At 45.9% G+C, this 1,143,839-nt stretch overlaps 1 protein-coding gene across 2 annotated transcripts; it reads left to right on the top strand.

Annotated features, from left to right (window-relative positions):
* The first annotated feature begins 311,706 nt into the window (after positions 1–311,706).
* On the top strand, positions 311,707–941,007 carry ARFGEF2 (ARF guanine nucleotide exchange factor 2). Of its 2 annotated transcripts, none has more exons than XM_085619427.1 (39): positions 311,707–312,007; positions 396,120–396,150; positions 407,319–407,442; positions 409,575–409,721; positions 439,852–440,031; positions 464,959–465,199; positions 476,317–476,406; positions 496,245–496,393; positions 511,081–511,211; positions 513,762–513,996; positions 518,818–518,917; positions 531,103–531,242; positions 545,255–545,363; positions 562,163–562,364; positions 573,046–573,157; positions 577,804–578,009; positions 585,147–585,231; positions 585,344–585,515; positions 610,668–610,819; positions 631,802–631,930; positions 636,153–636,311; positions 641,798–641,939; positions 643,121–643,220; positions 659,863–659,903; positions 660,005–660,174; positions 664,023–664,174; positions 664,353–664,525; positions 666,139–666,299; positions 693,542–693,672; positions 693,866–693,995; positions 735,758–735,893; positions 737,710–737,848; positions 753,997–754,051; positions 803,940–804,054; positions 824,727–824,866; positions 853,597–853,765; positions 879,023–879,161; positions 909,751–909,868; positions 939,284–941,007. In XM_085619427.1, exons 1-39 carry the CDS (start codon positions 311,881–311,883, stop codon positions 939,449–939,451), a joined length of 5,400 nt encoding a protein of 1,799 aa, XP_085475553.1. In that variant the 5' UTR covers positions 311,707–311,880; the 3' UTR covers positions 939,452–941,007. The 2 variants fall into 2 exon arrangements, with proteins under 2 accessions (XP_085475553.1, XP_085475554.1); XM_085619428.1 differs by having other exon boundaries at positions 311,738–312,007; positions 464,965–465,199.
* The last annotated feature ends 202,832 nt before the right edge of the window (positions 941,008–1,143,839 follow it).

Consider the following 1,143,839-nt stretch of genomic DNA (forward strand, 5'->3'; position numbering starts at 1 on the left):
TCGAAATGGCAAACACAGAGAATAAAAAAACGAAATGTGTATTTCTTAGAAGGTGGTTCAAAATGTGTTGTTGATGTACAGGATTACTAATGCTTCTATGGAGTGCGTTGGCTTTGATGATTTCGTTTAAAGTTACACTAGAAACAATAGGACATAGTGAGAATAAAACTAATGTAGAAAAGTTTCAGAAACTATATCCAATTAAAATAGATAGAAATTACTTACATAAAGATAGGTCCATAAATTATTTTTCTAACAATGTATTTTCAAAATTACTATACGAATATGTAAAGACGATGGACTGCTACGTCTGCATGCAGTTAGCTGCATCCGTGTCTGAGGGAGTGACCTATCAACACCTCCCAGTAACATATGGAATAACATGTAGTGTGATAGCAAGTTTGTTTAATAAAATAGGGAAATTAGAATTTTATTTTTCAGCTGTAGATAACGTATTTTCACAAATACCTGTAATTAACACATTAAATAAAGTAAAACCTGCAAAGGTGTTAGGTGAATTTTTCATAGAAACAAAAGAATTAACATTAGAGTCCATATTTAGAAATAATTTAACCTGCAGCTTAAAGATGGAGGAGAAAATGTTCTTGGATATGGTTGAAGAAAGGAGATTGAAAATGCAAAAGAAAGTACCTGAAGAAAAGGTGGAAAAGACAGTTTGGGATGTTGAAAGGGAAAAACATTTGAAAGGAGAAGCTAGTCCAAAAATGGTTTTATATTGGCCCCAGAAAGGAAAGTTGTGCATTAGAAGGAATCAAACTGCATTTGATAATTATTTGATAGGTGCAAGTGATTGCCATGATACATATCGGATCATGGGTGGATGGGTATTTAAAGGAGGGAATGATCCAGTTTTTCCTGGATTATATTTTATTTGTGGGAACAAAGCATATTATCGGTTACCAGAACAGTTTGGTATGGCACATGTTATGTAGGCCTGGTTTTCCCAAAGATATTCCATGTGGAAAGAGGAAGAGATGGTGTACATGAGCTAGGTAGACATCTAACACGTAGAAAAAGAGAATCTTGGTCAGAAATTGTAGGAGATATTTTTGGAGCACTAATACCAGCAGTGGGAATATCTCTGAATGCACATAAGATTAGAAAATTATCAACTGTAGTAGATTGTTTGTCAACAAGCACCACTGGAGGATTTTTATTGGTAAATACAGAAATGGTTGCCATGCGTGCCATGGTAATGCAAAATCGACTTGCCCTTGATATAATCTTAGCAAAAGAGGGTGGAGTTTGTGGAATGCTGAAAGTTCCACATTGTTGTACTTACATTCCTGACGAAAGTCAAGATCTAAAGACATACATTAAAAATATAACTGATTTGTATGAGGAAATTGCACCACTGGAAGTTGAAGGTGTTTGGGAAAAGATTATAAAGAAATTATTCTCTATTAAATATTTCCTATTAATATTAGGTAGTACATTTATAGGTAAGATCCTATTTCCATTAACCTGTGTGATTTTTCTAGTATTAATTTTAAGATTAGGATGTTTATATTACAAAAGAATGAAAATAAGGAAACATTTAAAAAGAGAAAGTTTGAAAAAGAGAGAAAACAAAAGACGAGAAAGAATTTGAAGAAGTAGAATTAGAAGAAATGAAAAATAGCATGTATAGAAAACCTTGAGAAGAAGAAATTGGGGAAACAGGAATGTGAACTAATAATAAATGAATTCATTTTCTTTTATAATAAATTTACAAACTTTTAGGTATTGTGGTGATAAAATCACCAAAGGGGGGATTGATGGAGCAGGTGGTGAAAAATGTTGTACACCTCCTCTATTCTTCTATGAAAATACTAATTATATAATCTATTAACTATAATATTGTTAAACGAGTGTTGCATGTATACTAATCAACATTATCAAAACTTAAACTATACATGGGATTTGCTATTTGCATGGCTAAAATAATTTGTATAACTAAAATCTGTACGCATATTAATGAATAGTACCTATGGTAATAGAATATTGCATGATATGTGTTGCTTTGTGACGTTGCATCATCGAGAAGGATCGAAAAGGTGAATATAATGGCTTTGAATGTCGCTATACGCTAGATAAATACAAGCACATAGAGGGATTAGCAAGGGGTTAACATTAGAATTACCATTTTTATGTATTAATTACTCTTTTGTGTTTGTTTCGCTTAAGTTGACATCTGGGCCGAAACTTAAAATGGCCGCTGACATCGCATGCAGAGTGAACTGCGCAAGTGCAGACAATATCCTGAATCTCCTACCGACCTTTGCATCATGTTCCGGTCAAGGATATAGAGTTGGAGAGTCGCCAGGATAGGGGAACAATCAACCCTACAGTAAACCGGAACAAGCCGACGCTTTGGCCAACAAGTGACCTCACCCCTCGAACTGTACTGTGAATCTTGAAATAAGAATCGGACGATCCCAACCAGCCAATCACCACTGTTCTTGGCATAAAAATGTATCATGTTAACCTGGGTCTTTATTATAAAAGATAGTAGAATAGAGAGTTTAGAGAGATTTTTTTGACATCATCATTTTATTTGCTCGCCTGTTCGTTTGTCCGCGACGCCTTTCATGATGATCTAGATGCTGCCCGACTGCTTGATGACTGCAAACCTTTCCAAAATCCGCGGGCTAAGATAGATGCTTGCACGATTTCTGGTCCTTTGATGAAATTGGGGACTGTAACGTGCTGAGCAGAGAACTTGGGACTTTGGCCTGCTTTAGTCGGACAATTTGCTACAGACTCGGTTATGCAGAGCCAATGAATTAGAGGATTTCAAATAGCCAGATTAGGTAAATATGATATTCTGAGATTTACTTGAATTGATAAAGAAATTCTGAACTTTTGACGAAACAAATGCAAACATAAATTATTAAGAAAATTTAGATAAACAAATATTGACAAATAAGAAATATGAGTTTGTGGTTTTTCATTAAGGGAAATAGGGATTCTGAGTCTTAAATGTGTTTTAGCTGGTTCTAAATCACCATCAACCAATCCAACTAATTGGTCCGTCGACCAAGTGGGAGGAGTGCCTTGATGTTTAGGATTAGGGATCTATAGGTGATGGATTTTAATATATAATTTATAAATTGACTTTTCTCTCCCTATAGGTTATAAGGTTCCCCCCCATATGTCCAGCGCTTAAAATTACCCATCCCTCCTGTGTGTGCAGACTCGTGAGGCGTGAGTGTTGGTGTTATGGGCCCCACCAATGACTGCGTGTGTGAATGAGCTAGTGTGACGTTGGGTCTGCGACGCAGGGAGGGCATTGGTAAACGTTATTCCCCATTCTTCCCGGTCTTGCGCTGGATCATCTTAAACTTACCATTAACTCAGAGTTTGTGAATAGCAAAAAAATTGTAAACTGACACAAAAGTTTAAATGTACCTTTGTGAATCAGGCCCTTAGTGATCTACTCTTCACAAAGAAAGTAAAAAACTCAATGCCCATATTCCGGTCAATACAAATATAAAGGGAGTTAACATTGAGTAGATACCATGATTTAGCTTGACTCCCAATGAAATGCATGCCTATTCCTTATGTAGTGTGTAGTGTCCCTATAGTATGATAGTAAATTCAACATATGTGGTGCCAAATAATGATCTAAGTATATTACTATGGTTTCTAGCAACCCATCAATTGGAAGATACTATACATCTACCAGGAAATATGGTGTACTTTTGGTCAAAAGTAGATGGTAATTTTTTTTGTTTTCTCGACCTTGAGAAAGTTGCCAACCATCTTGCTGCTGACCTGCAGGCTCCTCCTTCATCCAGTCCTAACCAGGAAGGGCACAGCACAGGAGCAGTGCAGGACAGGCGAGCACCACCTCAATCCCACCAGATAGGCTATTACATACTCTCCATGAGCCCGCTAGCATTTTCTATAGTAGAAAGATATCTGTGCCTAATTCAATGCCTGACTTATTCCTAAACACATGATGTGAGGATCTGGTTGCACTATATTATATGGATGTGGGGCTTTATCGTGGAGTACACTCACAGATACCATCTGAGGTCCAGTCAGTATAGTTTACTCAATCTTAGGTCAACTCTGGGTAGCTGTGGCTGTGAGCAGTAAGGCTTGGCAAAGGATCTGATGGCCTGATTACGATTTTGGCAGTCTGACTGCCGTACACTGCGGCGGCAGTAGGAAGAAGGCTGCCACGGCAGCGGTCTCCCGCCTGCTGAATTAAAATGTTTCCAATGGGCCGGTGGTCTTTTAGACGGTGATGAATTTTTTTCATATTTGCCAATGCATGTGTGTATATTTTGACTGCACAAGTGTTGAATATACACATATGCATGACACGTGAAAAAATACCTACGACACATTGCTGGAATCTTAACTATATGTGCCCCGTCCAGTCAATGCGTAAATAGTACAAAACGAACTTACCTTGATTTCGGCAACAAAAGGGTAATTTTCTTCGGGGTCAAGATGCTACTGTTAATGGGAGACCTGGAAAAAGGGTTCCACACCAGAGATTGAAGACAAGAAAAGGAAATGGGTGAATGTGCACCCCAAAACCTTTGATTCCACCGATTCAAAGCAGGTGGTCCCACCGCCACGGTTGGCTCATCAGAAAGCCAACTCGTAATTCGGACGGCAGTGAAACTTCTCTGTACCACCCTATGACAGCTGCTTTGCCCCGAATGCCGTGGAGGTGGTCTGCGAATGGCTGTCGTGTCGGAGGTGCTCTGGCGGTCTTTCACTCTGAAATCTGACATCGTAATGTAGCGGGTGGACTGCCTAGTCGGCGGCGGTGAATCTGACGCCGACGCCACAGTGGCCAAACTCTTAATCAGGCCCTTAGTGTGAAGCATTTAACAGCACCATACAACGAAAGAGGAAAATCATACACCAATAAAACGACATGACGTCAATTTATGAAAATACAGTGTAATTTATATGAATATGTAGAGACCTTGATCATTAAAATCAACCAGAAGGTTCTGGAGATACAGATTTGATATGTTTTTATCACATATAAATTCAACCACAAACAAGCACTGGTCACCAAAAAGTTTGTAAATTTTTCAAAAGTTTGGAAAAATTATTGCGGTTCTCCGGCCCGAGTTGAGCGACCAAATCCAACAGGGACAAGGTCTAGGGGGTCAGCATGGATGCTTGGACAGTTACCTGGCCACCAGAGTGTTTTTAGAGCAAGTTTCAAACTCTACAGCACAACTGCCGGTAAAGATGCTCAAAAGGTTGCTCCGGTTGTGCTGTGGTCAGCGGGGGTGTCTAAGTGGTGCTTCCTCGGACCACGGGTGTTGTGGGGTGACTTTGGCCATGGAGATCGGGGTCCCTTGAAGTTCTCTACATAGCAGTAGTCGGACACCCAATGCTGCACTACTGGTCTCACAGTACCACAATTGGATGCAGACTCTTTGGTGGGGGCTGGTGTCCCTTGGGTGCAAGGAATCCAGACTCTGACAGCACTCCTGGGTCCGGCAGACTCTGGTGCAAATTTTGGCTAACTTGGCTTGTCTTTTTGTGGTGCCCGGCGACCGGTAGCAACCAAATGTCTGCGTCGGCTACCTAATTGTCAGTTTGGGCTCTTTCATGTTTTATCGTCCTGGAACTGGTTCTTCAGAGTCACTAGGCCTGGTGAAGGCAGGAAATCGACTTTTGCTCCTTGTAGGAGCCACAGGCACAGTGCCAATCTCGCTAGCCCAAAAGTGCAGCAGGTGCAGTCTTCACGAAGGTGCAGCTGCTCTTTGTGCAGACAAAAGGCACTAGGGCAAATCTTCTTCAGTCCTCTTCTCTTCTTCAATGTGAACTGAGGGGCAGGGAGCCAGGGGTGCCCTACCTATCCCAGAAAAGTGTCCTGAGGGCACCATTCGGTAACTAACCAATGGGCTTCTGGGTCCCCTCCTCTCTAATGACAAAGTTCCTGTGATGTGGGGCATCTGGTTATCCCAAAGTGCCCCATTCTTGTCCCTTCAAGATGGCAAGACTCTTCCTTGGTCGTCGGGTGCAGGGTAGCCCATCCTAGAGGTGTGGCTACCAGTAGGCTACACGCCCATGGGAAAACTGACTTGGACACAGGTTTCCCTCCCTTAGCTCCGTCTCCTAATAGTCTGCAGGAACAAAAGACTCCCTGCTTAGTGATGTTGTCACAAGTGGCCCTTCAAGGTGGCTTTACCTTTGAAGCCTGCCTTTTGGGCTAGCACTCATAGTGGCGACCCTAGGGGATGAGCTACTGATCCTAAAACCTAGAAGATGGCTTTGGTCACCCCCATACTGAAAAAGCCCAATTTGGAACCTCTTACTTGGTCTAATTATGGACCTATATCTTTATATCCCATTTTTGCTAAGGTGTTGGAAAAACATGTGAACCAACAACTCACAGTGTACACAGAACTTAATGGTTTACTCAACCCTTCACATTCTGGGTTTCATGCAAGCCATAGCACCAAATTAGCTCTTCTCTGTGTCACTTACGTCCTGAGACACCAACTGGATTATAGTAGATCTGGTGCACTGATTCTATTACATCTCAGTGCAGCATTTGACACAGTAAATCACAGCACGCTTCAACGAAGAATAGAGGGTCTGGAAATAAAAGACGCAGCTTTAGCTTGGCAGAAATCTTTCTTGCATGACCATGACCATACTAATCAACACAGGTCAAAATCTTACCTGCTAGTCTCAGGTGTGACCCAGGGCTCTTCTTTGAGCCCATTGCTCTTTAACCTATATGTCAGATCAATGGCAGAAATAGTGGGAAATTGTGGACTTACACTTTTTTGTACACAGATGATATGCAACTTGTTGTATCTCTGTCAGTCAAAACGTGAAGGACCTTAATTCTTGCCTTACCCAAGTTTCATCATGAATGTGCACCAACTTCCTGAAGTTAAGCAGTGATAAGACCCAGGTTCTGCCGGTGGGAAATCCTCCTATCCCCTGGGGTTCCCACCTCTGGCCTTCGACCATGGGCAGTCCCCCCACCCGAGTGCCAGTCTTGAATAACCTGGGAGTGCGGCTTGATGACAAACTTACTATGAGTCATCAGATTAACAAGGTGGCCACTACTTGCTTGGAATCTTGAAATTTCTCAAGAAGATTCTCTTTTGTCTCCCTACCTCTGCCTAGAGTACCGTGGTCCAGGCCTTGGTCATTTCCAGACCGGACTATGGGAATGTGTTATATCTAGGGTCATCAAAAACATTAGTTAAAACCCTCCAGATCTTTCAAAATGCTGCTGCACGGCTTTTGCTCCACCCTTTTTAATTCACCTCCTCAGCCAGTATGTTATGGACCTTACATTGGCTACCTATCAAGTGTTGTGTACAAATGCCTTTCAAATACCGGACCTGTTTATCTTATAGACTTGGTGTCTCTCTATTCCCCGGCACGCTTATTGCACTCTAGTCATAGGAGGTTGGCCGTAATTCCTAAAATTAGGAAATCCCACCAAGGAGGTCGAGCATTCTTTTTCCTTGGACCTAGACTCTGGAACTTACCTCCAACACTGCGGGAGTGTCACTTACTCTCTCGGTTTCGCAAATCTTTAAAGACATGGCTGCTTCAATTTTCTAAATCTTCCTAAGTCTTCATTTTCTCTTGATAGCACTCTGGTCTGATCTATTTTCTGTATTTGAGCCTAGCGCTAGGAAACCTTTTTTAGGCAGCCATGCGCTTTACAAATTACGCATAATAATAATAAAAATAATGAGAGGTTACACCTTGCTCTGTGGCATATGCCTTTGCTCCCGGGCATGGGCGTCGTTCACATGTCTCGCCCAGGCGGTCAGAAACCTGTCTATGTGTCAGTGCGTTTTTGAGGCCACTGGACAACCTGGAGAGCAGAGTGGCAACTTTCAAAAAGTTGCTTATCTTCAATAGTGACTTGAAATCTGGCCAGGCCATCAGGTCGGATGTAATGTCACAATTAATTTACCTTACTTGACTCTGTTGGGGGGGTCCCATTCAGACGTTAGCCAGGCTGGGGTGCCATCAGGTAACCCTGTGTTAGACAACAGGGCTCCTAACCTATCCACAAAAAAAATGATAATTTTGAAGTGTTGCTGCTAAGACACATGGAAAATCATATGTCTTACTGAGTAATATGCAGCACCCTGCCAGAGGACTCTATAGGCCTTCCTTGGGGAGACTTACATATGTTACTTAAGGGAAGTGGTGGCTTCACCATTAGATGTAATAGCAAAGTCGAACTAGCAGTGTCACACACTGCCCTGTCAGTCTTCAATGGCAGACTGGGACCCATTTTGTCTATGTCACATGCAGGGTGGCACAAACAGCCCTGGGTGAATACTCTCTTACATGCCCTGGATACCTGGGGTACCATATACTTGGGGCTTATATTTAAGCCAGTTCTTGCCAATTGGGTGTTTCCAATTCAACATAACTTGGTAACAATATGTGATTGATCAACACAGGGGGGCAGAAGCATTACATATCAGATCAATGACCCCAGTGTGGTGCTCCGTGAATGGTAAAACGTTCCCATACATGAGATTAATCTGCTCCAGATTGAGAGTCAGCCATGGCTTGTTGCTGCAGGAATTGACGCAAAGGCTCCCATATGTCTTTGGGCTTGGACGATGTCGGGAGTTCCTCTGTATATAATTCCCTATCTTCTTTGCAGTATATCAAGGCTTTAAGCCAGTGTTCAGCCTTTGGTGCTGGTACGCCTTCCCACTTTATAGCAACTCGGCGTTTGGCCATCAGCAGCGCAATGCGTATGAATTTTCCCAGTGCCCCTTTCACATGAGGAACATAACACAGTAGACATCCCAGCGGTATACATTGCAGTTCTGACCCAGACATTTCCCGTATTTGTTGCACCACCTGCCTCCAAAACCACACCACCCTCTCACAATCCCAAGCGAGATGCATAAAATCAGCTTCCAATTGGCCACATCGCTTACAGACCCCCCGCATCGTTACTTTAAATGCCATGTCTGTTCAGCTATGCAAAGATTTGGTATTTTTTGGGGAGAGAATTTAGCCCTCTAATGTTACACGTCATGTATCTGTAACCATCACCCATGGTCCCCTGCAGCGCTGTTTATCACAAATGGAGCAGTCAACTGGTAATCATAGTACACCACGCTGAAAATGCACTCCCCATTCCTAGTGTCAATACAATCACAATAAACAAACCACTTATTTACAACATCGAGACATCTATTGTCTTAAAATGCAGTTAACCCCTTTATTCACCCCCTCCCACTACAACCTTCCAATCAAGTCGAGAATGTAAACCTCCCACCCTCCCGAGTTGTACCCTGAGCCCAATTTAGAATTCAAACAAATGGGGTATCCCCCTGTGGGGGGGGGAAGGAATAACAGCTAACACCTACCATGTGGCAGGGTGGCCAGGCTGATATAACATTAAACCCACACCAGCTCTTCAAAAGTTAAAGAATGAGTGTACCAACAGCTTAACATCGACATAGATATAGTATACCATCAGGATATTTCCCTTATCACACACGTGTAGCAAGTCCGTGGTTTCGTGTTTCTCACAACCATCTCTTGTGAGCACATAGGCGTTGTGTGTGTATAAGTGACATCAAAGTGTAACATAGCAGATAATCATTAGTCATTATTGCTTAGATTTGGCAATCTCGTGGAGATTTTGGAGGTGCCCTGAGGAGCTTTGCGAGGGCAAATGTGCTTCGTGAATTTCAAAGCAGACATGTGGTCTGTAAGAAAATGTGTCTGACCGTCATGAGTGATTTTCAATTTGGCAGGGTATAGCATGGCGTATGGAATAGAGGAAGACTGTAGAAGCCTTTTTACTGGTACAAATTCCCTGCGAGCAGCTTGCACAGCTGGGGTGTAATCCGGAAAGAAGGACAGGTTGTTACCCAGATGAGTGATGGGGCTCTTGGTCCTCGCCTCTCTAAGGATAGCGTCCCTACCCACATAGTTGAGGAGGCATGCAATGATCGGGCCCAGTGGTGCACCAGGCAACGGTCAGGGTTCAAGCGAGTGGTGCGCCCTCTCCTTGATCATGACCGGGGAAAGCACCGAACCAAACAGCTCACGCAAGAGGGTTTCAATGAAGGGCTCCATTTTCGAGATAGCTGTTGATTCCAGAAGGCCAAGAATTCTACGGTTGTTCCGTCAGGAGCGCGCTTCTAAGTCTTCGTTTTTCTCCTTGATTACCTCCAGCACCTTTTCCATACTCAAGATCTGCATTCTAGATTCAGCCTGCGAGTCTTGCGTATCAGATAGTCTGTTTTCCAGAACATCAAGACAGGTTTCATGAATTGCCACTTTTTTCTTGACAGCATCAAGGCTGGAAGTAAGTGCATCAATTTTACAATCAATGGTTTTGAGACTGGAGCGCACCTGCAGTAAAATGGACCGCATGTCTTCTTCAGAGTTATCTACAGCGTCAACTGGGCTTTGAGCAGCGCCCAACTCTGTTGATGAGTCCATAGTGCGTGTCTGGCGCTTACTCTCGAACGGAATCTTGGGTTGTTTGGGGTCTGCATTGCCCATGATCATGAAGTAGTAATGACATAAATTGTAGTGCCCACTCGTTTACTTTGTCCCACACACCAGTCCGTGTCGACGTACACCAGCCCGGTCCCAGGTCAGGCCTGCTGCCCCAGGACTATAAATCAAGTACACAGGTGCTCCGAAGTGTGTAGAACACCACACCCACTCTCCACAGAAGCAGGTGGCACAGTAGTGAGATCAGTACAGGTGTAGCTGTCCCCAGCACACTCCCACCATGTCATGTGGGGCAATTGGGAAATTTAGGAAGGCGGGTTCGGGGCACCACAACCAGAAGCAATGATGGCGCTGCACCCCTAGTTCCACTCAGTCAGCAGCCACCAACAACAGTAGAGGACACACAGTGTTTTATTCGCACCTGCGATCGACAGCTATTAAGGTCTGCCCCCACTTTTGTCAGGGAAGTGTCCGGTGTAGATATGCCTCATGAAGGTCCAGTGCAGCCTCAGCTTGCCCAGGGCGATGGAACTGGGGACCCCAACCAACCCGCGAAACGAGGGAAGGGGGACCCGGTAGGACCGCACATCGCCAGTGCCGTCCCCGCCTCAGTTGCAAGGGGAAAGCCAGGCGCTGCCCGCTGCCCACCTCAGATCATTCCCCCCCGCACCGATCGGCACCGCAAGGATCGCCCTGGGTGGAGGGAGCAGGAGAGGCGCAGAAGTCCAGCAGGAGGCAGCCAAGATTGAGCAGGCCTGCCATCCCGAACCACTGAAGATGTTGCCACGTCCGCATGCTGAAACCCCTTTCATTTACCTCACCAATTTTGAGGTGTTCTCTTATTATTTGTCATACTCTGGAAAAGGATTTTTTCTGTCATTTAAGAACTATGGGGCATATCATCAAACCAACGCCCTATCAGCAAGAGGGTGCTAACATGCGTATTCGCATGTTAGCACCCTTTTACACTACGCCTACCTTTGTATCTCTAATGAGATGCAAAGTGGGCGTTCCTGACATACAATACATGTCAGGAGAGCAATAACGCGTCTTTGCGCTATCAGCAAGGATGCCCTTGCATTTTAGCAGACATTAGTTTTTGGAGAAATCTGCTGTTTTCTCCAAAAACTAACGTCTGCTAAAATCCTGACTAAGCCACCCCTAACATTGGGGGTGGATTATGCTGATACGACCCTGTGGGTCGTATCAGCAAGGTTATTGCCCTTTTGCAGGGAACATCGCTGGGAAACCAGCGATGCTCCCTGCAAAACGGCAATAACATCACTCTCTCTGGAATTTTCATCGCCCTGGAGCAGCGCGTCGATGATAACGCGCTACCAGGGCGATAAAAAGCAGAGATAGCCAGCGATAAGAAAATTAGCGCTAATCACGACCAGCGATAATTATCACTGGCCATTGCTGATATGGCCCGAAATCTCTAGCCATATGCAGGCTAGGACTGTGAGTACCAAAAGCTTTTGCTATTTAAGGAGGCATTCCTACACTGAAACATCCGACAACCGCTCCTGGGAGTAGGTTTTCTCTTACCTAAGATTACACCAAATTGTTGTAATTCAGCAACTGTGATTTTACACTTGTAGGTGACAGTTATGGGGCACTTAATTTCAATGTAGGTGTGCAAACAGGATTCTGAACTGAGCCCAATATTAATATATTTTAATTTTTTTATGATATGTGAACTGTTTAACGGAAGCATTCACTTCATGTTCTGGCTATTAGTGAAAGGGTATGTAACGTATCATTACATGCATCGACACACCCATCCTACAGACCAATGAGGTGAATCCAATAAATCACAATAATTATTTGCCATTGGTCAAAATGTGCCATCTGGGAACTACAGTGTTGACCACTCAGCGCATTTTTTGGCTTTCTAGGTTCTTAACATGTCTTCCATTAACTGTATCCTCATTGCCCATGTTTTGTAACCATTTTTTAAACAAAGAGCCATATGTATGAAAAACTCCATTTGCGAATCTCTAATTGCGATTTTTTGCGAATCGTTATTTGAGAATCGCAAAATGCTATGTATGTAGGATTTGCAATAAATTTTGCGAATCCTTCATATTCCTTAATTGCGAATCTCACTCAAATTGCAATCCGCAATTAAGGAATACCTCCCCATTCATTCCTATGGGCCTAGAGGCCCATAGGAATGAATGGGAAGACATTCTCACTTTGCAATTAGCAATTAGCAATTAGAGAATCGCAAATTGAGAATGCAATTTCAAGGGTGCAAGAAAAAGGACACCCTGTTGCACCCCTGCAATAAGCATGGGTGCCCATGTGGCGCACATACATGCCCTAAGGCATGTATGTGCTTCACATTACACTTTGAAAAATGCAAAAAAGTGCATTTTTCAAAGAAATTGCAAATTACCACCAACTTGAAGTTGGTAGCAATTTGCAATTCCTTAAGGCCAAATTGCACTTTTTGGTGCTTCTTACATTGCATTTATGGAATCGCAAAATTTGCGATTCCTTAAATGCAATTGCAAAATAAGGAATCGCAAATTTTGCGATTCCTTATTTTGCACGCAGATTTGACTTCATATATACCACTTAGCAAAATTGCGATCGCAAACGCCGAAATTCTGCGAATTTTGGCGTTTGCGATCGCAATTTTGCTTGATACACATGGCCCAAAATGTATTATGCCTTTTTCACTGTTCCTTCACTTTGTCACGTGTTCACTTGCGCCGTCCACTTCCTGCACGAGCACTTTTGAGCACACTAATACTTAAATTACATCTACATACAATGTAATAGTGCTGATATAACAATTACAGTGTGTATCTGCAGTTCCTAATACAGACCGCTTTTTTTTCTAAAATAACTGTCGTTGTCTCCTTGTTTCAGTTTTTTCGCATTTGGCTTTTGCATCCTATGTAATCATCTAGAAATATTACCGGTTGAGTCGTTGTTTGTTACATAAAAGTCACCCAGGTCTCAACTGGGTTTATGGGTTACCTCCTGTGTTTTCTCTATCTGGTAACTACAGGGCACATCTGTTCGACCTGTACCTCAGCAACATTTTTGTTGAGTTTATGCAATGTTATCTTTCCACTTTTCTCTTAACCCTTTATTGATGACCTGTTACCGCCTACTAATGCTGGTTGCAGAAGAGGAAAAAAGACAATAAATAAAGTGATGCATTCATGAGTGAAAGCAAGTGAATGATTTCGACACCAACTATCAAAATGAGAAAGATGCTCGACTTCAGACTTTCTTTCCGTTCCTTGTGCTCCTTGATGCGATCAAGAAGCGACTATGTTGTCCCCGTCAGAGCTTTGAAAAGAGGGCTCTCATCCTAACTTAAGACGTGACACAAAATGGGTGACTCTCAGGAAATTAATTGTATCTCCCTGTGCCCCAGATCATAGCTATAGGCCATACAAAAAGCATTGTTCTTTTTTACCCCCCCATTATCACATCCTACTTTTTGTAATTGGTCTCATTTGCAACCTGCACACCATACTGTTCTTTGTGGCGCACCTCATTACGAGACATTTGGGAAAACTGATGAGGTAGTACCCTACACAGTTTATTGATACAAAAGAGTATGTTAACCACAGGTGCGGTGTTACTACACCTTGAATAGTTGGGTGTTGGGGTAGAGGTTAAATCCTACTCTAGAATATTGAAAGACATCATACCATAGAGGCAAAGCATAGCCAGGGCCACTGGAATTATGCAGCCGGAGAGAGCAAAATTATGCGGCAGGGTTGAGTAAATTATGCGGCAAGAAAGGCCAAATTATGCGGAGTGAAGAGGCACATTTTTTAATAGTATTACTTCCTTATGTTGTACGTTTTACACTTGTTAAAACTGTCTGGGTATTGGATGCACCTCATTTTTACCCGTTTAATACCCAAATATAGCAATAATCAACAGAAAGATGACCAGTCAACCTTTGTAAAAGGCCTTCCACTGCGTGGGAGCACGTGCCACTGCGGCTTTAGAAACCTTTGAACCGTTTGAGTCAGAAACTACCTTTTTTTTGGTTAAAATCTGCAGATTATGCAGCAGATGATGGATTGTGTGGCAAATACAGCAAATGTATAGTTATGCAGAAATCGCCTATAGCATAATTCCAGTGGTCCTGGGCAGAGCCATAGAAATCAGTGTTTCCACAACAGTTCAGGCAGGCAGACTTTCCTGTCAATACATAGACTTTTTGGACTCCGTTTCATAAACAAAGTGGCAGTTTTAAAGCAAATCTAATAATTCCACAACAGACAGAAACAACTGTTACTTCGCAAATCAGGATTATCACAAAACTCATAATGAAAGGTATGTTTGAGATGAACCTCCTACAATAAATCTCTTCTCTATAAATTTCAAAACTGCTCGTCACCGAAAATCAGTCGAAAGTTGTCGCCATTTTGGATGTGGGTCGGTGTTGCAGCAAGTGACACTTGTCTTGTAAACTGCAAAGCTTCCCTTATTTTCCAGTCACCTATCAGAAATGCTATTATTAACATTGTGAAACATTTTCTACTTGGAAATCGTGCCGGCGCTTCCTTTGGCAATGAAATCCAATACAAACCTGTTAAACAGATATTTTAAGTAGAGGGCACGTGTGTGCAGTCACCATCCTATGTTATGTGTCTCGTGTCATGTTACACAACCACAGGGGTGGTGTGCTGCAACTGAACTTGTTTGTGCTTGCATCGGCATAACTAAGGGTGTGAAATACACATTTTACAACATGCTTTCCCAGTGTGCAATGCCAGAGCCATGCCTACTTCAGGGGTAGGCGCGACTTGCCAAATTCGTGACAGGTTAAGTCTGTTTTCACATTTACTTTCCCATGGTTCAGCCTCATGGACAGACATATGTTTACTTATTCCCAATGCAGATTTTCCCATCACTTGAATTGTAATCGAACAAGTTTTTTCCTCCGAAGTGTGAAAAAAAGGACTGCACAACTGACATTAATTTGTAGATAGTAAGGGCCACATGTATTAAAAAAACATTTGTCGATTACCAAATAGTGATTTTTACCTTATCCCAAAATGCTATGTATGTGAGGAATCGCCAAAGATTTAGCGATCTCTTAATATCACCAAATAGCGATTTGGTAAATAGGTAATCGTTATTAGGTAATACTTCTCAATTCGTTCCTACAGGTGCAAATAGTTTTGCATTAGCTAATTTGCTGTTACCTAATTGGTAATCGCAAATCAGCTAATGCAAAGCAAGGGAGCCTGGGGGCCTAAGGCGCCCCTGAAGCACCCTAACGAAAATAAATGTGCACATGTAAACATGGCATTTCTCAAAATTTGCACATGGTTACCATCGACTTGAAGTCAATGGTGATAGCATTTTCATAAATGCACAGTTTGCATTTAGGAAATGCTTGGTACATGTGCTAAGGGAATCGCAATTTGCGATTCCCTATTTGTAGTCGCAATTTTACGTAATCACAATTTTTGGGATTATCTAAAATTGTGACTACAAAGCCTTTCATACAGCATGAAAGGCTGTTTTGCATTCGCAAACCGTCGAATTTTGCGATTCACACCGTTTGCGAATGCAAAATTGTTTCATACATGTGTAAGCCTTACAGCTGTCATCTTGAGCTCTCATCTTAATAAACTAGGGAGGATACTGGAAGGTCTTGTTCATTTTGGATCTATGGCAGGTCTGAAATCTTCCAAGAACATTCAGGTGGAAGCTGTACATCTGTACCATTCTCCATATTACTTCCAGGTCTGCACATTTTCTGCGTCACCGCAGCATAGCCACAAAGAGGTAGCGATGTATGAGTGCTGAGAAAAGGCAGTTTGGATCATGGTGCTGGATTTTTGGAGATATGGTCAGGTTCATATGCATTAAGCTATTTACTGCTTTATGAGCTCGTTCTAATATCCACCATTGTTTTTTTAAATATTTTAATTGACGTTTTCGAAAATAGCCTCACATGGACAAAAAAAGTCCACGAGGATACAGACATTTGCATGGTCTGCATGTACAAACCAATACCAATGTACTACCACAAACCCCACCTCCCCTCTCCCCCCACCCCCTGAACTCTGACAAGGCCTGGCAGTCGCATAATGATAAAAGAGCACATCAAACCACAAACAGATAAAATAGAGGACATAAACCCAATAGCTGTCTCTCCGCCCCCTTTCAATATATTGTTTCTTCTTCTAGTACCTCTTTGGGGGAGTAGTAAGAGATCCATTTATCCCACACTTTCCGAAACTTTCAGGGGCAACCTCTGCTGTAGCATATGACTTTCTCAGCCATCATATACATATGAATTCCTCTTTTCCACTCCTGTAACATGGGGCAGTCCCTTGATCCCCAGTGGCGAGCCACATCCCTCTTCGCCACCACTAAGCTGAAGCTACAGAGCAGTAAGTGGGCCCGAAGGAAGTCAACAGCATTGGGGATGGCCAAAATAAGGAACTTGGGGTCAAAAGGAAAGGATGTCAAGAATATGGCATTCATTTCTCTAATGATGGCCCTCCAGTAGTCCTGTATGCGGGTACAACTTCAGATTGTATGGAAGAAGGAACCCTCGAAATCACTGCATCTCAGTCAATTTGGTTAAGGGCTCTTTACAATTACATGGCGATGACACCTATCATAGTAGGCTCAATGAAGGATCTTAAACTGGACAAGCCTGAGTCATGACTTAATTGCGACCTTCCTGGGGTGCTTGGAAGCCACCTTTATAATTTGATACCAAATATCTATTTTAATGGCCTGTGGATCATTGACACAAAATAATTTATGAAATGTTTCTTAAGTTGCTGAAAGTAAAGCTGCACTCGTAACGCAAGGCTTGCTCAAGAACCACATTCAGACAGTACATGATGCTTGCTTAGCCACAAGTGCTTGGGCACACCATATTCGGAAGTGACACAGTCTACACTAGAACAGATGTTGCAAATCACTCCTGTAGAAGTTACAGTTACTGCTACATTCCATTAGCTTGGGCCGTCCCAAAATGTGACGAGCAGGGAACTCATAGGTAGCAACAGTCACACCTCCTCAAACCATGCAGGGAGCACGCAGTGTTAGCCTCTTCTGATTGGTCTAGTGTTCTATACTTGTGTAACATGCTGAGAATACTGATGGGCAGAAGCTGTCCCCTTTGCTGAATTTCTTAAGAAGTGTCATTATCCTGTACTTTTACTGAACATATTTGCATGAATAGTGACGCTTTTCCCTTGTGGTTGCACCAAAAAAAGCCTTTAGAAGCCTCCTCCTTGTTGGACATTCAGTCACTTTACTGTCTGTATCCGTGCTGCACGTACTATTGATTTGGATCTTGTCATGCGATAAATCCTCTCTTTGATCATATGTGCTTATAGACTGGTATTTCTTTTAGTAGACTTCGACAGGTGCATCAAGGCCGCATCCCAATCAATATCTTTAATGTCTCCCACATCAGGATCTGCTTATGGAGAATAAAACCATTTGTTGTGGATACCAATAGCATTTTACAAAGAGCTGGAAAAATGGTCAGCCTTAGATAAAAGAGTGCCAGAGGTGGAGCAGAGAATTAGTGATTCGTAGGATGTTACTACAAGAGTAAACACAATGAGTAAAAAAATAGAGCTCCTCAAGAAAAAGACAATGGATTTGGAAAACGGTGACAAGGGGACGATTTAAGGCTTTATGGCATTCTGGAAGGTTCTGAAAGTTCTGACATGATTAAAATTTTGAAACCTAATGTCTCAAAAATAGTGTGCTTGCCTGACAATTCAGGACGTAGGGTCGATTCACAAAGGGAAACTTACACTTTTGTGTAACTTTACTACTTTTCGGTATTCACAAAGGTAAACTGAGACCAAAAGTCTAACTTTACTACTTTTCAGTATTCACAAAGGTAAGGTACTACTAGTAAAGTAACTACAATGTTATCCCTTTGTTCTTATCCTGGCGTGGTAGGCTGACCATAACTAAAAAAAAAATCTTTCAGTTATAAACCTTTCTTTATCAGTAATAAGGAATGAAAAAATCTATATTTTATTCGGAAACATTTTTAAAAAATGGTTTCGATTGAATATAGCACTTATCATTTGACTTTTGATTTGGAACAAGTTTGGAACATTATTTGTATTATTCCTAGTACTACTGTAATTGGTTACTTTGTCCATATTAATACTTCTTATCTCATATTTTAAACATTTGAAACTCCTATAAAATAGAACTCTATCAATTTATTTTCTTTCTTCCCCCTTCTACTTCTTACTTTCTCTTCTTTCTTTTTCCCTCCAGCTTCCCAAGTTAAAGTTCATACATAAATGTTAAACAGCTGACTAAACACTGTTTACATATAAATAACCTGTTCCAGTATAAAATGATGAAGCGTATTATATAGGTTAGATTGGCAGTTGTATTATGCACTATACCGTTTGTTGATCTTCTATTTCTGTATTTTAAATTTCTTCACATATTTTTTAAACAGGCTACTACATTTTTCAATTTACATAAATAAATCTTATAAACTTAAAAAAGAAAAGACAGCCATCACAAAGCTCTGCTTACTCAGTCCCAGATTCTCCCTTGACTATTATTAATTTATATTGAAAGTGAAATCCAAACAATATCAGATGCCAAATTGTAAAAGGATCCCATTGTTCAACAATTGGAATATAAGAATTTAAACTCAGTCATGTTATGTCTATTCCATCCCAGATTATTTTGAGACAATGGATCAAATGTTTTCATCTCCTGTAAATTAAATTGAAAGCTTTACTTCAACTCTTTCACATTTTTTCCTTTCATCAGACAAAAATAACTTTTCGATATTTTCCCTAGGTAGCCTCTTCACTGTTGAAGGCAACAAAGAGGGACCTTATTTGGACAATGAAGGCAGACAATGAGCTGGTTTATCACCTTGAATTAGGTTCCTCTAGACGAACAGGAAAGGGATCAGGAATGCTGGGAGAAGGTACTATGCAAAAAAAAAAAACAGAGCAATGCAGGCCGCAAACAGCTTTCTGGATGTTCCTAGAGGGATTTGACAAAATGGGCTGGAATACATCATCTACAACATGGGTACTCAAAAAATGTACCCGTTAGCCAAAAAGCATGGTCTGTGGCATGACCGAAGGCCATATTGAGGCCTGCAGGGTGAAGGTCAGGGGTGGTGTAAGGTGGGCTTAGGGAAAGTGAAGCATGCACATGGTGTGGACAGGGAGTCGTGGAGTTATTTCGAGAGTCAAGTCACGTCCTTTGTATGCCTTTGTACCCTTAATCACCATAATGTGATAGAGATAGATGAGGCACAGAAGGCTAAAGCCAACTTTGAGCCAGGTGTCTAGCTATTGGCTGAACTTTAGGTTCTCTTGAATCCTTGAGCCCAAAAGCAAGCCTTCATGTGGTTTCTGTCTGCCACCGATGCTCTAACCTCATGCACCAAGGATTAAAGACAAAGCATTAACTTTTGATGTAAAACGTGAAAGGAAAAGAGATACCCATCAAGTGGCTGAATTGCCCAATGTGAAACCAGAAAACCTGGTATCAATCCTAGCTTCCCCACTTGAACAAATTATCTGATCCTTAGCAATTGTTTTATTTCACTTTCTTGCCTTTTTCTTCATTACCACATATGGGAACACCTCGAAATATGATGTAAGGATATGCACTGCACAAAACCTTCTCCTGTGTTGGATTTAATAAAGTATATAGTTGTTCCAACATTATGGGACACCCAGAGGGATGCACGTGACAAATGACTTGTCTTTTCATTCACTAATGACAATGTTGTCAAGGCGGGAGGGAGGCATGAATGTTTTGGAGTTCTTGTTTGAAAACGATAGTCAAGAATCTCACCTGGATTTTCCACGGGAATGAGCGGAGGTCACGATTTAAGGTCCCAACTTCCCAATCGAACGAGAAGGCCCAATGAAGTGAAAGCCAATCCTGACCGACGGGGAAGAGGGGAAAGGAAGAGAAGCTTATGATGTCCATGGAGGACTGTGCTGGAGGAGATGCTTCTATCAGAACCCTCCTACGTGTCTCTCCTTATAAAGAAAGGTAAACGACATATAATCAGATCAATACATATAAGTATACTCACTAGCTTCTTCCTAAGTGCATGTGGCAAAATGTTACTATAGGTACCTGTAAATTCCCCTCTCCCATCTAATGTGGTGTACGGAGGTTAAATGGCACTGCCACCTTATCTATGGGTGAAAGAAAGAATAATTGATGGATTGGGAATAGCCACTGAGAATAGTGGTGACTAACATATGCATATATATAACTGAGGCCTACCTTATACTATCTCTATGCTTCTTTTACATTAGGTTCATTACAGGATTGCACTGTAGAACAGAATTGAACAAAAAAAATACATACAAATAGAGTGCATTTCCTATGTCATGCAGTCCAAGTAACAAGCCATATAAAATTAGGCAAACACTGAGTTCTGTGATAAAAGGCTAAATGCCCAGTTCTTAGACTTAAACATTGCTGTCATATGTGTCCCCACAGATAAAAGAACATTCTAATGATTGCTTTGAAACAGAGGAGAGCTGCAGAAGTTGCACAAAAGTCATATAGGTAAATTAGGTCTCCTTCTAAAATATCCATATATATGTATAAGCGTGCACAGCGCGTTGCCCAACAAGGTTCATGTTCAGTTTCTTGTTCAGTTTTGTTGTTTTCTTCTTTGGACCACGAACGAGACAGCCAAAGCCTCCAGGAGACACCCGCCCTGACGGAAAATGCTCACTGGAGATAAGGAGGCTGCGAGGACACCTGAAAATCAGGTAAGAGTGCAGACCGAAAAGACTAGAACAGCAAGCAACTTCCTGTGGTGCAGCACGCTGCTTTATAGGCTGCACGCTGCACCCCCACAGCACACAAGAATCCACGTGCAAGCACAATATGTATCACTTTTAATAATTACCTCTCAATGTAGTGATATAATCTGATGTACTGAGGTGAAACAGTTTTACATGTTAATGAAATACACTTTTTGGAATTTTGACACTTGTTGCACAATGTTCCTAAAAATTAACCTGTTCCTAAATTAAGTGGTGCAGGACACTTAATTTGCTTCTTTCCCATTACTTGAGTTAATGTGTAACTAAATGCTTGCCCATTTAACTGCTTTCTGAATTTTAGTGCTCTGTCAAGTAAATAGTAGCCCAGTTCTGCTGTTCACCTAGGGGCCACATGGAAAGGCCAGGAGGGCCACAAGCAGTCCCTGGGTCATACTTTAGGGATCCCTGGTCCACAACAATGGTCACCGAACAAGAGTTCTGAGTAATAAAGCAGAAGAGGTTCCTGCAGCAGGTGCTGGAGCAGAGTTTTCTGTTGAAAATTGATTGGGTTTTAAGCTCCAGTTTTGTTTATATGTCGAGACTTAAAATACTAATTTGTAATCATTAATTATTTTGTTTCTGTTTGAAAATATTTACTAACCAACATGGTTAACCTGAGAAACTACACGTGGGAATGCATATATGTTGCTTAATAAAATGTGCAGGTTTAACTAAATGAATGTTGCTAAGTGCTGTTTGTTTAAAGCACAAAACGCTTTTGAAATAACGTGTATTAATGCTTTACTGTGTTGCAAAAGGCTAGATAATTACATACACATAAGGGTATTAGTGGGGTTAACACTGTTTAATCACTATGCTGTGGTAACGTTGTTTTTGTCTCTTTTAATTAAGATGGTCCGTTTTGGCCTGTGACAAAATGGCTGCCTTTTACAGCCTGCACTCGAGTGATCGAATTTTGATGAGAGGGCCTTGCAGAACATGGTTGACAGTCACCTGACCATGGCTTCTGGTGGAGTTTTGAAAGTTTCCGTGATGACAGTGACTCCAGGCAGGCGTCCAAATAACCTTGGAGGACAAGAGGGCCACAATGAACTTTGTGATTACAGTGGTGGTTCCGAGGAAATGTGTGCGCGAAAGTAACATTTGCAAAACTCGAGTTTCCTTCTTCCGTCTTTTTATTTTTGTGATTTTTCTGAGCGGAGATTTTCCAAATGTAGCGATGCTACATCCTTTCTTGCTCGCTCTGCTCAGTGGATTAACGGATATTCAGAACATTTTATGTTGCGTTATTTTTGTAAGATTTGCTATAAGTATTGTTAGCCTAGAGAGGGTCTAAGGCCACTTCTTCCCAAACCTGCGTTGGTGAGGATCGATGCTGTGAGGACGGCGACTCGGGAGACTTCTACTGAGAGACCTGTCCAGACCCATTTATGACATTTAGCTAGAATAGGTAACTATGAGAATAATGATTTTGCTAATGTTTGATTTCCATTTGAACTAATTTTAGATAAAGCACTATTATTTTAAATACAGTGTTGGTGGTTATTTCGTGTCGTTTAATGAGTACTCTATTTTGATTATTGTTGTTTAGATCATGACTCAGGACAGTATCAAACTGGTCGCATTGGCCTCACTGTAGATACAGGGTGTTTAGGAGTTTCTCTCATGTTCAGTGCTGTTAGAGTAATCGAGCGTATGCTAGTGAAATGGGCCCAAGCGTATGATGAGTGTATGTGCGTGTTATCTGTGAAATTACTCTATCCGTGGAAGTAGGGAGAATTTGTATGCCCTGATCTGCACCAATTTCCTGGTAGCAGAGGATGGTTTTGATTATTGTCTTGATCTGATTAGATTGCTTGTACATTGGCTTTTTGATTCATTGATTATTGATTGATGTTGGTATATGTACTAATACTATATGTTGGAGTCGTCGTATTGAGTTATATGTAGTGCTTCTGGAACTTGGGAGCTGGTAGCAGTTCCGTAGTAGGGCAGAGGAAAGTATATACTGCTCTCGGGAAAGACGGGATTGTTGGTCCTGTACGTATGCAGGAGAAACGTGTGACAATTGAAGTTGCGCGTCACATTGTCTGGGTTCGGAATCAGTGACATCGTCGTGTGTTACTATTAGGGACATATTTTCAGTATAAAAGGAGTGTGTATGGTAGTGAAGGTTATCTGTGAAACTCTGGTCTTAAGTCCTAGGGATCCGTAAGGTTCGCCGTTAAAGCTTATCGCGGGAGAAGTAATAGGTATTCTCTGAGCTTGTCTGAAGGACTGGGCAGAGGTAAACACTGCTTGGTTAACGTATGTTATAATTCTGTAGTAGGGCAGACTGTTTGCTGTTCTCGGAAAAAGCAGGATTCTGTGTGTATGGACTATATTTTCTTGAATGAATGTGCGTGAATGTATGAGCATTTAGTTGATTGTAAAACTCTTTGGAGCAGTCCTAGAGGAAACAGTTAATGGATGCATGTTAGAAGGGCAGAGTAGAGGGATATGCTACTGTGTCAACGAGAGTATTAATTCCGTAGTGGAGCAGAAGTGAGTGCTGTTTCAGGGAAAGACGGGATTCTTGTGAAATAGATTTTCTTTACTATTCTGTGGTTAGCGAAGCAGACAATGGAGATGTTTATATGTTGTAACTAATAGATTTTGTAAAATTTGACACGAAGTCTACTGAGGAGATTTTGTAAAGGAGGGGTAGACGAGTGACAGGAGACAGAGCAGAAGCTGCAGTCAGCGGCTGCTGACGTCATAGAGACCGCGCTCTGATTGGGTAGTGGATCAGAACAGGGTTCGCGCTGGGATTGGTGCGTTGGTGTGAGCCGCGCAGGGATTGGAAGGAGTACAGGGTGACGTAGGCGCTCCAGGATTGGTGCGTTGGTGTGAGTCGCACTGTTATTGGACAAAAGATTGTATCGTACAGTTGTATTACGGAAGGGATTAGAAAGTTTTGGTAAACGCTAAAATGTATTACCAAGAAGAGAAAAAGAAGAAATCCTTGTTCGGAAAAATTAAAAGATGGTTTGACAAGGATAGAGACATTAAAACAAGAGAAGGTGAATTGTTACCTCCAGCGAAAACGCATGCATCCTTCATGGTTGCAAAATATGGGTATCATACCTGTATATGGTTGGACAATTGGGTTAGGTACACTAGAGAGGATGGTGTTTTGGCTTTCCCGGAACATGGTTCATTTAATATGGCCGTGTTGAGAAATTTACGGGAAAAAATGTTGTGTCTTGACCCAAGACCAAGGCTGACACAGTTTGAGGCATTGGTGGAATGGGAGGATGAAGTACATGAGCGAGAAAAACAGAGGTCTGGAGGCAACTATAGGTACATGTTCGGGAGGAAATATGATCGTGAAACTCATCATGATCGAATGAGGAGATGGCGAGATGCTAGTATGTCAGAGGGATTATATCCTATGAGAACAGTTGACGAGAAGGAAGAAAGGAAGGGTACGGAAAGGGTTCCTGAGGCAGAAGTAAAAAGATATAGAGTTAATGATTATGAGGATGAGGTCTTGGATGACATGATTTACAAGAGACCACCTCCATATAGACCAGAACCTGAAGAGAGCACACCAGTTGTTTCTCCGATAAGAGATACATTGCGTATCATTGAGACAGAAGTTGTGACACCTGATTTAAGAAGTGGTAGTTCTTTCAGGGAAAAAGAAAAAGGATGTGGTGATGAGAATACGAGAGAATTAGCCAGAACTACATCAGAACTGACTGAAAAGATTAGAGAACTGACGAAGAATCTAGAAGCTGTTACGGTGCCTGTAACCATAGGTCCGGTTATGCCTATTTTTGATAAGCAGAGGACGGGTGAAAATGGTTTGGTGGTTCCACATGTTGGGAATAAGATAACAAGTTTGGCTGGTCCCTCAGGAGAGTCAGGAAAAAGGACAGAAAGTAGTGATGTGAGACAATCCAGACATGACACATGTAGTGGAGGATTAGAGGTACAGTCTAATTCGAGATTGGATACTAGTGATACTAGTTGTTCAGGGATGCCAATTTTAGAACCACAGAGGATGCCAGAAAAAGTGGTTCCAGTGAGAAAAACTACTGAAATAACAGCTGAAGATTTGAATGATTGGATGAGAGTCCTTCAGAAGAGGGATAAAGATTCACAGGCAATTGATGTGGCCAGGTTACGCATAGAATTAGAGGAGCTTGTTGTAGGGACAATTCCTACGGACATTCTAAAAAACCATCATGATGGAGAATATTATTCATGTGCAAAAACATCACCTGGAGAGCTAAAAATACACATGACAGGTTAAGAGCAATAGCGAATGAACAAGGAGTTGACATTGATAAGGTGAAAGCATTGCAGAGGTCTTACAGGATGGATTTCACGGACAAAGATATTGAAAATTTGAATGGTGCTGGTAGAACAGGACAGATTAAGGAAATGATTGCATTGTTGCGAAAATGGGGTGATGTAGAAAAATGGAAGGATAGGTGGTATAAGAAAAGGGAAGAATCAGTGGACAGGACTTATTCAGCATTTCCTGTGAGAGAAAAAGAGAAAACAGTGGATGCTTATCCTATGAGAGAAATACCTGGAGGAGGATATGTACATGTTCCATGGACCAGACAGGATATTTTATCATTTACGAATGATTTCCCTCGACTGAGAGAAAAGCCTGTCGAGTGGTATAGGCAGGTAGACAGGTTTGTGAAATTGTCAAAAGTGCTGTGGATTGACCTGAATAGTCTGTTTGATATAATTGTTCCAGCAGACGTGTGGGCTGAGTGCAAAATAGTTGTAAGTTGGCCTACTGAGGAATATCCAAGAGATCAGAGAACAGGAGCACCAGATCCAGAGGTAATGAGGAAGTATGATCAGGTGATTGTATACCTGAAAAGTAAAGTTCCTCCAAAAGAGACAGACTGGGTTAAGATAGATCGAACACATCAGGAAGTAAAAGAATCAGTTCATGCTTTTTATGAGAGGCTGATACTGGCTTTTAAACAATTCAGTGGGGATGAGCACCTGGGTGACAAGGATTTGAGTCATTTTGTATACAGATTTGTATATGGCCTGAGACCTGAGAATAGTGAGAGAATTCGTGAGCATACAGTGGACTGGCAGAGTAAGAAAATAGATGAGATTTTGAGACATGCAAAGTACTTCAGTGATGAAATTGAAGCAAAACAAAGAAAGCTGAAAGAAAAGGCAATGTGGGCACAAGTGAAGGTTGCGGAAAGACAAGAAGCACAGTTGGTGGAACAGGCAAATAATTCAGGGAATAGGCCCAGATATGCAGGGAAAGGAAAGGGGAATCTTGAGGAAGCAAAGAAAAAGTTCCCTTGTCACAACTGTGGCCAATTGGGACATTGGAGATCCGAGTGTACCAATCCACCATTAGCGAATAACGAGAGTAAACCCTTAAATCAACAGGTGCAGAACGAGGGGAATAATCAACAGCAGCAACAACAGAAGGTTGTGAGACAGCAGAGCCAAGAGCCAAAACCGCCCTTGCCGCAAAATAGAGGGTCACAAAAGTACAATCAGGATTCAGGATTCTACAATGATGAGCAGGTAAACAAACCAAGGCGTTCTAACCAGGTACAACAGTATTTGTTAAAGAATGAAGGGAGTGAGTCTGAAGGTGATTATTGACGGTGCCGAAGAGAGGAGGAAGAGTGCATACTTGGTGCAACTCTAGAAATAGACCAGGCAGGACCATTTGTAGATGGGAAAATAAATGAAGAAAGTGTTACTTTTTTAGTAGACACAGGTGCGACAAGATCAACTGTCAGGTCAGCAGATATTAGAAATCTTCCTCTCTCGGATGAAGCAATCCAAGTAGTGGGTGTAGCCAATACACAAATCAAGACACGTCTTACTGAACCAGTAAGGGTGAGAATAGGGAAATTTTCAGACATGCACAGATTTGTGGTCTGTGACACTAGTCCAGTGAACTTGTTAGGCAGGGACCTGCTATGCAAGATGAATTGTACAATTGTTTGTACACCGGATGGAATAGCTTTTGAAACACCAGATGAGGATGTTTTGTACCGAATGACTCTAGACAATAGAGAGAGTGAGATGGTTGGTGCATATGCTGTGTTTAATCCGGAGGATTTGCCTCAAGAGCTGAGAGACACAGTGAAAAGAACAGTTTGGGATTTTACTGGAGAAGATGTGGGATTGATGAATAATGTAGATCCTGTGAACATTTCAGTGAAAGAGGGTATTACTTATCCTAATATCCCTCAGTACAAAATGACACCAGAAATAATTGAGGGAATAACTCCTATTATTGAGAAAATGATTCAGCAAGGAGTCTTGAGAGAACTACTGAGTAGCCCGTGTAACTCACCGATCATGGGGTTAAAGAAGCCGAATGGGAAGTTCAGGATTGTACAAGATTTGAGAAAGATTAATAAAATTGTGGTGGCATGTTGTCCTATTGTGCCAAATCCGTCAGTGATTTTGTATCAGATTCCACATGATGCTGAGTGGTACACAGTGATTGATTTGTGTCATGCTTTTTTTTCAATTCCATTGCATCATGACAGCCAGCCGATTTTTGCATTTAGATTTGGCCAGCGTATTTTGGCATGGTGTCGAATCCCACAGGGGTATACAGAGAGTCCTTCGATATTCAATCAGCTGTTGAAAAAATCATTGGAGAGTTTGATCATGCCTGAGAACTCAGTACTAGTGCAGTATATTGATGACCTACTTGTGGCATCAAAAACACGTGAAGCTTGTGAAGTAGATACTATAGCTTTACTGAATCATCTGGCAGATGGAGGGTTAAAAGTATCTCCAGCCAAATTGCAATTTTGCAAGAAAGAGGTGCATTATCTTGGACACAATATTGAAAAGGGTCTGAGAAAGGTGACTGATGACAGGATCAATATTATCAGGGGAATGAAGGCCCCAAGGACCCAGAGGGAAGTGAGGATGTTTCTGTGGGTTATTGTCGTCAGTGGATTAGTAACTTCTCTCTGATAGCAAGACCACTGATTAAGCTGACAAAGAGTGAGGTAAAAGACCCATTGGAACTAGATGGAGAACAAATGGCAGCATTTGAGGAGTTGAAGAGCAGAATGTGTGAAGCCCCTGCTTTGGGTATGCCAGATTATGAAAAAGAGTTTGAGTTGTACTGCAGTGAGAGAAATGGATGTGCACTTTCAGTGTTAATCCAGAAGCATGGACAACTGAGGAGGCCTATTGCGTACTTCTCATCGACACTTGACCCTGTAGCTGTGGGTTTGCCAGGTTGTCTGAAATCAGTAGCTGCTACATGCAGAAGCTTGGAACAGAGTGAGGGTATAATAATGGGATATCCTGTAAGGGTATTCGTACCTCATAATGTGGCAATTCTTTTGACAAGAAGCAGAACTCAGTACATGTCACATAGTCGGCTGACTAAATATGAGAAAGTCATTCTGGGAGCATCAAATGTGACTCTTGAGAGATGTGTGAATGTGAATCCAGCAACATTATTGCCAGATACTGAAAGTGTGGGTATAAAAACAGAAGATGATCATAATTGTTTAGATGTGCTTGATTTCTGTACGAAACCGAGACCAGACATAAGAGATCTTCCATTGCCCGAGAGTGACCATGTGCTGTTTGTGGATGGATCATGTCTGAGGAATGATGAGGGTGTGCTGAGTGCAGCATATGCAGTGTGCAAGGTTTCAGAAGTTATGGAAGCATCACCATTGAAAGGAGTGAAATCTGCACAAGTTGCTGAATTGGTGGCATTGACGAAAGCTTGCAAAATTGGGAAAGATCTGAGAGTGACTGTGATGACTGATAGTCAGTATGGATTTGGAGTTGTGCATGATTTTGGCCAGCTTTGGCTACAGAGAGGTTTCTTGACGTCGAGTGGGACTCCAATAAAGAATGCTGAAGTGATTGGGAAATTACTTGAGGCGATACAGCTGCCTAAAGAATTAGCAGTTGTAAAATGTGCTGCTCATGGACAAGGAGATGATTTTGTTACCCTTGGGAATCGTTTCGCAAACGACATTGCACAGTATTGTGCTAAAAATAATCACTCGATTAACAGGGAACGAGAAGGGGAAATGTCTTTTTGTTCTGTGATGTTTACTAATGTCCTAGAAACGTGGGATGAAGTGAAACAGTTGCAGGATGAGGCAGGAAAGGAAGAAAAGAAAGACTGGATCAAGGCAGGTTGTGCCCCAAGAGAAACAGATCATGTTTGGGTTTATAGAGATGGTAGACCAGTCATGCCTAACTCTATGCTGTCGACAATGGCAAGGATGTATCATGGCCAGGGACATTTGGGAAGGGATGCGATGATCAGGTCTTTTAAACAGACTTGGTACAATGCAAAGTTCAGGATGATTGCAGAAAGCACCTGCCAAAGATGTTTGATTTGCCAGCAATTTAACACTGGGAAAAAGACAGTGGTGAGTCTGGGAACGATAGGCAGAGAAGGTGGTCCTTTTACGAGAATGCAGATTGATTTCATTGAAATGCCCCAAGTGAACAGATTGAGGTATGTTCTAGTGGTAGTCTGCTTGTTCTCGAGATGGGTGGAGGCCTATCCGACTAGGAGAAATGATGGAATAACAGTGGCAAAGTTACTGTTAAGAGAGTTGATTCCTAGGTACGGGTTTCCAGTAACGATTGAGTCTGATAGAGGTGGACACTTCTATAATGAGCTCATGAGTTTAATTTGTGAAGCATTGAGCATACAGCAGAAGCTACATTGTGCATACAGACCAGAGGCTTCTGGCGTGGTGGAGCAGATGAATGGCACAATCAAAAACCGGATTGGTAAAATGTGTTTAGCCACTGGAATGAAATGGCCTGATGTCTTGCCTCTAGTGCTAATGACTATTAGATCTACTCCAGATAGAACTACTGGTTTGAGTCCACATGAGATTTTGATGGGACGCGCAATGCGACATGCATTTGTGCCTGTCAATAAGTTGATGACAATAACTGATGACATGATTTTGGATTACTGTAAAGGCCTGGCTGACGCAGTTCATTCTGTGTTTCACCAGGTTGGAGAAGACGCTACGACACTTGAGAAGAAGCAAGCTCATGATCTGAGTCCAGGGGACTGGGTGAGGATTAAAGTGCACAGAAGAAGGAATTGCTTGGTGCCAAGGTTGGGAAGGCCAAGACAAGTTATTCTGACTACGACAACTGCAGTAAAGTGTGCTGGTGTGAAAAACTGGGTGCATGCAAGTCATACTCTGAGAGTTCCTAATCCAAAGGATGGGACTGGTAAGGAGTATTTTGAAGAGTCAGATTCCAGCGATGATGAAGAAACTGAGTCAGTGAGAAGAAATCAGAATTCTGGAAGAGAGTTAGAGGAGGCTTCAAGAGAACCATTGAGAGTCTCAGGAGAGAGATCAGATTCTGTGAGAGTGTCTGAAGTTCCAACGAGCAGTAGAGAAAACAGAAGAGAAAGGAACAACTCCACAGTGATTACGTCTGAATCAGAAGAAGAAATTGAGAATCCACTTGAGATTACACCTGAAGAAGCAGGGTCAGTAGAAGTTAGAGAGGGACAGTTTGCGGAAGACCCCCGAGGAGGTGTAGGGAACATTCCTGATAAGTTAGGTGAAGGGACAAGTAGACAGCAAGAAGATTGCGTGTCGGAGACCCGAGGAGGGAAAGAGTTAGGGAAATCTCAATCAGTGGTGGGAAAAACTGTGGAGCCAAAGAAAACTGCTGAAGAACAAGAGGCATTTGAAACAGAATCGGATGAAAGTGAGAATGAGAAATCAGAGGGTCGAGTTCTGAGAAAGAGGACTTGGATTGGAGAAAGGAATAATAAAGAAGTAAGACCGAAAAAGGTTGTGAGAGGAGATCTTTGGCCTAACAACAGGATAAAAAGGCTGAGATACAGACTGGTACGAGCAAATACATCAAAAGCAGAACAAGTGAACGAGGTGATGAGTCAGAATCAGGCGAAGGCTGTAAACCAAAAGATTACAAAAGAACCAGAGGGAATCAAAAGAATCAGAAAACCTAACCAGAAGTATAGGTCGCCGGAATGGACGTACGTGGCACTGTCTGAAGGTGAAGAGGCAGATAGTCAAGGAAATCCAGAGGAGACCGTACAGGAAGTGGTTGAGGAAGATACAGGTGAAATCCTGAAAGTTATCTTGACTGACATTGAAGAAAAGTCAGATACTGAGGATATTGTTGATGATCTGATACAATTCGATGTCGAAGAAGTTGAAGTGAAGAGTGATGAATATCCAAATTGAGTGAACTAAAGGAGTCACTTGGAGAAAAGTGAAGAAAAGAAAGTCTGAAATTAAGCTGTTTTGAAGTAATCCAAAGTTTTAGAAGTGCCAGTAGTGAAATAAAGAGGCTAAGTCAAAAGACACGGTCAAAGTAGTAAAATGGCTAACATAGAGAATAATTAAAGTAGATGTGCCTTCTTAAAAAGATGGTGTAGAATGTGCTGCTGCTGTACTCGATTATTAATGCTGTTATGGGGTGTTTTAGCTTTATTAGTTACCTTTAGGGTTACATTAGACGCTTTAGGAATACACACTGAGAATGTGACTAATGCAGAGAAGAGTTCGCATAAAGTAGTTCCAACTAGAATTAGCAACACTTACATACATAAAGATAGGTCAATTAATGATTTTTCTAGCAATGTTTTTTCAAAGTTGTTGTATGAATATGTGAAGACGATGGAAGTTAGGGATTGCTACGTATGTATGCAATTACCTGCATCCGTCTCAGAGGGTGTTACTAATCACCATTTACCAGCTACGTATGGAATTTCATGTAGTGTATTGAGTAGTGTTTTTTATTTGCTAGGGAAAATAGATTATGAGATGTCTAACAAAGATAACATTTTTGGGCAATTGCCAATGAATAAAAAGCTGAATCCAGCTAAAGAAGCTAACATTTTTGGTGAAATTTTTATTGAGAAAGAAGAATTACCATTAGATTACATTTTTAAGAACAATTTAACTTGCAGCTTGAAAGAAGAGGAGAAGGCTTTCCTAAACATGGTGGAGGAAAGGAGAATGAGCATGCATGAGAAGGCAGGGAAATATAAAATGAGTGAGACAATTTGGGACATTGAGATGGGAAAAGAGTTGAAGAATGGGGCTAGTCCAACTTTAGCTCTAGATGCACCACAGAAGGGCAAGCTATGCATTACAAGAAAGAGATCCCAATATGATACATATTTTGTTGGGACTAGTGAGTGTCATGATACATACTTCATTGCGACAGGATGGGGTTTCAAGGGAGGAGAGGATCCAGTTTTCCCAGGAGTGTATTATGTTTGTGGGAACAAGGCTTATTACAGGTTGCCTGACCATTGGTATGGCACGTGTTATGTGGGCCTGGTCTTTCCAAAGATCTTTCATATAGATAGAATAGAAGATGTAGAACATATTAATTTACTAACACGTTTTAAGAGAGACACTTGGTCAGAAATTGTAGGTGATATTTTTGGAGCTTTGATTCCAGCAGTGGGAATTTCTTTAAATGCACATGGGATTCGGAAACTGTCAACAGTGGTGGATCGCTTATCGACAAGTACTGCTGGAGGGTTTCTTTTGGTGAATACGGAGATGATTGCCGTACGTGCTATGTCTATGCAAAATCGACTTGCCCTTGATATTTTATTGGCCAAGGAGGGTGGAGTCTGTGGAATGCTGAAAGTTCAACACTGTTGCACTTACATTCCTGATGAAAGCAAAGACCTGAAGGTCTATATTAAAAATATTACTGATTTGCATGAAGAATTAAAACCACTGGAAGCTGAAAGTATCTGGACTAAATTAGCTAATAAAGTGATAGCTGTTAAGCGTTTCATTGCTGAAATAGGTAGTACTATTATAGGTAAGATATTGTTTCCTTTGACTTGTGTGATTGTTGCTTTATTGATACTAGGATTGGTGTATTTGTGTTGTAAAAACAGGGGAGGGAAAAAGAAATTAATCAAAAGAAATATTGAAAAGAGAAATAAAAGGTCAAAAAGAGAACCACAAGAAATAGAATTAGAAGAATCGAGGGAGAGTGTGTACTTGGAAACAAAGAGGGATGATGAAAGGGAGTCTGGTGTGTAGTGTTGTGAAAAGAGAAAAATACATTTTCAATTTCTCCTAAAATGGGACTAAATTTTTTTTTGGGTTGTTTATTTGGTGATAATATCACCAAAGGGGGGATTGCTGGAGCAGAGTTTTCTGTTGAAAATTGATTGGGTTTTAAGCTCCAGTTTTGTTTATATGTCGAGACTTAAAATACTAATTTGTAATCATTAATTATTTTGTTTCTGTGTGAAAATATTTACTGACCAACATGGTTAATCTGAGAAACTACACGTGGGAATGCATATATGTTGCTTAATAAAATGTGCAGGTTTAACTAAATGAATGTTGCTAAGTGCTGTTTGTTTAAAGCACAAAACGCTTTTGAAATAACGTGTATTAATGCTTTACTGTGTTGCAAAAGGCTAGATAATTACATACACATAAGGGTATTAGTGGGGTTAACACTGTTTAATCACTATGCTGTGGTAACGTTGTTTTTGTCTCTTTTAATTAAGATGGTCCGTTTTGGCCTGTGACAAAATGGCTGCCTTTTACAGCCTGCACTCGAGTGATCGAATTTTGATGAGAGGGCCTTGCTGAACATGGTTGACAGTCACCTGACCATGGCTTCTGCTGGAGTTTTGAAAGATTCCGTGATGACAGTGACTCCAGGCAAGCGTCCAAATAACCTTGGAGGACAAGAGGGCCACAATGAACTTTGTGATTACAGTGGTGGTTCCGAGGAAATGTGTGCGAGAAAGTAACATTTGCAAAACTCGAGTTTCCTTCTTCCGTCTTTTTATTTTTGTGATTTTTCTGAGCGGAGATTTTCCAAATGTAGCGATGCTACATCCTTTCCTGCTCGCTCTGCTCAGTGGATTAACGGATATTCAGAACATTTTATGTTGCGTTATTTTTGTAAGATTTGCTATAAGTATTGTTAGCCTAGAGAGGGTCTAAGGCCACTTCTTCCCAAACCTGCGTTGGTGAGGATCGATGCTGTGAGGACGGCGACTCGGGAGACTTCTACTGAGAGACCTGTCCAGACCCATTTATGACATTTAGCTAGAATAGGTAACTATGAGAATAATGATTTTGCTAATGTTTGATTTCCATTTGAACTAATTTTAGATAAAGCACTATTATTTTAAATACAGTGTTGGTGGTTATTTCGTGTCGTTTAATGAGTACTCTATTTTGATTATTGTTGTTTAGATCATGACTCAGGACAGTATCAAACTGGTCGCATTGGCCTCACTGTAGATACAGGGTGTTTAGGAGTATCTCTCATGTTCAGTGCTGTTAGAGTAATCGAGCGTATGCTAGTGAAATGGGCCCAAGCGTATGATGAGTGTATGTGCGTGTATCTGTGAAATCACTCTATCCGTGGAAGTAGGGAGAATTTGTATGCCCTGATCTGCACCACAGGCGCCTGCATCCATCAACACTACACAGTAAGGAGGCTGCAAGGAAGAGGAATCTGAAACAGAGTGTAGGGCAGGTGCTAGAAATTCGAGCATTAGAAGCGTTGTACCTTAAGATTTATACTTTTTATGGAGGGATGTCAAGGTTAGGAATATCTGCAGACAGTGAGGGCACCATAGATTGGGAAGAGGGTAGAAAGTGTGCTGGACTTGAAATTAGAAAATGCTTGTCAGTAACAAGTAGCCCACATACTTAGGGCCTGATTACGAACAGGGTCGTAAAGCCTCCGAGCCTCATCTCTGTTTCAGTTTCGACCGCCGCATTACAATGCAGGCGGTCAAAACTGAAACTGGCCAGTCATTCCGTCTGGATTCCAATGTGCTCAAGGAGCCTGTCAGCCAGTCGGAGACCGGCACGTAATCCCAATGGATTGAGTTTCTGCGGTTGGGATTACAATGTCGGTTTCCAACAGGCTTTCCATGTCGGGCTTTCCGACATGAAAAGTCTGTCGGAAAGCGACTTTGGAGGCCCCTAGCAGGGCTTCCTTAACCCTGCGGCCTCTAGTTGGGGGCCAGCTGCCCCCCTGTGAATCTCTGCACCGTGAGGCAGGCATTGGGAGGTGAGGTGCCTGCCACACGGTGCAAGGATTCACACAACCTCCCATTTCTGTATGGGAGATTGTACTACGGTGGTTTACGGACGCAGCACTAGCTCCCATAGGGAAATGGGAGTTTGTGTTCACACCATGTGCGGTCGCATTGTAATTAGGTATGTGGAACTGCCGAACCATGGTAGAGCAGTTCCCATACCAATAAAGTGTGCCCGCCCGACATTGTAATAAGGCCCTAAGTTTCAGTTTGCTCCCCACTTCCTGATTATGGTTAGCACTTCTGGAGTATAGGTGTTAGCTATAGGTGTTAGCACAAGTATTTAAGACACTTTCTGCAGAGAACAGGTGCTTGGCAAGTGTTCTGTTGTTGCTGAGATTCTTCCGCTTTCACTTAAATTCACATCTGTATTTTTTCCCTCACCTTTGTTTCTTTCCGTTCTTCTCAGTTTCCTTTGATTAAGACCTTTAGTTCCCTGGTTCTCATCTTCCTTGCACTTTGTAATGCCTCTAACTCTACTTCCTTCTCAGTGGTTACCTTTGTTTGCTCTGGTGTCCCGGGCTCTTTGAATGTTACCTGGTCTGTCAAACGCTCCTCATTGCACCATCCACCAGAGAAATAGTTAGCCTTTCTTCCATTAATCACTGCTTTATTCAACCTGCTTTCCCATTGTTACCCCTTCGTAACTGTTGCTCTCTTCTTCCCGTTAGTTGTTTTCCCCATTTCTCTTGTCACTCAAGGTATCTCGAGAAAGGGGGTTTGCTTGCAATACCGAGACAATTCTATCCCGTTTTCTCCTACCCATATTCCAGCTTCCCTTTCCTTGATGTCCCCTGATCTCTCTGATTGGCGTTGTTGTATTCCGTGTCGCCCTGACGAGAATTTGAGGGATGCCAGAGCAGTGCTTAATTTGAGGCGGTGGTTTCCGGTGCTCGACACAGTACATGCATGACCGTGCACTTTTGAGGAGGTACATCATGTTTCCCCCTCCTGCACCCCCATGCGGAGATTCGGCCAGTGGCCCTGTTGAGGGCCCCTTTGCATGCCTTTTCACCAAGCATTTCATGGCGGGGTTACCGCCATGAAATGCTTGGAGGAAAGGCAGGTCATAATCTGCACGTCGGGATCGGCATAGCCGCGGCAGACCGCTGCCTTCCCCCACTGGCGTAACAAAACTTGAAGGGGCCTCCCTGCAAGGTACGTGCAGGGCCCCCCTCCGGGCTCAATCAGGAGCTCTCCGGCCAGAGTGCTCTGCTGAGGGGGCCCCCTGGAGCTTCATTGAAATGCCCCAAGTGAACAGATTGAGGTATGTTCTAGTGGTAGTCTGCTTGTTCTCGAGATGGGTGGAGGCCTATCCGACTAGGAGAAATGATGGAATAACAGTGGCAAAGTTACTGTTAAGAGAGTTGATTCCTAGGTACGGGTTTCCAGTAACGATTGAGTCTGATAGAGGTGGACACTTCTATAATGAGCTCATGAGTTTAATTTGTGAAGCATTGAGCATACAGCAGAAGCTACATTGTGCATACAGACCAGAGGCTTCTGGCGTGGTGGAGCAGATGAATGGCACAATCAAAAACCGGATTGGTAAAATGTGTTTAGCCACTGGAATGAAATGGCCTGATGTCTTGCCTCTAGTGCTAATGACTATTAGATCTACTCCAGATAGAACTACTGGTTTGAGTCCACATGAGATTTTGATGGGACGCGCAATGCGACATGCATTTGTGCCTGTCAATAAGTTGATGACAATAACTGATGACATGATTTTGGATTACTGTAAAGGCCTGGCTGACGCAGTTCATTCTGTGTTTCACCAGGTTGGAGAAGACGCTACGACACTTGAGAAGAAGCAAGCTCATGATCTGAGTCCAGGGGACTGGGTGAGGATTAAAGTGCACAGAAGAAGGAATTGCTTGGTGCCAAGGTTGGGAAGGCCAAGACAAGTTATTCTGACTACGACAACTGCAGTAAAGTGTGCTGGTGTGAAAAACTGGGTGCATGCAAGTCATACTCTGAGAGTTCCTAATCCAAAGGATGGGACTGGTAAGGAGTATTTTGAAGAGTCAGATTCCAGCGATGATGAAGAAACTGAGTCAGTGAGAAGAAATCAGAATTCTGGAAGAGAGTTAGAGGAGGCTTCAAGAGAACCATTGAGAGTCTCAGGAGAGAGATCAGATTCTGTGAGAGTGTCTGAAGTTCCAACGAGCAGTAGAGAAAACAGAAGAGAAAGGAACAACTCCACAGTGATTACGTCTGAATCAGAAGAAGAAATTGAGAATCCACTTGAGATTACACCTGAAGAAGCAGGGTCAGTAGAAGTTAGAGAGGGACAGTTTGCGGAAGACCCCCGAGGAGGTGTAGGGAACATTCCTGATAAGTTAGGTGAAGGGACAAGTAGACAGCAAGAAGATTGCGTGTCGGAGACCCGAGGAGGGAAAGAGTTAGGGAAATCTCAATCAGTGGTGGGAAAAACTGTGGAGCCAAAGAAAACTGCTGAAGAACAAGAGGCATTTGAAACAGAATCGGATGAAAGTGAGAATGAGAAATCAGAGGGTCGAGTTCTGAGAAAGAGGACTTGGATTGGAGAAAGGAATAATAAAGAAGTAAGACCGAAAAAGGTTGTGAGAGGAGATCTTTGGCCTAACAACAGGATAAAAAGGCTGAGATACAGACTGGTACGAGCAAATACATCAAAAGCAGAACAAGTGAACGAGGTGATGAGTCAGAATCAGGCGAAGGCTGTAAACCAAAAGATTACAAAAGAACCAGAGGGAATCAAAAGAATCAGAAAACCTAACCAGAAGTATAGGTCGCCGGAATGGACGTACGTGGCACTGTCTGAAGGTGAAGAGGCAGATAGTCAAGGAAATCCAGAGGAGACCGTACAGGAAGTGGTTGAGGAAGATACAGGTGAAATCCTGAAAGTTATCTTGACTGACATTGAAGAAAAGTCAGATACTGAGGATATTGTTGATGATCTGATACAATTCGATGTCGAAGAAGTTGAAGTGAAGAGTGATGAATATCCAAATTGAGTGAACTAAAGGAGTCACTTGGAGAAAAGTGAAGAAAAGAAAGTCTGAAATTAAGCTGTTTTGAAGTAATCCAAAGTTTTAGAAGTGCCAGTAGTGAAATAAAGAGGCTAAGTCAAAAGACACGGTCAAAGTAGTAAAATGGCTAACATAGAGAATAATTAAAGTAGATGTGCCTTCTTAAAAAGATGGTGTAGAATGTGCTGCTGCTGTACTCGATTATTAATGCTGTTATGGGGTGTTTTAGCTTTATTAGTTACCTTTAGGGTTACATTAGACGCTTTAGGAATACACACTGAGAATGTGACTAATGCAGAGAAGAGTTCGCATAAAGTAGTTCCAACTAGAATTAGCAACACTTACATACATAAAGATAGGTCAATTAATGATTTTTCTAGCAATGTTTTTTCAAAGTTGTTGTATGAATATGTGAAGACGATGGAAGTTAGGGATTGCTACGTATGTATGCAATTACCTGCATCCGTCTCAGAGGGTGTTACTAATCACCATTTACCAGCTACGTATGGAATTTCATGTAGTGTATTGAGTAGTGTTTTTTATTTGCTAGGGAAAATAGATTATGAGATGTCTAACAAAGATAACATTTTTGGGCAATTGCCAATGAATAAAAAGCTGAATCCAGCTAAAGAAGCTAACATTTTTGGTGAAATTTTTATTGAGAAAGAAGAATTACCATTAGATTACATTTTTAAGAACAATTTAACTTGCAGCTTGAAAGAAGAGGAGAAGGCTTTCCTAAACATGGTGGAGGAAAGGAGAATGAGCATGCATGAGAAGGCAGGGAAATATAAAATGAGTGAGACAATTTGGGACATTGAGATGGGAAAAGAGTTGAAGAATGGGGCTAGTCCAACTTTAGCTCTAGATGCACCACAGAAGGGCAAGCTATGCATTACAAGAAAGAGATCCCAATATGATACATATTTTGTTGGGACTAGTGAGTGTCATGATACATACTTCATTGCGACAGGATGGGGTTTCAAGGGAGGAGAGGATCCAGTTTTCCCAGGAGTGTATTATGTTTGTGGGAACAAGGCTTATTACAGGTTGCCTGACCATTGGTATGGCACGTGTTATGTGGGCCTGGTCTTTCCAAAGATCTTTCATATAGATAGAATAGAAGATGTAGAACATATTAATTTACTAACACGTTTTAAGAGAGACACTTGGTCAGAAATTGTAGGTGATATTTTTGGAGCTTTGATTCCAGCAGTGGGAATTTCTTTAAATGCACATGGGATTCGGAAACTGTCAACAGTGGTGGATCGCTTATCGACAAGTACTGCTGGAGGGTTTCTTTTGGTGAATACGGAGATGATTGCCGTACGTGCTATGTCTATGCAAAATCGACTTGCCCTTGATATTTTATTGGCCAAGGAGGGTGGAGTCTGTGGAATGCTGAAAGTTCAACACTGTTGCACTTACATTCCTGATGAAAGCAAAGACCTGAAGGTCTATATTAAAAATATTACTGATTTGCATGAAGAATTAAAACCACTGGAAGCTGAAAGTATCTGGACTAAATTAGCTAATAAAGTGATAGCTGTTAAGCGTTTCATTGCTGAAATAGGTAGTACTATTATAGGTAAGATATTGTTTCCTTTGACTTGTGTGATTGTTGCTTTATTGATACTAGGATTGGTGTATTTGTGTTGTAAAAACAGGGGAGGGAAAAAGAAATTAATCAAAAGAAATATTGAAAAGAGAAATAAAAGGTCAAAAAGAGAACCACAAGAAATAGAATTAGAAGAATCGAGGGAGAGTGTGTACTTGGAAACAAAGAGGGATGATGAAAGGGAGTCTGGTGTGTAGTGTTGTGAAAAGAGAAAAATACATTTTCAATTTCTCCTAAAATGGGACTAAATTTTTTTTTTGGGTTGTTTATTTGGTGATAATATCACCAAAGGGGGGATTGCTGGAGCAGAGTTTTCTGTTGAAAATTGATTGGGTTTTAAGCTCCAGTTTTGTTTATATGTCGAGACTTAAAATACTAATTTGTAATCATTAATTATTTTGTTTCTGTGTGAAAATATTTACTGACCAACATGGTTAATCTGAGAAACTACACGTGGGAATGCATATATGTTGCTTAATAAAATGTGCAGGTTTAACTAAATGAATGTTGCTAAGTGCTGTTTGTTTAAAGCACAAAACGCTTTTGAAATAACGTGTATTAATGCTTTACTGTGTTGCAAAAGGCTAGATAATTACATACACATAAGGGTATTAGTGGGGTTAACACTGTTTAATCACTATGCTGTGGTAACGTTGTTTTTGTCTCTTTTAATTAAGATGGTCCGTTTTGGCCTGTGACAAAATGGCTGCCTTTTACAGCCTGCACTCGAGTGATCGAATTTTGATGAGAGGGCCTTGCTGAACATGGTTGACAGTCACCTGACCATGGCTTCTGCTGGAGTTTTGAAAGATTCCGTGATGACAGTGACTCCAGGCAAGCGTCCAAATAACCTTGGAGGACAAGAGGGCCACAATGAACTTTGTGATTACAGTGGTGGTTCCGAGGAAATGTGTGCGAGAAAGTAACATTTGCAAAACTTGAGTTTCCTTCTTCCGTCTTTTTATTTTTGTGATTTTTCTGAGCGGAGATTTTCCAAATGTAGCGATGCTACATCCTTTCCTGCTCGCTCTGCTCAGTGGATTAACGGATATTCAGAACATTTTATGTTGCGTTATTTTTGTAAGATTTGCTATAAGTATTGTTAGCCTAGAGAGGGTCTAAGGCCACTTCTTCCCAAACCTGCGTTGGTGAGGATCGATGCTGTGAGGACGGCGACTCGGGAGACTTCTACTGAGAGACCTGTCCAGACCCATTTATGACATTTAGCTAGAATAGGTAACTATGAGAATAATGATTTTGCTAATGTTTGATTTCCATTTGAACTAATTTTAGATAAAGCACTATTATTTTAAATACAGTGTTGGTGGTTATTTCGTGTCGTTTAATGAGTACTCTATTTTGATTATTGTTGTTTAGATCATGACTCAGGACAGTATCAAACTGGTCGCATTGGCCTCACTGTAGATACAGGGTGTTTAGGAGTATCTCTCATGTTCAGTGCTGTTAGAGTAATCGAGCGTATGCTAGTGAAATGGGCCCAAGCGTATGATGAGTGTATGTGCGTGTATCTGTGAAATCACTCTATCCGTGGAAGTAGGGAGAATTTGTATGCCCTGATCTGCACCACAGGCGCCTGCATCCATCAACACTACACAGTAAGGAGGCTGCAAGGAAGAGGAATCTGAAACAGAGTGTAGGGCAGGTGCTAGAAATTCGAGCATTAGAAGCGTTGTACCTTAAGATTTATACTTTTTATGGAGGGATGTCAAGGTTAGGAATATCTGCAGACAGTGAGGGCACCATAGATTGGGAAGAGGGTAGAAAGTGTGCTGGACTTGAAATTAGAAAATGCTTGTCAGTAACAAGTAGCCCACATACTTAGGGCCTGATTACGAACAGGGTCGTAAAGCCTCCGAGCCTCATCTCTGTTTCAGTTTCGACCGCCGCATTACAATGCAGGCGGTCAAAACTGAAACTGGCCAGTCATTCCGTCTGGATTCCAATGTGCTCAAGGAGCCTGTCAGCCAGTCGGAGACCGGCACGTAATCCCAATGGATTGAGTTTCTGCGGTTGGGATTACAATGTCGGTTTCCAACAGGCTTTCCATGTCGGGCTTTCCGACATGAAAAGTCTGTCGGAAAGCGACTTTGGAGGCCCCTAGCAGGGCTTCCTTAACCCTGCGGCCTCTAGTTGGGGGCCAGCTGCCCCCCTGTGAATCTCTGCACCGTGAGGCAGGCATTGGGAGGTGAGGTGCCTGCCACACGGTGCAAGGATTCACACAACCTCCCATTTCTGTATGGGAGATTGTACTACGGTGGTTTACGGACGCAGCACTAGCTCCCATAGGGAAATGGGAGTTTGTGTTCACACCATGTGCGGTCGCATTGTAATTAGGTATGTGGAACTGCCGAACCATGGTAGAGCAGTTCCCATACCAATAAAGTGTGCCCGCCCGACATTGTAATAAGGCCCTAAGTTTCAGTTTGCTCCCCACTTCCTGATTATGGTTAGCACTTCTGGAGTATAGGTGTTAGCTATAGGTGTTAGCACAAGTATTTAAGACACTTTCTGCAGAGAACAGGTGCTTGGCAAGTGTTCTGTTGTTGCTGAGATTCTTCCGCTTTCACTTAAATTCACATCTGTATTTTTTCCCTCACCTTTGTTTCTTTCCGTTCTTCTCAGTTTCCTTTGATTAAGACCTTTAGTTCCCTGGTTCTCATCTTCCTTGCACTTTGTAATGCCTCTAACTCTACTTCCTTCTCAGTGGTTACCTTTGTTTGCTCTGGTGTCCCGGGCTCTTTGAATGTTACCTGGTCTGTCAAACGCTCCTCATTGCACCATCCACCAGAGAAATAGTTAGCCTTTCTTCCATTAATCACTGCTTTATTCAACCTGCTTTCCCATTGTTACCCCTTCGTAACTGTTGCTCTCTTCTTCCCGTTAGTTGTTTTCCCCATTTCTCTTGTCACTCAAGGTATCTCGAGAAAGGGGGTTTGCTTGCAATACCGAGACAATTCTATCCCGTTTTCTCCTACCCATATTCCAGCTTCCCTTTCCTTGATGTCCCCTGATCTCTCTGATTGGCGTTGTTGTATTCCGTGTCGCCCTGACGAGAATTTGAGGGATGCCAGAGCAGTGCTTAATTTGAGGCGGTGGTTTCCGGTGCTCGACACAGTACATGCATGACCGTGCACTTTTGAGGAGGTACATCATGTTTCCCCCTCCTGCACCCCCATGCGGAGATTCGGCCAGTGGCCCTGTTGAGGGCCCCTTTGCATGCCTTTCCACCAAGCATTTCATGGCGGGGTTACCGCCATGAAATGCTTGGAGGAAAGGCAGGTCATAATCTGCACGTCGGGATCGGCATAGCCGCGGCAGACCGCTGCCTTCCCCCACTGGCGTAACAAAACTTGAAGGGGCCTCCCTGCAAGGTACGTGCAGGGCCCCCCTCCGGGCTCAATCAGGAGCTCTCCGGTCAGAGTGCTCTGCTGAGGGGGCCCCCTGGAGCTTGGGGCCCCCCCGCACCACAGGGGCTGCGGGGGCCCTGTTTTACGCCCCTGCCTTCCCCACCGCCTCCCTGTTGAGATCCAGTATACAGGTAGTGACGGTGGGCTTCTGTCGAGCTGCTGGCGGTCCCGCCGTCTCGATCATATTACGGCAGTCAGACCACCGGGGTGGCAGTGGTCGGACCGCCACCGTGATTATGGTGGACCCTGGACCGCCATACTCATAATAAGGCCCTAAATATCATGAACATTTGACTTTGATTCAACATCCCTAATTTATGCACTCTATAGAACAATTAGCAAAGTGGAAAGCAGCATAGGTAGACAGCTGAAATAAGCCACACTTTTGGGGTGGCCATGAGCGAAAAATGTAGGGGTGCGAGAGGCGTGCAGAACCCCGTGACAACCTTAGTTCAAAAGTGGAATGAACATTGAGGAGGCCTTTAAATGTTGTTTTTATCTTGTTGCATTTGCTGGGAGTTCAGGGACAAAGGTCCCTGTCATGCAATGTCTTCTGACAAACGGCTGCTTATGTATCATGGACATTGGTGTTAGCTATTCCTTTCTTTTCCTGCAATCGAGGGAATTTTGGAATATGAAGCAAGTGTCAAACTTGCTGGGGTACAGGAATTATGAAAGGAAAGGCTGCGGTATGTGAAATGTTTTCTAACCCACAAAAAAATGTAAATACTTGGAAATTAACTTTACTAATAATTTCAACTAAATCAGCAGCAAGAAAAGGTCAAGTGAGGCATGTTGTTGCCATCTAAGTTCAGAATTATAAAAAAAACAAAGATTTTAATAGGATCAAAACAAACCAAGACACTTCAGTACCGTGAAGCACAAAGGATGCACAAAGAATAAATATTCACAGAAATCCGATTTCCAAACTTTATTGTGAGTGCGCCACATAGTTTTAGCAGAAAAGCTGCATGACTCATGGACATTTTGAGGATATTCCAAGAGCCACTTCAATGGAAAACGCGCTCCCCGTAAAAAGCCACCATTATTAGGGCATACATTGGGGACAAGGTGCTACAAAATACAATCCTCGAACCACAATACTCGCCCACCGTTCTACTGACGCTCGGGTGTGCCTCATTTGCTACACTTTGTCTAACACTTGGATTTTTCACAACCCCTGAGACTTCACTGACACATTGATGGCAGCATCCCCAATCTGACATATGTTCCATCCCCACTGGGGGTGATTGAGACCTATGTGCTAATGCTAAAACAGGCCCAAACACAACTTGCCACCATTTTAGCACTAGTGCTTTTTAAAACTTTAGAGCAAATTGTGTTCCACGCTTTGTTTCTGTGGCCAGGTACCACCCGTGAAAAGATCTGACAGGAACCTGATGCTACTTGCTTGTGCAAACCACAGTGCAGAAGGTAGAAATGCACCATATTTGTGCGCAATTCTCATTTGAACGTGTTATTCCCTCATTTTTTACCACCACTCTTTACTTGGGTGCAAAACACCAGGCTGAGGGGCAAATTCTATTTGCACTAGGGTGTTTTTGCACTTGGATCAGCACTGACTGAAGCATTAGAATATGTAATCTTTTCAACAGACAAAAGTCTTTTGCCATCTATTTTCGGGTGGGGAGTGAAAGAAAGCCTACAACGGGTTTTATGGGCCGCCGAAGACCCCCTCTTTCATCTTTACTACCCGGAGGTTTGGAGAAACTCAGTCAAGAGTAGAGCTTCTGTATAATTTACCTAATTAAGGGGCATATCAGCAAGGCGAGGGGATAGAATTATCACCGCTTTTGCGGCCTAATGAGCAAGCTCAGGCTAACGCGTGAAAACTTGCGCTAGCGCAGGAATTCCTAACGCCCAGCTTTGCATCTCTAATGAGAAGTGGGCGTTCCTGACCTGACATGACAGGAGAAATGTCACTAAGCGACATTTCTTCTATCATCAAGCCCCACGCTATGAAACATAGCGGCAAGAAAAGTAGCGATAACCCCTGTTATCGCTACTTTCCTTACGCCTGCTTCAGGACTGACTTAGCCATGATATCCTATGGAAGGTGAATATCATGGCTAAGTTTGTGGGGCCCTATCAACAAGCTAACGCCACATTGCGTGAGATTATCGCTGGGTTTCCAGCGATAATCTCACGTTAGGCAGTTAGCGTGAGGATTTTTATCGCTTTTGAGATAAGCGTTGCTAATAGCATGCTATCTCAGCGATAAAAATCCACGCTAGCCGGCGATAATTATCCTAGCACTAAGTGCGCTTAGCGATCATTATCGCAGGTTGTTGCTGATATGCCCCTAAGTCCTTGAATATCGAGAAAAAACACAGCTTTGCAATTTTCTAAAACGATTGTTGTGCACAATTCAGAAGAGTTGACTTAAAAAGTATTGTGTTTTGTAGCTTTACGGGAAACAATATTCAAATTTAGTACATGATAATGGCAAAGACTGGTATTTGGCACAAATGGTATAATACAAAAGTGAAGCCAGGAGCAGAAGAAAGGAAAAATGCAATGATCAGATCGTGGTGAGTTCTGAATAGAGGTAAAATGCCAAGAAATACAATAAGGCAATCAAATGGCAATCAACTTGGAACTTTCAAAGCGTACACCGGCGCAGATATATAAATAAATGCGGAAGCCTTGGTTCCCATTCCGTTCGCCCTTTCACAAAATCGAGCTATAAGCAGCACATCATATATAATTTGACATGTTTAGTATGTTACCAAAATAGGACATTCATCCTTCTGAAAATGTTGATTTCAATGCTAAATGTATGACATTGTCAACAGGGAAATGTTATTTAATCTTGGGGGACTGCTATTTTAGAAATCGTGAAAGCAAATGTTTCCTTCCTGTAGACTCATGGGGAAACTGGAATGCCAGCAGAGCTGAAGAATGAACTCTTGTCCCAGGAAAAGTGTTTATGAAATGAATTTATTTGAATGTTTGAGGTCATAATAATAATTTAGGGCCTCATTTTGGCCCCTGGCTGGTAGACGTGACATCCTTAGTGTGGTATTCCCGTTTTACCTTCACTCCTCCTGTGTTTCAGAATTCATTTTTGTTGGTTTTAAGACTTTGTGCACTGTAGCAATGTTAACCCGTACAAAAGTACTTAGGCTCTCTCCTTAGAAACATGGTACAATTGGAAATATCTGATTGGTACATTAAATGTACTTGTTAGTCTTATACATGGTACTACATGTAACCATGGCCTGTAAATTAAATGCTACTAGTAGGCTCCAGTACTCATTAACCTTTCAAACGTCTCAGGGCTGCCATTGCAGCCTGCAGTGCAGCTTTCATGTGACATTTCGACCTTGCAAAATAAACCTTTTGCCAGGCCTAAACCTTCTGTTTTTAATACATACAAGTCACCCGTAAGGTAGGCCCTAAAGGCTGATAGGGCAGGGTGCATTGTATTCAAATAGTAGGACATGTGCTTTTAAGTTTTACATGCCCTAGCAGTGGAAACTCCTAAAGTAATGTTTCACTGTTGCCAGGCCTTTCTCTCCCAATGACTAACAATAAGTTACCTTATTACATTTAATAAGTGAAAAATATGGGTTGTGAGCTGGCGGAGACGTCATGTTTACACTCAAATGAATTGTAATTTAAAACCCTCTTTAATGGTGAAGTCAGATTTTAAGTCAGTATTCTGAAAATGCCACTTTTAGAGGGATGCAAAGGGGGCGTAGGTGTGGACAGGATAGGCTATACTGAAAGGATGACTGGAAATAGCGAGACGCAGCACCACTTGCACTTCAAAGGACCTTGTGTCACACACACACAGACACACACACACACACACAGGAATCTGAAACCAGGCCTGCCATGTTCTTTTTCTCCCCAGACAGGTAGGAGCCCTGGCAAGGAAAGGGAGTGAACGTTACAGAACCAGATGTGGGGGTAGGACAGGGTGCCCCCCATACACAAAGACTGGCACCAGGTATAAATATTGGACCTCTAGAGCCACTCTTCAGAACACATGTAGACATTAAAGAAGAAGGATGGGGGCGTGGCTAGCGGCCGATAGGAATGGTCGCTCCGTGAAACAGCTCCGCAGCCCTCGCCTAAAACATCCGGCAACTATCCGCTTACAGCACGACAGATTTCCCCTGTTCCAGGGGAATCGCTATCTGAACTGATCTGGAAGACAATAGCTGGATGAGGACATGATTCCTCGGCTGATTTACGGCAGAAACAACCTCCGGCGGAGCGACAGGGAGCCTCCCAAGATGGCGATCGGCTTCTACTAGACGGAGAAGATTGCTGCCTCCTCGCTGGTAAGGAAGCGTCGCCAGCTCATGGCCGCTGTGCGAGTACGGGGCCTCGCTGATCCGGCATTGAGCAGACGCCGATCTATCACCACCGGAGAAAGAGGTGAGAGCGACCGGGGCGGGCCGCGCGGGCACGGTGGAGAGCGGCTGCCCCGCGGCGCGAGATCCCGGACTCAGAGGCCCTCCCGCTGTAATGCCGGTATACCCCGGGAAAGCGGAAACTCTATAAAGGCCCCCCCAGGGTACGAACTGCATAACGCCCTCTTCGCTCCTAGCGGGGCGGAAAGAGACGCACTGCCTACCTTGCTGCCAGTGACTGCCTGCCTGAAGAGGTGCGGCCCTCTGCCAAATTGAGGCCCAGGCTCCAGGCCTACTCGGCTCACCACTGGGACGGCTGCCCTGCACACAGAAACTGTCACAAAGGGGCCTATGTCCACATCTCCCTGGCCATAAGAGACTCACCTGAGGCCCTATTGGAGAGCTGTGTGCTGTGTAGGTGGGCCTTGGACTGCAGTACTGACGGAGGAGGAAGGGGCCATCTCAACCTGCGAGTGCGAGCGGGGCGGTGGGGCCCACTGATATCTCTGCAATCTGGGCTGATGCTGACCTCGGGGGGGACACGGCTTGAATGCGTCCACAACACCCTACTTGCTGATCCACGGGGGCAGAGCTGGGTGCCGCTGCCACACCGAAACGCAAGCAATAAGCGGAGGATGGTCCTCGGTACACGGGGGTGCAACCCAACTTGTCTGGCTTCCCCCAACCACGGAGGGGTGTTATATGCTCTCGCCTCCCTCTGTAACTTAGGGGCCCACACCATACCATAACCCTCCCCGCGAAGGAGACAGTACCATCCCCCGGAGACGGTGGAGTGCACAGGGGTCTCCTGCTAGCTTACCGGATAAATCACCGCACGTCCCCCCCCCCCGGCGGACTTACCTGGAACCCTGACAGGGCGACGGGGGCTTGCTTTTCCCTCGTGCTGGTGGTGGATATTACAGGTGGGTCCGCATAACCTCCGCGAGCAACCTCAGGGGTTTCTGGACTCCCTTGTGTCCCCTCTACAACCATGCCTACGAATAGAGGACTTAAGTCTCATACGCAGAAGCAGCTTGCCAAGTTTGCCTGGTCTCGGCAGGAGGAGGAGACTGAAACTACGCCAGGCGAGGACCCCAAGACCCCGCAGCCCCGTTCCTCATCCAAGACTCCCACTCAAGAGGATGTCATGGAGGCCATCGCTGGTGTGCGCACTTCGGCGGAAACTCGCATTGACTCGGTGAACGTGGAAGTCACTCTCCTGCGTGCAGACCTGAAGAAAATGGACTCAAGAGTAAAAGATGTAGAAGTCACCACGAAAGCTCTGGTATCGGACACCTCCACTCTGCAGGGCCAGGTATCCCAGCTTCAGGACCAACAGAGGAAGATGGCAGAGCTCTTGGATGACTATGAAGGGAGGGCAAGGCGGAACAACATTCGTATTCTTGGGGTCCCGGAAAAATCAGAAGGGCTGGCTGTGGATCTCTATGTGGAGGACTTGGTGCTCAACAAACTCCAACCGAAGCGCCTCTCTAGTTATTACTCCATCGAGCGAGCCCATAGAGTCCCGGGCGGGCGCCCAAAACCTGCCCTCCCCCCCAGACCTATAATCGCGAGGGTCTTTAACTTTCGAGATAGAGACATCATCCTCCAGGCAGCGAGAACAGGCCCTCCGATAAAAGTTGACAATGCAACTATCACCTTCTTTCCGGACTTTACAGTTAAGGTTCACGTCCATAGACGCAGCTTAATGGCGGTGAAAAAAGCCCTCAGGGACAAAGAGATTAAGTACTCTTTGCTGTTCCCAGCCAAACTCAGGGTGGAATCCGAAGGGAAATCATGGTTCTTCTTTTCTCTGGACGAAGCCTGGGAATGGCTTGAGGGATGGCGACGAGTGGGGAGATCGCCGGACGGTAACAACAAAAAACATCCCAGACATTGTCAACGTGCCCCGCCGCTGTCCCAGGAACGAAGCCTGGGGAAAGACGCCGTGGGTTGACACTGACCCTTTGCACTGAACTCGTCTTCTCTTCAGCGGCTTTGGCTGGGGGCCCTCTTGTACCCTTGGATTGCATTCTCAGACTTATCTGTGGTCACTACATAATATTCTACTGTTAATAATGAGGTGATGTAATGGATCAAACTTGCAACCACGACATAGTGGTTGGGCTTATAACGCGTTTGTAATCTGTCTTCGTTCAAAAGTCTGTTGGGCTATAGATCGATTTAGTAAGTGAGGATCTAATACACGCTGAGAAACACATTATCTCGGGTAAGGCGAGGGGTGATGGCGGCTGGCCGGACACCCTCTCAAGGATGGGGCAGGTTACAGGCACTCTGCCTAGTTGGGGTGTGGAAAGTTGTAATTACCTGGGCAGGGGGGCAGGGAGGGGGTTAAGGGGAGGAGGAGGGATAGTGGGGTTGTTCGTTGTTGTGGTTATTTTACAACAGAGTACTCGGAGTTACAAGTGTCTGAAGGTGCCAGATTTAGTTCTATACACGTAGCCGGGATACACAATAGCTGGGGATGGGAACACAGATGTCTGCAGATGCAGGCCGCGCTACCCCTCTCAGTTCACTGTGCCATATATGGTGATATTATCCATTATGACATGGACGCGGCAAGGCCCTCAATAGATGGGGATACACGCTTCTAGTTCACGCAGGTTTCACATCAGGATCTAGAGGAACAGGTGTACTTATATTTAAGGGCCTCACCCTGACACCTACTAAGACGTGGAGTGACCCATTGGGTAGATTTGCGGTGCTCGAAGGGGTGTGGGAGGGCAGGCCGCTTAATGTAGTCTCAGTTTATCTCCCACCGCATTGGGGAAGGCTGCACTACAGGACCTTGGAAAAATGTTGGTAGATCTCCCCCAGGGTACTCTTGTTGATGGACGGTGACTTCAATATGGTGATGGATGAGGCAATAGACAGATGCCCCCACAGACAGCCCCCCAGACAAACCACATACATGGCCGAGCTCACCCAAGCACTGGGTCTCACAGACATTTGGCGTACGCTACACCCTAGTGCAAGCTACTTTACACACTACTCCAATGCGCATAAAAGCATGTCTCGCATTGACTATCTCTTTACCTCAGCTGCGGACATCGGCCTGTTTCAAAACCCTCGCGGCCTTCCGAGAGGCATATCTGATCACTGGCCCCTAGTAACTGACTTTACCTATTACCGCCAGAGAGAACGTGGCCCCATAATTATAAATCCGCGGCTCCTTACAATACCAGATATTAAGGATGACCTCCTCGAACATACAGAACATTATTTTAGCGAAAATGTTGGCTCTGTCAACTCAGCCAATGCCATCTGGGAAGCCTATAAGGCAGTGATCAAAGGGCGCACACTGACACAAAAAGTAGGATACATTAGAAACCAGAACATACAACTGACTCATTTAGAAGGTGAACTATTACAGCTCGAGACTGCACACACTTCCTCCCCCTCTGACCACACGCCCTTGCACTCCGCAATAAGCAGTTTGAATACAGATCTCTTGCCTGGGAAAAAGCCCAAGCTAGACTCCTCTATACACGCCATAGGGTGTATGAATTGGGCGAGCAAGCCGGTAAGATGCTGGCATGGCTCGAGCATCGGGATCAGGCGGCCAGATGGGTCCCAGAGCTGCTGCTTGATGATGGGCAGCTAGTTACAGATCCACAGGAGGTGGCAGATTCATTTGCTGACCATCTTGAGCTAATATATTCTTCGAAAACGGTTGCCTCTGCCAGCGACTCCCGTCAATTACTGGAAGAAATGACCCTCCCCAAAATCTCAGATAGCGACAGAGAGGCCTTATGCTGATATAACCTCAGAAGAAATCAGTAAGGCGATATTTGCTATTAAATCTGGGAAAGCTATGGGGCCCAATGGAATTCCAATTGAATTCCTCAATGGCATGGCCCCCAAAATAGCTCCACATTTAAAAAACATGTATGATGAAAGCTTGGAGCGAGGTCCTCTCCCCTTGGACCAAAGACTGGCGTAGATCGTCGTTATTCACAAACCCAGTAAGCCAGAAACAACTTGTAGTTCATACAGGCCCATTTCTTTAATTAGTTCGGAGGCCAAGGTCCTGGCCAAACTCCTTGCTTCACGCTTGCTGACGGTTCTCCCCTCCTTGGTCCATGAGGACCAGTCCGGATTTCTACCAAGCCGCAACACAGCCCTCAATATTCGCAAAGTCCATAAAGTCCTGGGCGGGCAACCATACTTGCAAGAAAATGCGGTAATACTCTCACTGGATGCCGCAATGGTGTTTGACTCGATTGAGTGGCCCTACCTATTCGAGGTCCTGACCAGTTTCGGATTCGGTCCTCGATTCCGACAATGGATCACGCTATCGTATTTCGCTCTACTGGCCCAGGTCCGAGTCAACAACTGCACCTCACGGGTGTTTGCACTGCAGAGGGGGACACAACTTGTTCGCATTTACTCTGGAGCCGCTTGCACACTGGATTCGTAAAGATGCTTCCATCCGTGGCCTGCGATGGAGTGAGGATGTAGAGGATAAAATATCATTGTACGCGGATGATATCTTAATTTATATGGCATCTCCACGGGCTTCACTTAATAGCCTATTCCATGTCATCACTAACTTTGGTAAATAGGCAGGATACACTATCAATTGGTCAAAGTCGGTACTATATGTTCTTCATGGCCCCCCGTCTCGGCTGCCACGCGGATATGATGTCGCCGTGGTCACCAACGGTTTTAAATATTTGGGGATTTATATTAAAACCGACCCCAAAACATTCTATGATCGTAATCTTGGCCCCCTTCGAAAGCTGCAGGGTGATGTGCAGCATTGGAGGTCGCTGCCCTTATCCCTCCTGGGAAGAGCAGCCTTATTTAAAATGCTCGCATTACCTAGATTTTTGCATGCCCCCCAGAACTGCCCTTTCCCCATAGTTGACTCATATTGTGCTGCCATAGAGGGAGAGATCCGGACTCTATTATGGGACGGCAGGGCACCTCGACTTGCCCTCCGCAAGCTGATGAAAGGGTGGTATGATGGGGGCATTGCTCTCTCTGACCTTTGCCTATATTATTGGGCCTCACAACTGGTGGCCACAAACCACTGGATTCACGGCTCCCCATCTAACCCAGCCTTTCATCTGGAGAGGTATCAGACGGGGAGGGAGGGCTATCTAGGCGCCCTGTATAGTAAGGCTCGGAGGGGCCGATATCTCAGACCCATGTCATTGACGGTGGCCGTCTTGCACCAAGCCTCCAAACGTCTAGGCTGGGCAGATAAGCTCACGAAATCTACACCGCTCTGGTCCACGCAGAAACTGGGGCTACTCTGCCACCATGCGGACTTTGATAAATGGGACATGATCGGTATCACAACTATTGGCGATTTGGTACATCGAGGGAAACTCCTCACATTTAGAGAACTGCAAACGAAACACGATCTTGCTCCAAGCGAGGTTTTTCGGTATCTACAAATTTGGCATGCCCTTCAGACTACTATCCCAGACTTGTCCTCTATATCAGATTCCTCTCCTCTGGAAGACCGCCTCCTCTCTGAACCGCTTTTTAAAAAGGCGGTATCTAGCACATATCACAAGCTTTGTAACAATTTACCCGACCCCTTCCAGACTCCGGGACCACTGGCAGGCACACATAGGGCCTATATCTGATGACGACTGGCAGACGGCGTTAATGTCCCCCAGGGAAACGGTGATAAATCACCGTTTCTGTCTCATTCAATTGAAAATCCTCCACCGCTCTTACTTTTCAGGTACACTTCTTGCTAAACTGGGCCGTAGGTCAGACACACTGTGCCTTAGAGGCTGTGGTCAGGTTGGTACGTTCTATCATGTTCTCTGGGCATGCCCCATGATACGCCCCCTCTGGGACAAGGCAAGCCATAAAATGAAAGACACGCTAGGGAAACAGATTGACCTGACGCCAGGGTTGGGGATCCTCAACATTTGGGAGGCCACAGATTTGACTGAAATAGAACAACAATGGGTGGCACTGGGGAATGTATTAGTGAAGAGAGCTATCGCAATGTCCTGGGGCTCCGCCACACGATCCCTAACGATTGGCTGGGTGGTGGAATTAGATCGCTGGATGATAGCAGAGAAGGAAGTTTATAAAATGCGGGGCTGCCCTAAGAAATGGGATCGAAAATGGAAACACTGGAATTCCTATAGGGGCGAGATTTGCACATCACCCGCGGATGATATGGCGATGCACCGAAGAGTTGAATTATGACGCCCTTACTGAATGTGTTAAGTGATACTTAGCTGTTACAACATTGTGTTTTCGAACTGATATGTCTCTGATCTGCACTGATGACTCTGTGATTTGATTCAATAAAAAGTTTATTAAAAAAAAAAAAAGAAGAAGGACTACCCTGCGTCTGAGGACTGCCTTGCTGTCTGAGAAGGAAGACTGGATCTGCTTACCTTCGTCCTAGGATAAACTGAGTGACTCCAAGGGTTAGTGGCTGACCTCCTGTTTGACCTACAGGGGCACAACAACCTCCAGAGGCCTCCTTGAACCTGCCTAGCTGACCTCTTGCAAATCGGCCTGCCTGGATTTGTAACTGGACCTGCCTGACCACTGCTGGCCTCTGCTGTAGTGAGTTCCTGATCCCCAAGAGGTGCCTCCCTAGGTCCTGGATCCTTGGCTGGCATCAGTTTGAGCTCCTCCAAAGAAGTAAAGGTGAAAAACTGAAGTTTGGGCTCTTCTCGATCGTGAACAGGTGCATTCAGGCAGAGACTCGGCCTTCCACGAGGGCTACAGATGTGAAACCTGCTCTTTGCCATACTGCAACCACCAGCGAAGACAACAATGTGAGATCTGCACTCATCTCTACAGCAACGACAGCCTGTGGTGAATGCCAAAGCCAAGCTAAAGCAACGACCGTCACGTTCCCAAACCAGCTGTTCAAGCTAAAGCAACGACAGCCCACGCTGCTCGGACTGCTCTTCACGCTACAACGACAACAATCCATGATGCTCTCCCTGATCTTTTCAGTCTGCTCCACCGAAAGCTGAACTTTTTGCACCGGACTTTAAGAAGGTAACTTTTTGAGCGTGCTAAACTAAACTAGTCTCTGTATCTGACCCGTGCTTCATCACAGTGACCCTGAATTTGTGACCTTTCCACAGTCTAGAAGAACCAGATGACTGAGTAGTGCTTTGTGCTTCTAGGCACTATTTTCACAAAAATCTTTAAAATTGCATATCTCTGGTTATACCAATTGGATGTTTGTCATTCTGGTATCATTTTATTTATTAAGATTTACTCAATTGTTCTAAATTACTTTGGGATTTTTCTTGTGTTGTGTTTTCACTTTATTACTGTTTGCGTGCTGCACAAATACTTTACACACTGCCTCTACGTTAAGCATGACTGCTTTAGTGCAGAGCTAGCAGAGGGTAAACCACTGGTTAATTTAGTGACTTTGTGGTTCACCCCGACAAGGACTGTGGTTGTTGCCTGAGTGGGGCTTCCACCCCCCTCAACCAATAATCCAATTTCTTACAGCGGTAATACAGCACCCAGATAATACAGATACCGCTGCTACCACACATTGATATGAGGAATAACACAATTATGCTACATTTTCTTTCATTCTGAGTTGCAAAACTCTGAATTTGCAGTATTTTACACACACAAATTCAACAGGGAAGAAGTGTGGTATTACCTTACAGCTGTAATCATATTGAGGCATGAACTCACATTGGCACTCAAATACGAGCAAGTTATTACAACTGTTAGTAATGAAGACCTAGGAAGGAATAACTGTGCTATTTTGCTCATGAGTTATATTACCCGTAGCTATAGTTCATCACCTACAGTAAGGTATGTTATTTAAAATGTTGCCTTTGGCTAAAGATAGGCTTGAGTTTGTAAATTATTCTGTTGGACATTATTGTCCAATTCTTTAAGACTATTAGAAGTCTGCACCTACGGGTTTTATACCTTTCAGGGGTGCAGAATACTGACTGTTAGGATTTCATGAAAGTTTTCAAGTTTCGGATGGAAAGATTTACCATCCACACCTTTCCAGGCCTATAAGTGAAAAATGTTTGCAACTTTCTTTTTCGCACATGATAATATAGAGCAAGCGAAAAAATAGAGCAATTGTAAATGGGCTTGCAAACTTTTATTTTGTTTTTTCTATACAGAAAATATTTACCCCACGGTGAATTCTCTTTCCATGTACCCCAACCGGTTTTGTGGGGTGTTTTCTTACTCACGAGACTCAAAAAAATGATTAACTCCTCCCCTTTGCAAGATGAAATCACCAATCATTACCTAAGCTGCGTATGGGCCAAAAAAGCGTTTTTGCATATCCACATACATCCAGGGCATTTCCATCTGGAAACGCCTAATCCCCACCCACAGGAGATTTACTCACTGGAAAATTATTTTACAAGTGCAAAAGAAACTTCTGTAAATTACAAAAGGTGTTTTGCTCTCTTATAAAATGCTATTTTCAAGCGAAAGTCAGACTTCCAAGGGTAAAAAGCTTTGTGCATGGGACTTTTGCCCTTCACTTATAACCGTAGAGGACTTACATTGAGGGAAATAGATTGAATTTCTTTTAAAAGGTGATTACATAAGGGTAGTATTGCAAGAACGCAAGCATTCACGTTTAGTAGGGTGTACTGTAAAGTAATATAATGTAGAGTAAATACCGCAGAAGGCAAGTGCTGCCATGACGTATAAAAAAACTAATTTTGGCCACAAATACTGTACTTTCTTTGGGAAAACAGTGTATTCAGCCACATAACACCAAGTTCCCAGCCCCCAATATGCTTCATGTAATCTACTAAGCACCTTGATCAGTATTCTGAGAATGAAGTTCAATAGTTAAAAGTATTGCTTCATAGATATTCTTGAAGGAGTATAAATTTGTATTTCCTTTCACATATTTGAATTCGTGAGGAATGAAAACTATTCTCAACTCCTTAAAGATTGTTGATAGTTTCATGACTCAGATATTGTATTTAAAGGTAGTGGTGTGAGCTTAGGAAAGTGCTCTATTGGGTATTAGTGCAAACTGTAGAATTCTGAATAATGTTCAATATATTGCAGTTTTAGAAACAACCTTGAATGTATTTAGAACCAGATAGAAGGCAAAAACAAATTGTACATACCTTTGTGAGAGAAAGGTGTGGGATTATGCCAATAACTAAATACCTTTGATTATATAGTTTTATTTGTGTTTAAGTTTCAAGAATTTTAGAGCTCCACTAAACCACAGAGTCTTTAACATAAAGATATTCTGAAGGTATGTCATTTATTGAAGTATGTGTCCGATGACTCCATAGAGTGATGATGTACAAAATATATTGATTTTAGATATTCCCTTTGAGCCAATAGAGTTGGCACAAAATTTCAAGAGATTTGTTTCCACACAGTTGCTACCAGGAGGTCGTTACAAGGCTAAGCAGTTAATGTGAAAAAGACCTGGCCTTCTTTGCTTGACTTCCTAAATTTAGTGGTGCTCATCAAATGCAGTGTGCTAAAGTGAAGATGGAAAGATGGCAGATACAGAGAGAAAACGGAAGCCATGTTGTTGTTTAGCAAAGAGTGTGTGGCTTTATGACAGAAGAATAAAGCTTTATAGACACAGCGTTCATGCTTGGGTAGCCAGTGAAGCGAATGAAGGTTGACAGAAATACTGCTGTTCAAGCTGAGACCTAGGGAGAGATGAGTGGCCACGTTCTGTTTCAATTGCAATTTATGAGAAAAGAAAGTGGGAAGCCCTACAAAGAGGGAATTGCAGTAGTCTAACCTGCTGATGAGAGACTGAACTAGTGTTTACTTAGAAGAACTAGGCAATATGGGAATTATTTCCCTAATGAACTTCATCCTAAAGAAGCATTCAGCAATTTGTGGATATGCTTCAATTTACTGTCAAAAATCACCTCTAAGTTGCATGTTTTAAAGGTGGGTGTTGGACAGATTCAGGCCACCTTTTTGGGGTCCAGATGGAAGAATTGCTGAACATTCAGTATTCAGTCTTCTCTGTGTTCAGCCTGAAAAAGATGACGTTCATCCAGCCTGCTACTAAACAGAGGCAACTTTACAGGTCCTGAATAAGACCATTCTCTTCTTCCAGTCTTAGGATGATTTGGGTATCATCCATATATGCATAGAACTAGTAAAATAGGATGAAATGAGATAAGCCAGGGGAGCCACACAGAGGTTGCAACCTGTGTGGCTCAACAATGAGCCTTGTGGGACCCAGCAATTTATAGTTTTAAAGGATGAGTGATATTGAGCCAAAGAGAATGCTTGGGTGTGTCACCACAAGAAAGGCAAACCGTCTGTGTACTGTACCCTGTAAACAAGCTTTGGAAAGGCGTGAGAATTCATGTAAAAACCTGTAGATAGATCAAGGATGATTAGGACTGTTGATCTCCAGTGCCTTTCTGATGTCATTGCTGGTGGCTATCAATTCTGTTTTTTTGCTCAGATTTTAAAGAAAATGTGACTGATTGAGGTTTAGAAGTAAATTGTCTTTGATAAGTTTTGACAATTGCTGATCAAGAGTCTTTTCTATGATTTAGCAATCAGCGGTAGCAGACAAATAGGACAGTAGTGGAACAAAACAACTAGATCAAGAGTGAGGTTTTTAGCAGAGGGATGACAAGGCCACAGCTGTTTTCCAAATGTCTGGCACCGTACCGGAAGACAGAGAGGCATCACGTGTGGATGCCATGAAGGGGGAATCGAAGAAACAATAGTCTCAGCAATCTTAGCAAGGAATCAATCTAGCAAACAGCCAGAGGAAATTTAATTGAACTGGGACAGAATATCATCCTAATTTACAGGAGTTATAACTCACCATTGAGTAAGAGGAGAATGAATGTAAGTGTGAAATATGATGGTTGAAAAACGTTTAGGAGCTGCATCATCTTGTTCTAGTAAAAAACATGAAAGATGAGAACATAACTTCTGCAATGAGACAGCTGAGATGATAATGGCCTCAGGATGGGCAAGGGAATTGTAAATGGTGAAAATGTCTTTAAACAATATGTACTAGAGTTGTTTTTATATGTGTGTAATTAACAGTTATAGGTTGATTTATCTACAGAATTGTAGGTGTGGTGCAAAGTCTTTCAAGTTTCTTGGATCATCTTTTCACCAAGGAGGAAATCTTCTGTTTACCAGGGAGCTGATGGAGATGCCCTACAAGGGTTCTGAACATTCAGTGGTAGAGTAGTGTCTAAGGCTGATTTGACCCAATTGTGAAAAAAATCAGAAGTGATGTTTATGTCCTCATGTGGCGTAGGGCAGGGGCCATCTAAGATGGAAACTTATTTAGGAAGGTTTCACTTGAATCAGGGGCAATACAATGATCTAAGGAACCGTTTGCGATTGACTGCAATGTGAATACGCTTGTTAATCACAAAGAAAATTGCCTTTGTGATCAGTCTTGTGACCTCTGATGATGAGAGAATCTGCTAAGCTTGTCGTGCAAAGATCTGATCAATAGTGGGACTGTCAGGTGAGAAGGCCTAGATAAAACAGATTGAATATGCTTTAGGAAGTTGAGAGGCCACCTTATCCTGCTCTTCATCAGCGTGAAGAGGAAAATCACCAAGAACAATTAAACTGTTGGCATTTAGTCAGAATATGGAAACAAATTCCTTAAAGAAGGTAAATATTTGATGTTAAGAAGCTGATTTATTGCTCAAATTGAGGCAGTACAAGACGATTTATAAATTACTACATCGCTGGGCCCTTAGCGCACTTAATTTAATAGGTCAGGTGGGATCACTAATGTAATGTTTGAGGCTAATTTCTCTTTGAGCCAGGTCTCACTATTAAAGGCTATATCTAAATTAAAATCAAGTAAGAGATTACTTATCGCAAAAGAGTATTTCACCATCGAACAAACATTGATGAAAACACATTTCAGATTACAGGTTTCCAGCGCAGTGTTGTAAATACTCTTACTTGGCCTAGAAGAGCACAGAGTAAAATATGGCATTCGCCTGCCCACTCTAAATCGGGCGGGTGGTCGAATGGACAAATCTCTGACAGCCTTTATTCCGTCGTGCTGCCGGAAGAGTAGATAACTCTGTCACTGACATGGGTCTGTATGTTTGTAAATCAGGCAGGTGGACCTTCAGCTTTGCAGAGAGAGTACTCCGTCGCTGTTGCGACAGAGTACCTCTCCTCCCAAACTCTAAATCAGCCCCATACATTTGGAGGAATATGAAGGGATGGGGGACAGTGCAAGGGAGGAAATGGAAAAATTGTCTATTCTACTTGAGTTGGCAGCAGCACTGTTCTTTCATTTATGCATTTTTGATACTCTAATCTATCTTAGTTATATTTTGCAATAAAAAAATGTAATAAAAGAGGTACCACCTGTTGGAAATCGGGTTACTGGTAGAGGGGAAGAAAGCCTACTCAAGCAGCAGCCACTATGTCTGTCAGCTTACCATCAGAAGCAAACCCCAAATTAACATGTGATTATCCCTGTGGTAGCTTGGCACAAAGCAGTCAGGCTTAAATTAGAGGCCATGTGTAAAGCATGCAGCACTTCAAACAGTAATGAAATGAAATTAAAAGACACTAGAAAAATCACTCACCAATTTAGAAAAAATAGAGTAAAATGTAATAAATTATTTGACACAAAAATCCACTTAGTAGAACAGGAGGTATGCATTTAAGGGAAGGTCAAGGTGCCAACTGTAGCTATCTGGCGACGCAGGGCAGGGACAAATTCACAAATTCAGGCTGACTGAGATGGAGCGAGGGCGGGATAACATGGACCAAGTTAGACCCGCTGGACAAAGAACTTTAAATTCTGGTTTACAGAGCATTGCGAGATCTCGCTTTGAAGGGGGATATGATGTGGAGTCCTGTGTCATCATCGATGACGCCATCGATGAGGGGCGTGTGATACTAAGTCCTGCATCAAAGTTGCATTGTGCACCGGCGTTTCCGAAGAAGCTGTGGGGACTGCAAAGCAGAGTCCTGCATTGTCGTCGAGGATGCCTAGGGCAAGGGGCTTACGATGTACAGGCCTGCCTCAAAGATGCATCACGCAGCAGCGGTTCAGCGGAGACTGCGGGCTGCGACACAAGGTCAGGCATCGGGCATGCATTGTACTGTGGCAGTTCTGAAGCAGTTGCGAGGTTATACATTGTGCTACGTCGGTTCTGCTTACAGGATCACCGATTGACTGGCAGAACACCTTCAGAACCCCTGCCAAGGTTCCTGGACTGGAGTCACACCACTTGGGGGTAGGACTCACAGCAGACAGTGCTGGGTTAAAGGTAGTTTGAGCCTTTTTTGTGCCTTAGACTGTGATCAGGAAGCCAATCCTTAGCGTCACTCTGGTGGTCCTAGGATCAAGATGCAGGTCCAGTGCTTCTTACTCAGACAGCAGGGCACCAGAGCAACAGAGTAGCAGCCTTTCGGGCAGAGCGGCACAGCAGTTTTTCTGAGTCTTCCACATTTCCAGAGGTGTACTGAAGAGTTGGGTATAAGCGTCCATTATTTATATCTGGTACCTACTTCGAAGTAGGGGAAGATTCTGAAGGTTTCAAACCGCAGAAGTGCTAGGAATTTCCTGCCTCCCTGCCTAGGCCCTAGCTTATCTGGGGTAACAAAAGACTAGTGTCAAAACCCTTTGTGAGTGTGCTGGGCAGAACTTTTGTGATGTTCAAGTGTGGTAGGTGACAAATCTTTCACCTCGTCAGGTCAGAGGTGGCCCACCCTGCCAGTTACTAGTCTCCTTTGTCTCACTGTCTGGGAGTAATGCACAAAGATCAGCTGTCAATTATTTCTAGTAAAGTGACCCAGGTTAAAGGTTGCAGGCACCAAATGGTTGGGAGATGAAAATGCCAACTTTCTAATAGTATTACCATAAGGGCTCACAACTAGTGAGCCCACCAGTTGCACTGCGAAATTAGGAATATTTCCTTTTGTTAGGCCACTTCCTCCTAAATTTTACCATATTTCAACCATTGTATATCAATCCTTTTTTCTAATCCATATTTCATCAATCTTTTTGCTCAAATGCATCACTCCGGAGACAGCTAGATTGCGCCTTAGGTCTTTATTCAAAATGTCAAATGCCTCCTGTGTGCCCGTCCAGGCCTTCACCAGTGACATGTAAAGGAACAATCGTATTACAGGATGAGCTCATTTCATTACACCCAATGCATTTCGAGTCACGAGACTCTTCGTCAGGGGTCACTGAAAACAAATAAAATTTAAAAAAATAGCGGCATTTTCAGAATTGTGACTTAAAATCTGACTTTACCATTAAAGAGGGTTTTAAATTACAATTCTTTGGGCACCAAACTCGATATTCCTACCTGCTGCCAATTGAAATATATCTCTTATTAGATGTAATGAGTGAGCCCAATGTTGTCCTATGGGAGAGGTAGGCTTTGCAGTAGTGAAAAACGAATTAAAGTAGTGAAAAACGAATAAAATAACCTTTTACTACCAGGACATGTAAATGTTAAAAGTACATGTCCAACTTTTTAAATACACTGCATCCTGCCCTATAGGGTGTTTAGGACCTATCCTTGCAGTGACTTATATGCATTAAAAATGAACATTTAGGCCTGTTAAAAGATTTACTTTGCCAGGCCACAACACAAACAGGCTGTAATGCCTCCGTGAGACATGTTTAAGGAGTTAGTTAAGTGGGTGGCACAATCAGTGCTGCAGGCCCCCTCATAGCATTTAAATTACAGGCCCTGCATACCTGTAGTACCACTCTACTGTGGACTTACAAGTAAATTAAATGTGCTAATTGGGTGTAAGCTAATTTCACCATGTTTGGAGGAGAAAGCACATGCACTTTAGCACTGGGTAACAGTGGTAAAGAGTCCTCAAACCAATAAAAACAAGATCAGCAAAAATGGAGGAGTAAGGCAAAACGTTTGGGGGAGGACTGAGAGTCTGTGCTTCATGCAGCAGTGGAGATCACAGAGCCACATGTGTCAGACTCAGAGACTAGTTCACCATTGGAAAAACGGTCTGGGGAATCGGATTCCGAGGGTTTGACGGTGGATGGTGGGGTGCTCCGGGAGGTGACCCCACAATTGGCAGATGACCTGATCTGATTTGCTGCACCTCAAATATGTTTGTTTACTGGGCTTGCCCCTCTTCTGTGCCTCACCCTTCTGGCACTGGGTTGTTGAAGGCCACAGACCTTATCACTTACACCATATTATTCATCTGGCTTCCCTGTCTGAAAGGAGATTATGGGGGTTGTAGAGAATGCTTTGGCTGATGTGTGCGAGACAACGGGGTGCAAGTTTCCCAGGTGGCCTCTTCTGGTCACAGTACATCCCTGGGTGGTATCTTATGTTGGTGCAGAAGCAAGACTGATGGAACTGGGCTGCTTGGACCTGCCCCTTCTTGGTCTCCACCGAAAATCTGGAGGAGTCATGCTTATGACAATGCTCTTCTATTATATGTTTGGATGGCCGGCTGTTGCTGTGCTGCTCTTGGGTTGGGGAGTTCAGAGTTGGGGTGTATATCGTTTCTCTCGGGGAGTAGGGTGTGGGTTGTGGCAGGGAGGTGCGATACGGGGTGAGTTTTGGTTCCAATGGGTGGGACACTTACACAGATTGACTAGATGGCTGCTCAATCCTCAGGCGTCACGTTCCTAATATGGAACATCCGGGGTAAGGGGTCTGCATCCAAATGTCAGGACATTCACAGATACATAAGTTGCAGGGGGGTACATAATGCTATGCTACAGGAGACACTCCTAAGGGGGTAGCAGTGTAGCACCTGCAGCGCCGATGGTGTGGCCTGTTATATCAGACCTCTTATTCTGCATATGCACAGAGGGCCTTAGTGTGGGTTAAAGCTGGGACCCCCTTCAAGCTGGAACACTCCTCCATAGATAAAGAAGGGAGGTATTTCTTGGTCAAGGGCAGGCTACTGGGTAAGGAAATTAGGGAGCATCGGTGCACTTAATCAGGAACAGGTAGTGTTCCTCCAATCCCTCTCAGCGCCACTGGGACACCTTGCGACCAGCAGTCTGCTCCTGGGGGATGGCTTTAATTGTGTCACGGATGTGTTACTGGACCACTCTACACCTCCCCTACCCGAGGCACAAGCAGATAGAATAGCAGAGGTATTCAGTGCATGGCTACAACATTGAGAATTAGCTGACATCTGGCGAACCAAGCATGGGGTGGAGCGGGATTACTCATACTATTCTCACATTTATACGCTAAACACTCAACTGTACAAATGTGTGTGCTCCAGCAGGCTGAGCTAATATTCTACCCACTTGGAATACCTTGGTCCCCCACTCTCTGCCCATAGCCATTGCTTCTGGGGTTCCAGCTGATCGACGATCACCCGATGATTCTTGTGCGGAAGCTTAACCCAACGACCTTCGAAGATGCCTACTATTAAGTCTCTCTACATGATGCCATCTCAGGGTATTTCGAGGTCAATCAGGGCTTGGCCTATAACCAACTTATGGAGTGCGAGCCATTTAAGGTAGTGGTCCTTGGCCACTGTTTGGGTTAGTTGGTGGGGGTCAAGAGGGAACGGGGTGGGAAGCTGCTAACTCTAGATGGCATGCTCCACACATTAGATACTGCCTTAGGGCAGACCCTGCGACCATAGGCTCATGGAAGTGAGGGAAGAATAGAACGCTGCTCTGGAGAATTTAAGATTTCATGATTATAAGAATTACATAGCCCGTGCCCACGAAGAAGAGGGACAACCATGATTGCTCCTGGTTTGGCTTATCCGACTTGAGACACGTGGGGCTTCCATCACCCAGGCCCGAGCAGCAGATGGCGCTAACCTTTACTCCCCTGGGGTCTTTAATGACATATTTCGGGACTTTTACGAGCAACTTCATCGCCGCCTGGAGCTGCTCCCAGAGAGGCAGCAGATGGGCTTCCTGGACCGGTTGCTGCTCCAGATGTTACCACGTGAGGCCAGAGACAACCTGGGTGGTCCAGCAACAGTCTAAGGGATTAGGCATGGCCACTGGCAAAACACCAGGCCCTGACGGACTCTCTGTGGAGTTTTACTCTACCGTTCAGGGACTCCTGGCCCGAGACTGGAGGCTCTCTACTCTGAGTCAATAGGGTTAGAAACCTTGCTTGAATCCACAAGAAATGTGGTTGTAGTCCCCCTTGCTATGACTAAAGTACTAGATGCACCTACATCCACATTTAGGCCCCTATTGATGCTAACATGGACTTCAAGATCCTTAGTAAGGTACTGGTCTCTCGATTACTACCACACATGCTGACCTTGGTCTTCAGGGATCAAAATGGCTTTATCCAGGCTCGCAGTACCTCACTTAATCTCAGACGTTTATATCATGTCCTTTATGACACTGCAGTGCAAACCCTGCCTCAAGCAATGCTCATGTTGGTGGACTTTGAAAAAGCTGTTGACATGGTTCGGTGGGATTTTTTTAATTGAGGTTATGCACTGAATAGGACTGGGAGAAAGCTGGATCAAATGGATCACACAGCTATACACTAGTCTGACCGCAAAGTTCAAGATGGGCAATACGATCTCTCGCCAATATGACATCTTTAGAGGCACGAGACAGGGTTGCCCATTATCGCCTCTCCTCTTGCCTTTGCCATCGAGCCCTTGGCAGAACTATTTTGCCTGGAAGGCAGAGGCAGTGGCATAGTTGTAGATGTCCTTGAACACATAATTCCTGTCTATGAAGATAACCTCCTGCTCTATCTGTCTGACTGCCCTACTGGTGCCCCGGGAGCGATCTCGCGGTTGGGGGAGTTTGGAACGCTTTATGGTATAAGGTTCAATAAGGCCAAAACTTGCCTTTTTCCGATAGTGCAGGGAACCTAACGGCCAAAAGACTTTTTCCCGGGTCTGACCTGGCCCCCCTCATCCTTTAGGTACCTGGGTGTTTAGGTGTACCATACCCTGGAGGACCTCCATGAGGGTAAGCTGTGTGCGACACTGTGATCTCTTGAATCTTGTGTCTCTTCCTGGCACTCCCTACGGCTGCCAATCAAGGCCCGAATACCCATTTCCAAGATGGTGATGCTTCCTCGCTTATATTTTTTCTCGAACCTTCCAGTTTGGGTTGCAGTTGCCTAGTTTAGACAATTGGATGTTCTGATTTGAAATTTGATCTGGGACGGAGGCCGTCCGAGAGTGACTTTAAATGTTCTGCGGCGCGCACCAGATGAGGGTTGACTGGGGGCTCCTGATTTTGAGCAGTACTTTTTGGCGACACAGCTGAGGTGGGTCTCCTGGTGGCTCAGTGGGAACACCCAGGATAATTTAAGCCTCAAGTGACTAGCAACTCATGAGGACCTGCTAATGCCCCGGCTCCTCAAACTGGCAATGGGTATTCCACAGCCCAGAGCGCTGTTGACAGTGGCCCTTAAGTAATGGTGACATTGCATGGCGAAGACTAGAAATGTGCCTCCTTATCCCCCAGCCCTGCCATTGGTGGGATTGCCTCATGGGGACCCTATTGCCTGCTATGCGGTTCAGCAGTTGTCGGACTAGACGGAGACTGGGCTTGTGTCGGTTAGGGACTGTTACCACCTGGGCACCCTCATGCCTTTGGAGGACCTGTCGACCCAACATGCTTTGCCCCTGGATAGTTCGTGATTTACGAGGCCCTGGTCCAGACTTTTGAGGGCCATTGGTACCGAGGCCATGAAGAACCAATAACCCACGCAGTACTGCTGTCTATGGGATCTGCTCGGCACATGGCAACATGGTTCTACAGGGCCCTAAATGGCATGGTGCAAACACACCTGGCAATACTCAGGAGCAGGTGGGGCAGAATCTTGGGACAAGATGTCCTGGACTCAGAATGGCAGAAGATATTGGCATACCCAAAGAGAGTCTCTAGAAACACAAGGCTGAAGGACATCCAATTCAATTACACTCTCATGATCTACCTGACGGCCCATAGACTTCAAGTCATTTATGGGGCTGAGCCCTGGGAGTGCCCCAGGTGTTCACATCCTGACACAGACTTTAGTCATATGACTTGGAGCTGCCCCACCCTGCAGCTGTTTTGGAATGCGGTAATACTACAACTGCACAATACCCTAGGCTGTACTCGCCCGTGCACGATCGAGACTTAGCTCATGGGGGGGTTCCCAGACCTAAACAGCGTAGAGTGGACACTAAATTCTTGGATTTAGCGCTCATATTAGCCATGAGATGAATTACAATGGCATGGAAGTTTGCGATGGGGCCAGTCCTGGAGACTTGGGTGAAAGACGTCACCATGTGAGCTAGAGTAGAGGAGAGGGTCTTGCTTAGAGAAGATGTGCGAGGGGTGCGGAGATGCTAAATTGCTGGTCTGTGGACAGAGGTGGAGACCTGGGAACACCCGGAGTGTGATGTGGGGTCAGAACCTGAAGAGTAAACTGAGTCGGCCAATAGCGACCTGGCTGCAGAATTGGGTACTGAAATAGAAACAAATGTACACTGATAGGCGCGAGCTCATTCATTTTCCCCTTCCGATCATATGCATTGCACACATGGCAACCCCCCATGGCTGACCCTGCGCCTCCCCCTTCCCACCGTCGATAAGGCAGAAACACATTGTACACACACAGGAGAACTTCTGTTAAACTGATGTCCGCGTGCCCACTCCTCCCCGCCACCCCAAACACACACACAGTTTAGATATCTTTTTTACTTACGTTCATTTCCATGTTTTCCCTCCTGACCCGGGGTCTGAAGCCAGCGGAGACCATAGCATTTCTATGCGACTGCAGTAGTTCTGCCTCGGCTGAGGTGGTGACCACACTGTGGGGTAATATTAGATCTGCCCGTTGCTTTGTTTGAGTTAAATAGAATATCTCTGACGCCCTCTGGGGCTGAACGTGAGTGACTATGTTTGATGCTTGATCAGTTATCGTGCCATATCTGTGTTTCACGTGTTCGTTTTCTGCATCCTAAACGGTCTTACTGGAAAGTGCTTCTGCATAATGTGTAGTTGCTCTCATAAAAAATGTCAATAAACATAATACCGAGCTGGTTAATCTGGTTCAGTCAAAATAAATCATGTATGCCAGTACACTGTCCCCATGGTGTTGTATGAGTCCAGCCCTTCAGCCAATTGAACGCAAATCTGAAAACACTCAAATTTAAGGAATGTCTGTGGTGTGGGCAGCTCAGGAAAATGTGTATGTTTGCCGTATTCGTGCATCTGGGAGATGCGTCACGTTGTAAAGCCCTGCGCCACATGTAGGCGTTCCAGGGCAGGTGGGGGCGTTCCGGCGCAGGAACGCCTCCTAAAAGTGGCTAAGTGAAATCTACAAGATTTCACTCAGTGGGACAGATTTATGTTGCACTTGCGCCACTTTTGCGCCGCCGTTGCGTCACTTTTGTGACGCAGCAGCGGCGCAAATCCTGCGCCATGGTGCGGGGTATTTACAACGTGACGCATCTGGGAGATGCGTCACGTTGTAAAGCCCTGCGCCACATGTAGGCGTTCCAGGGCAGGTGGGGGCGTTCCGGCGCAGGAACGCCTCCTAAAAGTGGCTGAGTGAAATCTACAAGATTTCACTCAGTCACTTTTAGGCCCATGCTGTGTCAAAACCCTGCGCCTGCTTGAAGCAGGCGTAAGGATTGACGCAGCATTGTACAGATAGGGCCCCCCAGAACATTGCTGGAGCTGTGTCGCGCTTGCGAGGCAACTCCAGCAATGCGCTACTTTTACGGCACAGATGCGTCACGCATCTGTGCCGTTTTTGCCCCATGGTGCGCCGCATTATAAATGCGGCGCATCCATGGTGGCGCAGCTGTGGCGCATAATAACTGGCGCATCCCTGCTGATATGCAGGGATGCGCCAGTTATCATAAATCTGCCCCTAAATACCCCTAACAGTGATAGGTGTGCTGTGTTTTGTATTTTTAATCTACCTATGTCCTAAGACCATTCTGCATGAATTTTAGTCATATATTTTTAAATATGAATGTTTTTATTAGGGTTTGTGTATGATTTTATCCGTGTGACTCTTTTATGGATATATTTTTTATCCGAATAAAGATGTGCTGCTGCTGATAAGAGAAGATGAAAGAGGGGTCAAAAATGTCATAACCAATATTTTTTAATTTTTCTCAGTAAGATTTCACTATAGGTGGTACTATACGTCGAAACACAGGAACATTCTTCTGCAGCTTCTTTCAAGGCATTTTAATTGACAAAACAAAGCAATGATTGATCTAAATAAATAGGTACATTTTGTAATTGATTTATTTACCTTTGTGATCTGTATTACTTTCTACCTGCATTCTAGCTGGTTTAGGCTTTCCTCCACCCACCAGTCCCATAGATGGTGGTGAAAAGTGGAAAGACACTAATCAATGACTATTGTCAAAGTTCAAAGACATGGATTTACCCTGGAAGGAAAGATCAACCACTGTTCAATATCCTAGTTTTACCTGCCCCAGATCTTTCTACCTGAGAGAGTTTTTCAAAAATAATTTCATGATTTCTTGTTATTTGCATTAAATATTCGGTTTTTCTGAAGATGTAACTCTGCCCGAAGAAAAGAAAAATGTACCACAAGGTTGCTTCAGGCTGGCTTCAGTCATGAAACATTTTCAGCTTCTCTCAGGGGTGTAGCATCGGGGTAGGGGTGGGATGTGACACCCACTAAATAAATGCATTCTTTGCTTGGTGGTGGGTCTGGCGACCTGAGTTTGTTGAGTCTGCTGAGTTTGTGTTGTTTTTTTTTTGTTACTTTCATTTCACTGACAGGTCTTAACTTCTTAATTTTTTGGCGTTGAAACTTAAATGAGAATATATAGTGACTGGTTTACCAAAAAAGTAGTAAATCTATACCCATAAAAGTAGTTATGGAATGGGTGCAAATTTAAAACTTTTTGGAATTCACAAACCTTTGCCTTATTAGGCTTGGAGAGCTACTCCATTCTTAGGTTTCTAGGCATACTCTTGAAAATTTGCCTCCCAAAAGGTGATGGAGAAAATGCTTGGATATCGTCTAACCACTGGCAATTGCTTGTGGTAGTATTCTAACTAGGCCTGGGTGAAATGTTGTATATAATAAGCCGGCCTAGTTTCGAAAATTTCACGTTACTCTTTTACCACTTCATTCTCCTCTTCATCCTCTCCTTTATAGTGCCAAGAAGTTTGGAGTCCCACAACAAGGAGTTAGTCTGCTGTCTTGAAGCTGCCAATCCATTCAGAATGTGTGTCTTGTATTTGTACATATGGAATATGTCTTTCAATTTCTTCATAATTAGTGTGATCAACTACTCATTGATTCAATAAACTTTCACCCCATACCCAACCTCCCATTTCTCGTAAACCTTCTCGAGACCTGTGTCACTAAGCAGCTAAAAATCACACTGAGAAAAACAGGCTCCTTGATGACTTCCAATATGGATTTAGGTCTGATGCAACACTGAGAGCAGTGCTACAAATAATGGATGATGCACTGCACATTTTAGATGAAGGTGGGTAATGACTACTCGTTCTTCAACTGTGAGCAGCAAAGGGACACCGTCAACCATGACTCACTCCTAAAAATCCTGGAAGACCAGATAGATATCAGTGGCACAGTCCTTTCATGGTTTGAATCCTATCTAATCAGTTGTTCTCAGCAGGTCAAACAATCTAACTATTGCTTTGACCCTTCACTTCTTAAATGAGAGTCCCCAAAGGATCAGTCTTCTCTTCAGCTCTTTCCAGTCTTTCCATGGAACCCTCTGCTCGCTCGTGGAACAGTCTACCATTTCCTTCCATTAGTTTGCAGATGGCACCCAGCTGCATGGCTAAGTTTCTTTTCCTAAAGACACAGGGACTGAATCACAAACTAAATGTTGTAGTACTGCTGCAGCGTCGAGACCAGAGGGAGAGAAAAAGCAGGGGAAAAACTATATTTACACAACTATCCTCCCTGCGTCGCAGACCCAACGTCACGCTAGCTCATCCACCCAAGCAGTCATTGGTGGGGCCCATAACACCAACACTCACACTTTACCACTCTCGAGTCTGCACACAGGAGGGATGATGGTCTCACGTTGGACATGTGGGGGGGGGGTACCTTATAACCTATAGGGAAGAAAAGTTATTTTACAGAATATACATTGACATTCGTCACCTATAGATTCCTAAACCCAAACATCAAGGCACTCCACCCACTTGGTCGACGGACCAAATAGTTGGATTGGTTGATGGTGATTTAGAACCAGCTAAAACACATTTAAGACTCAGAATCCTTTATTCTCTTTAGTGAAAAACCACAAACTCATAATTTCTATTAATCAATACTTGTTTATCTTGAATTTAATTGCAAAAATATTAGCGTTTGTTTCATCAAATGTTTAGAATTTTCTAGACAATTTATTTAAATCACAGAACATTATATTTAGCTATTCTGGCTATCTGAGGTTTCTCTAATTCATTGGCTCTGCATAACCGAATTTAGCCATTAATTGTCCAAATAAGCAGGCCAAAGCTTAAGGTCCAAGAGTTCTTTGCTCAGCACGTCACAGTCCCAAAGATCGTCAAAGGACCATAAGTCGTGCAAGCATCAGTCATCGCCTATGGGGTCAAAGAGGGTATGCAATTGCCGAATGTCATCTACTGCCTCCGAAAACCCTCTCGAGCCGAACGAACCAGCACGGGACGCCCCTCCTTATTCTACTACTCTTTTATAATAAATTTAGGGATAACATGAAACATTTTTGGGCGGAGATTGTCTTGTGATTGGCTAATTGAAAACGTTCGATTTTTGTCAGTCAGGTTTCACATGGATTTCGCTGAGTAGTCTCCGGAGATGACCTAATCTTTAATATTTCAAACTTTTTGTTTTTTATTTGTATGATCCAATTGTTCACTTAAACCAATTTTTTAACAGTTCGTGCTTTTGGCAGTCCACCAAGATCCTATCCTTGACCGGGGACAGTATGATAGAGGTTACGTGGAGATTCATGGAGCCATATGAGTCTGCGCAGTAGAGTTCGCGCTCACAAGACGGTGGCCACTTCTGAACTCCATGTCGGGTGCCATCTTTAGGTAGGCCCGAATGTCAACTTAAGCAAAACAAACACAAAAGAATAATTAATACAAAGAAATGAAGATTCTAATGTTATACCCTCACTAATCCCATTATATATTAGTCTTTTCCTAGCATATAGCAACATTTAAAGCAATTATATAAACCTTATGGTCCTCCAGGATGATGCAAACGTCAAAAAAGTAATATATAACATGCATTTGCTTATTGCCACATGTACTATAATTAATATGCGTACAGATTTTAGTTATCAGAGTTATTTTGCCATGCAAATAGCGGTTTCCCACGTGTAATTGGTGTATGTAAAGGTTGGTTTAGTTCCACACAGCATACTATTAGCGAAATTATAATTAGTAGATTATATGGTTAATCTTTATCATGTAAATAGAGGAGGTATACAAAAATGTTTTCTACCTGCTCCATCAATCCCTCCTTTGGTGATTTTTAACATCACCACACTACCTTTAAATTTGGAAAAATTTAGTAAGTAGAAATGAATTCAGGTCTCTTAATTTTGTTAGATTACATTATTGTTTCACCTATCGCGTCTTCTCTTGTTTTTCTATACATATTGTCTTTCCACTCCTCTACTTCTACTTCTTCAAATTCTCTTTCTTTTCTTTCTTTTCGTTTTTTCTTTACAATTTCTCTTTTAATATTATTTCGTGAATTTCTTCTTTTTCTACATAGACATCCTAATCTCAGAATTAATACTAAAATAATCATACATGTTACAGGAAATAATATTTTACCAATAAAGGTACTACCTAGTTTTAGTAAAAAGTCTTTAATGGTAGAAAACCTTTTCCCAATCTTTTCCCAAATACCTTCAGCCTCCAGTGGAACAATTTCCTCATGCAAATCAGTTATATTCTTAATATACATCTTCAAATCTTGACTTTTCTCTGGAATGTAAGTACAACAATGTTGAACTTTCAGCATTCCACAGACTCCACCCTCCTTTGCCAAAATGATATCAAGGGTAAGTCGATTTTGCATTACCATGGCACGTATGGCAACCATTTCAGTATTCACCAATAAAAATCCTCCAGCAGTGCTTGTTGACAAGCGATCCACTACCGTTGATAATTTTCTAATTTTGTGTGCATTCAGAGGTATTCCCACTGCTGGTATTAATGCTACGAAAATGTCTCCTACAATTTCTGACCAAGATTCTCTTTTTCTACGTATTAGTTGATTACTTAACTCATGTGCACCATCTTTACCTCTTCCCACATGGAATATCTTTGGGAAAACCAGACCTAGATAACATGTGCCATACCAGTGATCTGGCAACCGATAATATGCCTTGTTCCCGCAGATAAAATATAATCCAGGAAAAACCGGATCATTTCCTCCTTTAAATCCCCATCCACCCATGATTCTATAAGTATCATGGCAATCACTTGTGCCTACAAAATAATTATCATATGCTGTTTGATTCCTTCTAATACACAATTTCCCTTTCTGGGGCCAATCTAGAGCCATTGTTGGACTAGCTTCTCCTTTCAAATGTTTTTCTCTTTCAACATCCCAGACTGTCTTTTCTTCTTTTCCCTCAGGTACTTTTCTTTGCATTTTTTAATCTCCTTTCTTCTACCATATCTAGGAATATCTTCTCCTCCTTCTTTAAACTGCAAGTTACATTGTTTCTAAATATGGATTCTAATGTTAATTCATTCGTTTCTAAGAAAAATTCACCTAATACTTTACCAGGTTTTACTTTATTCAGCTTGTTAACTACAGGTACTTGTGAAAATATGTTATCTACATCTGAGAAGTAATATTCTAATTTCCCTATTTTATAAAACAGACTTGCTAATACACTACATGTTATTCCATATGTTACTGGAAGGTGATGGTAAGTCTCTCCTTCAGATACAGACGCAGGCAACTGTATGCATACGTAACAATCCCTCACATCCATCGTCTTCACATATTAGTATAGTAATTTCGAAAAAACATTGTTAGAGAAATCAGTTATGGACCTATCTTTATGTAAATAATTTCTATCTATTTTAGTCGGATACATCTTTTGAATCTTCTCTACATTAGTCTTATACCCGCTATGACCTTCTATTGTTTCTAATGTAATATTAAATGAAACCATTAAAGCTAACCCACTCCACAGAAGCATTAGTAATCCTGTACAACAACACATTTTAAACCATCTTCTAAGGAACACACATTTAGGATTTCTACTTTCTGTGTTTGCCATTTCTAAAATGATCTGTGTCTTTTGACTTAGCCTCTTCTACTTCACAACTAGTTTTGTCTAACCCAAGGCTCTAAGCACCTACTTGGTTCTTTCAGATGATGCCTTTTCCGGTAATTTATTGTTTCTCCCTTTTAGAACACTTTTGGTCTTCTCAGTTTGGCATTTGATCGTCTGTCACCTTTCCTTTACAATCTTGATACAGAACCTCCTGAACATCCGTCTCTTCTCCGATGTCGGACAAGAGAACTCTCAGGATTTCCGATTCTTCGTCTTCCTCAACCACTTTTGCTATAGTCACCTCTGGATCCCCTTGGCTATCTGCCTCCTCCTTTACTTCAGGCAATGCCACATATGACCATTCCGGCGACTTATACTTCTGGTTAGGCTTTCTCGTTCTTTTACTTTCTTCTGCTGGTGTTTGTTTCACGTCCTTTGATTTTTCTTGGCTAGACACTTCATTCACCTGTTCAGCTCTTGATGAATTTAATTGTGTCAATCTGTATCTTAATCTTTTTATCTTGTTTGGCAAAATCTCCTCTCTTGTTGGCCTTTTTAATTTACTTCCTTTTTCATTTCTCTCAGTTCTCCATGCTCTTTTCCTCAGGACTCGACCTTCTGGTATTTCTTCATCACTGTCCTCTGATTCAGTTCCAACTCATCCTTTACTTTCAATAGTCTTTCTTTCCACCACTTTCTTCTTTTTACCTACTTCTGTCCCTCCTCGTGGTTCTTCCACACAATCTTCCTGCTGACTAACTGTCCCTTCTTCTATCTGGATGTGTGATTTCCCTACAACTCCTCCCTCGGGGTTCTTCCGCCAAAATCTTTCCTTTACTCTCTGTATCTGGTACCTTATCATCTAATTTTGTTATTTCAGGTGGGATTTCTGTTGAATTTCCATTCGGGACTGTTTTATCAAAAATTTCTTTTACAGTCTCTTCACTGTTTCTGTTCTTGCTCTTGTAATTTTCTCCTTAGAGGAAGATTCTCTGGTGCAATTACTAGACTTGGTTCTAATCCCCCCTTTCAGGAGTTTGTCTTATTCTTAATTCTTCAGTATCTGATTCAGAACTTGTATCTGATTCTTCAAATTCTCCTTCCTTGTTAGCTACTGGATTTGGAATGCGCAAGGTGTGACTAGCATGTATCCAATTCTTTACTCCTGCACATTTTACAGCTGTAGTTGCGGTCAGAATCACCTGACGTGGTTTTCCCCAACGTGGGACCAAACAGTTTCTTCTTCTGTGCACTTTTATTCTCACCCAGTCACCTGGGCTCAGATCATGGGCTGGCTTCTTTTCAAGAGTGGTGGCATCCGATCCAACCTGATGGAACACAGAATGAACGGAATCAGCCAACCCCTTGCAATAATCCAACAACAAGTCATCAGATATAGGCAATAGCTTGTTGACTGGTATGAAAACATGTCGCATTGCTCTTCCCATGACAATTTCATGGGGACTCAGACCTGTGTTCCTATCTGGAATAGATCTAATAGTCATGAGTACCAGAGGCAAGACATCAGGCCATTTCAAACCTGTGACTAAACACATTTTCCCAGTCGGTTTTTAATGGTGCCATTTACTTGTTCCACCACACCAGAAGCCTCTGGACGATAGGCACAATGTTGTTTTTGTTGTACATTCAATGCTTCACAAATTAATTTCATGATTTCATTATGAAAATGTTTTCCTCTATCTGACTCAATTGTGACTGGAAAACCAAACCTAGGAATGAACTCCCTCAATAATAGCTTAGCTACTGTGATTCCATCACTTCTTCTTGTGGGATATGGTTCCACCCATCGAGAGAACAGACAAACCATCACTAGAACATACCTCAACCTGTTACAGGGAGGCATTTCAATGAAGTCAATCTGCATTCTGGTAAAAGGCGCTCCTTCTCGACCTATTGTTCCTAGACTTACCACTGTTTTTCTTCCAGGATTGAACTGCTGACATATAAGACATCTTTGACAAAGACTTTCAGCTACAAGTCTAAATTTTGCATTATACCATGTCTGTTTGAAAAGTCTGATCATAGCGTCTCTTCCTACATGTGCTTGTCCATGATACATCCTTGCCATGGCAAAAACCATGCTATCAGGCATAACTGGTCTTCCATCCCGATAAATCCACACATGATCTGTTTCCCGTGGTGCACATCCTGCTTTTACCCACTGTCTCATTTCCTCATCTCCTGCTTCTTCATGCAACTGCCTTACTTCTTCCCATGTATTCACAGTGTTAGTAAACAACAAGGGACATGAATTCATTTCTCTTTCCCTTCCTCGATTTATAGAATTCTGATTTTGTGCGCAATATTGAGCCATCTTATTGGCAAACTGATTGCCAGCTGATACGTAATCATTGGACTTCGTGTGAGCTGCACATTTCACAACTGCTAACTGTTTAGGCAGCTGTATCGCCTCAAGCAATTTTCCAACCACTTCAGCATTCCTAATAGGAGTTCCACTTGATGTAAAAAACCCTCTTTGGGACCAAATTTGCCCAAAGTCATGCACTACACCGAAGCCGTATTGACTATCGGTTATCACAGTCACTCTCACATTCTTTCCCAACTTACATGCTCTTGTCAAGGCAAATAGTTCAGCAACTTGGGCTGATTTTACTCGTTTTAGGCAGGATGCTTCCAGTACAGCTGCTACTGTACATACAGCATATGCTGCACTCAGAATTCCCTCATCTGTTCTCAAGCATGATCCATCCACAAACATCACATAGTCACTTTCTGTCAAGGGTACATCTTTTATATCAAGTCGTGGTTTGGTACATCAGTCAAGCACTTCCAAACAGTCATGATCCACATCATCTCTGACTTCCACAATTTTCAGCGTCAGGCAATAACATTGAAGGATTCACATTCAGACATCTCACAAGACTCACATTTGTTGCACCTAGGATGACTTTCTCATACTTAGTTAGACAACTATGCGTCATGAACTGAGTGCGGCTCCTTGTTAAAAGGATTGCCACATCATGAGGTACAAACACTCTCACAGGATAACCCATTACAATTCCTTCACTCTGTTACAAACATTTACAAGTGGCTGCTGCAGCTTTCAAACAACCAGGCAAGGCTACAGCTACAGGGTCTAATATAGCTGAAAAATATGCAATTGGTCTTCTCAGTTTTCCATGTTTTTGTATTAACACAGAAAGTGCACATCCATTTCTTTCACTGCAATAGAGTTCAAATTCTTACTCATAGTCAGGCATGCCAAGCGCTGGTGCTTCACACAAACTGTCTCTTAATTGTTTAAATGCCGCTAATTCTTCTTTATTTAATTCAATGGGGTCTTTTACATCACTTCTCATCAAGCGTACCAAAGGTTTTGCAATCAGGGAGAAATTACTTATCCACTGACAACAATATCCAACCATTCCAAGAAACATTCTCACTTCTCTTTGCCTCATTGGGGCTCTCATTCCTTCTATTATCTTGATTCTATCTGCAGTTATTTTTCTCAATCCTTTTTCAATTTTGTGCCCTAAATATTGTACTTCCTTTTGACAGAATTGCATTTTCGATGGGGATATTTTGAGTACTCCATCTGCCAAATGATTCAACAATGCAATGGTATCTACTACACAAGCTTCTCAAATTCTTGATGCCACAAGCAGATCATCTATGTATTGGACCAGAACTGAACTCTCAGGCATTTTAAAATCTTCTAGAGACGTTTTCAATATCTGATTAAATATTGAGGGACTCTCTGTGTACCCCTGTGGCATTCGGCACCATGGCAAAATACGTTCGCCAAAACGGAACACAAAAATCTGTTGGCTATCAGGGTGCAATGGAATAGATAAGAAAGCGTGACACAGATCAATCACTGTGTACCATTCTGCATCGTGAGGAATCTGATACAAAAGCACTGATGGATTCGGTACAATGGGACAACATGATACAACGATTTTATTTATTTTTCACAAATCTTGTACTATTCTAAATGTTTCATTGGGCTTTTTCAGACCCATAATTGGTGAATTACATGGGCTGCTCACTATTTCCTTCAGAATACCTTGTTCAATCATTTTGTCTATTATAGGAGTAACTCCTATAACAATTATCTCAGGTGATAATTTGTACTGTGGAATATTTGGGGAACTTACTCCTTCTTTTACAGCAACTTTTACGGGATCTACATTTTTCATTAATCCCACATCTTCTCCTGTGAAATCCCATACCTCCGTTTTTACTTTTTTTTTTAACTCTTGAGGCAGTTCATCGGGGTAAAATACAGCAAATGCCTCAGTAATCTCAGGTTCCATATTAGCCATAGTCATTTTATACAGTACATCCTCGTCTGGAGTCTCAAATGCTATACCATCTGGAGTACAAAATATGGTGCAATTCATTTTGCACAACAAATCTCTCCCTAACAAATTTACAGGGCTTGAATCGCACACGACAAAACGGTGCATTTCAGAAAATTTCCCTATGTTAACTTTAACTGGATCAGTGAGATACGTTTTTATCTGTCTGTTGGATACTCCAACTACTTGGATTGTCTCGTCCGAGAGAGGAAGATTTTTAACATCAGCTGACCTAACAGTTGAACGAGTAGCACCAGTATCTACTAGGAAAGTAATGTGTTCATCATTTGCCTTTCCATCTACAAATGCACCTGTCTGGTCTACTTCTAGAGTTGCGCCAAGTACACACTCTTCTTCCTCCCCTCGGCACCGTCAATAACCTTCTTCTGACTCACTCTCATCGCGTCGTAGCCAATACTGCGAAACAGCACTAGCACGTGGCAGCTTAGTCACCTGTTCTTCGTTGTAGAATCCTGTCTCATTACTGTATTTCTGTTAATTTACACTCTGTGGAAAAGGCGGTTTTGGCGCCTGATTCTGTTGGGGAACAACCTGCTGCTGTTGCTGCGGTTGACAACTCACCTCTTTCTGCACCTGTGAATTCAATGATGAATCATTACCATTAGTACTCGGGGGAAATTTACATTCTGATTTCCAATGCCCTATCCTTCCGCAATTATGACATGGCATTTCTTTTTAGCTTCATCTATATCAAATTGTCCTTTCCCTTTTCCAATATTAAATTTTGTTTTCATATCTGTACCATTTACCTGTTCAATCACTTGAGCTTCCTGTCTTTCTGCCACTTTTACTTGAGCCCACATGGCTTTTTCTTTTAATTTACGTTGCTTTGCTTCAATTTCATCACTAAAATATTTTGCATGTCTTAGTACTTCATCTATCTTTTTATTTTGCCAATCTACTGTATGCTGTTTAATCATTTCACTTACTTCAGGTCGCAAACCATACACAAATCTATATACGAAATGACTCAAATCCTTTTCACTCAAATTTTCATCACCACTATATTATTTAAAAGCAAGGATAAGCCTTTCATAGTAAGCATGAACTGATTCTTTCGATTCTTGATGAGTTCTATCAATCTTAACCCAATCAGTTTCTTTGGAAGGTACTTTATTTTTATTTATTTTTCAGAAAAGTAATTACTTGTTCATATTTTCTCATTACTTCTGGATCATGGGCACCTGTTTTTGGATCTCTAGGGTATTCTTGTGTAGGCCAGCTTATCATTACCTTACATTCTGTCCATAAATCTGCTGGTACTATTATGTCAAAAAGACTATTCAAATCAATCCATAGAACTTTTGATAATTTTACAAACCTGTCTACCTTCCTATACCACTCGACCGACTTTTCGCGAAGTCATGGAAAATCATTAGTAAACGACAGAATATCTTGTCTAGTCCAAGGGACATGTACATAGCCTCCACCTGGAATCTCTCTCATGGGACATTCAGTTATTACTTTTTCTTTTTCTCTTACTGGGTAAGCTGCAAATGTTTTATCCGTTGCATCATCTCGTTTTCGAAACTATCTACTTTTCCATTTGTCTACATCGCCCCATTTCCTCAGTAATATAATTAAATCTTTAATCTGAGTTGTTCGTCCAGTCGTATTCAAATTCTCAATGTCTTTTTCAGAAAAATCTACTCTATATGGTCTTTGTAATGACTTTACCTTTTCGAAGTCAATACCCATTTCATTTGCTACTTCTTCTAGTCTTTCATGTAAATTTCTGGCTCTCCATGTTATACTTTTGCATAGAAACATTAATTCCTCATCCTGATAGTTCTTTAATTTTTCCTTTGGAATAGTCCCTACTATTAATTCTTCTAACACTATTTTTAATTTGGACACATCTAAAGGTTTAGGCTCAGCATCCTTTTGCTGTAAACTTCTTAGCCATTCGCTTAATTCATCAGAAGTTGGACCTACAGAAATCATTTCATTTCGTGTCTGTTCTAAACTTTTTGGTGATCCTGGTACTGACTCTGTTGTCATTATTGCTCTATTTGCTAGGCTATGATTTACTGTCAAATTTTTAGGAGTACTTTGTTAGGAAATTCCTACCGCTTGTCCCCAAGAATTCTCTGTCGTATCTCTTCTTTGCATTTCATTTTCTCTGCTATTGTTATAAGGAATCATCAGACAATGCTCACTATCCTTTTGTTTATCAAAAATTGGCATTACAGGTCCTATTGTTACTGGAACAGTTACAGCTTCCATGTTTTTAGTCAATTCCCTAATCTTTTTGGTGAATTCTAAAGTAGTTCTAGCCAATTCAGCTGAATTTCGTTTGCTGTTTTACTAGTTTGAGTATTCTCTATTTCTCTGAAAGGATTATTTCTTACTACCTCATGCGGTACTGTTTCAAATTTTATATTCTGTGGTGATTCTTTGGGGCACTCGGTGTCAATGTGGAAGTTGATTGATACAGGGGTGGATTTTTATAAAACATGTCTTCGAGGACATCATCCTCCGACTCGTGTACACCATACTTATAGTTTTCTGATCCTGTATTATTTCTTTTTTCTGTACATTTTCTACTAGTAGTTTCTTCAACATTTCTCATGGGAAACAACCCATCAGTCATATTTGCACTCCGCCATCTCTTCATTCTATCATCATGATTTTCCTCTCCATATGATCTACCAAACATATATCTATACCTTCCGCCACTTCGTTGTCGTTCTCTGTCATACATCTCATCTTCCCATTCTGTCAATGCTCTAAACTGTGTAGGTCTAGGTCTCGGTTCTAATTTCATCATTCTTTCTCTCAAATTTCTCAAAACCGCTAAATTAAATGAACCATGTTCCGGAAATGCCAAAACTCCATCATCTTTTGTATACTTTGCCCAATTGTCTAACCAAATACATGTATGATAGCCATATTTCGCAACCATAAAAGATGCAGGTATTTTCGCTGGTGGAAGCAATTTTCCCTCTCTAGTCACAATCGATTTGTCCTTTTTAAATAGGTTCTTGATTTTACCGAACCAGGACTTTTTCTCCTTTTCTGGTGGATCGTAATACATAATTTTCTCTTTCCTGTATCACTAGATTTCTTCTACGACTATTTTGCTTGTTTTATTCAATCATAGCGCGATTCACACTAACGCACCAATCCGGGCGTCTATGTCACTTTTGCGATTCTCCAATCCCAGAACGACGCACACTAACGCACCAATCGGGATCGTCTTTGTCCCTTACTGACTAACCAATCCCAGCGCGGTGTTTCTGACATCAGCTTGTCTCTCTACTCCGGCTTCTGCTGATCCCTCCTTTACAAAACTTATTGGTAAACTTTTACATTCACTTTTTACTACATTTCTGTTAGTAACAACATAAAAACACCACCATTATCTGTTTCGCTAACAAAGAGATAGTCTTGACCTTTCCCACAAGAATTCCGTCTTTCCCGAGAGCAGCGCTTTCCTCTGCCCTACTACGGAATTGTTACTTCTGTTGATAAAGTAGCACTTCCCTCTACCTTACCCTTCTAACAAGCAATAGCTAACCGTTTCTCTAGAAATAAAACACCTGTTGGAGACCCAATGCTCCTGAGAATTAAAACCAGAGTTTCGCAATTAGCCTGAATGCTATTTCATTTACACACATTCATACGGAAAATGTAGTTCATTCACACAGAAACCTGTCTTTCCCGAGAGCAGCGCTTACCTCTGCCCTACTACAGAATAATTACATTTGTTAATAAAGTAGCACATCCCTCTACTTTACCCTTCTAGCCAGCTTAGCGAACACCTATTACCTTTCCAGTGATAAGCGTAATCAGAGTGCCTTCTGGACTCCTGGTACTTAAGACAAAAATTTCACAGGTGGCCTTCGCTACCATACACTTCTTTCGTGAAGAAAAATTCTCTAGCAGTAACACACGACGATGTTCCCAAATCGAACCAAGACAATGCGTCGTGCAACTTCAATCGTCACACGTTTTCCCCGTGTACTTACAGGGCACAATAATTCCGTCTTTCCCGAGAGCAGCGCTTACCTCTGCCCTACTACGGAATCATTACAAACTTCCGACTTCCTACATCCCAGAAGTCGTCAAAACAACATGGAACACGACTCAACATGAAGTGCTAATACATAGAACAATACTTATCCAACATCTATAATCAATAATCAATAGGAAAATCAATAAGCAATAATCAGTCTATAAGCAATAATCACCAAACCAAAACAATATAACCATCATTCTGCTACCAGAAAAACTGCTGCAGCGTCGAGACCAGAGGGAGAGAAAAAGCGGGGGAAAAACTATATTTACACAACTATCCTCCCTGCGTCGCAGAGCCAACGTCAAGCTAGCTCATCCACACAAGGAGTCATTGGTAAGGCCCATAACACCAGCACTCACACTTTACCACTCACGAATCTGCACACAGGAGGGATGATGGTCTCACGCTGGACATGTGGGGGGGTACCTTATAACCTATAGGGAAGAAAAGTTATTTTACAGAATATACATTGACATTCGTCACCTATAGATTCCTAATCCCAAACATCAAGGCACTCCACCCACTTGGTCGACGGACCAAATAGTTGGATTGGTTGATGGTGATTTAGAACCAGCTAAAACACATTTAAGACTCAGAATCCTTTATTCTCTTTAGTTAATAACCACAAACTCATAATTTCTATTAATCAATACTTGTTTATCTAGAATTTCATTGAAAAATATTAGCGTTTGTTTCACCAAAAGTTTAGAATTTTCTAGACAATTTATTTAAATCACAGAACATTATATTTACCTATTCTGGCTATCTGAGGTTTCTCTAATTCATTGGCTCTGCATAACCGAATTTAGCCGTTAATTGTCCAAATAAGCAGGCCAAAGCTTAAGGTCCAAGAGTTCTTTGCTCAGCACGTCACAGTCCCAAAGATCGTCAAAGGACCATAAGTCGTGCAAGCATCAGTCATCGCCTGTGGGGTCAAAGAGAGTATGCAATCGCCGAATGTCATCTACTGCCTCCGAAAACCCGAACGAACCGAACGAACCAGCAGAGGACGCCCCTCCCTATTCTACTACTGTTTTATAATAAATTTAGGGATAACATGAAACATTTTTGGGCGGAGATTGTCTTGTGATTGGCTAATTGAAAACGTTCGATTTTTGTCAGTCAGGTTTCACATGGATTTCGCTGAGTAGTCTCCGGAGATGACCTAATCTTTAATGTTTCAAACTTTTTGGTTTTTATTTGTATGATCCAATTGTTCACTTAAACCAATTTTTTAACAGTTCGTGCTTTTGGCAGTCCACCAAGATCCTATCCTTGACCGGGGACAGTATGATAGAGGTTACGTGGAGATTCACGGAGCCATCCGAGTCTGCGCAGTAGAGTTCGCGCTCACGAGACGGTGGCCACTTCTGAACTCCTTGTTGGGTGCCATCTTTAGGTAGGCCCGAATGTCAACTTAAGCAAAACAAACACAAAAGAATAATTAATACAAAGAAATTAAGATTCTAATGTTATACCCTCACTAATCCCATAATATATTAGTATTTTCCTAGCATATAGCAACATTTAAAGCAATTATATTTAACTTATGTTCCTCCACGATGACACAAACGTCACAAAAGCAACATATGACATGCATTTGCTTATTGCCACATGTACTATAATTAATATGCGTACAGATTTTAGTTATCAGAGTTATTTTGCCATGCAAATAGCGGTTTCCCACGTGTAATTGGTGTATGTAAAGGTTGGTTTAGTTCCACACAGCATACCATTAGCGAAATTATAATTAGTAGATTATATGGTTAATCTTTATCATGCAAATAGAGGAGGTATACAAAATGTTGTTCTACCTGCTCCATCAGTACTATGGTATTTTGTATTACTGCAATAGTAATACTTAATGCAAAATGCAATTTACAAACCTACAGGTGTAAATCTCTATCTCCACCTTTCCGATATTTTCTGAGCAGAGATGTCTGCAACTGCACTATTTGGGGGAAATAGGGGAACGTTGGAAAAATTGGGAAAATCTGTTACAAGAAGGAACTTTACATTTGTAAATTTGGCTCTATTGCACTGGCTTCACGGGGTGAAGACATAAGTTCATACTTTTCGGTTAATTTACACTCTGAAATGGTGACTAACCAAAAGTAGTAAATTTACTCCAAAATGTAAAAGTAAATGTACATGTGTAGATTTACTTACATGTAAATTTACCTTTTTAAATAGGTCCCGCACCTGAAGTGGCAAAAATCCTATGGGATATTCAGTAATAGATGTCATTTCAGGCAAGAACCTGAATCTTCACGTACAAATTGACCAAATAAACCAGATGATGAACTTTATTAAGGATTAAGTACAGCAAAGTTACAAAATTGCACCATGACAAAATAATATGCACTGCAACATGACATAAAATAGCGAAGAGTACGACATACATTTACAACAAAAGACAATATAAATTAAATGAATCGGGAAACACCAGAACAATAATTAGGAATCACGGTAAGAGGCACCATGGGAGAAAAAAGGGGGAGACACTGAGAGTCGGGGAAAAGGGGGAGCAGTGAGGAGGAGACTCATTGACCTCCACCGGCGGCTGCCGCGGGTAGAGCGCCGGCGGGGAGTGTGGGAGAGGTCGCCGGGAGCTGGAAATTGTGACTCTGGAGGTAGGAGATAAGCGGTCCCCAAATGTCAGGTGGGCGGGATCTGGCAGGCATTAAGTCCCAGAATTCGGACAGGAGAGTCTGGCAGCAGGAAGCATCCTCCAGCCAAAGGGCTGCCTTTGGTGCAGGCCTATGACCCCAACACATGGAGACCATGCGCCGCACGAGGACGAGTAACATAGCAATCAGTCTACGGGAGGCATCTGCACAGAATTTGATGAAGCCTAGAAGGCAAAGCAGAGGATCGGGTTGAACCAGAGAGGAAGTGATCTCAGATATTACAGCGCAGACGTCACACCAGTAAGCGGAGACCTTGGGGCACAGCCAGGCGAGATGGAAGAAGTCAGCCGCAGGCGCAGAGCAGCGCAGGCATCTGTCACTGGCAATGAGTCCCATCTTGTGCAGCTGCGCAGGGGTCCGATAGAGCCTGTGTAGGTACTTAAAGTGGATAAATCGCAAACGGTAGTTAGGGGAGAGGCGTTTAATCTGAGTGCAGCAATTCAGCCAAACGGCCTGGGAGATCCCGGTACCTAGGTCTTCCTCCCACGCCACGCGTGCCCTATCAGTGGATATGGAAGAAGCCACCGCTGTGTGAGCATAGATTTTTGTGACCAATTTCTTTGGGGAGGGGGACGTGTAGAGGAGATTGATAGTGGCCATCGAGGAGGGAGGTTGGGGGAATGAGGGGTGAAGCTTCTTACAGACCGCCCGGAGTTGATAATAAAGCAAAGTGTCCATGGGGCCAGAGTCAACAGCAAGTGTATAAAATGCGTTTCCAGGGTAGAGATCGGACACAGTGGAGAGTCCAAGAAGAGTGGCGTGTTTTACCATCCCTGAAGATTGAAGAGGAACAAAAGCAGGGTGGTGAGCGCTGGGCATCGCAGCCGCAGAAAGCATGTCTGAACCTAAGATTTTCCGGATCCCCTCCCAGGCCCAGCGCAGGGTCTCAACCGTATCGATCTCAGCATGCGGAGGCCTCGCCGGGACAAATAAAGCTGTAGTGAGCGGCCATAGAGCGGCCAGGTAAGCCTCAACCGCAACATGGGGCTGAAACAGAGTGGGGTGAAGCCAGAAGTGAAGAAAACTGGCCTGGGCACTGAGGGCATAGAGTTTAAGGTCGGGGGCACCAAGACCTCCGCATGTCATAGGAAGGGTCAAAATATTATAAGCAATCCTGGGTTGCCGGCCGGCCCAGATCAGAGTGATCACCAAAGAACGGAGTTTATGGAAAAAATGAGCGGTGAAAGGGCTCTGGACATTGATGAATAAATATAAAAACTTTTGAAGCTCCACCATCTTGGCAATGACTATGCGACTGGCGAGAGAGAGTAGCAATCAGTTCCAGCGGGGAATCTTGGACTCCAACCAGTCCACCGCGTGGCCAAAGTTGGCTCTCCAGAGTTCATCGACGTCCCTACTCAGCCAGATCCCAAGATACCTAGTGGGCTCAGTCGCCCACACAAAGGGATAATCTGGATCGAAGGGCATTGTCGCGTCAGTGAGAGGGAACAGCACAGACTTGTTCACCTGGATGCCGGAGTTGCCGCCAAAGCGTATCACCTCACGAACCAGAGGGCTGAGGCTCTCCTGAGGGTGGCGGATGTAGAGGGTGACATCGTCCGCGTACATAGAAACAAGTAGAGCACGAGCCGCAAAACCGATGCCCCTCTGGGTGTGATGCTGGCGCAGTCGGGCCGCAAGAGGCTCCATTGCAATGGCGAACAGCATTGGTGACAATGGACACCCTTGCAGTGTACTGCGCTCGATGGAGATAGGGTCGGAGATTTGACCGTTTAGCCGAAGACGGGCGGTGGGAAGTGTATAAAGGAGCAACACTTTACGTATAAAGGTCGGACTGAAGCCCAAGCGGGGGAGAAGATAAAACAGGAAGGGCCGCTCTAAGGTGTCGAAGGCTTTAGTGGCGTCTAGTCAGGTCGCCACTGCCGGGAGCGCTGGGGTTATTTGATGGAGAACGGAGAAGATGGTCCGAAGATTATGGGTGGTAGCACGGCCGGGGATAAAACCGGACTGATCCGGGCGGGCAATGAGCGGCATTAGGGGAAGAAGGCGCGAAGCGAGCAGTTTATCAAAAATGTTATTGTCCGTGTTTATAAGTGACAGGGGGCGATAAGAGTCCTGCAATTCAGGTGACTTGTCCGGCTTTAAGAGCAAAGTAAGTAAGGCCTCACGAAGCAATGGGGGGAGCTGTCCTGTCTTAAAGGACTCATTATACATGGCGGTTAGGTGAGGAACCAGAATGGGGGCACAGGCCTTGTAAAAGGAGGCCGTCCAGGCCAGGAGCATTGTCACTGGGCATACCATTAATCACAGCCAGTATCTCTTCTTTGGAGAAAGGCTCGTCAAGGAACTCCCGGTGGGGATTGCCGAGCCATAACAGTTGGAGGGTGTCAAAGTATTGATCAAGGATCTCTGACGAAGGCACTGAGCCGGCCGTGTAAAGTTGTGTATAAAAAGAAATGAAGGGAAACATCCTTTACCACGCAACCATTACAACGTGGTATGGTTACATCGTGGTTTTAACAACGCAAGTCGTTACACCGACTTGCACTGGAGGGCGCTGTAGGATAAGGAATAGTGTGAATTACTTTCCAACACCTTCCCTACTGTACGTAGACTGGAGTTGGAATAGTAATTCACACTATTCCTATGTCCAGCGCCCTCCAACGCAAGTCGATGTAACGACTTGCGTTGTTAAAACCGCGATGTAACATACCGCGTTGTAATGGTACGCGTTGTTACATCATACATCCGAAATGAAGCGCACTTTGATTTCTTCGGGTGAGGTTGTTCGATTAGGACCGCCATCACGGAGGGCACTAATATAGGATGCAGCCCGAGGCCGGCGAAGAAGGTTAGCCAGGGTTTTCCCAGGGCGATCACCCTCGCTGAAACATCGCGCCCGAGCCTCTCTGCCGAGAAAAGCAAGTTCTCTATTGGCCTTGTCGGCAAAATCAGTCAGTTTCCCCCGGATCTGAGCAAGCTTATCAGGGTTGGGGTCCCGGGCGTGTCAAGAATCGAGATCCTTGATCTCCCTTTCCAATTTGTCAAGAGTGCCGCGGATTCATCGAGGGACGGCGGACTGTTTAGAAATACACGAATATCAACTTTAAAGCTCTCCCAAAGCAGGGACGGGGAATCTACAGAGCCCTCGTTAAGGTCGAAGTAATTAGTGATTGCAGTCTGTATTCCATCGCAGAATACTGAGTCCCGAAGAGCATTAGAGGGGAGCCGCCAAGAGAAAGCACGGCAGGGGGAGTGTGGAAGGCGCAAGCATAAGCGAACAGGAGCATGGTCGGAAAGGGTGCGCGCCATGTGGTCAACGGAGGTGAGCCAGGCTAGAGCATCTGGGGAAGTAATCCAGAGGTCCAAGTGGGACCAGCAGCCAAGAGAACCAGCGACACAGTTACCCTCACACGTGTCGGAGCGAGTGTGACGCCATGCGTCATAAAAGGAGTTATCAGTGATTATGGAGCGAAGGAGAGCAGTGGCGCACGGGTGAAGGGTTGGGGGACCGGACCGATCAAAGTAAGCAGACATTGTTATATTAAAGTCCCCCCCAGAGAAGCGCAGCGGGCCCGAGAGCTGAAATGTGGTGCCAAACTTGTGCGAAGAAATCAGGGTCATCACAATTGGGCCCGTACAGAGCAGCAAGTATCAGGGGCTGTGCGTGAAGAGTACCGTGAAGAATCACAAAGCGTCCCCCAGGGTCGACAACCACCTGTGAAGTTTGCCAAGGGAGCCCCTTACGTAACAGGAGGGACACCCCCCGAGAGTAGCTAGAGTAGTAAGAGGAGTGAATTTCACCCCAGTGGCGAGAGAGAAGCCTAGAGGACGTGGCGGGCATGAAATGGGTTTCCTGCAGAAAACATATGTCCACCCTATGTCGAATAAGGTGGGCGTGGACCAGTCGCGCCTTAGGTGGTCGTTAAGCCCCCGGACGTTCCAGGTCCATAGGACAGTGTCCGTCATAGTGTCGTGTCGGGGAGGACAGAGAAACATAAGTCGATGCAAGAATAAGGTCGGTGCAGTAAGCGTAGGGGCGCAAAGTGGTAACATAATCCAAAATTCAAACTGAGCCTCACATGAGAGCGCCAATACAATCTTTGTGGCGCCCTCAGCTGAGAGGCATCAATTGAGGTGCAAATAGAAAGCATAACAATGAGACCATTGGGTGCATAAGACAGACATACAAAGTAAGAGTGGAGTGTCATGAAGAAGCGAAAGACATGAAATAGTGCAAAAATAAACAGCAAAGCCCCAATAGGAGGCAATAATCCCCAAAAAACCCCAGTCCAAACTCCCATCCCTCCCACCCCCAGAAGCAACCTCAGAAGAACCACCACCCCCACACCCACTCCAACCCCCCAAACAGGCTGAGATACCACACACACCCACCCCAGGAGCCCACAACTGGGAAGGGGAGAGACAATGTCAAGCAAGGGAATTATCCCGTGGAGGCATGGCGTCGCTCAGCATACACCCCTGCCGTGAAGTCAGGGTGGCCAAGCCTTTAAGCATGTCAGACAACAATCAAGAAATATCAAATAGCATATAATCAATAGCCCCTATACTTGGAGCTGAAACGGCATGTCCTGGGGGACCATAGCAACAGAGAGAGCCAGCGTGGAGCAGGCGACGAAACCACAGAAAGTGCAATTAGGCCTCAAATATTAGTGCACAGCCATTCAATCATTGTCACTAAGGTGGTCAGCTGCGGTGGCCTGAGAGTCAGCAGGTTGAGAGCGATGCGACATGTCAAGTTTCTTTGCAAAGGCAAGGGCTTCTTTAGGATCCGGGAAGACAAGCGTTTTAGAACCCTGCCGCACTCGCAGTTTCGCAGGATACGCCAGTGAATAGGAGACTTCGTGCTTTTGGAGGATTTGTTTCGCCTGGAGGAATTCGCGGTGAGATGCATGGACCGCGATGGTATAGTCAGGATAAAACGAGAGAGAGATGCCGTGATGGCGGATTTCGCCTTTTTCTCTGGCCGCCCACAGAATGGCATCGCGGTCTCTAAAGTTCAGGATTTTGGTGATGATGGGGCGAGCCAGCAGACCAGGGCCTGGACGAGGGCCGAGGGAGCGATGCGCCCGCTCAACAATGAAGACGGAGGAGAGGATGTCACCAAAGTGTTCTCTGATGAGCTGTTCCACAAAGTCCTCTATTCGGGAGATATTGGTGGATTCGGGCACTCCCGTGATGCGAAGGTTGCTCCTACGGGAGCGCGCTTCCAAGTCTTCAGTTTTATTCCGAATGAGGTCAAGTACTTTACCCATCTGTAACAGTTTTTGGCGATCTTGTGTGGCGGCATCTTCGGCATCAGAGACCCTGGTTTCGACATGCAGAAGACGTGCATCATGAGAGTCGACTCAGCCCTCGACTGAGTCCAGGCGGGCAGAAAGCTGAACAAGCTGGGACGCAATACCAGTGACCGTGGACTTGATGTCGAGCATAATTTGCCTTCAGGTCATCTTTACGTGCAGGGGCCGCCTCCATGATGGTAGCAGGGTCACCACCATCACAGCTTGCGCCATCCTGGTGCATCGGGCGACGCTGGTCGAAGGCGATCTTGGGCTGCTTAGGATCAGTTCTCCCCATGGCCGGCAGAAGCAGGTAGGAGACACGGCCAGAGAACAGGGGGGAGGCAACAGCCAAAGAAGCAGGCGACAGTCGCTACCACAGGCGAGCCACAGACAAACAGCAGCAAGGCCCACTGTGAGGGTGATGACGGGGTCACAAGAGGCACCCCCGATTCAGGCGGACAGGGGCGGGTGGTCACTGAGGACCGCAGGGGCAGCGGAGAAGTGGTGAGACTTGACGCAGGGTGTGCACACTGGACTGGCAGAATGGCGAAAGGCAGTCACTGTAGCATTGGCGGAGTCCCAAGGAGGCCACGCCACTCCAATTTAGAAATACAGCAAATGTCCAGGAAGTCCACGGAGCCACGTTGAAGGCAGCAGGAGAGGCGGCGTGATGCCACCACGAGGCCCGCGGAGGTGCGCCAGGGGCACAAGAGCCAGTCGGCAGCAAAAGCAGCAGGGCCACCTCAGGGAGTGGCCAGCATGATCGGATGGCACAATTGCGGGGCCAATGTCACGGGGGGCCAAGAGGGGCAGGCAGTCCCCAGCGAAGGGCCGACAATGCAGGCCAACCGGCCCAGAAGTGGCTGGGAATACCCCAGCAGAGGCGATAAGCAGAGAGGCCCCACTGTGCGGCAAGTGCACCCCCGGCTCCGCCGCAGAGACAGCAAGTGCCGCGGGGGAACAGGGTCAGATGTCCGGAGGGCACCAGGAGCAGTTTTGGCCGGAGGGTCCCGTGCAGGAGGATGTGCCAGCCGATGCAGGGTAAGCTGTGGGGTCAGAGCAACCGCAGGGCAAGGATCGTCGGGCCGGTGATTGTGGCGAGTTGGGCCCAGAGCCAAATAACCCAGTGGAGCAGGAGGCGATGTGGCCGCGTGGGGGCCAGGGCAATGTGGCGGAATCAGGCAGAAATCAGGCAGGAGGAGGGCACCAGGCAATACGAAAAGCCCTGCGAGGGGAGTCGGGAGGACGCGCCAACCAGGGGCAAGTGCGGCGGGAAGTTGCGGGGAGCATGCTGCCCCCGTCGCCCGACCCGGGCACAAAGAGCTGCCGCAGCGGGCGCCAGAGGCTGATGGAAATGGCGCCCGCACCGCGGGAAGGCCCGGGCCGGGCAGGGCAGCACACGCGCCCCCAATCCCGCCACACAGAACCCCAGAGGCAGCGGCACTTACCGAGTCCAGCAGTCCGGGGCCTCCAGCAGTCCGCCGGTCAACCCACAGGCACAGGAGGCCGCAGCAGCAAACGAAGTAGGGAGGGCCGGGCCTCGCCGTCCGCAGGGCTCAGGCTCGGCTTGTTGATCGAGCAGCAGATCCCAGCTCCTACGCGCTGCCGGGAGCCAGAAGTTGCACTGGATAACGCCCCAGGATGAGGTGCGACAGGATTGCAGGATATCAGGCAGGTTTGGGGCAGTTGTCTGCATGATTCTTGCGGATGTTTGGCTTGGCCAGCAGAGCGCATTTAAAGTGCGGCCATCTTGCAGCCGGCTAAGCCACGCCCCAACCAGATGATGACTTGAAGACTACAGTCCAATCCTCGGCCCACTCAGGGCTTGACTATAGCAAGTCACTACAGCATTTCTATAATCCATAATTCATGATGCAGTGCCTCTAGTCACAACCTCTAGAAGATCCAATCACATCTCACCAATCCTGATTTCTATAGATTGGCTTCCAACAAAGGCAAGAAGCCTATTCAATCACGCCTGTATTCACCCATAAAATCAGCTTAGTGGAAAAGCTACCGATTTGAAACAATAACCAACCATCTAAGGAGGTTCCCACAGCCTCGTGTTAGAAAGCACAAAGCTTGCAGTTCAGATCTAACTGCAGTGATGTATTCTTCCACACTTCTCCAAGTTCCACTGCCAAGCATATTCTGAATGACGGTAAACAGTCATACTATCGAATAAAAAATATCGACTGGACAGAATATCGAGTTTTAAATATAGAATGGACAGAATATCGAATTGCCAAAATATAGTGGTGAAGAATATCGAAAATCAGGTAAGAAATATCGATTTACATAATATAGAAGTAAGTAATATCAACAGTCATAATATAGTTGTTAAAAATATCGATTTTTTTTATAGTGTTTTAAGTGTTAGTATATGTGTTAAAAGTATGTATTAATTTTGGAATGTATTTTTGAATATTTTTAAAGTAATTAATTTTATGTTATTACATTTTTGTGTAATTTAATTCCGTAGCGGGTTGTGGGTTTATAGGGGATTAGGGTGGGGAGAAATTTAATTATGGTACATTAAATAATAATTTTTAGGAATTATTAATTATTTTTAATTTAATTTTGCGTTTTACTTCTGTAGCGGGTTGTGGGTTTATAGGGGAATAGGGTGGGAAGTAATTTAATTGTTATTAAGTAATTATTGATTGGTATTGAAAATTAATTGGTTGTTGATTAATTATTAATTGGTAAATAATTTGTATTAATTTGTATTAATTGTTCAATTGATAATTATGTTAATTGTATTCATTTATTATTTGTAGCGGGTTGTGGGTTTATAGGGGAATATGGTGGGAAGTAATTTAATTGTAAATAATTAATTATTGAAATCATTTTTGTATATTGATAATTAATTTAAGTGGAGAAGTGTGGCTCAATGGTTAGAGCGGCAGACCCTGATGCAGAGATCTGACCCGGACCAGGGTTCAATTCCCGCCTTGGCGGGTCTTGGGCTCAATTTCCCCGGACCCGATAATTCTCGCCTTGGTGCCTATTCTAATCATGGGTCCCACTCTGCAACTCTGGGCAATAGCTTGCTTAATCTCCACAATGGCCCCAAAAGCGCTAGGATGCCTGGCTTCACCTTGGGGATGCCCAGGAGTGGGCACTTCACAGGGAAGGGCCAGGAAGGGTTCCACAGCGGTGTGCACAGCGCTTCAGAGACCCTTTCGGGGGTGTGCGGAGCGCTATATAAATGCTTTACATTTATTATTAATTAATTATTAATAGGTATTATTTGCATTTATTAATTGTTGGTATTGAAATTTAATTGGTTGTTAATTATTAATAGGTAATTAATTTAAAAAAAATATTGGTATTTATAACTAATTAATTATTAAATATTGTGTGATTGGTAATTAATTTTATTACTTTTTTTGGTATTAATAATTAATTTAGTTTAAATAAAATATTAAATTATTATTTTCCCTACTATTGCACTCACTGGAGTGGGAATAGTAATTTTTACCCCTACGCTATCCAACGCTTTCCCTACTATTGCTCTCACTGGAGTGGGAATAATAATTTTTACCCGTACGCTATCCAACGCTTTCCCTACTGTTGCACTCTTTGGAGTGGGAATAATAATTTTTACCCCTACGCTATCCAACGCTTTCCCTACTGTTGCACTCTTTGGAGTGGGAATAGTAATTTTTACCCCTACGCTATCCAACACTTTCCTTACTGTTGCACTAACTGGAGTGGGAATAGTAAATTTTACCCTCCCGCTATCCAACGCTTTCCCTACTATTGCACTCTCTGGAGTGGGAATAGTAATTTTTACCCCTACGCTATCTAACGCTTTCCCTACTGTTGCACTCTTTGGAGTGGGAATAGTAATTTGTACCCCTACGCCGTCTGACGTTTTCCCTACTGTTGCACTCACTGGAGTGGGAATAGTAAATTTTTCCCTCCCGCTATCCAACGCTTTCCCTACTGTTGCACTCTCTGGAGTGGGAATAGTAATTTTTACCCCTACGCTATCCAACGCTTTCCCTACTGTTGCACTCTCTGGAGTGGGAATAGTAATTTTTACCCCTACGCTATCCAACGCTTTCCCTACTATTGCACTCTCTGGAGTGGGAATAGTAATTTTTACCCCTACTCTATCCAATGCTTTCCCTACTGTTGCACTCTTTGGAGTGGGAATAGTAATTTTTACCCCTACGCTATCCAACGCTTTCCCTACTGTTGCACTCACTGGAGTGGGAATAGTAAATTTTACCCTCCCGCTATCCAACGCTTTCCCTACTGTTGCACTCTCTGGAGTGGGAATAGTAATTTTTACCCCTACGCTATCCAGTGCTTTCCCTATTATTGCACTCTCTGGAGTGGGAATAGTAATTTGTATCCTCCCACTATCCAACGCTTTCCCTACTGTTGCACTCTCTGGAGTGGGAATAGTAATTTATACCCTCCCACTATCCAACACTTTCCCTACTATTGCACTTACTAGAGTGGTAATAGTAAATTTTACCCGCCCGCTATCCTACGCAAAAAATATTGAATATTTTTTATTAATATTACGTTAATATATATGTATTATTTGTTTTTTTTACTTACATTAATTATTTATGACTTTTAAAGTTTTAAAGTTATTTAAGTATTTTTAAATATGTTTTAGTTAATTATATGTATTATTCTATTAATTTTACATTACTTTTAAGACATTTAAAAAATTCGATATTTTGACCAACTATATTTTTTACAACGATATTTTGGATTCTATATTTTTGTACTTACCTGTTTGTAGATAGGGATTCGATATTTTGGCATTCTTTATTTTTTCCTCGATATTTTGGCAAGTCGATATTCTCCTTCTCGATATTTCGTTAGTGATCCCTGAATGACATGTCAGTGAGAGATACACCAAGGGAAATGGGAATGGAATAGTAGAGAAAACAGTGATACTGGTTATTTCCACTCTGCCTGGTCACACAGCTTGGCACCCTCTTCAACTTGAGAAGGGTTGATAGCTAAAGAAAATAGCATGTTTAGTGATTTTATTGATATTTCTATAGCACCTAAATTCTAACATTGCATATGATACACCTTTAAGCAATCTCCATGTTATAACTCTCTAAGGTTTGGTGAAATGCACTTTTTAACGGCCCAGCACTTGTGTTACCATATGATCTTCACATTTTAGATTTCTATCTTTAAAATTCGAAATAATTAATGCATATCAGGTAGAAATAGTAAGGACACTCGCAGCCGCCCATATATTTCTTTCGTAAAATTGAAACCACCCTCCAGAATGTTTACTGTATCATAAGAGACTATTGGGAACGTAAGGGGACACAGACCCGTGAGACCATCAATAACAAATGCTGTAAAAACTTCAATTGAGGAAGAACCTTCCACTGAGATCCCTATGGTATCAGTCCCAGCCCATCTGGACTGATTTAAATGATGTCCAAGATGAATGAGTGTCACCTTACTCCACATCACATTCAACCATCTTGCTCAACCTGGATTGCGTCATCGTCAGAAACGAAAATAGAGCCTCATCCAGTGGTAAGATGGACCCTACCTTCATAGTTGCCTTTCAATCTAGTTGAGTTGCACAGGAAAGCTCCACCTTTAGGGTCAGTCAGTGGTTCTTCATTCCATAGAATCTTTCCTAAGAAAGTTGAAGCCTGTCTTTTTGTCTAAAGGGATTCATGCATAAGTTATTATGAATGTTTCCTGCTAGTTGTAACTGATTGTCACTTTTTCTCTCTTCTGGACTTTTTCTTTCTTTTCCACACTTTTAACACTCAGATGTTTTTTTGGTGTACATTTGCGTTTAGAAGTAATCTGTATTCAATTACTCATTCAGCTTCTGCAGCTGTTATCCTCATAGTTAAACAGTTGTAATCGGCTAAAACTAGTTACCCGTTACCCATAAATAGGAGATGTATGACGGAACCACTCATGCTATTACCATGCATGCCTTTACAACCCCATCATTACAACGCATGCGTCTTTACCACGCAAGCCTTCACCACGAAAATGTTTACTCCGCATATGCCTTTACCACGTAAATATAAGTATTTTACAGGTAAGTATAAACCGTTTATATGTATATATATATATAAAGAGTTTATGCATACCTATAAAATACTTACATTTTCGTTAGAAAAGCATGCATGGTAAAGGGAAATGCGGTGTAAACTTTTCACAGGTAAGTATATATATATATATCCAAATAAAGACGTACTCCTGACGGAGATCGTAGCCCGTTGAGGGGTGGCACGATGCCTGTGGAGTATGCCAGTATTCAATATTTGCAGCAAACGGAGTTCCACTCGTGCACTCAGATCTCAGAAAGAACTCCACCAAGAACCAAGGATTCTTCAAAGGGGGTTTATTGACATCATAAACCCAACGTGACGCTTTTCACCCTCTGGGGTCTTGCTCACACACCGTTATGTCTATCGATCAACACTTACATACATTTCCGGTTTAAACATAGACATCAAAAGAGGACTTGCGAGTTCACCTGTGAGCGCCATATTGGAATGGTACATTTGTATGCAATTGTTGGCAAACAACATTCCCTGTGTTAAAATTTCATAACTCGATTACAACTATGTTCAATCCACAGGATGTAACAGTATGGTCATTGTACGTATTGCTTTCCTAACACAATATTTTTGATGTTAAAGATTGTCTCGTATTTAGACAAAGTCATCGATACCTCTCCCAATGTATGACAGTACCGAGATATATTGGGCTTGTTTTTTGACATTTGACACCATTTTAAGTCGACATTTTAGACCTTGTGCGTGACCGTATTTCGAAGCCTGGCCCATTTGATATTACTCACATAGTGGGTATAATCTCTGTCATTAATTCAGAAACTTATTTCAAGGGTCGTGATTTCTATTAGTCAACATTGGGGCACATAGTTAATTAAGTCTATGTCATCAAAATATTACCATAAGCCTATACTGGCACGTTCTCACCCATCCTCGAATTACGCATTGTGTCCTTCTGTTACATCCAATTAGTGGAAAAACAAAGTCCCATCTACTATTTTTATCGTGCTTGTGTGCTCATTGAACTCGCTCGCCATGACTTATGATGGTACAAGTCTGATCTGGTGGTACACCCTTTTAAACAAAATCCAAACATGTGCTTAAATAATATAATAACTTGTTTTAAAATTGAAAAAGATATTATCTGTTCACTGGAGAGCAGCTTGAAGAAAAGGGTAGGGATCCTGTGTCACGAGCCTGAGACATGGTCCCTTCCTTTCCTCCTGTAAAAGTAAAGCACAGCGCATCAGTTTTGTTTATTTTGCAAGAAAACACCATAGTTTCGAATACTCATTGTGTACCCAAGAAAGGGGATAGTAGGCATCTTCCTGCATTTGTATCTACGGGACACAAGAAAGAATATATATACAAATTACATCTAAGATTATTTTCACATTTTTTCATTTTTACATTTTCAGATATTCACTTCTAGGACCTATACCCCTACTGAATACGTGGTCAAAAGAGTCTGAACCGCGGGAGATAAACAGATACTGGATTAATCATTATGTAAATGTAAATGTGTGGCCATCTCCTCATCCATATTATGACCATTCGGATATTGTGTCCCCATCCCGATAATGTATCTTGACTCAGGTTGTCTTAATCTTAATGTACTGTTACCCCCTCTTTTGTAGTATACTACTTGCTCGATGACATAGTAAGACATAGTAAGACAGTTTGGTGTAATCTGAAAAATGTTTAGTCTCATAATGGCGAGCAATGGGATATTGTTGGTCCTTATTAGTAATTGCCCTCATATGTTCGAGGACCCTGTAAATGTAAATGTGCAGATATTTATATAGCGCAAATCACCAACCGGTCTCTAAGCGCTTGCTTAGGGAACCCGTCCTGGTATTCCCCTGTGAGATAACCCAGCAGGGCATCCACAAGGTGAAAGCCAGGCATCCCGCCGCGAGGGGCCATTGTGGAGATTAAGCAAGCTATTGCCCAGAGTCGCAGAGTGTGAACCCATGAATCAAGTATGCACTGGAGCGAGAATTATCGAGTCCATGGACAATTTATGGACTCAAGACCCAGCCGAGCTGGGAATTGAACCCTGGTCCCGGGCTGATCTCTGCTTCCAGGTCTGCAACTCTAACCAGTGAGCCACACTTCTCCACCCTTTTCTTTGCCATATGTGTTGTACTACCTACATATCTAAGTTTGCAGGGACATTCAAGTACATAGATCACATTGGTACTGCTACATGTAAGAAATTGTTTGATACTCATCATACTGTTGGTACTGCTGTTCCAAAATTCTTTCTGCATACGAATATTTCCACATGCCTTGCAATGGCCGCATGGAAAGAATCCTTGCAGATCTATGCTTCTTTTGATATTCCTATTTGGTAAATCACTGTGTACCAAAAGATCCTTAAAGTTACGTCCCCTCCTGTAACTTATTTTCGGGTATACTGGTAGCGAGTTTCCTATAATTGGATCCCCTCTGAGAAGGTTCCAGTTACGGGAAACTATTTTCTTAACTTGATCTGAGTGTCCATTGAAAGTAAATATCATACGAGTATCTGGATTGTCAATTTCATTCGTGAGGTTGATCTCGGGGAAGATCTCTAAGATCGTGTCTCTATTAACCATCTTCACCCTCTCCATGGCTTTTTTGAGTACTCAAGTAGGATATCCTCTATCCTTGAATCTCTGTACCATGATTGTTTGTTCCTTCAGAAAACCTTCCTCGGTACTACAGTTTCTTTTTGCTCTGAGCAATTCCCCATAGGGGATACTCCATTTGAGTGTGTTTGGGTGACTACTTAAGGCATGCAATAAAGTATTGCCTGCCGTTGTTTTGCGAAACAGAGTTGTTGTCACCTTATTATTTACAATTTCCACACAGGTGTCAAGATACTCTACCTTCTGTTTGCTGACAGTGCATGTAATGTTAAGTTAAGTGTGTTCTGGTTTAGTTTTGTGATGAAGTTTTGTACTCCTGTTTCCTGCCTTTCCAGACAATAAACAGGTTGTCAATGTACCGTAACCAGAGTTTGACCCTAGAGAAGTCATGCTGTAAACTTGCTTCCCTTCTGATGTCCTCTTCCCATGCTCCCATAAAAAGATTGGCAAAACTGGGTGCAAAGCTGGTTCCCATCGCATTACTGAGGGATTGTTTGAAAATCACATCATCAAACATAAAAAGGTTGTTCGCCAGACAATGTCTGATGATATCAAGTATCGTCTGTGTATGTTCCCTGTATCTTATGTGTCTTCCCATTCTAGATCATACATTTTTGCCAAAAAGTCTTTCGTATCTTTGACATATGAGGGTAAGGTAACTACAAACTCCCTCATGAAGTGATCAGCATAACGGGACAGGTTCTCCAGCACACATCCCCTGGAAGAGATAATGGGTCTCCCAGGGGGATTGTCTCTATTTTTGTGTATTTTGGGAAGTAAGTACATCACTGGGAGGATAGGAAAGTCTTTTTTAAGATAACAGTATTCCTCCCATTTTTTTTCCGGGTCAGTGCTACCAATCGGAGATGACGTTGTTGCGGAGTCGACGAGTCAGGGGACTGCCGGACTGCCGGTACCTGTGCGGTGCGATTTCCTGCCACCACCGTTGCCGTCACTATCAGATCCTGGTCTCCCTGCAATCGAGAGGAGCGACGCGAGGTGAGCGGAGGAGCGGCGACGGCGGCGGAGCAGAGCGGTGGAAAAGCCCCCGAGGGCTGCTGCTGTGGAAAAGCTGCCCGGACCCCGCCTGGGCCCACGTGAGTGTTTGGCAGAGCGAGTGTTCCTGCGGCAGGGGCAAGGGGCCACGAGAGCCACAGAAGTACGAGAGCTTCCCTACATTAGGGAGAGCGGGAGCCACTGTGTGCAGCTGGTCCCCACAATAGTCCCCACAACAGTGGGAATGGAGCTCGAGTGATGTTTGGGCCGCGCTAGACCACCCCGTTGTGGCAGGAGTCGCGTCTGCGACCAGTTCCTACCTTGCAGCTGGAGGAGCTGGGAGAGCTGAGAGAGCTTGTGTGTTGCCGGCCCAGCAGCACCTGCGACCCTTGACTGTGACCTGCTACAAGCAGAAAGGCTGTAAAAAGGAACTTGAAGTGGAAGCCGACCTGCAGGTAGGGGGGGTCCACGTTCCACCCACCCTCCTGCTACACCCTCCTGCCCACCCGGCCCATTCGAGATGAGATCTGGCAAAGTGAGGGCTCTGGTATTACAAAAGAAAAAGAAAAGCAGAGGGAAACAAACCACCGTCAACACAGACCTTGAGCCTGTATCCAATCTACTGTTGTGTGATTTGGAACCCACAACCGACTGTACAACTGACAGTATGCCCCAATCCACCTGTAAGGACCCTGACAGGATGGCTCGTAAATCCTTAAGCAAACAGCCCAAGATAACGTCTAAATTCACTTTTTTAAAGGATGCTGGTTCAGCGATCTTCTCAAGTAACATGAACATCGCTGGCCTCCCTACCCCCCTAAGTCCCCTAGTGACAGTCATCAAGGGAAGCTCAGTGGCTAATGTGGGGTCTAGGACACTGTGAAGCAGTTATACGTCACCCAGCGCCACTACTAATCACCCAGAGGAAGCACCTAAGTCCTCTTCAAATGAGCAACTCTATCAACATACCCTAACACCTCTTTACGCCACGAAACTCAATGCTGTACACAAGTCATCGGACCTACAAATAGAACTAACCGAAGAACGAGAAGACGAAGAGGAAGAAAACAAATCCTCTCCATTTAAGAAAGTGTCCCCACACAATCTATCACCCTTTCACGCTACCAGGCTCAATGTTACATACAAGTCACCGGACCGACAAGTAGAACAAAGGGTTGAAACAAAAAGCAACTTGGACGACTCAAATGAACCTAACTATACGCAAAACAAAGTTAACCTCACCATTTCGCGTAAGAAAAATGGCGAATCTCCAATCCACCTTAAAATGGCGAATCTCACGGCCTTGAGGACGGAGGGAGTATTGACCACCCCCGGGGACGGGGCAACAGACTTAGCCAAACGGGACCAACATAGAGAGAGGAAATTGGATCCCACCGGGATTACAGAGGATGGATTCGAGGTAGATGGCAGCACCAAAGAACTCTCTTACTTCGAGTCAAAAGAATGGGAAAATATGCTGCATTCATACGGGAACACCACCCTTGGAGACCCGATGCCACCAGTATCACCAAGGCAGGATAATTGCGCGGGCCCCTCACAAGAAAAGGCATGGGCTACCGCCCTTGACATCCTTCAAAAGTCAGCGGATGCCATGACTTACCAGGCGAACAAAATGGACATCCAAATCAGCCTCCTAAACACTCTAGCCGTATACATAGTCAAAATTGACGACAGGATCTCAAACCTAAACAGCCTGATAAGACGTGCTCAAGAAGCGGCAGACCGTCCGCAATTAGGCTGTGACTGCATACCAATAGTAGAGAAACTCAGCTCACTCCCAGGGATAATGGAAAAGCTAGTGGAAGACCTTAAAGAAATCACAAATGCCAAATCCACACCCGGACAAGGTAGTGATGCCGTCCTAGGAGACCCATGCGAAGACCCCAAAGCATCAGCAACTCCCAACTCAAGACTTAGTGGGGCTGAACGGCCCAACTTTCCCCAACCACTAGTCTCCCCCGGGCTCGCGAGCCGTGAGAGGGCCCAACAATCATCCCCGGTTGATAGCAAAGCAAATTCTTCCTGCCCCTCTTCAACAGAACAAGAGCAGGGAGCTCTATTGGGGAAGGGGAAAAAACAAAGGAAGCGGAAAGGACGAAATAAAATGAGTAGGGTGAAACAAGATCTAAGCCTCTACCCTATGTTCAAATCTCCTAGACGGCCGGTTGTCACAGGGGCTGACACTCCAAAACACCCTGCCACGCCATCACCTATAAGGGAAGAACAACCAATTCCGCCAGACAGTATAAAAAGGAAGAGGTGCACCGGTCCACCACCAACGGAAGAGGACCCTGTTAAGACATCCGCAGGAAAAAGGGCGCACAGTGGGACGGAAGAGCAACCAACAAACATCCACCCGGCACCCCCAAACACATCTACAAAGCAGCAATCCACGACACAAAGCAAAATAGCCTGCCCTACGACAAAATCTCCTGGTTACTTCATTTCCTCTAACCAAGTATTTACAATCAGCCAAGCTAACAACCAACAGGGTGCACTTCCAGCCAGCAGCAAAGGGTTTAACGGTCAACGGCCTAAAGTTAAGGTCGTGGGAGCGCCATACGGAGACCAAGCTATGGGCCCCCCGCGAAAAACAGATCACACGTCTTGTGCACAAAGCATAGAGGCAACCCCAAGGACGCTAACAACAGCAGAGAGGGGGGATGCATGCTTTACTTATTTCTACCCTGAATACCAGTCAAAAGGTAGCCATGACGTTCTAAATCGCGGCAACATCTTGAAGCTGATCCAAGCATCAGGTCTGTCAAACCAAATAACCACACACGACATAACATCAATAGAATTTATCGCACCGAGTCCGGGCCAAACAAATGAAACAACAAAGGTCACCTGGAGCTCAGCAGAGGTCACGAATAACATCTTAGGGCAAATGGATACCTTCAAGCACTGGGGCATACAGATAAAGCCTGGCAGGGTAACGGGTTATCCACATATCCTGCTGGCAAGCCACGGCGAGGAACACACACGCCCAGGGAGGGGCGTAGTATATTCGGTCCTCAGGGGTGCCCGTAACAAAACTCCCACCCTTGCTCACAATCAGAGGGAACAAAGAGATGACGGCTCCTCACCTTCTAGGGATCAGGAACAAAGAGAGGACGGTTCCTCATCATCCAGGGATTTGGAAGAGGTTTCAACATGGTCATGGTTGGCTGGCACACTGAACACAACTCGTCTTCTACGATGACAGACCAACACGGATCACCGCCGTGTTTCGCCCCCTCTAAGAATTTGTTCATGGAACATCAATGGACTAACAAGCAAACTTGATGACAACGCTACAATTTCCTACTTTCAGGAATTTGACATACTACTACTACAAGAGACATGGCTTTACGAACCGCACCATATAGAAGGTTTCAAAACTCACCACATTTCAGCCCAAAAATTGAACCGGCTGGGAAGAGGAAGCGGCGGCCTTGCAATTTACATATCAATAAAAAACACAGTTGACTCTTGGGATCTTCTGGGTTCATCACATGGTCTCCAATGTGTGGGAATTTCGTATTGCCCTAGAAATGGACAACGCCAGATCTTGATCTTAATGAACGCTTACGTCCGTCCAACAACAGCATCAAGGCACTCCTTCATTGACGAAGTGACTGCGAAAATAGTTAGAGTGAAAACAGGACCCTCCGACCCAGAAATCTTATTAACAGGTGACTTTAACATGTGGCTAATGTCAGATTTAGAGAAAAACGAGGTCACCAAATCGCACGATAGCATTTGGGAAATACCATCGTTGGTCTACCCAGGAAGGCATAAGAATGATCCAAAGGGACGATCCCTCCAAGGCTATCTCGAAAACTTGGGCCTCAGAACACTTAATGGTCGCTTTCCCTCAGACAAGCCTCCTCGCTTCTCCTATATATCGAGAAAAGGCACCTCACTAATAGACTATACATTCGCTTCTCTCTCTTTTCCAACAAATAACAGACTTCAGTCTAGGGAGCAGAACCGAAAGTGACCACTGTCCCCAAGTGATATCAATGAGGACCAGGGTCATGCAACTTGAAGAAGGAAGAGCACTGTCATCTGAGAGTTTTACCATCAACTTAAAACGAATCAAATGTTCCTTCAATAACCTACAACAAGTAGCAACAGACGCCAAAGGACTTATCGAGCACCATAATAGATGCCCGGATGACACAATCTCCAACTGGTCAACATTTGCAACTGACCTTTCTAAAAATCATGCTCAACCTGTGAAACCTGCGACCCAGAATGGGCTGAAGCAGACGCCCAACTCGAATCGCGAAATAAAAGCCGCAACAAGATCCATGAACCAAATCTGGCGAGCGCTAAAAAGCGATCCAACTGATCCAACAAAACTAACAAAACTGAGAGCGGCCCGCAGCCACTTAAAGAAAGCTAAAAGAGAGCTACGCAGTAACCAATGGAACTCGTTCTGGGTGAAATTGCAGCATGACATCAAAACGAACAATTCTGCAAGGTTTTGGAGGACAATTAACAACGCTTCCGGGCTTGCATCTAATGTTGCTTCATCAGGCATCTTAGAATCCGAATGGGCAGCGTTTCTCCACCTCCATTTTAACAACCAGGATGCCATCATCCTAAATCAGAGGCCGCAAATCAAACACAAAGCGGCAAATGAAGAAGCCGATTGGGCACACGCTTCGAACACAACCAACACGCAAATGAGAGTATGCCGGAATGACGAATCCAAAATGAAAACAACAAAAGAGAGCAGCCCGCCCCAAAGCGGCATAGAAACTACAACAATCGAGAAGGCAGTGATTGAAAAACTGATAAAAAAGGGCCGGAAGGATGGGGCTCCAGGACCAGGAGGCATCCCTCAAGCCCTGTTCAAGGACGACGTATCCTTCTGGGCTGGGAAGCTAAGTACTTTATTCAATGCAATTTGGCTGAATAACATCATACCGCCTTCCTGGCGGGGATCCATTCTTGTACCAATCTTTAAGGGTGGGGACAAACAATCACCAAGGAACTATCGCCTCATCGCCCTCATCGACAATGAAGCTAAGTACTTTGCGGGAGTTTTGCTCAATTCACTTAGGGACTGGGCGGATGACAATTTTGTTATCCCACCGAATCAGACTGGGTTTACAAAAAACACAGGTACACATCTGTCAATCTTATGACCCTCTCCTGTCTGATTGACCAAACAAAGTCCAGCTCCTGCTCACTGTTTATGGGTTTCATTGACTTTCAAGCGGCCTTTGACAACGTGAACAGATCAATGCTCTGGAAGAAGTTGTCCAGTCTCAACATTCCAGCCAACCTCCTAAGAGCCCTACAACTTTTACATCAGGACACATGGGTCAGGATTAAGGTCGGAGACGGCTCTAAACTATCCCGCCCAATTCCAACGGGAAAAGGATTAAAACAGGGCTGTGTCCTGGCCCCGACACTTTTCAATTTATTTTTATCCGATCTTCCAGAAGTCTTAAATAAGGTAAATTCCCACGCCCCTAAAGTAACCGGCCTCCTGTTGTCAAACCTTTTATATGCCGACGACGTGGTTCTGCTGAGCAAAACAAAGATCGGAATGCAAAGGCTCCTGGACGCCACTCTCGAATATTCAAAAAAGAACGATCTTGTGATCAACAACAAAAAGACCAAAATTCTGGTGGTTCGTCCAGGGAAAGCCAAGAACCAGTCCTGGACCCTGAACAGGGAAAGCATAGTCGAATCCAGCTGCCACAAGTACCTTGGAGTCACATTCAACAACAATGACAAATACAAATCTCAACTAGAAGAACAGAAAAAGAAGGGTGCTGCACTCGCCTTTGCAATTGGCTCAATTCAAAAGAAACTACGAGGTCCAACTCTTGCACCCACACTACAGGTCGCCCAGGCGAAAATCATTCCTACCCTAACCTATGGCAGCGAAGTCCTCAAAGAACTAGACTGCTGCCAACTGGAAAAAATAATCTCAAAGATCTACAGATTAGTGTTCACGTTACCTCCTCAAACATCTCCGGCACAAATCAGGCTTAAATTTGGAATCTGCCAGCAAACACTTGCAAGAGCTATGAGTTTCATCGTGTGCTGTCACAAGCTACGGTCATCTAAGGAGGGAAGTCTAGGCATCCACCTGTGGGCTAGTCTTGACACAGGTAAATGGCAAGCCGGATACAACTACCTGGCAAAAGGCCTAATCACCTTAGGTCTAAATGATCTCTGGAATATGCACATAACCCAGAAGGAATTTAAACGGCTAGCGAAAAAAAGCACAAAACATCTCTCAATAGTTGAAGACAAGGCTCGTCTAGCCAAAAGAAGTCACGGGTGGCTGACACTGCAATCATACGCCTTGTCGACCTCACAACAGTATCTAACCGTGCCCTTTTCTGTACGCACAAAATTAAGTTTCCTAAAATTGAGACTGGGAGTCATTAACTTGTTGGTGCATTTGCCTAAGTGGAAAAAAGAACGTGGAAGCGTTCTCTGCCGACTCTGTGGGGACGAAAAAGAAGACATTATACACATCATATGTCTATGCCCAAAACTACTGACCAATAGACGGTCCCTTCTCAAACATCACTGGAACACAAGAAAGATCAGAACTTGCAGAGAAGCAGTGTTGGCTTGCTTTGATCCCAAGAACATCAAACTAAACTGTGCCCTGGTAAGGTTCATGGCCTACGCTGAAAAAAAACTTTGTGAGTGATCCCCCGTTAGCAATCCTTTGTCGCCATAACGTCCTGGCAGGCATAACATTTTATCCCTCAGTTCACAGGACCAATTTAGTCTCTTTTAAATGAAAAATTTCTTGTCATTTTAATTTTGTACTTGCAATGGTTTTTTTCCAAATCACGCAATAAAGTATTATTATTATTGAGTGCGCGCCTTCCCATTCAATCAGACCCTTGTCCTTCCACTCACTCAATTTTTCCCAAATCTGCAATATGCTGTTGTTATAATCCAGCCTATTGGATTTAGTGTATGTATTAGTGTCGCTTAATTGTTTTGTTGCTTCTGTTATGTACATATCTCTAGATAAAATGACGATATTTCCCCCTTTATCAGCGGGTCGAATCACAATACTCTCGTCATTAGCTAGTTCTTGTACAGATTTTCTCTGTGAGAGAGTTAGGTTGTGTTTGAAATTTCTCATTTTCTTTGCCCAATTTTGTTGTCTAAACTTCAATAGATCCTGTCCCACCTGTTCTAGAAAGGTATCTATGTTGTCATGACTCATAGTTGGTAAAAAGGTTGACTTGGGTTTGAAACCTGAGACGGCAGATGCATCGCACCTAATTTCCATTTCATCCAAGATGCGATGAGCCTCAATGTTAGCATCTGGATTAACAATGTCATTTTGTAACTCATGTAGTGCCATTAACAGGTCAATATCACCTATTGTTAGCTCCTCATCTGACACTGATCTACCTACTTGTGTACTACCCCTATTTCTTGCAGGTTTAAGTTTGTGCCATTTTTTCAATTTCAATTTTCTGCAAAACTTAAAAACATCAATCTTATCATTAACATAATTCATGGGGGTTGCTGGACAGAATGAGAGTCCAAGGCAGAGAGTCCTTTTGTCTTTGTTACTAATGTTTTTTGTGGAGAGATTAATAATAGTCTGATTTACCATGCTCTCATCCATTACAGGTTGGTCTTGGAGCATGTTTGTTTTCTTCCCACTTGCTCCGATTCGTTCTCTTTTCTTTCTCCTCTGTTGGATCCTCTTCCGCCTTTTCCTCGTGGTCCTTTTGCTCTTCCTCTCCCCCTTCCTCTTCTTATTGGGGTATCCTCTCTCTGATTCACCTGGGGATTCATTTTCGATGTTTGGCGGCTCCGTCTCATGAGCCTGTACTCGTCTAAAAAAGCCGTTGGGCGATTTATGGTGTCACCCTCTGACAGTGATCCTTCTGATGTTGGTGTCTGTTCTGATCCTTCAGTATTGGTGTCACTAGAGTATGCAATCTCCTCTTCCTGTTCTGTTTGTGGTGTTGCATTTGTTAGCACGCTCTTCTTATTTTTCTCATATAGATGATCATATTTTCTACTATTAGTTAAAATTCTGCCTGACTCATAGTCACCACAATCTCGATGAAGTTTCCGTTGCTTTCTAGCGTTGATATCATCTTACACCATTCTTAATCGTTTTCTCATTTCCTGTTCTGGATGAGAGTTCAGTTCTTCCTTAATGCGTCCAATTTCTTTTTTAATATTATCCCTATCTGACCAGGCATATTTAACACGAATTTTCAACATGTTATTTGAACTGTTGGCGGAATTTGCCGACCACTCTTCTAATATATGTGGATCTGGCGAGTCGTAGGAGGGAGTAACATGAATCCTCAAGCCACGGGGAACCATTCCCTTATCCAGATAGTCTTGTAATGATGTCGCTTCCCACCACTTAGCCATCTCTTGTTTGTGTAGCTTCTCATATTTCCTAAGTGTATCCATAATAGTGGATTCAGTTCGTGTGGTGGTGATGGAAAGGTTACGCCCTACCCCTGGTGCTCTAGCAAACAATGCTTGTGCTGCTGCCCTACGTTCTTCTTCGTCCTCCATCTTGGAGTTCAGAAAGTTCTAGTGAACAGTTCCTTGGTTTTGGTGCAGTTAGATACTTGATCCCCCTGTCTATATACAGGGTTCCCCTTGCCACAATTGTTTACAAATGCCTCATTGATTCGTGATTTTTATAGTTCGTATTTTATTGTTATCTTACTCTCCCTTTATATCTTATTTCTTTGTTTATTGGATTCAGAACTAAACAATCCAAGAACGAGAATTCTGTGTCCCATATCAGTTCGTATTTCAACACATTCCTTTATGCAATTTTCTGCGTGTGTGCCGTTGGGGAAAATTATACATCGTCATATATAGTTCATATGAATCCGTAGTTAACCGGCTATATAATCGGCTCCGGTTGCTTTCCGTTAACACCGTTTATGATGTTTTTGATGTATATAATGTTTTTGTTTTTGTTGTTGGCAGTCTAATGCTTATGCCCACGCTGTTGATCAACAATGTACTGGGCTTGAGTTACTGACCGCTAACTCCTTTATGATCGTAACGTATGGCTTGAGCCCGTAATGTCGTGAAGTAATATCGGATGATCCTGCGTCACTGACGATTCCTTTTTCCCTTTTCCCCTTTGTAACAAATCTCAATGCACACATGCATTATTCGCGCTTATGTCCATAAAACCAAAAGGAAATATTAAAGATAAATGGAGGAAAGTAAGAGGCACTCGCGGCGAAGTCACAGCGTAATCCCAGAAAGATCCTCCCGCCTCTGACCCTGTATCCTTACCTTCACGGTATATCCCGCTTCTGGGATAGCGTGAAGCCGGGTCTTCCGGATGGGTACGGGATGTTCAGCAGCTTCTTCTCATTTGCGGCCGGCCGTCGCTCTCCCCAATATATATATATATATATATATATATATATATATATATATATATATATATATATATATATATATATATATATATATACTAAACTATTGTATATATATATATATATATACAATATATACAATAGTTTCCATCAGAGATTCAGACAAATTCTGTACAGACACTGGCCGATTGTAAGGTGTGATCCTGTTATAGGTCCTTCATGTGCCAAGTTCCCCCAGCTAACTTTCAGGAGAGCTAAGTCCATGAAACAGGAACTTGTTTCTAATGCTCCGGTATCTGAGAAAGGTACCAGCTGGCTAAAAACCCAAAAAGGATTTTTTAAATGTACAAAGTGCAAAGCCTGCCAATACGGAATCAATACCAAATCCATCGTGACCCCTCTTAGGAGAACTCCCATTGAGATCAGGGAGCACTTCACGTGCAAAACCGAATTTGCGGTGTACGTACTACGTTGCACATGCAATAAGATGTACGTCGGTAGCACTATTCACCCGGTACATGTCAGAATTCTGCAACATTTAAGGGCAATTAATAACAAAGACCCAACATATCCAGTGGCTCGACATATTAACAGAGTACACAATGGTAAAGCAGAAGATTTGGTATACTTTGTGGCTGACAGTATCAAGAAAAATGTTAGGGGTGGGAACAGACAACTTGCTCTGAGGAAATTGGAGTCACGATATATTATTCAATTAGATTGCAAGATTCCTAATGGTTTGAATGCCGACGAAGCGCTAAGTGTTCATCTATAAATTTCAAACTGCTTCTTCAGAAAATCCTTGTAAACAATCCTTTGAGTCGTGACCCAGTCTAGTCATTTTTGATTCAGCTGAATTGTTCATATGTGCTCAGTAAGTCCTCCGAGGTTAATACATGGCAACAACAGACTAATATTATGTGGCTGCATTGTCTTTTGGTCATCAATAGTAGATTTCTTATATTGTGCTTCACGAATGCCCACTTGGGCTGTACCTCCAAATGTTTATGCACCATGCACTGTTTTTTTGGGAATTTTTCCTGCATTTTTTACAAATAATGATGTACTGATATGCCCTTTCTTTCAAATACTTTGTATCGTTACATTTTTCGATTGACACTTGTCTGAGGAAAGACTTGTTTGACATAAGTATTTCTTTCTTGTAAATTGTTTGTTGATTGGTTGCCAAGTAATTGGGGGGTGTGTACTTTGTGCACATTACCAGCTTATAAGCAGTATATGTGAACTGGGTCAGACACAGTGAGCAAGGCGGACTCGTTCGCCGAAACGCGTCTGTGCCACAGCTTTTGAAATAAAGCATTTCTTTAAAATCATCCCACGGAGTTGGTGCCTGATTCGTATGCAAGGAACCCGGTTTGGAGCTAATATATATATATATATATATATATATATATATATATATATAAATATTATCTACTAGCGGTCGCCAGTAGATAGTTATAGTTAGCACCTAGTTTCCATAGGAAAATGCTGGCAATATCCTCATGCAGACGATAACAGATAGGACCACGGACACAAAATATGCTGTTGCCGATAGAGGGTGCTTTATTTTTTTAAGGAAAAGTGCAGTCTCAGACGCGTTTCGGACACGGACTGTGTCCTTGATCACTTGGCGACAAATTGAAAACCGGGAAATTTAAACATCATTGCACTTCCGGTTCACGTGATCGGCATAAACATGAAAGAAATACTCCACATTATGTTACTTGCTTAGAGGAAACCTCTCTGTAAGTACAGCAAATGGCTACAAATTAAATGCGAAAGATAGATGCACATTACTATTAATAATTGATTTGTAAAACAAAGCAATTTAGAGATCTAAAAAATAGAATCTAAACATTTCCGTTTTGTATCGAACGCAGAAATGCACATATGTCAGAACATTCTGTTTTGTACCTGCGCCCATCACTATGGCATCTAAATGAAATGTGCAAATATTCTAATGTAAACTTCTACAGGTGGAAAATTAATTTCTTATGCCTGAGCAACTTCATACGACATTTCTGTAATGTGCAAATATGCTAATGTAAAGTAATACAGGAGGTAGTGATGAATATTTGATCTATATTTAACATGTGCAAATACGCTTCAAAATACTACAGCATATAACAGATATAAATACAATATATCTAAAAAAACGAATTTTTAAATAAATAAAAAAGCTTATTGCTACCATATTTAAAATACATATTTGGTTGGAATTTTAGCAGCAGTATATCGTTATATCTCCTGTGAGCAAAACAAGATGGTATATGACTAAAATATCCTAACAGATGTGCAAATACGCAATATTAAAATTGATTAGCCAAAAGGAAAGAAATTTTCATGCCTACACGCTATCGAAAAAGTACTATTGGTGTGAGAGGTGCAAAATTAATAGTATATGTGCAAAACAGTGCTTAAAGATTAAAAACTAGTCCCAAAGTGGATTAAGCAGCGAATGTCATTATAGACTGGAAACTGCTACAATAAATGCAATATCAAATACTCCAGTACATACTATAAATAGCTATTCATAATAATGTCGCTCCAGTACGATTCTTTGCCATATGTGACCCAGATATAAAATAGATAAAAAGATCTATGTTGGGTTGGAGAAGACAATGTATGGCACAGTTAGCATAGGAACAGAGCATATCTATACTGTTGAGACCGTCATAATAAGAGCAAACAATACTTCTGAGGTGGGACTGAGATAGCCTAGCAAATACAGGTAACAAGATAGTTGCAGCCCCTCTTTATAGGAAGTTGTGTAGATCTTCCCCTGTGTTCAGTCCAGTCGGGAACTTGGTGTCTAACTCTATAATGTATTTAGATTCTAGTTGACGCAGCTGTTTTTCTCGATTCCCATCTCTCTTATTGAGGGGTACTACATCTATTACAAAATATTGTAGACATTTTAGGTTGTTCTCATACGCAGCTTTTAAGTGTCTTGCAACTGGATATGCTGGATCTGAATTTACAATCGCACGGAGGTGCTGCAATATATGCATATGTACCTGCAGTTTTGTACTTCCAACATAGCATAAGTCACAACTACATCTGAGTACATATACGGCATGGTCGGTCCCACATGTGTAGTGTTCCCTTAGTGAATACTCAAAGTCTGAAAAAGGTGTCTTATATGTAGAGGTATTGATACCAAATTTGCAGGCTCTACATGAGGTACCCCTTACAAAACCTTTTTTCGGAGTAAGCCAATTAATAGACTTTCTATTCTCTGGACTGTTTTTAACTAGATCGTTTCGCATAGAGTAAGCTTTTCGAAATGTTACAGTTGGACTGGGAGGGAGCACCTTTTTAAGGGTCAGATCTGTCATAACTATTGGCCATTCTTTTTTGATTATTGATGTAATCGCTTTGGCCTGTTTGCTGATGTGGTCACTAGTCTGAGCTCATCTCCCTCAACATGTGTTTTTCTGTCCATATCAGTGTTGGTAGTCTCTCTATTTTGATCTAGTAGAGTTGTCCTGTCATTCATATTGGCTTTTCTCCTGGCTATATCCAGCTTCTTAGAGACGTATCCTCTTACCTCTAACCGTTTCTTTGTTAGTTCCTGATGATAATCACGGGCTTCCTCTGTACTACAGGCTCTATGAGTCTGCAAAAATTCTCCATACGGAATGCTAGCTATTGTATGAGGGGGATGGAAACTCTTGGCATGTAGTACTGAGTTTCCTGATGTAGGCTTTCTATAGAGGCTAGTTTCTATTTTACCTTGTTTGGCTTGGACAGTAATGTCTAAGAAGTTGGCGCTGGTTTTAACAATATGGGCAGTAAACTGCAGATTCAAATCATTAATATTGATGGAATCGACACATTTCTGGGCCTGATCTTTGGTTCCCCTCCAAATTACAAAAATATCGTCGATATATCTCCACCATTTGATAATGTGCTCAGACCATTCTTTGGTGTGCCGGACCATGAGGAAATGCTCGTCCCACCAGCCCACATGAAAGCAAGCGTAGCTTGGGGAGAAGCATGCCCCCGTGGCCACACCCTGCATTTGTTGGAATACAGTGTTGGTAAACATAAATACATTGTTGAATAAACACCGCTTGGTCATACACAACAACATTTGATTGTGACAATACATTTGAATCGGTCTTTTGCCCAAATAGTATCCCACTGTCTTGAGTCCATCCTCATGGGCTATACTCGTATATAAGGCAGTGATGTCCGTAGTCAGAAAGAGGTATTCATCTGACCACTTTGTGTGTTGCTAAATTGGAATAAAAATTCCGTAGTATCTTTTATGAAGGTTGACAACTGTGTCACGAAGTCTAGAAGGTAGAAATCAATATACTTCGATGTATTTTCAAAAGTACTTTTTATAGATGAGACAATTGGTCTGCCTGGAACAGGCAGAGTCCCTTTATGTACTTTTGGTATAAAGTATACATTGGGCAGCACAGGGAAATCATTGTTTAAAAAAGAAAATTGGTCTTTGGAAATTAATCCTTCCCTTTTCCATTTGCTAAGGTCATCTTTATAGTTCTTCTGAATTTTTTTCACATTCATCAAAGTGCTTTTGCAATAGCAGGCAGCGTCATTCAGATGAGTATATGCTTCCTTGATATAATCTTTTTTTGTCCCATATAACTACATTACCTCCCCTGTCGTTGTTTTTCAATTTCTTCATAAGCTCAAAATATGTGTTGTTTTTGCGTGTTCTTAAATAGCTTTTTGAGTTCTTCTATCACTCGCTCATGGTAGATATCAATAGCGTCTTGTGGCATGTTAGGGACAAAAGTGGAGGTCGGTTTGAAAGGACTCCTGCCTGGTTTTGCAATGTCCACCCCTTCTATATTGGCTACTTCTTGTGTACTTATCGCTACAGGTGGCTGGTCACGTAATTGATGTAACGTATGCATTAAAGATGTCTTTAGCCTGCAATGTTGTCTTTTGCGTTGCGTCAAGATTTTCCTCTTTTCTATTTGTTATTTCCAGATTTTTCTTGATGGTAAAATACTTCCTCAATTTGATTTTCCTAATGAATTTGTACACATCGACGCGAGTATTGCAATAGCCAAAATTGCTCTCGGGACAGAACGAGAGTCCTAATGTGAGGAGTTGTTTTTCTGCCTGATCAAGATCTATGTTGGTGAGGTTGATCATAGTGTTGTCTTCCATTACTGAGCTTTTTTCCAGCGTTGATTCTGCATATATATATATATTATCTACTGGCGGTCACCAGTAGATAGTTATAGTTAGGACCTAGTTACCATAGGAACAGCGTTTTTTCTTTTCCCAATATATATACACACATATATATATATTCACTGAAAAAACCATAGGTTTCACACATGTTATAGTTAGCGGAAATTTTACTGATAAAAAACCAGTGAAATTCCCCCATTATAGTTAGTGCAGGCAACTATAACTCACGCGACCGCAATCCTCTGCTGATGCTAATACTGTACTTAGACACTTATTTGCCCATGTCTTCTTCCATACATTTTTAGCTATACATATATTACAAATATTTTTTTTTCATAAAGACACATATGTCATCAGCAGAAGATTGCGGTCGCGTGAGTTATAGTTGCCTGCACTAACTATAACGGGGGAATTTCACTGGTTTTTTATCAGTAAAATTTCCGCTAACTATAACATGTGTGAAACCTATGGTTTTTTCAGTGAATTTGCAAGGTTTTTTAAATGCTAATTCCTAACTATAACGTGTGTGAAACCTATGGTTTTTTCAGTGAATTTCTACGGTTTTTTAAATGCTAAGTTACTTTACGCCATTCGTGGCGTGCGTGCCCACTTAACGCAGTTCATTCCGTGCGCGCACGGTGCGCTTCGCGCACCGTGCGCGCACAGTAAGCACGCGGTGCGCTTTGCGCACCGCGCGCCCACTTTACGCAGTTATTGCCGTGCACGCACGGTGGGTACGCGGTGCGCTACGCGCACCGCGTGCCCACGTTACGCTAGATGGGCCATGTACGCACGATGCGCTTCGCGCACCGTGCGCACATGGAGGACATATGATGCACTTCGTTTTGAAAGGTAATATTTTAATTTTTCGTAATTTTTATAAGCCATGCACAAATGGTGCCCTTCGGGCACCATTTGCACACGGGGTGGAGAGAGTGTGGATAATTTTTTCTTTTATTATTTTTGTTTAAAATATTGTGGTTTTTCACACCTCTAATAAGCCCTGCACATTTGGTGGCCTGCGGCCAGCAAAAGCACAGGGGGTGGGGAGAGTATGGATAGTGTTTTTTTTATTATATTTTTTACCGTACGCGTACGGTAAGCGTAATTGGCGAAATTAGCGAAAAAATAAAAATTCAATTTTTGGCCTTGGGGGGTCTTTGGGGACTCCCTCAACATGGCTATGTGTGTGGGAGCTGTCTAAACAGCCCCTTTACATGTTTATTGGTTTTATTTAACAACCTAACTCTCAGTGCGAGAGAGAAAATGGCGGCCGCCGCTTCCTGGTTTCGGCCGATTCAAATGTTTACTAAGATCTAAGAGCCAATCAGAATCGCGCTCGCGCACACCACCGTACGCGTACGGTAAGCTTACGGTAAGCGTACCGTAAGCTGGCTCAGATATATATATTGATTTAAAGGCTATTTTCTCAAAATCTACTGAACAGATTTACACCAAACCTACAAAAGGCACTTCCTTGACCTGAGGACTACCTCTCTGCCAAATTTCTAGTAATTCTGTTCAGCCGTTCGGGCTGTAGCCCTGTCTAAAGGTCCTATGGAAAAATGCATGGGAAAAACGCGTTTTGGGACCCCCCTTTTATCTCAGCCCCCGCTTGACGAATCCCCCCGAGACTTTCAGGGTAGGAGCGGAGCGTAGCGCCCCACCTATTTTGAGAAATTCGCGAGGATTCGTCGACCGGCGCCAAAGTTATTCCAAATAGAATGTTGCGGTTTTCCTATGGAAAAGGGGTCCTAACTATAACTACCTACTGGCGACCGCCAGTAGGTAATATCCATAGGTATGTGTGTATAAAATACACATATATGTATACCCAGGCCCATACCCATCCTAAACCATAAAAACGCCCTTGCCACCTAAGAACCCATACCCACCCAAAACATACCCTTGCCACCCAAAAAGGCAAACCCACCCTAAACCCTAAAATTACCCTTGCCACCCAAAAACCCATACTTACCCTAAACCTTAAAATACCCTTGCCACCAAAAACCCATACCCACCATAAGACTCCCTAAAAATACCCTTGCCATGCAAAAACCTATATCCACCCCAAACCCTAAAAATACCCTTGCCACCACAAAAACAAAACCTACCCTAAACCCTAAAATTACCCTTGCCACTCAAAACCCACATCCACCCTAAACCCTAAAAATACCCTTGCCACCCAACAACCACACCCATCCTAAACCCCAAATATACCCTTGCCATCCAAAAACCCATACCGACCCTAACCCCTAAAAATACCCTTGCCGCCCAAAAACCCACACCCACCCCATAACCCCTAAAATACCCTTGCCACTTAAAAACCCACACCCACTCTAAGCCCTGGAAATACCCTTCACACCCACCCGAAACCCTAAAAATACCCTTGCCACACAAAAACCCACACCCACCCTAAACCCTAAAAACGCCCTTGCCGTAACACGTATATATAATTCACGGAAAAAAACAAAGGTTACAGGGACCTTATAGTTAGGCTGACATTTCACTCATACAAAACCAGAGAAAATTGGCTGTTATAGTTAGCTGAGCTAAGTATAACTCGCGCTCCTGCAGTGCACTGCTTATGACCTCACATATTACATCACTCATGACATCGTCAGTGATATCACTGATGACATCATCCAGTGACTGAGTGTTTTTTTAAAGTTAATGAGTCTTAAATATATATACCAAGGTGTATTTTTGAATCAGTGGACGTATGAGTGATCGTATGGATAACTCAGTGGGTGTGTGACTGACTGTATAAGTGAGTGATTAGGTGTCTCAGTGAATGTATGGGTGAGTGAATGGTGTGTGAATGTGAGTTTCTGTCTGTCAGTTGATGTCTAAGTGGGTGTATGAGTGTGTTAGTGGGTACATGAATGGCTATATGGGTGATTGATTGGTTGTCTGACTACGTCTATGGTTACCTGGGTGTCTGTGTTTGTGGGTGAGGAGGTGTGTGACTGCCTGTATGGGTTAGTGAGTGGTTGAGTCAGTGGCTGTATGGGGTCCTGTCGCATTTGTGAGAAGTTGTATGGGTGAGTGAGTGTCTGTATGACTCTGTCAGTGATTGAGTGCAAGTGTCAGTATGGGTGAGTAACTGAGTATGTGAAAGGCAGTATATGTGAGTGACGGGGTATATGAGTGACTGCATGAGTGAATGTAAGAGTGGATATATGGATGAATGTATGCTTCTGTCAGTGACTGTATAGCTGAGTGAGTATGTGTTACTATTTGTATGAGTAAGTAAGTGGGTGGTTGTGTAACTGGGTGAGTAAGTGGCTGTATGATTGACTGTATGGATGAGTGTCTAGGTGTGTGAGTAGGTATATGGGTGACTCACTCAGTGTGTGAGCGCCTGTATGGCTGTATAAGTGGATATGTCAATGACTGTATTAGTGAGTGAGTGGGTGTATGAGTGGCAGTATGGGTGAGCGAGTGGATGTGTGTGTAGATCAATAATCAGTGAGTGGGTGTGTAAGTACTGGTATGGCTCTGTGAATGACTTTGTGGATGGTTGTGTGAGAGTGGCAGTGGATGTATAAAATATTCTATAGGGGTGTGAGTGGGTGCATCAGAGATGCTGTGGAGGATATCATCAGTGATGTCATCATTGATGTAATTTGAGATGTCATCAGTGATGTCACTGACCATGTCATGAGCCATGTAATATGTAAGGTCAAAAGCAGTGCATTGCGGGGGCACAAGTTATAGTTAGCTCATCTAACTATAACAGCTGAATTTCTCTGGTTATGTATGAGTGAAATGTCAGCCTGACCTTAACGTCCCTGTAACCTTTGTTTTTTTCAGTGAATTTCTAAGGTTTTTTAAATACTAATTCCTAGCCATAACGTCCCTGAAACCTGTGCTTTTTCTGTGAATTTCTAAGGTTTTTTAAATGCTAATTCCTAACTATAATGTACCTGTAACCTTTGTTTTTTCTGTGAATTTCTTCGTTTTTTTAAGTAGTAGTCACATTTGCAGAGTGGTGGAGAAAGGGGGCTGGGCCTCCGGCCAGCTCTCAGGAATTCCGTTGCGTAAGACTTTTAGGAAGTACCATGAGGGCTTCTTGGCCCCCAAGATCCCTCAGAGGTAAAGTGGACTTCAGCCCCCAACCGCCAGGAGGTGCATTTGCAGAGTGGTGGAGAAAGGGGGGCGTGGCCTCAGAAGACCTCTTAGCTATCCCGATGTGTGGGACTTACCTGAGGTAACAAGAGGGGTAATTGGCCCCAAGGACGTCCTTGTAGGCCAACTATCCCTCCTTTTACCTCCAGTAAGTCTCACACAACAGGATTGCTGCGTTCTGATAGCAGGCCACGCCCCCTTTCTCCACCAGTCTGTAAATGCACCTCCTGGCGCGCACTTGGTTGGGGAATGAAGTTTCCTTCACTACTGGGGGTCCTTAGGGGCCAACTAGCCTACCTGTTATCGCCAGTAAGCCCCACATAGTGGGATTAATGAGAGGTGGTCGCAGGCCACGCCCCCTTTCTCCACCACTCTGCAAACTTGCCTCCTGGCGCTTTCTTGGTTGGGGAATGAAGTCCCCTTGCCTATCAAAGGTCCCTGGGGGCCAACCAGCCCTACAGTTACCACTGGTGAGCCCCATACAGCTGGATTGCTAAAAGGTGGTCAGAGGCCACGCTCCCTTTCGCCACTATTCTGCAAACGCGCTTTATGGCGCACAGCTGCTTGGGGGATGAAGCCTTCTTTTTTCCTGATGCCCTCAAGTGGCAAGGGGACCTCATCACTCCACCTGCAGTGCCCTGAGAGACACGTTTGCAGAGTGGTGGGAAAAGGGGCATTGACTCTGACCACCTCTCAGCAATTTTACTGTTTGGGGCTTACTGGAGGTAACCGGTGGGCTAGAAGGCCCCTAAGGACCCTCAGCAACGAAGGAGACTTCATCTTCAACCATGAACGTGGCAGGAGGCTCGTTTGCAGAGTAAGAAAGGGGGCGGGGCGGGGCCTCGGCGAGTTGCTGACTTCCTTTTTTTTTATTCTAGGAAGTCGGGGTTGTGTGGTCCCCCTTCCCTTGATGCTTTTGGGCCCCGGGGACCCCATCCCATGGGGCTGAGCCTTTGCTACTTCTTTTTTTTTTGTTAACTGGGTGGGGCCCCCCTCCCCAGGCCGATTACAGCCCTGGGGACTCCATCCCACAGGGCCCGGCCTTTTTTTTTTTTTTCTTTTTTTAAGGACGGTTGGCCATGTGGCCCCCTTCCCTGGGCCACTTTTGTCCTTGGGGAACCCATCCCACAGGGCCTGTCTTCTTCTTTTTTTTTTTTGTTGGAGGGGGGGGGCGACATGACCCCCCTCCAGGGCCATTATTGCCCTGGGGACACCATCCCCAGGGGCATGGCCACATGCTCTCTTTAAAAAAATGGGTGGGGGGGCTGCGTACCTGGGCTATTTTCGGCCCTGAGGACCCCATCTCCCGGGGCATGGCCGCATCATTGGGGACCGTGGGGGAACCTCAAGGCCTCCGCGACCCCTGCCGGCTCCCCGCCTCTTGCGGAGCCGGCATTGCTTTTGGACAGAGGGAGCTGCTAACATGCGGCTCCCTCTGCCCAAAAGCAATTCTGCTACGCGGAGGAATGGAGGCGAAAGCATTTTTTCTGCTCTCACTTCCATGAAGCACAGCAGGGTTTGCTATAGCTTGGCAGGAGCAGTGCTCCTGCCAAGCCATAGCAAACTGCAATGTCCCAGTTGTGGGCACCCCGGGGTATTGCTGGAGCCGGCCCTGGGGGGGTGGTTCCCAGGGCCCTTTACAGGTCCACAAGGGGTCAGCGCGGCACCCCTCCAACAGTGTTTTAGCTCCGAAACAAACAAACAAAAAAATTCTAAATCCTTCCCTTCTATCCCTCCACTATCCTTTTCAATCCAAATGACAAACTAACATGTCCACAGCTCAAATTAATTTCATATTTCACTATACTAATTTACCATTAACACTGTATGGGTTCCAGAGTGGCGTGCAACTGGCCAAAAAAAACACTTTAACCGCCCCATCAGGGGTAGCAAGCTCTGTATAAATGCAAACCTTTTTTCCCTTCTCTATATCTCCATTATGCTTCTCAATTCAAATAATCTGACTAACATATCCACTACTCAAATTGCTTTCATATTTTCACTATACTAATTCACCACTAATCCTTTATGGGTTCCGAAGTAGCGTGCTACTCCCCGAAAAAGCGCTTCAACAGCCCATCAGGGGTAGCAAGCGCTATATAAATGCGAACCTTTTCCCCTCTTCTATCCCTCCGCTATCCTTCTCAATCCAAATAACTGACTAACATGCCCACCACTCAAATTACTTTCATATTTTCACTAAAATAATTCACCACTAATCCTTTATGGGTTCCGGATTAGCGTGCTACTCGTCGAAAAAGCGCACTGACGCCTAGTCAGGGGTAGTAAGCGCTATATAAATGCAATTGTAATACAATACAATAGCCCCCTTCTACAGGAGTGCAAGTAAGCATTTTCATGAATCACCCCTCTGCCAAATCCAAGGCTTTGTTACACATCAAAGCAAAATGTAACAACTAGTGCAATAATGAAAACAATAAAATAAAAGACAGATTGAAAATGATAGCGAACGTTTTTCAAATGGAATTTTTCTGTGTCTGCTGCAAAACAACATTTGTCGCTGTGCATGATTCATCCGTTCTGTTATGGGCCACTCGTGTGTATGTTTTGAGGGCTCGCGATGTACTTACTTGAGCATAATGGACAGATTAGGAGTTTACAATGTGGCTGCGTGGGTTTGAAGGGCATGTATGTGTTTTTTTAGAGAACACCTGAAGTACACATTTGAAATACTTCAATTATTAATGGGTTCAGCCAAGTACGTCTTCAAGCGTGACTGACCCATAAAGGAGAAACGTGGATCTCGTGCGCCCTCTAGCGAGTTCAAGTGGGTTCAACAACTTAGCCAGCGTCCGCTTGTTTTTGTGTGCAACTGAAAGTGTTGGTCATTCCATGCAGAATTTATTTTAGTAGCTGAATAGCAGCGGTCTGCAAATTTAAAACATTCAGAAGTGGGAAGCTATCAAGCAAGATATATAAGATAACGTGTAGTTTGTAGGCGTACGTTCACCCAGAAGGGTATCTTGGCGCTGAATAACAGATGTTTGTTGGTTGCCAACGGTACTCGTTTTAACTACCACAGAAAGATGAAAGGTTGAGTGGACCCGTAGGGATTAGAACCTGTGATCTTGAAGTCAAACACAGATGACCCTACTGGGGGCGCATTAGTCCACTAAGCCACCATACTTCAGCTTAGATATAGTGTCCAAGTTTTTAGATTGCTTGTGTGTGACACTACCATGGTTTAAGTGTGCTTATGTGTGACGTCCCATGCCTTGAGTGTGAGAATATGAGTGGAACTAAGGCTCAGAATTCCCAATATTTCAAGCAACGCGGTGCACCAACAAAAATTGCTATGGCGCATTTTTGGCTGACGTGTCTCCAATGCACATTCCCCTGCGTCATAGTGCAAGGATGTATGTGCATTTGCGTTCTCTAAAGCCTAGCGGCATACTTAACAATCTTTAACGCAATGCAGGGCAGCGTGCAGAAAAATGCAAAGAAAACCAGACTGATGGGCACTGTTCATGTGTGGCACGTGGAGACTGAGGGGCTTATTTGTAAGCCCCTTGTGCCGCCGGTGCGTCACTTTTTGTGACATTTGTGGAGCAGGAGCCTGCTCCATATTTACCAGGCAGCACAAAGCCATTTTTTTCGCTTAATGCTGCCTTGTAAATATTGTTACCTTTAATGCAGTTTTCTGCATAAAAGGGCGTGCAATGGGTGATGCTGGGGGTGCTCCCAGCTACAGCCATTGCTTTTTGACACTTCCCTAGATTAACGAGAAATCGTAACTTTGAGGCAGTGCCAAAAACTTCTTTGCAAGCCAGCGCATGGGCCACTGGAGCTGGGTGGCTGCATAGTATAGCTCGTAATTGGGCGCCCCCAATCCTTCCTCAGATATAGGGTGATGAAGCTTTGAGAGTGCTACCCTCACCCTGGAGTTGCCCCATATCAGAGTTACTAAGAGTGAACGTTAGTTATCGAACAATTTCTGAGGCGGTCTGTAGGGGAGATCGGCAAAATAGTATAGAAGCCTAGGGAGAAGGAGCATTTTGGATATGGCAATCCGGCCCATGGGGGATAATGGGAGGGCAGTCCAAAATGGGAGACTCACCCTGGAACTGGCGATCGCTTTCCCCTAGGTTGCCGTCCATCAAATAAGACGGGGACTGGTAGACCTGGTCTCCCAGGTATTTAGATGAGTCATAAGCTCTGGTAAGTGGGGCATGGTGCTGCCGCTGCCTTTGCTTGACTTGGATGGGTGACATCGGGAATAAAAAGTACACTGAAAAAATGCACCTGCCTGGATTATGAAACAAAAGTGCCTAGTAAAAAGGTCCCTTAATATTCTATAACTACCTGGAGCTGAGCAATATAATTTCTCAAGCCAAGTAACCATAACCTAAATTGAAAAAATGTGTTTTCTTTTTCTTGACATAAGATTGCAACAAGTTAGACACGCATTGGCAATGCATAATAACAAGATAAAACACATAAACAAAATTCTTCAGTGTCCCACACATCACCACATTCATACTAACACACATCCAATCCACAACGACCTCAATATGAAGACTTGGTCAGGGTGGTGAAACTGCCAAGCGATGTTAAGCAGAAGGTTTGTTCGTGCATCATCCTGATGACAGATAGGAGAAGCATGGAAAGAGGTACGCAGTAAGTTCAAACGCCTACGCGCGTTTCGGTATAAGGCCCAGAACGGGGTCAAGCCTTCATCAGGGCGAAGACCTAAAGGTAATGGCGGGGACAACACTCCTGAAATTAAATCAAAAAACATAAATACAAATACTTGGTACACTTGTATACATAGTATCATGTGTGGTTTAGGCATTCAATAGATCAGCTCCAGTAGGAAATAAAGAAACCTTGACTACAGATGTAGATACTAGGTCCTCATTGATCCTGTGAATTTTTGGTTCAGTTTGTGGACTATAGGTAGAGTACTTTGATGTAGGCTGGAGCTTTTTTCACCCTGTTCCAATATTTCCACCTCTCTCAGACCAACAGTGTCCTTTTAACACTCCGTACCTTAGTCTGCTTTCTATTTCCATATGAAATTTAGTCTGTCCTCTCATGAGATTACGCGCTAATTAGCGACCCTTTAAGAAGGCGGAGCCTCGCTCGTAAACTTGCCTCCCGACCGGGTATCCCCCGTACTCCAAAACGCTGCTGATCATCTATTGCATGGTGGAATATTTTTGACTCATTTTAGATAAGAACACGCTTGTTGACACGAGTACCGGTGTCTATTTTTATTTCCGCGTAGTGCGCTTGAGCAGCGGGTTAGAAGATTGAAAGATTTTTTCAATTTTTCCATCATTGCTTATCGAGGGTCTACAGGTTAACTACCTGAGTCTCTTCCCCTTTCCCCTGTAGGGATATCATTGCAGTGCGGGTGCCCTCCCTAGTTTTTTGTTTTATTCTCGGTGAGGATGGGAGCCATTGGTTGCTTCATCTCTATGTCCTCGCTTTTATATATTTGACCGAAGGGGGCTATTTAACTTGACAAGTGCCCGCGTTTTTAGATTTTGCCTCAGTTGCATGACTTACTTTATATTGTAGACCTCTGGTAAAGTATTTGTGTCTATTTTGTTTTGATCTAGAATCCCTGACCTTTCTACCTGGGATTTCAAGCACCGCTACTCCGACCTTCAATTGGTTTTGTCGGACATTTCTCATTGTAACCCCTTCCGGCGGGACTTTATTAAGCATTGATTATCTAGCTTGGCTATGAATATCGGGTAGGTTCTATATTCTGTTTCCCCGATGAGAATATTTTTCAGTTATATGCACTGTAACTTTTCTTATTCTCTTTATTCTCTTTTTTCTACTTTACAGAATTATTGATGTTTTGCTTTGTTGCTTCAAGTGATTTGTCCAAGGACTTTTACTCTATATCCAGGTTTTGAAAACTTCCTTTGACCTGATTTTTAGTAGCCCTCATCGTGTAAATGTATCTTTTGCGGGTATGTCTTCAATCACATATAATTAATCCTCCCTAGGGCTCATTTTAAATAACATGGATTCTTGAATAGATGTTTTCTTGATTGATTTTTTGCAGATTATGTATCTACTTGGACGCATTTTTGAACAAATTTACAATCATCAAGTGAATCTATTCGATTTTATCCACCAGATAGACTTGAAGTATGTGTTTCAGGCGATTTCGTTTTTCTTATTTATCTTTGGTGGTGTTACCTTTGGTCGTTTTTCTTTATAGCACGGGTGATATATTCTTGATCTTGTAAATCACTGAACTACAAATGTCTCTTCTCTCATACACGGGTGTGTCTATTCTCCCTTATGAGCATTTCTCTTGAGTTCCTCTTGTTTGCACACATATATGACATTAACTGTGCCTCCTATATCTACATCTGTAATCAAGGTTTCTTTATTTCCTACTGCAGCTGATCTATTGAATGCCTAAACCACACATGATACTATGTATACAAGTGTACCAAGTATTTGTATTTATGTTATTTATGTTTTTTGATTTAATTTCAGGAGTGTTGTATTGTCCCCCCCATTACCTTTTGGTCTTCGCCCTGATGGAGGTGTGGCCCCGTTCTTGGCCTTACACTGAAACGCGCGTAGGATTCTTGGAATGCAGTGAGCAGCCAGGGAGCCAGCTGGGTAGAATAGGTATCATATAATTTCGTGGGCCAGCCATCCATAACAGGGGTTTTGCCTCTCGCTAGCTGCTAGATAGTGTCCGAGAGTTCAGTTACCGTGAGCGGAGCCTCTAGTTCAGAGTATTGGTCCTGCGTTACTTGTGTGAGGGCCGCCTGTTCTAGAAACTGCTACATTGCTTGTGGGTCACTTAAGTCTGGGGCCTTGTATGATGGCACGTAGTATTTATGAAAGGAGTCATTGATTTGGACTTGTGTATTAACTAGGGTACCATCCAGGGTGGATATTGCAGTGATAGGTGGTTGCGTGAGATTGCTTCTCAACAGCCATGCAAACGTCTTGCCTGCATTGTCACCCTCCGCGTGTCATCTAGCTGAGTATTGCTTATAATCTTATGCACACAATTTATTCAGTGCTTCCTTATGTGCTAATCTGGTTTTGGAGAGTATTGGTAATATGTGCGGGTCCATGGGGGCCGTGCGTTCCTGATGTAGTATGTCGGCTTCTAGTCCTTGGATTTCCCTAATTAGTGTCATGCAGGAACCGTACACTGCCTGTATAACCTGCCCACGGAGGACGATCTTCAGGTCATCCCATTCAATACAGGCATGTGTGGCCCTTCCTTCATTAGTCTGGAAGTATGTGGTTATGGACTGCGAGATGGTGGCATTCAAAGCCGGGTCGCGAAGTGCTTCCAGAGGGAGTCGCCAAGCGGTATGCTGGCGCACTGGACGCACCCCAAGTCAGTTGGACATGCAGGGGGCTATAGTTCGAGATCGTGTGAGCTACGTACTCAGCATGAGCTACATGTGTTAGCGCCATTTGCATGCGGTAAATGGTGTCGATATGTGTGTACAGGTCGTGGAGAGTGGAGTAGTGTAAGTATACCCGACCTAGAGGATGTTTTGCGTGCCAACCATCGAGCAATCGCACCTGCGTGGCCCAAGCCATCATAGTGTGTGGTAGCCCAACAGCTTGTGGTCCGCGGAGGGGAGGGCGGGAGTGACCGAGTGTTAGGTCGGGTACGCCATTATAGTCACCTCCCTAATAAGTGGGAGCCGATGGATTCCTGAGGAGAGAAGAGGTTAGTGTCTGAAGGAATGTGGATTGTCCTGAGTTGGGCGCGTAGAGTGATACCACAGACAGTACCGTATAACGGCCTTGAGGCTCAACATGAATGTGCATTATCTGTATTGGAGTACCTGGTGCCACCCAGATCAGGGCCCCCCTGGCGTAGCCTGAGTAAGATGTGCTTAATACGTGTCCCTCCATCATTTATTAAGTGACTGCAATGTTTGTTGTGTTAAATGAGTCTCTTGCTATGGCAATCTTGTGCCTACGTAAGTACTGGTACACTTTATGTCTCTTAAACACAACCAGCCAGGCCGCGCACTTTCCAAATCAACAATAAGTACTTATTCCCTTGCATTTACATCGGTAAGAGCTAAGTACAATAGATGTGCATTCCCCACATGCAACAGACAGTTCAGTAACCCGCATAAGGCAATTCTGCATTTTAGAGTGGCACACAGGTATATACTGTTAACTGACATCTTCTGGCATACTATAAACCAATCCCCCCGAATTGCCAATGGACAATGCCAGTGGATATGCACTTTTATGCAAACATAGTAAATTAGAAAAGTAAAGAATAAAAAACGGTAAATTACACAACTCAAGATAGGTCTGTAACAGGCACTTATTGTGTGTGGGATGTGTGGATACTCACTTGGTCTCGCCATCGTCTTCTGACCACCATAGTAGAATGTTCATGTGCTAGCCGCTCAAGGAATGACAAAGACTTACAATCAACAGTCTCCCCCTGCTTGTGTATAATGTTACATTAGTCTGTTTTACACAGCTCCGGTGAGTCATAATGCTGTAAGTAGCTAACCCAGTTTCTTCGGCAGTCTGAGGCGACAGGTTGGGGCCGTCGCCCAGCATCAACTGTTGCTGTGAGTCTGATAAGGAGTATTTTTGTTCCGGAGAGGCCTCCATGTCCGAGTCTGGACTGAGAGGCGAAGTGGCGGCTCTGTGCTTTTCGGCGTGTTTGAGAACTTGTTCCCTTTCCTGTGCTGCTTGGCCTTTGGTGGGGCGTGGCCCGCGAAGCTGGCCGCGGCATCCGTGGTGTGTAACCTTCTTCCATTGTTGGCGTGGGCCCCCCGTGGATTTCGGAGCTGCCGCCACTCCATTCTGTTCCACTCAGTTCCAGGCATCTTCAGGGGATTGACAGAAGACCGTGGTGCCTTTATGTAGTATGAGCAGTGTGGCCGGGGATTGTAGTGTGTATTTTATCTCATGTTCGCGGAGGCAGCGTTTAACGTCCATAAAGGATGCCCTGCTATTCTGTACTGCTAACGTGTAGTCCAGGTATATATGCACTTCTGCGTTCTCAATTACCCACGGACCCTTGTAGGATGTGGTCCCTATCCCTGTAGTTGAAGAGGCGTGTGACTACCGGTCTGGGAGGAGTGACTGGTTGATGAGGGCCTCCCGGGACTCTATGTGCTCGCACCACGGAGAAGAACTTGGAGTGCTTGCCCTGAAGTATGGTGGCCGAGAACCAGGTTTACAGGTATAGTTCCATGCTCTGTCCCTCAATGCGTTCCGGCAGGCCCACCAGGTGCACGCTGCTCAGGCGCGATCTACCTTCCTGGTCGTCGACACGATCTCTGAGGTAGGTCACCTCCTCTTGCAGTGTGTTGATTTGAGCTACCGTGGAGGACACGGAGGGCTTCACAGTTAAGAACCTGGATTGCACATCTGCCACCCTGTCTTTCAGCTTTTTATGGTCATCGCGCAGGAAGCTGTGCATAGCGTGTCGATTGTAGGGATCAGGGTGGATTTGACGTCCATGACCGTAGCCATGAGTTCATCGAGGCGGTGCGAGAGATCAGCCTGTGGCATTAGTTGAGCCGCTGATGACTGGTCGGCCCCTGCGTCACCGCATAATGGGCCCTGTGAATCAGTGGCCTGTGGCTGCTGCTTCTCTGGTTTTGTCTTGTCCATCCTGGTGGCGATGGTGCTCCATAGATTCCAGGGGGATGGGGTGGGTGGTAGAGGCGTGTTGAAGCCACTGCACGTGCCCCACTGCTGGATGACCCCCTGGGCAACGGGGGTAGTCATCGATCCTCGCCCCCCCGCAGGTGCAGCACCCGGACTGGTGCACTGAATGATGATGGTAATTGTGTTGTGCGGTTGGGCAAGAGAAAGAAGCGTTCTGGCCAGCCAGGGGGTGTCAGCACCAGAACAATGTGTGTAGGTGCGCAGCCTGCACCGTGGATCTTGGTGAGCCAGGAAGATCCGGAGGCCCCTGCTGATCAAAGCAGGGCTAGAGAGAGTCTGGGTATGGTTAGGCCTTGTGGACCTCACTGTGCCTGCAGGGTGCATATCAGTAAGGAGGCCCCATGCTACTGTAGAAATGACTGGTGAGTACATGTGTGTGGGGAAGGGGAAAGCCCACTGGTAATTGTCAGGCCCCCAAACGTCGCTGCCAGAGTGTACCACGAGGAACAGGGTACGCCCACTGGATGTAGAGCACGGGCGGCTTACCTGTGTCCCTAGCCGAGCCCGGCTCCGGTGTGTTGCAGTAGCGCTCCCTCGGCGACAGCAGCTATGCAGGGCGCTTAGCTGGACAGTGTTCTGTCGGGTCACACGACCCCAGTAAGCAAATCTCGGGCCTCCCCATTACCACTTGATAGGTCTGTGAATATGGAGGCGGGGGAGCCCAAAGAGGAATATTGAGCCCCCGGTCTACCCTGTTGGAGCGGGCCACAAGGTTCAAGGCAGGCCCAGGGAGAATAGAGCACAGGCAGCCTACCTGCATCTGTGGCCTTGCCCATCTCCAATGTGGCGCAGTGGTGCTTCCCTGGCGTTGGCTGCCGCGCAGGGGGGCTCAACTGAGCTGCGCTCCGTCCCGATGAGCCCCCGCCTCAGCCACGGGGCTCGCGTGTGCTGCACACTGTCGATGGGAAGGCCGCCGGGGGTGAACCAGGCTTCCGTGGGCGGGCGAGCATCCAGCAAGGGTCCGGTGGGGGAAGGGCCACGAGCGTGAGCCCAGGTCTCCGCCTTGGTGCACGGCTTCCCCGCAGTCCAAGTAACTGCAAACAGGCTTACATGAAGTCGCGGGACGCACACGAGGCGCCCCGCGGCAGGTCCGTGGGACATTGGCTGGACGTTGGCGGTCAGAGTCAGGATAGTTGGTGGTCGCGACGGAGCGAGTTGAAAAGTCATCTGCTCACGTCGCCATCTAGGACATGCCCCAACACATGCACACTTGTTAAATCTCAAAAAGGGTCATTAGGAGCTTGGATAATATATTACTTATATTCAGCAATTGGTTTCTGAAGTTAGATGGACCAATGAGGCTGCCACTGCCGCGGTGTTTTACAAGGGACTGAGAAATGGGCTGAAAGATGCATTTGCCTTGGTGGTGAACTTCAACTGCCTTAATAGACATGACACTATGGATCGAAGCTCAACAAAGGACCTGCAAAGTAAGGAAACAAAATTATAGTAATTGTAGCTGAGTTACCAGCTTATCTGAATTTACTGGTGTACAGACTAAGAAGAGCTGATGCAGAGCAGAGAAGCATGGAAAGTGTTGACAGTGGAAGAAAGCGAAAGAAGAAGAAAGGTGCCTCCAGTTGTCGAAAAATTGATTGGCTTACCCCTGACTAATGAACCAGTGCTAAGCAGAATTGTTACTGAGTAGCTCGTTATCAATAAGGCTCATTACTTTTTACAAATTCTGTTGACTAGCTCTGGATGTTAAATTAATGTCATGGTGTTAGTAGACTCGGATGCTTCAGGGGGCTTATTGATCTCAAGTTCTAGGCTGGAATTCAGATTCCTGTTAACAAGAAAGAGGCTGCCTTCAGAGAATCAAGGCATAGATGGATTACCATTGTCTTACGGCCAGCTATAGTAAAACAAAACAGTTGTTTATGGCAGCACTTATTGGCCATGTGTAATAGGTCCATTTTGCTTCAGTTGATGCTCCGGCTTTTCCCCTTGTCCTTGGAACAACCTGGCTCTGACACCATAACCCTCCCATTCATTGGAGAAGTCTGCCCAGTACACTTTCCTCAACATACTGCTTATGACGTTGCTTTTAACTTTCACCTATGGACAAAATGAAGGCAGAAATAAGAGAAAATAAATATTTGTTTCCAGTGCCTTACAGAGACCTCAAGGATGTCGTCACGAAAAAGGAAACACTCTTCCTCCTCACTGGGAATAAAATTGAGTTGTTGAGTGAATACCAGGGGAAGCCATTCCTCATGGAAAAATGTATTGTTTAACTGTCAAGGAGGATGAACTCCTACACCAATATCTGAAGGAAAACTTCCAGAAAGATTTTGTTAGGCACTTCCCCAGGTGCTTCTATTTTCTCCGTATTCAAGGCGAGTGAGGAGCAGAGACTATGTATCGATTACTGAATGTCATTACAATTAGGAACCAATATCCACTTTCTCTCTTCTAATCCTTGCTTGAGCAGGTCAAAATCAATAAAGTTCTAATTATCTTTTGCATGTTTATGTGGTGGTTTGGCTGGACGATATTTTGATATTTTCTGAGACCCTGGAACAATATTGTGATCACTATGAGAAATTCTAAGTTGACAGAGGAAACATTCATTATGTACTAAGATCGAGAAATGTTTCTTTTTGGTATCCAGAATATCCTTCTGGGCTTTGAAATCTTCAGACAATGAATCAGCATGGATTCTTTTAAAGTCAAAGAGGTGTTGGAATGGTCTGTTCCCGAACAGTTAAAGAAGTACCACAATTCATTGGATTAGACAATTTGTACAGGCATTGTTTTTAAGGGACTTTGCCTCCATCATCAAACCCATCATACATGTGGCCAAAAAGGCTCACCACTGTGCTGGAAAGAAAAACAAGATTAGGCATTTTATAGATTGAAGACAGCATTTCCTTTAGGACCCAGTGTGGGTCCACCCTCATAGCAGAAGATGATGCATTCATACACAACTACCGTTTCAGTGCAATTCCAAGACTTAAGCCCTGCATCCTGTAGGAAACCTTACACATGCTCTCTCCGAAACAGAAAGGAACAACACAATCTATGGTAGGGAACTGTTGTAAGTAAAGGAAGCCTCAGAACACTAGAGACATTACCTTGAAAGAGCTCATCACAAGATCCTGGCATGGACAGACCGTAAGAACTTACAATATCTCACCTCTATGAAATGTGCCAATGCTAGTTATACTTGACTGATTCTCTTTTTATCACTATTTACCTACTTAGTCACCTAGAGGCTGGAAAATAGGCTTGGAAAAGCAGGAGTTCTCTCATGGCAAAGCAAAATGGTTGGGACATCTACCACACCCCAGTGTAGTCTAACAGTGGTAACCAGTAGAGTAGGAGAACTGTAAAACGTTTTGGATAGCATTAAGAGACAACAAGCTTTTTATGTTCAAGAGAACAGGATAAAAGATCTGGTAAAAGAGACTTGTTGTATAGAGGAGATGCCTTACCCCCAACTAGGAGAAGAGATATGACAGAGCGTAATGAAGTTGGTCATGATTCTTCTGCAGCAGTGCACCTGGGCCAAAGGAACGTGCTCAAACTGGTCAGACAGTACATTTGCTGGCCTTATTTAAAGTGGAAATACAAGAATATAAAAGATACACAATATGCACACAAGCCAAATTGTTTTATGTACCTTTGCTTATTTGCTACAACATTTAACTACTCCAAACCAATTCTGAAAATAAGATCTCAGTGGACCTCATGCTAGAGTTAACATCTCCATGTGGAAATACAAAATTACTGGGAGTGGTGGGTTATTTCACTAAGGCAGAGCATTTCATTCTGCATTTCATTTCAAGCTACCTTCTACTGTAGAACTTGCTGGACTATTTTAGGCCCACATTTTAGTCTCCAGGGTCTACCAGCGATCCTAGTAAAGAGCAGAGGAACCCAGTGCACTGTTCCTTTTTGTAAAGAACTGATAAAAATGAATAGGACTAAACACTTTAAATCAACAAGCTCTCATCCCCAGACTGATGGGGCAGCTTAATCAGTTCAAAACCGTGTTGGCTGCTTCATTAGGGCATTGGGGCTACCGCCCTCCCATTTATGTCTTACAGGAGAGAGGAGAAAACAATCCTGACATTCCTAAACTGCTCAATGCGTGTTCCACAGTTTCAATACATTTTTTACATGCTGTTAACCCTATGCATATGAGAAGCGTTCACCTCTGTCAACCATCAATTATCTAGTGCACAACAGCAAAGGCGCCTCTTGACAAAATCTGTTAAACTGCAGGTTCACCCATTGCCACCAACTGTAACCCTCCCTGTGCCTCCAGAGTACACATTCAGGGCTGAATGAGAGGTCATTTAGTTGCATTGGCTCCTTTCACTTCTTTGATCCATCCCTTTCCTTTATGCTACAGGGTGAGTGTGGTTAGCAAAGCTCAGTAACCACGCCCAGCCTCTGTCATGTTAAGGAAATGAGGAAACGTTTCTCACTAACCTAGTCCTCCCCCTCCTGGAGATTGTACTTTTGCTTTCATTGGAAACAATGCATGCGGTGTGCATGTAACAGGGAATGGAGAACTGAAAGTCTCTATTTAATTTGGTGTTCTTTTTTACCCGCACATGGAGTTCAGTGGCTGCCTACAGTCCTCACCGAAACTAGCCAGCAGAGCAGCACACGGAAAGTGATCTAATTTAAAGGTAAGTGGTGATTGTGGGACAGCTTTGGTTGCAAGGAGTGAGTAAAGTATTCATTTTCATTTAGGATATAAATAAACAAGGAGGGTCTGCTGGCTCAGTGGACTAATGCACCTGCTGTAAGGCCCTGTGTTTGACCTTATAGTCACAGGTTCAAATCCCGGCTGGTCTGCTCAACTTTTCATTCATCAGAGATCGATAAAATGAGTACCATTGATTTTGGTAACAATAAACATCCATTATTCAGCGCCAAGATACCTATGGGTAAAATACACATTATGTATGTATTTTTGTGTGGTGTTACAGTTGCACTTTGGGATCTTCAACTGAGCACTTTGACTGAGACGAACAAAAGTCACAATGAGTGATTTACTGTAAAGAGTTGCATTGTTTCCGATGAAGAATTGGAGCCACCAGTATAGGAAATAAATAATGCAACATGTGATGCAAACCTCTTCATCTTTGGAAGAACAGGTCACTTTGGTAAACAAAAGCAATTAAATGTGTGACTCATACCTGCAAGCAATCTATTATATCTTGTATTTTGGTATTCTTTATTTCTAGGTGTTTCATATAATATGTGTACTGTGAAAACAAGAAAGCTGTCACGGGTAATGCACATGCTAAACATGCATGCAACAGTGAAACTTGCACTTATGCTGCCCTACGTAAACCCATTATATGTGTAAGTAAAGTTAGCTTTGCGGTTGCCTGTGCCATATGTATTTGGTTTAGGGAAGCTTGCACTGCTGCTATCAGACACTGAACTTCTGATATTTGAGGCACAAGTAGCACTCACCAAAACATCTAATACTGGTATTTGAATGAATAATTTGGGGGTTATTTCTATTCGCATGGGAAATGTATACTTGGTGTTTGAAAACAAAACAGCTTTTTTCTGAAAAATGTTTCTAACATGGCTGGAGTGGCTGCTATCAAATGCACAAAAGGTGATGGAAGGATTGATTGGAATTTGTCTAACCACCGGTAATTGCTAGGGATAGAGTCCCAACCTATTGTTCTTTTGCTCTCCATGCCCCCTCAGTTTGGACCCAGCCATAGGCAAATCACCCTTGATCCTGTTCCTCATGGGAACAGTCCAGCCTGAACTGCCAGGCCAGGTCTTCACCAGACCAGAACACAGACAGCCTAGGACCGGTTTTACACTGATAAGGGCTCACAAGCCAGGTATAATTTGGTTCTAGTGACACCGTGAGCACAGGACCCCTGTCTGGGTATACACTTGCCATTCAGGGCAGTAGAACAATCACACAAAAAGTGTTGGGAGGAATGTTTTCAAACCACTGGCAATCACTTTGGATAGCTTCCCAAGAAGTTAGCAAACCGTATCAGTCTCTGGATTTCATTAACAAATTCAGGTAGTGGCCACTGTATAACTAATGGCACCCTTGCTTTATTGGAAGTAGTATATGCTATAAGAAGTGACTGATGGGACTGGAATTCACATTTGGATGCCTTGGCATATAGTCTGTTTTGTCCTAAATCCAGTAAAACCTCTCTGACATGTTCTCCTTGTCTTACTAAATATCATCCAGGTAGACTACTACATATTGATCTAATAGGTCTCTCAAAACATAATTGATAAAGTGTTATAAAGCAGCTAGGGCATTACAAAGTCCAAATGGCCTCATCAATATTCATAGTACTCAATCTGCTGCCTTCCACTCCTTGGTGAACATGAACAAGATTGTACACCCCATGGAGATCTAATTGAGTGAAAACTTTTGCATTACATAGTCACCTAGAAGGACAGAGATAAGCTGTATAGGATGTCTGTTTCTTACAGTTTTGGCATTACATTTGCATGCATGGTCTGAGCTCATGGGGTTTTGCCACAAAGAATTTTGTGGCTCCTCCTGGAGAACTTGAATAGCCAAAAAAACACTTAGCCACATTCTCAAAAATACACTTCTTAAGTTCATTTTCTTCTTTTTATGGGATTTCATATGCCCGGCCATAAAGTATGGTAGCTCTGGGTACCCAGTCGATTGCACAGCCATGAGTTCTGTGTAGAGGAAATTGATCAATATCTTTTTCCCAGAAGACGTACTCAACCTCCTTGTATTATGTCAGTTAGACCAAAACCTTAGCTTCCTTTGTATTAATAAGTGCACAGGGTGAAGTAGGGAAACGTGTTTCTTGCCAAAAATGTAAGTTGACGAAGATAGTTCCTTGGGCGTGCCTTTAGGCTACTTATGATGGCCGCTTAGTGGAGAGTCTCCAACTTATCACAGACTTGTTGCAGGCCTTTCGGCATTCTTGGCACTGCTTCCCTAGAGAATTGGGAATGCAGAGGCAGAGGAACGATATTCAGTTTCCTGCACCCCGGTGGTTTCCTCAACAGTGGCTGCCATTTTCTGCTTGCTCTCTTGCTGCCGCGAGTTGGTAACACAATATGCGCTTTGGAAAATGTTTTCTACTATGCTGCCTTCATTGAGTGTTTTTTTCTTGCCAGCCCTAATGCTCTGAATATTTTTCTGTGGATGTGTTCTGCAGCTGCAGAGGATTTCCTCTTCGTTTTCTGGGGACTGCTTGGCATTCTTTTTGTTTTAAAAGTGCTTTATGCAATGATGCCTTACTTGTGATTTACAAAGCAGCTCTAATGTGATGAATAGTCCCCTGTGTCTGTTTTCTGGTGCTTCAGAGGATGTCATCTTCACTTTCTGGTTGTTGTAGGGAGTAGCATTCTATTGGATTTTCCTCTTATTATTAAATGCAGTACCTATGGCACTATAGTACTACAGCTGTCTTTTTGTTTGATATTACTGGTGTGCTGCATTTTTCTTTTCTATAGGAAAATTACGGAAGCCGCATTTTGTTTTTACTCCCAAGGTACACTCTTCGTCTGGTCTGAGTGCTGATTCTGCTGGCTCTGCTTCAAAGTTATTACAAACAGGCGACCTGGTTTAACTTGGAGAAATGGCTAAGTCTACTATGTCTCGTCCTGTCTCCTTACAGTCCACTTTAAGTAAGGTTCAATCCCCATCTTCTGTTTCTAAGCGGTTAAAGTAGGATCCTCCTTTGCCGGGAAGTCCATGTCCCCTATTTCTTTAGAGTTGCTGTTAGAGGAATTTTTAGCACTACGTCCTTTTGTTGAAGAGACCAATATCAGGATACAACATTTGGACGCAAAATGGTCAATGATGGAGGATTGTGTTTCTGTGGTGGAGAGGCAAATAGTGGATCTCCATGAGGAAACTAATAAAATTCATTGTTTGGAGAAGGAAGTTCTTCGGCTCAAACAACATACAGAAGATTTGGAAAACAGGAATAGTTGGAACTATCTCCGCATTTATGGCTATCCTGAGGTGTTGGAAGGGGATAACGCTGTCTCCTTTTACACCTCCTTCCTTCTAAAAGTGTTAGATATACCTTCCTCAACTTCGCTGAGTATTCAAAGGGCGCACAGGCTTGATCTTGGTTCTGCATTGTCGACATACCCTGCCAAACCAAGGGGTGTCATCATACTTTTCTTGAAGTTTACTGACTTGCTGACTGTTCTATCTGCGGCTAAGCGTCAAGTCACTTGGTTAGGTCACAGAATATTCCTTTATCAAGATGTTTTCAATGCCACTGCAGTCAGACGGAAGGAATTTCTTAATCTTCGTGCTGCTCTTCGTTGTCTTGGCACTAGATACAATCTTTTTCATCCCTGTCTCTTTAAGGTGACATTCCAGAATAATACTACATCATTTGAGGACCCAGCTGATCTAAAAAAGTTCATACAAACGCATACCTTGGTCACTGTGGATAGAGCTGGTCCCTCAACTGGTTGATATTCTTGCCTCCATGTTTTCGGATGGTCTAATATAGTTTCCTTGAAGTATTGCCTACGTTTCATATGTATTTTCTTTTGGTAATATTTTAATATGTTTTATTATTTGTTTTATGATGCTCTCCTTGTCTTTCTTTGCAGATTCATCTTATATGTTCTCAGGCAGGTCGCTCCCCACCCCGCACAGCACCACCTGTATGCCCGTGTCCCGCTCGCTGCTGCTGCCTTAAGTTCGAGACCCTCCTCCATCCGCAGGCTTCCACCTGCGCCTCGTCCCTGGTGGCCCAGTGGGGAGCCGTAAGTATCTGTGTGCCCCTGTGCTCCCTTTGCCTGTCTGCCTCTATTTTTATTTTCTGTATTTCGGTTTTCTGGTGTAATTCTTCTGTTTAGTGTAATCCTTTTCTGTACCCCCATGCCCCCTTCTGCCTGTCTGCCTCTGTTATTGCCTGTCTGCCTCTATTTTTATTTTCTGTATTTCGGTTTTCTGGTGTAATTCTTCTGTTGTAGCATTGTATTGTGCCTTGCATTTCCTGCCCGTTTCCGCTCTCCCTTTCCTGCCGCTGCGTCCCCTGCGGCACAACCCCCCCGCGTGCCCATTCATCCCGCCCCTGTCTCCCAGCTGCTCCTCCCTCCCACCTCCCCTTCTTATGGCGGCTGCTGCGTGGCCGCGCGCAGCGGGCGCACCTATGGCAAGCCCGTCTGCGCCCGTCCGCGCCTGGACCGCGCCCAGCGCCAGACCCCCTGGCCCTCGCAAATACCATGACACCCGACGCCGCTACGACGCCAGCAACCTCCACGCACTCAATACCGGCCGATCACACACCTGTTTCCGGGTCACACCGAAGCGCACCCATGGACCCTTCTCCTGCCGGAACTGCAGCTACACCAGCCTCCAAACCACCACCACGTCCACCGGTGTAGGACGCAACAGCCTCCGATGCATTCTACTCAACACCCGCTCTACCAGCAAGCACGCCATCGAACTCTGGGACCTACTTGACTCCTCATCCCCAGATGTCGCCTTCCTCACGGAGACCTGGATGAACCCCTCCTCGGCACCTGACATCTCCATAGCCATCCCTGATGGTTACAAGATCACCCACAGGGACCGCACCAATGGAACAGGGGGAGGAATCGCCATCGTCCACAGAAACACCCTCAGAATCTCGACCAGCACCAACGACACGCTTATCGCTGCCGAACACCTGCACTTCCAGATCCACACCGACCCCAAAACCACCCTCAGATGAACCCTCATCTACAGACCACCCGGCCCCCGGCCGCAGTTCAGCGACTCCATCGCCGACTTCGTCAACACGCACGCCCTTGCATCCACGGACTACATCCTCCTCGGAGACCTGAACTTCCACCTCGAGAACACCAACGACAGCAACTTCACCACCCTGCTGGACAACCTCACCAACCTCAGACTCAAACAGCTCGTCACGACTCCCACCCACTCCGCCAGACACGCTCGACCCCATCTTCTCCGTCAGCAACCACGTCACCTTCAGCCGCACCACCGAACTCCACTGGACTGACCACCGCTGCGTCCACTTCACCTTTGAGAAGCATACCACGCACCACCGCACACAACAGGCCCCCCACCGCAGCTGGAGCAAAGTCACCGAAGACCAGCTAGCCACCACCCTCGCCCGAAACCCACCAACGGACACTTCCGACACCGACTCTGCCGCCCTCAACCTCAGGCAATGGATCGACGACTGCGTCAACACTTTCACCCAATCAAGAAACCCTCGAACAGACGCACCGACAGAAAAGCCATCTGGTTCACCGCCGACCTCCAGGCATCCAAGCAGGCCTGCCGTAGGCTCAAGAAGAAGTGGCACCACGAACAGACACCGGACAGCAACACAGCCTACAAGAGCGCCATCCGCAGACACCACCAACTCATCCAAACCGCCAAAAGCACCTCCTTCAAAGAGCGCATTGACAACAACGCACACAACAGCAAAGAGCTCTTCAACATCGTGAAGGAACTCTCCAACCCCATCTCCAACTCCAACGACATCCAGCCATCACAAGACCTCTGCGAATCCCTAGCCACCTTCTTCCATGGGAAGATCGCAGACATCCATGACAGCTTCAACAACCAGACCCCCCCACAAGCACAGACACCTCAGACTCTCCGCCCTCCAGCCACATCGACCCCCTGCTCTCCTGAACCCACGTCAATGACGAACACACCATCAAAATCATGAACACCATCCACTTCGGCTCACCATCTGACCCCTGCCCGCACCACATCTTCAACAAAGCAAGCTCCACCATCGCACCCCATTTCCGCAAGATCATCAATAGCTTCTTTGAGACCGCCATCTTCCCGGAGAGCTGGAAGCACGCCGAGATCAACGCCCTACTCAAGAAACCCAAGGCAGACCCCAAGGACCTCAAGAACATCCGGCCCATCTCCCTCCTCCCGTAACCGGCGAAAGTCATCGAGAACATTGTTAACAGGCAACTGACCTCCTTCCTCGAAAAGAACAACATCCTGGACCCGTCCCAATCTGGATTCCGCAGCAACCACAGCACTGAAACAGCCCTCATCGCCACTACCGACGACATCAGGGCCATGCTGGACAACAGGGAAACCACGGACCTCATCCTCCTGGAACTCTCGGCCGCCTTCGACACCGTCTGCCACCACACCCTCCGCACACGCCTCCATGACGCAGGGATCCGTGACAAAGCACTGGACTGGACCACCTCCTTCCTCACCGGCAGAACCCAGAGTGTCCGCCTCCCCCATTCTGCTCTAAAGACACCAAGATCATCTGCGGCGTACCCCAAGGATCGTCCCTCAGCCCAACATCATTCGATCGCACGACCTCAACATCATCTCATACGCCGACGACACCCAGCTGATCCTCTCCCTCACCAAGGCTCCCACCACTGCCAAATTCAACCTCCATAAAGGGATGAAGGCCATCACCGAATGGATGATGAACAGCCGCCTGAAACTGAACTCGGACAAGACGGAGGTCCTCATCATCGGATCCACCCCCTCCGCGGGGGGCGACTCATGGTGGCCCGCCACACTGGGAGCTGCACCGATGCCCACTGACCACGCACGCAACCTGGGAGTCATCCTGGACTCCGCGTTGTCAATGACCCAGCAAGTTAACGCCGTCTCCTCCTCCTGCTTCAATACCCTCCGCATGCTCCGCAAGATCTACAGATGGATCCCCACCGGAACCAGAAGATCAGTCACCCAGGCCCTCATCAGCAGCAGACTGGACTACGGCAATGCTCTCTAAGCAGGAACCTCAGACAAACTCCAGAAACGACTACAACGCATACAGAACACATCTGCACGCCTCATCCTCGACATCCACCGCCACAGCCACAACACAGCCCACCTGAAAGACCTGCACTGGCTCCCCGTCAACAAGAGGATCACCTTCAAGCTCCTCACCAACACTCACAAAGCACTCCACAACACCGGACCAGCGTACCTCAACAAACGACTCACCTACTACACCCCTAACCGCCAGCTTCGCTCCGCTGACCTCACCCTCGCCTCCGTCCCCCGCATCCATCGAGCGACCGCTGGCGGCAGATCGTTCTCCCACCTCGCCGCAAAAACCTGGAACACTCTCCCCATCTGCCTATGACAGACCCAGGACCTGCTGGCCTTCAGGAGTCTCCTCAAGACCTAGCTGTTTGAGCAGTAGCAGCACACTGCCCCCCCCGTGCCTTGAGACCCTCACGGGTAAGTAGTGCACTCTACAAATGAACTGATTGATTGATTGATTGATTGATTGATATGTTGGCATTGTGTGGTCCTCCTGCTGCAGATCGGCGCATATAAATTCTCCCTACTTCCACGGACAGAGTAAATCTACAGTCGTACGCACATACACTCATCATACGCTAGGGCCCATCACACTAACATTCATTACTATTACTCTATCCACACTGTATATATGAGCGAAACCTATACCAATCTGCATCCAGTGCGAGGTCAATGTGACCATAGAGATATGTCCTGAGTCATGATTTTAAACACAGGGAATACATTCAGAACTCAATAAATGACAAAGAAATAACCACCCGACACTGATATTCAAACAAAGGTTATCTTTTATCTAAATTAGTTCAAATGAAAGTCAATCATTAGCAAGATCATTATTCTCATAGTTACCTATTCTAGCTAAATGGGTCAGGACAGGTCTCTCAGTAAAGTCTCCCGAGTCGTCGTCCTCTTGATCAGCATCGATCCTCACGAGCATAGGTTAAGGAAGAAGTGGCCTTAGACCCTCTCTAGTCTAACATTATTTATAACAAAACTAACGAAATAAAAGTAACAAACAAACTCTAAACGTCCGTTGAGCTGCTGAGCAGAGCGAGCAGGAAAGGATGCATACTCGCAACATTTGGAAAACCTCCGCTCACAAAAATCACAAAAATAAAAACACGGAAGAAGGAAACTCAAGTTAGGAAACGATACATTCATGAATGCTTTTCCTCGGAACCATAGCGTAGCCACCGCAAGTTATCAAAGTTCATTGTGGCTTTATTCTTTCCAAGGGCAATTGGCAGCAAGCCTGGAGCTGCTGTCCTCACGGAAACTTTTAATTCAGCCAGAAGCCATGGTCAGGTGACTTTCAACCATGTTCAGCAAGGCCTCTCGTCACATTTCAATCACTCGAGTGCAGGCTGTAAATAGCGGCCATCTTGGTTTAGGCCAAAACGGACCATCTTAATTAAAAGAAACACAAAACAACGTTACCACATCATAATGATTATACAGTGTTAATCCCCACTAATACCCCTATGTGTATGTAATTACCTAGCCATCTGCGACACAAAGAAGCATTAAAGCACGTTATTTTAAAAGCGTTTGCGCTTTAAACAAATAACAAAATAGCACATTAACCACACATATCTGATTAATTCGCTCACCAATTTAGTTCACATGTTAGTAAAGCAACATAAATGCATTCCCGCGTGTAATTCTCTCATTAGTAATGTTGGTTAATCAAGACTTTTAACAAAGTTAGTGATTAATGATTATTAATCAGTAATTTTAATCATAACATATAAACAAAACTGGAGCTTAAATCTCAATAAATTTTCAATAGAAAACTCTGCTCCAGCAATCCCCCCTTTGGTGATATATTATCACCACAAAAACCAACCCAAAAAAAAACAATTTAGTCCCAATTTTTACCAGACTCTCTCTCATCATCCCTTTTCGACTCTAAGTAAACACTCTCCCTCAATTCTTCTAATTCTATTTCTTGTGGGTCTCTTTTTGACCTCTTTTGTTTCTTTTCAGTATTTCCTCTAATTATTCTCTTTTTCCCTCCCCTGTTTTTACAACACAAACACCCCAATCTTAGTATCAATAAAGCAATAATTACACATGTCAATGGAAATAATATTTTACCAATAATGGTACTACCTATTTTAGCAATAAACCTCTTAACAGCAACTATCTTATTAGCTATTTTAGTCCAGATACTTTCAGCTTCCAGTGGTACTAATTCTTCATGCAAATCAGTAATATTTTTGATATAGACCTTTAGATCTTTGCTTTCGTCAGGAATGTAAGTGCAACAATGTTGAACTTTCAGCATTCCACAGACTCCACCCTCCTTGGCCAATAGAATATCAAGGGCAAGTCGATTTTGCATAGACATGGCACGTACGGCAATCATCTCCGTATTTACCAAAAGAAACCCTCCAGCGGTACGTGTTGATAAGCGATCCACCACTGTTGACAGTTTCCGAATTCCATATGCATTTAAAGAAATTCCCACTGCTGGAATTAAAGCTCCAAAAATATCACCTACAATTTCTGACCAAGTTTCTCTCTTAAAACGTGTTAGTAAATTAATGTGTTCTACATCTTCTATCCTATCTATATGAAAAATCTTTGGAAAGACCAGGCCCACATAACACGTGCCATACCAATGGTCAGGCAACCTGTAATAAGCCTTGTTCCCACAAACATAATACACTCCCGGGAAAACTGGATCTTCTCCTCCCTTGAAACCCCATCCTGTTGCAATGAAGTATGTATCATGACACTCACTAGTCCCAACAAAATACCTATCATATTGGGATTTCTTTCTGGTAATGCATAGTTTACCCTTCTGTGGTGCATCTAAAGCCAAGGTTGGACTGGCCCCATTTCTCAATTCCTTTCCCATCTCAATATCCCATATTGTCTCACTCACTTTATATTTCCCTGCCTTTTCATGCATGCTCATTCTCCTTTCCTCTACCATGTCTAGGAAAGCCTTTTCTTCTTCTTTCAAACTTTAAGTTAAATTGTTTCTAAACATGTAATCTAATGTTAATTCTTCTGTCTCAATAAAAATCTCACCAAAAATGTTAGCTTCTTTAGCTGGATTCAGCTTTTTATTCATAGGCAATTGGCCAAAAATGTTATCTTTGTTAGACATCTCATAATCTATTTTCCCTAACAAATAAAAAACACTACTTAACACACTACATGAAATCCCATACGTAGCTGGTAAATGGTGATAAGTAACACCTTCTGAAACGGATGCAGGTAATTGCATACAGACGTAGCAATCCCTAACTTCCATTGTCTTTACGTATTCGTACAACAACTTTGAAAAAACATTGCTAGAAAAATCATTAATTGACCTATCTTTATGTATGAAAATGTTACTAATTCTAGTTGGAACTACTTTCTGTGAACTCTTCTCTACATTGGTCACATTCTCAGTATGTATTCCAAAAGTATCTATTGTAACTCTAAAAGTAACTAGAAAAGCAAGTACACCCCATAATAGCATTAATAATCCAGTACAACAGCAGCACATTCTACACCATCTTTTCAAAAAGGCACATCTACTTTGATTATTCTCTGTGTTCGCCATTTTACTACTTTGGCAGTGTCTTTTGACTTAGCCTCTTCCACTCCACTACTGAAATTTAGATCTCTATATTATCTCAAACAGCTAATTTCAGACTTTCTTTTTTTTTCACTTTTCTCCAAGTGACTCCTTTAGTTCATTCAATTTGGATTTTCATCACTTTCACTTCTTCTTCAGCAACATCGAATTGTATCAGATCTTCAACAACATCCTGAGCATCCGACTCTTCTCCAATGTCAGTCAAGATAACTTTCAGGATTCCAACAGTTTTCTCCTCAACCACTTCTCGTACGGTCCCCTCTGGATTTCCTTGACTTTCTGCCTCTTCACCTTCAGACAGTGCCACGTACGTCCATTCCGGTGACCTATACTTCTGGTTAGGTTTTCTGATTCTCTTGATCTCTTCCGGTTCTTTTGTGACCTTTTGTTTATCACTCTTTGCTTGATTCTGACTAGACACCTCGTTCACCTGTTCAGCTTTCGATGAATTTGCTCGTGTCAGTCTGTACCTTAGCATCTTTATTCTATTAGGCCAAAGATCTCCTCGTACAACCCTCTTTGGTCTCACTTGTTTATTATTTCTTTCTCCGATCCAAGTTCTCTTTCTCAGAACTCGACCCTCTGATTTCTCATTTTCACTCTCATCTGATTCTGTCTCATTTGCCTCTTGTTCTTCAACAATTTTCTTTCGCTCCACAGTCTTTTCCACCACTGATTGAGATTTCCCTATTTCTGTCCCTCCTCGGGTCTCCGACACGCAATCTTCTTGCTGTCTACTTGTCCCTTCACCTAGCTTATCAGGAATGTTCCCTACACCTCCTCGGGTGTCTTCCGCAATCTGTCCCTCTCTAACTTCTTCTGACCCTGCTTCTTCAGGTGTAATCTCAAGTGGATTTTCAACCTCCTCATCTGATTCAGGTGTAGTCTCTGTGGAGTTGCTCTTTTCTCTTCTTTCTTCTCCACTGCTTGTTGGAACTTCAGGCACTCTTACAGAATCCGATCTCTCCTCTGAGACTCTCAATGTTTCTCTTGAATCCTCTCTTGGAAAGAAAAAAGAATCACCTGACTCTCTTTCTCCTTCCCCCCTTTCAGGATTCTTTTTTCTTCTCACTGGTTCAGTTTCTGCATCATCACTGGAATCTGACTCTTCAAAATACTCTTTACCAGTCCCATCCTTTGGATTTGGAACTCTCAGAGTATGACTTGCATGCACCCAGTTTTTCACACCAGCACACTTTACTGCAGTTGTTGTAGTCAGAATAACTTGTCTTGGCCTTCCCCACCTTGGAACCAAGCAATTTCTTCTTCTGTGTACTTTAATCCTCACCCAGTCCCCTGGACTCAGATCATGGGCTTGCTTCTTTTCAAGTGTAGTAGCATCTTCTCCAACCTGGTGAAACACAGAATGAACGGCGTCAGCCAGGCCTTTACAGTAATCCAAAATCATGTCATCAGTTATTGTCATCAACTTGTTGACAGGCACAAATGCACGTCTCATCGCACGTCCCATCAATATTTCATGTGGACTCAACCCTGTGGTTCTATCTGGAGTAGACCTAATAGTCATTAGCACTAGAGGCAAGACATCAGGCCATTTCATTCCAGTGGCTAAACACATCTTACCAATTCGGTTTTTGATTGTGCCATTCATCTGCTCAACAACACCAGAAGCCTCTGGTCTGTATGCACAATGTAGCTTCTGCTGTATGCTCAATGCTTCACAAATTAAACTCATGAGCTCATTGTAGAAGTGTCCACCTCTGTCTGACTCAATTGTCACTGGGAACCCGTACCTGGGAATCAACTCTCTTAACAGTAACTTTGCCACTGTTATTCCATCATTTCTCCTAGTCGGATAGGCCTCCACCCATCTTGAGAACAAACAGACTACCACTAGAACATACCTCAATCTGTTCACTTGGGGCATTTCAATGAAATCTATTTGCATTATGGTAAAAGGACCTCCTTCTCTGCCTATTGTTCCTAGACTCACCACTGTCTTTTTTCCAGTATTGAACTGCTGACAAATCAAACATCTCTGGCAGATGCTCTCTGCAATCAGCCTGAACTTTGCATTGTACCAGGTTTGTTTGAAGGACCTAATCATCGCATCCCCCCCCAGATGTCCCTGGCCATGATACATTCTTGCCATTGTCGACAACATGCTATTTGGCATGACTGGTCTTCCATCTCTATAGATCCAAACATGATCTGTCTCTCTTGGGGCACAACCTGCCTTAATCCAATCTCTCATTTCCTCATCTCCTGCTTCATCCTGCAACTGTTTCACTTCATCCCACGTTTCTAGGACATTAGTAAACATCACAGAACAAAAAGACATCTCCCTTTCTCGTCCCCTGTTTATCGAATGATTGTTCTTTGCACAATACTGTGCTATGTCATTAGCAAAACGATTACCAAGAGTAACAAAATCATCTCCTTGTCCATGAGCAGCACACTTTACAACTGCTAGTTCTTTAGGCAGCTGTATCGCCTCAAGCAACTTCCCAATCACTTCAGCATTCTTTATTGGAGTCCCACTCGACGTCAAGAAACCTCTCTGTAGCCAAAGTTGGCCAAAATCATGAACGACTCCAAATCCATACTGACTATCAGTCATCACAGTCACTCTCAGATTCTTCCCAATCTTGCAAGCTTTCGTCAATGCCACCAATTCAGCCACTTGACCAGATCTCACTCCTTTCAAAGGTGAAGCTTCCATAACTTCTGAAACCTTGCACACCGCATATGCTGCACTCAGCACACCATCATCAGTCCTTAGACATGATCCATCCACAAACAGCACATGATCACTCTCAGGCAGTGGCAGATCTCTTATGTCTGGTCTAGGTTTTGTACAGTAGTCAAGCACATCCAAACAATCATGATCAACATCATCTCCCACATTCACATTTTCAGCATCTGGCAACAGAGTTGCTGGATTCACATTTACACATCTCTCAAGGGTCACATTTGATGCTCCCAGAATGATTTTCTCATATTTAGTCAGCCGACTATGTGACCTGTACTGAGTTCTGCTTCTTGTCAAAAGAATCGCCACATCATGAGGTACGAATACCCTTACAGGATATCCCATTATTATACCCTCACTTTGTTCCAAGCTTCTGCATGTAGCAGCTACTGCTTTCAGGCAACCTGGCAAACCCACAGCTACGGGGTCAAGTGTTGATGAGAAGTACGCAATTGGCCTTCTCAGTTGTCCATGTTTCTGAATTAACACTGAAAGTGCACATCCATTTCTCTCACTGCAATACAATTCAAACTCTTTCTCATAGTCTGACATTCCCAAAGCAGGGGCTTCACACATTCTGCTCTTTAACTCTTCAAATGCTGCCATTTGTTCTCCATCCAATTCCAATGGGTCTCTCACCTCACTTTTAGTCAATTTAATCAATGGCTTTGCTATCAGGGAGAAATTACTTATCCACTGACGACAATAACCCACCATCCCCAGAAACATCCTCACTTCTCTCTGGGTCATCGGGGCTCTCATTCCTCTGATAATTTTAATCCTGTCATCGGTCACCTTTCTCAGACCCTTTTCAATATTGTGTCCAAGATAATGCACCTCTTTCTTGCAAAATTGCAATTTGGCTGGAGATACCTTTAACCCTCCATCTGCCAGATGATTCAGTAAAGCTATGGTATCTACTTCACAAGCTTCACGTGTCTTCGATGCCACAAGTAGGTCATCAATGTACTGCACTAGTACTGAGCTTTTAGGCATGTTCAAACTCTCCAATGATTTCTTCAGTAACTGATTGAATATCGACGGACTCTCTGTATACCCCTGTGGGATACGACACCATGCTAAAATACGCTGTCCAAACCGAAATGCAAAAATCGGCTGGCTGTCATGATGCAATGGAATTGAAAAGAAAGCATGACACAAATCAATCACCGTGTACCACTCAGCATCATGAGGAATCTGATACAAAATCACTGACGGATTTGGCACAATGGGACAACATGCAAACACAATTTTGTTAACTTTTCTCAAATCTTGCACAATCCTGAACTTTCCATTAGGTTTCTTTAGCCCCATTATCGGTGAATTACACGGGCTACTCAGTAACTCTCTCAAAACACCATGTTGATTCATCTTGTCAATTATAGTGGTTATTCCCTCAATTATCTCTGGTGTCAATCTGTACTGAGGAATATTAGGATAAACAATTCCCTCTCTCACTGAAATCTTCACTGGATCTACATTATTCATCAATCCCACATCTTCTCCAGAAAAATCCCAAACCGCTGTTTTTACTGTGTGTCTCAACTCCTGAGGCAAATCATCTGGATTAAACACTGCATATGTACCAACAATCTCACTCTCTCTATTATCTAGAGTCATCCTGTACAAAACATCCTCATCTGGTGTTTCAAAAGCTATTCCATCCGGAGTACAGAAAATTGTGCAGTTCATCTTACACAATAGGTCCCTACCTAACAAGTTCACTGGACTAGTGTCACAGACTACAAACCTGTGCATGTCTGAGAATTTCCCTATTCTTACCCTTACTGGTTCGGTAAGACGAGTCTTAATCTGTGTATTTGCTACACCAACCACTTGGATTGCTTCGTCCGAGAGAGGAAGATTTCTAATATCTGCTGACCTGACAGTTGATCTCGTCGCTCCTGTGTCTACCAAAAAAGTAACACTCTCCCCATTTATTTTCCCATCTACAAATGGTCCTGCCTGGTCTATTTCTAGAGTTGCACCAAGTATGCACTCTTCCTCCTCTCTTCGGCACCGTCAATAGTCCCCTTCAGACTCACTCCCCTAATTTTTTAACCAGTACTGCTGTACCGGGTTTGAACGTCTCGGTTTGTTTACCTGCTCATCATTGTAGAAACCCGAGTCCTGGTTATACTTTTGGGACCCTCTATTCTGCGGCAAGGGCGGTTTTGGCTCTTGACTCTGCTGTCTGACAACCTTCTGCTGTTGCTGCTGATGATTACACCCCTCGTTCTGCACCTGTTGATTCAAGGATTTATTCTCATTACTCACTAATGGTGGATTGGTACACTCGGATCTCCAATGCCCCAATTGTCCACAGTTGTGACAAGGGAACTTTTTCTTTGCTTCTTCTAGATTCCCCTTTCCCTTTCCTGCATATCTGGGCCTATTTCCTGGATTATTTGCCTGTTCCACCAACTGTGCTTCTTGTCTCTCTGCAACTTTCACCTGTGCCCACATTGCTTTTTCTTTCAGCTTTCTCTGTTTTGCCTCAATCTCATCACTGAAGTACTTTGCATGTCTCAAGATTTCATCAATCTTTTTACTCTGCCAATCAACTGTATGCTCACGTATTCTTTCACTTATTTCAGGTCTCAAGGCATATACAAATCTGTATACAAAATGACTCAAATCCTTATCACCCAGGTGTTCATCTCCACTGAACTGTTTAAAAGCCAGTATCAGCCTTTCATAAAAAGCATGAACTGATTATTTCGCTTCCTGATGTGTTCGATCTATCTTAACCCAGTCTGTCTCTTTCGGGGGTACTTTATTTTTCAGGAACACAATAACTTGGTCATACTTCTTCATAACCTCTGGATCTGGTGCTCCTGTTTTCGGATCTCTTGGATACTCCTTAGCAGGCCAATCTACAACTATTTTACACTCTGCCCACAAGTCTGCTGGAACAATTATATCAAACAGACTATTCAGGTCAATCCACAGCACTTTTGACAATTTCACAAACCTGTCTACCTGCCTATACCACTCGACGGGCTTTTCTCTCAGTCGAGGGAAATCATTCGTAAATGACAAAATATCCTGTCTAGTCCATGGGACATGTACATATCCTCCTCCAGGAATCTCTCTCATAGGATAAGCATCCACTGTTTTTTCCTTTTCTCTCATGGGAAAAGCTGAGTAAGTCCTGTCCACTGAATCTTCCCTTTTCTTGTACCACCTATCCTTCCACTTTTCCACATCACCCCATTTTCGCAATAAGGCAATCATTTCCTTAATCTGTCCTGTTCTGCCAGCACCATTTAGATTCTCAATATCCTTATCGGTAAAATCCACCCTGTAAGGCTTCTGTAAAGCTTTCACCTTATCCATGTCAACTCCTTGTTCACTCGCTATTGCTCTTAACCTGTCATGTGTACTCTTAGCTCTCCAGGTGATACTCTTGCACATGAATAACAACTCTCCATCATGATGATTTTTCAGTATATCTGTAGGAATTGTTCCTGCAATAAGCTCCTCCAATTCTATACGCAACCTGGCTACATCAATTGCCTGTGAATCTTTATCCTTCTTTTGAAGAACTTTCAACCAATCATTCAAATCCTCAGCTGTTATTTCTGTAGACTTTTTCACTGCACCCACTTGTTCTGCCATCCTCTGTGGTTCCAAAATCGTTCCTCCCAAACAACCAGTATTCAATCCTGAATTAGGCTGCACATCTGATCCTCCACTACATGTGTCATGTCTCGACTGTCTCAAATTATTTCCTCCCGTTCTCATTCCTGATTCCTCCAAAGAGCAAGTACCAACCAAACCATTTTCAACATAGGGAACTGTCAAACCATTTTCACCCATTCTTTGCTTATCAAAAATAGGAACAACCGGACCTATGGTTACAGGCACTGTAACAGCTTCCAGATTTTTCGTCAGCTCTCTAATTTTCTCAGTCAGCTCAGATGTGGTTCTGGCTAATTCTCTTGTTTTCTCGTCACTGACTCGATTCTCTCTCTCCCGCTCTCTCTCTCTTTCCCTTTCCGTGAAAGAGCTATCACTTTTCAGATCAGGTGTCATAACCTCAGTTTTCACAATTCGCAAAGTATCTCTTATTGGAGTAGCAACTGGCGTGCTCTCTTCTGGTTCTGGTCTATAGGGGGGTGGTCTCTTGTAAATCATGTCATCTAAGACATCATCCTCATAATCATTAGCCCCATACCTTCTCACTTCTGCATCAGGCACCCTATCTGTACCCTTCCTCTCTTCCTTCTCATCAACTGTCCTCATAGGATATAATCCCTCTGACATACTAGCATCTCGCCATCTCCTCATTCGATCATGATGAGTTTCACGATCATATTTTCTCCCGAACATATACCTATAATTGCCTCCACTCCTCTGCTTTTCTCGCTCATGCACCTCATCTTCCCATTCCACTAACGCCTCGAACTGTGTCGGCCTTGGTCTAGGCTCTAGACACATCATTTTTTCCCCTAAATTTCTCAACACGGCCAGATTAAATGAACCATGTTCCGGGAACGCTAAAACACCATCTTCTTTAGTGTACTTAGCCCAGTTATCTAACCATATACAGGTATGATACCCATATTTCGCAACCATGAAGGATGCAGGAGTTCTCGTCGGAGGTAGCAATTCACCTTCTCTAGTTATTATGTTTTTATCCTTGTCGAACCACCTTTTAATTTTACCGAACAAGGATTTCTTCTTCTTTTCCTCCGGTTGTTAATACATTTTAACGTTTACCACTATTCTCTAGTCCCTTCCACAACTGTACGATCTTTTGTCCAATAACAGCGCGACTCACACCAACGCACCAATCCTGGAGTGTCTACGTCACCCTGTACTCCTTCCAATCCCTGCGCGGCTCACACTAACGCACCAATCCCAGCGCGAGCACTGTTCTGATCCACTACCCAATCACAGCGCGGTCTGTCTCTGACGTCAGTGGTCGCTGCAGTCGCTTCTGCTCTGTCTCCTGTCACTCGTCTACCCCTCCTTTACAAAGCCTTTTCAGTAGACTTCGTCTCAGATTCTACAAAATTTATTAGTTACAACATATAAACATCTCCATTGTCTGCTTCGCTAACCACAGAATAGTAAAGAAAATTCTTTCTCACAAGAATCCCGCTTCTCTCTTAGAACAGCGCTTACCTCTGCTCCACTACGGAATTATTACTTTCGTTGACACAGTAGCACATCCCTCTACTCTGCCCTTCTAACATGCATCCATTAACTGTTTCCTCTAGGACTGCTCCAAAGAGTCTTACAATCAACTAAATGCTCATACATTCACGCACTTTCACACCAGAAAAATGTAGCACACCCACACAGAATCCTGCCTTTCCCGAGAACAGCGAACAGTCTGCCCCACTACAGAATTATAACACACGTTAACCAAGCAGCGCTTACCTCTGCCCAGTCCTTCAGACAAGCTCAGAGAATACCTATTACTTCTCCAGCGATAAGCTTTAACGGCGAACCTTACGGATCCCTGGGACTTAAGACCAGAGTTTCACAGATAACCTTCGCTACCATACGCACTCCTTTTATACTGAAAATATGTCTCTAGTAGTAACACACGACGATGTCACTGATTCCGAACCCAGACAATGTGACGCGCAACTTCAATTGTCACACGTTTTTCCCCGCATACGTACAGGACCAACAATTCTGTTTTTCCCGAGAGCAGCACTCACTTCCCTCTGCCCTACTACGGAACCGTCACCAGCTCCCCACGTTCCAGAAGCCGTACACACTACATAAAGCTCAACACGACGACTTCAACATATAGTATTAGTACATATACCAACATAAACCATAAATCAATGAATCAAAAAGCCGATGTACAAGCAATCTATCAGATCAAGACAATAATCTCTAACCATCATACTGCTACCAGGAAACTGCTGCAGATCGGCGCATATAAATTCTCCCTACTTCCACGGACAGAGTAAATCTACAGTCGTACGCACATACACTCATCATACGCTGGGGCCCATCACACTAACATTCATTACTATTACTCTATCCACACTGTATATATGAGCGAAACCTATACCAATCTGCATCCAGTGCGAGGTCAATGTGACCATAGAGATATGTCCTGAGTCATGATTTTAAACACAGGGAATACATTCAGAACTCAATAAATGACAAAGAAATAACCACCCGACACTGATATTCAAACAAAGGTTATCTTTTATCTAAATTAGTTCAAATGAAAGTCAATCATTAGCAAGATCATTATTCTCATAGTTACCTATTCTAGCTAAATGGGTCAGGACAGGTCTCTCAGTAAAGTCTCCCGAGTCGCCATCCTCTTGATCAGCATCGACCCTCACGAGCATAGGTTCAGGAAGAAGTGGCCTTAGACCCTCTCTAGTCTAACATTATTTATAACAAAACTAACGAAATAAAAGTAACAAGCAAACTCTAAACGTCCGTTGAGCTGCTGAGCGAGCAAGCAGGAAAGGATGCAGACTCGCAACATTTGGAAAACCTCCGCTCACAAAAATCACAAAAATAAAAACACGGAAGAAGGAAACTCAAGTTAGGAAACGATACATTCATGAATGCTTTTCCTCGGAACCATAGCGTAGCCACCGCAAGTTATCAAAGTTCATTGTGGCTTTATTCTTTTCCAAGGGCAATTGGCAGCAAGCCTGGAGCTGCTGTCCTCACGGAAACTTTTAATTCAGCCAGAAGCCATGGTCAGGTGACTTTCAACCAAGTTCAGCAAGGCCTCTCGTCACATTTCAATCACTCGAGTGCAGGCTGTAAATAGCGGCCATCTTGGTTTAGGCCAAAACGGACCATCTTAATTAAAAGAAACACAAAACAACGTTACCACATCATAATGATTATACAGTGTTAATCCCCACTAATACCCCTATGTGTATGTAATTACCTAGCCATCTGCGACACAAAGAAGCATTAAAGCACGTTATTTTAAAAGCGTTTGCGCTTTAAACAAATAACAAAATAGCACATTAACCACACATATCTAATTAATTCGCTCACCAATTTAGTTCACTTGTTAGTAAAGCAACATAAATGCATTCCCGCGTGTAATTCTCTCATTAGTAATGTTGGTTAATCAAGACTTTTAACAAAGTTAGTGATTAATGATTATTAATCAGTAATTTTAATCATAACATATAAACAAAACCTGAGCTTAAATCTCAATAAATTTTCAATAGCAAACTCTGCTCCAGCACTCCCTCTTAAGTGTATATGGTCCTGGTGTGACATGGATTCCTCCCCTTCTGGGTGTGTCATCGTTTCATGTGTCAACACCACCCCATTTCTTTTCCCTTTGTTATTTATTCAGGTATGTTTTTGCAGTCATCATTTTTGGATATGTACTGTCTTTTCTTCTTGCTTCTCATTTCTCCTTTTTACCTTCCCTTTTTGCCTTTCCTGATTTTCTTTATGTTCTACTTGTTAATCTTCTCCTTTGCTTATTCCTTTATTATCTTTTTCTTCTTTTCTTTTCTCATGCCCTTATTCTTCTTTTTCTGTCTCTCGATATTTATTTCATTATTTTTTCGCAGAGTTAACGTTCTCACGCCGTCTACTCCTTCTTTCATTTGTATAATTCGAGTAATATCATGGAATATTAAAGGGTCTCTTAATCCTGTTAAGTGACAGAGAGTATTATCGCATTTAGGTAAATCAAATCCTGACCGTGTTCTTCTGCAAGAAACTCATTTTACTCAATCTGAAGCATTGAAATTTAAAAGGAACTGGTTTGGTCATGTATTTGTTTCTCTGTCAGTGAATAATAAGAATGGGGTTGTGGTATTGTGTAAAACATCTCTTAATCTTAAAGCGATTTCCCAAGAAACAGATGCTGTGGGTAGATGGATTATTGTTAATATTCTTATTGATAGTGTCTCACTTACTCTGTTGAATGTTTATGCTCCTGCCCAACCTGATCATACTTTTTAGCCTGCCATTGAAAGAAAGTGTTTACAGTATCATGATGCATATTTTATTCTGGGTGGGGACTGTAATCAAATTCTGGATCCCTTTTTGGACAGGCAGTCGTCAGTTCAATTTTTGTCCATAAAATGCATAAGCAATTTCACTCTGCTATTTCTAAAGGTGCGCTGGTAGATTCTTGGAGGCTGTCTAATCGTACTGTCAGGAATTATACTTTTTATTCAGCTTCTCATGCTACACTTTTCTTATTGGACCATATATTTTCTCTAAATCTCTTCACATGCCTTATACAATCCCACATCACTCCAAATTGTACTTTCGGATCATACCATGGTTGGCACGGACTTGGATTTGGTTCCCCCCAGTTCTGATTCACATAGATGGAGATTCAATAATTCTATGTCAGGACCGGAGGCGGGGATTATGCTTTATCTTTCTTCACTTTAATGACAGCAGTCATTTTAAAGTCACCAAAACAAACAACTATTCCCATGAAACATAGGGAATACCACAAGAAAACAATAGAGTGTCCATGGACAGAGTGTCCCTTGCTCTCTGCACCAATCACAGGGCTCTGAGGTGATGGTACTCCTCTTTCACTGTCCAATCTCTCGCTTTCCTTGCTGCTTGCAGCCAGATAAGTCCTGTTTACTTTTCTCTCCTGATTTTATTAATATAGCGTTTACTGTGTTGAGATGTTCATTCTAACTTGACTGTATACTCAGTTTTGTCTTGAAATATTTGACTTGCCTGTTTCAAGGGTTTTTTTCTGCTTGGTTTTTCCCCTCAGGCGTGTTCTTTCTCAAACCTTCGCGCTCTGCTGTTTTGTGGATACGGCGCGCGCCGGCGGTTGATCGTCATGTGCCGTTTTATCTTGATTTATTGCTATTTTATTGCTTGCTTAGCGGATTGCCGCGTATTGTTCCTTGTGTGCTTTTCTGCGCGTTGTCAGGCGCGAGTCAGCCGCTGCTCGGCTGACTAATTTCCAGCCGCGGGAGTGTTCCTCCCTAGCGGCTGCGTACTTGGTGCAGCTCGCGGTGTGTTGTTTCACCGCTTGAGGGCGCTGTGTACGTCCTCCTCGCTGAGTGCGTTCCTGAGAGTCCGCACATTACGCGCGTTTTTGAATCTCAGAACACACTGCAGTGAGCGAGCCTCCGCCTGCCACTACACCGATTGCCGGTCTGTTTCTGCCATTAGGCAGCTGTTTGCTTGAACGCCCCCTGAACACCTTAATTAAGGTCGGTACACTTATATGTGAGGCTGCAAGCTGATGATTGTGCCCAGCCTCGGGGAGTCAGTAATTTTTAGACCTGATTTCACGCTCCTAGGAGTCTCTACTGCAGGTTGTGTCCTGTTGGGGCCCATTTGTTGGCAGGCTGTCCATTCATTCTAGCACCAGGGCTGTTGGGTCCCAGGGCTTGGTTCCCAAACGCGAGCTCTGCTTGCTAAAACGCCGGCTGACCCCCAGCCTCCCATATTGCTGGGTACCCCTCGGACTATCAACTCCCACTTACCTAGGTAGTGCATTTCTGGGCTCCTCATGGAGTCTTATCAAGATGAAACTTACCTGGATGACCAGTGTGAGGAAGACCCTGCTGGAGCAGAGTTTTCATTTAGAAAATTCAGGGGCTTTTGAAGCTCTAGTATGTCTATGCGTTTTATTAATTATTAATAAATAACAATTAATTATTTGTCTTGTGCAAGTGTGTTTTTATTAATCAATTCGTTTGTCTTAACATAAGAGAAAGTTACACGAGGGTTAGCATATGTGTGCTGTTTCTGTTTTCTAAAAAATAACGTGCAAGTTTTCATGTTTAAACGTTGCTGTGTGCTGTTTATTTTGAGCACAAAACGCTGTCTGAATTAATGCTTTTTATGTCGCGAGAGCTAGATAAATGCATACACATAAGGGTATTAGTGGGGTTAACATTGTTTAATCATTATGCTGTAGTAACGTTGTTTTTATTTCTTTTAATTGAGATGGTCTATTGTGGCCTATGGAGGCCTAGTCCATGATGGCTGATTTTGTGAGCCTGGCCTCGAGTGAATATGTGAAAACTGAGACGAGGGAGACCCCTGCTGGAAATGGTCTTGAAGCTAACTGACCATGGTCCATGTTGAGAAACTTTCCATGAGGACAGCAGCAGTTTTTGGGAGTTCTCCAAGAGAAGTGAAAGTGTCCTTGGCAATCTTGAAAAACAAAGGAGCCTTAGAGGGAAACTCTGAACTGTGGCTCGATAGCCGAGGAGAAGCCGGATTAATGTGATACATGTTTTATTTTCTTGGTTCCTGTTCAGTAGTTTCCGTCTTGTGACTTTTCCTGAGCGGAGATTTTCAGATGTAGCAATGTTACATTTCTTCCTTCTCGCTCTACTCAGTGATTCAGTGTATTTTGCAAACTTTATGTGTGTTTCCATTGTAATTTTTACTATAAAAAAATGTTAGCTTAGGGAGGGATTTGCCACTTGCCATTTTGCCTTTGCCGCGTGAATCTGCGTTGCTGAGGATCGATGCTGAGGGACTTCGTCTTGAGAGACTTTACCGAGAGACTTGTCCTGACCCGTTCTGACACTTAGTTAGAATAGGTAACTATGAGAAATGATTTATTCTGATTGATTTACTTTGACTAATTTTAGATAAAGCAATATAATTTTAAACATGGTGTTGAATTTTCTTTCTTGTCAATTATTGGGTTTATATTTCTGATCATTATTGTTTATGTTGTGTAGATTATGTTATTGATTAGGACAGTCACAAAACCAGATCTGATCGACCTGATATCGATGCAGGGTGTTTAGGTGTTTTCTTTCCACAGGTTTATTGCTGGTAGAGTATTTGGATGTGTGTTAGTGAAATGGGCCCTAACGTATGATGAATGTATGTGCGTGTAACTGTGTGATTACTCTATCCGTGGTAGTGGGCATATTTTAGATACCCTGATCTCTATCAATTTCCTGGTAGCAGAGGATGGTTTTGATGGTTGTCTTGATCTGATAAGATTGCTTGTACATTAGCTTATTGATTATTGATTTTTTTTTCATCGATATTGGTATATGTACTAATACTATATGTTGAAGTCGTCATGTTGAGTTATATGTAGTGCTTCTGGAACTTGGAAGCTGTGGTAGCAGTTCCGTAGTAGGGCAGAGGAAGGTATATGCTGCTCTCGGGAAAGACGGGATTGTAAGGAATAACGTGTGACAATTGAAGTTGCGCGTTCACATTGTCTGGGTTCGGAATCAGTGACATTGTTGTATGTTACTATTAGAATATATTTCTGGTATATAAGGAGTGTGTATCGTAGTGAAGGTTATCTGTGAAACTCTGGTCTTAAGTCCCAGGGATCCGTAAGGATTTTCGTTAAAGCTTATCGCGGGAGGAGTAATAGGTATTCTCTGAGCTTGTTTGAGGAACTGGGCAGAAGTTGCTTAGTTAATGTATATTATAATTCTGTAGTGGGACAGATTGTGCGCTGTTCTCGGGAAGCAGGATTCTGTGTGCATGTACTATATTTTTCTTGCATGAATGTGCGTGAATGTATATACATTTATTGATTGTAAGACTCTTTGGATAAGTCCTAGAGGAAACAGTTATGAGATGTATGAAAAATTGTTGACTCTTGAAAAATAGACTCTCTTTTACTATTCTGTGGTTAGCGAAGCAGACAATGGAGATGTTTTTATGTTGTAACTAATAGATTTTGTAGAAATCTTGACACGAAGTCTACTGAGAGATTTTGTAAAGGAGGGGTAGACGAGTGACAGAAGACAGGAGACAAGTGACTGCAGCGACTGTTGACGTCAGAAAGTCCGCGCTCTGATTGGATAGTGGATCAGAATAGGGTTCGCGCTAGGATTGGTGCGTTAGTGTGAGTCGCGCAGGGATTGGAAGAGCTGTTTAGTGACGTAGATGCTCCAGGATTGGTGCGTTAGTGTGAGTCGCGCTGCTATTGGTTGACAAGCTCGTATTGTATATTTATAATACGGAGAGAGTAGAGAGTTTTGGTAAGCGCTAAAATGTATTACCAAGAAGAGAAAAAGAAAAAAACATTCTTTGGGAAAGTTAAAAAGTGCTTTAGCAAGGATAAAGAGGTTAAAACGAGAGAGGGTGAGTTGCTACCTCCAGCGAAAACACCTGCATCCTTCATGGTTGCGAAATATGGATTACATACCTGTATATGGTTGCAGAATTGGGTTAGGTATACTAAAGAAGATGGTGTTCTAGCATTTCCAGAACATGGTTCATTTAATTTGGCCGTGTTGAGAAATTTACGGGAAAAGATGGTACGTCTGGACCCGAAGCCAAGACCTACACAGTTCGAGGCTTTAGTGGAATGGGAAGAGGAAGTTCATGAGCGAGAAAAGCAAAGATCTGGAGGGTATTACAGGAATATGTTTGGGAGGAGACATGATCGTGAAACACATCATGATCGGATGAAAAGGTGGCGAGATGTTAATATGTCAGAGGGATTATATCCTATGAGAACAATTGAAGAAGGAGCAGTTGGAGTTAATGAGTATGATGATGAAGTCTTAAATGACATGATTTACAAGAGACCACCTCCATATAGACCAGAACCAGATGAGAGTACACCAGTTGTTTCTCCGATAAGAGATACAGTCTGTATTATTGAGAAAGAAAAAGTGACACCTGAATCAAGAAGTAGTAGTTCTTTCAGGGAGAGAGAGAATCGAAGTAGTGAAGAAAATGCCAGAAAATTAGCAAAAACAACAAAAGAACTGACTGAGAAAATTAGGGAGTTAACGAAGAATCTGGAAGCTGTTACGGTGCCTGTAACAATAGGTCCAGTTATGCCTGTGTTTGACAAACAGAGAGCAGGTGAGAATGGACTGGTGATTCCATATGTTGGGAATAATCTGAACAATTCAGTTGGTCCTTCAGGAGATTCAGATAAAAGAACAGGGAAAAGTGACCAAACCAGACATGACACATGTAGTGAACTATTGGATGCTAGTGAACCTAGTTGTTCAGGGATGCCAATTTTAGAACCGCAGAAGAGAGTGGTTCCAGTGAGAAAAACTGCTGAAATAACAGTTGATGATTTGAATGATTGGATGAAGGTTCTTCAGAAAAAGGATAAGGATTCACAAGTTATTGATGTGGCTAGGTTACGTATAGAATTAGAAGAGCTTGTGACAGGAACAGTTCCAACAGAAATCCTGAAGAGTCATCATGATGGTGAGCTGTTGTTTATGTGTAAGAGTATTACCTGGAGAGCAAGGAATACTCATGACAGGCTGAGAACAATAGCAAATGAGCTGGGAGTTGACATTGATAAAGTAAAGGCTTTACAGAAAACTTACAGGATGGATTTTACAGAGAAGGACATTGAAAATTTGAATGCTTCTGGTAGAACAGGACAGATTAAAGAAATGGTGGCATTACTGCGAAGATGGGGTGATGTAGAAAAGTGAAAGGATAGGTGGTATAAGAAAAGAGAGGAATCTGTAGATAGAACAACTTATTCAGCATTTCCAGTAAGAGAAAAGGAGAAACCAGTGGATAATTATCCTATGAGAGAAATACCTGGAGGAGGATATGTACATGTTCCATGGACCAGACAGGATATTTTATCATTTACAAATGATTTTCCTCGATTGAGAGAAAAGCCCGTCGAGTGGTATAGGCAGGTAGATAGGTTTGTGAAATTGTCAAAAGTGCTGTGGGTTGACCTGAATAGTCTGTTTGATATAATTGTTCCAGCAGACTTGTGGACTGAGTGTAAAATAGTTGTGAGTTGGCCTACTGAGGAATATCCAAGAGACTCAAGAACAGGGGCACCAGATCCAGAGGTAATGAGGAAGTATGATCAGGTGATGGTATACCTGAAGAGTAAAGTTCCTCCAAAAGAGACAGACTGGGTTAAGATAGATCGAACACAACAGGAAGCAAAAGAATCAGTTCATGCTTTTTACGAGAGGCTGATACTGGCTTTTAAACAATTCAGTGGAGATGAACACCTGGGTGACAAAGATTTGAGTCACTTTGTATACAGATTTGTATATGGCCTTAGACCTGAAATTGGTGAGAGAATTCGTGAACACACAGTGGATTGGCAGAGTAAAAAAGTAGATGAGATTCTGAGACATGCAAAATACTTCAGTGATGAAATTGAAGCAAAACAAAGAAAGCTGAAAGAGAAAGCAATGTGGGCACAAGTGAAAGTTGCAGAAAGACAGGAAGCACAGTTAGTGGAACAGGCAAATAATCCAGGAAATAATGCAGGAAATAGACCCAGATATGCAGGGAAAGGAAAAGGAAGTCTTGAGGAAGCGAAGAAAAAGTTCCCTTGTCACAACTGTGGCCAACTGGGACATTGGAGATCTGAATGTCCTAATCCACCATTAGTGAGTAATGAGAGTAAACCTTTAAATCAACAGGTGCAGAACCAGAACGAAGGAAATAATCAACAACAGCAACAACAGAAAGTTGTGAGACAGCAGAGTCAAGAGCCAAAACCGCCCTTGCCGCAGAATAGAGGGTTACAAAAGTATAATCAGGATTCAGGATTCTACAATGATGAACAGGTAAACAAACCAAGACGTTCTAACAAAGTACAGCAGTACTTGTTAAAGAGTGAAGGGAGTGAGTCTGAGGGTGATTATTGACGGTGCCGAAGAGAGGAGGAAGAGTGCATACTTGGTGCAACTCTAGAAATAGACCAGGCAGGACCATTTGTGGATGGGAAAATAAATGAGGAGAGTGTTACTTTTTTGGTAGACACAGGTGCGACAAGATCAACTGTCAGGTCAACAGATGTTAGAAATCTTCCTCTCTCGGATGAAGCAATCCAAGTAGTTGGTGTAGCCAATACACAAATCAGAACACGTCTTACTGAACCAGTAAGAGTACAGATAGGGAAATTTTCAGACATGCACAGATTTATTGTCTGTGATACGAGTCCAGTGAACCTGTTAGGTAGGGACCTATTGTGTAAGATGAACTGCACAATTTTTTGTACACCAGATGGAATAGCTTTTGAGACACCAGATGATGATGTTTTCTACCGAATGACTCTAGAAAATAGAGAAAGTGAGTTAATTGGTGCATTTGCTGTGTTTAATCCGGAGGATTTGCCTCAAGAGCTGAGAGACACAGTGAAGAGAGCAGTTTGGGATTTTACAGGAGAGGATGTAGGATTGATGAATAATGTAGATCCAGTGAAAATTGCAGTGAAAGAGGGAATTACATATCCTAACATTCCTCAGTACAAAATGACACCAGAAATAATTGAAGGGATAACTCCTATAATTGAAAAAATGATTCAGCAAGGAGTTCTAAGAGAACTATTGAGTAGTCCGTGTAATTCACCGATAATGGGACTGAAAAAGCCCAATGGCAAATTTAGGATCGTGCAAGATCTGAGAAAAGTTAATCAAATTGTGGTGGCATGTTGTCCTATTGTGCCAAATCCATCAGTGATTCTGTATCAAATTCCACATGATGCTGAGTGGTATACAGTGATTGATTTGTGTCATGCGTTCTTTTCAATTCCATTGCATCATGACTGTCAGCCGATTTTTGCATTTAGGTTTGGCCAGCGTATTTTAGCATGGTGTCGTATCCCACAGGGGTATACGGAGAGTCCTTCGATATTCAATCAGTTATTGAAAAGATCATTGGAAAGTCTGATCATGCCTGAGAGTTCAGTGCTAGTACAATATATTGATGACCTATTGGTGGCATCAAAGACACGTGAAGCTTGTGAAGTGGATACCATAGCTTTACTGAATCATCTGGCAGATGGAGGGTTAAAGGTATCTCCAGCCAAATTGCAATTTTGCAAGAAAGAGGTGCATTATCTTGGACACAATATTGAAAAAGGTCTGAGAAAAGTGACTACTGACAGGATCAGAATAATCAGAGAAATGAAAGCTCCAAAAACCCAGAGAGAAGTGAGAATGTTCCTGGGTATGGTGGGATATTGTCGTCAGTGGATAATTAATTTTTCCCTGATAGCAAAGCCACTGATTAAGCTGACAAAAAGTGAAATGACAGATCCATTGGATTTGGATGCAGAACAATTAGCAGCATTTGAAGAGCTTAAAAGTAAAATGTGTGAGGCTCCAGCTTTGGGTATGCCTGACTATGAGAAAGAATTCGAGCTGTACTGCAGTGAGAGAAATGGATGTGCACTTTCAGTGTTAATCCAGAAACATGGACAATTGAGAAGGCCTATTGCGTACTTCTCATCAACACTTGACCCTGTAGCTGTGGGTTTACCAGGTTGTCTGAAATCTGTGGCTGCAACATGCAGGAGCCTGGAACAGAGTGAAGGAATCATAATGGGATATCCTGTAAGGGTATTCGTACCTCACAATGTGGCAATTCTTTTGACAAGAAGCAGAACTCAGTACATGTCACATAGTCGATTGACCAAATATGAAAAAGTGATACTGGGTGCATCAAATGTGACTCTCGAGAGATGTGTGAATGTGAATCCAGCGACACTTTTGCCAGACATTGAAAATGTGGGTGTGAAACTGGAAGATGATCATGATTGTTTGGATGTGCTTGAGTACTGTACAAAACCAAGACCAGACATAAGGGATATTCCCTTACCTGAGAATGACCATGTATTGTTTGTGGATGGATCATGCTTGAGGAATGATGATGGTGTGCTATGTGCAGCATATGCGGTGTGCAAAGTTTCAGAGGTCATGGAAGCATCACCATTGAAAGGAGTGAAATCTGCGCAAGTTGCTGAATTAATAGCATTGACAAAAGCTTGCGAAATTGGGAAAGATTTGAGGACGACTGTGTTGACTGATAGTCAGTATGGATTTGGAGTGGTGCATGATTTTGGCCAACTTTGGCTACAAAGAGGTTTCTTGACATCGAGTGGAACTCCAATAAAGAATGCTGAAATGATTGGAAAATTGCTTGAGGCGATACAGCTGCCTAAGGAGTTAGCAGTTGTAAAGTGTGCTGCCCATGGTCAGGGGGAAGACTTCATAACGATTGGAAATAGGTACGCCAATGATGTTGCGCAGTACTGTGCCAAGACAAATCAGTCCATTAATAGGGACAGAGAAGGGGAAATGTCTTTTCTTTCTGTGATGTTTACTAATGTCCTAGAGACCTGGGATGAAGTGAAGCAGTTACAAGATGAGGCAGGAGAGGAAGAGAAACAAGATTGGATTAAGGCAGGATGTGCTCCAAGAGAAACAGACCATGTTTGGGTCTACAGAGATGGCAGACCAGTGATGCCGAACTCAATCTTGTCGTCAATGGCAAGGATGTATCATGGCCAGGGACATTTGGGGAGAGACGCGATGGTTAGGTCGTTTAAACAAACCTGGTACAATGCAAAGTTCAGGACAATTGCAGAAAGCATCTGTCAGAGGTGTTTAGTTTGTCAGCAATTTAACACTGGGAAAAAGACAGTGGTGAGTCTGGGAACAATAGGCAGAGAAGGAGGTCCTTTTACAAGAATGCAGATTGATTTCATTGAGATGCCCCAAGTGAACAGACTGAGGTATGTTCTAGTGGTAGTTTGTTTGTTTTCAAGGTGGGTGGAAGCTTACCCGACTAGAAGAAATGATGGATTAACAGTGGCAAAGTTACTGTTGAGGGAGTTGAATCCTAGGTATGGGTTTCCAGTAACAGTTGAGTCTGATAGAGGTAGACACTTTCAAAATGAGCTCATGGGTTTGATTTGTGAAGCATTGAAAATACAGCAGAAGCTACATTGTGCATACCGACCAGAGGCTTCTGGTGTGGTTGAGCAGATTAATGGCACGATCAAGAATAGGATTGGAAAGATGTGCTTAGCCACTGGCATGAAATGGCCAGATGTTTTGCCTCTAGTTCTGATGACAATGAGATCTACTCCAGATAGAACTACTGGTTTGAGCCCGCATGAGATAATCATGGGACGTGCTATGCGCCATGCATTCGTGCCTGTCAATAAGTTGGTGACAATAACTGATGACATGATTTTGGATTACTGTAAAGGCCTGGCTGACGCAGTTCATTCTGTGTTTCACCAGGTTGGAGAAGAAGCTACCACACTTGAGAAGAAGCAAGCCCATGATCTGAGTCCAGGAGACTGGGTGAGGATTAAGGTGCACAGAAGAAGAAATTGCTTGATTCCAAGGTGGGGAAGGCCGAGACAAGTTATTCTGACTACGACGACTGCAGTAAAGTGTGCTGGAGTGAAGCACTGGGTACATGCAAGTCATACTCTGAAAGTTCCAAATCCAAAAGAAGGGACTGGTAAAGAGTATTTTGAAGAGTCAGATTCCAGTGATGGTGAAGATACTGAAGATACGGAATCAGTGAGAAAAGAAGCAGAGAGAGCTTCAAGAGAATCACTGCGAGTATCAGAGAGAAGATCAGATTCTGTAAAAGAGCCTGAAGTTTCAAACAGCAGTGAAGGAAAAAGAAAAGAAAAGAAAAATCACACAGAGACTACTCCTGAATCAGAAGAGGAGGAGATTGAAGAACCACTTGAGATTATACTTGAAGAAGTAGGGTCAGAAGAAGATAGAGAGGGACAGATTGCGGAAGACCCCCGAGGAGGTGTAGGGAACATTCTTGAGGAGCTAGGTGAAGGGACAAGTAGACAGCAAGAAGATTGCGTGTCGGAGACCCGAGGAGGGACAGGAGTAGGGAAGTCTAAAACAGTGGTGAAAAAATCTGTGGAGAAGAAGAAAGCTGCTGGAAAACGGAAACAAGAGGCACTTGAAACAGATGATGAAGATGAACAAACAGAGGGTCGAGTTCTGAGAAAGAGAACTTGGATTGGAGAAAGGAGTAATAAAGAAATAAAACCGAAAAAGGTGTTAAGAGGAGATCGTTGGCCTAACAACAGAGTTAAGAGGCTGAGATACAGAGTAATAAGAGCAAATTCATCAAAAGCTGAACAAGTGAATGAAGTTTCGAGTCAAAGTTCAAAAGCTGAAGGAGAAGAATCAAAGGAGTCAAACGAACCAGTGGAAATAAAAAGAGTAAGAAGACCCAACCAAAAGTACAGATCACCGGAATGGTCTTATGTGGCACTGTCTGAAGGAGGAAAAGAAGAAACAGTGACTCGAGATAATCCGGAAGTGGTCTTGAGAGAAGTGGTTGAGGAAGATACTGGTGAAATTCTGAAAGTACTCTTGACTGACATTGGAGAAGAGTCGAGTACTGAGGATCTTGATGTTGGAGATCTGATACAATTTGATGTTGAAGAAATTGAAGTGAAGAATGACAAGTATCCAAACTGAGTGAAAGAAAGATTCATTTGGGATCAAGTGAACGAAGAGATCATTTGGATAAACTGAAAGCTGAAGAATTGCTGAAGAATTGAAGAAGTTCAAACAGTAGTGGAGTAGTAGAGGCTAAACTAAAATGGCTAACATAGAGGATAATAGAAATAGATGTGCCTTCTTTAAGAGGTGGTGTAGAATGTGCTGCTGTTGTACTGGATTATTAATGCTTCTATGGGGTGTTTTAGTTTTATTAGTTACTTTTAAAGTAGAGTTTGGAATGCATATAGAAAATGTGACAAATGTAGAGAAGAATTCACAAAAAGTAGTTCCAATTAGAAGTAGTAATTACATACACAAAGATAGGTCAATTAATAACTTTTCTAGTAATGTTTTTTCTAAACTGTTATATGAATATGTGAAGACAATGGAAGTAAGGGATTGCTACGTTTGTATGCAATTACCTGCATCCGTTTCAGAGGGTGTTACTTATCATCATTTACCAGTTATTTGTTAGGGAAAGTAGATTATAAGATGTCTAACAGAGATAGTATTTTTGGGCACTTGCCAATGAACAAAGAGCTGAATCCAGCTAAAGAAGCTAACACTTTTGGTGAGATTTTTATTGAAGAAAAAGGATTAACATTAGATTACATTTTTAAGAATAATTTAACTTGTAGTTTGAAAGAAGAGGAGAAAGCTTTCCTGGAGAGAGTGAACATGCATGAGAAAGTGGGAAAATATGAAGTGAGTGAGACAATTTGGGACATTGAGATGGGAAAAGAGTTGAAGAATGGGGCTAGTCCAACTTTAGCTCTAGATGTACCACAGAAGGGTAAACTTTGCATTACAAGAAGGAAATCCCAATATGATACATATTTTGTGGGGACTAGTGAGTGCCATGATACATACTTCATTGCGACAGGTTGGGGTTTCAGAGGTGGAGAAGATACAATTTTTCCAGGAGTGTACTATGTTTGTGGGAACAAGGCTTATTACAAGTTGCCGGACCATTGGTATGGCACATGTTATGTGGGCCTGGTTTTTCCTAAGATTTTTCATACAGATAAAATAAGAGATGTAGAAGATATTAACTTATTAACACGTTTTAAGAGAGAAACTTGGTCTGAAATTGTGGGTGATATTTTTGGGGTTTTGATTCCAGCAGTGGGAATTTCTTTAAATGCTTATGGAATTCGGAAACTGTCCACAGTGGTTGATCGCTTATCGACAAATACCGCAGGAGGGTTTCTTTTGGTGAATACGGAATTAAGTGCCGTACGTGCCATGTCTATGCAAAATCGACTTGCCCTTGATATTCTCTTGGCCAAGGAGGGTGGAGTCTGTGGAATATTGAAAGTTCAACATTGTTGCACTTACATTCCTGACGAAAGTAAAGACCTGAAGGTCTATATCAGAAATATTACTGATTTGCATGAAGAATTAGTACCACTTGAAGCTGGGAATTTGTGGACTAAAATAGCTAATAAGATGATAGCTGTTAAGGATTTTATTGCAAAGATAGGTAGTACTATTATAGGTAGAATATTGTTTCCCTTGTCTTGTATAATTGTGGCTTTATTAATAATAAGATTGGTGTGTGTGTGTTGTAAAAACAGGGGAGGGAGAAAGAAATTGAATAAGGAAAAGAAAAACAAGAGGTTGAAGAGAGAACCTCAAGAAATTGAACTAGAAGAATTGAGGGAGAGTGTTTATTTAGAGACAAAAAGGGATGATGAAAGAGTGACTGGTGTTTAATGTTGTGTAAAGGGGAAAAGACATTTCTGATTTCTCCTAAAATGGGACTAAATTTTCACTAATTTTTTTTTTTTGGGTTTATTTGGTGATAAAATCACCAAAGGGGGGATTGCTGGAGCAGAGTTTTCATTTAGAAAATTCAGGGGCTTTTGAAGCTCTAGTATGTCTATGCGTTTTATTAATTATTAATAAATAACAATTAATTATTTGTCTTGTGCAAGTGTGTTTTTATTAATCAATTCGTTTGTCTTAACATAAGAGAAAGTTACACGAGGGTTAGCATATGTGTGCTGTTTCTGTTTTCTAAAAAATAACGTGCAAGTTTTCATGTTTAAACGTTGCTGTGTGCTGTTTATTTTGAGCACAAAACGCTGTCTGAATTAATGCTTTTTATGTCGCGAGAGCTAGATAAATGCATACACATAAGGGTATTAGTGGGGTTAACATTGTTTAATCATTATGCTGTAGTAACGTTGTTTTTATTTCTTTTAATTGAGATGGTCTATTGTGGCCTATGGAGGCCTAGTCCATGATGGCTGATTTTGTGAGCCTGGCCTCGAGTGAATATGTGAAAACTGAGACGAGGGAGACCCCTGCTGGAAATGGTCTTGAAGCTAACTGACCATGGTCCATGTTGAGAAACTTTCCATGAGGACAGCAGCAGTTTTTGGGAGTTCTCCAAGAGAAGTGAAAGTGTCCTTGGCAATCTTGAAAAACAAAGGAGCCTTAGAGGGAAACTCTGAACTGTGGCTCGATAGCCGAGGAGAAGCCGGATTAATGTGATACATGTTTTATTTTCTTGGTTCCTGTTCCGTAGTTTCCGTCTTGTGACTTTTCCTGAGCGGAGATTTTCAGATGTAGCAATGTTACATTTCTTCCTTCTCGCTCTACTCAGTGATTCAGTGTATTTTGCAAACTTTATGTGTGTTTCCATTGTAATTTTTACTATAAAAAATGTTAGCTTAGGGAGGGATTTGCCACTTGCCATTTTGCCTTTGCCGCGTGAATCTGCGTTGCTGAGGATCGATGCTGAGGGACTTCGTCTTGAGAGACTTTACCGAGAGACTTGTCCTGACCCGTTCTGACACTTAGTTAGAATAGGTAACTATGAGAAATGATTTATTCTGATTGATTTACTTTGACTAATTTTAGATAAAGCAATATAATTTTAAACATGGTGTTGAATTTTCTTTCTTGTCAATTATTGGGTTTATATTTCTGATCATTATTGTTTATGTTGTGTAGATTATGTTATTGATTAGGACAGTCACAAAACCAGATCTGATCGACCTGATATCGATGCAGGGTGTTTAGGTGTTTTCTTTCCACAGGTTTATTGCTGGTAGAGTATTTGGATGTGTGTTAGTGAAATGGGCCCTAGCGTATGATGAATGTATGTGCGTGTAACTGTGTGATTACTCTATCCGTGGTAGTGGGCATATTTTAGATACCCTGATCTCTATCAACCCATTCACAGCATTACAGTGGGATGAGGATTTCTACGACGCAGTAGATTCTTCCATACATAAAGCGGTGGAGCAGGCTATGGCCCCCTCAGAAGACCGCCTCTCCTGCAAAATTGAGCTAGCCTGCGATAAATTGGCCAGGGCAGATCAGGCCCTTCCGGCCTCTCTCCCTTCCAGCGTGTTAGACGGCGACCTCAGGGGAGCCCGGAAGGGGGTCCTGACTACCCTGAGTCCCACCCGTGTAGTATCGTAGCCGGGCACTGGCGGGAGATTTCCCAGGGGGAGGAATCTCGCAACTAGGATCGTACTTCTGGCACCACACGACACAGAGTGACCACACTGGGTATTCTCAGAAAACAAGCTTTATCAAATAGGTATCACTGCAAATATGTACAAGGTGAGCACGGGCTCAAGAGTCTCGGAAAGGTAGGGGGTAGCGGGACAGTCTCTGGTAACGGTTCAAAGCAGGGACGTATCCGGCGCACAGCTCACAATCCTCGAGCTGGGGGATACGTGGTCGGAGTCGGGGTCCGGCGGGACCGTGAGAGTCTGGGGGAGCCGCGAGTCACTCAGCGGGCTCAGGTACAGGTTCGGAGGTCTTACGATCTTCAAGGAGCCGCGAGTCACTCAGCAGGCTCAGGCACAGGTTCGGAGGTTTTACGATCTTCAAGGAGCCGCGAGTCACTCAGCAGGCTTCGGCACAAGTTCGGAGGTTTTACGATCTTCAAGGAGCCGCGAGTCACTCAGCAGGCTTCGGCACAAGTTCGGAGGTCTTACGATCTTCAAGGAGCCGCGAGTCACTCAGCAGGCCCAGGCATAAGTTCGGAGGTCTTACGATCTTCAGGAAGCCGCGAGTCACTCAGCAGGCTTAGGTTGGTTCAGTTCCCGGAGCCACGCACACGTCGGCAGGCTCTCGTTGTTCCAGCGTCGAATCTACCGGACAGTCTCAGAGCACCCCTTGTTATAGGTCGACCCCTCTTTGATGTCCGGAGTCTGTGCAGGCAGGGGTCTTGTCACCTGGGGGCCGCTCGTCGGGGTTTCCTGCTATTGTCTTTTGATCCTTTCAGGGCCGGGTCGGGAGGAGTCCCAGACACCCAGCAGGCACGGAGCCAGCCCGCAGGGAGGCCGGAGGGCCGGTCGAAACCCATCGTCCCAGGGGAGTTCAGAGGTGCGATAGAAACTGCTCCTCCCTCTCTCATCCCCTGGAAGCGTGATGTCCTCCAGCCGGAGTGGCGCCTCGTGGCCCGGGTCGCGCTGGGGCCGGGCGGCCATCTTGTTGCATGGAGTGGGCACGCGGGCCCGGGGTGGCCGAAAGGAGAGAGGCCATGGACGGGGATGTCCGGGGTTGGTGCGGGTGTCCTGGTGGGAAGGGTCGGCTGGGCCGTGTGCTTGGACTGCAGGTACCAGGTTTCGGTGGTGCGGGGGCACGGAGGGCCATTCTACGAGGCCGGGTCCAACACGCTTCCCCCCCAGCTGAAAGCCGGAGAGAACTGCCCATCACCTTGGGGGGTTCTCTTCGCTGAGGCGGAAGAACCGGGAGAGGCCGTCAGCGTTGGCGTGGTCCGTACCAGGGCGGTGTTCTACGGTGAAGTCCATTCCCTGGAGGGAGATTGACCACCGCAGTAGCTTGGGGTTTTCTCCTCGCATCTGCATGAGCCATCGCAAGAGCCGATGGTCAGTTTGGACTCTGAAATGAGTGTCGAACAGGTAGGGTCGTAGTTTTTTGAGTGCCCAGACCACGGCAAAGGCTTCGCGCTCTATGGTGCTCCACCTCTGTTCTCGGGGCAGCAGCCGCCGACTGAGGAAGGCGACGGGCTGGTCTAGGCCTTGATCATTCACTTGGGACAGGACGGCCCCAATGCCATGCTCGGAGGCATCGGTCTGGACTATGAACTCCTTGGTGTAGTCGGGAGCCTGGAGGACGGGGGCAGTGCACATGGCCTTTTTTAGAGCATCGAAAGCTTCCTGGCAGGCAGCCGTCCACTGCACCTTCTTTGGCTGTTTTTTAGACGTGAGTTCAGTGAGAGGGCCGACCAGGCTGCCATACCCCCGAATGAATCGGCGGTAGTAGCCCGTGAGTCCCAGAAAGGCTCGGACCTCCGTTTGGGTGATGGGTGGTTCCCATGCCAGGATGGCGTCGATCTTTGGCTGTAGAGGGGCGACCTGGCCACTCCCGACTTGGTGCCCCAGGTAGACTACGGATCCTTGCCCGATCTGGCACTTGCTGGCTTTTACGGTGAGGCCTGCCTGGCGCAGGGCGGTTAGCACTCTCCGGAGGTGCTGGAGGTGCTCACTCCACTCTGAACTGAAGACAGCGATGTCGTCCAGATAGGCCGCGCTGAACTGTTCTAGCCCGGCCAGGACCCTATTCACCAGTCTCTGGAAAGTGGCCGGGGCATTTTTCATCCCGAAGGGCATCACGCGGAAGCGGTAGTGCCCATCGGGGGTGGAGAAAGCAGACCGCTCCTTGGCCCCTTCGGTGAGCGCAATCTGCCAGTATCCGCAGGTGAGGTCGAAAGTGCAGAGGAACCGGGCGGCCCCTAGTCGGTCAATGAGTTCGTCGGCTCGTGGAATGGGGTGGGCATCGGCTCGGGTAATGTCATTGAGCCCCCGGTAATCCACGCAGAACCGGAGCTCGGGGGCGACACCGGGGGCCGCTGCCTTCGGAACCAGGACCACGGGGCTGGCCCAGGGACTGTCAGAGGGCTCGATCACCCCCAGGGTCAACATCTTCGAGACTTTGGCTTGAATGCAGGACCGGACCCGGTCAGGAACCCGGTAGGCTCGGTGTCTCACCGGCGGGCTGTCCCCGGTGTCCACATCGTGAACACACCAGTTGGTGACCCGGGGGGTCAGGGAGAAGAGGTCGGAAAATTGTCTGAGGAGCTGGCGGCAGTCCGTTTGTTGCTGGGCAGTGAGGGCTGGGGAGAGGTTCACTCCCTCCACGGAGCCATCCTGCTCCTTGACACACAGGAGGTCCGGGAGGGGATCCGACTCATCTTCGGCCCCGTCATCGGTGGCCAGCAGGAGGCTCAGTTCTGTCCGCACGAAGTGAGGCTTGAGGCGGTTCACGTGCAGGACCCGGAGGGGATCCCGAGGCGACTGGACGTCCACCAAGTAGGTGACTTGACTCTTCCTCTCAACCACTTTGTAGGGCCCAGTCCATCGGTCCTGGAGGGCGCCAGGCTTCACGGGGGCCATGACCCACACCTGCTGGCCCGGCTGGAACTCGACCAGAGTAGCATTCTGGTCGTACCAGCGCTTCATTTCTTCTTGACTCGCCTCCAGGTTGGCCTCGGCCAGTTCTCGGAACCTCCTGGTCTGGTTCCGGAGGGCCAGGACATATTGGAACACATCTCGGGGGGTGGTCTGGGGTGCTGCCTCCCACCCTTCCTTAACCAAACTGAGGGGACCTCGGACGGGGTGTCCATAGAGTAATTCAAACGGGCTGAACCCTAAGGACTTCTGGGGGACCTCCCGGTAAGCGAACAAGAGGCAGGGGAGCAGGATGTCCCACTTACGCCGGAGGGGCTCTTCTAGGCCAGCGATCATCCCTTTCAAAGTCCTATTAAACCTCTCTACTAGGCCGTTCCCTTGGGGATGGTACGGGGTGGTGAACTTATAGGACACCCCACATTGTTGCCACAGGGACGTCATATACCTTGATATAAAATTAGTTCCGCGATCGCTCACGACCTCGCGGGGGAAACCCACCCTGGAAAAGATCCCCATCAGGGCCCGGCCCACCACGGGGGCCGTAATGGTGCGTAGGGGAATAGCCTCCGGATAGCGGGTGGCGTGGTCTACTAGGACCAAGATGAAACGGTGACCTTGGGAGGTGGGGGGGTCCAGTGGCCCCACGATGTCGATTCCGACTCGTTCGAAGGGGGTACTGACGACCGGGAAGGGTTGGAGGGGAGCCTTGCGCTTCCCCCCACTCTTCCCACTGGCCTGGCACGTGGGGCAGGACTTGCAGTGTGCTTCTACCGCTGCTTTCATCTTAGGCCAATAAAAATGGGTCACGAGACGGCTGTAGGTCTTGTCCTGACCCAGGTGGCCGGCGAGGGGGACGTCGTGGGCTAAGCCCAGGAGGAAATCTCGGAAGCGGAGGGGTACCACCAGTACCCGTCCGGATCCCAGCTCCACCGACTTCTGCTCACTATACAGGATGTTATTCTCCCAATAGATTCGGTGCGTTCCGGTCTGGTCACCTGCGGCTTGGCCCTCGGCCTGGCGCCGCAGCCCGACCAGGGAAGGACAGGTGGCTTGCTCCCGGCAAAATTCTTCCCGGGTGGGCCCGCCCTCGTGGCGCCAATGGGCCAGCTCGGGCAGATCCCCCAACTCGGGGACCGGGGCGGGGTCGGATGGTGCGGGTTCGTCGCTGGCGACGGACCCTTCTGATGGGGGAACGGGAGGACCCTCGGCGGGGACGGTACTAGTTTCTTCGACCGGGGTGCTCTCGACTTCTCTCCGGGGAGTGAGTCGGGCTGTCATAGATCGGGTGGTGGCACACACCCACTCGGGGAGTCCCATCATTCCTAGGTGGGCCTTGCGCTCTACGTGCTTCCAGGGAGAACTCTCCAGGTCGTTCCCTAGGAGGCAGTCGACCGGCTGGGAGGTTCTTACGGCCACCTTGAGTTTACCTATCACCCCTCCCCACTCAAATGGCACCAGGGCTACCTGACACATACTTTCCCTATTGTCTGCGGATATTACGGGGCAAAAGACATTGGGGAGGATCTGCTCCTCGGGGACTAGGTGCCTGAGGACACCGGTGATACTGGCCCCGGTGTCCCGCAGGGCCTCTACCTGGTGGCCATTGATCTTGACGAGCTGCCCATATTTCTGTGTGTTGGAGGGTAGGAGGCTACCAGGGATCATTTCCCTATCTCCCAGGGATACTAGGGCCATCGCGGCGGGTTCCCACTCCTCGGCTTCCTCAACCTCCCCCCCAGGGCTACGTTGGCTATCTGTCTCGCAGGGGGGACTTGGGTGGCCATGGGACACTCTGGGTCATTGGCGTAGTGCCCGGGTTTCTGGCAACGGAAGCATGTGACGGTCACCCGGTGTCCCCGTCTCCCAGGGGGCCCGGTCACTGGTGGGGGGGCGCCGGGAAAGGTGGAGGTGGTGTCTTCGGGGGGCTAGGCTGGGACTCTCTCGGCCCTCCCTGGTTCCCTCCCCCTCTCTGGCGGGGTGGTCCCTGACTGGTTCGGGGGTACTCTCCTACCATGCCCCGGGAGACCCGGGTGTTGGTCCAGCGGTCGTCCTCCACAGCCAGCTTCCGGGGATCTGTGAGCTTGCTATCCAGCAGATGTTGACGTAGCTCTACGAAGCAGTTCGCAGCCAGATGTTCCCATAACATGAGATCAGTGAGTTCGGCAAGGGTGGTGACTTTGCTGCCCTTGACCCACCCATCGAAGGCCCGACTAAAAAAGTTTACATACTCCACCCAGGTGGTGCCCGGGATCTTCCTGCAGTCGCGGAACTGTTGGCGGTACATTTCTGGGGTGAGGCCGTATCTTGTGAGGAGAGCCTCTTTCATGTGGCTGTAGGAGGTCTGCAGGGAGAGGGGTAGGTCGAGCAGGGTGTCCCTTCCTTCACTCAGAAACCGCCCCCACAACCCCGCCCCCCAGTCCTTCTGTGGGATCCGATGGGAGGTCATGGCGACCTCGTAGGCCCGAAACCATTGCTGAATGTCATCGTTTTTATAATATTCCTTGACCACATCCTTGGGGATGTGGACCTTCTGTTCCGCTGGGGGGGCCGTCTCTCGGTTTCCCGAGGGCCTCCCGTCCTCATTTCGGGCCTTGAGCTCGAGTTCCTTTAAGCTGCGTTCGTGCTCCAGTTGGAGCTTCCTTCCTTCGTGCTCCCGTTGGAGCTTCTTTTCTTCCAGTTCGCCTTGTACGCGCATTTGCTCTACCGCTAGCTTTTTCTCCGCTAACTTCAATTCGCCCTCGATTTTGAGTTTGGCTAACTCGAGTTCATGACTGCGGCTTCTCTCTCTGTCCGCGAGTTCTTCCGGGGATAGGCCCCCGTCTGGTACGATGCCTCGCACCTGATTGCCGCTGCTTTCACTTGGGGGGGGTTCGGCTTCGTCGGGGCACTCCCCCGTGCCTTCCGGGCGGGAGGCCCCGGTCTCTACCCAAGTTTTCAGTGCTTTCTGCAAGTCTTCCTTAGTGTTGAGGCCAGTGGTAGCGATTTTCAGTTCTTTGCAAAATTGCTTTAGCTCTTTGTGTGTGTATTCTTCTAGATGCTCCAACTGGAACACTCTGTTGGCGTTGGTTTCTGCGGAGCTCATGGCGCTTCCTTCTGCCATCTTTGTTGGTCGTGCGTCCGTTGTTCACTGTACGATCTCTAGGTGATGGGCCCGAATCCCGTCGCTTGCCACCAATGTTAGACGGCGACCTCAGGGGAGCCCGGAAGGGGGTCCTGACTACCCTGAGTCCCACCCGTGTAGTATCGTAGCCAGGCACTGGCGGGAGATTTCCCAGGGGGAGGAATCTCGCAACTAGGATCGTACTTCTGGCACCACACGACACAGAGTGACCACACTGGGTATTCTCAGAAAACAAGCTTTATCAAATAGGTATCACTGCAAATATGTACAAGGTGAGCACGGGCTCAAGAGTCTCGGAAAGGTAGGGGGTAGCGGGACAGTCTCTGGTAACGGTTCAAAGCAGGGACGTATCCGGCGCACAGCTCACAATCCTCGAGCTGGGGGATACGTGGTCGGAGTCGGGGTCCGGCGGGACCGTGAGAGTCTGGGGGAGCCGCGAGTCACTCAGCGGGCTCAGGTACAGGTTCGGAGGTCTTACGATCTTCAAGGAGCCGCGAGTCACTCAGCAGGCTCAGGCACAGGTTCGGAGGTTTTACGATCTTCAAGGAGCCGCGAGTCACTCAGCAGGCTTCGGCACAAGTTCGGAGGTTTTACGATCTTCAAGGAGCCGCGAGTCACTCAGCAGGCTTCGGCACAAGTTCGGAGGTCTTACGATCTTCAAGGAGCCGCGAGTCACTCAGCAGGCCCAGGCATAAGTTCGGAGGTCTTACGATCTTCAGGAAGCCGCGAGTCACTCAGCAGGCTTAGGTTGGTTCAGTTCCCGGAGCCACGCACACGTCGGCAGGCTCTCGTTGTTCCAGCGTCGAATCTACCGGACAGTCTCAGAGCACCCCTTGTTATAGGTCGACCCCTCTTTGATGTCCGGAGTCTGTGCAGGCAGGGGTCTTGTCACCTGGGGGCCGCTCGTCGGGGTTTCCTGCTATTGTCTTTTGATCCTTTCAGGGCCGGGTCGGGAGGAGTCCCAGACACCCAGCAGGCACGGAGCCAGCCCGCAGGGAGGCCGGAGGGCCGGTCGAAACCCATCGTCCCAGGGGAGTTCAGAGGTGCGATAGAAACTGCTCCTCCCTCTCTCATCCCCTGGAAGCGTGATGTCCTCCAGCCGGAGTGGCGCCTCGAGGCCCAGGTCGCGCTGGGGCCGGGCGGCCATCTTGTTGCATGGAGTGGGCACGCGGGCCCGGGGTGGCCGAAAGGAGAGAGGCCATGGACGGGGATGTCCGGGGTTGGTGCGGGTGTCCTGGTGAGAAGGGTCGGCTGGGCCCTGTGCGTGGGCTGCAGGTACCAGGTTTCGGTGGTGCGGGGGCACGGAGGGCCATTCTACGAGGCCGGGTCCAACACAGCGATACCACCGCTGACCCTCAACCACCTCCCACCAAGCGTGGCAAAAACGTGGGGGTTGACACCAATGCCTTCTCTCGCCTCAGGCAGGCTTTCCGAGCTAGCAAACCCCCTCCTGCAACCACTCCTGGGGACTCTGCTCAAGGGGACGATGAGGAAGCTGGTCCTTCACGTCCCTGGCGTCCTTCGCAGCCAGCACCTGCCACAACAGTTCCTGGCGCAGATGAGCAGAATCTCTGCGCGGATATGCTAGATCCCGATTACATTTTGCACCCTAGATCCTCGGACTGGGCGCCCTGTGACAAGGTCTCCCAGTACATTGCCAGCCACATCCGCCGGCCGTTAGAGGCCTCAGTGCGTAACTGTCTTCGGGCGGAGTGTCCTCACCCCTCTTTAGAAGGTAAGGTGGCAGCAACCCCAGAAATTTACCCTCACATGGAGACGTTTTTACAAAAATTCGTAAAGGACCCCAAAAAGGGTATCGATAGGTCTTGGCGGGCTTGCCAATACAAGCTCCTCGACATTCTTGGGCCCATAACAAAAATACTCGATATGGCTGAAGAAGCCAAATCATCGGGCGCCCTGATCTCTCCGGAGAACCTCTCATCTTGTGCCCAGCGCGTGGTGGTATTTCTGGGGAATGCCAACTGCGACATATCGACAGAACGGTGAAGATCCCTCTTGATAAAAGTGGATCCCAAGCTTGGGGACCTGGCGGATTCAGAGGCGGGACCCGTTGCCCAAGGAGGCCTCTTTGGCTAGCCCTTTATGAAGGAACTGGGGCGCTTCGTGAACACATTCACGTCTTTGGACAGGGCGCAAACTTCTATACGAAAGGTCTTTCACCCGTGGGTTTTCCAAGGGGCCGGACGAGGCAGGGGCCGCTCGTCCGGCCGTCCTAGCCAGCAGAGAGGAGGCTTCAACCAAGCAGCTTACCAGGATCAAGCCAGATTCTGCAACTTCTACCCTACTAAAGGATGGCGAGGAAAGAACCGTGGTGGTAGAGGCAGAGGCACTCCAGTTCTTCCGGTGAGTGTTCTCTGTCACGGGCGACGTATGGGTACTCCAAACTGTCTGAGGATTTCATATAGAGTTTCTCGGGGAGTCCTTCCAGCCGGCTCCGCCGCGCCCTCTGGTGTTCTCGGCAGTGGACGACGCTTTGGTCGATCGGGAGGTCCAGTCTCTTTTACACATAGGGGCGGTCGTTCAAACTACTTCCCATGCTCGCGGCTTCATCAGCAATCTTTTTGTGGTGGACAAGGCGGACGGGGGCAAGAGGCCCATCATCAATTTGCGCGAGTTCAACAAGTGACTGGTTTACCGCCACTTCAAGATGGAGGGTATCCATCTTCTTCGCGATCTTCTCAGACCGGATGACTGGATGGCACGTCTAGACCTAAAAGACGCATATCTGACCATACCAATTTTTTCCCCTCATCGGAGGTTCCTGCAGTTTCTTTGGCGAGACAAGGTGTACAAATTCACCAAACTCTCTTTCGGGCTATCCTCCACTCCTTGGGGCTTTACCAAGGTACTGCGTCCGGTGATCGAACGTCTGCGTTCGTCCGGGATGTGACTCATAGTTTATTTGGACTGTATTTTACTCATGGCTCAATGTCCCAGGGCTCTGTCTCAACAGCTTCACACAGCGGTCAATCTGCTCCAAAGCCTGGGTTGTGTGATCAATGAGGCGAAATCCATGCTCGTTCCGTCTCAGAAAGTGGATTTCCTGGGGTACTCTCAGCCTTCCCTCCCGAAAGATGAAGAAAATCCGTCACGAGCTGCAGAGAGCTCTCACCCAGCACCAGCTCTCCCTCAGACAGATAGCCCGCATCGTAGGTCTTCTGTCAGCGTCCATTCAGGCTATTTTCCCAGGCCCCTTCCATTACAGGGCCTTGCAACGCCTCAAGGCCCAGCATCCTTTGCAAAGGCCTCTCCTACTCTCAGAAGGTGTCCCTCTCTGCGGAAGTTGGGGAGGAGATACAATGGTGGCTTTCCAACATGGAAGCCTGGAATGGACGTGCGATTTTCAGTTCCGCGCCAGATATCGTTATCGAGTCAGATGCCAGCAGATCAGGCTGGGGCGCACGATGTGGTGAGTTCACAACAAGAGATGTGTGGTCTCCTCTGGAGCAATGTTTGCACATCAACTGTCTGGAACTTTTAGCGGGGTCGTTTGTGATCCATTGTTGAACCAAAGACTCGGTACGATCTTGTGTCCTGCTCAAGATGGACAACATTTCAACCATCTTGGGGGCACGCGCTCGAGGGCTCTCTCGGACATGACAGCGAACTTTTGGAAGTATTGTCTGGATTATCATGTGTCCGTGACGGCGGAATACCTTCCGGGTCAGGACAACCAGATTGTGGACTTTCAGTCTCGCCATTTCCACGACGGCAGTCTTTGGAGATTGAACCCAGGGTTTTTTGCAGATCTCCAGTCTCTCTGGGGTCCGTTTTCCGGGGACCTCTTTGCCTCTCACTTGGATCACCAGCTGCCCAAGTTCTTCATTTGGAGACCGGATCCACTGGCGGCGGAGATGCATTTCTTCAGAATTGGCGGGACGAACAAGGCTATGCCTTTCCCCCGTTTTCCATGATCACGAGGGTCTCAGCCCAGGTGTGATGCCAGATTGCGGACGTGGTTCTCATTTCTCCAATATGGAGGTCTCAGTGTGGTTTTCTGAAACTTTCTTGGGATTTTCCAATCCCACTCCCCCACTTTCCGACTCTTCTTCTCAATCCGGACGGAGTCCCTCACCCATTGCTAGAACAGGGCTCTCTCGCCCTCAAGGCATGGAGGATTACAGGGGACGCTGGCCGGTCCCAGGCCTTTCGGGAGCGGCTGAAGAGTTCATGTCAAAGGCTTGGGCCGACAGCACCATCAAGCGCTACCGCTCTACCTGGAGAAGGTGTATCATTGGTGTGTGCGACGGAGTCTCAATCCCGTGGCAACGGATGTGACCTTTATTCTGAATTTTTGGGCCTCCCTGGCGGAGGAGGGCTTGGCTTATAGGACTATCAACACCTTCCGTTCTGCCATTTCGGCAGGTCATACCAGGGTTGACGGGTCCCCTGTGGGCGAACATCCCTTGGTCTGTCGTCTCCTTCGAGGCATCTGTCTCTCGCTTCCGCCTGAGCCTCGTTATTCTCAGCTTTGGGATGTTAACCAGGTGTTAAATTTGTTTCTGTCTTGGCAGCCGAATAGGTCCCTCTCTAGGAAGGAACTATCGGTGAAGTTGGCGATGCTTCTCTGCCTTATCTCATGAAGAAGGGTTTCGGATGTCAGAGTCCTTGATGTTACCAGTAGAATTGTTTCCCTCACGGGGGTCACTTTTACCATTCGCAGACGAACAAAGTGTGGAACAAGATCCATTTCTTATCCGGCGTTCCCGGACTCTCCAAAGCTGTGTGTGGTTGCTTGCCTTAAAGCATATGAGGAAATGTCAGGGGAGTTCCGTCCTCGGGTAGAGCAGCAATTACTCACTGCACTTAAAAAACCTCATAAGGCGGTTTCTTCCCCCACAATTGCCCGATGGGTAAGGTGGGTCATGCAAGAGGCCAGAATTGACCTTCGAGCCTTCGGCACTCACTCGGCCAGAGGAGCTATGGCCTCTAAGGCATTTACCCTGGGAGCTCGTCTGGAAGACATTCTGAATGCAACAGATTGGTCTTCAGACACTACTTTTAAGCGGTTTTACTTTAAGCCAATTATTGACATGGCTCACTTGGTGGTGAGCAAGCTTTAAACGAGCATAATCCTCGCCTCCGGTCCTGACATAGAATGAAACATTTCCTAGCTATCGTAACAGAAAGTTTCAATCCTATTAAGGACTCAAAGGCGAGGATTATCAAACCCAGGGTACAAAGTCTCTTTGATTCCTTCCCGCCCACGTACTGGAGTAAGTAGCATATTTTGATGGTTATGATATCACCTGGTGTTACTGTACTTTTTGCTCTGCTGTTTTCCTTGCAGGCTAACCCTTAGCCACAACTGTTGCTTATATTCTGTTTTGCATTTCAGGCGATTCTGGTAAACAAGATTCATGAATCCTCTGGACTGGCTGGCCTATAGCAACTAAAGAGGGAGATTGGACAGTGAAAGAGGACTACCATCACCTCAGAGCCCTGTGATTGGTGCAGAGAGCAAGGGACACTCTATCCATGGACACTCTATCGTTTTCTTGTGATATTCCCTATGTTTCATGGGAATAGTTGTTTGTTTTGGTGACTTTAACCCCTTCAGCGCTGCGCGGATTTCCGCGCAGTGCTGAAGGTTCTGAGCGCGGGCGGGGCCATGACGGAACGGTTCCGTCATAAGCACAGCCCAACCGACGTGCATGACGGAACCGTTCCGTCATAAGCGTCGAAGGGGTTAAAAGTGAAGAAAGATAAAGCATAATCCTCACCTCCGAGTCCTTAATAGAATTGAAACTTTCCGTTACGATAGCTAGGACATTTTTCATTCTTTATTACAGGATGCTCAGTTTTCTAGCTCCTTTATTTATTTTGCTTCGGAATTCTTCTCCTTTAATGATTTTTCTGATATTTCTCCTTCTCTATTATGGGACACGTTTAAAGCATTCGCATGTGAGTTTATTCTAAACTATGTTTCTAGGAAAAAGAAAAGTTGAACAAAAGAGCATACTGCATTGCTTTCGTTAATCAAATCTCTGGAAAATCAATATTTCTCTTATATATCATCTTCTGAGCTTTATAATTTGTTGCAGGCCAAACTGAAGTTCAATACTATTTCCACTGATGAAGCTAATTCTGTACTTCTTAAGACCAATGCACAGTATTATGGTGGGAAAAATAAATTTGGTAAATTGTTTGCAAATTACTTAAAGGTTAGGAAATAAAAACATTTAATTGACCCTGTATCATCTTTGCAAAGGCAGTCTGTTACTAACCATCAAGCTATTTTAAAAGAGTTTGCCAAATTTTATAAGTCCCTATATACCCAGAATTAGAGATACAATCTTCTACAAATGCAGAATACTTAAGTCAGACTTCACATCATGTCCCCCCTAACCGGGATTTTGACTCTTCAGAAGATGATCTTACTCTGATAAGATTTATGGAGCATTAAAATCTTTAAAATTAGGGAAAACCCCATGGCCCTGATGGTTTTACAGAGGAAATTTATCTTCATTTCTCTCATCTTCTCCTTCCCTATTTATATTGGTTGTTTAGTTATTTTATCACATCCTCCTCCACTACAGGTACTTTTCAAGAGGCAATTATTTGTCCGGTCCTCAAAGATGGTAAGGATCCCAAAGATTGTAAAAATTATAGACCCATCTCCTTATCAAATGTGGATTATAAAGTTTTTTCCAAACTTTTAGCTCATGTCTGGAGTCCTTCCTTCCACACCTTATTGGAAAAGAACAATCAAGATTTATTAAAGGGAGACATATCAGATAATGCTCATTTCTTAATGTTCTTAGTAATGCCCCTATATTTAAATTTTCCCTTGCAGCAATAACAATTGACACTGAGAAGGAGTTCGATAGAAAACACTGGGAGTTTATGCTTACATCGTTACAATGGCATGGTTTTGGTCCTAAACTTCTAGCTCTTATTTCCCTTCTTTATTGTGATCCTCGTGCATCAGTATTGGTCAATGGTAGAATCTCTTTCTATTTCTCTCCTCATAAGGGAGTTTGGCAGGGGTGTTCACTTTCTCCTTTATTATTTGTTTTAGCGCTTGAACTCTTTCTCGCCCGCATTCGCAAAAAATTCTTCTATTTCTGGTTTTCCTTATGGTGATCGTCATTTAAAAATTACAGCCTATGCAGATAATATTCTTTTATTAATTTCTTCTCCTTACCCACACTTTTGCAGGAAATTTCCTTTCCACTGTTTCTGGCTATAACATTACTAGGGAAAAAAACAGAAATTCTTTCACTTAATAAATATACATTTAATCATTTTTATTGTTTTACGGGGTATAAATGGTCTACTTGTGCTAGGATTAAATATTTAGTTCTTTGGTTCACCAATTCCATTTCAGATACCATTAAAATTAATTTTAAAGAATCCGGTGCCAAAAAAGAGAATCTTCTATCCTTTTGGAATCCTTTATTTTTGTCTTGGTGGGATCGCTTGGATTCTATTAAATTGATGATTTCCCCTCTTTGTTATATCTTCTCTCTATGTTACCAGTTCATATTCCAATTCATTTATTTATGAAGATTAATTCAATTCTACTCAAATTTCTGTGGCATAATAAAAACACAAGGGTAGCTTTAGTTACTTTACAAAAATCTAAATTGGCTGGAGGTGTGAATTTTCAGAATTTTTATGATTATCATAGGGATTTTGCTTTCTGTCAAGCTGCACTTTGGACCACTGAATTAACCTCATTCTTTTCTCCATTGTGGCTTGAGCTTGAAAAAGCCTTACTCTTTCCTTTCCCTTTCAAGGAGGTATTATCTTTCTCTGCTACAAAGTTTCTTCTCCATTCTCCTATTTTGAAAAAAACAACTTCATTGATCAAATCTATGTATCTCCGAATTAATGTGACTTCTTCTATATTCCTGACGATGCCGATATGGTACAATTCTCTGATTAAAATTTATAACAGACCTCTCTTTTGGCGTATTTGGTAGGATAGGGGTCTTATGTGGGTGTCTCAACTCTATTATATTAATTCTCCTATCTATTTTCCTCAGTTTTGTCTTGCTTATCATTGTCCCAAATCTTTTTATCCTAATTTTTTATCATTGATGAATGCTATTCTTGATGTTTATTTTTCATTGCAACATTCCACAATTTCAGTTTCTCTTTCTTCCGGTTTTACTGACTTCTTAAAAACTGGTCCTAAAACCTAATTTATTTATAAATCTATTCCTGTTCCGAATCCATCTCGAACCAAATCCAAGTCTGAGTTTTTATGGGAAAGGGATCTGGATATTGCTTGGGAGGTTTCTTTTTGGAATAAGATATGGGCACGAATCTATAGAATTTCTCAATCAGCTACTATCACTCAATCTCTATTTTTACTATATCATAGATTATATTTCACTCCCCTACACTGCTCCAGATTCTCTTCGGGTGTCTTTGATGGATGTTGGTCTTATGGTTTCCCTATGGAAGATCTAATGCATATGCTGTTTAGATGTCCCAATACACTTTCCTTCTGGCTTAAGGCTTGGCCCCAGATTAAGAAGAATTTTGGTTTGGATCATTATTATTCTTTATATTTTTCTAGGTTCCTTAACTAAATTACCTTGTATCGTCTTTCTCTTAGCATAAATTATTAGATATTTTACTAGCCATTGCTCTTCAGCAAATCATTTTAAATTGGAGGTCATCATCTAAGTTATCTTACAAGGTATGGTGGGATTCGGAATGTTCACATCATAAATTTGATACTGTGTACATTATTCAACTCTTCTCATATTGCTGAATTGCTTTGGTTATCTCTTACTACATTTCTTAACCAGGTTGGAAATGTTATGTTAAACACTATTCCTGTATTATCGGATCATCTTTATCCTCCATAAGTATTTTCTCTCTGTTCTTCTATTGTATTTGAATGTACAATGGCATTTCTCATTATACAGTACTTGTTTCATTTATGCATTTTAAGCTGTAGATGAGCACGGTGTTTTTTGGTTAATATCTTTATGTTAATGATAATTTTCTTTCTCTCCTTTTTGTTTTTCCTAACCCCCTTTCCCTTTCTCACCCTTGCAAAAGTATAAAGACTTTACTGTTTCTCTCAAGTACTTAATATAGTATGTACATTGGTGCTTATTTACTTATCATTGCACTTCATTTTTGTTTTACTATATTTATTGGTGCTAAATAAAGTCTTTCAAACACAAAAAGCAGATAGTTCCTACAGACAAGTCTATTTGTGTGCTATGATTTTGTAACTAGGTAGTTTCCATGATTGAATAGGTACATTTTGCAATGACATAAAGAAATCTCTTCACGATGGGCAGTTAAAAAGACCATTAGTAAAAGTTTATTCTCCTTTGTCACATCCCCACGTGTAAACTGTTTTCCATTAAATGACCTGGCAGGCTCTGCCTTTTCATTGCTAACCAATGATGTATCCATCTTCATGGCAAAAGAGTAATCCATGTGGGAACCTGAGGCTCCAGAGTCGACTAATGCTGCATCTGTTAGAGGGACTGTAGGTAAAAAAAGTCCATGACAAAAAGTATTGAACTATTAGCAGGAATTACTGGCATTGAGCTTGACCCAGACCCACGCCTCAAGGACGAGCTAGGGAGGTGACCAACACCTACAGACAATTTTTAGTGAAATGACCAGGCTGTCCACACACACACACAAGTGCTCCTTTCTTCTTTGTTCTCTCTCCTCATTAGATGTTTTCTTCCTAAATGATCCAATTTGAATCAGCTTTCAATTTCTTAGGAACTGGAATGGGGTATTGTAGGGGACCTGAACATCATTTCAGGTCATACCGTAATAAGTGTATTTTGTGTTCTCTCTTCCGACCCATTAATTGTTCAATGATTTGTATGGTTCAGTTCATTAACTCTACAGCAGTGGTGAACCAATTAGCAATGCTAAATAGCACATCCTTCAGTTTGCCATCTAATCCATGGTAAAAAGGCGACAGAGGCTGCTTCATCAGTCCAGGAGGCTTCAGATAATATTTGCTGGAACGGAGCAATATATGTCACAGTCTCCTCTGATCCTTGTTTCATGGTGAGAAGAGCCATATTAGCTTCCTGTTTTGTTTGGCTGCTCTCAGACACTGCTCAGAATCTATTTAGGCATGCCTCGAATTGAAAAAGACATGGGTCTCATCTAAAAACACGGGGGTGGCCCCAGTCCCTAATCTTAGTTGGTGGAGCCAACCAGAACTCTTTTTTGGGAGCTTGAACTTTATATCCTATCATCATAATTTGACCTAAAACAAGGGAAAAATGGAAGGAAAGGGAGAAGTAGAAGGAAGAGAAAGATGGAAAAATAGTGGCAAGGGGAGAAACCATGGAAAAAAAAGAACCTGCAAGAGTTAGACAAATGGACGGGGAGAGAATGTTGGTGGATGAAAGAGCCCTGACATCACATGAAGAGTAGGCATCCTTAATATTGAATAATCCTACATTTGGCAGCGAGGCCAGGAGCTTCTGAGAACAATTTGGGCCTGACTCTTACGATTTTACAAATTAAACACTGTGGGCCCAATTCACAAAAGTAAACTTAGGCCTGAAGTCTATGTTTAGACCTGAAATCTAAGTTTAGCCCTGAAGTCTAAGGGCCCAATTTACAATGGTAAACTAAGACCTGAAGTCTTGGTTTGCCTTTGTGACTTGGGACCTTAGACTTCAGGTTTAAACTTAGATTTGAGGTCTAAGGTCTAAAGTTAGGCTTCAGCTCTAAGTTTACCCTTGCGAATTAGGCCTTGCATGGGTCAGGCACCCTTGGTCAAATAAGACAGAATAAACTAAATCTTGGCTGTATCACTATTATAAAGTGATGATTAACTCATAAAATGCAATCAACACTGTGCTAAAAATGCAGGCAATGTTTTTGGGCCCCCCATATACTTGTCTGGACGGACTAGCCCATGACTTAGCCTAAATGGGTTATGTTATCTAATTTAATGTTAATCCATTATTTTGTGAGTTAAATTCAGACACTTGAGGTTGCAAGCATCCTGGTAAAACTGTAGCTTAAATATGCACTGATTGGGTCTAACAAGATATTTTGTTTGGCTTTTGCTGTTTCCACATTGTGGCTTGTACAAGCTAAGCAAACAAATCAGTGCCAGAATCCTCGTATGGCCTGGCAAATTATCAGGAGTTTGTATATGGATGCCGACGCCGTGACCCTGTGCCTCCACTGGAGTCTGAGTACAAGTATTTTCTTGTAGACAAGCACTATGCAAAAGACTCTGGGTGAAACAGGGAAGAAGGTCAGGAAATGGGGAAATATTGGAGCAGCCCTGCGGACTTTGGAGGACTCCACCGCTCTCTCTGTATTTACCCATTATAAGGTGAGACACAGCAGATGTTAGATACAGCAATGTCTGGAGCACAACAATATATATTGCGTTGCATGTGTTACTCACCACTGCAGGTTTTTGTTGTGGTGTGGCTGTCAGTGTTTGTAAACTCCCATGGCACACTCACAGGAGATTGTGAGGACGGCATACCAGTTACATGCAAGAAGGATTGGTGGTCGCAGGTTGCAGGAGTGTGATTGGGGAAAGACAAGTAGGAAGAACCTGAAGGGAACTGAAAGGAAACAACAAAACAATGAAGGTGCATAGGAAGGGAGAGTCAGTTGTGAATTGGTACAACAGTAGAGCAAGTCAAGAAAACATACAGTTGCCAGGCAAAGAGTTCTGAGTAGCACAGGGTTACATATTGTCCCTTTCCACCTTAACCTGGAAGTACTACCCTTCACCATCTTGGATTGGGGAAGGATACATACTCAGGTTAACCACAAGTTCCATGATGGAGTGGGAAGGATACCAACACTCTGATAGTACTTTTCAATTTCTTTTGTAATGCATTATGGCTTTCCATAGTCTCCATGTCGTTATCGTACATTGTCTGTATCTGGGTGACACAATGTTTTTCTGATGATGACAGAGTTAAATAGGGTATGTATCCCTTATATGTATCAACCCCTGATATTCAGAAGAAATGGCATCTATGGTTTAAAGATCACTTCCAAAGATCCTTGAAACAATAATTCTATAATAGGGCAACAATTCCTACTGCTTTGGTACAATATTATTAACACATTCCCTCACCATTATCCAACTTCATGAGTGTAGCTCAAATACTTATTTTTCCACACTTGAGCCCTCAGGAGCACTCACCACCACACTCTTTCACAATTGTTACCTTTCTCCTAACAGGGGCCATTACCCCAAGAAAACTACTTTAACCCCTCACCTCTCTACATCACACATTTGCATATCAGACACAAAAATATGTTATAAACAAGATTTAGAACCACCCCTCAGCTATCTATTTTGCTGCATCACAGAAAGCTATACAGATCCCTAATACACTGCCACTCATCCTGCCATCCAAACCGAACAAGCCACATTTACACATACACACGCCCACACAAACAGACTGGGGAGATGTTCCAGCCTCCTCACTTGCAAATCTATCACCACAATCCTGAACTCCCAGGTGAAACCCCTTCCACAAATAAATACATCTCCTTCATAATACTTCCGCATTTCCAAGCGGACATTGATGTGGTAGACTACCCACTTGGAAAACCTGGATTTGTTTAAAGAATCTCAAAGCCATGTCAAACTCTCTCTTATCACCCAACCCTCCCATGAGCCTTGCATCTCAATCTTAACCTCATAAAGAGTCAACATTAAATACCATTTGCACCACTTCTTTCTGAACACCTAATCCTTCATGATCAAATCACATGGAAACTCACTTTGCCTAATTCTTGTCTCCAAAAGACTCTCTCAGCCCCACCACCAGTTGACTCTCTCTCTCGCTCAGACCACACACTGACTGATAACATCATGCAGCCCCTCCATAATATCTACAACTTCTACACCTGTACATTAAGGGAACCCACACCAGACTCTATCTCTGAATAGCTGGATGAAATCCACGAGGCTTATCCCTACTAATTGACTCTACTTCCTATGACCTAATAAAAAACTGTCCAATCACTGCATTACTTTCTTATTCTACCCCTAAACCTGAAATCATCATTGTGAGAAGTTGGCCTGGTATATGCTGCTCACTAATTCTAGTGATCACCTTGTACCAGGCCAAACAACCCTTATGGTGGTGGTTGAAGTCAACCTTGATAGACCAGCTATCCTAGTGGTAGCGTGGACAGTGCAGTCTGCAGGCTAAACTCTTGAGGGCATGTGAAGCCAGCTGTTTTACCATATGTAACCTCCTTGAATACCAAATGAAAGGACACCACACAGATATATATTCAAAATATATATGTATTTATTTACTAAAAGTATCCCCTATACTCTTTATGAGCACAGAAGCACATTCGTTAAAACAAGGCAGTGTTTAAATATACAAAAGTTGCACAATTATGGATGGGCCAGGTGGCCAGCTAAACCATATACTAAAATAGTGGTATAAGAACCACAAATAGAAAGGAAGGAAGGCCTAGGGCCTTGGGAATCGCTGGGACAACAAGGAGCTAACTGTAGTTAGTGACCAGGAGGCCCACAGGATGCGTGTGCAGTGTGAAAAGTTACACGCGTGCACCTATTGATTTCAATGGGTGCGTAAAAGTCATAAAGTTAAAGGAAAGGGAGTCTTCCGGATGGACCAGAACCTAACAACTTGAAACCTAGACATTAGAGATGTTTCTCTACCCAGGAGCACCGGAGTGCCAGCGTTACCTCACCCACAGGAAGCGGGTGCATAGGGGTCAAAGTGCGTCGGGTTTCGTCGTGCAGGTCTATGGAGCCTGAAGATGAAGATGCTGCAGGCGGCCAGGCAAGAAGAGTTCCGGTGGATCCAAGGGTGGATCTGAAGAGCAGAGGACCTGAAAGCAGAGGGGACAATGTTCAAAGTCACTAGCCAGCGACCGGCGTGGAACCAGGAAGGAACCAGGCGATGTCGGGTGCCAACAGGTGAAGAAAGGAAGCTTGTCTCTGCAGCCACGTGGAAGTGAAGATGTCGATGATGTCCAGGAGTCACTCACGAGCTGTTCCACAAAGGCTCTAGCTGATGGCGGTGTCGGCTTCTTGATCGGAGCAAACAGGCCTTGGCTAATGCAGGCCACACAGGAATCGATGGAAGCTTGGTGCTCTAACCAGCAAGGTCAGAGGGGCTGCTCCTTTTCACAGGAGCAAGGGCCAGTCTGGAGAAACCAGACCAGCAGTGTTGATTGTATATTTCGTCGCCAAGATGGCCACTAGCCAACGGGCCAGTAGCCGGGATGACGCATCGAGTGGCAAAAAGCAAAAGGGCCCCACTCAGATCTCGTGGATGCTGGAGGGCTGGTCTTTGGTGCAAATGCTGCTCGGTGTTGGGGCTTCTCAGGGCCCAAAGCACAGCATTGAGGATGCCTCAGGTGCTGCGCAGTCAGCTCGTCGTGGACGTTGCAAGATGGCCGGTCCCACGTCTCTCGGTGCCTCCACGGGTCTCTTCTTTGCAGGGACTGTGGATCTGGCTCAGAGATGTCTGGGAATCTGGGTCTTGTCAGGCTCTGGGCTCGGTCTCCGGCGGGAGGCGGCGGCAAAGCAGTCATTGAGTTGCTGGATGGTGCCTGTATTCACAGGGTGGTCACTCCTTGGCCACAAGGGAGATTCTCTTCAGTCTTCTGTGCAGCAGAACGTCGAAGTCCAGTAGTTCTTCTTATTAAAGTCGAGTTTCAGGATGATCTGAAGTCTTGGGACACAGCTCCTACTCTTATTCCAAATCTAGGGGCCGGATTACCTGCTAGGTCCCGCCTCTGGGTGGGACCAGGAAGGGGGGTGGTTACACCCCCTTTCCTTTGTCCAGTTTCATGCCAGGACTGGGGCTGGAGTGCCCCAGCTCCGGTTTGAACTGGCATATGCGCAGTGACACCTTGTGTGCCCCAGGCATGTCTCAATCTATTCAGCCCTCCCTAACCCACTACACAAAATCCTGTCTGGGGTGGTGCAAGCACCTCCCCTGACAGGAAACCCTTTGTCCCCACCTCCCAAGCTGGAAGGACTCCCAGCAGCAGGAGGGCAGGCTTGTGTCTGTGGTGGCAGCATCCATTTTGTGATGCTGAGGCTCTGTCTAACTTTACCCGGGTTTCAGGTTAGGTACATGCCATGTCCCTCTAGAAGGGTGGAATGCTACCCCCGTCGCCAGAATTGGCGAGGGGGTAGTATTCCGAATCGTATGACACCTTACTCGACATGTTTTGATAAAGCCAAACCAAAGTTAGCATTTGACCGCGAGGTACATAATGCACTTAAGAGTATATGGTATGGCAATATCATGAAACAGCTAAAGGACGTTGTTCCGAAAGCTGCAGACAGGCTCAGCTCATGCCAGAGCACCATCTCACATGAAACCAAGCACTCTGCCTCCAGGATTGTTAAGGCCTGACATAGGAGTGACTGATAGGTTACCATGTGTCCATATAGGTTAGATATAGATATACTATATCTAAGTAAGAGGTGATTACACCAACTTACCCCAGCTGAGTGATCAGCCAGTTGGGTCAAATAGTGAGGCCAGGCCAGGGGCGGCATAATACATGCTGCAGCCCCTGGTAGGCCTTGGATACACCTATGCCCTGGGTACCTGGGGTACACTGTTACAGGGTCCAATAAGGTGAACCAGTTCCAATTGGTAATGCACCTAGCGTGCATTGGCGTTAATTTAGGGAGAGGGCAGCAGGGCTGTGGGTCTGATTAGCAGGCCCACAGCCACACTAAGTCATAAAACCAGTGAAGCAAAAGCAAAAATTTGGGGTGACCATAGGATAGCAGACCCTACTCTCCTACACAACCCCCCCCCCAAACGCAGGGACATTAGACTAACCTTGACCAGTTGTGTCTTCATGTTCTAAGTGGAAGTACCGGGAGAGACCATCTGCATTACCATGGTCAGTCCCTGGGCGGTGCTCCACTGTAAAGTCCATCCCCTGTAGGGAAATGGACCACCTGAGTAGTTTGCGGTTTTCACCCTTCATATGATTTAGCCATAAGAGGGGCTTATGGTCGGTCTGAATCTTGAAGTGAGTTCCAAACAAGTATGGTCTCAACTTCTTCAGGGCCCACACCACAGCAAAGGCCTCCCTCTCAATAGCTGACCAACGTTTCTCTCTAGGGGTCAGCCTTCTGCTAATAAAAGCAATGGGCTGGTCTTGACCATCTACATTAAGTTGTGAAAGCACAGCTCCCACCCCCAACTCAGAAGCATTTGTTTGGACAATAAACTCTTTGGAGTAGTCAGGACTCTTCAGGATAGGTATCGTATCGTATCGCGTTCTTATATAGCGCAACTGTCACCCTACGGGTATCCTGGCGCTAGGACTGAGATGGAAGAAGAAGCTTTTAGCCAACCCAGTGTCTACAGCTTACAGCAACGAGAAAGAAGAAAGAAAAGAAAAGACCGACCGAGAGTACAGGATTAGGAAGTCATATGCCCCTCCCTGGGAAAGAGCCAGGTTTTCAGACTCCGCCTAAAGTCCGTCAGGGAATTGGCCTGTCTGATATTCAGCGGGAGGTCATTCCAGCAGCGCGAGGCCACTGTACTAAATGCCCTGCCTCCCATCCTGGCCTTCTTAACTCTGCCTGTGATTAGCAGAGAGGCATTCGAGGAGCGTAAAGCTCTTTGTGGCTTATACCAGGAAAGTCTCTCCTGCATAGAGATTGGGCCCAGGCCATGTGCCGCTCTAAAAACAATGCATAAGGATTTAAACATGATTCTTTCCTTTATGGGGAGCCAGTGGAGCTCTTGTAACGCTAAGAGCAGCGTTTTCTATTCAGTGCTAATTTGGCTGCCATAGACTGGACTCTCTGCAAGCTCTGATAGATGTAAAGAGGAGCTCCCAAATATAGGGAATTGCAGTAGTCCAGCCTACTCAGGATAATGCTGCGTACCACCAAAGGTCTGTCTCCCACAGGCAAAAGAGGCAGAATCTGTCGTAGAGCTTTCAGAAGGGCAAAGCACACCCCAATTGTTTTTTTGGCATGGGAAGCCATTTGAAGATTATCATCCAACATGACCCCAGATTCCGCACCGTTGTCACAGGGATAATGGGCTCCGACTCTGGGGTCAGTTTAAGGTCAAATGGCATATGCCGCACTCCCGCCGAGGGACAGTAGATCACCTCTGTCTTTCCTCCATTAAATTGCAGGAAGTTTTCCCTGAGCCAGTCCGATGTCTGTCACATACACTTCTGAAACCTGTCCATAGTCAGTGCACCCTTTCCCTCCAGTGAGAACACCAGTTGGGTGTCGTCAGCATAGTTGACCAGGTCAATCCCATGCGACTTGATAATAGGGATTAAAGGCTGCAAGTAAATGTTGAAGAGGATGGGGCTAATGGCCGATCCCTGAGGGACCCCATGCTCCACCAAGGTCCTACCAGAGGTGAAAGGGGACAGGGTAACCAGAGCACATGGCCTTCTTCAGGTCATCAAATGCCTTTTGACAGTTTACTGTCCACTGCACCTTTTTGGGCATCTTCTTGGATGTCAGATCATTAAGAGGAGTCACTATGGACCCATAGTTCTTAACAAACTTCCTGTAGTACCCAGTTAGGCCCAAGAAAGCTCTGACCTGAGTCTGGGTAGTTGGAGGGGACCAGTCCTTGATGGTCTGGATCTTGCTCTCCAGTGGTTGAACCTGGCCTCCACCTACAAGGTGGCCCAAGTATACAGCTTTACTCTGCCCTATCTGGCACTTAGTGGCCTTGATAGTGAGGCCTGCCTTTTGCAGGGCCTCTAGTACTTTTGTCAGGTGGATCAGGTGATCCTCCCAGGTGGAGCTAAAGACAGCAATATCATCTAGATATGCTGCACAAAAGTCATCCAACCCAGTGAGGACTTGGTTCACCAACCTTTGAAAAGTGGCAGGTGCATTCTTCAGACCAAAGGGCATCACCACAAATTGGTAATGACCTCCTGGGGTTGAGAATGCTGTTTTGGCCTTAGACTCCTCAGCTAACCTGATTTGCCAATAGCCAGCTGTCAAATCAAATGTGCTCAAAAACTTGGCAGAAGCCAGTCTATCTATGAGCTCATCTGCCCTTGGAATTGGGTGTGCATCTGTCCTGGTGACAGCATTGAGTCCTCTGTAATCCACACAGAACCTCATCTCTCTCTTTCCATCTTGTGTGTGAGGTTTGGGGACCAGAACCACTGGGCTAGCCCAGGGGCTCTCTGAAGGCTCAATGACACCTAACTCCAGCATTTTCTGCACCTCAGTCTTTATACAGTCCCTGACATGGTCAGGTTGCCTGTCAATCTTGCTTTTCACAGGAAGACTGTCACCAGTGTCCACCACATGGGCACGCCAGTTAGTCTGACTGGGTGTCAAGGAGAACATATGTCTATATGACTGTAGAACTTGTCTGCAGTCATTTTGCTGATGTTCAGTGAGACTGCCACCTAAGGCCACACCATCAACTGAGCCATCTTCAGGGTTCTGAGACAACAGGTCTGGGAGAGGGTCACTCTCTTCCTCCTTCCCCTCATCTGTAGCCATGAGCAAGCTCATGTCTGCCCTGTCAACATATGCCTTGAGTCTGTTGACATGGAGCACCCTGTGGGGGCTCCTGGGAGTTCCTAGGTCCACCAAGTAGGTAACCTCTCCCTTCTTTTCAACAATTGTATGGGGTCCATACCATTTGTCTTGGAGTGCTGCTGGGGCCACTGGCTCCAACACCCATACCTTCTGTCCTGGCCGGTACTCAGTCAGAACAGCCTTTTGGTCATGCCAAGCTTTCTGTAATTCTTGGCTTGCCTCCAGGTTTTTAGATGCCTTCTCCATGTACTCAGCCATCCTGGAGCGGAGACCAAGTACATAGTCCACTATGTCTTGCTTAGGCTTTTTGAGAGGTAACTCCCATCCTTCCCTCACCAGACATAAGGGGCCTCTTGCAGGGTGCCCAAATAACAATTCAAAGGGGCTGTAGCCAACTCCTTTTTGTGGGACCTCTCTGTAAGCAAACAGAAGGCAGGGTAGAAGGATGTCCCATCTTCGCCTGAGCTTTTCAGGTAATCCTTTGATCATACCCTTTAGGGTCTTGTTGAATCTCTCAACAAGCCCATTGCATTGTGGATGGTAAGGAGTGGTGAACTTGTAGTTGACACCACATTCCTTCCACATAGCTGTCAAGTATCCTGACATGAAGTTGGCACCTCTGTCAGATACTACCTCCTTAGGAAACCCCACTCTGGAGAAAACTCCAAGTAAGGCCCTGGCCACAACAGGAGCTGTTGTGGTCCTAAGGGGAATTGCCTCTGGATACCTGGTGGCATGATCCACTACCACCAGTATAAATCTGTGCCCCGAGGCAGTGGGGGGATCCATGGGACCCACAATATCAATCCCCACTCTTTCAAAGGGAACCCCCACCACAGGTAGTGGTATTAGGGGGGCCTTTGTTGTGCCACCTGATTTGCCACTGGCTTGGCAGGTTACACAGGAGCGACAAAACTCCTTGGTATCATGTGAGGCCAGTGAAAGTGAGGGACAAGCCTGTCCCAAGTCTTCTTCTGGCCTAAGTGTCCTGCAAGAGGAATATCATAGGCCAAGGTAAGAAGGAAGCCCCTAAATTGCAGAGGTATAACCAACCTCCTGGTTGCACCAGGTTTTGGGTCTCTAGCCTCTGAATAAAGGAGCCCATCATCCCAATATACTTTATGAGTACCTTGAGCATTCCCAGCAGCCTCAGCAGCAGCCTGCTGTCTGAGGGGTTCAAGGGAAGAACAGTCTAACTGAGCCTGCCTTAAGTCAGCCCTAGAAGGTCCCCCTGCCACCAGGAACTCAACCTGGTCAGGTTCAAGCTCTTCAGGGGCAGTTCCTTCAGGGGTCTCAAAATCAGTTTCCTGAGAAGACTGATCTTCACTTTCAGGCAGGAGGGAAGGCACAGCCTTGACCCTTCTGTTATTCTTCTTGGTAGGTGCTTGGTCCATTGTTCCAGGCTTCAAGACCTGAGGTTCAGTGAGGCACTTTTTGGCCTGTGACCTGGTCACAGCAAGGACATGTGATGAAATCCCTAACATCTCTTCATGAGTCCTGTACTCCACTTCTGACCATAGAGAGGATTCTAGGTCATTGCCCAATAGACATTCAACTGGGAGGTCTGCACTTACCACAACCTTTTTGAGGCCAGTTACCCCTCCCCAGGAGAAATTAACATTTGCCACACTATGTGTAGTAGAGACATTGCTAGCGTTGGTCACTAGGTAATTATCACCTAGTATTATCTGTCCAGGGTCCACAAAGCCAGGTGTCACCATGGTGACACTGGCACAAGTGTCCCTGTATGCTTGAGCCACTTTATTGTTTATTAGAGGTGTCTGTCTGTACTTGCCTAGATTACTAGGACTCACAGTAGTGGACAAATCCATGTCCACCTCACAAATCAGAACAGCCTGTGTAGGAGTTCTGACTAGGCCTGAATCTCCTTCAGTACCCAAGGTTAACCCCACTACTCCCTTAGCCTGAGGACCAACACTGCCAACTGTACTAGGGGGTGCAGGTGCCTTAGGGGCTGCAGTGATGGGGGCTCCAGTTTTCTTACAATCACTGGTCCAGTGAGAGGTGTTTTTACAGACATTACACCATGGCTTTTTCTGACCTTCTTTCTTCTTCTTCTTGGAAGTTTGGGACCCACCCTCATTATTCTGTTGGGGGCCTGGTGAAGACTTCTGGTCTTTGGGTTTCTGTTCCCCACCCTTTTGGTCTGCCTTCTTCTGGTCACCACCCTGGTTCTGGTTCTGGTTCTTTTGCTTAACCCTGGTTCTAACCCATTTGTCTGCCTTCTTTCCCAATTCTTGGGGAGAGGTCAGATCTGAGTCAATCAGGTGTTGATGCAACTGCTGGTTCTGACAATTATTTAAGATTTGCTCTCTCATAATTAGATTATACAACCCTGTGTAATCTGCAAACTTACTTCCCAGCAACCAGCCCTCCAGAGCCTTAGTGGCTCACTCAACAAATTCAGACCAGTCCTGAGTCCGTGTCTTCTGGGTGTCTCTAAACATTAACCTGTACTGTTCAGTGGTTAAGCCTAACCCATCAATCAGAACACTCTTCAGGACCAGGTACTTTCTAGCATCCTCATCACTAACTGTGAGGAGCTTGTCTCTGCCTCTACCTTCAAAGGAGAGCCACAAGATTGCTGCCCACTGCTCCTGAGGGACATGCTATACTCTGCAGGCCCTCTCAAGGGCAGTTATCCACTTGTGGATGTCATCCCCAGTTTTGTAGGGGGGCACAATCTTACTCAGGTTTCTATGGTCATAGGACCTGTCTTTATCCTTAGGGATATTGCTGCCAACAGTGGAATCTAATCCACTCTCTCTAGACTGTCTTGCTCTAGCAAGTTTCTCCTTAGCTAAGGCAACTTCTAGTTCTTGCCTTTGAATCCTAAGTTCAGCCTCTCTCATCTTGGCTTCATGCTCTCTTCTCTGAGGGGAAGTCATCCTCCTCTGAGCGGGGGCATTGGGGCCTTTAGAGCCAGTGGAATGGTCAGATCCACTCGAACTGGATCTTCTATCCCTCTGTCTCTGGTTAAGCCTGCTTGGGGGTCTGTAGGGAGGTATCCCATTTCCAGTCCCATGTAAGCTTAAGTTAGCCTGGCTAAGTCTCCTGACTGGCACCTGGCTGTTTCTACCATCATCTGAATCTGCCTCCTCCTCATCTACATCATCTCCCTCTGGAGTGATAGGGGCATTAGTATTATCATCTTCAGATGGGTGGCCCCCATCTCCAGACCCTGTAGGGACCGAGTCAGGGGCACTTAGAGTATCAGAGTAATTTAATAGCTCTAGGAGTTGGGCTATAGTAGGGTTCTGACCCTGCTTAAGACCTCTGGTGTTACACAGCTGTCTTAACTCCTGATAGTTTAACATAGAATATTTGGATGGTGCCTTTTGAGGGTCACTCTCAACAGCTGGGAGCCCAGTGGCTCCTGCTGCTCCAGCCATTCTCTTAGTGAGGTGGATGTGTTGCAATCTACCTACACTGGTGTTTTCCTACTGTACCTTTTCTAGTTAGTTGTAGTCAGGGTGTGCTACTCCCTTTGCTCTACAACAACTAAGTTCAGTAGAACTTATGTATACTAGTCTTGTTTTTATATGTACCTAAAGGTACCTGTATGATCTTTCAAATGATATTTTCAAAGATTACAATTGGTAAAACAAAGCAAGCTCAAATCCCAACCGCTGCTCACCAATGTGAGAAGTTGGCCTGGTATATGCTGCTCACTAATTCTAGTGATCACCTTGTACCATGCCAAACAACCCTTATGGTGGTGGTTGAAGTCAACCTTGATAGACCAGCTATCCTAGTGGTAGCGTGGACAGTGCAGTCTACAGGCTAAACTCTTGAGGGCATGTGAAGCCAGCTGTTTTACCATATGTAACCTCCTTGAATACCAAATGAAAGGACACCACACAGATATATATTCAAAATATATATGTATTTATTTACTAAAAGTATCCCCTATACTCTTTATGAGCACAGAAGCACATTCGTTAAAACAAGGCAGTGTTTAAATATACAAAAGTTGCACAATTATGGATGGGCCAGGTGGCCAGCTAAACCATATACTAAAATAGTGGTATAAGAACCACAAATAGAAAGGAAGGAAGGCCTAGGGCCTTGGGAATCGCTGGGACGACAAGGAGCTAACTGTAGTTAGTGACCAGGAGGCCCACAGGATGCGTGTGCAGTGTGAAAAGTTACACGTGTGCACCTATTGATTTCAATGGGTGCGTAAAAGTCATAAAGTTAAAGGAAAGGGAGTCTTCCGGATGGACCAGAACCTAACAACTTGAAACCTAGACACTAGAGATGTTTCTCTACCCAGGAGAACCGGAGTGCCAGCGTTACCTCACCCACAGGAAGCGGGTGCATAGGGGTCAAAGTGCGTTGGGTTTCGTCGTGCAGGTCTATGGAGCCTGAGGGTGAAGATGCTGCAGGCGGCCAGGCAAGAAGAGTTCCGGTGGATCCAAGGGTGGATCTGAAGAGTAGAGGACCTGAAAGCAGAGGGGACAATGTTCAAAGTCACTAGCCAGTGACCGGTGTGGAACCAGGAAGGAACCAGGGGATGTCGGGTGCCAACAGGTAAAGAAAAGAAGCTTGTCTCTGCAGCCACGTGGAAGTGAAGATGTTGACAACATCCAGGAGTCACTCACGAGCTGTCCCACGAAGGCTCTAGCTGATGGCGGTGTTGGCTTCTTGATCGGAGCAAACAGGCCTTGGCTAATGCAAGACACGCAGGAATCGATGAAAGCTTCGTGCTCTAACCAGCAAGGTCAGAGGGGCTGCTCCTTTTCACAGGAGCAAGGGCCAGTCTGGAGCAACCAGACCAGCAGTGTTGATTGTAGATTTCGTCGCCAAGATGGCCACTAGCCAACGGGCCAGTAGCCGGGATGACGCGTTGAGTGGCAAAAAGCAAAAGGGCTCCACGCAGATCTCGTGGATGCTGGAGGGCTGGTCTTTGGTGCAAATGCTGCTCGGTGTTGGGGCTTCTCAGGGCCCAAAGCACAGCATTGAGGATGCCTCAGGTGCAGCGCAGTCAGCTCGTCATGGACGTTCTCAGATGGCCGGTCCCACGTCTCTCGGTGCTTCCACGGGTCTCTTCTTTGCAGGGACTGTGGATCTGGCTCAGAGATGTCTGGGAGTCTGGGTCTTGTCGGGTTCTGGGCTCGGTCTCAGGCGGGAAGCGGCGGCAAAGCAGTCATTGAGTTGCTGGATGGTGCCTGTATTCACAGGGTGGTCACTCCTTGGCCACAAGGGAGATTCTCTTCAGTCTTCTGTGCAGCAGAACATGGAAGTCCAGTAGTTCTTCTTATTAAAGTCGAGTTTTAGGATGATCTGAAGTCTTGGGACACAGCTCCTACTCTTATTCCAAATCTAGGGGACGGATTACCTGCTAGGTCCCTCCTCTGGGTGGGACCAGGAAGGGGGGTGGTTACACCCCCTTTCCTTTGTCCAGTTTCGCGCCAGGACTGGGGCTGGAGTGCCCCAGCTCCGGTTTGAACTGGCATATGCGCAGGGACACCTTGTGTGCTCCAGGCATGTCTCAATCTATTCAGCCCTCCCTAACCCACTACACAAAATCCTGTCTGGGGTGGTGCAAGCACCTCCCCTGACAGGAAACCCTTTGTCCCCACCTCCCAAGCTGGAAGGACTCCCAGCAGCAGGAGGGCAGGCTTGTGTCTGTGGTGGCAGCATCCATTTTGTGATGCTGAGGCTCTGTCTAACTTTACCCGGGTTTCAGGTTAGGTACATGCCGTGTCCCTCTAGAAGGGTGGAATGCTACCCCCGTCGCCAGAATTGGCGAGGGGGTAGTATTCCAAATCGTATGACACCTTACTCGACATGTTTTGATAAAGTCAAACCAAAGATAGCATTTGACCGCGAGGTACATAATGCACTTAAGAGTATATGGTATGGCAATATCATGAAACAGCTAAAGGACGTTGTTCCGAAAGCTGCAGACAGGCTCAGCTCATGCCAGAGCACCATCTCACATGAAACCAAGCACTGTGCCTCCAGGATTGTTAAGGCCTGCCATAGGAGTGACTGATAGGTTACCATGTGTCCATATAGGTTAGATATAGATATACTATATCTAAGTAAGAGGTGATTACACCAACTTACCCCAGCTGAGTGATCAGCCAGTTGGGTCAAATAGTGAGACCAGGCCAGGGGCGGCATAATACATGCTGCAGCCCCTGGTAGGCCTTGGATACACCTATGCCCTGGGTACCTGGGGTACACTGTTACAGGGTCCAATAAGGTGAACCAGTTCCAATTGGTAATGCACCTAGCGTGCATTGGCATTAATTTAGGGAGAGAGCAGCAGGGCTGTGGGTCTGATTAGCAGGCCCACAGCCACACTAAGTCATAAAACCAGTGAAGCAAAAGCAAAAATTTGGGGTGACCCTAGGATAGCAGACCCTACTCTCCTACAATCATCATCTGGACCTTGAATTTTACAGATGCACTCTCCAACCTGTAGGTGGAAAAACACATCCCAAGAACACAGCAATGATTGCAACCAAGTCATCACCATCTTTTATTAAACTAGCCAAGTTTCACTAGGAATATTAGAAAGAGTCTGGATCAATATATCAAAGCTTAAGTAGCCATTTCTCAATACTTGATTGATCCTGCTTCATACTCTAGATCTCGAGTTTATTTTAAGGAACAAGTAATTCCTCCAAGATCTTTTGCTGCAGTTGCTCTAGCATGATGATATTGGTCTCTAATTTGTTCAGTTGCAACTAGCTACCAATTAGCCAGATTATAATTTGGAAGAGCAGTGACTCAATTTTGTTGACTGCTATTATGTACCAGTCTCGGATGTGTAGAGGGTTGAGTCTGTACTTAATTGTTTGAATTAGTATTGTAATTTTGATGTCTAAAGTGCTGGAGGTGGTTACAACCCAAAATAAACCCTACAAATTGGACCCTAGAACTGTAGCTGCCAGTTTCCAATGTCCCATTGGTTATGATTGGTCAAGCGAATGTGAACAAATTTAGAGTCTTATGCCTTATGTTTCATACTAAGGAGAACTGTATCTTTTACTACTCTTGGGCGTCCAAATCGAAGGCAGCATGAAGGTGAAATAGCACAACATAATTTCCCGGCACCTGTTTGCTTCATCAAGCACATCATTTCAAGATTAGTAAATGAAGCATCTCCGAAAGCCTGGAATTCAGTTTGGAGAGGGTGTAATAGGAGATAACTATGATCGGTATAGGGCAAGGTAACAGTGGTGGAGTTTTCAGTCTGCAGGGAAAAGGGATTTCCTGAGAAGAGGTATAATGTAAACAAGAGAGTATCTGAAGGCTGGGAGGGAAGCAGGTCAGAAGCTGAGGAGTGAAGCAGGATGGAGCAGGCAGTGAATAGGGAACTGGGAAGTCTGTAGGGGGAAACAACGGAGATAACACAAGTGCAAACAACAGTAAAGGCAAACTATCATACACAATAGTTTGTGTGTTCCTTGGAATGGACCTCTCTGTGAGGGGAAAAAGATCTTACCACAAGGCAATGAGCAGATTATTCTCACAGAGATCAAGAAGAAATCCAGCAGCTCCTGTGGAAAAATCAGCACAAGGTGATACGCGGTAGCAGAGGAATAAGGCCTCAGAAAAAAAATAATTCTTTAGAACAGAACTGGAGAACATCAAGAATAGACCACGCAAGCTATTCGAACTGGTCAAACACCAATCTAACAAACTGGCTAAAACCTCCAAAGAAACCCCCAAAGCGCTAATATAATGCGAGGAATGTTCCTCCTTTTTCTATGACAAAATCTCTGCCCTAGGAAATGAACTTAAATCGGCAACGCACTCCCAAACCACATTGGCTCCACCTCTTTTCTCCGCGCTGCCTTCCCAGTCTTCACCCAAAAACCTAGCGCACTGGTCCAACTTCAAAGTTTACGACGAACATTCTGTCTCAAAAATTCTGTCTTCCTTAAACCCAAACAACCACTACAACGATCCTCTTTCCCCTAACTGCCTAGCCGCCGCATCTCAAGGTATCATCCCCTCTTGGACGGCAATAATCAACGCATCCCTCCAACAGGGAATGATACCTGACTTTCTTAAAGCCGCCCAAGTCGTCCCTATCTTAAAAAACCTATGCTGGATCTTGCATCCCCTGACAATTATAGGCCTATATCCAACATCCCACTCATAGCGAAAGTCCTTGAGAAATGCGTGCAGCAGCAGCTGAGCCAACACATCACCAACTTCCACTTACTAGATGACTTCCAATCCAGTTTCAGATCTGGTCACAACACTGAAACCACCATCCTACACATCGTGGATAATGCCCTACAAGCCATTGACCAAGGCAAAACATGTCTCCTAATCCTCCTTGACCTATCCTCGGCTTTCGATACGGTCAACCACGAAACACTCCTTTAACGCCTCAAACTCAGGATGGGATTGGATGGCACAGTTCTCTAATGGTTTACATCCTTCCTCCAGAATCGTTCACAGAGAGTCCTAATAAACGTTAACTTATCCTCTCCCACTTCGATCATGGTTGGAGTTCCCCAAGGATCAACCCTGTCCCCAACCCTCTTCATACTTTACCTTGAACCGCTCACAGAGGTGCTTCGTACCGCCAATATCGCATACCACATGTATGCCGACAACACTCAGATCTACATTAAAATCTCTTCACCTGAGGACATTCTCTCCCTGAATGAGGCCTTGAAGCTGACTGTGCACTGGCTCACCTCTAAGCAGCTCAAACGTAATGTAAAAAAAACCCTGAATTTCTCCTCATCTCCCCAAACAAAAACAACCCGGACATTCAAGAATGGATCAAGGCGATCACAGCGTTAAACTGCCCCCCTATCATCGTAGACTTGGCCAAAACTCTTGGAATAACCCCTGACGGCTGCTTGAATATGCGTGGCCATATCAATTTGATGGCCAAAACCGCCAGATATCACCTGAGCTACCTAAGAAACCTGAAACTCTTCCTCGACACTCCCGATCTAAAAAATGGCAATCCAGGCACTAGGCATTTCCAGACTAGAATATGGATGCTCCACCCTTGCAGGTCTACCCAGGAGCTCATTGGCCCCACTGAAAGCCTGCCTCAATGCTGCCGCCAGACTCCTAACAGGTTCAAAGAAATTCAACCACATCTCTCCCCACTTGAAAGCTCTAAAATGACTTCCTCTAGAGGCCAGGATCCAAAGTAAGCTGGCTTGCATCACTCACAAGGCTCTATACTCCAATTCCCCGGCATTCCTGGCCCAGAAACTTGTGATATCCAGAGGGGCCAGAAATTACCGATCTGCCAGAGACTTTTTGCTCCAACCGGCACGCCTGAAGAAACAAAAAACGTACAATCAAGACTTTTCTGGGGCCGCTCCAAGTATTTGGGACTCTCTTCCACTCGCCATCAGAAAACTTCCCTCTCTGACTCACTTAAAAAAAGAGGCCAAAACTTTCCTAATGGCCAAATTCCTCCTCTGAAATGAATGAAATGAAATGAAAAGATAATTTATAAAGCGCGATGGCTACCCTGGGGCGTCCCAGCGCTGAAGAGGTTGGTCTGGACGGAGTACGCTAGACTTAAACAATTTATTAAGAAAGATGATTTATTAAAAGGATGATTTATTAACGCTGACATTACATGCACCTCAGTGACCCTGTTCCACCCTCTCTTTTGGCATTATCCGCGGTCTTTCTGGATGATACCGACCCACACGGAGACTGTTGCTCTAAATATTTTCACCTGTTTTTTCCCACAGGTATCTTGGGATTGAAACCGCCTGCTTCTGTCTAATGTATCTCCCTTTTTTCATCCCAACTGTTTCCTCCCTTCCTAAGCCCTGTGTTTACCTCTTATCATTCCTGTAAAGCACTCTGAGACCCTCACGGGTCTGGTTCGCGCTCTATAAAACTCTAAATAAATAAATAGAAACACACTGGCACCCTTGAAACAATGATAATCAAGATTGTATTATAACACAAGAAAAACAAGCAGTAACAGAACAAGGAATACCAAAACAGAAAAGGGGTTCAGGCAAAAGCAGGACTGGAATCAAGGACAGGAGTGGAATACACAGAACAGTGAAAATTGGAAACAAGACTAAGAAAAATCTACACTCTAACAAGGCAAGAGGGAAATATGCAGGCAAACAGGAGCACAGAATACAAGGCGAGGAGTCTGTATATGACAGTGCAGATCACGAAGAGTACAGACAAGAGACTAGGAATAGTAGCTAACACTGGAACAGAGATGCAGGAAGCAAGAGACAGAAACAGATACTACGAAATAGCCAAAAAACAGGGAGATGGGTTCAAGAAACAACTGAAACTGAATCAAAGAACAACTGTGGCAAGACAGCAGAAAACAAGTTGAATCTACTGCAGCCATTTGCGAGCCACTGTACTCTGGGCTCATGGGACTGAAATAGCTTGAAGTTGTGCTTGGAGGAGCGCAGGTGCAGGGCGTGACCCAGGTCCAAAGAATAATCTAGGCGCAAGGTATTAATGAACCACCAAAGAAGGGAAGCCTGAACTGGGGCTTCTAAAAGGGAAGACCTGGAACACCAGGAGACACAAGACAGGAAAGTAAGGAACGGAGTGTGGATCAGAACCAAGAGAGAGAAAATTCCAGACTGCAGATATAAAGGCATCAGAATAACCACAGGATCCTGGAACCAAGCTAGTGAGCGGAAAAATACCACTAGGCCGTGATCTAGAAAGGGCTTAAAGACAGAGGGAACTACAAGGATGCACCATGCATCAGGGAAGTGGAAGGGAAACTCGACTGAAAGGTAAAGAGAAACAAAGTATGGTAAGTGTTGCTGTGTATACTATCCTATACAGATGTAAAGGCAAGTTTGCGAAGTGCTCTTGTGTGTGACACCTACTGGCAGGATGGAAGAATCCTGATAATAAATGTCCAGGAACATTTCTCCTAAATGTTTGCCGCTGTATGGGTCCATGAATTAGTCTTCTATAACAGGTAGGTAAAGCTTTATTCGATATAAAATATCATAAAAGCACAACATGCAATGATAAAAAAGAGGATCAAGTGTACATAAAAAACATCAGTAGTCGCGAACGTCTTAAAAAGTTATAAAAACAGTTAAAAACAACATATAAGAAACAGAGAATAAAGTTCTTGGTTATTTAGAGTTCGTTAAAATACATGGTAGCCGTCGATCTCATAAATGGGTCAGTGCAGTTGGGATGGAATGTTTTTCTTACGCAATAGCCACGCACACCCCAAGTACTTGGCAATGCCGCAGACAATAGTAAGGGACGAAGTATCCGTCTGCAGAATGCGTAGCGCAGTACAGTAGTCACGACATCCCAACGTTCTGCAGATCGGACGGAGCCATTTAGCTCTTGGCCTTCGATAATGATGGCAAGCAAATAGGAAGTGAGGAATAGACTCACTAGGTGCTGTGCAACTCGGACAACCAGCAGATGGCGGTGGGGATCCCTTCCAACCAGCAGTCACAGAATTAAGGGGGAGGGACCCTAATCTAAATCGTACATACAGGGATCTGTCCAGAGGGGACTGGATGAAGTCAAGATATGCCTCAAGTTTACAAACGGGCTTATGTTCTAAGAAAGCCACACTCAACTTCCCCAATTTGGGATTATTCAGATCTCTTGCATTTACCCAACTCCAATATGCTTCCTTAAGATCCTGTTTCTGAGGGGGTACCTGAGATACCCAGGAGTCTTCGTAGCCAATGGATTTCAGTGTTTGCTTTATGTGGGTAAACCATTTTAACCTCCGCCCAGTGTCTGCTAATAGGAGATCATCTAGACCTGCCGCATATTTAGCAAGTTCAGGGGTCCTCCGCAGTCTAGCCCAGAATAGTAAAGGGCGTAGGCGTGCAATGTCCTGGATTGAGTGTCTCCCCAGGTCATGCAACAAAGGTTTTAACGGGGATGAAACTGGGACGGAGATGAGGTTCCTCATAAAATTGTTCTCTGAGACTACCAAATCGTGAATGTTTTCGTAACCCCAAATTTCAGCCCCATACATGGAGCTAGACAATGCCTGGGCCTCATATACCACAAGAGCCGGTGCCACAGGTCGGCTAGTAGAGAGGTGTTGTTCTCTTATAATGGCACCGGAAACCCTCTTGTGGCACAGAAGCATCTTGGTCAAGTGAGCACTCCACTTCATCCCTTTTGCAATGCGTATCCCTAGATAATCAAAAGAATCTACAATGTCTAGGGAAGTGCCATCAAGGGTTAAAGTATAACTAAAACGTCTCGGAGGGTTTATAACCATTAATTTGGTTTTTTCAGTATTGATAATGAGCCCATAGGATTTGCAAAAGAGAGCAAATCTATCTAGATTTCTTTGTAGGCCAGCCGGGGATTTTGAAATCAGGAGAGTGTCGTCGGCGAACAGGAGGGTGGGGATCTTTTCACCAGCCAGGGCTGGCGCATCGGCAGGGACCTCTCTAAGGAAGTCCACCACCCCATTAATGTATAGAGAAAACAGGGTGGGAGCCAGAACACAGCCCTGGCGTACCCCCCTGTTCACCGCGACACTCCCTGTAAGCTGGCCTTGGTCCCCCCATCTGATATTGGCATGGTTATTTTCATGTAAAAGCTTTAAAAAGGCAAGAATCTCATGGGGAACACCTAGTTGAAATAAAACCTGCCACAAACGTTGGCGGGGAATTAGGTCGAAAGCCGACTTTAAATCAATAAAAGCTAAATATAGGGTTCCCTTGCCTAAGACTACCGTTTTCCAATATATCATAAAAAATCTAAAAACTTGATCCATGGTGCCTACCTTTTGTCTAAAACCTGCTTGAAAATGTGATAAAACATCCCCATTCCCAATCCAGCATCTCAGTCTCATTAGGAGAACCCTGCCAACTACCTTCTGTATTACATCAATTAGACTGATAGGTCTATAGTTAGCAGGGTCCTCCTTATTGCCCTTTTTAAAAATTGGCACAACCACCGCGGCTTTCCAGGACGCAGGTACTATGCAGCCCTTAGCTATGGCATTCATGACGACAACAATGAATGAGGCCCAGGGGATTGGATCATGTAGAAGAAGGTCACCTGGTATGCCGTCGGGCCCAGCCGCCTTACCTGGGGCAATACTTTTGATGGCCAAGATGGTTTCGTGGATCCCAAAATTGGTCTCCGCTGGGAACTCAACAATAGGTGGCGAATCCTCCGCCACCGGTGTGTCCGGGGCAGTCACCCCCTCATATATAGCAGAGAAATGGTCGAACCATTGCAGCTCCGCTATGTGATTAGGGATACTTATTGTTTTGGCCCTTTTGGCTTTATTCAAAATATCCCAGAAGGTTGTAGAATTCCGGTTTAAAGCCGCCTCCTTGAGTTCCTGCCAATGACTTTCTTCCCAATCCCGTTTGGCATCCTTCAATGATCTTGCATAGTCTTGTCTTGCCTTACTAATTAGGTTTCTGTCCTGTTTCCTTAAGGCTAGGGACAGTGTAGTTCTGGCCCTTCTGCAATCTTTGGAGTACCAAGGGTTCCCGCTCCTTGAGGAGTCCGCCTTGGGGCGAGCTTTCTCCCCCACAATAAAGAAGTCCCCTATTTTGCTGATGGTGTCATAATAGACAGAGGCTATTAGGTGGGGATCATCCATTTTAGTACTAGCTTCATGGAGTTCGGTAAGTTTCCTGGGTAGGAGCTCTTTGATCAGAGCAAGCTTCTCCTCATGTTGGGAGATCCCGTGCCATTTAAGGCGTCGACAGCACCCTGCCAGTGACACCTCCTTGGTTGCCATTAGTGGGGATTCGTTGGCCACATTGGGTGTTATCCTCCAAGGGTCTTTGGCTTGTAGACATAGTGGATTGTGGTCGCTATCTATTGTATTTTTGACGACCATATCTATAATGAGCCCCCATGAGTGGATATCGACAAGGATGTAATCGATGCGTGATGGCGAGGATAATCTGTTGAAGGTAAAGGCGCCACCCTTGTCAGATATAGATCTGCCATTCACTGCACATAGATTAAATTCTTGTGTAAGTGCGTTCAGTTGGATGGCCCTTTGTGACCATTTCTTATATAACAATTTTCTCCTAAACTCTTCCACTTTAAACCACATTCATTATTTATTTTTGCTGTTAGGCGAACAAGCCTGTGAGGCTGTCGAAAAATGAAGGGAAGATGATATTCTTTGCAGACAAGTCTGCTGAGGAGGCTACAAAATGTCCAGTGCCACAAGCATCTAACAGAAAACTACCAATCACCAATGTTGTGGCAGGTGAAAACATCAACTTTTATTTGGGTGAGGTGTGTGGCGACGTGTACTTTGTGCACCCAGTGCTGCACTTAGGAAGAATGGTGCCTCTGGTCAGTGGCACCAAGTCCTACTTATTGTGTGGAGGCCCAGGCCGCCCTGCACTGGACCCTTCCTGGCTGCAATTATTTCAGAAGCCACCTGTTCACAAGTTGTTTAAACACAGAGCTTGCCTGTGGCATGTGTGTTTACTTTTGGGGTGGAGGGGTGAGTTGAGCATACGGGAAAAATGGTGAAGAAATAGGTAAGGGATGAAAGAAATGGTGAGGTTTAAAGATAGATAGGGACAAGAGGAGGGGAAAAAGTGACAGAATTTGAGAAGAAGATAAGGATGAAAGGGGATGGAGATAGATGATTACGAGATGCAGGGAAAGAGGAAGATAAAAGGGCCAGCAGTAAAAACTGTCAGGGACTGAAAGAAGAAAGGAAGGTTGAGTGAGAGGCAAAAAAGAAGGAGGTAGAGGAATGGGTAAATACGAGAGTGAATGGGAGTAGGGAAGATAGATAGAGTGAGGAACTGAGGATACAGCTATCATCAGAGCAGCAGGTGCAGTGACCCAGGGCCCAGGGGTTTGAGGGGCCCTCTGAACCCCAATTCTGTATGCATTTCAATACTGACCCAAAAAAGCGCACAAAGGGCCTGGTTACAAGTTTGGTGGTCGGACCACCAGCCGCTGCGGCCTCTAGAAGACCAAAATGTTAGTTTTGTTGCCAAAGCAAAAAGGCAGGAACACAGTCTCTGCCGATGTATACAAATTCTTCTCCCTGCTTTATACATCGCCGGAGTTATTTGTGCATACCATCCACAAAAACGAAACAAAAGTTGAGTAGATTATGGAAATATGTTGCAAAAAGAGTGGCCATTTCAGGCTTTCTTACAAAGGTCAGAAATCAGTTCAACTAGAAAAGAGTACCAATTCCTTTCCAATAAATTCTCTCAAACAGGACATTTGGCCCCATGGAACTCTTCCCTCTACAAGCTTAGATTTTTATTCAGAAATGCAAAGCTGTAAATGAGGCCGAAAAAAAGGTACTAACTCACCCATATCTGTGTCTCCTCAGTAGTGGGGCTAATGGAGTGGATTAGCCAGATGTGCAGGACGTTTGTGTATGCCACACAGGCAGTGAGCCCTGACAGTGCTGTTATATGGGATGTTATCTCTCTGGTTCATGTGCTGAACAGGCAGATGCAGGGGGTTAAAAACGTATTTTAGTGTTTGAGTTTAGTTAGCAGCATAATCATTTCCTAGGAGTCAATTTCCAGGTGAACACAGTAGTATTCAACAATTACTTCTCCGCCATTATTTAAGATATGCCCTACAGAACTGCACTGTGTACTTCTATGCCCTGTTCAGAACATAATGTTGATAAGCACACAAGATGAATCCCAAAAAAAGGTCTGGGGCGTGAAACAAAAAAGGTAAAACCTCAAAAATGAAAAATGAAGAACTTTTTGAACTTTGCAGACAGCAGTGACAATATTGGTATAAGCATCACAGTTCCAGCACTTCAACAACTAACCAGTCAGTGTAGCTGTCTGGGCTGGAAGCCAGGGCAATAGCTCAACCTCATGCATATTCACTTTTGCGCACAAGTCAGTGTCTCCACATAAGTCCCACAGTTCAGGTTCAGCATTCAAAGCACAAACTACGCCTGGGGAAGTTTTACAAAATGTGGGCTCCTAGAAACCTCATAGCTGCAGCAAGCAAAAGAATCTCTAATGTCAAGAAGGCCAGTAGAGAAAATGGCACCGGAGTACTTTCAGAACAACCACTGGTGCACAAAAATAGAGAACTGGTCAAAACTAAGCACCCTGGCAACCAAGAATCTGTCATGTCCTGTCACCAGTAGGTTCTTGTAACACATTTTCAGTGCCATTGGGGCTGTCATCAAGGACAGAATGCAATATGTCAAATCAAAATGTGAAAAGACTAAACAATAAATAAACAGATGTTTGCTACCAAAGGAATATGATACACCGAAATGAGTACTGTAGGGCAGGGAGGTCTCGAATCTGGACACCGTTGCCCAAATAGCATGCAAGGTCTGGATGAGGATGAAGGGAACACTGTCTACAGAATTTTGCAACCTTGGCTATTCTCAGGACCAGCACTCAAATGCTGTATTATAACAGTAGTTGTCCACAACGTGATCACTGCACAAACAATACTTCCAACAATCGTCATTTATGATAATCCATTAAAAATGTATGCTGCTGATACACCAGCAGGCCCACACCCTGTTCTGTCTGCCGACATCCTCGTGCAAAGTTTTTACGCTTAGGCACATATTTTCAAAGGTTTAGCGTTGGGTTAGCTTTACTTTTTCAACACAAACCGAATGCTAAACTTGCAGGGTGAATCGCTGCTTTGCATTACTTTGCATCATGGGGGGCGTTATATGGGTGGTGCATGTGCGTTCCCATGTAACCACCCATGCTTTTTAATGCTAAACCCCATTCACTAATATCAGTCGACAGAGTTTAGCGCAAAAAATTAATGCCACTGGAAAGCAGGCGTTAAAAGGAGAAATGTTGTAATTTCTCCTTTTTTTCCTACTTTGCATGCGTGCTTCACTGTGCAGCACACATATAAAGTAGAAAACTGGTCTAGCCATAGTATTTTATACAGGAAGGGTACCCTTCCTGTACAAAACCTATGCTAGACTCAGGCACGCACCCTAGCACTATGGTGTTTAGGTGTGTGTCTGGTGCAGGGCAGCTGAAATCAGCGCAGGTGGTAGGGAGAGAGTAGGAGAGTGCCATGTCTCCATGAATTTGGCGTCCTCCTACTCTCTCCTTGTCCCGCAACGCAGCAGAGACTCTTTGGGGGCTGCGCTGCGTTGTATGACACCTTTCAGAATCTGGGCTTCGGTCTATAATTGCACCTGTGTATCAAATACACTCCCAAAAATGACTGAACATGAGACTGCTCACTTATTGTTATAAGCCTTGATGGAATATGCTAAGGACATGGCGAAGAGAGTGAGAAAATTCACAGTTTTATCCTATTTGCCATCAAAAGAGTAGAGTAGCTCTTCAATTGGGAAAATGACCAGTATCTATATTGGATTGGATAATTGGCTACAAGATATGATCTTTTGTAATGTGAATTCAGAAATATGTGCTCAAACTTTGCCTTTAACTTCACTACTGAGGGACATTTGGAACCCCCTCCAAAGATACTTGGAGAGCAAAACCCAAAAGGATAATGATGAGCAATTATATAGCAATGTGTTGCATAGAGAGAGACGAAACATGAGTTACACGTTGTAAGACACAGTTCTCATCAGAAATGAGAATTAATCCTCAAGACAACTTCCAGTGATTAGATCCTATCATTATAAATCTTATGAGACCATGTAGCTTATACAGTGATGAGTTAAATTAAATCCATCATTGGTCAATGATAACCTCCATTTTCAGGTTACGCCTGCACAGCGCTTGTGCTATCCTTGTGAAATCTCTTGTATTTATTGCATCTGTAAAGAAGGCTCTTATGAGTTCCCAATGCCGAATTATTGTGTTCATTCTTTTTTGTGTGGAACTTTTTTTTTGTTAATTTCCCCTGGCTGCACGCATTTACGATACGTCTACTAAAGCTGTTCACACTGTTTAAGACCCATTCACTGTCAAGATAAGCTCGCTTCCCACGGAAAATGCAGACAGCTTCTAACAGTATGCTGGAATGCTTGCTTTTTATTATTACTGGGTTGTATAAAGCAGATGCTTTAGCCTTAGAACATTTGTGGCATTTCCTATTCATGCCTCAGTACCTTTCTTTGCACTTTGTAGGCATTATCGGATTGATTTTTTCAACCTAATCCTTTGGTCTTTATGATCAAATTCTAAATGTTGTAATAAACATTGCTCATTAAAAATAAAGTTAATATTCAAAAGCTATGCTATATTTAACTACCAAACAGGCAGCCGCAGGTGCAGTTACCTTGCAGACAACAGGGTCATGATTTGAACAGTGCAGCAGGTGCAGAAGCACAGGGCACAAAAGATATCAGAACTCCTCTAAACACATACTATTTCTATATTTCACGACTAAACAGGCAGTCACAATTGCAGTTACCTTGCAGTTAAAAGGGACTTGATTTGAAAGGCGCGGCAGGGGGAGTGGCACTAGGGCCAAAAGCACTATGGACCCCGCTAAACCCAGGTTACTGCTAACATTTAAAACTAAACAGGCAGTCACACATGCAGTTACCTTTCAGGCACTAGGGTCATGATTTGAATGGCGCAGCAGGTGCAGTAGCACCAGGCCAAAATGTTGTTAGAACTCCTCTAAATACCTGATATTGCTATATTTTACTACTAATCAGGCAGTCACAGCTGCAGTTACCTTGCAGTTGAAAGGAGTTTCATTTTAATGGTGCAATAGATGCAGTGGCACCGGGGCGAATAGTTGTCATAACTCCACTAAACACTAAATATTGCTATCTTTTACTACTAAACAGGCAGTCACAAGTGCAATTATCTTGCAGGCAATAGGGTCATTATTTAAATGGTGCAGCAGGTGCAGTGGCACCAGGCCCAACGGTTGTCAGAACTCGTCTAAACACCTAATATAGCTATATTTTACAACTAAACAGGCAGTCATAAGCGCAGTTATCTAACAAGCACTAGGGTCAATATTTCAATAGTGCAAGGTGCCGTGGCACTGGGACCAAAAACTCCAGGCACCGCACTAAACACCTAATATTGCAATATTTTATTCCTAAACCGGCAACCACAAGCACAGTTACCTTGCAGAAAACAGGGTTATGATTTGAATGGTGCAACAGGTGCAGTGGCACCAGGCCCAACCGTTTTTAGAACTCCTCAAAACACATAATATTGCCATATTTAAATACTAAACAGACAGTCCAATTTTAGTTATCTTGCAGTTGAAGGGGAATTGATTTGAATGGTGCAGCAGGTACAGTGGCACTGGGGCCAAAAGCTCTAGGGACCCCACTAAACCCAAATTATTGCTACATTTTTCTACTAAACAAGACAGTCACAAGTGTATTTATCTAGCAGGCAATGGGGTCATGATTTGAATGGTGCAGAGGGTGCTGTAGCACCAGGGCCAAAAGCTTTGGGCAACCCACTAAACACCTACAATTGTTATATTTTACAACTGAGGGGCCGATTCCGATCCGGGTCGGAAAGCACTCTGACCGAGCCGGATCCGGAGTGTTTTCCGACCGAGCCGGAGTCCTGCAGTCCGACCGAGCGAGAACGATGCTGCCGTATGCTGTCGGACTCGGTTCGGTCGGACTCCCATAGAAGTCAATGGGGGCCAGTCGTATGACGCGTATATGGGCTCCCATTGACTGAATGGGTACGTCGCGGACAAGTGCGCCCCCTACAGTGAGTAGGCGTATGTGCCATCCGCACCATACATGCCTGTGTTGGGGAGACCCATGGGTCTCCCCCAGTGTCCGAGTCGTGGGGCTGCGGGTGACATGGGGTCCGACGCGGACCCCCAAAGGCAACCACCCAGGCGATTTGCGAGCCGGACACTCCGGCTTGCACAGGCTGTCCGACGCGTGCATCGTACTGGCTCGGTCGTGAATCGCATCCATTGCACGCCACGGTTAGCTTCCGACCGAGACGTACGGAGCAGTTCGGACCCGGAAACGAGTTGGTCGGTGAATGTCATATAGCACACATCGTACTTGCTCGCTCGTACAGCTGTACGAGCCGGGCGGAAAACACGTTTACAGCGTGTAATTTTTCCGTCCGGATCGCACTCGGTACCCTTCAACCCGGATCGGAATCGGCCCCTAAATAGGCAGTCACAAGTGCAGTTACCTTGCAGACAACAGGGTTATGATTTGAATGGTGCAACAGGTTCAGTAGCCCTGGGCCTAAAGTTGTCTGATCTCCTCTAAACACCTAATATTGCTATATTTTACTACCATACAGGCAGACACAATACCAGTTATCTTGCAGTTAAAAGGGTCTTGATTTGAATGGTGCAACAGGTGAAGTGACACTGGGGCCAAAAGCTCTAGGGACCTCACTAAACGCAGATTATTGCTAAATTTTACTACTAAAAAGGCAGTCACAAGTGCAGTCATCTTGCAAACACTAGGGCTATGATTTCAATGGTGCTGCAGGTGCAGTGGTACTGGGGCCAAAGTTGTCAGAACCCCTCTAAAAAACAAATATTGCTATATTTAACTACAACATAAGCAGAAACAAGTGCAGTTACCTTACAGGCAATAGGGTCAAAGTTGTCATAACTTCTCTAAACCCCAAGTATTGCTATATTCTACAACTAAACAGGCAGTCACAAATCCGTTATCTTGCAGGCACTAGGGGCATGATTTGAATGGTACAACAGGTATAGTAGCACCCGGCCCAAAAGTTTCAGAACTCCTCTAAACACATAATATTGCTATTACATCAATTCATTCAATTATTTTCCTCTTTCATTACATTTTTCAAAACGTTGCTATTACTTATCCACACTATACCACTAGTAACAGTACAATATATTCATGGTATTGTTTGTACATAAACAAGTCATAACACTTTAACCCCTTCAGCGTGGCGCGGATTTCCGCGCTGTGCTGAAGGTTCGGTGCGCGGGCGGGGCCATGACGGAGCGGTTCCGTCATGCGCACAGCGCAACCGACGCGCATGACGGAACCGCTCCGTTATGCGCATCGAAAGGGTTAACAGATTCTCTGTAACTTATTTCGTACATTACTCAGCAAGATACAACTTGCAACACAAAACAGCTTATTAATAATCATATAGGCGAAACCTAATGCATTTATCAGTGATTGTTATAGCTATAGGTAATACAAGATACAATTTGTCAAAGTGTATCTTAACTCAGATCACTGGTAAAAGACATATATTCAACTAAGAACTGGCATATGAGCATATTGTTCTGTACTTTATGACATTGACAGTGATGTAATTAAAATTAACAATTTAAACTGTAACATGATATCACATCTCTTGACTGTACACACAGAATTATATTATATGGTTCTGAAAAAAAGGAAAACAATAAAAAAAATACAGGTTACTGTAACATCCGAAATTTATTTCCAAGACTTTCCATCTCCCTGCTCGTGAAGAAACCATGAAAAAACACTGGGGCTGGATTGGTCACACCCTCTGCCAGCCTGCATCAAACACCACTTGGAACCCTCAAAGGAAAAGAGGAAGGCCAAGAAACATCTGGCACTGAGGCCTCAAAGCTGACTGCAAGGAGAAGGGTTACACCTGGAGTCAGATTGAAAGAGAAGCCCAGGACAGAGATGGCTGGAGAGTTCTGGTTGATGGCCCATACCTAGGGAGGGTAGTAGGCATAAGTAACTAAGTAAGTGGTCACGTTGTTGCTTTGGAGACCAAATGCATTACTGCTATCCTTCCCTTGGTGAATGTTATCCTCTATGTAAGCATGATAGTTTTGTTATTTCTAAAATACAAACTTAGCTAGCTAGCAGGGGAGCGCTCTATAGGGGGGCAAGCCCCAATGGAGATACATAGAGAGGGAAGGATTCCAGCGGTAGAAGGTAGATCTAATGAAAGGGGTGAGAAGTCAGCCTAGTGTTCCTTGACGAGGTGAGTTTCTAGTTTCTTCCTAAATTGTAGGAGGGTCGGTGCTGTTCTGATGGTGGAAGGACTGTTGTTTTGGGTGTGTGCTGAGAAGCTTGTTATCTTGCTTTCTCTTTCGTGCATTATTGCTACTCTAATATGGTGATGTCAGGACTCTTTGTCTAGCATTATCCTCCATTGGCCTGATTTGCAAAGTTAACTTACACTTTGAAGTAATTTACACTTTTGTGTAAGTTTAATACTTTTTGCTTATTCACAAAATCTGAGAGTAAGTTACTACTAAAAATAACAGTAGTAAATCCAGCATCACACATGGCCAACCACTGTTACTTCAAACCCCTCCATTAGAAAATATTAGAGAAAGGGAATTAAAACAAACCCCTATGAAATAATGTTAGATTAAAATAAACTATTTAAAATGGTTAAAAATATGAATAAATATAATGTATTGTTAAAAAATATAACCATAGAACATATTTATTACTTAATTATAACTTATTTTAATACCCTATTTTTAATTAAAATATTAATGTATATTAAAATATAATAACACTAATTTTAATACATTCTTTCACTTTTAATGATTATTAATGCATAATAAAAACATTGCAATTTCTCCTTTAGGTGGGAAAGTATTTTTAGTTTATTTAACTTGGAAAACTTTTAATTAAATATTAATATAGTTCCATTAATTAAGATTGATTTCGAAATTAAAGTAATAGTGCTGCAGCATTTTTATTTTCTTATACATTTAAAATACTTATAGAAAATTGATCTACATTAAAATGTAATATAAAAATAGTTTTAACGTTTATTTTTAAGTTAAATATATATTTTTTTATTTTCCCTATACTTTGCCATGGGTACGTTCCACAGTTGGTGCACAGCGAGATAGATAGTGTCTTGGTGTGCAGGTCCTTGAAAAGTGAGACAGCTGAACTTGAAGATGATCCAGGCTTGCAGGGGAAGACAGGATAGATTATTTAGTATGATGGTGATATGACTGGATTTCTTCAACCCATTTATAAGTCATGCTGCTGGATGTAGGATGTAGGATGCTTTTCATGGGTTTTAGGGTGTGCTCTGCAATAGCATTGAGCAGGGCATTATCTCTATCCAGGTTGGAGAAGACTAGGGCTCAAACTGTTGTTCTGAAGTCATTCTGAAGCCTTTTGCTGTGAGAAAAGGTTTCAGTTTGTTCAGGAGAGAACTGCACCCAGGTTGTGTTCTTTGAGTGAAAGGTTTGAATTAAGGATGAATCTGAGGGATATGGCCTGTTCTGTCAGTTCGGGAGTGAAGTTTTAGGATTGAGTCGGAGAGCCATGACTGTATCAGAGAATATTTGGCATTGTTGGCAAACAGGTGGAATTCGGTCTTCATGGGGTTGAGCATCAGGTAGTTTGTTGATATCCAGGTTTGGATGCGTTCGAGGCAGGCTTTATGTTTCTGTATGTCATTGTTTAGGAGATTTTGAGATAGAGTTGGGTGTTTTCTCCGTATTGGTGAACCTTGATGTTGCTGTCTGCAAGGATCACTCCAGGGGTTCCATGTAAAGGTTGAAAAAGATGAGTGACAGAATAGAGCCCTGGTGTACACCATTAGTGATGGGGAGAGTCTGGGATCTGATAGTTCCTATTTGAACAAGTTGCTGTTGGTTGCTGAAGTCGGAAGTGAACCATTGTAGAATTGTGCCACTGAAATTCATGTGAAAAGTCAGCATGTTTAGCAATGCTAGATGGTTTATGGTCTCAAAAGCTGTGGAGCTGTCCAGCAGGACCAAGAGGTAAGTGTTGCTTCTGTCTAGGCTTGGGCAGAGGTTGCGGAGTTCAACTACGAGGAACTCCGCAAAGTGACTAAAGAACGCGGAGTTCCGCAAGAACCAGAATGCATTAAGTTGCGCCGTTCGTGCTGATTTTTAGCACCAGGTGTTTGTCCCATGCTGGAAAATCAGCGCGAATGGCACCATGTGCAAGAGGGTGCTGCTTCTTTCTGCGCTTGAGTAGATGTTTTACTCGAGCGGCAGCTCCCTCAATGCGAACGGAAGGTTTCTCAACGCAAGCGGTGGATGCCATCCGCGCCCGCCCATGTTGAGAAATCTTGCCGGGAGGTGGTCTGGAGTCAGATTTTCCACTCTCTGCAACTTAACCCCTTCAGTGCCCATGACGAGATAGTCTCGTCATGGAACACGGTTGCGCTGTGCCCATGACGAGACTATCTCGTCATGAACCCCGCCCGCTAATTCAACGCCCGGCACAGGGCGGGGAAAGGGCGGGGCACTGAAGAGGTTAACATTGTTTTTCAGAACTCTGTGAGCTATGCGGTGCACGGCATGGGAAAAACTCTGCAAACTCCACAAGCGTAGCAGCATTTCATGCCCAGGCCTACTTCTGTCATTAAGGAAGAGGGTGTTGTGGACTACTTGGAGCATGGCTGTTTCATTACTGCAGCAGGTTCTGAACCCTGATTGATAGTCTTGAAGTAGGCTATGCCTGGTGATGTGAGCCAGTTCAATGCTGCTTGTCATCCTCAAAGATTAAACAAAGGTTGTCAGAAATATGGGTGTTTGTATCAAAATTAATTGCCATTTCGGCGATTTTTTCAAAGCTTAGAATCAGTTGAACTAGAAGAGAATGTGGGACTCTAGGGCAGGAAGAATTCAAATCTGGACAACATTGCTCTAAATGCAGGCATGGTCTATATGATAAGGAAGAGGATGTGTCTAAAAATATTACAATCTTAACTGTTCTCCAGATGAGCTGTTAAATGCTGTATCATAAAAAGAATTGGCCATAAAGTGTCCACGGTACAAAGTCTTTTCAATCATCAATTAGTATGTCCCTTTAAAATGTAGGTTATTGTAACATCTGCGTTTTAGTGCATTGCCACTTTGGAGACCAAATGCACTGCTGCAAACTTTTAATAAAAACTTTGACTTGGTGAACATTGCCCCCTGACTTAAGACAAAATAATGCTGGGCCAAAAATATAACGTACAATGAAAACGAATTGGAGTGATGATGGTGGCTAACACATACGTAACTTGGCTGTCATCTTCACGTCTTTGTCAACACAGAGGAAACTTCTTATTCAGTCAGACTCAGCTAAGTAGCTACTGACTACGTGAAACATTACCATTGACTCTACTTATTACTGGTTTAAATGGATAACAGGACACTCAAGATTTGATATTACATTTTTTATACAACTGGAGAAATTAATTTTATTAGCTCAATAGTCATCTCCATAACCAGTAACTACCCTGCACCAGGATCTTTTACTGCAACTAAGTAGCCTTGAAAATCTAAAAGACTCAACTTAGTACAGAACCAGATATCTTGCAGATATATGGACGCCTGCCAAGTGGATACTCTCTTAACTAGCATGATCCATTTTCGATTAGTTTAAGCTTTGTGATTACGCTACCTCACTTCTCAACAATGTTTGAGTTACGTGGGAGGCTGCAACTGGTCCCTTTCTAGAAAAGGAGTCGTCAGACTTCCTGAGACCATACATAATAGTTTAAAGTTCATTAACTTTTGTGCTTAGAGAATGCTCAAATCATGTAGGACAAAGATTTACATGTATTCTACTACTTTTTAGCAGCAGAAACACCCACCACAATTACTTGATTACAGGTAATCATCAATGGTTCTACAAGAAAGTCATTCTTAAAACAACTGATACTTGATAGTTTTGGAATGACATTTGTGAAACAGCAGGAAATTTTTGTTTTTGGCCAATTAGTATAAGATATTTCTGTTTTTACAGTTGAAGAATGATGTAGTCCTTAAACTGTAATGCCCCCTACACAGATTTTTAAACATTTACAATAAATACTAGAAAGCATACACCATGCCCTTTTGTAATCCGTGAATTACACATAGTGTTAACTACATTCTAGTGGAATATAGAGTATCTAATTTATTTGTATTATTCATCAATGCGGGATAAGGTGGCAGCTTGCATATCTAACCTCGAAAACAATTATTCTAGATAAGATGATGTGTCTATCCTGAGCAAGGAATTAAGAAAAGCATTTTCAAATGCAATCAATCATGTTAAATGGCAATTTAAGGCTAGAAAGCTATTTGTACATCTGTAGTATGTAACCCACACTTTGGGATATACCACGAGGCACATATTTGCAAAAATATGCTATTTCAGTTTTCCGAGAGGGGGTTCCAGCTAAATTAACCTAAAATACAATAGCGTTGTGAAATCTGTAAATTTAGAACTTGTTTGGCTTATAATGGATAATTTGCCCCTCCTCCCCCACCAATCCAATTAACTTTTTTATTAAGCTGAAAATGTGTTTTTCAATATCAACATATGTCAGAGTTAGTGACTTGTTTGGTTGTGTTAATGAGGTAAAATAAAATCCTCAATTTTAGATTGACTGACAGTAAAATACAGCAACACCTGTCAGAACTAAACAGAGTACTCCCTAGATGACATTGGTGCAAATGATGAGGAGGAAGCTAATGCTTTTTGTCAGGTAGCGGCTCCTCCGCTATGGCGGAGGAGCGTCACCCTACTGCTTTCGCGCAGTGCGAGAAGCAAAAACATAAAATGGTAATAACTTTTAGTTATTTCCATTTTATGATTCCTATGTAGGCGTGTGGGCGGGGCTACTCTGTTTACGAAGCAGGGCAGGGGAGGAGTGGTTTGCCCACTCCTGAGTGCGCAATACTGTTTGGTCGGCCCTCTCGGGCCGCCCAAACCAGTCATGCGCACTTTACCCTTCTCCATGCAGGCAGCATTGTAGCCTGCATGGAGAAAATGCCCACTCCTCCAGCCCTTGGCTGAGCACTGTGTCACGGCGCTCAGACCAATCACAACGCTGCATTGCAGCATTGTGATTAGCTATGGGGAGGGAGCCTAGCTGCCTGCTTCCTGGCCGAGTGGGAGGCAGGAGAGCAGGAGCAGAGAAAACGCAGGGCCCAGCCTCAAAGGAAGTTATTTTTATTTTTTATTATGACCCCCCGCACAACCACCCTGCGCTCGCCCCCCTCCCCACCCACTAGCCATGCCGACTGCAACTGAGGGCTGGAGGTACAGATTTCAACTAATTGTGGCGCATGTGCATCAATTTGGTACTCAAAATCTGCTTGCATTAAGTTCCTTTCAGAAAATGAAAGGCTTGTGGTGATCACAGAGTGATGGTGCTGTTTGCACTGAAGCTGCATGGAAGTTATGGTGTATGACAGCATGCTCACAAACAACTACGAACCTCGGCAGGCTGCGAATTCACGCTTGTCCCAGCGGTCATCTTGGATTATTTGGTACAACTCTCCTTGTGTGGTTCACGGTGCCTTTGCTAGGCAATCATGCTACAATGCTGCGGAAGCCAGAAACTCAGTACATGGATTTACAAACTTCCTTGCAAAGGCCAAGGATTGTTTAGAAGAGACAGTTGGATTATAGAGAAGGATCCTAAAGTAATGTCCCCAATAAAAACGAACTTTAAACTATTCGTTTGAACATTTATATGAACTGTTAAGACTAAAGTTACCTTATGAAGAAACAGTGAGGACTTTAGTAGATTACTGCATTTCTATCTACAGACGTCCAGCAGAAATGATAACTTAGCTTCCAGTAGACAAAGAGTAGCAGCAAAGCTTGAGTTTCCAGGAATTACCCATCCCATATCTAAGTACAGAGAATTGGTTACATGGAGATAATAATCATCAATACTCTAAACTAGTATCCTTGAAAAGCGCCACCATCATCCCGATATTTTGTCGAGTTTCTTAGGGTAATCCCTGGCTCTGTATATGGGCTCCTCGAGCTTAGCACACCAATCCATCACAGCATTCCACATCAAGATGCTAGGGTCCGCTTTAGTGTACCAGTGTCAAGCTATGTCTCTTTTGGCCAGGAGTGTGGCAATTCCCACCAGCATGCATTCCCACTGGGATCTGCCCAGATCCTACAAAATGCCCACCTTAGGGAAGAGCTCCACAGGCCTCTCCAAGACCCCTATCATTGTCATTTCTATGGCTTTCAGTATTTTACTATTACTGGGCATGTCTAGACTATGTGGAAGAAATCAGCATTTGGGGAGGAACATCGGAAGCATTCAGCTGAATCCTGTTTCCCCACCCTCCCCTGCCATTTGGGTGTAAGATAGGTTGTGTGTAAATAGTTAAGTTGGATAAGTCTTAGGCGGGCCGAGATGGCAGGTGTGCCGGGGCCATACAAGCATCATTCCAGTCTGCCTCTTCCAGAGCTCTAAACCAGGTTTCCCATTTCTGTTTGTGGGAGTCAAATGCGTTTGGGGAGTTAAGTATGAGTGTTCTGTATATCTGAGAGCTCCACCTTTTCCTAGTGAGCCTTGAAACAGTTTGGCCTCAAGTGCATTATATTCTGGCAGGTCAGTGGTGCTCACTCAGTAACAGGAGAGTGCATGTCTAAGTTGCAGGTATTTGTGGAATTGGGTGGATGAGAGGGAGAATTGGGATTAAAGATCCTGAAAGGATTTCATGGATGATTCGCACCAGACATCGCTCAGGAGGGTCACCCCTATTTTGCCCTATTTAGCAAATCCTTCCACTTGCGAAACTTGGCTAAGCCAGTTCCCCGTCCAAAGTGGAGTTTGTTGAGTAAGTCTCTTAACCAACCCATCATCCGCAGTGCGGTGTGCCACACCTGGACTACCACGCTGGTGGGTTCTGAAAGTCTTTTGGGTAGAGTCCCCATTTGTATAGTACATGCAGGACATAGCCAATTCCAGTATAATAGTAGGGTCTCCCCAGCCTCCAATAAGCCAGTTGTTAATTACTAGAAGTGGAAGGCCCAGCAATAAAGGCAAATGCCTGCAATGGCCTTGCCACCATCATATTTCTGTTGGTGACACTTATTAAAAGCTATGCGGGGGACGTCCCACCCACAGGAAGGTTCGAATCTCGGTAGGGAGGGTTCGGAACCAGGCAGCGGGAATTTCCATCTGGAAGTTTTGTAGGACTGTGTCTCTGTTTATCTCCTTCCCTGCTTTCGCCACTGGCCCTCATATTCTTGTACATGTGGTCACTGGTGGATGTGGTGAGAAAAAGAAAAGAGCATTGCTCCTTTAGGATCCTACACATGAGCTTAGTGCTGACACTTCCTACTTTTTAGAAATGTTTTCCTAATTTTCTGTAAAATGTGTTTGCCCTTTAAGCTTCTACTAGATGAAAAGTAAACCTAAAGCAGATCTGAGGAGTGAAAATGTCAACAGAATTTGGATGAAAGATCTTGCAATAATAAATAAGAAGATGTTAACCACAAGAATAGATAACAAGAACACTTCAGGTTCTCAGGTCTGTTTTAATTTGTCCTAGTAGCAGCATAATGGGCAAACATATTTTTTCCATGTGTTACAAAATCACATATAATTAAAAAAGCACCTTTTAGTTTTATCCTACTGTTCACTGCTCCTTGTTCAGCTAAGGAAGTAAGGAGTCTGTGTAATTCCAAATGTTATGCATTGTATAATGTTGTATTCAATTCCTTAAAAGTGAACGTTTATGTTAATTTTTGAGTGTCATCATTGTATGCAAATGGCAAAAATGTAATGGCCATTTGAAAGTAAACATTGTATATTTTGTTGCCTACTGGAGAATTCATTCAGAGAACACAAATATTGCAATTATAAGCAAGAAGCATAGTCTGGAAGAGGGAACCAAAATTCACCCCCACAGCAGGCCTTACTGCCCTAAGCCAGGGTGTCTTGTATTACATGTGAGGTCCTATCTGCATGAGCAGATATGCCCCTGTACTCATCAGGTCCATTATTGCTAGTACAAGTGATTAGGAAAGCCATTTTAACCCTTGTGCTGGACACTGGTGAAAACGAGTACCCTAGCTACATGATGGCTTCACTGAAAATAGGGATGTTTTGTATCAAACATCTCATATTCACAAACCCACCCTGATTCCAGCGGTAGGTTTTGGAATACATGCACACAGAGGGCACTTTAGAGGTGCACCCGGAAAACCTACCAGCCTCTGGTATGTTGGCTGACTGGTCTCCGACAGCCTGTCACCTGAGATAGATTTCTGACCTCCCAGGTTGAGGGCCTAGGCTCTCAAGAGGTGAGAAACAAAGTCTGCTGGGGAAAGGGTGTTTACACCCCCTACCCCATGATGACCTGCTGATTAGGATTCCAAGGCAGGGGGTCGATCCCAATTTGGAGAGAACGAGCAAGATGGCGCCGGTGTAGGATGAGGGCTCGTGTCGCTCTCCTCCCATGAGTCTCTCGTGGTCAGAGGAACCCCTGCATCAGAGTATGCAGTCCGGCTTCTGTGTTGGTGTCCGCGATTGCAGTTGCCAAGGCGTGGCCGGCTCAACAACGGGAGCTGGCAACGGTCGAGGCTGGCTGATCCAGGTTGCGGTTGGCGTGACCTCAAGCACGGCTTTGGTGCCCCTGTGGACCTACTGCTGCCTGCAACTGTTCAGGGCTATTCTGTTCAGGAAACGAGGAATGCCCGACCGCAGCACAAAGAAAACAGCCACGGCCAGCACAGGTGCGGTGATAGGACTTCCTCCCTCTGCTAGCTCTCTGCAAGTCCCTGGTAAGGAGATGAAGAGGGAAGAATCCTGAAGGAATTTTTGACAGGGGCAAATCCAAGCCAAATAGCTTACCCAGTGATACTTAGGGGTCTCAACCACTAATTACTGCTTTATTTACTGTCAGCAATAGAGCCCCGACCGTGGATTATGGAGGACTGAAGCAGGCACCTGGGTCTGGGAATAAAACAGATATCCCACTGGAAAAGGGGAAGGTGGCAGTACCCCCCGCTGTACAACTGAGTTAAGTGGAAGGCCTAAATAGTGGCGCTACGCCACATAGTGAAGTGTTACCCCAAAATGACGAGCTTAATCTAATGTTAAAGTTGAGGGAGGACATGTTATCGGGCTGTGCGTTGTCCTCAGCCATAGCTTGTGAAGGAGATACTGGTAATGTAAACAGCGATCACGGTCCTGAAAGTCAAAGACAGATGATTGAATCACACCCAGAATCTCAGTTGATGGGTCGATCAGTGATTATCGGTCACATGATGACGCAAGCAGCTGGAGCCACGGGGGGCGAACCCGAAACCCCTGTGATAAGATGTCAGAAAGGGAATCTTAATGGGAAGCAGCCAATAACCATGGTCAAATATTCTGATATTGGAGAGAAGTTTTTATCGCTCACTGATGATTCAGATCTTTCCAACATGGAGATTTCGTCATCTTCTTTAAGTGATGAACCGGTCTCCTATTCTACCTCCAGTGACGCTCTGGATAATGCTACCTGTTTACCTCAGTGCAAACTGTCAGGGAAGGGTGAGAGGGGGAAAAAAAAAAGAAAAGGAGGGGAGGCTGTGGTGAAGACACCGATAGGAGTAGGAAAGAGGCATCCATGGAGAATCTACGATGAGACTACTCTTCAACCCAGCTGTTATTCTCGACCGAGGAACCTGGGGGACCCCAAAAGAACTTAATGACATGATAGGGGGTATCTCCTCAGAACCATCTACAGGTGAAGACTCGCTGGCCGTAATTCCTCAAACGATAAAACAAGTGCAGGAAGAAGCCCGGAGCTCGAGCCACCGAGCTCGACTAGCTACAAAAAATTGCATGGAACTATCAAGAAAATAAATAAGACATGCTCAGATATTGCTGGCAAAATAACTATGGTAGAGGAACAGACGGAGTGTCTTGGGTCTGAGGTCAATGCTCTTAAAATACAGAAATTCTCACAGGAAGTCGCTATGGCCGATGTCCTCTGGAAGTTAGAGGACCAAGAAAATAGACAGAGACGATATAACCTGAGAGTTCTGGGGGGGCCTGAGGGAGTGGAAGGCTCGGATGTAAGAGCCTATATAGTTAAACTATTAAGGGGTGCCTTTCCGGAAAAAACAAAGTGGGATGGGAGGCAGAAATTCAACGTGCCCACAGATTCCCCCTAATGCTGAAGAAGACTTGGCCCAATGAATTTGAGAGACCCAGGGCTATTCTGGTCTATTTTGGGAATTTCTTGCTGCGTCAAGAACTATTTGAGCAAGCTCGCCCTAATTCGAAAAAGGAGTTTGAGGGTGTCACTTTTTTTGTTAGACCAGATTTTGCACATGCCACAGTAGAGAGGCGATGGTGGTTGCGACAACTCTTCAATCCGTTTCAGAAAATTGGGGCGGAAGCATACCTCCAAAATCCTGCCCACTTAAAAGTGGTTTATAAGGGGCACACCCGTAGTTTTACGTCCGAAATTGTAGCCCAGGAAATTAGTGGTGGGCTGGTTGTAGGTAAACAACTAGAGGTCGTAAAGGCACCCCAGGTAAAATTAGACTAGTTAATAGTTAGCTGAGTCAATTGAAAGGGCTACTGAGCCCAAAGTTTCAATTACACTTGGAGAAAGCTACCCGCTATGGTTATCCTTTGTTTTTTTCTGTTTTTTTAAAATTCCTTTTCTAGGGGTTACATGGCAGAGGGGCGACCGGGGAAGCATGCTTCCACGGGTGCTATCATTCGGGCATGTAACTGATTGCTCATATTGCTCATTTGGTGGTGGGGGGGTGTTGGTAGGGAGGGGGAAGGGGTTGTGTTGGTGGGTGAATGCTACACAAGTAATGCAACGGGTACAGAAACATAATAAGAAAACGGGAATGGTGAGTTTATTGGTTGACCAGCGTCGAGATACTATGTGTGATGTCTCCAAGGAGGAGTTAAAAAAGGGAGGAGATGAGTAAATTGAGAATTGCCTCTGAATATCTGTGGGCTCAAAGATGAAAAAAGAGGGCTAAAGTGGATATGGAATTACAAAGTTTTAGAGGCTGATATTATGTGCCTCCAGGAGACACATATTGAGGGATCTCAATGGTCACTATTTGACTCATTGGGGTTTAAACTGGTTGGCGGTACTCTTCAAGGTACACGGACGTGTGGGGTGGTAATTCTAGCCAGAAGCTCTTCACTCTTTTTTACACAAACGCGTGCAGATAGATATGGAAGATGGGTTATCATGGAGTTTTCCTCTGATGCAAGAAGCTTTACCTTGTGCTCTGTACATAGGTCCATTTTAGATGATCCCGGGTAGCTTGTCATGTCAGAAGCATTATAAGTATTGTGGAAGGAAACCAAAGGTATTTCAGTCTCTCAAAGGGCTCAGTAAAGATCATATGCTGATGGATGTTTGGCAGATAAAGAGACCTATGGAACACGGTTATACTTTATTTTCTTCTCCTCATCAGTCGTATGCTTGGTTCAATTTTTTCTTTGTATCACACTCTGTGATTCAAGACTGTAATATTGAAATCTACCCCTGGGTCATGTCCGATCATAATCCCCTTGTGTTGGTGTTAAAGAATGGGGGTTGTCCTAAGAAGGGCACTAATTGGAGTTTTGAGAGAGCGTTATTAATTGACAGTAAATATCTATGTCACGTGAGGAAATGGATACTGATATTCCTCAGGGAAAGCTTGGGTAGCGCATCTGTGGAAGTTGTTTGGGTCACTCTGAAAGCCGGGATTTGTGGGGAGAATTTGCAATTTACATTAAGCAGGAGAAAAAAGGGAAAATAGAGAATGCAGGAGCTCTATTCTACACTAGCTTTGGAAGAGAGGAAGCTAATAGTTGCTACTCAACTGAAAAACAACATTCAAGCGGCACAATTAGGGGTAACATTGGCAAAAGCCATTATTAATGAGATTACCTCTGCAAAACTTGCAGATAAGTACACAGTGTGGAGGGAGAAAAGCTATGAATGTAGTGAGCAAGTCGTTCATACTCTCGCCATCAGGGTGAGGGAGAAGGTTGGTTCTACAGGGTATTTGCGTCAGAATTGAGGGACTGTCTTACCATCCTGTTTACACATATCTTTAAAAGAAACAACCCTCCACATTCTTGGTCTCAGCCAAAGATTGTGGTCTTTCCGAAGAAGAACAAACCGTCAACGGAACTTGGGTCCTACAGACCGATCACCCTGACTAATGGTGACTCTAAGGTATATTCGAAAGTCCTTGCCTCTCGGTTGTCCCCAATTATCAGTAATGTAGTTTCCGGACGGCAACACAGGTTCATACTCAGGAGAAGCACTACGGATCATATCAGATGAGTAATCTTTTTGTTCGATGCTGCCCAAGTAGCGGGAGACCCTATGACTTTGATTCTGCTTGATGTGGAGAAAGCTTTTGATAAGGTATCCTGGCACTATCTGTGGACTGTGATGGAGAAGGTAAACATTGGGCCTGAATTCCTGTTAGCCATTAAGGCATTATACTTTTATCAAGAAGTCAGAGTGTTTGTTGCAAGGGAGCTCTCAGAGACCTTTGAGATCTCGAGGGGGGCTTGGTGGGGGTGTCCCTGTTCCCCGCTCTTGTTCGCCTTGTACATAGACCCATTTATACGTAAGCTTGAGCAAAATATTTGTATTCCCCTGATGGTTTTCAGTGGTTGGGATACCAAAACTCTAGCTTTTGCAGATGATATAGCCTTAGTTACACCGGAACCGTCCATAGCGCTCGCTGAGATAGAGAAAGGGGCGAGTGAGTTTGGGCTAATTTCGGGCTATTTGTTAAATAAGGAAAAAAACTGTGATTATGGTTAATAGTTGGATTTCCCTGGAGGACACTCATGTAGCCATAAGTGCGGTATATTTAGGAATTACCATTGCCCCCATTTGGATATTATCGTTAAAGAAAATCTTGAGCCCTTTATTGAAAAGTTGAAAAGAGACTTGTTTAGGTTAAATAACTTACACTTATCCTTGGCAAGGAGGTGTAACATTATTAAAATGATTCTTTTCCCCAAAATCCTCTATTTTTTCATGCTATCCCTTTAGAGATAGGAAATTTGTGGTTTAAGAAACTGGAAGAGTTGATGTCCCGATTTGTCTGGGCAGATGCTAAACCGAGAAGGGCCCTAAAATGTCTTACCCTCCCTAGATATAAAGACGGGTGGGGGTTTCCAAATCCAAAATTATTTTACTGGGCTACCATACTGCAAAATTCATTGGTTTTACTGCAAGAAAAATCACCCCCACAAGTAGGGGTTGAGTACTTCCCCTCTCCTTACAAGTTATTGAAAGGTGAAGGGGCCTGGGGAAATCTATGGAGGCAAATTGAACTTCATTATTTTAAGAGAGTCCGTTTTAAGATCTTATTGAATGCTTTTAAAGTTTGGTCAATGGCTCGTAAATTAATGGGATTAGGTAGACTTAATTTTTATACACCATTAAGTAATAATGGGAACCTTCCAGAGATCTTTGCTGATCAGTATATTCTATGCTGGGTAAAAGCTGGTTTAAATAAGGTTGGTCTTTTCTTCTCTCCTATGGGTGTCATGTTGTTTCAAGAGATTAGGAATACATTTGATATTAGCCAGAAAGACTTTTTAAGTACCTTCAGGTAAGGGATTTTTTTAAATCGTAAAGGAGGTGGCCCCGTGGGATTCCAAAGATGTGATCTGGTGTCTATATTGGTAGATGGGCGTAAACCCCCTATTGGAGTTATTTATACCCTCCTTAATAAACGGATGAAAGATGATGTTGATAAATTTTCTTTGAAATGGCAAGAGCAGTTGGCCATCCCTGAATCGACTTTTCTGGAATCTTTTTCTCTAGCTCAATCAGCTTTATTATCCTCGAAGCTGCAAGTACATTATTATAAAACGTATTTTAATCTTTACTATACTCCTAGTAGGATTATTAAATGGGGGAGGGTAAAGGTTCTCGATGCCTCAGATGCCAAATTAGGGGGTGCGGATAGTGTATATATTTTTGCTACCTGTCAAGCGTTAACAACTATTAAACCCAATATTACAGAGTTTTTTTAATGAAAAATTAAATACAAAGGTTTCCCTGATACCTGTTGTGATACTTTTGGGAGTGTCAGATGGGGAGAGACTGGTTGAGGGCAGAACGCTCCTATTTATTTTCATTACTATTTTCCGACTATGTATAGCTTCAGCATGGTTATATAATAACCCACCTGTCGTTCAACAATGGCTAGCCCAGGTGCTTGCAGTCTGTAATTTGGAAAAAGCTATTTATTCGAGGAAAGGGGTCCGGGGTAAATGGAAGGGCCTTCGGAGGTGGGCACCGATACTCGACTGGATAAAATCGAGGGGAGGAGACCCTGATGAAAAGTAGACCTGTTCGTGAAATATTTAGATAACATGATGAGAGGTGAAAGTTATGCACAATGCACTTTGGGTATGTGACTGGACCTTATTTATGGACTTTGGAACTGGTGTTCTGTTTTCCCCTTGTATTTAATTATTTATGAATTGATGATTTGCACTGTGGTGATTTAATGTGTAGCGGGGGATAGGGGTTTTTTGGGGGGAGGGGTAAAATGATGGCCTCATTGTATTACATGAATTATTGAAATGAAATTGATAATAACATTTTTTTTTAAAAAGTATTCCAAGGCAGGGGAGCTTTGAAAAAGCTACCGCCTTCGAAATGCGAGTCTGGCTCCTCTCAGAGCGGAGGAAGTCGGTCCCCTTTGTCCAGAGCCCTTCGGCACCTGGCCAGATGGGAAAATTAGCTAGCCAACCCTAGGCTAGCACCACAGCTAAGGTGGCCTAATCTGAGGTGGACATGACTTTTCAGAAGTAGCCATCTTTGTGATGGCAAACTAAGGAATTCTGGGACAGGGTTATGCCCACTTCCCACAGGAAGTGGTCATATAGGGGGCGTAGTGACGTCCAAGGGTGAGTAGCCCTTTGACTACTTCCCTACACTCCCCTAATGACCCTAATTTAAGCATTTAGGGGAGCCCCTGGCATCAGAAAATCAGATCCTGCCGACCTGAAAGAAGATGGATGTGAAGAGTCGCAACTGCAAGAACAAAATACCCAGCAACTGACTTGGCCCCAATCCTGCTGGCCTGCCTGCTGACTTCACCAATTGCACCAAAAGACAACTTGCCCTGCAGCTGATGAGTCCTCAAAGCCCAGGAGCCCTGCCATTCCTTCACCCAGGAACCAAGAGCTCCAGAGCAGTAGGGGACCTGAAAAAATCTAAAGACTTATGAGATATCTTCCAAAGACTCATGAGAGGTCTTTTTGACTGCAGAAACCCGACCCCTGAAGACACCACTGCACCCGTTACTCCAAGCCCGAGTTGAAGTGGGCCAACGGTGTCAATGTGGTCCTCCAGCCCTTCAGAGACTGAGTCCACCGTAGTTTTGCCCCAGTGAACTTTCCGACATCATTGTGGGTCATCTAGAATCGCTGGGGGGGAAACATTAAGGAAAAGGTGAGGACTTTAGTGGGGAGGGAAAAGAAGGGAGGAACAAAGTGAGCCGGCAACTAGGTCAGAGGATTTCATCCGCTGTCTGTGGCGTAACATCTGGCAGTGTGTTTGAGCTCCAAATAAGGAAGCAGGACGTTGACGAAGCACTGTGTCTCCTAGGTGAGCACTAGGGGCTGGTGTCAGAGTTTGTGGCCCTGTCGGCAGTGTGGAGGGATGCCACAGCCTCCAGAGCCCGTTTTTTGGCCACAAATTGACTGCTCCTTGTTAGGGGTTTATGGTGATTGTAGTCACTGGGAAGCCTCATGGTGGGTGCGCATGTGCAGCGCTTGTGAGGAACAGAGGCCCTGTTCGAGGCCCGTAGCGAAGAGGTCGCATCGCCGCTAGCATGTCTCTCTGCCCAGTCCCAGGCTACCTCCGGCTCAGTGAAGAAGAAGGATTTACTATAGTGGATTACCCGCAAGCGGGCAGGGAAGAGTAAACAGTAGTGGAGGTGAAGTTCCTGCAGCTTACGCTTGACATGTTGGATCATGGATCTTTGGCGCTGCACGACTAGCGTGTAGTGCGGAAACAGCATCACGCGGTGATTGCCCACCATCAGGGTGCCTGCTGCATGAGTCGCCCAGAGAATGGCATCTCTGTCCTTAAAATGTAAGGGCCCGATTCACAGAACTAACTTAAGACAAAATCCTAAACTTACTACCATTTTGGTATTCACAGAAGGCACTTACTCATTTCGGTATTCACAGAAGTTAGGAGTCCTAACTTTAGGACTCCTAAATGCCTTCTGTGAATACCGAAAGTCTTAAAGTTAGGATTTTTCTCAGTTTAGGAGTCCTAAAGTTAGGAGTCCTAACTTTACTACTCCTAAACTGAGAAAAATCCTAATTTTAAGGCTTTCGGCATTCACAGAAGGCATTTAGGAGTCCTAAAGTTAGGAGTCCTAACTTTACTACTACTAAATTGAAAAAAATCCAAATTTTAAGACTTTCGGTATTCACAGAAGGCATTTAGGAGTCCTAAAGTTAGGAGTCCTAACTATACTACTACTAAACTGAGAAAAATCCTAATTTTAAGACTTTCGGTATTCACAGAAGGCATTTAGGAGTCCTAAACATAGGACTCCTAACTTCTGTGAATACCGAAATGAGTAAGTGCTTTCTGTGAATACCAAAATGGTAGTACGTTTAGGATTTTGTCTTAAGTTAGTTCTGTGAATCGGCCCCTAAGAGCTTGAGGAACACAGAGCGTGGGAGGGAACCCGGTGGAGGGCGGCGAGCAGGCACCCTGCGTGCTTTCTCGATAGAAAAGAAAGGTGATAAAGCATTGGGGGCGTCAAGGATTGTAGCTAGTCTTCCAAATAGGACAATGCGTCTCAGCCCTCTGCAGGCTCAGGAAGGCCCTCATTGTGCAGATTGCTTCTCCATGAGTGACCCTCTGCATCGTTTGCTTGAGCTAACACGACCTTGTAGTACTTGCAAATTCTTGTGCATGGCTTCGGATGCAGGTTGAAGATCGGCCAGTTTGCTTTTGGCACCTTCCACTTTGTCTGCCAGTTTCCTGTGATCATCGCAGAGGATGCTGAAGTCCGCTGCCAGGGAGCTGATCTTGTTTTCCATAGAGACGCATGATCGCTCGTTTGCCGCCAACACTGTGTCCAGTATCTCTTTGAAATGTGGGTGCAATGTCTGTCTGCTCGCTACTGGTAGGGGCAGTTCTCGCCTCTCCAGTCACATGGTCTTTGGTGCGTGAAATCTGTGTGGTGCAGTGGATTGGAGACACACCATTGTAGAGTGTCTCAATGTCTCATAGGCAAGTGTAAGCAGGTGAAGTGGCCGAGGGTGGGGGTCAGTAGGTTTCCTGGCTGTCAAGCAAAGAACCCCCCTATTGTTTCAGGTAAGGGGATCTTTGCAAAGCAGTTGAAGTAGAAGGTTAAGAGCAGTGGCTGTTATAGCAAATCCACTTAGGGCCACTCCTCTCCCAAGCCCCAGCTGGATGCAAAAGTAAGTAGCGGACGATGAGAGATAAAAAGTCAAGTCTCCCTTGGTTAGGACTGCTCAGAGCGCAGGGGTCCTGGCATCCACAGGTGCCTTGGCGAGAGGCCCGCATTCAGTCCCTTTAGCTCTTCAGGCTGCGGGCAGGGCAGCATGATAGAAGTCAGATGGAATTGGGGGCCAAAGGGGGGAAAGGAGATGGTGGGCAGCCCCAAGTCTGCGTGCAGCTCCAGGGTCAGCCGACATGATGGGGCCCGCCCCCAATCCCCTGGTGCCATCTTGCTCGGTATCTTGGCTGTTGTGGATCTCCGGGCTGTCTTGAGCTCCCTCGGCTGTGGGTACATTCTCTCTGGCAGTAAACGCCACCTCTGAGCACTCCTCACTGCCGCCTCTGCTTTGCCTACCCCGTGGGCACCAGGGCGGGGAGGTAGGCCCTGGTATTGCAGGCAGAAGAGAGGAAGGGAAGGGAGGATGCAGCGGACGTATTGAGTAGGGGGCTCAGCAGGCGCGTGCAGCCACCTGTATCCTGTGGCTTGTGGGCCGCTGTTCACCGCTCATCTCATCTGCAGTGGCTGCTGTGGACCTCCAGGTGCCATTTTGTCCCCCTTCATGTAGTTCCGGTACACCTCTACCTAATTCCCTCAGGTGCCTCCTCTGCGGTCACCAAAGTGGGGGGGGGGGCGATCAGCCGTGTCTGCCCCGGGGCCTGCGCATCATCTGTACCACTGCACACCTCACCTGTGGCAGGGCACAAGGACAGTTTTCAGGTGAACGCCTCTCTCACTGCGGGCCCGGCGATGCATGCTGTGGGTCATGTGAGCAGGCTACAATTCAGGTCCTCCCCCTTGGCCCGCGGCTGGGTCGTGTTTGACCACTTATCTCTGCCACTGGTTCCCCTGCAGCGGCGTTTTGGCAAGGCAGGCTCCGCTGCACCTCCTCCGTCCTCAGTGCCAATTGGGAGAGGTAGATGCACCCAGTAGCTGACGGATGCTAATGGCAGATAACGAGGTCTCTGCCCAGACTTCGGAGCGTTTAGCCTGCCATCTTGGCTCGCAAGGCCAGGCCTCCACTTTCTGTGATCTTGTTACAAGCCAAGCTCCCATGATATAGTTTGCTACAGTCTTGTAAATTGCTTGACACTTCAATCTAAAACAAAGTGCTAGTGCATCTATACAAATTGTGGTCAGGAACTGCTTGAAACATGGTACAAGCCATTTAGTGCGTAAGGGCTTGGTTTTTGTGCAAAATAACAAAAAATGCATTACTTTCTCTCACCCACCAGTTTCTCAATCGCAGTGGTTGGAGTTAGAATATTTCTCTGCAAATTTGATAAGGTACGGTTTAACAAGTAAAGTACCTAGTTTAAATTTTAAATATAAATTGTGACGTGCATCAGGGATAATGTCATTCCGATATCGCCCCATGCCCAATGCAGGTGTGCCCATTTTTAGGTTTTTAAAATTGGTTATTTAAAAGAGGCCAATAATAAATTTGAGTGGTTTTAGTGAAGACGGTACACAAGGGTAAAATAAAGGTTTACTCTTCTCACCACACTTCAGAACTTGTCTCTCACCGCCTTCTACAATTAAAAGGCCTAAATAAGCCAAACTGTTCAACACTTGTAAACTTTGAAAAAGATATTTTTGCATTGGTGCATTTTGTGTACCTGATTCTTTCATCTTCCATAGGACCTGGTCACAAGAGTGACAAAAGTTTGTTAGCAAATGCCATTTTTTTGAAAGTGTATTTAAACATACATGACAAGCAAATATGTAGTGGTTTGTTAAAAGTTGTTCTCTGGACTCTCCGTCATTTCTATTGACCTTTCACTGCTTTTGAACAAACAGCTAATGCAGCGTGAAAAGAAAACCGATTAAAATGCTTCATAGTTTTCCATTATCTATGTGCTCTCTTCTGAGGTCTTGTGGTTGCAGCACCTATTTCCAGCATCAACACTGCCAAGTTTCCCAGATCCACGCGTGATGCTGTGCTCCAGGCGAGGTTTATTTTCTTTGAATTTTGGGACTTGTAGTCTTGCTTATTGCATTAACACAGGGCTACAAGACCCACAATTCAAAGAAAAAACCTGAACTGGAGCAGCACATCACACATGGACCTCAGAAACTTGGCAGCAATGCAACACCCTCAATCAGTCTTTCGATGGAAAAAAAAAGTCCTGGTCCCTTAAGATTAATACCAACCAGCGGCAAACACCAGCACAAATTAAACAACGGAGTATATTGTTAAGTTATCCAGTATGTGTATAGCCCACAACTGTGTGCTGCTCCAGTAGCGTAGCCACTGTGTATCATGGACCCTACTGCAAGGAAGGAAATAGGCCCCATAGCTACTGTTCGAAATATAAAATCTAGCAATAAGGGTTCATTGGACCCCTTGGGCCTGTGGGCCCGATGCCACTGCACCTGCTACACAAATAGAAGTGACACCCCTGTTCTGCTTTGTTCAGAGAGGCAATGAATGAACATTCCATGAAATTATAAACATCAAGGCACAGATATACTAACCTTTTACGAAACGCATCACAGCAAAGCAACTTGCTGTGCTGTGTTTCTTTAAAGGATGAGAGCACAGATGCGCCATATCTAAAAACACAAAAACAATCCTTAGAGACATATTCCTCTTTCTGTGTGCCCTGTAGAATGCAGCACATATGCAAAGAAAAAATGAGGTGAAGTGAAGATATGTCTCGTGGTTATGCCTCTCTCAGGTAGGTGTACCATTTTGGTGCAAACCCAGAGTTACTGACTTTTGTAAATCTGGATTTGTGTCAAAATACATGAGTGCACCCATGTAACGCCTATTCGGTGCAGTGTATCGCAATGCTGTGTTGCGTAACTTTTTTTTTTTCACTAATCCACGCAAGGCGACACAAACCGGCTTTTCCATGGCTTTGTAAATCTCGACTAGCATTTTGTGTCATGACTGCGCCAAAAAACTAGAACAGCCACGACACAAAATGTTAGTACAATTTAGGCCCCAGGGCAGAGACCCAGATTGCGGAGCCGCACTCACATCTCATCACAAAACCGACAATTGTTTTCCTCGTTGTCGCCATCTTGCCCCAGGTCAGGTTACCCGAGTAAACCTCCCTATCCATTTCCCAGCATAAAGGGTTCAATTAATGCATTCTGCTGAAAAGTAACCCGTACTGACGTGGCTCGCTTCACGGATCAGGCATTCCCTCACTCACAAAAGGACTGGCTCGCGCCTGCGGTCACCTATCGGGCTGTACGCAGGCTGATGTCGTCAACACGCATTAGACGTCGAGGTGCTTAAAGTAGTATCAATCCATCGAGTTCAGTCAGCCCTTGTTGACTACGGAATGAAGAAAGATATCTGTTAATCTCTTACAAGGCACTGCTAAGGGGCGTTGAGCACAAAGGGAACAAACAGAAGTGCAGCCAACCCTTCAGTTCTGTGATAAGTGTCACTATTTAAATTGTGTCTTTCCAGACAATTGGTTCTCGAGTGTTTGCACACTTACCAAAAGGGACAAACCAATGTACTTTCAGATCAGTTTAACAATAGTCTCTGGACTTAATGATACCGTCTACACAATGCTATTAGCATGGCTGTGCTGAGACCAAAACATAAGCAAAACCATTCTTTAGTTTTACAGAAATGAAATAAAAAATAAATAACAGATGACGTACTTTGTATTTATAAGCCAAAGAGTTAATTTTTGTATTATTTGACATACAAGTGAGATATCAACGAACTAGAAAAAGCTGTGGATAGATAAAACGTCTGTTGTGTTTTTTAAAGCAACTCTGGATTTTTAAGACTCCGCTTTAAAAAATAACTATGCTATAACATTTATATCGTGTGGGTGTTTATTTTGGTATTTTAATTAGACATGGGTAAATGTTTTTAAATTGTGTTTATCTTGTTATGGCACATGCTGAAACAACAATAAATGTAAAAAAAAATTCTCAGTACAGGTAGCATCTCTGTTTAAAACACTTCACTGAAAGTAACCCTAGTTTTACAATATTTGTATGTGTTTGATTTACGACTTTATTCAGATCAACTATCTTCTGTTAGTCACGTACCATCTTTCTGTATTTATTTTGAATAACAACTTAAAAAAATATTTATTTAAAAAAATACTAACCTATATTTAAATATTTATTTTAAAGAAACAAACACAAAACAATGGAAAGAAGCAATACATTTCTGGCAGATGCCTAAGGAATTGTTACCATAAACATTTTTTAAATATGGTGATTAATTGTAGACCTTTCACAATAAAACCTTAATGTCACGATATGCCCCCTGACTATCGAAGCTAGAATATAGAGGTATACAATTATCGAGGACAAAATATCAAATCCAAAAAATCGAAAGTTAAGTAAGTAAAGATTGTTTATACCTAACTCCGCATATATGTACCTATGCAATATATATAGCTTCAAGGTACTCAGATGTGAAGTTAGAATAGTAAATCATTATATGTTCTACACGCACTCCCTTTTAATATTTTAGTCTTCGATACTTTGTCTATGATATTCTGGTATCTTGATATTCTTAGCCTTGATATTCAGTAGTACGTCAATCTCACAATATCTCAAAGCCCATATGTGAGACCTCTGAGATGTTGATCCATTAAGCATCACCATCCCCATGCGATTTATGTGCTCCTCTGTGTGTCGTTGCTACTAATAGGTAGCAGTGATGTCCTCACACAGGTACACCCACACAAACTGCCCCCACCACCTCAGATGGTATGGTTGGGTGCGAATGGATGTCGTTGCGACAGAGGTATGAAAGGAAAGCCGTTTGAGGATTATTTCATGAAGTACTGTTGTTGGATTTGATTTTGCATCTGGAAGAGTACATTTATTGAGATGATGATACGTTAATAAGGTGATTTTTAATAGTAAGATGATGATATTTGATGTTGGATAAAAATATAGAAACTGAAATGCGGTTAGGTGTTTCAGATGGAGGAGAAGTTTAACACTGATGAGGAAAACCTGTGTGAGGAAAACCTGTGTGTGAATTTTTGATTGTCAGTAAAAATAGTCTTCATTAGGCAGACTGCTTTGATTGGTGGTTGCATTGGATGCACTTTAAACAGGTGCAGTTTCTATTGCCCGTACTTTTAAATCACTAGGAGAGGCGACTGAAATATTTTAGTAGCACGTTCCAACTATTGGCCCGCAGAACTGCCACTGCTTGATGCAGAACTGGTATTTTGCTAATTAATGTAGCTGTGAAGTGGCCAGATGAAAAGTTTCCCACAATTCTTGTCTAGGCAGTACAACTCAACATTATGGCATTATTAGCCCTACTGTACTAGTTTTGTACATGCATTTCTCACAAATGTGGTTGCAGCCTGCTTGCTGCTACTGCAGTAGCAGTGAGAGAGTGATGACTCACCTGACATAGAACTTTGCCAGAATATGAGAATGTATATTATCAGATCAGATATTACTGTACACCAATCCTTTTGGCATTCTTCAAACCAATGTATTAAACTCAAGCACCATATATGGAACAATAGATCTATGTGTTCTGGCTTTTGTTAATGATTTTTTTCTGCAAATATTTATGTTTTTTCCTGCAACTGCACATGAAAAATTGAGGCCTATGAAAATTAGCCAGCGGGCAACTTGTAAACTTAATCTGTGCTTACATTTATGTTTATAGAGTCATATATCGCCTGAAACCCAACATTAAGATATTAATGAGAAAGATACAGCAGATTGCCACAAATATGTATATTTTTACTGGCAAACAATTACAACTGAAGTTTTGTCAATGCCCATTTGGACTCACTCAGGCTTTTATGGTCAACCACTGTGCCCTTACAAGCCAGCCTCATGGACATGCTAGAGCCATGTGCGATCTTCATGGACCAAGGTGGGGCCATTTAGTTAGCCAAGTTGGATCCTGCACCAACTGTCCCAGCCCAGCCTGACTCCATGCTGAGCAGGCACAAGTGAAACATGCATGTGCATCAAGTATCTATCACTTATGCGTCCTCTCCTTATTGGCAGTGCTGGACTGACACTTCTTGTCTTGACTGTGCGGGCAATGTCCTTATCACAGATTGGCTTGTCCCTGGAGAAACTCTTTTGATAGAGCTTGTTGCTCTTTTGATCCTTGCTCATAGAGAAGAACATGTCAACAGTGGGCTACCTTTGTTTGTGCTTGTAGCCTGTCTTCCTTATGGGCACCTATGACTTGCACTTCTGAGAGCCTCTGCCAGCACCTTTGTTTACCCACTTGGCTTTCCCTTCTGGCTTCCTAGCTCATCGGTTAGAGCTTGAATCTACTGCACACAGGTACCCATTGGTCTTCAAAGTGTTTGGGAATGCTGATAGATGTACCCAATGGGGCTTCTGACATTTTCTTTTGATTTTACAGCCCATTATGTCTGAAATCACCCAAACCCTCTCCTCCCTGCGACACATATAACAATCCTATATGTCTTATGTCTGCTACAAGTAAAAGTGTGCATCAGCTGCTAAAACTCGTCCCTATGAATATTCCTCATCTGGAGTCCAGTATTGGGACCTGCTGTATACATATTCTCAGCTTTCAAATCACCTAGGCATTCATGTGAGTGCCTGGCAGATTACCAAGCCAGCTTTTAGATGGCTGGACCAATAGATGCATCACTATCCCCACCCATAGCAGGAGTGATCGGGACACCACACATAACTCAATCCCATCCGAATGAACCACCCCAAGCCTTTCAGTATTGCTTAGGTTATGCCATTCCATCATTGGAGTATTCCTATGGAAGTCCTTTTAGGCTTGCAGCACTACTGTACTTTATGGTGAAATATGCTCTTTTTCCTACTTCAAGACAAGGTGGTCTTTATCATTACCAATATGAACAGGGATGCTCAGTTTGTAATGTTTATGCCCCTAATATTAACAATCCCACATTATTCCTGTTCTTGCTTTTGGCACTTGTTTTATGCACCATACCTCATATATCCCATGGAGATATTAATTTACTATTAGCTGCAGCCAAAGGCTCTACAAGTAGTTCTAATAAGAGGCTGCTTCACTCTAGAGCTGCTGTCTTTCACATTCCTAACTCTTCAGGCTTGGTTAATGTATTTCATTAGTCACACCCTACTTGACAATATTTTTACTCTGCCCTGAATAAGCAACACTTTAGAACTGATATATTCTAAAGTATATTGAGTTCTCAAATGCTTTCTCCTAATATCTCTATGTAACCATATGGGAACCGTAGGGAGTCACTCTTCATTGTAAGGATTTGTATGTTTTAATTGAGCGTTGCTGACTCAGTTAGATTTAGACACCCTTTCCACTCTCTTGAGAAGAAGCATTTTCTTTGCTCCAGCACAAAGTTTTAGATTCCTGAGCAAATCCCTTCTCACTTACTTGACTGGGGGCCAGATGTAGGTAAAAGCAGTTTTGCGAGTCTTAATAGCGAATTTAAGGGAATCGCTATTAAGGACTTGCAAAATGCCATGTGGGTAGGAATCGCAATCAAGGAATATCTTCCTTGAATGGGAATTGCTCACGCAATTTGCGTGTACCCAATAGGTACTCGCAAATTGCGTGCGCAATTTCAAGGGTTCCAGAGGGACACCTGTTGCACCCCTGAAATGTGCATGTGTGCACATGTGGCGCACATACATGCCCTAAGGGCATGAATGTGTGCCTGGCACTTTTAAAAAAGCAAAAAAGTGCTTTTTTGATGGAAATCGCAAATTACCACCAACTTGAAGTTGGTGGTAATTTGCGATTCCTTAAGGCCAAATTGCACTTTCTTTTGTGCTTCTTACATTGCATTTAAGGAATCGCAATTTGCGATTCCTTAAATGCAATCGCAAGATAGGGAATCACAAATTTTGAGATTCCTTATTTTGCGAGGGGGTTTTTGTGTGCAACATTGCACACTGCTAATTTGCGATCGTAAACGCTGAAATTCTGCGAATTTCAGCGTTTGCGATCGCAAATTGGCTTCCTACATCTGGCCCTTAATCTTTATTTGATTCTACCTTTTCGAGGCTTTACAAGCGGATACCCCATTGCCTAACTTCTCTCATACATTTCCCTCTGTCTTAGTCTTTCAGGGATTTTCCTCCATGGGAAGTTGATTTTGCGTAATTTGCTTTATGACAACGTTAAGCAGCTTGTCTTTGTATTTAATGATTTTCATGATTTTAATTATTTTAATGATATACTCATGTATGACTGCAAATTTTTGACAACATCAAATGATTTGAGTTTGTAGCTTTGCTAATCTGCTAATACACCTTCACTGTTTGCAGATCTCTTCCTCTCTGTCATCATTGTGGAGCCTAATGTGCTTCACTGTCATTGATGTATTGTTGATTTGTTTACGCCACGCCTCTGTCCGGTACTTAAAGTCCATCCGCTTGAATGCAGCTTGTACTTGAGTTTGCACTGGGCAAATCTCATCCTGCTGCCACAACAATAACATTGTCCGGTTTCGTATATCCTGTTCAATTATACAAACATAAAATGAAGCAGCAGTTTTACATTGTGTTGTGATCACTATATTAACTGCCAGAATAGCAATTGTACCCATACAACTCTCCACAATAGCACAGAATTATCAATGTAATCATACCCATCAGCAGTTAATACTTCACTGTTAGCAAGGGAACAACTAATCAACCTACGGTGGAGATCTACGCCTACCCTTTAAGTATAAAACCTATTCTATACGCCTAGCGCAAACCATGTATTTGGGGAAGCATGGCAATGCACGGACAGACCAGAGTGAAGCCCACTGTAGTTGAAAATCAGGACTAGCAAAGGGAAAGTATATATAACTGTGTTTTCGGGTATCATTACCGTTCATATCTCGCATTTCAGCAAGTATCTGATTGAATTTACCTCAGAAGTGGGGTTAGTAACATCTTCTTTTAATACATTCAATAGTGTTTCCCATGCATTTGCAAATTCCAGTCTTCCCCTACCCTTTTTGGACTCCCTAAAAAGCAATACGCTTTCATAATCACACCTTTAGGTAGGTCTGCTTTCCAATTTACATAGCTCAGGCCAGCCGATGATTTTCTATTCATCACTATTTGCCTCTTGGCCAATAGTAAGTCCAGCTTTATAAATCTGATTTCATATAGTACTCTTTTTTATCAACTCACTATTGAAGTTATATGGTTTTAAGGTCCGAAAAGTCCCAGATCACTCTGTCCAATGCCTTTTGAGGGTTGCTTTTCCAAATCAACCACACCCCTACTGTACTGTTGCCGTCTTAACTGAAATAATACTTCAACTCCATTATTGCCTGCAAGAGCATAAGTAATGATCTAATTCATGCACCAAACTTACATAAAATGTATAGGCAAGCCAACCATAGTAAGTGCACAGACCTCTGCTACCTCTTACAGAGCCAAGGCAACTTGTTGAAATTTGTTAGCATGCATGAACCCTGATACCACAAGAACAGAATCACATGTTAATGAATAAATGCATTATATGTGCTAATTTTACTTTTTACCCCAGGGTGTCCTAATGTTGACCTAGCCTCTCTCACGGCAAACCAGTCAATGAAGAAAAAACAGGCTTAAGGGATTTCCTTAGTATGAGATAATCCTCTTGGAGGTGACGATTCAGAAACAAAGCTTGAGCGACAAGGAACGAGAAGGAGTGCCACCCACCTCCGCTCTTCTCAACCAGAGACAGTGTCAGATGCTGGAAATAACCAGATGAACAGAGCCTTATGGGTTGATAGGGCATGAATGTGCTTGAATATAAGCAGGATCTTTCTGATATACTGCTCAATGGCAAATACACTAATCCCAATCTTTCAGCTATCTAAAGCCAGTGGAAAGCAACCAGGTGTGACAACATTGATTCTATGAGATAATATCAAGTTCAAATAGATTGTGACACAAAAATGTCACACACAAAAAATCAAGGACAAAATTATCTAATTTTTATAGCTAGGTATCTATGTTTAAAACGCGATAACACCAAGAATAACAAAATATAAATTCACTTTAAAAAATATTTTTTTAAACACAATGAAGAAAAAGTTAGGAGAAATGTGAGCACTTAGAAACTTTTTAATAATATGTATTTTTGAAATAATAAAAAAAACCAATAAAAATATACCAATATTAATATGAAAATAAATGTTAGTTTAATAATTAAATAATCATAAACTAATAATAAATGTCATTTTATATGCACGTTTTATATAGTATTATATATGTAATTAATTATAAACAAAATGCATTATGCAATATAATTATTAAATTGGTTAACATAAATAAAATTAAAATAAAAGTATTTGTTACTAAAGCTAAAATACGTCAAACAACAAAACTCAAATATTAAAAATATGTAAAATATTAAATTAAAAGATGCTATACATAAAAATCAAATTACAAAACATCTACAAATACTAAAACAAATGAATTACAATAAACAGAATTCAAGCAAAGAATAATTAAAATAGTCACAGATACTACTATAATTATAATCTAACAGGCGTGGCTTGCGGAGCCAAGATGGTGGGCGCACTCTAAAAGTGCTCCTGGACACTTCCGCCATCCGCTGGTAATCCTTACCGTGAGCGAGTCATCCGAACCGGCAAACTGCTGCTACTACTTCACGGCACCTCCGGCTGCTCACTGGGAGTGCTGGACCCCGAGCCTCGTCTTCCTGCTGCGGTGTTCTGGCTGGCCGTGCCTCGCGGCCAAGATGGCAACTCCCACACCCTGACTGTGCATCGGGCTGCTCTCGGAGCCCGGCTTGCCGCTGATCGCTGCGATGCCTGGAGGAATCCGCTAAACTGAGGGGGCAACCGCCTTCCTCCTGGTCTGTTGGTCTCCCCGGCCAGCGCAGGCAGTGGCGTACCGGAGGTACGGAGTCCTGGCGGCCTGCTGTGGGGACAGCATTCTTCGCCTGCGTTCTGGCCTCCCCGGCGACGCTGCCGCTGCATCGGCTGTCGTGTCGGACAGCGGGGAGGCTGGAGGAGGGTGCTTGCGGGCTCTGAGGCGGCAACCACTCTTGCTGTCTCCTGAGTGCCCCCCCTGTTGGTGCTGGGAGGAGCGGCCCGGCGTTCTGGGGGGCTGCGACTCTCATCGACGTCTCCTTATCTCCCGGTGGAGTGGATGTGCCCTCGGCCGCCGTATCGGGTGGTGGGAGGGGGCTGGGGGACAGCACCTGTTGCCCCTTTGCGACCCACAAGCTACACACCTCAGGGGGTCTAGCGGATGATCGTTTGGATGGTGGAGGAGGCCCCAACCTGCGCACCGGCCTGGAAGGGTGTTGCCAGTCTGCGGCGGCACCTGCCCCACTCTCACCGCTTCCTGGTCCCTCATGTGGCCTACCCCATGATTTGGCCTCCACCTGTGCCCCGATCTTTTCTGGTGGTCTAGCTGTGCGGCCGGCTGTCGCGCTGGACGGTGGGGACTGCGGGATGGCGACTGAGGTAATTGAGGGCCCCGGGACTGTGGAGTGCCTGCAGGTGGGTGAGCTCGGCGACGGCAGGGGTCCTGGGACATATGCTGTGGTCGGCTGGTATGTAGAACGGCTTCGTGTGGCCCCATCCACCTTCAGTCCGGTCTGTGTCCTTCCTCCCGCTTCACCTGGACCGCGCAGGAGTGGACTCGGTCCCCCCCAGGCCCTGCGGCCATCTTGTGGGATGTTACATGGCATGCAGTGATCCTGGGCCAGGGGTGGTTCCGGGGACGACATCGCCCGCATAGATCGAGCGGTGGGGGGGCTCGGGCTGGGCCCATCATTCATTTGCTTGGCCCCTGGCCTGCCATCACTCTCTGAGCGCTGAACTTGGTGTGTGGAAGGGGTTCTCCTGGTCCCGCCCCTTGCTTCGCCGCTGTTCCGCCGCTGCCTGGGCCCACAACCCTGATTCATCTGTGCCCGGCTGTTGGCCTCTCTGCTCCTGCCCCATCCTGTACTTTGGAGCCGAGTCGAGCGGTGGCGGATTTGGCTGTGCCTCTCCTTCGTTCTGGCCACTTCTGTTATTTGACTTTGTTCTATTTGAAGGGGACTATCGCCCCCCCGGCGAGGAGGCTGGGAACCAGCGGCTCCAGGGGAGATCACCATGGGAAGAACCGACAGGTCGGTGAAGGGCCCGGCCATTCAAACTAAGATGACCACTTTACCACATCAGATGTCGGTGCGACTGGGGGCCCAGCTGAACAAGAGCCTCCACCGCCCGCGGATCTGTCCACCATATTACAGGCAATCCACGCCTTGCAAACTTCAGTGGAGGGCAAGATTGCAGAGGTGCTTGCGGCAGGACCTTCGGAATGCCACTGACCGGATCAAGGAGACTGAAACCCGAATCTCCACTGTGGAGGATGACGTCGAGCAACGCAAGGGGCAGATGGCCCGTCTCCAGTCGCACACCCAAGAATTACACCGCCGAGAGGAGGATGCGGAAAACAGGTCCCGGCGCAACAACCTCCACCTGGTGGGGTTTCCGGAGGGAGAGGAGCAGGGCTGCACAACGGACTTCCTGGACAAGTGGCTACCGTCATGGGTCCCCGAGGGCTCTCTCTCCCCATGGTTCATGATTGAGCGGGCCCACAGGTCCCTTGCCTCTAAACCACCACCGAGTGCTCCTCCTCGACCAGTCATAATGCAAATTCTCAATTTCAAAGATCGTGATGTCATCCTGGTTGAAGCCCGCAAACAGCAGCGGCTCCTCTACGAGAACCACGCAATTATGATCTTCCCGCACTATACCCGTGAGTTCCAGGGTCAACGTCAATCCTTTGGTGAGGTTAAGCAGAAACTGAGGGCGCTCAACATCCAATATCGCCTCCTTTTCCCGGCACGCCTGAGAGTGGTGTTCGCCAATAAAACCTTGTTTTTTGACTCTCCTACTGAGGCTTGGGCAACTGAAGAGCGCCCCATGCGGACTAGTGACCTGACTTTGTCCATCCCACACCTTTTGTCCCCCAGCCGCAGCACAACTGCCCCCGCAGGCGCCGAGGGCCGATATGGGCCCGGTCGGACTCCCCCCCCCGGGCCACTGCCAGCAATCAACGCTACTTTCCGAGGAGTCTTCGGCCGGGAGGCACTCTGGCTCCTCCGGCGGCCTGGAGTGTGGAGGTGCTTCATCCCGTCCTTCTCTTCTTGATCTTCCAGATACTGACCTCTCGTGTAGCCCGATGCTCCTGATCTCGTCCCTGCCTGCCGGGCTTAGCTCTGCAGCCGGAGACCACTTATGTTTTCTTTTCCTCCGATGATCTCGTTTATGTACATCCTGTCATGAGGAGAGGTCCTCCACGCTTCCCCAATCCCAAGCGTTTTAGTTTGGTTCTGTTTCACTTGTTTATTGTTGCGGCGACAGATGGTTCCATTCCCGAAGTGTAGGGTGGGGAGGGGGGGTGGGGACCGTTGTCCCGTGTGGTTTTTGTTTAGTTCTGTTTTCATTACTTTTTAATTTTGTTACACCAACATTCACACAGCACCCAGACTTGCACCCAACGGAGTATACAGACTTCCCTCTGGACACTGCACTATGCCCTCGTGTGCCCTTTCTTGATGTAGGCCCCCCCTCTGGGTCTCTCATGCCACGCCATCCCACCATGCCAACATGCCTGATGCACCTCTACTAAGCACTTCTCTATGCATCATGTCTTGGAATGTCAACGGCCTCCTGGACCGTTTCAAGCGGATGGCTGCCTTGCACTACATGCAACCCCTTGGGGTGGACATATTAATGCTACAGGAGACACACTTGCTGGGTAACCGTTGCCCCTTTCTAGCACTCTATGGATACGACAGGGCGTGGCACTTGGGGTTCACTCGGAGATCCCGAGGGGTGGCGATTCTGGTGACAACCCTCGATGCCCAGGGCACATTTGTGGCCCTCAGTGGTAAATTACACAGGAGCCCCATCAACCTTGTATCGCTCTATTCTCCTCCCTCAATGCAAACAGCGACACTAGCCAAATCTGCAGATCTCCTGGCGACCCTACCATTGGGTCCCACTTATCTTGGTGATGATTTCAATGCGGTCTACTCACCTGACCTCGATACGACCGGTCCCCCTTCCCTAAGTAGAATCGCACAGGCGAAGCAACTGAGGACCTGGTCCGAGTCCCTGGGTCTGTGCGATGCTTGCAGTATATGGCACCTACATTCTAAGCAGTTTACACACACTTCGGCAGCAAATCACACGCAGGCATGTATTGACGCCACGTTCGTCCCATCAACAGATTGCCTTATGGTGCAGGATTTTGCCATCCTTCCACGTGGTATCTCGGATAACTCCCCGGTAACAATTCGCGCGGGCCCTCCTCCCGCCTCCATGCGGCAGACATGGAAACTTAATGCCTGGCTCCTCCAAGACAGGGAGTTCCGGAAGATGGTGGGTCAGGAACACAAACAATACTTCCTTTCTAATGACAGATCCGTTTCCTCTCCGTGCGTTCTGTGGAAGGCGGGCAAGGCCACGATTAGGGGGATTGCTAAGGGCCAGCTTAAATGTTAGCAGCAAGCCCAAGTAGATCAAATTACCAGTCGGGAGGCGCAGGTTCTGCACCTCGAGCAAGCTTCTACTCAGCCTCCAGACACCCCTGAAGCCAGACTTCTTGCCCGGCTCCGGTCAGAAATCAAGCAGTTGTCGCTGGAGGCGACCAAACTCCTTTGGCGATCATCCGTGGCCAGGGTGTATGGTTGGGGAGACAAGAATGGTTTGCTCCTCCATCGCCTTGCCACATATCCCAGGGCAAACCGCAGAATTCCCGAGGTAATGGCACACAACGGCTCATTGTGCCTCCCCCCGTGCCCGTGTCTTGGTGAACGGGGTTCTGTCAGAGCCCTTCTCGGTTCGCTGGGGAACAAGACAGGGTTGTCCCCTATCCCCCCCTGCTTTTCGCCTTGGTGATGGAACCCTTGGCATCCATGATGCAGTTGTGCGGACATATGCAGGGATGGGGGTGGCCCAACACCGACCCAGACAAAATTGCACTCTATGCGGATGGCGTTCTCATCTACTTGGCAGATCCTGCCCGGTCAGGCCCCCATTGCCTCCGCATTCTGCGCCTCTTTGAACGGGCCTCCGGCTGAACCCTGATAAGTCGGCCCTGGTTCCCCTCCACCTGTCCCTGAAATGTTTTGACTGGCAATCCATCATTCCTCTTCGCCGTCAATCTTTCAAATATTTGGGGATATGGATGACCTTGCTGCCTGAGCTCAGCTGAGCCCTCAACGTTGCTCCCCTGGTGAAAAGGGTTAAGGCGGAGCTCCAGAAGTGGCAACCATTGCCCCTGAACCCCATGGGGAGGGTCGCCATATTTAAAATGATGGTGCTTCCCCGCTTCCTCTATGTATTACAAAACACCCCATGGGCTTTCCCAGGGCCTGGTTCCGTGAACTCGATTCATAGCCAGCAAGTTTTTATGGGGGAAAGGTAGGGCCCGATAACGTCTGTAGGAACCCCTCGCTCGATGAGGGCTTGGAAATGACCCATCTCTATTTATATCATTTGGCCACGCGGCTTCTCTCCATACATGATTGGTTCAACGGGGGTTGGTCAGACCCGGCTTACAGGCTCGAGGTCGGGGAATTGGGCTTTGTCAGGATTCAGGCAATGTTGTATGGGGCCCTTATTCCCTCACTCTTACCGGAGGTAACGCGCTCTGTGTTGCTGGCCTGGCGGGCTGCATTGCGGCATACCAAATGGACGCACACACTGACCCAATGTACACCTTTGTGGCGGGGGACCTGGCTCAAGGAAGTTAACACATTGCAGGGTTTCAGGGCCTAGGATCTCATAGGCATTTCGCAGCTAGGCGATGTGTGGGTGAGGGATCACATGCGGTCCTTCGGTGACCTTCAAAACAGATATTCTTTGCATCAGTCGCAATTCTATAGGTACTTGCAGTTGCACCACGCCCTCCACATCCACCTTGCGACAGGTACACGTCTTCCTGCCCACAGCCCGCCTGATGCCCAGATAATGTTCGGTGACCTGGGGAGGGGTGGCATCTCCCGCATTTATTGCACACTGATCAACAATGCCCCCACTTCCTTGGACCGACTGCGGACTCAATGGGAGGGTTGGATGAGGAGGATTGGCGTGACGATCTTATGGCTCCTAGGCTGGTCACTGCCTCTGCTAGATTGCGCTTGGTGCAGCTATATTATTTACATGCTGCATATCTCACCCCGATGCGCCTTCACTGAGCCGGACTCAGCCCAACTTCCACTTGTGCTAGATGTGGTCACGATCCCACAGACTTTTTCCATATGATATGGGTATGCCCCCGTTTGGAGCGGTTTTGGGGGGAGATTGAGGAGGAACTCACCGAAGTTTTGGGATGGGAGGTCCCCCATGACCCAAAGCACACGATCCTGGGCATCAGTGATGGGCTGGATGGGTCTCGGAACGAAAAGTTGTTTTACACTACAGCAATGGTGGTTGCCAAAAGAGATATTGCAGCCTCCTGGAAGCTCTCCGAACCTGCGAGCGTTGAACGATGGAGGACTGGGGTGGACTGGTGTGCCACACAGGAGAAGGTTATGTATGAGGCTCGTGGATGTCATAAGAAATACCATATGGTTTGGGGGAAATGGTTGCTGGATGTGGTTTAATCAAGAAGGGAATGTCCAACTTTATATTCATATGCTCTTAACAATGTTTGTAAACCAGGTGGTCCTAATTTCTTATCTTAGTCCTAGAATTTCATGGCGTAGGGCTGTATTGCTGGTATATTTCTTTTATTTTGTCAATCTAAATAAAAATGTGTTTATCAAAAAAATATATAATCCAACAAACAGTAAAAGGTGATGTAACTTAGATACAAACGAGAAATACTTACAATTCTCACCCCAATCTAATAAACATTAAAAATTACATATAGATAGAAAACCTTACGTTATAACTCAATTCAAACAATAATTAAAAAAACACATATGTCAAAGAAAATCAACTTTAGTATTCTCACTCCAGCTGGAGCAAGAGTAGTGAAAGTGTTGGGCTTTGGATGTGTCAGAATTCCTATTCCCACGCCAAACTGAGCAACATTAGGGAAAGTGCTGGACTTTGAATATGTTGGATTTACTCTTCTCTCTCCAACGTGAGCAACAGTAGGGAAATGTTCGACTTTGCAGAGGACAGATTTGCTATTCCCATCCATACATCCAACCATTAACATACAACCATAAACACACACATTTGGTTACCTATCAATATCAATAACCTTCACTAATAAAAAGGAAGACTTACTGGCTTTACTTCTTTGCTTCTGCTGTCCAGGGTGAATAGGGCCATGGCCATTTCTGGTTCTTCCCCTTCTTCCTGAGCACATGACCCCACTCAAAATGAAAAACAGGAAACAGGGAGCAGGAATGGAAAGGGGCAGCAGAGGAAATTAACAATGAACAGGATCAAGGGATGCTTGAGTTATGAAGGAATGGAACAAAAAGCATATATTTTGCAGGGTAAGTGATGCAAGAAGAGAGTTAGAGACCCTAAAGCAGGAGGGAAAATAAGTGTATGGGGTGCCAAGGGGGGCATGAGCCAAGGGGTAAGGTTGAAACACCACAAGGTGTGAGAAACAAAGGAGATACGTTAAAAAAAGCAGAGATCACAGGTCTGTCTACCATGGACATAAACAAATAAAATTAAAAAGTAAGCATTAAATAACAAAGTGCTCAGGGTAGAGTCACCACTTAGTTTCGTAACTGAATGGAAAGTTGAAAACAGATTGAAAACAGATTATAATTTAGAGTACATACATCAGAAGTTTGAACTATGTCGTGTACTATTTTTGCAGTGCTAAATTTTCCTGTGGCCTGTTGTCCTCTGGTTCAGATTCAATTTCTGATCATTACATTTCTGGTTATAAAAACATATCAAGATAGCTGTCGTCGTTTCATGATCACAATGTGTACACCTTTGATGCAAGCTTTAGAACCTGGCCAACTTGACATTTTATTATTATTTTTGTTATGAATATTGTTATGATTATTAAAATTGTTATTATTGTTTATAAAGTGCACTAACGCCACCCAGGTCTTTTGGCGCTAACAACTGACAGGGGAACAACAAACTAAAAAGGCAGCTGATTTCAGAATAAGCAGGGCCACTGGATTTATGCGGCATAATGTGGCACATTTCATAACAGTATTACTTCATTATTTTGTCCTTTTTAAATTTGGTAATACTTTCTGGGCATTGGCTGCAGTTTAACCCGAAATTATATCAATAAGCAAAAGAAATGTGAGTAGTCCATCTTTGCAAAGGGCCTGCCCCCGTGCAGCAACAAGTGCTGCTGCATTTTTTTGTAACTCTTGGCTTTTTTCGTTAAAATCTGCAGATTATGGTGCAGATGATGGATTATGTGGCAAATGTGGCAGATCTATAGTTATGCGAAACTCGCCACACAATCGCATAATTCCAGTCACTTTTTAGATCTTGTTTGAAGGCTAGGTGATCCAAATTCCTGATCTCTAGCAGGAGAGTTCCAAAGGTTTGGACTTTAGGTATCGAAAGGACCGGTTAATTAGATGAGATCTTTGCACCCGAAGCGCACTGAGCAAATATGGGGTGAAGATCTCAAAGGATATCTACAGGTGCAGGGCACAACAAAAGCCTTTAGTTCAACTCTCTGTAGGCCATAAACGATTTTGTGAGCTAAGCAAAGGACTGGTAGCCAGTGAAGGACCTGTTGGGTCTCCAAAACATGTATACATGTCCACAACCTGAAGCTAATCCACCCAGCTGGGTTCTGACTGCTGCAGTTTGCTGAAGAAGATAACTGGGAAGTTCCAAGCATGGGCTGTTACATTAGTCCAGCCCAATGAATACCAAGAGCAAACATGACAACAGGATATTTATCCACAGTCAGAAAAGGTACAAATCTTCCTTAATTCCAGCTAGGCCAGCAGAAAATATGAAGAAACCTCTGTGTTGATGAGCACAAATAAAGGGGAGTCTTGGTCAACTGAAACACCCAGAACCTTGGTTTTGGATGCTGCTGTGGGCTGGGTGCTTAGCTCTGAGTCCACAGGATACCATCTCGACGGGCTCGGTTATGGACTAAGAGCAGGAGTTTGGTTTTCTACGCATTACGTTTTAGAAAGTTGTGGCTCATCCACAGCTGTACCCCAATTAGACAATCCTCCAATCTCAAGAATTGTGAGAATGGCGGTTGTCTATTCTAAGAATTATTTGAGTATCAGCCCCACATGGCAAAGCTTTGAATCCAGAAGATTTAAAGAGCTATGAGAGGGGATTCACATAAATGTTAAAGAGCATCAGAGACAAAGATGAGCACTGAGGAACTGTACAAGGCATAGCAAAACATAGAGCTTTATCTCATGTGAACAGTGTAAAGCCTGAAGAAGGGTGCAGCTGTTCAAGAAAGATTTCAACCAGGTTTAGATCTACTGACAACGCTAGTGTACAATACCATTAATGTGACAAAAAACAGCAGTGATTTTTTTTTTAATAAAGAAAGATTTCCCCAGTTTCCCAATTGCAGCCAAATTGCTGACAAAAATATTGTGATCCACCATAAAAATGATGCCAAGAGTCTTACCAGGATCATTGCTGCAGGATCTGCTTTGCTTTGCTTCGAACCAAACAGGATGCTTTCATTGCTAGCATAAGAGTAGTTTTTGACCCCCGACCCAAGCAAAAGTCCAATTGCTACTGGTCGAGAGTGCTGGATTCTCCCAGAAACTTAGAAATTAACAAGGTCACATTTTTTAAAAGAGCAGAGACTAGCCCAACTTTCCAACCATTGGGTACATTGCCTGTTGCTAGACTGATGTTGAACACGTTAGTGAATAAACTATTCAGAAAGTTTGGAAATGTTTGTAAAACCTCCAGTGGGCACAGGTCAAGAGGAGATCCCGATTATCTTTCTTCCTGCAATAAAGGATGTATGTTTGGGTGTAAAATGTTACTACCATTCTGAGGAACACACCTATCATTTAACTCTGCCATGCCTGCTCCAAAACCCAGCTGTGAAAGGAGGAGGGTTATGCATGTCGCTAGCTGCCGCACCATGTTAAAAAAGTCCTAGCTACAGAAACGTCAACCAAAAGACATACTGGCCTTGGGGAGAGAGGAATCTTCTTCATGAAGAGCTATCATGCCTTGTGGTGGAAGCCAAAGATCCCTGGAAGCCACAAAGCCTATCCACTTGCTTCCAACTATCACTATCGGGATATGGAATGTGAGGACCCTGCAAGAGATAGACAAGAGTCAACGTGGCAGTGGAGATGAAAAAATACAACCTTACCCTCACTGGCATCAGCGAGACCAAATGGACACTGTCCAGACAGAAAAGAGTGGCTCCAGGAGGAATGCTGCTGTATTCTGGACACAAGGAAGAGAACACCCGACACACTCAGGAAGTAGCATCGATACTAGCACCAGCAGCCAACGGAGCTCTGTTTGGATGGGAAGCACAGAGTCCCAGAATCAACACAGCAATCTTCCGCACAAAGAAAAAGAGGATCAACATGTTCCTGGAATGTTATCCAGTGCTATGCATCAACAATTAACAGCAGAGAAAAGGGAAAGAGAAAAGTTTTACAACAGACTCCTGGAGAAATGCCCTGACAGAGACATCACTATACTGATGAGCACCTCAATAACAAGATTGGAACCGACAACACTGCATACGAAGAAGTCCTGGGCAGCCATGGCCTTAGCAACATGAATGAAAATGGTGAAAGGCTTCCAGAGCTCTGTGCCCTGAACACTCTGGTGATAGGTGGTAGTGTATTCCCACAAGAAAGAATACACAAGGCAACGTGTGTGCCACAGACCATTCAAAAAAGAATCAGATCGACCATGTCTGCATTGCCAAGATGTTCCGGAAGGCCCTACAGTATGTGAGAGTGATGAGAGTAGCGAACACGGCGTCAGACCATCACGTTGTCGTGGCCAGCCAAAAGCTAAAGCTGAAGAAAGCATGGACAGAACTGACAAACTAACGCCAGCGATATGATACCACCCTCCTCAAAGATGCACAGAAAAAGAGTGAATACTCAGTCACCATCAGTAACATGTTTTACGTCCTGAAAGAACTAGAGGACGACAGAGACCCAGTAGAACGTTAGTGGGAGAAGATCAAAGAAACAATTACATCAACCTGCCACAAGGTACTAGGTACAAAGAAACACCAGCATAAATAATGAATCTCCAATAGAGATGAAAATCCAAGAGAGAAAGGAAAAGAAAGCTGCTGTCAACACCAGTCAAACAAGAGCCGAAAAGGCGAAAGCTCAAAGCAAATACACCAAAGCCAACACGGAAGCAAAGAGAAGCTTAAGAGCAGACAAGTGAAGATTCACCAATGGTCTTGCCACAGAAGCCCAGGAAGCAGCAAGCAATAGAAATTAGAAAGAACTCTACGACATAACAAGGAAACTCTCTGGAAGACACAGCAAGCCACAGAGACCTGTTAGAGACAACATTTGGAAGAAAATCATGGGTAACGAAGGCCAAGTATGGAGATGGGTGGAGCACTTTGAAGAACTGCTGAAACAGCCTCTACAAGGGAAACAGCCTATGCCACAGTCTTCACAGCTGAAAAGGAATTGCCAATCGACTGCAGCAAACCAACCAAGGAAGAAATACAGCACCTGCGCAAGCGCCGCCAGGTCCTAGGTTATCTGGACCGCCACTGCATACATATAGCGTTATTGCAGGAAACCCACACTGACCCCCATAGGGCGCCTACATTCGCGTCACGGTGGGCTGCATACAGTCTCTTTTCTTCCTACTCCACGTACTCCAGGGGAGTGGCCATCCTTGTCAAAAAACACACCCCGTTTGTTCACCTGGGGGATAGACTCGATCCCGAAGGCCGTTTCTGTGTGGTGTGGGGACGGATGGGCAATGCTACTGTTACACTAGTCTCCTCCTACGGGCATAACGTGGATGGTCCTGCACACTTCATTGCCTTATGGGAAGTCATTTTGGAGATAGGCTCCACACACCTGATTTGGGGAGGGGACCTTAATGTCACACTTGATCCTGCCCTGGACCGTTCTAATGCGGGCGCGGCGCATCATCCTCGCTCCCAGGCTTACGTTCTAGACCTCATGGCGCAGCACTCGTTGCTCGATGCATGGCGATACATGCACCCAGGTGCTAGGGAGGGCACGCACTGGTCGATGTTGCACTCCACTTGGGCTCGGTTGGATTACATGCTCCTGTCGAGGACACTGGGGACCTCTCTCTTGGGGGCGAGACACTTACCTCGCACCTACTCCGATCACGCGCCTGTGCTCCTTACCCTGGCCCGGTCCGGCCTGGTGGGGGATCCGCCTCCGTGGCGCATGCAGCCTCACATCCTATTGGATGAACTGTTTAAATTTGAGATGGGCCAGGTGATCACAGAGTTCATCGACCGTAATCGGGGGACGGTGGATAGCGTGGCGACAGTATGGGAGGCCTTTAAGGCCACCATGCGGGGTGTGTGTATTTCTAAGGGCTCGGGCGTGCTACGCTCGCTTCGCGCGGAGCTGACGGCCTTGGAACGAGCTTTGCAGACGCTGGAAACTGACCCTGCCTTCATGCGAGATCCCGCGATCCAATTAGACTACCGCACTAAGCTGACCAAGTTCAAGACTGCGGCTGAGAGGGAGGTGCGTTTCCGCGGTAAGCACTTTAAGGCGCGCACGTATGGGGAGGGGGAGCGCCCTGGCAGGTTCTTGGCGGGGGCGGTTCGTCCCCCCCGCGGCACTAATCACATATTGGAGGTCAGGGCCCTGGATGGCACCCTGCAGCGCGACACACCCTCCATACTGTCTACCTTTGTGTCTCATTATTCCGCCCTGTATACATCTCAACGGGTAGCGCCCCTGGAGATGACCGAATACCTGTCTGAGCTCACCCTCGGATGGTTGTCGAATGCCCAGCGTGAGTTACTGGCGGCTCCTATAGGCTTGGATGAGATCAAAGAAGCCATCATGCAGACTGCGTCGGGAAAATCCCCAGGCCTGGACGGCTTCCCAATTGAATACTATAAAACTTTCATTGACCCGCTCGCGGCGGTTCTGCGGGAGGTGTTTGAAGAAGCTAACGAGACTGGCTCCCTCCCGCCCAGCATGTCGGAGACGCTCATCGTCTCTCTCCTTAAACCGGGAAAGCCCCCGGATAGCTGTGACTCGTACAGACCTCTCTCTCTCATTAACAGTGATGTGAAGGTCCTGGCCAAGGTACTGGCGAACCGGGTAAACCTTCTGGTCGGGGGGTTGATACTGCCGGATCAGGCGGGTTTCATTCCGGGCCGCTCCACCTCCCACAATTTGCGGACGCTTTTCTCGGTACTGAATAAAGCGGACTCCTCTCTAGCTTTGGTGGCGGTTTTCCTGGACGCCACCAAAGCGTTCGATTCGGTCGAGTGGGATTACCTCCACTTGATCCTTCAAAATATGGGTATGCCTGTGGCGTTTTCTAGATGGATTCAGATACTATACTGTAGCCCCAAGGCGAGGGTTCTTATCAATGGCCGAGTCTCAGCTCCATTCCGGGTGACTAGGGGTACTCGACAGGGATGCCCGCTGTCGCCTCTTCTTTTTGCGCTGGCGATGGAGCCCCTGGCGTCCCGTCTCCGGCAGAACTATCTCGCGGCCTCCCTGCGATGCCAGCAATGGCAGGTCCTGCTGTCGCTCTATGCAGATGACCTCACACTTTACGTTAAGCATCCGCGGGAGAATCTGAACCCCATCCTTCGAGAGTTTGTCCATTTTGCGCTCTACTCGGGAATTCACATCAATTGGGGCAAATCCACGGTCTTCCCCCTCACAAATGGTATAGAGAAAATTCCACTTGATTATCCGCTGGAGTGGTGCGACGAGAGCGTGAAATACCTGGGAGTATGGGTCTCCAGGGACCGGCAGGAGGTGCTGCGTATGAACTACGGCAGGGCGCTCAAGGCCATACGCTCGCATGTAGCTCGGTGGTTGACCCTACCCCTAACCATGGCTGGTCGGGTTTCCCTTATAAAGATGGTCGTGCTCCCCAAGCTGCTCTACCTCTTCCTCAATATTCCGTTTCACCCGGGCGGCTGCTTTTTCCGGGAATTAAGATCGGAGCTTATCCTATTGGTGTGGGGGGGGAAAAGACCTCGGCTTAGGTGGTCGGTCCTTACTCGGCCCTATGGGCAGGGCGGCTTCGATATACCGGACTTTACACTTTATTATCACTGTGCTCAGGCGCACTATGCGTACTACTGGTATCGACCTTCGCCCTTCATGCCGCAGACGGCGGTGGAACACTGGTTGGCGGATCCGGTGCCGCTTGAGGGGGCAGTCCTCGCTGAGGTGCCATCGTCCCGTGCGGATCGCAACCCTGTGCAGGCCACGGCGCACGCTTGGGGCGCGATCGCGGATCGTCTGGGGTCGTCGTTTCTCTACTCCCCACTGATGCCCCTGGTGTACCATCCGGTTCTTCCGCTCTTAGGAGAAGAAATGTTCCGGAGAATAAAACTGAAGATGGGGTTTGCGAACTGGGGTGACCTCTTTCATGCAGGTAGATTTTGCGATCTCCCGCTCCTCTACGGGGACGTTGTCCCTACCCCCCTGGAAACTTTTGCCTTTATTCGCCTCCGAAGTGGGCTACAGAAAGTGTTACCGGCATATCCGAGTGAACCTCCAGTTCTGGAGCCGTTTCATAATATGTTTTCTTCTCCTTCGCCTTCATATATGATCTCTGCACTGTATCGGGGGATATATGACCGGGATGGGGGCCTGGTGCTGCGGTCCCGTGCGGGCTGGGAGGCCGAGATTGGCACTGAGCTCACGGATGAGCAGTGGGGGTTCTGCTGTTCGCAGACTGAAATGATCTCGTCTAGTAGTAGGTTCCGCATCATCCACTACAAGTTTCTCCACCGCCTCTACTGTACTCCGGCCCAGATGCATAGATTCCGTCTACGTGATGACGATCGCTGCGACAGGTGTCATTCTCCTGGAGCGGACTTCTTGCACCTGGCCTGGACTTGCCCCAGCATAGACGAATATTGGGATCAGGTGTATGAGGCCTTGGGGGAGATGCTGGGATCCCCGCTGCCGCCCTCTCCCATACAGGCTCTTCTGGGGTACACTCGGGATGTGCCGAAGCCGGATCGCCGTTTCGTTACCTGCGCACTGCTGCTTGCCAAGCGCCGCATAGCGTGCCGATGGGGGCGGGGGAGACGGCCCAAATTTAAGGAATGGCTGCGGGATATGGTTACTTGTCAGGAGAATGTTCTGTTGTATTCAGAGTTGCTCCCACCCAAGTCTCGTCCCCCCGACATCTGGGGACCTCTGTCACAGTACCTGGCAGCGAACTGCGCCCAGCGATCGCCGTCTGCACCCGTGGGGGGGGACTCACCGGCGGGTGGCTCTGGCTAGGGGGGATGCATGTGGTGCGGTTTCCTCTGGGGAGGGTCGTCCAATCTGCGGAGGGGAGGGGTGGACGCTGCTGGCTCTGGGGGTCCCCCTGACGGCTGCCTTGCGATCTTGCTCCCCTGCGACGTGCCGGTATACTGCCGCTATGGCCCGTATGGGCACTTCGCGAGTGGGGATGGGGCGGCACGACTATGTGTCTGCAGGGGTGCTCTGTACGGCTGGGGCGGGTATGCAAGTACGCGCTGAGGGGTAGTGGCTCTCCGCAGAATAGGAGGGAAAATTGGAGGAGGCTCTGGAAAGGATGGTGATGGGCGGCCGCTTGTAAGTGATTGGAATGTAAAATGTGCTATGATTTGTTACTGACGCCTTTTCCATTTGCCCATATTGCCAATATCCGGATAAGTGTGTAATGCTGATGCACTGTATGACATGAAAAATTAAATAAAGAGTTAAAAAGTAAAAAAAAAAAAAGGAAGAAATACAGCAAGCCATCAAGCATCTGAGAAATAGGAAGGTGGCAGGACTTGACAGCATTCCTGCATAGGCACTGAAGGCAGACATTGAAACATCAGCAGCCATGCTGTACCCCATGTTTGGAAGGATCTGGGAAGAGGAAAAGGTGCCATCAGACTGGAGGGAGATATATCTCATCGAGAGCTCAGAGACAGATTAAATGAATAACTGCACAAGAGGGATAACTCTTCTATCTACCGCAGGCAAAGTGTTCAACAGAGTCATTCTGAACAGAATGAAGGAACAAGTTGATGCTCAGTTGCGAGAACAGCAGCTGGCTTCAGCAAAGATAGATCCTGCACAGACCAGATTGCAATATTGTGAATCATCATTGAGCAGTTAATGGTTTGGAACTTGACCTTTTTGATGTTAACTACATTGAGTATGAGAAGGTATTTGACAGTGTGGACAGAGAGGCCCGTTGCAAACTCCTCAGCCACAACGGTGTCCCAGATAAAGTCATAAGAGTCACCAGGAACTCTTACAAGGTAATGATATGCAAGATAGTCCATGGAGGACAAGTCACAGAAGCCTTCCATTTGAGGACCAGAGTCTGCCAGGGTAGTTTGCATTCGCCTTTTCTCTTCCTGTTGGCCATAGAGTGGATCATGGAGACATCCAGAGCACGGAGAAGAAATAGGATCCAATGGACACCTTAGACACAGTTCGATGACCTAGACCTTGCATACGACCTGGCCTTTCTCCCCCATATCCATCTGCAAAATGGAAGAAAAGACTGACAATGTGGCAGCCACACCAGCACAACTTAGCCTCCCCATCCACAGGGGAAATCCCAAGATTCTGAAGGCTAACACAACTACAGTCACTCTTGCAGGCAATGTACTAGATGAGGTTGAGGCATTCACCTACCTGGGCAGTGTCATAGAAAACAGGGTGGCACAGACATCGATGTCAAGGCAAGAATTGGAAAGCAAGGGCTGACTTCAATCAGCTAAAGAAGTTGTGGAAATCCAAGGACCTAACACTGAAAACCATGATCAGGCTTTTTAACACCAACGTAACATCAGTCCTTCTGTATGGAGCAGAAACTTGAAGGACAACAGTGACCACCACCAACAAAATCCAGGCCTTCATCAACCTGCCTGAGAAAACTCCTCCAAAACCGCTGGCCAAACACCATCAGGCACAGTTACCTATGGTAGAAGGCCTTCCAACTCCCTGTTCATGAAGAAATCCTGAAAAGTTGCTGAGGCTGGATAGGTCATACACTCTCCAAATCTGTATCAAACACCAGTAGGCATGCCCTGCCCTGGAATCATCAAGGGAAAAGGAAAAGAGGAAGGCCAAGAAACACCTGGTGCGGAGGCCTTGAGGCTGACTGCAAGAAGATGGGTTACACCTGGAGTCAGATTGAAAGAAAAGCCCAGGATAGAGGTGGCTGTAAAGTCCTGGTTGTTGGCCTATACCCCAGAAGGGGGTAGTACGCATAAGTAAGTAAGTACACCAATCATTAATCAGTCAGGCTTGGAACCTTGGCCGATCGGTTGCCCCACACATATGCTGAAGTAGTCCGAAGAAGGATGGAAGATGTAAACTGCACCTCTGTTGCATTGCAGTTTGTAGGTCTGGCACAACTATTGATACACTTGAACGTTTCTGCACACAAAGTGACAGGTAAGAACACAGGCTCCTGTTTTTGATTAATGCACTTGTTGAGAAGAGCCTTCCCATTCCTCCCATACACACAGCGAGGAAAACATTGGTCAGGCTCTTGTTATTAGCCGACTAGACTATGGGAATGCCCTACTGGCCTCTGCAAATGAGACGTTGTTATCAAAACTACAAGTTGTGCATAACACAGCAGCCCACCTCATTTGCAATCTTCCATCATGGTCTGCTCCCCTCCTGTGTTCCCTGCATTGGCTACCAGTCCAAAAGAGAATTATATTTGAGATTTGCTGCCTCACTCCCAATGCCCTGACAGGAAAAGCCCCCACTTAGCTAGCTTCGAAGCGGACTTACTGCCGCCCTTTCAAACTCCTCAAATCCAGTGATATAGCTCTGATAACTGTTCCACGAGTCAGAAAGTCCCAATCTGGGGCAGGTCATTCTCTTACCTAGCCCCTCTCTATTGGAACGAGCTGTTGCTTCATATTTGAACATGCTCTGATCACTTTTTCAGGAAAGCATTTAAGACAATACTGTTCTAACTTAGCTACCTTCTCTTGCCAATGACCTGTTGCTGCGCTGAGATACACCTCAGGGTGAATTGTGACCATTATAAATTATAATAACAGAATAAAAGTCTGTGTAGTCTTGGAGCCAATCAGGGTACATAGAGAGCACGGGCTCCCTCATAAACGCAACACACCACAGATTTGTAGTATATTTCCTGCATGGTGTTTTTGGCCAAGGAGCCTCATGCAATGGCTCTGCTCATGGCAATATAGGCACTACCATTACCAGATTCCTCTGAGTAATGCAGCAATCAGTGAGCATGTAGTAACCAGATCTAACCTGAGGGCTGGGTCCAACTCCCTGCCTCATTGGTCTCAAGCTTCAAAAGGGATGCAGAACCGAGTGGCTCAGCAAATCCAAAAGATAAGCAAGGAGTTACAGGATGAAATCACTAATGGGATCATCCCGACACAGGCACAAATTTGTGAGATAATTATGCATCCGCAATTTGTGACACCACAGGTTATCAAAGTGAAGTTGATGGCTGCGACTATAAAAAGGAGAGGGATGGACGGCTGTTTCTCTGGTAGCATGCAAGGATATTTACTATCATTGGTGTAAAAAGCGGAGACCTCGATAGGGAATTGTATTGTCATTTTGAAGGAAAATTCTGCTAAAGATTACAAGATTGCCCATTCTGTCTGAGTTGTGGACATAAAACAATGTAGGTGTTGCTCAAGTATTTGTTCTATCCATTCAATTTGATCATGATTTTGCGAGTGGAAAATGGCGGAGTAACATACTTGAACACCCATGTGTTTGGATAATTTTTTGAGTTGATGTGCAATTTTCTAGATGGTGAAGTAGTTTATCTGTTCCCTGCCATGTGTCTGTTTTTCTACAATAACAGGTGCAATGTGTTAGCTTTATTGAGTTACATAGGCATCCTTACTACCTGTTCAAAGGCTCTTATCAATTTATTCTATTTTCACTAGGTGTCAAGAAATTCACGTTAGTATATGGCTGTGATCTGGCAATAAGTGGAAGCAGCAGTCATTGTGTCAATGTGGAGGTAGGTCTTTTTCTTGTGCTGGGGGTGAGAGTTGCGTGTTGCTGGCGTCCGAAAGGTTGTTGATGTCGTTTGCGTGGATGACTTTGGGCAGAGAGATCATGTATGCATTAAAGAGGATGGGGCTAAGTGATGAACCTTGAGGATCTCAACAGATGAGTTTTCAGACTTCCGAGGATTACGTTGTCAGCCTTCCAACTTGTGTTCTAGCCATTATAAAGGAGCAGATTCAGTGGAGAGTGGGTCCTTGGATTCCATTCTCATACAGGTGACTGATGAGGTTGGGGTGTGAGGCCGTGTCAGATGCTGAAGAGAGGCACGTTGTGTCTTCTTTGGAAAGGATCATGTGGATGTCATCTGTGGCAGCGATGAGTGCTGTTTCTCTACTGTGGGTAGGCCTAAATCTGGACTGTATAGTGTTGAGGAGCCGGTGGTTGTTGTGGTGGTCAGTGAGGTGTCAGTTGATTAGTTTCTCTAAGACCTTGTCGGGTATGGTTGGAGAGAGATGGTTCTGTAGTTAGAGAGTTGGCTTTTCTGAAATAACAGCTGTAGTGAGTTAGCTTTGTTGAGTTACCTAGGTATCCTTGCCACCTGTTCAAAAGGATCTTATCAATGTATTATATTTTCACTAGGTGACAAGGAATTCAGGTTAGTATATGGCTGTGATCTGGCAGTAAGTTGATGCAGCATTCATTGGATCGATGTGGCGGAAGGCTTTTGGACTCAACTGAGCTTCTTGTTCTTGTGCTGGGGTCTTGTCCATGAGGGAGAGTATGAGTTGCATCTCATCAGTGCAGGTGAGGATGTTGATCTCATGTGCACAAATTACTTTGGCCCACAGTGATCATGTATGCACTGAAGAGGGTGGGGCTGAGCAATGAACCTTGGGGCTGTACCCAGATGAGTTTGCAGGATTTCGAGAAATACATTGCCAGGCTGACAGGTTGTGTTCTATCAGTAAAGAAGGAGCAGATTGAGTGGAGAGTGGATTCTTCGATGCCAGTCTTGTGCAAGCGACTGATGAGGATGGTTTGTGAGGGCATGTCAGATGATGCAGAGAGGTCTTGGAGATTGAGAGCTGCTGTCTCTCCTTTGTCAAGGATCATGCGGATGTCGTCTGTGACAACAATGAGTGACTTTCTGTACTGTGCTTGGACTGCATAGTGTCAAGGAGCTGGCGGTTGCTGAGGTGGTCAGTGAGGCATTGGTCGATTAGTTTCTGTAAGACCTTTCCTGGTATGGTTGGAGGGAGATGGGTCTATAGTTGTAGATAGTGGCTGGGTTAACGGATGGTTTATTGATCAGGGGCGTGGCAGTGTCATGTTTCCACATGTCCAAAATGTGGCTGAGGTGATGAAGCCTTTAGGATGGATATTAGTACTTTGCTAATTGGTAGGATGCCTTTTATGATGGCGTATTTGAAGCAAGGGTCAGATGGGACCTTCAATTGGATGGTCTTCATGGTAATGACAGTTTTGACGGTGGTGACCGGGGACCAGGAGGTCAGGGTTACTTCTTCGGCAGTCATGGAAAGATGAGTTGTGACAGTGACAGGGTTCGATTGAGGGTTGTAGTTGCCATATATGTAGGTGATATTGTTGCAGAAGAATTCTGAGAGGTTGTTGCAAGGTCTTGTTAGGTGGTGATCTTGCTGAAGGTGGCAGGATGTGTGGTGAAATCTTTGATGTTGGCAAAGATTTCCTTGCTGGCTACTCCAATTGTTTGGTAGTAGTGGATTTCCGTATGCATTTTGATAATTCAGGGTGCATGCCAGCATTAGCCCTGCTTACAGATTTAGCTTACAACTGTCTCAGTTTTTTTTTCTCCACCCATAGACTGACGCATATGTTAGACCCCATTTTCTCAAACATGACCCAGTTGGTGCCCAGCCCTCTTATGCCACTCGTTTGGTCAGACCATCTGGCTATCCCGTTTTCAGTCTTTTGTCCGAAACCAATTGTGAGTCAGCCTCTTAGCCAGACAGCCCAAGCACATCAGTGGGGCAAAGTAACCAAGGCTAGTTTCACCAAAGCATTGAATGATAGCTGACCTAACTTGTCAGGTTATTTTGAAGGCGATAATCTCCTTCTGGAACATTTGATCTCTAGTCCCTTGAATCAAATAGCCCCTCTGACTCCTCCCCCCATCTTTTCAATGACAGAAGCCATCCGCTGAATGGTTCAGCGATGAACTCAGAGGGATGAAAAAGAAGTGCAAGAGCCTTGAGCGTCTTTGGTGTAGGGAATTTGATCTCAACAGCAAAAGTAACTATTTGGCTGCGCTCAAACAGTATCATGAACGCATCTTGTATGTCTGCCGGGACTACTACTCCAATAAAACGTTTGCTATTTTAAAGTCTCTTACCTCTTTGTCCCAAGTCTCAGCATCCTCCGTACCTTCTGAGCTGGTCTGTAATATTCTGGCCCAGTTCATCTCTGACAAGGTGGCAAAGATCTAGGGGCCAGATGTACAACACCTCCGTTTTGCGGGTTGCAAATTGCGATTCCTTGCGACTTTGCAATTTGTGATTCACAAAACAGAATGTACTAATGTGGCTCAGACACATTTAGCGATGTCTAATGGGGTCGCAAATGACCTGCCTCATCAATATTCATGAGACAGGTCGCAATTTGCAACCCATTGGGAATGGTCTACTATCACAGGGATGGTGGCCTACTGGGGATAGCAGACCACAATGTCTGTGTTTGCTTTTTAAATAAAGCAAAACATTTTTCGAATGCAGCCCATTTTCCTTAAAGGAAAATGGAATGTGTTTAAGAGAAAAAAATGCAAAATTTTCTTTTCATTTTTTAAGGACAGGCAGTGGTCCATGGGACCACTGCCTGCTCACAAAAAATATTTTTGCATCATTCACAAAGGGGACCCCTTCCCATATGCGACTGGCTTACCACCTAATTAAAGTAGGTGGTAAAATGTGATTGTTTCGCGACTGAATTTGCATCCCAAAACAATCGTACATCCCCCCTGCGACTCGCTATTTGGAAGGGGTGCCCTTGGCACGTCCCTTCCTAATAGCGACTCGCAAACCCGATTTTGCGAGTCAGTAATATGTTACCGCTTGACAAAATAGAGTTTGTACATACTTCAACCCTTTTTTAATGGTCGCAAGCAGCCCGATGTTCCATTTGCGACCGCTAAAAACGGTCGTACATCTGGCCTTATGACTCTTTTTCTGAGGAGTCTAGAGAATCTATATGCCTGAATTCATGGTTTGAATCTAAGGAAGATAGCTCAGTGCCGCAACATTTCAAACATATACAGGCTCAGAAGATGTCTGCCTTGCTTATGTGTTTCAAGTCAGGCTCTCCTCTTGATCCAGTTTCGCCTGCTTTTTTAGAACGAGGTGTAGAAGCTGTGCTGCATTTGGTCCATGAGCTACTTAATAGTTCTTTGACAGTGGGCCAGGTTCAAAAGAAATGGAAGCATGCAATGGTAGTTCCTCTGCTCTAAAAGCCGCTGTTGGATGCCAGAAATCCGGAAAATTACCGTTCCTGTTTCATTGCTGCCATTGCTGGCTAAAGTCATGGAGAAACCTGTAAATCAACAGCTTTCTCAGTTTATCAAGACAAATGATCTTCTTCATAGGATGCAGTAGGATTTCAACGCATCCCATAGCACAGAGTGAGCACTGCTGTTAGCTTCAGAATCCATATGCCAAATTTTGGATGCAGGAGACACTGCCATTCCCTTGATGTTAGATTTCAGTGCGAATTTCAATACCGTATCGCACAATCAGCTCATTGAGTGTTTGTGTAGAATGTGTCGGCCACATGGCTTTATGTTAGGTGGCTTCCTTCCTTCCAGATGTGTCAGAAAACATACCACTCTAAAGTGTTTAATCTCCACCAGGGAGTACCTTAGGGCTCCTCCCTGAGTCCAACCTTATTTAATACATGCATGCTCCCCCTCGCTAAAAACATTGAACATCATGGGTTCACAGTAATCACCTATGCTGATGATACTCAGCTGATCATCACCCTCTCCCAAGATGTGGTAACAACAGCTTTGTAACAAAGGTCGTGTCTGGAGGAGGTCGCCATGAAGATGGAGGTACTGATTCTAGGCAAAACACCTAACCTCTGGTCGACCTCCTGGTAGCTTCAAACTCTTGGTCCGTTACCCAGCACCAAGCCCAAAGTTAAAAACCTGGGCATTTGGTTTGCTCAGAAGTTGTCCTTCGACAGCCAAATTACAGCATTGGATGGGAAATGTTTTGGAATCTTAGAGACCCTGAAAAAGAGCCTGGATTTACTGCTAGAAAATGCGAGGAAAGCTGTGGTCCAGGCCTTAGTTATCTCGAGGCTGTATTACTGTAACATGTGTTGTACCTGTGAGTGTCACCGTCTCGTATGATGAGATTCCAGCGACTGCAGAACGCAGTGGCTCATCTGCTACTCAATCTCCCAAAACGTGTCTCCATGGGATTATCATTAGCTAAGTTACATTGGCTTCCTGTGAAGCAAAGAATCTTCTTTAGGGTGCTGTGCTGCGGTAATAAAGCCTTGACAAACAGTGGCCCTCAGTACATACAGCCACTCATTTAATCCTATAGTCTTTTGAGGAATCTGAGATCCTTGAGGGCTAGCACGGCTTGCATTCCGAAAGTGAGAAGAGTACGCTTTGGTGGCAGCTTTTTTTAGGTTCCTGAATTGAAACTGTGGAATTTGATGCCCCTGTCTGTCTGTCAGACCCCTTCAGAACTTCTTTTTAGAAAATAATGTAAAACTTGGCTGTTCAGATAAATTTGATCTGTTACTTTCTGCGAGTGGGCAGCACATGGGATCTTGGACCACAGTGCTGGAACACTTCTTCCAAAGTAGCTATGCACTTTACATGCCTTATTATTATTTTTATGATTAATATTATTATTACCAGTGAAATTAGTATGGGTCCTGCTGGTCCGTATACGAGGGATCCACCCAGGGAGAAGTTGGATGTGATGTGTATTTTGAACATGGAGTGTTCCATGTAGCTGGTGGGGGTGTTCATGTAGGTGGTGCAGTTGATGCTGTCTTTGAATATGATGGCGATTCCACTCTGGCTTGTGCTTACAGTCTTTCCTGGCGATCATGTGGCAATCTTGTGGCTGTCAGAGATGGCTGTAGCAATGTCCGGTGCAGAGGTTGTATTTAGCCATACCTCCGTGAGGAAGGTCTGGAGTGTGGTTTGGGGAAGGTCCCATATCTCAGTGGCATGTTTGGTGAGCAGATGGGTGTGGAAGAGCATGCATGCAAGTCTAGTGTGTTGCATGGTAGGTAGTTGGTCTTTGTGAGTGTGAGCGGGTGGCTGGTTTTTGTGAGTGTGAGCGAGTGGGTGCTGTTGGTACAGAAGTGGTGGGTGTAGTGCGTGGGAGAGTGCATGAGAACTTGCAGGATGCACATGTAAACACTCTCTCTATTTGTTATTTGGTGCTGTGTGGGAGCAGTGCGGTGAAGTGTGGCAGAGTAGCAGTGGGTAGGGGCAATGAGGGTTCCAGTCGATGAGCACGATCCAGGAGCGGATGGGTGTAGATGGGCACTTCCGTGCTGCAGCTGCCATTAAGTAGGTTCTGGGAGAAGGGAAGAGCACAGGGGCCTTTGGGCGGTGGGAGATGGATGATGGAAAACGACAAATGGAAAATATGGGAGTAATGTGAGAGGGTGAATGTGGATGTTGTGAATGGATGAATGGGTGAGTGAGCCGTATCATGAATGGATGAAAGTGTGAGTGCTTACCCATTTCGGCCTATCTATGAGCTCACTCACCCATTCATCCATCTATACACTCAATTACATTTATTAATGTGTTCATCATCTGCTTTTCACACAGTATCTAGTGGTTGAAACAAAAAGACTTGAAACAAATGAAGACAAAAGAAAAAGAAACTTGAAAAAAAGAAGACAGGATACCAATGGCAAGTGTTTTGGCCAGTAATTCCCTTTAAACTATTAGAAGTATTTGGAGGTGCAGGGGATTTTTAGGGTTGTAACTGTTCGCAGTCATGCTTATAATTAGGCCCAATGTCTTTAACTACTAAGGAAGCAGACTCTCAGGTGAAATTTCAGGTCCAGTCGATGAGGAAAATGATTTGGCCACAGGTTCCCATTCTACGTGGGCCGGCTGCATCATTCGCCTTTCAGTCCATTCTCCAGCTTGCACAATGGACAGCAAGGACGATACAGTCACCTATTCATCAAACCATCTGTTCATGCATTCACTCACCATTTCCTCCCTCTATACATATATGCATCCATTAATCCATCCATCATGCACCCAATCATCGTCCATCAATTTACTCACTCATCCATGCACTCATCTACTAGTTGCATTTGAAAGAATCCCCCTTTACTGTTCCCTTAGACCCATCGATTCCCAAACCCTTCTTCAATCACCTTGCCCCCTTAAACTCCCTCCTGCCTTCCTCACACCAGTCTACTGAAGTAAATTGCATTCATTTATTTTTGCTTATCTGTATCAATGTTCATCCTCAGTTTCATTTACAAAAGTCCATTGGCCAAAAATGTAAATAATGTTTTTCGCTTTCTGCCATTCTTCCTAGCGCCTTTTTCCAAGATTATCTTTGTGCACTAGATTTAAAAACCTGGGTGAGTGTCAAGATTCCACAAGAGAGAGGTTGTATGAGAAAACATGAGTAATGGTTGCCAGAGGAGTTTTCTATGGTGACCAGAAACTAGCGACTTGAAGCAGTAACTGGCAGGATCCGACTGTGAGTCAGCGAAAGAAATTGAATTCTGTGTGTTTCTGACATTCTGGAAGTAAGGAGGCATGTCCATGCCAATATTTAGAAAAATACAGGATTGGGAAAAGAATATTTGACCTTGGACTTCGATTTACGTTTTGGACTTGGGGGTAATAAAATTCCATGCTAAATAATATATGTTTCTTATGTTTGGATCTCTTGAAATTTCCATTCTTTAAAAAATTGCCTTCCATTGCAACAAATAAGTGAGTAAATATTTAGTAGAGTTGCCAAACAAAAGCCTTCTGCCTTCTGTTTTTCTTGTCTGAGGAAATAACGGCAGGCAGAGGAGATAATTGGTTTGTGAGAGAACCAACAAGGGAAGAAAAGCAGCCAGAGGTACTTATAGAGATGTTCAAGGGGAACAAATGACTGTAAGATAGTTTTTAACACTTCTTGTGAAGCACCACAGCTGCAACCAATGTTTCAACCACATTGGCATGTTTGGAAATATTTTCTTCCCTTGGGAATTCTCATCATCATCATCATAAACTTTATTTCGGCCACTAGGGCCATAAAAGTGACAACATTTTACAGACAGTATTAATAATAAAAGAAGATCACATCAAGATCAGATAAAACTGGCAAAATCAGATAAATAAATAAAATTAAGCTGAAGCCAATTAATTAATAGTTAGTGCAGAATTTCCTACGTTTCAGCCACATTGCATTTAAAAAACGTGAAACTGCAAAAACAATTGGGGGGTGGGTGTCATATTTCAAGACTCGCAGGGCTTTAGCACACTCTCTAAAACCAAGGTTTCTGCAGATGGGTTTTACCCAGCGTTTCCTTTGCAGATGATACGTTGGGCAAAAAAAGAAAACATGATTTTCATCCTCCATTTTATAGCCACATGCGGGACACTTAATGTTTTTGTCAGGGTCCCATCTTGAAGTGAAGGACCTAAGCGGTAGAGTGCCCATTCTCAGCTGAAAATACAGCTTCCTAGCAGCAGGGGGGAAGATCAGATCTAGAAATAACTCCCTCCCGTAATTCGGTTTGATCTGGAGAAACTGGGCGGTCAACCTGCCAACATTTGGATTTGTATGCAAGCGCAAAAGGTGAAAGTATCTAAACTGTTCTACCAGACTGGCTTTAGAAACAGTCAAACATGAGCTTTCCGGGGTACCCCATAGTTCAGGAAAGCCAATCTTGGCACAAGTGTCCCGGACATACATTAACCAAGGGATGTTCTTGTTTTTAATTGTAGGCCAAACCCCCATAAATTCATCTCTATAGGATTCCAAGTCCGGGTTAGACCAGAGTCTCTTCCAGTAATACACAGGCCGCACGGCCACCACCTCTTCCATAGGGAGTAGACCCAAGTCAAACCTGATAGGGACCAACGGGGAGCTAGATGGTAAACTCAACAAGTTCCTTATAAAGGAATTTTCAATCCTTGATAAACTGTCTGTTTTAAAGTGGCCCCAAAGTTCTGCTCCATAGGTAGTAGCAGCTCTTGCTTGTGATTTAAAAATTTCAATTACTGGTGCAGCTGGTTTAAAGACTGATCCTTTGAACAATCTAGCCATTCCTCCTGTGATTTGGGTCAACTTTAAAGTGGAGTTAGCAACTTGACCCCCCCATCCTAGATCTTCTTGGAGTGTGATCCCCAGGTATCCAAACGTCTTTACCCGTTCGAGGAGGATACCATTTAATGCTGGATTCGGGCGTGTATGTTTGGGAGGATTAAGGATCATAAATTTCGTTTTTGATAAATTAATCTCAAGACCCCTTTCCCCACAGAAGTCTACAAAACCATCTAATATTCGCTGGATTCCCATAGGGGTGCGCGACAACAACAGGGTATCGTCAGCGAACATTAGAGCTGGTACCTTACCCGATGCTAATCTAGGGATGTCAGTATCCTTTATGCCTTCGAGATGTTTTATAAGCCCATTGATATATAAGCAGAACAGCATGGGCGCTAGTACACATCCTTGGCGGACTCCTCGATTAACAGGAAAGCGTTCAGATAATTCTCCATATTTCCCGCATCTGACCTGTGCGAAATTACCCGTGTGGAGGCTCTTCAAGACGTCCAAAAGATAAGTGGGGACATTAAGTTTTCGAATAACTCTCCACAGGTTTTCGCGAGGAACCAGATCAAATGCTGATCATAGGTCGACGAAAATGAGGTAGAGGCTGCCACCCTCCACACTCACAGTCTTCCAATATAAAACCTGGAGACGGAAGATCTGATCAAGGGTTGAAATACTCTTTCTGAAGCCCGCCTGTAGGGTACTTAAAATATTGTTTTCTGCCTCCCACATCTGCAATCTATCCAGGACTATGCGCCCAAATAAATTTTGGGTCGTGTCAATTAAGCTAATCGGCCTATAGTTAGTATAGGGCTGGAGTGGGCAGCCTTTTTTGTGTATTGGCACAATCTCAGCACCTCGCCAGGTTTCTGGTGGATCTGCGCCAAGTAAGATGGAGTTAAACAAAACACACAGATACGGGGCCCATACCTTGGGTTCCGATCTAAAAAGGTCTCCTGGAATTTTGTCCAGACCCGGCGCTTTATTGGGTATGTGCATATGGATGGAATTTTCAACCTCCTTGATCGTGATTGTCGGGATGTCCTCGGCTCGGCAATCTATGTTGGGAGGGGAAGCAGTTAAAGAGGGTGTATTATAGATTGTATCTGAATATAAACCCCCAAAATGTTCTTCCCAGGCTGCAGGGGCTATGTTAGAACAAGTAATAGTGTCAGGTTCTTTCTTACCATTGCTAACAATAGCCCAGAAGATTTTAAAGTCTTTATTCTGCAGAGCTAGTCTTAACTCCTCCCACTTATCATCTTCCCATGACTTCCTTGCCCTTTGGATCATTAGCTTGTACTGTGCTCGTAGTAATTTAATCCTGGTTTTATCCTTGGCTTTAATTGCCAGGATCAATTCACTCTTTAATTTCCTGCACTCAGGAGTATACCATATTTGTCTATTAGCCGAGTGGACCCTCCTAATCCCGACCCGAGAGAAGACATCCAAAAGTTGAGTTACTAACTGGCTATGGATTTTAACAGGCCTAGATGTTCTCTGAATAGAGATGCAGTTAAACGCCGCTTCAGCCATGTCATTAAGACAGGGCAGAGCCAGTCTGTAAGTTTCTGCCAGTTTGTTCGGGCAAGCAAAGATACAGGGCCACCTAACTCTGCGTCTATTATTATGCAGAATTAGGGGTTGAGGAGGTGTAGACACCACGATGTCATAGCTTGTAAATCCCCAACTTCGTTATTTTAGTTTCATAGTAAGAGCATTATGATCACTATCTTCTCGAACTATCACCCTAAAGTCAAGAACCTTGTCCCAGGATCTTATTTCAATGAGGATGTAATCTAAAATCGACATTTGTCCCACTCTATTAAAGGTGGCTTGTCCATGACGGTCAGATTTAAATCTGCCGTTGCAAGCCCTCAAAGATAGAGAAAGAGTGAGAGCGAGGATTTGTAACACTAGTGGGGTCCAAGCTTTAACCATGGGAATCAAGGGCTCAGGGATATTCCACTGTGTATCTTCCGATGCTGGGTCTTCCGAATCCAGCAAACTTAGTGGCTCATATTGGCAGTTGAAGTCGCCACCCACTATCACAGAGTATTCGGGATTCAAAGTCAAGATGTAATCATTCAAATGTAGTATGACCTTGGATTCCCGTCCACTCGGTGAGGGTCTAGAATAAACATTCAAGAGAGCTAGATGTTTGTTTCCGGGCAGATCAAGTAGAACACATTGGATATCATCTGAGCCCGTTTGGAGCTGCCTTGCTGTAACACCCAAGTGGATTGCCACCCAGGTGCTAAGGCCTCCAGAAGGTCTCCCCCTACCACTTGTTAATGCAAGAATGTCATAGGAAACAAAACCCGCCCGTTGGTAGTTTTCCAGAGCCCATGTCTCTTGCAATAAACAAATATCAAAAGTGTCTATGAAATTGCCCCGCTCTACACAAATCAACTTATTTTTTAAACCCGCTACATTCCAGGAAAGCAGATTGATATCAATCTTTGGCTCTCCTTTGGTAGTCAGATTACTTGGGGAAATACTTTCCCTACCCAAACTTTCCTGGTCTTGATCAAACTCCATCCCGCCCAACAGTGTCAATACAGGAGGTTCTTCTAGTGATAAACTGGAATATCTCAATGGTAGGTCTACTTTGACATTTGGACTGGACAGTGGATCAGATGGCACAAACTGTAAGAGATTATTCCCCCTATCCTTAGGACCAACCTTAATGTTGTATGGCCCTTTGTGGTCTCCGGTCAAGATGGTAGTGACACTGGGACCCAAACGTCAATCCACCTGGTCCAGAACACTGTATCTGTTGTTATGGTGAAATGATTCAAGAAGTGTTGAAAACTAAAACAGCGATATGATTAAGCATTAACTGAAGACATGAATTCTCTACAGTTAAAACGTGTTTCTTGTCTTATGTTGACTAATGTCCGGACTCCATTTTGTATTGTCATGTCTCCACGTGCTTTGCACGAGAAGAGTCCTACCTTTTCGCTAGTTGCCCTTGTAATCTGCCTAGTAACAGTCTATAAATAGCTCCTTTGTCCGTCTGGGGCATGCCCAGACTTGACCACATCTGTTATCAGTTAGTCCTTGTTTGACCATGTTTTCGCGGGCTCAGGAAATTGTTAACTCCACCCATATATTGATCCTGTATCGAAAATGTCCATAAATGGTAATGAATTTTGCTCTATGTTGTATCCACCCACTTATGAGCCCCTCTGTTGTGTATAAAAGGGGACCATGTACGCAAGTTCTGTGTGCTACTCTATGCAATACTGAAGAGTGTTGTGTAGGTTGTAGGACCACCCTTAAAGGTTAATAAACTCTGTCTTTGTATTTGCAGTTTCCGTGCCAATTTCCTTCTAGCTTTCGTTACAGGAGGGCGAACCCTTGTATTTTGCGGGCCTAGCTGGGGTCTGTACTCATCAATTGGCGCCCGTCACGTGGGGCTCATCGGCGACTCGGATGCTCGAAGGACTGGTCGTGACGAAGGTGAGAAATTTGGCTGGGGATGTGATCACTGCCAGCGGCGTCTTTTAGTCCTGGCATCCCGAGGTTTCTTCCTTCCCTTCCGAGCTGACCATCTGGGTGGCGCCGGTCCTCGACTGAGACCTCTTCTGTCGGTTTGCCGTGTGATAGCCGTTTGGGCGAATTTTGGAACTTGGCAGTTGGAATCTGGACACTCTTGATTGGTAAGAACCGTTGTACGGTACTTGCTCCGAGTTTTGAAGCCTGGGTTGGCTATTTGAGTTTGATTTGTGATGACCGGTCATATTTTGTATTGATTACTGTGGGAATATATGCGTTGCAACACATATAGGCAGGTAATGTGGAGATATTTCTCCGGAGTTGTTTAAAATTTGAATGGCGCAACGTTTAAGTGCCATTTTTGATAATACTGCATATTTTGCATTATTTTTTAGCATGCCTGCTTTTAGCGCACTCCGTAAGTGGTGCTGCTGCTTTGGAAACCGGTTAAATCTTGAGGAATCTGCTCCAGCCCCCCCAGAGGGGACTCCTAATAGGGATATGTATGTGAAGCATGGTCTTTCCTCTATAATGTACAGCACAGTGTGGAGGAAATACACCAAAAAGGATCCTGAGTTACGATGGCCTTTGTATGGATCGTTTGATATGTGTAAGATTGAGTATGTGGAACAGTGTATGTGTAAACGGCGTGCTAGGCAAGACATGTTTGAATGTGTACGGTTATGGGTGAAGGAAGTGCGTGAGCGAGAGAAACGTGAGAAAGCACTGATTGATAAAGAGCAACGGAAAAATGATCATGTGAGAGCGCAGGAAGCGAAGCGTCGGGAAGAAAGAGAACTGGCGGAGAGACAAGAGAAAGAGCGTAGGTTGCAAGTATCGGGTCAATATGCTGTCCGCCAGCCACTTTATCCTGTCCTTACTAATCTTGAAGATGATTTTCATTTATTAGATCGCTCTCCGCCCCCTTATGTTGGCGCGTCTGCCCCGAGGTCACAGGATTCTGGATCGGTTTCGGATAAGGTAGACACGCGGTCCATGTTATCAACTGATCGTATGGGTGAGCTTCGGAAAATTTATTTTCGTGCGCTTAAGGGCAAGCTATCTCTTCCTGAATCATTGGCATTTTTGGAAAGTTGGCAGGATAGGGAAAAGTTATATTTTGTTGAAACTTTTTCTGATGAAGTGGTTACTGCCTTTCGGAAATATTCTGATGTTTTTGAGCCTGATGATATAGTATTAGATTCTAAAGCTTTACGTAACGGTGTTTTTTCTCCCTCTAAGGTACCCGATGCGGTCCGACGGCTGTTTGCATTGCGGGACGCGATGTTTGAACTTAAAGAGAAAGCGCGCCAAAAGACAGGGGAGAAGGAGCAATCGAATCCACATGTCGGCGGGAAACAGTCGTCTGCCTCCCATTCAGATAAGAGTGAACTAGTGCATGCTAAACCGATGCGAGAGGCGGCACCTTTGTATGTTCCTCCTAAAGGAGCGGGAACTAGTTCAGACATGTCCTCCCCCGATGCTAGGGGATATTTTGTGTATAATTGGGTTTTTACTCCCTGGCATAGGACTGATGTTATGGCATTGAAGAATTCATTGCCTGATCCCCGCAAGAATCCAGCGGCCTTTTATGAAGAGGTCGAAGGGGCCTTGAATTCTTGTACTATGACTTTCGCAGATATAGATCTGTTCTTTGGGCTCATTTTACCACCGGATATGTGGCGATCTGTGCGGAAGGTGGATGATCAAGCCGCTTTTAAGGCCAAATGGTCTGAGATTGAGGATGAGGATAGGGAGAGAAAGCCCGCGCAAAAACCGCCCCAGCTTATTTGAGATCTTCCTGCTGCTATCTTGACTAAGTTGAAAACGATTATTCCCCCTAAAAAGATTGACTGGAATATGTTAGCCTCGTGTAAACAGAAGGTTGATGAATCAGTTTCAGACTTCTTTACGCGCTTTGAGGAAACATTTCATGATTTCAGTGGTCAGTCACTTACGGATGATACGGGTCGACATCTTTTTGTTGATAAATATGTGGCGAATTTATTACCGGGAATAGCAGCTCGATTAAAAGCGAGTGAAAGTTCTTGGTCCACCTCATCTCCAGCATCCCTCCTGACTATGGCCCAGTATTATGGGCATCAGGAACAAGAAGCGAAGGGGCATGAGGAGAAGAAATCGAAAGATTTGAAAACTAAGGTGATGTTAGCACAGGTGTATGGTCCGCCTCGTCGGGGTGTTGAGAGAGGTAGAGGAGGATTTTATGGTCCCCCTTCGGGTCGGTCGGATGTTAATAGGAATCAATGTGCGTATTGCAAACAGTTGGGTCATTGGGCCAGGGATTGTCCGGTATTATATGCGTCTCGTCAGGGACGTGGTCAGGGACCGCCGAGAGGTAGAGGGGGCTTTTCGAATTTCAGAGGGAATTCCAATGATCGTGCTCGCTTTGAGCCTAACGTGCAGCAACGAGATAGACCTAATGTGTTTGATCGGCAAAATCAGTATCAAATGTCTGGGAATGACCGCCCTGGTTACCATGATTCACGGCATGCGTAGGATTGCGTTGGGTGGGGGTTGGAATCAGTTGAAGTGCCAGTTGATCAGAAGGGTCCTTATGTTACAGCAAATGTTCTAGGTTCTACTGATCGGTTCCTAATCGATACAGGAGCTACTCGCAGTGCGCTGTCCAAACAATTGGTTCCGAGGGCTCCCCCATCTGGCTTAATGGTTACATCGGTAGGATTTGATGGTACACTCTCTCGAAGCCCTCTATCCCAACCCCTTGCATTTCATGTTGACCAACTTTCTGCACCCTGTTCGTTTTTGCTAGCCCCGAACACGCCTGACAACATTATGGGTCTTGATATGCTTAAGCACTTCAGAGCTACGATCCGCTGCTCCCCTACTGGAGTACGTGTGGTATTAAATGATAATCACCCGATGACCGAACAGATGTGTGTGGTTGCAGAGGATACTGTATTAGCTTCTCTCCCTCGTACTTTGTGGGCCACTTCGGATACTGATGTGGGACAGATGGTGATTCCGCCTGTCCACATCAGTGTCAAGGAGGGTGCTGTGTTACCACGCCTCCCTCAATATCGTATTTCCCAGGAGAGGGAGGAGGCACTTATACAGATTGTGCAGGATTTGATCAAGGTGGGAGTAGTGGAGGAAGTTCCCTACAACGTCTGCAACAGTCCTATTTTACCCATTTTGAAGAAAGATACCGATACTAGGGTTTATCGTTTTATTATTGACTTAAGGGAGGTGAATAAGATAGTGATACCTCAGTATCCAGTGGTTTCTGATATCACGACATTACTTACTTTGGTCCCGCCAACGGCGACCACATTTTCGGTTATCGATTTGAAAAATGCTTTCTTTTCTATTCCTATTCATCCTGATAGCCGGTACCTTTTCGGCTTCACTTTGAATAATCGGTCCTACAGATTTTGTAGAGTCCCTCAGGGTTATACAGAGAGCCCTAGCATTTACAGTCAAGCATTGAAAAGTCAATTGGATTCCTTTGCTCTGCTTGATGGTGTAGCCCTTATACAATATGTCGACGACATCTTGTTGGCGGCCGACACTCCTGAGCTATGTGAGAAGTGCACGTTATCCTTGCTTTCCTTTTTGGCATCTCACAATCACAAAGTGTTGAAGAAGAAATTGCAATTTTGTAGACCAACGGTGACTTATTTGGGTCACCTTTTGTCTAAGGAGGGGCGTGCACTCACACCAGATCGTATTCAAGCAATTTTGGACACGCCAGTACCTTCCACACAGAAGGACGTGCGTGCATTTTTGGGTCTTGCTTCTTTTTGTAGGCAATGGATATTGGGGTTTTCATATATAGTTAAGCCATTGCTAGCACTTTTGACAAAAGATACCCCAATTCCTCTTCCCTGGTCAAATTAGTGTGAAATTGCCTTTCAGCAATTGCGACAAGCCCTTTGCTCAGCACCAGTGTTAGGTACCCCTGATTATACGAAGCCTTTTACATTGTATGTACATGAGAGAGATGGATGTGCATTATCAGTTTTAGTGCAGATGCACGGCGACAAGCAGCGCCCTTGTGCATATTTTTCGGCCGTACTTGATCCTGTTGCCCGAGCATTGCCTGGTTGTTTTCGCTCGGTTGCGGCGACAGCTGTGTCAATACGCCAAAGCGAGGGAATTGTGTTATCTCATAAGCTGTTGGTATTAGTTCCCCATGCTGTTGATGCCCTGCTCAATCAGACAAAGACGCAGCATTTGACCAGTGCTCGTTTAACGGGATATGAGTTGACGCTTTTGGCTCCTCATATTACGTTAAAGAGGTGTGCAACGTTAAATCCAGCCACATTGTTGCCGTTTCCGGAAACTCAGTCTGAAGCACGAAAAGCACATGACTGTATTCTTGTGACTGAGGAACAGACAAAGGGTCGTATTGATCTCCAGGATACGCCCTTTACAGATGTAGATGGAGAACTATGGGTGGACGGATCATGCCTGAAGCTACCAGATGGTACGACTTCAGCAGCGTATGCAATTACCACATTACAAACAATAGTGGAGACAGCACGCATACCGCAGAAATCAGCTCAAGCAGCGGAACTGATAGCATTAACACGAGCATGTGAGCTCAGTGCAGGATTGTGTGTGAATGTTTATACAGATAGCCGCTATGCCTTCGGAGTAGCGCACGACTTTGGCCTACTCTGGAAGGAGAGAGGGTTTCTAACGTCACATGGAGCACAGATAATGTATGGAGAGTTAGTTCACAACCTTTTGACTGCATTAACATATCCAAAGAAGATTGCTATAGTTAAATGTAGTGCCCATAAAAAGGTGGTTGATAAAGTTGGAGAAGGGAATGCTTTGGCAGACCAGGTGGCACGAGAGACTGCGATGCAGCCTGACACTACTGCAATGTATGTTGTGAAGTCACAGGCAGAAAGATGGCACGATGCTAGGAGAGAAGTGCTGGAGATACAGAGGACCGCTTCCGATAAGGAACGGGAGCAATGGTCCAATGATGGAGAATTAGATGATGAAGGGTGTTGGAGAAATAAGCAGATGGATAAATGGAAGTTACCCACAGCTTTCGTACAACCTATGGTTCAGATGGCACATGGACTAGCGCATGTCGGAGCTTCCGCAATTGTAAAATTACTCACACGCGTTTGGGAGCATCCGGAGATCGCTAGCACGGCAAAGAGGGTAGTACAGACTTGCATGATTTGCCTGAAGTATAACCCAGGAAAGGGTACACGAACTCCAGCAGGAGGATTTGCAACGCCTACTGCACCCTTTGAGGTTTTGCAGATGGATTACATTCAGCTTGAGCGCTGTAATAATCTGAAGTATGTTCTAGTAGTGGTTTGTGCCTTCAGTAAATGGGTTGAGGCATACCCTACGAAAGACAATACTGCAATGACTACAGCCAAGATGCTATTGAAGGAGTTCTTCCCTCGATATGGTGTTTGTAGATTGTTGTGGAGTGATAACGGACCTCATTTTATAGCAGACGTTATTAAGTATGTCCTGAAAGGACTGGGAATTACCCAGAAATTTCATTCAGTGTTTCACCCTCAGTCTGCGGGATTGGTTGAGAAATATAACGGTACTTTGAAGCTTAAGATCGCTAAGATCCAAGCTTCGACTTCTTTGACTTGGCCAGACGCTTTACCGCTGGCATTATTGTCAATTAGATCGATACCGCATTCTCGGACCGGTCTCACACCATATGAGATCGTGTTCGGACGCCCAATGAATATTTGGGGTCCACCGAAACCGAAGTCAGTGTATGATGTACCTTGTGTAATGATGAACGATTATCTGGCACAGTTAACGGATAATTTGGTTTCTATTCATCAACAGGTTCGAGAAGCGCTCCCTGATCGGTCCACAGGTGAAGGACATAACCTCCGGCCTGGAGACTATGTTATGATCAAGGTGTTTGAAAGGACGAACAGTCTGGAGCCGAGATGGGTTGGTCCTGAGCAAGTCTTGCTCGCGACGAGGACAGCTGTGCGGGTCTCCAATCGAAAGAACTGGATCCACTCCTTGCACTGTCGTAAAGTGCCACCTGGATTAGTGGAGCCTGCTGTATTGACCGACTATCGCTGTGGAACCGAACGATACTGAGGAGCTCTTTCCGGACCAAGCGATTCCTGGAGGAAGAAGATATTATCTCAGACCGAGGAAGTGATTTCTTTCTGTATCAGGACATGTTGTCAGAACGGCCCTTAGGTTAGTGAAACGGAGAGCCAATGAGGCAAGGGGGGGGGATCAGTCCTGCATTAGTGTAGTGACACCCGTCTTGGCCCACTGGTGAAGAAATCAACGGCTGCCTAAGGGGAAGAGTTCTGACAACCTTTTAGTTTTAGGAAGATATTGACTTTTACTACATAATGGAGAAGAAGAAGACTTTTTTGTGCGACAAGTTTTATTATCATTGTAGTTATTGTTGGTATAACCACGTGGTTTGTTGAGGATGTGACTCCTGCCCGTGAGTTGCTTGTTTTGACTACTCCAGTGCCTGAGGAGCACTACTTTTACACCCTTCCGTATCAAGAAGTGAAGCATCGTCAGTCTTATTTGAATAATACTTTTATCCAGATGTTGCATCATACCCATGTTGCTACAAATGCTACGAATTGTTGGATATGTGGTATGATGCCAGCTCATCAGAAGAAAGGAGGAACGCCGTTCATACCTCTTCCTTTCTCTCATAATGGCTCTTGTAGAGCATGGTACACTTTGCTTTTTGCCACACGGAAACCTACAGTGGGACGACTACATTTTAGACTTAATAGGGAATGTCATCAAGATAAAGAAGGCTATCCACAAGCGAATGGGACAATATGGGAGTGGGAAGAATATCGACCAGATAATGAATCAATCCCCTACATCTTCACGAACACTAGAGACATTATTGGGAATGAAAGATTTGTAATTCAAGTGGCACAAGCTCAAGCGGACCTGTGTGTCCAGAGTGTGGGTCATATTCCTGTTGGTGTTAGTGACTGTATTATTATGTTGAATATAGATGGATTAAATAATAGTACTTTCTTAGCTTCCCATAATACGTACTTCGTATGTGGGAATAAAGGTTATTATCGCTTACCAGCCGGCTGGTCCGGAGTATGTTATGTAGCGTTTTTATTACTCCCTGTATTCTTAGCACCTGCATCCTATCATAAAGACTTGAAGTTATTGAACAATGTAACTGTAAATAGGTATAAACGTCCTCTATCTATTGATGATGTTGACCAAACCGACACTAGCTTACAGCAGTATGTTGATTTTAACTTAGGATTGTTTTTCTTTGTTGGAGCTGCCCTAAATAGTAGGAAGGTTCGACGATTAACAAGAGTTGTAGAGGCTGTAACGAATCAAGCTGCTGCTGCTCTTGGGAATCTTACGGAAGAATTACAAATCACTAGAATTGTTGCGTTACAGAATCGTATGGTATTAGATGTTATGTTAGCAGACAGAGGTGGAGCATGTAGAATTATTGGAAGTAGTTGTTATGTATTTATTCGTGACCACACGCCATCAGTCTATAACGCTATTAATAAATTGCATAAAATCGCAGCTGAGATTCATACAGAAAATGGCACTTGGACCTTTTCTGGATGGTTTTGGGCATTGATCACTACATGGGGATGGAAAGTTTTAACTGGTCTCTGTATTATTGTAGCAGTTCTGTTTTTCTGCTGCATCTGTGTTCAGTGTGGTCCTTTACTCTGTTCTTTATGTGTGTCATTTTGTATTCCTGATAAGAAAGCTATTGCCAATGTCACTTATCAGAAAAACTTAAACAAGGAGGTGGAAGAGATGATGAAAATTGACATATATGATGATTATCCTAATAAGCCGAATGTCTTCAGTAAATGCTGAAAGGGTCGTCTGTTGAAAACTAAAACAGCGATATGATTAAGCATTAACTGAAGACATGAATTCTCTACAGTTAAAACGTGTTTCTTGTCTTATGTTGACTAATGTCCGGACTCCATTTTGTATTGTCATGTCTCCACGTGCTTTGCACGAGAAGAGTCCTACCTTTTCGCTAGTTGCCCTTGTAATCTGCCTAGTAACAGTCTATAAATAGCTCCTTTGTCCGTCTGGGGCATGCCCAAACTTGACCACATCTGTTATCAGTTAGTCCTTGTTTGACCATGTTTTCGCGGGCTCAGGAAATTGTTAACTCCGCCCATTTATTGATCCTGTATCGAAAATGTCCATAAATGGTAATGAATTTTGCTCTATGTTGTATCCACCCACTTATGAGCCCCTCTGTTGTGTATAAAAGGGGACCATGTACGCAAGTTCTGTGTGCTACTCTATGCAATACTGAAGAGTGTTGTGTAGGTTGTAGGACCACCCTTAAGGGTTAATAAACTCTGTCTTTGTATTTGCAGTTCCCGTGCCAATTTCCTTCTAGCTTTCGTTACAGGAGGGCGAACCCTTGTATTTTGCGGGCCTAGCTGGGGTCTGTACTCATCAGAAGGGGTGGGCAAAATTGGTTATGGACTTGAGTTCCATTGGATGGATAAAGAGGAAGACCATCCTGTGTCTTTCCCAAGCCATCCGCCCAACCCCCCCGAGGAGCTTCACACCCATGGAAAGAGGGACCCGAGTAAAAGTAAGTGAGTGGAAGTGCTTTTATGGTTGGTTCAGGACTAACAAAACTACGTGACTGCATAGTACAGATATATCTAACAGTTCTAGGATCTCTAAAGTTAATTACAACGCAGTCACCCTGTATGTCCTTAGTTCTAGGTCCTACCCAATCTAACCGTCTTGCAAACAGTATTTCACTCCTACACTGGTTGGGAAGAGGTTTGTGGCAATTCAACCAATGCATACACTTATTTTTAAGTTTACTAAAGTCCTCCCTTAATCCATGATTTAAAGTAGGAACCCCCGTTAGGACCACCACATATGGAGCTGATTCAGGAGGCAGGTCCAGACAAGGTAATTTGGATGTAACTAAAGTCTCTGGGTTTGGTTGTCTGGGAACGTTATGGGGGAGTCGGAATTCCTCGAGTCTACTGGAGGATTAACAATTACATGTTTCACCTTACTCTTTGTATTCCCTGGCAAGGCCAGTTGAATTGGGCCATTTGATACTATTTGGGCAGTGGTTCCTGATCTGTCCCGCTGCAGGGTGGACTTGTCTATTAAATCTGTCCGTGTGTTAGTTAATTTGGGGGCAGTGCCATTTGACCCTACTGAATCTGCAATAGGTGAGACAGAATTAACATTAGGGCCCTCCCCATCACTTGTCTCATTGACACCCGGTAGAGCAGCAAACAGTAATTCAAAATTCGAGAGTCTTTTTTCAATTGAATTAAGTCTGTTACGCATAGGGAAGCAAGTCGCTGTAAGTAACTGTTCCATTTTGGTCCGGAATTCTCCTCCGATTTCCATACCCATTGCACACTCAGTACTTTGTGTCACCAAGTGAACAGGGTCTGTGTTCACTGCAGAATCAGAACTTCCTGGTTTTGCCCGTTTTTGTATTTTTGATCTTTTATTGGGCAGAGCTGAGCCTTTCCGCTTGCGTCTAACAACCCGCTCTGTTATTTTGGCGTTAGATTCCTCTATCCGAATTGGCAAACCAGATCTAGTTCTTCCCACATTGATTGCCGGTGTGGAGGGATCTTGACCAATAGAGTCACTATGCCCAAGTGAACTGCGGGCAATGGGATTTGCGACTATATGTGAGTTGCCTTCAGTCCAGCCAGAATGGGAGTTAGGGACTAGGGCTGGACTGGCAATGCAATAATTTACAGGTGACTTCGCTGAAGCGATATTGCCCAATGAGGATCGTTTAGTAAATTCTTGATCAAGCGAGAGCCTTCTTTCCGTTAGCTCAATTTCCCTCTGGAGGACGGAGGTGGCCCTAATAATAAAATTATCCAATGTACCAGCGACTCCTGACCCAGTAACAGACTTCCTCCCCTTCCCCAAGCCTGCAGTGGCCATAACCAGTATTACTATGGTATGGACAAACAGACACACAAAAGATGCCTAGCAGCCTTACACCCAGATACTAAAAGGGTCCACTCTGAGGCGATCCTTCAGTAGCAAAATGCACCAGAAGAGGACCCACAAAACAAAACAGGCAAGAGCAGTGCCCCGTCCCGTCCTCTGCCGTACTCTGACAGGCTCAGACGGGCCCGCCCTTTGCCCGGGCTTCGCCCCGGGGTGCGACCCGCACGCGTCCCGCTCACACAAGAGCAGGTGTGGGGTAAATAGGCGAGGGGCGGAGCCGGGAAGAGGAACCAGGTGCAGGAGGTGAGTGGTGAACAAAGCACCCTGGTCCTCGCAGTCCGGTGTGTAAAAGATTGTCAATGAAATCCCCGTGCCTTTAAAAATCAGCTCGTCACCAAGCGCCGGTCACATCCGCGGTAATGGCCCAGCCGATGAATGAAGCAGAGTCCAGAGCCTTCGAGCGGCACCCGCGAAGCGGGGGCCGCGAGGCGTAAAGTACTTGCCGGGGGCGGAGCCGGGAAGAGGAACCAGGTGCAGGAGGTGAGTGGTGAACAAAGCACCCCGGTCCTCGCAGTCCCGTGTGTAAAAGATTGTCAATGAAATCCCCGTGCCTTTAAAAATCAGCTCGTCACCAAGCGCCGGTCACATCCGCGGTAATGGCCCAGCCGATGAATGAAGCAGAGTCCAGAGCCTTCGAGCGGCATGTATTGTTATTTGTTATGCTATGGTTGTTTTGTATAGCGCATTTTTGTATTGGGGTGGCCTTATTGGCAGAGTTTTCCTTGCGTTGGGGACAAAAGTCTGATCCAGGAGACGGAATAGGCCACATCACTTTGTTGGCCATTGTCAACTGTCTGCCTACTAGGATGTTTCTGTGAGCAAATTATGGTTAGGAGCTACCCACATGGGGTCCACAGGTGAGGAGACGGTTTCCCCATGGGTCAGACCGGTGGCTCGGGAAAGTGTTGAAAGAGGGATCCAACTAAGTTCAGAGGTGCATTAGCCACTGCAGAAGAGGCCCACGTTCTATCGCCTAAGCAGACAAGTTCATCAAGGTATTAATTAGTGTACCCTAGCTTTTGGCTGAAGAGGGGAAAATGTTGGACCTGGCCCTGTCTGCTGTATCGCCACAAACATTTGGGATTCTCTCTTTTCATTTGCTAACCTGTTTTTGTTGGCTTTTAAGACACTGTGCATTTTATCACTGCTAACCAGTGCTAAAGTGCTTGTGCTCTCTCCTTCAAACAGGTATCAATATTGGACCGTCAGAACTCATCTTTTGTACATTCCTGATCCTTTGGACATTACAGAAGAAGGACTGCCTTGCCCTCTGGAGGACTGCCTCGCTTCTACCAGAGAACTGCCCTGCTGCTACCAGAGAATGGTCTTGCTCTCTAAAGAAGGAAGACTGGACTTTCTGCCTTCACCCCAGGCTAACCTGAAAGACTCCAAAAGTGAGTTGGCTGACCTCCTGTCTGAGCTACAGGGACACACCAAGCTCCAGAGGCCCCCCTGCAACTGACTAGCTGATCTGTTGCACTGTACCTTCAATTGGACCTACCTGAGCCCTGCTGGCTCCTGCTGGAGTGAGTCCCTGAGCCCAGGGACTACAAGCACTCAGGCATTGGCCGAAGGACCGGTATCTCAGTGCCCTCTGTGGGCCGTTATTTTCCTTTCCCAGTCCACAGAGGGCACTGGACAGGGAGAGTAAAGCAGCCTCGCTGGGCAGCCATGTGATATGGCTGTTCAGAGATTATCAGCTGTGACCTCTCCTTGACCCCCTGCCCTGTCAAGCAATCTCACTGATGGTGGGCTGGGGAGCGGGTGATTATGTGCCAGAATCGGTCTCCCTCGGTGCCAGGTGTTGCTCAGGCCATTGAGTCATTTCACATCGGCACCCCTGGGGCCCACACAGCACAGCAACAGTGTTTTCACTTGACACCTCACCCACAGCCCTTCTCATTGAGGGCACAGTGGGCGAGGAATAATGAGTCTCGCTGTGGGGGCCAGTTGATGTTTCGAACTCGCACCATCTTCACCTCAGCCTCCTCCTCACAACCATGGATGGCCCAGCGGCTGTGTTTTGTGCTTTATCCCCTCCCCTGCCAGGCCATTTATTTATTTAATGCGATTTTATATAGCGCAAACTTTACCCGAAGGTGTCAGAGCACTTTACAAAAGGACCAGTTACATTACATAAGGACTTCAGAGTACATGAGATACATAAAAGATACAAACAGAAAAACTCTAAATTCACATAAGAATGGTAGTAAGTACAAAGGTCTACTACAGATACTAGTGGTTAGAGTTACTCATAAACAAGTTGCAAATTAACTCAAGGAAAAGATACAAACAGATAAACTCTAAATTCACATAAGAATGGTAGTAAGTACAAAGGTCTACTACAGATACTAGTGGTTAGAGTTACTCATAAACAAGTTGCAAATTAACTCAAGGAAAAGATACAAACAGATAAACTCTAAATTCACATAAGAATGGTAGTAGGTACATAAGTCTACTACAGATACTAGTGGTTAGAGTTACATATATACAAGTTGCAAATTCACTCAAGATTACATTTTAATGAAAGTTAAAGTGGTTAGGGTTGGGCAAATGTAAAATATATATTTACACAACACGATCTTCTCGACATTGTTTGGGCTCTTGCTTTGAGCCAGGCCTTCAGGGTGTTGTTACGCTCACAGGTGGTGATCTTGGGCCTGGAGGGATCTCTAAGCTGGTGATGTCCAGAGTGCTCCACATGCAGCAGGCGAGGTCCATAGCAGGGCTCCTTTTTGCCATGTTGTTTACAGGGACAGGCAGTCCCCCGCTAGCAACGAGCGTGGCTCCCCCACACTGCAGGGCACCAAGTGCTCCGGCACAGCACCTACCAGCAGCAGGTGAAGTCCGCAGCAGGGCTCATCCCCACCTCAGCGTCCACTGGTACAGGAAGTCCCTGGCCACAGGACTTTGCAGGGCATCTTCCAGAAACCCCAGGTATGAAATGACGACTAGCCTTTCCTCAAGCAGGGAGTATGTGTCTTGTCCCCAGGCAGATCTTCCACGGCGATGGGGAAGGGAAAGCTCCAGAGGGTGGCACGACCAGCATGGTCCACTCGGTCAGAGTCTTCCCCTGGGGCCTACCTGATGACCGCCAGGCAGCTTCAGATTCCCCAGACTTCCATCGCATCTTGACGCCTCAAGTGTGGACTAGGAAGGTAGGTGAGAGCAGCCTCGATGTCCGACGGGTGCATCCAGAGTTTCAGTTTGAGGGGCCCCTTTTGACTCCTTGGGATGGTTGGCCCCTGCCATTGATGTAGAGATTGCCCCGCTGCGGCGGGGAAGTGAAGACCTCAGCTGCGGTGTGTTCCGCACTGCCCGAGGCAGTGGAGGGTTGGGGAGGGTTTAGTGATTAAGTAATAGCAGGGGCCTCGCTGTTGTTCAGGTGCTCCTACGCTGGAGGGCTGGGAAATAATTTTGTAATAGAAGGGACCTCTCTGGTTTTCAGTTGCTCAGCTTGTAGGCCACTGTCACTTTGACCGCGGTGTCCTTTCCAAGAACAATATCCTCCCACTTTCATGTCTTGCGTGTGCATAGGCATATGTGGCCTAAAGGCCAGAGTTGCAGAGATGGGGAATCAGGTTTGAGCCCCAGTGTCTGCTCAACATCCTTTGATTCTGGGCAGATCACTTCATCTCCCAGTCCCTTAAATAAAAAATCTGATCTTGTGTACTGTAAATAGTGAATAATATACAACAAACCAATGGATTGAGGGTCTCAGGGAACGTTTTAAGACCAAAGCATGGATATATTCCCCAAATATACTGTAGAAAACAACAAAATATTCATGGGTCTATGTCAAGAATTCCTGTCATACGAGGGGAGGAAAACGGTAACCAGCGAAAACGGACTACATCTCCCAGGACGCTTAGCGGTTGAGAGGTTATATAAACAGGAGAGCTGTTACATAACTCAAGGGAAACACGCCCTTATGTAAACAGGAGAGCTGTTACATAACTCAAGGGAAACACGCCCTTATGTAAACAGGAGAGCTGTTACATAACTCAAGGGAAACACGCCCTTATGTAAACAGGAGAGCTGTTACATAACTCAAGGGAAACACGCCCTTATGTAAACAGGAGAGCTGTTACATAACTCAAGGAAAACACGCCCTATAAAGGGAGGAACCGGGAGGTACAAGGCTGTCGGATATTGTGTTTACACCGACGTACCTGCTTCGTGAAGAGCAGTGTTCCGGAGTGGTGCTCCAGTAAGGCAAGAACGGAGGTAGGTCGAGTCGTTACTCCCTGGGCCGTGTCTTGCCCCATCGTCACCTGTGAAGGACCCGGAAGCTCTACCGGTCAACCATTGAGCTTCGCTTTTTGACTCGGCTGAGTCCAAGCGCAGTGGCGCTTTTGCTGGTTGGAGTCGTAACTCCCAGCCCGACCAGAGACACAGGGACTGCCAGCTGTAACGCACACCAGGAGGTGTTTGCCGCGTTACAGACTCGGAAGTCCACAGGATCGATCGAGCGGCTGCTCTCGGTTCAGTCGTCTTGCTTGTGATTGGGGTATCGGTGACGCATCACCAGGAGGTGACTCCGCGTCCCGGTGCAGTCTGAGGAAGAGGTTGAGCGGCTGCTCCCTTCAGGTAGAGACCCCGGCTGGGTGTTTCCCTGACTCCTCGATTCTCCCCAACACTCTTCGTGCCCCTCACAGCCTACCGATTGGCATTGTCGGCCATTTCATTTCTGCCCTCTGTTGGCATACGTCGGGATCGGCGTATATGCAGAGGACGGTTAGGACCATCCGTGCTGTGGGCTGGTAACGTACTTAGCCTGGAGGATTCCAGTGACTATAACTTTTGTTTGTTCTTTGTATGTTATTTGCCTTCATTAAAAGAACTAACCCTTCACAAGTGGTTGCGTCCTCATTGTCGTGTCTGTTAAACGATCCTGAGACGTTCAGGGCGTTACAAAATATCCGACCTTAATAACACTAACTGTCTCCCGGTCGATAACAGACATGGCAACACTTGATGATGTGCTGGCTGCTTTAGCGGCCATGCAAGTTGAAGTGGCTGCCTCTAGGCAAGAAACAGCCGATGTAAAAGCCAGACTGGATGCTATCCAATTGGACCCGCTCACGCCCAGCACCTCCCTCACGAACCAGACCCCTGCGGTAGTAGTGGAAATGCCGGTAGCCGTCCCCTTGGCAACACCAGAGAGGTACAGTGGGGATCCTAACACAGTGCAGGTATTCCTCACACAAGTGGCGCTACATTTATCGTGCAAACCAAAGGCGTTCCCCACGAGTCAGGCTCGTGTGGCTTTCCTTATATCCTATTTGGCTGGAAACGCGGCACAATGGGCCGTACCTCTGGTGAGCAGGGACGACCCCCTCTTATGTGATTGGGGTGCTTTTCGCGAGGAATTCCTGAAGGTCTTCGACAGAAGGGCTGACTCGTACACGGCGGACCGTGAAATGCTTGAGTTGAGACAGGGATCCAACGACCTGGTGCAGTATCTCAACGCGTTCCGAAGGCTGGTTGCGGAAACCAAGTGGCCTGTTGCTAAACAGACGGCGCTCTTCCATCAAGGGCTGTGCGATGAGCTCAAGGACGCCGTGGCTCATATTGACCCTCAACCCAAGACATGTGAGGGCCTTATCAACCTGGTATTACGGCTGGAACATAGGCTAAGTGAAAGAAAGGGGGATCATGGGAGAAAAGGAAAATCCCTTCCATCCTATGTGACGGTGGGAAGTCCTGAAACTTCCACCGCATCCAAGGGAGAACCCATGGACATCGGCGCAATACGAGCGAGCCTCACAGCCACGGAGAAAGAGTCACGCCGTAAACAAGGATTGTGCCTATATTGTGGCAAAAAAGGCCACTACGTACGTGAATGCCCTGCCAAACCGAAGACGTCACGTTATCGGGCCAACCGGTCGGTAACAGCCGTGGTGGACATACCGGCGGAAAACTAGAGGACTCCAAGACCAGAGAAGGGGCATCTCGGAGTCACTCATCCATCCCTTCACTTTCCAACTCGGTCACTAAGGGACAACGACACCTGTTTATCACGGTGCACGTGGGAGTGCATGACCAGTGGATACCTGTTGTGGCCATGGTGGATTCAGGGGCCACTGGCATGTTTATGGACCACAACGAGGCATGCAGGCTAGGGCTAGTGCTTCTTCCCAAAGCAGTACCCGAAGACGTCTATGCGGTAGACGGAAGGCGATTGGTGACGGGGCCCATCGGACAGCACACGGGGGTCCTTCCGATGAGATATGGGAGGAACCATTTGGAACAAATCGATTTTAACATCATCCGAGCGCCCCAATATGGCGTCATATTGGGATTGCCGTGGCTACAGAAACACAACCCCTTTGTGGATTGGCCAACACATCGCATCGAAATGACGTCACCGTATTGCATCCTGCATTGTGGAATAAGAACGGAATCCCTTGACGCAGATGAGAGCGGGAGTCAGACGGTGGCTACAGCGGCAGAAAAAGATGTGGCTCTCCCCCAGGCTTATCACAGTTTTGAGGATGTATTTGATGAGGTGAAGGCGGAAGTGCTACCACCACATAGACAGTTTGACTGCCAGATCGACCTGGTGCCAGGGGCCAGCGTTCCCAGCGGCAGGCTGTATGCCCTGACGGAGCCTGAAAACGTGCATCTCCGGGGGTACCTGGATAAACTCCTCAAGCTAGGATTCATCCGCCCGTCCAAGTCTCCGGCCGCCTCGCCACTCTTCTTCATCCCGAAGGCTAATGGGGAGCTGAGAGCCTGTGTGGACTTTAGGGCATTGAATGCGATAACCATAAAAAATCGGTACCCCTTGCCTCTCATCAGTGTACTTCTGAAACAGGTCAAGAAAGCTCGTATCTACACCAAGTTGGATTTGAAAGGGGCCTACCATCTGGTGCGCATGAGGGACGGAGACGAGTGGAAGACCGCCTTTAAGACCAGGTTCGGCCTTTTTGAGTACCTCGTCATGCCGTTCGGTCTGTGCAACGCCCCGGCAGCCTTTCAGTACTTTTTGAATGAGGTATTCAGAGAGGAGTTGGATATCTACGTGGTCGTATATATCGACGACATCCTCATCTATTCGTCCAGTGTGGAGGAGCACGTACACCACGTCAAAGCTGTGCTCCAAAAGCTGAGGCAAAACATGCTGTTTTGTAAACTCAGCAAGTGTGACTTCCACGTCACATCCGTGGAATTCCTCGGAGTGATGCTGAGTCCAGAGGGACAGGAGATGGCAGAACGGAAGATCAAGGCGGTGAAAGAATGGCCGGTGCCCCAAAGCGTGAAGGACGTCCAAAGTTTCATTGGCTTCGCCAACTTTTACAGGCGGTTTATAGATGGATTTTCAGGAGTGGTGGCCCCAATCACACAGCTACTGAGGAAGTCCAAGGAGTTTGTCTGGTCCCCTGAAGCGAACAAAGCCTTTGAGGCCCTGAAAAGCGCCTTTGGTAAGGCGCCGGTGTTGGCTCACCCCGATCCGGATCTCCCCTACGTGGTGGAAGCGGACGCGTCGGATGTGGCGCTGGGGGCTATCTTGTCCCAACGCAACCACGACACAGGGGTGCTTCATCCCGTTGCGTACATGTCCCGCAAACTCAACGACGCCGAACGCAACTACCATATTGCGGAGAAGGAGCTTCTCGCAATCAAGGACGCCTTCACCGAATGGAGGCATTGGTTGATGGGGGCAAGACATGTGGTATCGGTGTACACGGACCATCGGAACCTACAGTTCATGACGGCCACTAGACACCTTTCTCCCAGGCAGCTGCGGTGGATGATCTTCTTTGCGGGGTTCAACTTCCGCATCACATATCGGCCGGGGACGGAAAACCGGAAGGCGGACGCCCTGTCCCGTCAATCTGCAGTTAAGGAACCATTGCCTGCGACCGAGCGTTCCATCATTTCCCCGAGGATGGTATTGGGGGTTATCCAACCGGATACTTTCCTGAGGGGAATAAAGAGAGGGATCAGGTCATTCGCATGGCGGAGGTGGCTCCTCAGTCACAGAGAATGGCAGCTGAAGGACGGGATACCCCTGAAGGGCAGGTGCCTATTGATACCCACGCCTAGGCTAAGGAAACAAGCATTCATCTGGTGCCATGACTCTCCATGCGCAGGTCATTTGGGCTTTGAAAAAACGGTGGCTAGCATGGGACGGCATTTCTGGTGGCCAACCATGAGAGTGGATGTCAGGAGGTGGGGACAGGAGTGTCTTACGTGTGCTACCATGAAGGCCGACCATGGCCGAACCCAAGGGCTCTTACATCCACTTCCGACCCCGGATAGACCATGGGATAGCATATCACTGGACTTCGTGGTGGGCCTACCGGTAGACCAGGGGATGACGGCAATACTGGTGGTGGTGGATTACTTGACGAAAATGGGGCACTTCATCCCCTGCAAGAGAGTCCCTACGGCCGGGGAATTGGCGTCACTACTCCTAAAGAATGTGGTACGACTGCATGGATTACCTGGGGTGATCGTGTCGGACCGGGGGTCGCAGTTTACTGCGCAATTCTGGAAGACTTGGTGCACTGCGCTGCATGTTAAGACCGCCCTGTCCACCAGCTACCACCCTCAAACGGACGGCCAAACCGAGCGCCTGAACCAAACGCTCAAACAGTATCTGCGATGTTTTGTGGACCAGGGCAGGGAAGAATGGGTCGACTTGCTATGGGTTGCAGAGATAGCCTATAACAACGCCACTCACAGCTCCACACAGTTATCTCCGTTCTATAGCAACTATGGCCAACATCCCAGGTTCTTGCCATTTCTACATCCGTTCAGAGAGGACAGGATTCCCGCCACAGCGGACAGGGTGGCACACATAAAAGACACGTTGATGCGCTCAAGGGCTGTCCTAATAGAGGCCAAGAGAAGATACAAGGCTGCGGCAGATAGGAAGAGAAGGCCCGGGCCACTGTACCGCACTGGAGACTACGTCTGGATATCCACAAGAAACATGAGGTTTCGAAAGAACAGTGTGTTCCATCCCAAGTACATGGGCCCCTATCGAATTACCAAGTGTATGGGTCCCGTGAACGTGAAGGTGTGCTTGCCCCAGTCATTGCGGATACACCCTGTCTTTCATGTATCATTGCTCAAACCAGCACCCTCCAAGCCGTCTGGGACACCTAGGCCGGTATGCGTGGAGTCGGAGGTGGAGTATGAAGTGTCGGGCATACGGGCGTCCAAATGGCGCAGGGGGAAGCTGTGGTACCTGGTTGCGTGGAAAGGCTATGGCCCGGAGGAGCATTCATGGGAACCGGCTGAAGGGGTTCATGCTCCGCGCTTGGTCTCCTTGTTCCATCGGCGTTTTCCTGCCAGCGCTGGACCCGTGGGGAGCCGCTGAGAGGGAGGATGTACTGTCAAGAATTCCTGTCATACGAGGGGAGGAAAACGGTAACCAGCGAAAACGGACTACATCTCCCAGGACGCTTAGCGGTTGAGAGGTTATATAAACAGGAGAGCTGTTACATAACTCAAGGGAAACACGCCCTTATGTAAACAGGAGAGCTGTTACATAACTCAAGGGAAACACGCCCTTATGTAAACAGGAGAGCTGTTACATAACTCAAGGGAAACACGCCCTTATGTAAACAGGAGAGCTGTTACATAACTCAAGGAAAACACGCCCTATAAAGGGAGGAACCGGGAGGTACAAGGCTGTCGGATATTGTGTTTACACCGACGTACCTGCTTCGTGAAGAGCAGTGTTCCGGAGTGGTGCTCCAGTAAGGCAAGAACGGAGGTAGGTCGAGTCGTTACTCCCTGGGCCGTGTCTTGCCCCATCGTCACCTGTGAAGGACCTGGAAGCTCTACCGGTCAACCATTGAGCTTCGCTTTTTGACTCGGCTGAGTCCAAGCGCAGTGGCGCTTTTGCTGGTTGGAGTCGTAACTCCCAGCCCGACCAGAGACACAGGGACTGCCAGCTGTAACGCACACCAGGAGGTGTTTGCCGCGTTACAGACTCGGAAGTCCACAGGATCGATCGAGCGGCTGCTCTCGGTTCAGTCGTCTTGCTTGTGATTGGGGTATCGGTGACGCATCACCAGGAGGTGACTCCGCGTCCCGGTGCAGTCTGAGGAAGAGGTTGAGCGGCTGCTCCCTTCAGGTAGAGACCCCGGCTGGGTGTTTCCCTGACTCCTCGATTCTCCCCAACACTCTTCGTGCCCCTCACAGCCTACCGATTGGCATTGTCGGCCATTTCATTTCTGCCCTCTGTTGGCATACGTCGGGATCGGCGTATATGCAGAGGACGGTTAGGACCATCCGTGCTGTGGGCTGGTAAGGTACTTAGCCTGGAGGATTCCAGTGACTATAACTTTTGTTTGTTCTTTGTATGTTATTTGCCTTCATTAAAAGAACTAACCCTTCACAAGTGGTTGCGTCCTCATTGTCGTGTCTGTTAAACGATCCTGAGACGTTCAGGGCGTTACAGTCTATAAATTCAGGGATAATCTCCCAGCGTAGTTGGTACAAAGAGAACTATAAGTGTAAAAAAGTGGAAATCCTTTTAAAAGGACGGAATCCCATCACTCACCGAGGTGACATGCTTCATCATCTGGGATCTCCTCTTGGTTGCAACCTGGTGCAACCAAAAGCTACAACCCCTCTCTGAAAGGGAGGAGCTCAGGGATGTTTTCAAATAAGGCAAATATAACTAGGATTTGCTATAATCTAACAGATATGAAAATGTTTTAGTGAGTGTTGGGAGCAGTGCAGGATGTGTAAAGGAGTGATGTGCTGGTTAAAATTGGTTGTCAATAGAAGAAAAAACGTTATTCGTGGTCTATTGGTCACCAAATCTAAAAACAGTGCAAATGCAGTTTGAAAATTATAACAGCATAGATTGAAAAACAAGGTCTACATGTTTCAGCCAATGCAATTATGTGTAATCTTGGCCTTCCTCAGGACCTATGGAATAATGCTACTGCGTATGTGAAAAACATGAACAATAGGTTGAACCAATTACAAGCTACCAACCTGGCGTCTAGGTTTCTCAGTGAATTATGGTGTATTGATGACATCCATAATGCACGAGAAGAATACCTCGTCTCCCCTGGCTACAGCTCAGGAAATGAGGCCCTGCACTCTCCGTCGGTACCTCAGGTTACCGCTGAACCGCCGTAGAAACGGCTCAGCGGTTTTGTTATCATTCATGTGGCCCCCAGAACCTGCTTCAGAGTTGGTGCTACAGCATGTATCTTACACATGGAGCGGCATGTGAAGAATCGCGAGTGATTGTTACACAGAACTGCAGTGCTCCTAGTCTTCACCAATGTTACTGGCTCTAGAAGCTTTAAAAGGCTTAATTTACCAAACATGTATCTACAAATGAGACCTCTAAGAGTAACCAAATGGTGTTTCAAGTAAGGGCACACCTCGTGAATGTGGGTCACTTTTTTTGGCACTGCCCGGGCCAAATTGTGATCCCAATCTGACCCTGCCTGAGCCCAAAAGGTGCCTCCCCAGGTCCTGTTCCCTTGGCTGGCAACAGTTGAGAAACATGAAATCCTGAGGTTTTGTGTTCTTTGCAACCCCGAACGGGCCTTTTTTGCCAACAAACTGCTGCCCATGATGACTGCCAACTTAAAGCTCTGGGGAATCTGACTCTTCACGATATAGCAACCACTACCGATGACCGCCAGTGGGAAGATCCAGCAACAGCTGTCCACAACTCTCGACCACCTCTTCGCGCTTCAGTAACGACAGCCTGCGCCGTCCAGCCTGCTCTTTGTGCTATGACAACTATCAGCAATGGTCTCTCTGCTCCTCACTGCCTCCTCCACCAGGAATGGAACTCTTTGCAATGGACTTTGGGAAGGCAACTTTTTCAGCCGTACTAACCTGGTCCCTGTATCTGACCCATTCTCCATCACTGTCAGCCTGAAATTGTGACCTTACCCCGGTCTATGACAACTAGATGACTACGAGTGGCACTTTGTATTTTTAGGTGCTATACCTACCAAAAACTTTAAAATTCAATACCTTTGGTTCTACTGATTGGCTTTTTTTTGTTCTAGTATCATTTTATTTATTAAACTTTACTCTATGTTTCTGAATTGGTTTGAGATTTTGTTGTGTTTTCACTTTATTACTGTTTGCATGCTGCATAAATACTTTACACCTTGCCTCTAAGTTAAGCCTTACTGTTTTTGTGTCAAGCAATCAGAGGGTTAAGCACAGGGTAATTTAGTGACTATTGTGGTTCACACTGACAAGCATTGTGGTTGCTTCCTAAGTGGTGCTTCCACACCCCTCAACCAATAACCCAATTTCTTATAATGAACAGTCAACTTTGACTGAAGTGTATTACTCACAGACAGGTTATGAAAGGTGAGAATGTTATGTTGGATGGTGCAATCACTTGTCTTTGTGGTTGGTAGCACTTTCTGTGCAATGCATTGTATGGTGGAGCATCATGGTCTATTAGAGGTCCCCCAACTGTACAATTTAGACGCAACTGGACATACATATTGGAAACACTAAGCTAGGCATTTAGTATTCTTTTATGTTGCGAGAATGGATACCTCCTACCAGAATAAAATGCTCCTACTTAACCTGGTAATGTTGGCGAGTGTTGAAAATAAGTATGAAGTAACACCGATAGGTGAACAGAAGATTTATTAACTTCTAGTCAAAACCTCAAAGACACAGTAACTGCCATAACTGTCAAACAGAGGAGACAATGGGAATGGAATGTTCCAAGTCCACTTGGGAACGGGGAATAAGGGAATGGGCCAAGTGATATTACAGACAATTTATCATATAGCAGCTCATAGTATGGATAACAGGAAAAGGCAATGAATATAGAAGCGCCTAATGTGTAACAAAGATTTGCATAGGAAAGGAAATCACAACAGGGGGTGTGACAAATGTGAGTATTTGACGTGAGTAGTATAGGAAATCCTTATTAATTGGAACAGTATTGAGATAATTTCATTTTTATAATGAAATATTAAAATAAAATAATTTTGAATTTTTAGAACATTTTGGAAACTAATGCACAAATAATTGAGTTGATGAGTTGTGACGTTTCATACTTTTTCCCCAGTGTAAAACATGGGAATAAACTGTATTTAGAGGTAGTGCACAGGAGCAGGGGGCATGGATAGTGCTGCCTGCCCCTGGCTGTCAAGAAAAGGTCAATGAAAGGGGGCGGGGGCCCTATATGCGTCAGGGTCATGTGATGACATGCAAGATGGCTGCGCAGTGCTGCTGAGCAGACTTGAGTGTCTTGACTCTATTTGCTTATCTTGTATTCTTTTTGAGCAAAGATACTGTACAAATATGGCTCTATGATTATTCATTGATATTTTTAGCCACACACATATAATATGCCTGAGATTTGGAAATCTTTTGATTTCCCTCTTTCTCTTTGTCCACTTATGCTTTTCATTCTTTCGGTTCATGAATATTGTTTGTTAATTAAATGATTTAATCTCAATTTGGAGCTAAAAAACATAGATATCATTGTATTTCTGAGCCCTACTGTTCATATAGTACTTGCTTTGAAAGGGACCCTTGTTCTTATTATAGATAACTGTCAAACAGAGCAGACAATAGGAGTGGAATGTTCCAAGTCACTTGGGGAACGTGTAACAAGGGAATAGGCTAATTGAAGTTACAGACAATTTATCATATATACCAGCTCACAGTATAGATAACGGGAAAAGGCAATAAATATACGAGCAGCAAAACACACAAGATGATGGACGGAATGTTGCACATTGGCAAAACATTCACCCCCAGTCACAGATCTGGGTTTAATCCATCGTTATTTTGCTCACCGCGCCACCCCAGTTCAGACATGGCCATATGCAAATCAGTCTTGACCCTGTGCCTCATGGGAACAGTCCAGCCCAAACTGCCAAGCCATGTCTTCCCTGGACCAGAATCAAGCATCCTAGGACCGGTTTCGGGGTTTCACCCCTCTTCAGCCAGGATAGCTTGACTCCAGTGGTATAGTGAGCATGGGACCCACGTCTAGGCATACCCTTCCCACATAGGGTGAACAGCAAAACACACAAGATGATGGACGGAATGTTGCACATTGGCAAAACATTCACCCCCAGTCACAGATCTGGGTTTAATCCATCGTTATTTTGCTCACCACGCCACCCCAGTTCAGACATGGCCATATGCAAATCAGTCTTGAACCTGTGCCTCATGGGAACAGTCCAGCCCGAACTGCCAAACCTGTACTGGGGTGAATGTATGACATTGTTCTGCATTCTGTCCATCAACTGTCGTTTTTGCATTTGTCACCCCGAGTGGCAAGGGTATGCCCAGACGTGGGTCCCTTGCTCTCCATGCCACTGGAATCAAGCTATCCTGGCTGAAGAGGGGTGAAACTCCGAAACCCGTCCTAGGATGCTTGTTTTCAGTCCAGGGAGGACCTGGCTTGGCAGTTCGGGCTGGACTGTTCCCATGAGGCACAGGGTCAAGACTGATTTGCATATGGCTGGGTTCAAACTGGAACGGCATGGTGAGCAAAAAAACAATGGATTTAGGCCCAGATCTCTGTACTGGGGTGAATGTATGACATTGTTTTGCATTCTGTCCATCAACTGTTGTTTTTGCATTTGTCACCCCGAGTGGGAAGGGTATGCCCAGATGTGGGTCCCTTGCTCTCCATGCCACTGGACTCAAGCTATCCTGGCTGAAGAGGGGTGAAACTCCGAAACCGGTCCTAAGATGCTTGTTTCCAGTCCAGGGAGGACCTGGCTTGGCAGTTTGGGCTGGACTGTTCCTATGAGGTACAGGGTCAAGACTGATTTGCATATGGCTGGGTTCAAACTGGAACGGCATGGTGAGCAAAAAAACAATGGATTTAGGCCCAGATCTCTGTACTGGGGTGAATGTATGACATTGTTCTGCATTCTGTCCATCAACTGTTGTTTTTGCATGTGTCAGCCCGAGTGGGAAGGGTATGCCCAGACGTGGGTCCCTTGCTCTCCATGCCACTGGAATCAAGCTATCCTGGCTGAAGAGGGGTGAAACTCCGAAACTGGTCCTAGGATACTTGTTTCCAGTCCAGGGAGGACCTGGCTTGGCAGTTCGGGCTGGACTGTTCCCATGAGGCACAGGGTCAAGACTGATTTGCATATGGCTGGGTTCAAACTGGAACGGCATGATGAGCAAAAAAACGATGGACTTAGGCCCAGATCTCTGTACTGGGGTGAATGTATGACATTGTTCTGCATTCTGTCCATCAACTGTTGTTTTTGCAATAAATATACGAGCACCTATTGGGTAACAACAATTCACATAAGAAAGTAAATCACAGTACATCTCCTTCCTATAATTGATTACTGAAAGACATAATATTTGTGCCACCCTGAAGCATGATGTTGACGAGATCTTTGGGTGAACTCGGACTGTCCTTAAGATGTTGACGCAGGAACCACGGTACCAGGCATCCCTTCAGTATTTGATCCAAACACTTGGAAATTCAGTCCATTCTCTTCACTCTTTCATCCTCTACTGTCACCACATTGGTACTAGCTTTCGTTGCTCTAAGTGGTTTGGAAAATGTACTGACCACATCTCTCCTTGAGACAGGGGCTCTGACCACAACCCAACCACCTACCTTCCTTTTGCCCCCTTCCACACCATGTTTGATGTTGTATATCCTTTTGTAGTCATTCTTTTGATATGCGCACTCACACTTTCTAGATGAACCCATCTAATTTCTCTCCCACCCATCCAATTAGGGAACATTTTGGTTCCCAGAAGTCTACCTTTAAGCATTAAAAAAGGTTAAATTCCTGTTACAGAATTTGGGGCAGGATGGTACGACCACAGCAGCTTCTTAACAGCAGTAACAGCAGGTACCCCGGAGACTTGTGCTGATTGAAAGCATTCTTTTAACATGTGGTTTACTCTCTCCACCAGCCTGTTAGCTTTAGGACAATACAGGGCGGTTTTGAGGTGTTCAATGGATAAACATTTTTTTAAATTGTTCCTTTTATCCGCAGTGAACTGAACACTGTTATCTGTTATGATAGAGCTTGGTACCCCTTCTGTCATGAAGGCATCAGACAAAACATTCAGTCATGTCTTGAGTGGTAATACGATTGACCACTCTAAACACAATCCACAGCGAGTAGTAATCCACCCAAACGACAATGACCTTGAATGAATTGGAGCAATTTAGTAGACCCATTATGCCCTAACCCCAGTTTGTCCCACGGCTTAGATGAAACACTTAACCGACAAGGGTGTCTTCCTTAAAGGTTTACCTTTATCGCTCGTGGAGAATGTTAGACACTCCTTAAACTTATCCTCCACCAAACTATCCATGCCAGGGAACCAGTACGTAGCCCTGACTTTGGTGATGCTGTGCCCCAAGTGACCTTTGGGAGCCAGATTTGCAATTCTCTTCCACAGGTCTTTAGGGGTGTGACGGGGCCGGGGACATGACTGGGGTGGACTCACCTGTTTGGCCAGATTGGTCACAAGACCCCTCTATACCCCTTTATGTTCTTACACAGGCTGGCGAGGAACGAGAGCAGCCACAGGACTGGATTTACAGCCTTCAGCCAGACTGGACTCAGAAAAAGGTACCGGGTGTCTTTAAGACAGAGATCCCATGCGACGAGACTCCTTCCCTGGATGACGCGTCCTGTAGCGGGACTTCATAGGAGAACAGGAACAGGAAGTTAGCGGACGGCGTTTCCCCGGAGTTGGAGAGTGAGCTGGAGTGGAGGAGAAGAGCGACGGTGAGCGTAGAGGAGTACGGAACATCGGAGGAGAGCGAGTTGGAGTGGCGGAAGAGGAGGCGAGAGGAGCGGACGGCGGAGCCGAGAGGAGAGACCGAAGAACCTACGGGAGCCGAGAACGACAAGCCAGGAGGCCACCGATTCCGCGAGGCGCCCTGCCACATTCCCAGGGGAGGAGCGTGGCTGGAGCAGGTACGGGGGAAAGTCGCAGGCTGGGTGGGGAAGGGGAAGCCCTCTTAATTCACAGATAACCTCCAAAAACCCGCCATCACCCCCTATTCCCATATCCCCTCCCCTGAGAACTTAGACACCAACTAGACCCTCGCTGCATGGTGTCCCTCACTCCTGGACCCTTCATTCTAGTATCGCTGGGCGACACCGCCTAATACGAGCTTTTCTTTTTCCTTTGGGGCTATACCGGGGAAGAGAAACCTGTCCGGAACGACGAACGGGAAGAGAGAGACGACGGAGACACCTGCAGTGACTCGACCTCCCCTGAACACGTCAGAGCAGCCCCTGTTGCCTGGATGAGAAAGGCTGTTGTCACTTAGCAATAAACCGACTTTGAAACACCTTATCCCTCTTGTGCGGCGTATCTGTCACCCCGAACCCACTACAAGGGGGCATGGTTTTTTGCCCTTATCCTTGTATATGTACAATTCATGTCTAACTTCCCAATATCAACGAATATCCGCTTGTAGACCATTAGGGTTAGGAAGCCAGCCGTGAACAATCCTGTATGTTAAAGCTCTAAGAATAACATCCTTATTAGAACACTCAACCCGCTCCTCTTTTGAAATACCACGGGGAGTTACAGTTAAAACTGATTCATCAGCATTCATCTTGTCAACCACCACATCCCCTTTTCTTGGTAACCAAGAAAGGCAGTCTGCTACTGAATTCTTATTCCCTTGAACAAAGTCAATCTTAAAATTAAAGCTTTCCAACCCTTAGAACCATTTGGCTATGCAGGCTATGCAGGGGGTTGAGTGCTCTCTCCCTTTGGTAGTGAAAATATACACAAGGGGTTTGTGGTTGGTTTTTAGTGTGAAAGGTAGACCCCATAGGAAAAATTTAAAGTGAGTCATGGCCCAACAACAAGGTAATGCTTCTCTCTCAATGGTAGAATAGTTTGCTTCAGCATCCTTTAGTGTTCTTGATGCAAATGCCACCATTTTCTCCATGCCATCCACTTTTTGTACCAGAAATGCTCCTAACTCCTTAGCTTTAGCATCAGTATACAATGATGTTTTACATGTGGTGTCAAAATTTCCTAATGATGGGGCCTCAACAATTACTTGTTTAATACCTTTGCAGGCTGCATCACATGATCCATCCCACTCAAAATGTGCCCCTTTTTAGGTCTTGCGCCTAGCGTTGCAGTGCTCAGCACTGCTCGCGCAGCGAGAGACCTTTTGTACGGGGTTTCAAAATTGCCCTAGAAATCGCACAAGAGCGTGTGTGTGCTTTTCATTTTGGGCCATGCTATTGGCCTTTGCGTACGTCTTTTTATTAAAGACAGCACGACATTGGCCAAAGGCGGGCGTATTGCTCTGCCCATGGCCTATTGGTGTCTATTACGTGCACCACCGGCCATGTGGTTTCAATTATCGTGGCCAGACACGGGCGCGATAATTAAAACCACATGCTTCGCTGTGGCGCGCGCACCACTCACAGGCGTGTTTGCTTTCGCAATCGCTTTCACTGCCGCTTGGTTTTGTTTTACTGCCGCCTCACTCCAACTACTTTGTTTTTCCACCGCACCCATATTTTGACCTTTGGTCAAAAAATTCTAATTAGATTCGGGATGTGTTTTTTGAGGGGGGTTGACAAAGCTTAGTGTATGTTTTTAATAAGAGGGGCTGTCTTAACGGTAGAGATAGGATAACGGGGGCATATATAATCGCTGGCAAAGTTCTGGTGAACATGAGCACTACAAGGAAGAAAGACTTGCACATGCTTTCATCTCAATCGGACACTGTTGCATGCAACGTGATATGAAAACAGGCATCCTGCAGCTGCCTTTTCTCGGCCTATATCCGGAAGCCGTAGCTTGACATGTGGTCTTTGCTTATCAAATTATTGTGACTTCTTCACACAGGTGCATTTATGCTTATGCTAAGTAAGTGTGACAGTTATGGGCAAAAAAGATCAAATTATCCACCACTCGATTACTCACCTTAAGCTCTGTCTGCAGCTCAGGGACTAGGCTCAGCACTAGCAGGTAGTGTGCGTATGCTGTACCAAAGTCTCCCTCGGTTAAGCAGTGCCCAGCGCTATTCAAGGAGCTCGACACCAACACCTCTCGGCCACAGGAGAGAGCCGAGGGCTGCATGATGCGAAGCTGCACGAGCTACCAGCCGGCAGTGCAATGGCTGTTACAGGAACGGCATCTGATGGTAGAAACGCACGGGAGGCAGCGTCAGATATCTCGGATTTTACTGTCATGCCACAGAGAGGAGCAATGCTTAGGGAAGCGGAGCGCAACAGGGAGGGTTTGAACTCCAACACAGCAGCCATCTTGGAACTGTGATGGGACGGAAAAGGATCATTTATTAGCGTGCATACGCTCTACTTAGTGCACAATAACGTTGTTACCAGAGTGGGTATTTTGTAACCATATAATAATTTTTCATTCTTTAAAAATATGTTTCGCTAAGAATTGAAGCACATTCCAATATTTGTGCATGAATGAAGCTGCTCTGCTCATTAATTAAAACATATGTTTGCGGTTTCTGTGTCTGTTGTGCGGAAATAACACCTCTCCTACTTTTAGGAGATCACAGAAGAAAATTTGCAGCTGTATCGTCTACGTACAAGCGCAAATCAGCAACAACGCGATGCACAAACATGATCTCCTCCCCTTTACTGACGCACAGCCGCCTCTGGTGTGGGTTCGAGGAAGGCGCCAACCTACATCTGACCTGTCAAAATAGGAACCAACTTTGACATACTTTAGAGCTGTGTTTAACCTCATGCGTTCTACCCCTTATCCCCTTCAAATGTATTTATTTATGCATATTTGTATAGCGCGGACATTACCCAAAGGTGTAAAAGCACATTACTGACCGGGCACGAGTCGAGGGTGCACACGGGTAGACAGCGTCTACCAACTAGTTTCTCAGGTTGGACACCACCTACCCTGCCAAGCAGTTGGCCCCTCAGAAAAACAGGTTAGTGAATTCCTGTGCAACTGTATAATAAAACTGGTTCTTGTTTTCAGTCATCCTTGTGACAGAGGCCACATCTACCCAGTCATTACCGGTCGCTTCTGCAATGTTTTACGGGCGGCAATGTGCAAAGGAGTGTACTTGTATGCGCGTGATGTGCTGTGCCACATGAGTGCATGCGCTCCATACTAACCAGGGGGAAACTGCCAGAGGCCACATCTGCCTGTTAATTCCTGGTCGCTTTTGCGTTCACTGTCTCGTATGTGCCTTCTTCCATCTCCATGGCACTTCCACTTCAGCGCCTCGCGGCAGTTTATTTTTTCATAAGTGCCTTTTTAGATCTTCTTGGCCCTTCACTTTACCTAATCATGGCGCTTCATTTTGGGTGTGTAGCTTCTTAAATCTTCATAGCGCTTTCGCTTTAACAGCATTAGGCATGGTTTCAAGTCGACTCATGGTACAGTTCTGGCTGCTGTTTTCTCTCACCTACCTATATAAAGCACTCTCAAAACCTGCAGTCATATTAGCACTATTGCATATATAAATACAATACCTCCCATACTACGCACGGGGAAACAGACAGAGGTGACATCTACTCTAGACAGTACACACTACTGCTACCTACTCCTCTCGCCACCACCAGTTATTCTTACATACCAGTTGTAAATCCACATACTTAGTACACTACAAAGTGCTGCAGCTATTTCTATTTACATACATTCACAACACTACAAACAAAAACATATTAGGAAGATATTGTAATTTCAATGCCAATAGCTCTAAATATAACAAATGCGAGACCTGTTGCATTGCAAATGCTTGTTTTATAAGGTGTCCCAGGGGTGCAGTGTGATTGGCAAAGTTCTTCACAAATTTGGTCATATATTCCACCAGACCCATGAAGAATTTAAGTTTGTCTTCAGACGTGGGCTGAGGCGCCTCTTTGACAGCCATCACCAAATCAAGTTTTGGATTTATACCCTCTTTGGATATGTGATGACCCAGGTAATTTACTGATTACACACAAAACTTGCATTTGTCCAACTTGATAGTTAGGCCTGCATTTTTAAGGGTAGTTAGAACACTCCTCAGTGTACTGTTGTGATTGTGTACCGGATCCTCATTAAACAACAAGTCATCCTGAAAGTAAAGCTCATTATTTGTGTCCTTAGGTAGTTGGTGCATCACCCTCTCAAATATGGCAGTCGCAGATGCCAGCCCAAACGGCATCCTGTGGAACCTGAAAGCACTAAAAGGTGTGATGAATGAGGTTAGAGATTTCGAGTCTGAATGACGTTCAAATTGGTGATACGTCAAAGAGAAGTTAATCACACTGAAGCAGCACGCATCACCAATCATACTAATTATTCCATTGATTTTTGGTTAGGGAAACATGTCTACCCAAATGTTGTGGTTAAAATCCCTCAGGTCCATACTTAGGCGTAAGCAGTCTACCTCATGACTTCTTGGCCACTACAATGGGGGCTAACAAGAGTGAGCTTTCAATGGGCTCAATAACCCCTTGTCTCATTAATTTATCTAACTCCATCTTTAATGGTTCCTGCATCAAATTAGGAATGGATAATACGGTATGCACCACCGGTACAGCATTTTCCTTAAATATTATTTTGTGTTGAATATTTCTAAGATTACCTAAATTTTCAGTGAACACTTCTGGGAATTCCTCTGAAATTCTGCTACCCCAGTCCACTTGCTCTATAGCCATCACAGGTTCACTGCTGTTAGGGTCTAACTTGATGCCTAGGTCCTTTTGGTGTCTCCATCCCAACAAGTTAGACCACATGTGCAGTTTCTGAGACACTGCTTTTTTTCCATTTCTTTAATACATTCTGCAGTGTGTTCAATGCTTCTAGCTATGTCAATTGCCTCTTTTAAATCTGGATTGTGTGCTAGAAGCTTTTCCTGCACCCTTGGATTATTTGTGCACCGCACTAACTGATTTCCTGTGAGGTAGTCACACAAAGTGCCAAACTCACTTTTCCTCTTAAACATGCTATGTAACTAGTTCTTTTTTCTTCTTTGCTCTGAATCCTACAAAAGAATGTCTGCCTTCCTAGAACAATATTCACTTTTTTCCCCAAAGTGCTCTTCTAACTTGTGAAATATCATTAAATTCACATCCTCCTGATCTTCATCTTCATCCTCACTTTCAGCAGGAGGCGTAACAAGATTTTCATATGTCTTCTACCTTGAACCCCGAACATTTGCAGTAGAATATGTTGTTTTCTTAATGCAGAGAATTTTCCCGCACCAATAGCTATCAAGTATGATTGAAAAAAAAAATCCCACTTCTTCTAAGGCAATGACAGTTCCCCTCATCATCCAAAAAAGAGTGTTGCTGCGTCATGTTAGCTACAGCCATGGTAGAGCCAAATAGTACCCTTGCAATAATTATGGAAAAAGAAATGCAGTTCCTCCTCATTTTTTTCCACTAAGTCTAGTGTCAATGCATGCTTTTTGTTAAAAGGATACACACAAAAGTCACAGGCATATAAATATAACAAAAATGCAGCTAGCTTCCCAAAGGTTCCTGAAGCATAAATTATAGTTCCTGGTGGTTGGACCCTCCTTTGAGGCATGTTTTGAACAGTGAAGATCTCAGCCCACTCAGGGGCATTGCCACTCACACTAAAATCAGGAAGGTGCTGTGGATGAGTGAGGTGAAGATAGGGCTGAGACAGTTCGCTGAAGATACATGTGATACCTCCCCTGGAGTCACCGCTCTCGGCTCACTGTATATGCAAGTGAGTGTTTTGCGCTATGCGCCCCAATGATGTGCGCACAATGCTGCTTTAAGTTTTGTCAGGCCACCGGTTACAGTTTTGACTTAGCGCTGTGCTGCCTCACGGCCGGTCACTTTCACCGGTCACAGCACCCTTTCCTCAGGCCGCCGATTAGCTCATCAATTTAGTGCTGCACCGCCATTAGACACTGTCACTTTCACCCAGTATGGGAACACTTTCAAAATGAATTACCCACTAACAGGGCCGGTGCTAGGCATGGGCTAGGTGGGCAGCTGCCCAGGACCTCGCTCCTGCTCACAACTAAGGGACCCCACACCAGAATACTGCTTTTCAAAATACTTCTGCGTTAGGATGGCCAGAGAGCAACAGAGGTGCATTGCTGAACAGCACAGGCAGGTGAGGGAGGGGTCCCCTCGCAGCCATGGGCTGAAAGGGCTTCCGAAATCTAATCGCCACATCTGCATAATTAAAGCGATTAGATGGGTACTTGGAGTGCCTTAGGTGCAAAGTGAGCCCAGCCCCTGGGTAAATGAAAAGGAGGGTGTCCTACAGGGCTCATACCCAAAGTAAAAATCATTTCCCTTCACCAATGTGCATTGCTCACCTAGGACTGAGGAAATGAAGATGATGTCATCAAAATTTAAAAAAATACATATTTCTTTAACACATAGAGGCGTTTTGCCTTAGTACACCAGATTATTTCACTGCCTTGAGATCTATTTAGTAAAAGTGCAGGTTTTTAAAAATGAACTGAGAAACATTCCAGCCCCCACCCTGACGATAATGGTAGTAGTGAACTAAGAGAAGAGTCACTGGAATTATGAGGCAGAAAATGACCAAACTATGCAGCAGGGTTTACTAATTTATGCTGCAGGAAAAGACAAATTATGTGGCATAATATGAAGGTACATTTACAATTACAATAAGGCCACACATTTCATGATAGTAATACCATGGTAAATATGACAAAATAATGAGGTAATACTAGCTAGCAAAGGTTTTATCTCATTAGTATAAGTCTGACACCCAGATACAGCAATAAGAAGCACAAACATGGCCAGTTAACCTTTGCAAAGTGCATTCCAAACTGCTACAACAAGTGTTGCTGACTTTTTAGTAACTTTTCGATCCATTTGAGCTATGATTTTTTTTTGTTTGAAAGCGGATGGCTTTTGGGGCAAGTCCATAATTAAGTGGAAAAAACAACAACTACAAAATTGCATAATTCTAGTGGCCCTAAGAGGCATGTCAGGGTTCATGTGTAATATATATGTGGGCTAGTTTGTTATTAAACATAGAGCACAATTATAATCTACTACATCAAACACAAGAGGTGTTGTGCAGCACACACTGTGATTGCGTATTTGAATGTGCTTTAATGTGTGATAATGAAAAAAATGGAGGTTAGTGAAATAAGGCATGTCTAGAATCACACAATTTAGTAAATTAGGGAAACCGGGATTGATCCTAGATATTCCAGATTCTCGCTGTGCAATTGAAGCACTACATGGCTATCTCTTTATGACATTAAAGGTTAATGCTATGTATTTAATTCTTGGAGGATGAGACTAGAGCCTGGGTGGCAGGCAGGGCCTGCATTGTTTTTTGGCAGTTTTACATAGCATAAACTTTGACCATGGGCATAAAAGCATTTTACAATGGACACAGACTATGTAAAACGTTTTCCAGCATAGAGATTTGCCTGAATTCACAAGATGCTGAGCTGAGGATGGGATTCACGCCTGACTCTCCATGATGCATGGTGGTCAACTGTAGCCACTGGGTCACACCGCCTCCTTTGAAAGCTCCGTTCATTTTGGGCTCAAGGTTTCCAGAGGACCTTGAGCAGAGCTGGCCCAGGCCTCTGGCCCGAGCTTTCAGTGGCTTGCCCATCTATAATAGCATGCAAAGAGAGTAATGTTAGGAGGGGCAGGGTCCATGCAAAAATATATAAAACGTTTGGAGAGTGGTAGGGTAGAAGGAGAGAGATGGATGTAAAGAAGGAGAACCGCTGAAACAAGGTAAGAGGCCAGGGGCAGAAAAGTGTCAAAGAGCAGTGCATGGAGGCAAGTTGTGGTTATAAGAGGGGAAGAGCCAGCAAGAAGAGGCTGGGTAAAAGAGAGACTTTAATGGAAAGGGTACAGAACCAGTGAAAAAAAGTTGAGGCAAGAGAAGGTGCGAGGCTGGGTGGGAGATGAGAGGAAAGGAGTAGAGCATTAAGGGGAAAGATGGATGTAAGAGTGGCAAAATCAGAAAGAGAAGGTAAGATACTTGGGGAGAGATGAGAAGTGAAGAGGAGATAATGCAGGGGTGAAGTGGATATACTAAGGAGCAGAGCCAACAAGAATAGGAAATAGCTTGGGTAGCAATGAGATGAAAAGTAAAGCATGGTCGGGAGAGGTGGATGCAAGTGGGCAGCATCAGCAAAAAAAGTAATATCCTGGAAACGAGGTAAAAATGTCTTTGGACCAGTGCGTCCTGCTATGCCCGTTGAGCCTTCTGCTGGAATTTACAATTCCCTATCTCTTTATTTTTTTTTTGTAAAAAATGTAAATAAATTCTTTTACTTTTGAGAGGCTTTCATCATCCTTCACAAAGGGCTGTGATCTTGAACCATCCTCAATGTGTCTGCTGCATGTTAGCCATCTCTCTGTGTGCTCTATTACTTCTGTTACCCTTTCTATTAAATCTCACTCCCAGTGGGTCTAGTTCCTGCACATGTACTGTCCAGAGATCTAGAGATCATAGCTCCTGCCCTTAACTCCCTTTGCAATAGCTTGTTTCCCTCATCATAAGGTCCTACCACTGTAAAACTAAATAAGCTGTGGTTGTTTCTCTGCTCTAAAAACCTTAACCAGGCTCAAACCTTCTCAACATCTTCTGACATCTCTTTGCTACCCTCTTCTTGAATGTCCCACAATAATTTTCTGTAAAAGGAAATACGCAGAAGTATATTGTGAGTCATTTTCTTGGATCAGGGCCAATAGATGAATAATTGGTAACATCTGTTGAGGAAACCATAGTTTATGATTGTTGTTTCAGAACTGACTATTTTATTTCATTTGGAGTTATTCCTTTTAGAAAGTTGTCTCTCCAAAGGTGCAATAGCGAGCTGTCAAAGCTTACTATAAAAGGTGATAAAGGATCAAGCCTCTCACCTTAAGTTCAACCCGTTACCCGTTTCCATCTACTATTGATTGACTGCTGTCCTTCCAGCACTCATGTCACCTTTTGCATCAAAGTCGACAGAATTGTACTGCGACAACTCGATCAGGGGTGAAGTTGTGTTGCCGCCCCCCCGCACAGCTGGTCCCGGACCTCCCACAAATCATCGCCAGTGTTGAAAATAGGTATGAAGCAACACTGATAGGTGAACAGAAGATGTATTCCAGTCACAACCTCAAAGTCACAATAACTGCTGATGGAGAATGATTTTTTCTAAATAATCTTGCTTGGTCAAATCTGCTCATAACTGTGTCAAGAACAAAATAGCGACTAATGGTGTGAAAATGATTAACATAGGTATTTTAAAACATGTACATAGCACAAAAGGCATGACATGTTTGGTAAAATAGAAGTTGCAATGTTTAACATGCTGAAAGCATGGAAATGTATGAAGTGTTTTTGCATGAACTAAAATGTTACGAGAGAGACTTCAAAAATATGCATTTAAAAACCTACACATAGAAATATGAAATAGTAATAATAGAAACGCTTACAGGAAATGTTTCATGAAATGTTTATCCTTTCTTCATAACAAGAGAAACAACAATTATTATTAACAGCTTGATTATTGAAAATTCCGATTATGTTTATGGATTTAATTAGAATAATGGATTTTGAATAATTGATATTCTTATGTATTTTCTTATGTTTCCCTTAACTGAAGTGTGTTTTATTCTTCAGAAAACTAATGGTTTTCCTGGTTTCTCTATGAAGGCCTCAAACCCTTCTAGAGTTATTTTCCTTTCCCTAACGTAGGTCACAGAAAAATGTACTTTGTCCTTCATTATTTCCAAAATACTGATTTATTTGTTTAGCTGTGCTTACCATATCACTAGGAGTTTCTTCTTACGGTTAGAGTATTACTTTCTATTAATAATTGTGTCAACTATGTTGCAAGCTGATGTAGAAGAGAAATTCGGATGAACTGACTGAGACAATGATCACCGCATAAGTTTGACCAATAAAATTGTGTGGAATTGTGGAATTGCTACTTTAGGGGGGTTGGACTTTTAACATTTGGGATATAATTCTTCCTGTGACAAAAGAACTTGACAGTAGCTTTTTCTATGAGAAGAGAGCCTTTGCTGCTGCACTTTCTATGCTACTCTGGCTGGCTATTATCCTTGTAATTCCTGAGCGAGACTATTCTGATTATCTTGCACTTCATCGGCTGGTGATGTTGCTCAAGCTATGCCTTTTCGGCAGAAGGGTTAGCTATTTCTGACTTTTGCACGCTGTGCATTAGTATTCTTTGATCTAGGTTTGTATGAAATTCTGATTTGCATACTGATATTGCAATGATGTATTCTTTTGTCTCTCATCTCTCTCCTCTCACACTTGTTATTGAATGTTGATGTATTTGTCATGAACTGTGTTTCCTTATTGTGAATTTACCTGTAATAACAGAATAATTAAGAATTGAAATGTCCTATGTACTTGTGTGTTGACCATTCATGTTTTGAAATATTTAGATAAAAGTAACTTGATAAGTATTCTTAGTTTTGTCATTATTAATGAATATCTACACATATGTATATTGTGATTACTGTTGCTGGACAGGCTTTTCCTTCATTATAGGTCCTCATGAGGGAATGGCATCCGTCTCTTATTATCATGTCCCTAATAGCTCCACCAAAGATCTATCGGAGGACCTGATAAATGTAAGTGGTTATTGTGTTTGTACAGGCCCAAATCTCTTTGTTATTGAAAAGTTCCTAATTAAAATAGACTAGGGATAAAGTGAATGGTTATAAAATGTAAGCTGTTTCAGCTGGATCACTACCATAACTGTCAAACAGCGCCGACATTGGGACTGGAATGTTCCAAGTCCACTGGGGAACGGGGAATAAGGGAATGGGCCAAGTGATGTTACTGACAATTTATCATATAGCAGCTCACAGTATGGATGACAGGAAAAGGCAATAAATATAGGAGCGCCTAATGTATAACAACAATTTACATAAGAAAGGAAATCACAGCAGGGAGTGTCACAAATGCGAGTATTTGACGTGAGTTTAATGGGAAATCCTTATTAATTGGAGAAGTATTGAGATAATTTCATTTTTATAGATGAAATATTAAAATGTTTTAGAATTATTAGAACATTTGGGAAACGAATGCACAAATATTGAGTTGACAGGTGGTGACGTTTCCTACTTTATTTTCCCGTGTAAACATGGGGATAAACTGTATTTAGTGGTAGCGCACAGGAGCAGGGGACATTGATACTGCTGCCGGTCCCCGGCTGTCAAGAAAAGGTCAACGCGAGGGGGCGGGGGCGCTATCCGCGTCAGCGTCACGTGACGCCATGCAAGATGGCTGCGCAGTGCTGCTGAAGCAGACTTGTCACTTCCTGATGGGGCCGAGCCTCTAGCAGGGGCAGTCGCAGACGGTGCCCGGGATCGGGGCGTAGGGAACGGCGCTGCCCGGGAGCGGAGCGCGTGGAGTCGGTCTGCCATGCATCAGGGAGAGGACAGGACCAAAAGCATGTTCGTGTCACGGGCTCTGGAGAAGATCTTGTCCGACAAGGAGCTGAAGCGCTCCCAGTACAGCCAGCTGCGCAAAGCCTGCGAGGTGGCGCTAGGTGAGCTGCGACGGGGGTGGGGAGTGGAGCGTGTACGGTGACCCGCTGCACTCTGCGGCCTGCATCACAATGTAGAGGCGACGTGGTAATTGTCATCACTCGTATTGGGGGGGGGGCGAAGGGGTGGGCAGGCTCATCGTTTACCTACCTGATAAACCCAGGTGAATAAATGTACCTAGTGGAAAAGAAGTGCGTGTCACTAAATATTCAAATACACCCACTGACCAGGGCAGCAGGGGTATGAGCCCGAGTCTTGTCAACCTGCAGATCTCACACAAATGAGGGGGTTGGGTCTCGTAATTATTATGCTGCCCTACGTAATAAAGCCTGGCAATGACAGAGAGGAGATCATAATGGTAATAGTGTGCGTGGGACTTAAGAGGTCGCCATATATTTTCAGCTAGCACTGGGCATTGCAGTAAGTGAGGACTGGGACCGATATTTCTTACATACTCAAGGTAAGTAAAGCATAGCAGTGAGTCGTTACCCACCCTTATAATTCGCATTCTGCTCTGTGACATGTAGGCAAAATTTCTACCCGCAATCCCATAGTCTTTAGGTGAGTGAGTCTTTCTCACAGTGGGCGAGGTGACATGAGAGGGAAGCCCCGCTCACCTGCTAACCTCCGATTTCTGCATAGGTAGGTAAAATAGTTACTATGGGGGTCACCATTCTTGCCCAGGGACAAATATGTGAAAATGTACAAGGTAGTCTTGCGTGTCAGTTGCTGAAATGCTCCTACATTCCTTCCAGGGTTTAAGGTTAGCCAATCTGAGGCTTGCCTGGATGGTCGGTTTAGGAGGATCACAATTAGGCCCGGACACTCCCCCCAAAAAGTGGCCCACATTACCGCATCGCCCCTTTCATGGATCATCATCTGCGGACCAATTTTTTTGAGAAATGTTTGGTAAATGAAATATTTTAAAGCCTAGGGGCCACAACTCTTAATCTGGCCAGGGTTGCCACTTGGATGGAATTGTAATGTCCTGGATGGTACGAAACAGAAGAAAATAAGCCAAAGCTGTTATTTTTTTTACCCTTACCAGTATGTATTTTAAATAGTAAAGTTAAGGTGAAAGCACTTTAAAATGTGTTCCAGAGCAGCATTAATAATCCATGGCTGATAGTTAAACTAAACAAACACAGAAAAACATGTAACAGGGAATAGGGTCATTTTTTCTATGAAGAGTCCTCTTTAATTATCCTTGTCTAGCCTTTGCAAATCTTTTTATTTTGTAATTTTTTTAATATTATATTTTATGTGGTTTTTATATAATGTCAATTTGTCCCAGAGGCACTGAAACAATTTACATGAACCCCTACATTTCTCTAGATTAAATTAATTTTTATTTAAGTTAGGGGGATTCAGTGATTTGCACATAATCACAGAATGTTGAGCAGATGCCAGGACTCTAACCTGGCAGCTCTGACCATAATGCCATATCCAATTATTTAGGCTCCCACCCCCAACAAGGCCTAAAAGGTACTGGGTTTGAGATGACAGCGCTATAGGGAGGCTACTTCTCATACACTCTCCGCAGGCCATATAGACTCAGGGAGATGACTTGGCAGAAGAGGGTCAAGAAAGGAACACCGGTGCTCCTGCTCCAGGGAGACTTAGGTGAGTACAGCCCAATGGCCACAAACTCACCTGCCTCCCCCCCCCCCCCCCCCTTCCCCACCGCAAGACCCTTTCATATTCCCATCTTCCCCAGTACCCCCATAACCTGAACGTGAAGACTCTGCAGGGAATGACACTATTTCTGGCCGGGTAGGCCACACAAGGTAGGGAGCCAAGGTGAGAATGCTGTAAAGGCCAGAGCAACACCAGGCCCCCAGCCTCAATTTACAGCATGTCAGGGGAGTGCCTTATGATGCTGGTGCCACATTACAGTGGCCTGGCTGGGACGAAAGTAAGTCTCTTGGACCGTTTTACAGAGACCCTAAAAACCAGCCCACAGTGCCCCTGAAGCACCGGCCCATCACCTACTGCCCACCTTCCCAATCCGAGTGTACTTGCCCGTGTGCCCATGATCAAAAGAGTGTGAGGCCACATATTTCGGCTCTTAGCTGCAAAGCTTTTGAATGCCCTTCCATTGCGTCTGAACCCTAGTGAGGCAATCGTTAAGAGAAAGCTAAAAACTTGTCCCTTCTCATTCTCTGTGGTCTGTGATGATGTGCAGCAGGTACATGTTGAGCCTGGAATCCCTTGGTGGGCAGTCACTGTTAGGCTCGACTGTTCCTAATGGAGCGGGGTCAAGATTGGTTTGCATATGGCTCAGTCCAGTCTGAGGTGGTAAGATGTGCAAAAAAACAATTGGTTGAAACACTACTCCAAGCGTTTTCCAATCTTTATTGCAAGCTTTCCTCCTGGGGTCCGAGAGAAGTGCGCAGGGGCTTGCAGTATTGTATGGTGCTTTCAGTGAGGTATGTCAATGTTTTTGCAGGCTAGTACCAGCAGTAGCTCATCTGAGTCTGTTGCTGTAACATGTCCCTTTGTCCTCCTTTAACAGTTCATTTGCCAGGTAGTAGTCCGTTGCACCGTTGTCTTCTTCCAGGACATTGCTATTTGTGTCTCTGCAAGGATCAGCACCAGGTCTACAAATCATTTCGCGTTTTTTCAATCTTGTCATTGGCCCCAGTAGGCAGAGCCCTGGGCTGTGTGAGTTGGGTGTACCCAAGATTTGAGACCACCTTCGTCACCCCTCTCTATCAATTGTACAGTGGCATGCATTCCAGAATGTCTGCCCCAACACATCTTGGGCAAGTGTTTGCCACTACAGGGGACTATCTTATGTAGTCATCTAGGCATCAGGTATGCACTGTGTTGTATTAGTAGAAACCTTTTGTTTCTTGTAACCTTTGTGGGGCATATCAGTTCATTTTTTCTTCCTGCCATTGTCAGTTGTTTGCCTAAGTCTTCCTCTTATTTGCTTGATTGTTGCTAAATCATTACTTGGGTGCTGTGTATGAGGATCACGTGTAGTTGTATGACTCAGGTTCTATTTCGGTGCATCCCTATGTTTGCCTGACTAACCGGCCAAGTGAACTATGGGCAGGGCCACTGGAACTATGCGATTTTTGCAGCTGCAGTATTTTCCGCATAATTATGGATTTTCCGCATTTACCACATAATCCATCATCTGTTGCATAGTATGCAGATTTTAACAAAAACATTTGTAGCTCAAACAGATACAAAGTTGCTAAAAACGCAGCAACACATGTTGTTGTGCAGTGTTAAGTCCTTTACAGAGGTTTACTGGTCACCTTTCTGTTGCTTCACATAGGTGTTAAACTAGTAGTAATGACGTGAAACCTTTGCCCAGACAGTGTTAACCTGTGTAAAAAGAAAAGAAAAAAAAGACAAAATAATTAAGTAATACAATGCATCGCACCTCAGAATGTGCCTTTTCTTTTTTTTATTTCCTTTTATTGAATAATAAAGACAATCCAAAAACATTTGACGATAAAATAACAAAGCGCATTTGTACAGTTGTAATCATGTTGTTACAATAGACAAACACCCTCTTTACATTAATTACAGTTGTCTCTACTCTGTGAACGCCTATATCTAATATTTCCTAATTTCTGCAAGGAAGAATCCTTAAATTGTGTGCACAGCATTCCTCAGAATTTGCCTTTTCTTGCCATATAGTTTAGTCAACCCTGCTGCATAATTCCAGTGGTCATGACTATGGGTTAAAAATTGACCCACTGATTCGTCACAGTTGCTTGAACGTAAGTAGTGTCTCACCTGCGAAAAAGGCCGCTTTAAGGATGCGATTTCCCGATATCAGCAGTTTTTTAATGCACTTCAGATTCGCAGTGAAACCACAGTGGGAGGTCTGGGAAGTTTGTCTCAGCTGTTTTGGTGTGTGGTAGACATCGCTTCCAGTAGAACTGTGCTGTTTCTAGTAGTCTCATATGTAGTTTCAATGTATGTCTAGTGATGCCTTAGCCAAGTAGACATGGTGCAAGGGTCCTCTGATGAATTTAAGTTTCTCCATGTTTGGCTATGCCAACCACTTAGTTATCCATTGCAGGGGTTGCCAAATAGTTGTGTAATTTGGAGCATCTAAGCCTTTTGCTCAAGGTGAACAGCTACAGTTTTTTACAGCGTCTTTGTGTCTGCTCCTGTCCCATATTATTTTGATTAGTAACTTGCTCAGTTGTTTCAAAATCCCTCCGGGAGTTGTATCTATATTGTTGGAAAGTAATATAAGAATTGTAGTAGTATGATCATTTTGGAGAGCGTTAATCTGCTGATAACCAATAATGAAAGTTTTTTCTAGAACTGTGTATAATTATGGTTTTCGTTATTGCGTTGTCTAATACGCTTCTTTGAGTGACAACCTTTTGAGATATAAATGAACGGTTATTTATATAATTCACTTGCTGTTATTTATATAATTCACTTGCTGTTAATAAACGTTGAGTGTATGTTTTTCAGTTGATTTAATTTATTCAGCATGCAAGAGTAGACTTGTATACTGATGGGGTTGGTTGGGGTAGCCAGACTTATTACTCACCTATGGTGGCCTTAAGTGTCCTATAATGGACGTCAGCATGCAAGAGTAGACTTGTATACTGATGGGGTTGGTTGGGGTAGCCAGACTTATTACTCACCTATGGTGGCCTTAAGTGTCCTATAATGGACGTCCCTATTCTATCAGCTGCTTCCAAGTATCTATCATGTATGACCTAGAATGGTGTTCTTCATTGTTCACCTCAGGTTTTAGGAGTGCCCAAAGGTGCACTGGGATGCCTAATTATTTACCTGCTGTTTTGAGGTAGGCTTCGGTGATGGCAAGACTGTGGGGCATTACCTCTTTATTAATTTGTTGGCTGAGATATAAAATAATTATGTACTTCATTTATTATTTGTATGCAGTTCCTCTCTTGTGCCAGGGTCTATAACATCTCTTTACAGTCAACAAAAAACAAAAAGACAGAAGTCTTTGATGTTATATATGAACTAGTGGAGGAAAAATAGAGCAGAAAAACCTCATGGTAGTAAGTATTACGTGCGTTGGGAGAAAAAACTATGAAAATAAGGAATTGGACGGGTGCTTGGAAAGGAGATGAGAAGTTACTACAGCCTTAAGTAGGTGCTGAATATTCAAGTCAATTTTTTTTCAAACTGGAACAGACGCCTCACGTCCACAAGGTGCAAGTTCACTAGACTGAGGAAGCAGCTTCATAAAATGATTTCCTTGAAGTGGTAGTGGGTTTAAATCTCTTTGAATCAAGATGAAGAATGTTTAGCTCTCATGTTCTCACCAACGAATTATCTTCTAGAGTGGAGTGGAGGTAGAGCTCTAGGTGTGTGTGCAGATAGAATTTCTGGAACATGTGGAAAGAGACTTTGAGAATAGATGAGCGACTGCCATGAGAACTCCTGATAAGTCAAATTAAAGTAGTTGGATGTTGGTAATGGTGTTGCATGGCATGCGTGGTGGTTGGTAGTTGTGCAATGCCGAGTGAGGGAAGAGCGTGACACGTTGCCACTGGGATTTCGGCTGTAATTATTTCTGATTCCTTTTGCTTTGGTAGAAGTATGTCAGCAATTGTGTTGTCACCACGAAAAAAGATCTCCCATCACCAGCGCCGTGTGCAAGGAGGGGTGTGACCCACGACAGATTGTTTCCGTGTTCTTTTGCAGTTATTTCTTCCGGACAGGTGTACATCGAGACATTACTAAAAGAGACAGTAAACAGTCCGCTACATAGAGTTGTCGATAAGGCTGCTTCTGCCAGATGGGGTACTTCGATTCAAGATTCGTTCGAGTTTGAGAAAAACTTGTTTAACACGCCCTGAAGACAACACGACTATTGTTTGTTTTGCCGAGCATGTGTTCCACCCCACCCTTGTGCTCAAACACTTGAAACAAACGTTCGCACATTAAAAGAACTGTACCTTAATTCGATTCAATCAGCTTTAAAACATGCACCTTTGAGGGAGGCAGCAATTTCACCACCGATGTTTTTGGTCAAATGATTGAAAATCGAGTCTGTCGTGTTAAGCAGGTTTAACAGCACGTGCTTACCAACGTCTGTCTCGGACTTCAAGCTTCAGCGGTTGCAATCCTGACCTGCTGCTTATAACTCGATTAGTTTGTGGCAGACAGAGCTCGGAGTGATTTACCATATATACGTATCTCATTGTACAACGGCAGCGGATCTTAACCTTTTGACCCCCACTGCACGACGACTGGAAATCGGGGACCCGCCCTAAACTATTTCTTTAATTTGACATTCAAAACAATATTAAAACATCAGAGGTATATCAAAAATAGGCAAATGAAAACATGTTAATTGGCAAACAAAAAAACACAATTCTTAAATTTATTTTTATTGGGATTTTTTGAGCTTTTTGAAATTGTTGGCTTTATTCCTAAAAGACTTGGCAGTATGTATGCTGGCCTCTAACGTATCATTTCACCTTTTTTTGCTTCTAATCTACAGTCTGTTTTCGGCCATTCGAGATTGTTTACTATTCTTGCGTTGCTCCCACAAATCAAACTGAGGATACCATCTTAATTTTTAGCCTTCAATTTCAAATTCTTTCGCATTTGCAAAGCTTTTTAAAATGTGTAATTTTCAATTTGGCTTTTTTATGTGCATATGCTTTATTATTTTATACTGTTTTAACTTTGTAAATAGTCATATACTCTAAGATTTGGCGTTGTGGACCCGCAGCTGTCCGGGTGCCACAGGTTGGAAAAAGCTGTATTTTGATAAATAGAGGAAGACATGTTATATGAAGGGTAAAATTGACTTATTGGAAGCAAAGATATGAAACAACATTGCTTAACTAGGTGTTTTACATTGTGGTGCCCGGCTCCTCCGAATGGTTCAGTGATCGAAAAGCATTAAAAAAAAAAAAAAAGTATGGTAACTGTGATGTTGCACGCAGTGGGGGGTGATTGAGAATGGGGGCGTGGTCAAAGGCGTGGCTAAAAACACATTTTCTGCAACTTTTTTGTTCTTTCACCTTCAGGTAACTACCTCTAAATATCACACAGCTCAAGTGAAAATTAAATGCAGATTATGTTAATTAGTGGGAAATCCACTGTTGTACTTTATGAAACCTCTGTTAGTTAATGCACTGCACCAGACAGCCACATCATTAAATCCTGGCTGGTGCAGTGGAGAATTGTCTTGTGTATGTTTAGCACTACAAGGTCCCAGTCTGTGACGGAAAGCACTGTTAAGTCATTAAACTTGTATTACACATGTGTACTCAATTAGGCTGCAACAAAATATGCAAAAATGTTTAAGAATAAAAAGGGCTTCCCAGATATAGATTTTAGTAATACCCAAATTGTACATAATGCATTTTTTTTATAACTGTCTTTTAAAAGCACGCACTTCACACCTTGACCCATAGCGCCTTTACAGTACCTCTCAAAATGAATAAATGTGTCACCAAGAAGCACATTTGTTTTTATAACTGTCCTTTAAAAAGCACGTGCTTTACTGCTCAGCGGGTAACTCCCTTGCAATACCACTCAAAAAGGATAAATCTGTGTCAGGGAGCCTCAAGTGATTCCAGCAATAAAGCCTCAAGTGATTTCAGCAATTAAAGCCAATACTGGCTTCCAAGCACCGTTTGCAGATTGACCATTTGTGCATATTTACATTTCTTTCACGTAAGCAGGCACCCTGGCAAGACTGCTTGTTTATCTGTCTGCTCCTCCGTCAGTTTCACGGCACAGGAGCACCCTGGCTTACACATTCAGCTAAGGCATTTCAACTCAAGGAATTAACTGTCCCAGGACGGTTGTCTTTTCCCTAAAAGAAGGGGAACTGTTTTTCAAAAATTCATAAAAACATGGGCACGTCCTGCCATCAGATCCCTCCCCCCCCCATGACCACTTGTATAGTTCGTTAGTTGTGTTTTATGAGCAACATTCAAGTGTGTTTGTTGCCACTGTACATCGTAAACTGTTGTTTTGTATAATTTTGTTTCACACTATGGATACCAATAAAAACAGGATCAGACTTCCAAATTGTTGTCCTTTGCTTTGATTGTGATTTCTTAGACTAGCAGAACAGACAGTTGACCCCTACCCTATACATGGATGTAAACTTTTCAGAGATGGGCATTCTCCTACTATAGTTGACAATGTTGAGCTATATACGTTTGACTGTAGACTTTAAATACTGTAAACAGCTATTATTCACGGTTTTTATTATAGCCATAGTTCTCCTTGGTAGTAAGAGGGTGCAGGGTGCATACTATTACAGTACTGTTTTGGGGTACGGTAGTTCTATTCCATCATTTGAGAAAAATACGTGGGTTAAAGGAGAAAGTCATTTTGTATTGAAACCTGTCTTTTAGCTTCAAGACAGAGAATTCCATAGCCTCTGGAAGTTACCTTATTGTATTGTGCTTAAACCATGATTTTATCTGCTCTTTATGTAATTGGATATCGTTTTTGCCACTTAATTGGGTTCTGGTGTGCTGACAGCTTTTTCCTGTTCGTGGTTTAAAAGGGAATCTGTAGGAGGGATCATGTGGCAACATAGCAAGACTGCTTAGCCAGGAATCCTTAGCAGTGATCCAATCAAGCATGTGGGTGGTTCTAGAAATACGATCTTAGAGATTGATTACAGGTTGAGTTTTTTTGGTATAAACTTTTTAATACATTTAATTCTATCATTTGCCTGCTGTATACTCAATTGTGAGACGTCTTGCTTCACATCTCTTTTTATTTGGTATGAACATTTGTACCATACTAAGAAATAAAGTCACTTTTCTTACAAACATCCCATGCTTGGATTCCCCTCTCTTCCCCCTCGCTCCAGGAGACATAGTCTTACTGTTCCTTTTTCCACATTTAAGTCTTTGTTTTGTTCTATTCTTACTACGTGTCGTCCCCCATAGTATTTGAAGAACTGTTTGAAATCCTACATTAAATCATAGAGGTATAAATAAGGTCCTTAACCTGGGTGGACATTACAATCTCTACAGTCTTGTTCCATTATATCTGACAGGGACTTCGACACCGCCAGAAAGGTATCCCTGCCCTTCTCTGAGACCAGATTCTTTCCTTTGCCGTTTTGTTCTATATTTTGGTTAACCAGTTACTGAATATGGGCATTGTTGCTTGTTTCCAGAGCCAGGCTATCCCCATCTTGGCAGACGCCAACACTTGAAATATCAGTTTTTATCTTATCAACATCTCTGATCTCAGGCCCAGGATTATCAGTGCTGGGTAATCTGGTATAAGGAAGCCCAATATGGTATAGATAGCTGTATGCACATCTTTCTAGTAGACTTGCGCTTTAGGGTAACCCCAAAATATGTGTGTGGGTTATTCCACCATGCTGCCACCCCTCTAGCACTTCTTTGAGTTTCTGCCGAGTATTAGATGTATCCTATCTGTTGTCCAGTACCATCTCGTCATCCTCTTAACCCCTTCGATGCGCATGACGGAACCGCTCCGTCATGGCCCCGCCCGCGCACGGAACCTTCAGCACAGCGCGGTAATCCGCGCCGCGCTGAAGGGATTAATCACAGTTTGCTGTGTGCCACTGATTCTTTTCTTCTGTGTTACAACATCCATCAAAAGTTGGTACTATGTCTTGTAACTCACCTCCTCCCTCAGCATTGTCTCCTAGTGTTTCATATATCCCTACTGCCACTGATTGTTGGAACCTGTTACTATTTTGTACAAGCAGGACACAGAGTTCTTTGTTTCCATGTTTGAGATTGTAAGAAATTGGGTTGTTGGTTGACTGGAGCGTGAGCCCTGTCAAGCAGCAACCACAATCCTTGTCAGGGTAAGGCACAAGCAAACCCCAAATTAACCTGTGCTCATCCCTATGGTAGCTTGGTAAAGAACAGTCAGTCTTCACTTGGAAGCAATGTGTAAAGTATTTGTGCAATGTTTCAAATCGTAACATAGTGGAAACACACCACAAAAGGAGCCCATAACCGGATTAGAAAAATTAGAGCGGAGTTATAGATTTTTAAAGATTTTAGTGAAAATGGATCCAAAAAACACAAAGCACAGACCTGAACTAGTGACTTAGTCCTGGTCGTGCCAGACCAGGACTAAGTCACTAGTTCAGGTCAACTACGATGGAGCACGGGTCTGCCACAGGGACCCAGTTAGGCCTGCTGAAAACAGTACCTTAAAATGTCGGTTGTGGAATGTTGCGAGGATCCTAGTTGAAGATGCGTTGTGCAACTGAAGCGATGTGTTAGTTCCAAGATGCGACAAAGCTGCGATTTGATGTCCCACGCTGTCATTGCAGATCCCGTTAAATAGGGTTTGTGATGCGAAGTCTGGTGTCGAGGATGATGTGCACATTCAGGCGATGCGTTGATTCTGAAGAATTGAGACGCTGCAATGCGGAGTCAGGTGTTGCCATCAACGGGAGATGCAAGAGCTCGCCCCGAATTTGTGGTGCACAGTTGGGGGTGATGCATTGGTTCAGAGGACTGCGGAGTCGATGCAGGTCTCTGCGAATGGTCCAATCCACACAGCGGCGGCCATGCAGCAGTTCTGCTTGGGACTGCGCCACGCAGCTAAGACAATGCGTCAGTTCTGCTGGATCCACAGAGGCTGGGAAGCACCTTGAGCCCACTTTCAAGGGTCAAGGAATGGGGTGAGACCACGTGGTAGGGTAGACTCATAGATGGCAGAGTCTAGGTGCAAGGTTGTTGGAAGCTTATTATTCCCCTGAGGCTTCAGATCAGGAGGCCAGCCAACTAGCTCTTGGAGTCACTCAGGATTCTGGGTTCAAGAGATGCAAGTCCAGTCCTTCTCACCCAGGCAAAAGGGCTGCAGGCAGAAGGCTAGCACAGCAGGGCAGCAGTTCCTTCAGAGCATCAGTTCAGCAGAGTGGAAGTCCTTTCAGAAGCACAGAAGTCCTCTCTGGCAGAATAGGCCTAGAAGTGTACTGAAGAATTGGTGTCTAAGATCCAGTATTTATACAGATTTGTGCCTTTGACGTGAGGAGCTTCTTCTATAGGAATGCCTTTGAAGTACACAGATGCCCTACCTTTCCTGCACTGGCTCCAGATTAACTACAGGGGGTATGCAGTCCTATGTGTGGAGGAAGGACACAGCCTATTCAAGTATAAGTTGGGCTGTGCCCAAATCTTCCCTCCCATGCTACCAGTGATGGCCCATCCAGTCAGACTCAAGCTCCCATTGTATCTGGCTGTCTAGGATGAGTACACAAAGCCCACCTGTCAAGTATACCCAGTCATGTGACCCAGAGACCGGCTTCAGGCACCAAATGTATAAGGCAAGAAATGGCAACTTTCTAAAAGTGGCATTTTCAGAATTACAATTTGAAATCCGACGTCACCTTAAGTTAAGATTTTTAATTGTGATTCTAGCGATACCAAACATGAACTAGTTCTCTTTTCCTATTTGTAAATTACATTTATAAAATGTAATAATGCAACTCCATTGTTATAATATGGGAGAGATAGGCCTTGCAGTAGTGGAAAAGAAATTTAAGAGCTTTTCGCTACCAGGGCATGTAAAACTTAAAAGTACAGATCTGACCTTTTAAATATATTGCACCCTGCTTTCTGGTCTGTACAGAACCTACTCTAGGGGTGACTTGAACGTATTAAAAAGGAAGGGTCGAGGCTGGCAAAGCGTTTATTTTGCCAGGTCCGTGTGGCAGTTCAAAAGGACACACACAGGCTATGCAATGGTAGGCCTGGAACCTGTTTAAAGGGCTACTTAAATGTGTGGCACAATCTGTGCTGCAGGCCCACTAGTAACATTTAATTTACAGGCCATGGGCATATGCAGTGCCAGTTTACTAGGGTCTTACAAGTAAATTAAATATGTAAATTGTGGCTAAGCCGAATTTACCACGTTTTTAAGCAGAGAACACTTTACTACTGGTTAGCAGTGGTAAAATGCCTTAAGGCCAGCAAACACAAATTCAGCAAAAAGTGGAGGGTAAAGACAAAAAAGTTTGGGAATGACCATGCAGAGAACACCATGTCCAAAGCAAGCCCCTCCAGCCTAATGCCAGGTGAGACTAATCAATATCTTAATGGATATCCCTGCTTAGGCAATAGAACGTGGACAGTAGCCCTCTACTGCAGGGCACTGGTCAGTTCTTCGCCCTTCTGAATTCAGGTGCCATCCTCTGTCTCCTGAGCCACTGAACTGACCCATGGGGAACCCTTCTCCTCACCTGTGAACCCCATCTGTGCAGCACCTATCTTTAACTTGCTCACATATGCATCCCAGTAGGCAGACAGTACCACCATTGCCCACAAAGTCATGTGGCCAATTCCATCCCTTGCATCAAACCTTTGTCCCCAACCCAAGGAAAACTCTGTCCATAAGGACAGTAACCAACAGAGGTCACTGGCGGCTCTGTCACGAACCAGACACTGGGTCATCAGTTTTCAGGTGGAGGCTCTAAGCGGGGACATTGAGTAGGCTTCTGTTCCAGCCTTGGGGCTGCCAAGGAGTTCCCTATGGGCTCCTGAGGGCTCTCTGAGGTTTTTCAGTGTGGGGGGCAACAACCCTGGGTGTTAGGCACCATACTTCCACTCTACCTCCCACCAGTTGAGGGGTGGGTTCAGGGTCTGTACCCTGATGCTGAGCAGAGGACCGGGGTGAGCCCTCCCTCACCCTGCATCTGGTCTCCCGTACCCTCAATCTTGGAGTAGTACCCCCAGAAAACTAAACTGTCAGGGTGCCCTGGGTGGCCGCCATCTCAGTTCTCCTGGCACCAGAGGCAACTCATTCCCCAGAATGCAGTCTGGGGGCATCTGGGGACTAACTACAACCATCCTCTGGGTCACCTCCCCACTCGACTCCAGGGATACCAGGGCCAGGTGGGCATAAAAAGTCTTGCCCATGGACCTGAGTTACCTTACTCACCTGGCCGGTGTACTTCTCTGGGGAAACTAGCCTTCCCACTAACATGGTCTGGCTAGCCCTGTTGTCCCTCAGAGCAGTTACAGGGATCCCATTCACTTTCACCTGGTGGAAGTGACGACTCCCACCCTAAGGAATCACAAGCTCACCCTCTGAGTCTATCCCTCAACTGAGGGAGGTCATGGCATGATCTGTGACTTCTGGGGACAGTCTGCCCCTAAGGGCATATTGGCCACCCCTGTAGAGGTCCGACCAGTGGGTGGCTCCTGTGGGCAGACAGAGTTCCCCTGCTTGTGTCCTAACTGGGAGAACACCAAGCAATGAGGTTGGAAATGGGTCGCCCTGGGCCAATGCCCACCAGAACCATCCTGCTGTTTCTCAGATGGGGCATGAGAGCCCTTTCCTCCCCCTTTACTCTGGGAGTTTTCTGGATCACCTCTAACCTCCCCTCGTTCAGCTTGGGGGAACCGAACCACCCTTGTTGGGGTCACCCCCAGATACCTTCTTAGACACTCTCTGGTACTGACACAGATGTCCGCCTCCTCAGCTAGCTTCCTGGGGTCAGCCTGCTTGCTGTCAACCAGGTCCTGGCGCAGCTCTGTAAAACATGCACTTAGCAAATGCACTCTTAGTTTCAGATTAAACAACCCAGTAAAATCATCAGCTTGGCTGTTCTGCACGCAACCATTTAATACCTCCCCTTCCCTCCCATTGCTTTTCTGGAATCCTGTATACTTTTAGAGCTACCTTATATGCTGCAAGCCACTTGTCTATGTCATCCTTGACCACAATAATTGGGCACCAGATCTTTGGGTATACAAACCTTCTCAACCCTTTCAGACACTGTGGTTATGCTGCGACCATTGCTGAAATCTACCTGTTTTGCCATCAGTCCCAGCTCTCTTAGACTCTTTTAATGAGTTAAACACTCAAAGGCAAGTTTCTCCTCCATTTTCAATTTGGCCATTTGCAGTTCCCTTCCTGTCCGCTAGCTCCTCTACAGACAGACCATGTGATGAAACACTGCTTTCTGCTCTGGCAGAGGGATCCAACTTGGAGGACGAGTCCTCCCCTTTAGGCTTCATTCCAGGGATTATGTCCTGGTCTTGATTCTCCTCTATACAGACCTTTTGATGGCTGCTATCCTACCCAACCCTGATATGTAAAGCTACCTCTGCAGGTCTGTGCTAGTTGCATGTATCATGGGTGTTATATTGACCTCATTCACCTCCCCTGTACGGGACAGTGTTTCTTCTGTCGATCCTCGCTTTCTAGCACTGTTGGAACGAATACCGATTTTGTAAGAGTTGTTTCATAGGCAGACACTTCTCCAAACGCCTGCAGTAAATTCAACAAGTAGTGGAATTCTTCTGTTGGTTTAGTCAGATATATCAGGACATTGTGGGCAAAGAGAGATGGATTATGCTTGTTGACTCTGAATACCACACCCAGTATTTCTGTCGCTCTTTTGAAAGACTTCACCGAAGGCTCGATAACTAGGGTAAATAGGTTTGACATTTAACACCCCTGCTTTGTGCCAATATAGATGCAAAACTTGTCTGAAATATTGTGCTTATGGGAAGCCATCGCCATCCTAGTCCATATGTTACCCATTCCGAATCTTTTCATCAACTTCTTAAAACACGTCCAGCTCACCCGGGCAAAATCTTTTTCAGCATCTAGCACAGGTTATGCCTGTGGTATTCTCTTCTTGTTTGACAAGGTGAGCCATCTGCCTGAAATCATCTAATGCCTAATCTCTTTAACAAAGCCTGCTTAGTCTACATGTACTATATTCAGCAAAATCCCAACTGATTGCTCGTGTTGTTCCTCATTTACTTTTTGATCTTTTTCGAGTGTATTTTGTACAAGCTTCCTATTGTTTTTGTTGCAGCTGCCTTTGCTGTGATTTTTCCCTTGATTCTCCTCGTTTCTCCCCCCAGGGCTTCTGATTTTGGTGACTCGTGGCTAAATCACAGTGCTGTTAATTTTGTGGACTCCACATTATAGTTTTGTTATTCTGGAACTGTCTTGCGGAAACGTAAGTTTTTTGTCTAAAATCACCTCAACCAGTAGTTTAAGCACTTTGCATTTGTCTAACATTATTTGCCTTATATCCTGCAGTAGGATAATTCTGTTATCTTGAGAATTCAGGGGGTATCTGCTACTCTCTTCCCTAAAGAGATGTTCGTTTTTGGCTTTGAGGTTAGTTACGTTACTGTCTCTGTTACTGCCGATCGGACGTGACTCCGATCGGCTCCTCTCCAGGCCCTGCATTAACTACCAATATATGGCACCCTTGGCTCCCAAACCCGCCTCACCTGAAGTTTGAGGGCAACTGGCGGCGAGGGGGTCCCGGAGGCGACCTGCAACCCCCAGGGGTCGAGATCTGCAAGGGGAGCGTCCCCGAGAATGGAGCCTGCGGCGCCGCTTAAAATAGCGGGTGACACCGACTCTGCTTCCTGAGTGCGTGGCCCCGAGTCACAAGAGGAGCCCCGCGACAACCACCGAGGCAGCGGACACCGAGGCGGGGGGGGGGGGGTGACGCTCTGAGCCGGGACCCCCACTGGCTGGAGAGGACCTTCAGGGGCATGACGAACCCCAGCGCCTGGTGGTGAGTGGAGCTCCGGTTGCGAAGAGGGGCAGGGGGGGTTCCCCAAGCTTGCCACGGTTATTGGAAGCACCCATTAAAAGACTTGCGCCTGACCTTAAGATGGCGGTGGCCAGGTGCCATCTCACAGCCTTATAGGGGAGCCCCTGCCCGCGGTCCCGTTTTCGGCAAGCTGCCTCTGCTTCTGCCATGGCGCCCTCTCAACATGATTAGGGAAGTCGTGAGCCCACCAGAGGTTAGCCTGTGGGGCCAATTCATGTTTTAATTGAATCATAGGCGTTTCGGGACTCAAGACTTTCGGTCTCCCAAGACCACCACCCTTGAGTGCAACACCACCTGAACACCTGACTGAACGATGGCAAGAATTTCCTGCTCTGTAAATATGTAATATATAATTGTCCAAGCCTAATCGCTGTTAAAATGTAATTCTGAGTGAATTTGCAATTTGTGTGTGTGTGTGTGTGTGTATATATATATATATATATATATATATATATATATATATTATCTCTAACCACTAGTATATGTAGTAGACCTTTGTACTTAATACCATTACTATGTGATTTTAGAGTTTCTGTTTGTATCTCTTTCTTGAGTGACTTTACAGCTTGTACATTTGCAATTTTTCCCTCCTTTCACTCCACTTGTATATATAACTCCAACCACTAGTATATGTACTTACTACCATTCCTATGTGATTTTAGAGTTTATCTGTTTGTATCTCTTCGTTGAGTGACGTTACAACTTGTGCATTTGCAATTTTTCCCTCCTTTCGCTCCACTTGTACATTTGCAATCTTTTTCCTTTTTATATCTCTTATGTAACTCATCTAATCCAAAGTCCTTATGTAACGCAACTGGTTCTTTTGTAAAGCACTCTGACACCTTCGGGTAATGTTTGTGCTATATAAAATCGCATTAAATAAATAAATAAACTTGTCACCCAGGAGGTTATCCAGCCGCTTGAGCAGGTACTACCTTCTACCAGGGTTACGTTCCGGTTGCTGTACTCTCCGCCCAAGGCTCAGGTTATGACTTTCTCCCTACTGACCTCACTCGTTAGTCCCACATGGCCAGGGCCTTTTGACTTTCTACACGTTCTGGAGATTGTGGTCTGTGGGCGCTTGTGTGCCCCTACTGGGTGTTCAACGCCTGGGTTCTCTGTCATTAGCCTTCTCCTTTAGTTGCACCTCATTTTATTACTGCTACATCAGTCTATTTTTGCTTTGAGAAGCTTCTCTTTAAGGTGCCCCCTCTCATGACTTGGCACCGAGTGTCCTCAGTCCTTGGGTTCTATATCGCCCATGCTCAGTCTTGCATCTAATCATCCTTCCTCGCCGTCACCAGGATTATTCTGGTCAGCAATCAGCCCACAAATATCATGGGTGTTCCAAACCATATTTTTGCCTGCATCAGGCATCTTTTCATTCCAGGGGTGTCCTTGCTTACCTAGATAGCCCCATGGCTTTGGAGTTCTACCAGGATGCGACTAGCACGGCCTCTCAATTCCACACCCATCATGAGTTGAGTTTTTAATTGCATCTTGTGAATATTATCCCAGGGTATTTGCAAGGTGTTTTAAACATCTCCCAATACAAATGTCTGGGAAATGAGTGATAGCAAAGCGATGTGATACGTATCGTAAGAAAATCAGTATGTATCCCGTCTTTACCTGGCATTTCACCTGAATGTGTGTCAACAGTTATTTTCTGGCGGAATATTGCAGGGTAAGATAAATAACACACATATTGTGATTCTGATCAACATGCAAACGGGAGTTTGATCAGCAATTGGAATTTAGCTTGACTTACATAGAGGCTATATGAGTTGAATAATTTAATTTAATTTTGCGTTGCCTCTTTTATTTTATATTCTAGCACTAGCTATATTTAATTAGAGTTCCGTTTAAAATGGTATTTAATGTTCTTTTTGTCTCACTGAGGTTATTGCTTTACTTTCAAAGGGCTTTCATCTGTGCTAAACCTATATCCAGCAGCCTATTGTAGATGCCCTGTTAAATGCCCAGGCCACTGTTGCAGGAGACCAGCAACATTCACTATGAGCAGCGTTGTGCTTCCGGTCACTGTTCCCTGAAAAATTGCTACTTTGCGGGGAGTAGGTGTTACTGTTTGAGATAAACAGAATAGGTTCGATTTAATCTGGCTATTTACCATCATACACCATTGATAAGTCAACAACTTGACAGGGACATGCTTCTCTTAGTGAAGAGATCCATTGTTTTTATATATATATATATATATATATATATATATATATATATATATAAATATTTTTATTTAAAGTAAACTGTATTTTCTGCGCCCATACACTTGAGTAATTTCTCCATCTAAAGTGACCGTAAGTTTGTCATTTTTGTTAAATGTGTGTCAGGCCTTTGTTAGACCAGCCACTCTCTCTTTCTAATACACAGCATTTAGCATCTGGAAGGTTTCATATGTCGCAGCCTACCAGACAGCGCAACAGTTTGGTTTGCTAAAGAAATCTTGGGGATATTCAGAAAGTTGACCTAAGAATGCATTCCACCTGTTGCTTAACCTTGGGTTTGTGGTTTGTAACTCACAATTTATGGTTTTCTATTTGCTGTCTTTATTTGTATTTTTTTATATTCCTTTTTATTAAACGGTCATCAACATAGAATATGCAGTACAGAGGAAGCAGATTACACTTTCTGAGTAGCAGATACATTGTCAGACAAAATTGCATAACAGTACACTGTAAGGACATTTTATGGGGTAGGGGGCTCATCCAAATCAATGCTATGTGGCAGGTTGCAAATATTCCCTCGGTAGACGTTCCAGGGGCTCCTACTCTCTAGGGCAGCCCCGTGCTACATATACTGTCTTTTCTTTATACATACACCAGTCCAGGTCTGCTTTCCATGCCTCTACTTTAGGTGGTTGCGGGGCACCCCACATTTGCAGAATATTTCTCTTTGCCAACATTAACCCAGTGTGACCCATTGTTTGGTATAGTTATTGAGGTCTGTTGGTTCCCACACGTTCAGGAGGCATCTCCATGCTTCCGGACGGACTGTGAGTACTTCGCTAAGAATGTTGTGTATTTTACGCCAGTATGTTTGTATGTGATCGCATTCCCATATTATGTGCATGAATGTGCCTTCTTGACCACATTGTCTACAATCTCCTCCCTCAGCTCTACCCATGGTACCAAACGGGGCCCTGTAACGTACACTCTGTGGAGAATCTTGAGCTGCACTAATCTGAGTCTAGCCGAGATTGCCACCACCCTTGGGAGGACACCGCTTCTTGCCACTCCTCATCATCGAACTCAATGCCATCCCCCACCCATTTTTCTCGCAGTGGCCGGAGAGGGTCAGCCATATTATTGATTAATTTATTGCATGTTAGAGATATGGCTTTTTCGGGCAGTTAGCCGTTCAGCAGCCGATCCTCAAGTGGAGAGGATTCCGGAGGGGAGGAGCCTGTCTGGATATGCGATCGTAGGGTGTGCCAAATCTGTGCGTATCTGAAGCGTTCCGAGTCCGCTAGGTCGTGCTGTTGTTGCAGGGAGGCGAACGTTTTCACGTCGCCTTTTACCCAGACATCCTTGATCTGGTAGATCCCAATGAGTTCCCATTAATCAAACCCTTTCGTCCAACACAAGTTACCCAACTTCTCTGAGTCCCATAAAGGGGTTGCCAGCGTGAGCGTTTGTTCCCATCCCAACATTTTGTTCGCAGTTTGCCACACTTGGACTGAGTGTTTGGTCGACCCGGTTAGGGGGTAGCGTTTGGGTTTAGAATAAAGCGCCCTTTGAAGTTCCCTCCCGGTAGGAGGCACCTATCCATAGCATATCCCGGATCGTCCGGGCGGCAGTCAGTGCCATGGTTAATAGCTGCAAGGTGAGCTGCCCAGTAGTTTTTTTGATGTCTGGGAGACAGATTCCCCCGTCATACCAGTTCAGTGTGAGTTTGGCAAAAGCTATCCGGGGCTTCCCGTCCCACAATAAGTCCCGCTGCAGTCCCTGGATTTCTTTAAAGTACGATGCTGGAACAGGGTCCCGGGAATTCTGCAATGCATACAGAAAACGGGGCAGGGACATCATTTTAAAGAGGGCTGCTTTACCCAGCAGCGAGTGCGGAAGCCTTTTTCCCGCTGACAATGTCACGTTTCAACCTTTGCAGTGGTTGAAGAAAGTTGCAGTTGAAACAGAGTGTCTGATCCAGGGAGACAAAGATACCCAGGTAAGTAAAGCCCACTGTGTTGACTTGGGCAGTCCCTTGGTGGGATGGGTGAGTCTCCTCTAAGGACGTATAGGAGGGACTTATTCCAATTAATGGAGAACCCGGAGTATCTCCAAAATATCGCTGATAAGATGTCTACGATGAGTGATGCTTTTGGGGATGTTAAGTATAGCAGAATATCGTCTGCGTACAGAGAGATACGGTCCTTCCACTCAGAGGACCAATGCATACCTCGTATCACTGGGTCTTTGCGAATCCACGCCGCCAGTGGTTCCAATGCGAGGGCAAAAAGAAGAGGAGAGGGGAGAGAGGGCATTCCTGACGGATCCCCCGACTCAGGCCGAATATGTCCGACTTCTTATTGGTAACTACAACCTGTGCCAAGGGCTCCGAATATAGGAGCCGCACCCACTGAGTGAAGCCTGGGCCAAACCACAGTTTTGCAAGGACTGCAAAAAGATATGGCCATTCGATGGTATCCAATGCTATGGTCGCATCTAACACAATTATTGCTGCTTCTTGAATGGTGGCTACTCTCCCCAATACCCCATGCACTCTACGCAAGTTCAAGGCAGTGTTTTGGTGCAGCATGAAGCCTGACTGGTCGGAATGAGCCAAGCCAAGCTGTCGATCAACTTATCGAGTCGGTTTGCGAGGAGCTTGGCGAGGATTTTGGGTTCTGCATTGAGTAGGGAAATCAGCCTAGTAAGAGGCAGTCAGTCTTCGGTTTACCTTCCTTATGAATAGTGACCAGTGTAGCCACCCTCTGGTCCATTGGTATGATTCCCAAGTCCTTGCTCTCTTCGAACATGGTCCGCAGATATGGGACTAGTTTGTCAGGTCTAAGTTTGTACAATTCACTGGGGATGCTATTGGGGCCAAGAGTTTTTCCTGAGTGTAGTGACCTGATGGCTTTCGCTATTTTGTCGTTTGTCAACTCACTCTCCAGGAAGTGATGGTCTTCTTCCGACAGGGTGGGGAGCGCTATATCTTGTATTAGAGACTGGGAGTCTTCCTCGGGGAATGGTGCAGTGGTACTGTATACAGCGCTGTAGTGAGTGGCAAATTGATTTGCGATGTCTTGTGGGTCAGTCAGGGATTTGCCGTCAGCACCTATGAGTTCCGGCACCAGTCTACTAGCCCATTCCTTCTTGTTGAGCCACATGATTAGTTTCCCTGCTTTGTCCCCCAGGTCGTATCTTCTACCCAACTTTTCCCTCCCAAGACTTTTATCCCTGTCCGTGGCTAGCGCTTTGTAATCGTCTTGTTTGATTTGCAGTACGTGGAGTTTCTCTTGTTACCTCAACTCCTAATTCTTCCTCCAGCCAGAGGATGTCATTCTCAGCCTTTACAATCTCTTTTTGTCTGTCTTTTTTCATCCCAGCGATTAGTGATAGTGCTTGACCACGGATGACTGATTTGAATGCCTCCCACAGGGTCTGGTAGGCGTTCACCGACCCCTCCTTTTCTCGGAAATCGTTTTCTATGGCTTCAAGTAATGCCTTACGGACCTCAGGGTCTCGGAGGTACCACGGATTAATAGGAGCGCTTTTCTCCACCCTTGCCTGGCTGAGGACTATCTGCACCCACACTGGGGAATGATCTGAGATTCCTCTTGCTAGATGTTTGATTTCCTGGATATTAGCCACCTGGGAGGCAGGGACTAGGATATAGTCTATGTGGGAGAGACTATGGTGGACCCTGGAGTGAAAGGTATGCTGGATTCTGTCTGGGTTGTATGTTCTCCACCCATCCACCAGCCCCAGCGCCTCCTTGAAGTCAGACAGCCATCTATAAGGAGACCCAATCTCACGAGGAGGGTGGCGGTCTAGGGTGCCCAATGCTACTGCGTTAAAGTCGCCCCCAATCACCAGGAGACCTACTGGGGCTGAGACTTGGATAGAGCCCAGGTCTTTAAATGTTTCGCTCTGGAGGCCAGGTGGCACATACACCGACATGAGCGTCAGTGTGCTCCTCTCCCTAAACCCGTGATCCTTATGTATCTATCCCGGTCGTCTGCCCATGTGGACTCTACAGAAAATGGAAAGGAGTTTCTCATCATAATGCCAACTCCTCTCGAGCTGGTCGTGAAACCGGCATGTGTCACCAGTTTGTAGCCCCACTTGTTTAGCGCCCTACAGGAGTTACCCACCAAGTTTTTTTCCTGGAGCAGGATGATGTCAGGGGCTTGCCGTTTAACATACTGTAGGATTACGCTGTGCTTGACCTTATCCCTGAGCCCGTTGACATTCCAACTCCGTATTTTAACACTTTTGTCCCACTGTGTACCCATTGGACCCTGTGTAGCTTCTCGTTTCCTCTGCATAGATGTCAGTTTGTCTTGTGGATTCAACAACTGTAAACCCCAAACACCACAACCCTCCTCCCTGCTTCCCTGCACACTAGGTGCGAAATCTACCCCAACATCCCCCCTCCCTGCCCCCCTGGATTTACAACTACCCACTCCCCAATAAGGCAAAGTGCCTGTCGCCCCACTCTTCCTGGAAGAGGAAACGTGGATGCAGCTTTACGCTTCCGCCCTACATAAGAATAGAATTGTATTACAATCATTGACAGGGGATACCTTCCGCTAGCCCCAGCTGCAGCTGCTATACGAAAGCTTCTAATTAAAGATAGTTCAACACCTTACTTTTGTAGTGGTGAATGACATACCCGGTGGAGTCCACTGGAGATGGTCTAATAATTTCGTGCAGACCTTGACCCCGGCCCAGTAAATGCACTTTGTAACGACCAAGTCTGTTCGAGTCCCACAGAGGCCTTTTATTAAGTCACTCGTCGTAGGGTCCCTTTCTTTTCGATCTAAGCCAAAGCGCTGCATAGCGTTGCTGTCCATTCTAGAAGAGCGAGGACCTCCGTTGCGATCCTTTTGTGGTTACTCCACTTGTCGCCAACCCTCCAGCCAGTCCCATGCCTCTTGAGGGGAAGAGAAGAACCACCCCTTGCCTTCTGACTCAATACAGAGTTTTGCTGGGAAGAGCATGCCATATGTTATCTCTTTCTCTCTCAGTGCCTGTTTTACCGCCATGAAACTGCAGTGCTGAGCTTGAACTTTTGTGGCGAAATCCGGAAAAAAGGAAATCACACTGTCTGCCAGTTTAAACGGCGGGCTGAAACGTGATGCCTGGAGGATGATCTCTTGATCTCGGAAGTTGAAGACCCGTGCCTCGGGGGTGCCCCAGGTCTAGGCCTACCTCCGGTAACTCGATGCACGTGCTCAATGGAGAAGTACTTTGAAAGTCTGGCAGGTTGCAACTGCTTCAGTATCAGGTTTTCAACAAACAGATCAGCCGCCGGCCCCTTCCCCCACTCCGGAACGCCCAGGATACGTACGTTGTTTCTACGGGCCCTTCCTTCATAATCGTCGAGGAGCGCCTCCATCTTGCTCTGTTGGTCCTGCAGTTGTCCCACTTGCGTCTTAAGAAGGGCAGTGTCTTTACCCAACCCGGTCGTGGTCTCCTCCACCTCTCTCACCCTGGAGTCCATTTTCCTGAGGTCAGCCCTGATCAGGGACACTTCAATATTCACCGTGTCTATGCGAGTCTCCAGGGTGGTCCGAACTCCCGCAATGGCCGCCATGATGTCCTGAAGCGTTGGTTCTTGTTGGTGAGGTGGGCACTGCTGGCCGTCTGCACCCTCTTGAGAAGCGGCATCTTTGTTGTCTTTTGCGTTGGACCAAGCAAATTTAGCGAGTTTATTCTGTGCAGGCGTCTTGGATCCCTCCCAACTTGCCATCGTGACAATGGAGCGCCGTGAATGTGGGCAAGAGATCCAAGGGTGGTCCCAGTACTTGCTGCCGCCTGCTCAGGGAGGAAGAGTTGCCTGTCGGGTTTCCTAGGTCTCCAACCTTGCGTTGCCAGAAGGGCAGGTGGTGGGCGGGATCGAGATGCAGAGTCTAACAGGTAGAGCCCCTGTACTGGTAGGGGGGGCACTCGGGCACGTCGGCGGCGGCAGTTACTAATTCGCAGTCTCCCAGGGCCTCACAGGGACCTAACCGCACCACAAAGCATACTCATGGCCATACAGTGCCCCTAATACGGCATGCACTGAACTCTGCGGTTAGCAGGTCAATTTCGGGATCTCTACTATTTCCAGTATCGGCCCTACCAATGATCTCTGTGCAATAAGTCCTGGGTATGGAGGGGGCTAATTCCGCCTCGCAGAACCTCGCCCTGCCTGCCGCCCAGTTCCCGCATCTCCAGTATCCAGTGGCGGGCTAATTTGCCCTACCGCCGTTAGCCAAGAAAAGGTCTGTCCGGGCACCCTGGAGGGTGAGGGCAGGCGCGTGCACTCACCGCCGGGATATCTCTGCTGCAATCGGCGCCCCAGGCCGCCGCCGCCCGGGTCCCGCAGGGTCCAAGAAGTCTGGTCCTACTCTCCTTGGGGGCCAGTGCCGTCTCGTTATGGGGTCTGAGGATGCCACTCCAAGGGTGTCCGCTCGCCTCACTTATGAACGAATCTGCCACACCTATAGGAGATCTTCCACCCGATACAGTCTTGGCTCCACGGGAACCACCGGGAAATGCGGGCTAATGTGTGGATGTCACTGCTGAATTACTGTGGGGTGGACCGTCCAAGTGCCACCCGCGGGGAGACAGCGAAGGTTCTGAGCCCTCTAGGCCCAAGCAGGGGCCTCGAGTTCTAGTGCAGCTGTCCTGGTGAATGCCGCTTAGCGGTGCTGGCAGACGTGTAAATGTGGAGAGAGCGCAACGGCGCGGGGCCCCTCATCGATGCTTTGAAGTCTTCTGTGCTGGCCTCCACGTGTCAAACGCCACAATCCCCTGGGCCCACAAGACCGGAGTCTCGATTTCCGCTGTGACCGGCCACCCATCAGCTAGGGCGGCGACCGGGACCCAGTAACAGCGGCACGGAGCGGTCTTGCTGCTGCGATCAGTTCACCACGCCAGCCGAGGGGATACCGCCATCTTGTTGCCGGAGCCCCAATCGCGCCCGGAGACCCTCGCCGATTCTCCACTCCACCAGGCAGTAATGCGTTCACCGCAGGTGTTGCGCTATTGTGGGATCGGAACCCCACCGTTGCAGGGGGGATTCATTCAGATTCCATCAGGATCAACTACAGGATTGGCGGTAGGGGCTCTGGGGCCGTGTTAGCTTGCGGCCATTCCCTTCGGCTGCTCGGCCACGCCCCCTTGCTGTCTTTATTTGGTTTGGGCTGGCCAGCTTGAGTTTGTGCCTCCTGTTGCCCAGACCTTCTTTACTGTATTCTTCCCAAACTCTCTTTCTGTAAACAGGCCTTTAAATCGTATTCTTATCTTGTCACATTTGCTATGCATTCAACACCTGATGTCGAATGTCAGACTGTGTCTTACAGGGAGCTTGTTGTTTATTTATTTCTCGGACTTTAAAGTGAGAGGATGTATGTGACAATCAAGCTGGCTATTGGGGGCTGCTTGAGGGAAACTTTACGATGTAATTTTATTTTCTAGCACACATCAACATTTTAATGTCTAAAAATGAACTTTGCTGACGATCATATCAATACATTGGGTGATGTCAAAACCACACATTATCGTTTGTGTGCTGTATACTTTGATCAGTAAAACTGTGTCTGTGCAAATGTAACTGTAATTTCAATTGAAGATGTGTTGTCTGCAGTGGCAGTACGCTACCATACCATGCATACTCCACGTTACCCCACTCCACTCTACTCTGTACCACTCCACACCACTGCACTCTACTCTTTACCACTCCACACTGTGCCACTCCTCTCCACGTCACTGCACTCTCTGCCACTGCGCTCTTCTCCAATAATAACTCGAATCCACTGCACCACTATACTCTACTCTGCACCACTTCACTCCACTGTGAATCAATTTACTCTACGCCACTGCACTCTACATCACCCTACACCATTGCACTGTACGTCACTGCTCTCTACACTACTCTGTGCCCCTGCACTCTACGCTCCTGCCCCACTTCACTCTAAGCCACTCTACTGCATTCTACACCACTGCACTCTACGCCATGATATAACATATGAAAAATATTTATAAAGCACCTGAATGCCCGGAGGCATCTTGGTGCTGCTGCTGTTCTAAAGGATTTAGTTGCACATTTGATATGGGCCCTTTCTAGCTGACAAATAGCCAGGTTTGTAAGCTTTTCTGAAAAGCAGGAGATTCGTCATCGATTTAAGATTGAGAGGTAGGCTGTTCCAAAGTTTGGCGGTACAAGCTACTCCTGCCGCACCAGGAGGATTACCTGATCTTGGGTCCTGTGATGTTTTTGCTTGAGATGCAACGGAGTGTCCTAGTAAGATTGTACCAAGTGAAACTACACTTAAGATGCTCTGGGCCGTGTCATGCAGGCCCTTGACGGAGATGCAAAGGGCCTTTAAGGTAATACGCTTCCTGATATGTAGCCAGTGTAACTTGGCTAGGGCATGGGAAGCCGTTTGGAACCTGGAGATTCCTAGAAGCAAGCAAGCGGCTGCATTTTGCAGTATCTGATGTTTGTTTGGAAGTTGCTGTTGCATGTTCAAATAAAGTGCATTGCGATAGTCTATTTTAAACAAGACAAGGGTCGTTACCACAGTCTTATACAGTACGAAGGGAATGCATTGTAACATTTTCCTAATTGTCTTTAGGGTATAGAAGGATGACGAGGTGATAGAGTTAATTTGACCTTCGAAAGGAAGTTTGCCATCAAACATGACCCCTAAATTCCTTACTTTTTTGCCAGAGTTAGTAAGGTACAGAGAGCTTGCGGCCACCAAGCGGGGGACCAAAAGAAGATATCATTACCAAAAAGAAGCACCTCTGTCTTTCCAGAATTTAACTTCAGGCAATTGTCATTCATGTAGTTGCCTACTATCATCATACAGTTGTGAAAAATGGTGGCAGTGTCATTAGCGTTGCTTCAAAACAAGACTACAATTTGTGTGCCATCGGCATATGCCACCAAAGAGAAGCCATATGCCTTAATCTAACTAGCCAGTGGAGTTACATATAAGTTAAAGAGTGTAGGACGCAAGGAGGACCCTTGAGGGACCCTGCATGGCAAGGAGAATAGGCTGGAAACAAACTCATTCACAGCAGCAAATTGTTCCTGTTCTGAGAAGAAGGATCCCAGTAGAGCCAGTGCCGCTCCTCTGATTCCAAAACTATGGAGATGGTCAATCAACAGGTCATTGACTACATCGAATGCTGCCAAATAGATCAAGTAGAATGACAGCTGTTTTCCCTCCCCTATCTAAAGTAGCCCTCATGTCGTCTTAGTCCTAACTGAGTGGTATCAAGAAGATGGTTGGTGTTGATGAAGGAGGCTATGTCTTGGTTCATGGCCTTTTCCACTTTTTGGTTGGTAGTGGAAGGTGCAAGATTGAACGATAGCTCCTAGGTTCATGAAGGGTGATATTGATTTTTTATTTTGAAGGAAATACTAAGGCCTTTTTCCGTTGTTTAAGAAAATATCCTGAGCTAATCATTTCTTTGAATATATATGTGAGGTAGGTAACTATAATCTCTGGCGCTTACTGTATTGTTTTTTGGGGTGTAGGGGTTGAGTGGAGAGCTCAAATTGGGGGCATTGATTAGAAGTTTTACCTGTTCAGCTGTAAGATGGGTGAAGGAGCAGAAAGTTTCTGTGCTTGAGCACACAGGTGTATTGTTCCTTGCGTTACAGGTGGAATGTTTATTAGAGGATAAGTTGTTGTATACCTCTAATACATCGGCTTGAAAAAAACTTGACAGATTGAAGCAGCCCAAGTGTTTTTGTGTTAGTGACATTAGAACGATTATTAACGGTCTGGAATAGTTATTTTGCTGAATGTTTTGAGGGTTCAATCTTTTGTATGAAATACATGGATGTTTCTTCCTGAATCACGGTTTTATAGTCGCTAATAGTTTGTTTATATTTGTAGGTTCTCATACTTCTCCCTCTATCTGCGTTCTTGTCTACGACAGAGTTGTTTTTGGGTTCTCAATTTGCCTGTGAACCATGATTCCGTTGGTTTAATCCTGCGATTTACATGCAGTTTTATTTTTCCGGGGCAAGTTGGTCAACCACTGAATCCAACCAATTGTAATAGTGTAGTGTTGCTGGATCAAAGTCCTCTGTCTCATTGTGTTGAGACCTGGCTAGAATTTGATTGAATTGGGCCGCTTCAATTTTATTCCAAGTGCGACCTGCTGAAGTGTGTTGATGAATGTTCGCGGTGTGTGTTTTGTGGGTAACCTTATTTCAAACATGACCACCCTGTGATCTGTACAAGTCAGAAGGAGTGTGGCTTTGACATTAAGAAAGGGTTTATCGGTAAAGATCTGTCTAGATTACGACCCACAAGATGCGTTGGGGCGTCTACCACTTGTGCTAGACCTAAGCTGGACAAAGTGTCAACTAAAAATTCTGTGTCTATCTGTTGAAGCCTCCAAGTAAAAATTAAAATCTCCAAGTAAGGTCAAATCGGAAGAATAGAGAGGCAGGATTCTAGGAAGGAACAAACTGCCTGTATGAAGGCAGCTCTTGGACGAGGGGGGATATAGAGTAGTAGTCCATTTAACAACTGATTCTTAGTGAGCTCAACATTAAAAGAAAGAGCCTTTCATTTAGGGAAGAATACTGCAGAGAATCTACACCCATCTTTATGTCTTTATGGTTCTTTGTCTAAAGATTGAATACCCAGTGGGAATGGCAGAAACCAGGTCTGGACCAGATTAATATTATTATTAATTTTTTTAAACATATTTTGAGCGATTCAGTATACCTAGATGCATCTTCATCATTAAATCCATAGCCAATCATCTAAACTTTCTTAACTGTCTCGGATTCCCTACCCTCCACCCTCACCCTCCATGAGTTGCTCCCACGATGCAATAAAAATATTATTTTATGGTTCAGGTTGTCCACATTATCCATTTGTTGATCTAACCCTTCCCTCTAAGGAACAGGATGCTCAACACGTTAAGGTAGGGATTGGGTTTTACATGGTGCAAAGTGTTAACATCTGATCTCTATATACTGCAGAGAGGGGGGTCGGGACAGGCAAGCCTTCCGTTGACCTTTCAGGTGAGTGTAGTTTGGGTACTTTTAGGCAGTCTACTAGTGTTTCCCAGGCTTGTGCACTTTCTATTGATCGTAGACCTCGTCTGGTTTCCCAGAGTAGCACTACTCCTTCGGATTCAGCCCATCGCCCAAGCTCCTTACGCCATGTGGTATATGGGGTCCCCCAAGGACCTTCCAGTGTTGTGTGATTTCCCTGTTTCCTAATAGAAGCGCCAGGTCTTGGAAATGGCTTGCAACCTTCGTTTTGGAAGTGTGTGGAAACCAACTCAATAAACAGTGACTAGGTGAGCAGGGAATCACCTAGTCACAATTCGCCACTCCTGTTGTGACTTCCTCCCAGTAATCAAGCAATTGAGGGCAGTCCCATAACCTGTGTTTGAGCTCAGCCCCCACAATCTGGCATTCCGCGTCTACTGTGTGGAAATATTTGTTAATATGCCCTGGGGTGAGATAGGCCCTATGAAGGATGTAGTAATTAATCAGTTTAAATATGGCATTTCTAGAGACCTTTGGTGTTCTTTTCAGTATGTTCCTCCAATCTGATGCAGGTATTGGAGCCCCCATATCCTCCTCCCATAGTTGACTTCAGTGTGTCTAGGGGTCAAAGCATGTCCCCCTCCTTATTGCTGTATATAAGCATGTAACCGCTCTAATGGTGCCTACCGACTGCACAATGTATTGACAAGCTTTGTGGGGTTGGGGTTCCAACGTGCCAGTGTTCCAGTGTTTGCTGACTGCCGCAGTCACTGCTCTATGTAGTAAGAAGTCCCCAGGGTGAGATTGAACTTTGCACGGAAGTGTTCTAATGGAAGGAGCTCATTGGTGCAGAATAAATCCCCTACTTTCATCGATCCCGCCGTTGACCACTCAGCTATACCATCCCAGCTCCTTCATGTGGCAATGCGGTCAGCATCGCTAAGGGCATATCTGGTAGGCCTGGGCAGTAAATTCCGTTCCGCTTGCGTAATTTGCGTAATTTCGCGTTCTGCGGAGAATGCGGAATTGCCCAAAATTACACGATCCGCGGCTTCGCGTAATTTTTTGCTTGTTTGCGCTTTCAAAATGTGTGTTCACGAGATATTTCTCCCCGAGCATGCAAACAGCGGTCTTGAACAGGAAAAAAGCATCACGAACAGGTGGAACAAGCAATTCCGCGTGTTCGCGTAACTTTTGCGTGCTCGCGGAGATTTTTTACCGTTTTGCGGAGCTTTGCGTTGCGCGACTACGCAAATTCCGCCCACCCCAATATCTGGGGCATATGGAACCCACATTTGTACGGATCCAGCAATGTCGCAAAACTCTAAATTCCTGTGTATCTGCATTTGAGGGGGTGCCCCGTTCTCAACAGTACCCCTGTCAGTCACCTTGACTCTAGGACAAATGGCCCCAATGCACATTCAGGGTTCTGTCGACCTGCCATCCATTGGGTGTACCGTTGAAGTTGGAATGCTAAGTAGTAGGTCTCAAACTCTGGTTCCCCCAGCCCACCATTTTTTGATGGACGCTGCAGAGTGCAACCCTCCTGCGGCCTGACCCCCCCCCCCCCCCCCCCCCAAATGAATTTCATCACCAGGGAGTCCAGTTCCCTGAATATTGCCCTAGGGAACCATACTGGGAGCACTGTAAAGAAGCACAACAGGCATGGGAGGGCCATCATCTAAAGTAAGGCATCCCTCCCTGCCACTGGCAATGGGAATTCCTTCCAAAACTCATTGTTCGATCACAATGATATAATGGCCTTTCCCACATTCCCATTCAGCAGATCTTGCCTATCGTACAGGATTTTTACCCCCAAATAGGAGAAGCAGCGAGGTTCCCACTGTAGTTCTCCAAGTCCCTCCAGCGGGTTTCGTTTCGCTCTCATGGGTAATAGGTAGGATTTCAGCCAGTTTACCCGCAGGCCCGACAGAAAACCGAACTCCTCCAGCATGCTCCAAGCTCCCTCCAGATCCGTAGTCACATCCCTCAGGAATATTAAGAGGTCATACACATATAATGCTTTGCGGTGGTGATGATCCCTATTCTGGATGCCCCAATACCTGTTTGTTCTCTCACAAGGCTGACAAGTGGTTCCATCGCTAGAGTGGACAGTAGGGCGACAGAGGGCACATCTGCCGCATTCCTCGACCCACACTATAGGCCTCTAAAATAGTCTCCCCTATGTGTTCTGTGGCCATGGGGTCTCCCTATAGTAGCCGGGGGTCCACGCCAGGAATCCCTGCCCTAACTGCACGTGATTGATGACTCCATACAGAAAGCTCCACTTCAAGCTATCGAAGGCATTCTCTATGTCGTCAAATAGTGCCGCTTCATCCCTATCAGAAGAGTTGGTCTCCATCACCTCAAATAGGTGTCGGATATTTAATACATGTACAAATGAGGTAACAGTTCCTAAGGAAATCAGTGCCGCTATGGTCTACTGTAAGGCAAGAGATGGACAGAGCAAAGGGTGGGATGAAAAATAGGTTCGAGGATGAAGGTGTAGTGAAGACCAGATACTCCTGGATGGTACTAGAAGTGCCCTCACACACACTTGCGGGTGCAAAGCATCATCATCGGGCGGTGCTCCTCGTGGGGGTGGCGCTGCAGTCCCTCACTGGCCCTTCAGGAGGGCTCTTTGTCGGAGCTCTTTTGGTGGAGTCGCCGTAGTTGTGCATGCGGGTGTGTGGGGTGGGGGAAAAAGTGTAGTGGTGAGGCTAAAAAGACCGTCTGGCACCCCAACAATTTATTAGTGGGTCCGTAGGGTCTGGTAAAATCTAACGGGGGATAGTGTATAAATGACACTCTGAGTAGGGGAAGGCTAGATGTAAACAGGTCCCACTGCTCTCGACCCGTATGTGTGAGGGTTAAAGTGAGAGAGAGGGTGTAAAAGGGGTGGTCAACATGTTTCGCGCTGCCCGCGGTCCCTAGTGGATCCTTAGCGCTTCGTCAGGACCTTGGTGGAAAAGTAAAACATAGAAGCAGGGGATTCAGGACAAAAAGGAGAATAACCTATAATCCCAACATAGCATAGAGGAACAAGTGTTATTCGTGTCCTAAGCGTCGAACCCGCAAAAGTCAGGGTCCAGGCTGTACCGGGTGTGGACCGTCTGGGGCGGGGGCTACAGATCTGCCCCGGTAGTTCCAAGTCGTTAACCTAGGGTGCCTCCAGAGTCGCCATATTGCGGCTGTTAATGAATCCAGCTTGGTCAGGATGTACCAGCTTTGGCATAAGGGGGAGGAGAAGTCTGGAGGCCAAGATCTAGCTGAGTATTTTGTAGTCTATATTTAGCATTGATAGCGCCCGATAGGCATAATAGTCGTTCATCAACTTCCCTGGTTTTAAGAGGGGCACCACTAGCACCTCTCGGGTAGAGTTCGACATGTGGCCCGTGTCCATAGCTGTTTTGTAAAGGTCCACCAATCTGGGAGCCAACTCGGTGGTGTACGTCGCATAAACCTCGACTGGGAGCCCATCAGACCCAGGTGTCGTGCCCTGTGCCATCCCTTTTATTGCTGTCTTATCTCCTGGATAGTTATTTCTTATCCTGGTTTCTTCGCTTCTTCCTGTGTGAGAGTCGGGAGAGGCATGGTATGTAATGTTCCCTCGTCATGTCTTGTAATGCTAGTGTAAAGCCCTTTAGTGTACTGGAAGAAATGACTGTTGATCTCCCCTTGTCTATACAGTAGTGCGTCTTCCTCAGTTTTAATCTCCACTATGACCGAGCCTCTTTTAGCCGGGGTTTCAAGCCAGGCCAACAGAGATCCAGGCTTGACACGCTCCGCATGTGCTTGTACCATATACTTTTTATAGTCCGAATATCGGAACCTCTCAATCTGACCCGCCACTTTCTCCTTAGCACCTATTAGGGTTTAGTGTAGGTCTGTGCTTTTCTACCTATCTCAGCTCTCTTTCTGCCTCCATGACCTCCAGCATCAATGTGGCCCTGATTCCCTCCGCCTCAGCTATGCATTTCCCCCCTGAACATCACCTTAAAGTCATCCCATTCTATTGGGGGAGGGGGGAAGAGGCCGTTCCATTGTTATCCTCAAAATACTGTCTGATGTCCCCCCCCCCCCCAATTATCTCCAGGTATAATGGGTCCTCCAGTGATTCAGGTTGAAGCCACCACGTGAGAATGCATGGTCTGGGGCGCTCCCATCTCAGTTGTAACCATGCCGGGTTGTGGTCCGATTTCGTGTGTGCTAGGTATGCTACCTCATGTACTAAAGCATGAATGTAGGGTGTAGAGGAACCTGTCCATTCTTATGTAGAGGTCATATAATTTCAAGAAGAAAGAGTAATCCCTCGCTTTTTGGTGTAGCTGGCGCCATGTGTCCACCAGACCCCATTAGGTCTTCCAGTCTGCAAAAACCCGGGTGGTCCCAGGCACAGGGGAATCCCTTAGTGGGGGATGTGAGCGAACAGCTATTGGGTCGGCTACAGAGTTACAGTCCCCACCTAAGATTACGGAGTAGACCATGTAAGGGGCTAAAGGGCCTGACACGGTAGCTAAGAACCTTCTTTGGTCTACATTTGGAGCGTATATATTAACCAGTGCTATGTCTCGTCCTTCTAGGCGGCCTGTTACTACTACATATTTTGCTTCCGGGTCGATCAGGTCTCCCATATGTTGAAAAGGGACCTCCGATCCGACTCAAATTAGCGTGCCCCTGGCGTAAGCCGAGAACATGGTGTAATAGGCCTGACCCTTCCAACTTCTATGTAATGAAGCTCCCTCCTTGACCGTTAAGTGTGTCTCCTGTAGCATTTCTACATGAATTCCCCTCCTATTTAGATATTAAAACACCTTGTACCTTTATGTCATGGTGTGCATCCCCTTAATATTTCTAGGGAGTATTTTATATGTCATGGGGGTTTACAACTTTGCATGTGTCGTTATTTCTTCTTGAAGGCCCTTCCTATGGTTTGCCCATCCCCATTTGGAACATGGCAAATAGTATCTGTGGGGTGCCACTCGTATCCCCTGTTAACTAACAAGCAACTGTCATCCCAACTCTCACTCCCCAGGACAAGCAGGCAAGTACCCCCTCCAAACATGCAATCAAAACGCAAAAACGCTCGTGGGAGGACCCATGCGCAATACTAACTTCAGGGTTATGTCAAAAACGTACTCTCCGCTAATGTCCTCCCCACCCAATGTTAAAGATGACAGGAAACTGGATACAATCTGTGGCCCCAACGAAAGAGCAGTGTGCCAGCAGAGCAATACAGGAGTTAGGGAAGGACTTGAGTTCAGGGTACAGGTGCTGTGCCTTTGGTGCCTGTTAGATTAAAGTGAAGAAAACTGGTGCACTGCCTGAGACTCTGGACAGGATCGTTGAAAGACTTTTTCTTCTCAAACTGGGCCGTGATTCCTGAGTTGCGAGTTGTGCAGCTCCACCGTGGGAGCAGCAAGAGCCTGCCTGTGAGGCTCAAACGGACACAGGGAGAAGACTCCCCTCTGACTGGTTGTACAGCGGCTTCAATTTCCCAAGGACTTCTTTTTGTTAATGATGTACCCCTTTATTCGTCCCATTTTTGAGGAGGAGCAGCCCTTTGCGGCTCCTCGTCCTAAATCCTATGGCCCTGTGTGGTTCTCCTGGTCCCCTGGAGCCAGGATTGTTTTTGTAATAATATGTCTGACTGCTTTAATATTTGCATTAGGAATAATGTTTTTTCTGCAAAAGAAAAGTTCATCTAAACAGTTGACAAATGTTACTTTGCCCTTTCCTTGACTATAATGATTGATACTCTAGCCCTCATAAAAGGAACACTGGAAAAGTCTATTGAAAATGTTTTGTACATAGAATTAGACTAGATGGTTCTAGGATTTGCTTTTTGCTTAGGGTTGAAAAATATTGATAGTTCTGTTTGTGATAATAGTCATTACTCTCTCCTGCTATCTGTATGTTAATTATGACCCAATGCTCTGTTCCCTTTGTACTCCTGCTTATACTTTATATATGCCCGCTTAATATTTAGAATGAGAAATGCCCACCTAGCAATGGATTAGAATATTGATTAATTTATGAGAAAATATTTTCTATGTTCCTTCTAGATCATAGGGATGTCTTTAGCTCATGCTAAAAGGACCATCTGTTAAAGATGGCAGGAATTGGTGTTAGCATGAGCTAAAAGCCATTTCGTTCTTGGCAGCCATTTCAGTTAGCCATGTACTTTATCCCTCTTTCAGAGCCTTGCACATGCTCAGAAAGGTTCAGCTGATAGAATGCACCTGCTCCTAGTATAGAACTGTCAGGCTATTCTTGCTGATGTAAGGAGAAATATCTCTCCTCCCACTTTGTTGAGCAAGCAAATTTTGCATACCCATATTAGTCAATAAGCATGCTTGTATGTGCCAGGACCTCCCCTTTGTTTTATGCTGACTATGTAACCTATGCATATATAAGGCCCCTGTTCTCTGTACTCCTTAGAATGCCTCCTACAGTGGCCTGAGGGTACTGTATGACACAATCTCCCTCATGTGAGGTTAATAAAAATGTTTTCTTGATATTACAGCTTCTGTGCCAATCTCTTCTTTGTTGGTTTAAAGGATCAGGTGTATCAATGAACCCCTAGAAAGGTTTTTATTTGTTCACCAACTTCCTGCTCAAAGAAGATTAGTATGGCTCTGGGGGCAAATCGGGATTGTGCACACTTCCCTACATCTCCAATGGCAATCACACATTTATGACAAAACAATTATACCAACAAGCATATTGGATTAGATGATTTTATCTAATGTTCTAGGAGTCACTGTGGAAAGGTCAATGCCCAACTTCCGTGAAAAGCTGGACCCAAGATCCAAATCTGAGTTCTATATTTGTTCATCCTCTCTTGTTGATATAAGACTTGCTCCTTTGCTGCTCATCAGTGCCACTACTGCGATCACCGTCTGACATTCTTGATGAGGCTCCGCCATGGAGGGGGCTACCCTGCTACGAGTGTTGGGCCATTGCTGTGATCTGGCCTGGCGAGGCTAACCATCTTGGTAACGCTGACTCTCCCTAGGTGATGGCTACTGGTCTAACCAATTCCAAACAATCTATCTGGTCCCCACCTTTCTCAGCTGATATTCCTTCGCTGAATGTCGGAGTGCCTCAGGGCTCAGTTCTGATTCCAACTCTTTTTAATATCTATATGGCACCTCTGGCACCTCTAACGGAGAAACTTGGGGCAAAGGTTATAACCTACTCTGATGATTCCCAACTTTTGTTCATGTATGAAAAGGATGAGCCGCTAAATGTAAGTTTAATCCATCAATGCCTGACTAAAGTGTTTGATTGGTCTCGACAGAAGCAATTGTCATGCAATTCCGCCAAAACTGAAATTATCTTTTTTGGACACACCCCCGGTGACGAATGGCGGAATTGGTGGCCCCAGGACTAACCTTCGCCCCCCAGTCCTGTTACCACTGTGAAAAATCTCGGAGTCATGTTAGATTCGGATCTCTCTATGAAGTTGCAGGTTCAATCTGTGGTTGGCACGTGTTTTAGGCTCCTAAAAATGATTAGGAACTTTTTATCATTGCTGCCTTTGTCCCATAGGCAGACGGTAGTCCAAGCCTTGATTATGTCGAGGCTGGATTATGCCAATGTATTATATCTGGGCATCCCAAACTATTTATTGAGCCGTCTTCAGATTGTGCAAAATGCGGCAGCCAGAGCGATCTCGATGGTTGGGCCTAGGACTCATATGGCAAGTCATTTGAAAACTCTACACTGGCTATCAGTGAAAAATAGGATTGATTTTAAGTTGCTTGTGCTGGCCTTTAAGGCTCTTCATGATAGTGGGGCCCAGTACATTAGAAAGAGAATTATGCCCTACATTCCAGGCAGGACGCTGAGGTCATCGGCCCAACATCTGTTAGTGGTACCAAAAGTTTTCCAGACTAGGAAGGGGGGTTGTGGGCAGATTATGGAATTCATTGCCTCTTTTCCTCCGACAAGAACCAGAGCTTCTTAGCTTCAGACGCCAACTTAAGACCTGGCTGTTCCATCAGTAATGTATGCTGTGTAGGACTGGGAGTATCTAGGGTCTCTCTTTCCAAGGGGTACTTTCTTAGCGCCGGGACACTCCTTGGAGAAGCCGTGCGCTTCACAAATCCCCCATAACATAACAAACCTCCTCTGGGGTCTGGAAGAACTGCGCCCCCATCTACATCACCACCCTCACCCGGGCCGGGAACAGCATAGCATAACATGAACCGGAGTCTTTGCACCTCGCGTGAGAAGACTGGGAAGATGTTAACCATGCTGTTGTTGACTGCAGGGTCCCCCTTCTTCCTAGCCTGGTGCAATATGTGGTCTTAGTCCTTATAATGGAGCAGTCTTTCTACTACGAGCGTGGAGGTGCTCCTAGTATTGTCGGCTTCACCGGCACTCTGTGCTGTCTCTAAAGGGGACAGGTCATCTCCTACAACTTTGTTCCGGAGCCATTTTCTCAGGTAGTCCACCATGTTATTCCCCTCAATGCGCTCTGGAAACCCTATCACTCTGATATTGTTGCAGCATGACCTGTTGCTCGCAGTTCTGGTGTGTGAACCTTCGCCTCCATGGTGAATAATCGCTCAGTCAGTGCAGACAATGCTGGAGGCCCTACGGCTAGGTCCTTCTCTGCTGTGGTCACCCGGTCTGCTAGGCAGCGATGGTCCTCTACGAGGATCCCCATACGGTCACCAGGGTATCAATTTTAGCCTCTAGAGTCTCCCGCAAAACTGGGATGGCCTATAGGTTGTCATGGAGAGTGGGGCCTTCTGGAAGCCCTGGTTGCAGAGCTTGGCCCCTGTCAGCCTGCAGGGGGTCAATTGTCTCTTCCGCAAGGTCGCCCCGGACTCTTGGTCTTTTTTCTTTGAACTTTTCACATGGCTCACTGGGGGTAGATGGAGCCGTTTCCAAATAGAGGGATATGGTTCCCCTATGGCTGCAGTAGGGGCCCAGTTCTAGGTCAGTTGCCTTGCAGTGCATACCGCCGGCAGCTGCTGTCTTCTGTAGAGGAGGTCCCCTGTTCATGGCCCTTCAGGCTCATTGCTGCCGGCAGGCATTCCCAGGGGTCGCACCTTACTGCACAGCACTCCACAGTCCTGGGTATGGGATGTCCGCTAATTTTGTATGTCGTGGTGTTGGGGGGGCGGGGGAGAGCTGGTGTTTCTAAGGGGGTTTCACCGGTTATATGCTGCACTCAGTGGCATTGCAGCTGTTGTATTTGCATAGCTAACCAAGACACAGGATTGTAGGAGTTGGTGCCTCCTGTCTCTTTACACTAACTTCACTCCCCTGCAGGTGTAGGCACGTGACATTCTAGGCCCAGGGCGGGAATGCCCCAGGTAGCAGCACCTGGTATATGCTCCTGTCCCTGCTATCATTAGTACTGTTGGTGCGAGTGATTATGCCATTAGTGTGAGTACGGCTTTATTAACCAGGCAGTACAGAGGTAAGAAGGGCTCCACTGGCAGCCAACAAGGATCACTGTGGTATGGCAGTCAGTAGGTGCTGGTGCTGTGAAACTGGTTAAGTTGAATTAACCGCTGCTCCTATTGATGAATGCTACGATGCTGGTGCCCGCCAATCTGAGACCCCCTTGCAGCAATTATTTGGAGGCTTGTATGGTTGCCATCAAACACGGCTCCTCGGGGTTGCCACCAAACCTCAACCAGTCGTTGCTCTGAGCCCTTGGGGAATTTTGATAAGCTTGGGAGGGGGGCTCTGCGGACCTCGGGACTGTCCAACCATTGTAACAGTGCCCCACCAGGCCACGGCGCCCCGCGACAGGGTGGGGGATTGCTAAGAAATCCAGGAGACCCACTCCCTGTTACTGTTCCTAGTTGCTGCACCTCCTTCTGCCCATCGCTGCCAGCCACGTACCTGCAGGCCACCACTCTCCTCCTCGCCAGCGACCCAGTACTCTTTACTCTTCAAGGCCCCACACAGGTCCCCACTCTGTTCCTTCACCTCAGGTCTGTCAAGGGCAGCGGAGGGCACAAGACAATTGCTGTGCCTCTGGCCCCAGCTCGATGCCCTGGCGCAAACCTGCAATCCATCACTTTCTTCCCTCACAGGCCTTGGCTCTGGCCCTGCTCGTTGGGTGGGGGCCTTCTACAAGCACTCATGCAGTTCAATAGGTGGTCAGCCACTGGCGCCGGTTCGAGGAACTTCCAGCGGGGGGCTTACCGTCAGCGAGGGGGGGTACCCCGATCACCTGCGCCTCGGTATTTTCTAGTGTTTCTGTGCGGTTCTTAAGTCAGCCACCGCCGCTGCCCCCCATCTTGAGTCAGCTGCACCTCGGCCCGGGTTCATAAAGTCCTCTGCTGCCGAATCACCCCAAAAACAGAGTTCCCGCTTCTCTCATGGGTGCCAGCAACATCAGGGAGCATCATGCGCTCTTTAGAGCCCCCTGGGCCTCCTTATGACATAAGGATGGTGTTGGATGGGGGTTTACCAGCCGCTTCGTGCTTCTTACCCCATCGGCGTCCAGCCATGACTCCCACCAGATCTGGACTGGACCTGATGTGGGGTCCGCCCATGTTTCAGTGACAAATTCCATGTCTCTGATTGGTCATACCAGTGATATCTGAGGGTCTATTATGGCGCAACAAGGGTCCTTACCCGAGAAATTGTACACCAGAAGTTCACCTCTGGTGTAACTGTCTTTGGGAGTTGTGGGGTTTAATCCAGGGGATCTGGCGCAGGACGCTCTCTGGGCACAGATGCTGCACGGATGAGATGTGAAATGCTCTAAATAGCCTGCCATCCAAGGGGGCATGTCTGGGGGCGTGGTTTTCATCCAAAGCTTCTCAGCTTAGCTAAAAATAAGTGGGTCAATGAAGTTTAACTGGGTCCAGCTATCCCCCGATCCGTGCCACAGGTTCCCCTGTGGAGGAAAGTGGTGATATAATAATACAAGCTGCCTAAACAGGTCAAAAGAAAAACATAAAAGCAATGTTAAAAGGTAGGCGTCTTTAAAATATGGCACACGCTGTAGCGCAGGAGCCAGGCACCTCCTGATAACTGGCACACAGAGTGCCCACAAGGAAATAAAGAGGGCTTTCACAAACCGCTCCACTCTACCCTGCACCGCTCCACTCTACCCTGCACCGCTCCACTCTACCCTGCACCGCTCCACTCTACCCTGCACCGCTCCACTCTACCCTGCACCGCTCCACTCTACCCTGCACCGCTCCACTCTACCCTGCACCGCTCCACTCTACCCTGCACCGCTCCACTCTACCCTGCACCGCTCCACTCTACCCTGCACCGCTCCACTCTACCCTGCACCGCTCCACTCTACCCTGCACCGCTCCACTCTACCCTGCACCGCTCCACTCTACCCTGCACCGCTCCACTCTACCCTGCACCGCTCCACTCTACCCTGCACCGCTCCACTCTACCCTGCACCGCTCCACTCTACCCTGCACCGCTCCACTCTACCCTGCACCGCTCCACTCTACCCTGCACCGCTCCACTCTACCCTGCACCGCTCCACTCTACCCTGCACCGCTCCACTCTACCCTGCACCGCTCCACTCTACCCTGCACCGCTCCACTCTACCCTGCACCGCTCCACTCTACCCTGCACCGCTCCACTCTACCCTGCACCGCTCCACTCTACCCTGCACCGCTCCACTCTACCCTGCACCGCTCCACTCTACCCTGCACCGCTCCACTCAACTCTACTCTGTGCCATTGCACTCTACGCCACTGCAATCTACTCTGCACCGCTCTACACTGTCACTGCGCTCTACACTGTCACTGCGCTCTACACTGTCACTGCGCTCTACACTGTCACTGCGCTCTACACTGTCGCTGCGCTCTACACTGTCGCTGCGCTCTACACTGTCGCTGCGCTCTACACTGTCGCTGCGCTCTACACTGTCGCTGCGCTCTACACTGTCGCTGCGCTCTACACTGTCGCTGCGCTCTACACTGTCGCTGCGCTCTACACTGTCCTCGCGCTCTACACTGTCCTCTACACTGTCGCTGCGCTCTACACTGTCGCTGCGCTCTACACTGTCGCTGCGCTCTACACTGTCGCTGCGCTCTACACTGTCGCTGCGCTCTACACTGTCGCTGCGCTCTACACTGTCGCTGCGCTCTACACTGTCGCTGCGCTCTACACTGTCCTCGCGCTCTACACTGTCCTCTACACTGTCGCTGCGCTCTACACTGTCCTCGCGCTCTACACTGTCCTCTACACTGTCGCTGCGCTCTACACTGTCGCTGCGCTCTACACTGTCGCTGCGCTCTACACTGTCACTGCACTCTGCATCAATGCACTCTGCATCAATGCACTCTGCATCAATGCACTCTGCATCAATGCACTCTGCATCAATGCACTCTGCATCAATGCACTCTGCATCAATGCACTCTGCATCAATGCACTCTGCATCAATGCACTCTGCATCAATGCACTCTGCATCAATGCACTCTATGCCAATGCACTCTATGCCAATGCACTCTGCATCAATGCACTCTGCATCAATGCACTCTGCATCAATGCACTCTGCATCAATGCACTCTGCATCAATGCACTCTACACTATTTTACTCAAAACCAATGCACTATACGCTAATCTACTCTGCACCACTGTACTTTACGCCACTTCACTTTAGGCCACTCTAATCCACTCAACTCTACTATACTCCACTCTACCATACTACACTCTGATGCTCTACTCAATTAAAGTCTGCTCCACTGACACTGTAATCCACCGTATGCCACTCCACTCGACAGCACTCTGTCATTCTACGACATTACTCCACTCTGACGCTGTATGCAACTCCCTCTGTGCCACTCCATGCCGCTTTACTCTAATCTATTCTATGGCACACTACTCTACTCTAGTAGTAGGGCTAGTTTCTGTGCCTGACAAGGATCCCAGCCAACTATGGCACTTTTGTGTGGCAAAAGTGGTTGGCCTTCCAAATATATGTTCAGAACCTCTGTAAAGTTGCCTTGCGACGCTCAGTGCCTGTAGAACTAAAGTGCCAATGACACAGTTAGACATGGTGATATAGCAGTGAGCTGACCTATCTAAAAACAGGAGTTGAGAGACCAGAAACTGACCATAGAGAAGCTAAAGACCTTAATCTGTTTACTACTGTGTGGAACCATCCACCTGCTACCGATCCTTAGTAAGAAGTACATCCCATCCTGGAGGGGACTATCAGAGAACAGTTTTCCTCTGGTGCTTAAAGGTTTACTAATGCTGCTGCAAGCTTCAACAAGCATTTGCAATGCAATAGGTCTCGCATTTGCGAGAGTTTGAGCTATTGGCATTGTAAATGACAATGTCTTTTATTTGTGTTTTGAAAACCTGTAATCAGTGCATAAACACACACTTTGTACTTATAGTAGTAGTTGCTTACGAGAAGCAAGGCTGTCAGTAACTGTGCCTGTTTTACTGCCAGCCGTGCATTTCGTAAGCAAGGACTATAAGTACAAAGTGCATATTTACACGCCCTTGCAGGCTTTCAAAATACATAAATAAAAGGCCTTGCAATTCACAATGCCAATAGCTCAAACTCTCAAAAATGCGAGACCTATTGTATTGAAAATGCTTGTTTATACACGTTTGGACGTTCGTGCATGGAACGGACGTGGTTTATTTGTTTGCCAGGAGGAGGTGAGGGGTGGGGCGAATATGCCAAGGCCATCAACAAGGATGTGTTTTCTGCATTAACTATCCACATGCCTGGAGGCAGTGGCTGTTACTCAAGGCAAGAGTCCTGCAGGAGGTGTGCAGGCTGAGGTCAGTGTTTCAGATTTAACTTTTTGCTGATGAGCATAATGTTTGCATTTGTGCAAGAAAATAAGAAAATTGTGAGGGTTCACAAATACTGCTTTTAAAAACAGTACTTTCTTTCAATTGTATATTGGGTTAGGACTTCTTGATGACGTGGTCTTACAGCTGGACAGGCAGGGATGGAACTGGGCAGGTGACAGTCTTTGCAGCTGTGCAGCGTTTTTTCGGGAGGCTTATGTTTTGAATCCCAGCCATTCCCCTGACTAAATGGTGTTTCTTAAGCAAGTAATATTGCCTTCGTATAATTCAGTTCCCATATCTTATTGAGAGTGTCCCGCAGGAATTCATTTGTATAGTATGGAACCGCATGCCCTTTGACTGAAGCTACAACTAACAAAGAAGAAAGCGGGCATCAATGAAACAGGAACATGTTTTGTGACTTTTAAACTTCCTTTAATCACATACCACTATAGAATTCATGGTGGTTTATAGCTGCAGAAAGATGTGGGGACGGCACTTTTGATGTTACTTAGGATTTATTGCAGACTATTTGTCATGAATGCGGTTTCATTTTTGTTCGCAACAAAGCCTTTATTCTCTTTGTTTTGAGGAGCTACACATTTATTTTTGCATATACGGGGGTTCTGCTACATAACCTTTTTTCACATTTGGAGATTCTGCTGCACATTTTTTTCCACACATTTGATTGCTGAGATGGTAAATGGATAACTGCTTAGGTGGCTTGGGTATTACTTCCTATAATGCACACCCTCCCTTGGACCATTGGTTTAGACCTCTCAGCCACCCCACACGTATCCCCATACGCATTTCTTCAATGACCCATTTGTCCATGGCACACACGCGTTGTTTTTCTAATGAATTTTAATAGTTCATGTGCACCATTAATTCTGGCACTTCAGTCAATATATTATTGCATCCTGAGACTTTGCACGCTTAGATTTTTTAGTTTATTTATTAGCGAGTTAAAAGCTAAACCGAGTTCAAAGCAAAGCCGCATGCCCCAGAATGCACATGCGTTCAGGTACACTGCTAGAACTGGGTGAAGGCCTTACACAGGACATGGATCTACCTGTCAGCAGTGGGTGGTTTGGGTGACCTCAGGCGAGAAGAGTCGCATGTCGTTGGGAAACATGTTTTACTGCAGCCCGGTGGTGAGGACCATATATGCGGATGCCCTGTGCACTCCAAGGGGACAGGCAAAAGCTACAATCAGTCTTCCTTTAAACCAGAACCAGTGAGATGGTTTAAACTGAATCATGAGGGTTTAGAAACAATTTAGAGGGTTGCAAATGGGCAGCTTTACACCCTCCGTGATTCAAAGAAAATATGCCTGGTTTGTGTTTTTTGTATTGGGTGGAAATGTGTACCTGTCATCATGCCATGGATATTAACATGCTTCAGTCTATCGTTCTTTAAAAGTAGGTAAAAACAAATCCTACTAGGACCACCTTCTGTGTCTAAAGTACAGTGTCCAACCAGTCCACTTTTTGTGGGATTGTCCTGCAGTTCAGATGTTTGTCCCACTTTCCCATCTGCAAGCCTATGTCCAATGGTGAAATATTTGATGCAGGAAATGCTATCTGCTAAGTAGTTGTGGATTTCCGTAACACAAGGAGTTAATGATATCCACTTAAAGCTTCAGTGGCCCTGTTTTTGCATAATGGTGTTGAGGAACTTTGGTATGTTGTCCTAAAGCTGAAAGCGCCTTTTCTATCCATCCAGTGGCTTCCTCAGTGCCATATATATGCTGATGACATCAGGTCCTGTGAAATCCCTTCTGATGTCACAGAAGTCAAAGGTTGAGCCCCATAGGTGGTTCGGAAGTTGGTTCTCTTGGAGCCTGGTTAGGGTCATAAACAAGGACGCATCCATCTAGCATCAGAAGAAGGGGGAAGTGAACATTCAATCAATCAATCAATCAATCATAGGCATTTGTATAGCGCACTGCTCACCCGGAGGGTCTCAAGGCGCTGGGGGGGGGGGGGGGGGGGGGGGGGGGAAACGCTACTGCTTGAACAGCCAGGTCTTGAGTTGCTTCCTGAAGGCGAGATGGTCTTGCGTTGTCCGGAGGTGGATGGGGAGGGAGTTCCATGTCTTGGCTGCCAGGTAGAAGAAGGATCTTCCTCCGGCGGTGGCTCTGCGGATGCGGGGGACGGTGGCGAGAGCGAGGCTGGCGGAGCGGAGCTGGCGGGTGGGCTTGTGGAAGGTCAGGCGGTTGTTGAGGAACTTGGGGCCCAGGTCGTGGAGGGCCTTGTGTGCGTGGGTGAGGAGTCGGAACGTGATTCTTTTGTTGAAGGGGAGCCAGTGCAGGTCTCTCAGGTGTCCGGAGATGTGGCTGTGTCGGGGGATGTCCAGGATGAGTCGTGCTGAGGTGTTCTGGATCCGTTGAGTTTCTTCTGGAGTTTGGCGGCGGTGCCGGCGTAGAGGGCGTTCCCGTAGTCCAGCCGACTGGTGACGAGGGCCTGGGTGACAGTCTTCCTGGTCTCGGTGGGGATCCACCGGAAGATCTTTCGAAGCATGCGCAGGGTGTTGAAGCATGAAGACGAGACGGCGTTGACTTGTCTGGTCATCGAGAGGGAGGAGTCCAGGATGAAGCCTAGGTTGCATGCGTGGTCCGTTGGCTTGGGGGTGGCTCCCAGGGCGGGGGGCCACCAGGAGTTGTCCCAGGCGGAGGGTGATGATCCCAGGATGAGGACCTCCGTCTTGTCTGAGTTCAGTTTCAGGCGGCTGTTCTTCATCCATTCGGCGACGTCTTTCATCCCTTCGTGTAGGCTGGCTCTGGCGGCGTCCAGGTCGCTGGTGAGGGAGAGGATCAGCTGGGTGTTGTCGGCGTAGGTGATGATCTTGAGGTTGTGTTGACGTGCGATGGTTGCGAGGGGGCTCATGTAGACGTTGAAGAGGGTGGGGCTGAGCGATGACCCTTGTGGAACGCCGCAGATGACTTCGGTGGCCGCTGACCGGAACGGGGGGAGGCGGACTCTCTGGGTTCTTCCGGTGAGGAATGAGGTGATCCACTCCAGGGCCTTCTCCTGGATGCCGGTGTTGTTCAGGCGCTGTACCAGGGTGCGGTGGCAGACAGTGTCGAACGCTGTGGAGAGGTCCAGGAGGATGAGGGACGCAGTTTCCCCGTTGTCCATTAGGGATCTGATGTCGTCTGTGGCTGCGATGAGGGCGGTCTCCGTGCTGTGGTTGGCTCGGAAGCCGGATTGCGAGTGGTCGAGGGATCCGTTGGTCTCGAGGAAGGCGGCTAGCTGTCTGTTGTTGGTCTTCTCGATGACTTTGGCAGGAAACGGGAGGAGCGAGATGGGGCGGTAGTTCTTGAGGTCGGAGGGGTCTGCAGTTGGTTTCTTCAGCAGGGCACTGATCTCGGCGTGTTTCCAGCACTCCGGGAAGGTGGCGGTGTTGAAGGAGGCGTTGATGATGTCGCGGAGGTGGGGTGCGATGATGTGGTCGGCCGTGTTGAAGATGTGGTGTGGGCAGGGGTCCGTAGGGGATCCGGAGTGGATGGTGTTCATTGTGCGTGTTGTGTCTTCGGTGCTGACTGGGGTCCAGGTGCGGAGGGTGGCGGTGGGGGGCATCGGTTCGGTGGTGGGGTTCGTGGTTGGTGGGCCGAAGCTGTTGTGAATGTTGGCGATCTTGTCGTGGAAGAAGGCTGCGAGGGAGTCGCAGAGGTCTTGCGAGGGAGTGATGTCATTGTTTCCGGCGTCGGGGTTGGAGAGCTCTTTGACGATGCTGAAGAGTTCCTTGCTGTTGTGGGTGTTGTTGTCCAGTCGTTCCTTGAAGGCTGTCTTCTTTGTGGCGCGGATCAGTTGGTGGTGTTTGCGGGTGGCGTGTTTGAGGGCCGTCATGTTGTCTGTGGTCTGGTTGGTGCGCCAGGTGTTCTCCAGGGAGCGGCAGTTCTTCTTGGAGGTGATGAGCTCGTCGGTGAACCAGGAGGCTTTCTTGGTGCAGCGTCTGCTGGGGGGGGTTCTTCTTCAGTGGTGCGAGGGCGTCTGCGCAGTTGGTGATCCACTGTGTGAGGTTGTTGGCGGCTTCGTTGGGGTCCGTTGAGCTGGTGGGGGGGTTCTGGCTGAGGAAGGTGGTGAGCTGGTCGCCGGTGATCTTGTTCCAGCTCCTGCGGGGGGCTTGTTGAGGGTGGTGGTGGGTCGTCATTTTACTGAAGCTGAAGTGGACGCAGCTGTGGTCAGTCCTGGAGATTGGTGGAGTGGCTGAAGGTGACGTATTTGCTGGATGAGAAGACTGGGTCAAGCGTGTGGCCGGCGTAGTGGGTGGGGGTGGTTACCAGTTGCTTGAGTCCGAGGTTGTCCAGGTTGTCCAACAGAGCAGTGGTGTTGCAGTCCTTGTTGTCCTCCAGGTAGAAGTTGAGGTCCCCCAGGAGGATGTAGTCGGTGGAATTGATGGCGTGCGGGCTGACGAAGTCTGTGATGTCTTCGCTGAACTGTGCGTGGTCCCGGTGGTCTGTAGACAAGGGTGCCTCTGAGCGTGGTCTTGGGGTCAGTGTGTAACTGGAAGTGGAGGTGTTCGGTGAAGGTGTCATCGGAGTTGGTCGTGATGCGTATGGTGTTCTTGTGGATGATGGCGATGCCTCCTCCTGTCTGGTTGACGCGGTCTTTCCTGGTGATTTTGTAGCCTTCCGGGACGGCGATGGCGACGTCGGGCGCTGAGGAGGCGTTCATCCAGGTTTCCATCAGGAAGGCGATGTCTGGTGCTGTCGAGTCGAGGAGGTTCCAGAGTTCGACGGCATGCCTGTGAACGGAGCGGGTGTTGAGCAGGATGCACATCAGGTGTTTGTTGCTGGGGCTCGGTTTAGCAGGTGCGGTGTTGGGTCGGAGGTTGGTGAAGCGGCAGGTCAGGCAGGTGAAGGGTCCGTGGGTGCGTCTCGGGGTGGCTCGGTAGCAGGCGGTGTTTTGGCCGGCGTTGAATGCGTGGAGGATTTTGGCGTCGTAGATGTGCAGGGTGTGCTGGCGAGGGCGAGGACCAGGGGGTCTGGCGCTGTGCGCGGTCAAGGCGCGGACGGGCGCAGACGGGCTTACATTTGGCGCACCTTCGGTGCTCAATCGGCGCTCCCGCTGCGCGCGTCCGCTGCGCGGTCGCTCTGGGGGCGTCATAAGTAAGGAGCCGGGAGGGAGGAGCAGCTGGGTGGCGGGAGCGGGGCGGCGAATGGAATCACAGGGGGGCGGGGCCGCAGGGAGGCAGCGGCGGGAAATTCCAAGAAGCAGCGGTCAGCGGGAAATTCCCAGGAGCAGCGGGAAATTCCCAGGAGCAGCGGGCAGCGAGTGAAGGAATCTGCAGGCAGGAGGCGGCAAAGGCAGGCAGGAGCGGCAGCAGTGAGTGGGGCGACCAAGCCCTGTGGAGGGCTGAGCGGTCACACTCTGTGGTCCCCTACGGTCCCCTTAAGTAAGGAGCCGGGAGGGAGGAGCAGCTGGGTGGCGGGAGCGGGGCGGCGAATGGAATCACAGGGGGGCGGGGCCGCAGGGAGGCAGCGGCGGGAAATTCCAAGAAGCAGCGGGAAATTCCCAGGAGCAGTGGGAAATTCCCAGGAGCAGCGGGCAGCGAGCGAAGGAATCTGCAGGCAGGAGGCGGCAAAGGCAGGCAGGAGCGGCAGCAGTGAGTGGGGCGACCAAGCCCTGTGGAGGGCTGAGCGGTCACATGTGCTAGATTCGTATTTAAGTTGCTTGGCCGCGCCTCTTGTAAACATTATTTTGTTTACAGCCCACGCCCCCTTTAGCAGGCTCATTTCCAGAATACTACATCACCTCGGTGCTGCGTGTCTCTTTTAAAACTTGATTTTCATTTGACGTATAATTTCTTAAAATCTTCAGCTGGGAGTAGGAATGGGTGAGCCACTGAAGGCTGGAGCCTGATGCCCGGCTCTAGCTCAGCTCGAGGTCTCCCTGGACCCTCGAGCCCAAAGTGCGCAGAGCGTTCATGTGGCTTCTGTCTGCCGCCCACTCTCTTACCTACTGGGCCAAGTATTACAGGCAAAGCAGCAACATTTGATGTGAGACGGGCAAGAGAAAGAGATACTCCTGTGTGCCGAACTGTACAGTGTGGAACTAGCAGACATGGACTCAATCCTGGCTGCCGCTTCATAAAACTGTGTGATCCTTGACAAGTATTTAATTTTACGGAGCCTACTTTTTAGTATCACAAATGAGAGCACCTTCCAATATGCAAGTTTAAGACGTGCGTTGTAGGAACATCTTGTGTTTTATTTAATAGATCATAACGTTGCTTCAGTTAGGAATCTAGGCCACATATCATGGTGTGCACATGACAAGTGAGTTGCCCCTAAGCTCACTAAGGGCTTTGTTGTCAGGGCGGAGGGGACAGGGATGTTTAAAAACTATCACTTTTATCAAGTGCAGTCATCCAATCAGATATACTGAGATTAAACGCTTCCACGTGTAAAAGAAATACACTTTTTTTGTTGTTATATTTTGAGGAAACTTTATGGTATTTTTCCAGGATATTTGTTGCATGATTTACATGCATGATTCTTCCGCGGGTCGGCTCGTGCTTTGCCTCTTAGAGCCAAGCCAGGGCCTTGGCTCGGCTCTCCCTGTTCATTTCTTGGCTCGCCCACCCTTGGCTGGCTGAACTTTATGCCACTTTACGTCGCAGATCAGAATGCCCTCGAGGCGGTGCAGACTGGGCACTGTATCAGATCACGTGGTTCATGGATGATCGCACCCTGCCCTCGCCAACTGTCCCAAGGGGGAGGCACAGGCAGCGGGCTCCGGAGACGGCCTAGCCCAGACCCTGCTCGGGACGGACCCTCGGCTGTGATCCGGAAGCATCTGCTCCAGAGTCTGCCGAGGTGGGAGCCGCAGGGGCGGAGGGGCTGGCGATGCTGCCGCGTGTGAGTACCGCGCCCTCAGTGCTGCCCACTCCACGCATGGCAGGACATTCTCCCGGCCAGATTCTGCCCCTGGACAGGTGTGGTGAGCAGGTCTTGGCGCAGCTTTTCTTCGCTGTCTGGCTTCTGTACTTTGGTTTTCCTCCTTCACGTCAGAGTTTAAAATACCAGAACAATGTCTCCATCACTTTGCACTGCCCTGGTACATGTAATCCTCTACTCTTAACGAGAACAAACTACACGTACCACAATGCAAAGCGAAAACACTTGCATGGCTAAACTTGTCCTAGCTGCCTTGGGATCACTCTGGCATCTATTCTGGCATTTATAGCTTTCGTCCATTGTTACTGGCACTTGTAACAGAAAACAAGCAATGGCCGCGCGGCCGTGAAAGTGACACGGCCGCGCGACGCAAAAGTGAAAGGAAACTAGTGGTGCGCGTGCACCACAGAGAAGCGGGGGCGAGGGAGCGTGGCAGCGGCAGCGAGGCAAACGTGCGCTGCTTCGCGTGCTAGACACGGACGGGAATGGGCGGAGCAAAGGTGGGACATGCGCCTGCCTTTGCCCAATTGCGTGCCTTTTTTTTTTTTTTTTTTAAAACGCGCGAAACCCAATGGCTGCCGGCAAAAGCAAAACCACACGCATGAGCGTGTGTTCAGCTTTCAAAACCCCCTACATAATGTCTCGTGCTGCGCACTGCAACGCTAGGCACGAGACCTAAAAAGGGATTAGTGTGAAAACAAGTAAGGGCGATCTTTGGAGAAGCAGTACTTGTTTTTTGGTAGAAGACAGTGCAGTGGTAGCTAAAGGAAGGGAAGGCAACACTATTTGCTAGAGGTTGGTCAGTGGACAGTAACTTCTTTTAGTAACTCCAAATGATGAAGCAACTAAGAATTTCCTAATAAACCGGACTAGAGCATTTGGTATCTACAAATCCAGCAATAAATAATTAGAGGCTCTGTTTTGTTATTTGTAAAGTGCACATTCACTCTCGAGTGTCTCCTGGTGCTGAGCAGTTGTGTGTGTGCCTAGCCCTGCCTAGGGTAGGTTGGTTAATTGAAAAGCCAGGGCTGTAGGTTTTGTGCGGAATTCAAGAGGAAGGTTATTCCATGCTGTAGGAGCTATGTGTAAGGGAGCACCTCTCCTCCTCATCTGGTTCTGTGTATGTGAGGGCTGCGTGTGTGTACAAGTCTTGCTGAGTGGGATTAAATATCGGAATTAAAAGACCATGGTGCTTACAGAGGAATTACTTGTGAAAAGCATAGTTTGATATCCTGAAGGTAGTGAAAAATTATGCCAGATAAATCTTATCGATACATTTTGGCTGGGTTACCATGGAATATAATAACATGGACCAAATAAGTGTAGGTAGCCTATGGAAAAAACCTATTACCGTTTGATACTGACTATTCCTAAATAAGTTGAACAGTGTTGGGATGAGAGCTCCTCTGTTACACTGAGGCATGCACTTAAAGATTTTATGACAGCATGGTGGCAAATGGTGCCCGATCTAATGAAAAGGTGACAGGTGGGGTTCCTGAAGGATCGTTCTTGGTCTGACGCCATTCGGCGATTCCTAAGTAAGTGCACTGCAGAGGAGCCAGAATGAAATGTATAGCATTTTGTGGATCTCAGTTAAGGTTGACAACCCAGAAGGATGTTGTGAAGGGGTTTTTGTATTTTTTCGGAGAGAAAAAAGATTCAATGTAAAGAAACTGTAGGTACAGTTAATGAGTTGGTATAAAGATTCGGTCTACCCAAGTGATGAATCACAGAAACACATAGCAGCTGTATAGGATGTGAAGCGATGTATTACAGCACACTGATGATGGGGTATTCTGTATCTGATGACTTACAAAGTGGTAAATAGTGAGGCATGATTATGCTGAATGTTGGAGTTTAGGGAATGATATAGCCATTTGAACTGTTTGGAAAAGGGAGGCGGCGCGAGCACCGTGCCGTAATGACAGCCTTGAAATATACTTCTTTGAAAGTAGCTAGGAGGCAAAGTTGAATCCACTGTTCACAGATGTGCATAGGTGAACCAGCAAAAAGTCCAGTATGTTGATATTTATGTTAACTAGTTAAATGTTGATGTTGTGTGTCTCATTGTCCACATGTATGTGTGTGTATATATATATATATATATATATATATATATATATATATATATATATATATTTGTATATATTTTTCAGCCCTGAGGAAGTTCTATTTGTTGTTGGAACTAAACGCTTTGGTTGGATCTTTTTAAAATTGATGGATTGAAATAAATAAGCAAGTTTGGAATCAACATACTGGATACTTTTTGCTGGTGCACCTATCCACATTTGTGTTACAAGTATTAATCTGCTGGACAGTGGTACTGAACAACGGCAGGTATAGGATGAGCTGTGCACAGGACTATCTAATATTGTTTAAACTGATTGATGTCCACCACTTTTCTTTCATTGACGTACATAGCTCTCTTAACTGTGCATTTGGAACGGTCTAGAATGGAGTGGGACTGCTGACTGTCAAATTTACCCTCAAGTTACTACATGTAGCTTTTTAGTGCGGTGACGCCCTCAGAAGCCTGTTGCACATTGGGGAAAACACAAAAATCAAATAATATGCTCATTTAAAAATGGATGACTAAACATTTTATTTTTCTTACGGTAACAATGGACTTTAAATATAGTCACTACAGTTGCAGGGTAAGGGAGAAGCTGGAGTAGCTGAGTAGAAGCTACTGTATTGTAGTGAGAAGGCCCATGACTACATGGACCTTAGGTATCTACAGTCTATTATTATTACTTTCTTTTTGCGCCCGTATACTAAACAATGCACTCTTCTCTACCTGAGACCCAAGATGAAAATCATTGTTAGGGACGCATTTAATGCTTGGAAGAATGCAGATTGAACACAACTGCCATTGTCGAAAGAGGGGTTCTTCTATGACTGTATCTGATGGCTTTTGCAAAGGGTTAAACCTTAATTGGGTTGTGCTAATCGCCGGCAGCATACGTTTTGTGACAAAAATAGAATTAAAAAACTGAAGAGCAAATTCGAGAAAATGGAACCAATTCACTATTTCTCTCTGAAGTAGCATGCAGCGCTTGAGAAAACGCAGCTCTATAGGCCTAAAACCGTTCATACTGAATATATTCCAAAGAACGTTTGTTAAGCCAGCACCGTATTTTAATATGAATTTATATAATGTGGAAATAAAAGGATCTTTCCTTGACTGTTCCTTAGAATAAGGTGCAAAAGAAGTAAATAGCCGAACAAAAAGTTCCTTAATTTATTTTGTTCACATTGCATTGCATAATTGTTTGTAGGCATTTCGGACAGGATTGCGGCAACAGAATCTAGATAGTTAGGTTCTTATATTTTCTTATATCTAGGAGGTTTTGGGACTTGCGGATAGGTGAGGGAAAGTTGTTCCACAGGCTTCAGCAGCCTGCTGGTAATCTCCCATCTCCTCCGGATTTGCTGTTTTTGGAACCACTGTAGAGATTGATGTTTAAGTGGAGGTTTGTGGTGGGTGTGCAAATTTTGATTTTGTTCCTCTGATATATTGGTGTGAAGCCTTCGAGGCAATTAAAGGTTAGGCAGAGCATTTTAAATGTGGTTCTGGCTTTCAATGGCTACTAGTGGAGCTGTCTGCTGTGCTGAGTAATGTTTAGGTTTTAGCAGAGATCACAAAGATGCCACATCTCTGCTTTTTGTGATTTCGGTTGCTGTACGAAAGTGGAAGTTAACCAGTGCTATGCCTACCAATACTTTTAGGAGGAATGAAAGGTAGAGCTTTGAATATGAGTTGGTATTATGATTATTCAAATGCTGTTCTTTTTTGGGCTTTCATTTGGCGTTCCATGCTAAGAAAGTTCTTTAAGTATCTGAACTTTGCTTTGACATGAATAGTTTCGCTGAAGAATCTTGGAAGGGGCATATAGAGCCCCTTAAGTAGGTGTTGAGGGCCTAGAACTTAGACTAGGACAGTATTTTGGTCTTGGGCTTTTCAGTTGCATGCTGGTTTAGCTCATCCAAGTTGGTATCATTTTGAGGACATTTGAGAACACTGATCCAAATTTATTGTGTTAATTTAGGGTACCTACATTCGAAATATTGTGTTCTTGGCAGTGTAAGGTTTATGTGAATTAAACTCACAGGACAATGTGTGATAATCTTCTGTGCTTCTTTGTCTTTGTGCTACCATAGTCTGTGCAGATGTCTTTCAATTTTTTAATACGATGCATAGGCCTGCACAGGGTCATCGATGTACCTGGATCGGATTGACCACACAAAGCAGAGATGCTGACTAATGGTGTAGTGAATTTGATGAGCACCGTTTACCGGGTTTTACTAAAGTTAGAAGTAAACTTGAGCTTTTTCCTGACAGTCAAGGTATGCACCAATACGTACCCCTCAGATATAAATGGTTAGTGGGTAAGTATTACATGTTACCACTCTAGTTTGATACTCGTTGGGAATACAAGAACCAGTCTCCTAAGGGATTAAGGGTTTTTCTAGTTTAGAGTAAAAGTTGCATGCAACCGAGCACAATCTGCGGTCTACTACTTAGAGTATAGTAAGTATGTCAGCAGAAGTTAGTTTGCATTTTTTGTCATTCAAGTAATGTAACTATTTATCTGTGCACATTTATATTTACATTAGATGGGCACGGACAGTCACAATGTCTTTCCAAATGTGTTTATAACATTTCCTGCAATTGGTGGTAATGAAGAAATTGTACTTCATAGTATTTTTTAAGATACAATATATTTTATGTAAGTGTTTTGTGTATATTTTTAATTCAAGCTATTGTGTCTTATTCAAGCATATTTAATTTATCATATATACTGTGGGAGAAAAACATTTATACAAATGCTTTTGTATGTGTGTTATTTTTCCACATTACGTAATAGGTCAGTGCCTTTTCATTTTGTTCCTGTGCTTAGCTTAGTTGGCCACTTGGTTTATAGCCTATCCACTGTGATCGTTTAAGCCTATCCACTGTGATCGAGGGCACAATGCCGTAAAATATTGAGCACCGTTGTTCTCTGGATAAGATAATTGCGTAACAAGTAACTTAAATCAGGTCAATTCTTACAAAAGATATCTGTGGCGTGTTATCTATATGTGAGGCTGTTAACAACTATTGAATGTAACTGGGTCACCATAGGTTGTAAAGGGCACAATGAACTGATATCTTCAGATGTCTAGTGTTGGTTTCTGCGCCGGAGTGAGCATGAGTCACTGATGTTTACTGAAATGTTCCTGACATAAAATGTATTAGGTCATAATTTTAGTTAATTGGAACGTTCATAATTAGATCTTTCCGTCCATGCTCAATATTTTTTTAACTTGACTTGTTAGCTGGAACTTGTCTCCTCTTCATAGAAAATCGGTCTTGTCTTTCGTTCTCTAATGAATCGTTTTCTCAAATGTTTGTTGCATATTTTCAAATAATATTTTTAAAAATAGGTTGAATAGGTTAATTGCAAATAAAAGAGTACAAGAACAATTGATCAGTTTTTAAATATGAACATTCTAGTCCTTCTTCCCCTCTTGAGTTATCAAAACTCCATTATATTGGAGTGGCACAACCAGAAGGTAGCACCTAAGGACACAGAGAAAACAAGGAGAGAGGAGAGCAAGGATATACTACTGCCTCCAAACACATAATAAAGACAATATGGAAATACACACCTTGTTATTGGGGATACACCACTACCACATTTCAGATAATGCCACCAACCAAGGGTACAAAGACACAAACAGTTTGAAGCTAAACTGGAGCACTATCAGTACTGCTTACAAATCTCCAAAGTTTCAAGCTCATAACACCACTAAGGAGTTTGTAAAAATGGTGGAAGGTTTACCAAGTATAACAATTGTGACAGAACAGAAATATTCTTGCTTTCCAATTTTGAGGCATACCTCGACAACCACAGTAATAGTATGTTTCTAACTAGGAATGCTGGGAATTCCCCTTGATACAAGGCAGAAAGATGGATGAAACTACAAATGTCATTCGCCGGGAGGATTCAGTTGAATGAAATTGTAGCCTCTTCTAGATCCATTTCCTTATTTTAAAAACAAAACTACCAATCCCTCTCATCAAAAACATTTAAACATTCTCAGCAAACCTTGTTGTATTCTAACTGCGTACATATGTGCTGGAGGCCTAGTGAGGATTGTAGGAGAGTAGGATCTTCTTATGGTTACCCCCACTTTTTGCTAATGTTTCACTGTTTTTCGACTTTAGTCTGGTTGGGACCCTGCTATTCAGGGCCCCAGCCTAGCCGTTTCCTCTCTAAGTGGATTCCATGTACTTTGGGTACACTCCAGATTGGATTCTGGGGTACCCTTATAGGTCCCTAGTCTATGGTATACTATGTAGCCAGGGCATAGTTACCCCAGAGGCCTACCAGGGGCTGCAGCATGTATTATGCCACCACTGGGAAGCCATTCAAAATGACACAACAGGTCTGCTACAGCAGCCTGTGTAAGGTGGTGTATGCACCCCTTACTTAGATATAGGTTCCCTACATCTATCCATATAACTGCACATATAAATCTATCAGTCACCCCTATGGCAGGCCTTATCAATCCTGAAGGCAGAGTGCTGGGTTTTAAGTGAGAGGGTGCCCATGCATGAGCAGAGCCCCTCTGCAGCCTTTGGAACCTTAATTCCGGGGTTGTTTGTGATGCACCCAAACCATATACTCTTAAGTGCATTATAACCTCGTGGTAAATGCTAACTTTGGAATGGCTGCACGGAAACATGTCGTGTTTGGTGTCAAACACCTTGGAATCATACCTCCACACCAGTAACTGGTGTGGAGGTATGATTCCACCCTACTAGAGGGAGAACCATGACTTCACCGGTACACCCAGTACCAGCTTCACAGACCCTGGCATCACAAAATGGATGCTGCCAGCTGCAGACACGAGTCTGCCCTCCTGCTGCTGGATGAAACTCCGGCAGGGGAGGCCTGGACAATAGTTTTTCTGTCACAGGGAGGTGTGACCACCTCCCAGACAGGCTTTAGTGTATTGGGGCTGGGTGGTGCACTCCAAGAGTGCTTTGATGTCTGCACTGGGGGCACATTTGGTGTCCCTGTGCATAGTCCAGCTCAAACCGGTTGCAGGGGCTATCAGCCCCTTCTCTGGCATGAAACTGGACAAAGGACATGGGTGTAGCCACCCCTCTGTCCTGACCCTCCCATAGGTGGGTCCCCAGAGTTTGTCCCACCCCTTCCTTGGGTATAAAGTAGGAACCCCTGACTACAGGACTTTAGATTTACCTGGATGAAACTCTGCTACAGACTCTCAGAACTTCTACTATCTACACGACGTTGGATGACCGAAGAATCTCTCCTGGAGTAAAGGAGTTACTCCCCTGCAAGGCAGGCACCAAAGACGCATCTGTCCGGTTTGCAACTACGCAGCTCCTGAAGGACTCCGAAGACTTTGCAACACTGGTATCCAGTGATTCCTCTCGAGGTCCCTTCGTGATCCCTTGTCTGTCGACTTGTGGGTCCCTGAGAAGGGTACTTTGACTTTCAACGGGCTTACCTGGTTGCTCCAGACGTTCCCTGACTCTCCATCGCTTGGGGGAGTCCACAGGACCTTGCTGGTCCACACCGAAGCCGTTTTACTCTTACCGCGTAGGTTGCCGTTGCCAAGGCTTGTTGGTCTCCAATCCGGACACCGACCCCCCCTGCACTCGACATCCTTTGTGGGACAGCTCGCCTGCAGACTGTCGCCATCAGCGACGCCTCCTGGTCTCCGTGGCAGTGGAGTCAAGCTTCACCTCATCGCACCTGAAACATCCGACATTGGTGGGCATTCGTCTATCGTTCCCCTGGTCACTGGCAAGTGACCCAGACTCTGTCCCCTCTGCTTTCAGGTTCTTCACATCTTCGATCCAGGCTTGGATCACACCGGACATTTTTCCTTTCCACGGCAGCAGCACTTTGCAGCAACTCTCCATTGACGACATCGAAGATTCCCGACACCATTTGACACCTATGCACCCGGCTTTCCTGGGTTAGGTAACACGAGTACTCCGGTGCTCACGTGGGTGCTGGCCTTAGAACCTTCAAAGTCTGAAAGGGTTTGCTCCAAGTCCTCTCCTAAGTGCCCTTAAACTCTAAAATTCCAACTGCGACTTTCCCATTGGATTGTACGGAAATCGCGGCTGTGTTCTCACACTGCACGCGTCCCCCGTAGCTCCCCTCTGTCAGTACCATGGGTGGTTCCATCGATTCTATGTGCTCTAGGCACTGTGTCTAGTCAAGTCGTGGTTCTCATACCACTTTCTTAATATATGGTTTGGTCTTCCCTGGGGCCCATTGTATATTGTGCCATTTACTGTCGTTTTAGAACTGTATTATTATGTGCCTTGCTCTCTAATCTCATAAAGAGGTTAGTAGAGTGTTTAGAAATAAATACATATATTTTATATATATACTTTGTGTGGTTCTCCTTTCTTTTAGTTATTCAAGAGGTTATAACCTGGTAAACCAAGCTGCTTTAGACTTCTTCAAGGCTTAGCCTGAAGGCTGCTCTCCATAGCTTCCACTAGGATAGCTTTCAATAAAGGTTGTCTTAAACCTAATCATCAATCAGGGTTGTTTGGACTGGTGCAAGGTGCCCACTATAACTAGTGGACAGCATATACCAGGCCACAAGGATGAAATGGCAAATGTTAATCTTTTTGCATAATCGAGGTAGGCTTCAACGCAGCTGTAGAGGTGAATTTATGTATCTTTGTCATTTGCTACTCACATATACATATTGAGAGAACTTGGGGAAATTAGCAGGAGATAGAATGCTTAGAAATTGATCGGCTTTAAAAGACCAAAAAGACTGTTGCTTCCCTATTTTCCTCTTTAATATTCCTGGCTTTCACATTGGAGGTAGCATATTAAAATACCATAGACCGTCATAAAGTGTGTTTCGATAGATTTTTTCAGAGGGTAAATTGATCCCCCTAGAGGCATATAAAATAATATCATGTAATCCTGTTGATGATTTCATGTATTTTCAACTTTGGGCTAATATAGATTTGGCTAATATAGATTGGTATCTGAAAATGATACAGCAGCAGTGTTGACATTATATTGTAGTGACATTTCCAGAACTTGATCGAAAGAGGAAATTGTCGATAGCAGAAAAATTGAGATTTCTATGTCTTGTGAACATTAATGAATACATTATATATAAAGTTAGTTTTATTTTATGATTAAACACTGGTTTTATGCATCTGTCTCATTCATTCTCCAGATGTGATTTAGACTGCTGCTTACTCCAGTCATGTGGCTGGGTTCTGCCTCCCTAATCAACCTTTTTTGGATGAGCGCTACATTTTGCTGAGGAAGTTACTTTCAGCATTGTAGACTTAGACCTTCTGACGACTCCACGTGGCTATTTGAAACACCTTCCTAAAGCATACTTGAAATTCATGAATCTTATTTTATTTTGTTATTCTCTCAAAAATAACATGACCGTCAGGTTTTTAATTGGGCCCCTGCGTTACCAAGCTTTGCCTGCTTACCTCAAGGCAATTCTCATGGTTTTAATGTCCAGTCCACAGTGTCACCCCATATATTCTGTCAGTAGAATAATCTGTATTCTTTTACGTGGAGGACTGGACAATCCCGTGCCATGCCCTGAGAGTCAACATTTCTTTCCAGATCAATCTAAGAAAAAAATGCTATGGTTAAAATTCTTAAATTAAGCCGACCTACTCTGTAATTGTTTTGAGTCGTATTCCAGTCCATCATCTGTTTGCTCACTGCACTACTTCAAACAATCACCACCCTTAACAGGTCAGCCTTTTTGCTGCTCCGGTAATAATAATCCAGCCCGAATTCCTGAATTTTGTTTAATGGGAAAGGTTCAAACCATTGGAATGTCTGACATGATGCTGTCCCTTTGAAGAGGATAGTTTGGGTGGCCATGTAGTAGGGGGTAGGCTTTGAGAGAGGCCTTTGTTGGACAGAGCCTTGGATATTGTCCAGGCCATGATCATTGCGGCCTGTAGACTGTCAGTGCTGAATCTCAATCAGGTTTTGCGATGTGATTTGATTGTTAATTTTTGCTACACAATCAAATTGTTTCACAGTTTTGGATACCCAGTGCCGTGCAGGTTAATACACTGAGGCAGAGGAAGGGTTTTTTCCAAGTGTTAGTAAAAGTCTGGTGTTTGCATTCAGAAGTAAGAGATGAGTTAATATTCCCACCTACCATATTGTTCAGGATATAAACATCAGACCATGGTAAACCACATAGCCAAATAAATTATTTTAGTCTCTCCTTGCACAATGTTGGATATTACAGGAATATTCCGGCTGGTTGAGGGTTTGGATTTTTTTTTAAACAAATTACTGTGCTTTCTTGTGGCTCTAGAGGATCGGCCCAGCCTCTGCTTACAGGATTTTGTTTTATGGATCACTGCTAAGTCTTTTGCCTATAGAGTGGGATGAAATGAGACCCCCATGATATTCCTGCTTGGGTAGGCAGAGGTGTCGCCATTGTAAAAGAATAGTAGGAACCAGATGAAGAATGGGAATTTCTATAACCAAGAGAGCACAAAGCGACCGAAAATGGTTTTTCCCAGAATGTGTAAAATTGTTCTTGCGTTGCCTTGCTAAGTGCATGACCATTGCATTCATCACCCCAACAACATCTCCTTAATCAACAACGCCCCCACCCCCCCTAGAAGTTAGCGAGATGGCCCTGAGGTGCCGTATGGATCAAGGAGGCATTCTTGTTTAGCAAAGAGTACACGAATGGCAAGGAACATTTAGTTGTGCATTTCATTAGTACGTTGAAGTGGAACTTAATGTTAAAAAAGACGTGTTGTTGGACTTTCTGTGGTGCACAAAGGGACCTCTACAGATGGTCGGCGGCCATTTTGGGATTCTACTTCACCATCTTCTCCCAAACGGCCATATTGTCTTTGTCTGCACGGGATGCGGGGCCTTCATGTAGGGGCTGGCTTAATCTCAAGCCCGCGATCGGGCCAGGGCTAGACTGATTAATATCGCCATGGTTTCACGGAGGGGCTGGACTGGGACTGGAACTGTATGTGTACTTTGTGCGCATTCGTCGCGATTTGTCTTCCTTCATCTAAATTGTTGTGACAATTCATTTTCACACGACCGCTTTTGGGGTAGTGGGTTCTCAGTGTGTGGAAGCCAAAGATGGCCGATGGTTTAGGGCGCTCTGATGATACGTAGGCTCCTCCCCACTTTCTTCTTTTCGGGAGTTTAGATTAGAATAGTCCTATTCTTTTCTCACCCCCTTTAACATAGGTGTACTGTTTTCTTATCTTTCTTTACTTTATTCTTACTCTCTTTCTTGTCTATATTTCGGGTTTATTGGGCGACAGGCACTATGCTGGGGGGGGGGAAGGCCGTAGCCTCCGCATTGGTGTAGGGTGGGGGGGTAACTTACTGTTTCCAATTAGTTCTATGGGCCTTTTTTCTCTTTATGTTTCTGCGCTATACTTGTTTCGATTCTGGGTCCGGGTGGGGGGTTGACTGAGTGGGGGCGGCACTGGAGGGGTGCGTAATTGCTCATGTGACTATCCTGTTATATAACTGCATTGCCTCACTGCCTGCGATTTTACTTCCATTGCTGTTTTAATGATGCTGCTGCTCTCCCGTGTGGTGAAGATATCGTGCGGACTCGAATCTCCTTGGTTCTTATTCTTCACTGACTATTTCCCTGATAAACTTATTTTGAAAACTTTAAAATTAACCTTCACTTCTCCTTTCCCTGGGGTCAAGGATCTCTCCAGTGTATGTTTCATAAATCGTTGCTAACCTTGACCGTTGAAGCACAGGGGCCGTAATGTTTGTATCAGTGCTTAACCGTATCGTGGCCGGCCTGAAGGTTGTAGGCCCGTATTTGTTCTTTTAATATGCACGAATAAAGGTTTAAAAAAAAAAAAAAAAAAAAAAGACGTGTTGTAATTTGCCATGTCTCAAGTCATCTCAAAAATACTGATCCATTTCTGAATTAGCTAGAGATAAATAGTAGCGGATAGCTAAATTATCTTGCTCTCTGAGAGCACTTTTTTATTTAAATGAACCATGCGGTATAAGCTAAAATACAATTTTAACAAAGTAGAATGTGTTTCTCTCCTTTGAAAGATATCATGCTGTGTCGCTCGATATCTATTGCTCCTAAACAAAAACATATCTGAAAAGGGCTTAGAGCCCGCCAATTACTTACCATTTGTTGGCTTTCCTGTCACTCTGATTCCTTATGTTTTTATTGGTCAGCGGCAGCTGTTTTTTTTGTTGGTCGCTCCAGAAGCCTTTGGGAAAATTTAGAATTCACATCTTTACATTCGATACATACATCACACGCACCCAGAGACGGCAGCTTGGAGCCCGTTCTGATGAGTTTCAAAGACAATATGCTAATAAGTGCTCTCTACAAATGCACATGACACATTTTTTGATGATAGCTTTGTTCGGACTCAACGCGCTACCTACCCCTCCCACTTTCTTGTGTCCATCTTTTGAAGAACCACACGGTTGGAGGAGCAATATTGTGGCGGAGACAGCAGCTGGCATTCAGAGTTCTTTTTGCTGGAAACTCCCTGTTGGTCAACTTTCAATTAACTTTTTACTAGCTACTTTTAATGAGGTACCCAACATTGCACCATTGAGGAAGCAGAGTTTGTCGGCGTAGCCCCTGCACCTGGTGGCTTATCCCCTTCAAGGCCGGTGACTTCTGCGTCAGCGCTATGTCCGCATCCTGCATTGCTGTGTTCTGGCAGAGGAGAATTTGGTGTGCTACATGCTCAGACCAGGGGGAGAAAGTTCTAAGTCGGAGGAAGCAAAAAGAGACACCGACTGGAAGGGCAACGTGGGGAGACCGAGCGCTCCAAGCTCAGGAGTATATTTTGCTTAAGTTGGGCAGAAAGGGTACAGTTTGCTGTTGGGCTGTGCAGGGATAAAATATATGCATCTCTTCAATGGAAGCCTTGCGCAGGAAGACCGGCGTGCTCATGCTTCCACTTCTGTTAGCGTATCACTAGGCCTGGGTGGTGAGCTCCGCTCCATTCGCGGAGTTTACAGGGTTTTCTGCACTCTGCGGAGCTCGAGGAGTGCAGAAAACTCCGCTTCGCGTAGTTTTTTTTCCTGCTCGCGCTCGGTAAGTTTGTGATCCCGAGCTGCCACTTGTGTATAATTTTTACCTGAGCAGCACGAAGACCAGCGCGAATGGCAGTTCCCACTGCACTCCGCCACTTGCGGAACGCCACAGAGTTTTTTTCAACTTCGCGGAGTTTCGTGTAGCAAAACTCCGCAAACTAAGCCCAGGCCTGCTTATCACTCCCACGACCTGTTACGAGTTTGCTGATTGGGTAACTAGGATTCATTTAAGTAATGTTCCCTTTTCATTTTGTTGGTGTCACCTGAGGCAGCAGATGTTCTGTCGTTTGAGCGTTCATGAAAAAAACACAAGTGTTGGCAAAGCCAATAGGCCTAAGATCTTTTGGCTTCCTTTGTCAATGTTTTGTTAGCCGTGTCACACAGCGCGGCTGCTGTGCACTATTGCTAAAAGTAAAAAATACAGTTGTAAGGACGCAGTCAACGCTGGCTGCATCATAGAACTTTTAGCCATGCTGCACAGCAGCCGCGTTGTACAACATGGCTAACAAAACATTGATAAAGCCAATGCTGCTCACATAGTTGAGATCTATTGTCTTTGCCAGGGCTTTTTATATTAATGTTTTACCTTTCTGGTGAATTTTACAGTAATAAATTAGCTGTTTTTCTTCTATTAGCGTTTTAGAAGCATTATTCAACCTTTGCCTTTCCTTTATGCTGTGAACTGCATTCACTTACTAAAGCAGGGGATACCATTTCATTTGGAGGCAATATGTAGTCTAAAGATCCATTGTACCAGTAAACTCCCCAAATAATGTATTTTCTTGTTGGTGGAAAAACAAAATAAAATGTAAACTCTTAATTTGCACTTCAATTGTTGCAAAACACTCCTCTTTCTTGACTTCCTCTTTTCGGTTTCTAAGCTCAACAGATGTTCATAAAATGACACCAGACTCATCCAAGAAAATTCTTACAAAAAATGAAAAATAAGATCATACATATATGACAAGTTGAAACATTACTGATACGGAAAAGGGTATTTCGAATAAATACGTGTCCCTCTTAAACTTTGTGTTAGAAAATCCTCTGTAGAGGAGGCCTCTTTAGGACTGTTGTCCCCTTTCAGATTTTAGGGGCTCCAATCACATTGCTATAGTTATGCATCATTACCATCATATTTTGAGAGGTTCCTCTCTTGCTGATTTTTACATTTGAGGAAGGAAATGTGTACTGGCAGCTAAAGTGCAGTCTGTAGAATCTGAAGACCCAAGTCCTAGCCTTCTCATACAATTAAATTGTATGATTGTGTGAATCTGCTTGACTCGATTATTTATCCCAAAAAAGAAGAGCTTAAAACACGCTGAACCACAGCTAAGCACTATATAAAGAAATTGGGCTTTTTTACATGCCTACTTTTCTTTGCTTGTCCTTGTCAGGCCAAGTATTTACAAATATGTATGCATGGTTACTACCTGCCTTTGACTTATTTTTGCTCCCTGCCTGAAATTTTTGTATGTATTTCTGGTATTAAAAAATTCCTTTTTTATATATAAATGTATACTATAGATACCTGCATGAGCTTTCAGTACGCCCTCTTATCCATTGGTCTGCTGTGGTGTCATTCTTATTTATTTATTTAAGTGTCTTTATTAACTTTTGCGGCGAGGTGCAGTGATACCATTACATGTTGCTGCCTTGTATAAATCGTCCATGTCCAGAATAAAGAAGGTAAAATTACAGTAGTAGTACAGATCAGTGTCATTCACTTTTGCTTCCGCCCACTGCAGCACCCAGCAATGGGCACATCAGCCCACCTCAGCTACTGGCTAACCTGAGTGTGAGTGACCGCATTCTGCTCTTTCACAATACGCACATTCACTCAATTACCCCCCTTCAGTGCCAGGGACTACTGATTCAGTGTGTGCTGTAATATGTGTGTGTATATGTATGTATGTGTGTGTGTTGATATATGTATGTATATATGTGTGTGTGTGTATGTATATATATATATATATATACATATTGTGTGTATATATATATATATATGTGTGTGTGTGTATATATTTATTACCTACTGGCGGTCGCCAGTAGGTAGTTATAGTTAGGACCACGTTTCCATAGGAAAACCTCAACATTCTATTTTGAATAACTTTGGCGCCGGTCGACGAATCCTCGCGAATTTCTCAAAATAGGTGGGGCGCTACGCTCCGCTCCTACCCTGAAAGTCTCGGGGGGGATCCGTCAAGCGGGGGCTGAGATAAAAGGGGGGTCCCAAAACGCGTTTTTCCCATGCATTTTTCCATAGGACCTTTAGAACGAGCTACAGCCCGAACGGCTGAACAGAATTACTCAAAATTTGGCAGAGAGGTTGTCCCTAGGTCAAGGAAGTGCCTTTTGTAGGTTTGGTGTAAATCTGTTCAGTAGATTCTGAGAAAATAGCCTTTAAATCAATATATATATCTGAGCCCGCTTACGGTACGCTTACCGTACGCTTACGGTAAGCGTACGGTGGCGTGCGCGAGCGCGATTCTGATTGGCTCTTAGATCTTAGTAAACATTCGAATCGGCCGAAACCAGGAAGCGGCGGCCGCCATTTTGTGTATTTCACTCTGAAAAAAAAGAGTGAAAACAAGGAAAGGGGGCAATGAGGAGAGTTACAGACCCCCTAACATTTGTAAGGGGGTCAAAGAAGGACAGAAAAGTACAAAAAAAACATTTATTGATTTTAAAAAAAATCACGGGGTACGCGTACGGTAAGCTTACGGTAAGCGTACGGTAGAAATAAAAAAAAAAAAAATTGAAAATCAGATTTAAGTGTTTAGATATTAGGGGGCTCTAAAAAGAGCCGTTGTGTTTATGAAATGATTTTTTAGTGGTACCTACAAGTAAGTACCGATGCAGAGTCTAAGGTTCAAGAGGAAGACTCTGTTCCCTTCATCATTGAAGTGCACACCATCTCCTCTATAAATGTCTTGCATGTCATAACGCAAGTTGTTGTGGTAAATGGCACCCATACCATAGTCACGGAGGAAAGCAGAAACAGATTTGTTGACGTGCTTTCTTGCTTTGTCATCGCACCGCGTGCCCACCGTGCGTGCACGGCACTAACTGCGTAAAGTGGGCGCGCGGTGCGCGAAGCGCACCGCGTGCTCACTGTGCGCGCACGGTGCGCGAAGCGCACCGTGCGCGCACGGAACGAACTGCGTTAAGTGGGCGCGCACGCCACGAATGGCGTAAAGTAACTTAGCATTTAAAAAACCGTACAAATTCACTGGAAAAACCATAGGTTTCACACACGTTATAGTTAGGAATTAGCATTTAAAAAACCTTGCAAATTCACTGAAAAAACCATAGGTTTCACACATGTTATAGTTAGCGGAAATTTTACTGATAAAAAACCAATGAAATTCCCCCGTTATAGTTAGTGCAGGCAACTATAACTCACGCGACCGCAATCTTCTGCTGATGACATATGTGTCTTTATGAAAAAAAAATATTTGTAATATATGTATAGCTAAAAATGTATGGAAGAAGACATGGGCAAATAAGTGTCTAAATACAGTATTAGCATCAGCAGAGGATTGCGGTCGCGTGAGTTATAGTTGCCTGCACTAACTATAACGGGGGAATTTCATTGGTTTTTTATCAGTAAAATTTCCGCTAACTATAACATGTGTGAAACCTATGGTTTTTTCAGTGAATATATATATATATATATATATATATATATATATATATATATATATATATATATATATATACATATATACACACACACACATGCATGCAGGCATACATACATACATGTGGCTTTTAGGACAAGTTTGTCTTCATACAATGTATACTCTAATACCAAAAATTATCACAAACAGAATAAGCATTGGCAAAGCCAAAAGGTCAGTAGCCAATGCCAGACCTTTTGGCTTTGCCAGTGCTTGCCTCTGTCATGGTAACAAACGTATATAGCAGCCACATTTTGGACTGGAAAATAAAAAGCATAGCTAAAGATGCTTGTTCTACTATTAGAGACATTCTATTTTACATTCACCTATACAGCACATAACAGTTTATCATATAAACAACCATTAAAACATTTAAAGTGTTTAAAACATAATCTTAGATAATTTGGAGAAGTCTTTAGAGCTTTGCTTGTAAAATATTGACAAAGGAACAAGACTGGGAATTTGGAAAGTACAGATTGCTATCCTAAAATAAACAGAGTTGCTCCTGGATCCGGAACAACGCATTTCAAGGACGTAATGGTTTAACTGATTTTCTTGTATAGTTAGAAACTTTTGAGCTTAACTTCAAACATTTATTTTAGGAAGGTAGAAGACTTTTTGAAATGTGTTTTCACGGCAATAAGGGCTCTTTGGGAAAGAACAATCTTTGATCTGCTTACAAATTGCCCTTCAATTAGCAAGCACCCTTGTGCTGAAAAATGTTCAGTCCTTTTTAACTCCTGCACAATTCATGCAAAAACAATCAGTCTTCTAGCTGTGTGTGATCCAAGAAACATTTTTTGAAGTAAAACTTTGACGGTTCTGAAGTCGGCTCCTTCCCTTCTCAGTCTGACTTTACTCCTCTCAGACTGGCAGAACTTAAGAGTGGTTCTGCCAGTCTGAGAGGGATATGAACTGAAATTGTAATAGAAACCATGAAACTTAAAATGGCTGTGCAGAATGAACTCTAAACGCCAGATAATGACAATTTTATTATCTGAACGCTTCTCTCACACCTCTGCCTATGCATTGTACCACTAGAAGGTACAATCATCTATCTGGTCGCTTTTTTTTTTCTAGATTAAGAAAATATTTTTATTTATTTTAAAAGTAAACAATTTACACGTTAATCCTGTGTATAACACTTTAACATGTTATAGCGTGCATAGCAATATCACCTCAGCCAGGTAATATGACTAACTGTCATATGTGATCTCTTGGATACATGTGTTTAAGAACCTTTTGTATAAACAAACTTTCCCAGTCTTCTCTCTGGTGAGGGGTAGTAATATATCTGAATATTGTGTTAGACGGTTGTGATAGGCATCCTACCATGTTTTAATTGGGACTGGGCATGATTTGTGTAGGGTGTTGTCTTAATTTTACCAATAAAGGCCGGAGACCGTTTCGCCATCTGAGGAAAGATAATAGTTATCATCAGACTGGTCTCCGCAACACCATATTGACAAACAGCAAATTCCCCTCTAGTCAGTCGTTTCGTACGTAGGCAGACAAATGTGTATTCAGCAGGGCACAACCCACCAGTAGCGTGGTCAGGGGGAACTAGCAAGATAGCTAGCCTTTACGTTTAGGACATTCGACCAAGTCGTTCAGGCCGCCTCGGTCCGTTTTCTCAGAAATAATCCATTAGGGCTTCTTCCCTGGATAGTACCTCATCTGCCCCCCCCCATAAAGCCATGATCTACTCCCCCCGCCCCCCCTCCCCCCCCCCCAAGTACTGTCCACTTACAACTCTGGGGCTCATGTCTTGTTTCTTCACTTGCAACTCATTTGCAATACTTTTTTTTGCTGAGAAAGAATTTTCTCCTTCCTTTATGAGGGCCTAGAGAAGTTTTTGTGAAATGTGTGTCCTGCACGATAAGGTTATGTAGAAAAAACACACTTGCAGAACATTCTTCTGATCTTGTTCATGTGTTGGTTTTTTGCATATATATGAAATTTGCTGATGATGACAAACTGAGCAAATTGGTGAGAACCTGACGATTGGCTCCTTGGTGGTTGCTTATGTGAGGCACTTCCTATATTTTTATACATCTTTGCTTTCACATTGTTTGTCCTTGGGCGCAGGACTTGTCTTCTTAAACATTACACACATTCTGAGGGGGTTCATAGATAATCACTAGAGCTGTTCCCTTCCTAAATGTGAAATTGAGGGTCCCATGGTCTAATGTTTAGGTGTGTGTGATGTATCAAGGGCTGTTGTTATGATTGAATGATTTGAGTGAACGGTGTCCTTGATGTTTTTCCTTCAGAGTGCCTTCTTGTCTATAGAGTGAATCTTTCTTCATACCTGGTAATTCCCCTGTCCTGCATAGTATCACATAGCAGCGTCACGACCAAGCACACAAATTGATGCAGTGGGACTTGACTTCAGGGTGTGACTGTCACCATAAGCTTCTCTCAAACCGAGAACTGTCCTCCTCATACGCACACCAAGGCTTTGTAGACTCATTCACAGGCCTCCTTAGACTATGGTGTACTACAGGTAATAACATTCTTCTAGTAGGTGGCTCCACTTAGAGCAGTACTCTCTGTTGGGACATCCACTGTCCACTAGCCAATAGTATATCCGTACTTTTGTTAGATTTCATTTACATGGATAACATCAGCCACTAACTTAAGATACATTAGACATGAAGGCTTATAGTTGAAACCCATAAATAGCAGTCCATGAGAATGATAAGAGATCTGTCCTGTTTAGGTGCAGGTCCATGATTTCATTGAAGGAACAGGATATATTGACTTTTGTAAATGGAACAAACACTGTTGACAATTAGTGTTACTAATGTCCACTGATTGAAACCCACAATAAGCATTGGACGAGTCCTTATTGTAATGGAATTATGGAGTCCCATAACCGAGTGCTTACACAAATTCCTGCTTCTACACTAACACAATATCCTGCATAAATGGTGAATGTATAGTTACCTATAAAGACGATGGCAAATGTTTAGACTGGTCATGTTGAAATTTATCATCAGATAATTGAAGTACTACTTATCTTAGAATTTTTATTAGCCTGATACTGATGGATGTGAAATGGTAGTATATGATACAGTTTCATTTCATAGCTTTATTCGGATAAACACATATCCATTAAAAAAAAATATTATCCATCGATAACATATAGAATAGCAGTACTTGCAGGACTATTAAAATACAATCAAACAGTATTCATTGAGTTGCGAGCTCGAACAGCAGTTTTCAAAAAAGCCGCCACTTGGATAATTAACTCATTATTGCCCAGTTCAACAGTCCTATGTGCTTCTCTATAATCTACATGAAAACATCTCATAAAAAAAAAAGGGGAGTAGGAAGGACGTTGTGTATTGCATATAATAGCTATAGAAAAAGCAAAAATGTAATAGTGACTGGCCCAATCAACCATCACGTGGTCAGGGAGAAGAATCAAGGTTTGCACGAAAACCCAAAGGGAAGCACAATAAATACTCGATAGTACCCGCCCTTAGGCGAAAAAGGAGGCCACACTCTCGGAGGCCCATAGGTTTGATTAAATACCCAGACAGTAAATGATCATTCTCAATATTCAAAAACAGAACCATGCTCAGTTTGCTGGCCTCTTTGTCTAGTCTGTCCTCGTGATAGCAATTGTTTAGGGACGCCCAAACCTCCTTCTTACTTAATGTGTCAAAATCCTTGGGTTTATCAAAACCAGAAGCATTGCCAACCCTACACAAACTAGTTCTCATCCCTCCTAACCATGGGATATCCATACCTTTGTCACAAAAAAAGGCAGTCTACTATGATGTCTCTAGTAAGAGACGCTGCCTTGTTTTTCCATATAGCTAGCCAGAACAAGGCAGGGCGGACTCTAATATAATCTTCAACATAGTTTAAGTTTAGTTCACTATGACACACATATTGAAGCGAGGAAATTGGGGCCCCTAAGAGCTTATGACAACCTATTTTCTTTGTTTTGAATATTACGGCAATTGGAGATGTCCCAAACCTCAGCCCCATAGGTTGCTGTGGGTGTGCACAGAGCCTTAAAAATGTGTAAAATAGGTAGAATACCCCGCCCTCGTTGCGCTAAACCAAGTACTGCATCAATGGACTTGGAAAACGTATTCCTGCAGTGAGCGGTATGATCCTTCCACAGGCCGTTAGCAGCAAAGACCAATCCCAAGTAAGGAAACGTGCTTGTGCAATGTAAACTTTGATCACCAACAGACCTACTTCCTTGGTCTGCAGGCCATAAAAACAGATTTTGTATAATTAGAGTATAAATCTAATGAAGCCATAAAATCCACAACATCCCATGCTAAAAGACGCAATGCTCTAAGGGTGCGGGACATTAAGACCGTATCAGCTGCATACAATAGAGATGGCAGGATAGAACCTTTAATTCTTAATTCAAAGGGTTGTTAAAAACGGGTGCAAGTTGTTAATGTACAAGATAAAAAGTAATGGAGCTACAACACATTCTTGTCTAACCCCACTAAAACACCGATATCATTAGAAACCTTGCCATGTGTATTTATTCTAATCCTGGCCTTCATGTCTCTATGTAAGTGGGCTAAAAAGTGCACCAGTCTCGCGTCTATGCCACTCCGTAAAAGGATTGACCACAGCCTTGATTAATATGATAGAGTTAAATCAAAACATCTCTATGCCGATGACACCCTACTCACCCTCTCCCTGACAGACAAAACAACCACCGCCAGAGCTAACTTCACCAACTGCATGACCATGGTAGCAGATTGGATCCAAACCAACTACCTGCTGCTCAACTCCGTTAAGACAGAAGTACTGGTCTTTGGCAACAAGACCTCCCCTTAGGACTCCACCTGATGCCCGTCAGCGCAAGGGCCAATACACAACGCAAGAAATCTAGAGATCATCCTAGATGACAAGCTCAACATGACAGCTCAAGTCCACACAGTATGTATCTCCTGCTTCCACATCCTACGCATGCTTGGAAAAATCTTCACATGATTGCCTCAGAACAAGAGGCGGACCGTCAAGCAAGCACTCATCACCAGCAGACTGGACTACAGCAACACTTTCTACGCCAAAGTTTCCAAACAACTTCTACGAAGACTCCAGACCATCCCGAACACTGCTGCAAGACTTCTACTTGACCTCTCATGCTGCACCCACATTCCACTGCACCTCAGGGAGCTTCATTAGCTCCCCATTCACAAGCGCAGCCAATTCAAACTTCTCATGCACACATACAAAGTCGTGAACAACATACGACCAGAATACCTGAACAGCTGCATGCACTTTCACCAACCCACCAGACACCTCGCTCACTCTTGCGCACATTCCCCACATCCGCTAAGGCAAAACTGGAGGTCCCTCATTCTCCTACATCACACCCAAGACATGGAACGACTTCTCTCAACACATCAGAGCCTTCTCACTTCTTGAGTTCCGCAATAAGCTGAAGACCTGACTTTTCGTATAAGCATCTTGGGGACCACAAACCTACACACCTGCCCAAGCGCCTGGATAGTCTCTCTGGTGATTAGTGCACTATACAAATCAATATAACATAGCATAACATAGATTGAAATACACTTTTTCACAAATTGGTAACAACTTAGTCAAACAATAGTGTTTCCATTGCAGTTTAGTACGGGTCCAGTTAGCATATTCCACGGTGCCAAACACTACGATCAAAATCATGTGAATTAAACTGTGTTTAGATTATTATTAATTGAATACTGTAAATTCTTTCTGATCTCCTGTTAAACTAGCTCTGTTTCGTGGTTGCTTACCAGTTCACTTCTTATATCCAACTAAACATGAAGGTTAAAAATGAAGGTGTTAATTTGGTCATTCTGTCACTTTGGCTTTTGTTTTTGCTTTACTGAAAGTTGATGACCTAATTAAGGAACCAGATAGGAAGGCACATTCATAACCTGGCATGACATTTCTAGGTTTAACTAGCGATACTGGCCATTGAGCATTGCACGTTAAGCTCATCTTGGGTAACCAATGTGCATCCCTTTTTATTCCGGTTTTTTTTTTTTACTTGCGTGCAAACGTTGCGATTGTTGGCTTTTTTTAAGGCTGACCAGCATGAAATACAAAATAGTAAGTATATAATCAGTATCGCAAACCACTAAAGAAACCTAAACCTCAGGCACAGGCAAATGGCAAACAAATTAGTTTCAAATCCATCCTAAATCTGGCAAGAGGTACCACGCTCAGTAAAGAAAAATTGAACAAAATCCAGAAACGAGGCCCTGTTTTGAAATCGCCTAAGACCGCTTCTGAGTCTGGTAGCCTTTACAAATGGCTATTCGCTTGTACTTATGCTCCTGTTGGAATCCGAGCCACCAGCTATTATCAGTCTGTGTGCAAGATGTGGAGAGGGTTTTTAAATGTTTCTTGTTGAGTAAGATATCCAACCTAAACTGCGAAGGAAAATTCAGTGGCAGCAATTGCTCAACTTCAAGATGTAGTAAGATTGGATGTTCCTGCGCTAAAAATGGGTTAACAGCAGCTACTTGAAAAATGCCTCATAAAAGTAGAGGTCTAGATTTAGAAACGCTTAACAGCATTTTTTACCATGATCATTAGATAACAGCAGTTCTTGGGTAGCAGAATGGGAACAATCACATGGAATAAAAGGCTTAATGATCTGTTAATAATGTGCCAAGTTGTCCGTTTGAAATGTAATAGATATTTCGGTGACTTGGCAGATTCTACCAAGGTAGGTACTGTAGGAAATTGTTTTAGTAGTTGTGCAGGATGTGAGGCCTACGCAAGTAATAGGTCCACAATTGCCACTTACTGGGAACCAAGCCCCCCATGGTAGCACTTGCCTCGTCGGGATAACAGAGCAGTCCAAGGCCTACTCAGAGGAGGTGGTGTGGGCTTGTAATCACCATTTGCTGGCACACAATGGTAATTCTCAATAATGGATTGTCCAGCCACTGTTTTTTCTTTAAAAAAAGATAAACGTGTGTTTATTGCACACCCATACGAAATACTATTCACTTTTTTGCAAATATATACATAGGGCAGATTGAAAAATATTTTAGATGATATTATGAAATTGCATTTGACCCTTAAAGGGTCATGCCCCTCAAAATTACAGTACCTCTTACAGTGCTAAATACTTCACAATATGTCTAAAAGCCACCACCCCAGATTCTTGGCGTTCTTACAAGTCATTTTCTGGCTACAGAATTCTTGCAGCGTACTTCTTTCCGGGCATTATAATCCAGGTTCATAGACGGTAAATGAACTTCAGTGTGTGACAAACACCGCTGTTATGGTTATTTCCTACCTGTGGAGGGAGCCTCAGGAGGGATTGTGGGTTTGCTGAGCGTGCCCACTCTGCAGGCTTATTTGTATTAAGGAAATAAACTACCAAAATGTGCCATGGGCTTTCTCCTCACACTTAAGGGCATTCAACATTTTCTCTGCCAGTGTCCGATACTGTTAGGCAAAATCAGTGATAATTGCCCCACCTTCAACTGGGTGAAATACGTCTCACTGTGAACTGGTGGCTCTTTGGTAAACAGGTACAAGGTTTACACTGGTGGAACCAGCGAAGCCTCGGCCAGTGTAAACTCTGTCCTTCCCCCGACTCTAAATAGAGTGGGAGAACCGCGAGTCTGGTGGTACAGGTGCCCTGCCAATTTATGGCAGTAAACCCTATCTCCACCAAATTCTAAATGAGGCCCTAAGACCTGTCCCACTCTTCCAACTCCCTGTTTCATTCGCCTCCCACTGGCTGTCAGATGTCTTTCATTCAAACAGCAGTGTTGGTAGTTTGAGATTAACTCTTGAAGATCTGCTTGGCTAGGCATGTGTCTGGGTTTGTTGTCAAAAAGCTGTAGATAGTTCTAAGTTGTTCCTAGGATTGGGTGTGGTGTTTGCCAATCGTCACTGCTGTGCAATATCCCTGAGTCCTGGACGAGACATAAGCTCGTGAAATGGAAGGCAGGGCTAGATTGTTGTAGGGTGTTGGAACACCCAGTTTGACACCAACATAAACATCAAAGGGTGTGTGGTGCAGGGAGGACTTCCCTTGGTCTTGCATTATGCAAGTGGATGTTGTTGACTGCAATGATCGTGGTGAAACAAAAAGCTGGGAGTTGGAAATTGATGTGTGAACAATAAATATGGTGGTACTTATAAGAGACTTCGGCGTTTTGATTCTTAAATGTGTGCCCTGTCTTGGATGGTAGCTTTGTGTTTATTTTACTGAAATACAAATTTTTTATTTAAAAAAAAGCTGCCGGTGGAAGAGAAGTTCATTAAATGTTCTGAAATTCCGAGCTCAGTTTTAAGTTTTGTAACCATGGAGAGCTTGCGGCACTGTACGTAGGACAGAATTAAGTGGGCACTGTGGTTTTTCAGTCGTGACAGTCACCACCTCACTTGTGTGGGACGTTATTAAGCTGGATACATTGTGCCGGTTTGGCTGCTGCTCTGACCAATCCTGCACACTAGCAAAGACATTTCGATATTACTAAAACCATACTTATAAAGTACTTAAATGAGGATTTCATCCGGTCGTATTCATCCATTGGTCTTTTATTGTGTTATTAATTGTTTTCTTCCACCCACTATAGTATAAAAAAACAGAGCAGCCCACTCCTGCCATTGTCTAACTTCTCTGGGAGCGGCAATCTGCACATTCACAAGGAGCACACCCCACACAACAGTTACCTTCAGCGCAGGCACTACTATGAGTCTCAAATCATCGCTTTAGCCTGTGTTTTCTTTGCAATTGACGAGGGCCCGGCAGCTTCCCCAACAATAATGTTTAGCCAAAAAATAATCAAAATAAAGCATCGACAAAGCCAAGTCTGGCCAAGTCTGGCAGCAAACGCCAGACCAGTTGGCTTTCCAGTGCTTGTTTATTAAGTTGCACAATCGGAACAAGAAGCGTTGGGGCTGCTGAAACACCATGTTTGACTTTTATAGCTTTTTAAAAGTAATTCGCCCATTGAATTCGATTTTCTTTATATGTATGTCCCCTATTACAGGAATCGCTTGACCCTCTTTCCAGATTGTGTCTTGCCCAGCAGATTGGGTGCTCCAAAAATCTGAGCCAATAAGTTAGCGTTTTATCACACAAGCTGTCCTTGTAACATGCCTGTTTGCATATTTTACAAGGAAGAAAGTTCTTAAACCTGTACTGATTACGCATGTACACATGTCCTACGACGACCTTTTTTAAACCGCCTGATGCTGGTAAAGGAGTACATTTTGTTGTAAATCTATGTGTATGCTGCTACATCAGCAGGGAAGGCGCCAAGGAACTAAGGTCAAATGTTCCTACAAGCACTTTATTGTCTTTCCTGGTTTCCAATATTCGAACCATATTTGCTTGTAAGCGTTCTTGAAATGTATTTTATGACCTGTCGAAATCTGTGCTTAATTTGTAATAGAATGAGTGTCGGTGCCCAAAGCTGTGCTCGGAAACCCGCAGGCTACGCCATTTGATGGCGGCGCTCCGAATACCGCCCGCTCTGCCGTTCACCATCAGACACTCCCTTTTATCTCACTCTTTCAGTTTCCTGCTTTCTGCCCTTGTGACCATTTTTAGGTCTCTGCTGTCGAAAGCAGCACGCATGCGCTACTCTCGGCATCCGAGAGCTTCTTGGAATCAATACAGATTCCAAAGCTCTCGGAGGCGGAGTTGAAGCCCCGCCCATCTTTGTAATTGGCTAGCGTCAGCTTAGATGGAAAACACTGAATTTTGATTGTAAAGGAGGCTTCTTAGTCCCTCCTTGTCTCCTTTTGGCCCCGCCCACCGGGATTTGATCTTTTACTGGCAGCATGATACTGTGGCCTTTAATTACTGGGTAAGCACTATTTGTTTCCCCTTCCCTCTGTCTCGCTCCCTGAGCGGACCCTTCGCTCGGTCTCTCTCAGAGACACAGCTGCTGGCTCGTTTCAGTTTTGCGAGGCAATTTCTTCCCGTTCCTCTAAACCCCCCCGCAGTCCGATGCCTTCTCGCTCTCTCCCCCCCCCCCCGCCCCTTCCCATTTGTTTGTCAGTCTTGCTCCTTCATCTGCACAAGACCCGCCTTCACCACTTTCAGGCTCGTGACCTGGCCATTGCTTTCTGGTTTCAGTTTCGTGTTTTGAGCGAGGCAATTTATTCCCGTTGGAGCTTGTTAGGTCTCGCCTGAGCTTGCGCTTTAGCGCTGCTCTGGCGAGAGTTTTAGTAAGCGGGATTTGGAAGTGCAAACTAGTGGCTTTTCAGGCCTCTAGCTACAGTGCATGTGCGCCGGGCGCGTGCATGCCTGCGTGATCACTTTAAAGCCGCTTTGATGTTCTCAGTGAGCCGCGCGGCCACTGAGAACATCAATGCGGCCGCGAAAGTGCACACCAATGCTCTGCTCGCATCTCCCTCCTTCCTTTTCAAAACATGGTTCGTGTGTGCTTGCTTTCGTGACTTGATGTGTACGTGGCGTCTGTCGCTGGTGAAAGTAAGCAAGAGTCGGAATCTTCAACAAGCATTGGAGTTATCCTTGTAAATTACATGTTTTTTTGTATTATTTATTTGCTTTTGGCCAATAATATATATTTCAGACCGAGTGGCACCTAAGGAAATCCTCCTGCTTATTTACGTCAGCAGGCACCCTGCAGCAAGTGAACTATAAACATTAAACACCACATAAGAATGAACATAAAGCTGGTGGGTGCGCCTGACGTTTCCCCGCCCCCTCTAGAGATCAGTGCGACCCCTCGTCCTAATCTCGCTGTCCTACATAATGCAGTCATTGACCACTTTAAGAAGGGCTCGCTCTCCTGTTAAGCAGCTCTGTCGTTCTGCTCTCGTATCTTATCACGGAGTCTCCTGGCAGCCTTGCAAGTGCCTGGAACACATGCATGCTCGTAATGTAATTCATTTGTGTTTCGCGCATTTCTCGTTTTAAGGGCATGACTAATTGATTCCACTTTTCATCGTACAGCAAAGAACTCAATTATGGCGGGAAGAGCCGGTGCCACGGTCTCCGGAGGCTGTCGCTGGATTCTGTTATTGTGAGGGTTTTGGCCAGTATCCAGCACTTGATGCCCTCCCCTGTATGCCCCTAGAGGGCTTAGGACGCAGTTTCTGCGGTATGGCACTGTGTTCCTTCATTCTGCCTGTTAATGGTATTTTCTGTCTGGCCTTGTGCTACTCTGTGACCACATTTTATGGCACAGTATTTTATAATAAAGAGCAGTCGATTGAACTCAAAAGACATTGTATCCGCCTCTGGGCGAGTCCGGATATCGGTCCAATTGTAAAGGCTAGATCGTGGCCTCTTGCATTTAGTGCAGCTCAGCTTCTTGGCTGCTTTTTTATTCCTTTTCGGTTCGTGGGCGGCTCATCTGTATTTTACTCGCACAACTTAAAACAAGCATTGGCATAGCCAATGGGTCTCGCCTTTGGCACCTTATAAGTGTTTAGTTATGCAGCACAATATCCTTACTGCAACAACATTAACTGTTGCATGGCTAAACACTTATAAGGTCCCAAAGGCGAGACCTATTGGCTATGCCAATGCTTGTTTTTCTTCTGTTATTTTTGTCATCAGATTGGCGTCCGTGGTTGAATTGCCTTTCCGTGGTGCTGTGGTCACATACATGTGCGTGCGTGTTTCACCCTTGACATCTTCTGCCTTGTGCCATCCGTGGTCGTGGTGCTGCCCTGGCTTGTCAGGAGTGAGAGGCGAGCAGGAGGGTGGCAGAGGGCAGAAGGATGGCGCTGAGAGGCAGCGAGGTGGGGGGCAGAGGGATGGGGACATGCGGAGCGTGGGGTGCGCAGGATCGATGGCAGGAGGGTTGTGGGTCGGGGAGAGGGCGGCAGTGTTGAATGGGGACCACGAGGGTGAAAGGATTAGAGAGAGAGAGAGAGACGGAGAGCAGGGTTCATTATTGTATGTGTGAAGTTTGTTGCTGCATTGGAGTTTACCCAGTTGCTGCATTACATTAACTTACGTTTAAGTGATGCCTTGCATTTAAGTGCTTGAGAATTAGAGCTAGGGCGTTAATGCATTACAGCATGTCTTTTAACGCACACGAACTTTACTACACAACCTTACGAGAGTAATGTGTCAAAAATGATTTTGTGCCTTCAGCTATTTAGAGGGCGACTAAGCAGCATGGCTAGTTTTAGGTGTTAATGTACTGAGTTCCGTGGTAGCTGCAAACTGCTGCAGAATAAAAGGAAAATGCTTGGTAAAAGTAAAACAGTAATAAAGGGGTTTCTAGCTGAAAGTGAATGACATTTTCAGTATACTGCAATAGCCATTCATAGCTGGTACAGCGTCTGGTTATTGCTAGTGGGGAGGGGGGGGGCAGGGTTCAATGGCCCCTCATGGCTTTGGCATCGGTGTCACTGCACCTGCTGCTCTAACTGTAGCTACGCACTTAGCCTTTCCGGTACTACCATGCCAGCTTCGAGGCTTGCCACCCTCGATGGCCACTGTTGCTCCAGTACATGTGTTTTTACACGGGGAGATGGATGATTCGCCGATAATCCCGTGTTCTCAGATTATTTATGCGCCAAAACTGTACCTCCGATCTTCCGCTGCAAAATCAGCTGCTCTATAAATATCCCTATTGCACCCTTACACTGAAAGTACTGCTGATGTAGACATATTTTCAGGATGTAAATATGTCACTGCTCTGAATGGAGAAAAATGCCCGGCATCACGGTTGTCGTTTGCTCAACTACCAAAGCTGGGGTTCGAACTCCGGTTTTATGCTGCAAGATCACTTATCCATATGCGCTTGAGCACGTGTCCCTGTGCACCAACGGTGTGCCTTCTGTTTACTGTGGCCACGGTGTGCAACACTCCAGACGCCTCTGCTGTTTATCTGGATTCCAGCGTGGCCACTCTTGTTCAGCCAACTATAATTGGGCACATCATTAATTATGCAGCATTCCACAAAGTTTAATTACGGGGTACAAAAGTGGAGGAATATTTTCCTCACTGCGGGTTGACATCTGTGCTATATAAACAAGCATTAAAAATGCAATAGGTCTCGCCTTTCATTAAGTTGCTATAGAATATCATTAGCAAAGCAAATGGCTTTAACTTAATCAAAGACGAGACATATTGCATTTTCAATGCTTGTTACGTATTTGTCTTGTAACTCCCTTCCACTTTGTGTGCTTCCCCTCTCTTGCCCGTGGTTAATGTCTGATGAGGAATAAATAATAAGTGCCGGTCCCCTAAAAATACGTGTTGCTGCCACCCTCCGGCAACCACCGGCTCAAATTAAGCACTAAAAATAAACTATGTGGAACCAACTGAAATGTTGATTCCCTTGTATATGGCTGTCCCTTGGCGAATGTCGCTTCCACAGAGAAGTAAAAGAGATGGATTCTCATCCAGAGGTGACTGTAGATGAAAACGGTTTACCTCCAGAATGCCTTGTCGCCAACCATCACCTACGTCATTGTCACTCTTCACATTTCCCCCCCAAAGTGGGGTGACTCGCTTTATGCATCCATTTTTTGTACTAAAGTTATTTCTAATTTATTTAACAAAAGTAGAGATATGTATCCCTGCCTTCCACCTTGGTGCTCGTTCCACGCGGGCAGAAAAAAGACACTACGCAGATGAATTCCTGCCACATTACACCTTCATCGTACCTAGCGATTGTATTTAAACAACTATGTTCTGAGGCTGTGTGTAAACCAGAGTGCTGGTACTTAGCGCAAGTAGGCGAATGTGCTTTTTCTAATGACGGGGTTCGAAAAAGTGTGTACTTATAAATACCTCATAAATTGCCGCTTAACACAGTAGACTGGTTTGACAACAGCATAATGCAGCAGCGGCAAAAAAATAAATATCATCTGGTCAGTAGGTACAAGAGATAATGCAGCCCGACAATGCGAAGGCTGTTGGGCTCGTAGGAAGCACTGATTGGATACTTGTACATATGAAGGATTGCTTTATGAGGTATGCCATGGGTGCCTAGGGACGTGTTACTCGTGAAGGTTGGTATTGTTTACATGGGCGTCCGCAGGGGGGGGCAAGGAGGGGCGCTTGCCCCCCCCTGGAGTGCTCCTCCTTGCCCCCCCTGCGGCCACGCATGCTTTTACAGACGCATTTTGTCAGTAATTACGGGCCCTGCAGGGAGCAGAGCTATTCCCTGTCAGAGGCCTCAACTCCCTGATGGGGCGCCTCGCACTCCTCCTCGCAGCCCCTCCCGCCCATTGTCATCCTGTCTGTGGCTGATTATCACAAACAGAATGACAACAGCCAGTTTGAGCTGCGCGCCACAAGTACGAGTGGTTAGGTCTGGACACAAATACCTCTTTTTAACACTGTGTAGCCTAAGAGCAAGGGGTCTTCTGAATGAAGTTCTGGGGGGAGTCGATGCATTATTCTCCCAAGTCAAAAATTGGGGTTGCAGCATAGCCCGGATTTCAGATCCCACTAAAACGTACACAGACTCGTGTCAATAACATATCTATCTGCCAGTATGCACCCTATCATGTCTGGCAGGACGTCCCGACGCTGTGTTTCACTGCCTCATATCCCCCTGCACCCCACTCCCCACTGCCTCATATCCCCCTGCACCCCACTCCCCACTGCCTCATATCCCCCTGTACCCCACTCCCCGTGCTCACTGCCTCATATCCCCCTGCACCCCACTCCCCTCTGCCTCATATCCCCCTGTACCCCACTCCCCGTGCTCACTGCCTCATATCCCCCTGCACCCCACTGCCTCATATCCCCCTGTACCCCACTCCCTGTGCTCACTGCCTCATATCCCCCTGTACCCCACTCCCCGTGCTCAGGGCCGGCTCTAGGGCGGTGCGACCGGTGCCACCGCACCGGGTGCTGACTTCGTGTAGGGTGCCCTAATATGATGATTTTAAAAGCACCTGCTTCTTTCCTGGACTCCTAGAAATTTTCAGCCACCAATAAAAATTTAGACTGCAGTGATTAATGCACTTCCTTAGAGAGAGAGAGGGAGAGATCAAAGTTTTGTGTAATGGAAGTTTCTACTCATCCTAAGGTAGCGCTGAGGGTTACTATGCTTGCTGCAAAGAACGTGCAGCTCACAAAGTGCGTATAATGTAATGTAAATAGGTCAGTGGGTCACACTTGTCAGAGAGACCATATTGTTGATAACTCTTTATGAGTTAAAATCCTAATGTGGAACAGTGAGCAAGTAACTGTTATCAAAGATGCATGCAAACTGGGCTATGGCGTTATGATTTCCCCCCAGTTTTTCATTATCCTAATGTGGCAAAATGGGTTAATTTGGGTAGAAATCCATTCTTATTAATAAAGAGAACCCCCCATCCATGGTGCTAGGTTTTAAATTCTAGGTTTCTGATTCTCCTGACCAAGCCCTCTTAAACTATCCTGCCTACCTGTACGGATGACCTGTGACTCCTACACCTTCTTGTCCTCTTATGTAACATTTCCTATGCACTGATTTACACACTTATGATTGATTGTCTCTATGTAATCTGTGTGATGTAAAGTGTTCTGACACCTTACACTGATAGGAGTGGCGCTATAAAATGAATTAAATGCACCTGAGACTGAATGGTTACGGAGGCTTGAGGGGCGCTGTGAAAGGATGGTTATGAAGAACCTGTAGTGGAGGTGGTCATTGGGGGTGCCAAAAAGCATTGTCGCACTGGGCGCCACGAGCGCTAAGGCCAGCCCTGCCCGCGCTCACTGCCTTATATCCCTCTGTACCCCACACCTCGCGCTAACTGCCACAACATATCCCTCTGTACCTCACACCTTGCGCTAACTGCCACAACATATCCCTCTGTACCCCGCACCTTGTGCTCACTGCCACAACATATCCCTCTGTACCCCGCACTTCGCGCTCACTGCCACATATCCCTCTGTATCCCACTCCTCACACTCACTGCCTGATCGCTCATTTTACCCTGCCATTCATCTTCTACGTGTTCTCTCCCCTTCCACTCGTTCTACCTCTGTTCACCCCCTTACTTCTTTTAGTGCCTTACTTCTTTCTCAATATCTCTACTTCTTTTCCTCTTCAGTAACATCTGTGACACATCTCTGCACTTCCTTTAGATCAACGCACTCCTCTACCTCACCTGTCTACCTCAGTCTTTATTATTCCCTGTTCCTCAGCTGTCTCTACCTGTCTATGACACACCTCTCCCTCTCTCTACCTGGCCCCCTCACTTTCTGCGACTGCGTTATTCTCCCCTCTCCAGCTTTGATTTACCTGCCTCTGCTCCTGAATCTTTTTCTTCTACACCTCACTTCTTTGTCTACCCTTCACCCCTCGCTACCCTTCTGTTTGCCTCACTACGGTCTTTACCCGACCTACCTTCAGTGCCTCTTCCCATTTTGCCTCCCTCCCTCACAGCGCTCTCCTAGCATGCATCTGTTTCTCCCCTCACCACCATGCCTGCCTCTACCCCTCCTTACCTTTCTAACCAGCCTAACTTTCTACCTTCCTGTTATTCCTGGTAGTGAACCTTTCATTTCACCCCTCCGGTTATATTACCTATGCATTCAAATTGAGTAGGTCATTGCTGTGCTCCCAACCCGACATCGAGACCCAGTCCCCTAGCCTCTCAACATGCCCAGATATAACAACAAGCATTGGCATAGCCAATTGGTCTCGCCTTTGGGACCTGCTGCAGAACTAAATACTTATACTGCCGGCATCATACTTACCCAGCGCCAAGACGCCTCGGCAAAAGTGCGCTGCACAAGTTCTTCAGTCAGTGAGTCAGTCATAAGGTCCCAAAGGCGACACCTATTGGCTATGCCAGTGCTTGTTTTTCTCAGGTTGGCCCGAACATTACCCGATCCCGATTGTCTGCCATTTTAGCCCCGCCCCTGTTGATTAACATTAGCCACGCCCCTTCATTTGCCAGGTTCGCCCCCCCCCCTGGAAAAATTTCTGCGGACGCCCATGATTGTTTAAGTGACCTTAGGTTGACCCTTTCTCTGCTCGCGCCCATCTTTGCCACGGAAATCGGATGAGCTAAACTATATTTATGCTTCTTTGGGGGGTGCAGTAGAATTTTTCATGGGAATCGTCTGTTTTTCTCCCTCCCTTGAAGTGCAGCACACTGGATTGAATGCTCTGCGCTTTTTTCCCCAAACCTGTTACTGGTAGTTTACTTCAAGTCTTCAAACTTTTTCTTTTTTTAGAAATAATAGTTTTGAAAGAGGATTGGCACTTTTATAACACATGAAAAGGAAAGGTAGATTATAGGCACTTGTATTGTCTATCAAATAGGAGTGGTCAGATTGTATCAATGTTTGCAGTAAGTAAAAAAAAAAACTTTGTTATTCTTGTGAAATGGAGTCCATTAATTCGAGTATAGTCAAATCCGAAATGGCGCAAAATTTAAGCAATGCATTTATTGTTCGGAACATACACTGGGTGGTTGATTTATGTATTTGTTTGCACCCAGTAATCATCATATAATGTGACACAGATTAATTCCTAGTACATATTTTTTTTTTCTTCCAGTCGGGTAGTCCTTTAAATTTGCATACATTATTTATTCTTCATTTCTCAAGACTTCATTTCGATGGGGTGTGATGCCATGCATACTAGAATTATGCGAGCCTTTGTAGCTCATTCTATGATGATTACTGGGTGCAAACTAATACTGAAATGATTTGAGAAGCTGTTGCTTTGGGATGATTTGGGAGTCTAAAGCGGCTGAATCCCTAGTGATTGCACCGATACTGGACTGTGGGGTACAGGATTTGTGTGCAGGGTTGAGGGACACAAGCTGCTGCTTGTAAATCAATTGGTGATAAACTGGACGGTTATTTTGACAGCCTATTTTACTATTTTCTATTTCGCCCAAAGTGTAACGAGTTTAAGATAATTGTGACGCCAAAGGTTTATATTTTTAAAGCTGTTGAAATCAGTGATGACATAACATTGGATTAAAAACTGAATGTACTTTTTTTTTTTCCAGAGGAAATAAAAAATGAATTGGAGAAACAAAGGTAAGGTTTAAAAATACATGCCAAGGGCTGGTATAGATGCGTTTGAAATAAAATGTTAAGTGCAATGTACAAAGTGTTTTTGCTATTGAATATTTTGGTTGAATTGCGTACTTTTCGAGCTCTGAGCTAGAAATTGGGGGCACTACAAATGATAATGCATTTGAGACGTATTTACTATACTATTAGGGGTTCAATGTGGTTAATGGGATTTGACAATTATGTTTGCTGTAGTGACACTTTGGCATCCCAAGGTACTGCTATTGCTCCTACCAGAGAGGGGAAGGAAGATACATTATGCTCTACGTTTTGTGGTACTGGAAAAAGAATACTGGTGTTGAATTGATATGTGCCAGTAATGATCCAAAGTGCTGATGGATACTCCTAACCGCAGAGTCCTCACCTTGCGCATATCGCCAGAGGCCACACTGAATCTATAAAATTCAAAATAGTACTCCTGTGCGACTCCACATCAATACCATTCCTCTCTGGAAGTAACAAATGGAGCCACATATAAGCGCCACCCGTGCGTGCTAATGTCAGTTCCTTTCTTTCTGTGTCCTCAAATGCAGATCCGGGGGTCCTCTGGTCTTTTTTTTCTTCACTCGTTGAAGTGAATGTTTACTTTCTAAAAACAGTTTCCAGTGTGTAAGGGATGTTAGTCCCTAAGACTATAGTGTTTAAGACTTGTAGGATCAGTCACAAACAGATGTCTTTGACAGATCCCCATGAGGTGTGCCTTTGGTGCTTGGGTTTGTTGCTCAACACGAAGGACTGTGACTACTGCACCCAGACAACCAGAAAGCCATCTGAGATCACGAGGAAGTCTTTCCCGGAGCTAATCTTCTTCGCAGTTGAAGTCTTTGGATAAGTCAAAGAAGAAACACAAAGTCCACACAGGATTTGGTTCCACCCTCCCACTCTTTGGAGAAGGTGCGACGAGGCCACTGTGCCTCTTGGTCTTGATCCAGCGGAAGACCGAGAAGAATGGGGAATAACATTTACCGATGCCCTCCCTGCATCACACTAACTCATTCACACACGCAATCATTGGTGGGACCCATAACACCAACACTCATACGTCTCTCTCACAAGTCTGCACACACAGGAGGGATGAGTAATTCAAGCGCTGGACATGTGGGGAGAAATACCTTATATAATCTATAGGGAGAGAAGTTATTTTACAAAATATACATTAATATCCTTCGCCTATAGATCCCTAGTCTCAAACATCAAGGCACTCCACCCACTTGGTCAATGGACCATTTTAGTTGGATTGGTTGATGGTGATTTAGAACCAGCTAAAACACAATTTAAGACTCAGAATCCTTATTTCTCTTAATGAAACCACAAACTCATGTTTCTTGTTAATCAATATTTGTTTATCTAAATTTTCATAAAGATTATTATTTGCATTTGTTTCGTCAAAGTTTAGAGTTTTAGATCAATTCAAATAAATCGCAGAACATCATATTGGCCTAATCTGGCTATTTGAAGTCCTCTAATTCATTGACTCTGCATAACCAAAATTGGTCGTAAATTGTCCGAAAAGCAGGCCCAAGCTCAAAGTCCTCTGCTCAGCACGCTACAGTCCCAATTTATCAAAGGACCAGAAATCGTGCAAGCATATATCATAGCCTGTGGATTTTTAGAATAAGTTTGTAGTCATCAAGCGGTCGGGCAGCATCTGGATCTTCAGAAAAGGCGTATCATCAACCGCTGTCACTGCTGTAGTAGGTAGGTCGGTAAGTGGGTAAGAGTTAACCCTCCCTATTCTACTAGCCTTTTTATAATAAAATAAATTATAGAAGATACAAATTTAAACTTTAGAGCAGTCGTGATTGGCTGGTTGAGATCGTACGACCACTATCCCAAGATTTTCAGTACAGTTCGAGGGGTGTGGTCATTGGTTAACGAAGTATTGGCTTGTTCCGGTTTACTGTAAGGTTGATTGTTCCCGTATCTTGACGAGTATCCCGTTTTGTCTCCTTGACCGGGGACAGTCTGTGCAAAGGTCGCTACGAGGTTTAGGAGATCTCTTGCACATGCGCAGCTCACTTTGCGCCTCATGAGACAGTAGCCACTTCTGCGTGTGACGACAGCGGCAATATTGGATTTAGGCCCAAGCGCCAACTTAAGCGAAACAAACGCAAAAGAATAATTAATTCATGGAATTGGTGATCTTAATGTTAACCCCTTGCTAATCCCTCTATGTGCTTGTATTTATCTAGCATATAGCGACATTTAAAGCAATTATATTCACCGTTTTCGATCCTCCTCATGGGTTCAATATCACAAAGCAACATATATCATGCAGTATTCTATTACCACTTATACTATTGTTAATATGCGTACAGTTTTTAGCTATAAGAATTATTTAGCCATGCAATTAGCAAATCCCATATGTATTTTAGTATTAATAATGTTGGCTATTATACATGCAAAACTCGTTTAATAATATTATAATTAATAGATTATATAATTAGTATTTTCATGCAAAAATAGTGGAGGTATACAAAATTTTGCACTACCTGCTCCATCAGTCTCTTTCATGAAAGGGGCCAATTCCATCTTTGGTCCAGAAGCATCCCGAGATCCTGTGTCCATTTGTGACATGCTACACCTCTTTGGGCTTTAAGGCCCCAGGGATCTTCAAGGCCCTCCAATCATGTTACAACCAATGGGTTTGCCAATCTCCGATTTTGCACCGTCGTCTGACTGTGCTGAAACCCAAACCAGCCTATTGTTCATCAATATCGGCACCCACACCATAGGAGAACATTCAACCTTTTGTTCTATCCAAGCCTGTTTTGGGTTGACTTCGAATGAGGCAATGCCCAGATCTTGATGTGCTACAGTCCATACTGAATCCATTTGACTCAAACACAGTCCCACTATGCGTGAGTGCACACATACAGCGTACTAGCTTTTTGGCTTGGCCTGTTATCGGAGCCAGCCTTATGTAGATGACAATCAAAGGGACGGGGAAGAACTTGCCCATACTTAAGAGGCAGGCAACTCGGACGTTTATTTATATGAGGCTAATGGATTTGACATCTCCCCAACTCTGTGTTGGTTTCCACCACTGGACGAGCAACAGAGGAGACTACTTCCTTCACAGCAGTATTCTGAAGGGCTGCTGAGGTCCTGGCCCTTCACCTTCCCACTGTGGAGGTTAAAACAAACATTTTCACTGAGATACTACTGTATGGACAGGCATTGATCGATCCTCTTACCTTTCAGTCAAGCTGTTACTTGACACAGTGTTGGGCACTTGGGCTAAGCAATGCTCTGATCCCCAGTCAACTGAGAAGTCACCTGCCCCCATAGACCTGCTTGAGGCAACCCATGATCTGTTTTGACTCTGCAACCACATCTGTTAGCTTGGTGGTACAGACGTCCACCAGGAAGGAAAACTCTAACGCTTTTCAATCACTCCCTCTAATAGGGAGTCGAGACAAGTGGATTCTTTTGGCAAGCATATATTCTTTTAGCCAGTCTTGCTGTGATGTCCGTTAATGTGAGCTGTCAACTAGGTCGGTGTTTTTCCACACATTTTGGGACATGGCGGATGAGATCTATTCTGTGGTGCCAGCAGAACTACCACCTTGATTACCGCAAACCATTAAAGATGGTTGGAATGCGCCAAATTTGAAATCCTCTTAGGCCTGGGCACCACACTAATGAGCTGGCTATGGGATCTAGTGTGATGCTTTGGCACCATGCATGGATGAGATCCACAGGCTTCTCAGGGACATCCATGCGTCCTTAATGGACATGTGTTTGGACCGCTTCCGTCTGTTAGCTTTTGACTCTGGAACATTTTAAAGAAAGCTAAGCTGTGGGATTTTCTCTGAATCTCTCATCTCCAATCGGGTATCCCCAAAACAATCTCACCCTTCTAGAGGAGTTGCCAGGTGCTTGGGGACCGGCATATCGACAGCTCCAGCCTCGCTACCTGCAATAACGGCTTCCCAGCCTTTTTAAGGTCAGGCCGTGGGTCCAGCAGACAACTGGTTGGCAATCAGGGACTGCGTTTCTCACAATTCCGCGATGACTCCCTCCCCACCTTATTGGCTACTCTACCAGCTCCATATTATGCTATTCGTGCCGACCGGGCTAATGGCAAAGCTGGAGGTGGGGTGGCGGTCATCGCTCGAACCGACCTCCCCTTTCAGCCCCTGTCCCTTCCTGATATCGCTACTACGGAATTTTTAGCCATCCGTACCACCTCCATCACGCCCCCTCTCACCTGTATTCTCATCTATCGTCCCCCCCAATCTCCCTTATTGTTCCTTCCGGATTTCTTGGAAGTTCTGGCTACTATCACAGTCAACAACTCTTCCATTTTACTTTTGGGTGATTTTAATTTTTGGCCTTCTGACCAAGCCGAATGCCCATCTTCCAAGGAGTTCTCAGTTACCCTTTCCTCCCTTAACTTTACACCCCACATTCACTCTCCCACCCATGTCAAAGGTCACACTCTCGACCAGATCTGGTCCTCCAATTGTCCCGTTGAATCCCTTTCAATCTTACCCTGCACCTGGTCCGACCATCACCTGATTTCCTTTTCTCTTCCCATTCACCCTCCGATCAAGCCCCCGCTCCCCAAAAACACCTGGGTTCGAGCATGGGGCCGAGTAGACCCTAACAGTCTATCCTCCATACTCACTTCCTCCGCTCCCCTCCTCCAAGACCTATCTACCTGCTCCCAGGTCACGGCCATTGACCAATGGCTCTCTGCAGGCTGTGACACCATTGCTCCTCTGAAGCGGGTCTCAACCAAACGAGAGAAGGACGCCAACCAGTGGTTTAATCAAGATCTTAAAGCCACTAAACTGGCGGTGCGGCGTGCGGAGCGGGCTTGGAGGAAAAATTATTGCCCCTCCTTACGCTTAGAGTTTATAAACATCCTGACCCTATATAAGAAAAACATCCTTGAGACAAAAACCATCTACTTTTCCTCAAAAATCCTCGCAGCCGAAAGCAAATCGAAGGAAATCTTTTCGATTGTTCACAACCTAGCGTACTCGGACAGAACCTCTCTCAAACCCACCCCTTCTCTGGAACTCTGTCACTCCCTAAATAATTTCTTCATTCAAAAAATCGAAACCATTAAAACCAATATTCCCCCTCCTTCCCCTGCCTTTGTGGACCCTCAGTGTCCCCCTCCCAAGGACCATCTCACCACCCTCCCACCTCTAACTAAGGAATCAATAATTGCCATAATCCCACTTGTTAAATCAGGGTCCCCGCTAGACCCCTGCCCGGCTCATATCCTCCGTCATATCTTCTCTAACTGCCCAGATCCCCCCCTTCACCTTCTCAACAGCTCCTTATCCCAGGGTGTGGTACCCAACTCACTTAAATCTGCTGTAATAGTCCCTATCCTGAAAAAGCCTGGTGCCGATCCATCTATTCCAGCCAATTTCCGCCCCATCTCTCTCCTACCTTTCCTGGCGAAAGTACTCGAGCGTCATGTCACCTACGCCCTGAGTTCTTTCGTGGAGAAGAACGGGGCTCTTGCCCCCCGCCAGGCCGGGTTTCGCCCCGCACACTCCACGGAGTCGGTAGTGCTCTCAGTCCTTGATAACCTCAGGGAGGGAATGGATACCAACCAACCTCAGGCCCTGGTTCTCCTCGACCTCTCAGCCGCCTTTGACACGGTGGACCACTCCATCTTACTTTCCCGTGTCAGGGCGGCGGGGATCGGGGGTACCGCGTTGGTCTGGTTATCCTCCTTCCTGAGGGATCGCACCCAGGCTGTCCGCCTGGGTGATTTCACTGCAGACTTCCGTGACGTTCAGTGCGGGGTTCCCCAAGGCTCCTCCCTTTCCCCCCTCTTATTCAATCTTTACATCTCCCCCCTTATTTTTTCATTGCAACAAATGGAGGTCACCGTATTTAATTATGCGGATGACCTCCAGCTTGTGTTCAACCTCTCCTCTTCCCCCGATTCTGTCTCCAACTTTCAAACTATTATGATTCACATCCGAGACTGGATGAACCACAACCATCTTAAGCTCAACCCAGATAAGACCGAGCTGGTGTTGACGGGTGGTTCATCCAGCCCCTGGTCCCCCATTTTCTGGCCCCCTTCCCTTGGTGCCCCACCTGTTCCCTCCACCTCGGTTAAAACCCTAGGCATCAAGCTCAATTCACAACTCACTCTTCACTCCCAGGTGAGCTCTGTGGTTTCTTCCTCCTTTCTGGCTCTTCGCACCATTCGCAAGGTGTCCCGTTTCTTTTCTTTTGATGCCCTAAAACTTATCACTCTTGCCATGGTCGTATCCCGCCTGGATTATGGCAACGCCCTATATGCAGGTATCCCTGCATATAGTCTTCGGCGTTTGCAGCAGATCCAGAACCAGGCGGCACGCCTGGTGTTCAAACTCCCTAAATCCTCCCACACCACTCCCCTTTTGAAAGCTTTACATTGGCTTCCCGTCTGGGCCCGTGTCCAGTTTAAGCTTGCATCTATCACCTTCCAAGCACGACTGGGCACGGCGCCAGCTTTCATCTCCTCGGAGATCATTCCCTACGTTCCATCTAGGGAACTGAGGTCATCTTCCCAATCCCTTCTCACTGTCCCACGGTTCCGAAGAAAGAAATGGGGAGGCTCGAAGTTTGCGACTCTCGCCCCGACTTTTTGGAACTCTCTGCCTGCAGTACTCAGGGCTTCAACCCCATATCTGTTATTTCGGAAACAACTCAAGGCATACCTTTTTGCCAAATCCTTTAATTAATACCTTAGTCTCTCTTTTTTCCTCTTACCCGGGACTTCTTCTCTGACCTCTTTCAGTTTTTAGCGCCAAGAAACCGCTGGTGTACGTGCGCTGTACAAATAATTTTAAATAGAAAATAGAATCCCATGCCCCTCCGGCAACATCCGCTAAACCTCTTAATTACAGCTTTATTAGCATTCAGCCATCTGGTGTGGAGCCAGGATCAGATACTTCCTACAATGATGCCAAAACAGCACCTCCTACAAATGAGTCCTGCAGATTTCCCATTGGGGCTACTCCATGCCTTTCCTTTCGACCCACCACACCTGCCTCCAACAGTGGAACGCCTGTTTGGAAGATCAGCTGGTTGTCTTAGACTTAGACCACTTTTTCTCAAAGGAGCTATAGAGAGAGGTCTGGCGTAGAAAGTTGGGACTGACTGCTATTCCTGTTACTTCCTTGTTCCGAAGGATAGAGGCCGCTGTCCTATTCTAGACTTTTGACCTTTCAATGCAAAGACAAATTAAAGATGCTAACTTTGGCCCAAGTTCTACCTGAATGGTGGTGTTGGATCTGCAGGACTCTTATTTTAATATTTAACATGCCTGTCCTGTGGGCCCTCAGGTGTTACCTGCGATTCATGAGGTCATGAGCTCTTGCAGTTTGCCGTGCTCCCTTTAGCTCCACCCATGCCCCTGGGTGTTCACAAAGCTAATGGAGGTGGTCACTGCCCATCTTAGAAGGTTGAGAGAATTACTCTTTCCCCCTGCCTTGACTGGCTGTTGAAGGCTAGCACACCAGTGAGTCATGGGCTGCCCCCATGTGGAGACAGATCTCTTATTATCTTTAGGGTTCTCCATTAAACTGCTGAATTCACACCTTACTCTTTTGCAGAGGCTCCCTTTCATGTGAATCATCCTGGATACGGTACGCTTTAAAAAAATTCCGTTGGACCACGAAGTCTAGGACATTCGGGCTATGATCCCAATGTTTCAACTTCTGTTTTGGGTCTCAGTGAGGAGGATTCTGAGGCATCTGGGCCTACTAGCACCCTGAATCATGCTCTCTGATCATGCCAGCAGGCATATGCATGCATTGCAGTGGGACTTTGTGTCTCTTTGACTCCACTGCTATCGGACCCTATCCGATTCCATCTAAGTGTTGAAGGCGACTGAAAAAGATCTGCAATGGTGCTGCTTGACCGTAGTTGCACCAGTGGCAGGCCCCTCACTAGCCCACCCAGAGCTGATGGTGGTGACGGACGCTTTTCTACTGGTTTTGGGAGGCCATCTGGGAGAGTTGGAAATCCGAGGACTCTGGTCTCCGGTGGAGACACCTCTATACCAGTTTGTTGAAGTTATGGGCAATTCACTTGGAGTAGGTGGGCTCAGTTCATGCGCACTATTAAAGGGGTCTGTTGCAGGTTCTCACAGAAAACACCACTGCCATGTGGTATCGCAACAATCAGGATGTAATAGTCCATAGTCCTCTGTGAGGAGGTTGTGCAACTGTGGGACTGGCTGGACAATTGGGGCATTTCTCTGGTGGTACACCACCTCACAGGATCTTTAAATGCCAGAGCAGATGAACTCCATTTCTAGTCAGGCAGGCTATCACCTTTCTGGTATATATTGCCCCACCTCATCCCCTATGGAGGAAGAGATACTTCAGTGTTTGAAGCCTAAGAAGGCACTAAGCTTATATATTGATGGCATCAAATCAAAGAACATTGGGGGTGGATGACCAGTTCTTTGAGGGTTTTCCCAGGGAAAGAAGTGCAAGCCAGTGCAAACCAGCTCTTCTGTTGGATTGTTCTCTGCATAAATAATTACTATGCATTAATGTCAAAGCAGCCTGCAGAGGGGTTATGGGCTATTTCTACCAGAGCCAAGCCTTCTATCAATGCGTTTGCATGCAGAGTACTCGTTCTAGACATTTGCCAGGAGGCTACATGTCCAATAGTTCATATTTTTATGAAGCATTACTACCTCAAAGTATCATTGAAAGAATAAGTTTACTTACCTTGATCTGACGCTGTGGCAGCCGAAGAAAACAACTGGAGCCATATTACAGAAGGTGCCCGGGGGGCGCAACGTGAGTTTGCGCCCGCTTTGCGCAACCACGGGCACTTTCAAATTATAGAAGGGGGCGCAGACGCTTGTGCGTCCCCTTCTAATATACCGATAGTACCGGAGCACTTAATGCGCCAGCTCTACCTTCAGAGGGTGTTCCCTCTTTTGCATGGGAGCCTGCCCTATGCAAATGAGGGAATTCCTTTGACTCTGCGCCCACGCCATATTACAAACAAGCGCAGAGTCGATGAAGCCCGCAGGAGGCACACTGACAGTGCGCCATTTAAAATGTGGCGCACTATCAGTGTGCCCCCTGAGAGCAGCCCTCTGCAGGTTGTAAAGGGGGTCCCATGGACCCTCCAGACATCCCCTTGCAGGTAGGTGCAGTCACTGACTGCACCTGCCTGCAAGGGGATCTCTAATCCCAGTGAAAACACGGAGCAGCTGCATTCACCATAATAGGGCGCATCATCATCACCTTTTGAAAGGTGCGCCGGGCGCAAACAATGAAAATGTGTCATACGGCACCTGATATCTGCGTGCATGAGTGGTTCTTACATGCATCATTTATGGAGTGGAACAAAGTCTGTGTGGACTGCACAACACCACCTTCTGGCGCAGGAGTTCTACTTTAGGTTTCCAGAGCCAGTCTGATGACTGGGGAGTATTCACAGGATGAGGAATCTGTGGTTAGATATAGTAGCCACCAGAAAGATCATTACTGAAAGTAAGTATCTTGATTATAGAGCCTAAGCTTGACTCTACCCTCTGTTGGGTACTGTTGGTGATTAAGAAGGGCCCTATGATCAGTTCTCCTTTTTCTCTAGTGAGAAGCCCATTGACATATTGCTTTTGTCTTTATACCGTAACCTGAGGCACACGTAAAATGTATTTGTTAGTCATTCATTTAAAGTATGTAAACCTGTCTTTATATATTGTGTGTGATATATAATTCTCTTGTATATTTTGCATGTGGACCGGTTTTCCTTGAGCTGTGAGTAAAAACTAGATAATGTCTTAGAATAAAATTACTTGTAACAAAATGACTTAACCTGGTTGTTTTTAAAATCTATTTTTCTTTGTTTCATTGTTATGTATTTTTCTCTCATGAAACAAATATTTTTTAACTGGATCGTGTATATGTGTATGTTAGTTATTAATCACTTAAATCTGTATTCCAAAAACATATAAGCAGACTGTCCTTTATCTTAGTGTTGTCATTTACTGCAATGTGTGTAGTAATCAAAAGAACTATAATGTTTCTAATGTCCAGAAGCTGCCTACAGGCTCTATGAAAATCGAAACATCGTTCTTCTCTGTTAATGCCTCACTAATGTCTCTGATAATCCTTAAACAAATGTCGTACTATGGGGCCTCTTGCGTTTTAGGTCTGTTAGCATTAAAAGGGAGTGTTTTTTGCCCAGCATACCTGCATTGTTAGACAGCGCATTTGAACCCTATGAATTGATAAGACAGCAACTCTATTTAATTACACTGTTTTCTTCATTTCAGTAGCGTTATCTTACCTTAACCAACATTGGAAGGAGCTCTCTTCAAGACTTTATCGTTGTCTTATTTATCCATTCTCTTTTCACTTGAAGAGATGTTGGCCTGCTGTACATGAGAGAATGATTTCAGAATCCTCCTTGTATATGGATAATTTCACAAATCCTACTGTGATAGAGTACTTGTATTTTTTTAACGTTTGTATAAACAGTTTAAAATTGCACCACTATTTACTACTGGATGAGACAATATTCCGGTACAATTTAATAAAGCCAGATTTGTTGTCACTGCCATGCACATCCATCTATACAAGAACCACTAGACGACAACCACAATGCTAGGATGTTGGTGGGATCTCCTGCTGTAAGCCATTATGTATTAACCCAGTTTTAAAGACTGATTCCCAAATTGAGTAGGGTGCTCTGCAGAATGTCTCCATCTAGAGTTTAATGCCTTCTGTACTGCCTCAGTGTTGGTATAAATTGGAAAATTGTTTTCAGCCGTAAGTAGAATAAACAATAACCTGATAGAATATAATATTTGCATTCATGGGCTTGAGGCTTCCATACAGTAACAATGTGAAATATATCAAAGCTTAGCTAGGAGTTAGAAAGAGATCGTCATCCAAGTCTTAAGTTTCAGCTGTTAAAGTTGGTAAAAAATGACAGAAGTTAGATAAACTGAATGACTATGGGATTTTGATGAGTGGACCAAGTAGTGCCCAAAAAAGGTCCTGGGTGAAGATTCCTCTTAAAGTTTAAAATTTAACAAGCATAATTTACTGTTTGTTGGTTGTTTTCATTCTTGTTTTTATATAGTTCAGAATTTGATTGTGGCATAGTGGATAATACATTTTCTTTCTAAACAGACAAGCCACTGCAACACCACCAAAAGCAAATTTCATAGAAGCTGATCAGTATTTCATTCCATTTGAACTCGCCTGCCAATCGAGGGCCCCCCGCATCGTCAGTACCTCTCTTGACTGTTTACAGGTATAACAGATTGTTTGCTTTATTCATATAGTGCACGCTTGTTCTGTTATTTGCGATCTGTATGCCATGACCGTTTTGGAAGAAGAGCATGTAAAACTTGTTGCAAAATGAATGGATTCATTTATTGAGACTAAATATCCTAATAACATGAAAACTTTCTTGAAAATGTTTGTTTGCTAGTAAAAATCTAATGCATAAAATCATTGTGTAAAGTATGTGCTAGTCGAGTTCTGTATAACTCTTCTGGCAGTAGGGATCCCCCCCATTTCTCTTCATTTGGAAAAGAGAAGTGCATTTGAACTTTGGAATCACTCAAAAAAAGAGGTAGTATTTTGGAAAAGGGTTACAAAATTAAATTAGTGGTCATTAGGTAGCCAAATACGGTGCTTAGCAGAAAGCCACATCTGTTATTTGTAAAAATATATACAGATTGGGTGTCATGGAGGAAAGGTTGTATATGATTGCAAAGATCAGGCAATGTCCTCCTGTGGTATGAGAACTGTTTTTCTTAGAATTTTGGCAGTGATAGAAAATGTCTTATCAACCAGAGCATGATTAGTGCTCTCTGGTTATTTTGAGATACGTGGTAGTTTGTGGTTAAAGAATACATCTAAATTGTTCACCTAGAGGACATCCTATGGATTTTGCCCTTGAATAGTGGCTGTATTGAAGCAACATCCAAGTAAGGCGATTTTTCCATACAGCTGAACGTAGTGGTTTTTGATGTTAAATTGCATCCCTTGACTAATTTCCTGGAAGCAGACCAGGGTCGATACCTTAAGCTAAGACCCAATTATAAAGCAGTTGTGGATATTGTCTGAAAACATGCTGAATTTTAAGTCTTGCCACCTAATATAACCAGCTGGGGGCAAATGCAGTTTCTAAAGAAAGAAGGCAATAGGTATGATGTCTCTCCATCAGCATCATCAGTCTTCACAGGCACCATCAGTCAAACTAACAGTGCTGAAAAGCAAGACCGCTACTCGAGCTACAAAGGCGAATACGCTAGACCTGTCCACCTCTGTTAAAAGGAACAAAACGATACTCTTATCTGTTATGTTGATGGCTGATACCTGGTTCAGAACTTCGAACTGCCAGACTATTAAGATCTTCAACACAAAGAAGACACTTTAGTAAGTATAACGGTTGTTTCTGTACTCCTTGCTGCGTAATTGTTTAATTGCCGATTGTCCTGCAGGCTACGTACCTCAAGATTGAGCTGAGTCTGCCAGTTAAATGTTTTCAGGACCCATGGAACAAAAGTAATACATGATGTAGGTTGGAAATTGATCACCTATAAGAGACCAAAGCTATGTTGTTTGGAAAAAGGTATAGCTATTGGCTTTCTCATGGACCAGTTGCTCAAAGAAAGAAGGAAGCAACACAGGGCTTGCAGTCAGAGGAATCCTAACTGCTGATCTTTAACAATGAAACCCCGATGAATTCGTCCAAGTTTGTGTTAGCGGCATCTCCAAAGCATTCTAGTATATGTATCTTTTCTGGGGTGGCAGCTCATCAAATTTATTTTCTGGGAGTAGCTTTATTGGTTTTGAAAAGTCTTCATTGTTGAGCATGTTTTTAAAACCATGCTGTGCAGAACGTTTATGGCTTGAGCTATTATGCAATGTCCAACCTTTGAGTGGATTTGAAAAATTTCGCATCATTTCAGCAGTTTGTGCATCAGGCACAGGATTTAAATGTTTCTTAATTGGCAATTCAGAAAGGGTTAGGTCATAGTTAGACTAATAATCTGAAACGTAATTCTCTTACCCACGTTATCCTATTCATCCAATTAACAAGCTCGCATGTCTACCACTCCCAATACCAATTATATGTTCCCTCTACTAATCCATCGCCAGTCCACCTTGGGTTGTGGAGTAGCGTGCCACTAACCGAAAAGCGCTTCAACGCCTCGTCACGGGTAGTAAGCTCTATTTGTTTACATTTACAATAATTATAGTAGGTTGAACTTATTTTTTTCCAGTGTGTTGTTGTCCTGCCCTAACAGTGCATGGCATCATATTCTACACGGGTAAACTTTTCTTGTTTTGGTCTTGACAAGATTATTTTTGCATGTGTGAAATCTTGTAGAGCACTGTTTAATAACTTTATTCCTCCTTCTTTGTCCTTAGAAATTAATAGCTTACGGTCATATCACAGGAAACGCACCTGACAGCGGTAGTCCTGGAAAACGTCTCATCGATCGTATAGTAGAGACTGTTTGTAACTGCTTTCAAGGACCACAAACTGATGAGGGTGTGCAGTTACAAATCATCAAGGTATTGTCTTTTTGACATTTTTAATGTAAGTAACGTTTTTTAAGCAGCAAATTCAGAAGTACTCTCGGAGTGGATGTGCTCCTATTTATAGTCAACAGATTCAATTGGTATCTGAGTTGCCAATGCAAATGATTTAGAGAATGCACTGGCTTTACCATTTTTGTAAACTGAGAGTCTGTTTTAAAGCTAAGGTATGATTTCAGACATGGGCAGCAAAAATAATGCTTTGCCACACCTAGACTTGAGGCGGCCATGACCGAACCAAATATGTTTTTTATTTTTGTAGAACGCACTTTTGAGGCTGTCATGTGCAGTCTTGCTCTCAGTCATAATTTTGCCATGTGAATACCTATAGTTTACAGATTAATCACTAATTAAACAGTGCTGCTTGCACACAGCCTTGTGTTACCCCCTTCTTACTATTCAGCTCCCTTCACATCCCCACTTTCCCTCCCAGCATTATCCGACCTCCTTTGCGATCCATGTTTTTAAGTACATTTGTATGCCTATAGATAGCAACCTTGAATAGAAGTGTTACTATGGTCAGCATAATTAAAATAAAGGACGGATTTCTTACTTGCAATACCTTTTGACTGATGGTACTAAAACAAGGTATGTATCTATTGTGATGGCACTCTTCATGAGTCTTGCTTGTCACAAGAGGATCAATTTATTGTCAAAGATCCTCTCAGCAATGTTTGCTTAGGGAAAAAAACTTTTTGAGAAATCTTTCCATGTTGCATTAAGGAAAGCAATCAACTCATAATTGTTGTGTATAAACCCTCTAGTCCCCTTTTCTTAAATATGAGTGAAAAAATAATCATTAACTTTTGATAAAAAGAGATTTTATGCAACCTTGAAGTGCTCCATACAGTTGCTTAAAAAAAATGGCCCTGTCAATCAGGATCTTTTATAAACTCAGGTTGACATTGTGTAAAACGGGAGAGCTCTAGAATGGTTAGTTAAACAAAATTACCACTTCAATAAGAAAAAACATCTTTTCTCAGTAAATTAACTGATGGAAATCCTTCATGGATTCAGATTCCAAAATACTGTGATCACGCTCCTTATTGTAACATAGAAATGAGCAATAAGCACTGCCAAAAATAACTCCTTAGTTATAGGTTTCATATCGAGGGGCATCCACTCACTTGAGCCTTTGACAACCATGATCTGCCATCCATCTCAAAGAAGCCCCCTGCATCTTTCTTGCTAAGACAGCATTTTTTTTTTTGTTTCACCTCGTCATATTAGGACTTCATTGGACGTGTTATGATTTGTGCTCCAAATACATTGTTCACTTCATGTAACTTTTTTTATTAGTTGAGTATCACCCTATCATCAGTCATGACCTATATTCTTGATACTCTGCCACGCCCAGTTGCCTTTACTGAACCTACACATAAACAGAAAACATTACACTAGCAAGTAAGCAGTATCAGGGTTAATAGTTAAAGTACATCCTTCACATTTGTTTTGTATTCTCTGACACTAATGTGTCCTTGCTCGTTATCCATCTTTACGCTCCCCTCCTCCCCCACAAACGATAAACCGTCCGACCTGTGCCCATCTCTTCATGAGTGTTTAGAGATTACCTTGGCAGATGCATATTATTTCCTCAAGCTCAAAGCATTGTTTAACGAACTCAAGCTATTGATCAACAGTGGAATCCGTAGGTTCCATACAGGTATCGAAGAATATCGATTGGATATTGAACCATAATGTATGCTAGTATCTAATTTAGCAAGTATTACTGTTTGCAGATATTAAAATAAATATACCCATGGTGTATTGAGCCCTACATTCTCAGACTATTTAACCACTTCAAGTTTAGCATATTGCCTACCAACCCTATCCTTTGTAATTCCTAAAAGAAATCAAGAAAATGTGTTTTATGTGAAAAGTCATCATGATCAAGCTGAATTTGTTTATGTCCCATAAAGGTTAAATTCCAGGTACATGGTGGTTTGCACTGATTTTCTTAGAGTGTAAGATGTAGTTAAGTTAGTAGATGGCTAAAACACATTGATTTGGTTCTCCGTAGCAATACTTGATGGCTTCAATGTATGTAGATGGAAAAAATAGATTTGTCAAGAATGGCCCAAACAAAGTTCCTTTAACATCATCAAAGGTCTTCTCAACATCTAAAAGACCAAGGGAAAGTGATGAATTTGTGTCAGAGTGTAAATTTACAGTATACTAGTGAGTTTAAAATTCAGAGGAGTATGTTTTTCCCATATTTTAGCACTAAAGCAATAGAACTGAGTGATAAATAAAAGTAGATCCTTGTTAAATATTAAATTATTCCAATGGATCCAAGAATCTTATAGTCTCATCTAGGACTTTATGAATAGCTGTATCTTTGAGCCATGCCCATGTCTTCTTTGAGTAATGACTATATCCCCGCTCATTATAAAGTGTTCCTCCGGCCTAATTCTTACCTCGCTACCCAGAAACTGCTTACTGGATCTTTTTTCCTAGCTACCTCCCCTTCAAATAACATTCCGCCAGCTTCTCCTGTTTAGACAGGTCTACTTTTTAAACATGCCACTTGAAATGTGTAACACTTGTATTTCCATTGCCAGGATTTGTCATCCTCCCCAGGATGATGTAAGAGATAATGTACTACATTTTTGAATTTCAGGTTCCTCAAATATGTTTCAGATGGAAAATTTGATCATGAACAAGACTTAACCACCAAACAATCCATGCCCTTTCATTAGACACTTTCATTGTGGGTTTTTGATCTGTTCTAACTACAAAATCGATATCCCAAATGAAAGCTCTAAAAGTACTCACATCCACAAGTGTTTCTTTATCTATTACAGAACATCTACTTTATGTGCGGTCTGCTGCGACAGCCCCCAGGGCCGTGCATTCCGCGACAAATACTTGGATGGGCTGTTGGTTTTCCTCCGCAGCTCCTTAGGATTCCTGGCTGCCATGATTGTTGGCACAGCAGTGGGCCTGCGATGGCCTGATGTGCCCCACAAGCCTGTGTTCGCCTGATTGCCTTTCGGCCGTGGAAGCCTTCGCAGCCTCTGATGTCCTGTGGGTTGACTGCAGGGATGGTCCGACTGCGACATTGCCTGACCCACGCTGGTGTCATAGACATGTGGATGTCGATATTTCTTCCCTCTTTTTCCGGCGGTCCCGACGAGACGTCCCCTAGGCCTTATGCCTCCCCATGGACCATCAGCGGAGTCCAATTATCGGGAGAGTGCTGGTGGTCTGCACGCTTGCCGGTGGAACGCGTCAACCTTGCCTCCTCTGCTGCGGCTGCCCTTGGATCTATCGCAGTCGCTAGCGCACCCCTCCCAAAGGCGGACTCTGGGTCTCCTTCCGTGCGGAGACCCGGCCCACCTGCGGGCTGGTAGTGCTGCTCCCCCCTGCGGGTGCCCTCATATCGTTACCACTCCCGTTTAATAAGAGTTGGGCCTGGTGTTTATTTTCCTGTGCCTGCCCTGTGCTCTTGACTGCGTCCGTGACCTATTCCTTGGTCCTTTGCCTGTGACGACTTCGAATGGACCACTCTGTCTTTGCACCCCCCTCTTTGATAACTTTGTCCTTTGCCAGTTATCCTGCATAGGGAGGGTGTCCCGCTCTTTGTGCTGTCGCCTCGACCCCCTGTAAGCAGCTGCTCCGTTTCAGTTGGGCTCACCCTGCTCCTACACCCCTACATGTGGGGGGCGACGCCCCTATCGTTTTCGCTTCGTTTTGTATGTTCTTGCGGCTCCCCTCCATCTTGTGTTTCCCCTCTCTCTCCACTTTTCGCCGGTGATTTTGCACAAGATGGCCGTATCTGAAAGAAACACGTTAGTTAGATTCCTCACCTTAGAATATCCCCAGGCGTCGGACTGGATCCGGAAGATTTTTCGTCAGCAATACCCCTTGCGCGTCGCTAGGCGTCGTCTGCGGCTCCGCGTCCGTCGTCGGCGTCGTGCGCCGGAATGACGTCGTCGGAGTACTTAGACGCCGCCCTCGCGCGCAGACGTCAGTTCTTGTACTTAGCTTTCCGCGCCAGGAACGCAGAGCCATGCAAAGACCGACACTGGTGCCAAAAATAAAATCTAGGGGCCTGAAAAGGATAACCTTAATCCTAGATGTCAGTTCGCAGAACGGGGAGGATGGGTGGGTCGGTGAGGAATCTAACTAACTAATGTTTCTTACAGATACATCGTTACCGAAGGTAAGTAACTTGTTCATCTGAAAGAAACACGTTAGTTAGATTCCTCACCTTAGAATAGATACCATCCCCGGTGGTGAGTCTGCGAACCAAGATCACACCAGAAAGTCCTGGAGGACAGAACGGCCAAAGAAGCCATCCCTCCGGACTTGGCTGTCAAGGCAATAATGCCTGGCAAACGTGTGTAGCGAAGCCCATGTCGCCGCCTGACAGATGTGCTGCAAAGGGACACCCTGTCCCAAAGCAGTAGTAGCTGCTGTGGCCCGAGTAGAATGGGCGCGCAGCCCAACAGGAGGGTCCTTTTTTGCCAAGGAGTAACAAATTTTGATGCACAAAACGACCCACCGAGAGATGGTCCGTTTGTGCACAGCTTTCCCCTTCTTAGCACCCACGTATCCAACGAAAAGTTGGTCGTCCACCCGGAACTGCTTTGTGCGGTCCAAATAAAAGGAGAGCGCACGTTTTGGGTCCAGACGGTGGAGCCTCTCTTCCTCTTTGGAAGGATGCGGAGGCGGAAAGAAGGTGGGCAAGGTGACAAACTGCCCAAGATGAAATGGAGTCACCACTTTCGGAAGAAAGGAGGGACGAGGCCGAAGGACAACCTTGTCCGGATGAACAGAGAGAAAAGGAGGCTTTGAAGATAAAGCCTGGAGCTCACTCACCCGTCTAGCCGAGGTGATGGCTACCAGAAAAGCAGTCTTAAGCGTCAGCAGACGAAGAGGACAAGTATGAAGAGGCTCAAAGGGAGCACACATTAGAAATGTGAGAACAAGATTCAAGTCCCACTGAGGCATTACAAAAGGGACAGGAGGGAACGTGTGAGTAATGCCCTTTAGAAAGCGTGTAACTACAGGGGACTTGAAAAGAGAAGGCTGATCAGGAAGCCGCAAGAAGGCAGAAATGGCAGCAAGATAACCTTTCAGGGTGCCCAGGGCAGAGCCCTGCCGGGCCAAAGAAAGAAGAAACAGCAGAACCTCAGAAAGAGGGGCGGAAAGGGGATCCACAGCCTTTGCTGTGTACCATGCCACAAATTTGTTCCACCGGCAGGCGTATACCGTCTTTGTGGAGGGACGCCTGGCTGCCAGAATGATATCACAGACTTCAGGAGGCAAGTCAAATGGCATCAACTGCCGCCGCTCAATCTCCACGCATGGAGGTGGAGGCTGGACAGGTTCGGGTGGAGGACCGTCCCCTGCTGCAGCGACAGAAGATCCTCCCGAAGGGGCAGACGTATCGGAGGATCGGTCAACATACTGAGTAGCTCGGGATACCAGTACCTTTGTGCCCAATCCGGAGCCACCAAGATGACTTGGGCCCGGTCGTGCCTGATCTTCTTCAGCACTCTGAGCAGAAGTGGTATAGGGGGAAAGGCGTACAACAGACCGCAACTCCACTCGCGACGAAAAGCGGCGCCGAGCAAGTGCCGCCTTGGAAATTCCAACGCGCAGAACTGCTAACATTGCGCGTTCTCTTCGGTGGCGAATAGATCTAACCAAGGCTCTCCCCACTGCTGAAAGAGACCTTGCGCCACTTCGGAGTTCAGACGTGATCCATCATGCACCGGCGGCTGAGTTCGTCTGCTCTGGCGTTCAGAGAGCCCGCCAGATGTTGAACCACTAGGGTGCCGCCCTGGTGTTCCAGCCACGTCCAGAGGCGCAGAGCCTCCTGACAAAGGGTCCACGACCCCACCCCGCCCTGTTTGTTGCAATACTACATGGCGGTGGTGTTGTCCGTGAACACCTGCACGACACTTCCCCTGACAGAGGGAAGGAAGGCTTTCAGTGCAAGCCGGATCGCTCTCCACTCCAACAGGTTGATGTGGAGACGAGACTCCGCCGGAGACCAGAGGCCTCTGATCTCCGCCTCTCCCATATGGCCACCCCATCCCAGGAGGGACGCATCAGTCACTACGACATGCTCCGGTTGGGGAAGGGAGAGGCTTCTGCCCATGACCCAATCGCGGTCCGTGAGCCACCACTGCAACTGCTGTGCGGTGCCCTCCGAGATCAAGACATGGTCGGACAGGTTGCAGTGATGCTGGGCCCACTGAAACTTCAGGTCCCACTGCAGAGCCCGCATGCGCCGCCTGGCGTGATGCACTAGTAGGATGCAGGAGGCCATCAGCCCCAGAAGCCGCAACACTAGCCTGACCGAAACCCAGGATAGAGGCCGAAAGATGGGAATCAGGGCCTGTATATCCCGGACCCGCTGTTCCGGTGGATAGACCCGGCGTTGGAATTTCCAAGGCGGCACTCGCTCGGTGACGCTTTTCGTCACGAGTGGAGTTGCGGTCTGTTGTACGCCTTTCCGCCTATACCACTTCTGCCCAGAGTGCTGAAGAAGATCAGGCACGACCGGGCCCAAGTCATCTTGGTGGCTCCGGATTGGGCACGAAGGTACTAGTATCCCGAGCTACTCAGTATGTTGACCGATCCTCCGATACGTCTGCCCCTTCGGGAGGTTCTTCTGTCGCAGCAGCAGGGGACGGTCCTCCACCCGAACCTGTCCAGCCTCCACCTCCATGCGTGGAGATTGAGCGGCGGCAGTTGATGCCATTTGACTTGCCTCCTGAAGTCTGTGATATCATTCTGGCAGCCAGGCGTCCCTCCACAAAGACTGTATACGCCTGCCGGTGGAACAAATTTGTGGCATGGTGCACAGCAAAGGCTGTGGATCCCCTTTCCGCCCCTCTTTCTGAGGTTCTCCTCTTTCTTCTTTCTTTGGCCCGGCAGGGCTCTGCCCTGGGCACCCTGAAAGGTTATCTTGCTGCCATCTCTGCCTTCTTGCGGCTGCCTGATCAGCCTTCTCTTTTCAAGTCCCCTGTAGTTGCACGCTTTCTGAAAGGCATTACTCACACGTTCCCTCCTGTCCCTTTTGTAATGCCGCAGTGGGACTTGAATCTTGTTCTCACATTTCTAATGTGCGCTCCCTTTGAGCCTCTTCATAATTGTCCTCTTCGTCTGCTGACGCTTAAGACTGCTTTTCTGGTAGCCATCACCTCGGCTAGACGGGTGAGTGAGCTCCAGGCTTTATCTATAAAGCCTCCTTTTCTCTCTGTTCATCCGGACAAGGTTGTCCTTCGGCCTCGTCCCTCCTTTCTTCCGAAAGTGGTGACTCCATTTCATCTTGGGCAGTCTGTCACCTTGCCCACCTTCTTTCCGCCTCCGCATCCTTCCAAAGAGGAAGAGAGGCTCCACCGTCTGGACCCAAAACGTGCGCTCTCCTTTTATTTGGACCGCACTAAGCAGTTCCGGGTGGACGACCAACTTTTCGTTGGATACGTGGGTGCTAAGAAGGGGAAAGCTGTGCACAAACGGACCATCTCTCGGTGGGTCGTTTTGTGCATCAAAATTTGTTACTCTTTGGCAAGAAAGGACCCTCCTGTTGGGCTGCGCGCCCATTCCACTCGGGCCACAGCGGCTACTACTGCTTTGGGTCGGGGTGTCCCTTTGCAGGATATCTGTCAGGCGGCGACGTGGGCTTCGCTACACACGTTTGCCAGGCATTACTGCCTTGACAGCCAAGTCCGGAGGGATGGCTTCTTTGGCCGTTCTGTCCTCCAGGACTTTCTGGTGTGATCTTGGTTCGCAGACCCACCACCGGGGATGGTATTGCTTGGGTATCTATTCTAAGGTGAGGAATCTAACTAACGTGTTTCTTTCAGATGAACAAGTTACTTACCTTCGGTAACGATGTATCTGTAAGAAACATTAGTTAGTTAGATTCCTCACCGACCCACCCATCCTCCCCGTTCTGCGAACTGACATCTAGGGTTAAGGTTATCCTTTTCAGGCCCCTAGATTTTATTTTTGGCACCAGTGTCTGTCTTTGCATGGCTCTGCGTTCCTGGCGCGGAAGGCTATGTACAAGAACTGACGTCAGCGCGCGAGGGCGGCGTCTAAGTACTCCGACGTCATTCCGGCGCACGACGCCGACGACGGACGCGGAGCCGCAGACGACGCCTAGCGACGCGCAAGGGGTATTGCTGACGAAAAATCTTCCGGATCCAGTCTGACGCCTGGGGATATTCTAAGGTGAGGAATCTAACTAACTAATGTTTCTTACAGATACATCGTTACCGAAGGTAAGTAACTTGTTCATCGTTACCGAAGGTAAGTAACTTGTTCTTTAATCCCATAGCAGTCATGTTCACAAGTTACTCATTTGACTAATTCTCCTTGGAAACGGAGGTTGGACTGCCTCTATCACTTTCTGTTTTGGACTGTGGGCTCCCCTCCATTTTGTGTGCATCTCTCTGGCCACGTTTTCACCGATGGTTTCACAAGATGGCCTCTTCACTCTCCCAGTAGTCATTGACACAAGACACTACTTATAATTATCTCTAAGGAAACAAAAGTTCGATTGCCTTTTTGCTACTTAAACCAAGGACTACCATTTATTAAAAAAAAAAAAAAGTAATTTCTTCGCATACTGGGCTTGATATCGTGTACTTGTGGATTGATGATCTTTTTTTCCTATGTTAATTGGTTTTTTTTTTAGGCACTCTCCCATTGGTGTACTCTGTGTTGAATTGAAGTTTTTTACATATGTTAACTGTTATTTGAGCACTATCCCATTACTGCAAATGCGCAACCAACCTCTCCGCCCATTACACTCATATAGAGCCTGAACTCTCAGCCATCCCTCACTCAAATCCTGCTGCACCCAAAACACTCCTCCCTGGATCTCCATCATACTCTCTTTTTTGTCTCTGGGTTTCCCTCTGCAACAGCTATCTCAATTCCAGCGCAGACTAGACTCCCATGTGAGCCCACAGACAAATCTTCAATCCTTAGCAACCGCCCGCAATACTCGGACGGACATCAACTCAGTATATACCAAACATCTAAATATAGTTGTATTTTCTTTTTTATAATGCTGATTGAATTCTCGTGCTGCTCTTTCTTATTTATTCCTTACCTCTCCCTTCTTGCACAAACCCCCCTCCTACTTCAACCTCCTACCCCTAACTCCTCGTTGTACTCTTAATAGCTTTATATCACTCCACTCCCCTCCTCCAACATATTGACCATCATTTCCCACCTAAGTCCCACACCGCGTCCCACTCCAACCCCGCTGTCTCTTCCCAATCTTTTAAAAAACACCAAGAAAAATTAAACATAAATTACTAATACGACATCCTGAAACCCTAATTGTGGATAACTACTACAGCCTCAAGTCACCTATAAAAACCAACTACATTTTCTATTCTAAACGCCCCTCCAAATGGAAGAGCACCTTCCTACGCCACCTCCCAGTCATTAAATCTAACAATTTTGCTTACGGTTTCTAACTATCGACTACTCCCTCCCCTATCTTTCCCGGTGAAATTGACATCTCCTTCTTTAAAACTGGAAATATCCTCATACAAGCCTCTGAACACAACCTCAACATCTTCGAGCATCATTTCAGCACTCTGTCCCACCAGCTGTCCTTACCTACTCCCCTCCCCTCTACTCCTCAACCCCTAAACATGTCCTTGTGCTCTCCTGCCTCCCCGACGAATACCCTTCCTCCCCTAAACATCAGAACTTTCTCCTCCCCCCTGCTCCCCCTTAACTTACCGACATCCACTCATGCCATACCCCCCCCCCCCTCCCCACAAACAACCCTAAGCCCCTGGCCTGCATGGTTGTGAACTCCTGTCTCCCTCGGTTTCCCCCAAGGATCTATCCTCTCTCCTGCTCTCTTCAACCTATTCATAGAACCCCTTACCCTCATACTCAAACAAGCCGGTATTAACTATCACCTGTATGCCGATGATACCCAACTGTACTATAAAATCAAATCCCAATCAGATGTCCTACACCTTAACACCGCCCTTGCTAATATATAAACCTGGTTCTACTTTGACCATCTCAAACTCAATCCAAACAAAACTGAGATCATTCTTTTCTCTCCTAAAACCAACCCACTCCCCATCCAATCATGGATCACCGACCTTAGTACCCTAAACTGTTCACTTTCCTTATCCGAATCAGTAAAATCCCTTGGCATCACCATTGACAGTAAGTTAACGCACAATTCCCATTTTAAAAAACATGTCAAAAGGAGCACTTTTCACGCTCCAACATCTAAAAAAAAAAAAAAAATCAAACCTTTCATTCCAGTGGAAGATTTCAAATCTGTTGTCCAATCATTAGTCCTCTTGAAAATTGACTATGGCAACGCCCTACTCTCTGGATCTCCCAAAGTTCACCTTGCCCCCATCAAATCTGTTCTCAACCTCGCGGCCAGGCTTACAACTGACTGCAAGCACTCTGACCACATCTCGCCTGCGCTTAAGACCCTTAAATGGCTTCCTATCGAAGGCAGATCCTCCTATAAAATAGCCTGCATTACGTACAAAGCCCTTCATCAAAAGACCCTGCTTTACCTCTCAAACAAACTCAATAAAGTGGGCAATACCCGACCGATGAGAAGCACCAACTCTCTCCTCCTCGTCCCCCTCTGTTAAAAAAGAAAGCTGCACAATCTCGCTCCTTCTCTGGTAAAGGTCCCAGCATCTAGAATGCCCTCCCTACAGATCTACGACTCAACCCTTCATACACCAGTTTAAAAAAATACCTTAAAATGCACCTACTCAACAAATACTGGGGTCCTTTATCCTTTTATTGCCATACTTGCTACACTGTACCTTCCTATTGAAACCCTTGCCTTCTCCCCCCCCTCTTTTCAACCCGCTTGTGTCGACCTCACGTATTCACCCCCTTCCCTACCCTTCTTCACGTTTTCTTCCCCTCCTTCCACCCCTATTCGAACACTTCTCCCCCCCCCCCCCTTTTCTCTCTCCCCCAACCCTTTCTTCTTCACAAAATGAGTCTACCTCCTTAATACCGTATAATAATTTGTAATTACTCTATTCACATGTTGTTTCGTAAATAGCCACTTATTTACACTTTTTATTGATTCAAGCTATATTACTCAATGGGTTCTCTTAGTCCACCCACCATGTCTGAATGCTTCATTTGGATACCACTGTTTTGTATTCCATGTACTATTGTCATTCCAATGTAAAGCGCTCAGATACCCCCCGAGTGGAGCCAGCGCTATATAAAACCTTTTAAATAAATAAATAAATGTGCCTTTAAACAGGCAAGGTGTGCCTCTCAAATTCCCTACATCTTTCGCCCCCTGAATTAAACTTTCGAACCCCATGTGCACTTGTTTTTTTTTGATGATGCCCCTTTCTTGCTTAACAGATTGTGTGTATGGTAGGTGCGGCCGTTTTTCATAGCTTTCCAAAGAAACATTTTTTACTGCCTTCTTCATGGTATTCGTGAAGTTGGCAAACATTCAAAGAAACCAGAAATAAAATCTGATAATATCGATAAGGAGCCAACATGCTTCTTGGTGGTAGGCTCCCAAGTCTTTTGTTGGGCTTTCACTTGATCCGACATATGCCTCTTTCCAGCTTCATGTATGGGTGGCTTTAAATACACACTGGTTTTAATATGAAATTTACACTCCTCTTCCCTGAATGCTAATTCACCCTCCTTTAGTATCTCCCAAATACTTGTCATCTAAGCATCATGCTTGTTAACATCCTTTACAAACACTGGAATGATCATCTAGAAATAACTCTTTTACTGAGAATTGGCCCAGCAGTTTATCCAAGGTAAGTTAAATAATGCCACTCATATTGTTCTAAATTGTATGGTGCACGCCAGGAAACCATCAGCATGGTTGTTGTGTGTCATACGGCTGTGAGTCAGGTTGTAGTCTGGCCTAGTTGTACACAAATAATTTGTCAAGGTTTTATTTTGATAGGGGATGATTGTGTATAACCATACTAAGGGTTGAAACCAGACCATCAAGCCCACACAAGGGGAAATGTTTTCAGACACCTTGTTTGCCTCTATTTCAGAAGCTAACCAGCAAGTGCTGGCGTCCTCACTTTCAAATAACCTGTTCCTCAATTCTTTCAACTCTTCATCTCTTACGGTTACTAGCAGGTTTCACTGGAGGAAAGGCACCTTTCCCAGCTAATTGGGAGGATGAAAGCTCTTCAGCATCCTAACCTCTCACTGAATGCTGTTCTTCTACAAGCTCTTTTGTTTGAAAGGATTATACTTCTGAGTGCCACACTGCCCTAACGAGGAATCTCCAGTGTGATCCAGTTTAGTTTTCAGATCCTCGTCTCTTTGGTGGCTTCAGATATTTTGCTTAAGGCTTTCGCTTCTGTAAAATGGCTTCCCAAAAAGAGAATATATGTGTTTTCCTTCACGTTAAATGGCACATTTAATCCGTCTTGTATTGTTACCAAATGAAGTAGAACAGATCAGTGGCAATGGCGAAAATATACATACTGAGTCCTTATGCATGATTGCAAGCATAAATGGGAAGGGCATAAGACGGTGTCAGAAGGATTATAAGATCTTCTTTCTTTTTGCAGTTTTCTTACCATGCTGAATTCTCCATTTCAACTGTCCAGCAACATTTGCCATAAAGTCCATTGCTTTTGCACATCTTTCAAAACACTTTGAGCTCACTGCAGTCTTTTGAATGAGTCCTTTCACATGAACTCAGACTCCTAAAATTTAAAAGCAAGCCCTTCCTATGGTCTTCTTGAAGCTCTTCCAGCACTGAATTTTCCTTGTTTCCATGTACTTTTGTCTTTTTCTCTCTTTTCCTCACCTCGCATCTCAAGACTTCTTTCGTTCTGTCTGGCGTTATTTCCCTTTGAGATAATCAATGGTGTGCATATATAATACAGATGCCCCCCAAGATACAAGCCTCCTATGTTTAGGTCCATTCTTCTGCACTAAGGTCTTTTCATGATTTGGGAGCCAGTCTGCCTTCTCCTTAGCCTCCCTCCAAAACCCACCTACACTCAAGCTATCCATTTCTGCTCTTATTATTCTTATCTTTAGTGTTTATTTTGTAGCCTGGGCTCGTTAGATCCCTCTGCTTCTTCCCCGTTCTGTGAACCCTCTACTTCTTCCCCGTTCTGTAACTCAACTCTTCCATTGCCATTGTGGCAATGATTCTGTTCTGGAACAGATCTATGCTTGGGACATCAGTATGTAGCGAATGAGTCACCATACCACCTCCGTATCCACAAGCCCGACTAGCTATAGTGCCACACATGCCCTCCTAACCTTACCAGAGAAACAAGTGAATTGACACCCCAGGACACAACACTCTCGACCCTCTCAGGGATCATGGTAACAGGATACACCCTTTCGTTCTCTTCCTCGTCTACAATAAGATAACCAGAAGACACAAAGGAAGTTTAGAATATTTAAACTATTGTGCGCTGAAATGCAGTATACAAGCCACAATTGGAAAACAAATGAATACTAAAACTACTGTTAGCATAAGTATTAATCCAAATATCATAAAAAGCCCTGTCATGTTATAGAACGGAGTAACCTAAACCCCCCTCCCCCCCCCCCGATAATGAAGCTAAATCTATGGGATTATTGGATGACCTTAGCATACACAGATGAATCCCTCTACATCTTGTTCCCCGTGTCTGTTTTTTTTGCTCATGTGCTCATCTATATGATAGGACATGTGTACACATAAACAATAGCTGCATTCCTTTATGTCTAGGTGCTAGTGCCTGGCCAAATGGAATAATGTTTGACCTTGTCTTTCGTGTTCAGACTAAATCTCAGGAAAAGAACAGAACGTGAAAACATATGCAGGTTCCATGTGAAAGTACACTGTGGCACAAAAGCAAGCCTGTTTATATAGTAACATAGGGAAAACTAGAATGGGCCATGCAGGAAAGACATGAAACTATATTCTGAGAAGCCAATAGGTTCTCCCTGAACCAGGCCATTCAAAAATGTCTACATTGATCATCAAAACCAGGGTCACTTGTGCTCGGTGTTCCTGTCAGTTCTGCTCTTATGTGCTTCTGTATTATTATTGCAGTTTTATAAAGCGCCTAGCTAACCAAAAAGGGGTTCCCAGCACTGAGCCCCTCATGGTAAATTAAAAAGACTAACACCGCACACAAAATCATAAGAGCCAGGTCCTTAACAAGAGATCAACAAGATATCATAGAAGATGGTTACGAGTCCCACAGCCTGGGACCCAGGCAGGAAAAGGCCCGACCCCCTTGATGGGTATTCCTCACTCTGGAGACTGCAGAAAGATTGGAATTGCCAGAGCGCAGAGGACGGTTTGCCTGTGGGACGACACTAGAGATCTCTGATAATGGGGACCTGTGTTTGACAGTAGTTTATGTATAAAGCACAGGGCTTTGAAGTGGATTCACTTCTTAATTGGAAGCCAGTGGAGATCTTGAAGAAGTCTAGTCATAGACGTATATTTAGAGAGGTGGAGTAGAAGTATTGCGGTTGCGTTTTTAACTATCTGAAGCCGCTTTAAGTTAAGCCTTGGGACATGCAGATAGAGAATGTTGCTGTAGTCCAGCCTGGAGATAATTAATGTCTATATCACTGTTCTGTGGGCAAAGACAGGAAGGCATCCAAGTATTTTCTTTAGCCATCTTAGAACTCCAAAGCGGGTAGATGCGACCTTGGTTCATTGAGAGCTTATTGCACCATGAACCTCAGGCCACATATGTGGCCCCCAGTGATGAGGTTGATTGCCCACCAACAGAATCTGTCTTATCACCATTCAGTTTGAGGTAGTTATAGATAATCTATGCCGCCACTTTCCTAAGACAAATATTGAAAGCGTGAACACTGCTTGTCTCCTGAGATGACAGGGAACAAACAGGCTGGGTGTCATCTGCAAATGAGAAGAGCTTATGACCTCAGCTCTCCACAATATCCACCTGTGGCTGCAAGTGCTGTTGAGTATGTACCTGAAAGGAGCAGTCCTGCAGGAAAGAACTTAGCTAGGTCAGACACTTACCATGCACACCCATCTTCTTAAAATCTTTGGAGGCATGTGTTGTAGTTTACTGTGTGAAACGCAGCACTAAGTTCTAGAGGAATCAAGGCAGCATTGCTGTCATTATCTGTCATTATGTAACTGGAGCCTTAGAGATTCAGTGACTCCATGCAGGGCTGACTCCGTGCTGTAGCCAGCTCTGAAACTCGAGTGAGAGGGGTGGAGAAGACCATTTGATTAGATGAACGCCATAAGTTGTTTATATTACATGTTTTCAAGGGTTTTGGCCTGTATAGGCAGGAGTGAGACTGGCCTGTAGTTAAACCAATAAGAAGGTCAAGATTCGTTTTTTCAGCGAAGGCAATACCTTTGTATGCTTCCACGCTTTGGGAACCCGACCGTCTAGAAGTGAGGCTTTCAGATTTTGAGTTAGTGTTTCCAGAAATTGCGGACCTAATTTGATAAAAAGTGAAGGGGGAAATTAGTCTAACTGTGATCTTCATTTGATGTAGTTGAGGAGCATGGTAAAGGTTAAGAGATCCATAGGCAGAAAAGTACTCGGAGCAAAGCGCTGGGGGTAGTCTCCTCAGTTATGCGCAGTTGCGAGCAGACAGATGCTGTGCAGGTAGTTGTTAGCGACTGAGGGTAGCCACGATCAGGCATAGAAAGAAGCGAAGCTTGAAAATCAGTCACTTTTTTAGAAGACAAATCCCACTAGATTGTCATACTAAGGCTGAGAAACAGATACAGGAGGGGAGATACTGGTGGGATCTAATAATGTTTTTACCACTTTAAAAAGGGTTTTGGGGCAGTTTTGTGCAAGCTTTTTTCTCAATAGGATGCAGTTCTGGTAGTGCTGCAGTTTTTATGATAAGCTTTTAGAGCCAACCTATACTTCTGTTTATCTTTTTCACAGTAGGATTTGCACCAAATTCTTTCCAAATGTTTACAGTTACTGTTGTTTTCGCGCAAAGCATCGTTAAACCATGGGGCCAGGAAAAGGGATCTATGATGCGTAGCGTGTGTAATCGTACAACTCACTATAGGTGTCAGGCACTAAGTGATGGTTACAAACCTTAAAATCACAGTGGGGACAATTTAAGTTCCCCGTATCCAAATTCACTGAGGAGAAACATATCTCTGGTGTTACTGGGCGAAGGGCTAATAGTTGGGTGTTGAAGTAGAGCAACCTGCCCAAGGTAGAAGGGCCAGCATTTCTGACCCCTGATCCAGTTCGGGTGCAGACGGGCTTGTGTTTCCACACCACAGCCGTGTTTAAATGGGCCTGGCGGGAGCAGGAGGAAGATCCCTGAAATACTAGAGCACTAACCATTCTGCCCAAACAAGATTGCCCTTAAGCTAGCCTCGACGTAGTGGAAATGTAATGGAAACAGAACTCACCGTGAAGTTGTTTCAATTTTTTAAATCCCCCATTCCCCCCAACAAATTCAACACATTTAAACTCAGAATAAAATTCTGAATAAAATACAGTAATATCAGCAGTGAGGTGTCGGTGCAAAAAAGTTAGCCCAAAATAACATTAGGGTAGCTATATGTTTTCGGTCCTATCAGAGACACTTGTCAAAATGTCCTGAAGATCTGTGGCAGCATGGATTTCTCTTCAAAAAGAACCCCATAGCAGTTAAAGGTTTTCGTGTGTATAGCTGTGAAACAAAGTGGTTGGGATTTAGAGTTCTTTAACCAGCACAGATAGATGGGATCTCCTGAGGCGACCACCTTCTTGACAGGTAGACCTCAGCCCTCTCCAGTTACTTTTTTCTTATCATTATGCGTTGAATATTACTTGCTGAGCTAATAGTTTGGGTAAGCAATGATTTTGCTCCGCACTATACTGTGTTTTTGTTGCCCCTCTCCATGGCACTTGTATTTTGCAAAGCTTCGCCCAGCTAAGTGAAAAGGGGCTGAAAACATAAGATATGTATGTACATGTATGTATGTTTGTATATTTATATGTATGTGTGTGTATGTATGTATATGTGTATATATATATATCAATTTTGTTTCTCAGTGAAAAAAGTTATATTTAGGAAAACTGTATTTATTCTTTTTATACAAACCCAACTAATACTATAGAAACATTAGGAATTCTAAAGTTATAATTATAACCTAAACTTATGATTTACGCACCACCAGTTATAACTTAGTAACTTGAAGGTGGTACGTAATTATAACTGTCACGCATCTTCGTATACAGTCTTGTCACCTCACTCGACACATCACATTAACTATAGCTCACCACTCTACCCTGCATTACATTCTCAGAAATTATGTAATTTGAGATGTCATAAGTGTTGTTGTGAATGCTATCATTTTGCATGTTATAAGCCAAATAATATGCAAGGGTTATACCCAGTGCATGGAAAAAGGGCGAGTTTTAGTTAATGTATAATGTAATGTCGTTTGGAGTAGAATGACATGCTGTGGAAAAGCGTAGAGTTGAGTGGTATACAGTGGAGTGGCTTGGAGTAACATAGACTGTAGTGGCATTCAGTTGAGTGGCGTAGACTGCAGTGTCGTACATTGGAGTGAGGTAGAGTGAAATTGCATACAGTGGAGTGGTGTAGATTCAAGTTGCATACAGTGGAATAGCGTAGAGTTGAGTGACATAGTGGAATAGCGTGGAGTGGAGTGGTGTGCAGTGGAGTAGCGTACAGTGGAATAGCATAGAGTGCAGTAGTGTACAGAGAAGTGGCGTACATTGGAGTGGTGTGTAATGGAGTGGTTTAGAATGGAATGGCACACAGTGGAGTGTTGTACACTGAAGTTGCGTACAGTGTAATAGCGTAGAGTCGTGTGGCTTACAGTGGAGTGTCATAGTGTTGAAGTGCACAGTGGAGTAGCAAAAGGTGGAATACCGTGAAGTGGGGTAGAGTGGACTAGCATACAGTCGCATAGAGTTGAGTGGCGTAGAGGTGGCGCTGATTGGAATAGATTAGGAGTGGAGTGGTTTAGGCTGGAGTGTTGTATAGTGGAGTGGGGTACAGTGGAATAGTATGCAGTGGAGTTGATCGGTATAGACTGAGCAGCGTCAAGTGCAGTGGAATATAGTACAGTGGAGTGGTGTGGAGTGGTCTGGCATACAGTGGAGTGGCATGGCATTGTGGAATATCGTGGAGTGGCATAGAGTGAAGTGTCGTGGAGTGGCTTACAGTGGCGTGGCATAGAGTAGAATAGCATACAGTGTGGCTTTGTAGAGTGACGTTGCGTACAGTTGAATAGCTTAGAGTGTAATGTAGAGTGGAGTGGCATATAGTGGGTCAGCATGGAACGGAGTGGCGTACAGGGAATTTGTGGAGAATGGTACTTGAAACAGATGTCGCGTGAAAGTGGTGAACGTATGTAGATGTAATGTGGCAGGAATAAAGACTATTAGATGTAAATGATAGATTTTGGTAGTAGGTGTAAATAGTGTAAGTAGTGTTAAAGTTATAGTGTTAAAATATTTAGTTATATATTGTCCCACAGTGATATTGCGGTGTATACTGATGAGAAGGCAGTATCTGATTGGTTAATGGCCATCTTTACAATACGTAAAATGCACCCATGTTGTTTCCAGCACACTTGCTTTCTGCTTTTCGCTGCAATCTGGGTTAGGGCCTTAGATATAGGTAAGTAGTAAGATCTATTGTTTTAGTATTTATATTTTTCCATATATTTTACAGCACAGGTCGGAGAACCACACTTTCATTTTTAAATTTTTGCAAGTATCGTGGTAATTTTTAGGTATTACCACGGTGCACTTTAGATTTTTTGTAAAGGATTAAATATGTAAAACATTTTAAATGCAGTGTAGTACACTATATTTATAAAATCTAGTGTAGTACAGTGTATTTTTAATTTTTGAACATTTTAAAATAATCAATTTCAAGTACTTTCGTACTTATAAGGAAGTCCCTCGGTACTACATAATAAAAAAAAAAAATTATATCGAAACTTATTAATAATTTTCCATACCTATTAACACTCTAATTTAGTGCTGGGAAAAATTGTAAAGCCTAATACGCGCTTATATTTAGGGCCCTAACCCAGAACACAGAGAAAGTGGCCTTAATACAACATGGCTACCTTTAGCTTTTGTAAAGGCAGTCATTAGCCAATCCCATAATGCCTTATGTACCATGATAATTTTGCAAAATAACGCAAAACTTCCGCAAGAACAGATATCACCAAGTTGAAATGTCTTATAACGTAAATAAAATACTTATCCTACTTACATGTAGTACCAAAAAGGATCATCTGCACTCCATAATTTACAATCCTGCTAAATTTCATGGAAGTCCGACGGATTGTTTGGTTGCTACACATGAGTACAACATCTGTGGAAAAATGCATTGTTGCTCAAACGCATTTTGGGGCCCTCCTTTTTAGGTCTCGCCTGGCGTAGACTGGGCAGACATGCACAGTCTCACTGGCGAGATTTAATGATTTAGAGTAGCTTTCACTAGCGGGGCTTAAGCCCCGCCCCTCTTTTCCATTGGCCGGCGTCCCCGTTTATGCTAAACGGTGGCCAGCCATTGGAAAAGAGCGTCCAGTGATGTACACTTTTCTCTTTTAGAGCCGTTCCAGTTGGACTGGCTCGGATGCCTTACGTGTGTGGTAAAAGCTTTCTTATCTTTATGGGGCCATGTGTTTCAAACACATGGCCCCATAAAGACAAGAAACCTTTCATGGCAGAAGGAAAGCAGACCGCATGTTTATTTTTGCATCGCGCTTAAAGTGACAGCACAATGCAAAAATAAAAAGTGGCTGACTGGCGAGTGCTTTTTTTTGCGTGCATTTTTTCCTTGTTTAGCTCGTCATCCAGTTTTGCTGTTGACTCACTTTTCCATGGCTGCCAACATTTTCAGGATAAAACACAGAAAGTTAGAATTTCTGCTCAGTTCGTTGATAAATAAAAGTAACCCAAACATTCTCCTATAGGCGTTTGTATGCAGTATGACACTGGAGAAAGTCTGTAGTAACTAGTCTAGAAAATGAGTCACCTGTTTAGAAATATCTGTATTCTTCCCAAAAAAGTCTTTTCAAACTTACAATTTTTAATGGCATAGAAAAATGCTTCTGTATAAACTTAAATGTATTGTTGCTTGCCGTTTTCACTTATGGGTTTGTGAAGAAACGGTTTAAGAACTTGTGCAGGGTAGTATTGCCTTCTATTAGGCCACACCCTTCGTTACACAGACCACGCCCCTTCTGAACCCCCCACCCTACACACACATACCTATTTCACCCCATTTAAAGCACTGTGTACCAATCAGATCAGAGAAGCACTGGAGAGGTGAGGGGCACTGTGGGAGAGTGGCACTGAGGGAATTCATGGAGAAGGTGGTAGTGGTGGAGGGGACATAAAAAAGACCGTCGCAGAGGGCGTCACCAACGCTAGATTCGGCTCTGGTTGAAAGTGTGGTCTAACATTTACTTTTTATTTCTTTTCTTTTTTACTTCTTTTCCTTTGGTCAGAGTCTGGCCGCTGCCGCAACGGTGCTCCTAGGCAAACACGAACCATCATTTCTGGGCAGCGCGTTCTACGGTATTCTTTAAATCCTTTTTGGAAAATTGGATTACCAAAAACATTCACCGTCACCACCCGGTCATGTGTACAAATGATTGTGCATGCAAGGGCAGCTATCTGAAGGCTTTTTGTAATAAACGTTTTTATAAAAAGCATTAACAAACAAGCAAGCATTGGCTAAGCCAAAAGGTTAGCACCCAACAAGAATCGCATGGGCTTTGTCAGCGCTTGTAATGAGAACGGGTTCGAGCCATTTGCTTGCGGCGACAAGGAGACACCACATGGCTTTACAAAGGCCCTCTGGCGCTGCCCCAAGCTCCCACCTACCAGTGCTTAACACCCTGCCAGCTGGGCCGGTGCCAATGCTGAGTCCAACAGGGTGGATACAGCTGGCAGCATTGCAGACTGAGTCGTCTCTGGTGCAGAGTCCGAGGAGAAGCCTAAAACGGTCAGTCATCGTCAATTTTGAGGGGATAACATTATTTGTGGCTACTGGCTAAATTAATTTTAGGTGTGATGCAGAACACTGCAGAGATTATAATAGTAAACCCGGGTGCAGTACAATAAATACAGTATGTATGTGGACTGTCAGTGCGACGGGCACCTCAGCTCTTTCACCAGCTTCTCTGCCACATTCAGGCTCTGGCTGGAGGGTCTGGGCTCTCAAGATGCAGGCCTCCAAGATGACTGCTCTCATCTCTACTTCCGGTCTCACCTTATGTTATCCACACCCCTAAAGAAGGGCTGACCTCCTCATCTTCAGAGAGAAACGTGGGTGTCGGTTGCTTATTTTATCCTCACGGCCCACGCCTTAAGTCACACCCACACGCCCCTCAAGGACCAGGACCCAGCATAGAACTGTGCCTGGACAGATTGGGTGTCTGCTTACAGACCCCGCAGACCACCGACTGGCGCCCACTGGCACCGGAAGCGGCCGGGCGCCCAGCAGCGGCTTCTAGGCGTGCGGTGCGAGACATCAACAAACTGTTCATAATAACCAGCTTGCCCTAGCTGTAGCCGGGGCCCCTCCACGTACTGGATCCCTGGGCGAGATCCGCGGCAGAACCTTAGGGCCCCCGCGTGCCATAGACACTTTCACACAGATGTCAAGCCAAGCACTGGCGGAGGCACCCAGATGGACGCTCAACAAGCATTGGCATAGCCAATAGGGCTCGCCTTTGGGACCTTATAAGTGTTTAGCCATGCAACAGTTGATGTTGTTGCACCAAGGATATTGTGCTGCATAACTAAATACTTATAAGGTCCCAAAGGCGAGACCTATTGGCTATGCCAATGCTTGTTATATTTGCACCCCTTTGACCATTCCCAGCAAAACTTTCCATCCTCTGCCAATGTAGAAAAATCAATAGGTCTGGAAAGTTTTGTTGAGATTCGTCAAACAAGGACAATGTTATTGGTGAGCAAAACTCTGAGTAATTACTATACCTGGGAATCCTGACTGTAACTACTATATATATTCATTGAAAAATATTAATTGAAATAACTACAAATAAAAACTGAGTTATGGCTCTGGCTCAAGCTTGCAAAATCACTTATATTCACCAGATATGATATGAAACACACACAACAAGTTGCATCACCCACCATGTTTAACCTTTATCTGACCCCTTTAGCTAATATCATCAGGCAATTCGGCTTCACATTAATATCCTATGCGGATGGCACCCAAATTGTGGTGTCCATTTCAAGCAGCCCTGAAGAAACAGACGATCACTTTAGACAATGCATGTCCCACATAAAACAATGGATGGGGACAAACTGCCTAAAGCTTAACGGAACCAAAACAGGGGTCCTTCGAATGGGACTGGATACCTCCTTCTGGTCACAGAACTGATGGCCCCCCAGTATGGGAGCTCACCCTACCCCAGTGCAAAAAGTGAGGAACCTAGGCATCATCTTCGACGACAAACTGTCCTACCAACACCAGGTCAACAAAGTTGTATCTTTGGGGTTTCTAACTTTAAAATTAATCTGCAAAGTACGCACCTTTGTTCCCCCTGAAGCAGTAAAAACACTAGTGACGGTTCTGGCCATGACCAGACTGGACTATGGAAACACCCTATACCTAGGCCTTCAAAAACAGCACATGGTCAAGCTACAGCGCACCCAAAATGCGGCCGCCAGAACACTGCTAGACATCCCCAAATTCCAGTCCATCTCAGAAGGCCTGAAAAAACTCCACTGGCTTCCCATGAAGAAAAGAATAGATTTCAAATCCCTATGTCTGGCCTACAAAGCTGTTTATGGAAATGGACCAGCATTTTTGAAACAACACCTCATCTGGTACCATCCATCTAGACACCTACGCTCAGCACAGAGCAAACTCCTTCAGACACCAAAATTCAAAAAAGTCCGCTGGGGTGGAAGAAGCCTTGTCCTGGGCACTGTGAAACTATGGAACTCGGTCCAGATAAACATTAAAAACTGCCTAAATCACCTCTGATTCAGAAAGCTTATAGAGACCTGGCTTTTTTCAAACTAACATAATCGATCCTCAACTGGAACTATGGCATTCCTCTCTGCAGAGCGCCTAGGCGCCCCCGGGCATTCGTGCGCTATATAAATCTTTCAATCAAATCAAATTACAATCAAATGTTTTGCTCTTAGTAGTCTGTCTTTCCATTTGCCGTTTTGAAATGGGTGTTCTTGTCTTTGGTTTTGTGTGTTATGCATTTATTAGCGCTTTGCATACCACATTTGGTAAACTGCAGTGGTTTTGCGCTTTTGAGCCAGAATCAGAACTACAAATGCCGTGTTTAGAGGAGGTTTGGTCCCCAGGCCTGTCCCCACCCGCTGCAGGCAGCCAAACCCCGACACACAAGGTCTTCTGCCATGGAAAGTGGTGCTACGTTGCTGGGCCAGACCATGTGTCCTCCGAAGGGAGCCTATCCCCAATGCTAATTTCATTTGGTTGTGCACAACATGGGTTTCCAGTCCTAATTAAAAATAAATAAACGTTTCACTTTTTTTGTGAAAGACTATGCATTGAGCTACACAAAATCGTGCCTTTTTTCAGAGGTATAATGTGGAGGCGGGCAAATGGTGAATGTCTTGAAAATCACAATTTTACTGTGACAAATTCTACTTTTTAAAAAACTTTTATCATCTTTTTCCATACATCTGAGTTTCCCCGAAATCTTCGGGGGGGTGGCACCTTTCAAGGTGCCTCATCCTACTCATTCCCTCACTGTTATCAACTTTTTCTCAAACAGCACAAAAAGCTCCCTTTTTTTAAGATGTCTGGGAAAAAATCCCTTTTATGAGTTAATCACTTTAGAGAAAAATATAAAAATATAATTTACCGGATTCACAAAGTTTCTGAATTGCAAATTGAAAAGGCACAGATATACAAATGTGTTGATCCAATAAATTCTGCTCAGCAGCTTCAAACGCTTCTCAGAGTATTGTATTGTATTGTAATTGCATTTATATAGCGCTTACTACCCTTGATGAGGCGTCAAATCGCTTTTTCGTCGAGTAGCACGCTACTCCGGGACCCATAGTGGATTAGTGTTGAATTAATATAGTGAAACATGCAAGTAAATTTTAAGTGGTGGATAGGTTAGTCAGTTATAGGCTAGTCAGTTATTTGGATTCGGAAAGATAGCAGAATCTTGAAGCACGCTACTCTGGAAACCCATAAAGGATTAATGCTGAATTAGTTTGGTGAAATATGAAAGTAATTTGAGTGGTGGATATTAGTCAGTCATTTGGAGTGAGAAGGGTAGCGGAGGGATAAAAGGGAAGAAAGGTTTGCATTCATGTAACACCTGTTACCCCTGATGGGTGTTGAAGCGCTTTTTTGGCGAGTAGGACACTACTTTGGAACCCATAAAGGATTAGTGTTGAAAAAATTAGTATAGTGAAGTATGAAGTAATTTGAGTGGTGGATATGTTATTCAGTTATTTGGATAGAGAAGGGTAGGTTGCGGAATAGAAGAGGGAAAGAGGTTTGTATTTATATAGCGCTTGCTACCCCTTGATGGGGTTTTGAGGCGCATCATTGGCGAGTAGCACGCTACTCTGGAAACCATAAAGGATTAGTGGTGAATTAGTATAGTTTAATATGGAGATTGAGAAGTGAACATGTTAGCCTGTTATTTTGATTGAAAAGGATAGTGGCGGGACAGAAGAGTGAGATTTCTTTATTTTTTTTTTATTTATTTTTTTAGGTCCTAGCTGTAGGAGGAGGCTTTTGGATATGTAAAAGAGGTTTTTGAGGGGGAAGAGTCAGAGGGAAGAGTTTATAAAAGTTTGTTTTGGGGGATCGGTATAGTAAAAAGAGGTGTCAGATGATGCAAGGAGGGTATCGTAGGAGAGCGACTAGAAAGGGTCATTTTGGAGATCATATTAGTGGTATGGGGTTTGGGATAAATGAGAGATTGGATGTAGAGGATATATTGATATATGTATAGGGTGAGAGATAGGGTAGTGCTTTGGAAATAGTAGTAGAAAGAAGTTTGAGATGAGTCAGAAGGTTGGGCCAGAGGATATATTGAGAGAAGTATAGTCTGAGAAATAGGGTAGTGCATTCGAAATGCTAAATTAGAAGAAAGGGCTAAATATACAGATCCATAAGTACATTGAAAGTATATAGATGCATAGAGGAAGTAAGTATATATAGATTAAAGATATTGATAGAGGTACAGGATGAGAAATAGGGTAGTGCATTGGATATGCTTTTTCAGGAGAAAGGTAACAGTCACACAGATCCAAGTACATGGAAGGTACATAGATGCACAATGGAAGTAAGTACATGTAGACGAAAGATGATTTTTTAAATTTTTTTAATTTATTTATTTACAACAACATAATTATTCTACATATTTATACAAAGCAATATACAGATAGGTACATATCTATAGTGAAAAAAAATGCTTGTATGATGAGGAATATGCTGTAAATTTCTGTTTGTTTATGATGCTTATGTGGGGAAGAGCCAATTCTTGAGTAGTTTTCTGAAGATAAGGTGGTTGTCGGTGGATCTAATGTTGAGGGGTAAAGAGTGCCATAGTTTGGCTGCTTGAACAGAGAAGGATGTGCCACCCATGTTTTTTTTTTCTTGTATCTTGGGATTTTGAGACGAGATGCCCCTTTAGAGCGTAGGTCCTTTGTTGAATGTGTTTGGTGATTTTATTCCTGATGAAGTGTGGTCCTGTTCCATGTATTGCTTTGTGGGTGATACAAAGTAGCTTGAACGTGGATCTTCTGGCAACCGGTAACCAATGCAGGGCTTTCAAGGCAGGTGAGATGTATTCTCGCGGTTTGATATGCAAGAGTAGTCTGGCAGCCGAGTTCTGAATCCGTTGTAGTCTTTTCATGTTCGTTAAAGGTGATCCGTGGGCTATTGCCGTAATCGATTTTGGACAGAACAAGGGAGATGGTAGCTGGGACCTTGTGTGGAAATCCCAAATGAGGGAAAATTTGTCACGTTTTTATAGTGACAAAGCTTGATCTTGCTAATTTGTCCACTTGGGCATTCATCGACAGCTCGGAGTCCATGGTCATTTAGAGGTTTCTTACCTCCTTCGATACTTTAGGCGGTGACCCCAGTTCATCAGGCCAGGCGGCAAGCGTGTCGTTATGTTTCCAATCGCCACACATTGAGTATTTCCGTTTTAGAAACATTCAATTTGAGATGGCTCCAAGTCATCCACTGATCCACGGCTCTGAGACAACTGAAAATTTGGGATTTGTCAATGTCTTTGGGGCATTCCAGTTGAAGGAGCATTTGCTTGTCATCCGCATAGTTCTAGCACGTGAGGTGAAATTGATTGATCAGTACCGGTAATGACTTATGTAGATGTTGAAAAGCATGGGCGAGATGATAGAACCTTGAGGGACCCCTGCTTTTGTGGAGTATGGTATGGACGAGAAAGGTGGGGTATGGATGAGATTAGTCCTGTTTTGAAGGTAGGACACGATCCAGTCTAGAGCAGTTCCCTCTATGCCAGCTTCATAGTCTTTGTTTCAGTGTGTCACGGTCAACCGTGTCAAAGGCAGCCGAGAGGTCCAAGAGGAGTAGAGCAGCAACCCCGCTGCAGTCAACTGTATTCTTCAGGTCATCCCAGATGGTAAGGACGGTATCCTGTTTGGAAGTCTAAGGTATGTCATTCTTTTCAATGAATTGTGACTTCTGGGTGAACGCTGCTCTTTCTATCAGTTTGCTCAGGAAAGGTCCATTTATAATAGGTCTGTAGTTGTCAGGGTTCAGCGGATCCAAGTTTGTTTTCTTCAGTAAAGGGCATATGTGTGATTTTTTTTTTTTTTAGTTCTTCTGGAAATATTCTGGTAGTTAAGGAATCGTTGATGATTCTTCTTACTGGAGTGGCAGCAGAGGTTGTTAAAAGTTTGTGGTGGACAGGGGTCAAAAGGGCTGCCTGCAGGCCTGCTTGCTTTGACCAGGTCACTAAATTCATCGTGTGAGATGTGTTGGAAGAAACGGACGGAGAGGCTGGGTTAGAGTATTCTTGACTAAAAGGATGAGTTCCTTCTAGGCAATTTGGTTTGCAAAATTGATTGAGTATTTTATAGAATTCTTTATTTGCATATTTAGCATTTTTAATTCTGTGTGAGTAGTACCTTTTCTTAGCTTTTTTGATAGCTGACTTGTATAATCTGTTAATTTTTTGTAGGTGAAGTTTGTCTTTTTTGGCGTTTGTAGGTAGGATTAGCTCCAGGAAACTCTACCCTATTGGTTAGGACATGCCTAGGTGTCATCCCCACCCATTAGCTCCTGCCAGCCTATGGCTTCCCCAGGCACCCTCTTTAGAACACTCCTGGACATGAGGATATCAGGAGATGACTGGACTTACTGTCTGTGACCTGAGAAGAGCCCTGGGGACTGGACCTGTTGAGTTCCTGTTAAAGCTACAGAGGCACAACAAGCTGCAAGAGGTCCTTTTTAGGAACAGCCCAGCTGACCGATGGCTAATGGACTGGGACTGAACCCTGCTGTTCAGCTTCTGCACGACACCCTGCAAGACTAAGTGCCGCCCCTGAGGGACTTTAGAAGTGTACTACTGTGTGGATCGGTGGTAAAATATTTGACCTGGACAAACCTGGTTGGCATATCCGACCCATGCTTCATCGCGGTCACAGTCAAATTGCGCCTAGGTCCCAGTCTACTGCAAATAGTGACTATCATTGGTAGTTTGTGCTTCTTGGTTTAATGTTTACTTAAAACATGAAAAACCTCATACCTTCAGTTCCCCCTACTGATTGTTTGTCATTTTGGTAACACTTTTCTAATTTGTTCCATGATTTTTACTAACCATACAATTATACTTACTTGTTAAAAAAGTCTATTATTTTTTATAAAAGTAAAGCACTGACTGGAAACTGATGTGGCGTATAAGTTACTGTTCTACTAATTCAAGAGTTTTTATTCCCACCTACTTGAGAAACCTTGAACTGATAGTCCTTGGTACCATGAAAAAGTGCCTATAAGAAATAAACTGGTTACCCAACTGAAACAAACCATTGTGTCCCTAGGAAACAAGTGGTAAACGACCATGGTTATTTCGCCAGCATTGCATAAATTGACTGCGCATAGCCTCAAATTGTCACACAACCTTGAAAAATACGATTTCAACACCATAGAAGGAGGAATAGCTGGGTTTCAGGATATAACCATAATGCATGCATCAGCTAATACGATATATTTGGTCAAGAACAAATATTAAGCTTGTTTCTAGCAATGTATCATCATCTGTTTTTTGTGCAACTTGTCTTCCATTTCAATATTTGTTTTCTACATTTTATGACGACTACTGCTACACTGTATGTGTTAATATTTACATTTTCCTTACACAGTGAAGGCACTTGGCATGGCATCACAAATCGCCACAGGACCATTAACCCATCTGAATCCCAAATTAAAGGTTAAATAATACAGTGCAATATTTCTACAGAATAAATCTTAGCATTTACGCAAACACAAGACGTTATGTGAAACTGTTGCATATGACAGGAGAGAAGAGCTCTATGTGACGTTTACTCCCAATTTCTTCATCATTTTTTTTTTTAATCAAACTGAATTCCAATACAACAGTGACAAGGCTAGATGCTGACTTTCAGTATCAAAACCGTAAGTCATAGTGGCTACCTGCGATGGCTCGGATACTGCATTCATGTACTTTAAAAGGATAGTGCAATCAAACATGCATGCCAATGATTTAAACCACAGATGTTAACTTCAGTTTGAGTGCTTACAGAAGACCAAACTACTTTAATTGCCATGTTGGAACACAAGATCCAGTATTATGTAGGCTATCACAAATGCAGAGCAGGCATAAACAGCACTAGTAGTGGTGTTTTGGGCCTCAAAGGCAAGCTTTTGCTTAAGAATATTGCATTCAGATAAAGAAATTAGGCAATATATTTTTTTATAGTACGTATGTCCATTATCATTTTGCAGCTTTTGCATGGCCCTATCTGACTGAAAAGTTGGAGAATCAAAGCTTCCGTCACATCTCTTGAAAGATTCCCAACATACAGGGTCTTGGGCAGCTCGTCGTCCATCATGGAGGGGTGGCTGAGGGGAACTGCCTGGGCGTGAGGTGAGGGCTCGGTGGCGTGTCCCCGAAGCTCCCACAGGCCTTGAGTTCAGCCCCAGCGGCGTTGAGGTGAAGCAGCGGCGGCGGCAGATTCTGTAGGCCGCGACGCTTCTCCAAGACAATGAGCGGCGCTCGCGACACACTCACTCACTCACTCACTCACTCTCTCACTCAGCGCTCTTTCTGAGTACTTTTCTACTTTCATGCTAAGTTTAGTGTAAATCTGTTGCACGTTTTTGCGATAAGCATAAGCTACAATTGGAAAACACGTCTTTTACCCCCCTTCCCATTTCATATTTTTTCTCCTGCTGAGAAAAGCATGAAATTTGGTTGCAAATTTTTGTGCAAATCCATCAATGGGGTCATACGTTTTAGGCAAATCAAGAAATGCCTTTTCAATGGAAAGTTTGTCTAAACTATAACTGTGTGAGTGTGTCTGTGTATATATAATCTAGGTGCATGTTACTTTGTTAAATATAAGGACTAAAAGAACCAATGAATGGGAAAGCCAAGCAGGTTGGGTTGGCAGGTGGGTATGGAGATGCATGTAAACTTCTAAACACTTTTCTTAGCCATGCAAAATGCACGGACAAGAATGTCCCACTTCCTTAAGAAAATGTGGCTGCATAACTGAGGAATACAAGGGTCACTGCTTTAACAGCTTTATTTGGAATAGTGAAATGGAGGCATGGTCTGTTTTTTAAGACGCGCCCATGGTGTAGACTCATGTTAAATGGCTGTTTAGTTCAGTGTACAAATAATGCAGCCCAGAATGCATTCATTTTGTGTGCTCTCAAACTGTGCCATTGTTAAACTTCAGGACTCTCTTAGCAATCCAACATCAGTTTGTAGTACGGTAAGAGGTCTGGGTTATGTTATTTGTGTGAGAAAAGTAATGAGATTTATTCCCTGTTCAATTACATAGATCAGTTCAAAATCTCCAGTACATCTCATAAATAGTTGATTCAAAAGCATCACCTCTCTTTAAAGAATGTTGTTTTTTCTAACATTCTCTTTTAGGCATTACTTACGGCGGTGACTTCTCCCTACATCGAAATCCATGAAGGAACCATCCTTCAGAGTGTTAGAACATGTTACAACATCTACCTTGCCAGCAAAAATCTCATCAATCAGACCACGGCAAAGGCAACCCTTACTCAGATTCTCAATGTCATTTTCGCCAGGATGGAAGCTCAAGCCGTATGTGATGGTCTACTTTTCCTTATATCTTATCCATGCGTTTGTTACTTGGAAATGGTTATGCACTTTTAGGGGCCTCCTTGACAACCCTTCTATAGAAGCCACACTTAGAGTAGACAGTTGGGGCATGGTATTGATTAGTTGGCGAGAGCACATAATCCTAATTTCTATTGGAAACTCAAAAGATCGAGTTGGATACACCATGTTATGTCCAGGAGAGAGGTAATTCAGCCAGATAAAAATACTCTTAGGGTTTCCTCAAGAAAAGTGAGTATTTTCACCTAACACCAAATTATTAATCAGTTCTTCTGTATTTACTCTTAATACTACGATGACTTTCCTATAAAATTAGGGAAAGGAAATGCAGAAAGACCTGTGAATCAGTTAACGCTAAGCCATACTAGTTTCACCCTCCGGTGAAACTTCTAAACCTGTCTTTGTTTTCCATACCAATACCCCAACATACATCTTCGAAAAATTTGTTTTAAAATGCATACTTAGCTATGTGATCAGGTTTTCCACTCTATTTGATCTTTCTTAAAGATAGGTGACTGTTTTAATAATCTGATTCCTAAAACGGCCTTTGTAATACCGAAAAATTCTTGAGCTTGAGAATGCATACTCCGGCATTAGCATCTTAAAAGTGATCACTTGCGTTAAAAGAAGATTTGGTTCTTAGTCTGTGGCACTTATAGAAGATTAAAGATGCAAGCCTAAGTAAACTGTGCAGTCAATGTGAAAAAACATGATGATTTTTGAGTATACAAAACGAATGAATCTTTAAGAAATTTAATTAAAATGGTTTTTAAAAGCACAGGGCATATACAAACAAGCATTGAAAATGCAATAAGTCTCGCATTTGATTAAGGTAAAGCCATTTGCTTTGCTAATGGTCTTGTATAGCAAAGCAAATGGCTTTAACTTAATGAAAGGCGAGACCTATTGCATTTTTAATGTTTTTTTTTTTTTTTTTTTTTTACAAATTTACAGCTGCCAGTAAATGAGCTTTGAAGAGACAAACTGTTCTGTGGAGCTGATCCGATGTCTTTGGTTTATGTCCTTTAAGTTATACTTTGATCCGCTGTCATGGGCCCCTAAAAGGAGTGGGGCCCACAGGCCGCTACCTACTTTGCCTATTTAGTTATCCGGAACTAGCAGCCAGGCAGGGACCCAAGGTTACAAACAGAGGTGCAAGTGCACAAAGAATCAAGGCAAAAAAGTGACAGACAAATGTGGCAAGTAAAAGAATGAGTATCTTATGGCTGAATGTCAGTTTACACAAATAAGTCATTGTTAACTAGAACTTTTATAGACAGACACGATGCACGAGGAGGAGAGCACGTGAACTTTCTGACAGCGTACTTCCTGTTAGTGCAATATTGATAAGAGATGGGCTTAGATGGATGGGAGCAGAGGCCTCGGGAAACATTTAGGCCATGGTCTGACACGAACTTCCGGTGTGTGAATATTTATAACCATCGCAAACTACCACAAATTTAGGGAAAGTTTCAGAAATGCCAATAACTGCTCCCAATCGTTCTTTGAGGTCAAGTAAACTATTAGCCTGAAGTAAATAAAGGTATTGACCTGTCTCGGAGCACTGCAGCACTGCTGCAGAAGTACTGTAGAGGCCAGTGATGCGTCAACTCGCCAGAACCTGCGTGGCTCATCCTACCTTCCTGGTATCCCGGACCGGTGGACTTCGTTTCCTGCTCCTGCTGCCCTGCTCCCTGCACCTGTCCCGATCTCCCGCCGCCGCGCAGACAATCATCGCGGCCGCAGTGGGGAGACGGGACCACACGCCCCAGCAGCCCCAGCAGTCACACAGCTGACCAATAGGAGCGCGCCAGGAGGCGTTCAAATCTCCGGCGCTGCTCCGGCAGAGCGGGTCAACTCGCCAGAACCTGCGTGGCACATCCTACCTTCCTGGTATCCCGGACCGGTGGACTTCGTTTCCTGCTCCTGCTGCCCTGCTCCCTGCACCTGTCCCGATCTCCCGCCGCCGCGCAGACAATCATCGCGGCCGCAGTGGGGAGACGGGACCACACGCCCCAGCAGCCCCAGCAGTCACACAGCTGACCAATAGGAGCGCGCCAGGAGGCGTTCAAATCTCCGGCGCTGCTCCGGCAGAGCGGGTCAACTCGCCAGAACCTGCGTGGCACATCCTACCTTCCTGGTATCCCGGACCGGTGGACTTCGTTTCCTGCTCCTGCTGCCCTGCTCCCTGCACCTGTCCCGATCTCCCGCCGCCGCGTAGACAATCATCGCGGCCGCAGTGGGGAGACAGGACCACACGCCCCAGCAGCCCCAGCAGTCACACAGCTGACCAATAGGAGCGCGCCAGGAGGCGTTCAAATCTCCGGCGCTGCTCCGGCAGAGCGGGTCAACTCGCCAGAACCTGCGTGGCACATCCTACCTTCCTGGTATCCCGGACCGGTGGACTTCGTTTCCTGCTCCTGCTGCCCTGCTCCCTGCACCTGTCCCGATCTCCCGCCGCCGCGCAGACAATCATCGCGGCCGCAGTGGGGAGACGGGACCGCGCGCGGGGAGCGCCGGGAGAAGCCCGGGACAAGGGCGGGACCGTCTGTGGCCGTCCGGGGCCGCAGGAGGCCGGGCTGGGCCGCATCTCTTAGCCGTGGATATCGGGTCAGTCTGGACTAACCTTTAATGGTCATTGACATTTTTTATGTAACACTCAGCCATACGCCGTGCATAGAGTGTGTATTCTTTTAACTTATACTGTTTAGTTTTTAGCTATTTGTGCTTAGGGGTTCCCTATTGTAATATATTAGCTGTTAGGTTTCTTTTGAACTATGGGGAAACATTCTAAACCTACAGCAAGTCGCCCTATGACTAGACAGCTAGCCAATTCCAATCCGCCGATCCCTAGTCTTACAGCGATAGATAAAATGCTGCAGAAAACAATTGGGGTGGTGGCTACAGCCATAGAAAATACTGAAAGACGGTTGTCCATCACCCCGGCATTTACTATGGCCCCCCCTTCTGATGGATTGGCTGATTCGTCTTCATACCAGGTGGATATGGAAGCTATGTCATCTATGTTGCCCTCTTTTACCCATTTACCGTGCGCTCAGGCGCTACTAGACGAGTCTGAGCAAGAGGAAGCTGGCCCATTATCATCTTCTTTTGTTTCTATAGTGGCCCCCAAGAAGCAGGTAAAGCCAAGGAAAAAAAAACAGAAATCTAGAAAAAGGAGTTTACTTCCAGCCCCCCCTGCAGCTGGCCCTGCCCCATCAGTCTTGGCCCATCACCCTCCCATCTCTAACCCACCGACTTGGGCTACTAATTTATTAATAGACCTACAGTCACATATAGATCATTCCCTAAACCTCCTTTTAAAAACCCTGTCCTCCAAAATCGACAGGCTGGTATCTTTAGTTAATACCAAAGGTATTGGGAAGAAGCAGTTAAATCATGATCTATTGCACAACTCTGGTAGTACGGAGGGTGCTGGTACCCAAGCAACGATTAACAACCCTACCCCACAAGGCCAGACAAATATACCCTTGTACCCTACTCCTCCTGTCATAGCCCAGCCTTCACTGGTGCAGCTAACTGCCCCCTCTCTCCCTGCTGGTCCCCTTATGCCCCCGACCTTTCCCCGAGCTCCTATTGTTTCATCATCACGGGATCAGCCCCATAGCAGTAGGGACTTAGCTCTACGGAGCCCTGGTGGGGGTAGGATCCTCCCTTCTGGGGGTGGGAACAAAGCCCCACGGAGCCCGGTCGGTTCCCTTCCTCTTGTACAGCTTCCCCCCGAGGCAGCACCCTACGTGATTGTGCTCACTGGAGTTCCTCCACTAACAAACGTTAAGGGGGAATCTTACTATGAATTAAAAAATAAAGTCATCCACTGGTTGTCTAAAAATAGACCATTGGAGGGAGTAGGGAGAGGGGAGATCCTCTTTGTTCGGAGGGTTAGCTGGCTAGGGACCCGACCAAAGGATATTGGTGGGGATTGTGTCCTGATCAACTTTAGGGACCCTAGAGTAGTCGGACATATACTGGATCTGGGCGGGAAGTTTAAACCAGGAGCTATTGACACATCCCATTTGGGGTATTTTTACTCCCTCCCCAATGTTCTGAACCCGGTGGAACTACCCTATTTCCATCAAGCCTCTCACAATGCCTACTTTAATATTCCGGTCGAAAACCGCTTCGATGTGCTCAACTCTGTGGATTGACCATCACCCCTGAGGCTTAACAAGGGAAGGCACATGCTTACGGGGGGGAGCCTGGGTAGGGATGATCTTGGTGCGGAGATGGGTCCCCCCCTGGCCGTACTTGGTACGGAGAGCGGTCTTGGGCCCACCCCTTCTTCACCTCTGAACTCCAGCGCCATGGAAGGACGTCCCGAGTTGGGCCCCCTTGAGCATTTTGCTTCCCACTGCTCCCCCTCCTCTCTACCCCTGGCAGTTAGTCCTCCCCGCACACTCACTCGAAGACCTCTAGTAGGGTCTTGGAATGTGGCTGGATTGGAGTCCAAACTCTCTGACCCTGAGTGGGGAGAGTTAATGGACAATTACGATATTTGCATATTCCAAGAAACATGGCTACGGTACATACCACGGAGGGTGGGCTACGCATCGTTTTCGGTCCCTGCAGTCCAAGGGGCGAGAGGCAGACCATCGAGGGGGTTAGTAGTTTGGGTTGCAACTCATTTAGGTTGCTCTGTAAAGCCCTTAGATTCAAAGTCCTCCGACATTTTGTGTCTGATACTTACTTTCCCTGCTAGTTATTCGCTGGTAGTAATAAATGTCTACCTGCGTCCTCACCCGGTACAGTTGGGCCTGTCGATTTTGGGCGCCCTGGATGATGTATTACATTCCCTTCCACCTGCGTCCCATAAACTAATAGGTGCAGATTTTAACTGTCATTTCGAACCCCTTCCTGGGATCCCCTCCCCTACCTGTGACGAGGATGAAAATTATAAAATCCCAGACCCTATTATTTATCCTGCCAAACGTCTCCTCCCATTAGCCCTCGAGATCAACAAGCTTGCCATTGCACACTCCTTGAGGGCTTGCAATGGCAGACTTTGTCCGGACGTGCCGGGGTCTTTTACTTTTAATAGACCCGGGAGTTGTTCGACTATCGACTACTTCCTGGTGAACGTGGAATTTTGGGGCCATGTAGCAGCCTTCTCTGTTATTCCGCGGGTCGATAGTGATCACAACCTACTGTCACTGGAACTGGTAAATAATATTGGTGGCAGTGGAATTCATAAGCACCTATTACGATTAAATAGCGAGAACTTGGTGCTAGCTGCAGGAGGTAGACGGATTAGGTGGGCAAGGGTTGTGGCCGATGAACCAAAGCTTGCAGCTTTATATAGCAGTGTTACCCGCTCTTTGGAGGCAGTTTCCTACCTTCTGAGCCCCAATGGGGACATCTCGCAGAACCGTCTCCTAGATTTCCAGAACATCCATAAGGAACTCCTCGGCAGCCTGGCTGGCTTCTTTTACAGTTCTACTGCCTCAAGACCAAGGCCTTTAAGGCCTGAGCACTGGTTTAATGGTTCTTGTAGGCGGGCCAAGACTGCCCTGATAAAAGAGGTAAAAAAGGGCACACAGTCTAGTATCCGGGCTGCGAGGGCCTCTTTCAAAAATCTGATTAAGGAGGCAAAATCCGAGTGGGAGGATCAAAGGTGGCAAAATTTAATGCAAGCATTAGCAGACCGTGACTCGAGGGCGTTTTGGAACATTGTTCGAACTGGTACGGTAGCCTGCAGCCCCGCAATTATTCCTAATCTCAGCGAGGAGGTCTGGCTTGCCCACTTTAAACCCCTCTTCTCTGTCAGTAAATCCAAGGGAGGTCCCGATCCGGGTACTCCGCCGAATGATACTGTAACAGATCAGTTGGGCCAGGAAGAACTAGAGAGCCGATTCTTCTCCCTCTCAGAAATAGAATTGGCCCTCAACACCCTATCAGTAGGGTAAGCCCCGGGGCTCGACAGGATCCCTGGTGACCTGTACAGAAGTGATCCAAAAATCTGGGCCCCTTATATTTGTGTATATTTTAACGCCATTCTGCAGGGCCTTAGAATCCTGGATACCTGGTTGGGTGCAGAAATAATACCCATTTATAAAAAATCTTCCCCTTTGGATCCAGCCAATTACCGCCCTATAAGTTTTATTGATGTCCTACAGAAGCTGTTTGCCCGAGTCCTTTTAACCAGACTGCAGACCTGGATGGAGGATCACCAAATTCTAACCTCCCTCCAGGCGGGGTTTCGTGCAAAGGTTTCTACCATTGATCAATTATTCAGATTACAGTTGATCTACTGGAAGTCAGTCAGCATGGGTGCAGGCAACCTTTATTTGATTTTTGTGGACCTTCGGTCCGCATTTGATATGGTTCAAAGGGAAAAATGATGGGTTCTTTTATTAGAGATGGGTGTTCCCCCCTACCTTTGCCACTTATTCAAACGTCTCCACACAGGCACTTATGCAAGGGTGAGATATGGGAGATGTGGGGAAATTTCAGGGCCATTTCCGGTTGAAAAGGGTGTGAGGCAGGGCTGTGTCCTGGCCCCCACTCTTTTCTCCCTTTTTATCAATGGGTTGATTGAGTATCTCTTGTGCACCGCTAATTTGGACTCCCCTATCCTGGCGGGGCGTAAGGTACCGGCCCTAATGTTCGCGGATGACACGCTCTTGCTGTCTAAATCCTACATGGGCATCCAGCGTACATTAGAGGCCTTTTGCTCTTTCTGTAAAAACAGGGATTTGGAACTGAATCTATCCAAAACAAAATTTATGGTTTTCGGCTCCAATTCATTTAACTGTTCCCACCCTAAGATGGGAGATGTAGAGCTGGATAGGGTCTCCACTTTTGATTATTTGGGGGTGACCCTTAATGACAAAATGAAATGGGGGTCCCATTTGGCGAAGGCAAATATGAAACTAGCTCAATCAGTGGGGGGTATCCTGAAGGTGTATAATAACACCTCTTTTAAACCCCTGGGCCCCCCCATGGAAATCTACAAATCCCAAGCTAGAGGGGGGGCGCTTTATGGCGCTGAACTCTGGGGATATTGCATTCCCGCTTCCCTATCTTCAATTGAGAATTCTTTCATTAGGAGACTGCTGAAATTACCTGTAAGCACTCCTTTAACTCCCTTGAGATGGGATCTGGGCCTGGTTCCCATAGAAGAGATTGCCCTGAATCGCCCTCTCCAGTTCTGGAGACGACTTTGGTCAACGCCCGAGCTGGCAAGCTATAGGTATGATCTTGGTGATATACTGGCAAGGGGAAAATTGGATAAAATCCCTTGGTTAACCTATGTAAAGAACCTCTGTTACTCCATAGGGATGGGGAACCTATGGTCCGCCCCGGAAGAGACAAGCTGTGCACTTTCGAAGAAATCATTGCGGGAGGTTTTGAAATCGTATCGGAAGGAAATGCTACTGCACTCCTCTTTGGGCAGGCTTACCGACTCCTTCCTGGATATTAAAATTAGTCCCCAGTTCGAAGTTTTTCTGGATGTCATCCAACCACCTTTGGCAAAGAAACTTTACATCCAGTTCAGACACGGCTCGCTACCGCTGAGGGATTTTACTCATAGATGGTCTAATGTTTCGGATCCCTTAAGCACGTGTCCTGTATGTACTGACACCCGTGAAACAGAGCTGCATGTTGTCCTTTTCTGCCCTTTATATATCAAGGCAAGAAAAAAGTGGATCGTACAGTTATGCAAGTCTAGGGGTCTTAGGGACTACCAGGAGGTGTTTAGAATTTTGAAATACGATACTACCCCATTGATAGTGTTCGCAATGGCCAAATATCTTCTTTTCATGTGGTTCACAAGGTCCAAAACTATGATTTCTGTCACATAATCCTCCTGATTCTAGTATTGTCATCATTGCTACCATAGAACTCTGTGGTGTAGTGAGTACATTTTTGGCCTCGGATATAGTTTTAATAATTTGTTTTGGTGGAATAATTTTGTTCCTTCGTTTGTGTAATTTCTTTCATTTAATAAATTTAATGCTTCAATGGATTACACTCTATACAATGTCTATTTAATCATGTTTTATTGTATATCACTATTTATGTCTTTTTATGGTATTTTACCGAAATAAAAGCTTTGACTGACTGACTGCATTAGAACATTCTGATGTCATTGCATAAGCAGAGGTTGGGATGTGGTCACTTTGTTTTGTACCTATAAACCGCTGACAACCAAAAATTGCGTATATCAAGCCTTTTTTCTGGGACTCTTCGGTACCCCTGTTTTTCAGAGGGACCTCTGAAATTAACTTGCAATCTTCAGTTTGAAAATCCAAAATCCAGCCACAGATGGGAAAGCTCTTTAAAGTACGCGATTTATTTGCTTTAGTGAGATTTTCACAAATGTTTCCTCGGTGTGTGGCATCTTTTGCCTGTGTGGTGTCTTTTCGTGGAACTCACGGACCAATCACTCCGCACGCTATTTTTCTGCTGCTTACTTTCAGTGACAAATTCACACATCGTGACTTTTCGAGGTAAACTGAGTCTTCCTAACCACAGCTGGCTGCGGATATTTTTAATGACACACTATTAGAGGGCGGTTGTGCGGTCACATCTCGTGCCACCCGGATGTGAATGTGCAGCGGCTGCGCCTCCACCTCAGACCTGCAGACGACACGCAACACCTTCTGGTTTCGTAGAGGGGGTGGGGAGCACGTGCAGGCGCAGCAACAGCTTCAAGGCACTCGGCCACAGCAGCCTCCTTAATTACATTAATCAGCGGTGCTGGCTGCACTAAAGACAGCCTGGGCACTCGTGCGGCTGTTTCATTTTACGCTTCACACCCCACGAGCGGCCCATGCCACAGCTCTGCCGTGCTCCCTGGATCAGACTTACTGTAAAATGAACGTCATTATGTTTTCATTACTCGGATGGGTTTGTGACACCTCTTGAATATCGCGCACGTTTACAGTTAATGCCAAAGAAAAACTTCTTGTCCCATGGCTCTGCGCCTTCACTTTCTCCTTCATTGTTGGTTGTTTTAGGTTGGACTTCAGAAGTTAATGTGTACGTATTTATATATTCATTATTTAACTGTATGTTTTGTAGTTTGTCCATAAATGTTATGCAACTATGTAGGTCCACTATGATTAGAAGAACATACCTTCTGTGTAACTTGTGAAAATCAATAAAGTACTTGAAGAAAAGAAAAAAAGAACATAGGAATGGGCCCATGCGGTCCAGGACACCCCCCTCCTTCTCAGAGTAGGGTATGCCCGTGAGGCCCTCATAGATATCGGATTCAAGCGGGACATTGTTCTGCGCTCGGAAAATCCTAACACCGGTATACGGAATGTAAATATTAAATGCACCATTATTTCTGTAAGCACCAGACACCGTGTGTAAAACTGAGAGCTGATGTATGACTAACATGTGCGCCCAATAACACCTACTACTGTGAGGCGCTCGTGCGGCTGTTTCATTTTACGCTTCACACCCCACGAGCGGCCCATGCCACAGCTCTGCCGTGCTCCCACTACACCACCCCAGTTTAGACATGGCCATATGCAAATCAGTCTTGACCCTGTGCCTCATGGGAACAGTCCAGCCTGAACTGCCAAGCCATGTCTTCCCTGGACCGGAATCAAGCATCCTAGGACCGGTTTCTGGCTATCAGCCGTCATCAGCCAGGATAGCTTGACTCCAGTGGCGTAGTGAGCACGGGTCCCACGTCTGGGAATACCCATTCCACTTAGGTTGAAAAGCGTTACAACAAACAAATGATGGACGGAATGCTGACAATGCAGACATTCTCCCCCAGTCAAGAGATCTGGGTTAAATCCATCGTTCTTTTGCCCACTACACCACCCCAGTTTAGACATGGCCATATGCAAATCAGTCTTGACCCTGTGCCTCATGGGAACAGTCCAGCCCGAACTGCCAAGCCATAGCTTGACTCCAGTGGCGTAGTGAGCACGGGTCCCACGTCTGGGAATACCCATTCCAGCATTCCGTCCATCATTTGTTTGTTGTAACGCTTTTCGCCCTAAGTGGGATGGGTATTCCCAGACGTGGGACCCGTGCTCACTACGCCACTGGAGTCAAGCTATCCTGGCTGATGACGGCTGATAGCCAGAAACCGGTCCTAGGATGCTTGATTCCGGTCCAGGGAAGACATGGCTTGGCAGTTCGGGCTGGACTGTTCCTATGAGGCACAGGGTCAAGACTGATTTGCATATGGCCATGTCTGAACTGGGGTGGTGTAGTGGGCAAAAGAACGATGGATTTAACCCAGATCTCTTGACTGGGGGAGAATGTATGCATTGTCAGCATTCCGTCCATCATTTGTTTGTTGTAACGCTTTTCGCCCTAAGTGGGATGGGTATTCCCAGACGTGGGACCCGTGCTCACTACGCCACTGGAGTCAAGCTATCCTGGCTGATGACGGCTGATAGCCAGAAACCGGTCCTAGGATGCTTGATTCCGGTCCAGGGAAGACATGGCTGGGCAGTTCGGGCTGGACTGTTCCCATGAGGCACAGGGTCAAGACTGATTTGCATATGGCCATGTCTGAACTGGGGTGGTGTAGTGGGCAAAAGAACGATGGATTTAACCCAGATCTCTTGACTGGAGGAGAATGTATGCATTGTCAGCATTCCGTCCATTATTTGTTTTTTGTAACACTACTCGTCTCGTGCCCCGTTTAATATGTAGATTATAGATCTGGCTTCTCTAATCTCCGTACATGAAGGGTCCATCGCTCTGAACAGCATCTTCCTGTCTGCGCTGCTGACAGTCTCTCTCCATCACGAGCCCCCAACCCCCCCCCCCCCCCCCCCCCGCATGCAACGGACCAACTGTGGGGTCACCCGTGGTTAAAGTCCAGCCAATACTCTCCATTTCGCAGTTCTCAAAGTTAATTGCAGCTCAAAAGAGAGGCGCCTGCGATGACAGCGCCAGCTCCTGCGCGCGACATGGGCGCTGTCCATCTTTCCCTTTCGCGCTCTGGTGACAGGATATAAACATTTAAGAAAAAGAACAATACCATGCGAGGGATTGATGCTGGTTGATGGGTGAAGGGGCAGGTGTTCGAGTGCGCTTGCTGCACAGTGACAGCAGCCTGCAGGAGCTGCGCTGTGACTAGCTAACTGCAGCCGGGCTGTCGCAGCTTGTTAGAGGAAAACTTCAACCGGGGTGGAAAAGCACACTGTGGCTTGCTAAGGGACAGGGGAGGGTGTTGACAGCTTTGAGCCTTTTGAGGGAGACAAAAAACCCATAAAATAACTTTTTTTTCATGAAGTACGTTTTGCTCAATAAAATCTAAATTGGAAAATCGAAGTGAAAAATGACTGATCATTTCTATTAGGGTCAGGTAATGGGGTGTTGGTTGTAGCACTTGTAACAGGTGAACTAGAATGTATGCGAAAGATACTTCGGTACTCATGGACTAGGATGTTTTCTCTCCAATTGAAACTTTCCCTCTTGAGTTACTGTCTTATGTTTAGCACCTGAACACAGGAAGCTCTATAGAGAAATGCAGGGGCGTAATATAGTCCTCTGCAGTGTGAGGGGGTACAACCATTCAAGGGCCCGCAAACCCTTCAGAGGGGCCGCATTTCGCCCAATGCCAATGAATATTTGTGAGAAAAGGGAAACTCAGGGGCCCCTCTTCACGTTCTGCGTGGGGTATCATTTTACGTTACGTCCCTGGATATATAAATACAAATAAGTGAATAATACGGTCCTATCTGAAAATTCCAGAATCTTAAAAGGCCTTAATGGCATGTTTTATCTATAGCCCCCACCTGCCCCCTACTCGTGTAATCCCCTTTAGTGGAGCACTCGAAAGAAGTCACATGGAGTCACGCAGCGCTTTATTAATAATATAAACAAATGCTAAAATATTCAATGCGGTTTTGCGTGAACTCTTTCTTCCCAGACACAGACATCTTTGCATGAGGAAACAAGCGTGCGTCAGGTAGCCGCTATTTATTTTTGCATCGCGCTTTCACTTTAAGTGAAAGAGCGATGGAAAAATAAACACGCGGCTGATTACCTCTTTACTCTGGAGCAGAATGGATAGTCAGCAAACAAGCGCGATACTGCAAAGGCAGCCGCATGGTTATTTTCGCATCGCGCTTTCACTTTAAGTGAAAGCGCGATGGGAAAATAAACACGCAGCTGCCTTTGGCAAAGCCGAATGTGGGAAAAAAAGTGCGTCCCACCTAATGAGAGAGAGCGTGTCACGTCACCGGTAAAAGATCAAATTCCGGTGGGCGTGGCCAAAAGGAGACAAGGCGGCAACAAGGAGGGACTAAGAAGGCTCCTTTACAATCAGAAACCAGCGTTTTGCATTTAAGATGACGCTGGCCAATTAAAAAGATGGGCGGGTCTTCAACTCCGCCTCCGAGCGCTTCGGAATTTGTATTAATTCCAAGAAGCTCTCGAATGCCGAGAGCAGCGCATGCGCTGCTTTCGACAGCTGAGACCTAAAAAGCAGGAGACACACAGTTAAAACAATCTGTTGGTAAGAGTTTTAAGCTGCAAACTAATATTTTTGATACAACAGATGGCATAGTATTACTTGATTTTGTAAATTTTCGTATTGGGAGGGTATTCTACGAAAGAGTGTGGCTATAGTTCTCGCTAAAAGTCATTAACATAAAGGGTACCATTATCCTAATTGAGAAAAAAAAGTGTGACTTGCATAGTGTTCAGGAAACATCTACTACTCATATTAAAGTCATTATGTTAGAAAATGTGCCACATTTGTTTCATGCACTTAAAAGTTAATCACTTGAGAGACTTATATGCAAAGTGCAACTGTGATGTTTCTTGTTAGAAGTATGTTGTGTTGAATGATACCAAAAAAATGTGTTCATTTGGAAAAAGAATTCCCTGATTGATCATGGGTTCACTTGATTTATGCTTTGTTTATATTTTAGTGGCCTGTAATTACTTTGACACCTTATGAAACATGTATATTATTTCTAATGGATACTCTTCACAGATTTTTCATCTTGAACTGCCGCCTGCCACCTGACTCGATCCAGAACTTCTTTGAATCCTTCTCCTATCTAGAGCTTGGTGGCGCTGAGGAGGCATGGCTTTGAATCTGTCGGATATCATAGTGATGAAGCCTGTTGATGAAGTTCCCAACAGCCTTGTTAACCTACATTTATATTTTTACATCATTCTACAGACTCAAGGCAGTGGACTTTTTTGTCCCTCTCTTTTGACTTCCTCAGTGCAACAGGCCAATGGCTTTTTCTGACCCACATTTATCTGGTTTATGATGATTAATATCCAAGACTAATTCATGTTCATGTAATAACTGTACCCTGTGACAAATGATATATCGTCTTTGTAGGGATTTTCACAAGCAACTGTGTAAGTTTTGGACTGTTGCAACGTCAGGCCACTTCTTCACAGAGATCTTCTCCTCACATGGCGTCCACACAACATTGTCAGTCCCATAAGAATCATAAAAACATCTCATGTTCCACCCATGTGAAGTTGAGACAGCCTGGGGAAGCTACTACCCTAAAAAGGGATAGACCGATGAAGAGCTGTTATTTTTTATTCACAGCTAATTCCATTTCTACAAAAGCCACAATGTCAGCAGGTGAGTTTTCTATCTTCGTTTGCAAATCCCGAGTATCTTGAAACCATCAGACAATTCATGCCTAATGTTTTTCATCTTCGATTGAAGGTGAGAACATATGGTATGCCCTCAGACCCTGCTTTCTTTCGCATTTTGCACCATCTTTGCACTCTGCCTCATCGCCTGTGGCCTCTGGTCTGGGTGGAAGTCCTTTATAGCCATTCTTTTGGTTCCAGTTACAATGCTTGGTGTGCTGTCGTTAAGACTCCAGCACCTCTGCCGGTCGGATCGCTGCTAGCAGCATTTGAATCGGTTCTAGTGGATTCATCTATCCGCTTTTCAACTACACCCATGATAGATGGGATCCTAAACTGTTAGAAGAGAATATCTAGGCTATTTTCTGATAATGAAACTATTTGCAAGGCCAGAAGCTGTTGCTTGTTTTGATGACCTTTGTTAGTTTCATTCTGATACTTTGGTGTTTCAGAGCCATACCCAAGAAGCGATGAAGATGACAAAACAAATTATAAGACAACCAAACATTATCTTGGGGGTCTTTATTTCCAATCATCACGGGTCTCCCTCAAGAAGGACTAAGCTTTTAATCCCTGATCTACTGTTAAATTGAACCATAACCCCGTTAATGCAATACTTTCTTAAGAAGCTTAGATTTCGAAGCCCTTTTTGCCTTTTAGTGAACCATTGAGGGAATCGATAATGACAGCATGGGTGTAGCCTCATTCAGCACCCACTGTAAATGGTCATACAGCCAGTAAACAGTGACCTAGTTATTCAGAAAGTGCTTACCATTCATCCCTTAGAAAATGTCAGTTAATTTTTCATCTGCAAAGCCGCCTTCCTACCATTTCTGGCACATCAAGTATCAGAATAGCCTGATGCAATGGACAGCAAGGTTTTTGAGTAGGCTTTCTCGACTCTTCAAGCTTGCAATACTACGTGCCTTACGGCATCGTGCTTTCATTCACCTATGAATTTATGCGACATGTCCAACCTTCATTTGAAACCTTTCAGTCCTCCGGGCACGTTGTGAAGGAGGACCTTGCTGCTTCAGAACAAAGCTTACAAAACAGCTTGGACTGATGTACAGTTCAGACTGAAAGATATGCGATATGCCATTTAACAGTGAGCAGTTGTTCGACAAAAAGCATCAGGTTTTTTTTTTAGAGATAGGAGAGGAACAGAGCTACTGTGAATTTGTTTGGACAAGCCTCCGTAGCTCACGAAGTTCACAAATGGTGTTGTAAGTTATTGGGCTTAGATCAATCTTCATCAATAGGTCTCACATACCACCACTATCAGAGTGACAAGAAGTGCTGAAAAAGGATTACAACAGACATTAATCTCATCCTCCACTCTAAAAGCACTTTAGTGGCATGATTCCCAGTACTTCGAGACTCCATGTAGTATTCCTATTGAGATGGAGGAAGACTACTTGAGGACAGTGGGTTCTTAATATCATCAACTTGGAGCACTTCCTTCCATTTTAAGAAGATCCCCTGTTCTCTACTGTTTTCATGCCACATAGATTTCTGCCTATCTATGCTCAAGAAAGTGGCTGTAGAGAAATTTACTCATCCAAAATGGAAATAATATTCTGCTTCATAGTATCTTTACTGATAGTCATAATCTTAAGAATAATTCCTCTCTATGTGCAGAACACGAACATCCAATATAATAGACTGTGAGAGGCTGAAATGTTCAGCATTATGAAATATGGTGAATTATTTCCTAAACGTCTACCCAGGCACATTTTCTCAGTATTTAGACTGAAATGTAAAAAAGGGTTAGGAACACCCTTCTCAAAACTACATTGTAGATCCTAAAAACACAGCACAATGTTTAAATAGAGAGAAAAAGAGCTGCTTCGTAGGTTTGCATTAACAGAAATAAAATTGCACTCTGCTCCTTTAAGAGTCCAGGGACTTCATATTCCACACCCTAAGATTGTTTGTAGAGGCATTTGCCTCGCAGTCAGCTCTTTTTTCTGTTTTGTGTGAGAGGATTTCAGGAAAACCCTGGGTGGTGTTTCATCTACTTTTGTCAAAAATGGTCTCAGAACTTAGTGACCTTTTTATTTTATTTTATTTCCATTGACCTCTTTTAATGCCAGGAAGTATTTAGGCATTTTTTTTCCCTTTTCATTCCATCTTTGTCTACCACTATTTTTTCACTTTTTATGAAGTGTTATTTTGCGAAGAAAAAGCTTTCAGAGACACATGGTATGTGTTGTCTGTCTCCTAGCTTCACATTAAAAAAATAGTGTGAATGCTGGGAAAAAATTAAAAAATAAATAAATAAAACCTTCAAAGATATGGAAACATCAGGCTGTGAGGGAAACTGCAATACTTCCAAACTAAAAATAAGAAGAAAAATGACAAGGCTTCTCAGGCTGTTCAGTTCCCTTGTTGCCCCTACCAACAGGTAAAGCTTTACTAGGGCTAAAGGTACAAATGCCATCCCAGACAAAGCTCAATTATTTAATCTCTAAATCAACCAACACTTCATCTGAGAGACCGTTCTCTGACAGCAAGCAGTGACTTCTCCTTCGTCCACCCTCCGTTATCTATTAGTGTGCCCACCATGACACAACATTTAAAATTTTGGCACGAAATTCTGACAACAGATGGTTGCAAACTATTGTAAAAGATGTCTACTCACTAAAATTCAAAGCCTCCCCACCAGCTATATACTACCTAAGCCATCTACAAAATTCCAGCTAGCTGAACTGTACAAGAAGGCAATATCACTGTTGCAAAAAAAGAGCAATAGAACAATTTTCTCTTCCCCCTACTAGGAGAAAGTAATTTATTGAAGTATTCCAAGATATTTCCAGGTTTGGAAAAAAGGCCCAAAGTAGGAGTTCAGACCAGTGCTAGATATACGTCTTACCTATGAGTGGATCAGAAGAGAGAAGTTCCACATGCTAGGGCTGCTTCAAATTTTTGCAAATCTCAAACATGGATATTGGATGTGTATTGTGGAGCTACAGGATGCCTATTTTCACATTCCTGCTGCTAAAAGAGACAATCGCAATGCTTTATAAAAAGATAAATATATCCTGAGCTTGTTTCACAATCATCAAAGTCCTTAATGAGTCAACATTGAGAAGGTCTTCTTAATCTTCTTTTATTTCAAATCAACTTTTCCAACAACAGTCCTAGCCGCCAACACGTGTTTTGTCTTTTGTGGTGTGGGCCACAGACTTCCTCAGGGCTAATACTATAAAGTGTTCCAAATGACCTTCAAATCAAAAAAGTAACAGCTATGTCAAATTCCAAGGGTTTATTAAGATCCTGTGCCAAGAGACAAATGTATAGCCTCTCCACTTTTCTTATATTTCTATGAGTAGCAGCGTCGCGTATAACAGTGTGTAGAAAGTGGTGTCTAGCTTGGCCCAGGATCTTTGACGGTAGGTAATTTCCACCTTCATCTCACAGCTGTACTCTTTTGTGTTAAGTCTGCTCTTCTGACTTTCTCCAAGTGCTTAGCAGTAATGGCAGCCCATGTCTGTTGAAAGACAATATTCATCTACCCACTTCTGGACGATTGACTAATAAAAGTCCACATTCCACAAAAAGTTGTGCAGGAGTTGCAGCCAACAATCTTGCTGTTGCACTGCTTGGATTTACAGATACATCTTTACATATTCTATCCGGTCTACGAGCAATACTAGACACAGCATGTGAAGAAAAATGTTTCCTTTGGAGGACAATGTTTTCAGTCTGGAGAGAAGTGCCATCTCCTCTTCAAAGCTCCCAATCTAATTGCTCATCAGATCCCCTCTTTACTGATTTTCGATGGCATCCCGTATTTTAATTGTTCCAAATGCAAGACTGAGTCTGAGGCCACCTTAACAGTATATGGGGGTTCTGTGATCTAAATTAAAAGACAATTTGGATGACAAACTTTAGCTCTTTATAACTGCAAAGTAATCTCTCTCTTGGTGTTGCAAGGAGACCATGTCTTTCTAACAGGATCCTGTTGTGCAGATAAATGTTAAGAATGCATCCCTGTCTTGTTGGGAAGCCCATCTAGAGGACTTTTTCGTGCAGGGTCTACAGTAGAAGTCCGAATCACTGTGAATGGATTGGTGTGGGAGTGTGCTCAGTGGTCAGCGACTCTGGGCTCTTATGTCATGGAGACCAGCCTTGTTCTCCTTCTGACAGCATACAGCAGTGGGGTACCTGATTTAGAGACGGTTAGGGACTTGGTACCTGTGGAGCCTTGGGTTAGCATGCAGATGTTTGCTCAGTGGTGCAGGATGGCTCGTTACAATGCAGTCACACACGCAGGGTAGTCAGGAATACACATAGAAATAGGACTGAGGTAATTTTCTCTGCTTTTTCTGGTTGCAGGCATATTGAATTGGGAGAGATTCCTTTTTTCACTTTTTTATCTTTTTGGGGACTCGAGGCAGAATCTGTGTTGAAGGCTGTGGGAACTATCGTTCCTTGCATGGCAATAATGTGGCTTGGTGGGTTTCTTTACTGGGCGTTCTAGTTCGCAGCCCAGCCTTCCTCAGTCGTGCACCTTTGTTGTTTTGCTGCTCCCTTGATTCCCCTTTTTAGGTTCCACCTCTGTGTTCTGCCCTTATCCACTTTCTTGCCCTCATGTTTTCATTGCTCCCTTAGGTTTCTGGTTCTCTTATTATTTGCTGGAAATTTCATAAACGTGGGCCCTTATGTGAACCCATAAGGATGAGTTCCAGCTTATTTTGAATGTAACTGTGTATTGCTGATTATAACTAGTTTATCCATACTCTGAATCAGTCTTCATTTTGTGTTGTTCAGAACCATTGAACCTTTACTTCTGTATCTGTCCAGATCATGGCCCATCCCTCTCAATTTCCTTGTTTTGCTTGCATGTTCTATATTTCTCTTTTGAGTCAGTTCTGATTTATTCTGGCCGACCGCTAGGCTAGGTTGTTATTGAAGCAACAGATCTTGTGAAGGACCTAGGTTTGTATAGTTTTTTTTGTAAACTGGTCAGCAAAATTAATATACATATTTCCACTGTTTCCATTGGTCCCTGAAGTATGTTTGTACTTTCAAGCGTTGCTGATCCTGATTACCCCTGAGAAGAGAAACCAGTTCTGGTTCCTGGATTTTCTACAGGTGTCAGTAAACCACACAAGAGGTTGCTATACCAACTGAACCTATTGGCTAGATAGCAGGGTTATTTACTCCACTCAAAGTCAGTGAATTTTGTAGCATGGCTTATAAGATCAGAAAATAAGGTTACCTTGATCTTGTATGAACTTTTAAAGAGAGGAAAAAACACCATCCACAAGAGCCTCTTATTCTTTCAGATGGAAGCAATCAATTTTGTTTGTGGTGTCAAAAGACTATATCACAATCACATCTCTTGCCAAGAAGAAGCAAATTTGCCCTATGTGTTAAATATGGTTCCAGTCCAGTTTCAGTTCTCCTCAATCAAAGTCCATTTTGGGACTACCACATCCTATTGAAAAACTCCTAATTCCACTACAAAGCTCCTCACCTGAGAATCATTTTCAGGATTCCCATGACTAAAGACTTTCTAGAAGGTTTGAAGAAAGTTTTTCCTCCTACAGGAGTACCTTCACCTCCTTGGGAACTTAATTTGATCCTATAAAATGCATGGGCCCTCCTTTTGAGTGTATTCACAAGGCTTCATTGGAGCATCTTCCGTGAAGACACCTTTTTCAGTGACTTACTTTAACTTGTAAGATTCGTGAGATACAAGTCATTTTGGCAGCAAAGCCAAATACCATTTTGCATTCCAATAGGGTAGTCCTGATGACACATTCATCTTTCCTTCTGAAAGTAGTTCAGGAATTTCATATCAACCAGACCATTATTCTACCAATTTTCTTCAGCAATCCTGCTTCCCCGATTGACCATTGTTTACATTCACTTGATGTCGAGAGTGTGTTGCGCTATTCCATAGACAGGACCAAAATGTACTTAAATCGGGTCAACTCTCGCCCCATACATGTAGACCTTTCCTCCTTCAGTCTCTGTTTGAATTGTCTCTTGTATATCCACTTGTGCCAGGGAAATGAAGAGCTCGTTTCTCTAGAGGCAAAGCGACTACTACAGAGTGGCTGAGAAATATCTCTTTATCAAACATCTGCAAAGTTGCTACTTAGAAGTCAGTTTTAGAAGACACAACTGTCTTAAATCTGATAAGCGAGATGACTGTAGGGTAGGTTAAGTTACTCAGAGAAATTCTTTTGGAGAATACTCTATAGCCTACACTATTCATGAAAACTACTTAAGACTCGTTATTGTGCTGTATAACCAATTGTCACTAGGGAGAATTTTAAAATTTTCTACTCTATTCCAACACTTTATGACTATCAATGAATATCCTACGATGCAGAAGAAAGGTTACTTGTAATCCTGGTTCTGCTGCGGAGGCCTCTCTATTGAAGTACCAACAACCAGCTGTCCTCTCTGATTTTGAACTTGGGAATACATCATAAAAATTGTGAGTTTAAACTAAATTTATCTCCACATACTTCTCAAAAAGAACAGACCAAGGCAACTGCCAGTACAAGGCATGTTGTTTTGGGAAACGTGTTTAATTCTTAATAACAGCTTGAATAGTAAAAAAAATATTGCCTGTATAGACTTTTTAGAGATCAGTATCTGCATTTTATCCTGCTTTACTCTGTACCATCTCACAATTTGATAGAAACAATAATAGTGTTCTGAGGCCTCCATAGCAGCAGAGAATTATTCTAACAATTATGACTTCTCTGCAGGTGCTTATCATGCAGAACCAGGGTTACAAGTAACCTTTTCTTACTCCAGGTGCTTCTCGATTGCAAACAAGGTGAGTGATCTGCAGCCTATTTCCGACTTACGATTCTTCAACTAGCTAAATAATACGTTACAGATGTCCAAAATATTTCCTCAGGCATAGATTTTGCAAACATTGCAAAGTAAACACCACATGGTGTCTTTAGACCTTTGTCTATTTATTTTCATGTTCTAATTGAAATTCGTAAGTACCACAGAACATGTTTCAGATTTGAAGAAGGGGAACCCTTTCAATCTACAACATTGCCTGTTGGTCTTAATTTGGTCTCAGTGTCTAAACAAAGGAGAAAGACCCCAAATTAATTCCTGTCTGACATTCTCATGAAAGGCAAAAGAAGTCTAGCCTACTTGGGGACTCCTATCTAGGTGGGGAGCTTGGCGATAAGCTGTGCAATAAAAGTTGTGGGCCTCTGTCTCTGAATGAAGTTTCTTTCAGAACTTCATTAGGAAGCCAATGTTCTAGTTCATGCCTTGCCAAGATGCGCCCATAGCCAAGGGAAGCTAGGCCATTACCTCCTCTACATTACATACAATTTGGCAGGCAAGAGTACAAACATATCCGGGATACACAAACGTTTCCAATCCACCACATTCCAAATTTGAGATTTGAATTGTAAAATAAATCCAATTGTAATCAAATGTGTTTATTTGTCTTAAAGCACTGAAACATGATACCACCAACGTACCCACGTTAATCGAAGTGACTTGTCTTTGCCTCAAGTCACAAGGTTGCTATTGTTGAGCTCCGTGTTCGCCATGAATTTTAGATGCAAACTAAAAGTTTATTAAAACAAATGGGTCAAAACAGGAGTGCTGTCAATTTGGTTGTCAGGGGAAATATCTTAAGTAGTTCACAAAATAGGGTTCTAAATATGAACCTTTCTAGTGTACAATAGAGGTACCTTTCCTGGACCATAGTCTGCCTTCTGTGATGAACATCTTGATGGAGGGGGTTCAGTCTGGAGTGACCCCCTCGCAACTGCTTCTCACTTTCAAGGAGCCATTACTGATGTCCTTTTGGGACCTGTTCCAAGCCCAGCACAGGGGCTCCAGTGAACAGGACAATCGTCCACCACCCTGCCCCAGGAAACACCAATTTTCCCACGCAACACCCTACCCCGGAGAAGTTTGTTGTCCAAGCCTCTACCACTACCTACCACTACCTCCCGTGTAAATCCTGGCGCATTCTTTACCGCCCCACTGGATAGGGAATCCAAGAGGCTGGTCACCTTAAGGAAGAAGATTTTTTTCTTCACCAGGCTGGCACTGTGGTCTGTGAACACCACATGCCTTTTGTGCCACTACTCCCATGCTCTGTGGGATTTGATTGCGCAAGCGCTGCCCATGGTTCTGGAGGTAGCCCGGCCAAACAGTCCCAGGCTGTTGTCAGAGGAAGAGATGCAGCCAAGTTCATGATCAGATGTGGACTGCATACCACCCACTCGCTGGGCAGAGTGTTTTCCTCAACAGTGGCCTTACGGCGCCACACCTGACTGAGAACAACTGGCTTTCCAAGGGATGTCCAAGTGTTGCTTATGGATAAGGCCTTTGATGGCTCCGTCTCTTCAGAGACGAGGTGGATTCAGTCCTGGAGTGCTTTAAGGACGGCAGGGCTACCACTAGGTCCTGGACTTTTCCATGGCACTTCACCTCCCCAATCTGTCTTTCGCTCCCCAATCTGCCTTTTGCTCCTTTCTTGGCCATGGAAGGGGCTTCCAGCTGCGTCTCTATTGACATGTCAAAGTCACACCTGACTCGATCTCAAACGCTGTCTTTCATCGGAGCTGTTCTGTACATGGTGCAGTTTCGGGCTTATCATCCTGAACGGCAAGTCCAGGATATTCAGGCTATGATACTGTTGTTTCAGCCTCTATCCTGGATTTCAGTGAGACTGACTCTGAGGCTGCTGGACCTCATGGCCTCCTGCATCCTACTTGTGACACATACCTGTAGGCATATGCAGGCTCTGCAGTGGGACGTGAAGTTCCAGTGGGTGCAGCATCAGGGAATCTCTCCGACCTGTTCCAGTTCTTAGAGGGAACTGCAATAGATCTGTAATGGTGGTTAACAAACCGTGATTGGGTCAACGGCAGTCCTCTCTACCTTCCCCAATGCTTCAGACAGTGGTGACATGTGCGTTACTTCCAGGATGGGGCATCCATCTGGAAGAGGTGGAGATCAGAGGCAGAATCCAGACTCCACATCAACCTTCTGGAGCTCCTAGCGATCCGGCTGGCATTACAAATCTTTGTCATCCATCAACGGAAGGCTAGTGCAGGTCTTCATGGAGAACACCACTACCATGTGAGTCTGTGGACATGGCTGGAACGTCGGGGTATATCCCTGGTGGTTCAACACCTTGTGGACTCTCTGAATGCTAGGGTGGACAAACTCTGCAGAAGATGCCTAGCAGATCATGAATGGCATCTCCATCCTGAGGTGGTTCTTGTTATTTGTTATGCAGTGGGCAGAGCATTGGTTAGATCTGTTTTCCACTGCAAAGAATGCGCAATGCCAGCAGTTATGTGCCCTGGAGTTTCCAAGGCAGCCCTCGCTCTGAGACTCTTCATCTTGAGTGGTGCTCAGGCCTCTGTATGCCTTTCCACCCATACCACTCCTGCCCAGAGTTGTCAAGAAATCAGGCTCAGAGGGTTTGGAATCCTGAGCTGTTGATCATCGCCATTGGCCCTCCGATCAGGCTGCCTCTTCAGGAGGATCCTCTATGGCAGCAGCAGGGAAGAGTTCTCCACCCGAACCTGTTAACGCTCTGCCTTCTTGCGAGGAGATTGAGCGGCTACAGTTGACCGCTTTTAACCTCCCGCCTGAAGTCTGCGATGGTATTCTGGCAGCCAGGCGTCCCACCACCAAAACGATATATGCCTTCCGTTGGAGCAAGTATGTGGCATGGTGTACAGAAAGGCAGGTTCACCCCATTTGTGCTCCTCTTTCTCAGGTTCTGCTCTTTGTTCTTTCCCTTTCCCAGCAGGGCTTTGCTCTGGGTACCTTAAAGGGTTGTCTTTCTGTTATATTAGCCTTTCTGCGGTTGCTTGTCCAGCCATTCCTCTTCAAATCCCCTATTGTACATAGGTTCTTGAATGGTTTGCAACACATGTTCCTCCTTCTCCCTTTATCATGCCTCAGTGGGACCTTAATCTCATCCAATAATATCTGCCCAGAGGGTCATTGAACTTCAGGCTTTGTGATCCAAGCCTCTGACTTGAACAGCTACCCAGAGGTGCTGGTTCTTCGAGCCAGAGCTTCCTTTCTGGCAAAAGTTCTCACTCCCTTACATGTAGGGCAGTCCATCACCATGCCTACGTTTTAAGCTCCGCCACATCCATTTAAAGAAGAGGAGCGACTTCACTGACCTAAAAAGAGCGTTATTCTACCGTTCTACCTGACCCCACAAAACAGTTCCAGCTGGACGACCTACTATTTGTGGGGTATGTCGGCGCAAAGAAGGGAAAAGGTTGTGCAGAAGCGGACCATCTCCTGATGGATCGTGCTCGGAATTAAAATCTGCTGCACATTTGCAAAGAAGCAACCTCCTGAGGTTTTACGTTATCATTCCACCAGAGCCAAGGCCACGTCCACTGTGTAGGCAAATGGTGTGCCTGTCCTGGACATCGCCAGGCAGTAACGTGGACCTTTCTCTGCAGACATTCACAAAACACTACTGCCTAGACAGTTGGGTCCGTAGGGATGGGCACTTTGCTCATTCGGTCCTGCAGGACTTTTTGGTATTAACGTGTTTTGCAGACCTACCTCTGGGGGTTATTGCCTTGGTATATATTCTGAGGGAAGGAATCTGTGGCTACAAGTCTCTATTAGTTACTTATCTTCGGTGATGCCTTATCTGGTAGAGACTCTATGTAGCCGCAGATTCCTTACAGCCGCCCAAGCTCCCCCGCATTATCCCTGCTCTGCAAATGAATTTCTTGGCACAGGGCAGTTCCCCCTTCCAGGGCCATTGTGGTCATTGTTTTAATATCTCTGTGCTCCTGGCTTGGAAAGTTGCGAAATGAAACTCATTTCCATGCGCTGGGTTGGCGCCTATATAGGCATCACGCACATCACATCTGACGCTTATGGCGTTGCATGGAGCTGATCGACGCCACCTACTGGCATGCAGGGTACTGCTCATGAAAAAGTTCCAAATGCAGTCTTACCGCCTGGAGATAATTCTAAGGTAAGGAATCTGAGCTAGATAGTCTCTACTAGATAAGGTATTACCGAAGGCAAGTAACATGTTCTCTTTTTTCCTACATTCTTTAAAGCATTGGAAACTTAACAATAACGCCAGTGCCCTTTAAGTTTGTGGATACAAGTAAAAGGGTCTTGGATTGACTTTGACAAAGGAAATAATAGCTTAATTGATAGCCTAGAGTGAGCATTTGTTATTGTAGATGGCAAGAACAGCATGCTTATTATAATTTCCAATTCTACAACTCTGCATCAAAAAACTAAAATGTATATACCTTGTGTCACTTACCCATAAAAGCTTGCTTTTGTATTTTTTTGTAGCTGCAGGATTCTCAAGAAATTGAAAAACAGCCGCAAATCCGCACATCCCCTGCCACCCCCATTGCACCCGGTTCTCCAAAAAGTACACCGGTTAGGCAAAACCAGCAGCACAATGAGATCTCATCATATGAAAAAGCTGAGCATTTTACAAATGGTACACTTGATAGGATACTCCCAGAAGAAACAGAAATTGAGAATGGAAAGGATGCCAGCGATACTACTCGCACACCTGTAGTTTTAGGTAAGGAAAGATTGTTTTCATGTAGTGTTCGCTGTGACTGTTTCAGTGGTGGTGCTAAATGATTTTTAGATAAAACATGTCTCCTAGAGCATACACATTATGGCTTTCGTGATCACTTCACTGAGACCAGCTTTCTCTTGAAAACCAGTGCAAAAATGACTGCAAAAGGAAAGCTTTGCCTGCGTAGAGTGAAGTGGGAATGACTTGGAATGACAACTGTCTTACCCATTTATGATTTTTCCAGGACAGGTAATCCCACTGCAGTCTTTATAATGCTGGTGTAATTAGATGCTTGAGTCAAGGCATTGACCTCTGCAGTTCAAATCATTGATTTGCACAACCTCTAGGTGCTGTATCCAAACATAAACTATTTAAAGTACTTATTGGATGCCATTTTTTTACTTTAGAAAATGTAATATACCTGGTAAAATCTTTCAACTTCCATAAAGTATTGCTTGTCTGCGCCATTGATGTGGTAATTATTTAGAAGAATGTCTCTGCTACGTACCCTGTTTGTACCACCTTTGATGAATGCTGTCCTATCTCTGTGTCTGCATTAGAGCCTGTCCTCCGTGTTTGACCCTGCATGGTATTTTGTCTTAGTGTTGAGTCGTGTACTAGCTGCTCTGGCACTAATGATTGAACTGCATGAATATTTAAATTGTTCTTCCTTACGTTGTAGACCACATGTGTGCTATGTTATGCTCTCATACACTCACATTCATTGATAAGGACAATAACAGCACAAGTGTAGCTGTACATTTATTTCATGATTTAAGCCAGCTTAGTATTTAAAATTTCAACTACTGGGGTAAATGTAAACTGTCTCATGCAAACGTTTGCTGGACATATTCTTGTTTTTATAATGAAACATTATCTAAAGTGACTACTTTGTAACAGATACTCTAAGGACTGCTTCCTTCAATATCTGACATTAGTATGTCTTATGGAGCTGCATACCATAATGCAACACAATAGTAATACCATTCATTTGACCCACTACTGCAGAGAGGTTTTACAATGATACTTGGTACATTCTGAGAATTAAGAATATGGACAATAGAGGTACTTTTTTCCATAGTTCATAGTATATTGCTGGCCTTGACATAAAAACGTAATTATCGGGGAGCAGCAAGACTGGAAGTCAAACCAGTATGACTCACTGTGATCCATGTCCCCGATTTCCCCCCCCCCAAACTGGTTCTGTGAAATGACAATCATTATTAAGTTTTAAGCAAGTATAATCAATGCACAGCCCAAAACTTTTTATTTTAAGTCCAAGCAACTCCCTGCCACACGGAAAATGTTTGTTTAATGTGACTGGGGATTTAGCTATGTTTCAGAGTACTGGTGTGCATCAGTAGTATTTTAAATGTCCTTGCCAAATGCAGGAGCTTGTCTCTGTCCTAGTATTCAGTGGATTATCTTAAGCGGAATACCTTATTCTGTGACTTTCCAAAACTGAAACAATCTCTTTGCATTCTGCAAATGCTCGTGAGAGCATCATGGATGTTTCTAGAAGTTTTATCTTTTAATCACATCATATCTAGGACTCAGTGCATTCTTTAAATCCTTTTTATAAACCTTATTTTTTTCTGGTCTGCTGTGATCTATAATGCTGTGCTTTACAGTGAAGGCTGTGCATATTGTCTTGGAATGTTAGTTGCTTATTGCACATGAAAGCTACAAAATTGTTCCTTGCACACTCCATACATGGTCTTTACCGCAGGATACATAATGATTTTGATATTGTATTACTCATCAAAAGAACCTCACTCCTTTTTTTCCTATTGGCAAGGAACTTGTATTTTGTTTTCTCTGCGATTTTCGAGTCCACATAAAGAGTGATCTTTTGTTATGGAGTATTAAAAGGTAGTCAGGCAAGCAAAATGCAAGTCAAAATAATTGGAGAAACTAATGAGGCTGATAAAGAATTTAAATTTAGAATGGGTTGGCTTATTAAGCTGAATAAATAAGCAAATGTCAGTATTAGGTGAGCTAGCATTAATCCTATTACTTGACTTACTAAATTAATCTTTGATGACTCTAAGGGATCAAGTAAAGCCTTGCATATCATTGGATAATAATCAGTTCTTTATTGATTACTGTTTTAACCTATCCAGATGTTTTTAATTTTTTTTTATTTCCATGCTTGAATCATTCCCTGTTGTTGAGCTCGGAGTCCCAAAGTAATCTTTAAAATGCAGTCTTTTTCTAAACTAGAACTGGCAGGGTTTGAGAACATTTTGTAACATGATACCTTCTTACAGAAAAACCCAAGCTTCAGCCAATAAGTAGAAAGCACTTCACACACCACTCCTAGTAGAGGCCACATTCCCTCAAAGTTCTACTACACGTCATGTGGAAGGTAGTCTAGCAGGAACTGCTCTATTTTTTCTCTTTAGCTTGGATGGGCTGTGTAGGGCACCTGCTGAGTCTTCTTCTTTTTCAGCTTCCACAACGCATCTTCCCTCAATGTTGCAATGCCTTTCACCACAGTTCCATCACTTTGATCTTTTCAATTATCTACATATCTTCATCTGCCGTCGACATCCCCATTAACTTCTACCACTACATATAAAACAACCTTAAATCTCAGAAAAACAAATGTCCCTACATTCCCTCTGCGGTCAGATATCTGACCCTCCAGTGTACCTTCAACTCCTTCTCCAAAAATCCTAGAATCGGGGCAAATCCCTGGACAAGGGTCAATATGCCCCAGTTAAAAGTGTGACACAAATCTATAAGAAGAATCAGGACATAGAAGAAGATGAGGATAAGGCTGACCAAGACCTAGACCAAGATGTACAAAGCAGATAAGGTGAGGAAAACGCCCCTTACCCATGCTATGAGCAGGAAGAATAATCCCATTACGTTTTATGATAATTTACACTATACCTGCCATAAGTCATATTTTGATAAATATTATCAAAAGCCATCTTACTAAGCCCAACTTTACAATTGAGTTTAGACTTTATCATTGATCTCTACTACATAATGTCAGACTACTGTACAACATACCCTCAAACACCCACAGAAACCTTTGGTGCCACCCCAGCCATCGGGGTAAGTTTCTGTCTCCTGCTACAAGGAATCCCTCTCCGTGCCTTGCAGATTCTCCTTCAGGTGACATTGAGCAGTTTCTTGCACTTACGTAAGTGCTCATCTGACCTCTTTTTGAGCTCCCAGATGCAATCACAGACGCTGATTTCTCCCTTTATGATTTTAAATGCCTGCAATTAAAGCAGTGAAATCAGTACCTAGGAATAGGCCGTACATGTCAGAAAGAAGTAAAGATTATGCAAACGTCCGTGCCTGCTTTCACCAAGACTTGATTAAAAAAAATCCAGATAATAGCCAATTTTAAAGCAGTGGTGCACTAGCAGGAAGCTTATGTCGGTTACAGACTCGCATGACATTGGTCTTTGGTATCTCTGTTCCAAGCATGATTTGAAGTCCTCCAATAAATGCTATCCGATACACCCAAACGCCATCAGGAAGCAGGAGGCAAAGTTATATGACTCCAAACAAAAAATCTGTCCGGTTACAAGTCCTGGTGCTGATGCAGGTCCCTGCCCGCGCATAAGTGTAAGACGAAGGCCAAGGACAAAAAGATCAAATGGAAGCCCTCCCTCCGTTGCTCCCATTCCAGAGAGACATGGCATAGGTGGCACTTTAAAGGCCCTGACTCTTCTCTAGTTGTCCAATTCAAACATTCGACATAGTGGTGTCTGTGTACCCTTTATTTCCCAGTCCATATGCTTCTCAGCAGCAGTTAGAGACCTTTAAGAAGGCAATGCCGCAGCTGTTCCAGATCATTGCGGGTTCCATCTGAAGCGCATTGGGCCCCATTTGTTTGCCAGAACCCCCAGCCAGATGTCTGCTAGCTTTTCCTGCCCTGTTGCAGGCTGACCTAGTTACACCTCTGCTCGACCTCTCATCAGTGCTTGGCCAAGCTGCCACTACTTTGCGCGATGTCACACAGGATCTTCCAGACATTGCACATGATAGCAGTTATCAAATATTTTGTACCACTCCCTAAGATCCATTTACGCAACAGCATCGATCTCCTAAACCAAATAAAGATCTTGAATTTAATGACACAAGGGATCTATTAATCTTGCTCAGTATTCCACTGAAGGAATGCCTTGATATAATTAAAGCACTCTGGGACTCAAGACCTTCTCCCACACAAGTCCCTACCGCATCCTTGTATCGCAGTTCGAGGTTGCCCTCTAAAAAATGCTTCCAAAACGGGGATCCATTGTACCAACAACAGGAAGGCTTCTCGATGGGAGCCAGTTTTGCGCCCAACTTTGAAATTCTGTATATCTGATAAAGACATCTAGCTGCAGATTCTTACCTTTGAATTTCCACGGCGTCAGACTGGATCTGGAAGATTTTTCTTGGAGCGATACCACCTGCGTGCTGGTAGGTGGCGTCTGTCGCCTCCTCGTGGCGTCATCCGCGCCGGAAGTGACACCCGCATCCCCTATATAGGCGCCACCTCGGCATGCTGACTTAGTTCTTTTCTTACCGTGCCAGTCAAGCGCTGATCCGTGAACAGAGCTATCTTCTGTCACTTTGACAGGATTTTTTCACCTTTTTGTCGACCCGTTTTTGGTGTGTAGGAATACCATGTCTAGAAAGTCTTCAGGGTTCAAGCCAATGCGGTGCCTGTCCTCGCACCATGTCATGTGACGGACTCGCATTTGGTTTGTCTCTGGTGCCTGGAGTGCGACCATGACTCAAATTCATGCTCCAACTGCCAGGCCATGGCTCCGAAGGCTTTGATTGAGTGGTCCCTAAAGCTGCTTGTGGCCCGGCAGGCGATCTCGACTCCTCGGAGGTCTTGGCCCCAGTCGAAAGGAAGGTCCTGGCCTATACCTACACGGCGGGAGCAGGCGAGCAGCTAACTGGAGGAGCACCACCCCTGGAGTAAGTGTGACTACAGGTGGTCTTTTCTTGCCGACCGCCAGTTCTAACATGACTTGGGGGTAAACTCGGAAATCCACACATTTTTAGAGGAACTACCTTTACGTAAGGATTAGAGTTTCTGACACCTGTGAACCTCAAACTGAGGTTATAGCACTACACAGATATACTGGGACCGGCAGAGTCCTGAAGAAGGTCGGCGTGCCTCAATCGAAGGGCACAGACACGCCTGAAACATGTCGACTACCTGGCAGTAAGGAGGGGTGTAACAAGCACATTATATCTCCCAGTCACCACCATCCTTCCCGTTTTTAATCCTGGCCGGAGGATCTAGGAATAAAGTATAGGCATTGAGACACCTCCGAGCTAGTTTTAAACCCACACCACACTTTCACTTCCGGCGTTCCCAGTCACTATTGAAAGCATTGTTTTCTCTCTTTTGTGTTGCGTTTGTCTTCCCCCACCCTATTGCTCCACCCCAGGCATTCGCTGCGCCGGGGGGTATTGTAAGCAGCCCTATGATGAAGCATGTCACACAACCGTGTGAGTGAGGGCAGTATTGGGACACACAGCACATTCCCCCACTAGACCACGACACCTCGATCTTCACTCCCTACTCCTTTTGGTGTGTATAACCCCTCCAGGAGTCCCAGGTCCTCTTCATCCCACTCAAAATCGTCAAGACATTCAGGTAAGAGGCACAAAAAAAACACAAGAAGTTGAAGCGTGCTTTGATTTCTCCCTGTCTGCCGCTGACGCGAAGGAGGAGCCTCGGCGTTCAAGGCCTTGTTCTCTGGAGCCTGTGCCATGATCAGCTCTGCGCCTTCCTGACTCTCCAGGAGCCAGAACGACCCGCCCAACTTAGGGAATTTATGAAGCCATGTACCTCCTTTTCGGACGGCCTGACCCCACCAGCAAGCCTTTGGGCCTCGTGGGTTCAGAGGGGGTCCATTCTGGATCCTTGCCAGTGGCTACAACCCCGACATCAATGGGCCCCTGTGGATCAGGGAATTGATCCGGAATAGCGCCAGTCGTGCCATTACGACCCTCCCTGGCGCCCACTGGCAACGTGAGCCCCATTCTGATCCCCAAGGACCCGGAGCTGGTACCTTGACGACCAACGTCGATTCCGGTGACAATGGCCCTTCCAGGTCCTATGTCGTATGCTGAGCTTTATTCTGAAGGTCTAGGAGTGGGAGAAGATTGCCTGACCCTTTTAGAAGACCAGCCTGATGAGGAAATGGATTGGTATCAATAGAATGATTGCCACCCACCACCGCCCTTCTCCAGGCGACCCAAATTTCCTTACTACCCAAGCTACTCCAGAGAGCTTGGTATTCCAGGCATCTAAGTCCCATGGTGCATTAACTTCTGCTCCCCCGGATAGGAAATCCAAGAGGCTGGATAGTTGGGGCTAGAAAATGTTTTCTTCTGCCCGGCTTGCATTGTGATCCGTGAACACTGCATGCTTATTGGGCCATTATTCCCACACTCTGTGGGAAACAGTTGCGCAAGTGCTGCCACAGGTCCTGGAGGAAGCCTAAGCCATCCTTTCCCAAGAAGTGTCAGTTGGGAAAGATGCAGCAAAGTTCACCATTCAATGTGGTTTAGACACGACCGACTCGCTGGGCAGATCAATTTCATAGACGGTGGCTGTGAGACGCCACGCCGGGCTGAGAACATCTGGCTTTTCAGGGGATGTCCAAGCCTCGCTCATGAACATGCACTTTTATGGCACCCGACAAGGCAGACATGGTGCTGCAGCTCTTTAGGACTCATGGGCTATGGCAAAGTCCTTGGGCCTCTCACGAAGGTGATGGTGGTGATGGCGGTGGTTGCAGCTCATGTGTGTAGATAAAGGGTGACAAGTCTTCCCTAATCTCGACAACTGGTGAGCTCGCCCCAGGCTGTTGTCTCCCACCTCCAGACTACAGCGAACCTTCTGCATTCAATGGTGTTCACTATGAATGTGCCGAAGTCACAACTAAGGGGCGGATGCTCCATTATGACAGAGGAGCGTCAATCCCCCCTCCACCCCCTATTTAAAGCCCGCAAAGGACAAAAATAAAGTGATAATAAAAAAAGGTATTTTAATTTTAATTTTTAGCCCTGCAGGTTGCAAGCCAAGGGAGGGCCAAAACTGGCGCTGCAGCACCAGGAAGGACGGGGGTGGGGAGGAGGAGGTTGGCGCTGCAAAGTGTGCATGACGGTTTGGCCGGCCCACCATGGTCATGCGCACTTGGCCTTTCTCCACCCAAGCTGTTTCGTACAGTTTGGTAGAGAGAGCAACACAGGATCCCAGTCTGTCCGAGCACTGAACCGAGGCGCTCCTACCAATCCTATTGGAATGGTATTCCCAGCATGTGAGCAGCGCTGGGATTGGGAGCTGGGAACCTGCGCAGTGTCCAGCAATTCCTGGATGGGGCCCGAGGATCAATAGAAATGCAGCGGCCGTCAGAGCCGGTAAGTCTTATTTTCTTTATTAATAGTTCCTTTTTTATGGGGGGGGGGGGGTGTTCCCCCTGCCCCCACCACACCACTTAGAAATACAAGTGGCCACTACTGTCACACCTGACTTCCTCTCAAACGCTCCCTTTCATCTGAGCCATTCTGTACACAGTGCAGTTTCGGGCTTATCCTCCTGACTGGCGAGTTCAGGATATTGAGGCTATGATACCAATGTTTCAACCTCTATCCTGTATTTCGGTAAGAATGACTCTGAGACTGCAGAGCCTCATGGCATCCTGCATCATGCTAGTGACACATGCCAGGTGGCATATGCAGGCTCTGCAGTGGGACCGGAAGTTCCATTGGGCGCAGCATCAGGGTAATCTCTCTGACGTGGTCCAGATCTTGGAGGGAACTGCACGGATCTGCAGTGGTTGCTGACGAACAGTGATTGGGTCATTGGCCTACCCCTCTCCCTCCCCGCCCAGTTCTCACAGTAGTGATAGTTGCCTCGCTTTTGGGATGGGGGGGCCATCTGGGAGAGCTGGAGATCCGGTGTGACCATCTGGGAGAGTTGGAGATCAGAGGACTCTGCTCTCCGGCGGAATCTGGACTCCACATCAAGCTGGTGAATCAGACACATATCCTTTCTGCCAAAGGTGGTATAACCTCTCCATGTAGGCAGTTCATCACACCCCCTGCTTTCTTCTCCCAGCCACCTACTTCTGTGGTGGGGAGGTTGCACCAGTTGGGCCCCAACAGAGCCCGTAGCTTTTATATCGATTGGATTAAGGAGCTCTGAGTGGGTGTCCAACTTTTTGGGAATTTCTCTTATCATAAGAAATGGGATGTAGTCCAGAAATGTGCCTTATCCAGGCAGATTGCTCTGTATAAAAGTGAGCTATGCCTTGGCCTTAATGGAGCCTCCTGAGGGCTTTGGAGCTCATTCTACCTTAGCATTGGCCAGGGGTTCCCCAGTGCTGGGCATCAGACGGGTGGCTACATGGGTATCCTTTTACACCTTCACCAAGCAATACTGCCTTGGTTCTCAGGTCCATAGGGAGGGCCAGTTTGTCCGGTCAGTCCTGCAAGATTTTCTGTTTGACGTCCACTCCTCAGACTCTCCACATTTTGTGAGGTACTGCTTAAGCATCTATTCAAAAGGAGTTGAGGAATCCGCTCTAGAAGTAGCCATAAGAAGAACATGTTAGTTACTATTGGTAATCCTCTGTGTATTCTCTCTAACTACAGATTCCTTACTGATCCACCCTCATCAACATTCTGTTGAGTGCACCACTAGGCATTAACAAGGTTCATTGTTAGATTGTGCACACGGTCATGGTTCTTAATATGTTACTGACGTCCTATGTCCAAGGGTGTGGAATGCTTCATTGTAAACTGATGTTAGCACGCATGGAAAGCCCCTATATATGGCTTCGCACAGTCACTTCAAGAGGCAGGATTAAGTCAACTTGGAGTCAGGTGGCATCACCTATTGGCAAGTAAGAACAATTATTAAGAAGTTTCCAGATCCTGTCTAGCATCTGGAGGAGTTAAAAAGGTCAGAAATGTGTGGTTGGATAAGAGTATCCACCAGAAAAAAAATACTGAATGTAAATAACTAGATACACTGACACACCTAGATCCCTAATGGTCTTACAGTTTTACATCAAGTGTCTCTTCATGGAGTCAAATGAAGAGGTATATCTTTGTTTTGTAGAACATTCTAGCCATAACAATCGCAGCAGCTGTTTTACTACTGCCAGACAAATTACCCACAAAATAGACCTCCTCAAATTTACAACTGTTAAGAAAAAGAGGAAGCTCTCGAATCACGTAAAAGGATACACATACACTTCTTACTAGCACTGGTTACCTTGTACCACCACTCTTCCCCACAGGGCCCGGGTGCCAGGAGGAATTGTACTGGATGCCAGACTAGAAGGCTTTCACAGAACACAGATATGTCCTGGTTGTTGTCCGGTACAACTAAACCGTGCCACCTCCAGTTGCTGCAATACAAAATTCTCATCATGTTGAACAAGATGATAATGGAACCAGTCCTCAAATCCCAGTGAAACAAAGACCAACATTACAGACCCTTTCTACAGGAGCCACCACATTGACACATGCATCTATGGAGAGCTGGGATGCCCATTTATAGTACTTGAAGATACTGGTCACACCAAGAGGAGCAACTGCTTATCAACATACTAGAACTCTGATGATTATAAGATGCTTACAGTTGTGCTTTCCAAGACGCGGGAGGAATAAATATGTGGCTTTTGTCAATTGTTTTTAACCTATGTATAAAAATATTACTAAAATGTTCTTCTGATTTAATTTGTTTATAATTTATTAACTACTCTGATTGAAGCACATGAATCTATGAAAGATCTAAGGCTGGTGAGGAAAAAATAGTTACTTGTCTGTAACTACAATTTTCCAGCATTGGTTTCTGTATTAGATTCACATGCCGCCCACCACCCTCCTTATCTGAGGCTCACAAGTGCTGTGTATCCTATCTTCCTTGTGCTACGAAATGGAGGTATAATTCCCTCTGGGGAAGTGGTGGGGAAGATCGATTTCTCCTTATAACGTTTGGGTCTTTCTGTCTGAGACTGTTAGACTAACAAAATGGCTGTCTCTCTGGATCTTTCAGGCCTTATTTCTTGTTCTTCATTAGCATATCAATAAAAATATTGTCTTGTCTAAATATGACACTAATACACAAACATATTGTTGCATTGTGTGTAGGGTTTGCATTGTTAACTCCAATGGGGCTAAATTTTTGGAAACCTTATTTAGGACCCCATATTTTTGTCAGACGACATTCTGGTACGATGGGGGTGTTTGAGCATAACCTAGAACTCCCAGCTCGATAACTGGAATTAGTTCAAACATGTGAATCTATGAAAGATACCACTGCTAGAGAACTAATTAAATGCAAGTAACTTATTTATTGCTTGTCATTATCTGTAATGAAATGCCTCTCCTGGTTCTGTGCGAAAATGATGTTTTAGTCTTCTTAAAATATTGAACTGTATTTCCAGGTGAAGGAAAGCGATGCACATTAGATTACATTAATTTATAAATATCCTATGCTTCATAGGTTCAAAATTACCCTAACTTTAAATTTGTCATTTTTGAGTCACCAAATCAGTATGTCCAGTAAGACAAAAAGTGAAAAGAGACAGGAGTTAAAAACAATTTAGAAAACTGGGTGGCATGCAAAAGGCAGTAAGGACTCCATAGTGATAAATTAATGTATGGTTAGTTTAGTCTTTTTCTTAGAGGACATGTGTTCATGAAATAGTTTGAATTGCTCGATGACAATGAACCAGAATCATGGAATCTCCGGCAATAACATATCTTGATTCTAAATTACTTCTTTAGTTTTTCACTCTATCCCACGCCAGTGAATGATTCAAAACTATTAATTATAAATTGTGGTTTGTCTATTAAATTTTCGTATTATCAGATGTTGGTGCGTAAACATTGGTAAAATAGTAAAATTTAAATGCAGTACCATCAGCAGCTCCTAGACTGGAGCTATTATACCAACATAGCATTTTTAACTGTGCTGTCATTTTGGGTGATAATTATTCAATATACATTTATATGTTAAAACTTCATTTCACTATTTTATAGGAAGAGCTGTGATTGAAAATATGAATTCTATTTGCAATACTCACTTTTGTTGTAACTTTGAATCATATTTTTTTCATAAATAGAACATGAAGGAGTAACTGTTGAAGAGAATGAAGGATCCCTGGAAGCTGTTGAATATATTTTGGAAGAGGTAGTTGCATCAGCAATTAAAGGTAGCCAGATCATCTTCGAATATGGTGCTATGTTTCTATTAATACACTAAAATATATGCCAATTCAATGGCAGTGAAAATAAATGTTTAGAGCAATTGTACTTATAAAGGTGCTTTCATTTGTTTATTACTATAGTGCAGAGGTCAAATTCGAGTTTTACCACAGTATAGGGAAGTTAACATGAGAAAAACACTTTTATCACAAACATATTACAGTATGTGTGTGTGTGTATATATATATATATATATGTATTTTCCACAAAAATAATGGCGCTGCACTCCTCTTGATGATGAGATGTTATTTATTTAAATCGTGTCTTTCTTTGAGAAAGACACAATTTAAATAAATAACATCTCATCATCAAGAGGAGTGCCGCGCCATTATTTTTGTGGAAAATGAACAGTGCGAGACCTTGTCCTGGTCTCGACGCGGGCACCGACTGAAAAGTGCTCCCACTGTTAACAGGACATTTGAGGAAATATATATCTATATATATCTATATATATATATATATATATATATATATATATATTCACCTAAAAAACCATAGGTTTCACACATGTTATAGTTAGCTGGACATTTCACTCGTAAAAAACCAATGAAATTCCCCCGTTATAGTTAGTGCAGGCAACTATAACTCACGCGACCGCAATCCTCTGCTGATGACGTCAGATATTACATCACTGTATTTAGACACTTATTTACCCATGTCTTCTTCCATTAATCTTTAGCTATACATATATTACAAATATTTATTTTTCATAAAGACACATATGTCATCAGTGATGTAATATCTGACGTCATCAGCAGAGGATTGCGGTCGCGTGAGTTCTAGTTGCCTGCACTAACTATAACGGGGGAATTTCATTGGTTTTTTACGAGTGAAATGTCCAGCTAACTATAACATGTGTGAAACCTATGGTTTTTTAGGTGAATTTGCAAGGTTTTTTAAATGCTAATTCGTAACTATAACGTGTGTGAAACCTATGGATTTTTCAGTGAATTTGTACGTTTTTTTAAATGCTAAGTTATGTATTTATGAACATTTTTTTTTTTCAGGTTTTTCACCGTGCGCGCACCGTGCGCGCGCAGTGGGCGCTCAATGCGCTTCGCGCACCGAGCACCCACGGTTCGCAGTGCGTGCCGTGCGTGCGCGCTGCGCGCACCGAGCGATTAAAAAAAAAAAATATATATATATATATATATATTGTTTTTTTCTCCCTTGGAGGTCCTTCTGTGACCCCCTGACCAAGGCTAGGGGGTCAGGAACTGTCCACTCTGCCCCCTTTTCACTTTCTCCACCTTTTTTTTTCACCCCCTCAGACTGCGAGAGACAAAATGGCGGCCGACACTTCCTGGTTTCGACCGATTCGAATGTTTACCGACATCTAACAACCAATCAGAATTGCGCACGGCAGGGTGCGCGCACAGTGCGCGCATGGTGCGCGCGTATAGATATTGATATGCTTTTAAATGCTATTTTCTCAGGAAATACTGAACAGATTTAGCCGTTCGGGCTGTAGCTGCGACTAAAGGTCCTATGGAAAAATGCATGGGGAAAACGCGTTTTGGGACCCCCCTTTTTCTCGGCCCCCGCTTGACTAATCACCCCGATCCTTTCAGGGTAGGAGCTGAATGGAGCGCCCCATTTGTTTTGAAAATTTCGCGAGGATTCGTCAACCGGCGCCAAAGTTATTCAAAATAGAATTTTGAGATTTCCTATGGAAACTAGGTTGTAACTGTAACTATCTACTGGCGACCGCCAGTAGATTATATATATATATATATATATATATATATATATATATATATATATATATATATATTCACTGAAAAAACCATAGGTTTCACACATGTTATAGTTAGCTGGACATTTTACTGATAAAAAAACAATGAAATTCCCCCTTTATAGTTACTGTAGGCAACTATAACTCACGCGACCGTAATCCTCTGCTGATGCTAATACTGCATTTAGACACTTATTTGCCCATGTCTTCTTCCATTAAATTTTAGCTATACATATATTACAAATATATTTTTTTCATAAAGACACATATGTCATCCGCAGAGGATTACGGTCGCGTGAGTTATAGTTGCCTACAGTAACTATAACGGGGGAATTTCATTGTTTTTTTATCAGTAAAATGGCCAGCTAACTATAACATGTGTGAAACCTATGGTTTTTTCAGTGAATTTGCAAGGTTTTTTAAATGCTAATTCCTAACTATAACGTGTGTGAAACCTATGGTTTTTTCAGTGAATTTGTACGTTTTTTTAAATGCTAAGTTACTTTACGCCATTTGTGGCGTGCGCGCCCACTTAACGCAGTTCGTTCCGTGCGCGCACGGTGCGCTTCGCGCACCGCGTGCCCACGTTACGCTACATGGGCCATGGACGCACGATGAGCTTCGCGCACCGTGCGCACATGGAGGAAATATGATGACCATCGCTGTGATAGGTAAAGTTTTTGCTCTACTAAGTCATGTACAAAAGGTGCCCTTCTGGCACCTTTTGCACACGGGGTGGGGAGCATGTGGATATTTTTTATTTTTTTATTTTTTTTATTTATTACCGTAAGCGTAATCGGCGAAATTTTCGAAAAAATTAAAATTGCCTTTTTTCCCTTGGGGGATCGTTGGGGACTCCCTGGACATGGCTAGGTGCTTGGAAGCTGTCTAAACAGCCCCTTTACATGTTTTGGGGCTTTGTTTTTCAACCCCCTGTCAGAGTGCGAGAGAGAAAATGGCGGCCGCCGCTTCCTGGTTTCGACCGATTCGAATGTTTACTAAGATCTAAGGGCCAATCAGAATCTCGCTCGCGCACGTCACCGTACGCGTACGGTAAGCGCACCGTAAGCGCACCGTAAGCTGGCTCAGATATATATATTGATTTAAAGGCTATTTTCTCAGAATCTACGGAACAGATTTACACCAAACCTACAAAAGGCACTTCCTTGACCTGAGGACTACCTCTCTGCCAAATTTCAAGTAATTCTGTTCAGCCGTTCGGGCTGTAGCTGTGTCTAAAGGTCGTATGGAAAAATGCATGGGAAAAACGCGTTTTGGGACCCCCCTTTTATCTCAGCCCCCGCTTGACGAATCCCCCCGAGACTTTCAGGGTAGGAGCGGAGCGTAGCGCCCCACCTATTTTGAAAAATTCGCGAGGATTCGTCAACCGGCGCCAAAGTTATTCAAAATAGAATGTTGCGGATTTCCTATGGAAACGTGGTCCTAACTATAACTATCTACTGGCGACCGCCAGTAGATTATATATATATATATATATATATATATATATATATATATATATATATATAACTGAAAAAACCATAGGTTTCAGGGGCGTTATAGTTAGTTAGACTTTTCACTCGTACAAAACCATTGAAATTCCCCCGTTATAGTTAGTTCAGCTAACTATAACTCGCGCGCCCGCAATGCACTGCTGATGACGTCACATATTACGTCACTCATGACACGGTCAGTGACATCACTCATGACATCACTGATGACATCTCAAATTACATCACTGATGACATCATCCAGTGAATGTGTGTTTTTCTGAAAATTACATATGTTTTATATATGTATATGTCAAGGTCGATGGAAGAATAAATGGGTATATAAGTGTCTAAATGGATGATTTGTTTTTGAAAAATTGATTGTATAACTGACTGATTAAGTGTATCTTAGTGAATACATGACTTAGTGAGTAATGTTTAAATATGTAAATATCTGTATCAGTCTCTCACTTTGTGTATAAGGGGCTTCATGGGTTGGTGAGGAGCTACATGAGTGCCTATATAGGTTATTAGTTGGTTTTTTGAGTATCGGTATGAGTGTCTGAGTGTCTGTATGGTTCGGTGGGGGTATTACGTAGTGCATAGGTGCATGAATGAGTGACTCACTGTTTGTATGTGTTGAAGACAGCATGTGTGCAGGACTGTATGGGTGGATGAGTGTGTACATGGGTGTGTTAGTGAGTGAATGACTGTCTCAATAGTGTCTTTATGAGTAACTACATATATTTTAATCTAGTATATGTGACTATTGGTGTATATAAGTGAGTATATGTAAGAGTGAGAGATTGGAAGAGTTCCTGTATGAATAAGTATGTGTTTCTATAAGTGATTGTTTAAAAGACTAAGTATGTGTAAGTTTCTGTAGACGTAAGTGTGGTGGTGTGTGTATAACTGTATATGCAAGTAAATGGATGTTTAATTCTTTATTAGCATGAGTGACTATTTTTGTGAGTAACTCTATGTATAAGTGGCGTTGTGTAACAGGATGTATAGATGTATGAGTATATATGATGAGTGAGCACATGTATGAGTGACTGTATAGGACTGTTGGTGAATGAGTGGATGTGTATGTGGATCTTAGAATTACTGAATAGGTTGTTGTAACTGGTATTGGTATGTCCATTGTTTTGAAAATTTTAGTTTCTATTTTTGAATGTGTGTATCAAAGGTTATATTAGGGGAAGAGGAGGTCTGCCCCGCTATCACAAGGATGATGCCATCAGTGATGTCATCAGTGATGTCATTTGAGATGTCATCAGTGATGTCATGAGTGATGTCACTGACCATGTCATGAGTGATGTAATATGTGACGTCATCAGCAGTGCATTGTGGGCGCGCGAGTTATAGTTAGCTGAACTAACTATAACGGGGGAATTTCAATGGTTTTGTACGAGTGAAAAGTCCAACTAACTATAACGCCCCTGAAACCTATGGTTTTTTCAGTTAATTTTTAAGGTTTTTTAAAAGCTAATTCCTAACTATAACGTGCCTGCAACCTATGGTTTTTTCAGTGAATTTCAAAGGTTTTTTAAATGCTAATTTCTAACTATGCCTACAGAGATAGGACATGTGAAGAAAGAAGAAAAAACGCACAGAAAGAAAATAAAGAAATGCAGAAAGAAGCATCAGTGATGTCATCAGTGATGTCATTTGAGATGTCATCAGTGATGTCCCATGGACTTGGATAACAGAGGACAGGAGGGACATGGAGAGGTGCACCAAACTGACCCTGCAGGGCAGGCATCAGGGTTTGCAGCAGCACAATACACCACACAGGGCATGCGGGACGGGAGTGCAGCACAACAATCCATAGAAAGCAAGAGTGAGGGGACAGGACCATGCACATAGACAACAGAGAACAGAGGGGCAAGAGGCAATGGTAGCTAGCTGACCATAATGGACAGACAGGGGAGAAAGCTGCAGCATAACAGACCATAAAGGGCAGGAGGGACGGTTCAGGGGCATTACAATGGAACAGACAAGCCAGGAGGTAGGGAGTAGGGGTCTGCACATGTAAACAGAGGGCTGGGGGCAAGGGGGCAGGGCAGGAGCAGCAAGATAGCCATGGAGGTCAGGCAGGATGGGCACTAGAAGCAAGACACACCATGAAGAGCAACAGTGAGACTGTGATGGCATACACACAGACCATGGAGGGAAGGTGGGAGGGGGGTCAGGGGCAGCTAACTGACCACACAGGGAAGGTGGGAGGGGCCATGGCAGCACAGAAGACCATGCATGGCAAGTGGGAGGGTTAGTGGCAGCACAATGGCTATGATGGGCAAGAAGGAGGGTGCAGGGGCCTGCACAAAGGACGTTTCCTGGCTGAATCGGGTCTGTTGGCATGTATGGTTGTACTACCATTGCCTCTTCCTTCTGCCCACAATGGTCTATTACATTCCCACAGCCTCTCTTGCAAGTCCTGTATTGTTGGTTTGTTGCCCCTGCCCCCCTTTCCACTGCCCTCCATAGTCTGTTGTGCTGCCACGGCCCTTCCTGCCTGCTCAGTGTGGTTAAATTGTTGCCTTTGCACCTTCCTACCTGCCTTCAATTTTCAGAGTCCGTGCCCCTGGCCTCTGCCTCTCAACAGTATCCTAATGAACAACTAGATTGCTAACATTCTATATTTATTACAAAAGTGTGGAACGCCTGACGTCATCTTGATGTAATCAAAACTGTAATACCTAGAGCATTTCCTTTAGAAATTACATATATGAGAGGGTCTTATTGGCATCAGAATTATGGTTAGTGCTGTAAAAGACTAAAATAAGGACATATTTTCTGAGTTTTCAAATAGCGACAAAGCACTTTTAAATTATTTGTTATCTTTATGTTTTTTTATCCAGTTGACCACTTGATTAAATGTTGAACTTAGGGGAGAGGATGCGGTGTTACTTCCAGGACTGCAGACTTTGCAACTGGGGAACCAGGTTGGAGTTTCTGCTTCAGCTTGACATTCTGTGATTCTGGTCAAATCACTTAGTCTCCCCATGTCTACAACCAAAATGAATTTGTTCTTGTGTGATGTAACCAATGCTCATGTAAAGCACTCCAATACCTGACAAGTCTGCACTATATAACACTGCAAAAACACAAAATAATAAATGTTTTGCACACTTCTGTCATTGGGCTATATTTGGGCTACATCTGGGTTATTTTTGGCTACTTTTGGGCTCTTTTGTCTCCGGTGGCCATCTTTGGAGATTTATTTGTTATGAAGTTTCCTAATTTCCTCATGTACTGCAGTCTCCTCAGTAGGAAATGCTTTCAGTTTTTTACTTTGATTCCATCATGAAGGTATTCCGATATGTCACACATTTGCCATAAATTCTGAATGTTAGCACTCTAGTTGCTCATTAGATCACTGTAGTAAAACTACTGTTCACCATGGAAGTCTGCTCCTGGTATTAAAAGTGCATGTTTCAGTCTGCATGTCAGAATTTTTTAATGAAATAGAAGAGGATTTGAGAAGTCACTCAACATGTGCCCTCATTTTCTTTCTTCAGCATTAATCATAATTTCTATGGCAAACTGAACCCCCTCATTGTGTTCCTTTTTAAATTAAATGTTTTAAGTGTTACCAGTTTATTCCAATCAAGATGGCTTCAGGTGTACCATACTTTTGTCATAATGAAGACAGTAAGCGCTCTAGTTGTTTTTAAGAACACTCTGGGACATTCTGTCATTGGGCTATACTTGGGCTACATCTGGGTGATATTTGGGCTACATTTGGGCTCTTTTGTCTCTGGTGGCCATCTTGGGAGATTTATTTGTAATGAAGTTTCCTAATTTCCTCATTTACTGCAGTCTCCTCAGTAGGAAATACTTTCAGTTTTTTACTTTGATTCCATCAAGAAGGCATTCAGATGTGTCACACATTTCCCATAAATTCAGAATGTTAGCACTCTTTTTGCTCATTAGAACACTGTAGTAAAGCTACTGCTCACCAGGGAAAACTGCTGCTGGTATTGAAAGTGCATCTTTCAGTCTGCATGTCAGAATGTTTTAATGAAATAGAAGAGGATTTGAGAAGTCACTCAAAATGTGCCCTAATTTTTCTTTCTGCAGCACTAATCATACTTTTTATGGAAGAATGAACCCCCTCATTTTGTTCCTTTTTAAATTAAATGTTTTAAGAGTTACCACTTTAATCCAAGCAAGATGGCTTCAGGTGTGCCATACGTTTATCATAAGTAGGACTGTTAGCGCTCTAGTTGTTCTTTGGAACACTCTGGGAAGCTGCAGTAGAACACAAAGGAATCAACTGACAGTCTCTGCCCTTGTTGGATGTACATGTTTTACTGTGAATGTCAGACTTCATTCTCACATGACTGAGAAAGATAATGTGAATTTACAGAAAATAAGCTCTCAGTTTAGCTTATAGATCACCTTCCAAACCTCTGTGGGAAAGCATGAGAAAATATTTTTCTCTCAATCATGATATCCCAGCAGAAGGCTTTTTCACATGGTGAAATCACCTTAGAACATACCACAATTCCTAAAATGAGTATGGTACCATCAACAAATGATTTATAATGTAACTAAAGTCTTAAAACCTTCCATTAACTGCAATGCTTTTTAATGAGGTGCTATCATGTATATTGGTCCCAAGATGGCTGCCAACACTTCTTGGATGAAGTGCTGACAGCCAATCAGATCTCAGGATGAGATGTGTGGTTAGGCTCCGCCCACATATGTATATGATTTTACTTTTGATGTTCTCAGGAACTACTGAACAGATTGACACCAGACCTGCAAAAGGCACTTCCCTGACCTGAGGACTACCTCTCTGCCAAATTTCAAGTAATTCTGTTCAGCCGTTCGGGCTGTACCTTCGACTAAAGGTCCTATGGAAAAATGCATGGGGAAAACGCGTTTTGAGACCCCCCTTTTTTCTCGGCCCCCGCTTGACGAATCACCCCGAGACTTTTAGGGTAGGAGCAGAGCGGAGCGCCCCACCTATTTTGAAAATTTTGCGAGGATTCGTCAACCGGCGCCAAAGTTATTCCAAATAGAATGTCGCGGATTTCCTATGGAAACACGGTCCTAACTATAACTATCTACTGGCGACCGCCAGTAGATAATATATCTATATATATATATATATCTCCAAAGGTTAAGTTTCACCTGAAATTCACCAGTTATGGTTATCTTAAGTGACTTGTGCCCTGAGGTAACTATAACTTGCGCCCCTGTCATGCATAGGTTTGGCACCAATAATTTCATTACAAATGTTGCAGTGATATTATCAATGATGTCATAGAAGATTTAATATGTGAGGTAATTAGTAGTGCATGGCGAGGGCACAAGTTATAGTCTCCTTAGGGCACAAGTCAATTCAATTCAAATTCAAAAGACCTTTATTCGAATTACTTGAATTCATAAAAGTACAGACATAAAAACAATTCATCATTACAATATACACAACACAATATCTCTAAAAATTTTATGAGGAACTAAAACAACAATCTTTCAGTGATTTTCCATCATATTGCGTACACGGATTATTAGTCTTAAAAAGGCGCTAGTACGAAAAATCAGTTCCTCAGAGTCCAGGGAGAGTAACATTTGACAAGACTCCATAAGAGAAAGGGGTCTGTGTTTCCTAAAATAGGGTGTTAAAAACCAGTTGATATATTTTAAGTAAAATTTACAAAAGAATAAAAAGTGTAACTCATTCTGCTTACTGGTGCTATCACAGGGGCACGGGTTGCGGTCAATAATTAAATTGTAACCCAAAGGGAAACCCAGCATAAATTTTATGGAACCTGCCCTTAATCGAAATAACAGAGACCTCTCCCAGCTAGTCATAGGTAGAGTAAGATAAAGTGGGAGAGGTTGCCTGGGCAGGTCATTCTCGATATATCTAATAACCGTAGCTTTCAATGTTTCCCTTTCCAACCGTTCTGCCTCATAAAGTGCATATAGTGCTTGTCTGACCTCTGCCTTGTCTTGACATCCAATACTGGAGGGATCTACAAAGAGATCACCTTTATTCACGGCGCTTAATGATTTTGAAACTCCAGCTAACCATGGGATTAAAAGACCGTGATCGCATTTAAGACAGTCTTTGATTATGTCTTGTGTTAGTGAGGCTGCATTATTCCTCCAAATTCTCAACCAGAATAAAACTGGTCTGCTTCTGATGAAATCACAAACGTAAGGGAGGTTTAGCTCTTTGTGGCAGATAAATTCAGAGGACGAAATTGGGGCACCCAAAACTTTTCTGCAAAAACGTGTCTCTTCTCGTTGGATGCCGGGATTTTTAGCAGTAGCCCAAACTTCGGCCCCATAGGTGGCAACAGGAACACACTGTAATTTAAAAAAATTTAAAATAGCACTGGTTGCACCTAATTTCTTAGGGCGTGGGAGACTCAGTATTGAGTTGATGGCCTTCGAGAACTTGCTCGTGGCAAGTGGGCTTCCCAGGTAGGGCCAGTTATATTGCAGCCAATAGGGGATACATTTTTACCCATATCGCGCATTTTCCTAACAGCGGGCCAAAATTGCCCGCTGCTCTTTAAATTGGCGCTATCAACCAGGGACTCCCACTGTTCCATCAAAAGTGCCGCCTTCCTTTCAGCTATTTTTTGTTTGTAAAATTTCCTAGCTGTTTGTACCTCCGCTGTGTTCCTTGGTTTGGTGGTTAATGCCCTACGTAATTCCCTATTTGCCATAGAGCAAGCCGAATCGAACCATCTAGGGTCCTTCGTCTCAGGGGGTATAGGGACTAACAGATAATTTTTAATTGCCACGCATAATTTCCCAAAATCGGCGACTATTCTGTGACAATCCTCATCCATTGATAGACAGGAGTTTACCAATGCTAGGTGATCGTTCTTTACGCGGTCAAGTAGGGCTTCACAGTCAATTCTCCTCCATTTAAGACGGAGACCGTCACCCGATGGCGTAATATCTCTAGCGCCATTGAATTTAGCATATATTGGGCTGGGGCCCAAATACAAGGTGACTGTAAGAGGATTATGATCTCCATATAGGGTCTCTACCACATTTGAATCAGTAACACAGTCTGTTAGATGGGGGGATGTGAAAATAAAATCAATCGTTGATTTTGAATCTCTCCCTCTAAACGTGGGGGCGTGGGTCAGTCCTGGGGATTGGCTTGTTTCCATAACATTACTAAGAATGTGTTCATTTAAAATCTTAACAAGCTCAATACCTCTGCGATCTGCTAGATCGGGGCAACTTTTGTCCTCTGCTTGGTATTTACTTAAGATTTTTGCATTAAAGTCACCCCCAATAAGGATCCCTGACTTCTCGCCTGGGCCTATATTCATATTTGCATCAAGGTGTACCAATAAATTAGAAAGTGCTGCGTAATTCCTATTTGGTATCGAATTAAAATCATTATTATAAAAATTGATTAAATAAATCAAGGTCTTTCGTTTATATTCGAGCACCTGGATATTTGGGTTCCCCAATAATAGGTCCTTAAAAGTGCCACCAGCCAATATTCTGATCCCTATAAAGAGTCCTCCCATTGCTCGACCATGGGCGGGCTTAGAGGCGGGTACACTAAAACAGTGATAGCCCTCTAGGTACACATTCCCTGTAGCCCAAGTCTCTTGAAACATAATGACATCTTTGCCATCCAATAGCTGGACCCACTGGGGGTCAGACAGTCTTGATTCAATGCCTGCAACATTCCAGCTAAGGATGGACAGATCATAACCACTTTGCCTGCCTAGGTGTTTAACACTGGTGGTCTGCCTATAATTAGGTTGTGGCGTTAATGTTGCGTCCTCACATACAGCTGGGGATTTGTCAGTAGTAGGCTGTGTGACCGTAGGTTGAAATGGGATAGTATTGAAAAATGTGGTTCCAGGCCCCACTAATATCGGGGATACTAATGTAATGCTAACACTAGGGGTCGGTAAATCAAAGGGCCTGCTACAGATATTCTCCACCAGTGATGTGTCGGTCGAAGTTCCAAGAGCGTTGGTAACATTATGGGCCGATAAATTATCCAAAACAGCCCGATTGTTCAGTGGCCTATCCAATTCAACAGCAGTCAAGGTAGGTGGCTTAAGAGAACTGCAGGCACCACAATCCACAGCCATTGGTTTATCACTAGAGAGTCAATCGACCCCATCCAAGCCATTCAGGCAATTAAAACGATTAAAATGATTGAAATGGAAGTAGGGCCTGTCTTGCACCTGAAAGTTTGGACGTTGTGCATGATCCCTATGTCTATGTCTATGTTCCACCCTCACCCACTCATCTGATGTCGGAGTATGATGCATATGGGTAGGGGGGAAGAAAAAGGATACTGGCATGGTCTGGATAGTAGAATCCAATGACCTGTTTATTCCTTTACAAATATGCCGCACAGTGCCCGGATCCTTAAAGCTTGTCAGGATGCAGTCCCCTATTATAGATTTCCTAGTTTTACCTAACCAGGAGACCCTTCTTACCATAATAATCTCATTATTAAAATGGGACGGTAGGGGTCGATTCCAATTCAGCCATTTAATGACCTTATGTTTTAGTGATTGGTAATCCTCGTTCTCCCCTAGTCTTAAGCGGGGGGCACCTGCTAAGACCACCGTTAGACTATTAGCCTCTGGTGGCAGGTCTGGTCTCCGTGGACTTGGGGCCAGCCGACCCGGAGATGGTAGAGAGATACCACCAGCTTCTAAGTTGCCGTCAATAATCCCCAAATGGGAACTTTGAGAGGCAGAATTTAGTGTCTCTCTGGGCCTATTGGGTACGTTGCAGCGCGGTACATGGTCTGAAACAGCCATTAATGGTTGTAGAGGAGGGGCAGTAGTCACTCTCTGAGGGGAGACTTTATTGTTACCCTTCGTACTTCCCTTTTTGGTAAGGTTTCCTGCGGGGGGATAGGGTCCCATATTATTGGATTGCTTGCTAACTAAGATGTTCAAATTAGTAAAAGCTGTTTCCAATAAGGTGAGCCTACTCTCTACTTTTATCAGACTATCGCTAATGGGCTGTAAAAGAGAACGCAATAGCGATTCTAAGCTCCCTATAGCTGTAAGAGGGTTAGGTGTATCAGCCACTGGGGTGCTTAGAATAAGGGCTCTAGTTGAACTAGAGACCTTTGAGAGAAGAGCAGTGGGAGCGTTCTTATTATCCCTCCCAGTTTGGGGTACAAGTGTGTGTTTTTTACCGAAATCTAAATGCGTCGGTTTGATTTTCCCCCTGCCCCCCGTTGACTTTTTACTACGTTTACTCGGTGGGGGCTTGTGCAGCTCTACCTCAACTCTTTGTTTAGGCTTGCTCTTCTTGGTAGCGTACGAGGGTGGGATTTGGGTGACCAGATTAACAAAAGTAGGACAAGTCCCAGAAGGAGTTATATCTGGGGGTTTTCCAGAGGTCAGCTCAGGGGAAGTGGGGATGTCCCGCAATAAGAGAGGAAAATCCTCAGGGGTCAGAGATTTTAAGCTAGGTGGGGGCGTGTCATCCTCTTGGGTAATAGGATACGGGATGATCTCTGGCAGGGGCGTATTCTTCAAGGAATCAATGGAGCGCCGCCGCTCAACCCTGCGTTTCTCCAGTGATTTTTCCTTACCTACGTCATCTTTAGTAGGTTTAAAGTACTTGTCCAATGTCCCTGCATTACAGCCCCCTTCCCTGGCAGTCGATTTGCAAAGTCCTGGAGAGGACATCCTCCTGGACAAGTTATGTTTTGGACGAAAGGGATGAAAGGGATGTGGCCCGGCCCGGCCTCCTTTGGCCCCTGACGGCCACAGACGGTCCCGCCCTTGTCCCGGGCTTCTCCCGGCGCCGACCCGCGCGCGATCCCGCGACGCGGAGGGAGCCTCTGAAGATATAGCGCCTCCGGGCGCGTCGTCCAGCGTGAGTGGGCGGGGCTGAGGGGAATGCTGGGGCTTGCGGTCCTACCCTGCGGCAGCCTCAGGTGGCGCGAGGCGGCAGCGGCAGGGGAACCGGGCGTCCGTTCAAAGCCCAAAGAAGATTCTGAGCAGCCCCCAAAAGCCTGTCAGGTACTGTAATTTCCTCGTTTGGAGCGTTTTCCCCCCGCTCCACCGAGGGAGCCTCTGAAGATATAGCGCCTCCGGGCGCGTCGTCCAGCGTGAGTGGGCGGGGCTGAGGGGAATGCTGGGGCTTGCGGTCCTACCCTGCGGCAGCCTCGGGTGGCGCGAGGCGGCAGCGGCAGGGGAACCGGGCGTCCGTTCAAAGCCCAAAGAAGATTCTGAGCAGCCCCCAAAAGCCTGTCAGGTACTGTAATTTCCTCGTTTGGAGCGTTTTCCCCCCGCTCCACCGAGGGAGCCTCTGAAGATATAGCGCCTCCGGGCGCGTCGTCCAGCGTGAGTGGGCGGGGCTGAGGGGAATGCTGGGGCTTGCGGTCCTACCCTGCGGCAGCCTCAGGTGGCGCGAGGCGGCAGCGGCAGGGGAACCGGGCGTCCGTTCAAAGCCCAAAGAAGATTCTGAGCAGCCCCCAAAAGCCTGTCAGGTACTGTAATTTCCTCGTTTGGAGCGTTTTCCCCCCGCTCCACCGAGGGAGCCTCTGAAGATATAGCGCCTCCGGGCGCGTCGTCCAGCGTGAGTGGGCGGGGCTGAGGGGAATGCTGGGGCTTGCGGTCCTACCCTGCGGCAGCCTCAGGTGGCGCGAGGCGGCAGCGGCAGGGGAACCGGGCGTCCGTTCAAAGCCCAAAGAAGATTCTGAGCAGCCCCCAAAAGCCTGTCCGGTACTGTAATTTCCTCGTTTGGAGTATGGCACAAGTCATAGTTACTTGAGATTACTATAACTGGTGAATTTCAGTGTTTTTTAGTGTTTCAAATGTTACGTTGTTACAGAACGTTTCCCCCAACTATAAAATTACTTTAACCTTATTTTCTTCAGTACCTCACAAAATGTGGAGAGTCTGAGGAGTGGACGTCAAACAGAAAATCTTGCAGGACTGACGGGACAAACTGGCCCTCCCTATGGACCTGAGAACCAAGGCAGTATTGCCTGGTGAAGGTGTAAAAGGATACCCATGTAGCCACCTGTCTGATGCCCAGCACTGGAGAACCCCTGGCCAATGCTCTGGTAGAATGAGCTCCAAGGCCCTCAGGAGGCTCCATTTAGACCAAGGCATAGCTCACTTTTATACAGGCCCATTTGTGGACTACATCCCATTTCTTATGATAAGAGAAATTCCCAAAAAGTAGGGCTCCTTAGTCCAATCGATATAAAAGCTACGGGCTCTCTTGGGGCCCAACCCCACACTCCGCACAACCTTCGGCCAGTGAAGCTGGGGGTTTGGCTGCAGGGCCTGGCCATTTGTCTTTTGTTCCTGTTCCATTGCTCAGTCTTCTCTGCACATTTTTGTGCTCTTTCCCAACCTTTGTACTCGTATTTGTTGCCCTTCTGCTCCTGCTCCTCTTGTCTCTCCCGCTTCTCCTCTCTCTGCAAGGACCCCCCTCACACATCCTGCCCTTTCTCCACCTTCCCCTTATCTGCTCTCCAGCATGCCTTCTGCTGCGGCTTCCCCCGTGCGCGCGCTCCTCCCCCACTTAGGACCTACCTAATGGCAGCTGCTGTGTGACCACCGCTGGCGCACCAAAGGCAAGTCTGTCTACTCCCGTCTGTGCCTGAACCGTGTGCAGTGTCACGGTCATTGGTCTGTCCAACCGCCACACTACACGTACACTGACATGCTACCACTCAACACCAGACGCTGTCACAACCACTGCCACTGCTCCATACCGCATCGTACGGCTGGACCTTTCTCATGCGCTCCCTGCCATTTCTCTTGCAGCATCTCTCCCATGCCACCCTCCACACAAACATCGCACTGCATTGCCTGCATGCTCTTCAACACCAGATCCCTCTAAAAAACACACCACGAGGTCTGGAATCTCATCAGCACACATTCCCCAGACATTCTCTTTCTCGACAAAACCAGGCTCAGGCCACCATCCCCCATCGCCATTGATCAATGTGGCGATCCCACCTGGCTACAAGATCATCCACCGTGACAGGTTCCACAAACCTAGAGGAGGCTTCGCAATCATCCACAAAGACACCATCACTTGCACTTCCTCTATGGGCGAACCAGCCATGCTCATGGAACACCATCTCAGCCACTTCATGTCCATCTCAGGCAACCTTGCCTCTCGACTGCCAGGACCCCGCACCTCCTTCAGCAAGCTCCTCATTGACTTCGTCACTTCCATTGCCATTAGATCCAACAACTTACTCCTGCTGTGCGACCTCAACATTCATCTCGATGACCATATGGACCGCAATGCCATCGACCTCCTAGAGAACCTCAACAACATTGGAATCATGCCACTCGTACAATGCCCAACTCACATCATCGGGGACACGCGAGACCCAGTCTTCACAGCCAGCAACAAAATTACCTTCAGCCACCTCAGTCAGTCGCACTCTTCCTTATCAACGCACCCCATACCACCCCGGCAATCCAAAACCAACCATGAACTTCAGATGCAACTGAACAACACAACAGAAGCAGACTGGACCTACAGCCTCAGATCTAACCAGCAGATCCTCTCAGGCGACATACAGAACCACCTATCCATCTTCAACAATTGGATCTCAGACTGTGGTGCAAGCATGCTGGTACATGGAAGACCTAAGAGACTTCAAGCACTTTTGGAAACAACTAGAAAGAAGGTGGAGAACCGGCTGAGACAGCACCTCCAGAAACTCCTACAAATCCGCACTCGCGTACAGATCAAAGAAGCCAGGAATGCGGCCCTCTTGCTCAGACTCTAATCCTGCTCCAACTTTGGCAAAGAACTCTTCAACGTCATCAAAGAATTCACCAACCCAACAGCAGCCTCCAACACCATCATCCCCTCACAGAATCTCTGTGACGACCTTTCTGACTTTTTCCACAACAAAATATTCAAAATCTACACTAACTTCGCACACCAACCCACCATAGAGGACATCATCAAGCAACTCCTCCATCACCACCAGGAGCACTCACCTCCTAACGAACTAGAGCCCTCTCACCACAGATGACTGACCAGAATCATGCAGAACATCCACTCTGGGTCCCCCTCAGGCCCCTGCTCTCACCAGATGTACAATCTGGGAAGCACACTGATCAGCGCCAACCTCACCACCATCATCAACTCCTCCATCATAAGCGAAATTTCCCGCAGCTGGAAACACGCAGCTTTCACAGCTTTCCTGAAGACACACTCAGCCAACCCGAAAGATCTCAACAACTACAGGCCCATCTCGCTCCAACCCTTCCTGGACAAATTCCTGGAGAAAGAGATCTACAAACAGCCCGCCCTTCTTTAACAGCACCACCTCCTGGACTATTCCCAGTCAGGGTTTCCCATCAACCACAGCAGAAAACCGCCCTCCTGGCAGCAACAGACGTTTGGCCTACCATGGATGGAGGAGAAACTGCCTCTCTTATCCTGCTCGGCTACTAGGTGGTGTTTGACACAGTCTCCCATGGCACCATCATCTCTAGACTCCATGACTCAGGAATTCAATGGGATCACCCTCAGTTGGATGGCCTCCTTTCTCTCCAACAGGACACAGCAAGCCAGACTCCACTTTCACCTCCGAACATAAGAAGGTCCTCTGCGGAGTCTCCTAGGGCTCTGTCCTCAGCCCAATCCTGTTCAATGTTTACATGGCACCTCTCGCCCACATCATAAGAACCCACGGCACCAAATTTGTCTCCTTCGACACTCAGCTCATCCTCTCCATCACAGACGCAATCAACACAACCAGGACCAACTTGACAGCATGCATGTCCAACGTGGCTAGCTGGATACAAGATAACTGCCTCAAACTCAACACGGACAAAGCAGATAATACTGATCTTTGCCCCTAGGATGACTCCTGGTGGCCACCCGTCCTGGGTATCATGCCCACCCCCTCAGACCTTGCTGAAAACCTCTCTGTTATCCTTCATGACAAACTCACGATGAACAAACAGGTCAACGCTGTGATCGCATCCTCAGTCACATCCTCAGAATGCTTCTCAAGATCTTCAAATGGCTCCCGGTGCACACCAAATGCATGGTTGCCCAGGCCCTCACCATCAGCAGACTCTACTACGGCAATGCACTGTACGTTGGTACCTCTAACCAACTCACTCGAACACTCTAAACCTCCCAAAACACTGCCACCAGACTCATCCTAGATGTCACCCAAACACCACAAGACAAATGAGACACACTACAGTAATCAGCAAGATGTTTTCCTTGTTTTCTGAAGACCGAACTACAATTTTCTTTTGTTTGTCAAGAGAGAACCCTTAGTAAATCAATATCACTGTTATACTCAGGAAGCCAATTAAAAAAATTGAAAGGTATGGTCTCACACACCCTTGGGTGTCATGCTTCATCATAGGCCATCCTTGCTCTCCAGAGAACTTTTCTAGTGCAGGGTCGGCACACATAGTTCCATCAGAGATTTATGAAATTCTTAATTCATGTCTGAACAGATGTAATAAGAACAGCTATCTATTAGTCAATATTGACTAGATTCATAGTTTTTGACAGTAATGATATCCTGGGGTGCTCAGCATTCAATTGACTTCTGATGTCTCTTTCCCTCACTTACCTAACAAACCAAGGCTTTGCTTAGTCAAAACACTCCAAGTTATAATGCATCCATGGATAAAACATTGTAAACCATGTGTTTCTGAAATTATTGTGAACTAGTGTGTGTGTCTTAGTTAAATGTTTTCAGGCTTTTATTTTATTACTGTGTAGATAATTGAATCATTATTGTACTTTTCCATGCTCACTTACGTGTGTGGGCTGCTGGATTGCTGTCTGAATGTTCTAGGTTTACCTCTCCGTACAAACAAGCTTTAAAGATTTGGCTCCTTTCTTACTCATCCTAATGTGGGTATGTCAGCCAGTCTATTATGCAGTCATTTTTCGGTATGTACTCTCATGTGCATGCATGCAGTGCCGATTAGTGTAGCACTCAGTCCTCTTTAACTTAAGTAAACTAGCACAAATGTTATTTATAAATGATATGTTTGAGGCATATGAGCTGCAGATTATACACTGTGCATAGATCGCCATCTGGTGTTGGGCCCGGATGTTTGCAGTTTGTTTTTCCTCTTGGAAAGTCTTTGGAAGTCACGAGGTCGGTGACTCCTCCTTTGGTTCGTGCCGAGAGAGGCTTCGGCACGGGAGTGTCGGTGCCGAGAGAGGCTTCGGCACGGGAGTGTCAGTGCCGAGGGCCTTATGATGTTTGGTCGGCACCGAGAGAGCGGGTTTCGACACAGAGGGCTTTGCTGGGCTCGGTGTGGAGGTGGAGGCCGACTTTTTCTTCGGTGCCGAAGGGTGTTTTTCGGCACCGTTGGAAGGCTGGCTCGAGCCGCCGGAAGGCTTATTTGGCTTCTTCACCGGGCCTGAAGGTGGGGTGTTAGAAGCAGTGTCCTTGGTCTTGCCTTGGCTCGAAGGCGAAGGCGTGACCGAAGCCTTTTTGGGTATCGGTGTGGGAGGGGGTATAGTACTCGCGACCCTCTGCGCCGGGGTGATGTCCTCCACATCTGATTCGTCGGCCTCGGAAGCGCTGACGAGATCGTCGTCATCTTCTTCGATGTTCTGCTGTCCCGGAGCTTCGACGTCGTCCATGAAGATGTCGACTGGAGCGGAGGTCGAGGAATGCGCCATGTTGCGTCTGGCCCTTCGATCTCGAATAGTCTTTTTCGATCTAAAAGACTTGCAGGCGGGACAGTCTCGAACCTCGTGTTCAGGGGAGAGGGAGAGGTTGCACACCTCATGAAGATCGGTGTGGGGGAATTTGGACCCACATCGAGGGCTCTTCTTGAAGGGAGTTCTTCATCAGCCGAGATCGGAGCCGGGATAGGCCCGAAGGCCGCCGTCGACGGCCGGAATCGAAGAAGTGCCGAAGGGAAGGTGATTAAGATGATTTATTTATCTGAAGAATCTCGATGAGCGAGGATTTTGCGTCGATCGTTGAACTGGAAAAGTTCGGAACCGGAGCGCGAAGTATTACATCCGAGCCCGATGGCGGAAAAAAAGATGGAGCCAAAGCCCATGCGCAGTACGAACCAAAGGAGGAGTCACCGACCTCGTGACTTCCAAAGACTTTCCAAGAGGAAAAACAAACTGCAAACATCCGGGCCCAACACCAGATGGCGATCTATGCACAGTGTATAGATCTGCAGCTCTACATGCCAAGAACAGATGCATACTGGTAAGTAGCATATTCCTTATTAGCAGATGGGTGTAGAATTCTTTTGGGTGCAACTCTGTAACAAAATAAGACCCATGGAGGGCTCTTTGAGATAAGCAAACGTGTCTACTTTGTCGGGAACTGACCATTACCAATGGACTCCTTACCTTTATGTAACTGTATCCCAATTGAACTCTCATCTGAATAGTGCCTGTTTTTCTACTGTACTATTTTTTTTTTTTGTAGGATTCTTATTTATGTGTTATCTACTTAACCTGTATACCTCAGTCATTCAGCCCTTTACGTGAAGAAATCTGTCACCCCAAATTGCTCTACATGAATAAAATAGATATTACAATGAACAATCAAGTAATGTTTTTTTTAAATATTTTTAAGAATCGGAAGAAAAACATTTTGTACCGGAAACTGTGAAAAAAAACTTGGAATCAGAAGCTGGCGACATATCGCATACTGGTGTTGTGGAGAGTTTTCAGGCCAATGGATTAGCAGATGATGGGCAATCTGTATCATCAACTGATAATTTGGTAGGACAATAATTTTTCTTAAACATTTTTTAAATACTTTTTAAACTACATTTAGTGCAACTTTTAAGAAAAAAGTTTAAAACGAAACAATTTTTATATAGATTTGCTTGTTCTGATTACGTTACTGCATTTTGTACCATTTGACCTTACCCTGTTTTGACAAATCTGTATGAAGTATTTTAAGTACATACACAGAAGTTTCATTCTAGAATGTCTGTGCTGATTAGCAAGAAGTAGAAAAGCTGTAGGGAGGGAGTCCCTAATCATGTGTTTATTATTCAAATTGTTATAGATTGGGTTTGTCAAAATATAGCCCAATCACAGATTGGGTTTGTCAAAATATAGCCCAATCACAGATGGATTCAGAAGCAACAAACTTGCTATGCCAACACCAGCAGTTCATGTGTGTTTTGCCGTGTTATGGCCATAAGGATGCTTTAGTGCTCGTAGGTGGTGGATATAGGAAGTGTCTTTCATGACATGGACAAGTCGACTGGAAGTAACTGGTTAAATAGTCACAAAATTGCTCAAATTCCATCACTGGCAGAGAAGTGCTTCTTTGCCATGCATGTAGATCAAGTGAAGTTGCCATTCAATGTTGAGGAGCGTGCATTGATTAACTTTATGGAGATGGTTTTCACGAGTTTTCAATGGTAACTAGTTGTGATACCAAGTACGGGCTTGCTCTGGCTGGAAGTTGTACCACTAGACTCCATAGCATCACAGACTGACAGTAATTCAGAGTCCATCTATTGCTGGAGGTTGTTAATCCTCTGTTCCCTTTCCCCGCCACCTCTATGTGCTATTGTGCCCACTGTGTCCCTGTACTGTTCTGCTCATTGCAGGTCTACGCCCATCCTTTGGCTCCCTCTACCCAGACCCAGCTTGTCTCATTCCTCCCTGTCTTGTTAGGACGATATTATCTGCTCACAGAAACAGGGAAAGAGCATAAGGACTACTGGCAAGTGTACACACATTGAGTGGTGTGACTTGCGGTCTATCCAGGGGCTGGGATATGCTCTTTCTGTGCTATCCCCACAACTACCACATTGTGTCCCAGAGTGCAGCGTGTGTCTCTGTATTTCCACTCACCCCATACCTGTCTTCACTGGAGCATATTGGTGCTGTAATTTGCCATTAACACATTTTAGATTGATTGAATCTTTGTATGAAGAATCTGAACGAAACTTTCCAATACCAAAATATGTTTATCCAACTTGGATATTGTAGAATTGTGTACAGATTGACCAAGGGTAAAGTTATAAAGGGTTGTATTTACTGTTAACATTTCTTTATAGCATTATTGAATAACGAGAATAGAAAAAAGCTTCCTTTCAGACATTGAGTCCATATTCACAATGAGGGAGTGAGAAGTGTTTAAGAGGGTCACATTGACTTCCCATTTTCATGCAAAAAATCAAAACAAGAGGACCCACTATTACTGTTTTTTCTCTCTCTCTCTCTAATGTTCACTGTGAAGAGCAGCCCTAGGATTTTTATCCGGAGCTTGCCCACTAGGGTTACTAGGGAAAGCTTTATCATGTAGTCATTTAGGTATCTGGATGGGCTTAACCTTAAACACCAAGGGAGCTGTATGATATTCAGGGAGATCCTAAATCTTAAATTGTCTAAAGTGCTCTGATATTGATTCATTAGGAGAACACCATGATCATATTAAACTGTCGGAGATGCAATATATGAGAATTGGTATCGCTAGCTTCTCTGGGTCCTCATGCTCTAGCCAATATACCCATGCCTTGAAGCGTCTCTTGGCTTTCATCCGGATCTATTGCCGATCCCACCGTAATCTCTTGGTTTATATAAACCATTCCTCTACTTGTATATATACTTATTGTAGCTTTGTCACACAATCATTCCTGCATGTCTTACGTACCAAACTACTGTTTTCGTTCCTAGTAGGTTACCTGTTGGTACAAGAGAGACATGATTAGCAGAAAAAGCTCCGTAATTTAGTATTGTCACACTGTGATCAGGGCATACTAAAGACTATTAAGCGGTTAAATGTTGTGCACCTTCTTATGATTGAACCCTTAAAATAAAAAATTTGAATTCATTAGCCATTAAAAATGGTTGGCACACAGCATCCATTGTTTAACCTAAAAATCTGATGTTATCCTTTAAATTAGCTTTTTGTTTTATGCCCCATGACGTTAAGAATTCGCAAACCTTATTGTCGCACACTGTATGGAGCGATTGGGAACAGCATTTAAAATTCAGGCCTTTCGGTTTTCATTAATGAAAAATGTCCCCTCCCATCCTACTTACTTCATCAAAGGTTTACCTTTGGCTTGGAAGCTTCTCGGCTCCTCTAGTCCCCAACTATTACTTTTCAACTATCTTCATGTCGTCACTGTAGTCTTGTGCCCATGTGTTGTCTGGCTGTTCCTTAGCCTTATTTGATAAAAATACCCAAATATTTCTTCAGGTACTCGTCTACTTTGAGATATTGTGATTGGGTTCGTTTACGGTGTCCCACTACTGCTACTTTCAAAACTGTGCGAGAAGCACTGTAGTCATGTTTGTCATATAATGAGAAAAGTTAGTGTAATCTAAAGTTTGCTTAGTGTCTCACACGTTTATTTTTGTCTACTTGTGGGACTAAGATTGGGTTTATTTAGGGTGTAATTGGGTTTGTGCTGTTCCGTTACCCCTATTAACACGGGTCCCGGAGCAAGGATAGGACGCAGGCAAGTTGCCTCCAGTAACCTATCACCGGAGCAACGACGTGCTCCAGCGCACCCAGTCAGCCGTAGACGTTCGTACTAGGGGTCTACTGATCGCCCCAGTATAAGTCTACTAGGCCTTTCTACCTTCCTGGTAATTTATGTCAATATACTGCATACCAGGTTGTAGTGCACTTCTTTACACATTACCGGTCCTGACGAAGTGCCAATTGACCTTTCACACATAACTTGACCCTTGAGGAACATTATCTTCCACACAGGGGCACACACACCGTTTTTAATTAGGCGGGAGCTACCTAGCTTATTAAAATTTGATCCCAATAGGACTGCTCCTTACTTATTTTAACTATCTCACTCCCTTGTACACTACCTAGCCCCCACACCCGCACGCTCCTTACGGCTTCTTCTTCAAAAGATCCCGCCAAAGAGCCCTGGTTTTGGGAGCCCATCGGGCATTACAGCGCCTGCTTGACGAGGGGCAACAGCCCAATGATGAAGCATGACACCTCTCGAAGTGTGTGAGGGCATTACGAAGAAAGACCCGTCTTCCCCACATCCCCTTACAGGAACTGCACACACCGTTATAGTTCTTTTTATTTTTTGATAATCAAGTTTATTGTATTAAAGGACAACAGTAAATTCATTGGCAACAAATCAGACACAATAAACACGCACATTGCAGTTCTTAAGAGTGACAATGATCTATAAAAACAGTCCTGTGGTAGGGAGACCACCAGCCTATCTATGGCCACATACAAGAGAGACATGGCAACCTCAGGCCCGCAACAAATGAAACCGGTTGCCCCAGATTCTGCTGAAGAGTTCAGGGCAACCCCTAGCTTCAAAAAGGGGCTCCTATTGGATACTGCACCAGTCCACCCCCCTTCTCCATCTCCGAACTGTAGGGGGTTTAGCGCTGCGATGTCTCGTTTTGCCACCGCCAATGCCGTTCCCAAAAAACGCTTGTCAGCCCGGGAACCGTCAAGACCATCAAACACCCCCAGGAGCAAGCACAGCGGGTTATGGGGTATCTCCCACCCAAGGGCCTGCGTGAGCTCGAGCTCCACCCCCGCCCAAAAGGACGCAAGGGCCGGACATTGCCATACCATGTGATAGAAATCAGCCGGGGCCTGTTGGCAGCGTGCGCAGGATGGGGAGGGCCGCAAGCGAGCTCTATACAAGCGCGCGGGGTGAGGTACGCCGCATGAAGATAAAAAAGCTGGACTAGCCGCAGCTTGGAAGAGGTAGTCAGCAGCCTGGGGGCCATAAGGGCTTCCCTCCAATCTGCCTCCTCCAGGGGTCCCAGCCACCCCTCCCAGCGAGCGCGAAGGAGGTCGAGCGAGACCGTTGTTTACTAGGGAGCGATAAATCCGCGACACCCCCCCTCTACCCAGGTTTTCCATCATCACTTGGGCCTCTAGGGGGCTGAATTCAGGGAAGGATGTGGAGGAAGGGATATGGACCTGGAGGGCATGTTGGAGTTGCAAATACTTATAGAATTGGGAGGAGTGGAGGGAATGCCGGTGTTGTAGGTCTACAAATGATCTGACATGGTCCCCCACCCAAACGTCTCCCAGGAGCGAAATCCCTATGAGTCCTACCTGCGAAAGTCCCGGAGAGAGGAGACCTCCGCCAGCCACGTCCCATTCCACAGAGGCGTCTGCCTGGTCAGTTTCTGGTTCCACCCTACATGTCTCAGCGCGGCACGCCAGGCCACAAACACCGCCCTGGTGACAGGGGGAAGAACCTGCGGCACTGGGCTCCCATACTGGTGAGCCAGAGCGAGGTGAAGGAGGCGTATGCAATGTCTAGTACCCCGAGCAGGCAAAAAGCCGCATTGATCCGGGTGCACCAGCGTTTGCAAGTGGGGGCGAAGTCTTTGAGCCGCCACCGTGGCAAAGAGTTTGATCTCTGTATTGATGAGGGAGATAGGGCGGTAGTCCGCGCAGGCAAGGGAAGGCGGCTGCGTCTTTGGAAGGACTACAATAGTGGCCACGTCCGTCTCCGGTGGGAATGACCCCACCTCAATGACATGGTTGAACAGCTTCAGCAAGTACGGAACCAGAGTGTCCCGGTAGGTCGCATAGTACTCCTGAGGATAACCGTCTGGCCCGGGCGTTTTGCCAGAACGCAACAGTGAGATGACCCCCTGTATCTCTTCTGCTGAGATGGGACGATCGAGAGATTCGGAATCAGTCGGGGTAAGTGGGTCCCGGTGTCTGCCAATAGGGCCGCCAGGGAAGACTGGGGGGTCTGGCAGTGTAAAGCTTTGCGTAGTAGTCGGCGAACTTGTGAGCAATGGCCAGGGAGGTGACGCAAGGAACCCCCCCTTCACCCCGGATCTCCGGAATAATACGGTTGGCCCTAGGATAGGACACCAAATTATGCAACAGTTTGCCATTTTTGTCGCCCCAACCGTACACGCGCGCGACCGAGGAGCGCCAGAGCATTTTGGCGGACTCCAATGAGAGCTGATAGATCTCGTCCCGGATCAAAGTAAGCTGTCGAGTGGAACCGGCATCGTCATGGTCAGTTTGGGCACCTTCCAGCCGCTCCGCCTGGGCCTCCAGCCGAGCCAGCCGGGCGGATTGCTCTGTACGCTTTGCGTGAACCAGACCTCTACCCACCCCTCGTATCACAGCCTTGCCGGCCTCCCACAGGGTCCCCGGCGAGGAGACCGAGCCACATTGGCGGAGAAGTAATATTTCAATTCCTGCCCGAGGGATTCAACAAAATTCATATCCTGCAGGAACCAGGCATTCATCCGCTATACCGTACGAGTGCCATTAAAGGGGGCACCGAGACGGAGGGAGACGGATTGATCGGAGATGCCCCTCGGTAGGATCGCGGCCCCGGATAGCAACTGACAGTCTATGGCAGGTAGTAGAAGCAGGTCGATACCAGAGTGCATGTGGTGGGCCGCTGAGGTGAGCGTGTACTGTTCCTTACGGGGGTTCCACACTCTCCAGACGTCAGAGGCCCAGGGTGGAGGACCATTCAGATAATCGCTTCGCAGAATACAAACGGGAAACCGAGGGGGGGGGGCGCCTGTCGTGTCGCGCGATGGCTGCAGGACCGCATTAAAGTCACCCCCAACCACTGTCAGACCCTCCGGAAGGGAAGCGAAAACCGAAGTTAACTGACTAAGGGTAGAGACCAGGCTGGCGGGGGGGAATGTAGGTACACAAAGGATTAAGGGGATGTCCCTCGATCCTGCCCGTCGGGGCCACATACCGACCCTGTGAATCAGTTACAGCCTGTGACAAGGTGAAAGGAAGTCCCTTCCGGAGCAGTATGGCCACCCCCCTGGAGCCCCGTGCGAAACTAGAGTGCCAAACCCTATCGAACCCGTATCTGGCGAGGAAATTACATTGGGAACCCAGGAGTTGCGTTTCCTGCATGAGCAAGATGTCTGGGGCGTGCTGTTGGGCGCTGCGAAGAACCGCGGTACGTTTGATCCGGTCCAGAGGACCGTTAACATTCCAGGAGAGGATGTGCAAGGTTCTATGCAGAGTAGGCGCCATTGTGTTGAATAGTGTGTGGGAGGGAAAAGGGTTGCGCTGGCACCCCCAGGACCCAATGGAGACTAGAATCCGTGTCTGGGGCCGTTACGCCCGGGGCGCAGGGGCTGGTGGATCTCCCGTCTGCCAATGAAAACAAAGAACAGCGGCCCGTGGGCGGCCAAAAATAAACATTCGGAAGACAACGGTCCTCCCCCCTCCCAATCCCCCCAACTCCCCCACCCTACACTTCTGAAAGTGAAGCATCTGTCGCCCTGGAAAGAAAAACAGTGGAAAACAAACTTGGGGCTAAGCTAAAACGGTTAGTGAAAGTAGGACAAGGTGGATATGGACCCCCCTTCTCATGTACGGATACAGATACACCATCCGTTGCCAGTACATCCACGACCACCTACAGTAGGAGTTGCAAGAAGATCCCGGGAGCGGAAGAAGGAGTAAGATGGTCGTCTTATGTGAGCCCCGGGATCACAGCACCCCCACCCTCACCAATACAAGGGGTGGAAGGAACAACAAGAGCTGCCCGCGGCCAGAGACCAAGTCAGAAAACTGGTCCCAACACCGGCAGCAGTCGCAAGACCTTATTGCCTCTGCCTGAAAGGTTGAAGGAGCGGTCATGCACCGGAGGTTCAGAGGCCATTTAGGAAGTGTTTGATGCCAGTGCCTGTCATGCTGCTTCATCGTCACCGGAGCCGTGGAGCGCCGGGCTCCTGGATAGGTCTGAGTCAGATATCGTTGGACGTAAAGCCTCCGTGGAGCCCGGCCCACTGCTCAAGTCCGGCAGCGGGGTAGGTGGGCCGGGGGAACCGGAGCCCCGAGGCAAAGTCCGGGAACAGGGGTGCCCAGATGAAACACCCGGCGATGGGGATGGCCCCCTTCGACGATCGTGCTTCTTGCGGGATCTGGTCTGACGTCTCTGAGGCTGAGGCGCAGTCGGGAGCCGTGAAGGGGTCCGATGCACAAGGGAAGAGGCCGACCGAGCCAGGAGGGCCGCTCCTCCGTGATCCAGGTCCAAGCCGCCTGAGGGGTATCAAAGAAGATCGTTTGGTTTTGAAAGAGGACCTTGAGCCGGGCCGGGAAGAGAAGGCCATAGCGCAGACCCATGCTCCGGCGTTTGTTTTACCTCATCATCGGTTCGCCTCTGAGCTTGCTCCTCCCTGGTGTAGTCCGGGAAGACCATGACTCAGGTGTTTTGAAACTGCAACGGGCCCCGTGCTCTGGCCGCCCCTAGAATAGCGCGTCTGTCCCGGAAGTTGAGGACCCTAAAGATTATGGGATGGGCAGGGCTCCTGGCGGGGGCCTGGGCGCCACGGAGCGATGGGCCCGTTTGATGACAAACCAGGGCGAGAGGGAGTCCTTGGGCATCCATGAGCGCACCCAGGTTTCCACAAATGTGTCCACTCGACCCAGTTCCACTCCCTCAGGAAAGCCCACAAGGTGGAGGTTGTTGCGTTGAGACCTATTTTCGGCATCCTCAGCCCGGCGATTGAGCTCCGTGGTCTATCGACTCGACTCTGGTGCCGGTAGGATGCCTGGTTTCAAGGCCTGTGACGCCTGTCATCGCCTGATGTCGGTGACGGATCACCATCGCCGGTGCCTGTATTGCCTGGGGCCCGGCCATGACGCGGAGTCGTGCCTCGATTGCAAGGCCTTGACATCTAAAGCTAGACGGGAGCGGTCCCGTAAGCTTCTCGAGCTTCGCCACTTGGCTCCGCGTTGCTCTCGGTCCCGGTCCAGGAGGAGGTCCAAGGACCGCTCGCGGAGCCGCAGCCATCGTCATCGCTCGTCGGGGTCTTCGGGTAAGTCGAAGCACTCCAAGAAGTCCAAGAGATGACATCGCTCTTCGGACTCCCCTCGCCGGTCGCACGACTCGGCTGAGGGTCCGGGTGGTTCCACCCCCGCGGCTCCGTCGCGTCCGTCCCCATACCCGCCGGTCCCTGGGACTGACGCGACTCCGGCGGAGGTCAGTGCCTTCCTCTCGGCCATGAGGAGCCTGACTTCGCCGTCGACGCCTGCCGGCGCGTCTTCGGGCCCCGCAGGCTCGACTGGGCGACCTCGCGTGCCGGTCGACCTCACGATGCCGCCGACACCAGTTCCACCTCCGGCACCGGTCCGGACAACACCGTGCCCCGGTCCGGACCCGACGCCGGTGCGGCGCCGCACCCGACGTCGATGGATGACAATTTCATCTACCGTCCGGCTCCGATCGTTCCTCCTGTTTATCAGGAATCGGATGGCGGGGGCGACTGGGAGGGGTCTGAGGACCCTATGGCCCTCCGGGGTCAACATGCACAGGACTGGGCAGACGAACTGGGGGATGCCAGTGGTCTGGACACTTCGCCGGACGCTGGCTTCATCTCTCCTCCGACTGTGGCCTCGGAGGAGGGTGCAGCTTTTTCAGTGGTGCTGCGCAAGGCGGCCGAAGCCCTAGGGCTGGAGTTGCCTGCTGTGGCCGTGAGGACTAACGTCCTCACAGAGGTCCTTCAACTGACAGCAAGCTGCACTGAGCCACTGCTGCATTTAATGAGGCCCTCATAGACGTTCTACAGGGCACTTGGTCCAAGCCCTCCACAGTTCCTCCTGTGGACCGGAACATTGCCCGGCGCCACCGCCCTGCTCCGGGCGACCCCAGTTTCCTCTCCCAACACCCCACCCCCGAGAGTCTGGTTATCCAGGCCTCAACCTCCCAATCCTCCTTCCCGTCTGCTCCTCCGGATCGGGAATCCAAGAGGTTGGAACAGTTTGGCAAGAAACTGTTCTCGTTCCTGAGTTTGGGGCTGCGGTCTTTAAATACCGCTTGTCTTTTGGACCGTTATTCCCACTCTCTGTGGAATACGGTGGAGGACGTGCTGCCCTTGTGCCCGGTGGAGGCCCGGGCACGGCTCGCTCAAGCACTTGCTGACGGTCGAGATGCAGCACGGCATGCCATTCGGTGTGGACTTGACACCACGGACTCGCTGGGTCGGGCGATTTCCACCACGCTGGTGCTTCGGCGTCACGCCTGGCTGAGGTCCACGTCATTTTCGGGGGATGTCCAGAGTTCCCTCATGGACATGCCTTTTGATGGCACTCGCCTTTTTGGTGAGAAGGCGGACAGTGCGCTGGCTCGGTTCAAGGACTCCCAGGCCACGGCCAAGTCCCTGGGTCTTTCGGCCCAGCGACCGCAAACTTCCGCCTTTCGTCCCTTTTGTGGCCAAGGAAGGGGCGGTACTGGAGGACGACTAGGTCAGCCCACATCCACCCCGGCAGCATCCGCCTCAAAGCCCTCCTAGTCCGAGCTTTCAGGCCCATTCAACGCCAGTGGGCGGCAGGGTTCGCCATCACCTGCTCCACTGGCGCTCCATCACGTCGGACAGGTGGGTGCTGCAAATCGTCTGAAGGGGCTACTTCCTCCCCTTCGAGACGACCCCTCCAGCCATGCCAACGCTGAACCACCGTATGTCGGGGGATCATTTGCATCTTCTACGAGAGGAAGTTTCGGCCCTCTTGGCCAAAGAGGCCGTCGAACGCGTTCCTGGTCCGGAAGTAGGTCGTGGTTGCTATTCCCACTACTTTCTGGTTCCCAAGAAGGGCAAGATCTTGGATCTCAGGAGCGTCAACGCCTTCCTCCGGAAGGACCGTTTCAAGATGCTCACCTTAGCTCAGGTTCTGGCTGCCCTAGACCCTGGAGACTGGATGGTAGCGTTGGACTTGCAGGACGCTTATTTCCACATCCCCGTCCTGCCGGTCAGGAGCACTTTCAGTTCACCGTGCTCCCCTTCGGCCTCACCAGTGCCCCTCGGGTGTTCGCGAAAGTGATGGCGGTGGTCGCAGCTCATCTGCGCAGATCAGGGGTCCCAGTCTTCCCCTATCTCGACGACTGGCTGATGAAGGCGGGCTCGCCCCAGCAAGTCGTCTCCCACCTCCAGACTACGGCCGACCTCCTGCACTCGCTGGGGTTCTCCATCAATCTGCCGAAGTCGCACCCGAGTCCCTCCCAAAAGCTCCTTTTCATTGGGGCGGTTCTCGATTAGGCGCAGTTCCGGGTCTATCCGCCGGAACAGCGGGACCGGGACATTCAGGCCCTGATTTCCATCTTCCGGCCTCTGTCCTGGGTTTCGGTCAGGTTGGTGCTGCGGCCTCTGGGGCTGATGGCCTCCTGCATCCTGTTGGTACCTCACGCCAGGTGGCGGATGCGGGCTATGCAGTGGGACCTGAAGTTTCAGTGGGCCCAGCATCGAGGCAACCTGTCCGACCACGTCTTGATCTCGGAGGGCACTGCGAACCAGCTGCAGTGGTGGCTCACGAATCGCGATTGGGTCAGCGGCAGATCCCTCTCCCTACCCCAACCGGAGCATGTCGTAGTGACGGATGCGTCCCTCCTGGGATGGGGGGGCCATATGGGAGAGGCGGAGATTAGAGGACTCTGGTCTCCGGCGGAGACTTAGAGCGGAGGGCGATCCGACTTGCACTAAAAGCCTTCCTTCCCTCTGTCCGGGGAAGTGTTGTGCAGGTGTTCACGGATAACCCCACCGCCTGTGGTATTGCAACAAACAGGGCGGGGTGGGGTCCTGGACCCTTTGTCAGGAGGCTCTGCGCCTCTGGACATAGCTGGAACATCAGGGCATCACCCTGGTGGTTCAACATCTGGCGGGCTCTCTGAACGCCAGAGCAGACGAACTCAGCTGCCGGTGCATGAAAGATCACGAATGGCGTCTGAACTCGGACGTGGCGCAAGGTCTCTTTCTGCAGTGGGGAGAGCCTTGGTTAGATCTATTCGCCACCGAAGAGAACACGCAATGTCAGCAGTTCTGCGCATTGGAATTTCCAAGGCGGCACTCGCTCGGAGACGCTTTTGGCGCGAGTCGAGTTGCGGTCTGTTGTACGCCTTTCCGCCTATACCACTTCTGCCCAGAGTGCTGAAAAAGATCAGGCGCGACTGGGCCCAAGTCATCTTGGTGGCTCCGGATTGGGCATGAAGGTACTGGTATCCCGAGCTACTCAGTATGTCCATCGATCCCGCAATACGTCTGCCTCTTCAGGAGGACCTTCTGTCGCAGCAGCAGGGGACGGTCCTACACCCGAACCTGCCCAGCCTCCACCTCCATGCGTGGAGATTGAGCGGCGACAGTTGATGCCATTTGACTTGCCTCCTGAAGTCTGTGATGTCATTCTGGCAGCCAGGCGTCCCTCCACAAAGACTGTATACGCCTGCCGGTGGAACAAATTTGTGGCATGGTGCACAGCAAAGGCTTTGGATCCCCTTTCTGCCCTTTTTTCTGAGGTTCTACTCTTTCTTCTTTCTTTGGCCCAGCAGGGCTCTGCTCTGGGCACCTTGAAGGGTTATCTTGCTGCAATCTCTGCTTTCTTAAGGCTTCCTGATCAGCCTTCTCTTTTCAAGTCCCCTGTTGTCTCCCGTTTTCTGAAGGGCATTACTAATTTGTTCCCTCCTGTCCCCTTCGTAATGCCTCAGTGGGACTTGAACCTTGTTCTCACTTTTCTGATTTGCGCTCCCTTTGAGCCCCTTCACAACTGTCCACTTAGTCTACTGACTCTGAAAACTGCCTTCCTGGTGGCTATCACCTCCGCTAGGCGGGTGAGTAAGCTCCAGGCTCTGTCAGCTAAGCCTCCCTTCCTTTCGGTTCATCCGGATAAGGTTGTCCTCCGGACACGTCCTTCTTTCCTTCCTAAAGTCGTGACTCCCTTTCACATCGGACAATCTGTCACGCTGCCCACCTTCTTTCTGCCTCCGCATCCTTCAAAAGATGAAGAGCGGCTCCACCGTCTGGACCCAAAACATGCGCTGTCCTTTTATTTGGACTGCACAAAACAGTTCCGGGTGGACGACCAACTTTTTGTTGGATATGTAGGTGCTAGGAAGGGTAAAGCTGTGCACAAGCGGACCATCTCGCGATGGGTTGTGTTGTGTATTAAGATCTGCTATTCCTTGGCGAAAAAGGTCCCTCCTGTTGGGCTGAGAGCCCATTCCACCCGGGCCACAGCGGCGACAACTGCCCTGGGGCGGGGAGTCCCCTTGCAGGACATCTGTCAGGCGGCAACATGGGCTTCCCTGCACACGTTTGCCAAGCACTATTGCCTGAACAGCCAAGTCCGGAGAGATGACCACTTTGGCTGTTCTGTTCTCCAGGACTTTCTGGTGTGATCTTGGTTCGCAGGCCCACCTCCGGGGTTGGTATTGCTGGGGTATCTATTCTAAGGTGAGGAATCTAACTAACGTGTTTCTTTCAGATGAACAAGTTACTTACCTTCGGTAACGATATATCTGTAAGAAACATTAGTTAGTTAGATTCCTCACAGACCCACCCAGCCTCCCCGTTCTGCGAACCGACATCTAGGGTTAAGGTTCTCCCTTTCAGGGCCCTAGATTTTTTGGCACCAGTGTCGGTTTCTTGCATGGCTCAGCGTCCCTGGCGCGAAAAGCTATGTATAAGAACTGACGTCAGTGCGCGAGGGCGGCGTCTAAGTACTCTGACGACGTCATTCCGGCGCACGACGCCGACGTCATTCCGGCGCACGACGCCGACGACGGACGCGGAGCCGCAGACGACGCCTACCGACGTGCAAGGGGTATTGCTACAAAAATCTTTCCGGATCCAGCCTGACGCCTGGGGATATTCTAAGGTGAGGAATCTAACTAACTAATGTTTCTTACAGATACATCGTTACCGAAGGTAAGTAGCTTGTTCATTCGGCTTAGCCCTATGAGGCTTCTACCAGCAGATATGGAACACCAAGCACACAACTCTTGCATATTGCATGGATGCCAGCACTAACTGCAGCAAGAAAATCTTAACCCTTCGTCAAAAATTGTACCACGTATCCTGCCACGTGTAACAAAATCACCTCCGTATTCAACAACTTTGACCCTCAACCGGACCCCGTCACAATTCAACTTCCCATCATGGCTGGTTGAATGAACCCTGACCAAGTGGCCTCTCACCACTGTCGAAATTGCTGTTACAGTTAAGAAAATCCACTCTGGCCTCCATCTGACCCTTATCCCCATCACACCTTCACCAAAGGACTTCTACCAATCAGCGAAGCACAAACACCCATCCTCAATGTCTCCCTCGATTCCTGGACACTTTGAAACATGTCACCATCATGTCCCTGCTCAAGAAACCTTCCACTTAACTAGCCACTCTTTCAAACTACAGACCCATTTCCCTCCTACCATACCAGTAAATAGCTTAGAGAAACTGATCAAACAATGCCTCACGGCCATCTCCGCAACCACCAGCTCCTGGACGCCATGCAGTCCGTATTCAGGCCCAACCACAGTACAGAAACCGCACTAATTGCCGCCACAGACAACATCCGCATGATTCTCGATAGAGGCGACACAGTAACCCTCATTTTCCTTAACCTCTGCAGCATTTGACACAGTCTCAAACCCCCCCTCCTCCTCAGGCTCCTGAACGAGATTGGCATTCAATGACCCACTCTCTGTTGGGTCTGCTCCTTCGTAACGGATATAACACAAGCTTTCAGCCTGGCACCTTACTCCTTGATAGCCCTCAAACTTATCTGCGGAGTCCCTCAAGATTCGTCGCTGAGCCCCACACTCTTCATGTACATGTCCCTCTGGCCAACGTCATTCGTACATACAACATCAACATTCTCTCCTATGCAGATAATGCTCCTACTCTCTCTCTCTCAGACAAGACCCCCAACAAGTATACTGCCTTCATGACCGATGTTGCTAACTGGTTGAAAGCCAACTAGCTCAAGCTCAACACCGACACGACCAAATAGTGATATTTGGCAAGAACACACCTCACCATGGGACATTCACTCGTGGCCGACCAAACTCAGACCCATACCTACACCCAGAATCAATGGCAATAACCTCAGAAGGATCATCAACAATAAACTGGACATGATGACACAAGTCAACTCTGTCACTGCATCCTGCTTCCACACCCTTAAAATTCTGAGAGAAATCTTCAAAAGACTCCCAAGAAACACTAGAAAAATGGTCACTCGAGCCCTAGTGGCCAGCAAGTTGGATTAGGGAAAACCCTCTAGCCTGGACCGACAAGCGACTCACTAGAATGCTAGCACATCAATGATTCTTGTTGCATAGCATGGATATTTAGAGTATTAATCCATTCGGTCCCTTCCAAAACTCTGGTTCTTTGATTTAAAAGTGTTTCTTCAGTGACTAGTTTAATGACATCACTGTTGATCATGAACTTTATTTTCCAATAATATCTATTCTTTGAGCAAAACTCCCTTTCTTGTTTTGTGTCTACAGATTCCTTTTGGGCCATGTTAGGGATGCTAAAATATATAACTGTCTATATCTTATATTTTGCAATGTATGCATTCGGAAAAAAGTAAACATCAGTTTTGTACACAGTACAACCTTTTAATATTGGTTTTTGTTCTTTGGAGTTGTCTGATTTGTAATAGTGTTAAGGGTTTAAATGAAATTCACAACTGTCTTTCTGTCTTATGTTAGGAATCGGATCCTGGACGTGGCAATCACGTGGCAAAATTTGCACACATTTTGCAGAAGGATGCTTTTCTTGTGTTTCGATCACTGTGTAAACTATCAATGAAACCTCTTGGTGAAGGGCCTCCTGATCCCAAGTAAGTGTTAAGTTATTGTTTACTCAAGAACTAACATGTAATAACATTTTCACTGTGGATGCAAGTTGTGTTCATCTTTAGTTTACCTATCTAATCAATCACTGAATCAATAATTTCATAACCAAATAATTCATCATGATATACGACAAAGGGTCCAATTTAGACATTTTCCTCACCTTGTTTTTTAGAAAAAAATGTTTGTGAATGAAACCTCTGCTTCCTGGCTCGAAGAATCTGGATTGGTGCTATTGTCTATTCATAGAGTAGAATTACAAAAATCATCGGTAAATATGACAGAATTGTTGGATTTGCAGATTTATAGCTAAATGTACAGGTGTACATTTACCCATTTCAGCCATTTCTTCACTTTGAATAATGTAAATTCGTTTCTCTGAGAGGCAGATGTAAGGGCTTTTCCGTGGTGGTAGAAGAATGGGATTACTCATGAGTGTAATGAGTGTGTCAGGGAAATGGTTTCCTAATGCTGGAATTACTTTCCCAATTGTAAGAATAAACACATATGCACTGAAGCACATTTATGCATATATATTTTTTACTTTATAAAAGTTTCACATACTGACGTGAGAACCGATTCTAACTTTAGCATGTGAAGTATTGTAAACCGCTTTCAAAATGTTTCAAAACAAATTTAAAATGGATGCATTAAAACATTTGCTGGGAATTGTTTTGTAATCGTAACCAGTCTAGTGCTGAAGACACAAGTGTTTAAGTTAGAGTTCATACATAATCTGTGCGCTGCTCCTCGAAATTTATTTGACTTAGTTTTAACTTTTATATTTTACCTTGATTCATAATTACAGCACCCACAACGTGCGTATTATACCACAACCCCTGATTCAACATCACCGTGCTGTATTGGATGTTGCATATCCCTCCTGAGAGCCTGCAGCCCCAATAATGTGTGTTCCACCTGTACCACCAACGCCATTTCACAGCAAATGTGAAAGCCACAAACTGGTGTTTTGTTTGTTACTGACTTCTAAGATATCAACATTATGCTTTGATCGAAGGTATACTGGCTTAAGGCAATAGGGGGCCAGACTTCACAGATTGGTAGTTGATCTATGTGACTCAAAGATAGGGAATCAACAAGACTTCAAAACTCTAGTGGATGGTTAAATATTAAAATGGAACTTGGTGTTCGCTTACAAACAGTATGTTGTTGCCAATGCAATATCCAATATTTTGTCTAGACTAAAGCTCAAGTGTTTTAAGCCCCAGGGTTTGGAGTCGGTGTGAGGCCTTTAGTCATGGATGAAACAAATGGTTCGAGATTAATGTTCCTATTTTGTTACCAAAACTATTCGGATGATTCTTTTTCCTAAAATAGTTTTGCTTGAGGTAGAAAGCATTTGAACCTAATCTTTTTAAGGCTCCCTGTGTACCTTCACTATGACTCAGATTTGTTGTCCCTGATTATCTTGTGCCCGATTTCAGTTTGCCTGTAGGTTAGTTTGCAGAAGGAGTACGGGTAACGGGTATTTACTCCCACATGTCATACAATTGGCATTTAATCTCAGTTTTTTGTTGCATTTGTCTCCTAGCAGTAATTATCATGCAACCAACAGTCTCTTCTCTGCATTCTTCTTTACATATAGATTTGCTGACTCTTAACCTCTTCAGAGACCAGCTTCTCTGGAGGTGTATTCAGACTAAAATTGGGACTATTGACATATAATGGATCCGACTTGTTGTTTATTGACATTTGTGTACCCATAAGTCTCCTTTTCTGGTACTGGGTTCAGGTGGAGCACAATAAAACTCTAAATTCCATACTGATGCAAGAATTGACATTCTGTACAACACAATTTTAGTGTGTTTTCGGATACTTGCATTTTACCTCTCCCCAACCCTCACTAGCCTATGTTTTATGACTTTGTGATCCTAGCTATAAACCAGAGGAGGAAAATACGTAAACTATACAGATGTCTTCCTAGTAAATATCTTCACTCCCAAATAAACTGATCTACATTTTCTGTGGAGAGGAAGTGTGTTCAAAGAGAAATTATGTTACTGTCAGTCATTTGTTTCTTATTGTATATAATCATTGTAGAAATTGAGATGTTACAGTTTGACATTTATTTTGCTGTGTGTGTTGGAAAACTGCAGACCTATTTTTTAGGAAAATACAAATTTTCATGTGGTATCCATTTTATTTTTTAGAGTACTGTGGATAAAGTTAATACTTAGCCAAACTTAACTTTGAAGATCTTTATGCAACAATCTATGTCATAGATTGTGCAGTAGAAACAAATGTGACTTTACTTAGTGTTGATGTGACATCAATGGTGTCAATTAGTTTTGCTGCTTGTCCTTATTTTGTGCTATTTGTTTCTTTCTGATTTTACTTGCCTTAAACTGGATTTTGCAAAGCTTTGTCGTTGTGCAACTATGAATACTTGCATGATTAGTGTACTTTGTGGGATGGGGCTGTTGTTTGACTAATCATAGCATCATTTATTTGTCAAAATGGTTAAAAAGGTAGTTGTGTTTGTCTTCAGCAATTCTCTACATTTATCTGTTTCCCAGGTCCCATGAACTGCGTTCCAAAATAGTCTCCTTGCAGCTTCTACTGTCAGTATTGCAGAATGCTGGTCCAGTCTTCAGAACACATGAAATGTTTATCACTGCAATCAAGCAATACCTCTGTGTTGCATTATCAAAGAATGGAGTCTCTTCAGTGCCTGATGTCTTTGAACTCTCACTTGCAATTTTTCTCACTCTTCTTTCTAACTTTAAAACGCATCTAAAAATGCAGATTGAGGTAAGAATCCATTTTTGTAGGTATCATTTGAAAACAAAGAGCATTGTCATAAACCCACCATGAATAAAAATGAATTCATGTGAATATTAAATGTTTTTTATTCGTTTGAATAATAATGAGATAAGTCCATAACAAAGTTTGAAACCCATTTTAATGGATTCAGCATTGTAGAATTAAGGTTGTAGCTAAGGGCTGGATGAAGATTGGGCTTGTGTGAGGGTGAGTTACTATTTACTAGTACTTATAGGCTGAGGTTTAGAGTGGTGGCTATTGTTAAAGTTTGCATAAGGGCGAGGAAGTAAGTTTAGGGTGAAGGCTAGTTTCTCTTGAAGATGGATTCTTCATAATTGCATTATGAGTGTATGTGTCCATTTGCACATGAGAACAAATATACATTACTTGGCAAATACATTTATTTTTGTTCAAAATATCTGATTGCAATCATAAAGCTGTATAGTTTAATAGTAGGACAATTGCTCCTGGAGAAAGATGGTACACCTATGGATTTCTTTGCAAATGTTATTACTGCTTGTTTCTCCTAGTAAACACCTATGCATTGTATACAATTCTATTTTCTGCTATGTCCTCAAAGGCTAAACATTATATAAAAAAGAAATAATCCAGATACTCTAGCATGCTAGTACCAAAAATTGGGTTTCTGTTCCTACAAGGACACCATTACTATCCACGAAGAAAAGGAATCGGGAAGAACAAAGGGGTCTAGGTTCTGACCTCACAGATAGAGACAATCACAGATATTGTCTCTTGTTGCCCTCACACATCCAGAGGGAGGTCGTGCTTCATCATTGGGCGTTGCTCCTCGTCGGGCCGGCGCTGCAATGCCCTATGGGTCCCCCGAAGGGTCACTTTGGCGGAGATCTTTTAATTACGCCGTATGATGAGTGAGGGTGTGAGGGTTTCCAGTGAAAGGGTGGGATTGTGGGAGGGTGAGTGAGTGGCTGACTAAAACTGGCTAGGGGATACCCTAAAGGCTATTTAATATGTTGATTCACCTGACAGACTAAAAAAACCCGTAGGTTATGTGTTACTGGCTAGGTAATGATGTGCCCAGTAACGCTCAGGTCAACATGTTTTGCACCCTTCAGTGGTCAGAACGATCCCCGGCGCTTCATCAGGACCAAAAAGGTAATTGTGAAAAGTGAAAGGCAAATAAGTAAATATAGAACCCTATATTAAAAGTAGAGCGGTTCCCCTTGTGAAAACTACAGGGTGGCATCAGCTCAAATTATGGCCACTCTTGTTGCAACCTAGATGAGTGAAGAGAAGATAAACACAGACGATACACAGACAAACATGAAAACATAAATACTGTATAGTTCTCAATGGTGAGAAGATTGATGGCATCTCAACCCAATCATGTACTCTCTTGCCGGGCAGGGCAGAGGTGCTGTGAGCGGCTCGGTAGGGTGTAGAGTAAAGGCGGCAGTTATATACACTTGGTGCACACGTAAAGTGGATCAGCGCAAGAGCTACAAAGCGTAGTTCACACTCATTTACATCACACAGCAGTCAGTATAGCCCCCATAAGAGGTTGTTGGGGCATGGTATTGACAGTGGCCTCGACTGTGACATTCCATGCACTCCTATCTATAGGGAAATAAAAAATTGCTCCACAGGCTATTGCATGTCTGTCTGCACCGTAACAGGCTGTGGCAGTTCGGGCAGGATCACCCGGTAGCTACCGGTGGGAGACCAGAGGTAGTATACTCACAGTTTCAGATGGGTGCACTCAGCTGCATCACCTACCCTCGCATGTGTGCCTGCATATTGGTTGGCATGTCCGCTGGTCTCCATGATATAGCTGGGTGCTTGGCTTCCGGTGGACGTGTCTTGTCAATTTTACGCGTGTGCGCGGGTGCCATCTTATAATGGTGTGGTCCCATTTACTAGTTGGAGGGCATCTGAACTAATGACTCCAAGGATATATCAGAATTCTAGGTGCAGGGTGGGGCCAGCACTGGAGGGATCTTATTAAAATACAGAAACTGAGTGTATGATGATCTGATAGGCAGCAGCAAAGTCTGCCATGGAATGATTAGTAGAGGGAATGTGCCGTACCACAGCCGGAATGAAATAGATAAAGCCTTGGTCGGTAGTTTGTTAAAATATTTAAGGAAGGGCAAGCCCTGGTGTGTTGGCTGGGCACAGATTTGTGTGTTGCACAGGAGCTATTGTATACAGGGTGGCACACTGACAACGTCCGACCAAGCTTTATCTATTTTATTCCAGCTCCACCCTGCACCTAGAACTCTGATATATCCTTAGAGTTATTAGTTCAGATGCCCTCCAACTAGTATATTTTATAACTGAGAGAGATTTCAGTCCTTCAGTCTTCTGAGGTTGATAATGGTTTACCTCCCATTCTAGTGCTGCCATGAAACAACTAGGAGGAATTGCGAACTGTTTCTTATATTCCATGTGTAGCTGTTGCACTTCCTTGACAATAGGAGAGAAATGTTCTCTGATTGGCATTCTAAAGAAGTAGAAGAGCTCTTGTTTTGGTCTCCAATAATTCCATCGTGGCTGGGTGGGTCAAGTTTCTGTGATTCACGCATGGGTGCATTAATTTCATGTGGCAATCTGACATGATTGCCAATAACTTTGTATAGCATCATGGGGACATGGGTAGGTAATATATATGTCCAACCCATAATATTGCTAGACATAAAAAATCAACATGCCAGGATCAAGTCTGCAGATTAGAAGGCATCAGGAAGCAAGTAGGAGCACGGACATTGCATTCAGTGCCTTTTTCAGTCAATCTGACTTTCATAGAATATGCTGACCTCAGTCATGAAGGTCATCTGAGTAGCTTTGATTCGGCAGAATTGTTGCAACTTCTGTTAGTGTTATGGGATTATGGTTGAGAACATATTTTAAACACTTTATCCTGGCCATCCCTGGGTGATTCCGGTGGGCAAGTCTAGAGAACGCTCATCCACGAGAGCTAAATCATCCTGGTGAATGAAGGAAATAATGGGTGAGAAGAGAATTTGTACTACTTATGTCTAACTCAGATATCCAGTGCACAGGGAAATGTAAGATAAATTGTAGCCCAGTTAGCGTGAGTGCCACGATGAGGTCTTCAATTCATTTTCTGACTGCACTACTTGGGAGCACTAACTTAAAGTCTAATAGATTGGCCCAAGAAGTTTTGTGGAACGGCTGCTTGGTCGAGTCTCAAACATTTCCACTTGTCAGACGCTTGAGATACTGATTGCGATGGGTCTTGGCCATGCACCCTTGGTCTTAGGAATGTGGGCTCATTGAGCGCACTTGATTTAATTCCCAATATTCAAGTAATGGTAGTCCAGAAAAGTATGAAGGAATGTTTTAAGATCTGGGCTCTCTCCCTCTTCTCTCAGGTCTGTTTCATAAATATTATTTGGCCTGAGATGATATTGCAAATGTCAATTTTAGCAATTTGTTGTGTGTCTGACTTCAAGATTCACCTGGTACACCAATTTAGTTTTTTCACCCTCTAGCACATCCATGCAGTGCTCACTATCTATAGTACAGTTGTCCTGTTGTGAGATTTTAACATAGATGCCCTTGATTTGCACATTGTGTCCTGGTCTAATTTATTTGACACTTACTCAGATTGTTGATCTCGCTGGCCACTAGTTCACTTGACTGCTCAGGAACCTGTTGAGCATATTTGCGATTTGCCTGCCATTGTGTGTTTTTTGGGGGACGTGCAGTGGCGGTTGTTGCATGGGAGGTCTAGGGAAGCACACCACTAGTATGCACACAACGAGAACATCCTTTCCATAGCTTTCAACAGCATAAATTAAAACAAAAATATTGACAGATTCTAAGTATGTTTGTTTTAATTCTTGTGGGATGCACACTGATTAAACAAAGTGAACATGTCGGCAGCACCACGCTGGGTTAGTAGTTTTGCTGTGTGAGCCTTCAGGATTTGTTTAGCCCGGGTGTCTTCATTTTGAATTTTCTACCCTGTCATTTTCAGTTAGAAACTCGGACACAAAATATGACTTTTAATCTACAAAGAATTAGCATAATCTTATTAAGAAAGATGCTATGTACTTTTTGAAAAATGGTGGGACATGCAACCTTGCATGATCATTTTTACTGTCTTTAGTACAAAGGTCTTTCACCAATTTTGTGGGATAATTGACTAAGTTGCCACAGTTTTTCAGTGTTCTCTTGGGGATGGTCAGTCCCAATGCCCATACAAAGAATGAGACTTTCCTTGCACACAGCTACTGTATTGAAATAGTTCATTTAGAACCTGATAAATTAAGCCAATTTACATGTGATTTTGCTGTACAATGCATCACTTGGCCCTGTAATTATAACCTTTTGTCACAGGTTGAATTCCTACTAGGTATTATTGACCTACACTTTGAAAGCTTAAGAGTGCTTACTGCACTGGTGGTGGTGTTAATCTTGTTCAGTTGTTTAATTGAGCTCAGCGCATCATTCTCCCAATTTAATTTCCCACTATGGTGGTAGGACTCAAAATATAGAATGTTAACATAGTGTCCTGTACTTTGAATGAATTTTTCATGGAGCAAGATGTCGACATCTCAAAGTTATCATGGTCCCAGAAAACCATAAACCTTACGTGTCAGATGAGCAGTATGGATATATTGTAATGCGGTTATGTTTTGTTTTTAAAACATAAATAACATTCATATTCTTAGTGGACCGCTATTTGTACACAATCTTGTCATGATAATTTCCAAAGGGAAGTATTTTGTTTGTGCTGGCTTTTGCTCCTGAATAACTAAGATAATCAGAACATAACTCAGTGTTTTTATATACATTTTACAGGTATTTTTCAAAGAGATCTTCTTGAATATTCTGGAGACTTCAACCAGTTCGTTTGAGCACAAGTGGATGGTTATTCAGACACTAACAAGAATTTGTGCAGGTATATTGTTATATTGATCACTTTACTTGGTAGTACTTCTATAATGTGTAGAGCTTAATCTAAATTGTGCGAAGTCTGCTTTTACTATTAAATTTGGTAATAAAGCGCCTTTTTGTACGCTCGTGGATTCATAGGTGTTTAATACTATGTTGAAGTGGATTTGTTTTTGGTTTACATTTAACAGTAACAGTTAAATACTTGTTCACAATTATCTTTATCTACTGCACAAAGCCAGCTATTAGCTCAGTGGGTTGCGCTGTCATCTGGTGGTGTGAGCTGCTGGTTATTTGTTTGAATCTTGGAAAGGCCAACTCACTAAGCTTGTTTCCTTTTTGGGGTCATTAAATTGTAGGACCATATAAATCGATTTCAAACAGCTATTATTTATAACTGTTTGATATTTATAAAAATAGTGTCATAAATTACTATATTAAAAAACTACTTTAAATGTGAAGCAGAAGTTGTTCAAAAATCATATTTATTGGAGGCTAAATGAACCTCGAAATTCTCACAGGAGAGGTACATCTCTATTGAATCATATGCTGGGGAGGTAATTTTGTTATGCTGTTAATACTGTAATATTGTATTCTGCTACTTGCGCCTCCTCAATGATCTGGCCTTCTACACATCTGTGGTGTCCTTTGCGCTCTTCAATTCTCTCTATGTCTCTTTCTCACTAGCTTAAGGGCACACCTGGTGTCCACCATCACCAGTTACCCCTCCGCTCATCCAGTCAAGCCATTCTAACAAGAAAGCTTCAGTCAAATTAATTCCCGTTCTCTGGGCGATTCGCTTCTTATGTCCCTTCCTCCAGCTCATTGCAGCCCCCTTTCCCAATTCTTCTGCACAGCCTCTGTTACAGCACACCACATTCACATGTAGCTCCTTTTTTCAGCACAGGATCATCATTGATGGTCCTAAAAATTACAGTATTCCCCTACGTAAGCAGGGATCCTGGACCTGTTGCTTGCCTCTATATAGTGACTCACTACACCATAGAAATTACAATGTCTAAGGGGCAGACTCCCCTAGATGTTGCCTGTACCTTTTTAATAGAGTATTTTTGATGTAACACTTATGATGTAGTCTCTGATTTAGTGACCTGCATTGTTGTACATCAGATTTAGTAGCAGTCCGCCTCTTGAAACAATTTTACAATAAACAACTTTACTCTGAATGATAAATTTAAAGTTATTTTTAAATGCACACATAACTGCAGAGAGTTTGAGGCAGAATTTACCACGTTGACTGCCTAGGGTTTTCGCTTCCTTTTTTGATGATAATTTTTTCACTTATCCAGACTTCTTTGGTTTCACTGAAAGTTTTTGACATCTAAAGTTTTTTTTTATTTCCCATAACCTTTTCACGTTTTCTAAGCCTTTTTTCCATGCCTATGCTGTTTGTGAAGTGCCCCTCCTGTGGTAGGAAAAAGCGTCCGTTGAGCCAATATATTTTTGTTGGTGGTCTTTCCCATCTTCCCACTCAGGGAGTTTGAATTGTGTCAGAGTATGTCCGAGTGGATGCTGAAGGTTTGGAAGGGAATTCATCCAATGATAGCTTGACGGTCCGAGGTGAAAAGAGGGCGGAATTAAGCAAGGTATTTTATGACTTCGATCTGGTTTTCAGCTCTAGGGACTCTAATAGAGAGACATCCACACAAAAGGAGGTCATGAGAGCAGTCATTCCCAACAATCTCAACATTCCCATCACTCATGATCGACCTAGATCGCCCCTGCATCAAACACCAGTATGGTTCTGATGTGCTCACTGTCAAGGGTGGATATGACGTCAGTCAAGACTTTGAAGAAGAGGCACCACTCCATATAAAAGCAACAATTAAAGTTGAGGCACAAGCTGATGTCTGCCCATTCAACATCTCTATAGCTAAAACATCATTACACATAGAGAATGTACACGTTGATGCACAACAAACTAGCATCCACTGCTGTCGTTATCACCATCAGAGCCTCTAGAGAGTTAGCTATTGCCACCAGTTACTGTGAGGCATCTGATGTCGCAGTGCAAATGCCATTTCAACTATTATAACTCCTGTAGAATCCTCTAGCTTAGTACATGATAATCCCTTGGTAATGGTCAATTTCCCCTTCATGACCAATAGCTCTTCAGCAGATCACTTGAGTGCGTTCCACACTGATTCCAACATTCTTCCGCTATCTCAGCCAATGCAGCCACAGCCTCTGCAAGGCTCCCAAAGCAGTTCTTGTTGCAGTGACCCTTTTATGCCATCATTTGAAAAGGGAAGAGGACCCACTCCTATTCCTCCTAGAAGAGACTCAAACATGGATACAGGCATTGACACAGACTCCCTATCGTATTAACTCCATCTCTTTCTTCTTCTGTGGTTTCAACATTAGTCGATCTAAGCTCCTGCAACCAGATATTGGAGAGGGGAACTACTAAACTTAACATCCTATTGGAGACTCCTTTGGTGTCAATTCTTGAGGAAATCCAGTAGCTGATGGTGTAAGCAAGCCTCCTTTGGTGCTGCTAGTACCTATATTTGCTTGTTAAGCAGAAGAGAATTCCTGCCACTATAAATGTGGTTGCTCTTCGATTACTGAAAACCCAGGGTTCAAATTCATTAAGTGGTGTGGTATTGTAGTATATTTTCTGGTGTGGTATTGTTAAGTCCTCAAATGTATAAGGTGACGCGCAAAAAGCCTAACATGTTAAAGGCAGTTGGGATTGAGCAGAGAAAATGTTCTTCACACATCATTACAACCATAGAGATCAGTGATATCACCTGCCGAAGCAACAGAGGCTGAATGCTGTTCTTGATTGCTCATACCACCAGCAGCAGCAAGAACAATGCCAGCCTTAGGATCAAAGCAGATCTAAGGAAAGAGAATCACAAAAGGAGTCCTCCTTTTCAGGAAAGTCTTCTGCCTCTATATTGCACCTTGCAGCATGTGGGAGTGGGGTATCACCCTTTGTCTTCATGAATATATAGAAATAACGAAAGATAAATGGATGTGCTCAATGTTATGTAAAATGGTTAAGCATTTATTTTTAAAGATTGCCCCTGGCGATTCTGCCAACGAAAGTAGCCAAGTTTCACGAGGTTCTTCAGTGCAAAGAAACAAACCTACATTTTTAGGAACAAGCCTTCCCTAAAGTCCTCAAGAAACTACTGAAATATTATCTAAAACAAAAGAAATGACTGACAAAAGAGTACAGACTCATCCTAGAGCTGAAAAATGCCAAAAGTGGCATCTAAATAGAGACATTCTGCATGCTAATGCTTCATCAAAATTGCCCTCAAATCAGATCTTCAAGATTCATATTGTGTATTCTGTTTCCAAGTAAACAGATTAGATTCCTGTAGTTTATTGCAGGAAAGTCAAATTTTCTTTACAGTGTCAAACTGTTGGACCTGAAGTAGCACCTCCTCTTTCTCCGAGTAAATCAATGTGATAGTGGTTCAACAGAAGATCTTTATTTACCTTAATTATACTGGTTAATCAAGTCCAGCAATCTGAAATGCATTCACAGGTTTTTCAGACCACAATATAACTTTTCAAGTGCCTGGAACTCCATTTGAATTTCCTACAACATCCACTCCATTTAGGTTGTAGACCTACCTTAGGTCACTTCTGAATACATGCCAAGGTAAAGTGTTTTCTTCAGATTAGAAACAAGTATATTGTAAAAAATATTAGTTTTTTTTAACAGTGCTTAGGGAATCACTTGTGCCAAAGAGACAATAGTTGGGAAGACAAGCAAAAGATGACACTGGTACTGCATCATTTTCTCCTGCGGTGCTGCATGCAAAGCATTCTTCTCCAGGGATCCCCTATTTCTTAAGACCTTCTCACCCAGAGGGTAGTCACAGTTGCATCCCAACCGGGATGCCAAAGCCTTGGAATTATGATGGTTTATAGACTCTGGTTCATGAGAGAGAAACTCAATAACATATATATCTTACAGAGCTCAGGGAATGTACATCTAGCTGTCAATTCAATCCCTCTGTTTCTGAATGCAAATAGTATTTTAATCTAAACTAACAATAATAATATTATGAATTGCAAAAAAGAGAAAGGGAGCAAAATGCCGAGAGCATTGTTGTTGAAAGGCCAGTCAGTATGTAGGTGGTTTCGCCAGTGAAACCTATTGATACAAAGCGGAACATCTCTTTAGGATGAAACCCTCATTCAGTCCTGCAAACAGACTGCATTGAGAAAATGAGGAACAGGTCATGAGCGACTTTTTTCTGGAGATTTTGCTCAAGTGGAGCTTTCAATGTAGTCTTGTTCGCTAGGCCCAGAATGAAACAGTAGCAAGCTTTGCATCCAGATTCCAAAAGCCAGGATAGATGCGGCAGTGCTCTTTCGACAGGGAAAGTTCTGTAAATATTTCCACCTTTTTGACCTGACACTACCTACTAAAATACTCCATGGCAAACATGATCTGCACTGATCCAGAATAGACTAGACAGTTGTGGTACACAGACTGTCTACATATGTCAGAGAGGTCACATAGGAGACTCACATGCTCCCTAAAGTTATTGTTCAGACTGCATGGACAAGTGTTTCATCCCATGTGTTCAAATCTGTATGGACATTTGAAGTTAGCAGGGCCCAGCCACTGCATGCCCGTTTAAATGGAAACATTTCTACATCTGGTGCCAGCCTCAGAATCTCGACCCTCGTCGTTTGCCAGTAAAAAGCAGCACTTCTTCACCACGCCAAATCAGGGCTACAGTTTGCTTCCATTAAGGTACTCCTGGCTGCAATAACTCCATACAGAAAAAGTTAGTCTCAAACATCCTTGTCTTCTAACTCCCTTATAAAGGATTTTGTGGCGGGTTTGAAGAAAGTCTTCCCTCCTCATAGGAAACAGATTCCCCAAAGGGATGTTATTTTAGCTATGCGCAAATTGAGGACTCTTCCATTTGAGTCAATAAAAAAGTTTTCATTAAAGTATCATTCGTCTTCATAGACCACTTTCTTGATTGCTCTTCATTTGCCCTCTCTTACTTAACATTTGCACAGTGTTTAATTTTAACTGTGTATCCCATACTTCCCTATTGTGGTCTCTAATTTATGTGTGAACCCTTCATTTCTCTTACTGTATTCTCGAAGATCTTACCTCACCAGTAGAAGTATCTCTCCATTTCTGATATTTTTAGAGAGTACTCATATTTTACTTGGAGACTACAAAAGACAGGAAGTTAGAGCAATACTTTTTCAGCTTTGGTCACCTTAAATGGGTTTCACCACTTCGAAACAGACTCAAGGCTAGCGAAGATCAGTATATTTCCATTTAAAAATGCCACACTTATGGGGAGGAGCCTAGCGCTTGACCAAGATGGCCGCGTGAGCTTTGAGCTCCCGAGACCCACGCGCCCTCCGTCGACTATCCTGTCTTCAATCCTGTTTTATATGCACGGCATCTTGCAGATGGCTCGTTATGGAGGCGATTGATGCTGCCCGAGTTCGGATCGCCCACCGGGAACCGGAGTTGTGCACGGCGGAAGATTGAGGCCTATCTCCGAGGGATGCCAGGGGCTGGCGTGGGCAGGATGCCCGACCTCTAATTGAACAACAGCGGCCAGGCGAGGTGTGAATTGTCGGACGGAGGACCTCGTCCTTTCACTTTCACTTTCACTTTCTCGCTCTTTGTCTGCCTTGGCCCGGGAGTGCTTTCGGCTGCTTTATTATCCTCTGGACGCTCTGCGCCCTACTCTGGCTGGCTATTGCAGATCTGACTTCTCCTGATCCCTCTTGCTGAGAGAGGGCCGTCTTTTTGCACCGGCCTGCTTGGTGCCAGACATGTCGGGTAAAGCAGAGGTGGATCGGCTGAAACCCAAGGCTACCAGGCGGGGAGCCTATACTCAAGCCAATAATATGGATCGCTATGCCCAGCAGAAGGGGTCGCCTGGTGGATCGAGCCAGTCACTGGATGTACAGAAGACTGCCTCACCCTCAGCCTCGGAGCTCTCGTTGCAGGATGTCATGGGCGCGCTCGAAGGGATGCAGGCTTCGATTGGGAGACAGTTTGATGCCCTGGCGCACAAAGTGGATACCATCTTGGTGGACGTTAACCTGATCCGCGCGGATTTGGGCAAAACTAATGAACGGGTTAAAGCCCTTGATCTCAAGACCACTGGCCTCGCTGATGATGTCTCGGAACTTCAGACTGAGGTTCGTAAGCTGCGGGCCGAGAGTGACCTCTCCGCCCGTAGGCTCGAGGACTTTGAGAGCAGGGCCAGGCGCAACAACGTGCGCGTTATCGGGGTCCCGGAGTCCTCGGACGAGATTTCTGTAGACCTGCTCGTGGAGGACCTGGTGCTTAACCATCTGAAGCCTAAGGGCCTTGGGAAGTTCTTCGCGGTCGAGCGAGCTCACAGAGTGCCGGGTGGGAGGCCTAAGGTGGGAGCTCCACCGAGACCAATTGTCGCCCGGCTCTTTCACTTCCGAGATCGGGACGCCATCCTGCAAGCATCGCGGGTGACGGGCCCGGTCCCTTTTCAGAACGCGTCGGTGAGTTTCTATCCTGACTTCACCCAACTGGTGCAAAAGCAAAGGCAGAGTTTTTTGGGGGTGAATAGACGGCTTCGGGAGAGGGACCTGAAGTATGCCATGCTTTTCCCTGCCAGATTACGTGTGGTGTTCGAAGACCGAACTTTCTTCTTTGAGTCGCCTGCTATGGCCGGTGAATGGTTGGACGCTTTGCCCCGACGGTGGACTGGCGAGGACGCTGCTGCAGACGGGGACAGTGGCCGGGATGGGCAGGGTTGATGCCTTTGGAGCCGAACTGACTTGATTTGGGTCTAGATAATGACTTGAACTGATTGCAGTAAATACGGAGGGTTGCGGGAGGACGATGGGAGCTCTTTCCTCCCTCAGGGTACTTTTTGTAGATTTGGGTTTTGGTAGGGCGACAGGCACACTGCAAGTTGGGGGGGCTTTGTAAGCTGCAGCAGGGGTGCAGGGTGGGGGGGATAGTTGGGATTTTGGGTTTGCTGTTGGGGGGTTTGTTTTTGCAAGGCGTAGTAATCATTGTCAGGATTGTTCCATGGTGGCTCTTCGGGTGTGGGGTGGGCCTCTTTGTGTGTGGGGATGGGGGGTAGGGGTCTAAATGTTCTTAGCTGGAATGTTAATGGTTTGGGGGATCGCATTAAGCGGGGGATAGTCTTGCAGTTTTTGAAACGGTCTTTGCCGGATGTCGCCCTACTGCAGGAGACACACCTTATAGGTAACACTTGCTATGCTCTTAATAGGAAAGGTTACAAATTCATAGCTCACTCGGGATTCTCCTCTGGCTCCAGGGGTGTGGGCATTCTAGTTAGAGCTTCACTACCGTTCGAGGTGAACTCCACCATTGTTGATGATAGGGGGAGGTTTGTGGCGGTGGCGGGGAGGTGGGAAGGAAGAACTTTGGTTTTGGTTTCGGTCTATGTCCCTCCTGCCCTGCAGGCCTCAACGTTTACAGATCTGGGTAGGGCATTGTTGGACCTCCCGGAGGGTATGCTAGTGGTGGGGGGTGATTTCAATGCTGTCGGCTCTGGGCTGCTGGATAGGTACCCGCCCAGGGACACCGGGGGGGGCTCAGAAGTGGCTCCCAGACTTTCTAGACACACTCGGCCTGGTAGACTGCTGGAGGCTTCGGCACCCCACACAGAGCCAATACACCTTCCACTCCGGGGCGCATGGTAGCCCCTCTAGGATTGATTACCTGCTCACTCTGGCTGCGCACGCCTCATTGGTATCTGAGGCCAGACATATGGCGCGGGGCATATCGGATCATTCGCCAGTGTGGGTCCGGCTGGACGTCGGCCGCGAGGGAGGGGGCAGGGTTGCTCCTATTAACCCCTGGTACTTTCGTGACCCCAAGATGCGCAGTGCGCTGTTGAAGACAGTTGATCACTTTTTTAAGGACAACCAAGGGTCCGTAGACTCGGCCGTGTCGTTGTGGGAAGCATTTAAGACCGTGCTGAGAGGAGAGGCCCTCTCCTTGGTAGTGGCAGCCAAGCGGCGGAGAGATGGCGAGGTTATGCAGGTTGAGGAGGAGATCGCGGCCTTGGAGGGGGCCCTGGAGGGGGAGGTTACAGAGGCCTCACTGCATGAACTGAGCTTGAAGCAAGCCGAATATAAGGACCTGGTGACGAATGCTGCCAAGACCCTCAGTAGGGAACAGCAGGGCCGCTTGTATGATGTTGGTGACAAGGCCGGGAAACTCCTAGCTTGGCTGGACAAAAAAGAACGGGTTAATAGAGTGGTGCCTGAGCTAACGAGAGAGGGGGGAGAGGTGGTTGTTGACCCTGAGGGGGATAGTACAGTGTTTTTCGGATTATTTCCGTATGGTTTATGCCTCAGTTTCGGATCGGCCGACCGAGGATTCGCTTGACCTCCTGCGTGACATCGCTCTGCCCTGCCTTTCTGATGTGGATAGAGATGATCTCGATGGTGACATAACGGTCGATGAGGTGGCGGGTGCCATCCGCGCGCTGAACTCGGGCAAGGCCTCAGGCCCTAATGGTTTGCCGATTGACTTGTATAAGCTGTTCCCGGATAGGGTTGCCCCTCACCTGCGCACCATGTTTGTGGAGGCGCGGGGGGGTGGGTCCCTTCCGTTGGATCAGAGACTGGCGACGATTGTTGTAATACACAAGGAGGGTAAACCCCGAGATAAGTGTGCCTCCTATCGGCCAATATCACTCCTTAATGCTGAGCCGAAAATTCTGGCTAAAATTCTGGCAGGCCGCTCGGTCAGGGTGCTCGGAGAATTGATCCATCCGGATCAATCCGGCTTTATCCCGCACCGTAACACTGCGTTAAACCTTCGGCGTCTCCATGGAGTGATTGCCAGGGCGGGCACGCTCCGAGAACCAGCTATTGTGGCATCGCTTGATGCCACGATGGCTTTTGATACGGTGGAATGGGCATATCTGTGGGCTGTGCTTGCCAAGTTCGGCTTTGGCCCTGGTTTTGTGAGCTGGGTGAGGTTGCTTTATGAGGGCCCCCTTGCGAGTGTTGTGGTAAACGGGCGGGCGTCGACTCCGTTCCAGCTTGGGAGGGGAACTCGGCAGGGTTGCCCCCTGTCGCCTTTGTTGTTCGCCCTTGCCCTCGAGCCACTGGCGGCGTGGATACGCTGGCATCCGGACATACGTGGACTTAGATGGTCGCCCGAGCACGAGGACCGTATATCGCTCTATGCCGATGACATCCTGTTATATCTCGCCTCGCCCAAGAACTCGCTTATAGTGGTTTGTGACGTTCTGACGTCCTTTGGCAGGAACTCGGGACTCGTCATCAATTGGAGTAAATCGTATTTGTATGTTCTGAACGGCGAGGCTCCGCCGGTCCCGCGAACTTGTTCGATCCGGATCCCCCAGCAGGGCTTTGTGTACCTGGGGATTTTTATCTCCACTGACTCCACTCTGCGGTATGAGAGAAACCTGCTCCCCCCACTGGCGCGTTTGCGGCGGGATGTTGCGGGCTGGCGGAAGCTGCCGCTCTCCCTCGTTGGGCGCGCCGCCTTGTTTAAAATGATGTCTCTCCCCCGGTTCCTTTACGCCTTGCAGAATACCCTTGACTGGGTACCGGCCAGTTACTTCAGGGAGGTTGAAAGCCTCCAACGATCATTGTTGTGGGATGGACGGCCGCGCATATCGATTGCAAAATTGACGCTTCCGTGGTATGACGGGGGTATTGCGCTTCCGGACATTCGACGCTATTACTGGGCTACCCAGTTGAGCGCGATTAATCATGGTTTCTATGGTCCGGCTCTAAGCCCCGGCTATGCCATGGACCGATGGTTGCTGCGCGGCGGTAATTATCATAGAGCGTTGTACTCTCGGGCGCTGGACTCGTCCCTCACGGGGCCCACTGGGGTGGCGGTGCGCGTGTGGAGGTTGGCGACTGACTCGCTGGGCTGGAAGGATAGGCTCACCCTAGCTACCCCGTTGTTTGAATCTGAAAAATTGGGAAGGCTCTGGCATACGAAAGGTTTTGATAAATGGGACTTGATTGGAATCTCCAGGGTTGGAGATTTGCTGATTAAGGGGAGGGTGAAGTGCTTTGAAGAGCTGCAGCAGGAGTATGAGTTGGGGAAATCCGAGTTTTTCCGCTATGTTCAAGTGCGCCATGCCCTGCGGTCAGTCCTCGTAGAGGGTGAGAAGGTGCCTGAGTCCTCTCCATTGGAGGATCGGATCCTCGACGGCCATATGCCAGAGAGTACGATTTCTCTCATATATAAGAAATTGATAAATGTTCGGGCGGACCTGCTGTTGGGGCTGAGGGACCAGTGGACTAGGGACGGACTCAAACTGGACGACGAGGATTGGCAGTCTGCGGTCTCCTCTCCTAAGGAGGTCGCGATCCTATCACGTCTGAGGCTGGTGCAGCTCAAAATACTCCACAGAACCTATGTTACGGGGCCAAGGCTGGTTCATATGGGATTTTCTGAGGAGGGTTTATGCAGGAGGGGCTGCGGTATGGTGGGTACCTTTATGCATATTATTTGGGAATGTGGCGTCATCATGGAATTCTGGAGGAGAGTCCATACGGTGATGGGGGAGGTGACGGGCATTGATATGCAGCCGGAGGCGCGATGCTGTCTCCTGAATGTTTGGGGGCCTACCGATCACGATGAGGCACAGACCCTGTGGGTGACTCTGGGTAATATGGTGGCTAAACGAGACATCGCGCGCCTGTGGGGCTCTGCGGGTCCCCCCACATTGACTGCGTGGAAAGAAAACATGGACTGGAGTATGCTAAGGGAAAAGACAGTATATTGTGCTAGAGGGCGCCCCCGGAAGTGGCACGCCATTTGGGGGCGGTGGAACCAGTATAGGGGGGGCATATGTCTTGCCCCTGATTTGGATCCCCCCGATGAACAGCTCTCTCCTTAACATTCTTTCCAGCTTTTGTATATGTATCTGATTGTTAGTTGACTTTTTGGGCCTCTGCTTTTCCCCCTTTTTCCTCTTAACACAGTATTGTGACTGTTAGACGAGGGGGGTCTGCTCTCCCCTGAGGGGCAATCACCAGTGGTATTCAGTGTCCTTCGCCTTGCTGGGGTTTTGTGTGAGTTTGTATTTATTTAAAATAGAACCTTTTCTGCCTCTCCTTCTCTGCACTGTGGACGTTTCTTTGTTCTGCTCTCTCAAAGCTGCCGAACCTCCGGGATGTCGGCTGAATAGCTGTGTCCATGTTTTTTGAAGAATAAAGGTTTTCAAAAAAAAAAAAAAAAGCCACACTTTCACCAGTTAGACCTGTGTTTTGTTTGTTGTAAACGTTCACCTATATCTCTGAATGCAGACTGGATTATTCTAATGTTTATGGTGCAAGTGAAGATTCCTATGGTGCAGAACATTTCCTTCTAGCATATTCGCTCTACTTCTAAATCATTTTTGTAGCCCCTTACTTATAAAACCCACAGCAGACCAAGCTACACTATACGGTTACAAATCTATCTCACTCCTGCCCTACTGGCACAAATTTCTTGATTTTTAAACTCGTCACACTAGATGTCCTGAGCTGAACTCCTTCAATCTCCGAGACCTACTTTCCTCAAGATTCCACTTTTTCCATTTGCCCGAGGCAACCCTCAACAAGGTATTCTAGTTCATCACCACTGCTCCCAGGTGCAGCCCGGGATCCACTTTCATTCTCTCACTACACTAGCTCTCAGGAAAGTCATCTACTCATTAGGACTGCCCTACTATCTGTTTGCAGATGAGACACAAATCCTTCCTCATATCGAACTCAATCAAATCTAAAATGATGTAATTTTGCTCATCCACAAAACACACATTACCACTATGTCCACAACTTTTCCTTTAGGCTTCAGCTTCCCTGCAGCCTAAACACCTGAGGCACAGTTTGACTTCTAAAGAAAATTGGTCCTGGCCATTACAGCATTTTACTGCGACGCCCTCCTCTTGGCCATCCTCCATCCCTATTCATTTCTGTTGTCCTCAGAGACTATGAACAGTGTGCACCAGGTACGGCTCCCACCTTGACATTGATATTATTTATTTATGTTCAAATCGAGCACAATGTGCTCCTCCCATTCCCCCCATCTGTCTCCCTCCTGCCATATTTAACACCATTTGCAATTTTCACATGTACCTTCTTTGCTAACTATTGTACAGCATATGCATTTTCATTTATGCATTCACACCAAGTTGTTATAATGCTGTCTTTTCTTACTTTCAGATGCTCAGTGTGTTGTGGATATTTATATTAACTACGACTGTGATTTAAATGCTGCTAATATTTTTGAACGCCTTGTAAATGATTTGTCTAAAATTGCTCAGGGGCGCAGTGGACATGAACTTGGAATGACACCCCTTCAGGTAAACTCTGCATGCATTGTAATATTTTTGTGTCTCTGCTGTTATGAAAATATATTTAGGTTCTCAGAAATATGTTGGACATTTGCAAATAAAATTCTACTAACACCGATTTCTGACACAGCTATATATTAAAAACCAGAGCGAAATCTGTAGTGCCTATTTTAGCCCGGAAAGTGTACCACTGATTTCTAGTGAGAACATGTGCCTTATAATAAGAGGTCTTCTCTGCTGATGCGTCCTGTTGTGAGGTACTTTCACCCATGAAATGTAGCAATGCAGCTCCTAGTCTGGCCAGCATTTACTTTTAAATTATGTTTTAAACTTTTATTCTAAATATCATACAATCAAAAAGAGGCTGTGAGGTGCCCCTTAGACTAAAACTACCATAGGTTTCCCAGAATCTATTTTTTAGCAGACGAATAGTCCAGTTTAGCAGTCAGCCACACCACTTTCACCTTACAAATTGTCAGTTCTCTTTATTAATGCTATATTTTGGTTTCTTGGACTATCATGCATTAAACTTGGTAGTCCTAAAGAAGCCAGGGTGTACTGTTAGGCTACCATTCACTCCACCTACTTCCTCCATTATCCACTTTACAAGTGAAGAGTTTTCAAGAAGTGCTACACTCCTGATCTGAGCCGTCAGCCAGTGTCAATACACCATTCTGGAGGTAATTGTTGACCCCTATAATTATACGTAACCTATTGTGTAATAATACAATACATAGTTTCCAAATCTATAACTTCAAATTAATCTCTTTTGTTCAGAAACTATTTCCTCTTGGTTTTAAAGGACATCTTCTACACTACATTAATTTAGCCATGTCTTATTAATTTGGCAGTTTATAAATAGAATTTCCTTTTCATTTCTGAACAAAAGTGTGAAAAAAGCTGTTTCCTGCAAAAGGTATATCTGATTTGTATTTGGTAAGATCAGGCTCCTGAAGCGGACCAGTTGCTGGAGTCTGAGTCGCTTCCAGAGCTGAAGGATTAATGGGATGCCTCAGCATCACTGCTTATCAATACCCTTGTGTGAAACATTTAAACAGCAACACCAACAGAGATTATGGCCATTTGTTGTCGTAGACTTTTTGACATAGAGTCCTGCTTATCGTCTGAAACATAACGGGATAATTCTCCAACAGAGCTGAATTTCTTAACTATGAGGCTGGGTTGCAGTTGTTCTCCCAAGGATTCATCTTTTGTGGAGCCCATCTGGATGCCAATTTAATCTTTGGAGATTAATTTCCAGAAAGTGATGTTTTTATTTAAATTCAGCGTTCTTTCAGAGAGATTAAGAACAAGGTGGTGGTCAGATGTTAACCTTTTAAGAAGCATTTATTCAATGAAGAATTATGTAGTGAATGTGAAAGGTGAAGATATTTTGTTAATGATTATGAATGTTCAAAGAAGAGTACAATTAATTCAAGTTATTTGTTATATATTTCAAAGAAATGTTCAGCGCAACACCACAAAAGGAAAGTATCAAGGTCCGTATTTTGTGTGAGTCCTTTTAGTTGTGTTCAACAGCACAAATTAATAAGTACATAGAAGCCAGTTTCATTCTTTATTTCCAAAATCCAACTTTTTTTTTTTTTTAAACATATTTTATTGGGTTTCTTGTATTTCATTTACAACATTACGATCTGTACAGCTTGCACCACTGTTTACACCCAAATATGAACACATAAGTCCGCTGCAGTACTCCACTGCAGCCCACATACATATGACATCATAATACAGCTGTCGAATCGGTTGTTAAGGAACTAAATGAGCGTGCACATTTACGATATTCACGTTTCCACGATAATTTTTCTAACTTTCCCCAACTCCCCGCTCCCCTCCCACCCCGGTCTCACGCGTACTGCTATTTCCAGCCTTGTATGTGTAAGGATCCATCTAGGCTGAGTGTATATTTATTGGTATGTGTTTCGGTACCTCCCGCGTACTCTTCGTCAGCGGGGCATGATTATCCTTTCGTGCACTAGTTGATAGCATTTAAGGCGGGGCTTCGTCATTGGCTATGGATTTTATAGTTTCCAGCAGAGCGTCCCATTCTAGTGCTATTGGCACTTTCCGTAACACCAAAATCCAACTTGACCAACAGCCGACGTGTTTTGTCGTGAAACGACTTTTTCAAGGCTTGGAAAAACAATATTGAGGAATTGTTCACAGCATGGTACAGCGGTATATTCCTCTTCAGCAGATATAAGCTCAGTCCAGTCGGCCAAAATACATGCAAGTCTTCGTTTAAGAACCTGTATCTTTAGTCCATAGAGTAGTGTGAGAAATAGAGCCAGGACCTTGATAAGTCCCTAGCCCTCGAATGTACGAGAAGAGAAAAAGGGAAACGTCCGTCCCAAAACGTAATCGTCTCTAAAAGGCCTTTTAGAGACGATTGCGCTTCGAGCACGCTAACCTGACATATGTGTACCTAAATTTCCTGAATTCTTGTATGTGTGAACAATATTATTTCCATTGTAATCCTTGTAATGTTCGTTGATTATTTAAACATATGATTGATTTAAGTTTGGAATACATTAAATGTATCTGATCACATATATTAATCGTAGGATTTGTGAGGACTGCGCTAGTTTGGGCAGGATGCAGCTCCCATAGAGGTGTCTACTACATTATTAAACAGACAAAGAAGCAAAGTCCTACTTCATTTCATCACAAGTATTATTAATATGTGAGCCCTGGTGATAAAAAATGAGCTCTCAGGAGTGGATTAGTTTATGCTTCAAGATAGTCTGCATGAGGGCGCTTGCTTCTTCAGGGCAGTGGTGATTACTTGGTTTGCACCCTGATTTTTTTCCTGATTGGACGTTTTCGTGAGTCTAATTGTTGGTGATGCAATTGAGTTATCTAGATGTGGCTCAATCATTTGAGTCAGACCGCTAATTTGGCTGTCAATGTTCAGATTAGCTGCATGAAGAAAAGCTCCAATAAAGCTAAGGTATTGTACTAACCTCTGAAGAGTATTAGGGCCTAAGAGGACCTTGGTGTTATGAGAGGATATTTAGTGTGCCCTCTTAGCCAGTATTAATGAATTTATTGTGTACTACTAAATGCGGATTCCTCACCTTAGCATATTCCCCATGTGCCAGACTGGATCCAGAGACTTTAGTAAAGTTGCTTCCATGTTGCTCTTGGTGGTGTTGTGCGAATCCAAGCTGGCTCCTCAACACCCCAGAAGTGATGGTGCGGAGCCATTTATAAGTGCCACCACAGTGCCCTGATCCTGATGTTAGTTCCTTTCTTTCTGCGGCTTCCAACACGGATCCTGAACTTTGCTCTTGAATTTGCTGGTTTGCAGACAACTTCCAGGATTTTTCACATTGTGCTAGGTAGCAATGTCTGCACTGAAATGACAGGATTCAAGCCGTGCTTCCCACCACTCTGACTCCAAGGAGAAAGCACAAGGGCGTCCGGATGTAAGTCGCAGTCCATTGTGGGCACCAACCACTGAAACGATTCCTCAGTTAGTCCCGACATACCCTCCGTTCCCTCGGCCATTATTGAACCTGCAGTAGATTGAAGCCTTCAAAAAGGACATGCTGCACATTGTCCGTGCACTTCCAGGTTCCTCTGGGGTGCTTTCGAGCCCCACAGAGCCACTGGGACCTCCAGTTGGTTTATAACCGGCAGATCCCTCACTGATGTCGCCTGTCCACTTGGGACCTGTTACCATGCCCGTACTGATTTCGGTACACACTTCCATTACTGCCATACAATCCACACTGGTTCACGTCACCTGGATTCTTGTTGCAACACCCATATCCTGACCCCGAACCGAAGTCGGCTTGAGCTCAAACACTGTTGCTCTATGAGATTAAAAAGATGCAACAAGTTGTCATACACCCGGACTCTAATCCCGTGCCTCTGCTGGGTTGCAGTGATCAACAGCGGCTCCATTATCTTTTTGGCTCTGATTTTCTTCCTGTGACAGAGCAGGGTGCACCTCAGAATATTGATGATGATGGTAAAAAGAATGGCTCACTCTTTCCTTGTTATACTGATGAGGTCTTAATGCCAGTTAGCTCGTTACCACTCCTGAGACATTTATTTGGCCATCAATGAAAGAGAGTGCCTCATATGCAATGATGGGTTCTCTTGCGATGTACAAGCTTCACTAATGGCCTTGCCCTTTAATGTGTTTCTCCTCTTTGGACAGAGAATGCAGACTCCATTTTGGGACACTTTAAAGAGAGCAGAGTGACAGCATGTCCCTTGGTTCTTTTGCCCCTGCCAAACAATTACTGCACTAGATCTGGAAGTTTAGGGGCAATTCCAGAGACTACCTTACCATCCACTACTGCTGCAGGCAGCCCAGTCTTTTCAGGGCTGGCAAGCAAATCTGGCAGGCAATGACCAGGCCAGTAGGGGCATCATTCTTCCAGTTCCTTCTCCCCTCCTGAAGCAGCTAACAAACCACTTCAATTTGTCCTATAGGGGCTTAAGCCCAGCCAGTGGGAGACAGGACCCAGCACTTACTTTCTGGTTGCTGATCCATCACTCTGACAGAAGAGTCTTGCAAATCATTCTAAATGGCTATGTCCTGCCTTTCCGCTCCTTTCCACCTCATATCCTTCACACACCAGAAAATATTTCGCAATAGTGTATTTCTATCCAGCCCCAGGAGGTGTGCCTTTTGCTCTCCAAAGGTTCCATAGAGATGGTAACAGACTGGGAAAGAAGGTTGTTGATACTCTTACTATTTCCTCATCCAGAAAAAGGACAGTTACCTCAGGCTCACCTTGGACCTCTGTTAATGGAGGTTACCACCTTTCTGCAGAAGGATAAATTGAAAATGCTCATATTAACTCAGATCCCATCTGCTGTGGACCCGGGCAGCTAAATGGTGTCCTCGGACTTTGGCAGGATGCGTATATTAATACAGCCATCCTGCAGTCCCACAGGTGGGTCAGGGGCATTTTCAGTTTACAGTGTTCGCTTTCGACTTCATATTTGCCCTTCAGGTGTTCACGAAAGTGAAGGTGGTGGTTGCTACCCACCTTCAGATGTCAGAAGTTGCTGTATTCCCCTACCACAACAACCATCTTTTGTGACATTGTGTATTACCCACAAAGCTCTTTACGGACACGCACCAGGGTACATAAAAGAACGCATACTCAAATATATGACAGGGCGCGCACTGCACTCAGCGGAAGCCGGCCGGCTGACCTGCCCACGCTTTAACTTCACAGCCAAAGGAGGGAGAGCTTTCTCGGTCCTTCTGCCACAACTTTGGAATCGGACTTCTATCTTTCCGGAAAAAACTAAAAACCTTCTTTTTCAGAGAAGCTTTTGACATGGTTGTAAGGCCCTCCAGTACCTGAAGATCTGTTGCGCTTCGTTGTTTATGTTTCTTCCTCTTCCAGAGCGCTATGAGACCTGTCGGTGTATATGCACAATACAAGAGTAAATTAACATAACATCTGCCAAAGGTGGGCTTACCAGTCAGTTGTTGATCACCCCTGGATGATGACGAACCTTTTGACATAGTTTGTTTTCACCATAAATGAGTCAAAGTCCCACCTGATTCCTTTTTCAGATGCTTCCGTTTATTGGGATGATCCTAGACATTGTGGTGTTAAAGATTTTCATTCCTGAGCAACAAGTCCAGGACATGTGGGATGTGATCTTGACGTCTCAGAATCGTTCCTGAATCCAGGTGAGGGTTACTCTGAGGCTTATGGACTTGTGCATCCTTTCTTTTCAACCACATCTGGTGGTACCTGCTAGTACTACAATGGGACCTGAGGTCCCAGTGGGCCAGCATCTTGGCTGCCTTTCTGACACCATCCATATCTGAGGAGGCATTTCAAGATCTGCAGTGGTCGCTGACCAACTGTAGCTTGCCCTACAAGAGACCCTTCTCCCTTCCCTTTACCGAGCTAACCGTGGTGATGGACACATCACAGCTGAGTTGAGGGATTCGCTTGAGGGTGGTGGAGGTCAGAGGCCAGCTCCACATCGTCTACTAGAGTTGCAAGGCATTTTTCTGTCCCTGAAGTGTTCCCTGCTTTCCCGAAGGAGGAAGCTGGTGCAGATTCTCACAGACACCACCACTGCAATGTGGTACTGCAACAAGCAGGGTGAAGTAGGAGGGCCTTGGGTCCTATGGGAGAAGCCTTTGGATTGCTGGTGGTGGCTGGAGCTCTGAGATATCTTTCTGGACACCAACTACTTGGAAGAGCAGATGAACTGAGCAGGGGTCATCGAGTGGCATCTACATCCTAAAGTAGCAAAGGACATTTTCAACCATTGGGAGGATACTTGGTTAAATCTTTTCAACATCATTGAGAACACAAAACCTCAACAATTTTGCTTGTCCGAGTTTCCGCAAGAATACTTGTTCGGAGATGCAGTCCAGCTAGTAACAATAGACACCTGTATGCCTTTCCAGTGCTTCCTCTGATACCCAGAGTTCTTAAAAGATCAAGACCAACCAGGCCCAAGTCATCCTGGTGACCCTGGATTGGACCAAAAGAGTGTGCTACCCAAATCACCTTAGCATGGGTATCTGTTCTCTGATCAAGCTACTACCTAGCGGATAATCTTCTGTCACAGCAACAGAACAATTTACACCTTCACCCATAGCGATTGAGTGGCAGCAATCAAATGCATTTAATTTGCTGCCTGACATGTTGGATGTCATTATTACCGCTAGATGCCCCTCCTTGAAATCCGTATATGCCAGATGCTGGTAAAAATGTATAACTTGGTACAGTGTCTGGGACAGAGACCCCTTACAGGCAAAGCTGTTCAACTTCTTTTTGTTTGTTTTCTCTTTAGCTCAGCAATGCCTTGCAGTTAATGGTTATTTTTCAGCCCTTTTGGCCTTTCTACGTGCACCGGATCATCCGTCCTTTTTCATATCCACTTTTATGATGCGATTTAGTACAGGTTTGTTACACATGTTCCCTTCAAGCCATTTCTGATTTCACAGTGAGACCGTAACTTGGTCCTGACATACCCTATGTGTATGACCTTCAAGCCTATGCATGGCCTCCGACTACTTCTCCTGACCTTGAAGTTTGTCTTCCTCATTGTGATGACATCAGTTTATCGTATGAGTGAACTGCAGGCACTATTGGTGCAACAACCTTACTCCACTTTTTTGTTCTGGACATATTGGTACTAAAAATCTCAGGATGCCTTTTTACCAAATATTGTGACTCCGTTCCATGTTGGGCATTCGATTATTCTGCCAGCATTCTTTTCTCCTCCTCACCCCTCGAAAGAGGAGGAGAGGCTCCATCAGTTGGACACCAAAAGGGGTTTAAGCTTTTACATGGCTCGTACCAAGGATCATCAACTGGACATTTTGTGGGTTTTCTGGAGCAAAGAAAGGGAAAGATGGGCAGAAGAGAACAAAACTGTCAAGGTGAATAGTTATCTGCATTAAGATCTGCTCTGAAATGGCCAAACAGCAGCTCCAGAAGATCAGAGAGCCCATTCCACTAGTGCTAAGGCAACTGCAACTGCATTGGTGTGAGTGATGCCTATTGTAGATATTGGCCAGGCTGCATCGTGGGCATAGGCGCATAGGTTCAATAAGCCAGGTCTGGCGTGAAGAACAATTTGCTCACTCTGCTGTGCAGAGCTTTTTGGTTTGAGTCCATTCCACAGACCCTTCCCTTGGGGAGATATTGCTTTGGTATGTATTATAAGGTGTGGAACCTGCAGTTCGCAGTATCCATCAGAAGAGCTAGTTCCTTACCTTATGTAACATTCTTTCTGGTGTGAACTCTATCTAACTCCATTCTGTGTAGTGGGCTTGTTATAACATCTAAAAAGGGCCCAAGTTAGTTTTCTGCACACTGTAGCAACAATTTTTACTTTATACATCTGAGGGCAAGGAATAGAAGCAGACCTCGGCGAGCAAGGGGGCTGCTAATATGTAAATCTGAAAGAAACACGTTAGTTAGATTCCTCACCTTAGAATATCCCCAGGCGTCAGACTGGATCCGGAAGATTTTTCGTCAGCAATACCCCTTGCGCGTCGCTAGGCGTCGTCTGCGGCTCCGCGTCCGTCGTCGGCGTCGTGCGCCGGGATGACGTCGTCGGAGTACTTAGACGCCGCCCTCGCGCGCTGACGTCAGTTCTTCTTTTTTCCGCGCCAGTAAGCGCAGATCCGGGAGAACTACCCCTTTAGTCAATTTTTGACTAACTTTTTGATCCTTTTTGATCCTGTCAATCGACACCGGTGCCGGTAGGATGCCTGGGTTTAAAGCCTGTACGGACTGTAGCCGCTTGATGTCGGTTACGGACCATCACCGCCGGTGCCTGTACTGCTTGGGCCTTGACCACGACGCGGAGTCGTGCTCGGACTGTAAGGCCCTGACCTCGAAGGCTAGACGGGAGCGGTCCCGTAAGCTTCTCGAGATTCGCCACTCGGCTCCGCGCGCCTCTCGATCCCGGTCCAGGAGGAGGTCCAAGGATCGGTCGCGGAGCCGCAGCCGACGTCACCATCGGTCGTCGGGATCAAAGTCTTCGGGTAAGTCGAAGCATTCCAAGAAGTCCAAGAGGCGACATCGCTCTTCGGACTCCCCTCGCCGGTCGCGCGACTCGGTCGAGGGTCAGGGTGGTTCCACCCCCGCGGCTCCGGCGGAGCCGCAGGCGCCACGTCCGTCCCCCATACCCTCCGGTCCCTGGGACTAACGCGACGCCGGCGGAAGTCAGTGCCTTCCTCTCGGCCATGAGGAACCTGGCTCCGCCGTCGGCGCCCGCTGGTGCGCCTTCGGGCCCCGCGGACCCGACTGGGCTGCCTTGCCAGCCGGTGGCTCCGGCCCCGGCGCCGTTGACGGCTCCGGCCTCGACGCCGCAAGCGCCCGAGGGACCCATTCTCGAGTCCCCGTCGACGCCGGTCGACCTAGTCACGCCTCCTCCGCCGGCGTCGACACCGGTACCACCCCCGACGCCGAGGTCGACCCCGCTCGACGTCGTGCCCCAGTTCAGTCCCGCTCCGGGCCCGGCGCCGGTCCGGCGTCGATGGACGCCTAGATCGACGCCGCTCGAGACACATTTTGTCTACCGCCCAGCTCCGTTACTTTCTCCTCTACACCAGGAGTCGGATGATGGGGACTACTGGGAGGGATCCGAGGATCCTATGGCCGATCAGGCCCAACTGTCCCAGGACTGGGCAGATGAACTGGGGGAGGCCAGTGGTCTGGATACCTCACCAGATACTGGATTCATCTCTCCTCCGACTGTGGCTTCGCAGGAGGGTGCTGCTTTCTCCGTGGTGCTGCGCAAGGCGGCCGCAGCCCTTGGGCTCGAGCTACCTGCCGTGGCTGTGAGGACGAACGTCCTCACTGAGGTGCTTCAGTCTGCAGCAAGCTCCACTGAGCCTCTGCTGCCATTCAATGAAGCCCTCACTGACGTTCTACAGGGCACCTGGTCCAAGCCCTCCACAGTTCCTCCTGTGGACAGGAACGTTGCCAGGCGCCACCGCCCTGCTCCGGGCGACCCCAGTTTTCTGTCCCAACACCCTACCCCTGAGAGCCTGGTTATCCAGGCCTCCACCTCCCAATCCTCTTTCCCGACCGCCCCGCCGACTGGAGCAGTTTGGCAAGAAACTGTTCTCTTCCCTTAGTTTGGGCCTGCGGTCTTTGAACACCGCTTGTCTCTTGGACCGTTATTCCCACTCTCTGTGGGATGCGGTGGAAGACGCGCTGCCCCTGTGTCCGGAGGAGGTCCGGACACGACTTACCCAGGCTCTGGCCGATGGGAGGGATGCCGCGCGACATGCCATACGTTGTGGGCTTGACACCACGGACTCGCTGGGTAGGGCCATTTCCACCACTGTGGCGCTTCGACGTCACGCCTGGCTGCGGTCCACGTCGTTTTCCGGCGATGTCCAGAGCACTCTCATGGACATGCCGTTTGATGGCACTCGCCTGTTTGGCGAGAAGGCGGACAGTGCGCTGAACCGCTTTAAGGACTCCCGGGCTACGGCCAAGTCCTTGGGCCTCTCGGCCCCGCGGTCGCAATCTTCCGCTTTTCGCCCCTTTCGTGGCCAAGGAAGGGGCGCCTCCTCACGTGCGCCTAGCCACCAGCCGCAGAACCAACCTGCGCGCGGTCGCGGACGTGGTTTCCGCCGAGGCGGATCTGGAGGACGACGAGGTCAGCCCACATCCACCCCGGCAGCATCCGCCTCAAAGCCTTCCTAGTCCGAGCTTTCAGGCCCATTCCACGCTAGTGGGCGGCAGAGTTCGCCATCACCTGCTCCACTGGCGGTCCATCACATCGGACAGGTGGGTGCTGCAAATCGTCCGAAGGGGCTACTCCCTCCCCTTCGAGACGACCCCTCCAGCCATGCCACCGCAGCACCACCGTATCTCGGGGGATCATTTACATCTTCTCCACGAGGAAGTTTCCGCCCTCTTGGCCAAGGGGGCCGTCGAGCGCGTTCCGAGCCCAGAAGTAGGTCGTGGTTGTTATTCCCACTACTTTCTGGTTCCCAAGAAGGGCAAAGGGGGCTTACGCCCTATCTTGGACCTTCGGAACGTCAATGCCTTCCTCCGGAAGGAACGGTTCAAGATGTTGACTTTGGCTCAGGTTCTAGCTGCCCTAGATCCCGGAGACTGGATGGTAGCGTTGGACTTGCAGGACGCTTATTTCCACATCCCCGTCCTGCCGGCCCACCGGCGTTACCTGCGGTTCACGGTGGGCCAAGAGCACTTTCAGTTTACCGTGCTCCCCTTCGGCCTCACCAGTGCCCCTCGGGTGTTCACGCAAGTGATGGCGGTGGTCGCAGCTCATCTGCGCAGAACAGGCGTTCCAGTCTTCCCCTATCTCGACGACTGGTTGTTGAAGGCGGGCTCGCCCCAGTCAGTCGTCTCCCACCTCCAGACTACGGCGGATCTCCTGCATTTGCTGGGGTTTTCCATCAAAGTGCCGAAGTCACACCTGAGTCCCTCTCAGAAGCTCCTCTTCATCGGAGCGGTTCTCGATTCGGCGCAGTTCCGGGTCTATCCACCGGAACAGCGGGTCCGGGATATACAGGCCCTGATTCCCATCTTTCGGCCTCTATCCTGGGTTTCGGTCAGGCTAGTGTTGCGGCTTCTGGGGCTGATGGCCTCCTGCATCCTACTAGTGCATCACGCCAGGCGGCGCATGCGGGCTCTGCAGTGGGACCTGAAGTTTCAGTGGGCCCAGCATCACGGCAACCTGTCCGACCATGTCTTGATCTCGGAGGGCACTGCACAGCAGTTGCAGTGGTGGCTCATGGACCGCGATTGGGTCATGGGCAGAAGCCTCTCCCTTCCCCAACCGGAGCATGTCGTAGTGACGGATGCGTCCCTCCTGGGATGGGGTGGCCATATGGGAGAGGCGGAGATCAGAGGCCTCTGGTCTCCGGCGGAGTCTCGTCTCCACATCAACCTGTTGGAGTTGAGAGCGATCCGACTTGCACTGAAAGCCTTCCTTCCCTCTGTCAGGGGCAGTGTCGTGCAGGTGTTCACGGACAACACCACCGCCATGTGGTATTGCAACAAACAGGGCGGGGTGGGGTCGTGGACCCTTTGTCAGGAGGCTCTGCGCCTCTGGACGTGGCTGGAACACCAGGGCGTCACCCTAGTGGTTCAACATCTGGCGGGCTCTCTGAACGCCAGAGCAGACGAACTCAGCCGCCGGTGCATGATGGATCACGAATGGCGTCTGAACTCCGAAGTGGCGCATGGTCTCTTTCAGCAGTGGGGAGAGCCTTGGTTAGATCTATTCGCCACCGAAGAGAACGCGCAATGTCAGCAGTTCCGCGCGTTGGAATTTCCAAGGCGGCACTCGCTCGGCGACGCTTTTCGTCACGAGTGGAGTTGCGGTCTGTTGTACGCCTTTCCGCCTATACCACTTCTGCCCAGAGTGCTGAAGAAGATCAGGCACGACCGGGCCCAAGTCATCTTGGTGGCTCCGGATTGGGCACGAAGGTACTGGTATCCCGAGCTACTCAGTATGTTGACCGATCCTCCGATACGTCTGCCCCTTCGGGAGGATCTTCTGTCGCAGCAGCAGGGGACGGTCCTCCACCCGAACCTGTCCAGCCTCCACCTCCATGCGTGGAGATTGAGCGGCGGCAGTTGATGCCATTTGACTTGCCTCCTGAAGTCTGTGATATCATTCTGGCAGCCAGGCGTCCCTCCACAAAGACGGTATACGCCTGCCGGTGGAACAAATTTGTGGCATGGTGCACAGCAAAGGCTGTGGATCCCCTTTCCGCCCCTCTTTCTGAGGTTCTCCTCTTTCTTCTTTCTTTGGCCCGGCAGGGCTCTGCCCTGGGCACCCTGAAAGGTTATCTTGCTGCCATCTCTGCCTTCTTACGGCTTCCTGATCAGCCTTCTCTTTTCAAGTCCCCTGTAGTTACACGCTTTCTAAAAGGCATTACTCACACGTTCCCTCCTGTCCCTTTTGTAATGCCTCAGTGGGACTTGAATCTTGTCTTGACATTCCTGATGTGCGCTCCCTTCGAGCCTCTTCACAATTGTCCTCTTCGTCTTCTGACTCTTAAGACTGCTTTTCTGGTAGCCATCACCTCGGCTAGACGGGTGAGTGAGCTCCAGGCTTTATCTTCAAAGCCTCCTTTTCTGTCTGTTCATCCGGACAAGGTTGTCCTTCGGCCTCGTCCCTCCTTTCTTCCGAAAGTGGTGACTCCATTTCATCTTGGGCAGTCTGTCACCTTGCCCACCTTCTTTCCGCCTCCGCATCCTTCCAAAGAGGAAGAGAGGCTCCACCGTCTGGACCCAAAACGTGCGCTCTCCTTTTATTTGGACCGCACTAAGCAGTTCCGGGTGGACGACCAACTTTTCGTTGGATACGTGGGTGCTAAGAAGGGGAAAGCTGTGCACAAACGGACCATCTCTCGGTGGGTCGTTTTGTGCATCAAGATTTGTTACTCTTTGGCTAAAAAGGACCCTCCTGTTGGGCTGCGCGCCCACTCCACTCGGGCCACAGCGGCTACTACTGCTTTGGGACGGGGTGTCCCTTTGCAGGACATCTGTCAGGCGGCGACGTGGGCTTCGCTACACACGTTTGCCAGGCATTATTGCCTTGACAGCCAAGTCCGGAGGGATGGCTTCTTTGGCCGTTCTGTCCTCCAGGACTTTCTGGTGTGATCTTGGTTCGCAGACCCACCACCGGGGATGGTATTGCTTGGGTATCTATTCTAAGGTGAGGAATCTAACTAACGTGTTTCTTTCAGATGAACAAGTTACTTACCTTCGGTAACGATGTATCTGTAAGAAACATTAGTTAGTTAGATTCCTCACCGACCCACCCATCCTCCCCGTTCTGCGAACTGACATCTAGGGTTAAGGTTATCCTTTTCAGGCCCCTAGATTTTATTTTTGGCACCAGTGTCGGTCTTTGCATGGCTCTGCGTTCCTGGCGCGGAAGGCTATGTACAAGAACTGACGTCAGCGCGCGAGGGCGGCGTCTAAGTACTCCGACGACGTCATCCCGGCGCACGACGCCAACGACGGACGCGGAGCCGCAGACGACGCCTAGCGACGCGCAAGGGGTATTGCTGACGAAAAATCTTCCGGATCCAGTCTGACGCCTGGGGATACTCTAAGGTGAGGAATCTAACTAACTAATGTTTCCTACAGATACATCGCACCGAAGGTAAGTAACTTGTTCGTCTGCTCCATCACTTCTAGGGCGTTATGGAGCAAGCGTGGAGCTGCACAATACCACCTAGTGACGAGCAGTACTACAAAAATCTTCTGATCCAGTCTGGAGGTCAGGGTGTATTCTAAGGTGAGGAATCTGTGTTTAGATAGAGTATTGACCAGAAAGAGCGCTGCTGCAGGCAAGTAATGTTTTCATTTTGATGAGGCAGTAGCCAGAATGCTCGACGCCTGGTATTAGTTTGTCTTGTCATATTTTTTACTGACCACACAGCTCTTGTGTACAGTGTGTAAATTGGTCATAAACAGCTAGTTAAAAACTCTTGAGTTCATACAAACTGACAAGTATTATATCTTTATTTGTGTCATTTTTTTCTTAAGGAATTAAGTCTGCGGAAGAAAGGCCTGGAATGTTTAGTCTCCATTTTAAAGTGCATGGTGGAGTGGAGCAAGGACTTGTATGTGAACCCCAACCATCAGACCAGTCTTGGTAAGATTCTTTTATTTGTGTTCCTTTTACATCTAGTAAGTGTATGAAATATGTTCGCGGGCCAATGACAAAGTGACGCTACATGTTCTTCTCGCTTATCATTCACATCGGCCACATGTACAAATAAGCATGACCAGTCTCTTGCCGTATATCTTAAAATGTTTACCCTTGTTCCATATGTCTTTTGTACTTTTCTTTGCCCTTCACAAACCTCCCTCAAACCGTGAGGATACTAATACGTGATGGTTTGCTCTTGAGAATCTATCTGTTCTCTGACTGTACCAGTAAATTTATCGACTTGGTCCACATAACCAGATATGCTTTTTTGTCTGCTCTTTTCTCCCTCATATGCCATTCTTCGGCAAAGACCCTTTCTGGCGTATATTTATTTCAGGTTGGTACAGTGTGTGCTTTGGTGGAAAATCATTGTATTGCTCTCCTTTTTGCCAACAATAGCAATAGCACTGTAAACTTGCATTAACCTTCTTGTCCTTGGTCTTGAGGATTATACCCACTATACAGCTTTTGATTGTATCCTCTATATTGATGCACATCAAAGGTTGTAGTAGGATTGCACCCAAATAATCTGCCACAAAATTACACCTCCAGGTTACATGCAAAAACTTGGGCACGTGTGTGATCTGTTTGGAAATCAGTCACAGAAGGGTGCAATTGGTGCGATGCAGAAAATAAAAATGAGTTTGCTTAAACCTAGCATTGCTATCTATTTCCTACACCTGTGCACACATTATTCTATTTGTTATCTTTCAGGGGCTCCTGCAGGTACTCGCCCCACCTATGTCTCGCCCTCAAGGGAGTCTTTTTTTCCTGTCCTTCTCTATGGCTACGTGGTCACAAGACCAGTCTCTCAAATGACCGTGCCTCCAGTAACAGATCCAGTGTCTGGGAAGTTTTTGGTCACTGGGAACGTCCAGCCATATCTCCTTAACCATCTTGATCAGTTTAGTTAATTGTAGAAACTTTCCCGAACCTATCCAAAAAGCCTCCTTTCTCTTTAGACATATCAGCACCTCCCCAGGGTCTAAGGAGCTTATTACGATGCCGGGCGGACATCAGTCTGCCCGCCATTGTTGCGGTTCTGGGACCGCCCACCGGTAAGGCAGCGGTCCCGCTGTGTGAATTAGGATGTGCCCCATCAATATGGCAGGCACATCCATGACCCTGATCATTGCGGACGGTGCTGCTGGCTGCAGCACCGTCCGCAATGCAACAAAGCCACCTAGTGCAATTCCATGCACAGTGTGGCAGGCACCACGCGGTGCCCGCTACCTTGTCCATGGAAATTAAGTGGGGTACCATGGGTACTCCCCAGTGCACGTACACCCACCCCCCACACAAAGGGGGCCTGGAACGTGCCCCAGAATCCAGCTTCCGCCAGCCTTTCCATGGCGGTTCCAGCGCCATGGAAAGGCTGGCTGACGCCAGCATTGTAATCTGGAGGGCGGTGCCTGCTAGGCACCACTGCCATTATAACCATGCTGACTGCTCCACCAGGCAATCGTGACGATTGCCGTGGCGGAAGCGTGTGCTTAGAGCGTTAAGAGGGCAGATGGGCAGTTATGATGGGCAGTTATGATTTTTTGAGCACGCTGCCATTACCGGTGGCGGGCCGAGTGGCCTTACTTAAAATGGTGGCTCTCCCACGATTGCTTTATTATTTCATGACCCTTCCAGTCTGGATACCGGCGCGGGTGTTCAAGCAACTTACGGCAATGATCACCGGCTTTTTATGGGGTACTGGGAGGCGCTGAGTAGCCCTATCTATTTTACAGCGCCCGTGCTCGGAGGCTGGATGGGCGGTTCCGGATTTCGAAACTTATTATTTGGCTAAGGGGCCCGGAGCAGGAAAGAGGGAGAGTGCCTGAGCTGAAGTTGCTGTCACACATCCTTTTGGACTTTCCCGTTCGGTTGGGCGACCTGCCTGAGGACCTTAAGACAGCGAGGCAATGCTGGAGGAGGAGTGGTAAACGAGCGGGTATGGCATTGCCGTATGCTCCCAATATACCACTGTGTGAGGCGCTCCCGCACGGGGTTCGTGGCGGGATATGAGCGACTGGGAGGAGAAAGGGTTCTGTAGTAGGGGATCTCTGTGTATAGTCATAATCTATGAATAGTCCCGCCCATGTGCGGGGACCCCGGAGCAATCAAAAATATCTCTTAAGCTGTCCTGCGTTTGCAGACCTGCAAAGACACTTAAGAGCAGACAAAATAATACAGCCTAATTACAACAAGGCTGCACTGGCCAGCACTTCCTCTGAAGTGAACACAATAGCCAAAATAAAGTTCAAATGTCATCTTTATTCACATCTGACATCCTCCTTTATTATCACACACTCCCTTCACCAAAATCCCTTTAAACAATAGAGAGGAAGGGGTGGACAGACAAGCCCTATAGGCTGTCATTATGTGTCTGCTAAAGGGATACCGTGCCTTTAAGAAACTCTCCAGAGACCCCCGGTATCCCAGGATGCACAGCCAAGACAAGTTACTTTCAGTTCTTTTTTCCGGCTCCTGCTAGCAGGACCCTGGAGCATTAGCTCTTCATTTTTTTGAGCTTTTATTCATTTTGAGTGATTTTTTTTCTGGATTTGAAGTTTCATTCGACGTCTTTGGCCTTTATCTACATTCTGCTGTGGTTTTTTGGCAGAATTTCTGCAGTTTGCTTGCCTCTATACAATCGGAGCAAGTGCTTTGACTGCGGTAGGACATAAAGGCCGAAGCTGAAGCTCACAGAGTTTGTCTTCTGTGCTTTCCTGTGTCTTATGTCTTTGACACCTGTTTAGGCTTCTTCTTCAGCCCCTGGGTAAGGAGAGGGTAGGTCCTCTACCACTCCCATGCTGTGGCCTCGGGGGGCTTTCCCCAGTAGGAACGCGCCTGCAGTATGACGCGTTTTCCGGTCAGCATCAAGGACGGCGACTTCGAGAGCAGGTATGACGCCAATGCTCTCCGTCGACCCAAGAAGAGGCCCACGTCAAGGAGTGGACCTCGACGCCATGACGTCGAGAGCCATGACGGCGAGAGCCATGACGGCGAGAGCCATGACGTCGAGAGCCATGACGTCGAGGCTTGCAATGTCGACGGCGATGCGATGCTCGACTCCGTCGTCGCTGCTTGACGTCGCTGCTTGACGTCGCTGCTTGACGTCGATGCTTGGCGTTGATGCTTGGCGTTGATGCTTGGCGTCGATGCTTGGCGTCGATGCTTGGCGTCGATACTTGGCATCGATGCTTGGCGTCGATGCTTGGCGTCGATGCTTGATGACGTCGACGCTGATGCTTGCGTCGATGCTTGGCGTCGACGCTGATGCTTGGCGTCGACGCTGATGCTTGGCGTCGACGCTGATGCTGGGCGTCGACGCTGATGCTGGGCGTCGACGCTGATGCTGGGCGTCGACGCTGATGCTGGACGTCGACGCTGATGCTGGACGTCGACGCTTGATGTCGACGCTTGACGTTGATGCTGGATGTCGATGTCGGTGCGATGCCTGCCGTCGGTGCGAAGCTTGACGTCGAGACGAGGCTTGACGTCGGTGCATGGCTGGACGTCGATGCATTGCTTGACGTCGAGACGATGCTTGACGTCGGTGCATGGCTGGACGTCGGTGCATGGCTGGACGTCGGTGCATGGCTGGACGTCGGTGCATGGCTGGACGTCGATGCATTGCTTGACGTCGAGACGATGCTTGACGTCGAGACGATGCTTGACGTCGAGACGATGCTTGACGTCGAGACGATGCTTGACGTCGAGGCGATGCGTGGCGTCTAGGTGCTGCTTGGCGTCGCGACACCGCTGTGGTGGTGCCGTCGCAGTGCTGATGACGTCGCAGGAATGGTGATGCCATGGGTGACGTCGAGGGGTCATTACTGGCGCTCGATGTCTAGGTCCCGTTCTGGACCTCGCTCTGTTGTGGGCCTATCATCATAGGCGGGGACTTCGTTGTCCCGGCAGCGTCGACTCTCGACGCTGAGCTGGCGCCGAGGAACCCTTCGGAGTTTGGGGCTACTTACACGTGGTCCTCTCGGAAGCGAGGGATTTTGGTCCCCTCGCTTAGCAGTGTCTGCATACCGGCTCACCATCTTGGTCGCCTCCTGCTCCGCCCCCACGGGTGATACCACGGGGATGCCGCAGAATTCTCTCCGGCTCATCTCCCCCTCACCGGGGGGCCTGTGGCTCCTCGGCCGGCGTGGCCGCCGTGGGTTTGTTCTACGGCGACATTCTTGTCTTCGACGGAATCTCTGCAGCCTGTGGCACAGCAGTGTGTTTCTACTCTCCTTCTCTGCCGCAACTCTTGTGCTCCCATGCGGATAGCGAGGTGGCCCGCATGAAGGCCGAGGCTGAGGTTTTGACGGTGGGGAGGGGCAGGGAGAACGGCTTAAGGCCGTCCGTCCTCTCCAGCGGCGTTATGCCTCCCAGATTTTGTTTCTGCGGTCTCGGGCCGCCATTGAGTCATTCTGGGGCTGACTGCCGTGCGACTCTTCCGGTTTCCCTCCAGCGCTCCCTCCACCTCAATCGCGCTCCGTGCGCGAGTTGTAGAAGGAGGCCACCGCCATCTTCCAGTAAAGGAAGATGGACTCGGCTCCTCCGGGACGGACTGGAAAGGGATGGTACTCACTGTTCCTTCTAGTGTGCAAGGGAGACATGACCGAGTTTGGACCCATGTTCGGCGGGCGACAAGCCGCCTCGTGGGATCAAAGAGTAGTACATTCCGGTGGGGGTCTCTGCAGTAGGTTTCCCCTCAACCTCCTCAGGGTGACTGGCTATGCAGCGGGGAAAATATTGCGAGTTCCTGTTTTTCACAGTGGGCAACGGCCATTATCATTGCTTTGTGCCTCCTTTCGGCCTGCAGCCGACACCTCGGAATGTTCCATACGCTAGGCCGTGGTGGCTGCGCATATGAGAGTCACAGTGGCTTTGTCTATCCGTTTCTGAACGGCTGGTTGATCAAGGCAGCTACTTTCAGGTAGCGCGCCTGCATTTCACTTGGTCTCTCTCTCTCTCTCTCTCTCTCTCTCTCTCTCTCTCTCTCTCTCTCTCTCTCTCTTTCTTTTTCTCTTTTTCTCTTTCTCTTTCTCTTTCTCTTTCTCTTTCTCTTTCTCTTTCTCTTTCTCTTTCTCTTTCTCTTTCTCTTTCTCTTTCTCTTTCTCTTTCTCTTTCTCTTTCTCTTTCTCTTTCTCTTTCTCTTTCTCTTTCTCTTTCTCTTTCTCTTTCTCTTTCTCTTTCTCTTTCTCTTTCTCTTTCTCTTTCTCTTTCTCTTTCTCTCTTTCTCTCTTTCTCTCTTTCTCTCTTTCTCTCTTTCTCTCTTTCTCTCTTTCTCTCTCTTTCTTTCTCTTTCTCTTTCTCTTTCTCTTTCTCTTTCTCTTTCTCTTTCTCTTTCTCTTTCTCTTTCTCTTTCTCTTTCTCTTTCTCTTTCTCTTTCTCTTTCTCTTTCTCTTTCTCTCTCTTTCTCTCTCTTTCTCTCTCTTTCTCTCTCTTTCTCTCTCTTTCTCTCTCTTTCTCTCTCTTTCTCTCTCTCTCTCATATAGTACGTGGCGGCCTCCATCTCTACGCTGTCAGTAAGCGTGTCTCCTTCGGAGGAAAGACGATTGTCACTCCTTCGGTAGGCTCAGGCCCTTGTGACCGCTCCATCGGAGGGGCTTGTGACGACGAGATTCGGCTGTCTCTGCATGCTCTTCAGTCGCTGCAGTGGTGGTGTTCAGGGGACAGTCTCCTCAGTCGGGCCCTCTTCACAGGGGGTATGGTCGCAGACGGAGATGACTTACCACATCAATTTTTTGGGAAACTCAGAGCAGTACTCTTGGCCCTGAAGGCGTTCCATCCCTCCTTCAAGGCAGACTCCCTGCCCGTTCAGACGGACAATCCTACTACCATGTATTGCATCTACAAGCAGGGGGGCTCCCGTTCACGCATGCTGTCTCGGGAGGCGCAGGCCATCTGGTATTGGCTGGTGACCAGGAACCTACTGATCACGGCTATCCATCTGCTGGGAGTGCAGAATGCCCATGCCGTTGCGCTCAGCAGGGTCGTTCAGGAGAATCACGAGTGGGTGCTAAACGGCGACGTGCTGATAGACGTCTTCGCAGAGTGGGGCGCTCCGGATGTCGATCGGTTCGCTCGGGCAGAAGACAGCAGAGGCTGCGGCTTCGCGTCCAGGTACTACCAACCAGGGACGCTGGGGAAAGCTCTCTGGATCAGCTGGTCTAACGGCTTTCTCTACGCCTTTCCACCCTTTCCCCTGATTTCGGCGGTGCGGATCGAGCTGTCGCGATCCAGAGCCAGGATGATCCTGATGGCTCTGGAGGGGTCGAGGCACTGGTGGTTCACCCACCTTCTGCACCGGTCTGTTATTCCACACAGGCGCCTGCCAGGTCGGCCGGACCTTCTCACGTGGTTCGGAGGACAGATGGTTCACCCCAATCTCTCGTCCTTGAGTTTGGCAGTCTGGCTCCTGAGTTAGTGCAATATGGACACTTGAACCTACCTCGGGACTGTATGGATATACTGAAAGAGGCAAAGAGACCGTCTACGAGAAATTCTTATGCCTATAAGTGGAAGCGATTCTGCTTATGGTGCAGGGCAAAGGACGTTGACCCTACGTCCTGTAAAGAAGATGTTATTCTGCCTTATCTGCTGCAGTTGGCTCAATCTGGGCTTAATTTTCAGTCTATCGGGGTTCGTCTCGCAGCTTGGACTGCGTATAGAAAGGGCCTTTCCCAAACCTCATTTTTCCAAATGCCTGTGGTTACAGATTTTTTGGAGGGTTTGCGTAAGGTGTTCCCCCCCCCCCCCTGTTAGACGACCTTCTCCACCATGGGAGTTGAATGTGGTGTTGTCCAGATTAATGAGGGAGCCTTTTGAGCCTATTCATAAGGCCTCCTTGCAGTATTTGTCCTGGAAGGCTGTTTTCCTTGTGGCTATTACATCAGCCAGGAGAGTAAGTGGGATTCAGGCTCTGTGTTGTCAAGGGCCGTATTCTGTATTCCATGCTTCTAAAGTGGTAATGCGTACTCATCCTAAGTTTTTACCTAAAGTGATATCTGATTTCCATGTGAATCAAATGATAACTTTGCCTGCATTTTTGTCCAGCATCCCTTCTCTCCGGCGGAGAGGTCTCTGCATTCACTTGCTGTGCGTAGGGTGTTGACCTTCTATCTCGATAAGGCAAAAGGCATCCGCAGGTCAGATCTACTGTTTGTGAATTATGGTTCGGTAAGAACTGGTCTAGCTACCTCAACACGGTCCATCTCCAGATGGATTGTGTCCTGTCTTCAGCTCTGTTAGCAGAAAGCTAATACGACGTTAGGGGGTAAGCCTACAGCGCATTCGACTAAGGGCAAAGCAGCGACTTCGGCTTTGCTTAGGAATGTTCCAATCGCTGACATTGTAAGGCTGCCACCTGGAAGTCGGTCCATACGTTTACAAAGCAATACTGCCTGGATTCTGATGCTAGGGCAGATGCGCAGGTTGGACGGGCTTCGCTGAGGAATTTGTTTGTACAGTAATTTGTTGGTGTGTGGTTTTACTCCACCGCCGTTTGTTGGTTGGGATGGGCTTGCCATTCTATTCATAGATTGACTATACACAGAGATCCCCTACTACAGAAGGAGTAGTTTCTTACCTGTAACTCCAGTTCTGTAGTAGGGGTATCTCTGTTATAGTCATAAGCGCCCGCCCTCCTCCCCGGTGGAGTAAACTGATAGTATCAGGCCTGTTGTTGTACACCTTCAAAAAGAACTGAAAGTAACTTGTCTTGGCTGTGCATCCTGGGATACCGGGGGTCTCTGGAGAGTTTCTTAAAGGCACGGTATCCCTTTAGCAGACACATAATGACAGCCTATAGGGCTTGTCTGTCCACCCCTTCCTCTCTATTGTTTAAAGGGATTTTGGTGAAGGGAGTGTGTGATAATAAAGGAGGATGTCAGATGTGAATAAAGATGACATTAGAACTTTATTTTGGCTTTTGTGTTCACTTCAGAGGAAGTGCTGGCCAGTGCAGCCTTGTTGTAATTAGGCTGTATTATTTTGTCTGTCTCTTAAGTGTCTTTGCAGGTCTGCAATCGCAGGACAGCTTAAGAGATATTTTTGATTGCTCCGGGGTCCCCGCACATGGGCGGGACTGTTCATAGATTATGACTATAACAGAGATACCCCTACTACAGAACTGGAGTTACAGGTAAGAAACTACTCCTTGTCTTCCATTGGGGACCTCTACGAGGATGGGACTATGCTGCCCTTACATGTGTTGCAGGAGTGATTTGAGCTACGAGGCCGATACTTTTTGTTACTCGCGGCCCTTACGGTGGCTATTCGGGTGCACTGGAAGGAGGGCTACACTGAGCCTCAGACCTCTTTGGGTTGTCAATGTTTTGACTACTGCAGGGAAATACAAGACAGTCACATGCCCCTATAAGCGATTGACCCTGGAGAGGTTGGCCCCCTTGGAAGGTCTTAAGCATAAATGGGAAGTGGATGTGGGGGTTAAGATACCAGATAGGGCTTGGACTGACATAGTACCGCGGGACTGGAAGAGCACTAGAAACGCTAGGTTTCAGTTGGTCCATTTCTATATACTGCACAGGGCTCATCTCACCCCGGCGAAGATCAAAGCATATTTTCATACCGAGACAGATGACTGCCCGCGCTGCAGAAGGGAGGGTGCGGATTTCCCTCACATGATATGGGGATGCCCGTCATTAACAGATTATTGGATGGAGGTGATTGACTTGCTGAATGTTATAACGGACAGGGGGTTGGAGTTGGCTTTGGGAACATGCATCTTACACTGGTTTCCTCAGACGGCTAAATCACTAGCAAGTTCATAGATATGGGGCTATTGCTGGCGAAAGGGGAAATCACAATGCACTGGAAGGCGAGAATATCCCCTGGAGTAACTAGGTGGAAGAAAGAGTTTCTTAAATGGGCGGAATGTGATGGGGTAGTTCGACTCCAATTGGCAAAAAGATCCGGGAGCGAGAGGGAACTGGAGATGGCAAGAGCGCGAGAACATCTGGTAGGATTGTTAAAGGACCCAGACACTGATAGTGATGATGACTCAGAGCCGAGCTTACAGGATTTAGAGCAACACCACGAAGAGTCATAACAATAAGGACAGGGTTGCACTTACAGCCAGTACGGTGGGCAGCCGGGAGTGGGGTCATACGCATGCACAAGTCCACAATATTGGGTCATGGGTCTACCCCAGCTTTTCTGAGACTAATGAAAGTAAGGTGCACTTCTAGGAGTGACATGCCTGGAGGGAGAGGTGAGGGAGGGGGTGGGGATAGGTGGGAATGATATTGGGTTAGTTTGAGTCAGTATGATTACGATGAGCACATAAAGTACAGTTGCTGCATAATGCAATATACAGAATTGTGTTGGGTTAGGGTATTGATTATTTCTTTGTTTTGATTTATGAGTCAAGGGGGGGAAGCTGGGAGGATAGGAAAAGGATTACCACAGACTGGGGACTGTTTGAATGCGATGGGACTTGTGATTTATTTGTTCAAGTGTTGATAGATCTATGCAACCATTGAGAGTAAATTGAAAAACCAATAAAGTTTGTTTAAAAAGAAAAATGAATATCATAACTCCGTATCGAGGTTTTTGAAAACAGAACCACCAACAGCTGAAGACCTAGGCTGCTGTTGATTTGGAAAGGAGGGAACACAAGCTCTGTGATCATGTAACATTGCAGCCTTGTAATCAACACTATCAACAAGTAATCCTTAGAACCCCCCTGCTTTTCCTCATCTCATTCCTTACTCATTACCAGATTGGAATCTTAGAATAGGCCAACACTCAGTTGCAAAAGAATGCAACAAACACTGCTAATTTGGCATCACCCAATTCATATTAAATCTCTAAGGAGATAATTACAACCTTTTTCTAGAAACTCACTGTAACCCAGTTTGTAAAGCAACACAAAAAGCGGAGGGGGCTGCATGCACGCAGCTGCACAGCCCACAAAATCATCATCCACTGTCTAATGCTGTGAAATAGAGAGCTAGATTCTCAAGGTGAGTGTTGCCCCTTTGGCTGAACCCAAGTGTCACAAGTAATGAATCCCGGTGCTACAAATATATATTGTGCTACCAGAGATGATTTTGGAGGCCCAACGTACGTTTAAGAATGGAGAGTCTCCCCTGAGATACTGTATTTGCTCAAAAAATTATGAAACAATACTCTTACAAATGTAAAAGGTTTTGTTGACATGCACCCTGTTTATCTTCGGTTTGCATGCCCAAGATCATTTGCAGAGATGAAGCTGGAGGTTCTTAGGTCTTTGTATCCTTGAGCCGACAATAAAAATGTATTGTAGTATCTCTTGAGACCTGGGCACTAAGAAAGGAAGTATGTCCACGGCTCCAGAAACATAGATCACACAGTATCAATGTATTGTATTTTTTTTTTTTACAGTTCAAATCTGTTTTCACAGAAATGAGAATGGAACAAACAGAATGCTTTGTAGTCAAGGCACCGTCTCCAAAGGATGTGCGGCAGTGCAACGTCAGGCTTCTGAGAAGAATCAATTAAAACAACTTAAACATATTCCCAACCTCCATCCCACTCCTTTTGCCCCCCACCCTCTTACTCTTTGTTAGTGTGCTCTGAGTAATCCAAACCTCTGTTCATTCTCTATCCCGGCCTAAGGGCCCCTGCCACTTTGTGAATGTTTGCTTTGGTGGCAGTCAGGCGCAATAGTCTCGGGTATTTGGGTCATATTAGTTCATGAATCTCTTTGGAGAGCAGCGTGATGTACGGGACCCACAAATCCTGGTAGGTCTCTCGATTATGGGGCGTTGCCATGGTCAATTTGTCCATGCCCAAAATGTGCCATATTCTATGTAGCCAGATTGTATGAGTGGGGACTTAGGCTGTGTCCCAATGGAAGAGTATTACCTGGAGCGCTGCACTTAGTGCTAGACCAATTTGTCAACCCATTCTACATGTTAATGGAATGGTCAGAGGCTCTGGGAGCCCTAGCATAGTGTAGGCCCAGAAGCGCATATTAAAATGGGTGTCTGTCAATGCTAAATCTGTACGTAGCTATCTTAGTGGCCATTTGTTTGCTTGCTGTATTGTCCGCTGTGTGGCATGCCCTGTGGTATAATCCCCTCATTTCATTATGCATAAGATGTCACCCCAGGTCATGTTCACAGCGTCTCTGTCCCGGTGCCTTCTCCTCTGAATGGGGTTGTGACAGAAGGGTGTATAAGTCAATGATGATTCTTTTATCTTTTTTTTTGTTTTGTTAGAAGCCATTTTTTTGAAAGGGGTGAGCAATCTATGTGCACTTTGCTGAATGTTTCACTGGGGAACCCAGTGAGGTATCTGTTGATAATGCAGGTGTTCTGTTTTGAAGAATCCGTAGTCCGTTTTTAATTCCTCAAATGACATAACACCATCGGCTTTGAAGTGCCCAATGGACCTGAAGCCTGACCACTTACATGTTGAGAAAGCTGTGGGATGGGGGCCAGGGGTTAGGTCCAGGGTGCCCAATATGGTTGTCAGCCATGATGGGAAGGCTGTCTGGCCCTTTCGAGTGGCCACTTTTACCCCAGGCCGAGACTGTGGCCCGGGTGATGATTGAATAGTATAGGCCCCAGGCAATTTGTTTCCGGTGTAACCACAGTATTTTCCAGAGAAGGCCCTCGGCTGTTGCATGGTCCAGAAAGCACAAGTGATTCTTAGTTTCGTGATGATTCCACTGCACTGGGAAGCGGAGCTGTGCCGCCTGGTAGTTGTGGGTGAGGCTAGGAATCCTGAAGACCCCCTTTACCGCAGATCTGTGGATCTGGTTGCAGTGCATGCATGGGCACTTCCTTTCCAAGACAAAGCGATTCAACTCGGCCTGGAGCGATTTGATTTCTGTTGTGGAAGGGGTAAATGGGAAGGCCTGGAACAGAAATAGGACCCTGGGAAGAGAAGTCTTTTTTAGAGCCATTATTCTCCCTAGCCAGTAAAGACACTAGTGTCTCAATTGGGAATCTCCGCCTTAATATGGCATAGTAAGGTACAATAGTTGGTTGTTACCATGTTGATTATCGTGGAAGCAATCTGTACACCGACGTATGTGATGTAAGAGTCAGCCCATGTTAGTGGTTTACGAGGCGCTAACTGCTACTTTTGAGTGGGTACAACAAAAAGATTTAGGGCCTATGATTTTTGGAGATTGATGTGAACTCTCAACACTTTACCAATTTGCTTCATCTCTTGTTTTTTGTTCGCTATAATAGTATTTGAAATGATGTGTGTTCTTCGTAAAGTTAAAGCATAAGTTTGGGTCAAGTGCTTATGACAAGCATAAATGAATACATTGTGAATATTGTGGCTTTTGTGACTATGTTGAAATTTTGTGTACATGTAGATCCAGCTTCCAGGAAGATATAGTAATGTTGCAGCTTTTTGTCAGCTTGAGTGAAAAAGGCAAATTACTGCGAAAGCCAATTTTGAGAAGCCAGCCATGTGCAGATTTCATGCACTTCAAGTCTGACCAGTCTTCATTACCCAGTTGAGGCTATTGCACAACTAAATATATTTCTGACCTCTTTGCTGCAGCCAGGTTAAGAAAGAGATCGAAGCTGCTCATTCTCGCCTGGGAAACTTATGCATGTTGCATGCTTGTAACATATGTATTGGATACCTGGCAGACATTACTTGGACAACCAGTGCCTGCCTTTTTTCATAGTAACGGGAACCAGATTCTGGACGTGCCATCCCATGTTGCCACTCCCACTTAAATTGAATCCAGATGCATAATAAACAGATCATGACATGGTTGCCTCCACCTTCTGCTTGGTACATGTGATTACAACTGAAAGTGCCCTGGGTTCCTGCTAACCCGGTCCCCAGTGCCATGAGCTCTTTCCCAAAACTGTGCAATGGTTCCCCCAATTGGCAGAACCTTTAGCACCCTCTGTAAGTCCCTAGTAAAGGGTACCCTGGTACCTAGAGCCAGAGGTACTAAAGAGGGTCACTAAGCCCTGCAGCAAAAATTGTGCCACCCTAGAGGACCCCTCACAAGCACATGCATGACTGCCATTGCTGGCTGCATGTCTTGGTGCAGACAAAAGTGAAAACTTGACATATCACACATCCCTGTGTGCCATGTCCCCTACCTCTGCGTATGAAATTTGTAAGTCACCCCTACAGCAAGCCTAACAGCCCTAAGGCAGTGTGCTTAATATTATATGTGAGGACACATCTGCATGAGCAAATATGCCCTGGTGCTGGTCAGTCCTTTTGCTGCAAGTGCAAGTAGCCATCTTAAACCATGTACTGGACACTGGTGAAAACAAGTTCCCCAGATACGTGATGGCTTCACTGAAAATAGGGATGTTTGGTACCAAGCATCTTGTCTTGATAAACCCATTCTAATGCCAGTGTTGGATTTATCAAAACATGCACTCGGAGGGCACCTTAGAGGTTCCCCCTGAAAAGTACCAGCCTCTGGTGTACTTCCTGACTGGATTCTGCCAGCCTGCCACCCGAGACAAGTTTCTGACCTCCTAGGGTTAGAGTCTTTTGCTCTCTGGAGGTAAGGAACAAATGCCTGGAAGAGGGTGTAACACTCCCTCCCACAGGATGGCTTATTGGATAGCCTCCTTGGGCTGGCGAGCTTCAAAGGAACTGCATCCTTGGAGTACAAATCTGTCTCTCCTCACAGGAGAAGGAGCCAACCCCCAACAACTTGCTGGTTCAGCCCAACTGACTTCCTAGCCAGAACCTGCAGCCTCTTTTTACATAGATAGATCTCCATTGAAACACATTGTGCTCCCAGGGCTGATTTGCACCCTGCACCCAGCTGGCCTCATGCTGTTGGTGGTGTACTGTTGGTGCTGCCTTGGACCTTGCCTAGCACTCACCTTAACTCCTGGAGATTGGTCCTGTAAGTCGATATACTGTACCTGTTTGCAGAACTTGTTCTTCCTTCCATAGGATAACATTGCAGAACTCAGAAATTGCACTGTCTACTTTTTAAAGTGAAGAGAATTTATATTTAAAAATGTACTTAACTGTACTATTTTTCTCTGATTGATAAACACATATGTAAAGATACTCGCTATTTTTATGAATTGGTGTGGATCTCCTACTTACGTCATTTTGTCATTTTTAATCATTGTGTGTATTTGCAAATGTCTTACAATGTGTGAAGCATAAGGCTGCTCGGCCACACTTCCCCCTCATACAGCAGTTTGGGATTGCATAGCAAGCCCTGTCCACTAGTAAGGGAACCCTTGGACTCTTTACACAGAATATTAGATTCTAGATATATCACATAAAGAGCCAGTTTCCTACGGATAGCATGTTCAAAACTGACACTTTCATTTGAAATCACAGAGAAATAAAAGCAGAAGGACCAGACATAGCCCTTAAAGTCTGTTAGGCAGTCCCTGAGCCTGCTTACCCACCAACACTAACAAAGAAGGGAGATGAATTCACTAGGATATCCAGCCAGCAAAATGTAATCTCCTACCTACTTCATGTTCACAACCGATCACTGTCAATAAACTCTGCTGCATTTAGAATAACCAGAGAAAATGAAAAATTAACAAATGGGTATGGCATGATAAACAAAGGAACATGAATGTGATCAGTGGATTCCATATCTAGTTACAGGAATGAAAGAATCTACCTCAAAATCCATCCCGTCTCTTGTTGAAGACAGACCGCTTTTCACGAGCCTCCTGTAATAAAAAATATCATAAATTAAAAATACATGCTTGTATACCTGCATATTTATTTATTTGATGAGTTTTATATAGCTCTGGCTAGACCTGGAGGTATCAAGCGCTTTACATGAGGTCCCACAATGTTACAAAGTTACATAAGTTACAAGTTACATTTGTTGCAAAAAAACATTTAAAGAGCATAGAAGACGAGATAAAAGGAGCATAAGAAGGGTAGGGGAGTAAGGTAAAAGGGTAGGAAGGAGATACGGCGGAGAGGCGACGGATAGTCTGCCCAAGGTCCGGCTGGGTAGGTGATGGCCGAGGGGGAAGTCCACAGCCCATCTCCTCTATAGCTAACAAGGTAGCTCCACCGGGCATCAGCCAACCTGCCAGGTCTCAACGGTCAGTGGCAAGTTCACAGATTCCATGCCCTGATGGGTGAGCTGGATGGGGGAATATGCTTGAGGTTTGGTCGATGTCTAATTTTGTCCAAGAGTAGTAGCACAACTTGGTAAAGGACCACTGCATAGAAGGGTAGTGAGTCACCCCTTTTTAACCATTTCATGTTAAAATGACATTCACATTTTCCTTCTCCCCTCCACAGTTCACATCATGGAACAGTGGTTCAGCATAATTCAGCCATTGGCTCTTTTGCACTTTGAGTGATGGGATGTTAACCTGATCACATATGCACACCACCTAAACAGATGGGCACTCTAGGGCCTTAGCTTGTTGGACAATAATTTATTTTGCCAATGTTGTTTTCTTTAAATTCTTTAACTGTTATTTATTTAGTCATTCTTATGCTTTTAAACTATGTGTTCGGGTTATAATAATCCAAAGCCAACAGTAACTTTTCTGTGTGACAATAAGAATACTATTTTCCTGTGATATGCTTTAAAACTATAAAGGGGCTCATATACCTGTTCTGAGTAAACCTTCCTGGTAGGAAAAGTACAGTGTTCTGTCAAAGCTATAAGTGATAGTTATTTTTTTCAGTTGTAAAATTTGTATTGCAAGTATTTGGCCACCATAATTAGGCTGTGCCTTGTTTTTGTCGCATATGCTTGCTAAATAAATAAATAAATAATTATCGAGCAAGCTGGCCACGGTCTGATCCGTTTGCTTTGTCAATGTTTGTTTTTCACATGTAATTTTCAGAACTCGGAGAGCTATTTATACATAAAACATAGGCTCATCAACAAGACGTGCTGTTAAATAGTTTCAAATACAGTGTAATTCTGTAACATGAGCATTTGATTTGTCTGAGACAGCTCAGTATCATTTTTTAAGGCAGTCAGATTTATTTGCATTAAGGAATAAGCATGTCAAAGCCTATAGGTCTCGCCTTTACGAGCTTGACTACAGTGTAAAAAAAAAAAGCCTCCTGCGTGTCCATCCACTTTCTTTTTAGTTACCAATTCAAGTTGGATCTGTAACTAAAAATAAAATGTGCAAACGTTTTTTTCTTTTAAGTGACAAGGAGGCAATGGAGGGGGCCCAGAATCAACATTGAGAGCATTGGGTATGGGAATGACCTGAAAGCAGCATGTAGGAGGACAGGAGGGACATGGAAACAACACGGGGGAGAGCAAGCAGGATGAGTATGCAACAAAGTAGGTGTGGGTGGGGGGCACACAGGCAAAAAAACAATCTGTGGAAGCAGAGATGCCAGTAAAAGCAAGAGATTGTAAAGAGGCAATGCTTCAAGGGAGGGACAACACAACATTGACAAGCTGGGGCACAAGTCAGAAGTAGGCCACTGAGTGACCAGGAATTCCAACCAATGGTAAGCAACGGATGGACTCCAAGCCCGTCTTTGTTGTTGGTAAGCCGCAGTATGCCCCTCAACAGACAAAGCTCACGCTATCTAGTAGGCTTGACCTAAAAACAGCAGAATTTGGGAAAAATGCACATTGCTTGTCTCATTTTAGGGAAAATGTATAGCTGTTTGATAAAGATTTCCTCTGACTTCAGTTATTTTCTTATGAATTGTTCAACCTCTACAGAACCTTACTCTGTGATCTTTAAGAATCAAGATGATCTGAGAAGTTAAATTAAGTACTTTAGGTTTATTTATGTGATATCATTCTCATTCATTTATTGCAGGTCTTGAGAAAACAGCTGACATGGAAATGAACGAAGTGAAACCTCATGAACTTTTAAGAAGACGGAGTAGTGCAAGTTCCTTAGATTCCACAGTGTCATCGGGAATTGGAAGTATCAGCACCCAGACATCTATGCCTGATGATTTTGAGCAGTATGAAGTTATAAAACAGCAAAAAGAAATCATTGAACATGGAATAGAATTGTGAGTGTGCTTCTAATTGGCTTATCATGTGCATTAGTATTTTGTCATTCTTAAACGTTCATGTACACAGTAGTACGTTTCTGTTCAATAACCCTGCTTCCTATTGATACTTATTCTAACAGATTCCTTAAATGAAGGCTTTTCCTCAGGTATCTCAAGGTAAAATGTTGCACCAATGCTGCGTCACTAAAGGCACCGGCGGGCACCCTGAAATGTAGTTAGTAACTCTACCGTAAGCAACAGGCAGGGTATAGCTATGGGTGCTTGAGAGCCAATGACTTCAATTCCTTCATTCAAGATATCCATGGGCTCAGGATCCAGAGCTGCCAGGGGCTTTCCTTAGTATTTTTTTTTTAAGAATGTTTCTCCACGCCTGATGCTGAAATGCCCAGATTCTGAGTGCCTGTGATGGCTTGTTTCATCTTAGTATCCATTGACATTTAACATTTGTGCCTAGATGCACCCCAAGGCAGTCTGTTATAGGGAGGCTGTTAGAACCGTGGTCTCTAGTTGGCAGGGGTATGGACCCTAGCCCAATTAGGGACCACCGCTTCCGACAGGGTAGCTTGGCGCAAAACAGGTAGGCTAAACGCAGGAGGCAATGTGTAAAGTATATGTGCAACACATACCAACAGTAACACTGTAAAAAAAACACTCACAAAAAATAAAAGTACCTTTATCTAAAGATCGTGCAAGATCAAAAAGAAATGGTAAGAATTCACCCTATGCAATCAAAGGGTGTCAGTCAAATGTCTTCTGGGATGGCTGTTACTGTCTTTTAGTTGGGGAACATTAGGGCCAACAAAACAATTCTTCAGTCATTCGCAGTAAAATAAGCCCTTCCCTGATGTTAGCACAGACTGTCTTTCAGTGGGACAAGATTTATGGTAAACAGTGCTGGAAACTGTCTGGGTTCCCACTAGGGTACATATGGTAATGCTTGGAGCTGCTGGATCATATACCCTGATCGTGAACAGCCGTCTGGCCTGGCCCGCAACGGGGTAAATGCGGTCTCCGGATAAGGTGAGCAAGTTCCAATGGGCCAGCCTGCAGTGAGGAAGAGAAACAGTCCCCGTTAGGCCCGCTATTTACTTTGAGGCAGTCCCTGTCAGGCCCGCTATTCCGGTGCAGTCTCTGACACTCGCTCATAAAGAGGGCAGTAACCGCAGCCTACAACTCGCTCCCGCCAGCTTTCCCCACACGGCAGCTCAACTTGCACGCTGTCCATTACCTGAGGCGGGCACCGGCTTCGAGGCTTCGCGGGTCTCCCAGGACGCTGGGTTTCTCGTCACGGCGGAGTCCGGATAGGAGCGGAGCAGCCCTTCCGGCTTCAATGCGGCCGCGCTCTGGGACGAGCCACTCGTTGCCGGGCAACACTCCCGGAGCTGCACCAATTCCAGCGCAGCCCTGCACTGACGTCAGCGGGGCAGCGCACGGGTTTCCCGAGTCTCCCGGGCCAGCGGCGGTGATTCCTGCAGCGGTTTTGGCACGCCTGGACTCGGGCCCACGGCGGTGATCTCTGGGGCAATTTTCACATGGGTGGAAGTCCCACTTTGAGCGCAGCCCCAGGCACTCCGCATGTGGTCAGGTCCCGCACACAAAGTCCTTTTCCCACAGGGCAGTCCGTAATGTGGTTGCCGATCCACACGCACAGCACCACAGAGGCGATTTAAATAATGCGCTCAGTCCACGCTGGCAGCAGTGACGGGGAGATTAAACCGGTGGTTTTTCCACACCCCGTGTGGCAGAGGCAGTTTCTTTAAAGGTCACAGGGCCAGCGAGGCTGCACGCTGGCACAGCGTTGCAAGGCACGTCTTGGAAATGTTGTTTTTCCAGAAAAGGCAGACCTTAAGAATGTTGTGGAGACACTCTGGGGGTGGTATTGTCAGTTCTCCCCAGCAGAGCAGGATCAGCAGGCAGAAGGGCAGCTCAGCAAGTTGGCGCAGCAGTTCCTGGGAGCAGTCAGCCTCCTCACAAGTGGCAATCCTCCTGGCGCAGCAGTCCTCACTCCAGCAGGGATTCTTCCTGGTCCAGCAGTGTAACAGAGATGTGTGGCCAGAACCCTCCCTATTATTCCCAAGGTCAGGTGACCAGGAGGGGCGGCATGTTCTGGAAGAATCTAGGGAGTTGGAAATCTTTGGAAAAATCCAAGAGGCTCTGGGGTGTTCCCTTTCCTACCTGTCTGTCAACAGGGACAAAAGGCTACAGTTGCAAAAAGTCCCAGACTGTGCAGACTATCAGCATGCAGATGGAGGGTAGGCCTCACCACGGGGCCTATGGCTGATACACTAGTGTCACCATGCTTTTAAGGGAGAGCACCTGCACCTCAGCACTGTTTAGCAGTGGTAAGGGGCCCAAAGTCCTAAGTCCAACAAAAATGTGGGGTTTAGTGGGAGGCAAAGAGGGCAATAAATGTAGGGGAAGACCACCCCAGGGCTGACAGGTCTAACAGAGGCCAAATGGGGCTCTCCATCCATTAGTGGCTCTCTGTCAAGAAGCACAAAAAGCATAAGCAGCCATAAGGTGCTCTCTCATTACACCATGCCAAGAAGAAAGAAGACGGAAAGATCGAAGAAATGATATTTTGATCATAAGCCTGTTTTTGGAGGCTTTCTTTGGAGTGAGGTTTCCTAAGGCAAGTTCCGCTTGCCAAGAGGTGCAGGCTTTTAAGGAAGTCAAGCTAGCCCCCTTTGCAAAGGCTGCCTCTCTGAAACACTTGCTCTGGTTGTCAGGGCGCCTAAGGCATCAGCTTGGGCTCGGTGCCAGTGTCTCAGTGCCCAGCACTGGCTGAACATACCACTCAAACTTTTCTGCCTGCAAATATGGTGGTGGTGATGCCTTTTAAGGCCTTTCACTGTGGTAGGCAGCATCCCACCTCGTTATCCCGTCTCCCACTATCCATTGAGCGCAGCATGGATGATAAAGTCTGGTGTAACCTAAAATAATCTGGAGACAGCCAGGACAAAGACCGTCTATTCCTCAATGAGAGTTTTCTGATTTGCTGATAGCCAGTAGTCCATCCATATGTACATGAGTTGTTTGGATCAGATTCCAATCCTATCCAGAAGCCTCAAAACATTTGTTACACAGATGATATGTGGATCTTCCTGACTCCTTAAGACACCAGTTCCCATTTGTTGGCTAACCTTGAGAATCATTTGACTTGGACATATCTGACGTGACTGAATTTACTGCACTTGAGGGCTTATGTTCCGCTGAGCAGGTTTACTTTATTTTAGCAGAGGAACAGTCCATTCAAATTGATTCTGGCAGTGAAACAATTTACTCAAGAATTTTTGCAGTTAAGTGAAGCTTTGATTTATAAGGGGCAGCCCCAGTCACCTCTGGTTGTTTTTATAGGTTCTTCACTGACATATAGAACATCCCCATATATTTGTCTTACTTGTCCTCACTCCCATCACCAGTGAGATTGGTAGCACTGACTTATGATGCCAAAGTAACAGTGCCTTTTGGGAGGCAGCCTTAAAGACTAGATCTTTTGGGCAAAAATATTTTTGCCCTCACAAGCCAAGTCTTTAAACATGGTGTTAATTATTGCTAAATATTTGATTGCTCTTTGGGAAACGGCAATCTTTGCTGCACCCAGCCTATCAAAGCTGATGAGAAAATAATTTACAGAGATTTTCTGTGATGGTATGGACAGTGTCATGTAATCTACTGCATTACACTGTAGATGGTGTGATTATGTATTCTTGCCAAGCATTGGGATAGTCTATGGCATCCACCCTTGTACTATGTCATGGTATGCTGCGTTAATCCCAAAATACATCCTGAGGCTATAGGCTTATGTTCATTTTGTGTCTTTCTAATTGTTCCTTTTTACTGCAGATTTCACACAGTATGACTATCCTTTAGGTGCCATACAATCCAGTAATTTATTTCCCAGTGTCAGCTCCCCTGAGCTGCCACATGGCACCATTGAGCCTCGACCACTACATATGGTGCCAATTGGAGCCAGATTCAGTTTTTTCATGCCCCAGAGCTCTTCTCATAGCTTTGCCAGTAAAATGTCATCCAACACCATGCTTCCACAGGCTTTGGCCTTTATGCCACTTCAGGTGAGGCCAATACCTGCTAAGGCGCTGATCCCTGTGCCCTAATCTCTGCCTACAATGTTACTGCCTGATGCCGCAATTATAACCAGTTTTGGACACCACCGTTAAAACCTTTGAAGTCGAATTACATTATCTGAATGACAAACAAAAATGTTCAGGTTTGCTTTGGTGATGTACTTTTAACTCAGCCAACTTCCTGAAGTCTAGAGATTTGCCCAAATGAAGGATCTTTTTAGATCTGATTCTACTGACCAAGCCAATCATGTCTAAGACTTTGCTGTACAAAGTTTGATGATTTGGAGGATAACCTCCTCCCCTCTCACAACGCAGTCGCTGCCTATACCTGGTCTTTCAAAATGCATTTGGTCTGAAAAAATCCACGTAAGGGTACATTCCTTGCACCTCTGGGCCTCCTTTTTAGGTCTCGCCTGGCGTAAGACTGCGCAGACATGCGCAGTCTCGCTGGCGAGATTTAATGATTTGAGGAGATTTCTCTAGTGGGCTTTAAGCCCCGCCCCTCTTTTCCATTGGCTGGCGTCACCGTTTATGCTAAACGGTGGCCAGCCATTGGAAAAGAGCGTCTAGTGACGTACACTTTTCTCTTTTAGAGCCGTCCCAGTTGGACTGGCTCGGTTCCTTTACGTTTGTGGTAAAAGCTTTTCTTATCTTTATGGGGCCATGTGTTTCAAACATATGGCCCCATAAAGACAAGAAAGCTTTCATAAAGGACGAAAGTGAAAGCAGACTGGGGAGCAGTGGGGGCTCTGCAGGTGCCTGTGCGGGAGGGAGGGCGGGTCATCGGAGGGACAGATCACTTGTTTAGTTGTGGTATTCCTTAACGTGAAACCTTCACTTGAGATTCAAGCAAACCAAATTTCCCACGGGTTGGTGCAATTTTATTTCTTATTATTATTTGATTTAACAATTTTGCAAGCCCCCAAGTGTGTAATATGCTCTGGGAACCAGGCCTTACGTGTTTAAGACGTTTTACGATTGTGTTACGTCTTGTGTTACGTTCTCCAAGCAGGTGTCGTTACTCTTTAAATAAATGAAGATGATGAATATTGGAGACATCCTTTCAGAGTTGTCCTCTCATCGCAGACCTGTATGTGAGACTCGACATAACGCCTTCCAGCCAGCCCCGCCAGTTCTCACAGCCCCAGACACTCTCCCACGTCTAGACACACAAATCGGCACAAATACATGAGCAAAACAGCGACCAGCTTTTACTTGCACTGACGGCTGCGAAGAGTTCTAGACACAGCTCCCTGCCCCCATTCTCTATGACCATCCATGCTGGTGCGCGCCAGAGGCCACTGAACGTCCACCTAATCCATCGTGACTCGATCTGGGGACACGTGCGTCATTCTGCGTAGCCTGACCGGCCCAGGCGGCGCTGCTTACCTGCCGTATCTCTGTCTGCGGGGGATGGTGAGAGGATGTGGTCCGTCGGCTACGCTGCCGACTCTGGTGCAGGAAACCAGGGTTCGAGCCTCGAGGTCGCGTCCACATCCTGTGATTCTGGGCAAAATCACTTAATCTCCCCGTGCCTGAATGTGTAATGTAAATATGGTGCTATGTAAAGCGCTCCGATACCTTCGGGTCGAGTTCGCGCGATATAAATATAAATAAAATGGTAGCGTGTGCGTGCGTCACGCAGCCCGCTGACTGAGAGGCCTGCAGCGTGGATTAGGTGCATCATCACTGCAGCTGTCGTCTTGTCAATGCATACATTAGGAGCATTCAGATATCTCTATGCATTAGGCGCGTTCAGCTATCACCCGCTTTCTAATTCTCAGATGCAGAGACAGCGCCTTACTACATATGCATGTGTGCATCACACACACAGACACACTTATGTATGCATATGAAAAGGTTGGAGGGAGCAACTAATCGGTCTCGCCTTTTATTAAGTTAAAGCCATTTGCTTTGCTATACAATACCATTAGCAAAGCAAATGGCTTTAACTTAATCAAAGGCGAGACCGATTGCATTTTCAATGCTTGTATTCAAGTGGTATGAAAAGCCTTAGAAGAACTAAAATTAACTTTGCCTGCTAATGAGCCAAACCTAACATTTCAACAGAAATTGTAAAGCCTTCCTTTGCAGTTTCAGTGCCTGAGACGAGCCCTTCCCTGGACGTCAGTCCGTAGACAAATATAGCCTAATGACACAGACCTGCACCTTTTGACCCAAATTGTTGGTCTCTTCCGTCTCCAACAAGCCTTTTTATCCAAGCTAATTTGAACCCAAGTGCCTTTACTGTGCCCACTCTGCACCAAAAGATTTATGCTTCCGGCATCGTCACCCTTTGCGTGGCGAATAAGTTATTCCGGGATGCTATCTACATTCCTTGTTGCAGTTGGCGAAATTGACTGTCATCATCTTACCTGACCACATGAAGAAGCCTTTCTCTGATCTCTTCAACAGTGGTTTGTATGCTCCCTAACAGATTCTGAAGTTTTACGAGGATTCCGCAGACACTGTGGCTTAACCTAAGGGCACAGCCACCACCTTACATCACCATGCTTTCAGGTGAAGCATTTTCACATCGTGACAGACTACAAAGGTCATATTCTATTATTAAATTGGCAGGGAGAAGCAGGCTCTGTTCTCTTTTCCAGGGGGTCAGATAGGTCATTCATTGGGCTGTAGGCACAGGAATTGTTTTTTCAACAGATCATTTGGTGGGGAAGGAGATTCAGATAGCATCCTTTCCGGAGAGAATGTTCTCTGTGATCTGTCAGTGGGAGCTAGCTCAGGAAGTACTGGATCTGGGGTTAGCCATGATGGGCTCCCCTCTGATCAATCATTTAGCTACTACTGTGAACAGAAAGGAACTCTATGTTTTCCAAGACAATGTGCCTCTAATGGTTTCTCATGGTTTTACTCATTCTTCCCTAAACACATAATCTGTATTAAGCCTTCTGCCATTCCCTTTGATTTGGAGGGTACTGTAAAAAATCAGGCTACACAATAGTAGAGTGATCGGGATAGATAGCTCTTGTTAGGATAAGGCTGTTTATTCTACCAGATGGTCTGCGCACACTTTTTTGTGTTCAGCTAAGACTCTATCTCTGGCAGTCAGGTCTCACTCACATTTTTCAGTTTCTCTCTTTAGCAAAGAAGGGGCTGATGATTGGGGCTGGAACGAGTTCCTCGCTGCCATTTCAGCGTGTCTTTTATTGCCTGACCATGGTTCACTTTTGAAGCTCCTTAAGTTTCTTCTGTTGAAGGAGGTTTAGTGCTATTGCAGGAATGCGCTGTAGGATTCCAGAAAATAGAAATATGAAAACGCACCTGTTAGTATTATTTTCTAGGACTTTAAAATTGCTCATAAATTGCTCTATGAATGCAAATTTCTCCACCAAGGTGATTAAGCATGCATCGAAGACCTACTGTATTGGAAGAAGCATACAACATTTATAGGTGTTTATAGGTGGTAAAGATGCATTATCAATACAAGGTCATATCATTTATCCTCTTGTACATTTTTAAATGTATGATAGTCATCCCGCTCTAGACAGTAGGAGCATATAATTCACCGCCTCCTAAAAACCTCAGCATAATGTATAAAGTATACACTTGTTTTCCATTGTGACTTCTAGAAAAATGAATCTGGATTTCTTTTTTCGCTATGTCATTAAGCATGTTTTAGAGGCGCTGCTATGCTGCCAATCCTATATTGAAGCTCAATACTGTCATTTTTAAATTCATGAGTTCTCACCCAAATCCACTCTCCAACACCTTTCTTTGAACGGGAATGCTGGCTTCATATTAATTATAACCCCACTCCAAGCGTATGAGAAAATACAGATTTATCCTCTACGGAGCCACACACTATTTCTCAAGGGAATAGTAAGTTTGAGAAGTTATCTTTCCTTTCATTTGTATCGTTCCTATGTACTTGGTTTCTAACTTATCTACATTAAATTATTTGTTATCCATCTTCTCAGATTCTCCTTTCCTGGAGGAGAGTGCTTTCCAGGACCAGACTTTCAAGAGCCCTTCATTACTATTTAGAAAAAGAACTGCATCAACTGTTGTTCTGTCTATACAGGCCTTGAATCTTCTAAATACTATATTTCTTGGTGTATTGTTTTAATACTGTGTTAGCAAAATTAAAACCAAGTCCTAACGGGTAATCTGACTGCTCTTTACACATTGGGAAAAGTAACCTCCTTGGCCCTGGTAAGTGCAGTTTGCAAGGCAGCCAACTTGATATCCGGCAATAATTAATGTTACGGTTGTGACTTCCTCTCAGATAGCCAAGTGTCACTTTAGTCAGTTGTTCCTACATTCCCTGGTTTTGTTTTGATATTTAATTGATCTATTTGAATTCAGATCAGCTCTTGGGTATGAGCCTGCTATTCTATTTGTTGTTTGTTTTTTATCAGTTAGATATCCAATTGTTTTAAATATAAAGTTTACTTGCTTGTACTTCTTGTTCTGTATCGTTGGAATCTTCAATTACATTATAGAAAGCCCTACCCTTCCTCTGTGGTCCCAGTGGCATGGCAAAGCATTGAAGGAGGAGTGTCCTACTAACCTGTCTGTCATGGCCTACTAGTCATCACCTTTACATTCATATTCCTTTCCACGGTAGGATCAGGTAGGTACTGTCGGTAATGGCTGGAACCGAGGTCAACCAAGATACATGAAGTAAGAGGCTTCAGAGGATGGCGAATCAGCCAGTGAAAGTAGACCGAACTTAGAAGATGGGGGAATCGGGAGGAGTGCTGTGAGTGAACGATGAAGGAACAAGAGACGCCACCTGACATACCGATGAGCATGTGGCAAAAAAGATCACAAAGACCGAAGAGGGCTGACCCTTGAAGGAGAGCTATCGGCAGGAAAACAGTGTCCACTGCTATACAGGTCTCTGCTGCCAATCAGAAACAGGTGCTGTATTCCTGCTCACCTGGTCCCTGAATTTAGGTCACAACATCAGCCAAATGTGCTGGAAGTAGTTGGGAAATAGCAAGCTTCACTAGTCAAAAGGGTGATAAGGCGTTATGTGTGACACCCTTTTAAAGTTTTCACTATCACTATGAAACCTAAGGCGAGTGGGTGTTCTTTCTTCATGGAGACACCTCAAATGTTTTAATTACAGAGCAATAAGAGACCTCACAAAAGGAGTGGTGACAAGTGCACAAAATACCTAACAAATCCCTGTAATTATTTTTAACAAATGTATAATCTGTTTTCTGTGGGGAGCAAAAAGACTTGGGTAAAAAACATATCGGGCACATAAAGAGTAGTATAGCGCTGCCCAGGATCACACAAGTAGTAAGAGGAGAAAAAGGGATCCAAAGGGGAAGCCTGTACAAGATGGCTAAGACTCAGAAAGGAAGGGCACTCACAAGGCAATTTAGCATTCAGACAAACTACACCCAGGACGGACGTGTAAGACATATAATACAAGCCCAGAAACACCGAAGCAAGAATCCCCACTGACCAGTTCAAATCTCATGTCCAGCCATCTTGGGGCTAGTAACAATAAAACGTTCTGAGTGTTGTTGCTATACTTCTTTGCGTATTCAGAAACGCTGTCAAAATTAATTGATTTTCAACTGCCAATGTGATCAATTATGGAGTATGCGCCCATAATATCTGTATTTTTCAGCTGCATTAATACTCATTCCCATTAATCCCCAATGCATTTAATTTCTTTAGGTGGATATTGATGTCTTAATGTTGCTACTTCTACAGACAGGCCAATAAAATCTCTTAATATTATTTTTTTGTGAGAATTTAAATGTATAGAAAAGTAGTTCTATGTGCAAAAGAAGATTTTCTTCTCAAAGTTACTCCAGGATCACTCGTATGAATAGGGGTTGTCAATATTTATGACTTCAGTGATTAGTCCAAAGAACTAGGTTTCTGGTTAGAAAGATGCTTGCAGAAAAGCAGGGGGCAATTTTGCTAGCAGAGAGGCACACATTATTTAAAGTGATGTGTGGTAGGAGAGGAGTAGAATTTTAATTGGGGAGAATAACTGGTTGGAAGAAGGCATTGCAATCATGCTACCTGATTTTGTTTTGTTAGTAGCTGTCTTGAGGTCATCAAGGGCTTGCTTGTTATGTATCATGTTTCTTAGGTCTCAGAGTTCCTGCATCTGCTGAAATGGGTGAAGATCTGCATCTTGAGGGAGCAAATGTTGGGTACGATGTGGAGGGCTGGGAATTGGGACAGCAGAATTGAGGAGGAGAGTAGCGTTAACAAAGATAGATTGTGTACTTACATGAGAAGGAGTTGAAAAGGAGAACCAAGTCGTGATTGATCTGGGGAAGAACGGCAGGGACTGAGTCTGGTGCAGTACACCATGTGTTCTATTATTGAGTACAGTACGTTTTCACCTGTAGGTGCGATTACCGAAAGTGGAAACAAAACGTAAAAGGTTTTCATTACTGATATTTCTGTGATAATCTTTGGATATTTTTATATTCTTTTATTCATTAGATCAGTTAAGATTTATTGCTTATTTCAAACTGTGCATGAAGCTCATAGTAGCACGAAATAACATGTCAATGTTCTCGGTTTATTACTTGTCCGTGATAAAGAAAACATTGGTTTCTAAAATATGTGTATGTTCCTATGAACAGATTTAATAAGAAGCCAAAGAGAGGAATACAATATCTTCAAGAACAGGAAATGCTTGGTTCCACACCAGAAGACATTGCACAGTTTTTACACCAAGAAGATCGCCTCGATTTTGTAAGTTGTAAAGGCTAATATTGACAGCAAGAATATTTATTGTTTTGTAATGGAAGAGATTTTTATGTTTAATGTTAATCCATAATGTTGTGTTTTACTTAGCTCTTTGAACTTTGGAGTGAGCAACTGCATCAATGATGTTATTATTGAAAACCAATGCATAAATATTCTGCCAAGAAAATGCAACTCCTTTCTCTTTTTGTTCACCTCCTCGACTATGATTTATTTACTAGTTACTTTCCCTTAACAAAATCTTGAGAAAAAAAGAAGCTAACATCTAAGACACAATACAACTCCTTGTCACCTAAACAGCCTGATTTCCATAGCATTATGTGACTTTTAAAATTCACACTTGACTGTGGGAGAAAAAACAAGAATTTAAAATCCCTGGAAAAAGGCAATCCTACTAGTTGACATACCCCCAGATTAAGGGAGTAACTTTTACAATTTACCTGATGACTCCTCATCTTGGTAACTCCCTCGAGTAGCACCCATTTCAGGCAGGGTGGAATAAGAGCGCTGCTCTTCACTGACTACCTCCAGAGACAACACGCTCCATCCTCCCTTGCCTATTATTGATACAATCAGAAGCATGACCAAGCTGGGCTAAGGTTTGCATGTGGGGTGCGATCAGCTCTCTCTGGCAGAGTATCATCAAGTCCGAGGCTTTTTGTCGTGGTGCTGGAAGAGATATTTTTATGTGGGAGTTAACCTTTCACAAGCCATTGGAAAGAAAAGTCTGCTGCTTTTGAAGAAAGTTGAATTATTGCTTTTGGCACGGACAGAAACTAAAGCAGGGGTATGAAAGAAACAGGAAATCAATGTGGTTCTTATTGAGTTTCTTTCTGTTTTGTGAGTCCACCAGAAACATATGAACAAACTTGGGGGTTTGCAGGAAAAGAGGAATTTGCTGACAAAGGGCTCTTGATGTTGGGTTTCTCCAACCAATGTTCAAGCACAGTTGGGGCCCTCATTGCGGCAAGCAGACAGTCAAGAATCTGAGGTTATGACAGCAATGATTAAAGCGGGTACACTTACTATAAGTCGACCTGCACCCAAGACTGCTAGCTGATAAGCCAGCATCTGTAAAGAATGGAGATTCAGTACTTGCCCTGCTCAGCATGCTTGTTACTATGATGCATCATAATTAAGGCTCCCTGTTTTCCTATTTACGGATTTTTACAGATAAATACAGACAGAAAGCAATGTGTTTTCTGTCTGCATTTATTTTTTAAAGTGGATAAATACAGAAAATTGTGCTTCTTATAAGTGATTCTCCGTGCAGTCTTTCATGAACTATATGCCAGCAGCTGAGCAGATGGACAGCAAGAGAAATTAAAAAACTGGATGAAATTTCTTTAAATAACAGCATATGTCAACATACATTTATGACATAATGCTAGTATATACCAGTGGATGTACTGTTATGTAATATTTGGCAGCTTAAATAGCTAAAAACCGACAGACATCATAGTATGAGTGCTCATCTATCAGTTCAATAGATATGGAAATGTACAGTTTTACAACTTCATTTATAAGTAAAGTACAAAATAAATATGGATAAATACAGATAAAATGGCCAAAAAATAAATATGGATAAATACAGACGGAAATGGCCAAAAAATAAATATCCTAAAACCGGGAGCCTTAATCATAATTTCGCCACGTATAACAGTGTAAATCCCAGTTGGATTCAGTTGCCTAACTGGAATCTTAGGGTTTTGCCTGGGAAAGAGGGGTTTGCTGACAAAGGGCGCTTGACGTTGAGGCAGAGATTCTGTCTCATTGTGACAAGCAAGCACTCAAAAAATAATAGGCCTGCTCTGGGGGACCTTGACTTCCCTCCTTCAGCACCCTACGTCAGAAAGCCTGGTAATGCTTACCTCTAAAATCCTGCTCAACCCTAATGTAATTATGACCACCCTGCTGCACAGAGAGTTGAAACGCATGTCGGTGTTTGCTAAGAGAATGCTATTTTCAGACAACCTTGCACTTAGGCCAGTAAACACCTGCTACCTCTTGGGGACAGCACATTCTAGGATCTGTTGCTGGGCATGTTACCTGCTATCCTAGATGATGCAAGGCCCAATCTTCAATGCCTTATCCAAGATGGCCATGATGCACCAAGGTACTCCATCCACTCGGAACTATTTGGAAAGGGCAGTCTGGGCTAGTGTGATACTCTGGCGCCACCCTTGGATTCCCTCCACCTGTTGTTTGAGCGATGTACAACAGTATCTAACGAACATGCAATTCAGTGGAACACCTTTCTTTGGAGAGAAGGCGGATTCAGCCCAGGAGCGCTTTAATAAGAGCAAAGCAGCAGTCCACTCCCTTGGGTTAGCACCAGACTCCCAACATTTTCCCAGCAGTTTTAGACCTTTTGTGGCTTTAGAAGGGGGTTTCAACAGCGGCAGCATCACACCTTGCCACAACAGCAACAGCAAAAGGCCTTCCAAACTTTTCAAGGCAGAAGTTCGGATCTGGCCATCAATGTCCAGGCCCTCAGTGACAATTAACTACCCAAATCCCCCTTCCCTTTCCTCTGCAGGTGTGACCTTTCCAGTGTATTTTCTGCAACATGTATTTTTATTTTTGTGGGCTGCACTTTACAGGTAATTGGGAAATACTTCTTTGTACTGCACCAATATTATTTCCTTCTTTTCTTTCCCTTTCCAGTCCTCCTTGTTTACACCTATTCAAAGGTTTGCTTTTTTGCTTTATTCATTCTTCTGTGCCCTAAGACACAGCAGACCCCATGCTTTCTCATCCCCTTTCATGTCCTTTTATGGTCTCTGGCAGTTCTGTCGTGCTCCTTGACTGCTCTTCTCCATGTCTTCAGTGGACAGATGAGGTATATTACCATAATCTGCAAGGAAGGAAGTAATTGAAAAAGTGGCAATGCTCTTCACAGTCTATGTTAATAGAAAGTAGTTTCTTAGAATTATTTGGTGGTAAAAGAAGAATTTTGGTACTGTCTCAATCTGTATGTCAAAAGGCAAATTGTAAGTGAGCTGTACAGGCAAGTACCATACCAAGATCCCAAGTCTCAACTGTAGATCTGCACCTCTACTTTGTTCCCTTTCAGTGTATGGAAGAATGCCTTAATTTATTATTCATGTACAGCAGCATGATGGGCACATAAGGTGGTAGCAGACTTTTTTTGCCAAACCTCAGGAATATTTGCATGTCTTGACCATGTAAAGGACCACAACCACATATAAAAAAATAAGTGATACAAGAGACCAGCTTTGTTTATTTGACAGGATTCGACGAAGCACTAAGCACCAGGGCACTCAGCAGGGCAAAAGATGGAAAACTGATGAAAATCATACACTGGGAATGGTTTAGGACAAAGAAATTGAAGCAACATAGAATAGTCCTGCAATAACTGTTTGGGCACGCTCCCAGAGACTTGAACAATATGGCATGACACACTGGCTTAAGACACTCCTGCATAATCCAACAGGGGGCATGGCATTGACTTCATCATCATTCATCACCTGCCATAACTCATCCAGCTGTCATCTACTCAGCTTTGAAATCTGCCTGGAAGTTGAGAAGGTGAAGGAGAAGGCTTAACATATGTTTGAGGTTTTAATTGAACAACTCTCATGGAGCTTAACTGTATAGGCCTTGTTTATGATAGGAACGAAGATTTGTAAGTCGCACCATTACCTCCACAGCCTTCAGGTACACTTATCTGAACAACAATTCCTATGGTCGGAGGCAGCTGGAAAACTCATCTTTTCACATCTTCACTTTTTTCATGCTGGAATATTTGCATAGCTGATTCATTTTTCACTTCATAACTCAGAAAAACTTTATTAGGTTTAAATTGAACTTTGTATACAATTGTTTAATTGCTGAGCATAAGGAAGGTATGTATTTTCTATGCAAAGCACCTGATTGGTTGTGTAAGGCTTGAAACTTGAAAAACTGCCCGTTAATGTTTGTTTTTATTTGTTTATAGATTGTATTTCTGTTTTGAACAGTCAGCCAAATTTGCTAAGATACAATGTTAAGTTTGCAACAGCAAGAAAAGATAATGGAGTAACTTTATGTATAGACTCTTAAGCCCGCTTTCATCACCAATGGAGAATTAAATTACATTTTCTGCAGTACTCCCCAAATCTGCTTGTATTGTCTTTCACATAGACAGGACTACATTGGAAAGCCCTAACGCTGCTAGAGAAAGACTAAACAAAACCACCTAATTGAAAAAAAAAAATCTTAATTGGCACTTATGAACATAATTAACAAAAACATTTGTTTACAGATGTATTGGACCAAAACAAATCAAAATCAGCTAAAGACACTTACAAAAATAAATAAATAAGCCATATAATTCACAAAAGGTTGAGCTGATCTGTTTTTCACAGACTGATGTATCTAGGTACATTTCCATTGGAAGCTCTTGTAATGCAAATTTCTATAAAAATGTTTTTCAGAAAACAATGGTTTCAGTTCTCTGTGTACAAGTACCTTAATGCTCAAGATTTTAAGCCTGTTTATTTAGTTAGGTTAGTTCGGCGGGTGTTGAGACTGACCTTTCTGTACCTTTGAATATCTAACATGATAGAGAAACAATATAATGCAGTATGCTATGAAATATGTATTGATTTAACCTTTTTGTTTCCTGACAGACCCAAGTTGGAGATTTTTTAGGAGACCCCAGCAAGTTTCACAGGGATGTGATGTACTCTTATGTTGACCAGCTAGATTTCATGGGGAAAGACTTTGTTTCAGCTTTACGTATATTTCTGGAAGGATTTCGACTGCCGGGAGAAGCCCAGAAAATTGATCGGCTCATGGAGAAATTTGCTGCCCGATATCTAGAATGCAACCAAGGGTAGGATCTCTTTTGAACTATTAAGACGACAATACTGTGCCGCATAAATGTGTGGTTTGACATGATAATGCAAAATATTTGTCTGGTTAGGGAAACTGCCAAAGATAATCTACAAAATACTTATAAACTCCGGAGAAAAGAGAGGTTTATGATTCATGAGCATAAGAGAATATTATAAGCAACACAACTGCTTATAATGTGAGAGTTGTCACAGAAAATTGGATAAACAATTGGCCTATACAGACAGGTAGCCGCAGGGGACATCAATATTTCCTTTTATTAGAAAGGAACAACAGAAATTAGTGGTGGTGACTCTCCTGCTCTCAAAGTTGGACTATTGTAATGGCCTATTTTTGGGAATTGACAAGACCCAAATGAACAGACTTCAATCATTACAGCATGCTGCTGCGCGACTGCTTCTGGATATACCCAAAGGTAAACCTACCTCTGAGGCTATCCGTACCTTGCACTGGCTTCCAATGCAGGATCGTGTTGAATTTAAGGCCTTATGCTTGGTCCACAAAGCTTTTTATGGAGGCGGTGCCAGGGCTATGTGGACACTGTTTAGACACTATATTCCGGCTCGACCATTACGATCCGGTACTCAGAATCTTCTTTGCCTGGATAGGATCAGGAAGGCAAGCGTTCTCCCACCGGGCGGCTCTATTATGGAATTCGTTGCCTTTAGCCATGCGCCTACAATCTAACAGATTGGCGTTTAGGAGAGCTTTGAAAACCTTGCTATTTTCCAGGACAAAGTTGCATGTAACAGGCTATTGGTTTTACTAGGTTCCTACCTCCCCTTTCGCCAAGACGCCACGGCATACGAGCGCTTTATAAGCATATATCCTATCCTATCCTATGGTACTTGCTTTTGCTGGCATAGAAATATGAACACCAAAATGTATACTGTAGCCAAGTCCTAATAGATGAGTGGGACAGAAAGGCAATGTCCTGTAAAATAACATGTTTCTAAAGGCCGGAGGAGGTAGCAAGGCGAGCTGGCACACACTCCTCATAAGGCGTGTCTCACCTGGCATGCGCTATTGCCCAATCCTCCACAGTTAGAGAGACCATGATGAAAATAGTCACATACTGGTCCTATATGCCAGCCCATGTACACGATTGGTACCCCAGGAGGGGCGGGTGGTGCTGGTGGGGCGGCAACATAGGTATGGTGCTTCATCTTCTCTCGTGCTGCCCCCAAGTTAAATTTCTATTGGAAAAATGTATTAGATGACTGATAAAATAACCATGATTGTGATTCATTGCTTTCTTGTATATACTCTGTTGGGCCTCCCTAACAGACAAACATTCACATTGCTTTCACTTGGAGGTAGGCAGACAGAGCTTGTACTTTGCACTGCACACCAAGTAATTCTTTGTCTCTGGGATACTGATAAGATCCCAGAGTGTAGAAGCTTGTTATATTGTATTTAGGATTTTCTGGCCATGGAGGAACTAACAATAACCATGGAGCATAACAAAGGAGCTTTTCTTGACACATAGTCCCTGTTCATAACCTTTCTGCACAGTTTAATGAACTAACCTGCTCTCGATACTTAAGTCTTATGCATTTTGCGCTAACTACGCCAGAATTCAGTCTGAGACAATTTACCCCTCTGGGGGGGATGTGTCAGGCCATTAACATATAACACTAGGAGAAACACCATCAGGCATATAGCGTGAATCTTTTTTCATTGCTGTGAGCTTATCCTTTCCCTTTTGCAGGTGTTATGGGGAGGGGTACGTGGGGAGAGTTATTATTTTCATGAACTCTAGCATGTACAAGCTTCTTTTATGGATATGCCATTTGATGGTTTGCGCTTTTTTTGGGTGAAATTCAATGAAAAAATGACAGTCTCCCCAACAACTACAGCACTCACCCTAGTTTATTCAAGGCAGAGGACATGGCCTGCCAGGCAACGCACAGGCCAGCGGGGGCACCAGTCCATCCACTTCCATTCCCCTGAAGCAGTAGCCACCAATCCACTTTATTTTGCCGTTAGTGGCACACACCCATCCTGGGTGCAAGATTTAGCACTTCCTTACAGTGTGGCGATCCATCATGTCCAACAGATGGGTTTGAATATTGTTGAGCATGACTATGGCATATCCTTCATTTTTGTCCTGCCAAACCTTTCTCCCACATCAGCACAACTTTGAGAGGAGACTGTGCAAAGGTGATAGCGAGAAGGTTCCGCACTCAGAAAGAGGAGAGCGTTGTTACTCTCAATCAATTAATCAGGGTTTTGTAGCGCGCACTACTCACCCGTTCGGGTCTCAAGGCGCTGAGGGGTGTGTGAGAGCAGCTCCGTTGGGGCCATTCGAAGAGCCAAGTCTTGAGGTCTTTCCTGAATTGGTGCAGTGTCCGGCTTTGCTGGAGGTGAAGGGGGAGATCATTCCAGGTCTTGGCTGCAAGGTAGGAGAAGCACCTTCCACCCACTTTGGTCCGCCTAGAAACGTGGGATGGTGACTAGGGAGCGGTCGGCTGAACAAAGGTTTCTCTTAATGGCGTGGAAGGAGAGGCGGTCGTTGAGGTATTGCGGTCCAATATTGTGGAGGGCCTTGTAGGTGTGTGTGAGCAGCTTGAAAGTTATTCTACTTTCGACGGGGAGCCAGTGGTGGTCCCGGAAGTGTGGGTTGATGTGGTTGTGCCGTGGGATGTCGAGGATTAGTCTGGCTGTGACGGTCTGGAGTTTGTGAAGGAGTTTTTTGTTGAATCCGGCTTAGAGGGCATTGCCGTAGTCCAGTCTGCTGGTGACGAGTGCATGAGTGACCATTTTCCTGGAGTCGGGGGGGATCCACTTCAATGTCTTACATAGTATGCCGAGGGTGTTGAAGCATGCGGGGGAGACGGCGTTTATCTGGCGATTCATGGTGAGTGATGAGTCCAGCATGATGCCGAGGTTATGTGCATGACTGTCGGGTGGGTGATTTTCTGAGGGCGGAGGGCCACCAGGTGTAGTCCCATGCGGAGGGGGTGGAGCCGAGGATGAGGACTTTGTTTTCTCTGAATTTAGTTTCAGGCAGCTGTTCATCGAGGTTGCGACGGCTTTCATCCCTTTTTGGAAGTTGTGCCTGGTGATGCGTGCTTCTTTGGTGAGAGAGAGGACGAGCTTGGTGTCATTGGCGTAGGAGACTATGTTGAGCCCGTTGTTTCTGACGATGGTTTCGAGGGGGGCCATTTAGACGTTGAAGAGGGTGGGGCTGAGGGAGGATCCTTGGGGTACTCCGCATCTGATCTTTGTCGGTTCTGAGAGGAAGTGTGTGAGTTTTCTCTGTGTTCTGCCTGTGAGGAATGAGCGTAACCAGTCAAGGGACTTTGGATATTTCCTCCTGCTGAAAAAGGACAAGGACCTCTGACCAGTTTTAGACCTTCAACATCTGAACGCCTTCTTTTGGAAAGGCAAATTCTTAATGCTCATGCGGGTCATTATCTTGTCTGCTCTTGGGAGACTAGACATGCTCACGCATATTTTCATAATCCAATCAAGCAGTTCCATGCATGTTACATGTAATTCATTTTTTTAAATTTAGAAATCTGTTTATTGAACTGGTAACAATAGTGATACAGTACATCATGTAGTAGCTTAGCGTACAGTCACAATTAACGCATGGCATAGATTCATGAGAATATACAATCAATTGCTGTAATCTGTAACAATGGGGCTGGCGTTCAGTACTGTCTTATATGAAAGGCCCCTGTGGCTGCGGGTCAAACCACCGCAGCACCGCATGCTTTGAGTTCGTACCCTATGTGGAGACTATAAAGTAATAGCCTTATTGGTATGCACATTCTTTCGAACAATTCCAGAAGACAGATAAAAAATTATTTAGCAATTACCCATCTCTGCAGCCAGGGAGTTGTCTCCTCTACAGAGTAGTAACTAAAAGAACAGCAGCAGCTCTCAACATGTGTCTAGGTGGCCCCCCTGTTACATGTAATTCATGGTCGGCCAGCAGCATTTTCATTTTTCTGTGCTCCACTTTGGCCTCACATTGTCCCTCCGGTGTTCACGAAAGTGATGATGGTAGTCACTAACCTCCTTCGGAGATTGGGGATTCCAGTCTTCTACTACCTCAACCACTGGCTGTTGAAGGTGGGCTCGCCACAGTCTACACCATAGACTACCTCCGTGAGCCAGCGACCATCTGGACGTTGTAAAGGTTCACGATCACCGAGCCGAAGTCGCCTATGACTCCTTAGAGGCTTCTTTGATTAGAGCTATCTTAGATACAGTGCAGTTAAAGGCCTTTCCTCTGCTGCAACAGGTCAGGACATTTGGGCTATGATCCTGATGTTTCAGCTTTGGTCCCGGATCTCAGTGGGAGCTGCTCTGAGGTTTTTTACCGGTTAGCTTCCTGCATCCTCCTTGTCAATTATTCCAGGTGGTACAGGAAGTTTCTGCAGTGAAATCTGAAGTTCCATTGGGCCTAGTATCAAGGAAGTCTATTGGATATCATCTAGATTTTGGAGGAGACTACTCAAGATGTGGAGTGGTGGCTGCTTGGTCGCAATTGGTCCAGCATCATGGCCCTCTTGCTAGCCCACCCAGAGCTGACATTGGTGACGGACGCATCACTACAAGGTTGCAAAGGTCTCTGGGAAGTGGAGATCAGAATGTTCTAGTCTTAGATGGAAGCCTGACTCCATATCCATTGCTCTGAGTTGCCTTCCATCAAGGGGAGCCTGGTGCAGGTTCTCATGACAACACCACTGACAGGTGGTATTGGACAAGCAGGAGGAGTTAGGGTTCTGGGTCCTGTGCCTGGAGTCCCTGTGCCCCTTGAGTTGGTTGGAGCGTAAGTGCATTTCACTGATTGCGAACCACCTGGTGGGATCCTTGAATGCCAGAGCAGGCGAGCTAAACAGGCAGCTTCTGGCAGGTCCCAAATGGTGTCTACATCCTGATGTGGCACAATGTATCTTCCTGTACTAGGGAGAACCCTGGCTAGATCTTTTTGCCATTCTTGAGACTGCACAGTGGCAAAGGTTTTGCTTGATAGAGAACACTCGCTAAGAGACACATTCTACCTGGATTGGAACACATGACTTCTGTATGCCTTTCTACAGCCGCCCCTCTTTACCAGAATTATTAATATGATCAATAAGGACTGGGCCCAAGTCTTCCTAGTGGCTCCAGATTGGACCTGGAGAGTGTGGTACCCGGAACCTCTGGGCAGGAACATCTATCCTTCAAACAGTCCACCTCTTTGGCAGGATCTTTTGTCAGCAGGGCAGGGTCTTTCACTGTGCAATCTTCACCTCCATGCATGAAGATTGAGTGGCAGCAGTTCACTCCGTTTGATCTGCCACCTGAAGTGGTGGAATGCATCGTCTCTGCCTGGCATCCTTTGACTAAGTCTATTTATGTTGGGCGCTAGCACAAATCAGTGGCCTTGTGTGGTATCCTCAAGATTGACCCTTTATAGGTCAAGCTGTCCAATGTTGGTTTAGTTCATTTTGTCTTTGACCAGACCCAGCACGGCCTAGCAGTGGGCATTATTAATCTTAATTTGTCGGACCTATTGGCCTTTCTACATTTGCTAGACCAAGCGTCCTTATTGAAATAACCTGTTTTGATGAGGTTTATAAAAGGTTGACATACATTTCCTCCCAGACCATTTATGATGCCACAGTGACCTTGACATTACACATGTGTACGCCCTTCAAGACGATGCATAGCTGTTTGCTATGTCTTCTGACTTCAAAGTCTGTCTTTCTCATCATAATGTCTTCAGCTCCTCGTGTGAGTGAGCTTCAAGCACTGTCAGTACAACTGCCATAAACCACCATTTTCCTGGAGAATCTGGTGCTGAGGACTCGGTGGCCTTCTTGTGACTCCTTTCCATGTGGAGCAATCCATCATCCTGCCAGGGTCGGTTGGACACCTAAATGACTTTAGGCTTTTATATTGATTATACCAAAGGCCACAGCATATAAGATTAGGTTTTTGTGGATTTCTCCAGGGTGAAAAAAGGAAAGGTGGTGCTGAGGAGGACCGTGTGTATGTGGATAGTCCTCTGCTTTAAGACCTGCTACTCACTGGCAAAGTTGCAGCCGCCAAAAGGTTTGAAAGCCCATTCCACCAAGGCTAAGGCTGCTACTACTGGAAGTGGAGTGCCGGTCCTTGACAACTGCCAGACTGCAATGTGGGCATTGGTGCATGCATTCCTGAAGAACTACTGCCTTGACAGCCAGGTATGGGTGGAAGGGCATTTTGCCAACTCGGTCCTGCAGGACTTTTTGGTCTGACCCACAGATCCTCGACCTCGGGAGATACTGTTTTGGCATCTATTCTGAGATGAGGAATCTGTAGTAAGAAGTATCCAACAAACAACACAAGTTGCTTACCTTCGATAACACTCTTTCTGTTGAATCTAACCACAGATTACTCATTGGCCTCCCACCTCCCCGTTCAGTGGAGTTGCCAATTTTTTTAAATATCTAATAACCAAATTAGTAATCAGAGCGCTGGTAGCAACAATTGTTTAAACTTTGCCTCTGACAGCGCAGGAAGGGAAAAATAAGAAACTGACATCAGTGCGCAGGTGTGGTACTTATAAGCGGCTCTGGTCCATCACTTCTTGGGTGGTACGGAGCCGCATGTCACCACCTTGCAACTCTTAGGACATTGCTGGACAGAAGTTTACAAATTCAGTCGTGTGCTTTGGGAAAATTCTAAGGTGAGAAGTCTGCAATTTGATAAAGTATCCACCAGAAAGAACACTGCCGAAGGTAAGCAACTTGTTATTTGGAAGGAAAAAACCTAAGTGAAATAGTGAATAAGGTAATGCTAATGGATTTTTATTTTGTGCATGAAGCACTTACTTTTATGACTCAATGGCAGATTAGCGGATAAATGTACACACCTTTGAGATCTACAAAGCTCACCGGCGTGAATCATGATGTGAATAAGCAAATCAAATCTTTTATGCTCTATTTATAAATAGAACATTGAGTTTGACTGCACAAAATTATGCATGGTTTTTTAAAAATTGTCCCAAGAAATGGTGGTACTTGTTGATATTTTATTTAATATTTATTACAGTTGACTGACATATGTTGAAGTATGTAATTGTGCTATTTGTAGTGCTTTAACAAAATGTGAATCTTGTTTCTTTTTTTTGCAGACAAACAATATTTGCAAGTGCTGATACGGCATACGTTTTAGCATACTCCATTATTATGTTGACAACTGATTTGCACAGTTCGCAGGTAACTTCCTGGAAAAATGCATTAAAGATTTATTATATGCACATTTTTTCAGTACAAAACTATTTTCTTCAAGAAGAAAGAGGCATCATTTTTCCATCTCTTATTTTCATAGGTGAAAAATAAAATGACAAAAGAGCAGTACATCAAAATGAATAGAGGAATTAATGACAGCAATGATTTACCAGAGGACTACCTGTCAGCCATATTTGACGAAATTGAAGGAAAGAAAATTAGAATAAAGGAAACCAAGGAATACAGTATTGCAACTAAATCCACAAAGCCAAGTAAGTAGTAGGGTATACAAGACACTTAAAGGAATTCTGAAAATATGTTAGAAAATTTGAATTTTTATTTTAAAAACTGTAATATATTTCTGGCTATACAGTATTGTATTTGTTAAAGTGCTAGACTAAGAGCACCCTAAATGCCAGTATAAAACCCTCCGTCACTGTTAAAACTTTCTTAAATTATCCTATTGATGCATGACCTCAAACTTTAGGCTTGGCCTGGTCTCATGCAATTATAATACTACTTGTTTCTATTGGTCTTCCAGCATTGTTGCTAGTTGGTATATGATTCAGTGGATGTTCTCTCTAAAATAAAGGGACACCACGATCTAAATAGGAAACAAAACAACTTCTCAAAGAGATTATTTGCTCACAGTCGACTTCGGCTTGATGGAATCTTCTAATCTAGAATGGAAAGGATATCCAATTTTGAGTCATCCTGGAAACCATTGGTGCTTCTGATATAATGTATCACAAAAGAAACCTCCTTTTTCTTTTTTTTTTTATAAATCTTTTTATTAACAGACATCAGCAGATCATTCACATTACAGAGGAAGCAATAAATCAGGCATCATGGGAACAATAGGCAAAATCAACATAACAGAGTATCGCTTGGAAAGTCTAGGGTGAGGGGGGTCTTCAGTACCAATAGTGAGGGACTGTTGACATATGTCACCCCTATAGGAATTCCACAGGCCCCATATGCGAGCCCACTTCTTGGGACAACCCCAGGCCACATATACTGTTTCTTCTTAAACATTGACCAATCCAAATCTTTTTCCCAGTCTCCCACTGTAGGAGGGAGTAGCGCTCCCCATCGCTGGGCGAAATTTGTCTTAGCAAGCATAAGCCCCAAAGTGACCCATTGTGTCGCATTGTCGTTTAGATCTGTCGGCTCCCAGATATTTAATAAGCATCTACGGGCTTCTCGGCGGAGATGTGTGGACAAGACTGCATTAATGATGTCGTGTTTATTGCGCCAACAAGGTTGAATGAGCTCGCATTCCCAAATTATGTGCATAAAGGTGCCCACCTGGCCACATACCCGTCTACAATCACCCCCGTCCAATCTCCCCATCCGTACCAACTGGGGCCCCGTCACATAAACCCTGTGGAGGATTTTAAGTTGGACTAGTCGGAGGCGAGCAGGTATTGCCACGATTCTAGGTGAGGAGACAGCCTCCTGCCATTCCTCATCATCCATCTCGATTCCATCGTTGGACCATTTCTCTCGAAGTGCTTGAAGAGGGTCTGGCATATTGTTTATAAGCTTTTTATATATCCGTGAGATAGTTCGATCAGGGAGGTGGCCGTCAAGCACTCTATCTTCCAACAGGGAGGATTCGGGAGGGGTGGTACCACGATGCAAATGTGTGCGCAGGGCGTGCCTAACCTGTGTGTAACAGAAAAGTTCAGAATCTGCCAACTCTAATTGCTGGTGAATGGTTTAATGTCCCACAGATCACCTATACGCAAGAGACATATGAGGTCCCATTTGTCAAACCCCTTGCATTTCCACAAACTACCCAGCTGTTCCGAGTCCCATAGCGGTGTCGTGAGTGTAAGTCTGCGCTCCCAAACAAGGCCTTTAAATGCAGTGTGTCAAACATGTACCGAATGGAAACCTACTGCTTTAGTCCTATTTTGTTTATTAATTTTGAATGTTTTACAAAATTCTGTCAGTTAATATAACAAGAGTACTAAATTAATCCGCCAAATCCAAAGAGACAGATTTAGTTATTGTGCAAGCACTTTGACTGTGCCACAGTAATTTGTAGTGTATAATATCAGTAGTGTATGTATACCTAATAGAATGTTGGTTATCACTTGATCATCTAAGAAAAAAAGCATCCTTGTGAGACCAAGCAGACACTCTGACTTCAAACTACATTCCTTCTGGAATCTGCAATCTCAAAACATCTCCACGACCCATAACAGAAAATAGTCTGTGGTCTGGTGGATCTGGGGCACCCAGTAGTAGTTGATGAGGAAAGGAAGGGTAACATCAGTATGAGGGACATGTATTCCTCGTAAAATGCTTCTAATTGAAACTATTATTCTGTGATTCAAATTAGTCTTCTCAAATGCATTCCCTGACTCTGTCTGTCAGTCGTGACTCCAGGTCTGAATACCATTTTGTCTTACTGTAGGCATAGTAGCAACCATTTTGGTGTTTTGTTGGATACAAGTTCAAGCTTCATCGCACCACTGTTCTTCTCAGCCCCCACTCTGTCAGATTTACCATACATGTTTCCAGTGTCATGGGAAATCTCTGCACTCAGTTGTAGCCCCATTGTTGGGTTTGCAATGTAAGCCAGTCAAGTAAGCCCAAATCTACATTTGTATTATAGATAAGTCAGAATAATTTCCTATTATAAAGCTGTTCAGCAAGCTTGAGGCAGACCTGTTGGCACCCCTTCTGCCCCTCCCAATACTTCGATTGGTGTTAAGGAATGCTGTCTACTCTCAAATTGGGACCATTGATGTGTACGTTCCTGCTGTCCTGGTAAAGATGATGATCTTATTTACAAGTTTTAAACCATGCCCGCCAGACTGGAGAGCCTTTTAAAGTCTTCATAAGCCAACAGGAATATTCAACACTTCAAAGCCAACTAGCCCCCTATTGATTCATAAGGGAAGTGTCCTGTTCAAGTCTATCTGGTTTGCTCTCCTCCTATAGGTGCATGCTATTGGAGGTTACTTTGGTGTGCTTATTGGCTTTGCCAAAGTATGTTTATACTGAAACCACTGTCAGGAATGCAAGCAGAGCTCACAGCTCACTGCATTTACTTAGTGCTCCCACCCTAATAGTAAAACCTCTGCATTAATAAATCTTCGATATAACTTTGTACAACCTCTACATAAAGATATACACTTGTGTCAGAGCAGCACAATACTCTTTCACCTATACTGTGGTCCTGGAAATCAGCAGTTTGATGCTTTGTACTACAGGAGGTGGACACACTTGTCCAGGAAACAAAATAAATGTGAAGATGTATTGACCTTGACACGAAGCAATATGGTCTGTGCGTTGGGCAATAGAAATTCCACTCCTCTGGTCCGTCATTTTACATTGGGAAGATTTACCTTCTGTAGTTTGCAGTTGAGTAAGACTCATACTTTGTTTCCTTGTGGCCTCCTTTTTTTTATATACTTTCTTGATTAGCCCCATTATTTTTTTGATTAAGTACCTTCTGAGATTTCCCTTATGCAAAATGTGTTTTCTCTTTAAATGAGAAAAAAAAAAAAGAAAATGAACGCTGAATGTTTGTGGTGGCTATATAGGGATTTGGTGTGCACCTTTTAAAACCAGGGGATACAGAGAATACTTACTTGAAGACTACTAAAGGATTAATTGAGTGACGTTTGCAAATCGGTGATCTACAGTACCAGCCTGACTTCAGTTACTGGTAAAATTTTTACAAAAATATCTGGAATAAGTGTTCATGCACTCAGGTGCACGGAACGTAGTGAGTTTTGTAGTTTTAGGAAAGTTATTCTTGTTTTAGCTTTAAGGTTAAGCAAGGTCAGTTTTCAGGGGGGACTAAGAAAATGGTTACAATCAGGAGCAAGTCCCTGAACAGCTTTCAACATATCAAGGAAATTCCATGGTAAAAGGAGTTTTCAGGGTCAGAAGACAGTCTTTCCTGGTGTGGCAGTGCACGGTAGGCAGAAACAATATTCCACAGTAGGCAGTCTGTTGAGACTACATTGTATGCAGAGGGCAGATTTACAGTTGCAATTCTTTCAGCTGGAAAGTCTTATACACTTTAGGGATACACAGGGCACTTAAGGCTGACTTATAGAAAGTTCAGACTACCTACCCAAAAGATTCACAGTGCATAAAATAGCACTTGGCTTACAGGAACCATATATCTAAAGCAGGTATTTTAATGTAAGTGCTATACTAGCCCTCCATTCAGTTTATAAGTACTAGCGCAGTTTCCTGAGTCCTCCAGCTGGTTTCAGAATTAAAGTGCGACATTCTGACAATAGGAACTGAGCAGGCTTGCTACTTAACTTGGCAGTCATCAGGAACACAAATGCGGGAGCAGTACCTACGGTGGAACCCTATGTGTTAGATACCAGTTGAAAGGGCCATAGAGCAAGCAGGACCTACTGGATCCAACTGTGGCATTTTACTCCTGGCCTACTATAGGTCCTGAGTAACTGGGCAGGTACCCCTTCAGCGCTTGAATCTCTGTGGTAGTACGGGTGGGGCAGTATAAGGCCCCTCAATGGTGGCGGTGGGGGGGGATTTGGGGGGTGAAAGTAGACACAGGGTTGTGTATTCAGGCTCACAACTCAAAATATGTTCAGAAGCAGCAATAAATGATTGTCCAGTTAAATTCTTTCTTTTATGGAAAAAGGAGTGTTTATTTTCAACCACAAAGTAAAATACGGCATGTATGAACAAGACACACAGTCCCTTGAGGTCAGGGTTTTAGTGTTTGATGGCAGTCCCCTGAGTCCCACTTCCCTCTCACTAGCGGTAGTGGTTATCCCCCATACATTATTAAAATTAAGTTTGTGCCCCACTAGAAGTCTGAGTCTCAGAAGTCTGACTCCTTTTGAAAAGTCCAAAGTGTTCCAGTGCCGAAGCTCTGTCTGGCTGACAAGTTCCCCTGGGGCCTTCTGGACCTTCATCAGTCTTAACCGCTCCAAAAGGGATTGTCTGACTGGAGTCTCCGAGAGCGCCTCTTTCGCTGATGCGGCGGCTGCCTCGGGTGGGTATCACACATGCAGACATGGTTTTGCTGGGGCTGCGGCTGGTTGTCCTCGGAACTCCTTTGATGCAACAGTAAGTTTCCTTTGGTTTTCCCCACAGGGGAACTATTTCAACTGCTTCTGATCCTTTGTTGGGGCTCTGGCCTGTACAAGTCACCACGGCAGCCTCTCCTTGCAACAATGTCATCCACTAATCTACGATCCTTCTCTTCCTCCAGTGGCCACCACATGTGCTCCTCAGGCGATGACCTGATTGACACAGCAGCATGTTCCTCTTCACGGTGGCCCCCTTTGTCATATGGGGTCGCCTCCTTACACACATCACACAAAAGGCGTCCTAATCGGTGCAGCAGCCAGCTCCTCACACCTCGCCACAGGGATGCACTCACCAGGATCCCCTATTGGACCTAGCTCCCTCCAACCTCTTCCTCACAGGAAGCACTAATCTTGGCAAGCAGGCAGGCACTAATGCTACAGGGGTAGATGGTCTTGGATGACACTGGGTGATGTCCCCTCACCCAGCTGGGAGACTGGCAGGCCTTAGCCTCCAGGCCTAGTCACAGGCAGAAGTCTTGCAAATCTTCCCTTCTTCTTGCAACCTGTCTGGCTGCTTGACAGTTGAAAATTTTGTGGGCCTTCAGCTCCCCTTATTATAGATCATTTCCAGACTCCGAATGTGTTTTAGATTAGGAGTCTTAGAAGTTTGTGTTTGGAGTCTGTCACAGCAGGATTGACGCCAAATCTGATATCCCCACAGCACAGGCCATGGGATTGACCAGAGGTTCACACTTTGGTGACAGAACAGTGGTATGTGTATCAAACAGTTACCTCAGGGCTTCAGCCCTACTCTTTAGGATTCTCTTATCACTCCCATAGTCTTCCTGAGTTGTGCTCAGGCCCCTTTCCAGTGACTGCTCTCTGAATCAATGAGCACCTTTTGAAGTGTGCTGGAGAGCATGGCTCTCCTTCCCCAGTGTGTGTTCCACCCGGCTCACAGAAATGAAGTAATCCGCTAATTTGTCATGGGGGAGATTCCTCTACCTTTAGTCAGCTCTGGGTCTCCCAAAAAGGAGCCTAGAATCTTCCATGTATTGTTCCATCTACAGACACACATACACCCAGCACATGCATAAAACGCATTGCACAGCGCTAAATACTAACTTGATGAAGGCCAAGGGTGAGCTAAGTACACCGCAGTGCAACTTTACATGAGTGAGCCTGTAGGCCTTGCTCTAGAAACACTGGTAAAAAGGACCGTTTACACCAACTGATCTCTACATGGTATGCTGCAACCACTGTGCTTGTGCTGCTTAACTCCTGGCTAAAGGAAGTAGCCTTTCACCACTATGAAGGTAGCGCTTTGGGCACCTCTCTCGGTTTAACAAGACTGCAAACCGCGAGACAGGCCTATGTCATGGCGCAAACACATGATCTGTTTTTGCCCGTAATAACAAAAATCAGCACCACCTTTCTAGATATATTTGAAGCTGCTGCACTCGGGGCTAGTGTGCAGTTCCATTACCATGCAAGGGACTTTTCCATCCTAACACTGCATGTGCTGCAATACAACTGTACAGGCACCCAGTGGCACTCTCCACATCCCACACTCTCCCAGCTGAGTTAAGGGAAAGAAAACAGAGTGCCTGAAACCCAATGTGATGATTGAGAGTTGACACCTCACACTCCAATACAAGAAAAGAGCGTCATATGCTTTGCCCCTTTCAAGCTTTTTGAACCCTATTGCATTCATTTAATAATTAATTAATGTATTCTTTATCATTTATGCATGTATATCAAAGTGCAGGGTTGTGTTTGCTGTTTCATTTACATGCATTCTTGGTAAAATTGTTTTGGTGCAAGTTGTTAATGCGCCAATAGTTCCAAACGGGGCATATTCTTGCAATATGACTTATTGAAAGAAACACAATAGGGTTAGATGAATGTGCAAGGGAATGCACAGGTTTCTTTCACACCTTTTACGTCCTGATTCACAAGGCCCATTTTTCTCATAAAATATTTTACAATCCGTATTTAAAATTAGTACACTGGCATTTTAGCTAAGAGACGTTTCAGAATGTTGAGAACATTGAAGTCTCAAACAGTCTGCTTGAAGATCACACATTGGTGTGGGCTCGTTCTGACTTCTTCTTAGGAGCAGTACGACATTTAACAACAATGATTGGCCTCCCTTCTCCAAGCAAGGCTGCTGACCAAGAGAACATCTATTAAATTTAACCGAAAGGTCTGCTTGCTAGAGGCCAAGGAAACTGATTATTGTGACATTCGGTAGATGACTAAGGGGGGATTCTAATAAACATGGAGTCCGTCGTTGATTTTATTTAATGATCACCATCTTATCAGTTTGCATCATTTTTTCATGAATTGCGTTGTCCTTTTCACAATTATTTTCATAACTGCAAAAACGGTTCTTGATGTAATCTGAACTAAAACCAGGCTTTAATATTTAATAAAACCTTATTAAAAATAGTTTGGATTTCATGTGTGTATTCCTCTTTTGGTGAAAGGTGTTCAGAACCCACTAACATATAAAAATACTTCTGGATGTCTCTGACAGGATTGGCTGTTGCCGGATACACATTACCTCCTGGTAAGTGGTTGGAGATGTGTGGTTCTCGGCCCGTTTTTCTTCTGAGCTGAAGTTGATAAGTTGGTCCGAAACTGTTTTTGCCAGTGGACCTCGAGAGGTCTTATCTGGACTGTAGGTGGACCTGTGAAGCCATATAAGGAAAGGCATGTTCATTTCTGGGCTAAAATACAGAACGGGTTAGGTAGTGGCTTACCACAACAGAGGTCACATCTTGCTAAAGCTCTCACCCAGGCTTCTCCAAGCCGTAGCTCGTGCGTTACTGGTAGCTCTCTAGCTACCTGTAAGTAGCTCCCCGGTGTGCAGCCCAGCCTGCTAAATTAGAAGCTTTTGTTTGGCTAAATAATAGATTTATACCAACATTGAAAATTGTGCATTTGTGACTAAAATGTGTGTATTTTCAGAACTCATAAGGAGGTGTTTGGAGAAAAATTTATGAATTTCCAAAATGTTTGTTACTTTGTGAGAATTACTACGTGTGTTGCCGTTTTAACAAAACGGCTGGCAATCCTGCCTGATGCACTGAAGTGATCACTGCTGATAAACATGCATAGCATGGCCACTAATATAATCTTGCTGAACGTGGTCACTATTACAAGAGACACGCTGCCTAACTAGCTAATTTTTCCACCTGTTCTGTTGCCAGATGGGCCCGGCAGGGGTTGGCATTTTCCCTGTCTGGGGAAGCCATGGGTCACATATCAAAGGCAGCAGAGGCATTTGAAGCCTCCTGCCTTGATATGCTGTTCACTTAGCCATCGTGCTTGGAGGAGGTGACAACACCTCTGGTCAGAGCTCTCACCTGCAGGGGGATCAGGCACCTGTCTGTGGTGGCAGGCTGGTCTACACCAGTCAACCAGTACACTAGTAATCAGTAGGTTTTCGGGGGGCACCTCTAAGGTGCCTTCTGGGTGCATGTATTAATTAGTCCATCACTGGAATCGGTGTGGATTTATTAAAACAAGATGGTTGATACCAAACATCTTTGGTTTCAGTGAAGCCATCATGTAGCTGGGGAACTCGTAAACACTAGTGTCCAGCACATGTTCTCATAAATGGCTTCGCTATTGCACTTGTAATATCTAAGAATTGACTTTGACATCACAGGGGCATATCTGCTCATGCATATATGTAAACACATGTAGTATAGTTCACCATGCCTTAGGGCTGTAAGGCCTGCTGTAGGGGTGACTTACCTATAATGCATTCAGTGTCTGCAGGCATGGCACACAGGAGGTGTGCCATGTTGTCATCACTTTTCTCTGCACCATGGCGTGCAGCCTGCTATGGCAGTTTGCATGTTTGTGCTGAGGGGTCCCTTAGGGTGGCATAATACAGGCTGCAGCCGTTAGGGAACCTCTTTAGCCTCCTTGCCCTAGGTACCAGGGATACCACTTACTAGGGACTCACAAGGGGTGCTAAAGGTATTGCCAATATGGGAAACAATTGTACAGTTTTAGCAAAAGGGATCTGGCACTGGGACCTGGATAGCAGGAACCCAAGGCACTTTCTGTCAAAATTGCATCAGATACCAGGCAATAAGTGTGGGTGACCATGTCAGAAAGGGGCACTTTCTTACACCCTCCTACTCTGACGCTTACTGCCAGTAATCTGCAGTACATCCTGGTTTTACAACCACATCAAACTTGCAGCATTCTTCCAGAAAAAATTTGACTAGCAAGGATGTTACATGTTAGTGACTGACTGGAGTCACCTTTGAGCGATGTCCAGTGTTAACCCACCACCTACCCTGGTGAAGCGCACCTTGGGTGGTCTCAGCAATGTGTTTCAGCGGTTGATGGTAATTGCGGTTGACTTCAATGCGATAATGGATAGAAAGCTTGATCATCGCAAAATGCAGACTGCTGGACTGCACAGACAAACTTCCGTCTCTTAGTGGGCAACATCTTTTGGGCTACGTGGCAATAGTATAGTTCACCATGCCTTAGGGCTGTAAGGCCTGCTGTAGGGGTGACTTACCTATAATGCATTCAGTGTCTGCAGGCATGGCACACAGGAGGTGTGCCATGTTGTCATCACTTTTCTCTGCACCATGGCGTGCAGCCTGCTATGGCAGTTTGCATGTTGGTGCTGAGGGGTCCCTTAGGGTGGCATAATACAGGCTGCAGCCGTTAGGGACCCTCTTTAGCCTCCTTGCCCTAGGTACCAGGGATACCACTTACTAGGGACTCACAAGGGGTGCTAAAGGTATTGCCAATATGGGAAACAATTGTACAGTTTTAGCAAAAGGGATCTGGCACTGGGACCTGGATAGCAGGAACCCAAGGCACTTTCTGTCAAAATTGCATCAGATACCAGGCAATAAGTGTGGGTGACCATGTCAGAAAGGGGCACTTTCTTACACCCTCCTACTCTGACGCTTACTGCCAGTAATCTGCAGTACATCCTGGTTTTACAACCACATCAAACTTGCAGCATTCTTCCAGAAAAAATTTGACTAGCAAGGATGTTACATGTTAGTGACTGACTGGAGTCACCTTTGAGCGATGTCCAGTGTTAACCCACCACCTACCCTGGTGAAGCGCACCTTGGGTGGTCTCAGCAATGTGTTTCAGCGGTTGATGGTAATTGCGGTTGACTTCAATGCGATAATGGATAGAAAGCTTGATCATCGCAAAATGCAGACTGCTGGACTGCACAGACAAACTTCCGTCTCTTAGTGGGCAACATCTTTTGGGCTACGTGGCAATTCTGGCGCATGGTTGAGAAGTCAGACAGTTATTTCTCTGCATCACATGGGTGGAATGTGCAGACCTCTACGGAAGTGGAAATCTCTGCCATTAACCTCTTGAGAATGGTAGCCCTATGCTAAATAATTGCATTCCTGAAGTTTGTGTACGACATACAAAAGTAAAATGTGGAGGGATTAGATATGGTAAGCATGTGCCTCTATTATTGCGTGGACTAGCTGAACTTGCAGAACAATTGACTATTCAGATATAGAGACAACCTTGAAGTTTGTCTAAAACGTGCCTCAATCAACTAATTTAGCCTCCTAGAACTTGTATACATATCTTTAGTGCCTATTTTACTCCTACACATCACCAAAGATGCCATGAACTGTTGGCATAAATACTTATGCCAGATATGGTGGACTATTGCAAAAAGAACAATTGATGGACAGAATGCAGAACAATGTCATACATTCACCTCAGTAATGAGATCTGGGCCTAAATCCCTCATTTCTTTGCTCACCATGTCATTCCAGTTTGGACCCAGCCATATGCAAATCAGTCTTGATCCTGCGCCCAATGGGAATAGTCCAGCCCGATTTTCCAGGCCAGGTCCTCCCAAAGCTGTGTTTAACACACCCACCAAACAATTCAGTTTCTTCACCGCATGGGATTCAAGGTAAACCTCACCAAATCCTACCTCCAACCGTTCAACATACAAGTTTATCTAGGAGCTACCATAGACACTTGCAAAGCTATAGCATACCCCAACCCAGTCAGGATATGCAACATACAGACTCTAATATCACAATGTTCGAGGCATGTGGGCTGCTGAATTCATATCTGTGCATAGATCGCCGCCTAGTGTTGGGTCCGGATGTTTGCACGTTGTTGTCCTGGAAGAGTCTTCGAAGTATCCTTGGATAGGTGACTCCTCCCCTGGACTACAGTGCGCATGGGCATCCTCTCCATCCTCAGATTGTTTTTTTCCGCCATTGGGTTCGGATGTGCTATCTTAGCTCAAGTTAGGAAAATATTTGGTCGAGGCCAAAAGGCCTTTAGTTCGCGTCGGTACTGTTTATCGATCGGGTTTCGATAGCATTTTGTTAGTTTATTAACTTTCAGCACCGACTTCTTTCGCATTTACCTGTCCATCGACTACTTCGACGATGGAATCCAGGACGCCATTCAAAAGGTGTCCGGTATGCAATGCGAAGTACCCACACATCGACGTCCATCCGGTGTGCAACAAATGCCTTTCGCCGGACCACGACGAATCGACATGCATGGCCTGTGCCCGGTTCCGTTCCAAGAAGACTCTAAGGAACCGAAGAGCGGCGAGACTCGAGGCGCGGCACACGGCACCGGCCCCAACAGACATCTTCGACGAGGCCGACGTCGAAGAATTAGAAGACATACCCTCCAGTCCCGTTTCCGAACACGACCCCGGATCGGACGAGGGCTACGAGTCACTCTTCCACAGAGGTGAAGACGACACCGAGGTAGGAGACGACGAGGAGGCCTTAGGGGCCGAAGAGAGTAGCTCCAATGATGAACAAGGCCTACCTGTTCAAACCGAAGACACACCAGCGCCACAGCCTTTGGCTCCGGTCGAGGGATCGCCTTCGGGCCTTACCCGAGACCCATCCCGTAGTTCTTCGGCCCCGCCCTCGGGCCCGGCCTCGGACGTCCAGCGGCAGCCATTGCTGCATAAGCCAGCTGGTTTCCCTACCACAAAACCGAAACCGAAAGCTGTACCGGTTCATACGAAACCGAAACTGAAAGTGGCGCTGGTCGGATCGAGGCCTTCGACGCCAGCGCAACGCGTCGGCACCGACCGCACCAAGAGGGACTTCGGTGCCGAACTGGAAGCGGGCGACATCGGAGTCGACAAACGGAAAAAGGCCTTCGGCACCGAGAAGCCTACTCGGTTACCGACGCCACCGACACCGAGGGCAATACCGCCTGCTTCGCCTCGCGTCGCTCCCTCGACGACGCCGATGCCTCACGTATTGAGGACGTCGACGGTGATCTCCACACCTCGACTCGAGGACCCGCCGGCACCGAAAAAATCCACGCCCGGCTCTACGAACCTGCCCGGTGCCAAAGCCTCGAACACGCCCCAAGTGCGGCCTGCTGCGACGCAAAGCAACAAAACCACGGCGGCCCTCAAAGACCCGTCGGGTTCCGGCCCGATCGGAGCTCCAGCAACCTCTACGGGGCCAGCCAACATTACCTTCGGCTTGCCTCCGTCAACAATCCCGAAGATGTTCCAACTCAGGACACGGGTTACCCAGACTCCGGTTCCACCGGACGAGACGTCTCCGTCACGTGTCATCGACGCCGACACTGGCAGGATGATTCTCCACGACCGAAGAATAACTTCGGAACCGCCATTGGACCCTTTCAGGATTCCACTAAAGAGGAAGCTGCCTGTGGAATCAGAACCTCTCCTTTATGAACCGTTCCATTCCTCCTACCAGGATCCACACAGGTTCTCCCCCACACGCTCCGACACGGATGCATTGGAGGACTACATGGATGACCAAGCACCCTACCATGTAGACACAGACCCTGATGACCAGCAGGACCCTGATCAAACTTGGGGCGACCCTGCAGACCCCAGTGCACCTCTCGATACACAGGACCCACAACTCTATGGGGCAAAAACATCTCCCACGGAGGATACTGCGGCGTTCAACGCTCTTATTGAACGTGCTGCAAATAACCATGGGGTACAGCTTCACTCAGATACCATCGAGGATGACTTTCTAATGGACACTTTTGCATCCTCAGAAAGACATGTAAAAACTCTGCCAATGCTGAAGGGGGTCCTCAAACCAGCTAAGGACATTTTCAAGGAACCCACCAGGGCACGAGTCATAAACCCCAGGATTGACAAAAAATACAGATCAGCACCTGGGGATCCTACTTACATTAAAGGACAATTGCCACTCGACTCCATCGTCGTAGCGAATGCTCGCAAGAGGGCACACTCGCAAACGACAGGTGACGCTCCTCCCCCGGACAAAGAGTCCAAGGTGTTAGAGACCTCTGGCAAGAGAGTTGCCGCCCAAGCAGCCAACATATGGCGCATAGCTAACACTCAGGCGCTCCTTGATCGCTATGATAGAGCGCACTATGACACACTCGAGCAAATATTCCAACATCTCCCTGACCAGTTCAAGGAAGGCGCAGAAATGCTCATCAGAGAAGGACAGCTACTCACGAATGCTTCCATCAAGTGTGCGCTAGATGCTGCAGACACGGCTGCAAGGGCCATAAACACAAGCGTCATGCTGCGACGACATGCCTGGTTACGAATCTCAGGATTCAAGCCTGAGGTACAAAACAATATACTCAACCAGCCTGTCAACCCCGACTATCTATTCGGGCCAGAGGTTGACACCACCCTTGAAAAGATAAAAAAGGACACGGACACTGCAAAGTCCATGGGCGCTCTCCAAACTCAGTCCTTTCGGAGCGGCTCCTTTCGTCGCCCCGGAAACAAGGGAGCAGGTAGAGGACAGGGGTCACAACAAACATATAACAAAGGCAATACACAGACCACCTACGATAAAAACACCCGGGGTGGATATCGTGGCTCCAGTACAAAGGGCAGAGGACGCGGCTACGGCAACACCAGGTCCTCCCCCAAGAACAAGCAGTGACGCCCTCTCCCTTCCTCCCGACCACATAACACCTGTCGGGGGAAGGCTACAAAGGTTCCTGTCCACGTGGAACTCCATCACCACGGACAGGTGGGTCAAAGATATTGTAAAATACGGTTACTGTCTGGAGTTAACCTCCACTCCACCCACAATACCACCAAGAAACCGTCCTATGTCCTCAGAGCACTTAACGCTCTTACAGAAAGAGGTGCAAAGTATGCTTCTAAAAGGCGCTATAGAGGTCGTACCCATCCACGAGCAGGGTACGGGGGTGTACTCCCTCTACTTCCTAATTCCAAAAAAGGACGGGTCACTCAGACCTATATTAGACCTGAGACCCCTGAACCAGTACATTCTTTCAGAGCACTTTCACATGCTCACTCTACAGCAAGTCCTTCCGCTTCTCAAGCAGGGAGACTTCCTAGCCACACTGGACCTCAAGGATGCGTATTTCCACATACCCATCCACCCCTCACACAAAAAATACCTCCGGTTCACTGTTCAGGGGCAGCACTATCAATTCAAAGTCCTTCCCTTCGGCGTGACAACAGCGCCCAGGGTTTTCACGAAGTGCCTAGCTACAGTGGCAGCACATCTACGGAGGCAGCATATACACGTCTACCCCTACCTAGACGACTGGCTCGTTCAAGCGAAGTCAGCCCAGCAATGTGCCAGCCACATGTCCCGCACCATTCGCCTCCTCCACAGTCTGGGATTCTCACTAAATTACCCAAAGTCCCATCTCCACCCCGCACACGTACAACAGTACCTAGGTGCGACTATAGACACTCTGGCGGCCACAGCTCAGCCAAATTTAGTGAGGATCAACAGCATACAACTGCTGATCTCCAAGTTCAAACCCAATCACTCACTTCCAGCGCGAGTGTTTATGCTGTTGATAGGCATGATGGCCTCCTGCATCTTCATAGTCCCGCACGCGAGATTACATATGCGCCCGCTTCAGGAGTGCCTAGCACGTCAGTGGAATCAGGCTCAAGGACAGTTGAAAGACCTAGTGTTGGTGAGCGGTCGGGCATACAACTCTCTGCATTGGTGGAATCCACAAAACCTTTGCAAGGGCCGACCGTTCCAAGAGCCTGTTCCGCAAATAGTACGCGTCTCTCCAGGGATGGGGAGCTCATGTACTCCACTACACAGTGCAGGGACTATGGACGACACAACAGAAGAAGATGCACATCAACCTTCTGGAACTGATGGCAATCTTCCTGGCCATGAAGGCATTCAAAGTACATCTGTGCAACAAAGTCGTGTTGATCCGGACGGACAACATGACTGCCATGTACTACATACAGAAGCAGGGAGGAACACACTCTCCACAGTTGTCTCATCTGGCTCAGAGCATGTGGAAGTGGGCCATTCAGAGGAACATGTTCCTCATGGCGGAACACCTCCCCGGCAAGGACAACCAGATAGCGGATCTGCTCAGCAGACACAGCCACCAGATGCACGAGTGGGAGTTACACCCATCAGTACTCCAACCGTACTTCCAGCAGTGGGGTCATCCAGAGATAGACCTATTCGCGACAAGCGAAAACGCAAAATGCCAAAGCTTCGCCGCCAGATTCCCACATCCGCAGTCGCAGGGCAATGCGATATGGATGAACTGGTCCGGCAGATTTGCGTACGCTTTTCCCCCAGCGCCGCTGATACCGCTGGTGGCTCGCAAACTACGACAACACTCCCTGACACTCGTCCTAGTTGCTCCCACGTGGGCACGCCAGCCGTGGTACACCACCTTCCTCGAACTTTCCGTGGTGCCGCATCAAAGGCTGCGGATCAAACCCGCGCATTTGACGCAGAACCATGGAGAGGTTCAGCACCCAGATCCGCAACAGCTGAACCTGGCAATCTGGCTCCTGAAGTCCTAGAGTTTGGCTATCTCAACCTGCCACCTGACTGTATGGACATCATCAAGGAGGCCAGGAGACCCACTACCAGGGCTTGCTATGCAGCCAAATGGAAAAGGTTCGTCATTTATTGCGGTAATAATGACATCAACCCGCTGGACGCATCCATCCACAACATCATCTGTTACCTCTTACACCTATACCGATGCAATCTGGCGTACACCTCTATACGTGTCCATTTGACCGCAATATCAGCCTATCTGCAAACTAGGCAGCACCTCTCTCTATTCAGAGTGCCTGCCATCAAAGCATTCTTGGAAGGGCTCAAACGAGTCATTCCACCTAGTCACCCACCGGCTCCGATGTGGAACCTCAACTTGGTCCTCACACGCCTGATGGGCCCACCTTTTGAACCTCTACACTCATGCGAGATTCAATTCCTTACCTGGAAAGTGGGCTTCCTAGTGGCGATCACTTCCCTAAGAAGAGTTAGTGAACTCCAGGCACTAACCGTTCAAGAGCCATTTATTCAGGTTCACGCCAACAGGGTCGTACTACGTACCAACCCCAAATTCATGCCCAAGGTAATATCGCAGTTCCACATGAATCAGACTATTGAACTGCCCGTTTTCTTCCAAAACCCACAAACTGTTGCAGAAAGGGCACTACATACACTAGATGTACGGAGGGCCCTCATGTACTACATCGACAGGACTAAACCATTCAGGAAGACAAAACAACTGTTCGTTGCCTTTGCCCCACACCACAAGGGTAACGCCATCTCCAAAGCAGGGATAGCCAGATGGATAGTTAAGTGCATTCAAATCTGTTATCAAAAGGCAAAACGCACATTAACTATTCCACCACGAGCCCACTCAACACGTAAGTTGGGGGCTTCCATGGCCTTCCTAGGGAATATTCCCCTGCATGATATATGCAGAGCAGCCACATGGTCCACTACACACACATTTACAAAACACTATTGTGTAGATGTGCAGTCAAAACAGCAGGCAGCTGTAGGACAGGCTGTTCTCAAGACACTTTTTCAGACCGCTGCAGCTGGCACGGGTAGCCGCCGCTAATGGAGGGCACTGCTATGTATTCTATGCACAGATATGAATTCAGCAGCCCACATGCCTCGAACTGAATATGCTACTTACCAGTATGCATCTGTTCTTGGCATGTAGGGCTGCTGACATTCATATCGCCCTCCCTCCTCCCCGGCGCCTGTCGCAGCTGCAGCTCTCAGAATTACTGCAAGCATGGTCATCACTTTCTGTATCTACTCCATCACTGCCACAATGGCGAAAAACAATCTGAGGATGGAGAGGATGCCCATGCGCACTGTAGTCCAGGGGAGGAGTCACCTATCCAAGGATACTTCGAAGACTCTTCCAGGACAACAACGTGCAAACATCCGGACCCAACACTAGGCGGCGATCTATGCACAGATATGAATGTCAGCAGCCCTACATGCCAAGAACAGATGCATACTGGTAAGTAGCATATTCATTCAACCTCTACACTCATTATGTGAAAGAAACACTTTAGTTAGATTCCTTACCCTAGAAAATCCCCAGGCGTCAGGCTGGATCCGGAAAGATTTTTCGTCAGCAATACACTTGCGTGTCGCTAGGTGTCGTCTGCGGCTCCGCGTCCGTCGTCGGCGTCGTGATCGCCGGGATGACGTCGTCGGAGTACTTAGACGCTGCCCTCGCGCGCTGACGTCAGTTCTTTTTTCCGTGCCAGTAAGCGCAGATCCGGGAAGAGCTTACCCTTTTAGTCACTTTTTGACTAAACTTTTTGAACTTTTTTTTGGTTCCTATTTCGAGTCGACCTCGACTCCTGGTGCCGGTAGGGATGCCCGGGTTCAAGCCGTGCAACGCCTGTCACCGCCTGATCTCGGTCACGGATCACCACTGCCGGTGTCTCTACTGCCTTGTCCAAGTCCTCGCATTCCGGTAAGTCGAGGCACAGCAAGAAGTCGAAGAGACGACATCGCTCTTCTGACTCCACTCGCCGGTCGCGCGACTCGGCTGAGGGTTTGGGTGGCACCACCCGCGCGGCTCCGTTGGAGCCGCAAGAGTTGCTTCCGGCCCCATACCCTCCGGTCCCTGGGCCCAATGCGACTCCGACAGAGATCCGAGACTTCCTCGTAGCCATGAGGAGTCTCGCTCTGCAGTCGAGGCCTGCCGGCGCGCCTTCGGGCCCCGCAGGTCTGACTGGGGGGCCTAGCGAGCCGGCGGCTCCGGCCCCGGCGTCGACTTCGGTGCGGACGATGCAGGCCCCCGGGGGATCCAGGCCTGGATCCCAGTCGACACCGGTCGACCTTACGACCCCTCCGCCGGAGCCGCCCCCGGCGCTGTCTTCGGACAACGTCGTCCCCAGGTTTAGTCCCGGTCCGGGCCCGGCATCGGAGCGGCGCAGTATCCGGCGCCGATGGATGACGGATTCATCTACCGCCCGGCTCCTACCTTTCCACCTGTCTACCAGGAGTCGGATGACTGAGATGACTGGGAGGGGTCTGAGGACCCTCTGGCACAGCAGTGCCAGTTATCTCAGGACTGGGCAGAAGAGCTGGGGGATGCCAGTGGTCTTGACACCTCCCCTGATACTGGCTTCATCTCTCCTCCTTCCGTGGCTACGGAGGAGGGTGCTACCTATTCTGTGGTGCTGCGCAGGGCTGACGAGGCTCTTCAGCTAGAGCTCCCTGCAGTGGCCCTGAGGACTAACCTCCTCACTGAAGTGCTTCAACTGCCGGTAAGCTCCTCGGAGCCTCTGCTGCAGTTCAATGAAGCACTGACGGACGTTTTGATGGGCACCTGGTCCAAGCCCTCCACAGTCCCTCCTGTGGACTGGAACGTGGCCTGGCGCCACCGCCCCGCACCGGGCAACCCCAGCTTTCTGTCGGTGCACCCCACGCCTGAGAGCCTGGTTATCCAGGCCTCTACCTCCCAGACTGCCTTCCCGTCCGCTCCCCCGGATCGGGAATCCAAAAGATTGGAACAGTTTGGAAAGAAACTGTTCTACTCTCTTAGTTTGGGGTTGCGGTCTATAAACACCGCGTGCCTTTTGGACCGTTACACCCACTCTTTGTGGGATATGGTGGCGGACGTGCTGCTCCAGTGTCCGGAGGAGGCCCAGACATGGCTCGCCCAGGCTCTTGCCGAGGGGTGGGATGCTGCACGGTACTCGATACGATGTGGGCTTGATACAACGTACTCGCTAGGTAGGGCAATTGCAACCACGGTGGCGATTCGTCGCCACGCCTGGCTGAGGTCCACAAATTTCTCCGGGGATGTCTAGAGCCACCTCATGGACATGCCCTTCGATGGCCGTTGCCTCTTTGGCGACAAAGCGGATAGTGCGCTGGAGCGCTTTAAGGACTCCAGGGCTATGGCCAAGTCCTTGGGCCTCTCGGCCCCGCGCCCGCAAACTTCCGCTTTTCGCCCCTTTCGGAGCCAAGAAAGGGGCGCCCCCAACGTCCGTCTAGCCACAGGCCACAGAACCAGCCTCGTCGCGGTCACCGACGTGGATTCCGCCGAGGCGGAGCGGGGGGACAGAGAGCCAGTCAGCCCACATCTACCCCAGCAGCATCTGCCTCAAAGCCTTCCTAGTCCGAGCTTTCAGGCCCATTCCACGCCAGTGGGAGGCAGAGTTCGCCATCACCTGCTCCACTGGCGTACCATCACATCGGACAGGTGGGTGCTGCAAATCATCCGAAGGGGCTACTTTCTCCCCTTCAAGGCGACCCCTCCAGCCATACCTCCGCAGTACCACCGCATGTCAGGGGATCACTTGCAACTTCTGGAGGAGAAAGTTACGGCCCTCTTGGCCAAGGGGGCCATCGAGCACGTTCCTGGCCCAGATGTAGGTCGGGGTTGTTATTCCCACTACTTTATGGTTCCCAAGAAGGGCAAAGGGGGCCTACGCCCTGTCTTGGACCTCAGGAGCGTCAACGCCTTCCTCCGGAAGGAGAAGTTAAAGATGCTCACCTTAGCTCAGGTTCTGGCTGCCCTAGACCCTGGAGACTGGATGTTAGCGTTGGACTTGCAGGACGCTTATTTCCACATCCCCGTCCTGCCGGCCCACCGGCGTTACCTGCGGTTCACAGTAGGCCACGAGCACTTTCAGTTTACCGTGCTCCCCTTCAGCCTCACCAGTGCCCCTCGGGTGTTCACGAAAGTGATGGCGGTGGTCGCAGCTCATCTGCGCAGATTAGGGGTCTTCCCCTATCTCGATGACTGGTTGTTGAATGCTGGCTCGCCCCAGGCTGTTGTCTCCCACCTCAAGACTACGGCCGACCTCCTGCATTTGCTGGGGTTTTCCATCAACGTGCCAAAGTCGCATCTGAGTCCCTCCCAGAAGCTCCTTTTCATCAGAGCGGTTCTGGACTCGGCGCAGTTCCGGGTCTATCCTCCGGAACAGTGGGTTTGGAATATTCAGGCTCTGATTCCGATCTTTCAGCCTTTATCCCGGGTTTCGGTCAGGTTGATGCTGCGGCTACTGGGTCTGATGGCCTCCTGCATCCTGCTGGTACATCACGCCAGGTGGTGGATGCGGGCTCTGCAGTGGGACCTGAAGTTTCAGTGGGCCCAGCATTGGGGCAACCTGTCCGACCATGTCTTGATCTCAGAGGGCACTGCAAGACAGTTGCAGTGGTGGCTCACGGACCGCGATTGGGTCAGTGGCAGATCCCTCTCCCTACACCAACCGGAGCACGTAGTGGTGACGGATGCGTCCCTCCTGGGATGGGGGGGCCACATGGGAGAGGTGGAGAACAGAGGTCTCTGGTCTCAGGGGGAGTCCCGGCTCCATATCAACCTATTGGCGCTGCGGGCGATCCGGTTTGCACTGAAGGCATTCCTTCCCTCTGTTCGGGGAAGTGTAGTGCAGGTGTTCACGAACAACACCACCGCCATGTGGTATTGCAACAAACAGGGCGGGGTGGGGTCGTGGACCCTTTGTCAGGAGGCTCTGCGCCTCTGGACATGGCTGGAACATCAGGGCATCACCCTGGTGGTTCAACACCTGGCGGGCTCTCTGAACGCCAGGGTGGACTAACTCAGCCGCCGGTGCATGATGGATCACGAATGGCGTCTGAACTCGGACGTGGCGCAAGGACTCTTTCGGCAGTGGGGAGAGCCTTGGTTAGATCTATTCGCCACCGAAAAGAACGCGCAATGTCATCAGTTCTGCGCGTTGGAATTTCCAAGGCGGCACTTGCTCGTAGACGCTTTTCGTCGCGAGTGGAGTTGCGGTCTGTTGTACGCCTTTCCGCCTATACCACTTCTGCCCAGAGTGCTGAAGAAGATCAGACGCGACCGGGCCCAAGTCATCCTTGTGGCTCCGGATTGAGCACGAAGATACTGGTATCCCGAGCTACTCAGTCTATCACTCGACCCCCCCGATTTGACTGCCTCTTCAGGAGGACCTTCTGTCGCAGCAGCAGGGTCCGGTCCTGTTCAGCCTCCACCTCTGTGCGTGGAGATTGAGCGGCGACAGTTGATGCCATTTGACTTGCCTCCTGAAGTCTGTGATGTCATTCTGGCAGCCAGGCGTCCCTCCACTAAAATGGTATACGCCTGCAGGTGGAACAAATTTGTGGCATGGTGCACAGCAAGGGCTGTGGATCCCATTTTCGCCCCTCTTTCTGAGGTTCTCCTCTTCCTTCTTTCCCTGGCCCAGCAGGGCTCTGCTCTGGGCACCCTCAAGGGATATCTTTGAGCTATTTCTGCTTTCTTACGGCTTCCTGATCAGCCTTCTCTTGTCACATCCCCTGTTGTTGCTCGATTCTTTAAAGGCATTACTCGTATGTTTCCTCCTGTCCCTTTCGTAATGCCTCGGTGGGATTTGAACCTGGTGTTAACCTATCTGATGTGCGCTCCCTTTGAGCCACTTAATAATTGTCCTCTTCGTCTTCTGACTATTAAGACTGCTTTCCTGGTTGCTATCACCTCTGCTAGACGGGTGAGTGAGCTCCAGGCTCTATCTTCTAAGCCTCCTTTCCTTTCTGTCCATCCGGACAAGGTTGTTCTCAGGACTCGTCCTTCCTTTCTCCCTAAGGTGGTAACTGCTTTTCACATCGGCCAGTCTGTTACACTGCCCACCTTCTTTCCGCCTCCACATCCCTCGAAAGAGGAAGAGAGGCTCCACCGTCTGGACCCAAAACGAGTGCTGTCCTTCTATCTGGACCGCACAAAACAGTTCCGGGTGGACGACCAACTCTTTGTTGGCTACGTGGGCGCTAAGAAGGGGCGGGCAGTGCACAAGCGAACCAACTCTCGGTGGGTTGTTTTGTGCATTATGGCCTGTTATTCCTTGGCTAAGAAGGATCCTCCTGTGTGGCTGGGAGCCCATTCCACCCGGGCCACAGTGGCTACTACTGCCCTGGGACGGGGAGTACCTCTGCAGGACATTTGTCAGGCAGCAACGTGGGCCTCGCTGCACACGTTTGCCAAGCATTACTGCCTGCACAGCCAAGCCCGGAGAGACGGCTTCTTTGGCCATTCCGTTCTCCAGGACTTCCTGGTGTGATCTTGGTTCGCAGACCCACCACCGGGGTTGGTATTGCTGGGGTATCTATTCTAAGGTAAGGAATCTAACTAACGTGTTTCTTTCAGATGAACAAGTTAGTTACCTTCGGTAACGATATATCTGTAAGAAACATTAGTTAGTTAGATTCCTTACCCCCCCACCCATCCTCCCCGCTCTGCGAACTGATATCTAGGGTTAAGGTCATCCCTTTCAGGGCCCTAGATTCATGGCCCCAGTGTCTGTCTCTTGCATGGCTCTGCGTTCCTGGCGCGGAAAGCTATGTACAAGAACTGACGTCAGCGCGCGAGGGCGGCGTCTAAGTACTCCGACGTCATCCCGGCGATCACGACGACGGATGCGGACCCTAAAGACGCGCAAGGGTATTGCTGACGAAAAATCTTTCCAGATCCAGCCTGACGCCTGGGGATATTCTAAGGTAAGGAATCTAACTAACTAATCTTTCTTACAGATATATCGTTACCAAAGGTAAGTAACTTGTTCATCAGCTTGAGTGTTCATGCAGCGAATCGGAATGATGGTCTAAGGCCAGCTAACAGATCTGGTGTTGGTAAACAGCTGCACCCATCGCTCTTTGCAGTGGTGAAACACACAAAACCTCTTCAAAGGGCAGCCGTTCCTAGAGCCTGTTCCACAAATAGTGCTAACAGCAGACGCATCGCTCTCCGGCTGGGGAGCTCATCTACAAAATCATACTATTCAGGGCCTGTGGACTCCACAACAAAAACAGTTCCACATAAACCACCTGGAACTTCTAGCAATTTTTCTACCGTTAAAAGCCTTTCAAGTCCATCTAGTCCACAAAGCTGTACTAGTCCGTACAGACAACATGACAGCAATGTACTATATACAAAAGCAGGGAGGTACACACTCCCTACAGCTCTTGCATCTAGCTCAAAGAATATGGAGATGGGCCATTCCTCAAAACATATATCTTCTGGTGGAACACCTTCCAGGAGTAGACAATCAGATTGCAGATCTGCTTAATGGTCAGCAACAACAGATCCACGAATGGGAGCTACATCCTCAAGTTCTCCTTCCATTCTTTCAAATGTGGGGCTACCCAGAAAAAGATCTGTTCGCCACACACCAGAACGCAAAATGCCCAAACTTCGCGTCCAGGTATCCACACCCATTGTCCAAAGACAATGCGCTATGGATGAACTGGTCAGGAACATTTGCTTATGCTTTTCCGCCTCTCCCGCTCATTCCATTAGTGGTTCGGAAGCTCCAACAGCATTCACTCAAAATTATCCTGGTTGCTCCCACATGGGCTTGACAACCATGGTTCACAACCCTGTTGGAAATATCTGTAGTTCCTCATCAAAAACACCTCCCACCCAAGCTTCTCACTCAGAACGATGGAGAGATAAGACATCCAGATCCCAATCAACTCAACCTTGCAATCTGGCACCTGAAATCATAGAGTTTGGCTACCTCAATCTCCCACCAGACTGTATGAACATCATTAAGGAGGCTAGAGTCCTACCACAAGAGCATGCTACACAGCAAAGTGGAAACGATTTGCAATCTACTGTACAAACAATCAAATCAATCCACTAGATGCTTCCATTCAAAACATCATTTGCTATCTCTTAGACCTACAACGCTGTAACTTGGCATACACATCTATACGTTTGCATCTCGCTGCAATAGCCGCTTATCAACAAAACAGACAACACTAGTCTTTGTTTAGAGTGCCTGCTATCAAAGCATTCATGGAAGGACTCAAAAGAATAATTCCCCTAGGGTTCCACCCTCTCCAGTTTGGAACCTTAATATTGTCCTTACAAGACTCATGGGCCCACCGTTTGAACCAATGCACAAATGTGAAATACAGTTCCTCACCTGGAAAGTAGCCTTCCTTATAGCCATCACATCTCTTAGAAGAGTTGGTGAACTCCAGGCACTAACCATACAAGAAACATTTTTACAATTTCATAATAACAAAGTGGTTCTTAGGACTAATCCAAATTTTTTACCTAAAGTGGTTTCTGCCTTTCACCTCAATCAGTCTGTTGGACTACCAGTGTTTTTCCCTCAACCAGACTCAGTGGCAGAACGTGCTCTTCACACACTAGATGTGAAAAGAGCAATACTCTATTACATTGAAAGAACTAAATCGTTTAGGAAAACCAAACAACTCTTATTTGCTTTTTCACCGCCGCATAAAGGCAATCCCATTTCAAAAACTGGCATTGTACATAATGTATAGTTAAATGCATCCAAATATGCTACATTAAAGCCAAACGCACATTAACTATTCCCCTGAGAGCGCATTCCACACGCAATCTAGGGGCTTCTATGGCATTTTTAGGGAATATACCCTTAGATGACATCTGTAAGTTTGCAACTTGGTCTACACCTCACATATTCACAAAACACTTCTGTGTAGATGTGCATGCAAAACAGCAAGCTAGTGTGGGCCAGGCTGTCTTAGGAACACTTTTTCAAACTACTACAACAGATACAGATCAGCCACCGCTGGGAAAATAACTGCTGTATAGTCTGTGCTATCGCATATGATCTATAGCTCATATGCCTCAAACGGAAAATGCTACTTACCCAGTATGCATCTGTTCTTGGCATGTAGAGCTGTAGATTTATATGCACCCACCCGCCTCCCCGGGTATCATTATCTGCTGCAGTATTATCTTACTTAGATACAAAACACATGGACATCTCTTTCTATTATTACTAACTCCATCATCACCCTTTATGGCGAAAACAATCTGGGGATGGAGTCGATGCCCATGCGCACTATCACCGTAAGGAGGAGTCACCTACCTCATGACTAGGAAGACTTCTCCGAAGAAAAACAAAGTGCAAACATCCGAGCCCAACACCAGATGGCGATCTATGCAAACGCATATGAATCTACAGCTCTACATGCCAAGAACAGATGCATACTGGGTAAGTAGTAGTTTCCTTATTAAAAAATACAGAACAAGTTACCTCTATCATAAAAGACATTGACTTCATTTCTGACCCTATTAACACTCCTTTGATAATAACTTTTTTTGTAATAGGTGTTGCCAGTGAGAAACAGAGAAGGCTGTTGTACAATATGGAGATGGAACAAATGGCTAAAACTGCAAAAGCCTTAATGGAGGCAGTAAGCCATGCAAAGGCTTCGTTTACTAGCGCAACGCACCTTGATCACGTCAGACCTATGTTCAAAGTGAGTTAACAATACACCTGTAATTTGTTCTTGTCGAATCTTATTGGTAAATGCTGTATTTTTCTTTGCAGAAATACTAACAAGGAGTATTTTATTTTTGCAAAATAGTTCGTTTTAATAAAGCATGATATCTTTTTATCTTTGATTAGTAAAACAATAACGGTTCCATTAAAAAAGCTTAGATGCCTGTCTTGAAGAAGAAAATCAGAATAAAAATGTACATTAAAGTTTTTTGCCTTTTTATACATTTTGCTGATATCTGTATCTCTGCAGAGTCTTTAGCCAAGTATAGAAGAAACTCCAAATTAAAAACTAATTGATGAATGTAGGTTTGGTTGCTTTTTTGTTGTTGCAGAAAATGCAGTGTCATAAAAACTCGTATTTCATTAGAAACTGTGAAATATGAGATGTTTCTTTTCTCCCTGTGAAATACTAGTTTATCATTATAATGACTGTCCCCAAACCACTCTGCAGACCTTTTCCGTTATCAGAGTCACTACAATTATGCAGCTAGTTTATGTAAATTATCTCAATTTTGCGACAAAGGGCAAATTCTCTTGTAGGTTTGTTTTCACCCATCTTTATTTTTTTTTAAATGTGCAGATGTGGAAAATGTTGTAAATCCATAATTGTGGGAAAGGCTACAGTGACATAATTGCATAAAGCCACTAGCCCTCAACATTGCCCATTATTTTATCAACAATTTATCAATCTACGGTAAACCGTAACATTGTTGTTCCAATCCATACTCCTCTCTGGCTGGATGTAGAAGAAACCAAGTTTTTCATGTTAACTACTCCATAATAGATGGGTGATATAAAAAAAATATATGTTACATGTTCTAAGTAATTACTTCCTATATTGCCATTTCTAGTTTTGGTGATATTTGCAAACCACTCTGCCTTCGGCCTTGTCATTTTATAATGTAACCGAAGCACTTGATGGTAATTTTGCACCTTATTACACAGTTACCCCTCTCTCGCGCTATACATATACCCATCTAATTATATACACACTGAAAAAGTGTGCAGGTTTTTGTTTTTAATATATGTGCTTTAGTCAGAAATCTCAGTTTATCAACTTTTGAAATGAATTTTTACCCACCATATCGGTTTTAAGCCTTCTACATAAGCATGTTAGCTAAAGTCTTGCCAAGTCTGCATTGTTGCTTGTGACTTATACTTGTGTCTTCAGTGTCAAGGTTAGACATTGAGAAATCATTATCTTCATTTTAATTCAGTGATTGTGTGTCTTGTTACACTTGAATCTAGATCTGTTGCGCGTTAATTGGTTTTCCAAACAAACCTGGGATATAGCACTGTAGACAACATAATGTTCCCATTGTCTGAACTTAGTCTCCTTCCTCCACCTCCATGAATCATGGTTAAAGGATGGATGGAAGTAAAAAAAACATGTTATATAGAGGAAAGAATAGGAGAAATAATTGAAACTTTCAGTATTTAAGTTTGTTGTTTTTCTTTTCAGTAAGAGCCTTGTCTTCATATGCCCTAATCTAGCTCAGGGTACATGTCTGAGACCCTCTAACACCTATCAGTTTCCAAAATCAGGGCTTTAAGTCTGATTTGTTGAACCTAATAGAATGTTTGTTTGCGTTTTTTGGAGGCGACACTTGAAGGTCATCATGGAGGATGGTTCCTGGGAAAATGTATTTGAAATCAATGTTTTGTACCCAATGAGTGCAGATTTTGAGGCACTAATGAAAGGTCTCTGATTTGACTTGAATTTTGCAATCCCACTCTGTTGTACAGTAGTATAGCACTGCAGATAAAATGTATTGGATGTTTCCTGTGTTCCTGGAAGTAACGTTCTAAGATGAGCTATAGCACTCCCAGAGTTGCCCAAAGATGCATCAGAACACATGCTGACTCAGCCACACTTGGCTGCTAATGACGTATCTTTAAAGGAGACTCGACTTCTCAGAATTTTAAAAGCTGTTTATAGATCTGTTTTTAAGTTTGATTGAACACTAAGATGGTCTTTCTCTGACGCATTCTGTTGTTCCCCTGGCAAATCATCCCTGTAACTACAATGAGTTTGCCTCCAAATCCTAGAAAGTTACATTGTGGAGGACCACTTTGACTATGTACCTTCATCTCTATGGTGCAAAAATTGTATGATTTGATAATCTGTTATGGGACTGCTAGTGCAATCCAATGTACTTGACCGAATGTCTCAAAGTAGATTTACATCTCCATTTGATACCTACACATGCATCCAATGGTCAGTGTATTTAAGCATTATAAAATAGCTCTTGATACCTTCTTTTTCAAGTGTTGTGGTTGGTGTATGTTCCACACAACAAAATACCCCTCTGTGCTTCAATTATTCAAGTAATGTCAAATAGTATCCACTGAACCAAAACCTTATCCCAATCATAATTGTTTAACAAAAAATAATGTTTAAATCAATTTATTGCATCAAGTACATATAAAAACATATAACACATTTCATTAAAATGTATTTAATAAAATCTAATAATGATGGATTCACCTTGTCAAAGATTGTTTTTAACCCTATAGGACAGGTTCCAATCAAAATTCACATCTCAGTATCCAGTTTCACATATATTCATAATTCTGTACATCAAGTACTGTAGATTTTAAAATAGTTTTTACAATTGTACATAAATACAAACAAAGATTCAATTTAAATAAAACAAGTGTCGACGCATCGTTTCGGCAATTTTATCCCCGCCTTCTTCAGGACTTGTACATCACATATTTCTTTGTTTCTTTAAAAACCAAGTTTATCAATCACTGCCTTTGTAGGTCAGGTTGCCTCTTCGTGCGTATCCTCTGAATTACAGTAGATATTCTCTTCAAATGATATCCATCCATTAGGTAAAGTCCTACAAATATGGGACTTTGGAAATGCAGGTTTTTTCATAAATTCACAGGGCCCCGTAGATAGCCATCTATTATGTAGGTTATCTGCCCTGATTGAATCGGAGTAGCGTTTAATTAAATAAGAACATTCTTCTCAATGTTTCATATATCCTCCGTCCCGAGTTACATCTGATTTTGTCCTTTGACTTGATTTGATCCCCAGTCTCTGTTTGCCGGTGTCTCATGTATCTCGGGCTCCTGTTGTAGCCCGAGATACACGAGACACCGGCAAACTGAGAGAATGTACTTATTGAATTAAATGCTAATCCAATTCAATCAGGGCAGATAACCTACATAATGGACGGCTATCTACGGGGCCCTGTGAATTTATGAAATAGGCCTGCATTTCCAAAGTCCCATATTTGTAGAACTTGACCTAATGGATGGATATCATTTGAAGAGAATATCCTTAAATTAGAGCATGTGCACCGTAATTCAGAGTATACGCACAAAGAGGCAACCTGACCTACAAAGACAGTGATTGATAAACTTGGTTTTTAAACAAACAAAGAAATATGTGATTTACAAGTCCTGAAGAAGGCGGAGATAAAATCGCTGAAATGCTGCGTCAACACTGGTTTTATTTAAATTGGATCTTTGTTTGTATTTATGTACAATTGTAAAAAACTATTTTAAAATCTACAGTATTTGATGTACAGAATTATGAATATATGTGAAACTGGATACCGAGATGTGAATATTGATTGGGACCTGTACTATAGGATGAAAAAAAATCTTTGACAGGGTGAATCCATCATTATTTGATTTTATTAAATTTTAATGAAATGTGTTATGTTTTTATATGTACTTGATGTATTAAATTGATTTAAACATATCATTATTTTTTGTTAAACGATTATTTCTGGGCTAAGGTTTTGGTTCAGTGGATACTATTTGATTGACATTACTTGAATAATTGAAGCACTGGGGAGTATTTTGTTGTGTGAAACATTCCTACCCAGTCCCTTCTGGCCTAACTGGGTTAACTCTCTTACTTGGTTAGGTGGTTGGTGTATGGCCTTCATTAGCAAACCAGTGTATGTCACATAGCAAAAATCAAGTTGTAAGAGGATAAGTGCCCTGAACAGAGAGGTTCTGTTGCTTAATGAATAAGCTTTTTACAAAACTTTTGGTACGCATCTGACTTGAACGCCTCCCAAAAATTTGCGGGATTGTCGGTAACGAACTTCTAACTTGATCAAGCAGTGTTATTAAAATGGAGAGAAAAGAGGAAGAGGAGCACTGTTTCTGCTTGCAGGACATCGGTCGTGGCCCCCTTCAAAAATAAAATAGCCTACTTATGTGATTCTGATGGATGCTTCGAACTGCAGAATCCTCACCTTTTGTATACCTTCAGGCACCAGACTGAAACCCGAAACCTTTACACAGCAGTGCCTAAACACGTTGGTAGGTGGGACTGGGTTGATTTTGTTCCTTCATAAAGTGACAAATGAAGCCGCATCAAAGCATCACCACTGCTCTCTGATGTCTGTTCCTTTCTTTCCGTGCCTGTTTTTCCACGTCGGTTTACAGTATTTTTACAAAAAATTCTCCGCTAGTTTGCAAGGGAAGTATGTCCCTTCAAAAAGTACACAATTTAAACCATGCCAACACTGTTGCAATCATATGTCTGTCACAGACCCTCACAAGGTATGCCTTTTGTTTTGGGTTCATAGCACAACTCCAAGTAGTTTGAGGTATGTGCACCCATGAATCCAAAGCCAAACCGGGAATATGGAGCGAAGCTGTACATCGCTGAACTCTAGAAAAAAGTGAGCATGTCATGCCTTCACTCAAGAGTGGGGACCCATACCAGAGGTCATTCCTGTGACAGGTCCTCATCACGGTTGCCGTCTTCGGCTAAGTCCAAATCGAAGAGGAACCATAAAGCCAAGTGGAACTCGTCCACATCTCATCACTTTCTATCCTCGGAGACATCGAAAGAGCATAAACGTCCCACTCTGGCTCGCTCCCGATCCCCTAGGGAGCCGATCCTGCTGAATCATCCTCCAAGCTGCTTTAGCTTGTCCTTAGTCGTGCATAACCGCTCTGTAGGGGGTCAGAGCCGACACCTTCTCTGGGGTGGCAAAAGATCAGGTCCAACAGAGTCCTTCGGAGTGTTTGATGGGGCTACGAGTCTGCCTTCAACTTGAGGAAATAGCAGGAGTACCAACTAGTTCCTATTTCCGATGCCAGTACCCTCCCTAAAGCCCCTTTGGAGAAAACAGCCTGCACGTCCTGCAACAATATTGCCAGGTGCTCCTCTGGACAGGCTTCTGCACCTGGGCCTGCACAATCTGCACCTCCAAGCGTCGAGATTGACTGGTGGCAGTTGACTGGATTTGATCTCCCTCCTGAAGATGTGGATGTTATCTGTGCTGCACATGCTCTACAAAGCCCATTTCCGCCAGGTCATGGTGCATATTCGTGGCCTGGTGTTGTGTCTGCAGCAGAGACCCATTAAATGCCAACTTGTCAGTTGTCTTATTGTCTGTTTTGTCTCTGGCCCAGAAAGGACTTGCAGTGGGTGTAGATAAATGTTTTTTGTGTCCCCTTTCAGGCTTTTTGCATTTGCCGGACTAGCAATTATTGTTTAAATAACCTGTGAGGAGGTTTCTAAAAGGTTTAACACGTTTCCCCCCCTAAAGCCTTTGAGATGCTACAGTGCGATCCCAATTTGATCCTGACTTTCCTCGTGTGTACTCTCTTCGAACAGATGCTCATCATGTCTTCTGACTGTGAAGACTGTGTACCTTGTCGCGAATACTTCAGCTCATCACTTCAGGTCTCACACTACCTTTTTCACAGACAAACTAGTGTTAAGGACCAAGACAGTCTTTTTTCTGAAGCTTGCAACACCTTTTCATGTTGGGTAATCCATCATCCTCCGAACTTTCTTTTCTCCACCTCTCCCTTTGAAAGAGGAGCAGATGCTCCCATCGGCAAGACCACAAGAGAGCTTTGAGCTTTCACATCGATTGCACCAAAGACCATTGGGTGGGCCATCCGCTCTTTGTGGTGTTTTCTAGGGCAAAGAACAGGAAAGTGGTGAAGAAAAAGACTTTGCCAAGGTGAATAGTCCCCTGCATCCATATCTGCTACGAAGTGGACAAGAAGCAGCCTTCGGAAGGGCTGATGGCCCAATCCACCAGAGTGAAGGCTGCTACCACTGAAATGGCATGAGGAGTACCTATTTTCAACATTTGTCAGACTGCAATGTGGGTATCCATATACATGTGTGCGAAAAACTTGACAAACCAGGTACAATAAGAGAGACTTTATGCCTGCTGGTTCGTGGAGGACTTTTTGTCTTGAGCCCATTCCACAGGTCCTCCCCCTTGGGAGTTACTGCTTTGGTATCTGTTCTAAATGTGAGGATTATGCGGCTAGAAGTATCCATTATAAGAAAGTTACCTGTGGTTAGGTAGGGAACGCACCAGGGTTAACTTTGGATGTGGAGGCCTGGACGACCAAGCTGTCTGGAGTGGCATGCTGGGTGTCAAATGCTGGCTCACCAGGAGCGGGCAAATATCCTGTGCACTCTTCTGCTGGGCTAGGCCCAGGCCCCAAGCAAGACATCAGTGAGGGCTTCATTAGAGGGGAGAAGAGGTTCCGTGGGAGCTACCCAGGGTTAAAGCATATCTGGCAAGACATTGGTCTTGACTTCCAATGAAGGCAGCGTATGGTCCAGGACCACCCCCTGCACCACCACCATGCGAAATGAAGCCTCTTCCTCCATAGCCACGCTTATAGGACAGACCAGGCCAGTGTCTGGTGAGGTGTCCAGACCACGGAAATCAGCTAATTCCTCAAACCAGTTATCCCTCTGCTAATGACTCCTCAAGGGGGTCGGGATACCCATAGAGAGCCTCAGATATGCCCCAATTGTAGTCACCACAGAGCCTGCTAAAAAAGAGAGGCACTGTCTCTGACATAGAAGGTCTTGGTCCAGTCAGAGTCGACGTTAGACGACACTGGTCCAGCTCCGTATCGGAGTTAGAAATTCCGATGGTGTTGGCACCGCTCATAAGTGTCGGTTATGCGGGGAACACGCCACTGGTACAAACTCTGGTGAAGGTCGTGGATCCGCGACTGGAGCTGGTACAGATCCAAAGGGCCCAACAGGCATTGATGGTGAACCCACCAGTGACAATCCAAGTTGGGTACCCTCCAAACCTATGGGGACAAAAGGTGCTCCAGAGGGGTCAGCTTACCCAAACATGAGGTGCATAGCCTTGTAAAATTCCTTACTTTGGGGGGGGGGATGGGAGGGCCCAGATTCAGGCTACTGGGGGGGGTGGGGTGGGGGGGGAGATTGTGAGAGTGGGGCCTAGACTTAGACCGGTGCGGTGAAGTCGAAGAGCATTACAATCTCTTAGCCTTCTTCATCTTGGACTTACCCATTAAAGATTTATACCTCTAATACAACCGACAGGAGTACCTCTGAGAGCGGGCCTGGGACCTTCCACACTGCAGTTCCTGGAACCATGTGGAGCGGTTCATTGTCTATCAGCTAGGAGCTTCAAGGCGCGCTTCTGGGCTGCCTTGGAATTCATCACACATCACTCTTTGTAGGCCTCTGAGGGTTTCAAACCCACAGATTTGTTAGGGGAAAGCCTTAATACAAACTGGCAGCTAAAGTTCAGAAAGGGTTCGACAAAAAGTCAAAAAATGTCTGAGTTAGCACTTCCGTGTCTGCGCTGAGGGTACGGAAGGAAAAGAACAGATGTCGGTATGCTGGGGTGGTGCCTATATAGGCACCCCGCATGTCACATCCAGTGCAGCCAACGTGGAGCTGATCGTCGCCACCTACTGGCATGCAAAGTTACTGCTCTAGATTTTCCAGATCCAGTCTGAGGCCTGGGGAATATTCTACGGTAAGGAATCTACATCTATCGGGTGTCAAGATATCTAACTCTTAGTGAGTGCAACCCTGTGCAAGTTATTATTACAACCAGTAGGGTCACAACACATATGTGACACAGTCGACATTACTTGAGTTCTCATGGAACTTACATTTTCTGCTACAGTTGGTTCCGTCTAGTTCATGGTTTAATTCTTTTTTATTAAGAGCTGCAGAAGGTAAGTGCACATTATAAGGGTCACGCAGGACCCGGCTGGGATATAAAGCAACGTAACAGTATCTCGAAGTAAACAATTAATATACGCCCCCCCCACCACCACCACCCGGAGAAGCGAAAGGAGGAAAGGAAAAGAGAATGCGTAAGCCAACCCCCACCCACCCACGGTCCAGTTTGGTGATAGAGCGCTAGGCCAGGCAATGTGTCAGTCCTGGTGTTCGTACAATTTACAAAGCGGGTTCTGGTGCTGTTAAGCGTAAGAGATGCAGATATCTCGGGCAGGTCAGCTCCCGAAAGTCTTGTGCGAGCAGAGTGGGAAATGGCTGCCATAGGTCGCTGAAGGAGGAGCCTTTCCCGGCCAGAGTAAGAGAGATCTTTTCCATTCCCTATGCCATAGTCGTTGGTACCACCCTTTGTGTGCAGGAATGTGGGGGGTCTTCCAGTGAATCGGTATGTTCTGGATGGGTGTGCCTAGAGCTATAGCTATCTTTTTCCCTCGGCTCGATTTTAGGGGATAGGTAAGGGTTTGGTCACCCCTAAGAGGACATAAGCGGGAAGTCTAGGGATCTCTGTATCAAGGTGTTTGTCCACTTTGTCCAATATGTGTGTCCAGTAGGCCCGGAGATGTTCATAGTCCCAGAGCAGGTGGACCAGTGTACCCCTCCCTCCCACATCCCCTCCAGCAGTCAGGGCTCTGTGTCGTGTCAGCTTGGTGGAGTCTCTCTGGGGTGTAGTACCAGTGATAGACTAATTTGGTGAATGTTTCGGTGAGACCTACGTGTGTTGCTGTGTGGCGTGCCCTATAGCATGCACCTTCCCATTCCTCGGGATTGAGGTTGCGCCCTAATTCCCGTTCCCAACGGGCCCGCCCCGCATGGTAAGTGTGGGTGTATCTGGATTGTAGCATCTTATAGAGATCCAAAATCAGTTTCTTGTCCGAGGACCGTGTTATAAGCCAACGCTCGTATGGCGTAAGGAGCCTCGCCTCCTGTGGACGGTTGTCAGGGTGCATAGCCCAGTGTCTTACCTGGAGGTAGCACATGTGTTCCGTCTCTGGGAGACCATAGTCGGCCCGGAGCTGCGAAAAGGGGATGATGTCACCCTTGGCAAATAAGAGACCTAACGTGCGACATCCAGCCTCTCGCCATAAATGAAAGGATTGTGAGTCTGTCCCGGGGCTAAAATTGGGGTTATCCAATATCGACGTAAGCGGCAAAGGGAAGGTTGTGAGGTCGTGGCGTATGTTCGTCTGGTCCCAGACCGTGAGGATTGTGCTGGTCACCTGCGAGGCATATAGATTGGGGGGGGGGGGCTTTCAATAGAAAGGAAATCTTCATGAGAGGGGTATCTGCAACAGCGCGGTCCTGGAAAAGCCATTTTTTTTTTCAGATTAGGCCCCTCTCCATTCAACCAGATATCTAAGCTGTGTAGCCTTGTAATAGAGCGCGAGGTTCGGGATCCCGAGTCCCCCTTCATGGGGTGGGAGAAAGCCGACTGCTCGTTTTAGTCGTGGTTTACGTCCCTGCCAGATGAAAAGGGAGAGGTCTGATTGCACCTTCTGAAGCCAGCCAGTGGGAGGTGGCAGGGGAAGTGTTTGAAACATATTGAGGATTTTGGGAAGGACTGTCATCTTTATCACAGCGACACGCCCCAGCCAGGAGATCTGGTGATGCTTCCACTTCCGGAGCGCAGTACGGATGTGAGTGTGGAGACCACTGCAGGGGATAGCGGGCCTGCAAGTCAGCTCTCCGCTGGGGTGGCAATGAGAGGTCCATCGCTATAGATTTAGTCCGATTGACCTTGAACCTAGAGGCTCCGGCGAAGTGTCTAGTTCCTCCAGAATAGCGCCCAGTGCTCTCTCAGGGTTCACTAGGGTTACAAGCACATCGTTCGTGCACAAGCTGATGGTATGGGTGTCCCCACCAAAGCGGATGCCTGTGATTTGAGTGTGATCCCTGACCCTCTGCGCCATGGGATCCATATAGAGAGCGAAGAGTAGAGGTGACAGGGGGCAACCCTGTCTCGTTCCCCTATGAATAGGGAAGGGAGCGGAGGTGTGCCCGTTAATTCTTACAGTCGCCGTGGGAGATCGGTAGCAATTAATAATATGTGTCCACATTTTCTCCCCAAAGCCTATACGGGCAATACCTGCTCGAGATATGGCCAATGGACCCGATCGAAGGCCTTCTCTGCATCGATCGTGAGAAGCATGTACTTCCTTGCTATGCGGGAGGCTTTTTCTATGAGGTGAGTGACACGTTTTGTGTTGTCGCTTGTCTGCCGTTGCGGTATAAAGCCAGCTTGGTCGGGATCCACTAGCCCTTGCATATAGTGTAAAGCTTCAGGTCTATGTTCAGGAGTGAGATAGGCCGATATGATCCGCATTCTGCCTTGTCTTTCCCGGGCTTAGGGAGGACGACTATCGTCGCTTCCAGCATGGAGGGAGGGATGGCCCCCGACGCCGCAAAAGAGTTAAAAAGCCGGGTGAGCAAGGGGGCAAGTATCGTGCAAAAATTGTTTATAAAAGGCTGCTGTGTAGCCATCAGGGCCAGGAGATTTACCCAGTTTCAGGCGGGCAATGGCGGAGATAACCTCCTCTGGCCTGATCTCTCTTTCGATATGGGCTGCCTGGTCTGATGTCAAGGTGGGGAGACGGGCCTCGGTTAGGTAAGAGGCTAGTCATCGTAAAGTTGGGCGTAAAACTTGCAGAAGGTTTCGACAATATCTACGTCATTGAAGCATGCTTTACCCGTACCATCTCTGATATCCTGGATGCCCTCGCGTAAGCGAACCTCATGGAGCTTGTGCGCAAGGAGGCGGCCACATTTATCCCCGCCAGTGTAGAAGGAGTGTCGTAACCGCATTGCAGCATATTCTGCCTTATCCCGGTCTAAAGCCGTCAGTTGTGTCCGAGCGGCTGTGAGCTGTCGCCATATACGGGGGGCTCCGCTTCGCTGGTGCATCTGCTTCAATTCCTGCACCTTCTGTGTCCGCTCCTGTAAGAAAGTGGCTCTGTATATACTGTCCCTAAATAGGTACAGGATGTACAGAGCCCACAGTCCCCAGAGGTTTGGCAGAGGTTAAAGTTAGATATAACCTTACTCTCTAAAGTGGTAGCTTGGTCGAGCAGGAAGGCAGTATCAGAGGACAGTGTAAAGCATTTGTTGTACACACTCAGTCAGAAAATGGTCTCACACACTCAAGAACTGAACTCTAGGCCAATTGTTTTGTATATAATTAATATATAATTGTTTTATTTTAGAACCACAAAATTTCTCAGAATGAAATGCTCTATTTGAGTACTTTCAATAAGCAATATACTTTTAAATGCAATAGTTACAGTTGTTGTAATAAGCAACACAATTCAAACACAATTATAACATTGAGCTCAATAGGAGTTTTTAAGTAAATGCAATTTCAATTACTTTGCGTATGATTTTCTTACTCGGGGTTGGATCCTGGATTCAACCCTGGTGCATTTCCTGTAAACAGTTGAAAGAAATCGTTTTTGTTACACAGGTGATTTTTAAGGAATATTTGTATGTTTCAAAAATCGACACTTTGAAGAATTTCTGGCAAAAAAACAGGCAATATTATCCTATGGAGGAAAATCAAGTTATCGGTAAGTACAGTTGTGATTACTTTTTAGGGTCAGTGCTGGGCACCAAGATCCAGCACTGGGATCTCTCCTGAAAACAGGTGAGTAATTTCGTTTTTGTTGATCGGCTGATTTCTAGTGAATATTTTAAAGTTTCTAAACTCAACACTTAAAAGAATTTCCAAGTGAAACCAGTCAATGTTAACCTATGGAGAAAATTTAGGTTATCGGCTTTTGGGTAAGTACTCGACTGGCAGAGTTAAGGTTCTGGGCATAGATTCAGAGGTCTCCCAGGGTCAGGTAGGTACAGTTGTTACACCCTCAGCGGCACAGGCGCAGCCGGGTGCAGAGAGAGTTAGGCCCAATGTTAGCCTATGGCGGGCTGGGGGCCTTTGGTTGGTGGCTGCTAGCAGGCAGGCCACGCGGCTGTGGGAGCTGGGCTCCTGGTCACTTACACAGGGCAAGTGGGGAAGTAAGATAGGATAGATGTTGCACTTCCAGGGGCACTCGGGCGGCTGGGTGCAGGGTGCTTTTGAGCCGATGGGCGCTCAGTGTATTTCAATGGAGAAGCTGCAAGATAAAGAAAGGCTGCATGCTTGGGGCGGAGATTCTTCAGGTGCGACGACCACTTCGAGAGGGAAGTTGGGAAGCTGTAGGTTAGGTAGGCACCCAGGAGCTGGGCACAGGGGGCTGCAGGGCGCCGGGTGCAGGGGTGTCTTTTCGCGTCGGGAAATCTTACCCTCTGCTGGTCGCGGTTAATATTAATAATCCATATTTATAAAGCGCGAAAAGTCACTCGTAAGGGTCTCTAGGCGCTGGGGCCGTCGAGAAGATTAAGCAAGCTATTGCCCAGAGTCACATGGTGCTGGGCTAATTTGCTGCCGGCGCCGGGGATCGAACCGTGATCCCCAGATTCCGGAGTCAGTCGGCCTGGCCGCAGCGCCACACCTCTTCCCAGGTTGGAGGGGTACCTGGTTCTGAGGTTGCAGGCGTCATCAGGAGGGTCCTTGGGTGCTGGATTCTTGGTCACAGTCGCCGGGGGGACGTCCTCGTGGTCTTTGTTCACTCAGTCACAGGCCGGGCTTGGCGGGTGCAGAATGTGCTGGATTTGCGGATCCTGGCTGTGACCCCATGAATCTGTGTTGGATTCATGGGGTCAAGTTTGAATCCTGTAGATTCACTTAGCCTTTCATTCTTCTGAGCTTGATACAATTAGAGCCATTAAGGTGGGTAATAATTTTTATTTTTTTATTTTTGTTTTTTAAACTTTATTTGTAGTTTTTAACATAGATCATGACATTATATAACAGTGTATTGTACAGTGAATTACAATATAGTCGCAGACGTCTCAATTTCAACTTATTTGACAGAGCAATAGTTTCAATTATACAGTAATGACAAAGGGTAGGCAGAACACAAATAAAGGCGGTACTGTACATTGGCCATAGAAGAGCTGTCAGGTATGAATGACTGAGGATAGGTAGCCTAGTCTCCGTTTAGCGACACACAGTTCCTAGACATCTGTTATACCAGCAATCTTGGCGGACCTGCAGTGTAGACAAAAGAATGGATAGTGGAGCATATCTAAAGTCGCTTATGTAGCTGCAATTGAAGTGGAAGGTGTATCTTTGGAGTTTTGTGATAGTAAGTATCCTTGGAGAGGTCTCCACATGTTTTTGGGCATGGAGGTATGTGGCAATGTCTCAGCGTAAATGGTAGTCTGTTCTTGACAATATGTTATGTCTGTCAACCATTCTTTAAATTTCGGGGCTCTACCCCTTCCCCATCTACATTCTACTCTTCGTTTAGCTAATAACAATGACACAGCGAGGTATTTCCTGCAAGTTTTGGGTTTCTGTGCCGTGTATCCCAGGAGTGCAAGTAATGGATCTCTTTCTGTTACACTGTCAGTCATTTTCTCGAGCGCCATGAAAACCTGTTCCCAGTACTCTTGTATTTTTGGGCATTCCCATGCTAGATGTATGAATCCCGCACCTGATTGTTTACACCGCTCAAAGCTATCAGTATCTGCCAACTTAAATGTATATTTCTTAGCCGGTGTATAGTATAAGTGATGTAGGTATTTATAATGTATCACTCGCAGCCTACAGCTTGCCGAGACCTGTGCCGTTTGTAGACAGCAGTATTGCCACTGATCGTCAGTTATTTCTCGCCCTAGGTCCTCCCCCCAGTGTTCACAGGATGGGCTAGTGATTCCTTCTCTGTGTGTCCGTATATTGGTGTACAAGGCGGATACTAGATGTCTTCCATCAGTGGATCCCAACATGTGATGTAATGGGATGAGGCTTAATGGTTCTTTCGGGAACTCAGGGATGATCGATCTTATTCCTTGTCTTAGTCGTACGTACAGGAATACATCCAATTGTGTATGTTGCATTCCCTGTAGAAAATGTTCTAGAGTACAAAACATTCCAGCATGAAACAGGTCACCCCACGTATTAACATGAGCTCGTTTACAGAGCCCCAAAAATCCCTTTTCTTGCAATAATGAAAGACTAAGGTGATATGTCAGCGGGAGTAAAGGACAGGCAAGGCCAACAGAGAGGTTATCTGGTTCCATGCATCAACCGAACTGAGGAGAGTGGTGGGTGGTGTCGTGCGTGTGCGAGTAGGTCCATATATCAGTCCATTTAGTGGTATTGGGTCTGCGAGCCAGTCCTCTACAGCTTGTAACGGGGGTGATGTATCCAATAATAGCGTCGACCATTTAAGTCTCGGTTGTTTCCCTCCCCAAAACAATCTGATTAATTCAGATCGCAATGTATGAAAAAAATGTCGCCTGGGATGATGAGGGATATTGAGAAATAAATAAAGAAATTGTGGGAGTACAATCATTTTTATAAGGGATGCCTGCCCTGCTAATGAAAGCGGCAGTGAGATCCAACGCGTAATGTTGGTGTTAAGCCGTGTCATAGCCGTGCCATAATTTACCCTTATTGTTTCTTACTTATCTCTGGTGATCTGTATACCGAGATATTGTAAGTCAGTATCGCACCATTCTAGCGGGAAGTCAAGTTGAAAGTGAGTTACAGCCGGGGTGAGAGGAAAAACTTGAGATTTCCCCCAGTTAATATTAATACCTGACAACCTGCCAAATCGGATAAACTCTCGCAGTATGGGGTTTGTTTTGTAGGGGTCTCTGATGTATAGCTTCATATCATCCGCATATAATGATATTAATATTTGGCGTATGCAACAGCGGAATGCTTTGTCTTTGTGGACCTGGCGTAATCTAGAAGCCAAAGGTTCTACCGCTATGGCAAATAATAGTGGGGATAACGGACACCCCTGTCGGTGCCTCTAGAGATTGTTATCGGCTGGGATAAGTGACCATTAATCAAGATCTTAGCAGTGGGGTGGTGATATAATAATTTGATCCAGGACAAGTATTGAAGCGGGAAGCCCATTCTTTGTAATACCCCAAACAGGTAATCCCACTCCACTGAATCAAACGCCTTGGTGGCATCTAGGAATACTGCGGCAAATGGAAATTCAGGTGCTACCGTCTGAATTAAGGAGAATAAATTTCTGAGGTTGTGGGACGTGTTCCGGCACAGACCCTGATTGGTCGGGAAGTATTACTTTGTCCATTAGGAGAGTTAATCGATTAGCCAGTATTTTTGCTAAAATTTTCGTATCGCAATTTATCAGTGATAATGGACGATATGAGTTACAGGACTCAGGGGGTTTTTGGGGCTTCAATAGTGACGTAACTATTGCGTCCCTCATCGAGGGGGGGAGTACACCTACTTCTAGGGATTCTTCATACACCTCTTTTAACACCGGTGCCATGATGTCGATGTCGCTTTTATAAAATTCTGCTGGTAGGCCATCTGAGCCTGGTGCCTTCCCGTTCTTTAGTTGCATAATTGCATCTCTAATTTCGTCTATCTCAAATGGGTGATTTAGGAACTCCCTTTGTGCATCACTGAGCCATCCAAGAGCTATATCTCCCTTAAATGCATCTAAGTCTGGCGGTTTGTGTCTCTGGGATGCATATAATGTCTTGTAATGGGTGATGAATGCGTCTAAAATGGTTAGTGTGTCACGTTGCGGGATATCCCCACTCTCTTGTATCTCTTATATGTATGCACTAAAGCGGGTGCTTCGCGTCACCTCAGCTAGCGCCTTACCCGGCCACTCTCCTTCCCAATATTTACGGGCCACTCAATATCGTCCTCTAAATTTGGATTCTCTCTGCGCCATGTCTTCATAGTCCGATAACTTCTCTCGAAAATCATTGTGCACTTGCCCCACTTCTCCTCGCCCCATTTGTCTCTCCAGTTCTCGAAGTTCTCGCTCTAATTTGTGTAACGTGTTCTGTATGTCTTTCAGTACCCCAAAACTCTTTGAAATACAAAAGGCTCTTATTGTCACCTTAAAACCCTCCCATATCAATTCAACGCTATCTACTGTCCCCTTGTTTCTGGCAAAGAAATCCTTAATTTCCTCTCCGAGCTGTGCCTGAAATACTATATCTAACAGGGCTGTGGGTTGCATTCTCCAGCTCGGTCGGGGTCTATCATAGCCTGGAGGAGTAAGTGAGAGCAGCACTGGACAGTGATCCGAAAAAGCCCTAGCTAAGTGTCTCACATTCCTGTATGGCAGGCCCTAAACCCCTGGAAAGAAGGCAGTAATCTATCCGTGCCCATGTTCCTCTGTGGGACGTAAAGTGTGTACCCTCCTGTGTTTGTTGGTGCGTGTACCTCCAACTATCTATCAGGTCACCTTCTTCAATTTTACCCCACATTACGCTCTGCGCGTTGGTGTAATGGTGTGTGGCCACATTATACCTGTCTTGGAGTGGGTTCAGGGCGACATTGAAATCTCCGCCCCAAATAATGAGTTGAGCCACTGTTCATTATTTTGCCCCACAGATTAGTGAAAAATTCCGGGCTGTCCTTTTTGGGTCCATAGCAATTCGCAATCGTGACTGAGTCCCTACCTAAGCGCACCCATGCAATGACAAATCTGCCCTGTGGATCCTCTATCGTCCCCGCCAATTCAAAAGGAGTGTGTTTTTTAAAAAGAATAGCAGTACCACGAGCATTAGAGGAATAGGATGAAAATAGGCGACAGCTTGCCCATTTGCTGGCAAAGGTGTTTAATGCCTTTGGATTAAGATGGGTTTCTTGTAGTAAAGCTACTTGTATCTTCTGTCTGTCTAAATAGGCCAGGACCTGTCTCCGCTTTCTCGAATCTCCAAGACCCCTGACGTTCCAAGATACTACCCTCAGTGTATCTCTATCCTCCTGTGTCATTGTACCAACTTGTTGTTATCTGACCATTAAGTTGTGTATAAGCATATATTGGCATCTGCGTATATAAAGAGACATATGTACCACAAGCAATCCGAGTAATTGTTCCACTAATATTAATTTCCCATCTCCTTACCCCCCCCCCCCCCCCCTTCCCACTGAAATATCTCAAACATAGTTTGCTCTGGTGTAGACATGTGTAAACTGAAACAGTCATCTGGTTCCCTCATCCCCACCCACTGAAGTAGCCCCTACTGGCCATAAGCGATCACCCACACCTCCTTCCTTATCCCTAGAAACAACAATAGAGAAAAAAAACCAACAGGCACTGCAAAAAATATGCAGTTAACACCAGCGGGAGAGTACCCGCTTCCCACCTCCACCCACTGAAGCAGCCCCAACTTGCCAGAAATGAGTGCCCTCCCACATTCCCCTGCCCCAACAAAAAACAAAACAAACATAAATCCAAAACATATGCTTCAAACTGGATGCAGCTAGCAATAATGGGGGAATACCTGTTGGGGGAAATCCCTAGGTGCCAGCACATGTGCACCTCGCCCATGGAGTTCATGGAAGCTGAAGTAAGTGAACTCAGGGGACAGAGGGCGCCTGGCGAGCCTGTAGAAAAAAGCTCAGTATGACCTACCAGCTGAGCATTGTATGTGTCCTGGGAGTGAGTTCCCGCATTCGAGCGGTAGCCTCAGCACATCTTGTTCCCCGATTGATATTGCCTTTCACAATGTAGCTGTCAAGGGGAATCATCGTCCGTCCCCCTCGATGTGGATGGCTGGGACGACGCAAGCGACCCAGTGTTGCGGTTCGTACGTTTCAGTTGTTTTAAGAATTCATCCACCTGTTGGGGTATCGTGAAAAATCTTTGTTTGCCCTGGTGAGTGACTCTAAGGCGTGCAGGATACAACCGCGCATAGTCTATTTGAGCCAGACGTAACTTGGTTTTAACGTCCATGAATTTATGCCTCTCTTCTTGGACTGTGGGTGTAAAGTCAGGATATATGGAGAACGTGTTGCCGTCGTAAGATAATTGCTGTTTGTTTCTTGCCACACGGAGTGCAACGTCCCGGTCCCTATAGTTCAAGAGTCTCGCTATGATAGGGCTAGGCATGCTGCCAGGCGGCGGGCGCGGTCCCAGGGTACAGTGCCCACGTTCCACTATAAACTGATTGGAGAAGGACTCTCCTCCGATCGACGACAACAGCAGTTTCTTAATGTACTCCTCCATCTTCCCCGTATTTGTCGATTCAGGAATCCCAACAACGCAAATATTATTGCGCCTGCTGCGCGCTTCTAAATCCTTGTTTTTCGTGGCGATAATCTTCAACAATTTATCCATGTGAGCGACTTGCGTGGTGACCTGGGATGTTGCGTCCTCGGTGTCTGAAATTCAGCGTTCCGCTTCTTTGAGGCGGTCTTTGTGACCCTCAAGCTGATGCGCGATTGCATCCATGCGTGTTGACATCCTGTCCACCTTGTCGACGATAGTGGCGAAGCCCTGGCGGACCGCTTGAAGTATGCTTTGCATGTCAGCAGACTGCGTAGTCGTGTTCTCCTGGGCACCGTCCCCCTTGTCTACCTCCTGGTCCTCCTGTAGGTTCCGGGCGCTCTTTTTGGTGGTTTCGAAGTGCAATTTAGGTTGGCGGTTGTCTGGTTTCCCCATGTTGGCCTGCAGACTAGGCCCGTCAACCCTCACGCTGCGCCGCCACACTCACCCTGCCAGTCGAGGAAACGGTCACCGCCGCATCCGCTGGCGAGGAGGCAGTGGTGAGGTAATGGCGCAAAGTCTGTGCCTCTCCGTCTAATGTCCTTGAACTTGGAGGCAGAAAGTTCTTGGTCTACCGGGGTGTGTAGTTGTAAATAGGCTGAGGGAGACAGATCCTTTGTTGTGTGATCTGACACTCTCCACAGAGAGGAGGCAGGAAGGAGTTCAGTTTTGCGCTCCCAGGGATAAGGGTGGGCTATGCGTAGTATGCTCTTGGTGCTGCTACAGGATGGCGCGCCATCGCACCGCCGGGCCAGTCCCGGCTCTTAATGGATCCTCTACAGTGTGGCAGAAATGTACTGATGGGGAATCAAGAGCGCCCTTCACTCTATGCCACGGGTCTCATACCAATATCCACTCAGACAACCAGCTGCAGCTCCCCACACATGTGCTTCAATGGCAGGAGAAGGATCACCCCAGCACCACTGAAATCTAGAGGAAGACTGGCAACAATCAGCGGTATGAGGTCGTCCACGTAAGATATTCCGGGCGTCTCCGATGTCAGATTGTGCAGTCTAATATTGTTGGGTGACTCTTGGCGCCTGCTTGCGATCCTATGCCGAGGCCCGTGTGGCGGCCGATGAGAAGGCCGGTCACGTCAGCGGATCACGTCTCCTTTAGGCGGACCGTGTCCTACGTTGTGGCAGGATGAAATACTCAGGGTGCAGCACTGGATTGCGGGCGGCAACACCATCGGTGAGTACACCAACTTATTGAGCGGTGATGGCACCCATAATGTTATCCTTAGGAGTGGGGGGGGCACAGATCTATTGCCGCTATGCAGTCCCGGGTGCCAGCCCCACCAATCGCTGTCGCAGCGCCCCACCTACCGCTCCAGCCGCCGACAGGGCTGGTTGAGCACGCCTCTGATATTTTCCTCGCAGGGCAGCCCCGGTTGGCTCCGCAGGAGGTGCGTTGATGGTAGGCAGTGTCCCGCGGCGTCACCAGGACCACAGCGCTTCAGTCAGGTTTGCGCCAATGGGCCTAGGTGCCGCGCGGGAAGCCGCTGGCTGTTGTAATCTCCGAGGCCGCTCCGGAGCTCCACACTTTTCTGCCCACGGTGGTGAGATGATGACGCCGTAGCAGGTGCGGAGGCGGCGTATTCCGGCTAATTTTCGCACCGGAGCTGCAAAGTGCCGTTATCTGTGCTGGGCTACAGGTTGGACGGTCAGCGGGGTCAATGAGCAGGATAATTTCTGGATTTATTCGCCAGGCTGCAGGAGCTTCACGATGGTGCGGCATCCTGCATGTGCGCCACCTAGCGCCCCCAAGGTGGGTAATAATAAACGTCTGTTACGCTATGGTTTTGAAAGTGCTTATAACATATTAACATATGTTTTGTTAAGTTTATAATGTAACAACCTTGACACTTTCCAGTATACTTCTCTGGCATCCGATTGGCAGGTAAACAATACTTTAAATTAACATCATCACGTGTTGGTACAAATGCATCAAATCCCCCTCACGATAGTCGATCTGCAAAAGTTTTGATCAATTAAGTGTCTTGTCCGATATGATAGGTGCTGCTTAAATAAGGTTACGCCCATAATACATTTTGGAGGTGAAGTCTTGCCTTCAAAACACTACAAAGACTGTCCAGGGAAACATCCTTATATGTTTTATCGAGGTGATGGAGAGAAATTAAAATGTTAAATGTAGAAATTTCTGAAACCTAGATTTTCCACCTAATTAAAATTTACAAATGGTCAATTTTCAAAACTAATTGTAGTCCTTAAAGTTTATGACTGACTTTGATATTCAGGAATACTTCTACTCCAAATTCCGAAAGAACTCTACTGGAGTATGTCTCTGACTTTACAATGTGGCACAGAGTATAGTCGACTGTTTCTTTTGATCATTCATCCTCCATCTTCCCTTCAGCGCCCTGATTCTAGATTGTTCAGAATTGTTTAGTATAATAACCACACTTACAATTACCCGGGAATGAGGTATTTACCAAGTGTGGTAAGTACCTCTGTTCTCAGTTTCCTGCTTTGAAATCAGGTGTAACATGCAGATTCCTATGTGACACTCCTAATTCTGTATACTTTGTAGTTTTTCTGGACCTTTTCCACTTTGACCTGCTGGACTCTATCATAGGAAACCAATGAGGGATCTGTGTTCAGCTGTTCACTTGTAACTAGGTGTTTTGACATGTTTTTATTTTTGTTTTCTTTTAATCATCTGTGAAGAGGAGGTACCTTACAGAGTGGAATAAAATTATGCTGTGCAGGTGTGAGGCTGCTCCATTATTTTGACTTGATGGATGCACTTGCTGTTCTGATCATTTATATACAGTATAAAAGAAAGAATATTGAAATATTGTTTCTCCTTTATTTAGCTTATATGGACCCCTCTGTTAGCAGCCTACAGCATTGGCCTACAGAACTGTGATGACACTGAAGTTGCGTCCCTGTGCTTGGAAGGAATAAGATGTGCGATTCGGATAGCTTGCATTTTTGGCATGCAGGTTTGTATACTTAAATAGTTGCTGTTTTAGAATGTTCATTTTTTGTCAACTTCAGATGGTTAGATAGCTATATGTCTATTAATATTTTTCTTATAATCTGTGCTTGTGTTTACCCCAAAAAGGTGTACCGAAAGTCTGTCCTCTTTATTGGCCTTTTGCCTGGAATTTTCCATTAAACTCATTTTGATGAAATCGAATTTGAAGGTTGCTTTGATCCAATAAGAATTTATTATTTAGGCTGAGTGCTGGTTATTGAAATATAAACATGAATACTGTACGATGGGCCACCACCAAATATGGTCTGTGTCTATGTAGATACTAAACCGTTTTCCTCTATATAATATCACAATTAAGCATTATGTTTCCAGGTTATTAGCGAACAGAGGTATTAATTACTTATACATATAGATGCAAAACAATGAGGTTACATGATATGCAAATCCTATATTACTGATCCCAGCAGCAGCAATAAAGAGATTAAGAGTAAACAATTGATTATAAGGTCACATAGTTGCATAGCTATGAGAGGCAGCCACTTAAGAAACCTTTGTCTTATTGCTACTCCTGGCAACGGATACGTTTACTGCTTAGCCCTCTCCTAAAAACTACCTTTTCTGACTGTTTCAAATGTTTGGTTTTCTTCTTTCCATGTGTATTTTTCCCCTCCCTTTGTCATTTACTAAACCTTTGCTTTTTATCTAGTTAATGATTTTGCTGTGACTTCCCAATGTACAATTTGTGCACTTTATATAGTTATTTAGAGAATGACCAATCTCTTATTTCCTTTCTTCTAAAACTTTGTAAATTATTTTGCATGTGAGTGTTGGATATAGTAAACAATCTTATTTGTGAACTGAAGAAGCCAGCTTTTTCGTGATGCATCTTTGGAGTATTTTCTCCTTGTGTTTTTTCAGTTTATTATGTTTCTCGCTTAGTAAATCCTTTCCTTCTATGTGCCATATATCCAATGTTTTGCCGTCTCTTCACAATTTCTAGTGTTGAGCATTTTAAGACTTTTTATTTAAAGATTGACTAAACTCTTATTTATTTTCTTTCATTCCATAGAACGGTGTAAATTAGTATTTTCGATGCATATATTAAAAATATAAAACATTTTTCTTTATTTTTGTATTTTCTGTTTGTTGCCTGGAGTGCCCTCACCCTGTAGCCTCTCAATTGTCCTCTTGTATGTCTAGTTGTTTATTTTGGTTGCTTTTTCCTATTATTTCCCCCTTCGCACTGCTTTGCTGACATCCTGCCATTCCCATGGTGCTTGAGTTGACTTAAGCCCAATTTCCTTAAACTGGCAAGTGGCCTTTTCTTGTGCTGGCAATATTATGTGCCTTTCTTACTCTCTGCTGCCAATCGTGCCCATGGTGTGGATACCCGGAATGCCTTACACAAGTTCTTCTGTTTTATCATACATTGGCAATCCAGCTTATCATCTAGAGGAAGCGTTATGACCTATCTTTGCATCTTAGTGCCACACACTGCTACCACACTTGCACATCGCTATGGTTACCTGAGTTGACTTTTAGAAATGTCTCACTCGTTTGCATATATAATCACACTACTTGCCAAACTTATTTTAGTTTCCTTAGTTACTGACAGATGAAACTCTATGACCTCAGTCATTGTAAGGGAATGAGTTTCCAGCATGCGAATCATGTAACAGTACGAAGTTCAAGAATTTGCTAGCATTGGCACAGAACTATTGTATAAACAGCATTAAAATCCTTTTTTGGGGCACAGCCACACATTGTTTTTAAACTGTAAAATCAATTAGATGTGTTGTGCAACTTTGTTCCTGCATGCCGTGATCTATTTCTGTTCAAATAAGTATGGTAAGTGGTTATATATTTCAGAAGTGATAGTAAATAAACTGAAATTAGGACACTGTGTTCTTGCTATATTATTGTAATTGTACTGAAATGTATCTTGAGAAATACCTAACCTGTTTGACAAAAACAGGTTAAACCAGCAATTCAGGTCACACTCTAAATTAAGTGATAGTGCCTAGCCTGACAAAACCTTTCTAACAAATTATTTTCTTACTTTTACCCCCAATGTTTTTCCCTCGGTTTGTCTCCACTTTGTGAAGGCCTATGTGGTATAATTTCTATGCCGTGCATTCTTTCCTTAGTTTTATATCCCCTGCTGCTCAGCCAGTGTGAGTGTGAGGTAAGAGAATGCTGATGTGTGCCTGGTGGAGTTATTGTCCATTGGAGTGCATGGGCTGAGCAGCAAGGATGCTGCTCCCGGTGGGGCTTTCCTGATACCTTCTAACCATCTTCTACCTGTAACCCTAGACTCTTACCCTTAGCCTTAGAGCCCGCTCCAGCATTAAAGGCCTGACTCGAAGGGAGCGGGTCTTTAATGGACGGTAGAGCCCGCTACGGAAGGCTCTAAGACTATTAGAGCATTCCGCCCCTAGAGGTCAGAATGGTCTAATTTGTAAAACAAAGAACTTAGGCTTCGGGTTGAAATCCCCTTGGGCTACGTGAGGCCTTTGTGTTGTTGTTCCGGGCTTCAACCAGCCATTAGAAACCCAGAAGACTGCATTGTCTTCAATAGAGCGCTCAACATTCCAATGTTCTAGTAAAAAATAAAATATCCTGTTATCACCTGTACTACTGGCTACCCTGCATCTTAATTTACCATAATGGCGACGAGGTTTGACTTGATGCCTTGCATCATACAGAGCTTTTCACATAGGATCCATTCGATCTATACTCTAAACCTTTCCTTTGAGGCAGAAAAAGAAAGATCAAGAGAAAAGTGGACAGGAGAGGGGTAATTAATTTAATAATACGTAAAAAGGCAAATTGATTTACGTAAACTTGAATTGTAGCAAATTGTTTGTGCAAGAATTGAACTGAAGCCAAAGCCTTGCAATATTTTGCCCTCAGTGGTATGGTATTTGTTATGGCTGTTGTATTTTTGCTTCTGTTGCCTATCTGGAACTGCAATGATATTTTGCCTGCTCTCAGTCTGCTAGGCTTTGTTAAAATCTGGCATTAGGAAGCTAGCCTTCACCTGGCATCCGTCCTTGTCGGTACCCCTCTACTCTCCTTCTGCCTTCCAAGAGACCAGTAGATTTGAAAACAAAATTTGTAACAACAAGTACCTAAAAGAGACCTTTGCCACGGATTAAGGGGCACGTCTCTGATAAAGTTATTAAAAAAAAGACAGGTGTGGTGTTGCAATAAATTCCAGAGGCCCCCTGAGGCATATATTAGTGAGAATAATATTGACAAGGTAACCCCCGTTCCTGAGGTTCAACTTCTGAGCGATGATTATACTAGCGGCATTGTAATGTCCTTCTTCCAAATGCCCATACTCATTCGGCCGTTGGAGAAAGTATTCTGCTGACAAAGCCAACAGGGGTTCCATTGACAGAATAATTAAGGTCTGTCCATCTCTGAATGAGGTAGTCGGACTGAAGGTTTGGCGAGAAGGGTACTTCGTCAGCTTTGCGATAGAATTCAGCCTCTGCAAATTTAAATCTGGCCCATTGTTCATTCAAAACTGAATCAAGCTTATTGTCACATATTCCAAACTTCATTATACCAGGCAACTAAGGATTCAAGTTTGATTTTACTCTTGTGATTTCCATTCCAAAAGGAAAAGGCTGGCACTTGTTTCTTGCCTGCATGCCCTTTGTCAAGTCTTTTGTTTGAAGCCTCCGAACAATGTTTACTAGAATTATTCATCTCTTGTTTCTATTTCTTATACTCTCTCCTCAGCATGCCTCACTAACTTCACGTCAACTCTGTCTCCCTCTAACTCATTTGTTCCCGTTAAAGGCCTGTTTTGTGCCATTTGTTTCCTTTTAGTCTTTGCCTGCTTCACACTTTCATTCTCCGTCCATGTTTATCACTTCCTGTCTTTAATTTCTTTACTTGTTTGCTTCTTCTGCTCCTGTCTCTTTCTTTGGTTCCTTTTTGTATATTCTTAGACCACATATAAACCTATTCCTACCACTCATGACCTCATTTCATATGGGGGAAGCAGTGTTAAAGCTTCTCCAAATAAGCACTTTTAAATCACTTCTGTGTTGATTCCCATGCTAATGACCTGTCTTAGCCATTCTAACTAGCATGATTCTTAAAATCAAATGATGATACCTCCTTGGAAGAACAACTGTTTATTAAAGCACTACTTAAATACCATTCAAAGAAGTTCACTTTGCTAATTTTCTTCTTTTTTTTTTTGTGTGCAGCTTGAGCGTGATGCGTATGTACAAGCCCTTGCACGCTTCTCTTTGCTAACTGCTAGTTCCAGCATTACGGAAATGAAGCAGAAGAACATTGACACCATAAAAACACTCATAACTGTTGCACACACGGATGGCAACTACCTTGGAAACTCTTGGCATGAGGTAAGTGATCAGGGTGCCTGGGATCTGCGCTATTGGACAGAGTGTAAATGGTGCATTGAAATAATCCCTCTACAAAATTGAATGTATGTCACTTAATCTACTGATTTAAAAAAAAACTCCTGCCTTTTAAATTTACTTGCAGTACAATTAAATGGTCCAATTATGACTTTCAATTACACTAAGGCTCCAATCACGATATAGCTGCACAATAAAATTAGATATGACATACAAACTAATAAGATGGTGTGCAAATACCACCCAATTCCATGTTTGGCATCCTTGATTGAGGAATAATGTACCAATAGCATGTTATTCTCAAGGGCATAAACCGCACATGGTCACTATTTACTTAGATAATTGGCACCCATTTTCTAAATCTGGTTAGGAAGCACAAGTCAACAGTCAGACTTAACGGCCTAAAGTCCTTTGAAATAAACATAACATGTACTCTCATTGGGACCACCCCGTTCTGAAGAAATCCATTCCAAGTGTGATTTGCAGCAAAATAGTTTTGTACAGTTTTTCGAAATATTAGAATGTGCATGACACACGATAAACTTGCCCAGACGTTGGTCCTGTCCTTAATGTGCCACTGGAATCAAGCTTTACTTGGCTGTAGAGCCCATAATAAGGGCAAAACCGGTCCTGGGTTGCTTCTATTGTGGTCCAGAGAGGACTTGGCTTGGCAGTTGGAGTTGGAGTATTTCCATTGGAGCAGGGTCAAGACTGATTTGCTGGGTCCAAACTGAGGTGCTGTGGTGGGTGAAAAACAATAGATTAGGATGCGGCCCGAGCGATTGCCAGTGGCTGAGATTAATTTAAGCATTCCATCCATCACCCTGTTGTTGCAGTTAGTTTATTTTTCCATCATAAGTCTGAGAAGCTCAAGTAAAATGTCATATTGCAGTGGTAAAGCTCATGTTTAATGCAGAAATTTCTATAGCTTCTCCGGGTCCTTGTTTGGGTATGCACAAACGCAAATAGGATAAATAGACTTAGAGGTCTACTCTGCCATGAGGTAACTATGCCTTAGAATTTCTAATGCATTCTCTATGCTCTTCTATGACTTGACTTCGATTTTGTTAGAATCTGAAGGTAGAAACTGCTACAGCATGTTGTCTGCTGCAGTAGAGATATTTACATTAATTTCTTCTTTTCTGGAGATTTTCCTTAGCTCGTGCAGCCTTTTGGGTTCCGTTAAGAGCCACTTCTGGGTATCTGGGCAAGGGTAATGTTCTAGTTCAGTGATTCTTAACCTTTTGATTTCTATGGACGGACGGCCACTTTCATTACTGGCATCCTTGGTCCACCACTGATTCATTATTGGAATCCGGGGACTCCCAATGCATCATTGCTGGAAGCTGGGGACCCCAGCTTAAGTAATTTGGATGATTTGAACCTAAAACAATACAGAAAATATGTAAACAAGCATTTATCAAACAAATACATAAACAATGAAATATTTTATTTATTCACAAACAAATATAAACAATCAAAACTTTCCACAAGGGGGTTGGCCTCCAGGTCCGAAACCCTTGGCGGGCATCCGATTGTACTCTTCCTGCTTCAAATCTATAGAAATCTTCACTCCAAGTAAAAATCTTGTAGTTTGGGGCTCCTTACAACAGCAATGGTCAATGCACCTTCTGACGGTGACCTGCTCTTCGCGCTAAACAGCGGCCACCTGCATCAGCCACCAACGCCAAGTTCAAGCAACGATGGCTCATTTCGCCGACAATGACCTCCTCGTGGATCCTACAAAGCTCCAGCCTTAGCTCCTCATGTGGACTTTGATAAGGTAAACTCCTCAGTGGAGCAAACCTGCACTCCATGGAAGTCGGCCTAAACTTCCGACTTTGACCCGGTCCAGCGCAACCAGATAGCAACAAAAGCACAAAGCACCACTTGAGGTTATGTTCACCTGAAACCTTAAAGATTCTTAACTTCGTTTCTATTGATTGAGTTTTCGTTGTTTTGGTGTCATTTTATTTATTAAAATGTACTTGCTTTTTCTAAATTGGTTTGGGACTTTACTTGTGTGGTGTTTTCACTTCATTACTGTTTGAGTGCAGGATCAGTACTTTACACATTGCCTCTTTTTTAGTGACTTTTGTGGTTCTTCCTGACAAGGATTATGGTTGTTGCTCTCCCCCCGTCAGCAATTAACCCAATTTATTACAATTGGTCAGTATAAACCCAATTTATTACAATTGGTCAGTATCGAAGTTGGTAAAAGAGCAGCGGAATAAATGATTTTAATACTGAGGCTAGTTGTTCAGCAAGCTAGATAGAGGACAGTCCTGTAACTGAATGAGTTGAATAAGTACCAGAGTCATTCAGAATACTGCTCCTGCCTTTTTCTGAAAAGTTTCTGCCTGGGCAGAGCACCATCAGTAGAGAAGTGGGGAGCAAAGTAACCAGTCTCTGTATGCTCTTGAGACTGGGTCTTATATTAAATGTGCTATTTGACACCCTGCCAAGAAGTACTGTTTCTATGACTGTTCCTAAACACTGTTCAGACCAGAGAGAAGAAATCTGAATAAAAATGCTGCTATGATATAAACTTGTTGACCTACACAGAAAGAAATATCTGACTTTTGATGGGGCAATGTCCTTAACTTTGATCTGTAAAGGCAGTCAAAAATTAGTTGACTTTGGGGGTGGAACGACACATAGGTAAGATTACCATGGCCATTAAATGGGCTTAGCCTGGTGTCAACAGGCTCCTAAACTCTCCAGCAGTCTCTGCATTTGAGAACCAGAATACGTCTTCTTTCGGATAAGAGACATTCCTTGAGGGGTAATGCCCACCTTCAGGATCTATCAGCTGTGGGACTTTGAAGTACAAAAGAAAGTTGGACCTGTTCAGATTGAACAAGAAGTACCACTTCTGTGCTAGTGGAGAATGGCAAGCAGTGAATTAGGCAGAGCACTTCTCAATATGCTGGCCATGAAGCTTTGCTTACACCTTTTGTCATCTTATTACCTCAATGCTGTCAAAAAGGGATTTGCAGGTTAGTATGCATCACCGCAGCCTGACATACTCATATTCAGATAGCTGGATCTTCATACACACAAAATGTTCAAATTCAGTGTTCCTCCTGTATTGGTGAAGGAGAATGGTTGTGTACTGCATCACAAACAACCCCGTGTCTTTACACCTAATGTATTGGCTCATGAGCAGTCTAAGTTCTGAACTTTGACTATTGCAAAGACTCTAGGAACCACCTTCTGCCTGCTACTGCACAGTTTACCAAAATATGGTACACAAAGTGGAAGCAATTCAACTAATAGTGCAAGAATAAGGTCCTGCATCGTCTGTCATCCCATCATGTTGTTAAATTTTTTGTCTGCTCTGGCATGACCGCATGTATCTCTACTCCAAGGTACAGAATAGAACCAGCTTCCAACTTTCTGTCATCTAAGCACACGGTTAAAGAGATTGTCAGGTCTCTCTAGCACTTTCCCACTGGTAGGGAGACAATACATTCTTGGGAGTTCAACACAATTTGTCACTGGCTCACAAACCATCTTTTTAAACCCACACACAAGCTGAGAAGGAATCCGAATTGGAAAACTGGCTTCTACTGGCCATCTTGTGTACTCGTAAAGTGGGAAATAGCCAAGCTTCCTCCACCAAAGATCCTTATCTCAAGACATGATGATTTTGAGAACTGTTTCAACCTTGGTTCTAAATACCCATATGAATTTTCATCACCATCATCTTGTTTTGTAAGATCATCTACAGAGCTCACTTAGCCATTCTAACTGTGGAGAGACAATTTGCGAACAGGGAATTGAATTCTCTATCGTGTTTTTGCAAACTAAAGTAGGAATGTCCATTTTCAGATATTTTTTAATACCACTGTATACAGTATTTGACTGGGTGTTCACATTTGGACATGTAAATCTTTGAAATGTAGCAACAATTTGGATATTTGTTAAGTAACTTTTCTTTCATAAAGACACCCTTATCTAATGAAAAATGTCTTGGGCGGGTAACCATGCTCAACATTATTGAAAATATTCAACCTCTAGGGGTACAATATAAAAGACTTTCACTGTGGTGGTGGGTGGTGCCACCATTCATGATAATGGACAAGTAGAAAAACAGTGTAATTGTCAGTGTTTGGTTCTTAAACTTGCTTGTACATATTGCCGTTGCTTCCTCATTTTTACATTATTTTTGGTATTTAATTAGACTCTAAAAGAAAGGGTGTGTCCTTCCCAATTAAAATGTGCATACCCACATGTGCCTTTAATATGGGGGGGGGGGCACAATTCTAGATAAAGGGGGAGGTCTCCGTTGTCTGAATAATGTTTATTTTCATAATATATTGCAGTCTGCTTCAAAATTATTCTTTTTTAAAGATATCCAGTTTATAATCCCCACAATGCAAAGACTTAATATCACTGGGGGGTACATCTACTTGGTTTAGCTGTGTAGTATGCAAAAGGACAGTGTAACTGATTAGATGGAGCAAACACCCGTGATAATGATCTGCATTGTAAAACTTCAAGACATATGTTTCTTATTCAGTCATTTAACTGTTACCTATAGTAAGTTAAAATACGGTTTCAATCCAATCCAATCAAACTATGTTAAAACATTTCACTGTTAATAAAAACACAAAAAAGTCCATCAAATTATCTTAAAAAATGTATTTATATGTTATCAATCAAAAAGTTCATTTTTCTACACTTCAAAATGTTGACCACCCTCAACTGCACAGTTATATACATTTTTACTTCACACTTGTTCCAAAGCTCAACTGTCGTATAACAAAATGTAATTGCAACTCCCAATGACTGATACAGGAACATTTCTTTTTGAACTATTAGGCTTACAGTCTGACAGAATATGTTCTCGGGTTGCTGATTGCCCGGAATTACAGTGCAGATGCAAAGTCTTTTTTCCCAATCAAGATCAGACTGAAAATAGCCAGAAACATGGTTGGTCAAAAGATGCCTTTAAATTAAACTTTTTTTTTTTTTAACCAAGAATGTTTGCTGAGTATTTCTGGAGCCCTTTGCTGGGATTTAAAGAGCTGTACATTCATCAAGAGAAGGACTTGCCCTGCTTAAAAATCAGCATCAAATCCCAGCTGTCAAGTTAGAACTGCTGTTTTTTTAAATATTTTGTTATTATTTGGAGAACCCAATTACAATATGTCTTGATGCATTGTGATCAATTAATACAATTATCCAAAAGATCATTCATTTTGAGGCAACTTTCATAACTTTCTATCTCTGGGAATGCTATGGAGGCCCGAGTGTTAGATTCTTATATAATTGTACGAGAATTCCTTATGGGCCAGTTATAAGTTGCTGTTAGATGAAATTCATGCACAAGCCCAGCAACTCGTACTCCGAGGTCAAGCACAAGAAAAACCTCTGTTTTTCTCTCATAATTTTTAAACCGCACATACCATTTTCCACCACACACCTCTGCAAGATTGCTGATGAAGTATCCATTTTGCTTTTAGATCTTGAAATGCATCAGCCAGCTGGAACTAGCGCAGTTGATAGGCACTGGTGTAAAAACTAGATATTTATCTGGAACGGGGCGTGAAAAAGAAGGCGTCATTAGAAGCTACACATCCGGTGGGGAAGAATTCATGGGACTAGGTAAGTATCTGATTTCTGGCCTATCTCTGACATTAAATAAAATAAATATTAATGTATGCATAGGTGTAGCGAGGCAACCTTAACATGTGATGTATAATTTTTAGGTCGAGCTTCGAGACCTGTTGTACTTTCTGGGCTTACAACCTGTCCACTGCTTTTAATTTGTGTGTTTTGGTGTCCTTTAAAAATCCATGCTTGCTAGTGGTCAATCCTTTGTCCCTTGTTGTCTTAAGTTTCCTCCCACGGAGCAGGGGTCAAGTACTGTATCTTTATGCTTTGATTGTTTATTTGTTCATTTGGGGGACTATTTGTTTTATTTCTTTCCTGCTCATCTTACACTGTGGGTGTGTGTTCAGCTTCGGCACCCTTCTTTTATTGCATCTTCGCTTCCGCCCCCTCCTTCCCCTATTGCTGCTGCCATCCTTCCCGCTACGTTGTGAACATGAATAGCATAGTGACAATTTTGCGTAAACCGGGATGTGATTTTAAATTAGAAGATAATGTCAGGACATCTTGTCGCTCAATATTAGACACTCAGAACTCCTCCTGTCCTCGGGGTGATTAAACCTATCAATTTTCTTTGGATGTTTCCGGTATTGGCTTTACCTACACCGTAAGCAAAATCACTCGGAGACCAAACCCAATCAGAATAAAACTCCCATCAAGAAATGGGGCTTTAATCTATCTCTCGACTCCCAGTTGGCCACATGTACCCAAAAGGCGTGCCACAATCTGATTTCAAGAGTTATTGTTTTTATAAGGTCCCAAAGGCGAGACCCATTTGCTATGCTAGTTTTAATGATGTCCAATCCTTTCCTAAAGCCATTTCACAATGACTAGAACTCAGAAACATTATAGTGAGATTAGAGTTAGGTAGACCCCTTGCTCGAATTTGCAAGAGTCTCTGTGTTGCAAATACATTTTACACTGCTTCTTCTTAATGTAGGGTACTTAAGTATAAATTATGTTTCAATGGACATAAAATCCAATTAATTAATTCTGCCTGACTCATTTGGTCCACAAAATCTGCAATTACATTTTTGGTTATTGGGCTCACCGTTACTCGTTCTGTGCTCTTTTTGTGTAATCCTATGCATGCTTTATGTTTTTGCTTAGTACAATTGGGTTATTTCTTGCAAAAGTGCTAGTGATGGGATTTATTTGATTATTTTCTCTTTAAGGTACTATTGTTGGTGGTGGTGTTGACAAAAAGCAGATGGCTAGTATTCAAGAATCTGTTGGAGAGACGAGTTCTCAGAGTGTTGTGGTAGCAGTAGACAGGTGAGCAAAATCATTGCTTCATTTTAAAGAGCCCCGTGTTAAACTTAGCATTACTGCCCTGGGACTAATAAATTACTATTTTTAATCTTTTTTTTTTTTATGCGATACAATTTTATTGAATAGCATCCTTTGCTCTGCCTCACCCCACTAAGAGCCTAAAAAACTATTGAGTTTCTGTATTGATCGTACTAAGGACTGTCAAGTGGATGATCAGCTCTTTGTAGGGGTTTCAGAAGCAAAGAAGGGCAAAGCAGTGAGAATGCTGATCATCTCATAATGGATTGTTCACTGCATAAGAATCTGCTATGCGCTAGTGAAAAAGCACCCCTCAGAAGTTTTGGATGCTAATTCCGCCTGAGCCAAAGCTACTACCACTGTTTTGGCATACAGAGTGCATGCACTGGGCATCTGTCAGGCAGCTACAGGTCTCCATGGCTTGATTTCTCGTTCAAGCCATCCTTCAAGAATTAGCGATTTGCTCGGCCAAGGTCAAAGATGCTTGGACTACATAGTGTTTTTTTGGGCAAAATTATAAAAGCTGATGCTCACAACATGCTATTTCACTTTGATAAGGATTCATAAAATTTTCCTTGGCTAAAAGTGGTGGCTTATTGGGCAAAATCAGTAGGCATTGATAATTCCTTGTTTAGTTACTTTGCTCTATTGTGCTCTTTAAAACCTATATTAAAAGGGCTGATTAAACAGGGTTAATTTGAGGAATACATCTACTACTTGTGATCTAAAAGCGCTATTGACCCTTATCCTCCAAAGCTAAAGGAATTGAGATTCAATGAAACCAGATCTAAGATGTATCTATGTGCTTTATGGTGTGAATCAGTTACCATTTATGGCTATAATTGCTGCTTAGTTTGATATATCATCTAAATATGGAAATTGTGTACCGGGGAAGAGCAAAGCTTGGGCCAAGATGGTTGCCACCTACTAAGGCTCTGCTAGCAGCATCAAAAGAGGAGGATTGTCCGCTTCCTGAGAGGGCGGGCTGCTGTTCCTGACCCCTAAAGCAACAGGAGATTGAAGAGTTTAGAGAGAGGAGAAGGAGACTGACATGCAGCACCGAAATAGGTGCTCTATCAAAGGCCGCAGAGATGCTGCCCTCTTCTGGTGTCGCAGGCTGTGCAGCTTGGGGGACCAGGAGTACCCATGATCTCTAGCGGGCCTGCTGAGAACTGCAATGTGAGTCAACCGAGCGCTTTAAGTTAAGTTGAGATGGCTGTATGAACTACATACATTCTCTGGGTGAGACATTGCACCACATGGGGAAAAAGCGTAATAGAGATAAACTGGGCGTGCATGCATGGCACAGTTAGTGTTGCACCCTAAACAATACGGACTGCCAGATGGAGACATTAGTATGGTAAGTGCTATGTGTATGAGTGCAAACACTGTACTTACAAGGTACACTGGAGAATGCTTTTCACATCACTCTGCATGGTGAGCAGGCTGAAGTTTTGTGACTGTGTGAGGTTACTCTTTCTGGGAATACTGAGACCAGGCTGACAAAACTCGATCACAGACCTCCTCAGGACGTACGTTTGCCCTTTTTGCTGAATGGCCTTGTTGAATCGCTCTGGAAATATTGAGGCAACAAAGTTGCCCTCTACAAAGTAAAAAGTGGGTGTAAATAATACCATTAACACTTGCTGCCTCTAACAGCTAAGTGCTTAGCAGTGATCCGAAACAGGGAGTGACAGCATTTTATTGGTCTGACTGGGGCCAAATGCAGTGGGCATGTAACAATATGTGCATAGCACGTGATGCTGTAGATACACATTCTGTGCTTACTCCTGCCATCTGGTGGTAGACTTGCACGTTTATCTTTGAAGGATTCTTTCGAATTACCAAGGTATAGTGTGTCCTCCCTTAGCTGGCGATGCACATGGGTATGGACTCTGTCAGATAGTTTTTTTTCTGAAACCGATTCAGACGTGTACCAACAGGGCTCAGTCTTAAGTAACTTGCAGCTCTTTCTTCTAGACCAAGCAGTTTGTCGACTGCAGTAGAAACTGAGGAATCTCCTCTTCTCTTCAGAAACTGGCTTCCTCTTGAGACCTCACCACCAATTCTGAGTCTCCATTCTACCTGCTTCAAAGACTTTGTTCGATGAGAATGTTTGAACAGTAATAAAAAGGACGCCCCTCCAGTACTGCTGCCATTGCCAAATTCCTGTGGACCCACCACCACTAGTTCTGTAATCTCTTCCTCTACCCCGACCATGATGATACCAAAAGCGAGACCTGCCTTACCTTCCAGTCAAAGAAGAGTCTTTCGTTCAGATGCGAAAGGAGTTGGGCGCACTGGAGGATGCAGAGGGAGGACTCTGACAACACTCCAACATCATCATGGAACACAATGTCAAGGCAGGAGAAGAAGCTGGGCTTTCAGGGGCCCAGGCCCTCCAGTTTTCTCCCAGCCTTGAGGAGGTCTTTTCTGCCGGCTCGGACTCTGATTCTGAGGAGGCGGAAGAGGAACACGACTGTGGTGCCCCACAGCCACGGTTGAAGACTCCTTCTGTGAGTGAGGTTGGCACCAACACTCACCCCAACCGAACAAGCAACGCTAAGCACCACCTCCGAAGGGGTCGGGCATCGATTCCAGTATCGTGAGAAACAACCAGCTGGGCCACCACTGCCCTCGGCCTATGATTGGCATTGCACGAAGCCTTCGGAGCTGGCAACGGTCCCTCCTCGTGACATTGATCCAGCTCAGTCATCGAGTTAGAAGATCTTACACAAGCCTCTGGTCACTTTGAAGACAACAGAGACCTCTGCGCTGGCACTGAAGCCTGCATAAACACTAAAAAAACAGTGTATCCGGTTTTACACTAAAAGTACGGCAGTATCTGCTCAACCTGCATGGCAAAAACATCTTCTGTCCCACAGGTTGACCATATGCTGAAAAAACTTCAAGATACAGACACTGCCTAGGCCATGAGTGCCCTTGAAACATCCAAAGAGGAAAGGGGATCATTTCAGAGGCAGCAATACAGAGCACATAGCAAGTCCAAATCCCCAGAATCTCCTCCCTCTTACAAGAGGCAGCAGCAGGCCTACAGCCACCAGTCACTGCAAGGTCAATGTTTCTCCAAGGGTGCCTGCAGCGGCCAAGGAGACTCTGACAAAGGGCGCTCCATCTCCAAATAGTGACTCACTACACCTGTCGAGAGAAGGCTTCAGTATTTTCCCACCAATGGCAGGAAATCACTTGAGACAAGTAGGTACTAGCCATAATTTAGCACAGCCTTTGCCTAGAACTTCTTACACACCCACTCAACATTCCTCCTTGCAGGCACGTTGTCAGCAGGGAACAACTTCATCTCTTAGAGGAAGAGGTCCAAGTGTTTCTTCAAAGGGGTTCCATAAAGATAGTGCCCATGCACGAACAGTGCAAAGGGGTGTACTCACTCTACTTCCTAATCACCAAAAATAATGACTCCCTCTGATCTATTCTGGACCTCAGCCCATCAATAGATACTTACTCTTAGAGCACTTCCGTGGTGACGCTCCAGGGCGTAATAACTCTGCTTCAGCAAGGCAACTGCATGGTGGCATTATACCTCAAGGATGCCTACTTCCACATTATCCAACGCTACCTGTACTTTGTGGTGAATGTCTACCAGTGGTCAACGCCATTTTAAGGGAGGAGGCATCAACTTATTCCCCTAGCTTGACGATTGGCTGATCAAGAGTGAAAGCAGCCTATAGTGCCTTCAGCACACACAGGCATAACCTCACTTCTCCACAGCCTCAGGTTCACCATAAATGGGGCCAAGTCTTGTCTACAGCCACTCCAGATCCAACCCTTCCTAGGGCCAGTGCTGTAATCGGTCACAAGTAAGGCCTACGCAAACCCTCAAAGGGTTGCAGCCTTCAGCCAGCTTGTACCTCTTTTTCAACCACAGTGTCAACTCAGTCAGAACTGTGATGCACCTGGTATGGTGGCCTTGTGCGTTGCTATGGTCCCCCATGCCTGGCTGCACATACGTCCATTGCAGCAATGCACTCGCCATAAGGGTCACATGGAAGATCTAGTGTTGGTAAAAGCCAGAGAGTCCATTGCTTTCTGCAGTGGTAGAACAACAAGTGTTGTGGGGAAGGCCTTTCCAAAGACCCCATTCTACAAGTCACCAATGCCATGCTCACTTCACAAACCGGGTGGGGAGCTCATCTTGATTAGAACACAGTACGTGGTGTGTGGATTCCCCAGCACCACAGCCATCAATTACTTCTACTGAAACGCCTCACCCTGAAGTCTTTCCTACTGGTCATTCAAGGCAGAGTAGTCCTGGTCAGAACAGACATTACCTCCATGCATTACTTATAGAAGCAGAGGGGCACACAATTGCTTTCCCTTTCCATGTTAGCTAAAACAGTTTGTCATTGGGTACTTCATACAGCATTTAACTAATGATGTAGTACTTCCCTGGGGTGGACAAAAACCTGGCGGGCTTGCTAAGCAGAACGAATCAATAAGTCCATGAGTGGGAACTTCACCAACAAGTCCTGCACCAGTACTTCCAGCGATGGGCACTCCCGACATAGACTTTTTTGCCCACCCTGAGAACCCTAAATGTCCAAACTTTGCTTCCAGGTACTCATACCCACGATGCTTGGGAAATGCACAATGGATTAGCTGGTCAGGGATGTTTGCCTATGCTTTTCCACCTTTCTCATTCCTTCCCTTAGTAGTGCAGAAGATGCGGCAAATGTCATATACTCTCGTTCTGGTGGCCACACCTGGGCCAGGCAACTCTGGTGTTAGCCCCTGATAGAGATGTCAGTCAGTCCACACGAGAAGCTCTCCAACAGGCTGGACTTACTCACCAGGAACTCAGGACAGATCAGTCACCCACATCCCAAGCAACTCAATCTAGCGATCGGGCACATGAGGTTTTAGAATTAGATTGCCTTGGTGTCGCCCACGAATGCTTGGATATCCTGCGATAGCCCTGTAGACCCACCACACTGGCATTCTATGCAGCCCAGTGGGAAAGATGTGTCCTCTACTGCATTACTAAAAAGTCAGACCCTCTAAAGCCTGCAGTATAATACATTGTTGGATACCTGCTCCACATCCAGAAGTCAGGCCTAGTCTACATTTCAATACAGCTTCATACAGCAGCTATAGTTGCATATATGTAAAAGAGAGAGCATTCTTCCCTCTTCCACATACCTGTACTCAAGGCTTTCATGGATGGCCTCAAGAGAGTCATTCCTCCCTGGGTTACACCATCACCAGTGTGGAACCTTAATATTGTCCTTACCAGACTCATGGGTTCCCTCTTTGAGTCTTTACATTCTTGCCCGCTCCAGTACCTCTCCTGAAAGGTGGTCTTTCCTGTTGCCAGCAGTTCCTTATGATGCATTAATGAGCTGCAGGCCCAACAGCAAGAAACCTTTGTTCAAGTTCTGAAGGATAGTGTAGTGCTCAGGACAAACCCCACGTTCCTGCCCAAGTTGGTTTCCCTTATCTACCTCAACCAGACAATCGAGCACCCAGTCTCCTTCCCCCAACCAGAATCTGTAGCAGATTGAGCGCTTCATACCAAGATGCTATGCACTCTCATCAATTATTTTGTTGATAGAACTAAACCTTTTCGCAAGGGGGACCAGCTGTTCATGGCCTTTGCAATGCCTCACACGGGGCAACCTATAGCAAAAGCAGAAATTGCTAGATGAATGTTAAAGTCTACCCAGTAAGTCCACTGTATCAGACCATAGCCAGTAAAACCTAGAGACAACCCAGTTGAAGAATTGTGTCTCTCCTACGTCACAATCACACCAGGCTGTTTTCAGGTAGCGAAGAAAGAGCGCCCCATTCCATTGTGCAGATAAACCAATCGTTGTCACAGTGGACTTTTCCTTTGAGTCTGACCTGAAGACTAAAACGTTCTTTGCTCTGAGACAAAGACTGAAAAAGTGGGAAATACGGTCTCCTTGATGCAGCTCTCATTATTATCTCCCTCGAAGGCAGAAGAATGGAATACATACATCATGGTGACTTAGATGACTTCTTGGGATCCTTGGAGGAAACTAATATGGACACTGAGAAGTATATGTCCCTTAATGATCCCAGTTCACAGTACCAGCAAGGAATGAGACACTATCCTGGATGAACATCAAACAAGAATATGGTGCATCCTTGATGAGTCTGACAGAGCAGGGCTTTATTGGTTTGTAAAGACGATATCCCATGAGAGGTACAAATCCAGGTCACGCTGGTAATGGTTGTTTCTACCTCTCTACTATTTATACTCTTATTGAAAGTTCACATGGACTCCATACTATGCCTACTTTATTGTGGACCCTTGCTTGACCTTTTGCTGTCTTACGAAGCACTAGTGTGCACTCTCTAATAGATGTTGCTCAGTGCCTTAAGTGTCATAACATCAAGAACCAAATGACAGTTATAAGGTAACTCTTTTCCCCATTTCCCTGTCCTAGGTATCACTCTAAAAACATACCATACGCTGTCAAAACCTCTTTGGACCTTAAGTGCCCACTTCTACATAGTCAGCCTCTCTATACTCATAGTCCCAGATTTACACTAATGCCTCTTACTGCGCTCTCTATTCTGACTTGTGCTAGTGTTTGGACATCCATTGGGCAAGAATTACTGAGTCTGATAAGTATCAAGAGACGCTGGGGAGGAACAGACTTGTCTATAGCCCTCCTTTAAGTTCAGAATCTCACGTGATAACTGTAGGATAAGCCAGCATACTCCATATAAAGACATTTATTATTTCTTGGAATGTGAGTGGTCTTTTGCATTATGTAAAATGTAAAAATATACTGAACTATTTGAAGATGAAACATACAGAATTGCCCTTATTACATGAAACTTATTTGTGGGCCGAAAAATCTAAAAAGTTAAAAGGAGAGTGGGTAGGGACCTGTAGTAAGCAACAGTTGCACATTCTCACTGGAAGGAACCCCACTAAAAGTCTTTGTCACATACAAGAAATGTGGTTTAGCAATACTCTTTCACAGATCCCTCCCTTGTCGGTTCTTTAAATTCTGGACTGACTTGGAGGGGAGGTACATGTTTGCAAAATTGAAGATTCATGCCCCGAATATTAACAATGTGCGCTTCTTGGCATTTTTATCCCACCTATTCCTAAATTTAAAAACATGCCACTGCAGACTGGCAGAGCAGTTTTAAACTACTAACTGGATTTTGCCATTTTAACTAATGGCAAAACCCAAATCGCTCTCTTTAACCTATGTCACCTGTATAGCAGGCCTCTCCAGTCTTAAGGCAAGATGCAGTATATTATAGAGTAGGACTTGTGTTTATATATGTCCCAGTAGTAAAAAAAACAAATTGTCATTTTTACCGCAGAAACATTAGTAGGCCCATTGGCGAGCTCAGGGTTAGACATTGACAACTCTGTCAACGCTGTGCTAACGTTTGAATGGGAATACTAAAGAAGAAGGAACGCGTTACTTACCTGTAACTGCGGTTATCCAGTATTGGTATCTTTCATAGATTCACATGCCTGAATCATTCCCCGTCGGATGGGCGTTCCCGGTAAATAAACAAAGCAATGTCTCAGTAGACATATAGAGTAAGAGGCCCAAAAAGCCCTTATCTTAGTAACATATCCACTTCCTTATGTAAAAAGGACCAAAGTTTGGCAATTAGCCAATCGGCTAGCACCACCCTCTAGAACCTTCTTGGAAGGAGCTCTAGTCCCTCAGATTTTCGTAAGCACAGTGCTAAGTAGTTGTATCACTGAGAGATCCAAGAGAGCCCTTCCAGGGGAGGTGGGTGGGTTGCATGTGAATCTATGAAATATACCAATACTGGATAACCGCAGTTACAGGTAAGTAACGCGTTCCTTATCCAGTATTAGGGTATCTTTCATAGATTCACATGCCTGAATCAGAATAGAAAGCAATGGAAAGCACATTTCGCAAGGTACAGCATATAAACATTCACAGATAATCACATATCCTTGTGAAAAATTAGAAAGTACCAAGAAGCAATGACCTAGCAGAGGCAAAAACCACAGAAGAGAAATGTGCGTAACAAGGAAAGGATGGTGGGATGAAGAAAGGGCTCGCCTCTAATGAAATAGATGACGGAGCACTGCTTGACCCACTGCCGCATCCTTCAGAAGTTCCGTATCCAGGCAGTAATGCTTGGTGAATGTATGCGGCATCTTCCATGTGGCTGCTCTACAAATGTCCACAATGGACACTCCTGCAAACAGTGCCATGGAAGTAGACATTGCCTTTGTGGAATGGGCACGAACTGTTGAGAGTAGTGGACGCCCTGCTTGCTGGTGACAGAAGGTAATGGCTGAAGAGATCCAGCGAGAGATACTTTGTTTGGTTAGTGGTAGCCCTTTTCTAGGCCTACTGTGCGCTATGAAGAGTTGGTTAGATTTACGAAATGGTTTCGTTCTGTCAATGTAAAACTTTAGGCAGCGTTTAAGGTCCAAGGAATGCAGGGTTTTCTCTGCCGCTGTCTGCGGATTTGAAAAGAATGAACGCAGCACTGGACCCATTGATCCGACAACGCTTCCTGAAGAGGCCGCATGCGAAGGCGACAGTGCGGAATTAACAGGATGCAAGAAGACATCATCCCGAGTAGGGACTTGAAGAGACGCACTGACAGCGTCTTCTTGGACCTTATACGGAGTGCCAATGAATGAAGTTTGTCTTTGCGTCCTGTGATGGAAACGCCCTCCTCTGCATGGTGAATCTATGAAAGATACCCTAATACTCGATAAGGAACGCGTTACTTACCTGTAACTGCGGTTATCCAGTATTGGTATATTTCATAGATTCACAGGCAACCCACCCACCTCCCCTGGAAGGGCTCTCTTGGATCTCTCAGTGATACAACTACTTAGCACTGTGCTTACGAAAATATGAGGGACTAGAGCTCCTTCCAGGAAGGTTCTAGAGGGTGGTGCTAGCTGATTGGCTAATTGCCAAACTTTGGTCCTTTTTACATAAGGACGTGGATATGTTAATAAGATAAGGGCTTTTTGGGCCTCTTACTCTATATGTCTACTGAGACATTGCTTTGTTTATTTACCGGGAACTCCCATCCGACTGGGAATGATTCAGGCATGTGAATCTATGAAAGATACCAATACTGGATAACCGCAGTTACAGGTAAGTAATGCGTTCCTTCTTCAATGTATCAAAACTTGTTGCATTAAACCCGACTTGATGCCCAAAGTTGAATTTAATGTAACTGTTTGATATGCAACTGTTATAAAATTGCCACTCTGTTGCCCAAGCCTTCCTGCGGTCACTTGCAGATGTTTGCCAGAGGAACGCCTCAACCCTCCTGGGGAGAAGTGTAAACAACTCTCAGGAGTACGTGCAATAGAGGCCTGCAGTTGGAGGAGGTGTCAACTCTCCCTGGCAGGATGCCACATGGGGCGTGAGCTCAAAAGGTGAGCTTCAAAGATGAAGTTGCCTTTAAAGGACAAATGGTGAACACACACAAGAGGGTCGGCTGTTTCGCCAAAAGAGGAGCTCTGCCATCTTAGGAGTGGGCAGAATAATGCACTCTGGGTTAGCTACATGTCACACATCACAGAAAGTCACCAGGCGAGGAGGTTCCTAGTAGCGCTTTGGCTGGTAACTGCTACCTCCCTGGAGGGCACTTTCTGAGCAGAAGTATGGCACTCAGACCACAGATCACATCTGGACTGGAGAGAGAACCGAAGAAGGATTCCCCGAAGAGGTGTGGCTCAGCGGCCAGGGTGCCTGACTCCGGACCACGGGTTCACAGTTAGATCCCCGGTGCCGGCAGCAGGTTAGCCCAGCACCATGTGACTCTAGGCAATAGCTCGCTTAATCTTTCCGACGGCCCCCAGCGCCAGGACACCTCTCCAGAGGTAACTGCGCTTTACCAATGCTGGTATTTCGATTCCTGCTGCTCCCCAGACCTTGCAAGAGAGGCCGCACCAGCTGCTGATCCTTGGGCTAGCAAAGAGTGGACTGTGCCTGTGGTCCTGGCTCGTGGACAAGTCACTTGCAGGCCCCAGACAGAAGAGGTGAACTAAGAATCAGTTGGCTGATCTACTGTTACAGCACCAGGGACACAAAAGCTAAAGAAGTCAGTTCTGGCCAGTCAGTAGCCACAAATGCCTGGTCGCCAATGACCCCTGATGTGCAGCCGGGAGTACCAAGTCCCAATGCTCAAAAGTTGCTTTCAAGTATGCCGGACCTGAGAGAGTCGTCGGATGCAGTTTGGCCAACTAAGACGGATACTAGCCTTCACTGAAGGGAACTGCTGGTTTTACTGTGACCGGAGACCAGTTGTCCAGTGGCAACTGGACTTTTGCTGGACCAAAGAGGACTTTGAGGGACATCTACCCCTAGGGACATCTACCCCATGGCCATTGTTAGCCACCCACCCCTACCTCCAACTAGACCATAGCCCCGAGGAGTAGCCCCAGGAAGACACCCTCCGACAGCACAGCATCATACAGCATCCTGTATCCCTTGCATCAGCACTTCTCCATTGAAGTCTGTGGAGGTTGACCTGAAACTGGACTTGTGACTGCTTTGGAGCCAAGGTAACTATCCTACTACTTCTTATTGGCCCTTCTGGCCTTCCCACTGCCTGTTTTTATCGCACCCAGTGGGCAGGAGTAACCAAACAGGTGTCTTAAAAGTTTTACAAAGTTTGCAATTGCCAATGCTTGTGCGCATTTTTGAATGAGAAGCTGAGAACCCTCGGTTGGATTTTTGTTAATTTTGGTGTCTAAAAAATTATAAATATAAGATCTGGTTTTATAAATTGGTGTTGGATTTTTTTTTATTGAGGGAATTTATTTCATTGTTTTGGCACTTCCAAATGCTTTATACTACTTCCTTTGTTTAAGCCTGACTGCGTAAAGCCACTGCTAACCATGGTTGAGCTAAGGTTTAGTAATCGAACCCGACTAGACCCAAGTTGGTTATTTGAGTAATTTCCATGATAAGGTTGCATACCCACACCATATTATACATCACAACATCCAAAAGACACAGACACCATGCTAGGTGCACATTGAAAAAATTATACTTCACTGTCCACTGCGATCCTTACTGGTATATGATTACCACACTCATACAAACCACACATCACAACGGTGAAGCCAGAGTTCACTGCTTGGCATTCAATACATAAGCTTTTCAATATTCATCCCTTTTTTAAATTGCTCCCATCAGGCCTAGTAGAAATATCCTTAAGGATAATTTACTGAATTATTGGTCCGATTGGAAACAGAGGGTTCCTTGAAACAACTGACTAGCTCCTTTAAATCACTCCCCTTCAAGCTGAATTTACAACTCTCCTATCACTGATTATATATGTAATTGGAGCACAGTATGCAGAGCACACTTGGTAAGGACTCCATAATACTGCAAATTTCACCTGTTGTACAATACTTGAAACGTTGGGGGCAACATATGAGAATTTTATCAGCACTGTATATTGGTTTATTCACACCATTATATTGATATAATGTAGAGTGTGCTACGAGACCATACTTGCAAACATTCTTTCAGAAAGAGTACTCTCCTGAAGACTGAAGCACATTGTTGCAGCATAATGATAAAGTCCTCTGAGAGGCTAAACTTAAGTTCTTATATGCACCTGAAGGATTAGTGATGTGCATGGACATTATTCCCCAGGTTTGGTTGGATCACTCCTTGATTAATGTTAGGATTTAGGGGCTGAGCTATGAGAGTAGTTTGAAAGGAGGTAACAATAAGCTCCCCTGCACATGATCATGGGCTAAAGTATCAGTCAATAATTTTATGGAAACTTAAGATCTTCAAAAAAAGATGTGAGAAGATGGCTCGGTGAGCTCTAATTATGAGAACTATTCCAAGTGAATTAGCTCTGGTACAGACACTGCGCATCCTTTAAAGAGATCATAGACATGTTCGTCCATCTGCCCCGAGCTACAGTGCCCACCTGAAATAAGCCAAAATTGATTGCAAAAAGCTTGAAAGGGATTGGTTTACACGCCGAAGGCCAAACTCGAGTTTAAGTCGGCTCTAAAATCCTACAAAAAACTGGTAATAGCTACCACAGCAGATTTCTGTGCAAACATAATTTTGGGAGCCCGTAACCTTTCTAAGGGGTCAGTAGTCCACTCCCCATATTCTCCTTCATGCATAAAACATCCTTTTGAACACAGAAAAACTAGGTGATAAACTCTCCAGCTTATTTGAGGAGAATATGTCTTTAATCCTTAGCAGCTTTGAAACTGAATTTATGACTCTCAATGGCATGGTCAGATTGTGTAATTTAGAGATTAAGTCTGGCTCACTTCTCACAAATTAATTATCAACTCTCGCGCAGTTTGATCTTCTAACCCCTGAAGTGTTTTTGGAATTGTCCTGTGCAATTATATCAGAATCTCTGCTTGATCCAATTCCTGCTACGGTTTGGAAAGCCATTGCCCCTTGTCTGGACAACCCACTTTTGAAAATTTGCAGTTATTCCCTTGTGCACTCATGGGACTGAAACTGCCCTAGTTTCCATCCTTCCCACCTGAAATTGTAGGCAGACAAGGACCATTTGGTTGTCTGTCTGCCTCCTTACTCGCGGTATCCCTTGACATCTTGGTGTCAAGATTGGCTGAGATGGGTATTCAATGTCCAGCTCTGCAGTGGTGCCGGCCCTATTTAAAGGATAGAACTTAAGCTGTTCTTCCTCCTGTCCAACTTGAGTTCAAGGTACTGCGTTAAGGTGTTCCTTAGGCTACTGCATTTAACCCCAACCTTTTCAACCTATACATCAGTATGTTGGCTCAGCTTATAAGATATTATAGAATAAATGTATGGATTATGCGGATGACACTCAATTGTTTATTTACTTTGATAACTCGGTGTCCTGCCCCCTTGCTGCTTATCATGATTGTATGTCTGTCAGGTTATGATAAGTTAGCGGAGTATACCAGCCATTAACCTTCAGGAATGGATCCTGCGGGGGCAATGATAGCTTCCCAACTCCACCCTGCGTAACCATACAGAGAATTACTAGCCACAGCCCTGCAAGGATGCACACAGGGAAGAAGGAAAAGGTATGAAATAAAAAAAAAAAAGGTAGCAATCCTCCACCTCAAGTCTTCCTGTATCTTCCCTCTCGAGTATGAGAAATCCTTCTTTCCCATCGAGCTGTATGCAATAAGTGGTACCCTGTAGGTGAAAAGGAAACAACAACTAGGAATTACCATTGACACCAGCCTTATTGTCACACAAACAATATAATCCATGCGCCTACCCCCCTGTTGTACTCACAGGCATTCCACACCGGGTAGGGTAGTAGTGTAAAACTGCATCAACATTGTATTCATTCAAAGTTCATTAGAAGAATGCTCGCATCAGTATAACTCTCCATAGGCTGAAAAATGCTAGTTAGTGTCAATAATGAGCTGAGAAAGCAAACAAAGCTGGTACCTTCCTATCCTGGTAAACAAGAAGACTCCTTAAAGAAATGTCACTCCGATAATAAATAAAAAAATTAAATCAAGGAATGCAGGCATCACTGGGTTCACTACTGGTGTTTTCAGACTCCTGGATATACTATGAACACTAAGCTCTACACAGAGTGCCTATAGTAATTCGGGTTTCCTTAGGGACTGATCCGTTGGCCCAGTTAGCACGCGTTTGGTCCTCAATGCTTTGTAAAAAAGAACTTCGTTCCGGATTCAAGAATGTTGCCGGATTAATCTTCAGCCCTGAACGCATTGTATCAAATGCTCCCTGCTGAGGTGAAGGGCAGATACGTTGAGGAGCGTTTGGGACCCTGTGCCGGTCACAGGAATACTGCTGAATGAAGAGTTCAATTGTGAACTCGTAGTGGTGAGTGCTCCGTGTCGTGCTGGCAGGCGGATGCGGCGAAGAGCGTTCGGTCCTAAACGCACTGCTTGGAAAAAGTCCAGAATTAAGAGCCCGAAGCCCTGCGGCTATGATTTGAGATTGACAAGCACTATCCCGCTCAATGGGAGGGGCTTATATACTCTATATCCTCTTTTCCGCAGACTGTAGAAACATACTCCCCCAATATCTTCAGGATAGTGTCGTTCTACCATGGTGCTCTAGCGCTCCTTCATCACAAAACTAAGCCAAACGCTCCCAAAAGGTTTAAGGATATGTCTAGGGTTACTTATGTGTGCTCTTTCCCCACCGCAAGGCTCAATGTTCTACGGATGACTATGACAATATTATCTTACAACTCATTGAAATATAATGCGGACAAGACGAAAAGCTTGTTTTGCATCAATAACCGCCTTCCCATGCCATTCATTGAAATGTTTGACCTGCCTCCTTAAACTCTGCTACTAGTCTGGCTGAGGAATTTTGCAACTTGCTTTTTCGCTTGGAAAATACTCTTTCCCTCACTGGGCAAGGTAATCATTTATGTGCCACCTGTTTCCCCCTTCTGTTTAAACTTACTAATATATTGCCACTGCTTCTGTGTGTCCTCTGGTGGTTCAGTTGACTTACCCTTATTCGTCTGGACTATTTTAATTCCCAGTTTTTCGGTTCTTCAGCTGAACTTTTAAAAATCTGCAGTACATTCCGAGTGCCACTGCTGGACTTGCTCTAAGATGCCTTGGTTAACTCTAGTTTGGCAGTTCTAGATTTCCTACAAAGGCAGCCATTGCTGAAAAGCATCAGATTTAATCCTATTATGTACATGTGGCTTTTTATGGGCAGAACTTTTCTATCTACAGTAAATGTTTGTACACTATGCTCTATACTCATAGGTTGTGCTTTTCTGATACTTACCTGTAGGTCATCCTAAAATTTAAGGTCTAGCAACTGGAGGGGGTCTTTCTCAGTGAGCGCGCTGCTCGTCTTTAGAATTTTCTTTCCATTTTTTTACTTAAACTGCAATACCTGTTTTTGTTTAGGAAAGTCTTAAAACCTGGCTATATGACCAATAACCCTAGTTATTACTTTATAGTTATTTTGTGCAGTACTTCAGCTCTAGGGTACCTTTTTTGGGTCATGGTATGCTATACAAGTTTGCTTAGAATAGTATATATTAGAATATTGCTTGATTGTTATTGGACCCCTAGAAAACTTCATGTCAAATTATTACCACAGAAGAACTGTTAAAGGTCTAATGATGACTTATGCAATGCAACCTAAATAATGTTACGTGGGACTGTGTATATAAGGCCTTTCTGGATGAAAGTCTGGGTCACGGGGGGGGGGGGGGGGGGGGTAGGTAAATGAGATTGAAACAGATTAGTCCCAAACTACATTTGGCAATCTTATTTGGTACTCCAGTCCTCATAGGATTTTCTATACACAAACATGAATAGTTAGCCAGATCTTTAGTAACTGCCAAATTAAATATTTTGAGGCACCGGGGCCAATCTATCATACTGACATAACATGAATGGCTCATAAAGTTACAGCGTGTTGCGCCATTTGAGCAGGTGTGTAAAATACATGAATGTACTCTACAAGATCTGCAATGCTTTTTTGGCACAGAGGAATCTGAACCACTTGGGTAACCATCAACTGTAAGCCTCATATTGAATGTACTTGTTAATTTCAGGAACAATGCTGGATGACAGAACAATAATGAGGGAAGTTCTTAAGTCCCTATATTACTTCCCCCCTCCCCATCAATTCGGTTTTGGGATATCATTTGTAGAATGTACGTCAGTGATGTTGACATATAATATTAGAGATGACTGAACAATCCTTGTTACATTCTTATTGCCAGCTGTGTGTATATTTCTATTATAGATACTATGTTCTATTAAATATAATTTAAAAAAAAAGTTGCAGGAAAATATAATTTGTGTGCCAGGCACCATAAGCCATTGAAAGCTAATCTGTTTGGGTAGGAGGCAATATTTAATGAGATAAAATAATATTGTAACATTAATTTCAGAAAAGAGTGTTGAATGATGATTACTTTGAATATAGTCGCAATGGGGAAGGTATCAAATTGTTTTTATTACATTATATTATTATAAATAAATTAGTGAAATGGTAGCAAGACTAAGCTAACCTTGCTTGTATGTGATTCCAAAGAAACCTTAGGGATAATACTCCACCGCTGCCATTTCATCAGTAGTGTGCAGCCTCTGACAAGGTGAAAAACTATGTCCTGATAGCTAATATGTCCTGGATTCCTCAGATTCCTGATTTTTGAAAACCCAAAAGTGGAGGGAAAAGTGTGATGTAAGATGATTATTTGCGGTTCCCCTACCTGGCCCAGGTGTCTAAAGACCCTGACCAGAGGGGAGAACCTAGGGGAAGATAGCACTTGCCTTGGTTACTTAGTAGCAGTGGAAAATCAACTTTTATTTTTGCATAGATTAGAACTAGATTGGAAATCCATTAATTTAATGTAGCCATCTAATTGCACACCACATGCTTGGTTGCCAGGGAATATATCTGAACTGCGACCATTTTGAGATTTTTAATCCTTTTATAGCCTATTGATCCACCCTCCTAGTCTATTGTCTTCCAATTGTAAAATGTCTGGTATTGAGTTTGCATAAACTGGAGGTAGGGGAAGTTACCTATATTCTCTATAGTATTTGAAATTGGATTTTCATTGCCATTTAGTGTTTCTTTACAAATCTATGTCCAGTTACTCATTGAATGGTAAATGTTTATCTTCACAGAATATTCACTGGGTCTACAAGACTTGATGGAAATGCAATAGGTACGTGTTTTTATCCAGCTGGAAATACTTTTCCTTACTAAGTTAGTTTAACATTTTGTACAATGTATTTGATGGTCTTTCTAATTTTGTGTATTCTTTAGTGGATTTTGTGCGGTGGTTATGTGCTGTCTCAATGGATGAACTGGCCTCTCCGCATCATCCTCGCATGTTTAGTTTACAGAAGATAGTGGAGATCTCATACTACAACATGAATCGTATTCGGTTGCAGTGGTCAAGGATATGGCAAGTTATTGGCGATCACTTCAATAAGGTACTTAAAAACAGGGAAATTTCAGTTTTTATGAGGTTTTGCTTGTTGGTTTTCATCATACTTTGCTTACTTGTTACTTATCATTAACGATGAAATTAGCTTTTCCTAGCATTACTTACTCAAAAGTTAATTTAAGTGTTCTACTGTTCTTGACAATGAAAGGCAACAGAGCCACCATGATTACTGTGTGGGTTAATAGTATTTAATTTGCTAGAGAACAGGTAGAGAATGGAGAAAGTGCTCAAGAAATATATTCTTCTCTAAAAGTTGGGTTTCTAACATTTTAGATGTATTGTCTAATTGAGTTTCACAGTTCACTGCACATCTAGAGTACTCTCAGTTTACCTTTACTGCAAACTGAAAATGCATGCAAGTATAGAACTAGTGTTAGGAATACACAAAGATCATCAAGAAAACTTGCAAAAAGGTAAAAGTAAAGCAACTGCTTTGTGCACCGAGGTAGCATCTTCTTTTAATGTTACACTATAGATCACACATGGTTTTAATAACTTGTGAAGCCTTGTATTTGTAATGAAAAAAAACATAAGTTGTTCGTTCTCTAATATAGAGAGATGGTTCTGCACCAGTGTGTTACATGTAAATAATTGGACCTTAAAACAAAAAAGAGCTGCTGACTGTGTCACACCTTCAACTAGTTCAGGCTTTTTATACGGTGTGAATTTGCATTCTGGAATATTTTGTTTAACCTTTCCCGCTCTATGGATGGTCTTCAAAGTTCCAGCATGCCAAGTGTTGATGGCTGAAATGGAAGATTTGCAGAGGGTGTCAAAAATAACATGGGGTCCCTTAGTAAGATCCCTACCATAAATCATGATAAGCATGTCTGCAAAACATAGTGCCTGCTTTTCTTCTACATTTAACCACATTGATTGTGATATAATGAAGATCCACTAAACTAGAGTTATAGAACCGTTTATTCCCAGCAAAGCATAATCCAAAACAACATCAAAGGTTGGATAAAATAAATTCTAAACGTGCTCAATGTCCGACAAATCAAAGTTATCAGAGCAAAGAGTTTATGACTGGCCTTTGCCTCTAATCTTTCTCTGAGTGCAATCATCTCCACTATCGTAACTAAATGTGTGTTTTATTCTACAGCTTTTGAGAAGACCTTTTCCATTCCTGAACAAAGATGTGTAAAGCAGTAGTTGCCATTATTAGATCTAAGCTAGAGTTGCTATCACCCTTTACCTAGTCAACGTAAGACTTCAGACTGGTAAAAACATTGCCACACACTTGCTATTGAGTGCCTCCCCACTTACCCCCTACGCACCCCCTTTTCCAACTTTATTGGCTCCCTGTAAATGGACATATTCAATTCAAAACACTGCATTGTACATCTCTTTCTGCATTGACAAGCCCTATCATTTACATGCAGTAGATTTGAACCTTGTGTACTAGCTCTGTAAACTGGTGTACAATTCATAAGTTTAACAGGGTCAGACAAGGCACCTCTAGCTTTCAGTATGCTCATATAATCTCTAGAACGCCCTACTAAATGAATTAAGAGCTATTACCATCTTCAAAGACTACAGACATAAGGAAAAATGTGGGTTTTTGCTAAAATCTTTTTTTTTTTTGCTATAATTAAGTGCCAGGAAACCATGGTGTCTGGGCACTTATAAGTATTGCATACAGAACAAATAAACTGAACATTCCAGTGATAAAGCTTACAAAAACACATGCCCACATGTTAAGAAAAAATATAATATGTATTGTATGTATTCAAATCGGCTTGCACATAAAAAGCTATTCAACATATTTATTTATAATATAAGTAACACTGTTTTGGTCAACAATAATGACTAAAAACTCACAATGAATTCCGGGGAAAAGCAAGATAATGTTATTTTGCAAATGTGGAGTGAACCAACATTGGTATCTACAAGATAAAAATTGCCCACAGTGACATCTTACAAATATGTTCCACCAACACTTGTAGAAAACCACATCTAACCTACCTAGCTCCTGGGAACACTTGCATCTGTTTTCGCACGTGTCAATTCCATGGTACATTTGTATGTGGCACCGGTACCCCTTGATGACCGTATTCACCTTCAAAATTGCTCACCCTAGCGTTAATTTCTTTAATGTGATCAATTTTACCCTCATAAGAAATCTTTTTAAATTGATCATGTGAATTGTGCTGATCGATAAATCCCATGTGCTAGCTGACATCAGGTCTTCATCGGAGGGCAAGAAGTTCAGTTTTAAACAAATTAATATTCTTGTGATGGCTGGTTCCTGGCAAAACAGGCCTTAACAGGACATGCCAATTGTGACAGTTGACTTTAGAAGATATTTCTCGTATTCTAACATTATGCGCTGATTTGAAGATAGGATCATAAGCAATACATGGTATGTAACATACAAGAGTCAGTACAATTGCGCATGTGACGGGGCACTAATAGAATTTTCTTTAGACTGTCAAGATTTTTCAGTGATGCACTGCCACTCTTGAATTAATGTGCAACTTAAAATAGCATCATTTTTCTGGGATGCTTAAATTTTCATATTTCCTAGTGATGCACAGTTTTGACTAATTTGTAGGGGTGATGTAAAACTGGTTATGTCCTGACTAGTGTAAAGTAGTTTTGTTAAATATGGGCTTTGCTCATTCACACTTTAGTGAATGATCTTTGATTGAATGAATATATCGCGTTTTTATTTTATTTTTCAAATGGCTTTTTAGGGCTTTTATGCCTTGAATATATAAAAAATTATTATAGGAGACATCTTTAGAGGTTATTAGTAATTATTATGTCTTTTTGTATTTTGTTTCAATAAGTTTGAACAGCGGTTAGTGTTATTGCATGCATAATTTGTTTGTAAATTTACTAAAATGGGACTAGATCACTTTGTAGAATAGAATGAGTGCAGTGGGGTATGTTAGCATATTACATTTATGCAAGTTCCATTGTATATCTGGTAGGCACAGTCTAAGTTTGCAATACATGAGTACGGGAATGCAAGGTATAGGTGTGCTATATGGGGGCCCGTATCGGTCTTTTGAATGCATTGCCTGCACCCATGCCTCATCTTTTCCAACACCGACAGGCTCCTGCCTTTCTGCCACCAATACACCAATATCATCTCTTAATAAAGAGGCTCTTGCCGAGGAGGGAAAATGGAGAATCCGTGGCATAAATTACTATGGCATTGCAAGCATACTGATGTCTCTGTTACGCTTTACCTGTACCTGGCAGCGAACTAAAGACTCTGGAGAATCGTAGGTATTCTAGGAATTTTCCAGGGACCAGAAAATGCAAGGCACCTGTAGTTTGCAAGCTTTCAATAATGAAAGCGGCTTCACAGGAGGAATATTCATGCCGTTATCACACACATTCGGTAGAACCCCAGGGAAGGTAATCCTAGGGATTACTGAGCTGTCCTACCCTCCATGGGGTATAGAGAATCTGTGAGGAATCCCTGAAGCTCGGGTATGGGAAAACTGGGTACTGCCACCAGCTCACAGCTTACAGACCCCACCACTTTGATTTATTCCTGCCAGGTGATTTTAAAATCATGTGCGGAGTACTAGAATTTGATTCCTACTTGGTAGATGTCTGCTGAGGTGTTGTTGGGCGGAGAGTCTTTAATTGCCATCTGATTAGCAATAATCACTGCCTCCTCTGCCTAGTAATTGGCGGCTAGGATGTGGAACCTTAACACTCCTCTGAATCAGTTAAATCATCGACCTTAGATTATTAACAGAAAGCCTTGTTTAGCAGGGCAATGTATATTTTTCAGTACATGTTTACGTTATTGTAATGTCCTGAACAATACTAGTAATACTTTCAGTGACTTGTACCTTTTGAATCTTGTAGGTCGGGTGTAACCCAAATGAAGATGTGGCCATTTTTGCTGTTGATTCACTAAGACAGCTATCGATGAAGTTCCTTGAGAAGGGAGAATTGGCCAACTTTCGCTTCCAGAAGGATTTCTTACGGCCTTTTGAACATATTATGAAGAAAAACAGGTGTGAATGAGCTTTTTCTGAAAACACTTTGAAACGTTTTGATTTTTTGATGTCTTATTTTAATACATGAAGTTTAGTGGAGCTTGAAGTTAGCTATTTGTATGTCTTTAACATAAAAATGTACAGGACAAAGTGGTAAATGAGGAGTAACATGGGTGTTATTTTCAATTTATTTTAGATCCCCAGTTATTCGCGACATGGTGATACGCTGTATTGCTCAGATGGTGAACTCTCAAGCAGGAAATATTCGCTCAGGCTGGAAAAATATATTTGCTGTCTTTCATCAAGCAGCTTCAGACCATGATGGAAATATTGTAGAATTAAGTTTCCAAACAGCAGGACATATCATTAGTAAGTAACCATCTTTCTATTTTATTTCTCATTGGTTTGGATATAACACATTTGTAAAACAAATTAACCATGTACTGTCATGTGGCTGATTCAGGTACTTGGTGTGGCAGCTTGTTTTTTATCTTTCTAAAGTGTACATTAGGTTGGGTCAGTTGCAATTGAGGGAAAACTAATTTGTAACCTGTTGATGGATATTTCAAAGGACACGGAAGTCAGAATACACTAAGGAAAGTTAGAATATTCATGCCCTGAAATAATATTTATTCACTGTATGATGAATGTTTACAAGTACTGCAAACTTCAGTTGACGTTATTTTTATTTTTTTTCTAATTGACTTTTAAATAAACCATTTACATAAGATAACCAAGACAATTTAAGACAATACCTCCCCCACCCTGCTTATTTCAATTCTATATAACAATAGACCAGTGAAGTCCAATTGATTATTGACCTTGTATGACAATTCAGGCCCACAATAGCATTAGAGATAGTTTTCCTAGAAGCAATTTCTGGCCTAAATACAAATCAGACTTCAGTTGACATTGAAAGTGTAAGTAGACTTAACTAAATAGTTTGCTTTGTTAAAAGTGCAGCTTTTACACTATGGTTGAGAGAGTTGATAGAACAAAATTATGTATGATAAAGTTAGGAAGTTTTTATATACTTTATGTAGTTGATTCATTCTGTTAATAAATTGTTTGGGTGTATTTGAGTCTGAACTAATATCTGAATTACAGTTAATTAAAGGGAATCTGTTTTCTTAAGGAAATTGTGTTTTCTTGGGGTTTGTTGCCGAGTTGACTGGTACCATACCATATTAAGAGAGCTCAAGGAAATGTTTGGACTGATCTTGAATTTGTCTAAATTACATGTATACATAAGTCATGCCTAAACCACAACACTAGTGGGCTCAGCTTGGCGTTCATGCCGTCTTTAACTTTTAAAGAGGTACTCTCAAATAGGCCTTCATGGAATATGTTTTAAGAATCTGCACCTCACCCTTAATTCATGGCCTCAAGCTGTGATGATGAACCAGAAGGACATTTTTCGAAGCAGGAGAGAAGGAGAGCTTTAGTCGAAATAGCACTGTATTAACTTCATAGAAATCAGAATGGCTTAGAGTAATGAAGTTGGGAACATCTTTTAGTTTGACACCTTATTACCAGGATACAGTGACCCAAAGTATCAACCTACATCAGTTAATCTATCATTTCCATCTGTTGGTGGGGTTCATTTTTACCTACAATTGAAATTACATGAATGTTTTTCTTTCATTCAAATATTTCACTTCTTTGATAATAAATGAAGATATTACCAAAGAGTTAATATTTACTCTTGATTCCCAACAAATTCATTACATGATTTCCTCTAAAAAAGAAACGGTAAACACACACTGCACATGAAACTTAGAGAATGTACATTATGTAACACAGGTGCAGAAACAGAACCAGTCATGATTTATTGGTAAATGGCCTGCATATTGTTTTCCATTACAATTTCATGATTAGAAGCTGTTATGATTTACGGCAACAAAATGTCAATGTATTGTTTTCTAAACACAGTTTAAATAGTTTTTTTTAATGTGAATGATGTAATTGATTCTGTATTGCAGCAAACATTTTTCAGCAGCATTTCCCCGCAGCAATAGACTCCTTCCAGGATGCAGTCAAATGCTTGTCTGAATTTGCCTGCAACGCTGCATTTCCTGATACAAGCATGGAAGCAATCCGGCTTATTCGATACTGTGCTAAATATGTTTCAGAAAGGCCACAGGTATCTATTGACACTTTATTTTGTTTTTCAATTTTGATTTTTAGTTCCATTTACAGAATCATTTCTCAGAAAAGCGTACAATGTTTGGAGTTTCAAGCATTTAAATTAGAAAAATCTGTAACTGTATTGGAAAGATGTATGTAACCTTCCTGGTGAGACTCTGGAGTTAATCTAGAAAGTTTGAAACAGAATTTTTCTTCTCTTTTTATCAAAGCACCTATCTTGTTTTGTTCTAATTGTGATAGAGATTCTTAATGGTGCACCTGCACGATAGCCAAATTTACGAAGCAGTCTTATGTTCTGTGATTCCTAGGTGTACCCTTGCACGTTGCTGAGATTTCAGACTGGAAACTTTATTCACAAAAATTGAGGGTGTGCCTATGAGCTAGTTTTTTAAAGCTTTTAAATGTATGCATAGAAATGTCATGTTCATCTTCACCGGTGGTGTATTATTTTCCCAAACTCCATGCGTGCTCCACATTGCAGCCCTACAATAGTGAAAATGGGTAACACTGGTGTACACTTCCCCAGACTTTATGTACCTCTTGTGTTCGAGGCATATGAGCTGTAGATCGTATACTTGTGCATAGCTCGCCATCTGGTGTTGGGCTCGGATGTTTTGACTCCTCCTTAGGACGATAGTGTGCATGGGCATCGACTTCATCTGCAGATTTTTTTTTTTCTGCCATCGGGTTCGAATGTGATTAGCTGCGCTCCGGGTCGTGTCGGTTTCGAACCCTCCCTTCAACGCGCAATCCCTCTACACTCGACGGTATTGTCTCGATCGAGTTTCCCTTGCGACACGCATCTTTAAAATCAAACTCCTCGACCTCGATCTTCAACGCGGGCCAATGGACCTATCCGCGCCGACCGTGCCTGCAGTCAATCGAAAAGACTCCTTTCAAAAACTGCCCTGGGTGTGGTGCTAAGTTCCCACACACGGACTTGCACGAGGTTTGTAACCTCTGCCTCTCCCCGGAGCACGAAGACAAGAACTGCAAGGCCGGTTCATCTTTCAGGTCGACGAAAACCATCCGTGATCGTCGAGCTCGACGTCACAAAATGTCTCGCGGAAGCAGCTCGATTTCGGACATCTTTGGTGCAGATCCCAATTTCCAGCCGGACCAACAAGGTGATGAAGAAGACCTCTCCGTCTCCGAGGCCGACAACTTCGACATCGAAGAGGAAACTCACCCCAGCTCAGCGGTCCGTGGGTACCAAAACCCCTCTCCCAAAAAACAAACCTAAGGCTCTGGTAACACCCTCGCCCACGGGTCGACACCAGCAACATGTCCCAGATGCCCCGCCCTCGGGCCCAGCTATGAAACATAAAGCTAGGCCTTCCGGCTCTGGCTCGAGCCAACCCAATTCCGGTGCCGAATAGTCATCTTCGGCACTGAAGCATAAGACCAAAGAGGTGCCACGCTCTTCTTTGTCGGCACCGAAGACAGCCTCGACGCCGAAGCCCTTGGCGTCGATACCTACCAAGGACAAACATTCGGAACCGAAAAATGTTCCGAGCCTAAAGCGGCTCCAGAGCCGAAAAAATCGTCGTAGCCGATGAGTCTCACAAACTCCTATAACAAAACCTAAGGAGACCAAACCCCCACAGAAAGCCTCAGAAACTCGATCCAAAGAACATTATGATTCAAAATCTTCGTTACCCAAAAAAAGACACTTTATCCACACAACAGGTACCTGATTTTTACGGATCTAAAACAAAAGACTCTTTTTATTGACCCAGAGACTGGCAAAGTCTTCGCCAAGCCTCCAAAAAAGAGGAAACTGGACACTTCAAAGGAGACTGAAATACCCTTGAAGCGAAAGGAGATGAGAACTAACCCCTCCCCATCTCCTCCTCCAATTGATCCAAATCTTCTGATTTCTCCACCTCACTTCCCACAACATACTTTTTCACCTCAAACATCGGATACTGAGGATGATCATACTGACAGGGGAGGGAATATAGATCCACATGGGGATGATGACGCACATGCCTGTCTACATGACGTAGACCCTTGGGATGTCTACAACACAGAGCCCGACCCACACAATGACCCGGACCTCTATCCATCTAGGCCATCACCACCAGATGACAATATTGGGTTTGCCCAATTAATAAATAGGGCTGCCCAGTACCACGGTGTACAATTAAATTCTGATCCCTTAGAGGACTTTTTACTTGAAACCTTTGCACCTTCGCAAAAGTCCACACACACCCTGCCAATGTTGAAAGGCGTGCTCAAACATGCCCTAGAAGCTTTTAAAGACCTTGTCTGAGCCAGGATTCTCAACACCAGGATAGATAAAATATATAAGGCAGCTCCCAATGACCCAATTTATATTAAAGGTCAAATCCCTTTGGATTCTCTTGTGGTGTCTAATGCACGCAAAAGGGCAAACTCACAGAGTACAGACGACACCCCCCACCCTCCTAAGGAGTCAAAATTAATAGACGCATCTGGTAAACGGATTGCGTCACAGGCTGCAAATCATTGGCGGAATGCCAATGCCCAAGCTTTATTGGCCAGATACAACAGGGCCCACTATGACTAGCTTGAAAAGCTCATGCAACACCTTCCTGACCAGTACAAACAAAAGGCCAATGACCTTATCCAAGAGAGGAAATTGATAACAAACACCTCAATTAAATGTGCGCTCGATGCGGCGGATCCCACGCCATTAATACTAGCGGTTTGTTGCGCAGGCATGCTTGGCTCTGGGTCTCTGGATTCAAACAGGAAGTGCAATCTGCTATCCTAAATCAGCCCTTTGATCAAGAGCATCTTTTCGGGCCTTCAGTTGACACATCTTTAGAAAAAATGAAAAAGGATACAGAAACTGCTAAGTCCATGGGGGCTTTACAATTCCCTTCCCCTAGAGGCTCTTTTCGCCGCTCCTTCTACAGAGCTGGCTCCAAAACCATTGGCTGAGGACATCCCTTTTCCTCCTACAAGAGCTTCATTCAAATGTCCTCCAAAAGATACTTTTGTGGAGGCTACAGAGGCAACAATGGCAAAGGAAGTGGTCGCGGCAACAATAACCGCACCTGCCCTACCACCAAACAGTGACTTCCCTGCACTTCCCCCCCTAATCATCCCACTCTTGTCGGGGGACATCTCTCACAGTTCCTACCTGTCTGGAATTCAATCACAACAGCCAGGTGGGTAAGACACATTATCCAGTATGGTTACTGCCTGGAGCTCACCTCTTTCTCCCCCAAACATTCCTCCCAGACAACGTCCAATGTCCTCAGAACATCTAACACTTCTCAAACAAGAGGTTCTCTCTCTATTACAAAAACATGCAATAGAACCAGTCCCCTTGCCTCACCAAGGCATGGGGGTTTACTCCCTCTATTTACTAATTCCAAAAAAGGACGAATCTCTCAGGCCTATATTAGACCTCAAACCGCTACATTCAGTCGGATCACTTCCACATTGTCACTCTCCAACAGGTGCTCCCACTGCTTCAACAAGGCGACTTTCTCTCCACTCTCGATTTAAAGGACACCTACTTTCATATCCCCATTCTCCGAAAATATTTCAGATTCGTGGTAGATGGTCAACACTACCAATTCAAAGTCCTCCCATTCGGGGTGACTACAGCACCCAGAGTCTTCACCAAATGCCTTTCAGTAGCTGCAGCCCACTTAAGATGACAGCACATTCACGTCTACCCTTATCTGGATGACTGGCTCATAAAGGCCAAGTCACACAGCAACTGTGTGCAACACACACACAAAACAATCCAACTGCTTCACACCTTGGGATTCACGGTAAACCTTACCAAATCCCATCTCCAACCATCCAGCATACAACAGTATCTAGGGGCTACAATGGACACTTCAAAAGCTCTAGCATACCCCAACCCAGTCAGGATAAGCACCATACAAGCTTTAATAGCAAAATTTCAACCTCAACACTCACTACCATCGCAAGTGTTCATGCAATTAATCGGGATGATGGCCTCTTGCATTCTCATCGTCCCTCATGCAAGACTCCAAATGCGTCCCTTACAGGAGTGTTTGGCACGTCAGTGGAACCAGGCTCAAGGTCAGCTAACAGATCTGGTGTTGGTAGACGACTGCACCCATCGCTCTCTGCAGTGGTGGAACACACAAAACCTTTCCAAAGGGCGGCCATTCCTCGACCCAGTTCCACAGATAGTGCTAACAACAGACGCATCGCTCACCGGCTGGGGAGCTCATCTTCAAACCCATAATATTCAGGGCATATGGACCCCTCAACTAAAACAATTCCTCATAAATTGCCTGGAATTGTTGGCAGTCTTCCTACCGTTAAAATCTTTTCAACTCCACCTCTTAAGCAAAGCTGTCCTAGTCCGTACAGACATGACAGTAATGTATTATATACAAAAACGGGGGACACACTCTCTCCAGCTTTCACACATAGCTCAAAGCATATGGAGATGGGCCATTCCTCAAAACATATATCTCCTTGCAGAACACCTCCCAGGAGTACACAATCAAATTGCGGATCTACTCAGTCGCCAAAAACAGCATATCCACAAATGGGAACTTCATCCTCAAGTTCTGCTTCCATTCTTTCAAATGTGGGGCCACCCAGAAATAGACCTGTTCGCCACACACCAAAACGCAAAATGCTCAAGCTTCACATCCATGTATCCACACTCATTGTCCAAAGGCAATGCGCTATGGATGAACTGGTCAGGCAAATTTGCTTACGCTTTTCCACCTCTCCCACTCATTCTGCTAGTGGTTCGGAAACTCAAACAGCATTCCCTCACAATGATCCTAATTGCACCATAATGGGCCCGACAGCCATGGTTTACAACCCTCTTGGAACTATCAGTAGTTCCTCATCAAAATCTACGCCTCTCACCCAAGCTTCTCACTCAGAACCATGGAGAGATAAGGTATCCAGATCCCAATCAACTCTACCTTGCGATCTGGCACCTGAAGTCTGAGTTTGGCTACCTTAATACCCCACCAGACTGCATGAACATCATTAAAGAGGCTAGACGTCCTACCACTAGAGCTTACTATGCCGCAAACTGGAAAAGATTTGTAATTTACTGTACAAAAAACAAAATCAACTCACTAGATGCTTCCATTCAAAACATCATCTGTTACCTTTTTCATCTACAACAATGTAACCTAGCGTATACATCCATTAGACAACATCTTGCGGCAATAGCAGCTTATCTCCAAAACAGACATTTGTCTTTGTGTAGGGTACCAGCTATCAAGGCATTTATGGAAGGACTTAAAAGATTAATTCCACCTAGAGTTCCACCTTCTCCAGTATGGAACCTAAATATGGTACTTACCAGGCTCATGGGTCCCCCATCTGAACCTGTGCATAAATGCGAATTACAATTTCTCACCTGGAAAGTAGCTTTTCTGGTTGCCATCACCTCTCTCAGAAGAGTCAGTGAACTCCTGGCATTAACCATACAAGAACCATTTCTCCAAATTCATCATAACAAAGTGGTTCTTAGGACTAATCAAAAATTCCTACCTAAAGTCGTCTCTGCTTTTCACCTTAACCAGAGGTTAGAACTCTGTGTTTTCCCTCTACCAGACTCAGTAGCAGAACAGGCTCTTCACACGCTGGATGTAAAAAGAGCGATACTTTACTACATTGAATGAACAAAATCCTTTAGAAAGACAAAACAACTTTTTGTAGCTTTCTCCACACCTCATAAAAGCAATCCTATCTCTAAAATAGGGATTGCAAGGTGGATTGTGAAATGCATCCAAATATGCTATGCTAAAGCCAAACGCACCTTAACCATTCCCTCTAGAGCTCACTCCACACGTAACTAGGGGCATCCATGGTATTCTTAGGGAACATTCTCCTAGATGACATCTACAAAGCAACAACTTTGTCTACACCACACATGTTCACAAAACACTGTTGTGTAGACGTGCAAGCAAAACAACAAGCTACTATGGGCCAGGCTGTTTTAAGAACACTTTTTCAAACCACTGCAACAGATACAGGTAGCCACCGCTAAGGAGGTAACTGCTGTGTAGTCTATGCACAAGTATACGATCCACAGCTCATATGCCTCAAACGGAAAATGCTACTTACCAGTATGCATCTGTTCTTGGCATGTAGAGCTGTAGATTCGTATACGTCCACCTGCCTCCCCGGATACCTCTATCTGTTCCAGTACTATGTTACTTAGATACATTACACATGGACATCATTTTCTATTTCTTACTAATTCCATCATAACCCTCCATGACAAATCAATCTGCAGATGGAGTCGATGCCCATGCGCACTATCGTCCTAAGGAGGAGTCACCTACATCGTGACTACAAAAGACTTCTTCCAAGACAAAAACAAAGTGCAAACATCCGAGCCCAACACCAGATGGCGATCTATGCACAAGTATACAAATGTACAGCTCTACATGCCAAGAACAGATGCATACTAAGTTAGTTGCATTTTCCATCTGGATCATGCAAGATAAGCGTTGATACGTGGAGACGTGGCCTGAAGGCTGACTATGATGCTGCTTCTTTAAGCCTCTCATCTGAAGTTCTCAGGCCGATAATGTGCATCTGATAGAGACTACTAGCCGCAGATTCCTTAACGTAGAATTATCCCCAGGCGTGAGACTGGATCTGAAAAATCTTTGTCACAGCATTTCTGCGCTGATGTCAGTGTCCTTCTTTTCCGCGTGCAACGCGGATCTGGAGTGTGCTCCTTGGCCTGTTTTCGGGCCTCTTTAGCTCCTTGAGTTGGGAACAGTGTACCATGCCTTCGGGCTTGAAGACGTGCACTTCTTGTGAATGTCAGAGGTCGGCGAAGCACTCCCACACTATTTGTATGTGGTGCTTGGGCGAGCACCATGACTCTATGGACTGCGAGGCTTGTCAGCATTCCAAGCCCAAGTCCCGGCGGGAGCGCCGGATGAAGTTGCTGAAGTTACTGTCGGCCCGCTTCTCCAGATCGGTGTCGTCGCAGCGTCCTTCTCCTACCTCCGACGGGTCATGGGGCTGTCGTCCCAGCCTCGCCGCAAAGCCCTGCGGGGTTCCCTGCGGTGTCGCAGGAGGTCGCCATGACTCAGGGCTAGTCCCCAAGTCCCCCGGGCAGGCGGCTGTCTTCCCGGAGGCCAAGCCGAAGCCTGTCCGGCATAGACGGCTTTCCTCCCCGGCGGGCGGCGCCGCGGGTGGAGGCCGTGACCAGGGATGCTTCTCCGGGCCCCTCTCGGTCCTCGGCGCAGGCGGCTGCCTCGTCGGCGGTTGAGCCGGTGCCTTTTCGGCGCCGTTCATTGGCTGCTTCGGCTCCGACCCCGCCCCCCTCTCTGATGCAGCACGTGGTGGTGGAGGTCGAACCGGCGCCGCTGGTGGACACCGGTGCCGGTCAAGGACCCATCGGTGCCTGTGGTGGACTCCCCGGCGCCGTCCCGATGTCGGATCGTCGACTCTTCTCTGGATTTTCCTTCCTCTCCGGAGGGTTGTCGTCTCCTCTTCACCGGAGACTGGGCACCGCGTCGTGGCCTTTTCTCCGGCAGATTCCAGGGTGGGTTCTATGCTGTCTCCACGTCCTCAGCCCCCAGACCCGCTCTTCCGTTCCCTGCAGTTTTCTGCCCCGCAGGCTTCTCCACCCTCTCCAGAGACCCCTCAGGTTCCCCACTTGTCCGTGGGTTTTCCATCCTACAGGGGCTGGTCTTTTCTCCCTCCAGCCGGACATGGGGACGGGCGTCTTAGTTTGCAGCCTTCGCCCACGGAGGAGTTGCTTTTCCCCCCACGACGCCCTACGGAGTTCAGTGTGGCCTTTGTCCAGCCATTTCCACGGCCACTGGCATTCTGCAGATCGGCAATCCGTTTGCCCCACTCCCTACGGACCACTTTTAGAGGTTCTCCACTTTTGAAGTGTCGCTCCATAACTCTCTTCTGGGGGCGCCCTGCCACGGGGGATCCGGTGCCTCAACCGCTCCTTCACCGCCACCGTCCTGCTCCGCATGATTTAGTTTGCCTTTTTTCCCACCCCTCGGCCCAGGGCCCTGTCTTGCGGGCTGCTTTTCCTTCCTTGTCTCCAGTACTGCTTCCGCCGTCATGGGGGGCTCGGTGGCTGGACTCATGGGGGCGTAACAGTTTCGCCTCCACTAGCGCTACTCTGCGTGCACTCAACACTCTTTGTGTGTTGGCCAGAGCTACTTCCGATCTGTGGGATTCGGCGGGGTCCCTTCTGTCTCGCACCTCACAAGAGGATGCCCGCGCTGATCTGCGGCACCATGTGCGGGATGGTCGGGAGTTAGCTACTTTCATTCTCCGTTCGGCCTTGGACGTCTCTGATTCCCTCAGCCGTGCTATGGCGAGTTCTGTGGCACTCCGCCACCATGCTTGGCTGCGGGATGGTGTCTTTCCAGAGAATGTTAGGGAGCGTCTTGTGGATTTACCTTTTGATGGAAACTCTGTTGTTTCACACCCATGTGGACTCGGCTATTCAGAGATTCTTTGCGGGGCTTCGTCCCCCTCCCCCTCCGTAAGCTCGGCCCTCCGGCGCTTTATGGGAGGCGTTATCCCTCCTTTCTCTTTGGGGCCTTAGGTTTCGGTTGGCCCGTTGTGTGCTGTGTGCGGCTTTTGAATGCCTTCAGGGTCTTTTTAGTTGGCCCCTCTATTCTTTTGGCTGCTGCTTCAGCCCCTCAGCTTGTGGTGTGTGTTTTTTGCTGTTAAGTGCAGCTGTATAGGTCCTCGGGTTGGACTATTTGTGCGTTTTTTGGCTGATTAGTAAGCCGTCTGTGGTGTTTTCCACAGGTTTTTTGGATTCTTGGCCTCTGCTGCGGGTTTCCCTAAGAGGTGTTTGGCTGCTTGGTAAGCCGTCTGTGGTGTTCCCACAGGTCTTTTATGTTCTTGACCCCGGCTGTGGGTCTCCCTAAGAGGTGTTTCCCTGTTTTTATTCAGGGACGATTCATACCCCAGGTGGGGTATTTGTTGGCTATTGTATAGCCCTGTTTTAAGCTAGGCGGGCGTGGATACCTTCTCAGGTCCTTTCAAAAACTGCCCTGGGTGTGGTGCTAAGTTCCCACACACGGACTTGCACGAGGTTTGTAACCTCTGCCTCTCCCCGGAGCACGAAGACAAGAACTGCAAGGCCGGTTCATCTTTCAGGTCGACGAAAACCATCCGTGATCGTCGAGCTCGACGTCACAAAATGTCTCGCGGAAGCAGCTCGATTTCGGACATCTTTGGTGCAGATCCCAATTTCCAGCCGGACCAACAAGGTGATGAAGAAGACCTCTCCGTCTCCGAGGCCGACAACTTCGACATCGAAGAGGAAACTCACCCCAGCTCAGCGGTCCGTGGGTACCAAAACCCCTCTCCCAAAAAACAAACCTAAGGCTCTGGTAACACCCTCGCCCACGGGTCGACACCAGCAACATGTCCCAGATTCCCCCGCCCTCGGGCCCAGCTATGAAACATAAAGCTAGGCCTTCCGGCTCTGGCTCGAGCCAACCCAATTCCGGTGCCGAATAGTCATCTTCGGCACTGAAGCATAAGACCAAAGAGGTGCCACGCTCTTCTTTGTCGGCACCGAAGACAGCCTCGACGCCGAAGCCCTTGGCGTCGATACCTACCAAGGACAAACATTCGGAACCGAAAAATGTTCCGAGCCTAAAGCGGCTCCAGAGCCGAAAAAATCGTTGGAGCCGATGAGTCTCACAAACTCCTATAACAAAACCTAAGGAGACCAAACCCCCACAGAAAGCCTCAGAAACTCGATCCAAAGAACATTATGATTCAAAATCTTCGTTACCCGAAAAAAGACACTTTATCCACACAACAGGTACCTGATTTTTACGGATCTAAAACAAAAGACTCTTTTAATTGACCCAGAGACTGGCAAAGTCTTCGCCAAGCCTCCAAAAAAGAGGAAACTGGACACTTCAAAGGAGACTGAAATACCCTTGAAGCGAAAGGAGATGAGAACTAACCCCTCCCCATCTCCTCCTCCAATTGATCCAAATCTTCTGATTTCTCCACCTCACTTCCCACAACATACTTTTTCACCTCAAACATCGGATACTGAGGATGATCATACTGACAGGGGAGGGAATATAGATCCACATGGGGATGATGACGCACATGCCTGCCTACATGACGTAGACCCTTGGGATGTCTACAACACAGAGCCCGACCCACACAATGACCCGGACCTCTATCCATCTAGGCCATCACCACCAGATGACAATATTGGGTTTGCCCAATTAATAAATAAGGCTGCCCAGTACCACGGTGTACAATTAAATTCTGATCCCTTAGAGGACTTTTTACTTGAAACCTTTGCACCTTCGCAAAAGTCCACACACACCCTGCCAATGTTGAAAGGCGTGCTCAAACATGCCCTAGAAGCTTTTAAAGACCTTGTCTGAGCCAGGATTCTCAACACCAGGATAGATAAAATATATAAGGCAGCTCCCAATGACCCAATTTATATTAAAGGTCAAATCCCTTTGGATTCTCTTGTGGTGTCTAATGCACGCAAAAGGGCAAACTCACAGAGTACAGACGACACCCCCCACCCTCCTAAGGAGTCAAAATTAATAGACGCATCTGGTAAACGGATTGCGTCACAGGCTGCAAATCATTGGCGGAATGCCAATGCCCAAGCTTTATTGGCCAGATACAACAGGGCCCACTATGACTAGCTTGAAAAGCTCATGCAACACCTTCCTGACCAGTACAAACAAAAGGCCAATGACCTTATCCAAGAGGGGAAATTGATAACAAACACCTCAATTAAATGTGCGCTCGATGCGGCGGATCCCACGCCATTAATACTAGCGGTTTGTTGCGCAGGCATGCTTGGCTCTGGGTCTCTGGATTCAAACAGGAAGTGCAATCTGCTATCCTAAATCAGCCCTTTGATCAAGAGCATCTTTTCGGGCCTTCAGTTGACACATCTTTAGAAAAAATGAAAAAGGATACAGAAACTGCTAAGTCCATGGGGGCTTTACAATTCCCTTCCCCTAGAGGCTCTTTTCGCCGCTCCTTCTACAGAGCTGGCTCCAAAACCATTGGCTGAGGACATCCCTTTTCCTCCTACAAGAGCTTCATTCAAATGTCCTCCAAAAGATACTTTTGTGGAGGCTACAGAGGCAACAATGGCAAAGGAAGTGGTCGCGGCAACAATAACCGCACCTGCCCTACCACCAAACAGTGACTTCCCTGCACTTCCCCCCCTAATCATCCCACTCTTGTCGGGGGACATCTCTCACAGTTCCTACCTGTCTGGAATTCAATCACAACAGCCAGGTGGGTAAGACACATTATCCAGTATGGTTACTGCCTGGAGCTCACCTCTTTCTCCCCCAAACATTCCTCCCAGACAACGTCCAATGTCCTCAGAACATCTAACACTTCTCAAACAAGAGGTTCTCTCTCTATTACAAAAACATGCAATAGAACCAGTCCCCTTGCCTCACCAAGGCATGGGGGTTTACTCCCTCTATTTACTAATTCCAAAAAAGGACGAATCTCTCAGGCCTATATTAGACCTCAAACCGCTACATTCAGTCGGATCACTTCCACATTGTCACTCTCCAACAGGTGCTCCCACTGCTTCAACAAGGCGACTTTCTCTCCACTCTCGATTTAAAGGACACCTACTTTCATATCCCCATTCTCCGAAAATATTTCAGATTCGTGGTAGATGGTCAACACTACCAATTCAAAGTCCTCCCATTCGGGGTGACTACAGCACCCAGAGTCTTCACCAAATGCCTTTCAGTAGCTGCAGCCCACTTAAGATGACAGCACATTCATGTCTACCCTTATCTGGATGACTGGCTCATAAAGGCCAAGTCACACAGCAACTGTGTGCAACACACACACAAAACAATCCAACTGCTTCACACCTTGGGATTCACGGTAAACCTTACCAAATCCCATCTCCAACCATCCAGCATACAACAGTATCTAGGGGCTACAATGGACACTTCAAAAGCTCTAGCATACCCCAACCCAGTCAGGATAAGCACCATACAAGCTTTAATAGCAAAATTTCAACCTCAACACTCACTACCATCGCAAGTGTTCATGCAATTAATCGGGATGATGGCCTCTTGCATTCTCATCGTCCCTCATGCAAGACTCCAAATGCGTCCCTTACAGGAGTGTTTGGCACGTCAGTGGAACCAGGCTCAAGGTCAGCTAACAGATCTGGTGTTGGTAGACGACTGCACCCATCGCTCTCTGCAGTGGTGGAACACACAAAACCTTTCCAAAGGGTGGCCATTCCTCGACCCAGTTCCACAAATAGTGCTAACAACAGACGCATCGCTCACCGGCTGGGGAGCTCATCTTCAAACCCATAATATTCAGGGCATATGGACCCCTCAACTAAAACAATTCCTCATAAATTGCCTGGAATTGTTGGCAGTCTTCCTACCGTTAAAATCTTTTCAACTCCACCTCTTAAGCAAAGCTGTCCTAGTCCGTACAGACATGACAGTAATGTATTATATACAAAAACGGGGGACACACTCTCTCCAGCTTTCACACATAGCTCAAAGCATATGGAGATGGGCCATTCCTCAAAACATATATCTCCTTGCAGAACACCTCCCAGGAGTACACAATCAAATTGCGGATCTACTCAGTCGCCAAAAACAGCATATCCACAAATGGGAACTTCATCCTCAAGTTCTGCTTCCATTCTTTCAAATGTGGGGCCACCCAGAAATAGACCTGTTCGCCACACACCAAAACGCAAAATGCTCAAGCTTCACATCCATGTATCCACACTCATTGTCCAAAGGCAATGCGCTATGGATGAACTGGTCAGGCAAATTTGCTTACGCTTTTCCACCTCTCCCACTCATTCTGCTAGTGGTTCGGAAACTCAAACAGCATTCCCTCACAATGATCCTAATTGCACCATAATGGGCCCGACAGCCATGGTTTACAACCCTCTTGGAACTATCAGTAGTTCCTCATCAAAATCTACGCCTCTCACCCAAGCTTCTCACTCAGAACCATGGAGAGATAAGGTATCCAGATCCCAATCAACTCTACCTTGCGATCTGGCACCTGAAGTCTGAGTTTGGCTACCTTAATACCCCACCAGACTGCATGAACATCATTAAAGAGGCTAGACGTCCTACCACTAGAGCTTACTATGCCGCAAACTGGAAAAGATTTGTAATTTACTGTACAAAAAACAAAATCAACTCACTAGATGCTTCCATTCAAAACATCATCTGTTACCTTTTTCATCTACAACAATGTAACCTAGCGTATACATCCATTAGACAACATCTTGCGGCAATAGCAGCTTATCTCCAAAACAGACATTTGTCTTTGTGTAGGGTACCAGCTATCAAGGCATTTATGGAAGGACTTAAAAGATTAATTCCACCTAGAGTTCCACCTTCTCCAGTATGGAACCTAAATATGGTACTTACCAGGCTCATGGGTCCCCCATCTGAACCTGTGCATAAATGCGAATTACAATTTCTCACCTGGAAAGTAGCTTTTCTGGTTGCCATCACCTCTCTCAGAAGAGTCAGTGAACTCCTGGCATTAACCATACAAGAACCATTTCTCCAAATTCATCATAACAAAGTGGTTCTTAGGACTAATCAAAAATTCCTACCTAAAGTCGTCTCTGCTTTTCACCTTAACCAGAGGTTAGAACTCTGTGTTTTCCCTCTACCAGACTCAGTAGCAGAACAGGCTCTTCACACGCTGGATGTAAAAAGAGCGATACTTTACTACATTGAATGAACAAAATCCTTTAGAAAGACAAAACAACTTTTTGTAGCTTTCTCCACACCTCATAAAAGCAATCCTATCTCTAAAATAGGGATTGCAAAATGCATCCAAATATGCTATGCTAAAGCCAAACGCACCTTAACCATTCCCTCTAGAGCTCACTCCACACGTAACTAGGGGCATCCATGGTATTCTTAGGGAACATTCTCCTAGATGACATCTACAAAGCAACAACTTTGTCTACACCACACATGTTCACAAAACACTGTTGTGTAGACGTGCAAGCAAAACAACAAGCTACTATGGGCCAGGCTGTTTTAAGAACACTTTTTCAAACCACTGCAACAGATACAGGTAGCCACCGCTAAGGAGGTAACTGCTGTGTAGTCTATGCACAAGTATACGATCCACAGCTCATATGCCTCAAACGGAAAATGCTACTTACCAGTATGCATCTGTTCTTGGCATGTAGAGCTGTAGATTCGTATACGTCCACCTGCCTCCCCGGATACCTCTATCTGTTCCAGTACTATGTTACTTAGATACATTACACATGGACATCATTTTCTATTTCTTACTAATTCCATCATAACCCTCCATGACAAATCAATCTGCAGATGGAGTCGATGCCCATGCGCACTATCGTCCTAAGGAGGAGTCACCTACATCGTGACTACAAAAGACTTCTTCCAAGACAAAAACAAAGTGCAAACATCCGAGCCCAACACCAGATGGCGATCTATGCACAAGTATACAAATGTACAGCTCTGCATGCCAAGAACAGATGCATACTAAGTTAGTTGCATTTTCCATCTGGATCATGCAAGATAAGCGTTGATACGTGGAGACGTGGCCTGAAGGCTGACTATGATGCTGCTTCTTTAAGCCTCTCATCTGAAGTTCTCAGGCCGATAATGTGCATCTGATAGAGACTACTAGCCGCAGATTCCTTAACGTAGAATTATCCCCAGGCGTGAGACTGGATCTGAAAAATCTTTGTCACAGCATTTCTGCGCTGATGTCAGTGTCCTTCTTTTCCGCGTGCAACGCGGATCTGGAGTGTGCTCCTTGGCCTGTTTTCGGGCCTCTTTAGCTCCTTGAGTTGGGAACAGTGTACCATGCCTTCGGGCTTGAAGACGTGCACTTCTTGTGAATGTCAGAGGTCGGCGAAGCACTCCCACACTATTTGTATGTGGTGCTTGGGCGAGCACCATGACTCTATGGACTGCGAGGCTTGTCAGCATTCCAAGCCCAAGTCCCGGCGGGAGCGCCGGATGAAGTTGCTGAAGTTACTGTCGGCCCGCTTCTCCAGATCGGTGTCGTCGCAGCGTCCTTCTCCTACCTCCGACGGGTCATGGGGCTGTCGTCCCAGCCTCGCCGCAAAGCCCTGCGGGGTTCCCTGCGGTGTCGCAGGAGGTCGCCATGACTCAGGGCTAGTCCCCAAGTCCCCCGGGCAGGCGGCTGTCTTCCCGGAGGCCAAGCCGAAGCCTGTCCGGCATAGACGGCTTTCCTCCCCGGCGGGCGGCGCCGCGGGTGGAGGCCGTGACCAGGGATGCTTCTCCGGGCCCCTCTCGGTCCTCGGCGCAGGCGGCTGCCTCGTCGGCGGTTGAGCCGGTGCCTTTTCGGCGCCGTTCATTGGCTGCTTCGGCTCCGACCCCGCCCCCCTCTCTGATGCAGCACGTGGTGGTGGAGGTCGAACCGGCGCCGCTGGTGGACACCGGTGCCGGTCAAGGACCCATCGGTGCCTGTGGTGGACTCCCCGGCGCCGTCCCGATGTCGGATCGTCGACTCTTCTCTGGATTTTCCTTCCTCTCCGGAGGGTTGTCGTCTCCTCTTCACCGGAGACTGGGCACCGCGTCGTGGCCTTTTCTCCGGCAGATTCCAGGGTGGGTTCTATGCTGTCTCCACGTCCTCAGCCCCCAGACCCGCTCTTCCGTTCCCTGCAGTTTTCTGCCCCGCAGGCTTCTCCACCCTCTCCAGAGACCCCTCAGGTTCCCCACTTGTCCGTGGGTTTTCCATCCTACAGGGGCTGGTCTTTTCTCCCTCCAGCCGGACATGGGGACGGGCGTCTTAGTTTGCAGCCTTCGCCCACGGAGGAGTTGCTTTTCCCCCCACGACGCCCTACGGAGTTCAGTGTGGCCTTTGTCCAGCCATTTCCACGGCCACTGGCATTCTGCAGATCGGCAATCCGTTTGCCCCACTCCCTACGGACCACTTTTAGAGGTTCTCCACTTTTGAAGTGTCGCTCCATAACTCTCTTCTGGGGGCGCCCTGCCACGGGGGATCCGGTGCCTCAACCGCTCCTTCACCGCCACCGTCCTGCTCCGCATGATTTAGTTTGCCTTTTTTCCCACCCCTCGGCCCAGGGCCCTGTCTTGCGGGCTGCTTTTCCTTCCTTGTCTCCAGTACTGCTTCCGCCGTCATGGGGGGCTCGGTGGCTGGACTCATGGGGGCGTAACAGTTTCGCCTCCACTAGCGCTACTCTGCGTGCACTCAACACTCTTTGTGTGTTGGCCAGAGCTACTTCCGATCTGTGGGATTCGGCGGGGTCCCTTCTGTCTCGCACCTCACAAGAGGATGCCCGCGCTGATCTGCGGCACCATGTGCGGGATGGTCGGGAGTTAGCTACTTTCATTCTCCGTTCGGCCTTGGACGTCTCTGATTCCCTCAGCCGTGCTATGGCGAGTTCTGTGGCACTCCGCCACCATGCTTGGCTGCGGGATGGTGTCTTTCCAGAGAATGTTAGGGAGCGTATTGTGGATTTACCTTTTGATGGAAACTCTGTTGTTTCACACCCATGTGGACTCGGCTATTCAGAGATTCTTTGCGGGGCTTCGTCCCCCTCCCCCTCCGTAAGCTCGGCCCTCCGGCGCTTTATGGGAGGCGTTATCCCTCCTTTCTCTTTGGGGCCTTAGGTTTTGGTTGGCCCGTTGTGTGCTGTGTGCGGCTTTTGAATGCCTTCAGGGTCTTTTTAGTTGGCCCCTCTATTCTTTTGGCTGCTGCTTCAGCCCCTCAGCTTGTGGTGTGTGTTTTTTGCTGTTAAGTGCAGCTGTATAGGTCCTCGGGTTGGACTATTTGTGCGTTTTTTGGCTGATTAGTAAGCCGTCTGTGGTGTTTTCCACAGGTTTTTTGGATTCTTGGCCTCTGCTGCGGGTTTCCCTAAGAGGTGTTTGGCTGCTTGGTAAGCCGTCTGTGGTGTTCCCACAGGTCTTTTATGTTCTTGACCCCGGCTGTGGGTCTCCCTAAGAGGTGTTTCCCTGTTTTTATTCAGGGACGATTCATACCCCAGGTGGGGTATTTGTTGGCTATTGTATAGCCCTGTTTTAAGCTAGGCGGGCGTGGATACCTTCTCAGGTCCCTCGCGTTTTCCTGGCGTCACAGTATACCACTTGGTGCGGTCTCTCTCTCGCTTTCTCTCTCGCTCTCTCTCGCTTTCTCGCTCGCTTTCTCTCTCGCTCGCTCTCTCGCTCTCTCGCTCTCTCTCTCTCGCTCTGATGTTTCTATCCCTCTTCACCTCTGGATCATTGGACTGGCCTTTGTCATGGTAATTGCTGCGTTGTCTTGGTGTTTCCACCTAGTTCTCCGCCGTTTTGGCTGGGGCCCGTCTGTCTTCGTCTGGCGCTCGCCTTGTTCTGAGCCGCTGCTTCATAGTATTTGCCAGCTGTTTGCTGCGCGCGCCTGGTAGTTTTGGTCCCCCTCCGTGGGCCTCGCCGTGTCAGCGTGTGCTCCTGTCCCTTGTTTGTTGAATCTTTGCACGCCTGTGTCTTCTTTCTCGCGTCTTCGCTTCTCGACTGTGGAACCGTTCCGGCCTTGTTCCCTGCTTCGGGATACACACCCATTCAGCTGTGCCCTTCGCTGTGTGGGTGTTCTCCTGGGGCAGGCTCTGCCTCTGTTCCTTCTCTGTTCCCTGGCTTTGAGGGTGGTTATTTTCTTCCTCTCGTAATCGCGAGGTGCCTTCTGCCCCTCCGGGTTTTCTGGCGGATGCCCTTTGTTTCTCGGGTAGGCTGGTGGTATCATGGCCTTCCCTTCTCCTTGTTCTTGCTTACTTCTGCTTGGTGGGGGCTGGGCCGTCCTTCCTGTCTCCATGACACACCCCCTCTTGGGGCACTGTGTTCTTCCAAGCTGGTGCGGTTCTCTCGCAGACCCTCCTCCCCTCTGGGTATGGCTAGGGTATCTACTCTACGTTAAGGAAGCTGCGGCTAGTAGTCTCTATCAGATGTACAAGTTACTTACCTTCGGTAACGATGTATCTGGTAGAGACGATTCAAGCTGCAGATTCCTTCACGACCCACCCTTCCTCCCCGTTCTGCGAGGACCCTTCAGCTTGGTCTTCTGCACTCGTCTCCCTTCGGGTGGCATTTGTCTTCTGCGGGTGCTCTCTTTCTCTTCCTCGCTGGTGGGATACTTAGTTCTGTTTATTTGTTCCACTCCTTCTTTTCTGGTGATTGGACGGTAGGTTCCTGTGTGCATTTGCATCCCTGCACCCTGGGTCTTCCAGTGTGGGGCCTATTCATCATCTCCTCCGCACTCCTCTGGTTGGGGTTTCTTGGCTGTGCCTCAGCCCTTAGCTTTGTACAGGGGATATGACACTCCTTGAGGGTGTTGTCATGGGGTGCTTTGTCGTTACTCCTCTGTTCCGGTCTTGTTGCCCTTCACTATTATAGATTGTGGTTGCAGACTTTTTGTCGTCTGCCACGTCATTTTTTCACATGTTTTTTCTGCCTCTAGGGGGGATATCGCCTTCGCTTTGCTGGGTTGCTTCTCAGAGCGGTACTCTGCTCTTTCCTTTCCATGACTTTCAGTAGCGCTGTGCTTGGCACTGTCCCTAATGGTGGTGTTCCTCACCATTCGCTTCTTCCCTTTTTGTTTCTTTGATTTTTTTCGCACACTGTTCCCATACTCTCACAGTTTTGTTTGTGATGGCTCCACGTTGTGGCGCGGAAAAGTTCTCCGAAGAAAACTGACGTCAGCGCGCCGGGGTGGGACTTATGTGACCTCGCTGACGTCACGTCCGCGGACGATGTCAGGGCGGGATCGCGTGGTACCGCCCTTGGCGCGCATAGATGCTGTGGCAAAGATTTTCCGGATACAGTCTCACGCCTGGGGATAATTCTACGTTAATGAATCTGCAGCTAGAATCATCTCTACCAGATACATCATTACCGAAGGTAAGTAACTTGTACATCTGGACCAGACACAGGTGGAAATTGTAGACTTGCCCATAGCATAACTAACAAAGGTTCCTTCGGAATTCACTTTGTAATCCTTCAAATGATGTATTGGGGCAACAAATTAATTCCCCGCAATGCACTGCTGATGACACCACATATTACATCAAAAACGAAATACTCACTATAGTCAATACAATGTCAACTGCACTCACAACTTTGAAAACATGATAGTGATGGTTCAGTGCTTGTGATTAGTCCAAGTGAAACAGTGGGGGGTATGAGAACTGTATGTTCAATTGCAGGTTTTTGGCTGTGGGGATTGAGCTGTCCAAAACGCCATATCTTGGCAGCTTAGTTGATGGCTGAGGGTCCTGATCATTTAGAGGGCAAAATAGGCCATAGAAATAGCCTTTTTATTTGATGTAAGCTTCAACCCTTTCAGAACAGTAGGGACAAAGGGGGCTGAGCTATATCACCCGGTAGTAAGAATAAGTGCAGAGAAAAATAATAACAAGGGATCCAAAAGAACTCCACAAATGTTCATATTCAAAGTAACTTACCTACAGCACAAATACATTAGGTTGTGTCAGATTACTTAACTGCTACGGCCAAAAAACGACCGAGGTGAGAAGATTATCCTTGATATAAGGCTGTTCCACTAGTATATCAAATATATGAAAAACTACATGAAGAACCCATGAGTACTTTGGCTTACTGTATTATTGGGAAAAGAAGCACACTTTTTGTAGAAAATGTCCAGCTTTTCTTTTACTCTGCACCTTGCTTCAGTAGTCTGTTGTGACATAGCAATACAGGTTTATAGACTGGATCCAATAGGGGTCAGATTCTTCTAAATAATCCCCACATGCTCTGTGTCCTCTAATTTTCCCAATATCCACCTTGTAAGTGTTCTCTTATTTCAGTGGTTTTTAGTTACTCTCATCAGAAAAAGATGGTGACTGCAAAACCAAAAAAGCTTTACTTTATGAAAGGTGAGGAGCATGCAGTGTAGTTTAATACTTATCTTTTTTTTTCTCCACAGGACCAAAAATCTCTGTGGAGAATGTACTTTTCCCTACACCACCATCAATTTTGGGGCTGTGCCCTTCCCATTCCCTTCATCTAAATGTGTTTACATGTGTGTCCTTGACAGTAGTAAATATCTGTTTCCAGTGTGGCAGTGGTTTGCAAAGTATTTATTAATAGCCACAAATAAGTACATGTGTGGGCTTTTCCATATTTCTGGCATGTGTGCCCTTGATCACTCTCTCACTGCCCCTCTTAGAAGATGTACTCACATGAAAAAGCATTTGTGAGTAATTCCAGGTTTTTAAATAGCAAACAAGGAGTTATACCCTTAAAATAAGGCTTTTTGCAGTTGTTTGTTACTCACACATTTAGATAGTTTTTCTGTCTCACATAGCATGCCACTTTGCAAGGATGAAAAACATTTTAAAACTTCTGGGGATACTTCTATTCACAGATTCGGCACCTTCGAATATCCCCTAGGCCCTACACTGGAAATAGCACTGCTAGGTAGTGTCTTATGGCTCTACGTTGGCTCTACACCACCCTGTAAGTGACTGTGCTTAGACTTATATAACTGCCACCCCTGCATGCTGACCTCCATTCCCTTTGTTCTGTGCTGTCTGTCACAGATGTGGAGCTCCATGCACAATGTAATTGGTTATATGTCTATTTCCAAACTATTTCACAGTGTACTAGGGAACGGTGTTCCTACAGACAACATCAAGTTTCAAGCTATTGTCGCAACTGCAGGAAGCAGATGTTGGTGATGGACCAGCATGAAGTGTGTGTCTGGTGTCTGGCTCGGGACACAACTCTAATTCATGTGATAAGTGCGCCCTTATTCACTGTGAGGCCAAGTTGTAAGTCGTCAAGCACAATAAGTAACAGACTTGTCTTCACATGCCTGTACTTTGTCATGGAGTCACTCTCTCAACCTTTCAGCTTTAAGTCCTCAAGTACTTCCATGTGCAAACACAAGAATAAGAAAGAGAAGCAGGACTTGAATTTGTCCTCTCACTCTGATTACAAAGAGAAGGGGCAAGGGTGTATCAAGCCAAGTCTCACTCCTTCAAGGTGTCTGTCCATGGAATCTATTCCTCAGTTGGTCCCGAAACGCCCTGCATTTTCCTGTTCTACAACCATGCAGCATATTGAGGAAGTCAAAGAGGTGATGCTGCAAATTTTCAGTGTACTTCAGACTCCCTTTTGTGCACCTTCAGTTCCCACAGAACCATAGGGGCCTCCAGACTGAGTACCACTGGCGAGTTCCTCCCCAGCACCTTTTGTCCGCTTGGAGCCCATTACCAGGCCCATACTGACACTAGTTAAGTCTTCCATTCTGGCTCACCGGTCCATGCTGGCTTCTGATGCCCCCAACTCCGGTGCCAACACGGCTGAAGGATGATCTCATGCCAGTGCCCATGTTGGTCCCCGAATCAGCATCACCCCGATCTCGACTGCTGTGGTGCTACAAAATTACTAGCACACAACCGATCCTCATAAAGCCCGATTCCAAACCTTTTCTTCTTATTTATTATTTTCATTTGAAGTTTTATATAGCACAAACAAGACTCTCGTGGGTATCAGACTGCGTACAATGCTAAAAAAAGAGACATATAGAATCAGTTTTATAATTGTCGAGAGGCAGTACAGGATATGGCAGATCTCCAATGAGGGCGGGATTACCTTGATGATTAGAGAGATCAAAAATAATAGTATCACAAGCGAGTAGTAATCATGAGTGAAGTTGAGTAGTCCTGATAAGCTAGGGCAGAAATTAGTTCATGAGTAGTTGTTTAACTTCTTTCTTGAAAGATGCCATTGAGGGATTCTGCCTGATTTCAGGGGAGAGGGAGTTCCATATTCTCTGGTCGATGCCAGAGAAGTGTCTATTGTAGGTTTTCTTGTTTTGAATCTTTTTGGTTTAAGCAGTAGAGTGCTGGAGCTTCTAGAAGATCTGGAGCCACCAGACAGTTCAAGCTTCTGAGCAAGGTAACTTGGGGTATTGAAGCGTATGGCTTTGTGTTATGCATGCATGCAATTTTCAGCTGAATTCTTGCTTCGTACGGTAGCCATTCGCGAGATTTCAAATCAGGGGTGATGTGGTTGTTTCATTTTGATCAAGTGATAAGCTTTACAGTGGCGTTGAGAGAGGCCCTTAAGGGAGCTGTTTTGAATGGAGCTAACCTCTGAGGGTTGTGCTTCCATAGTCCAACCTAGGAATCACTAGAGCTTGGACGATAGAGTTGAAGTCCATAGACGGTAGGAAGGGTTTTAATTTTTTTAGGATGCTCATTTGGAGGTTTGCTCTGTTGGTGACAGCACAGATGTGCTTCTGCATGTTAAGGTTCTTATCAATAGTTATTCCCAGTGATCTCAATGACCTGAGGCAGGCAGCCGAAAGGCTGTTATGTGCTTCATCCATTAGTTAGCGACTGGTGGTTGTTTGTATGTGGCGATTAAGAGGAATTCAGTTTTGAGCGTTTTTAGTTTTAAGTGGTTCTACCGCCAGTAGAGTTTGCATTATCTTTTTCGTTCTGACTGAACTTGTGCATGAGCAGGGTGCACCTTAGGATGTTGATGATGGCGATTGTGAAGGGAGTGGCTTGCTCGCCCCCTATTATACTGATGACAAAGCTTGGCACACCACATAGGTCACCAATGGAAAAGAGAAGTTTATTTGCATTAGTGGTTCAACGGCCAGACCGAAACAAATGTTTTGAAAGATAATCTGCAGACTGGGCCAGCAACATGTGAGCCCCTGCTTCCATTTAATGATGCCATCAAGAGATCCTCTGATGGCTACCTGGTTGAAATCATGTTCTTGACCCCCTTTAAACAGGCAGGTGGCCAGGTGTTCTAGACTGTGGTCTGGTTACCTGGATTTTCTCATCACGCACCTCACTCCAGAGAATCTTATTGCCCTGGCTTCGACCAGTAAAGTGAGTCCAAACTTATTTCCAACTGCTCCTCTGGATAGGGAATCCAAGAGGATTGATAATTTTGGCAGCACAAGTTTTCTACCACCATTCTGGCACTGCGATCTTTAAACACAGTTTACCGTCTGCACTGCTACACATGCTCTTTGGGACATGGCCAGTGAGATCTTAGTGGCAGCCCGAAAGATCTTAGTGACTTCTTGACACAGACAACATGTGGTGAACAGGATGTGGCCAAGTAGGTTGTCGGCGCAGTCCTGGACACCACGGATTGTCTGGACAGGATGGTCAGTAACAGTGTTGTACTTCATAGACACGCCTGGATGAGATGCACTCGATTCTCTGGTGACGTACAGTCCTCACTAATGGACATGCCCTTTGATGGGTCCCACCTCTTTGTGAAAGCTGACTCTACTTTGAAACATACTCGAGACAGCAGAGCTGCAAAGCATTGCATGGGACTGTTTGCCCTTGCCAAACAGCTTCCCCATCAATTCTAGGAGTTCAGAGGCTATTCTAGAGGGCAAGCATATTGACAGAGACCGCCTTCCCAGCTAGTGACAAAGCACACAACACAGTCTTTTTCATGGTTGGGGACATCTAACTGGCAAGCAGCGTGTAGGCCAACAGCATCTTCAGTCTTTTGACTTGTCGCCTGCTACAACAGCCAGCAAACCGATTTAGTTTGCCCCTTCTTATTTTTTTTTTTTAAATTGAATTTTATTTAAATCCGCATTGATAATTTCATTCTTACATTCATAGAACATTAGTCATTACATAAACGATACACAAAAAAATAGAGCAATCAGACCCAATTAATTATTGGGGCCCATAATGCTAACCCAAATTTCTTTTTTCTTCTACCTTTAAGTTTATACAAAGCAATTTCCGAATTGTACAAAGATAGTAATTTAGCCTTCCAAATAGAAAAAGACGGTGAATCCGGACTGAGCCATTGGGAGGTGATACATAAGCGGAAGACAGCCATACATAAAAGCAGAAACCCCTTCTCAGGATTTGAGCGCTTTCTAATATTTACCCCAAACTCATATCCAAATAACACTAATTGAGGTGTAATGTCGACAGACACTCCGAGAACTAAGTTCAGAAAACATTTTACCTCTTTCAACAAGGGGGCTAATACAGAACAATCATAGAACATATGCACCAGATCAGCTGCCCTCAAGGCGCATCTAGGACAAACATCCCCGATTAGTTCCCCATTTAGCTATCTTCGCTGGGGAATAGTATAAATCAAAGATAGCCATATAGCATTGGCTTTTGAAGCTGCGTGATGAAAGAACAGCATCAGCTAGGCTCAATACCAGCTGTAAATCAACACCTACTATTTCCAGCCTTCTATCTCAGCGTTGCTCGAAATATACAAGGTCGTCCTGTTGGGTTGCAATTATAATTTTGGAAAGTTGAGAAATCTTACATCTCCCCTTTATAGATTCCAATATCAGGTTCTTTTCCAGACTAATCTGCCCTCTTAAATTAAGTTTATCTAAAAAACTTGGAATCTGGAGATGTTTAAAAAAATCCGAACTGTTGCATGCTCAAGCAGGGGGGGGGGGGGGGGATCATTTGACATTTCCTTCTGGGTTGGTGATCCATCACGTTCCACAGATGGGTCTTATGGATTGTTCAAAATAGCTATGCCCTCCCTTTTCTATTTAACCTGCACACTCTCCCTCCCACATCAGACGAATTTCAGAGTAGTATCTGTCCATCCCACTACAAGATGTGTGCCTGATGCTCTCCAGGGTGCCATTGAGAGGGTACCAGGCTTGGAAAGAGGCGAGGGTTGTTGCTTTTGCTATTTCCTCATCCTGGAAAAGGATGGGGCCTCAAGCCTATCCTAGTCCTTTGACCCATGAAAACCTTCCTGTGGAAGGACAAATTAAAAATGCTCACGCTGGCCCAGATCCTGTGGTCTCCGGACCGGGATAAATGGATGGTGTCCTTGGACTTGCAGCACATGGTTTTTCTTCTTCCCACCAAGCAGTCCCAAAGATGTTATCTACGGCTCAGAAGCATTCTCAATTTGCTTTGCTCCACCAGGGCCCCACTTGTGTTCACAAACGTGATAACGGTGATCGCTGTCTATCTTTGAAGGTCAGTGCACGCAGGGTGTGTTCCAGTAGTGGAAGAACCCTGCCTAGACCTTTTCACCACTGTTGGGAAAGTGCAGTGTCAACAATTTTGCCTGGTGGAATTTCTGCAAGAACATTTGCTAAAAGAGTCATTCCAGCTGTAATGAAACAAGGGAGTCCTGTACATCTTCCCACCTCAACCTCTACTTTTCCATGTTCTGAAGAAAGATCAATATCAAGTCAACGTAGTTGGCCTGGAGTGGGCCAGGTGTAAGTAGTACATAGACCACCTGGAAAAAAGACTCTGTCCTCTGATCAAAGAGCCTCTTTGTAAGGACCTCCTGTATCGGCCACAGGGCAGGGTACACCACCCGAATTTATGCAACCTACATGCGTGGAGATTGAGCGGTGGCAATTGACTGCTTTTAATTTGCCACCTGAAGTGGTGGATGTCCTCTTATCACAAAATCCATTTAAGCCGGGGGCTGAGACAAATTTGTTACTCGGTGTGATGTTAGCAATACTGACCCCTTACATGTGAAGCTGTCAGACGTCCTTTTGTTTGTTTGGTCTTTAGCCCATCAAGGTCTTGCAGTGGGCACTAAAAAAGGTTATTTGTCTGCCCTTACAGCCTTTATACGCTTGCTGGACCAACCTTGCTTGTTCCACATCACCTGTTGTGATGATATTTATTAAAGGTTTCACACCAATATTTCTATCCACAGTGTTGGTGATGCCACAGTTGACTTGGTCTCGATTTTTCTCATGTATACACCCTTTGAGCCAATGCATAGCTGCTGTTGACGTCTCCTGACCTTGAAGACCATTTTCTCATTGCTATTAAATCAGCTCGTTGTGTGAGTGAAATACCGGAACTTTCAACACAACCGACATAAACCACCTTTTTCCCAGACAAACTGGTGAAGAGGACTTAGTGGCTTTTTTACAAAATGTTGAGACTCCTTTTTACGTTGTGAAATCCACCAGTGTTCTTTTCTCCCCTTAGCACCTCAAAAGAGGAGGAGAGGTTCCATTGGTTGAATGTTAAAAGGACTGTAACCTTTCATTTATTTCATACCAAGGACAATCGCGTGGAGAATCAGCTTTTTGTGGTGTTCTCTGGAGCAAAGAAAGAGAAGGCAATGCAGAAGAGGGCTTTCTACTTACAGGTCAGGAAACAGCCTTGGAAGCTCTGATAGCCTATTCCACCAGAGCTAGGCTGCTAGCACTGTGTTGGCCACCGAGTGCCTGTCCTTGACATTTACCAGGCTGCAAAATGGGAGTCAGTACATTCATTTATGAAGCACTACTGCCTTGACAGCCAGGTCCAGCAGGAAGGTCAGTTTTGCCCATTCTGTCCTGCAAGAGTTTTTGGTCTGAGTCAACTGCATGCACCTTCCACCTTCTGAAGGTGCTGCTTTGGTATCTATTGTAAGGTGAGGAATCTGCAGTTAGAAGTATCCATCAGCAAAACAAGTTACTTACCTTTGGTAACACTGTTTCTGGTGGATACTCTATATCACTGCAGATTCCTCCCTGCATTCCCATTTCTCCATTCTGTGGAGTGACGTCTTTTTACTCTATGAAAAGGTTCAAAGTTAGTTTTCAGCACACTGATACCAACAATTGCTTCTGCTCTGCGTCTGATGGTGCGGAAACAGTAAAAATAAGAAACTGTCATCAGTGAGCAAGTTAGCACTTGTATGTACCACCGCTCTATCCCTTGTGAGACGATATGGAGCCAACATGTAGAAGTATGATGCCCCTTCCGGCACGTGGAATCTGTTATTATACATTTTCTGGATCCCGTCTGGCACCTGGGGTATTTTCTAAGGTGGGGAATCTACACAGAGATAAAGCATCCACCAGAAAAAGCGTTACCAGAGGTAAATAAATTGTTCATTGGGTCCATACTTCTAAATAACAAAATATCTCCAGAAACAAGCTACACCATTAGACTAAACAAACTCGCCTATTCCTCACCTCTTTAACCCCTTCGACGCTTATGACGGAACGGTTCCGTCATGCACGTCGGTTGGGCTGTGCTTATGACGGAACCGTTCCGTCATGGCCCCGCCCGCGCTCAGAACCTTCAGCACTGCGCGGAAATCCGCGCAGCGCTGAAGGGGTTAACCTCAATGTCTTGTGGACATCTTCTGACATTGTTCTTGCTTGCTCAAGTTGTGTTACAGAACTATCAGAATGTACGTATTGAAAACAAGTATTGCAGTACTGCATTGTGAGTGCACACCTATTTTAACTACATTTTGTTTTTCTATTTTTTAAAAGGCACTTAGGGAATATACCAGTGATGATATGAATGTGGCTCCTGGAGACCGTGTCTGGGTTCGAGGATGGTTTCCAATACTATTTGAGCTTTCCTGTATCATTAACCGATGCAAACTTGATGTACGGACAAGGTGATAAAGCGTTTGTGTTTTGTTTGTGTGGGTTTTCATAACCAAACTTTAAAAATACATTTTCTTTTATTGAATACTTACTAACGTTTGATTTTTTTTCTTTAAAAGCTCAACTGTTACATTGGAAATCTGGAAAAGTGTGTGATTAAAAACTGGCTAACAAATAATGTTTTCATTATTTCTTCTTCATTAGGGGACTTACTGTGATGTTTGAAATCATGAAGAGCTACGGTCATACCTTTGAAAATCATTGGTGGCATGACCTATTTAGGATAGTTTTTAGGATATTTGATAACATGAAACTTCCTGAACAACAAACTGAGGTAAATAAAGCCAGTGTGTACTGTATAAATAACCAAGCTTAATGTTGAACTGCTTTTCCAGTGTATTTCTCTTGTAGTAGCAGGTGTCAAGGGTTTAGTTTCTTCACAGATTGCAGTTGGAGCCAGGCTTAAAAAAAACAAATCATTTGTATCTGACATATGGCCAGGAGGGTTGGTTCCATGCCACTTTTTCAAAATGATCACAGTTTACAGAAAATGTATTTAGATTCATTGCATGTTAATGTATCTTTTTTAGGTTAGCCTGAATATCTGACATAGATCCGTCCCTCCTAGATCTTATTTGGAAATCCTTGCTATAAATGATGTTCAGTACATGTTCCATAAAACATGGTTACACTCAGTTGTAGCTCTGCCCTGGGCTATTCATTTACCAGTTTGCACTGTGAATCATATATATTTGATGTTTTTCATGCTCCATGTTCAGCTCCCTTCTTTATGTATGGAGATATTCAGCCAAGAGAATATAGCTTTTTAAACTTTAATCCACACCTTTATTCCTAGCAGCTAGTGTAGGCCTTTAAGTCAGTCAGTCAAAAAAGTTTATTTGGCATATCGCACCCATAAAAGTACAGCTGATAAAAACATTTCATAAATAAAGCAGCGTTACGAGGTTGAAGACACATCAGGGGACAAGGAAGACACTACATAGGGTACATGCCAATATCTGAAAGAGACACATTAGTGATAGATTCCTTACCTTAGAATATCCCCAGGCATCAGACTGGATCCGGAAAGTTTTTTCGTCAGCAGTACCCCTGCACGTCGGTAGATGGCGTTGTGCGGCTCCGCGTCCGTCGCAGGCGTCGTATGTGCCGAGATGACGTCACGGAGACTACTTGGGCGCTACCCATGCGCGCTAATGCCAGTTCTTCCTTTTTCTGCACCAGTAAGCGCAGATCCGGTTAGAGCACGTACCTCAGTCACTTTTTGACTATCCTTTTGAGACTTTTGTCTCCTGTCAGTTGTCTACTCTCGTGCACGTAGGGATGCCTGGTTTTAAGTCTTGTGGGGCCTGCCGCCGCAACATGTCGGTGGCGGACCCCCACGACGTCTGTCTCTACTGCCTGGAGAGCGACCACGACTCCCAGGCCTGTTTGGACTGTTTGGCCATGGCCCCGGAGGCCATGCGGGAGCGGCGCTGGAAGCTGTTTGAAGTCTGGCACTCGTCCCCGCGTCGCTCCCGGTCCAGGGGCCGGTCCAGGGAACGCTCCCGGGCCATCATCACCATCGTTCCTCAGGCTCCAAGTCTTCACCGTCGGATTCGGGTAAGAGACGGCACAAAAAGAAGTCTACGAAGTGTTGTCGCTCTCCGACATCCCCCCGTCGGTCACCGGATGCGGACGAGGGGACAGGGGTTCTGTCAGGGCCCTAGTTTCACGGCACCAGTGGTCAGTTTCTTGCATGGCTCTGCGTTCCTGGCACGGAAAGTAGTGTACAGAACTGACGTCAGCACGCATGGGTGGCGCCTAAGTAGTCTCCGTGACGTAATCTCGGCGCACACGACACCAGCGACGGACGCGGAGCCCCACAACGCCACCTACCGACGTGCAGGGGTACTGCTGACGAAAAAAATTTCCGGATCCAGTCTGGCGCCTGGGGATATTCTAAGGTAAGGAATCTATCACTAACTAATGTCTCTTAGTAACTTGTGCGTTAAGATGCATTTAACATATATAACAAGCATTGGCTTAGCCAATAGGTCTCGCCTTTGGGACCTTATAAGTGTTTAGTTATCCAGCACAATATCCTTGGTGCAACAACATCAAGTGTTGTATGGCTAAACACTTATAAGGTCCTAAAGGCGAGACCTATTGGCTATGCCACTGCTTGTTTTGAGTGAGTGGCGCATGCAGGTATGCTTTTACAGGAGCCCCTCTGACATTGCGCCTCTTCAAAATGTATCTTGGGTCTGGTGTAATACTTCTAGCCCCCTATTCCCGTCTTCTCGCACCCAATGCATCCTTAAATGTCCCATGTACAGCAGGGGTTGACACTCCTATTACCCCTGCCCTCCAGTGACACTTTACCTGTCACTGGTGGTGGTGGGGGTGGTGGTGGTGGTGGTGGTGGTGGTGGTGGTGGATGAGGTGGTGGACGTGGTGGATGAGGTGGTGGACGTGGACAAGCCCTGGTAATTTCTCTGTGGTTGGCTCTATGGTATCTTTCCTCTATAAGTGGAAGCAATTGTTGATTGTTATTTTGAAATCATGGCAGATCAAGTACTGCCACTACTTGAGTTATTCAAGCATTGTAGGCCCCGCAGCCGGTAGTAGAAAAATGACATGCTAACATAATGCAATGCAGTAAAATGGAATGTGATGGGACACTTTGGAGAGAGAGTCGTGCACGAGGGAAAACTTATAATGGGATATTTTATGGCTCAGTAGTGTCTGCCTTCTATTGAGGCTATTGTTAATTGTCATTACAAAGAACATTGTAAGACGAATTGCTGTCTCTGTGCGACATGCGACCTGTGACAATAAAGAGAGAGCGTGAAAGAGAGTGCGAGCGAAAGAGAGAGAGTGAGGGGGGGGGGAATGGAAAATTAAAAGAAGTGCTGCCCACGCTGTGTTTAATCATTCTAAATGACTAATGCTGGAACGCAAACAAGCAGCAGCTGTTTTAAAGCACACTCGTGCTTGTGCTGGCCTCCGCCTTGCGGGAGTGAGCAGTGGCGGCGCCAAAGCCATATGTTTTCAATTAGAACGCACGCCGCTGCTAGCTCCCGCAAGGTGGATGCCAGCACAAGCACGAGTGTGCTTGAAAAGGAGCAGACCGATGGCTAAAGGCCCTCCTAGAGCAGCGCATGCGCGCTGCCTAGGCGAGATCTAAAAAGGCCCTATGGGTCTCAGAGTAATGATTAAAAAGTTTTAAAAAGGGATCAGATCCTAACATACAAATATGAAAAAAATGGAGTAGTTATGTTGAGCCGTATTTGTTTCTAACTCCCAGTGAAAGGCGGACAGAATTTCCCACTGTCAGGCAAATTTTCTCATTCTCCGGCCTTTGCAATCTCTCAAAAGCCTCCTTATAGGAGTTTGTATTAAAGGAACGACAAATAGGGCAAGGAAATCGCTTCCTACCATGAGCATACAGAGTGCAAAATGCAATAAAATGCAATGTGCTTTGAGTGGCAGTGTTATTGCACAGACACCTAAGCAGTGGTTCTCCTCAGGCTATATTCCTATGAAAAGCAACTATCCGCTGCAATAGACCGAATCGTAGTCTTGTTAAATAAAACCTGAGGTTCCCATTTAGAAGTCAGGAGAGACCAGGTTCACATTTCTGTGTCAAGTTGATTGGATTGTAAGTGCGGTTTGTGAGACGTTGCCCTGGCATATTCTGTCCACTAGATCTGATAGACTACTAGCCGCAGATTACTTCACGTAGAATTATCCCCAAGCGTGAGACTGGATCCGGAAAAAAATGTGCCCAGCATCCCTGCGCGCCGGGGGGGGGGGACAGCATCACGCTGCTCCGCCCAGGCGTCGTCCGCCCATGTGACGTCAGCGAGGTCACATAAGTCCCACCCCGGCGCGCCTACGTCAGTTTTTTCCTTTTCCACGTGCAACGCGGATCCGGTTTGTGCTCGGCCCTGTTTAGGCCTGTTCCTTACGCTATTGCTGTGTGTGTGGGAACAGTGTGCGAATGCCTTCAGGCTTTAAAACTTGCTCGTCGTGTGTCCGCCTCATGTCGGCGACGGATCCTCACCCCATCTGTATGTGGTGTTTGGGGGAGCACCACGACTCCAGCTGATTGTGAGGCGTGCCAGTATATGAAGCCGAAGTCCCGGCGGGAGCCCCGGATGAAACTTCTGTCGGCTCGTGTGTCCAGATCGGCGTCGGCGCCTTATCCGGCCCCTGCAGAGGGTTCTCGGGCCGCGGCTTCCCTCGCCGACTTTGATCTTCTTCTAGGTCACAAGAGCGCCACTCATCTATTGGTAAGTGTCGCAGTATGTCCCCGAGGGTCGGGTTCCGGCCTGTCGGGGGCGTGGGCTCTCCGCGGGTGGTGCGGCCCCGTGTGTCGTCCCCTTATCCGCCGTTTCCCGGCGTGGGGGCGTCCAGAGCCCGGATGGAGACCTATGCGGTGACTTTGCAGGCCTCGCTGGCTTCTCCTCCTCCTTCCCCTCCTGGAACATCAGCAGATCCCTTGCAGTGTGCGGGGCCCTCCACGGCGTCGCCGGCAGCCCCGGCGCCGAGAGGTTCGGATCCAGGCTTTGAGGATGTGGTGCTGTTGGGGTGCGGCCCTTCGGGGGTCCTTCTTCAGACCGCGCGCCTCTGCTTCGCAGCAAACTCCCGCAGGAGTCCCTGTGGTGTTGCGGGAGGTTGCCGGGACTCGGGTGGCACCCCCGAGCCCCTCTCGGTCCTCGGCGGCGTCCTTGTCCGAGGCCGGGGTGGCGCCACTACGGTGCCGGCGGCTACTGGCCATGGCGGCGCCGCAGGGGTCGGCGGAGGGCCCATCTCGCCCTGTCACGAGTCGTGGCTGGCGGGGGACTCCTCGTCCTTCTCTGGGCCCTTCTCGTTCCTCCACGCAGGCGGCTGCCTCGTCAGAGGTCGGGTCGGCGCCGCCGCTTCGCCACCCTTGCTCCAGCCCAGCTCCGGTCTCCTGCGCCGTATGCTGTGTCGGAGGTCACCTCGGCGTCTCCTCCGGTGCCGGTCGCCGACGGTGGCCTACCTCAGGCTGCGGACTCTACGGCGCTGAGCCTACGTCAGGTCGTTGACTCGTCTGCGTACGCCTCCTCTTCTCCTGAGGTTCGGCGGTTGCTGGTGTCATCCTTGCCGGAGACGGACCGCCGTGTCGTGGCTTTTTCCCCGACGTCTTCTAAGGGCGGCTCCTCGCCGTCTCCACGACCGTGGTCTTCGCCGGAGGAGCCGCAAGTCCCCCACTCTTCGGTCCCTCTTCCTTCCTTTCGGCCTTGGCCCTTCCTTCCTTCCTTTGGTTGGCTTGGGGGATGGCCGTCTTAGCTTGCAGCCGTCGTCTAACGAGGAGCTGCTTTCCCCTCCGCGGGGCTCCACGGAGGCGGGTGCGGCTTTCGCCCACGCTGTTTCCACGGCTGTGGGAATTTTGCGCATGGGTGATCCAGCTACCCATTTTCCCACAGATCATCTTCTGGAGGTTCTCCATCGGGGCTCTGGTGGTAGGGAACTGTTGCTTCCCTTCGAGGGTTCACTCCACTCTTCTCTCTTGGGGACTTGGGGCCGTCCTGCCATGGTGGACCCGGTGCCCCAGCACCTTCTGCACCGCCACCATCCGGCACCCCATGATCCGGTGTGCCTTTTTTTTCACCCTTCGACCAGAGGACCCCTTTTATAGTCTGCCTTACCTGCTTTACCGCCGCTGCTGTTGTGTTCCCCCTTCCCGCGAGGCCCACTGGCTGGACTCTTGGGGACGCAATAGGTTTGCCTCAACCTGTGCGGCTCTGCAGGCCCTTAACACACTGTGTGTTTTGGCTAGGGCCACTTCTTGCTTGCGGGACTCGGCGAAGTCCCTTATGTCTGCCCTTCCCAGGAGGGTGCTTGTGTGGATTTGAGACATCACGTCTTGGATGGTCGGGACCTGGCGGCGTTTATTCTTCGCTCCGCTCTGGACATCTCGGAGGTGTTGGGTCGTGCCATGGCTTCTTCGGTTGCCCTTCGTCGCCATGCCTGGCTTCGGGACAGTGTGTTCCCGGAGAAGGTTCGAGAACGGCTGGTGGACCTACGGGGCTTCGTCCTCCTCCTCCTCCTCCCTCTCCCTCTCCTTCTCCTCCTCAGTGACCTGCGTGTTGCTCTGGTTCTTGGAGCTGTTCTTCCGTTGGGGCGGGCCGCCCCGGTTGTCTGGCTGAGGTTGTGGTTCTGTTGGCAGCTGGTCAGCCCTTTTTGACTGTGTGTTTTTCCTTTGGATTTTTCACGCCATGCTGGGCCTGAGATTGGGCCTTTTGAGTCCCCCTTTGGCTCCTTGATAGGCCTCCTGCGGGGTTTTTTGCCGCAGGTCTTTTTTGTTGTCCTCTGCTGCAGAAGATTCTTCCTAAGAGGCTCCCATGTCTTGGGATCTGATATGCCCCATGTGGGGCAGGGTTGGCTGTTATATATCCCTGGTATGTGCTGGGGAGTCGTGGTCACCTGCAGGCTTCTGCTCTTCGTGGCGTTATGGTATGTTGCGACTGCAACCACCTTCTTCGCCTTTTTGCTTTCAGTGTTCGTTCTGTGGTGTCCCTGCCATCTGGCAGAGCTTGCCAGTGCCGCCCTCCTGTTATTTCTGCACTGTTGTGCCTTTTTGGAGCTTTAGTGGGACTGTCCTCCTGCCGTCTCTGCTGCTTCCAGTGGGGCCTTGCACTCGGCTTTACCTCTTCTCCTGGTGGGCGGGATGGACGATTCTTCCTGGGTGACCTTGAGTTCTCCTTTTCGGCTTCTGCCTGCTCCTTGCAGCCGGCGCCATCCTGTCTGGGATTTCCTTTGCTCAGCCTCTTCTCCTTGGAGTCTCTAGGCTGTTCTTCTCCTTTGGCGCCATCCTGTCTGGGATTGCCTCTGATCTTCCTCTTCTCCTTGGAGCCTCTAAGTTGCTCTTCTCCTTCGGTGCTCCTTTCCTTGCTTTGGCCTTGGGCGGAGGTTTTGTTGCTTCACGTGGGCGTGGGGTGTTTGGCCTCTTTGCTCCTTGCCTTGTTTCCTCTGCTGAGTGGGGACTGGCTATCTTCTTCACTTAGTTTCCCCTTCCCTGGGGGGCGGGGCTCCTCGTCCTGTTTGGACTCGGCCCCTGGGCGATCCTCTGTCCTGCCCCGGTGGGTGAGGTCCTCTCGCAGACCCTCCTTCCTCTTGGGAATGGCTAGGGTAGCTATTCTACGTGAAGAAATCTGCGGCTAGTAGTCTCCATCAGATGTGCGAGTTACTTACCTTCGGTAACGATGTATCTGGTAGAGACGATTCTAACCACAGATTCCTTCGCGGCCCGCCCTTCCTCCCTGTTCTGCGAGGGCTTGTGTTTTGGTCTTTTGCACTCGCTTCCCTGTGGGTGGCTGTGTCTTCTATGGGTACATTCTTTCCCTCTTTCTGTCGGGCTGTTCACCTGTTCACCTGTTCACCTATTCCTCACTGTTGTCACATGGGAGGATGGGGTTGTTGGTACTTCTGGCTCTTTGCGACCCTTGAGGTTGGGGTCTTTTGGCTGTGCCTCTGCCCTTGTTCCTGATGAGGGTTGTCACACTCTGTGATGGGGATGTCTTGGAGTTTTGTCGTTCCCTGTTTGTCCCCGACTGGTTCCCCTTCCTTGTCTTTGGGTGGGGTTTTAGTCCTGTTGCATGTTGTCGTGACTTTTACATATGTCCCTTGTTTCGGGGGGGGGGGGGCTGTCTCTACTGGCAGGGTTGCTGCCCTGTACTTTATTCTTTCCCTGCCCTTGGGTACTGCCGGGTGCTACTCTTTACTGTGTTGTTCCTCACCATTCTTTTTTGCTGCTCTTTCTCACACTGTTCCTATACTCTCACAGTTTTGTCTGCTGACTCTGCGTTGTGGTGCGGAAAGGTACACCGAAGAAAACTGACGTTGGCGTGTCGGGGTGGGACTTATGTGACCTTGCTGACATCACATGCGAGGACGCTGCCTGGGCGGAGCCGCGTGATGCTGTCCCCCCGGCGCGCAGGGATGCTGTGCAAAAAGTTTTCCTGATCCAGTCTCACATCTGGGGATAATTCTACATGAAGGAATCTGCGGCTAGAATCGTCTCTACCAGATACATTGTTACCGGAGGTAAGTAACTCATACTTATAGTGATAGAGGTGATAGGTTAAAGACAACCTTATCTGAAAGCTATCCTAGTGGTAGCTATGGAGAGCAGCCTTCAGGCTGAGTCTTGAAGGGATGTAAAGCAGCTTGTTTTAGCAGTCTATAATCTCTTGAATGACTAAATGAAAGGAGAACCACACCAGGTATATATATAAAATATATGTATGTTCGAGGCATATGAGCTGCAGATTACACACTTGTGCATAAATCGCCATCTGGTGTTTGGCCCGGATGTTTGCAGTTTGTTTTTCCTCTTGGAAAGTCTTTGGAAGTCACGAGTTCGGTGACTCCTCCCTTGGATCGTATTGCGCATGGGCTTCGGCTCCATCCTCAGATGTTTTTTCCGCCATCGGGCTCGGATGTAATCTTCGCGCTCCGGTTCTGAACAGCTTCCAGTTCGACGATCAACGCGCAATCATCACCCCAATTTGCGGTATTGTTTTCGATCGCGATCTCCCCACTCGACGCGCCTCTCATCAGCAAGACCTTCGGTTCCAGTCGTCGACGGCGGCCTTCGGGCCTACCCAAGCTCCGGTCCTGGCTAATGGAAAGGACTCCATTTAAAAAGTGTCCTCGATGTGGGTCAAAATTCCCCCACACCGATCTCCACAAGGTGTGCAACCTCTGCCTGTCCCCTGAACACGAGGCTCGAGACTGTCCGGCGTGTAAATCCTTCTGGTCCAAGAAAACGATTCGGGGCCGAAGAGCCAGCAGAACCATGGCACACTCTTTGACGGCGATCCCGGACGACATCTTCGGGGAAGGCGTCGATGCTCCAGAAGAACACCACACCGACGAGGGACTCATCAGCGCCTCCGAAGCCGACGATTCAAATGTGGAGGACATCACTCCGTCACAGAGGGTCGTGAGTACTACTCTAAACCCCCCACACCCTCGCCAGCACCGAAAAAGGCTTCGGTCACGCCTTCGCCTTCGGGCCTAAGCAAGACCAAAGACACTGCTTCCCACACCGCACCTTCGGGCCGGTAAAGAAGCCAATTAAGCCTTCAGGCGGCTCGGGCTCGAGCCAGCCCACCGTCGGAGCCGATAAACACCCTTTGGCACCGAAAAAGAAACCGGCCTCCATCTCGACGCCGAGCCCCACACCGAAACACTCTGGGTCGAGACCCAGCTCCTCGGCACCGACCTCATCCTCAGTACCGACCAAAGCCCACAAGACCACCGGCATCGACATTTCGAAGCCGAAATCCATCGGCGCCTACTAAACAACCGGAGCTTCCCAAGCATGGTTCCAAACAACGAACCGGCACCGACGAGCCTAAAAAATCAACGGCCCCGACGCCTTCGGCACCGACGGACCAACCAACCTCTCCAGAACTATTTACACCGGATCCCTTACAAAAAACATTAACTAAGGATCCCAAAACTGGACATTTAATGCTCTCTATCAAAAAGAGACAGTTAGACAAACCGGCTCCGCCTCCACCTCCAAAAAGGAAGGACTCTGCTACCTCCCCTTTCAGACTACCTTCCCCCACCTCCTCCACCTTCCCCTCCTCCACCTCCTCCACCTTCGCCACCCCCACCTCATCATTCCCCCACCCCATTCCCGGATGATGTTGAGCAAGGGGATCCATACGACGACATAGGGGATATACCCCAAGATATACCTACAGGGGACCCCACTCCCACAGGATCCCCAGACCCATGGGACGATTATAATATCCCTGATGTCCCTAACGTCCCACAAGACGATCTTTACCTTCCAGGCCTTCTCCACCAGAAGACTCCTTGGGGTTCAATCATTTATTGCAGAGTGCGGCACACTACCACGGGGTAGATTTACATACCGACCCAGTGGAGGAGGATTTCCTCCTAGATACATTTGACACCACACATAGGACCACCTCCATATTGCCTATGCTAAAAGGTGTTATAAAACATGCGCCGGAGGTCTTTAAGGACCCAGTCAGGGCCAGGGTCATTAACCCGCGCATTGAGAAAAAATATAAAGCCGCCCCAACAGACCCCTCCTACATCAGAGGACCAGCTCCACAAGATTCCTTGGTGGTATCCACGGAAAAGGGCCAACTCCCGGGTGTCAGGTGACGCACCACCACCTGACAAAGAGTCTAAACTCTTGGACGCATCAGGCAAGCGTACTGCATCTCAAGCGGCCAATATATGGCGTATCGCCAATACACAAGCACTACTAGCGAGGTATGACAGGGCCCATTATGATGAGCTAGAAGCCATAATGCACCATCTCCCTGATAAATACAAAGCTAGGGCCAATGAGCTAATTCAGGAGGGCAAAACAATTACAAATACCTCCATACGTTGTGCCTTAGATGCAGCAGACACAGCCTCTAGGGCTATCAATACTAGTGTCCTCCTCCGTCGCCATGCTTGGCTAAGGATATCAGGTTTTAAACCGGAGGTACAAGCCTCCATCCTCAAACATCCCTTTGACCAGAAACATCTGTTTGGCCCCAAAGCGGATGACACCCTAGAGAAAATGAAAAAGGACACTGACACAGCAAAATCCATGGGAGCCTTACAATCTCACCCTCCCAGACGCTCCTTTCGTTGCTCTTCCTTTCGGAGCACATCCAGAGGCTACTCCTCAGACACCGCTTCCACTACATACAAATCCCCTACTCAGTCCACCTTTACAAGGGGTTACCAAAGAGGCGGCTACAGGGGCAACAATAACAAAGGCAGAGGCAAAACAAACACCGCCCGCTCTGCCACCGCGCCTCCCCAATGACTTCCCTCCACTTCCCCCAGACCATCACACTCCGGTCGGGGGCTGACTCCAACATTTCCTTCCGGTCTGGACTACCATTACCTCAGACAAATGGGTAACACAAATAATTTGGTCAGGCTACTGCCTAGAACTAACATCTACCCCCCCCCCCCAAACATTCCACCCAGACAACGCCTGATGTCACCAGAACATCTGCGGCTACTCAAGAAGGAGGTAATCGCCCTCCTAGACAAAGACGCAATAGAACACGTTCCAACCAACCAACAAAATATAGGGGTCTACTCCCTGTATTTTCTCATACCAAAAAGGGACGAGACTCTACGGCCCATCCTAGACCTTCGGCCCCTAAATACATACATACACTCAGACCACTTTCATATGGTGACGCTTCAGCAGGTACTTCCGCTACTTTCCCAAAACGACTTCCTCACCACTTTCGACCTAAAAGACGCTTACTTCCACATTCCTGTGCACAAGGCCCACAGGAAGTGCCTCAGATTTGTAGTGGACGGCCAACACTACCAATTCAAAGTGCTCCCGTTTGGAGTCACAACCGCACCACGAGTATTCACCAAGTGCCTACCAGTGGTGGCTGCACATCTGCGAAGACAACACATTCATGTCTTCCCATACCTAGACGACTTGTTGATAAAAGCCAGTTCATACAATCAGTGTGTACAACACACACACACCACCATCCAACTACTTCATCAGCTGGGCTTCACGGTAAACCACGAAAAGTCCCATCTCCAACCATCCCACATAAAACAATATCTAGGTGCCACTATAGACACCTCAAAAGCGCTCGCCTACCCCAATCCTGCCAGGATTGCAAGCATTCAGGCTCTACGCGCAAAATTCATAGCACAACACTCCCTTCCAGCTCGGGTGTTCATGCAACTAATAGGGATGATGGCCTCTTGCATCTTCATAGTACCTCACGCAAGACTTAAGATGCGTCCTCTCCAAGAGTGCTTAGCATACCAATGGAACCAGGCCCAGGGTCAATTAACAGATCTGGTGTTGGTAGACGGTCGTACCCATCACTCTCTGCAGTGGTGGACCACCACAAACCTTTCCAAAGGTCGACCGTTCCTGGACCCGGTTCCACAGATAGTACTAACAACAGACGCATCGCTCTCTGGCTGGGGAGCTCATCTATTACATCTCACCATGCAAGGCAAATGGACACCTCAACAGAAGCTACTCCATATCAACCATCTGGAGTTACTAGCGATCTTCCTAGCCCTAAAATCCTTTCAGACACAAATTTTGGGCAAAGCAGTCCTAATCCGCACAGACAACATGACAGCCATGTATTATATTCAAAAACAAGGCGGCACACACTCTCCACAGCTCTCTCAATTAGCACAGAGCATATGGAGACTGGCCATACCCCGGAAAATCTTTCTCCTATCCCAACATGTCCCAGGAGTACAAAACACTATAGCAGATCTACTCAGCAGACAAACACAACAACTCCACGAGTGGGAACTTAGCCCGCACATTCTTCACCCATACTTTCAAATGTGGGGGCATCCACAGATAGACCTCTTCGCCACCCACAAAAACAAAAAATGCCCAAGCTTCGCCGCCAGATACCCACACCCATTGTCCAAAGGCAATGCGATATGGATGAACTGGTCAGGCAGATTTGCGTACGCTTTTCCGACTCTCCCACTCATTCCACTAGTAGTGCGCAAACTACAACAGCACTCCCTCATACTAATATTAGTAGCGCCAACTTGGGCCAGACAACCGTGGTACACCACACTGCTGGAATTATCGGTAGTACCGCATCAAAAATTACGCCTCTCTCCACACCTCTTAACCCAGAACCATGGAGAGATCAGACACCCGGACCCAGCTCAGCTCAACCTTGCGATCTGGCTCCTGAAATCCTAGAATTCGGCTACCTAAATCTTCCCCCTGACTGTATGAACGTCATCAAAGAAGCTAGGCGCCCTACCACTAGAGCGTGCTACGCCGCCAAGTGGAAACGTTTTGTTATCTATTGTCATAACACCATCAATCCACTAGATGTGTCCATTCAACACATCATAGGCTACTTACTCCACCTACAAAGGTGCAATCTAGCCTAAACGTCCATTCGACTACACCTCGCAGCCATAGCAGCTTACCTACAAAACAGGCAACATCTCTCACTCTTTAGAGTACCTGCCATTAAAGCCTTCATGGAAGGCCTTAAAAGAATAATTCCCCCCAGAGTGCCACCTTCACCTGTGTGGAACCTCAATATCGTTCTCACCAGACTAATGGGACCTCCTTTTGAACCCCCCTACACAAATGTGAACTTCAATTCTTAACATGGGAAGGGGGCGGAGCTTGCCGGCGGCAATGGCGGACGTGTGAGAGCGGAGCTCCTTGCCTTAGCCCTCACAAGATCCGCTCAAATATCCTAATCCGCAGAGCCGCCTAGCTGAGGAGACGGGGGAATCCTCGCTCCACCGAGCGGTGCTGCCTGCGAGGCCCTTTTGGGTGGTGGAGGGGCTGTGCGGGCCGACGCGGAGACTGGAGCCGCGGCTGGCTGGCAGGGCCGACATCCCCGACCTGCCCTGGGGTGCTTCCCGGCGTGCGTGCGGCTAAGAAAGTGAAAGTAGTCCCGCTCTGCCGGACTTGGCTGCGGACACTTCGCCGGACGCAGACATCGCGGAGCGGTCGGCTCCGGAGGACGATGCAGGCCCCGGCGACCCTGGCAGCAAGAGAGCCTGGACTGTGCGCGTACCGCGTCTGGCGGCCTGAGTTAAACGGCGTAGTGGTGCCGACTTGGGCATCCGGGAGACCCTGCCTGGGGCCTGACCTCCTGGGGCGAGAGGCTGTGTCGCGCCATCGCCCCTGGCTGAAAGAACGTTGTGCCCTGACGGGGTTGGCTGGAGAGCCCCTGGGCCCTTGAGGTAGGGGTGCGGCCCCGGGCGCCTTCGTGAGTGGCGGTGGGCGCACCCACGCGCGTGGATCCTCGTGGAGTGTACTTTGGGTCCAGCGGAGGCAGTTTCGGGTGCGTCATCCACTGAGGAGCGGCGGTGGTGGGGCCCCCTTCCCCCCACCCCCCCCTCCCGGGGACACCTGTTGGCTGGTCAGGGGTACGCCCTGGAGGACACAGACTGCCCGGCTGGGCCCTTGGAGGTAGCCCCCTGCCCGGCTCGGTGGTGGGATTGTAGCCGGCGGCCTGCGGGGTCCCGTCTTGGCGTCGCGGAGGGGACTGGCCGGGAAGCAGAACGTCGTGCCGGGAACTGGTGCACCCACCGGCGTTGTGGGCCCTGATGCAGAGCGGCCCAGCCAGCTGCAGGCGACTCTCCTGACGGCGCTGGTGGGGGCACAGGGGTGAGACCCCTTTGCTGTTTTGCTGAGGCGGCGCCCCGGGGGCCATCCGGATCGATCATTGGACCCGCCTGGAGAGGCCCGGCCTGGGGGTGCTCCGGACGCTGACCACCGCCATGGGAAAAGGTGATAAGACTCAACCCAAAATATCCTTTGACTCCCGCAAGGTGAAGGGACCCGGCACGGAGGGGACGGAGGCGGCTGCAGGTGGCTCTGCCTCGGGGGGCGCCACGGGAGCAGACCTCAGAGAAATGCTGGTGGCGATGGAGAAGGGCCTACAGGGGAGTCTGGCGGCGATTGACGCCAAGCTGGACGCGCTCACTTACCGCATGGACTGCATGTCGGAGCGGGTGGACAAGAACTCTGAATGGCTGGACATGGCGGAAAAGAGGGTGTCGCATGTTGAGGACGAGCAAACGGAGTGGGACGCGGATCGGAAGCAAATCAGCAGACTGCTCCAAGTTATCCATAACAAGGTAGAAGATTTGGAGGCCTGCTCGAGGAGATCGAACATCCGCATCACGGGTGTTGCGGAGACGACGCAAACCGGGAGGATGGAACTCTTCGTGGAGAAGCTCTTGCGAACCCTGCTGGGGGAGGACGTGTTCTCTCCCATGTTCGTGGTTGAAAGGGCCCACCGCTCGCTGGGGCCTCGCCCAAAACCGGGAGCGCCGGCGAGACCCATAATCGCAAAGCTGCTGAATTACAGGGACCGGGATGCGGCCCTGCGGGTGGCCAGGGAAAAGGGCAAGCTCCAATTTGAAGGTATGGACATATCCAATTTTCCCGACTTCACGGCCAAGGTACAGGAAGAACGAAGGCAATTTGCTCCATATAAAAAACAACTCCGCGACCTTGGCCTGGACTATGCGATGCTATACCCTGCGAGACTTCGGATTAACAGGCAGGGCCGTTCCCACTTCTTTTCTGACCCGAAGGAGCTGCAGAGATCCCTGAAGGACTGGTCCAGGGAACAACGGAGCAGCCCACGGAGCCAACATGACACTACGGAGGAGGCCTCACGTCTGGAAGAGCAGGACTAGCCAACTGTGGGCGGTCGGACTTAGTGTGCGACGGAACTGGTTTGTTTTGCTGGTTGGGCAGGGGGTGTTCGATGCCCTGACGATGGATGGGGCACTTGGAGCTCCATGTCCGGCTGCGACGGGCGCGGCCACACATGAGGACTGCGCTGCTGCCTCCTGGTGAGACCTTTCTGATACATTGGGCATGTATGCATTCTGGAGGACCTGTGGAATAGCACTATCTGGGGAAAGTACATTGAGCTTGCCTGGATGCTGGCCTACTGGGCCTGTCTTCCTGGGGTCTGGGGGGGCCCCTCCCCCTTCTGGGTTGGTTAAAGACATTTGCTTAACCGGATAGGAACTGAGTTTGCCCGGGTGGGTGCGGACGGGGGCCTCAGGTCCCCTGGGGGCATCGGACTCGTTTTGCAGGGCATACGGCCCGGACTCTTATGGGTGCGGATGGGATTCCCCCTAGGCCTCACGGAGGCGGACGCAGGGCGGCTCGCGCAGGGTGTGGCACGAGGGCAGGGTGGGGAGGGTATACCGTTACCCTGAGGTGCCACCTGGTGGAGAGTGTTTTTGTGCCTGGTAGCCTCTGCCCCCACGCTGCTGCTTTACGAGGTCCCTGTTGGGACTGGTTTGGGAAATGTTTATGAGGTATGTGTGTGGTTTTGAGGGGTGGGGGGTGGGCTTGGGGTCCTGTCTGGCCAGGTTGGGGGAGGTCGGCTGTGGGTGGGGGGGAGTGACGTTGGGGGGAGTTTCTGAGATAAGGGATGTTTGGGCGCGCGACGCACTGAGTGGTCTGTGTTTTGTTGTATCTTTGCCGTTTCGGAAGTGAATGCCTGGTACCGCCCAGTTGGTGGCACTCTGCGTAGAAACTCTCCTGGTGGTGCTAATGGAGTGTAGGTGCAGTGATGGCAGTCCCTAGCGTGGCGAATGGTGAAAGCAATACTAGTACTCTGAGGGCACTGACGTGGAATGTCCGGGGGCTGAACGACTTCCGTAAGCTTAGGAAAGTGCTAAATTATTTCCACAGGCACCACATTGACCTAGCACTAATACAGGAAACACACCTTCCCCTAGGGAGTAAAATGCTTTCTGCACGGGGCTTGGCGGGCACTAGCGCGGCGGCTGGCTTTACGACGCACTCCCGGGGGGTAGTCACTTGGGTAAACCCGAGATCCAATTTGAAACTGACGGTGCTGGAGGCTGATCCGAACGGGCGCTACTTAATCACTAGATGTGCAGGGAAGGGCCATGAACTGGTGGTGTTTAACGTGTATGGTCCTAATTTTGACAATCCAGAGTTCTACGCCACGCTGGCTGCACTTTGTAGACAATACGAACACGCGAGAATGGTGTGGGGGGGCGACTTCAACTTCACATTCAACCCGTCGGTGGACCGCTCTTCGGGGTCGTTGAGACGTCCGGAGGCGGCTGCCTTACGCATGCAGGCGGAGCTGACTAGACTCGATCTGGTTGACACCTGGCGGCACGGACATCCGGGGAAAGGGGGTTATACGCACTACTCCGCGTACCATGACGTGCACACTAGAATTGACTACTGGCTGGTATCGCGTCCCCTACTAGTGGTGGTTATGCAGTGCGTGGTCCTCCCGCGTACACTCTCGGACCACTCCCCTCTTCTGCTGATACTGGATGCCCCGACCAAACGGATCCCGCCATTCACCTGGCGACTGCCGCCCTACTCGCTGCTGGATGAGGTCTTCAGGGTTGAGTTGGCGGAAGACATAGAATCTTTCTTTGATAAGAATCTGGGCTCAGTACAGAGTTTCCACACGGTATGGGACTCATTCAAAGCTTACACACGTGGCATGGCTATAGCCAAACACTCTAGTGTCCTTAAGTCCATCCGCCAGCGTCTGCAGACCATAGAGACGCAGTTAGCGCAGCTAGAAAAACAGCTACAGCGGTCCCCGGATGACGGGGTTGAAGCTAGGATTTGCGAGTTGGTTGCGGAATACAATAGCGAAGCAGACAGGGAGGTGCAGCACCTGGGCAAGTATGCAACTGCCCGTACGTATGGGGAGGGTGAGCGCCCGGGCTCCTTGCTGGCAAAGATATTGCGTAATAGCAGACAACCCCTGGTAATAGACGAACTTGTCACCTCCGCAGGCACAGTGATCACTGACGAAGAGGAGATTGTGGCTGAATTCAGAGAGTACTATGCCGGGCTCTATTCATCTAAGTCTGCGCATATGGAGGAGGAAATAGACAACCCTCAGCGACATTAAAATGCCCTTCTTGTCCAACTCACAGAGGGAATTTTTGATGCTGTCCATACAACAGGATGAGATCCTGGAGGCACTGGAGGGTAAGAGGTCGGGCAGTGCCCCGGGTGCAGATGGGTTGACAGTGGCCTTTTATAAGGCCTTCAAGGACGTGCTCCTCCCGCACCTGATCGCGCTATTTGATGATATATGCCAGGAGGGTTGTATGCCGGATACCATGAGAGAAGCTCTACTGGTCACTGTCCTGAAACCTGGGAGACCCCCTAACTTATGCGGGTCCTATCGGCCGCTCTCACTGATTAATGTGGACGCCAAGTTGTATGCTAAGGTCTTGGTCACGCGCCTAGCGCTGCTGGTACCGGAGCTTGTGACCCCGGAGCAGGCGGGTTTTATCCCAGCCAGAAACCTCACATACAACATCCGAACGGTGTTGGGAACCATGCAGCATGTACGCCCGGAGTGCAAGGCCTTGGCGCTTTTCCTGGACATGGAAAAGGCATTTGACTCTGTAGAGTGGCCATTCATGGTGCGTGTACTTCGTAAGTTCGGGCTAGGTGAACCCTTTCTGCAGATGCTTGGAGCATTGTACTAACGTCCCACTGCCAGGCTGAGAATTGGAGACCGGGTCACGGGCGCCTTTGACATAGGCAGGGGCACCAGGCAGGGCTGCCCTCTTTCCCCCCTCTTATATGCCCTGGTGGCGGAACCCTTGGCTTGCGCAATTAGGGAATACCATAGATACAAGGGCATCAGCTTTCCCACCTATAAGATTGGCATTTCGACCTATGCCGACGACACCCTGCTGTATGTGAGGGACCCGGAGGAGAATCTCACCTCCATTCTGAGGGAGGTGGTTAGGTTTGGGGCCCTGTCTGGCCTTAACTTGAACTGGAGCAAATCGTTGGCGTTTCCGCTAACGCCGGTAACGCTGCCGTTCCAGATGGAATACCCACTGCAGTGGACGACGGATCCGGTCCGGTACTTGGGGATTCAGCTCCACAGGGATCCGGAGGTGCTCCTCCGGGAAAACTACGGAGTGACATACACCAAGTTAGTTGAGGATTAGGAGAGGTGGAATAGGCTTCCCCTTACGTTACTGGGCAGAATAGCCATCATGAAAATGTTGGTCTGGCTGAGGTTTTTGTTCCTGTTCAATAATATCCCTGTCGTGCTATCCAAGGCCTTTTTCAAGCAGCTGACCCAAACACTAATTAGCCTGGCCTGGGGCGGTAAGCAGCCCAGGGTCCAGTGAGAGGTGTTGACACTACAGTACGAACTGGGGGGGCTGGGAACCCCGGACCTGGAAAGGTATTACAGAGTCGCGCAGGCGGCGCACCTGCACACGTGGATACACGCTGGCCCGGGGGTTCCCCATGTGATCCTCGAGCGATTGTTCGCGGACCCGCTTCCCTTACCGGCAACCGTCTTTCAGCCGGTAGATCGCAGGGTGGGAAGCTTAGACTCCCTTAAGGCCACGAACCACGCTTGGCAGGCGTTGGCGAAGGCCCGGGGCTGCGCAATATTGTGCTCTCCGTCGCTGCCGGTGGAGTGGGCGGTGTGGCTCCCCCCGCTGAGAGAGAAGGGTGTGCTACGGGCGCTGATCAAGTTGTGCATTCTTAGGATGGAGGATTTATTCGTTGACGGAGTGGCCAAGACGTGGGAACAGCTTGGATCGGCGCAGCCGGCTCCCACGCTCCTACAGCGTTTTCAGTTCCATAGAGTGCGCAGTGCACTCTCGGTCCTGTTGGGGCCCGGTATGACGGAGGTCCCGGAGCTCACTTATGTTATAAAAACCACGGCGTCGTCCAAACTGGTCACGACACTCAAAAGACTGGGGGATCAGCGTGCGGCGAGCCGGTGTACTGCGGCGAGACTTGCCTGGCAGACAGATCTTAACATGGAGATCACAGATGAGATGTGGAAATACTGCTGCACTAGCACCAAGAGGGTGTCATTAAATGGCCGGCACAGATTGGTGCATTTTAAATTCTTGCAGCGTGTATATTATACCCCGGAGAGATTGTATAGGTATGGGCTGCGCCAAACTGCGGAGTGTGAGCGCTGCCACTTCCTTGTTGCGGATTTCATACACATGGCCTGGTACTGCCCGGGGGTCGCCAGGTCCTGGGCGGAGGTTTTCCGAGAGCCAAGTCAGATTTTGGAGGTGGAGATTCTCCCTACTCCATCTTTGGCGCTGCTGGGGTACTCCAGATCCCTCCCTGGCGGATATGGCACTGTTGATAGCCAGGAGAGTTGTGGCGATTTGCTGGATGAGGACCACTGCCCACTAAAAAGCGATGGGCCAGTGACATGCTGTACTGCAGCACACAGGCGGAGATATACAGTGAATTGTTACCGCCGAAAAGCCGTCCCAAGAATTTCTGGGGGCTGTACAGAACGACTTTGGCATCCGGGGACCCTGAGTCGGATAGTCAGGGGCGGACATAGAATGTGGAACCCAATGTGCACGCATCAGCTGGGGAGGACACTGGATGCGATCAGGACACCGAGGGCGTGCGCCTGTGAGGTTCCCTGTGGAGCCGAGTTGGAGAGGGTGCCTGCATGCGGAGAGAAAGGACAGGTGCGTTCCAGGTTTGACTGGGTCGGTTAGGCGAACGGCTCACATTGAGTGTGTGTGTATTGCCAGGGTGTATATAGATCGACTGAGGGAGGACGCTCCTACTGGGTACGTCTGGATGGCGAGATGGCAGACGTGGGCATATGCAGCAGAGAGACGGGAGGAGACAGTGCGTGTGCGGTAGGCGGGGTTAGTGATAAGGCTAGAACATTCAGGGGTTATGTCAGATTGGCAGGCTGTGGAGGGCACGTGGGTACTCCTGCTTAGCGATTGCACGCTACCATGGGGTATGGGGGCAGACACAGCTCTGGCCGACGTCGCGACCATGCTCGGGGTTTTTCTCAGTACATGATTGTTGCAACGCCGCCGGTCCCTCGGGATGTCGGCTAAATGGCTGTGTAAGAGTGACCTCAACTGCCCGCGCGAGGAGCTGTGCCTTCGCGTTGAAGTGTGCCGGGAGGGCGATGCTACCTGTACTGTTCCTTTATGTTAATAAAGGTTTTTTGAAACTAAAAAAAAAAAAGAAAAAGAATTGATCTGCTACCAACTAATAAACCTAAATATATACGGGGAAAAAAAAAATTTCTTAACATGGGAAACCGCTTTTCTTGTAGCCATCACTTCCCTCAGAAGGGTCAGTGAGATGCAAACATTTACTATTCAAGAACCTTTTCTACCAATGCACCATAATAAGGTGGTTCTCCGTACCAACCCAAAATTCCTCCCCAAAGTCATTACTCCTTTTCACCTAAACCAATCTGTAGAACTACCAGTATTCTTCTCGCAACCACAAACTGTTGCAGAAAGAGCGCTTCACACACTAGATGTCAAACGAGCCTTACTCTACTACATCGAGAGAACACAACCTTTCCGTAAGACCAAACAACTGTTTGTCTCTTTCTCTCCACCACACAAGGGCAATCCCATCTCCAAGTCGAGGATAGCAAGGTGGATTGTCAAATGTATTCAAATTTGCTACCATAAAGCAAAACGAACGCTATCCGTTCCCCCTAAAGCCCATTCTACACGTAAAATAGGGGCTTCAATGGCTTTTCTAGGGAACATCCCATTCAATGATATCTGCAAAGCAGCTACATGGTCAACACCGCACACTTTCACCAAACACTATTGTGTAGATGTGCAAACTAAGCAACAAGCTAGTGTGGGCCAGGATGTACTCAAGACATTATTTCAAACCACTGCAACAGATACTGGTGGTCGCCGCTAACGGTGGGTACTGCTATATAATCTATGCACAAGTGTGTAATCTGTAGCTCATATGCCTCGAACGGAATATGCTACTTACCAGTATGCATTTGTTCTTGGCATGTAGAGCTGCAGATCTACACACGCCCACCAGCCTCCCCGGCTACCTGTATCTGTTCCAGCTTATCTTATTTAGATAACACACACATGGGCATCTTCACTGTTATTACTACGCTCCATCTTTGCCTGCTGGCGAAAAAAAATCTGAGGATGGAGCCGAAGCCCGTGCGCAATACGATCCAAGGGAGGAGTCACCGAACTCGTGACTTCCAAAGACTTTCCAAGAGGAAAAACAAACTGCAAACATCCGGGCCCAACACCAGATGGCGATCTATGCACAAGTGTGTAGATCTGCAGCTCTACATGCCAAGAACACATGCATACTGGTAAGTAGCATATTCCTTATTACTAAACACACCCTACCAGTCTCTTTATGAGGCTAGAGGTCAAAGCACATATGTTACACTTAAAATTTCACAGTAAATTAGCACAATACACGATAGGTTTTAGCGGTGGACCAAACCATATATTAAGAAAGTGTTATAAGAACCACGACTTGACTAGACACAAGGCCTAGAGCCTGTAGAATCGCTGGGACTCCAAGGAACCACCCAAGGTAGTGACACAGGGGACCCACGGGGGACGTGTGCAGTGTGAGAACACAGCCGCGAGCTCCATTAGCTTCTATGGGGAAAGTCGCGGTAGGAATTTTAAAGTTTAAGGACACTTAGAGGTGGACTAGGAACAAACCCTTTTGGAATTAGATGGTTCTAGGGTCAACACCCACGGGAGCGCTGGAGTACTCTTGTTACCTCACCCAGGGAAGCCGGGAGCATAGGTGTCAAATGGTGTTGGGTCGCGTCATCGTTTTCAATGGCGAGATGCTGCAAAGTGCTGCTGCGGGGAAGAGGAGAAGTATCCGAAGAGATCCAAGCCTGGATCGATGATGTGAAGAATCTGAAAGCAGAGGGGACAGAGTCTGGGTCCCTGATGTCTGGTGCTTTAGGTGCCAGGAGGGGAAGCTTGACTCTTCAGCCACGAGGACCAGGAGATGTCAACGACGACCAGGAGCTGGATTCGAGCTGTCCCACGAAGGATGTTGAGTGCTGCAGCTTCGGTGCCCAGATTGGACACAACAAGCCTTGGCAACAGCAACCCACGTAGGAAGAGGAAAGATGCTTTGGTGCGGACCAGCAAGGTCCTGGCGACTCCCCAAGTGATGGAGAGTCGGGGCACATCTGGAACAACCAGGGAAGCCCAATAAAAGTGAGTCGCCTTCACAGGGACCCACCAGTCAATGGACCAGGGATCGCGAAGGTACCTCGAGCGAAAACACAAAGGGCCAGCTCACTCGGGAAGTGTAGGCCAGCAATCTTCTGTGGAAAATGTGCTCGGGGTATGGGCTACAAGTAACCCAATGCACAGCCTCAAGGAATGTCGAGAAGCTAATGCACTTGCAAATGTGCACGGTGTCCAGGGGTTCCGGTTCCACGGTACCCACGAGGGCTACGGGTCTCAGCTTTGCTGGGAACTCAGGTCAGCCTCTGGGAAGTCTGGAAACCCACCTCCTGTGTTGCCAATACTTCGGAGTCCGGCGGGAGCTTCGGAGATGCAAGCCGGTCAGATGCGTCTTTGGTGCCTGCCAAGCAGGGGAGTAACTCCTTTACTCCAAGGGAGATTCTTCAGTTATCTAGCGTTGTGTAGATCGTCGAAGGTCCAGGATTCAGTTTCAGAGTTTCGTCCAGGGATATCTAAAGTTCTGTAGTCGGAGGTTCCTTCTTTATACCCAAGGAAGTAGTTGGACTAACTCGGGGGACCCACCTATGGGAGGGTTTGGAAAGAGGGGTGGCTACACCCATTTCCTTTGTCCAGTTTCGCGCCTCAACAGGGGCTGGTAGCTCCTGCAACCGGTTTGAACTGGACTATCCACAGGGACACCAAATGTGCCCCCAGTGCTGAACTTCAAAGCACTCTTGGAGTGCATCCACCCACCCCTAATACACTTAAGCCTGTCTGGGAGGTGGTTACACCTCCCTGTGACAGGAAACCTATTGTCCAGGCCTCCCCTGCCAGAGTTTCGGTCAGCAGCAGGAGGCCAGACTTGTGTCTGTGGCTGGCAACATCCATTTTGTGATGCCAGGGCTCTGTTAGCTGGTACCGGGTATACCGGTGCTGTCATGTCTCTCCCTCTAGAAGGGTGAGATCCTACTCCCACACCAGTTACTGGTGTGGGGGTATGATTCCAAGGTATTTGACACAAAACACAACATGTTTCCGTGCAGCCATCCCAAAGTTAGCATTTACCGCGAGGTTATAATGCACTTATGAGTATATGGTCAGCCTGCATCACAGACAACCCCGGAGAATAGATTCCGAAGGCTGTAGAGGGGCTCTGCTCTTGCATTTGCACCCTCTCACATAAAACCAAGCACCCTGCCTTCAGGATTGATAAGGCCTGCCATAGGTGTGACTGATAGGTTTATATGTGCAGTGATAGGGTGAGATATAGTGAACCTATATCTCAGTAAGGGGTGCATGCACCACCTCACTCAGGCTGCAGTAGCAGTCCTGTGGTGTCATTTTGGAAGGCTTCCCAGGGGTGGCATAATGCATGCTGCAGCCCCTGGTAGGCCTCTGGACTATCTTCCATGGTGGCGTAACCATGTCCAAGACATTCATAGTGACTGAGAATGAAGCCCAACATGCATTTAATTTGTGCTTTGGTGCATGCAGGTAATGTGCCATTAAGCACCATCTATGTTTGGCTACACACCACTACCTGTTCACGTGCAAGTAAATACTTTACAGTTCAAGAATGCGAGTGTTTTGTCTCATAATTACGTACCTCAGAAGTAATGTTGGGTGATGTCTGCACGTTTCCTCTACCCTTCCACTGAGCTTGCCAAATGCGGCTGTCGGGGGTGTACAGGGGGCTGGTTTTCCTCCGTGTCGGACACCTCTATGGGTATGCCTCTCCTTGTAGCTATATTATGCAACATTGCACATGCTGCCACTTCCCTACAGAAGGTTTCCGGTTGGTACAGCATCGCTCCGCCAGTTTTGTGCAGGAATCTGCATCGCTCCGCCAGTTTTGTGCAGGAATCGGAAGCGACTTTTGAGCAATCCAAATGTCCGTTCGATCACATTACTTGTCCTGATGTGTGCTGCGTTGTACCTCTGCTCTTGTGGGGATGCTGGGTTCAAGTATGGAGTCATGATATAGTTCCTCACGGCGTATGCACTGTCACCTACAGGGTAGTAAGCATGGTGTTAGTGTCAGGTATGCATTGCCATATCATGTGAATGCCACTGTGTCAGAAGATGTATGAATCATGGGTGCTCCCAGGGTATTGCGCTACAAATTCGGTTATGATGTTTTTCCTGTTTCACACTGCTTGGACATTGATTGAGTGATACGATTTCCTGTTACGGAAGATATACTCATTGATTGCTGGTGGACATATGGCTACGTGGGTGCAATCTATGCATCAAATCACATGAGGGAACTGGGCTACTCGATAGAACTCGAGTTTTGTTTGGTTCAATTTCTGTTGGGTTGTGGGGAAGGTGATGTCGTTGAGGATTATAGTCATCATGGCAGCCAGGAAAGATCTGAAGAAACGTGAAAGGGAGCTTTGTGATACCCCTCCAGCTACTGCCACTACCCCCTGGAAACTTCCTGACGCAAGTAGGTGCAGGCAAAATAGCACCTGGACATGGTTAGGGATTGCATGGGTCCTAAGTGTCTGGCGCTGCATTAGTGGTTCCAATTCAGCTATTAGGTAAAGTATCAAAGCAGCATTCAGCCGGTACTTATCATACATGTCCTCAGCAGTTTGTCCCAACAAAGTGATGCGCAGGCGGAATATCCTCTCCTGGATTGTCCTTCTGGATTGGCCTGCTGCATGGATCCTCATCCTCCTTGCAAACACGTAGAGTGCCGTCATTGTGAAAAGCCTCTATTGCCTCATTGGTCAGTTTGAATAGCTCTCTGATGGTTTGCAGCTGTAGGGAAAAATATTTTTTTTTTTTACCACCTGCTTCTGATTCTCCTTAATCTGCACTTGCTAAATTGCGATTTTCATGAAAATCGCTATTTGTGATTTTACATACATGGCATTGCGATTTATTTTAGCGATTCTTTATTTGCTCCTGCATTTTTTGAATTGCTAATAAGGATTCGCTATATCTTGTTTCCCGGTATTAGCGATTCGGTATAATAGTGATTTGGTAATATTTGGTTGATGCATTGGAAAATGCTGAAATGCGCTCGCAAATAGCAATTCGCTAATTTTGCGAGCACATTTTAGCTTGATGCATGTGCCTGTATGAACGGTCCTTGCCATTAATACAGCGTCGTCTGCATAGAGCAGCATGGGCAGGCCTCTTGTCTTAATTCTAGGTAGATCCTTTCCTATTCTAGTCAGGTGGTATTCTAAGTGATTTATCTACATGAGGAGCAGGAAGGGACCAAGACACACCCTTGTCTTGCCCCTAAGTGTGACCTAATAGTTTTTGTAAGTTCTCCATCTTTGCCAAATCTAACTCTGATGTTGGTGTCTCAGTGCATTCTTTGTAGGAACCCAATTAAACCTGGTTCAATCCCAATCCTGGGCATACAGTCTCACAGCATTGGACAGAGACTGATTCTCTTCCTGCCAGGCTTCAAGTTTCGCAGCAAGAACCCTTTCCAAAATATTTAGGGAGATATCCAGGAGGATTACGGGACGCTAGCAGGCTGGGGAGTTTAAATTCTGCTTCTTAAATATTGGGACAGCTATAGCTTCAGACCATGATATGATTAGGTCTCCTATTATTGATTCTTTAAAAACATTAATTAAAATAGGAGCCCAGTGCATTCCATTTTCTTTGAAGAGGTCTAGTGGGACCCCATCGGGCCCAGGAGCCTTCCCTGCTGGGCTTCGCCTGATGATGGCGATTTCATCAATAGTATCGATCATGTCACTGAAAGCCTCACATGTTCCTATATTGTGACTATCCTCTCGGCTTGGGGGACTTATAGCCTTTTCATTTCTAGGATTAAAAATATTACCAAAATGCTCCGCCCATGCTTCTGTCGGTATTACCGAATCCGGAGTCCGCTTATCATAGCCAGTAAAGAATGGTTGGTTTACGACCTTCCAGATGGCGGCACTTTCCCTCAGCCTGTATGCCTTGTCCAACTCTCCCCAGGCAGCCCCCCTGAGCTCAGATGTTCTGACCTATAAGATGACTTTGTAGACCCTAATAACTTCTACTACCTCTTATTTGACGCATGGATTTTTAGAGAGGGCTGCTTTTAATTTTTTCTGAGCCACAGTACATTCATATTAAAACCAGCTGAGGAGGGTGGTGGTTTTGCCACTTTATTCTGCCTCAGGCCAGTGCCAACTGCCACACATAGAGAAGTTAAGGCATCAGTAATCAACTTTGAGGATTGCTCTTCTGAGGTCAATAATGAGAAGCATTGCGAATTATCCTTGACCAAATTGGCCAAGAAAGCCCCCTAGTCCAGACAGTCCCACTTAACTCTTTACACCTTATTCCGTGAATTTAACACAGGTACGCTTACCTGACTCACTTCTTTGTTCCCCAGGTGTAAGTCCAGAGTCCGTTACAGAGGGTTATGCTCACTGATGCAGGAGGCCTTAATCAAGTGGCTTTGTATTATTTTGGACAGATCAGATGAATCGATAAAGTCAATCTCACTTCCCTTAGAGGACCCCGTATAAGTGGGAAGGGGCAAAACGCCCACCATAAATTCTTTGACAAAAACCCGATTCCTTGCTATTATAAGCCTATTTATAGTCCCCAATTGGAAAGTGCTGAAAGTGTGGGGAACCACCGCCATCCTTGTCTTTTGCTCCACACCTGTGATAATTGGCCCCACAGAGCTTGATGTTGAAGTCACCAGACCAGATTATAAGCGTCTCCCTGTTGTGACTTTCCATTAATGAGTCTAGGCCAGTCTCCAGTTCCCCTAATACATTTGTCTGTCTTGCATCAAATATATTGTTGTACAACTTCATCAAAATCCAATCAAAAGAGTGGGGGGTCTGAGTGAGAATAAGCTAAAAGTATGAGGAGTGCCTAATAATTCTAGGATAAGTGCTCACAAGAACAACTGAAATTAGAGTGGCTAGGGCCCCCTTGGCCCGCCCTGAGCTTGTTGGCATGGCACTGCTACGCAGGGAGTAATAGCCATCCGCACTGAAGCCCTCCCATGACCAAGTTTCCAACAAGAAGATAATATCGGCGTCTATTATTTCAGTATGCCAGTCCGGGTTTGTCAGGTTATTAAGGATACCTGCTTTATTCCATGATATTAACCTAAGTCCCACTCATACCCCTGGGCTACCCCGGCATGACGGAGTGGGTGCTTAGTCCCCTGCATCCACTTTGAGAATCACAACTTGTGGCTCTTCCGTCACCACCCACCAACTGGGTGCCAGAACAGCCTCCCACGATATTTCCGGTTTGGTGTCTTCCTCCAGATTATTGGTGAGTCAGTCCTGATCCTCAAGGGTGGCGCAAAGGAATTCCAGGCTTCAATGCTAAATTTTTCGCCCACACCCACTTGCAGCCGACCACCCCCTTGGCTGGACGTAGAGGAAAAGGACTGTTGTCGAAAAAAGTATCCCAGAGGAAGAAATTGCATGGGGCCTAAATCCTGCCCATTTAAGTAGAACTGCAGTAGAGAATTTACCATTTGAGGTGACCTAAAGTTAATAATGATGTAGTCCCAGCAGATTCCTTTTTTCCATTGCTAATCCAGGGTGTTCTTCTAATCATTAACATCTCTCTCATGAAATCAGCCCTCCACACAGTTTTTCCTCTTAGCCAATGCAACACTATATTTCAGGGTAGAAAACCTTTCCCTTTCATACGGTGCTAGTCCTGGCACATTGTTTAAGACTAGGACATATGGTGAGCATACTGAAGGGAGTTGGGGGTGGGGGAAGGGAAAGGTGGACCATGCCTTAGGGACTCCATGTTGCCTTTGATGGGTTCTTTCACCCATTTCCACCCCTAAAAAGCAAACGTGCTCCCCAACCTCACGACCCACCGACTTGTTTTTATTCTTAGCTCCCACTACCACTCTTTGCTCACACTGCTATTTGCCAGGCAGGGAGGCAGCACCTGAGTCTTGTGTGCTAATTGCTAAGGTGGTAGGCTGCAAATGATGTCTCGGTGGGTGGTTAGAGTCGGGTGCTGCCTTCTCGGACTGATTCCTTTCTAAGGTACAGTTCAGTTTTGTTAGTGTAGTGAGTTCTTCCTGAATACGCACATACATTGTTAAGTTAGCATAACCACGTTAGATGTTAGAATGCCATCTTTCTGTTTATGCACACGACACTGCGTTTACATGTTATTTCTTAAATAAACTGCTGACTCGAGACTTGCCTCACACGAGAGCAATCTGTTGTTACCATCCCAAGCTCTGCGCAGCGACCTTGGTCTGTACATGGTGTGACAAACAGTCTGGAATATTACACAATGCATGTTTTTCACTCTAGGTTGATCGACCCACTATTTAGCCATAACACACGCGCAGCTGCACATACCTGAAAGTTGGTGCTTTTAATATCACAGACATCATGTTTATTATTCAGACCGAAGACGAGCCTTCCTGCGAGAAGTCTCCTGATGCTCCTGTGATGTGATTTCACTAAGCTGATCTTTGAGGTATGGGGTCCCCTATTCAAGCCTAAGAGACCTTCTATTAGCATAATAATAATATTAGCTTCTTAGTCAAGGGAAGGTGGTAGTATCCACTGTCATTATAATATGATCACCCCTTTTATATTCTATGGTATTGTAACTATGTTGCTGGTTTTGATATTAATCATTTGTCTGCTTGTATTAGCCAAAGTACTGCATCTTAGGACACGTGGTCTATAAAAATAAACCCCTTTTATTTACAAACGTGTCTCTGTTGATTATTGTTGTGGACTGATGTGAGAATAATATACGAACAGGTATTTCCGATTCCCACCATTCCTGAGAGTACCCTGAGTCGCTTGTTCTGGGTTGTCTATTCATTGGGATCTCTGAGCTAAATCTTGGATAACGAATGGGACACTTATGCTAGCCGGATACTGGGTTCTGGGTTCTGAGGTGAGTTTCTGGTACACCACAATTCACTGAGGTCCTGGGGTTCTAAGCATAGTTCTGTGTATAAGCAGAATCCCTGCAACATGGCGCACCTAACGTTTGGTCTATGAGTTGAAACGCCTTAGTAGTGCTTACATTTAGTCCACAGCACCCTCATTCTTGTTTCCGGATAACAAGTCTGACGGATTTTAAACCTACCTAGTTCTATTGATATAGGTTCCTTCAAGCTTGATTATTAAAAAGGTTATTGAACCCTTGTGCTACTGAATATTTGAAGTGTAGCTTGTCCTAATGGCGATAAATATTGCGGCGCATAGTCGTGCGGCACTGAAACGTCATTTGACGCAGTATGGAGTGCCGGACGCGGGCATGGACGTCATCTTTGTGGTGGGAGCCGATGCGGCTCATCCCTTTGAGTTATTCTACTCTTGGGTGACGATTCCGGCAGTCAGTGGAAATGATAATACATTTCATTCATACACTGCCTCTGCAGTGCCTGCTGCCTATGCACCGTATAGGACACAGGAGATACCAATATCTGCTTGGCAACATCAGATTTGGTTTAATGGCGCCCTCCCCCATGTGGTTATACCGCCGAGAATGGGCCCTTTATCAATTGCGGGGGCCACTTGGCCGGTACTAGCCGGATTTACGCCTCATCCCCGTTACCTCACGGTGACGGTGGATGAATTGCATGTACTACACACTGCCCTTATAACAGTATATAGGGCGTTAGTGCAGTATGTGTCGCGCACTGTACAGGCGGGGGCGCCTGTTGGTGCGGGACAACCTGGTGATCGTCACGCGGTGGTCATTAGTCCTGTTATGGTTAATTCTGTTGTAGGCAAGCGCCCCCTCACGAGGGATGATTATCCCTTTTGGCTTGCTGAAAAATTTGACCAAATAGAAGCGGTTTATCCGCATACAACTCCTGTGGAGAAACACAGGATCCTCACCATTAGTTTGCCTAAAGACTTAGTTCCCCACATGGATGATTGTGTTTCTTGGGGTAAGGTTTTTGCTGCAACGTACGCGCAGTGCTTTGGCACTCCGTCTATGTTGCAGCTGCCCTCCGTTATCAAACGTGTTCAAGAGGACCATGGAGCGGAGTCTGCGATAGAATTAGGGATGCGGCTCCTCGGAGATTTTGGCCTGGTGGCTACCATGATAATGGGAAACCTTAAGGGTGATGCGTTGCACTTTCAGGTTCGTAATGAACTAAAGAAAGTTGCTGAAGAGGACAAACCGCAGGAATTTGCAAAAATAATTTCAGAAGCATATCGTGATTTGGGTCGTAGCTCTTTAGGAGTTAAGCCTGTGATCAAAAATCCCGATTCTAAGCAGCAGGGTAAGGCAGGAACTTCTGGTAAGGATGAACGACCCATTTTTCCAAAACAAAAGTGGCAGTTTAAACAACAGGGCAAGCAGCAGCAGAAACCGGGCTCTCGGCCTGCCTCTCCCGTACAGTCAAGTAGTGAACGCACTTATGATCTGCGAGATCGTGCTACTATTAAGTCTCCTGATAGATTTCAGGTTTCTGAACCGCGTTCTCCTCGTTCTTCACAGGAAACATCGGCTACACAGTCTGGTGGCGGAGGCGGTGGCAAAGGTCGGGGTGCTCCACAACAGCGTGACCAACCCCGACAGACTGAGGGTAAAGGCAAGCAGGACGAGTTTGCTCGACAAAGACCCCCGTTTCAGAAGAAGAAAGTGGCGGCTCTGACGGCAAAATATGCCTCAGATAGTGCGGACACAGCTTCAGAACCGGACATGGGCGCTGACGCTACTAGACAGCGCGGCGGAAATTACCATAGTCCGTCAAGCTCTGCGTCCATTTCTGGCGGCGACAGCAACTGATGTTTTGGTTACTGTTGAAACAGCTGACACCAGAGTGGCTCCCCCTGATAGACTTTATGAAATAGTCTTATTAATTGAGGGTGACATACAACGTACCATAAAAGGGATTTTTTGGGATAATCTGACCACCACCTATGATATCCTCCTAGCGGAGGCAGATTGGCCCCCAGCCTTCATTTTGGAAGCTCCTAGAGGGGAGGAGAAAATCCTCCCGTCCTTTGCGCACACGGTGCCTAAGGAACAAGCTGAAATGTACGCTGGTGAGTGGGCGCTGGCGCTTGCGCCAGCGGTATATCGTACTCAAGTGGGTTGGGACCGGTTGTCCCCCTGCCATGAGATTCCATTACGGTCTATGCCCCAGCCTCAGCCCCAATATCCCATGCGTCGTGAAGCTAGACCCCACGTCGCGGCGATCCTTGAACAATTGGAATATCAGGGTGTTATTGAAACTTGTGTGTCCCCTATGAATAACCCTTTATTCACTGTAACGAAGCCTGACGGCTCGTACCGTTTAGTTTTGGATTACCGGCACCTAAACTCCCATTGCCGGACCTGCGCGGTACAAAATACACATAGCTCGGCTTTAGTCGACAGTCTCGTGCGTAAGAGGTTTAAAACGACACTTGACATTTCCAATGGCTTCTTTAGCCATAACCTGTCCACACTGAGTAGCCAGTGGACAGCGTTTACTTCGGGCGGAAAACAAAAACAGTTTACGAGATTAGCCATGGGCTACAAAAATAGCCCTGGCGTCTTTTCCGCTCGCGTGGTTTCTCTCTTAGAAAGAATAGACCCCGAAGCATACTCCTATGTTGACGATATCTACCTCACGGATGATGAGCTGTTGCCGCATCTGTCTCGAGTCGACAATATTGTAGTGAGTTTTGCTGACTATGGCTACAAATTCAATTTTGCGAAGTCACACATCGCGGAATATACAGTGTTGTTTTTGGGCTACGAGCTCAATAATGAAGGAAAGGGGTTAGCTCCCCACTTTCTGGAAAAGTGCGCATGCTTGAGTGCGCCAACGACGCTAAAGAAATTACAATCTCTGCTGGGCTTTCTGAATTTCGGCCGTACGTACATTCCTGATTATGCCCAGCGTATCAAGCCGCTTTACGCCTTGGTACAACCCACATTTTCGAAGTCTAGTTGGCAGCTGGAACATTCTAAAATTTTACAGTCTTTACAGGCTGATCTTCTTGCTTCACAATATTTGCTGACACGTGATAACCGCACTAACCTGGTGATAAGAATAGTGCCAGGCGCCGTGGGTTTCACGTATTTGACGTTTAATGAGGGCGATACAGTCCCCATTGCGTACAAATCCCACTTGTACACCTCTGCTGAATTACGTTTTTCTGCGGTCGAAAAAGTTCTGACTGCTGTACAGATGGCGATCCTTAAGGAACGCGCACTGTCGCATGGGAAACAGATTCTGGTTGTAACACCCTATCCTGCCTTAGAGGCAGTGACAAAGGCAAGTGTACCAAATTCTAAAGCTTTGCATCCTCGGTGGATACAATGGGCCACAACACTGACGTCGCCAGACGTCACTTACATCTTTGATGCCTCATTACAGACTCAAGAGTTCTTGCAGTATGAATTCGTTCATCCGGCACCTCTGTCTTTGCGCCCGCTCGAAGAATACCATTGTGTCATATACACTGACGGGTCTGCGCAGCCCGCGATTGGATCGAAGCACGCTTATTCAGCGGCTTGCGCAATTGTCGTAGGTACATTCGTAAATGGTGAATTCCAATCTGATGCAGTGCATACGCAGTCATTGGGTGATTGTACCGCGCAATTGGCGGAGCTTCGGGCTCTGGTGCTTGCACTGGAGTTTGCTGATCCCCGGGTCACTACTCTTATAGTGAGTGATTCCTTCTACTGTGTCCAGTCCTACAATGACAATTTACACTTCTGGTCTCAGAATGACTATCGAGACACAAAAGGTGGCACAATTAAGCATAAAACGCTTTGGGTTCGAGTGGCAGACTTTAAAGACCGTCTCCCTCTCGTGAATGTTATTCACACTCTTGGTCACCAGCGACTTGGTGTCCATGCTGTCGGCAACAGCTTGGCTGACGAGGCAGCAAAAACAGCAGTGGCTACATACTTAGTGGCAGCAGTTACCAGATCAAAAAGTAAGATTGATGATGACATCTTGGCAGCTATTGCTGCTACAGAAAAGGGAGGCGATTACCCGAAGGGTTTTCCTTCTCGTTACATTTACCATTTAAGTCCTGATAATGTCCCATTAGTGAGGATTAACGACGTTGGTGACAGAATTATTCCCAACGCGGACTGCAGGCCAGCACTGATCTTGGCTGCACATGAGGGGTTGGCGTCTGCCCACGCCGGTGTGTCAGCTACAATATCTCTGCTACAACAACGTTACTGGTGGTTTGGTTTATATAAACAAGCGCGTGCTTATGTTCTTGATTGTGACATTTGCCAACAGATTAAACCTTCTACTGTTGCGCGGCCACCACAGACACAGCTGTACATCTCTAATAAGCCATTTGGTTGTGTTTATTTAGATCACTGCGGTCCTTTTTCCTCTGATACTGCGTACAAGTACATCTTGGTTGCAGTGGATTCGTGCACACGTTTTCTATGGGTATGGCCACAAAGGAGTGCTGACTCGCGGACTGTCATCAGGGATTTGCGTGTCTTTGTTGGAACTTTTGCGTGTGGTATCTTCCATTCTGATAGGGCCCTGCGTTCGCCTCTAAGGCTTACAAGGAGGCTATGAGAAATTTGGGGGTCCTAGTCAAATTTTCGTCCCCCTACCGACCTGAGGGTAATAGTGTGGTGGAGCGAATGAACCGTGACTTAAAGCAATCATTGACAGCACGTGTTTTAGGCACAGGCCGGAACTGGCTAGCCCATTTGTATAACGTCCAACGTGCACTTAATAATCTCCCTAGAAGGTCTCTGGGTGGGCGGACCCCGTACATGATGCTCTTCGGAATCAGAATGTTTGTCCCAGACCTTGATGGTCTAGACATGGCGGCGTCGACCGCACCCTTTGACGTAGATGATCACTGTGCTGTTTTACAGACTCTACAAGAAGCCAGAGACACTCTTTCGAAGGAACATTTGCCCTCCACATCTGAAGCTGAAGTTCAGATTCCGGTAGTCGGCTGGCTACCCCGAGTTGGTGATCTGGTCCGTGAGAAGGTGGAGAACAAGAAGGAGTTCGGCCCCTCTTATCGTGCACCAGTTCCAGTGCTTGGAGTGCAGGGTACAAGAACAGTCATTTTACCTCCACTTCCTGGTCGCAAAGAAAACAGGTACATCTCTATTGACAATGTCAAACTTCAGCGAGTGGCCGATACTTCTTAGTGTGACTCCAGCAGTTTCATGCCAGACGATGCAAAGAAATTCAATGTTAACTCTTGCTTCTAACACCTTGCCTGAGGTTGCCATCGAGATGCAATCTGTTACTGATCCCTTGTTAATACCATCGGCTGGTGGTTTGCCCGAAGAGACTGAGTACGCTTATCCTACACGTGGTCCCTCACCTGTTTTACAATCTACAGCACTTGGCCAGTCCCGTTTCTCCTTTGACACTAACTCATTACCCTCAAGCCCCCCATCAAACATTGCTGTTTTTTTCAGCTGGTTTAAGAGACATTTTTTGATTGCCCCTTGGACATACCTCTGGTTGATACTTTTCACTATTTTTTTGTTTATGTCAATTGGATTTATAATAGTTTTTTTCCGTCTTGTGGATGGCCACTATCTGAGTGAGAGATCGACAATTAGACTTATCAATGGAACTTTGGCCCCCCACTCCTCGTCCCACATCATGAAGAGGGACCAGACTTCTGTGAATATTACTGCCTGGCCCGTCTTGGATGGAATCGCATGGGATGCTGTTAAATTCCAAATTCATGGGCCTACAGAGGTCATTAATGTACCTAATGTATTTCGAGTTTCTATGGGTGATGTGGTTAGGCAGAACATACGTTCTGATGATTGGGATGTACACACCATTGAATCACTGTTTTCTGATTTGAAATATTATGCCGCTTTTGATGCTGAAGATTTATATGAAAATGCGGCTAATTATGCGGAACAGTATTGTTTTCAACATTATGGCAATCATTTCCTGCATAAAGCAAATACATTTAGAAATTTTGTAAATTTTACCCAATGGGAGCACTGTCCTACTCCCGAGTTCGGAAGTTCACAAACACTAGTTAACAAGTATTCTTATTTTACTGATTTCAGTGTTTCCGACCCGGCAGCGTTTTATTTTAAGGTGCTGCCTGAGTCTGCCGCAAAGGTTAGACTGACACACACAAAGCTACTTTATTCTAAGTCCTTTATGGACGAGTTGTCAATCAAAGGTTATGATGTATGGAAGGCTACTATTGATCTAAAGTCGGTTTGGGGTTCCAAGCCGTGGCAGGTACAGGGTACAGAGGCTTTGCATCGTGCTTGTCTTATACCAAATCATATTTTATTTTTAAATTCATCCATCTTCCAAACCACCTGTTTTGGATTGGCTACTTCTAAACAATTAAAGACACCTTCTGTGCCGGATTTGGGCGCTTATCCCAATTGGGATAACCACACAGATCTATCCCTTACTGCTTTGCAATCCTTAGTTTCAAATACATCTTTCAACATTTCGAAATTTCATAGTGAGGGTTGGTTAGTTTGGCAAAGCAGTTCAGACGCCTGTCAACGTCGCTTTTTGGGACTGAAACCGGGGTATACTCAGGAACGCGTAGATCCTCGGTTTGAGTCGTCTCATACTGTAACTACATACTCTGTGGGCAAGTTATGCCAATCTTGGCTGCGACATTCCACCTTGGCGTCTGTCAAAGTTCGTTTATCACAATTACATGACAAAATAGATTTGAATGATTTTGTTAAGGGTCCTGTGGGTAGCAGAACAAAAAGGTGGGCGTATGCTATTTACAACGAAGTCTGGAAGTTGTCGCAGATTGAGGCAGCTTCCAGGTTGAGAGCTATTGACCAAGCAAACATGGAGAAGGTTTTAGCTGTTATCGATAATAGCATTAGCACTCTCTCTTCTAGGATTTATACATTAGATAATATTGTTTCTTCTGTGGTTGATATTGTGCATGATGATATGTCTGTGTTATATCATGGTCAAAACCAGTTGCGTTCTGTTATGCAGTTTGCATGGACATTGCAGACGTTAAAGGCGGGGAGGGTCCCTTGGGACTATCTTAACACTACATCGTTATTTCTTCCCTTTAACCTTACTGACAAGCAGCGATTTATGTCCATGAAGGATGCTACATATTCATTGTTACATATTGAAAAATTAGAACCATTGCCTTTTTCTGTAGCGGAGATCAATTCAGCTACGTGGTTAGTCCACGGATTGATAACTCTCCCTTTCGCGCTTTTTAAGTTCACTTCTTGTATGAAACATTATGCTTTGGGTAGATATGAACCGCTGGGCACCGCTTTCATACATGAGGTTTGGTCCCTCCCCTTTACGTATAGATGTACTAGGGACGGAACTGAGGTTTATTTGAAAGGCGAGGAATGTACCACGACACCAGACCATTCCTTGGTATGTAGGCACATTCAATTACACGGCGCATGCAATGTACAAGCCCCGAACTTAGCCTGCGTCCTACGAGGTATCCCAGTGCCTGTGATTACGCCTTCTTTCACGTTGCTTGCAAATGGTAGTTATTTAATTTTGAATAATGAAGCTTGCTGCGGGATGTTAGTGGGAATCCCGTACATAGTAACTGTCTCGCAGAAAGTTGTCTGCTGCAATAATGTTCTCTTTCCACCCCCGCATGGGCAGCTGGATGTTTCAATCTGGCCTTCGATTCCAACCTTGAAAGCGGAGTTCAACAAGTTGAGCAGAATAAGAGCTTTATTGTCCCAAAAAGAGGTGCCATTGACTTCCTCTCGTGAAACATTTGTCCTTCACGTTGCTAATACGCGCACTGAGGTACAGGCGCTTCTGAATACTGACCTCCCCCTACATTTCGGCACTTTGATCCAAACTATTTTTAATGCCTCGTCCACGACCGGCCTGGCTCATTTTTTTAAACTTGTGGGCTCGGGTCTCATGACCTCTTTCAAAACTATTTTTGGTGTGATTCCGGCATTTTTTCATTCACTTTTCTCAAGCATCTTTGGAGGTGTTCCGCTGCTTCTAGCGCTGGTGGCAGGTGTGCTGCTTTTACTTTTCATACTACGGAATGGATGCTCCTTCTGTGCCACACGAGCGCCTGTCCCGCCTGCATCTTCTTCGTGATAGGATGCTTGACTTTTATGGAACTCTGCCGTTGGCGACCTTAAGCCTGGCATATGGATTATCCTTCAGGTATTCCTACTTCACCTGCGTGCAGCCTGTATTTCACTGCCTGGATTGTCCCTTTGAATGGCCTTTGGATTTGTGCTTGACCAACCTGGTGTCTCCGGTGCCGGATTTCGATCGACTGATGAGGCCCTTAGTGTCTCACGAGTTGGCCTGTTCTGGTGTCCGGATTATGGCCTGTGGTGCGGCGCATGGTATCCTGGGTAATTGGGACATCTCAACAGCTGCCTACAACTTCTTGGCTATGAGCTATTTGGAGGAACATTCCGGGTGCCCTCTGATCGTGCTAGAGGCTCCGATGGTTGAAGAACACGTATGTTCCTTTTCGTTGATGGATTGGATGGCTGAGACTTTCAGTGGACCTGCAAACGATTTTTTGTTGGAAGCAGTGGCCACATATGCTGCCTATACATTCATGGATTAACTGGACAGTTGTCCTTTGCGCCTGTGCTACTGGACAGCACTCTAGCGCAACATTTCTTCTTTTCTTTCTCTTTTTTTTCCCGATGGTCGTTTTGAGTTTTTTTTTTCCACTTCCTTATTTTTTTCTTTCAAAAAAACCCTGGTTTATATTTTTTGTAGTTTCGGACTTTGGCGCATTCTGAAACTCTGCATTGGTTACGCCTTGTTCTGCTCTGACGAAACTGAACTCTGCGTTCTCTCTTTTCTTGCCTATTCAATAGTGCTTCGATCAAGGGGGCGTGTAGTGAGTTCTTCCTGAATACGCACATACATTGTTAAGTTAGCATAACCACGTTAGATGTTAGAATGCCATCTTTCTGCTTTTGCACACGACACTGCGTTTACATGTTATTTCTTAAATAAACTGCTGACTCGAGACTTGCCTCACACGAGAGCAATCTGTTGTTACCATCCCAAGCTCTGCGCAGCGACCTTGGTCTGTACATGGTGTGACAAACAGTCTGGAATATTACACAATGCATGTTTTTCACTCTAGGTTGATCGACCCACTATTTAGCCATAACACACGCGCAGCTGCACATACCTGAAAGTTGGTGCTTTTAATATCACAGACATCATGTTTATTATTCAGACCGAAGACGAGCCTTCCTGCGAGAAGTCTCCTGATGCTCCTGTGATGTGATTTCACTAAGCTGATCTTTAAGGTATGGGGTCCCCTATTCAAGCCTAAGAGACCTTCTATTAGCATAATAATAATATTAGCTTCTTAGTCAAGGGAAGGTGGTAGTATCCACTGTCATTATAATATGATCACCCCTTTTATATTCTATGGTATTGTAACTATGTTGCTGGTTTTGATATTAATCATTTGTCTGCTTGTATTAGCCAAAGTACTGCATCTTAGGACACGTGGTCTATAAAAATAAACCCCTTTTATTTACAAACGTGTCTCTGTTGATTATTGTTGTGGACTGATGTGAGAATAATATACGAACAGGTATTTCCGATTCCCACCATTCCTGAGAGTACCCTGAGTCGCTTGTTCTGGGTTGTCTATTCATTGGGATCTCTGAGCTAAATCTTGGATAACGAATGGGACACTTATGCTAGCCGGATACTGGGTTCTGGGTTCTGAGGTGAGTTTCTGGTACACCACAATTCACTGAGGTCCTGGGGTTCTAAGCATAGTTCTGTGTATAAGCAGAATCCCTGCAACATTAGCTTCCTCACAACGATTTCTAGCAAGCCATAAAACGGGTTAAGCAAGCCTGTTATGGCAAATACAACACTGGAACCTGCATCTTCCACTAAGCCCTGTGAAACGAGGCCCCCAGCTCTACCTTCCCTCAAGGCCTGACACATTCATTTGGGGGTAATGAGGTGGTCAGTGGGCCAGGGCACAGTCTTTTGGGTTTGGAACCACCTACAGTCCTCTTCCCCACCTGCCTTCTTGTCTGAACTGCATTAGTCATATCATTTTTGTAATTTTCTCTGCCTTCCGAAGCCCCTTTGATGGGATCTCCAGGGCCACTGGCAGTATTGATTTCTCCTAAAGAAACATCTTCAGAGTCCAGAGTAATAGGATTTGCGCCCACTTCTCAGTCCCCTCTGACGGGCAAATAATCAGATCTGCAGTCAATTGAGGGGGCTCCATCATGAGCTGCACCCCAGTGGATGATGAGAGAGAGAGAGACGTCTTTCAGTCAGGTCTATCTCCCTGGTAATCACCCCCACTGTCTGCTGTAGGAAGCCATCCAGTGTTGTTCCCTGTGCAGGTAAACGGGCATTAGCATTTGTTCGCCATTTCCCTATTGTAACTCTGTTAAAGAGTCGGCGCCTTCCCCACTGCAAGACCTACAATGATAAATGTTGTAAATGTCAAAAAGAGGACCTTGGTGATGTTAGAGGGATGGATTCTTCTAAGAAGGGGACAGGGCCTTGAAAATCTAGGACTTGGAAGTGCTGTAAACCCCACAGATGCAGCTTGTAGCAGGGCTCCTCCGCCTTCTCCTCCCCTGCCCTGATGACATCTGGGATAATTAATCAAAGTCTGTCAGCCATTTACCCCCTCCCTTGGTTGTTGCTGACAGCCGCTGCGTCAACCCTCAAGCTAAAGCCCATAGAACAGGAGTGCACACAAGGCACTCTTTTAGCTGCCACTCCTTACAGGGCCTGATAATCCTGATGGGCATTATAATCCTCTACCAACTTTACAATCTCCACAGCACAAGAAATAAGGGTGAAAAGCGGTCACACATTAGTCCTAAAGGCAGCTCCTGCTGCTACTCCTTCTCCTTTTCTATCTGACTCTGCTGAAAGGCCCTAGAGGCATGGGCCCTAGGGGGCCAATACCTTGCTCCAGCACTCTGGCACACCAAGTCTACACAACCTGACCCGCCAACATCCGCACTGGTTCCCACCAACACCATCCCCCGACAGCCTTGCCACATGCCCGAAACTCACTCCGCTTCCCAGGAGAGAGGAGCGCAGTGACTGTGGCTACAGCGCGGTAACAGTTCTCGGGGCTTTGGTAGAGCCTGATATCAAGTCAAAGACCAAGGGGTCTAAGAGGTCTGACATTCTCCAGAAGGACCATATCCAATGCCCAAATGGAGCAGCCCCCTAGCACCACAACACCTCCTGCGTGATTCCGGCCATGTCCTCAGCGTGGCGATCAGGGGGGGGGGGCACAAGCATGACAACCAAAGGGAGGAGTGGCTCACAAGCATAACTCATTCTAACACCATCCCAAAGTCCTTTAACTCAAATGTGTGTAAATAGAAATCCGCCCTCTATGCAGACTTTCCCACTAGATTGACAAAAAGTTTGTTGAATGTTACCATCTGTCACAGTCATTCTTCTGGATCCACACCAGCTACCAGTGAATTTGTGTTCTACTTCAGTATTAGCTGCCTAGGAGGCAGCACATGTTTTGTCATCCATTCTTAGCACCAGTCTACCTTCAGGCTCTTCAAGAATTCTTTGTGGTGACTAGACCACTTGAGCAAAGAATTTCCAGACTGCAGGGGTCTTTGCATATTTGGTGATGTTTTGAGCTATAAACTGGAGACTCATAAAGGCGTAGTTATTACAACTGTTCTGCCTTTTTAAAGTCTGGGAATTCGGTGCAATTTATGTTGAATGACCAGTGCATATGGTTTTGCATGGCAGTGGGAGCGCCGAGTATGTCACAATGGCGTTACTTTGTTAAATATGACAGTGCTGTCTGCTGTCAATGGCCACTAAGCATTGGAGTTATGCTATTTTAAATGTACATATCGGCCTCCTCAACGTTTTCAATCTGTGGTTTTAGTCCAAGTCTGTGAAAAAAAATCGGGTGATTTGGTTTGAATAGCAGTTGAAAGGAGAGGCAGATTGGAACATAGTTGCAGGTGTGCAAAGTTGACTTGATTTCCTCTTGTGAACTTCTCATAATTCTTGAAAATACTGTGATCACTACACCTTGTCGGGTTTTCACATTAATATCGGGACTTTTGAGTCCCTTTTAGATTGGTTTGAGGTAATAAAAAAAAACAAAGTTCACCAATATCGAGCCAGTCATGTGCAAAACTTTTTTAAAGCTCACATGAGAAAATGGCCCATCCATTTTTAATGACAACTTGTACTTGCAAGAATATATTGTCAGTTTGCAAGGAAAAAACTATGTAAGGGCATAGCGGTAGGAAAAGCAAGAAACTCTGCAAAACTGTGTATTGGCCAGTAACCAGGAAACACGAGTTAGTCACCTGCATAATAAGAACTACCTCCCCCCCCACCCCCTCCCCCCACCTTCCCAAATCCTCGGCCATTCTTTAGAAGTGAAAAGCAACAAAACTATAGATACAGGAGGAATGTGTTTGTTTGGTGCTTCATTATCAAGACTGAAATGATTTGTAAGAAATAAATCATGTTCCTGGGGGAAAAAGAGGCACTCCTGTATAGTAACCGATAGATATTAATTGTATACGTTTTTGAATAAAGATTAGACAACGTTTAAGTTTACATTATTGATGAATACAACTCATTGGTTTATGTACATTTAATTAGTGTTTTTCTGTTTATCATTTCAGAAGTCAGAATGGATGACCACGACTTGCAACCATGCACTTTATGCCATTTGTGATGTGTTCACTCAGTTCTATGAACCTTTAAGTGATGTTCTTCTTTCTGATATATTTGCACAATTGCAGTGGTGTGTTCAACAAGGTACATTCATTCATAGATGTTTGTTTTCAGTGTATGGATATTTTTTACATGTGACAACAAACTGAGTGATGGGTCTAGAGGAAAAGATTGTGTATGCATATGCATACATATGTACTCCGAAAAACCCTGCTGAGCATGGTGCAGCCCCTGACCTGGAGGCCTCATCTTCAAACTGATCCATACACTAAGATTTCATATTTTGTAAAAATCCACATATACTGCTTGGGTGATCATCCGTAGCCTGTGTCTTGCTGACAAATCTTTTAAACTTGAGGTCCACTCTAGGTATCATAAATATTATAATTAAACAAAAACTCAATACAACCCATAGACTGTATGTGAGCTCAATAAAGTATTCAAATAGGAAACTCAGTAGTCACACATTGATAAATCAATCGCGAGTTTGATTTCCCAGTTCCTTCATAGGCCAGCATGTTTCATGACAACATGTCGCTTCATCAGGCCCATATCATATATACTTTTGCAAATGCCAAATCAAAATCTTTTTTACAAAATTCTTATGCACAATGATAAACAGAAAGAAACTGTGGTTACATCTTCCTCAATAGGCAATTGGATTATGTCTTTAATTAATTTAGATCATGGGATGAAAATGGAGTTCACTCACTGGCTACGATGGCCGAATAGCACGAGTAAATGGAGGGGTTGTTTGTAAACTAAATTAATTAAAGTGATGGTGTTTTTTTCCTACATGCAACCACTATGACAGGCATGTCAAGATAAGAAAAATCTACAATGGCCCCCATTCACTGTGGGAGAACCTCTGGCAAAAGCTCCCCTTTTGGTTTCAGAAAAAAATAGACCCAATGCTGGGTGGCCCAATATAGCATTTTGGCCTACTCATCATTTCATTTTCATTTACAGTTTGGCCCCTTGGTAGAAGAGAACTCCGAATTTTTTAGGTAGTGCAGGCTGGCCTCCTCCACCTCTGTAGTTTTAGAGAACATCTACCAAACTTAAAATGAACTCATTAGTCTGTTCATGGTGATTCTGTACCACATACCCAAAAATCTAGGAAGAGATCAATAACCGAACAAAAGTGCGTAAAGCATTCCCTCTCCTTGGTTGCAGAGTAATCCTCAAATGCATACAAAGAGATGTGTGCTCATCTATTTTGGTATACATAGCTCAGTTACCCTGAAGGTTTAACCTAAATCTGATAACCCAGCTCATTCCTTCACTTGTTAAACTTCATAAAAGAGGATTACAAAGGCTACTTTGTTCCAAAAATGTTAAGGCCGCTCAAAAGTAAGCAACCATTTCCTAGTACCTTTCCTATAACTCTCTACTACCATAGGTCAATTTCCCAGAATGATTGCACATTGAGTACCACATTGAGCTTGACGCAACTGAAGTGATTTCTGCTCACTGGTACAATGGTGGCAATGTTAGCATTGACCCATTTTCCATCCTTGATTTAAACCTGGTGGCTCACAGTACACAGATCTAATGGAAGATATTGCCTAAGTCATGCCCAAGTAGTTTTTGAAAATGTAATTGGTTATTTTTAATCAATTGTGCTGGGGTATATTGTGTCTTAGATTATCATCTCCTAAATTCACAAATCACTTCTGACTTTGGGAAACTGCTTTTTTCATAAGGGAAAATAATACTAGTTGAAGGGAAGTTGTTATGTTATATCAAGGGAAGTTTTATGTTATATCAATCTGTAAACAGCTGGCCTATGTTTTGGGGTTCTTAACACTTAGAAATACCGTTTTTTATTTGAAGCTAACCAAACAAGATTTGATTATTTAAAGATGTTGACATTGAAGTGAAAATGTCTGTTTTGTAGATAATGAACAACTGGCTCGATCAGGGACCAACTGCTTAGATAACCTGGTTATATTAAATGGAGAGAAGTTCAGCTCTGAAGTCTGGGATCAAACTTGTACTTGCATGTTAGAAATCTTCAAAACCACCATCCCCAATGCGTAAGTTAATTTACAAGTGTACATATATTGTTGTATTTAAATTAATATTGTACAAATCATCTTTCCCCAAATAGATGACAATATGGCACTGTTGTTGTTATAGATCTATAAATAAATGTTGAAGGCTGTATATATGAATGAATGAATGAATGAAGGACAACTTGTAACGCGCAAACTTAGCCCAATGGGCGTCAAGGCGCCTAACAAATAAAGCTGACTGGGAGAGAACAGGAGAGCTTACTGATAAGCCTTTATAAAGTACCAGGTTTTAAGAGCTTTTCTAAACAAAGACAGAGATGGTAACGCCTTAATCTCTAGAGGAAGGCCATTCCATAGAAGAGGTGCAACAGTGGAAAAGGCTCTGCTCCCCCATCTGGCTTTTTTTGAGCGAGGGACTACCAGCTGGTTGGAGTCTGCAGATCGCAAAGACCTGCTAGGAGTATATCGGGTGAGCAGAGACCCCAAAGCATTTGAGGGGCCAGCCTGCACGGCTCTGTAAGTGAGGCAGAGAAGTTTGAATGAAATTCTAAAACTAATGGGGAGCCAGTGCAGGTTCTTCCTGGCCATCGTTGCCGAAGAGTCCCTAGGAAGTGCTAAAACGAATCTAGCGGCAGCGTTCTGTACCACCTGCAGACGTTGTATCAAATATTTATTAGACTCCGCGTATAGTGCATTGCAGTAATCCAGTCTAGAGCCCACGAGGGCAGTGACTGTATGTTTTCGTGCCTGCGGGGACAGGTAATGAAGGATTCGTTTCAGGATTTTAATAATTCCCCAGCAGGTGGCCACGGTCCTGTTAGTCTGGCTATTCATGGCAAGTGAGGTATCAAAAATGACACCAAGATTCCTAGCCGTAGAGGAAGGAGTAGGGCAGGTTCCAAGGGACGGAGGCCACCACTCATTGGACCAGATGTTTTGATCTTTGCCGAACACGAGAACCTCCGTTTTATCGGCGTTGAGTTTTAAAGAATTCAGCACCATCCACTCAGCGACCATCTGCATGCAGGCCCTAAAACTAGAGGCAGAGACACTCAGAGAATGGCTAAGGGACACCATAATCTGAGTGTCATCCGCATAGGACACTACCTCCATCCCCTGCGATCTTACTAATCTTGCAAGGGGGGCCACATACAGATTAAATAGGGTAGGGCTTAAGGCCGAACCCTGGGGCACTCCACATTGCAAAGATTTAGCAGGGGAGAGGTAATCACCCAGCAGAACTCTTTGCTCTCTAAGATGTAAGAAGGAGTCAAGAAGGCTGAGAGCCTGTCCTGCCACCCCTGCCTCCCTCAGCCGCGATGTAAGGGTAGAGGGAGACAGGGTATCGAATGCTGCAGTCAGATCCAGCAGAACAAGAATCGTCGTCTGACCCAGATCAACTTTGCGCCGGATGTTATCAACCACCATAGTCAGAGCGGATTCAGTACTATGAAACTTCCTGAAACCGTGCTGAGAGCTATCCAGGAACCCAGAGGAGTCAAGGAAGGTGGAAAGTTGAGAATTTAAATGGGCTTCAAGCATCTTTGCAGGGGCAGGCAGGAGGGAGATGGGCCTAAAATTCTTCATCACTCCAGGATCCAGGGAGGATTTTTTGAGAAGGGGTTTCACTATGGCCTTTTTCCAGACCATTGGGAAGATGCCCTGAGTCAAGGCCGCATTCATGAATGCCAGTAACGGGGGCAGAAGTGATTCCCTGCAGTCCCTTAGAACTTTCAGCGGACAGGGATCAGCCGGAGAGGCTGACTTAGTCCGATCCAACAATGAATTGAGATCCTCAAGAGAAAGAAGCGGAAAGTGGGTGAGAGAGATATGTGAGCCTCTCCTCCAGGATTCCGAGGCCTTAATGTTACTCAGAGAATGCTCATCCAGCATCTTCTTCTGGTTGTCAAGGGCCGAGTGGATATCCGAGATTTTATTATAGAAAAAGTCGGAGATATTATTGCAGAGCTCTTGAGAAGCCACCACTGGGTCAGGGGTCTGAAGCGAGCACAGTGAGCCCACAATCTTAAAAAGCTCTTTGGATGAGGGGAGCGCAGTTGTCAAATGGGAGAAATATTCCTGCTTCTCCTTAATAACTCGAGATTTATATTCTCGAAGTATCCGTTTATGATCTTCTCTGTCAGAAGGAGCCCATGACTTACGCCATTTCCTCTCCTTAGTCCTGCAGGTTTGTCTTAAGAGTCTTAAAGGCTCCGTAAACCAGGGTGCAGAAGGTTTCCGCCGCGCAACATAGCGTAGAGAGGCGGGAGCTAACGCATCAACCGCAATAGTGATAGAGTTGACGAGCTCTTGAGCAGCCCCATCCACGTCTCTTGAAGCGGAAGTATCACAGTCTCTTAGAAAAGGAGCGAGAGCTTGATTATTGATATTCCTGTATCCTCTTTTCAAAACTCTGTTACGAGGAGCAGCAGTGAAAAGAACCTTAGTGACAGATGAAAAACCAAGGGGTACCGCAAAGTGGTCCGACCAAACCAGGGGGAGGGGAGAGCCAACAGAGAGTCTAGGATCATTGGTAAACACCCCGTCCAAGGTGTGGCCGGCCCGATGCGTCGGGTATTTTACAAGCTGAATGAACTCACAGGCTTCCAACGCGTCAATGAGCTGAGCAGAATCCCTAGAGACCACATCCTCTAAATGAAAATTAAAATCCCCCAGGATAGAAAAATGAGGTTTATCAAAGTATGGCTCCAGGATTCGAAACAACTCAGAGCAGAAACTGGTTCTGGGACCCGGAGGTCTATAGACCAGGATACCAGTAAAAGACTCTGTCGGAGAGCATGTTATACAAAAGTATAAGGCCTCAAAAGCGTCCGCAGGGTCAGACAGTGTTTTGATAGAGCCCAAAAATGGGGCCCTACAGATAATTGCCAAGCCCCCCCCCCCTCTACGTACCAATCTATCCTGTCTGTATAAGGTGTAGCCCTCCGGTATTGCCAATAACAGATCATGGCCTGACGAGGCAGATGCCCAAGTTTCAGTCACGAATACCCAGTCGGGTTGCCTGTCATTGACAAACTCGTGAAACGCTATATTATTTTTTTATAAGTGACCGAGCATTAATCAAAAAGCCAGTTCTAGGTGGTAAGGCAATCAGAGGAGAGCAGAGCGTCACATGACACCATGGACAGGTAGAATAGCGTGTTAGCTCATTCGGCGACCAGCTGTGATGACAACGTCGAGACGGAGGTCTAAGAGCCAGCAGCTCATGCGCTAAGTACCTCCTCCTCGTCAGTGTGGGAGGCAAGAAAGTACTAGAGTCCAGCCCGACCTGCAGCCCGTCCTCAGCGCGGACGGGCGCAGACGGGCTGAACTCAGGCGTAACTCCGGCGGAAATCCGGCGGTCCCGCTGCGCGGATCCGCTGCGCGCCATCCCCCGTCTAAAATAGGCGCCTAGTGTCCTTGTGACAACTAGCACGTCAACCTCCAAAATGGCGCCACCAGGCGTCCCGGAGTTCCCCCAATATGGCCGGCAAGCGCGAGCTATCGAGGAAGAGGACCCGCTCCAACACGGTGACGACCAATTTAATGTGCAGGTAAGGGGCCTAAATTAAAAGCAAGGAAAAGTACTAAATTAAACTAAACGAAAATAGAAAACGGGGAAATTTAAAAAGAGCGCACCAGCAGTTCTGCGCGTGTCAACCAATCGCCAGCACAGCGCAAAATAAGCGCGTTAAAATAACAGGACAATGCACCTAAACTGCTCCCCTTAAATAGGCGCCTAGTGTCCTTGTGACAACTAGCGCGTCAACCTCCAAAATGGCGCCGCCAGGCGTCCCGGAGTTCCCCCAATATGGCCGGCAAGCGCGAGCTATCGAGGAAGAGGACCCGCTCCAACACGGTGACGACCAATTTAATGTGCAGGTAAGGGGCCTAAATTAAAAGCAAGGAAAAGTACTAAATTAAACTAAACGAAAATAGAAAACGGGGAAATTTAAAAAGAGCGCACCAGCAGTTCTGCGCGTGTCAACCAATCGCCAGCACAGCGCAAAATAAGCGCGTTAAAATAACAGGACAATGCACCTAAACTGCTCCCCTTATATAAATGCTCTGCATACTCTTGCCATCTAGTGTTAGGTCTGGAGTTGCGCAAGTTGTTTTTCTTAAAAGAAGTCTTTTGATTCACAAGGTCTAGTGACTCCTCTCGTTGAAAATGCGCATGGGCATGGACTCCATTGTTAGATTGTTTTTTTTCCGCCGTCGGTTTTAGATGTGTTTGCCTCCACTCCATGTTTCGACTCCTTTTCTGTTTAATTCTTAGGTTCTTTTCTCTGTCTTCGACGGTATTGTTATTGTTCGCACTTTTCCATCTGCAGCTCCAATCAAAAACTCTGCCGGTTTGACTCCATTCGACCAAAGCCTCTTCAAGGCACCACCCTTCAGGGCCTACCTTCGATATCATTACCAGTTTTCCTGAAAATGCTCCATTGGTAATGGAATGTACGCCATTTGAGTTTTGTCGGCGTTGCCAGGCGAAGTACCCTCACATGGACCAGCATTCAGAGTGCAACTTGTGTCTGTCTCCAGCTCTCAAGAAATAGGACTGTGACGCATACAAATCCTTCAGGTCAAAGAAAACTCATAGGGGACCGCTGAGCTCGTTTCCTCGAGATATTTCACAGAGCCACAGACGACACTAACAACATTTTCGTGAGGAGCACCCTCAGGAGCAACCAGACGTCGAAGAGAAAGCCTTCTGTCTAGATGAAATGTCCGGCTCCGACCTTGAGGTAGAGTTGCAAATGCAGGAACCTCCATCTGATCAACCTGTGAGTTCTTCCGCCCCTGCCCTTCCCTCTCCTTTGGCTTCCATGGTCGTAGACTCGGAGGACCCCGGTCCAGCACTGCTGTTTGGCCATGGCCGGATCCGAAATCATGTTTTGGATGCCCTGCCCCCGGGCCTGGCGCCAAAGGTACATGCTAAGGCAGAACCTTCGGTATCTACCTCTTGGGACCGAAACCCACATTCCGCACCAAGCCGACCTTCAGTGCCAACCCTGCAGTCGATCTCCACACCAGACAGTACCTCGCTCCTCGAAGTCCAAAGTTTCGGACTCAAAACCTTTGTAGCCGAAAACTGCAAAGATTTCCTTGGCCTCTACTTGACCTGTCGAACCCGTTTTGGAAAAACTGGACATTTGACAAAAGAAAATCCACATACAATTGGGGATTTGCTGCATACTTACAAAGCCTACCTCTCCTCCACCACTAAAAAGGAGGCTTACTTTTTAAGAAGCACTGGATGTACACGTTCCTCCTCAGACAAACTATATGCAAGGACACCAGCCCTGTTTTCCTTCCACTCTTACACCACCACCTTCACCTCCACCATAAGACCCCTTGGTCACGTCACCTCAGGTGTCATCACCTTCAGACACTGGTGGGTACGGGTGGGGCACAAGGGGAAGGTCCATGGGACATGCATGACACAGATCCCCTGGATATAGAGTCCTGGCCTTTACCCACTCGCCCTTCCCCTCCTGAGATTGCATCCTCTTATCAAGAGGTCTTAGCGAGAGCAGCAGCCTTCCACAATGTGGAGTTGCACAGGGAATCATTGGAGGGTAACTTCCTTTTTGACACTGTCCACTACTCACAGGGCCACACAATATCTGCCCATGTTAAAAGGTATGCTGCGACATACTGAAGAAAACTTTAAGGACTCTATTAGGGTCATAACACTGGCAGTGGATACAAAAATATATTCCTGCTCCATCTGACCCTATCTTCATCTTCATGCCACCAGACACTCTAGTTGCCACCACAGCACGTAAAAGAGCGAATTCCCAAGCCACTGGAGACACACAGTCTCTAGATGAAAAGAGCAAGTGTATATACGCTGTGGGGGAAAATGGGTTGCAGCACAGACTGCTAACCCCTGGCGTATCGCCAATTCCCAAGCTCTCTTGGTGCGGTATGATCGGGCCCACTGGGACGAGATGGAGGAGTTACTTCAGTATCTCCCATAGGAGCATAAGAAATGGAGTCAGCAGTTGGTAGCGGAGAGACAAACCATTATAGACACCACTATACGGTGTGCGCTAGATGCGGCAGACACAGGCTGCAAGGGGATTAATGTAACGTCCTGGCTTTCTCGGGGTTGGGACCAACAGACGACGGACCAGAGAAATGGAGGTTAAGGATGATTTAATAAACAGATAAACAACTATAGACAACAAAGAATACCGGTACTGGAATCACCAGTTAAAGTACGATACCCATTCACAGCTCTTCTAACCGTCCTCCGCATGCACACCGGACCCGGTATGCTCCAACGGAGGGCACAGTGCTAAGCAGTGGCCGACAATGCCACTCGACCGCTGTGAAGGGTAGTTCCAAGGTTGTGGAATCTACGGGGGAGGGCACGTGGGAGTCACCCGGCCGGGCTCTCTACCACCTGGGAACAGCCGCTCTACCAGTATCCCCCAGAGTACTGCCACAACACAAAGGCGCTGGGAACACTTCCTAGTGTGCGTCTCTTGTATCCGGGTTTAAGTGATGCTTCCCAAGGTGGTGCAGAGAATGGATGGGAGCAGCCGCTCTACCTATCCCAGTTCTCCTACGAGTGTCGATGGCTAAGACGCGGAAACACCTCCTGGATAGCGTCTTGGCTCTAGGCGTGTGTTTACCCAAGTAACGAGGGTGGGGAGCTTCGGCTCGCACACACCTCGTTTTCTCCAATTGTCAGGCCGTTGGGAGCTTCGGCTCTACCAACGGTACCTGTGCCCAATGACGTTGAATACGGCTCTCAGAACGGGACAGGACACGGGCAGGAAGCACACGCAGCACCTCTCCTCCACTCCTTAGAATGTTCCTTCCGCCGCTCAACTCTCCAACGGGTCCGTGTACCTCAACCAGGTACTCCGGTAAAGATCAGAATATCCGACGCCGAGTCCCAGTGCTCTTCTCCTTAAGTAGTACTCTCGGCGTTGTATAACCATGACTCTTGAGTTGCATAACACGGAAACTAGGCGTTACCCTTGGTGTTATGTAACCAGAACTCTTGAGTTGCATAAGGCATTGTTGCCGGAGGGCATTCTGGGAGTTGTAGTCCGCTCTCCTCCAAACGCACCAGGTTCACGGCAGTGGCATCGTGGGAGGGAATCCATGTGCGGGAGGGGATTCCTGACAATTAAACACCAGTATTCTCCTAAGATGTCATGCCTGGTTCAGGTTCCCTGGGTTCAAACTTAAATTGCAACAGGCTGCTTGGAACATGACTTTTGACAAAGAGCATCTGTTCGGTCCCCAAGTAGCCTCTACTTTAGAGAAAAGTAAAAAAAGATGGAGACCACTAATGTCATGGAAACGTTACAAACACATTCTCCCCAGGGGAATTTTCGTCTCCGTGGAGCATACAAGCCTACCTCTTCAGAAGCTTTCACCTTGCAGCAAAAGCATTCCCAAGCCTCATATACCAAGAGCTGCTACCGTGGCTCATTTAGAGGCAATAACACCAAGGGTTGAGTTAAGGTGCCTCCCACCGCGGAGCCACCCCCTTCACGAGTGGCTGAGGTAGTCACTCTACCTCAGGCTACCCCGGATCACACCTGTCGGAGGCAGACTGCAGCATTTCCTTCTAACCTGGAATTCCATCTCCCCAGACAAATGGCTATTAGCCATTATCCAAAATGGTTATTGCCTGGAGCTCATTACCATACCACCCAACATCCCGCCTTGTGTTCATAAAAAGTCATACGAGCATCAAACATTACTCAAACAGGAAGTTCACGCTCTTCTCCTCAAAAGTACTGTAGAGCCCATCCCTCTTCAACATCAGGGTTCAAGAGTATACTCTCTATACTTCCTAATCCCCAAAATGGATGGGTCTTTGAGGTCAATCTTAGATCTCAGGCCCTCAAACAAATACATCCTTTCAGAACACTTCCACATGGTTACCTTACATATGTCAGTCCACTTCTCCAGCAAGGTGACTTTATGGCAACATCAAACTTAAAGGATGCTTACTTCCACCTACCAATTCACCCCACTCATCACGAAGACTTGAGATTTGTCATTGCACTCAAACATTATCAGCTAAAAATCTTGCCATTTGCAGTATCTGCGCAGAAACACTATCCAACTGGCTTATCAAAACACTCTCAGATCACCATAGATCTTTTTCAGAAATTGGAGTTTATTGTCAACATCCCCATATCTCACCTACAACCATTACAAGTTCAACCATACTTAGGAGCAATCCTGAACACACAATCCGGATTAGCCTAGCCCAATCCTGTGAGAATTAAAAACTTTCGGACAACACTGCCCCAGTTTCAGATCAACCATCAACTAATAGTAAAGAGGTCATGCGTCTCCTAGGGCTGATGGCTTCCTGCATTGCCATAGTTCCCCATGCCAGATTACGTATCTGTCCATTACAGCAATGTCTGCCTCGTTAGTGGTCACAGTCACATGGTCAGTGGGAAGATCTGGTGTTGATAGACCACCACACTCACCTTTCTCTGCAATGGTGGAACACCAACAACCTATTTAAAGGGCAGTCTTTTCTTGACCCTGTTCGCCACATCACTCTCACAACAGACTCATCAAAGACGGGATGGGGTGCTCACCTACAAGACCTCACAGTGCAGGGACTATGGCATTCCAAGTACCTGTCTCTTCACATTAACTACCTAGTGCTTCAATCTGTTCACTTAGTATTGAAAGCATTCCTACCTCACCTGACTAACAAGGTTTTCCTAGTTCAGATGTGCAATATGACAGCGATGTATTATCTTCAAAAACAGGGGGGACACGGTCTACACAATTCTTATACCTCTCTGACCATCTGGAACTGGGCTGTACATCACCACATTCACCTGTTAGCGGCATACGTTCTGGGAACAGGTGGCAGCTTTGCAGACCTGCTCAGCAGCATGCAGCAACAAGTCCACAAATGAGAACTCCACCCACAAGTCCTCCTACCCTACTTCCCAGAGAGGGGCTTCCCTTAAATAGACCTTTCACCACAGCAGAAAACTCAAAATGCGCAAACTTTACCTCCAGGTTCCCACACCCACTATCGCAAGGCAATGCACTATGGATGAGTTGGTTTAAAATATTTGCCTACATTTTTCCACCTCTCCCTCTCCTTCCATTTCTGGTTCAGAACTCTGTCAGACGTCTCTAATAATGATCCTAGTAGCTCCCACTCAGGTTTGTCAGCTCATCAGGTTCACAACTTTACTAGACCTTTCAGTAGTTCCACACGTGGAGCTCTCCAACAGGCCAGACCTTCTCACTCAAAATCACAGAGAAATCAAACACCTAGATCCCAAATCTCTCAACCTATTAATCTGGCTTGTGAGGTCATAGAATTTGGTTACATAAACTTACCAGCAGAATGTATGAATACTTCTCAAAGAAGCACGAAAAACTACCACTAAGGCCTGCTATGCAGCAAAATGGAAATATTTTGTTTTCTACTGCCATTCAAAACAAGTTGACCCTCTCACAGCTGCCGTAAAAATATTATCTGTTATCTACTTCACTTACAAAAGGCGGTTTAAGCATATACTTATATATGCTGCCATCTCGCTTCTATGGCTGACTGTCTTCAAAATAGACAGCACCTCTCCCTCTTTAAAATTCCAGTCACTTGAGCCTTCATGGAAGGACTTTAACATGTTATTTCACCCAGGATTTCTCCTGCACCTTCATGGAACCTTAATATAGTACTCACAAGTTGGGACCTCCTTTTGAGCCTCTACACTCCTGCCCACTTCAATTTCTTTCTTGGAAGGTGGCATTTTTAATCGCCATAACTTCACTCACACGTGTTAGTGAGCTCCAGGCAGTCACCTTAGAAGAACCATTCTTCCAAATACATGAAGACAAGGTGGTTCTTCGAACCAACTCTAAATTCCTACCTAAGGTAGTTTCACCATTTCATATCAATCAATCCATTAAATTGCCAGTTTTCTTCCCTCAACCTAATCCTGTTTCGCAAAGAGCTCTTCATTCATTAGATGTGAAAGAGCGCTTATGTTTTACATTGATAGAACTAAAAATTTCAGAAAGTCTGAGCAACTTTTTGTCCCCTTTTAACCACCACACAAAAGCAACCCTATGTCCAAGGTAGGCATAGCCAGATGGATAGTTGAGTGCATTCAGCCTTGCCTTACTAAAGCCAAAATACCTTTACTTGTTTCTTCGAGAGCACACTCTACTCGTAAAAAGGGAACAACTGTGCCTTTTTAGATAATATTCCCATAGCTGACATATGTAAAGCAGCTAAACGGTACACACCACACACTTTCACCAAACATTATTGTGTGGATGTTTTAGCACGCCAATAAGCCAATGTAGGGCAGGCAATGCTACGTACCCTTTTTCAAACCACTGCAACACCCACAGGTTAGCCACCACTTATCAGGAGGGACTGCTTTACAGTCTATGCAGAGCATGGGTATCTCCAGCCATACATGCCATCGAACGGAATATGTTATCTTGTAAGCATCTGTTTGTGGCATTTAGTGCTGTAGATTCACATTTGCCCACCCTTCTCCCCAGATATCTGTGGCCGTTGTAGTTCCTTACATTTACTAGTATTTTCCATATTTATACATTTAGCATGGTCATCACATTACTTACACGTACTTTACAGTCCTTTCTCACCCGCCTGCGAAAAACCAATTTAACAATGGAGTAGATGCCCCTGTGCATCACCACAGAGAGGAGGAGTCTCTAGACCTCGTGACTCGAAAGACTTCTTCGAAGAAACTTGCACAACTTTGCACCCAACACTAGATGGCAAGAGTATGCAGAGAGTGTGAATCTACAGCACTAAATGCCACGAACAGATGCTTACTGGGTAAATAACATATTCACATACAAATTGTACCAGCAAAAATAAATATTGCTCAATAATAGTGTTTACAGTAACTGCACATTTAACAACACATTTGTGTCTTTATCCCAACAGTGCCAAGGTTAGATTCCAGTTTATTTCCACACTGTACGGTGAAATAGTTATGGGAGACTGTTTAATGCATTCTTCAATTTATGTTACAATGTCTTTGCACAGATACACACCTCTCCTAGTAGTATTGAGGCCTCATCAATGTTGTTTTTGCTCACTATTCACACTTAACTCTTTGGACCCAGATTTTGGTTAAATACATTTTTAAACAAGTACACATGAAAAAAATGACATGACCTCTCATCCAGTTCTTTCCCAAAGGTAAAAGCCAATTTCCCTGCTCGGTCTAACTCTGGGTTTGCATCTTGTGCATGCCGAGAGACCACGAGGGATTGAGTTGTTCGGCCCTCTCCGACCATGTTCAGATTTCAGAGGAGATTGCAATACCTGCCCTGTTCCTCAGCCTTCACCCAGTCCCGCTCCTCCTCCTCCACCACCACAGTCTCCTCAGCTTTCACTTTCGCCGTCATGATCCATACACGCTGACTGACCCACAGGATCCCCACTAGTTTCCTGTAACACCAAATGAGAGGGAATGACTTTGGATTAGACCCTCAGCTTGACACCAGCCTTGAGCCATATCCAGTGAATGCTTCACCTCTGAGTGATGCATCAGAGTATCACTCTATAATCCAACGAGCAGCTGACCTCCACAAGGTTAAACTGGGTGTCATGGATGAGAATGATGACTTCCTGAAAGAGACCTTACGAAGACCAAAAGGTCTGTATAATTTCTGTTCATGACGAAAAACATGACAAAATGCACAGTGAAAATATTTAACGAGGTGATCAAGGTCAGGCTCTTGGATCAAACAGAAGTACAAGACGGCACCTGACAACCTGCTTTACATATACACCTTTCAAAAGCATCTGCCATGGAAAAAGGAGAAAGAAAGTCGCATGACTAAAGCAGTTGGAAAGCGCGTGGCAGTAGCAACATAGCAGCACCTAGCCAACTCTGTTGGTACCACTGGTAGGAGATGCAACAGCTAGTCCAACATCTCCTTGAGGCTTACCGTAAACGTAGCAGGGAACTCGTAAATGGGATGAGATCCACCTAAATGTCAATATTTGTTATTCATTGGAAGTGGTGGTTATAGAATCCAGAGAGCTGAATCAAATATCATCCTCGGGTGGCTTGCCTGGCTGTGAGTGTCTGGTTTCTGTTCTGAAGTCCAAAAGCATGCCATCAAAGTTCCTTTTATGGTAAACAATAGTTTTGTCTCTAGTGGGAACCATTGATGGAAAAGATTAAAAAAAAATAATACTGACATGGCCAAACCTATGGATGCACTCCAGATGCAAACTGGTAAGACTGTTTCTTTTGACAAAAGGCAAGACCGGGCGTCCAAGCTTCAGTAGCAACACAATGTAGACATTTCAGGGGGGACAAGTCCAAAAGGCATTCACCAGTGGAGGTTTCAGTGAGAAAGGTAAAGGCGGCTATGGAAAGTGCTCATCCACCTCCAAGCAGTGACCTACCCACCAATCCCTCCAATTATGCAATACCTATTGGGGCATGAATCAGGTTATTCCTTCCAAAGTGGCAGTAAATACCCTCAGACAAGTGGTTCTTCTCCTTCATCCTGCAAGGGTACTGCTTGGAGTCTCACACCCCACCACCGAACAACCCCCCTTGCCATCAGTTGGAAACATCAGCCACTCTTGAAAGAATAGGTGCACAGGTTCTCAGCAGAGGCACCATAAAACCTTTTCCTCCACACCAAAGGGGTCAAGGGGTACACTCCCTTTTGTTCTGTACCCTAAAGAAAGGGGGCACCATACTGCCTATCCTAGACCTCAGGTCACTAAACCTTTACATGCTGTTTGAGCATTTCAAGATGAAGTACATCATTCCACTCACTGCTCAGGAGAGCAGTGTGCTGTATTGGCCGGAGATCGTATGCCATCCCTTGATTTCAAGGAGGCCTGTTTTCACATTCCCATTCACCCGACACACCATCTAGCTCTACCTCAGATTTGTGGTAATTGGAGAACACTACCAGTTAAAAGTTTTTTCTTTGGGATCACAACAGCCACAAGAGTTTTTACCAAGTGTCTAGCAGTGGCTGCAGCACACATGCACTGTAGTGCCCGTCATGCTTTCCAAATCTGGATATTTATATGATAAATAGTAGCAGCTACCAGCAATGCCTAGTATACACTCAATAGGCTATGTTGAGTAACATAGATTAAATTTCACAGCCAATGCCAAAAATGTCTCTGCTCTTTCCACAGCAGATGCAACCCTTTTTTAATGCTGGCATTAAACTTGTTCGTATGTAGTGCCTAGCCCAACCAAGAGAGAGCAGTGGCATTTTATAGGTCACTCCCACTTTGGCAAATGTCACATCCTATAATAGTGACAATGATCATTAAGTTGTTGGGGATGATGGTCTCCTGCACTCATTCACCTTAGCTGTCAGCATTGTCACAATTGATATGGCAAGGGCCAATCCCTTTAAATTCTGCTTCTGTCGGAGCATCTGCCTCGGGTGGACAAAAACTTTGCGAAGCTGCTAAGCAGGAAGCATCAATAAGTAGACTAGTGGAAGATGAGTCACCAAATACTGTATAACTACTTCTGCCAATGAGGACTCCCAAATTCAATCACTTCACTACTGCTTCGCCTCCAAGCACTCGCATCCACAATGCTGGGGCAATGCCATTTGGATGAATTGGTCAGGGATATTTGCCTATGCTTTTCCTCCACTACCTCTGATCCCATAGGTTGTGAGGAAGTTGAGAAAAATGTTAATGGCACTCATTCTCTGGACTCCAATGTGGGCAAGGCAGCCTTGGTACTTAGCGCTGCTGGGAATATGTCCATAAACAAAATAAAGTTGCTCTTGTGAGCTGATGTCCTGACAACTTCAGGGTCAATTGAGCTATTCAAAATTCAAGCAAATTAACTTTGCAATTTGGTACCTGATGTCTTGCGCACGGTTACTTGCAACTTCCAGCAGAGTGTATGCTCATTTTGCATGAGACTGTCAGACCTACCTCTCTAGCGGGTTATGCTGCAAAATGGAAATCATTTGTCCATTACTGTATGAGAAGATGCACCCAGACTCTGCAAGCTTCAGGTCAGAGCATTATTTTGTTACCTGTTACACCCTCAAACGTCAGGATCTATTAAACGTAATTTAGCAGCTGTTTTTACCCACATGCAAAAAATACATCATGCATCTTTGTTTTGGATCCCAGCAATCAAAGCATTTATGAAGGGCCCCAATAGGATAATTTCTAAGGACATCACAAGGCATTATGGGGCATCCATCTTAAATCCTTAAATTCTTGTCAAAAGCAATGTCTTTCATGGAAAGTTGTGTTTGTAATATTGATCGCTTCATTGAGTCAGCGAAGTACAGAACTTAACTTGAGTTCATAAGGATCGGATTGTCTTGAGGACAAATCTATGTTTCCTGCCAAAGATTAACCCCCCATTTCATGTCAAATAGGCCATCAGCTTATATATTTTGTTTCTGCAACCTCAGTCGATGACATGAAGAGCACTGAATACATTAGACATAAAGAGCACTCCAGTGTATTACATTGACCGTACTAAATCCATTCAGAAAACCGTGCAGCTGTTACTTTCTCAAAACCTTGTTTGCGAATGCCAAACATACTCTGCACACGCTGCATATTTGCAAGAAGGGATCCCCAGCAGCCTTCCTTGGAGACTTACCTCTCGCGGATATCTGCAACGCTTCTGCATTTTCCACAGCACGCAGTTCCAAAAAATATTGTTTGTAAATTCATGCTCGACAGGAGGCATAGGTTAGGCAGACAGTTGTTAGAACATTAGTCCAGGATGCAAACGGATGACACAAGTGCTTTACATTAATCGCATTATATTTTCCTTCACAATGCACCTTCACACAATTACTCCACTTGGTCTTTGCACTACACTTACCTTAACTCACGCGTAGGTTAAAAAAACACAATTTGAAGTGGAGTCTTTTTTCTTATGTGTTGTGGATTTCTGAGTGGGATCACAAATGACCTTGAAACTGAAACCATATAGTTTGAAGAACAAAAACTAGCAACTTCTGTGCTCAACACTAGATGGCAGGAGTGTACAAAGCATATGAATCCAGGGCACTACAAGCTACAGGTAGTTAAGTTGCAAGTAACATTTTCATTATTACCATTATTGGGGAAGCATGGGGGCACATGACTTACTCCAGGCTTTGCCTGTTGCGAGTCACTGCCCTTCTGACACTCAACAATGGCAACAAACAGCATATTACGCTCTACACATATATACTTTGCATTACCTGTTGGGCGCTTTTATTGCAGAAAAATGCAGTGGTAAAAAAACCCAGATTTTATAGGGGAATGTGAAAAAAGTAAGTATTGCATGGGACCCTGTGAAATATGGGTTTCATTATAATAAAAACAGCCCTCAAACCACTCTGCAATTCTTTACTATTGTCAGGGACTCTAGTATTATGCGATAATGGAGGACCAAATTATGCGATTGGGTTATCTAAATGATGTCATATCAAATGGTTAGTTATGTAGCATCCGGCTGCACATTCCCTGGCGGTAATTCTTTTATCCTTTTTAGTTACAAACAACATTTTGTTGAAATCTGCAATTGTTTACCAATCCAAAGGTATGTAGTAAAAGCCACAGAATCTCAAAAATGCACTGGCCCTGACCATTGTCTATTATTTTAACAGCAATCTGTTCCCGAAAGGTAAAAAAAATAAAAAATAAACTTCCTAATTTCAATCAATAACTATTTTAGCTGCATCATAAGCCCAGCTTCAGGAATATCTCGATTTTGCAGAAATAGTGTTTATAAAATAAATCTACATTCTTAATTACATAATTAAGTATTGTTTTCTTCTTTTCAACCAAAAAGTATAGTCGAATATTTCACTCACTGTTTTAAATAAACATTTACATATTTTTAAAAAACGCCTTATCAAGTCTACATACCCCAAAATAAATATGAAATCTAAAAATACATAACAATTTGTACTAAATTTCTATATTGTCTCAGAGTTCTTGTGACCTCAGCCTCATGGTTTATGATCTATTGGTTTGAGGGCTAATGAATCTAGTTTACTCTGCTTTGCTTAGTCCCCAGACTGTCCTTAACTATTATGTTGTACTGCAGTTTTAATTTACTTCATTTTATATTGGATGTTCTTTGTAATGATTAGAAAATCTATTGCATAAATCTAATTAATCAGTGCACATGTGTTTCTAGCTTACTTACGTGGAGACCATCTGGAATGGAGGATGATAACTCAGAAAAGCACTTTGTAAGTTGTTTTCTTTTACTGTTTCCTTGTACCTACATCCCATAGCACATTCTTGAAGATTCCCATTATTGCGTTATAGTACATGGGATTCTGTAATCCCTGTATATAAACAGTGTCTAATGTATTTATAATTGGCAACTTGTGAAGCACTCAGGCACCAATTATAAAGAAATTCAATCAGAACTCAACTGTAGTAACTTATTACTGTTGAGTTATTATATCACAGTGCCTGCTTCCAGAACAAGCAGCCGAGAGGCGAGACAGGTCAGGTTGCAGAGCATAATTAAAGCAGCTGTTTACAGAGCAAAACAAACATTTTTTTTCTTTTGCTCTGTTTTTCTAGATGTACATTAATAATAAGAAAGGATATATTTATAGCAATGTGTTTATTTTTTGCTCACGTTGGGTAATTATAAACACGTTCGATCCCTTTGCATATTTCTACTGCCCTTTTTAAAAAAAACTTGTATTAAACTGCTTCTGATATATTTTTGCTGCTAATATCTAACAGGTTTCTTGATGTATTTAATTTTGCATTTGAGATTCTAATGTTGTTCTTTGTTTGCAAAGATGCTCTCTCTCTCAAGTGAGAGTTACCCCCTAAGGATTTGTGTGATTTTCAGGAAAGGTGATTGTGTGACCATGTATTATGAGGAATAAAGTACGTACTTCCATAAATGATAAGGACCTGGCCTGGCAGTTTAGGCCAAGATCTCTGTACTGGGGTAAATGTTTGACATTGTTCAACATTCTGTCCATCAATTGTTCTTTTTGCGTTTCTCTATATGGTCATGAAACTCTTCAGAGATTTGCAATATCCTTGTAATGTACCGCAGGGTGCTACTTTATCCCATATATATATGAATGTTAGGATGAAATAATGGTGTGCACCCTTTCTATCATACATCAAGTGCCGCACACTGTAATCCAGTGCTTAAAGAGATCAATCAGTTGGTAACTGTTTAAACATTAGTGCTTTGAAATACTTTTACTGCATTGACAGTGCAGAGCTAGGATGGTTGATTAGTACTCTGTGGTATATTATCTTTTCCTCTTGAGGAAGAGGAGGAATCCACTCTAAGACACTGGAATCGTAGCATAAAAGGGTTTGTAAGTAATATGTAACAGAAGCCATATTTGACCAAATAATCCATTATTATTGAATTATGTTGACATTCAGTATTAATCTTTTCAGAACTTGTAATATTTGTATTTCTATGTGCTTAATGACCAGTAGTTGTCAGGACTTTGAATAAAAATGATCAGTTAATCATTTATTGAAATGTGTTATTTTGTAATAACGATGGGATGGCTTAAAATTGCACTATTCTTTGATAACCTTCCGATTGCTGACTTTATGCAAGTTGCTTCAGTCTCGACTTTCAAATCTCTATGCAGCTGTGATGATCCACTCCAATTTCGCCACTGCGCCCCTTCATCCTTGTTACTTTTTTCTGCATGTCGGTGACACCACTCATGAACTTTTCACTACTTTGTCTCTGTGCCTATTTTAACAAAAGGATATTTCTACCCAAAGACTTTAGTCTTCAAGGCTCACATGGACTGCAAAAATCCTGTTGGTTACATACCTACTCAAAGGGAGTTTGTCACAGAAATTGTGTCTAAAGTCTTTATGGAACCTCGAGCAGGGCAAGAGGAGTTGTTCCTCATCATCACTCTGTGTAGCAGCAATGCCATTCTTCTCAAGACCAAACACCTCCAAAGAGCTTGAAAAGACAATAGCTACTGACCCTGTTTCAAGTGCCAGAGTGGGATATTCTTATTGAGAATCAGACCCTCATCAGAGAGGCACCATCATCACAGGACTAGCTTGGGTTGGCTCTGGGTCTCCACAGCTCTACATCATGTTTACGGGCAGTCATAATCAGGGGGCCATAGTGATAAAGTGATGTTTCTGGTGTTTTGCTTCAGTGGTTACTCACTGTGGGTTTTGGACTGAACAGTTCAGTGGGTTGAAGACCCAGCTGCTGAGCTGCCTGATTAAAGTAGTAAAAATCCTTGTACTCAAATACTCATCACTCAAAGACAGTAGTTCTACCTATGCGAAGTCACGGATTTTGTTTAGGGTGGCAGGAATCCGTGTCAAGTTCAAAGGGTAGCAGAGATCTGGTAATCTGTGTGTTTGTAGTATGTGTTGCTGTAGATACACATGCTTGGCACACTTATGGCATCTGGTGTTCGGCTCTGACCTTACAAGTTATTTCTCTTCAAAGTTTTGAGTCCTGTTATGTAGCGTGGCTCCTCCCTTCGTTCGCAATGCACATTGGAACTGGCTCCACCCTTATATTGTGTTTTTTGTGCCAGTGGGTTAGAACGTTTTATACAATGGCTCTAACACCGACATGTTTGCTAGCTGCGACATCGGGCCCTGCTTTAGTTCGCCGGTTCCTGCAAAAGATAACAATTGTATTTGCTATCTAGACTTTGATACCTCAAGGGTGCTTACTTTACCCCACCCATCACAGTATGAATTAATGAATAGGGATTTGTTAAGTGTGTAGCTACTCAAGAGTGTCCCAGCACTATGCGGAATCTAAGGAAATGATGAGAAACTTATTATAGGCTACTCAGCAATAAGCCAGGTTTTGTTTTTTTTCCTGAAAAACCCCCATCCTCTGTTTGCGGAAGTTCTGAGGGGAGCTTGTTCCAACCCACACGTTCCAGGAGGGTGAAGGACCGCCCTCCAGCTTTAGAGAGACAGACCATTGGTACTGTGGCCAGATAGTTATTTGAGGAGGTATGTTTCTATTAGGGTTATAGCAGGAAATCTTGGATTACAACTAGCCAGGCCCAGAATGATGTAGCGCTCTACGCATCAAGAGCAGGGATTTTGAATAAAATACGCTTATTCATGGGAAGCCAATGCAAATTCCTTAAATGTTCAGAGAAATGCTCCAGTCTAGAGAGACTGAGAACAAGTCGAGCAACCGCTTTTTGAACAGTTTGTAGTTTTTTTTAGAAGGGGTAAGATTTTAGCCTGCTTGCAGCAGGACAAGATGGTGGCCGTTGCCACGAATTTACTTATCAGGGAGTTCATGTCTGGGTGTACTCCCAAAAGCTAGAAGAGAATGGGGGCAGGGATCGGACAGGGGTCCTGATTTAAGATTTAAATAGTCACTCTGGAGTCTCCCGGTGAGACAGAATTAATCTCGGATAAAAGGCAGGACACATTGCTAGGGTTCGAGGTTGGTCTAGGAGCTTCAACTTCCAATGTCCAAATTGTAGTTAAGCTATTCTGACTCTCCTGTATTTTGTTATGAAAGAAAGAGGCCAGTTGTTCACACCACTTGGCTCGAATGGTCCTTGCTTCTATGGCAGGCAACCGAATCTGAGAAGTTTTTTACAATCTTTCCTTCATTAACTTCTCTTAGTAGAATTTATCAAGATCACATAATTCTTAAGTTCCTTTTTATTCATTGTTTTGTCCTCTATACTGTAATTTTTGTTCCTAGTCCTTTCTGCCTTTTAACATATTTTTTCCTCCTGTTTCAGGGCGTCCCTAAACCAAGTGCTTTAAATCTTGTTTCTGCCTGGCACTCGACCTGGGAGGGGAGCTAGTTTCTCCACCGAGGAGCGAATATAGTAGTCGACCTCCTGAGCATCGCATTCAATTGACCCCAAGAGGTTTGGCATAGTATATTTCAAGGCACTCAGTAGATGATTCTGAGTAATTTTGGAGAAAGGTCTGATTTGGCGTGGTTCAGATGGTCATATAAGCTATCCTGTGGGGAGGCGAGCCAATTAAATTGAATTACCCCTAGTTTTTGGTAAATGTAGAGCTGTACCAGTTTGCAGTACTGCCCTTCAGTGTTATAACAGACCCACTGGCCTTCACTGAATGTCTAGCTGTCATGGCCGCTCATCTGCAAAGAGCAGGCATCCATGTCTTTCCTTATCTCAATGAATAACTGATCAAGAGCAGCAGCAAGGAACAATGTCTAGCACACACCCAGACAGCACTCCACCTTCTATACCCTTCAGTGTTTACAGTGTATGCAAAAAAAACACAATCTCAGCCCATCCAACCATTTTTAGGGTCGGTCCTAAATGCTGTCACAGGGAAAATCCACTCCAACGAGCAGAGGGCACTGGCAGTTCAACAGTTGCTATCTTTTTTTCAGTCTACTCACCCAGGAACAGGAACAACTGCAGTGAAATTGCAGGGGTGGATGACATCATGGATAGCAAGTTCACCGCATGCCAGATTGCACATGTGCCCCTTGCAAAGTGCCTCTCCAGCCAATGGTCAAAAGCGGAGGGTCAATTGAAAGATCTAAGATTGATAAATGCCAGCAAACAGCACTTTCTGCACTGGTAGACGAGCAACAATCTGTAGCTAGGCAGGCCTTTATTGGACTCTCCAACGCATATGACCATTACCACCGAGGCATCGCTCATAGACTCACTCATGTGGGACTGTGTTAATCCGAGCAGGCACATCAGCTGCCTGGAGTTAGTAACCATTTACCTAGTGCTCAAAGCCTATTCCATGTTACTCATCTGTGGCAAAGTAGTCCTTATATAGACGGACAACGTGAGGGTAATGTATTACATAGAAAAACAAGGAGCACTCATTTACATCTGCTATTTACCAATGCACAACAGATTTTGCACTGGGCGATTCACCACAACATACAGGTCTTGATGGAACACTTGCCAGGGGTCGACAGCGACTTTCCAGACCTTCTAAGCAGAACGCATCACGAAGTCCATAAATGGGAAATCCACTCTTAAGTCCTTAAAAGGTACTTCCAGAGATGTGAGAGCCCAGCAATCAACCTCTTCTCCAATCAAGAAAAGGCAAGAACACCATACTTTGCCTGCAAATACCCACACCCACAGACCAGGGGTAAAGCACTACTGATGAATTGGCCAGGGATATTTGCCTATTTTTTTCCATTCCTCCCACTCATCCCCTACATGGTGAAGAAGAGGAGGCAAGTTTCCATGACCCTCTTTCTGGTGGCACTATTGTGGGCCAGATAACATTGGTACTTGATGTTCCTTGAAATGTCATCAGCCCACACAAGAAGATCCCGATCAGGCTGGACCTTCTCACTCTACAGCAAGGCACAATCAAATACCCGGACAGCTAAATCTAGCTAATTGGCACCTAAGGTCTTATAGCTCCTGTACTTGAACCTCCCAGAGGAGTTTATGGTTATTTTGCAAGAAGCACAAGCAATCACTGCATGTGCATGCTGTGCTGCAAAGTGGAAGCTTTTTGTTCAATACTGCCTTTCATTGAAGGTGCAAGACATCATTTCCTGCATTTTACCTCTTCAGAACTCACGGCTAGTGTCTACTTTCATGCTTCTTCACTTGGCAGCTGTAGCTGCATACTTGAAGAACAGGGAACGCTCATCCCTTTTCAGGATTCCTGTAGTCAAAGCATTTCTGGAGGGCCATAAAAGGGTTGTATCTCTAAGAACACCTTCAGCACCTGCTTAGAACCGGAATATGAATCTCAACAGGTTGGTGGGACCGTCTTTTGAGCCTCTTCATTCTTCTGAGTTTCAGTGCTTTCATGGAAGATGGCTTTTCTTGTAGCAATGACTTCCCTTAGCTGTGCTAGCAAGTTACAAGCACTTACTGTTCTGGAACCATTCATTCAAGTACATATGGACAGGATACCAATTCCAAATTCTTTAGGAAGGTACTCCCTCCTCAGACTTTCAAGTCTGAAAATAGCTAAATGAGGTCCTGGAGGGAAGCTCAGAGGATGGTAGAGTAGATTAAGTATGAGAGAAAATTTCAGTAGGCTACCTTACATCAGCATTACTTGCAAACTATTGAAGACATTTTAGCGCCAACTGGGACAGTGCCCAGATGCCACAAATCGTGCTACACAGCACTGTGAGGCAGCCCACTTCCTCTTCAAATACAGCCAATTACTTTGCATTACAAAAAGCTAGCCGGTTGGACAAATCCCCTGAGACTGAATTGGAATCTCTTGCAGGGCCAGCCCCTGTAGAAGTATTATCCTTCTGTGCAATATTGCGGAAGAGAGCATCTGTATTGGAGTTGCCTGTACCAGCAGTGGAGTCCTTGTTACCATTTAATGAGGCACTGCTCCACCAATCCCACCTAGGCCTCAGTCTTAAACTGCCTGATAGCTAGATGGTTTAAAGCAGCTCCTAGATACCTTGCATTTCTATCTATGTATCAGTCACCAGAAAGCCTCATGGCGCAAGCCTCCTCATGCATCTAGCAAAAGTCTATTTCCCAGCAGCTGTACCACACAGGGATTCTAAAGAGTGTGAGCAAGAAAGTATTTTTGTCGGGACTCTTAGCTCTCCGGTCTTTAAATGCTACTTGTCTGATGAGCAGATACAGCTACTCTTTCTGGGATATTAGTCCTATGGTCAAGTCCCCCAGACCACTACAAGGGTCACGCTGGTAAAGGATGACCAGTATATCACTAGACCAGGTGCCTCCAACCAGACACCTTCAGAGTAGCTCACAACCTTGAGTTCCTTTTTTTAATAAACACAGGGTCACATTTTCCTTTTAAAGTTAGGGGAAGGCTCTATTTACTTTTTATCTTCTGGCTGCAGATGCAGGTCCTGATAATGAGCAGTGCTGGAGTCAGATTTATGAACCAGGGCACAAATGTGAAGTATGAGGCACCAAGGTATTTAACTCTTAAATAAAAGTCGTTGTCAACTCAACATTGGAGTATGAGAACAAAATGATGTTCCAGAATGTCTTTAAATGGGAGAACTTTAAAACGAACAGTTAACTAAATTATTAAGTTATCTCTTCATTTTAACTTTATCCATTGCAAAGTGTTGCATTTACAAACAGCAGGCCTCTTGCTTCCGGTGTCCGTTAGACACTGCCATATTTTAACAGAAAAATGCTGTCATTTGTTTCAAATGGTAGAAATTTAAAGTGGCTAAAAGCATTTCTATGAATCATCGAGTCAATGTTTTTCTTCACTTTCAATTAAGCCAATTACGTCTTAATAGAAGCAAATGTCTTCACTTTACATCCCTCCTATTTAAACAATTGGCTTTATTTTCTGTTATAAATATGGCACAGTGTCTCCAGGCCACTGGGTGCAAGATGCCTGCTGTTTGCAAGCGTTCCGGCCAGTCTTATGGACATGGCATTCGATGGCTTCTGATTGTGTAGTGATAAAGCAAATTTGTCTGGGTCACAGTGTAATCTTTGAGACTTTCTGCGTCTCCCTTCCAATCGCATCAGCAATTGTTTCCCATTCATGGCTTTGGTAGGGGCTTCCAAAACTGTCAGCAGCCCTAACAGGTCGCCACAACCTTTTCATAGCCAGGGCTGCAGTGCCCCTCAAAAATGGCAACAGTCTTCCACAGCCCATACCACCATCCCTCCTAAACCTCTTTAGCGTACTCCTTCATGACTTTGGTAGGGGCTCCCAATACCACCAACGTCCCCAACGAATGCATCAATCACCACAACCTTTTTGTGGCCGCAGCTGTGGTGCCCCTCGAAGAGAGCAACAGAGACCGGGGTCAGCCCAGTCTTCCATGGCCCCAGGTGCCGCCCCTCTCAAACCTCTTTAGTGTGCCCTTGGTGGCACAGAGCCTCCCCTTTGTTGGCATGATAAAACACTTTCTGTCAGGGTGGTGGAAGCTAACTTCAGAGAAGTGGGTCCCACAAATTATTCAGCAGAGTTATGCTTTGCCACTCTACGAATCCTTGTTGTGCCTTCCACCAACTTCGGAACGGATGATGGACGACCATATGTGTATCTTGCAGTAGGAAGTGCAAGGTCTTTTGGCCATAGAGACCATTGAGAGGGTTCTGGCTCCAGAAGTCGGTCTTGGTTGTTATTCATGTTTTTCCTGGTGCCGAAAAAGGACAAAGGCCTCTGTCCCATATTAGACCTTCGCCTTCTCAGTGCCTTTCTGAAAAAGACACAACAGCAAGATACTCACCCTAGCCCAGGTGTTCCCTGTCCCCGACCCTGGAGATTGGACGGTAGCACTGGACCTGCAGGACACTAATTTTCACATCCCTGTCCTGCAGGCCCACAGGCATTATTTGCAATTTGTGGTTTGCCACAGACATTTCAGTTCGCTGTGCTCCAAATTTGGACCTATCAGATGGTGGTGGTTGCATCACAACTCTGGAGGTCAACGGTTCCAGTCTTCCCCAACCTCAACAGCTTGCTTTTGAAGGCGGGCTCACCTCCACACTACGGCGAGCCTATTAACATTGTTGGGGTTCACTATCACAATGCCAGGGTAACACCTGACTCCTTCACAGACGTTCCCTTCCATTGGAGCCATTGCGGGCAAGTGCAGTTTTGTGTCTATTCTCCTGGAGTGTAGAGTCCAGGACATTCAGACTATAAGCCAGATGTTTTAGCCTCTGTCTTGGATCTCAGCGAAGATGACTCTGAGGCTGCTGTGACAGATGGCCTCCTGCATCTTGCTGGTCAAGCATGCCAAGTGGGATCTGCCGGCCCTGCAGTTGGATCTGAAGTCCCTGTGGACACTGCACTGGGGGGTCTTTCCAATCTGGTCCAGATTTTGGAGGAGACTGCAAAAGATCTGTAGAAGTGACTTTGGGACCGCAAGTGGGTCAGCAGTAGACCCCTTTCCTTACCTCATCCAGAGTTCACAGTGACCAATGCATCACTTTTGCATTGGGGAGCCAATCAGGAGAGATGGATATCAGAGGTGTTTCATCTCTGGCGGAGGCCTGGCTCTATAATCTTATGGCGCTCAAACCCATCTGCATGGCGTAGAAAGCCATCTTGCCCTGCATCAAATGAAGCTGGTGCAGGTGTTCCGGAAAACTCCAAAGCCGTGTGGCACTGCAACAAGCAGGGCAGGTTGGGGTCGTGGACCCTGTGCCAGGGTGCTTTGCATCTCAAGACATGGCTGGTCCACCAAGGATTTTTTCTGGTGAAATACCACCTGGTGTATTCCCTGAAAACCATTGCGGATGAACTAAGACCTCAACCTCTTGCAGATCTCAAATGACTTTTTCATCAAGAGGGGGTGCAGGGTCTTTTCTGTGAAGGGGAAGAAGCCTGGCTTGGCCTGTTGACCACCGCCAAGTACTCACAATGTCAACACATTTGTGCATTGGAGTTTCTAAAGCATCCCAGACATGTGTCTGCATCAAGAGGAACCCAGATCCTACACACCTTCCAGCTGATACCTCTCCTACCCAGAGTTCTAAAGAAGATCAGGACCGACTGGTCTCCAGTAAATCTTAGTAGTCACAGATTGGGAAAGGACTGTGTAGCATCTCAAACTCCTGGGCATAAGCATCTGTCCTCTGATCCAGCTGCCCCTCAGGAGGTAGGTACTGTTGCAGTAGCAGGCCAGGGTTCTGCATCCAAACCTGCGCAATCTCCACCTCCTTGCTTCGTGATTAAGTGGTGACAGGTGAGTTTGATCTTCATCCCAAAGTTGTAGATGTCATCCTGGCAGCTAGGCGTACCTCCTCCAAATCTGGATATGCCTGATGTTAGGATACCTTTATGGCATGGTGCGCTCTTGAACAGATTTACCCACTCCACACCATATTTTCCGAAGTTCTGTTGCTTGTGTTGTCTCCCGTCCAGCAATGCCTTGCTTTTTGGGCACTGGTAAAAATTATTTGTCTGCTCTTTTTCCTTTTTTACGGTTGCCCAACCAGTCGTCATTATTTAAATCCCCTGTTGTGATGTGTTTCCTCAAAGGGTTGCAACATATATTACCCCCTTCTCCATTTGTTATGTCCCAATGGGACTTAAATCTAATCCTTGCGTTACTTTACACACACCAGAAATATTACTATGGGGGGGGCAACAAAGTGAGCTAGTTGCTCACCTGTAGAATTAGAGCTAAGACAAACAGGGACAAAATCATAGAGATCATAGGTCGCAAAGTTAGCAGGGATCTCTATACCACTGAGGAGGCCCCCAGAGAGGTAAAAGATGCCCTAAGAGAGGGAATAGATTCCTAACTTACAGATGTTACAACCTCAGTAGTATTGCCACACCAGCCAGACCTGCTGGACACGGACATATCAGACAAGAAGCCTGGATAATATAGACCTAGGCCTAGATTTAAGATATGGGCACTGAGAGGCTATGCACGGCCCACAGTGAGTGCAAGGGTCAATGTTGTGATCTTGGAGCATTTCACAGTGGGGAGGGGTACAAGATAGGGCTCCCTCCTGTCTACACTCCTCTTCGCATTATACATGGACCCCTGTGTCTGAATAAGTCAAGAATAATCCAGACATTCAGGGAAAATTGACTCCCAGACCTATAAAATAAGTGTCGTAATTGCATCCTCCCTAGACAAAACAGCAGAATTTAACTACTCAGAATTCTGAACATGACTGGTGAGCAGGCTACCCTTCTTGGGCAGACTGGCTGTGATCAAAATGACTCTTCTCCAGAGAGCACTATACGTGATGCAGACATTTCTTTTGCAACCTCCCAAGCATAATAAGTGAACTACAGAGATTAATTGAGAGCTTTATTTGGGAAGGCAAGAAACCTTGACTTGCAAAGAAATATGCTTACCTGACATTTGACATGGAGAGTGTTGTGTTGTCTCCAAACCAATCAACTATTACCAAGAAGCCCAGCTCCTTTTTATAGTAGAATGGAATAGGAAAGAGCCTAGACTCATCCTTAGTGACCAGAGCCACCCTGGCTACCTGCGATAAGCCAAGGACCTTGGAGGGACTCACTGCCTTCCCTTCACCACTATCGCCTATTGCAGGAAACCCAGACTTATCCGCAGCCACGAAGAGAGGCTTTTTGCTCACAGCCGAAAACAGGAGCTAAAAGAATTGGGTACTTTTTTCTTTTACAATTATGTAGGTCTTTGCTCCTTCGAACAGATTGAGTTTGACTATGGGATCCAGGAGGGGGAAGAAATTGAAGTATCTTCAGATTGAACATTGGGTCACTCGAGCTGTATCAGATCGTGCACCAGCAGGTCGTTGTCGCCATTTGAAAAGTGAATGGCAAACAGCCTCACAGCAGTAATGGGCCACAGGAAGGAACCATGTCAAGGAAGCATCATAAAGCTGCATAAAGTTTCTAGCACGAGAATTTAATGAACTAACATATCCTAAATATCTTAAAATACTACAGATAACAGATAGAACGGATATGACTTATCATAGTGAACCCAGCTATAGTTAAGCATAAAGAATAGCTGAGACACATAGGGGCAATGGTGGTCTGTGACGGTGTATGGAGGAAGTTTTAGACACATTCATAGAATGCCTTTAATGAAACCTTTGAAAGGCAAGACATGATGAGACTTGGGCATGGGCAAAAGGGTTTGGGGTAGGTGTTATAAGTTGTTCCCTCACCGGCCACTGGTTGAAGGTGGGTGTATGTGTATGAAATTTCCTGTGCTTAATTTTAAAAAATGAATTAAAAAAAATATATATATATGTATATATATATATATATAATATAATATATATTATATACATATATATATATATATAATATATATTTTATATATATTACCTTCTGGCGGTCGCCAGTAGGTAGTTATAGTTAGGACCACGTTTCCATAGGAAAACCTCAACATTCTATTTTGAATAACTTTGGCGCCGGTCGACGAATCCTCGCGAATTTCTCAAAATAGGTGGGGCGCTACGCTCCGCTCCTACCCTGAAAGTCTCGGGGGGATCCGTCAAGCGGGGGCTGAGATAAAAGGGGGGTCCCAAAACGCGTTTTTCCCATGCATTTTTCCATAGGACCTTTAGAACGAGCTACAGCCCGAACGGCTGAACAGAATTACTCAAAATTTGGCAGAGAGGTAGTCCCTAGGTCAAGGAAGTGCCTTTTGTAGGTTTGGTGTAAATCTGTTCAGTAGATTCTGAGAAAATAGCCTTTAAATCAATATATATATCTGAGCCCGCTTACGGTACGCTTACCGTACGCTTACGGTAAGCGTACGGTGGCGTGCGCGAGCGCGATTCTGATTGGCTCTTAGATCTTAGTAAACATTCGAATCGGCCGAAACCAGGAAGCGGCGGCCGCCATTTTGTGTGTTTCACTCTGAAAAAAAAAGAGTGAAAACAAGAAAAGGGGGCAATGAGGAGAGTTACAGACCCCCTTACATTTGTGAGGGGGTCAAAGAAGGACTGTAAAGTACAAAACAAACATTTATTGATTTTTAAAAAAAATCACGGGGTACGCGTACGGTAAGCTTACGGTAAGCGTACGGAAGAAACATGGCGTGCGCGAAGGAGATTCTGATTGGCCCATAGATCTTAGTAAACATTCGAATCGGCCGAAACCAGGAAGCGGCGGCCGCCATTTTGTGTGTTTCACTCAGAAAAAAAACAGAGAAAACAAGGAAAGGGGGCAATGAGGAGAGTTACAGACCCCCTAACATTTGTAAGGGGGTCAAAGAAGGACAGAAAAGTACAAAAAAAACATTTATTGATTTTAAAAAAAATCACGGGGTACGCGTACCGTAAGCGTACGGTAAAAAAAATAAAAATAAATAAATGAAAAGCAGATTTAAGAGTTTAGAAATTAGGGAGCTCTAAAAAGAGCTGTTGTGTTTATGAAGTCATTTTTTAAGTGGTACCTACAAGTAAGTACCGATGCAGAGTCTAAGGTTCAAGAGGAAGACTCTGTTCCCTTCATCATTGAAGTGCACACCATCTCCTCTATAAATGTCTTGCATGTCATAACGCAAGTTGTTGTGGTAAATGGCACCCATACCATAGTCACGGAGGAAAGCAGAAACAGATTTGTTGACGTGCTTTCTTGCTTTGTCAATCTGCGGACAGAAATGATAGGACCAGTTCCATTTTTGCCTTTGGCATATGTTGGAAAACACAAAGGCAGTTTTAGGGAAAAGTGTAAACAGTTGTGCAAAGGTGTCCTTCATAAGCATTTCCAGACCTACCCCAGTCAAAGTGCCTAGGTCATTGCCACCACAGTGCACTATTATGAGGTCAGGGTGTTGGATTTGAATGAAGGATTTCACCAATGGCATCAATTGGTGCCACTTTAACCCTCTCTGACCAATCCATTTAATGTCTACATTTGGCAAAGCAAGGTCTCTCATCATACCTGTTTTCTCTGCAAACTTTTCACTCCAGAAGACATAGCTGTGCCCTACAATCCACACTGTGAACATCTTCAAAGGAGAACTGGATGCACTCAGGAGGTGTCTTTCAGTAGAATGGCAATATGAAAAGAAAGACAGTTTGGAAATGGAGGCATACATATTTTTTTCAAAACAAAAAGAACTGATTGGCTGTTTCATACCATTCTAGAATAAAAACTAGGCTGTATGTGTAAATTAATAGAAGCATGTTTTGTATTGGTACAAAAAAATGTGTAACCAAAGAACAGTACTATGGATTTGCTGTAAGGTTTGAAAAGTCAAGCACTCTTGCTCTGTGGAATTGAAACATTGTGTGTCGAACTTCTGACCTAACTCTACACAGCAGTGTTCCATGAGCTGTTGCTATGGTAGCAGGCAGAAGTCAAGTTGGGGGAAGGGTACTAGGCAGAAGTCAAGTTGGGGGAAGGGTACTTTTGGAAAAGGGTTGGTTTTCAACCAATAGAAATGTGTGATTACATTTGAAAAAAAGGGGTAAGCACTGAGATTTGAAACTTACATGTATATGTGTGGAAAAATAGAGGGAAAGTTTGCCATTATCTGGTTCTGCTGAGAGGAGAGAGGTGAACACAACAGAGATCCTGGCTCTGATAATCTGCTGTTTGAGTGTCACATTTCTTTCACAACTAACTAATTTTAAAGGTGAGTTTACAGTTTGAGAGGGGATGTATGTGGTAACTTAAGAAATGAATAATAGAAATGGGAATTGTTTTTGTTGTAGTTACACATGGTGGTTTCATAATGTGTCAGTCTGTAAAAGTGATTTACACTTGCCCCGAAAAAAAAAAGAGCAGTAAGTGTGCTTTCAAATTGGCAAAGAAATTTCGTTTTGGGACTAATGTGAAAACATGACTCTGTGTGCATAGAAGAATTATAGGCAGAGATTTATTGCGTCTTGCTCTGGTGATTTCACAGTTGCATTAGATGGAAAGGGGGAGCGAATTTTTGGGGGAAGAAGCAGAGTCTTAGCACACACCCATGTGCTTGCCATGTATAGTCATGCACAGTATTTAGAAGCGAGTGGGGTTTTCAGGTTTAAGTCTGTAATGCAAATACATTCAGCATCACTAAGGCTGGTTGCCCTTGCTGGACTGTAGGCAGTCACAGAGAATACACATGGTGGGGGTCTGAAAAAACAGCTTGGACATGTGCATTTAAATAAATCAAAAAAAGTGGTTTTATAATGTGTCAGTCTGTAAAAGTGATTTCCAATTGTAAAAAGTGATTTTCACTTGGCCCGAAAAAAAAAGAGCAGTAAGTGTGCTTTCAAAATGGCAAAGAAATTTCGTTTTGGGACTAATGTGAAAACATGACTCTGTGTGCATAGAGGAATTATAGGCAGAGATTTATTGCGTCTTGCTCTGGTGATTTCACAGTTGCATTAGATGGAAAGGGGGAGCGAATTTTTTGGGGAAGAAGCAGAGTCTTAGCACACACCCATGTGCTTGCCATGTATAGTCATGCACAGTATTTAGAAGCGAGTGGGGTTTTCAGGTTTAAGTCTGTAATGCAAATACATTCAGCATCACTAAGGCTGGTTGCCCTTGCTGGAGTGTAGGCAGTCACAGAGAATACACATGGTGGTGGTCTGAAAAAAACAGCTTGGACAAGTGCAATTAAATAAATTAAAAAAAAAGGTTTCATAATGTGTCAGTCTGTAAAAGTGATTTTCACTTGCCCCGAAAAAAAAAAGAGCAGTAAGTGTGCTTTAAAAATGGCAAAGAAATTTCGTTTAGGGACTAATGTGAAAACATGACTCTGTGTGCATAGAGGAATTATAGGCAGAGATTTATTGCGTCTTGCTCTGGTGATTTCACAGTTGCATTAGATGGAAAGGGGGAGCGAATTTTGGGGGGAAAAAGCAGAGTCTTAGCACACACTCATGTGCTTGCCATGTATAGTCACGCACAGTATTTAGAAGCGAGTGGGGTTTTCAGGTTTAAGTCTGTAATGCAAATACATTCAGCATCACTAAGGCTGGTTGCCCTTGCTGGAGTGTAGGCAGTCACAGAGAATACACATGGTGGTGGTCTGAAAAAACAGCTTGGACATGTGCATTTAAATAAATCAAAAAAAGTGGTTTCATAATGTGTCAGTCTGTAAAAGTGATTTCCAATTGTAAAAAGTGATTTTCACTTGGCCCGCAAAAAAAAGAGCAGTAAGTGTGCTTTCAAAATGGCAAAGAAATTTCGTTTTGGGACTAATGTGAAAACATGACTCTGTGTGCATAGAGGAATTATAGGCAGAGATTTATTGCGTCTTGCTCTGGTGATTTCACAGTTGCATTAGATGGAAAGGGGGGCGAATTTTTGGGGGAAGAAGCAGAGTCTTAGCACACACCCATGTGCTTGCCATGTATAGTCATGCACAGTATTTAGAAGCGAGTGGGGTTTTCAGGTTTAAGTCTGTAATGCAAATACATTCAGCATCACTAAGGCTGGTTGCCCTTGCTGGAGTGTAGGCAGTCACAGAGAATACACATGGTGGTGGTCTGAAAAAACAGCTTGGACATGTGCAATTAAATAAATTAAAAAAAAAGGTTTCATAATGTGTCAGTCTGTAAAAGTGATTTTCACTTGCCCCGAAAAAAAAAAGAGCAGTAAGTGTGCTTTAAAAATGGCAAAGAAATTTCGTTTTGGGACTAATGTGAAAACATGACTCTGTGTGCATAGAGGAATTATAGGCAGAGATTTATTGCGTCTTGCTCTGGTGATTTCACAGTTGCATTAGATGGAAAGGGGGAGCGAATTTTTGGGGGAAGAAGCAGAGTCTTAGCACACACCCATGTGCTTGCCATGTATAGTCATGCACAGTATTTAGAAGCGAGTGGGGTTTTCAGGTTTAAGTCTGTAATGCAAATACATTCAGCATCACTAAGGCTGGTTGCCCTTGCTGGAGTGTAGGCAGTCACAGAGAATACACATGGTGGTGGTCTGAAAAAACAGCTTGGACATGTGCATTTAAATAAATCAAAAAAAGTGGTTTCATAATGTGTCAGTCTGTAAAAGTGATTTCCAATTGTAAAAAGTGATTTTCACTTGGCCCGAAAAAAAAAGAGCAGTAAGTGTGCTTTAAAAATGGCAAAGAAATTTCGTTTTGGGACTAATGTGAAAACATGACTCTGTGTGCATAGAGGAATTATAGGCAGAGATTTATTGCGTCTTGCTCTGGTGATTTCACAGTTGCATTAGATGGAAAGGGGGAGCGAATTTTTGGGGGAAGAAGCAGAGTCTTAGCACACACCCATGTGCTTGCCATGTATAGTCATGCACAGTATTTAGAAGCGAGTGGGGTTTTCAGGTTTAAGTCTGTAATGCAAATACATTCAGCATCACTAAGGCTGGTTGCCCTTGCTGGAGTGTAGGCAGTCACAGAGAATACACATGGTGGTGGTCTGAAAAAACAGCTTGGACATGTGCATTTAAATAAATCAAAAAAAGTGGTTTTATAATGTGTCAGTCTGTAAAAGTGATTTCCAATTGTAAAAAGTGATTTTCACTTGGCCCGAAAAAAAAAGAGCAGTAAGTGTGCTTTCAAAATGGCAAAGAAATTTCGTTTTGGGACTAATGTGAAAAAATGACTCTGTGTGTATAGAGGAATTATAGGCAGAGATTTATTGCGTCTTGCTCTGGTGATTTCACAGTTGCATTAGATGGAAAGGGGGAGCGAATTTTTGGGGGAAGAAGCAGAGTCTTAGCACACACCCATGTGCTTGCCATGTATAGTCATGCACAGTATTTACAAGTGAGTGGGGTTTTCAGGTTTAAGTCTGTAATGCAAATACATTCAGCATCACTAAGGCTGGTTGCCCTTGCTGGAGTGTAGGCAGTCACCGCGAATACACATGGTGGTGGTCTGAAAAAAACAGCTTGGACAAGTGCAATTAAATAAATTTAAAAAAAAGGTTTCATAATGTGTCAGTCTGTAAAAGTGATTTTCACTTGCCCCGAAAAAAAAAAGAGCAGTAAGTGTGCTTTAAAAATGGCAAAGAAATTTCGTTTTGGGACTAATGTGAAAACATGACTCTGTGTGCATAGAGGAATTATAGGCAGAGATTTATTGCGTCTTGCGCTGGTGATTTCACAGTTGCATTAGATGGAAAGGGGGAGTGAATTTTTGGGGGAAGAAGCAGAGTCTTAGCACACACCCATGTGCTTGCCGTGTATAGTCATGCACAGTATTTAGAAGCGAGTGGGGTTTTCAGGTTTCAGTCTGTAATGCAAATACATTGAGCTTCACTAAGGCTGGTTGCCCTTGCTGGAGTGTAGCACTCTGGACATGGGCTTTTTAAAAAATCTGAAAAGTGGTTTCATAATGTGACAGTTTGTAAAAGAGATTTTCACTTGCCCAAAAAAAAAGCAGTTTGTGTGCATTCAAATTGGCAAAGAAATTTTGTTTTGTGACTATTGTGAAAAGAAATGTAGTAATATATTTAAATACAATAAAGGAATTTTTTTTTAGTTTTTTTCAGGTATTGCTGAAGAGCAGTGAACAAAATTTAAGATGCCTACAAAATCCAGAGTTCAAAAAACGCTAAAAAAAAAACTATATTTGAAGACAACTGGAGGACCAAAGTTAGTAGAAGATGCTCATGTTGGGAAAAAGAAAAAATCTTCTGGTAAGCAGAAAAAAGAATTTCTTAAAAAAATAAAAATGTACAAAATGTCTGTCCAGGGAAGAATGTAACAAAACGAAGAGAACGGCAAAAAATTGAGAATTTAGTTAATGCAAATATACCTTCTGCAACTGAAAAGTTTTACATAAACAGAAAAACAGCGTTTAAAGAGATACGTAGAAAAATGTTTCAGAGAAGAGTTATGTCCAATTTGATAAAGGATGTGAAGAAATATAAGCAAAAGGCAAAATATTACAAGAGAAAAAAAGAAATTGAAGCCATTGCAGCAAAAGCATTAGAATTAAAAAGGAAACTATTCATATTAATTTTGAATAGGATGCGTACATTAGATAAAATGGTTAATGTACTGAAATCACAAAGCAAAAGCAAAAGAGTAGTGAACAGAACAAACTTTTGTAAAGTGTTTTTAGGAAAGTGGATGCATAGTTCAAGTAGTGAACCTTTTTTTAATGAAGAGAGCTATTTTCAAAGTAATAGTTTGCTGCATGCAGTTGACACCAGAGGTCGTTCATACGAAGTAAAAAATGGTTGCATAATGGAGAAGGAGATAATGGTTCCAAGAGATGAGGTACAAGTGATGGCAGATGAGGCAATGGGGAGACGTCCTAAAGCCCCAGTGTACACTTGGAATTGTAGTAGTATTTGCACTGTGCGTCAGGAATCTATTGACAGATTTCGAGAGTTTCTAAGAGAATATAGTAAAAAAAAGTGTAAAACAGAAGATTAAGGTGCTTCAAAGTCTGGATCCATGCAGAGTGAGAGAGAATACTGGTTTGCAGGGTCATTCTCTGGCTTGTCTATCTAGAAAAGTGTGCAATAGTGTTTTCCATCATTTTAGGATGCTGGCTGTTCATCATACTGAAATGAGAAAGTTTGTGAGACGGTTGTATTTTGCCAAAAGTCCAGCAATAAAGTTAAATGAATTGAATAGGGCTCTGTTCCGAGGAACGGTATCAGATGTAGAGAAGGTTGTTGATGAAATTCAGTTTTGTTACTTTGGTCCTGAACAAAACAGTGCAGAGAAGGACACAGTAAATGAGGAAGAAGTGGAAGAGAATGTAGAACCTTCTGTAAGTAAGACATTTAATGATCACATAACAAAATTTGCAATAGTCTCTAATGAAAGACCAAATGTTACTTGTATTTGTTGCCGCAGAACTCATTATAGAAAACAAACTAGGAATGTTGATCTCTACAGAAAGAGTGAAAATGAAGATAATTATAAGTGGATGGATTTTGCCACATATATATTTCTTGAAAATTGTTTTGAATTGGGTGAAGATCAGCGTATTTGTAAATACTGTTATAATAAGTTAGAGGAAAATAGAATGCCGACCAGAGCTGTACATAATAATTTAGAATTGGATGCTATTCCTGCTGAACTTTCTGAATTAAATACATATGAGTCTATACTCATTCAATGTGTTCTTCCGTTCCAGACCATAGTACGTATGGAGCCCAAAACTGGTAAATTACCTCCTTCAGATTTACTGAGAGGTTTAAAAGGTAGAGTGGTGTATTTGCCCTTGGATTTGAAAAAAAATATGGAAACTATTGACGCGGATACTTTGGAAACTGAACCATTAATTATTCTGGTTAATGGTGTACCTACAAAGAATAAGAAGATTTGGCAGGAGCTGGTAGATGTGCGGAAAGTACAAAGAGCAAATTTGTATTTGAAAAAAAATAACAAATGGTATGAATCAATTTATATAGAAGAAGAAGAAGAAGACGAAGATTTTCAAGAAGACACAGAAACACCAACTGGACAAATTGAAAAAGTGGACAAGACAAAGGAAGAAGAAATTTATGAACATTTTAGCATACATCCTCTTCATTCGAAAGAAGTTATGGGAGACAATATTGATCTCTTTCAGATGAAGAAAGCAAAAGGAACTCCCGTGAGTGTATGGGAGGAGAGCTTGGAAGCTCGATGTTTTCCCCAGCTGTTTCCTACGGGAAAAGGAGGACGATACGATGAACGTCCAGAACAGATTCCAGCTTCAGAGTATCGGACTACAAGACTATATGCTTAAGATCCCAGATTTCGACAAAGTATTCCTTATTTGTTTCATCTTTTATTTGAAAGCGACTTGTCTGTCTTATGCAGTAAATCACATTTTAAAAAGTGGAGTACATTTACAAAATGTGTCTGCTAAGGATTTTATGGAGAAAGTGCAGCACCGAGATGATCATTTGGAAACACAACTGATCAATCTGATGGCTTGTCAGCGTGGGACAAATGAATATTGGTACCGACGCCATGGTGAACTAAAATGCATGTTACGCAATTTAGGAACACCAACATGGTTCCTTACCCTAAGCTGTGCCGAGTACGCTTGGGAAGATTTACTGGATTTTCTACGAGAGGCCAATTCAAACATTAAAAACATCGAATACAAGACAGCAGGAGAACTGTGCTCATTGGATCCGGTTAATGTTTGCAGATATTTCAATCATAGATTTGAGGCTATGATGTCCTTCATCTGCAATAAAAAAAATCCACCCCTTGGAGAAGTAGTGGATTTCTTTTGGAGAAAAGAGTACCAGGCAAGAGGTGCTCCTCATATTCATATGCTGTTGTGGATCAAGGATGCCCCAAAGTTTGGAACAGATACTGATGAAGCAGTGTTATCTTTCATTGAAGAATATGCAACATGTGGTATACCAAAAAGCACAGAAGAGAACAAGTTAAAGGAGCAAGTTTTACGTTTCCAAAGTCATCGGTGTGGAAAATACTGTCGACGGAAATACAAGAGCAAAGAAAAATACTACACTAAATGTCGATTTGGATTTTCTAGACCTGTTCTTTCAAATGGAAGAGTAAACAGTTTTATGTCAGCTGTGAGACATACTATCACAAGAAAATCACCTAAGAATACCTACAACCTTAAAAGAAAAGAAGAATCAAAAAATATAAATGACTACAACCCAGTCATTTTATCCATGTGGAACGCTAACATGGATATACAGTATGTAGCTGACAATTCCATTGCTGTTGCACGATATGTAACGTCTTACATTACGAAATCAGAAAAAACAGAATTGAAGGAAATGTGGGAAGAGATTTCTCACGAGAAAACTGTCAGTAAGAAGCTGTACAGTTTCAGTTTGAAGATGTTATCGCATCGAGAAATTGGATCCTACGAATGTTCAGATAGGTTATCTTCTGCAAGTCTCTACTCGAAGTCAAGAAAAATAATTTGGGCAAGTTTAGGCCTTGCAGCAATGAGAAATCGGGTACTGAAATCTGTTGGAGAAATTGAATATTTGGCCGAGAATGACCCAGAAAGTACAGATATATTGAAAACAAACATGTTGGACACATATTATCCCAAGAGAAGTCATCATCTGGAGAACATGTGTCTCTATGAAGTGTTGCAGAACTACATTTATTCACGGAAAGCTGCAGAAGACATTAATAATGGAAAATATAAAGTTGTTGGTGAAGAAGGATGTTTGGTGAAGCAAAGCAAAGGAAGTTTGATAAATCATCGGAAGCTGAGTTGCGACACTACCGACAAGAAAGAATTTTACTACTTGGCTCTTTTACAGTTGTTTAAACCATGGCGTACAGAGGATGAACTACTGGGAGAATTTCAAAGCTATGAGGATTCATTTAATGCTTGCAAAGACAGCATACAATGCAATACATTCACAACTTATCTGCAAATGTTAAATGAAGAAATTGAACAGGAAACTACAATTGCAGCAGAAATAGCTAGAGACAGTTCTCAGGACAGCCAAAGTTCAGGAACACACAGTCAAGATCCCCTAGGACAACCAATCGTTGAAAATGAAGCATCAATAGCCATGAATGAAGTGGAAACAGCTATGAATCAAGCTCAAGAAGAATTTATAGACTTAGAAAATTTGGAAAGACAACTGAATCAAGAGCAGCAACAAATTTATGAAGAGATCAAAAACAAAATTGATCACGGATTTCTACATGTAAAAAAAGAGTGCTCATGCACATCATTTCATCCAATCAGGATGTATGTAAGCGGACAAGCTGGAACTGGAAAAAGTTTCCTTATAAAAGTCATCAGAAGGTACCTACAGCAAAAAACAGATTCTACTTTGTCTTGTGTGGTTACTGCTCCAACTGGGTTAGCAGCATATAACATAAAAGGAATCACCTTACATCGTTTGCTAATGTTACCAGTGGAGCATGAGAACAAAATACAATTCAACAAGCTAACTGGAGAAGCATCCTTGGAAGTTTCACGAGTATTGAAGAAGATGCAAGTTCTCATTATTGATGAGGTGAGCATGGTATCAAACTTAATGCTTGCCTTTGTGCATTTAAGAATGCAGCAAATTTTGAAGACAGACTATGACGTGTTATTTGGTGGAAAACACGTCATAGTTTTTGGAGATCTTTTGCAACTTACTCCAGTTAAAGGACAACCAGTGTTTAATACTGTGACACATGAAGACACGAAGAAGTCATTGGGAAGTATCGGTAATACAAATATTTGGTCCTTCTTTGAGTACAAGGAACTTACAACTAATATGAGGCAAGCAAACGATGAAGAATATGGAAGTATTCTGAAAGATATCAGGATTGGACTACTCACAGAAGCTGGCAAAAAAGCATTACAGACTCGGCTGCTACATAATTTATTTCCAAAGGAAGAAATAGTTGCAGAGAAGATATACAAGAACATTGCAGAAAACAAAAGTGTCATCTGCTTAATGCCAACTCTACGTGAATGCTCAATATTCAATGAGGAGCTTTTGAAATTGGAAAAGGAAGAGATCAGGAAATTGGAAGCAGTGGACAAAATTGAGGATGGAAGAATTACTGTCACAGTAACAGGCAAACTGAAAAATAAATTGGATTCACTAGAGAAGAACATCTCAAAAACAGCTGGATTAGAAAAAAATCTATATGTTTGCATGAACTGTAGAGTGTTTTTAAGGAGAAATTTGGATGTTGAGAAAGGTTTAGTTAATGGAGCGATGGGAAGAGTTGTGGGTTTTATTAATTATCAGAAAAAAGAAGGAATTGAATGTTTAAAAATAAAATTTGATCAGATAGATGAAGTTAAAGATATTTGTCGTTGTACAGTTCGTTTTATGCTTGTGAAAGACTTATATGTACGTAGGAAGCAGTTTCCGTTTTCTCTAGCATATGCTGTAACTATTCACAAGTCTCAAGGATTGACTGTAGATTGTGCATTTGTGAACATTGGTTCAACTGTGTTCAAAGAAGGTATGGCATATGTTGCTTTGTCACGAGTCAAAACATTATCAGGTTTATTCATGATAGACTTTGAAGAATCAAAAGTTAGTGCTGATACAAATTGTGTAAAGGAGTATAATAGATTAAGAAGAAGCTATGCTCCTCATTTAGGTCAGTATCCTGTGTTGGAGAAACGTGTAGTTTCTCGTAAAAGAAAAAATGAGAATATCTGTAGTGAAGATGTAGAGAAGAGGAAAAAAAAGAGGAGTGATGTAATTGCAAGCAAAAAGAAAAAGGAAAATGAAGAACAGGTTGTAGGATGTCATTTTGAAAATAGCTCTGGTGTCAACTGCTACGCAAATGTAGTGCTGAATGTTGCATTTTATCTGGAAAGTTTGCAAGAGCAGATAATAGTAAATCAGGGAAAAAGATTCTGTTCAGAGCTGAGTCTCCTTTTTCAAAAGCTGAGTAAAGATAAAACTCAAATAGTAAGTGCTACTGACATTAGAAAACTTTTAGATGTATGTTCAGGACGAACACAGTTTTCTCAAAATGAACAGCAAGATGCACATGAATTTTTGTTGTATTTTCTTCAGGTAGTGGAAGAAGAAGGAGTTCCCATTGACATTTTTTTTGGTCTCTCTTATAAATGGGAACATAGTTGTGATAATTGTTATAATATATGTGGCTCTATTGTTGATAATGAAAGGTTTATTTATTTGACATTGCCAGAGAGTAAAACAGTCACTTTTGCAAAATTAGTTAAAGATGCTAATCATAGCATGAAATGTGGTGAGTGTAATTCTGACATGTTTTCAACATTAATTTTAAAGGAATACGGACAGTATGTAATTTTAATGATGCAACGATGTAGAGCTGATGGTTCAAAATTGGATACTTTAATAAAGAAGTTTACAGGACAGCAATTATCAATTTCAGGAAAAACTTTTGTAACTGTTGCAATAATTTTCCATGATGGACCTACTGTTACTTCTGGACATTACACAGTTTATCTAAAATGTGAAAAAGGCTGGACACTGTGTAATGATTCCCAATTGATTTTCAAACAACGTTTGCCTTTTGATTTAGCAAATTCCTATCTAATCTTCCTGAAACCTAAATTTTAGAGAGACTTGGCAAGATCTGGACAAAATAATTTTACCATTTTACTGGATTACCATTGCAATTTTGTAAAAAAAAGATTTTTAAAATTATCATTTGGCCTAATGGAAAGATAACCAATTGTAATGTGGACTTTTTTAATTTTTAATGCAATTTTGAAAAACCAATAATTTAGAGATTATCGGTAACTTCTGCACATTTTAAATTTTGGAATGTTATTGGACTGCCATTGGAAATTTTTTCAAAAATGATTTAAAAAATTACTATTTGGCCATGTGGAAAAGTAACCAATTCTATTGTGGACTAAATAAATTATTCAAAAAATTTTCGTGAACCAAAATGTTACAGAGAATCGGTGAGATCTGGACAAATTAAACTTTAGAATTTTATTGGATTTCCGTTGGAAATTTATTCCAAAAAAAAAATTAAAATTACTATTTGGCCTAAAGGAAATGAAATCAGATGTATTTTGGAGTTATTTGAGATATAATATTGTGATTATAGTTCTGAAACAAACATATCAGACGGTATTTTAACCCCTTCGGTGCTCATGACGGAATGGTTCCGTCATGACCCACGGTTGAGCTGTGCTCATGACGGAACCATTCCGTCATGACCACGCCCGCGCAAGATTCCGTCAGCACAGCGGCGGAATCTGCGCAGCATCGAAGGGGTTAAAGAAATAAGTATTGGTATTAGATGATATTTTTTTACAATATTATGCATTTCTATAATGTTAAGTTTAATTAAAAAAAGAATCAGGACTTTTTTAATACAATCTTTGTGATTGGTATTTTTTTTTGCCCGCTGTAAAATGATGAATGCAATTGCTTTCACAATTTATAGTGAAATGCAATATATTCTGAAAACAGCAAAAATAAGGCAAAAAGATTTTTTGGTAAAAAATGTAAATATGTGTACTGTATTATAAAATGTTTAAAAAATATTAATACTTTTTTCTTTTTTTCCAGATAGATATAGAAAATTTTCGAAAACTACAAACATTTTTAAAACTATTTTTAAAAAAAAGAAATGAATAAATATTTTTTCAGTGAGTATGGTAAGTCAATAATAATAATTGTAGTCTCTCAAGGACAATGTAATGTGATAAATGATTTTTAGTGTTTTTTTTAAAAAATAAAAAAAAAGTACGCGCACCGTACGTGTACGGTAAAAAAAAATAAAAAAAAGTTTTTAAAAACATATGTAAAAAAAAGATGAAAGATAAGGTTGGCTCTTAAAAGAACCGTTGTGTTCATGCAGGGACAGAGGAAAGGAAGCATGGGAAAATTATTCAAAGCGACAAATGTGCTGATCTATTTTGTTGTTCACTAGGGAAACACTGGTCTCCCTATGGCAAATTAGATCTTTACAAAATGTGCAATGAATATCAACCTTCCGAAATCGAGGGTTCATTTCCAGAGGGCCAGCAAAAGGAGATTCTCCCCCCACAGATGAAGGGCTCACCTGACCTGCAGAAGAAGGAGTAAGCCCTGCAGGTGATGGTCCAGGCTGAGCTGCTGTGGATGTACTGGCTCGTCTTTCTGAAGAGTTACCTCCAAAAAGATGACCATGTGTCCTTCTGTGTACATCCTGGAGGTGTCTCTTCATGGTGTGATTCCCAAAGGAATACTTCCTGTTAGGATTACCTCTAGAAAGTACACGCTGACACAGCTTGCAAGTAACTAAGGGTGCATTCACCTTTTGCTGGCCTTCTGGAAAAGTAAAATAATCCCAAACATAAGAAGGCTTTTGTTTCCTCGATCTCTGCCTCAAGACAGTGCTGCTAGTGCTAGCCTCACTCTCAGAAGAGCTCTGCTGTTCTGCCATCGTATCCCAAAGACAAACCAGCTCCTTCTCCCAAGGGATCACAAGCAGAAATGAGGGGAATGGGTGTGGTGTAGGAGAGTTCTAGAACTGAAAGTAGTTTCAACCAATCAAAAGTTGTGTTTCAAGATCACATGACCTACCGTACGCTTACGGTACGCTTACGGTACGCTTACGGCAAAAAGTACGCGTGCGCGTAAAAAAGACACGCGCTTGCGCGCATGCGCATAACAGTCACTCCCCGGCACTTCCGCGTAACGTGCGCGTGTGGCGTAAGCGCGCACGCGTCCCACGCGCAGTACGCGCGGCTACGCAAAGTGCGTAACTATACGCAAGCAGCGTAGATAGATTACGGACGTTGCGTAAACCGTACGCTTACCGTGAGCTTACGGTACGCGTACCAAAAAAAAAATAAAAAAAAAAAAAAGAACTGGAAATAAATTTTACATGTTTATTTTAAAAAATATATTAAAAAAAAATATTTAAGGATTTTAAAAATTAAAGCATAGTCTTTATAAAAGGTAAGTAAATTAAATTAAAAATATGTTTGAAAAAATTGAAGAATAAAAAAAAAATTAGCATTTAAAAAACCTTGCAAATTCACTGAAAAAACCATGGGTTTCACACACGTTATAGTTAGGAATTAGCATTTAAAAAACCTTTGAAATTCAGTGAAAAAACCATAGGTTTCACACACGTTATAGTTAGGAATTAGCATTTAAAAAACCTTAGCAATTCAGTGAAAAAACCATAGGTTTCACACATGTTATAGTTAGCTGGACATTTTACTCGTAAAAAACCAATGAAATTGCCCCGTTATAGTTAGTTCAGCTAACTATAACTCGCGCGCCCGCAATGCACTGCTGATGACGTCACATATTACATCACTCATGACATGGTCAGTGACATCACTCATGACATCACTGATGACATCTCAAATGACATCACTGATGACATCACTGATGACATCATCCTTGTGATAGAGTGGCAGACCTCCTCTTCCCCTAATATAACCTTTGACACACACATTCAAAAATAGAAACTACAATATTCAAAAAAATGGACATACCAATACCAGTTAAAACAACCTTTTCAGTAATTCTAAGATCCACATACACATCCACTCATTCACCAACAGTCCAATTCAGTCACTCATACATGTACTCACTCATCATATGTACTCATACACCTATACATCCTGTTACACAATGCCACTCATCCATAGAGTTACTCACACACATAGTCACTCATGCTAATAAAGAATCAAACATACATTTACTTGCATATACAGTTATACACACACCACCACACTTACTTCTACGGAAACTTACACATACTTAGTCTTTTAAACAATCACTTATAGAAACACATACTTATTCATACAGGAACTCTTTCAATCTCTCACTCTCACATATACTCACATATATACACCAATAGTCACATATACTAGTTTAAAACATATGTAGTTACTCATAAAGACACTATTGAGACAGTCATTCTCTCACTAACACACCCATACACACACTCATCCACCCATACAGTCCTGCACACATACTGTGTTCAACACATACAAACAGTGAGTCACTCATTCATGCACCTATGCACTACGTAATACCCCCCACCGAACCATGCAGACACTCAGACTGATACTCAAAAAACCAACTAATAACCTATATAGACACCCATGTAGCTACTCACCAACCCATGCAGCCAATTATACACAAAGTGAGAGACTGATACAGATATTTACATATTTAAACATTACTCACTAAGCCATGTATTCACTAAGATACACTTAATCAGTCAGTTATACAATCAATTTTTCAAAAACAAATCATCCATTTAGACACTTATATACCCATTTATTCTTCCATCGACCTTGAGATATACATATATAAAACATATTTAATTTTCAGAATAACACACATTCACTGGATGATGTCATCAGTGATGTCATCAGTGATGTCATCAGTGATGTCATTTGAGATGTCATCAGTGATGTCATGAGTGATGTCACTGACCATGTCATGAGTGATGTAATATGTGACGTCATCAGCAGTGCATTGCGGGCGCGCGAGTTATAGTTAGCTGAACTAACTATAACGGGGCAATTTCATTGGTTTTTTACGAGTAAAATGTCCAGCTAACTATAACATGTGTGAAACCTATGGTTTTTTCACTGAATTTCTAAGGTTTTTTAAATGCTAATTCCTAACTATAACGTGTGTGAAACCTATGGTTTTTTCACTGAATTTCAAAGGTTTTTTAAATGCTAATTCCTAACTATAACGTGTGTGAAACCCATGGTTTTTTCAGTGAATATATATATATATATATATATATATATATATATAATATATATTATCTACTGGTGGTAGATTGTTATAGTTAGGACCGTGTTTCCATAGGAAATCTCAAAATTCTATTTTGAATAACTTTGGCGCCGGTTGACGAATCTTCGCAACATTTTCAAAACTAATGGGGCGCTCCGCTCAGCTCCTACCCTGAAAGTCTTGGGGTGATTCGTCAAGCGGGGGCCGAGAAAAAAGGGGGGTCCCAAAACGCGTTTTCCCCATGCATTTTTCCATAGGACCTTTAGACACAGCTACAGCCCGAACGGCTGAACAGAATTACTTGAAATTTGGCAGAGAGGTAGCCATAAGGTCAAGGAAGTGCCTTTTGCAGGTCTGGTGTCAATCTGTTCAGTATTTCCTGAGAAAATAGCATTTAAAAGCATATAAATATCTATACGCGCGCACCGTGCGCGAGCGAAATTCTGATTGGTTGTTAGATGTCAGTCAACATTCGAATCGTTCGAAATCAGGAAGTGTCGGCCGCCATTTTGTCTCTCGCACTGAAACGGAAAGGGGGAAAAAAAGTGGAAAACGTGAAAAGGGGGCAGGGAAGAGAGTTCCTGACCCCCTAGCCTTTGTCAGGGGTTCACAGAAGGACCCCCAAGGGTGAAATAAACATTTTATATTTATAAAAATCGCGGGGTGCACGCATGGTGCGCGCACGGTGCACGGTGCGTTCAGCGCACCGTGCGCCCAACGCGCGCGCACGGTGAAATACCTTAAAAAAAATATATATATTAATAAATACATAACTTAGCATTTAAAAAACCGTACAAATTCACTGAAAAAACCATAGGTTTCACACATGTTATAGTTAGGAATTAGCATTTAAAAAACCTTGCAAATTCACTTAAAAAACCATAGGTTTCACACAGGTTATAGTTAGGTGGACATTTCACTTATAAAAAACCAATGAAATTCCCCCGTTATAGTTAGTTCAGATAACTATAACTCGCGCGACCGCCACTCTATCACAAGGATGATGTCATCAGTGATGTCATGAGTAATGCCACTGACCATGTCATGAGTGATGTAATATGTGACGTCCTGAGCAGTGGATTGCGGGCGCACGAGTTATAGTTATCTGAACTAACTATAACGGGGGAATTTCATTGGTTGTTTATAAGTGAAATGTCCACATAACTATAACCTGTGTGAAACCTATGGTTTTTTAAGTGAATTTGCAAGGTTTTTTAAATGCTAATTCCTAACTATAACGTGTGTGAAACCTATGGTTTTTTCAGTGAATATATATATATATATATATATATATATATATATATATATATATATATATATATATATATATATATATATATATATATACACACACACTGAAAAAACCATAGTTTCAGGAACGTTGTAGTTAGCTGGACATTTCGCTCGTACAAAACCATAGAAATTCCGGCGTTAGTTAGTTCAGCAACTATCACTGGCGCCCCCGCAATGCACTGCTGATGACGTCACATATTACATCATTCATGACATAGTCAGTGACATCACTGATGACATCACTGATGACATCACTGATGAGAGGACCTGGGATGGATGCCGCTTCTGCCTTCCTACACTGGAGGCGGCACATGGGTCACGTGGAACGGTCATACTGCGGTGGGACGCACACTCGTTGACCACTCATGGCACTGCTCCACACTTCGGGGACAACGCTTTCCATTAGCTCTGTTTTCTGATGACGTGTCACGCCGGTTCCGTCTAACAGCAGAACCCCTTTAGATCCAAACAGACTCTTCCACTCTCTCACCGGAAGTGAAACCAGGACACTTTAACAATACAACGGCCGGGAAGGCACTTTTCGGCAAAAAAAACAAATTTCTTCCTCCTAATTTATCAAATAAATGACTCCGTGAGGAACAGAGGCCAGCTTCGATCGGTAAACAGCCGTTACAACAACTTTTTTACTTCGCTATACCATTACAACGCATGCATTACCACGCATGCGTTGTACATCGCAAAGTCATTACTACGCATTTTTTTAGAACTCATGATCATTTACCACGCATGCCTTTACAACTAATTTTGTTGTAAAGGTATGTATGGTAAATGACCATGAGTTCTAAAAAAAAAATGTAGACGATCCACGTCGTTGTAAGGAAACAGAGGCTGTTCTGTTTCCTCACAATGACGTGCACCATCCCTCAGAGACGACATGAAGCAGGAACCACGAGGAGAGAGGAACCACGAGGAGTGAGAGGTAAGGGGGATTGAGCATGGGGTGGTGGTTACTTTTCTAGTGTTTAGGGTAGTGCAGTGGTGTTTGGGTAGTGTAGGGGGTCGTGTTGGGGTAGTGTTTTAGGGTTTAGGCTAGTGCAGTGGTGTTTGTGTAGTGTATGGGGTCGTGCTGGGGGTAGTGTTTTAGGGTTTAGGGTAGTGCAGTGGTATTTGTGTAGCATAGGGGGTCGTGCTGGCGGTAGTGTTTTAGGGTTTAGGGCAGTGCAGTGGTGTTTGTGTAGTGTAGGGGGTCATGCTGGGGGTAGTGTTTTAGGGTTTAGGCTAGTGCAGTGGTGTTTGGGTAGTGTAGGGGGTCGTGCTGGGGTAGTGTGTTAGCGTTTGCGGTAGTGCAGTGGTGTTGGTGTACTGTAGGGGCCGTGCTGGGGTAGTCTTTTAGGGTTTAGGGTAGTGCAGTGGTGTTTGGGTAGTGTAGGGGTTCGTGCTGAGGGTAGATTTAGGGTTTAGGGTAGTGCAGTGGTGTTTGGGTAGTGTAGGGGTCGTGCTGGGGGTAGATTTAGGGTTTGGGGTAGTGCAGTGGTGTTTGGGTAGTGTAGGGGTACTGCTGGGGGTAGTGTTTTAGGGTTTAGGGTAGTACAGTGGTGTTTGGGTAATGTAGGGGGTACTGCTGGAGGTAGTGTTTTATGGTTTAGGGTAGTGCAGTGGTGTTTGGGTAGTGTAGGGGGTTGTGCTGGGGTAGTGGTTTAGGGTAGTGTAGTGTAGGGGTAGTGTTTTAGGGTTTAGGGTAGTGCAGCTGTGTGTGTGTGTAGTGTAGGGGGTAGTGTTTTAGTGTTTAGGGTAGTGCAGTGGACTTTGGGTAGTGTAGGGGGTCGTGCGGGGGGTAGTGCCTTAGGGTTTAGGGTAGTGCATTGGTCTTTGGGTAGTGTAGGGGGTTGTGCGGGGGTGGTGGTTTAGGGCAGTTCAGTGGTATTCGGGCAGTGTAGGGGGTCGTGCTGGGGGTGGTGTTTCAGGGTTTAGGGCAGTGCAGTGGTGTTCGGACAGCGTAGGGGGTCGTGCTGGGGGTGGTGTTTCAGGGTTTAGGGCAGTGCAGTGGTGTTCGGGCAGTGTAGGGGCTCGTGCTGGGGTAGCGTTTCAGGGTTTAGGGCAGTGCAGTAGTGTTTGTGTAGTGAGCAGCGCATGCGCTGCATCGCTAGGCGAGACCTAAAAAGCATTGCACCAAAATGGCTGCCAACAGTTCCTGGATTGAAGTGTTGGCAGCCAATTAGAGCCCAGCTCTAGCTTGTATAGTTAGGTCCCGCCCAGATATATAAAGATTTTTTTACTTTAACATCTTCAAAACTACTGAACGGATTTACACCATTTAAAAAAAAAAAAAGGTCTCTTTCTGAACCAAGGACTACCTTTTTGGCAAATTTGGTGTAATTCCGTTCAGCAGCTCGGGCTGTAGTCGTGTCTAAAGTTTCCTATGGGAAATAACATGGAGAAAACATGTTTTGGAACCCCCCTTTTTCCCGGCCCCCGCTTGGTGAATCACCCCGAAACTTTCAGGATAGGAGCTGACCGGGGCGGGAGCAACGTTTTGAAAATTTCGCGAAGTTTAGTCATTCGGTGCAAAAGTTATTGGGAAAAGAAAAAACGCTTTTTGAATAGAAACAAGGTCCTAACTATAACTACCTACTGGTGACCGCCTGTAGGTAATATATACATATATGTATATATGTTTGTTAATAGAATAATAATGGAACACACGTTTTGTTTCTCAAAATTAATACTTATACAGTTTTGTAAACCAAAAAAAGGAAAGCAGACACCGATATACATATATAACTGTCCCAACTTAATATAACTTGTGCATGTACATTTCAACACTATGGAAAGAGAGGATACCTCTCACAATGATTAGAAAGATGAATAAGTGAAGAGAAATTGCAGTATCCCAAGGTTCGGGGATACCCAACCTGTAATTAAATGTGGAACTGGGCGAGGGAAGTAAATTTGGACTCCCATTCACTGGTTTGTGGCTCTAGGAAGGCGCTGTATGAAACAAGGGAATATCGTAGCAGGAGGGAATATTAATCACACAGCCGTAATACAGCGTATGGAAACTTTATGCTTTTAAAAGGAAAATGAAAATAATGGGAAAAATGCCACTGCCACAAGTCAAAACAAAAAATTTGCAAAATAGTTTCCACTCACGTGCAACTGACTCTGTGACTTTAAGACCACGGCATATAAAGATGGTCTGTTTTACGTTGATTTGAACACATGGTCACTTTGTGAAAGCAGGACAGTTGCCTATGATTAAGGCTCATTACAGGAGCTGAAACGTGTCGGGTTTAAAGCCTTTTTTGTCGCAATGTGAAGATGTTGAATAAAGAGCTTTTCAGTGCCACCAACTAAGACGTACAGCGTTCTTCTTCTGGAGAGGTTGTTGGTGTAAATGAGCAAGGGAACTCCATCCCCGCAGGTCGCCCCGATCAGGAGTTGGGTTCCTATATAGAGATATTGTTGTTTGAGATATATATATATATATATATATATATATGTGTGTGTATATGTATGTGTATGTATATGTGTATGTATATGTGTATGTATATGTGTATGTATATGTATGTATGTATATATATATATGTGTGTATGTGTATATATATATATATATATATATATATATATATATATATATATATATATATATATACCACCAGAACCTTCCCTGTACGAAAGGAGCAAGCCCACACAGGTTCACAAGGGTTTTCCTTCCTTTAATTTCAGTGTCATGAGTGCGGCATGACCGGTTTCGGCACCATTGCCTTCATCAAATGCCTTCATCACTGTTATAACTTGCACTGTCCACTTTTAAAATAGAGTGCCCCGCTTCAATTGGTGCAGACACTCTGGCAGGTAGGGAGACTCTCCCGAACTCGGTGCTCCCGAACTCGGTGCTCCAAGCTCTCGTGCTGCAGGTACAGTCACGTAAGTGCTCTCCCCAGTGGGCGGTGCCTGCAGCTTCACCTCACCTGCCTGGATGTCATCATGGAAAAAAGGCGAGGAGACCCGGAACCTTCATTCAGCCGCCATTGACCCACAATGTGCCCAGACGCACCTTCCTTAGGTAAGTGTATGCGTTGTTCGTGAAGTCACAAAAGTCGGCATAGTTCTTTGATGGTTGGCGGCGGGTCGGCGATCCCCCAAGATCCTTGAGAATAACCAAAGCTTTGCCACTGATATGGCCGAACTGCTTCAGAATGGGGGCTCAGAGGTGCGCGTGGCCACGCACCAATATACACCACCAGAACCTTCCCTGTACGAAAGGAGCAAGCCCACACAGGTTCACAAGGGTTTTCCTTCCTTTAATTTCAGTGTCATGAGTGCGGCATGACCGGTTTCGGCACCATTGCCTTCATCAAATGCCTTCATCACTGTTATAACTTGCACTGTCCACTTTTAAAATAGAGTGCCCCGCTTCAATTGGTGCAGACACTCTGGCAGGTAGGGAGACTCTCCCGAACTCGGTGCTCCCGAACTCGGTGCTCCAAGCTCTCGTGCTGCAGGTACAGTCACGTAAGTGCTCTCCCCAGTGGGCGGTGCCTGCAGCTTCACCTCACCTGCCTGGATGTCATCATGGAAAAAAGGCGAGGAGACCCGGAACCTTCATTCAGCCGCCATTGACCCACAATGTGCCCAGACGCACCTTCCTTAGGTAAGTGTATGCGTTGTTCGTGAAGTCACAAAAGTCGGCATAGTTCTTTGATGGTTGGCGGCGGGTCGGCGATCCCCCAAGATCCTTGAGAATAACCAAAGCTTTGCCACTGATATCGCCGAACTGCTTCAGAATGGGGGCTCAGAGGTGCGCGTGGCCACGCACCAATATACACCACCAGAACCTTCCCTGTACGAAAGGAGCAAGCCCACACAGGTTCACAAGGGTTTTCCTTCCTTTAATTTCAGTGTCATGAGTGCGGCATGACCGGTTTCGGCACCATTGCCTTCATCAAATGCCTTCATCACTGTTATAACTTGCACTGTCCACTTTTAAAATAGAGTGCCCCGCTTCAATTGGTGCAGACACTCTGGCAGGTAGGGAGACTCTCCCGAACTCGGTGCTCCCGAACTCGGTGCTCCAAGCTCTCGTGCTGCAGGTACAGTCACGTAAGTGATCTCCCCAGTGGGCGGTGCCTGCAGCTTCACCTCACCTGCCTGGATGTCATCATGGAAAAAAGGCGAGGAGACCCGGAACCTTCATTCAGCCGCCATTGACCCACAATGTGCCCAGACGCACCTTCCTTAGGTAAGTGTATGCGTTGTTCGTGAAGTCACAAAAGTCGGCATAGTTCTTTGATGGTTGGCGGCGGGTCGGCGATCCCCCAAGATCCTTGAGAATAACCAAAGCTTTGCCACTGATATCGCCGAACTGCTTCAGAATGGGGGCTCAGAGGTGCGCGTGGCCACGCACCAATATACACCACCAGAACCTTCCCTGTACGAAAGGAGCAAGCCCACACAGGTTTACAAGGGTTTTCCTTCCTTTAATTTCAGTGTCATGAGTGCAGCATGACCGGTTTCGGCACCATTGCCTTCATCAAATGCCTTCATCACTGTTATAACTTGCACTGTCCACTTTTAAAATAGAGTGCCCCGCTTCAATTGGTGCAGACACTCTGGCAGGTAGGGAGACTCTCCCGAACTCGGTGCTCCCGAACTCGGTGCTCCAAGCTCTCGTGCTGCAGGTACAGTCACGTAAGTGCTCTCCCCAGTGGGCGGTGCCTGCAGCTTCACCTCACCTGCCTGGATGTCATCATGGAAAAAAGGCGAGGAGACCCGGAACCTTCATTCAGCCGCCATTGACCCACAATGTGCCCAGACGCACCTTCCTTAGGTAAGTGTATGCGTTGTTCGTGAAGTCACAAAAGTCGGCATAGTTCTTTGATGGTTGGCGGCGGGTCGGCGATCCCCCAAGATCCTTGAGAATAACCAAAGCTTTGCCACTGATATCGCCGAACTGCTTCAGAATGGGGGCTCAGAGGTGCGCGTGGCCACGCACCAATATACACCACCAGAACCTTCCCTGTACGAAAGGAGCAAGCCCACACAGGTTCACAAGGGTTTTCCTTCCTTTAATTTCAGTGTCATGAGTGCGGCATGACCGGTTTCGGCACCATTGCCTTCATCAAATGCCTTCATCACTGTTATAACTTGCACTGTCCACTTTTAAAATAGAGTGCCCCGCTTCAATTGGTGCAGACACTCTGGCAGGTAGGGAGACTCTCCCGAACTCGGTGCTCCCGAACTCGGTGCTCCAAGCTCTCGTGCTGCAGGTACAGTCACGTAAGTGCTCTCCCCAGTGGGCGGTGCCTGCAGCTTCACCTCACCTGCCTGGATGTCATCATGGAAAAAAGGCGAGGAGACCCGGAACCTTCATTCAGCCGCCATTGACCCACAATGTGCCCAGACGCACCTTCCTTAGGTAAGTGTATGCGTTGTTCGTGAAGTCACAAAAGTCGGCATAGTTCTTTGATGGTTGGCGGCGGGTCGGCGATCCCCCAAGATCCTTGAGAATAACCAAAGCTTTGCCACTGATATCGCCGAACTGCTTCAGAATGGGGGCTCAGAGGTGCGCGTGGCCACGCACCAATATACACCACCAGAACCTTCCCTGTACGAAAGGAGCAAGCCCACACAGGTTCACAAGGGTTTTCCTTCCTTTAATTTCAGTGTCATGAGTGCGGCATGACCGGTTTCGGCACCATTGCCTTCATCAAATGCCTTCATCACTGTTATAACTTGCACTGTCCACTTTTAAAATAGAGTGCCCCGCTTCAATTGGTGCAGACACTCTGGCAGGTAGGGAGACTCTCCCGAACTCGGTGCTCCCGAACTCGGTGCTCCAAGCTCTCGTGCTGCAGGTACAGTCACGTAAGTGCTCTCCCCATTGGGCGGTGCCTGCAGCTTCACCTCACCTGCCTGGATGTCATCATGGAAAAAAGGCGAGGAGACCCGGAACCTTCATTCAGCCGCCATTGACCCACAATGTGCCCAGACGCACCTTCCTTAGGTAAGTGTATGCGTTGTTCGTGAAGTCACAAAAGTCGGCATAGTTCTTTGATGGTTGGCGGCGGGTCGACGATCCCCCAAGATCCTTGAGAATAACCAAAGCTTTGCATATATATATATATATAATGTGTGTAGGTAAGTAGGTTCTGGTTGTCATTGAAAGTTTGGGGGTGATTCGTGCAGTGGGGACCGAGAATTTAGCGCGCGAAATAAGGATGCGTTTGTAATGTTAATTCCCATAGGAACCTTTAGCCACACTTACAGCACAAACCTCTTAATGGACTTACACCAAATTTGGCAGGGAGGTAGATGCTGGTTCAAGGAAGTGCTGTTTGCCTATTTGGTGTAAAATCTGTTTAGTAGCTTTTGCGAAATTAAGCTGAAAATTACAGTGATATCTCTGGCCGTAGATATTTTGAGACTGTTTCGCGAGTAATCGTGAATGCACGCACCAGTGGGAATGCTGTGATTGGCTGGACGCAACCTGAACAGATAGTTGCAGCGGCCATTTTATTTATCGGGTACGGTTCCCGGTGCTGAAACTTTCTGTGAAAATCCACTTAAGGGGTCAGAGTAGAGTTACTCTGTCCCCATGTTTGAGAAATGGGGGTGTTACTGACTCAAGTTATGTGTCCAAAATTGATTTTTTGAAAGCATACCCCCTTTTTCTTGTCAAAAACTAAAAAAAAAAGTTTGGTAAAAAACTTCACAATATTTTGGATACTAGGATGGCTCTGACAAGAGTCGTTATGTTGTTTGTGTGTATATGGCTGCTACACATAATACCAAATGCAGAGTTTCAGGTTACTTAGAAACACCCTGTTGCCATCAGCAGTAAAGTGCACAGTTTTATTAACATGTTTCCTGGCTTTGTCAATCTGTGGACAGAATTGATTGAACCACTTACATTTCTGTCTTTGGCTTATGTTAGAGTACACCAAGACAGTGTGAGGGAAAAGCATCATAAATTAAGCAAAGGGATCCTTGATTAGGATTTCCAGTCCTACTCTATTGAATGTGCCTATGTCATTGCCACCACAGTGCACAATCGTGAGGAAGGTTACAGGGCCATTACAGTTGGGAATTAGGATTTTAAAAACCTTAGAAATTCACTGAAAAAAAACAAAGGTTATAGGGATGTTATAGCTAGGCTCAGATTTCACATGCACAAAACCAGAGAAATTCAGCAATTATAGTTAGGTGATTCAACATATAACTCCCCTGCAATGCACTGCTTATGACCTCATATATTACATCACTCATGACCTGGTAAGTGACGTCACTGATGACCTCAAGTGACATCACTGATGACCTCTCAAATGACATCATCCACAGAATCTGACGCACCCACTCCCACCTTTCATACACCCGCTTCAACTTCCATACTACAATTCTCAAAACCATTGACACAACTATACCAGTAGGTACACACTCACTCACTGATTCATAGGTCTACATACACATCCACTCAGTCACCCCTACAGCCACTCATACACTAACTCATTCACTAATACAGCCCCTGATATATCCACTTACACCCATACAGCCACTCACAGTCATTCACCCATAGAACTGCTCACACACCTACTCACTCACCCATAGTCAATCACACAGCCACGTACTCACCTATACAGTTACAAACACAGCTCACTTATTCATACAGATACTAACACATACTCAACTGTACAGTCACTGACATACACACACAGCCACTCTCACAATCACTTATTCACACATAGTCACTTATATACTCAAACACTCACCTATACTGCCTTTCACATATGCAGTTGCTCACCCATATACCACTGACACATCCATTCACTCACCGACACAGCCAAACACACACACACACACACACGCTCATACAGCCCCTCACAGATGTACTCCTTAACTCATACAGCCACTGAATCACCCACTCACTCATCCATGCAGGCAGTCACACACACACTCACGTACCCACACAGACATTTATACAGGTACTCAGACAACCAATCAATACAACCAATCAATCACCCATATAGCCACTCACTTACCCACTCATCAAACCATACAACCACTAAGACACCAACTTATAGACTGATACAGACATTCACACAACCTAATCACTCACCCATACATTCACTGAGACACCTAATCACTCACTTATACAGTCAGTCACGTACCCATTGAATCATCCATACAGGCAGTCATGCACCTACTGATTCATCAATACACCTTTGTATATAAATGTAACAACGCATAAGCTTTTTAATAACACTCACAGTCACTGGATGATGTTGTGAGTGATGTAATATGTGAGGTTGTAAGCAGTGTATTGCGGGGGCGCGAGTTATAGTTAGTTCAGCTAACTAATACTGCTGAATTTCTCTGGTTTTGTGTGTGTGAAATTTGAGCCTAAATATAACGTCCCTGTAATTTTTAGTTTTTGCAGTGAATTTATATATATATATTTATATATATATATTTATACACACCGGGGAGTTCCAAGTTGAGTCGTACTCGAACACGCGCCGCCTTCCCCAAAGCCTTTAATGGTATGGACACAGTATTCCGCCAGTCATACAGGACATCTTACAACTGCCTGACGCGTTTCAAGTTCCACTCTTCATCAGAGGCTGATGTTGTAAGAAAGAGTGCATGGCGGTCTCCGTCATCCTTGTATGCCAAAATCGTATTCCCTGATTGGGCTGCTCTGTATGAGGCTCTACGTTGCATTCTGGGTGATGGGGTCCGTACTAAATCCTGAATGGATGCACTCTATTAATTATCTCAGAAGCTCACCATGGAACTCCCCGGTGTGTATAAATCTATGAGCGGTCGTCCTGCCGCTGAGCCCGCACCACCCCAGGAGAGTAATAACAGGGGGCCATGGAGTTCGTGAATTATCAAATTCTACTGTGGAGCATGTGCCATGGATAAGGACAGTGCTTTGCCGGGGCTCATGGTGAGCTTTTGAGATAATTAATAGAGTGCATCCATTCAGGATTTATTACGTGTTTTTAATGCGTGCCCTTTGCTGAGGTAAGATGTTGCTTAAATCATGCACACTTCTATTTGCTGGACCCCTGTATACTCAAATTCCAGCCTTTGGCACACATAGCACTGACAAATCATGTGCGCTGCCGCATTTCTGTTTATCCAGTATTTAAAGTTTTTTTTTAAATGGACGTTCGGAATACTTATGAATCCGTGGGTTAAAATAATTGTTTTGTAATTGCATTCAGTCACTAGTGAATTATATCTGTGAATCAATTTTCACGAATGACTTTTAAACACATTTTAGCTGTACTTTGGGTTGCTTACACGAGGCCGACACGGAGCTTTTGGAAGTACGCAAGCAGTACAACAGGCGAACTCTCTTACTTAATATTGTATGCCTTCGTGAATTATTTGCCCAATGGTCCAACTCCCTATTAGAAAAAGCAGAGTTCCTATTTCTATTTGTACTAATTCTATATGATATTCCCACGACGTCCCCATTTTATTCCCATTTCAGATGTATTGAGGCCAGTTCGCAAAGGGATGTAGGGATACGTGAGAGAGTGCTACTGTACTACCTACTGTGCATACTTCAAAATGCTTTTGTCAACAGGTCCCATTATTTTTTTTATATAAAGATCGAATTCCCGAGGTCTAGACAAAGCATATTTGTGTTCTTTCTGGATTCAGTCTCAAATTAATATTTTTCAAGTCCATTCAAATAAATCATTATGATTTTCTAAAATGTTTACAAATTGATTTATGAACTTTGGGATTTATTTACAATGACTAAAGGCATTTCAGTATCACAATTTCCTTTCTTCAGTAGTTAACTAATTTGAATTTAATTGGGGTGCAGAAGATAAATCGAAGGACAACAGAACCTGCTAAAAAAAGCACAAGTCAGTCTATACCTTCCACGTATAACATAATCTCTGTAGTTTATCATTTTCATTCAAACTGGTCTCCCAGTTCAATGCGTCTCTGTATGCTGAGTTTGGTTCCTGATTCCATGATAGTTTGCTTTCTTCTCACATATTTTTAAAATACCCCAAATCCCTCGCTTAATTCTGTTCTAATGTAGTCTGTAGTCCTAAACTGTTACAGTTCTCGGGTTTTCTATTCATTCCATCATGCGGTAACAATCTTTTCCCATCAATTTATTAGAATTAGTACCGTTACTTTATCTGATATAGTTTTCCACAAATGTGATAATAGTAGTTGTATTAGATTTAGTAGTAGCATTCATGGTAGTAGTAACAATAGTGATACTAAGAGCAATAGTGATCATGATGAAGCCGGTAGGTTCACCAGGTATGTATAGTTTGCCTCTCGCAGGAGATTGGTATGAATATCATGTTTATGCATTTGAGGATGTGGGACAAGATAACAAATCAGATGTATGTCTCTGGTGGCCAGGTATGATACACTGTCAGCCAACAAGAGTGTACGCATGTATTTGGAGGAGGTTTGTAGGTCTTGAAGTATCTCTTTACTCACAGTTGGAAGGGGTGGGACTTCAACACTATATTAGACGGGATGAAGTACAGTGCGAGTGGCATCATGGTGATGCTTTAGAGGGTAAATGCATGGGTTCTCGGATTTCCACTTCGGCAGTGCCACATACTTCAGTCTGTGTTAAACTAGGATAGGCCCGCGTGATGTGACATTACAGTAAACAAATCTGTGCCTGGGCCACGGGGTGAACAACGAGGAAGAAAGATTGCCGGCTTTCTCCCCTGGTCTGTTTCCTGTTGTGAATAGATTCCATTTTATGTGGGGCATCTGCTTTTGGTGAATACCATTCCTGTAGACGAGTGCCTTCTCTGGGTTCTTAGGTCTTCATGTTCTGGCTAGGGAGCAGGCTTATGCGTGGCCCTATGGGATATTTTAAGTCATGACTATGGCCACTGCAAAATATTCTTAAGGAAAACATCACAAAGTTATTGAAACATATCTGTTAAGGAGCTTAAATAATTGTAGCACAATAAAAACAACACAGCTCTTCAATAAAAATGCATTGATTGGAATCATGTTCTGTCTTCTGGAGTATTAATGTTCTTTCCAAATTAGTTATGAGATTTAATTAAAAAAACATAATTAGGGAAGGAGCCAAGCGCCGGAGCAAGATGGCCGCTTGATCTCCGGGCTCCGTGGTCTCTGCTCCCGGGACCTCATATCCTTCATAAGATCCTGCCCTTAATATCTTGCGTGAAGGTAAAATAAACTAAGCGGTGCCGAATCCAGCAAGTCCGGTGTTCGTGCCCCCCTTGACGGCGGAGTTCTCGGCGCCGCTCGCCGGGGCCTGTGCGAGGAACCTCGGCCGGGAGCTGGGGTTCGGAGGGAGCCACGAGGAAGAGAGGTGGAGGCGGCGACGCGGACCGGAAGTCCCCGGTCGGGGCGGCGCCGCTCCTCGGAACGCAGCTGGCGTTGAATGGAGTATTGGCGGTTTCTTCCCCCCCTCCCGTGACATCCACAGACCGGGGCCTTCCCCGGGGGGCAGCGGTCGTGTGGCGCCGGAGGCACCGAAGGACGGAGCAAAGTGTGTGGGGTGCCGGTGGGGATAGCGCCCCACGGAGGAAATATCCGGCTCGCGGCTGCTGCGCTGATCTGAGGCCTGAGCCGTGCAGTGACCGGTGATTGATAGTGACCCGTCCCCCCTCGACTGCCGGTTGCTGAGGGCTCGCGCCGGCCTGTGGGTCTTGGCTGGGGGTCGGTTGGCAGTGCAGGCGCCTGAGGTGTGGTGCAAGGCCGGAGACTTGGGCCGGGGATCGCCGGTCATAAAGGGGCGAGGTGTCGGGGTGTTGGAGAGTGGTGGCGAGCCACGGCGGTCAGTGACATTGAGACGCGACGCACTGCAGGCCCCTCTCGGACCGGTGCACGGGGGTGTGAAGAGAAGCTAGTTTGGTGCCGGGCGGCCGCGGCTGTTGGCGCGCCGCACTGCTGACGCCCCAGAGGCGGCCTCCTATAGCCGGGGGCATAAACTGAAGGGCGCATTGGCAATCTTGCTACCGAGGCCCCAGGGGAGGGCGTAGTTACAGCTAAACCGCACCGGCCATGGGAAAGCGGGATCCGGCCCCAGCTGGAAACGACAGAGACCCTCCGGAGGCATGGGGAGTAAGGCGGAGGCCGAGAAGTCCCTGCCTAGAGGTAACAAAGGGACCAGGCAAGTACAGACTAACAAGCTAGACCGATACACGCAGCCAAGGGACCCGCCGGCGGACCAGCGACAGGCGCCGAGGGCATGGAGAGATTCCCTGAGCGCCCCTCCGGAGCTGACCCTGCAAGACCTAATGGCCGCGATAGGAGGGGTCAAGTCCTCCCTCGAGCAAAAGCTGGAATCCCTGGAACACAAGCTGGACACGGTCTCCATAGAAGTTAATTTAATTCGGACAGACCTTACTAAAGTGAATGAGAAAGTCAAATCTTTGGATCTTATAACGACCGGCCTGTCAGACGACGTGTTGCAACTCCAGCGAGAGGTCCGAGACCTCAAGGGTTTCAGCGAACTGGCCGAACGTAAGTTGGATGAATATGAAGGGAGGTCCAGGCGGAACAACGTCCGCATTCTGGGAGTGCCCGAAAAATCAGAGGGGCCCGCACCGGACCTCTTTGTGGAAGATCTGATTCTCAACTACCTCAAGCCCAAGGGCCTGGGAAAATTCTTCACCATAGAACGGGCGCACAGAGTTCCGGGTGGGCGACCCAAACCCGGAGCGCCCCCGCGCCCATGGATTGCGCGCGTTCTTAACTTCAGGGACAGAGACGCTATCCTGCAGTCGGCCCACACGTCGGCTCTGCTGCGATACGAGAACGCCGCCGTCTCCTTCTTCCCGGACTTCACCCAGCTGGTGCAGAAACAACGTAAGACTTTCCTTGCAGTCAAGAGACAGCTCAGAGACAAAGGGATTAAGTACGCCATGATGTTCCCGGCGCGTCTGCGAGTTGAGTACGAGGGGAGGGCGTGATTTTTCAATACCCCTGAAATGGCCGTGGACTGGATAGACAGACGGCGCGCTCACGGAGCTGGAGTGCGCCACGTGAGCGGGGAGGAAGCGATGCAGGAACAGGCTTGAAGCCGGCGTGCGGACCAGTGGACAATGTAATGGTGGTCAGGTATGGGGGTCATGGACCCCAGATGGGGGGCACGGTCAGTAGAAGTAGGGCATCGCAGCAGCGGACTGCTGAGAGACATTTATGGGACATTTACCTTAGAAACCGAGGTCCTGGGGGTGGTGGTCGGGCTGCCTCCTCGGTACTACATTTAGTTATCGTTAGAGATAGGGTATAGGGCGACAGGCACTCTGCCAGTTTGTTATGGGTGGACCCAATCAGCAGGGGTGCAGGGTGGGGGGGAGTTGGGGGAAGCGTGGGATTTGTATTACAGTTGAATTTGTTATTGTAATGTGTTTTTCGACGACGTCAAAGTGGCTAGCAGAGCGAGAGCGAATTCCGAAACGACATGGCGGGGAGTAATGAGCAGGGGCTGGGGGTCAAAGTCCTCAGTTGGAACGTTAACGGGCTGGGAGATAAACTAAAGCGGGGGATGGTCAGCCAATTCGTCAGGAGGCATACCCCAGATGTAGTCCTCCTACAAGAAACACATCTAGTCGGAAATAAATGCTTGGCCCTACATAGGGGAGGGTTTAGAATAGTGGCGCACTCGGGGTTCACGACTGGGTCCAGAGGGGTGGGCATTTTGGTTAAGAGCTCATCCCCTTTCACGATACAGGCCTCGTGGACTGATGTCCGTGGCCGGTATGTCGGGGTTTCGGGCCTGTGGGAGGGGAAGACAGCCACATTTATCTCTGTATATGTCCCATCCGGTTTGCAAGCTGACACCTTCAACGACCTGGGCTCCATCTTTTTAACATTTCCGCTGGGTATCCTGGTAATGGGGGGGGATTTCAACGCAGTGGTAACCGGGGAGATAGATAGGCACCCGCCGCGAGAATTGCGACCCTCCCAGATGTGGCTGTCAAATTTTCTAGACACAATGGGGTTGGTGGATGGGTGGCGGACCCTTAACCCCGATAGGGCACAATACACTTATTTTTCGAGCGCGCATCACAGTCTGTCGCGCATTGATTACATCTTAGTCCCAGCACCGCAGGCCCATACTATCCAAGAGATTCTCCACTTGGGCGGGGAATCTCCGATCACTCCCCTGTGTGGCTTCGAATGGAAATGGGTCGCTCCATCGTAGGCAGGATAGCCCCAATCAACCCATGGTACCGGAGAGATCCGAGCATCCGCAAAAAAAACATCAAAGCTACAGATGATTACTTTCGGGAAAATGGGGGCTCGGTCGACTCAGCACAGACCCTGTGGGAGGCGTACAAAACAGTCATTAGGGGAGAGGTTGTCTCGTCGATCGCCGGAAGCAACAGGGCCAGACAGGCGGATTTGGTGAGAGCGGAGGAAGACGTGTTGAGGTCGGAGGAGGAGACAGCCCAGGGGGGGACCCCGGAGGGCCTCCACCTGTTGAAGTTGAGATAGGAGGAGTTCAATAGCATAGCCAAAGAGGGCGCTCGAGCGCAATGGAGGGGGGTTCAGAGTAGAGTGTATGAGATGGGGGACAAGGCCCAGAAGTTGATAGCGTGGCTTGATAGGGCGTCGCGTCTGGTACCCGAGATACAAGGAGACGACTTGGCTCCTATTACTGAGCCGCAAGCCTTCGCAGACGCATTTGCAGACTATTACCAATCGGTGTATACTACCTCGGGGAGGTACTCGGAAGACGAAAACAGCGCGTTGTTAAGGGACATAAGACTTCCCGCACTCTCGGATGAGAATGGGGCATACATGGAGTCCGCACTGACGGATGACGAGGTTGCGCAGGCGATCAGAGGAGTGCGGTCCGGGAAGGCCACGGGTCCAAATGGTATTCCCGTAGAGTTGTACAAGCTGAAAGCTCGGGCGCTCGCCCCCCATATCCATGCTATGCTGGAGGAGAGTAGAGAGAAGGGAGTGCTACCGTACGACCAGAGGGTGGCCAACATAGTCGTCATACATAAAGAGGGTAAACCTAGGACGAATCGCACTGCGTATAGACCAATATCGCTCCTAAACGCAGAACCTAAAATCCTGGCACAACTGTTGGCCACGCGGCTGATTAAGGTGATTAATACACTTGCCCACCCAGATCAATCAGGCTTTATGCCGCACCGAAATACAGCCCGCAACCTGCGCCGCCTTCATGGAATACTGAGTAGAACATCAACTATACTGGAACCGGCGGCTCTGGTTTCATTAGATGCAACCATGGCATTTGACATGGTTGAGTGGCCTTATTTGTTTGCAGTGCTGGGCAAATTCGGATTTGGTCCGGAATTCCTGAGCTGGATCCGTCTCCTATACTCCGGCCCGATGGCCAGAGTAATAGTGAACAACCGTAGGTCCAGGGACTTCCAGTTGAGCAGGGGCACTCGCCAGGGGTGCCCCCTGTCGCCACTTCTCTTTGCACTGGCCCTCGAACCGTTGGCAGCCTGGATTAGACAGGATAGATCAATCCGGGGACTGAGGTGGACCAATGACTGGGAGGATAAGATCTCCCTGTACGCGGACGACATCCTACTCTACGTCACCACTCCTAGGGCGTCACTGATCTGTCTACTGGACGTGCTAGCTATTTTTGGTAGATATTCGGGTTTTACAGTTAATTGGTCCAAGTCAGTAATTTATGTGCTGACGGGAGACCCGCCGGTGATACCGCTGAGTTGCCCAATAAAGATTGCACCGGAAGGCTTCCGATATCTCTGATTTATGTCACCTTGGATTCGAGACTACGCTTTACTCATAATCTGGACCCACCCCTGCAACGGCTTAAAACAGATGTCGGGCGCTGGAGGTCCCTTCCTCTCTCCATGTTGGGAAGGGCGGTCCTCTTTAAGATGATGGCCCTCCCTCGTTTCTTGTATGCTCTCCAAAACACGATGGATCTGGTCCCACTGTCCTACTTTAAGGAAATTGAGGGTCTGCAGAGGACGCTCCTCTGGGATGGCGGCCCCGGATCGCGTATTCAAAGCTGACCTTGAACTGGTACGATGGGGGTATCGGTCTCCCCGACCTTAAAAAATACTATTGGGCATCTCAGCTTGCGGCGATTAATCACGGGATATATTGTAGCCCAGACGACCCCGGATACGCTATGGATAAGTGGTTGCTCCCAGTGGGAGACTACACCAGGGCTTTGTATGCTAGACCTGGTAGATTCCCGTTGACTGGCCCTACAGCGCATGCTGTCCAGGTATGGCATGCTGTCAATAAGCATTTGGGATGGTAAGCTTACGCTGGCCACGCCACTGTGGAACTCGGAGAAGCTTGGGAGCCTCTGGAAATCCAAGGGATTTGATAAGTGGGACCTTATCGGGATTACATGCGTCAAAGACGTCTGGGGGAAGGATACGGTTCTGCCGTTCGCATCTCTTAAACAGTATAGCATGTCGGACACTGAATACTATCGGTATCTCCAGGTCCGCCACGCGTTGACGACGCATGTCCCTAGGGACGAGAAACTACCGGAGGCTTCCCCACTGGAGGACAGAGTGCTGGATGGGCATGTCCCAGAGAAGACCATTTCCCTTATTTATAAGAAGTTAATTAACAATATGGAAGATCCACATCAGATCCTTAAGGGTAAGTGGAGCAGTGCAGGATTAGAATTGGATGCCGAGGACTGGCAAGAGGCGGTCTCCTCCCCGAGGGTAGTAGCGACCCAGGCCAGGCTGAGACTAGTGCAGCTTAAAATATTGCATATCACATATGTAACGGAACTCAGACTGGTCCGCATGGGACGGGCAGAAAGTGGAGAGTGTAGGCGGGGGTGTGGAGAGTTGGAGACCTTTATCCACATATTGTGGAGCTGTCAACGGGTAGAAGTGTATTGGAGGTACCTACTGAATGTCTGGGAGCCTACAGACCTCAACGTGTACACTCAGCAGTGGGCCACGCTGGCGTACATGATCGCAAAAAGGAACATTGCTCAGTTGTGGGGCGCCGTCCGGGCACCCCTTTTGGGGAGGTGTAAAGAGGATTTAGATTGGTGCATGTTTAGAGAAAAATCGGTGTTGGTAGCTAGGGGGTGCCCCGGGAAGTGAAGCAAGATATGGGGAGCCTGGAACCAGTATAGAGGGAATATATGTCCCCCCACCTTGCCAGCGAACTGAGGATGAGGCTATTGGACCCCCCTAACCACCAGGAAAAGATGCTTGTAATATATATTGAAATGGAGGAATCTAAACTGATTGAAATTGATGTTGCCTGCTATTATGTCATTGATGTATTTCAGTCGAAATGGTTTAATAAAAAGAATTATTAAAAAAAAAACATAATGAATTTCAATTTTTTGTTCATGTTATAGCCTGCTTGCAGAGCGAACACATTCATATGAGTTAACATGCTACAAGATCATTACGGATAACAGAAATATTTGCAGTGCGCAACACAAATGCTGAAATAATACAACATTTGGTTGGAAAGATGGATCCCTGAGATGTACAGTACCTTATAGGGAGCCCTACTGCCTTTTAATGTTTATTCCTTGCTATCTCGTGTCCAGCCTGACAAATCACAACAATTTTTATTTTCTCAGTAGATTTAATTTCTAAAGGTATATAATTAAATAAAGAAATATGTAAGATACTCAGCATTGTAATCTCAAAGTCTGTTATGATATATACGCACATACATCTCACCAACACACATCATATCACAACATTCCACACCATGCCAGTGCCCTTACGTCACTACACTGAGCACAACTTGCACACAAACTTTACAATACTAAACACAGCAGCTACATTGCTCTACAACATTCCTTAAAAACATTGCCAATATCTCTGGCTAAACACTTATAAGGTCCCAAAGGCGAGACCTATTGGCTATGCCAATGCTTGTTTAACCTCTTTTTCACTGTTTTCTTGTGACTCTGTTCTACCGAGTCACAAGATGGCTGCCAACACTTCCTGGTTTGGAGTGTTGGCAGCCAATCAGAGTGAAGCTCGTGCCCGGGATGGTTCGGGAACCCTCCTCAGTGCTCAGATATAGATATTTTTCTTTTTTAAATTTCTCAGGAACTACTGAACGGATGTACACCATTTAACAAAAAGGGCGCAGTCTAAACCAAGACCTACCTTTTTTACAAAATTTGGTGTAATTCCGTTCAGCAGTTCAGCTTTTTTCTCGGCCCCAGCTTGACGAATTACCCCGAAACTTTCAACACACAAACTGAGTGGTCCAACCCTGTTTTTTTGGAAAATTTCACGAAGATTCGTCAAACGGCGCCAAAGATGTTGACAAATCAAAAAACGCTTTCCCTATGGAAACTAGGCCCTAACTATAACTACCTACTAGCAATCGCCAGCAGGTAAAACCCCCCCCAAAAAATATATTCACTGAAACAATTGTGTTTTACCTGAACACTCATCATAATGGGATGACTTCCACTCTCACTTGTATCAGTTGTACATCCATGTCAGAAACAAGTTGGAAAACCATACATTGTTTTATCTCAAGCCAGTAGTATTTTACTGTACATAACCACCTTTATCATGCCATTGTATTCCTAGAAAACTGCTACAGTATATGCTTAAAATGTGAAATATTGGGCAATTTTGTGTGCGGAAAAAAGGTGGACTTTGTTCGTGAGCTATGGTTTTTTTATGGTATAATAGAGTCCTCTCAAATATTGATTTATAATGGGCTTTGTGCCTTTTTTCATGGCAATAAAATAAGCATGTTCTTAGATAACCAAAGAGATTACCAAAGAGTTATAGATCAAATAGTAATGTCTTTCATTTCTACAAAGTTGAATTGAAATTCTGGTCTCATTTGTTCTTAAAGAGTTGATCTATCTCTTTAAACATTATTCTCTGCACTGGTTTGGCAGTGGTAAAGGATATCTGTTAATGGCCATCACCTGCATTTGTTGGAGTGGCATGATACATGTGTTCCATCAGTGTATTTTGCCATGGTACGCTTATGGACTGCTTCAAAGGATGCAGTCTACTGCTGCTTGCGGACAACCAAATTACAAGGGAAATTGATAGTACATATACTTTCAAATATGATGGCAGCAGAAATACCATGGTGGGAATGTAATGACATGCCCATTTGATGTACAGGTTTACATTGTGGGTGCTCACTGAAGAACCTAAAGCATGCCCTATATGTGGGATATATTTAATCTGTTATATTATTGGCTAACCCCTGTAGCAGTGGTACATTTACACTATTTAAGCTATCGAACTGATGAGGTGTGAAATTTCAATTGTTAGGTTAATACAGTTCTCATTAATATTGTTTGTTTTGCACTTTCTTTAAAGAATCCTTCAAAAATGAAAATCATATTTCAGAATGTAACATTGTGTATATTATTTGAGTAACATTTTCATACATGTAAATTGTGTTATTGCCTTCATAGGATATAGATATCGATCGCCAATCTCTAAGCAGTATGGATAAAAATCCTTCTGAGAGGGGGCAAAGTCAATTTTCGAATCAGACTGATGAGAACTGGAAAGGCAAAACATCTGGAAGTAAGAAAGTTTTTGAGTACAATTGTATACTAATATTTTATTAGATGTAAACTCAATGCTAATCCACTTTGTCACTGCTGTTGGTGCTTTGCTTCAGTGTATTTACCATTGACGTGCTAGAACTGAAATCTGTAGTGCAACTGATTCTTTTTTTACTATCAATAAGGGTGACTCTCACCAGCTTTTAACTGGTGTAAGAACTGTTTTTCCTTTTGATGTTTTTGAATATTTATTAGCAACTTTACATGTGCCTATTGTTTCAAACATAAAGGATTGCACTGATTGGGAGAGACAGTTCTCAGCATTCAAGTTCTCCTCGTACTGTCTTTTGCTGCTAGTATACCTACATTCAGTCAGGTTATTCCTGCACTTGTTACTTGTTTTGTACCTTGACTACATCTTAAAAAACTAAAAGTTATGTGTGCATGTTGGTGAAAGAAAGATTACTTTGCTTGTGTCAAAGCAGCTAAAGCGGCTTTTTTATTTTCAAGCCATTGTAAAAGCTCCTAATAGGCCAAACGCGCTGTTTCAGGTATTAATGAACTGAAAGTAGCTTCAGGCCAATAAACTTGTATATGGTCTGAAACCAGATGCATTCAATTTCCAGATTTTTTTCTAAATATTTAAAGTAAATACAATTAAATTGAATGAGCATTTGCTGTCTACCTCAGCTCAGAATATAACCTCTATCTTGATAGATTTGCTGGCTGCGTTATAGGAGATCCTATGCCGATTTACTAACTTGAATGATGAGGGAGTAAAAAAGCGAATAAAGTGTAACTGACCGTAGGCCCCTACCAGCCAGAGGTCATAATGAACTGTTATCGATAACCTTTTCAGATGTACAGGCTATATTAATTAATCTTTGAAGTTAGGCTCAGTACCAGCGGATCTTTAAAAAGGCTAGGATTTTTCTGGTCTTAAAAAAGCCAAATCACCCCATTTCTTTGACACCCCAGAGGAGGTGTTTCGATGGACAGACGAGACGGTGCGAGTGAGGCCTCATTCCCCGCCGGGTGGGGGGTCTGATTCGTCATCGAGCGGGACGGCGAGGAAGGGCCCTCAGGGGCTGCACCAGAAACGCAACAGGCGATCTAGGTCCCGGAGGCGCTCCCGCTCCGGTGGTGCCGCTTCCTGGGGGGATCCGGTACCGGGGAGCCAGGATCCTGAACCCTGAATATAGAAGGTGGATGGGGCGCTGTGGAGCAGTGGTGACGGTCTGCATGCGGGGAGGCATGCTATGGGTGGGTCTCCCAGCCATGACAATGGGGATGGGGGACTTCCATTACGGATATGGGCTGTGAGTTGAGGATCCTTTCGTCGGGGCGGGCTACATTCCAGTGTTGGGGATGGGGTCCGGTCTCGCCGCGACAGATACTTCATGGTTCTTTGAGGTATGGGGTGGGGGGTTTGTTGGGGAGGGGATGTTTTAGTTTTCAGATTGCACCTCCGGTAGATGCTAGTACCCTGCAATTGCATTGTCGCGCTTCCCAATCCGCTGGGCTGAGGTCCATGTTCTACCACGACAGGCATGCCACAGGATAGACACCTACAGCCGGGAAATCTCCGGATTATTAGTTGGAATGTAAGGGGGGCCCTGGATAAGATCAAGCGTGTGGCACTGCTTCACCAGGCGAAAAGGGCGGGGGCGGATGTTGTGCTGCTTCAGGAAACGCATCTCCTAGGAACAAAGGCTCTCTGCTTCCAGAGGTATGGCTTTCGGCATGTCTTCCATGCGGGCTTCACGCGGGGCTCGAGAGGGGTGGCGATCCTAATACACCGTAGGGTACCATATACACACATACGACAGTGGGGCGATCCACAAGGGCGGTACCTGTTTATCAGGGGCAGTATTGGGGAGGAGCACCTAACACTGGGCAGTGTCTATGCGCCCCCTCGGTTGCAGTGGAACCTGGTTGAGAAGCTGCTCACCTTGCGAGCAGACTTGCCGGATGGATTATCTGCAGTGGGTGGGGACTGGAACGATGTGATGGACATGGCCACAGACAGATCTCGGTCAGGGGGTAACCCCGGGACTGGCGCCCCCACGAAACTACGCTCGCTGGTCACGGGAATGGACTGGATAGACGTGTGGAGGCGAAAACATGGTGATCAGCGGGGCTATACTTACCTCTCGGCGGTGCACCACTCGCTGTCCCGGATTGACTACCTCTTTGTCCCACGGGCGGAGGTGGATAGGGTGGTGGCGGCGGAGATATTGCCTCGAGGCCTGTCGGATCACTCCCCGATATCCGTTGAGATCTGTATCGGTAGGGGTAGGCCACAGTTTTGCTGGCGATTATCCACATGGAACCTGCAAGATGCAGAATATGGGGCCCACATGGGCGAGGCGCTTGCTCGGTATTTGTTGGACAATGAGGGGTTGGTCGCTAGTGCTGCGAGCCTGTGGGAGGCTATGAAGCCCACCCTCCGGGGAGTCGATATATCTTGGTGTGCGGCGGCCCGAAGGAAGCGTAGGGAGGCACTGGTTCAGGCGGAGGCGACAGTGGAGGAACTCGAGCGTCGGTGCCGTGGGGACGGGAGGGAGCGAAATGTGCGGCAATTGTTATATGCGCAACAGACATCGGCTGCTCTGTTGCTCGACGAGGCGAGGCAAATCTGGCTGGCGACACGCAGCCGCGTGTATCAGTGGGGGGACAAGTCTAGTAAAATGTTGCACCGTCTCTGTCAGGGCACTTTCCAGGCCCAGGAATTGCCGGGCATTCGGGACTCGGCAGGAAGACCGATTACGGATCCCCCGGCTTTGGCCGCGAACTTTGCTGCCTACTTTGCAGGCCTATACGCCCCACGGGAATGCTTACCAGGTACCACTATAGATAAGTTTCTTGCAGACCTGCCTCCAATTGGGGTGTCCGACGAGGTGAGGGACCAGTTGGAGGCCCCCTTGACCGACGAGGAGCTGCGGGTGGCGCTGGGGGAGCTCAACCCGGGCAAGGCCCCGGGACCCAACGGGTTTCCCTGCGAATTCTTCCGCCGGTTTCGCGCGCAAGTGGTCCCGTATTATCGGGCAGTGGTCGAGGAGGCCAGAGATAGGGGGGCGCTCCCGGCAGACTGGAGACACGCGGAAATTGTAGTTTTCCATAAGCCGGGCCGACCCCCGGACCAACACGCCTCCTATCGCCCCATTTCCCTTTTAAATGTGGAGGCCAAAATATTGGCCAAAGCATTGGTGAACCGTCTCTTGCCGCATATCACCACCTTAGTGCACCCGGACCAGGCGGGTTTCATGCCTCAGCGGGCAACCAGACATAACATTCGGAGGGCGCAGGTGGCAGTAGCGGCCGTACAGAGGACGGGACAGCCGGCGGCCTTGCTGCTGGCGGACATGGATAGAGCGTTTGACTCCCTCAGCTGGGTTTATCTCTTCGCATTGCTCCGCAGACTGAATCTGGGTCCCCGGTTTCTTTCCTACATAACGCTCCTTTACACGGACCTCACGGCGGCGGTGCGAGTAGCGGGGGCGACCTCTCCTACTTTCTCCTTGGGACGCGGAACGAGGCAGGGATGCCCTTTGTCCCCGTATCTTTTCGCTCTTGCTATGGAGCCGCTGGCTAGGTGGATACGCATAGACGGGCAGGTTCGGGGGTTTGAATGGGCCACGGGCCTGTCTGATCGGATTGCGCTATATGCCGACGATGTCCTCCTTTTCCTTACAGATGTGGACAGGACGGGGCCTCGGCTCCTGCGCATTATGCAGGTTTTCGGGGAAACATCAGGCTTGTACATGAACCCTCGCAAGTCCACCCCGTGGGCGCTAGGAGAGCGCACGAACATGGGGGCGTGGGCCTCTTCAGTTCAGTTGGCGGTGGGGGGACTGAAATATTTGGGGGTGTTCTTGACGGATGTGCCGGCGGTCTCCTGGGAGCGGAATGTGGCCCCAGTATGGGAGCGCGTCCGCGCCGATATTAAAATCTGGTCCCGTATGCCCTTGACTCTGTATGGGCGATCGGCAATATTTAAAATGGTGGCGCTCCCTCGACTCCTATATCAGCTACAGAACCACCCGTACAAGATTCAGCCAGGTTGGTTCAGACAGGTGAATTCGGTGCTGGGGCAATTCCTGTGGGAGGGGGGTAAGGTGCGCGTGGCTATACGGACGTGCTTCCTATCCACCTACTGTGGAGGGCTGGCCACCTCGGATATTCTGTCATATTATCAAGCTTCACATCTTCTAGTCCTTAACGAATGGTGGTACGGGGACAGGGGAGACCCGGCATATGCGCTGGAACGGCAACTTATGGGACGCCAGACGCTGCATACACTCCTTTACTCGGCGTCCCTGAGGGGTGCGCTGCCCCCGGTCACGCAGGTAGTGTTTCAAATCTGGAGGCAGGCTTTGCGCCGTATGGGATGGTGGCGGACCTTGACTCGGGAGACTCCCCTGTGGCACAATGGGCGTCTACCCCAATTGGCGGCCCTACAAGGTTTTAAGGGATGGGATAACATTGGCATCTCCACGCTGGGAGATGTCATGCGAGGGACGATACTTAAATCTTTCCCTGAGCTACAGAAGGAATTCCATATGCCACGTGAGCAATTTTTTAGATATCTCCAGCTCAGGCATGCCCTGTCGCCCGCATTGGCGGGACTGGATTCGCTCCCTGACTTCAGCCCATTGGAGGCGAAAGTCTTCATGGGGGATCTACCAGATAAAAAAATTTCCAGGATCTATCAATCCCTTGTTACGCACAGCTCCCCCACACTGAGCAAACTTCGGGGGGACTGGGAGGCAGAGGTGGGCGCTCTGGAGGAAGAGGATTGGAGGGAGGCGCTGGCCGCCCCGCGAGGTGCTGCTATAGCCATGAGGCTCCGGTTGGTTCAATTTAAATACCTGCACCGGGTGTACTTCACGAGAGTGCGGCTGTGGCGGGCGGGGCTGATCGCATCCCCGGAGTGCCTGAGGTGCGGCAGGGAAGAGGGCACATTCTTTCACACTATCTGGCAGTGCGCGTCCCTTGATCGATTCTGGAGGGGAGTGTTAGCGTGCCTCTCGGAGGTACTGGGGTGGGAGCTCCCCCGCTCGCCGCGACTGGTTCTACTCCATGTCATGGAGGATATAGGGGGCAATATATATAAACGTCATCTCTTGTTGCTGGGTCTCACTCTAGCCAAGCGGGATATTGCAAGGGAGTGGAAGGCGACACGAGCCCCTTCCATGATGAGATGGAAGAACGGCCTAGACTTTTGTATGGGGCTGGAGCGGCCCGTCTTCGAGGCCAGGGGGTGCCCACGCAAACACTTTTAGATCTGGAAACGATGGGCAGACTACCGTGGCATAGGGCTGGAACCCCCCGCAGAGAGGGAGATCGATCCATAGGGGCAGCTATACACGGACGTTGGTGGTCCTGGGGGGGCAGTGCGGGGATGCGTACGCTGCGAGGGGGAGCGGGATGGATGGAGGGGGGAGAGTAGGGCTAGCAGTAGGAAGTGCGATCTTTGGGGTTTGGGGGCGGGGAGGGAGTTGGGACGGGAGTTGGGGAGTTAGTGAATATACAATTGTCTATTGCCTTTATGTACATGTATGAAGGATTTGGCAGACGTCTCTGGGTTACAGGGCTCTGCATGGAGATGGCTATATTGACATAATAAAATTTGTTTTAAAAAAAAGCCAAATCACAATACTAGATGCTATGAGAATTACAGACCTGTACCCCAACTCCATATCTTGTGAAGCTTTACCTGCTGTTTTAGAGGACTAAACAGCAAGTTACTTACCTTCGGTAATTCTCTTTCTAGCAGAGACTTTAGCCTCAGATTTTTCACCTTTTGTATATTCCCCATATGCAAATCCGTCTTGGCCCTGTGCCTCATGGGAACAGACCAGCCCGAACTTCCAAGCCAGGTCCTCCCTGAACTGGAAACAAGCATCCTGGGACCGGTTTCGGGGCATCACCCCACATCAGCCTGGCTAGCTTGAATCCTGTGGCACAGTGAGTTGGAGGAGCACAACCCGCCAGCACTGGGGGGGATTCCTGAATGTTACGACGCGGGAACTAGAGTTTGGCAGTGGTCCGTGATTAGAACAAGGCCTGTTGGTGAGGGCATCGCTGATCCTGTGGAACTAGTAAATATATGAGTGACTGCATGCCGATATTACCTTTAGGGTGTGAGTGAAGTGGATGTCTCCTTGCAAGAACTGTGGGCTTTTATTGCGTTTGTTATACTGAGTGCTTCTTCTCTGTGTGCATAATGGGCAAAGGAAGACCGCCAACGCCCTCTCAAGGGAACATGATAGAACAATATGCCACCCACACGCCCGCTGCCCAGCACAGGGTGCATCAGGGGGGTTCACGTGGTGACACAGGGGGCGTCCCAGGAGGAGCCTTTCCTGGCGGAGCTTATGGCGGCTATTCAGGGCTCCCGGGCAGCCTTAGAAGGAAAGGTAGAATCAGTCTTTATCGAAGTGCACCTTTTGCATGCTGATTTGCGGAAGGTATCTGATAAGGTCACACAGCGGAGAATGCCATTTTGGATCTTCAATCCAAAGTGACGTCCCTTAAGAAGCAGGTGGCTACCCTCAAATCAAAAACCAGAGCACTGGAGACCAGAGCCGAGGATGCGGAGGGAAGATCGCATAGAAACAGAGTTCGCCTCTTGGGCTTCCCCGAGCGTGCGGAGGGGGTGAGACGGAGAAGTTTGTGGAAACATGAATTTGACAGGTTCTGAAACCCACCGGTTTGTCTCCGTAGTTTGTCATTGAAAGGGCCCATAGCGCTCTGATGGCCTGCCGGGGCCCCGCCACGTGCTATCATAGTGTGTATCCTGAACTATAGAGACAGGGATTGCCTTCTTTGGGCGGCTGACAATCTCATGTATAAGAACCACAGGATCTCCATCTTCCCAGACGATACACAAAAAGTACAGGGCCAGCGTTAATCATTTATGGAACCCAAGAAACAGTGAGTATTGGCCGATGTTATATGCTTTTCTACCCCGCCTGCTTAAGAGTAATTGCAGGGCGCAAGTCGCATTTTTTTTATATGGCAGAGGAAGTCTGGTGATAGCTGGAGATGTGTGACAAAGTACCAAAAGAGAGACATGGATCCTGGAGATCAGGGTCCTGAGGAGAGGAGACACCTCAACATTCAGCTTGGAGGAATTGTGCATACCCTGTGGTCGTTGGGGCTGAAGTAGATTGGGATCCTGCTAAGGTCATTGTTCAGGAGGATGGCACCATTGCCCTTGAAGCCCCTGGGTTGAGTATTCCGGGGACTGTATCTACCTCCACAGCAGACATTGAGATCACGGATGAGCCTGAAGAGATCTTGATGTGTGGGCAGGATGTGAACTAGGGATCTGAGACAATTATTTTGTACTGTTAATAAATGTTATGATGCATCACATTTGATGGGAGATGAAGTGCATAAATTAACAAATAAAATGAAGGGGTCAATTCTTCACGGCCACATATTTGTCCTATGCACGGGGAGTGGCGATCTGGGTGGCTCCCGGGGTCCCCTTCCGCCACACATATAGCGAGGCTTTCGTGGTAGGCCGTTATTTGCTCCTTCAGGGCACACCTTATGGAGAAGATATCACCATTCTGAATACGTATGGACTGAACACTGTCGATGGGTGGTTCTATGGAACCATGCACCGCCTGCTGGAGGGCAGTGTTGGTACTCTTATACTCTGGGCAGGAGATTTTAATTGTATACTAGACTGGGGCAGGGATCGACACCCCCGAAGGCCAGGCACAAAGCCCTCAATGACTGAGTCTGTTTCCCGGGTCATGGACAAATTAGGTCTAGCACACAACTTGCGCCCTCTTCACCCACAGGCAACAGAATACAAATGCCATTTATTGGCACACGTTGGCATTATCTGCCTAATGTTGAAGCCGGGAGGTGCCCCGGAGGATCCCTCCTCGTATCTCTCTCTGACTATGATTAACGTTAACGTCCTCTGTAAGTTTTTGGTACGACGTTTGCAAGAAGTAGTGCGCAGGTTGGTCCTCATAGCATGGCACATTATCTTCGGCGCCTGACACGTACTCTATGAGACCACTGGCGGGGACAAAGATATGACAATAGTATCGATGGACCTAGAGAAGGCTTTTGGTTCTGTTAACTGGTGCAACCTCATGGCAGTACTTGGAGGGGGGGGGGGGGGGAGATGGGGTTTGGGCTGGTGTTTCTGGGCTGGATTCAGCTATTATACAAGGACCCCTCGGTGTGAATTTGGGTGGGAGGGAAGTTGTCCGAGGCCTGGGTGATTGTGAGGGGCATTGTGAGGCTGTCCCCTTTCGGCACTCATGTTCGCCCTGGCGGTCGAGCCAATGGCAATACTGTTACGTAGGGAACTTGAGCCTTTGGGTCTTCGAGTGGGTGAACAAAATCATATCATCTCCCTGTATCCGGATGATGCATTGATCTACCTCCACTAGCCTCTGAAGTCCATCCCGCTTTTGTTGAGGCATTTGGAGGCTTTTGGACGTGCCTCTGGTCTGCAGGTTAATATTATTAAAACATTACTGTTTCCATTGGGGAGGCAGGCCCCAACACTGTCGGAGCATTTGCGTGAGCTGGGGATTTGCTGGGAAGGGATTTCTTACTTACTTGACTTTTGTTACTTGGGGCTGATGTTTGCCCATACAGAAGCCACCTATAGACGCCTCAATATGGACAGGGGGTTGAGAGGCCTGGCCGGGTCGATAGATTTTTGGAATAAGCTACTCTTGTCGGTGATAAGACCGGCGGACATTGCCAAAATGGTCTTCCTTCCCATTTGTTTATACCTCATCCTGAAAAAGCTGTCCCTCTGAGGAGAAATGTCTTCCACCAGCTTGACAGTCTGTTGATTGCTCTGGTGTGGGCCGGGAGCCATAGTGGGGTTGCCCTCTCGGTGCTCAAAAGGGACTTGGAAGAGTGGGGGCTGGTGTTGCCAGATAGCAGTTCTATTATTTTGTGGCACATCTACAGCATGTGGCGAGATGGCCAACTTCAAGGATTCGGAGTAATAGAATATTAGCTATTTGTTACAAAGTTCAGTCTCTGCTAATGGTTTTGATCCTGTTTAGATACAGTATTTCGAAATCCCTAGTAGGCATGTTTGTGTTCTTTTCTGTATTATATCAAGCGCCTTTGTAAGCTGAAGAAGATAGATATTACTTACTTGGTAGGCTGCTCTACAGCCTTGAAGTGAAGAAAGTAATTTTGGCTGTTCGTCCGTCCCCAGCATCCCTCAATCTGAGACAGCCTTGGCTTCCTTGGTTAGCCTATATGGGCTTGTGTGTGGATTGGTGTTTCATTCTAAATGATATATCTTATCTCTATGTGTAGGTGTTTTCATTTTATTTAGCCTTAATGCAAAATCATCAATTGAGAGCCAAGTCTACCAGATTACTTTGTATCAGCCTTTCTTAAGTGAAATTTTTCAGCTTGTAGTATAGTTTTCATGAGGATGAACAATGTTTATTTTTTGATTAGTCAGTCTTTAATTGTAATTCACAAAGAAGCGCGCTCACTAAAAGGAATGTGAGGTTTAAATTGCAGTCACCCCAAGTGGCATCTCTTTGAAAACTACATATCTCTTTCCCTGTATGTTTTAGGCGTTTTAAATCATCAGACCTCAAGTTTTTGTAACAATAATAGTATTTGAAAAGCGCTTCCTACCCTTAATGAGGCGCCAAGCCTGTTATCGGATTGATAGCATGCTTCACTGTTTGAAAGAGTGAGTGGCCACGGAAGTCAGGCAGCCCGGAGAGCAGTGGCAGCGGAAAGCAGTGGCAGGCGGGCTGGTTGCGGGCTAGCCGGGTCCGAAGATTGAGGCCAGAATCAGCACATTCTGAGAGCCGTGCCGCCGCATCGCCGCACCATGGTTGTGGACGGGGACGAGCACGTGAGCAGGACAGTGCGAGGCGGGTGTAATCAGACGGAGAGGCGGAGGTGAGCCAAGTCGAGCTACCAGCAGCAGCGGTTGGCATTCCGTCCCCCCCCCTCCCGCTCTCCCTCCGTTCCCCAGCAGCGCCTAACCCCATAGCCCAGCCAGCCAGCGAAGCATTGCTAGGAGATCACCACTGGGACTTCCGGAAACAGCCAAAAAAAACGCCCAAAAAAATATAAAACATACAAACCGCATAAACCAAACAGGAACCAGCAGAGAATCAACAGAAAACGCGGCAGCGAGCGCGACCACAGTTAGGGCATATTGCCCTGTCAAAATCCCCAATCACAAGTAGGCTGAGCCAGTCTGTGATTCCAGAGGGGGATCCGTGTTGTATTACAGAATCACAGTCACGCCCTTTAAGTCCACCACAGTGTCCGCCACAGTGTCCAGGGGGTGTCAAGGATGGTACTAGTATTAGCCATAATCAAGGGTCAAAGGGAGAGGAAGGTAAAGAGGCCCATAATTCAGTTAAGGTGGGCAAGAGTGCGATTGTTGAGATCCATGAGGAAATGGGGGAGAATATGATTGAGGGTGTTAATGAAAATGCCGCGGACCCGATTTTAGCCAGGGGAAATAGGTTAGTTACGACAGGGTCCCAGAAAAAAGCAAGTCCAGCAGTTTGTGAGCCGGTGGCGAAAGGGGGTGGGGGGGAAATAAAATCGAAATTAACCAAACAGCCCAGGCAAAAAAACAAAGGGGGCCCCCCAAGAAATATAAGTAAACACTCGACTGGCGCAGCTGGGGCGAGGGAGGAGGGGGCAGATGATTCAAACAAAGTAGCTTCATGTCCCAATGTGGTGCACGAGGAGATTGATTTAGAATTGGTCAGGAATAGCGCACTTTGGGCCAAAATTGAGCATCTCCTTATCCTTGCCTTAAAACCCTTATTATCTAAATTAGACCGGATTGAGTCTCACTTGATGGAGATGGGAAATTGGAGAAAGGGTCCCGAGTTGCACCCGGAGAGTTTGATAAGTGGGAAAGGTGTGGATATTATAGGGAGGACCGTTAGTGATCATGTGGCAGCAGAGACAAGGCCTTCTGATGGGAAGAATGGACTAGGAGCACAGAGGGTCAAACAAGTGCCTGGTACTGGAAAAAAACAGGACCAAGGACAAGCGATTAATGAGGGTGAGACAGAGAGGCTGGGACCTACTCCGGATCAGGCTACTAGGGAGATCATGAGTAAGGAATATAACAGGGACTCGGAGGGCGAAGGCTGTGTGCAGGGATCAAAGGGGTTGATAAATCTAGATCTCCCTCCTGCATGCATCCCATACACATTGGTTCTCGTGGGCGTGCCGGCACCCAAAGGGAACACCCGGGAAACGACAGAAACATTAACAAACAAGACGGCACACTGGCTAAGTCAGAATGCGAGGTTTAATGGTATAGACCTTAGGCATATTTTAATGGCGAGGCGAGTAGCATGGGTAGGGAAGTCTAAAAAAGTATACCCAGGGGACTGTGTTGTAGTAACCCTCAGGCACCCTAACCTGGTGGACAAAGCACTTCGCTGCTTCAGAGATGGAGCGTGGGAGGAACGATTGGCGATAGGCTTGTTGCCCCTGGAATTCTTTTATAGAAAGCTGGCAAGATTAGCATTGGGAGGTTAGCAATTATGGAGAGGGATCATTAGAATGTGCATATGGAGCAGGGGGAGTGAGAGATATCCCCTTACGCAACAGGTTCAACCCACTGCTTAGAGGGAGAGTTTCAAGTGAGGTGGATTGACGGTGGGCAAAAAATGGAAGGGTACAGCAGCTAGACCAAACAAAGGAATCGGGTAGGGTCCCACAGGGTGTTGATGCGGGGTGTGGGGATAACATTGTCCTGTTATTGGAAAATGTAGGGATGGCAGGGAGGATTGCCACTATGGTAGCACTGGAAGAGGGCATCACACCAGAAAGAGTAGCACAGGACCCCGTAAACTCGTCACAGTTGGAAGTACACAATGTTAAAGATTCCAACATAATAAAAATAACATCTTGGAATATTGCAGGACTTGCGTCCAAAATAGAGGACCCTGATTGGCTGCAATGTATTCAGGGTTTCCAGATTATATGTTTACAGGAAACCTGGATAATAGATTGTAGTAATATTCAGTAGGTTACAAGCGCTTCGCTGTCCCGGCCCGAAAGTCCTGCTCAGGGAGAGCCATGGGGGGATTGTGTATTTTTGTGGACCTACAATTGGTAGGCACTTGGACCGATCTAAAATAGTCCTCTGCTTGTATGCAGGCCCTTAGGTTTTCTAATTATGGGGGCTGTATTCTCTTGATCAATTTTTATAACCCAACATCACAAAAAAAGACAGGGTCTGGTGTGGAAGAGTTAGATGTTAGGCTCACTGCAGGGATTTGGGTCTACAAGGGGGCGGTGGCCCCGTTGGTAGCCATTGTGGGTGATTTTAATTGTCATCTTTGCCCTGATCTGAGACCGGCCCAAGGAAATTGGTCTTCGTGCCCGGTTAGGATCGGACCACACTTTGAGCACTCAATTGAGGGCAATGAGCTGGGAAGGGTGTTAAGCAAACACGCCCTTGAGCATACCGTGGATTTGATAACGAAAGAGAGGGAGAGAGAGATTAATCCCACTTTTAACGGGAGGGGGTGCTCCTCTTTCATTGATTTTATAGTTGTCTCTAAATGTTTAAAAGACCGGGTAAGTGGGGCTGATATTGACCTAAGTGCTTTTAGTGACCACAACCCTCTAACATTGGTGGTTGAGGGTGTGGTCACTAAAAAATCCAAGAAGGGAAGGGGTGGTAGCATAGAGAAAATAACAGACCAGGGGAGAAGATTAAAATGGGCCAAAGCGGATGGATGTACCTTTTATAAAAAAACTCTTAAGAGAAGGCAAGAGAGAACTAGAAAAGTGCCTGGACCCCCTGGTTGAGGGTCCAGAAGTAGTTAAATGCTTTGAGGCAGTTGCCCATCTAGTGGACAAGTTGTTGTGCTCCACCCACCATGGTCCAGTTATGGATAATCCAAGATGGTTCGACAAATCCTGCACTTTAGCCCTTAAAATTTTAAAAAGTTGTTTAAAAATCTCACCAAGGGATAAGTTGAAAGAAAAAGAGTCAAGGCTGATATATAATCAGGCCGTTAAATGCAGCAAAAGAGCCATTCAAACACAGGCCTGGGAAGACCTAAGGGAGGCTGCCTTAAGGAGGGACACATCCACTTTCTGGAAAATAATTAATAATCCATGTTTCCAGGATGTTAGTGTTCCCGCACTGGGCACCGATATCTTGCCGGAAGATTGGGTAGCTTATTTCAAAGGCCTTTATAATTATGTAGCGGATAGTACAATTCCCTCTGAGGTGGAGGCAGGGGAGGTACCTGCAATTATGATCTGAAAGAAACACGTTAGTTAGATTCCTCACCTTAGAATATCCCCAGGCGTCAGACTGGATCTGGAAGATTTTTGTAGCAATACCCCTTGTGCGTCGCTAGGCGGCGTCTGCGGCTCCGCGTCCGTCGTTGGCGTCGTGCGCCGGAATGACGTCGTCGGAGTACTTAGACACCGCCCTCGGGCGCTGACGTAAGTTCTTCTTTTTTCCGCGCCAGTAAGCGCCGATCCGGGAGAGCTACCCCTTTAGTCATTTTTTGACTAAATATTTTGACTCTTTTTGGTCACTTTCTCAACTCTGGTGCCGGTAGGATGCCTGGTTTCAAGGCCTGCGACGACTGTCACCGACTGGTGTCGGTGACCGATCAGCACCGCCGGTGCCTGTACTGTTTGGGGCCCGACCACGACGCGGAGTCGTGTTCCGATTGTATGGCCCTGACCTCGAAAGCTAGGCGGGAGCGGTCCCGTAAGCTTCTCGAGCTTCGCCACTCGGCTCCGCGCCCCTCTCGATCCAGGAGGAGGTCCAAGGATCGGTCGCGGAGCCGCACTCGACATCATCGCTCGTCTGGCTCGAAGTCTTCGGGTAAGTCGAAGCGCTCCAAGAAGTCCAAGAGGCGAAACCGCTCTTCGGACTCCCCTCGCCGGTCGCGCGACTCGGCCGAGGGTCAGGGTGGTTCCACCCCCGCAGCTCCGCCGGAGCCGCAGGCGCCGCGCACTTCCCCATACCCGCCGGTCCCTGGGACTGACGCGACGCCGGCGTAGGTCAGTGCCTTCCTCTCGGCCATGAGGAGCCTGGCCCCGCCGTCGACGCCCGCTGGCGCGCCTTCGGGCCCCGCGGACTCGACTGGGCGACCTTGCGCGCCGGCGGCTCCGGCCCTGGTGCCGTTGGAGGCTCCGGCCCTGACACCGCAGGTCCCCGAGGGGCCCATGCCTGGGCCCCCGTCGACGCCGGTCGACCTCGTCACCCCTCCTCCGCCGGCGTCGACACCGGTGCCACCTCCGACGCAGACTCCGGTCGACGTCGATCCCCGGTTCAGCCCCTGTCCGGACCCGACGCCGGTGCGGCGCCGCTCGACGCCGCATCCAAAGCCGCTAGAGACACATTTTGTCTATCGTCCGGCTCCGATCATTCCTCCTGTTTACCAGGAATCAGATGACGGGGGCGACTGGGAGGGGTCCGTGGACCCTTTGGCCCTTCAGGGCCAACTTTCGCAGGACTGGGCAGATGAACTGGGGGAGGCCAGTGGTTTGGATACCTCACCGGACACTGGATTCATCTCTCCTCCGACTGTGGCTTCGGAGGAGGGTGCAGCTTTTTCTGTGGTGCTGCGCAAGGCGGCCGCGGCCCTTGGGCTTGAGCTGCCTGCCGTGGCTGTGAGGACTAACATCCTCACTGAGGTGCTTCAGTCTGCAGCAAGTTCCACTGAGCCTCTGCTGCAATTCAATGAGGCCCTCATTGACGTTCTGCAGGGCACCTGGTCCAAGCCTCCAAGCCCTCCACAGTCCCTCCTGTGGATAGGAACGTTGCCAGGCGCCACCGCCCTGCTCCGGGCGAGCCCGGTTTTCTGTCCCAACACCCCACCCCAATAGTCTGGTTATCCAGGCCTCTACCTCCCAATCCTCCTTCCCGTCCGCTCCTCTGGACCGGGATTCCAAGAGACTGGAACAGTTCGGTAAGAAGCTGTTCTCCTCGCTCAGTTTGGGCCTGCGGTCTTTGAACACAGCCTGTCTCTTGGACCGTTATTCCCACTCTCTGTGGGATACGGTGGAGGACGTGCTGCCCCTGTGCCCGGAGGAGGCCCGGGCACGGCTTTCCTCAGCTCTGGCCGATGGGAGAGATGCAGCGCGCCATGCAATCCGATGTGGACTCGACACTACGGACTCTCTGGGTAGGGCGATTTCTACCACGGTGGCGCTTCGACGTCACGCCTGGCTGCGGTGCACGTCCTTTTCAGGGGATGTCCAGAGCACTCTCATGGACATGCCTTTTGATGGCACTCGCCTTTTTGGTGAGAAAGCGGACAGTGCGCTGGCTCGCTTCAAGGACTCCCGGGCTACGGCCAAGTCCTTGGGCCTCTTGGCCCCGCGGCCACAACCTTCCGCTTTTCGCTCCTTTCGTGGCCAAGGAAGGGGCACCTCCTCACGTCCGCCTAGCCACCGGCCGCAGAACCAGCCTGCACGCGGACGTGGTTTCCACTGAGGCCGTACTGGAGGACAACGCGGTCAGTCCACATCCACCCCGGCAGCATCTGCCTCTAAGCCTTCCTAGTCCGAGCTTTCAGGCCCATTCCTCACCAGTGGGAGGCAGGGTTCGCCATCACCTGCTCCACTGGCGTACCATTACTTCGGACAGGTGGGTGCTGCAATTCGTCCGAAGGGGCTACTCCCTCCCCTTCGAGACGACCCCTCCAGCCATGCCACCGCAGCACCACCGTATCTCGGAGGATCATTTGAATCTTCTGCAAGAGGAAGTTTCGGCCCTCTTGGCCAAAGAGGCCGTCAAGCCCGTTCCGAGCCCAGAAGTAGGTCGTGGTTGTTATTCCCACTACTTTCTGGTTCCCAAGAAGGGCAAAGGGGGCCTACGCCCTATCTTGGACCTCAGGAACGTCAATGCCTTCCTCCGGAAGGAACGTTTCAAAATGTTGACTTTGGCTCAGGTTCTAGCTGCCCTCGACCCTGGAGACTGGATGGTAGCGTTGGACTTGCAGGACGCATATTTCCACATCCCCGTCCTGCCGGCCCACTGGCGTTACCTGCGGTTCACGGTGGGTCAGGAGCACTTTAAGTTCACTGTGCTCCCCTTCGGCCTTACCAGTGCCCCTCGGGTGTTCACGAAAGTGATGGCGGTGGTCGCAGCTCATCTGCGCAGATCAGGGGTTCCAGTCTTCCCCTATCTCGACGACTGGTTGTTGAAGGCGGGCTCGCCCCAGGCTGTCGTCTCCAACCTCCAGACTACGGCGGATCTCCTGCATTTGCTGGGGTTTTCCATCAACGTGCCGAAGTCACACCTGAGCCCCTCTCAGAAGCTCCTCTTCATCGGAGCGGTTTTCGATTCGGCGCAGTTCCGGGTTTCTCCACCGGAACAGCGGGTCCGGGATATACAGGCCCTGATTCCCATCTTTCGGCCTCTCTCCTGGGGTTCGGTCAGGCTAGTGTTGCGGCTTCTGGGGCTGATGGCCTCCTGCATCCTACTAGTGCATCACGCCAGGCGGCGCATGCGGGCTCTGCAGTGGGACCTGAAGTTTCAGTGAGCCCAGCATCATGGCAACCTGTCCGACCATGTCTTGATCTCAGAGGGCACTGCACAGCAGTTGCAGTGGTGGCTCACGGACCGCGATTGGGTCACGGGCAAGAGCCTCTCCCTGCCGGAGCATGTCGTAGTGACGGATGCGTCCCTCCTGGGATGGGGTGGCCATATGGGAGAGGCGGAGATCAGAGGCCTCTGGTCTCCGGCAGAGTCTCGCCTCCACATCAACTTGTTGGAGCTGAGAGCGATCCGGCTTGCACTGAAAGCCTTCCTTCCCTCTGTCCGGGGAAGTGTCGTGCAGGTGTTCACAGACAACACCACCGCCATGTGGTATTGCAACAAACAGGGCGGGATGGTGTCGTGGACCCTTTGTCAGGAGGCCCTGCGCCTCTGGACATGGCTGGAACACCAGGGCATCACCCTGGTGGTTCAACATCTGGCGGGCTCTCTGAATGCCAGAGCAGACGAACTCAGCCGCCGGTGCATGATGGATCACGAATGGCGTCTGAACTCCGAGGTGGCGCAAGGTCTCTTTCAGCAGTGGAGAGAGCCTTGGTTAGATCTATTCGCCACCGACGAGAAAGCGCAATGTCCGCAGTTCTGCGCGTTGGAATTTCCAAGGCGGCACTCGCTCGGCGACGCTTTTCATCGCGAGTGGAGTTGCGGTCTGTTGTACGCCTTTCCGCCTATACCACTTCTGCCCAGAGTGCTGAAGAAGATCAGGCACGACCGGGCCCAAGTCATCTTGGTGGCTCCGGATTGGGCACGAAGGTACTGGTATCTCGAGCTACTCAGTATGTTGACCGATCCTCCGATACGTCTGCCCCTTCGGGAGGATCTTCTGCCGCAGAAGCAGGGGACGGTCCTCCACCCGAACCTGTCCAGCCTCCACCTCTATGCGTGGAGATTGAGCGGCGGCAGTTGATGCCATTTGACTTGCCTCCTGAAGTCTGTGATATCATTCTGGCAGCCAGGCGTCCCTCCACAAAGACGGTATACGCCTGCCGGTGGAACAAATTTGTGGCATGGTGCACAGCAAAGGCTGTGGATCCCCTTTCCGCCCCTCTTTCTGAGGTTCTCCTCTTTCTTCTTTCTTTGGCCCAGCAGGGCTCTGCCTTGGGCACCTTGTAAGGTTATCTTGCTGCCATCTCTGCCTTCTTACGGCTTCCTGATCAGCCTTCTCTGTTCAAGTCCCCTGTAGTTTCACGCTTTCTTAAAGGCATTACTCACACGTTCCCTCCTGTCCCTTTCGTAATGCCTCAGTGGGACTTGAATCTTGTCTTAACATTTCTGATGTGCGCTCCCTTTGAGCCTCTTCACAATTGTCCTCTTCGTCTTCTGACTCTTAAGACTGCTTTCCTGGTAGCCATCACCTCGGCTAGACGGGTGAGTGAACTCCTGGCTCTATTGTCCAAGCCTCCTTTTCTATCTGTTCATCCGGACAAGGTTGTCCTTCGGCCTTGTCCTTCCTTTCTACCGAAAGTGGTGACCCCCTTTCATCTTGGGCAGTCTGTCACCTTGCCCACCTTCTTTCCGCCTCCGCATCCTTCCAAAGAGGAAGAGCGGCTCCACCGTCTGGACCCAAAACGTGCGCTCTCCTTTTATTTGGACCGCACAAAACAGTTCCGGGTGGACGACCAGCTTTTCGTTGGCTACGTGGGTGCTAAGAAGGGGACAGCTGTGCACAAACGGACCATCTCCCGGTGGGTCGTTTTGTGTATAAAAACCTGTTCTTCCTTGGCGAAAAAGGACCCTCCTGTTGGGCTGCGAGCCCATTCTACTCGGGCCACAGCGGCTACTACTGCTTTGGGATGAGGAGTCCCTTTGCAGGACATCTTTCAGGCGGCGACGTGGGCTTCGCTGCACACTTTTGCCAGGCATTATTGCCTAGACAGCCAAGTCCGGAGGGATGACTTCTTTGGCCGTTCTGTCCTCCAGGACCTTCTGGTGTGATCTTGGTTCGCAGACCCACCACCGGGGTTGGTATTGCTTGGGTATCTATTCTAAGGTGAGGAATCTAACTAACGTGTTTCTTACAGATACATCGTTACCGAAGGTAAGTAACTTGTTCTTTACGTTGGAGGAGATCATTGGGGGAATACAGGGTCTATCCCCTAATAAAGCGCCAGGACCGGATGGCATACCCCCGGATCTTTTTCTAAGTAATATTGAGTTGTGGGCGCCCATACTGACGAGTGATCAATGCTGCAGTAATGTTTGGTTGTCCCAGTTCGTGGTCCACAGCGATAATTGTCCCTATATTCAAAAAAGGGAATAGGGACAATCCTCAATGTTATCGCCCGATCTCTCTGATCGACGTCACAGCGAAAGTTATGGGACGTGTGATTTTAGCACGATTGATGGATTGGTCGGAGGAAAATCGGGTCATTACTGATGTTCAATGTGGTTTTAGACCGGGGAAATCTACATCCGACCAGTGTATAAATCTATATTTACTAGTGGCTAAATATACTCTAGCAAGTGAGGGATCGGTTTATTTAGGCTTTATGGACCTAACAGTCGCATTTGACCATGTAAACAGGGAGAAATTATTGGCCCTTTTAAGTAGGCTGGGGGTGGATGGGGGACTTATAAATCTACTTAGGGACCTACACTGTAACACATCTGCTAGAGTCCGATATAACCGTGAGGGGAACCTATCAGCATCGTTCTCATGCACCAGTGGGGTTAGACAAGGGTGCATTTTGGCCCCCTTTTTGTTCTCCCTATATATTAATGGATTGGAGCAAGCATTACTTGATCTAAAGTTGGATTCCCCCAGGGTAGGATCTAGGCCTATCCCGGTTCTGCTCTACGCAGATGACGCGGTACTTCTAGCACGCACACCCAGGGCCTTGCAGCGTCTAATAGACGGTTTTGTTAATTTCATGGACACGCTGGATTTGTCGGGCAATCTCTCCAAATCCTTTGTCATGGAGGTTGGACGCAAACCCATTAAGAAATTTACTTATAAAATGGGTGACAATAGTATAGGGAGAGTACAACATTTCTCATATCTAGGCATTTTATTTGATGGGCGTTTAAATTTTTACATTTTACTGGAGGAACGATGCACAAAGTTAGTCTCGGCCACAGGTTCCATTATGAATTATGGACGTAGGCTGGGACGGTGGTCCCCGGAGCATATAGCAAGATTGTACACCTCAATTTGCTGTGCAAAGGTGTTATATGGAGCTGAACTTTGGGGCTGTAGAGAAGTCCATCAGCTTCAGACAGAGGAGAATAAATACCTGAGATCCCTACTTAACATTCCCCAAAGTACCTAGTCTTATGTCACCCATGAGGAATTATGATTGGCTTATATAGAGGATGTGGTTCATTTGAAGCCGATTATGGCCTGGATTAGGATATGGGCGAACCCAGAGGCTGAACTAAACAGGCAAATAATTATGGACCGCATCAGTAGGGATAAAGGGTTGTCCATTCCTGGGTTGAGATATGTAAAGTCCTCTCTTGAGTCTATTGGATGCTAAAACCTTTTAAGTACCCCCATGGTAATTACCCGTTTGGACAGGAAATTGGTGATGAAAAGATATTTTAACTATGTCCAATTGCAGAGAGAAACAAAAGAAGGGGGCAAGAACTCTGTGATAGCTTACATTATGTTGAAAACGGTGGTGGGGATGGAACCGTATTTGACTCTTATGTGTAATGCTCAGGATAGGTTTTTAATCACCCGTTTTAGGCTCAATCTTTTACATCACTTGTTATCTGTGCCTCATGGTTTTACTGTTTCGGTTGAGCAGAAGGGTCCCTGTGGCTGCGATCTACGATCTCCTCAGGATACCCTTCATTTTGTACTGTTATGCCCATTTTATTCAGTGCCGAGACGTCGATTTTTAGTTGATATTTTAAAACAGGCTAAATTCAAGCAGGCCAGGGTCGCCTTGCTACACCTACAAATGGTAAATGACTCTCGGACTCTGTTTTGTGTGGTGGATTTCCTGAAGATGGCCTTAAAAATAAAGAAAATGAGAGGGGTTTGCTGAAGCAAAAATTAGTACTGTATTTGATGTATATCAGCATGGATTTTAATTAAATGTTTTATTTTTTATTGCTATGTGCTTTTATGGTGTTTTCTAGATGCCGAATAAAGATTTTTGATTGATTGATTGATTAGTCTGGATTTTTTTTCCTTCCAGAATTAGCAGATCAGAAGCTGTTTGCTGGCCTCCTTATTAAATGTGTGGTGCAGTTGGAGTTGATACAGACAATTGACAATATAGTATTCTATCCAGCTACCAGCAAGAAAGAAGATGCAGAGCACTTAGCTGCAGCCCAGGTAATTATTTGAAATTATGTTTTGAAACTTGAGTACTGTCAAAATGTTATTTTATTCACATAAGTATTTTCCTTCATTGTTTCTAAATTTAGACATAAGATTAATGAGTAGGATGAATTGGAATTATTACAAGCCATTTTAAGAGTAGGATAACAGGGCACATTTACATTAATACTTAACCCAACAACCTCACATGATTAAAACACTTGTATTAGATTAAAAAGTAATAAATGACCGCTTTAAAAATATAAGAAAGTTCCTTATATAGATACCTTGCTTGAATGTCTAAATACAGATATTATTTTAATTTACTGTCTGATGATGCACAATGAGTTAGTGTTTTTGACCTGCACTTGTATCACAAAGGGATATTGTGTGAAGCACCAAGACCACTATGTTTGTTGTTGTGTGTGGCCTTAGTCAGGCATCAGAAATAGTATATTGTGGTGCTGAGTGTATGTGGTAGTGGCGTGATGGGTACCAATCATATAGAGCCTCTGCTCCCAAATAAAACCCCGATTGCCAGTAGTTTCTTGTTGCTTGTAGCATTACTTTTGCTTACATGCATTTAGTTTTGAAGCGCTGAAGCCATAGAATAAGTCAGGAATGTGTCTTGACCTCTTTGGTACATAATGGCCCCCACATTGTAACTGAAAGGAGCAGTTTAAACTAGAAATGGGAGTTGTATGCCAAGATGTCGCAAAACAAGTACTGAGAATAGCATGTGATCGTGTGTTTTCTGGATTTAGCTTGCCCAGAGCTCCAGTTTCACCAGCCGTACTGTAAGTTGCGCTATTATTCAAGAGGCCTCGACTTCCGCCAGTGTCATTTCCATTCTTCTAGTGCATAAAGCTATTGGTCTCTAGGCACTTCAGCAGAAGTGCAAGCCTACAATTCATTAACCATATGATTGCCTCAATAACCAAGCTTTTAAACTGCACCTAAATCGGAGAAGGCATCTCTCAGCTCGCAGAAGGACAGAAATTTAATGTTACTGCGTGGGGGGGCAGCAACAGAGAAGGCACCCAATGTGGTCATTATAATGCTTACATAAATATTGAAAAGATAGATAATTGATGAAGATAGATAATACTCCCTAGGGACTGCAGATTATGCTAGATATCAAACTGGCACATGCATCAACAAAGACTTTTGCGATTCCTTAATTGCGATTTTTAAGGAATCGCAATTAAGGAATTGCAAAAGCCTATGCATGTAGGAATAGCTATAAAAATAGCGATTCCTACAAATTCCTTAATTGCGACTCGCAAATTGCGACTCGCAATTAAGGAATGCCGTCCCATTCATTCCTATGGGCCTCCAGGCCCATAGGAATGAATTGGAGATTGCATGAGCAAATTGCGAGTACCAGTATGTACTAGCAAATTGCTCATGCAATTTCAAGGGTGCAAGGGTGTCAAAATGACACCCTATTGCACCCCTGAAATTGATCTGTGCACATATGTTGTACACACACATGCTCTATGGGCATGTGTGTGCGCAACATGAAACTTTGAAAAATGCCCAAAAGTGCATTTTTCAAAGTTTTTGCAAATTACCATGAAGTTCAACTTCATGGTAATTTGCTCCCCCTATTAGCAAAATCGCTAATTTTTTAACTTTAATGGATTGCATTTAAGGAATCTCAATTTGGGATTCTTTAAATGCAATCGCAATTTAAGGAATCGCTATTTAGAGATTCCTTAAATTGTGATTTTTGCATTTGGGATGATGCATCCCGAATGCAAAAATACCGGTCGCAAAGGGGCAGATTCTGCTAATCTGCCCGTTTGCGACCAGTTTTCTCATTGATGCATGTGGCCCATAGTGTCTAGACTGTCCGCCTGAGAGTGGTCAGACACAAGAAATGGAAGCACTCCAGCCCCATTCCCACTATGCCTGCTGCCTTGATCTGATCGGAAAGATCCACACGATTAATCCACAGTATTAAAATCAGAAGAGAAATCCAGCATGATTGAGGCACAGCGTAACTCAGGCCTAGGTCCGTTCTCAAATCTTCAACAAGATAGTCTTAGTACTGTGCCTTAAGTGGACGCCTGCCTGCATTCATCAAGAAACTTCATGCATCTTCATGAATTTACTTACAGAAAGTGAAAATGGAGCATTCCAGTGGCTTCTTAACAATTTGAGTATCAAAAGGCCACCAGAGCAGATATCCTTCCTCTTGGCTTCAATCTTATCATCAAAAGAGTTGTTGAACTGTTCACTAAGTTCTTTGGATGGAGGAGTTTTTAATAACGTGGGGTCCACGATGGTCTTGTACATTTTTAAATCACCTCATTTGTATAATCTGAAAGAAACACGTTTGTTATAGATTACTTACCTCAGAATTACCCCCAGGCGTCAGACTGGATCCGGAAAGTTTTTTCGTCAGCAGTACCTCAGAGCGTTGGAACGTTGGCGTCGGTCAGCTCCGCGTCCATCGTTGGCATCGCGGTCCCCGGGATGACGTTGCAGTAGCTACTTAGACGCCGACCTTGCGCGCTGACGTCATTTCTTCCTTTTTCCGCTCCTGCCAGCGCAGATCCGGCAAGAGCAGTACCTCCAGTCACTTTTTGGCTGACTTTTTCTTCAACCTTTGTGAACTTCTTTTTCGAGTATTCGACTCCTAAGATGCACAAGGGATGCTCGGCTTCAAGCCATGTGGTTCCTGTCAGCAGGTGATGTCGGTGATGGATCTGCAGTGCGTGTGTCTCTTTTGCCTGGAGCGCGACCCCAAGTCGTGCTCCGACTGCCAGTCGATGGCGCCGAAGGCTTTGCGGGAGCTGTCCCGAAAGTTGCTTGAGCACCGGCAGTTCTCTCCTCGTCGGTCGGCCGACCCGACGAGGGACGCAGGTGGTGCGCGCGGAGCCCGAAGAGTCAACTCCGCGTTTCCATCCCTTTCCGGGACCCGGAGCGACTCCCGCCCAGCTTTGTACGTTCTACGTGGTGATGTACGCCATCTTTGGGTGGCCCAAATCCGCCGGCGCACCTTGGGGCCCCGCAGACTCAGTTGGTGGGCCTAGGCCTTCGCCGACAGCTCCAGCCTGGTGCCGCAGGCCCCCCTTGGATCCAGGCGTGGATCCAGATCGGCGCCGGTTGACCTGATTACGCCTCCACCGGCGCCGCTTCCTCCAGCACCACTACAGCGTTCGACGCCGGTCGGCCCCCTGGCCGACTTAGACTCCGGCCTCCATCCCGACGTGAAGCCGGACCGGGGACGCCGGATCCGGGACTGAGTCGGGTTTTTGTGCCCCTGTTCACTCCTGGGGTCCCTTTTCGACCAGAAAGGCACCCAGAGGGGGAGGAGGAGGACTGGGAGGGGTCAGGTGACCCTCTGACTGACCAGTTGGACAGTGAACAGGACTGGAGAGAGGAAGTGGGGGATGCCAGTGGTTTGGACACCTCCCCTGACCTTGGCATGTTGTCTCCTACCGTGGCTACAGAGGAGGGGGCGTCCTAATCAGTGGTGTTGCATAGGGCAAGCGAGGCTCTCAACCTTCCTACGGTGGCGGTCAGAACTAACCTCCTGACAGGGGTGCTTCAACCGGCTGCAAGCTCTTCGGAGCCCTTGCTGCCGTTTAATGAGGCCCTCACAGACGTCCTTTTGGGCACGTGGTCCAGGCCCAACACGGGGCCTCCCGTGGACAGGATGATTGCCCGACGTCACCGCCTGGCTCCGGGCGACCCCATTTTCCTCTCAACACCGCACCCCGGAGAGCTTGGTAGTCCAAGCCTCCATTTCCAAATGTGCATTCTCTACCGCACCACCGGAAAGGGAATCCAAGAAGCGGAACCATCTTGGAAAGAAAATGTTCTCTTTCGCCAGCTTAGGACTACGGTCGGTCAACACGGTATGTCTCTTGGGCCGTTGTTCCCTATCGGTGTGGGATACGGTTGCGCAAGTGCAGCCTCAGTGTCCGGAGGTGGCCCAGGCAGTGCTCGCCCAGGCTGTCGCCACCGGGAGGGATGCAGCAAAGTTTACCATCCGTTGTAGGCTGGACACCACCAACTCTCTGGGCAGAACCATTTCAACATTGGTAGCACATCATTGCTACGCCTGGATGAGATCGACTGGCTTTTCAGGGGATGTCCAGAACACCTTGATGGACATGCCTTTTGATGGCCATCGCATTTTGGGGACAAAGCTGACAGCGCTCTAGAGCATTTCAAGGACTCACGGGCTACGGTCAAGTCCTTGGGCCTCTCCACCTGCCCTGCGCAGTCTGCTTTTTGCCCCTTTCGTGGTTACGAAAGGGGTGCCCCGGTACATCACGCCCAGAGCCACAGGCCGCAGCAAGCTACCCAACTTTCGCGCGGCCGGGGACATGGGAACAACCATCGTGGTTCCGGGGGCCAGCGGGCAGCCCAGTCCACCAACCCCTCCCTCTGCAGCAGCCTCCAAACCCTCCCAGTCCGACCTTTCAGGCCCATCAAATGCCAGTGGGTGGCAGAATTCACCATCACCTCCCCCACTGGCGCACCATCACGTCTAACAGGTGGGTTTTGCAAATAGTCCGAAGGGGCTACTCACTCCCCATTGAGACTAACTCTCCAGCCATGCCACCGAGATACCACCGCATGTCGGAGGATCACCTAGCCCTTCTCCAGCAGGAAGGTACGGCTCTCTTGGCCAAGGGAGCCATCGCGCGCATTCCTGTCCCAGAAGTAGATCGTGGTTGTTACTCCCACTACTTTCTGGTCCCCAAGAAGGACAAGGGTCTGCGTCCTATCTTGGATCTCAGGGATGCCAGTCGCTTCCTCCAGAAGGAGAAGTTCAAGATGTTGACGCTTGCTCCGGTCTTGTCTGCCCTCGACCCAGAAGACTGGATGGTAGAGTTGGACTTGCAGGACGCTTATTTTCACATCCCTGTCCTGCCGGCCCACCGACGTTACCTACGGTTCACGGTAGGCCACGAGTTTCAGTTCACTTTGCTCCCCTTTGGCCTTACCATCGCCCCTCGGGTGTTCACGAAAGTGATGGCGGTGGTTGCAGCTCATCTGCGCGGCTCAGGGGTTTCAGTCTTCCCCTAACTCGACGACTGGCTGTTGAAGGCGGGCTCGCGACAGGCATTTGTCTCCCACCTCCAGACTACGGCAGACCTCCTGCATTCACTGTGGTTCTCCATCAATGTGCCGAAGTCACACCTGATTCCCACTCAGAAGTTCCTCTTCATTGGAGCGGTTCTGGACACAACGCAGTTTTGGGTCTACCCTCCCGAACAGCGAGTCCAGGATATTCGGGCTATGATTTCGATCTTTCAGCCTCTATTCTGGGTTTCGGTCACAATGACCCTGGGGCTGCTGGGCCTCGTGGCCTCCTGTATCCTGCTGGTTGATCATGCCAGGTGGCTTATGCGGGCTCTGCAGTGGGACCTGAAGTTCCAGTGGGCGCAGCATCAGGGGAATCTGTCCGATTGTGTCCAGATCTCGAAGGGCACTGCACGACAACAGCAGTGGTGGCTCACGAACCAGGATTGGGTCAATGGCAGATCCCTCTCCTTTCCCCAACCAGACCACACCGTGGTGACGGATGCATTCCTTTTGGGATGGGGCAGCCACATGGGAGAGGCGGAGATCAGAGGCCTCTGGTCTCCGTCGGAGTCCGGGCTTCACATCAACCTTCTGGAGCTCCGGGCAATTCGTCTTGCACTGAAAGCATTCCTTCCCTCTGTCTGGGGATGGGTAGTGCAGGTGTTCACAGACAACACCACCCCCATGTGGTACTGCAACAAACAGGGCGGGGTGGGGTCGTGGACCCTATGTCAAGAGGCCCTCCGCCTCTGAACATGACTGGAACATCAGGGCATTTCCCTGGTGCTTCAACACCTGGCAGGTTCTCTGAACGCCAGGGCGGACGAACTCAGCCGCAGGTCCAAGATTGATCATGAATGGCGTCTTCACTCGGAGGTGATGCAAGGTCTCTTTCAACAGTGGGGAGAGCCTTGGTTAGATCCTTGGTTAGATCTATTCGCCACCGAAGAGAACATGAAATGTCAGCAATTCTGCGCATTGGAATTTCCAAGGCAGCACTCGCTAGGCAACGCTTTTCGTTGTGAGTGGAGTTGCGGTCTGTTGTACGCCTTTCCACCTATACCACTTCTGCCCAGAGTGCTGAAGAAGATCAGGCGCGACCGGGCCCAAGTCATTCTTGTGCGTCTGGATTGGGCACGAAGAGTCTGGTATCCCGAGCTGCTCAACATGGCCATCGATCCTCCGATCAGACTGCTTCTTCGTGAGGATCTTCTGTCGCAGCAGCAGGCGACGGTCCTCCACCCGAACTTGTCCAGCCTCCACCTCCATGCGTGGAGATTGAGCGGCGGCAGTTGACGTCGTTCGACCTGCCTCCTGAAGTCTGTGATGTAATCTTGGCAGCCAGGCGTCCCTCCACTAAGACGGTATACGCCTGCCAGTGGAACAAGTTGTGGCATGGTGCACAGCAAAGGCTGTAAATCTCCTTTCTTCCCCTCTTTCTGAGGTTCTCTTGTTTCTTCTTTCTCTAGCCCAGCAGGGCTCTGCTCTGGGCACAATCAAGGGATATCTTTCGGCCATCTCCGCCTTCCTTCGGCTTCCAGATCCGCCTTCCCTTTTCAAGTCCCCGGTTGTAAGTCGCTTCTTGAAAGGCATAACTCATCTCTTTCCTCCTATTCCCTTCGTTATGACTTAGTGGGACTTGAACCTGATTTTAACTTATTTAATGTGCGCTCCTTTTGAGCCGCTTCACAATTGTCCTTTAAGGCTCTTGACTCTCAAAACAGCGTTTCTGGTGGCCATCACCTCTGCCAGATGAGTGAGTGAGCTCCAGGCGTTTTCTTCTAAGCCTCCTTTTCTCTCTGTACATCCGGCCAAAGTTGTCCTTAGGACTCATCCATCCTTCCTGCCCAAGGTTGTCACTGCCTTCCACATCGGGCAGACTATCACTTTGCCCACCTTCTATCCGCATTCTTCGAAAGAGTAAGAGATGCTCCACCTTCTGGACCCAAAACGGGCACTTTCTTTCTATCTGTATCGCACAAAACAGTTACGGGTGGATGACCAACACTTTTTTTTGGCCACGTGGGTGCCAGGAAATGTTGGACCGTACACAAGCAAACCATTTCTCGATTGGTCATTTTGTGTATAAAAGCATACTATTCTCTCGCTACTCGCTAACAAGGAGCCTCCAGTGTGGTTACTCGCCCATTCCACCAGGGTGACGGCAGCCACCACTGCCTTGGGGAGAGGAGTTACTCTACATGACATCTGTCAGGCAGCTACATGAGCATCACTGCACACATTTACGAAACACTACTGTCTGGACAGCCTAGTCCAGAGAGTCTGCTTCTTTGGCCGTTCTGTTCTCCAGGACTTTCTGGTGTGATCTTGGTTCGCAGACCCACCACCGGGGTTGGTATTCCTGGGGTATCTATTCTAAGGTAAGGAGTCTATAACTAACGTGTTTCTATCCGATGAACAAGTTACTTACCTTTGGTAAGCATATATCTGTAGGAAACATTTGTTATTTATAGATGCCTTACCGCCCTATCCATCCTCCCAGTTTGGCAAACTGATTTCTAGGGTTAAGGATATCCTTTCAGGGCCCTAGTTTTGTGCACCAGTGGTCAGTGTCTTGCATGGCTCTGTGTTTCTGGCGCGGAAAGTTGTGTACAGAACTGACGTCAGCGCACGAGGGCGACGTCTAAGTAGCTACCGCAACGTCATCCCGGCGACCACGACGCCAACGACTGATGCGGAGCGGGCCGATGACCCCTTCCGACGCGCAGCGGTACTGCTGACTAAAAAACTTTCCGGATCCAGTCTGGCGCCTGGGTGTAATTCTAAGGTAAGGAATCTATAACTAACTAATGTTTCTTACAGATATATCGTTACCAAAGGTAAGTAACTTGTTCTTTTAGAAGTTTTAATCGAGACAGAATAGAAGAAATGTTTGTGCTGTTCAGATAGCTTTTTTATAGACCCATAATGCCTTCTTATATAACAGCTTAGACACCGATGAGGGTCATTTAATCAAGGCATGCTGTAGGCATCTGATTTTAATGTTCCACGTGAACCAAGGAACAGCTAAAGCCTTACCGTTAGGGGCCTTTTGTGCAGGAGGTGCGTGCTTAGTCAACGCCCCCCTCAAACCAGTGATGGAAGGCTCTACTCTGTGGGGCAGATTAGATCGAGACACCACTTCCACTTCTCCATATTTTGAAAGGCCAAATCAACTTCTGCTCAAATGGAGGACCCAAGCAGCAGCAAGGAATTTTGCTTGTAGGGTAAAGTCCAGCTGATCAATAATTTGTCAAACCAAATACAGGGATTGATAATAAGGTCGGCTAGCTGCAGTTCCATGGTCCAGATTTGATCCAAGCAATGGCCCTTAGCATGGGCAGGTTAGAAGGTGTGGCGTATCCATTTGAAGGATGACAGTGACTCAAACAAAAGTCTTAGCAGAGGAGTCATCCTACAACAACTCAGATCAGAAGTTACAATCCCATACTAGAAGGAGTTTTGAGCTCGTGAGCAAACTAGGCAAGGTATGCAGAATCTCCAGAAACTTAACAGGTGTGGGGGGGGGGGGGGGGGGCAGTGGGGGTGTAAACCAAAATTACCTCTAATTTGAGGTCACCGAGGCCTTCTTAATGTAGAGGCATTTCGCCATAGTAACAGAGACTTTCAGCAACACTGTTACTTTTAAGGTATTATTAAAAATGGCAACCACACCTCCACCCTAGGACAATTATTAAAGGTAGTGTGATAGTTGTGGGTAGTGAATTCATAATGTCAGGCTTGGCTGAATCTGAGAGCCAGGTTTCCGTTAAAAACAATAAATCAGACTATCACTGCAGCATGTCATACACCTCTGTGCTATGTTTTGTGAGTGAGTACATGTTAAATAAGCACAGTTTAACTGACTGCTACTGCTTCCTGTCAATGGCCGGTATGCATGTTGCCTCCCTACTGTCCCATAAGGTTCTTGCGTATTTGCACTCTTGTGCACTCACTAAGGACACCCATGTACTTACTTAAATTCAGGAGTTCTTGTCGTGAGTAGGAGGCTACAGCTGGCCCCATCGGGTTCATGCGGTCTTGCTTTTGGTACAACTCAGCGCGAACGTACAATGGAGTCAGTTTTGTTGAGAATCTGGTCACAACGCATGTCCACGTCTAAAGACTAGACCATCCGAAAGGGAAACCTGCCCACCACCTCCTCCCAGGAAAGTATATTTGGCAAAACAAGTAAGTTGACTGAGTATGGCTCTAATCCAGGTAAAATAATTAGCTCCTGCAAGTGGCTGCAATTGTGTTTTTTTAATTCTAAAGTGCTCATTTCAAGGTCTACAAATACCTTTGATTGTGTATGCTAAAAATACTGCAAAAACTCCAATGGTTTTGTAGGGTCAACCTCAGATCCTCTCCACCGAAGCATTGATATTACTTTCCAAGGGTGCAATCAAGATTATTCCTGTGGCAAAGTGGGGGCTCAAATGTTTTTTACTCCCTGGTCCTCAAGAAGAATGCTGACCTGTCTATTCCTGGATCTCAGAATTCTTAGCTGGTTCCTTCAAAAGGCAGATTTGAAAAGGATAATGCTTGCACACGTTTTTCTGGCTGTAGATTACAAGGACTGGACTGTGTCCTTTCATACGCTAGATGCATACTTTCACATGCCATCCTGTAGTCCCACACGAAGTAACTGAGTTTTGTGGTCGGTTCCACTCACATTCAATTCACCATCCTACCATTTGGCCTTATGTAGGAAGCTGGCTCTGTATATACTACATCAAAGTGAGGTATAGTGTGTACAGAGTCCAGTGGATCCCCAGAGGTATAACAGAAGCTAAAGTAGATCATTCCTTACTCTTTTGTGGTAGCGTGGTTGAGCAGTCAGGCTTATCAGGAGGGTAGTGTTAAGCATTTGTTGAACACACTTAGGCAAGAAATGATGTCACACACTCAAAGACTGAATCCAGACCAATTGTTTGTATACAGTTAATTTGTTGTTTTATTTCTAGAACCAAGATTTACTTAGTAGCAGGTAAGTTAAACTTTTCATACAATGTAATAAAAATGAAATGTAGACTTACAGAACGGATCTGGAGAACAGATTATAGTGCGGAGCATAAGCTAGTCTATAATCCATGTCTGGAGGAATATAAGCAGGCTATCGTCAAAGCCAAAAGGGCTTATTTTACTGCTAAAATAAGCGATGCAACACATTCCTCAAAGGAACTGTTTAAAACTGTACATACACTTGTTACACCTCAACACTCAGTTACGTTCACACCAGACCAAGCCTTCTGTAACATAATGGCCAATTTTTTTCAAAATAGTGATCTATGATGATCTTTTAAACTCGGCTAATACTATGCCAGATAGTAATCCTCCAAATATAAACGTATGGGCAGCAAGTGGTAGGCTTGCATGCTTCAGGACACTTAATGTGGAGGAGGTCCATGACCTCCTGATATCCACCAAATCTGGTTCTCCAAATGATCCATGCCCCCCAGCAGTTCTTCATCTGGCCCCTAAGGTCATCAGTACACATCTTACCCCTCCTCTAAATCAAGTCCTTGAAACAGGTAAATATCCTGAGGCATGGAAAAAGGCCTGTATAAGGCCAATTCTTAAAAAGCCGGCCTTGGACCCACTAGAACCAAAAAACTATCGGCCAATCTCCCGACTATCGCTACCAGCAAAAATTCTGGAAAAGCCATAAACAGGGAGCTAATTCACTACCTGGAAGATAATCTTCTGTTAGACCGCACACAACATGGCTTTAGGCCTCGTCATTCGACAGAAACAGCGTTGGTGCTGGCAACAGAGGAGACTCGGAGGATAGTGGATGGAGGCGGCAGAGCAATTCTGGTCCTATTAGACCTTTCGGCGGCGTTTGACACAGTAAATCATAAGGTGTTGGTGCAGCGGCTGAAAGAGATAGGGGTGGAGGATATTGCATTGAATCTCTTTTCCTCCTTTCTAGAAGCCAGACAACAAAATATACATTGGGAGAATACACAGTCTGGAATTTTCCTACTCCCATGTGGTGTTCCGCAGGGTTCTGCTTTGTCCCCAACTCTCTTCAACATATATGTGTCCTCATTGGCTGACTTAGTCAGGAAACATGGGTTTTCACTGATCATGTACGCCGATGACTCACAGCTTACCATCTCAGTTGCCAAGTCTTCAGACACAGTAGCCATTGGCTTTCATGCATGTTTGAAAGATATCATGTGTTGGATGAGTTCAAACTTTTTGAAAATAAACACTGATAAAACAGAGGTCCTTGAATTTGGTAAAGGACCATCGGTATGGAACACCAACTGGTGACCCATGGAGGCGGGAGTCTGTCCTACCCCTGTCACTAAGGCTAAAAATCTAGGGGTTAACCTAGATGAGCAGCTTAATCTATCCACCCATGTCAACCAATTAACTTCCTCCTGCTTCTTCCTCTTAAAAACTTTGAGGAAAATATTCCCGTTTATAGTACCTGAGCTTCAAAAGTCAGTTGTAGTTGCATTGTTCTTATCTAAACTGGATTATTGCAACACTCTTTTTGTGGGAATTGACAAAGCACAGGAGAGGAAGCTACAGTCACTGCAAAACGCAGCGGCTAGACTACTCATGAATATTCCTAAGGGTCGTCTCACCTCAGAGGCCATTAGAACATTACACTGGCTCCCTGTCCGTCAAAGAGCTAATTTTAAAGCTCTTTGCTTAATACACAAGGCCCTCCATGGAGGTATTTCTGGGGAGGTGCGGAAACTCTTTACTAGGTATCTTCCTGTTAGAACTCTTAGATCCTCTACGGAGGGCCTTGTTTGTGTTTCAAAAACACACAAGGTAAGATGGGGGGGGCCCGCACACTGTCTTTCTGCGCGGCAAAACTTTGGAACCAGATGCCATCCATTTTGCGTTGCCAATTGAATCGGATGAGGTTCAGGAAGGAATTAAAAACTTGGCTATTTGCCAAAAACTAAACACCTAGGCTCAGGGTCCAATTATCCATGTATCACAGTTAGCACCAAGACGCCACGGCATTCGCTGCGCTTTATAAATAATAATTCAAATCAAATCAAATTCAATGTTACTTTTTCAAAAGACAGTGAATACTCCTTTTGTAGGAACATTCAGATTACAGTTGAGAAAACGAAATAGATTCAAGCATGTGAATCATTCCCCATCGTTGAAGTGGGAGTCCCACGGTACATATAAAGCAGTAAGTAATGACTTTAACATTGAAGTTAATGGAGAAAAAACACTCACTTTAATAGCTCATCCTAGTCATTAGGAAAGGTCCAAAGTTCAGCCAAATTAGGTGTCAGCAGCCTTTGGAGCCCTCACCACAGAGGTTACAGGCTCCCAGATTTTCTACCGTACATCGTGTGAAGGGAGTCTCCCTGAGCTCTGCTTAGTGTTCTTTTTCGGGCCTACTTGTTAGAAAAATAAATTGTTCAAAAACAGCATTATTTCTACATATCAACATGTGTACAACTAAAAGATCTCTTTTTAGAGACTGTGATTCCTGTGGGAAGCTGAGACTACAGTTGGACAATCCTCATAAGAAGTGCAGATACAGCCTTCACTCTGACCACCAGGTGAGAGATTGTAACACCTGTAGAACTTTCAGAAGACTTTGTGAGATAGAAACGGCAGATTTCTTTTGTGGTTGCAGAAGTTAAAAACCTGGGGTAACTCTCTATCTGACAACGGCAGCGATACCTCTCGAAAAAGAGAGCAAGTGATGTGGAGCTTGTGTCTCCAAAGGCCTCTAAGGTGGTTAAAAGGCAGCACCATTCATCTAAGGCTGATGATCCACCTTCCACCTCTAAGAAGGAGCCTTCTTCTCATAAGAGACATTCTCTGCCTTCTGCTGCCACCACTAAGGTAAAAACGGCTTCAAAATCACTTCCAGAGACAATTTTACCACCTCAGAAGCTAAAGATGGATTCTCCGTTGACGAAATTGTCATTGACGCCCTCGTCGACAAAATACTCAGTCGTCACTTCAACTATGACAACATCAACCTTTTCATCTCCGTTGTCTAAACTAATCATGACTTCTTCTCAGTGGCGTAGCTAGGGGGGGGCGAGGGGGGCGGACCGCCCCAGGCGGCACTGTTTAGGAGGCGGCGGCCGCGTGGCACTGGCGGCCCGTTGCGGCGGCCTTTATAATTTATTTGGGGACACTCACTGTCTAACACTTTGTCAGTAAGTGTCCCCAAATAAATTATAAAGGCCGCCGCAACGGGCCGTCAGTGCCTCGCGGCCCTGTTCGAAGTGCAAAGCAAGCTCACGTGACCGGCTTGCAACTACTGACTGCCTGCACAAGCGCACGCACGCTGCACGCACCGCATAGTGGTGGTGCGTGCGCGCGATCGAGTCGCGACCGGGTCACCAGTCTCTTCTGGGCAATCCCAACCTTCCTCACACAGACACGGTTACGGGCTAAGGCGGGGACGAGTGAGTCACAGGTCCGGTCCCGCAGTCATGCTGAGCTCAGCTGCCGCCCGCGGTGCACATCGAGCGGGCGGCATTTATCAAAGTTTTGTGCTGCACGTTTAGGCGGTGCCATAATTCTGCTCATGGGAGCCAGCTTCGAGGTACTCGACCCTGTCCCGGTGGGGATTTTTTATTTTATTGCATCTTTTATATAGCGCGAACTCGACCCGAAGGTATTAGATAGGCAGAGTGACCATATCTTGAGAACCAAAAACCGGGACATTTGGGGAAAATAGAAGGACTACCATTTTTCATCCACAGATTGGCGCAGAATGACAGCTGTCATCAACATACAATCACGGAAGATGCATTAAGAATGTAAATACAATGTAATTTCTACAATCCAAATCATACCTATTAATTAAATTGCTTTCTTATAACAGTTTCTAACTAGCAAAGCTTTAGAACACCCCCAAAAAAGTGACTCTCACTGTTTCAGTCAACCCCTTCTAAAAACCGGGACATGAGACAAAATTGCCAAATTCTGCCCGGACAGCTGGTGAAAAACGGGGATTGTCTGGGCAAATCCAGGACGTCTGGTCACCCTAGTATTAGAGCGCTTTACATAGCACCGTATTTACATTACATATTCAGGCACGGGGAGATTAAGTGATTTGCCCAGAATCACAGGATGTGGACGCGACCTCGAGCCTTGGTTTCCTGCACCAAAGTCGGCAGCGCAGCCGACGGACCACATTCCCTCCCCTAAATGGATTGATTCACACCACCAACGCACGCCATCCAGGACAGGCGGTCCCAGGCAACGCTGGCACGGCCGCGGCTAAATTAAGTTGGTCAACAGCCTGCTAAGTGCTGGGCAAGGCCGCTGAGAGCGGCTCAAAGCAGCATGATGAGATCCCGCCTGGCGACTTGACCCATGACCTCAGGCCTACCTATGGCTTACTCGAGTGAGGCAGGCCTTCTGAGTCGCCGGCGAACCTGTGCAGAAGTATAGGAGCTGTCTAAGCTTCTCATGTCGGCACCTGCGCGTGGGATCCGATGCACAGCTGCCACAAGAAGTCATTCATCTTCAGGAGTCAGTAGGAGTGCAGGTATGTTTTAAAGCAAACACTTCTGTGCAGTGCCATATGTATTTTTTAGACTACTTTTACAGCCTGCTGCATAACACGCACTGGTGCAAGTACTCTTAGATAGTGGGGCTTTTTAATGCTCACACTCTCAAAAAATATATATTTGAAATAAAACTGCCTACAGCCGAATTGTGACCCCTAGGCTATGTGTACTTTTCTCCTGAGGCTTGCATGCACCCCCATGCTTAATTGTCTCAATGTTAATTACTTAGACTAGCAATGCAACGTAGCCTTAGATTGTTAATAAATAACGGGCGGTGACGCACACCCTGCTGTTATCAACAAATTGATTTTTATCAAATTGCTCAGTGTGTCCTTTTGAGATAAATTACAGTCTGCAGAGGGGTTGTGACCTCTAAGCTACGCGTGTACCCTTCCATTTCCAGTGCTTTGCAGCCGTTTTAAAATCTTCTTACAGTTTCTCGTTGCTCAAATGGGTGTAATTTTTGATATTTATGTTGCCTTTGTTTTTATTGCTTGATTTTCCTTGCGAAAAAAGTGTCACTCGTAGTTGTTGAAATGTCACTCATAATTACGCTGACATTATAAAAATGTCACACTTAGCAATCTGAAACCTTGGCAGCTATGCTTCCTTTATGTCCGGCCTGCTGCTATTAGCTGTACTTCCGGTGCCAGCTGCGCCCCTCCACGTGCACAAACCATGAGCTGAACATTGCAGGCATTGCCCTGTAGAAACATAGACATGGCCGCCGGTAGTACAGTGGGGTGTCGGAGAGCATTCCATAAAGTATAGAACCCTGCGAATGCTGGTAATTTCTACGTTTTTATTTCTTTATTTGAAATTTTATACCACACGCAGACGATGTTAAAGTACTCTACAGTTTTTTATTTTTACTAAAAAATTTGAGAAATGATTCCAAATAATAAACATACATATTTACAAAGAAATGTTCAGGATGACGGCAGAGCATTTTGCAATTTGTAGATACATATTTTGAGAAATGCATCCAAGTCATAGAAATCCATGTTAGCAAAGACGTGTTGTCTTATAGTGAATGTTAAGTAGTCAGTTTGTTCTTCACTCTACAATATTTGATTTAAGAATGACACTGCATATGTGGCTGTGCAGGTGCTGGAGAGGGCTGCAATTAAATGTCACAAACGTAAGTGTTAGTGTTAGGTGTTATGAGGCATGAATATGGAGTTTTATTGGATAAATAAAAAATCCATATTCTGGGTGCTGTTATTGAGATGGAGTAAGGGCCTACTTTGGAGTTTGGCCGATGGGATGCTCAGACACAAATGTATTACAGGTGCATTGTAGCCTATAGCCTTTGTATACAGAGCACAGGATATGTGCCACTGTGTGGCAGAGTATTCCATTCGCATCAGTGCTTCTTTCTTTCTGGGGTTTCTGTTTTGCCCAGTGACGTGTAATTGCTGATGCTAGGTAGGTTGGTGAAGGGCTTTGAAGGTTATGCACACCGTCCTGAGTATGCAGTGTTTCTCTACTAGGAGCGAGCTCAGACATTCTCTAACTGATGAGCTGTGGTCTGCCCTTTTCCATGTTTGCAGTAAGCCTTGCTGCTGAGATTAATAATAATGTTGGGGAAGCCAGGCTCGATAGGGCAGTTTCACATACCTGCCTGGTGACATCTAGAGAATGGACTAAAGTTTGCAGATCTTGTTTTTAACATAAGGCACCACAGCATGCACAAATCTTGCACTGAAACAAGATCTGCTATTCTCGAGTTAGGGCACAAGATAGGGGTTGCCTTAAAGCTGGTATTAGTGTTTGAGTTGGAGTGACAGTCAATATTAGTGTTAGAAAGAATTAGGTTACAACTAGGATGAGGGTGATGGTTAGATGAATGGGATGGGGTGGACCGAGGACTGGAGTTATTAGCATCGCTTGGATGAACAATAGGTTTAGAGATACATGTATGATTATGCTTAGATTGCAGGTTAGTTTTAAGGTTTGGATGAACACAAGTGTTTCGATTGGGTCTTACCGCATTTTTGTGGTTGGGGTTTGTGTTCTAGGTTTAGAGTTATGGTTAAAGTAATTGAGCCAACAATTGTGCAAGGAGGAATCCAGACTGCTTCACACCCAGCCTTAGCACAGAGGCCAGCAATTTACAAATAAACATAGAATTGTCAGAAACTGTATCAAGCTCTGAAAACTATAAAGGGCCTACCACAGCAGGCTTCTTTTTTTGGTCACTCTGGTGAGACACTAAAAACACACACAACATGCGCCCTTCTTTAAAAATGCAAATGAGTAAAATATCTGGTTACCACATTATCAGGCCAATACCTGCCTTAATAATGTCCAGAGGGCTTGTGACACATTCATATGGGAGGGGGACTAGAATTTCGTTGAGTCAGAGAAGGTAATAACCAAGAGAAACAGGATTGGGAACACCCAGTGGTGCTCGAACAATTTTCAGAGTGGCGTCGCTGCCATCAGTGCTTCATCACTGAACTCACAATGTTGAACATATATCATTAAAGCATGGTGTGTTCGCACAGTGTCATTTATAGACAGCACAATCTCCATTGAAGTGGTCACTTAACTTGCAAAGACATACAATTTTACAGATAAAACTAATGTAGCGCACAAACGATGTGTGGAAATCGGGTGTCATTCAATCAAACAAACAGGATTTGCATAGCGCTACTTATCACCTGTGAGGGTATCTAGGCGCTGGAGGGTGGGGGCGGTGCTGCTGATTAGGGACGTTAATCGAATAACCATGTTTTTAGGCGCTTCCTGAAATCCTGCAGGGTGGCAGTCTGTGTGTTCTCCTTTGTACTGCCGGTCACCGGTGTATTTAACTGTGTAGCCTTGGACGGTGTCATGTATGTGCATGTAACTTGCATAATCGAGGTAACTATTAGCGGCGATACTATGTGTCTCTCGGTCCTTTTTCCCCAGCAACCCTCATCCCCCTCTCCAGGGGCGGCAATCTGAGGGATAGCCCCGGGCGCCACAAGCTCTAGCTACGCCTCTGCTTCTTCTACATCTCCGTCAACTATAGTTTCTGTAAATGTAAGGCCTTCTACGTTGAGGGTATCATCGTCAAAGAAGACGTCTATGAGAAGTTACAAAACCTCATCGTCAGCAGATGCAGTATCATCGGCGAAGGACCTATCGTCAGGAGATCTGTCAATGGTTTCCCCATCGCCGCTGCAGTCGACGGCCCTTAAGCACACTTCTTCATGGACAGTGGTTTCTTCAACTGTGGCTTCATCGAAAGTGGCTTTATCAACGGTGGCTCTGTCGACAGTCCCAATGTCTTCGACAGCAGGCTTCCAACAACGGTCATCAACGGCGGCTAGGACATCAACAGAAGCTTCGTCGGGGGACACTTTGTCAACGTGTGCTCCCGTTGATGATTGTTTTGCCATCGACTGTTCAGTCGACGGTTGCCCCGTCAATCTATGCTTACAAAGACGGATCTACAAAAAGCCAAAGAAACAATTTTGACATCTGCTGTAGTTCAATCTAAGAGAAGATCTTCACAGGAAATAATATTACCAGTTCATACCTCTCCTAGTAAGGTACCTCCTAGCCCTCCATAAGAACTTTCTTATTATGATAAAGAGGAGGATGAAGAATCCGATAATTAGGGTATTTTGGTGTGGCACACAGTCCTTCCGACCTTCATAATAAATGCCAAGAGGATGATGATGAACAATATTATTACTATTCCCATCAAGAGCCTAATAAGCACTATAGACAGAGGGAACCAGCTATTTACATGCCTGCTTCCCTAGTTTCAAATTTACAATATATGGTGGAAAAATACTCCTGCAGATTCCCACCATCAGAACCCTCGGCCTCAGTTCCCCAAACTCCAATCTCTAGATCGTCTCCCATAGTAGATTTCATATGGCAAGAAGGCCTGAAAGTAATGCAAACACTGGCCTCCATTCCAGCTGTTTGACCTTAGCTTGAAAAGAAATACAAAGCACCCGACAACTCTCCTGCCAGCCTCATCAGTCAGCCAAAACTGGATTCTGTAATTTTTCAGGCTGCGCAGCGTCATGCCAGAAATTCAGCTTCACCTCTGTCTGTGTAAGGATCGCGGATGTTCTGCAGGAGCGTCTGGAGTCGTGAAGAAAGTCCACAGTCGTCCCCCGCGTTCCTCCGACTCTATCAAACTCTAGAGTGCGGAGAACCCACTGGGGAAAACAGGGAAACAAAACAAGGATAGTTGGGAGAACAGGTAGGTCTTGATGGATGATTCTGGCAGGAGGAACAGCAGGAGCGTGATGGATCTTGGCAGGAAGAATAAGAGGGCCTCCCAGCTGTAATACAAAGATGGTTATAGGGATATCTATGTATCGCTACCCTTGGTCTTTCTAATCTTCACTTCCCCGGCACCTACCAGGAGTATCGTCAGCTGCTTGGGTATTAGTCTGCGGGAACATGCAGGTATTACTCTAGGTAAGTAGTTCCATTGCGGGCAGCTGCGGAGAACAGGTAGGCAGAGATCGTGAACACAGGAGGTATATTATGCCACTTATACATAGAAGAAGATTAGGAAGAACAAGTACCGTGTCTTTTGTGAAGGAGTATGGGAAACCTAACCCCCTGCTCAATGGTCCTCGCAGTAATCACCACCGGATTCCTGATATCTGCTCAGGAGGACGTAGGGGAGGGATTTGACGCCAAGGGATATATACTTGGTGAAAGCAAAGGGAAGTAAACGATACTGAGGGCGTTGTACAAACTCAAAGGAGAGACTCCAATAATACACAACCTCGGAGTCACCTTAACAGCAGGCAAAACACAACTACACCCACGACTGATAAGGCTTCAGTCTGAAGTCACTAATAACTGTAACGCTGGTTTGAAGTCACCAAGACAGGTAGCGCTGGCGAGGGGGGTTCACGAACCACCTATCCACTTCTAACTCCCAGGTAAGGAGCGACGCGAGACAGGAAACCCCCGCACAACGTATCACCCAGCAGACCTTACTTGAATGGTACAACAACCAGAGGGAGCAGGCGTAACACTCGCAGTTGCTCTTGGAGAGAGAACACCACCAGCGCCACGCTACACCAGGATCCACAACGTGACCAACACCGGAGCCGGGAATCGTCCGCGGCTCGAAACAAGAAACCGGAAATACAGCAACAGGAAGTCAGGCTAGAACTCTCAGGACGGAAATGGGGCTCAATGCTAGAACGCGAAGCGGCGTTTACACGCCCTTCGCCCTTTAAATACTCACTGCCTGTAGGGGCAGGACCGCGGGACATGACAGTCTGTTCCGCTGGATAGGGATGGGAGGTGACTTGACACTATCGGTAAACAATTCTCCACCATGGCAACGACCACAGTTAGAGCAGCAAATTTACTCGCAATCTTAGGTAGATATGATCGTCATATGTGGTCTGACAGTTCACCATTTATTGATCTTTTGCCTGAAGAGTCAAAAGCGGAAGCAAAGAAGATCCTGCAAGAGGGGGAGAGGATGTCAGCGGAGATAATTGATTGCAGTAGGTGGGTCGTCGGGTTTCTGACAATTAGCCGAGGCGGCGGTGTTAAGAAGACAATGATGGCTGGCTTTTTGCCAGTAAGTCCAAACAAAAATCATCGATATACCTTATTATGATGAATCCCTGTTTGGCCAGCACATTGACAGAGCTTTGCAGGCGATTACAAAAGATAGAGACACTGAAAGATCGTTAGGCACCCTGCAATTTAAGAAACAACTCTTTGGTGGAGCTCGAGGCCGAGGCACCTCTACCTTTCGGAGAGGCTATACCCAGTACAGGAAATTTCAGCCTCATCTGGGACAATCCTGAAACTCCACTGGACAGCAACATCCACAACAATACATACAGCCACCTTCTGCCTCCTACAAACACCATAGAGGAAAGACATCCTTTAGAGGGAGAGACACCTTTAAGAAGCAGTGACTTATCCTTGGTGCCGGCCACAACTCAAAGTCCTTGTCTTTAGGTTGGTGGAAACATTTCCTATTTCCTGCCGGAAAGGTCCAAGCGGACAGATGGGTCCTCAATATAATTTCCATAGGACACACACATTAGAATTTCAAAGGATTCCTCCAAATGTTCCACCACGAGGTCCTCCTCCATCCCATCTAACAGAGCTGCTGTCGCAGATAAACATCATGTTGCACAAGAAAGCGATCAAAGTGGTACCAAGAGCGCAAAGAGGAACAGGTTTTTATTCACTATTTTTCGTCATAAGGAAAACAAATCAGGAGAATGGCGCCCTATCCTAGATCTTCACCACCTCAACAAATTCCTAAAGAAAGAGACGTTTTGTAGCATCTCCTGAAGAGACAACATACAACTCTTGAATCAAGGAGATCACATGATGACCTTGGATCTTCAGGGCGCCTATTTTCACATAACCGTCTATCCAAAAAACTGGATATTTTTGCGGTTCATGATGGTCAACGTGGATTATCAGTTCTGAGCCTTGCCTGTCTGCCTTTGCTCAGCGCCTCGAATATTTATCAAGGTATAAGCCCCAGTTGCTGCTCATCTACGACAAGCAGGAATTCATATATTCCCATATCTAGACGACTGCCTTATAAAAGCAACCTCATTATCAAGAGCAAATGCTCATACACAAACGTGCCTGTCTCTATTACATACTCCAGGGTTGTCGATCAACCTTCAAAAGTCTCATCTAATGTCTTCAACTGTCATAACGTTTTTAGGAGCAACTATCGACATCCTGCAGGCAAAAGCTTTCTTCCTTACAAGAAAGTCCATTTCAGTTCGGTAATACAAGTCTCTCCTGGGAATGCTTTCCTCCTGCATTCCCCTCATTCCCAACTCCCGGTTAAACATGAGGCCACTGCAGGAAGAACCGAACAGTCTGTGATTACAGGCCTCCAGCTCCTTCGAAGATATCATTCGAATCACACCACGGATGAGGGATGCTCTTCGATGGTGGATGCAAGCCCCAATATATCCATAGGCTGCTCATGCCTGATCTACTTATCGCAATATGTAATTGCAACAGACGGCTCCCTCGGGAGTTGGGGAGGGCATCCACGAGGCTTGACAGTCAAGGGCAAATGGAACACCCAACAACAATCTCTACATATTTACCTGTTGGACCTCAAGGCCATTTACCTGGCTAGAAAGTATTTCCCTTCAAAGATTTCAGGGGCATTGGTACCAGTTTGAAACGACAACACTAAGTTTGCACTATCTAAAAAAAATTAGGCAGAACAAGATGGACTGCAAGGTCAGCAAATATGGAAATGGGCAAGTCAACAAATTTTAAACCTGGCAAAGGAACACGTTCCAGGTGTATGCAATGTTATTGCAGATTTCCTGAGCAGGACAAGCTCTGTCAGCCACGAGTGGGAACTGCACCAACCAACTCTGTATCTCCTCTTTCATCGGTGGAGCAACCCAAATTTGCATCTGTTTGCGACCAACAAGAACCGCAAATGCCAGTACTTCACTAGTTGGCAACCCCTCCGGTATCGTGGGGGAATGCGTTTTTGATAGAAAGGTCCAAGAGACATGCCTACGCTATTCCTCCGATTTCTCTAATCCCAAGGGTAATCGGAAAACTGAAGAAGGAACCGGTCAGATCCTGCTCATAGCATCCAGTTGGCCCCGCCAGTTCTGGTTTACAGAACTCCTCCTTCTCTCCGAGTGTGAACCCCTTCAGTTACACCAATACCAAACCTTTTCACAATGAATCAGGGCCAGAACCATCATCAAGATCCAACATCTCTTCGATTATCGGCTTGGCTCCTGAACACTATGAATTTTCCAGGTTAGCCATCTTGTCTGATTGCCGCAAGGCCTCGCTGATGTAAGAGCATAGTACACAACTGAGACATAGAAGATCACATGGAAAAGATCCAATGTGCATCTTATTCAGTCACCCCCAGAACAAATACTTCCATATCTCCTTCATTTAGCAAGATCCAGTCTCTCTCATTGTTCTATAAAGCTCCATCTCGCCTCAATATCTAGATTTAGACGAAATATTCGTGCACCGTCACTCTGCTCCTCAAGAATCATAAAACTGTTTCTTAAAGGATTATTCAGAATATTTTCGCCAGTAAAGCTACCTCGACCGCCTTTGCATCACAACATTGTGTTAGCTCAATTAATGAAAAAACATTCAAGCCCATTCATAGGGCTGAACTATACTACATCTTGTGGAAGACATTTGACATCTCTTCTCCTAGCACTTACATCAGCCAGACGAGTAAGCGAGATACAATATTTCACTGTTAAACAACCTTTCCTTTGGACTTTCATCTTAATGAGCCAGTCTTTTTAAAAACCTTTTTTCCAAATCTGCAAACACCAGCAGAGAGTTCCTTAAAATCCCCGGATCTGAAAAGATGCATCAAGTTCTATTTGCATAAGACTGTAAGCATAAACCAGGCAGAGCAACTCTTTGTAGCATATGGCAACATCAGAAAAGGTTACCCTGTTACTAAACAGACTATAGCATGATGAATATCATTGGCCATACCGTTTTGCCCCCAGCAAGCGATATATATATATATATATATATATATATAATTCCAATGCCGGAGAATATCTTTTTTAGATTCACATGTGACCCACCCTCCTCCCGATAGAGGCTCCCCAGAGGATTTGGTTAAACTCGACATATATCATTCTCACTTGCGCTAGGAAATCTCAGTGCCTGGAGCCTCTGTAGTGAGGGTTCCAAAGGGTGCTGTCGCCTTATTGACTGATTTTTGGACCAAGGACGAGCTATTAAAGTGAGTGTTATTTCTCCATTAATTTCAATTTTAAAGTCATTACTTTTCTGCTTTATATGTACTGTGGGAAGCATGTGAATCTATCAAAGATACCAATACTGGAAACCCACAGTTAGAGGTAAGTAACTTATTTTCTTCAGGGCTGCCCCTAAATACTAGATTTAAATGCGTTACAGGGGTGTGCAGATTGTCCCTTCCCTGGGGTGTCTGCACCCCCTAGTATGCCACCCTCCAGTGGAAGGGGGGCTTAGGCATCTTACTGATTGGAGGGATCCCCCATCTCCAAGATGGCGGGGACTGAGAGGTGGTCTTCACTTCACCTCCCCCACCTGAGGGGAGGGGTTGGCAACGGTGGGCACACATCTTTTCCTGGCTAGGTTTTTCCGCCTGTTCTTGCGCCCTAAATGGGGCCCAGAAACGGTGGGAGCCAGTTGTGATAGCAGCAAAAGGCTGTGGGTGGCTAACAAAGGCGGCAGGTTTTTGAAGCTCCCTCTTTGAGGATCCTGCCCATCTTAGGGGAGGCAGCACGACACCTCTGCCCAGGATGTGCTTTGTTTCCACACCAAGAGAGCATAGGCTCTCTATGCAGGGTCCAGAAATATGTGTTCGAGGCATATGAGCTGCAGATTGTACACTTAGCATAGATCGCCATCTGGTGTTGGGCCCGGATGTTTGCAGTTTGTTTTTGTTCTTTGGACAGTCTTTGGAAGTCACGAGTTCGGTGACTCCTCCTTCGGTCCGTACTGCGCATGGGCTTCGGCTCCATCCTCAGATTGTTTTTTTCCGCCATCGGGCTCGGATGTGATACTTCGTGCTCCGGCTTCGAACTTCTACGGTTCCAGCCTCGACGGAAAATCCTCGTTCTTCGAGTTTCTTCATCTATCTTCATCTCTCGAAGCGGCACTTTTCTCCATTCCGCACATCGGCACCGGCCTTCGGGCCCTCCTCGACTCCGGTCCCGGCCGATGGAAAGGACTCCGTTCAAAAAGTGCCCAAAATGTGGGTCTAAATTTTCCCACACCGACCTCCATCAGGTGTGTAACCTTTGCCTCTCTCCAGAACACGAGGCTAGAGACTGCCCCGCCTGTAAGTCTTTTCGATCAAAAAAGACCATCCGGGATCGAAGAGCTCGACGCACCATGGCGCACTCATCGACCGCAGCTCCACCGGACATCTTCGGAGACGACACTGGTGCTTTGGGGTGCATCAACACACCGAGCAGGAGGAAGGCTTCGTCAGCGCTTCCGAGGCCGACAACTCCGACGTGGAGGACATCACACCGGCGCAGCGGGTCGTGAGTACTGTACCCCCTCCCACCCCCGCGCCACAAACCAAAGAGACTCAGGTTACACCCTCGCCTGCAGGCCTGGGTAAGACCAAGCACACAGCTTCTATCACCCCACCTTCGGGCCCGGTGTCGAAGCCTCAGAAGTCTCACGGCAGCTTGGGCTCGAGCCAGCCGACGCCTGGTGCCGATAAACACCGTCCGGCACCGAAGAAAGTGACACCCAGTTCGACTCCGAAGCCACCGGTGCCGAAGCCTTGACTCTCGGTGCCGACAAAACACAAACACAAATCCCTCGGCACCGACGCTCCGGCGCCGAAAACTACTTCGACGCCAAAAAAACCGGAGGTTCCAAAAAGGCATGGCGCAGAGAAACCATCAAAATCCTCGGCTCCGAAAACATCGGCGCCAGCGGACGATTCGGTGCCACTGGACCTCTTTACACCAGATCCTTTGCAAAAGACCTTATTTAAGGATCCAAAGACTGGGCTATTGACTTTAGTTGTTAAGAAAAGACGTCTTGACACACCGGCTCCTCCTCCACCGCCCAAGCGGAAGGACTCTGCTACTTCTCCTCTCAGAGTGCCCTCCCCACTACCTCCTCCTCCACCCCCTCCCTCTCCCAGGTCTCTGCCACCCTTGCCTCATCATTCCCCGACCCCGTCCCCGTCCCCAGATCCTGATTACGGGGATCCAGATTATGACCCGGCGGACGCCCCAATGGACCCCACTCCACCGGGGACCCCAGACCCATGGGAAGACTACCAAAACCCTGACATACCGGATGTGCCTCAGGACGACCTATACCCATCCAGGCCGTCTCCCCCAGAGGACTCCTTAGGGTTTCACCACTTAGTGCAGAGAGCAGCACACTACCATGGGGTGGAAATGCATAGTGAACCAGTGGAAGATGACTTCTTACTGGATACTTTTGACATTCAGGATAAGTCCACAGCTATCTTGCCCATGCTTAAAGGTGTCACCAAGCATGCTGCAGAGGTGTTCAAAGACCCTGTCTGGGCCAGGGTATTGAACCCTAGAATAGAAAAAAAGTATAAGGCGGCACCCACAGACCCTACATACATTAAGGGCCCTGCTCCCTTAGATTCCCTAGTTATGTCCACAGCTAGAAAGCGAGCTAACTCCCAGTCCTCAGGAGAGGCCCCACCGCCAGATAAGGAATCCAAACTCCTAGACGCGTCTGGCAAACGCACCGCCTCGCAAGCCGCAAACATCTGGCGCATTGCGAATACACAAGCGCTGCTTGCGCGCTATGACAGAGCACACTACGATGAGCTTGAGGCTCTTATACAGCACCTCCCAGAAAAACACAAACGCAAAGCTCATGACCTGATACAGGAGGGTAAGCTAATTACTAACACCTCCATTAAATGTGCCCTCGATGCAGCCGACACTGCTTCTAGAGCCATAAATACTAGTGTCCTGCTTCGTCGTCATGCCTGGCTCAGGATCTCAGGGTTCAAGCCTGAAGTCCAGGCATCCATATTAAATCACCCCTTTGACCAACAAAATCTCTTCGGGCCAAAGGCAGACAGCATTTATCACTGTTCAGAGTGCCCGCTATTAAAGCCTTTATGGAAGGCCTTAAACGAGTAATTCCTCCCAGGGCACCACCTTCCCCTGTATGGAATCTAAATGTAGTTCTTACAAGGCTAATGGGTCCGCCTTTCGAACCAATGCATAAATGTGAGCTACAGTTCCTTACCTGGAAAACAGCTTTCCTCGTAGCTATCACTTCCCTTAGAAGGGTTGGTGAAATACAAGCGTTCACTATACAGGAACCCTTCTTACAAATACATCACAGTAAAGTGATACTTCGTACAAATCCAAAGTTTCTACCCAAGGTCATTTCCCCCTTCCATCTCAATCAGTCGGTGGAATTACCTGTCTTTTTCTCGCAACCTCAATCTGTTGCAGAAAGGGCTCTACACACACTTGATGTTAAGAGGGCCTTACTGTACTACATACAGAGAACACAACCTTTCAGGAAAACTAAACAATTGTTTGTTTCCTTCTCTCCACCACATAAAGGCAACCCCATCTCTAAATCAGGGATAGCTAGGTGGATTGTAAAGTGCATACAAATTTGCTATCAAAAGGCAAAAAGAACATTATCTGTTCCACCTAAAGCCCACTCTACTAGAAAGTTAGGGGCTTCTATGGCTTTTCTAGGGAACATACCCTTAGATGACATCTGCAAAGCAGCCACATGGTCAACACCGCACACCTTCACAAAACATTGCTGCGTAGACGTGCATTCCAAGCAACAAGCTAGTGTGGGCCAGGCTGTACTAAAGACACTTTTTCAAACCGCTGCAACGGATACCGGTGGTCGCCGCTAAGGTTGGGTACTGCTATATAATCTATGCTAAGTGTACAATCTGCAGCTCATATGCCTCGAACGGAATATGCTACTTACCAGTATGCATCTGTTCTTGGCATGTAGAAGGAGGAGTCACCGAACTCGTGACTTCCAAAGACTGTCCAAAGAACAAAAACAAACTGCAAACATCCGGGCCCAACACCAGATGGCGATCTATGCTAAGTGTACAACTCTGCAGCTCTACATGCCAAGAACAGATGCATACTGGTAAGTAGCATATTCCTTGTTGGTAGCAGATGGTTGGGAGCCAGTCAGGAACCATACCAGGGTTGGTCGTTTTTCAGGGTGCATCTCTAAGATGCCCTTTAAGTGCATTTTTAATTAAATCCCACACTACCCTCAGACTTGATTTAATGTGCTGGTAAGTTTTATACCAACCTTCCCAGACTTGAGTAAAGCCATCATGGAGCTGTGGACTTCGTGTTCACAAACTCCCAGCCCATGCATTCACAATGGCTTCACTACACTTAGAATGTCTGCGAATGGCACAGACACTGTGGGGGCATATTGCTCTTGCAGCTATGCCCTCACCTGAGTATGGTTCACCCTGATTTTAAGACTGTAAGGCCTGCCAGAGAGGTGACTTAGCCATGCCAATGCAGTTTTGGTGGGCATGGCACCCAGGGATGTGTGCCATGTTGAATCTTTAGTTTGGTTTGCACCAAAGCAACCAGTCTGCATTGGCAGGGTGGGGTTGTTAAGGTGAGGGGTCTCTGAGGGTAGCGTAATACATCCTGCAGCCCTCAGTGTCCCTCTCTGATTACAAGGCCCTTGCTAACAGGGGTACCTTTTACAAGGGACTTACAGGTGGCCCAGAGGTGTGCCAAATGTGTGTACAAAGGTACAGTTTTAGGAAAGAACACAGTTGCTGGGGCCTAGTTAGCAGGATCCCAGTACACACTCAGTCACGTTAGCATCTGGTAAAAGGTTAGGGGGTCACCATTCAAAAAGGGGCACTTTCCTACACCTTGCATCAGGCCTTGGGGTTTTTTATGAAGGTCATATTGGTGGATGAGGCCCATCTTAAGCGGTTGGGGATACATTTGTTTCTGTATCTTGATGACTGGCTGTGGAATAAGGATAATACCATTGCACTTCAACTTGATTTTTCTATCAGTGAGTCCAAATTCCACAGTCAACATGCTCAGAGGCTATCCTTTATTGGGGCTATTTTGTACACTGTTGTTCTGAAAGCCTGTTTGCCCTCGCAGCGAGTTCGGAACATCCAGGCTATTATCCTGATTTCTTTTGGGCAAAATTATTCCAACTTTGACAGTTTTGAGAGTGCCAGGTGTTAGAATCCGTATTTCCATAGCTGCCCAGAGCTCTGTGGCATTTGCAGGCCTTTAATTGGAAGCAAAATGTGTTTGTTTCTCTGCATTAGAACAAATTGCCATCAGGACATTTGGAAACTCTTACACTTATTAACGTGGGTTACTCCACTCCATTACCTTCCCAGGCTGCATAGAAACAATTCACTTTCCCTTGGCAGGCCGTTTACTTGTTACTGAAGGATGTATGCTTTCAATAGAATTCACTAATTTATAAAATAACATGATTATCATTTAATACAATTAGACTTCAAGTGCCTCGAACTTTATATATGCATATCAGTCACCAGTTTTGTACCACGATTTGTTTTGCAATAAATTCTTGTAAGTGTTTAAACAAACCGACAAATAATTTATCAATAAAGACTAGAGAATTATGTTGTCTTATTTTTAACTTTTGATGATGTGTTCCATTTAGAGAGACACACTGGATGCAGATATCCATATCGATACAGAAGACCAAGGAATGTATAAATTCATGTCGTCACAGCACCTTTTCAAGTTACTGGACTGCTTGCAAGAATCACATTCATTTGCAAAAGCCTTTAACTCTAATAGTGAACAGCGAACCGCACTATGGAGAGCAGGTACTCCATCAACATTGTGATTGACACTAAAGTGACTACAACTTTATTAGAAATGCATGGGGCAGGTGCTGTGGATATGGGGGATCTCTGTAAGAGAGCAGTTATTTTTATAGTCTGTGTCCCTGCTTGTAAGGAAATGATCAATTTTTTTTAAAGATGTTTTATTCAGTATTTTCTTGCAATACATTAACAATTGGAACACCAGCATTATGTCATTCAGTACTGCTATTTTTAAAAGTCAGGCTCTGTGGTGTTGCACAGTAGCAAATTCATATGGTCCTAATCAGATTTGTTCATTGTTGGGAAATTGTCACGTAAGATGCATGCTACATACTACCTGTGCTCTCCAGATTAATGATTTACATAATTAAACATCACTTTAAGTGATAGATGCATAACCTACATTTCTTTAACATACTTTTTGAGGAGCCCCATCTGTAGGTGTTCCTCAGGGGCTGTTGTGGCTCAAAGAATTTCAGAACAGGCCTCAGCCATTTGAGCATTTTCATAATTGTTTAAGGCCCCACTCTTGGCAAAGACAGGCTAGAAGGGTATTTCATAGTATTATGGCTCCAGTGGCAAGGAGGTAGTATCTTTTAAAACCAAAAAGTAGTAAGAAGTGATTTTGGCAGCAGGGGTTTTAGTGTGGGTGCAGGGATGCACCAGTGAACCAAGATGAGCACCTTTAAAGAGTTATTTGCCAATGGTTCTTCTTTCTATAGATTTTTCATTTTAAGAGTCCCCAAGAAATGGAACTGAATCACTGAGGTTGTGCTAGGAAGTGGCTCAGTAACAGCACAAAGACCTACATTGTCTCAGTATTATCACTCCAGGTAAATTATTTTTCACAATCTAAGTGCCATGTCACTTCAAAAGCCGTCGACATTGAAACCTGGTTGGACATGAGAAGCCATATATGGGAGGGACTCTTACAGATATCAAATAAAGCACAAAATATGCAGGCAGCAAAGAGACACATCTTCATCTTCACATCATAGATTAGGATAAGGCGAGCATTTGCGCTGATCAAGACCACAAAAAAAACGAGTACTCATTTTTACACTATTCTCATCTTACAAAAAGCTCAGATCCGAGGTACCTTTTCTTGCAATCTTTTTTGATTGTGCACATCCTCTGCCTTGTGGACCTGCTTTTGCCCCTCTGGCACCTTGGGCTACTAAAGTCTGTGTTGTCGCCACATGAGCTGCTTTGGCTTGAGCCAGGCCTCTGCTCTTCTCATCAGTGCTGTTCCTGGAGCTGTATCTGCCCCCTTCAAGATACAAAAACCTCTCACTGGAGGGTCAGCACTTTGTAAGGCATGGGTTGCAGCAATGTCATCACCAACATTTGCCCTAATGACATTGCTGCTCTGGACTTCCTCGTCCCTTCAGTCACAGACCACATTTGAAAATTGCCTAAATCGCTAGCAAATAGCTAAAAAGGAACACAAACTTAAGAAATATTTAATGTCTAAAGCCCTATTTGGGATTGGTCTTTAATAATATTGATTTCTCCAAATCTGATCAGAAATATTGTAAGGATGAGGAGATATAAACATATCATTTGCTCCTTAATGTGAGCTCTGATACAGGGTATGTTAACCTGAAACTTGTGTGGGGTTGATAACTCTATAAGCTGGTCCATCAGCAAGATTCTGTTGCCGTAACTGAGGAATTGTACTACATTATGCAAGTCTGCAGGAAGGTCCAGAAAGTTACATCTTCTGTTCTTGGAAAAGAAGTGTCCTCAAAATCATGACTCATTTGGAACAGATATCGAAACACTTGCATTTCAGTGAGTCCATGTGGAAACAAATTCTGGCTGCCAATGAAACACTAATTTGGCTCTTGCTGTTCAAAGACGGGCTATAAGACAGTATATTCTTCGAAATTCCTTTCTGAAACTGTGCTGCCCTTTCATATGTCTCTGAAAGCCCTTTATGTTTTTGCCAAGTAAGCTTGACAGTTATGCAAGTACACAGGAGGTGATTCCTTTGTTTACATAGTAGTTTATTTCGGAGCTGTGCTATGATGTCCGTGGCACTCCGTGTAGCCCCTTTGAGTAAGAGTGGCAACTGCCCTGTCAACCTAGGCTATGTCATGACTCATGGTTGGGCAGTGTTATTATAGTCCGGGTAATACACCTTTTTACCTATACCCTGTGGTGAGACTGCCTACAGGCTCTCCCATGCAAATAAAAAAACATCCATTCCTCATAACTGTAGTCTTGCGCCTTGACCACAGTTGGCACATGTATTAATGATCCCTATAGTATGTTGGTTTCCTTGTCTGTATTGGCACTGGTGCATTCTGCAATCCATTGAACTCCCCACTTGTGTGCTGCACAAGTTGGTGGTCTCCTTTATGCTGGGCTGATGGCCACTTGGGCTAGCCCAGCCTGCTCCTACATGCAACTCTAATACCTGCACCATAGCCTGTGAACTTAGTGGTTGGGGAGAAATCCTGCCAATTTTCTCTGTCTTAGTCCTCGTTTCTGTTGCCCGAGTGAGACTTCCACCCTCTCTCCCCACTTTTCCTGTGTTGTGGTCATTTCCTCTGGCAGCGGCCCTCCAGAGGGAGGCCAATACACATCAGCCTAAGTTGGTTTTGGTCAGGGCAACAGGTCTGTGAACTTGGCCACGAACAGTCAAGGAAAAATGTTGTCCTAGGATTGGAGAAATCTTTGGAGTTTGAACATCGCAGATCCATCTGCTCTGTTTACTTGTGGTAGCCTGCCTTGGGGAATGAGGTTGATTCTGCTTTGTCCCCGACTCATGCTATGTCTGTCTGGCTCCCCTACCTACCTTTTGCCTACACAGAGCAACCAGAAGATTATTAGGCTTCATACACTTGCCTTGGGTTTTTGTCCCACAGACAAGAGAAGATGATGCCAGAACTGTTCGAACTATTATTCCAGTCCTTGGGTTTCTGGAGTGCTCAAAGGTGTGATCTTTGTTACTCTAATCTGTCCAGTAGCAACTAGCGACTGCTGTGGGCGATGCTAGGCTCCTTGATTACCCTGCAACACATCAATCTGTACTGTGATGTTAGAAATCAAAACAGAGACACCTGAATATTTGGGCAACTTCTTTTGGATAAATAGTGGGACTTGGCAAACAGGTTTTCTGTCTGTCCTCATCTTAAGCCAGAGGGACTACTTGGTGATTAAATGGTCTCTCGAATTAAGTAGACCTGGTTCTGACCCACAGTAGTCTTTAGTGGTCAGCAGCTTTCACCTTCGGAATATCTCCAAAGATTCCTGTGGGTAATAATCTTGCTGTGTGGTGGAATCAGCGATTCTCCAGATTAAGTGATAATAGAATCTGAATTTCATTAAAGACACAGGGGCTAACATTATGCAGCCCTTCAAAGTATTATACATCACAATAAAACCTTCCAGAATAGAACAGGCAGCACACATAGGAAGTCTATGCAGTGAGTATTCTGCCTCTTTTTTGTATGTTTGAAAAGCTTTATTGAAGAAAATTGTTAACAAAGAAAGATATCAGCAAATCCTAAAACAAGGCTAAATATAATATGAACCATTGACAGTGCTAATATCAAATATTAAAAAGACAAAAAGCATTTTATGAGGATTTTAAAGATAAAAGAAAGGGGAAAAAGGAAGGAGAAAAGGGGGAGGGAAAAAGAAATAACAGAGCAAAATATGAACCTTAGAAATGAAAAAAGTACGGCATATAAACAAATAGTATAAATAAGTAGTACAAAATGATCAGCATAAAAAAGAAATAACATAAGGAACCTGTATAAAATGACAAAGAGGAGAGAGTCGGAGACCATCAAGGAGGTTTGAAATTTTCTGAGTTGATACGTGGAAATTTGCTCAGAGACAATCGATCTAGGTATGAAGTGAGAGGCAACCAGAAAACATCAGTATTACGAATAGGTTTGCAGGAAGAGGCGAAGGCAACATCCAGTCTGTGAAAGTGACATAAAGAGTTCCACCAACCTTGCACTGAAAGATTAGTGAGGGACTTCCAATTAGTAGAAATGTGCTGGAATGCGAGAGCAAGCATGAGATCGAAAAGGCCATGTGAGTGTGAAGGAAGGTCTAAAGAATCAGAAAGGCTACCTAAAAAGAGAAGAGTTATAGAATAAGGAACAGAAAGTGTAAAGATTCGAGAAAAGTATAGCCAAATTTTCCTCCAGAATGCAGAAACAGCAGAACAGAAAAAGAAGAGCTGAAGAAGATCAGCATTAGGGGTACTACATGTCCAACACTTAGAATCAGAAGAGGGGAGGAAACGTGACAGAGAAAGAGGAGAAAGATAGAGCTTGTGATATAAATAAAATAAAGATTGAGTAAGAGAAGCTGAGCGGGAAATTTTTAAAGATCTGGACCAAAGCTCATCCCAAAGAGCAACAGACCAAGTACATCCGAAGTCCGATTCCCAGGAAAGTTCCAATTTAGTCTTAGTACGGTCTGGATTGGGAGAGGAGAAAAATTTATAGATAAGAGACGCTTTAGGGAATTTAATAAGAAGTTCGAGAAGAGGAGATTGTGGGATAGGTGATGATGAAGAAGGAAGAGAATAATAACGGTCAAGAATAATTGTCATGAGAGTAGCAAATTTCTGCAGAAAAGATCGAGGACAATGAAATAAGGATTGGAAGTGGGGGAAGGAGCAAGGAACCAGTCCATTAAAGAGTTGATTAATCCAAATAATACCCTTTAATCTCCAAGATTTCCAGAATATAGGTCTATTATTCATAAGGACAAGCGAGTTATACCTGATAGGGGTGCTTAAAAAGGATTCACGCGTAATGGCAGTAGGAGAAACCAGAGGTCTTAAAAGCGAAGAAGTGCTTGAATAAAGGAAGTGAGGTATAGGGAGTCTTAGTAGAGAAACGAACAGCTTCATCGAAGGAGAAGGGTAATAGTAATGTTTGTTCAATAAGGAGCCAAAGAGGAGTGAAAGGGGAGAGGTTTGATGAAAGCCATCTCGAGGCCTGGCGTAACGAGAAGGATTTATGGTAAAGACGAAAATCTGGAAAGTTAACTCCACCATTAGCTTTGGACTTTCGAAGGGCTGCAAGAGAAATTCTGGATTTCTTGTTCTTCCAGAGAAATATCGAAAGGGAGGAGTCAATACGTTTAAAATAAATTGAGGGAACGTGGACGGGTAACATAGAGAAAATATATATTAGAATGGGGGCTATCATCATTTTTATGGAGTCCAAACGACCCCACCAGGACAGAAAGAGGGGGTTCCAGGTAAGAAAAGATTTATCAATTCGGGACAAAACTGCAGACATATTTAATTTAACTGAAGAAGAGATAGAGTTAGAGAACCAAATACCTAGATACTTGATCTTAGAACTATTCCAGGCAAAACCAGTAGAAGAGAAAAAAATTCGGGAAACAGGTTTTTGTGAGAGGAAGGATTTCAGTCTTATCTGAATTAATCTTATAACCTGACACCAATGAAAACGAATCGAATTCAGATAATAAGGGGGGAATAGAGACTTCTGGATCGGAAATAAATAAGAGAATATCGTCTGCGTATGCAGAAAGTTTCAATTGACTCTTACCATAAGGAAAACCAAAAATGGAGTTATTGTTACGAATGGAGGACAAAAAGGGTTCCAGCGCTAGAATAAAAAGAAGAGGGGATAAAGGACAGCCTTGACGAACGCCACGTTGAAGAGCAAAGGATGAGGAAACCTGACCATTCACAAGCACCGAAGCCTTGGGTGCAGAGTATAACAGGGAGATAAGGGAAATGAAATTGGGACCAAAGCCATGCCAACGTAATGAAGCAAACAAAAAAGACCAATCTACTCTATCAAAAGCTTTTTCTGCGTCTACTGAAATAGCAGCTAAAGGGATAGAAAGAGATGGAGCATTATTCAAAACATTAAGAAAAAGGCGAGAGTTATCGGAGGTAAGTCTACCTTTAACAAAGCCACATTGTTCCTTACCAATGAGATGAGGCATCAAGGGGTCTAAACGTAACGCAAGTAGCTTAGCAAATAATTTATAGTCCACATTGACCAAAGAAATCGTACGATAATTTTTACAGAATTGGGGGTCACGACCATCCTTAGGGATAAAACAAATGGTAGCGTCTTGAAAAGTACCTTCCGCCTTGCCAGATAAGTAGAATGATTGAAAAAGTTGTAAAAGCTTGGGAAGTAAGAGATCAGAGAAGTGTAAATAAAATTCTACAGGGAAACCATCAGGGCCGGGCGTTTTGCCCTTAGTGAGAGAATCCAAAGCCATGGAAAGTTCATGTAAGGAAAGCTCAAGTTCAAGGTCCGAAAAATTGAGATGAGAGAAAGAGGGTTTAGGGAGTCTCTCAAAATAGGACTGAATAAGCGAAGGAGTTGGAGGAGATTCTGGAGTATAAAGATGCTGATAAAACATCTGAAATTGATCGAGTATTTCCTTATCTTTGTGCAGGAGAATATTGTCAGAGGAGTAAATAGAATCTATAAGAGTGCGCTCCTTACGTGATTTAAGATAATTAGCTAACAATTTCCCTGACTTGTTACGACCCCCATAGTAACGAGCACTACTACGAAGAAGTATCGAAGACGCATTATCAGTAGTAGATTTATTGAACTCCAACTTTGCTCTTAAAAGGTCTGGTGAGATAAATTTATCTGAGGAAGTATAAAATTTATGTTCCAAAGATTTAATGTGAGCCAATGAGACCTTCCGTTTCTGGAGATATTGTTTCTTTTTCTTAGAAACAAAATCAATAATAAATCCTCTTGCCGTGGCCTTAAAGGAGTCCCAGAGGATATAGGGAGGAGTAGAAGGATCACAATTAAGCAAAAAGAAATCCCTGGTAAAGGAGCGAAAGGAGGAAGAAAAGTTAGTATCAGTAAGAAGGGAACCATTGAAGCGCCAACGTGAAGACTTGGGACGTGGAGGAAGCAAATCAAGAACCGTAACAACAGGGGCATGGTCCGATATTACCATAGGCTCAATAGAGGAAGACAATAAGTTCTGAGACAAAGATTGAGAGAGAAAAATGTATTCAAGACGAGAAAAAGAGGAATGAGGAGGAGAGAAGAAGGAATAGTCCAAAGTATCAGGATGGGATAGTCGCCAAGAGTCAATAAAGCGAGATTGTGAAATAGTGTCAAGAAATTGTTTGAGTCTTGTGGGGAATGAAGCGAACTGTGGATTTACGATCAAGGACAGGATCAACAATCTGGTTGCAACCTCCACCTAGTATAAAAAGATCATCCCTATGTTGAATACATTTTTTCGTAATAAGAGGCCAAAAAAAGCAATCAGGTTGTGTAGAGCCATAAACATTAAAAACAGTTAAAGGAACAGCATTAATTAGTAACTTTGCTAGTATCCACCTACCATCAGTATCATTTTCTTGAGACAATACTTTACATTGTAATTTCTTGTGACATAAAATAACAACGCCATTCTTTTTATCAGTGGAAGGAGAAAATAAGACTGTACCTACCCAACTCCTCTTTAATTTAAGGGATTCACTTTCGGTGAGGTGGGTTTCTTGTAAAAGAACTATGTCAGGGTCATAGGAAGCTAAATGGGAAAGGACTCTCTGCCGTTTAATAGGATGAATAAAACCCTTTACATTCCAGGAAACAACCTTGAATTTTCAAATAGTAAAATATTGATAGGAGCAAAAAGTACAATAGTAGAAACATGAGAGAAAACGCCAAAAAATAAGACATCAAAGAATGAAACAAGTAACATCAGAACATCAGAACAAAAAAAGAAGGATGAAGTAGAGAAGAAAAAAAGAAAGAAAAAAGAAGAAAGGACAGAATTAAATAATAAGTGGAGCAAAGGGGAAAGGAAAAGAGGGGAAAGGTAAGAAGAGAAGAAAACAAGAAAAGACAGTACAAATCCATAAAGGACGACTGAATATAACATACCTGAAGGGGACATGAAGAGGATATTGGGGTAATGGAGAGACGCAACAAGATGGACCGCACGGAGCCAGGAAACCAGACCGCACCAGGACTGAACAAGAAGAGGGCAACCATAAAAGAGGAAGGAGGTCACACCAGTCAATCTGGGTAAGAAAAAGAAAAACATATAAGAAACACATAGAGTGAAGGAGAAGAATGAGAAAGCAAATTATCAAACGGGTGGAAGATAAAGAAAGAGCGGAGTAAAGATAGAGCAATTAAAGAAAGACAAACAGTAGGAGTAGAAATGGGTAGTGAAGAGAACCATAGAAGACATTGCTAAAATGAAACAAAAAACGAGCCAACAATATAATAAACAAAGCAGTGTGAAAACATTATCTGGGAAAACCTGCAAGAAAGAAGAAAATTAAACAGTCAACCAGGAGTGGAAGTAGACATATCCATGCCGGCGTTGGACTGAATAAGAATAAAATTTTTCAATTCAGCAGGATCTTGAAAAGTCCAAGTTTGATTCTGATGGGTGACTTTGAAAGTGCAAGGATGGAACAAGCCGTATCTGGCACCAAGAGAGCGAAGAGGGGCACGCAGGTTCAAAAATTCTTTCCGTCTAGCTGCCGTCGCATTAGAAACATCCTGAGAAAGAAATACTCTCTGGCCCAACCAAGACACCTGGCGTTTGGATCTAGCCGCAGAAAGGACTAGAAGTAGGTCCGTGAACTTCAAAAAAAGAATGATGACTCCTCGAGGTTTAGTTGAGGCTGATGTACGAGGACCAAGTCTATGAGCCCTTTGGATGCTGAGAGAGGTGGTAGCTGGCATATCCAGAAGTTTCAGGAGGAAAGAGGAGAAGAACGAGACAGGGTCATCACCTTCCAAAGATTCCGGCAAACCATAAACGCGCAAATTATTCCTCCTATTTCTATTTTCTAAGTCCTCGGTGTGTTGTTTAAGGGCAAGAACAGATTTTTCTAGAGAGGAAATACGTTGAGAGTGGACTGGAATCTCAGAGACCTGTTGCTCTATGGAAGACACTCTATTGTCCATAGTTGACCACTTCGCTTCAAAAAGCTGCATCTTATTATTGGTTTCCTCAACAAACGGACGCAAAGCCCGTATCTCCTCCAAAAGTAACTCCATGGCGAAAGGAGACGACGGTTTATCCGGAGGGGGAGAGTCTTGCTTCAAGCGCTTGGATGACGCAGTGGAAGGAGAAGACTTATTTGAAGTTGGCTGTGGCAAGGAGGGGCGAATAGGGGCTGCTGCCGCCATTTGATCTGTGGTAGAGGAAGCAGTTGTTGAGGAGGATGAAGAAGGCGCTGTAGAAGAGCTTTTGGAGGGCACAAAAACAAACTTCGGAGTGCGTAATTTGCCCATAGATAACCTCCACACAACTCCTCCCAAATATTGTGCCTCAATGGAACGCCCAGCAGTATAACAAAGTCACTCAGAGCCGCCAGACGCCAGCTGTCCCAGACATTCTCAATACTGTGACGAAAAATAGAAACCACCAGAGGAGCTGATGTAGAAAGACGCACGACGTCAAACAGCACCTCCCCAGAACTCGACCAGCAAAAAGTATCAGGCAGTATAATGGAAACTTGGTAAAAAAGTAAACATTGCCCAAAGAAGATTAGGACTCTGTATGAGACTTGCCCTCAAAAAAGCACAGGCACAGCGACGCTAAATGGCTACCATAATGAGGACACATGTAAGCAAAACACACGTAGTAAAAATTGTCTCCTTGCACTGTTATGATGTTGATAATCCATCTTGGACCAGCTCTTAAAAGCACCAAGAGGCTTGGAGGAGAATTAGTGAGGCATGAGTATTAATATGTGGAAGTCAAGTATGCGCAGATAATATCATGCAGATATCGCGCTGCAAACAAAATGACGGCCGCTGTGAGGCACTTACGAAGCAGGACGAAAATAAAGCATTCTGAGGGAGTTGGAAGGTCGTAGCAGGCTCACCAGACGCTCGACATATTCCGAGAGCAGGAACCAGCAAAGACGAGACGAAAGGACACAAAAATCACCACACGGCAAAAGAAGATTCTCCCGGTGCGGCGGAGCTCCGTATTCAAGCGGCCATCTTGACCGGCGTCCAAGCCACGCCCCCCTATTCTGCCTCTTTTAAATGCCAAATGGAACCTCCATCAAAACTGAATGAAGAAACGAATCCTCTTGAACACAACAACGAATGATAAAGAACTCTCCATAAAATTAACGAATTACTGGGTATTTTCTAGAATGAAAAAGAAAACATTAGAATTCCAGAAAAAAGCAATTGTTAATCAGAAATAATCAAAGTTTATGCTTACTTCACAAGCTAACAAACGAATTACAAGGTAATCAAGATACAGAAAATTACAATCCCCAACAAATATTTCATTAACATTTTCAAGTACTACAAATTTCTTTGCTACATTTCTTCTAGATATTTCTTATTTTTTTTTTTATTTTCTTATGAATCCTGGTAAGCAGGGAAGGGAGGGATACTGTAAGCCTCGGTGTTTTTAATGAGATTCTGATTCGCACCATCCCAGTTGCAGCGGTGCGGGGTAGGTCTACCACTGGGCTTCTAATTGGAGCAGACACAACACTACATGTGTCTAGTATCCCGCTGTAACTGATAAGGCGCGATCTTACAAACATTAGGTTAGTCTCTATACCTGCGGGTACCGTTCCCTTAGGTACACGACGTGGTAAGTCGTTTTTCAACTCGCCGTTAGGTGTAGATAGTTTTTCTTTTCTTTTCTTTTATTTTCATTTGGTCCTGAGGAATCGCCACAGATCATTCTTGACTACCAGGCGAGAAACATGTTGACCATTTAGGAGTAGAGCGCATTTGTGACACATAAAAACCAGATAATCGCCTCTCCTTATCATTATTTTAACCAGGCTGGGATCCTTACAGAATAAAACTTATTTAGAGGATCCCCTCCCCTGTTTTATCTTGCACAACCACCATTACATCTACACGTACTAGGCCCCTTACACCCACGGCACCTAAACAGCAAGGAACTAAAGATCCCCGGTAAAGAGCCCCTTTATGGGTGCCTGTCGGGTATTGCAGTGCCGACCTGACGAGGAGCAGGCCCATATGATGAAGCATGACACCTAGCTTGCTGGGTATGCGACAGCCCTAGTTCCGAAAAGGAGGATTTCCCCCTCCTCCTTGGAGGACAACATATCCACGTGACATCATATGAACTTTCTTACTGTGTTTTTTGACCCACTGAGGAACTTCGTACTCACTTCTTGTTGTATATCGGGGGACGTACGTTGGACCTTTTCAAAAGCCCACTGTCCCTTATTGTTGATTGATTCTGATTCTCATGTCATTTAATTTGGAGAATTTGCTATTTCATTACAAGACCGGAGGCTACCATTATGCATGTTAGTAGCTTCTCAACATTACCTCAGACATGTGTTCAATTGGCTTACAATAATATCTTGCAAAAGTGGAAGAATTAGACCAATCATCCACATTCATAATCTTCTCCAGTCTGCCACCCCTGAAAAAACACTGGCTAGCCATTGCACCCTCCATAGAATGAGCTTGAAATATCAGTAAATCGACTCCGGCTTGCTGCATAATCCATTTTACCCACCTAGCAATCGTAGCTGTGGAAACCGCTTTGAAAAGTTTAACAAAGGAAGGCAAAAGTTGGTCGGGACCATCCGTTCTGAATTAACTCATTCTGGAGTCATACTCCTTCATGCAATTCACAACACAGAGCTTTTTGCAAGAATCAAAAGAAGGGGAAAATATGGAGTGGGACATAGTCTTCGTTCTTCTGGTTATCTCAAAAGTAACACCAAAGGTGTCATAAACTGTTACTTACCTCCACGGCCTTTACATCCGATACTCTTCAACAATATATCAGGTAAAGCAACGATGTTAACTTCATAGAAAGCCTTTTCAAATCTAAATATCTTTTGCCAGCCCATTGTGAAAACATCTAGAGGACTAAATTAACCTCCTAAAGAGTATTATGCCTTACTTTGGGAGGTCTCCTCAATCTGATGCTTTTAAGCACCCAACAGATCAAAACATTCTTTCCTACAGTCCTGCCGTTACCCAAACTATGCTCTGCAGAGATTGCCGATCTATAGCAGTTTATTGTCCTATAGCTAAGCCCTCTATAACACTGCTCCACAAGAAAATTAACTACCTGTACTATAGGAGCTTCCACGGTACCGAAATCCCTTTCCAGGCACCAATGAACCCATGATTTCCAAATTCCTCTGCATCTACTGTGGGTACCTGGAGCCCAGGATTCCTGCAGGAGCTCGTCCGCTCTTCCCGAAAGGCCTGACATTTCTCTAGATCTCCTGATACTCTCCAAGCAAGATGGCTCATCGTCCCCGTAAACACTAGAGGATGTAACTCTTCATCTGCGTTTTGCAGAAGATCTGGAACGGCCAGGAGATAAAAGGGAATGTTGCAAGCAATCTCCAAGATCATTGGGAACCATGCCTGTGAGATCCAAAACGGGGTTATCAGGACAATTAAGCATCTCACCTGTCTTACCTTTGGAAGAACCCTCAGAATCATAGCGAAAGGAGGGAGCATATGCATTCGTTCCCTTCAAGGTTTGAAGGAAAGCGTTCACAAGTAGAGCACCGGGATCTTGTATCCAGCTGTAATCTTTTCCTAGCTGAAACGTCGGTCTGCTCGCAAAAAGATCCAGCCATAATGACCCCCAAAACTGAGCTCGGCTCCTGAAACAATAACCATTCAGCTTCCAATCGCTGAAATCCCGTAAAAATCTTGAATTCTAATCTGCAGAAACATTCACCTTCCCAGGTAAATATTCTGCTTTGAGGTAGAGCTTGTATTCCAAGCTAAAAAGCCAGAGCTTCTTTGCTAAGTTTTACAGGTCTGAGGATCTCGTACTGCCCAATGATTTATATACGGTATTGTAGAAACAATGTCAAACTTTAATAAAACTGCTCTGCCTTGCAAACAATGTCTGAAACTAATAAGGGCATAAAGACCTGCTTTCAACGCTAGATAATTTATATGATGCACTCTCTTTGCCTTTGACCACAAGCCACCAGTATCCTGTACACCCAAGCGAGCATCCAAATATCGCCCTGCTACTCCAGGCGTCCAAGTTCTTCAACCACCAAGACAACTCTGATCTGGCCTCCTCGTCCAGACACACCTTGTCTCCATACCACAAGCCTCCCGAGGGGCCTTTGCTTTTACCCTCTGTAAGGCCTGATATTGCAGCGGGCTGAGGAAGATTGCCATAATAGATGATGACAGAAGACCAAGAAACCTGGCTAATACTCCCGCTTGAGGACAAACCTAATCTCTTTTTGAATCTAGACTATCTTCTTTAGAGGAAAAAGCAGCATCTTAAAGAGACAATTAGTTATAGATTCCTTACCTTAGAATTACCCCCAGGCATCAGACTGGATCCGGAAAGTTTTTCGTCAGCAGTACCCCTGCGCGTCAAAGGTTGCTACGGTCGGCTCCGCGTTCGTTGTTGACATCGTGGTCGCCGGGATGACGTTGCAGTAGCTACTTGGACGCTGCCCTTGCGCGCTGACGTCAGTTCTTTCTTTTTCCGTGCCAGCCAGCGCAGATCCGGAGAGAGCGGTACCTCCAGTCACTTTTTGACTGACTTGTTGACGGCTTTTGTCGACACCGTTTTTGAGCCTTCGACTCCTGGTGCACGTCAGGGTTGCATGGTTTCAAGGCTTACTGCTCCTGCAGTAGGCTGATGTCGGTGACGAATCTGCTCTGCATGTGCCTGTTTTGCCTGGAGCGCGACCACGATCCCAAGTCGTGCTCGGACTGCCGGACCATGAATCCGAAGTCTTTGCGGAAGAGGTCCAGAAAGCTTCTCGAGGCCCAGCAGTCGGCTCCGTGCCGTTCGAGGTCCCAGTCGCATGGAAGGTCGAGGGACCGGTCGCGGAGCCACCACCACCAGACTCCTCAGGTAAGTAGAAGCACAAGAAGTTGTCAAAGAAGCATCGTCGCTCTTCGACTTCTCCCTGTCGGTCGGCCGACGCGACGAGGTATGTGGATGGTGCCCCTCCCACGGCTCCGCGTGTGAAGCCCGAAGGGTCGACTCGGAGTTTTCCTCCCTTACCGGGACCCGACGCAATCCCTGCCCAGCTTTGCACCTTTTACGAAGCGATGCATGCCATCTTTGGGTAGCCCGACTCCACCGGTGCGCCTTTGGGCCCTGCAGACTCCTGCACCGCAGGGTCCCCTTGGGTCCAGGCCTGGAACCGGATCGGCGCCGGTCGACCTGATTACACCTCCCCGGTGCCAATTCCACGGCACCACTTCCACAGCTGACGCCGGTTGTGTCCCCAGCCAGTGTCAACCCTGGCCCCCACCCTGCACTGGACACGGAGCCAGACTGGCGTGGACCGACGCCAGATCCCGGCCGATGGGTACCTTTGTGCCCTAGTTCTACCCTGGTGCTCCAATGAGGCCAGATTGGCAACCGGAGGAGAGTGAGGAGGACTGGAAGAGGTCTGGAGACCCTCCAACTGACCAGTTGGAGCATGAACCGGACTGCAGAGAGGAACTGGGGGGAAGCCAGTGATCTAGATACTTCCCCAGACCTTGGCATGTTGTCTCCTCCTACCGTGGCTAAGGAGGAGGGAGTTTCTTATGCAGTGGTGTTGCGTAGGGCGGCCGAGGCTCTCAAACTCGAGCTTCTTATGGTGACAGTCAGAACTAACTTCCTGACAGAGGTGCTTCAGCCAGCAGCGAGCTCTTCGTAGCCCCTGCCGCTATTCAATGAAGCCCTAACAGACGTCCTTTTGGGCACCTGGTCCAGGCCCAACACAGGGGCTTCTGTGGATAGAATGATTGCACGACGCCACTGCCCGGCCGACCCCCACTTTCCTCTCCCAACACCCCACCCCTGAGAGCTTGGTAGTCCAAGCCTCCACATCCAAAGACGCATTCCCTAACGCACCACCTGATCGGGAATCCAAAAAGCTGGACTATCTTGGGAAGAAGATGTTTTCTTCCTCCAGCTTGGGACTGCGGTCGGTAAACACCTCGTCTGTTTGGCCATCATACCCACTCTGTGTGGGATATGGTGGCTCAGGTGCTGCCCCTTCTGTAATAAGGTTTTCTCCTTCTCTTTTACAACCTGCTGTTGTTCAGCGGCTAAGGTTAGCTCTCTTGGTGTAACTACCTGAAATGGCTGTTGACACAAATCTGTCTTGAACCCATGGACGGTTTCAAAGACCCAAGGATCCTGAGTTATAGTCTCACAGAAATGGGAAAGTGTCTTATGCGCCCCCCTACCTTTCCCAGGGAAGAAGTTAAAATTGCAGTACTCGCCATGGTGTCCGGTCAAACCTTGTTCTCTTGACCTATTTCCTCTCCCCTAGTGAGCACGTCTTCTTTGGGGATAAAAGAAGGTGGTCTGAAAGCTTCCGGCATGGAAGCTGCTTCCGAAACCTCTTTGTTCTCTAAAGTTGAAGTGGGACCTCTGTGAGCCACGGCTAGCAGAAAGTCTTCTTCTGCCTGCCCATCCAAAAACACTTGGACTGACACACTGCGCATATTACTCTGTGCCTTATCAAGAGCTGTAAACGTTGCCACATATTTACTTAATGTCCTAATCATGTCTTCCCCAAATAGGAGACCCTTTGGATTCTCTGGTGGCTCTTTTTCTGCCAGGTCACCTCTTTTTCTGCCAGGTCGCCAAGTTTTGAGCTTATTTTTATTCAGACAACCTTGCGCCTTTCCGTGTTCAGTGCAGCATTAGCGTTCCCTAAAAAGACCATAGCTCTTTGACTCTACCCCCTGAGGAGGTCCATGTTTAGAAGGAGGCCATTAGCATGTGCCTCCTCCACCATATCATTAATTCTCACCAGGGGCATGACTACATCGAGCAGGTGATCCTGGCATGACTTCAGGGATCTCTCCAGTCCCTTCCTTGGGTCCCGACCCCTTTTAAAAACAAATGTGATTAACTCTGGGTCAAGATTAGGGGTAAGGCATACCTTGTCCTGAATTACGGGCCTTGAACTTTCAGCCCTCAACACATTTCATGCCCCCTTTTCAATTAGATTCCGTATCCACCGTTTTATAAATTTAGCTATGTGGTCATGCTACCACCACTCAGCACTGCGCGGGTGCTTGATATTATTTGAGGAGAACATTTTCCCTGGGTCTTAATTTGTAGCTTTAGAGGTAGAGTGAGAATCTGACTCCAAAAAAAGGTTGTCCCCATCAAGGTCCCTTTGATCTAGGTCTCGAACATATTCATCAATAGGGCTCTTGTTAAGAGGTTCTTCCTCCCCAACATCAGAGACCTGAATGCCACTTATGGCATCTAAAAACATTGTGTTTCTTCGAACACCCTTTATTTTTGTGTCACGTAGGACACCCAGACTTTGTGAGGTGCTTAGACCTCCCAAAATCACCGAGGTGCTTGGACCTCTCATCTTTTTAGAAGGCGTTGCCCCTTTTTGAATATACTTGATCTTCCTCTTACTTCCTTTACCTATCTGAGCCGAAAGTTTACCTGAGGAGGACCCATGTTCCTCTTCACTCTCAATATCTCTTAATTCCATTACCTGATCAAGGGTCTCTCAAACAAGGGCGCATTTCACTCTGGATTACCCTTTTAATCATGTCCTCGTTTAGCATCCCCTGTGGGGTCTCAAGGATCTCTCCCTCCTGATCAGACATGATGTCCAATTCAATACAATTATAGACAAATAAATGTAAAAGTATATTAATAAACTCTAAGGAACAGTCTGAGAATCTTTCAGGCAGACTGATAAATATATGTATAGGTTCAAGGAGATCTAGCCACTCTCACAATGATGAAATGTCCTAAAGGCCGTCAGAAACTCTTCAAACTGTTGTGACAAGTCGCAGACTAACTGCACAGCTGATCGATATCGTGGGACCACTGTAATGGTCAGTGGCCGATTCCACCTGTTACAGTCTCCCCTACCGGGAACCTAGGACCTATACAAGCGTATTGCTTGAGGCCCTAAGCAAAATGGCGTTGCATAACGTGCCGGGAGACATTGCAGTATAAATCCCTCTAACGGCCATGACAAGGTGGCCTACCTCTGTTTCCCAAACCCTGTGCTGATCGGGTATCCTGAGGCAGGCGGGTCAGGTGCCGCTGGGGTTGCAGTAGCTGGCCCTCGTTCTGTGTGGCCAGTAACTCCAAACACTAAGGTGCCAGAATACTAGTGGAAGGAGCGCCATACCACCACAAGAAAGGTAAGCGCCTCTGATGATAAACAGCACTTGCCTGATCACTAACGCTGTAGCCAGAAAAGCAAACAGCGTGAACAAAACAACATTTAAAAGATATGCAGCGCTTTTGAATATAAACAGCGGTTGCCTATCCACTCATGCTCTAACAAAAACACATACCAAGAAAAAACAGTCAACCTTAAAAAAATGCAAAGGGAGGTTAATTTTCTGCAAGGAGCAGCATTTAAAAGAGGCAGAATACTCACTGCATGGACTTCGGATGTGTGCTGACTGTTCTATTCTGGAATTTTTTCTTTGGGATGTATAATACTTTCAAGTGCTGGGTGGAGTGGCATTAAAGGAATAATGCATAATGGTAGCCTCCTGTCTTGTAATGAAATTTAAGATAGCAATTATATAGGCTTTAGGTTAGCCTATTTTCAGAGTGCCTACATTTACTTAAGAGCATCTTTGGCTATCATTGAAGGATACGTCAAAGTAAAACCTATTCCATGACAAAAAACTATTTTGGGTTAAGAAACTTGAGTGCTTCTTAATGGTACAAAGCTGATCTAAATTATTCCTAACGAAATTACATTGGCTGTAGCTGTAAAGACATTTGGAGCTGTATCTTGAGGCCAGAGGTGTGGGAACCTTCTTTGTTGATGTGTATTTTGTTAAGTCTACTTTTTAACTTTCCTATTATTAAAGAGTGAGCACTGACTGGACCTAATGGTTATTGAGCCTTATGAACTCTCTCATTCAGATTCTGGGGAAAAATACCTGGCAACAATCTAATAAATCTTCAAACTGTGCCACCTGTTAAGTAAATGTTTACTCTTAATCCAAATGCCCATATTCACAGCCCTCCCAGTCCTCAACTGGATCAACCAGAACCACCTCTGGGGAAAGCTTACTAACTTCCAAATCAACCAGCCACTACTGAAGATCATGATGAAACTTTTTTCCAACTCAGAGGCACACATGAGAATTGGAAAGGGTGGCACAGGAACCATTATATGTTGACTGACCAACTGAGGAGTGAAAGAGTAATGTCCAGTTGCCTCCCTTTAGTCTGTATAAAAATGATGTGTATACAAGATTACTAGCAGCTACATCAGATGTACCACACCTCGAAGAAAGAAAATAGTACACTATTATATTAGGCTGCTAATTAAATGTAACTGGCTCGAAATGCCATCCAAGTGGAGTTTGCAGCCGTAAACAAGCTGAGTATAAATCCATCTAAGTCCAGGGTAATGGTTAAGGCCCAGAAATGCTCCTAACCAAACTACTCCTTAAAGGGGGGCAGACAATCAAAAAAACAAAAGCCATTAAATATCTGGGATAACCATTTCAGATGTTCTCGGTTAGAAGCAGAGCATGGAAGATGCAGGGGGCATGATGAGGGGAAGCCAATTTGAATCAAATCCTCTAGACTAAAGCAGAAAGCACTTTGTGATATAAAGAGTTGCCTGTAACACATTCTTAACACTCCAGTAGGCAGATTTTACCTGCCCTCTGGGGGGAAAAAAGCTTTAGACCTCACCCAATTTACCACCACTGGTGTGATTGAAGAAGACCTAGGCTATACCTGAATCAAGATGGAAGAACAAAGGCCCCTGTCTTCTATGCTCTCAGCAGACACTAGTGAAACGAATAAAGAAGGTGAAAAATGTGGGATATGAGCTGGGGAGTCTTAATCTAAAAGAATTGATTGGCCTGTTGCCCAGTTCTAGCACAGGCAGTCAGTAAAAAGTCCTACAACAATGCTTACACAAAAAAGCTAGCTAGAAAACCCACGCATCTTTGGAATCCAAGAGAGCATAGGACTACTAAAGGATGAATATCAGACGAAACAAGGCTGGCCTCCGCATCGATTTGCGAACACCTGCAAGCCACAAAGGACACTTCTTCTCTGGAAATTGCAGCAACCTACCAGTTATTAGGATTCTTACAGAATGAGCGCGGCTGACATCACCACAATGCCCTTGCTGCTGGGACGTCAGAGAATCGCCAATTCATTACTTTATTCTGTACAAGAGATAAACACCAATTTGGAAAACACCAATCTGGATTATAATCTGGCATCAGACAAGCCTCCACCACGAGTGGTTATCTATTTTGAAGGTAAGATGCTGAGATTGTGTAAAGTGTAACCCAATTTTGAGGGAAACCGGACTCTCCTCGCTTAAGGTCTGAGGCCAGAGGTAGTAATGTTCCCATCATTAGAATAAGCTATCAGGAATTAATAGAAATAGCACTTCTAATTGATACTTCTAACTGCAGATTCCTAATATTAGAATACTCCTCAGGTGTCGTTAGATCGTGCCATGCGACTCTGCACTGGCTCTGTTCAATGCCGGAAGGGATGGAGAGGAGCTGCATATAAGCGCCACCCCCGTTCCTTTCTTTCCTTCCCTTCAAAAACAGTCCCAAAGCTCTGCTCCTAAATTCTTTGGCCACAACTCCTGAGAAAAAAATGAAATCTAGTGTGATGGGGAACAATGTCCTCTTCTAAATCTACTGGTTTCAAACCATGCAGTGACTTTAGAAAAGGGATGTTCGGCTCAAACTCAAACAAGGTGTATCTCTGGTATTTGGGCTAGCAACACAACTTAAATTTGTGCGATAGGAGTGCCCATATGTACCTGAAGACGATCCGGAAGGAGCAAAGCTGTACATGGCTGGACATAGGAAAGAAAGCCCTCATGCAAGTCCTGCGCCAGGTTGCAGATGTGAACTTGTTCTCGCTCCCGTTCCTGTAAGAGGTGAAACTTGCAGTCAGATTCCTCAAGTAAGTCTAACTCAAAGTCCAGGAGGAAGCATAACAAATGGAAGTCGGACTTGACCACATTCCACCATTCTGTATCAAGTGAAAGGGTGCAAGGGCGTCACAATGTCAGTCGGTCTCTCTCGGGGTCTCCAGTTGCAGAGCTGATTCCCCAACTGATCCCAGTGCACCCTGGGCTTTCTGAGCCATCAGCGATGCTGCAGCAGAATGAGTCCTCCAGAGAGGACATGCTGCAACTTTTCGAGACACTTCTGTCTTCCTTTAGTGTGCCTTCGGGCCACATGGAACTCTAGGGTCCTCCTGCCAGGTTCCCACCAACAGCTCTACCCCATGTGCTGCCTGACCCCTAGGATCCGTTCAGGGTCTAATACCGACTCAGGTACATAAGTCTACTCTGGCTTCAGGACGTAATGCCAGGCTGTTCCTTGTCAACACCACTGCAGACTCCACCAGCTCTGAAAGAGTATCCGGTGCTGATTTCAGTGTCTGTCACAGAGCTGAGCCCAATCTCAGCCAATGTTGCACTACGAAATTACTAAAGTGCAACCGAATGTTATACAGCCTTATTTTATATCAGTGCCTTCACCAGGACGGATGTTCAAGCAGACACTCTGTTATCTTTTTGGCTCTGATTCCAACCAAAGTACAGCACCAGAAAGGGGTGATGAGAGTGGGGAGGGTGATGCCATTCCAACCACTTATGACAATGAACCATTTTACATAGACTTGCAAGAGGCAAGTAGGCTTCATACCTCCCTTGATACAACGTTGAACTTGCCACTTGGACCACCAGCTGAAAAGAGTACATCATTTGCAGTAGGGGTCCAGCTGCCAGTTGAGGTCCTCGAGCTGCAACCAAGACTAACTTACTCACAGAAAGGTCTTTACTCCCCTTTAACAAAGTCCTCACTGATAATTTTATGGCTCTTGGTCAAAGCCCTCTTCTTGTCCATCTGTAAATAGCCAGGTATCACAGACGGACGTCTGGGGATCCTGAGTTTCTCGCTAAACACCTTACCCCAGAGAGCTTGTGGGTTCTGCTTTCAACCAGCAAGTTGAAGTGGAATTCATTGCCCAAGACTGTTTGGTGAAGAGATCCCAAGAGGATTGAAGCGTTTGGTAAATAAATGTTCTCTTCGACTAGCTTGGCATTGAGATCGGTCAGTGCTGTCTCTTTGGGTTGCTAGACTCATGCCTACCCTCTGGAACATGGCCATTAAGATCTTGCTGGCAGCCCAGGAAGACCTCCGGACCTCTCTGGTTCAAGCAATACATGATGGTCAGGACACGGCTAAATACATGATTCATGCTGTCCCAGATACTATTTGTAGCCTGGGATAGGCGGTTGTCACCAGTGTGTGCTCCGCCACCAAGCGTGGATGCGTTTCACAGGATTTTCTGGAAATGGACAAGCCCCTTGCATGGATATGCCCCTTGCATGGCTTGCCTTTTTGGTGAAAAAGCTGATTCTGCCTTGGAGAGTTTTAAGAACAGAAGAGATCAGGCATGACTCTGGATCTTTTGACCACTGCCAGGTAGTTTCCTGCTGAGAAAATTCAGACTTCTCCCAGGGGGCTGGTGTATAAACAGCGACAGTTGCCCCAACTGTTACAGCAGTCCCCCCCCCAGTCCTTTCTCAGCTGGGGACAATGGCCTGGTAGGCAACTCACAGCCCAGCAAGGGCGCCAGTCGTCCCAGTTCTTTTCCCCTCCAGCAACAGCCACTAAGCCATGTTATTAAGCCCTTAACAGTGCGCAAAGCAGTTGGTGGGGGGGGGGGGGCAGTGAGGGGGTAGCAGGATTCAGTATTTCCTTCCGTGGTAATGATCCAGCATGTCCAAAAGACAGGTCATACAAATCTCTCAACATTGCTACAGCACCTTTCCGTTTTGTTACAGGAGGTGTGAGTTTTGCCCTCCAACTGTGCTATCAAGAGGTTTCCAGACTCTGAAAGAGGAAAGGGCTGCTACTCCAGATATTTTTGCCACTATATGCACATACTAATTCAGATCTTGGCTGGTTGAAGTTGGGAGACTGTATGGTGTCCTTGGATTTTATATACCTGTCCTGCAGTTCCACAGTCCATTACCTGCGGTGCAAGGTCAACCAGGAGCCTTTTCAGTTTCCACTGATTCCCCTCAGGCTTACTAGCACCCTGAGGCTTCTTGCCCTCCTCTCCTCCTGCATCTTCCTGCTAAACTGCTAAAAGTGCATATGCAGGCTTAAAAAATAATTTAAAGTTCTAGTGGGCTCATCCACAAGGAAATCTATTGGATGCCATATATATTTCTGAAGATACTGCTCATGATCTGCTGTGGTGGCTGCTTAAACGTGATTGGTCCAGTGGCAGGCCCCCTTTCCTTCCTCACCCAGGACTGACGGTGGTGAAAGATGTGTCATTACTAAGTTGGAATGTCATCTATGGGAGGCGGACATGAGAGGACTCTGGTCTCTGACAGAAGCCTAACTCCATATTAGTCTGTTGGAGTTGCAAGCTATTTGGCTGGTGCCTGAAGGATTTCCTCCCATCCATTAAGGGGAAGCTGGAACTGGTTTTCTCAGCCAACACCACTGCCATGTGGTATTGTAGCAAGCAGGGCAGAGTGGGGTGTTGGGTCCTGTGTTAGGGGGTTCTGCGTCTCTAGAGTTGGTTGGAGCATCTGGGCAATTCCATGATCCTGAACAACCTTGAATGCCAGAGTGAAAGAGCTAGGCATGCAGTGTCTAGCTGATCATGCATAGCCTTTCCATCCCAAGATGGCGCAATGCATCTTCCGACAGTGGGGAGAACCCTAGCTAGATCTTTTCCCCACCGTCAAATGTGCAGTGGGAAAGGTTTTGCTCATTGAAGTTTCTGAGAGAAAGTTCACTAGGAGAGGCATTCCAGCTGGAATGTATGCCTTTCTGACCCTGCCTTTCCCTCCATGAGTTGGGAAAATGATCAGGAGCGAAAGAGCCCAAGACACTCTAGTGTCTTTGGATTAGGCAAGACACGTGTGATAAGCGGGACTTATAAGCATGAGCATCTGTCCTTCTACGAGGTTCCCACTTACATGGGAACTTGTGTCACAGCAGCAGGAGAGAGGACTTCACCTGAACTGCACAATCTACACCTCCATTCGTCGGATTGAATAGGGGCAGTTGTGTGCACTGGATCTGTTGCATCAAATGGAGGATGCCATCTTTGCCACTAGATGCCTTTACACAGAGTCCATTTATTCTTGGGCCGGGTCAGAATTGTGGCCTGGTGTGGTATCCACAAAATGTATCCATTACAAACCAAGCTGTTGGCTTTTCTTTTTGTTTGTTTTGTCTTTGGCTCATTAAGGCGTTGCTGTGGCCACTGTAAAAGTTTAGTTGTTGTGCCTTCCTACATTTGTCAGACCAACCTTCCTTGTTTATATCACCTGTTGTGATGAGGTTTATAAAGTGTTAGACACATGTTTCTCCTCAAACAGTTTGTGATGCCAGAGTAGGACCTTCATTTTGTCTTACCATTTCTCATGTGCACCCCCTTTGAACTTGATAAATAGCAGTTTGCTGTCTCTTGACTTTGAAGACTATCTTCCTCATTGCGACTACTTCTGCTTTTCACATGAGTGAGTTTGAAGCAGTGGCTGTGATCACCCTACAGTGTGTTTTGTCCAGATAAACTGATGTTGAGAACTCGACGACCTTCTTGCCCAAAGTTGACACTCCTTTCCACAATGGGCAAACTATCCTACCTGTATTCTTGCCCCCCCTCTCGCCTTTCGAAAGAGGAGGGGAGCTCCATTATTTGGACACCGAAAGAGCTTTGAGGTTTTACAGTGATCATACCAAAGAACACCATGTGGATGATTAGGTTTTTGTGAGGTTCTCTGTAGCAAAGAAGGGGAAGGCTGTTCAGAAAAGGATCCTGGCAAGGTGAATTGTCCGCTGCTTCCAAATCTGCTAATAGCTGGCCAAGAATCAGCCTCCTCATGTTCTGAGAGTTCATTTCACCAGGGCCATGGCTGATACCACTATGTTGCCATGCAGAATGCTGTAGTTTGTCTTCCATGCTGCAACATCTGCATCAGTGCACACATTCCTAAAGCACTACTGCTTTGACAGCCAGGGCATTTTTCCCTTTCGGACATACAAAAGTTTTAGTCTGCGCCCACTCCACAGACCCCCCCCCCCCCCACCCGCCCCCCTTTAGGGACTTGCTGCTTTGATATGTATTCCAATATAAGGAATCTACAGCTAGAAGTATTTATCAGAAGAACAAATTACTTAACTTCAGTAACACTCTTTTTGGTGAATACTATCCACAGATTCTTTGCTGCCTTCCACCTCCCTGTTCTTGTGAGTGGCCTTTTTTTAATATCTAATAGGGTCCCAAGTTTGTAATCTACACACCATTACCTACAGTTGTTCACACTGTCTGAGAGCACAGGAAGCGATGAACAAGACCAGACGTCAACTTGCAGGTGTAGCACTTGAATGCTGCTCCGCTCTGTCACTTTTGGGGCAATACAGAGCCAGTGCAGAGCTGCACTGAACCACCTGGAGACACACACAAGCCTTGTTAGAAAATGTATCCAGTTTTCCATTGTTGGAAAAAGTATCTACCAAAAATAGTGTTACCAAATGTAAGTAATTTATTCCTTTTGATCCACTAAAGACATCATAACCGTACGTAATTGAGGAAAAGAACCGTCTACTGATGGCATGATGAGCAAACAATATTTACAGCACAACCAGTGATCCATATGTGCTCCATTTGTATACATCTTCCCAGAAAGCCTCCAGGGCAATTTCTAGCCTTCGACTAGGCGGCCCAGATGCTGTATAGTTACAGTATGCTCAGATGCACTTGAATCAATTTGTTTTCATTATTATTTCCCGGGTACAAAGTAAGTTCTCACTCCCTACCTCAAACCTTCACAACTTACTCTTTCAATACTTCTGGCTCTCTACCCATGCCTGTTCTGCACCCAACAATCACAGTATTGTTACTTTGCCAATGAGGAGCAGTATCTTCTCACCTCTGCAAGAAGGCCATGGCCCTCTAGTTTGTGGCTTTGATAGAGCATATCTTGCTGAATGCTGACCAGGTAGATTGCATTCAGAAGAAATAGGCAGGTCCATTGAGTCTCCTTGTTTATGCTGCTTATGAGTGCTGGTAGCGTTCTTGTTGGTTTTTGAAGTAATTGGGGAAAACCCAGAAGTTGGTTAATAATTTTGGGAATTTTGCAGCTAGTGTCTTTCTTGGGTGAAAAATGTAATGACCTGTAAGGGTCATAACATTTCTGTTATAATTCTCTTGACACAGCAGACTTGCAGGTGACCTTCCTTCATTAGCTGTTATTAATGTATTTCTTTCTCAAACTTGAATTTTCAGGCTTTAAAGGCAAGTCAAAACCAAATCTGTTAAAACAAGAAACCAGCAGCCTAGCTTGTTGCTTGAGAATACTCTTTCGAATGTACATTGATGAAAAACGGAAGGACTCTTGGGAGGATATACAAGAAAGACTCTTAAAGTAAGCATTTGTTTATTTGAATAATATGTAAACAATTGAGGTAGATCTGTAGAACCCAACATATGGAGATATACGCATTGTTAAGCTATATGAACCAGTTAGATCCATCAGTCATTTTACTTTTAGTTGCGACCTGGATTTAGTTACTGTAAAATGTATGTTTAATATATTGATCATGATGTCGAAGTCAAACAACAATGGTATTTATGTACTCACAATCTTTAGTCAAAAGTCTGTAATGGAGATTGCTAACTGTCTTTGTAAATAGTAGTATAAGACGTGGTGCTGTCAAGTGAAGATCAAAGGAAGATGTTCATCTATCTTTTTTCCACAGACTATTGCCCTCATCATAACTGTTAAAGGAACACCGTATCACACTCTGGAATTACCAATAATATGGAGTGTACTAATTTCTGGGTGCAGTATTACCTCAGTATTCCTTTTTAGGGCTCATGTAGCGAGAGCCCTTTTGTGTGGGGTTCAGAAACGGAGCCTGGAATTGCACACGCTCGAGCGTGTGCTTTTCCTTTTGTGGCCCGCTATTGGCCTTTACGTGCATGCTTTTTACTAAGACAGCACGCAATAGGCCAAAGGCGGTCCCATTGCTCCGCCCATGGCCTCTTGGTGTCTGTTACGCGCACCAAAGGCCATGTGGTTTCAATTATCGTGCCCAGACACGGGCGCGATAATTGAAAACACATGTTCGCTGTGGAGCGCGCGCACCACGCGCGGGCGTAAAGAAATAGTGTTTTTTTCTATTTCTTTACTCTTGGTTTCATCGCGGCACCCGCGCTTTACTTATAACATTCAAAGTAAAGCGTCGGTGCCGCAATGCTTGGTTTTTTTTGCTTTGAAAGTGAGAACCACTGGAATCACTTTTAAACACAGATTCCAGCATATTTGTCCTCATTTCCCCCTCTCATTTTGGCAGGTTTTTCTTGGCGAAATGTGCATATGGAAAAGAAACTAGAGTGGTTTTCCCACAGCACTTTTAATTTCGATTCTAATTGATACTTCTAACCGCAAAATCATCACCTCTAGAGTATCCCACATGGCAGACTGGATTCAGAGAATTCTCCCAGCAACATAGAATCTACGCAGCCAACAGCTCCATGTGTGGAAATTGAGCTGCAAAAGCTGAGCTTCTTTGATTTTCCGCTCTGAGGTAGTAGATGGCATCCTTGCAGCCAGACATCCTTCAACTAAATCCATTTTTGATGAACTATGAGAGACATTTGTGGCCTCTCATCTTGATCCTCTGTAGGTCACATTTTCTCATGTATTGTTTGTTTTATCGTGTGCCAGTTAAGGGTTACATATCGGCTATTTCGGCTTTTCTGTATTTGGCAGATCAGTCTTTCCTTTAAGTAACCTTGACTCACATGTTTCCTCTGCAACCTTTTGTCATCACATGGTAGGACCTCAGTTTGGTTCTTATAATTATCTTGTGCCCTCCATTTGAGCTAATGCTTGGTTACGTCCTACGATTCCTAACAAAACAATCTTCCTCATCACGATCACTTATGTGTGCCCAGTGAATGAATGGTAAATGCTGTTGGTGCGACTTCTGTACACCACTTTCTTTCCAGTCAAATTGGTGCTCAGGATCCAGGTGGCCGTCCTTCTAAAAGTGCTGCCAGCCTATCATGGAGATGAGAGGGTACGTAATCTTTCGCTTGACGCTTAAAGAGCCCTTGGCTTTTATAATAACCATACATGGTACCACTGTGTGGACAACCAGCTGTTTATTGGTTTTGCTGGGGTGAAGAAAAGAATGAGCAGTGCAGAAGAGTAGTCTGTGGTGGTGAATAGTACTTTGTATAAAGATGTGTTGGCCAGGACCCATATTACAACAGCTACACTAGCAATAGAAGTGCCTGGACATCTGCCAGGCTGTAATGGGGGTGTTGCATACATTCACAAAACATTAGTGCCTTGACAGACTAGTATTCTGAGACCATTTTGCCTTCTCGATTCTGAAAAAGACTTACTAGTTTGAGTCCAATCCTCAGACCCTCCACCTTTGGGAAGTTCTGCTATGGTATCTGTTCTAAAGGTCAAGCGTTTGCAGTTAGAAGTATGCATCAGAAAAGCAAGTACTTCTCTTTGGTAAAACTCTTTCTCGGTGGGATACTCTGTCTAATCGCAGATTACTCACTGCCCTCAGTTCTACCCATTCGCTGAAGTGGACATCTGCACTGCAAAATAAGTTCTAAAGTTAGATTTCGGCAGACTCGCATACAAATTGTTTACAGTGATCTGCATCTGAGGAGCAAAAAGAGAAGATTAAGAAACTGACGTCCATGTGCAGGGGTAGAATCCATATGCTTCTGGTATGAGATCGGCATAAAACCACATGGCGCCACCTCTCAGTGCTCAGGAGCCGTTGTGGTGAGACTTTTCCAAATCGAGTTTATCCCCTGGGATATTCTAAAGGTGAGGTATCTCCAGTTCAATGGACTGTCCACCAGAAAGAGTCTTACAGAAGGCAAGTAATTTGTTATTCAGGTGTAAACTCCTGTTTCCACCTGGACTGCAATTCAAACAAAACCTGTAATTAGAGCCTAAGCCAGGTTGCTTATTAAAATGTCAATGGATTCCATTGCTTCCAGTTATATAGCTGGAAAGTGTAAACAGTATTAATTAATCTTACACATCATACAAATTTTACATGCTACACATTTCACTCCGCAATACACTGTTATTTGACCAATAACAAGTATAATCTAAGCCACCCAGTAATAAGTGCACCAATTTTAAGTGTTTTCTTACCGGTTTATATACAAAATACCCAGAATATGGTGCAAATGATGACAAAGCATGCAGGTTATAAGTTGACCACGTTGTCTGAATAGCCAAACGGAACTGGTTGTCTGTAATTAGATGTTGAGCACTTTGCCTAAGTCATAAATCTTAACCAAAGATTCTAGATAAATGGCATGCCAATAATATGGCAAGTACAATAAATGGTAAAAGCACTGTAGTGGGGGCGTAGCCGGGGAGCTGAACATGGCAGACGCGTTTCTGTAGAGCTCCGCAGTTCGTTCTCTCCAGGTCCTCGACCCCGAGCCTGACTTGGAAGGGTCCCTGGTTGCGGTGCCTGTCGTGACCCGGCAGTCTTGTTTTGATGGCAGCAGTGGGTCCGGTTCGCTGTGAGCCGCTTCCCGACCTGTGGCCACAGCGCCCGAGGTGGAAGGCGGGACACTCGGGCCGAGGCTGTGCAGGGCCCTGTGGTCGGAGAGGCGGCTGCCAATCACGCCTCCATCGGAGTCTGCAGCGGAGCGGTGTCGACGCGGCAGTGCACCCCCACGGGAGACAAAGTGCCAGGATTTCCCACAGCAACGCCATACCCGGCGCTCCTCCCCCATTTCCTGCATCGCGGTCTGGTGCGGCCTTGCGCGGCTCCTGCGACCCTGGGATGGGGCGCGAGTGGGTCCTGCCATCGGGGGGGGGTCTGCGGGAGTGCGGCGGACCTCCAGCTTGGTGACACGCCCACCGGAGAGATATGCTGGGATTACCCGATTGGAGGGGCGGATGATACGGTGCGGCACCGGAGAACCCATCACTGGCACTATGGGGAGCCCGGCGCCCACTTGACTCAGGTGATGGGTGCCCGGGAACCGGCAAAACAATTTATTTTTTGTTTTTGTGTTTTTAATATTTTTGTTTATTCCTTATGGCTTTGATCTGAGGAGCGGCCCGGGCTCGCATAACTGCCCGGTCCTGGCACCCTGATGTGGCACTGGCCTGTGACATTGGGGAGGTCTCCGTCCCTATCCGGAACTACCACATAGTGCTTGGCTGCTCCTGCGAAGGATCCCCCGCATAGAAAGTGCTGCGGCTGGTGAGCCCCTACGAGACCGTCTACAGTGGGCGTTTTGAGCTGCGACGCCACCCTGTGTTGGAGTCTGATCTGGGCTGCCCCTTGTTTGTGTCTGCTGCCTCTCTCAATTGCCTACTACATCGACTGCCGGGCTGTTATGGTCGCCATGGGCAGGGATAAACAGGGTGCGGCGGCCCCCAAGCAGCATACTATGAACTGCTTTACCACCTCTGCTAACCCTCTCAGAGGGGAATCTGCGCAAGGATTATCATCAGATGCGGCGAAGTTGCTGAAAGCTATCACACAATCGCGGACAGCCTTCGAGACCCAGATCAGGGCTGTGGGTGCAGAGGTGTCTTTCCTTCGCCAAGACCTGCGAAAGGCGGTCGACCGCATCACGGAAGCGGAGGCCAGGGTCTCCACTGTCGAGTACTCCGTCATGGGGCTACAGCAAAAAGTGGACAAATTGACCAAGCAATCGCAGGAGCTGGTGGCGCGGGTCAAAGATGCGGAGCGGCGGGCCCGCCACAACAATCTGCGCCTGGTGGGCTTTCCAGAGGGCTGCGATGGTGCCTCCATGGACAAGTTTATCTCAGACTGGCTAAAGACACTGTTGCCCCAGGAAGCCATGTCCTCCTGTTTCGTGGTTGAGAGGGCTAAGAAACCGCCACCGGGGGAATGCCCGAGGCCAGTGATTGCCCGACTCCTTAATTATGCGGATCGGGATGCGGTACTTCGATATGCCAGGCTCCAAGATAAAATGGTCTTCGACTCGCACCCCATCATGGTTGTCCATGATTACACCAAGCTGGTGCAGCAACAGCGTCAGTCTTTTGTGGCTGCCAAGAGAAGGCTACGTGAACTAAGTCTATCCTATGCCTTGCTGTTTCCGGCCCGGATGAAGGTGATGTTCAATGCAAAAACATTTTTCTTCGATACCCCGGAGGAAGTCTTTGAGTGGACTGACGAGAGACGTATTCTTAAACCTCACACACCGCTTCCGGTGGACTCTGATTCCTCCCAGGGCTCTCATCGGAGTGGTCGACAGGGCGGAGGTGCGACATCTCGGCGACATCGATCCCGCTCCAATTGGCGTGCCCCAGAGCCGACGGGCTCTGGAGACTGAACTGCATTGGGACACATTGCCTTGTTTTCCCTATGTTCCCTTCCTGGGGTGGGTTTTGCCTACAGGTGGTGGTCACACTAATTTGATTGGACCATAACGAGGGGGGTCTTTCTACAGGCCCTGGAGGGATCTGACATAGCTCGCCCCCGTGACGTCTTGGGTGATGTTGGGTAAGTTGGGTGGGGGGATCCATTGGAGGGACCGCTTGGGTCATCCTGGTGGGGGCCTGGGGTGGGTTTATACTGCGACAGACACTCCGTGACAGTTTCTCAGTTGGTTTTTTCTTCATTGAATGTTTCTGCACCATGCACAAGTCACATTGCTTCACCTTGCACGTCTCAGTTGCAGTTACCTTGTTGGACACCTAGGGATGGCCCACACAACGGGTAACACACCTCCGGGGGAGCTTAATGTTCTTGCTTGGAATGTATGAGGCTTGCTTAGTAAGGTTAAACGAGGGGCAGTGCTCCACCAGGCAAAGCGATATGCAGCAGATGTCCTATTGCTCCAGGAAACACATCTCCTGGGCACAAAGGCCCCATGCCTTGCATGTTACGGTTACTCCACAGTATATCACTCTGGCTTCACACGGGGGCCACGAGGTACAGCCATACTCATTCACCGTAGAGTACCCCTCCAAGTTACATTACACTGGTTGGATCCAGGGGGTCGATACACAGTGGTCTCTGGTACCTTGGCCGGCAAACACATCACACTTGGTAGCGTATATGCCCCTCCGCCTCATGGTCAGATGTTTATATTTAAAATAACGCAGCTTTGGGGGGACCTTCCGGGTGGCCTTATGATGTGGGGGGGCGATTAGAATGATATTATGGGTCCATTAGATAGGTGGCAAGCCCGACAACCAGATACACCTCCCACTACATCCAAATTGAATGTACTTGCACATACTCTGGGATGGGTGGATACATGGCGGGCCTTAAACCCGGCGGACGCTGGATTCTCATGTGTCATCGGTTCACCCCACTCTCTCACGTCTTGATTATTTATTCCTTCCACATAGCTATATGCACAGGGTGGCACATGCATCCATTCTGCCCCGTGGCCTGTCTGACCACTCGACGATCCAACTTAAATTGCGACTGCTAACTAACCGGGCCCCCTATAGGTGGCGCATGTCCCCCTGGCTGCTCCGTGATGAGGCATACAGGGAGATGCTTAGTCAGGCAATCACCGATTACTTCAGATACAATGCCGGCACATGTCAGTCCCCAGTTATATTATGGGAAGCGTTTGACCTGGAGGTACATGACCTGGAGAGCAGGCAGGAAGAACTCCAGTCCCTCATGGTGGGAGGCTCAGACCCCGCGGCCCACCGGAATCTGCTGCACGTGCATCAAATGCTCCATCAAGCCCACATAGACTGGGCCAAAGATGCCTGGCTGGCCACCCAGCATGGGGTTTACCAGTGGGGCGATAAGTCTAGTCAAATGCTACATAGACGCTGCTAGGCTAGGGTAGCCCCGACACAGGTACCTCTTCTGCGGTCCCCCGCGGAGGGTTGCCTGTACATCCCCTGAGGCTGTTGTTCAGGCCTTCGCTGATTTTTACGCGGCTTTGTATGAAAAACGGGAGGTCATTTCCGAATCCCTCATAGATGCCTTTTAAGTGGATATCTCTCCCCGCCGCCTATCGGACGAGCGGCGTGATGCCCTGGAGGAGCCTATTTCGTTGGAGGAATTGCGGTCGGCCCTCTCCAACATCCACCCTGGCAGTGTGCCGGGCCCGATCGGGTTCCCATGTGACTTCCTGAGGCCTCATCTGGAGACTCTGGGACCTCATTTGCTCGTGGTGATTCATGACGCCTCGGAGCAGCATATTCTCCCTCTGGATTGGAGACTGAGAAAGTGGCTCTGTATATACTGTTCCCAAATAGGTACTGGGTGTACCGAGTCCACTGTCCCCAGTGGTTTGGCAGTGGCTAAAGTTAGATATAACCTTACTCTCTAAAGTGGTAGCTTGGTCGAGCAGTAAGGCAGTATCAGAGGACAGTGTAAAGCATTTGTTGTACACACTCAGCAAATGGTCTTACACACTCAAGAACTGAACTCTAATCCAATGGTTTGTTTAAAAAAAGATATGGTTGTTTTATTTTAGAACCAACAATTGGTATCAAAATATACTTTCTCCGAATGAGAGGTTTTAGTTAAATACTTTAGCAATATGCAATTGACTTTTGTAGGTAATAGTTACAGGTTGTTGCAATAGGCAACCAATTTCAAACACAATAATACATTGAGCTCAATGTGAATTTTAAGTTATTTGCAATAATTACTTTCAGGATTACTTTTCTAATTCCAGGACTGGATCCTAGATTAAGTCCTGGGACAGGTCTTGGAAACAAGTGAGTAAATTCATTTTAGGTACTGTTGTGATTTTTAGGCAATATTTTGCTATTTAAAAGTTGACACAGAAGAAATTTCATAGAAAAACAGTAAATGATTCCCTATGGGCGAAAATTCAAGTTACAGGTAAAGTATGTTCCCGTTACTTTTGTAATCCAGGACTGGGCTCCTAGGCTCAGTACTGGGACCTCTACCTAAAACAGGTAAGTAATTACGTTTTCACAGTTGGTACGATTTTTAAAGAATATTTGTAGTTTTCAAAAATCGACAGAAGAGATTTCACAGAAAAACAGTCAACGATTTCCTATGGAAGAAAATTGGGTTAGTGGTAAGCACGGTTGTGAGTACTTTTCAGGATCAGTGCTGGGCACCAATATCCAGTACTGGGATCCCTCCTAATAGCAGGTGAGTATTTCCGTTTTCGTTACTCAGGTGATTTTAGGTGAATATTCTAAGTTTTAGAAACTCCACACTTAGAAGAAATTTCAGAAGAAACCAGTCAATGTTACCCTATGGAAGAAAATTGGGTTCTCGTCTTTTGGGTAAGTACTCGACTGGCAGAGTTAAGGTTCTGGGCACAGACTGGGGGGGGGGGGGGGCGAGGGGGGGTCAGGTTGGTACAGTTGTTACACCCTCAGCGGCACTGGGGCGGCCGGGTGCAGAGGGAGTTAGGTCCAATGTTATCCTATGGGAGGCGGGGGGGCCTTGGTTGGTGGTTGCTGACTAGCAGGCCACGCGGCTGTGGGAGCTGGGATCCTGGTCACTTGCTTAGGGCAAATGGGGAAGTAGGTAGGAGTAGAAGTTACACTGCCAGGGCCACTCGGACGGCTGGGTGCAGGGTGCTTTTGAGCCTTCGGGCGCTCAATGGATTTCAATGGGAAAGCTCCAGGATGAACAAAGGCTGCAAGCTCGGGGACGAAGATTCTTCAGGTGCCACCACCACTTCGAGAGGTAAGTTGGGTAGTTGGAGGATAGGTAGGTACCCAGGAGTCTGGCACAGGGGGGCGCCGGGTGCAGGGGTTCTTTTGGTGTCGGAAATCTTACCCTCTGTTGATCGCTGTTGAGGGGGTCCCTGGTTCTGAGGCTGCGGGCGTCGTCCGGAGCGTCGAGGTGAGTCCTTGGGTGCCGGATGCGGGGTCACATTCGCCGGGGGGATGTCCACGGGGTCTTTGTCCATTCCGGCACAGGCCAGGCTTGGCGGGTGCAGAGTGTGCAGGGTTCGCGGTTCAGGGCTGATGCCAGGGGTTAGAAACTTGCTTTGAGCAGAGCCACTGCTCATGGGAGTCCCAGATGCTCAGAGTCACAAGGTAGCCAGGTCCTCCGGGGATTGTGAGGTTGCTGGCCACAAGAGGTGCTGGGATTTAGCAGGAGCAGGTTCGAGGGTCGACAGGCCGGTAGGGCTGGGGCCAAAGCAGTTGGTGTCTTCCTCTTCTTAGCAGCTGCACAGCAGGTCTTCTTTCCTCTTGCTCTTCTTTGCTTTTTTGGACTCTGGAATCTGGAGAAGGAAGGTTCAGGGTACCTCTAAATACTAGATTTAGGGGTGGTACAGGTAGGTAAAGGGTGCAACATAGAAGAAGGAGCGCGATATCATTCCTTCACCGGACGCACAGCTTGAGCCGCGTATAAAACGCAAATTAACGACGAAGGGCTTTTAACAGCCCGAAATGCATTGGGTGCGATTAGATCAGTGACTGAGGATGTTTTTATGTATTCTGGCGTGCTACAGAAAAAGGCCCGGATGGGCATATCTGCCGCATGAGAAACTGTTGAAAACATAAGCATCTCACATATGATTCGAAAGGATAATAAACAAGTGACCAAGAACTTTGGAAGTACATGGAATCGTTATTTTCAAATCTGGAGAAATTGAAGGTTAATTTGCGTTTTATACGCCGCTCAAGCTGTGCGTCCGGTGAAGGAATGATATCGCGCTCCTTCTTCCATGTTGTATACAAACACGTGATATTTGGGTAGATCACGTTTTCCAGGCTGCACGCAAAATAAGTGGATATTTGGGAAACAAGCATAACAACGTTTAGTAGAAGTTTAAAGTGGTGTGCACTGTAATAACTTTATGTGAATTGACAATGTTCTACCAGACATAATACTATTTGAGCTCACAACGCGGTGGCAGAGGCTCACCGTCTGGGATGTCCCGCCGCAGTTCTGTTGGCTGATATCGACAAGGCATCGATTCATTAAGCTGGACATACCTTTTTAAGTTGTTGGAGGTGGTTAACTTGGGTCCCCAATTTCAGGCCTACGTGAAATTGCTTTATACGGACCTCACCGCATCGGTCCGAGTGGCTGGCCGGTGCTCGGCTCCCTTCCCTATTCGAAGAGGCACGCGGCAGGGTTGTCCGCTCTCCCCACTGCTGTTCGCACTGGCTATTTAGCCCCTGGCGGTGTGGGTCCGTCTGGACTCTAGGCTACGGGGTTTGGATTGGTCTCCGGAATGCTCGGATAGGATTGCGCGTTACACTGACGACGCCCTGTTTTTTATGTCGGATCCGTGGGTCTCTGGGTCCTGGGTGCTACAGATTCTGAGGGTCTTCGGGGAGGCCTCCGGCCTCTGCGCTAACCCATCCAAATCCATATTATTTCCGATCTGCGGTGACCAGTGGTCCCAAGCTTGGACCTCGCAGTTGGTGATTGTGGAGGCAGGCTTCCGATACCTTGGGGTGGTTATTACACGGTGCCCAACTGAAGCATGGTCACGGCACATTGCGCCGTTACTGCCTACAGTTCGAGATGAGACGACGGTATGGTCCCAACTCCCTCTTTCGTTATATGGTAGATCGTCCATCTTTAAAATGGTGTCTTTGCCTCGTCTGCTCTATAGGCTGCAAAATTGCCCCTTTCCAATCTCCCCGTCCTGGTTTCGTCAAATCAATGCATTACTCAATAGATTTCTCTGGGGGGGCGGAGCAGTTCGGGTGGCGCTTGCGACCTGTATCCAATCTACCTATTGCGGTGGGATAGCGGCAGCGGATGTACAGACGTATTACCAGGCATCGCATCTCTTGGTGATAAATGACTGGTGGTACTGCTCACAATCGAACCCAGCTTACGCTGTGGAACAACTCTTTATGGCCGAAACCCCATTGCTCGACTTTCTGTATAGCTCCTCGATCTGACTGAACTCCCCCAGGCATGTAGGACGGCCATTCAGATCTGGAGGCGAGCGGTCTGACAGATGGGTTGGTGGGGCAAACTCACCGGTGCTACGCCCCTTTGGCGCAGCACACACCTTTGGCCAGTCGCGGCTCTGGCGGGCTTCCATAGGTGGGTTGACATTGGGATTTCTGTGTTGAGAGACGTAATGCGGGGTCCACATTCAAATCCTTTCAGCAGCTACAGGCTGATTTCTGCCTCCATAAAGCGCAATTCCACAGATATTTGCAACTCAGACGCGCTATATCCCCTCTGATACGGGGCCTCACAGGTCTCCCGGAGTTCCACCCGTTGGAGGGCCGGTTGCTCATGGGGGACCTGGGGGCCCACAAGATTCGTCCAATCTATCAAACACTGATCACACATTCCACAACCACTATACACCGGACCCGGGCGGTGTGAGAAGCAGATGTGCCCACACTGACAGATGATGACTGGGCTGAGGCACTGGCTAGGTCTCGGTACTCTGCGGTCTCCACCCGATATCGACTGATCCAGTTCAAATACCTCCATAGGATTTACTTTACACGTCTCCGCCTATACAGGATGGGGGCTATTCAGTCCCCTATGTGTCTCCGATGTGATTCGGATGAGGGGTCGTTCCTCCACACTGACACAATTCCTTAGCACACGTTAATTCTTAATGTTGATTAACAGTTCAAATCGTACACGAACAGTTGAGACAAATTATAAATCAACAGCACACAGCATATATCTTAGAATCTTGGATCTTTAATTCTTATGTTATTCCGGTTATTCAATCTTGTGACTGTTTGTGAGCCCAAAGCCAACACATGTTTCGTCGCCTCACGTTCAATTGACATGCGACTTTCTCATGGCTAAATGAGAGATAGACCACAGTCACTAATTTAAATACTAGTTAGATGAAATATACAAACACTCTACGACATTTCACCAAATTGCCTCCACCGTGACTTATTATGCTTACATTTTTTTTTATTTCAGTGTAAATTTCACATAATTGTGCCACTGAATAATATTATTCAGCCTCCACCGTGACTAGTTACACATCTGTGTTTAATGTGAAAGCCTGCAATACAGCATGTTTAACAGAGGTCCACGGCTTATTAAAAGTTTGTTAAGCGAGCAAATCTTCTTTATAAATAAAACATTTATCAATGGCCCAAATCAATCAAAAATAAGGTGTATTATGTGTCTGTTTATGTCTAATATGTGACTCTTCACCGGTATGGACAGTAACATTATAGTGATGTCATAGTATCCGATTATCAAAAGAGCAATAAGTGCACTGTCACCCAAATCCATTGGAGTATATAGTAAAGTAACACAGACCTTGTTCTCTTTTTATAAGGCCGCTATAGATACACTGTGTGGACTTGTGCGGCACTGCAACATTTCTGGTCGAGCATAAGGTTCTGTTTGGGGCAAGTGCTGGCATGGCGCATTCCTGCAGACCCTCGATTGATACTCCTACACAGTACCGAGGACATTGGGGGGAACAGATATAAAAGGCATTTATTGTTTCTAGGGCTTGCACTAGCTGAGCGCGACATTGCTCAACATTGGAAGGCGACACTCCCATCCAGTATAGGCCCCTAGAAGAAAGCAATGGATAGGTGCCTGTCAGCTCAAGTGGCAGTATTTCAGGCTCTGGGATGTCCGCAAAAACACAAAAAGGTTTGGGCCACGTACCGTGGCATAGACTTGTCACTTCTGGAGTCAGTGGCTCCCCTAGATCCAATTGATTGGCTGGTTGTGAGCAATTCACCAATATAGGTTAATGGGGTTGTGCAGAGGTGAAGAAGCAAGATCACACTACGTTTGTATAATGTTGTATAAGTGATGTATGGTGCGTGATTGTGGGTGGGGGGTGGGAGTTTGGGTCTGCAGTTCTGCAGATATCATTAGGGATGTTATACGGTGCCTTGCTAGTGTCTTTTGTATCTCTACATGCTTCAATACTCGCTGGGGCTTGGTACCTTGAAAATCAATACAATTTGTTGTTTTAGGCCCACGTGCGTGATGTGATGAACCAAATGTGATTAGTGGGGAAAAAGAGGCTGAGTAAAATATGAAAATAAAAAACGGCTTTGCTAAATGAGTTAAAAAGCAGTTGTTTTGGATAGGAGAGGGATTGGGTGGGATTTTAAAGTTAGGACTTTTTTGGAGTAGTCGTAGTGATTGTTTTAAAATGTGTATTTGCTTCTATGGCACCAAGTATCTTACCTCTGGCCATTTGTCTGAAAAGCTGTCTTGGAGGACTTTGGATGTGTCAAGTGATATTACTGGTATGGCATGTTTATTTTACAGTGGTAGTGAGGTCATGAAAGTGGGTTGTTTTAGGGTGAATAAATGATTAATCTAAAGTAACTCAGAGATTTAGGACACAACCAAATAATATAAGTTGGCGTTTTAAAGAAATGTGAGACAAAAGAACAGCATTTCATTTGGCCCAAATCAAACTTCTGATTTTGTCCTGCAAAGCATCCAGGACAAAATGTGGATGAGGGAAATGACTTAAAAGAACTGTGTACCAGCGGTGGTTTCATAGAGAGAGGTTAGCAGCTGGATAAGAAGTTCACTATCATTTGTAAAGATTTGGTTACATAAAATTTCTAAAGACATGGTATCAAAGCGAGACAACTCACATAGTTAATGCAATTAAAATACAATACCAAAAGAGGAGCCATGTACAGAGCCATACGACTACCATTCCACACCCCAATTAGGGCACAAGAAGAGTTGAGGTTAATTTTAATGTTAACCTTGATGATTCCATTGGCAAGGCGAGAGTAAATCCACGAAAATGAATATTCACACACCCATTTTTAGCATCCCTTTTTAAACCCTATTGAATGTTGCATTGCTATCGAATAAGAACAACTGGAATGCAGCACTTTTTGGCATTAAAGAGACAGTTGAAACATTTATGAAAATACTTTGTGGTGAATATTGTGTGTTGAAGCCAACAGTGGAGATTTGTTCCAGGCGTTAATTTTCTTCTTGGGTTATTTGATGCTGACTGAATTTAATTGGCACATCTGCATTGGGAGTCTTTGAGAGGAAGTTGTTCCTTCCTGTTCTCTAAAAGAGTGTTATGCAAACTACAGCTCACTAAAGATTCTTACTCCTTGGCATTAAAAATTACTTCTCACCCCCTTGCTAATGCCACTGAAAAGAGTGCTTCTTACGCTATGGTAATGAGTAGGGTGGCTGAAGTCCTTCACGTCAAGCTCTCCACCATGGAAGTAAAGGCTAATGGGTCCTTCCACCAGGGCAAACATGTACTGAGGTACTCTTGACTTTTAATGAGTCCTTCACGAATACATTGTTGGGAACATTGGCCAAATCTTGCTCTGGTCCCCTTGCTCAACCGCCAGCTTGCACAACACCACCGCCCTACCCTGGGTGACCCTGCATTTTTATCTCAGCCCCCCTCATCTGAAAGCTTGGTCTTGCAAGCATCTGCAAGTAAGACACTGTTCGAGGCATGTGGGCTGCTGAATTCATATCTGTGCATAGATCGCCGCCTAGTGTTGGGTCCGGATGTTTGCACGCTGTTGTCCTGGAAGAGTCCTCGAAGTATCCTGAGATAGGTGACTCCTCCCCTGGACTACAGTGCGCATGGGCATCCTCTCCATCCTCATTGTTTTTTTCCGCCATTGGGTTCGGATGTGCTTATCTTGACTCAAGTTAGGAAAAACTTTTTTCAGGCCAAAAGGCCTTTAGTTCGCGTCGGTACTGTTCCCGATCGGTATCGATAGTTATTTGTTAGTCTTCTAACTTCAAGACCAACTCTTTTCGCATCATATCCGACCATCGACCCGACTTCGACGATGGAATCGAGGACACCATTCAAGCAGTGTCCTGTATGCAATGCGAAATATCCCCATGTCGACGTCCACCCGGTGTGCAACAAATGCCTTTCACCGGATCACGACGAGTCCACATGTATGGCCTGTGCCCGATTCCGATCCAAAAAGACTCTCCGGAATCGACGAGCAGCGAGACTTGAAGCGCAGCAAGCGGCACCGGCCCCGACCAACATATTCAGCGCCGAGGACGAAGATGTGGAAGACGTGGAGAACCTACCCTCCAGCCCTGCTTCCGAACACAACTCCGGATCGGAAGACATCGAAGAACGACTCTTTCACAGAGATGAAGCCGACACCGAGGTAGGAGACTACAATGAGGCCTTAGGGGCCGAAGAGAGTAGCTCCGGTGACGAGCAAGGCCTACCCGTACAGACGGAGGATATCCCAGTGCGTCAGTCTATGGCTCCGGTCGAGGGATCGCCTTCGGGCCTTACCCAAGACCTATCCCGCAGTTCTTCGGCCCCGCCCTCTGGCCCGGCCTCGGACATTCAGCGGCAGCCATTACTACCCAAAACGACTGGTTTCCCTTCATCGAAACCGAAAGCCGTATCGGTTCCACAGAAACCGAAACTAAAAGTAACACTGGTCGGATCGAGGCCCACCACATCTTCGACGCCAGCCAAACCCGTCGGCACCGACCGCACAAAACGGGACTTCAGTGCCGAACTCGCAGCAGCCGACGTCGGCGCCGACACACGGAAAAAGGCCATCGGTGCCGCCAAACCGCCTCGGCTCCTGGCACCGAAACAATCGGCTCCAGCTACAGTGGTCAAAATAGCTGCTGCGTCTCACACTACTTCGAAACCAGCACCAAAGGCACAATCATCGACGCCGTCGACAGCTACTACCTCTCCTCGACTCGATGACCCCGTGGCGCCGAAAAAGTCCACGCCTGCCTCTACAGAACCGGTCGGCGCCAAAGAACCGTCGGCGTTCCAGGTGCGGCAAGTTGCAGCATCCATGCAACGCATCAAGGAAAAGGCAGCCCTACAGGACCCTTCAGGCTCCGAGCCGAAAAAAGCTCAAAAAGCTTCTCCGGCACCGGCCAACATCACTTTTGGCCTGCCCCCATCCACGGCACCCAAAATGTTCGAAATCAGAACACGTGTCACCCACACTAGGATCACGCCTGCCGAACGCTCTCCTACGGAGACGTCACCATCCCACATCATCGATGCCGACACCGGCAGAATGATGTTCCACAAGCGGAGGATAACTTCCGAGCCAGCTTTGGACTCCTACCGGATCCCTCTAAAGAAAAAGCTGCCAGTGGATTCGGAACCAGTTCTTTACGAACCTATCCATACCTCTTATCAAGATCCACAGTCCTTCTCTCCGACACACTCTGAAACCGACGTTTTGGAGGACTACATGGGTGACCACGTCCCCTACCCCGGAGACAGGACCCTGATCAGGCTTGGGATGACCCTGCAGACCCGGGTGCACATATGGATACACAGGACACGCAGCTATATGGCGCAAAAACATCTCCCACAGAGGACACTGCCGCATTCAACTCCCTTATTGAACGTGCTGCGGCCAATCATGGTGTGCAACTCCACTCTGACACAATCGAGGACGATTTTCTAATGGATACTTTCTCATCCTCAGAACGGAATATCAAAACTCTACCCATGTTGAAAGGTGTCCTCAAACCAGCAAAGGACATTTTCAAAGAACCCACCAGGGCACGAGTAATAAACCCCAGGATCGACAAAAAATATAGGTCGGCGCCTGGGGACCCTACCTACATTAGAGGCCAGTTGCCTCTGGATTCCATCGTAGTCGCCAATGCTCGCAAACGGGCGCACTCACAGACAACTGGGGATGCTCCTCCCCCGGACAAGGAGTCCAAGGTGCTAGAGACCTCCGGCAAAAGGGTTGCAGCCCAGGCAGCTAACATATGGCGTATTGCCAATACTCAGGCGCTCCTAGCTCGCTACGATCGCGCACACTATGACACATTAGAAACATTACTCCAACATCTCCCTGACCAATACAAAGAGGGAGCAGAGATCCTCATCAGGGAAGGACAACTCCTCACTGACGCATCCATCAAGTGTGCACTGGATGCCGCAGACACAGCTGCCAGAGCAATAAACACTAGCGTCATGTTACGACGACACGCCTGGTTGCGAATCTCCGGATTCAAACCGGAGGTTCAGAATAACATCCTCAATCAGCCGGTCAACCCCGACTACTTATTCGGACCAGAGGTTGACACCACCCTAGAAAATATAAAAAAGGACACAGACACTGCAAAGTCCATGGGGGCTCTCCAAACGCAGACCTTTCGGAGTGGCTCCTTTCGTCGCCCCGGAAATAGAGGAGCAGGTAGAGGACAGGGGTCACAGCAAACCTACAACAAGGGCAACACCCAAAGTACCTACGATAAAAACACCCGGGGTGGATATCGTGGTTCAAGCACAAAGGGTAGAGGACGCGGATACGGCAATACCAGATCCTCTCCCAAGAACAAACAGTGACGCCCTCGCCCTTCCTCCCGACCACATAACACCTGTCGGGGGAAGGCTACAAAGGTTCCTGTCCACGTGGAACTCCATCACCACGGACAGGTGGGTCAAAGATATTATCAAACACGGTTACTGCCTAGAATTAACCTCAACTCCACCCACAATACCGCCAAGACACCGTCCTATGTCCTCAGAGCACTTAGCGCTATTACAGCAGGAAGTGCTAAGTATGCTGCAAAAAGGCGCAATAGAGGTCGTACCCGTCCACGAGCACGGTACGGGGGTGTACTCCCTGTACTTTTTAATACCAAAGAAGGACGGGTCACTCAGACCCATACTAGACCTGAGACCCCTCAACCGCTACATTCTCTCAGAGCATTTCCACATGCTCACCCTCCAACAAGTCCTCCCATTGCTCAAACAGGGAGACTTCCTAGCCACGCTAGACCTCAAAGATGCGTATTTCCACATACCCATTCACCCATCACACAAAAAATATCTCCGGTTCACTATTCAGGGGCAGCACTACCAATTCAAGGTTCTTCCCTTCGGCGTGACAACAGCGCCCAGGGTCTTCACAAAGTGCCTAGCTACAGTGGCTGCACATTTACGGAGGCAACACATTCATGTCTACCCTTACCTGGACGACTGGCTTGTTCAGGCAAAGTCAGCCCAGCAATGCGCCAGCCACATGTCCCGCACCATTCACCTCCTTCACAGCCTGGGGTTCTCACTAAATTACCCAAAATCACATCTCCAACCCGCACACGTACAACAGTACCTGGGTGCGACCATAGACACTCTGGCAGCCACAGCTCAGCCAAATTTAGTGAGGATCAACAGCATGCAAATGCTGATTTCCAAGTTCAAACCCCAACACTCCCTTCCCGCGCGAGTGTTCATGCAGTTGATAGGCATGATGGCCTCCTGCATTTTCATAGTCCCACACGCGAGACTACATATGCGCCCGCTTCAGGAGTGCTTAGCACGTCAATGGACTCAGGCTCACGGGCAACTAAAAGACCTAGTGTTGGTGAGCGGTCGGGCATACAACTCTCTGCATTGGTGGAATCCACAAAACCTTTGCAAGGGCCGACCGTTCCAAGAGCCTGTTCCACAAATCATACTGACAGCGGACGCGTCTCTCCAGGGATGGGGAGCTCATGTACTCAATTACACAGTGCAGGGACTATGGACAACGCAACAAAAGAAGATGCACATCAACGTTCTAGAACTGATGGCAATCTTCCTAGCCATGAAGGCATTCAAAGTACACTTGTGCAACAAAGTCGTGTTGATCCGGACGGACAACATGACTGCCATGTACTACATACAGAAGCAGGGAGGAACACACTCTCCACAGTTGTCTCATCTGGCTCAGAGCATGTGGAAGTGGGCCATTCAGAGAAACATGTTCCTCATGGCGGAACACCTCCCCGGCAAAGACAACCAGATGGCGGATCTGCTCAGCAGACACAGCCACCAGATGCACGAGTGGGAGTTACACCCATCAGTACTCCAACCGTACTTCCAGCAGTGGGGTCACCCAGAGATAGACCTATTCGCCACAAGCGAAAACGCAAAATGCCAAAGCTTTGCCGCCAGGTTCCCACATCCGCAGTCGCAGGGCAATGAGATATGGATGAACTGGTCCGGCAAATTTGCGTACGCTTTTCCCCCACCACCATTGATACCGCTGGTGGCTCGCAAACTCAGACAACACTCACTAACACTTGTCCTGGTTGCTCCAACGTGGGCACGCCAGCCATGGTACACCACCTTTCTCGAACTTTCCGTGGTGCCCCATCAAAGACTGCGGATCAAACCCGCGCATTTGACGCAGCACCATGGAGAGATTCAGCACCCAGATCCGCAACAGCTGAACCTGGCAATCTGGCTCCTGAAGTCCTATAGTTTGGCTACCTAAACCTGCCACCTGACTGTATGGACATCATTAAAGAAGCCAGGAGACCCACTACCAGGGCTTGCTATGCAGCCAAATGGAAAAGGTTCGTCATTTATTGCAATAATACTGACATTAACCCGCTAGACGCATCCATCCAAAACATAATTTGTTACCTCCTACACCTGTACCGATGCAATCTGGCATACACCTCAATACGTGTCCATTTGACCGCAATATCAGCCTATCTCCAAAACAGGCAGCACCTCTCTTTATTCAAAGTGCCTGCCATCAAAGCCTTCTTGGAAGGACTTAAACGAGTAATTCCCCCAAGACACCCACCAGCACCGGTGTGGAACCTCAACCTGGTCCTCACCCGACTGATGGGTCCACCCTTCGAACCTCTCCACTCATGTGAGATTCAATTCCTCACCTGGAAAGTAGCTTTCCTAGTGGCAATCATTTCGTTAAGAAGAGTTAGTGAACTCCAGGCACTAACCATTCAAGAGCCATTCATACAGGTTCACGCCAACAGGGTCGTACTACGTACCAACCCCAAATTCATGCCCAAAGTCATATCGCATGTTCCACATGAATCAAACTATTGAACTGCCTGTTTTCTTTCAAAACCCACAAACTGTCGCAGAAAGAGCACACTGGATGTAAAGAGAGCCCTCATGTACTACATCGACAGGACTAAAGTCTTTAGGAAAACAAAACAACTTTTCGTTGCCTTTGCCCCACACCACAAAGGTAACGCCATCTCCAAAGCAGGTATAGCCAGATGGATCGTTAAATGTATTCAAATTTGCTATCAAAAGGCTAAACGCACATTAACGATTCCCCCACGAGCCCACTCAACACGTAAGTTAGGGGCCTCCATGGCTTTCCTGGGAAACATTCCTTTGCATGATATATGTAGAGCAGCCACCTGGTCCACTACACATACATTTACCAAACACTATTATGTAGATGTGCAATCAAAACAGCAGGCAGCTGTAGGACAGGCTGTTCTCAAAACTCTTTTTCAGACCGCTGCAGCTGGCACTGGTAGCCGCCGCTAATAGAGGGTACTGCTATACATTCTATGCACAGATATGAATTCAGCAGCCCACATGCCTCGAACTGAATATGCTACTTACCAGTATGCATCTGTTCTTGGCATGTAGGGCTGCTGACATTCATATCGCCCTCCCTCCTCCCCGGCGCCTGTAGCAGCTGCAGCTCTCAGAATTACTGTAAGCATGGTCATCACTTTCTGTATCTACTCCATCACTGCCACAATGGCGAAAAACAATCTGAGGATGGAGAGGATGCCCATGCGCACTGTAGTCCAGGGGAGGAGTCACCTATCCCAGGATACTTCGAGGACTCTTCCAGGACAACAGCGTGCAAACATCCGGACCCAACACTAGGCGGCGATCTATGCACAGATATGAATGTCAGCAGCCCTACATGCCAAGAACAGATGCATACTGGTAAGTAGCATATTCAATTCCCAACACATTCCCTACTACTCCCTGGATCAAGAGTCAAAACAGTGGAGACATTCAGGATGCGAGTTTTCTTATCCACAGTTGTCTGCATGGGCGCTATTCCTACGCCCTCTGGGATTTGGTGGCTCAAGTCCGCCCAGGGGTCCCCGAAGATCTTTGACCAGTCCTTGCCCGGGCCATTCCTTCGGGGAGGCCATTGGTACCAATGCTGCCATCCGCCGCCATGCTTGGCTGCAGTTCACCTGTTTTTCGGGCGATGTTGTGTCGTCCCTCATGGACTGGCTGTTTGACAGGATTAGCTTATTTGGGGGACAAGGCTGACTCTCGAGCAGTTCAGGGCTACGGCATGCTCCCTGAACTTGTCTGCCCCACCTCACCAACTGCATCAACCCAACCATTCCTTTTGCGGGTTCAGCAGAGGTGCCCCATACTGCTAGCCAAACCAACCTCTACCAGACACCCTGCACTTTACATTCAAGATGGTGCCCACCGCCCCCGCTGTCAAGTCAACCGGTCACACAGTACACCCCCTGCAGCCCCAGCTGCTAAACCCCTTTGGAGTGCCAACATTGAAGCAAAACCCCCCGGTGGGAGGCAGGATCTGGCGATACTTGCCGGGTTGGCAGGCCTCAGCATCAAACAGGTGGGTCTGCAAATTGTGCTCAAGGGCTGTGCCCTACCCTTCCTTTCTTCGCCGCATAACTTTCCTCATACAGCCCCAGCAACTGACAGAGGACCATCTTTCTGTTTTGTAGAAGGAAGTACAAGCCCTTTTGGCCAAAGGGGCTATTGAGAGGGTACCCACGCCAGAAATAAGATGCAGCTGTTATTCCCACTACTTCCTGTTACCCAAAACGTATGGAGATGACGTTCCTATTTAAAACCAGTGTCCTCTCAACACCATCCTCTGGAAGGGGCCAATCAAAACGCTCATACTGGCCCAGATCTAGTCTGTCATCTAACCTGGAGACTGGATGGTGAATTTGGACCTGCAGGACGCCTATTTCCATAACCCCGTCCTGCAGGCCCATGGGCGCTACATGCTGTTTGTGGTGGGACAGTAGCATTTTCAGTTTACTGTGCACCCCTTTGGTCTCACCATTGCCCCTAAAGTGTTCACAAAAGCAATGGTGGTGATGGAAACCTGCCTTTGGAGGACAGTGGTGCCAGTCTTCCCCTACCTCGACAACTGGCTGTTTAAAGGCTGGTTCACCCCAGGTAGTAAACGACCTCCAGACTACAGCAAACCTCCTGTCAGCGTAGGGGTTCACTATCAACATGCTAAAGTCACATCTGACTACTTCTCAGACACTTCTTTTCATCTGAGCCATTCTGAACATGGTTTGGTTACTTACTTTTTCCCCAGGAAAGAGAGTCCAGGACATTCAGGCTATAAGCCTGACCATTCATCCATGGTCATTGATTGTAGTGAGGTCCACCCTGAGGCTGCTTGGACTGATGGCCTCCTGTATCTTTCTGGTTGAGCATGCTAGGTGGCATATGCATGCTCAGCAGTGAGATCTGAAGTCTCTGTGGGCCTGACAGCAAGGGCACCTCTCCAACCACACTCAGATTTCGGAGTAGACCTCAAAAGATCCTCAGTGGTAGTTACTGGACTGCGATTGGGTCTATGTCAGACCCCTGCCCCTCCACACGGAGAGCTGACACTGGTGATCGATTGATTGCTTCTTAGTAGGGGTGGTCATCTGGGAGAGATGGAGATAAGAGGTCCCTGGTCTCCGTCAGAACCCCAACTTCATATCAGTCTGCTGGTGTTGAAAGTATTCCTTCCATTCATCAAGGGTAGGCTGGTACAGGTGTCAAGTCCAACACTTCCGCCATGTGGTATTGGAATACGCATTGCCACGGACCCTGTGCCAGAAGGCCCGCCAGTCCGGAAATGGCTGAACAAATAAGAGATGTTCCTGGTGGTGAACAAGCTGGCAAAATCATTGGATGCCAGGGTGGACAAGCTGAGCCATCGAGGTGCCTAGTGGATCAAAAGTGGCAATTACCTGGAATTGGTACTTGGGTTTTTCCCTGCCCCCCCTCCTGCCTCGCCTAATACTAACTTTTGCCTCTAGCGCCGCTGAGTGGCGGCTGCCCCCCCATGTGAGAGCAAGTTCCTGCTTATGTAGTTTTCATGCCTGGTTTTAGTTTTGTTTTGTTGTTTCTTTTTCATAAAATGTTAATTCAAAACCTTCTTGTTGGATGGAGTCTAGTTGTGGGCCGGTTGGCCACCCTCCCGTGTAGGTTGCTCATTTGTTGGCTGTACTGTGTTCCCCTTTTGCATACTAGCGGCCGGCCTCGGAGGTTGTAGGCCCGTGACTGTACATAACTGCTGTGTCAATAAAGGTTTTCAAAAAAAAAAGTGGCAATTACACCTGAAGGTGTCACATGATCTCCTCCACAAATGGGGAAGACCATGGCTCAATTTGTTTGCCACCAACGAGAATGTGCAATGTCGGCACTTCTGATCTTTGGATTTTCCAAGGCATATATTGTTCATAGACATTTTCTGCCTCTAGTGAAACTCTGGACTTCTGTATGCCTTTCTGCCGATACATATTTGTCAAGAAGATCAGGACCGTCCGGGCCAAAGTCATCCTACTAGCTCTGGATGGGGTAGGGAGAATATGGTATCCAGAACTTCTGGGCTTGAGCATCTGTCCTCCATTCAGGCTGTCCCTCCAGGATATCCCTATGGTTGCTGCCACAGGGTAGGGTTCTACCCCTGGGCCTTCGCAATTTCCACATTCATGTTTGCAGATTGTGTGGGGACCGCTGAATACCTCTAAGCTTCCTCCGGGGGTGGTTGATGGCATCTTGGCAGCCAGGTGTCCCTTGATTTCAAAAAGCTGTATGCCCTTGTTGTAATGACAGATTTGTGGCTTGGTGCATTCCTCTGCATATAGTCCATCTTCAGGCAAGGTTATCTGGTGTTTTATTTGTTTTCTCCCTAGCATGGCAAGTCTTTACTATGGGCACAGTCAAAGGGTACCTTTTGTCTCTTTCTACTTTTTTACAGTTGCCAGATCAGCCCAGTTGTTATGCGCTTTTTGAAAAGTTTACAACATTTGTTCCCTCCTCTCCCTTTGTCACGCCACAGTGGGTCCTTAATTTGGTTCTTGTGTCTGATGAGGATTCTTTGAGCCGCTTCACACTGCACCTTGTGGCTTCTCACGATCAAAACAGTGTTCTTTGTCGCCATAATATCAATGCAGAGTGGGCTTCAAGCTTACTGTGTTAACCCGCGGACACGGGCATACTTATTACCTAAAATTGTGATACTGTTCCACATTGGGCAGAACATCAACTTGTTGGCATTCTAGATCCACCTCAGCCCTCTAAGGAGGTGGAGAAGAGACACCATTGCATGAACCCCAAGACAGCGCTGAACGTTTAAATTGATGGTATCAAAGAATACTGGCTGTACGATCAGCTCTTTGTGGGTTCTCTGGAGCAAAAAAGACAAGTCTGTGCAGAAGAGAACCATCTCCCACTGGATCGTGGTCTGCATTAAGATCTGCTGTGCAGTGGCTAAAAAGCATACAGATTCCCTGTTCTGGACATTTTCCACGTGTCTATGTGGGTGTCCCACCATACGTTCATGAAGCACTTTTGTCAGGTTTGTCAAGAGAGGCATTTTGCCCTCTCGGTCCTGCAGGACATTCTGGTTTGAGTCCATCCACAGACCCTCCTCCAAACTGACACTTCTTTGGTATCTATTCAAAAGGAGAGGACTCTGCGACTAGCAGCGTCTATCAGAAGAACAAGTTACTTTCGGTAATGGTCTGTGGAAGAGATTGTACCTAGCTTCGGATTCTTCACTGACCATCCCTCCCCGTTCTCTCATTTTGGGGCTCTGCGTCTGGTGGCATGGATACTCTCGAAATCAACAGACTTCAGCTCACAGAAGTGGCGCCTATATAGGATCCGCATGTCATTTCCGGAGCGGAACAGCATCGATGCTGAACTGCAGGGCGCAACCTACCAGCACACACAGGTCCTGTTGAAAAGTTTCCTGATTCAGTCTGATGCCTTAGGAACATTCAGTAGATGAGGAATCTGGTGCCTGAGATAGTCTCTACCAGAAAGAGAGTTACCAAAGGTAAGTAACTTTCTCTTCAACACATAAATCTGCAAGCAACCATTTAATTTTTGTATGTATTAAATGAGTTGATGTACATAGAATAGTACTGAACATTATAGTATAGAGTGTATTATATGTCCAAGTGTGGAAAAGAAGAAACACAAACCCCAACTAAATGTTGTAGCAGTGTTTGAAGCTTTTTTTGTGTTTCTGATTTGACTTAACTGACTTATTTTCCACTTTGCCATACATAGTCAACTGCATGTATTTTTTTATTAAGGTAAGGATTATCTTCTGCCCGTCAGTAAGCTAGGGTATTTTAACCAAGCCCCTTTGTCTTCTTGATCTGTCTACCTTCTCTTTATCTTCCTGGCGTTGTTGTCGTAATGCCTGAGCTCACATTACCAACATGTGCAGGTTCACGCCTGCACTCAGCTCCTCTTTACCATTTCAGTACCTCGCTATGCCACAGCAATAGTGCCAGCCACTGAACAGTTCCTCAAGCCAGCAAAAGTGAGTAATTGCCTTATGTCTCACTCGGGCAAACTTCCCTTGGAGCTGTTGCATTCTGGGCTGAGCTCTACTAACTCCCTGGTAATCATTTACGCTGTTCTGTAGCGATCCCTACTACAGGAACGTTGCTGGCCAAGGAAGGCCTTCTTATAATAGTGAAGTATTTTGTACAACTCCAGCATTAAGTACTCAAGCCTGATGAAGCACCACACTCCTCTCATAAAGCTTGTGTTGGACACTTCAGAGAGATAACAGTATCAAAACAGGCAATATCTGTATGAAAAGTGGGTTGTAATACTGCATCCTAGAAGTGACGTAACATATGAGTTTCTTACCTTGGGTAACGATGTATCTGGTAGAGACGTTGTCTAGCCGCAGATTCTTCAACTTAGAATATCCCCAGGCGTCAGACTGGATCCTGAAAATTCTTTGCAGCAGCACCTCTGCGTGTCGGGGGACGGCGCCACATGACCCCGCCCTTACGTCGTCCACGTACGTGACATCAGCTAGGTCATATAAGTCCCTTCCTGCGAGCTGACGACAGTTTTCTTTGGAGAAACTTTTCCGCAGCACAACGCGGAGCTACCAACAAAAACTGTGAAAGTATGGCAACAGTGTGCGAAGGATGAAAAATCTGCTAAATAAATAAGGCGGATGGTGCAAAACACCATCATAAAAGACAGAACTACGCTGTGAGAGAGAACCCCGCATCGCGAAGCGTAGGTCCTTCCCAAAGTGTGAACAAGAAGGGAAGAATATCTCAACAGACCAAAAAATAGACTGTCATTACCATGTAGAACTGTGACGGTTATTACCATGTAGAAATGTACCTTCCAACAAGGATGGAGGACAGAAAGAACTGCAATGTACTGTAAGAAGGTATCTTCCTTACAGAAAGTACAGCAATGTACTTGAAGAAGGTATCTTCCCTTATAACAACAAAAGTGTGAAACAGCGCTGAAGAGATCGTCAAAAAAGACGACTGTATAGGAGACAAGAGCCTCTAGTTAATGGAGAAGATGGGCGGGAGGGAAGACATCCGGAGAAGAAGAAGAATCTCCTGATAGTGAATGAAAAGGCACCACCTACAGGAAAAAGCCCCTTGGAGGGAGGCAGCCGCATATGGTAATTCAGAAAGAGGTGCAACTATGTGAGCACCTTTGAAAGAAAACCAATGGCAACTGAAAGGCAAGTGGAGAAGCCCACCTGGCAAGGTTCTCGCAGAGTGGGGAGGATGGGTGGGCGTTAAGGAATCTGCGGCTAGACAACGTCTCTACCAGATACATCATTACCAAAGGTAAGTAACTTGTACATCTGATAGAGACATCTAGCCGCAGATTCCTTAACTTAGAATAGATACCATAGCCATACCCCGAGGGGGGTGGTGGGTCTGCGACAGAACAACAGAAAGTGCTCAAGCACGGAGCCGGCAACAGAGTGACGGACAATGGGTAAGGCTGTGGCAGGACAACCAGACAGCAACCCAATTAGCTCGGAAGAGCAAAAGAGAACGGGAGGCAAGGCATCCCAAAACAAATGCCATAATGGTGCTACACCACACCTGTATAAGTATGGGATGTAGAAACAGGACCAGCTATATAGCAAACAAAGAGAGAGAGAGTCCAGAACGAAGGAGGAAGAAGGACCACCCTCAGCATAACGGCGCCACTTGTGGACACCAACCAAAAGTTGGGGAAAAACATGTAGCGGTGCAACCATACCAGAGCCTACCAGGCTAGCCCATGGAAGGAAGGCCAGCGAAGCTATCGTCACGAACCGAAGGGTAAGAGGTAGAAACTGAATAATGTCCTAGAAGGACAGGCGGGATCAAGTAAGACGCCAAGAGCCCACCCAGGCACCAAAAGGGGGATTGGGGAGGGGGGGCAGTAGCGAGCAGGGCACGCTGATGCAGGCCTTCACTGAAACATGCACAGAGCCGATAGCCGCGGAGCTAAAAAAGGGCATAGGACTGCCCAACAAGCCAGCTTGGAGAGTAAGGTGAGAACCAACTCATGAAATACAGTTGTAGGGTGCAGACCCTAGAACGACTGACATTAGAAGAGCTGTTCCGCAGGGACAACGGACATAGGATAGGGTGATACCCAATGAGAGGGGCACATCCGAAGGAAGTGGCAGCATAGGCACCCGAGTACCAATAGGCATATAAATGTAGGAAAGAATCTGAGATTTGTAGACTACATCCTCCGACTGGGAGTAAAAATGAATCCTTGGCCCGAAATAGAGATATCGTTCAGTTTCTGCACACCAAGAAGGGAGCAGTGTAAGCCATGGAACCACCGCATGTAGGGGGACGCAAAAGAGACTCTATTGCTGTAGAGGAACGGAAAAGCAACAAAGTGCACCTAAGTGTACTGAAAGACACCCTGCGGCGTAGACAAAGTGCAATCCCGAGTGCTACCCTAAAAAGCTCCCTGATTCATGGAGATATAGGACCAGACTTCGCAGGAGCGAAGATAGGTGGAGACGTCGGAAGAAGGGTACCCAAGGTAACATGCATATACACTCATATACAAATATATATATATATATATATCAACGAAGGGTAAACGTGCAAGATGGGCGGTAAAGGAGCACACCTAGATTATAATGGCAGGTGGCATCAGTATTCTAAGTGTGAAAAACACTGTGGAAATCTCCCAAGGCGGAGAACGACGCACATAAGCAAGACGACCCATGACGTATGGACGATTGCGCCAAGTCACAATATAGAACACCGTACAACGGCAAGATAAGAGCACCAGAGGATGCATAGAACCCAAAGGATCTCTAGGCCCACATAACAAAAAGCAGAGCTATATAATAGCATACAAGTACCCCACTTGGCGTATGGACACCCCAAACAACGGGGAACACCTCTTAGGGCAAACCATAGTCAGAGGCCAGACACAACAACCAGTGGAACACTGCCACAGTAGGCTTATTGCCAGCTCAAAACGCATAAGGCATTGAAAGGATGCTAAATGAAAGGGTAACCACCTTAGAAAATGCGAAAAGAAGACCTGGGAAATATAGGCTTATGGCGGAGGGCGAAAGCCCGCAAGGAGATGCCGATTGCGCATGGGCATCAAACAATAAAACCCCATCAAAGGGTAGATCAACAAGTCGCTCCCGAATATTCTCCGGGAAGATGCTATCCGGCAACCAAGCATGGCGCCTCAAGTCAACCGAACCAGCCATAGCTCAGCCTAAGGAATCAGCAGTATCCAAAGCCGAGTGGATCGTGAATTCAGCAAGGTCACGGCCATCACGAAGAAGATGAAGGAGGTCAACACAAGCGCCTTCAGAGGTGTCCAAAAAAAGAGTCCCACAATGCAGAGGTAACCCGAGCCAAGACACACACTGTATTTAGTGAACGAAGGGCAGCACTAGTGGAGGCGAAGATGTTACGACCCCACGACTCAAGCCATCTGGACTCCCTGGAGGGAGGAAGCATTAACTGAGGGAAGGAAGGGAAGGCAGTTTGCAAAACAAACCCCTGCACGTCTGGGTGAACAAATTAGCAAACTGGATCATGTGGAGCAGGCCGGTGGCGGTGCAAGACAGAACGAGCCACCGGATCAAAAGGGCGTCATAAAGAGAAGCTTCAAAGGGCAGAAGTGGCTCCACACTCCCAGACCCATGGTGAAGGACACCAAGCAGAGGGTCCACAGGCAAGGGGACCGAAGGGGGCTGCATGTTTAGAATACGAGTGGCTAAGGAGACTACTCTAAGAAATGCCGCACCGGCCTCGGTAGCCCTCCGACGTGGGGACTGCAACTCCTCTATAGGCGAGGGCTGTAAACTGAGTCTACCAATACACTGAGGGTGCGAGCAATGCCCAAAGGAAAGAAGCCCTATTGACGAATGGGGGTCCTGATGGGGCTCCTGAGGAGGCGGGGATTCTGCCGGATCCACAAATTCTGAGGGGGGCAGAGGCAAGGATAGATCCGGCGTAGCAAAACGTGAAGGCGACGCAAAACTCTCCCCAGAAGCTTCCGGAGAAGTCTACAACCCGGCCCGACCCTGCTTCGTCTGGCGCTGACTCGGCTCCATCCGGCGCCCATTCCACGTCCACCACAACAAGCCCCGCTTCCAAAGAAGGGGCTGGCGTCGGAGCCGGGGAGGCAAGCCTTCAGGGCCGCATCGGCCTCAACCACAACAGGCTCCGACTCCAAAGTAGGAAGCGGAGTCGGAGCCGGGGAGGTGAGCCTTTAGCGCCAGAACGGCGCCGACCTCGGCTCCGGGCAGGCGGCTGCCTGTCCAGAAGGCAGAGGTGTGCTTGAAGCAAGGCTTTGAGCACCAGCAGCCACCTGCAACACCACAGGGAGCCCCGCAGGACTCTGCGGCACGGCAGGGGTGCTATGGGTTGTAGAGGGGGACCCCGTCGGGCTGCACCCTGACAACACCATATCTCCTTCGTCCCTGGGGGGCAAGGGCTCAAGTGACACCGGGGGCGAACCCACCGGCGAGTCGGTCGGGGACCCCGCATGTAGCGGTGGCCCCGAGGACACCCCAGGGACAGGAGCGGACCCAAGGTCTGCAGAGCCGCAGTATAGGCCTCCATTTGGGTCTGAGTCGCGCCCGTGCCCGGATAGGGGGATGGGTGACTCCCGGGGCGCACGTCCGGAGGGCTCTGGGAACTAGTGCCCCCGACAACAGGCGGAAGCGAGGTTGTGGACCTCAGCGACATGCACCGCGACTTACCCAGAAGGGGTGAACGACGTCTCTAGGCCCCAGAGGGCGAGCGACGCCACAACTGAAAACCAGAGGGGCCTGCCGGCGATTAGGAGGACGAGACGACTCCGACCGGGACAGTCAAGACGAAAGGAGCTCATCCGGCGCTCCCGCCAGGACTTCAGCTTGAGGTGTTGGCAGGAGTCGCAATTTGTCGAGTTGTGGTGTTCGCCCAAACACCACATACAGATAAGGTGTGGGTCTGTCTCAGACATTTACCGCGAACAGGAGGTACAGGTTTTAAAGCCCGAAGGCATCGCACACTGTTCCATATGCGAAGCGTCAAAAGGGGCCTGAAAACAGGCCAAAGGAACCGCTTACTCCGGATCCGCTTTGCACGTGGAAAAGAAGGAAACTGTTGTCAGCTCGCCGGGAGGGACTTATATGACCTTGCTGACGTCATGTACGTGGACGACATCAGGGCGGGGTCATGTGGCGCCGCCCCCCAACGCACAGAGGTGCTGCTGCAAAGAATTTTCTGGATCCAGTCTGACGCCTGGGGATATTCTAAGTTAAGGAATCTGCAGCTAGATGTCTCTATCAGATATACATTTATGCTGGCTAGGGGAAGAATAACTATGCCGAATGGTCCATGCCCAGATTTTTAAGACTGGGACTTGGGCCTCAATGCATAAATTAACAAAACAGTTATGCCTAGGTTCTTATGCTGGAGAGAGAAGGTATCAACTGAAAGATTAGTGTTTCATATGGAAGATTTGTGGGATATTGCAGTGAAAATTTCCATTATCAGATCCATCGAAATTTCCTGATCCTTCTAGGGCAGGCTGCATCAATGTTCAATGCTTTCAGTTTCGGCCTATCAAGTATGGTGCCTGTATGATGTCCTGAGACATAAGTGTTGCTTCTTGACATTTGTCAGAACACTAACAGTGTTTCTAGAATTCCAGTTGTGTGTATTTTGAAGATGAAACCACGCATCCATACAAACCTATACTATTCGAGGTGTGTTTCTTTTTAAGTTCTCATCTGCTCTGGTAAACTAAAAAAAATATGATTTGTTTTTTAACAGCGTCTGTAGCGAAGCTCTTGCCTACTTTATCACAGTAAATTCAGAAAGCCATCGTGAGGCCTGGACCAACCTGCTGTTATTGCTTTTAACAAAGACACTAAAAATAAGTGATGAAAAGGTAAGGTATTGAAACATTCTAAAAGAAAATTATATCTGTCAGTTGTCTGCCATGTTATTTTAGCTACATATTATTTGTTTTGTGAATGAATGAAAATCTACACATTGAGTGAGTTGCTCTATAACAGTTAAAAGTTAGGTATTTTCAGATGCTTGAATTTTCTTGGCAGCAAAATGAAACGAGCATTTGCAATGCAATAGGTCTCGCATTTTGCTGTTGGCATTGTAAATAACCATGCGTTTTATTTATGTGTTGGTTTGAAATGCCAATAGCTTAAACTCTCGCAAATACCAAAAGTAAAGAAATTGAAAAAAAAAATCTATTTCTTTACTTTTGGTATAATCGCGGCACCCGCGCTTTACTTTTAATGATAAAAGTAAAGCGTGGGTGCCGCGATTATAGCAAAATCTGTTTTCCAACTGGTCGGAGGGCAGAATCATGCAGCGTCTTGAAATGCTAACTCGCTAAATCGTTGATTGTTCTAAAAGCTTTCACTAATCCTTGCAAAACGTGGAGTGAAAAAATGGTTCTTGGTGGTGCAAAGAAATAAAAGAGCGACACCGACTCAAACTCGGGCGCAAACTACTAGTTTAGAAACCAGTAAGACCACATGCTCGGAAAAACAAGTCCACCTCACAAAGCACATAAAGCTATGCAATGCACGAAAGGTGGAGGGGGCTAGGAAATGGTCTTCAGAAAACACGCTTTTTCTGGAAATGGCTTGTTAAAGGTAAAACCAAACATCACGGGGGTGGAGGAAATAAGGGAAGACGCTAGTCTTTTAGGTCTCAAAATTAAAAGATCAGTAAACCTCATCTAGAGTCCGGCTATTTCTGGAAAACGTCCACTCGTTTTAATTCAGTATCGAGAAGCTCCGGGGGTATGGCAAGATGGTTTCCATATACAGTCGAGTTAGGGGAAAAAAAGTGTACCACTACTATGAGAATAAGCACGCGGCTAGGAAAGCGATCGCTTCAAAGAAGCCCTCAAGTGGTGCGCGCGCACCACAGCGAGCCATATGGTTTCAATTATTGCGCCCGTGTCTGGGCACGATAATTGAAACCATATGGCAGGAATGCGCGTAATAGACACCAATAGGCCATGGGCGGAGCAATGCGCCTGCCTTTGGCCTATTGTGTGCTAGCTTAAAAACAAACACGCAGGCAAAGGCCAATAGCAGGCCACAAAAGTAAAAACACACGCACGAGCATGTACGATTCCAGGGTCCGTTTCGGAACCCCGGACAAAAGGACTCTCGCTGCACGAGCAGTGCTCCGCACTGCATCGCTAGGCGCGAGACCTAAAAAGTACATTCTTTAACGATCATTCAAATGGACATGTGCCTGCAGGTTCCACATGTGTTGAATATCCCCAGGTGCCAGACTGGACCTGGAAACGTTTTCATTGTTCTTCTGCCCTTGTCAGCCCTGGCTCCAACTTGGCACTGGAATCCGCACCATGGTAAAATCACTTTAGCCATAAGGTGCTCACCCTGGTGTACCAACATCCATTCTCTTTCCTTTTTTCATTGCCCTTTGGGGCAGAGACCAGGAGTCATCATTTGTGGAAGTGCCATGGAACAATCTATATTAATAGCGTATTAAAATGGCCTATGACTACTTTCAGAAATGGGAGGTGGGTGAAACAGGTGAGGAATCTGTATATAGATAGAGTATCCATTGGAAAGATAATTATCGGAGGTAAGTAACTTTTTCTTCTGATACTTGTACCTGCAGATTCCTCACCTGCTGAATAAATCAGTGCAGAGCCTCCCTGGATGGAGGGCCTAAAGGAATTGTCAAATGAGGAAATCCTGAAGCACTGAATGAGCCAAATATCTTTCCCTTTTTACTTTTGTATCCAAACAATTTGTTGAAGGTGTGAAGGGAAGCTCAAGTCAAAGCTAGATAAATCTCAATTGCCGGAACAATCTGGACAGTGCTAAGGTGGAAAACATTCCCTGCTGGAATGGGCACATATTCCATAGGCGGTTTCTTTCTTTCTTTTTAAAAAATCAGCAGTTATCTTATGGTTACACAGTCCTCGGTAGAGGAGCCACTCAAGCCAATGAACTGTCTTACTAGCCTTGAAACCTGCAACCCATAGAAATATTTAGACCATTGATGCCTATGTTCCAATTCCCAGTGTGCATTTTTATAGATGTTATTTTTCAATATGATCTTGCACAGAAACATGTCTAGAACGACAACTTTTTTTTTTCTCTTTGTGTTTTTTAATCCAGTCATTTAGAATTAAAAGTATAACATTATAAAACACATTTGGCTGAAAAGCTTACTTGGGGAAAAAAGCAAGAAAAAGGTCCATCAAGACATCAACTTTTACATAGCAACATTTGGACATTGCTTTTTAGGGATCTACAAGTTCCATTGTGTTTTTTTCGGGCTGTTAATTTTTTCACTCTGATGGAGCAGGGATTCTAAAACACATCTGTGTTTTAGGATAATTTTCCTTTCAGAAGTTCATTTTAAGCAGAATGTTTGCTTCACTTAGCACACTGGGATATCTACAATGTCATTTACTACTTTTACTCGGGTAGTGGGAATAATGTATATTTTTTTCTCAAGGAGACTCTCTTCTTACTTGTTATCTCATCCATTGTGTTGGTTCTCTTCAACAATTATCCTTCCTCTGGTTGAAAATAGCCTTGGAAGGTTAGGGATGCAACTTTTCTAGGAGCTTAGCTGTGCCTTGTGGTGAATGAAAAGAACGATATTTGCTGCACCAGCTGAAAGGCCTAGACAGATGATTACTCCACCTTGGAACATGTTGGTGCCGTCTCTCATACCCTCAAGAGTCCAGAAAAAGCGGACTGGCAGGAAGCACTGGCGTCCCCTAAAGAGGTAGCGATCTCCTCCAGATTCAAGCTAATACAACTCTAGGTTCTACACCGCACGTATTATACCAAAACACTGCTTTACAAATTACACAAGACAGACACACCATTTTGTCTCCGACAGTGTGGAGAACACGGCACATTTTGGCATACAAGCTGGCAATGCGAAGAGATCACCATGTACTGGAAGGCAATCATGCACACAATTTCTCATGTGACGGGGATACCGATTGACCTGGAACCGTAAAGATGTTTACTCAACATCTGGGAGCCGACTGATCTTAATCACGCAGCTCAAACTTGGGTGGCGTTAAGTATGACATTAGCTAAAAGGAACATAGCACAATTAGGGGGTGCCAGACAGACTCCCATGGTGGGTAGATAGTGTCGAGACATGGACGACTTAATGGTGACAGAAAAATCAGTATTCGTGCATAGGAGATGCCCAAAATAATGGACACCAATATGGGGAAAGTGGTATTCATACCAGGGAAACATTTGCGATCCCCCACAGGAAGACTCTTTATCAGAAGACACTGGCTAGATAAGATGTCAACAGAAGATGTTCATACACTATATGTAACTGGGGCCAGGAACGAGGGTGCAAAAGAAAAACCCTGAAATGGAGCTGGTCCTATTTTTGTATTTCATGATTTTGTCATGGTTCGTTACTGTGATATATGCCACAGTGAACATGTATGGTATGGCAGCATTGCTATTCATTGAAAAAGTTAATAAAAAATGTTTTGTTTTAAAAATAGTCCAGAAAAAAAGCATCACCATTGCTTTCATTTCTGCTAATGTTACATACTGAGAGCCCGCCTGGAAACTCGTTTGAAGGGGAGGGCTTAGCATGGAGACCTTTGATGATGATGCCCTTCCCCATCATCGTTTGACCCTCCTTATAAGTTGCGATTAGCTTCAAAGTTGAGTCCTCAATTTTCAAAGAGCTGAGACCCCCAAAGGAAAATGAGAATGCCCACGTCATCAACAGGATAAAGGAAAAATGAAGAAAAATCCCAGATGCAGAACCGTTGATACCTTAACATCAAGAAGTACTTCATGTCCCATAAATTACAAAACCTCAAGAAAGAAATATCACCAAAAGGCAGACTTTAATCAAAAGGTAGAGAAGAGTCTCCTCATTGTGCCAGATCAAGATCAGGCAGAAGCCTCCATCATGTCACTCCCTGCGGAGGAAACAGGCAGCACAGGCTTGGGCTGGTGAGCATATTTTTCTCAGTTCTCTGGTGGACAATTATGTGACTCCATGAGTTCTCAAAGGGACAGCATGACACTCATTATGAACACTTTTGTCTCTTTGCAGACATTTTTTAAACAATGTCAGGTTAGGCATATCTCACAATTATCAAACCAACAGAGTGAGAAGACAACAAGTTGTGTCGCGACCAGCAACCATTATTTATTTATTTATAGGAAACACACCTATGATCTCCTGCAGTGCACCAAAGATCTGAAAGAGACTGTCGTTCTAGATTCTTACCTTTAGAATTACCCCCAGGCGTTAGACTGGATCCGGAGAAATGTTTTCATAGCAGTACCCCTGCGCATCAGTAGGTGGCGTTGGTCGACTCCGCATCTGTAGTTGGCGTTGGTCGACTCCGCATCTGGCGTTGTGGTTGCTGGAATGATGTTGCAGTGTCTACTTAGACGCCGCCCCTGCGCGCTGACGTCAGTTCTTTCTTTTTCTGCGACAGCCTTGCGCAGATCTGGACAGAGCTACCCCTAGTCACTTTTTGACAAAAAAATTCTCAACTTTTGTCAAATTCTTTTTGAGTCTTTCGACTCCTGGTGTACGACTGATGTCCCATCGACGGCCCGGGTTCAAGCCCTGCGAGGCCTGCAACCACCTGATGTCAGTTACGGACCCCCACCTCGTCTGCCTATGATGCCTGGAGCGCGACCACGACCCAAAATCCTGTTCCGACTGCCGGGCCATGAACCCGAAGTCTTTGCGGCAGAGGTCCCGAAAGCTTTTGGAGGTCCTGCAGTCAGCTCCGCGTCGTTCGAGGTCCCGGTCGAGAGGAAGGTCTCGGTACAGGTTGCGGAGCCACCACCATCATTCCTCCTCCAAGTGTTGGAGATTGTCGGGTAAGTCGAAGCACAGGACGAAGGCAAAGAAGCAGTGTCGCTCTTCGCTTTCTCCTGTCTGTCGGCCAACGTGACGCGGGACCTGGAGCTTTGTCGCTCTCCAGCTCCGTCTTCCTAGTCTGCTCCTGGGACAGCTCAGCTGTTTCCGCCCTTTCCTGGTGCTGGAGCGTCCCCTGCCCAGTTTCGAGCTTTCTACGAAGCGCTTCAAAGCATTTTTGGGCAGCCCAACTCTGCCAGCGCGCCTTCGGGCCCCGCGGAGCCGGTTGTGGGCCCTGGGATTTCGAGGCCGGTGGCTCCGGCCCTGGCGCCAGTCAGGCCCCTGACCAGCTCATCCCCAGCCTTGCCCCTGACTTGGACGCGGTGCCGGACCAGCGTTAACCAGCACAGGCGCCAGAGGGCACTTTTGTTCCGCTGTTCATCCCTGGTCTTTCTTTTAGGCCTGAATGGCAACCAGAGGAGGGTGAGGACAACTGGGAGGGATCTGTTGACCCTTTAGCTGACCAGCTTGATGAGCCGGACTGGCGAGAGGACCTGGGTGACGCCAGTGGTCTTGATACCTCCCCAGACCTTGGCATGCTTTGTCCCTCTAGGAAGCGTTGTATGCAGTGGTGTGTGTAGGGTGGCTGAGGCCTTGGGCCCGGAGCTTTCTACGGTGGCAGTCAGCACTAACCTCCAGACAGAGGTGCTTCAACCGGCGGCAGCCTCCTCAGAACCTCTTCTGCAATTCAATGAAGCCCTCACTGACGTCCTTCTGGGCACTTGGTCCAAACCCAGCACAGGGCATCCTTTGGACAGGATGCTTGCCCGAAGCCACCTCCCGGTCCCAGGTGACTCACTTTTCTTCTCTCAACACCTAACCTCCAAGAGCTTGGTAGTCCAAGCCTCGTCCTCAAAGGGCGTATTCCCTACAGCTCCCCCAGAGGGAATCCAAGAAGCTGGACCACCATGGGAAGAAGATGTTCTCTTCTGCCAGCTTAGCGCTGCGGTCGGTGAATACCGCATGCCTCTTGGGCTACTATACCCATACAGCGTGAGATATGTTGAGCAAGTACTGCCACAGTGCCCAGAGGAGGCCCGGGCCATTCTCACCCGTGCAGTGGCAGAGGGTCGAGGCACATCAAAATTCACCATCAGATGTGGGCTGGATACCGCCGACTCACTGGGCAGAAACATTTCCTCGTCAGTAGCCCTGAGGTGCTACGCCTGGTTGAGGATGTCTAGTTTCTCTGGGGATGTCCAATCCACCTTACTGGACATGACCTTTGATGGCTGTCGGCTTTTTGGTGACAAAGCGGACTCTGCACTGGAGCGCTTCAAGAATTCCAGGGCTACGGCCAGATCCTTTGGCCTCGCAGCAACTTCTCGTCCCACACAGTCTGCTTTACGCCCCTTTCGTGGCTATGGAAGGGGTGCCCCACCATGTTCGACCCAGTCTAGCCACTGGTTTCTCGCAAGCTGCTCTGCCTGTTTGTGGCCGCGGATGTCGGACTCAGCGACGTGGGTCTGGGGGCCAGCAGGCGGTCCAGTCCACCCATACCCCCCTACAGCAGCCATCAAACCCTCCCAGCCCTACCTTTCAGGACCACCAGAGGCCAGTGGGCAGCAGGCTTCACCATCACCTCCCCCACTGGTGCACCATCACGTCGGACAGGTGGGTTTTGCAGATTGTCCAAAGGGGCTACTCCCTCCCCTTCGAGACTACCCCTTCCTCCATGCCACCATCCTTCCATTGCATGTCGGAGGATCATTTGGCCCTTCTCCGCCAAGAAGTTGCAGCTGTCTTGGCCAAGGGAGCTATGGAAAGGGTCCCTGCACCAGAAGTAGGTCGTGGTTGCTACTCCCGCTACTTTCTGGTACCCAAGAAGGACAAAGGTCTGCATCCTATCTTAAACTCGGTCTCGGGGACCCCAACCGCTTCCTCCAGAAGGAGAAGTTCAAGATGCTCACGTTGGCTCAGCTGGATGGTAGCGTTGGACTTGCAGGATGCCTATTTCCATATCCCTATCCTGCTGGCCCACAGACGTTACCTACGGTTCATGGTAGTCCCCAAGCATTTTCAGTTCCTCGTGCTCCCCTTTGGCCATAACAGTGCCCCTCGGGTGTTCACGAAAGTGGTGGCGGTGGTCACAGCTCATCTGCGCAGATCAGGGGTTCCAGTCTTCCCCCTATCTCAACAACTGGCTGTTGAAGGCGAGTTCGCCCCAAACTGTTGTCTCCCACCTCCAGACTACAGCGGACCTCCTGCATTTGCTGGGGTTCAGTATCAACCCGCCGAAGTCACACCTGACTCCCTCTCAGAAGCTCCTTTTCATCGGAGAGGTTCTGGATACAGTGCAGTTTCGGGTTTATCCTCCCGAACAGAGAGTCCGGGATATTTGGGCTATGATACCGATGTTTCCACCTCTATCCTGGGATCTCGGTGAGAATGACCCTGAGGCTGCTAGGCCTCATGGCCTCCTGCATCTTGCTGGTAGATCATGCCAGGTGGAATATGCGGGCTCTGCAGTGGGACCTGAAGTTATAGTTGGCACAGCACCAGGGCAATTTTTCAGACGTTGTCCAGATCTTGAAGGGGACTGCACAATCCTTGCCCAACCAGAGCCAACAGTGGTGACTGATGCGTCACTCCCGGGATGGGGCGGCCACATGGGAGAGGCAGAGATCAGAGGACTCTGGTCTCCGACGGAGTCTGGCCTCCACATCAACCGTCTGGCGCTACGGGCGCTTCCTCTAGCACTGAAGGCATTCCTTCCTTCTATCAAAGGAATTGTAGTGCAAATGTTTACAGACAATGCCATAGCCATGTGGTACTGCAACAAACGGGGCGGGTGGGGTCGTGGACCCTATGTCAAGAGGCTCTTTGCCTTTGGACATGGCTGGAACATCAGGGCATGTCCCTGGTGGTTCAACACCTGTCAGGTTCTCTGAACGCCAGGACAGACCAGCTCAGCCGTCGGTGAATGATGGATCACGAATGGCGTCTTCACTCAGAGGTGGTGCAAGGTCTCTTTCAACAGTGGGGAGAGTCTTGGTTAGATCTGTTCGCCACCGAAGAGAACGCACCCTGTCAGCAGTTCTGTGCGTTGGAATTTCCAAGGTGGCACTCACTCTGCAACGCTTTTCGTCACGAGTGGAGTTGCAGCCTCCTGTATGAATTTCCGCCTGTACCACTTCTGCCCCGAGTGCTGAAGAAAATCAAGTGCGACGAGCCCAAGTCATTCTGGCACCAAACTGGGCACGAAGCATCTGGTACCCCAAGCTCTGGAGCATGGCTATCGATCCACGATCAGACTGCCTTTTCGGAGGATCTTCTGTCGCAGCAGCAGGGGACTGTCCTCCACCCGAACGTGTCCAGCCTCCACCTCCTTGCGTGGAGATTGAGCGGCAACAGTTGACAGCTTTTGACCTTCCTCCCGAAGTCTGTAATGACATCTTTGCTGCCAGGCGTCCCTCCGCCAAGTCTGTATACGGCTGTAGATGGAACAAGTTTGTGACATGGTGCACAGCAAAGGCTGTGGATCCCCTTTCTGCCCCCTTGTCGGAGGTACTCTTGTTCATCCTCTCTCTATCTCTTAAAGGTTACCTTTCGGCCATTTCTGCTTTCTCTGCCTTCCTGAACAGCCTTCCCTTTTCAAGTCCCCTATTGTAAATAGATGTTCGAGGCATATGAGCTGTAGATCATATGCTATGCATAGATCGCCATCTAGTGTTGGGTCTTGATGTTTGCACTTTGGTTTTCTTCGAAGAAGTCTTTCCAGTCACGAGGTAGGCGACTCCTCCTTTCGGTGATAGTGCGCATGGGCATCGACTCCATTGTTAGATTGTTTTTTCCACGCTCCGGTTCGGATGTGTATTGCTTCTCTCCGGTTCGGCACCGTTTCTCGGTTCCCTTCGACGCGCAATCAACTACCCTCGACGGTATTGTTATCGAACGCGGTTCTTCATTCATCACGTATTGTCTCACCTTGACAAAACTTCAATCCGAAAACTTGTGGCAGGCCGTCGGGCCTACCTGTGCTGACCTCACTAGCAGTCGATGGAACGGACTCCCTTCAAGTTCTGTCCCGGGTGTCGTGCTAACACACAACAAGAACGACTGCGACGCGTGCCGATCTTTTCGATCGAAAAAGACACTTCATGACCATCGGGCTTGACGCCATGAGATGCAACACCAAAGTGGCTCTGCACCGGACATCTTCGGGGAAGATTCCGACACAGAACAGCATGCTCAAGGAGCCGAAGAGGAAGAAGATTTCTCCATGTCCGAAGTTGACTCCAACATGGAAGAAGAGGATCAAGTTACTCCGGGTCAACACACCGTGAGTAAAGACACCCCTTTGCCCCCTCAACAGCCTAAGACAAAGGCTCCAGTCCCTCCTCTGCCTTCTGGCCAAGGTCGGCACCGACAAAAGGTTTCTGACGCCCCGCCCTCTGGCCCGGATCCGCAACATAGAGAAGTCTTACGGCTCAACCAGGCACCACTCCGGTGCCAAAAAATACCTTTGGCACTGAAGCACAAATCTAAACATGTGACGATCACAATTACACAGTTGCCGAAGACTCGAAACAAACAACTAAAGACAAAGATATTCTGTCTAAGGAGCCTCGACCCGATGTCCCGCCGTTGTATCCAAAGCAGAAAAAACGTGTGATCAATCCTGATACAGGACATATCCATGCCACTCTTCCAAAAAAAAACAGAAGATAGACCAGCCAGTGGACCAGCCAGAAGACTACCACATTCCTCTCTAAAGCAAAAGTGTTGCATTCCTCCTCCTTCCCCCACTGATCCAAATTTACTTATTACACCTACACCTGACCCACAGGATGACAGGGATGTGGATGAAGATCAGGATAGGCCACAGAACATTGACCCTTAGGAGGATTATCCTACTGACCCAAGCCCAGATAATGACCCTGATTTGTATCCTTCTATTCTCTCCCCACCTGACAATAACATTGGGTACATTAAACTCCTTAACAGGGCTGCTCAATATCACAGGGTGGAGTTGCATAAAGAGCCTTTAGAAGAGGATTTCCTCTTCGAGACACTTCGTTCCTCTCAGAGCCACTCATACCTTACCTATGTTGAAACACACGGACGAGATATTTAAAGATCCTGTGAGGGCAAGAATAATTACACTTAGAATGGAGAAAAAATATAAACCTTCGACCACCGACCCTGTTTACCAGTTGCCTTTAGACTCTCTGGTGGTATCCAACGCTCGCAAGAGAGCTAACACTCAAACCACAGGTGAGGCTCCTCTTCCTGATAAAGAGTGGCTTCACAAGTGGCTAATCACTGGCGCATTGCCAATGCTCAAGCTCTGTTGGCTCGCTATGATAGGGCTCCTTACCATGAGTTAGAAAAACTCATGCAATTTTTACTTGACGAACACAAAACTAAAGCTAATGACCTTATCCAAGAAGGTAAACTTATCACGAATACCTCAATCAGGTGTACCCTGGACGCAGCAGATACAGCAGCTCGTACCGTAAACACCAGTGTACTCCTACGCGGACATGCTTGGTTGAGAATCTCAGGATTCAAGCCTGAGGTGCAAACCTCCATCCTCAACCAACCATTCGACAAAGAACATCTCTTTGGCCCAATGGTTGATAGCTCACTGGAGAAGATGAAAAAAGACACGGAGGTCACAAAGTCCATTGGGCTTTGCAATTGCCTGCCACTAGGAGTTCCTTTCGCCGCTCCTTTTCATAGGGGTGGCTCAAAAAAGGTATCCACCGAAAACCCCTCCTCCTCTCACATGGGCAACAACCAATCCCCCTCTTCAAGAGGTTATTTTAGAGGTGGTTTCAGCGGAAACAACGGTAAGGGAAGAGGCAGATGCAACTCCACACACACTTCCCCCGCAAACAAACCGTGTCTTCCTTCCGTTACCCCCGATCATTCCACTCCTGTCAGGGGACGTCACTCTCAATTCCTGCCTGTCTGGAATTGAATCACCTCAGACAAGTGGGTACTACACATTATCCAATATGGTTACTGCCTGGAGTTTACACACACACACACACATACATATTCTTCCAAGAGCACATGCAATGTCACCAGAGCATCTTACCCTTCTAAAGCAAGAGGTTCTCTCTCTCTCTTGGAAAAACACGCTATAGAACCAGCCCCATTACAATATCAGGGGACCGGCGTATACTCCCTGTACTTTTGAATTCCCAAAAAAGACTGCTCTCTCAGCCCCATAGTAGACCTCCGAGAACTAAATCTATACATTCAGTCGGACCACTTTCACATGATCACACTCCAACAAGTGCTCCCACTCCTTCAGCAAGGGGACTTTCTGTCCACTCTGGACTTAAAGGACGCGTATTTCCATATTCCCATTCACCCCACTCATCGGAAATACCTCAGGTTTCTGGTAGACGGCCAACATTATCAATTCAAGGTCCTCCCATTTGGAGTAACTACCACACTCAGGGTTTTCACCAAATCCCTGGCAGTAGTGCCTCATCTAGGAAGACAGCACATTCACGTCTTCCCTTACCTAGACGACTGGCTCATAAAAGCCAGCTCGCAGCAAAGATGACTACGCTACACTCAAAGAACAGTCCAACTGCTTCACGACCTTGGGTTTACTGTGAATCTCACCAAGTCTCATCTCCAACCATCCAATACACAACTGTATCTAGGAGCCACAATAGACACTCAAAAAGCTCTAGTCTGTCCCAACCCAGTCAGAATCCGCAACATGCAGACTCTAATCACTCAGTTTCAGTCACATCACTCATTACCAGCTCGAGTGTTCATGCAATTGATAGGAATTATGGCGTCTTGCATTTTAGTTGTTCCTTACGCAAGACTCCAAATGCGTCCCCTCCAGGAATGCTTAGCACGTCAGTGGAACCAGGCTCATGGTCCGTTATCAGATCTAGTGTTGGTAGACGGCTGCACTCATCTCTCCCTGCGGTGCTGAAATACAAAAAACCTTTCCAAGGGGCGGCCATTCCTCGACCCGGTCCACAGATAGTGCTAACAGCAGACGCTTCACTCACTGGTTGGGGAGCTCATCTTCAAAAACATACCATTCAGGGAATGTGGACTCTTCAACACAAGCAACTTCACATAACCCATCTAGACTGCTAGCAAATATTCTAGCGTTGAAAGCTTTGCATCTTCATCTAGTAGGCAAAGCTGCCCTAATTCGCCTAGACAACATGACAACAATGTACTACATAGAAAAACAGGGAGGGGGACACTCTCCCCAGCTCTCACAGTTAGCTCAGAGCATCTGGAGATGGGGCATACCTCACAAGATACATCTCCTTGCGGAACATCTTCCGGGAGTAAACAACAACAGCAGATCTGCTCAGTCGTCAACGACAACATATTCACGAATGAGAACTCCACCCTCAGGTTTTCCTCCCATTCCTTTAAATGTGGGGCTTCCCAGACATAGATCTGTTCGCCACCCTCTTAAACTCAAAATGCCCAAACTTCGCATCCAGGGATCCACACCCATTGTCCAAAGACAATGCACTGGATGAACTGGTCAGGGATATTTGCTTACGCTTTTCCGTCTCTCCCACTCGTTCCATTAGTGGTTCCGAAGCTCCCTGACACTAATCATATTTGCTCCCACATGGGCAAGTCAACCCTGGTTCACAACCCTCTTGGAGTTGTCAGTAGTTCCCCACCATACCCTCCATCTCACTCCTGATCTCCTCATTCAGAACTATGGAGGAATAAGGCATCCAGATCCCAGTCATCTCACACTTGCGATCTGGCACCTGAAATCTTAGAGTTTGGATGCCTCAATCTTCCCCCAGATTGCATGAATATCATCAAAGAGGCTAGATGCCCTACCACCAGGGCATGCTATGCAGCAAAAGGAAAGCGGTTTGTGATTTACTGTAAAAACAAGTCAATCCGCTCGACGCTTCACTCCAAAATATTTGTTATTCATTACATCTACAGCATTCCAATTTAACGTATACATCCATACGCTTACATCTTGCTGCGAAAGCTGCATATCTGCAGAACAGACCGCATTTGTCTCTTTTTAGATTGCCTGCTATTAAGGCTTTCATGGAAGGACTCAAGAGTCATTCCTCCCAGACTTCCACCTGCTCCAGTGTGGAATCTCAACATCATTCTTACAAGATACATGGGTCCACCTTTTGCATAGATGTGAACTGCAATTTCTCACTTGGAAAGTAGCTTTCCTCATAGCTAACACATCTCTAAGGAGAGTGGGTGAGCTTAAGGCACTAACAGTAGAAGAACCATTTTTACAAATACATCAAAACAAAGTGGTTCTTAGGACTAACCCCAAATTTCTACCTAAAGTCATTTCTGCCTTTCATATCAACCAATTTGTTGAGTTGCTGGTGTTCTTCCCTCAACCAGATTATGCGGCAGAACGTGCTCTTCACACCTTAGATGTAAAAAGAGCTTTACTATATTACATTGAAATAACAAAATCTTAGAAAGGCTAAGCAACTTTTTGTTGCTTTTGCTCTACCACATAAAGGCAATCCAATATCAAAATCAGGTATTGCAAGGTGGATAGTAGTGCATTCAAATATGCTATGCAAAAGCAAAACGAACGTTAACAGTTCCCCCTAGAGCACATTGTACACGCAAACTAGGGGCTTCTATGGCATTCTTAGGAAATATACCCATAAATGGCATATGCGAAGCTGCAACATGGTCTACACCTCACACATTCACAAAACACAATTGTGTAGATGTGTTAGCAAGACAACAAGCTAGAGTGGGCCAGGCAGTTTTACGTACACTATTTCGAACCACTGCAAGAGATGCAGGTTAGCCACCACTTTGGGTGATAACTGCTATATAGTCTATGCATAGCATATGATATACGGCTCATATACCTCGAACGGGAAATGCTACTTACCCAGTATGCATCTGTTCTTGGCATAAAGAGCTGTAGAATCATATGTGCCCACCCGCCTCCCCTGGTAGCTGTGCCTGTTCCAGTAACATCATACTTAGATACATAGATTCATGGACATCTCCTTTTACTACTCTTACTACTCCATTATCACCCTCTGTGGGAAAACAATCTAACAATGGAGTTGATGCCCATGCGTACTATCACAAAAGGAGGAGTCACCTACCTCGTGACTGGAAAGACTTCTTCGAAGAAAAACAAAGTGCAAACATCTGGACCCAATACTAGAGGGCGATCTATGCATATCATATGACTCTACGGCTCTATATGCCAAGAACAGATGCATACTGGTTAAGGAGCATTTTCCTTCTGAAGGGCATTACTCATCTCTTCTCTCCTTCTCCTTTCATAATGCCCCAGTGGGACTTGAACCTTGTCTTGACATTCCTTATGTGTGCTCCCTTTGAGCCTCTACATAACTGCCCTATCAGGCTCCTTACAGTGAAGACTGCCTTCCTTGTCGCCATCACCTCTACTCGCAGAGTGAGTGAGCTATAGGCTCTGTCCTCTAAACCTCCTTTTCTTGCGGTTCATCCAGACAAAGTAGTCCTTCGCACTAGGTCCTCTTTTCTTCCTAAAGTGGTTACCTTGTTCCACATAGGACAGACCATCACTCTGCCCACCTTTTTCCCGCCCGCATCCCTTCAAAGAGGAGGAGAGACTCCACCGTCTGGACGCAAAACATTCGCTGTTTTTCTATCTATACCGCACAAAAGATTTCAGGGTGGACAATCAACCCTTCGTTGGCTATGTGGGTGCCAGGGAAGGTCGGGCTGTGCACAAGCGCACCATCTCTCGATTAGTTGTCCCATGCATTAAAAGCTGCTACTCCTTGGCAAAAAAGGAAGCCCCAGTGGGTTTGCGTGCCCACTCCACCAGGGCGACGTCGGTTACCACAGCCTTGGGGCGTGGAGTCCAACTCCTTGATATCTGTCAGGCGGCCATGTGGGCATCCTTGCACACGTTCACCAAGCATTATTGCCTGGACAGCCAAGTCAGGAGAGATCGCTACTTTGGCCGTTCTGTTCTCCTGGACTCCTGGTGGTAAGGAATCTATAACTACAGTCACTTTCAGATGAACAAGTTATTTACCTACGGTAACCATATATCTGTAAGAGACATATGTAGTTATAGATTCCTTACCACCTAACTCATCCTCCCCATTCTGCAAACTGACTTCTAGGGATAGGAAGTCCCTTCCAGGGCCCTAGTTATGTGCACCAGTGGTCAGTGTCTTGCATGGCTCTGCGCTTCTGGCGTGGAAAGTCGCGTCAGAACTGATGTCAGCACGCAGGGGTGAAGTCTAAGTAGACACCCCAACGTCATTCCGCCTGACAACGACACCAACGACAGACGCTGAGTCAACCAACGCCACCTACCGATGCGCAGGGGTACTGCTAACAAAAAAATTCTCCGGATTCAGTCTGATGCTTGGGGGTAATTCTAAAGGTAAGGAATCTATAACTACATATGTCTCTTACAGATACATTGTCACCGAAGGTAAGTAACTTGTTCATTTCATTCTTAGTCATCCGCAGCTTCTACAGAGAAAGACCTATTTCAATTTTCATACAATTCTAAAACAATACTTAGGAAAATGGCACTCTGTTATATAATATATAGGACATTTAGTGTTAGAATATACTAACAGAATGTGTCAGTCATCAATCTTTTTATTGCTGTCCACTCTTGTATCAACATTAGCATGAATTCCTAATTTCCACTTTATTTTCTAATCAGTCATCGTGCAAAAAGCAATCGTATTGTTATTGTTAAGCATTTACTTTTTTTGTTTTTTTTTTAAATGGTCTTTTTATTAGTAACATATTTCCAATATTCACAGGTATAAATTGCAGACAGTTCAATTTTAGAACAGCAGGTACAGATTACTGAACATAGTTCTACATTCATTCAATCATGCCGAGTGTGAGATGTTTTCCCTTAGCCATTTCCAATTCTACAATCGGAGATATACATAGATTTCCACGATATGCATTCCACCCACTCCACTTTCTGTCCCATTTCTTGGGGCATCCTCTAAATTTGAATACTTCTTTTTCTGCAACCATGCATTTGTCCAGCTCAGCCACCCAGACATTTAGTGAAGGTTGCCCTCCCACCCCCTACTTCATTGCAGTTGCTCTCTTAACCAACACATAACCCAAAGTAACCAGTTGTTGTTCCACTTCAGTAAGGTCGGTTGGTTCCCAAATGTTGAGGAGACCCAATGATGGTGTGAGGCTGATCTTTTTGCCTAGTGCGTCTTGCAGGTGTGTGGTTGCCCCCTCCCACATGTGACGCAGGAATGGACAGTCCCAAATAGTATGGTAGAAGGTTGCATCTTGGTGACACCCCCTCAGACAAGATGCATCCTTTCGCGTCCCAGTTCTAGCATGTTCTATGCAGAACTTTTAATTGGATCAGCCGAAAGTGAAGTGAAATGGCTGCCTCTCTCTGTGACATCAGTGCAGTTTGCCAATCGTCGTCGTCAATGTCACCAGTGTCGGCTTGCCACCAGATGCGGAGAGCTAGGAAAGGGTCAGGTAGGTTATTACACAGCTTGCAGTACGTTAGGGAAATGGCTTTATCAGGGAGTGATTCAGAAAGTAGTCGATCTTTAAGTGGAGACTATTCCGGGAGACTGTCCATGTCTGGGAGAGAGGTTGTTAGGGCATGACGAATCTGCAGATATCGAAACGCCTCCCCCTGGGCCATTTCGTATTTCTCCTGTAGTTCCGGGAACAATAGGATTCTACCCTTTTTCACAAGATGACCTATATTGAAGAGTCCGATCCCGTCCCATTTGTCAAACCCTGGTTGATGGCACAGGAGTCCTAACTTCTGGGTGTACCACACCGGAGAGGACTGAGTCAGTACATCAGCCCAGCCCAAGCGTCTGGTCGCCTGGTGCCAGAGTTGTACCGTGCATGCTGTGGGGCCCACAAACCTCCCTTTCTGGACCTTTGTGTAGGCGGCACCTAAATACCCTTCCCGCCCCATTTGGTACCTGCCCAGCATATATGCGGGGTCTAGCGGAGAGCGGTACAACCAGTGGTTTACCACGACAAGCTGCGATGCCCAATAATAGAGTCGCATGTCCGGGAGGGCGATCCCTCCATCGTACCACCCCTTAGATAATTTAAGTAATGCAATACGTGGCGTCCTGCCGCTCCATAGCAGTGATCTCAACTCACTATCAATGCTTTTAAAATATGAATCGGAAATTGGGTATGGGCAGTTCTGAAGGACATATAAAAACCGGGGGAGGGCCAGCATCTTAAATAGGGCCGCTCGGCCCAGTAGAGACAGTGGTAGGGATCTCCAGTGGGTAACATCTTTTGTGAGTCTGTCTATAGGGGCAGCTAGGTTCTTGTCATAGAAGAGGCGAGGGTCGGGGTGATAAAAATCCCGAGGTAACGAAAGCCATCAAGGGCCACCTCCGGGGGCGGTCTGGCCATGGAGAACGTATATTACTGATTTTGTCCAATTAATGACGTAACCCGAGTACTTGCGAAAGTTGGTAAAAATATTTAGGAGCCTGTATAGGGACGCGTGGGGGGACGCCAAGTGCACCAGTATATCATCGGCATACAACGATATTCTATCCTCATGTCCGTCGTCCCATTACTGCCCTCTTAGGAGCACATTTCCTCGCACCCAGGAAGCTAACGGTTCCAGGATCAAAGAAAAGATAAGAGGGAATAGTGGGCAGCCCTGTCTGGTGCCCCTGCCTGTGTAAACATTTGAGATATTCGGTTGTTAACCCTGACTTGGGCACGCAGGGCCATTCTTTGGAATCAAATGCCATAGAGGCATCCAGAGAAAGTACCACCGCTTCTTCCTGTATGTATCGCTGTCGACCCAAAACACTGTGGAGATGGCGGATATTCAGTGCTGTGTCCCGCCCTGGCATGAAGCCCGATTGGTCGGCATGAACTAAACGTTCAGCATTTTTAAAAACAAACATGCTGACCCTAACAGTTTTTTTTTTATATGTTGTTAACAGTTTACACAGAACATACTCGGGAGCTTTATTGCATATTTCTAAGGTTGGGAAATCTAATAATTTTCCCTTTTTACTTAGCTAGTTTAATTTTTCAATCCACTCTGTGTTATTGTGCTTCTATTAATTTGCACTACCTTACAAGACTTAGGATTGTTTAGCACACATGTGACATCATTTTATGTCTCGCACAAAGTTGAGGTCACCCGTCTCGCTACCGAGGACGATCCTATGACAGGCCCTCAGTGCAGTCCAGGTCTTCTGGTACATGGAAGTTAAAACACTAGAAGGCCCAAGCTGAATTTATCCTAGTCCCACATTCAGTCTGAGAAGGGTGCCTCACTGTAATCTTCACAGTCCACTGCCGAGGACCTAATTACACAACTAATCCCAAGGTACCTAGAGTTTCCTGGTCCATTAGTGACATTGCAGCAAATTGAGGCTTTTTAAGAGGCCATGTATATTTTGGGCATTCTTCCAGGTAGATCTGTCCTCTGCACCTTATGTGCTTCCTGAACCTGCCCCGGGTTCCACTGCGATGCTGGCGCCAGCTTCTAATCTTGCACCAAACTTGCACCAGTCCCTGTGACATAGACGCTGGTGGATGTCTCCATTCCTATAGACCTATGAAACTCTGAGCTGAATTAATCTGCGCCCCCTACTCCGATTGTGTCCCAAAGTCATACCAATGCACCCTGTCTCAGTTCATTCTAATTCATACAGAACCATGCCTTTGCCACAGAGTTGCACCCCAGTGCTCCAACAACTTTTCGGTTCAGACTCTTATCAGAGTCATCCAGTCTATAAGATGGCAATGTAGATGATGGGGATTATTTGCTCAAAACTGTGATGATGATAACTTGTGCATGGACTTGCAGGAGTCCCCTGGGTTGGCTGCTTTCCCAGACACTGGGTTGTGTTCTCCCCCAGGGCCACCAATGGAAGATAGTGCCTCCTTTGCCATAGTAATGAGACAGGCAGCAGAGATATTGTATCTACAAATGGCAACTGTGGAAGTCAAAATTAAGGTACGGACAGATATGTTTTGCAACCTTGCCAAACTTCATCCAAACCCTTACTTCCATTCAACAATGCCCTCATTCACACTCTTAGTGGCACCTGCTGTTCTAAGCCTTGTTCCTAACCACCAGCAAACAGGCAGATTGCTACGCGCCACAGGCCTTCACCAGCCAACCCAGGCACCTTGATTTAGAACACTACAGCAGAACGTTTGGTGGTGCTGGCTTCCACCATTAAGGTAAACCCCAATTCATTTCTTATGAAATAAATTGAAACATCCGAGAATCTGATGTTTACTCAGCCAGTCTAGCCCTCTAGCCAGTCAATGACAGCAGTTCACTGGGAAGATATGCCCATGCTGTGAGAAAGTGCCCTCTTTCTTGCATGGTATGCCCCCTCTTTTTGCTGAATTGTTGATGTACTTTGACTGAGTGTGCCCTGGGCTCCTGCCAATCAGGTACCCAGGGCCTGTGTTCCTTCCCTAAACTGCATTAAAGCCTAAACCCAATTGGCATCTCTGGCCACATGTCAGCCCCTGGTAAATGGTACCACAGGGACCCAGGGCACTGTGACCAGAGTAGGCCTCTAAGGGCTGCATCACTTATTGTGCCACCCTTAGAGGTCCTGTACCCTGACACTCACACACTGTCTTTGCAGGCTGCGTGTCTTGGTGCAGAACAAAACAAAGAGTCAACGTGGCACACATCCCTGTGTGCCATGCCCACAAACCACTGCCCTGGCATACATCAGTCACCCCTCTAGCTGGGTGCCCTATGCCAGTGGTGAGGGTACAGGTGCATGAGCCCTGTACCCCTACAGTGCCCAAGTTCATTCCCGGGCCATGTAAGTGCAGTGTTGCCATTAAGAGTATATGGTGCTGGGAGTCTGTCATTACGAACTCCACAGCACCATGATGGCTACACTGAAGACTGCAAAGTTTGGTTTCAAACTTCTCAGCACATTAAACCCACACTGATGCCAGTGTGGGATTTAATGTAAAATGCACGACAGAGGGCATCTTAGAGATGCCCCCTGAAATTCTACCAACTACTAGTGACCTGACTGAGTGGCTGCTTAGGCTGCCACCACCAGACATGTTTCTGGAGCCCCGAGTCGAGAACCTGCTGCTCTCAGGGGCCTGAAACAATACACATCCTGGACGAGGTGCCAAGTCTCCTCCCCCAGGATGGGCAGGGTTCACGAAGGAGAGGCTTCAAAGGCATGACACCTTTGTGAGCCTCTCCAGACCATTTTCTGCTTTCAGCAACTTGTCCCCACTGGTTCTACCCCCCTCTTTGGGCGGGAGAACCAGCGGGAAAAACAAGTGAGGAAGGGAGGTGTGCCCACCTCTGCCAGCTCCACCCTTTAGGTGGGGGAGGCGAGGTGAAGCACAACCTCTAGTCCCCGCCATCTTGAGGATGGGGGGACCCAGCAAACCAGGGACAGGCTCCTGCCCCCCTCCCACTGAAGAGTGGCAGAATAGTGGGTGTACCCACCCCAGGGAAAGGACCCATTGGTTCCTGCCCTTCACCTACCTGTAATGCCCCTAAATTTAGGGGGCACCTAGAACCTTGCTTCCTCAGATTAGAAACCACAAGAAAAGAAGATAAGAAGAAGGACCGAAGAGCCATGCAGAGCTAACAAGAGGACAACGGCCACTGACTTGGCCCCAGCCCTACAGGCCTGTCTCCCCTCGAACCTACTCCTGCGAAATCCCGGCGTGTCCTGCAGCCAGCAACCTCACAAACCCCAGAGGACCTGCCTGCCTTCACTTCAAGGACTCTATCTCCCGAGAACACCGGACGTGTTTAAACTGCAGCTTCTGGTGCAAGCCACGAACCCTGAATCTAGCACACTCTGCACCCACCAACTCCGGCCCGAGCTCGAGTGAACCAACACCACAAAGGAGGTCCCCCCGGCGATCCTGACCCAAGATCCGGCGACCCCAGACCTGCCTCAAGCCTCCAGACGACGCCTGCAGCCTCAAACCAGAAGACGCCCCCCCCCCCCCCCCCCCCCCTACTGCGAGCAGAGCAGGTAAGAAAATCCAATGCAAAAAGACACCCCTGCACCCAACGCCCCACGGCCTTGTGTGCCCAAACCAGCGGTGCCTAGTCAACCCACGACATCCCAACTTACCCCTCAAAGTGGTTGTCGCACCCAAAAGGTCTTCATCCCCGAGCCTGCAGCCTTTCTTCAAACCGGAGGATCTCCATAGAAAACCACAGGGCAACCGATATCGAAACAGCACTCTGCACCCGGCCGCCCCAATGCCTCTGAGGGTGCACTTTTGGTGCCTACTTGTTCCCCCCCCTTTGCCCCGACTTAAACCCTAGGAGCTTTGCTCCCACAACCGTGTGCCCTGCTACCCAGCAGCCACCAACCGGAGACCCCCTATCCTCCATAGGCTAACATTGGGCCTCAACACTCTGCATCTGGTCGCCCTAGTGCTGCTGAGGTTGCAACAACAGTGCCTCACTGACCCTGGGGGGCCCCTGAGTCTAACCCCAGAACCTTAACTTCCACAATCGTTTACTTACCTGCAAACCGATAACCTGTTTTTCTTCCATAGAATAACATTGACAATTTTCTTTCGAAAAAACGACTAAGGTTGGAGTTTTGAAAACTTAAAATATTCCTTAAACATCATAACAATAACCTAAACCCATTTTCTCAACTGTTTTCAGGAAATGTCCCAGTGCTCAATCTAGGCATCCAGCACTGAGTTAGAAAAAGTATTGTAAAAGTTACTTGCAATTATTGAAAAAGCCCATTCATTTGAATGTACTATACCTGCTAAGTGTTGCAAACTGTTTCCTTAACTGTAAACCAAAACCAGTATAAGTTCTACAGCAATTTTGAACTGTGTTCACACAAGTATTTATTACTGCAAAGTATTTTTATGCTTACCTGTACCAGGCTTGCTTGGTTCTAGAAATAAAACAACAGTATATTTTGTCATACAAAAACAATTGGCCTAGAGTTCAGTTCTTGAGTGTGTGAATTCATTTGCTGACTGAGTGTGTACATCAAATGCTTAACACTGTCCTGTGATACTGCCTTATTGCTCGACCAAGCTACCACTTTAGAGAGTAAGGTTCTATCTAACTTTAACCTCTGCCTACCTCTGGGGACTCTTGGACTCTATACACCCTGTACCTCACTTTGGTTATATATATATATATATATATATATATATATATATATATATATATATATATATATATATATATATATATATCGAAAAACGGGATTCCACTCGTGCTCTCAAGAAACTTCTGAGACAGTAAACCAGGTACTAGATCATATCCAAGTGGGGGTTTATTATCTTCATAAACCCACCGTGACGCGTTTCGCCACCGTGGTGGCTTGTATATATGTATGTATATATATATATATATATATATCTATCCGGTTTCATACACATGCTCTATGACCTATGTATGGTTGGTGAGATCTTGACGGCAGTTCCTGAGGAATTCTGGGCCAACCAGGCTGAACCCATCAGAATAGTCAGAGTGCTGCAAAATACATAATCCGTTCTGGACTGGACACTACAGACTGCTCAGGCAGAGCAGTTGGCACTAGCATGGTGTTTCAGAGCCGTGCTTGGATGAGATCCATTGACTTCTCTGGGTCATGCGGGCCTCTCTGATAGACATGCCATTCGAAGGCTCTTGTCTGTTTAGCCAGAAGGCCTATTCAGCATTGGAATGCTTTAACAAGAGCTGGTCCCTGGCACATTCCTTAGACCTTTTTACCCAAATGAGACAGTATCCTCAACAGTTCTATCTCCTTTGAGGTACTTCAGAGAGTTGACCTACCAGCAATGCCAAGGCTCACCAATCCTGCACCAGGCAATCAAATCCATTAGGGGTCTGGTAGAGTATCAAGTAAACACTGTCCAGGGGTTGCAAACTTTCCAGTCCCCAGCCCCTCTAGCATCAGCCTCTAAGCTGCTTTGGTTAGCGCTTAGTGGCATACGACTACCCATTATGACACAGGATCAGACATTTCCTCCACTGGTGGCAAATCCTAATATCCAACAGGTGGGTGTAGGAAAGTGCTCTTTATGTATGGTCAAACCCCTCTTTTTGCTCCAATGCTGACTGTTATGACTCTAGGGCCCTGGAGTCTGCTGCTGATATCCCATTTCCAGTGCTCTCTCCCTAAAACTGTTATTTATGAATTGGCAATCCCAATTAACAAGGTATTTACCCCCTTATAAGTCCCTAGCATACGGTACCAGTGGTACCCAGTGCATGGTGGTAAAGGAGTACCCAGGGCTTGGAGCACTGTTTGTGCCACTCCGAGGGACCAAAATAAACTACAGACCGAAGGCCTGCCATTGCAGACTGCAGGAGCAGTGCCAACTGCTTGAACTCGACTCGACTTTACCCTCAACATGTGTGACAAAGTAAATGCATTATCTCTGATATATGCCAGTTACCCATAAGAAGCCCTCCTAAAGCCCATGAGGCAGGGTGCATTATATCAAAGGTGTAGACATGTAAGTGCAAGCTTATATGACCCTATATTGCCCTTTACCATGAAAGGACACTATAAGGGATAGCGGGCCCTTAGGATAAAATGTACTGTCACCTGGGCAAACCCGAGGTTGCCAGCTCCATTATGGTACCACCTAAATATGTTGTGTTTGGTATCAAACAATGTGCCTTCTCACCCCGAACATGAATCTTGTGTCGAGGGTTATGTAGCATGCACCTAGGTGGCTATCTTGGAGGTTGCACACCTTGCTGCCTCAGCTTCTCTGCGCTCTGGTTTGCAAGCCTGTACTTCCCAAGGCCAAGACAGGATTCTGATCTCCTGCCAGTCAGTGTGATCCATCCCAGGAGTCAGAGGCCTAGGCAGGGAGGAGGTCATCACTCCTCCCACCAAAGCAGGCTGGTGAAGTGACACCTCAAGGCTTCAAAGGCTGCCTCTGATATGCAGTAGGGCTGACTCTGAGAGGAGGAAACAGTACTCCCCCGCCCCAGTACATTTGCACCCAGCCTGGCAGGATATTAGATAGGCAAGGAGGTGTACACCCCCAGAGGGCTAGCCACACCTCCAGGTTGGGCAGAGCGGTCTGTACACTGGAAGAAGGGTTTTGCCAGTTTTAGAAGTGTCAGAATAGAGGGTTCTGGAAAGAACAGGTGACCCAAATACCCGAATGTGGTCATCTCTGGCGCAGACTCACTGTAGGGACTAGCAGCCCTTTGACTACTTACTCCCACACCCCTAACTCCACTAAATCTAGGATTTGAGGACACCACTGAGACCAGAACCTCAGTTCTGAACAACCTGCATCAAAGAGGACAGAAGAAGAGACCTGTGTCAGCAACAACAGGACTTGCACAAAGCAAAAGAGGGATGCCCTGCACCTGAGGCAACGCTCCTGGAAGTGCACGATCAGGACTCTTCCTAGGCTATCTCTTGGTTCCCTCAGACAGAGGGACCCCTGTGGAGTTCTAAAGCCCCCTCAGATTCCCATGGACTAGAGGTACTAGTCCCCTGAAAACTGCGTGTAAAACAACATTCCGGCTCTGAAGAATCACTGGTCATCTGGCCTTCCGAAGGATCGCACAAATTCAAATGGTCTAGTACGTTGTGGGAACTGTAGTCCTGCCTTCCACAAAGTTACAGGCAGCTACTGCGTTCCCTAGGACCACCGGACGCCAAATTTACTTTCTGCTCCACTTACTGCTGCCAAGGCTTGTTGGTCGCCAGTCTGGCAATTGACCCTTTTACTTGATGCTGCATTTAGAGGGATCTCCATCCAACCGATGTCAGCAACCACCCGTTGCAGTGTTTTTGGCATGTTTTTTTTCCCCCACAGCACCGTTTCACCAGTAAAAGCAGCTCTTCCGCAGCTCCCATTCAGCTCCAGGGACAGCCAGGAAAACTCTGCACCCGGACTCTACGGGCCAGCTAAATTTGAACCGACTCAACTGGCTTGGTGCTAGAACCCGCATCACCTTTACCCTGTAAGGGTACAATATAACTCGACCTACAAGTGACTGTTACTAGTGGTTTTTCCCATTTACCACGATGATAAATTTTTCGTTGTATTATTCTGCACTGCTTTTATATTGCTTTAAAAATCTATAACTCCGGTTACATGGATGTTATGCTGTTCATTTTGGTGTCTAAGTTAAGGTAAAAATACACTCTATTTTTATAAATTGGTGTCTGATTTTACTCGAGTCGTGTCATTTACTTAACGTCGATGTTGGTACTCTGAAGTGCTTACACATGCTCCTCTTGTAAACCCTGACTGCTCTTTGCCACACTACCAGGACTGAGCTATGGATTTATTAGTGTGAATCCAAGGACCATCTTTGGGGTCTCCTGATTAGTATTACATAGTGAGGTTTAACCCCCACACCACATAATACTTCACTTTCCTACAGTGGGTACTTCAGATTGTTCAACACAGCTATGCCCTACCATTCCAATTCAGACCTGCGGCATATTCCACCTACTTCAGAGCACCTTTCAAAGTATCACCTGTTAATTGTGCTCTAAAAAGCACAGGCTCTTTTGGCCCCTGAAATAGGGCCTGATTGTTGCTCGCATTATTTCCTTGGACTGAAGAAGGTCACGTAGTATTCTAGATCCCAACCATAGACCCCTCACCCCTCCTCCCGGGATGTCTTCTTGTGGAAGGACGAACTGAAGATACGCTGGGTCAGGTTCTGTCTGCCTTGCATCCAGATGACTGGATTGTTGTTTTAGACCTGCAGAACGCCTACTTGCCTATGTCTGTCCTGCACACCCACAGGTCTACTTGCAGTTCAGGGTAGGCCATTTGCATTTTCAGTTTGTCATGCTCCCCTTTGGCCTCACCACTTCCATTTTGGTATTCACTAAAGTGATGGCGGTGGATTCCTGTTCATGTTCGGTGGTCAGGGAACCCTAGTTTACCACTACCTTGACGACTGGCTTTGAAGTCAGACTCGCTACAGGCAGTCGTAGACCAGTTCCAAATGATGGGGAACCTCTTGGCGTTGTTGGGGTTGACTATCAACTTGCCGAAGTCACACTTGACTCACTGGAGCAGTCATGGGTATGGTGCAGTTTCGGGCCTTCCCTTATCCACAACACGTCCAGGATATTCTGGCTATGTTCCATTTGTTTCATCCTCAGTCATGGGTCTTGGTGTTTTTTCTTCCTGCTTGCCCGCTATGCCTGGTGGATTATGTGGGTTCAGCTGCAGAACCTGAAGTCCAGCACAGGGGTGCCTCTCTGATTCCATCCAGGTTTCCGAAGACACCTGCGGTGGTGTCTACTCTACCGCAGTTGGACCAGTGTCAGACTTCTCTCCCTGCCCCACCTAGAGCTCATGGTAATGACGCATGCATTGCTGCTGAGTTGAAGAGGGCATCTGGGAGAGATGGAGCTAAGAGGATTCTGTCATCCTTTTCAATCTGTTGGACCTATGGGCCATTTGCCTACCACTGTATGCCTTGCTACCATCCATCAGTGGGAGGCTGGTTCAAGATTTTATAGACAACATCACTGCCATAAGGCAACAAGTGGGGTTGGTGTGGTTCTGGGTCCTGTGCGAGGAGGCACTTCGCCGCCAGAGTTGGCTGGAGCTTCAAGGCATATCCCTGGTCGTGAATGAACTTGTGGGATCTTTGAACGCCAGGGTGGACAAACTCAGTCATTGGTGCACGGCAGATCATGAGTGGTGATTAATTCCAGAGGTCCCACTGGGAATCTTCCAGGAATGGGAAAACCCATGGCTAGATATGTTTGCCCCTGTGGAGAATTTGCAATGTCCAATTGTTTGTACACTGGATGTTCCCAGAAGTCTCTCTCTTGGATAAGCTTTCTGGATAGAGTGGATCACTAGATTTCTGTATGCCTTTCTACTGCTGCCTCTACTCCCCACATTTCTGAAGAAGATCAGGAATGACTCTGCCCAAATCATTCTACTAGCTCTGGATTGGGCAAGGAGAGTCTACTACGAGGAACGTCTGGCCATGAACATCTGTCCTCCGAACAAGTTATCCCTTCAGGAGGATCTCCTGTTAGAGCAGCAGGGTAGAGTCTTGCACTCAAACTTGTGTAGTCTGCACCTCCATGTGTGGAGATTGAGGTTATAGATGTCATACTTTTTGCCAGGCATTCTTCTAAAAAGTCAACTCACTCCAGGTTGTGCAACAAGATTGTGGTCAGGTGTGCACCCTAAACACGGTCTCTTTACAGGCACAATTGTCAGATTGCCTGTTTGTTTTATCACTGGCCTAGCAACTACTTTCACTGTTAAAGGTCATGTGTCAGTCCTTTTGGTCTTTTTGTGTTTGCTGGGCTAGCAGTCCCTTTTCAACTTACTGTTGTGATAAAATTTTTCTGAGGTTAAACATGTGTGTTTCCCTGTGAGCTTTTTGTAATGCCACAGTGGTACCTCAGTTTGGTTCTCCCTTTCGTCATGTGTGATCCCTTTGAACCAATGCGCAGCTGTCCACTACGTCTCCTGACTTTGAAGACTGTGTTCCAGGTCATAGTTACTTTGACTCATTGCGTGAGCGAACTCCAAGCGCTCTTGGTGCAGCTGCCTTATACCACATTTTTCCAGATAATGGTGTTAAGGACCAGAGCGGCCTTTTTACCAAAAGTAATGACTGTTCTTCATGTAAGCCGTCCATCACTCTCTAACCTTTACTTGTCCCACCTCACAAGTCGAAGGAGGAGTAGAAACTCCATCAGTTGGACCCCAGAAAAGCCTTCAGTTTCTACATCGATCACACCAAAGGCCTTTGGGTGGATGACCAGCTTTTTGTGGGGTTCTCAGGGGCTGAAACGGACTCTGTCAAGGTACATAGTATTAAAATCTGCTATGCACTGTCCAAGAAGCAGCCTCTAGAAAGACCATGGGGCTTTTCCAGGCCAAGGCTGCTACCACTGTGCGGCACGCCTGTGCTTGACTTCTCAGTGTCGTTGCAAATGTTCACGAAGCACTACTGCCTTAGCCATTCAGTCCTTCAGGACCTTCTGGTCTGAGACATTCCACAGACTCCCCACCTGGGCAGGTACTGCTCTGCTATCTAGTCTAAAGGTGAGGAATCTGCAGTTAGAAAAATCCATCAGAATAAACACTCTAATTTGCCTTCAGTAATGCTCTTTCTGGTCAATACCAAAGGTTCTTCACCACTCTCCCACCTCCCCATTCTGTGGAATGTACTCTTATCCCTCTAAAAAGGTCCCAGACTAGATATCTGTGCATTGATGCTTCTGAATATTGTTTGTCTCCACGTCTGAGGCCGTGGACAGAGTCAAAAAAGAAACTGAAGTCGACGTGAAGGGGTGGTGCTTATATGCAGATCCATCATCATTTCACTGCGCCACCTAACGGCAACTGGGAGCAAAGCTGTTTTTGCTGTCCGTCTCCAGTCTGGTGCCTGGGGATATTCTAAAGGTAAGGATCTGCAGTTAGGTGAAGTATCCACCAGAAAGAGCGTTACTGAAGCTAGTTTGTCGAGATGTCTACTGACAAGACCTTGGTAGGTGTCAACGGGTTATCAAGGTCCATATTGAAAATGGCAGTATCATCCACATAGGCTTCTAGACTTATGGTGGATCAAGTGCTTACTACAAAGGCCATCACTTGCAGTCTCATGAGATATCCAAGACAAGGCTCCACGGAAAGTATGTATTGAAAAGGTGTAGTGGATCCCTCTGCCTGGTACCTCAATTAGAATTGTGGGTGAATATTTGTCATGAGGTAAAATGTATTTGGCTATGGAGGGTCTGGACTCTTTTTATGAAGAATAGGTTGCCTTACATGATCTTCATCGCCTCAAATGTTTTGTATTACTATTGAAATATGTTTGGTTGTAGAGAAGGAAAGTAGAAGCAGTGACCTAAAAAGATAATCTGATCTCATGTATAAGAAGATAGCTTGTATTGAGAGAGTGAATTTATCTACTGCTTATACACCATCTGTAAATGGCCTTTCCACACCTTTTTTAGAGAAGTGTGTTGTTAACATTTGGAGAATGGGGGGCAACCCAGAGAAGAGAGAACATGGCATGTGGCGGAATATAAATGATTGTTGTTTAGGATTTATATCTGAATTTTCTTATGGTACTGGGTGTTCTGCTTCTTCCCATGTATGCAATTTGAGAAGGGCAGTACTTGGAATCCCATAAGAAATCATGAAACTCATTACATCTTTAAAAAAATAAACACATTTTTTACCTTTAGAATTTTTAAATGAAATACAAATTTGGAACCCCATAACGAATTAACAAATATTTTCAAAATCAAACCTTGTCTTGGTATAAATGTTTGCACCAATGGATTTCAGATGTGTAATATCAAAGTAGATCTATAATTTCTGAAAACATTAGTATGGCTCATGATTCGCACTGGAAAATTTAGTTTACGGGTAATTTCTCCAATATGACAAAGCCTGACAAAAAATTACTCCAATTTTTATGATAATAACTTTTCGTTTTTCTTTCCAGTTTATAGCACATGCTTCAAAGTATTACCCATACCTTTGTGAAATTATGCAGTTTGACCTGATTCCTGAGCTGCGAGTTGTCTTGCGGAAGTTCTTCCTACGCATAGGGGTGGTTTTCAAAATCTGGATGCCAGAGGAGAGGCTGCAGACGACTTTAGCATCTTCGTAGAAGATTATACCTTCCTCCTCCTGTTGACTCATGGAATTGTATATGAAGAATAGCTTTATGAAGGCTACAACTGATAAGGATAAAGAAAGAAATGAGAAAAATTGGCAGTGCTTTTCTCAAAGTGGAATACGTAGCCTTTTCAGGATGCCATGTTGCAATATATTGTATAAACCTGTACTCGAGCAAATGAAAAAGTTTATTATAATTTATTTAAATATAATATGTTAAAATATTTTATAAATCTGGTTAAGCTATCTCCATTCCCAATGCAGATGATTATTTAAGGCACAGCAGAACATATAGCAAGAGCTACTTCATTAAACATAAATGGTCCACTTGAAGCCAGGCCTTATGAAGATCTGATTCTTCAAGCTAGATATTTTTATTTATGTTTTTCGAAAGGTGGTTCTTGCATCCATTGAAATTGTCTGAGTATCCTTGGCTCGACGAATGCTATTAAGTCCAGCTTTACCCAAATAAATGATGACTTGCTTATCTCTTTGGTAATTATTACTCAGAGTTGGTTTCTTTTAAGGATAGTAATTCTGTTGTCTGGAGCAACTCTCAAGATCCCATTTGTAGGATTAGCCAAAGAGACCTTGTGAGCTATCCAAAGTAATCATTAAATACAACAGACACATGAAGAAAGAAAGAAATCTGTTTGGTAATATCATATGTTGTGGAGGTATTCGAAATGGATTTAGGCACTGCTTTCCAAATAACATAGTTTTCATTTAAAATTAATCAAATCACATTTCTAAAACCGGTATAAAATGATTTCCCCTTTAAAGCTTGTCTCTCCTCTGGTTCCTTCACGCAATTGCTTTTAAATTCTAAAACCTTTTGGAGTGGTACGTGAAAGATAGTGGGTGGGTGTTAAGTTCCCTTCAATTCTTGCAAGTTTGTATGCAGCATACAGTAGATCAAAAAAGTATGTCCTTTGATAAATTGTAGGTTACAGACTTGTATGCTCTGTTTTAATATTACAATGGGTAATCTTGAACATTTTGACCAATTAATTTGTAGTACTTTTAACTCTCATTTACCCTTCTTCACAAATGGTTTGATTTTTTTTCAGGTGTTTCCGTTGGTTAATATTACATAATTTAAATTTTCCAACACCATTCTTGAAGTCTTTAGTAAAATCCTAGAGGTAATGGAAGTGTATACTTGCTGTCCTGTATTGATGTGATTCAGAACCCTTGATTTAAGAAAGCCTTGCAGAATGACAAAAAACGTAGAATGTTTCGCTGGAGTAAATGAAGGAGGAGCTATGTATGGCTCTTTTGAGGAAGGCACGAATACACAACGTTTATAGGCACTGCATAGGTATTGTGGTTAAGGCAAAAAATTATGCAAAAACATTTTTGATTTAATAAAAAATGACTATTGATCATCATGAGGAAAATTAAACCCTGAGGTGTGTACAATACAGTGATCACTCAACATGGAAAATAAAACAAAAACAAACATTTGTGAAATTCCTGTTAAACCTAGTTCATTATCACTTCAAGTACAGCAATATCACATTAGTCCTTTTTTTTTTCAACAGAAAATCAAAGTATACCTAACTCTTTATATATTTGGTAGATACTACCAAGTTAAAAAAATTAAGTAGAGATGGTCAATATTAACCACTGGCCAAACCCCTCTAGATATTGCCGATTTGCAGTTAGCTAAAATAAAAAGTGAAATCCGCACTTTTCGAAAAGATGGTATATTTTTTTCTTTTTTTTTGATAGAAGTGTCCACAAAAATTGGCATTTAAGAACAAATTAGGCTGATCCGCCTTTTATTGGCTCTGCACTGCTGCTGAGCCAATAAATGGAGGGGAGTGACGTTAAGTTCCTTTATTGCCTGCCTGTTAACTGCTTGAAAATGCACAGGGTCTCGTTCCATGCTTACAGGATTGGTCCAGCTCCCAGCTTACCTCCCTGCTTCCACAAGCCACCACCATCCCCATTGCACTTTGTCTCATGGGCTCCACCATCACACATCAGCTCCTTGATTTCTCTACACCACTCCCTCTCCAGTGCTTCCTCTCCCCCTTGACTTGTGGCCAAAACCCTTCTTCCCCACAACTCCATCCCCAGAATACTCATCTTGTCCCTCTTCCTCTCCATACCCACTCAACCAGCCCTCATGTCACCTGTGCCTCCCTGCCCAGTGCACTTTTGGAGTGGAGGTTGTTGTATGCCAAAGAGAGCTGAGTTTTCACATTTAAATCTGCACTCTCTGGTATCAGACACCCTCTAGTTCCGAGGTGTGGTATTGCTGGATACTCTACCAATTCACAGAGTTTCCTGCAGTGACACCATTATTTTCATTATTTTTGTGACAGGCGCATTTTCTGCCTGCTGCAAAAATACAACTAATTTGGGGGTTTGGGACATCAGATTTTGGAAGGGTGGTTTTGCTGCGAAATGGCCCCAGGCCAATTTAGTGATGCATATGTGTAACGTATAAAAATTCTATAAATATTTTGACTGTTTGCAAAATATAAACTAAGAAAAAGTGTAGAAATTACTGTTAAATACTCGTATAATGGTTATAAGTATTTCTCTATTCCCTTATTAACCTCTACATTACTTTATGAAATATGAATTTGTAGGAAAAATAAACCTGCCTACTCAGCAAGGTTTGTTCTAGCCTGTTTGAACTAACAAGCTTTCTGTACCATCTCATTCAAACACAGATTTTATTTTAAATGTGGAGGGAATAAAACTTTCTCAAAGTTAACTTCCTAATCTTTCAAAAATTAGTGGAACCATGTCAGAGATTACTTGTTTTACCTAGTGGAAATTGAGTAAAGTGGGAGGTGCTGTCAGTATTGATGCCCAAGAGTAGAAGAGTGTTTTGAATGGTCATAGCATACACTACAGGGAAATTTATTTACTACCAGCCCAGTATTACATTTGAAGCTTTTGTTACAGGAGTGTCATCTTGATCATCACAGCTGTTGCCATGTGTACATATTTATACAATTTCGTGACTATCTGACTTGGGAAGTAGTTAATTTGCTTAGCACATTATAAAAAAATGTGTACTTGTGTGCATCTTTTAAATAATCTGCAAACATGCAATACAGCTGTATGTTCTATATACCAAATACTGATCATCACTGTTGCTGTATACATTGTGTTACATGGGTGATGGAGGCACACAATGAATGCATTACATCCACTCGAGAAGTTTCTTTTTTTTTTACTTGTACATCTGCAGACTAAAGGGTTGTATTGGAAAAATGTATTTATATTGAACCTGATTTAAAAGTAGAAAATGGAAACATAGCAGGTTCGTCTCTCTTGTGTACTGCTGCATTAATCGTGTTGATACAAATGAAATAATTGAACAAAAAGAAAATATTATATTTCAGGTTTCAGTGTGAAAAGTTAACACACATGATTGTGTGCATATTTTTCCTTATCAGTCTATTTTGCACATCTGTCTTAAAATGTAAAGTGTAAGATAGTGTTATGTAACCAAGTCATTGTTTAAAACAATCATTTTCATCAAATTGATACACTAGCTAGAGCTCCACAAACCTGAACTTTTTAAGGGTACATTTCCAAGGCAATCTGTTGATATTGAGTAGGTTTTTCAAATACATTCAAATGATCAAATCATACATTTGACCAAATAATGCCCTTAGTATAAATTGTGCTATTTTGCCCAGCAAACACTTTAGCAGAAGGTATTACTAATTACTAATTCAACCTCAAGCAAATTAATTCTTAATTTCATATAATATGTGGTATATAACATTATCTAATTTTAGCTGAATTAAATAATTTGTTTCTCATCTACTTTTTTGGAGGTGCAGTTAACTTATGCAATGCAAAACATTTCGAACAGTCCCAAGAAATAAATCCATGCAATTTTAAATTAATTCTGCATACCCCCCACTTTGATACTTAATGCATTATGGCCTCCAATGCTAAAAATACTTTATGGCCTCACTATACTTAAACCACAACAATTCACATTTCTCTGCCTATGAAAAAAGCATTTATTACTATAAGGTTGTATGGCTCAATGGCTGAATATTATTGCTAAAAGAAACATTTTGATTAACTAAACCTCACACCTTTTCACAAGCCCTTTAAGATGGCCAGGCTGTATTATGCGCTTTATAAGCTATAGTATTCACTAGCACTCTCAAACTTGTTAAATCAAGTTTATTTCTTTCTACAAACTAACAGTGGAACATGATTCTAAAAGGCAGAATGCAATGTTATCCCTCTGCATTTGTCGAATACTCCTGTATATATTTTTTCTTAACACAAGATTATGTTTAAAAAGTTTGTTTTTTTACAAACAAGTTCATCAGCAATTTGAAAATTAGAACACTAGTCATATTTTGTAAATGTCACTTGGTGCCTAAGAAAACTGGCAGTTTGGATATTAAACATCTCAAATTGTATTTAGTTTATACTTAAATAAAATATGTCAACACTAATGTGGTTAAATTGTAAACTTTTTAAAATGTACATACTGTCGCTCATTTTGGCATTACTGAACACTAGGACCTCTGAAACCCCTGGCATCGGTATTATGTACACATTCTTTTTAAATAAAATAAATTTATTTAAAGTGTTGTTCCTTCTGTTTATATTCCATTCGTTTTTAAATTGATTTAGGTTTTCCCGGTTAAAGTATTTGATCAGCTAATAGTAATGTGACACATTGTTCTACTTAAATCACATTTTGAGCATGGGTAAGATTTAGAGCAAAGATTTATTTTTCATTTCATGAAAATAAAACTTTTTATTTTTTAGTTGATGCACAGCTTGAAAGAACATTTGTTTAAAACATAATACAAACAAAATTAGGATCTGATGTCAAAACTCCCTTCTGTCACAAAACTCCTTTGCCTTTTTAATATTTTCCTGCTAATAAATAACTCATATATGGGGTCTGTGGTATGGAACAATGAGAAATTGCTTTTCAGAGTGTTTCAAGTCAAAATATGTGTGTTTATGGTATGGCTCAGAACATAATATTGTATCAAATAAAAGAACAGCATGACAGATAATTTCTTTATCATATCATCAGGAATATGGGACTTTGTATATTAAATATGTCAGGTCCATCCACCTTTTCATTTTCTACAATTATCCTTTACATTTACAATTTAACAAGACATATTAAAATACAAATAAATGCTGAACAAATTAACTTGGCAATTCAGCATCAATCAACAAGTGACGTGAGTCCATACACTTATTCCTCTCAAAACATTGCAAAGCAGCTCCTTCTCAAAATAATTTTTTTTTTTTTTACATGAACAGTCCATGTTGGTTTAAATGTTAATGCTTAAGGCAAAGGGAGAATGAAGAAATCTTGCTAGGCTAAACATTGGATAAGCTGTCTTATTTAGCAGGTCTCCTATGGATAGACCATTTTCCTGGCGCTTCTGCAGTGTTTACTTTAGCTCTACATGAGGTCCTGATGCAGGAGAAGAGATTTTAATGATTGCTCCAAGAAATCATTTTCAAAAGGGTATCACAGTAATCTTTAGTAAATTAAGAGTGGGCTTCCATGTTGCAATTCTGGAATATGAACAAATGTTTGCCCTAACCACTTCAAAACAATTGGCTCCATGTGGAATATTACACCGGGGCTACAACCTTGGTGGTCCAGCCTTTCAGACAATCCATTGCAATTTGGATAGGTTTAACCTTTTAAAATCTGTATATGTTCTGTAGTTCATAGCAGTCACTGTCTTTCTCTCCGTAAGTAGAGAACAGTGCCAGCGCAGCCAAAAAATTATATCTACACAAGACTTCTCCATGCATGTAGAACTCAGATAGTCACCCTTTTTTATGCAAAAAGCAGTCTTTGGTTTCTGTTTTTCTAATGTTTAGTTTAAAATGTCAGCCTTTTTCTTAAATACTCTGAGGCTTGAACTGATGTTAAATTTGTTAGGGGTACCTCCATCGAAGTGAGAATCAATTGATCTCATCCACCACAGTGTAAGGGGGCATGATGGTGAAGCACTCTGGAGTACCAGAACAGAACATTAGTCCAAAGTCGCGTGGTTTTGAATTCTCCAACCCTAGGTTAATAGGTTTCTAATTAGGGTTTGACAATTGTGTTTGTGGAGGAGGGGGAAATAGAAAAGTCCTCTCTCTGACTCACTCCAAATGAATAAAGTCTAAGGTTCGAAGTAATAATTCCGTTTTTGCAGGATATATTCCAAGTTCTTGATCTTCATCATTAACATTCTACTTTCCAGTGTACAACCTAAACGCTATAATCATTGTAAAATACATTGTATTTGAGTTGCATTCTAGGAACACAATTTGAATGGTGCTTATGACTTATGCATACGTATCACTGGCAGTAAAATTAAGTCCAGATTAAGAGATGCCTCTATTTCCCAGATCTGCATAATTTATGAAACAGTATTTTTCGCGTGAAATTCCATAAACTTGAATCTGATTTGTGCAAAAATGGCACATTTATTCATCCAAACAAAATTTTCATGTTGAGAAATGAGGGGGATAAAAAAATTGCACAAATTCGATCCTCAAGTCATCCTGCTGTTACATACAGCATTTGTACTTAAGACTATTTTTTCAAAGTTATTGTAACTATCTGCAATATTTTGCCACTTTTAAAATGTAATTTATTGTTAATTTAGTAAAGAGTTTTACAGTTTTGGTCTCCGAGAAAACAATCGCAATGTTCTGAATTGGTATTTAAATAGAATAAAAAATTAGAGTACGAGGTACATACACATGCATTTTTCTTTAATTTGAAAAACCTTCTATTCATGTTTCTCATCTCAGTGTCAATGTGCAAAATGTATGTTATATTTAAAATATCTGTATTTTTTTGTCTATATGTTGTAGTATACTTTAAAAAAGGTTTATCACTGATTTAATGAACAGCATTCCTTGCCCGCTGGATGTAAACATTTTCAATGAACGAACAGAGTAATTATATAATATGAAAGGTTATGTAAAGTTTTCTATGTAAAATATTATGTAAAATACTGTTAAGATATTATATGCTTTAATCGGAAGGTAAATCAATAAAGTTTTAAAAGTGAATGTCTTAATAGTGTAATTTATCTACTCAAACGTTTTCTGTATGTTTGCAGGATTATTCTAATGGATTATTACCCTTGCAGATTATTTATTTTTTCATTAGCTCACCCACCAGGTTGAGAGATCTTTGGATGCTTCATGCCCCATAAGGTATGAATGATGCTTAGTCTACCTTGCCTATTATGCACCTTTCTGCACCATAGACATGGCTTGAAAAATCCCTTTGCGAGCCAGATTTAATTAGGATGAGCTATTTTTAGGTCCTACTCGCACTTTCTGGCAAGTAGGACAGAAGACTGACTTTTGACCTCTGTCTCTGAAAACAGAGCAAATGTGACAAGATAGCAAGATTTAAAGGCGTCTTTATTGCTCACAAAGTTAATAAGCAATAAAAATGCCTTTAAATCTTGTTAACTTGTCACATTTGTTCACAGTGGTCAAGTGCACTACAGTTAGGTCGAGTAAATTTTTGAAGTTACTAGACCTGCAGGACTAGTAAGAATGTTTTGATTTTTCGAGCCCTGGTAGATTTGGGTACTCTGAAATACGCAAGATCTAAATTGTCTAGAATTTGGATTGCTAGTTTACTTTTGTTTCTTACTGTTATTGTGCTGAAAATTAGTGGAAGGTCTTTGGGGTTTGTAGGGAGCTGACTCAGTATATACTTTACCAAAAAGAGGAATAGTAAATATTGTACACACTTATGCGAGACAGGAACACACACTTAATGACTAACTACAGACCAGTGTTTTGCAAAAATATTACTTTAGTTACTTTTATTTTAGGAACCATTTTGAACTCAGTTACAGACAGGTAATACTTTTCAAAAAGGCAGTAGGAATACTTTTATGGTCTTGGAAGTAATTTGGTATTGTCAATTCGAAACAGTAATATTTAGTACTGGTACAAGACAGACAGTTGCAGGTAATCAACAAAGTGCAATGCAATCCTAAGGAAGGAAAACAGTGCTATGCCTCAGCGGGTAAGTCCACGACTTATGTTCCCAGTCTTCGGGACTTAGTCAAACCCAGAGCAAGGGTCAGTTTGAACTGGGCAATGCACCACGATCAGCACTGGGGCGGCCAGGTGCAGAGTTCAATATCTACACCCCAGTGGTCGATACCGGCAATGGTGTTCCGCTCTCGTGGTCTGCAGAGAGCAATGGGGGTGATAAGGAATCACTAGGCCGCCAACGCCTGGACTGTCGTGGTCGTCAGTGAGTCACTGTAGGTTAAAGGTAGGCCCACCAGCCCAGCAGTCGCAGTCATGGGGATGGAGTTGCGCAGGAGATGGAGGAGTTCCTCCGAGGTTGGGCCGTCTCAGAGAGGCTGCGGTCGAGCAAGAGGTGGCCGACAGGGCCACTTGAACGAGGGTACAGGCTCTCAAGAACAGAGCTGTGAGCAGCTTGGGTTGTTTGGGCCGATAGGATCCCTCTAGGTCGTGGAGGTTCTCCAGCTGCAGTGCTTTTTTCTGGCACGGCAGAGTCCCGTCGGTACAAGTGTTGCTCCTCTACCGCTGCGGTCTTGTGGTGTTTTGTGCAGTTGTGAGTCGCGTCGCCACGAGTGTCGGTCCTCAATTACTGTGGTTCTTGTACAGGCGGACGCCGGGGACTAGAGCCTCTAAAGGGAGCTTCTTGGAGATTGGGTGAAGGCTGGAAGGTCTCCAGGTTCATTGGAGGCCTAGCAAGGCTTCTAGAAGGACCGCAGATCCAGTTGTCGGACCGACTTCTGGTGGCAGGGTTCTTACTGGGTTCTGTATGCAACGGTTCAGTTCCTGGTCCGGCAGCAGTCTTCTTCCTTCTTCTTTGTTCCGTCGAATCTGAGGAACAAGGTACAGGGGAGCCCTTAAATACTAAGTTTAAGTGTGTCTTATGGAGGTCAGGGCAGTAGCCAATGGCTATTGTTCCCTAGGGTGACTACACCCTTTGGGGAGAGGGGCACATCCCTGTGCCTATTGGGCCTAGTTCTCCAATTCAAGATGTAGAATTTCTAAGAACAGGTTCACCTCCACTCTTGGCTACCCTAGTGGTGTGCCAGGCTGAGGCTGACTCCTACTCTGCTTACTGATTTTCCCACCCGCCCTGCTGCCAAAAGTGGTACCTGGACAGGGGAGTGAGCATTTCCATTAGTTGGAGCTGCCCAAATCAGCACATCACAAGGTAAGAGCCTTTGAGGCTCACTGCCAAGTGTTGTTGTTCCTGCTATGGGGAGGTGCTACTCAGAGCAGGCTTTGTTCCTGACCTCCGAGAGCACAAAAGCTCTTACCCCATGAGGTCAGAAACCTGTCTGGTAGTGGCTAGCGGGGACCAGTCAGCCAATACACTGAAGTTGGTCGTTTTTCAGGGGGCATCTCTAGGATGTCCTCTGAGTGCATTTTATAACTAATGTGAGCTTATTATGCTGAGAAGTTTGGTTCCCAGTTTTCAGTAAAGTTATCATGGAGCTGTGGAGTTCGTAACGGCAACTTCCTAGCCCGTGTACTCAAAATAGTTTCATTGCACTTACAATGTCTGTGAATGACACAGACACTGTAGGGGCATATTGCTCATTCATTTATGCCCTCATCTGTGGTACGGTGCACCCCGCCTTAGGGCTGTAAGGCCTGCCAGAGGGGTGACATACCCATGCCACAGGCAGTGTTGGTAGTCATGGCGCACAGGGATGTGTATAAATAAACTCTGCAAGCATGCACTCAATGTTTTACATGTTAAACAATTTTTACAGGTTTTTGTGCGCTACTCTGTAAGAGAGCCTGCCCGACTCCGTTAATTGTAGTCTGAGTGGACCAGGAGGCCGTACATTCCTGGAAACAGAGTGCTCAGCACTTATTGCCCGTAGGCTAAAGATATCCCAGTTCTTAATTTTCAACAAATTATCAATGAACTTCTCATCAAGGTTCCAACACAGACTTTTATATATTCCTGTGAGTGTATTATACTCATGAACCACAAATGAAAACAATTCATATGAAAACAAATAATTCTTGTCTGTTTTCAGTTTATCCCAATTCATTTTGGGTGTCTATCACCCTTCTTCAGGGTACAAATACAAAGATCTGAAATGCAAATGCTGCGAATAAGCCTATTCAAGGAATTCACGTTTCAGACACTTACAAGAATATATAAAGGTTTGTGTTGGAACCTTGATGAAAAGTTAAGTGATTATTAATTTGTGGGGCTGGTTAGCAGGGACCCAGCACACACTTGGTCAAGTTGGTATCAGGTGTCAGGCAAAACGTTACGGGCAACCATGCAAAAAGGTGCACTTTCCTACACAACCTCCACCCCAAACGAAAGAGGATGAGACTAACCTTTCTCAAGAAAGTCTTCATTGTCTAAGTGGAAGAACGTGGAAAGTCTATCTGCATTGGCATGGGCAGTCCCAGGTCTGTGTTCCACTGTAAAGTCCATTCCCTGTAAGTAGATTTACCACCTGAACAGTTTGGAAATTTCACCTTTCGTTCGCATTAGCCATCTTAAAGGTCTGTGGTCAGATTGGATTAGGAAGTGATTCCCAAACAGGTAGGGTCTCAGCTTCTTCAGGTACCAAACCACAGCAAAGGCCTCCCTCTCAATGGCACACCAATGCTGTTCCCTGGGGAGTGGCCTCCTGCTTATAAAGGCATTAGGTTGGTCCTGGCCATCATCATTGGTCTGGGATAGGACCACTCCTACCCCAAGCTCAGAGGTATCAGTCTTCACAATGAACTGCTTGGAGTAGTCTGCACATTGGCTCTTTCAGGGTTGTCAAAAGCCTTTCAACAACGAACTGTCCAGTTCACTTCCTTTGGCATTTTCTTGGAGGTATGTTCTGTGAGGGGTTTCGCACCGGGACACTTCCGAGTAGCCGCGCACGCTATAAATGCTGGTTAACATAACATAACAATGGGTCCATACTCCTTCACAAAGCTCATGTAATACCCAGTCAAGCCAAGGAATGCCCGTACTTGGGTCTGGGTTGATGGAGCCTCCCAGTCCAGAATTGTCTCGATATTGGATTGCAAAGGTTGCACTTGATCTCCACCTACAAGGTGGCATAAGTATACAACAGTTCCCTGCCATATCTGGCACTTGGATGTCTTGATAGTTAGGCCTGCAGATAACAGGGCCTTCCCCAGGTAGACCAGGTGATCCTGCCAGGAGGAACTAAAGACCGCAATATCATCAGGATATGCTGCACTAAAGGTCTCCAACTCCACACGGACTTGAGTCACCAACCTCTGGAAGATGGGAGGGGCATTGTCTAAACCAAAGAGCATAACAGTAAACTGATCATGTCCATCAGGTGTGGAGAATGCTGTTTTCTCTTTAACTCTGGTGGCCATGCCAATCTGCCAGTATCCTGGAGTCAAGTCAAAGGTGCTGAGAAATGTGACTGCCCCTAGTCTATCAATAAGCTCATCAGCCCTGGGTATAGAGTGAGCATATGTATTAGTTACAGCACTGAGTCCTCTGTAGCCACACATAACCTCATCTCTCTTTTTACACCCTGCGGGTGAGGTTTGAAGACTAAGACCACTGGGCTGTCCCAGGGACTTTCAGAGGGCTCAATAACCTCCAACTCCAGCATCTTGCTTACTTCAGGTTTGATGCTCTCCCTAACTTGGTCAGACTGCCAATAGATCTTTGTTTTGACAGACAAGCTGTCCACAGTGTCTATGCCGTGGGTACACCAGTGTGTCTGGGCAGGGAGAAGAGCCCAGCATACTGTTGCAGGACATGCCCAAAGTCAGTCTGCTGTTTGGCAGTGAGGGTTTCTGAATACTCCATTAACTGGTCCATCTTTGGGACTGTAGGAGAGGAGGTCAGAGAGAGGTTTACTTTCTGTCTCTTGATCCTCATCAGTGGCCCATGAGGCTTGGGAGACCAAATGCAAAACCCGATTAATGGCAAACTTTAGCGTCAGAACCCACAATTATAACCCACATCAGCAGCAGTTGGGGGGTGGGAAGGGTGGAGGGGAGTTAATGGGGTATTGCGGTAGTGATCAGAAGAGCGCCTGCAGAAAGGATCTATGACTGATGACTACAGGGGAACGGGGTTCCAGAGCAGCGCTCCTTGGGTACATATAATGTGATTACCGATAGGCCTTAGGAACTGCTACCACGGGAGGGCGCTAGTGTGGACCTGATGTTGTGGACATGAACAATACTGGTGCCAACCACTCTGAGTGGCTGACTATACTTGGCGGCGTTTTTGGGGAGGGAGTTTGATGGGTATAAAAGCAGATACTATATTTTGCTGTTGACCTGACATCTCTATGAGATGTTCGCCATGATACTCTGAGTCACTGTACTGGTACGCCGCCCGGCCCCCGGGATGTGGGCTGAATGGCTGTGTGCATTTTTATAACGACGGATGTGCTTTGAGATGACATGCGTGTACAAGTTGACTTAATGGATGCCTTGTTTATAGCTCTGCAATAAAAACATGTTTAAAAAAAAAAAAAAAAAAATCCTCATCAGTGTCCATCAGCATGGACACATCATGCCTGTCACAGAAAAGCTTCAGGCGGTTCACATGGATCACCCTCTTGGAGTGTCTGCTGGTGCCCAGGTCTACCAAGTAGGTGACTTCACTTTTCTTCTCAAGGCTAGGGTAAGATCCACTCCCTCTGTCCTGTAGGGCCCTTGGTACCACCAGCTCCAAAACCCACACCTTTTGCCCTGGTTAGAACTCGACCATTGCAGCTTTTTTGTTGCAACTTTTTTGTTGTACCACAGCTTCTGGAGCTGTTGGGTGGCCTCAAGGTTTTTGGATGTCTTTTCCATGTACTCTACCAACCAGGAACGGAGGCCTAGTAAATAGTCCACCACATCTTGTTTAGGTTCATGGCAAGGCCTCTCCTAACCTTCTTTTGCAAGTGGTCTCCTTACAGGATGGCCAAACAGAAGTTCAAAGGGGGAAACCCTACTCCCTTCTGAGGCAGATCTCTGTAAGTGAAATGCAGGCATGCTAAGAGGACTTCCAATCTCCTTTTGAGTTTTTCAGCGAGCCCCTTGAATCATGCCTTTCAATGTCTTGTTGTATCTCTCAACAAGGCCATTGGTTTGTGGGTGGTAAGGGGTAGTGAATTTGTAGTTCACTCCACTCATCCCGCATGCCTTTCAGGTATGCAGTCGTGAAGTGGGTAGCTCTGTCTGACACAACCTTCTTAGGGAACCCTACCCCAGGTAAAGACACAAATGAGGGCTTTGTCTACCTCATGGACTGTAGTATACCTAAGGGGGACTGTCTCAGGATACCTGGTAGCATGATCCACTACTACCAGTATGTATTGGTTTCCTGATGCTGTGGGTGGTTCTAGTGGACCCACCATGCCCACCCCAACCCTTTCAAAGAGAGTCTCAACCAGGGGTAATGGAATTAAGTGGGCATTTGGGTGTCCCACCTGTTTTTCCACTGGCCTGACCGGTGACACTGGAGCTGACAAACTGCTTTTCTTTTTGGGACATCTGGGGCCAGTAGAAATGTCTGACAAGCCTTTCCCGCGTCTTGGTCTGACCCAGATCCCCAGCTAGGGAAAAGTCATGGGCCAAAGTGAGTAGAAACTCTCTATACAGCTGAGTCACTACCACTCCTAGTGGCACCAGGTTTGGGGTCTCTAGCCTCAGTATACAGGAGTACCTACTCCCAATAGGTCCTATGGGAGCCACTGACATCTCCCTTTTCCTGTGCAGCAGCTTACCTTCGCAGGCCTTCAAGAGTTAGACAGACCTGCTGTCCAAGGCACAGCTGTTCCCTAGAGAATACCCCTGGGCCCAGGAGCTCAACCAGGTAAGGTTCAAGTCATTTGGGCTCAATTCCCAATTCGGGTGACAAGTCCTCTCTCTGAGGCGAGGGGCCCGAAGTCTTTTGCTGTTCAGAAGTTGGTCCTCCAGTCTTCTTACATTTCCTCTTGGAAGGTTGAGCCATTCTGCTTGGCTCCAACACTCCTTTTTCACCCTGTGCTTGAGTTTGTGCTCTCGTCTTCACACACACTTTCTCAGGGATTTGCAGCATGGCTGCATGGGTTTTCAGCTCTACCTCAGCCCATGCTGTGGTCTCTTATGGTCGGTTCCAAGCAGACAGGCAGCTGGATGTTTTGGAGAGACCACTACCTGGTTGAACCCAGGAATCCCCCTCCCCCACCCGCCTCCCTCGCCCAGTCTAATGTCACCATAGCCATTGAATGGTCTGTAATGACACTTAGCGTTGCTGACTTGATAGTTTTTTCCTAGGTCGGCATCGTGGTTGCCGAGATGACGTCGCTGCAGCTACTTAGACGCCGTCCTCGCTCACTGACGTCAGTTCTTTCTTTTTCAGCGCTAGCCAGCGCAGATCCGGTAATAGCAGTGTCTCAGTCATTTTTTGACTAACTTTTTCTCGACTTTTGTCGACTTCTTTTCTCAAGTCTGACTCTGAAACGTGCACGAGGGATGCCCGGTTTCAAGGCCTGCGGATCCTGCCAATGCATGATGTCTGTGATGGATCTGAACCGCATGTGTCTTTTTTGCCTGGAGCACGACCACGACCTCAAGGCGTGCTCCGACTGCCAGTTGTTGACACCGAAGGCTTTGCGGGAACGGTCCCGAAAGCTGCTTGAACACCAGCAGTCGGCTCCGTGCCATTGGGGTCCCGGTCGAGAGGGAGGTCGAGGGACCGGTCGCGGAGCCATTGCCATTCCGGCTCAAAGTCATCGAAGTCTTCGCACTCGAGGTCGGGTAAGTCGAAGCATAAGAAGTTGAATAAGCATTGTCGCTCTTCGACTTCTCCTCGTCCGTCGACCGATCCGACAAGAGGCGCACGGGTGGTGCCACCCCCGTTGGAATTTCCAAGGGGGCACTCCCTCGGCAACGCTTTTCGTTGCAAGTGGAGTTGCGGTCTGTTGTACACCTTTCCGCCTATACCACTTCTGCCCAGAGTGCTGAAGAAGATCAGGCGCAACCGGGACCACATCATTTTTGTGGCTGCGGATTGGGCACGAAGAGTCTGGTATCCCGAGCTGCTCAACATGGCCAACAATCCTCCAATCCGACTGCCTCTTCGGGAGGATCTTCTGTCGAAGTAGCAGGGGAAGGTCCTCCACCCGACCCTGTCCACTCTCCACCTCCTTGCGTGGAGATTGAAGGGCGGCAGTTTCAACCTGCCTCCTGAAGTTTGTGATGTAATCTTGGCAGCCAGGCATCCCTCCACAAAAACGGTATACCCCTGCAGGTTGAACAAATTTGTGGCATGGTGCACAGCAAAGGATGTGGATCCCCTTTCTGCCCCTCTTTCTGAAGTACTCTTGTTCCTTCTCTCTTTAGCCCAGCATAGCTCTGCTCTAGGCACTATCAAGGGCTACCTTTCTGCCATCTCTGCTTTCCTTTGGCTGCCAGATCAGCCTTCTCTTTTCATGTCCACGGTAGTTAACCATTTCTTGAAAGGCTTAACGCATCTTTTTCCTCCAATTCCATTCGTTATGCCTCAGTGGGACTTGAATCTCGTGCTGACTTATTTAATTTGTGCTCCCTTTGTGCCGCTTCATAACTGTCCTTTACGTCTCTTGACTCTTAAGACTACTTTCCTGGTGGCCATCACTTCCGCCAGACGAGTGAGAGAGCTCCAGGTTCTTTCTTCCAAACCTCCTTTCTTGTCTGTTCATCCGGACAAGGTGGTTCTCAGGACCCATCCATCCTTTCTTCTAAGGTGGTCACTGCCTTCCACATCGGGCATACCATTACTTTGCCCACCTTATTTCCGCCTCCGCATCCTTCAAAAGAGGAAGAGAGGCTCCACTGTCTGGACCCAAAGCGTGCGCTCTCCTTCTATCTGGATCGCACAAAACAGTTCCGGGTGGATGATCAACTTTTTGTTGGCTACGAGGGTGCAAAGAAGGGTCGGGCCATACACAAACGTACCATTTCTCGATGGGTCGTGTTGTGTATTAAGGCTTGTTACTCTCTGGCTAAAAAGGAGCCTCTGGTCGGGCTGCGCGCTCACTCCACCAGAGCGACGGCAGCCACTACTGCCTTGGGAAGAGGAGTGCCTCTGAATGACATCTGCCAAGAAGCTTGTGGGCATCGCTGCACACGTTCACCAAACACTACTGCCTGGACAGCCAAGTCCGGAGAGATGGCTTCTTTGGCCGTTCTGTTCTCCAGGACTTTCTGGTGTGATCTTGGTTCGCAGACCCACCATCAGGGTTGGTATTGCTGGGGTATCTATTCTAAGGTAAGGAGCCCGTGTTCCTGACCCAACACCGTTCCCCTGAGAACTTGGTGATCCAGGCCTCCTCTTCTAAGGGTGCGTTCCCTTCTGCTCCTCCAGATAGGGAATCCAAGAAGCTGGACCATCTTGGGAAGTGAAAGTTCTCTTCCCCCAGCTTGGCACTGCGGTCGGTGAATACTGCATGCCTCTTGGGTGACACTCCCATACCATCTGGGATACAGTTGCGCAGGTGCTGCCTCAGTGCCTAGAGGAGGCCCGGGCTGTTCTCTCCCGGACAGTTGTGGATGGGAGAGAGACAGCCAAATTCACCGTTCGGTGTGGACTGGATATCACCTACTTGCTGGGCAGAACGATTGGCTCTTCATTAGCCCTTAGACGCTACACCTGGTTGGGGACATCTGGCTTTTCGGGGGATGTTCAGTCAACCTTGATTGACATGCCCTTTGATGGCTGTCTTCTTTTTGCAATAAAGCAGATTTGGCGCTTGAGTGCTGTAAAGACTCTTGAGCTATGGCATTTCATTGGGCCTCACTGTGCCTCCCCGTCCACTTAAGTCTGCTTTTCGTCCCTTTCGTGGCTACGGAAGGGCCGTCCAACCATGTCCGGTCCAGTCTAGCCACTGGTTCACGCACGCTGCCCATCCTCTGACTGGCCTCGGACGTGAGACCCAGTGTCCGTGTGGGTCTGGGAGCCAGTCCACCATCTCTTCCTCGTGCAATTGCCACAAAATCTTCCTAGTCCGACATTCCAGGCCATCTTCATCCAGTTGGAGGCAGTATTCGCCATCACCTCCTCCACTAGCAATCCATCACGTCAGACAGGTAGGTTCTGCAAATCGACCAAAGGGGCCACTCCCTCCCCTTCATGACTTCTTCCCCCCCCTCCATGCCACCATCTTAGTGGCACTTCTCCGCCAGAAAGTGTCAGCTCTTCTGGCCAAGGGAGCTAAAGAGAGCCTCTGCATCAGAAGTAGGTTGATGTTGCTATTCCTGCTACTTTCTGGTGCTCAAGAAGGACAAAGGCCTGTGTCCTATTCTAGACCTAAGGGCCCTCAACCGCTTCCTCCAGAAGAAGTTCAAGATGCTCATGCTGGCTCAAGTCCTGTCTGCCCTTGACCCCGTAGACTGGATGGTGGCGTTAGACTTGCAGGATGCTTATTTCCACATTCCCGTCCTGCCAGCCCACAGCCGCTATCTACGGTTCACTGTGGGCTATGAGCACTTTCAGCTCACTGTGCTCCCCTTTGGCCTTCGCAGTGGCCCTCGTGTGTTCACAAAGGTGATGGTGGTGGTTGCAGCTCATCTGTGCATATCATGGTTTCCAGTCTTCCCCTATCTCGATGACTGGCTGTTGAAGGTGGGCTCGCCCAGGCTTTTGTCTCCCTCTGCCAGACCTGCATTCGCTGAGGTTCAATATAAATGTGCCAATGTCACACCTGACTCCCTCTCAGACGCTCCCTTTCATCGGAGCTGTTCTGGAGACAGTGCAGTTTCGGGCCTATCTTCCCGAACAGAGAGTCCGGGATATTCGGGCTATGATATCGATGTTTCAGCTCTATCCCGGATTTCGGTGAGAATGACCCTGAGGCTGCTGGGCCTCCTTCATCCTGCTGGTGGATCATGCCAGGTGGCATATGCGGGCTCTGAGTGGGACCTGAAGTTCCAGTGGGCGCAAAATCAGGGGAATCTTTCCGATTATGTCCAGATCTCAGAGGGGACGGCAACACAGCTGCAGTGGTGGTTAACGAACCAAGATTGGGTCAGAGGCAGATCACTCTCCCCTCCTCAACCAGATCTAACAGTAGTGACAGATGCGTCACTCATGGGATGGGTTGCACACCTGGGAGAGGCAGAGATCAGAGGTGTCTGGTCTCCGGCGGAGTCTGGGCTCGATATCAACCTGCTGGAGCTCTGGGCAATCAGACTGGCACTGAAGGCATTCCTTCCCTCTCCCAAATTGAAAGTGGTGCAGGTGTTCACAGACAACACCACCGCCATGTGGTACTGCAACAAACAGGGCAGGTGGGGCCGTGCACCCTTTGTCAGGAGGCTCTCCGCCCCTGGACATGGTTGGAACATCAGGGCATGAACCTGGTGGTTCAGCACCTGGAGGGTTCCTTGACTGCCAGGGCGGACACACTCAGCCATCGGTGCTTGGTCAGTTACGAATGGCGTCTTCATCCGGAGGTGGTGCAAGGTCTCTTTCAGCGGTGGGGAGAGCCTTGGTTAGATCTGTTTGCCCCCGAAAGAACATGCAGTGTCAGCCGTATTGCGTGTTGGAGTTTCCAAGGCGGCCCTCGCTCAGCAATGCTTTTCGTCGCGAGTGGAACTGCGGCCTCCTGTATGCCTTTCCGCCAGTACCACTTCTGCCCTGAGTGCTCAAGAAAATCAAGTGCAACCGGGCCCAAGTTATTTTTCTGGCTCCAGACTGTGCACGAAGAGTCGGGTATTCAATTCAATATTTATTAAAGATTTGGAAATCCAATGAGGTCCACTTAAAAAGATACATACAAATTATTACATAAAATCTAATAAAACATACGAAAGCGCATTAATGACAGCAACTACAAGTACAGATTTTTCAACGCATAGCAGCTTCGGCAAATAAAGTTTGGGATTAGCAGCAAGAGGATTGAGGTAACAAAGCGTATCCCGGATTGTTCAAAGAGCATTTAAGTAGCAGCCAGTTCATGTGCAAAATACAATTCAAAATCCAGCTTCAGCAGAAAGTTAACTTGAAATTAGCAACAAGAGAATAAGCGTAACAAAGCATATCCTAACGTGCAAAAAAAAGCAGTTGTGTTTCAGCAGATTAATGTGCAGAATACAATCCGAAATCCAGCTTCATTAGAGAATCGAGTTTTAAAATTTGCAACAAGAAAGTGGGCGAAAAACAAAACATATCCCAGTTGTGCAAGGAGCAGTTAAGTAGTAGCCAAAACATGTGCAAACTCCATTCAGAAAAAGGAGAGAATACTAAGACTACATAATAGGGCGACAGGCACAGGGGTAATAGCCCATTTAAAAGAATATATAAAAGATTAAAATATGTACATAAACTCCTTAAAGTTGAATAATTTTACACAGACTACTTCATTTTTCGGGCAAAAGAGAAAGTCGCAGGCTGAAGCTACGTCTTTAACACCATTTTGTAAAAACATCGGCCGAAGCCAGCGACGACGACTTAAGACCAATGCTGGACAGACAAACAAGACATGATCCAGGTTCTGAATGCTCCATTTCCATTTTTCATGTTCTGGGACCAGTTGTTTACTGTTAAATTGTTTAAAGGTAAAAGATTAATGCGACATAGGGTGAGCCAACGTCGAATTCCATGTTCTAGGTTCCAGGATAAATATTTCTGGGAAATTCTCGGGGAGCTCGTCCTGGCTATTATCTTTAATCTCTCTTTAGTATTACAAAACTTAATATCTCTATTAAAGTTTATCTTACCACTTAAGTTTTTTTTAGAAAGGATTTAAATTCTAATGGTGAGAGGGTAATCACTGATTCTTCCTGTACACAGAAGAGTTTAAGTGTCAGAAGGAAATCACGATATATGGATTTTTCCACCCCAATACCACCAAAGATTTCTTGACACATGAAACCTCTTAATGAGTAAGGTTCGCTATTTTTTAACTGGTATCCCCAACGTAAAACCCTGGAAACACCTTGGATATAGGAGCTTATCAGGCCAAATTCCAATCTAATGGCAGCTGATGGAACTAATGTGTTAAAATTGCACACAAGTTATGTAAAATCTGGCCTTCAATCCCATCTAAAAAAAACTCCAGTCCTTTACAGGGATTGATTCAATAGCATAAATCAGAGTTGGAGGGATTTTTGCTTTGAAAACTGTCAGCAGATGTAAAAAAATGTCTTCTGCCCATTGCACTATAGAAAATGCACAGACCATTAGCCTGGGATATAGCTTTACAGGAACTGTGTTCGATATGAAGTGTAGTCTTCGTATTGCTCGCTATTAGTTTCCCTAAGTAAAGGTATGAATCGACCACCTCCAGCTTTTCAAGACCAATTTGCCATTTAAAATTACTTGATTTTCTACTTCTGTTGCATTTCATGATTAGAATTTTGCTTTTTGATACATTTATCTTCAAGAAATGAGCCATCGTGTAATTCTGTAATGATATCTGCTTTTTATTCAGCCCAATAGGGGTTAGGTCCATCACTACTATATCGTCTGCATAAAGGAGACATGCGAAAGGACGGCTGCCTATCTTTGGCGCATCTCCCTCTAGCTGGGAAAAATCTGCTATATATAAATAAAATAGTAGCTATGCTAGTAGGCGACCTTGTTTCAGGCCATTTTCTATGGAAATTACAGATATTAAACCTTGGTTTCCTCCAATTAGTACCTGCCACCAAGTTTGAGAATGTAATGCAATAATTGATAGCAGGGGAGCAGGCAATCCCATATTATGTAATTTTCTCCATAGTAATGGTCTGTCTACCTTATCGAAGGCCGTTGAAAAATCTATGAAGGCCGTGTAAACGTTTGACCTACGAGAGATCGTGTATTTCTCCTCAATTAGTTTCAACATGGAGATGTTATCCAGGGTGGAATGATTTTTCCTAAAACCTGCTTGTTCTATAGGGAGGACCTTCTTCTCCATCACCCATTCCGTGAGGTGATCGAGAATACTAAGTGCAAATATTTTCCCCGCTGCATCTAATAAGGCTATCTGCTGGTAGTTACCCAGATGGGTTCTAGGGCCCTCTTTGTGCAGAGGGATTAAAATGCTTCCCGACCAAGATGGCGGTGTCTTCCTCTGGGAGTAACAAAAATTAAACAGTGGGGCTAGGTACGTGGTCCACAAAAGTGGATCCTTTTTGATTACCGTCATGGGGATTTCATCCGGTCCCACTGCTCCTGAAGATCTCATTTTTAGGTCTTGCTACGCAGCGTGAATGCGCTGCATAGGAAAAAGACCTTTAGCAATAGATTCCCTTTTTCTTCCAAAAACGTGCACGCGTTGCATTGCTTTCAATGGCAACACGTGCACGTTTGGCGATTCCCTTGCGGGAGCGAGCAGCGGTGCCATATGTTAGCAATTATCGCGCCTTGCTGCTCGCTCCCACAAGGGAAACCGGCGCAGGCCCCCGTCCTCTCTCCCCTCCCGCTTTGCAGGGCGCGCGCGCTTGTTACTATTGGAAAGGTTGGAGACATCTGCCTTATAGTTTCACAATTACCCTTTTACTGGTCCCTGCCAGACTTGTAAATTATCCCGTCATCCTCCACAGCTTACACACATGCACTCTCCAGTGATGAACATCGGCAGAGTACCAGCCTCTTGCAATTCATTCAAAATTAATGTAATTGTCTGTGGGCAGGGCTGGCAAGTGTAAACATTGAAGGACAACAGAACAGTGGCTGCAGTCCTAAGATGTCTGCCGAACAGCGCTGCTGGTGCCGCGCTCCTGTTTCTCGCGGGCCTGCTCTCGCTAGGGGGGCTGCCGCAGATGAGTGATAGATTTCTGCATCAGGTCGGAGAAGCTAATGTCTGAATGGATGTGGTGGCTGCCTGGGAACGATGCTGCCGTTAGCTGTGAAAAATGTCTTCCTTACAATGCTTGTGTAGCAGGCCGTTTTTATAATAAAGGTGATGAATTTAATCGCAAACTGGAAGCCAAATGGAAATTGCAGACCTTGATACTGGAAGAAAATTGCCTATAAAGCAACTCTTGAGAGAGCAGGCTTTAGATTTATCCACCCATTTCGACATTGAGGAGGACATGGGAATCGCAGGGTGTTTTTGCTCGGCCTGCTTAGATAAGATGAATAGTGTTTTTATTCACAAGCATAGGGACGCTATCTTTGTAAACATGTTGACCATGTCACGTAAATTTTGTGTGATTTCTGTGGAATACGTGGACGACCTGTCTTGTGCATCTTTTTCTAACGTGTTTTTTCCAAACGTAAGCACACGTTGTACACCCTCAGGGGTTTATGTGGAGTCTGATTAAAAGAAATACATTTGAGCCTCATTGACACTGTCTGGGTATTTTGAGAATACACTGTAGTAACGTTTGGCATACACTTTACATAACGAGCGTCTACCAGGAGGAAGAAGTAACGGATTTATTTTTCAATGTAGCTCTTCATCCTCCTCCCTGCACTGTACATAGCAGATGCCATCATTACTATTTAATGGAATCTGTTTATGGAGATGGTTTTGTCTGGATTAGAATTTGTGATCTGCAGATGTCCCCGTCGATTGTACTTCACTGAATGGCCTTCTAGTTAAATTGAGGTTTGCTTTTAATGAACCTTTTTTCGGTCCTAAATAGGTGAAAATGAATTATTTCCCAAGACTTGCAATTTTGTTACATTAATTTTACACTCTTGGCTCCCTACCTACTAGGGATTGTAGCAGCATACATCAGAATAACTTGTACATAAGGAAAGGTTTAGTAGCTCCTCTTCATTGCATATCCACATGAGTAGATCATGAATCAACGTCCTAGCCTACTAAGAATGATGCAACATTCATATATATATATAAATATATATATATCGCTCCCCCAACTCCGGTAAAGACCTCAGGGCTGTCGCGGGCGGTCCGAGTCAGGATACCGGAACTCCTCACATAAACTCCACACTGTTCCCTTTGCGCCAAGGAAACACTCGGACACTCCATAGAAGGTAAATCCTTTAATTAAGCAAGCAGAACGACTCGTTTCACCATTACGGCTTTATCACGCTCGTAAGGTTAACACTACACCATGTTTAAATACACAAATGATCGTAAGTGTAATCACTCAAAACAAAAAACGGACTTCTCATACAATCAATGTGAAATCAAGATGCTAATGAAGTGGCCATTTTAAAGTGGTGAATATGTAAGAATATGTATACAAGTACGCTTGTCCCGATCACTGCATATAAACAAACAGTAATCATACAAAGCAAAGAGTACATGATATTATATCTCATACAAGTTAATAATTGAATACTCAAAATATGGAGAGATAGCTTATGATGTGTTATAAACTCGTACACAGAATGTATTAAATACAAATACAACTGCAGAGACTGGAATATAGCATTCTTTATTCACTTAATGAACTATTGGCGAGTAAAAACTATGCCCCCGTCATCGTCCAAGTGGACAAATAATCACTCCATAATAAACATAGCACATAAATGGCCTCATTGAAAATGTGTATCGATCCAATGTATCTCGAAGATTATGCAAACAGTTACTTTGAAATATCGGACATCTCACTGTGTAATAGAGATCATTACAACAGATATCAAGCAATATAAAATAAATTTCAACTGTATGACACCAGTATGGCCCCAGTGGGCATGATAACTCAACACGAGTATACCAATAATATTTATAAATTTTTGACAATCTTCAAATACATGGTCCATTTGTTTAGAGAAGTTCCTAAAAAAATAAGTAAAATATGATTAAAATCATGTAACCACATAAAGCAGACAATGCAAATTCATCTAGTTGTGCAAATGCACAGCCAATTCTTCACTTAAATTCAACCCCATGGGGGCCATACTGCCCAAATCAATAATATAACGGGATTCCAATTTTCTTAGAGACAATTCTCTATTACCACCCCTGACACCCAAGTCTACTGAGTCTATTACCACCATACGAACAAGTGTGTTATCCTGCATATGTTTCTCAAAGAAATGCCTCGCTATGGGGTATTGTTTGTTGTTGTTGAGTATAGCACGGAGGTGTTCCAAAACTCTTTTTTTCGCTTCATGTTTTGTGCTCCCTATGTACCACATGTCACAAGGACAGATCAGAACATAAACACAGTATGTGGTGTTACAAGTAAGTTTCTTCCTGATTACAAACTCTCTCTTAGAGTTTGGTACCAGTAGTGAGTTGCAATCATTGCTGTTTTTGCATGCTTTGCATTTGCGACAGCATTTAAAACCAGGCGTTCCCTTTGAGGAATTGATCTCTCGTGCTGTGATGTGATTGTGACTGAGTACATCTCGCAGTGACCGTCCTCTTTTAAAAGTAATTTGAGGATTACTAGCCAGATCCTTTTTGAGATGATCATCAGTAAGCAACACATGCCAGTGTTTTTTGAGAATCTTACGTACATCTGAGGCCTGTCCTGAAAATGTAGTGATAAATCTGAGACATTCTTCATGTTCTTCCTTCTGTTGGGGATATAGTAATTCAGTCCTAGATTTAGATTCTACTCTAAAAATCGCATCCTGGATGACCTTGTTACTATAACCCCGTTCTATGAACCTCTGGCACATAGTCTTCTCTTCCTCCTTATAAGCCTCCACAGAGCTGCAATTTCTTTTAGCCCTTAATAGCTCTCCATAAGGGATGCTATATATCAGGTTCCGTGGATGACTGCTATTGGCACTCAGTATGCTGTTGCCAGCAGTTTTTTTACGAAAAAGTTTGGTGCAGAGCTGGTTGAAACGCGTCGTTCTGCTTGCTTAATTAAAGGATTTACCTTCTATGGAGTGTCCGAGTGTTTCCTTGGCGCAAAGGGAACAGTGTGGAGTTTATGTGAGGAGTTCCGGTATCCTGACTCGGACCGCCCGCGACAGCCCTGAGGTCTTTACCGGAGTTGGGGGAGCGATATTTTACATGGACATTGGGCTGACCCTCACTGGGTAGTGACGCTGATGTAAAGATCACTCATTGTTGGTTTGATCTTGGATTATTCTTTTTGGATACGGATACCGTAATATCATTACCATCAGTGTATGCTTGCGAGTAAGACACTTTCCGCTGGAACGCCGCCGGGTGCTTTAAGCACTCTCTTGTGATAGCAGGTTTCTGTTTTCACGTAGGGGTGCCTTTGCAGTACGGTGGTCAACCAGTGTGATACGTGCGACCCAGGAGGCAAGGGAGCGTGTGACGAAACGAGACTATTGTGTCTTATTATCCGCGCACCAGCAGAAGGCATAACTGAATATGGCAAGCAGTCTTGATGCTCGTAGAAAGCAGACAGCAGATAAATTATTCTTTGGGCAGGCTGGACCCAACAATGATACAGCGATTTCCACATCTAACATCACTGATGAGATCAATTTACAAACACTGCTTAATACCCTGGAGAAATTACACCGGAAGGAGTTATCGAAATGGTGGGAAGCTGAGTCCCTACAACGCTACATCGAGGTGAAACGTGTACCTAGAGGTCTGCGGATCTTTACGATACCCACATATGAAGATCCTGATTCTGAGATGCTAGAAGAATGGTCCGACAATTCTTCAGCTTGCTCCATGACAATGATGCGGATTTTAGTGAAATATGCTCTGAAGGATCGTGCTAAGTTCCTGAAAGAAATTGATAAAATAATAGCGGAAATAAGTCAACTTATGTCCAAGGAAGCCCTAGAAGAACATATGAAGAAACTGATGCTGAAAATGGATAAGCTAGAGGAGGAAATTACTGCTAAAAAACAAAGGAAATTTCTGCGTGATTTCAAGGACTATCAAACTGGGCGGACACTAACCTTTCAAAAGAAATACGATCACCTGTTTGACAAGAGTCAAACGAAAACAGCAATGATGGTCTCAATACCCAGTTATACCGACACATCAAAAGATATCAGTGAAAGCGATGTATCAGACGGTAATCTGTCGGATGTTTCGGCATCTGGGGCTAACCAAGAAGTAACACAAGATCCTCAGAAAAAAGCGAGTAATTTTTTATTGCAGTTTCAACTGCTCAATCAGAACAGGACAGAGTTCCAACAGGAGGGGGGTTCGTACAGAGGACGGGGACGAGGAAACAGAGGAAGAACAGGAGGAACCAACAAGCCAAGAAGAGGAGGAACAAACGCAGACAAAGCCCCAATGGGAATGGAGACAAGGGGCAGGAAACAGAAAGTATGACTGTTATCAACCTTTCCCAGCGGTCTCTTTCAAATGAAGAAATTGAGACTCTCTCCTTTGGTATGTCTTTCTGTCCTTCATCTAATATGAATTTTGCACAAACTAGAATTGACCTGTTCCTGTTCTCAAGAAAATTAAAATTGAAAAAATGGTTTAGGACTAAACCTACAATACAAAGTACCGCAGATCACAGAGAGAGTGAGTGTAACTTGAATCTGAATGATGTTGAATTGTTACATGAACTATACACTACAACAGATGTTGATTCCAGTAATGTTATGTCCAGTCCTGATTTGGAAGCTTGGGGTATCGATCTTGACCATAATCCTGGGAGCCAGTTTAAACCTAAATCAGTATTCCTACCCAATATTCAGTGTGATGCCATAGAGATTTTTGAAAACGGTGTCTTACATGATTTGGGGAAACTAAGATTTAAGAAATTACAGGCATGCAAGAAAAATCTCACAGCTGCCCAAATTGCCTCCATTGACAATCTGATAGAAGACAAGAGTATTGTTATCAGACACTCCGATAAAGGAGGTAATGTAGTTGTCTTAGATAAACAGAAATACTTGGCTGAGGGCCTGAGACAACTTAATGACATCACCTGCTATGGTAAGACCAATATGGCTGAGGTTTTAAGGTCCAATGTCATGTACAGAGAAACATTGGTTGATTGGAGAGAGAGAGAGGGTTGATTGAATGGGAAGAATTCAACTATTTGTATTGTGCTCATCCCAGAATACCCATCCTATACCTTCTCCCCAAATTGCATAAAAATATCGGCAATCCCCCTGGTCGGCCCATAGTGTCGTCTATAGGGTCACTATTGGAGAATACATCGAAATTTATTGACTACTTCCTTAGACCGTATGTAGTGGCTTTACCTTCCTATTTGAAAGATACCACTCATTTTCTCACGACTGTTGATGGCATACATTGGGAGATGGATTACATCTTAGTCTCCCTGGATGTCAGCAGTTTATATACTAGCATCCAACATGACCAGGGAATGCGGGCTGTCAGTCACTTCTTTAAGTCTAGATCCATTTCACTGACACACCACTCGCAGATGATTTTGACGATGATTGAGATCTGTCTCAAAAATAATTTTTTTATTTTTGATGACACCATATATAGACAGTCACAGGGCACGGCCATGGGAACCTGCTTCGCCCCCAGCTATGCGAATCTTTTCATGGGCTGGTGGGAGGAGCAGGTTGTTACTGAAATGGCGGAATTCAGCAAGGTGGCCCTGTGGCTGCGCTATATTGATGACATCTTCTTTATATGGTGTGGCGATGAGAGTTCAGTCACAAACTTTATTGATAAACTCAATGATAATGAACTAAATTTGCAGTTCACTGGACATGTCAGTGACAAGTCACTAGAATTTCTAGATGTCCTTTTGGAAGTGAAAGATAACCAGCTCTGCACCAAACTTTTTCGTAAAAAAACTGCTGGCAACAGCATACTGAGTGCCAATAGCAGTCATCCACGGAACCTGATATATAGCATCCCTTATGGAGAGCTATTAAGGGCTAAAAGAAATTGCAGCTCTGTGGAGGCTTATAAGGAGGAAGAGAAGACTATGTGCCAGAGGTTCATAGAACGGGGTTATAGTAACAAGGTCATCCAGGATGCGATTTCTAGAGTAGAATCTAAATCTAGGACTGAATTACTATATCCCCAACGGAAGGAAGAACATGAAGAATGTCTCAGATTTATCACTACATTTTCAGGACAGGCCTCAGATGTACGTAAGATTCTCAAAAAACACTGGCATGTGTTGCTTACTGATGATCATCTCAAAAAGGATCTGGCTAGTAATCCTCAAATTACTTTTAAAAGGGGACGGTCACTGCGAGATGTACTCAGTCACAATCACATCACAGCACGAGAGATCAATTCCTCAAAGGGAACGCCTGGTTTTAAATGCTGTCGCAAATGCAAAGCATGCAAAAACAGCAATGATTGCAACTCACTACTGGTACCAAACTCTAAGAGAGAGTTTGTAATCAGGAAGAAACTTACTTGTAACACCACATACTGTGTTTATGTTCTGATCTGTCCTTGTGACATGTGGTACATAGGGAGCACAAAACATGAAGCGAAAAAAAGAGTTTTGGAACACCTCCGTGCTATACTCAACAACAACAAACAATACCCCATAGCGAGGCATTTCTTTGAGAAACATATGCAGGATAACACACTTGTTCGTATGGTGGTAATAGACTCAGTAGATTTGGGTATCAGGGGTGGTAATAGAGAATTGTCTCTAAGAAAATTGGAATCCCGTTATATTATTGATTTGGGCAGTATGGCCCCCATGGGGTTGAATTTAACCCCTTCAGTGCCCGCCCCTTTCCCCGCCCTGTGCCGGCCGTTGCATTAGCGGGCGGGGTTTATGACGAGCTGGTCTCGTCATGGGCACAGCGCAACCGCGGCCCATGACGAGACCAGCTATTCATGGGCATTGAAGAGGTTAAGTGAAGAATTGGCCGTGCATTTGCACAACTAGATGAATTTGCATTGTCTGCTTTATGTGGTTACATGATTTTAATCATATTTTACTTATTTTTTTAGGAACTTCTCTAAACAAATGGACCATGTATTTGAAGATTGTCAAAAATTTATAAATATTATTGGTATACTCGTGTTGAGTTATCATGCCCACTGGGGCCATACTGGTGTCATACAGTTGAAATTTATTTTATATTGCTTGATATCTGTTGTAATGATCTCTATTACACAGTGAGATGTCCGATATTTCAAAGTAACTGCATAATCTTCGAGATACATTGGATCGATACACATTTTCAATGAGGCCATTTATGTGCTATGTTTATTATGGAGTGATTATTTGTCCACTTGGACGATGACGGGGCATAGTTTTTACTCGCCAATAGTTTATTAAGTGAATGAAGAATGCTATATTCCAGTCTCTGCAGTTGTATTTGTATTTAATACATTCTGTGTACGAGTTTATAACACATCATAAGTTATCTCTACATATTTTGAGTATTCAATTATTAACTTGTATGAGATATAATATCATGTACTCTTTGCTTTGTATGATTACTGTTTGTTTATATGCAGTGATCGGGACAAGCGTACTTGTATACATATTCTTACATAGTCACCACTTTAAAATGGCCACTTCATTAGCATCTTGATTTCACATTGATTGTATGAGAAGTCCGTTTTTTGTTTTGAGTGATTACACTTACGATCATTTGTGTATTTAAACATGGTGTAGTGTTAACCTTACGAGCGTGATAAAGCCGTAATGGTGAAACGCGTCGTTCTGCTTGCTTAATTAAAGGATTTACCTTCTATGGAGTGTCCGAGTGTTTCCTTGGCGCAAAGGGAACAGTGTGGAGTATATATATATATATATATATATATATTCACAGAAAAAAACATAGGTTTCAGGGACGTTATAGTTAGGAATTAGCATTTAAAAACTTAGAAATTCACTGAAAAAAACATAGGTTTCAGGGATGTTATAGTTATTTGGACATTTGACTTATATAAAACCAGAGAAATTCGCCTGTTATAGTTAGTTGAGCTAACTATAACTCGCGCCCCCGCAATGCACTGCTGATGACGCCACATATTACATCACTCATGACCTGGTCAGTGACATCACTGATGACATCACTGATGACATCATCCAGTGAATGTGTATCTGTAAAGGTTAAATATGTTTTATAAATATATATATGCCGAGGTGTATTGCAGAATGAATGAGTGTATAAGACTCAGGATGGATGATTAAGTAGGTGTGTGACTAACTGTATAAGTGACTAATTCATTGTGTCTTGCTTAATGCATGTGTTAGCGACTGATATATACAGTCACACAGTTTAGGTTATTAGTTGGTGTATAAGCAGTTTCATGGTTGGGTTAGCAACTAAATGAGGATCTATATGAGCTATTCATTGCTTGTCTGAGTACCGGTATGAGTACCTGAGTGTCTGCGTGGGTGGGTGGAGGGGGGGTGTGACTCTCTGCATAGATGTGTGAGCGTCTAATTCACTAGGTATATGGGTTCATGTCTGTATCTGTGAAGGTCTGTATGGCTGAGTGAGTGTGTGTATGAGTGTCTCGGTGAGTGAATGGATGCCTCAGTGGTACATGTGAGTAACTCCATATGTGAAAGGCAGTATATAGGAGTGTTGGACTATATAAATGACTATATGTGAGAATGAGTGATTGTGAGAGTACCTGTATGAATCAGTGTGTCCTTGTATTAGCTATTGTATTAGAGTGTAAGTATGTGTTAGTATATGTTTAAATAAGTGATGTGGTATGTGTATAACTGTACAGGTGAGTAAATTAAAGTGTTATTGATTATTTCCATTACTGACTAGGTGTGTGAATAACTCTAAGAATGAGAGGCAGTGTGTGAGTGTCTGTATAGATATGTGACTGGATATGATAATGCTGTATTGAGGGCTGACTGTATTATGAGTGACTGTATAGGTGAATGAATGGATGTGTGTAGACCTACAAATTAGAGTGGATATGCACTAATTGGTATTGGCGTGTACACGGTTTTGAAAATTATAGTCTGTATTTTAGACTGGGTGTATCAAGTGTTATATTAGGGTCTGATCAGGTGCATCTGATTTTCACGTGGATGATGTCATCAGTGATGTCACTGACCATGCCATGAGTGATGTAATATGTGACGTAATCAGCAGTGCATTGCGGGGGCGCGAGTTATAGTTAGCTCAACTAACTATAACAGGAACATTTCTCTGGTTTTATACAAGTCAAATGTCCAACTAACTAGAACGTCCCTGTAACCTATGTTTCTTTCAGTGAATTTCTAAGGTTTTTTTAAATGCTAATTCCTAATTATAACGTCCCTGAAACCTATGGTTTTTTCAGTGAATTTCTAAGGTTTTTTAATTGCTAATTTCTAACTATAACATGCCTGAAACCTATGTTTTTTTCAGTGAATTTCAATGGTTTTTAAAATGCTAATTTCTAACTATAACGTGCCTGAAACCTATGTTTTTTTCAGTGAATTTCAAAGGTTTTTTAAATGCTAATTTCTAAGTATAACGTCTCTGAATCCTATGATTTATTTCAATTAATTTCAAAGGTTTTTTAAATATCGAACTACTATTGTGTATTTGTCATTAATACTATTTTTTCTAACTTTTCAACTACATAAAATAAACTGCAAAAGTACTATGTAACGTAATACATTTCACAAATTACAATGAGTTTTTAAATAATAAAAAACAATTTAACATTCAGATAACAATTTTTCTCCCTTTTATTGCTGTCATCAGCTACTACTTAACTTCACTATTCACAGTGATGCCAGTGTAGTTTCATCATAAACAGCAGGGGATCAACTAGATTCTTAAAACAAAAAAAAAAAACTAATTCTCTCAAATATAATACAAAATCAACACAAATAACACATCCAATAGTACCTCAAATGTTCAAAGCTTACTTTTACTTCGTAGATTGTCTGCAAATTTACCCAATACGCCAGATAATGTATCAAAAATTTCGCTTTGAAAGCATCCAGTATGAATTCCTTCAAGATCTTACGTAGTTTCTGTTCACATTTTCCCAATACGCCAGATAATATATCAAAAATTTCGCTTTGAAAGCATCCAGTATGAATTCCTTAAAGATCTTACGTAGTTTCTCTGCACAATTTTTCCAATACACCACATAATGTATCAAAATAATCGCTTTGAAAGCATCCAGTATGATTCCTTAAATATCTTACGTAGTTTCTCTGCACAATTTTCCCCAATACACTAGATAATTTATCAAAATTTCGCTTTGAAAGCATCCAGTATGAATTCCTTACAGATCTTACGCAGTTTCTCTGCACATTTTCCCAATACGCCAGATAATGTATAAAGCATTTTGCTTTGAAAACATCCAGTATGAATTCCTTAAAGGTCTATACACCTTCCCATTAAAGCTGAATAGTGTATCTAAAATCTTTGTTTCAGAAAAATTAAGTATGAGTTGGGTAATTCCTAAGGCAATCTCGGTTTCATTTCAAAGTGTGTATCATTACAGTGACTCCAACCATTATTACACTTTAAATAAACTGTATAATGTCCACTTGTAGTAGTACTTCCAGCATGGAAAATAATAGCAACTGTTGCAAAAGTTCTTCCAGAAATAGATACTTGATTAGCAACAACATTTTGTATTTTGGTTTCCACTTTTCTTCTATTTGGTCGACAGCGTTGCAGCATTATAATCAAATATTTTCCATATCTTTGTAGGCATAATGCAGATACCATTCTTGATTTACAACGAGAACACATCATCTCATGATCAGCTTCTTTTACTAATTTGGAAAATGGTACAGATTTGCAGTCCGGTATTGTTAAATATAAAAATCGTTCTCTGTCAACTATAGTGCTTGAAGTTAACGAACACTCTTCACATTTATGTTCCCATTTGTAACTGAGCCCAAATAAACTCTCAATCTAAATTCCTTCATCTTCTAGTACTCCAAGCATAACCATCAGAACTTCTTGTGCATCTTGCTGTATATTAGCACTGAACGTTAAAGATCCAGTACATGTATCTAACAGTTGGCGAATAACTGCTAGCAGAATGAATCTTACTTCTATCAGTTCTCAATTCTTGAAATGAAGTGTAGAGTGCAGAACATAAAGTTTTTCCTGACTTTCCATAATTTCACCACAAACATCTTCAAGATAAAATATAACATTTAGAATTATATTACCATAGCAGTTGACACCAGAAGCCTTTTCTAATTGGTATACAACAACATCATCACTTGTTTGTATTTTCTGCTTCTTTACATCTTTTTTTTTCTGTTGATTTTCTTTCTGCTTTTCAACCATAGTTAACTCTTCAACATATTTGCGTTTTGAACACACAACACGTTTCTCATAAATAGGATATTCACCTCAATGGGGTGTATAAAGCCTTCTCAAACGATTATATTCTGTTACACAATTAACATCACACTAACCTTGTTCTCATCAAAATCAATTATATACAAACCAGACAAAGTTCTAACTCGAGATAATGCAACATATACCACTCCCTCTTTAAACACAGTTTTTCCATGTTTGCTTAGAACACCAATTCTTACATCTTTTAGAATATTTGCATAATCTTCATCTCTTGCTTGTCACATATTCTGAGTGAGGTCTTTATATTCAAAATTTAACCACAGATTCACTTTTCCAATACTTCCCAGAGATTTCTTTGTGTCTTCATGTAGAAGAGTTTTAAACACTAGTTCTCCTTTTACAGGGGTTAGTTGTAGCAGATCTCCAAATACAATTAAATGTTTTCCCCCAAAGAGAACGTCGTAATCTGTTTTTAATACCGGTTGCATTCTTAAGTGAACAAAAGCAAGCATTAAGTTTGAAACCATGCTCACCTCATCAATAATTAAAAGTTTCATTTTCTTCAGCACTCTTGACACTTCATAAGAAGATTCTCCAGACAACTTCTGATATTCTAATTTATTATCATGCTCCACTGGTAACATCAATAAGCTATGCAAAGTAACTCCTTTAACATTGTGTGCAGCTAATCCAGTTGGAGCTGTTACCACACAACATAAATGTGAACCAGTAGTTTTTTTAAGATTACTGGTCAAAACTTTAATTAAAAAACGTTTACCTGTCCCAGCTTGACCACTGATGTACATCAGAAGAGGTTTAAAAGAAGAACACAGACATTCTTTTTTTCATGCAACAAACCATGTTCTATCCGTTCTCTCACTTGCACATATATTTCTTTCTGTTCAACATTTACTTGTTCTTCTAACTTTTCCAATGTTATATTCTCCTTGTGTGCTTGTTGTATTGCAATTACGACTTCATGCATAGCAATCGCTGCTTCATTTTCTAGCATTGTGTGTTCAAGAGGATCTTGACTACATGGACCACTACTTTGACTATCTTGAGAACTTTCATGAGCTATTTCAGCTATAATAGTCTTTTCCTGTTCAACTTCATCATTCAACATTTATAAATATGTATGGAAAATTGGACATCGAATGCTATCTTTACAAGCATTAAAAGCAGTCAAACTCTCCAAGTAATTCATTTTCGCTACGCCATGGTTTAAACAGCTGCAGAAGTGCTAAATAGTAAAATTCTTGCTTATCTGGAGTTTCACAACTAAGTTTCTTGTGGTTTATAAAATTACCCTTTGCATGTTTTACTAAACAACCATCACATCCAACTACTGCAAACTTTCCTTCTTTTAAATTCTCTTTAACATTTCTTTTGAAGCTGTAATGTTGAAGTACTTCATACAGACATAGCTGTTCCAGATGTTGACTCCTTTTCGGGTAGTATGTGTCCAACATATTAGTTTTAAGAATGTCTGTACTGGGGGGCGTGGCCAGCAGCATGGCGGAGTTTCACGAGAGCTCCGCTGGCCCTGCTCGTGATCCTGTCATTATCCTGTGCCTCTTCGCCACCTGAACGGCTGCCCTGCACGAGAAAACCAGGGAGCGCGAGACGGAGCCAAAACCGGAACCTCCGTCTCTGGCTGCGGCACGAAACGGACCATTTTCCAGATGCCCGGGACCGGAACGCGCCTGCCTCCACAATGGCGGCACAGCCAGATTCAACTCCGCCCGGCCCCGCCCCGAGAGAGCGCTGTGCGGACGGAGTGCCCGCTGCAACACGTACCCCGGCGCTGCCGTGTGCACCGGTGACTGGCCTGGGACCCCCTAGCTGCCCTGTGTGGGTGAAGGCGCCGCGTCTCTCTCCGGCGGTCCGTTTGGTTGGGTCCCGAGCGATGTGGACTCTGGATTAGCTGGTGAGTTGGGCCCCCCTCGTCCTGACGGACACAGTGACTGCGGCCTGGCAGGGGTGAACTGTTGGGTGAGGCGCTGCTTGAACCCTGCACATTTGGACTGACACCTGGGAGTTGGTGCCTTGTGGCGGCCCCCACTTCCCCCCATGCCCTTGCTGATCTGTGGGGTGGATAACTTCGCTGGCAAAAGGGTCGTCCTTGTGGAGGATTCCATAGCATGAGGGAGTACAATCTCAAATAGTATAAAGCTGCTGTGGGACTCTGGTGCAAAGGGGGTGCGCATCCGAGTTGCTTCGCCACCAACTGTTACATGGGAATAAACATTACAACTATAACAGGAGCTGATTGCCAATAAGCCTGAATTTGAGGATCTGGCTGGTTATATAGGGGCAAACAGCGTTGTCTATCTGTCTGGCGAAGATTTGACCTTAGCAGTGTGCCACAGCATTCAACCGGTGAAGAGACCGCAAACGATGGCCTGACCACCAACTCCGCACACGCGGGCTCTCAGGGGGTTGGCCGCTTTGAGTGCTGCATCACCTGGGGCCTACGTGGGGGCACCGGTGATATCCTGAGGGACCAGTCTGGTGCGTGAGTGGACTTGCCTCCTCCTGGTTGGGCCCCGACACAAGGTCACAGATCTGCCCTACTCGCAGTGCTCTATAACGCGGAGACAACACTATACACGAGTGGCGCCGTTGTCTTGGGCACTGCGCGCTGTCAGCTGGAGGCTTGCGGGGCGCAGTCCTTACTCTTGGCCCCTTTCCATGTTGTGCGCTGTGGTGCCCTCGTGCCCATGTGGCCCCCTGGGTGGCTTCTCCACCCCTGAACCGGCCCTCCTGAACTACTGAGGGTGTTTGGCCCCCCCGCCTGAGGGGCCCTCGCCTGTGCCGCAAGATAGTGCTGTGAGGGGGTACACAGCATTGCATTGACCGATCTGGTGTATTATCAGCGGACCCCCATACGACCCGAGCTTATTCGCAACAGCCTATCTGGGATTCCACCCCCAACTGCCTCTTCCCGGACCAGGCCGACGCAAGGATGCCTGGTGGTGCGCGTAGTGGCCCCTGTTGAGGTTGGTTGGGCCACCTCTTCCTCCGTGCCTTCCCATCATGACGAAGGACAAAGAAAAAGAACCCTGTCTAACCCGATATGGCAAATTGGATCGCTTTGCCAAGGCGCTGACACCTGTGCAGGGAGCGGATGGTGGACCGGCCCCTCCTCCGGATACAGCGTCCATCCTGCAGGCTATCTGTGAGTCCAGGGAGTGTCTGGAAGGGAAGATAGCAGAGGTTCGCTCTGAGGTGACGTTGCTGCGTCAGGATCTCCGCAAAGTCTCGGAACGGGTGACAGAAGCCGAGCACCGCATCTCTGAGCTGGAGGATACTTCTCAAACCACGCGCAAGGATGTTGCAGGGCTCCTGTCTTCGGTGGCGGAGGTTTCCTGGAGAGTCGATGATGCGGAAAACAGAGCAAGGAGGAATAACCTTTGATTCGTTGGCTTTCCTGAACGGGCGGAGGGGGGGGACCCAGGACAGTTTCTTCTGACGTTCCTGAAAGAGGTGCTGCCTCAGGCGCCGTTCTCGACCTGTTTCATAATAGAATGGGCGCATAGGATCCCCAGCTTCGCTCCCCCACCGGGAGCTCCTCCACGACCCGTGATAGCGCGCTTTATGAACTTTCATGATAGAGACTTAATACTGAAAGAAATCCGGAAAAAGGGAGAGATCCGATACCACAACACAAAGGTGATGGTCTTTCCTGACTACTCTCGCGACGTACAAAAACAGTGGCGGACCTTCGATCAAGTTAAGATCAAGCTACGTGCCATGAGGATCCAATATATGTTGCTGTATCCGGCCAAATTGAAGGTCATCTTCCAGAACTCTACGTTGTTCTTCCATACCCCGGAGGAGGCATGATCCTGGGTGGTAGAGCGACCACAAATGCGACGGCCAGCACCACAGAGTTCCAATAACTCTCCGCTCAAACGAGAGGCCCTGTCCCAGGACAAACCCAAAGGAAAACGACAAAGGCGAGGCTTGCGACCAAGGAACTCAGCGGGGGTACGCCGGGTAGAGCGTTGCGGTCTGGAGGCACGGACACACTCCTATCAGACTCTGGGGAGGAGGGGCCTCGCTCGAGATCTGCTGATCCCTCAGACAGGCCGGATGATATGAGCCGAACCGACTTGTCTGAACATGAAGACTCTGACGAACTGCCCAATGCCCACCCGCTACTTAACAGTATCCTGCGCTTGGAAGCGACGGACCCAGATCTTCAAGTTGCCAAAAAGCAGACTGGGCAGCCTTCTGTGGTGGGCGAAGAGGTTTGAGAGGCGGGGCCTGCTGGCCGCTGCCGGACAGTAAGACTTTCCTGCGCTCCAGTGATCATTCACTAGTTCAGATTTGCGCTGGGAAGGGAGTGAGTGTGTTGTGATTGTATTGGTATTGTGTAGTTAATTGGGTGGGAGGAACGGGTGGATAACAGACCTCTTAGTGGACGATCTGCTCCAAAGTTGTCATGTTGACTAGTGGGAAGAAGGGGGGAGCGTCAAGAGAGTGTGGGGAGGGGGGACTGTTGTGGAGTTTTGAGTATAGTTTGGAGGTTATGTGATGGGAACGGAGATTATTTGACTCGGGGATGTGATCACACTGATGTGGAGGGGGGGAGGGATGGAGGAGGGGATGTATTTCCATTGAGAGTGGACACAGAGAGATTTCACAGTTGCAGTACTATGCCCGGTGATGAACATGTAGTAATGACATGGAATGTCAACGGTTTGGGTAACAAGGTGAAGCGAGGGTTGGTAGCCCGATATCTTGAAAGACATAGACCTGATATAATATTCCTACAGGAGACACACCTGCTAGGATTGACTTGTTCCTTTCTGGGACGGGGGCGTTACACTTCTTTGGCACATGCAGGATTTACCTGTGGATCCCGTGGGGTGGAGAACCTAATTAGGAAATCCCCTCCCTTTCACGTCATGCACACATGGGTGGACCCTGTAGGGACATACGTGGCAGTTAGGGGGGTGTGAAAACGCAAGACATATCTATTGACTAGTGTCTATGCACCTCCTCGGATTCAGCAACGCACGCTAGACAAATTGTCTGCGCTCCTCTTACACTCTGGCCCCGCCATACATATCCTTGGGGGAGACTTCAACGACGTAGTAAATCCCTTGCTGGACCGCTCCTTATCTTGAGGAGACGCTCCCGATGTTACGCCTTTGGCCCGGTTCTTGGAGTCACCAGGGTTCTCTGACCTGTGGCGGCGCCACCATCCGCATCAGTGGACATACTCTTATTTTTCTGGCGCCCACAAGGTGTTCTCCCGCTTAGACTATCTTCTCGCCCCGGCAGGGGAGATACAGCGGGTGGACAAGATTGAGTATCTGGCTAGGGGCATATCGGACCATTCTCCCCTATTCATGAAAGTGGGTGGTGGAGGCGATTGTCGACCACCACAATGGAGGCTTAATGCATGGGATTTGCGAGATGTGACAGCTGCCGAGGAGCTCCGTGTCAATTTCCAGTTATATTTCACTGAAAATGAAGGTTCTGTCTCATCGGCGGTCACCTTGTGGGAGGCCTATAAGGCGGTGTTGCGTGACAGGGCGCAAAATATACTGGCCCATAGGAAGAAGCGTGCAACCCAGGAGCTTGAGGAGTTAGAAGGTACACTCCTCGATCTGGAGGGGGCGAATCCGGCCACACTGACGGAACAAGATATGCGTTGCCTTGAGCTAACCAGGCGAGAGTATTTAGCGCTTTCGACTGATGAGGTAAAAGCACACCAGCTAGCAACCCAACATAGACTTTACGAAACTGGAGATAGGGTAGGAAAGCTGTTAGCGTGGCTGGGGAGGAAAGAACAGGAGTCACGATGGGTAATGTCTATAAAAGAACGAGAGAGTGTCCATACTATTCCAGAAAATATTGCGGGGGCTTTTGAGCGGTATTACAAGACCCTCTACGAGGTCCGCACGCAGACAGGGGACTCCGAGATACGCCAGTATCTCCAGGGTGTTGATCTGCCCACCCTGACACCCGAAGACCGAGACAGTTTGGAAGGAGACCTGACATTGGCAGAGGTCGCCGAGGCTATAGGCAGGCAGAAGGCAGGTAAAACTCCTGGCCCTAATGGTCTGCCGGGTGAATTTTTCAAACTGAACAGTGCATTGTTGGCACCCCATCTCCTTAAGATGTTCCTGGAATCAAAAGAACAGGGATGTCTCCCACCAGATCTTCGTCTGGCCATGGTGGTGGTTATCCACAAGGAAGGGAAGCCCCCAGATGACTGTGGGTCCTATCGCCCCATATCCCTTCTTAATCTTGAAACAAAGATCCTGGCCACGATTCTTGCACAGCGGCTGCTGAAAGTGATTCTTCTGCTGGTACACAAGGACCAGTCTGGTTTTATGCCTAAACGCGCTACGCGTTTCAATTTGCGCCGTCTAGCCAACTGGATGGACACAGTACGTGACCGAGATAGTCCCCATCTGCTTCTCTCGCTTGATGCGGAGAAAGCGTTCAACACTATCCACTGGCCCTTTATGTGGAGGACTCTGGAAGCAATGGGCTTCGGCCCGATTTTCCTAGCATGGCTGGCGTTGTTATATAACATGTCCGAGGCACTCTCTCAGATAGTTGGCCGATTCAGAGGGGCACCAGGCAGGGATGCCCTCTATCGCCTTTACTGTTTGCCCTCATATTGGAGCCCCTGGCTTGTGTGGTTCGTGCCCGACCGGGACTGGGCTGCTTTCTAGCCAGTATGGATTCCCTAGAGGAAGCATATTTCGTTGTACGCAGACGATGTTCTGCTCTATGTCACACAACCCGCTGAAACACTCCCCCGCCTTCTGCACATCTTTGAGGAATATGGCAGCTACACTGGCTATAAGATTAATTGGACTAAGTCCACCCTTTATCCGCTAAGTGGGGACCTAGTGCCCTACATTTATCCCAGCTGCTTGCGCCTGGCCATGGAGGGCTTTCTTTATCTAAGTCTCTACATCACCACCGACCCTGTGCTGCGCCTGGATCGCAATATACGACGAGTGTTGCTTGATTTTCAGGCGGATGGGAAACGCTGGAGAAAAGTCCCTCGAACTATTATGGGGCGAGCCGCAATGTATAAAATGGTAACGCTTCCTCAGCTTCTTTACGTTCTCCAGAACACATATTACAAAATACCTGACACTATTTTTACTCTCATTAACAGTGAGTTGCGCCTCCTTTTATGGGACGGTGCTCATCCGCGGATAACGTTGCAGACCCTGCGACGTAACCGCTATAATGGAGGATTGGCCGTACCGGATATAAGGGCCTATGATAGGGCGGCCCACCTTATCATTAATTAATTAATGGAACCACACACCAGGGCATCACCCGACGTATAGGCTGGAAAGACTCCAGTTCCATGAACGTTCCCCGCTGCACTACTTATATGGGGGAGCAGGAAAGTCGCGACTCCTTCCGGCGACGCAGAGGGTAATCGAGGCCTGGAAATCTGCAGGGAAATTGATGAGATGGGAGGGGAAGCCTATGAGGGAGACCCCACTGTGGGGAGGGGCTAGCCTGGCTGAGATTAAGAAGCTGAGGGGATTCAAGAAATGGGACCTTATTGGCATTTCGAAGATTGGAGATACCTTGGAGAGAGGCTCTCTGGTTTCTTTTTCTTTCCTTCAATCCAAATACCAATTACATAGTTCCCAAGCCTACGCTTATCTTAGACTTCGACATGCCTGGCAGGTGGAGGGACTAGACGATGTGACGCTGCCGGAATATGCCCCCCTTGAGGGCAGACTCCTTCAAGAGGAGATCAGGCAGTATCTCTGACATACAAAACGCTAATTAATAATATGCCGGACAATCTTGGCCCACTTCACGCAAAATGGGAACTCGCCACGGGGCCACTCGAGGTTATAGACTGGGAAGCGGCCCTCATGCCCTCACGAGAGACAGCAATCAAATCAAGATTGTGCCTTATTCAATACAAGATCCTTCATAGGGTCTACTATGATAGGGAACGTCTACACAGGATGGGGAGGGTGGACAACCCTGCATGCCTCAGATGCAGGGTGGAACATGGCACGTATATTCACACTCTTTGGGAATGCAGCTACATCCAGCCCTATTGGCGCACAATAGTGGAGGAATTAAACAAAATACTCGGGGCAAACATGGAGATGGACGTTAAATTCTTACTCCTAGGAATTCCCACGGATATTGACCTGCCATGCTATGGGCTCCTACTGGCCAACTTGTGGTTAGTGGTGGCTAAAAGGGATATTGCCAAGTACTGGGGTGCACATCACCGTCCTACACTTATGGAGTGGAAGTCCAACATGGATCTCTACATGGCGGCTGAGAAAGTGGTTTATAAGGCGAGGGGCTGCCCGCGCAAATTCCGAAAAATTTGGTCCCCATGGTTGAAATATTACAAACTAGAACTTGGTGCAGAGAGAGGAGCCCTTCCATTGTCTCATACCGGGTCTACACCTGGCCCGTGAGAAATGTTTCCCCACCATCCATTCGAGATTGGAACTCTGGGAGGTCTTGCCTTGTGTACTTCTTGGACTTTCACTGTTGATGTGAATGTATGTATTTTCTCGAACAATCCCCAGCAATGTTCAGTGTCCATTATTGTAACTCCATGCACATTATTGATTGTATCTTTGGTGTTGATGATTTCTTTTCCCATCTGTATGTTTTGTTTTTTATTGATACAGGAAAATAAAGTTATGAAAAAAAAAAAAAGAAGGTCTGTACTATCTGGCTCATTTGCTGCTAATTGATCAATTTCTTCCAATGATTTCAACACTCTGTTTCGTTTGCAGGCAAGACCTAAACTTACCCAAATGATTCCTCGTGACTTTGAATATAAACTTGAAGAACACAAGCGGTCTGAACATTCATACGATCTAATTTCTCAGTGGGAAAGCATTTTCAAATTAAAGCTGTACAATTCTTTGCTAAGACTATTTCTTCCCACATTTGTTTCATCTCAGTTTTTTCAGATTTTGTTATGTACGATGTAACATAACGTGTAACAGCAATTGAGTTATCCGCAACATACTGGATGTCCATGTTCGCATTCCACATTTTTAAAATGACTGGATTGTAGTCATTGATATACTTTGACACTTCTGTTCTTTTTAAGTTGTAGGTATTCTTTGGAGATTTCCGAGTTATTGTGTGCCTCACAGAAGAAAAAAAGAATTTACTCTTCCTTTACAAATGACTGGACGGGAAAAACCAAACCGACATTTGGTGTAAAATTTTCCTTTAGACTTGTATTTCCGTCTGCAGTACTTTCTACAACGGTGACTTTGGAAACGTAAAACTTTCTGTCTCATGCTTCTATCTCCTCCTTCTCTTGGAATCTCACATGTCACATACTGTTCGATGAAAGACAATACTGTTTCATCAGAATCAGTTCAAAATTTAGGTGCATCCTTGACCCATAGTAGCATATGTATATGAGGTGCACCTCTTGCTTGGTACCCCTTTCTCCAAAAGAAATCGGTAACTTCTCCAAGAGGTGGATTATTTTTATTCCAGATAAAAGACATCATACCTTGAAACTTATGATTAAAATATCTGCACACATTTACAGGATCCAATGAACACAGTTCACCAGGAGTCTTTATTTCAACATTTTTTATATTAGAATTTGCTTCTCTTAAAAACTTCCCATGCATACTCTGCACAGCTAAGTGTGACAAACCATGTTGGTGTACCTAAGTTCCGTAACATATATTTGAGTTCTCCATGACGACGATACCAATACTAATTTGTTCCACGTTGACATGCCATCAAATTGATTAACTGTGCTTCTAAATTTTCAACTGTTTCTTGAACTTTCTCCACAAATTCTTTTGCAGAAAGAAGTGATTCATGAACTCCAGTTTTAAGTATATGATTCACTGCATACGAGAGAGAAGACAAATCATTTTCAAACAAAAGGTGAAATATGTATGGAATGCACTGTCGAAATCTAGGATCTTCTGAATATAATCTTGTTGACCGATATTCTGAAGCTGGAATCCGTACAGGTCGGTCATCATATCGTCCACCTTCTCCAGTAGGAAACAACTGTGGAAAACAACGAGCTTCTAAGCTTTTCCCCCATATACTCATTGGAGTTCCCTGTGCTTTTTTCATTTGAAATAACTCAATGCTACTTCCTATCACTTCTTTTGAATGCAAAGGACATATTGTATAATGTTCATAAATCTCTTCAGTCCTTGACTTGTCCACTTTCTCTATTTGACCACTTGAAATTTCAAAATCATCTTCTAAATGTATTACCTTTTCATCCACATTCACATTTTGTAATAAATATTGTTCTCTATAAGATATAAGGTAGCCTTTTCAACTTTATTAACATCCACAAATTCTTGCCATATTTTCCGACTCCTTGTGGGTACACCATTTGCTAAAATAACTACTGCCTCATCTTCCTATTTCTCTCCAGCAATAGTTTCAATGTTTTTCTTAAAATCCAAAGGTAAGTACACCACTCTTCCTTTCAGTCCGCTTTGCAAGTCTGTTGGCGGCAATTTACCTGTTTTAGGCTCCATCCGAATTATAGCTTGAAAAGGATGAACCGATTAAATTAGAACCGACCCATATCTATTCAATTTGGCCAGCTCCTGCGGAATAGCTACTAACTCCAACTTATTATGCACTGCTCTAGCAGGCATTTTGTTCTCTTCTAATTTGTTGTAATAATATTTACATATACGTTGATAACTACCTAACTCAAATCGACCTTCAACAAACAAATGAGTTGCAAATCCTTCCCACTTACCATTGTTCTCCTTTTCACTTTTCAAATACAAATCAACATTCCTACTTTGACTTTTATAATGAGTACGTCGACAACAAACACAAACATAGTTTGGTATTTCAGAGCACACTACATTAAACTTTCCAATTTCTTCTTCAAACTGATCAGTGCTCATCACTTTCTCATCTCCTCCATCTGTAATTGTCAAACTTCCACTTTCTATGAACTGCTCTTCTGAACCAAAATATCGCATTTCAATACCATCACACTTTTTTTGAACATCTGATAAAGGACCCTATACAAGACTTCCATTCAGTTCACTTAAACTTAATGCAGGACTTTTTACATAGTACAGTTTCTTTACAAAGTTCTGCATTTCTGAATGGTGTACTGTTAACATCCTCAAGTGATGAAAAACACTTTTACAAACCTTTCTTGAAAGACAAGCCAGAGAATGCCCATACTTCTCAGTATATTTTCTTACATTACATGGATCTAGTCTTTGTAACAACTTAATCTTCTGTTTTATACTTTCTGAGTATATTCTCGTAGCAAATTTCGCATGTTATCAATGGATTCCTGTCGAATACTACAAATGCTACTACAACTCCACTTATACACAGAAGCTTGTGAACGTTTCCCTTGCACTTCTTCAGCTATTAACTCTTGTGCACTTTTACCAACCATTACCTCCTTTGGAAGAGGAACACCATCCTGAACTTCGTAGCAATGACCTCCAGTATCAACTGCAAATGATAAACTATTTTCCTGGAAGTAACTTTCCTCATTAAAAAAAGGTTCAGTACTAGAAGTATGTCACCAATGTCCACTAAAGATTTTACAAAAGTTGGTTCTGTTCACAAGTCTTTTTTTTCTACGTTTGTCTTTCAATACTTTAACTATTTTATACAATACTTTCAATCTCTTTAAAATCAAAATGAACAACTTCTGTTTCAAATTGAAAGCAGTATCCACTATACTTTCAATACGCTGCTTGTCTTTGAATTGGAACATTCTTCTTTTATATTTGCAGCATGTTTTCAATAAATTCTGAATCACTCTAGATCGAAAAAGTCTCTGACGAATTTCTTGAAATTGTTTTTGTCTCCGAGTACCAGATACTATTTCTTTATCATCCTTCCATTTCCTCGTATTTGAAATTGAACTCTGCTTCACCTTACTTGAAAAATTCTTCTTTTTGCTGAGCGTGATGTTTTTCTCATTAAATGTTCGTAATATTTTTTTCAAAATTTGTCTTTTGCTTTTACTCGAACAAACAGTTTCTCTACTACTCTCATTTTATTCTACTTCAAGATCTTTCCTTTTGGTCAAATATATATTTTTCTTCTCCTTTCTTTTTTTTTCACTTCTTCTAGGCATTTCCAAATTTCAATCCAAACGAAATAATTTTCTGAAAAACAAAAAATAGATTCAATTATTTTTCACATTTCTTCACTATGTTAAAATAATACCATACAATTGCAAAACGTCCACTAACAACTTCCAGACCCAGTACTGCAACGTGATGGAGCACGACGGATGAGCAGTAGGATGACAAGTAGTACCATAGAACATGCAGCAAGTATTTATGTAATTATTTACATACTCCTTTACAATTTATATATAACTGCACTACCTCATACTTTTCACCTCTCCGCCACACCACTTTCTCTGCAACCCACCGCACACAACTTTATAAATAGTATTTGTTTAAGTTTTAATCTATGTACTTAGAATGATATTATCAACCAAACAGCACACAAAAATGTATTACCTAACAATTTTATCAAGAACTTCGCAAACATAACACTGCACCCAGGGCTTTAACTGGAGGGGTTGTCTGTGGGGATGTGACCACCGGCACTTTATTTTTGGAAGCCTCGAAACGGGTCTTTATAGGGCTCTATTTCCCGACCTTACAAACTTAATCCGTTTTTTTTCCTTTATTGCACTGCAGTGACACTGTGAGAGCATGCACATTGCTCACTACTTAGAAGTGCAGACATCATGCCAAGTGACTCGCATTGTAGGAGAAGGGAAATCCTTTAAAGAGAGCCATTTTCTCTCCGTATTTCCCTTCTCTTTTTGCAACGCACCAGTAACATCATCGTGGTGTGATTAGCAGACAGACCACCATGCGTGCAACGCCCGTTGCCCCGCACTCTCAGACACAGCTTTCCGGGCGCACACACAGAGCCGCATCCGAGTACTTCACCGGTCTTCAAAACATCATCATTTTTTTGTAAAGGAGACTCTGTTCTTTTTACAACCCCTACATGCCGACTCTGCCTATTGCTGAAAGAATTAGTCTCCCCTGAAATTTCCCTCTGGTTGCGCCTCTGCAAATGACCCCAACAAGGCAACTCCAGCACGAACCTGCTCTCACCTTACACACGGTCTTGTTTTAGTGCTACGAAAACACACACTTTGCTTGCCTCACTAAGTTCTTACACCCCCTCTTTAATATGAACATAAAAGCTTTCCAATTACTTTTATATTACTATATTGTACTTCACATGGAAATATAGAACTCACGGTTCTCACCCCCCCAAATTAGCTCTCTGGTATACTTTCTCAAATATAAGAAGTACAGGTATTCAGTATCTGTCAGTCACTGTAACTTTAAAACAGTGTACCTATAAACAACTCGACAAAATGTTATGTTTCTAAATTAACGTATTACACTTAAAAGCTCCTTTACATTTCTTTCGCTAGATGTACCTTTGTTTAAAACACCACCAGAGAAGCGTGTTGAAGTATGCTCCACAAAGAGTAACTCAAAGCTTTGTTATTCTTTATTAAAAAATCTGCCTGTCAATGCTTTTCGCAAGCCTTTTCAACGCCTTAAGAGGGTAGCTGGATGAGTATAATACGTCGTATTTAAGATCGGAGGCGGATGATGCATGGAAATAAGAGCGTATAGTTGAATAAAGGGCGAGTGGATGCATGGCCAGATGCATTAACGGATAGATACATAGATCAATGTATCAATGTATGGATGGATGGAAGGATGAATGAATGCAAAGACCAGTACTTACGATAGACGGGTGGGCTGATAAATGCTTAGGATTGATTCTGGGACAGATATATCTATGCATATATAGGCGTATCGCTGCATGAATGGCACAGTGCTTACTATGGGCGAGTGCGCTCATAGATGCTTAAGATAAGCGGACAAACAGATTTATGTATATATATAAGTAGGAATATATCCATCAATTAAAAGATGGTTGCATGGCGCAGTGCTTAGGATGCATGGATACTGGGCTTTAATTGGGCCGGGTCTGGGGACCGCCACTTATTTTCAGGCAGCCTCCAAATAACTCTCTACCAGGCTCTATTTTCAGCCCTCTCAAATATAGTAAATTCTTTTTTTTTTTATTACACTGCAGTGACAGCATGCACATCGATGTACGTGTGCTTATTTTGCTCACTACTGAGAACTGGAGACATTACGCTAGGTTACCCACGTTGTAGAAGAAACGGAAATCCTTTAAACAAAGTTTTTTTCCGAACCTACGATAATTGGAGAGGATTTTCCAAAGCACACAATGATACTTATCTTGATTTAGACCACGCCCCGACTTGCATAGCCCACACCCCTTTAAGAGCTTTGCCCCCCCCCTTTTAGAGCACCCCCACTTTTTGTCTCCCACTTAGAACCCTAACTACACCATAGTTACAAACAAACAGTGTAACCTTCCATTAAAATCTACAATGGCACTAAGTTTCATAATTTTCCATCAACGCTATCAGCTACCACAGTACAAGAGTGTCTATCAGCACGAAGATGTCTTATCCACAGAAATGTTGTGTAATTTCTCTATCTGTCTGTTGGAACACTCATCACCAAAATGTATTAAAACATGGGAATTTGCCAGTAACACATATACCATACCATAAAGCGAATCATAAATCGGCACACAGCCACGGCACCACCCTCTTCCCCATCCTTCCTTAACTTTACCAAATTTAAGAAAGAGCCACACCAAACCTAGTAAACATACTATACCAATACAAGAACTTAATTTCAACAACCATACGAAATCAAACAGAAACCCCCACCATTCCTAGTAGCGCCACTATACCCATACACAGGCTTAATTTTAACAGGTGTGTGCCAGAACACTTATCAACAAAAAGTATTCAAACATGCAAATTCGCAGGAAAAACATAAACAATACCATAGCGCAGTTAATAAATAGGCCCACTCAAACTACATTACCTTTACTAACTACACATGTCCACGTTACAAATGTCTGTCTTATAATCAGCAACATACGCACATCTCCCACCCATACCCATGCTTAACCTTACGAAATCAAACAATGAGCCCCTGCACTCCCGTTACCGCCACTATAGCCAAAGATAGACTTAATGTCAACAGGTGTATGCCGGAACGCTCATCAGCAAAAGTTATTAAAACTTACAATTTTGCAACTCAAACGTACACCATACCATAAGACGGTTTATAAATAGTCACAGTACGACTACACCACCTCAACACCCGCCCTTGCTTAACTTTACGCAATAAGAGAAAGAGCCCAAGCAAACGTAGAAGCGCCACTATAGCCATACACAGCCTTAACTTCAACAGATGTCTCCTGAAAAGCTCATCAACAAACCGTATTAAAACATGCAAATGTGCGGGTAAAACATATACCATGCCATATATAAGTGCTCCCAGTGGTACTAGATCACCTTTAGTAGCTCCACATCTGCACGTTTCTATATTTTGTGTTTCAATCAGCAACATAACCACCTCCCCCACACCCACCCCCGCCCTTCCTTAACAGTACGAAATCAAACAGAAACCCCCACCATTCCCAGTAGCGCCACTATACCCATATACGACGTTAATTTTAACAGGTGTCTGCCAGAACACTTATCAGCAAAAAGTATTCAAACATGCAAACTGGCGGGTAAAACATAAACCATCCCATAGCACGGTTTATAAATGGGCCCAGTCGAACTACACCACCTTTACTAGCTAGACATCTATATGTTATGAAAGTCGTTTAAACACTCTGTGGAGTGTATAGCAGGGCATGGGGAGAGTAAACAAAGTTCTAATTCCCAAACTTGTTATATACAGTCCCTTTACTGTATCTATATTAAAGATATTAAATGGAATGAATAAATTGACGAGTGTCTCAAAAGGGATAGTGAAGCTCACCATCAGCAAAACACGAACCACTTCAACACCTACATATATCCGCCACAGTGATACACCCTGACAAACAGTATCACTTATAATCACAAGTAGTTCTCTAATGTCAACAAAGCCATACAGAAAATATACCGCACATTTAAAAAATTTTTTTTATCTCTCACACATTTATAAAACATCTCTTCTAAAGAAGCACTCCCCAACTACTTCTATTCCATAATAATTAATACGTTTACTACCATATATTTTAGTATATCTACCTTTTTATTATTCACTAGTCAGAAACTACAAAAACTATTCACTATACCCAAATGCAAACCAGAAACCATGGTCCATATTATCAAGGACGATGTTAAAGTTATCACCGCTTTAGCGGCAGGAAACTGCCGCTAAAGCGGCGATAATGGGCTTGATAATATGCCCTTGTGAATTCCCATAGAAGCCCATGTTCCGGTGTGAACATGGGCTTCTATGGGAATTCACAAGGGCATATTATCAAGCCCATTATCTCCGCTTTAGCGGCAGATTCCTGACGCTAAAGCGGCGATAATTTTAACGCCGTCATTGATAATATGGCCCTATATTCTTATTATATCTCAACTTAGTATCACATGATTCAAACTATGCGTACATATAAAAGGAACGCATCACTTTTCCTATCTCCATCTCCATGTCATCTCAAAACACTGTACACTGCCCCACTGTACAACAACCTACCCTGACATACATTCAAACCTACCTCTCAGTGTCAAAAATGAGAGCACAACCTGCCCACATAACATTTCTGCATTTCGTTTTATCGCTTTTAACTTAATAACACATACGTCTCCTACCACCACCCCCTCCACCCCACTATTTCCACAAAAAGTATCAGTTGCAAACGTGCAACATTTTCTTTATCTCCCCAAATACATTACAAACTCAAATTAACGCTGTACCTCATTTTCAAAACAATACAGTCCTATAAAGATGACAAACTACACTTCTTCTCTGTGAAAAATTTCTAAACATGTATAAAATACTTATATAACAGCTCAAATTTTATGCATGTTTCAAAAAAATATCAAACACCACACTTTACTAACACTATATTACTTTGAAATAAAAAATACTTTCAAAATTAAAAACATCTCTTCAAATACTTAATCAATACTATAAACACATAACACACCTTGCTCATTTCTAACTCACCTTTGTAGTTGTTATCCAGATTTCAAATGACACACGCATACAATTCTCAATTTCTCACATAGTACATGTAAAGCTCTGACTTTATCAAGAATGAAACCAGAAATGGCACAATTTCTCTGTCGCTCCACACATAAATACATGTAAAGAACAAATCAGAATACTTAATTCCTTCAACAACATTCCAAAACTTACCTCCATGGGTTAATTTTGAATTTTCATTCCGAAAAGCTATTTATTTTTCCGCGCCACATACAGGTCACAAGTTCAACCTATTTTATCACCACACTTTCTGGACCCTTCTAAGACACCTGCAGGTTAAAAGTTCATCATTTTGTTTTTAACCTAACGATTTTGCAACATTTTATCGAACATTCAACGGCACGTTAAAAGTTCACAATAGGGGTCAGTAGTTCATCAGCTTTATTCCCAACTCCAGCAGCACCTCACCTTATGCCCCCAGCGCCATCAGACCCGTAGGAGTCAGTACTTTCCACATACCAAATTCATTTCAGACACACAAATTTACCTTCGCACTCCCTGTATAACACCCCCTAAGCATCATACACAAGTTACAATCTTCGAAACAAAAGTTCCTCCAAGTAGCTATAACTACATGCTGACACTACTTGCACAGATGTGGCACAGCGGCCAGAGCACGTGACTTCACAGCATATGACACACAGTTTGGGCTCACGCTTTCATCCCCGAGTCCGGCAGCAGCTCAGCTTAGCAGCACGAGACTCTACACACTACCTCACATATTTTTCGTACCCCAGGACTTTCAGACCAGTAACGGTCAGTAGTTCGTCCTAGTAGTTATAAACACATGCTAACACTACTTCCACAACTGTACTGCAGCGGCAATGACACATGACTTCACAGCATAAGACACACAATTTAGACTCACGCTCTAACCCCTGAGTCCCGCACCACCTCACCTTAGCAGCATCACACTCTAGGCAATACCTCACTTAATTTTCATAGCCTAGCACTTTCACACCGGTAGGTATGATTAGTTCACTTCGCACCCCCTCTATAGCACACCCTAAACACCCCACAGAGGTTACAGTGCTCCTACCCTCCTATTTCCCACATTTTTTGCCCTTTTTCGCCCTTTTTCCCCCCTTACGCACTTCAACGGAATCACAAAATGGCGGCCAACACTTCCTAGTTGTAAACGCTCGCAGCGCTCGCAGCCAATCAGCAGCAAGCTCGTGCTCGTAACACCTTAGCCAATCAGATGGCAGAATTCCCAAATATCGATATCTGTAAAATTCGATATTTCTCAAAAACTACTGAACGGATTTACACCAAATAAAAGCGTGCTATCTAGACCAAGACCCTTCTCCCTGCCAAAGAATTAGTTTTGAAAATTTCACGAAGATTCATCAATCGGCGCCAAAGTTATTGCGAATAGAATGTTGCCATTTTCCTATAGTAACTAGGTCCTAACTATAACTACCTACTGGCGACCGCCAGTAGGTAATATATATATATATATATATATATATATATATATATATATATGTATTTATTTATTTATTTATTTATTTATTCAGGAATACAGAATTTGGAATGCACACAGCAGAACATGCTATTTACATTCTAAACTCAATACTACACAGTTGTCTTTTACATTTTTTTTTAAGGTTCTTATTTAATATCTATATAAATATGGACATTTTACTCACAAGTATGCGTCCAGCTTTTTTGGTTTCCAGACTATTCTACCTTTTAGATGTTAGAACGTCTTTTGAAGCTTGAGACGTACTGCAACACATTATGTATTTATGTATAATCTCACAAGAATCCTGTTTACTTGCATGGTCCAAATCGATGTACGAACTTGTACCCTCCTCAATACATTCACCAGAACAATTTCCTGGAACAATTTATTTCTTGGAGCAAACCCTTTGTACTCTAGCCACCAATAACTGTGAGGAGCCATTTTCTTTGATTACCATCACCAGCAGTACTTGTCATTAAGGCCTGGTGACTCAAATGTCACAGTTCACCATTTCCAGCACAGCCGTCTTATTAATTACTTTTACTACTTTCTCAGGCTCATTAAATTCGCTTTCTCCTTTATGCTACTTTCCTGGCATATTTCACAGGCACCCATTGACCAGCACTTAACTTTGCCTATTTCATACGATGTTTACCAATTGTATTACAACTTATTATTGCTCTGTGACTCTTTGATATATTTCTTAACTTCCTGGAGATCGCATTCTACCATGTCACTTTTCATTGAACCTGGATTGATTTTTGGACTACGGTACTTTACCTCTCATCAATGAAAACGGGCTTTTTCATGACTGGTTGTCCATTTTATAAATGTCATCCTCTCGTGAAATATTGCTTTTATTTGGCAGTGGTAATAATATACCTTTTGATGCTTCTGTTCACCCTTTCACAATACCATTCCTACTGGGATGATAGAGAGCAGTACATTTTTGCTCTATGCCAGACTCTTTAAAAAATTATTTCATTTCAATGGACTTCAACTGTTGCCCATTGTCAAAGTATGCCTTCTCTTAAAAATCCCTCATCAAAGAATTTGATTACCGTTGTGGTGCTCACTTTATCAATAATTTCCACTTCTAACCAATGTGAAAATACATTGACCAAGACTGAAATGTGTTTGCCTGTACCATCCTCCCCGTTAATTGGTCCCATGGCATCCAAAGCAACCTCCTCCCCAAGTACACTGGGAAGGTTTTCTGGGTTTTGTCAGCAATTTCATATTTTGCACATAATCTGATAAACCTTTTAACCTCCAAATCAACTTGTGGCCACCAATACAATTCTTTCAGTCTCCTTTTTTGGTCTCACCTGGCGTGGGCTGCGCACATGAGCAGTCTTCCTGGCGAGAATTATTGATTTGGGGTATTTTCTGTAAAGGGCATTAAGCCCCGCCTCTCTTTTCCATTAGCCGGCGTCACCGTTTATGCTAAACGGTGGCCAGCCATTGGAACAGAGGTGTTGGTGACGTTTTAGTTCGGCTTTCTGAGCCGTCCCATTTGGGCGGGCTCGTCTGCCTTCCTTCTGCCGTGAAAGCTTTCTTATCTTTATGGGGCCATGTGTTTCAAAACACATGGCCCCATAAAGAGAAGAAAGCTTTCACGATGGACGAAAGTGAAAGCGAACCTTGCTTTTTTTTTAGAAAGGTTCCTTGGTGTGGTGGTTGTTTCCTTTGGTTCCAGCCCTGTCCTTCCTTGCACATCCTATCCTGTGTAAGTTTTAATTTGCCCTTAGAACGAGCAAAATTGTGTTGGTCAGCGCAAGCACCAGCAAAAAGGTGGATAACGGCCCCCGGAGAGCTGGCCCTTCAGTGAAGACCTCCAAATATGGCCTCTTAGTTTCTTCCTTTTAAGTCCTTCTACCTCTGAGCTTTCGAGGACGTGACAAAATGGGGTCATTTTTCGGCACTCCGTGGCTGACGGTTGCTACTGGTGAGAAAAAGCAAACCCTTAATGAGGTCTGACTACTGTTATGACAGCACAGTGCACACATACGACCCAGGGTCAGCCAATCAGGAAGCAAAGTATCCTATTCACAACACATGGTGTGAGATTTCGGATGACTTAATACCCTTGTGAGAAATGTTCGGAGCGCTTATGGGCTAAGCCTGCGGGATCATCACACAGTGTCAGGGAGTGTCTGCCATTTCCTGCCCGGAGGATGACACGTGGCCCGATTCACGCCATGGCATTAAGACAAAGAAGGCCTCCAAATGGGTGGAAAGTGAGCAGCCAGATGCATACCTTTTTTTGCGCCAGGTTTTGGGCTCATTAAAGAATTCGTACAAAGAGGGGCCACTCCCAGTTTTTGTTTGAGCATCTCAAAAATTGTAGGACGGTGCACCAGAATAAAGTTGAGAGAGATCCGGATGTATTCCAAAATATATATTAATTTATTGATGTCTTTTTAAAATTAAGATTTGAGCATCAGCCAACGCGTTTCATTCCAAAAGGAACTTCGTCAGGGCAAAATTCATATGATATATTCATCATCCCACTGGGTTCCAGTTACAACAATTCTTGTAGAAACCAAATCCTTCGTATTTCACCATCAAAATCTCATCAAAAATATATAAGGTGGCTCAAGTATTCAGTAATTGTAAAGAGTCCTCGTCAATGTTGACGTACGTACGTATTTCCCCGTAGTGTAACTGCTAATAGTATTTTGATCAGATTTTGATGGTGAAATACGAAGGATTTGGTTTCTACAAGAATTGTTGTAACTGGAACCCAGTGGGATGATGAATATATCATATGAATTTTGCCCTGACGAAGTTCCTTTTGGAATGAAACGCGTTGGCTGATGCTCAAATCTTAATTTTAAAAAGACATCAATAAATGAATATATATTTGCTCGAAGAAGTGCCAAGCACGAGATCTAAGGGTGGCGCCCCAGTAAATGAAGCAGTCATGATATGCTAACCAGGGATGCATCATGCATATTATATTTATCAAGTGGGTCGGACTAATGTTCGAGTGCATTCCCAGCACTGCATAGAGTTCCTCCAAAGTTAAGAGGTCATCCCTCAGTTCTGCGGGTCCCAGTGTCTGCCGCCCCATATTTCACCAAAATATCTACTTATACATTACGGTTTGATGACATAGCCTCCGGCTTCAGTTCTGGAACCCCAGTTTTATTAGTCTCTCTGTGCCGCTGCCAGACCCGGACTGCTGGACCTTGATCTCTAGGAGCGCATGCTACGTCTTTCTGTGTCAGTCCGCTCCCCTGGCAATCCTGGTTCACGGGTGTTAGGCTCCTTCTGGCTTCCCCCAGCCCCAGAGGTCCTCTTCTGTTCCGCCTTCCCGTCCAGCCAGTCCTGTACCTCCAGGGGGCTGGTGAAGAAGAGCGACTTTCCATTCATGAGTATTTTTAGCTTAGCTGGGAAGAACATCATGTATTTAAACCCACGTTGTCGAAGAGTTGCCTTCACCTCTTAGAAGGAACGCCGCTCCTGTTGCACCTTGAGAGTGAAGTCTGGGAAAAACCGGATATTAGCGTTGTCGTAGTGTAGGTCCCCTTGGACCCTCGCTGCCTGCAGTATCGCGTCACGGTCTCTGTAGTTGAGGATCTTTGCAATAATCGTCCTGGGGCCGCACCTGGCCTGGGCTTGGGATCCGGTGCTCGGTGTGCCCTTTCCACCGTGAAGAGTGATGAGTCGTTTGGGTTTGAGGTGATTTAGGATGAGATCTTCAAGAAAGAGATAGACGCTCGGTCCCTCCAGTCCCTCCGGGACCCCTACCACTCTTATGTTACTGCATCGGGCCCACCCTTCCTGATTCTCGAGCTTAAGGGCCATTTGGCGGTGTTGGTGGGTCAGGGCATTAAGTCTCTCTTCCAGGCGTTGAGTAGTTGTCTGGAAGTCTATAACGTTGGTTTCATTCGCTTTGACTCTCTCTGTTGTTTTGCTCATATCAGCTCTCATCAAGTTCATCTCGATGGACATTTTGTCCATTTTTGATTCGAGGGTGGTTCCCAGCCCCTTGATGGCTGCCATCATAGACTGAAGAGACGGTTCCGCTTCACCCGGCTGGTCCTCTTGCGCCCCATCATCCTGTGGCATCGTTTTAGGGATGGCATATTTGTCCAGCTTGTTAGATTGCACTGTAGCGGCGTTCTTAGGTCTCATGGTGATGGTGCGATGTTCACTTGTGCACCCCTCCAGATGTTACTTCTCCCTTTGAGGTGTTATAGTCTACTAGGGCGGTTACTTCCACCACGATCCTGCCCACCAGATTTCACAGGGCCGACCCCACCCGACAACCAGAGGTATCCGGACTCAACTCCCGGATACAGCGCCGTCCCGCAACTCAGTTATTTGTTTATGAGATAGAATAGCCCGTCTGGCGCTCATTGAACCCCAGCGTCGATGAGGGCTCACGATTCCAGACCACAATTCCTTGTGTCGTGTTTTCCTCGTCCCGTGGGTGGGCAACGCGCCCGCGCCCTTGCCGCAACCAGTGCGTCCCGTGGCCCCAGCGCGTTGTGCTCCAGCAAGTTCTCCACGTCTGATTGTAGCTTCTCACCTCCTGCCGTGGGCAGGGCCCACCCCCGGCGAGGTGGTGATCCCGGCGAGGTGGTGAGTGCGCTCCCCGCACCACCAGTCACGCTCCTTCCTGCACACCGTCAATATCTGGTAAGGGGCCCAACAATGGTACCTGTAGCTTGTATTGGTCCACTCCCATCCGACTTTGCCCAAGGTTAGTGTAGTTGTGCCCTCTCCGCTCCAGTCGCGTATGAGCACCGCCGCGAGGATACACCACCTTTGTTATCTCCCCTTATGGTTATGGTTGCGGCCTTGCCTGGACATCAGCCGACTCCCTTGCGATAAATCACCCTGAGGGCGCAGTGGGGACACCCCGCGCCACAGTACGGGTGCCCGGTGACATCAACAACGCGGGAAGCGCACTATGCGGGCCCATGCCGCCCGTTGAAGTGCGCCGCGCCCTCCACTCAGCCGGTGCCGCGCTTTATGCAGCTTTACTTAGTTCAGGGGCCTCCAGATTAAAGTACGTGCAGGTCCGCGAAGGCCCATCCACCGGCAAGGGTCACCGCCACTCCTCCGTCTCACCTTGGCTGTCGGCGCCTCCTTAGGCCTCCCAGTGCGCAGCCGGCCACCTGTTGCTCCACACTCGATGTTCTTGGGGGGGGGGAGGGGCCCGGTTCTCGATGTCGTCCTTCCCTCCGCGATGTGTACAGCGCGGAAGCTGAACGCCGTCTCGGTGATTCCTCGGCCGCGCTCCTCCCAACACGCCGCCGGCGCCGCACCCTCCGGGGCTCCGCGCGTCCTCCGGCAGCGATTAGCGCCGTAATTTCTGGGCTCACCGGTCCGACCCGCCTCCGCAGGTGTGGGGCGCTGTTCCGACCTCGTCTTGCCGGATTATAACGGAGATCTAGGGGGTTTTGAGCCTCGGCGCCGACGGAGCTTTTCGCTTAGGCGGCCATTACTGTCGGCGCCAAGCCACGCCCCCCACCATAGCTGTCTTGACATTTTTATTGTTGCCTGAAAATTGCTAACGCACAAGGAAGTTCTTGTGCTTTTAAACGAAAAGTTATTTTGAAACACAGCCCCCCCCCCCACAAAAAAAACCCCATTTAGTGCCAGGTGCGGTTGCACTGGTTCCACCGCCCTAAAGGCCACCCTGGGTCTCCACATCTCAAGCAACGATCTTCTCAGCGTAGCATGCGTCAACAAGCGTTAAAAATGCTATAGGCCTCGCCTTTGATTAAGTTAAAGCCATTTGCTTTGCTAATGGTATTGTATAGCAAGGCAAATGGCTTTAACTTAATAAAAGGCGAGACCTATTGCATTTTCAATGCTTGTTGTAGGTATGATCCCAGAATGTCCTCCATGATAAAGGTTGATCGTTCTTTCTCTTACATCTGTGGGAGGAACTCTTCTCTCTCCGCTTACCACAAACTGTTCTGCAACACTTAAATCATCTGACTTCCCAGAATCCTCTGTGTTCAAATCTCATACTTTTTTTTTTCCCCAAACCACCCCATCCATTCACTATTTTCTCCTTTACCTCTTTCAAAACCTCATCTCTGCTCCGAGCGTCCTCCCATTCATTATGGCCAAAGCTACCCTGAGGAGGATTAGCTTGTGAAATGTTAGCTACTGAAAATTCACTCCATGAATATCAATTTCAGTTAAAGGTAATGACATCCTGCTCAGAAAATATGCTGTAAACTTCTTTGCACCATGAAAGTACTGAATGTCATACCTGTAATCTTTTAAATGAATGGATAACCTGATTATTCTAGCTGTGGCCCTAAAAAGTCCATCTGTTGTCAAAAATTTTGTAAAGGGTTTGTGGTCACTCTGCAGTGTAAATTTTACCCAGAGAGCATTTTAGGAAATTTTTAATGTCCACATGCCTTTCCTCTGTTGGTGTAAGTGAACTAGATACAAACGCTACCACTTTTTACTTTCCATCAAATCCAACCTGGGTGAGAGCACTACCTAACCCCTTACCATTTGTATTTGGTGTAATCACAGTATTTGCTTAAGGGTCAAACCCTTGTAAGTTCGGCGCTTTGCTAATGCCGTTTTTGAAAAATTGTGCATTGTTTTTAACAGCCCTGTCATGGCATGAGTTTTTTTCAGACAATCTATCTACAATCTTTGCATAAAACTCCGCCAACCCTAAGAATGACCAAAGGTCCTTATTAGATGTGGGTGAGAGTTCTTTCACAATGGCTCTTACTAACTTCTCTTTAGTTTGAATCTCTTTTGAACTGACATGTCCCAAATATGTGACCATCCTTTCTGCAAACTTGCATTTAGAGATTTCTACAGTTAAATCTTTTTCTAATAGTACATCATAACCTTCCTTAATCTATCGTCAGACACCTTTGTCATTGCCTATTACCAAGATATCATCTTATGAAAAGAGAACCCCCGGCATATCACCAAACAGTTTCATCATAAGCCTCTGGAACACAGCGGCTGCAGATGCTAGTCAAACAAGCATTGGCATAGCCAATAGGTCGCACCTTTGGGACCTTATAAGTGTTTAGTTATCCAGCACAATATCCTTGGTGCAACAACATCAAGTGTTGCATGGCTAAACATTTATAAGGTCCCAAAGGCGGGACCTATTGGCTATGCCAGTGCTTGATTTAATAGATCCAACCACGTCATTCAATGAATGTACATAGTTGAATATAGGAGTTTCGAAGGGGTCAGGTGCAGCAGCCACAAAGGTGGTAGAATTAAAATTCACAGAGTAGAGTTCTACCAGATGGAGTTTCCAATCCTCTTCTTTAATAGGAATGGGGAGAGATTTCACTCTTGTGCCGCAGCAGTCAGCGATTATTTCCCAAAACTTTTTGGAGTTATTTTTTGAGGCCGCCTCTTTTAACTGCACCCATGTGCCATCTTCCTTTATTTGTTTTAAAGAGCTTTTTTTCCTGTGCCTTTTCCTCTTTAATAGGTTTATTAGATTACTTTGTTCTATAGAAAAATTCAGGAACTGGGCCCTCATATATTTATTTATTTCCCTATTTAAGGTGAGCATTGGATTAAAATATGATCCCCGTTTAGTTGGAGCATGCGTTGATTTACATAATGAAGACAAAGAACATACATTACGGGAAAAGGCTTAAAGTAAATCAAATTGAGGAGAGTCGCACTCGGCCATTACTAAATGCTGCTGATCTTTTATCAAAGCTGTTAAGTTCGCTTTTACTTTAGCGGTCGCTTGACTATTCCAGTGAATTCTACCATGTGTTGCATTAGACCCTACTGTACTGCCTTTATATTTCCAGGGACCTACCTTAGCACAAGTAGAATTAAATTTGGAGCAGATCAACATATGGTCGCTAAAATCAGTTCCCAAAACTTCCATACTTATGAGATTACAAAATAAATCTGCAGAAACAATTAGATAATCTATAATAGATCTCCCAGATGGGGCATTATGAGTATAATTTGCTGGAATATCATTTTCTAACCTCCCATTAGCAATTATAAGATCTAAGCTTCTCTGACCGAGTAGTATAGCTCCTCTTTTATCTGTCCTTTTTGGGCAGTGGGGATATTTAGGGCTTCGTTTTTTGCAGTGTTAGAGAATACCCTTATACTGTGAGAAGAGACTTTAGAATTCAAATCTCCAACTAACATTAGAAACCTGCAATCTTCCCTTTCCAAGGTAGAGGAGATAAAAACAAATAGGTGTTTTAATAGGTGAGAGTAAGATGCATCAGGAGGTAAATATGCATTTACGATCAATAGGGAATTTGAGTGATCCTGGACATCCTTGAAATGTCGCTTAAACGCCTGAATTAAGTTGGAAGCATGACAACATTCTTTATATGACCAACTAAGACTTGTACTTAGCATAATGGCAATACCTCCTTTAGCATGTCCTCTATTCACATTGAGCGCAGGCTGGCCCAGCACTATATAATCTTCAGTAGACCAATCCTTTGTGATCCAAGTCTCTTGTAGATATATTATATCTGCACTCTGCTCTTTCAAAAATAAGAATTTATTTTCGTTGGTGCTTAAGCCGGCTGCGTTCCAAGATATCATAGTAATATCCCTGCTAGGAAGAATTCCCACATTTTAAGCCTAGGGATCTATTTTTATTAAGAGCGCCTGCTACCCAACTCCATTTCTTATCTTCCTCATCTGCGGAAAATTCATACTGAGTCTTTTTCTCTGTGAATAGCGAGACCCTCCTACCTTCTTTACCAAGGGGGACCGGCAATATACTCTCTCCCTCCAAGTGGGGTAGGCCCCTTGTGGCGATTTCAGAATAAGTGTTAGACTGCTGATTTTGGACCACTTTTTTTTAGAGCGAACCTCTTCAGGTATAAGAACGTCAATGCCACAACAACGTAATTTATCACTGTGTAACATTATCAAATGGGTGATAGCTTCAGATGCAAACGTTACTCTTGCCCCCCTAGGATTATTATATTTTTGGACTTGAACCAGAGCAAGGTCATTGCTTCGGATCATTTGAAGGCCAGGGATTTCAGCAAAACAACCTAACAGGAAGGGCCTAGTCATAAATGGTTCATGGTCAAATATAAACGAAAAATCCAAGGTGTAAGGGGCAAAAGGTGGATGATTGATTTGGCAGGTTACCTCAGAATTATTTTCAATTGTATTATAAATGACGTTATTGCCTACGGAGGAAGCAAATGGTGAGGCATTAGGGTTCAAGTTACTCTGAACAGTAGGGGGAACGCTTATATCAAATACAAATGCCTCTTGGGAGGATGATTAAATTGGAGCACTTGGGTTCAGAAAAGAAGAAGAAGGTCCCGATAGGTTGGATTCTGCTTGACCATCTTCCTTCTTCAGAACGTTTAAGTCGGGGACCATGCATGTGCTATCTAGTAGGCGAGACCAAAGAAGAGGGATTGGTATGTGAAATATTTACCTGGGATCAGTGCTTAATTTGTAAAAAAAATAATAATAAATGCCAGGCCCTTTCCAGGAGGCCACCGCAGCTTACACCACCCATTGCCCCTACAAGCACTGCCAATGCCATTACCAACACAACTACTAACAATCACATAGCTACAAAAGACTGTTTGAGGCTGTAGGAAGCTGGCTCTGTATATACTATACTAAAGTGAGGTATAGTGTGCACAGAGTCCAGTGGAACCCCAAAGGTAGGCAGAGGTAAAGTTAGATAGCACCTCACTCTCTGTTAGTGGTAGTGTGGTCAAGCAGTAAGGCAGTATCATAGGACAGTGTTAAGCATTTGTTGTATACACTCAGTCAGCAAATGAAGTGTGGGTTTAATGTGCTGATAAGTATGATACCAATCTTCTCAGTTTTCAGTGTAGCCATTATGGTGCCATGGAGTTCATAATGACAAGCTCCCAGCACCATATACTCTTAATGGCAGCACTGCACTTACAATGTCTAACTTCTGCAGAGTGGAGGGGTTGGCGTCTCATCATAAGCTCCCCAACCTAGCATCCACTTTTTGTTTTAAATCTGGACAGGGTACCTAGTATTACAATTTTGATAAGGACTCCCTGTTACCAGTTTTATATCACTATTTCTGCACCATTCCTCACCTGTGATCCTACACTGTATGTTGTATTGTTTTCCCCTCCCTATTGCTCCACCTCCAGCGTTGGGTTAGCGCGGAGGTGTGTTAGAAGCCCTATGATGAAGCATGACACAGCTTGCTGTGTGTGAGGGCAGTTTTAATCCATTTGGTGCATTCCCACACACTCATTCACCTTCATGCGTTGCCATTATCCCTATTCCATCTGTGAGATTAAATTACTGAGCGGGATGTCGAAGAGGGTTCTCTATCCTCTCACCCCTCTTTTTCTTGTGTGTAGCTTATCCACAAGATATGACCATCAATCACATAATGTATTTTATTGGAGGGGTTTAACGCGCCAAACACCCCAACTAAAGATACACCAGTGCATGACCCATTGGTGCTCCAAAGTCACCACAGTAGATCTAGTCGCTCACGACTGAGTGCCAACCTGTTTGCTGCTTCATCTAGGCCGGGACGTCTTGGCACTCTATTTAGCTAACATGAGCTGAAACTGTGTCCACCCAGAATATTGAGGTACCAATCTCAATGGCACCAAATATCGTGGACACAATATCGAAATGCGAGTAGAGATATATGTATATATCTACCATGATGATATATATATATATATATATATTGTTAATCTGTGGTGGCTCCTCTATGGCGGAGGAGCGTGGCACCACCGCCCCCACCGCCAGGCTCAAAACTTGAAAAATAAGAAGGGTTTATTATCATTTTTTTTTTCACGTTCTGAGGGCTGGGCTGAGTCTTGGGGGTGGGGCCATTGCAGGGGCAGTCACTAGGGGGAGTGGTGGGTACTGCTATCAGTGCACATGTCAGTTTGGCCTGCCGTCTCAGGACGGCCAAACCAACAAGCGCACAAGCTGTCTCCTACCCGAGCTGCGTTGTCGGTTGGATACAGCAAGCACAGGCTCCTAGTCTCACTGGGAGCACAAATTCAAGGCGCTGTGGCCAATCCTGATGCTGCTTTCATACTGCCAGCAGCATCAGGATTGGCCGCAGGAGACTCTGGGAGCCTGTGCAGCGTATACTTTCTTTTTTTTCCTTTTTTTTTTTATTTGTGTTACTATACCGCTCCACCCGCACACCAGCCGATATTGTCTTTTATTATGCATGGATATGGAGGTAGGAATAGAATTTATTTTATTTTAATAGTTTTATAAAGCGCAATCAAGACCCCTGAGGGTATCAGAGCACTGTACAGGTGAGCGGAAAAAAGAAGAGACCGATAAATCAAACAATAAGGTGATCAGAAGTGCCAGAGGAGAGAAACTCTATGATGGCATGCATAATCATAAACAGTCTGAGCAAAAAAATAGGTCAGAGCAGGCATGGAGAATAAAGGAACAAGAATAAACGAGGCATGTTACAAAGTAAAGTAGGAGCTGGGGGCAATCTGAGAATAAAGTGAGAACAAAAAGTGCATACAGAGATAACTCTCGGAAAAACCCCAATCAAGTACAATAAAAGACAGGTAAAAGCGGAGAGGGGATGAGTATTTGAGTGAGTATAAGGCAAGGGGATTCTAGGGCAAAAAGTTGTTCATCAGAAGCGCTTCAACTTACTTCCTTTTTTTAAATAAAAAGTTGAAGGGATCGTCCTGATTTCCAGAGGCAGGGAGTTCCAAATTCTCAAAGCAATACCTGAGAAAGCTCGATCATACGTCTTAGTTTTACGGAATTTCTGCGGTTTCAGCAAAAGGGTACTGGCACTTTTGGAGGATCTGGCGCTACCAGATAGTACAAGTAAAACAATACTTCCTCTATATGCACTTACCTTTCGATGTTTTGTCCCTCAATATTCTGCCAACAATATTAATGTATCTTGATATTCCAATCTTCAATATTCGGTAGTACAATCCATCAACACAGAGAGCTGAAGGGTTTGGAAATACCACTTTAAGCTTGTTGATCAGCCTCTTTGGAGTATCTATTGTGTGCTGCAGAAATTTGGGCAAGGCTAATACTTATAGCCCCCCCCCCCTTCTCGCCAGCTCCAAAGGGATGCAGCAATGGGTAGGGATTATACATGGGCTCAGCAATCCCGTGCCCTGCCCTCCAGCGAGCAACAACTCGTTCTTGCCTTTATTGTGTATTGCTTGCTTTCTCATTGAAGGGTTTGTGGCTGAGAGTGGTGGAAGGTGACTTTTTAAACATTCTTTATTTAATGATTGGCTGTTGAGTTCTGATCTGCTGCCCCCCCACTTCTTCTCTGAGAAGCCTTTGATGTCTCTTCCTTGCTACCGTACAGTTAAAAGGGAAAGGGTGTACTTGGCCCAGCTAGCAGAGCCATTGTAGAATGGACTCAAGAAAACTACTGACAAACAACCTTATCCATCATGGTTGTGGCCCTGTAGCCCTGCCTCTCCCAATCTGAACGGGATCTAACAAGTTGCAAATATAGTGCCCTAAATTATCCCTTTCCTGTTAGATTTACAATCTGGCGGAGAGTTTGGGCATTTAGGGAACTTTAGAAACAATAATCCTCTTTTTAATATGTGCCCCTAATGAAATTTAAGGTTATATGCAGAGCACTTCCCAGTTTTCTTGGCTCTACTAGTGATGATCTTACAGTGGGTGATAACTATAATTCTGTTTTAGTCCAGTATCAATACCATTCTTTCAAAAGAATTTGGGGTCAGCCTTCATCTACTGTCCTGTTGCAAGGCATCAAGATTCCACCAAAGGGATTATCCCTCTAGTCTAATATTCAGAAAGCAGATTTGATGATAGACTTTTTTCATGATTAACACTTTCCTGGCCCCATCATTGTGTGATGCGAGATAGGCAAACTTTTGTCAGACCATTCAACGGTTACATTGATGATAGATGATACATTACTACCAAGGCTGAAACCGCAGTGACAAATCCATGAAACAGCCTTCTAGGCCCTGCGGTGATGGCCTCTCTTTGAGATCTGCTGGAACAATATTTCTGGGAAAGACAGGAGAATGAGGTGAGCTAGGATACAATGTGGGATGAAGTTAAAGTTGTCATTCATGGTGAACTGATATACTAAAAGGCCACCTTTTAACACCTTCACCTTAACAAGCGGAAGAAAATTAACTTTGACTCCCAAATTTTGCAATTAGAAACTAAATTCAAACTCAACTTAGACTGCGCCCATTCCACCTGTAAAGCACTGAAAAAGCCTAAGAACTCAGACAGATTCTAACCATTGAATCACCCCATAAAATACTGCTTTCTAATATAAAAATATTATGGTATTAAAGCAGATGGCTTGTAGGCTTATTAACCCGAAAAACTACAGTCTCGTAATCATATAAGATAGATACAGGATAACAAGGGCATATTAGGAGAGCAAACAGATGAGATACTACAGGTTTTCCACAATTATTACACTTCCTTGTACACCTCCCCAGAAGTGGATGACTCTAGTATTGTTTACTTAGTAGATTTCCATTACCCCCCCGCCCCGCCCCCCCTTAGATCGGAGGACCTAGTTCAGAGAAAGCGGTAAGAGAAGCCACTCGCAATGTGCCTTCCTGTAAGCCCCCTGGATCCGATGGCCTTCTGCCTCATTTTACAAATCATTCCTTAATTTACTAATTTGTCCCATAACTAAGGTATTTGAATATTTCATGCTATCTGGGGTGGTTACAGATACAACAGATTCTGATTTGACCCTGTTACTCAAAGTGTATAAAGATGAGAAGTCTTACAAATCCTATCTAACGGATGGCCCTGTAGAATCTTGAGGTCATGATTTTTACCAGGATTCTGGTTGACTCCCCTACTGCCACCCCTGATCTCGCAATCTCATTCTGGCTTCTTCAAACATAAGCAAACCTGGGACAACATCAGACTAGCTCGTGAAGTAATACATATTGCAAAACACATAAACTTCCGAATAACCCTTCTCACCTTTCATGCAGAGAAAATGAATCTACAGAGTTGAACGGGGCTTGCTTACTGGACTGCAGGACAAAATGTGCCAGGATCCAATTATGAAGAAATTCATATTGGCCAGCTATCAAGCCAAGAGCCAATATAAAAGGTAATAGGCCCTATTTCGAGTTTGGCAGTCGAGATACTCCGCACAAAACACGGTGGTTATCCCGTCCACAGTATTACAAGCGCATTATAGCATATCGTCTTTGTAATATTATGGCTGATGGGACATCCAGCACATTTTGACGGCATATCACATCTGCCAATATTTAAATAATGCACAGAGATACGGGTGATGACTTTCCGAGTTTCTGACTTGGCGCTCTCTTTTTTTTTTTTTTTTTTTTTTATAGTAATAGAGTAAAATTTAATAAAAATCTCTAGCGGTGAGGGCTTCCAACTGGTGTGCACAAGACAGGATTATTGCTATATCAATTCAATGTTATTAATCCAATCAATCACGCTCAACCTTCTGTAGCCGACCGCTGCAGGACCACCGCCAATGAAAAATACCACAATGAAGGGAGCGCCGTATTCAGTAATCAGTATTTGCAAATGCAAATTTGTTCCTAACTGATCAAATTCAAAAGACAGATTTCCTTGAATCCACAGATCCACAATTTATTTATTTATTTATTTATTTATTTTTTGAAAAACCTTTATTCAAAGATTCAAGGTACACAGCAGAGAGCCTACAACCCTTATGGGCCGGCCGCGGTAAATATACTTGCATATGTCTTGAATCACACAGCCCTATGCCGTCAACCCGGAGGTACGGCGGCGTTGAAGGATACAGGTGTACCAAGGTGTAACCAGAATGTGGCAGGTCTAGTGTCCTTCAGAACGTCCACAAAGATATGGGCAGAGTGCCCCAATTTGCATTAAGGTGCCAAACAATCAAACTCCCCCCCCCCCCACCCCTTAACTACCGGTCAACACTACGCTCGTCTCACGTGTCCAAGGCTCGGGGCTGCAGCCGCCGCCCCCCTCCCAGCACCCTAACCACAACAGCAGGATACTAGACATCTCCGGGTTCTTCCTGCGCGATGGCGGGAGGTTCACAAATGCCGCCCCTAAAATCGTTCCACTTGGTCCATACCTCAACCCACTTACGAGGGCACCCTCTCGCCACATACACAGTTCTTTCCTGCAGCATGCACCAGTCCATATCGTTGTTCCAATCTGATAATTTTGGTGGAACAGCGCTTCCACAGAGCCTAGCTATGTTCCTCTTCGCAACCATTTGGCCGAGTGTGACCCAGAGCCTCCCTTTTGGCGGCAGGTCGGTTGGTTCCCATATATTGAGGATGCATTTTTTAGCCTCCGGGCGAATCTCCACTTCCCACACCTCCTCCATACACCGCACCACTCTTCTCCAATACCTCTGAATCTTCGGGCAGCCCCACAATATGTGGAAAAAGGTTCCCGTGTCCCCACAACCCCTCCTGCAGCGTGCTGTGTCCGCCCTCCCCATCATGTGTAGTCTCGTGCAAGAGATGTAGACTCTGTGTAGAATCTTCAGTTGAATAAGCCGCAATCGGGCCGATATCGCGACTTCACGCGGGGAGGCCAGGGCATAAAGCCACTCCTCGTCATCTATCTCACACCCTTCCGCGACCCATTTTTCTTTTAGGGGAAGAAGCATATCTGGGGGGTTATTGATAAGTTTTTTGTAGGTGAGGGAGATGGCGTGCTCCGTGAGATGTCCGTCCAGCAGCCTATCTTCGAGGGGGGAGGCAGGTGGCAGTTTGGCCTCCGGTGGGATATTGGCCTGCAGGGAGTGACTTATCTGCAAGTACCTATAGTATTCAGTATCCGCCAGCTCGTATGCTTCTCGCATTTGGGCGAACGTGCGGATCCCTGTAGACCCCCAGATGTCTTTGATCTGGGAGATGCCAATCAGGTCCCAGTTACGGAACCCCTTGGTGCGTCTGAGATTGCCCAGTGCTGCGGAGGCCCAAAGTGGCGTGGCCATCGTGAGGACGCCAGACCAACCGAGCTTCTTCTGGGCGATGTGCCATATCTGCACCGAGTGGAGCGTCGGACCGGTGAGTCCGCGCGCCCCTCTTTTAGAGTAGAGTGCTATTTCATAATTCCCGCCGGGAAGCAACCACCTATCCATACCATATGCTGGGTCGTTCCCGTCCCCGTATGTCCCTTGGTTAATCGCGGACAGGTGAGCCGCCCAGTAGTATTTACAGATGTCGGGGAGAGCAATTCCACCATCGTACCACCCCAGCGTGAGCTTAGCCAGCGAGATACGGGGCATCCCGGCCCAGAGGAGGGTGCGTACCGCGGTCTCGATCGCCAGAAAGTAACTGTTCGGAACCAGGTCTGGGTAGTTTTGCAGCGCGTAGAGGAAGCGCGGGAGCGATAACATCTTAAATAGCGCTGCTCGGCCCAGCAAGGACAGTGGGAGGTTCTGCCAGGATTTCGCCTCCCTCTGGAGCCGGAGCAGCGGCGGTTTGAGGTTGTGCTCGTACAGCAGGGCCTTATTAGTGGTGACATATACTCCGAGATACTTAAACCCGTCCTTTGCCACCCGAATAGGACAAGTGGCAGGGAGTCTGGTAGGGTCCCCGTGCAAGACATAGAGATGCGATTTAGCCCAGTTGACTCGGAACCCAGAGTTGCGACCAAAACTAGCCAGTATGTCCAGCGCCGCGATCATGGATCCACGCGGCTTAGAGAGGTAAAGAAGTATGTCATCAGCATACAGCGATATTTTATCCTCCCACCCCTCCGCCCATGCTATGCCCTGCACGGTGGCAACCTGTCTTATCCAGGCCGCAAGCGGCTCCAGAGAGAGGGCGAAAAGAAGTGGCGAAAGGGGGCAGCCCTGTCGAGTCCCTCTGGCCAGCGTGAAGACTTCAGACACCTTGTTGTTTACCAGCACCTGCGCCAGGGGTTCTGCGTACATTAAGCGCACCCACCCGATGAAGCGAGGCCCAAAGCCCAACTTGCGTAAGACTGCGGACATATACGGCCATTCCAAGGTGTCGAAGGCCATGGTGGCATCCAATGAGACCACCACCGCATCCTCCTGCAGCCTATGGCATTGCCCTAGCACCCCATGGAGTCTCCTGATATTGAGGGCCGTGTTGCGGCGAGGCATGAACCCCGATTGGTCGGGGTGTATTAGTGAGGCTAGCACCGGCTTAAGCCTATTGGCCAACGTTTTAGCCAGTATTTTGGGTTCAGCGTTTAGGAGCGAAATGGTCCTGTATGAGGCACATAAGTCTTTAGGTTTTCCCTCTTTCGGAAGTGCTACTATGGTAGCTATGCGCTGATCCCGGGGCAGCAGCCCCATTTCCCTGCTGCGGTTGAACATGGGTTTAAGGTGTTTACTAGTGACGTCTGGCTGGAGCTTGTAGAGCTCTATGGGAATTCCGTTTGGACCGAGCGCCTTACCCGGGCGGAGGTCCCCAATCGCCCGCTGTAGCTCAGCCTCCGTGAGTGGGCTATCCAAAGCTTCCCGGTCTGTGTCCGAGAGAGTGGGCATGCGTATGTCAGCAAGGAGGTAAATAGAGTCCTCCTCTGGCCGGTCCGATTCCCGCCTATAGACCTGCTGATAGTGATCAGCAAACTGTTGTACTATTTCCCGCGGCTCTGTAATCACTCTCCCGTCTTCAGTGCGCAGCTCAGGCACCACCCGACCGGCACGTTGTTTCCGCTCAAACCAAGCAATGAGTTTCCCGGCTTTATCACCTTGGTCGTATATCCTGCCGATTTTGTGCCGCGCCACTGCCTGGGCTTCGTGGGTCGCCAGCGCTCTGTATTCCGCAGCCTTGAGCTGCATCTTGTGCCTAACCTCCCGGTCCCCGCTAGCCGTCGCCTCCCTTTCCAGTTCTTCCAGTTGCGCCTCTAGTGTCGTGACCTGCTGGGTTCGGTCCCGCCGTCTAGCCGCTATGGCCGACAGCGCCTCACCCCGCACCACGGGTTTGAATGCCTCCCACAGGGTGACCGGGGAGTCCACCGACCCCTCATTCTCTGTAAAGTAACGCGATATGGAGGTGGAAATGTGTTTCCTAGTGACCTCATGTTTCAGGTGCCAGGCATTTATTGGTGCAGTGCAGCCCTCTCGTCTACTCCTGAATACGATGTGTGCAAGGACCGGTGAATGGTCAGAGATGCCGCGAGGGAGGAGTACAGCCTCCAGTACCTCCATATCGTGTTGCAGCAGGGTAAGGATGTGGTCAAGCCGCGAGAAGGAGTGATGTGCCCCGGAGAAAAAACTAAATTGACTTTCGGTGGGGTGGAGCATGCGCCACATGTCAGTAACCCAAAGGACTCTAGAAAGTCCGCCATCCACCTCTGCCCCTGTGGCAATTCTCTAGGTGGCTGCCTATCGCGCGATCCCGATACTACTGCATTAAAGTCCCCTCCAAGCACCAGCTGCCCCTCAGGAAGCGAAAGGAGAAATGAGCCCAGGTCTGCAAAGGCCCCGGTCTGGAGGCCTGGGGGGACATAGACTGTGAGTAGATTAAGCGTCCGGCCCTCCCAACGCCCCGACACCGCCGTGAAGCGTCCCTGCGGATCAGTCTTAGTGAGGTCTATGTGAAGAGGCAGCGAGCGGCGCAAGAGGACCCCCACTCCCCTCGACCCCGTGGTGAAACCTGAGTGCGCCGCTAGCGTGTAGCCATATCTGTTTAAAGCCTGACAAACATTCCCCAGCAAATGTGTTTCCTGCAATAGCACCACATCTGGCTGGTGTCGTTTGAGAAATTGTAACACTATAGTACGTTTTAGTCTGTCCCCCAATCCATTGACATTCCAGCTGAGGATCTTCAAACTTTTTTCCCATCTCCTAGCCATTGCAACGTCTCATCAGGGTGCCAAGTCCCACCACCCCGGAATCATATGTGTCGACAAGATTCGTGTGACCGTACCAATTCCCCAACTCCCCCCCCCCCCCCCCCTCCCTGGGTCCCACCCCACCATGGCAAGACAGATAGTATACAACAAGGCTAGTAAACCAGTCCGGCCACCCCCTCCCTCCCGTGTCTGACCCCAACATCCCTACCCCTTCCTGCAAAAACAAACCCCCCCCTCCCTGCCCCCTGCTCCGTGGGTTCCGAACTACCCACCACCCCAATTAGCAGAGCGCCTGTCGCCCAAACCTGCCCCGGTGAACCCACCGAGAAACTGTACTTGGGAAGTTCGTGGGCCAGCCCCCTCCTGGCCGCCCGTCCGTGGTGTCCCAGTTCGTTCAGTCCCCAAGGCCCGGTGCCAAATGGAAACTGGAGCCAGCCCCCAAAGGACTTGCAACCACAGCGCCCCAGGGCCATCTAATCTCAAAGTGAAGGCACATGTGTTATACGTTACTGTTCGATGCCTTCATGGTGTCAGCTCTCGTGGCTTCGACGCGGCATTCCTTCTCCCGGCGAGTCCCAACGGGGACTGTTCGACCTGGAACGCCAGGACCGCTGACTCAGCTCACCACCCTCTGGGCGTCCTGCCGCCGACTCTCTCTCTGTGGCGGGAAGGCCCGCGTTGCGCCACCGCTCATTTTCACGCCGTGAACCCTGAGCCGCCTCTCCGGCATCCAGCCACTCCTGTACAGCCTCCGGCGAGTTGAAAAAGAGGGAGCGGCCACCAGCTATAATTTTCAGTTTGGCGGGAAAGAACATCATGTATTTGATACCACGATCTCGCAACGCCGCCTTGACCCCCTGGAAGGAGCGCCTTTCCCGCTGGACCTGGAGCGTGAAGTCAGGAAAGAATCGGACCGTTGCCCCTTCGTACTTTAGATCACCCTGTTGTCTCGCCGCCTGGAGGATTGCGTCCCGGTCACGAAAGTTCAGGATTTTCGCTATGATCGTCCGTGGCATAGCCCCAGGTTTGGGTCGTGGGACAGGGGCTCTATGCGCCCTCTCAATTGTGAAGAACTTAGAGAGACGCTTAGGTTTCAGGTGCCTGAGGATCAGGTCCTCAAGAAAGAGCTCCATACAGTCCCCTTCAAGCCCCTCCGCCACACCAACGACGCGGATATTGCTTCTCCGGGCCCTGCCTTCCTGATCGTCCAGCCGCAGGGCCATCAGGCGGTGCTGGTGCACTAGCTCATTTACCCGACCCTCGAGCCTCTTCTCCGAGTCCTGCAGTGCCTTGATATCGACTTCATTGGCTTTGAAGCGGTCCGTTGTTTTCCCAAGGTCGGCTCGGAGCAGGTTCACTTCAATAGTAATTTTGTCCATCTTCGTTTCAAGGGTTGTGCCCAGGGTTTGAATCGCGGCCATTATGGACTGCAAGGACGGTTCCGCCGGGCCTGCAGCCTCCTTCGTAGCCCCTTCTGTCTGAGGCGGCGCCCTGGTCACCGTGTACTGGTCAAGCTTGTTGGCCTGGGTCGCGGCGCCGCCCTTGGGCCTCATGGTGGTCCGGGTGCCCCGGGGGCCGAGAGCTCTTCCGCCCGCCGCGCAACCGAGCGCCCCCTGGTCCGCACCAGCGCCCTCCGGCACGTCCCTGGCTCTCTCAAGGCCAATGTGGAAGGAGGCCTCCGTCGCACTCAGGCAGGCTCGCGATCGGGCGCGGGCCGCGACGCCCCACTCCCCGGCTCCTAGGCGGCAGGCTGTCCCCGGCCGCGATCGGCGGTCTCCACCTGTCATCTGTGCTGGGTATTCCTCGGCAAACAGCCCCGGCCAGACCCCGTCACCCCGCTCCTGCAGCTGCAAATGGCGCCCTCTCCCGGCCAGGGAGTCACTCCGCACCAGCCTCGATCGCGGTGTCGCGTCCCTCCCTACTGTTGGTCGCCGGCCTTGGCGACAGGCGCCCGGATCCAGGAGCGATCCAGCGCCGCACACGTGGCCGCGTCCCTCCGGGCCGGCGCTCCTCCGCACAGGCCACCAAGCAGGCCACGAGCCGGGGCCTCGAGTTGCGCCCGCAGCAGTCGCGGAGCTCCAGGGCCGATGCGCCCTGCCGCCGCCGCCCGTCGCGGCCGATCTCCCGGGCGGTGTGGTTCTCTCCGGAGGTCGCCGAGCAGCTCTCTGGGGCACCAGATCAAGGGGATCCGGGGGGAAGCTCAGGTCGCTCCCCTCCGTGCGGATTATGGCCGGATTGCGAAGAACACCAACGGCCCCGGCGGAGCTCCGGGATCAAGCGGCCATTTCCCAAGGCGCCTGGCCACGCCCCCCCGGCGCTCTCTTTTTGACGGTGTGTCAATATTTCTTATTATCTGTATCAGTAGTGCTCCAAAGGAAGGAGGAATCACCCATGCTCCTAACGTTAAGACAAATTTGTTCTTTCTCAATAGTATAAATCAAGTCCCGAGCACACAATCCAAATTGAATGAATTATTAGAACACATAAGATTTCACACAAATTAGATATATTCCATATACTGCCAGGATGGAAGTATAACCGGAGACAAAGTGTTTTATGCACAAGACAAGCGGAACACAGCCCTGAGGAAGTCGTGGGTTATACCCGATACGACGAAACTCGTGTTGGCTAGGCACTAAAGAAAAAAGAAAATAAAGAACGAAAAACAGAGAATTCTAAAACACATTGTGTACTTTGTATATAACTGAATTTGGAGTGTGCGCTCAGGACTTGATTTACATTTTTTAAAATATATTTACACCATTTAAATGAGGCTCATAGTTCTAACTAGAAGAACTAGGCAAATGTAGACTCTACCACCCTCTCTTGCTTGCACTATCAATGGAACCACTCATACTTAACATACAAAATAATCCAGTCATTCAAGGCGTGCATTCCTGCTCCAATTAGCCCTATTTGCTACGAATTTGCTTTGCTTCACAATACAACTAAAGCAAAGAATACCACACCTTGTGAATTAAATTATTAGATTTTCAGAGGCTTCGGGCTTCAGATTCACTATGTTAAATCCATCAGCATGGGCATAGCTGACCCCACAATAACAAGTACAAACCACTGGAAGCGGAGGGAGTTTGTTACTCCAGGGGCCCAATTACATATTTGTGGACTTCTCTCTTGAATTCGACAGCTTTATGTGACTGAAATGTGCTACGTGGTATAAAAACCTCTACGGCTGTGGCCGGCTAGAAATCTCCTGGTTTGGGTGGGTTATGTGGAATAAAATGCCAAGACTTCTATATATGTAGCAAACTCTTCTACTTCAGTTCCTGAAATCAGTTCTCCGAACGATACAGCACAAACTGGTGGCATTCACCTAGTTTAATAAATCACTGAGACTAGAGAAAAGTGCTATTTGTAGACTGAAGGGGGTAGGATTTCCAAATGCAGCGAACCTTGGTGTGCCACCACTATTATGCCATGCCTTGGGATAGCCAAAACACCTATATTTGGGACATATGTGCTGTTGGAATGCAAAAAAATGTTGACCCATTTACACAATGCTGTATGGTTACCACAGTGATTTCAAAGCTTGAGCGAATTGAATAATGGGATGGAATATCCCTAAGGTCAAAGTCATATCTTATCCGCCCTCCCTATAATACCTATTAGTTTTCAACCTGAACTTCCCTCTCGGCATGGTGGACTCTGCATTCCGCTGGTGGAGTCATGGTGTCCCACCACCACAAGGAGATATATTTGGTAACATAGGTCATCAATGGTGAGTCCTGCATCCAGGCCTTCGCTTGCCCCCAATTGGCAATTTAAGGCTAATGCAGCTGGTTCTCTATGAACTGAGGACAGGTTCTCAAGGAGAGAGTTGACACCCATCCAGTCAGTCTTTAAGGAAGGTATATTATCCAAAGGTATTACTAATTTGTATATCCAACTATGCAGCTCTACGTGCCCACCCACACACTGTTATGTGATCAAGTGGAAGACAGAGTTGGATAAAGACATTACTGAGTAAGAGTGGGATATATCTGGAAGAGAGACTATCAAGATCCTCTATCTGCTCACAGTTTACAGAAAAACTTGTATGAAAATCATAATACAGTTGTATAGGACTGCAGGCGATGTTCGGTTCCCTAAAGTTCTATTGGAAGGGTTGTCGGGGAAGAGGTACGATGTCCCATATATGGGGGTGAGGTCGTGTTGGGGGTCACAAATCTTTAGGTCTGGCCCATAGGTCCTAGTGTTGGGCTGTAGTAAGGACAAGGAGCAATATCCTTTTACAACACCAATTGGTAAATTAATGACTCATGATTTTAACTGCCAGATTATCTATTTCCAAGTTTTGGGAGCGGTCACTTCCCTTTCCCCCTACCCAAAGAGCCTGTGATAGTTCAAACGGGACAATACATGCTCTTGAGAAGCTGACAACTATTATTCACAATAGAATGATAAACTTTGAGTGAATTTGATCTCCTTTTTGGTAGTTTGTGAACAGTAAGGTGTCTGGGAGTGTAGGTAAACTTTATACAGATTTATTTCTGGAAACTTACAACAAGTTATACTTAAGTAGGCCATGTTGACCCAAGTGTGAAAGCCTCTGAACCATCCTGTTTGCCTGGATTTTCTTCCTTTTGCCTGCCTAGATGACAGACTGGTTTGCTGAGTATTTTTTTTTTTTCTTTTAATTTTATTGCATTGTTTGTTGAACTGTTGAAATAATGATACTTTACTCTGACCGTCCTGCATCTATGACTTGTGCAAAAAATTATTAATTTTTTTTTTTCCAAAAACCCACATTTTCTTCACTTCCTTTCTTTCTACAAATTGTGGCATTTAGAATTTTTCACAAAACACACTATGCCTTTTGAAAACTGTCCTAAATTTCATTATGGGGCAACTTCCATATATTGTTTTGCATATTGGTTTAAAAATCCCCTTTATTCACTTCTTTTACCGCGCACACCGCGCACACCTCATCACCATTACCGACTCCTGTCTTTCGTTTTTAGCCAGATAGCAATGTGCCCAATTCCTTTCACACTAATCATCAAGCACATATTCTCCTCTGTATTCTGGCACATGCAAGCGAGGATACAGATGAGAATATTCTGATATGACGTCACTGCTGATACCGGGATGGGGCAATGATAAATATATTATTTTTGAGAAAATGTCTGCGATTTTGAAAACTATGGGCCAAATTAAATGTAAAAATGATCAGTCCTGAGGAAGAGGGTCCTCCCCTTGAAACACGTGTTGGCTGGCTGCACTTTTGAAGTCAAGGAATCAATAAAGTTGTGCTTTTAACAGTGCACTGAAAATTTGATTTGAATCATTTTTGAGATTAAAGAATGATTAAAAGGAAAGGAAATAGTACAAGATAGTCAAGGTTCACCATTTACCTCCTTCTGTTGGATTTTAACTTAATGCAGCCAAGGGGGCTGGTTTGGAGGTGAAGGCACCAGGCCAAATATCCCTAACCCTTTAAATTCTTGGCTGTTTTCATATTAAAACTTAAGTTTGTATCCTCAGATCGATTCGTGGAAGCAGTAAAAAGTGCATCAAACAGATTATAGTATGGATGATGAGTGGCCTCAATTGAAATTAAAAAAGCTCCAACCTTCCCATTTTGTTTTTTTTAAAAATTATATTTGTTTGTGAATTAAATAAAATATTTTGTTGTTTGTGTATTTGTTTGATAAATGCTTGTTTCTGTATTTTGTGTGTATTGTTTCTCAGTTCAAATGATCAAAAATGCTGAGGCCAGGATCCCTGGGGACCCAGATTCCAATAATAATTTAGTAGGGGTTCAAGTGTTCCAGTAATGATTAAGTGAAGATCCAGATAAGTTGAAAGGTTGAGAACCACTTCCCTAGATAACCTCTGTGGCTAAAAACACAAACTACCAACTATTCTTGCTAAGGAAATTTCACCTGTTTCTACAGTCCTAAATCAGAAGGTTTTCGTATTATGGAAATGTTTTTCAAATCGTTAACTAGATTTAGAAAGTGGTTCCCAATTTACAATTTGGAAGCGGCATTTTATAGGTGCCCCTTCCAAATTCTGAATAGATATCCTACGTACAAAGGTTTCCAACTGTAAATCTGGTTGCAAATCAGTGAAAGGTTACAGATTCTGATGTTGGCTTGGTAACTGGTTTATAAAGGGGGGAAAGGTGCACTTTGGACCCCTCCATCTTTGTGAATCATTCTGGCAGCTTCAGTGGAAGGAGGCAGTGGTCCAGGCAACCAGTTGCAAATCTCAAAGACGTTTTTCAAAATATTGTTTTTAAACATAGCCATATCCTTTACGATATTTGGGCTGCTATGAAACAAATCTGTTTGGAAAAACATTAACAGGATTGGCAGCCTGCTGTACCTTGCAGGCAACTATCCCTGTAAAGGTAGACAATTGAAGGGAGTTGCAATTTGCAATCCCCTCTGAATTGTTATTTTACAAACCAACCTATTAGTATATAGACTGGTTTTCAATATAATTTACTGGTTGAAAAAAGTCAGTGACCACTTTTTGTGACCAGTACATTCACATACCTGCATTCTAGTCGTATGAAGACTGTACTATTGTAACATTGGCTTCGCAGGTCTACAAAAATCAGAAATACAAAAATTGCAAAGAATTTTTAAAAAGGCATCCAGAATCTGCCTGAGTATATCCGAACATGAGAATGTCACCCTTGTTCTCGTCTCCTTTTGTTAGCTTCTTGTAGAGCAAATAGTATATTTCAAGGAACTATTCTTAATACACAAGGCTTTTGATGGAAAAGGTCTCTTCTACTTGCAAAACCTACCTTCCCATTAAAAACCTACCAGGAGTCTGAGATACAAGACTGCTGCCCGTCTCCACCAAAGCAAAGCCAGACAAATCAAACCAGGAGGAAAGTCAATCAAAATCCTTATTGATTGCCTCTGGAATAAACTAGACCTGTATTTAAGAGATTAAATTACCCACTTTATGTTCAGGAAAGACCTAAAGATCTGTCTCTTAAAAAAATTATTGGATACACCATTGTGAGTCAGAGAAGGACTCCATCACTTAGAGCTCAGAAGGTAGATGCAAAGCAACATGTTTTAGTTATACACAAAATGAATAAATAATGAATTGTCATGTCTCCTTGTCCGACAAAAGGGTATGGTTCTAATTACTTCAAAAAGGTCTCATCTGGGGGCGTGGCTTGGGCAAGATGGCCGATCGGACGTGATCCGAGTCGGCTCCCGCACCACCCCGGGCTTACCCCGGCTTCATAGCGGTTCCTGGGTCCCTGGGCGGGACGAACGCTCACCGAATGCGCTGGCGAGCTGCTGGGCACCGGTAGACCTGGGCGATTCCCGAGCGGCGGCTGGCTGAGGCTCCCGAGACCCGCGACTGCAGTGGCGCCGCGGCGGCCGAGATGGCGGCTCCCGCCGATGGATCGGCGCTTCGCATCGGCCGCGACTGAGGGACCGGTGCGCCTGGCCTGGAGGCGAATGTGGCGGCTTCTCCCTGGGGGCCCTCGTGGAGGCTCAGGCCCGGAGGGGCCGTGAGGAAGGCCAGGCACGGTCCGGAGGGGAATCCTCCCGAGGCGGTGGACGATGCGGAGCCGGGGCCCCGAGATCTCGTGGACCCGGCTGCTGCGGCCTCATGGTGGTGGGAGAGGAGTCGGAGCGGCGGAGGCCCGGTGAGGAGCGGGAGTGAGCGCTACCGGGGGGCCCCGTGTGAGAGAGTTCACGAGCCTGGACTGAGGGGGCGGAGAGCCTGCTGTTAGGTCGCCGTGGAGGTCTCCTCAACCCTGCGGCGCTGGTGAGATGCCTTGACTGCGTGGGCGCCCCGGAGGCCCTCGGCTGCGGCCTGTTTGAGGCGTGCCTTCCCCTTGGGGGGCAGAAGAAAGAGACTGTGAAGGGGGCATAAGAGCGCCGGACGGAGGTGCCGGAGGAGGTCCACCTCCTCGTTCGCAGCGACTAGCGGGTCCCGGGGGTCCCGGCGGAGGCCTTGGCGTGGGGGGCCCGGAGCGGCTGAAGGGAGCAGTCTGAGCAGGCTGAGGCCCCAGGGACTGTTCGGGGGGCCCTTACTCGAGCGAGGCGCTGGTCGAGCCGATGGGGGCGGCCATATGCCGGCTAAGAAGGGCCAGGCAAAACGCAACGCCTCCGTGACCGCCTTCTTCAGTCCAGCAGACAGGGGGCTGTCTGGGGCCCCGGCGGCGTCGCCGGGAGCGATGGCGCTAACTAAGGAGGATCTCCTGGCCTCACTGCGAGATTTCAAGGCGGAGCTGCGGGAGGAGATTGGCCGGGATACCCAACGCTCGGTGGACCAGTTGAGGGCGGACTTGCGCGACCAGCTGTCCGGCCTCCGGCACGACGTCGACGCAGTGGGCACGCAAGTGGTGGAGTTGGAGGCACACCATGAGAGCCTGGACGGCAGGTCCACGGATCACTCGCGACAGATTCAGGCTCTTCGGGATCAACTGGCGCAAACGCAGCTCAAGGCGGAGGATCTGGAGAACCGCGCTTGTCGCGATAACAGACGCGTGCGCCACTTGGAGGAACGAGCGGAGGGCCCGGACCTAGAGGCCTTCCTGGAGGGCCTCTTCGCTGAGGTGGTGAAGCCGCAGACCCTCAAGATCAAGCTTGACTGGGCACACAGGGTGGGCTTTCTGGCGCCTGGAGACAAACGGAGGCCGAGAGACATACTGGCTAAATTTCACTCCTACAAAATCAAGGAGGCTGTCCTAGCGGCGGCCCGGAGGACCTCGGAGGTGTCGTTCCAGGGGTTTACATGTGCGCTGTACCAGGATCTATCCCCGGCGACGTTGGCGAGGGGCCAGTCCTTTCTGCCTCTGACTACTAAATTAAGAGCGGAGCACATCAGGTACCGTTGGACTTTCCCCTTTGGCCTATCGTTTGAATACCAGAATAAGCAACGAACTGTGACAGACTTGGCGGCCGGCAGGGACATTCTGGGTCTTTCCACACCAGAAGATGAGCAGGTCGAAGGGGGGGCTACAGCAGCTGGAGGCACCGGGGCAAAGGCCGGAGAATGGGCCACGGTGGGTCGTGCCCCTCCCAGATGATTCCACGGGCGACGCCATTTGGAGGATTGCTTTATCCAGCGGAGGGAGATCCTGTGCACTGGTTATGAGCTCCTGAGGCCACGCTCGCTGGCTGCCCCATCGGGGCGGATGGCCGGTACAGAAGAGGGAGTATCGCTGGGTGCGGGACTACGGGAATGGGCCTGTCAGGGGGCCCGGGAACTACATTTCTTCTCTATGCATAAGAGTTATATTTGCTGCCGGGGTGGGGGGGGGGGCGGGTTGCCATACCCTCCGAGTACCTACCACTTGAATGCTGTGTAGCAATGGGGTGTTTGGGTTATTTTTCTTCCTTTTTCTTCTCTCCTTTCCTTCTTTTTCTCCCTTTCTTTCCTTGACACCGGGGAGGGGGGGACGGGCGCTGGGCTTGGCTGCTGAGGGTTGCATACATTCCAATACACGATGGCTGTATCCCTAGGCTCCTGGAATGTACAAGGGCTCAATCCCCCCCAGAAGCGTCAGAGGGTGCTGAAGTACATATCGGATCGTCACCTAGACATAGTTGCGCTGCAAGAAACGCACCTGCGTAGGGGGGAAGACCATAGGCTGCGGCATAGGTCATACCCACTCATGTACAGTTCGTCAGCCACCACCAAGCACAGGGGGGTGATGTTGCTGTTTCATAGCGGAGTAAGGTTCCAGCCACTGGAGGTCTGCTCGGACAAGGCGGGGAGGTGGGTGATGGTAAAAGGGGTCCTACGGGGGCAGACCTGCACCTTCATTTCCCTCTACACACCCAACACTGGTCAGGCGGGGTTTCTGTCCACTTTTTGCTCGCGATTGGAGCAGTTCGCGGAGGGCTCGGTGGTTCTGATGGGGGACTTTAATCTGGTGTGGCGGGCGGAGTTGGATAGTTCGCACTCACAGAGGGCTGAGTCGCGTGCCTTTTCAGCGGCTTCTAAACAACGCTTTTCTGATTTGGGCCTTTGCGACACCTGGCGCACCCTTCATCCTTCCACGAAGGATTATACCCATTTTTCACATGTCCACCGGTCGTATTCCTGGTTGGACTATATTTTCATTAATCGCTTTCTTTCGGGGTCATTGCGAGATGCGCAGATCCTTCCGCTCTCTGTTTCTGACCATAGTATGGTCATGATCGCACTTCACTGGCCGGGCCCCCGGGATCGCCAGCGGAAATGGTATTTCCCCGCTTCCCTCACCAGGGATATAGTGCTGCGCGCATCGCTACGGGGGGCTATAGATGACTACTTTGCCCTCAACGGCGCAGAGGAGACCTCAGAGCAGACGCGATGGGACGCCTTTAAGGCGGTGCTCAGGGGTAAGTGCATCGCACTTAACTCCGCGCTTAACCGGCAGAGAGCAGCTGAACGGGAACGCCTGGAGGAGGAGTTAGTGGCGGCGGAGCAGGCCCATAAGGCCAAGCCTTCTCGCCTCACCTTGCGGCCCCTTACGGCGCTACGGGGCAAACTCAAGTCTATCTATGCCAACAGGGCTGAACTTACCCTCTTGCGGCTACGTCACACCTCGTAAATCCAGGGGAACAAGGTGGGGAGGCACCTGGCCAGACAGCTCCGAGTTAAACGGGATAAGGAATATATCGAGGGGGTGAGGGATGCCGCAGACGTGGTTACTCACTCTGATGCGGGCAAGGCGGACTGCTTCCGCTCCTTTTATAGCAAGCTCTACTCGTCGGATCCTTTGGAAGGCCCAGCGCAGGAAGATTACCTGCAGGAGTTACAACTCCCTCAAGTTGCCGCTGCGGCCAACGCGGACCTCTGCGCCCCCATCTCGTTGGAGGAGGTCACCAGGGCAATAATGGCGCTTAAATTGAATAAAGCTCCGGGGCCCGATGGCCTCGCAGCCCTATTCTATCGTACCTTCGCGCCGGACCTGGCCCCACGCCTGCAATCTCTGTTTAACGCCGTCGTCACTCAGGGGGTGGTCTCCCCATCCATGGCGGAGGAGGTTATTACCGTCATCCCCAAGCCGGGGAAAACCAAGGATCACTGTTCCTCTTACCGCCCAATCGCGTTGTTAAACCTAGACGCTAAATTGTATTCCTCTATTCTGGCAGCTAGGCTCAGCCCTCTAATGGCAGCGCTGATCCATCCCGACCAATCGGGTTTCATTCCAGGGAGGCAAACGCACGATAACACACGACGCATAGTGCATCTCATAGAAAAGGCTTCTAGACGACGCTTGCCGGCCGTCCTGGTTGGTCTGGATGCCGAGAAGGCGTTCGACCGGGTGGACTGGGGCTTTCTCTTCTCCACCATGCGTCGGATGGGCTTTGCAGACGCCTTTATAGCGATGATACGGGCCAACTATCGAATTCCTATGTCGCGGGTCCAGGTCAATGGGACCTGTTCGGCTCCGTTCGCCCTCTCTAGGGGCACCAGGCAGGGGTGCCTGCTGTCCCCCCTCCTGTTTGCCCTGAGCATTGAGCCGCTGGCGATGGCCATTCGATGCAACCCGCAGATTACGGGTATCCCGTTCGCAGGAGAGGACCATAAGATCTCCCTGTTCGCTGATGATGTGCTTCTATCCCTCACTCACCCCTCCGTGTCGCTTCCGACTCTCCACGCAGAGCTGCGGCGCTATGAACGAGTGGCGGGGTTCAAGATTAATCAGGACAAGTCGTATATCCTTAATCTTACGCTTCAGGGTGATGAGCTAGCGCACCTCCAGAGGAGCACACCTTTCCGTTGGGCGACTACATCGCTCCAATACTTGGGGGTTCAGCTCACCCCATCCGTAGATGATCTATATAAGGCCAACTTCCCCCCCCTTCTTGTGCATATTAAGGCTGACTTAGCGCGCTGGAAGCCTTTGTTTATCTCCTGGCTGGGGCGTATTCACTCGCTCAAAATGACGATATTGCCGAAGTTGCTCCACTTGTTCCAAGCCCTCCCCATTGATGTCCCTCTCTCCTTTTTCTCGACTCTACGCTCCCTATGCTCTCGCTACATCTGGCAGCGGGGCAGAGCCCGGCTGTCATTATCCTTGTTGCGGAGGCCGCGTTCTGCGGGCGGGGCAGGCCTCCCCGACTTCCACCTTTACTACAAGGCGGCTCAACTGCGCGTTTTGATAGAATGGTCGAAGAGAGAATCGGATAAACATTGGCTACATATGGACAGGTCGGTGGCAGGTCGGACAATTTGGGATTTGGCGTGGCGCCCGAAACAAGATAGACCGGAAAACGCTTACATCAGCACGCCCACTAGAACAACGTTGCGGGTTTGGGACACTTTGGCTTCGGACGAACGGTGGACCACTTTCCCTTCCACCCCACACGCCTATTCATGGGTTGGCGGCCTTTCCGCCGGCGCTTACTAGAGGGCCATTCGCTGTGTGGGAGGAAGGGGGTTGTTTAATGGTCAGACATCTTTTTAGGGGGACACGGTTGATGACCTTTTCCGAATGTAGGACTGACTTTAGCCTTCCGCACACTGAACACTATCGATACCTCCAGCTCAAGCACTGGCTTCAAACACAGGAGCTCCAGGCAGCGGTCCGCAGGCCCCAGACACCCTTTGAAAAATTTGCGCCCACTACCACATCTATGAGGGGGGCAATCTCCTTTCTTTATGGTCACCTTTTGGCCACTGTAGTCTCCCCGTCCCCACGATTTAAGGCTAAATGGGAGGAGGTGCTGCTGCGACCAATTGAGGAACGGGAGTGTGAGACGTTGTGGTCGGACATCTCTAAGCACAACCACTCGATAGAATTGCGAGAGGCGCATATGAAGGTAATGGTGGATTGGTATTTATATCCAGACAAATTGCGGCGTATCTTTCCAGGCACCTCTGATCGCTGTTGGAGGGGATGCGGGTTACTGGGGGACTTTGAGCACATTTGGTGGACCTGTCCTACGATCCGCCCCTTCTGGGAAGAGATTTTGGCGCAAATTAAATCTATGTTGGGCTACCCGATCCCCACCTCAATGGCGACAGCATTGTTGGGCCTGCGAGACCCCTCACTGCGCTACCAAACCAGAGTGGATAAGGCAGTGATGTGGCTGTGCTTGGGGGCGGCGAAGGTGGCCATTGCGGCCAACTGGAAGAAGCGGACGGCGCCCACGGCCTCGATGTGGCATGCCCGCCTCTGGAGACTCCTGAGCCTAGAGAGAATGACGGATATCTTTAGGGATGACTATGCCGCGTTTGAGCTCAAGTGGGGCCCGTTGGTGACTTTCCTTTCTAGAGGTCTGCCGGCGGCGGTTTGCCCGCCTCAGCTTAGGGGCCTACGGCTGTTTCAATTGTAGTCGGCCGCTGCGGCTTTGGGTGACATCCCCTGCTTGTACAGATTGCGGTTCCGGGGTTCTTGGGTGAGCCCTTGACCGGCCTCCGCTTGGGACGGACATCTCCCTTCCCTTGTCACAGCGCTGAGCCTTCTTCTTTCTTTCTTGCCATCTTTGTTTCCTCCTTTCCTTCCTTCCTTCCCTGCTTTTTTGCCTGCTTTCTTTCCTTCTTTCTTTCCTTCTTTCCAACCTTCTTGCTTTCTTTCTTTCTTTTCTTCTTTCTCAAAGGCAAGAGGCTGGCTGTCAATGGTAGAATGAGTGACTTTTAAAAGTCTGTGTTGGCCAAGACCTTTTGATTTTACTAAAATTATGTGTATGACATAGTTACTCATAGAGGTTGTCAGCCACATTTCATCTGTGGTGGTGCCATTCACATTTTCCCCCACCCACTCAAGCATGCATTCGGCATCAGCCCACTTCAGCCATTGGCTGACTTCACTATGAGTATCCCATGCTGCACTTTCACAATAACTTCAGTGCCGAGAATGTAATGTGTGCTTTTTTGAGACCAAAAAATCTTTTTTGCCTTTACAAAATGTTTTTTTTATTGACAAACACCTGGGAGCTCCCAAACAAATATTATTGCAAAAACCATGACAAAACAAAATTTGCCAAAAGGATGGCAGACAATGCCAGACGTAATGGCTTTGCCAATGCTTGTTGCTCTTCTAACTTGCCTTGCCCGAGAGCCTGGAGGTGTTTCTGTTCACCTATGTTGCCCAGGTGCCTGAGCAGCTATTGTGAGAAAGTGGCTCTGTATATACTGTTCCCTAATAGGTACACAGTCCCCCAGGGTTTGACAGAGGTTAAAGTTAGATATAACCTTACTCTCTAAAGTGGTAGCTTGGTCGAGCAGTAAGGCAGCATCAGAGGACAGTGTAAAGCATTTGTTGTACACAATCAGTCAGCAAATGGTCTCACACACTCAATAACTGAACTCTAGGCCAATGGTTTGTATATAAAAAAATATATGTTTGTTTTATTTTAGAACCAACAATAGGTATTAAAATATACTTTCTCAGAATGAGATGCTTTAGGTAGATACTTTTGCAATATGCAATTGGCTTTTGTAGAAAGTTACAGGTTGTTGCAATAGGCAACACAATTTCAAACACAATAATGCATTGAGTTCAATGGAAGTTTTAAGTTATTTGCAATAGATTAATAATAATAATAATAATACTTTATTCGAGTTCAAGATTCATGAAATCATAAAAGTAACATGTTCATACATAGACAAAAGTAAACCACAATAAAAAATATTATTAAGCAGTACCTAGATAAATTACCTAAAAATTGATTAAACTTTTCCTTTTTCTTAAAATACTTTTTAAAAAGCCCAGCATTATTGACACACAATATTCATCCTGTAAGGATACTAAAAACAATAAAGCGGGCCGGCAGTGTCTCCATGAACCATGTTTTTTTAAAAGTGGCTTAATCCATCTAGATCTTTCCATCGAATAAAATTTACAGAAGCAAATTACATGCAAAGTTGATTGGGTAGACAGATTGTCACACGGGCAATTACATAGTTTTCTTGCCCAATCATTAACTGCGGGGAAGGATATTAAACGGAAGAAGACGTCGAACCTTAGCCTGGTTAGCAGAAAACGGTCAAAGCCCACCTGACACCATGTTAAATAGGGCTGAATGTTATAAGAAACCAGTATACGTTGATGTTGCAATACGTGGTTCTTATTAAATTCCACACCTAGTCTGAGTGATTCAACATGTGACCAACATAGCTCCTTCAAATCCTTTCTTGTTAAACCGCACATGGACTCTGGTTGAAAGTAAAACTCGGGTCTACCAAGATCCCTTGTGAATTGACAAATATACTTCAACCAGGGTATCCTAAGTGCCCTATCCAATCCCATACAATCCTTGAGGATATCTCTATTTAACGTTAGGACTGGAGACGTCCATACCCTATACCAAAGCAGGACTGGTTGTATGCTAATCAGATCACTCACATAACGCATACCTAACTCTGCATGACAGTTAAAAACAGGGGAACTAGCAGGGGTTGCCAGGATAAATCTTAGGAACGCATTCTCTACCCTTTGTATTGAGGAAAGATTGTTATTGATCCCCCAAATACCTGCCCCATATATGGCTACACTGATGCACTTGGCTTGATAGATTTTTAACAGTATTGCAGGCGGTCTCTTCCCCAACTTTTTCGAGAAAGCCATAAGTGCAGCGGTGGCTTTCTTGAAAGACAATGTCCTATTTCTGATGGCTGGCCCCCAGGACCCCTTTTCCTCGAGGACTATGCCCAGGTACGAAAATATTTTAGATGGGGCAAGTTCCTCCTTCCCCGCAAACAAGCGGCACACTCTTTTCTTACTACTACCACAGGACATTACAAATGATTTGGAAACATTGAGTTTTAACCCCCTGTTATCCATAAAATTTATGTAAGTGTCCAGGGCAGTTTGGAGACCTCTTTGCGTCCGGGACATAATCACTGCATCATCAGCGTATAAGAGGGACGCGATTTGGTGCTGGTTGGCCTGAGGGGAATTGCGTACTGCAGCAACTAAAGCATTTTCTAGGTCGTTAGTATACAGGTTAAACAGCAATGGGGCGAGTACGCACCCTTGTCTCACGCCCCTTTTTACATAAAAAGGCTTAGTGCATTCACCATTTAGACCATATCTGACCTTCGCCCTAGCACCGGCGTACAACTGTCTTAGAAAGGAAATAATTACTTTGTCGACCTTCATGTCGCTCAAGATCTGCCACAATCGGTTATGAATGACACAATCGAAGGCCGCACTTAGGTCAACGAACACGACAAAGAGTTTACCCTCTTTGGCCTGGGTATATTTGCCAACTAGTGACGTAAAGTTAAGAACCTGTTCAACAGTACCGCAGCCCTTACGGAAGCCGTATTGAACCGGCGATAAGATGTTGGACTCAGCGGCCCATAGTTGTAAACGATTCAGGATAACTCGCCCGGTGACTTCCAAAAAAGAATCCAGAAGGGATATGGGACGATAACAAGAGGGTTTATCCCGGTCCCCTTTTTTAAATATTGGTATAATTATAGAGTCTGCCCAGGTATCAATAAAGCCCCGCGCACAGCTAGCCTCTAGAACACGCATAAGTAGAGGCGACCAGAGCCCCGGCTGAATTTTGAATAGATCAATTGGGACGCCATCTGCGCCTGGCGCTTTATTGCCTTTGCTCTGAGTGATTGCGGCGAAGATTTCATCAACGGTAGCGTCTAAGTTAATCGGAACGAAATCGTCCGCCATTTGACCCTGGGTAATAAGCTTCTTCACTACCAATTTGTCTTTCCCTCCCGGATTATAAACCTCAGCAAAAAAGTCAACCCACGAATCTTCAGTGATGGCCACATCTATTCTATCGGTTTCCCCTGTAGTAAGGAAAGGAGCCCTGACCGCCAGCCAGAAGGCAGAGCAATCCTTTTCCAAGGACGCGTTATATAAACATTCCCACGCATCGTTCTTGATCGCGCATTTCCGAGCCTTCCGGGACTGGTTGTACACACGTCTAAGGTGAATAATTTCAGTTTGATTCCTCTGAGTTTTCCCTAGGGCTAACTTTAAAGCAGTATGGGCCTTAGTGCACGCTGAATCAAACCACCCTTTTCTGGCTACTTTCCCCTCATTAAGGGGACGATGTAGGTCATCTCTAATAATCTTTGTAATTGTAGCGAAGGATTCCAGAATATCTGAATGAGATACTTCGTCCTGAAGGCACACATTAATAGGAGTTAATGCCTGTTTAATAATGTTCCTGTTCATCACCTCTTGATTACACTTTGACCATCTAAGGGCAAACCCATTCGTTCTGTTTAGAGTGCAGTCAGTAGTCCAGGCCAGTTTCTCCACCGGAGAACGGACTGATTTACAGGGGAGCTGTATGCTAAAACTTAGTGGGAGATGGTCACTCACCCCGAGAGTATGTGTGGCAAAATCGGTTAACCAGCTGGAGTGGGAGTTGGTAACGGTAACGAAGTCAATCAACGTACTAAACCCTCTCCCCACATACGTCGAGCTGAACTCCACCGGAGGTCTACAGAGCAAGTTAACAAAACCAAGATCAAATGATGCCATCATTTCATTAAATGAATCACCCCCGCTATTATGGTCGAAATGTGGTTGATATTCTGATTTATATTTTTCCTGATCACCGCAGCCACTCAAAAAGTGTTTACAGAGGTGGTGGTTAAAATCACCTCCCCAAATAATAATAGAATCCTGTGGGGATGAAACTAACAAAGCTCCTAAGTCCTTGATAAGAGTATTTATCATACCATTAACTAGACCTTTCTCAATACTATTATACAAGTTAACGATGAGCATCTCCACCTTGGGAGTCACCCGGATTAAAATAATCTGATAGTGATTGCATTGGCCCACCATTTTTACTGACAAGGTCTCCAGCAAATTAGATAAATAGATAATCAGGCCCCCTTTATTTCTCCCTGAAGTAGAGGGACTAGCAGGTTGATGAAATGTTCTGTAGCCGGTGATATGGATGGCTTCCAGGGACCAGGTCTCTTGCAGACATAAAATGTCTATGTCCTTAATATAATCAATCCATATAGGATTATCGATCTTGGAACGGAGACGGCTACATTCCAGAAGACAATCCTGGTTCCTTTATTTTTAACTGCCTCTAGTTGGTCCGATGGTGGGGTTACCTTCTGCACGTCGCTTGCACAGGGTATCGCAGTTAGTACACACAAATCAATCGTGGCAGAAGTAACAGCAACCTCCGTAGTTGGGCGTCAGTCCACTCCTTCAAGTCCGCTCAAAACTGAGAAGCGATTGACCCCTACGAAACTACGGTGGTGGCTGTCGTTCCCACTCCACAACTGATTAGGTAACGTTTTCCTGGGGTATTCCCAGCCTATATTAAGTGGGGTGCGGTAGCTCTTCCTACCCCCAAGCTCAGAGGTCATACTGGTGTTTGGTCTATTCAGCTCCTTGTAAAAGTAATCAAGTGAGAGGATCTGGATACCCTTCGATTGTGGCTTTGCATTAAATAACGATTCGTCAATAATTCGTCTAACCAAAAAAGAATTATTAAAATTGAGTATAATGCAGTCTCCGGCTTTGGTCTTCTTGGATCTACCAATCCAAGCTACTCTACATACCATTATTAAATCATTCCAAATGTTGTTACCCGCCATAGTGTTCTTTGTAAACCAGTGAAGCACCTTATTTTTTAATTGACCAAAGTCCTCACTAACGCCCTTATTCAATGCAGGGACATTTGCGAGCACTACTACTAAAGGTGAGCACACTGGTGAAAGGTTAATAACTGGTAAAGAAACCCGTTCAGCCTGATCAACCCGCTCTTTCTCCCTCAAACATTTATCACTAATTTGTAAGGATGTAGTAGTAAGTGAGGTGGATTCGGCAGTATTACCACTTTTAGTTATAGGGGGCAACAGAGGTAAAGTAGTGATACAGTTATCGCCAGAAAGGGTTGTAGCTACCTGGGTATTTAGACCTTGAGGGGCTGAATTATTGCTAGATGTTATTTCAGTACAGGTGATCGACTTGGGCGGTGTTATGTTTTCGAGCCTACGCGTATTGATATTGACAAGCTCACCCAAGGCGTCTAACTTACCATTAATGTTTTTCAGTCTCTCAATTATTGGGAGGGTAAAGGAACGCAAAAGATGGGTTATGTTTGAAAGTGATACTACTGTGTCCTCGACCCTACCGCTAAATATAGCTCTATTATTTGGAGCAGGAGACAACAGAACCGGATCTATCGATACTTGAGAGGTCTTCTTGGGTTTTTTAATAGCATTCTTAGGGCAAGTTACACTATGTATACCAGACAGCTTTATAACTTTAGATTTCCTGCCTGTTTGACTGCTCCCGCCCCTCTTCCTTTTCCCTTTCCCTTTCCTATCCAAACTAGAAGGAGCCACTACTAATTTGGCTACAGGGGCTACATGATCTTCTGGCTGTAAGCTTTTCCTGGGCTCAATCGGATAGAAACCCTCGGATGAATCAAGACTGCTAAAGGAGTTATTACACTTAGACATAGAATCCTCGACATGAGGGTAGTCAGAGTACATTGAAGTGCGTGGGCATAAGGAAGTCGAATCTGCCCTTGCTGGTGACACCACATTACTTAAATCTCCTAAAGAGGAGCGTCTGGCGCTCAAAAGTTCCATAGACAAACGCTTTTCAGTCCGGGCAGTCTCCCTACCCACAACATCGGCTGCTCTCAGGAAGAAGTCATCAAGAGTACCGGTGGGTATTCCACCTGCTGCGGCCGGTGTAAGGCAGCGTTTCCCCTCGTTGTCCGTAGCAAGTGACATGATTACGTACAAAAGCAGAAAAGTCAAGGAGTTCTTACCAAAGGGGATGTAGGCCTCAGGGACGTGGCCCAGCCCAGCCTCTATCGGCCTCGGACGGCCGTAGACGGCCCGCCCTTTGCCCGGGCTTAGCCCGGCGCGCCCCGCTGCGCGTCCCGCGAAGCGGGAGGCGCGAGGTTTGATAAAGCTGCCGCTGGGGAGGGAGGGGCTGTTGCAGGTCACGCTGCCCCCGAAAGGTCCTGGGCCATGTAGTCCTCACTGGACAGAGTATTCCGCTGTTGGTGCGCTGCGCAATAGATTACTTTCAGGATTACTTTTGTAACTCCAGGCCTGGATCCTAGATTCAGCCCTGGGACAGTTCTTAGAAACAAGTGATAAAAGTCGACTTAGTTACTGTTGTGATTTTTAGGCAATATTTTGCTATTTTAAAAGTTGACACTTAAAAGAAATTTCATAGAAAACAGTCAATGATTCCCTATGGAAGAAAATTCAAGTTGCAGGTATAGTATGTTCTCGTTACTTTTGTAATCCAGTACCGGGTGCCTAGACTCAGTACTGGGACCTCTATCTAAAACAGGTAAGTAATTAAGTTTTCACAGTTGATACGATTTTTAAAGAATATTTGAAGTTTGCAAAAATCGACAGAAGAAATTGAGTTACTGGTAAGTACGGTTGTGAATCTTTTTCAGGGTCAGTGCTGGGCACCAAGATCCAGCACTGAGATCTCTCCTAATAGCAGATGAGTATTTTCGTTTTCGTTACTCGGCTGATTTTTGGTGAATATTTTAAGTTTTAGAAACTTTACACTTAGAAGAAATTTCAGTAGAAACCAGTCAATGTTACCCTATGGAGAAAATTGAGTTATCGACTTTTGGGTAAGTACTCGACTGGCAGAGTTAAGGTTCTGGGTACAGACTCAGGGGTCTCCCAGGGTCAGGTAAGTACAGTTGTTACACCCACAGCGGCACAGGGGCAGCCGGGTGCAGAGTGAGTTAGGCCCAATGTTATACTATGGGAGGCAGGGGGGCCTTGGTTGGTGGCTGCTGACTAGCAGGCCACACGGCTGTTGGAGCTGGGCTCCTGGTCACTTGCTCAGGGCAAATTGGGAAGTAGATAGGTGTAGAGGTTACACTGCCAGGGCCACTCGGGCAGCTGGGTGCAGGGTGCTTTTGAGCCTTCGGGCGCTCAATTGATTTCAATGAGAAAGCTCCTGGTTGAAAAAAAGGCTGCAAGCTCGGGACGAAGATTCTTCAGGTGCCACCACCACTTCAAGAGGTAAGTTGGGTAGTTGGAGGATAGGTAGGTACCCAGGAGTTGGGCACAGGGGGCCACAGGGCGCCGGGTGCAGGGGTGCCTTTTGGTGTCGGGAAATCTTACCCTCTGTTGATCGCGGTTGGGGGGGATACCTGGTTTTGAGGCTGCAGGCGTCGTCTGGAGCGTCGAGGGAAGTCCTTGGATGCCAGACTCGGGGTCACAGTCGCCGGGGGGGTCGTCCTTGTGGTCTTTGTTCACTCTGGCACAGGTCAGGCTTGGCGGGGGCAGAGTGTGCTGGGTTTGCGGTTCCGGGCTGATGCCAGGGATTAGAAGCTGATTTTGAGCAGAGCCTCTGCTCATGGGAGTCCCAGGTGCTTAGAGCCAAAAGGTAGTCAGGTCCTCCGGGGTTTGTGAGGTTGCTGGCCATAAGAGGTGCCGGGATGTAGCAGGAGCAGGTTCTAGGGTCGACAGGCCGGTAGGGCTGTGGCCAAAGCAGTTGGTGTCTTCCTCTTCTTAGCAGCTGCACAGCAGGTCTTCTTTCTTCTTGCTCTTCTTTGTATTTTGGAATCTGGAATCTCAGGAAGGAAGGTTCAGGGTGCCCCTAAATACTAGATTTAGGGGTGTTACAGGTAGGTAAAGGGCAGGTACCAATGGGTCCCTGCCCTGGGGTGGGTACACCCCCTATCCTGCCACTCTCCTGTGGGAGGGGTGCAGTAGCCTAGTCTTGATTGGGCAGGGCTTCCCATCTACAAGATGGCGAGAGCCCAGAGATGTGCTTCACCTCGCCTCCCCCACCTGAGGGGTGGGGTTGGCAGAGGCTGGCACATCCCCTGTCCTTACTTGGAGTTTCCGGCCAGACTTCCCGCCAGAGTTGGGGCTGCAAGTGGCCTGAGGAAGCTCACAGAGGCCTTTGAAGCTTCCCCCTGTCCATCAGGCCTGGGCGTAGTGGTCGTAGTGGAGCTACGTGGAGCAGCGCGTAGTGTGCCCAAATCTACGCACACTCGCGCACTCCGCGTAGCCCCACTACGCGCCGCCGGCCTCCCGCCCGGGCGTAGTACTCCACTTCGCCCACGGAGTGTACGTAGCGCTGCCTGCTTCGCAGTTTTCGAAGTAGGCGTAGCAGGCAGCGCTACGCACACACCAGGGCGAAACAGAGCTGCCTGCCGCCCGCCACCCGCCTCCCGCCCGCCCTCCTTTTAAAATAATGTAAAGTATGATAAAAAAATTAAATATAATGACTTACCTGCAGCGCGGTGTCTCTGGGGCTCCCTCTTCCTCGTTCACAACTTCTTTTCACAAATGCGCATGCGCGGACGCCCGCGCATGCGCATTTCTTGTGAGAAATGCGCATGCGCGGGCGTCAGCGCATGTGCATTTGTGAAAAGAAGTTATCGGCAACGAGGAAGAGGGAGCCCCGGGACGCCGCGCTGCAGGTAAGTCATTATATTTAATTTTTTTATCATACTTTACATTATTTTAAAAGGAGGGCGGGCGGGAGGCGGGTGGCGGGCGGCAGGCAGCTCTGCTTCGCCCTGGTGTGTGCGTAGCGCTGCCTGCTACGCCTACTTCGAAAACTGCGAAGCAGGCAGCGCTACGTACACTCTGTGGGCGAAGCGGAGTACTACGCCCTGGGTTACTGTCCATCCTGGGGGAGGAGACCTAGCACCTCGCCCAGGATGTGCATTGTTGCAGGCCCAGGAGAGCACGGGCTCTCCTACCCAGGGGTCCAGCAACATGTCTGCTGTATGGCAGCCTAGGCAGCCTCCCAGACCAGATGTGGATTGTAGATTAGGTTTCAGGGGGCATCTCTAAGATGCCCTCTGTGGTGCTTGGTACATTAAATCCCACACTGACATCAGTGTGGGTTTAATGTGCTGAGAAGTTTGATACCAAACTTCTCAGTCTTCAGTGTTGCCATTATGGTGCTGTGGAGTGCGTGTTTGTCAGCACCATGTACTCTTAAATGGCAGCACTGCACTTACAGTGCCCAGGAATGGACCTGGGTACTGTAGGGGCACAGGGCTCATGCTCCTGTGCCCACACCACTGGCATAGGGCACCCAGCTAGAGGGGTGGCTGATGTATGCCAGGGCAGTGTAGGTGGTGGGCATGGCACACAGAGATGTGTGCCATGTCGACTCTTTGTTTTGTCTTGTACCCAGACACTCGGCCTGCAAGGGCAGTGTGTGTGTGTTAGGGTACAGGGCCTCTAAGGGTGGCACAATGAGTGCTGCAGCCCTTAGAGGCGTTCCCTGGTCACAAGGCCCTGGGTACCATTTACCAGGGGCTGACATGTGGCCAGGGTTTGCGGTTTTTAGGGAAGGAACATAGGCCCTGGGCACCTGATTGGCAGGAGTCCAGGGCACACTCAGTCAAAGTTCATTCAGCAATTCAGCAAAAAGTGGGGGCATACCATGCAAGAAAGATGGCACTTTCTCACAGCTATTAGTTATTTCGGACCTCCTTCGACCTTGAGTAAAGAAGGTATTGAATGGGCAGGATAGAAAACAGCAGCCACAGCTGATTTTTTGCACTCCAGACCTGCTCATGGGTAGTGGAGCATTAGAGGCCTTTTCCCACCAGCTTGCCCAAGGCCAAAGGGATGATTACAGTGGGCTCGTTGGCATTGCCCAAGGACTGGCTGTGTATTAGGTTACTCACTGAGGGAGGATCAGTAGACTACTTTTGTCATAACCACTCTACCCAAGTGCGGAGGAAGGTGTTGCTCCTCCCCACCTGCAATGCCTTACCCAAGGCCAGGTAGTGGTATTGCACACAACAAACAGAAACAAAAAAATATATAAACAGACTGGGTCTGTTTGCCATCTTTGAATTTGTAAATCGGGCACCCGGCCAGAGGCCAACTTTCATTGGCTTTCTCCACCCTCATTTATAGCATGCTGGAGTGGGCCCAGAGCAGCTGAATGCTGCCCCTGTTGGCAGTTGCTCACAGGGCACTGGGGCAGCTGTCTGCAGTCATGGGCCTCCATCCTCATTTTTAAAAGGGAGGAGCAGGGTTGAGTCTGCTAACAGCTGCTCTGGTCCTCCGGGTTACCCACCATTTTGTATGGCAAGGAATACCGCACAAGGGACATCTGCCCTGGTACCCTATTCAGAAGAAAAGTATGAGATTTACGGGCACAATTGGGGTAAATATCATCCTTTCTGGTCCCTAGGCAAGGCCAGGAGTGAGATGACACTACTGCAGGTAATACTTCCCCCCCAGTCACATTAAATATTCTTATTGGCAAGGTAGGAAGTTGGGGCAACATATTACCCTCCCCTTTCGTAAGGTAAGGGCCTTGAGGGAAGAACATAAAATCCCCTTTACTTGTGTAAGGCTGTGGAGTGTATTTGAGAAGAGTGGCCTAAACATTTCTCCCTGACAGGTTGGAAAGGGTGGGGATGCAGAAGGGGGGTGCTTATTATGTTTTTAGGTCGAGCCTAGAGCAGCGCGCATGCACTGCTTGCTCGACTTTTATTAATGGGCTTTAGAAAGCTCACCACACGCTTGTGTGTGTGCTTTCGTTTGTCTCCCAGGCTATTGGGCTTTGCGTGCGTCTTTCTAAGAAAGACAGCACACAATTGGGCAAAGGCAGGTGCATGTCCCGCCTTTGCTCCGCCCACGACCTATTGCTTGCGGTTACCCGCACAGGCCACATCTGTTTTCAATTATCACGCCAGACACGGGCACGAAAATTGAAAACAGATCGCTCACGGTGGTGCGCGCACCACTCGTGGGCTTGTTAACTGCGTGTAACCAATAGCAGAGGGCGTGAGTCCTCTCGCGAGTGCCCGCCCTTTTCGTATTTCGATAAGCAGCGTGTTGAAATAAATACATTACAAAATACAGGTGTGACAAATCCCAGACAGCCAAAACATGAAACAGTTGAAAAATAAGACCAAACACACCCCTGTTTCCGAGCACAGCATCAACGCGCTGTGTCCCAACCTAAGACAATGGTGTTTATTGGCATTTTTTCGGTATATCTTGCAATTATATGCGAAATCTAAAGTGAATTTTCTGGACGTTAAACTCGTTACGTGTTAAATGCTGCGCCGCGCGCCTAACAGGGCTCCTTCTCAGCACCTTTGGGGGCATTCTAATAAACGATGAATTTGGTTTGACAATGGCTTACGTTTTAACGTGATGAGACTCTCTGGGGTGTGAGTTTAAGATGCTCGACACGGGGTAATCTACACAAACGTGTATACGGAGGCTGCACAGGCGCAATATACAGCATGCAGCCCTAGAGGGGCGGCACGTGGGGGGTACTATAGGATTAACAACTATAAATGTATTTATTCGAGGATGGCTCTAATAACGAGGCAATAAACATCAAATGTAACTCAGAAAATTAAGGGGACGGGGTGGTCCACTCAAGAATAAGTTTACGTGTTTAAGATTGTTCTCATTGCTCATACACACGTCCCTGTTTTTAGAAGCTTTTCGGACCCAGATATGCCTGGTTGTGGTGGGGTGGAAGAACTGGGGGAGAGGCTATTAGCCCCCTTCCCCCATCCACCTCAGAACATCTGCGCTGCCGGTGCGTGGAGCACTGTAGGCCCAGTCTGAGCCCTGACAAGCAGCCCCCATACACCCTCCTGGGTGGGGGTGAGTCACACCTCTCCCATCACGGACCGGTGGACCCAGTCACTGGGGTGGGGGTGGTGAGTGGGTTGCGTGGCACGTGCGCGCCTGCTCCGTTGCAAGGCCACTCTGACCTCTCACAAGCAGCCCATACACCCTCGGGGAGCAGGGGGCCCACACACCTCTCCCGCCAGGGATACAGTGCATCCAGTCACTGGGGTGGGGGTGGTGAGTGGGTTGCTGGCCCTTGCGTGCCTGCTCCGTTTCACGGCCACTCTCTGCGCGCAATAAAAGAGCACACCGGGACACACTCCCCCCCAATCCCTCGGCCAGTAAATAAATCACCTGCGGTGCTGTGAGTGGATTTCACACCTTGAGATAATATTTGCTCTCAGTATTGAGCGAGGAGGGGGCGAGAAGCGGGGCATCAACACTTGAAAATACAAGACCATAGTCACACAAAACAGAGGTGGCCCACGGCTACAGGGGTGCACTGGAGAGTCCAGGACGCATGAAACATGGACACTGGATCTCTGTGCGTGCCGAGGACGTGTGCAGAGCACTCACGCCGAGTCCCCTTCCTTCAGAAAAGAGGAATACAGCTCCCAGAAGCCGTCTACGCTCACAGCACACGAGGACTCCAGTATAATATCTGCAGTCTCATTCCTTTTAAGGGTATGGGTGTCGTATTCTACGGTGGGCCTGGTGAGACACCTGTCGATAAGTTCGGGGGGGGTTCACCCCGTTTATCTCAAAGTGAAAGAGGGTACAGCGCCCAAAGGCCGAGCACCCCAAAGCGTTGCTAGAATTTCTGAGAAAGGGGTGCCAAACCTCAGTTCAGCCCCCCCAACCTGCGTCTGTAGTAAAACTCTGCCTCTCTGGTGCCGGGACTTACTGAAAACCATGTCACGATACATGCGAGATGTACCCCCCCCTACAATACTGCAAACAAAGGGAATTTAAAATGCAGTGAGTGTAAAACTCGTGACCTGCCCTCAGCATGTCCAGCTTGTTCAGCCACAGTGAAGACACAATTAAAATATTGTGAGTTCTACACAACACAAGTGCTTCTGGGGGCAGAGTGTGCACGCCTCATAGTGCCAATATCGGCAACTGTTGTCACATAACACAGTAAATACATAAATAAACCACACAACACTTATTGTAAGTGGAGAAATATTGCTGCAGGTTTATTAGCATAACCAATATGCAAACATGGTGGGTTATCTTACGGGCGATCCGATCCCAGGGCAGGCCAACCCCTAGCAGCCTGCCCGTCTGATAAGCCTAAATTACACCATGGCAGTCGCCGATTGGTGCATACCAAGTCTTGGGAGGGGCCACCCCTCCCATCCGTGGACCACCAGTCCACGTGCTTACTGACGCCCCCCCCCCCGAAAGAGGTGGGCGGAGCGTATGCTGGCAGCCCCCGGTTGCTCAGACCCACAACCGCCCGTAGGACTAACGGGGCGCCGTAGTTCATCCAGGGGACAACTCTAGACATCCCTGGGTATCCTGGCTTAGCACCACGCTGTGCTGCTGCATGAAGTACCCCTTGGTATCTGCAGACTCTGGATCGCCCTGTAACTCCTCCTGCAACACAAAGTAACATGTTAGAAGCATAACCCCCCTCCATTGTACCTCCGTCTGCTGGGTAAGCGGAGGGGCGGGCAAGGCGAGACGAGAGGGACAAGAGGGCGAGGAGGGGGCGGGGACAGCCTATATACCCCTGCCCCCTCCCCCTTCCGCCAGAAGATCCCTTGCCGGACGTCTTCCCTGGCCTAAGCCAGGAACTAGACCGGCTGCCCACAGTGCCTCATGCGGCACTAAGGCGGCCGCCCTTTTAGGGGGGTTGCTGCGCAACCCCCCCGGGCAGCCTTGCATAGTGCCAATATCGGCAACTGTTGTCACATAACACAGTAAATACATAAATAAACCACACGACACTTCTTGTAAGTGGAGAAATATTGCTGCAGGTTTATTAGCATAACCAATATGCAAACATGGTGGGTTATCTTACGGGCGATCCGATCCCAGGGCAGGCCAACCCCTAGCAGCCTGCCCGTCTGATAAGCCTAAATTACACCATGGCAGTCGCCGATTGGTGCATACCAAATCTTGGGAGGGGCCACCCCTCCCATCCGTGGACCACCAGTCCACGTGCTTACTCACCCCCCCCACGAAAGAGGTGGGCGGAGCGTATGCTGGCAGCCCCCGCTTGCTCAGACCCACAACCGCCCGTAGGACTAACAGGGCGCCGTAGTTCTTCCAGGGGACAACTCTAGTCATCCCTGGGTATCCTGGCTTAGCATCACGCTGTGCTGCTGCATGAAGTACCCCTTGGTATCTGCAGACTCTGGATCGCCCTGTAACTCCTCCACAGCCTTGGGAGTGGCCACCGTCACTACCAGGGCCCCCACCAAGGTAGCCTTATTTCCTTACAACCTGCTGCAGCCAAAGCTTCCCCTAGGTCCAGTAGGAAAGGATCCGTGCCTAAACTAGAGAGGTGCACCCCATCTCCCTCCAGGCACCCTGTGGACTCGGCGTGTATAAGACCATGCCTGATGAAGCCAAAACCTCTTATTGCCGGGCTTCTCGCAGGTCCAGCCTAAACAAGTCTTAACCAATACAGGACCGTAGGCCCGCATGCCCCATCAGGACAGGTGCCCCCATCCATTCTAAACTCCCCATGGATTTATGACTGAATTAACCTGCCTAAGAATAGGCGATGGTCCAATGATACCTTTGCCTGGCTGAAGAACAAAACCTATTCCAAGCCACTCCTGCCAGGAGGTGCCAATGCGAGTGTAGTTAAGAGATGACAAGCCCGCTCTACCTCCTCTTTCCTCAGTTATCTGAGTCTAGCACTAGTCGGAGTATGCCATCACCTTCCGACAGTCACCACCCTATGTGAAGCCTTGCCCTCCCAAACTTCTGCTAGCATATCAGGGAGCAGCAGACAAGGCAGTGTGACCCAGGGGGGAACCAAAGCGTAAATACCTCTATGTCGAATACTGGGAAAGCCAATAGTTCTCCTGCTACTTTGTAGCCCAAATATGTTTCCCAGGAGTTTCCCCCAATCATATGGACCGAGTCGCCCCTGTTGGAAGGCCACTTCCACAACCTGCATAGCTGCCAGCCAGTGCTGGAGGGCGGGAGAAGTTGCCCGTTACCGTTACTCAAATCAATGGTACCTGTTTCGTCGAACTCAAGGACGGGCTACTAAGTGAGCTTACCAGGCTCCGCCCTTGAACCAGAGGTCAGACCCAAGCCCCTCTAAGTTCTGCTGCTTCACCTGCCCGTTAACACGAATAACTGGAGCAAATGAACCACTTATCGCCGTGCTACATGTCCTCTTGGACAGGTGCACGGGCACCTGTCCAAGCATCCAAACGCAACCAGAAAGTCGAACCGTACCCAGAACGGTAACCCCCAACTGGCCTGGAAGCGAGACAGACAATACTACTGCCTCAACAAGGTATGTCCTTTGCCTATTCCGTGTCTGGCTGTGAGAGTTAGACATTGCCAGTCCCTGTCCCGGGTGAAAATAGGAGCTCTACAGCTGCTGGTGCTAATGATGGAACACGTGGCCTGATGAAGCAGACTGTAATTCCCTTGCTACTGTTGTGCACGAACCCACAACCATTGGCTCTCCATGGTACAATACCTTCATGCTAATCATGGTTTCCTGAGAGGATGTTGACAAGTCTATGTTCAAGAAGTCTAACCGTGTCCTGACAGTAACCCCCAACTGGCCCTGATGCGAGACAAACCATGCCAAGGCACATAGGTGATTTTAATAACTAATAGCAGGTCTAACAGCGTCAACAGGCATCCTAAGCTTACAATAGGAGTGTTAAAGTAAGGGTATCCAGTGAGAATAAAGATGACAGCCTCCCATCTGACCAACCGTGGCGGGAACCACTCCTGTATATTCTAGTACAAATGGTCCCTGTTGACCTGTCACTGCCTGATGTACGTGACCTCAGTACATGGTCCCTTTGCATGGCGGCATGCCATTGAGACAAACATCCAATCCCCGATAAGTACCACTACTTGCCTACGCTACAATCTTGCCTGGCATTCCTCCATGCCCAGATATACCATGCGATGATTGCTCTACTCCGTCACTTGACCCGACCATACCTCGAAGAACAAACACAGCGTGAAGAAGCGGCCAGTGACCTGCCCCAAAACTCAACCGAATCATCCTATGAGCCGAATGACGTGCGAGCTCGCCGCCAACCTCTGTCAAAGCCTGCCAACCCCACCAGTATTTGGACCCCTATTGCTCCAAAATTGGGGGGGGGGGAGAGGGGGCAGGGAGGGGCAGTCCTGTCTGGAGATGTGGGTAATGGAGGACATGTGTCCTAGAGTACCTATTGTTTGGGTGCAAATATCAGTACCACAAGTACCTGGTGTGTTCAATACTAAGAACAGTACTAACAACTCCATCATCGTCTTAAAACCGTGTGTGACAAACAGGGAGATTAAAGGCAGGCTAACCCCAGTGTGACACGGAAAGACCCACCACGCGGCTGTGCCCCAAAATCCACCATCCCGCATCAAACAGACCCGATGGAAAGACAACAAGAGCCTAACGCTCTACACCCGCGGATAACCCAGGAAATAACCAATAACACTTGAGTAAATAACAACAGACATCCTTTCAGCGTCTGAATGCCTAGCCCTTTCAGAAGTGACCTGGGGACCCAGGGCCAGGCATCAGTGCAGGCCTCGGCACCTGTGGTGTGTGTGATCGTTGCCCACTTCAGTGTGAGCCAGGGCCCGCGATGCATACTGTCTTCATGATCGCTAAAGCACACGTAAACCACCCTAGCTGTTCCTTGCCGCTAGGTCATCCTACCCTAAGGAGCCCCAATGAACGACCCGGGAACATTACAACTCCTTTAACACTAAGCTTAACTCTTAGATTTGCATAAGTGCTGAAGGCGGTGAGTACACCTTCCCCCTGATCCCGGACACAGCGGTGAAGAGACCCCGGAGAATCCGGCCATTGTAAAAGACACCCAGAGCCGAGGGAGCCCTGCGCAAGCTTCAAGTGTTGTTTAAGAGTTAAAACGAATCTGCAGTGCTCCCCAGCTAGCTCAGGCAATGACTATGGCATGCAGACCGGCCACTGGCCCACCGCACATTTACTAGGTGTCCGGCTCACTGAACCTGACTGATCACCATTCATGGCGTTAATCTATGCCCATTGAGAAATACATTTCATTATAAGAGTATGTGAACGCAAAGGTGTTGAAACGTTAAACATAAGCTCCAGTTACATAACATACTGAGCACGTCATCACATCCCTATATTTACTACACACGGCGCACTACCTACAACAAGTCCCTCTATTCGCTAATCAGTGCTGCTAATTGCATATAGTGAAATAATTCCCCATTATAGCTCAGTTGCATGGCCCCGAGAGCTATTCTACCTCAGATTAAACTGCCTGCGAATACGAAAGCTGGGCTGGCCTTCCCACACCTGCACACAGCCAATTCTGCACAACATCCGGGGGAGCCCTTAATAAAAGGCGTGGATGGAGGAATTGCACAAGATACACAGCGGCCTCCTCAGAAGGAAGGCCCCCCCAGCTCTTCCCTTTCCGTTATAGGCGAACTACCAGCACCGACGAATCCTCACTCTCAACACCAATAACGATGTGATTCCAAATCATCGTAACCTGTTGCGCTTTTACCTTATCATCCTACTCTTAACAACATAATGCTTCTGTGTGGCATATCGCGGCCTCTGTCACTGCCTCAAGCTACGTACTACAAAGGACACTATACCTACAAGCCAAACTTGTTAGGAGGTAGTTGCCTCATTACCTAGGCAACCTGTAGCTCCGTTGTACATGTAATGGTTCTGGAAAGAAGAGGCTGTGTAAATCCTAATCAGTCACTTTGAAGTTACATCCCCCTTACAACTGTCTACCCAACTACACTTTATCCCCGCATTGCTTCAATGCGCACCCAAACGTGAGCCACCGTCGACACACCTAGCTGACAGCCCGAATGTGACAAAGCACACAAATTTAAAGGCATCACAGCACACCTTAAAACATTCCAATGCAACCCTATCTTACAAAGGGGACCCCAACCTTAAGGAAGGGTACCGCTCATCTGGTGGTGCGGCACCTGGGGGAGGTAATGAAAGCATGAGAAATGGGTGGCTAGGTGAGGTAAGGAGCGCGCGAGAAATGGGCGGCAGGTCTACTGAAGGTAACTGGAGGATGTACGAATATTGATGTCTCCCACTACATCGTGCCTTCCCAACTGGCAATAAGTTCAAGATCTGCATCAACCAGGAGCTCTGCCCATGTGACTGCGCCCATACTTCGAGACCTGGGCAGGAAGGACTGTGACCGCCCCAATCTCCTTGCCGTAACACCGGCCCAGCTGTGTCCAAAAGACCTCACAATTCAGCACGTAAAGTGCTTAACTCGTATAAAACTCTGTCAGGACTGACACTAGGCGGCCCCTTATAATGCGCCATACATACTCCTGCCGTGCTGCCAAACCTGCACACCCTAACTACTGACACTTACACTTGCGCACTTAAGTGGCCGGACTGGCGACAGGCGGCCACTTCAGTTTGCCCCACACATGGCTCCCGCTGCACTGCCACTCCCAGTAACATCACAACTCCTAACCCTGACACCAGTCCAAGTGTGACAGTAAAGACTATTCCATACTCCCACCGCTAGTAGAACGGCCTGGGCAGCAGGCAATAGCAATCTTAATGAGATTGAATTACTCAATGCATGCTGTAGTGGTACTCTCTAAAATTAGACCGACAGTGCTAACTGGTAGCCTGTCACAAGCGCCGGAGCTGAACAATAAGAGGCGGTGCCACGCACCAAGAACCACCCGCTCACACTTAGCTCCGGAAAACCTGATCCAGCGAATCACATTGGTAGGCCATTGCAGCCCCTGGAAGTCCAGGTTAACTATATCACCTTGCGGATAATGACGAACAAGGCTGTAACTTAATGCAAGGTTCAAATCTACAATGGTTTATCCCTGTGCTTGTATTGGCAGGGGTGAGAGTGTATTAGTCCCTCACCCCCTGCCGTTTTAATAAAAACAATTGTATAACACCTAAACTGATCTGAAATACATGAATGAAAAGTCATCATTGTACCACACAATGTCAAACCATGTCAGAGGGAGATGACCGAGGCTGCGCATTAAACATTTATATTCCTCTGCATTCCCCAGCCAGGCGCCGTCAGGCTTTGAAAGACTAGTGCCAATAAGTGTAACATGGCCACAAGAAGCAGCTTCCGTGCATCCATGGGGGGGCAAGGGTGCACCAATGGCTGGGCCTCAACGGAGAGGCTCTAACTCACACAGCGGCCTGGAGATGGCCTTCTCAGTAGAGGGCGTGGAGCAAGCACCTCCACAGTAAAATGCTACCACACTTCATGCAAAAACAGACTTGAGAATCTATTAAAACATTTCCTTAACATGCAAATCATAACTGCGTGAAAATGCCGGTTTTATCAACATATTCATTTGCTCTGTTGTGCCTTCTGCCACGAACTTCCTTGTGCAAGAATGTAGCCCTAACTTGGCCCGAATCCCATCAGGTATCAGAGCGCAATACATAGCACCAGTTACGTTGCATGAGGACACTCAGTAGTTTTTAAGTGATTTGCCCAGGATCAAGGGAGGATTAGCGTCGTTACCGAGGCTCGAACCCAGGACCTCCAGGTCCGAGGTCGAGCGCCCGAACCAGTATAGGCCAACTCCTCTCCCCTAGATGGTGTGCATACCCGCCTGGACTGATGAGGCCACAGTGACAACGAGGCGAAGCCTACTATGAAAATGCAACTTAAAGCACTGCATGAACATTTACCACCACGGGACACTTTGAATTGTAACCGCATGACACAATCACATGAACAGCGTACAAGGAACGTAAAGACACCCCGTCCGGGGAAGGTGCGCTGCACCAAGTGAAAAGCAAGGCAAATTACCGGAGGTAGCGCGGCCCGCACGAGTGATCTCACAAACACATCTCGGTGAATAACCGACCATCCCCATGGCCCCCCACAGGCCCTCCCAAAAGCAGCAATATGACACTTGAAGTCGGCCCGAGCGGGCATGCACTTGCTTTAAACGGCGTCAGATACAACCTGAGGACCAAATAAAATGATCCCTCCCATGATTACACATTTCCATTTCCTAGCAATACGACATCAATTGCTTCACATAACCTACCCAGCCGAAATTTGCCACCTCCCATCCCTTGGAGATTGGCCCCTATCGCGCCCTTCTTCGCATAAAAAGGAAGGGGGGGGCCGGAGAGGCATGCCCCGAAAGGAGTTGGTACGGAGGCCGCCCCCCCCCCCCCCGTCCCGCCCGCGACAAGGTATTGAGAGGGGGGGGGGGAGAATACACACGCACCTTAGCCGCCGGTCATCCAGGCACGGTGCGGTAATTGATATTCGGCACGCACGTGCTCTCGGAGCGCTGAAAGCACTCACTATCATCTATGTCACAAACCCAGGCACGGGGAGGCCCAAGGTGCATCATGTCGCCACAGCGCCTCTATGCCCACCGCTGCACTCCAAAAGCTCGACGAGCGGTCGCGAAGCCGGGGGGGCACCATAAAACAACCAGCGCCCCTCGCACCCCCTTTCGCTCAACCTCCCCACAGTCACCCATCGACTGCGTCGGTATCGTCACTGCAATCGGAGGCGCGAGACCCGGACTCTCCATAACAGAATTAGCAGTGCACAGCTACGTAATTGAACCCCAAATCTTTGGCATTTACAGGGATCGAACCAGAGACATTGGCTTATATAGCGCGACTCGACCCGAAGGTGTTAGAGCGCCTTACATAGCATCGCATTTACAGTGGCTACGGCATTGGCATAATACATTAACGTGCTCGGCATAAACGGTTCTTTAAAGAGATCTACCTGAAACAATCAACGGGAATTGAAACCTGTGACCTTGAGGGCCGCCCTTTTAGGGGGGTTGCCCCCAGGCAGCCTTGCAAGATCACATTAGAAAGAGCTTTTTACAGTCTCCTCCCCCCACCCCCCTTTATCTTCTCCTCACAGGGATACTTAAGTGAAATACAGATAACCAGGCCAGGCTCCAGGAATTTTATTTGGGTGGGCCAAGGATGCATTCGGGTGGGCCACTGCGGGCCCGATTTGTCACTTGTATGTCTAGCCAGGCCTGCTTCAGGGCCCTCCTTTATCTCCTTACTCTTGCAAGGGCCATATAAACGCATTCTTTTCTTTCCAAATATCTTTCTAAATGCTATCACTCTCAAAAAGTGTTTTTTTCCATGTAATGTCCCTTTGATGGGAAGAGGAGGTTTCTGAGGTGGGAGTATCAGGCAAGTGACAATTTTCGGGGGTCTCACTCATGGCCTCCTCCTCGGATTCCCTCACTGCCACCCTCCACCAGTGCCCCTCATCTCTCCGTAGCCCCCCCAATTGACCTCATCCTCAGATTCCATCACTGCCACCCTCCACTAGTGCCCCTCATCTCTCCGTAGCCCCCCTATTGGCCTCCTCCTCGGATTCCCTCACTGCCACCCTCCACCAGTGCCCCTCATCTCTCCGTAGCCCCCCCAATTGACCTCATCCTCAGATTCCCTCACTGCCACCCTCCACCAGTGCCCCTCATCTCTCCGTAGCCCCCCCAATTGACCTCATCCTCAGATTCCATCACTGCCACCCTCCACTAGTGCCCCTCATCTCTCCGTAGCCCCCCTATTGGCCTCCTCCTCGGATTCCCTCACTGCCACCCTCCACCAGTGCCCCTCATCTTTCCGTAGCCCCCCCAATTGACCTCATCCTCAGATTCCCTCACTGCCACCCTCCACCAGTGCCCCTCATCTCTCCGTAGCCCCCCCAATTGACCTCATCCTCAGATTCCATCACTGCCACCCTCCACTAGTGCCCCTCATCTCTCCGTAGCCCCCCTATTGGCCTCCTCCTCGGATTCCCTCACTGCCACCCTCCACCAGTGCCCCTCATCTTTCCGTAGCCCCCCCAATTGACCTCATCCTCAGATTACATCACTGCCACCCTCCACTAGTGCCCCTCATCTCTCCGTAGCCCCCCTATTGGCCTCCTCCTCGGATTCCCTCACTGCCACCCTCCACCAGCGCTCCTCATCTTTCTGTCGCCCCTCCCCCTCAAGACCTCCTCCTCGGATTCCCTCCCTGCCACCCTCCTCCAGTGCCCCTCATCTCTCGAGAGCCCCTCCCCCTCATGACCTCCTCCTCAGATTCCCTCACTGCTTCCCTCCTCCAGTGCCACTCATCTCTCCGTAGCCCCTCCCCCTCAAGACCTCCTCCTCTGATTCCCTCCCTGCCACCCTCCTCCAGTGCCCATCATCTCTCCGTAGCCCCTTCCCCTATTGACCTCCTTCTCGGATTCCCTCACTGCCACCCTCCACCAGCGCCCCTCATCTCTCCGTAGCCCCCTTATTGACCTCCTTCTCGGACTCCCTCAGTACCACCCTCCACCAGTGCCCCTCTTCTCCCCGTAGCCCCCTATTGACCTCCTTCTCAGACTCCCTCACTACGACCCTCCACCAGCGCCCCTCATCTCTCAGTAAGCCCTCCCCTAGTGACCTTCTCAGACAACCTCACTACCACTCTCCACCAGCGCCCCTCATCTCTCTGTAGCCCCTCCCCCTCAAGACCTCCTCCTCGGATTCCCTCCCTACCACCCTCCTCCAGTGCCCCTAATCACTCCGTAGCCCCCCTATTGACCTCCTTCTCGGACTCCCTCACTACCACCCTCTTCCAGTGCCCCTCATCTCTCCGTAGCCCCTCCCCCTATTGACCTCCTTCTCAGACACCCTCACTACCACCCTCCTCCAGTGCTCCTCATCTCTCCGTAGCCACTCGTATGCATTTCATTTATTGTATAGCGTACTCATATCAGTGTAGGGTGTCACAGTACTTTACATCATGCACACATTATATAGATACAATCAATCATGCACGTATGTAAATCTATCTACAGGGAATGTTACATAAGCCAATGAGTATTACAAGGTGTAGGAATCACATGTCATCCATACTGGTGGGCAATATATTTTAAGAGGTTTTAGTCTGGAGAAGCACAAACGCAAGATTTAAAGCATAACCCAGTGGTTAGGGATTGACTTTACTGATAAAAACGTATATCTGGCCAAACAAACTCTTTTTAGCAACGTTACCTAGTGCCAAAGAGAGGATTTGTCCCCTTTGAAATGCCCCTATTTTACCTGCAGGAGTGGGCGAGGACACAGCACACCTTTCTAAAAGGAGATGCGTGATTGGGGGTACCTGTGATAGAGAGCCCAGGCCCAATCACGCAACTCCCACACACAAAACAGTTAACAGGAAACTGACACGATTCATTGAAGAGAACGCCGTCCTCGACCCGTCCCAATCCGGATTCTGAAGCAACCACAGCACAGAGACCGCCCTAATCGCCGCTGCAGATGACATCCGTGCCTTCCTGGACCAAGGCCACTCCGCAGCCCTCATCCAACTCGACCTATCAGCGTCCTTCGACACCGTCTCCCACCGCACAGTAGTCACCAGACTACACGACGCAGGCATACAAGGAACAGCCTCGACTGGATCCGATCATTCCTCACCGGAAGAAGCCAAAGGATCAGACTCCCACCCTTCCTCTCCGATCCCACAAAAATCACCTACGGAGTCCCACAGGGTTCATCACTGAGCCCCACCCTCTTCAACATCTATATGGCCCCCTCGCAGCCATCGTCCAACAACACGGCCTCAACATCGTATCCTACGCCGACGACACCCAGCTAATCCTCTCCCTCACCAAACACCCCACCACTGCCAAACTCAACTTCCAGAAAGGAATGCAAGACGTCGCAGTCTGGATGATCAACAGCTGCCTAAAGCTCAATGCCGAGAAGACAGAAGTCCTCGTCCTCGGTACCACCCCTTCTGCATGGGACAGCACCAGGTGGCCGACCGCCCTCGGAAGCCCACCTACGCCCTCAGACCACGTCAAGAATCTCTGCATCATACTCGACTCCTCACTCACCATGAACCGACAGGTCAATGCCGTCACCTCCAGCTGCTTCAACACCCTCCGCATCCTCCACAAGACCTTCAAGTGGATCCCCCCTGAGTCAAGGAAGACAGTCACCCACACACTCATCACCAGCAGACTGGACTATGGAAACGCACTCTACGCTGATATTAACAAGTCCCTACCCCGCAAACTCCAGACAATACAGAACACCGCCGCCAGACTCGTCCTCGGCATCTCCCGACATGAACACATCAGCCAACACCTACGAAGTCTCCACTGGCTCCCCGTGGAGAAAAGAATCACTTTCAAAATCCTCACTCACGTCTACAAATGCCTACACAATAACTGACCCAAATACCTCAATGACAGAATCAACTTCAACGTACCCAAAAGAAACTTCTGATTTTCCAAACTCGCACTGTCCGAAACCCTGCACATCCACAGAGCCAGAGCAGGCAGAAGATCCTTCTCTCACATTGCAGCCAAGACCTGGAACGAGCTACCGGCAGACGCGCCCCTTCCCTGAACACCTTCAGGAAGACTCTCAAGACCTGGCTCTTTGAGTAAACAGATCTGCGGACCCACCCCGCCCCCCTCCCCTCTCAGCGCCTTGAGACCCTCACGGGTGAGTAGCGCGCTTAGAATTCGCTGATTGAGTGATTGATTGAAAGCTCTCTGTTACCCAAAAGGGTCTTGTTCGTGCTATATAAAACTCTAAATAAAGACAATACCTGCTCTCCCTATTAGACTCAGGACAGAGAAGTGAACCCCAAGGGCCAAATGGCTGCCCTCCTGGTAAAGCTCGAGGGATACAACTAGCTACAAGAGACCTTTTCCTGCAACTGCCCAGCTGACTAGTGGCAACTGGACCTGGACTGGACTCTCCTGTTCACCAATGCCTGTAACCCTGTGAGTCTCTAGGTGTCTACCCTGTGGACCTGGGGGCTTTAGAAGTGTAGTCCTGTGGGGGATTGTGGCATAAAGAACTAACATTTGAAGGTAAAATCTTTAACCAGGATAAATCTAGGTAGTGTATCTGACCTACGTACCATCGCAGTCAGTGGCAAATTGTGCCTAGGTACTGTTCTACCGTGACCAAGTCTTGGCAGGGACATGTTCCTACTCTAGAGCGACTCGAGGGAATTACAATGTTTTTTTTAAAGTTGCTACAAATCTAACAAATATCACGTTGCTGGCCAGCCAATCGGGGCAATGGAGGTCTGGTTTTCACCAACAGATTCCTTTGGTGATACAGAATTAAAACATATTTAGTATTTATACTCTCCATTAAGTCGAGAGTTTAATATCTGTCATCAAAAGAGCAGCGCACCATAAACAGTAATACTGGCATAATTTTGTGATCTGGAATAATATATTATTGATTGTGCAAATTGCATTCCCTATGTAAATCCCCACATATAGGGTAGCTGTAGACACCTTGTGTCTTGGCTGTATTGAATGATGCGGACTGTGACCCAGAACGACTTCCCAAACACATGGGACAGGTGGGAGACAATATTAGGTTGACAATTTGTGGGCAAAGAGTGGGAGCGCACTAAGAATGTCTCGATGCCTACTCGCTTCAAATACACAGTTTAATTACCTGCACACCACCTATCTGACACCCCACCGACTGAATGTTAGGTACCAAACTAATGATAAAGGTTGCCCCAGGTGCTCCCATCTAGACGCAGATTTTAGACATATGGTCTGAAGCTGCCCAGTGATCACAAAATTCTGGGAGAAGGTGGGGGCCGAGCAAGAGCATGCCTTGAACCAGCAGGGTTTTAGGACTTCTGCAGTTTGGCTCATAGGCCTTTGTGGCCAACAGATAGCCAGGAAAGTAGGTAATAAATTCCTGGACCTAGCGCTTGGGGTGGCTCGCAGGAATATTGCCAAACATTAGCAATCCACGGACGGACCGCCGCATAGCCGGTGGAGGCTGGATGTATTAAACTTGGAAAGGGTGGAGGAGATGCCACTGTACCTCGAAGATCATAGAGGACTCTGAAAACAAAGCTTAGCATACCTCTGGCTGGAAGCAATGGCCAGTTCAGAAACCACCGGAGGTGGTGTAATGTTCTGAGTGAGAGGTGACGGTCCAGTTCACCTACGCACATAGCGTACGCCTGGAATCCAGCGTATGACACAATGCGCTCATATAAAATAAAGAGGCGGGGAGCGCACTACCAAACTAATCACCGGTGCAGCGTCAGTCATTTGCAGCCGCAGCGCACACATGGTCCCCCGATAACCAGGCCCATTACACTGGCGACGAGGCGGTAGTGAACGCACGCTACTTCGCCGCACGGTGCTCGACTGCTCAGCGCACCATGACGCTGAAACAGCTGCTGCCACCACAAGGAGTTCTGCTACCCCGGCTCCACACCGTTTCTTGGGCATCAGCTCAGCCCCGTGCGCCCCCTGGAGGGCATCCACCGCAGGTACCGTCAAGCCGGCAGCAGTGAGGAGAGGCCTTTGTGTATCCAGGCCACGTCTGCCCTCGGTCAGGTGGCTGCCTATTCTGTTGAGGTGAGGCAGTGCACGTGCCACGAGGTGCACCACCTATTGCATCCTGATGGCAAAGATCCCGGCTATCGAGCCGCTTGTGGTGGACGGTGCTCCATCATCACTGGCCCGAAGTGGAAGGACTGAACGGAGCGCCTTCAGTTCTACTTCGAAGGGGCGGGCACAATTCCTACACTTAGGAGGTAAGGACATTCATCGTATTTACAAGACTTTGGTGGAGGCCACGCCCAAGACATACATGACATTGCTGAACGCTCTAAATGCACACTTCGAGCCTATGGCGACCAAGGACTATGAGAGATTCATCTTCCACCAGGCTAAGCAGGAAGTGGAGGAGTCATTAGAAGTGTTCCATGGTCGCCTGAAGGAACTGGCTAGCACGTGCGGCTTCCAAGATGAACAGGAAGAAATCAGAGCCAAGATCATACAGGGCTGCTACTCCTCGAAGCCAAGCAAGACCATCCTCCAGGAGACTGGCAAACCCCTGGCTGACATTCTCACACAGGGATGGTCCAAGGAGCTGGCGAAAGCCAGAGCATCAAACATGGAGGCTGCACTCCATCCCCCCATCAAGACTGAGCAGGCGAATGTCGTGAAGGCCAAACCGTGCCGATCCCCAGGCAAGCGTCCGCAGGACAAAGGGAGGGAATGCGGATACTGCGGAGGCACACTCCACCGCATGCAAGACTGCCCGGCGAAGGGGAAGAGATGCACGGCCTGTGGCAGTATAAATCATTTTGCGGCCGTGTGCAGGTCTTCAAGGCACCAGAAAGAAACGGCCCAGGCAGTAGGCGAAACACCCGATAGTGAAGACATGGATGACAATACGGGAGACTATCCCGTTCATTACGTATTCGCAGTGGACCAACCACCGCAGAAAAGGCGCAGGCTTCCAAAATGCCGTATCCAGATTCACAACCAAGAAGTGCGGGCCACCATAGACACCGGAGCCTCAATAGAGCTGATGGCCGCCAACGTGTACAGGAACTTAAGCCCACACCCACAGTTGCGCGAGGCCAAGATCCGAGTGTTTGCGTATGGGCAGAAGACGCCCATCCCGCTCCTGGGGTGTTTCAGATCCGACCTTCCACATCACAACATGAGCATCCTCACCACGGTGTATGTGACAGAAGAAGGGAGCGGAATGCTGGTCAGTGGCTATGCAGCGGAAGAGCTGCGGCTGATCTCCTTTGCCCTCGCTATACAGGAAGAAGAGTTCGTGGCCATCATGGAAGAGTTTGATGATGTCTTCCAAGGGATAGGATACCTAAAAGGGAAAGAGGTCTCTCTCCACATCGACCAATCAGTTCAACCAGTGACACTGAGACACCGACGCATAGCATTCCACCTCAGACAGAAAGTTGAAGATGAACTTGAGGTGTTGGAATGGCAAGGGATCATAGAGAAGGTCAGGTGGGCCCACCCCCTGGATGTCCCCGATCGTGGTGGCCAGAAAACTGAAGCAGCCAGGGCAGATACGCATCTGCGTTGACATGCGCCTCCCAAATGTGGCCATTAAGAGGGAATGTCACATAACTCCTACTATTGATGACATTCTAAGTGAGCTGCTGAATGGTGCCGTCTGGTTCTCAAAAATGGACATACGCTCAGGGTACCACCAATTGCCTCTACATCCGGACTCCCGATATATCAATACCTTCTCCACCCATGTAGGCCTGAGAAGATACAAGCGCCTCAACTTCGGGATTTTGAGTGCCGCCGAGGTGTTTCAGAACACCAGTAGGGAAGTCTTGAGTGGGCTCCCTGGAGTCCTCAACGTCAGCGATGACCTGTTGATCTATGCCACGTCCCTGGAAGATCATCACAGAAGGCTCCGCAGTGTCTTTCAAAGGATCCGAGAAGCAGGCCTCAAATTGCATAGAGAGAAGTGCCAATTCCTGCAAAAGAAAATCAGCTTCTTCGGATACATGTTCTTGGACAAAGGAGTTGCCCCAGATCCTGACAAAGTACGTGACATTCAAGATGCCCCGGCACCCTACAACGTCTCGGAGATGCGGAGTTTCTTGGGGATGGTTAATTTCTGTGGACGCTTCATCCCAGATCTGACCAACATCACAAAGCCACTCAGGGAAATGACGAAGACTACCATCTCGTGGCAATGGGGCCCTGACCAAGAACAAGCCTTCAAAGACACCAAGGCAGCCCTCTCAGCAGACACCATGCTGTCATACTTTGACCCAGCCCAGCCTACCAACATTGCCATTGATGACAACCCTACAGGTTAGGAGCAGTGCTCAAGCAACAGCAACATAATGAAGAATGGGCCCCAGTCGCCTATGCAAGCCACTCCCTGACGGAGACCAAGCAGTGCTACTCGCAGATTGAAAGGGAGGCTATCGCTATCCACTGGGCCTGTCAGCATTTTCATATCTACGTATACGGCCACCCATTCACAATTTCCACAGACCACAAGCCTGTCATCCCTCTCTTTCAAAGGTCCGCCTCGAAACCCACCCCCCCCACCTGAGGATAGAAAAATGGATACTCCAGCTGCAAGGATATGATTGCCGGATAGAATACAAACCAGGTTTGTCCAACCCGGCAGACTATCTCTCGAGGCACCCGAGGGCGGCGACCAAAGCAGAAGAGGAGGAGGCCGAAGACACCGAAGAATATGTCCGCTTTGTGGCCGAACGGTCCCGACTGATGCCAATGAGGATTGAAACACTAGTTGAAGCCACCAGAAATGATGAGTGTCTGCAGTTGGCCATCGCTGCGGTTCGAGCGAATGACTGGCGATCCATCCAGACCAGCATGACCAGACGGGCAACATGTTGGAGTCACTAATGAGAGTCAAAGAAGAACTATCCACTGACAGCAGTGGGTGTCTCCTGAGAGGTCCGCGACTAGTTATCCCATCAAGTCTGGCCCAGCAGGCAGGGGAACTGGCACATCGAGAGCACCAAGGTGTTGTGAAAACCAAAAGTAGGCTGAGAGCAAAAGTGTGGTTCCCGGGGATGGAGGCGATGGTCGAGCAGACCGTCAGAACATGCCAGTGGTGCCAGGTCTCAGGCCAGCCGGAACGACCTGCACCTGTCATCACGGAAGCCAATCCACAACGACCTTGGGAGTGTGTCAGTATCGACTTTGGGCACTTGCCAGACGGACGCTATGCCCTAGATGATTACACAAAGTAACCTGAAGTAGAAATCGTAGGGAGCCAAACCGCCGGGGAAGTGATCACTAAAGCGGAGAAAATCATTGCCACCCATGGGATCTTTGAAGTGGTGAAGACTGATATTGGGCCGCCATTTCAAGGACAAGAGTTTGCTGACTATCTCAAATCCTGGGGCATCCACCATCGGAAAGTAACACCACGCTAGCTTCAAGCAAACGGAGAAGTTGAGCGGTTCATGCGCACCCTCAACAAAGTCATTCGCATTGCTCATGCCGAAGAAGCGCCCCTAGAAAGAGCCAAATACAGCATCCTGAGGGAATATCAATTGACGCCCCATCTCATGACAGAAAGAGCACCGGGGCCTGCGAGCATGAGCCGAGTAGTACGAGACACTATTCCCCATCAGCCGAACTGGGTTCCTTCCCCGATTGACTGAGCCCAGGTCCTAGCCAAAAGGACCAACACTAACGACCAATCCAGTATCAACAAAGCAAGAGCATCAGACATCGGTGAAGGAGACATGGTATACGTCAAAGACCAGGGAGCAAATTCCGCCTCCCGTTTGAGCAGTTCCTGTGGACAGTAACTCGCCGGAGAGGCACTATGATCACTTGCCGAAGGAGAACGGAAGGGCTTACACGGAATATATCCTTCTTCAAAAAAGTTCATACCGAGGCACCAAACCTCCCAATCCGGAAAAGTGAGGAGGCAAGCCCAAGTCCGAGAATGGCTGAGGACAGTGCAACCCGCCAGGGGATGACCCCCGTGGCTGTCTCGAGTGAGCCCGACCGGGAGCCCCCGTCTCCACAGAGAGGCCCTGAAGGAGAATCATCCGGCTCACCACCGAGGTCCCCGGAGGGTAGCATCCTGGAAGAGGGAGTCCCATTTCTGGCTTCATCCCGAGAAGAACGTTCCCGGTACCATCCGCAGAGCAATCCTGCCCCCTCCTCCCATCTTGCAGGTTTCCTTGTGTGAGGAGCCCAAGTCATGTGAGGGGCTGCGAATGGTATATGCGTCATCGAGCCAGGAGTGGACTCATCCGGAACTGGTAACAGAATTGTTTATTTTCATGTTATTGTGTTTAATTGAGGTGAAGAGGAATGTAATGTTCTGAGTGCGAGGTGACGGTCCAGTTCACCTAAGCACGTAGCGTACGCCTGGAATCCAGCGCATGACACAATGCGCTCATATAAAATAAAGAGGCGGGGCCCAGCGGCGGTAGTTGGGACCGCGCTACCAAATTAATCACCGGTGTAGCGTCTGTCATTTGCAGCCGCAGCGCGCACATGGTCCCCCGATAACCAGGCCCATTACAGGCGGGACGTCTTGAGTACGCAGGAATTTAGGGAGGCAAGCGAGGTTGGAAAGCGGCAAGAGCACCAGAATAGCAAGGGTATGGGACAGACGACCCTGCCCCCCTCCCCCCACACACATACACACACTGCACCTCATTTACTGAAGTGCCATAACCCCTGACACACACCACTAGAGGCCTCACAGGAACCCACAACCTTATAGGCTTGGGTACGATTGAAGTAAAGTTGGTTCAATGTTCAACACTCATGGAGGAATGATAGGTGTAAGAATATGTGATGCATATGTAAATTGAAAAAGAATGACACTGTGACATTCAATGTTTTAGAAGTTGTACTCTGGAAAGAAATCTGTAAAACAGATAGTAAGTCAAAGTAGAAAGTCAAGTAGAATGTATACTGACTCCTCTTCCACAAAAAAAGAGCATATAATGTCGAAGCTTGTGGTAGTTATTCTAAACAATGGCAGAGGTGCTAGGGTACGTGTATTTTGCGGATATTTGTGTTTACTTGTGCTTAGTTTTCAGGAATTCACAGTTTGCAATTGAAGAATTAGGAGTCGGTTACTGATGTTATTGCTATGGTATATCTATTCACAATTACAGTGTTGTTTAGTGTCCTAATGACAAATTTTTAAAAACATCTCTTAATAATGTAGAGATCTACTCCCTTCTGCAGACATCCTTAACCCCAGAAGTAACAGGGTACAGTGTAGAGACCTGTGTCCCTGTTTTCTCTCTTAGAGAGGATGTGGCCTAGCAGCTAGAGTGGTCGTCCTAGAAGCTGGGGAACTGGGTTCGAGTCTTGGCAGGGACGCTCAATATCTTGTGATTCTGGGCAAATAACTTAATCTCACCACGCCTAACAAAATGAATGTGTCTGTAAACCAACTGGTGCTCATTTATAGCACTCTGATACCTTCGGGTCCAGTTCACGCTATACAAAATTCCCCCCCAAAAAAATACTATTCCCCTTTCCTGGCTTCTACCACTTGCCCTCACATCTTCGAGTGCATGGTCAGTGGTGGGGACACTGAGAAACAGAAAAGAGCATTGTTTCCGTTTGATCCTGCGCACAAGGTTATGCAACCTCTCATCACCCATGATCGCCTGTCAAGCACACCCCAGACCTTGCATCTAGATCAGTGATACTCAAAGTACGGCCCAGGAGCCGCATGCGGCCCTCCTGACCTTTACATGTGGCCCCCTGGGCAGCAACAGCACTGGGCTGCTGTTTACTCGACTCAGCTCTAATTAAATATACAGCAAACACTTATTTAACGGTTAATTGCAGTTAGGGAAAGGAAATAACTAAGCGCTTAACTTTAGGAACACCTTCATTTTTAGGTCTCGCCTAGCGATGCAGCGCATGTGCTGATCGTTTTGGCGAGATCTATTGTTGTCGGTTTTGCTTCCAAAGGGGGACAGGAGATGTGCATGTGTATGGACAGGCGATGTGCACGTGTACGGCTCGCGGCGTTTGAGCACAATCAGATATCAGATATAATGATTCAAGATATCCCACTGCAGTTCACATCAATGATTGTATTGCTCAGGGAACACACAAAACATTTACTTTTTGTGGTATCTAAAAAATTGAGATGGATCCCAGGGGTGGGAATAGAGAATTACAATTAAGACGTAGAGAGGCAATCTGGATCATGAAAATGAGAGCGGTTGAACATGGTCTTAATTTAGACCAGGAATTACATTATTTCCTGGGGGATTAGCTGGTTGTTGTCAGAATTTGGTATCTATAATATAGTATAGATACTGGAATATGTTAATATTGTACCTGTTTGTATCCACCATTCAACATACGGCCTGGCTGCATGTATCTCCTGTGCCACCTCCAGAGATAAGGGGGGTAAGATGGAAAGACATTCCCCCTCACCTAAGGTGCGACCAACCTGCTCTAGCATCAGGGAACCCGTTGGGAAAGTGCGATAGATGGCTTGCACTTTTTCATGGAAGAAAGAGGCCAAACCCTCACAATGTGAGTCCGAGCATATTTCCACTGCAGTTGCTCTCTTCGCCATCAAGTCCTTTAATACTTTAAAAATAAGTTTCGATGGATTGGCAGAGTTCTGAAACTGTTGAGCATAAAAGGAAGCGCGAGTTTGACACACTGCCCTGTGATAAATCTTGACCTTGGCCAGATAACATATTTTCAGATCTGGGTCGTACGACTTCCTCCATAATCTTTCGGCCTGTCTACAGACCCTCTTAAGAGATGCCAAGGAAGTGTCATACCAAGGGCTCGGCTCCTTCCGGTGACACTTGGACCAACACATAGGAATCAGAGAGTCGAGGGCACCAGATATCCACTCACAGAAGGAGTCGTATCCACAATCAACCTCGGTGAGCGGACCTAAAGGAACCTTCTCGAGCTGATGGTAAAAGTCCTCCAGTCTTAATGTGTTCCAGAGTCGTTTAAGAACAAGTCTATCCTGAGATAGAAAAGGAGAGTCAGACAAAGAGCATGCCGTTTTCACCAGCATGTGGTTTGTCCAAACCAACTGGGAGGAACCAAGAACTCTGAATCCTTCTAGATTTGTGAAGAACGGGTCAAGAATATGACCACCTTTATGTGTGGGGAAAGTAATCATCTGCGAGAGCTGTAGAGCCTCAAGATCCGCCAGAAAGCTCCTAATAGAGGGTAAAGAAGGGCAGTCCAAATGGAGATTAAGGTCTCCCACAACATTAAAATTTGCACATCCTAGTGCCTCTATGCTAATATACTTAGGAAGAGCAGCCCTAAAAACAGAGTCACAGCCCGGAGGCCGGTAAATTAATAGCCCAGAGAAGGTAAACTGGTGACTAAACGCTATTTTAAATAGGGCACCCTTACACCCCAAAAGTTCAGCGGCTTTCCACTCGCAGGGATAACACAGTTTGGTGGCCATCGCAATACCTCCACCTCTAGTCGTCCGATTTAAAGTGCAAATAGCATACTCTGGGGGAAAGGCTAGGTTAATTATCGAGGAGTCAGAGTCCTGGAGCCACGTTTCCGTCAGAAAGAGCACATCCGGCGAACCATCAATAAGAAGGTCGTAAACCTCCTGATGGTGCTTTACCACAGATCTGACGTTTAAGCTCCAGATACTCAGGTCCCGTTGTCCTACCCTCTTTATAACAGGCCCCAAGGGGCGTATAAGAGAGGGGGATTCCAATGACCAAGCGCCACACCTACAATGATATGGGCCACACAGCGGGACTACAGGCGAAAACTCGCAGGGTGTACATCGGTCCCGAAGGGCCAGTAGATTGGCCCTACTATAAGTTCTCAAAGGTATAGTCATGATGGCCAGGTCCAGAGTTCTGCCGCGAGCCGCGCTTCCTTAGCGCGGACGGGTGCAGACGGGCAGGACTCTGGCACGACTCAGGCACAGCGAAGGCACGCCCGCTGCACGTACCCGCTGCGCGTTTGGAGGGAGCTTTAAATAGGCGTCCCTCCACTCAGCCGGAGCGCTAGACCGCTCGTCAGCAACACCCACCCAGAGTGACCGCCACTCCAAGATGGCGCCCAAAGCCAATCCCACCCCAGAGACCGGACCCGCCAAAACAGCGGTGAAGGAACCGATTAGAGTGCAGGTGAGGGGGTTACAATAAATCCTATTAAAATCAGGGCAAAATACGACTAAGAAGAACACAAATAGTTATAAGGGTAGCTTTAAAAATGATAGCGCGGTATTGAGGCGCATGGCGCGATGCAAAGCGCGAGTACCTTCCCATGAAACTGAGATCGTCAGACAAAAAGAACTGAACAGTTCCTGTCTAGGGGTAGAAGTCATTAAATTAAGTGATATTCAACTCACAAAAGATATGACCTCCTTACTGAAAAGAGGTATGGGTTTTTGCCCACAAAACCGAGGTGATCTGTGCAATACTATGATAGATCTCTTCAAATTTGTGAAAAATTTGAAACTGAAGACATTTTTTGCTAATGTACCAATTATGAATAAAGTTATGAAAACATATCCTCATGATGTTTTTCCTGAATTAACAACTATACAGGAAATTAGGGATGCTGAACTACTCTTTATCCAGTGGACTGAAACGTAAATCTGGTTGGACACCTACTTTAGCTAGTGATAACAGTATAGATGTTTTTTATAAACTGGTGACCAAAGATCTTAATGAATTGTTGGAACCTAAGAAGTATTGGAAGCATCAGCACAATGATAATTTGACAAAAAATGAACGACAAGCTTTAAGGGATCTTTCACAAATGACAAATATTACCATTAGGGAAGCAGATAAAGGGGGTAACATTGTGATTATGAACACCAAGGATTACAATCAGGAGATTCTGTCACAATTAGATGACTCTATCTGTTACACCAAACTCAAAGAAAACCCCATTCCGGCACTGACGATTAGAATTAACACTCTTCTGATCGAATGGCGTAACAAGGGACTTATTGATCAGGATGAATATTTGTATCTGAAAGTTGACAGACCTAGATTCCCTTGCATCTATACCTTACCAAAAGTACACAAGAATCAACAATTTCCACCGGGTACACCCATTATTTCTAGTATTGGTGGTCCGACTGAGCATCTTTCACATTATGTGGATTTATTTTTGCAACCTTTAGTGAAAAATCTTCCCTCCTTTATACGTGATACCAAACACATCTTAGGTATTTTGACAGATGTAGTTTGGGAAGAGGGCATGTTATTAGCAACATTTGATGTGACCTCTCTTTACACATGTATCAGACAAGATCTTGGACTTAAAGCCACAGAGAAATTTTTAAACACCAGACCAGCTAAACCATGGGAACATGTTGAAATGTTACTTATCATGATTACACTGATCCTTAACAACAACGTTTCTATTTTTGACAAACAATGGTACAGACAAACGCAGGGAGTTGCGATGGGCTCCAGGTTCTCTCCTTCGTATGCCAATCTGTTTATGGGTTGGTTTGAGGAGGAGTGGATCTGGGGCCCGAAAGGGACAACATGGAGCAACTCCATTATCTATTGGGGAAGATACATTGATGACTGCATTTTGATTTGGGCAGGCACAATGGACAGTCTTAAACGGTTTGGTGAGTTTCTGAATTCTAATGATATGGGTATACGATTTACTTTCAGTTACAACGATAGAGAAATAGAGTTCTTGGATGTAGTCCTATTCATTGAAAATAATCGCATTTGTAGTAGACTGCACCGTAAGCCCACCTCGTGCAACGCACTATTACATGCGGAGAGTGCACACCCTAAACATCAAAAAGATTCTATTCCATATGGTGAACTAGTTAGAGCTAGAAGAAACTTCAGCGATGACACAACCTTCATAACCTGTGTGGGGGATATGAAAAAACGTTTTAGTGATAGAGGATATGATATACGCACTATCAAGAAAGCTGAAACCAGAATCTTAAAAACCAACAGATCAGATACACTTAAGGACACTCCACTTCAAACTAAACGTTCACAAGTAGTGAGAATGGTGACGGATTACAATGAGATTTCTGGGGTACTTAGGAATAGTATGAAACTTCATTGGCATGTACTTAGAGCAGATAAACATTTAGAGGAGCAGGTAGCAAGTGCTTCATTGATTTCATATAGGAGAGGTCATACCATCAGATCATTACTATATCCGAGTTATCCGAGACCCAAACCCCCCACTAACTGGTTATCTCGTAGCTGTTTAGGCTTTTTCAAATGTGGCACCTGCAGGGTTTGTGATAAGGCCATGGATAAAAAGAAGGAATTCACCAACCCGACAAGCACAGTATTTACGATTCGACAAATGATTAATTGCAATAGCAAATTTGTTGTATATATGCTTAAATGAAAATGCAACAAATTTTATATTGGTAGCACTATCAGACCTTTGAAAGAGCGTATTGGTGAACATAGTCGAGCTATCAGATATAATGATTCAAGATATCCCACTGCAGTTCACATCAATGATTGTATTGCTCAGGGAACACACAAAACATTTACTTTTTGTGGTATCGAAAAAATTGAGATGGATCCCAGGGGTGGGAATAGAGAATTACAATTAAGACGTAGAGAGGCAATCTGGATCATGAAAATGGGAGCGGTTGAACATTGTCTTAATTTAGACCAGGAATTACATTATTTCCTGGGGGATTAGCTGGTTGTTGTCAGAATTTGGTATCTATAATATAGTATAGATACTGGAATATGTTAATATTGTACCTGTTTGTATCCACCATTCAGCATACGGCCTGGCTGCATGTATCTCCTGTGCCACCTGTTATTATGAATACTATAAATATTCAGTTTCTGATGTAATAAATTTCTTTTATTTTGTTCAATAGGATAATTTGGATTCACATGTTCGAATTTCAGAATTTTGCTTCCGTGGTTTACATATTGTCAATCACCTAATATTGGCCTATGATATGTTTATGTTCTATTAGATTTATTGGTCATGTTTTGCTGATTTCGATTTACCAATGAATCGCGTTGCTGAAACAGAGTGTTCGCATTATTATTGTGCTATGCTAATTCAATCTTAGTACTGGGGGATTGCCACATATTATCCCATCTTCATCAAGTGAAGCCGTTATCTTGTCGTGGTAGTGTTCTTTGCTGCTTTTGGACGTTTGTTTATTTTTAATAGTTGCATTTGGGATGGATGTCATCATATTCTGGTCGCTATGATAGGTTCACTATGTACTCGTTTCCTTATAATATTTGCATTTGGGACGAATGTCATTATATTCTGATCACCATGACAGGTTCACTGTACATTTGCATAGTATGTTTTATTTATAAATATTGTTCTATATTCTTTAGGTATATTCAATATATATTGTTGATTGTTATTTATTATTAGTATTGCTATGAGGTATTTGGTCCTATGTATAGTTGACTTTCTGTTTAATATGGCCGCCTCTATTCCTTCACTTCAATACTCGAATTGAGGGTTAGCGTTATATTCTATGGAAACGTGAACCGGATATAGTTGCTCACGCTTCCGGGTCAGGTCCCTCCGTGTCGAAATTGGGACCGCGAGTCAGACCGCAACACAAGTTAGCGTTATTCAGGTTTGTGGCTTCGGGATGGGATATTTCATATGTTACTTTAGTTGCAAGCTATTTGGCAGCTTACATTTACTAAAATTATGATATACTCTTATTAGTTTCTAGATAAGGGATACTGAAGTTACGTAATATTCTACATACAAACTCTCGTCAGAAACGATCGTAAGTAACTTGGAGTTTTATTGTGATATTTTACGTGAGCATAGTAACGTTTGATTGTCACTTATAACATATCTCCCTCATAGTGAATGTTTCGATATACGTGCTGTTTGGGTATGATAGTTGTTTGCAAAACCAAGTTATTTTGTATAAGAGCACATGTTAGTACATGTGCATTATGGGCTGTGCAGTCTGTATTTTGTGCATGGTTTTTGGATTTGAGATTGGATATGTATACAGAGTTATGTCATATGCAAGCATAGCTTTGGACACAGTCAGTCTACCTTATTAGTAGACTTGACCGAACTGATACATACCTTGATTTTTTTCGGATTTTTATTGATATCTGTGTTGGTGTTGGTTACTACATTATAACCTATGCGTTCTTTTCAGATTCACAATATATGCATTGAAATTTATTCACCACAAAGTTTTAATATTGCCAAGGACGGATGATTTACTGGTTTTGAGGTAGTTATATTTTGTCTATATATATTCATTTAATTGTATCTTTCACGAGTGTTCTTGTGACCTGATATTAAGTCATTAATTTATTCATTATTTAGAATTCATGCTGAGCTTATGTCTTCGACTGGTACGTGACATGCTGTACATACCATTTTACTTTAATACCTGTTCACTTTGTGGCGCAAATTTTGAAATTTTGGATCTGTTTTGGCATTATTTCATAATTTTGGATTGTGTATATATACTCTTTCTTAGCAACGCGGGTCTTTCTACGATCTATTAAATTTTCTTCTTCACTTGAGGTGATTTACTATAGTATAATGGTTTGGATAGTTTGGATATTTCCTCACTATCTACACACTCTTTCTCAGCAACGCGGATCCTATCTCGACAACTTAATTTCTCTTGACCTGTTGTGATTCTCCACACTACATGCTGTTCACCCATTAGCATGTCTTGGTGCAATTGTATTGGCTCCACTTGTATCACATAATAGTAGTCATTGTTTAGTTCTGTACATGCTACAAAGAAACTTTATATTTATTTTCCAGCCCTGAGGAAGTCGTGGGTACTCCCGGGCGACGAAACACGTGTTGGCTGGACCAACGAATGAGAGAATAAAGAGAAGATATTTACACGTGCTCAACTTATTGTCATCATACTGTTTATTACTATTTTTCGCATTGTGATTGATATAACTAGTTGTGCTCGGGCGTTGATTTATTTGTGAATGGGACCTATTGGGATCATGATTGAGAAGGGTGGATGACCCCTCTCCCCTTGAGCACCTATAAGATATTTCTATCGCAATATTATACGGATAAGGGTGAGCGCCTTTACTCACCAGGGTTCTTCATCCGTTTCACTTTTCCAATATTCCGCACCAGCCTCGCCTCGTCTAGCCTGCGGCGGGAGCTGGTTGGATGTCTGTACATCATCTCACAAGTCTCCGCCGAATGAGGCTCAGAGAAGACGGTATTACTCCGGCAACAGTGTGCGGGTTCTGACAAGGAGTGCGTCAGAGAAGATTCGTCCAACCACAGGCATGGGCGTGGAGCAGGCCACGAGAGGACAGAGGGCACAAGGGCAAGCCGGCTAGAGAGATGGGTAGAGAAGGCTAAAGAGAGCAGGGTACAAGCTGGGCTAGTGACATGACTATAATATTAACAGACGGGGGAGGGCGGGGCATTGGAAAGAGCTGGAGACAGAAACTTACGTACCAAGGTGATAAGTTGAACCAGAACAGCTGGGTATAGAAGACTGGTGCCACAGAGGCACACAAAGCCAAATAGCAGGGCCACTGGAATTATGCGGCAGGGGAGGGCCAAATTATGAGTCATATTTTCTGATACAGTTAGTTATTTTTTGTCATGTTTACACTTGTTAACACTTTTTGGCAAATGTTGCATCTCATTAGTACCAGTTTAACACCCACACATAGCAAAAAGCAACAGAAATGTCAACCTTTGTAAAGGGCCTTCAACTGCGCTTGGCACCACATTTCGCTGCGTTTTTAGTAACTTTTTGAGCAGTTTGAGCTACATACTATTTTTTTTTTTTTAAAAGATCATCAGATGGATTATGTGGTAAATGCGGCAGAATCCTAATTATGCTAAAAACTCATCGGCCACACAATCGCATAATTCCAGTGGCCTTGTGAGAGAGTTGCAAACCAGACACTGGTTGCACACTGAGAAAGTACAATGGAAAGGCAATGCTACCCATGGTGCAGCAGGTGCAGAGGCACCGAAGCCCTGTGTTGTATGGGACCCGCGGCACCGCAGTTATTACTGCATTTTACTAACAAACGAGAGTCTCTGAGGGCCTTAGGGATTCCGTGATCTTGCTACGTCACTGGGCAATACTAGGACTGGGCACGGGAGAAAAGGGACATGACAATTCCTTAAAAAAAAAAAGATCACCACAGCGCCCTAACAAGGGTGCTGCCCTTTAATGAGTAAGGAAAATTCATCATATCCAGAACTGCAACTAGCGTACAATTACACCAGAAACAAGGCACGCCAACCCGGCCCCTGAAAACACCATACAGGTAAACTATACAATCACCAACAAGCTGACCAGACCCAATAGGCAGATGTCAGTCAACAGCAGCATCAGTGCCAAGCTGCGCATGTATCAATAAAGCTATTCACTGTGACAAACATCCCAGCTAGCAAACAGTACAGGTAGGAGTAACCCTAACAGAAAACTGTACTTTAACCATCATCTCAATAAACCAGTAAGCTTAATGCACCGTACTTGCAGTATACTAGCAAGCAAACTGTACAGACTACAGAAACCCAATACGAGAATTGGCACAAGCACCCTGCAAGGAAACATTCTCGCACCAGAACCACAACACACAAAGTGCACTCGCAACAAAACCACATCAAGCAAGCCATGCCATAAGCAAACTCCAGTTGTACCTATGGTATGTGAACGGTAACAGGTTGAGAAAAGCAGCGAGCACAGCTCCATCTGGGCTGAGCACCTGGGGAAGCTGGACAGGAACAGTCAAACCTGTGGGTTGTAGAGAAGTACAGCGTATGAGGCCCGAGAGTCGTATCAGGGCTGTGAACCCTGTCACCAGCAGCGGTGCGTCCATTGGGGCGCAGGGGCGTTGCACCACTACGCACGCGGTGTTTGCTTGCAGCAGCAATGAATATTTGAATTGGTAGCTTAGTGTAGCGGCCGCCGGCCGGGAGTCGGGACATGAAGGGGGTGGGACCGGGGTGCGAGCACTAAGAAGGTTGAGTGACAGTTCAGTTGTTTCACCCATGCACTGACTGACTGACAGCGGCTCGCAATTTGTGCATGCTCGAGTTTGGCTCATGACCAGCAAGAGCATGCGCATTCGCCACACTGTCTGTCAGCCAGCTAGGCACTACTTGTACTGAGAGGGAGGGGGCCGAGAGGCTGAGGGTTGCCTCATGCAGCAGCCCCCGTCTCTCGGTATGGGCGAGCCCTATCCGTGCTCTTTAGCCAATCCAGGGCAGGCGCTGCTAATGCAGCGTCTCTGGATAGCTGAGAGCCTGAGACAGTCTCAGACACCGCGCGGCAGCCTACGAAGAAACTGCATTGGGTGCCGTGCAACTATGGCCAATCACTGTGGCTTATGTCTGAACACAGTGAACAGTGATTGGCCATGAGGTGCGCAGCGCACTCTGCAGTCCGTCGCGTCATCACGCACGGTGCCACTGTCTGCCATACACACCTCGTGGCGGCAGTGACTATAGTGTACTGCTGTACGTGTACTGTACATACAGTGTGTCAGCTCTCCGGGACCCGTCGTGTCGACTCGTGTGGTGGTGACTGACGTGACTACTATCGTTGTCCACAGCAATTGTTGTTGTGTTGTCCCTGACTCCTGTGACTACGTCGGTCTACGGTTGTCCATTGGTGAGTAGTACAGGCCCTGAAACATCTCGCTGCCCTGTCGCAAAATGTCACCACATCATTCATCAGAGGAACAATCTAGTATGTATCTTTAATATTCATCTGTTTTTCTTTTATATTGTAAACTCAACTGCAAATAGTAAATAGATTTATATTGCAGTTACGACCCCTAGCGAGTCGCTAGGGGTCGTATTCGTAACCGCGATATAAATCTATTTACTATATTGCAGTTGAGTTTACAATATGAAAGAAAAGCGAGGCACTGGGAGACGTGGACTTGGACTGGCCTGTGGGAGTTCATCTCAAAATGGCCCTTGAAGGGAGCTCGTTTTTGGTGGGACCTAGAAAGGAGAACGCTGTAGTGAGGCAGCCAGGAAGATCACTTGATCCCTAGATTTACCCAGGGGGAGCTGGGGAGAGACCTTGTATGACGGGAACGATGCTTAGGAAGAAGACATGGGAACGACAGAGCTAGGAGGGAGCTCACATTTGAAGGGAACTAGGAAAGAGTCCATTTTAAGAGAGAGGAGTATTTCACCTTAGAAGGGAGTTTGGGAGGTTCTTAGCTTGAAAAAGGGCACATTTGCGATGGGGCAATAGGCAGACCGGTATCGTCGAGGGCGACAGTTAAACCCATGTGTTCCTCTGAGGTGAGAGAGGGAACTCGTGGAAGGTAGGAGGGAGACGGCACAAAAAGGTTGCTAAGCAGGAGTTCTTCCTACGTGGGGTTTATAGATTGAACTACTTTCTGGAAGGAGCTCCGAGCAGCCTTCTGTTAGGAGGCCACAGTAGGGGGTGCACGTTATCCCCTTAGCAGGGAGTTGGGAAGGAGCTGAAAACCTACTCTTATACCAAGAAGACTGAAACACACTTTCAAGAACACAGACGTTCACTGACACGTGCTCTCTCTCATTCACACGTATACACATACACATTGCACACAATCATGCACACACTGATTTAAACAAAGTGCCCTGAAACGCCCATGCTCACAATCACATACACACCTTAAAGAGAAGCACAACGCGATGCATAGCAACATACATAGATACCCTCTATTGCACACCATCCATCCCTACCATTATACACATCTGCAGCCAGGCGCCCTCGCGCACGAATACACAACACACAGACAGCCACCGTCATTTCACAAACACGCGTACGGATACATGCATTATTCTTTGCTCAACATGCCCAGCCCCGTGCTCTGGTGACAGAGAGAGACAGAATATGTCCGTGTGAGAGTTTCAAGGACGAGAGAGATGTCAGTTCTCTCACACAGCTCTTCACGGGGCACATGGAGACCTTTATTTAGAACAGAACTGCTCCCTACGCCAGCCCCCTTCTTCCGGCCCGAGGTGAGGGTTCAGAGGTTAAAGAAGGGCGGTAAAATGTTTTCTCCGGGCTTCACGACAGCAACACGCTGGAATGCGAGATCCAAGCCGCTTTAGCAGGACATACTGATGCCTCGGAGTGCATTGCCTCGGCAGAGCTGGGGAGGAGACCCCTTCAGCCTGCACGCGCTAGGCTGCTGTTTGCCCTCACAGGAGCTCTCCTATAACACCACTGAAGAGCCTTTTTGGGGTGTAGGCCACCCCCTACTCTGGAACCCGCCATTAGTAGTTAAGCCAATATGCGTGAAACTTTTAAGTTAAAAGTTTCACACATAGTGCTGGCTTCTAGAAGGAGGCAGTAAGATTGTATTTGCAATTGCAATTGCAAGTAGTAGAGGAGTCGGCCTAACGGCTAAGGTGGTGGTGGACCTCGAATCTGGAGAACCGGGTTTGAGTCTCACTCTCGGGCTCTCGGCATTCGGCAATGACGCTGAACCTCCCCGTGCCAAACAAAAATGAATGTGTCCTCATGTAACACAACTGGTGCTACGTAAAGCGCTCTGATACCCGATTCGGGTCAAGTTATATAAAACTCAATTTTAAAAAAGTAGTGGTCATGTCATGTGTAATCAGAGTGCACTGTGTTGTCGATAAACACTCACGACACACAGCATGAGTCCTGTTTAGAAACGATGGTGCTTGAAGCCTGCCTCCCGCCTAATGAAGTGATTTCTTAAACTCTTTTTTTTTTAAATTGGAAAAACTATTACGTAGAGTGGAGGCAACCATCATCTTCCAGGTTAAAGAAGGCACCCAAAATAAGACGAAGCTGGGGCGATACACCCTGCCGCCCGCCAAACTCCATAACACACCTAAGCAAAGCCCACAACTGTTTGCTTTCATAATAACGACTTTTTTTACTAAATAATGGCACACCCAAAAAAATAGAAATTCCACGATGATATCTATTCATATTAGCATTAACGTATGCATTTATTAATTTATAACTGTACCATAGATGTTTTTTAAGGATTTGTCAGTTTTTTAAGTTGTGTCTTTTAGATTTAGAGGGAGGTTGTCCTATCCGTTGGAACTCAGAAAGCTTCTGCCGTTTTCTCCATTAACATTCCTGTTGATTTCAAGAACTGTGTGGGTTGAAAAACATTTTTAAGGTATAATGCTCATGTTTTTGTAGCTGCTGTTTCAAATATAGATGCACGCCCACCACGTTAAAGCCACTTGGCTTTTCTTCCTTTAGTCTGTTCAGTTCTCTGCTCTAAATCCCACATCAACATACTCTGTAACTCAAAGAAAGAAATTGTCAAGTACCAGGAAGAAGCTTAATACATCCATCACATATATTAATAAATTGCTTCTATTTTTATTTTCAGCACCTTCTAAAGCTTGACAACCATTACCAAATTTTTGGTTATTTTTCCGGCGAAGAACAAGACCTCCTTTGCTGCTCTTTCACCCCGGCTACGACCCAGCAAACACCAGAGTTAAAGGTAAGGAAACTGAATCCCGGACTTTAACATTAAAGTTATTGAGAAGTTTGCTGCTCTTAAAGAGAGACGTGCTGATTTCATTTACAAAAAGTAAACAATGTTGAATGCTGCTACTTTGCAACCAGTTTAGTTTGTTAAATAAAAAACATCTGTGAGTGAGGTATTCAGAAATGCATTGTATCTCGAAGTCTGTTATGAAGCTATGTGGTTATACTGAATAAGCAGCTACCTATGTTATATGACATCTCTTTATTAATGTTATAACTGCACTTTCACAATTGCTTTATTAACCTTCCTGCTTTCTCAAATTTGCTTGAAAATGCGCCATTTTTCTTCTCTTTTTTCAAAATTTTCTCGGGGGGAGAACCCCCCCCCCGAACCCTCCTTATGGTGGTTCGGGGTCGCTCGCTACGCTCGCTCGCAACGATGCAGTATACCAATCATTTTACGCCCCACCACTTTCAAATGTCACCAGCCACCCCTGCCTATCACCCTCATATCAGATTACGGGGTCCTGACGTACCAAAAATGTACAGCTTGACTCGCTCAAACAAGAGTTTGGCACCCGTTCCCTGAACTGGCAGAGTGAAACTCAGCAGATCCAGGCACGCTGCCCATAGTCCCTACTAGAACCGGAGACCGGAACACCACACAGCTGCGCGTCAGCATGCCCTACACAGGCACCCATCAAGCAGAGTATGTCACTGTGGGAGCCTCGTACCAGGGCCAGTCACCCTGGCCCCATACAGAGCGAGTCGGCTTCACTCAACCATACCAGGAACAGGCACTGCACCTAGAGCATGGCATCTTACAGCCAGAGTCCTGCCCTTTGACACTTCATAACAGAGTCTGGCCCAACATTCCCAGAGCCTACACCCTCAATTGCCAGCGTCTGCCTCACTCGGACTGCCCCATAGCAGTTTAAGGCTTTCTAGCCTCTTCTTCCTAGGAAACTTAACAACCCTTACCAGCAGTTTAGTGCATCTTCCTCACTCTCTTTCGTCCCCATATGATAAGGCCCAAGGATTTCCACACACCATAAAAATGTAAAGTGAACGTCCCTATACAAGAGAGAGCACCTTGAAGTCCCCAATACCAGGAAAGACACTGACTCCGTCATCCCATATCATAATCAAGAAACCTGCTACCACTGTCCCTCCTTTCTTACATTTCATCAGTATGTAAATCTATAGATTGTTGAAGTAAGCCTCACTGTCCTTCATGACCATGTAATACAAGCATTAAAAACGCAACAGGTCTCGCCTTTCATTAAGTTAAAGCCATTTGCTTTGCTATACAATACCATTAGCAAAGCAAATGGCTTTAACTTAATCAAAGGCGAGACCTATTGCATTTTCAAGGCTTGTTTTTTTTTATTAGTAGTTTTAGACTGACCAGGGATTGCCTGCTGGTGTTCGATATGGAGATCTTCCCTGCTGGGTAGGCTGCTTATATTGACATAGCACAGATCTTTAATTAGTGGAATAGTGCTGCTGACGATCATGCATTTGTTTCATCAACACGCAAGGAGCAGTGCTCAAGTTCCTGTAGACAAGTGTGATAGACAGTTTGCTATGGAGCTAAAACACCAAAGGACTAGTGCTGTTGACTGTTGTGGAATGGTGCAACTGTCAATCAAATAATGGTGAGATCAACTCACAGGGAATGGTGCTATTCACATTTTTTTGGGGAGGGGCAGTTTTATATAGCACAAACTCGATCCGAAGGTATTGGAGCGCTACATGAGCATCAGTTACGTTACACGAGAACACCTTCATTTTTGGAAAGCACAGGGAGATTACGTGATTTACCCAGAATCACAGGATGTTCCCCAGCTCCAAAGGAAGCAGCTCTGGCCATTAGGCCACATCCTATCACTCGCATGATGCTATTGGTCCTCATGAGTGATAGCGCTTGCTCTGGTTCGGTGCTGTAGTTCACACTCTTGCAATGGTACTCTCAGCAACCAAGTTATGGTGCTCTCAACTCCCTTGGGATGGTGCCATGTAGGCTTTTGCAGTAGCTCAGTAAACATTAAACTACTGGTTCTATTGGCACCTGTGCAATAGCCGTATGGACACTCATAGAAGGCTGCAATTGACATTCTTGGAATGGTTGTGAGACACTTGTGAATAGATGCTATAGACTCTTGTGTAAGAATTGTGTAATCGCAGAGTAGGTCACCTGATACTCATGGAATAATGCTACAGACAGTAAGGGAATGGGGTCTTTGTCAGTGTAGACTGGTGTGATCGACCTTTACCAACTACAGAGCCTTAATGAAGCGTCCTATTACCAGTCATGGAATAGTACTAGCAAGCTCCCTCGAATGATGTCTTCCGCATTCAGATGTGCGTTCTATCCGGCAGCATAGCAGCCCTGAAGACAATCTGCTCTGCATAACTATTTGCCTCTTTTTTTTGTCATTTCTAGACGTCACATCGCTTGGGGGATTCAGAAGTATAAAACACCAGAAATCACTAACGGCCAGCCCTCCGAACTCCCACAGACCAGACATGCAGAGGGAACCTCGTTTTGGAAAGGCACAGAGGTAGACATTAAAGGTGGAGGAGCAGGCGATATGTGGGCATGACTCCTCTGATACATGAACCAGACCCACTGACTGTCACTGAGTCCTGGGGGCTTGGGTGGTCTCCAAAGAGGCAGCAATTGTCCTCAACTCTTGCACCCACAAGTACTGACAATCCTAGCCAAATTACTATCCGAAAACGGCTACCCCTGGAAAACTGTGCGTAAACCAAATGTGTTACTGAAAAAGTGAATGCGACCTTGTGTAATGCAACTAATGCTCATGTAAAGCGCACCAATACTTTCTGGTCGAGTTAGCACTATATAAAACTGCACACAAAAAATCTGGCAGGGAAAATAGAGATCTGACAGGGGCGGGAGCATTTTTCAGTTTCGTGTACACGAAATAGAGAGATATCAAAGACCTTCGGACATGGAGCCGCTTCTGAGACAAGTAGAGGTCTCCTTCAATAGGAAACAGGCTGCAGAAAAACAGCATCCCCGCAGACAGGGAACGCTACAGGTGCAAACAGACAACACTTATGCCGCCCTCAACCATGGGGGTTACCCGAGATAAACAGCAACTCGTTGGTGGAGGACCACACTGACATGAATTGACTCGCTATGAAGCACCGCCTTTGGTGTGGAATGAACCTTCAGGTCGATAGCAGAGCCACGGAGGGGCAGGAGTGCACCAGCAGACAAGGAGCACCCCTGAATTCACAGCAGCCCCTCTAAGAGGGGACGGGGGGCACAACCCTCGAGCTCCCCATGACGTCGGGAGTCTGACGGAAGCCTAGTTCTCACATTTTCCATAATATTCTCATCAGAATGCAATATCTCTGCCAGTGCCTCAAAAATGCATTTACCAGTCGCGGGTGTAGGTTTCACGGAGAAAATAAGCAAACAAACAAGCCAACCCCTCTGAGGGAGGAGAGAGAGACACACACAGGGGCCTCTACTCTGCACAAAAGGGCACCAGAGACAGACATCTACACTGCACACATCAGCATCACACAGACTTTCTCTAGCATGTCACTCAGCGACGACAGAGACATACTCCAGCAAAGCACTACGAACCACAGAGACTGTCTCAAAGGCTGCACATACATGATGACGCCAGTGACAGGCTGTAACCCGCCACACACAGACACCGGTAGACTCCAGCACGTTATGATGACAAGCCTGCATTCAACATCAGAGACCCACCTACCCTGCATGCAAACATACAGATGCAGTGAGACTGCAACTCACCACATATAAACATAGCCCGACAGACACAACCGCCAGAGCCCTGTACATAACAACAAAAAAGAACAGATGCACTTGTACACTGCAATTCACAGGCAAACAACAGCGCTCCAACAGGTTCTATCCCTGCACAGAAAAACACATTGTCAAATACTTGCAGACTTCAGTCATATACACACATACACCCGAGACTAACAGATCTGCTTACTACGGCTGCACAGTGTCCACATGCGCATTTGCACGTGCTTGTTGACAGCCCGATGGCGTTAGCAGCGCACAGCGCTGCTCTCGCCATGCGAGGGCTTTTTACATGTGCACGCGTACGGAGGGACAAAGATGGTCTCGGGCTGTCCACATGCACGTGCATTTGCAGCTGTATGTGGACAGCCTGACGCCATCTTTGTCCCTCCGTACGCGTGCACATCGTGAATTGATTAGAAAAAGCCCTTGCATGGCGAGCGCAGCGCTGTGCGCTGCTAACGCCAGGCGAGACCTAAAAAGGCATGGAGACAATGGTTCAGGTTTACATTTCTTCCTCCCTTCTTTGACCTTTTGTTCCACAGTGCATGCCCCTTGTCTTATTACACATCGATGGCGTCCTCATACAAGTTATTCATCCATGAGTGTCCTCATTGAAATGACTCGAAGCAGCTCACTGTGTTTGTAGGCAATCCACCAGCAACAGGAAGTTTAACGTCCCCTAACTTTAGAAATTGTACCAGCCCCCTCTGCATTCCAGAATCAATGTTGGAGTTTGTTGTGGGATCTTTAACGAGTAAACGAGGTTACCTAGGCTCTAAACTCAACATGCCTGACGGTGCTCAACTACAAAAACCCCATGCTGCCTGACCAGGCTGAGTGTTCAAACTTTCAAAGAAGAACGGCCTTTCGCAGCATATGACCTGAAGCTCTGGGATTACCTCGCTTAATACCTTAGACTTGTTTTTGGAGATGGAATCCAGGAAAGGTTTTCCAATTCACCTCTTCACAACCTTCCTGTTATTGTAAACTGGATACATTCTCTCTGCAGCCTCACCCCTCTGTGATGTTATGTTTCTTCTTTATTTGTCCATATGTATATCATGTATTCCCTTTGTAAACATACCTGTATGTTGGTTACATGTCCTGTTGCTATATGTAGAACTCTACAGCCCACTGGGGCTTGGTTTGCCATTGGAAAGTGAACATTGCAGCGGCTTTAGATGTTGCAACAAGTATGTACAGACACTAATGAGAATTGGTGTCATGTCCATTTTAGATCTGACCTCCTCCTGCTTATAAGATATTAATCATAAAATTACTTTTCTCTCTTAATCCTGTGCATGGATCTTTGACCCTGTTGAAGTTGCTCACCTGTTTGTGGTCCTCCGTTGCAGTGTTCAGGGGGCCTTTCCGTACATGCATTATCTCCTCTCAGAACACTGGTACCTGGCAAGTCCATTTCTCATTGTATGACACACAAAGGTCTTTTTAGGTCTCGCCTGAGACAGCGCTTTAGCGCTGCTCTGGCGAGACTTATAGTAAGCGACTTTTGGAAGTGGAAACGAGTGCATTTCAGGCCGCCAACTACAGTGCATGTGCTCCGGGCGCGCGCACCATTTGGCAGCCTGAAAGCATTCGTTTTCTTTCACTTTCGCGGCCGCACGGCCGCCCGCGAAAAGTGCTCACCATTTGCCAGCCTGCATTGCCTCTCTCCCCTACCCCCTCCCTTATCCCACTTCCTGCTTGTTTTTTATTGCGATTCTTGCAGGCTGGGCTCCTGCAGCCTGTCAGATTAAGAAGGGACCCTTAGCTGCTAATCCACAACAGCCCTCGACCTCCTGCCCCCACACGCACCACCACCCTCTTTCTTGCCTTTCCCTCAGGCAGATCCATATTCTAAGAAATATCGCAGGCATACCCACACGAGTGCACTAATACTTAAAATACACGCCAAAAACCCAACCCAATTACACCCCCCTCTCCCCCCACCTTGCACTAACAAACACCAGAACACGCGCTTCTCTCCCCCACCCCCCACCATCGCGTCTCGCGCGTCCAATGCTTGTTCCTATTTCTTTCTGCTACTTTTATCCACCCTCGAGAACGCCTCTATTCTGAGTGTTGTGCCCCGTTTTGTTACTGCCGCTCCCCCGCCCCCATTGGCGCCTGCCTGTCCCTTCCTATCCCTGGTCCCCTTCGCTTTCTGTTTGTACCCAGGCTGAGCACCGCTCTCTTCTGGCGCCCCTTCTCTCGCCCCCTTGTTTTTTGCTACCCCATAATCTGTCCTGTTCGCCTGTCTCTCCCTTGTCCCTCCGTCATATGCACCCCTCGCTCCCCGTGGCCCCATCTCTGCTCCAGACAGCTCACCGTGACTGCTGAAGCCGTAGCACCCCCTCCTCACCCCGCAGCCGACTCTAGGCGCCATTCGCATGACGAGCGCATTCACCGCTATTCCCACAAAGTATTTCTGGGATCGCGTATCTCAGGATTCATTGTAATTAAAAATAAGCTGCAGGACAATGGCGCCGTGGCAAGGTGCGCGCCTTCCCCAGCGCCATTTGTTAAAGTCCTGCATTTAAAGTCTCAGGGAGGAATAAGGCTACAACTTAATTAGCGGCTTGCCGTTGCTGTGGCAACGGCGGGGCCCGTCAGTAGAGGCGCGTAATTAAAGTCGGGATATCAAATGATGCTTTGTGGAGGAGGATACATGGCCGTCCTACGTTAAGACATTTCATGAAGTCTGGCACGAGACATCTTGTAAGGCAGGCGATCACCGAGCTACGTGATCCTTCGTGCCAGGACAGCCACAGCTGACGTGCGGGAGTGAGGGGAACCCTCGCCAACATGTCCACTCACCACAGGCACAGTGACACTAGAAACATAAACCGTCTCATTTACCATCGTGTAACTAAACTGTCTTGGAGAAACGGTACTTGTTTTAAAAAGTCACAAACGTTACAGGAACAAAACGTTTTCAAAACGCATTTTAAGCATTTTTTTTTGTTTTCGGACAATGTTTGTCGGTGCTATGCATTTGGTGCTTAATTTTGTGTCATTTTATTTAACAAATCAACAAAAGTCATGTGGAGGTTGCGGCCTGGAAATGCTGTGGCGCGCATGCGCCGCACTCTCCTTCTACTGGCACACACATTCAGCTCACCGTCCTGCACACCCCCTCACCCCCATATGCTCTGTCGACAAAGTCCCTCCCACCCTTCCTTTCATCTCCCCTTTTGCTTGTACTTTTAGCGTGAGTATTCACAGCCCTGAAGGAGTGATTTACATGAGCCCGTGCGTTTTTTTTTGCGTACAATTAAAAAGACAGTACTTTAAATAAATACGAATACAGTTTACTTCTAAGTCACTGCAATGATTTACGTGACCCAGTGTCACACTGTGCGTTTTTTTCTCAAAAGAAAAAAGAGTTTACAATACAAATACACTTTACTTACAAGTCACAAACCTCACATGAAACGTGAATGAAAAATACTTTCAAAACACACAGACTGCACACTCACACCACGCACACACACACAGCTCCCACCCTTACACACTGCACTACACATATTAGGCCCCTCGCACACACACACCACACACTGCCCCCCTCGCACACAGCCCACACACACTGCCCCCCTCTCACACAGACCACACACACTGCCCCCCTCTCACACAGACCACACACACTCCCACCCTCTCACACGCCACCCTCTCACACAGACCACACACACTGCCCCACTCTCACACAGACCACACACACTGCCCCCTCACACTCTGCACCCCCCCACACTCTGCACCCCCCCCACACACTCTGCCCCCTATTTTGTACGATGTCAGTAGGTGCATTTTCACTTTTTTTAAAAAGTCATAAACGTTACAGGAACAAAACGTTTTCAAAACGCATTTTAAGCATTTTTTTGTTTTCGGACAATGTTTGTCGGTGCTATGCATTTGGTGCTTAATTTTGTGTAATTTTATTTAACAAATCAACAAAATTCACGTGGAGGTTGCGGCCTGGAAATGCTGTGGCGCGCACGCGCCGCACTCTCCTTCTCTGGCACACACATTCAGCTCACCGTCCTGCACACCCCCTCACCCCCATATGCTCTGTCGACAAAGTCCCTCCCACCCTTCCTTTCATCTCCCCTTTTGTTTTTACTTTTAGCGTGAGTATTCACAGCCCTGAAGGCACTGGAGTGATTTACATGAGCCCGTGCGTTTTTTTTGCGTACAATTAAAAAGACAGTACTTTAAATAAATACGAATACAGTTAGTTTACTTCTAAGTCACTGCAGTGATTTACGTGACCCAGTGTCACACTGTGCATTTTTTTCTCAAAAGAAAAAAGAGTTTACAATACAAATACACTTTACTTACAAGTCACAAACCTCACATGAAACGTGAATGAAAAATACTTTCAAAACACAGACTGCACACTCACACCACGCACACACACACAGCTCCCACCCTTACACACTGCACTACACATATTAGACCCCACAAAATGCCAACTCACACACTGCCTTAGCAAACATTAGCCCCCTCAAACTCTGCACCCCCTCACCCTCAAATATATAAGAATAGAGTTTACTTCAAAGGCACTGCAGTCATTTACGTGAGCCAGTGTCAGTATTGAAAAAAAATACACAATCTAATACAGCCTTTACAGAAAATAGAAATACAGTTTACTGACAAGTCAATAAACAACCAACTGCCCCCTCTCACACAGACCACACACACTGCCCCCTCTCACACAGACCAAACACTGCCCCCTCTCACACAGACCAAACACTGCCCCCTCTCACACAGACCAAACACTGCCCCCTCACACATACCACTCACACTTACCCCTCCACAAAGACCACTCACACTTACCCCTCCACATACACCACTCACACTGACCCTACACACATTAGACCCCAGAAAATGCCACCTCACACACTGCCCTACACACATTAGCCACCACACTGCTATCTATCTTCCTATCGCCCTCACTTTATCTATCGCCCTCACTCCATCTATCTATCTATTGCCATAACTATCTATCTATCTAACTATCTATCTTATCGCCCACACTCTATCTATTTATCGACAACGCTCTATCTATCGCCCTCTAGCTATCTATCTATAGCACTCTATCGATCGCCCTCTAGCTATCTATCTATCACCATCACTCTAAATAGTTATCTATCACACAAAATCTATCTATCACCCTCACACTATCTATCTATCGCACTCACGCGATCTATCTATCTATCGCCCTCACTCTCTATCTATCACTCTATCTAGCTATCGGACTCACTCTATCTATCGCACTCACTCTATCTATCGCCATCACTCTATCACACTCACTCTATCCAGATATCAACCTCACTCTATCTATCTATCTATATAGATATCGATCTATCTATCGCCCTCACTCTATCTATCGCCCTCTATCTATCTATCGCCCTCCCTCACTCTATCGCCCTCCCTCACTCTATCGCCCTCCCTCTATCTATCTATCGCCGTCCCTCTCTCTATCTATCAATCGCCCTTCCTCTATCTTTCGCCCTCACTCTATCGCCCTCCCTCTATCTATATATCGCCCTCCCTCTATCTATCTATCGCCCTCTCTCTATCGCCCTCCCTCTATCTATCTATCGCCCTCCCTCTATCTATCTATCGCCCTCCCTCTATCTATCTATCGCCCTCCCTCTATCTATCGCACTCAATCTATCTATCGCATCACCACAGCATCACTCAGCACCACCACAGCATCACTCAGGGGCACAACAACATCACTATGCGCTACCACAGCATCACTGAATGCCACAGCATCACTCGTCGCCACCACAGCATCACTCGTCGCCGCCACAGCATCACTCGTCACCACCACAACATCAATCTGTGCACCCATTCAACAACAACTGGTTCAAATATGTTCTCTCAATGTTTCAAGCTTTATTACAAATGTCACAAAAAGATGTTAATATTTCACTTCTGTTCTTGGATTTTCGTCACAATAAAATACACTAAACATAATCTTCACAAAAGTTATTTACAAAAGTTTAAGCTATTGCCATTATAAATTACAATAACTTTTATTTAAGTATTAATTATTTAAAAAAATTAAAAGCCATTGTTATTTGTAATATCAATACATCTAAGTCACGTAAATACAACACATATTGCCTTACAAATGTCACATTTGCGAAAGTTAAAACTATTGGAATTGTAAATGACAAAGCTATTAATTTAGCTATTTTCAAAACCAACACAAATACAAAATTTGGCATTTACAATACCAATAGCTCAAACTTTCCTAATGCGAGACCTATTGCATTGCAAATGCTTGTTTTATTTTTATGATTCAGCCTGGGCAGCGCTTGCGCTGCGATGCATGCTGTATTCAAGTATGGACTTGGAGCCCCGCCCACTCTCCGCCCATATTTATCATTGGCTTGTGTCATTATCCTTCGTAAATGCTGGTTTCTGATTCGTTAATAGGCTTGTTAGTCCCTCCTTAGTAACGCCTTGGCTTAATTTGTAACCTCCTATGAGGACTGGCCCTTTTACTTCTGGTGTTACACGGTAGTCTTATTTAGTCTGCAAGCACTATTTTCTTGTCCTTATAAAGGCTCACTTTCTGCTTTCTTTTTCCTTTTTATACAGAATCTCCGGTTCTCGAGATTTTTTGTGAGTTTCATTGTAAATGACAATGCTTTTATTTATGTGTGAATTATCAAAACAGATAAATAAAAAGCATCTCTTGCAAATGCGAGACCTATTGCATTGCATATGCTTGTTAAAGACAGCTACTAGATATACATGCTTTGCTTCCCCTACTTCCACTTTAGACCCCCCGCTGGCATCAGTGTGGCCCTCGGTCACACTATGGACCAAACTTTGCGGCCCCCGGGAAAATGTTTGTGAGTACCCATGATCTAGATGATGCACCAGCATGGAAAGCGTGACAGATTGAATGGACATGGTGAAATGAGAGAGACCTGTCCTCCAGACATACATATAGGTGACCTCATCCTGGTCCATCAGCATTACCTCATAGGACGTAACGTGTGATGTTTGAGACATAGTCTCCAAGACTAAATTCATCTTGGATCTGAAACTATTCATGCACCAGTACAATGGGCCTGCTTTCAAGAGGTTCAAAGGAGTTAATAGTCTGGAAACAACTGCACCACATTTGATCAGCTTATGCATCACTCCTAACCTGATTAAGCTGCGTCTTTGTCTCACTCTGATAACCAACAATGGTTAGTGTATCCTTGGCTAGTCCCTGTATATAAAGATCTGATATGCTTACTGCACTAGAATTAATGGGTTTCAAATGGTTTCCAACAGGTCCGAATTACATGGGAGTGAATATAAAACTAAGACTGCTCACTACACTGACATTCAGTACCTCAAGCCCCTATCACCAAACATCCACCCAGGACTGTAATGGTGCCCCAATATCCAAACATGCCCTAACAAGGGACTCTAGTGCCCCTCATATGTGATATGTAAATCCCAAACTGGCTCTTTTTCACCAACATCTTGAGCATGCATTCTGGGACATGGAGTTTTGCTTTTCATGTGGGCTCTTCGCTAAAAAAAACATCAACTCACTGAGGGGGGGTAACACGTCAGGCTGTGTAAAAGTATTCTACAGCTTCAGTTTAAGGGTGGGTTAGAGTAGTAATTTGATGGAAGTTAGCTGGTGTGCTCTTATTGCTCATAATTGTTTAAAATGCAATTACCAGCTTTTGTAACCAAAATACAAAGGAAATCATGCAGCAAAGAATCTGTGCAGCACTACTGCGGTCTGGGCTAGTGTGGGACTCGGCTGCCCAGCCCGGTTCTTACTTTGGCTGCCAATGAGCCACAAATGCAAACAGTGCATTATGGAGTCTCAGGATCACCACCATTCGCCCCAGGAAAAGATAGACATCGACCCCTGAGCTACTGCATCATCGTCCCATCCAGGGCCTGCTTCAGGGGCTGCTTGACAAGCATGCTTCATTGGCCACTTGCAGTACATGCATCATTGGCCCCTCACAGTACACACATGCCTGGCTCCGTGCAATAACATGCATGCCTGGTCCCCTTTAGTAGTACATACATCATTGGTCCAGCAGAAACAGGTTTAAAGAACACTACTGTAGGATTAAGATTCAACATCAAGGTAAATAGTGCACCCAAATTCAAGTGAGAAGCAACTTTTTTCAAAGATTAAGTAACCATCATTTGAAGAAACAATCGCAGTATCTGCCATGCTGTGTACGCTTTGGAACACAATACATTACGGGGTAGCACTTGGTTGGGCAGCCTTTGTGTACAGAAGCTATAGGCAAATTCAGTGCCCTCGACGAGGAATTGTATTATACATGGCAGATTATCTGTCCTCAAAATATGGCCCCATGATTCGATGTGTTGACATGCGTTTTACTAATAATTGCTCAAGAATTAAACCATGTGTAGATCTTACTTCAGATGGAAGCACCAAGCATGCCCACTTTAGTGCTTGAGTGCCTGCAAATGGCTCTGAGGTGAACCCTAAACGAACCTGCAATTGCCTGCCTCACTCGCATTCATTTTTGCCCGTGATGGAGCAGGTAAAACAACATTTTGTACACCTGCTCTAAATTGCATGAAATTAATGACGTTATCATTCTAAATCTAACTTGCACTAACTGGTTTGCAGTGAAATCTTACTAATCAACTTTTACACCTTGATAAACACAAGATACACATGGGACTAAATTGCTAATTGCATGGCAGAATAATTAATTAATTAATTATGGTACGCAAACTAACTTTAGATTGTGGTGAAATAGAAAATTGCATGATGTATGTTGCTTTGTGATTGTTTGTGCTTTCAGGATTACCAAATGGTGAGTATTTTCGCTTTAAATGTTGCTACAGCTAGGGAAATACTAATATATATTGGGATTAGTGTGGGTTTAAACATTAGAATCTCCTTTTCTATATTTTAATTACTGTTATGTCTGTTTTTGCTTAAATTTGGCATTCGGGCCTACTAGGCCTTAGTACCCAAGATGGAGTCTCTACCGCGAACGCCACCATGTGAGCGCGATGGTTTCTGCGCAGAATCGGATGGCTATGGAGATCTCCAAATGACCTCAGATCTGTGACACCGTGTTCCTTGTCAAGGATGAACGTGTTTGTCTGCCAACTGACAATGCTGTGAGAACAGCGGAAGGGACAGTACAGAACCTGTGGAGAAATGTCTTCTCTTATTCTAAATGTTACATTTGCAACTTTCGCCCGGGAGAAAAAGGAAATTATACAAATTGCGCCTTCCTATGCCAAGTCTCATGGAGAACCAGTTTACCCTGGGAAACTTTATTAAAATTCTCAAATAACCCCGAACTGTCCAATCAGAACATTTCTCTACCCCTAAATTGTTGCACGTTAGCATGAAGTAATAGGGAAAAGGTCTATATAAGGTTCTCATCCGCCAAAGGGGGGTGGACATCGGGCTGATCTTTCATGGCGTTGGGTCTGCATTGAGCTGGTGAAGATTTCCATGGTTTGCCTTGGGTTTCTTTGGTTTTCGGGAAGTTATTTCATCTGACGGGTTTGATCCTTGCTGGGGTTGGACACCTTATCCCTGGTACCAGAGATTGCGGATAACTCTCTGTTCATTCAGAAAGTCGCAGACGCTTGCTAAGTGGTAATTCATTAAATGCGTCTTCTAAATTTATGCTTATTAACAAAATGTCTGATTTCTCTTTGAAAATAAAACTGAATTTATACTATGACCTGTAGTGCATAAATGCTAATGCAGAGAAAAAATATTATTAGATAAACAAAAATTGAATTAATAAGAAATGAGTTTGTGGTTCTTTAATTGATTACAGGAAATAATCAAATGTTTCCTAGGCTTTAATTGTGTTTTAGCTAGTTCTAATTCACCATCAACCAGTCCAACTAATTGGTCCATCGACCAAGTGGTGGAGTGCCTTGATGTTAAGGTCAGGATTCTGTAGGTGTATGTGTATAAAATGAATATAAGGTAATGAAAATTAATCCTGATAGGTAATAAGGTACCACATGTCCAGCACTTTTTCTCCTATGTACGGATTCGAATGAGACGAGTGCATTCTTTAGAGATCTAGTCTCTCTCCCCCTGTCTACCCCACTAGCTCCTCTCCGCAGCGACTTTGGCAGATATATCATCAGCGACGTGGCTAGGCTGCGTCCCATTTTATTCTGGTCGAGGATTAGAAGGTCCCCCCCAACTCCACCACTTTGCCTTAGCCCTAGACGAGTTATTAAACTTGGGAGCAGACCACAAGATCCCCTGGATAATAAATTTGAAAAAACAACTGCAGAAGATTGGTTTGGAAGAAGCGTGGGTGACCCAGGTCCCACCCCCCAAACTAATGCTAAAAAAAATCTACTGGGATTGTGTTATGGCCGAAAAATTAAGAAGCCAGGATGGTGTCCTCACTGTGCGTTTTTTAGATATGAAACCAGCCCCTAAATTGGAGCTTTTTCTGGATTTTATTGAATCACCGCACGACCGATCTTTATACCTCAAGCTCCGGTATGGTACCCTTCCTCTCTATGATTTCCAATCTAGTTGGAACAAGGTAAATACGCACCCAACAGGTTGCCCTGGCTGTGCTTCGCCCACAGAGTCCATCGGCCACTTTATGTTTGCTTGCCAGGCATACAGGCAACCCAGACTAAGGTGGCTTAAACCTGTTTGTAAAAATCTGGGCATAAGGTCTGCAAGGGCAGCATTGCGCATTTTGACATACGACACAACTGTCCCAAGTGTAATCTGTGGGACTGCCAAGTATCTGGGTTGGGCTTGGAGGTTAAGACGTAGGTTGCTTAAGGTCCATCATCTGCAAGAATACCATCCACCCACATGAATTTGCAACCTTTTTCTGCTTATAACACCAATGTTAGAGGTCATGTGAATATAACTTGAGCATATATGACTTTTTTTATTCTTTTTTTAATTTCATATGATTTTTAGTTGGTTGCTGTAGTATGGTCTATTTTTAAATGTTTTTATATACATTGTGATGAACTTTTTTATATATATTGTGATGAACTTTTATGACATTTCTTGCTAATGTCGAATAAAGTACTACAAACAAACGCATGTTGGTGTTATGGGCCCCACCAATGAATGAATGTATGGATGCGTTGTTGTAACTACGAATCTGTGATATAGGGAGATTATGAAAATTTGACCCTTGCACTGCATCAGATTTCATGGTAGCAGATTGATGGTTTTATTGCATTGGTTTGGTGATTATTGATTTATGTTTAACACTTTATGTTGAGTATTGTCTACGTTAAATGTAGTCGGAAAATTTGAAGCTTCCGGGAAGTAGGGAGTGGATTATGTGGCAAGAGAAGTCACATTGAATTTAACATTGCCTGGTTTCAAGAATTGTGATTACACGGAATTGTGTTATGTTAGGGAAATCTCTGTGTGAATGTGTGTGGGTGGCAGAGTAATAGGTTCTCTTATGAAACTCTGGTCTTAATTCTCAGGAGCATTGTAGTCTCCACATGTGTTATATCGCCAGAGAAACAGTTGACCTTTTGGCATGATAGTAGGGTAAGGTAGAGGGAAGTGCTACTTTATTGGCATAACGGAAAATTCTGTGGTAGAGTAGAGATAAGCGCTGCCTACTGGAAAGACAGAATTCTTGTTTAAATGAACACAGCTATCTCTTTGGTTTAGCGAAACAGGCAATGGAGATGTTTCATGTTGTTACTAACAGATTTTGATGAAAGAAAACGTGAGAAAAATTTGCAGATAAAATTTTGTAAAGGAGGGGTCAGCAAGAGCAGGAGTAGCGAGAAAGGCTGACGTCAGAAAGACCGCGCTGGGATTGGTCAGCTGTAGAAGGACGAAGGTTTCACTGATTGGTGCGTTAGTGTGAGACGGAAAAATTAAAGACCTATTTAAAAGGGATAAGCCGATTGTGACTAGGGAAGGGCAGATACTTCCTCCACCGAAATCGCCTGTATCTTTTATGGTAACGAAATATGTTTATCATACATGTATTTGGTTAGAGAATTGGGCAAAGTATACCAAAGATGATGGAGTACTAGCATTTCCGGAAAATGATTCATTTAGTTTGCCAGTATTACGAAATTTAGGACAAAGGATGATGAGGTTAGAACCGAAACCCAGACCTACCCAATTCGAGGCTTTAACTGAATGGGAAGCAGAGATGTATGAAAGGGAAAGGCATCGGAGTGGGAGAAGGTATAATTATATGTTTGGTAGACATTGTGGTCACGAAAGTCATGATGACAGAATGAGAAGATGGCGAAATGTGAATATGACTGATGGTATGTTTCCTCTGAGAAATGCTGGAGAGATGAGTGGCAGAAAATGCACAGAAAAGAGTAATAACATAGGGCCAGAAGGTTACAGATATGGAGTGAGTGAATCAGAAGATGAAGTACTGGAAGACATGTTTTATAAAAACTCACCTCCATATCAACAGGATTCTACATTGGTGACGCCGAGTGCACCGGCACAGCAGACTGTAATGAATAAAAAAATTGAGCAAATGCCACCTAATTTGGGGAAAATAATCCATTTAAAGATTCTGAAATGTCACAGACTGTAAGAACAGAAAACGAAAATTCAGCAGAGTTAGCTAGAACTACCCTGGAATTAACTGAGAAAATTAGAGAATTAAATAAGAATATGGAAGCAGTGACTGTGCCTATAACTATAGGACCGGTGATACCTGTTTTTGACAAACAAAAAGATAGTGAGCATTGCTTAACTGTCCCATATAATTGCGGTATGCAAAAGGAGAAAGAAAGGAGTGGTTCCGGAGAAAATGACTGGAAGATTATGGCAGGAACATCAGGATTAAGTATCCCTAAAAATGTAACTGTAAATCAAAGTTCAGTGAGTAAGACGCCTATGACAACACAATCAGAAACCGAAACCCCAGAGAGAATGATAGATAAAATCAGAATAGAGATAACCCCGGTAAGACCAACATCGGAAGAATTGAGTGATTAGTTAAGAAGTTTACAGAAAAAAGATACAGAACCACAACCTTTAGATGTAGCAAAATTAAAAGTAACATTAGAACAGTTAATCGTAGGAACAATTCCAACTGAAAAATTAAAAGCTTACCAGGATGAGGAGCTTAACTTGGAGAGCGAGAAACTGCAGGGAGACTGACCCAAATTAAAGAGCTGATTGTATTATTAAGGAAATGGGGTGATGTGGATCGATGGAAGAGTGGGTGGTTTAGAAAAAGAGAGGAAACTACAGATAAGGCCTCTCTATCTTTCCCAGTGAGAGAAAAAGAGCCAGTGATAACAGAATGTCCCATGAGAGAGATTCCTGGAGGAGGATATGTGCATGTTCCATGGACTAGACAGGATATTTTGTCATTCACCATTGATTTTCCAAGGCTAAGAGAAAAACCAGTGGAATGGTACCGACAGGTAGAAAGGTTTGTCAAACTTTCAAAGGTGTTGTGGATAGATCTGAATGGTCTTTTTGATATAATTGTACCTGCAGATTTATGGGCAGAATGTAAAATTACAATAGATTGGCCAACACAAGAATATCCTAGGGATCCTAAGACGGTAGCCCCCGAAGTAATGAAAAAATATGATCGGGTGATTTTTTTTGAAAGATAAAGTACATCCGAAAGAAACTGACTGGGTAAAGATTGACAGAACTCACCAGGAGGCTAAAGAATCAGTGCATGCGTATTACGAAAGGTTATTGTTGGCTTTTAAACAATACAGTGGAGATGAGAAATTAAGTGAAAATGATTTGAGTCATTTTGTGTACAGGTTTGTTTATGGTTTAAGGCCTGAAGTTAGTGAAATGATTAAACTGCATACAGTAGATTGGCAAAACAAAAAGATAGACGATGTGTTACGACATGCAAAATATTTTAGTGATGAAATTGAAGCCAAACAGCGTAAACTGAAAGAAAAGGCAATGTGGGCACAGGTTAAGGTAGCCAAGCGACAAGAAGCCCAGTTAATCGAGCAAGCTAATGGAATAGGGCAAGCAAAACACAAGCCTAATATCGGAAAGGGAAAAGGACAGATCAGCATAGAGGAAGCTAAAAAGAAATGGCCATGTCATAATTGCGGAAAATTAGGGCATTGGAAATCCAAGTGTAAATTGCCACCAAGAGCTAATGGTGATAATTCATCATAGAATCCACAAGTGCAGAATGAGGTGAGTTGCCAACCGCCGCGACAACAGCAGGTTGTTACCCAACAGTGTCAGATGCCAAAGCCACCATTTCCACAGAACGTAAATCCTCAAAGATACAGTAATGAGGCAGGATTCTACACCGAAGAACAGGTAACAAAGCTACCGAACGCTGGTGCCGTTTTGCAGTATTGGCTGCAACGCAATGAGAGTGAGGCAGAAGAGAATTATTGACTGTGCCTAGGAGAGGAAGAGGAGTGCGTACTTGGCGCACCTCTAGAGGTAGACCAGACAGGACCCTTTGTGGATGGAAAGGTGAATGAAGCGAACATTACTTTCCTAGTGGATACTGGTGCTACTCGTTCAACTGTTAGATCAGCTGAAGTGAAAAATCTTCCTCTCTCGGGTGAAACAATCCAAGTAGTTGGAGTCTCAGACAGACAGACAAAAGCTTATCTTACTGATCCTGTAAATGTTAAAATAGGGAAATTCACTGATATGCATCGATTTGTCGTATGCAACACTAGTCCTGTAAATCTGCTAGGGAGAGCTATGTTGTGCAAGATGAATTGCACCATCTTTTGTACCCCTGATGGTATAGCTTTTGAAACTCCAGATGAAGGCGTACTGTATAGAATGACGATGGTAAACTTAGAACCTGAAATTACTGAGGCATTTGTTGTATTTGATGCGGAAGGATTGCCTTAAGAGTTGAAAGAAACGGTAAAACAGAAGTGTGGGATTTCACAGGAGAGGATGTTGGACTAATGAAAAGGGTAGATCCTGTGAAAATAATTGTAAAAGAAGGAGTAAATTACCCGAATATTACTCAATATAAATTAACACCAGAGGTAATTGCAGGAGTAATGCCTGTAATAGACAGAATGATTGAACAAGGAATTCTGAGAGAGATAAGGAGTAGTCCATGTAACTCTCCGATCATGGGTTTGAAAAAGCCAAATGGGACCTTTAGGATAGTACAGGATTTGAGAAAAGTGAATAAAATTGTTGTTCCTTGTTGTCCCATTGTGCCGAACTCTTCGGTAATTCTATATCAGATTCCCCATGATACAGAATGGTACACAGTCATTGACTTGTGTCATGCTTTTTTTTCTATTCCATTGCACCCTGATAGCCAACAAATTTTTGCGTTCCGGTTCGGTGAGCGTATTTTGGCATTGTGCCGTATCCCTCAAGGGTATACAGAAAGTCCATCAATATTTAATCAGAGTCTAAAGAATTCACTGGAAGATTTAAAAATGCCCGAAAGTTCAGTGCTCGTGCAATATATCGATGACCTATTGGTAGCATCGAAGACGCAAGAAGCATGCGTGGTTGACACAGTTGCACTGTTGAATCATTTGGCCGATGCAGGACTCAAAGTATCCCCATCAAAATTACAGTTTTGTCAGAAAGAAGTACAATACTTAGGTCATAAGATTGAAAAGGGCCTGAGAAAAGTGACAATGGACAGAATCAAAATAATCAAAGTAATGAGAGCACCAATGACACAGAGAGAGGTCAGAATGTTTCTTGGAATGGTGGGATATTGTCGACAGTGGATCAGCAACTTCTCCCTGATCGCAAAACCACTGGTACGTTTGACAAAGAGTGATGTGGAAGATGCCCTTGAGCTGAACAAAGAAGAGATGAAATCTTTTAAACAACTGAGAGACAGTTTGTGTGAAGCGCCGGCTCTTGGAATGCCTGATTATGAAAAAGAATTCAAGCTATATTACAGTGAGAGTGATGAGTGTGCTCTTCCTGTGTTAGCGCAGAGACACAGAAGATTGAGACGACCGATTGCGTATTTTTCAGCTGTACTAGATCCAGTAGATGTAGCATTGCCTGGTTGTTTGAAAGCCGTAGCAGCCACATGTAAGAGCTTAGAACAAAGTGAAGGAATTGTAATGGGATACCCTGTGAGAGTGTTTGTTCCCCATGATGTGGCGATCCTTTTGACAAGAAGTAAGACGCAATTCATGACACATAGCCGTCTAACTAAATATGAAAAGGTGATTTTGGGTGCTACAAATGTGAGTCTCGTAAGATGCACAAATGTGAACCCATCGACATTACTACCTGATGCAGTGAATGCGGAAGTGAAAGATGATGTTGATCATGATTGTTTGGAAGTGCTTGATTTTTGCACCAAACCACGTCCTGACATAAAAGATGTGCCTCTGAAAGAGAGTGACTATGTGATGTTTGTGGATGGGTCATGTCTAAGAACTGGAAAAGGGATTTTGAGTGCTGCATATGCTGTATGTACTGTAGCGACTGTGTTGGAAGCATCCTGTTTGAGAGGAGTACGATCTGCGCAAGTTGCTGAGTTGTTTGCACTGATTAGAGCATGCAAGTTGGGAAAGGATTTGCGAGTCACTGAAATTACTGACAGTCAGTATGGGTTTGGAGTGGTACATGACTTTGGGCAAATCTGGTCCCAAAGAGGTTTCTTGACGTCGAGTGGAACTCCAATCAGAAAGGCAGAAATAGTTGGGAAATTACTTGAGGCGATACAGCTGTCTAAACAGATCGCTGTTATAAAATGTAGCGCTCACAGAAAGGGAACTGACTACGTGTCAGCAGGCAATGATTTTGCCAATGACCTAGCACAGTATTGTGCACGAAACCAAACTTCATTAAATCGTAACAGGGAAAAGGAAATGGATTTATGTCCCTTGCTATTTATTAACACCGTAATTACATGTGATGAAGTGAGACAGCTGCAGGAAGAGGCAGGGGAAGAGGAAAAGAAACAGTGGATACAATCAGGATGTACACCATGAGAAGCAGACAGAGTTTGGGTTTATCGTGATGGAAGACCTGTAATGCCTAATAGCATGATCGCTACCATGGCACAGATGTACCATAGGCAGGCTCACATAGGTAGGGATGCCATGATTAGACTTTTTAAACAGACCTGGTATAATGCAAAGTTTCGGCTTATAGCTGAGAGCCTTTGTCAGACAAGTCTCATATGCCAGCAGTTTAATCCAGGAAGGAAAACTGTGGTGAGCTTGGGAACCATATGACGGGAGGGAGGTCCTTTCACTCGAATGCAGCTTGATTTTATTGAAATGCCCTCATGTAACAGGCTAAGATATGTAAGATATGTACTGGTGATTGTCTGTCTGTTTTCACGTTGGGTGGAGGCTTACCCAACCCGAAGGAATGATGGCGTTACTGTAGCAAAACTCCTAGTGAGAGAGTTCATTCCTAGGTTTGGTTTCCCAGTAACGATTGAAACAGATAGAGGAACACATTTCCAGAATGAAATTATAAAATTGATTTGTGAAGCATTGAATGTAACAAACACTGCATTGTGCCTACCGACCAGAGGCTTCTGGAGTGGTGGAGCAAATAAATGGCAATATAAAGAGCAGATTGGGAAAAATGTGTTTGGCCACAGGTCTAAAATTGCCAGATGTCTTGCCTCTAGTTCTCATGACAATTAGATCAATTTCTGATAGGAAGACTGGTCTGATCCCTCACAAAATTATCATGGGTAGAGCGATGAGACATGTTTTTTTTCCCGTGAACAAACTACTGCCTATATCTGATGACTTTGTCTTGGATTATTGCAAAGGATTGGCTGATATGGTACATTGTGTGTTTCATCAGGTTGGACCAGATGCGACCACTCTTGAAAAGAAGCCAGCTCATGACTTGAGTCCTGGAGATTGGCTACGCACAAAAGTACACAGAAGAAGAAATTGTCTGGTTCCACGCTGGGGAAGACCACGACAAGTGATCCTGACAACAACCACTGCTGTGAAGTGTGCAGGAGTGAAGAACTGGATTCATGCCAGTCACACTCTTCGAGTCCCAAATCCGGAAGATCAATCTGAAGAGGAACAACGAGACGCATCAGATACCAGTTACGAATCAGAATCAGAAGAAACAAGAACAAGACAAAACCCAGAAGCAGGAGAAAAGGGTTTAAGTCAAAGTGTTGCGCAAGAGAATATACCACTAAGAAGACGCCTTGAAATTTCTGATACCAGTTCTGAATCTGAGACAGAACCAGTGGGAATACAAGAAAGAATATATGAGGACACTGGAAAAACTGAACAAGTAATCTTTGGAGAAGAAATCCCGGGTACAAGCGCAAGAGAAATCCCCCCGAAATCACAGAGATAGAAGGTGAGGAATTAGATACAGAGTGAGGGTGAGGTAATTGCGGAAGACCCCCGAGGAGGTGTAGGGACACAACACACAGAGGTAGAAAAAGGGACAGTTAGCAGGAAGATCGCGTGGAAGAAACACGAAGAGGGATATATACAGAAAGTGAACCTGAAGTCTTGAGGATAACATCCAAAGAAAGTAGAATCCAGACCGATACAGAATCTGAAGAAAGTGAAGAAGATAGCAAAGGTGGAAGAACTTTGAGGAAAAGAGCTTGGAAAACAGAGCAAGAAGGGAAAGGAACAAAACTCAAAAGGCCGTTGACAGAAGATATTTGGCCCAACAAAATCAAAAGATTGAGATAACAACTAACCAGAATTAAATCTGCCAATGCTGAACAAGTGAATGAAGTGTCTAGTCAAGAAAAACAAGAAGACACTGATCATAAACACTTGCAAAGAGGATAAAGAAACCGAACCAGAAGTACAAGTCACCGGAGTGGATGTATGTGGCACTTCCTGATATACAAGAGGAAGCTGATAGCCAAGAAAGTCTAAGAGTGACTGTGCAGAAAGTGGATGAAGGAGAAGAAGATTCGGAAATCCTGAGAGTTATCTTGTCTGACACCAGAGAAGAAACGGATGATCAGGAAATTCTGAACAAAGACTGTGAACATAAAGACAAAGATGATTCATACATGGACTGGGTGGCAAAGGAAAATCAAAGGGAATTAAAATCTGGACAAGACAGATGACCAGAAAAGGACCAAGTAGGCAACCAAAGCCTTAGGTTTAGACAAAGGTAAATTGTTGAAGAAGTGAGGCTAAGTCAAAAGACACTGATGATTACCAAAATGGCAAACAATGAAAATAGAAATCCAACATGTGGGTTTCTCCGAAGATGGTGTAAAATGTGTTTTTGTTGTACCGGATTACTAATGCTTGTCTGGATCATATTAGCAATAACAATTTCATTTAGAGTAACATTTGAGAATGTAGATGAACACACAGTAAACAGAACTAATAGTGGAAAGGTTGATGAAAGTCATGTTACAAAACTGGTAGATAGAACCGAACTTCACAAAGATAAGTCCATAAATGATTTTTCTAATAATGATTTTTCAAAATTACTGTACGAATATGTGAAAACAATGGAGGTTAGAGACTGTTATGTTTGCATGCAGCTACCTGCATCTGTATCAGAGGGTGTCACTTATCATCACCTTCCTTTGACATATGGGATAACTTGTAGTGTCTTAGCTAGTTTGTTTTATAAAACAGGAAAATTAGAATACTGTTACACTGATGTAGATAATATTTTCTCACAGATTCCTGTAGTTCCTGAACTAAACAAAGTGATTCCTGGTAGAATACTAGGTGAATTTTTCCTGGAAACAAGAGAATTAACTTTAGAAGAAGTGTTTAAGAATAACCTTACTTGTAGTTTAAGAAAAGAAGAAAAAACTTTCCTAAACATGGTAGAGGAGAGGAGAGTTAAAATGCAAAAGAAGGCATCTGGGGAAAAGATGGAAACAACATTTTGGGATGTTGGGAAGGAAGATCATTTAAAGGGAGAAACGAATCCAGCAATGGCTTTAGATTGGCCACAGAAAGGAAAGTTGTGCATTAGTAGAGATAATATTGTATATGATAATTATTTTGTAGATGCAAGTGAATGCCATGACTTATATAAAGTCATGGAAGGATGGGGATTTAAAGGAGGAAATGATCCGGTATTTCCTGGAATATATTACATCTGTGGGAACCGAGCTTATTATAGGTTACCGGACCATTGGTATGGGACATGTTACCTAGGCCTCATCTTCCCAAAAATATTTTATGTGGAAAGAGGAGATGACAGTTTGCACGAAATGGGTAGGCAACTAACACGCAGAAGGAGGGAAAGTTGGTCAGAAATTATAGGTGATATCTTTGGCGCACTGATACCAGCAGTTGGAATATCTCTGAATGCACATAAAATTAGAAAATTGTCTACAGTTGTGGATCGTTTATCAACAAGCACAGTTGGAGGGTTCTTAATGGTAAATACCGAAATGGCTGCCATGAGAGCGATGATTATGCAAAATCGACTTGCCCTTGATATTATATTGGCCAAAGAGGGAGGAGTCTGTGGAAGGCTGAAAGTACAACATTGTTGCACTTATATTCCTGACGAAAGTCAGAATTTAAAGAAATATATTAAGAATATAACTGATTTGCATGAAGAAATTGTTCCACTGGAGGTTGAAGGTGTATGGGAGAAACTTGGTAAGGGTTTTTCCACTATTAAGAATTTATTAACAAAACTAGGTAGCTCCTTTGTGGGGAAAATACTGATACCTGTGACTTTTGTGATTGTTTTAGTGTTAATATTAAGATTAGGATGTGTGTGCATAAAAAGAAGAAAAATACAAAATAAGATAGAAAGAGAAAACAAGAAAAGGAAAGAGAAAGAAATAAGAGAAAGAGAGATAGAAGACATAGAACTAGAAGAGTTACAAGATAATATGTACAAGAAAACAAAAGAGAATGATAATGGGAAACACTATGATGTAACCTAACAAATGCAAGTGGGACTGAATAAAACCATTTCCGTAGAGAAATGTAGAAAATTTAGTGATTAGTGGTGAAGTTTAAAAATCACCAAAGGGGGGCTTGATGGAGCAGGTAAAACAAAATGTTGTATACCTCCTCTAAATTGCATGAAATTAATTACATTATCATTCTAAATCTAGCTTGCACTAACTGGTTTGCAGTGAAATCTTACTAATCAACTTTTACACCTTGATAAACACAAGATACACGTGGGACTAAATTGCTAATTGCATGGCAGAATAATTAATTAATTAATTATGGTACGCAAACTAACTTTAGATTGTGGTGAACTAGAAAATTGCATGATTTATGTTGCTTTGTGATTGTGCTTTCAGGATTACCAAATGGTGAGTATTTTCGCTTTAAATGTTGCTACAGCTAAGGAAATACTAATATATATTGGGATTAGTGTGGGTTTAAACATTAGAATCTCCATTTCTATACTTTAATTACTGTTATGTCTGTTTTTGCTTAAAGTTGGCATTCGTGCCTACTAGGCCGCAGTACCCAAGATGGAGTCTCTACCTCGAACGCCACCATGTGAGCGCGATGGTTTCTGCGCAGAATTGGATGGCTATGGAGATCTCCAAATGACCTCAGATCTGTGACACCGTGTTCCTTGTCAAGGATGAACGTGTTTGTCTGCCAACTGACGATGCTGTGAGAACAGCAGAAGGGACAATACAGAACCTGTGGAGAAATGTCTTCTCTTATTCTAAATGTTACATTTGCAACTTTCACCCGGGAGAAAAAGGAAATTATACAAATTGTGCCTTCCTATGCCAAGTCTCATGGAGAAACAGTTTACCCTGGGAAACTTTAGAAAAACTCTAAGATAACCCCGAACTGTCCAATCAGAACATTTCTCTACCCCTAAATTGTTGCACGTTAGCATGAAGTAATAGGGAAAAAGGGTATATAAGATTCTCATCCGCCAAAGGGGGTGGACATCAGGCTGATCTTTCATGGCGTTGGGTCTGCATTGAGCTGGTGAAGATTTCCATGGTTTGCCTTGGGTTTCTTTGGTTTTCGGGAAGTTATTTCATCTGACGGGTTTGATCCTTGCTGGGGTCTGATAGCTTATCCCAAATATGGTACCAGAGATTGCGGATAACTCTCTGTTCATTCAGAAAGTCACAGACGCTTGCTAAGTGGTAATTCATTGAATGCGCCTTCTAAATTTATGCTTATTTACAAAAATGTCTGATTTCTCTTTGAAAATAAAACTGAATTTATACTATGACCTGTAGTACGTAAATGCTAATGCAGAGAAAAATTATTATAAGATAAACAAAAATTTAATTATTAAGAAATGAGTTTCTGGTTCTTTAATTGATTACAGGAAATAATCAATTGTTTCCTAGGCTTTAATTGTGTTTTAGCTGGTTCTAATTCCCCATCAACCAGTCCAACTAATTGGTCCATCGACCATGTGGTGGAGTGCCTTGATGTTTAGGTCAGGATTCTGTAGGTGTATGTGTATAAAATGAATATAAGGTAAAGAAAATTAATTCTGATAGCTAATAAGGTACCAACATGTCCAGCACTTTTTCTCCGGTTGTTGTGACTACAAATCTGTGATATAGGGAGATTATGAAATTTAACTCATGCCTATTTGACTTAGTCTCTTTTCCACCTTTCTCCCCCTTTTTCCTCTCCTCCGTCCCACACTTCTTTTCCCTTTTCCTTTCAGCTGCCTCCCTCTTAAGCTCAAGCTTGCTCCTTCTCTTTTACTTCCCCTTTGTCCTCCTTCCTACATACTTTTGTCACATTGTACATCTCAACAGCTTGGGCTCCTGCTCTCTCGCGAACATTTTTGAGTAATATATTTTGGTTTATGTGCAGAGTGGTGGCTTCTTCCCACCCAATTGTCTCACTAGATGCCCGCCCTACGTCAAACCAAACAGTTCACCGAGGACCTAATTATTGCATTATGAAGCCACTGCCTGGTACCGGGCCAACTAATGGCACTCCAAACTCATTAGCTCGTCCTGAAAATCACTCAGCTCTGCTCCTGCTGCGATCCTGCATGACAAAGCAAAAAGGGATAACCTCCACTATATACCACCAGCCAATCACTTAGGGAGGGAACGATCATAAATAACATAGCAATTCAACACATTGCAACAAAAACTATAGGGATGGGATCATTTTCGCCTCTGTGTCTTTAATTGAATTGAAAATTCTTGAAACGAATGCTGAAATATTTTCATTTTATGTCAGGACTGGAGGCTCGGATTATCCTTGTTCAAAGCTGATCCACCGTCACAGAAGCAAACTTTGCAATAGGCTTATAACAGAGACATTTAAAAGCAGAATCAGAGGACCAGACAGCAGCTCTCATGATGTCCTCCAAAGGAGACCCATAAGCGAATGACTTTGAGGCCATGACCCCGCCGACCGAATGGGCCCGAACACACTTACATCCACTCCAGCCTCAGCCAACAGCCATTTGACCCAACTTGCTAAGGTGGCAGAAGTCACCGGCCCAAAGGGCTTCTGTAACGCAATCAACAGTTGTCCAAAGGGTTCACGTCAAATAGGATGGGTAACCAGCTCGTAAGCCTTAAGACACTGAACCACACACAACTGAGGGTTGTCTGGGAAACTGGGATATGATATGCACTTGGAAAAGGTTTTAGTACGTCTGGAAAATAAGAAAGAAACTCCTTCAGGAGTTAAACCTCTACCTGCAAAGTCAAGAGCTTTCATATCCGAAACTCAGGGGCACGAGATAAGACATAGAAACAGTACATTTCGCTGATAGTTGTTTCTTGGATAAGAGAGAATTCACCAGCCAATTGTGAAGAAAACAAAGCACCACGGTCCACATCCCAAAGAAGGGCATAGCGAGGTTGAAGGGGATACCGTATATGAATGTTCAGCATAAAATTACAAACCAAAGGATGTTCGTCAATAGATTTATCTTCAAGAGGCAGATGATCAGAGGAGATGGCTGAGCGAAAATAGCTAACTGATCTAAAAGCCAGTCCCCCCGCCACCAGGGAGGAAAAAAAATTCAACACATGTTATAAGTCTGCCCCAACAAGATCAACAGGTTGTGATTCACGCTAATTGACCCATCTGCACCATGCATACGTGTATCTCTTGAGGGTATTTGAAGATCAAGGTTGGGAGACAAAGAATTCAGGCTGTTGCGAAAGCCCAGGCAATCATCTGTGACCCCTGAAAGACGCCACAACATGAGACGAAGAGAATCCTGCACAGTTGTTGAATGAAGACCCCCTGTCAGATCCGTCAGACATTCTAGGAAGGAGGGAAGCTGGACTGGGAAAATGCACAAGAGTTTCATTAGAGTCAGGAACCTGGACTGAGCTCTCCAGAGAGGGGTCAGTAGGACCTGGTATGCTGTCCGAGACCTCATCTGAGCTGCCATTTGAGAAATCAAAGGAAAAGGGGGCAAGGCATTGTATGAACCTGGCTTCTGTATATACTATACCAAAGTAAGGTATGGTGTGCACAGAGTCCAGGAAATCCCCAGAGGTATAGCAGAGACTAAATTAGGTAAGTACTAACAGCTCTCTTTGTGGTAGTGTGGACAAGCAGTTAAGCTTATCCAGAGGGTGTGTTAAGCAGTTATTGTATTAACTTAATCAAGGACTGATTCAGAGACAGAATCCAGGCCAATTAGGTAAGTATAAAAAAGATATACTGTGTTTTATTTTAGAACTAAACAGGACTAGGCACAGCTGAGTAAAATACATTTTCAAATGCAAGACTGTTTAAGGAAATGCAGTTGTGCAGGTAATTACAATTCTTACATGCTTGTATAACTTTTAAATGCAGTTTGTATCATACAGTAAATACTTCTAGATTACTTTTGAGTTACTTTGGATTACTTTGAGTACTGGGGGTGGTATGCCTAGATACCACATCCTCAAAGTTCTACATACAAGGTAAGTACGACTTTTTATGCTTTGCAATTGAATTCACTTTTCTCCATACATAAGCAGTTCCACACTTTTAGGCCCAAAATTTTATAACATGGTCCTATAGGAGAAAAATGGTTATCGGTTTTGAAGGTAAGTACTCTACTCACGAGATTGAGCTTTGGGGGTTAGGACCAAGGTTGCTCAAGGTCTAGGAGGGCACTCAGGTTGCATTATCAGCGGCACTGGGGTGGCCTGGTGCAGTGTGCATGGGCCCAACGTTAGCCAATGGGGCTAAGGAGGCCTTTGGCTAGGGTCTGCTGATGAGCAGGCCACTCGGTTGTATGAGCCAAGCTCCTGGAGTTAAGGTCAGCACTGCAGGGGCCAACGACCAGCACAGGAGTTGCACCACCAGTAGCACTCGGGCGGCCAGGTGCAGGGTGCAAGACAGACGTTGGGGACCCTGTGCTTTCCAATGGAGACCTTCTGTTTTGGAAAAGATGCTGCAGGCATTGTTGGGAGTCTTGAGGGATGTTGAGGATCACCAGATCCCAGGTAAGAATTGCTGGGGAGGGGAGGAGCCAAGATGGCCGACGGGACGGACGCTTGAGCTCCCGGCTCCGTGGACCGTCTGGCTTCCTTTGTTAATCCTGATCAATTCTCCTGACCTGCGCCGCTCTACCGCCGCGGATTACCGGCACTGAAGTGACTGGCGTTCTCCTGACACCTTTGTCGGCGGGTTTGGTAGCAGACTCGGTGTTTACTTCGACCTCCGGCGCTCCCCCTGGTCCCTGCGTAGATGGCCGCTGCTGGACGCCGAGGGATGTGGACGGGGTGCTGAGCTGGAATACTGCGGGTGGTCGCGGGGGTGAAAACGCTGGCTGTGCGACTGGAGTCGGACCCTTACGTCCGGGTCGGACTCCCCCTCGCGCTGGCAGTGGTGTGGACGACGTTGGAGCCCCCTAATACTAGCTCTCCTCCGCCACCCTGAAGAAAAGCGAGCGGACTCCATTTTGAAGTATCTTCCTGCGGCGAACGGCCGGTCCTCACGGCAACCGTGGGGCGCTCTCGCCCTGTGCAGTTCCCGAGTGGAGCACGAAGCTGTTCCGGTGTCTACATCCTCGGATCTCCGGTATACATAGTCACTTTTGTCCCGCCACTAATTGCCTGCAGTGGAGATGACAATGGCGCCTGCTCTTCTTGCTGAGACGCTGGCTGACCCTGGACTCGCAGTGTCTGCGCGCCCATGTGCCCCGGAGCTGATTGCCGCATCGGAGGAGCAGCGGGATAGGGCGGACCGATGCTTGGTACAGAGAGACCCGACCTGTGGGGATGTTTTGGCCGCCCTCGTGGCGTTAAAAGTGGCAATGCAGAGTACTTGCCGGGCGCTGACCCGGAGAATCGATGAGGCACTGTTTGCAACGGGACGTTCCCGGCTGGAGGATCCCCCGCCGCCCATGTTTTCTCCTGGAGGTGAAACAATGTTGCAGAGCGGAGGGACGGTGGCGCGGAGTCCTCCTGGCTACAATGTAACGCGTCAACCCATCGACACGGATACAGTTGCAGGGACACCCTTCACTTTGAACGCTGTGACTCTGCCTACGAACTACCTGTTGAGACCTAGCCTTTCACTTCCCTTGCCAGATGTTACCCTGAATGCACCTATCGCTGGAGCTTCTGTGGCATGTTACTGCTGCGTTTGGGATCCTGCGGTACGATACGGCTTCATTGTCCCCTTTCCTCGAGAGCGGCCATCTTGTCTCTTTGTCCTGGCTGAAGGTGACTCGCAGCAATGGACGGGCCTGAACCACATCTGCCGGTCCGGACAGGGGTGATGGCATGCTCGTTGTTGCTTTGGTCGGATCGGCAGACGGGGACCTGGACTGATACACGTTTTGCAATATTGGCTGAGTAGTTTTTAATGACCTGTTTTTTGCTACATGTCGCTGTGATTTCGCCTCCTGTTTCCTTCTTCTGCCGGGGGGAGGACTTGTGAAGTGCTGAAGTGCTGGGTGGTATTGATTCGGGACCACCGGGTTTACGTGGGTCTTTTGATACTGTGCTGTACATGGCGCAGGATGTATGGGCGGCGCGGGAGTCCGGGAGTTCGGCAGTGGGGTGGGCTCCTCCCCGCTTTTCCTTTTCCTGGGAGTAGTAGGGTAGTGCACTCTTCTTTTTCTCCCTGGGTTCAACCGTGATTTTATGGTCCTTTTTCCTTTCTTCTTTCCTTAATTCTACATTTCGGGTTCCTATGGGGCGACAGACACGTAGCTAGGGGGGGGGTAGGCCATAGCCTCGGCATGCGTGTAGGGTGGGGGGTCTTCTTCGGCACGTTTTTTGTTTCTATGGGCCTTCTTTTTCTTTTTTCCGTCCTTTTCTTACGTCTTTTTCTAGGGTCAGTGGGGGGGACTGGTGTTAGGAGGGTAGCGGCTGGGAGGCACACTTCGCTGCGTATCTATATCCTGGTATTATAGTTTCGTGCCGCCATTTTAGATGTGCTCACTGTTAGTTGACTCTCCTGTTGGCTGTTACCCATTTATCATATGATCGTCTGTTCTGTACACTGATCCGTTCTAGCTTCTGTATCTCCTTACATAAAATTTTTTAAAATTAACCTTACTGTCTCCTGCCACTCGGTGCACGTGGATTTATTGTAACATAGGTCGTATGCTTTTATGTGCTGCCGTGCCACCGAGTGGACATATACTTTGCTATCAAGCTTCAGAAGTGTCGAGGCCGGCCGGATGGTTGTAGGCCCGTATTTGTCTTTTACACAGTGCTAAATAAAGGTTTTAAAAAAAAAAAAAAAAAAAGAATTGCTGGGGAGACCTCCTTGGGGTGTTGGGCCTCTCGAACTTGGGCCGTGGGCGTCGGGTACAGAGTGGTGCAGAATCGCGGAGTCGACGGAATCCGGATTCTGGAGGCGAATCTTTGAGCAAATCAGTTGCTCACAGGAGACTGAGTCTGTGGGAAGGTCACAGTGCTGGTTCCCCGGGCTCTGGGGCTTGCTGACTGTTGAACTCGCCAGGGTTTTTCTTTAGGCAGGTTAGTAGATGGGACAGAAAGTAGGGCTGGGGCCAAGGCAGTTGGTGTCCTCTTCTTCTTCTGGGTCAGCACGGCTCTTCAGTACTTCTTCATTCTTCCTCGAATCTGAGGATGCAAGGTTCATGGTTGGCCCTAAATGCTAAATTTAGGAGCATTAAAGGGGTGTGCAGGTCGGGATGATGGGACTGTTCCCCGGGGTGGGTACACCCCCTATTATGCCACCCTCCAGTGGGAGGAGGCATGAGCCTCTTCCTAGTTGTCTGATTCCCCTCATCTTCAAGATGGAGGGGACCGGGCTGTGTGCTCCACCTCGTCTCCTCCACCGGAGGGGTGGGGTTGGCAAAGAGGGGCACACCTCTCTCCCTAGCTTGGGTTTCCAGCTGATTCTCCCACCCAAAGTGAGAGCCAGAACCAGTGTGAGCCAGTTGCTGGGGGCAGCAAAAGGCAGAGACAGAGCTCAAAGGCAGAAGGCCTTTGAAGCTTCCCCTTTTGTGGACCCAGACCATCATGGGGGAGGAGGCATGACACCTCTGCCCAGGATGGTAATTGTTTCTGGACCCAGAGAATGGAAGCTCTCCACTGAGGGGTCCAGAAGCCTGTCTGGTGGTGGCAAATGGAGCGCAGCCATTCAGGAACCACACCAGGGCCTGTCGATTTTCAGGGGGCATCTCTAAGATGCTCTCTGAGTGCTTTTTACATTAAATCCATCACTGGCATCAGTGTGGGTTTAATGTGTTGAGAGGTTTGATACCACACTTTCCAGTTTTTAGTAAAACCAGTATGGAGCTGGGAAGTTTGTAATGACCAACTCCCAGACCACATACTCGTTATGGCTTTACTACACTTACATTGTCTAAGAATGGACTTAGACACTGTAGGGGTACAGGGCTCATGCCTCTGTACCCTCACCTTAGGGCTACTGCACTCTGCTAGAGGGGTGACTTACCTAGGCCTTAGGCAGTGGATTGCAGGCATGGCACACAGGGATGTGTGCTATGTCGACTTTTCCCTTTTCTCTGCACCAGAACACACAGCCTGTAGTGGCAGTGCATATGTTTTATGGTGCAGGGCCTCTAAGGGTGGCACAATAGGTGCTGCAGCCCTTAGAGGCCTTCCCTGATCACAGTGCCCTTGGTGCCCATGGTACCTTTTACAAGAGGTTTACCTGTGGCCAGGGATGTGCCAATTGTGGATACAAAGGTACAGTCTTTGAAAAGCACACAGGCCCTGGAAACCTGGTTGGCAGGGAGCCAGGGCACATCAAATCAGGTTGCATCAGATGTCAGGCAAAAAGTGGGGGGTAACCAAGCAAAAAGGGGCACTTTCCTACTGTATACATCAGGCTCTTCTGCAGTAAAGCATCTGCTGCCAGGGCCAGAGGGTCCGGCCTTCAACAGGAGTTGAAGTCACTGAAAGAGAAGTGGATGGAACTTCCAATTGCTGGCATCCCTCAAGAACATGGAGTTCCAATCTGTGATTGTATTGGAGCAACCAAGAAGATGCTCCGCGTTTACTGAAATCTTGTGCTGAAAACAAAAAAGCACATCTTTGGCAATTTCTGCAAACATGTGAGACCTGGTGCCCCCCCAGCTTGGTGACAAAATGGACAGCCAACACATTCTCCATCCATAGGAGGATGCAACCTGAGAATTTCTGAGGGGACAGAGCTGGCCAACAGTTCCAGGCAATTGATGAGTAGGAGAAATTCCTCGTCCGGCCAACAGCACCCCATTGAGACTGGGCCAGACTGGGCTTCCCAGCCCCATCTGATTGCATCGGATTCGATGATAACGCCCTTCCGGGATCCGAAGATTCCATCACTTCTCTGGTCTCCTGAGCAAGGGGAACAAGGTGTCAGCAGGACAATCCCTTCCTGAGATGACAATTTTTTAGGCGTTGAAGGGTGAAGGAGGCCCGGAAAGTTGGCTTGAATTGAAAAGAAGAGAATCCTCACAATTCGAGCAATCTGCATAAGCGAGACCATCATCTTAGAGAGAGGTTATCTCAACTCCTGCTTGACATCTTGGACCTTCTTGGATGGCAACAATAATTGCACCATTGTTAAATATATTGGAATCCCAGGAATTCTACTGAATGTGAAGGGATCAACATGGATTTCTTCACATTTAGAAGAAAACCCAAATGTTGAAGGAGTGATATAGTCTAGTCTAGGTGAGAAAGGAGGTGATCCCTCTCTTGGGCCAGGAGAAGGTCTTCCAGATAAATGAGGAGGCAAACACCAGAGCCCTCAGGAACTCTATGACAGGCTTCATCAACTTTGTGAAACACCAAGGGGCAGAAGACAACCCAAAGAGAAGAGAATAATACTCAAACTATTGGTTCCACCATTGAAACTGGAGGAAACACTGGTAAGGAGAGTAAATCAGAACCGTGAGATCGGCATCCTTCAAATCCAGACAGCCCAGGCATCTAGTCACTATCTCTGAGTAAGTCCATGAGGAGATGGATACCCTCCATCTTGAAGTGGCAGTAGCAAACCCAACTGTTGAACTCCCTGAGGTTCAAAATCAAACTGTCCTGCCCACCCTCCACCCCCATTGGGGAACCAGGAAGATGGTAATGTGGAACCCTTTTGGGTAACAGTGAGAGAGAGAAATTGTGCCTTTCCATAGCAGATCCCTAATTTCCTTATCTCTGACTTCTTGGTCTGGAAGGGAAAAAGATAGAGGGTGGGTAGGAACTTGCTGAGCGGGGTTCCCATAGAACTCTAGCTGGTACCCTTGCACTGTCTAGGGGATCCAGGTGTCCTTAGTAAGGTGAGCCCAACTGTGAAGAAAGACGTGTATTTGAACCCTCCCAAAGCACCTCTGAAGGATAAATCAGTCTCACCTGTGATGGAAAGCTGTGATCTGCTGTAGGCACCTGCACAGGTGCCGCGTTTGGCTGTGTGTTTTTCGGGAGCGTGTGGGGTACAAGGAAGAACTGCTATTAATGTGTTGCCAGGAAAATTGGTGATTGTTATCGTAGCCTTCTTGGAGACCTCTGAGGAAGGTGGTGCAAGATGATCGGTCTCAATAACGCCGGCCCTGGCAAAAAGGCACATCTGGAATACGTTCCTCAGTGAAGATTGGGCCTTGTCAAAGGCAGGAAAGGTGTTGATAAATCTGCACAAGTCCTTTATAAAAGGGTGGCCAAAAAGGAATCTATTAGCCACTGGACTGGCCTCCAGACTCCTTGACCCTCACTGATAGTTCTAGAAGTTTAGTTAGCGGCCCGGTGACGTCTAGTAAACGGACTTGGCCTGACCGCTAGGCTCTGTCTGTGACTTTTTTGTTTTTTTAAACAAATTTTATTGGCATTTAATATCAAGCTGTGTCATTATACATCATGAAACACATACATTCTGGTCTTAGCTAAAGGCAAAATACCCTATGGCACAGATCGTGGTCCCTTCCATTGGAGTCCGTTTTTCAGTCGTCTCCTCTCTGCGCCTAAATATGAACTGCTGTATATGCCCCATTTGCCCCCCTTCCTCCCCCTACCCAACCAAACGATTAACCAGGTCCCCCCTCCCTAACCTGCACCGCTGTATGTCGTTCAGCAACACCTCCCAAGCCCTGGCTCTTTCCTCCCTGCCTATCCCTCGCTGCGCATTCCTCAGAAGGATCCTGCTCTCACAGCCCGCCCATTTTACTAGCTCCTGCTTCCACCCCTGTTCACTGGGGCCCCTCGGGTCTTTCCAGTTACGGGTAATTTCCTGTTTTGCCAGGACAAAGGCGAGGTCCTGGAACCTGTCCGTGGTTCTAGTTTTGGCCGTGTGTGGGAACAAACCCAGCAGTACATGTGTCGGTGTGCATGGAATTACCCTCTCCGTGATCCTAGCCATCTCCTGCGTCACTTCTGTCCAGTAATTTGCTAATGAAGTACAGCTTCACACCATGTGGAAGTATGCCACTCCCACCGTAGTACACCTCGGGCATCGGGCGTCCTCCCTGGTACAATACCGGAAAACGCTCCGGAGTCAGATAAGCCCAGTGGAACGTATAAAAGCTAATTAGGTTAAAGCGGGCATTTCTGGAGACTTTAGACGTCTGTTCCAGCGCTTTCTCCCAGTACTTATCCGCTATCGGACTGACGATATCCCCTTCCTATTGGTCCTTCAGCCGGTCTAGTGGCAATATGGTGTCCCTCCCAATGGCCCTACAAAGACATGCGACCGCCTTGATGGCTCCCCCTGCCAGGCTTATATATTCGCAGGTGGCCTTTCGCACCGGTTCCGTCGTACCCGTCCCCCAATTTCACCTCAGGGCCCCCGTAACTGCCCCATAGAGTAGGAAATACCCCTGGGGAATGCCTCAGTCAGCACTAAAGTCCTCAAAGGCAGCTCCCCATCTCGGAAAATATGTCCCACCTTTGTAGCCCCCGCCGCACCCAGTCATCTATATCTTGCCAATTTCCTCCATGGGGTAGGGCGTCCAGTATCGTCATCGCCATTTCTTGCGAGTATGGCCGTTTAGTCCTGGTTTTTTTGTCGGCACCGACTCCAACACCGTCTGATCACACTATGCTCGTTGCTACTAGCCTTTCCGAGCAGAGCAGTTCCTAACAGTGTGCGAAACACCTCCATCCTGTCTGGAGTGAAGGGTGGTACTCCTCTGTCCTGGTCAATGCTTTCCGCCACCCATTGCGTCGGCCTCTGCAGTTGTCCTGCCAAATAGTAAGTCTCCATATCTGGCAGTGCGAGGCCCCCCGCTACTCGGGGTCATTTCAGCGTGCTCAGTGCTCCCGCCTCCGGCCCGCTCTCCATATGAATGCCGATAGGCAGGAATCCAGTTCCCGGAACCAGGCCGCCGAGATCCATACTGGTAGTGTGGTAAAGAAGTGTAGCAGCCAAGGGAGAGCCACCATCTTAAGGAGTGAGACCCGGCCCATCACAGAAAGTGGAAGCTTTGCCCAAAAGGTCATGCTATCCCTAAAAGAGCATCGTGCTTGTTCTATATTCCCTTCTTTTACATCCGCCATGTCGTGGAAAATGCGCACTCCCAGATATCGGAAGCAGCGGGGCGCCCACCTCAAGTCGCCCAGGCACCCAGGTGGTGGCATGTCCGCCATCAGCAGGAACAAACTGGACTTCTGCCAGTTCACTCTAAGGCCCGATAAAGCCCCGAACTCGTCCATCATCCTCCGCTCCCCCGGCAGATCCTCCCCCGCCCGCCGCAGGAACAGGAGGAGGTCATCTGTGTATAATGCTATATTATGTCTCTGTTCCCCCAACTGCGGCCCACAATAATCTTTGTCCGATCGTGCTACACATGCCAGGGGCTCCATGGCCAGGGCAAACAGCAGGGGGGGGGGTGGGCACCCCTGGCGCGTACCCCTCTCCACTCGATATTGCTCCAATATCGTGCGTCCGGTGTGGACTCTTGCCAATGGATCAGCATACAACAACTGTACCCATCGCAGGAACCCTGGACCCAGGCCCATCTTGTTCAGAACCGCATACAGGAACCCCCACTCAAGGCCATCGAAGGCCTTTTCTATATCGATAGTAAACACTGCCCCTGCCTGATGGTCGCGAGCTCCGAGCTTAAGGACCGATGGCAGGCGACGAATGTTCAAGGTCGTATTCCTGCGGGGAATAAATCCTGCCTGATCGCGATGCACCAGAGATGTCATATGCAGTAGTAACCGCTTTGCCAGTATCTTACTAAGAATCTTAAAGTCGAGATTCAACATCGACAAAGGTTGATACGCTGCACACTCCTGGGGAGGTCTGTCGGGCTTCAGCAGTGGAATCACCACTGCCTCTCTAGTATTGCCTGGCAGGTGCCCCCTCTCTGCATACATCTCCACAAGCTTGGGGGTCAGTTTGTCTAAGTACGCCGCATAGAATTCTTTGGGGAACCCGTCTGTGCCCGGGGTCTTCCCTCTGACCAGCGCCTTAACTGCCACCCTCACTCTGTCTGTGATTTTCTTGATGTCCTTAGAGAACATTTTAAGGAAGTGTTCATATTAGGATCTAACTCAGGGATGTCCGTCACATTGTTTTCCAATGTAGGAAAGGGGTATTCTTTGCAGAGTCTTGCCTGCACGTTTTTTGTCAAATCCTCTGCATAGGTGAGTGTGCACATATGCAGTTACCTCAGGACGAGTAGTCCAGTCAATGACTCTGGAATGGATGATATTGCCTGGGACAAAGTCAAGGAGGACAACTTGAGATTAATCCTGAGGGGTGTCGGGATTCGGATAGTCCGTCGTTCATTGAGGGTAACAGGGCTGACGTCAGATGGAGGAGAGACTGATGGGTTAGAAGAAGGAGGAGTTGTCACCCTGTTGGTCACAGTGAGGGACTGAAGGGGGGAAAGGGGGAGTGAGCCTTGGAGGGGGGGATGCTGTATATATGATCCAACATGAATGAGAGAGGCGGGCAAAGGCGTCTGAATGATGCCACATGTCCTCCTGTGGTTTGGGGGGGTATTCCATAGAAGGGCCCAGGATATGGCTGAGGAGATCAGGACGGATGGTGGGGGAATAGCTACTCGTTCAGCAAAAAAGGCATAATTGCCAAGTAAAGGTTTGGATGGCTTGGAAGAGGGCCATGTTAACTGAATGTTGGATGGAGGAATCAGGGGCCTCAGCTAGTTCATCCACCAATTGAAACTCATTTGGAGCATAGGGCTCATAGTGGTCTTAACCCCTTCAGTGCCCATGACGAGATAGTCTCGTCATGGAGCGCGGTTGCGCTGTGCCCATGACGAGACTATCTCGTCATGAACCCCGCCCGCTAATGAAACGCCCGGCACAGGGCGTGGAAAGGGCGGGGCACTGAAGAGGTTAAGCAGAGCCAGATTAATCCACACCTGAGGAAATGTGTTCAGAAATACCTCACAAATATAAGGGGTAAAGGACAGGGGGTGAACCAGGTAAAATTAGGGGGATAACACGGTCCCCAATAATTTGGATTGGATAGAGGTCAGTACCTCGTCACCACAAGCAGCTCATGGTTTGTAAATAATTGAGTTGCAATCAAGGCTTGCAGTATGAGTTCAGTAAGTAGGCTGCCTTTTGGGGGCTGAGAAGTGTAGGATTCGGGCTGATATTGCAGAACGCAACAGGATAGCAATGTAAGCAATATGGATCTTAATAATAAAGTCGATCCTATCAGAAGTAGGTCGGATCAGGCGAGGACAGAGGCTTGCAGTCCCCCATCAATGTGCGGCAGCCCTGAATGTTTCTGGGAGATGCGCCTGCCAGAGGCAGTGTAGAAAGTGGACTGGGACTGCGAGAACCAGCTGTGGGTAGAAAGTCCGGCATGCAGAGTGTGTTGGGAGCGCGGAGCACTGGGGTTGAAATTAGGCAATAAGAACTGAAATAAGCACTTAAAGCAAGACAAATGTTTACAGTAATAGAAAGTTTTCCAGCTTATGCAACAGGAATTTTAGATTCTATTAGGACAAAAAATCAAAAAGAGAATGGACCACTTGTCCTGTGTAACCAGGGTCTTATTTGTGTTTATTCCGTCATAAAAAAAACCTCATATACATACACAGGTAGGGATGGCGGTATATCTTGGTTCTTCGCCTCGGTGTACTGTCACGGCATCATCATCGGGTTTTTGTTAGTATATATGCTGACCTCCACCTGGAGGAAGACCAACTGGTTTTTCAGTAGTGTCCAGAAATGAGGATAAAAAAAGAGTGTAACTGTGCTTAAGTCGAGTGAAGTTAGAATTCTCTACATCACTTTTTCCCCAAAAGAGAAATTTTATTCCAGGAGTAGTGATGTGGGAAATTAAAAATTTGGGGTGCGGGTATAGACCGAGTTACTAGTCTACCGTACTTTCGTGGGTCAACATGTTTCAGCCTTCTGTTGTAGTCTAAAAGCTTTCGTCAGGACCGGATTTAATTTTTGGAACGCATTGTGGCTCCTAGTTTCGTGGTGATTTCCCACTTATATTGAAGAAGGTCAGATCTGTGGTATCTGTACCTATGGGAGAAAAAAGATATGTGCAGTAGTGATACTTATCCATAAATCTCCCTGCATATATAACAGTGTGGCCTAAGTCTTATACAAATAGGTGCTACTGTAATAGTTATCACATAGTGGTGTGAAAATCTTGGTGACCTGAATAGTTCAGGTTTGCTATCATTGAGAGCAAAAAGAGCATAAGCAAATAATGCACTTATTAGGAGAAAGTCGGAAGTCATAAGGACTGGTATCAAAAGGAGGATTCATCTTAATGTATCTGTTAAAGCACTGGTACTTTAGTCTCTATATTGTCTTTATGTTATGAGCTTAGGTATTTTCTCATAGCGACTGTGTTGTAAGGTATAGATTTAAATGGAGGTCATAGAAGAGAGTACAAAATACGTTTGTGTCTCCCTCGCAACAGCGTTTGTTTTGGAAGAACTACGACTACACCGCAACTCTTGTGTTTAAATGCGGAAGTTCGTTCTATTTTAATTATGTGGTCTGTTAGCGTTTAATCAGAAAAGTATGCGTGTCTTGCAAGATATTCACTCGTTCGAACTGAGATATGTATTGGTCAGTGCTTAAATGTCAAGTAAGTGCTCCAGTATCCGTTGCTACATGCGTCACTATCTCAGGACTAATAACGGAAAACAGGATGTATTTACATCGTTACCTTGTGGTTGCGCGATTGTAGCTACCTCGGGATACCGAACGGCACGTTCGGATGCTCAATTCTGTAACATAAAATTCAGGACAATAGAGGGGTTAGTCACGTCTTACTTTGCTAGATCTTCCTCGGCCTCGATGGCGGCTTGTCGTGGCTTACCGATTCCTTCAAGTAGTTGACTTGTTCTGGCTCTGGTTGCGGTACCCCGGGTGACGCGGGCCCGCTTGGAGCTCTCATTTACATAGATACCAGGAGAATGTCCCGAAATAGATGAAGGACTCATGTATTGTGTTCGGTTGGCAATGGTGGTTGGCATTAGTAGAATGCCAGGTTAAAAAGCAGAACAGAACAAAATTATTGTGATTTGGGAAAAGATGTTAAACTACATTCACAATTAAGATTAATATTTATACGTGCTAATTCAGTATCAATTTGCCTTCGATGGATCATAGGCTGCTGTACTGATTGTTCTAGTTAATATGAGAGTTAATTACTTATTTTCAAACATCGGGGAGACAGAGATTGTTTTTGTTATGATGAGTCATTTTATAGTTGTGGTCTGGGGAGCTCTCATATATATGGTGCACGTAAATTAATTGGTCTTGTTCCTGGTTGTATGGGTGGTTAATGGTGCGTCTTTTGTCCTAATCTTCTGGTGTGAATAGAGACATGGTTAGCAGTTTACTTATGACAGCATATGCCACGGAATATTATCGTTCAGCCCTGTTTTATCGGTTTTAAGACAATGGATCCAACGTTGTTCTTTTTCAAAAAGGACTCGTTCGGCATTGTTGGTTTTCCCAAGCAGTGTTTCCAGAATTACCCAGTTGAGGTCAAATACGTTATGGTTGTTTTCAATGTAGTGTCTGCTCATCTTCGTGGTTGCTCTCTTGCAGTTCACATTGCTCTTGTGTTCACTTATTCGCTGTTTGATTTTACGACATGTCATTCCTATATATTTTAGGTCGCAGGGACAGATAATAATATAAATGACATGTGTGGTGTTGCAATCCGTATGTTGATGTAATGTCCACGTGAAGTTCGGTAAGAGTTGTATGGTCTTCGTAATTCTTGTGAGGTTACAGACCGAACAAGAGCCGCATGGATAATGTCCTAGAATTGGGTTGAGGTTCCATGCTGAAGTGATGGTTTCTCTTCTTGTGTTAGGTGCTGGTCTTGTGTGCACTAAATAGTCTTTTGTATTCCGGGTACTTTTATTTACGAATCTGGGTTTAGGCCATTGTAGTGTGTTTGATGTTATAATTCTCTAGTTCTTATTTACGATTTTTTTCACTGTATTCGTCACTGTACTGTATGTGGTCACACAAGTTAGTAGATCCTCTGCTCCTTTTCTCTAGGTTGATTGCGGGCTCTTTTTTGACACTTTCTTATGGTCTTTACGGGGTAATCTCTCATCTTCAGTTTATCTCCCAGTTCTTTCGCTTGTGTTTTGTAGTCTTTTAGACTACTGCAGTTTCTTTTCAAACGCAGAAATTGACTGTATGGTAAGTTGTCTCTCAAGGGACGGGGATGAAAACTGTTGTAGGATAGTATACTATTCTTTGCTATTGGTTGTAATACATCCTAGTTTGAAGAGCGTTGTTCTCCGTGTAAATTGTGACATCCAGAAAGTCAAGTCGTTTTTTGTCAGATGTGCATGTAAACTTCAAACATTCATCTCTGGTGTTTATCCATTTTAGGAATTCTTGTAGCGCTTCTTGGGAATCCTCCCATATCATGATGATGTCATCTATGTAGCGCCGCCAGAATCTCACTTGTGTGAGAAATGGATTGTCGAGGTTCTGTATGTATTGTTGTTTGAAATCGCTTACATACAATCCTGCCACACTTGGGGCGAATGTACTGCCCATAGAAGTTCCGTGGCATTGTCTGAACAGTGTACCTTCATATTCGAAGTAGTTTTCAGTGAGAGCTAACCTACAGCACTCTAGGAGAAAATGTCTCGGTGTCTTGCAGCTCCAATCTGTAGAGAAAAGGATGTTTTCCAGAGTGTCCAATGTTTTCTGTTGTGGGAGGCTGGTGTAAAGGCTCTCTACATCTACACGTGTGGTTCTGTTCTGCTTTTTAACCTGGCATTCTACTAATGCCAACCACCATTGCCAACCAAACACAATACATGAGTCCTTCGTCTATTTCAGGACATTCTCCCTGTATCTATGTAAATGAGAGCTCCAAGCGGGCCCGCGTCACCCGGGGTACCGCAAACAGAGCCAGAACAAGTCAACGACTTGAAGGAATCGGTAAGCCACGACAAGCCGCCATCGAGGCCGAGGAAGATCTAGCAAAGTAAGACGTGACTAACCCCTCTATTGTCCTGAATTTTATGTTACAAAATTGAGCATCCGAACGTGCCGTTCGGTATCCCGAGGTAGCTACAATCGCGCAACCACAAGGTAACGATGTAAATACATCCTGTTTTCCGTTATTAGTCCTGAGATAGTGACGCATGTTACAACGGATACTGGAGCACTTACTTGACATTTAAGCACTGACCAATACATATCTCAGTTCGAACGAGTGAATATCTTGCCAGACACGCATACTTTTTTGATTAAACGCTAACAGACCACATAATTAAAATAGAACAAAACTTCCGCATTTAAACACAAGAGTTGCGGTGTAGTCGTAGTTCTTCCAAAACAAACGCTGTTGTGAGGGAGACACAAACGTATTTTGTACTCTCTTCTATGACCTCCATTTAAATCTATACCTTACAACACAGTCGCTATGAGAAAATACCTAAGCTCATAACATAAAGACAATATAGAGACTAAAGTACCAGTGCTTTAACAGATACATTAAGATGAATCCTCCTTTTGATACCAGCCCTTATGACTTCCGACTTTCTCCTAATAAGTGTATCACTACTGCACATATCTTTTTGTCCCACAGGTACAGATACCACAGATCTGACCTTCTTCAATATAAGTGGGAAATCACCACGAAACTAGGAGCCACAATGCGTTCCAAAAATTAAATCCGGTCCTGACGAAAGCTTTTAGACTACAACAGAAGGCTGAAACATGTTGACCCACGAAAGTACGGTAGACTAGTAACTCGGTCTATACCCGCACCCCAAATTTTTAATTTCCCACATCACTACTCCTGGAATAAAATTTCTCTTTTGGGGAAAAAGTGATGTAGAGAATTCTAACTTCACTCGACTTAAGCATAGTTACACTCTTTTTTATCCTCATTTCTGGACACTACTGAAAAACCAGTTGGTCTTCCTCCAGGTGGAGGTCAGCATATATACTAACAAAAACCCGATGATGATGCAGTGACAGTACACCGAGGCGGAGAACCAAGATATACCGCCATCCCTACCTGTGTATGTATATGAGGGTTTTTTTATGACGGAATCAACACAAATAAGACCCTGGTTACACAGGACAAGTGGTCCATTCTCTTTTTGATTTTTTGTGCTAACCATTGGAAGCTGAATGGATCACAGCTTCTCTTTCCCTCCCATTGATAATTACATAGATTCTATTAGGGACATGGAGGTGAGGATTATGCTTCTCAATCTTTACTACTCAATTAACAGCAGCCAATTAAAATAAAGTCAAAAAACATTTAAACATTACATGTCACACAGGACTTGAACCATGCCTCCTTAAACCACCAATCGGAACAGTCCAATGTCTACAAAATATCGAAGCACCATCTTACTGCCTCTTTCTTTGCAACGAGCGGTCTTCCTTAATGTAAGTCAAACAGGAAACAGTTCAAGCTCCCAACAGAGAGCAACTCCAAAACAGGTCCCAGAAGAGACAACTTATCCATAAGCAGCACAGAGATCGCCAACCGGCACTAAATCTCCAGATTCAGATCTGCTTGGAATCCGTTACTGAAATCAGAAACAAGTTTTGAAAGTGATAGAACCCAAGAACCTTATCATATCAAGGGAATGAAAAACAATGATGTCAAAATATATATCATATGACATCATGGCAGTTAAAAAACATTCTTACCTGTCCCACCTGATGGGAAAATCCTCGCCTCCGTGTCCTTAATAGAATCTAAAATTCTTGTCGCATATGCTGGAAATTTTCCTATTCTATGGCAGGACCAGATTATGCTGGTTCAAAGCTGACCAACCATAACAGAAGAAACCTGTACAATCGGTTTGTTATAAAAATTGTACACATTAAGTCGGATGACCAATCAGCTGCTTTAAGTATATCTTCTAGCATGGATCCCATAACAAAGGCTTTGGACGCCATTGCGCCCCTAGTCAAATGAGCACCATACACAGAAACATCTATACCAGCTTCAGCAATGACCCATCGAACCCAGCGAGCTAACGTAGCCACCGATATAGGGCGGAAAGGTTTTTGAATTGATAAAAGCAAAGGCCCTAAGGGTTTGTCTCTGTGGGATAAAGTACGCTCTTCATAACTTTAAGCATTTAACCACACATAGCTTGTCATTATGAGGAAATGCAGGAAAATCAATTGAATGTGACATAGTCTTAGTTCTCTTGGACATTATGAATGATACACCATGTGGAGAAAATAACCTACTGCTAGGTAAAGTGCACGTACGTCTGACACGCTCCGACAGGAGATGAGACACAAAAGCATGGTAAGTTTCGCAGAAAGTTGTTTTAATGATAAAACTCTATTCTCAGGCCAAGACTCTAATAAAGATAACACATTAGACACATACCATAGAGTGTTATATCTGGGTTTCAGGGGTCGAGCGACCCTTATGCCTTTCAATAATTTGCAAACAACCGGATGAACACCTACTGGTTTCCCATCTATGTGATTTTGTCCGGCAGACAAAGCAGATGTAAAGTTGTTTACCGACCTGTAACATAACCCGGACTCTGCACACTCTGATAGAAAATTCAAGACATCTTTCAAATCGGATCCCATGGGATCCACCTCACGCTGAAGGCACCAACCCACCCAACGTTTCCATTCAGCAGAATATCGTTTGCGGGTGGAAGGAGGCCAAGTCTGCTGTATAAACCCGGCTGCTGACGATAAAAGGCCCTCAATTTGTTTGTTTCCTGAGATTTTCCAAACGATGAGTGTCAGTTGGTCCTATAGAACCAGCAGATGGGGGACCCGACTGGGTCCAGAAGTAACTGTAGAAATACAGGAAGTCGAAAGGATAGATCTACTGACAACTCCAAGAGAGTCGGAAACCAGGATTGTGTCTTCCAAAGAGGTGTGACTAAAATCAACATTGCTGACTGGCGGCGGACATGGGCCGCCACTCTCAGGATCATTGCAAAGGGGGAAAGGCATAATGCATTTGAGGTCCCCAAGGATGAAGAAAGGCGTCTGTTCCCAGCGCCATCGGGTCCGGTCACCAGCTGAAGAACCCGGGAAGCTGAGCATTCAGACGAGAGGCAAACAGATCCCTGAGGCAAGGGTCTTGAATAGCCATGATCTCTTGAAATATTGAAGGATGGAGCTTTCAATCACTGAAGTCTCTCAGGAATCTGGAATTCCAGTCCACCACTAAGTTGCCTTTCCCGGGGATATATTCTGCTAGAACCGTGATCTTCTGTGACAGGCAGAAATACCCGAACTCTTAAGCTATGTTGGCTAAGAGACGAGATCTCGTACGAAATCTCGTACCTCCCAGACTATTTATGTAACGCACCTCTGACACATTGTCCATCCGTAGAAGAAAGCAACAATTGCTCTTTACTGGGGAGATTGACTTGATGGCGAAAGAGCCCACCAACAGTCCCAGCCAGTTGATGTGCAGGGTCAGTTCTGCTGACCGACAACCGCCGGTAGCGAATTCTCTGCATCTTGCGCCCCAGCCCCAATGACTGGATTCTGTTCGATAACTACGTCGGGAGAAACTACGAAAATGGCCTTGCTATTCCAAGCCTCCATGTGGGTCAGCCACCATTGAAGTTCCTCTTGCGCTTCCAGTGTCAGGGTAAACGAGTGATCGTAGCTGAACTTCTGTTGGAGATAATGAATTTTTAGACGCTATAACGCTCTGTAATGAAGCGGCCCAGGAAAGATCGCTTGGATGGAAGATGCCAGCAGTCCAACAATCCTCGCTAAGGATCTCAAAGAAACCATCTGTCTCGACAAAGTTGATTTGATTTCCCCCTTGATGGATTATATTTTGGCTGTAGAGAGGAGTAATTGGGCTGACACTGAATTGATCTGGACTCCCAGGAAGTGTACCTGCTGAGAGGGAGTTGTCATGGACTTCTTGAGATTTATTACAAAGCCTAGGTTCTTTTAGATCTAATAGGGCCATCCAATCTTTTTCCAGTAACAAATTTCTCAGAATATGGATGCCTTCCATCCTGAAGTGTCGGTAAGTCACGAAGGGATTGAAAGCTCTGAGATATAAAACCAATCTCTGACCACCTCCTTTCTTTTTAACCAAAAAGACGCTGCTGCAAAAACCTTCTGGCTGAAGAGTTCCTGGAGCAATAGCCTGTTTTGTCAAAAGATCTATCAGCTTGGAGTCTATAAAAGACTCTTCTTGTCAGGAAAATAGAAAGGTGGAGGGAAGGGCATGTTGGGTACACCCAATTGTAGCGCCTGATTCTCAGAGGGTAGCGTTGCAGAGCAGTCTGAGGCTTACTCAAGGGAGGTGGTGTGGGCTAGTAATCACCATTTGCAGGTGCACAAAAATAACACTCAATAATTGATTGTCCAGTCTGTACTTTGCTTTATAAAAGTAAGAGTACATTTATTAAACATACACACTACTTAATACTATGCACCAATTTACAAATATACATAAGCTGTTGGAATTACTTTGTGACATTGCATAACATCTCCACCCCTCCCGCAAAGGTCTAGTACCACCACTCCCATGTATGCACATAAACTTGCCCCCAATGCAGATAGTTCAACATAACCTGGAGCGAGGGCCCTGCGCACTGGCACCATCCAAGTGGCGACCCACCCCATTACCTCAATAAGCATTAAAAAGGGGTAAACCTGCCTTGGTGACATGACCCTGACTGAGCATCTCCTACTGACCATAAAGTATGCACCTCTATATCTTAAGGGCTAGCAGTCTGGGGTCTTCACCTAAGCGCAGCAGCAAGAATCCATGTTTACGCACACTTTAGAATGACAGTACTCATCACCTTGGTTGATCATTTGAATGCATTGCAATTACAGCCCCTAAAGGCATCACAGATTAAATCACAGGATTGCGCATATACAGCCAGACACCCTAGCAGGACTGGCAACATAGCCCCACTTGGCTTATGACATCTCCTTACACATGTGACTTACAGTCCCTTCAAAAGAAGTACTCCTGGCAACTACCCTTCTCCTGCAGTGCGCCTCTTCACTTTAAAAGGAATCACAGGTAAAAGCATGGGATTACGTAAATACAGCCAGACCCCCTAGCATGACGGTCCAGCAACATAACTCCATTTAGCTTAACATCACTTTACACAGGTACTTCACTTTACACATGTGACTTTCAGTCCACCTAAAAAGAAATAACCAATAGTAAATGCATTTCGGTGCAATTACACCACTTCACCCCCAGGGGATGCCCTTCTGTAGACATCCCCAACTCAATCAATCAATCAATCAATCATAGCATTTGTATAGCGTGCTACTCACCCGGAGGGGTCTCAAGGCGCTTGGGGGAAGGGGTCCGCTACTGCTCGAACAGCCAGGTCTTGAGTTGTCTCCCGTAAGGCGAGGTGGTCCTGGGTCAGCCGGAGGTGGATGGGGAGGGAGTTCCATGTCTTGGCCGCCAGGTAGGAGAAGGATCTGCCTCCGGCGATGGCTCTTCGGATGCGTGGTACGGTTGCGAGGGCGAGGCTGGTAGACCGTAGCTGGCGGGTGGGCGTGTAGAAGGTCTGGCGGTCGTTGAGGTACTTGGGGCCCAGGTCGTGGAGAGACTTGTGTGCGTGGGTGAGGAGCCTGAACGTGATCCTCTTGTCAACGGGGAGCCAGTGCAGGTCCCTCAGGTGGCCGGAGATATGGCTGCGTCGGGGGATGTCCAGAATGAGTCGGGCGGAGGCGTTCTGGATGCGTTGGAGTCTTTTCTGTAGCTTGGCTGTGGTTCCGGCGTAGAGGGTGTTTCCGTAGTCCAGTCGGCTGGTGACGAGGGCCTGGGTGACCGTCTTCCTGGTTTCGGTCGGGATCCATCGGAAGATCTTGCGAAGCATGCGAAGGGTGTGAAAGCATGATGAGGATACGGCGTTGACTTGTCTGGTCATCGAGAGGGAGGAGTCCAGGATGAAGCCCAGGTTGCGTGCGTGGTCTGTTGGCTTGGGGGCGGTGCCCAGGACTGGGGGCCAGCAGGAGTCGTTCCAGGCGGAGGGTGATGGTCCCAGGATGAGGACTTCTGTCTTGTCTGAGTTCAGTTTCAGGCGGCTGTTCTTCATCCACTCGGCGACGTCTTTCATCCCTTCGTGTAGGCTGGTTCTGGCGGTGTCGGGGTCTCTGGTGAGGGAGAGGATCAGCTGGGTGTCGTCGGCGTAGGAGATGATGTTGAGGTTGTGTTGGCGTGCGATGGCGGCTAGAGATCTCATGTAGACGTTGAAGAGGGTGGGGCTGAGTGATGATCCTTGCGGGACTCCACAGATGACTTCGGTGGCCTCGGATCGAAACGGGGGGAGGCGGACTCTCTGTGTTCTTCCGGCGAGGAATGAGATGATCCACTTCAGTGCCTTCTCTTGGATGCCGGTGTTGTCGAGGCGTTGGACTAGGGTGCGGTGGCAGACAGTGACGAATGCTGCGGTGAGGTCCAGGAGGATGAGTGCCGCTGTTTCCCCGTTGTCGAGCAGGGCTCGGATGTCGTCGGTGGCTGCGATGAGGGCGGTCTCGGTGCTGTGGTTGGCTCTGAAACCGGACTGCGAGGGGTCGAGGGATCCGTTTGTCTCGAGGAAGGCGGCAAGCTGTTTGTTGACGATCTTCTCGATGACTTTGGCGGGAAAAGGGAGGAGCGAGATGGTTCGGAAGTTTTTGAGCCCTTCACTCCATGATGCACTTCATAGTACACCCTCAGCTGTAGAACATACGTTCCAGCCTAGAAGGTGTTAAAGGCTGGCTGAGCCCTTGAGGGGTTATTCTTTCAGATGCCCCGTTAAACTCATGGGTGGACTGTCCTTCTTTATGCTGGGGGAGGCTGCGGTGCTCCTGCAGCCCCCCTGCACCGCTTTTCACACATGAGGGTGACCCCCTCCTCTGGGGGCCACAAAGCACCAAAACTGCAGATTTACAAATGCCTGGCGAGGCATTATGGGGCGCTTCATGCTGCTCTTTACCAGCCCCAGCCACTGGGAACACTCTCCTCTGCCCTCGGGGTCTCTGATTCAGCAGGGTGCTGTCTTCACTGGCTCCCTGCGCCAGCCTTTTGCCTGGCTCTCCTCTGTGGCCTCTCTTCTCCCTGCGCAGAGGCCACTGCTCCTGCGCACCGGTCCTGGGCTCTTCTTCTGGTGTAGTTAGGGTCCTGGGGGCAGTCAGGGGGTCTCTCCTTCCAACTGCCCATTGCACCAGGCTCCAGCACCTTCAGCCTCAGCAGACTACACCCCAGAGAGAGCTTCTCTTCCTGTGCAAGCACTTTTTAAAAGTTGAGTAGGGGGCTGGCAGGAAGTCCCTGTTGGTCCTATCAAACAGCGACACATCACTTTCCTGCCCCTGCTCCCTCCTTCTTGTCCAGCCTCTGGATTTGTTAAAAATGGCGTCGTCCAGTATCTCTGGCCACATGGCTTCTCGTAACCCAACTCCTTCCCTCCTTGGTGCAGCCTGGTGCCTGGCACCTAGTGATGGATGAGTCTGTAGCCCAACACTTCATCTCTTCATGGAGAGGAGGCCCTCGCTTGTGGAAGAAAGGTTATCAATCCATCCAGCTGAGGTCAGCCCTCAGCCTGGGTCTGGTCATGGCTGGCTCAGAGAAATATTACAGTTCTAGATGACCAAAAGCAGTACAAATATGACTTTGGACTCTGCAGAATACTTATTTTCACATTCGCTACATTGGACTTAAGTGCGTGTCTAGAATCTGTAGGCCTAATGAAAGTTAATCTAGCCATGGGCCCCACATCCCCATAGGGGAATAATGAAGTGAAAACACAGTAAAACACACTGACTTTCCCTGGCATGTTTCTTTTCAGTGTATAAAGCCTATTCCATGTCACCACCCTATACTGCATAAGTCCTGAAACACCATTCACTTTGTAGCTGCTCCTGGACTGCGCACGCTAGGAATCTCCCCTGCGCAGCCCGTACACATGTGCACACGCATGTACACATGTGTCTGCATGTAACCAGCCCGGTGTCCCTTACTCCAGCTGCTGTGCAGTGATCTGGTTAAGCCAGGGGAACACCAGTAAAATCCCCATGCAGTTTCTTACATCCGGAGTTCACTGTGGGTGAGTTCCAACTTATGAGGCTCCCCCAAAGTAAAAGCTCAACAATTAGGTGCTCAAAAAGTGAAAAATCCGGCGGCCCATAGTGTCAGAACCACCTTCTAACACACGCCGCGCCCAGCTGATTCCTACAGGGAAGAAGTAGCCACTCTACATGGGTACACTTCCCGTAGTCAGCGATAACTAGTTATAAGGGGTTCTGACAAGACCCCCCTTACTAACCAGTTATCCGCTTAGACCACCTACTCCTCCCATCCATGAAATCTCCACCCATCCATGAAATCTCCACCCATGACAGGGATCCCAGACTACCCTAAGAACCCTTCGAGCTCTAGGTTAGATACCTCTAGGTCACTCATGGTCTACATGGACTCAGCCTAACTAGGCTCACCTTTGCCCTCGGGCATGCAACACTATGCCTTCCACTTCCCCGGACAAGGGTCCAGTGCCTCAGCACCGATGCGGTCTTCTGGGATAGGTCTAAATCCCATCCCCTGGGTCACTAGCTGGTCTCCCTTCCAGAGTTTGTTCCAATCAGTACCCTCTCTCCATTTGGTCCTAGCACCCCAAAGATGCAACCTCTCTGGACACTCAACCTCAGCCTGCCACTGAGGTCATTCTGATGCCACCACCCTTTCGGGATGAATGTCTTCCCTAAAGAAAGCACAGCCACTTGTGCTTCCCCACACAGAAAAGCACCCTTTGGCCACTGGCCTGGCTCCCTGAGAGGACCTCAGACCGGCCTCACCACCACACTGGCAGTGCCAGGGAGGAACACTGAGGGTGCCTCATCAGACATCCTACAGCTCATTCCCCCCATCAGTAGCTCCACCCGGAAACTACCCCGGGAACCTAGACCCCTTCCTTGTTCTCCGCTGCGAGAACAGGGCCTATGTACCCTTCCCTCCGAGAGGTGTGCTCTCCTCCTGGAATACCCTTAGAGAGACTGTGGGTCCCGAGTTAGCTAGACCCAGTACGACCTCTCATGGCTCTCCCTGGTTTCCCTACAGCGCCTTGGGAGACCGCCCAGGGACCCTGGATGGCCTGCACCACCCCTTCTGAAGAGCAGGGTCCCTTCACTTAAGATAGGCCCCACCTGCCTTCAGGGTAGTTAGTACTACCACTCTCAGCCCGGGACCCTAAAGATCCCGGCTAGGCCTGCACCACCCCTTCGCGAAACACAGGGTCCCTTCACTTAAGATAGGCCCCACCTGTGTTCAGGGTGGTACTACCTGGCAGAAGTCCACCTCCTACCTCGAGCTAAGGGAACACCCCCATGCTCCTGGTCCTTGGGTCCAAGTCCCACAGGACCTACCTGACTGGTTACCGGCTAGGCATCGCCCCAGCCACCACTTCAGGTTCCCTCCACCAGCTCCTGGTCCTGGGGTTCAAGTCCCACCGGACCTACCGGACTGGTCACCGGCCACCCGACCCTGACACCTCAGGGTCCACTGCTAACCCTTTCCCTGGAAACTAGGGAGCACATCGCCCCCACTCAGATCTCCACTGGGTCAGTTACCTAGCCCACCTAGGGGCTACCACTACACACCATCACTAAAGAACTACCCTCCTTGGGGGCCACCCACTACCAGCGGCCACCCCTGGGTTGCTCACCTCCCCACCAGTTAACCTGGGGGACCTGCCGGACACTCAACTCTACCACACCCTCCTCCCACAGTGGGAAAAGTTTCTTGGGGTCCCCCACCATGGGAACCCCTGGGGCGCTACTACCCAGGTTAAAGAAACCTCCTGCCCCACCCTTCCAGTGGTTTTGGCCTGCACCATTAGCAAGACACTTCCAGTGGGGGAAGGATATCTGGGGCCCCTCCTGTGGAAACCCTCCCTGCCCTTAAAGAGCGCGGGAACCTCCCAGGACCCCTACTTCTCCTGTCCCCCTTGAAGGTCAATCCACCCCTGCACCCCCACCTGTGATGTAGGTATCAGTTGCTGTCCCTATCTCTTGAGGAGACACCCTCCTCATGCAGGTGTAGTGTATGTAGTGTTAGGGTACAAAGGTGTACAACATGGCTTAGAACATTTGTATGCAATCATTTCCTGGAAAGCACCATCCCGCTAGCACATTATAATCAACATAGCGCGGTCATATCAATACAGCTTACATTTAAACCATAATAACTTCACATGACACATATGGGCACGGGGCTTTCCTTTCCCATACCTTTAGTTCACATAACCAAAACGTTGAACCTTTCTGAGAGCCTTGCGCTCTTCCATTTGCTCATTACTGCATAAGTAATGTGTGGCAAAACTGGACTTATCAAATGCTATAAATGCACACCAGAATGGGATACTATGTTTCCCGCCGCTGCCACCAATGTTGGAAAACGAGGCAGCATCAGTGAGGCCTGCACAAATAACATGACTACATTTGTCCTTCACTGGGAACCAAACACCCAATTGTAGCGCCTGACTCTCAAAGGGTAGCATTGCAGAGCAGTCTGAGGCTTACTCAAGGGAGGTGGTGTGGGCTAGTAATCGCCATTTGCAGGTGCACAAAAGTAACACTCAATAATTGATTGTCCAGTCTGTACTTTGCTTTATAAAAGTAAGAGTACATTTATTAAACACACACACTACTCAATACTATGCACCAATTTACAAATATACATAAGCTGTTGGAATTACTTTGTGACATTGCATAACATCTCCACCCCTCCCGCAAAGGGGGGGTGGGGTCTAGTACCACCACTCCCATGTATGCACATCAACTTGCCCCCAATGCAGATAGTTGAACATAACCTGGAGCGAGGGCCCAGCGCACTGGCACCATCCAAGTGGCGACCCACCCCATTACCTCAACAAGCATTAAAAAGGGGTAAACCTGCCTTGGTGACATGACCCTGACTGAGCATCTCCTACTGACCATAAAGTATGCACCTCTATATCTTAAGGGCTAGCAGTCTGGGGTCTTCACCTAAGCGCAGTAGCAAGAATCCATGTGTACGCACACTTTAGAATGACAGTACTCATCACCTTGGTTGATCATTTGAATGCATTACAATTACAGCCCCTAAAGGCATCACAGATGAAATCACAGGATTGCGCATATACAGCCAGACACCCTAGCAGCACTGTCTGGCAACATAGCCCCACTTGGCTTATGACATCTCCTTACACATGTGACTTACAGTCCCTTCAAAAGACGTCCCTTCCTGGCAACTACCCTTCTCCTGCAGTGCGCCTCTTCACTTTAAAAGGAATCGCAGGTAAAAGCATGGGATTACATAAATACAGAAAGACCCCCCAGCAGGAAGGTCCAGCAACATAACTCCATTTAGCTTAACATCACTTTACACAGGTACTTCACTTTACACATGTGACTTTCAGTCCACCTAAAAAGAAATAACCAATAGTAAATGCATTTCGGTGCAATTACACCACTTCACCTCCAGGGGATGCCCTTCTCCAGACATCCCCAACTCAGCCCTTCACTCCATGATGCACTTCATAGTACACCCTCAGCTGTAGAACATAAGTTGCAGCCTAGAAGGTGTTAAAGGCTGGCTGAGCCCTTGAGTGGTTATTCTTTCAAATGCCCCGTGAAACGTATGGGTGGACTGTTCTTCTTTATGCTGGGGGAGGCTGCGGTGCTCCTGCAGCCCCCCTGCACCCCTTTTCACACATGAGGGCGACCCCCTCCTCTGGGGGCCACCAGGCACCAAAACGGCAGATTTCTTCGTGCTGGGGGGGGGGAGACTGCACTTCTCCAGCAGCTCCCCCAGCACCTTTTCACAAGTGAGGGTGACCCCCCTCCTCTGGGGGCCACAAAGCACCAAAACGACATATTTCCAAATGCCTGGTGAGGCATTATGGGGCGCTTCATGCTCCTCTTTACCAGCCTCAGCCACTGGGAACACTCTCCTCCGCCCTAGGGGTCTCTGATTCAGCAGGGTGCTGTCTTCACTGGCTCCCTGCGCCATCCTTTCGCCTGGCTCTCCTCTGTGGCCTCTCTTCTCCTTGCGCAGAGGCCACTGCTCCTGCGCACCGGTCCTGGGCTCTTCTTCTGGTGCTGTTAGGGTCCTGGGGGCAGTCAGGGGGTCTCTCCTTCCAACTGCCCATTGCGCCTGGCTCCAGCACCTTCAGCCTCAGCAGACCACACCCCAGAGAGAGCTTCTCTTCCTGTGCAAGCACTTTTTAAAAGTTGAGTAGGGGGCTGGCAGGAAGTCCCTGTTGGTCCTATCAAACAGCGACACATCACTTTCCTGCCCCTGCTCCCTCCTTATTGTCCAGCCTCTGGGTTTGTTAAAAATGGCGTCGTCCACTATCTCTGGCCACATGGCCTCTGAAACCCAACTCCTTCCCTCCGTGGTGCAGCCTGGTGCCTGGCACCTAGTGATGGATGAGTCTGTAGCCCAACCCATCATCTCTTCATGGAGAGGAGGCCCTCGCTTGTGGAAGAAAGGTTATCAATCCATCCAGCTGAGGTCAGCCCGCAGCCTGGGTCTTGTCATGGCTGGCTCAGAGAAATATGACAGTTCTGGATGACCCAAAAGCAGTACAAATATGACTTTGGACTCTGCAGAATACTTATTTTCACATTCGCTACATTGGACTTAAGTGCGTGTCTGGAATCTGTAGACCTAATGGAAGTTAATCTAGCCATGGGCCCCACGTCCCCAAAGGGGAATAATGAAGTGAAAACACAGTAAAACACACTGACTTTCCCTAGCATGTTTCTTTTCAGTGTATAAAGCCTATTCCATGTCACCACCCTATACTGCATAAGTCCTGCCACACCATTCACTTTGTAGCTGCTCCTGGACTGCGCACGCTAGGAATCTCCCCTGCGCAGCCTGTACACGTGTGCACACGCATGTACAAATGTGTCTGTATGTAACCAGCCCGGTGTCCCTTACTCCAGCTGCTGCGCAGTGGCCTGGTCAAGCCAGGGCAACACCAGTAAAATCCCCATGCAGTCTCTTACATCCTGAGTTCACTGTGGGTGAGTCCCAACTTATGAGGCTCCCCCACAGTAAAAGCTCAACAATTAGGTGCTCAAAAAGCGATAAATCCGGGCGGCCCATAGTGTCAGAACTACCTTCTAACAGTGTTCATGACCCATGTATCTGATGTGATCTTTAACCAATTGTGCATGAAAGGGTTCAATCACTGATTATCTCTAGATTGGAATATGGGCTGGTGACCCTAGCAGGACTTCCGAAAGCTAGCTTGGCCCCACTCAGAGCTACCTTGAACGCATCGGCCAGACTTTTAATGGGCTTGAGAAAATTTTATCACATTTCCCCTGACCTGTTGCAGCTAAATTGGTTATCTATTGAAGCGAGAATCCGACTCAAGATAGCTTGTCTGACTCATAAAGCCTTACACCACAATACCTCATACTACCTAGCATGTATGATGTATGATGTTTTACTTGGAGCACTCTATGGCACCTCTGAGACACAATATTTCTTTATTTTTTAATGTTTTCCCACAGGTTATAACTTCACTTACTGTATGTTTTGTATACTTACTGGTGCCAACTTTGTACAGCGCTCTGACACCCCTTTGGGTCTTGTTCGCGCTCTATAAAACTTTTCAAATAAAATAAAATAAATCAATCTGCCCCCAAAGTGAATCGCAGGGAGAAATGTTTGAATCAGCACCTGAGAGTTGGGCGTTGTTGTTGTGGAAGCCTCTGTTGACTCCTCTGTTGAAATGGCCCCTGAAACCTTGTGATCTGGTTGGATAGAAATCATCTTGGGCAGGGTCCTGCGCATACCCTCTGCACCTGGGGTTGTAGCCACGATGAGGACCTTGCAGATTGAAGCGGCCGGTTAAGCGTCCTCTGCCACGACTTGCCCTATCAGAGAGGGCATGGAATACTCTCTTGAGAGACGACTGAGACTTGTCCAAGGATGTGAAGGTATTAATAAATTTTGTGATGTCCTTGACGAAACGATCTCCGAAACAATGAACGACAAGGGACCAATTTCTGCAGCGGCCAGCTCAGCTAGTTGCGGGTCATTCCTTAGGAGAACAGATTTGTGCCTCTCGGAGGAGAGCGCGCAATTCGCATTGCCTAGGAGGCAAATTGCTCTTAGAGTCCATCTGGCAAGGACTTCAGGGTGAATTGCTGCACCCGTATCTTGGGCTTGAAAAGCCAATTCCAGTATTTTGGCTATAGGGCTGGACACATCTAGAAGTTTGGTCTGGCATGCTCTCAGGGTTTTATCAATTCCCTTTTTTGGATGTTTACGGAATTTCTTCAAGAAAGTTTGCATAGATGCATCTATGTCAGGAGTGAGAGCCGTTTGATTAGGGAGGTCTGGGTGGGGACATATGGACCTGAGGCTGGATCTGACCTCCTTTTCAAAACTCTTTTGCAGATTAATCTGCATATATTCCGTCACACCCGAGGCCTGGAACCAATCTGAATATCTAGGGTGAACAATGCAAGCCAGATCAAAAGTTATAGGGGATTGAGTCCTGGAGAAGCGGGACGCTTGCGTTTCTTAGAACGCTTACAGGGTTGTGACTCCTGGGAGGAGGAGGAATCTGTATCTGCGTCCGTGGTAGGCGAAGGCAGAGGGAGAGGCGGTGGTGGCAGGGTCAACAGGTCAGTATTATAGTCATGTTCCCTTGCCTTTTCTGTAACTTTAATGTAGATTTTAACATGAGGCCAGGAGTGGCCGGGGACCTCTGAGGGAGGAAGAGGGTTGGAGGTTGGGGTGAAAGGAGAAGGGAGGGATCGCTACCTACCAGTTTGTCAAGGTGTTGCGATATGGGTAAAAGGGCAGAAGACGAGGCTTTGCCAAGTTCTTGTCAAGGGTTTTGTCAATCAAGGTTTCCATATTCTCGTCATAGTAAAAATCCTCATTGTCTTGTGGACCACAAACAGCCAGGTCCAGTTCAAAAACCTCATAATCAGACATGGCGTATGGAAGAAGATTTTTCCTAGCTCAAAATCCCCAGAGAGAAGCCAATTGATTACAGCCCTTAACAGCTTAGATATAGGGTGAAGGTTAGGAGCAATAAAGAGCTATAGCAGAGATGCCCAGGTACCCTAGTCTGCTAACTCAGGACTTAAGAGGGATGGGCACTACCAGCCTAGGCAGTAGCTAGAGGTTCCAAAAATTACTAATAGCAAATTTTCCCAATTCTATTACAGGACCGGAGGCTTCGTATTATGCTTCTTTTTCTATTTAGTGCTACTCACAACAACCAATGAAAACGTTTCTTATGCAAAACAAACTACATTTCCCATGATGCATACACCACATCACTTCCTGCAGAGCCCCATAAGAGCCAGTAATACCGGAACCAGTCCTCTTTCTTTGCTGCTCACGCAGACAGATAAGTTGAGCTCTCGATTATTGCCATGCTAAATGTTTATAAATGTTTATAACTTTGACGATTGAGGTTATTTGCTGGCAGTGGCGCTTTGTCATACTGTTGAAATCTTTATTAACGCCGCTTTACATTTGAACTGCCCGCGGTTGCGGGAGGGGTCGGATTTCGTGCCCTGGGCGCTACGGAGCTCCCGCTGGGAGCGGGGATGTGTCAGGGCTTCGTGAAGTTCCCTGTACACGGCGATCGATGCGCAGGGCATCTCGCCGATCTCTAGCATTTTAGCGCGACTCCCATAATAATTATCAGCGCGTTCTGCGCTTACATTCCACAAACAGCACGGTACCGCCCCGCCTTCGGTGGGTGCATATTATGGTAAAAACTTAGCGCGAAGGCTCTCCTAATAAGCCGGTGCGCGGGAGACAGTCACTTTCGTTTTTATTCAGGTTTCACGTGCGTAGCCCAATTGGGCTATTTTGGTAGGATTTGGGCTACGCACGTCGTAACTGCCCGTTTTCTTTCGTTTTTCTTTCGTTTTTATCCATTCCAGGCTGACTTTCATACAGAGAGCACCCATTACGCCTGGCTGGCTGCAAAAACGACTTGGGCCTGGAGGGAGCACACCTCCTTGGACTTTTTCTTGCTCTGTTGGCTCCACTACGCCCCGTGGGCTGTAATAATTGGGACACAGCTTTGGCTGAGGAGCTAGGTACCGGTGCTGTGGGTTGGCTCCCCCCCTGTTACTCCTCCCTACTGTTGCCTTATGAGCAAGTACGTCTACAAATTTGGTTCCACCATGCAAAATTGGGTGCACTATGAGGAGGATGACACCTTGTACGAGGAGGAGGTGGGCACACCTGCCATCGAAGATAATATTGTTGAGGCCCTGGACGCTTCCGTGCAGGAGTCAGTCAACAAGGCCCTGGAGAAGGCAGTTCCGGAAACTGTGCAGCAGGCATTAGCGACTGCATTGAAGCCTATTACTAGGCAACTGGAGAGGTTCGCGAAGCATCATGGCTTCACTACCCCAGCTGAAGATCCGACAGCGGAGCCACGGACTAAGTCCTGGCCGCATTCTGCTTCCTATTCGTCACTCCCGCGCCCTGCGGAGAGGGAGAGGGTGCAGGATACTGATTCGGAACCTGGTTCCACCTCTTCGGACACCCCTGATGATTCCCCTCCCAAGAAGAAGTCTCGGAAGGTTAAGAATGTGGAGACTCCACAGACGGCCCCTACGCCTTTCACCTTCAACCCCTCGGATATCGTTCACCCTAGATCCTCGGATTGGTTGCCTGCCCCGGAGGTGGCGGCGTACCTACATGAGAACTTGTGCAAGAGCTTTGACAAAGAAGTGCCCAACAGACTGCGGTCTGAATATCCCCGACCGGATCTTACGGATAAGGTGGCGGAAACGCCGGAAATTGACCCCAGTTTACTAACTTTCCTTAAAAATTTTGCCAAGGACCCCAAGAAGGGTATAGATCCTGCGTGGCGAGGGTGCCAAGACAAGCTTCTTGACGTGGTCGGCCCCCTAGCCAAGATATTGGAGATGGCTCTAGAGGCGCAGGAGTTGGGAACTGCTATGGATACCCATGTTTTGGCGGGCTGGACCCAGCGGGCTATCTGCCTATTAGGTAATGCCAACTGCACAATCTCCACGGAGCGCAGGAAGTCCATTCTGATGCGCATGGACTCTAACCTTACGGAGTTGGCGGCGGCGGAGCCTGGCCCATTGGCGGACGGAAACCTATTCGGCGACCGCTTCGTCAAAGATGTGGCGAAATACGTGGGCACCTTCACGACCCTCGACAAAGCTCAGGCAGGAATCAAACGGGTATTCCAGGCAGGGGTTTTCAACAGGGCTGGACGAGGCCGGGGACGCTCGTTTGGCCGTCAATTCTCCCAAGGTCCTCAGAGAGGAGATTTTGGACGCGGCAGGGGAGAGTGGGACTCCGCCCGCGGTGGCACCTTCTACCCCACCAGGCAGCGCTTCAACAAACGACGCTTTAACAAGGGATCCTATCAGGGAGGATTCCAGAACACCGAGTCTTCAGGTGAGCGCTCCAGATTTATTTCTTCTTCCGTTGGGGGGACGTATTCAGCTGTTTTATCACAATTGGGTTCAAATATCACAGGACGCCCGGGTTTTGCAGATGGTTCAGGGGTTCCACCTAGAGTTCTTTCAGACACCCTGTCAGGTTCATCGGCCCAGACAGCTTTCTTTTTCCCAACTAGAGTGCGATTTCATAGATTCAGAAATAGAAGGATTGCTGCAGAAACGCGCAATAGCTCCTTGCAACGAGGGCCCTCGCGGTTTCTGCAGCAATATTTTTCTGGTGCAGAAGAAAGGCGGTGGTTACAGGTTGGTACTCAATTTGAAGGATTTCAACCACTTTATGACTTACAAGCACTTCAAGATGGAGGGCATCCATCTGCTGGCAGACCTATTGAAGCAGGGGGACTGGTTGGTCCGTCTGGACCTGAAGGACGCCTATCTGTCCGTTCCCAGATATCCTCCCCATTGCAGATTCCTTCAATTTCTTTTTTTTTTTTTTTTTTTTTTGAAACCGTTTATTGCAATCTCAAATAGTTACAGGTATGGGCCTACAACCGTCTGGCCGGCCGCTAGAGTGGCAGAAGCATATGACATATATACAGAAAAATCTCTTGGCGGTGCAAAAAGGTAAATCAGGAGATATCAATAGTGCAGGCCACATAACTCCAAACCCACAATACGGTTTCCTTTTGTCAAAACACAACAACACAAAAACCACACCCGCAAGGCAACCCGCAATCCCAAGTGACAGCACGCGCTCCTTAAGTGGGGGACCCCAACCAATCGCCAAACTCTGAAGAGGGGAATGAGAACAGATCAGGGACTGGGGAACCACGTGCCCGTGGCTGGGGGAGGGGGTCGGCTAGGGGGACGGAGCTGGTGAGGCAGCCGGCAGCAGTGGCGGCTCGCAAATACCCCCGCGATAGGCGTTCCAGGGGCCCCAGATTTTCACCCACGCCCCAGGCTTACCCCTCGCCACATACACCACCTTTTCACGAAACATACACCAATCCATGTGTTCTTTCCAGGCCGACACCGCCGGGGGCCTCTGGGATCCCCACAATTGAGCAATGTCACGCTTAGCTATCATGTATCCCAGAGTCACCCACCGCGTCTGCGGTACCGAGTAGTCAGTTGGCTCCCACACATTCAGCAAGCATCTCCTCGCTTCAGGCAACAGCGCGACACGCGTAACCACTCGCAGGACCTCGTGCACACCACGCCAGAATCGCTCCACCTTTGGGCATTCCCACAGAATATGCAAGAAAGTTGCCAAAGCACCACAGCCACGCTTACACAGTCCATCCTCAGCAAAGCCCATACGTAGAAGCCTTGGCCCCGTCACGTAAACCCGGTGGAGGATCTTAAGCTGGACGAAGCGAAGGCGAGCCGGGATGGCCACCTCCTTCGGAGAGGCCACCGCGGAAATCCAGTCCTCGTCGTCCAACTCCAGCCCATCGGCAACCCAGGCCTCGCGGAGGCCAGTCAGCAGGCCCGATCGGTCGTTGATCAGTTTTTTATATATAAGGGAGATCGTGCTGTCTGGGACATGGCCATCCAGCACTCTGTCCTCCAGGGGGGAAGACTCCGGAATGGACGCGACATCCGGGAAGACGGAGCCCAGCGCGTGGCAGACTTGTAAGTACCGAAAGTACTCACTGCCTTGCAACTGAAACTCCGTCTGCAGCATCTCGAAAGTTTTGAATCCCCCCCTCGTCCAGAGATCTCCCACTGTGCTGATGCCGATCGTGTCCCACTTCTCGAAGCCCTTCGAGGTCCACAGGGAGCCCAACCTCGCAGACGCATATAGCGGTGACGCCCGGGTCAAACGGTCCTTCCACCCCATAGCTGCGTTAGCCGCGTGCCATACACGCACCATGACACGCGTCGGTCCCGTCAGGCGAGGGTCCGTCGCGCCAGAGTAGAGCACTCGATTGTAGTCGCCACCGGGCAGGAGCATCTTGTCCATTTCAAATGCCGGGTTCAGGGCAGGCCCGTAAAGGCCATGATTAATCGCAGCTAGCTGGGAGGCCCAGTAATACCGTTTAATATCCGGGAGGGCAACCCCCCCATCGTACCACGGGAGCGTCAATTTAGCCAAGGCAATACGTGGCCTCCCGTCCCAGAACAGGCGACGCTGCAAACTCTCCACCTCACGGAAGTAGCGCGCCGGGACCAAGTCCATAGTGTTCTGGAGAGCGTACAGAAAGCGCGGCAACGACATCATCTTAAACAAGGCCGCTCGGCCGAGCGGCGAAAGCGGCAGACGCCGCCAACGCACCACGTCCTCCTTCAAGCGCTGGAGGGGGGGCAGCAAATTCCGCTCGTAGCGGGCCTTCGGGTCCAGAGTAATATATATACCCAGGTACCGAAACCCCTGGGAGGCAATCTGGATCGGACAGTCCCGTGGTAGGACCGGAGCCTCCCCGGCAAGCACATATACACAGGATTTCGCCCAGTTGATGACGAGGCCTGAGTTGCGACCGAATGAGCGCAAAACATCAACTAGGACGATCAGTGATTTACGCGGGGAGGCGAGATATAGAAGGATATCATCAGCGTAGAGGGACACACGGTCCTCATGCTCGGGGGTCCAGCGGAGACCACGGATGGAAGGGTGCCACCGCAGCCACTCCGCCAGGGGCTCCAGGGCCAGTGCAAACAGGAGAGGCGACAGGGGGCAACCCTGTCGCGTGCCCCGTCCCAGTGCGAATGGGGCCGAAACTCGTCCATTCACCACCACCTGCGCCAATGGGCCGGAATACAACAACTTGACCCAGCTGATGAAGCCCGGTCCGAAGCCAAACTTCGCCAGCATCGCCCAAATGTATGGCCACTCGAGCGTATCAAACGCCATGGTGGCGTCCAAGGACGCCAAGATGGCCGGTTCCCGCACGAACGGGACACGCGCTAGCACCCCGTGCAAGCGTCGCAGATTAAGGGCCGTGTTGCGATGGGGTATGAAGCCGGACTGGTCTTGGTGGACCAAATCGCTCACCACGCCGACCAGCCGGTTGGCCAGCACCTTGGCGAGGATTTTGGGCTCCGCGTTCAAGAGCGAGATAGGCCTATAGGATGTGACCCGCTCACGAGGTCTCCCCTCCTTGTGGATCACCACGATCGTGGCCAGACGCTGGTCCGGCGGAAGGGAACCCCGCGAGCGGGCCGCCAGGAACATCGCGCGCAGGTGGGGCGCCAGTACATCCGGTCGCAGCTTATACAGCTCGATAGGGATGCCATTGGGGCCCATGGCCTTGCCAGATGCGACCGAGCGGATAGCAAGGGCAATTTCGTCCGAGGTGGGAGGAGCGTCCAGCGAATCCCTGTCCTCCACCGAAAGGGAGGGCAGCGCGATGTCCCGGAGCAGGGCATGGGAATCCTCCTCCGAGCAGGGAGAAACCGGGGAATACACCTCGCGGAAATAATCCGCGAAGCAGGAGACGATGGCGTCCGGCTCGGTGACAGACACACCATCCATCCTCTCGATCAACGGAACCACACGACTAGCTCTCTCCTTTTTGTCCAACCACGCAATCAATTTACCAGCCTTATCACCCACATCATACAGTCGCCCCTGTTGCTCTCTACTAAGGCCCCTGGCCGCCTCCGTGACGAGGGCCCTATAGTCCGCCTGCTTGAGGTGTAGAACATGCAATGTGGCATCCGTCTCCCCGCTCCCCAGGTCACCCTCTAGTTCAGTAATTTCGGCCTCCACCCGGGTTACCTCCTCCCGCTCGCGCCTCCGGGCATGGGAGATAAAGGAGAGGGCCTCCCCTCTGAGAACTACCTTAAAAGCCTCCCACAGGGAGATAGCCGAAGTGACGGACCCCACATTCTCCTCAAAGTACCGCTGCAAGGATTTGATCAATTCGGCTCGAATAGTGGGGTCGCGCAGGTACCAGGCATTGATTGGGGCTACCCTGCCCTCCCCCCTCGGGAAGACATCAAAGTGCAACAATAGTGGGGAGTGATCTGAAATACCCCGCGCCAAATGGCGCACCTCTCCCACTCTCCCAGCATAGGCCGCAGGGACAAGGACATAATCAAGCCGCGAGAAGCTACCATGGGCACCCAAGTGGAAGGTGTATTGCAGCTGCGCGGGATGCTTTAGTCGCCAGCAATCCACCAATCCTAGTGTATCTAAAAGGCCGGACAGCCACGCCTGTGCCCGGGGGAGGTCCCTGGGGGGATGACGATCCATAGACCCAGAAGCCACCGCATTGAAGTCCCCCCCAACTACCAGAAGCCCACCCGGGAGGTCAAGGAGGAGGCGCCCCAGGTCCGCAAACGTGGTAGATTGCAACCCCGGCGGAACGTACACTGATACAAAAACGATCACTCTGCCCTCCATTCTACCCACCAAGACAGTGTAACGTCCCCTCTCATCATGGCGCACCTCATCAATCTCCAATGGGAGCGAGTTCTTAATCATGATGCCCACCCCCCGCGAGCCCGAAGTGAAGCCCGAATGGGCCACCAAGCGATAGCCTCGCCGATTCATGGCATGAAAGGAATTACCTATAAGGTGTGTCTCCTGCAGGAAGACCACATCTGGTGAAATTCGTTTCAGATACTGCAGGACCACACCACGCTTAATCCTATCCCCCAGTCCGTTAACGTTCCATGATAACACAGTCAAATCCCTACCCCCCATCATACATGGAAGCCATCAGTCGTCCCCCAAAGAGCATCTCGAAAACAACAATACAGTAAAGGGTTCGCCTTGCGGTGCAAACAAACAACACTCCACCCCCGCCCACCCATCCCAACAGAACTCCCCCCTCCCTGCACCCCTGCATGAGCCCAGACAGCCCCCCCAAAGTGCAGTGTGCCTGTCGCCCCATAGACGAAAAACGAACTAGTCCCCCAGAGGAGGAGGGAAAGCCCCCAATGGACCCCGTACGACCTCCATAGGAGGGGAACATACACGATCAGTGAATGGTAACCGGAATGTTGTCCAGAGCAAGGCCTACTATTCACCCCTCAGTTCTGATCCGGCGAGCCCTCCCCGCCAACCGCACCCCCCCCACCCCCCCGGCCCCGATCCCCAGGCAGAGTATCCAACCAGTCCCCAACCGCCTCGGGACGGTCAAAAAAGTGCGTGCGACCATCCACCTCCACCCTCAGCTTAGCTGGAAAAAGCATTGAGTACTTAAGGTTCAGGTCCCGTAGGCGACGTTTAACTCCGAGAAAACTCAGTCTCTGCTTTTGGACCGTCGGAGTAAAGTCAGGGTAGAAATTCACGTCCATATTATCGAGCTTGACCGGTCCCTGTAGCCTGGAAGTCTGCAGGATAGCGTCTCTGTCCCGAAAGTTAAAAATCCGGGCAATGAGAGGCCGCGGCGGGGCTCCGGCCTTAGGTCTTCCTCCGGGGACCCTGTGAGCACGTTCCACCGCAAAAAGTTTACTCAGCCCCCGGGGCTGGAGACGGGTGAGGATCAGGTCTTCCACAAACAAATCTGCCGCCTCCTCCTCCCGTCCCTCCGGCACCCCGACAATACGAACGTTGTTCCTCCGGGCCCGACCCTCGGAGTCCTCCAATCGACGGTCCATCAGGGCGCTCGCCTGGCCAAGCCGGTGCACCTCCTTTTGAAGGGCCGCCACGTCTGTAGTGAGACTCGAGGTAGTGTGGGCCAGAGAATCGACCCGGTCATTTGTTTTAGACAAGTCGGCTCTCACCAGGCCCACATCCACCAGGGCCGAGTCTATCTTCTGCGCCAGAGTATCAAAGCGCTGGTCCACCGAGGCCTTCATCTCGGCAATGGCGCCCATGACGTCCCGGAGGGTCAGATCCGCGGGCTGAGCAGACGCCTCAGTCGGGCCCGCGGGGGATGTACGCGGTGCCTCTGGAGAACCCTTCTGGAGAGTGTAGCGGTCCATGCTGTTAGACTGAAGTGCCGGGCCACGGCGGGTCGATTTCACCTTTGCCCGGTCGCCATCTTGCTTTGTGGACATGTCGCACTCCCAAAGTCGTGCCAATCTCCTCGAAAGGGCCGATAAACCAGTTCACGGGTACCGGGGGGGGGTGACCACTGGACCGCAGGACAACTCACAGCCGGCGGGTCAGCCGGGCACCGGGACAAGGCCACACCACCGCACCCCGCTCCGCAACCCTACCTCGCTTGAGGGCAAGGAGGGCGCAAAAGCGAAAGTGAAAGCGCGGGGTACGCGAGTCGCCCAGCCCTGCCCGCCGCTGTTGTTCGCTTTGTCCCCGGATCGCCCCACAACTCCAATCCGGGGGGCCGGCGCGGAGAAGGCCGCAATCTTCGATCGGTGCTCCCACCGGTGTCCGGGGTCCGATTCGAAAACGGAAAACGGGTGCCGCCTCAGCTCGGGTACACAGACACAGTCCCCTCATCAAAGACAGGATATAATCAGGATTAATTCAGGAGGTCGCGGAGGTCCTCGGGAGCTTCGCACCTACGCGGCCATCTTGGTTGCGCGCTAGGCTCCTCCCGATTCCTTCAATTTCAATGGCGGAACCGGTGGTACGAATATTTGGTCCTTCCTTTCGGACTTTCCTCAGCACCGTGGTGCTTCACCAAGGTTCTGAAACCGGTCGTAGCCTACCTCAGGGAACAAGGGGTTCGCATGATTGTCTACCTGGACGACATGCTCATCATGGCGCAATCTCAGGCGTTGGCGGTTCAACACTTGCGCATGACCATTCGTATTTTGCAGAACCTGGGGTTTGTGATCAACTAACCAAAATCGGTTCTGTGTCCCACACAGACGATAGATTTTCTGGGGTTCGTCATAAACTCTCAGACGGCCCAACTCAGCCTTCCAAATTCCAAGCTTCGGGATATCAAGAAGGAGCTTCGCTCATTCCTGACCAAACAAATGGTTTCGCTCAGGGGGATTGCCCGGATTGTGGGACTCCTTGCGTCGTCCATTCAAGCAATATTTCCGGGACCCCTACACTACAGGGCCCTTCAACGACTAAAAATCCAACACTTACAGAAGGGTCTTTCATACACGGACGTAGTCCCTCTTTCCCAGGAGGTGAGGGAGAAAATGCAATGGTGGTTGGCCCACGTCGAGGCGTGGAACGGCAGGGCAATTTTCGGCTCTCTACCGGAGGTGGTCATAGAATCCGACGCCAGCCGTTGGGGTTGGGGAGCGCGCTGCGGAAATATTTCCACAGGGGGACGTTGGTCCCTAGAAGAGTTAAATCTTCACATAAATTGTCTAGAGCTCCTCGCAGGATCATTTGCGATCCGGACATTATCTCTCAGGCAGGTCTCATGTTGCATCCTTCTTCGGATGGACAACATATCGGCGGTATGGTACATCAACAAACTGGGGGGCACGAGGTCCTCAATGTTGGTGGAGATAGCGAAGGCCTTTTGGCACTATTGCCTGAGTCATCAGATTTCAGTCATAGCAGAATACATTCCGGGTCAGTCCAATGTGGTGGCGGATTGGAGCTCACGCCACCTCAGGGACTACAGCGACTGGCAACTCCTTCCACGGGTGGTCCGGTGGTTGCAGGAGATATGGGGATTTTGCGAGATCGATCTATTTGCCTCCAGGCTAAACCGTCCAATTACGAAGTTTTTCAGCTGGAGGCCGGACCCATTGGCACTGGCGACGGATGCCTTTGCGCAGGAGTGGACTCAGAAGTTGAATTACGCGTTTCCACCCTTCATTCTCATTCCTCGCGTGTTCACTCAGGTGATGCGTCAGAAAGCAAAAGTGATATTAGTGACTCCCTTGTGGAAGTCGCAGCCTTGGTTCCCGTTGTTGCTGGAGGCGAGTTGCGACTTTCCCAGTAGGATCCCATGGTCCTCGACGATGCTCCAGGGCCCTCAGGGGGAGAGACACCCGATGGTTCTCTCGGGGCATCTGTCCCTGATGGCCTGGAGACTTTCAGGCAGCGTTGGCAAATGCCAGGATTTTCGGAACAAGCTTCAGGCTTTATCAATCAAGCGTGGGCCCCCTCTACCAAGAAGCGATATTCTTCAGCCTGGGGATGCTGGGTTCGTTGGTGCATGGGACAGCATGTGGATCCCGTGGGGGCAGCATTACCCTGTATTGTGAATTTCCTGTCTGAAAAAGCGTCTGAAGGTTTAGCGTATCGCTCTGTTAATAACTTCCGTTCCGCCATATCGGCAGGCCACTCTCAGATCGAGGGCAAACCTGTCAGAATGCATCCTTTAATATGTTAACTACTAAAGAGTATCAGAGTAGCTAATCCACCCAAACCAAAGTATTCTTCATTGTGGGATGTCTCGCTGGTTCTGTCATTATTTAATAGATGGCCCGACAACAATAGGTTGTCCAGGAAACAATTGTCGGCCAAACTGGCCATGTTGCTCTGCCTAGCGGCTTGTAGACGTTCTTCGGATGTTAAAGCTCTTGATATTACAGGTAGAGTATTTACTCCGGAGGGAGTTTCGTTTTCTATTACGTCTAGAACTAAAACCATGTCACGCAGTGTGGATTATCATGCTTTTCCCGATAATGCTAAACTTTGTGTGGTCCAATGCCTCAAGGCTTATGAAGAATGTACCAGGCCTACCAGGCCTGATGGTGTGGTACAATTGTTGATTGCTCTGCAGGAACCGTACAAATCTGTGACTGCGGCTACTATAGCCAGATGGCTCAAAGATGTTATGCAAGAAGCAGGTGTAGATACTCAGGTCTTTGGTGCACATTCTGTCCGGGACGCTATGGCCTCTAAGACCTTCATGTTTTTGTTCTACTGTGCAGGATATCATGCATTCTGCAGACTGGTCGTCTGAGTCAACGTTTAAACAGTTTTATTATAAACCGGTGGGTGATATATCCTCTGTTGTTTTTAATCAGCGTTAAACTAGCATAATACGAAGCCTCCGGTCCTGTAAAAGAATAAAAAATTAGCTAGCATTCGCGCCAAGAATTTTCAATTTTATTAAGGACACGGAGGCGAGGATTATCCCACCCGGTTAAATTACAGTATTGTAATTGTTGCCCACCCGTTTGCATATATACTCTGATTATACAGAAGTTACGGGTTGTTTTATCTCTGTTTTTTCAGGATCCGAAAAGAAGATGGATTAATCCTGTTTGAAGACTGACGTTCTTCCCAGCTGGTCTGGTTTTTTCTTCCACATTGGAAGCTGTTGTTGAACTTTATTATAATTATTGGACTTATTGTTTGGAGCAAAGAAAGAGGACTGGTTCCGGTATTATTGGCTCTTATGGGGCTCTGCAGGAAGTGATGTGGTGTATGCATCATGGGAAATGTAGTTTGTTTTGCATAAGAAAAGTTTTCATTGGCTGCTGTGAGTAGCAATAAATAGAAAGAGAAGCATAATCCTCGCCTCCGTGTCCTTAATAGAATTGAAAATTCTTGGTGCGAATGCTAGCTATTTTTTTATTGTTAGCCATGTGCAGGTGAAGAATGTCATCGGATTCAGAAAAATATGTAAATTGGCCCGGTACTGGCACTGCAACTGCTGAGGAACCCTGTTCTACGAGCACATGTCAGGCGTCATCAGCTCAGAAGATGGGAGACTGCCGCGTGTACTATTGCTTGCAGGCTCCCGAGTTAAGAATATGCAGCCGAATTGGGCTGCCTACACGACCTTGCTCCTGGGAGGGGCCACTCCCTGGACGAAGAGCGCAGCGTGCGCCCGCCACAGCCTGGCCACTCGGACAACGGTCGCGTGTAGAAACGAAAAGGAAATGTGAGGGACAGGAAGGAGCAACATGCGCCGAGGCGAAGGGATAGAAACGCGACACGGAGAAACGCGGGTTTGAGAAGCGGGATGAGCGATTCAAAAGTTCCTGATACGAGCACAGTAAGCAATCGGGCAATGTGGGATACGAACAGAAGTCGTAAACACACTTAGTTAAGCAATATTCATTAAGAATAAAACATTAATCATAATCAAGTCATGTCATGCATATTCAATATACACAAAATTAACGAGGCACTTATCTTCACTGCGGAGCAGCAAAGAAAGAATCAATATTTTGTAGACATTGGACTGTTCCGATTGGTGGTTTATGGAGGCGTGGTTCAAAACTCATGGGATATGTAGTGTTTAAATGTTTTTACTGTTTTTTGATTGGCTGCTGTTAATTGAGTAGTAAAGAAAATCAGAAACTCTAGTATTGCCATAGAATTTTGTACCTCAATTACATAAAACGCTAGGAAGTTAAAGAGATGTTACTTAGCTTTGCCTGCACAAACAAAGAAAGAGGAGGAGTCTATTGGCTTGGCTCTGATATAAGGAACAGTGGGCTCTGATGGGTTGCTGTTCTTATGGGAATTGTTGTTTTGTTTTTTTACTGTTTTAATTGGATGCTAAAACAACATAACAGTAAAGTTTGAGAAGCATAATCTGAGCCTCTGGTCCTGACATAGAAATAATGGTCAATCAAAAATTAGCTAGCATTCGCGCCAAGAATTTTCAATTCTATTAAGGACACGGAGGCGAGGATTATGCTTTCTCCTTCTTTACTGTATTACTCACAGCAGCCAATAAACATACAATTAGTAAAACAACTACATTGTCCATGTGACTTTGCGTCAGCCACGCCTCCTTAGCCCTCCATAAGAGCCCTGGTCACTGTCCCAGCCTCCTCTTTCTTTGCTCGAACTGCGTAAAGTCTAATAATCCACAACTTTCACAAACTCTTCCAACCTGGAAGTTTAACAGGAACCCAAGTCCTCTGCGCAGTCTTCAACGTGAAGATATCCGCTTCCAGACCTGCCGTCTGATCTGAACGATTAACCGGAACACAACGTCCTTCCAAAAAGCTTCAATGTGAAGGCCTCTTCATTCAGACTTCTTGTCTGCACCTAGGAAAAACCAACATGAACAACCCGTAAACTCCATTTACCACAAAGGTTTATATAATCATCAACGGGTGGGTAAACATGAACAATCATATTGTGCATAGCCGGGTGGGATAATCCTCGCCTCCGTGTCCTTAATAGAATTGAAAATTCTTGGCGCGAATGCTAGCTAATTTTTGATTCTATTACAGGACCGGAGGCTTCGGATTATGCTAGTTTAACGCTTATTAAATACCACTGATGTTATATCTCCCACCGGCTTATAATAAAACTGTTTGAATGTTGACTCTGAAGACCAATCCGCACAATGCATAATGTCCTGAATACTAGAACCCAGCATAAATGACTTTGAAGCCATCGCACCTCGCACAGAATGTGCGCCAAACATTTGAACATCAACACCTGCTTCCTTCATAACATAACGCAGCCATCTGGCTATAGTTGCAGCAGTCACCGGTTTAAAAGGTTTTTGTATTGCAAGCAGGAGCTGCGTAGAACCTTCAGACCTCAAAGGTCGGGTACATTCCTCATAGGTTTTCAAGCATTGGACCACACATAATTTTTCATTACTCGGAAAAGCATTATACTCAATGTGTCTAGACAGTGTTTTAGTACGACCCGTGATAGTAAAGGAAACCCCCTCTGGGGTAAATACTCTACCTGTAATATCCAATGCCCGCACATCCGATGAGCGCCTACAGGCCGAGAGGCACAACAGCATCGCTAATTTTGCGAAAAGCTGTTTTCTTGACAACTGACTATTCACTGGCCAACTGTTGAACAAAGAAATGACCAAGGACACATCCCATAAGCCCGAGTACTTGGGCTTGGGGGGATTTTCCATCCGAATACCCTTAAGAAGCTTGCATACCATAGGATGCATGCCCACCGGTTTTCCATCCACCGGTGCGTGCCCCGTCGAAATGGCCGATCGGAAGTTATTTACAGAGCGATAGGCAAGGCCACTCACAGCCTTTTCCGAAAGGAAATTCACAATAGCGGATAGTCCGGTCCCCACGGGATCCAGACTCCGTTCCACGCACCAACCCATCCAGCTTGTCCAGGCTGACGAGTATCGCTTCCTGGTGGAAGGAGCCCACGCCTGCCTGATGAAGCCTGAAGCTGCCTCCGAAATTCCCGGCATTTCCCACTGTTGCCGGAAATTCTCCATGCCATCAGCGACAACCTCTCCGATGTGATCAGAGGGTGTTGCTCCCCGTGCGGTCCCAGGAGGAGAGACTCCGACCAAGGGAGTCTCCTGGGAAGATCGCAGCTCATTTCCAGCAGTATCGGGAACCATGGTTGCGATTTCCACCGTGGTGTCACTAAGATCACCTCCGCTTTCTGTCTGAGAACTTGAGAGGTTACTCTCGGAATGAGGAGGAACGGCGGGAAGGCATAATTCACTGCTCCCGACCAATCCTGGAGGAACGCGTCCGTGGCAGTCGCCACTGGATCCGGTCTCCAGCTGAAAAAGTGGGGAATCTGTCGATTCAACCTGGAGGCAAACAGGTCCGTTTGACACGGCCCCCAAAGCCTCTGCAGCCAGCGAAACATGCTCGGCATCAGCTTCCAGTCGCTGTAATCCCTCAGATGTCTGGAGTTCCAATCCGCTATGAGGTTGGACTGCCCTGGAATATATTCCGCTATTACTGTTATTTGGTGGCGTAGGCAGTAGTGCCAAAAGTCCTTGGCAATCTCTACTAACAGGGGCGATCTCGTTCCCCCCAGCTTGTTTATGTATCTCACGGCCGACACGTTGTCCATTCGTAACAGAATGCAGCAAGCTGTCTGTTTGGGCGACAGCGTCCGAATTGCAAAGGAGCCCGCTAGGAGCTCCAGACAATTTATGTGTAACTCTAACTCCTGGGGAGACCATCTTCCGCCTGTGGAAATGTCGCCACAACGCGCTCCCCAGCCCCAACGACTGGCGTCGGACTCGATGACTACTTCCGGTAAGGAGTCGAAGATGGCCCTGCCGTTCCAGGCCTCCACGTGCCCCAGCCACCATTGCATCTCGTCCCGAACCTCTTGAGAGATCGGTACCAGGTCCGAATAAGCTAGACCCTTCTGAAGGTGCTGAATCTTTAGTCTCTGCAATGCCCTGTAATGCAGTGGTCCCGGAAATATTGCCTGTATGGAGGATGCCAATAAGCCCACTATTCTGGCTATGGTCCTGAGGGACACCATCTGCCTGTCTAACATGGCTGCTATCTCTTTCCTGAGATCCTTGAGTTTCGCTTTGGGAAGGTGCAACTGCGCCTTCTTGGAGTCTATCACAAACCCCAGGAACTCCGTGCTGGTGGACGGGGTGAGAGCCGATTTGGTCTGATTTATTACAAATCCTAGACTTTGTAAGAGAGACATTGTCATTTGCAAGTGCTGCAAAACTAGAGACGGGCTGTGAGCCATGATCAGGATATCGTCCAGGTAAATGATCATGCGAATTCCCTGCTCTCTCAAATGCGCGACCACCGGCTTCATCACCTTTTTGAAGCACCAGGGAGCCGAGGAAAGCCCGAAAGGAAGGGCCAAATACTCGAACCACCGACCTTTCCACTGAAATTGTAGGAAACGGCGATGTGGAGGAAAAATAGGGATGGACAGGTAAGCATCTTTTAGATCCAGCCTGACCAGCCAATCTCCCGGTTTCAAGAGGTCTGCCAGAAGGTGTATACCTTCCATCTTGAAGTGTTTGTATACTAGAAAATGGTTGAAATCCCTCAAGTTCAAGACTAGTCTGTATCCACCTCCCTTTTTCTGGACCAGAAACACGTTGCTGCAAAAACCGTGAGGCTTGTGATCGCACAAAGCTATTGCGCGCTTTTGCAGCAAGGCCTCTATTTCCTCGTCTATAAAATTGCATTCGTGTTGGGAAAAATGGAGAGGCCTGGGCCATGTGTTTTGACAGGGAGGCTCGTAAAATTCCAGCTGGAATCCCTGAACCGTCTGAAGCACCCACGCATCCTGGGTTAGAGTGCGCCAATTGTGTAGATAATACTGAGTGCGACCCCCCAATGGCAGAAGAGACAAATCTGTTACACTCACCTGTGGAATTTTGTGCGTGGAAGCCAGCTCTGTTCCCGCCACTTTGGAATCTGCGCTTGTTGAAGCGACGGCGGGTGGGGTAGAAGGTACCCCCTCTGGTAGAATCCCAGTCACCTCTTCCTCGTCCGAAGTCGCCTCTTGGGGGACCTTGGTTGGCGAAGCGGCCTGACGAGCGTCCCCTACCTCGTCCGGCCCTATTGAAAAGGCCCTGGGTAAACACCCTCTTTATCCCCGATTGGGCCTTGTCCAGCGACGTGAAAGTCCCCACATACTTTGACACGTCCTTCACGAAACGGTCTCCGAACAAATTGCCCTCCGCCAGCGGGCCTGGCTCAGCCGCGGCTAAATCAGTGAGATTAGCGTCCATGCGCATGAGCAGGGACTTGCGCCTCTCTGTTGATATTGCACAGTTGGCATTACCCAGCAAGCAGATTGCTCTCTGTGCCCACCCGGCTAAGATATCCGGATCCACGGAAGCTGCCGACTCTTTGGCCACCAAAGCCATCTCTAGAATCTTCGCGAGGGGACCCACGACGTCAAGCAGCTTATCCTGACACCCTCGCCAGGCTCTGTCTATCCCCTTCTTGGGGTCTCTTGCGAACTTTTTCAAAAACGTGAGCAAGCTGACGTCTATCTCCGGTGTCTCTGCTACCTTATCCGGAAGATCCGGTCGAGGGCATTCTGACCGAAGTCTATTCCTGACCTCCTTGTCAAACCCTTTTCGAATATTCTCATGTAGGTAGTCGATCACCTCCGGTGCTGGAGCCCAGTCAGTAGACCTCGGGTGCACTATCTCGCTAGGGTTGAAAGTGAAAGGAGTAGTGGACACCGTCTCCGGAGGAGCCGGAACCACCTTCTTAGCCCTCTTCTTAGGGGGGGACTCCTCGTCCGTGGTATTGGTATCGGTATCAGTAGCAGTGGTGGTGGAATCAGTGTCTGCATATACTCTCTGCTTACTCTTGGCCTTTCCGCCAGCCGAGTACGCGTGGTCGTCACCCGCGGGTGGAGGAAGAGTATCCAGGGTCGTGGCATGTGGCCATCGGCGCACTTTTGCCTGCTCTGTGCTCGAGCGTCCCCCGTGCTTCCCTTTGGTGAAACCATGTCGTTTAGCAAAACTCTCCAGCTGCTTGGTAATTGGTTTTAAAGCAGCCGCCAATGCTTGATGGACAGTCGAAGGAACTGTAGTCTCCAGTGCCCTGTTGACAGAGGATTGGACCGACGCGTCCAGAGCCTCTACAATATCGTCCTCAAGGACAGTCTCTTCCTGACCCTCATAATAGACATCCTCCTCATCATCCTCGTACCGTACCCACTCATTCATGCTTGCAAGGTGGAAGAACTGAACCAATCCACCAGTGGTAGAGGAGCCAATAATAATATATTCCTGGAGGAGTAATGGGGGAGGCCAGCCCAGGTGCACACAAAACAATCTTGTACCTAGCCCCCTCAGCAGATGCTGTAGTTATATTCTTGCAGCCTTTTCAGGCGTCAGAGCCAATTTTTTAAGAGTTTCTGGAGTGTGTGCTCACTCCCAGGGCGACTTCTCTTGCAGCCAGTTAGGCGTCACAAATACGGAGCGAAAACGCGCTCCCAAAACCCCCCGGAAGCCGAGCTCGGCGTGTGCAGCCCAACGCGAGCCCAAATCCTACTGAAAACCAGCCCAAATGGGCTTCGCGTGAGCTGCACACGTCGGCCGGTAACCAGCCGGCTCTGCGTGTCCACGGGCGATGAGGGGAGCCCTCGACACCGCGCTGAGCGCGCTGGACCTCAACGGTCCGAATTAATGCCGCCCAGCGGCGCGGTACAAGGATGTGAAGCACGCGCTTC

This window comes from Triturus cristatus, chromosome 7 (genome assembly GCF_964204655.1).
Source record: "Triturus cristatus chromosome 7, aTriCri1.1, whole genome shotgun sequence".
Taxonomy (NCBI): Eukaryota; Metazoa; Chordata; class Amphibia; order Caudata; family Salamandridae; genus Triturus; species Triturus cristatus.

Excerpts from the sequence above, each read along its gene's own strand:
- ARFGEF2 (XM_085619427.1), top strand. The coding sequence starts at position 311,881 with ATGCATCAGGGAGAGGACAGGACCAAAAGCATGTTCGTGTCACGGGCT. Across the intron at positions 409,722-439,851 it reads TGCAGTTACAAATCATCAAG|GCATTACTTACGGCGGTGAC; the intron begins GTATTGTCTTTT and ends ATTCTCTTTTAG. Across the intron at positions 531,243-545,254 it reads TTGGAATGACACCCCTTCAG|GAATTAAGTCTGCGGAAGAA; the intron begins GTAAACTCTGCA and ends TTTTTTCTTAAG.